The 1153433-nt window shown below is 44.7% G+C and overlaps 8 protein-coding genes and 3 pseudogenes across 62 annotated transcripts; 4 read left to right on the plus strand and 7 right to left on the minus strand.

Annotated features, from left to right (window-relative positions):
- The first annotated feature begins 97781 nt into the window (after window positions 1-97781).
- LOC103783039 (putative uncharacterized protein UNQ6494/PRO21346) lies at window positions 97782-106650 on the plus strand. Its single transcript, XM_008952276.2, has 2 exons — window positions 97782-97889; window positions 106207-106650. Exons 1-2 carry the CDS (start codon window positions 97782-97784, stop codon window positions 106648-106650), a joined length of 552 nt encoding a protein of 183 aa, XP_008950524.2.
- Window positions 106651-165083: 58433 nt separating this feature from the next.
- Window positions 165084-166638, minus strand: GADD45G (growth arrest and DNA damage inducible gamma). Its single transcript, XM_003806312.6, has 4 exons — window positions 166465-166638; window positions 166106-166207; window positions 165759-165972; window positions 165084-165670 (listed from the first exon to the last, which is right to left on the minus strand). The coding sequence occupies exons 1-4, from the start codon at window positions 166515-166517 to the stop codon at window positions 165560-165562; spliced, it is 480 nt and encodes a 159-aa protein (XP_003806360.1). The 5' UTR covers window positions 166518-166638; the 3' UTR covers window positions 165084-165559.
- Window positions 166639-273331: 106693 nt separating this feature from the next.
- On the plus strand, window positions 273332-410522 carry SEMA4D (semaphorin 4D). 18 transcript variants are annotated; one of them, XM_055091795.1, is made up of 20 exons: window positions 291492-291805; window positions 315744-315809; window positions 345803-345911; window positions 365429-365777; window positions 368496-368641; window positions 372166-372228; window positions 374663-374761; window positions 377845-377938; window positions 378969-379082; window positions 380090-380241; window positions 382457-382632; window positions 382712-382868; window positions 383896-384118; window positions 385022-385137; window positions 390169-390341; window positions 390417-390460; window positions 394462-394680; window positions 408172-408381; window positions 408594-408691; window positions 409693-410522. In XM_055091795.1, exons 4-20 carry the CDS (start codon window positions 365672-365674, stop codon window positions 409717-409719), a joined length of 2217 nt encoding a protein of 738 aa, XP_054947770.1. In that variant the 5' UTR covers window positions 291492-291805; window positions 315744-315809; window positions 345803-345911; window positions 365429-365671; the 3' UTR covers window positions 409720-410522. The 18 variants fall into 18 exon arrangements, with proteins under 18 accessions (XP_054947772.1, XP_063450418.1, XP_054947771.1 ...); XM_057298695.1 differs by lacking the exons at window positions 291492-291805; window positions 345803-345911 and adding an exon at window positions 275788-275878; XM_057298694.1 differs by lacking the exon at window positions 345803-345911 and having other exon boundaries at window positions 291486-291805.
- LOC103783064 (ubiquitin-conjugating enzyme E2 variant 1-like) lies at window positions 296178-299039 on the minus strand (annotated as a pseudogene).
- Window positions 319492-325051, minus strand: LOC117981736 (proliferation-associated protein 2G4-like; annotated as a pseudogene).
- On the minus strand, window positions 404997-455275 carry SECISBP2 (SECIS binding protein 2). Of its 36 annotated transcripts, none has more exons than XR_008619677.2 (20): window positions 453511-455275; window positions 452322-452467; window positions 446438-446687; window positions 446076-446217; window positions 443229-443455; window positions 439127-439205; window positions 437384-437592; window positions 433532-433654; window positions 432162-432251; window positions 430635-430767; window positions 425079-425245; window positions 423922-424060; window positions 422198-422351; window positions 421275-421495; window positions 414548-414702; window positions 413922-414114; window positions 413256-413388; window positions 411807-411866; window positions 409955-411294; window positions 404997-405312 (listed from the first exon to the last, which is right to left on the minus strand). XR_008619677.2 is itself a non-coding variant. In XM_063594345.1 (18 exons), exons 1-17 carry the CDS (start codon window positions 453544-453546, stop codon window positions 413285-413287), a joined length of 2451 nt encoding a protein of 816 aa, XP_063450415.1. In that variant the 5' UTR covers window positions 453547-455275; the 3' UTR covers window positions 407428-411294; window positions 413256-413284. The 36 variants fall into 36 exon arrangements, 15 of the variants coding, with proteins under 15 accessions (XP_054947778.1, XP_063450415.1, XP_054947774.1 ...); XR_008619676.2 differs by having other exon boundaries at window positions 409955-411297; XR_010109138.1 differs by having other exon boundaries at window positions 437384-437475; window positions 453056-453617.
- Window positions 455276-455433: 158 nt separating this feature from the next.
- CKS2 (CDC28 protein kinase regulatory subunit 2) lies at window positions 455434-460934 on the minus strand. The gene is made up of 3 exons (XM_003806319.6): window positions 460701-460934; window positions 456840-456967; window positions 455434-455764 (listed from the first exon to the last, which is right to left on the minus strand). The coding sequence occupies exons 1-3, from the start codon at window positions 460757-460759 to the stop codon at window positions 455712-455714; spliced, it is 240 nt and encodes a 79-aa protein (XP_003806367.1). The 5' UTR covers window positions 460760-460934; the 3' UTR covers window positions 455434-455711.
- A 139-nt stretch (window positions 460935-461073) lies between these two features.
- SHC3 (SHC adaptor protein 3) lies at window positions 461074-767087 on the plus strand. Of its 3 annotated transcripts, none has more exons than XM_055091804.2 (15): window positions 461074-461196; window positions 463091-463179; window positions 483809-483939; window positions 592580-596338; window positions 659599-659669; window positions 694338-694401; window positions 697014-697133; window positions 700999-701052; window positions 706675-706726; window positions 720177-720303; window positions 725346-725496; window positions 726504-726603; window positions 730163-730321; window positions 734593-734888; window positions 759268-767087. In XM_055091804.2, exons 4-15 carry the CDS (start codon window positions 595865-595867, stop codon window positions 759394-759396), a joined length of 1797 nt encoding a protein of 598 aa, XP_054947779.1. In that variant the 5' UTR covers window positions 461074-461196; window positions 463091-463179; window positions 483809-483939; window positions 592580-595864; the 3' UTR covers window positions 759397-767087. The 3 variants fall into 3 exon arrangements, with proteins under 3 accessions (XP_054947779.1, XP_024785811.2, XP_034823572.1); XM_024930043.4 differs by having other exon boundaries at window positions 726504-726591; XM_034967681.3 differs by lacking the exon at window positions 463091-463179 and having other exon boundaries at window positions 461082-461196.
- LOC103783056 (uncharacterized) lies at window positions 764675-765334 on the minus strand. The gene has a single exon (XM_055091805.2). The coding sequence runs from the start codon at window positions 765332-765334 to the stop codon at window positions 764675-764677; it is 660 nt and encodes a 219-aa protein (XP_054947780.1).
- On the minus strand, window positions 766749-771794 carry S1PR3 (sphingosine-1-phosphate receptor 3). Its single transcript, XM_003806320.5, has one exon. It carries the CDS (start codon window positions 771649-771651, stop codon window positions 770515-770517), a length of 1137 nt encoding a protein of 378 aa, XP_003806368.1. The 5' UTR covers window positions 771652-771794; the 3' UTR covers window positions 766749-770514.
- Window positions 771795-802241: 30447 nt separating this feature from the next.
- Window positions 802242-802697, plus strand: LOC100967705 (PEST proteolytic signal-containing nuclear protein-like; annotated as a pseudogene).
- Window positions 802698-1153433: the final 350736 nt, after the last annotated feature.

Genomic DNA, 1153433 nt, shown 5'->3' on the forward strand with positions numbered 1-1153433 from the left:
AGACATCAGTCATCCAAGACAGTCAACAAGACATGTTAATCACCCATTACCCTATGTTCTCTAAACACTGTCACAATATTAGACTTGATTTTCAGAAAGCAACATCTCTGCCCCGATAAATGATGGCTACTAACCATCACCAGGCCTTCGTGATATAAACCTTGTCACAGCAGGCCACAAGAAAGGTTAACTGGGGAGGCTTGGGATGAACAAGAGCAAAGACACATAGAGGGAATGTGCATTCTGAGAAGTTCCCACCTCCACATGCAGACTGAGAGGCAAAGCCCTTCGTAATTACAGAAGTGCAAAATACATTGGCAGAATGGAAGTTATTCCGCTGGGAGCTATTTCTCTTTAGAGTGCTAAGCCAGTGGGGCTTCTGGATAGCCCCCAGGGCATCTGCCAGCACCGTTGCCTCCAACTGCAGCCATTCAGCCAGAGCAGCCAGGCTGGCATTTGTTGTATTATTGGGCAGAAAATTTTGCCTGAAGAAAAGATTTTGTTAATAAGAATAGAAAAACCACCATTCAATTGCTTCATTGGGAAATTAGATCATTTTAAAATATTTATAATTGAGCTGTGGAGGTGGGAAAGATAGAATCCAGGTCTCTGTGATCCAGGCTGGCCCATGTCACTGTGCCCTTCCTTTCCTTACTCCCTCCTCCCCGACCAAGCACCAGCACTCCAGGCCAGCACAAGACTTGAGCCCTCTGCTGACCTGCTTTTTGGAGCAAGCTGACAGCCCAGGTATACCAGGTCAGCTGGTGACTGGGACAGTACCAAGGACTCAGGCCAGTCTGTGACAAAATAAATGACAGTAAAGGCATCATTTCTCAAATGTCAAGTGAGTGTCAAGAATAACCATCTGGGGCTAGGGGCAGAAGTGGGGATTGCCTGCAAATAGGCATAAGTGGTCTTTTTGGGGTGGGGTGGCAGAAATGGACTGAAGCTAGATTACGGTGATGTGTGAACAACTCTGTAAATTTACTAATAATCTTTGAATTTGCACTTAAAACAGGTGCATGTTATGGTGGTAAATTATACTTCAATATAGATGTTAAAATTTTTTTTGAGACAGAGTCTTGCTCTGTTGCCCAGACTGGAGTGTAGTGGCACAATCTCAGCTCACTGCAACCTCTGCTTCCCAGGTTCAAACGATTCTCCTCCCACAGCCTCCCAAGAAGCTGGGATTACAGGTGTGCACCACCAGGTCGGGCTAATTTTTTTTATTTTTTATTTTATTTTTTTTAGTAGAGATGGGGTTTCACCATGTTGGCAGGGCTATTCTTTAACTCCTGACCTCAGGTGATCCGCCCATCTCAGCCTCCCAAAGTGCTGGGATTACAGGCAAGAGCCACTGCACCTAGCCAGCTGTTAAATTTAAATTTTTAAGTTAACTATATAGAGAGGCATATACAAAAACACACACATATTATATATAGGATATATAATATATAATATATGTAGTATATATAATATTTTGATTTTTATATATGACTGTGACATATATATGACATATATATGTCATATATATATGACTATGCCTCTATTGAGATATACATCTATCAACACAGGCATAACAAGGAGAGTGAGACAGGGGAAATAGGAGCAACTGAGGAAGCTTCAGGACGTCCTGCAGTCACCAAGGGGGGTCCTGGGGCATGTCACATGGGCTGTCCTGCAGCTGAGCTTCTCAGAAGGCTCACCGGCCTGGCGCTGCCCTGTCTTCACCTGCATCCTCTGGATTTGCATGTCCTCTGTCTTGCCAAGATGGCTCCTGCCCAAAACCTCCCATGCTGCCAGGTCCATGGGATCTTCTGTCTTCATCTTAATCAACCCTCCCCTGCACACCATATATGATCAACCACACCCTCCTTGTTGAAGGCTTTCCTCTCTTGGCTTTTAACTACCTATGCTCCCTCAATTTTTCCTCCTTCCACAGTGGTCCTTCTCCCTCAACATCCACTGCAGGATGCCCAACTCTTCCTTGAACTCATTCAGCTCTCGAAGCCCCTAAGTGACCATGTTCCTTGCAGCTTCGTTCTGGGTTCCCCTTCGCATTTACCCACTCTCCTTAAAGACTGCATTTATTCCTATGGCTTAAAATACCGTATATGCACCAACAAGCTCTAAATGAACATCTACCGCCCAAGCTTCTCCACAGGCTCCTGCTCCTGGCTTAAGTGTCAACCTGACATCTGCACAGAAACTTCATCACCAGCCTACAAAGGTGGTCCCCAGTGACCCATGACAGCTGATGTCATGTCCTGTGCTGCTCCACCCTCATTGAATCTGGCTGGACCTGGGACTGGCTTTGACCAGCAATGTGGGAGTGAAGCTGGCGCTGCTGCCTTGGCCCTGTGGGAGGCCTGAACTGACAGGTGAGAAATCTAACTGCCCTCCTGGAGAGGCCATGTGGAGAGGCTCTGAGACTCCATGGACAGAGAAAGGCCTAATTCCCCCATCCCAGCCATGCTCAGCCTCCAGCTGTCCCCACAAATGTACCAGATATGGTCTAAAGCCATGCCAGGTGTCCCATCCACTGTTACCAGCAACTCCCCATCAGGACCTGTCACAGAGAGCCCATTAGGACCAGCTGAGGAACCGCCCAGCTCTGCCTAGCCAATCCAGAGTTTTTGCTGTTTTAAGCTACTACATTTTGGGTGCTTTTTTTCTTTAATGCATCAATAAATAACAGGATATCCATATCAGATCTCTTGATTTTCATAGCCAAGCCTGTTTCAGGTAGGGATGACCTGATCTGATTTGTGTGTGTTTGTTTGTTTGTTTGTTTGTTTGTTTTTACAGACAGGGTCTCACCATGTTGCCCAGGCTGGTCTCTAACTTCTGGCCTCAAGCAATCTTCCCACATTTAGCTTCCCTGGTAGCTGGGATTATTGTTGTGAGCCACCATATTGGGCTCTGATTTGCATTTTAAGGCAATCACTAGCTGTCCGGTAGAGAATTGATTGGGGAACAGAGAGTAGAAAGGAGAGAGAACAATTAAGAAATTTCACTATTTCAAGGGAAATGGCTGCTGGAGAAGAGCAATGGTTATGCGGGTGTATTTCTCTGCGTGTGTGTGTGTGTGTGTGTGTGTGTGTGTGTGTGTGTGTGTGTTGGGCAGATAAGAAGATTGCAGAGAGAGGGAGGAGTCTAGGTTCCAGGCCTGAAGAACTGGGATTTCATTTCCCGGGATGAGGATCTGGTCATCCCTACCTGAAATCCAGCAATGGCTTTTTCTTTATCTTAACTAAAACCCAAGCTCCTTTTCATGGCCCGTAAGTCCCTGCATGTTGGAGCCACTCCCCTGCCCTTCACCCTCCATTGGTACCATTTCTGGCACTTCCCTCCTTCCACCCTGGACTTTTTGGTTCTCAATGTCACCCACTGCTTCACCACCACAGGATTCGTGTATTTGCTGTTCCTTCTGCTTAGAGGATTTCTCCCACAATTGACATCTCAATTTTGATGGCCCCTCCTCAGCGAGGCCTTCGCTGATTCAGTCAACAACAGCAGACTCCCACTCCATCACGTCCCTGTTAGGATGTGGCTCAGCTCATGGGTCATGTCCATCTTAATACATACAGAAGTAGAACAGTTGTTGCTGATGCTATTGCTTCTTTTTTTTTTTTTTTTTTTTTTTTTTTTTGAAACAGAGTCTCGCTCTGTCGCCTAGGCTGGAGTGCAGTGGTGTGATCTCGGCTCACTGAAACCTCCACCTCCCAGATTCAAGTGATTCCCCTGCCTCAGCCTCCTGATTAGCTGGGACTACAGGTGCCTGCCACCATGCCAGGCTAATTTTTTTTTTTATTTTAGTAGAGGCGGAGTTTCACCATGTTGGCCAGGATGGTCTCTATCTCCTGACCTTGTGATCCGCCCACCTCGGCCTCCCAAAGTGCTGGGATTACAAGGGTGAACCACCACACCCAGCCTGCTGCTTCTAATATATCCTTTCCACAGACTTTAAGACCCACAAGCACACTGATGTGTCTGCATAGGGACACAGCTGCAACCCCATTGTCTGCAACATCCCTGGCATTCAATAGGCACTCAGTGTTTGTTGAGTGAATGAATGGGCCTAAGACCTTATTGGTGCATGTTGAGAGTGGATAAAAACAAAGACAAATCGGCCTCCCTGGTTAGAAATGGATTTTTAGCACCAAGTAAAGGCCTGGGCATTGGCCCTTGTCATATGGGCAAGATGTCATAAGACTTTAAGAAATAGAGGATTGTCATCTGAGCTTCTGGGAGCAGTAGAAAGAAGAAATACAGCCTCATGTCCAAATATCTCAACAGCCTCTGATCCACATCTAGAATGGAGAGGTAAGGGGCAGGGATGGGGTCAGCCAGTATGGAAACTGCCTTCTGCCATTTCAAAAATTCAAACTTCATTCCTCTGATAAGCCTCAAAACACCCTTCCTAAATACAAACATGTACTGATTTTGGTCAAAGGCACTGACAAGTTGCCCAATCTGAAGGCTCAGTGCTCTGTCCTTTATGGGACAATGATGAAGGGCAAAAGGGACAGGAACAAAAATGCCTCCACAAAGCAGGCATACTCTTTACATAAGACTGCCTTGTCCTGGCCGGGCATGGTGGCTTACTCCTATAATCCCAGCACTTTGGGAGGCTGAGGCGGGTGGATCACCTGAGGTCAGGAGTTTGAGACCAGCTTGACCAACATGGAGAAACCCCGTCTCTACTAAAAATACAAAATTAGCCGGGCGTGGTGGTGCATGCCTGTAATCCCAGCTACTCGGGAAGCTGAGGCAGGAGAATCACTTGAACCCAGGAGGCAGAGATTGCGGTGAGCCAAGACCTGCGCCATTGCATTCCAGCCTGAGCGACAAGAGCCAAACTCCATCTCAAAAAAAAAAAAAAAAAAAGACTGCCTTGTCCATGAAATCGATATTTTCTTCATATAAGACTTATTTAAAGAACTGTTCGTGGTCAATTTATAAAAATTAGAAAGGAAAAAGTTCGTGAAATGTATGCAGACCACCCCTGCTCGATAAGACCATGGATGTGTGATCCTGAGCTTGTCTTCCCCGCACCTTCGAATTCTCAGCTATGTTAGAAAGTAGGAGGGTTTAGAACAAAAATAAAAACATTCGTATCGAGTTATCATGATGACAGACTGAGATAAATGTGCAATACGTGGTCATTTATGAAGAGTTATGCATATATTTGTAACAGGTCTCAGCTGAAACCAAACTGGGATTTCCACTCTGGCCGATGAAGGAAGGAGTGAGCAGGTGTCCCTGAGTAGGGTTTGGTTTTGTTTATTGCCTGGCGGAAAGGAGAAGGGATTTTGTAGCAAGTACCTGGAGGAGAGAGACGTCAAAAAGAGGCTACAGCTCCCGACTTCTGCAGGGAGGATGAGCAGGGGTCCAGAGCAACAGCAACAGCAACATTCTCCATGAAAATGTCTGGCAGCTCTGGGGACCAGGTAACAAAACAGACAAGTGTAGTGGAAAAGGCACTCCCCATACCCTCCATTTCAGCCAGAATTTCTACATTAGGTCAGAGGCAAGCAGGGGATCCTGGGACCTGAAAGGTCTGCTGCTTAGGGACACCAGGGCAGGAGCAGGAATGGGGCCTATGGACACCCGCGGGTGGGAATGCTGATGGAGGTGAGGCTGGCAGGAGACAGGCCAGGTTCACCCCTAAAGCGCAGTGAGACAGCATCCGACGAAGCTGCAGAACTGGGAGTTTCATGTTATTTTTGTTTTGTAAGCATAGAGAAAGCTGCTTTGGGGAAGAAACAAAACACTCCTTAACCTGAATCCTGGCTAATCCAAAATCAATACATGTTGCACTATTACCCAACTCCAGATGACCCAGCAGCCTCAGAGCCTTGTTGTTACTGCCTCAGTGATAAAAGTGACCAGTAAAGCATGGTCATCATTACCTTGTCAATAGTACCCCCTCCCAATCCACTGCCCCAAGTCATTCAGGCATGTGCTCCCCACTCTCGAACCCATGACAGACCCCCATGGTGAGCTTCCCCAATCTCAGATGCCACTGCTCCCAGAGACTTGCTCGGCCATCTCCAGCTGGAGAGCCATTTCTCCAGAAATATGTTGGCTCTTTGAATTCATCATGAAACAGCTGAATATCTATATAGCCTCGTGCATTCAGGCATAGATAGGACTTTATTTCCTGAGGGACTCTATGGCAATGGAACTACTTATGATTCTCTGTCAATGGTTGTCCACCACTGTTCTGCTATGTCCGTCCTGTCTGCCATTTCAGCGACCGGCTCCTGGAGCAATGGTAATCTGAGACACAGCTCCTGGTCCCTCTTCCAGCGTCATCATAGCCTGGGGGCGCAGGAAGGATAAATAATAATTACAGCGCCACTGTGTCAACAGGATGGTATTTTGTCTTGCTTGGTTTGTGTTTTGCTCATTCGCTGCTAAACCATCATTGGTTACTTGGGTACACGAGGGAATGGAGGAACTGTTGAACAGGAAAACAACAGGAACTGTCACTCAAGCAAAGCCCTCTGTGCTGCTCTAAGAGCTGGAAACCCAAGGGAAGGCCTTGAGGGTAGAGAATCAAGAGTTGGATTTTTAACTAATGGCAGACATCAGCCCCAAACAAAAACTGACCAGGACCTTGCAAAGAGTGTGCATGATCTTAGGACAGATTTCAAGGCCAATGAGTTACAGAAAAGATCTCGAGGCCACAAAGCATCCCAAAGGGTCCTTTGTACTTCTGGGTAACAGGTATGAATATCTTCCAAATGAAATAAAATCCTCTAGATTTGCGATAGCTAATAAATGAATATTTCTAACATTTCTCAGTATTTTCCATTGATTATGAAGCAAAATAGCTTATTTGCAATTATTAACATTTTATTGATTCAAAAAAATGTTTTTGTGCTACTATTGCACTTTATTCTGCCCATATTTTTTATTATCTACCATGCTGGATAAATTACTGATTTTCAGTTAATAAAAACTTCCCTAGACCTTCTGTAAAGCATAAAAGAATCTCTGATTCCTAAATGCTGTCGGTATCAAAGCAGCCAGAACTCATCCTCCCTGGGAGACGTGGTGACGACAGAGGACGCTTCGGTTTCTGCCCTTGCCCTCATGGCCTGATGAGAATTTGCTTCCATTCTTAGTAACCTGTTGGGTCTGCACAACCCATGCCTGCTGCTCTTCCTCATCCCCCCAAGCCTTTCCTCAGATCTGACACAGACTTCCTGAGCTAAACACTCTCCCAGGAAAGGGCCCTATCTCCTCTTCCCCTTCCCTGGTCATATGGAGACCTGAAGTCCCAGACTTCCAATGAGAGTAGTCCTGACTTGATGCAATATTATTTTTTCACTAAAAATGAGTTTTAGCTGGGTGTGGTGGTGGTTCATTCCTGTAATCCCAGCACTTTGGGAGGCTGAGGTGGGCAGATCATCTGAGTTCAGGAGTTTGAGACCAGCCTGACCAACATGAAGAAACCCCGTCTCTACTAAAAATATAAAATTAGCCGGGCGTGGTGGTGCATGCCTGTAATCTCAGCTACTCGGGAGGCTGAGACAGGAGAATCACTTGAACCTGGGAGGCAGAGATTGCAGTGAGCCAAGATGGTGCCATTGCACTCCAGCCTGGGCAACAAGAGTGAAACTCGGCCTTAGAAAAAAAAAAATGAGTTTTCATCCTATTTTTTGAAAGCTGCACTAGGGACATTGCATATAAGAAAGAGCTCCATTGTGAAAATGTCCTATCACCTCGTAACCTTGGCAAGCCCACACTCCTACAGTCCTTCCTGTGGAAACGCAGGGGACACGGCACAGAGCCCTGGCTGGCTGCTCAGCTCAAGTGTCCCAGCCCAACCCCACCACACAGCAACTCTACCAGCCACTCCCCAGGAAGCTCTCCAGGTATGACTGTTGCTGTGCAGCACCACTTGGGAGAAAATACCTTACTTGTATAACCAAGTGAGAATTAATTTTAGAATTATTTAAGAATGTTTACATTGGAAACAGTTGTATCTTGACCTAGGAACTGGAAAATGAGGCTGTTGTTGTCAGGGCCCATACCCCTCCATAGGCGGTGTCACCAGCAAGGGTGTGGACGCATCCTGCTCACTAGATCATCAGCCACCTATGGCCGAGAGGCGGGTCTAACCTTCCCCACGTGTGGCCGGGATGATGTCACGTGTCCCTCCAGCCCTGGAGACCACATTTCCCAGCCTCGTGGGTGGCTGGGGTGGGGGTGGTCCTGAGAAAGCTCTGGGAAATTGATTGTGAGCAGAAGCGACGCGCATCTTACTCAGGCTTGGCCCTGAAGCCTCCCATGGGATCCTCCATGCTGTTTTTCTCCTCATTCACCTCCTGGATTCCCAGAATCCAACTGAGAAACCCAGGGCCCAGGAGGATGGCAGGGCCACCTGATGGAAGGGCCGTGGATCTCCGAGTGATGGTGTAGGGTGCAGCACCCCACCTTGACCTGCAGCCAGCCCTCATGGATGGGGATGCCAGCAAGAAAGAGCTTTGGGGCTGCAGGTGGAAGCCGATTCCCTGGACCAATACATCACAGCATCTGCCAAGCCCCTGCCAGGGACTCCAAAAACCTGTGTTGAAAGGACAAAATCACCAAGTGAGTAGAACACAAAAAGATTTCCTGACAAAAGAGTTGAGAACCAAATGGCCCTGTGCCCAGATGTGGGTCCATAGGGCAAATGACCCTACTTAAGGTGTCAGTTATCCAGCTCAGTTCCTGAAGCTGGATTGGTGACCAGGGCACCCAGCTGCAGTCCCAGCAGGACCTGCTTCCACTAATCTCAGGCACAAGAGACCTGGGGGACATTCTCAACCTTAAGGAAGCAGTGAAGTGGCCTGGAACCATGTGCCTAGTTCTGTGCTCACTCTACCCCACCCGACCAGGGTGAGACGCAGACAGGAAGGCACAGACTGACCTGCGGTCTTGTAAGAGCCAACCATAGGCTCTTTCCTCAGGGAACAGGGCCCAGCGAGGGCTTGGCACTAAGCTTGCTCTAGTTGGCAAAACTCCACCAACCTCCAACACACGCTGTCCTCGCCTCACCTCCAGCCCAGTCAGCATAACCTTTAGACCACAAACTTTGTCAAAGGTTACACACACAGCACACAGGCCTGGCTTGCCAGGGAGGGACAGGCAGCAAGTCAGTGGCTTTTGCCAGCAGTCCCAGCCAAACCTTTGTGACAGGACACTGTAGAAAGTGACTCCTGGGACAGAATAGATAGTGTGGTAAGGGTACAAGTGAATTGATGCATTCAAGGGCTGTTTTGAGTCCTGGGGGTGCAGAGATGGAGAGACTCCCTGAGGAGCTTGCAGCTGAGAGGGAAAACCTCACCAACAGACCACTGCAACTGGCACAAGCGAGCACCACCAGGCATGCATGTGCCCTGTGACATCAGAGCACAGAGGAAAGAATACGCAAAAGGTGGTCAGGGGAGGCTTCTGGAGAAGGTGTGGTTTGCATTGTGGGTGCCCTGCTAGCCTGACCTTGGGTCTCTGTTTTCCCACAGAGCTGCAGGCCCTACTGCAATGCCGGGCTCTGCCTGAGGATGCTCCCTGCACACTCCACTCAGCCTAATCTCCGGGTGGGTTTGGGAACTGATTGAGAGCCTGCCTGGGCAACAAAGCTGGTGATGGGAGGCACTGCAGAAGTCAGAGGGTAATCTCCCCAGCTTCTTAGCCTCCAAAGGAGACAACACCAAAGCCGGTTCTGCGCTTGCCCTTGAGGTCTCCAGGGACTGTGCCCCAGTGTCCAGTGGTGACAGCTCATCACATACAGCATGCACGTCCTACACTTGCCAGCACTTCCTGGAATAACTTCAAGAAGAAACCTTTGGAATCAGAGGAAACCCTTGGAGTCAAAGGAAAACCTTGGAATCGAACTTGTTGCAGGAACACAGATGACGGAGGAGGGAACACCCAGAAGAGAGTGAGAGTGTCAGAGGTTGGGGACCCGGCGCACACAGTCCTCGCATATGAAACAGCATCTGGTATATGAGAAACAGCTCAGGGCTTCTCCGCAGCCGGGGCTGTGTGGCTGAGAAGTAGGCAAGGGGCATGTCACAAAGAGGCTGGTGTGCACACTGCCATTTCACCCGTGTGTATTATGAAAGCATCCATCCAAAGATGTGTGCAAGGAGGCACATAGCAGCTTTGTTACTCACTATTGCCAGCTGGAAAGCATCCAGGCATCCATCAACAGCGCAGCACTACCTCTGTATGCTGGAACACTCCTCAGCAATTAAAAGGAGCCAACTGCAGATGCATGTAATCGGCCACACAGATGAATCAATAAACCAGAAGCGTGTATACTCTACGATTCCGTTTATACGAATTTCCAGAAAAGGCAAAGCTAAGCTATGTTGACAAAATGCTGCCAGTGTTATCTTTGGGGAGTTGAAGGTGGGGATTGGCTGGGAAGGGGCAGAAGGGAACTTTCTAGGGCAATGGTGATGCCCTATATCTCTATAGAATTTGGATTATGGAAGCGGATGCATTTGCCTAAATACATCAGATTGTTCTGTTAATATATGTTCATGTCATTGAATGAAAATCTGACCCCTTCCCCCCAAAAAAGAACTGCTAACAAATACTGAAATCTAGTCAATAACATTCATGCTAAAGTGTTAGGGTGGCATGTATTGATGTCTGAAACTTCCATGCAATGCATTAAAAAAATGAGATGGACATGGTGATAGGGCGGAGAGATGGAGACATGTGGTAGAGCAAAGATAGTAAAAGGTTAATCATGGGATCCAGTTGTCAGGAGGATGTCCACCTACACTGTGAACACAATTCTTCACTGTACAATTATGTCAGCTTTTCTGCATGTTGTAAAGTGTTTATAATAAAATGTTAACAGAATAAAGGAACTAAGGTGCCATGCCAACATCAAGACTGACACACATTGCAGCAGAGGTATGGGGGCTCCTAAGGGTGGGTGACACCATCACACTGATGTTGAGAAGGGCTAGGGAGGAACCAGGTTGGTGTCATGCAAAATGGTTGTGAACACAACAGTTAGCAAGCTGTCTTGTGCTTCACTGAGGAGGAGCATCAGTGAGATAGGTGTGGCATCTGGAGACTCCCAAAATGCAGGGGTGCCAGGACCCAGGGGCAAGAAGTCAGGGTGACACCTGGTTCCTGGCTTGAGTTGCTCGTGGATGTGGCCTAGATCCTGAGCTTTAGAAGAGACAGCTCTGGGCATCTACAGGACAGGGTGGCCTGCCCCTGGGCCTTCAGCCTCTGTTAGTGACTGTCCACTGGAAGCGCTTAAATACTCCAAACTTCAGAACTTAAATACCCAACACTCAGAGCCAAGCGTGTGTCTTTTCCCTGACAGTCCCAGGAACGGCCTGGTGAGGAGGTGGGGAGAGGGAGAACTGGTTGCCTACCTGTTGTACTGAGCTTGCCTTGCCCAGAGCTCCTTTGCAATGCCCTTGCCCTCCCACCAGCAGCACCCACTTTTCCTACACATCAGCTTCAACTGAGGACGCTTGCAAGTCTTACGTCCACCCTCTGTGATCTTCTTTCCTGTGGGTGGGGCTTCCCTGAGGATGGGATGCTGCTCATCCTCAGTTGGGCCTGCATTACTTCAGGGGAGTCAGGCAGGCCACCAGCCATGGCTCATTCCAATGGGAGAACCTGGCCACCTACCCAAAGGTGCACACACTAGCAGGCGGGCAGGCTGGAATCCAAGGCCAGTGTAGGTGGACTCTAGAACTTGTACTTTTTCTGCTACTTCCATGTGATGGCAAGCAGTGGGAAGAAGAGGAAATATACAGCAATTTATTATTTGCAAATGAGAACTTCCCCAGGATACTGAAGCCCAGGACAAGGGTGTGGTTTCAGATGCTCTGGGCATTTTGTCATCTGTGTGATTTTTCCCTTTCACTGGCAAAGGTGAGAATGTGTAAATCAATTATATAATGCAAAAAAGAGTTACCAAGCAAGTATTCACTGGGAGAACAAGACCCATTTAAAAAACAATGGGTTCGCATACTGGCATGATTTTCCAAAGTGGTATATTCAATTCTTTTAAAATAAATGTCTTTCCAGTTCTCCGTATGGAGGGCACCAGCTGCCCACGACCACAGTGACTTCCCAAGTATACTCTGGTGAAATGTCTGCTGGACTCTGCTGTCCCAGTTGACCCACACTGGAGCCTCAGCCCTGGCCAGCTGAACGAATGTGCTGGAAGGAGCCATCAGACTCACCCACAGAACAGCTTGAACCTAGAGACTACGTGTAGCAGGGGTTATGGAAATCCCCAGCTTAAACAAAAGAAACTGAACACAGTGACCTACTCCAGGGCCCTGCAGAGGGACCACAGGCTGTGTCTGAAGAAGGATATGCCTGAAAGGACCCTGGATGTCCCCATTCTGCTCAAGGAGACAACATGGCCCAGAGCATGGATGCCTGGCTTCTAAAGCCAGACACTCTGGGTCCAGGTTTCAGTTCCCTGCCCTTACCAGCTCTGTGAGCATACCTCAGTTAACTCATCTGTGTCGTGGGGATAGTAACTGCATTCCCCTGTGTGGTAGTAGAGACCCAGTGGACCCTACACATAAGGTGTCCTGCACGCAGCCTACTCCTAGACAGCCCCCAACGCATGCTGGTACCACTGTCGATGTTCCCACAGATGAGAAGCCATAGAGTCACAAAGCCAACAGGAATCCTACCCAAGTCTCTGGGGATATCCAAGCCTACAATTGTTCCAGCTTCATAATTGCCCGGACTGTTCCCATCCACTTTCTCTACTGCCTGTGAAGGAAGTCCCAGGGCAGCTATAAATATTGGCAGAAAAAAAAAAAAACATCACTAATTATAATCCTAATGGCTTCTCTAAATAAATGAGGGGCTCAACAATCCAGGGGTTGCAACGCAGGTGTCCAAAAGAATGCAACCTTTGATTTTCGCAGACGTGATGCTGTGCTCTAGGAGCCAGACTCAAACAAACGCACCCTGCATGTTGCAATGATATACCTTCTAAGATAGATGAAAGTCAGCTACGGTTTCAGAGATAAGGATGGTGACCAGGCTTGGAGGGTGGTTGGCACTCAGAGGGAGCCTCTGGGGGCTGATATTGTCCTTTCTCAGGCTGACAACACATTTGGGTTCACCTTGGGAAAATTCACCATGTTGTTCAATCCTGGTGTGTGCCCTCTTCTATATGGAAGAGATATTTCAATAAAAAGAGTTCCCCTAAAATGCAATGATTCCCGCGTCGTCACCTGGAGAAATATCCAGGAATGATCAGAGAGTAGAAACAGTATTACAAACAACAAGAAAAACAAAATTATGCAAAAATTCTGTGGGCCAGTGCTGGAACAGCTATGAGTATCATTTCAAATATCATTTCAAACATCAAGACTGGTCGCAGTGGCTCACGCCTGTAATCCCAGCACTTTGGGAGGCCGCGGCGGGCAGATCATCAGAGGTCAGGAGTTCGAGATCAGCCTGGCCAACATGGTGAAACCCCGTCTCTACTAAAAAATACAAAAATTAGCCGGGCATGGTGGCAGGTGCCTTAATCCCAGCTACTTGGGAGGCCAAAAAAAGTTTTCTTTTATAATAAAAAAAAATTTAATTAAAAAATTTTAAAAAAACAAAAACATCAAAGAGCAGTGGGAAATGGTTCTCTGTCACTTTTATTAGGCAGCTTACACACTTCCAAGCTGGCTCCCAATGCCCCTGCCCTGGTCCCAGGCCCCTTCTCTGGGTCACCAGCCCACATATTCCTTCCCCACCCTCATCCCTCTACCCAAAAAGGGGGACACGTGGCCCAGCCCCCTCAGTGCCTAGACTGCCTCCATGCCCATGTGACTGGTGCCCCGCCTTGATGGTGGCAATATTTTTAAAAGAATTTAAAAGATTAAAATCTAGGTTTTGAAAACAAACAAACAATTCACATGAAGCTATTAACTGCGGTTGCCACCAGGGTCAGCCTGGTGGAGATAAGAAGGAATGTTGACTTCTTCAATTAAAAAAAAAAGGAGCGGAGGGGGAGGTGGGTGGATCACCTGAGGTTGGGAGTTCACAACTAGCCTGACCAACATAGAGAAACCCCATCTCTACTAAAAATACAAAATTAGCCAGGCATGGTGGTCTACGCCTGTAATCCCAGCTACTCAGGAGGCTGAGGCAGGAGAATCACTTGAACCCGGGAGGTGGAGGTTGTGGTGAGCCGAGATCATGCCATTGCACTCCAGCCTGGGCAACAGGAGCAAAAATCCCTATCCAAAAAAAAAAAAAAAAGAAAAGAAGAAAGAGTTTTTTTTAACTTTTATGTTATTTAACTTTTATGTTATTTTTTTTAACTACAGAAGAAACAACTCATTACTTTAAATCGTATATACAGTGTGGATACATTTAAAAACTCAGTGGTAACAGACTAATCAGAGCAACTCTGGAGAAATAGCTGGTTGTCCCGGCTTTTCAGTCAAGGACAAATCTTCTCCCATGGATCCTGGAGGGGCCACTCAGGGCAGAGCTCCAGGCACTGTACAATTTCATAATTGAGCTCATCTTACATTAGTGCAATTCTCTTTGTCTCAAAATGTTATGCGGGTGTTTCGGCATATTTGTTTATGTTTACATGGTCTTTCTCCAACTTGTTTGTAAGTTCCTGAGGCCAGATCCCAGGAGATGCTCTTTCCTAAGGGGTCTCTGCTCTCTTGGATTCTCCCAACTTGTGACTGCATTTCAGAAGGATCTTTAGCAAGAGTATTGTAAGATTGAAACCCTAGACAAAGCTCTGTCTCTCTGTAAAAACTCACAGGAACGCTGGGCAGGCTGCTGTTTTTCAGAGATGGCCACACCTGTGTGTGTATGTCTGGGTGTATGTGCATACATACACATGCTCCCCTCACAATGTGATCAACACTCCTCCCCCTAGGGGGTCTTTGTCCCCACCCTTAAATCTGGGTATTATATATGCATGAAGAGAGCCTGGCAGCGAGGATGCTGTGGGGTGGCCAAGGTGAGGTCATAAATAGCATGTAGCTTCCTTTGGGCTCTTTGAGGACTCATCCTGGGAACCCAGCCACCATGCTGTGAGAAAGTCCAACTAGCCATCCGGAGAGGAACTGAGGACCCAGTTGACAACCCACAAACCTGTCAAGATGTAAGAATGAATTATCACCAGTCAGATGTCCCAGCTTGGGCCTCAGACATGGTAGAGCAGAGAGGAGCCGTCCCCACCATGCAGTCTCCAAATTCCTGACCTACAGGACCCACTAGTAGTTTCTCACACTAAGTTTCCAGGTAGCTCACCACCAACCCAGTTACCGACAGCTCTTGTCACAGAAGGGAGGCAGCAGAGAGGCGGCATCCTTGGAAAGATCTGTTTTTGACATTGACAGGCCTGGAACTTCCTCCCCGCACCCCAGCAATTCCTACTGGTGAGCAACATTGTGAAATTCAGGCAAATTTCAGCCAGTAGCTTTGATAATCTCTGGTTTACCCTACTAGTTCCTAAGAGCTGTGCTGAAGTGTGATGGAAATTTGTTGCATCTTCAGTCCTCACAACCACCCCGAGAGCTGAGTACAACTCTCTCTGAAGAGGAGAACAGAGTCCTAGAGAGTCCAGGTGGCTGGTCCGCAATTACCAGCTCCCCTGGCAGAGGCCAGCTTCTGGGACTGCGGCATCAGCATAATCCCTCCTCCCAGAGCCTAGCTGGCTTCTTTAATGACTCTCTGCTGCCAGCTCCCACACACAATCCTATTGTGGCCCAGGGGCCAGGCAGCCCGGCCAGCTGAGAGCGGCAGCTGTTTCCCAGCTGCGGGCAGTAATGAAGTGTTGTACAACCTACATCTCCCCACTCCATAAAGCACATCTGGGGCCCACACTTCTTTCAGGGATCCCCCGCCCCCTTGACACAGCTGCCTGGGAATTGAGGTCCAGCCACCCTGCCTGAGCAGATGGCCACAAGATGGGTGACGGGAAGGCTCTTTCCCAGAGCTGGTCTGGGTAGGCTCAGTCTTGTGGCTCAGTATCCCATGGGACTCTGGTGCTCAGATGGGGCCATGAGCTGTGCAGGTCACTCTGTACCACACAGCTTTGTCCAGGCCAGGCTCATCTAAGCCCATGTCCTCCTTGTCCTCAGCACACTGGGTTTAGCAGTCCCCTGGGCCAGGGGCAGGATCATGGGGAGGATGCAGGCTTTGAAGCCTGATCACCTGGTTTGGAGTCCTGGATGCCATCCTCACTGTGTGACCTCAGGTTGTGCAACCTCACCGAGCTTCATTTTCCTCTAAAGTGTAGCCAATCTGTTCACCTGTAAGATGGAGCTTCTGGAGCCTGCCCATGGGGCCACCAGAAGATTCAAGGGAACATTTATGTGGATTGCCCAGCACCCTTTCCAGCCTCAGGATGAGCACATGTGTGCCTGTCTGTGGTTGTGTGTGTGTGTGTGTGTGTGCATGCCTGTGGTTTTGTGTGTGTGCATGCCTGTGGTTTTGTGTGTGTGTGTGCATGCCTGTGGTTTTGTGTGTATGTATGCTTGCCTGTGGTTTTGTGTGTGTGCATGCATGTGGTTTTGTGTGTGTGTGCATGCCTATGGTTTTGTGTGTGTGTTTGTGTATTTTTGTGTATGTGTGTGTGTGTTTATGTGTGTGCGTGTGCATGACTGTGGTTTGTGTGTGTGACATGTGTGTCAAATGGACCTGGTTTGTGTGTGTGTGCATGCCTGTGGTTTTGTGTGTGTGTGTTTGTGTGTTTGTGTGTGTGCGTGACTGTGGTTTTGTGTGTGTGTGGGCATGCCTGTGGTTGTGTGCTTGTGTTTGTGTGTGTGTGCACGTGCACACACTGGGAGAGATGTGCTGCTATGACTCGGTGCCAGTCATGAGTGTGGGCCTCTGCAAGGCAGGGGTCCCCAGGTCCTGCTGCCCCATGCTGGGCCCCAGGACACCCATTGCTCCTTCCTACCCAGCTTCAGGAAAACCATCAGCCACTTAGTTGGGCAGGGACTTTTAATGACTCCCTGTTTGAAGGAGCTTTCCAGAGTCCCTCCTGACCTCTCCAGTGGCTAGGGGCCAAGAGACCAGAGCTCCCAGTGACAAGGCGTAGGCCTAGCCCATGTGGCCATAAGCCTCTGACTCTCTAGGGACCAAGGGGCTCTCCAGGGGATAGTGTCAACGCCAGACTTGACTGTGAAGGTTTTCTTGGAGGCTGGGGCAGAGGAACAACCCTGGCATCTGAAGTTTGAGACGTGCCTCTCTGAGTTTCCTGCAGCTGAAATTGCCATCTGTTCTCTGCTCAAGCCAATGGGGGAGGCCTGGGGAGATGGCACCATACATCCCAGGACTGTAGGTCATTTCCTTTCTAGAGGGCACCTCTCAGCCTTAGCACAGATTTGCAGAGTGAGCAGTAAGGAATGGCTCTCTGTCACTTTAATTAGGCAGTCTTTGAGACTTTTTATTTCCTTCCTGTAGTTTCTTTTTCCTCCTTGCAGCTTTTTAAATGCCCACTTTTCTTTTAAAACAGGATCTCTGAGCCCTGGAAACTGTAGAGATGGTTCTGAGTGTCAACAACACCTGGGAGGTGGCACAACATCATTTGCACATGTGTAAATGTGCATGTGTGCAGTTTGTGTGTGCATGTGCATGTGTCCACGTGTGTACATGTGTGCATATGTATGCGTGTGCGCGCACACGTGTGCATAAACACGTGCGCGCGCACACGTGTGCATAAACACGTGTGTGTGCCTGTGTGTGGTTTTCTTGTATGTGTACACACAAGCATATGTATATGTCCTGTGTTAATGGCATGCATTTGTACATTTGTGCATGTGTGCACATGTGCCCAGTGGTTGCACATGTATGAACATGTGTAATTGTTCATTCATGCATGTATGCATGTGTATGTGTTTACAGTTGGCCATGTGTTTATGTTTGCACACCCACGTGCATCTCCTGGGAGCAGAGCCCACAGCTTTCGTCACTTTCTTAAAGGAGTCATGACCTTAGAGAAGGTTCTGCCCACTCTTCAAGAGTTGTTTACCTCAGTTGATTATCTCTCTGTTCATCTTTTTACTTTTCCATGGGAAACAGGCAGCCCTGTGCCTTCAACAAAAATGACGCCGTTCAACTCCCTTCTTCCCCTCCAGACCTTTCCAAGACCCTTCTGGCCTTTGTCCTGGTTTAGCAGAGTCCCGGATTCCAAGGTGGCCAGCAGAAGCAGGTCAGCTGCTTCTGCCACCAACGCCTATCCGGAAAGCAACAAGCAGTGCCCTGAAGGCTGCCCCAGAAACCAGCTAGGGGCCCCCGCATCCCTGCTGTCTTCAGGACGATTCCACACAATGCTCTGGAGGCAGCCATCCTTCTGTCCCATGTTGCCATGGCTGCTGAGGAGGCCATGCCGGCACATCTCCAGCCCTGGCCCCTGGGGTCTCAGCTCTGCACAGAACACCCTCCACAGACGTGTGGAGAAAGCCTCCACAGAAGCCAGCAGCAAATGGCCGGGACAGCAAAGACACACCCAGTGTTTCTGGCCATGGTAGCAAACTGCATTCTCGAACTATCTGTAGCGAAGGACTGGGAACTTTTTGTCGTTCTAGCCAATTCACTGCCAATGGACACTTTTGTGAGATATATTTGGTGAAATGAATTGCTAGAAAAATGACCATGAGCTTGGATGTTGCTTCTATAACCTAGTGCTGTAAAAGTGTCTGCTTACTCTCAATTTCTGTGCTTACCTCTCCATGGCCCAGTAACAGTGGGCAGCCCTGCACCCACCCACATGCCAGGCTTTGTGGAGTCCTGGTGTGAAACTCATGTGCCTCCCCAGTCCTGGGACTGGTGGAGTTTAAGTATTCATACTCCACTCTGAAAAGGATCAGTTGAAGAATTCCTGAGTTAACTCCTGGCACTTCTGCCTGTTGTGGGCTCAAACTAAGCAAGTGTGATGGTGAATTTTGTCAACTCGCCTGGCTAAGGAATGTCCATATAGCTGGTAAAACAGTATTTCTAGGTGTGTCTGTTTGAAAATTTCCAGAAGAGATTAGCATGTGAATCAGTAGACTGACTAAAGAAGTGGACCAATGCAGGTGGGCACCATCCAGTCCATGGAGGGCCAAGACAGAACAAAAGGCAGAGTACACTTAATGTGCTCTCTCTGCTTAAGCTGGGATATGCACCTTCTCCTGCCCTTGGACGCCGGCACTGCCGGTTCTCAGGCTTGCAAACTTAGACTGGAATTACATCATCAGCTGGCCTGGGTCTCTGGCTTGCAGATGGCAGATTGTGAGACTTCTCAGCCTCTATAATCACATAAGCCAATTCCCATGAGAAATCTCTGTATGTACGCACACACGGACATCAGATGGCCAAGGCCCACAGCGGGGGAGCAGGGCCCTGCCCAGTATCTGAGCCAGCAATGAGCCCTCCTAGGACAGGCTTCAGGGAGGGATTGCTCTGGTGTTTTGGTGGAGAAACGGTTTGTTGGTGGGAATTCCAGGAGTCAGCACATGCAGAGACCTGGAGGTACAAAAGGTCAAATCGTGTTAGGAAAGGCCAGGGCCCCAACACTGGTGCATCTCATGTGCGGTGCAGAGAAGGATTCTGGAGGTCCAGCGGGCAGCGCAGCAGCCCCTTGGGCTTGGAGTGAGTGGACAGTCTGTTCTCTGCTCCCTCCAGCAGCAGGAGAGGCGCGTGCGGTCAGCCCCTGCCTATCAGCTCTCTGCTGAAGACTGGGAAAGCAGGTGATACCAAATCCACAATCCTGCCCTCTGAAGGGTCCCAGCCTCCCTCAGTTCTTGGATGAGGGGCCTGAGGCAGGCTGGCAAAACCCTGCCTTGCCTTCTCCCAGAGCTGCCTTTCCCAGTGCCTGTGGCATCCACAATCCCTTCCCAAGCAAACCACCAAGAAAACAATAAAATCACATTGGCATTGGAAGTGGGCCAGACATCTGATTGCACAGGTGGCACCCCCTCCCACTTGTAGCTGCAGATTCTCTATCTGTCAGGCCAGACCTGGGGAGGGCTGGCAGCTGGGCTGACCATGGTGGACAGCTAGCCCTCCTCATGTGGCACCGAGACCAGGCCCTGCATCCCTTTAGCACTGAGTCTCTCTGATCAGGCCCTGGGACTTCTTTGAGGCGATTGCCAAGCCTGCAGACAGGCATTGGTTCTCCATCCTTGGGAGCCAGGATGCTCCTCTGGCTGTGGCCTCCAGGCAGCGTGTCCCTTGCTCCATGATGGAGCCATCTCTTTGGGTGCATGCCACCCTCCCATTCTCTCCTCTGTATCATCCAGAGAAGTCTCACTGCCACCCTCCCCTGCTCTCATGGTGAAGCACCACGAGGACCAGACAAATCCTAGAGCTATGTCCTTGGCCCAGGGCCACACAGCCCATTGGCTTGGCAGGGCCAAGGCTGGGGCCTCACCCGTGTTGAGAACAGCTGTTTCTCCATCCCAGCTGAAAGAGCCCAGGCTGACATTCACATCACAGTTGAATGAAGCCTAGAGTGACTCTCCCCAGCAGCAACTTTCCATCAGTGCAGCCGGCTCCACCCAGGCCCCCCACAATCCTCACACCTAGATCAGGAGCAGTTTCTGCAGGAGTTGTGGGCATGAGGCAGAGGGTGCCCAGAGCCCCCGTGTCCCCCAGGGGAGTGGACTGGTGTGAGACAGTCCTCACCTCCTCCCTAAGCACTTTCTCTGCAGGCAGCACATTAAACTACCATGATGGCACCCTCACTACTAAGATAAGGAAACTGAGGCTGAGCGTGTCTGTGGCCTACCACACTTCATTAACTTCCCGGGGTTCTGACACCAGGACTCAGGTTTCCTGATTTGCATTTAAGTTGTCTATCCACAACTCAAGGGTCTATTTTGAGGAATAAAAATAAAACAAATATAAATGTTTTCCTCATGGGATAAGCACACATGTCAATGTGGTGTCTGGCCCTCCCCCACTGAGAGTGGGGTCTATGGGCTTTCCCTGGAATCTGGGATGGCCTGCTGCTTCCACCAAGGGCATATGATAAAAGCAATCCTTGGGGATTGGCCAAGGTAGAAAGGTAGAAGCTGGGCTTTTACGCGGCATCCCAGGGGCCGCACAGCTTCTGACTTTTCCACCAACACCCATTCTGAAGTGCTGGGCCTCCATAGAGGAAGTCTGCCCTGAGGCCACCATGCTGTAAGGAAGCTCAAGCCACACAGAAGTGCTCCAGGCAGCTGCCCAGCTAAGCCCAGCCTTGCAGAGCTTCCAGCCCAGCCCTGAGCCCGCAGATAGAACACACCCAGGTGTTTGCATGCCCCAGCTATGGAGTCACCCCTCTGGGTGAGCTTTCCAGCAGCCCTGCCTGAACACCTGACTCACAGAACACATGAGCCCAGGGAAATAGGCATTGCTTTGTGCCGTGAAGCATGGGCTAGGCAGTGACACTGGAACAGTGGATCCATCTGCAACAGGAAGATCCAGGCCTGCATTTCTCCAGCAGGCATGATCCACCATCACACACTCTCAGCAGCCAGGCCTAAGCTGAGGTGTGTAAGGGACTGCCCTGGGTGATGACTGAGGAGTGAGGGGATGATTCCAAACCCACCCCCTTCCTGCACGGAGGCTAGAGTCGAGAAGATGGAAATAAATTGATAAATCACCTGTCACCCCACCAGAGCCCCCAACCATGAAACTCTGGAATGAGACACATAGGTGGTGATCCTCACATGCCCAGGACCGGGCTGGCCACGGTCAGTGAACTTAGCCCCCGGCCAGCCCATACCCTGGCCCCACCCCGTGGTGGATGCCCAGAGCCTAGAGCTGGAGTCAAAGACACCATAAAAGCAGAGCTGGCGGCATTCCCAGGACAGTAGGGCTGTCTGTGGTGAGTCCCACAAATCGTGGTCCACCTGAGGCTCTTAGACCACAGCAGACATAGAAGCCCTGCCAGGCAACTCTCTCCAAGGACACCAAAATTATTCTGTCACTCCTGGAGCTGCTGTAAACATTGTGAACCAGGCGAGAATCTCTTTGAAGTTCAAACCTTGCCTACCCACAGAAAGGGACTCTCCAGCCAGGCAGCTCTTCACAGGGCAATTAAGATGTTGTCTCCAGGTATCTGGGCAATTTGCAGGGTTCGCTGTGGCTTTTCCTGGCAGTCAGCTCTCTGGCTCCTGCCAGAAGGCTAGGTACAGACGGGCAGTAGCCAGGAGGCCCAGGGCAGGGGCTGCAGCCAGGGAAGTCTGGGACCCCTGAGGGCAGCAGGGCCAGTTTGGAGGCTGCAGACGCTCCCTCCCACCACAGGGCTGTCTCAGGCCAGCCAGAGCACACCTGAGCTCTGTGCTTTGATGTCCTGTCTTTGCAGACAGCTTTCTTAGCTCTCACTGAAACTGTTAGAAGTGATTCTTAGCATGCCTTTTATCAGAGACCAGAAGAAGGAGTTGAAAGTGGGACTCTGGGGTTTTCAAAAGAATCTGCAAGACTGGGGAGGGGAAGAAAAACCGCCTCAAGCCCTGAAAGGAAACAAACAAATGTCTATAGTCTCCCCGAGCCTGGAGGCCACGGTCCCAGGCCTGTGATGTGTGTAAGGGGAGGGGTGTGCTCAGAAAAGCTGCTGGGTTCACAGCTTAGGGTTTTGGTTGTGGTTTCACTTGGATCCTGTTAGAAATCTAATTATAAAAACCAAAGGGGCAGGTTCTCAAATCCCAGGCAATGGGGCGCCCACCACCCTAAGCCAGCTCTTCTGCCTGGGACCTCCCAGAGTGTGCCACCTCCTGGGCTCTGCAGGTGAGGTGGGGAGGCCTCCAGATGAACAAAAATGCAAAATGAGAGCAGACAGCCGCAGTGATACCAACCCACAGCTGGGACTGAGTCCCACCAAGCAAGCAGAGGCCTGGACTCCCTGAGGCCACAACGACCCGGCCGCGGTTTCTCAGGCAGAAGCTGCTGCCACAACCTTTGTAGGCCCAGCTGTTTTCACGGTGCTATTTGCCATAAAGGCTGTCTTTCTTCTGGTTTGGTAAGAGAGAGACCTTCTCAGCAGCCATCAGGATCACAGCAAAGCCCCTGGTCACCAGGCAAGCCAGGCTCCCAAGGCCAAAGACATGTGAGGATGATGTGATACCTGGCCAGGAATGAGGTATCCCAGGCCAGGTGCCTGCAGGTGTGGGGTAGATGAGGGGGACTGCACCCCACCCTCAGGAACCACCACCCACGGCAATGATGGACATGCTGGCCAGCAGCCTAGCTGGTTTTTATTGTAGTAAAATATGCACAACATAAAATTTACTGTCTTAATTCGTTTTTCAGCGTACAGTTCAGTGGCATTAAGAACATCCACACTGTTGTGCAACCATCACCACCCTCCATCTTCAAAACGTTTGCATCTTGCAAAACTGAAACTGTCCCCATTAGACAACTCCCCAGCCCCCAATCCCAGCCCCTGGCAACCACCATCCTACTTTCTGCTTCTACGAATTTGATTGTAGCTGGGACACTAGCTACCTCAAATAAATGGAATCATACAGTTTTTATCCTTTAGGTATCTGACTAAAGGTAAAGGTATTTTTAAAGACATTTCAAGGCTGGGTGCAATGGCTCATGCCTGTAATCCCAGCATTTTGGGAGGCCGAGGCAGGCAGATCACCTGAGGTCAGGAGTTTGAGACCAGCCTGGCCAACATGGTGATGCCTCATCTCTACTAAAAATACAAAAATTAGCTGGGTGTGGTGGCACACACTTGTAGTCCCAGCTACTCCGGAGGCTGAGGCTGGAGAATCGCTTGAATCTGGGAGGCAGAGCAGTGAGCCGAGATCTCACCACTGCACTCCAGCCTTGTAGAGCAATTCTCCATCTCAAATAAATAAATAAATATAAAAATAAAAATAATGACATTTCAATTGAATTGATAGAGTCATTTTACCTATTTTGTCCTTTTTCAATTAATAAATAATAAAAATAACTATTTCAGTGTACTGTTCTATGAGCTTTAAGACATGTATAGATTGTGTAACCACCACCGCAACTGGGATACAGAGATGTTCTATCCCCCAAGAAAACTCCCTGTACCTCCCCTTTATATTCACAACCTCCCCCCACCCCAACCGCTTACAACTACCAATCTACTCTTTGTCCCTAAGTCACCTTTTCAGGAATATCATATACATGGATGATATGAGATTGCCTTCTTTCACCCTAATGCCTTGGAGGCTCATTCAAGTTGTCGCAGGGATCAATAGTTTGTTCTTTCTTACCCTTCAGTTGTGTGCCACGGTATGTCGGAGCATTTGGGGGCCTGGCTTGCTTCACTTAACATAACATCCTTAAGATTCATCCGTGGCCAGGCGCGGTGGCTCACGCCTGTAATCCCAGCACTTTGGGAGGCCGAGGCGGGCGGATCATGAGGTCAGGAGATCGAGACCATCTTGGCTAACACGGTGAAACCCCGTCTCTACTAAAAATACAAAAAATTAGCCAGGCGCGGTGGCGGGCGCCTGTAATCCCAGCTACTCGGGAGGCTGAGGCAGGAGAATGGCATGAACCCGGGAGGTGGAGCTTACAGTGAGCCGAGACAGTACCACTGCAGTCCAGCCTGGGAGAAAGAGCGAAACTCCGTCTCTAAAAAAAAAAAAAAATTCATCCGTGTTGTGGCCAGGCACCTTGGCTCACGCCTGTAATCTCAGCACTTTGGGAGGCTGAGGCGGGTGTATCACAACATCAGGAGATCGAGACCATCTTGGCTAACATGTTGAAACCCCATCTCTACTAAAAATACAAAAAATTAGCCAGGCACAGTGGCATGCACCTGTAATCCCAGCTGCTCAGGAAGCTGAGGCAGGAGAATCGCTTGAACCCAGGAGGCGGAGGTTGCAGTGAGCCAAGATAGCGCCACTGCACTCTAGCCTGGCAAAAGAGCAAGACTCCATCACACACACACACACACACACACACACACACACACAAAATTTCATCCACGTTGTAGCATGGAACAGAACTTCATTACTTCTTACGGTTGAATTACACTCCATGTATGTTGTTTTAAAATGTGCTGGGGATTTGTTTTAATCAGGTGTAGTAAGAAATTCAGACACAGAAAAGACTGTTAGGAAGGAGAAAGTTAATATTCACAGACTCTGGACACAGGAGGAAGGGCACACCACACCCCGGGCCGCACAAGGAAGCACCAGGGTGGGTCAGGGGGCAGGGGCGGGGACAGGGGCAGGGGGTGCAGACGTGGGCAGGAGCCTTTATTGGGGTTTCCGCAGGAAGGAACAAGCGAGGCAGGGTAAGCAGGCTTAAGGTTGGCTAGTTTGCATGATTTCAGCAGGCTCTAGGGTGCAGGGGCTGTCCCTAGGTGTCTCATACGTGCCCTGGGGTGATGAGTGCAGGGAGATAGTGCCCTGGACTGTGAGAGCCCCATAGAGGAGGTAGTTGGGGTGGCTTGGGACTGGCTGGTTTGCTTATGAAAGGGATGTTTGCAGGGGAACTTCACTGGAAATCAGCTAGTCCCTGGAACGAGCAGCCCCTCCAGGGTCAGCAAGGTCCCAGATGTCACAGCGTCAGGAAATAGTAAAAATTAAAAACCTAATTAATACATATGTATAGACCACATGTTGTTTATCTACTCATCCATCGATTGCCTCCTGGGCTGTTTCTAACTTTTGGCTATTGCAAATAACGCTGCTAGCAACATCGACATAGCAGTGTCTGTCCAAGCCCCAAGCAGCCTAGATATATTTAAAGTGCAATTAGAACCTTTTTTTTCCCCCAGAAAATGAGGAAGGAGGTAGCAACAAAATCAAGGGTTGAAATACAAAATAGTCTTAACTCACAGAAGATGTTTAGGGCTAAGTTCTCACCCCCAGCTCCATTTTTTCCATCATTCTTGGCCGAAAGAATCAGAAACCCTGTTTCTAGACTGATAGCCACCACCCAGCCATGGCTCCTTTCCTGAAGCAGAAAATGACTCGGGTCTAGCAGCGTGGCTTTGATTACAAACAGGGAGTGAGCCATATCAGGTGCACTGAGAGCCCTTTGCCAACACAAAAAGCTACTCACAAGCCCAAAATACTGAGGCACAGTGACCTCTGAGGCCGGGTCCCCTTTGCCACTCCACCACTGAGCACCTGCCTGTCTGACCACCAGGGCCAGCATGTGGATCCCTGTCTCCAAGGTGAGGACAGCACCCCCGTGGCCCTTCTGGGCTTGTTGGAGATATTAATGATGCAGTATCATCAGAAGTCAGAGAAATAAGGACATAGATAAAGATTAGGTCTTTCAAGGAAAGAAAATACTGGTCATTACTAGAACCCTTGATGACCAGTTTTTCAGATTTTTTCATTGTACTCTTTCTTGGGTTATTTGCAAAAACAGTCAACCCATGCACAACAATGCATGTGATAACCATCTTCTAGCATTAAGGAGGAAAGGCACCTCTGACTCAAAATCAGCCCAAAGATCACTAAACCCTGCAGTTGCTGAGGTCAGCTGGAAGCTCTTCCCCCAGCTTCTCCTCGCTCAGACGCTAACCATGACTCTTGTGAATTTCTCAAGCGGCTTGGAGAAAATGAAAGAAAGAAAGGATGTGGGTGCCACTTTGGAGATGATCAAGGAAAACTGAAAGACGAGTTAAATGCTTGGACAGTGCCCTCCAGCCTAAGGGAAGCTCTCCTGCAAGTGGCCACTGTGGCTGGAAGTCCATGGAGCCATTTGGCTTCCACTTCCTCTCTGGTTTTTCTGCATCCCTCATTAAACTTGGACTGTTTGGTTTTGTGTTGTTTTGTTTTTGTTTTTGTTTTTGTTTTGCCCCTTCCCAGGGCTTGCCAGCAAGAACAGCAAAAAGAGAAAGGACAGTCTCAAATTCAGAGAAATTAAGCTAATTTGAGGAACATGGGTCTTGATAGTGTTCTCATTTATATTTCCAACTCATTGGTTTCAATCACTGTAATACTTGACATCATGGAGCCAAACAGAAACATTCCTCGTTCATTCAGTGGGCAAGTACGTATTGAGCATCTACAAGGAGCCACACTACTCTAGGTGGTAAGGATTCATCAGTGAGCAAGACAGAAAGGTTCCTGCTCTTCCTGAGCTTATCTACAGGGAAACAGGAGTGCACTGAATGATGGAGTTTCAGGGAGGACTGTGAACTTCAAAGAATGATAAAGCAGGAGCCAGGTATGTGAGGTGGAGGCAGGACCTCCGTGAGACCCTGCAGCTCAGGCATAGGATGCTCCCCACTGAGGGAACCTCAAAAGGAGGCCCAAGTAGGGGAGCTGTCTGACAGAGTTCATCTAGGGCAGCCTCTGAGGCACAGAGCAAGGTGAGAGCAGGGAAGAGTGTCCTGGAAGGACATCGGCAAGATCCCCAGCAGGGCATGTGACAAGGTCTCCAAGAGAGGGAGGCATAATCAGAGCTGGGCCAGGCTGAGGCTGCAGAGACAGTGCCGGGAAAGCTGCTCCCCAGAAGCTGGCGTGTGCCTTTCAAGGGCTTCGTCTGACACCAGTCCCATCCTTGCTGCTCTCAGTGACGCATGTACACACACATTCTGCTGCCTGCTGGACACGACTGGAAGGGACCAAGCTGGGAAAGCCACAAATGAGAGATCAAGTTAGGAGACAAAATGGTTGGATTAAAGTGTGAACAAGGCCAAACCCTCCCTCCCAGCCATGCAAACTCCACTTGGTTTTACCTCAAGGAGAAGGGTTTTGAAATGACATGCAGATAGAGAGGGGTGTGTGTTCATAAGGAGATCTGTAACTTTAAATGCAAAGCAACATTTAAAAACATGTAGTAGGTTATCTTTTTCTCATGCAAAGTTCAAGTTGACAAAGACCTTTGGGGATGGAACAGTTGCATAAGCACGGGATTAGCTGTACTTGATGATAAATAAATGAATGACAACGAGTGAGGCAAGCCTAGTATATACCGAGCAGCTACCGGCACCCCTATGTTTAAGACTTAGCTGAAACCCAGCTTTTGGGTTTTATTTGAGCCTTCCTTGATTTTCTGTCACTCCCACTACACACCTGGGTCTTCTGCCACCCATGGTCCATAAGTCTTCTGGCCTACCCTCTGGGGCACCTTGGCATTCCAATCTTCTGTTTCCATGCCTGGCTTCCCCATACAGCTCAGCTCCCCTGGGTCTTCATCATAGCCTGGACCTAGCTTGGAACAAGCAGCACATAATAGCTCAATAAATATTTGCTGAATAAATGAATAGGTGGCAGCCTTCACCAGTGCTCTCTGGGTTAATGCTCACAGCCACCCTGACTGCGAGCATCGTTATTGTTTCCACATTTACAGATGAGTAAATGGTGACCCAGGGAGGTCGGATCACTTCCCTTGGGCCAAACATCTGGCTAGTGACAAAAATAGGATTTAAACCTCAGTGAGACCAAATCCAGAGTCTATGCCTTTGGCTCAGTCTATGCCTTTGCCTCCTGTTCCTATGAGAAAAACCTTGACTAAGTCTTAGAAGATTCAGAAAGATCCAGAGAGAGCCCGGGGAGCCAGTTGCTCTCATGTTCGGTGCTAATGAAGGCTCTTTCCTTTTAGAAGTGGCCAAGAGTAACAATGTTAGGGCCAAAGTTTTTATTCAATGGATAATCAGTGAGACCCGAGTTTTATTCCATCCCTATCACTCACATCTTTGTGTCTCTGAGCAAGTAAATCACTTCATTTTTCGGGTACTCCTTTTCCTTCATTCAGTCATTCAACAAACACTTACCAAGTGCCCATGATGCACCAAGTAATGCATTGGGTGCCAGAGATGCAAAGATAAACATCCTGGGCTGCCTGTCTTCAGAAAGCTCACTAGCTAGCTAGGAGACAGGCCTGCAAATCAGCAATTCTAATGGAGGTTTGTACAAATTCTACACAAGGTGCAAAGGAACACAGGAAAGAGGACATAAGGCTGCAGAGGGTCAAGGGGTGGGGAAGAAAGGCTTTATGGAGGAGAGAACCCCTGAGCTCTCTAGCAAAGTCCAAGGCCTGGAAGCTCCCTTCCAGCTGATGGCACAGGAATTCTGGATGCTGAAGTGCCATAAATGGAGGACTTGGGGGAAGGGGGACTTCTCCTTGAGCCTTTTGTGCTTTAGGGGGTGCCACAGCTAGTGGTCACCAGGGGGGCTTTGAAGCCAGCCTGGGTGGCCACTTCTCCCCAGTGTGACCCTCCCTACACTTCATCTTTGCATGGGAAATGCAGTTTCCCTAGCAAGTGCTTCACTGCAAACAGCAAAACCCTAAAGAAGGTGGAGAACCATGTCCTGAAACAGGCAGGGACCAGCAGTGACTTCCTGCCATGGGCTGATGGGATGAGGACACAGCCCCCAGGTCTGAGCATCCTGGACGCTGGCCCCCTGCATCCAGCATGACTCACTCAGACACAGACCTACTAAGAGTGGTGGAGACTAGTGGGGACAAGAGACCACGGTGCTCAGAGCTCTCACAATGATGGGAGCCAATGGAAGAGTGTCTGCAAGGCTGCTGCCCTTGCCTCTAGTGTAGGGCCTAGTGTTGCTATAGGTCAATAGCTCAGTGGGAGCTGAGAAGGGACTGGCACACAGTGCACACCCAGCACCCTTCACCAGCCTCAAGTGCAAAGGGCTCAGGCTTCACTGCTGCCACCCAAATCTTGTGTGTGGCACGCAGGCCTGGGATCCCTCAATAATTCGTGCCTCCTTGGGCCCATGTCTTTGTCGGCCCCTTTCCCTGAGGGCAGGCAGAACCTGAGATCTGCGTCTAACCAATAGTATATGGCAACAATTAAGGCAGTCCTCGGTTGTCATGAAAGTCCCAAATCAGCCGGTTTTGACTTATCAAAAAGGAGATTATTCTGGGAGGGCCTGACTTAATAGATGAAAGTGCTCAAGAGAAGGATCAGGGCCCTTTCTGACATGAGAGACTTTCTCCCCATCACTGGCTTTGCAGAAAGAGCTGCCATGATGTGAGAGGGCCATGGGACAAGGACCTGCGGAGACCTAAGGAACCGAGAGCAGCCCCTGCTGACAGCCAGCAAGAGTATGGGGACCTCAGTCTGGCAGCAAGAGGAGGTGAACTCTGTCAGCAACCTGAGTGAGCTTGGAAGCAGATTCTTTCCCAGTTGAACCTCCAGCCTCCAGATGAGACCTCAGCCCTGTGACACCTGTTTTGCAGCCTTGGGAGACCCTGAGCAGAAGACCGAGTCAAGCCGTGCCTGGGCTCTAGACCTGTAGAAACTGTGGGTGCTGTTTTACCCTATTTAGTTTGTCTTGCAGCAGTAGAAAACTAATATTCCAGGGCCTTCTGGAAAAATGTCATTGCAGCCTAGCTAGATTGGTATCATCCTGCACCACACCCAGGCTCTTTCTAGTTCATGTAACCCCTAAAACCTCCAGGTCCCAGTAAAGACTGGGAGTTTTCAGGGATCTCTCCGGAATGAGCAGGGCCTCTGAAGATACCTAGATACCAAGCTGGCCAACCCACACCTTGCCAGCCACTGCCATTGTACTGCCCAGTGTCACAGCAGATATGGCCCAAGTTGCATTCAGGCTTTTCCTAGTGGTTTGCAGGCTTGCTAGACTGTGCTGGACCAGAACGGATATTCCTACAACGCAAGCCTAGCTGGGTGTTCCTACCACATCCTTCTCCATCCCTGCGTGTCCCACTTAAAAGGGTTGCCAGGACCCCAGAGTCAGACCCAAGCCCTGCCCTCTCCTTTCTTCCCTGTTTTTGGTCTGTAAGGAGCTGCCTCATCCCACAGGATCTTTAGGTCCATTTCACTATAGTCAGAAATGTCTCTGAAGCACGAAGAAAGGCTGAATATCCACTAAACTGAATACGAGTTTTGTCTTTTGAGCATAAGCAACGTGGATCTTGGCGTGTTAAAAACGGACACCTATGAATGCTTCTGGGCCCCTGCTGGGCTCACAGGTGGATGGAGTCTTGACCACAAAATCTGGGCCAGGTAACTATCCAGAATGTCTAAGCAGATCACCAAAGACAAGACCATCTCCAAAACAAAAGTAAGAAAGCTGACTCTGAGCAGCAGTGCTAAAGCCCAGGCCAGAGCCACAGACATTGTGACAGAGGGCTTCAGTGCCCACGCTGGCCTGTTATTGGGCATATGCAGTTTAAGAAACCCTTACTTGTTTGCTATGCCTCCGAAGAAGCTATCAGGCTTAGAAAATCACAAAAGGGAACCAAAGGAAAAATAGGAAACTAACAAAATTGACAGCGTTTGCCAATGGCTTCCCAACACCGGCTTTGCATCAGCCAGGGAGGTTGTTAATAGGTGGAGCTGCTTCTGCTCTTGCTGTTTCCATGAAAGCGTCCGGTGTTTCTGTATTGCACATTCTGATTATGAAATTTTAAAACCGTAATAATGTCTAAAGTGACTATGACTAGAAGTGTTCTTCTTTACGGAAACTAAAATCACAACTGTCAAGGAACGGGTATGCCTGGGAATGCTGACTTCCCCAGGGCCCTTGCCAGGGCGCTTGCAGCCCTCTCCACTGCTCCTGGCAGCCACGCAGCAGTGACCTCATGTGCATTTGCCCTCCAGGTCCACCAGCTGCAGTGACCTCGTCACAGGAATGCTGCACCACTCTGATCATTCAGCAGCCATCAATATCCAGGCAAGACCCTCCGCCAGCAAAGAGATTACAACTCGCAAAAGGCTCAGATAATCATTAGCATTTTTTAACAATAAAGTATTTTTTATTCAGCTATGTACTTTTTTAGACTTAATAGCATTCCACATTTAGTAGACTACAGTATAGTGTAAACAAACCTTTTTTCTTTTCTTTTTTTTTTTTTTTGAGACGGAGTCTCACTGCAACGCCCAGGCTGGAGTGCAATGGTGTGATCTCGGCTCACTGCAACTTCCACCTCCCAGGTTCAAGCGATTCTCCTGCCTCAGCCTCCCGAGCAGCTGGGATTGCAGGCGCCTGCCACCATGCTTGGCTAATATTTGTATTTTTAGTAGAGATGGGGTTTCACCATGTTGGCCATGCTGGTCTTGGACTCCTGACCTCAAGTGATCCGCCTGCCTCAGCCTCTGGGAGTGCTGGGATTACAGACGTGAGCCACTGCACCCGGCAAACGTAACTTTTATACGCACTAGAAAACCAAAAAATCCATGTGACCCACTCTATTGTAATATTCATTTTATCACGGTGGTCTGGAACCAAACTGACAATGTGTCCAAGGTATGCCTGTACAGTAAACTTGCACTATAAAAAATGTTTCTTAAAACTTTGGTGTGTTCTTCTTCATTAAGACACTAAATAGCAGTAATCTATACACTGCCCTATTGAAGTAGTGCTGAGCATACATGAACTATCAAGACGTTTGCAACAACCACCCTGAAAGAACATTAGCTGTGCTTCTGCCAGAGGTCAGAGGTGCCATCAATACAGGGGATGGAAATGCTGAAGTGCAGTTAGATGTTAGTGAAAACCAAGATAGAATCTTTCCTCATATATGTTCACAAATCCCCTGGATTTTATCCGTGGTCTTGCAAGACCGTGTGGTGTCTTTTTCCGTGTCCCCAAGCAGGATGACATAGTCTGCAGCATTTGCTTCTGGACCTGGTTCCGTGGAGACACCCAAGACTGGGCATCCCATTGTGTGCATGCACCTTTGTCTGGATAAGAGAAAGAAGAGGAAGAGGAGGAGAAGGAAGGAAATGAAGAGGGAAGAAGGAAAGAAGGGAAGAAAAAGGGAGAGTGATAGAAGAGAGAAGAGACTGTGGGGTCCTCCCCTCTTCACTTCATCAGCAAGGGGCCAGGAGGCAAGGACGATAGGTTCAACTTGTCCGTGACCTTCAGACCCAGACAGACCGCAGGTCCAGGGGCATCCCCGCACAGGCCATTAGGACCCGACCTCCACCAAAGTGTCGGAAGGAAACTTCGCAAAGCTCCTCTGCAGCCAGACATTCTTTTCCAAGCCCACCTGACAGTCTCTGCCCCAGGGTCAGCTCCTGACATGGAGTGTCCTTGGTATGAGGCCCGCAGCCCCATCTGAGCCCACCTCCAAGCCTCCTCTGCTCTGTGTAGAGCCAGTGAAAGGAAACCTGAACAGAATGTGGACCACAGCCAGGGGAGGAGAGAAAAGCCCTTGGAAAGCACTAAATACTCTCCTTGTTCCAAAAGCCCCAAGGACAGCAGAATTATCTGGAAAATGAATTCCCAAAAATTGATTCATGGAGGGGAAAAAGAATTTTTCCTATGATTCTTCCTTCAATTTAAAATTTCTAGGCAAGTACACATTGCAGCCACATAATACACCCTTTCCCCATTAATAATCGTGATTTTCAGAAGAGAGGGTCATTTTTCCTGTTATTGTTGGTCACACCTGCCAGTAAACAAGCTGTGTGTGCTGTGTGGGGGTCAGGGCAGAGCATTCAGACTCTAAAAGCTAGACCCCGCGTGTCCATGACCTTGGGCTTGCCCAGCTGGACGGGTTTCCATGCACTCCACATCTGGATTCCGAGAACAGACTGACATACAATGTTCCAGAGCAGACTGATGTGGATGAGGATGCCCCGTCAGAGAAAACACGGCCCATTCTCTCCCAAAGGCTACATTTTTTAAAAAGAGGATAAATAATTACAAGCTACTTTTGCAATGTTTCTATAACAAAAGTGGGATTTGTAAATCTCTGAATTGTTCAAGGAGGCTTGTCCGCAACCCCCCTGAGTCATGACAGGAAAGGAATTATTTATAGCCCAGGACAGTTTGTTTACATACTTGCCTAGTTCATGGGCAGAGTCCTTCCTCCACCTGCACAGTAAAAGTTGCTCATCAAAAATAGAAAATTATTGCTTCCTTTTCAACTTTCCCTGAAAGCACTGAGAAGAGGAAGGGGGAACACAAAATATATTTTTACTAAAGGGTTCTTTCCTCTCCAACTAAAATCTTATCCAAATGTTGCTTCCTTAATCCCCAGAAGGAAACAAAAATCCTGAGCTCTTTTGTAGAATGATTAGAGACAAAGTCCTGAGACTCCACACCTGATTGTCCCCAAGTCCCAGGGGGGTTTCTGAAACTGCCTAGGAGATGCTACGGGGGGCTGTGAGAATGTAAAGGAGCCCACCACCCAAGCTGGGGACCTTGAGACTGGCCTCTCTTTCATCCAGACCAGCGCTGCCTTTATCTGTTGCGCACAATGGCATTTAGACTGCTTCCACTGGTAAACTGGAGTTTGAAAGTGACAGAAATGGTTGATCAAGCAGGCCCTTGGGGCTCTCAGATGAATGCACCATTCTGTCACTTTGTCCTGTATGGTTGCCATCCATACAGAGAGCACTGGGCTGAGCAGCCTCCTGCCCAGCCTGCTGGAGATGCCGTATCCACATTAGGGTGAGACCTAGAGGCACTAGGGGCAGCCGGAGGGAAGGGGGAAACCTGTTCCTTCCTGAGAGTTGTAATCTCCTTATAGAGAGAGATGACCCAGAGAGGGAGCTGGCGGGGTGGCATGCAGCTATGAAGGTGCTGAGCTGGCAAGAAAGCAGCCACGCAAAAGGTGGCACGGAGGGCAGGAAGCCTCAGCAACACAGAATAGGCAAAAGCCAGGACAGCTCCTCCGGGACCAGGGCAACTGAACATGCTCCAGGTAATGCAGGTAACGCAGGTAACGCAGCTGAGTGGGCACCAAAAGGCAAGAGCCGTGTTAGGGAAGAGATCAGGTCGGTCAAATACACCACAGGCTGCTGAAAAGGGAGCTCTATTACTAAGCGTTAATCGTAAGATTGGAGAGATTGTTGAGAAGTACTTCACACTTGAAGAAGACATCTTCAGGAGAAAATGAAAGGAAAATGTGGGTGGGGAGAAAGATCAGGTTATTCTATTTATTTCCAACTGGGTAACATGGTATATATGACACATACACAGATAGATAGTTGGATGGATATATATATATATCATAACGAAAAAGATCATCTCTCATATGAAGGTCTTGAGCCAGGACCCACATGCACCACACTCAAATATTATACCATGAATTTCCACAGACCAAAATCTTTAAAGCACCTACAACTGGAACTTTCTTAGACTAAAATAATTTGGCTAGATAACAGAATTCAGCTACTTGCAAGAGTCAAAGGGGGACACGTTGTTTTATAAATTAACTAGAAACATTTCTTGAGCCAAACTAGACATGGAGTTATTGACACAACCGGAGGGCAGAGCTCACCAAGGGCACCGAGACTGGCCGCTACTCAGCTCACCTAGGACCTCCCACGCCGCCCACAGGCCGCACCACAGTGCAGCAGGAGACACGTGTTCCAATGTTGACCGAAAGGCAGGTGGAGGCCAGAAAGCATGCTGCCCACTGACACTGGGCCCCAGCCACAGAGGCGGGACAGAGCCACCAGCTCCACCGCTCCACCATCCCCAGCTCGCTGGGTAAACACACTCAAGCTGGAAGCCTGGGGTCCTGGCCTTCTCACGAGACTGCAGGAAGCAGGACGGACGAAGTTTACTAAGATCTAACATCCTATGGTACGTGGGATTTATTTTTTTTAAACACGATCCAGGCTGGTTTTGTTCTCCCCACTGTTTAACTGTATTTAGTATACAACCTGCAAATAAAAATATACCTGGGCTAGCCCTGATCCAGGGTTTGGAGGCAGTATGGTCTCTGCAACATCTGCAGCACAACCACTGGGGAATCATGAAGATTCCTGGCTCCTCCCTGCCCTGCATACACACTCACACACACACACACCCCATTCACGCACCATACACACATCATACACATACCATACACACACAAACCACACACACTGTAAACCCACATGCAGCACACACAGCACACACCCCATTCACATACCAGACACACACCATACACACATCATACACATACATACCACGCACACTGTAAACCCACAGGCACCACACACAGCACACACCCCACCTACACACACCACGCACACCACTCACTATACATCTCACACACACTATATGCCACCCATACATGTCCCCCCACAGCACATACCGCACACACACCATACACACCACATATGCCCACACAAGCACACACCACACACAGCACAAATTACACACACCACACACACACGTACATACACACACCCCATTCATATACCAGACACACATCATACACATACAAACCACACACTGTAAACCCACACAGACCACCCACAGCCCACACCCCACCTACACACACCACACACACACCACTCACTAGACATCTCACACACACTATATGCCATCCATACATGCCCCCACAGCACATACCACACACATACCATACACACTACACAAACCCACACAAGCACACACCACACACACATACACACACACACAGCACAAATTACACACACCACACACGTACACACACACACCCCATTCATATACCAGACACACATCATACACACATCATACACATACAAACCACACACTGTAAACCCACACAGACCACACACAGCCCACACCCCACCTACACACACCACACACACACCACTCACTAGACATCTCACACACACTATATGCCATCCATACATGCCCCCACAGCACATACCACACACATACCATACACTACACAAACCCACACAAGCACACACCACACACACATACACACACGACACATATACACCCACACACAGCACAAATTACACACACCACACACACATGTACACACACACACTCCATTCACACACCAGACACACACCATACACACATCATACACATACCATACACATACGAACCACGCACACTGTAAACCCACACACACCACACACAGCACACACCCCACCTACACACACCACACACACGACTCACTGTACATCTCACACACACTGTATGCCACCTACACATGCCCCCCCACACCATATACCACACACACACCATACACACCACACAAACCCTCACAAGTACACTCCACACATGCATACACACACCATACATATACACATACATCCCACACACACATACATACAGCACAAATTACACACACACCACACATACATACACACACTATACACCACACACAATATACACCCTACACATACATACACACAGCACAAACTACGAACACACACTCACAACTACACACATTACACACACCACAAAAACTATACACCCCACACAGTATACACACCCACACACACATACACACAACACAAACTACACACACACCACAGAAACACAGAAACGCACATTATATGCACCATACAAGCTATATACCCCACACACAGCACACATTATACACCCTCTCCACCACACACACACACACACACACACACGAGTCCTGTATTAGAATTGTTAGGAAGTGGCGCGTAGTAGCCTCCATTTTAACACCCAATCCTGAAGTTTGAGTCACAGCTTTTACATGAGCCAGGCTTCAAACCTTTAAACCCCTTTGATTAGTGGGCAGGCAGAGGGGAGCTTTAGTGGATAACAGCAAAGTGTGTCATGCACAGCACCCCATGTGGGTCAGCATCCCATGCCATTTTCATGACAGCCCTAGAAGCTGGGGATTGTCACTGTGAGTCTCAAACCCTACAGGTTTGCAAATGTACAGAATCCTCCTATCTCAGGAATGCCTATGGTTCCTGAAGAAAATAATATATACATGTAGCTAATCTTGGCAATTCCAGAGGCCAAAAAAAAACAATGTCCCGCAGTCATGAGGTCATGGCCCTTCTTGTGGTGAGCTCATCAGTCCCAAGCGCCAGGAGGGCTCTCCAGGCACTATCTGAGCCTCACAACACCCTTGGGCAGCCCCACCTGGCCCTGCACTGCCTGCTTCCCTTCTTGCAACAAAAAATTCCATGTCAAGGCAAAGACTGATAACGAGGGTGATGTAATTAAAACTCCCCAGGACCAGACTCTCCACCCTGACTTTTCAAAAGGTCTATTCATCCCATCAATATCTTAGAAGGATGGGCCACATTCCTCCCTCCCAGTCTGCGGAAGCTATGGGGACAGGCCCAGGGGTGAGCTGCGAGCTCCCTCACCCCATGGAAAGGGCCCATGCTCCGTCCCCCTCCTTTGAAGGTTTCTTCAGAGACAGAAGCTGTTCTTCCTTTGAAGGGAGGAGGCTTAGTGAGAGTGGGATGAGGAGGGGACTTCCAGGGACAAAGCTTTGCTGTGGTCCAGGAATTGTGGGGAACCAACATGTCCTGTTTCCCTAAATTACTGCAGGGAGGGGCTGCAGGGCCCCAGGAGACACCAGCACCCTCCTACAGCCTTCCCCGGCAGCTCCAAGGCAATTTCCTCTCCCTTCTTCCCCTCCTTGGCCTTCCGGAGGGGTTTGAAGAGTCCTTCACCATGTCCTCTGGGGAGCACATGAAGACGATGACTTTTTTAGGCAGTGTCTCTTCTATTCACCTTGACTTTGGCAGCACTGATTTTTCAAAACCCATCTCAGTGTATATATACCTTCCTGTTTAATTTAATAAAAATTAGCTCACCAAACTCCACCCTGGAGTAATTCACCAAAGTCACAAATTCACTTGAAAGAATTTATCCAAGGAGTCTGTGGATGGAAGTCAAAGAGTCTGAGAACTTGAATGGGGAAAGAATTCCATCTTTATTTCCAACCAACCTCTAATTGGAATTGAGCCTTGTCTTCACTGTGAGTGTAAGTACCTTCACAGTAGGATTTGGGATAGCTGTGATTTTGTCACCACAGAAGCCACAATTACTTGAGCAGCTCATTAAAATTATTGCAGATGTCATAAAACTTTGTTTATGTATTTATGTATTTCTTTAGAGACAGGGTCTTGCTTTATCACCTAGGCTGAGTGCAGTGGTGCAGTCTCAGTTTACTGCAGCCTCTGCCTCCTAGGTTCAAGCATTCTACTGCCTCAGTCACCTGAGTAGCTGGGACCACAGGCATGAGCTACTATGCCTGGCTAATTTTTGTTTTTTATATTTTGTAGAGACGGGGTTTTTCCATGTTGCCCAGGCTGGTCTAGAACTCCTGGGCTCAAGAGATCCACCTGCCTCCTAAAGACTGGGATTATAGGTGTGAGCCGCCACATCCAGCCAAAATTTTGTATACTCTACCAATCCTTATAGATGTGAATCTTTAGCTAAAAATAAAAGAAAATAAAATATTAAAAAGACAATAATTCTGGTTTTTCCTCTTGGAAAAAATCAGTAGAAAAATCTATGTGTGTGTATGGTGGAAGCATCAGGAAGACGGGGCTTTGCTGACACTGCTTCATTTATTACTGCGTTCCCAGCATCTAGACTAGTACTGTGCATGGTAGGTGTTTAACAAACACAGTACTTACTGAATTTAAAACACTAGGTAAACTCGTAAGTGCTTACAAATCTACGGATTTTATTGACTTTTTAAACTGCAAAAGTAATGCATGCTTGTAAAACATCAAATGTTAAATTTACACAGCAAAAAAGACGTCTCCCTTATAATCACCCCACCTCCCCTCCACACCCCCCTGCCAGCCTGTGGTCACTCCTGGTAGCACTCTGGTGTGAATCCTCTCAGATCTTTTCCCACTTATTTAAAATGTGTGGGTTGAGGAGGGTGGCTTTTTTGTTTTTTGTTAATAAATATATAACAAGGTGACTGACTGAATATGCGATTTGTATTTTGCCTTTCTTTTTTCCTGCTTTTAGCAAGAGAAACTCTGGAGTTTTCAAGCGAAAGTTTTCCATGACTCAGGGGGAGGCATGAGAATAAAATATATAGCCACTCACTTGTTCCAGCTTTTTGTGCCTAAGACCTCCAAAAGAAAGAAATTGCCAGGAGATGGGGCTGGCCTGAAAGCAGTGTATAATATAAACGGGTTTTCATGTTCTGAAGATTCAGCCCATGATAGGAATGAAGTTACATGTCTCAGACAGGGAGAGAAACTAGAGTCTGGGTCCCATGGCTGAGAGGTGGAGAACAGAAAGAGCCCTAGGCTGTGTGCCCTGGTTTGGGTCACCAGGGAGAAGAGGTGGGGATATGAGAGGAAAGAACCCCCTCCCCTACAACCTTCAAGTGGCAGGAACCTGGAAGCCCCAAGAACCAAGTAGCCTAACCTAGTCCCAAGGCTGCAGGTGAGCCTATTGATATGGTTTGGCTGTGTCCCCACCCAAATCTCACCTTCAGTGGTAATAATCCCCACATGTCAAGGGTGGGGCCAGGTGGAGGTAATTGAATCATGGGGGTGGTTTCCCCCATACCGTTCTCGGTAGTGAAAAAGCCTCACCAGATCTGATGGTTTTATAAATGGGAGTTCCCCTGCACAAGCTCTCTTGCCTGCCACCATCTAAGATGTGACTTTGCTCCTCATTCGCCTTCCACCATGATTGCAAGGCCTCCCCAGCAATGTGGAACTGTGAGTCAATTAAACCTCTTTCCTTTATAAATTACCTATTCTTGCCAGGCGTGGTGGCTCACGCCTGTAATCCCGGCACTTTGGGAGGCCAAGGCTGGCGGATCACGAGGTCAGGAGATCGAGACCATCCTGGCTAACATGCTGAAACCCCGTCTCTACTAAAAATACAAAAAATTAGCCATGCATGGTGGCAGGCGCCTGTAGTCCCAGCTACTCGGGAGGCTGAGGCGGGAGAATGGTGTGAACCAGGGAGGTGGAGCTTGCAGTGAGCCAAGATCGCACCACTGGACTCCAGCCTGGGTGACAGAGCGAGACTCTGTCTCAATAAATAAATAAATAAATAAATAAATAAATAATCTATTCTTGGGTATGTCTTTATTAGCAGTGTGAGAACAGACTAATACACCTATTAAGGAGAAGTGGAGTCACAAGACCTTCCCAGAACGTCTGGGGCAGGAAGCCAGGCAAGGCAAACATAGTCCCTGACACCAAGCTTGCCAGGCTGTAGGAGACAGCTGCAAGGGAACAGACACTGGGATCCACCCCTGCCTGGCAGTGGAAAGGCAGAGAATCTCTTGTTTGGATTGCATAACCCCTGGGGGTGTTTGGGTGATTGGGGAGTAAGGAAACATCTTGAGAAGGATACAGGACCTCCCATTAGTCTGTATCTGGGGACTCAAGCTGATGCTCTGAAAAAATCATGGCAGCATTTGTATTCCAACATACCTAATTTTGTCACTTAAAAATTTAGCCTAGGCTAGGCGCGGTAGGGATTAGCCCTGTAATCCCAGCACTTTGGGAAGCCGAGGCTGGCAGACCACTTGATGTAAGGAGTTCGAGACCAGCCTGGCCAACATGGTGAAACCCCATCTCTACTAAAAATACAAAAATTAGCTGGGCATGGTGGCAAGTGCCTGTAATCCCAGCTACTCGGGAGACTGAGGCAGGAGAATCGCTTGAACCCAGGAGGCAGAGGTTGCAGTGAGCCGAGATCATACCACTGCACTTTAGCCTGGGCAACAGAGCAAGACTTATCTCAAAAAAAAAAAAAGTTTATCCTAGCTATCTTCCCACACCATCACATATAAGACACTTCAATACTCTAACCAATGAATAGAATTCTAGACTTTGTATATACCATAATTTATTTACCAATCCTTCATTGACACTCAGTTATGGGTTTTCCCCAATGATTTCCCATTATAGACCAAGTTCACTTCTTGAACTTGGGTTTTTACAATCAGATGCAATTCTTTCTAAAAGCTGGAATCCTGAGTGGAATGACAGGCAAACAAGGTGGGCAAAGTTCCAAATGTGTTGACTCTTGACAAATTGCCCTCTGCAAACAGTATGTGAAAGTGACCACTTCAGCAAGCATTGTGTTATTGCAGTGATGTTGTAGACTAACTTGGGGGAGTGTGGTATATGAACAGTTTTAGCCTTTTACCGAAGAGTCTCCTGCATTTCCCTTTGTTCAAGTCTTCTTTTAGATCTTTCAGTAAAGGTTTTTAGTGTCCTATATATGGGTGTATTCGTTTCACTAGGGGTACCATAGCAAAGTCCCACAGACTGGGTGGCTTAAACAGAAGAAATGTATGGTCTCACAGTTCTGGAAGCCAGAAGTCTGAGATCCAGGTATCAGGAGGGCTGGCTCCTCCCCAGGCTATGAGGGAGAAGCGGTCTCAGGCCTCTCTCTCAGCTTCTGGAGGTTTCCAGGAGTCTCTGGCATTCCTTGGTTTGTAGAAGAATCACCCAAGGTCTACCTTTATCTCTATGTGGGGTTCTCCCTCTGTGCTGGTGTGTGTCCAAGTTTTCCCTTTTTATAAGGTTACCACCGGCCATGTTGGGCTAGGGGGCCCTCCCTACTCCGGTATGACCTCATCCTAACTTAGCTAATTAAATACAACTGACAGGACTTCACTTCCACAGTCTGAGGTACTGGGGACTAGGATTTCAACATCTGTATGTGGTAGAGGCACAATTCAATCCATAACAATACGTATCACATGTGTCTTTTTTTGTTTGAGACGGGGTCTCTGTTGCCCAAGCTGGAGTGCAGTGGCGCAATCTCAGCTCACTGCAACCTCTGCCTCCCGGGTTCAAGTGATTCTCCTGCCTCAGCCTCCAGAATGGCTGGGATTACAGGCACCTGCCACCACGCCTGGCTAATTTTTGTATTTTTAGTAGAGACGAGGTTTCACCATGTTAGTCAGGCTGGTCTCGAACTCCTGACCTCGTGATCTGCACGCCTCGTCCTCCCAAAGTGCTGGGATTACAGGCATGAGCTACCATGCCCACCTCACATGTCTTTTTATGTGTATTACAAAATATTGTGAGTTTTCAATAATAGTATGAATTGGATTGTTCTTAAAATTACATCTTCCTGTTGCTGGCATTTAGAAAAATGCTTACATTTTGTAAATTTACTTTGGATCTGACTACCAAATTATGTCATATTAATCCAAATAAATTTGATTATCTTGTATTTTTTTACATGCAAATAAATAATTAAAATTGTGTCTCTTACTTTTAAATATTTATGTCCTTTTCCCTGTTCTTGCAGTGATCTTAAGACAATGTAAAACGTCTAAATTCGTTGTCAATATCAGTATTTTTTCTGACAATAAGAGAAATGCTTCCAAAATGTCATTATTAAATATGATACTTACTGTATGTCTATTTTATGCACTTTTTAAAATATTTACATTTCAAAGTTTATACACATAGGGATTAGAAACTGTGTGTGTGTGTGTGTGTATGTGGTGTTTAGCTTCCAAACAGATGGAATTCTAAGTAATCTATCAAGGACCTGGCCATTCCATTGGAAGCCTGCCATGTCAGAGTCTCTGGGGTGTGCTTCCTCTTGGATGAGATTCTTCAGATAAGAATTCTCCAGTCTCTTTCAAGGGGGCAAGTACATGCCTAGCCCCGTGTATGGGAGCCAAGCAGAATGGAGAACATCTCTCCCTGTACTGGGCAGACTCTCCTCTCACTTTCCCCAGCTGGGTCTGGGGTTTCCTAGTGCAGAGTCTTGTCATTCCATTTCTGCTGAGAACACATCTCCGACTCCTGCTGGTGTGGCTGGGATGGTTGCATGGCCATATTCATGAGTAAGATTAGGAAATACTTTTCTTTTTTGTTCTATTCAATCTTACTCTTAAGTGTGTTTCTCCCTTTGTGGAATTACATGCAAAGGTTTTTGGGGTTTTGGTTTGTTTTTTCCTTTTAATCCCCTGAAAAATATTTTAAATATTGTGGGAATTGGCCACTGCTTCATTAGTCTATAAAACTGTGTGTGATGCCTTTTATGGAAGTAGAACTTTGACATTTTTATTTCTTCTGTAATGTTTGGTACACTCAGAACTCTTCTCATTCTTGAGGCAGTGTGATTGTGTTTTCTGAGAAAATCATCAATTATATGTGGATCTCCAAATTTATTGATTTAAAAAGGACATCTTAACCTCTTAGAATTGGACTCTTTTTTTTTTTTTTTTTTTTTTGAGACAGAGTCTGGCTCTTGTCACCTAGGCTGGAGTGCAGTGGTGCTATCTCAGCTCACTGCAACCTCCGCCTCCCGGGTTCAAGCAATTTTTCTGCCTCAGCCTCCTGAGTAGCTGAGCTTACAGGCACCCACCACCACACCCGGCTAATTTTTGTACTTTCAATAGAGACAGGATTTCGCCATGTTGGCCACGCTGGTCTTGAACTCCTGACCTCAGGTGATCCGCTAGCCTCGGCCTCCCAAAGTGCTGGGATTACAGGCGTGAGCCACCGCACCTGGCCTATAATTGGACTCTTTCCACCTCCAAGGCTGTATTCTCCCTTATCCTACTTGATCGGGCTTATGAGACAGGTTGTGTGTGCTTGTGTGATTACTGGGGGAGGGAGGGGTTACCAGACTGAGGATTCATGGACCTTATCTACTGCATTTCTTTTACACTTAACATGACATTTCAAATACTACTGCATTTGTTTTTCTTGCTTCTTTCCTTTTCTTTAGGCTTACTTTGCTTTTTATCTAGCTTCATGGGTTAAGTACTTCGTTCAAATCTTTTGAATCATATATGTTTTCTATGAAATGATTTTAGGTGATATATTTTCTCCCAGAGTCACCTGGCTGTATACAATCAGCTCTGATTGTTCTGCCCTTCCTGTTCACATCAAAACACCATGCCTTTAGCTTTGATTTCCTCTCCTATACAAAAGTAACCTCGAATCTTGTGCAAATCCAACTAGAGGAAAACTAAGCCAGGATTGCGGCGCCTCTGGGCTGTCTTCTCTTGCTTAAACCAGTTTAAATCCAGAGCAATACTCATAGAAGAGGATGTCAGGAACACAAAGACAGCCTCAGGTGGCCCTGGTGCCTGTGCCTGGTTTAGGGTGCTTAACTCAAAGGCACCAGGCAGAGGACCAAACCAGGCCAAATCAAGGCAAAGCCGGACAGCCCTTGACAGCGGCTCTTGGCCACTCAGTAGGGAAAAGCCCTCCCTGGGCAGCAGAATCAGCACCTTTCTGGCAGGCTGGGGGCAGAGCACGCTGAGTGAAAGTGGAGTGAGGGCCACCCGGCGGAGCAGGGAAGTAGTGGGAGCCGGCAGCCAGGGCAGCTGCCCACTGCTTGCAGGGCCCTGCAGCACAAGGGCCCCTGGAGTGGACTGACTGAGAACCACAACCATCTTCCTTGACCTCATGAGAGGCCCTCTAGTCCAGATAACTCTGACAACATCTCTGAATTGTTTAATGTTGTTTTGGGGCTACAAATGGTTTCCAGGGCACTTCGAAACACATAATTTGAGATTGATTTAGGAGCTAAAAAATATGGTATGGAAAATGCAATCACACTCTTCTCCTTTCCCCACTGGTCTTTGCATCCTAACACCCAAACCCCCAAATTTATGACCCCGCCCCATCATCTCACTGGCTTATCATGACAGTCATTCTGCAATCAGGCCTTTCTTTATTTCTCCTCTGGAAGGAACTCCTGGGGGCTATCATGCGTTTAATGCCCAGACAGCTCTGCAGGTCTGAAAGTCACCCAGATCATAACCTTTGGGCCCTGTTCCACCACCTTCCCCAGCCCACCCCACCTCACCCCATCTGTCTTGCAAGCCCCACCAGCCTATCAAATTTTACGACCCGTTCTTCACTCTGCTTAGTATCTGTTGACCCAGGTTGCTAAACAATTTTACACAGCTGTGCAGCCAGACCAGAAGTCGGCAGTTTCATATCTGTCTGCAGTAAAGTTGGCTTGATGAAGTGGTTTCTTGGATTGCTCCATTTAGGATTTCTTAAATCAGCTGGGTCTGACACTGCAGATTTAGTAGACGTCCAAGGGGAGGCCAGAGCAGTGAGCCCTGTATTGCCCTTACACACACTGGCCCTGGACACCCTCAGACTCCACCTGGCCAGGGAATCCCAAAACTCCCTTTTCGCAACAGGTGGGACCACAACCATGGCTGTCAGGAAACTCGTTAGGAGTAATTCATGGACTGTATCTAGTGGCCCTTGGGCCTCTAAATGTGAGGAAATCTGATAGCTGCTGGAGCCATCGTCTGCCCAGGTTGCTCCAGCATGCCCTACCAGGGAGGCCAGAGGCCTCGTGCACGTCTGTCCTGCCAGGAAACTCCCGAGGAGGGCCGAGGGCTAGGGGCCCACAGTGCCCTTAGTCTGCCCAGGGGGAAGGGGCCATCCCCAGAGACCTACAGACCACAAAAAATGCATTGCATGTGTGCACCCATGCTCACAGCAGTGTAACTCACAGTGGATGACAGGTGGAAGCAATACAAGTGTCCATCAGCTGATGAATGGATGAAAAAAATGTGGTCTAGCCACACCATGGAGTATTACTCCATCCCAAAAGGAAAGAAATTCTGACACATGCTACCACAGGGATGAACCATGACGACATGATGCTCAGTGAAACAAGCAGATCACAAAAAGTCAAATACTCTATGACTCCACTTACTGGAGGCACCTAGGGGAGTCAGATTCACAGAGATGGGAAATGGAAAGTGGAATGGTGGTTTCCAAAAATGGAACGGGGGTAGCTGTTTAGTGGGTATAGAGTTTCAGATTCGTAAGACAAAAAAGTTCTGGAGATCGGCCTCATAACAATGTGAATGTCCTTCACAGTACTGAACTGTACACTTAAAAATGGTTACGATAGTAAATTTTATGTTGTGTGCTTTTCACTACAATTTAAAAAAGAAAAAATACATTGCAAATGTATGATATGATCCGTCGTATACTTGCCATCAACAGTGCTTGAAGTCCTTCAGCTCTTGGACTGCACACACCAAGAATCCCACCTTGATAAGTCCGGGTACTGCTGGTGTGGAATTCAGCAACACAGAAAGCCTTTCAGCTAATATTTGCAGGTGTCTGTCCCTGAATTTTCAGGTGACAGTGATTAAAGACCTGAGATCTGTCTCCCACAGGGGGCTGAGATGCTTCAGCCCAAAGCCCCATAGCCAGGAAGGGAAGAGCTGCAACAATGAATCCCCACGCGACAACTGAGCCCCGTCCCTGCTTTCCTCCTGCTCCCTTGTGAAGATGAAAATACTTGTAAGATGCTGGGGGTCAGGGCAGGAAGATAATACTGCCTTCCAAGCCCAGGCATTGGCTTTAGTGGCCCCGTGGTGTGGTGAGATGCCCTTAGCCACCTCCTTTCCTCTAATGATGTGGGTTCAGTGCACTGAGCTAAGCAGTTCCAGTGACTGCCAGGGAGCAGCAGTGAACCAAGCACCAGAAATACCAGCACTTAGCACCAGGCAGCCCTCAGAGCCTGCTTCAGGCTCCAGCTTTATGAGGGTGGGTGGGATGAACATTAGGCAGCAGACCTGGATAGAGTAAGGGGCACATGGCTCGCCTCCTCATTGTACTTTTCTTCTTGACAAGGACCCTAAAAGCACAAGACTGGGGACCTATTGCTAGAGAAAAACCACCCCCAAACACCTAGAGACCCAAAATGTAGTGTCTTAAAATAACCACCATTTTTATTTTGTTCATACATCTGCAGTTTAAGCAGCGCCCAGCAAGGACAGCTTGCCTCCGCTCTCAGAGCATCAGCTGCGGTGGCTAGGAGATGGGAGGCTCTGCAGGATCACTCATTGACGTGTTGGGCAGTTGATGCTGGCTTGGCTGGGACCTCGGCTGTCGTGGCCTCTCTGTGTGGCTGCTGGGCTTCCTCCCAGCATGGCAGCTAAGGTCCAAGAACAAGGGCCTTGAGAGGCAGGCAGAGGCTGTGTCATCTTTTCTAATCAAACCTCAAACTCACACATTGTCATTTCCACCACTGAAGCCAGCCCGTATTCAAGGGAGGAGGGTTAGACTCTATTTCTGGACGACAAGAGTGTCCAAGAATTTGCAGACATGCTTTTAAACCACCGCTCTTGGCAAGTTACTTGTCACTGACTACGAGCTGGTCTCTGTGTGCGTTAGTATACCTGTGTGCAGGTCATCCTGAGGTTTACACAGCTGATGGAGGCAAGTCTCTCAGCACAATGCTTATCCATCAGGGGATATTTGCTATGGATCATCCAGCCCTGCAGATAGAGAGGCTGGTTAGCATGATTGTCATTTTATAAAAGAGGAAGATAGAGCACAGTGAGATGTTGAGAGTTGTTTGAACACACCAAGCTTGCTAGGGAAAAGATCAAAACCAGAAAATATTCTCCCCAGCCAGTTGAAGGAGTTTCCCAAAGTTCCTGAAAGCAGATAAAGGCTTTTGCTCAGTTTGTGGAGAAAACCATTGCTAAGACGGTACCGGAGAAGAGTCACAGCAAGAGGCCTGTGCTGGAGCAGAGGGTCTGAGAGCCAGGAAGCCAGTGGGCAGGGCAGTCAGCTGGGAGATATTGGGAAACATGAAATATGAAGGAGCCAATATGAAATGCTGAGGAGGCCATTTTTTGCAACCTATTACATTTTGTTAATGGTTTACACACCAGGCAATGACCCTAATGCCCCTGAGGATTTGGAGAGGGCCAGATAGTGATAGCCAGCCCTGAAGTTGCAGACTTGGAATGTGGGAGGAAAGCAGCCCTTCTGCTGCTCTCAACTCAGGCCCCACACCCCAGCTCAAGCTGCTCTCACGATGTCCACCGTTGCCTCCCAGGCCTTCAGGGACCACCCAGCACAGCTTTCTCCCTGCTAGAATCTGCAAACAACCTTCAAGGAACGTGGCCCCTGTCATGCTCAGAAACAACCTAGAGACAGGACTCTCTTCCCTCTATGTAATGGAATGTCCACAAAGCCCAGTACAGTGGCCTCAGCCAAGTGCCCCAGGGCCTTGTCTTCAGCGAGGGTGCAACCTTGGCACCTCTGGGAGTGGAGGAGACCAGGATCACTCTGATGGCTCTGCCCAGTGACCCACCCCAATGTCCTGGTGTCCCCTGAGGATACCTCTCCACTTGTCAATCACTGCCCTGAACACCCTGGCTGAAGGCAAGTCTCAGAGGTGAGTCAGTTACCTTCACTGAAGTGGGGTGAGTGTGGTCATGTGCTGACCAAACTCTTTCTGATTTTTCTGTGTCCCTAAAAGAATTGCCCACAACACTTCCCTGGGGCCAGACCCCTGCCCTTAGAGGCCTTCCTGAGTCCAAGTCCCCAACCCACCTAGTAGGTTGTACATGTGCTCTTTGGGAGCGAAAGTAATGAGTTACCGGCTCACTCTTTTGGGGGGATTACATCATTCCATTAGCTAGTAGGGAACAGTGTATTCCCCACCGGATCTTGGCAGCCTACCCTACCTCAGATGTTCTTCTGACTGTGAACTTGCCACTCACCCTTCAATAGGAAGAACCCAGGTCCTGCTGCCAACCTGAGGGAACCTCTGTGCCTGCCTCCCTCAACAGGGTTCAGCAGACATGGCCTGCCATGCCTGCCAAGGCATTAGCCTGGCTCACTCCCTCAAAACGCTTGCTCTGAGAGAACAGCTGCCATGTTGTGAGGAAGCCCAGGGCTCACAGAGGCACAAGGAGGGGCTTTCTGTGGCACAACCCTGGCTGAGCTCCCAGCCACGGCCAGCACCAACTTACAGCCAGGAGAGGGTGCCCTCTTGGACATGAAGCCTTGTGAAGCCTCCACAGCTACTGCCACAGGTATGGGGAAGGCTCCATTCCCCCAAAGAAATGAAACAAAGTAGTATACGCTTCCTGCCCCAAAAACTGCAGAGGAGGCATCTCCATGGGGACCTCTTATGTCTTAGGCCCTGTGGCAGTTTCTGAAATGACTCACAATGATTCTTAGCTCCAAAAATTCATACCTTCCCCATATATGCATACATCTAGGCATATTTTGTGTGACCACGTGTGTGGGGGAGGTATATATGTGTGTATGTATGTGAGTGTGTGTGTATATATATAATATGTGTGTGTGTCTATGTGTGTGTGTGTCTATGTGTATGTGACTAGGTATGTAAGTGTATAATTATGCATGTGTGGGTGTGTGGGTGTCTATGTGTGTATGAATGTGTGTGGTGTGTGTAAATGTGTATGGATGTACATGGGAATGTGCATATATGTATGTGTATGAGTGTATGTGTGAGACTATATTTCTGTGTGTGTGAGTATATGTATGTGGGTATATGTGCATGTATGTGTGTAGATGAGTATATGTGTGTATATGAATGAGTGTGTATGCAAATATGTGTATGGGTGTATGAGTGTGTTCGTGAGAGTGTGTGTATGAATGCATATGAGTGTATGTGTGTGCAGGTATGTATATGTGTGTATGTGTGAGTGTATGAGTGTATGTATGTGTGTTTGTGTGTGGGCATGTATGTGTGTGCACATAAGCTGGACCTAGTGAATGACAAATAAATGAAATGAATAAACATTAATAAAACATGACGAAGCTGGCAGGATGTCATCTCCAAGGTCACCTTGTAAAAGACTGAGTTTAATCTTGCTTTCACTGTCTTTTGCCTTCTCAGCTTGCTCATTTTGATGAAGCAAGCTGTCATGCTGGAGGGTCCCATGTGGCAAGGAACTGAAACCCTCTGTTCAACAGCCTATGAGCGAGAAGCCACATGAGTTTGGAAGTAGATCCCTCCCCAGTCGAGCCTTGAGATGACAGAGCTGTGACTGACACCTTGGCTGTAGCCTGTTCCAGACCCTGAAGCAGAGGATCCAGTTAAGTTTTGCTCAGATTCCTGAGCTACAGACATTGAGATAATAGATATGATTGTTTTAAGATACAGTGTTTTGGGTTAATACATTATATAGCAATAGATAATAAAGACAGATTTTAGTATCAATGTAATGTTGTGGTAAAAAATGCCTGAGGCCGGGCACGGTGGCTCACACCTTTAATCCCAGCACTTCGGGAGGCCAAGTCGTGCAGATCACAAGGTCAGGAGTTCGAGACCAGCATGACCAACATGGTGAAACCCAATCCCTACTAAAAATACAAAAATTAGCTGGGTGTGGTGATGCATGCCAGTAATCCCAGCTACTCAGGAGGCTGAGACAGGAAAATCGCTTGAACTGGGGAGGCGGAGGTTGCAGTGAGCCAAGTTTGTGCCATTGCACTCCAGCCTAGGCAACAGAGAGAGACTCTGTCTCAAAAAAAAAAAAAAAAAAAGGCCTGAAAATGCAGAAGTGGCTGCAAAACTGGACAGTGGATGAAAGTGAATGGATTTTCAGGTGTGTGATACAGAAAGCCTAAACTGCTTTGGACATATTGTTAGCAGAAATCTCAGCTTTGGGAACACTGCCAGTGAAGGTTCAAGAGGAAGTGAGGGACATGTTATAGAAAATTAGAGGAAGGGGATTCTCATCACATAGTGGCAAAAGGTTTAGCTACACTGCTGCTTGCAGTTATGTGGAGTGCAGAACTTGGACCTAGCAAACTGTGTAGTCTAGATAAGAACTTCAAGGAAAATGTTGAAGGCATTACCTGGTTCTTCTTGCTGCTTATAATAAAATGTGAGAAGGGAAAGTGAAATTGAAGAAAGAACTGTTAGAAAGACTTGATGACACAGAAAATTCTCATCCTTTGCAAATAGCAAAAGATGCTAAAATTAAGAATATCTAAGCAACATTCAAAATTGTCTAGAAATAAAGGCAATAGGTGATTGTGCAATCTTTTGTTAAAATCTCAGAACAGTCATAATATCAGAGCACAGTTGAGACACCTGAAGGGCCCTTTTAAAAAATTGTGTACCCACAATTCTTCTCTATTGAGTCATGGAGTCTGTAAAAAGCATAAGGGTGTTGTCCCTAACCTTTCTCAGCGGAAGTCCAAATTAGAGAGGAACACATCTCAAAGAGATAGGTAACTGTGGCTTTGAAGCCACAGTTTAACTTATCTAATGAAGTGGGTTCCAGTGAGATTCATAGAAAACCCACAAATTGTCTGAAAAAAACTACATCAGCAAAAGCACTTCCAGCTTGAACTAAAAGGGACAGAGCCAGGGCAAAATGAAAAGAGGCAATTGGACCTCAACGTTTGACTGGCAGGAAGGAGGCTGAGAGAACTGCTCAGAGGCAAACACATTTTGTCTTTCATAAAAAAGTAAGTATACTAAAAGGACAAAAGTAGGAGCCCAGAGGGTAGAGCCAAGAGCCACAGAGAATGATTCCCAGGCCTTGAGACCTAACCAAAAAAATTCCAATGTTTGCCCAGCTGTACTTCAGAATTGCTATGGATCAGTGCCTACTGTGTGCCTCCCATTTCCCCTTTTATGAACAGAAAAGATTATACTGTTTATCTCATGCCTGTCCCTCCATTGCATGTAGAGTGAGTGAGGGGAAGATAACTTTTGTCTTGAGTTCATGAGTATAAGACTGAAAAGTGCTGTACTTGAGGATCTGTACTTAGGCAACCTCATCTAAGGAGCCTCACTCATCCCCTGGACTTGATTTAAATGATGAGATTTTTGACTTTGAGCTGGTGCTGTAATGTAATGAGATTTGGGGGGACCTTGTAGGACATAAATTATTAAGAGCCAGGAACAGCCTAAGTTAGGCAGCTCCCGAAATGGTCCCCAGGGGTCTCCACCTCTTAGAGTTTACACTCTAATGACCCTTTCTCTTTGCGGAGGTAGGAAGCTGAACCTGGTGGGTAGCTTCTAATGAACAAAACACAGCAAAGGTGATGGGAGGCCACTTTCAAGACAGCGCTATGAAACACTGTGACTTTCCTCATGCTTGAGCTTGCTCTCCTTCACATGCTCACTTTGTTGAAGCAAACTGTCATGCTGAAGAAATCCAAAGGGCAAGAAGCCAAGGACAGCCTCCAACCAACAGCCAATGAGGAGCCAAGGCCCTCGGTCCAACAGGCTGGGAGGAACTGAACCTGCTTGTAAGGATGCAGTATGCAATGGACTGAATGCTTGCATTCTCCAAAATTCACACACTGAAATCTTAATGCCAACGTGATCGTTTTAGGAGGTAGAGCCTTTGGGAAGTGATTAGGTCATAAGGGGGGAGTCTTTATGAATGGGATTAAGTGTCTTTATGAAAGAGGCCTCAGAAAGCTTTCTCATTTCTTCTGTCATGAGAGGACACAGAGACAAAATGGCCATCTATGAACCAGGAAGCGGGGCCTCAACACGCACTGAATCTGCCAGCACCACAATCTTAGACTTCCAGCCTCCAGAACTGTAAGAAATAAATGTCTATTTTTTAAGCCACCAAGTCTGTGCTATGTTTTGTTATGGCAGCCTGAACTGACGGAGATACAGAGCTTCCTCCATTCAAGCTTTAAAATGACTACAACAGGCCAGGCACGGTGACTCGCACCTGTAATCCCAGCACTTTGGGAGGCCAAGGCGAGCTGATCACCTGAGGTCGGGAGTTCGAGACCAGCCTGACCAACATGGAGAAACCCCATCTCTACTGAAAATGCAAAATTAACTGGGCATGGTGGCACATGCCTGTAATCCCAGCTACTCAGTAGGCTGAGGCAGGATAATCGCCTGAACCCAGGAGGCAGAGGTTGCAATGAGCCGAGATCGCGCCATTGCACTCCAGCCTGGGCAACAAGAGCAAAACTCCATCTCAAAAAAAAAAAAAAGACTACAACAGTCCCAGTCAACACCACAAGGGACCCTGAAGTAGGGGACCCAGGTAAGCCTGTGCACCATTGTATATGCCCAGATCCCTGACTTGCAGAAACTAGGTGGTAATAAGTGCTACTGTTTCAAACCATTGTGTTTTGGGGTATAATTAGTTAAGCAGGAATAGATGACTAAAACATCCCACTTTCCAGGGGAATAGGGGATTACCTGGGTACAAGTAATGACCTTGGACCAGTCTTACCTGTGACCCCCAGGAATCCACATCACTGAAAATGCTTATTTGAAATGAGGTTCAAGGGGTGGTCCTGACCTTCCCAGACTAGGACCAAGATGGTTCTTATGGACACTGCTGCTTGTGAATGGAGGTGAGGGCAATGGCTTCTGATTCCCCATAGCTCCCCATAGCTCCCGTGAGGGCTTCTGTTACCATGACACCTTGGATCTATACCTATGCCATGCCTCCCTGGTCCCTGAGAGCAATGTCACTATCACTAGGGATCTCAGAGCCCATTCATGTGTCCACTAGCAGAGAGGGGCCACCGCACCTGCACACTGACCCCTCAGCCAGATTGAACCCAGCAGGCTCTGGCTTCCCCAGGGTGAGTGTAGGAGAATTAATGCTATGGGGGTCTTGATGAGGTGAGAGATGCCTGGTAGAGAATTCCCTCCCTCCCCTGCCCCACTGCTGGGCTGTTCTGAAGCCCAGTTGTTCTCTCGGCCTATCTGAAATGCCCCACAAGAGGCACAGGTGCCTGTGGCCATGTGGCTGCTTGTCCTCCTAGGACACCCCACCCTGCCCCTGCCCCTCACCCTGCTTTCCTGGGCTTCCACTCCCTGCAGTCATCACAGGACCCTTTGCCTCAGGCTCTGTTTTCAAGCTGAAGATGGCACTTCAAAAAAGCCAGATGAGGCTCTAGACCAGGCCAGGTTGGAGGACTATAGCACCAACTGTGATCCGGCAGTGGGAGCAGCCACCAGAGTTTCTCCCCCTGCATGAGGCTCCTGAAATGCCCCAGCAGGAGTAAAGTCCCTGCATTCCCTAGACGGGTGGAGCAAAGGGGCTTTTCTCAGTGCTCAATGTGAGTCCCCAGCAACCAGCAAAGAGGGGATGGCCATGTGGCAAGGACTGACAGAGGGGACTTAATGCCCAGGGCCACCCAGGGAACCCTCAAGTTCTCCAAAGAGCTGCCTGCTCACCTTCTGTGAGGCATGGGCATGGAGCTGTGCTTCTGCCCCACGTGTGCTCCAACAGTAGCTCTGGCCGCGGAGGGAGGAGGGAGCCCAGGGACTTTGTGACACTGTTTTTCACCGTAAGCTTCCTTAAACAAACAACATTGCCACAAGCCAGAATTAATTGAACCCACATGCCAGTGTTCTGAGTGGCTGCCTCTATGTGTATGTGTGTATAGAGATATGTAGGTGTGCATGTGTGTGCATATATATGTGTACTGTGTACTTGCATATCATGTGTACATGTGCATTCTGTGGTGTGTTTGTATGTGCATATGTGTGTGAGTGTATATGCATTGTGTGCATGTATGTGTGTGTGTATGTGTAGTGTATGTGCATGCATGTATATATGTGGGTATGTACATAGGTATGTGTGGATGTGGCTGAATGTGTGTATGTATGAGGGTGTGTGAATGGGTGTGTAGGTGCATGCATGTACATGGGGGTTGGGCATGTGTGTGGGTGTGTAGTGTGTGTGGATGTGCATACATATGCATATGTGGGTGTATTGTGGATGTACCTGTGTGTGTGTATGCATGTGTGCATGGGGGGTATGTACATGGGTGTGTAGTGAGTGGCGTGTGTGCGCATATGTGTGCGTGTGTACAGAGGTATTGGTCTAGTCCTCCCCAGCGTGCTGAGCCATCGCTCAGGGCTAGCAGTCACTGCTGGGCTATGTGTTCTGCACTAAATCGTCACAAACAAACAATGCTCCCAATTTACAGATGAGAAATCCAAGGCACAAGGAGGTGAAGTCCCTCACCTAGGCCATGGGGACAGCTATACAGCTTGTGTGGTGACACAGACCTGTGTTGAGATCCCTGGCCTGCCACAGCCTGGCCAAATGGCTCGCCTTTCCTTTACCCCTCCTTGGTAATGTGAGGACAAACTGCTCACCTGCAGGACCTGTGGGGAATCTGAGAGCTCTCGTGTGGGGAGAAGCTTGCCTGGTGTCTGAGAGAGCAAGTGCCCCTCCTCGTTCACTCACAGGAACTTCCTGCACACCTACTCTGTGCCCGGCATCACGCTGGTGCCATAAATCCAGCTCCTGGAAGCAGAGCTCAAGCATGGATTCATGTGATTTCTAAAGGGTTTGCTCCTGGATAGCACAAATGGAGGGAGAGGTGCGGGGCAGGGAAGGGTAAGAGGCCAGGGTACAAGTTCAGTAAGAGCCCCAGCCCCTACCTGATCTCACCTGCAGCATCGATCGACAATGAATGTTTAAGCTGTGACGTGGTTGTTTAAGCTGCCTTGAATGGTCCGTGGTGCTCGTTGCAGAGACCCTAGCAGATGAAGACAACCCCAGGCCCCCAGAGCAAAGGGAAAGCAAGGCCTCTCATCCTCGCTGCCTGGACTCCCCCGACCGGGCACTCCATCTCCCCAGGAAGGAGTGTGGGGAAACAGCCCTGTCTACACTGGGGACAACCCACTTCCAGAAGCCCCTGTCCAATACTTTTACCCTTGATTTTTCAGCCCGGAGCATTTTATAGGAAATATAATCCACATGGCATTGAGTCACTGGGCCTGAGCTCAGCAAAAGTTGTTTTGTAAGAAATGTTTTCTATCCACCAGAGGCCTCTTTTCTTAGAAACAGGAAGTCATTTTTAGCCAAGAATAAACAAGCTTGACACTAAGCAGGTTAGTTTTTCACACAAAGCCCCTGACGGACTTTGTGGACTTCTTAGTCATAGGTTGGATTTCCTTTTCGGACTCTTTTCTTTTGACTCTTGACTGTTGAAATAAGATGAGTTTGCACTGGACCTACTGCCCACGGGACCCCCACCAAGCCACCATGCGAACATGGCGTGCATGGCCCAGGGTAGCAGCAGAAGCCACGTGACTTCAGCAGGCCCGATAACACTAACAGCTACCATTGACGGGGGTACCAGTACTTGGTGGCAGCATGCTGTAATCGTAAAGAAAATGAGCTGTAGATTTCTGAGCTCATCACTCAACCTCTCTAAAGGCCACGATCCATGTCTATAAAGAAATGTTGACAACCAACTGACAAGCTCGTTGTCAGAATTCAAAAAACCAGTGTCAATGTGCACGCCCATCTCAGTGCAATGCCTGGCATGGAGCACATGCTTGATAAAGGGTAAGTAATGTCACTAATGGAGGTCACATGAGATTCACCAACAGAGAGAACAGGGGTGGGAAAGGGGCTCTTTCACATTTGTTTTAATCCCTAGAACCCAGTGCTGTTACTGGCATGTGGTAGGAATGTCATTTACTATGCATTGAGTGAAAAGAACGAATGAGGATACAGACGCAATCTGCTCCTAAATATTTAACAGCAATCCCGGCTACTTAGGCTTCTCCTTCCAAGCGTATTGCTTCTTCAGCTAAGACAGCAGAAGAGGTGATTTAGTCTATGGTTGTTACACTCGGCCACAAGTGAACACAGAAATAGTCCAGAGTGTCACAGGTCCAGGGCAAAGGACTAACATGGACAGTTATGGACATGAGCAAGGTGGGTCTCAGAGGTGGTCTTGGCAATCAGATGGCGATGAAGTTCTAGATGCATTGAAACAAGCTCTAGACAGTAGCATGCAGTCCAACAACTTGTACCAGCATCCCCAGCCTCTGGCATTCATGTTTCTGCTCCTGGCACCTCCATGGGTGCAAAAACCTAGCGGTTTACTTGGACTTCTGCCTCATCTTTCTTCCTTTGAGCTTCAGTCTGCGCTTTTGCTTCTTTCTCCACTTGGCTCTTGCGGTGCAGAGGTTTCCAAGAAGATGGCACCAAGGCCGAGAGACGTATTGCTTTGATATTAATCAGATAGAGTTTATATCCCTGTCAAACTCAACAGGAAAGTTTCATGGTTTTTTTTTTCCACTTTAGCATGGATGTTCCAGGTGATGGAACCCAACTGTGGGTTATTTAGACAAGGCTCTTGCTTCCAATCCACTGGAGTGGGCGAAAGAAAGAAAGAAAGAGAGAAAGAAAAGAAAAGAAAGAAAGAAAGAAAGAAAGAAAGAAAGAAAGAAAGAAAGAAAGAAAGAAAGAAAGAAAGAAAGAGAAAGAAAGAAAGAAAGAAAAGAGAAAGAAGGAAAGAAAGAAAAAGAAGTGGAAGAAGTGTAAGCAATGACCTCAGGTGAGTCCGAAGCGGCAGGTTGCATTTTCCGAAGACGGCTGAACAACATCTAGCATCCCACTGTCTCTTCCGCGGTGTGGCCTTGCCAGTCCCTTTCAAGGGCCTCATCTCTCCCACTTGACTCTGGGCCAACCTCTGTGACTTTGTCAACCAATACAAGTTCTGATTCTTCCAAGCCCAGGCTATCCAGAGGCCTTGCAGCTCCTTGTCAACTCTTGGGACCTGGCCCTTGGGATGCTCCCTCTTGGGACCCGGCCACCATGCTAGGAGAGGCTGAGTGGAGAGGTCTCATATGGGCACTCCTGAGATGCCAGGCCGAGAGGACAGCTGAAAGCCAACATCTTTGGCCAGGCACATAGATGAAGGCACCATCTTGGACATCCGCTCAGCAGAGGCTTCAGAGACTCCAGGTCTGGGCACTGTCTGATTGGATCCGAAGCCTCACCATTGTGAGGATGGTGTGGCCAAGCCCAATCTACCCACAGCACCATGGGAGTGAATAACAAATTGTTGTTCTAAGCCACTGAGCTTTGAGGTGCTTTTAAATGCAGCCATAGTCAGCCAGAACAGTGAAGAGGGCGTCAACAGGACAACAAGTCAGTGAGAGGACAGGACTTCAGGAGTGATGGGAGGAGGGAAGCTCTCTAAAGAGGCACTGTGTAGCTGAAATGCAGGTGACCAGGAGCCGGGCATGCAAAGGTGAGGAGAAGAGTGCAGAAGCAGTGTGGCAGAGCTGCTCAGGCGGCATGAGCTGGCCTGGGGTCGGGTGGGCAGCTGGGGAGACAGTGAGCAGGTCAGAAGGGGCCAGGGGAGCTGGCCATGTGGACAGCAGCAAGGAGTTCACCGGGAGGCATTAGGAGCAGTGGCGAGCCTGCAAAAGGCTTTAAGCAGGAGGCTTTGTGGTCTGACACACCCAGTGGGGAATGGATTAGGTCTGGAGGGTAAAGAAGGAGGTGGGAGCTGGGAGGCCACCCAGGTGCAGAGTGGGGAAGTGGCAGTGGCACCTCATCTCCTCAATGACCAATGTCCTCTGAACTGGCTGCTCAGAGGCTGATCTCTCTTGATGACAGGCCTCTGGGCGGGGGCACTGGGTGGGTACCCATACTGTTCACCATGCAGGGCTGACCCCACCGGTCTGTGCCAGCCTATGGCGACTGCTTCCCTGGGAGGAAGGACAGAGTTGTGTTCCTTGATCAGCACCAAGCAATGACGTTCTGTCTCATTTTAAGAGAACCCAAATGGCTCACTGGTGAGGCTCTTCCATGGAGGGGAGCAAAGCACAGAGGCTTCCGGAATGATGAAGCTGAGTTCTCACTGGTGGCCTGACTACCAAACACTGCTAGCACTGACTTCAAACTTGCAATTGCTTCAATAAAATGCCAGGGAGAACTCTTTCTAGAACAGTGGCTTTTGAACTTCTCTCTGGCCCCATAAAGAATTGCATCTTACTTCGAGAGGCCGAGGTGGGCAGATCACGAGGTCAGGAGTTCAAGACCAGCCTGGCCAAAATGGTGAAACTCCGTCTCTACTAAAAATACAAAAATTAGCTGGATATGGTGGCGCAAGTCTGTAATCCCAGCTATTTGGGAGGCTGAGATGAGAGAATTGCTTGAACCGGGACCCGGGATGCAGAGGTTGCAGTGAGCCAAGATCGCGCCACTGCAGTCCAGCCTGGCGACAGAGGGTGAGTCTCAGGTGAGTCTGAAGTTTGACTCCGTCAAAAAAAAAAAAAAAAAAAGGAAGGAAGGAAGGAAAGGAAGGAAGGAAGGAAGGAAGGAAGGAAGGAAGGAAGAAAGAAAGAAAGAAAGAAAGAAAGAAAGAAAGAAAGAAAGAAAGAAAGAAAAGAAAAGAAAGAGAAAGAAAGAAAGAAAGGGAAAGAAAGAAAGAAATGCATGTTGCCTGTCAGCCGGCACCTCCAGACATGGCTGTCCGCCAAGGACAGAGGGCTCAAAACACGGACTTCCCACAGGCAGAATGCACTGGTGTTTACTCTGCTCTGTTCTCCCACACATTAAAAAAACAAAAACAAAAACACTGGTCACTTCCCACTAATGGCTCTGAACCAAAAGTTTAAAACCCTGTTCCTGAAGCCCACAGTGATGAGAAGGATGGAAGACCCGGCCTTCAGGGAGGCACCTGGCCCACGCTCCAGCCCTCACCTCCCTCTGTGCTTGTGCCTCACCATTGGGCCAGATAAGCACCCCCTGGTTTGGGCCCCGGGAAGAATAAGGAGATGGAAATGTTCTTCCTCCAGTGATCAAGCTAGTGTCGTCTAACCCAAAGAGGAGAAGCAGGAGGGTGGGACTTCCCAAAACCAGCCCCAGCTCCCAGCCCTCTGTCACAGAACTGGCACCAGGTAGAACCCCCAGAGCAATCTACACCCCTCCCAGCTCTGCCTTTCATGATTCAACCCTTCCCTGGGGAAGTTTAACATATGAAAATGGGCATTTCACCGCACACAATCCAGATGCAAATACAAGGGGGCACTGAAGACAAATTTTCAATGTAGCAAATAGGGCTAAATTTGTCAACAGAAACTAACTGCAGCCTAGATTTATAGTCAGTGCTTTCCCCGAGATTTTCCCTGGGGACAATTCAGCAAATGCATGTCCACCAAATGCTTTTCAAATCTTCTGCAAGATGTAATGTTCTGTTGCTCCTCAGATGACTTTTTAAAAAATTTTAAAACAATGCAATTTCTTGTGACCAAACTTTATATAAGAATGATTTTTTAATTTCAAAAATAATCAATTTATATCTCTGAAAATTCTATGTCATTTTACAAGGAAGGGAAAATCTTTTTAGCAACATAACACACGCATATATGTTAAATTTTTCAAACACCCCTTTCCAAGTTGTTTGGCTTACATATTTTCATTTACACAACTAATCTATTTTCAAAATTATTAACACTCACGATAGCCTTTAGTGACTGGAAAGAACCCAGAGAATCAAGACATTTATGATTACAGGAAATCTATCCCAAAAACCATACTATACACACTGAGCTCAGCTCCTCTTCCCATGTAGGGGCAAAATGAAGAACTATTCAATGAATCTTCCTAAGTTAACAGGAGACATTTGAAGTTGTTTTCAAAGTTTTGCTTTACACACAAAGTGACATCACTGAAGACTAAACGCTGACTATTTTTCTTCTTTTGCCCAAATTCCTACTCAAGGGGCCTGGAGAGTCACACTCTACAAACCATAAAGTCTCATCAGAGGGATTTTATTTAACCCTATATAACGTGGTGGCTTACTTTCCAACCTGACTCTGGCATAACATCACATAACAAGGAAGGAAACCAAAATATTTTAACCCCAAATATATTTTCTTGCCATATCTTGAAATTGCCCTGCAAAGTCATCTCTTGTGGGGAAAAATCTACATTCTATAAAGAATGCCCTTTCCCTTTTCCAGACCTTTTCCCTGATCCAAGAGAGAGTCAACTAAGAGTCTGGCACCTTTTTAAGTCTGATAAGAAACATTCACAATCTATTCTCTCTGAAGCCTCCTACCCTGGAGGTTTCATCTGCATAATGAGAACCTTGGTCTCCACAATCCCTTATCTCAACCCAGACAATTGCTTTCTATTGATTCCAGGTCTTTAGATAAACACTTTCAACCAATTGATAATTAGAAAACTTTTAAATCTACCTGTAACTGGAAGGGCTCCCCACTTCCCCCAACCCCTTCAAGTTGTCTCGCCTTTCTAGACCAAACCAACGTACACCTCAAATGCACTTGATTGATGTCTCATATCTCTCAAAAATGTGTAAAACCGGCCGGCGCAGTGGCTCACACCTGTCATCCCAGCACTTTGGGAGGCTAAGGTGGGCAGATCACCTGAGGTCGGCAGTTGGAGACCAGCCTGACCAACATGGAGAAATCCCGTCTCTACTAAAAATGCAAAATTAGCCAGGTGTGGTAGCACATGCCGGTAATCCCAGCTACTACAGAGGCTGAGGCAGGAGAATCGCTTGAACCTGGGAGGCGGAGGTTGCAGTGAGCCAAGATTGCGCCATTGCACTCCAGCCTGGGCAATAAGAGTGAAGCTCAGTCTCAAAAAAAAAAAGAAAAAAAGTAAAACCAAGCTGTGCCCCGACTACCTTGGGCACAAGTTCTCAGGATCTCCTGAGGGCCATGTCACAGGCCACAGTCACTCATATTTGGCTCAGAATAAATCTCTTCAAATATTTTACAGAGTTGGACTCTTCCTCAACATCATTTTGCACAAGTCTCTCTAGAGGTAACTAGGGGTCGAACTGCATTTGTTACGTTGATGGAGAATGCCAAATGACCTTTCTCAGTTGGTGCATCATTTTAAACTCCCATTTTAAATATTAGTGGGTAGTGACCAGTGTTTTTGTTTAAACTATTTATACTAAGCAATATATGGGAATGCCTATTTCCCTACACAAGTGTTACTACATTTTTAAAACATTTCTGAAACTTCTGCAAAGTTTGATTTTTTTCATTAGTCTTTTTTTTTTAAACTTTTTATTGAAGTATATCCTACATACTGAGGCATGCACAAAGTGAACCCATTCACGTAACATTCTTGATTCCTTCCAGACACTGTTTCTCCTAGTCACAGGGCAGGTGTGTGCTCAGCTTTAGTGGAAACTGCCAAACAGCCTCAAGGTTGGCTGCACCAGTGCATACCCTCCACCAGCAGTGGATGGAGGTTGGCTGCTCCACACCCTCACCAACACTGGCCCTTGTCAGTTTTGGGATTTTTTTCACTTTGGCCAATTTTGTGGCTGTACATGAGGATATCACCTTGTGGTTTTCCCCGGTGACTAATGAAGCTGAACACCTCTTTTTGCTCATGGACATTTGGATTTCCTTTTCTGGGCAGTGCCAATGTTTCACATTGATTTTTTTTTTGTCTTGTCCTATTGATTTGTAAGAGCTCTTTGTATATTTTGATTAAGAGTTCTTTGTCAGATTTATGTATTGCAAATATCTCCTTCCATTCTGAGGTTACCTTTTAAATCTCGTAATGTTATCCTCGGAGGAATAGAAATGCTCAATCTTAATAGAGTCCTACTTATCAACATTTCCCCTTTTTGCACCTTTTGTGTCCTGACTAAGAAATGTTTGCCTGCTCCAAGGTCATAAAAATATTCTATTTTTCAAAGTCTTGTTGTTTGTGCCTTTTGCATTTAGAACTGCAATTCATTCTGAGTTTGAAAGGAGGTGGGAGTCAGATGAACTATTTTCTATATGGATAGAAAATTTATTCCTCATTTATTGAGGGAAGAAAAATGTTCCCTCTGTACTATAGTATCTTTTTTGCATAAATCAAGTATCCATACAAATAACCATACATAACTGTTCCTAGACCCTATTTTTGGGAACTAAAAATAAAATTCTAAACCCCTTAATGACTGAACAAACCCCTCTTGGCCAAGGAGACCCCAGAAACACCTTAAAAACTAAGTTCCATGATGGGACAGGTGGTCAGACACGCCTCATTAAACTCTCTTCCTTTTGGGGTTTAGACACAAAAACTGACCAGCACTAATGTTAAAATAGAGATCATAAGACTCACAGAATAGACTGTTTGTGGCAATAAAATACCAAATTATAAACAGGACCTAAGGCTGTGCCAGACAAGGGTTAAGTCACATACCCGCTCCACTTAAAGAATGAACTGGCTGGGCACGGGGGCTCACGCCTGTAATCCCAGCACTTTGGGAGGCCAAGGCAGGCAGATCACTAGGTCAGCAGATTGATACTATGCTGGCTAACACGGTGAAACCCCGTCTCTACTAAAAATACAAATAATTAGGCAGGCACGGTGGCCGGGCGCCTGTAGTCCCAGCTACTTGGGAGGCTGAGGCAGGAGAATTGCTTGAACTGGGGAGGCGGAGGTTGCAGTGAGCCAAGATGCGCCACTGCACACTCCAGCCTGGGCAACAGAGCGAGACTCCATCTCAAAAAAAAAAAAAGAAAGAAAGAAAGAAAAAAGAATGAACTATGTTGTAACTGCCACAAGGTTTTTCTCTTTCTCTAGCAGCTAAACAAGCTCCAGCCTTGAGATAAGCAATATTAAAGCAATTACAACCCATCCAGCTCACCGAGGCTGAGTAACTGAACGCCTGTTCCACCAGCCACAACTACAGCACTGGCTCTGGCTGGTTTACAGAGGCTGCGCACTTGAATCCCTTCATGTCCTGAAAATACCTTTTGACGTATAGGGCCTGACTGTAATACATTTAAATGTTCAGTCTCCACCCCAAGGTAGACATAAGTTGTATGTTACATACATGTGGGTTCAGCACACATGCATCAGGACCACCTCATGAATACTCCTAGCTCCTCCTATAACCTGTTGAATATGCATGTTTATCCAACCCATTTAGCACAAAGCTGCTGCCCTAATCTCTCCTTCAGAGTGCCTGTCTCTGGCTTTGGCCAAAGGCAAGCTTCCTGGCCTAAGGGATGGCCACGTTGATGGCTGTAACCATCAAGTCTCCTTTTCCAAACTTATAGATTGTGTGATTTTTAAGTTAGCAATGTCTTTTTTTACACTGATCTGTCCATTCGTGTGCAAACATCACACCGTCTTAATTCCTCTAGCTTTCTAACAGATCTTTCCTTCGGACAGAGTGAGTAGTCCAGTTTTATTCTTCTTCCACAAAGAATTTGGGCCTTCGGACTTCCTACGTTAACAAAAAACCCTGCTCTTAGCTGGGAGTGGTGACAGGTGCCTGTGATCCCAGCTATTCAGGAGGCTGAGGCAGGATAATTGCTTGAATCCGGGAGGTGGAGGTTGCGGTGAGCTGAGAGATCGCGACACTGTACTCCAGCCTGGGCCACAGAATGAAACTCTGTCTCAAAAAATAAAAATAAAATTTTAAAAAACCCTGCTCTTTAAAAAATTTCAATATAGCTCTTACATATTTCATGTGCTTAAAAGCTGTTTGTATTCCCTTGTCTGAAAACTTTTATTAATATATTTTAATCCTTTTGAACTATTGGTCTTTTTGTTATCGATTTATAGGAGTTCTTCATAAATTAGGAAAATTATCTCCTTGTCTACGATATGAGTTGCAAATATTTTCCCACATTTCCATTTGTCTTTAGACTTGGAAATGCGTTGCCCACATTATTTTATTTTTATGTGTGTCAATCTTTTCCAGGTTTTTGTGTCTTTCTTAGAAAGGCCTTCCTCACTCCAAGGTTGTCATTACAACTGTTTAAAAACATGCATTCGTACTGAGAAGAGAGCAGCTGTTTTGCCAGAATGATGGAATGTGGGAAGATCCCTTCTGTTACGTATTTCCTCTAGTATTGCTATCACATATGGGGATACTATTTTAAAATAAATGCCATGGCCAAAGCATGGTGTTGGTGCTTCTGAAATGCTCTAGAACCATGTTACTAGCTATGACACGGACCCCTCCATGCCTTGATGATGACTAGGCCTAAAGACCCTTCACCTACACAGGCCACTCATGGTATTGAGAGGTGCCTTAGCAACAGATAACCATTATTATACCTTTTCTTAAATTTGACAAAGTAAGGGATTTGAACTGCAGTGGGTTCAGTCTGCCAGCAGTTCACATTCTAACCCCTCCTAGAGGTGGGGGTGGGGGGAATGTAAATTGTGTTGTAATTCTGTGTTCTTTCTCATAGCAGGCACCCCAGCATCAGGCCCATAAAACCTGGACTTACTACAGTGTCTACCTAGGAAGCACCAAATAGCATCTTGCACTGATACCACACTCTTAGAAGAGTCCAGCTGCTGGACGCAACCTGCAGAGGGACCGTGGAGAAGATAAGGCTGGAGTGGGAAAGGAAGAAGAGGGAGTGAGGGTTTGGAACGGGATGCTGCTGGAGGCAATTAGGTAATAACTTACCTGAGAACAACTTGAACCCAGAGCACTGTCTTTCAGAAGTCTACCAGGTCAGCCCAAATCCAAAATGACTCCTGTAGCAGGCAGCACAATCAGGGAATGGAAATTAGCAGAAAATGGGGCCAATTCTGGCTCAACACCTGGATCAATTCGATCTGAGTGGTCAATCTGGGGAGAAGCCCTTACTGGCCTCCACTGCCTGGGGGGCAAGCTGGACTTCCAAACTGGCTCATGCAGATGGAGGTGTCCTCAGCCACAGGGCATCAGCAGCCAGGCCTGGATGCCCCCACATGGAGCAGCCCTGAGCTCACCCACGCCAGGTACTGGGGACTCAGACTGCCCTGGGGACTGCAGAGTCAAGCTCCCCTATCCACCCCCAGCCCCACATGGTCCCTCACAGGCCGTCAGGGACTCTCCCAACCTTTGTGTAGCAACGTTATCAGGGGTTTTCCAAGAAAGGCTCCTTCAGCCTTGCCTGGGGAAATTACAGAGCGGTGGGTGGGAGGTGGAGGGGGGGCCACCGCCAAACAGTTTTGCGTGTTCTGCTACAAGCGTCTCACCGCTTCCTGCTTTTCTCAGCATTACAGAAAACGCCTCTCTAATTTTGGCCGTGGCTCCAACAGTAACTCAGAAAGAAGGCAAGACACTGGACAAGTAGCTGCAGCGCTCTTAGAGGTGTGCACGCCATTTACAAATTTCTATTTAAAAAGAATTTGCATGTGAATGAGGTTCAGGACAGACACAAATCCACCTTAAAATATTTGAGGGCCACTAGCTCAGGGCTCCAAGCCACCAGGCTGATAGAAATACTCAGCCCCCTCCATCCCTGGAGGTTCCTAATGAAACTCAAGAATTCTAGGTCTTTCTTGCTCCTTTTCAAGTGATGTGAAAAGCCTCACAACACTGGAGAGAGTCCCTAAGGCTAGCAAATGTGAATGTCAGTGTAAACGGCAGGTGTTAAGTTTATCTTAGTTTATCTTGTATCATCTGCAAGCCTGGTTTCTAAAGGTCACTTCTCTGACAAAGGAGGTGAGTCTTTGTTTTCTAACCAGAGACATTCAATGAATTCTTTTTTAAGTTTTCTTGCCCATTTAACATGCAAATGCTACAGAATAATTGTGCCATATTGTAAATTGTGATGTAGGGGCAAGAAGCAGGGATTATTTCTGGATCAAGGGATTGTTGCAGTCTCACTGTCAATGAAGAGGTGCCACATGGATCAACACACACCCCCATCCCTGTATTTTGTTTATTTTATTTTATTTTATTATTTTTAAATTTAATTTTATATTTTTGAGACAGGGTCTTGCTCTGTCACCCAGGCTTAAGTGCAGTGCTATGATCTCGGCTCACTGCGACCTCCGCCTCCCAGGTGCAAGTGATTCTCGTGTCCCAGCCTCCCAAGTAGCTGGGATTACAGGCACGTGCTACCACACCTGGTTAGTTTTTGTGTTTTTAGTAGAGATGAGGTTTCACCATGTTGCCCAGGCTGGTCTCGAATGCCTGAGCTCAAGCTATCCTCCTGCCTCGGCCTCCCAAAGTGCTGGGATTACAGGCATGAGCCACTGTGCCCGGCCCCTGTATTTTGTTTCTTTCAGAGACAAGAAAGAGCTAGAGGTGGACACTCAGACCTTACATGGCAATTCTCCTGGCCTCACATGTGCAAATCACCAGACAGAACTCTCTGGAGAGGGATGTGGGCGCACCAGGGCCCTTCCAGCTAATAAAGAAAGCCAAAAATAAGACACGTGAACAAACACACTAGAGAAAACAGTGCAATGTGAAGACACCTCAGCTGCAACTGAAGAAGGTAATGTATGTCCATGGGAGGACAGAGAAGGGCAGCAGCTGAACGTCCCCTGGAAAGGTCTGTGGAGTAGGTGAGGCTGGAGTGGGATTGGGAGAAAGGGAGTGAGGGTTGAAGGTTTGGAAATGGTCGGCCCTGGAGGGAATTGGGTAGCAAGACGAACTGAACCCAAAGCATTGAATGTGCCAGAGAAAGAGGAAGACTGAGTGAATTCAAATCAGGCAAAGTGAGCACATCAAAGCGAAAAGAGGTGACTCTGAACACAGCTCAAGTCCCAGGGTCACCGTCCTACTGGGACTGGATTGTCACTGAGAGAGGAGAGAAAGTATGGACTTGGGACTATGACCCTTGGCTTCCATCAGGAATGAGCATCTGAAGCAATCGATGCCTCTAATGGAGATGGTAGCCACGAAGTTGGTGACATGTTCTGCGTCAGACTAGGAGAGCCTGGAGGGCAGGCCTGAGAAATTCAAGCTGGTAAGTCACCAGGCAGACGTTCTAAGAATCCAGGGCCTGTCGCTGGAACGAGTTGGAAATCTCTCACGAGACCCACATGCAAAGGTTGACCTCCTCTTTTACCAAACTGGAAAATGTGCCTTGCTCCTATAAATGCTTTAGTGGGAGACATCACTGACCTTTTTCATTCAGCCAATCAAGAGTTCATGTACACAGGGACATTTTTGCCAAGCACTGCTGAAGCCACACATACATATGGCCCCTAACAGTACAGAGTTTGCCATTAAGAGATGAAAATCAGTGCCAACTGATTTTAGAAAACAAGGAGAGACTTTCCCTACTCGAATTTACATCCAGGATTACAAAGTTGGCTTTTGTCTCTATCAAGAGGAGCATCCATGGAGACTAGAACCCTGCTATTCAAAGTGTGGCTTGTAAACCAACAACCTCTCCCAGGAGCTGGGTAGCAAGCCAAACCCTCAGACCCCACCCCAGACCTGCTGCGTCAGAGTCCTCATTCTTGCCAGCTCCCCAAAAGACTATAGCATCCCCATTTAATCCTAAACATAATCAACCCTGAGTGATATCCAAGCTCCTCCTGCCTGGGAAGAGAGCAGGAATCAAATAGGGGGTTTTAATCCCGGTCTACACCCCTCCTGAGTCCCTGATAGCGTGGCACGAGCAGCCCAGCCTTGCCCGTCCCCAGGAGCCTCCACAGAGCCTCTGAGCTGGGCAGCCACTGACCAAGGCTGTGTCCATCAACTGTCCCAGGGTTCTTCCCAACAATGGGCTCAGTTAAAAACCCTGAAGTCAAGGGAGCTGCCCTGGGCTGAGGTCCTTGGACTGCCACGGGCTCTCTGCCCATACCCGCTCACTGTCCCTCTCCTCACTGTGGAGGCCAGCAGCTGCCCAGGCCCACCCGCGTCTGAGTCGCCCATGGGCTTGGATGGGACTGGGGTCACTTGCTGCAGCTCAGCACTCTAGTGCTGCCTTTGGCGTGGGGAAGTAAAGCAGTTACTAATGTAAAATGATGGCTCATCTGGGCTGTGAAGGGCAGGTGGTCGCAGGCAGCTGTGTGAGTTACCCTTGTGTATGCAGTGCCATTGCTGCCTATGTTCCGGACACAGAGGAGAGAAGGAGCTCATCAGTCATTCCATGGTGACCCAGTCCCCTGTGATAGGAATCCCACAGCAGCAGGCACAGCTAACGCCCCACCCTCAGGGTGCAGAACACTGCTCCTGATGCCCTGTGGAATTTGACAAAGGCACCTTAAAATAAAATGTGTCATCTCAAAAGAATTTTCTCCCAAATTTGGGACCATAGGCCCTGGCTCTCAATCTCCAAAGAGTCTGAAGATTCAGACTAGCCTCTTTGATTTTCTTCCCTTTTTGAAATGATAGAATCCAGATTGGCATAACCCCTTAAACCAGCCACGATTTTTGATCAGAGTTTCAAAATACACTCAATTATTCTAAAAAGTACCAAACATAAAAATTTTTCAGTCTTCAAAGTCCAATTAAACTTCACTCACCTGACTGTTTAGAATGTGAGCCATCAGTGTGCATGGCAGGGTGAGAATCTTTTACAGCTTCTCCTGCCTGCATTCTGGAAATGCAGCTATGCTAAGCAAACACTGCAATGGGCCTCTGCATGGGCATGGACTCAGGTCCTGAATGCTGCAATCCATGAAGATCTGTGCTGTAAGCAGGGAGAGACCATGACAAGCTTGATTAGGGTGGGTCTGTGGGTACCAAGTTCTTCCTTTATAGTCTCCCCGAAGTCACCACTCCTGCAAATGAGTTCAGGGATACCTGGGAGCTGCGTCCACACCAAATAATCCCAACAAGACTGCCAGCCCTCCCACGACAGAAACATTTCTCAGAACATATGGGTCAGTACGCACAGTAGCCACTGTTTATCAGATGCTTAGAGCAGGTCAGTCATTGTTCCGGACTGTCATTGACAGAAATCGTTTTCAAAGCACCACCCAGGAACATGTAAAAATGCAAATTCCAGGCCCCATCCCAGACCTGCTGAATCAGGATCTCCTGGGTTGAGACCCAGCAATCTGAGTTTTAAGAAACCTCTGAATGGTTGTGGTTCTTGCTAAAGTTTAAAGACCACCAGCCTTCATCATCCCATTTCTGTGATTCAAGGGTGATTTATTGCAGAGCACAGAAAAGTGGGAGATCCAAAAAGTCAAAAAGCTCAGTGCAACTGTATGAGTCAGGGCTCTCCAGAGGAAAATAGCCAGCAAAGTGTGTATAGAGAGAGAAAGTCTAGGGGACTTTGCTCACATGAATACAGAGACTGGCAAGTTCCAAACTCTGGATGGTGGGCCACAGGTTGGAGCCCCAGGAGAGCTGACACTGCAGGCATCTGAAGGCTGTCTGCTGATGGTGCAGAGAAGTCCAAAGGCAACTCTCTCCTCCCGGGCAAGATCAGCCTTTTGCTCTATTCAGGTCTTCAATGAACTGATGAGGCCCACCCATATTAGGGAGGACAATCTGCTTTCCTCACAGTTCATTGATTTAAAGTTAGCTTCACAGAAACACCCAGGAGAATGTTTGACCAAATATCTTGGCACCCCATGACCCAGCCAAGTTGGCACATACAATCCACCATCACACAGGTCCACATACCCGGCCAGTGGGGAAGCCAGGATGGCAAGCCAGCCCGGCCTGGTAGCCTAGCAGCTGCTGCCAGTGACACTACCAGTTCATCCAAGAGGGCCTTTCATGTCCAGGTCACTGTGGTGGTGAGGAAGGCACAGCAGAGTGGAAAGGGCCCAAGCTTTGCCAACAGTAGAACCTGGACTTCAGCCTTCTCTGCCACATGCCACCGGTATGATCAAGCATAGTGGCTATTCTCTGAGCATCAGTCTTCCCCATTGTGAAATGGGCCTGCACCCTCTGCACCTAGAGGAAGGGGAGATGTCAGCATCTTTCATCAGCACCCAGGAAGTGGAGGTGAGTTCCTTTCCCTCCTAGTTTTCTGCACTGAATGCTCCCTTTTCACAGGAGCAGCTGGTAAGTTAGAGAAATGACTGCCTTGCTGGCACCACTAGGGAGGGCGCAGGCATTGCCAACCTAAGTGACATGCAGATTTCACCAGGGACTTCGTGGGGTGGCCAGGCTTTCCAGAATTTAAAATATAGCCACTTTATCAGGTCTTCTTTTAGTAGAACCTAGAACTGGAGACCATCTAAAGGTATGGCACTTGCCTCAGGGCTACAGCCTGTCAAGGTCCCAGGTGTCATTTTTAAAAGTGACAGAGACGGCCGAGTGCAGTGGCTCATGCCCGTAATCCCAGCACTTTGGGAGTCCAAGGCAGGCGGATCATGAGGTGAAGAGATCGAGACCATCCTGGCCAACATGGTGAAACCCCATCTCTACTAAAAATACAAAAAAGTAGCTGGGCATGGTGGCGCGCACCTGTAGTCCCAGCTACTCAGGGGGCTGAGGCAGGAGGATCACTTGAACCTGGGAGGTGGAGGTTGCAGTGAGCCGAGATTGCACCACTGCACTCCAGCCTGGCAACAGAGCCAGACTCCGTCTCAAAAAACAACAAAAAACCAAAAGTGACAGAGACTATAGGTCACACCGGATCAAAATAGGACTGAACGTCCAAATGGAACTAAAACCTGGTGAATTCTTTTTTAAGTCAATTTAGTTGCAATTAATTTAATTTTTCAGTGCCCTGTTACAGTTAGTTATAAATTCAAATTAGCTTCAACCAGGTCAAAATACTTGCAGACTATTTAACAACTAGCAGAGGTTTGAGAAACTATAGCATTTACCCTCAGGGGCAAGATGTTCATAAGACAGTCCTGCTATCCTCAGCCCAGGAACCCAATCCCACTACAGCCAAGAACAAAAGGGATCTGGACTCTGAGCTACTCTGAATTGCTTCTCATTTGCATAAATTTGCATATCACCTTCCAGCAGCTCCCACCCCAGCTGAATCAAAGGAATCATGGAGTGAAGCATTCTTAAAATTAAGCTGCAGGCTGTGTCTCTGGCATGATATGTCTGCAGATTTTCAGGTTGATTACGCTGATCACATCACAGTTTAGCAAAGTGGACACGGAGGGAGACAATACCTTTGACGGGAGCTGCAGACCTTCCAGGGCTGTCCTGCAGCAGGGAGCAGCTGCAGGCCGGGTGGGCTTCAGCCCCTTCAGGGCAGAGCTGGCTCCACAGCCGGCCCCTGATCCTACCCTTTGGGGCCTCTACCCCCTCCCATATCCCCCTTGTAATTGGAATGGGTCATCTCATTGGCTGCAGAGCCTGGGGATTTACATAAGAACACCTTATTCCAAAGCCGTCATTTGCCCTACCATCTGAATCCTAACATCTCAGAGACACTTAGCAAAATCAAGCTTTCCTAAAAATAGATGCTCCATATTAGATGGCATATATTAGCCCTCATTAAGCCTCTTACTGAGAAAGCCCTTAAACCTTTTTATACAAGTTCCGCCTATCCAACTTCTCTTTCACTGTTTAAGCCTGAGCCAATAGACCCGAAATCGCTTTTCCTATTCCCCGTCTCTGCAGCTCCCAGATGCCCCGGTGTGAGGCGGGACACACAAGGAGGGCCGCGGGGGCAGGGAGAACATACTAGAGCTTCTCTTAATATTTTTTTCATCTCTTACGTGGAGAGGTGTGTTCAAAACAAGGTTTACAGAGGGGGTACATCATCCAGTGGAGACAAACTGGGGAGCCTGTGCAAGGTGTGGCCCCTCAGTGCCTCAGCCTCCACACCTGCTGCCTCGGCAGAACCTTCCAGCCACGGCTCCTTAGCATCACTGACTTCCCACAATACATTTCATTGCTCATCTTCATCAAGGTTCATCTTCCTCAAAGTGTGATGGTGCTTTCCATTCACTCCAGCCGCTCTCCTTGTTTGCATTAAACTGGGAGAGGGGGTGGTTTGTTCCGGGGTAGGCCCTGCAGCACTGAGGGCTAGAGCCCTGTATCTGGCTACATGCCCGGTGGTGAGACCCTGAGCAGGAGCTCAAACTCTAGTGCATCACTGCCCAAGCCAGACCATGGGGCAACTTACGGTTTCTACCTAAAGGGGTATTGTGCCAATTAAATGTGAAGTATTCAACATAATGTCCAAGTAGGCCCTCAGTGACCACTGGATGTTATCAAGATCACCTTACAGAAAAATGTGTTTTCAAAATGTGTGCCCCACTAGGTTCCAGGTATGAATGTGCCCATCTGTGCATCCATTGATGAATATGTCAATTGATCTGTGTATTTGTCTAAATATATAGCCATGTGAGAGCCCTTTCTTATTTGTTCCGTAGGGATGTCTAGCTACAACTTGGGAGGAAGGTCAGGGTACTGTTGCCTGCTGGATGCCCATGTGTGGGTAGGGCACCCCTCACTGCCCCGTGATCCACAATAAAGGGCTTTCTGACTTCTCCCCTGTTCATCCAGTTTCTGCATTGGTAGGTAGGTTTCCTCTGTGTGAGCTCACAAGGGACACCAAAAAAAGACTTGAGCAGTTCTTCATCCAAGGTTGTCATTTGGCAAATTCCTCCCACATAGCAGCGTACCCCGTCAGCAGCCCTGTGCCCTTGTAAGGACCGGCCATCCTCTGAGCATGACCCTGTGGTGAGCCTTTCATACCTCGGGCTGGCATACAGCCCGATGGAGGCGTCCGCTTCTTCCCCACCCCAGAATCCTCTCCTTCCGGCCTCCCTTTAGGAGTCCCCTTCTCTCTCATGCTCCTTCCCTGGACATAGACTTCCTGCCTAAGAAAACAGCATTGCCCATGCCCTGTCATGCAATGGTAGAGAAACGATGGAAAGGGCATTCTCCACTCTCAGAAACAGTTCGCCCTTCTACCTCCAAGCACACGAAGGAAAAGGCGACCAATGTACCTACTACGGCTATGTCAGATGGTTAGTTTTCTACCCCAAATTCACACCAGAGCGCACTCAGCTATCTTATGCCCCTACTAGCACAGCTTTAGTCTCCCAACTGGGGGTACACCATATGAGTGCCGTGCTTAGCACACATCTCTGTCCTCTGCATTTTCATGCTGGCCCCTTGGAGGCTGGGGAGGAGGAGAGAGAGCCAGAGAGATGGAGGTATAGCAGTAGCCACGAGCTTGCTTCAGTGCACATGTGCCACTGCAGCTGCCAGTCCCTCTCTTTTTCTTACTCCATCTTTCTCTCTCTACACAGTCTTTATTGTCCCTAAGTTCTCCATTCATCTCCAAGGCACATTCTGGGCCTTGCACTCCCCTCGTCTGCTCCAGCTTCATGTCCCCACCCAGATTTCTTCTATCTTATCATCTCCATCTTACTCAACCTCACATTGTGTTTTGTTTCTACATTTTCTCTCATTTTAAAAAATCCAATCACCTTTAATATTTACTCGCCCCCCAAAGATTTTCAGTGTTGCCCCCTCTCCATTAATTGTAGGCCATCATCTTGTACCACCATCCATTTTATTCCTCTATTTTTTTCCCGCTGTGTTGACTACCACTTGCCAAAGAACACCACCTCCATCTGCAGATGGCCCAGCAGACATCCTGGATGATTTTCAAGCCTTTTTTTTTTTTTTAGTGTACAGAGCTGACCCAGTAACTTCACCAAACTTTACCTCTGACATTCTAGCCTTCCATGTTTTGTTTTGTTTTGTTTTGTTTTGTTTTGTTTTTTGAGATGGAGTCTCACTCTTGTTGCCCAGGCTGGAGTGCAGTGACGTGATCTCAGCTCACTGCAACCTCTGCCTCCCGGGTTCAAGCAATTCTCCTGCCTCAGCCTCCCGAGTAGCTGAGATTACAGGCACAAGCCACCATGCCCAGCTAATTTTGTATTTTTAGTAGAGACAGGGTTTCGCCATGTTGGTCAGGCTGGTCTTGAACTCCTGAACTCAGGTGATTCACCCTCCTCGGCCTCCCAAAGTGCTGGGATTACAGGTGTGACCCACTGCTCCCGGCCAAGTCTTCCGTGTTTTAATGATTAAAATGGCATGATGGATAAATAGGTTGAATTAATGCGAATTATTTTTCAGTCAGTATTCTCTGATAGGTATTATATCTCAGTCTTTCCTCCTGGCAATCGAGACAAGAAGGAACTGTAGGTGTAGTGTGAGACACAAATTTCACTTTATTTTTCAACTCAAAAAGCCCCCATGATGTCCCTTAGACCCCAGAGTAAAAAAAGTTACAAACTTCCTGGGGCTCAGTTCTTGGCACTTCTCCTAATTATGGCCCACGATCCTCAAAGTGGAGGTTGAATAAGTGATGATCTACTGTTATTATTAATTTTCATTTTTATGAAGCTCTTTCATAAGGACACCCTGTGGCTTCAGTGAGCTTGAAGATCCCAGCCTCCAGGCCCATAGCCTCATTCATGGTGTATGTTTCGAGGTGCCCTGTGGAATTAGGTACTGAGTTTATAAATATTTGATGAGCCTGGCCAACTTCAGAGGACAGTCCAAGAAGATTCATAATGCAACTGTAAAGCCAGGCCTTGGCAGCATCCTCTCTTGATATGTTATTTTGTTGAGAGAATCACAAAACCAAAAGGTAATTAGCAACTCAGAGGAACTGATAATGGTGCAGATGCTCCCTTCTCAAGACAGGAAGAAAGCCTCTGTCTCAGCAAAGCTGTCACCAACACAAGAGAGAGATCAGAACCAGAGCACCCACAAAAAGTTTGAAAAGGCACTACAGTTTAAGATGGATTCCCTCTCAGTTATTTGCACTTTTTCAAATTCTAACCTGCACAGTTACTGGAAGCTTCTAGAGGCCTTCAAATTCTCTATAAAAGCACCTCTCTGCCCCACCCGGAACAAAATGGATTTGGTCTATATGGTCCTCTTAAACTTCTGGTATCTGAATTTTATCTTTTGTCATTTTCTGCTTTCTTCACTCTAGATAAAAATATCTAATGTTCTCAGAAGTTGGGGAGTATTTCTGAGCCTCCCCACAAACATCGTCTGTGTCCTTGTGTCCTTGGATTACTTGAGGTATATTTTGTGTGGCTGCTTTTGAAGTCAAAATGCCCCATAGAGCTTCAGTTTCATAGGAGTCAATCGTGGTAAAGTTCTGATCTTTTGAAGCACTGAAAGGGATTGCTGCAGTAGTAGTTGTCGTTGTTGTTGTTGTTGTTGGTTGTTTTTTGTTTTTTTGTTTCTCTGTTTTTTGAGGTAGGGTCTCACTCTGTCACCCAGGCTGGAGTACAGTGAAACAATCTCAACTCACTGCAACCTCCGCCTCCCAGGCTCAAGCAATCCTCCCACCTCAGCCTCCTAAGTAGCTGAGACCACAAGCGCCTACCACCATGCCTGGCTAATTTTTGTATTTTTTTTGTAGAGACAAGGGTTTCTCCAAGTTGCCCAGGCAGGTCTTGAACTCCTGGACTCAAGAGATCCTCCTGCCTTGGCCTCCCAAAGTGCTAGGATTGTGGGCGTGAGCTACCACACCTGGCCTGCAGTAGTACTTTGAAGAAGCTTTTTAAAATCTTGATGAGACTTTGGGAAGCCAAGGCGGGTGGATCACAAGGTCAGGTGTTCAATACCAGTGTGGCCAAGATAGTGAAACCCCGTCTGTACTAAAAATACAAAAATTAGCCAGGGGCGGTGGCAGGCGCCTGTAATCCCAGCTACTCAGAAGGTTGAGGAAGGAGAACCGCTTGAACCTAGGGGGCGGAGGTTGCAATGAGCCGAGACTGTGCCACTGCACTCCAGCCTGGGCAACAGAGTGAGACAGCATCTCAAAAAAAAAAAAAAAAAACTTGGTGGGATAGACAGATGGATGAAAGGATGGAGGGATAGTGGGAAAAGAAAAGAGGAGAGGAGAGGAGAGGGAAGGGGAGGGAAGGAGAGGGACAGAGGGGAGGGGAGGGGACAGAGGGGAAGGGAGGGGAGGGGAGGAAGATATAAGCTGGTAAAGTTTGAGGTTGATCTTCAAACCTCATTAGTCTTCGCACAGTCAGCAATACTTCCCTCCTGCTCTCAGCACGATAGTCAGCCCTATACTCAGTTCTTAGAGTTGCTATTTTCAGGACTCATTAGTGGTTTGAATTCACAAATCCTATGGTTTTACACCTAGCTACAGAGGTCAATATTTACAGTGTGCTACCAACACCACATAATAATGGAATTTCTCCCAGATAAACAGCAAATCTCTGATAATTACATGTTAACTTTCAGTATAACCTATAGGTCCAAAGGATACAAACCATGACAATGGGTAGACTAGTAGACCTTCAAAGAAAAGGAAATTAAGTGGAGTCTTACTGAAAGCATTCTTGCAACATAGAGCTTTAAACATCTTTATACATATTGACCCTGTAATCCCCTAAGAATATATCCTAAGGAAACCTTTAAGAATACTAAGATTTATGTTTAAAAAAAAGCTTACCTTGGAATTTGTCATAACATATACTGCAAACAACCCAAATATCCCATATTAGGGGAATTATTATATGTTGTGGTACATAAGGTGATGGAGGATAATATGTAAATATTAATACATAATATTTAAAACTTCATTTTCAAAGAAATCTAAACTTATCACACGCTCCTGTTGCCCGGGTGCAGTGGCTTACACCTGTAATCCCAGCACTTTCAGAGGCCTAGGCAAGCAGATCGCCTGAGTTCAGGAGTTCGAGACCAGCCTGACCAACATGGAGAAACCCTGTCTCTACTAAAAATACAAAATTAGCCAGGCGTGGTGGTGCATGCCTGTAGTCCCAGCTACTTGGGAGGCTGAGGCAGGAGAATCTCTTGAACCCGGGAGGCGGAGGTTGTGGTGAGCAGAGATGGTGCCATTGCACTCCAGCCTGGGCAACAAGAGCGAAACTCCATCTCAAAAAAAAAAAAAAGAAAAGAAAATGTCAAAAATGTGTACACAATAATTATTTAAGAAAAATGACCATAATGGAATATGAAATCTACCAACAATAAGAATCCTAACTGGTTATCCCTGATTGCCAGTAATTTTACTTTTCTCTATTTGCTTTTCTATATTTTCCAAGTTTTCTGCAAAGACATATTGCTTTTTAAAAATGTTTATTTGTACCATGTAATACATCACCTGATAGCCAAAGGGGGGAAAAAAACAACAACAAAAGAGGCTATGATGCAAGGCAAAGGTCTTACACTCTCCCCTCTCCACCTCTCCGGGGAAAATCTGATAGCTGTTCCTGGATTCAGTCATCTGTGATTGCCTGTGATAGATGCCTCTGTTCTGACAAGTTATCAGCTGTGGGAAACACCAATTGACTTTCCAGTTGAAAAGTGAATATCTTGTGGCCAGGCACGGTGGCTCACACCTGTAATCTCAGCACTTTGGGAGGCCGAGGTGGGCAGATCACGAGGTCAGGAGTTCAAGACAAGCTTGGCCAACATGGTGAAACTCCGTCTCTACTAAAAATACAAAAATAACTGGTGGAGCATGCCTATGCTACTCAGGAGGCTGAGGCAGGAGAATTGCTTGAACCAGGATCTGGGAGGTGGAGGTTGCAGTGAGCTGAGATCGTGCCATTGCACTTCAGCCTGGGCTACAGAGCGAGACTCCGTCTCAGAAAAAAAAAAAAAAAAGGGAAAGTGGATATTTTGCTAACTTATGCTACCCTCTTTTCCCAATGTCTGGCATTTATATTTATGACTTTAGCTAGTTTATTTGTTATCTTTGGAACTCTAAGAATATATTTCAGTATCTGTTTTATCAGCTTTCAGGAGTAATTCCTGACACCTTATTTTCCAAGATGAAAGAATAGCAATGAGAATAGCAATTCTCCCACCTTTGCTTGACTTTCCTACCTTTTTCTAAATGTCCCTTTTTCTCCTGCCTTTTACTTTTGACCATCTTCACTTTAGTGACAAACACACAGCATGTGCTCTGTTTATAAATAATTTCTAACAATTAGAGACAAATGAACATGATTCACATTTTTTGTTCCAGAGACGGAGTCTTGCTCTGTCGCCCAGGCTGGAATGCAGTGACACGATCTCGGCTTACTGCAACCTCTGCCTCCCAGGTTCAAGCAATTCTCCTGCCTCAGCCTCCCAAGTAGCTGGAACTACAGGCATGCACCACCACACCCAGGTAATTTTTTTGTATTTTTGATAGAGACAGGGTTTCACCATGTTGGCCAGGCTGGTCTTGAACTCCTGACCTCAGGTGATCCACCTGCCTTGGCCTTCCAAAGTGCCGGGATTACATTCACATTATTATAACTATGAACTATTGTTCAATTCTGACCCAAGTAGAGCCACCCTAGGAATGAGCTTCCTTCTCTGCAGAGCCATTCTCCCATCCTGCAGGCCAGGAACAATATTCCCGGCATGAAGATCAACTAATTCCTCCTGTCTTATAGCTCCTCATGGCTTCATTTCATAACGTCTTTTTATTGGTTTCGTATTTGCACTACAACTCTCTTAGGGTGCTTATCATTTTACCCTGTTTTTAGTTACCTTGTTTTTGTGGGTTTTTTCCTTCTGCATTTGGCTTGATTACAGTCTCAAAATTGTTCCAGGCCCTGAATCACAATTTCTTTCCTATTGGGTTCTTTTCCCCTAGATATCTCTTTTCCAGGCCTTATCAATAAGGATCCGTCAGAATATAGGGCAGCCAAGCTTTAGTTGGGCCGTGCTGTGCCCTCAGCCTTGAGCTCTAAGAAAGGCAGCTGCTTTTAGGGAAACTTGAGGGGGCAGTACTACAGCTCCTGAGGCTCTCCCGCCCAGTTTATGTATGAGGACCGGGAATGTGTATATCCTTGTATGGTTTGAATGTTCCCTCCAAAGCTGGTGTTGAAACTAAATCCCCAATGTGGCAATATTGAGACTCAGGTGGGGCCTATCAGAAGTGATTGGATCATGAGGGTTCTGCCTTTAGGAACAGATTAATCTCTTCATTGATTAACAGATTAAAGGGTTATCTCAGTGGCTTTATGAGCAAAGGAAAGCATGCTCAGCCCCCTTACCATGTGATGCCTTGCTGAGCACGTTCGTCAGTCCCCACCAGCAAGCAGGTCCTCCCCAGAGGCACGCCCTTGACCCTGGACTTCCCAGCCTCCAGAACTGTAAGAAACTCCCTTTCTTTATACATTACCCAGTTTCAGGTATTCTGTTACAAGCAATGGGAAATGGACTAAGACAGCCCTCTAGGTCATGTGGCTCTGATAAAAGTCAGTGGGGAGACTTTAAGCCCATCTGATTCCCAGTCCTGTGCTCCCAGGACACAAGTGGCTCTGAGCCCCTCCTGTCCCTCCTGACAGGTTTCAGGAGGTGGGTGCTGTGACCGGCCTGGCCACTCAGTAGGCACGTGTTTACATTGCACATGTGGGTAAGTAATAAACCAGGAGCAAAAATTACAGACATACAGGATGGGCAGGTGGAGCCCTGCAGCCTCCCTTGAGAGCATGAAAGAAATATTGAATGCGGCTAATGTCATTCTGTCCTCTGACACTGAAGCCAAGAAATAAAATGCCCTACAGAGTGGAGGGGCCTGGAACTCTACACCAGTGTTCTCATTGTATAAACCACAAGGAAATACAGTTTTCCACAGGCCTCCCTGGCTTCTGTCGGAAGCACTGGCTCTCTGGCCTCCTGTTTGCTGTCCCAATTAATATGCAGAGAGAGGCTGGGGCTGAGCTGCAGGTCAGCCATGCTGCGCCTCACCTATTGAAAGAGGGAGCTGGAAGTAAACTCTCCGGCCCCCCAGCTTTGACATCTGTGCCCATCCTAGCCAACTCTCACAGAGCTGGCATGCAGGGTTGGATGAAGGAGCACCCTGGGATCCATAGCGCAGGGCAGGGTACAGGACAGCAAGATGCAGGCTCCCTGCCAGCCTGGGCTGGCCCCGAGGGGGCTGTAGGTCAGGGATACCACTGAAGATTTGCCCGTTAGGCAGCTGCCGGCCCTGTGCGACTGCCTCCTGGACTGCACCCCAGCGCTGGAGGTGGCCACCTGGGATGGGTGCAGTGGCTGAGGAAGCTGAGGTGACCCTGAGCCTGGAGGAAGGCCAGCTGGGGGCTGTCTGCTGACCACATCCCTGCAGCTGGGCAGCAAGGTCTTCCTGGAAGGGAGTCTAGAGTGCATAGCAGGGTCCACCAATGCTTCTAGAAAGCTGTACATCATCAGTATCATAGTCATCAGTGTCCTTTGTAGAGGGGCTTCTAGGCATCCTACATCTGATATCTCACTTACCAAGCGGGCAACTCAGGCATAAGGAAACTGAGTGAGCTGCCTATAAAGGAGAAGAAAATAGTTCTATAAAAAGAGAAGGCATATAGTCACCAACAGGAGAATGGGAATGGTAGAATCTGGCAGAGCTGCTCTTGGGAGCTGCCTGGGCATGTTGTTCAGAACCACGTGAGAGCATTGCTGACTCTGACCTTGATGCTCCCCGAGGATGAGGGCTGAGCCTGGAGCAACACAGGTGGCAGGGCAGGAAGAGCAGGCCGGCTCCCTGGGGATGGGAACCAGCAGGGAGGCTGCAGCTCCAGGCAGGAGTGACCAGGTAATGTTGGAACATCTGTCTGGACGTCCTGCAAGAGGCTGAGTCAGCAGCCAGCTAGGTGTGATTTAACTGGAGTGCATAGAGCTAGATGGTAAGAGAAAGGAGCATTTTTATTGTCCTGTCAGAAAATAATAATGTTCTTATGGCCAGCGTGGATCTCAGGTGAGCAGAAAATTGCACATTCTTCATTTCCCTACATATCAAGAGCCGGATCCCCCACACCACATGGGTGGGAATTTCCACCAGGGTAGTTCCTGGGCCTCTCCCCACCCTGCCCCAGAGTTTGTCCAAGTTGTCCAGGTTTACGCAGGGCCAAGCCACTGGCGAGCCTCCCAGTGCTCACGGACGCTGCCCCGGGTCCAATCTTCTGCCCAAATGGGCGCAGCCTCTGTTAGGATGCTGGAAGCCGGAGGTGGAGCATCTATACCCACCAGATCCCCAGCTCCCCCAAAGAACAGGACACAGCCCTCCTGCTGGAGGGACACACAGAGAGCCCTTGCAGATGTCCCACATCCAGGGAAATCTGTGTCCCCTGTGCCATTCCTCTCTGTGGGTACACGCTGGAGTGGAGGAGTAAGACAAAGCAGACAGAGAGCAGTTCCATTCCATGATGGCAACCCCAGGATGACAAGGGAGGCAGTGCCAGACGACTGACGCTGTGCCCACTCCCATGCTCTGGAGTCAGGCCTGACAAGGAAGATTTATTTTTGGTACAGGCGATAAGGCATAAAAACCCACGCACCGCACGTGCCTGTGTTTTGTGTGGCATGAATACATGTTAGCCGTGACCAACAAGAACGCAAAGCCATTACTTGGTGCCTGCAGAGGGAGGCCTGGCCAGTTCCTATAGCAGGACAGCAGCCCGAGCTGTCTCCAGGAAGAACCTCCAGCCTGCAGCTTGATTCACACAGCACAGATCCAAGGCACCACCTGTGCCTATTCAGATTGTCTCATGCTCCAGAGAAGTCCATGGAGTGCCGTCCAGATATTCCAGCCCAACAAACTTTCTAAGGGAGAAGCAGGCGCTGACTGGCCCTCACGGTCCCCTGGCTCTCCACCAGAGCCAGAGGTCCCGACAGGACTTGTGGAACAGAATGTCAGCATTTGCTTTGTCTGGAAAGCTCAAGAGCATGTGGATCTGGCCTCATTCAACGGCCCAGAATATCTTCCCCTGGCATTGGTGGGACATCACCCTGTTCCTGCTAAAAGCACAGCAAGGGCTGCCGATGTCCACAAGGGACCTGCCCGCCAAGGCAGATTCTGTCTCCCGGGTCTTCTGAGCTCTGTCCAGCTGCCAAAAGATAGGCTGTGCCCAGAGGAGGACAAAACATTTTGCCCAAGGACTTTATTATGCAACGACACGAAAAATTACCATGTGAAAGAGACTTTTATTCCTCTGAAAACACATTTTGTTGGAAACATTAAATGTTATGTTATTTCATATGCTGTATATTTAAATACTTTATTTTTCTGGGCAAAAATGCCAGGAAAATAACTTGCCTCTCTGGAGGAACTACTCTACCTTTCTTTTTTTTTTTTTTTTTTAAGAACTGGCACTTCAAAAAAAAAAAACCCTTAGTTGTCAAGAAATGATAGTTAAGTATTAACTCCATGCCAGCATCCACTTTATCTTAGATTCCTGATATATTCATTTCTCTTCCCCACTTTTCTACTAAAGTCTGCCAATGTCCTTGATTTCATTTTAACTCCTTGTGGGAGCATGCCAAGCCACCTGCAAGCCCTTTGAAAGAAAGGGAGGAATTAAAAGTAAATTAGCAGAGGCACTTGTAAGTAAGCAAGCATAAGGCTTGGGATTTGTGCCTCGTCATCTGAAGCAGCCTTGTTGAGGGCCGAGAGCTGGAAATGGCAGGAGAAGAACCCTTGGGCCGTCTCTCTAAGAATCCATGGGCTGTCCAGGAAGCATGGGGTTTCCCAGTCTGGAGCGAGAAGGGTAATAGCAGGGAGCATCAGGTATCCTCATTGTCTACTGCTGTGTAACAAATCATCCCAAACTGAGTGTCTTAAAACAACCACAATTATTTTATGCTCACTCCTGGTGTCAGGAAGGCTCAGCTGGGTGGCTCTGGCTTAGGGCTTTCTGCGGTGTAGTCAGACAGTGACAGGAGCTGTCAGGGGCTGGCCAGGCATCTCATCATACCGCCTCAACCCTTCCCATGTGCTCTCTCCCCATGGGATATTTTGTGCTTCCTGGCAGTATGGCGGCCACAGGTGGCAGGACTTGTTGGGTGTTATTAACACTCAGGGCTCCAGCGAGAACCTCCCAGCGGCGCTCAGTGTAGAAGCTGCAGTGCCTTTGAGGGCTCATCCTCAGGAGTCAGACACCATCCCAGCAGACACACTGTCTGCTGGACACTGTGGATCCGCCAGTCCTGAAGATGAGCCTGGGTCCCAGGGGAGGAGGCAGACCTCACCCCTCAGGGGTAGGGGTGCTGAAGAACGTGTGAGTGCATCTCAAAACTGCCACCCACAGTATGCAGCAGTCGCTGGCCCCAACCCCAGCTGGAAGGTAAAGAGGGATAGGACGGGTGGACTTCTTCTCACTTAGTCCAGAAAGGTGATAACAAAGAATGCTGGAGCTTCTGCTGCTGGCCAGGCGTGTATCTACAGAGAGGCAGTGCTGGAGAAGAAAAACACACTTCACTCTGAGAACAATCCACCACTCAGCATGTGCCACACAGACCCTCTCCCACAACCCTGCCAGCCCCTCACCGTGGGCCAAGTGTATATGTCTGGATCTGGCTAGGATCACTGCACTACCAAGAAAGGGGCAGCCTGTAGGCCCTGCTACGGCCTGTGCCTGCCAGGAGCACGCTTAGCTTTTGCTTTAGGGTACAATGAGGACACTAGAGTCTAATTGCCCTCTGGCTCTGGGGCTAAGAGACACCACAATATGTGCTTTCACATTTTAAAAAATTTAATTTAAAAAAAATCATAGCTAAATTCCTACTCTGAAACCTTTCTCTTTTGCTAAATTATCTGGAAATCGTACCTTCAGATGCCCCATGTTTTTGGTTTTTTTTTTTTTAGACGGAGTCTTGCTCTGTCACCCAGGGTAGAGAACAATGGCACAGTCTAGGCTCACTGCAACCTCTACCTCCCAGGTTCAAGGGATTCTCCTGCCTCAGCCTCCCGAGTAGCTGAGATTACAGGCCCGCGCCACCACACCCGACTAATTTTTGTATTTTTGATAGAGACGGGGTTTCACCATGTTGGCCAGGCTGGTCTCGACCCCTTGACCTCATGATCTGCCCACCTCGGCCTCCCAAAATGCTGGAATTACAGGAGTGAGCCACTGCACCCGGCCTGCCCTGTGGTTTTTGAGAACTTTTAACATGCTATGGCAGATGAAAGTGGATTTGCAAGTCACTTGGGCCTTGGAAAAGACACCAGTTCGAAAGAGGCAAGCCGAGGCACCTCCTCCAGAGCCTGGTGAGGCCAGCTGCCGAGGGCTCTGTGCTCTCTCTGGGGGTGTCTGCGGCCTCTCCCTCTACCTCCAAGGGCTGTGTCCCAAGATGTCATGAGGCCTTGCACTACAGGGAGCCTGCCTGTCCCCAAGCAGGACTTCCACGGCACTTGAAACCTGTGGCAAGGAGTCTGACTTTTGTAGCTCTGAATCTCTGCAGAAGAAGAGGTAAAACCCAGGAGCAAGCAAGCTACAGCTGACCTTTCTGCAGCGCCTTCCCCAAGACGTCACAGCCCACAGGACCCTCTGTGTGGCAATGACACTTTGCTAAAACGACTCTCTACCAGTGTGTCTGGAATTGGTGGGTTCTTGGTCTCACTGACTTCAAGAAAGAAGCGGCGGACCCTCGCCGTGAGTGTTACAGTTCTTAAAGGCGGCGTGTCCGGAGTTTGTTCCTTCTGATGTCCAGATGCGTTCGGAGTTTCTTCCTTCTGGTGGGTTCGTGGTCTCGCTGGCTCCAGAGTAAAGCTGCAGACCTTCGCCCTGAGTGTTACAGCTCTTAAGGCGGCGCGTCTGGAGTTGTTTGTTCCTCCCGGTGGGTTCCTGGTCTCGCTGGCTTCAGGAGTGAAGCTGCAGACCTCTGCGGTGAGTGTTACAGCTCATAAAGGCAGCGTGGACCCAAAGAGTGAGTAGTAGAAATATCTACCGCAAAACGCGAAAAAACAAAGCTTCCACAGTATGGAAGTTGACCGGAGCGGGTTGCCACTTTTATTCTCTTTTCTGGCGCCAGCAGCCTGCTTTTCTTCTCTTATCTGGCCCCACCCACATCCTGCTGATTGGTCCATTTTACAGAGAGCCAATTGGTCTGTTTTACAGAGAGCGGATTGTTCCTTTTTGACAGGGTGCTGATTGGTGCGTTTACAATCCCTGAGCTAGACATAAAGGTTCTCCAAGTCCCTACCAGACTCGGGAGCCCAGCTGGCTTCACCCAGTGGGTCTGGCAGGGGGGCCGCAGGTGGAGCTGCCTGCCAGTCCCTTGCGGTGCACCCGCAGCCCTCAGCCCTTGGGTGGTTGATGGGACTGGGCGCTGTGGAGCAGGGGGTGGTGCTCGTTGGGGAGGCTCAGGCAGCCCAGGAGCCCATGCTGGGGGAGGGGGGCGGTGGCGGGGGGCGGTGGCGGGGGGCGGCGGCGGTGGAGCGGGGGCAGCGGCATGGGGGGGCGGCGGCGGCGTGGTGGCAAGGGGGGGCGGCGGCTGCGGGGGCCGCGGCGGCAGCAGGGTGGGGCCCGGGGGGGCGGGGGGGGCGAGGGGGGCCAGGGGGGCGGGGGCGGCCGCGGGGGGGAAGACTCAGGCATATCGGGCTGCAGGTCCCGAGCCCTGCCCTGCAGGAGGCAGCTAAGGCCTGGTGAGAAATTGAGCGCAGCACAGGTGGGCCAGCACTGCTGGGGGACCCAGGGCACCCTCCACAGCTGCTGGCCGGGGTGCTAAGCCCCTCACTGCCCGGAGCCGACAGGGCCAGCCACTCTGAGTGTGGGGCTGCCAAGCCCATGCCCACCCGGAATCTAGCAGGCCCGCGAGCGCTGTGCAAAGCCCTGGTTCCCGCCCATGCCTCTCCCTCCACACCTCACCGCAAGCGGAGGGAGCCGGCTGCGGCCTCGGCCAGCCCAGAGAAGGGCTCCCACAGTGCAGTGGCAGGCTGAAGGGCTCCTCAAGCGCGGCCAGAGTGGGCGCGGAGGCCGAGGAGGCGCCAAGAGTGAGCGAGGGCTGCTAGCACTGCTAGCACTGTGTCACCTCTCACTAGCACCTTCCAACCTCGGGAAGGTTGGAAGTAGGAGGAAAACAGGTGATTTGGGCCACAAGCAAGCCACACAGGAGTCAGCTGAGTTCGGGTGTGTGTGATAGTGTGCCCTGAGAACATGCTATTTTTTTTTTTTTTTTTTTTTAGCTTACTTTCAGTTTCTTTCCCCAGTTTCCTGAGCACAGATCATGTGCATGGACACATGTATGGACATGAGCATATCCCCGGCCTGTTGCCATGTGCTGAGTGAAGATTGTTCTGAACAGCAATGATTTCTTTCAGATCTTTTTCTTATACTCAGCAGACAAGCATGTGCAGCCATGAGGAGCCATGCATGGTTCCAGGCACCCTGAAGGTGCTCACACATGGTGGTGAGGCTATTCCTGCTCACAGATGAGGACACTGAAGCTCAGAGAGGGCATGTAATTTCAGGTAACCCTCCCTGCTTTGGGCCACCCTGCTCACTGACTTTGCAGGACAGTGTGCCACTTCTGAATTCTGTCTTTTATCAGTTGTGCTTTTTATTTTTACATTGAGTATGCGGACTCACTCCAGGGTTGCTAGCACAAAATGAGACAGCACGCAACCAAGCTTTCAGGCGGCACAAATATCGTGGGACAGAGAGAAAGTTTGGATTCAGATAGAGAATGAAATGGGGGAAGCCACCTACGGAGCGACCCTTTTACTGCGAAGAAGCTGTTGCTGAGAGGGCAGGTCGCTGCACACGTCCTCGGGCCACATCTGGACTGGAAGCAGCTACTCTGTCAGGGGGCCCCCCTATGGCTGGGGCACCCTATGATGGTTGGGGGTGAACAAGCCTCGGGTCAGCCTTTCTCACCTGCCTCCCAAGACGCCAGAAACCACAGCATCACAAACAAGCCTCCGGCCGGCCGTGTTATCCCCAGCAGCTGGGCCTTTGTGCCGGAGGCCCCTGGTGCCCTGTGATCCGCAAAAGCCCCTGACCCCCGGCTGCCTTCCCCCAGCCCACGAGGCAGATGCCAGTGCCAAGCGACCAGGACGGTCACTGACTGCTGCTTGCTACCCTGAAACCTGCTTCTCACCAAAGCCACCCCTCCGTGGAGGCGTGGTGGAGAGCTGACTGGGGAAAGACTTTGTCTGCATTAGCTCTTCCCATTCTTTTCTTCTTAAAAATTATTTTATTATCATTATTATTTTTTAAAATAGAGAGCAGGTCTCACTATGTTGCCCAGGCTGGTCTTGAGCTCCTGGGTTCCAGCCATCCTCCCGGCTTGGCCTCCCAAAGTTCTGAAATTGCAGGTGGGAGCCACTGTGCCCAGCCATCTTTTCTCTTTTAAAAATTTATTTATTTATTTAAATTGACAAGTAAAAATTGTATCTATTTATAGCTTACAACGTGATGTATAGCTTTGATATGTGGATACATTGTGGAATGGCTAAATCAAGCTATTTAACATATCCATCACCTCACATAATTGTTTTGTTTGTGGTGAGACACTTGAAACTACTCCTAGCAATTTTCAAGTATGCAATACATTGTTATGAGCTTGAGTCACCATGATATACAATGGATCTCTTGCACTTAATTCCTCCTGTCTAAGCACAGTGTTATATCCTTTGACCAGTATCTCCCTGTTCTCCTGGCCCCCAGCACCTGGGAACCATCATTCTACCCTACTTCTGCAAGTCCCACTTCTCCACTCTACCTACAAGTGAGATCACGCAGCATTTGCCTTTGTGTGCCTGGTTATTTCACTTAACATAATGTCTTCTAGGTTCATCCAAGTTGTCGCAAATGACAGGCTTTCCCTCTTTTTTAAGGCTGACTCTTCACACTGGGCACATAACTCCTCCCAGCAGTTCAAGCAGTATTTCAGCAAGAAAGGAATTCCAGAGAGACCAGGGCTGGCCATCGAACCCAGAAAAACTTCAATGCCATGTATTCTATGACACCAAAAGCCTTCAGAGAAATTGAAATGACATTATCAAAGAGCAGCCAAATAATTTTCTCCTGGTTCATAACTTTTCTTAACTTTTTTTCACTTTGGTAGCAAACAGCTCCAACGACTTTTTCCCACATCTCCTGTACTTGACATTCGGCTCCACTGGCCCTTGGAAGGCCGAGTTCCAATGTTGCCTTCTGGAGCTTACACTGGAGCCAGTGGGCTGCTGGGGGCACATGTGACCAGGCAGGCAGTCTTCTCGGGGTTTCTGTTCTCCACCTGCCTCTTCATATATATATATATATAAATTTAATCATATCATAGATATCATATGTATCATACAATACATATGCATATACTCACGTCGTATATCATATCATATATATATGGTACAATATATCATATATATAATTAAGCTTCTTTGCATGAAGAGCAGTTGGGAACCCATCCAGCAAGCCCCTTTCATTGTTTGGGTCCAAGGCTGAGTCAAGGGACCTCAATTGTTATTCGATGCTCTTCTCAACAGCCATGCCTCTTCATCTTCCTGCAGACAGAGTGCATTTCCATGAATTCTGGAACCAGAGACAGACCAGTTCCCCTAGAGGAGGCACAGAGCTTATGCAGATGCCTTCAGATATGTTCCTTTCTAAATAAATGACTCCAAGGCAGTGTCCTTACAGCCCCTCCAGACACACCTGGGTGACCCTGCAGTCCCCAGAAAGCTGGAGCATGCACTTGTTGCCACTAACATTAGCCGAGTAATTGGCAGGACATCTCAAGTCTCCTGAGTTCCAGTCTATGCTTTGGAAACAGCCCTGCTGCATCTGACATTGTGTAAAAACACATACAGCAAGTGGTAGGTTTTTATGCATCATGCACATTCTGAACAGAAAGCAAAGATGGCACACGTATACCCCAGAAGTCCTGAAAGGAAGTGATTGAAACTTGACTGCTGAAATAACTGTGGCCAGCCCTTTCAATTGAGAGCACAGGTCCATGAAGCATTCCTGTGGCTCTTGATCTATGCCAGCCCTACCCATGGGGCCCTGATGAGTGTTCACAGGAGTTGTTGGACATCTCTAGGTTTTGCACCATCATGATCTAAGAAGACACTCACCTTCCTGCGATCGACGTCTTGTGTGTGTGCTTTCACCCTTTGCTGCTTGCAATGCGAGCTCCGTGGTCTCTATGCATTCCTTGGCCCTGGCCAGCCACCAGGGTTGGAATAGAGACCTTGAAATAACACCAGCCTCTCGACAGCCGAGGTGGGAGCATTGTCTCCTGAAGCCACGGGTCAGCATGTCCCCATTCCTGACTCTGGCCCCCAGGACCTCTCTGGCAGCAAGGTGCATGTGCAGGTACCTGTATCCATACTCTTTTTTTTTTTTTTTTTTTGAGACAAAGTCTCACTCTGTTGCTGGGCTGAAGTGCAGTGGTGCGATCTCGGCTCACTACAATCTCCACCTGCTGAGTTCAAGCAATTCCCCTGCCTCAGCCCCCTGAGTAGCTGAGACTACAGACGCGCACCACCACGCCCGGGTAATTTTTTATATTTTAGTAGAGATGGGGTTGCACCATGTTGGCCAGGATGATCTCAATCTCCTGACCTCGTGATTTGCCCACCTCAGCCTCCCAAAGTGCTGGGATTACAGATGTGAGCCACAGTGCCCAGCCCACACTCTTCTTGAGAACACAGCTAGGTCCTTGAGTCCAACCTACCAGGCAGCCCTTCGCGATGCTGAAAACACACTCAAAATCCCTATCATGACTTTTTACAGCACAATAAAACCCAGCTTCCACCTTTTTCCCATCCCCAGGGATTCTGATACAGCTATTTGGGGATGGATGAGGCCTGGGCAACTCTTAATAACCTCTCCAGGTGATACAGATGTGTAGGCAAGAGGGAGGGCCAAAAGAAAAAAATATCAGCTAATACCTAGCAGGAGAAGCAGTCAATTTAATGCAATGATCCAGTTATCACTCAGTGTATGAAAAGAGCAGCTCATCGTAAAAAAAAAAAACCAGCATGTTAGAGGTGGCCACCACCACAGTGCCCGGGGACATCTCTGGGAGTGGGCCTCCTTTCTCCTGTTTGCTGGCTGAGCCCCTTGTTCTTCTGCCACTACAACCAGGTCAGCTGTAGACTTGTCCTCTTGGCCCCGGGGAATCCTTCCCACCTGGTGACTCGACAGCCTCCCACAGCCAGAGCAGAGACTCAGACCTCTCCAACTGAGTCAACTTTGGGAGGACACTCTATCCTTCAGGCTGGCCCAGGAGAGTGTTCGTGCCCAAAACAGCAGCCCTGTCTCCTCCTCCACACACTCAACACTGGACAACATAATCCCAGGTGGCAGGCATTGTCAATCACAGATGTACTAGGAGCTGATAAGAATCCCAGGCCTGGGCCAGGGCTGCTCTGGGCCCAGGGGATTGCTGAGCGAGGTGCCAAAATGCCCCGGAACTAACGACTTCCAGATGTGTCTCTACCTGGGAGGGGAACCAGGATGACCACACAGATGGTCTACACCTCCACTGCCCCATTTAGCCCTTTTAACATTTGTATTTTGACATAATTTCAGACTTAGAAAAAAGGTTGCAAGAACAGTACAAAGAATGGCCATAATCTTCACCCGGATTTCCCAAATGTTGACGTTGTACCATTTTTGCCTTCTCTCTTCCTCCGCCACCCCTTAATGTAGATATATGGAGAGAGAGAGAGGAGAGAGAGTTGTAATTTTTTTCTGAACCATATGGGAGTCAGTTGTAGGCATGATGCTTCTTTACTTCTGAATATTTACTGTTTATTTTCTAAAAAAAAATCAGAGATGTTCTATTATGTAACCACGGTACAGTCCTAAAACCCTGGAAATGAACATGGATGCAATTGTATTGTCTAATCTGTAGAACTGATTCCGATTTTGCCGGTTGTTTTGACAATGCCTTTTACCACAGAAGAGCATCCCAAGTGTGTGCTGCTCGCAGCTGGCCTGCCTCTCTATCTCCAAAATTTCTGTCTTCCAGGACCCTGGCATCCAACTCAGAGCAGAGGTCATGTAGGTTTGTCAGATGTTTTCTCAAGATTATCTCAAGTCGTGCATTTTTGTCAGGAATATTTCTAGAATCGAGGCCTCGCTGCCCTCTGGGCACCCTTGCAAACCCACGAAGCTGCTGTGGGACCCCACCAGGCACATGGGAAGCTCCTGAGGTGTGGCAGGTGCTTTTCCTGCTAAGATGGCTATTGCTATCCTCCTTCTGTGCTGCCTGATTTGGGGGACTGGCTTCCAACCCTGTGTTTGCTCATGGTTAAAACCCTTTTCGTCACACACGGTGAAGTGCAGGCCAGGGGTTCTCCTCCAATGTTCTCAGCAGGGGCCAAGAAGAAACAGCAAGTCTGGGAAGTCAGGCATCCTGCCAAGGGACAACAACCACACTGGCGTGCTGTCTGCCAGCCTGCCTCCTGCTGCAATCACCTTGCTGCTTCATGGCTATAAGTGTATTTAATTTACCCAGCACATAAATTAATATCCACACACGCTGTAGCAAAGACGTCCTGTGGAGTCCCAGCTGGAACTGCACTGATCGAATTCCGGGGTGCCAGTGTCCTTGCTGGACATTTAGGGGGCCTGGGCTTCTGCACCCCGGCAGTGGGCATGATTGTTATGTAAACACAGAGTGCAGCTCCAGGGTGGCTGGCCCATCTGCTCCTCTGCACACTTCTTGCCTACACTAATCATTTTCCATCCTCTTAGGTGAAAACTTGGAAAATGTAAGGGCTCCCAATCTCCTTTTCATTTGCAAACGAGCCATTTCAGCTAAGCGTGGCCCCCTATTCTTCTCAGGCATTTGTGTTTGTGAAAAGACCCGTCTCAAATTTCTGGGGCAGGAGCAGCTGCTGCGAGGCCTCTTTTCACTTGGCCTGGCTCCCCTAGCCCTCTGCCTCCCACCCCCTCCCTCCTTTTGTCTCTGTCAAAGCCAGCTCCCCTCTTTGACCCCTGGCCAACTCGGAGCCTCCTCCTTTGTCAGTCTCCCCAGACAAGTTTCACCCTAAATCAAGCATTGTTTGGGCTCCTGAGGCCAGCACGTGCCCATATCCCCTAATCTTTTAATTTCACCCCAGGAAAAAGCAGCTGTTAGTGATACACGCAATGCACAGCTGTTGGCCGGGCCTGCTGCCTGCTCCAGAGAACAATGAAGAAGAAAGGGCACTTGCAGGGCTGCAGGAATATGTACATTTCCCTCTCTCTTTCTTCTTCTTAGGATTTTTTTTTCTTTTTGCAACAGTTGGCAGCACGTGCTGTGAAATGCTGCCCTGCTAGAAAAGCCACCTCCCCCACCACGATTTTTGTCCCCACCCGTTCAGCACTCCACACACCATTTGGTTTGCAGTTGGGCTCGTTTAAGAACCAAACTTTCAGTTTCAAAGATCCCTGGCGTGTGGCATGATCCTTTTGTTACAAACATGCATCTGATGAATTACAGGGGACCCAGACAGGCAGACAGAGGCTTCACACTCACCGGCACATGCCCACGTGGGCCTGCCGGAGCCCCCCACGCTGACATTCATGAAGGCAGGGCTGCAGGGGCTGTTTAGGAACATCCATGCTTTTTGGGACTCCGGCATGCATGACCAGGGGACAAGAGGATGTCATGGAAATACACATTACCGAAGTCAACCAAAGTTGGCCTGGCACCCGGGAGGGGTCTCCATGAAGGTGTTTGGGGGACACCTCATTTTTGCATGCTAAGTCTTTGCTGAAAAGCACGTGGTAGCTTGATTTTCTGGAGCCTTTCTCTGGGCACACCTGTGCCCCCAGCAGCCTAAGGCATTAGGGCATGAGAATAGAATAGCACAGTACTGCCCTGCACTGCCAGTGTGCCCCGGAGCAAGGCAGGTCACCTTCTCAGGGAGGAGGACAAGGGGCTGAAGGGACCCTCCACAGCACACTGCTCCATGGAACTTTCTGCAATAATGAGAAGGTTCTCGGAACAGGGTCTGCACTGTTCAGCACAACCACTGAGCACTTGAAATGCAGCTTGCACATGTAACAGACTAACTTTTAAAAATGCTAATACATTTAAATTAAGATAGCCACATCTGGCTAGTGGCTATTGCATTAGACAGCACAGCTCTAAATGATGGGTTTTCACACTTTGAATCACATGAGAAACAAAAAATTCAGATGCCTGGGTTCTACTTCCAGAGTGTCTGATTTAAGTGCTCTGATAGCAGCCTGAGCATGGGGATTTTTAAGGCTCCCCAGGTGGCCATGACGGGGAGAAAAGTTGGGGCCCTTTCTTAGGCTTCCAGCTCCAAATCTGGGCTCTGCAGAGACAGACAGTGCATTTGGAAGGTATATATCTAATTTAGCCATAAACCTTCCCTGTTTCTAAAATGCAGGGGATTTTTAAAGCAATTATCCACCCTGACATTTGTCCCTCCTCTGCCTGCCCTGCCCAGGTTTCAGGGCTGTCCCTACCCAGAAGTGGCCTGTGCAGCCACAGGTTGGCACGGGCCCCTTTCCACTCACTTTATCTCACCTGGTAGGTCATTGAAAGATGCTGGCAGAAACCCGACGCTCAGCAGAGCATATGGCGAGCTGCACACCTGCCTCACGGGCACCTGCTGGGCCTCCCAGGGGTGTGGGGCGGCTGTCTAGGGCGCTCCAGGCCAGTGCAAAGCGTCCGACTCATTTGCATGCTGGACGCCTGCCACGTGCCTGGACTATGGCAGATCTGACACGGCATGTCATTGCTTTGAAGACCAGCCAATCTGGAGAAGCCTGCGCCTCCAACAACAAAGCCGGCAGCCCGTCTGAGACGCGTGCCGGGGCCCTGTACAGGAGCAGGCACACATGTGCACACACGGGCGACAGACACTGCCACCCGCAGACTGTCTTCTGTGACTCAGGGCCTTGAGAAGGTTGTAGCTTGGCAGTGGCCAGGGGGTCAGCCCCCTGAGCTGTGTCCAGTAGTCCCCTAAAGATGCTGCCCAGGAAACCTGGACACTTTATAAAAGCCCACACTTTTATAAATCAGACCCTGATAGCATCTGTTCTTTGACATTTCCTTTTCAAACAAGGAATCACTGTATGTTTTCATCATCTCTAAAGCTAAGCAAAAAGGAAATGAGTGGCCTTGTTTTAATAACGCTGTCATATGCTGCTTCATCTTAATGCTGATGGTTGCATTAGGTGAAAGCCCACTACGGTTGAGCTTTCAAACGCCTCCAAAAGAAGCGAATTATCTTTTTGCCAGATGCAGTGTAAATAACCGGAGACATTTGGCTCCCCTTTTTTGCTGCACACGTGGATAATAATGAGGCCGAGTGTGAAGGGCTCATCCAATTTGGATGAATTCTTTCCCCCAAGGATCCAGCCCTTCACTCTGGAAAGGGTTAAAAGTCAATGCAGCCACTGCTGCCCTGTCCCCTCTGCCCTTGCAGGGTGACGACTGGATAATCACAGTGAATGAGCTCCTGCCAGGGCCAGAGGCCAGCAGTCTCCAGCCCACCTCAGCCATCTGTCCAGACACGGGGACAGCCACGCTCTCAGTGGAGGCAGGGCTTGGAAAGCACAGAAGCTGGGCCATGTGGCAACCCGGCCAGTTCACCAAGGGCGGGGAGAGGCGTCCCATAAAATATTGTGACACTTGAGGCCTGGCTAATGGCTGCAGCTGAAGGCTGGGTGGCCGGCTTACATCCCTGTGCCCAGGCTGGCATTCCTACCACCCGCCCAGGCCAGGATGGAGTGGAGGAGGCCTTTCAAGTTGGAGGAGATGAGGCTTTCCTCCAGCAGCCAGCAGGGCTAGGGAAGGTAACAGGCAGGCATGTTTTAAGGCCATTAGCAAAGAACAATGGGAAGCTGAAAGGTAATCCCAGTGAATAGAAGACACAAAGTGGGCTTGTGCCAGCAGCCTCAGGGTCAGCTCATTATCCCAGACGGCAGATGGAGGGGGCCTGGTTGCTGGGCAGAACTCCGAGCTGCCTGCTGGGCGGGGAAGGCAGGCGCTGCAAGCCCAGGACTCCTCCCATCAGCAGCATGAGCAACACTGCCCTGTCCCTGAAGCCCTGTGCAATGAACTCACCAGATCAGCTGACCCAGAGTGAGGGGAGCGCTGCCTTCTCGATCCCCACAGGAGCCCTCACTGATGGAGCATCTTCACTCAGCTAAGACCCCCTCAGCCCTGTCCAGCAGCCTTCCCCAGTCTAAGCACTCTGACCCCAGGGACTAGAAGGTGCTTGAGAGCGGGGGCCATGTGCTCCGCATCGTGTCCTTATCATCATCTCAGCACAGGCAGCTTCTGACTCTGCTGCATTGTCCTCATGTGCCTACATAGGCTGAGCCTGCAGAGATGCCTTGGACAAGGCTGGCCAGGGGCTGTGGACACTGGAGCATGTGAACACTGGGGGAAGGATTGCACACTGGGGAAAGGATTGCTCACGGGGGGCTGTGCGCACCATGTGTACTGGATGTACACACTGGGGTGTAAATGCTAAGAAAGGGCACACTAGGAGGATATGCACACTAGGCATGTGTACACTAGGCATGCACTCTAGGCCTGTGTACATTGAGGAGATGTGCATACTAGGGGATGTGCACTAGGAGATGTGCACACTGGGGGCATGAACACTGGGCTAATGTGTACACTGGAGGCATGTGTACACTTGGGGGCATGCATACTAGAGGGACATGCACACTGGAAGAATGTGTATACTAAGAGAATGTGTACACTGCAGGGTGTGCACACTGAGGGAACGTGTATCCTGGGGGCATCTGTACACTTGGGGTGTGCATACTGGGGGTCATGCACACTGGAGGGATGTGCACACTAGGAAGGTGTGCACACAGAGGGGATGTGCACACTGGGTAGATGTATACACTGGGGGGATGTGTGCACTGGGGGGATGTACACACTGGGGGGATGTGCACACTGGGGGGATGTACACACTGGGGGGATGTGCACACTGGGGGGATGTGTATACTGGGGGGGTGTACACACTGGGGGGATGTGTACACTGGGGGGATGTGCACACTGGGGGGATGTGCACACTGGGGGGATGTGTACACTGGGGGGATGTGCACACTGGGGGGATGTGCACACTGGGGGAATGTGCACACTGGGGGATGTGCACACTGGGGGGATGTGCACACTGGGGGGATGTGTGCACTGGGGGGATGTGCACTGAGGGGATGTGTACACTGGGGGGATGTGTATACTGGGGGGATGTGCACACTGGGGGGATGTGCACACTGGGGGGATGTGCGCACTGGGGGGATGTGCACACTGGGGGGATGTGTGCACTGGGGGGATGTGCACACTGGGGGGATGTGTGCACTGGGGGGATGTGCACTGAGGGGATGTGTGCACTGGGGGGATGTGTGCACTGGGGGGATGTGTACACACTGGGGGAATGTGTACACTGCGGGGATGTACACACTGGGGGGATGTGCACACCGGGGGGATGTGTACACTGGGGGAATGTGTACACTGGGGGGATGTTCACACTGGGGGGATGTATACACCAGGGGGAATGTGCTCACTATGGGGATGTGCACACTGGAGGGATGTTTACACTGGAGGCATGTGCACACTAAGGGAATGTGCACACTGTGGGGCTGTTCACACTGGAGGAACCAGGAGTATGTACATACTGGGGACAGGAACATTCAGTTAATCACACTTGGGATGTGCACACTGGCCAAGGCACTTGCACTCACTATGACACCCACAGAGCAATGGCATTAGCAGACCTCGATCACCCTCCATGGAAGGGCACCCTTCACATCTGCATACCTGGAAAGCCACCGTCGGTTGTGGAGTGGTGAGATTGCTGAACCACAGAGGCTGGAATGCCCTGTCCTCCTCCTCAGCCTGCTTTGAAATCTCTATTACGTCTTTCCTGCTGCCCCTGCTGCCAGATGATCCCAGCAGAATCTTGGGCTTTTTAAAATTTGAGTGTTTTGTTTTGCACAGTTGAGTTTTCATTCTGCTGCAGCCCCTTCAGGCAAAAGTGAACCCAGCCTGGGGCATGCTCTCAGCAAGGCCTCAATGACCAAAATCCACACTGGAGTGCATTTTGCCCCTCTGCTTCTGGGCAGTCAGCACTCCAGCTGCGGCTGCCTCACCATCTTCTATGTTCTCCTTGCTAGAAAAGCAGTATTTCAAGAAAACTCCTCGGTGAGCTTTCCCATTTTAATTCAGCCTGTTGCTTAACAAGCAGTCATATAGAATAAATACCAGTGCTGAACACATACTGAGGCTCCCATAAAGGATGCACAGAGAATTGACATTGTTCTTCTAAAGTTAAAAACCACAATTTTATTCAGGGGAGATCTTTATAAGCCATTCATCCAGTAGAGCTTGCTATTAGGTGCATACAGCGATACATCCATAAATTTTGCGGGGCAGCTTCTTGACAGAAATGCAATGCTGGCAGCAGCCTTTCTTGCATTTCTTGCAGCAGCCTTTCTTTCTTGCAACAGCCTCTCTTGCTGGCAGCAGCAGTTCCTTCAAGGTCTTAATTCCTACAGTAAAGCAACAGGAAGTAGTGGCCTTTGTGCAGCATCTGTATTATGGCGTCTTCAAGAGCCACTGCGTGCCGCAGACAGAATTATATGGACTCTGCCCACACTGGCCATCATCAAATTCTACCTAAAGTGTTTTCTTCTGGATTTCCCTTTTGTAACACTGAGTGTCAAAGTAGTATAAATCTTTTAAGAAAAATGTAATAGCACATAAAATATATACTTTTTTGAGACAGAGTCTTGCTCTGTCACCAGGCTGGAGTGCAGTGGTGCCATCTCGGCTCACTGCAAGCTCCACCTCGCGAGTTCAGGCAATTCCCCTGCCTCAGCTTCCCAAGTAGCTGGGACTACAGGTGCGCACCACCACACCCAGCTAATTTTTTTGTATTTTAGTAGAGATGGGGTTTCACCATGTTGGCCAGGATGGTCTCGATCTCCTGACCTTGTGATCTGCCCGCCTTGGCCTCCTTAAGTTCTGGGATTACAGGTGTGAGCCACCGCACCCAGGCCCACATAAAATGATATTTTTAAAAATCAATCTCTTGACAATGGTAGGAACATTTCCATTTGAGAGGAATTCTCTTTCTGTGCTTTTGTGTCCATTTGCTAGGGCTGCCATAACAAACTTTCACAGACTGAGTGGCTTATACAGGGGATATTTATTCCGGAAGCCAGAAGTCTGAGATCAAGGCATCGGCAGGGCTGGTTTCTGAGGCTGAGACCCAGGCCTCTTTCTAAGCGTCTGGTGGTTTGCTGGCCATCATTAGTGTCCCTTAGCTTATAGATCTCTGCCTGCATGTTCGAATGAAATTCTTCCTGTGTGCCTGTGTCTCAAAATTGTCTTTTTTATAAGGACACCTGAACCAGTCATTTAGGATTAGGGTGCACCCTCATGATCTCATTTTAACTTGACCGTGTCTGCAAAGACTCTGTTTCCAAATAAGTACCCAAGGAGTTGTCATCAACATCACCACCACCACCATCTCCATCACCACCACCATCACCACCATAACCACCATCACCACCACCATCACCATCATCACCACCATCTCCATCACCACCACCACCACCATCAGCACCACCATCACCATCATCACCACCATCTCCATCACCGCCACCACCACCACCACCATCACCACCACCATCACCATCATCACCACCATCTCCATCACCACCACCACTACCACCATCATCACCACCATCACCATCATCACCACCATCTCCATCACCACCACCACCACCATCATCACCACCATCTCCATCACCACCACCACCACCACCATCACCACCATCACCATCATCACCACCATCTCCATCACCGCCACCACCACCATCACCACCACCATCACCATCATCACCATCATCTCCATCACCACCACCACCACCATCATCACCACCATCACCATCATCACCACCATCTCCATCACCACCATCTCCATCACCACCACCACCACCATCATCACCACCATCTCCATCACCACCACCACCACCACCATCACCACCATCACCATCATCACCACCATCTCCATCACCGCCACCACCACCATCACCACCACCATCACCATCATCACCATCATCTCCATCACCACCACCACCACCATCATCACCACCATCACCATCATCACCACCATCTCCATCACCACCACCACCACCATCATCACCACCATCTCCATCACCACCACCACCACCACCATCATCACCACCATCTCCATCACCACCACCACCACCACCATCATCACCACCATCTCCATCACCACCACCACCACCATCACCACCATCACCATCATCACCATCTCCATCACCACCACCACCACCATCACCACCACCATCACCATCATCACCACCATCTCCATCATCACCACCACCACCATCATCACCACCATCACCATCATCACCACCATCTCCATCACCACCACCACCACCACCATCATCACCACCATCACCATCATCACCACCATCTCCATCACCACCACCACCACCACCATCATCACCACCATCACTGTCATCACCACCATCTCCATCACCACCACCACCACCAGCATCACCACCATCATCATCATCACAACCATCTCCATCACCACCACCATCACCATCATTACCACCATCATCACCATCATTACCACTATCTCCGCCACAACCACCACCACCGTCTCCACCATCATCACCACCACCACCATCACCACTATAATGACTACCACCATTACTATCATTATATCTAACCTTTAAACTGATCCTGTGTGAGGTACCATGTTAAATGCTTTACCTGAATTCACTCTCTTAGTCCTCCTTAGAGCCTGCTGGTGCATGTAGTATTATTATCTTCATTTTAAAAAGGATGATCCTGGACCCTAGAAGGCCAACAGGCAGGTGCTGGGAGGCAGAATTTGAATCACAGCCATCACGCTTAGGGACCTGTGCCCTTAAGGGAATAGTCAGATGGGCATTGTTTGCAGTAGCAAAAGCCCGAAACCAGGTGAATAATTCCTGCAAGGGAGCACTGTGAAATGATTGACCAACAGGTATATGCCTCATCATGCATGCATCTCGTGAGCAGAAAAAAAGCAAGTCACCAAATTTATACTGTATAACTTTATTTACGAATGTTCAAAAACAGATAAAATTTAGCTATCTATTGCTTGACAACTCACACATTTACAGTAAAACTTTAAACAAGACAAGGTAATGATTAACACATAATCCAGGCCAGTGGTTATTGCAATGAAAGTGGGAAAAAGAAGAAGAATGTTATGGGACCATTTAGAGGTCTGGGTAACGTGCAAACTGCTAATCTGGGTGTGTCTTCGTTTATTATTGCTATTTTCTATGTATATGTAAGTTACAGATACTCTTTTGTGTGTATAGTTCATTTCAGAATTATTTTCAAGTTTGTTTTTTTTTTTTAATCTCCAACTAGGAAAAAACAAATCCCAGAAGGGATGATGAGGAGCATCTCTAGAGGCTACTCTGGCCAGGGGCTCCTGCCTCTGACCATCTACCCTCCACATGTCTGAGCCTAGGTGCCTCTGTCTCTCCAGAAGGGCTAAGGTGGTGGACATAAGGAGTATAAATCTTAGGCTAAACACATCACATTTTGTTATTCCTGTTTAATTTGATTTAAAGCTAAATCTAGCGCTCTTTCTTCCGGGTAGATAGGAAACCCAATCTGAGATTTAGGAAGGCCTTGAACAGCCCTAAACCTGGAGGCTCCCCTCAGGACTGTAGGTGGGATGATGGATCCCCACAGTCCCACACACTCAGGATGCAGGACAGCTGGCGCCAGTGTTCCTAGTGACGGGACTCACAGAACCCTCACGTCTGTGGCCTCCTTACCTGCCAGGGCGCTATGCAGGGAAGCTCCCCTTCTTGCCTTCCCCCTTTGCCCCTGACCCTGAGCATGGGCTGCTTGGCCCAGGTCCAGCCTCTGCTGGGTCCACTGGGGCAAAGGGCAGTGTGACAAGGGACAAAGGAGCCACCCCTTTCTTACCCCAGAGCACTTACTGGGCCAACCAGATGAACTCTTACGTACTTGGTGCCCACACCAGAGCCACCTTTTTTTTTTTGTTTTTGAGACAGAGTCTTGCTCTGTCGCCCAGGCTGGAGTGCAATGGCATGATCTTCGCTCACTGCAACCTCCTCCTCCCAGGTTCAAGCAATTCTCCTGCCTCAGCCTTCTGAGTACCTGGGATTACAGGCGCATGCCACCATGCCTGGCTAATTTTTGTATTTTTTTAGTAGAGACGGGGGTTTCACCATGTTGGCCAGGCTGGTCTCAAACTCCTGACCTTGTGATCCACCCACCTCGGCCTCCCAAAGTGCTGGGATTACATGCGTGAGCCACTGCGCCCGGCCCAGAGCCACTTGTCTCTGATCAATCCCTTGGCCATCCTGGCTGTTGCCCCCACCCAACCTTCCTGGGGGCTGCAGACTATCCAAGGGATGATTCACCTCAGCAGAGGCTGGACCTGGGCCAAGCAGCTCATCCTCAGATCCCTCCCACCCCAGGTCTCTTTCCAGTAGCATCCACCTCTGGTGCTGGCCTTTAGGTCCCCTACCCAGCCCCTGCTTGATGGCACAGGGCCTATCTGCAAGCAGAGCCAAGCCCTATGGCCAAGAAGGGGCCTGACTTTTGGGTCAACTGGGTTTGTTCAGTCAACTGGGTTTGTTCAGTCAACTGGGTTTGTTCAGTCAACTGAGTTTGTTGACTTTTGCAGGTCAGCAATTGCTAAGCAGTCACTCAAAACCCAATAAACTTTGAGAACTGACCATTGTTCCATAACTCATTTGGAGGCCAAGCTTGACCTGAATGCCTGTGAGTCTTTATTTACCTGATTTGGTTTCGCTACGAAACACTAACCCATTTGCTCCCCACACCTCAAGGGGTGGTGTAGGATATGTGGTATCCACACTATAATCCAAAAAATTCCCAGGCCCAAATGCCGTTTGGCTCCAAAGGGGTGCAGGTGAAGGTCCATGGCACAGAAAGTGGGCACAACACCATCCTCAAGGAAGGCTGGGGTCTCCCTGAGGCCCCACTGCTCAGCCACCATTGCCGGGGTCTGCTTGTCACTAGATGATGCAAGGAGTTGCAAACACACACAGGAACACATCAAGTCTCATCTGCTCCCATCTCTCTCAAACTGGAATAGATGTGTCCACAGCTTACCGAAGCTCCTAGAAGACCCAGAGGGAGGCCTCCAAATGCCTCTCAGAGGCAGACTAGGTCCTGTGAATCCTGCCTGCTCACTGCCTGCTGCAAAGGGCTTCCAGGGGCCTGTCTGTCCTCTTCCTACCCCTCTGAAGACCCTCCCCAGGCACATGCACAGGCATGCACACCCATGCAACACAAACACACAGTTGTACACACATGCTCACAACACACATACACATGTGGGCACACATACACACTGCATTTAGGCACACGTGCACACATGCACCCTCCCTATCCAAGTTTTTCTCAGTACAACAGTCCACGGGACTCCATAGCAACCAGCTGCAGCATGCACTCATGGTTTCCAACTCGGAATAATAGAGAATGTGCACATGGTGTGACCCTAAGCCTGGTGTCTCCCCACAAAACCACCAGAACTTGCACAACCAAAATCATGTTGTCTGGGGAGAGCTGTCCACTTCTTTCCAGGATTTTATTCCAGATAGCTTTGGATCACCTCTTCTAGAATTCTTCTCAAAGCTAAATTCAGAATCAACAAAGAAACATGACCCATTGCACACCTGCCATGAGGAAACTGAAGCAGTTGCCAAAGTCAAACGACTACTTCAGATCAGTCCGCTCCCTGGTGCACATCAAAAGCTTTGCCTCTCAAACGGGGATCCCCACACCCAACTCAGCTGCCACATGGAAAGGTGACAGCCATGCAGCCTCTGTGAGAAGGTGGGAGGGCATCCTAGTAGATGGAGGCAGAAGGGCTTCAGGAAAATGCATTTAAGCATTCTATACCTGGAAAAGGGAAATTGGGAATTTACCCTTGTCATATTCAAAGAGTTCACAGATGAGTGTTGGTGCCTATTTCATATGGACAGTTTCCAGAGCCCTCAACAAGTGGCTCTGGGCTCCTTTATGTTTTCCTCCCACAATATTGAGATGAACCCGAGGAATCGATCCCAATCTTGGGATCCACAGGCCTCCTGGCTGCCTGCTGGGCAGTGGCAGCCCTCCTTCCTCTCTTCCCATCTGACCTTCTTATCTCCTGTGTCAACACACATTTCCCAGTACTACTGAATGTCCTGAAAGCAAACACTCAGCCACCTCCGGGAACTGGCTGGGTGTGATGCTCTGAAGGGAGCAGGTGCCTCAGCCAGGACAGACTCAGCAACAAACCGCCAGGCAAGTTTGACAGGGGGAGAGACACAGCCAGGGCTCGCTGCTCTGGGGGATCCGGCCCAGCCCCTGCAGAGCAAAGCAACAAGGGCAAGGCGAGCCTCAGTCAGACCATCTTTCCAAAGGCAGGGGCTCTGTGGAGGGAGGCTGGGCTCTAGGGCCATTCCATCAGCAACTTGTATATGAATGCTAGAATCAAACAGCCCCTTTGATCATGAATAATTTTAACATTCGCTGTACTGTCCTGAAATGAAACTTCTGGTTAATATAATGTGTCTATAAGTGATAGATAGATGATGTTACAGATGGATAGATAGATGATAGAGAAATAAAGATGATATAGATAGATTAGATAGATGATAGATAGATGGTATAACAGATAGATGATAGATAAATAGATAGATCATATATGTAATGCTTTAATGGTAATACAAAAAAAACTGACATAGATATAATACACAATAACATCTATTCTGATAGTAAATGTTTAGGCACAACTACCCTAGATGAAAAATCGAGTCCTCAGATGCGTGCATTCAGGTAAAATTAACGTAAAATTTCTGAGGATTCCGCCAGACAGTGGACCTTGCTTTGGTAATTCCAGCATTCACTAGGGCTGTTTTCTGAAATTAGGAACAAAGCTTGGCAAAGCTTGGAGCAAAGCAAAGTCTGGATCCTCCCTTAGTCTATGCCATAGCTGCAGTGTTGGGAAATCCAGTGTCTATCACAGCCATGAGAGAAGTGGGTGGTATTGACAGAACACAGGCATGGGACCAGACCAGATCCCCAAACACAGATCTGCCACCCAAATGAGAAGCCGAGGGAGCGACACTAGCCACAGTGCCGTCTGTCTGTGTGGGGCTTTCTCTGCTTTGCAGAACCTTGAGTGTCCTCAGCCCTGGACCACAAAGCCAGTAGTCCCTATGGTAACTGTTTCCACCAAAAAATGCCCCCACAAATTTCCAGCATGCCCCTTTGAGACCCACTCCCATGGTGAGCGCTGACGCAGGCAATAGAACCCAGCCCTGCAGTGAGGGTAAGTGGGGGCCAGCCCTTTGCCACCGTCCATGCCCAGCCATGATTCCTAAACTCCATCCTCAGCACAGGCATAGAGTCTTTGGTGGCCCCTCCGGGTCCCCTTTGTCAGCCCCTGGACTGTGTGGCCAAACCTGTGCAGAAGCACAAAACCCAGGCCATGCACAAAAAAAGGTCAGCCCTGTTCTGAGTGCCTGGGGGTCCAAGCAGGCAACTGGTTAGCTCTGCCTCTGACATGCCAGCCTCCCACAGCCAGCAGCGTGGGCCCCAGGCCAGCTCAAAAGCACTGGAGAGTCCCTCACATGTTGGCCCAAACCTGTAAATTACCCATCAACCCTGCGTCCACGTGTTTTGGATTCTAAAGAGTTGCACTTGGATAACCGGGTTCTGAAGCAGAAAGCCTCCTCTCCCGCCAGTGGCCCCAGCCCTGCTCCCTGCACATTGCACCTTTTTTCCTCATTTCTCGCCCACTTTGCTTAGTACTGAACATCTTTGTTCTAGAGGCCCCTTGACTTCCAGAATATGAGTATGCAAATGGGATACTGTGCCCCTGCCCTGTCGGTAATCAACCAACCCACTCTTGCTCCTCTCTTCAGATGTTCCTCTAAGTCCCACAGAGAAGACCACAGTTGTGTAAGACGGTTAGGTAAAGCTATGGGGCCAATGATCTTGTGGACAACCAAAGTCAGCACCTTTGCAAACCAGGATTCATAACTAAATATGCTGGCATTTCTGGCTTTATTCAAACCACTTCCAAACTAAGATCAGCACATAGACAGAATATCACATTCTAGACATAAACGTGGGTCTCCTTCCAAACATGAAACAAGCTAATGAACCAGCGAAAGCCCCAATCTTTGACTGGCTCACGAACTCAGTATTTAAAACAGTAACACTAGGCTTTTGTGGGAACTATTGATGCACATTTAAGTCTTTTAATAAGGGTAAGTAAGAAGAACTCATTCTACAAATGACTCTGGGGATGTTTTTTGGGCTAGTACTCAAGCACACGGCCAGAGCTTGCTAACTCGATGCCCAAATCTGGTGTCTGCTGACAGCTATCCTCAATAGTGAGCAAATTTCTTGGGATCTGGTTTTTTCAGTCTTTAAATGAGGCCAGGTGCGGTGGTGCACGCCTGTAATCCCAGCACTTTGGGAGGCTAAGGGAGGCAGATCACTTGAGCTCAGGTGTTCGAGACCAGCCATGGGCAACATGGAGAAACCCCATCTCTACCAAAAATGCAATTAGCTGCTCATGGTGGTGTGCACCTGTGGTCCCAGCTACTCAGGAGGCTGAGGTGGAAGGATCACTTGAGCCCCTGGAGGCAGAGGTTGCAGTAAGCCGAGATGGTGCCACTGCACTCCAGCCTGGGTGACAGAGCAAGACCCTGTCTCAAAAATAAATAAATAAATAAATGAGGCTAGGAATGGTGCAGACATACCCACCCAAGAGAGATGAGGATGGTGATGGTGAGGGGCCAGGTGACGTGACAGCAGGAGTCTCCAGAGCTGCCGGGAGCCCCTCGGGCTGGGAGGCACCATGGGTACAGCAGCCCAGATGCTGCCGCAGGGCCACTCCAGTGTGCTGTGCTGGGCAGGGCCCTCCCAGGTCTCTGCAGCAGGGAGGAAGCGAGGTGTTACTGGGCCAGCTCTGTTCTCCTGAGCCGGACTGGCTCCCGTCATCTGGACCTAAAGTGGCCAAACAGGTTTTCCAGGTGGCAGCTGAGCTTCTGCAGCATCCGGAACACTTTGTTCCTAGTAGTGTCCCGGAGGGCTGTGTTCACAAGCCAGGTTCAACGTGCGATGGGAGCCTGACAGGGAGGGCGTATCCTTCATGTGTCCCCAAGCGTGACCCAGAGCACTCCAGAGAAGAAAGTCATCCTCTGTCGGGTTAAACGGGGCTGTGTTTTTAGAGCAAAGGACAGAGGGAAAGGTCAGAGTCTCTCTCGTTCGTGCCCTTCTCAGGAGGATCTGAGCTCCCACCAGAGAAGAGGCCTAGAAAGGTGACACATCTCTAGCAGGGCCCCAGAAAATTACATTTTGGAGAAAAGAATGCCTTACCTCATTCTTTGCTTAATTGTCTATGGTAGTGGTTCCAAATCTGGGGAGGTATTTTTATACAGATTCCCAGGCTCCAATCCAACTAGAATCTCTGCAAGGGGAACCCAGGAATCCATGATTCTGATGTTACAGGTGTAAAGGACTAACGTTCAGGTGCTGTGACCCACACTCCCAAGATTTCTGGGATACTCACTCCCCAGAGTTGAGATGATAAAGGCTGAGGCATTTCTAAAAATATCAGTCAACTGGTTGAATTTCATTTCTGGTCATGACCACTAAAATTCAACTGAGTCCCAGAGAAAAATTCAGAGATAGTGCATTTTTCATTGTTTTCTTGCCAGAAACTTTGGCTCCGTATTCCTATGCCATCCATTACCATTAGCTGTGTGCTCGCCTGCCAGGGCTGGCCCTGCATTCAGGGAGCTCACACACCCTCCAGCTCTGGACTTCCATACCTGGCTGGGGCACCTATAGCCAATAAGCCACTCACATTGGTAAACCTGGTTTAACTCAACTCTCCTGGTTTCTGTGTTTCAAAATCAGAAATCAGCCAAATGTCACTCCCCACCTGGACCGCCAGCTCTGGAGGAAGGGCTGTCAGGTCTGGGTGTCTGCAGCTCAGCTCGGCACCCGAGGGTGCAAGGAAGAAGCCAGTGGGTACATGAAGGACAGCTTGTTTCTCTTTCTTACTGCTGGCTCTCAGCCAATGTCAGAGGATTATCATAGCCCCTACTGCCTCTCCTCTTCTAGACCCCCACTCCCTCTCCTCTTCTCCAAGCTGCCATTCCTGAAAGCTGCTTTCATCTGCCTTCCTTCTTCAATAAGGGAGAAAGGAACTAATAGCAGTTGAATTTTACTGTGCCCGGTGCTTTCATTCTATGTTATCTCTGAAAGCATCCCATTTCTCAAGCAGCCTTTTGTAATATTATCCCAATGAGAAAGTAAGGCCCAGAGAAGTTAAGGACTTTTCACAAGGTCACACAGCTGGTAGCAGAGCGAGCATTCAGGCTCCAGCCTGCATAAGGCAAAGTTGGCCCTTGAGCAAAGTTCCTTGGAATTCAGAGGAAATGCTCTTGTTTCAGAAATTGTCATCTCTACAGGGCCAGGTGCCACAAGGTAGAAGAACAGCCCAGTGCCCATCAAGGCCCACACACAGAGCCCAGGGCAGGAAACCCACACAGGAGAGCCACAGTACCCACAGAAACCACTCCCATCAGCCCTGCAGGACCCTGACGACACGTGGCCACTGCTCTTCCCTCCAGGCCCGCCTGGGAAGGCAGTGGGATGGAACATACAGGGAGAAAGGAGTGCTGTTGGGGATCCCTGGGACTTCCCCAAGGTGCCCAGATGGCCCACAGAAGCACCAGGAGAGTGAGTCACAGCAATTGCTGGTGACCAGCAAGGAGACAGTGAGGATTTCGGAGCCCAGTTCTGGGGATTCTTGGGCCCATTTTCTTTGTGCACAGTCTGGGGGAGGTGGAGGGGTCAGTTCCTCTTAGATCCTTTCGAAAGTCTCCTCAAGAACCCCATCCCAGTATTGTTCCTCTTCCCATCCCCCACTCCTAACACCCCAGGTGACAACTCAGGGGGACGTTTGTGCTTGGACTTGTAGTCCTAGTCCAAGCAATGACCTCCCACTGAGCGTCTCAAGCATCAACCGCAGCACTGAAAGTGTGTGCTTTGCCGCACAGGGACAGATCCCTGGAGTCCTGCTGTCACTACTTGGTCAGCTGAAGAACGGTGTGGGAGCACGGAGCAGGAAGCAACTCCGGCAGCCTCCATGCAGAAACTGCGCTGTGAGCTCTGCCAGCAGAAGCAAGACAAAGAGGAGGGCCTGGCTGACCCGGTCACAATGCAGCCCACCGGACACCTTGCTTAACTGCGTCGCACAGAACAGGCTGCCCTTCGTCACAGCCTCGGCCACAGGCCAGGGCAGCCATGGGCAGGGCGAGAATCGGCAGCCACCCAGCTGCTCTACCATCTGTAAAATGAGAGAACGTGCGGCTGAAACTATAGGACACAGCACAGACGCCTGCCCGGTAGAGTACCCCAGGTGGCTGCTAATCACTGCATGCTGACCACCACCCCCCGCCCCACCACCACAACCATGCGCCCTTCACAGATGGAGAAACTGAGGCTGGCAGCAGCAGTGACATTGTTGGTGTCCGGATAGCACCCCCAAGGCTGGCGTACACGCCCCCGAGCGCTCGGCCCCTGAGGGTGGTTTCCAGATGGCCTGAGAGTCAGCTGCCTCTGTTTTCTTAGGAATCTTCAGCAAAGGGGACAGATGACCTGCTTGTGTTGTGCAATTTGTGTAGTGCTCTGGACCTCCCTCTCTGGGGTCACTGTCTGCTGCCGTGGCCAAAACAGCATGTGCTGATTTGTAAATAAACACAGTGAGGAGCCCCCTGAGCCCGCAGGAGATGATGATGGCGCTGGGGGCTGAATTTCACAACTGCGTCCCTTTTTGTTTTCAATTAGCTGGGGAGGTGGCTGCCTGCAGGAGGGCAGGAGGCGAGGGGGAGAGGCTGTTTTCCCTCTTGTTCTCGGGGTTGCCCCAGGAAGAAGCCATTCCACAGACAGGCAGGGCGTCCATCCACTAAGATCCCGCTCCTCCTGGGCTGCCCTCCGGATTGGTGGATCAGTGGATTAGTCGCTCCAGGCCCAGCCCAGCCGCACTTGGCAGGAGCCCAGCAAGAAGTGTTGTCCTAGAGCCAGGCAGAAGCAGGTTCCTGTGTTGAATGCAAAGGGCAGCTCTGCATTAGCAGGCTATTCAGACGTGCAGATGCAATTTTAAGAGCGCTTTAGTAATGACAAACATCGTGTTTAGCACAACGAAGGATAAACAGGGATCATGACAGGGAGAGGCCCTTAGATCTCAGTGTTCCACCCTCGAGAGCAGGAGTGGCCCAGCCCAGACTGAAGGCGGCAGCCACTGAGTCCTATTGCAGGGCTCGTGTGTAGAGAAAAAGAGAATGGCCGGAAAGGAAGATGACTTCTTTCCGCGCTATGGGCCGTCTCCCCAAGAGGTGGCCTGTCTTTGCACATTCGCCCTGAACAGCACGCTGCACAAGTCTTCTGCCTGTCACATGTCCACCTGGGGTGTGTTCCCTAGTCCATGCTATCTGTGGAATGCTGTGCGCAAAGCTCCCTGGCATGCACCAGGGAGAAGAGCATTTGGTGGCCATACCAGAGTGGCAGATGCTCACAGAAGACAAAAGGCATGCAGGATCTGTTCTCCACAGCCATGAAGGCCTGGACAAAGCTGTCCAGAGGGCTCAGCTGGTGAGAAATCAGCCAGTCTCCTGCAGGCTCCTCAGCTTCCTTCTTTCTGCCCCTCCCCTGGTGCATGGGCAGAGCATGGCCTCTCTTGCTAAAGGAGAAAAGTATTACCTCTTAGAAGTTTTTCTTATTGCAAATTCAAATTAACTATGTACTTTGATTCCCAAATATCATCACTAAACACTACAGAAAGCTTTAAGAAAACAATGCAGAAAGAGCTCTAATGCACCCAAAGTTGTCCTTCTAGAGAGCACAAGGCTTTGCTGAGACATGATGCTTCCTAAGTGATATCCCATCATTTTTGGATGATTCCATTCAAGAATAAGCAACAGGGTTTTTCTAAACCCCTGGTGGACATATGACAGAGTTGTCTATCAAATACATGAATGAGTCTGGGGGCCACATGTTTCTTGGTACAAGAGGATCAAGTATACAAAGCATTCTAGTAATTGTACCTTCAGCTTCTTGTCCTTGAGGCTTGGCTTCTCCCATCCCGACATGGCACTCACGGGCTCCCCTCTCCCTCTGGAGGTCACCCAGTTTTCTCCTCCCTGTGCCCAGCACCTCAAGAGCATGGAGGGCCTAAAGGACAAAGGAAGGAAAGAGACTGCACCCCACAATCCCCACCCCCACCCTGCTGTGGAGCACAGAGGATTTGAAAGAGGCAGAGATGGTTAACTGATGGCACCAATGCCAACAGGACTCTGCATTTGGCCAGAAGGACCTCAAGGAGGCCTAGGGGCATAACGGAGACCCAGTCTTTTAGCACAGGGAGAGACAGCAGCCCTGAATATGGCTGTGAGGAGCTCCTGTTCTCAGGAAATGGCCAGTCCTATGTGGGTGGCAAGTCAGAGTTGCCCGGTCGGGGCAGACAGACCCGTTGCTCACCAGCCTCATGTGGCCTCAGATGTCTTTTCCAGTGTTAGGGGAATGACATAGCATGAGGCCAAAGCCTCTCTGCTGCATTTTCACAGTGGAGTTCTACATGGAGCTGCCTGTGGATGTGGTGTCAAGGGGACAGCGGCCTCCAGGGTGAGCTGCCTCCAGGGTGAGCAATGGCCCTTTATTTGTCAGATATTTGGAGAAGTAGGAACTGCTAAGAAGAGGAACCAAAGCCTTTCAATGTCATGGCCTGAAGAGAAGAGACACTTACAGGGATGACACAGATGGAGGCAGCAAGGCCAGCCAGGTCCACTGGCTCCTGGGCCATGCAGCCTTGGGTCAGGGCACTGTCAGAGAAGGTGCCCTCAGGTAGAAACAGTCGATACAAGCGATTTATTCACTTCCAAGAAGGAAGCCTGAGCTTCCCCTAGAAGGAAGTGGTTCTGCATCTGTTCTCACTACAAAGCCACTTCTCCTGCTTCTTAGCTTCCCCTTCCTTCACCATGATGCCTCTGAATTAGACCCACTGGCCCCAGGGCTTGCCTCCCCTGCCCCCTGCACCTCACTTCAGGATTGCAGACTAAGGAGGTCCAAGTCAGCCCTTCACCTTGCATGGCCGGCTGCAGTGAGGGGAGGGGGGCAGGGATGGGTTCATGTGAATGTCCTGGTGTAAAGGTCAGAACAGAAGCAGAAACCTGGAGGGGCATCTGCAGACATGAGGAGCAGGAGGAGCTGCAAGAAAGAATGCTCATTCCTTCCTTCTTGGTTCATCTTCCCACCCCTGGGTTTCCCCACATTCCAGGACACTCCCCAGCCTGCCTCCCCCATCCCACATCTCCGCGTCCATCAGGGTCTCAGTGAGGAGCTCAGTGGGCACAACCTGGCCCGGGACTCACTGGAGATCCAGACCAGCCTCGTCTCCCCTGGGCCAGCCAAGGGCTCTGGGCACAAGAGGTAACACCCCTGTCTCCATTTCCTCACTGTACACTTCAGGTGCTCAAAGCCACATGACCCTGCTGGCAGGCTGCGATGAGAATCAAATCAGAATCATCAGTGCCGCCCTCTGAATACAGGCATGATGGAACCTGGGCACCTCGAACCCTCCCGAAACACGGCGTGCACTCAGCCTCACCACCCTCACCACCCACACCCAACATAGGACTCAGAATTCTGTGTTTTTCTTCAAGAAAATATGAGTGCAAGCCCCGTGAGCCTGGACCCTCTCACCCATCCTCCTGAAGCAACAGGACCACAGAGGGGAGCTGGCATTTATTAACCATCAACAGTATGCTGGAGTCTCCTCTTCTGGGGGCTGCCCAGTGGAATCTCTTTCTGCAGATAGCAGGCATCTTAAGTGGGGTGGGTAGCACATCTCACATGTGGAGTGTCTGGTGCAGAAGCTACCGCCTGCCAGCCACACCCCATGGCATGCCTCCCAAGGTGGATGGAAAGTGCCCAACACACCCATCGGCCACACTCTGCCACACCTCCCAAGGTGTGCCCAATGCACCGAGGAGACAAGCCGAGCAGAGTGCCTCACGCTACCTGGGCAGCAGGGCAGATGTGTGATCTCCCGCTGGAGATCAGGGGTAATCTTGTGCCTGGTGTCTATAAGATGGAGCAAACACTTCTGCATAATTGTCAATTCCAAAAGGGCCTTGATAACCCCTTAGACATTCTGAAGAAGGAAAATCTTCCAAGTTACTTTTTAGCATGTGTCATTTTATTACTAATTGATCATATAATTTTTGTCATTTTTATTGTAAAGATATGATTTTTTTTTTGAATGTGCCATCAGGGTCAGGCCCATGTTGAAAACAGATGGCACGGGCACAGGGTTAACAGAAGAGGGACTCATGAAGGGATGTGTCCACAAGGGCAGTGCAGCAGGCATGGCATGAGGGGCAGGAGTGAGAAGCAAGGGAGAGGCAGATGCTGTTGCTAAGGGCCAGCCTTAAGGGGCATGGAGTTGGCAGAGAGGCCACGGAGCAATGCGGAGAGGACTGGCAGAGAAGCAAGCACGCAGGCTCAGCAGAGCCTCCTCACCGGGGAGGGCTGGTTCTCCCTTCTCCACGGCACACTGCATTCATCACAGGGCCCGTCAGTCTGTACAGATGAAGGGTAGCTGCAAAGCCTCTGCTCCTGCTCCCACAGAGAAGTGGAGTCAGTTCCCAGGCCCATGAATCTGGGCTAGCTCCATTCACTTTTCCAGGGGACGTACCAGGAGAGACACACATCGGAGGCTCACTCAGAAACCTGGCAGCTTCCACCTCCTCTCTTGCAACCTTCTCCCTCTGGGAGAAAGTCCACAGACCCCAAGACAGTCAAGATGGAGACACGTGTGGGTGCTCTGGTCAATGGCCCCTGCCAAGTTCAGCCTCTTGGCCACCCCCATAAAGGCCCCAGCACGGGGATGAATCTGTCTTGGACTTCCCCAAACAACCCACATGCCAGATGTGGTACCACAAGTAACCTCCATCAGCTCCGCAGGGAAGAGAACAACTGTTCAAATTCCTGACCCACACAATTAGGTGATACAATAAAACGATGGTTGTTCTCAATGTCTACATGGGGGTGGTGTGTATGCAGCAACATCACCAGGACCTGAGTCTCTGTTTCACTTTCAGTCCCCTCTATGAGCTCATTCCACATCTCCAGCAGCACTAAGCTGTCACAGCAGTGACACGGCATGGGCATGGGCTCTCTGTGCTGCATCCTGGTGCATGCAACCTTGTCAAAACAATGCTACCTGGTTTTGACAGTAGTAACATATTGGTGTGCAAATGTACTTTCACACACACCTCAATACATGCAGGACTCATGCTTGGGCTAATGTGCTTGGGCAAAGAGGCATTATTAGCAAAGACCAGCATTTAACTGAGTTTTTAAAATTTCAATGAATACCTACTGAGGCTTTAATAGATCCCAGGTACTGTTTCTGGGATGCTGGTGATGGAAAACTGCTTTCCACTCAAAGAGATCCTCTGTCTTCATTATAGGAACTGCATGTGGATGCCTGGAAACCTGATCTCGCTCAGCTTGGTCCCAAGAATGTGAGATTCTGACAGCAGAAATGCTTTGTCAGCCCCACGGGCAATGGAGTCAGTGACTGATACTCTACCACTCTGGTTCTGATGGAAATAAAGAGAACAGCTGGCCCTGCTCCTGCTTGCATCGCCAACTGTGGACACCTGAGCCAGCCTCAGTGTTTTCAGGTGGAAGCAGGCACAGCATCACCAGTGTGGGCTTCTCCCCGGGGACTGGAGGACCACATGGGGAATGCACATGATCACATGCATAGTGCGCTATGTGCTGTGAGCAAAACCAGCTCCTCACAGCCATGCTTGTTAGAACCTGTAACATCAACCACATACACAATCCCTAAGAGGGAGCCTCAGAATGCGGTGTCCTCAAGCAGCGCATGTGCTCCCCACCACTCCACAGGGCCCAGTGGCCCACAAGGCGTGCCTTGGAATGCTATGCTGGACACAGATGGGGCATCACTCACCTTCTCTATGCTTCTGTGTTCTCGTCCTCTGTATTAGTTCATTCTCACACGGCTATAAAGAAACACCCAAGACTAGGTAATTGATAAAGAGAGGAGGTTGAATTGGTTCATGGTTCCACGGGCTGCACAGGAAGCATGGGGAGGCCTCAGGAAGCTTTCGGTCATCGCGGAAGGCAAGGGGCGAGCGAGCAGGAGGAAGAAAGGGTGGGGGCAGGGCTTACACGGTTTTCAACAACCAGATCTCGTGAGCGCTCACTGTCACAAGAGCAGCACCAAGAAGCACTACCACAAGAAGCACTCGCGTGATCCAATCGCCTCCTACCAGGTCCCACCTTCAATACTGGGGATTACAGTGCGACATGGGATTTGGGTGGTGAGACGGATCCAAACCATGTCATCCTCCAAAGAAGAGAGTTAAACTAGAAGCCCCACGGTGCCCCTGACCCCGCTGCCAACCATCCGTGATGATCACTGTGGACATGGTCAGGGTTTCCCCTCGAGCTACAACAGGCACCTTCAGAGGTGTCTCATCACTGCCCCAGCAGCGCACACGGTCTGCAGTGCTCATTTCACACGGTGGTTCTCCTCCAGTGTTGAGAAGGATTCTGAGGCTGTGTTCAGACACAGCCTGTCAGGTGAGTTCGTGGTGGCTGCCCAAGAGGAAGGAAGTGGTGGCGACTTACATATTGATGCTTTGCCAACCCAGGTTTATAGGAAGTCCGGTGGGGAGAGGACTGCATGTCACATACATGGACTGACAGAGAAGGGACAGCTAAACTCTCCATATCAGGGACAGGGCTTGCACCCCACTGCTAGCCAGCCTCTGAGGCTGAAAAACAGCTGGTCCTCCTCAGTCACTCCATGCTGAGAGGACAAAAGGCCAAGGTGACCCAGCCTGTGACCGGACCTGAGCTCCAGCCAGGTCAGAGTATGTGCTTCGACCCAGCAGCCAGCCCTCTGGATGACTCCACACTCAGGGCCTGGAAAGTGAAACCGCTTGCGGAAGGCAGTGGAGGTGCAGCATCGCTTTCACTCCAGGGGCTTAGGGAAAAGCATCCAGCGGTGTGTGTGCCCGCACAGGCAGAGTCCGCCTGACCCCGCAGGAGATCACAGTCCCAAGACGTCTTTGCAGTCATCACTCCCTCTGAGGGGTGTCGGGGGCCTTGTGCACAGCATGGTAGTTCTAGGAGTCGTCGTTTTTGCAGGGTTGGGTGAGGCTTTGGAATTTGAAGAACAAAATGCATGCTTTTAAAAAGAAGTTTCGAGCAAGCTGGGCAGGCTTCCAGCCGTGGACCCTCCTTGTTGTGATGCTGCAGCTGAATGGACAGATAGGGCAGTGCAGGCCTGAGCTCCCATAGCAATGCCTGGGGTGGCTGGCTACTTACTTATGCTGCCAAGGCCCACCTGACCTATACAGGGACAGCCCCTGCCCTCCTCGCCTTCCAAGACCATCTGTTTCACAGGTTTATTCTCATCAAGGCCCCACCACTGTGAGGCACCAGGCACTGGCAGCCAAGGGCAGGAGGACTGGGGCTCTGGCCTCCAGGAGCTCAAGGCCTCATTGACAATTGACAGTGAGCTGGCACACCAGAGTCCCAGGCCAACCTCAGCATGTGCAGGCTCTGCCGGATTGTGAGGCGGCAGGGAGGAAGGCCCAGTCACTTGGCAGGTCAGGGGATATTGCAGAGAGTGTAGATTAAACTGGGCTGTCAAGGAAACAGGAATTTGCCAGACAGGGAGCTGGAGGAAGAGTTCTACACAGAAGACATGGCCCCTGCAAAGCCATGGAGCTATGAGGTGTCGGGCAGTGGGAAGCGTGGGCAGCTCTGTGGTCTGGAGCAGGAGTCCTTGAGTAGGAGGAAGCTGGAACGTCACTGCAAACAAGATCTAGGCTGGGAGGAGGGATCGGCTGGGTCAGCCATACGGCCAGAGTGGGGGGGACCTGTTGTGATGGGAGGGGAAGCCAGAAGTGCCTAGGGTCTGTCGGTGAGGGGACGAGAAAGAGGCAGGTGTCCAGAAAGGGAAAGTTTGCGGGCACCCGCAGGGGGCTAGCCAGTGGCATACAGACCACAGTGGCTGGCAGGAGATAGAGGCATGAAGCCGGCTCCAGGGCTCTCGGGGAGCGCTCCCCAGCTAGGCTGGAGGAAGGGTAATGTGGCAGGAGGGGGCCAAGGAGGATCTTGGAAAGAGCAGTTGCAGCAGAAGGATGGAAATCAGGGTCGAGGGCCTCTGTTGAAGACCAGGAAGGAGCTGCGAGAAAGGAGTGGGCATCACAGCCAGCAGCCATGCAGGGCAAGGCAAGGGGAGCAGGAAACACGACCCTGGGATCCGGTTCCTCAGAGGCCAGCAGTGACCCAGTGACAGGGGATTCAGCAGGGTGAAAAGAGCTGCCCTGAAAACCCCACACTCTCACAATGTACACGAAAACAGATGACAGTTGGGTTAAATATATCAATACGCTTTAAAAACTATCAACTTAATAGAAACATGTGGAAGGAGATGTCATAACCTTGGCACAGGACAACCCCCCTAAGCAGAACGTGAAAATCCAGAAGCTCTCAGAATATTGCTACCTGGAAACACATAAAGCCAAAACATGTGTGTAGGGTCAAAGAGAACACAGAGTTTTAAAACAAACAACAAAGTGGGAGGAAACATTTAAGCCCTCCATGACAAAACTAAGGGTTATGGTCCATAATACGTCAAAAGCCTTTACAAATTAGTAAAAGAAAAAAAAAAAAAAACAGAGACAAACCAGTAAAAACATTGGCAAAGCAAAACTTTGTCAAACATTGCCAAACTTTGCAAAACTAGAAAACAAAGACAAACTTTGGTGACAGCAAGAGTTTCCCAACCTCCCTGGCAGGGGACAGACCCACCATTCTGGCCAAGGAGACAGGACATCAGGTGACGAGAACCCCTGCAGAGCTGAGGCAGCCGGAGCGCATTGTCTCCTGTGCCCCTCCCTTCCCTGCTGCAGCCGCCCGGAGTCCAAAGGCAAGGCTTTAGGAAGGAGAAGACAGAGTAAGCAGGAAAATACAACCTGATCGTGTTAGCTCATTCGATCATGGAGTCTGTCTATTGTAAGAGTTAGCATTAATTTGGGTTGAATTAAGTTGGGTTAAACGTATAAGGATTAATTTTTTTTTTTTTGAGACGGAGTCTCACTGTGTTGCCCAGGCTGGAGTGCAGTGGCACGATCTCAGCTCACTGCAAGCTCCACCTCCCAGGTTCACGCCATTCTCCTGCCTCAGCCTCCCAAGTAGCTGGGACTACAGGTGCCCACCACCATGCCCGGCTAATTTTTTTTTTTTGTACTTTTGGTAGAGATGGGGTTTCACCATGTTAGCCAGGATGGTCTTGATCTCCTGACCTCATGATCTGCCCGCCTCGGCCTCCCAAAATGCTGGGATTACAGGCATGAGCCACCATGCCCAGCCATGAGGATTAAATTTAAAGCAACTTTGAACTACTGTACTATTTTTGACCCATCCTCAATACTTTCAAAATATTGCTAACATCCAGTATTGGAGAAGGCATGAGGAAAGAGGCATTCCAGTACTCTGTTGGTGGAAGTATACATTCATACAATGTTGTTGGAGAATAGCTTGGCAACAACCATAGAACATTTAAAATACATACTTAGCAATTCTGCTTCTAAGAATCTATTCTACAAACATATTGCTAGTGATGTAAATATATATGTATATATTTCTACTGATTTCTCCATATATTTATATATATTTCATTGCAGCACTGTTTGTATAAGCAAAAAAAAAGTTCAAACAACGTAAATAGCCACCAAAAAGGCATGAAGTTAATAAAAGAGGACCCATTCTAAGGAATATAATGGAACTGAAAAAATCAGTGGAAAAAAAATCTCTATGTGTTAACATGGAAGAAGTCCATAATTTATCACATGAGAAGCCAAATACTGATTGAGCATCCTAAATCTAAAAATCCAAAGTGCTCCAAAATCCAAAACTTTTTGAGTGCTGACATACTGCTCAAAGGAAATGCTCATTGGAGCATTTTGGATTTTGGATTTTCAGATTCGGAATGCTCAACCACCGAGTATAATGTCAATATTCCAACATCCAAAAGAATTCAAAATCTGAAATACTTCTGGTCCCAAGCATTTCATATAAGGGATACTCAACCTGTAGCAGGATATCTATACAGGATTATTAAAAATATGGGTTTTATTTAAAACACTATATCACTATACGATTGCTTATATGCAGTTATTTTATATGTATACATGAATCCCCCCCACACACAGAGAGATACACACACATAATTTTAAAATACCTGGAGGATAAATCAGAACACCTGAGGGAGAATAATCCAGTAAGATAGGGATAAATTGGGACTTTCTCTTTGATTTTATTTTTCTGCATTATATTACTTTTGTAATACAAAAGAAAAAATAAGAAGAAGGTAGTTAGTAAAATTGAATAAGACAGTGCATGTAAAAATTGGGCGTGAGAAGAGAAAGAGCAGGTGGCCTGTGTACCTGTGGACCTTCCAGGTTAACTGGAAAATCTCACATACGTACGTATACATGCATTTTTCTTTTCTAAAAGATGTTCTGTCGCTTTTATCAATTCTTAAGAGCAATCCACCAGGCACAGTGGCTCATGCCTGTAATCCCAGCACTTTGGGAGGCTGAGGCGGGCGGATCACAAGGTCAGGAGTTCAACACCAGCCTGGTGAAACCCTATCTCTACTAAAATTACAAAAATTAGCTGGGCGTGGTGGCACACGCCAGTAGTCCTAGCTACTCGGGAGGCTGAGGCAGAAGAATCACTTGAACCTAGGAGGCAGAAGTTGCAGTGAGCCAAGATCCCACCATTGCACTCCAGCCTGGGCGACAGTGCTAGACTCCGTCCAAAAAAAAAAAAGAGGTCCAAAAAAGTTAGAAGCACTGATGTATACTATGTTTTCAAGAAGTTTGACCATAAAGGAAAACAGACATGGAAGCCACTTGAAGGGAAAAGGATGTCAGGAAGGTACCTGTAAACTTGGGATAAACATCATACCAGATGAGGCTGCAGATCTTTCAGAATCTTCTGAAATATTCTGTATTAATCTAAACCAAGGAAAATGTGGCCACTTTCATAGGCAATCAGTCAAGTTTTCTAGCAGCAAATTTACCCATTGAGCTTTGCACCTTACTGAAAGTTTGTCTGAGTATGAGATTCTAGGATGCAAATCATTTCGCCTCAGGATGTGGAAGGCATCTTTCCACTGGTGTTTGATTCCCATAGCTGCTGAGCAGGAGTTTGAGGTCAAGTTCATCTTAAATCCTTTGCATATAACCTATTCTCTCTCCCTGTCTCTCTCTCTCCCTCCCTGCCTCTTCCCACTCCCCGCCCCAACATGCCTTTAATATCGTCTCATTATCCCTGGTATCCTGAGTTTCATGATGATATGCATTGATGTGGGGCTGGGGGGATTTGTCCACCATTGCGCTAAGCACTTCATGTTTCTTCCAGCCTAAAAAATTCCCCTCCTTCCATTTTGGTAAATGTCTGTGATGATTTCCTCTCTCTCTGTTTTCTATTTCTGGAACTCCTCTTTTATCAGATGTATCTCCTTGAATAGTCTTTGAATTTTCTTCTTGTATATCCCTTTGTTTTTCTGTTCCACTTTCTGGAAGAGTTCCTCAACACCATTTCTCAAACTCCTATTGAGTTTTTTACTTCTGCCACATATTTTTCTTTTCTAAGAGCTCTTTCACATACCTTAAAAGTTATCTTTTTAACATCTCACCATTGGTTATTTCTTTGTTTTTTTGCATTTTCTTTGAGTTGTCTTTGTTTTTCTAATGCATTGTACTTCTTTCCCTGAGTTCCTTTTTTCTGTTTGTTGCTGTTTTGTTTGTTTGCGTGCTTGTGTCTTCCCAACAGAGGCCTTCCCCAGCTGCTCAGGTGTCTAGGGCCATCTCTTTCACTAATTAAGGCCCCAGTCGGCTGGCTGGAAGCTCAGTGTGGATGACCAGAGGTTGTCATAGGATCACTTCACTGTAGGTTTATCAGATGGGTACCTGGTGGTCTTATGCCAATTAATAGGTCATTTTTCTTTGGTTTCTCAGTTTCACCAAAGAAGAATCCTTTGACATTCTGGGTAACGGGCATAATCCTGGTGGCAACATTCCCAAAACTGAGTGGAGGGCTGAGTGGGAGGGATCTGACTATTCAGAAAGCAGGTTTTCACTTAATTCACCTGCTCTCCATCTAGGTTCTGTGTCCTCAACTCCGACTGAAATCTCCAAGTTCAGAGCCTCCCGGGTCAGTGTCTCCAAGGAGTAACTCTCCTGCCTTCTGCAGGGTGGCTGTGCCACACCCTGGCCTTTGGTGCTTCTGATTGCAAGTCTCCTGGGGTTCTGTGTGACCATTGTTGCAGCTGTAAAACATGGTTCCACAGTTCTCGATGCTCTTCTATTGAGAGGTAAGGGTCTATGGACCCTTCAATCTGGCAGGCTTGTGACTGCTTCAAACAACAGATTATGGTTAAAAGAAGGGCAATGTGACATCTGCATCTAGGTCAGAAAAGGCCAAGCAGCTGTCACCTAGAGACTTGGAATGTTCCCTCTGCGCACTTAGCCACCATGCTGTGAGGAAGCCCCACCACATGAAGAGGCCACGAGGAGATACTCTGTTGACAGCTCTAGCTGAGTCTAGCTTTTGAGTATTCCCAGCAGGGGCTCCTGACACAGTGGATCAGACATAAGGTAGCCCTGCTCTGCTCTGTCTGAATTCCTGACCCACAGAATCTGTGGGGATGATAAAATGATCTTTGTGTATTCTCATTTGGGTTAGTTTGTTGTGCATCAACAGTAACTGGAACAACCATAGGTTTTCTTCTCTGTTATACCAATACCACCACCCCCCTCTCTCTCTCACACACACACACACACACACACAAACTTGCTGGTACATAGGTTTTAGTTAATACCTGTGTATTAACTAAATACACAGGTATTAACTAAGCTAAGCCATGTACTTTCCATTTTCCAAAATTGTGTTGACACGTCTGATCTGCTGGTATCCACATCCCTTTGGATTGATATCTTTTCCTATTCATTTACTATAATTTTGTGATGATTCAGAGGGAATGTAGAAAAACACACATAATCGATGTGCCAATTTTAACCAGAAATTGCAGCAAACCTTTCCTTAGTGCTTCTAAATGAGTAAACCCAGAGCCAAATTAAAATCACTTCAGGTAAACTGGGGCAGTAACTTGGGAAACAGTTGTGCCCCAGGGTCTCCCTCAGCCACAGCAAAATCACTGCCATATCTGTACAGTCATTCTGAGCCCAGGCAGGCTTCACCTTCCATTGCTTTGTGTACATGTAAAATATCAAGAACAGAGGGGGAAGCTTCCTGCATTGATCTCCAAGATGCTTAGAGCTCACCACTAATTTAAAATAAAAGTTTGATCCAAAATGAGGCAAGAAATTTCCCCAAAGAAAAAATATCTCTCAATGGAAAGTAGCTGAATGTCCTCTGAGTTGGGCTGGGTCTTGCTGTAGAGGAGGAATGGCTGGGGCCCCACAGAAACGCAGGCTTGACATTGGAAACAGTGAGCTCAGGCCCTCTCGGCCACTGGAGCAGTCACAGTGCAACCCCCACTCCCCCAAGGAGTGTGTGGCTTTGACAGTGACTTAACCACAAATGGTAAATCTGGTCAACTGACTTTAATTGTGAGCTCCGACTAGGAACAGGTGGAGTCTGAGGTTTAATACTACTTAGATCAGTAATTTTAGATTTAAAAACATCGTTCCAAGGTCACAGGCTGCATCCATAAACCTGGCAGCCCTATCAGATACTTCTCTGTTGTGTGTGAATCAGCAGGACCTGTCACAGTTCCTGGAAAAACAACTCCAAACACACACCGCCCCGCCTCCCCCATAGTTCCGTAAACTTGAAGAGAGAAAGCACGACCATGGTGATTTTCAGTACATTCAGTGGTACCCAGAGCAGAGAATTGCTACAATGCCCTAAATGACTGACTCAAGCACCATTTGGTTTTATAAGAAGAAAGAGAATGAACAAAAAGTCCAGCCAGGGGCTCAGGCTCCCAGGCTCTACGTTGCGGCAGCCACTCCCATGCTGTGTACCCTCCCCAGGGCAGGCTGCCCTTTCTGGGCCTTCCAGGCCTAGACTAGCACTTGTCGACCTGGGGTGGCACTGCCTCATCTGCCCTGTCTGGCCCTGTCTCAGTGACTGAGGGCTTCTCCCAGGAGTCAGTGCCTGGGGGCCAGGGCTGCTGACTGCCCTGCAGGAGGCAGCCCATCCTCCACCACCGGGTGTCCTTCCCAAGAATACACACCATGCACCTTCCAAAGGGCAGGTGTCCCATCTCCAGTACTGTGCTCTGACAGTGTGCTCAGTGCAGAATGGAGACATGAGTGGGTGACCCTAAGGGGCCTCACAGCTCTGAGATCACCCAGTGTTTCACTGTGAACATTTCTAATATCTAGAAAAGTGGAAAGAATTGCATCCTGAACTCCACAGCGTGCATGCACCATGAACATTTTGCCATACCTGCTTTATCTCAAATCTGTCCACCCACTCATCAGTCCATCGTGCTGTGTACCTACTTCAAAGACAAGGACAGGCATCCGGACCTTTGCCCTAAGCACATGGGCCTAAGTGTCATGAACTCAGTTCCACGTTTGTTTGATTTTTTTTTTTTTTTTTTTTTTTTTTTGGTAACATGTGGGTATTGCAGCAGAGACATGTGCTCCTCCATTCCTAGACAGAGAAGGGAAACATCCGGCCAGACTCATTTTGGAAGGAGTGATTAGCTCACCATACAAAGAACTTTATTAAAAGTTTGCTTCAAGGAGATGCTCCGGGCACTGGGTCCCACACAGCAAGGAAAGTAGCCCCCAGCGCTGAGTCTCCCAAAACTGTCCCTCCAGCTCTCCGCAGCCACACTCCACCACCCAGACAGTTTCATACCAGCAACTGCACTCACAGAGGTGCAGCATGAGGGACCCACAGCACAGACAAGGGGGGGTCCAACGATGTAAAGAGGGGCCTCCCGGGTGCTTCTATCACGAAGTCTCACCCAGCAAGAGCTCTGTTCCCAACCCTGTCTTTGCACAGGACAGTCCATCCTGCTCTGGTCTCACACCCAAGCTCTGCCTTGGTGTGTCCCTGACTGGACGCCTTCTCAGACTCAGGGCTATGACAGGTCACTTCCCTGTGACTGGAATTGAGTCTCCTGGTTTCTCTCACGTGTGGGGACATTTTGCTCGCTTCTTCCAAACAGACAGTCTTGCTCTCCATGTTACCATATCCCATGAAAGCAGACACTGAGCTGGAGGCCACCCAGAGCCCTGAACTCAGCGCCTTTCTTTTTCTTAGAGGAAGCTCCAAAGCCCCTACCCCTGCAGCCACTCCGTGTTTCACAGCCTGCAACAGCAGCAGTGGCCCCAGGCTTCCATCGCAAACACAGACTCACACGTTCCCAAGCAAAAGGCATTTGTCAGACCTCCTCCTTACACAAGAGATGGATGAGCTTCCAGGAGCTGAGCCACCCAGGAAAAGAAAACGCTGTGGGACGTGCAGCTCCGTCTGTCTGTGTTGTCCACAAGCACAGGCAGAAGGAGTCCTAGGTGGGGACGCTTGGCTGGGTCTGGGGTGGGCGGCTGTCTCCTCAGTGCCCTCTCCTCCTGACTTTCTATGTCTCTTCCCTCCCTCATCCGAGAACTGTCCACCTGACCTTTATACCCCTAATGACAGATAGAAGCCTCAGCCTCCCAGTAGGACAAGGCTTTAACCAAGGAGATGATCCCAGGTCAGAGCCACGAGAGCCATGGACCAAGCCAGGCCTCAGCCCCCCCTCCCTGTGCTCGACTGCTGTGGAGTCAGGGGGTTACCAACTGCGAAGGGCTTGGAGGAGGGGACCCCATCTCTCAACTGGAGGAGTATCACAGAATTCAGACTACGTTTTAAAGCCACAACCCACCACACGTGTCCCTGAAATCAGTCCATGTGGGTGCCCACCCCAATGACGTCTCAGGACCTCTGCTCTGAGGCATCTTGCCTAGGCGGTGAGGTTTTGCATTTTTACTCAGTTTAACTCAGGTTTTATGACTCCCACATCTTGGGAGGAGACAGGGAGGAGGAAAAGTTGGGGCAACACAACCTCTCCAGCATCATCACCACTACCCCCGCCTCCCAAAGCCTCAGAAAAACAAGTCTATCCACCAGAAAGGGCAAAGCATTCTCCCACAGGCAAATCTGCCGCACGAATGCGGAAGGCGCTAATAAACATGATCATAAACTTGGAATCCACAATCCACAACATGTCAAAGGATTTGGAAGAAAACTTTAACTCCTGTGAACTACATTAAATTCTAATCTCCTAGACATTCAGAATGAAAATGCAGCTTGCTACAGCTGGGCTCCCACTCTGTCCTTTGCAGACTCAAACATCCACAGCATGGTGTTTGTGCAATAAAAACTTTAAGTCGAAGCCTGTACACTGAAGAGATAGAAGGACATGCCCAAGATTGTCCTGGTAGCTCAAAATAAATACACAAGCATGCTTTTGGATTCCATCTGTAGGGGATTTTAGCCCTATTTTTCAAAGAGCCTCCTAATCTACTCATGAAAATTGGGTGTTTGTAGCCACTAAATCTAGCAAAATCCATCTAAGGGTAGGCAGGTACAAATGTGCTGACCACAGCACATAGCCAGGTCTACAATGAAGGAAAATGTAATACCATATGGAAATAATTGAGCCTATCAATATCTCCATTTAAAACTCCCTCTTTGACAGGAAGATCCATAATAAAGTTATTTAAGGAGTTGAAAATCTACTTGTTATGTTCTAATAAGAAACGCACGAGTTTCTAAAAACATATTCCAGTCCTTGTGTACCATGCGGCATTTTGCATGTTTCTCTTCCTATATTTTTTCAATAAAGCATGGTGGTTGTTGGCTGTCAATGAAAGCCACCTGTGATGTGTGGAGTTGAACATGGAGGATGTTCGTGGGTTGTCTGATTCTAAGCAGGCTCATGCAGCCTGGAGGTGAAAGTACCTGGAGTTACATTTTTATGCATGGGGGAGGGACAATTTAGTACCTTTTTGGAAATACACACACAAAATATTCAATGATAAGTGATATGGTTTGACAGTGTCCCCACCCAAATCTCATCATGAATTGTAGCTCCCATAATTCCCAAGTGTCGTGAGAGGGACATTGAATCATGGGAGGTAATTAAATCGTGAGGGCAGGTCTTTCCCGTGCTATTCTTGTGGTAGTGAATAAGTCTCATGAGATCTGATGGTTTTATTAAGGGGAGTTTCCCTGCGCATGCTTTCTTGCCTGCTGCTATGTAAGATGTGACTGCTCCTCATTCACCTTCTGCCATGATTGTGAGGCCTCTCCAGCCATGTGGAACTGTGAGTCAATTAAACCTCTTTCCTTTATAAATTACCCAGTCTTGGGTATGTCTTTATTAGTAGTGTGAGAACAGACTAATACAATATGCTTGTGTTCACTTCAAGTTTTCAAATTTAACACTAATGTGGAATTTCATTTTGACCTAGGCTCTTTCCCGGTGAGATAGGATTTTTGTCTGCAATTCTGAACAACCAGAGTTTCCAAGAACACAGTCAACTAAAGGACATTATTATATAAAACTTTCTGACTGAGTTATTCTTTTCCTACTAAATATGATTATTTATTAAAACAATTAGGCATAACTGTTAAGATGATACCACTCTGACCATCAGATGCAGCTACAGGATAGGTTTGAGGAAAGGCAAACACAAGGAAAACAAGTTCCTGTTCCCTTGGTCCCTCCAGGGCAATGCTGGCATCAATGACTCTTGATGACTTTATTCTTCTGTAAATGAGTAAGAAGATGCTAAGAGCTAGGAAGTCTCCATTTTTCTATTTAGAGTGCTATGTTAGTCCATTTCGGCTGCTATTACAAAATACCATAGACTAGGTGGTTCTTAAAAAACAGAAATGTATTTCTCACAGTTCTGGAGGCTGGGAAGTCCCACAGCAAGGCAATGGTAGATTCAGTGACTGGTGAGGGCCCCTTCTTCATAGACCATGACTTCTCACTGTGTCTTCACATGGTAGAGGGGGGAAGGCAGCACTGTGGCCTCTTCCACAATGGCAGTAATCCCATAAATAAGGGCTTCATCGCCCATGACTTCATCACCTCTGAAATGCCCTAACACCATCCTAACACCATCACTTTGGTGGTTAGAATTTCATCATATGAATTTTAATACGAATTTTAGGGGGGACACCATCAGACCATAGCAGTGTTTGACCCCAGCACTTTCTTTTTCCATCATCTTGTGAAAACAAAAGGAAAGAAAAGCAGAGCACCATGCTGCCCCAAGTAAAGACACATTTATCTCTCATTTATTCATTCTATAAACAGCTTTGTGCCCATTACCAGCTAGACTCTGCAAAGACAAGGAACACTAACAAGTGCCCCTGTCCCCAAGGTGTTTGTAGGTATATTAGCCAAGATGAGTTAACACCTATGAAAACAACTCTTAACTCTCAATGATCTAATAAGCTATAAGTTTGTTTATCCCTTTGTCCCAGTGTACCATAGGTTGGGGGAAAGAGTGATCCACACAAACCTCCAGGGACTCAGACTTTCCCTCCTCAGTGGCCCTGTCACCACCATATCCTCGGAGGTCTCCAGGCCCTCTTTGTCTGTCCAGCAAATGAGAGGAGAGAACCTGAAGGAAGACACAGAGAATTTAAAAAGCTGCCACATCCGCCCACATCCCCTGTGCAGAACTCCATCCCAGGGCCACGGTGGCCTGCAGCAGAGGCTGGAAACCCATGAAGAAGAGGGTAAAGAGTGAATACATGCACTGGTAATATGGATGAACACACACTCACAATGGTCTAGTCACCCCAATCAGGAAATAGAAGTCCCTTTTCCACCTGCACTTAGCACCAAACTCCTTTCTGCCCAGAGATGTGCACGCAACTAGAAGTTTGCATCCAGCACTTATGTTCTTTCATTGGAACTCCAAATCCAAGGACATCCTTCCATTTCAACCCCTTCATTTTCTTCTGACAATTTCCTTTAATAAGCACAAGTGTTCCTTTCTAACACATTCAACCAGAACAGAGCAAAGTTTAAAGTAGAAATATAAAATACTTTCTCAGCAGAGAATAATTGTTTTTACTCTAGTGAACCTGATCATTTAATAATTGAAGCTTTCCATAGCAAATGTGTAATCTCCTATAGATCAAGTGTAAATATTTAAAATTATTTTCCAAATGTCCAGGCAACCCTGTGGGTCCTCAGTCCCTTTCTTCTTGTTTACAGAGCTTTCTGGTTGGAAGCGGAGAGAAGTAAATAAGAAGTCCAGGTGCCCAGGTATGCTGAAGAGTAGGTGAGGAGCCATGTTTTTTGTCTCAGTTTTACTTCCAGTGATAGCAGAGCCAGGAGAGCCACATTCAAAAACCTTAGGAGTTCAGCCTGGCCAACATGGTGAAACCCCATCTCTACTAAAAATACAAAAATTAACCAGATGTGGTAGTGCCGCCTGTAATCCCAGCTACTCAGGAGGCTGAGGCAGGAGAACTGCTTGAACCCGGGAGGCTGAGGTTGCAGTGAGCTATGATCAAGACACTGCACTCCATCCTGGGTGACAGAGCAAGACTCGGTCTCAGAAGAAAACAAAACAAGAAAAAACCCTTAGAAGTTGATACCTAAATGGTCAATGGGCACAACAGAAATTTTATTCGTAAATTAAAGCATGAGGCTCAGCAATTGAGCTAGGAAATTTCTGTCTGCCTATAATCTAAAATTCAGTAAGGCAATAATGATTTCTTCTTATTGCCATGGACCTGTTCAGGGCATCATGCTAAGTAAAGAAATAAAAATAAATAAAAAATAAAATAAAAAAAATTCAGTGGCTGAAGACAACAGCAATGACTTATCATTTCTATGGTTTCTGTGGGTCTTGGCTCACTCAGGCATTTCTGGCTGGAATCCCCTGAGGGCTGGGCTGCAGTCCCTCATACTGGCTGTTGGCCACTCCTTATGGCTGCTTGAGTGTCCTCGCAATATGTCAGCTGGCTTCCCACAGAGTGAGAAAACCAAGAGACTGCGGGCCAGGCACCGTCTGTGATCTGTATCACTTTTTATGACACAGCTTCGAGTCACATAAGGTGACCTCCATCACAGTCTACTGAGGGAAGCAGGTCTCAGGGAAGAGAACAGAGAGCTCACCTCTCAGTGGAGGGGTGTCAAGCCATACTACAAGAAAAGCTGATGAGAGAGTTTGTAGGTTGATGTGACTGCCTTTTGAAAATGCAATCTTTTTTAGGGCCTAACATGCAAATCTTGGCTTCTAAAACTAACCCTGAGATAATTTTATATAGCTAAACTCACACAGCCAGGAAGTGAGAGAAGGGAGAGGAGAATAGAGCCTATGGACTCCGGAGCCCCTTCCCCAGCACTCTGAGAGGTCTCCACCAAGCAGGAGATTTTGTTTTTTGTCTGGAGACAGAGTCTTACTCTATCGCCTAGGCTGGAGTATGGTAGCACAATCATGGGTCATGGCAGTCTCGGCTTCTTGTGGCTCAAATGATTCTCCCACCGCAGCATTTTGAGTAGGTGAACTACAGGCATGTGCCATGTGCCACCATGCCTGGCTAATTTTTTTTTTTTTTTTGGTAGAGGCAGGGTCCCACTATGTTGCCCAGGCTGGTCTTAAACTGAGGTCATGTAAGCCTCCCACCTCAGCTTCCCAAAATGCTGGAATTACAAGCATGAGCCATAGTGCCTGGCCAAGATATGATTTAATACAGCATTCTCGCTGGGTACTCAATGTTAGCCCTCATTGAGCAGGTGGTGGACAATCCCAGCCCTATCAGAGTAACAAGAAAGGAGATAAACTCTGTGAAAGCCTTCAGGGCAAGGCTGTTATCTGTAGCATCAATAACAATGATAAATCCTGACCTGGCCTGAGCTCCTCCCAGGACCCACCAAACGCTCTCCATCCCATATCCAGCCGGGTCAAACACCCGAGGCATAATGCTGGGTGCCCTTTTGGGTGTCATTAAAGGAAGAGAAAAAATTAACTGTGAGGGTTTTAGAGACTTAAAACTCTAAAACTAAACTCTAAAACTCTAAATTTGCAGGGCAGAAGCTGCAAAATGACAGCAGGCCCAGCGCCGACGGGAAGCAAGTATGACTTTCCATGGGCCCACAAGCAGCTCTGAGGTCCTGAGCCTGGCTGGTCTGTGACTGTGGGACAGTAAGATTCAGGGTTCCAGGAGTGTGATGGCCAAGAATCCACACCACCCCTGCCCCAGGCAAAGGACTCAGCTTTCAGCTGCAAGAACACCACAGAAGCCTATATAGGGTCTTGGAAGACAGCAGGGCGTCTGCCAACAGAGTCCCGTCTCTCTCTTCTCCTCCCCCTCACTCCTCTCTCCACTGCTTCACTGGACTTTGAAAAATATCATGGAAGGGGCCATTGGGTCTAGGGCCAAGAAAGGGGCTAAAAACCTCCATCCTGGGTAACTGTCATTAACACTAAGATCATGAAAGTCAAGATAAGCCCTCTTCTCCTTGATCCCCACCCCACCATGAGATTTGCAGGGCAAGTCTGGGAGGGAAAAGAAACGAGTCCTGATAAATGTAAATTGACAGGCACCCCTGTTCACAATCTGTTCTAGGTATAATTCCACATGGCTCCCCCAAGACAAAGATGTTCCCCTTTGATGGTGCTGTTGTCTTGGGGAGAGGCGCAGGCACATTCTGACTGGCCAGTTCTTGCTCCCTAAAATAGCCTGTGGACTATGCCCTCCTCGGGGTCGGGAGGCGGGACAAACAGCTCCTCTCCAGCCCACCCTCATGCTCCCACTCTGTTCTCCTCACTGACCTGGCCACAGGCTCTTCCACCCCAAAGGAACCCATAGTATCTCAGGAGCTCTGCCCTGAGCAGTCCCCTGCTAGGGAGGGCTGGGAAACAGGCCCTCACCGCCAGAGCATGCGACACAGCCTGTGAGATGGTGACAGTGGGTCTGGCTTTTTCGCTCAAGTTGACCAGGGCTTATGCTCCTGCAATGCCAGGTCAAAAGCACAGCCACCAAGTTCTCCTCCAAAGGCCCGACTCCTTTGGAACTCACTTCCTGGGGGGGTCAGAACAGAGTGTACCCCTACCCCGAGTCCTGGCACAGGGACACGGCCATATAACCTGGAGACTCTTCCTGCTACAGCCAGGAAGGCACCTCCTGCCACCAGGAGCCGGGGCTGGAGAGGGCTGGGCTGCCTGCCTGGCTCACACCAGGGGTGGTGTGGCTAGGAAGGAAGAGGGGAATCTCAGGCCTGTCTGGAGCACCTTGGGGATGGAGTCATAGGGGAGGGTCTAGACAGTGGCTATTCATTGCTTCTCCTTCCGGCGCTGCAGAAACTTCCTCCTCAGTCTGAGTTGGGCAGGGCCCACTCGCGTCCGCCTTCGAATCCCTTTCCTGCTGGTCAAAGGCAACCCCTCTGACTCTACCAGAGAGGGCTGGAAATCCAGCTGCCCACAACATATCCTGCCATGGCCTCCACAGAGCGCATGGGGCCCGGGGAGGCTGAACAGGAAAGGCAGAAGTGAGATCCCATCCCACCAGGACAGCAGATTCGGTGCCTTGCATGACGGCAGCTGACTATGGTGGGTGCTGTCATTTCAGGGGCCCACAATGGGCCTTTGGTGCCTCCCAGGAGCCCAAGGTGGCAGTGACTGCACACAGCCAGCTAAGAACGTGTCTGTCCGTGATGTGGTACCCACCGGGCAGGGATGTGGGGCTGAGGCACAGTCTCTGCTCCTTTGTGCAGGGGTGGGACTGCCTGATAGATGTGTTTTTCCCACTGCCCCCACTCTAGCCAACAGCCCGGAGAAGGGGAAGTTTGACGTCACTCATCCCCCACGGATGGCAGTAGCCAGAAGGCAGGGGCCCTGGGGCCACCAAAGGCAAAAGCCCACCAACAGACCCTTGGTTATGATGAGGGTCAAGTGGAGCACATCTTACCAGTGTGTCCCAGAGACCCACGCTCCTCCCAAGATAACACCCAGACTGAGAGCCCACTTCACCTACCCCAGCTTCTCTCAGGGACTCCAATCTGGGACTCTTGGGGTTGGGAGGCTGCATCCTCTGTTGTGGTGGGCCCAGGCTCGGGTCTCACAGGTGCTCCAGACCCATCCTCCTTCCCCCCAGAGCCAGGATGGGGATCCAAAAAGCCAGGAAAGCCAGGGACAGGAACAGGGAAGCCACCGGGAGGAGAAAGGAAAGACAGAGGGGCGGAGACCAGCAGCTGCTCTTTGAATGAAGAGAAAGCATTTCAGGCAGCCAAACAGAATGTCAGCAAACCTCAGAAGTAATTCACTCCCCCACGCCCAGACTTACGGGGTTCCCACTGGTGCACCAGGCGCGGGCCAGGCCGACCCGGAACATTCAGTACAAATGCTGGGCTGCCAGCTCGTCCCTAAAATAAGACTCCAGCTGTTGGCCACGGAACTGCTTGGAAAGTAGAGCTCCCTGGGACAGGAAAGGAGCCCTGCAGGGCAGAGAAGCAAAGCTGGGGGAAATGAGGCCTGCTCCCCTGTGGCAGAGGTTGGATGCGAGAGCCGTGTGACTGCTGCCAAGAGCTGCTGAGGTGCGGCCCCAGGGTAGCTGCAGGAAGGCACGCTGACGCTGGAGCCATCCTGCCATTCCCACAACAGTTTCTTCTGAAATCGACATCCTTCTTTTCCTGCACTTTGACCCCCACCTGATCTTGGCAAGGGTCTTTGGGCCACACAAGGCAGGCTAGTGTAGGGGTCCCTTTCCCCATTCTTCAACATCCTGGCCCTTGAAGGAGTGAAGCTGGGGCCCCAGGAGCCACACTGTGGGGACCAGTCCCTGAGCAGGCAAGCAGGCTAATTCACATGGGCTGCAGAGGAAGGTGAGGGAGGCAAGGAGCAGGCCCAGATTCCTCAGCAGGGCTGAAAATATCCATTAGTGATGAACCAAGCTCACACTTCCGGGCGAGTATGAGTGCAGGGGTATTAAATGACATGAGACGCTTTGAAACGAAAAAGAAGTTAACTTGAGACTTCTGCCTCTGTGTTGCCATCTATGTACAGAGGAAGTAAGATGCTAGCAGGTCCTCCAAGAGGGTATCCACCTGTACCTCATTCCTCCACCCCACACTATTGGGTGAATATGTAACAAGCGCACTTCTTGCTCTCATCAACGAAACAATGAATATTTGTGAGTCTTTCCTACAAGGCCAGCACTGTCCTAAGCACTTTCTCTGCATTTCCTTCTTTAAGCCTCATGGTAATCCTAAGAGGTAAGCACTGTTATTATCCTCGCTGTGCAGATGAAGAAACTGAGGCAGGGAGAAGTGACATAGCTAGTCCCAGGCCAGGCAGCTGGTAATAGGGGTCTGGCTGGAGACTCTGTGTCCTCTGCCTTGCCCATGCTACCCCAGGTGGTGGCAGCTGCTCAGAGCCATCCACACAGTGCACACCTGCCGGTTCATTCTATGGAGCCCACACTTCTCCACGAGGAATGAAGAGGGATGCTGCAAGGAGGGGCAGGGGGAGGTCATAACTGAGATGATTGAGGCTTCAGAAAGTCCCTGGGCACATCCTAGCCTACCTGCTCCTCCTCTTCCAGGGTCAGTGTGTGGTCTCGAACAGGTTGGCAAGAGCTCAGGACTTGGGGCTGGGGCTCCTCGCCTTTAAGATGGAGCAAGCTGGCTGTGACTTGTGTTGAATTCACTCCTACAGTGCAAGAATTCTTCCAGGACAAAACAAGAGCCTGCCCCTGGAGTCTGCATTTTAGCAGAGCAGGGAGTGCTCTGGATCACCTGGATCACCAGGACACCATACAGAAGTGAGTCCTGTAGAGATGCAGTCTGGAACAAGGCTGTGAAGAGTCAGCAAGCCCAGTGGTGTCCAGAGTGGATGCCGGGTCTCAGGGGGACCCTGCCCAGAGGTCCTGGGGAGCTGAGTGGCAGACAGGGAGACGGGAAGCGGAGCAGAGGAGCAGGTCTTGATCACAGAGCTCCAGGCCCTCTGAGGGGTTGGGTGAGTCACCTGAGGCTGGATTTCCACACACAGAGCTCGGCCAGTGAGGCACAGCCCACAGGAAGAGACACAAAGGGAAGCCCCACCTGGTGCACACGCTTGTATGGACAAGGCTGCTTATCCCACACCCCAGAGCCCCCCTGGTACCTGCCCGTCCATGGGCCATGGTTCTGGACTGACTTGGATTCATGATGCCCACCTAGTTCAGATTTAGAGGATGGCATGTCCTAACACCTTCACTGGCTGGGCCCAAAGGCATGAAGCCTATGTGGACAATAGGGAGGGGTGGGGTGCTTGGAAAACTGGAAGCTGTGGGCCCAGCAGAAGACAGGTTTGAAACACAGGTATCTGTTGTTAAACTTGTCTGGGATCTGAGTCCTGACCCCCAGCCCCTGGTGAAGCTTCCAGCTTTGTGGAAGATCAATTTTAACCCAGTTCAAACCACCTCTACTGAGATAACTGAAAAAGACTTGAAGCAGTGACAGGCCAGGGACAGGATACATGTGGAGATGGACTTCTGGTGCAGATGATGGGCCTGGCCACAGAGAAGAATCCTGCGAGGCTTCTGCTAACCTGGGAGAGGATGAGGCAAACACCTGCTCCAAATGAAAAGACATCCAGACACACAGTCCCAGACACACAGCTCTATAGACACATAGCCCCCAGACACACAGCCCCTAGAACACGTGGTGCTCAGCAGTGAGAGACAGGGAAGGAAGCCTGCAGCCGGCTCTTGGAAAATCACTCATTTGGGATAGTCATTAAAATCTTCTGAAACCTCCCCTCTTCTTAGGGCTGCTGCAAGGTACAACAGAGCCCACATGTGATAGAGAACAAGCACCTGCAAGTGCAGAACTGACTTCCTTTAATTTCCTTAAACTCAGGTCAATTATTTTTAGTGTATTTTGTTTTTGATGGAGTCTTGCACTGTTACCTAGGCTGGAGTGCAATGGTGCAATCTTAGCTCACTGCAGTCTCTACCTCCTGGGTTCAAGTGATGCTTCTGCCTCAGCCTCCCAGGTAGCTGGAATTACAGGTGCCCACCACCATGCCCCGTTAATTTTGTTTTGTTTTGTATTTTTAGTAGAGACAGGGTTTCACGACGTTGGCCAGGCTGGTCTCGAACTCCTGGTCTCAAGAGATTCGCCCACCTCGGCCTCCCAAAGTGCTGGGATTACAGGCATGAGCCACGGCGCCCAGCCTATTTTTTTAGTGTATTTTTAAATTTGTGGAAAAGGCCTATGTTTTCTTTAATGATGAGTATTTGTCACAAATTGGGGATTAAAAAAATAAATCTATCTCAGGGACTTATTTCTATTAGGAAGCTAATCAGCATAAAAGTAGCAGCTAGATACCTGACCATAAGGCAAAGGCATCCTATAACTCAGTGAAGAGATCCCTGATTCCAGGAACCTACGCTTGGGGTGGGCCTACTGCATCTCTCCTGAGGGAGCGGGGGCTTCCTGGAGCCCTGGAGAGGTGGGCTCCCAGGGGGCAGGCAAGACAGACCCTCAGCCCTTTGCTCAGGAGGGTTTTGGCAAATGTCTGTGGAATGGGAGATTCTTACATGTGGCAAAGATGGTAGCAGATGTGGCACCATTTCTGGAAGATCCAGTCCCTGCTAGGTGGGTTTTCGAGCTCCGGTAAGGTGTTAGGGCTCCGTCAAGCAAGGCGTGACTGCCAAGACCGGATGGCCAGGTGCAAAGGAATCTATCAGCATCTTATATTTTGTATTTCTTTCATTCTTGGTCCCAAATGTGTACTACTTGTTATCTACAGTTATCAGAGATTAGTTTGTGGTTGATTCTCAAGGGAGGCTATACAAGAATGGAGAAGCATGTTGAATTCCTCTACCTTGGTGAGTCAAATGAAAAAAATCTGAGTGGACCCTGGGCCATGCATCCAGGAACCATGGCTCACCCTTGAGCAGCCTGAGTGAATTTCAAGCATATCTCTGCAGCTGCTAGGGGGAGAGCAATCTGTGTGAAGCACTGGCCGTGCATATCTACCGTCTCTACATGAATGGCAGCTGGCATGGTTGGAGGACTGCCCTGGTTCTTACATGGGGCAGCTGGAGCTGTCTACAGAGCCACCCAAGGTGAACAGTGGTTGGCCAACGTTAGCAACCCAGCCACGATGGGCTTCTGGAGCTTCTCTGGGCACACGTGGTTAGCACCTGTAATGGCTTAGCAGAATGAGGGTGCTGCGGGGGGCCTTGAGCCATGGCCTGGACCCTGAAATGCATGGCACTGACCAAAATCCCAGAACCTTCCTGGCTGTGTTTTTCTTAAAAGATGCCACCCACAAACACTAGGTCCTTCCACCCTTGGGTGATCTGCTGGGCTGGCTGCTGTTCAAGTGGCACCCTGGGCTGGCTGCCAGGGGAAAGCAATGCTGAGCACCCCTGGCCACCTGGAGACACTCTCAGTCTGGCTTAAGCCACCTGCCTTTATCTTACCTAAATGGCAGGTAGACTAGATGGCTGGGTACAACCCAGGCTATGGGTTGGTGTGTCTGAGCTGGCTTGTTCAAAGCCATTTGGACTGTCACTTCCTAGCTAACCCAGGCCAGCAACGATCCTCCAGCTCCTGCAAAGGGCTCTGGGTGGCTCCGGTCCTGCTTCTCCACACAAAGTTGCCCTTGCAGGGTTGCCTTCTGAAGAACGTTCTATCTGTTTTCAACTAGGTACTATCTAAAGACTGACCACAGCAACTCCTCCCACACACCTCCTTTCCACAACAAACAGTAACAAAGGAAAAAATTCTCTTCTGAGCTGACTATGGAAAAGAAAAGATTTTGCCTCCTGCGCTCGTTTAAATTGACTCACTCTGTTCTATTCAGAACATGCCAAGTGACTAATGGACACGGCAGAGGCACAGCTTTAATGGGAAAAAAGGTGGGGCAGGAGAGTTTCTCAACCGTAATTGTGGGACTTAGGTATTACACTGCTTTTAAAGAAACTGGGGTTACTGGAAAGTGTGTTGCTATTTTGGTAGGTGGCTTCATGGCCTGGCCTTCACTATGGAATACTGCTCACACCCACTGTGCATATCATTCCCAAGTTTGCCCAGGAACACCCTGGGCTTTGTCCTCCCACTTTTTAGCATTAGATCAAAGTAATCCTTGACTTCGAGTTTACAAACCCATTGTTAATATTAGAGCTCAGCTTTAGGTTCTGTCTTTGGAAACTTTCCCCAGAGATACGGATATAAACAAATTTATTGTTTTGTTTTGTTGCTGGTACATTTTAATTTATGTATGATTCAATCCATTTTTTTCCTACTGGAAATGTTGTAAAAGATGAATTCGGAAGTGTGTGCAGTGTCTACTTATCTTGATGAGCAGAGTGTAGGAGCCAAGAGATTGGATACCAGAGCATTTAATTTTGTCTTAAATTTTTTTTAATCTTGTGTATTCACAGAGAAAGCAAAAGGAGGGCATAAACGTTAACTGGGTAAATCACACTGCATACAAGGCTGCGCAGTCCTGGGCAGTTCTAAGGATCTGTCACTAAGCTGCCCCTGAGCCTCCATTTCTTCTTCTGCAAGGTGGGGATGATGATACTCCCCAGCCTGTCATTGTAAAGATGAGCTAAGTGATGCAGGTAGCTGGGCCGCGTGGAGAGAAAGCACTCGGCATCTGGGTTTAACTTCATCCAGTGACCCACCGAGCACCGGAAGAGAAGCGCTTATAGGGTGGCCGTGACAGCGGGTATAACCGTGGCCCAGGAGAGCACAAGGACGTGTCATATCATGGGGTGTGTGTGGTATGCTAGGGCTGCCATAACAAAGTATCACACACAGGGCAGCTCAAACAACAGAAACGGATTGTCTCATGGTCCTGGAGGCCTGGAGTCAGAAACCCAGGGGTCTGCAGGGCCACACTCCCTCTGAGACTCTGCGTGGGACCCTTCTGTGCCTCCTCCTAGCTCCTGCCCATGTCAGCGGTCCCTGGCATTCCCTGGCTTGTCCATGTACCCTCCCGTCTCTGGCCTGTCTGCACTTGGCTGTTTTCCCTGTACATCTGTCTATTTGTTTTCTTATAAGGATACCAATCATTAGATCAGAGCCCACCTTAATGACCTCTAATTACATCTGCTAAGACCCTATTTCCAAATTAGGTCACCTTCATGAGGACTGGATCTCAACATGTCTTTGTGCGGAGGGGATGCAGAATTCATAGCAACAGGGAGCACCTGGCACTGACTGGCCAAGGAGTCGTTTGGCTTCCAAGACCCCTCAGCTGGCCTGGATCCACACCAGCCTCTGAAACTGAGGATGTGATGGAAAGCAGGCATCAAAGTGTCCCACCAAAGGTGTCTCAGCCCTGTCCCGTGGATGCAGCTCCATGCAGAAGGGAAGCCGGTCAAAAGCACCCTCACCTGTCATCCCATGGAGGGCCCCCAGGGCTGAGCCTGCTCCAAGGCCTCCCAGGGAATCAGGTGTGACCCTGGAGAGGTGGGGTGGCCCCATCCTCATGGTTATCCTGGGCACCTTCACCCCCAGATCAGAGGAAGGGAGAAAGCTGATTAGGAACATGCTATCGAGTGCCTGGAACTGTAGGCAACTGGAGCTCCAGCCTTGAGGAGCTAGGGGGTGGGGATGTAGACCCAGTGTCATGTCATGGAGGGGTGAGACGAGGGGATTTATGCAACAACCCTCAGCTCTCCTGGACTGAAACTGTTCTCAAGAGCATGACTCCCATGGCCAGGCATGGCCAAGTTGGGCCAGGACGTTTCTGCCAGAGACAGAGAGCTGCAGAGGTGGCAGGTGGACCCCCAGGAGGCATGGGTAAGGAGGTCTTGCCTGGTCCCTTACCGCACCCCAAAGCAACATTGCATTACTGGGATGCGAATGTTCCAGGCAAGCCCAGGTTACAGGTTGATTTGGGGTGCAGCCAAGGCTTAGCCAAGCACCTCCAAGAGCCCCCTTAAGGAATAGAGGACTTACACCCCAGTGGCTGGAACCACTTCCTGGCCCTCCAGGGACAGCCTTGCTGAAGCGCGCTGCCCTACTCCTCCCAGGCAGCCTGCTCCTGGGACCGGCCCACCTTGGGGTATAAAGGCCTGTCCTCTTGGCCTGATTCAGGACACCTGTGCAGGACCACCCGACCGAAGGTTCCAGTGCCCTTGCAGGTTCGCCTGAAGCTCCCCATCTCCTTTCTTCTACAGGCATTAATCCCAAGAGTGCCCCAGAAGTCTCCTTCTCAGTAAGTGTCCCTGGGAAGGCCATCCACAAGACGCTGCTGCATTTGTCCTCCAAGCCAGAGTACTCTTCAAAAGTTTTACTTCTTAGGATCTCTGATAAGAGCTGGAGCCGGATCTGGAGCCTCTCACCTCCACCCAGCCCTTTCTGTGATGGCAGTTTACACAAATCTTTAAACAAACTTTGGTGGGATCAACATGGTCGGAATGCTTTCAACATCTGCCGGCGTTCCACATGCCAGTCCTGAAAGATTTCTAGCAGCAAACATCCCATTTCCTTGTAAAACAGAAAGATTTCCCTCTCTACGAGCTGCTAATAAGCAGATGCAGACCTGCATGTCAGCCCAGTAAGCTCAGGAGAACAGAGGCTCCCAGCTGGGCCTTGGACACTGGCATGCTCTGCATGGCTCCCAAGCTTGGACTTGTAAAGACCTTAAAAGCAAATGCCAACACTATCGCTTAAAACCAGCGGTCACATCCTGACGGAACAAGGAGTCCAGACTGCCCAAAGGTTGCATGTCCAATCAGGCCTCATGCCAGATGCACTGGGCAGCAGATCTGTGAGGGGTCACCCACTGCAAGTCAGGCTCTGCCCTATTCTAACTTGACTCCTCTGTGCCAATCCAGGAGACACTTAGAGAGGCAAGCCTCCAGGAAGTTCTGGCCACGGGCCACATGACCCAGCAGCCTCACCTGGGCACTTGGAGATTCTGGCATATTAACTATGCCCCAACCCCCTCCAGAGGGTGGTGATCCAGGGACCCCAGAGACAGGAGGTCAGGCCATCAGCTGTACCCATTAAAGTGGATCACATCGGAGTGTGGCCTGCAGCAGCTCAGAGAAAGCAATCATCGTTCCCTTAGTTCAAGCTCACTTATATTGGGTCCACAACAAACCTTGGCTACAAGGTTCCAGGTTTGATACCCTGTTTATTTTTAAAGGTGAAGACAAGGAGCATGCAGAAGGAGCCCAGCCATTCAGGGAATAACCCTACCCCTCAGTGCAATTTGTATTTATCCATTTTGGGGTGAATGTTCCCCAAATTTATAAAGATGTTAAAATTAACAGATACAGTACTTAGGGGGAAAGGCAATACCAAGGGACCATTCACATGGCCTATCACGCTTTTAGCAGGCTGCTGAAATACCCACGCCTCACTTGGCATCACCCTGACAGCCCAGCAACATTGTAAACACCAAAAGGAGAGCTGAAGGCAGCTCCTCCTGCCACGACTCAGAGCTGTGGCTCATTTCCCAGAGCCGATAGACACATGCAGCTATTGAGATGAACACTCACTCAGAGGCCGAAGAACACGGTGGAGGGCATGTGCTCCTGGCCAGGCACCTCCTCCCTGTCCTGCAGGCAGCTGGGCAATTGGCCCTTACCTCAGAAGAGCCAAAGGGTCCTAGTGGACCAGAGCAATGTTGTTTCCAAGATCTAGCACATAGGGTGAGGATCTTCATAGAACACTATCAGCAGCCGCATTTTATATCCAGTTTGGAGTTTGGAGTTTGCCAGGCCAACACTTCAGAGACATCTCTCTTTCCAGTAAGACACTGTCTGTAACTTGGGACAGTACCACCAAACCAATGGCCATTTCTGCAGACCAGGCACAGGACGCAGCAAGTTAGAGCTTTTGCAAAGGGCCCCACACAACCTGGCTGCCCAAGGATGCTCTAAATAAGCAAAGTGCTGAGTATAAATAACAATTCCTCAACACTGCCATTTGCTGGAAGGAAAGTCACCATGGGTCCATTTCACACCTTGCTCATTGTCTTGGTCCATTAATACAGATACAACAAAATCGCATAGCCTAGGTGGCTTATATACAACAGAAATGTATTTCTCACAGTTCTAAAGGCTGGAAAATTGAAGATCAAGGCTCTGGTGGGTTCTGTGTCTGGTGAGGGCTGCACTCTGCTTCCGAGATGGCTTTCTGTTGCTGCATCCTCTAGAGGAGACAGAGAGGCTATGTGAATCATCTTTTATAAAGGCCTAATCCCATTCATGAAGGAGGCACCCTCATGATTTCCTCGCCTCCGAAAGGCCCCACCTGTTAATACTATTGCATTGAGATTTAGAATTCACCGTGAATGTGGGAGGGGAAACAACATTCAGACCATAGCATTCCACTAGGGAATGCCTAGCAGAGCCGTGGAGTCAGGGCTACAGCAAAGTCCGCGTTAGGGCAATGTTTGGTGCAGCTCTGAGGGCAGGGCCACCTTCAAAACCCCAAAACTATGAGAAAATAAATGTGTGTTCTAAATTATCTAGTCTCCAGTACTTTCTCATAGCAGCATAATCAGACTAAGACATTCACCAAACATCCATTGTTTTCAGTCATTATCTGGTCTCACCCTGTATTTGTCCTGGCCTCGGGAAAGCTTTTACCCCGAGATTTTTCAGCCTGGTAAACTTTACCTGCTTGTAGCTACTGACTGGGAAAGTGGGAAATTCTGCCTTGGGCCCTCCTGCTCTGAGCGCAAGGAACCGCTGGGTCCCTACTCTCTGCCCACGAATACCAGAAACAGGAGCTTGTCTGCAAGAATGTGACTGCTTCTGGAAAAGGAGGAGGGATGGGTTCCATGTACAGAATAGTGACTATTGGTTCTCCTTTGCCAAAGAGGAATGTTAGAGCTTTCTTCCTTTCTTCTACAATCTGGCTTAGAAGAATATTGTTATAAAAAACAAACAAACAAACGCACACACACACACACACACACACACACACACACACAAAGGACTCAAAAGATGAAATTGCATGCTAGCCAACATCAGCAGGCACACTGCTCTTTCCAAATGGACAGCGCCATTGTTTTTGAGAAACTGAGACTTCAAAACATGATTTTGTAGAAGGAAACTTTATAAACTACTAGATGGTTGGTGGTTTTTCTAGAACTGGGAGCTTGGAGGGAACAAAATAGAAATGGAGCCAAATGCAAGAGCAACTGCAGCACGAGGCATCTCAGAGGCTCACCGAAGTCACGTTGCCTGCAACCGGCTGGGTTTTATTGTTGACTCTTTTAATACTACAAAAATAGTTCATGTTGCTGGAACAAGTGGCATAGTATGCTTGCATGAGGGAGCACTTCTGAGTCCTCTGCTCACCCCCTACCCCACCTCCAAGACCCAAAGCCATGGCCCTGACCTGTCCTGCAGCACCCTGCCTTCCTGCACCATGTGCACACACACAACCCTGAGCCCCACTCGGGGCAGGCCACCCTGGGCACTGAGTGGACACTTGCTGCTTTTCTGTAATTTAATATTTCCTGGGCATTCCTCCAGATTAATACTCACAGATCTACCTTGTTCCTCTTGAAAGCTACCTAATATTCCACTGAATGGAAGTCCCATCCTTTATCCATCTATTCCGTCCCCAGGAACATTCAAGCTGTCCTGTTTTGTGCTATCTTTGTATAAAGCTGCAGTACACACCCTGTGCATATATTCTTACACATCAGTTCACTTACTTCTGAAGGATAACTTCCTAAAAAGGAGACTGCTGAGTCAAAGTGTCCAGGCACTTTACAGTGTAAAGAAAACCGCCATTCTCTTGCCTTTGCTGTGGTTCACCATCCCAGCAATGATGTAAGGAAGTGTGCCCATTTCCTTGCAACCGGCCACCATTGAGGTTGTCCATTTTTAAACATTGTGTCAACCTTAGAGGTGGAAAATATACATCATTGTGACTTTTATCTTCATTTTGCTGATTACTAGTGAAATTGAGCATCTTTTTATGTAATCTTGGCAACCAAGGTGGCCTCTTCTTCCATTTTTATAATCTTTGCCCATTTTTTGTTTGTGTTTATTTTGTAAAGCTCTTTGCATATTGTGGCCACTAACCTTTTATGTTTCACAGAAATTGCCAAACATTTTCCCGGGTTTTTCTTAGTCATTTTACTTCTTGCCAAACAGAAATGTTTAACTTTTATGCAGCAAGTTTGTCCTTTGCAAGATCAAATCTGTCAGCCTTCAGGATGTCCTTTCTATTTTCTGGTCCTGCATATTTTAAAGGGCAACTCCCAACTCCAAATCAGACATATGTATGCCTAAAATTGCATCTGTCACTGTCAGAGCTGCATGTTTTCACAAGTGGTTCCCCAGGCTTTCTAAGACTTTCTGCCCCGCTGGAGGCAGTTGACACATGACTGTCCATAGGAAAGCTTTCAGACCACCAGGGAGCCCAGGCCAGGGACTCAGCATTTTCCTTTTTCCTGGCGTTAATTACCATGCAGAGAGAACACTCTATCTGAGCCCAAGGATTGCTAAGGATACCTCTTTTATTTATGGAAAATTTCGGAGTTTTCCAGAAAGAAACTGTTTGAAAGCATGAAGCTAAGCCTGGGGACACTCAGTCACCAAGGAAAGCTGCCAGGGACATTGGGGAAGTCAGGGTGCTGGTGAGTGCCTGCGTGGGTGATTTGGTACATGCCCCACCCAGCTTGACCCCACCCAGTGCTCCCGAAGACCCCACAGGACACCCCACAGGAGAGCAGCTCTGCAGGGTGTGGAACAGGACCAAGGGGCAGAATGAAGTTCGCATAGACTGTGCTCCATCTGTGCCGCAGCATGGGCCACAGTAAGATGTTCCACTGGTGGCTCACGCCTGTAATCCCAGCACTTTGGGAGGCCAAGGCAGGTGGATCATGAGGTCAGGAGTTCGAGACCAGCTTGGCCAACATGGTGAAACCCCGTCTCTACTAAAAATACAAAAATTAGCTGGGCGTGGTGATTGGCACCTATAATCCCAGCTACTCGGGAGGCTGAGGCAGGAGAATTGTTTGAACCTGGGAGGCAGAAGTTGCAGTGAGCCAAGATTGTGCCACTGCACTATAGCCTGGGCGACAAGAGCAAAACTCCATCTCAAAAAAAAACAAACAAACAAAAAAAGATGTTCCACTGGGTTGTTCTCAGAATATCCCAATATTCAAGTGACTTTGCCCCAATGTCACAACTGAGAACCAGGGTTCATAAGCTCACCTAGCTGGTTAGCAGGGTGATAGAGACCCCAGGTTTACCCTGACCCCAAGGTCCTGGTACTTGGCCCCTCACACCCCAGCCCCCTGCCCTGGTCTTTATCTCACCCTAGTGTACTGGGTGTCATTTAGACCCATGGAAGGACTCGCCCAGGCCAGTGAGCTCAGAGAAGCATAGGGAACCCTTGTCCGATGCCTGCCCCCAGGGAAGGCAGAGCAGGGCCAGTGGGGCAGGTGCCACACAGTGAGCTGTGCCTATGGCCAGCCGGCCCAGCGCTCCTTCCCGGGTTTCTTACTGTGCCGAGGTGTGGGGTGCAAAGGCTGATCCTCTCCCAGCTCTGAGTCTCCTTCAGGACAGCTCACTCCAGGGAGCTCAGCACATGTCACCGAAACCTTCCATCTGATGGCATCTCAGTGCCTCACGGCAGTGGAGCCCTCAGCCTGCCTCAGAGCAACTGAATCTAGGTTCCTAAGTGCATCCCCTCCCAGACTGAGCTCAATGCCCCCTCCTTAGGGAAGCTGTTCGTGCCTCTGAGGGTGTGTTCTTGCACCACTGTTGGGCTTTCTTTCCCACACTCCTCGGACTTTGTCATTGTGTGCTTACTTCTGTGATTACTGGCTGGGTCGCTGTTCTCCACCCACAGGTCCATCTGCCCGAGGGCAGGCTCTGCCCCCTACAGTGGGCACATGAAACATGGTGAGTGAATAGCATAACACCAGGAACCCCTTCACTGAAACTCCAGCCTGCACCATCTCCCAGCCCCACGCTATTCACACCAAGGTCAGCAGGGCCTTAAACGGCCAACGCCCCAGCCTGACATAGCACTGGGCACTCATTGGATCCCCTGTCCATGCTGAGAAACGATGGGAAGGAGGACAGTTTCCCTTTCAGGGTTCCAAGCCCTGCAGTTGATCTGGAAAAATAACGCTGGGAGCTGTGTTCACTCCCTGAGGCGTGTCAAAGCTCTCTTTATCTCCCCCTGGAAGTTCTGACATCAGGCAGTTCTCCTCGGGTCCCAGCCAGAGCGGGGACACAAGCTCTGCTTCTCCTGCTCCTCAGAGAGGTTTTGTTGGGCTGTAGGTCACACCCTGTGGCCACAGGCAACTCCACACCCACCTGAGTGGAATGTTCCCTGATTTTCACAAGAAATGTGAGCAAGCTGAGAACTGAGCTTGGCGGTGCAACTCCAATTTGCATTCACCCCCAGATCACACAGGTATCTGGGGCCTCTCTGCCTGCAGTGAGTGCCAGCCCACTGAGTTAGGCTGTGGGAAGAGCCTTTGCAAGACAGGAGCCCCTCATGTGAGCAGAAATGCCCCAGTAGGGCAGGGACCAGGTCAGTGGGGGAGTGAGTGGCTGCAGCCTGCCTGCTGCTGACCTCTCTGTAGCCATCGGCCTCGCAGGGTTCCTGTCTCCTTGAGCCAGGGGACTCTCTGACTTAGATTGTACCCATCTCTTGGGTGCTTGGCAGTTCCACAGCATGACATCAGTGGGGTCGCACACTTCCCAGATCCAGCCGGGCTCTGCTCGAAGCCAGGAGGGGCTGCAGCCAAACATTTAAGAAACGTGTGCTAGCAAAAAGCTGCCTGTTTTTTTAAGAATGAAGAAAAACTTAGTTTCCCAGTGGAAAGGATTAGGCAGAAAAGCTAACATTTTGCTTTAAGCTAAAACAACACCTATTGTTGACAACCTTACAAAGGTCAATGTATTATCCTACTGCTCTGGGCCCCTGTTTCAACAACAGTGGAAAATGCCTGGAGAAGGGAGAAAGCCCATAGAATCCACATTGCTCAGTGCTCTGTGGCGTCACTGCAGACTCAATGGGCACCAAGGGTGGTGGTCTCATCCCTGCCTCCACAGTGTAGGGGAACCCACGGCCATTTTACACACAGATTGCCTCTGCCTGCAGGCCTGGCTGTAGTGGCCACGTGACTGCCTCAGCTCAAATGACCATGAAGTGAGCACTGCAGCAGGCCCCCTTCCATGCACCCACACTAGTAGAGTGGCCTGCTGCAGACGGCCGGTGTTTGCTGTTCTGGAGCAGAGTCTGCAGCCAACCACAGGCAAGCCATGACCCTGCATGCTGCCTGTGGGTGTACCTGGTGCCCTCCCCTCCATCCTGGACCACCGGCTTCTCACCTGGACTCTTGGTTCCCTGAGGGTGGAAGTCCTGGCCAGCCCATCTGAGACCCTACACCTGCCCCACCGTCTCTTATGCATAATGAGAGCTCCCTAACCATCTGTGTGGTGACTGCATCAGCCCCTCTGCGGCCATCAGAGGGACCCCCAGAAATCAAGTATGAGTCAGCCTCAAGAATAATCAGAAGCCAAGAGCCAGACGGTGAGGCCTCTTCTGTGCACTCCAGAGTGTTGCATGGATGCTGTCCCTGTTCCCAGCCACTATAAAGGGAAGGCCTGGCTGAGCACAGTGGCTCACACCTGTAATCCCAGCACTTTGGGAGGCTGAAGTGGGAGGATGGTTTGAGGCCAGGAGTTCAAGACCAGCCTGGGCAACATAGTGAGAAAAAAATAAACAAAATTATTAGGGCGTGGTGGCATGCACCCACAGTTCCAGCTACTCAGGAGGCTGAGGTGGGAGGATCGCTTGAGCCTGAGAGGTCGAGGCTGCAGTGAACCAAGATCGTGCTACTGCACCCCAGCCTGGGTGACAGAGCGAGACTGTCAAAAAAAAAAAAAAGCCTTCTGAATGACTGTAAATGAGCACAGATGCACACGAGTCCAACAGCACCTCCTGGAAACAGGCTTGCTGCACCCAAGGGTGTGGTCCACAAGGGGCAGGGCAGAGTGCTCCGGCCCGGTGTCCCAGCCACTGCCCCCTGCCTCTGCTCTCCTTGGGCATAACTCCTCCAGCAGAGGCACTAGGGGAGGTGACACTCAGATGCATCCTTTTCAGTCTGGGAACCATTCACTACATCCAAGAGACAAAAAGTTAGAATGAGATTTCTGCATTGCCCCTTTGGGGTTTTTTATTTGCCTCCATAAATATGTTGGGGACTGAGTTCTGAACTCACCTCCACAGAGTATGTCACAAGGAATGGGGCATAGCCATGGCCCACGGGGGTTCACAATCCCAGATGAAGAAATGCCAGGGGCCATCAGGACCCAGGTTATGAAAGACACCAGGTGGGTTGTCTCAAAGTGCCCATTCGGAAGTCACAGGAAATGAGAGCTGAACGCTGGAGATCCTGAGGCTATGGTTGCTGCGCTGGGTAGAGATGGGGGGCCAGGTGAGCTCTGAGAGCCCCTCTGAACCCCAAATCCACAGTCCTCAGGAGCCATGCCCATGAGGTGCTCTGTGCCCCCACAACTGACAGCAATTCTGAGCCTTGAGCAAGGCACCCGGGGCCTCGGGACAAACCCAGAGTAAGACTCACCATGCTCAGCACCTTTCCACCAAACTGCTGATCTCAGCCGCTTCCTCCCTGGCATAGTCAGCCCCCAAACCCAGGTCTCCCAAGAAAGTAAAATGCCCTCCAATAATCAACGTCACTAGCAGGGCAGCAGCCTGGAGGAAGCTCCCGCCGGCCGTGGACTGAGCGCCGCCTTGCTGGGAGAGGCGCCCTCTCACTTTACTTTTCTGGAGGGTGGGCAGGGCACCCAGAGAAGGGGAAGCTGGTAGACAGAGCTGCCCTTAAAACTGCCACAGGCTGCCAGCAGCACACTTTGTTCAGGAGTAATAACAGCTATTAGGCTGCATAATTAACCCGCAGAGGGAAGTCATCACCACCAAGAAGCTAAGGGCACTCAGTGCTCCTGGCCGCAGACCAGCTGGCTGGGGGCGCCAGGGCCTCCTCACCTCAAACAGCAGCAGCCCTCAGTGGGGGTTTCTGGCCTGCTCCCCTCCTGGGTTCCCGTGTGTTGGGCTGTGCACACTCTCCCTTGCTGGGCAGAGCCAAGCCACTCTGGAGACGCAGGCTGAGGAGCTAAGAGCCCAAGAGCCTCACTTGGTTTTCTTGCACTTTCTCAATGCAGCCCATGGCTGCAAAGAGCCTGCTGGTGTTCCTGAGCCTGCCAGAAAGATCTGAAATGCAGGCAGGTGTATGTCTTAAATGCCAAGAAAGGAGGCAGCAAGGGAAGCCCACAAGCTGTGTTTATGGGAAACCAGAACAAAAAGGTAAACTCCAGCCCTGCACAGAGATAAAAATAACAGCGGTACAGGAGGTCCTGCCAGAAGCAGGCTGTGCTCACAGCTCCTCATTGCCGCTGGGCCTGGGGCCGGGACCCAAACAGCGAGGACAGCGGGCAGTTCACCCCCAAGAGCCATGGGGGCTGGCCTTCTCCTCGTTCTAGCTTGTACAATTTATCTCCCTCTCACTGGTTCCCTGCTTCTGCAGACATCTGAGAAGTTCAGTCGGGATACCCGACTCCTAGCAGAGCTTTCAACCAGGCCTTGTAAACAGTTCCCAGACGGGCTTCAGGATGGCTGCAAAGCACTCCCCTGGGCATGTTCCCAATGCCTGGAGTCATCTACTCGCTGGTGACCTTGAGCTGGTCACTTCACTGCAGGCGCCTCAGGGGTCTCCTCTTCCCAGGATGGAAAATGATACCCAGCCTTTGAGGTCATGGCAAGCGAGGACCATCAACCTCAGGGCTTTAAATGCTGAGCTCTGCTTACTGAGAAGCCCTTTGTTTACAGAGGCGCTCAGGGTGTGAGGCTCGGCCTAATCCCCATCTGTACGGTTCAGAACATCCCACCCCAGCCAGGGAGTGTGTCCTGGTGTGGACCTCCCCCGCTAATGCCAGTGCCATTGCAAAGGCTAGGTCAGCTGCCCTTGGGCGATGCTGAGCCTGGGCCATGATTTCTCGATCTAGTTGCCAGCGTTGGTTCTATCTGAGGACTTAGCAGAAGTATGATATGCAAACACCTACACAGGCACACACATATACATATATACATATAGTTGCTTTCTGGTTTATGATACACAGGCTTTGCAGACATATTTGTAACTAACTGAAGAGAAATTTCATCCACATGTCTGCACGGCCTTCACTCTGCCAGAATAATAGCCAGGGAGGCCCCATGGCTACTTGGGGGATCTTCTCTCCTTCTGTTTTTCAGTTGGAAGAAAAGAAATGGTACCTTGCCATGCACCAGAAAAGCTTTAATCCTACAAAAAATGGAGCTTCACTTATCCCTGGCTGAAGCTGGCCATGGCTCTGCTTCCGTGCTCACCGCACCATGCCGATTCTGGGGTTGCTTTGGGGCACCCTGAGTTCATTCACTGTGCTTCCTGGAAACCCCAACAGACCTTCCTCTCCTGAAACTTCCAGGGTGACTGTATTTAGAAAGGCAAGTTCCTCTGAAGGCAAATAAAGAAATAGGGGACAAGAACAGTTTCCCAGATCTCTACTTCCTTGCGTCGCAGGCCCTGGGGTGGTCAGTATGCATGAATAGGAAAGAAAACCCAAGGTCAGACTGCCTCAAGGGGGCCGTCAACCTCTGTGGCTTATAGAGAGCACAGACAGGAACCCCACAGGGGATGAAAAGGGGAAACCTTTGGATGAAGCTGCAGCTGCAGGCACAGTTGCATGGTGGGAAAAACAAAGTGGTTCACATTCCAAGTGTGGGGAGGAAACTCACTTTCACCATGCATCCACTCCAGGCAAGGCCCTCTCCTGGGCACACAGCTTTCATGCGTCTTGTCTCAGTCTTTGCAACAATGATAGCAAATGGTCTGGGTGGAGTTATTGGACAGAAGAGGAGACTGGGAGAGGCTGGGACCACATTAGCGGGCAGGATAGGGTGTGGAGGTGCCAGGGATCTGCCTTCTAGCAGGTGTGAACTGGAGGGCCGGTCCCTTCTCCACCAGGCCAGACCTCAGCCAGAGAGGTCTCCTCCTGCCCAACTGCTGGCAGATATGCTCATGGCAGCGTTGATACTGAGGCCCAGAGCTTTGTCAGCCAGGGAACAGAACCTCTCAGAATCTGCTCTCTGCTGCCAAATCCGGGCCCTGGGACAAACAAGACAGGCTCCAGGAGAACCCTGCAAGCTGAAGTTGTTCTTCACTAATTGCTAAACTGTGCAAGACCAAGTGAGAGAATCAAAGCAACCAACTTCCAGCTCAGAACAGAACATACTGTGCACCGGCTGCTTGTCCATCACCTCACCCGGGGATTCCACAAGGTGCAATGTTCCCATAACATGATTGTTTAATAGAAACCAAGCGTTCTGGCCATTGTTTTTTCTGTGCTACCTTGTTTATTTGAAGTAATTTGCAGCCCTGAAAAAATAAATAAATAGGGCAAATGCTAAGGAGAGAGGACGCTTGTAGAAAAAATGATTTTGTTCAATTTTACCCTGTAGAAAAAGGCAAAAAGGATCGTTCGGCTTTGAAATAGGGTCTTCTCCTTTCATGTTTATGAGACAGATGTCAGCCTCCATGGAAAGGAGCAGAAGCAAGCAAAAGAGGCCACAGCCTCATCCAGCACATGGCTGGATGGTGACAATGTCAAAACCAGAGCAAAAAGGCAGAGCCCACCTGCACTGGTAACACCCAGACATCCCCACAGACCCTCGGGTGGCCTCAAGAACCCGGGAGAATGAAAAACATCAAGAGAATCACTGTCTGTTTATTTTCTAGTACTCACTCTTTAAGAACGAGCTGCCAGGCCCATTTGGGAGGCTCACAGGTCTGTCTGCTGTTGCAGGCCATTGAGCACCGCATGCTGGCCCTCCTCACCAGCACCTTCGCCACTCTCTGCAGGGGCAAAGTAGCTCTTTACTTTTCACTCATCCTTGACCATCTGAGGTTCGTAAAGCCAACGCTGCTGACCTAATGTAATAGCTGGGGAGTCCAACAAGATTAAACGATTGCGCTTCACAATAGACAGGTATGGACTATGGGCACATGTGCCTGAGTGTGCGTATGTGTGTGTGCATGTGTGGGAGGAAGCAGCTAACAGAACAGGTGATTATGGAACCTGGGGAAATTGGTGTCCTACAACTGGGAGAGCCTTTAAGAGCCCATTGGCTTTAATCCTCAGTTCACAAGCAGAGAGGCGTCTGGCCATCTCTGAAGATATTGAGCACTGAGAGAGGGAAGGCCAACAACCTGCCCCAAGGTCAGATCCCAAGTCAATTGGTGCATTAAGCACCTCTGAGCACACAGGTACTATGTGAGGTCAGAGGTCTTAAAAATGTGGACATTAAAGCTCAGAGAGGTACCAAAGAGTCTGAAGTCACAGCTGGAAAGCTGGGAAGATCAGGAATTCAAAATGCAGTCCCCAGCCCCACGTTGGCTCCTAGCCCAGAGCTCTGGCCCCGTGGCCAATAAGGGCCAAGGCAGGACAGCGTCCTGTCTCATCGTGTGGCGGCACAGCACTCCTCCCGTTTCTCCGATGCTGCATGGGATCAATCAGCAGAGGACAGCCCCCTATCCCAGGATCAGCCTGGAACTGGAGCTCGAGCTCCCGTTCAAGTTCAATGTCGGTTCAGGCTTGGCCCCCATTGAGCCAGAAATTTCTCCACAGAGCTCTACCTGGGTGGAAATGCAAATCCACCCCATGGAGTGGAGGGCTCCTCTGTCCTCTCGATGCCCATAGTGTGCTCAGTGAACCAGCAGAACTGTCCCCAGAAGCGTTTTTGGAAAAATTGCCCTCCTGAGTGTGCAGGAGATCCCAGGGGACTGACAGGCAAGTTAGAGACCAAGACAGGCTGCTCTTTCCAAACCCAAGGAGACCCTGAAGTCAAGGAGCAGCCAGCCAGAGCCTGGAGGAAGCCAGCCAGCCCATCCCCTAGGGAAGCTGGCCTACCTCAGAGTGCCCTGGCTTTCTCTCTGGCAAGTTCTTCCCCAGTCCTTGAAGGAATCCCTGGCAGACTGGCCTGGCCTCATCCCTGGCCACAGTTGGCCCTGGTCTCACCCGGTGAAGCTGCCATGCTGCAGTGAAAGGAACCTTCCAGCACCCCTGCAGGGAAGGAAAGCTCTCTCTGGTCTGGAGAGCAGCTTGGCTGGCTGCAGGGAACCACTCCTTGCAGGTGGCCTGAGCCTTGGGGCTCATGTGGCTTTTATAGCTTGTTATTTAGTGCCCAACACCTCAACTCTTGATAGAGGGGGTACTTAGCGGGGGCTCCCTAACACTTCAGTTGTACTCCTTTGGAGAAAGGGAGAATTCCCTTCCCTTAAAAACCCCATACAGAAGCTAGGCAACACTGGCCAGCACTCACTGCACCTTCCCTTGTGCAGTCATTGTTCTGAGCATTTTTTTTTTTTTTTTTTTTTTGAGACAGAGTCTTGCTCTGTCACCCAGGCTGGAGTGCAATGGCATGGTCTCAGCTCACTGCAACCTCCACCTCCCAGATTCATGCGATTCTCCTGCCTCAGCTTCCTGAGTGTCTGGGACTACAGGCATATGCCACCACACCTGGCTAATTTTTGGGTTTTTAGTAGAGTTGGGGTTTCACTATGTTGGTCAGGCTCATCTCAAACTCTTGACCTCATGATCCGCCCACCTCGGCATATTTTATATCTTTGTCTCACAAGCATCTGATGAGATAAGGCCTGCCTTCCAGAGGGAAGCAGCTTGAACCAAGTTATGCAGCTAGTGGGGGATGGGATTCAACCCAGCCCCAGCTTCAAGGAAAGCTCCCAGCAAACAGATGCTGCCCTCCTCCCTGCTGGTGCAGTCCCTGCTTCCTCCAGCAGTGGTGATGGGTTTAGTCATTGTTATTTACCATGGTCTTCTATGGCTGTGTCACACTCTCCCACAGAACAAATGGTATACACCACAAGATGCACCATAAGTCTTATTTTCATTTGGGGATATTGGATTTTGCCTTAGCTCATTTGGGCTGGTACCACAGAATACCACATACAGAGTGGCTTATAAATAACAAACATTTATGTCTTGTTGACATACACGGTACCTCCTCACTGTGTCCCCACGTGGTGGAAGGGGCAGTGGGTCTCTCTGGGGTGTCTTTCATAGGGGCACTAATCCCAGTCATGAGAGCCCCACCCCTATGACCTAATCACCTCCCAAAGACCCCACCTCCTAACACCATCACCTTGGGGGTTAGGATTTCAACAGATGTATTAGGGGCAGGCCACAGTCAAACCACAGCAGATTTACTTTCTAGAAGGCAGGATTTTAAGTCAGACAGGCTTCCCTTTTGGTCTTGGCTTCTCTCGTTGCTGGCTTCATGACTCTGAAACAGTTCCTGCCTCAGGCTGGGTTCCCCAGAGGGTGGGATGCGGACTTCTGTTCTGATGATGGATGGGGGTGCTCTCAGGAGAAGCGGTGTGAGGAGGAAAAGCTCAGCCAGGAGGTGGCCTGGGCCCCCAGGGGCTCTGGAGTGTGAAGTGTACCCAGAGCTGGTCCCACTTAGAGGCAGCAGGCTGGCCTTTCCCATCTTCTTTGCCCGCTGGTCTTTGGCTGGGGTCTGGAGAGGGAAAGCCCCCACAGCTCCCTGTGTGCAACTCTGCAGAGAAGGAGGGGCAGGAATTGGTTAGCAGCCACGTTCTCAGGGGCTGAGGGATGGGCACACCTGTTGCCAAAAGGAGTCTGAGCAGCACCCATGTCACTGGCAGCCAGGCCTCAGTGTGGGTCCTGGCACCACTCATAAACTTCCTGCTTCCCTCCTTCCAGGCACCTGGGGGTTGTGCTGCTTTGCTTTCTGATTAGGCACAACCCCAAGCCTTGCTTTGTCCAGTGATATGGGAGAGGCAGGGACAGGTACGTGGGACTGAAGCCAAGTGCTCTGCCAAGAGCAAGCCGGCCCCAGGTCTGACCTGTTCAGGGTCATGGTTCCACTCAAGTCCTCCTGCGTGCACACCAGCCAAGGCCAAGCAGAAGGAGGTGTCGCCCCAAGTTCCCACAGAGAAAGGAAGGTTCACATTCTCAGATGTGTGGTGGCTCAGAGAGCCAAGAGGATGGAGCTGATGTATTCCTGGGGACCGGGGGACTGTCACCAGCCTTGGGCTGAGGGCTGAGGGCAGAAGATACGCACAGCAGAGCCGTGGGGCAGGGGCTCCTGGCAGGAGGTAAAGTGCAGAGGGGCAAGGCACCCCTGGGGACTCGGCCGAAAGCAGGAGTGAGAGGGAAGACACACCCCTACCTCCCTCCCCACAGCCCTCTCATCTCCCACCAACACCTCTCATTGGCCAAATCCAATGAGAAGCCAGCGGGCAGGGGCCCATGCCATGTCTTCCTGGGACACGCAGTCCTGGGCGCAGACAGGACACATAGAAGGCATGGGGGAAGAGGGACACATGTTGGAGAATGATGAGTGGAACTTGGACCTCTATGCTAGATTCCAGAGTTTAGAGCTCAGTGTATTAATTGATATTTTCATTATTGAAACTTAAATCATAGCATGAAATGATATTGTTATTTTTCCCACAGATAAGGGAAGAGTGGTGAGTTAACAGGGGAAGCCTGGACTTGATTTGAAACCCCTTCCTCACAGGCACCAGGCCCACCCCCCACTCCACCCCACCCAGCTGATTTACTCCCTGGAGGTGAGTGAGGGTCCCCTGGCCCTGCTGAGAAGCTCCTCTTTGCAAAAAGAACTTCCACAACACGTCTACCCACCCTGTGGTATAACAGATGTTCCCACCTTCCAGATGTTTCAGATAAAGTGGAGAATATCTGATGGGGTGGGGGCATAGGGAAATCGAGTCCCTGGGGGCTTACTTCCCAGGGAGCAGGAAGCTGAGACTGGGTGGAGGATGTGCCGAGACACAGCGTTGTCCCCATCAGCTCTGAGAAGAAGTGGGGGAGTGCAGGCCCAGTTACAAGAGGAGGCAGACACCACAGTGTGCAGGCAGCAGTGTTCTTGTGCGGAGCCTGGTACCATCAGGTGCCAGTGGAGGGTCCAGGGGCTGATAATGTGCCCTCACTAAGTTGCTGAATTAACCCTTATGCATGAGTATCTCTGCCTTGGAATTCATCTCGGCAATTCCTATTGCCTCTAAAAACCCTCTAAAGGCTTTTCCTAGCAAAGAGCAGTAACTCTTCCCCAAAACTGCAATGGCACAGACGATAACATTTTGTACTTTGAAGTCATTTCTCCTTGAAATGAGTTATGTAAGCTAAATGAGCCTCACACCTGATTCAGGAAAATGAGTCACAGCAAATCTCCAAAGATGGCCCCGTGGCCACCCTCCCAGGATCCCTGCTCTCGGGTGGTCTTCTCCCCTGGGTAACCCAGACCAGTGGCTCCCACTCACCCACAAAACGCAGTGGGAGTGGAACATCCCTGTGCAGGACGCTCTGGAGAGAGACCCCGTGACAAGACCATGTGGACAGGCCCCACGGGGAGGGAGCAGCAGGGATGTCTAGCTTCCTGGCGAAGACCAGCCTCGCAGCCCCACCCTGTGCCTTCCATGGCACTTCCTGAGCCTCTCAGCCAGTCCGGCTCCCACATGACCACCAGGCAGCCTTGGGCAGCCTCAGGTAGAGCAGGGGAATTGCCGAGCCCAGGCCAGCTGGTCACCGGAGCTGAGAAACATCCCAATATGTGTGTGGGGGTGATTTGTTATGCAGAGGGACACAGAGAGAAGTGCCGAATTCCCTCAAGAAGCTGAGCAATTCCTGTCCCCACCTTCAGGTCAACAGATACTGCCAGGTCACCCCAGGGCCCTACGTGTCTCAGACACATTGGGACTGTTAGAAGCCCTCCCTGCCCCCACGGGCAGCCCACATCTAACACAGACCCCACCCCCTGGGCTACCATGCTCTCCACCGTGGGCCATCCTACTCCTGCTTAGGCTCTGAGAACCTCTTTCTCTTTCTCTCTCTCTCCTTCCACACACACACACACACACCTTCCCTCTCTCCCTCTCCATTCACCCATAGAAAAAGTGTACCCTTGGGTCCTTGAATCTCTCCTACTGCAAGAGTGTGAGCCCAGGCCCCTGAGCTGGGAAAAGCAAAGGCAACACAAGCAAGCCCAGCATCTGCTCTCCAAGCGTGGGCTCCCTGCAGACCCAGCCTTAGGACAGGACTGAGGGGGTGACCGGGAGCAAACCTAGAAGATGTCCCCAGGGCAGTGACTGTCCTCAATTCTGTGCGTGAGCTCCGCCTGCCTGAGTTCTGCTTCACTTTTAAAGCTCTGCCCCAGTCTATCACCCCCACCTGGCCTGTCCCCCAGGACACTCAAGCCCCTAAACACTAAGCACGGTGTGTACATCTGTTTGTTCTGTTATAACCAAATACCTGAGACTGGGTAATTTATTTAAAAAAATAGAAATTTTTTTGGAAGTTCTAGAGGCTGGAAATCCAAGATCAGGGCACCAGCAGTTTCAATGTCTGGTGAGGGCTGCTCTCTGCTTCCAAAATGGCACCTCTTTGCTGCATTTTCTGGGGCCAGGAACACTGCATCCTCACATGGCAAGAGGAATAGAGGGATGAAAAAGAACCAAACTCCCTCCATCAAGCTCTTTTATAGGGCACTAATCCTTTCACCAGGGCAGAGCCCTCATGCCCTAAACTCTTCCCATTAGGCCCACCTCCCAACACCATTACACTGGGGATTATGTTTCCAACACATAAATTTTAGAGGACACATTCAGACTATGGCACATGGCCTCATCTAGTGGGCTTCAGCAGCTGTCCTCTGAGCCTGCAGTGACCACTGAGAAGTGCCTATGACGATAGTCCCTTGGAGGATGCAGCTGGGGGTGTACCCCTGGGCTCCTAGTTTAATCCCTGTAACCCCTACCTGATATCATTTGGGCCTCATGCCACACTGTTGACCTCATATGGGCACTGCAGGAGTCTGGTGACCAGAGGAAGCCAGCAAGTTCTGCTCAGGCCTCACTTTAGCTGCCGGGGCCCCCTTGGGGAGCTCTGAAAGTGGAATGGCCCATTTGCCTTGGAATGGGCTTCCCAGTTGTGGGGTGGTCTGCTTCTCTATCAACATAATCAAGATCAAGGCCAGGGAACCCAGTGTGGACAGGCAGCTCCAGATGGCTAAGCTCCTTCCCCAGCAGAGAATGCTGCCGCCGAGGGACCCCCAGCTCCTGCAGCCCCTCTGGGTGGGCAGTTGTTTCTCCTGAGTCTTCTCCAAGCTCTTGGAGAGACTGAGCATACTCAGGGGCCTAGGGGCCACATAGAAGGAGAACAGCTGCTTGCCCCTGCTCATGACGGTGAAAGCAGAAACTCGCTCACCCTCCCCTGCATGGGGACTGTGGGCATCCACACAGCCTGGCAGGACCTCAAACTCTCAGTCAGCCCAAGTGGATCATTTGGTGACATGCGGGCCACCTACCAACTCCCTGGACTTTATCTTGGTCATCGTTTCGGCCTTGCAGGGCTTGAGTGATTTGCAGACATGTCAAGACACCATGGTTTTAACTGGTCTTATGATAGCTGAGCCTAACCTGCAGTTGCAGCCTCCTTCCTGGAATGTTAGCATCAAATTCTTGCTCAACGCGGGAGTTCCATGAATTGCTTTGCTGCCGTGAATCACTCTAGGGAAATTTAATCTTGCTGCAAAAGAGGATACTTTCTCCAGAGTGTAGCTGTTCCTTTCCTTTCAATTTTGCTTTTTACTGTTGTTTCACTGTTGTTCCTTAGAATTCTATTTGTCTGAACTTTGTCATAGTGAAAACGCAACACATTTTAATTATTCTCCTGAATTTTCCCACTTGCAGAAGATAGGCTGTAAATGAGTGACCCCAATCCACCATTGCAGGGTAGGGATAACGCAAGTGTCAAAAATCGGAATCAATTCTAATGACCATGTTTCATCACTGACAGGCATGTAAACCTCAAACCAAAGCAAACTCTGAAAGCTGAAAAATGAATCATGAAACTCAGTAGCAAATCCCACCTCCCCTGGAGGTGAAGTAAAACCACATCAATGGCTCGGTATGAGATCAAGATGGTCGGTGGTTATAGGACAAGAGACCCACTTTGAGGGGGGAAAATAAAAGCTTTGATATCCTTTTAACAAGTGTTCCCATAACTGAGTGACTTTGTTCAGTCAGCCTCAGCTTTCACACAGCAAGACACAAACTTTTCCTGGATCTCATTGATCTGCCTGTCCCACATCCAGAGGCTAGACAGACAGACAAATGCGTCAACTCCTCATAATGGGAAGCCACAAGCAACAATAACAAAATGAGAGATGCTTTAACCAAAAGACTGTAGTACAAGAAAATTAGGCGAGGCAGGTCTCACTTTCCCATCTGCTTCCTTCTCTGGAGAACCGTGAATTCCATAGCCATCCTGCTTGTGTTTGGCCCATCATCTAGGCCTCGGATAGCAGCCCAGAGGGGATGCTAAAAGGCCTTTGTTTCAACTTTGGACCAAAAGGCCCTGGGTCAACAAAGCCCAGACCTGATGAGGAGACCTGGACCTCACTGCAACTATGGACTCACCTCTCTGAGCCCATTTCTTTGTCTGTGAAATGAAGAATAAATAACTAAGCTTCCCTCCAACACTAAGAATCTGTGATTTGACAGCACTTGGGAAATTTCATATAAGGGAAAGGATTTGGGGATGAAAATCAGTGATTCAGTGGCCCAGTCAGTGGCCCTTGGGTCTTTTAATCCCCAGCTGCAGGTGAGCGATAGAGGATTGCCAATGTTCTGTAGGAATGAGCGTGCTCCAATCAGAGCCAGAGACTGGACCACAGGCACAGGCCTGCCCACCAATCCCATGGTGACCTTGGAAGGAGCCCCCTGTCCCGACACTGCCACCTGCTCTGTATAGGCCACCTCCTTAAATGCTAAGGTGGAACCCAGCTCTGGTAGGGCCCAGGGCCCACAGGCTGACTCCTCGGCTACCTCCATGCCCAGCCCCCACATCTCCTCTCTAGGCAGACGCCCGTGCACTCCATGCATTCCATCTGCAAGCAGAGCCGCCGTTCAAGAAAACATGCAGTTCACGCAGCTGGACCAGCACGTCCAAGGCCCCAGGGTATGAAAGGGCATGATATGTCTGGAGAGAGGGAGAAGCCCTGTGGGACACAGGGAGAGGCAAGAGTTGGGGAGGTGGTGCAGGACAGGAGTACAAAAGCTGTAAGACGAGGTCCAGGTAGGCACAATCGAAGCATGAGAGGTGGGGGGAGGGAAGGAGGAGACCCTGATGTTCCTGGGATGTATTCGTTCCCTATTGCTGAGTAACAAATTAGCACAAACTCAGCAGTTTAAAACATTCCCTATTTATGGGCTCACAGTTCCATGGATCTGAAGTCAGGCAGGCTCAACTCACTTTTCTGCTCAGGGTCTCACAAGGCTTGAACCAAGCTGTCAGCCAGACTGCGGTCATCTCTAAGGCTCTGGGGAAGAGTTTGCTTCCAGCTCATCCATGTCGTTGACAGAATTCAGTTCCATGCATCTGTAGGAATCAGGTCCCCATTCTCTTGCTAGCTGTCAGCCAAGCACCACTCTCAGTTTCTAGAGGCCACCCTCAAATCTTGCTCTATGAGCCCCTCCCTCTTCAAAGCCAGCAATGGTGTGTCCAATTCTTCCAAAATCTGCAAAGTCTCTGGCTCTGTCTTCCCCAACCAGCCAGTTTCTCCTTTTAACATATTCATGTATTAGGTTTGGCCCATACAGAACATCTCTCTGTTTTCAGGTCATCTGATTAGTAACCTTAATTACATCTGCAACATTCCTTAATCCCACAACTGTGGGAATAACACCAGGAGGCAGTGGTTGGAGATTTGTGGTAGAATTCTGCCTTCTGATGAGATATCAGATGACATATCACTAAGATAAGTAAGACAGTTTCATCTGTCAGTCACTGCGCATCCAGGTGAGAAGCAGGTGGACAGCAACAGGGGCAAGTCTGAGCAGCTCCCCATGGGCTGTACTCAGAGGGAGTTGCTTGTGCTGGATCTGGATGGGAAAGGGACTCGGGGACTTTGCGGGGGTCCTTCTGAGACATTTACTGAACTTCTATAAAAAGAAAATTGCTCATCTCTGGCAGGTTTTGTGGAATCCCGTGCTCCCCAGTAGCAAACAACACTTCATGTGACCTTCACTGATTTGCAGCCTGATACCATCAGCTCAGTCTCAAAGGGTCACCCATCCCTTCTTTCTGCTCTGAAGGCAGCTCTGCTGGATGAGCCTGTACTCCACGAGAGGCATAGAAAACACGCAGGCTGTCTCCTTTCCACAGCACCTTCTTCCACCCATTTTGGTCGGGTTGTATTTCCTAGGAAGATGCCACTTCTAAGATGTCAATTCTAATGCATTTTCCTCCATGCGACAAAGAGCTAAGGAGGGCTCAGCCCACTCTGTTCTCCCAGAAACACTGTTCTATTCTGAAGCTCAGAGGGGAGTCTTGCGGGACAATTGTCTTATTGATTGTTATCAGGCTGTGCTTTCAGGCTTGCACAGTCATCCACAAGCCTTCTGCCTGCACCACTTGCCTGATCATGGTCTCAGGGATGGTGGCAGGTGGCCCTCATCCTCACCCACCCTTGCATCTCCACCCTCCCCAGCAAGCTACCCAGCCCCCAGACTCTCTTCCCTTCCACCCAAGATGAACAAGCTTCTGGACTCTGTCAGATGTACTGAGCGATTTAGGGAGAGTCAGGAAAATGGAAAAGGAAGCCCAGGTGAGCTCCCTCCAGCCACGGCCCAGGACACAGATGCAGATTGGGCCAGACCCAAAGGAGTCACATGATCTCCACTATACCAGGGGCTCCTCTGACCAGGAGCCTTCCTGCTACCCCCAAGCCTATACTGGCATCCCTAAAAGTAGGGGACTCAGGTAGGTGACAGTAAAGAGCTGGACCCTGAGGACAGGGATGGAAGGGGCAGAAGCAGAGCATGGACAGAGCATGGAGAAACCTAGGAGACAGAGCGCTGCACCCTGGGCACACTGGGATATGTGGAGCCCACCCATGTTTGCACAGGGTGTGATACTCTCTTCACCGGGAAACTTCACCTCCTCATCACTGTCATCATAGCCCATCTCATAGCCCAGTCATCCATCCACAAGCCCACCTCAAAGATCAGGACTTTGGCCCCCAGGGAAGGGCATGGAATAAGCAAGGGTGTGCATGGCTCTTTGCACCAGGCCAGGCCCTGGGCAGAGACTGACTTTGGGCTCAATCAGACAAGGTGTCCGCTGGACCTCCACACAGGGTCAGGGCCTAGCAAGTTTGAGGGGATGGATCTGGGACACTGAGTGGATGGAAGGGAACTGGAGAGAGCCCCAGGCCAGGCCAGAGAGCTGGCGCCAGGCCCAGCTCCTGGGAGCAGAGGCTGCTCATTTCTCATCTGAGTCCCCAGGGCCTGGTTCACAGCAGGAGCTCCAAAATGGAAGTGAAGGTGGAGGGGGAAGGGGGAAAGAAAGGAGGAGGAAGGGAAGGATGTGAGGGAAAATGGACGAGAGGGAAGAGCAGAGGTGGAGGTGGAGGTGGAGGTGGAGGCAAAAAAAGGAAGAAGAAGAGAAGGTTGCGGGGAGGGAAGTAGAATTGGAAAGCAGTCTTTGGAAGCCACTAGCAGTGCTCAGGAGGGAAGCACAAGTCACAGCTTGGGAAGTCTTGGACTGGAGAAAAATCGAAGAAATAGAAAGAAAAGGGAGATGGTGAGAAGGAAAGAAGCCGAGGGTGTTTTTGATGCAAAAAGGTAATGGAATGCCAACTGTGACATATTTTTTATTTGGCCAATGAGAGTCTCATAAAATTAGCAATTGGTATGGGAAATGGTGTCCCCACACTCACCTTTCTCATTCCTGTCCTCACCGTGTTTTCTAGGCAGGATGAATAAGAGACGGATGGGCTTGGGAATGCGAAGCCATGGGCTCAACTCAATGCTGTCAGGACCTTCCAGGCAGGCAAGGATCAGTGGGGAGGCCATGCCTAGCACTGTGCCTGGCACAGCACATGTGCTCAGGAAATGCCAGCTGAATTAATGAGGGGATGAATGAGTGAACGCTTGAACCACACGGTGGACAGCCTATGTCCTACCCTTGAAGCCCAGCAGCCCAAGGCAGTGCCTGTCTTACCCAGCATGAGGAGCTCACAGAGGTTTTAAAGGCCTCTGCTGCATCAGTGGGCAAGAAGCCATGCATCTCGTTGGTGCAGCCACCTGCTCCCAGTATCTAGACTCTGCCACCCTGTGTGGATGAACTTTACTCACACACTATTAGTTGATGAAGGGAGTGAAATTATTTGGCAATTTTATTCTAGTTGATAAAGGGAAGTTTGAGCTAGACCTAAAAACCAAATATAAGTTTGCGCTAGGACAGAATTCAAAGCCGTGTAGTCATTCCAGGCACCCCGAGGCTTCCAGCTGGCCCTGCACACGAACTTGGCCACTCCTCTGGCGGCGGCTTGCAGCAGCTCAGGTGCACCATGCAGGATCATGTCTCATTGCCCCCAGTTAAGTCATAAAGTCTCTCCTTTGTGACCGTGGAAAGACAATACACTTTTGACATTTTGGAGGGCACACTCAAATGAGGAGTACAGGGGTTGGCATCTTAGAAAAGCAACTGAAAAACACAAGAATCTCAAAAAAGCAAAATTGGGTATCTGTTTACTGAGCTGACCCTACACGCCTTGCTTTGTTTGCCAACATCCTTGCTTTTCCTCTGAAAAATTCATTTTTTATTTTTTCTGAAGTGGCTTCAAAACCAATATGCATTGTACTTCTGAGGCTAATGGTTTAATAAAATATATAACACAGAGAATTAGAGCCCTTAAAAATCAAATAAATCTCAGAGATCATTTTGTCCTATCATCTTGCCAGGAGAGGAACAAGGAGACCTCAGCTCCCTATGTGGGCAATGCTGGGTGTGGGCAAGGAATGCCTGACTCTCCAAGCTGCTCCTGTTGTCATTCTGTATCCATTTCATCTTCACAACAGGTGCTTTGCCAGTGCCAATTTTTACAGTGACCATATGCAAAACTTAAAAAAATTAAAAATAAGAATGCTTTGCTTTCATTGCTCTGGGGGTGGCAAAGGTTTGTTTTAGACATGTGATACTTAAAATCCTGCAAACGGCAGTCATGTTTCTAGTTCAGTGAGGGCTGCAAGGTAAAGAAGATGCCCCAGCTGGATCCCAGGCTGGAATGTGTATTTTCACCCAGGCACTGGAGCCTGCTAAAGCAGAGACAAGCCCTGTCCCAAGGTCATGTGGATATATGGGAGCTGTAATAGCATGTTAAGGAAAAGGAGACGGTAACTAAATCCAATGCAGACTAAGCCAAATGCAGCTTAAAAACTGTTGGGTGTGCTTGTGTATGTTACAGAATATGTAAGAGAAAAAATAGAAGTTCAGAAGGAAATATTAATACATCAAAACTTGCTGATGGTCAGTTACAGGCACTTTTACTTATTTCTTTAATGTTGATGTATTTTACAATTTTTCTGCAATGAATACACATAACTTATAAAGGTAGAAAGTTGTCTAATGAAAATAGCCTTCTTTCCAAAATAAGCCTGCCGCAAGTGCTCCAGCACCCGGAAGTTCATGGCAGCAACGTGTTGGTCCTGAAACCAGACGGCTAGTCCAAAACCCACTAGTTCACTTGGAGTTCTGTGGTCTGGGACAAATGTCTTCATTAGCTTTTAAGTATTATTGTCATTAACATTCATTCAGTGCTTTCTAGATGCCAGGCATTGTGCTCGTCTTTATGGGTCACTCCAACACATATGTAGTGATAATTACCACTCACTGAGGGCTTATATATGCATTATCATATAGGGTTGTTGGAAGTACTAAATGCAATTATGTGTTTATAAACACTGGACATTTTATTATCTGCCCTCTGAGTTAGTTCATGTTAATAGCATTAAACACCTGTTCATCAAAAAAAAAAAAAAAAAAAGAAAAAGTTTAGCACAACTTTTGGGCATGGCACTGTGTCCCATCATGCATTTATTCACCTGAAAATTCTCCTAGCCCTTTGGGGTTCCAACAGGTGGCCTCATAGCAAGCTCTAATCAAAAAGCCAAGGGCTTACAACCTCATGTTCTACAAGTGTCTCTTGGCCAACAGGAGGGTCTGCCTACCTGCTCTGTGCAATGTTCTGCTGAATTTACTCATTTAAGGGTCCATTTTAAAGTAATCAAGTCCACTTTGTGTTTACAATAGCATGTTCTGGTCATTTTGCCGGAACGCAGACTGGTAGACAGGCCCACCCCAAGACTACCTCAATAAGAAAACCTTAAGATTTCAAGCAGCAAATAGGTAAAATAGTAATGAAAATTGGGCACAAACACAACTGAATTTTTTATCTAGGCTTCTGTCCCATTGAGGAGTAGATGTTTTTAGGAGCTGATAAATGGAAAACAAGGATGCTTTCATTACAAGAAGAGTAATTCAGTACAGTTTTCCTGTTGCCTCAAGAATCCTCCCGTAATTTGGACGGAATTTTAGGACATGGCACTCAATGAGGTAAATCAGCCACCACAGGCACTGAAGACAGCACATCATGCCTCCTTTGCCCAGAAGGCTCAGCCTGCTTGGCAGCCTAGCTGACAGCACAAGGGTCCCACATGTATTTCCCCTGCTGAAAGCAGCTAGTTAGACACAGAACAAACTCAAGGCATATTGGTCTCATAAAAAAGATTGATTCGATCAGGACATTTCCCCCTAGTTCCTTTTTAAAGAAAGTCTTGGCTTAAAATATTTAATTTTTTTTTCCTATGAGTCTTTAAACGGAATTGTGAATAGCAGCAATCCTCGTAACTCTGATGTGGGCAGAGAACACTGAAAATAGTAGATAGCAGATGCCAGGCCCCCTCAGAATTGCTCATGCCTATTTATATAGATGCTGCCTTCCAATTTTTTCTCAGATCTTCCAAGTTCTATCACAGCCATGACAAAGTAATGACTCATACTTAAATGCAGTCATCAATGTCATATTTGGTATTAGTACCTTTGTAGCATTGCTTTGTGTCAGAGCATTTAAGAGGAAAAAGTCCCCAAGAGCAGGAGCAGTCTGCCACCATCCTCAGGGACCACAAAGGGCAGGGCCTGCAGAAGGCAATGCTCATTGTGCAGGAAAGCCTGAGGCCTCCTGCAAGCTGTTCAGATAAGCAGCTGTAGGAGGGAGGGGGAGGAGGGCCGAGGAGGGGGAGGGGAGGCACAGGTCACTGTTATCGCCTTGGAAGGCAAGACTTCAGCTGCTGCACTGTCTTATCTCAAGTATGCTCCTGTTTTGCAAGTTTAAAATCTTCCTAAAAGGAGAAAAGTAGGAGCCAGGCTCAAGTTCTACCCTAGCACTGGGCAGCATGCCCTCCCTCTGCCAGAGGGGAGGAGCCTGTCATTCTTGCCCGACAGGAAGACGAAACAGGTGCCATCAGTTCCACGGAGTTCCAGCAATCCTCTGAAACCCTGCACGCCACCTCCCCCGACACAAAGATCCCCTACCCTCAATAAAGAGCATAAGTTTGTTTCAAAAAGTTTATTGTAAAATTCAAAGCTTCAACAGCAGCATCCTTTAGAAAACGAAGCATTGCCCGGATCCGTTTTGAAAAAGCAGCGCAGTCGGCTAAGTCCTTCACGCTCCTGCAACTGTACCAAGTCCAGGGCGCCGCTCCTTCCTGCCGAGCGCAGGCTGCTGAGTCACGCCTGCCCGGCCAGTCTGTCTTTCCTGGCCCTGAGGCCAACGTCCTAGCCTAGGCCTTCCTGGGCGAGCAGCCGCTCCAGACACTTGCAGAGTCCTCAGCTCGGACCAGCCTGGCCCTGCCGCCACCGGGCCCCTCCTCGGGAGGCCGCGCCTCCTCGCTCTCGAGGCGCCCCCCCCGCCTGCCAGTCTCCACGCCGCACTCGGGCACCCTCGGAGGGCCCCTCCACAGAGCCAGCCGCGCTCTAGGCGCCCCGGGGCGTCACCACGTCGATCAGACCAAGGTCCCCGCCGGGCTGTCACTCGGGGAGGGTGATGCTGGGCACCCAGTCGTTAACGCTGCGGCTCTCCTCGCAAAACAGGCTGAGCTTCTCCAAGGCGGGATCCTTCCAGGCGTCCTCGTTGGGGTTCTGCGGAGAGAGAGCAGGGTCAGCCTGGCTGGCCGCGGGCCGAGGCGGGAACGACACTGGGGCGGGGACAGGACGGGACTGTACTCACCGAAATGAGGATGCAGTGCAGGTCGCCCGGCGCACCCGCCTCCTCGCCGGCGCCCACGATAGCCGCCAGCCGCTGCACATCGCCCACGCGCACTATGTCGATGTCGTTCTCGCAGCAGAAAGCCTGGATCAGCGTAAAATGGATCTGCAGCGCGATGTCGCCCTCGTCCTCCTCATCCGCAGCCAGCACACAGAAGGTCACATTGTCGGGGTCCCTGCGAGGGCAAGGCGGGGACCTAGGTCAGAACCGGCGAGCCGAGTTCTCCCGCCGCCACCCCTCCCATCCGCCAGTCTCCTCGCCATTCACCCCCGCCCCTGTCTCCCAGCCTGGGCCGCGTCTACACTTACACGTTCAAGACTTTGGCTGACTCGTAGACGCCGGCAGTGAGGCAGCCCTGACGCTGCGCCGACAGCAGCAACTCGTGCAGCGCTTTCCCGGCACCCTGCATCCTGCGGAGGAGCCAGCGCAGTGAGCGGGAGCCGGCCGGAGGGCGCGGCGGAGACCCCAGCCCCGGCCACTGGCACACACCCTTGGCTCCCCAACTCCAACCACACTCCAATCCCGGCTCAGCGCCTGCACCCCGGCTCTCCAACCGGGATCTGGCGCCCGGACCCCCGCGCTCCCCTCCTACCCCGCGGATTCCCACCCTGGAAAACCCTGACGGTCGCCGACCGACCAGCGGCTTTCTCAGCGCCCTGAAACCCACCTGGCTGTGCTTTCCGGAACTGTGTCCTGGCCGCGGACTTCTTCCAGAGTCATAGTGCGATCAACCAGCAGCTAGTTATCCACAAGCGGAGAGCGCGGAGGGGACGCGGGCGAACACACTGACAGCCAGAGCTCAGCACGGCGCGCCCACCACCAGCGAGTGCGCCCCGACTACGCTGCGCGCCCTTATATAGGCTGGTGGGTGCGGCGCCGCCAGCTGGCGCGAGGCTGCGCGCCTATTGGCCGGCACCCGCTTTCTGATGTAAATGAGGCGGCGAGCCAGCGGCTCGTGCCAGAAGGCCACGTGGGGAGGGGTGCGGGGGATGACAATGCCTCAAATCTGCCGCTTTTGTTGGGGTGTTACCAGGCAGACTGGAGCCTGCAGATTTCATCTCGCCTGGCTTTTTTTTTTTTTTTGAAGTCCTTAAAAGGAAAAAGTAAAAAAAAAAAAAAAGAAAAAACCCAACCCACAAAAAGCTTGTTTGCTTATATGATGCTGCAATTTGCGAAAAGCACCTTTATAGAAGTAAAAGGATTTTTTTTTGCATTTTTTATTGCTACCTTTCTATTTGTTTCTTTTCTTTAATTTGAAGTCTATGAGACTGTTGCATTGGAGCCAGAAATTAAGGTAAAAACAGGTAGCGCCAGTTAGAGGCTTGCAAAAGGCAGTGGGCACAGCCCCCTGCAGCTGACCACTAGCGTCCCGAGCGCGCTGGTGATGCTTGCCAGGCATACTCAATGTGTACATTGAGCCGTCTCTGGAAGTTCCCACCCCACCTCCCCGCCCTTGGCCGAGCGCGGCGGGGCGCCGGAGAGGGGGGCGGGCGGGGGCGAGCAGATTGCGGCCGGCGCACGCCGCTCGTTTGCATTTCTATGGAGGGCGCACAATAGCAGAGGTCTGGCGTGTGGCGGTTTGCTGTAGGGACAATCGAGGCTTTCTCTTCATAGCAACACTGTCCACCTGCCGCCGGGTGGGGTGGGCAGGCCCCCGCCGCGCGTGGGGGTCGCCGGGCTGCCTGGCGCGTGGGGTCGAGGCTGAGTGCCACTCCGTGGTCCCTGAGTGCACGCCCCCAGTACTGGCCCTGCTACATGTAATTCCCTTCCATCCGTTCCTCGCACGGGTGCCGAACAGCCGCGCGAGTTGGGAAGGACGGAGAGCTGCTGTGCAGTCTTCGCGGCTGGACGCCCTGTGGCCGGGACCCCGCGGCTGCAGCCCCTGGAGCTTAGGGAATGCAGCTCGGAATCTTTCCCGGGGCGCCATCTGCAGGCAGGTTAAAAAGATCCTGAACCCCTTTTGTCCTCCCCTCCCCCCAACACACACACCCTTGCATTGGCCTGGCGCGGGGGAAGGGCGGTGGAGAGGGACGGCCACGGAGCTGCCCGGCCGGGCCCAGTGAGCCCTGTCCAAGCTGCGCATAAATAGAACCCGAGTAAGGGCTGCAAAACGCATTCAGGTGGGACTGCAGTTACCCTGGGGAGTAGAGGGCAAAAGGAAATTCCCATCCAGTACTGATGGAGTAAGAGCCCCTACGTCTTATACCATGTTGAAATATTTTAATTACTTAAATGCGCATATGTAAAAAGCCTTTTTTCCGGCAATGGAATAAGTCTGGAAGAGATCTTGGGAGAGTTTAATAGGCTAGAGGTTGCTGCCGTTTGACCATACACGCTGGCACTTTCAGAGGATTCACCCACTGAGCACCTTCTGTGCTACGTGAAAAGGCGCGCTGGGGGACACCTCATTGCTTCCTTTTTTTGGGTGAGGCCTTGGAGACTGGCCGGGACAGTGGCGGGCCGGGTGGATTGGATGGAAACCCGGGCCCTACCGCAAGACTGGGGCGATAATGGGAAAGTAAACAACGCCGTGGCTTTGTTCCTTTCATTCAGGCTTTCTTCAGGTGGGTGGTGAATGTACAAGGTACTTCTGAATTTGTTATGGGGAAGTTTTCATTCTGCGCTTGCAGGCAGGCACTTCTGCCAAGGTGAGAAGCTGGCGTCTTGCGCCCCCCAGCGGCTTCCTGGCAGAGGAGAGCTGCAAAAGTCCGGCCCTTCCTGGATTCTAAGAATGAAGAGCTTGCTCTCCTAGCATTTCTGAACTCCAGAGGTGTCTCCTAAGGACGGGGGCAGAGGGGAGGGGGAAGCGGAGCCAGGCGGCATTATGCCCCGTTTGTTCGCTAGTTTCTTTTCTTTCTTGATGTATAAAATGATGATATGCCTTGATTGGATAAAATATGTTAATTTTAAGTGATTGGAATATAGGTATTACTCTTTTAAAACTATTAAACTTTTCTTTTCTTTTCTTTTCTTTTCTTTTTTGAGACGGAGTCTCACTCGGTTGCCCAGGCTGGAGTGCGGTGGCACAATCTCGGCTCACTGCAACCTCCGCCTCCCGGGTTCAAGCGATCCTTCTGCTTCAGCCTCCCGAGTAGCTGGGACTACAGGTGTGCCACCACGCCGGGCTAATTTTTGTATTTTTAGGAGAAACAGAGTTTCACCATGTTGGCCAGGCTGGTCTCAAACTCCTGACCTCGTGATCCACCCACCTCGGCCTCCCAAAGTGCTGGGATTACAGGCATGAGCAACCGCACCCGGCCTACTATTAAACATTTCTTAAAATGTATTAGTCCCAGGTCCCCAGGACATGCTGGAAATAAGATTTACTTAACATGCTAGCACCCACCTCTCCAATTTATGACACTAAAAATCTGCCTACATGCCAGGCCAGAGAAAACAAAGGCTAGTCCTGAAGCCTCAGCCCCTCCTCCGAGAGGAAGGCCACTAATGAACACTCCCGGCTTCGAGTTGGGGGTGGGTGCATTTCCAGTCCCTCCTGAGCTAGCCTGGACCAGAAGAGATGATTGACGACCCCTGGGGCTGTTCTACTCTGCTCACATTTTTAAAGTATTCAATTTCAGGAAACTGCCTTTTTGACATATGATACAGCCTCACTTTGCTTTGTTAGGTCAGTCCCAGTGGCCCCAAAGCCCCCATCTCAATTGGGAAGAACCATTTTGTCTGCAGGCAAAGGTGGCCTTCCAGCAGACCCACCACCACCCTTCAGTTCAGACACATGCTGAAGCTTCTGGGCCTGGGATGCCCCTGTGTTGAGGAGTGGGCAATGCCCACTAGAAGTTTGAGGATCCATAATATCCCACTACACGGCTTTGTGGCCACAGCTCTCCCAAATTGCATGCAGCAAGGGACTTGGCCTGCTCTGTGCTTCAGGTCACAGGTGGCTGAGATGTTGTCCTGAGCTTCCTGTGACTGCACCCCTAAACCTTCCCCTAAATCTCAATAATGCAGGTGATGGTGACTTACTTAAAGGGATATCCTCAGAGATGCTCTATTTTAAAACCTTTTTGGAAATGTTTATAGTTGAACTGTTTTTATTAACACATTCTCTAAAATGTGCTTCTCATTCTTTCATGGCTTGACTAGGTCATTGATGGGCAGATGTCTTTCATTTGGGTACAGAAGGAAATGAGCTTTAAGTAAGCAGTAAGCTTTATGAGATATTCTTTGTTGTATTTTCACAAGTTACTTATGTGTGGAGAGTGCACAACATTGTTATTAAATAGCAGGTGTATGCCCTTATCCTACCCAAACAATGTGCCAGAATCCACGACCAGTCAGCCAGAGGCTGTGGGATGCAAAGCTGGCTGCGCACCAGCCCCTTGCAGACTGCAGGTGGGATTTCTTTGGCCTATGAGGCGTCTTAGGCAAAGTCAAATTCACTGCCACTTTTCAAAGTTAGCTGCATTCATATAAACATCTGGATTTCTAGCTTCTCTTGGAAAATGGGCAGATTTGGCCATGATGTGCCTAGAGTCCCCTCCCCACCTTGGTAACCTTCAGCAGGGGTCGGGGGCACTGGGATCCCGCATTGGGCACTGCTCTCCCATTCACCTCAATCCCCACCAGACCCCAGCTGAGGACACCTGGCTGCTTTGTTCATTTACATCACCTTCCTGTCACCTGCAGACATTTGCGCTTACAATCAAGAAACTGAAGTTTGAAGCACAAAATAAAGGGGCCAAATTCCTAAAGATGAAGCCAAAAAGGTTGAGCATCATTTGTGTCTCAGCTTGTGCAGGACAGTGTCCTATGTCAGCACAGGGCTCTTGGAGCACTCTGGGCTGGCCCGTTTCCAAAAGGTTTCATGTTGCCCTCACTATTCTCCCTCGTCCAGCCCCTTCTCGGGCCAGAACAAGTCTCCTCGGGGGTCCTCTGTTGGGTTTTCTTCGGTCCAAAAAAGCTCTTGAATGATAGGGGGCAGCAGCAACTCAGTGACAATACTACATTAACTCAAAAGGAAGCCAGGTTTTCATGCAGGACACATAAAAGCTATTACTTAAAACCCAGCAGGTGCATCTCAGATGCCTTCCAGCATGTGAAGGACACCATTGCATTGGCTCTCACCACCACCATGCCCTCCTCCTTACCCAGGGTGAAGCATGGATCTGCACATGGGGAGGCTTCAGAGGACAACTGAGACAAGAAACAGGAAGCTGAGAAAGGAGGACACCTCCCACACACACATCTAGCAAAAGCTGGACATTTCTGGTCAGTCATCCTTATGCAAAGACTTTCTGGAAGGAGCAGTTATTCTTGGGTGAGCACTTATGTAGCATGAAAGAGGTTAACATTAGCCCAGGGAAATCCTTCAAAGTAATTGAGGGGGAAGGATACATTATTTATGCATTTGTTCCCTTCTCTATCGACAGTAAGAAATGATTCATGGCACCTGTCACAGTCCTAGGTAGTGACAGACACCAGCCTGCACTGTAGCTGAAAACCCCTGAGAAGCCACAGATGTGCAGTCTTCCCAGCTTGACTACATGCCCAAGTCTTCTGAACCTTAGTTTCCCAACCTAGGAAATAAAAATTGTGCCCTTTACCCCTCATGAACCTTATTGGGGTCTTATAAGATTGCTCCTGGTTGCCATTTGGCCCACAGATGGGTTTAGTTTGGTGGGCAGTGTCCCGAAAGACTTACAAATTCAGATCTGACTTGTTCATTTGTGTAGGGGAGAGTTGGTGGCACACATCCTCTCTGTCACTGTAAGTATGTTCCAAATGTCACATTAGGCCCGCTGGCACGTGTAAGCCCTGTCTGGCATTTGCCTGGTCCCTGCAGGCATTTGGGTTGGCAGTAAACTTTCTTTTCTAACAGATTTCTGGAAATGTTTACATGTAGCATATAATAGAATAATAGAACCACAGAACTTCCACAGTAAAGCCTTCCTTCTTTTATATTCCAAAAGCTAAAAGGTACTAACAACCTCCAAAAGGCACTATGACATTGGAGTTTAAACTTTGTGGAGCAGGACTCAAAGCTGGGCTTAGCTGCTTGCTAACTTTGACCTTGAGCAAAGAGTTAGCAGATGATTTAAAGTGTAAGGTAGAAAGAATTCATGCTGGTTAGCCCATTAAATACCCGTTAATTAAGCTCTCCAAAAACGCCATTCAAAAATGTATATGATAATCAAATATTTATTGCAATGTTTCTTAAAATAGTGAAAAATTAGAAAACATTATGGGGGCTAGTGTTAAATCATGGTGTAACCAGAAATGAAACATTATGCAACCATAAAAAGGAGTTCTGAAGAGTAGTTCCCGGCATGATATAATGTGAAAAAAGCAAAATACGAAATTGTGCAATTCTAATTTTGCAAAAACTTTCAGCGTACACGACTATCACTGTATAAAGTCACAAAGTAGGAATGGTGATTGTATCTTGGAGTGATGAGATTATAAGTGATTTTTAATTTTCTTCACTATGCTTTACTGCAATTAAACATCCTACAATTCAATTTTATTTAACAAAAATATATAAAACTTCTCAAATGGAGTAACTTCAGTACCAGACATCCTCAACCTGACTGCTCTGGAGGTTATTGTGCAGAGCAATCTTTGACCATATGGTCACAGATCCAGAAGCCAGACGTCTGTGGGGCTTTGCTCCTGAGACTGTGACCTTTGATTCCTGCACTCCTCCTCTTGCCATCTGACGCCGGTCTGCACCTGTGACTGAGTGAAAATCGTCATAACTGTACTCGGAGGTTAACTCTGGCATGACTGGGATGGAATCCCAGGCAACATGCTGGAGGCAGGAAAGAAGGCCAGCCGGCAAGTCAGAACCAAACACCCTGGACGGCACCTTTCCTTACACATGCGGTTCACAGGACACTTGGGGATCCTCTGCGCACACTGAGGCAAGCAGCAATGGAAGAAATTATCTTCCACTCCCTTCTTGTTGAAAATGTCTGTTTTCCAGAAATGAATTACAGTAATAGATTATGAAAATTGTTTCCATTGCCTACATAACACAGCAGGGAATTCTAAAATTTCAAAACATGTAATATACTCAACCTGTGCTTGAGACTGTAGGGTATGATTTAATTTTTCAGTGTTTGAATTTTGTCTGTTTGAGAAGGGTGGGGCACTCCTTGAGTACACTATTAGTAGTATTGTTGTTATTTTATTTACTAGACTTTTCCAGGACTTGCTGTGCACCAAGCACTGTTCCAAGCACTTTGAAAACATCGTTTAATTCTCATAACAAACTCGTTATGTAGGTGCTATTATCACCATTTTAGGCATGAGGAGTCTTGGGCACAGAGAGGTTGAACAACTTGCTCAAGGTCACACAGCCAGGAGGTGGCAAAGCTGGGTGTTCTGAGCTCCTCTCCGAAGCAAGAGGCAACAGATGAACTCCACTGTGAAACAATTTCTCGAGGCTTTAGAACAAACCATTTGACCACCAAGGACAAGGAGAGCATCCAGGTGAAAATGAGGTTTCAAAACTATTTTTGGTTCTCCTCAGGAACCCTGAATCCAACAGCGCCTGTCCCAATGTCATGGTTGCAGGGTGACATCTTGCGGTCAAAGAGAATATCGCTTCCAGCCCTAAAAAGTAGCTTCTAACACCTCAGCTGGCCTAAACCCTTCCAGGCCTGCAAGCGCTGCCCCGTAAGCGTGTTTCTGGTGAGCCCATGGGCTCTCATCACACATTAAGGTTAATATCCAGATGCAGCAGACCCTGGTAACAGTGGGCTCAGACCCCACTGTGCCACAGCTGGGCAGCCCCCGAGAAGTCAGGCCGGCTCAGAGGATGGTGCAGTAGGGTTTGGTAGTCACAGAGCAGTGTGAACCACCATCAACAAGGAAAAGAGACCCCACCGTCAGGGAGCGTTCCTGTGTCAGCTGTAATACCCATGCCCACTTCACAGATAGGAGTACTCAGTTTCAGGGAGTTTAACAACATGCCCAAGGTCACACAGCCAATGGTGGAGCTGGGATTCTAGCCAGCATGTGCCAGGCCTCCAGCCTCAGGTTCATTGGGCCACACCACAGGCAGAACATTGGCTTACAGCTAAACAGCTACCCTGGGGCACAGCCTCCTGTGCAACTCAGCTGTGCTTGGGAGGATCAGTCAGGATGTATACCCTGCTTTTCTTACAAAATCAGGAATTCTCTGAATCTCCCATGGTCTTCAGTTCTGAATTCCCCTCATCAGCCACACAATGTGAAGTGTATAGGTTATTTTTTCTTACTCACAAACCCACAGGCAAATTCAAACTTGGGAGGGACCTGCAAGGTGACTTCCTCCAAAACTCTGCCTAATTTACCAATCTCTTCAGCAACACCCGACATGAACAGCCTGCCACGGGTGAAATCCCATATGCGGCATGACATCCACCCCAGGGAAGGTGAGTCCCACTTGCTGGTGCATTTCCCATGCACCCAACACCTCCCAGCGTTGCCCTCTCAAAAGGAACAGGAGTCACAGCTCCTTCATCTCCAAAGCACGCAGGTGCACCCTGAAGATGCCCATAGACCTCTGCTGCCCAGTGCATCCAGGGCCAGCAGCCTCAGCTTCCCCTGGGAGCTAATTAGCCTCACAGAATCAGAATCTGCCTTTTAACAAGAGCCCAGGGTAATGCATGCATGCATGCACATAAGTGTGTGGTCGTTCATTCGCCAAAAGGTGCAAGGTATAGGGTGGACGGGAGGCGCTGTTTCAGAATCTAAGGGGCAGGATGGTGTGAGGCCCCCACAGGAAGCCGCTGTCAGGCAAGGGCAGATGTGAGAAATATAGACTAGTTGCAGAACCTTGAGGCTTATCACGGTCATGGCCACTCTTTAGATTACCTCTGAATCTGAGAACTGGTGAGGGGGCAGACTGCTCACGAGCCCTCGGGTCTGCTCTCTGATGATCCACAGTAATGGCGTTTTGACTTTGCACAGGGACTCCCAGCCAGAGACTGCATTCCCAGTCTCCCTTGCTGCATGGGGTGGTCTTGGGCCCCAGTTCCTCTACATCCCTTGCTCAAACAGAAGTTTGTAGCTGGCCAACTAGCTTCCTTCTCCTCCTTGCTGTTGTGACTCAATTATGCAGTCACAAGGGAAGGGGTCTGGGGTCCTGCATGGCTGTGTGGAGCCGAGCCTCCTTGCTAGCCTGTACACTCCACACTGTTGTGTTCAGTAGACGAGACACAATCTTCTGTCTTAAGCCTCTGTATTTTGGAGGTATTTTTAAATTTTTTTAATTTTGACAAAGTTTCAAACATAGGAAAATTATAGAAATAGTAAAACAAAGTATTCCCATGTACCTTTCACCCAGATTCCCCCATTTTACTATATTTGTTTCAGCTTTGTCTCTCTCCTTCAAGTATATATATTATTTTCCGAACCATTTGAGGGTAAGATACAGACATGATGCCTCTTTTCCATTAAATGCTTCAATGTGTATTTCCTAAAAACAAGAATATTATCCTAAATCTATCAACTGTAGTAAAATGATGAAATTCAGGAAATTAATATTGATATAATTACCTAATCTACAAACCATACTGAGATTTTTGTCAGTTGTTTCAGTGATGTCCTCTGTAGCAAAAGAAAGTCCAGGATCACAGGTCCATTCAGTAGTCACGTCTCTGTCATCTCCCTGAATCCAAAACCATTCCTGAGTTTTGCTTTGTGACAGTAACATTTCATGGCATTGATATCTTTTTAATATTTCAGGCCTGTTATGTTACAGACTCCTCTCCACCTCCACCCCGCACACTGCTGGGGTTTGGCTAGCTTATCTGCTGTTTCCTCCTGATTCAATTCAGGTGATAAACCATTAACTGGACCATCACAGTGGTGATGCTGTGTCCTTGTTGGTGTGTCATATCAGGATCATGTGCTTTGATTTGTCTTCTGGTTCTTGATTGTCATGGGGTGTCCTCTGGTTATTGATTGCCATGGGATGATGATCATTTGACCAAGATGGTGTCTGCCAGGTTTCTCCAGCCTAAAGTCGCTATTCTGCCCTTTGGAATCAGTGAGTGTGTTTTGCAGGAGGATGTCAGAGGTCATCAGAGCAGGGTGTCTGTGGTCACTAGTGTATGTGCTCAGTTAGCACTGGAGAAAACTCAGCTCTTTCACTTATCAGGAGCTGTTGAGCATATATATTCACATCCTTCCCTGATATTTTGAATAGATGGGAAATTTTTACTAGTTCCCCTGAATCCACATTAAACTGTAATATTAATTTTTTAAAAAACAGCCCGGAAGAGAACCTGGATGGTGCATTTCCATTTTACTGAAGAGTCTACTGTAAGAAATAGTTCATGGCCGAGAGGACAGTGGGCTGCTCTATTCACTCTCGGTTTCCATGACATGACCCAGCTCAGGGTGGTTGAACCAGACGGCTCCACCCAGCCTTCCCCTTGTCTTCTCAGGCTGGATCCCACCGCTCTTGCACTTCCCCAGGATAATTGATTTAAGTAGCCATCCTACCTGGAGAGACTCACCCTCCTCATGGAGGTATATGCGTCCCGGCCCCTGCCTTGCTCTAGGATGCAGCAGGCACTAAGTTCAATGAGGAAGAGGATGGCAACCCTGTCAGAGCAGGTGTCATGGACCCATGCAGCTCCCCCATCCTCTCCTTTGCCCAGCTCCATCCATCTCTGCTATTTTCCAGCTCGCCTCTGCTCCTGCTGGCCCCTGGCTTTGAGCAACTCCCTGCCCCACCCTTCAGCGCCTACCAGGAGGCCACCACCAGGCCGCCTAGGGCCAATATGCCCTAAGGGGAGAGTCTTGGATCACCCAGGTGCTTCCTGCCTCTTTCCTCTCCTGTACAGTGGTGGTAACAACCTTCATCACAAGGATGTCCTGCCAGGCCTTTGAGTTGCTTACAGGGCCTTGGATCAGCCTCTTACACTGTCCCCATGAGAAGGGGGCTGGATGAGCAAGGACAGTGTCTGCCTCATTCCAGCTGGGAATGAATCCCCTCTGTACAAAGAGACAAAGATCCCTGCTTCAAGGGTCTGGGGACCACTGGCAAATGACAGCCCAGACCCAGGAAAGGGAAGGAGGAAAAATGGAAAGAGGTGGATGCGGCAAGGAGAGGGACCTGCTGGGCCACGGCGGGGGTGGACCTGGCCACACCAGCACTGTGTCAGGCTCTCAGCTGGTGCCAGGCAGTCTCTAAATAAGAGAGTGGGTAAACGGAATGAATTCTAGCAGGGAAGGAGGTAGAATATTTTCTCCAACATATGTTGTAAATATGCAATGTGACAAGACTTCCTCACTCCGTTTATGTCAGAAAATGTATATGGACATCTCCCTTTATAACTAATATGAAGCAATGCAGAGAGACCTACTGCTCTCCCTGATGGGTACTGCTTACTCCAGCACCTGGTGACAGAAAGGGTACCAGAGCTGGTAAAAGTGGTCCCAGCATTGTTAGGACACCGCTTAGCAGGCCACTCTTACACAGACATGGCCAAAGGTGCCAATTCCCTAACTATTAGTCTATGTAGACTATCCCAAATGAAGCCTCTTCTCAAAATTCTGCAGAAAGAGGTCACATCACCTAGGGATTTCTTGAAATGTAAACTGAATTTTTCACCCAGCACTTTGCACTGAGCACTTTACCAACAACAGGCCTGGACCTCATCATTTCACCCACAAACTCTGGCAGGGGAGAAGTGGTCACTCTGGACACAGGCTCTGGACAGCAGGCACTCAAGCAGAAGCCTCTCCTCCCTCCAAAGCCACCCTAGAGGGAAACATTGATGCTCCACCTGCCAACCTCCATCCCCTCCAGGGCAAAAGACCAGTCCGGTGAGCTACTCCCCCTGCTGGTGATGTTTGTGTGCCGCTGTAGCAATGCAGAGCATGTCAGCCTGGAGGGAGACCTCGGCCACGCCAGCCCTCACAGCACAATATGTCCAGGTTCAGGAGCTGGCTATTACTCTGCTCCACGCCCCGCTGGCTCGGCAGTACAGAGACACATTTGCCCTCCAGAGCGCAGTCTCATCTGAGACCCGCCCCTCATAACCCAGAAGCCCAGGGAGTCTGCAGAGATCCATGAGTCCAGGAGCCTGCTGAGAGCCAGCCTCCGAAAAAGTTCAATGTTCACTGAATTGCGGCCCCTGCGTGGCCTCGGCCCCTCCCAAGTTCACAGCTTCCAAGATTACAGCTCTCCTCTGCTTCCAAGATGTAAGAGTACTGGGCTCCTGGAAGACTCAATTTCTGAGCGCGTCTGCCCCAGCTAAACTCTGCACACATCCCAGGAGCATTGTGTGCCCCTGAGCAGTCCTCGCTGGTTTTCACTAAGGGCCAGCTCTCATGTATTTGTGGGAAAGAAGGACAGGCCGAGTCAATGCAGTTCAACCTCTGCCACAAGCATTAGTTGAGCGCCTACTGTGTGCAAGACAGTGAGCTGGGGCTGAGGATCCAGCAGTGGACTGGGTTCTGACCTCAGGAAGCCCATAGTCTGGTGGGGCATCTCCCAACCTTGCCGGACATTAGGCATTCTCCCTCTTCATGTGTACCCCTGACAGGAGTGCCGCAGAGCCCCAGAGACAAAGCCACAGAAGGGAGTAGGGAAGAGTCTGGAAGATGCCTAAGGCATTGGGTGAGGGACAGCCCACAGCTCATGTAAACACAAGCTCACAAAGCCTGGAATGTGACCTCGTCGGGTCTCGTAGGGAATGCAAGAGTGAGGAAGGCTGGTCTTGCCTGCAGACTCCAAAAACCACAAGGGGGCAGGGGACAGATGCAGTCCTGGAGCAGCTTCTCAGACTGATGCCTGGTAGAGCCCCACTCCAGGGCAGAAGGGATGAAGCCAAAGAGTGTTTCATTTTTAAATAGATCTGGAAAATGCTGGATTGAAAGATGTCTAATTCATTACCGAAGGACTTACCAAGGCTTCCATTATATCCAAGTATGCCTTGAATCTCCAAGAGCGAGGTTTGGGCATGCCACAGATATCAAACATTTGACAACAAAACTCTTTGTTGGGGACCATAAAAGGAGGATGCTATGGAACACAGTTGGGGACACAGCTCCCAAGTAGCTCCCAGCCCTAGCACTGCATCGGGGTTGGGTTCACATAGAGCAGTTGTTCTCAAAATATGGTCCCCTCACCTGGGAGCTCCCTAGAAATGCACATTCTTTGCCCCACTCGACCACCTGAACCCTGGGACCCAGCGATCTGTATTATAGCAAACTCTGCAGGCTCTAGTCGGAGGCCCACTGCAGTGGGGTAACAGGACACTAGCTATGACACCTGACCCCTGCCCCACTTCACCCTGGGTGCAATTCTATTCTTTCATGACCCAATGCCACTGCTGCCTGAGCAGTGAAGCTTCTCTGCCTGACGCCCCCTCCTTCCACACTCCAGCAGGAAGACTGCCTCTCCCAGTTTCCAAGACTCTCACATATACCTATTATCATCCTGTTGCCACACTTTTATGATTTGGTGATCGTCTGCCTTCTGTCATAGAGCAGGGTGGGGTCCTCAATCCTTGACTCTGAACACTGTCATGCACATGGAGCATCGGGGCTGCCATGCCGGGCTTGGAAGCAGTCTCCATGTCTCTTGGCAAGGGTGGGACAGTGGAAGGATGACATTAGCATAGGCATCCCCCAGAATGAGAACAGAGAGCAGAGCTCAACCGGGGGGTGTGGGACCCAGAGAAGGAAGAGGTGAATTCCAAGTGGGCAGCCTGGAGGAGGATGTAGGGAGAAGGTGTACAGGCAGGGTCTCGAAGGAGGAAGAAGAGCTTAAGGAACAAATGTGAACCAGCAAGCATGCACCCACGCTGCCATGTGCTGGGCCTGCTGCACAACTGACCAGGGCCCTATAGGGGACAGACACACAGGGCCAGATGGGAGACCTATAGGGTGCCATGGAGGCAAAGAAACAAGGCCACCCAGGATGGCTCCCAGAGAAAGGACCTCATAACTGTGATTGGAGAAGGAGAGAGTTCTCCAAAAACAACAACAAAAAAGGAGAAAACGGAACATTAGAGGAGCTTTCCTAGAGCCACTAGTTGCAACCCTAGCCTTGCTGGAGTGGGCGACAAGGGGTTGTGCAGCCAGGTGTCTGGATACCAGGTCCCCAGTGCCACTTCCTTCCCTCACCCTGTTCATCCCCACCAGTAGGGCCCTTCACTCTCTGGGGGAGGGCTGCCTAGGGATAGAGGCTTCCCTCTGGTGTCAGGATAACTGAGGTCAGCTGAGCAGATGGGCTCAGCTAGCCCACACTGCAGCCGGACCAAAGGACAGGATGGGTCTGTGGCAGAGGCTTGTGCTGTAGTCAGAGCCCAGAGTAGAGCCGGCTTTGTCCCAGCCCACAGGGGACACAGATGTCACCCCCTGCATGTCCGGGCACATGCTCTGATGGAACTTTTATTGCTGGAAATTGGGCCAAACTAAGCATAAATAATGCGATGACCCCTGGCAAGCCGCTTTTGTGGCAGCTGCTCGGGTCATGCCGAGGCAACGATCTGAGGCCGAAGCCGAGGCCAGCTGCTGCCCAATGCAGCCCCTGCCCCCTGGCTTGTAATCACCCCTGGGCTCAGCTAACAGGGGCAGTGAGAGGGGAGAGGGGGTTACATTTTGCAGGCTTCATGGATGTTAAAGACAGAGTCCTGTTTGGCACCTTCTTGATGGTTTCTTTTTTTTTTTTTTTTTTTTTTTTTGAGACGGAGTCTCGCTCTGTCACCCAGGCTGGTGTACTGCAACTTCCACCTCCCGGGTTCAAGTGATTCTCCTGCCTCAGCCTCCCAAGTAGCAGGGGCTACAGGCACCCGCCACCACTCCAGGCTAATTTTTGTATTTTTAGTAGAGACAAGGTTTCACCATGTTGGCCAGGCTGTCTCGAACTCCTCACGTTGTGATCTGCCCCCCTCGGCCTCCCAAAGTGCTGGGGATTACGGGCCTGAGCCACCACACCCGGCCCTGATGGTTTCTTAAATACTAGAAGGTTTCAACTGGAGACAAGGGGTCTTCCCACCCTGGAATTCCGTGGCCCATTTATGAAGTCTCCCTGTAACTCAAGGGGTACAATATTTTTAAAAAGTCTCCCATGATTTTGAATATGCACATATACAATTTCAAACAGTAGCATTAACTCAAAATTCCAGAAGCACATTGGAAGCACCAATTCTACCCCGATGCCCACAGACTTACTTGGACTGGCCATGCCCATCTGTTTGCATCAAGGCAGAGAAAAGAAATAAAGAAGGAGTGGGAGGTCTCACCCCAACCTGTGTAGAGGCCTCTGTGGCCAGCACCTTCCACTCAGCTACCAGCTCAGCTTGGGTGGATCTTAGGATCCAGTCCAAGTTAGCAGACAAAGCCTCTCTGGCAATGGTACAACTACCCACCCAAGCGGGATTTAGGATGCATATAGACATAACAGCCTATATTTCTGGGAACTACAGAAAAGATAAGAGATCAATTTTAAAGTGCACATTCTAGGTCATCTATAAAAACATGAAAACACTCCAGAAGCAGCAAAACAGTTTTCACCATGCATGAACCACACACACCTGACTCTAGTATCTACCTGTCCTTAATTCAATTTCCCCCAACCCCACCACTAAGGTCTTCCTACCCCTTAGGGGCCAGAAATAGCTGCTAGCCAGGGACCCCACCTCCCGATCAGTCTATGGTTTGTGGCCGAACCAGGTGGGTTTGGCCTCATCTCTTTGGTGGGGGGCATCTGGACCTCTCATTCTGTCAACTGTCCCATGAACAGCACCCAGCTGTGGCTGCATACAAAAACTGTACATCTCATCACAGGATCCATACTACTGGACTAACTATTGAAAAGTGACGTCATGTCACATCCTTCTTCCTTGAACCACTAAAAGGTTTGTGATTGTTCACCTGAATCCATTCTGGAACAAAGGTCCCCCTGAGTTGAAAAGGCCTTTTTGTGATGCTGTTTCCTTTTTGAGTGCTATTGAAAACACTGAAACATTCAATAATAAAAATAACATCAACTGAGCACTTCTGTATCAGGTGCTGTGCAGACACTTCTCATTTAATTTTCACAACAGCCCTATGGGGCAGCACTCCTATTATTACCACTCCAGCTAATGTGGACACAGGTTCCCAGAGGTTAGGTTAGGTAATTTGCCCAAGGTCCCAGCAAATATGAGTCAGGAAAGAACACTGGTGCTTTGACTCCTGAGTCCACACGCTTAATCACGTTGGAGTATTGCCAAATACTCCAAAATCTTAAATTCTTTTTTTTTTTTTTTTTGACACAGAGTGTTGCTCTGTCACCAGGCTGGAGTGCAGTGGCGCGATCTCGGCTCACTGCTACCTCCGCCTCCCGCGTTCAAGCGATTCCCCTGCCTCAGCCTCCCAAGTAGCTGGGACTACAGGCACATGCCACCACACCCTGCTAATTTTTTTGTATTTTAGTAGAGATGGGTTTTCACCATGTTGGCCAGGATGGTCTCGATCTCCTGACTTCCCAAAGTGTTGGGATTACAGGTGTGAGCCACTGCACCCAGTCAATCTTAAATTCTTAAAGGTAGAAGGACCCTTCTGAATATGTAGCAAAGAAATGACAAAAACTGGTGCATCAATGCCTCCATCAGTGAGAGGAAAGGACTTTCTGCTGGAACAAGCTGAGCTAACATCACAGTGACCTGAAGACAACGGGGTTTGTTTCTCTCACCACAGTTCTGAGGCCAGCAGTCCAGGTGGGCCTGTGCAGGTGCCCAGATACAGGGCCCCTCCTGGGTCATTGCCCTTCATTCCCAGTTTGAGATACTTTGTTACAGCAGCCTTGGGAGACCCTAAAGGACTTAATGGTCACTTTAAAACACATCCAGAATTTCTTGACATGGTTTCCAATGAAAGAGGGAGCCAAGTTCCTCTCCCCTTAAACGCATGACTTGCATCTGAGAATGCAGTGAGAGTGATGCCACCTGCTCTCTGAGGCCAGGTCGTAAAGGAGACATCCTGGCTCTCTCAGGATCTTGCCTAAGATCCAGTCGCCATGTTCTGAGGAAGCCCAGGCTACATGTTCTGGCCAATGGCTCAGCTCAAGTCCCAGGTGAAAGCCAGCTTCGACCACCAGACATGAACGTAGAGAAGCCTGGAAATGACTCGGCCATGGTAATGGCTGCGCAGGAGGGATTCTAAGAGGGAGCTGCCCAGCCAAGCCCAGAGTTGGCAGAGGTCCTGAGCAAATCACAGTTGTAGGCGTGGGGATGTCTGTCATGCAGCAGTGGAGAGCTGAAGCCCCCCTGGGGTTCTGGAAGGGAAGAGACTGTGGAAGGAAGACAGAAGTACCTGGTAGTCACAATGGGCGATGCAACTTCAAAATTAAAAATGACAATGAAAATAATAATTAATAATTAAATAAACCAAATAAGAATTGTGATTTAAAATAAATATTGTTTAATTAAAAATATTTTAAGTATTTGGTGGAATTCCCAGTGAGGCCACCTGGGCCTGGAGTTTTCTTTCTGGACAGGTTTTTAACTCCAAATTCCACATTTTTCATCAATATGGAGTGATTCAGTTATCTATTTCCCCTTCAGTAAGATTTAGTCATTGTGTCCTTTAGGAAATTGTCCATTGTTTTAAGTTTGAAGTTTATGGACTAAATTTGTTCATCATATTTTGTTGGTGCCCTTTTAACATCTGCACAATCAGTAGTGATGTCATCTCTGTCCTTCTGGATGTGATCATTGGTAGGCTTTTTTCATGGTCAATCTGGCTAAAGGTTTATCAATTTTACTTCTCTCTTCAAAGAATCAGCTTCTAGCTGGGCATGATGGTTTGTACCTGTAGTCCCAGATATAGAGGAGGCTGAGGCAGGATGATGGCTTGAGCCCAGAGTTCAAATTCAGCCTGGGAAACAGAGCAAGACCCCATCTCAAATAAATCGATTGATTGTCCCTATGATCATCTCCCTATTTCATTTATTTATCCTATGATCTTTACTCTTTCCTTTCTTCTGCATATTTGGGGTCTTTTTGTTCTCTCTCTCTCTTTTTTTTTTTTTTTTTTTGAGACAGTCTTGCTCTGTCAACAGGCTGGAGTGCAGTGGCATGATCTCGGCTCGCTGCAATCTCTGCCTCCCGGGTTCAAGCGATTCTCCCTCCCAAGTAGCTAGGACTACAGGTGCCTGCCACCATGCCTGGCTAATTTTTGTATTTTTAGTAGAAATGGGGTTTCACTATGTTGGCCAGGATGGTCTCGATCTCTTGACCTTGTGATCCACCCGCCTTGGCTTCCCAAAGTGCTGGGATTACAGGCGTGAGCCACCGCGCCCGGCCTATTTTTTCTTTTTTTAATGTGAAAGCTGAGATCGTCAATTTAGAACCTTTGTTTTCTAATATATGTGTTTAGTGATACCATTTCTCTGTAAGCACTGTTTTAGCAGCATGCCACAAATTTTGATATTTCTTTTCATTCAGTCCAAAATGATCCCTAATTTCCCTTTTGATTTCTTCTTCAGCCCATGAGGCATATAGAAGTGTTCATTTCCAAAATTTAGAAATTTTGTCTATAGCCGTATCACCCTGAATGTGCTGCATCTCACCCAAAATATTTAGAGACTTCCCAGAGATCTCTTGTTATTGTTTTCTAATTTAATCCCATTATGGCTAAAGAACATTTTATGGTTTGAATCCCTTTAAATGTATTGACACTTGTTGTATAGTCAGAACTATGGTCTGTCTTGGTAAATTTTCCATATGAACTTGAAAAGAATGTGTTTGCTGGGCATGATGGCTCACGCCTGTAATCCCAGCACTTTGAAAGGCCGAGGCAGGTGGATCACGAGGTCAGGAGTTGGAGACCAGCCTGGCCAACATAGTGAAACCCTGTCTCTACTAAAAATACAAAAAATTAGCCGTGCATGGTGGTAGGCACCTGTAATCCCAGCTACTCGGGAAGCTGAGGCAGGAGAACCGCTTGAACCCAGGAGGCGGAGGTTGCAGTGAGCATAGATCACGCCATTGCACTCCAACCTGGGCGGCGACAGTGCGAGACTCTGACTCAAAAAAGAAAAAGAAAAAGAAAAAAAAGTGTTCTGCTGTGATTGGGTGGATGTTCTGTCAATTAAAGGAAATTGGTTGATAGTATTGTTCAAATCTCCTGTATCTTCACTGAACTTCTGCCTAATTATCCTATCAATCATTTGAAAGAGGTTATTGAACTCTTCAAATCCAACTGTGGATTTGCTTATGTCTCCATGAAGTTCTTCGGGTTTTTGCTTCTTATATTTTGAAGCTCTATTATTATACACAAAAATGTTTAGGATTGTTGTGTCTCCTTGGTGATTGACCCCTTCTTCACTGTGGAATTTTTCCTGGCCACACGCCTTGCTCTGAAAGCCATGTTTTTGCTAACAGAGCCACTCCAGCATTGTTTTGATTAGTGTAAACACAGTATATCTTTCCTTGTCTTTTACATTTAAATCATTCATGTTTATATATTTAAAGTATGTTTCTTTTAGGCAGAAAATAGACATGTGTCTTGTTTTTTTTTAATCCAATCTGACAATCTGCCTTTTCTTTTCTTTTTTTTTCTTTTATTTTAGATTCAAGGGTACATGTACAAGTTTGTTACCTGGGTTTATTTCATGATGCTGAGGTTTGGGGTATGAATGACACCATCACCAAGACACTGAACATAGTACCCAATAGTTAGTTTTTCATCCCTTGCCCCTGTCCCACCCTCTAGTAGTCCCCATTGCCTATTTTTCCCATCTTTATGTCCACAAGTACCCAATATTTAGCTTCCACTTCTAAGTGAGAACATGCAATCTTTGGTTTTCTGTTTCTGTATTAATTTGCTTAGGATAACGGCCTCCAGCTGCATCCATGTTTCTGCAAAGGACATTATTTTGTTCTGTTTCATGGCTGCATAGTATTCCATGGTATATACGTACCACATTTTATTTATCCAGTCCACCATTGACGAGCATCTGTGTTGATTCCATGTCTTTGCTATTGTGAATAGTGCTGAGATGAACATGCAAACACATGTGTCTTTTTAGTAGAATGATTTATTTTCTTTGGGATATATATCCAGTAATGGGATTGCTGGGCCAAACGGTAGCTCTGTTTTCTTTGAGGAGAAATCTCCAAACTTCTTTTTACAGTGACTGAACTACTTTACATTCCTACCAACGTGTATGAGAATGCCCTTTACTCTGCAGCCTCCACAGCATCTGTGATTTTTTGACTTTTTAACAATAGCCATTCTGACTGGTACGAGATGGTATCTGATTGTGGTTTTGATTTGCATTTCTCTGATGATTAGTGATGTGGCTGGGCCACTTATCTGTCTTCTTTTGAGAAGTGTCTGTTAATGTCTTTGCCCATTTTCAAATAAGGTTATTTGGGTTTTGCTTGTTGAATTAAGTTCCTTATAGATATTAGACCTTGGTTGGATGCATAGTTTGGCAATTTTTTCTCCCATTCCATAGTTGTCTGTTTATTCCATTGATAATTTCTTTTTCTTTTTCTTTTTTTTTTTTTTTTTGTTTGAGATGGAGTCTTGCACTGTTGCCCAGGCTGGAGTGCAGTGGTGCAATCTTGGCTCACTGCAGCCTCCGCCTCCCAGGTTCAAGCAATTCTTCTGCTTCAGCCTCTCGAGTAGCTGGGATTACAGTCACCTGCCACCACACCTAGTTAATTTTTTTTTTTTTTTGTATTTTTAGTAGAGACGGGGTTTCACTACGTTGGCCAGGCTTGTCTTGAACTCCTGACCTCACTATCCACCCGCCTCAGCCTCCCACAGTGCTGGGATTACAGGTGTAAGCCACCACAACTGGCAGATAATTTCTTTTGCTGTGCAGAAGCTCATTAGTTTGATTAGGTCCCCCTTGTCAGTTTTTGGTTTTGTTGCAATTGCTTTTGGGGACTTAGCCATAAATTCTTTGTCAGACGGTATTTCCTAGGTGGAGAAGGGTATTGTCCAGGTTTTCTTCTAGGATTTTTATAGTTTGAGGTCTTACATCTAAATCTTTAATCCCTCTTTAATCCCTCTTTAATCTTAATCTAAATCCCTCTTTAATCTTAATTTTTGTATATGGTGAAAGTTAGCTTTGTATATTTTATATAGGGGTCCAGTTTCATTCTTCTGCATATTTTATATAGGAGTCCAGTTTCTTTCTTTATATGTGGGTCCAGTTTCATTCTCTGCATTCTTCCAGTACCATGCTGTGTTGGTTACTGTAGCCTTGCAGTGTAGTTTGAAGTTGGGTAATATGATGCCTCTGGCTTTGTTCTTTTTGCTTTGGATTGCTGTAGGTATTGGGGCTTTTTTTTGATTGCATGTGAATTTTAGAAGAGTTTTTTCTAGTTCTATGAAAAATGATGTTGGTTTGATAGGAATAGCATTGAATCTGTAGATTGCTTTGGGCAGTGTAGCCATTTAAATGATTTTGATTCTTCCAATCCACGAGCATGAGCATGGAATGTTTTTCCATTTGTTTTTGTCATCTGTTGCTTCTTTCTGCAGTGTTTTGTAGTTCTCCTTGTAGAGATCTTTCACCTCCTTGGTTAGATATATTCTTGAGTATTTTTTGTTTGTGTGCCTATTGTAAATAGAATTGCATTCTTGATTTTGCTCTCAGCTTGAATGTTACTGGTTTATAGTAATGCTATTGATTTTTGTACATTAATTTTGTATCCTGAAACTTTGTGTAAGTCATTTATCAGCTTTAGCAGCCTTTTGGTGGAGTCTAGGGTTTTCTAGGTGTAGAATTATATAACCCATGAAGAGAGATAGTTTGGCTTCTTCTTTTCCTATTTGGATGCCTTTTATTTCTTTCTCTTGCCTGATTGCTCTTGCTAGTGTTTCTAGTACTGTGATAAATAGAATCTGCCTTTTCATTGGCTTGTTTAGACCACATACATTTAATGGGGTTATTGCTATGATTAGGTTTAAATTTATTGTGTACTATTTGTTTTCTATTTGCCCCAAGTTCTTTATTTCCATTTTCACTTTTTGCTGCCTTCTTCTGGATTAATTAGTTGGATTCCCTTCTTTTTCAGCTTTGTTGTTGTTGTGTTGTTGTGTTGTTGTTGTTGTTGTTATTGTTTTAGTGATTGCCATAGGGTTTATAGTATCTGTCTTCAACCTATTAGTCTTTCTTTAAGTGATATTATACCACTGCATGTATTCTGTAAGAGCCATAAGATAGTATACTTCCATTTCTCTCATCCAGGGCTTTATGCTATATTTGTCACACATTTTACTCATACATACATTATAAATCCTACACTGCCCTATCATTTTTGTTTATACAATTACTTTTAAGGAAATTTAAATCATAGGAAAAAGGTCTTAGAGTTGCTATGAAGTTACCTTAGCTCTTCAGTTCTTAGATCCAGTTTCCCATCTGGGGTCATTTTCCTTCTGCCTCAAAGACTTCTTTTAACATTTTTGGCAGTGTCATTCTGCTGGTCAGAACTGTCTTGCTTTTGTATGTCTGATAATGTGTGTATTTCACCTTCAGTTTTGAAGGATGTTTTCTCTGGGCATGGAATTCTAGGTTGATGGTTTGGGTTTTGCTCTGCGTTTTAAAGGGGCAGCTCCGCCATGCTCTCTCGTGTCCTTCCCAGTGAGAAATCTGCTCTTGTTCTGCATCTGTTCCTTTGTGTTGCTTCTCTGGTTGCTTTTAAGATTAGATTATGATGTGCCTTGATTCATTTTCTTCATTTTTCTTGTGTTTGGGTTTTATTGAACTTTATGGAGTGGTAGATTTATACTCTTCATCAAATTTGGATATTTTTCAGTCATAATCTCTTCAGATAGTCTGTCCATCTACTATAGTCATGTCCATATACATGGCAATCCTGTATAGTTGTCCCATGGTCCAGTGATGCTTTTTAGTTTCTTACCCAAATTTTGGTCTTTTTTCTTTCTTCCTCTAGCTTTTTGAACATAAGAAATACAATTATAATAACCATCCTAATGCTCTTATCTGCTGATTCCAACATCAGCATCAATTTTGGGTCAGATTCAGTTGATTGATTATTCTCTTCATTTGGGGTTAAGTTTCACAGGCCTGGTGATTTTCTATTCAATGTCAAAAATTTCCTGCTGGGCACAATGGCTCACGTCTCTAATTCGAGCACTTTGGGAGGTTGAGGCGGGTGGATCACAAGGTCAGGAGTTCAAGACCAGCCTGGCCAAAATGGTGAAACCCCCATCTCTACTAAAAATACAAAAATTAGCCGGGTGTGGTGGCTGGCACCTGTAATCCCAGCTACTCAGGAGGCTGAGGCAGAGAATTGCTTGAACCCGGGAGGCAGAGGTTGCAGTGAGCCAAGATCACACCACTGCACTCCAGCCTGGGTGACAAAGCAAGACTCCATCTTGAAAAAAAAGAAATCCATTTTACCTCATTGGATACTAGATTATTTCTGTATTCCTACAAATACTTTTTTAACTTTGCTCTAGGAGGCAGTTAAGATCCTTAGAAACAGTTCAGTGCTTTCAGGTCTTGTTTTAAGATTTGTTATTTGAATCCAAAGCATATTGAAGTCTAGGGCTAACAATCCCCCACCACTGGGGCAAGGTCCTTCTGCATACTATCCCCGGTGCCCCACGGATTCTGTCTTTTTCCAGCCTGTCTTTTTCCAGCCTGGCTGCTCCAGGGCTGGAGCAGGCACTATTCCCAGCCCTGTGTGAGTTCCCAGTACTGCTCCCTCTAATCCTTTGTGTGGGTTTCTCCCCAGCCCTGGGTAGCTTCCACATACACATTCATTGATCCACACTCTACTGAATACTGAAGGGGATCCTCCGAAGATCTCTGGGCTTCTCTCTCTGCACAGCTCTCTCTGCAGTGGTGCCCTGCCCTGGGAAGACCAGCTGCCTTGGACTTCCCAGATGCCCAGCTCCCCTTTCTCAGCCCCAGCAGTGTGCCAGGTTCCAACACGAGCCTCCCTTTATGCCGGAGCCTGGAAACTCTCTTCAGGCAGCCCGTTGGGAAACTGCGGGACTATTCTCATTTGTTTCTTGGCTCTCTCAGGGATCACTGTCCTTCCCTGTCTCATGTCCAACATCATGGAAACTATTATTTCATATATAGTTGTCTGGTTTTTTAGTTATTTCAAGTGGAAGGGTAAATGTCATCTGTTGCTCCCTCTTGGCAAAAAGCAAGAGTTTTGGACAAGTGCTTACTTTTAATCATCCTTTTCTAGCACATATATTTCAAAAGCACAAATGAAGTGTCTCCTTCATCTTTGTACCTCCAGAGAGTCTAATTCAATGCCTTGTACATAGGATGTGATCAGCAAGTGCTGCTGATTGATTAATTGAGAAGAAATGGTGTTTCTTTGTTGCAGGCAGGGGAAATGATGAAGATGAACCATTTTCCAGCTTTTCCAGAAGTAGATCATTAAAATATGGTTTCTGACTCCAAAACAGCACACAATTTTGTTTTACAGCTTTTTTATTTAGCTATGAATGCATATAAACATTTTTTAAAAGGCAAAATCCAAAATTCTGGCCACTTTTTGGATTATGCTATAGGACTAGATGGATCAAATTACTAAAATTGCTATAATCTACTTCAACCTAGGAATTTGTTTCTAAGGAAATGGGATGTTGTATTTATAAGTAAATTTGTATGTTTATTTGGCAAACATTGGGCATCCTCTGGGGCCTTAGGGCCTGGTGCAGCAGCTCAGCAGGGAGCTCCAGCACTGCAGCCTGGACAGCCCTTCATTGGTGGGTGGGCTGACTGTGTAGGGCCTGTCAGACACCTAGCCCCAAGTGAGACGCGCCATGGAGAAAAGAAGCCGTAGAACAACAGTCATGACAAGTGCAAAGAAGGAAAAATACAAATGACTAGGGGGAGCTTAGGCAGAGTCAGGGAAGGCTTCCAGCCAACACCCAATGCACCAATATCCAATGCACATAAACACAGAATCAAAGAGCGACCTTCATTCTCAGAAATCCTGCCACCTAAATTCAAAGGAAGAGAGTGTTTTCCTGGTGGCTCCAGTAACATAGAAGGCTCCTCTCTCACAAGGGAGTCAGAAAGTCACCTTCCCACCAAAAAAAGGAATGAAGCTCCATCCCAGGCATCTCTTCCTCGATGATTAAAAAGACCAGGCTGGACCAGGAGACAGTCAGGTGCTTGGCCAAGGCTCCGCTTCCCATGGGTCCTGCCTTGTGGAGGGCAGCCTTCTTCTTATTCAGTTGATTTTGGAAGTGGAGAGCGCAAGTGAAGACTGCTCATTCCAGAGGTTTGGTTGTGAAAGAGAAGGCTGCAGCAGCAAACTCAGGGGAGGCAGGACTCTGGTGTGAGGTCGAGGACAGTAATGAGCATGAACTTGTCTCCAAGATGGGCGGAAGCAGCCAGCAGATGGCTACTCAAATGCCATCAAGAGAGGAGGTAGCAGGATGGCTTGGGAAGGCCCGAGAGGTAGGCCTTGTTGGCAGCCAGGGCACAGGGGAAGGCGTTGCCTCCAAGTGGGGCAGAAGCATGTCTTCTGCTGCACCAGGAGGAACGGATGGTAGGGATATGCAGAGTCGCCCAGTGCACCATAGACGAGGGCTTTGATGCTTGCTCTCTGAAAAGGAAATGTCACCTCTGTGACCCAAAGCAGACGTGGCCAGCACTGCTGGGCTCTACTGCTAGAGGCTGGGGGTCCGGAAGTTCCTGTTGCATCAGTCATTGTGGTTGCGGGTTCTTCTTTAGCCCAACAGCAATCTCTGCCCGTGTTCACATACAGGAGGCAGATAGTCACATGGATAGATTTTGGGTGGGGTTTCCCATGAGAGGGGCAACTAGTGAAGGAGTAGAGGATCTGTACATGACAGATGATCAGGTGGAAGCTGGATAAGGGTGAACCGGAACACAAGAGGGAAGTTGCTAGCAGGTCAGGGGCCAAGAGATTGGAAACGCCTACAAAGACAAACTCACACGCATAGACACAGTCACCTCTATGCCCAGGTCCTCCCATACACATACACACACTGTCACACACACACACCTGCCAATGCACATTATACATACACACATCCATGCATTCATATGTCTATGCACACATGTCCACATGTGCCCATGCACACACACATATCCACACACATCTGCTCACACACATGCACACACACAGCTGCCATCAACAGCCCTGGCAGAATGAGGTGGAAGAGTGAAATGTTTAAATTTAAAAATTTGTTTTGAAGGCGGTGCCTGGGTTCATCCTAACCCAGGAATATCCTTCTTTCCAAAATATTGCTCATTGTGAATGCAGAACAGCAGTTTAGAGCATCTCCCCTCCCAGGCACCTGCATTCTGAGCCAAGGCGTCCATGGCACAGCAGACAACAGGGTGATCTTGGCTCACTGCAACCTCCGCCTCCCAGGTTCAAGTGATTCTCCTGCCTCAGCTTCCCGAGTAGCTAGGATTATAGGCATGCACCAACATGCCGGGCTAATTTTGTATTTGATTGCTATGACATGTTGAATGTGTTGTTCCTCAATAGTAATTCATAGTTCCCCATGGTTTGTGTGTGTTTGCTTCCCCTTCCGCCATGATTGCAAGTTTCCTGAGGCTTCCCCAGCCATGCTGAACTGTGAGTCAATTCAATCTCTTTCCTTTATAAATTACCCAGTCTTGGGTATGTCCTTATTAGCAGAATAAAAATGGACTAACCCTCCACCTTCAAAGCCAGCAACAGCAGATCGAGTCCTTCTCACATCCATCAGGCTGATGTCCTCTCTGCCAACCCCTCCCACTTACAAGGATCTTCATGGTTACATTGGATCCCACATGGATATTCCAGAATAATCTCTTAAAATCAGTTAATTAACAACTACAAGTCTATCTGAAACCTTAATTCCCCCTTGCCCTGTCATGTAACATGTTCTCAGGATCTGGGGATTCAGATGTAGACATCACTGAGGCATTATTCTGTCAACCACAGAGGTCCTTGTGAGAAAAATAAAATCATATGATTGGAAAGGAAGAAATAAAACTGGATTTATTCACAGATATAATAATCTACATGGAAAAATCTAAGGAATGTACCAAAAGCCACTAGAACTAACAAGTGAATTTGGCAAGATTGTAGGATACAAGTTCAATTTTTAAAAATTTGTTGGATTTCTATATACTAGAAGTATAGTGAAAGGTGGAAATGTTCAAAACACAATAAAATATTGGAAATTAGCAACATTTACAATGACATTGCAACATTTACAGTGACATCAAAGAATATGAAATACTTAGGAATAAATTAAACAAAAGATGCACAAACTACAAAACAATCCTGAGGAAAATTAAAGAAGGTCTAAATAAATGGAGAGGTATACCTTGTTCATGAGTCAATATTGTTATGATGTCAATTCTCCCCAAACTGATTTAGAGATTTGGTGAAATCTCAAGTAAAATCTCAGGAGGTTTCTTCTTTTTTGCAGAAATTGAGAAGCTAATTATAATATTTACATGGAATGCAAAGGATCTAAAACAATTTTGTTTGCTTGTGGCCAACAGAATTTTGAAAAAGGAGAATGAAGTTTTTTAGACTAACTGCTCATTTCAAGATTTATTATAAGTCAACAGTTATCAAGACATTGTGGCATTAGTCTAACTGAAAAAAAACATGTAGGTCAATGGAACGGAATAGTGAGTTCAGAAACAGATCCACTCATGTAGAATCAATTACATTTTGACAAAGTTGCCAAGGCAATTCAATGAAGAAATGATAATTTTTTCAACAACTGGTACTGAAACAACTGGATGCAAATTTGTCCCATGCAAAAACAAAACAATTAAATGCAACCCCTACATCACACTGTAGAAGAAGACTAATTTGAAATGGGTCATAGATCTTAATGTAAAAGCTAAACTATGAAACTTCTAGAAGAAAACATAAGAGAAAATCTTGGTCACCTGGGGTTAGGCAAAGATTTCTTAAACTGGACCCAAAAAACTAGAACTATATATTAAAAATTTAATAAATTGAACTTTATCAAAATTAAGAATATATGCTCTTCAAAAGACACTGTTAAATGAAAAAGCAAGCTATAGACTGTGAGAAAATATTTGCAAATAATAGAAAAGACTTTTATCTAGAATATATAAGAGCTGTTACAATGCAAAATGAGAAGATAAACAAGGTAATTTAAGAAAATAATCAAAAGATCTGAGCAGACAGTTCACCAAGAAGATATCGGATGGCAGATAAGCACATGAACAGATGCTTATTATCCTCATTAGACATTAGGGAAATGCAGTCAAAACACAATAAAGTGTAACTACACACTCACCAAAATTAAAAAGACTGGTAATGACAAGTGCTGGTGAAGACATGCAGAGACCGGAACTCCCACACATGGCAGGGGAGAGCATAAAATGCTGTGGCCACCTCAGAAAACCGTTTGGAAAACAGTTTCTTAGAAAGTTAAAACATATATTCATCACATGACACAGCAATGCCACTGCTTGGTATTTACCAAGAGATGAAAATATACGTCAACAGAAAGACTTATGTGTAAATGTTTGTAACAGTTTTGTTCATAATATCCCAAAGCTAGAAGCACCTCAAATGTTCACTGTGGTTGGATGAGTAAATAAACTGTTGTAAAGCCATTCAATGGAACACTAGTCCACAATAAAAAGGAAGAAATTACTGAATCACTTAACAACATGGATGAATCCTAAAAGCAAGGGGCTGTGGAAAAGAAGCCACCTACACGAGGCTATATACTGTATGAGTCCACTCATATGAAATTCTAGAAAAGGTCAAGTGGCAAAAACCCATCAGTGGTTTCCAGGGGCTGGCAGGCAGGGAAGGTACGAGGGAAGTGACTGGAGTGATGCCAATGTTCTCTATTACAAGTGTGGTGGTGGAAACAAGACTGAATGTGTTTGTTACAACTCTCTGTATTATATCCTTAAAATTCTTGAATGTTATTGTGGTATAAATTATACCCCAATAAAACTGACTCAATACAGGAGAGACAAGAAGTATTTTTAAGCATATTCCTAATTTAAGATCACTAAATTGAAAGTCGAAAGGAAGATGATAGTTTGTGGATTATGTTAATTTAAAACAAGCTTGTCCAACCCTGGGTTGGCAGACCGCATGAGGCCCCAGGCGGTTTTGAATGTAAACCAACACAAATTTGTAAACTTTCTTAAAACATCATGAGGTGGTTTTTTTTCCTTGCTCTTCAACTATCATTAGTGTTAATGGATTTTATGTGTGGCCCAAGGCAATTCTTCTACCAATGTGGCCCAGGGACGCCAAAAGATTGGACACCCCTATTTAAAAGGTTTAAATTTTAACAATAAGCAATTTAAGGGTCCCAAAGCAAAAAAAAAATGGGTGCACACCGCCATCTAGTGGTCCAATTCCACAATTACAATATCATTCTGGCTTACCAGTTTGTTAATGCAATACCTGAATTTGAAAAAGTCCAGTAAAAAATTCATTTATTTCCCAAAAGTAATTTTATAACATTTAATATCTACTAGCAATAGGAAAAGTTGAAAGCCCTAAGAAGGGGAGATTATTACCTACATTTGAGCAACAACAAAAATCTACTTTAAAGACATTCCCATTTCTATTAGGGAAAAAAAATTACCTGTTGTGAAAATTATTATTTACCATTTGTCCAGAATGTTCAGTCAATGCAAAATATTTAAAAATAAATAAAACAGAAATAAGATGTGTAATTATGTAAAAGAAGGAAATAAAACTATCACAACTGGAGGATAGTGGAATAATACACAAAACACAGCTAATCATCTTAAAATTCATATATGCATCAGGTGATTATGTATAAGATTAAACATTACAAAATTAATAGCTTTTCTTTTCTTTTTTTTTTTTCCTGAGACAGAGTCTTGCTCTGTCCCCCAGGCTGGAGTGCAATGGTGAGATCTCAACTCACTACAACCTCTGCCTCCCAGATTCAAGCGATTCTCCTGCCTCAGCCTCCGGAGTAGCTGGGATTACAGGCACAAGCCACCATGCCCAGCTAATTTTTGTATTTTTAGTAGAGGTGGGGTTTCACCATGTTGATCAGGCTGTTATCGAACTCCTGAACTCATGATCCGCCAGCCTCAGCCTCCCAAAGTGCTGGGATTACAGGCGTGAGCCACCCCTCCTGGCCCATTAATAACTTTTCTATAACACAGCAATCACAGAATATAAGCTATAATGGGGGAGATATTCCATTAATAATAGCAGAAATAAAAATACATTAAATGCCTATGATCTTTAAAGCAATATAGACAAACTAAGGAAGAAAAGCATCAGAATTTACTGATTGAGGTACAAAAAAGTTTTCTTTGGTAAGATATATATTATTTCTTAATAGAAAAACTGCATTTATCTTAGATGTTTTATGAAACTCCAGTCAAAAATTAGTACAGTATCTTTTTAGAACTTGTTCATACAATTGAAGTCAATCTAAATACTACAAATGTATGCACGCATTACTAATAGAATACATTGCGGTGCCTGCCTTTTTTTTTACTTTGTACACTTGGCATCATATGGAATGCATCTTTTTTTGTATTTGAGACAGAGTCTGGCTCTGTCACACAGGCTGGAGTGCAGTGGCGCAATCTCAGCTCACTGCAACCTCTGCCTCCTGGGTTCAAGTGACGCTCACGCCTTGGGCTCCAGACTAGCTGGGACTACAGGCATGCGTGACCACATCCAGCTAATTTTTGTCTTTTCAGTAGAGGCGGGGTTTCACCATGTTGGCCAGGCTGGTCTTGAACTCCCGATCTCAGGTGATCCGCCCTCCTCGGCCTCTCATAGTGCTAGGATTACAGGCCTGAGCCACTGCACCCAGCCAGAAGACATTATTTTGCAACTTGCCTTCTTACAAAGAACATTACCATTTTTAGATGCATTTGTGTAACCGCCTAAAGGGTTCTGTGGTAGACACATACCCTAAATTGTTCATTCTTCTGTGAATGGATATTTACATCATCCACTTTTTCACAATACAAACAGTGCAAATGTAACCATTCTTTTTGTCTCTCCTGGTGCACAGGTGCACATATCTGAGCACAGACTTGCTAGGTCACAGGGCATGTATACATTGAACTTTCCAAAGAAGCAGTGCCCAACCCCCAGCCATAGAATTATCTCCTCTTGAAAGACTAGATAGTAATATATGCTACCGACTAAATTATGCCTTCCTCTTCATTCTAATGTCGAAGCTGCACACCTAGTGGGATGGTATTTGGAAAGTGGAGCCTTTGGGAGTGATGAAGGTTGGATGAGGTCACAATGGTAGGGTCCTCATGACAGGATCAGTGCCCTTATAAGATGAAGACACTTCCCCCCACTCCTGGGCGCATTGAGAAGGCAGCCGCTGCAACCCAGGAAGTGGGCCCTCACCAGGAACCAACCGTGCCAGCACCTTGATCTTGGACTTACAGTTTCCAGAAGTGAGAAAATACATTTCTGTTGTCTAAGGCACTCCATCTACAGTATTTTGTTATGGTGTGTGGTATTTTGTTATAAGTGTGAGCAGGCTAATACAATATACCTCTGCTATGAAACTGTATTTCATTGGTGATAACTAAAATTGTATTGTCTTAATTCAGAAATTTTCCCCAAAATATGTTGCAGTTTCCAATGCTATTTTCCATTTTTTAAATTTGTATTACCAATAATTTTCTGTAAGTTTTCCCCCAAGAGTATATGTCAAATGCTTTATTATATCTGGCTCATAATGTTTTATGTTTTCTCATTGATGATTACACTTTTTTTTATTTGAACTGTGAACATTATCAGGATAAAATATGTATTCAATGCTTTCAACTTTTAATGACTGACATGGTTTGAATATTTGTCTTCTCTAAAACTCATGTTGAAATTGAATCCTGGCTGGGTGAGGTGGCTCACACCTGTAATCCCAACACTTTGGGAGGCCAAGGCAGGTGGATCACCTGAGGTCAGGAGTTTGAGACCATGCTGGCCAACATGGCAAAACCCTGTCTCTACTAAAAATACAAAAATTAGCCGAGCGTGGTGATGCGTGCCTGTAGTCCCAGCTACCCGGAAGGCTGAGGCACAAGCATCGCTTGAACTCGGGAGATGGAGGTTGCAATGAGCCAAGATCGCACCACTGCACTCCAGCCTGGGCAACAGAGGGAGACTCCATCTCCAAAAAAAGAGTAAGAAAGAAATTTAATCCCTAATGTGGCATTACAGAGAGCTGGGGGCTTTAAAAGGTGATTGGGTCATGAAGGCAGGATTCATCTATTCATGGATTAATGGATTAATAGGTTAATGGATTAATGGGTTATGATGGGAGTGGGTCTGGTAGTTTTATAAGAAGACAGACCTGAGCTGGCACGCTCAGCCCTCTCACCATGTGATGTCCTGTGCCACCTCAGGACTCTGCAGAGTCCCCACCAGCAAGAGGCTCTCACCATACATGGCTCCTTGAGCTTCATCCTTCTCAGCCTCCATAAATATAAGCAATCAGTTCTTTTTCTTTCTATATTGCCCAGTTTCAGGTATTCTGTTATAAGCAACAGAAAATGGACTAAGACAATGACTTTCAAGTAACATTTGCATCCAACATTCATGTCATTAACAACAAAAATGAGCCACTCATTTTTCTTGAAATTAGCAATTTATTTCATTCCAGAAATAGATATCTGTTCTATTGTAAGGTACTGCAGGTTATCCATTTTTCTTTACCTGTTGAGAATTCATTCCAAAAATTCTTCATCAGAAATGTAAATCTCTTCTCAATACATTCAAAAAACATCACGTATTCCATCAGTGGCATCTGTTCCTAGGAAATAGACCTTCCTAGGAATCTTGTTCTTCAGGTTGCTGCCCCCTGTAACCTCAAGGTGCCAGGTGGTCGGGAGCGTGCCTTTGACCCTGAGCTTGGGTCCTTTGCTTCCTTAATTTATTTTTTTATTTTGCTGGAGGGTGTCCAATAGCAGCTTCCTCAGAAAAGGTATCTACAAAGTGCGCTCCTCAGGAACTCACATGACTGAAAATGTCATTTTTGCATCCCCCTGGAGCACTCGCCCTTCAGGGTCTAGGGTCTAAGTGGAATGCTGTTTCCCCGGAATTGGGAAGTCATATTCTCACTGCATTCTAGCTTCCCGTGTTGCTGTTGGGAAGACAATTAGTCCTTAGCTTGGGTCCCATTTTTCTCACTGTGAGGCTTGATCTGAGTGTTTTGACGTTTCAGGATTTGTATTTTACTGAAGGTCTTTTTCCTTTCATTTTGCAGGGGATTCAGTGAGTTTTTTTCAAACTGGAAACTCAAGTCCTTCTGTTCTAGGAGTTTTTCTGGTTTTTGTTTTTTGAGACAGTCTCGCTCTGTCGCCAGGCTGGAGTGCAGTGGCACAATCTAGGCTCACTGCAAGCTCCACCTCCCGTGTTCCAGTGATTCTCCTGCCTGAGCCTCCTGAGTAGTTGGGACTACAGGTGCACGCCACCACGCCCAGCCAGTTTTTGTATTTTTAGTAGAGACGATGTTTCACCATGTTGGCCAGTCTGATCTCCTTCTCTTGACCTCATGATCCGCCCACCTCGGCCTCCCAAAGTGCTGGGATTACAGGCGTGAGCTACTGTGCAAGGCCTGTTCTAGGAATTTTTAAATGCATTTCTTTGATAATTTCCTCTTCTCTGTTTCCTTTCATCTCCATTAGAATTTGTTCACATCATGAAACTCCTGGGTTAATCCTCTAATGATCTTCACTTTCTTTCCTGTTTCCTTTCCATTTTCTTTCTCTTCTTCTTTTTTCTTTAAGACAAAGTCATACTCCGTCACCCAGGCTGGAGTACAGTGGCATGATCTCAGCTCACTGCAGCCTCCATCTCCACCATGCCTGGCTAATTTTTTTCATTCTCTTTTTTTTTTCCAAATGTAGAGACAAGGTCTCACTATGTTGCCAAGGCTGGTCTCGAACTCCTGGGCTCAAGCAATCCTCCCACCTTGATCTCCCAAAGTGTTGAGATTACAGGCGTGAGCCACGGCGCCCACGTCTCATTTTCTTTGTAAGTCTATCTTCTGGGAAGTGTTTCCTATTCTTCCATCATTTCCAATACAATTTTCATTTCCATGTTCTTTTTCCTTTTTTAGTTTCCAAGACCTATTTTCATATTAAGAATGTTACCTTTTGTTTTTCCCCATTTTTATTTATTAGGGACAATATCTACATTTGGGAATACAAGTTATAATTTTCAGAAAAATTTATTTTTATTTTTACATTCTTTTTCTTTTCTCCCTTTCTCTTGAGTTTTCTCACTTTCCTTCTGTTAACATTCGTTCTTCAAATGTCCAATTCTTGGCTGTCGGGTTTTAGAATTTGGTACTGAAAAGCTGGAGAGTCAGCTCCCAAAGTACTGGGATTACAGGCTGAGCCACCATGCCCAACCCAGCCCTTCATTTTCATACTTTGAATAATTTGCAATACTTCGCAATGAAATAATTTATTTTTCCTAAAATGAAAAGATACAACCTCTAATTTCAAGAAAAGCAAATGGCTTACATTTGTTGTTGGTAACCTAATGTTGGCTGTAGATTTTACTCACAAGTGTTATCACCAAAGATTGAAAGTGGTAAATACTTATTTTATCAGAATGGACAGTTGTAAAGTTTATGATTCAAATAAAGTTTCATCAGCATGAAACTGTGTAACAACATTATGAATCAGCTACATACAATAAAGCATTTGGAAAAGTACTTATCAAATAGTAAGTCAAACTAACATTTAGAAGATACTATCACAACTTAAGAATTTTACTGTATAGTTAAAAATAATTTGATATTTTCTGCCATAATACACTTAATAGAATGTTAATAATAATATTGATGTCAGCATATCACTACATTTGAAGTTTATGGAATCAATTTCTTACAAAATATATATTTCACTGAAATAAGAAAACAATTTTGGTGAAAATATATAAATCAAGACAGTAAGAACTGAATAATAACCAATGAAGCTTCAACTCTTTGGCATAAAAATTTTAATCATTTACTTAAAATATAAAATCCAAGATTTTTTTTTTTTTTTTTTTTGAGATGGAGTCTCGCTCTGTCACCCAGCCTGGAGTGCAGTGGCGCGATCTCGGCTCACCACAAGCTCTGCCTCCCGGGTTCACGCCATTCTCCTGCCTCAGCCTCCCGAGTAGCTGGGACTACAGGCGCCCGCCACCACGCCCGGCTATCTTTTTGTATTTTTAGTAGAGACGGGGTTTCACCATGTTAGCCAGGATGGTCTCAATCTCCTGACCTCGTGATCCGCCTGCCTCGGCCTCCCAAAGTGCTGGGATTACAGGCGTGAGCCACCGCGACCGGCCAAAATCTAAGATTTTTAAGATAACTTAATGGTTTCATGATGCTATATCTGAAAGGTATCATATTTTACTATCAGTGCACATAAAACATGGTTTCAATGAGAAATATTTACATACAGAAGTTATTTAGTCTTGTCTAGGTGGTGCAGTGTAATATTAACAGAGAAAACATGGTTTTCCAGCCAGAAGGTAAAAAACACTAGGTTGGCTTAATTTTTTACCAGCCACAACACTGGATTTTTTTTTTATCTCTGAAAACTGCAATAAAAATGATAAATCATCTCACATTATGTCTTGTCTCGATAAACTTTATGTTTTCAACTAAATATCAAATCATCCTCAGAGAGAATTAAGTAATATGGGTAGAAGGGAAATTAAAACAATGAAAAATGGAAAACATTTAGGCTCCAGGGTATGGCTGCAGACAGCTTGGGAACTTCCCTGGGCTTTTCAGTTTCACCTCAGTAGAAACTGTGAAGTGGAAGTCATTAAACATTGGAAAATGAAAACTTTTCTAGAGATTTGGCTTTATTTGAAGAAAGTTTCCATTGTTAAAGCTAATAATAGATTAAAATGAGGAATAGTAAAAAGTGACTGAACATATAAAACAAAATGAAAATATTCATGAAAACAGAGCAGACTCTGTCACAGTACTGAAGGACTCTGATATTCCAATTGAAACAAAACAAATGGACATATCAATTCCAAGAGAAAATCTATTAGGTCGTCTGAATACATTTTACAAAAATTCGTGTGTTGTATGATGATAAGAGTGGAGAATACTTTGAATTTTTTTTTTTAAGGGATAGGGTTGCCGAGGCTGGACTTGAACTCCTGAGCTCAGGCGATCCTCCTGCCTCAACCTCCAGAGTTGTTGGGATTACAGGTTCACACCATCATGCCCAGCAAGAATACATTGAACCAAAAGTTCTCTCAAGTTACTGAAACATAAAATTTGGCTGAATGACAGATTGTGGGTTAAATGTGAGTTAATAAAATAATGCCAACTGAATAAATCTTTCATATCAATAAGCAATTTTCATGTACTTAATATGGTCTCCTCTGAATAGTGTTAGAGGAGCTAAGCTCTGTTGAATTCACTGCAGCTAGTTCAGCAGAATCTGAGCAAGGTTCCCTCTCATGAGCAATGCTGTGGAGATCAGAAGACCATCCAGGAGCAAACCCTCATCTACATAACGTGATGGTCATGAGAAGGCTCAGTGCAGCTTCGTACATTCAATCAAGGTTCAGACATGGGTCCCATTTAGTGACATCTGGAAGCAAACCAAGGATTGTGCCAATCATTTCAAAACTATATCAGATAATTAAAACATTCTTAGAATGTTTTGCTAAATGATTTGCACTACTGATTTCATCACTTGACACAGTTTTTATATAGAATTCAGTTTATTTAGAAAATAAAAGAGAATGTATTTTTACTTTTGAGTTTATATATCAATCTATGCATCCTTTTGCATTGTCAAATGTGATGAAATCCATACTTTTTCAGTCCCATGTCCTGCCGGCCCCTCTCGAAGTCAGGCCTGACCAAAACCCATCTCGAGAGTCATTTCTTCCTTCATACATCATCTGAGAGAAAATGCCATCAAGCAGGAAATGTGTGTCAGTATGGCTTTTTAGTTACAAGCTGGGCAAACTGAATCTGGTGAACTTAAGACAAAAATTATTGGAAGGCTATTCAGTAGATTGTCGTAATGGAAAAGCTTGGCAGCCAGGCTATACTAGTCTGTCCTCACACTGCTAGTAAAGACACACCTGAGACTGGATAATTTGTAAAGGAAAGAGTTTAATTACTCACAGTTCAGCATGGCTGGAGAGGCCTCAGGGAACTTACAATCATGGTGGAAGGGGAAGTAAATATGTCCTTCTTCACATGGCAGCAGCAAGGAGAACTGCTGAGCAAAACAGGGCAAAGCCCCTTATAAAACCATCAGCTCTCATCACTCGCTATCATGAGAACAGCATGAGAGTAACCATCCCTATGATTAAATTACCTCCCAGCAGATCCCTCCCATGACACATGGGGATTATGGGAGCTACAATTCAAGATGAGATTTGGGTGTGGACAGAACCAAACCATATCACAGGTCTTGAGAAGTTTGGGGTCCTCAGCAGAAGGGTCCCATCAGTCATCTCTTGGGAACTTTCCACAGGAAGGCTCACTTCCCACCCTTCTCCGTTTTTGTGTGTCTCAGTTCAAGATGCAAATTTCTAAGAAAGAACCAGACTGGCCAGCTGTGGTTCCATGCTCACGCCTTTAGTTAGGGTGGTCTGTGTGCTCTGACCCTGAACTGGGAACAGGGCACTTCTCTTGCCCAAGGAAAGGTAAAGGGATGCTGAGCTCACTGTTCCAGGGAGGGCAGGGTTTTGGTGGCCCTGTGGGGACAGAGCAAGGGCTTGGTCCATAGATGTTGGAAAATTGTGACTGGAGTCATCATAGAAAGCCCAGGACCCTTGAAGGGCTACACAGTCAGTGGCAGAAGATACTAGAAAAAAAAATCCACCCACTGGTAAAGGGAGACAGCAAGAAAACATTTCTTTCTTGGTCTCAGCTCTCAGATGGAAATATTCCCTCTGGAAAGTTTATCATCTCAGATTTTAATATGGGTTTGGCCTTTGAATGTGTACTACCCACATCTTCTAGGAAACCTCAAGCCAAGAAATGAATGTCCCTGGTTTCGTGGCTCCCAAGAAACATGACAGAAGCAAACTCATAACGTCTCTGAAAGGAAGCACCTCAATCCAGGCCCCAGAGAGTTCCTAGAATAAAGTCCCACCAAATATGAGTCCACAATCCAAAATTACAAAATAGGTAATCCATGAGCTCCACAGGCAAGAGACCGCAAAATTGACAAACAGCAGAGGCCATCTCTCCCAAACTGCAGATCTTGGAACTACTAGATCCAGAATAGAAGGTAAGTTTGGGGAAAGAGATCAAAGAAGGAATTGAAACATGAAAAAGGAACAAAATGCTATGAAGAAAGTAATGACTATTCAGGTCAGGTATCAAATTCTTTTTCTGCTCAGCTGCTTTTAAGTTCTTTGTTCCAAAAAACTTGAAGCCAGACCTATAGAGTTATAATTGGTAATGCATTAAAATTATTTTTGACGATAGATCACTATGTGTTTATTTGACATGTCACAGAAGTAGTACAAAAATGTAGTGAATTATGTATATTTTACAAATCTATGCTTATCCATATATACTTACATATATGAACAAAGTGTCTTAGCGGGTATAGAGAAAGAGACAGAGACAGAGAGAGAGACAGCTAGAGATGGAGATAGAGATCCAAAATAAGGTTACAAACAATGGTAAAATCTATCATACTTCAGCAATAAAGTGCTCTTCTATTACAGATATCTGAACTAATTGAACTAAAAAAAAAGCCCTGGCCGGGCATGGTGGCTTACACCTGTAACCCCAGCACTTTGGGAGGCCAAGGCGGGCAGATCACAAGGTCAAGAAATCGAGACCATCTGGCCAACATGGTGAAACCCCATCTCTACTAAAAATAACAAAATTAGCTGGGCGTGGTGGCATGCGCCTGTAGTCCCAGCTACTCAGGAGGCTGAGGCAGGAGAATTGCTTAAACCCAGGAGGCAGAGATTGCAGTGAGCTGAGATCGCACCACTGTACTCCAGCCTGGTGACAGAGTGAGACTCCATCTCAATAAATAAATAAATAAATAAAGCCCCATCCATGTCAAAAGAAATTAATTTTTAAAAATCTTTACTACTTGTGTTTAGAATTATTTCTCAAAATGTGTAATACATTTTTATTGTTTTGCTCTAATAATTGTACTACCAACTGAATCCAGGAAAAAATATCTATATTTTTAATTTTGGAACATACAATCATGAGGAATTTTATTTCAATTTCTATTGAACTATTGCATATGTTCCTGTATTAGTTTCTTAAGGCTGCCATACCAAATGACCACAAAATTTGTGGCTTAAAACAACAGAAATTTATCTACTTGAAGTTCTGGAGGCCAGAAGTCTGAAATCAAGATGGCAGCAGGGCCACTTGATTTCACTCCTCTGAAAGCTCCAGGGGAGAACCTTCCCTTGGCTCTTCCAGCCTCCAGTGGCTGAGGCATCCCTTGGCTTGTGGCCACATCACTCCAATCCCTGCCTCTGTCTTGATGTGTCTGTCCTCCCTTAGTGTATGCCTCTGTTTCTCAACTCTCCCTCTCCTTTCTCTTATAAGGACACTAGTTATTAAATTAAGTGGTCCCCCTAATCTAGTATGATCTCATCTTGAGATCCTTAACTTAATTACAACTGCAAAGACTCTATTTATAAATAAGGTCACATTCACTGGTAACAGGGGTTAGGACTTGAACATGTCTTTTGGTGGGACACAGTTCAACCCACTATAGTTTCCAAGCATAAAAAATATGTCATTTAGGACACAATTTTGTGAGAAAATCAGGATAGAAATATGAGTTCAAGAAGGAAATTAATGGTGTAAATATGTAAAATTTGTACACATGTAAAAATTTTAAATATGTAAAATGACTTAATGAGGTAAAATTTCTGACGATTAATTTTATGGATTTTTTTTTGTTCAGGTCCAGTGGCTCATACCTGTAATCCCAACACTCTGAGAGGCCAAAGCAGGAGGATTGCTTGAGACCAGGAGTTGGACATCAGCCTGGGCAACATAGTGAGACCCCATCGCTACAAAAAAGTTTTAACTAGCCAGGCCCTGGTGATGTACACCTGTAGTCCCAGCTACTTGGGAGGCCAAAGCAGTAGGCTAACTTGAACCCAGGAGGTTGAAGTTACAGTGCACTGTGATTGCGCCACTACATTCCAACCTGAGCAACAGAGTGAAAGCTGGTCTCTTAAATAAATAAATAAATAAATAAATAAATAAATAAAATTAATGTATGGCTTTTTAAAGGGAAGATGATGAGGGTCAACTTTACTCCATACTGGAAATTACATTCTTCATAACTATATAAGCTTATGAGGACATTTGTAGTTATTAACTTTATAATATATAATGCAGTACATAATTTTTCACAATTCTTATAGGGAATATGAAAGAAAACAAGTCTTGAGAGTTGTTTTCTGTTTTTTTTTTTTTTGAGACAGAGTTTCGCTCTTGTTGCCCAGGCTGGAGTGCAGTGGTGCGATCTCAGCTCACTGCAACCTCTGCCTCCCAGGTTCAAGTGATCCTCCTGCCTCAGCCTCCCAAGTAGCTGGGATTACAGGCACCTGCCACCACCCCTGGCTAATTTTTGTATTTTTAGTAGAGATGGGGTTTCACTGCATTGGCCAGGCTGGTCTCGAACTCCTGACCTCAGATGATCCACCCACCTTGGCCTCCCAAAGTCCTGGGATTACAGGCGTGAGCCACCACGCTGGCCTTAAAGAAAAAACTCTTTCCTGCCATGGGAAGTCTGGGGCCTCCAAGGGTGAGTCAGGAGCTCCTGTGAGAGGAGGGGGAAGCACCTGGGCTCAGGGTGAGGGAGAGGGCTCGGGGAGAAAGAAGTCCCGCCCAGGACCCTGGCGCACCCATTCTCCAGCTTCAGGGGACTGCACTCTAAATAGGGGCTGGTGGTGGAAGGGGGCCTCAACCAAAAAAGGGTCTGTTTTGCTTTTTGTTTTTAACCAACATTTTTATCCCCTTCTCCTATGCTTCATCCTCCTGTGCGTGGCTCTGTCCCAGCCTCCAAACAAAGCTGGCTCTGCAGGCTCCAGACCGGCTGCGATGGGCCGACATCATGGAGCAGAAAATTACCACCAAGAGCTTCGTGACATCACCATCGTAGATCAGCGGGAAGTAACCAGGGCCTCAGACCAACAGAGCCAGCTGTCAGCCACCAGACGCTAGCTGGAGGCTTGCCCCTGCCATCATCTAGAGCTGCCTCTGGCCACAGCATCAAAAATGGCAGGTAAGAAGCACTCTCCTTTGCCGTCTTCTGAATGGCTGGCTGTCAGTATTTACCACTTTCTCTTCCCTTGGCCTCCGAGACACCCTACTTCTCAGAGGCCACGGTTCCCCGTGATCGATCACCCAGTCCGTGCAGTGTGGAGCCGCATACTGGTGCATGCTTAGGACAAGAGTCCTGTGGGGACCCAGCACAGCCCTAGCCACCTGAGACAGACCGAGGCTACTTTGCAGTGGCCTCTCCTCCATTCTGGTCATTTCCCCGGGTGTCCTCTGCAGTCCTGGGGCGGTTCTCCATATTAGAGATGCAAAAATGCCAAAAGAGACGCACATGCAGGGCCTGTGCTGACCAAGATCAGAGAGATCATTCCCTTATTCCCCATTCAACAAAAATTAGGGTGAACCACATGAACCACTGTGCGGGAGACAACAAAAGATCAGATATTGGCAATTTTCAATCTAATCGTATTTATTGAGCCCCTCCATGTCCCCTGCACGTTTCCAGTGCTGAATATTGTGAAAGGAAATTAAATCTTGAGACCCCAAACTCATTAAGCCAAAGGGAGAAGTCAAGCTGGGACCTGGATCACGCAAACGTCCCTCCCCCTTTTGGCTCCTAAATAAGATGGCTACAAGGTGAAAAGCTACATGCCTCCCCTGTATTTTGCCCACAAGGAAATTCTTAGTGAGCTGCAAGATCTTTTAAGGTGTTTCTGTTAACATTTCACCATGGCAACGTAAATTCAAAGCTTATCATTACAGACGCAGTCACCCCCCGCCCACCAGACACAAATGCATATGGGATTGTTTTGCTGCCCCATTTTGTCTAAGTTATCTTATGTAAAATGCAGATTCCCTGCATTTTTCCCCTGACCCATTTGTCAATGTCATCTTATGTAAAAAATGCAGATTCAGTGAGCCAGACAAAGTCATGAATGACTATTTTTCCCTACCCACCTCTTACATGAAAACTGTGTGCTTCTCAATATCCCGCCCTTTCCCCTTTAAATTTGGAGCCCTCAAAATTATCTTCGGAGCAAGGTATCGACCTGTCTCCCTGGCATGTCCTTAACTTTGGCAAATAAACCACCTAAAATGATTAAGACTTCTCTCGTCATTTTTCTCAATTGACAACACAAAGCAGCGAACCCAGGTCCCTGACCTCGTGCAGGTTCTTCAGCCCCAGGGGCACGGGCAGTGGACTGATGTGAAGTCATTTTGTTCATGGTGGAAAAGCCATTCTCTTCCCAGCTCTCAGGCCGTGGGACAATGTCATAAGAATGGCCCATTCAAGCTTGTGTGGGGTGTGTGTGCGCGCGTGCACGTGCATAGGTGTGCTGAGGGTCTGGGGTGTGGGTGGTGGTCTTGCCCTTGGGATACTAACATTCCCATCACACTAATACTCTGACTGCTACATCTTGTCATCTTCAATGCTTGTCCCTAACATCTCTTTCTGTCATTGAGATGCAATGTGACCAACAAACATTGAATCAGGACTGACAATGTCAGAAAAAGTCAAGTTAGACCACACATATATAATACTTCTAATAATTAAACTATTCACTTTGGGAGAAATAAAAACCTAATTACATCTATTAAAAGAAAGGCAAGCTGGCCCAGGAATAATGTAAAACAGTCATTTATTAATGGTAGGTTTCACTGGCGAGGTGACAGTTTCCCTAATTGTTCTGTTTAGCCTCATAACTAATATTTTAATGCTTTTTAAAATTTTTGATTATTGTAACAACCCCTAAGCAAGTAACTACAGAGGAAAGAAATTGTCACAGAAGAGGACAAGAAAAATAGGAGTAAGTTAATCTGGAATCTAAATATTGTAGACAGACCACAACATGGTTAATCTTTAGCTTGACCTCCTCTCTAGGGAACTAAACAGAATGTAGTGAAGTGGAAAAGACAATTTCTTAAACTGATAACTGTGGCCTTAAAGAATTCTGTAACTATGACACCCAAGTCATACCCAGTCTTTTTTAAAGCCTTTCTCCAGCTCCTGGGGCCCTTTGCAAATTGTTCATTAACTCCCCAGGGTTGCACAGTGCTGGAAGGAACAAGAGCTATTATAGCACGTCAGCATCTGAGGCTGGCCAACTTATAGGCCTTGGAGAGCCCAAATTTCATCAGGAAGGGAGGGCGCCAGGGAGCCAAGTGCAAGGAAGCCCTTCCAAGGAGGGTTGATGGAGCCATCATCCTATGACCACGGCGTGGTGGGCAGCCCCGGGAGCCTGGGAGGGGAGGAAGGCACAACTCTGGACCCGGGTGTTCCAGGCGGGCTGTTGGAGATGGGCCCTGAGCTCCCTGCGTCAAGCCCCATCCCTGATAAGAGCAAGCAGCCTCTATAAATGCTAGTTGAATGATGGAGTTGGATTCTATAATAACTCGGGCACTTCCCGTAGCACAAAACCAGATGTCCCAGGACAAAACTTTGGGGACCATGAGGGTTGCAGGCGCTGAGGAGTCCCTCGGGCAACCAAAAGCAACACCACTGAGAAGCAGTGATGAGGGAAGTGACTGCTAAAAACACATCCACACACACCTAAGATCTGGGAAAATACTGGCTATGAGGGTGGTAGCCCCATGCAATTACTGAGCCCTAGAAATGTGGCGAGTGTCACTGAAGAACTGAATTCTAAATTTTAATTGAATAAAATTTCAATAGCACATACAATCTGTGGCTGTCAAATTGGACCATGTAGCTCTGGGGCAATGGCAAGCCACCAAGCATGTAGAGCAGGAAGATGACACTATCAGATCTGCATTTGACACCGTCTGATCTGCACAAAACGTCTGGTTTTGTGCCATGGGAAGTGCCCAAGTTTTTTGTGTTTTTAACAAAAGGTAGAAATCAAAATTGCATTTGCAATATGATCTACATTTTGACAATTTTTTTTTCTTTTTTTGAGATGGAGTCTCGCTCTGTCGCCCAGACTGGAGTGCAGTGGCATGATCTCGGCTCACTGCAACCTCCACCTCCCAGGTTCAAGCAATTCTCCTGCCTCAGTCTCCTGAGTAGCTGGGACTACAGGTGCCCGCCACCATGCGCAGCTAATTTTTGTATTTTTAGTAGAGACGGGGTTTCACCATGTTGGCCATGATGGTCTCCATCTCTTGACCTCGTGATCCACCCGCCTCACCCTCCCAAAGTGCTGGGATTACAGGCGTGAGCCACCGCGCCCAGCCTTGACAATTTTATATACATTCATACTTACATACACATGAACTGAACAGTTTGGGAAGAACTCCAGAAAATATCATAGTAGGTTAAAACTGTTATGGGGCTATAAAGTTTTTTGCATTTTATGTTTTTCTCTATTTTCCACGTATACTACAACAAGCATAATATACATTTTTCATAAAATAATAAATATCTTTATTTTTCTAAAATTATACTGCCCACTTTTAAAAGCATTTAATTACTACCATCAAAAACATGAAAATGACCCAAATGTCCAGCTACCTGTAAATGGATAAACAAATTGTGGCACATCCATAAACAAAAGACCACCCGGCAGTGAAAATAAATGGATCACCAGCACACACAACATGGATGAGTTTCAGAAACATCACGCTAATGTAATATTTACATGGACTATTCCTGGAAATGTGTGCAGGAGCAAGTCAAGAGTTTTGGTTTTGTCTTTTTTAAGAGCATCTAATAGGACTCGTACATCTGATTGCAACTATCTGAGCACATTGCCAATTTTGAACAGGAATCCAAAAAAAAAAATAGGAAGTTTGGGTTTTACTGAGTATTTTTCTTATTTATTTATTTATTTATTTTTTTTTTTTTTTTTTTTTTTTTTTTTTTTTTTTTTTTGAGACAGGGTCTTGCTCTGTCGCCCAGGCTGGAGTGCAGTGGTGCAATCTCAGCTCACTGCGACCTTTGCCTCTGGGACTCAAGTGATCCTCCCACCTCAGCCTCCTGAGCAGCTAGGACCACAAGTGCACACCACCGTGACCAGCTAATTTTTGTATTTTTTGTAGAGATGGGTTTTTGCCATGTTGCCCAGGCTGGTCTTGCACTCCTGAACTCAAGAGATCCTCCTGCCTCAGCCTCCCAAACTGCTGGAATTACAGATGTGAGCTACCACGCCGTGCCCAGGCACTTTTCTTTCCTGTTCATGTTGCATTTCCATACTGATGCATCACAAGTGAAATTCCTCCTAACTTTCTTAGAAATTCTGGCAGCCCAGGCCTTTCCTTGGAGCCCTGCAGCTGCACGTCTAGACAGCCTGTTCCTCCCGAGTACTGGGCACCCACTCTGAAAGGGACAGGGAACGCCACCAACTTTGTCCTTCTCATATCAGCAGCCTGAGAAGGAGTCCTGCCAGCTCCCTTCCCTGCCCACTATCAGAGGCCACCACTATTCTGACTCCCTAAGATCTCTTGAATCTTTCCGAGATCATGCAGCCATTATTTACCCCCAGCACCACTGTGGCAACATCTCCACAGGTCCTTACACTGTCCGCATGGAGCCACAGTGAGTGACAAATAACAGTAACAAATGCAGATCCGATGGTGTCATCTTCCTGGTCTACATTCTTGGTGACCTGCCGTTGTGCTACAGCTATGAAGCTCAACTTGGCAGCCACAGGTTGCATGTGCTATTGAAATTTTATTTAATTAAAATTTAAAATTCAGTTTCTTGGTCACACTAACCACATTTCCAGGGCTCAGTAGTTATATGCGGCTACCACACTGGTCACTACAGATACAGAGGTTTTCTCTCTGTGCAGCAAGTTCTGCTGGACGATGCCGAATTGAAACATAAAGCAAGACCTTGAACTGGCCCTCGAGGCCTAGCAGCACGCCCAGCCTCACCTTGCCCAGTGTTCCCTCACACGCCACCCTCCCATTGCTCCAGTCCTGGCATCCCAGAGTCCCTTCCACCTCGGGGTCTTTACACATGCTGCTCCCTGCACCAGGAGCCCCACCTCTGCCCTCTGTCCCCACACACCTACCTCATCTAGCTGATTCCCCTTCTCTGGTAGAATTCAGAATTCAGTGGTCAGAGATTTCCCTGCCTTCCCAGATGAGGTCAAATCCCCTTGTAGAGCAATCTAATGGCTCCTATACTTATGGTTTAAAGCACTTTAATGATGAGAGCATTGTTGTAGTTTAAATAGTGAAGGGTATCATTCATTGCTTAGAGTGTCTTTTCCTAACAAGAATGGAAGCTCTAGGATAGCAGGTGTCTCATCTGTCTTGGACAACACCCAAACCAGTGCAGTACCTGGGACATAGTAGGAGGTAAATACATATTTGTTGAATAAATGAATGAGTTTAGAGGCTGATTCAAACAACGTGAGTATCATAAGAGTATTAACACCTAACAAAGAAGGGTTTCCTCCATTCTAAACTCAGAGTAGTTGAAGCTGTGAATTAAATAATGTTTTGACTATCTGCTGTCCACTTCATGTGGGATTTGCTGCAAGGACAGGGAAGGGGCCAGAGATAACAGCTTAGGTGGAGAGAACCTGCTGAGCAAGCTGCCTGTGAATTGGAGAATGTAGCCAGTCCAAAGCTTTCCCCAAAAGCCTGGGTAGTGAGGGACGTTTGGCTGTTAACACCAGAGGCAAGAGCAAGCCTCTGCTGAAGGCAGGCTATGATCACAGGCCTTTAATAGGCATTGCATTCAATAGAATCTTACACTTTTATACATTAGTGCAAAAGACTGAATGTGCCTCCTCTCCCCAAACCATATGTTGCAACCCTAACCTGAAATGTGATCGTATTAGGAGCAGAGCCTCTGGGAGGTGATTGGGTCATGAAGGTGGAGCCCTCATGAACAGGATTAGTGCCCTTATAAAAGAGTCCCCAGAGAATTCACTAGCTCTCTACTCTCCATCACGTGAGAACGCAGCAAGAAGGCATCATGGTAAACCAGACACAGCCCTCACCAGACACCATACCTGCTGGTGCCTTGATCTTGGACTTCCCAGCCCCCAGAACTGTGAGAAATACATTTCTGTTGTCTGTCAGCCACTCAGCCTATAGTATTTTATAGCATCCTGAACTAACACAGCGATACATACTGTACTGAGTTCAGAGGAAATGATAGACTGTCTTGGATTTGCTTCAATGTGAACAGATATCTATAGGAAAAAAATAAACTTCGTCCCCTGCCTATACATACACAAAGAGAAATATGGAATGGATTACAAACCCAAAATAAAAACTAAAGCTATAAATCTTCTAGAAGAGAACATGGGCCAGCTTCACAGGAAAAAGCAAAAACCACAAGAGAAACTATTGGTAAGTCACTTTCATGAAAATATAAAACTATTATTCATTAAAATACACCATTTAGAAAATGAGGAGGCAAGCCACCTATCCGGAGAAAACATGCAACTCATCCAGGGTTGATTCACATTACTGGTGGTAGTTACAGTCTGTGAAGTGCCTCTGTCCAGGGTTGATTCTCATTACTGGTGGTAGTTACAGTCCGTGAAGTGCCTCAGCACCAATTTAGTGAACACCAAACCACGGTTCTTAGGGAAGGGAAGGTTCCTATGAGCCTCTGGTGATAGCATTGTCATCAACCCATCAATGCATAACCTTGTTTGATGTGTGTTTCTATTGAAAGATGCTTTATTTGATCAGCACTGTTGATTCCTTTACATTGAACTCGCAGCCAACACACCTGAACGAAGCTTCTCTAACACACCAGTTTTCTCCATACGGCGCAGCACAGCCTTCTTGCACTTTGGAGCCCCAGACAGCGCTTCAGCACCATGCCGGGGCTGTTACAAACTATGAGATCCCCAACAAAATGCACAGAAACGTGAAAAAATGGGGCACTAAATGGACCGTAAAAAGGACACTCACCGTCCCTGTGGGAGCTGCAGCAAGAAGGTGGGGAGTTGCCCTGTCCATCCCAGCTGGGGCCACACATGTCAGACAACTCCAATGTCTCAGGGCTCTGTGTGTGCCCACGAATGGCCACAAAATCGTCCACAGTATTGACTTAGGGGTTATAAGTACATTTTATCAAGTAAATGAATTCAGAAATATGGAATCCACGAAGAATAAGGATCAACTATGACAAAGAATTGGCATCAAAAATATATAAAGGCTGGGTGTGGTGACTCACACCTGTAATCCCAGCACTTTGAGAGGCCGAGGCAGGTGGATCACGAGGTCAGGAGTTTGTGACCAGGCTGACCAACATGGTGAAACCCTGTCTCTACTAAAAAATACAAAAATTAGCCAGGCGTGGTGGTGGGTGCCTGTAATCCCAGCTACTCAGGAGGCTGAGGCAAAAGAATACCTTGAACCCAGGAGGCGGAGGTTGCAGTGAGCCAAGATCATGCCATTGCACTCCAGCCTGGTTGACAGAGTGAGACTCCATCTCAAAAAGCAACAACAAATTTATATATATATATGTATATATGTGTGTATGTATGTGTGTGTGTGTGTATGTGTATATATATATATATAGAAGTTATACAACTCAATAACAAAAAGACCAACAACGAATTTTTTTTAATGAGCAAAAGATTTGAACACATTCTTCACAAAGGAATGAACACCCTTGGCCAATAAGCACATGAAGAAAGGCTCAGCACGGTTCACCTACAGGAACGTGCAGATTCAAACCACATGAAGGTGCCACGGCACACCCACGAGAGTGACCGGAGTGTGAATGTGCAACAGCGCTCAGCATCGGTGAGGTTGTGGTGGGTTATTGTAGGACCCCCACACGTGGTTATCGGGAATGGGAAATGGTCACTGCTCTCAAGAGACTTCCCAGCAATTTCCTGTACAAGGTACAAGTAAACATTAGTCACATCTGATAGAGCAAGTCCACTCCTAGTGCTTACCCAAGAGAAATGGAAGTCCTCTCTCTCTCTCTCTCTCTCTCTCACACACACACACACACACACACACAGACTTGCACACAAAGTTTCATAGCAGCTTTGTTCCCAGTAGCCCCACACTGGAAACAGCCCAAGTCCAGGGCAGTCTATGGTCTATGATCCCCTCCCCCTGGGCCACTGCAACCTGTGTTGCAGCTCACCCACCCTAGAGAGCAAAGGTGGGGAAGTGCTGGGTGCTGCAGGTGACATCACAACAGAGTCTGAGCTGGGGATGACACACCCCCTCTGCCGAGTCAGAACACCCCCACCGGGCCAGCCAGTACCTTCCACGCCGGAAAGCACTCCACCTCCACCACCTCCCAGCTGACCTTCCAGGTGAGGGATGCCAGGCTGACCCCTGGTCCTGGAGCTGTCCACCCTTGTGCCTCATTCAAATCCCATCTGTCCTTCCAGGAACACCTCCTCCAGGAAGTCGACTCGCTGACCCCAAGCCACCTCTGACCTGCCCGTAGCAGGCATGTCTGCTCCCTCCTAATCATGTCTGTCCTGCACAGCTGGGGTTTCCTTGGTTTCATTTTAGCTAACATTAACTGACCACATCTTAGGCCCCAGACTCTAAGCTAAACACTTGAAGTACATTTCCTTATTTAATCCTCTCACAACCTGCCACATGGCATTAGGGTCCTTATCTTACAGAGGAGGAAACTGAGGTGAAGGGAGGCAAGGCACACGTGTCCCTAGTCAGCCAGCTGTTTCATCAAGATTCAAACCCAAGTCAGGGAGGGAGGAGGAGCAGTGCCCCGAGGGAAGGGGGAAGCTGCTGCCAGAACTGGGGTAGGGGCAGAGGCAGGTGGCATCAGGGGCTCTCAGCCAAACTCAGCTCCCCAGGGGGACAGAGGCACACCCGGAGGGCTTGGCGGGAACATCAGTAGCGTGCCCAAGGGCACCCACTTCCCAGGGCTACTCCTGCATGGGCAGGGCACGCCAGCAACAGCAGCCTGGAGGCGTGGGGACCAGTGACCCTTCTTCAAATTGCCAGGCCTCAGTGTTCCTCGAAAACCCCAGAGGGGCCTGTGGTGGTCCTGGAAAGCCAAGAGCTGCTGGGCCAAACTTATTTGATCTCAAAAAGAGAAGAAATGTGTAATTTCCAGCCCTGAAAGGTTGTGGAGCACACCCACAAACACCTGTCATAGCTGTGTGAGTATCTTTACTTTTCAGGCATGCACGGTTCACTTCGTTTCTTCACTGAGACTTGACGGAGGGCCTTGGTATGTCAGGAACATCTTTAGTGTCTGGGGAACAGAGGTGAAAAAGACATGAGGTGCCCACTTGTGCAGCTGACACACAATAAACACAAACAAGAGAAATATCAGGGAGTAGCCACTGAAATGCAGAAAGTTAGGGAGTGGACACACAGTCAGGACAGTCAGGACACACCAGCTCCTATGGGTGGAACAGTCCCCAGGGTGTCTTGGGGTTTCCACGTGAAGGAGCAGGGAAGTGCTCGGCGAGGTCCCTCAGGCTAGCAGGGCCTGTCCCAGGAAGTAGGAGGGCAGGGAACTGGGGAGGAGGCCAAAGGAGAGGCCGGCAGATGCGGACGGCCTTGGAGTCCATTTCCAGCACCTTGGCAGGCTATCAGAGGGTTTCAGCAGGAGAATGGTAAGACTTGACTTGGGTTTTTCAAAAATCCCTGAGCATTTTCAAGAATGCCTGAGCTGTTTTAGAGACTGGATTTGGGAGTGGGGAGCAGGAGTGGACTCAAGGGCCAGGTGGGGCCTCCTACAGTGTCCAGGGAGACAGAGGGTGGTGGCCCAGGGAAATGTGGGGACAGATGGGGTCAGGACACATTTCGGAGTTAGGGAACAAGATATACTGAGGGATTGGAGAGAGGAATCAAGGATGACTCCTGGGCAGAGGTGGAGTGGACGCCCACTCACCAGCGACTCAGGCTGAGTGGGGCTCTGCCCTCCTCGCCTCCCTGCAGCTTCTGGGTGGAGAGGCTCTTTCCCCCTGCTCTCCCCTTCTTTCCACTCTTCTGAAAACACAGCTCAGCTTGCATCTGGTTGCATGCAACAGAAATGGATTCTGGCCCACTTCCAGAAGAAAAGGGTGTGATAGAAAGAAGTGGGTTGGGGTCAGGCTCAGAAACCCCAAGAGAAGCTCCTGGGGAAGGGAGGGGCTAGGGCTGCTGGGGTCCCTGAAGCAATTGCTGATGAAGGATCCCTTCTGCTGTGGAGGTAAATCTCCAAGAAAGGTCTGAAGTCCTCAAATGGCTTACTGGAAATCCACACTTCCCAGAAAGTCCAACTGGCCAAGCAGGATGTCCTGTTGTGACAGGACTTTTCACCCACAGTCTCACTCACCAAGATTAATGGTGAGAAGCATCCTGTGCAAGAAGTCAGAAGAGGGAGCAGAGGCTGGGGCCACCAAAGCTCGCAGTACAACCCGCTCTCGACTCTATTTTCAGATGTTTTGGGTGTGAGTCCTGGCTCCAGAGTTGTGTGATGTGGCCAGATTACTTATCTTCCCTGTGCCTCAGTCCCCCATCTGGGAACATGGAGATAACAGCAATGTCTACTTGATAGAGATGTTACAAGAATTGAGTGTAAAATAGAAGAGTTTCTGGTATCGGATCAATGCTCAATACGTGTCCTTGTTATTACTGATTATTGTATAACTATGATTCCTCTTGGACAAGCAGGGACAGAGGATCTTAGGGGAAGGAAGCCAAGTAGGGGAGTCAGAGGCCACGTGAATTCCCTCAATGCAGAGGGTCCACCATGTGCCTGCTCAATGGGGAACTGACCCATGACTGTCTTTAGGGATGGGTGGGAACCTAGAATGCAAGTTCTCACTGAAACAATCTCTGGGCCAGTGAGTTTCTGGAGCAGCCAGCACACACCTGCCTAATTCGTGTTAGAGCTAAGCTCTACTTATTACAGCCCATTTCTGTGGCCAGCATTCTCAGGTGCTTCTGTGGCAAGATGCTCACTCAGCACCTGCCACACAGTGGCAGAGAAGGTAAGAAACCTGGACTCGCACCACCCCCCAGAGCGGAAACAAGGCTCCCTGCCTCTCTGGTATCCCAGGGCTCCAAGCAGGAGTGCAGAGCTGGAGGAGGAGTGAGCAGGTCCCAAGGCTAGGGTGAAGAGGGCTTCCGGAGAAGTGGACAGCAGGGTAGGGGCTGCAGGAAGGACACAGGGCTGAGAGGGTGGCTGCAAGACAGCACAGGGCAGTGCAGAGAAGGAGATGGAGGCTGCCTGGGCTCTCTGGGAGGGAAGGAGATGGTGGTGGGGCGGGCCTGGGGGCAGCTGCAGCCCTGTCACACCTGTAGAGATGAACAAAGAAAACCACTTTAGTTTGTTAACGTTTGAAGGCGTCCTCAAGATGAAAAAGAGTTAAGAGTTACTATTAAATACTGTAATTACGCGTTTCAAAAGCCCTCAGAATAGGGAATGAGGAAAACAGCTCTACACATCACTGCGCATCTGCGTGCAGGTTAATGCCTGCTGACAAGGACATTTCCGCTCCTCATCTGGGAGCAGGCCTTGACTATAGTCATCCAGGTTCCCAGCTCACCTGGGCATATTAGCATATTAACCTAGGAGAGAGAAGAGACAGGGCTGGGGCCCCTTCTGGTGCGAGACGGAAAGATCCTTCTACAGCCTGCACCCTCATCTCAGAGGGACAGCCCGTCACCTTTGCCCTGCGGGAGGAACTCACACAGCCAGCAGGGGACAGACCCTGGCCTGATCCCACCCCCTGCCCACTCTACCTGCCCCCTTTCCAGACCACCCCAGCTGAGAACATCTGCACTAAGGCCATGGCTTTAGTGCACATCGAAGAGCACCCGGGGGGAATACATTTCCAGAATACATTTCCTAAAAGATTGCACAGGTTACATATATCCCGTTGCAGTGACACAAAGTCCTGAGGTGGCAGGGTCCTGACTGTTCCCTGGACTCATGGCAGTGACCCCCAGTGGCCCACACCTTGTGTCATTCCCTTCCCTTCCATGTCAGCAGGACCTGCGGCTCACTTGTAACTGATAAAGCAGCACAGAGGGGACAGGCTGTCCCTCTGAGATTAGAAGCGGGATGTAGAAGGCTCCCTCCAGCTCACATCATCAGGAAGCTCCTCCAGGTGGCCTTGCAGAACAAGCTGTGCAGTGAACTGTCCACGGAGAAGACCGCCTGGCAGAGCGGCCTCTGGCCCACAACCAGTGAGAAGTTGATAAAAAGATCTTTCAAACAGCTTTATTCCCCTGAATTTGAAGTCAGAGAAAAAAGACACAATCCTGGCTGGGCACAGTGGCTCATGCCTGTAATCCCAGCACTTTGGGAGGCCGAGGAGGGTGGATCACAAGGTCAGGAGTTCAAGACCAGCCTGGTCAACACGGTGAAACCCTATCTCTTCTAAAAATACAAAAAAAAGAAATTAGCTGGGCATGGTGGCAAGTGCCTGTAATCCCAGCTACTCAGGAGGCTGAGGCAGAGAACTGCTTGAACCCCAAAGGCAAAAGTTGCAGTGAGTGGCGATCACGCCACTGCACTCCAGCCTGGGCGACAGAGCAAGATTCTGTCTCAAAAAAAAAAAAAAAAAAAAAGACACAGTCCTAGGAGAAACAAAATCTACCAAAACTGACCCACACACACAAATAGAATACATGAATAGCCCTTTACCTGATAAAGAAATGAAATATATAATTCAAAACCCTCCCACAAAGATTACTCCTTAAGAGATAAATTCTTCCAGAAAGTGGTAATAGAGGGAACAGTTCCCACTCAATTCATATGGCCTGCATGATTGTAATACCTGAACCCAACAAGAACGTGAGGAGAAAGGAAAATTGCAGGCTGATCTCTCTTACAAACAAAGGCATAAAATCCCCAATAACATATTAGCAACCTGAATCCAGCAATTTATAAAACAGGGATAACAGATCATAACTAAATTGAACTTATTCCAAGAATGCAAAGTTGGCTGAATATTGAAAAATCAAAGTATATTGCCATATTAAAAAGATAAATAATTTTTAATTATATAAAATCATTTTAATAAAAGCAGAAAAGTATTTGATAAAGTTCCAGCTATTCATTGAGAAATAAAAATAAAATCCTAAGCCCCACAACTGAGTGAATGGACCCTTTCTTGGCCAAGGGGACCCCAGGGTTAAAAACTTCAGTGTTATAAAGATGTCAATTATCTAGAAGTTGATCTGTAAATTCAATGTGATTCCAGTCAAATTTCCTGTGTGTGCGTGGGGTGGGGGGTGGGGGGAATGGTGTGTGTGTGTGTGTGTGTGTGTGTGTGTGTGTAAAAGCTGAGGGCCGGGTGCGGTGGCTCACACCTGTAATCCCAGCACTTTGGGAGGCCGAGGCCGGTGGATCTCGAGGTCAGGAGATCGAGACCATCCTGGCTAACATGGTGAAACTCTGTCTCTACTAAAAATACAAAAAATCAGCTGGGCGTGGTGGTGGGCACCTGTAGTCCCAGCTACTCCGGAGGCTGAGGCAGGAGAATGGCATGAACCCGGGAGACGGAGCTTGCAGTGAGCCGAGATCATGCCACTGCACTCCAGCCTGGGCGACAGAGCGAGACTCCATCTCAAAAAAAAAAAAAAACTGAGTTTCCAGCCATGATGGGATGAGAGGTCAGACCCACCTGAGTATGCCCCCTTCCTTATTAATCTTTAACCAGAATTATTTCCTAAGGAATAAGCAGAAACCAGCTCTGGAAAACAAGAAACAGACAATCATTAGCCAATCACCTCAGGCCTCAATCAAATGATCTCTTCCTTTTGTGCGTTCGACACAGCTGACAAACATCCCTTTCTGAAAACTGACCACCATCTCTTGACTAATTTGGGTCAATTTACGGAGAACTCTCAGTGAGAGTTTTTTTGTTCTCCATTTCACCTTTAGACATCAGAGAACCTAAAACTCCATCCTTGGATGGTGCTAACACTGCCCATTTTAAATATGTGACCAGTGAAGAGGTGTGAAGCTCAACTGTGTATTTTTACCTTTCATGAATATTCGTGACTCCTCCAATAGCGTGCTGAATATGCATACTTAGCCAGCCGGTTCAGCATGAATTCCTGACTTACTCTTCCCTCCCTCCAAGCACTTGCTCTCGGTGTGAAGGCTGTGCTTCCCAGTCTGCAGGATGGCCAATCTACGGGCTGCAACCCTTTATGAGAAATAAAGCTCTCCTTTCCAAATTGATGAACCTTGTGATTCTCTTCAGTTTGCATCATGTTTTTTTTTTTTTTTTTTAGAAAACGTAGAAAAGTGGAAGTAGGACAGTTCCTTTAACTGATAAAGGGTAATCATAAATGTTTATTTAATGGTAAAATGTTGAAATCCTTTCTTCTGGGATTGGGAGGAAGACGGATGCCACTCTTGGCACTGCTGATCAGCACTGTGCAGAAGCCCATAGCCAGAGAATGGCAAGAAAAGGAATAAAGGGTGCAAGGATTGGAAAAGAAGAAATGAAACAATCAATAATGTGAGTAGTACGATTGCCTAGGACGAAAATCCAAGAGGGTGGATGAGAAAATTGTTAGAATTTAGAAGTACGTGTAGCAAGTTTCCCAGATAAAGATCAAAATTCAGAAATCAGTTATACATCTTCATACTAGCAACAAAGAGAGAATTATTTTAAAATATATCATTTATGATTATACCAAAAATATCAAATGCTTGGGAATAAACTTGATGAAAGATGTGCAAGAGTCTATACAGCAAAACATAAAACAACATTAAGAAATTTTCAAAAGACCTAAATAAATGAAGAGCTATACCATGTCTACGGATGAAAAACTTCAATGTTATAAACATGTCAATTCTCTAGAAGTTCATTCATAAATTCGGTGTGATTCCAGTTAAATTTCCATTATGTGTGTGTGTGTGTCATGTGTGTGTGTGAAACTTGACAAGCTGATTCTAAAATACATGAAAATGGAAGAGCCAGGACATTCAACAAGGTTGGAGGACTTGTTCTAGTGGACATCAATTTATGATAAACGCTCAAGAATTAAGCCAATGTGATATTGGCTCGAGGATAAAAAAGAAAATCAGCCAATGGAACAGACTAGAACACCCAGAATGATATCACAAAAATATGATAGTTGATTTCCGAGGAAGGTGGTCCCACAAAGTGGTGGGGTCTTTCCTAGGAGTCCTGTGGAAACACTGAGATCAGATATGACCCTTGGCCACTGCCTCCCACAATTCCAGGTACACTGAGAATCTATTTGTAAAAGGCAAAACCCTAGAGCTTTGGGTTACTTTTAGAAAGTAATGTAGAATGTCTTTGAGACCTTGGGGTCGGCAAAGACTTCTTAATCTGGATGTAAAAAATTCTAACCATCAAAGAAAATACTGAGAAATAAATATTTCTCATAAATACTACATTGAAATGAAAAGTTGTATGTATCGAAAGAGACTATGAAGACAGCAAAATGGGCAAAACTAAATGGTAGTGTTTAGAGATGGTGCTGAGAGGGTAGGGTAATAAGGGAAGTGGGAGGGGATGAGCGTTACCAGCTGAGCAGCTGGAGGGGGATGAGGAGCTTGACAGGCAGGGGGCACCAGAGAGCAGGAGAGCTCTCAAGGCTGGCCACATACAATTTCTTGAACTGAGTGGTGTTTATGTGAAGGTTTGGTTTATAACAATTAACTAAGCCATAACTCATATGTTTTCTGAGCTTTTCTGAATAGGTAGCATATTTCACAACAGAAAGAAGTAAAAATACCTACATAAATATTTAATTATTTTAGAAATCCACTTGGACAGATTAAGTGGATTGGTTTTTTGAAATGGATGGTAATGATATGTGAGCTGTGTATTTTTTTATTCATTATTTTTTGTGAGGAGACAGGGTTTCACTCTGTCACCCAGGCTGGAGGGCAATGGCATGATCTCGGCTCACCGCAGCCTCCACCTCCTAGGTTCAAGTGATTCTCCTGCCTCAGCCTCCTGAGTAGCTGGGACTACAGGCATGCACCACCCCACACCCAGCTAATTTTTCTGCTTTTAGTAGAGACAAGGTTTTGCTATCTTGGCCAGGCTGGTCTCAAACTCCTGGCCTCAAGTGATCCACCCGCCTCAGCTTCCCAAGGTGCAGGGATTATAGGCGTGAGCCACTGCACCTGGCCTGTGAGCTGTATTTTTTTAAAAAAGAAAAGGCTCTGCAGGAGCTCACAGAGGAGAATGTGCCGTTTCTTCAGGCCACCCTATTACACTCGGGAAAGGTGCTCATGCAGCAACTCAGATTTAGCACCTGCATTTAAAAGCCTCTTGCCTCATTTATGTCTGTCTGCCTGGTCTCTGCAACGACTTTGCTGAAATAAGCATCAGCTCATAAAGTCAAACATGCCTATTCATGACTGCTCCACCCTGCGCTGTGCAGACCGCGATGAGACGCCCATGTGTCCTGGAGATACAGCTCAGCAAGACACAGTGACAGGGAAAGTCATCTGACGAGGGGAGTTCTTTTCTTTCATGTCTAATTCTTCCAGTCAGGTGGCAAAATAGTCAGTGAAGAGGAACAACACAAAATGAAAAATTCCATTCTGCACAGTGGAAAAACTCAGTGTTTTCAAGGACACTATGACCAAGAAGGCCAAAGGGTGCTGAGCAGAAGCAGAAGAGCCTGTGGGAGCTGGGAATAGCCAGGTTGGTGAACCAGTGGACACCCACGTCTCTGCATGGAGACCAGCCTTCTAGGAACTGGTCCAGTTGTTTATTGTTTGGGGCAGTCAGATGTCCCTGAAAGTAGCTCTAAAGCTGGGAATAAAGGTCCCAAAGCAAACTACTCAGTGAAGAACCCCCTGAAAAATTAACACAGAGAACAGCCTTGCTCAGCCCCTATGTGCAAAATGACTTGGTGAGCTTCAAGAGCAAGGGATTGCAAGGACTTGGCTGATGGTTCCATGATACTTTCATCATCTCCAAAAGCCCAGTGGCACACACAACCACAAGGCTCAAAGAACAAAGCCAACGTTTACTTGGCTCTGAGTTCAAATTATTTTCCAAGCATTGGGTAGAGGATGGAAAATAAATATTTAATTTTCCTTTATATTTTAAGGGAAATAAGCATTCATGAAAGTTACTAGAACCTGAGATAACAATGCATTATGGGCCAGGCACGGTGGTTCATTCCTGTAATCCCAGCACTTTAGGAGGCCAAGGCAAGTGGATCACCTGAGATCAAGAGTTTGAGACCAGCCTGACCAACATGGTGAAATCCCGTATCTACTAAAAATATAAAAAATTAGTTGGGCATGGTGGCAGGTGCCTGTAATCCCAGCTACTCAGGAGACTGAGGCAAGAGAATCACTTGAACCTGGGAGGCAGAGGTTGCAGTGAGCCGAGATTGTGCCATTGCACTCCAGCCTGAGCAACAAGAACAAAACTCCATCTCAAAAAAAAAAAAAAAAATGCATTACATAGGGAAATCATTGTTTAGATTTCCCTTGCTATAGAAGAAACTGACATCATAGTTCCTTTTAAAGTGTAACCCTGAAAAAGACTGGCATCTGTAACAATTTAAAATATAAAAAAGAAACATATGTAACTTTTTAAAAAAGATATACAATAACAAGTGTTGGTGAGGATATGGGGCAACTAGAAACATCACACATTGCTGATGAGAATGCAAATTGGTGCAGTCACTTTGGAAAACAGTTTGGTAGTTTCTCTGAAAAGTTAAATATAAACTTACTGTATGAGCCAGAAATTTCACTCCTGGGAATCTATCCCAAAAAAATAAAAACATTAATCCACACAAATATTTGTACATGAATGTTCATGGCTTCATTATTCATAATATTATTCATAATGTACTTGTCAAGTCAAAGCAAAGGAAGGCATGTGCAAATTATAAGATGATTGTAATTATAAATTATAAAGTGATTATGATCTATTTAAAATATACTTTTTAACAAGGATACAAACATGGGAAGGGAATCTCCCCATTGATTTTAACTGAAGTGATACCCAAGAAGGAGGTGCTCCATGAATACGGATGGCAAAATCATATTTAGGAATATCAAAACATGATTTAGAAAATCAGACAGAAAATATACTGAAGAAGAGTTAAAATAAGTAAGCAACCATCTCTCTGGGGATAAATAATCTGAAAGCTGATATTTCATGGAAACGCTTGGGAACTTGTCTGGCCAATAAAATCTTGAGACAGCAATGGCTGTGGTGACATGACTGACTATGTTTTCTAGGAAATAAAGAAGAGTAGACTGACATATTAGGAAGAGAGGAGGAGTAAAGAAGGCAAGAAAAAGAAAGAAAGAAAGAGAGAGAAAAAAAGAAAGAGAAAGAAAGAAAGAAGGAAAGAAAGAAAGAGAAAGAAAGAAAGAAAACGAAAGAAAGAAAAAAGAAAGAAAGAAAGAAAGAAAGAAAGAAAGAAAGAAAGAAAGAAAGAAAGAAAGAAAGAAAGAAAAAGAAAAGACAGGTTTAAAAAGAAAGAAAGGAGAGGAACGAGCACAGTGACTCACACCTGTAATCCCGGGACTTTGGGGGACTGAGGCAGGAAGATCACTTGAGGCCAGGAGTCCGAGACCACTTTGGACAAAAGGACAAGACCCCATCTCTTCAAAAATAAAATAAAATGGCCAGGAGCAGTGGAGTGTGCCTGTGGTGCCAGCTACTCGGGAGGCTAAGGCAAGAGGACTGCTTAAGGCCAGAAGTTTGAGCCTGCAGTGAACTGTGATTGCACCACTGCACTCCAGCCTGGGCAACAATGCAAGACCCTGTCTCTTAAAAAATAAATAAATAAGAAGCAGAAGAGGAAAATGAAAAAAGAAAAATAAAATAAACCCTCTACAGAAGTTTGCAACAGCAAAATAAGTGATTGCAATAGCACAAGAGACAGCAGGGTTAAGGTAGATGGAATGATACTATATTCACATCTTATACTTCATGTGATGTGGCACACCATCACTTTACGTAGACTGTCTTTCCAGGATGCCATGTACAGGCATGCAAAGCCCTTGGTTGAAGGTAAGGATGCATATTCTAATTCTAATGTTTGTATCCCCTGTAGGTCTATTTCTATATTGGGTTGTTTCTGCTTGTTCTTATTAATGTTACCTTGTCTCCTCCTATGTTTGACTAATTTCTATTCCAGACATTGTATTTGAAGTTATTTGTAGAAATACTTTGAGGCCTAAAAAATTTTCATGACTTCTGTAAGTCTCCTGGCCAAGAAGCAACCTGGAATTACCTAACTTTTTTTTTCAAAACTTGAGAGTTTCTGAGCCCCCAGATGTTTCAACACCAGGCCACAGTCTATTTAAAGTGGGCTTTGTTTTTGTTTTGTTTTGTTTTGTTTTGTTTTGTTTTGTTTTGTTTTGTCTTTACCTCTGATTCAACGTTACTCCAACAGTGTGGCCTTTTAGGGTTCCAGTCCAAAGCACAGGAGATCACCATGGGTACCCCCAGGCTCTGGCACTCCAAACTCCCCCCACGTTCTTCCAGGATGTCAAATGCATTGCTGGAACACTCAGCCATCTCCATAGCAAAAGTGACCCAAGTTCCAGGCTCATGTCTCTGAACTTCTGTCTTCTCTTGCATCTCAGTCTTGGAATTCTTCACATCCTGGCTAGCTTTCTGATGCTTTCAAGCAAACTTTAAAACATACCTTTTCCAGCTTTCCTATTTGCCTTCAGCAGAAGAACTGGGTTGAATTACTTAGTGTAGCATTGTCAGAAAGTCTCCAAATCAAATCATAATGTTTTAAATATTGGGGGTCTGTGATGGCGGAAAAACACCCAGATGAAGAGATAATAGAGTTTAATTAGTAAATATAAATTAATAATATGTTTTAATACATATAAATGTAAGTTAGTAAATATGTGCTTTGGACTGGAACCCCAAAAGGCTACACTGTTGGAGTAACATTGAATCAGAGGTAAAGACAAAACAAAACAAAACAAAATCTAGGCTGATAGTTCAGATGTATTTATTCATTGATGCATTCATTTATTCAACCTCTCACTATGAGCCAGGTAGAGTTCAAGGGATTTAGAGCATATCAATGAACAAAACAGTTGAGGACGCTCTCACGACTGCATGTCACTGGGACAGGACATAACCTGTACAATCACCTTTAAAATGTACTTTGGATGTGTTCTCCAAGACACAGACTCACATGCATGCTTCCTAAGTGCACTAAAGCTATGACCAGAGCGCAGGTGTCTCCAGCTGTGTGATCTGGAGAGGGAGGCAGGTAGGAAGGGGGCAGGGCTGGGGGCAGGCTGGGCTCTGTCCCTGCAGCTGTGGCAATCCCTTCTGCACTGGTGAGGCGCAGCCCAGCCCTGTCTCTTTTCCCTCCTTGGTTAATATGCTAATGTGTCCAGGTGTGCTGGGAGCCTGGCTGGCTTAGGAGGTTGGCAAACCCTGTCGAATGCCTGCCCTCACAGGCTCCATGAGAATGCTCCGTGCTTTCAGCAGGAAGTGTTACTCTACACTCACATGCCAAGGGGCCACCCTCTCCGACTCATCAACTCGCTCTCCCAAGGGTTTTTTGGAACACAGGTATTGCCTTCAGCAGCAACCCTGAGCTTTCTCCATCTTGAAAATTTCTTCAAATGTTCATAGGCTGTAGCAGTTCCATTGTTCATGCTCTCTTCGGTGAGAGCAAAGGGCATGTGATTGGCCAGAATTGGGGAAAGAAGCTCTCAGTCCCTGAGGAGCTCCAGGTGGCTGACTGCCCTCAATGTCCCCATGTGCCACGGCCCAGCCAAGAGCATATTCTCTTGGTGATATCAGTTGAGTCCATGGGCAGGCCGCCTGCTGCCTCCTCTGCAGCTCCCTCCCATCCTGTCCTCCAAGAATCTCCCCCTCAGTCCTGCCTGCTGTGCCTGTGTGTCTTTAACTGTGCCCTGGGTATTACTTGAAAACCTGCTTGTAGACACGCTCAGAGGCCGAAGATAATAACACTTTCCTGAAGAGAGGACTTGTCTGTGCCTCTGTGCTGGCCTTGGTTCAGTTTCAGGGACTGCGATGGTCCGGGCCGCGCAGCGACAGAGAGCTGGGTTGCAGGCGTGGAGGGGACCCTTGACTTAGTGAACTTTTGGAGTTCTTTTTCTGCACCCACCAGCCTTCGACCAGGTCTGGTTACTGCTGACTCCAGGATTCAAGGCCACAGTGGAAAAGCAGATCCAAGGGCTAGATGAGCTTCCTGGGTTCCAACCTTCTTCCAGACCTTGGCTGGGTGATTTTTCACCAACCTGATCACTTTCTGATGCCCTTGAGCAGCACACCGTATTTTATATTGTGTGAGCTTTTCTAGTTCTCCTCTGTAGGACAGTTGATCTAAATTACTACATCCACCACTATCAGAGGCAGAAGCTCTATGTTCTTTATGGAGAAAGCTTTCAAATAATGCAGAAGTGTGCCCACAGGAAAAGTGAACATTGGCCCTTCCGGCTCACTGCCAACCCATTTCTATGGGGAGCAGCTGCTGCAGTTGGTATGGAGTCTCTGTGTGTGCATACATGCATAGGTTTTTATTCCTCGACTGAACAATCTCCTCACCATGGGAGGACCAGGGGCGTGACAGCTCCACTCTGGGAGTTGCTGCTCCCTGACAACCATCAGCACTCCCGGCCTCTCTCAGGACCGTCCCGTGTGGCTCGCCATCCCAGGTGGCCATGCCCCCACCCCTTCTCCAGAGGATCTGGCAGCTGTATTTTCATTCCAAGGTACCTGACTTAAAAGTGCATTGGCCGCATGTTGGCATCTGTCCTGACACAGGGAAATCTGTCGGGGGAGAAACAGACTTGTCCACACTGCATGATCATCCTCTGTGTTGTGCCATTTTGGTTGCTGAGGACAGGAAGGCAGGCAGACGTGCCGCCTCCACGGGGATTTATTACAGCAAGGCCTGAGGGCTCCAACGCCTCTTCGGCTGGCTGAGGCATGCAGAGGGATTTCCAGGCACAGTGTGTTTTCCAGTGCATGAACAGGAGCAAGTGCTGCCTCAGATGGGTGGCCAGCAATAATGGGAGCCTGTCATGCCCTGTACACCTGCCTCCTGTCTGGTCCCCGTTTTAACAAGCACAAGTATTAATGGCTTGGCCTTAGCAGGTGCCCTGGGAGGCTGGGGAAGGTTGAGGTCTGAGCAGTGCAGCCAGCCTGTCACCTGACTCACAGCCCCCATCAGCTCTGCTTTCAGAGCAGGGACAGTGGCTGTCACACACATCGCAGAGCACAGGCCAGCACTGTCTTGCTCTTGGGGCCCTCAAGGCTTACACCAACAATAGAATTGTCTCTTCACTTAGGATGGATTTATGCCCGTTTCTCTCTCCATCGTCAGACACGCTGGAAACACACACATCAAACAGGGCCAACTGAGCCTTCTGTCCCCATCTTCACTACTGAAAGAGCTTTTCAGCTGATTTTTTAAAAAAATTCTTCACTATCACACACATGCATTCACACATTTTTTGCGGATCTGGAGAAGTGTTGGCCGTATGTAGCTGTAATTTGAGAGAAGGATATCAAAACACAAGTCCATGGTTTTCTCCGTATTGCCTCATGACAAATTATGTGTTACACATGTTTTGTGAACTTCCTTAAATCCTTCCTGGAATGAAACAGGTGTCTTAGTCTGCACTCCTCCAAAAGCACACCCTGATGCAGGTAGCTTTTTGGAAGGTGGGTCCAAGAAGCACAAGTGAGGGATTAGGGGGCTGAGCCAGGGAGAGGTGAATGGCTTCCAGGATGCATTCATGGGCAGGTGACTGTGGGTGATTGGCCTCAGTCCCACCACAGATGCTCTGAGGACCTGCATGGAGAACTCCACTGAATTGTCCCTGTGGGTGACAAGCAGCCTGCCCAGGGTAGCCAACTGCCCTGCACTTCCCTGTCACACCAGCCTGCATGGGACGTCCCCGGGGACCAGAAAAGCTCTCAAGCAAAGAGACTGCTGCTGTGCTGAGATGCGATGCTGCCCACCTGCTGCAGCTGCAGAACCCAGGCAAGTTGCAGGGATTTGGGGAGGGGCACCAGCAACATTGGTTTGCTGGGTTGTATAGAAAGAAATGAGACCACAAATCAATGAGCCTTTGAAATGACCTGTTTGTTTAAGTATGTGAGTAATTGACCCCAGTCTTGTCTCCGGGCCACAGTAAGGGCATTCAGGAAGTCCCTCCTCACATTCATACCATCGGGTGAGAAGGAGGCAGGGCTCGCCTCCAGCAGGGTCTGCTGTCAAGCAGGGGGTCTTCAGGTGTCTGGGAAGATGGGCTCCAGGGGCAAAGGCAGCAGCCACCCCCTGCACAGTGAGAGATGGGAAAGGGTAAGATGACCTCCTCTGAGAGAAGCAAGACAACTCTAGCCAAGAAAGGAATCCACAGCCTCTCCCTTCTGTGGTGTCAAGGTTGGCAGGTGTGAAGGGGGGCTCTCAAAATATTAGAGTGTTAAGACAGACTTCCAGTTAAAAAGTCGTAGGATAACCATGGGCTCCCTCTCCAAATGTCCCTAAAATAAGCATACAGGACAAAAAGATAAAAACCTACCTATACCCAAGCAAGGACATGGATTCAAATATGTGAAGAACTCCCGCAAGTCAGTAAGAAAAGGGCAGACATGCTAATAGAAAAACGGGCAAAATATTTGGATAGTGCAATGGGTATTTTTATGGGTCCACTTGACTGAACCTCAGGGTGCCCAGATATGTGGTCAGGCATTATTTCCAGGTGTGTCTGTGAGGGTGTCTGGAAGAGTATTTAAATTGGTGGACTGAGGAAAGCAGGTGGCCCTCCCCAGTGTGGGTGGGCAGCATCCAATCCATTGAGAGCCCAAATGGAACAAAAAGGTGGAGGAAGGTTGAATTTGTTCTGCCTGCTTGAGCTGGGACATCAATCTTCTCCTGTTCTCAGTGCTCCTGGTTCTCAGGCCTTCAGAATCTTCTGAAATTCTTCTGAAATTCCTTCTGGAATCTAAACCATCATCTCTCAGGCCCTCAAACCATACCATCAGCTTTCCTGGGTCACCAGCTTGCAGATGACAGATTGTGGGATTTATCAACCCCCATAATTGTGCAAGCCAGTTCCTCATAATAAATTTCTTGTAAAAGACTTGTACGAGGCTGTTCAGAGTACAACTGCACATAATCGCTACAAACTGAAGCAATTCAAATTCCACCCTCAGTAGAATAGATAAGATATATTGAAATACATAAATATAATCACATATTAGGTAAATTATATATTATTAATTATATATAAACCATGTATATAAATTATGCACAATATATGCATGAATAAATTATATATTATATAGAATATATGATATATTACACAGCTATATCATTACATTGTGTTGTATAATACATAAATATATTATTATACATATCTATATATTTAAGTGACACTTATATCATGCACATAGCATATTACAGAATGGAATCCAATGTGGCAATAAGAATGGATGGACCATGCTCATGAGCACCTGGGTGAATCTTACAGCATGGACATAGCATGGTGTTGGAGGTGAGTCAGACACAGAAGGGACACTGTGATCCAGAGACAGAATCAGAAACCAGCCACACTAAGCTCGGTGGCCACACTCTGCCACCCTGAGTGTCTTCAGGCTCATTCTCAGGAGGAGTTAAACTGCAGGAATGGGCCAGGGCCTGCTTGTTCTCCTCCCAAGTCTCCGGTTCTATTTGGCTTTTTCAGCTCTGTGCATCCATTACCTTGGTGAAAATAAACATTAGTTTAAAAAAAAAAAAAAAAAACTAAATAAATCAACTCAGGCAGTGCAGGATGCCCAAGGAGCATTTGAGCAGAGCTGTCTATGTGTCAGGCAGCCCCAGGGAAGACCCAGGGAAAGCAGCCCTCATGGGCAGGGCTGGGGCAGAGGACACCCTCCCAGGCACCCACGCTGCAGGGGCTGTGGGTGCTGCCACTGCCCTTATGTGGGTCCCGTCCTTTAAACCTCATTTTCAGAGCTCAAATGAGGGAGCCTGGCAAGACGTACCTAGAGATGCACGTGTCAGCCAAGGGGCCACTCTGGGAAATCAGTCTCCTGGGAGGCTTGAGGACATGACGTTTATGTTTTCACAGAAAAAGGAGAATCAAGCTCTTCCCCAACAGACACAGGCACACATATGCAAGCACACATACCCACAGACATGCACACACACACACATACATGAAGAGGCATGTTGACACGCGTGTATGCATACATGTGAGCAAACATGGACGCAGGCCCACATGTGTGCGTGCTCATACACGCATGCACAAACTCAGACACACAGCACATGCAGGCACATACACATGCCCATGTGCACACACGCTGGCTGCACCATGCATGTACTCTAAGGGGCAACGTGGTGGTGAGGTATTGCAGTGACCATGGCAGAGCAAAGAGGAGGGAGAGAAACTGGTGACCCAGGCCCTGAGCAGGGCAGGGTGCTGTGTGGCACTGCCCTTCCCTCTAAGACATCATCCTTTCTGGTTCACCGAGGGGACAATGGAGGCCCCTCAAAGTGACCTCAGGCCTTAGCTCAACCCCAACAGCTAAGAGGACTGGAGACCAACACAGCACTTTCTCATCTTTCTTCCCCTGCAAGCTGTCTAACCAGCCTCTGTCCCCACGACACCAGCTCCCGCAGCCAACGCCCACCCCTGTGGTCCACCAGAGCAAGGAGAGGCAGCCAGGGAAGGAAGGTGGTAGGTGACAAGGACAGGCAGCTGCCTGGTGTTGGCAGGCAAGACAGGGGCAGGAGCCACCCTGCCCCACCCACCTGCCTTTCATTACCAGGTAAACATCTGCCTCACTTGACACCCCACTTCAACCTCAGCAGCTGTGAGGCACCAAGAACCTTAGAAAGCCAGGGCCCTGCCAACAAAAAGGGCTTGTCATTACAGAGCCCGTCCCTCTGCTGGTGACCTGCAGACACCAGGTGGTCCCTGTACCTTCCCCGCTCGCTCAGGGAAGCCCTCGCCCCCATGCCCATCACCCCACTGCACACACTGAGGCTCAGGCTCCCGAAAAGGCATGCGAGGGAGCACCCCAGTTGGTGGAACAGAGCCTAAAAGAGTACCCACCCAGTTACTCAGCCATCTCTGACCACAGCTCCCCACCACAGGATCCCATCCCCTAAGGCTTTCCCTGCCACCAGGGCCCTGCTCTTCTTGGGGCCTCACACTCACCCTTTGGAGTGTAGAAGGGACCAGCAAGCCTAAGTGGGAGAGTCTGCATAGAGGGAGCCCCGCTGGACATAGGCCCACATATGCATCTGGACAGAGGTCCATGTGTGCATCTGGACACAGGCCTATGTACGCACCTGGACATAGGCCCACATATGTGTCTGGACACAGGCCCCACGTATGCACCTGAACACAGGCCCATGTATGCACCTAGACATAGGCCCATGCATGCATCTGGGCCCTCCTTGCGGCAAATATAGCATCGTTGCCATTTAAGGATCCAAGAACTGGAAATGACAATTGCTCCAGAATTTGCCAAGAGACTGGAAAGGAGATCAAGGCTCAGCTCTGCCTGCAAAGCCCATTACCCCAGGGATGAGGAAGGCAGTGCTGCAGGCTTGCCGGTGGGTCTCAGGACAGTTTTCCCTTATTTTATAGGTGAATCTACTCCTCAGGAGGCTACTGCCAGACACTCAGTGTTACATCAATGCTGTGTAATAATACTAGCCAGGAGAGACCAGACTCACTGTGCCTGCAGGCTGGGCCCAACAAACAGGCTCACAGGGCCATGAAGCGGGGATTGCTTTAAAAGGAGCAGTGTGTACAGGGAGTGGGGATGCTGAGGGTGTTTTTGCACACCTATTACACTCAGGAAAGTGTCTTGTGGGATGAGACAGGAAAATCTAAGACCTCTGCCTCCGAAGAGCTTCACGTCTAGGAGAAGGCAAGGCCCTCAGGCACAAGATAACAGCAGCAACCAACCTGGGCCCAAACTGGCAGCTCCTGGTTACTTGAGGAGTCCCAGCTCCCTTGGGCTCGCAATGGCTGTAGGCGAGGGGCTGCTCCTGTCAGGTCCCTGCAGCTACCTGCACAAGGTCCTGTGCATCTTGGTGCTTGATGTTGGCTGAATTTAGCAAGATAGTCTCATTTGGTTCCAAATGGCCCATCCCTGTTAATGACCACTCCCAGAGGGCTCTGAGACGCCACTACTAACTATGAAATTCATAGTTCAAGGACAAAAACAGGTGTCCATGTGGAACGCTCTGAGCACGAGGGTTGAGAGCCAGTTTCCATCTTGGTCATCAGCCACTGCAATGTTAGGAACCAAGTAAAAAGGTATGCCCAAGTTATTTTTCCTGCCATAGATTATAAATGACATCAGGGCATGGAAACACACTGTGTGCTTTCAGAAGAGCAGGAATTGCATTTTCTTCCCCCTCAACATGATAAATCCCATAATAAAGAACAGCCGGCCCTGAGTAACAGCCTGGAGGAATCTGGTTGCCAGGCATAACCCAACGACATGTGTCTTTCTGGTCTTGATCAAATGTCACTTATTTACAACAAAAGTACCCGGGCTTCTCCTGGGCTCTGAAGACAGGAAGCCAAGGGAGCGCCTGGATTATGGCTCAGCACTCTGCAAAGGCCTGTCCTGCCCTTGACATAGCAGCAACTCTAAAGAGCTTTCTCCTGGTTGGGCACCTCACTGGGAACAGTCCCCAGATGCCCTTCCAGCAGGCACACTGAGCCAAAGCAAAGGCCCAGCAGCCATCAGCATCACCTTCCTGCATCAAAGGTCTCGCTGGTCACTTGCTGATGTTCTCTACGGAGACTCCATGAGCCTTCTAAAGCCCATATGGGGAGGCACAGCCTGCAGGGCACTCGGCTTCCAGATTAATTGGAAATCAGGCAGGCCAGGGCGCAGAAATGATCACAGAACTGAGATGAGCTCTCCCCACTGTCCTGGGTCAGGGTGGAAAGGCTGCCAGGCTGTACCCTGCCTTCATGGTGGAGGGGCAGTGAAACCAACACAACCCAACCAGGAGAGGAGGCCCGCCACCTACACGCTGGCTGCCTGGGGACAGACAGCTCAAGCCTGTGCCTCAGCCTACACACTGATAAGAACAGTTGCCAGTTTTCAGAGAACTGTTGAACACATCAGATAAGGTAACTAATAAGGTCCTGGACCATGCATAAGTCAACATACAGTAGACATTTCCCAAACGTCTTTTCTTATATTGCTTTCCTTATTTAAAACATGCATATACACATATGTATATATGTGTGGTTTTACATATATATATTCATTGTAAGAAAAAAAAAGTAAAAGGCAAACACAGAGAAGCAAAAACAAAAGAGAAAGAAGAGAGAGGAAAAAAAGGAGACCACTTTGTGTTCTCACCTCCCACATCTAACCGTTTCTAGCAAGTTTGTCCACTTCCTTCCTGCCTTTTCTCTGCACACAGACACACCTACATATGTGAGGGGTGATGTGTGCTCCAACTTCCATATTTTCATGTAATATTATGCCATGGATAGCTTTGGATGCCATTACATCTTACTCTCCAGTGTTATGTTAAATGCCTGTATTTTAAATCCATTTGCTACGGATGCACCCAAGCAACTTAGCTCACACCAGTGCCGGGATCCCCTTTTCTTTTCCTGTTTGTTCACTCTGAGACCCATCTTTCAACATCACCTTCTATCTGATGAAATCACACTGTGCACTCAGAACTTTACTCAGATGATTGAGTAGTTTGTTTTATTTTGCTTGTGATTTTTTAATTCCTTCTTCTGAAATTGTAACACCAAATGGGATAAATAATAATGTCCTGGAAATTGTATATGGATTCCTCCACAACTGAGAGCACTCTCCTTCCTGCACGCTCGTCAGGCCTGCTTCATGGAGTCCCAAGGATATCTCCCAGACCTGCTATCTCCCACCCTCTCCCCCTTCCTCTTGGCCCCACTTGGGACCTCAGACCTCCTCAGGACCCTGCACTTGTCTTTGGGTTCTTTAAAGTCAACCACTTTATGACATCCTCAGCCCCTGGAGGTGGTGCCCTCCTTCAAGGACTTTCCTTCCTGGTGGCTGAAGGACAATTGGTGCCTCTCCTCACCTGCTGGCCATTTGTGACCCCCCGGCAGGTGTGGGTGTCCATAGAGCTGAGACAACCAGGGGTCCCTGGGGGCTCAGAGGGTGTGAAGCAGGGCAAGGTCTCGCTGCCATGGGGCACCATGGGCACATCCTATACCTGAGGGCAAGGTGAGGCAAGGCCAGAATGCCAGCGCAGCCCCAAGTGTGCCAGGTGGAACTTGACAGCTGTCAACAGAACAACAGTTGTGCGGAAACTGGGACATTTATCACATTTCCACTTGCCTGACAAGGTAAAGACTGCAATTTTTCATCTAAAAAGGAAATTAGAACTCACTGCCTTGATTAGATATTCTGCACTTATTTACACCCACAACCCCAATAAAACTCAGACACACACAGGGTCCTACACACACACACACACACAGCCTTATACACTTGTACACACACAGCCCTAAACACACACCAAACCTACAGCTCTACACACATGCACACACACACAGCCCTACTCACACACAGGCCTATACACATACACACACACAGAGTTCTATACACACACACACCACCCTACACACATACACACACAGTCCTACACACACACAGCCCTACACACACACGTCTACACACACGCACAGCCCTACACACATACACACACACAGCCCTACACACATACACACACACAGCCCTACACACACAGCCCTACACACACACACACCTACACATACACACACACACAGTCCTACACACGCACACACACAGCCCTACACATACACACACACAGCCCTACACACGCGCACACACAGCCCTACACATACACACACAGCCCTACACACATACACACAGCCCTACATACATGTACACACAGTCTCACACACAGCTTTCCATGCGCAGGTATGCGTGTACACCCTGGAACTGTGTGAGCAGGAGTGTGGTGCGCAAAAGGCAATGGTTTTTCCATCTCCCATGTCCTTTTTAGTGCTGTCCATTTCAGCTGTCATAAATTATGACCTGAGCTAACGCATGCAAAGTTATTAGGTTACCATGTGTTCATATATGTCCTGTGAGAGCCGGAGCCATCCAGCCCCCACCACACAGACACCCCCACACCCTCATCTGCAGGCAGGACTGGCTCTCCGCCCCCTGCTGTCAGCATCTCAGCTCCTTCCGCAGACTCTGGTGCAAGCAAGCAGCTTAATTATTTACAACAGGAGATTCCCGAAAGAGCCATCAACCCTTCCATGGAAAACCTCCACAGACGGCTGGCCCCTGGGAGGCTGCGCATCCCTCACCTCAACTCTTCACCTGGCTGCCCCATCAGCCCAGACAGTGACCCCGTCCTCGCTAAGCCCCACCTCAAATCAGACTTAAGGCCCTCATGGACTCCGCCCTTGCTGCCCCCACCCCACATACTCTGGGCCCCCCTTCCCACATGAGCAGGAAACGCAGCTTTTAGTATCCTGGCAGTGGAGGGTGGAGTGGGGGCAAGATCTGGGGTCTGGCATTCGACCCCTGGATGGAAATCATGAGTGATTCTGATATTCCTCTATGAGTTTCTTATTTTCTAATTGACAAATATTATTTTTAAAATTATTAAACTACAATGGATAAACATTACTTTATTAATCATAAGACCATCACCTGATGAAAATTAGGCAAGAAAAGGAAATTGAGTTCTGGAAACCATTCTAGAAGAGAGCTAAAAAACAGAGACCAATCTAGCTATCACATCAAAAATAGGACCCAGTTAACTGGTAGAAGGCATTTCTGACAAGTAGCAATGAACGCACAGTGCACAGGGGGTCACATGGCAGCTGGTAAGAATCTCACTGGACTGGGTCACTCCCAAGGCCCACGCTGTCCTCCAAGGCAATTTACATTCCTCTCCATCATCAGCCATGTGGATTTTTCATTAAAACAATGGCTGCTGTTCCTGGATGACCTGTTACAAACCATAATCAATCAACCTCCTCCCTAATGTCACAAACTGCCACCAGGCAGTGTCACTGCCACCGCATTACACACTCCAGGAGAGATGCGAGGTTTGACTGGCACAGCTCCGGGCAAAGCTATCTGCTTGGCCCAGGAGAATCCTCTCCAGCCCTGCTTGACCCTCTCCTCAAGCCCATCCTTCCCAGCACCGAGCCACAGACACTGAATCAGAGGGACATCAGCCTGCAGCATGCTGTCCCAGACTCCGTGTCTTGCCAACCACCTGAAATATCACCACGATTTTGACTGTCACCATGGCAACTGGAAAGTTCCAGGGAAGTTGGCCCAAAGGCATCTCCCAGGATGCACCCCCAGCCTCCTGATTTGCAGCGCTGTCTCCTATGTCTGTTCAGGCTGAGGACTTGGTGCAGGGCTGAGGATGCCTATGCTGGAGTCCACCAGCCTCATGGGAAGCAGCGTGCCCTCCTGCTGTGAAGCTGTGGGTGAGTTTCCCTAGGGGTGAAGACTAGATAATGTCCCTATGTCAGGAGTGAGGAGCATGCCTGAGAGACTACAAGAAAGGCTTTGTATTAGTTGGGGTTCTGGAGGGACAGAATCAATAGGATATATGTGTGTGTGTGTATATATATATATATATATATATATATGGGAGTTTATTAGGGAGAATTGGCTCACACAGTTACAAAGGCCAAGTCCCACGCTGGGCCATCTGCAGGCTGGGTATGAAAAAAGTCAGTCCAAGTCTGAAGGGCTCAAAACCAGGGAAGCCAACAGTGCAGCCCCCAGTCCTAGGTCAAAGGTCTGAGAGCAACCAGGAGGCTGCTGATGCAAATCCCAGAGTCCAAAGGCCAAAGAACCTGGAGTCTGATGTCCAAGGACAGGAAGAGAAAAAGCCTCCTGCTCAAGAAGAGGGAGAGAGAGAGAGAGAGAAAGGGAGAGTGCTGGATATCCATCCTCCTTCCACCTGCCTTGTCCACCTGTTCACCCCCAGTTGACAGAAGGGCGCCCGTCCACATTGAGAGGGGGTCTTCCTCTCAGTCCTCTGATTCACAGACACACCCAGAAACTGCTTCACCAGCCATCCAGGCATCCCTCAATCCAGTCAAATTGACCCCTTTTAACCATCACAGCCTTCATGCCATCATTGTGAACTGCTGGGCCTGGAGCCATAGTCTGCCCAACACCAGGGTGACTCCATCCCTATGCAGTATGGTGAGGGACAGGGCCACCTGGAAGTGATAAAGCAGCTCTCATCAAACAGGAACTATTGACTCACTGGCACTCCCAGAGCCTTTCAAGCCAGAGAGCCGACGGTGGCAATGACAGAGTGTGGACTGCACCCAGCACTTATGAAGGGACAGTTGTGTGCTGAACAGAAACCTTGGTCAGGAATTCCAATTATAAATGGCAACCTTTGTCACTAGCATCATTACAAGCCATCCTTGTTCCACTGGAGTTCTCCTTGCACATGGAGCTGGGCAGCTGCATTCCCCTGCACAACACAAGAGGCAGGTGGGCCAAGACCCCAGCCACTCAGCTGGAAGGTTCTCTCCCATCTTGCATATTGCCACATGGATAGCTCAGAGAGGTGGCATTGTCCTTCCCATTCTGCAGACTACAAAACTAAGTCTCAGAGAGCTCAGGCAGCTCAGGTCACTAGATAGCAGAACTCAGATTCAAAGCCCTTGTCATTAGTGTTGTTGAATAAAATACGGACAGCCTAGCTAAATTTGCATTTCAGATAAACAGCAAATAAACTTTAGTATAACTATATCCCCAATATTGCATAGGAGAATATTTTTGTTGGCTAAGCCTGGCAACCCTGTTGCAACTGATGTGTGCTCTCATCACACGGAAAGCAGGTGGCCACTCATAGGCTAGGATGCCCATGCTGGTTGCTGGCTGGGGCTGAGCCATGGAGATGTGGAGGCCCCAAATCCTGGCCATTTTCAGGCCATCTGCACCACCGTGGAAAATCTGCCGGCTCTGGGAGAGATGGCACTTAGCAGAGAGGCTGTGAGCCTGCCACATGAATGGCCACCCCTTCTGGGCACCAGGTCCTGCTGTACTCCAAGTAGGGACCATGGAAGCAGTTCACGATCCCTGCAAGGACTCCAGGCCCCAGAGGGATGCAGGCTGATTCTCACCACTCAGGAACAGTGCTGTTCTCATAGCTAAATTGGAGGATGATTCTTCTTCTGACTCAAGTCTGGTCCAAGCATGTTCACACACCTAAGCCCACCATGTCCAGCAGAAAGCATGACCCCAGAGATAAATGGGATTGAACCCCTGGCTCTGTGTGCACCCCTTTTTGTCTTTCAGGCCCTGACAGTAGAAGCCTCCTGGACCCATGAGGGAAGGATGGCGCCCAGCTAGGAGCAGAGATCCACCCAGGGGCCCCCAGAGTTGCTTTTCTTGTTTCATGGATTCCTGGTTCAGTTCTATTCCTGGCAGGATAAAGTGTTTTTTTCTTTGGTGGTTTTTTTTTTTTTTTTTTTTTTTTTTTTTGAGATGGAGTCTTGCTCAGTCACCCAGGCTGGAGTGCAATGGTGCAATCTCAGCTCACTGCAACCTCTGCTCCTGGGTTCAAGCCATTCTCCTGTCTTAGCCTCCTGAGTAGCTGGGATTACAGGCACCTGCCATCATGCCCAGCTAATTTTTTGTATTTTTTTAGAGACGGGGTTTCATCATGTTTAGGAGGTCGGTCAGAGTGGTGGGAGAAACTATAGGGAAAGGAGCAGGCCTTCTGAAAGGTCAGAAGGCTCTGCATAGTTTCGGGGGAGAATAGCTGAAGACAGCTGTTCTCTAACCCTGAGGCAGAGGGCAAGGAGTAGGTACAAGGGATTGTAGGGGAATTTATCTTAAACAGGCTTGTTTACTTATGTTGGCCAGGAGCTGACCTTTGATCATCCGCCATAAGTTCCATAAGTTCCCTGAAAGGGGAACAATAAATGTTAATTACCCACAGATTGTGTATTGCTTCAGGCTTTTAGCATTGTGCCTGCACTCAATAAAAGCAAGCAGCTCCAGCTTCTCGAGGATGCTGTACTTTGGCCACTAGAGCCTGGAAGTCCCCTAGCTGCTCTTCCACTGCATACCTGTGTCTGAGTACCCCGTTCATCCATCGGTTGGCCAGGGTCTGTGGGACAGACCCGGCAAGCATATTGGCCATGCTGGTCTTGAACTCCTGACCTCAGGTGATCTGCCTGCCTCAGCCTCCCAAAGTGCTGGGATTACAGGCATGAGCCACTGTGCCCGGCCCAGATAAAGTCTTTAAGAGCAGTTATTGGAAGTTTTTCATTGTGTTGCCTGCTAATGAGAAAACTTCCATTCCACAAAGACCTCCAAGCATAGAGATTAGTAGACAAAAAGCTAACTCTCCAGGACAATCTGTTCGGCCCAGAAAAGTGCATAGAGCTGGCTTTCAGGGCCAGTGATACAGGAATGGCCTCACCAGCTGCATCTCAAGCACTATGTGACTGTAGCTGCCCTCAACCTGTGCTCTGGAGGAGGTGATAAAGGGCAGTTGTCTCTGTGAACCAGCAAGAAATTAGACAGTTATCCACCTGGTCATTCAACCTAACACCTGAGACAGAATAGTCACCCAAACAGGGCATCTCATTTTCTGAACTGCATCACTGTTAATTGTAAAAAGTCAATATACATATATCTATGCAAATTTATTATATACACGTAACTACTGTATGTATTATACACATTACAAAACATACACCAAAACTTTTAAAAGATAAGATAAACCTGAAAGACTATTTCCAAATGTTCTGCTAAAAATGCTAGCTTAACTATTTACAATAGCCAAGAGATGAAATCAACCTGTGTCCATCAAGGACACATAGGATAAAGAAAATGTGGTGCATATCCACAATGGGATGCTATTCAGTCATGAAAAAAGAATGAGATCCTGTCATTTGCAGCAACATGGATGAGCCTGGAGGATGTTATATAAAGCAAAATAAGCCAGGCACAGAAAGGGAAATACTGCATGATCTCACTTATATGTGGGAGTTAAAAGAAAGTTGAGCTCATAGAAGTGGAGAGTAGAATTGTGGTTACCAGAGGACAGGAAGGCTAGCGGGGAGAGGAGGATGGGGAGATGTTGGTTAACGGGTACAAAGATACAGTTAAAAGGAAGAATAAGCTCTGGTGTCTACTGCACAGTAGGGTAACTGTAGCTAACAATAAGTTATTGTATATCTCCAAATAGCTAGAAGAGAGGCATTGTGAATGTTCCCACCACAAAGAAGTAATGAAGTTGTAATGGTTATGCTAATTACCCTGATTTGATCATTACACAATATATACATGTAATGAAACATCACATTGTATCCCATAAATACATACAACTATTATGTGTCAATTAAAATTAAAAAATAAGTTTTTTTTTTTAAATGCTGGCTTAATACTGCATTAGCTAACACTCCATGAGCAGCATACCCAGGGCATGGTTTGTGTTGACAATGCTGGTGTCAGTCTCTCTTTCAAACAGTTTCTTGCTCTTGTCATGTGCGTGGGGCTCCAGTGAGATCTACAGTGTCGGCTCTGCCAGCTCTGCCATTGTCTCATTGCCAGAGAAATGATTAATAGAATCTTTATTCTGCCATCTCTTGGCAGGAGTATTATTAAGCTATCAGTCCCTTACATGATGGGGAGAGTAGTCACAGGGCTTGGGAAAAACAGGGGCTGCCGGAGGGCAGGTGCACACTCAGTATCAGCACAGGGCAGGGTTCCTGGTTTTTAGAGAGAAAATGAAAATGCTGACATTTTATCCCGTGCACCACCCCCAAACCTGGGGATCACGAACCCTTCACTTGGGAGTCCTTGGACACAGCAGGTAGCAGGTACCTGAATCTCCAAAGCCTAGAGGATGACCCACTCAGACATGAGTGCAGTCTAAAGAAGGAGCAGCCTCTTTCTCCTTCCACATGATACCTGAGAGTGAGACCCACCATCCCCATCACAAATACACCATTGGTTTCTGCTCCAGCTCCCTGGAGATGAAGGAAGGATCAATTCCCGAATCACTCAGCAGTCTGTGGGCTTGTTGTCCTGGTTATCTCTGTGCTGGGCTCCTGATTCTGCAATACCATCTCTGGCCTTCACTGAGCAGCCCTGAGGCTCACTCTGTCACCGTGTCCACAGATGTCCACCACAGCCTTGCTGACCTCTGCAACCCTCCTTGTGGCTCCTCTCCCTGTGTGACTTCACTCGGTGGACAAAAGCCTGCATCACCGCTCCCGTTAAGAGCAGCTGAGCCTGTGCTTCACTTTGTTTATTTTGCTTAAACCTTTCTGTTTCCATGCCCCACCCTGAGATTCAGATCAAGGTGTTTTTCTATTGTGACTTCCCTATGGTAGCCAGCCTCTCCCTCTTCATGTTCTGTGTAGTCCTGTCCCACATTGAATAGGGCTGACCAGTGTCATCAACAGACATCACAAACATGATTGTGCCTGACTTCCAAGGCTAGCTCATAAAACATTGAGTCTTCTGCCTTGCTCTCTCTTGGATTCCTCACTCTGGAGGAAGCCAGTTGCCATGCCATAAGGACGCTCAAGCAGCCCTGCAGAGAGGTCTGCATGCCTCCCACACACAAGCAGCACCAACTGCCCAGCTGTATGAGGAACTGCTTGGGAGGTGGAACCTCCAGCCCCATTCATACCTTTAGGTGAGACAGCGGCCCCAACCGCTTAGTTAATTGCTTTCAAATTCCTGACCCACAGCAACTGCGAGAGATCAGAAATGCTTATTGTTTATGATTCTAAGTTTTGGAATAGTTTGTTAGGCAGACACATTGAAGAATTCTGACTACCCAATTAAGAGAATGAAAAGTGCATACGGCAACATACATCCATAACTGCACACACTCATGCAGATATTTGAATCAGATTATACTAAACCATATATACTATTGAAGGTATACTAGCTGCTGTAATAACCAAATCCTAGCCTCCACAGCTAAACAAAATAAAAGTTTATCTCTTGTGCGTATCTCCATCCATGTGGGTGCTCCTGTTTGGGTGATTCACCTCCCAGCAGGGATTCCTGGACCCACTCACTGCGCAGCTCCACATCTTCAATGGTGACTCTCTTCAATTCAATGGGCAGATGGCAAAAGAGACTGTGGGGAGTCACATCCACTTCTTAATCCTCTGGACCAGAAGTGACACTCACCCCATCCACTCATGTTCCATTGGTGAGAACCAGACACTTGGTCCTCCCTAGATCACAGTCCATGGGTGCTGAGGAATGGGGTCCTGGCTGGGAGCCACTCCCAGCAATAAGTCAATGCTGTCGAATCTTTTGTAGTTAGCTACCCATCCCTTCTATGTTCTGATTCATTTGCCTTTTATTAATTAAAAATATATTCTGGATATATTATGGATAGCCTTTAAGATGGTCACCTCCCCCATGATCCCTACCTCCTAATACGCACTCCGTTGCATAATATCTTCCCCTGGAACACAGACTTGCTTCTAACCCATAGAAAGTGACAAAGATGATGGGAAGTACATGATTATGCTCCATAAGATGATCACATCAGTCTTGTTAGGAGACACACTCCCTAGCTAGCTTGGAGGAAGCAAGTGGCCACATGAAGAGGGCCCCTGTGACAAAGAGTTGAGGGCAGCCTCTGGCCAACAGCCAGCAGGAAATAAGGCCCTCCGTCCCACAGCACACAAGGAACTGAATGTTGCTGACAACTATGTGAGTGAGGAAGCAGGTCCTTCCTCATTCGAGCCTCAAATGTGACTGCAGCCCCAGCCCACACCTTGGTTGTGGAGGACCAGCTAAGCTGTACCTAGACTCCTGACCCACAGAAACTGTGAGACAATAAATGCTGGTTGTTTCAAGTTGCTTAGCTTACAGTTATATTGTTAGCCTTTGATTACTAATTTAGGCATCTTCCCATATCTGGGCATACTTACCCACTTCTCTTTAAAGCTACATGTATCCCAGTGTGGCTGGGCCGTGCTGTATTTAACTTGGGACATGCGGATGGCCTTCTTTATTTTCTACCATTGTATACAGCATGCAGGCACATTCGTGGATCTTGCACTCCTGTAAATATAGAAATGACTCATAAATGTTCTCAGCTAATGGGACTGCACCTGTAAAATTGTGACACACCTATTGCCAAATTGTCCCCCAAAAGGAATATCATGGTGATAGGTTGAGTTTTAACCAGAAAAAAATGCTAAGCAGAACATTCCAGTTGGAGGAGAGTGACTGGGCCCCGACAGATGCCTGGAAAGACCCAGGGCCCCTCTGGGAGAAGGAACCACTCAGGCTGCCTCAGAGAGAGAGCAAAGAGGAGGGAAAGGGCCTAAATGGTTTCACTCAGGAGCCCTTGAAAACAGGGTGAGAAGTTGGAAAATAAAAGTGGGGGCTGTGACGGACTGGTGAAAGATTTCCTCAAAGTTGGAAAATTAAGAGTTGATGCCTTTGCCCCTCACTCTCACCAGGTGCAGATCCCTGTCCCTGGAGCTGGTAATAAGGGTAGAAGCTCTCCACTGGACCTTCTGATTTGTTTTCCTCTTATGCTCTCTCTGGGGGAATCATCTGGGTATAGGAAAATGAAATTATTGGGTCAAAAATCATATAAACTTTGAGTAGCACATCCATACAAATATATTCAAGGAGTTTCGTGGAAGGCTTTGGAATCTCAAAATTCCAGTTTTTCTTCTTGGTTAAATCCTCCCATGAAGTCAGCCAGTCCTGGGTTGTGGACTTTGAAACTCAGAGCAAACCAGCAGCATTGGAAGCAGGCCCTCTGCTCCTGCCCTTGTGCTTCCCACCCCAACTGGGTGAGGCGCTGCCTGGGGCTCTGGGCCTGGCTGGTCCCCTTCGCCGTGCGCCCCGCTTTGCCCTCCCCACTGCACAGCCGGAGGACCTGCTGTCTTGCCATCTCCTCCATGTCCTCTCCTCTTCCTCATGATTCGTGAAGTCATGAACACTGAGAAATGGAAGAAATGGTTAAATCTTTGGAACCAACTACTTCTGCTTTTGTCTTTGTCTCCTCAGAAATTACAGATAACAATTCATAAGCCAAATGTGTTCATTAAAGGAAATGGCCACAGGAACCCAAACCGCTGTGAACTCAAGTCACCAGTCACACTCACACTGTCTGGGGCTTAATGGCCCCACTTTCCACAGGGACGTTCACACCTAAGCTTTGAAGTCACCTCTCCACCTGGACAAATGGGAAGGCGCCTGTTTGTCCACCACCCTGTGCTCTGGAAGGCGTGTTCAGAGCAGGCCTTCTGAAGCAGCCATTTTTCAAAAACACAAGCGACAGTTTGCGCCTCCAGCAGCGCTCCTCCTCCAGTCTTCACACCTGCATCCCCTATCTTCTCCACTTTGCGGTGTCTGTCATGGCTTTCTCCTTCCATCTGTCCTTAGCCTTCCTGTCAGTCTCCCTACAGCAGCGAAACCCAGGCTCAGAGGGAAGGCACTGAATTTTAGGAGGCTCCGGCGTTTTCCCCCCAAGGCAAAAAGACAGCCTAGCTTCCTGGATGCATCCCAGCCTTTTGCTGATGTTAAGGGGATTGCTTGAGTCTTCAATATCTTAAAACTTCAGTAGCTGGAGTGGAGATTTTGGGGACACGAGTGGAAAAGCCAAACACACAGCAGCAGCGCATGTCACACACGCAGTCAGAGTTGGATGGCCAGATCCTGAATCCCACTCATATGAGGCTGTCTTTCTCTAGTGACTCCAGGTAACCATGGAGACATCAGCAACCCAATCAGCCTGAGCTCTTCCATTCCCAGAATGAATCTGACCCTGCCAGAGTCTCCATCAGACCAGGCGGAGCTCATCCAGGCTTTCTCTCAGGGGGCTGCAGCCGAGACTGAGGCCGGGCAGGGCCATCTCAGTGACCTCTTCACTCACAGGTGGGGACAGAACAGCTGAGCCAGCTCCCACTCTCTCTCTCCTATATCTCTCTCCCTCTCTCCTACATCTCTCTCCCTCTGTGTGTCTCTCTTTTCTCTTTGTGTGTGTCTGTCTCTGTCTTTCTCTTTTTCTATCTCTTTCTGTCTCTTTCTGCCTCACTCTGTATCTCTGTCTCTTACTCTCACTCTTTCCTTTCTCTGTGTCTCTGTCTCTGTTTCTCTCTCTCTCCCCTCTCTCTCTTCTCTCTCTCCAACTCTGTCTCTCCTTTCTCTCTGTGTATATCTCTGTTTCTCTGTCTCTCTTCTCTCTCCTCCTGTCTGTCTCTCTCTTCTCCCTCTCTCTGTCTCTCTCTCTCTCTGTGTCTGTCTGTCTCTCTCTCCTCTGTCTGTCTGTCTGTCTCTCTCTCTCTGGTCTTTCCATGTGGTTTCTCCACTTGGAGTCCTCTGAATTCTGACTTTTTATATGGAGGCTCCCAGAGCAAGTGATCCAAGGGCATTGGACACAGAAGTGTGTCCTCTTTTATCTGAGCCTCAGAACTCACACAAAGGTCCATCTGGGTTCAAGCACAGGAACACAGGCTGCACTTCTTGGCCAGAGGACTATCAAAGAATTTGCAAACATGTTTTAGAAGCACCACGCTGCCCACCCTCCCAGCGAGCCTGAGGAGTAGTGGGGGTCCCCAGAGAGGAGGTATCTTTCTGAGACCCAAGATGTTGACTGTCCAAAAGCCTCCCTACCCTCTGCTCTTGGCTGACACGGGAAGACCCTCAGCCCAGGACGCAGCCCAGAAGGAGAGGGCAGAATAAGCTGCTTCCCCACATCCTTCCTTCTAGCACACCTCCCTCTGCAACCCACAGCGCCCAACGGGCGGCTTTCAACCTCCTCCTATCTGTCTGTCTGGGACCTATGTGGAGGTGACACCCTCCAGCTGTCCTTCCTGTCTCTGCTGACAGATGAGATCATCAGTGAAAGGAATGAAAACATGGGTTTAGATTGGTTGAAAAGGAATAAATATGTCTGTGTAAAGTATCACTTAGGCTGATTTTTGTAAAAATATTTCCATAAAAGTGATTTTGGCAACAAATATGAGAACGCCCATCTCAGAAGGGCTTCAATAATTGTGACACTTACGGATGCCACAGAAGTGGCCTGGACATGGAAAGTCAGAGCTGGTGCCATTGCTCAATGATGTCCTCCAAGCCAGGCATGGCCTGCCCTTCGGTTTTCACTCTCAGCACAAGAGCTTTAGGGCCATACACTGCTTACCTCCTGGTTACAAAATAGCTATGAGAGCTCCAGCCATCACGTGAGCATCCCAAACCAGAAGGAAGCCATAGGGAAAAAGACCTGGAGGCTTCAGCTGACTTCTGTTTACCTCTCCATGTGCAGAATAGGGTTCTGTGCCACCCCATAACAATCGGTAGCAAAGGGAAGGGGGTTGCTACAGCTAAATAGCTTAAACCAAAGGGACTGCAGGACGCCTAGTTTCTCTGAGATCAAGGGCTCTTTGCCTGCAACTTTAATGCAAAATTGGATTCTTTTGGCAGGAAAGGAAATGAGGAAATTCCATTAAATAGGAAAAGGACAGTGTCTTCCATGAGTATAATAAGGGGATTCCAGATGTTAGACTGGCTTCCTATTTCAGGCAAGGTCTGTGTTTGGAATTCTAAATAAAGTCAAGTCACAATTATCTCTGGAATTAGACAAAGAAAGAGCATGAATAAATGACCAGTAAAGCTAATTGTACCCCAACATTCCAACCCCTTATCCCATTATTCCATTGGCATCCCCATCTCTTATTATATATTTTTTTGAAATCTAATAACAAAGAAAAATGATCTGATGAATATCTACCCAGGAGCTACTCAACAGAATCCTGCTGAGTCACTGACCACCTCCATGTCCTCACCTGCTATCATGCTAGAGTGAGGATGATCAGGTGGATGGACCCAAGGCCAGCAGCAGGACAAGGAGTGAGCCAGCCAGGGCCTGAGTGATTGACTAGCTACGCTAAGAGCTCCAGCAGTTCAGGGAAGTAGTTCCAGTCACTGCAGGTGGTCAAAAATTTTCCTCACTGAGTCTACGAGTTTCACAGGCGTTGGATTTCTTTTGACATTGGGGAGAATTGCACATCATCCATATGCTGCAGACTTTCTTCCTTTCCTTGTGTGACCATCCTGTGAAAGCTTGCTGGCCTGCACTTGTGTTTCACAGCACTTCTCAGATGGCCCTGTGGTGAGGTATTTGTGTCCATGCCCTGCTAAACGCTGAGCCCCTGGGAAGGGCCTGCACACATCAGTGTGCTCCACACACTGGACATGAATGGGACACACGTCTACCCCTCTGAAGCTGCTCCGTTAACTGGCTCGAAGCCTGCAGACTTTGTTTCCAAGCCATAGGGTTTTACTCCTGGTGCAGGATGAGTAGTTCTTGCAGGCCTCTGACTCTTCTACAAAGAGGAAGTGCCTAAGCTGGGGCAAAGGCAAACCACTTCCTGCACCTGAAAAGCACTGCCACGAAACAGCACCGAGGTCACCGGAGAAGTCACCAAGTCTAAAATACTCTTTTCTGCTCCCACCCTGTAAACGTCTCCATGATTCCTGCCGCTCCCCTCCTGTCTCTCTGACCCCTTCAAGCCTGCAACTCAACAAAGACTACTGAGTGCCTGCCATGCATAAGACACTGAATTCAGTCTGAGCAGGAGGCAGGCCAGGGTGAGAAACACCCGCCTGTCTCCCGTGGGCCACACTCCCTGCAGACTGAGGCATCACTTTGGGCTCAGTCTCAGCCACTTTTTACTTGAAAATGTTATTTTCCAGATCGTTGTTCCTTTTATCTCCAGTAGTTAGAATCATGGAACATCTTTCAGCCAAAATATTGGACACCTCAGCAACACATCCAGAATTTCTATAAGGTTTTTTTTTTTTTTTTTTTTTTTTTTGAGATGGAGTCTTGCTCTGTCACCGAGGCTGGAGTGCAACAGCGCGATTACAGCTCACCGCAACCTCTGCCTCCCAGGTTCAAGTGATTCTCCTGCCCCAGCCTCCCGAGTAGCTGGGATTACAGGCATGCGCCACCACACCCAGCTAATTTCGTATTTCAGTAGAGATGGGATTTCACCAGGTTGGTCAGGCTGGCCTCGAGTTCCTGACCTCAGGTGATCCACCTGCCTCGGTCTCCCAAAGTGCTGCGATTACAGGCGTGAGCCATCGCACCCAGCCTATAATTTTCTTTTTTATAATTTCTATTTCTTCATTGATATCCTCCATTCAGTGAAACAGTATTTTATACTTTGCTTTGGTTCTTTAAACATATATATATATATATATATATATATATATATATATATATATGGTTTTTTGGGGTTTTTTGTTTGTTTTTTGAGATAGGGTCTTGCTCTGTCACCCAGGCTAGAGTGCTGTGGTGCAATCATAGCTCACTGCAGCCTCAAAGTCTTGGGTGCAAGCAATCACAAAATTCAGGGCCTGCCTCAGCCTCCTGAGTAGCTGGGACTACAGCCACACACCATGCCTGGCTCATTTTTAAGTATTTTGTAGAGATGGGGTCTCTTGAACTCCCGGGCTCAAGCAATCCTCCTGACTCAGCCTCCCAAAGTGCTGGGATTACAGTAAACATATTTTAAATAGCTGACCTAAAATCTTTGTCTAGTAAGTTTGGCCAATACCTGGGCTTCCCCAGGAACAGTTTCTACTGTCTGCTTTTTCCCCTGCATCTGACAACGGTCATCCTTTCTTGTTTCTTTGCATATTTTTTTTTTTGAGACGGAGTCTCGCCCTGTCACCCAGGCTGGAGTGCAGTGGCCTGATCTCAGCTGACTGCAAGCTCTACCTCCCAGGTTCACGCCATTCTCCTGCCTCAGCCTCCCTAGTAGCTGGGACTACAGGTGCCCGCCACCATGCCTGGCTAATTTTTTGTATTTTTAGTAGAGACGGGGTTTCACCATGTTAGCCAGGATGGTCTCGATCTCCTGACCTCATGATCTGCCTGCCTCGGCCTCCCAAAGTGCTGAGATTACAGGCGTGAGCCACCACGCCCACCCTCTTTGCATATTTCTTAACTTTTTGCTGAAAACTGGCACTTTAAATAATGAAACGTGGCAACTTTGGAAATCAGATTCTCCCCACTACCCAGGGTTTGTTGTTGTTGTTGTTGTTATTTGTTCAGAGACCTTTCTGAGTTAGTTGTGTGAAGCCTGCACTCTTTGTCATGTGTGGCCACTGAAGTTTCTGCTCAGTTAGCACAGTAGTCAGCTAGTAATTGGACAGAGATTTCCTTAAATGCCTGTATGATGGTTAATTTTCAGTAACAACTTGACCAGGCTAAGGGATGCCCAAAAAGCTGGTAAAACCTTATTTCTGGGTGTGTCTATGAGAACGTTTCCAGGAGAAATTCGCATTTGAATCAGTAGACTGAGTAAAGAAGTTCAACCTTGCGGTGGTTTAAATGTGTCCCCCCAAAAAGCATATGTTAGACATTTAAGCCCCAGTGCACCCCAGTGTTGAGAGGTGGGATTTTTACAGGGTGATTAGGCCATGAGGGCTCTGTTCTCATGGATGGATTAATTTGGTTATCATAGGAGTGGGGTCCTGACAAAAGGATTCTCTCTCTTGCCTGCTCTTGCCATTCTGTGCTCTGGCACGGGATGACACAGCAGGAAGACCCTCACCAGAGGTGGGCCCCTTGATCCTGAACCTCCCAGTCTCCAGAACGGTAGAAAGTAAATGTCTGTTCTTTATTAATTACTCAGTTGCCAGTATTCTGTTGTATAGCAACACAAAACAGACTAAGACAAGCCTTCATCAATGTGTGTGGGCACCATCTAATCCACTGACGGTGATTTTTGTCCAGATAGAACAAAAAAGCGAGGAAGGGTAAATTTGCTCCCTCTGCATGAGCTGAGACATCTATTTCTTCCTGCCTGCGAACATCAGCACTCCCAGTTTTTGGAGCTATGGAATTGGAGTGGGACTGACAGCACTGGCTCCCTGGGTTCTCAGGCCTCTGGATTTGGACTGAATGATGCTGTGGAATTACACCACTGGCTGGCTCTCCAGCTTGCAGACAGTAGATCATGGAACTTTTTAGCTTCCATAATTGGGTGAAACAATCCATCATATAAATATCTATCTATCTATCTATCCTATTGGTTCTATTTCTCTGGAAAATCCTGACTAATGCAGCCTGAAGCCAGTATGTCCCCTGATCTTTGCAACGGGGCTCTGTGTATGTGTGTCTGGCATGCCTTCAACATTCAGTCAGCCAGTTAATTGCCAACTCTGCTTTGGCCTTCACTTCCTGCTGGCACAGGGCCTCAAGGTCAGCCAGAGGTGACAGCTCTGGGCCTTCTTAGGTCTTTCCTGAGCCTGCACACACCTCTGAGCATGTGCACAGCCTTATGCATGCACTGCAAATCACCCCAAGCTAGTAGCTTAAGACAACACCATTGTATCATATGACATTTCACAATTGTAGGGTCAGGAATGTGAGGAGGACTAAGCTGTGTGAGTTGCTGTATAGGGTCTTTCATGTGGTGATAGTCAGATATCAGTGGGGCTGGAGTCATCAGAAGGCTTGACTGGGCCAGCCATCCGGTGACTCACCCACCTGGATGGACGCTGATGCTGGCTGCCAGCTGGTAGCCCGGGGTTGTTGAATGGATCCTCTCCATGTAGCCTTTTGCTGCAGCCTGGGCTTCCCATGGCATGGTGGGCTGAGGAGGCTCAGGCTTCTTATTTGGTGGCTCAGATCTCCAAGAATGAGGGCTTCAGCAAGCCCCGCAGGAGGGAGCTGTCAGCCTTTGATGACCTGGCCTTTGAAGTCACAGGCACCATTTGGTTGTACTCTTTGTTGGTTGGTACTCTTGGTTAAAGCAGTCTGAAAACCTCCTTTTGCTTCTCATGCCACCCTGGGGGCTTTCCTGGGACATGCCCCAGCTGCATGAGGACTGGACCACCAGCTCGTGAGAAGTGAAGATTTTAGTCCAGGAGGGCAGGGCCTTCTAGAGTTTGCTTCTTGACCTGTTGCAGACACACAGTTGAGCCCTCCCAGATCTGGTGAAGGGAACAAAACTCACTCCCTGCCCAAGTTCCTGTTCTGGCCTAGTTTCTCTGCATCCCTGAGGCTACAGTTTCCAAGAAGGCCAATTCTTTCCAAAACCAGACTCAAGGCTGCATTTAACACCAAGGGCTTTCAGTTATTTCTGTGCATCTGACAATCTGGAGACCCCTTCCTTCCCCCTCCCCAGAAAGGAATCGGGTTAAGATTTGCCAAGACTCAACAAAGCACAAAAAGGAAGTGATCTCTCTGTGAAAGGTCTCACTCAGGTGCTGGACTGTACCATCTCCCAGCTCCAGGCCCACCCTCATGTACAGACAATCAGGGGTGGGAGAGTGGCTGTGCCTCGCACTAAGGACAGATGTGCTAGGGCCTCACCTGTCACCCTCCTGGCAGGGGTCACCAGGCTTTCTTGAAGTCTCCTCAAGCTGAGATTCACACTCATTTTCCAAAGGTCTAGCAGCAGATATGCAAAGATCAACTACGTGCTTGTCAGGAACAGGTAGCATTTTCTGCTGTCAAGGGCAAAAAGATACTATCCCGAGGGCTGGTATCCCAGGAGGCAGAGGATCCAAGATACAGCCATCTCTCCTTCCTCCAAGCCTGTGCTGTGTGTTGCGCCCTTACCTGGATGGCATGGAGGCAGTCTCTGACCTCCCCTACCCTCCCTGCCCCTCTTCACGTTTCCTTCCCAGGCACCCGACCACAGGCATGGAGGCTAAAGGCCCTTGATGGACATCAGTGAGCCTTCAGCACCTTGAACACAGTCCGTTATCATAGTGATGCATCTGCAGCCCCTCTGGGGTGTCAAGGGCACTGGGGCCACAGACAGCAGCCCTGCAAGTTGTGTAGGCTGCTGTTTCTGCCCAGGACAAAGAGACAGCCTCCAGGCCCCCAACCTTCTGTTCATGGAGATGATCTACTTTGCTTGTTTTAGATGTTGGGACACCCATATGTTTTGTTTGTTAAAAAAAAAAAAAAAAGCCTGGCTAAAAAAGGCTTAAAGACACATATGTGGCCCATAAGCGTATGAAAAGATGCTCAATATCACTAATCATTAAGAAAATGCATATCAAAAACCACAATGAGATATCATCTCACACCAATCACAATGGTTATTATTAAAAAGTCAGAAAATAACAGATACTGGTGAGGTTGTGGAGAAAAGGAAAGGCTTACACACTGCTGTTAGGAATGTAGATTAGTTTGGCCACTGTGGAAAGCAGTCTGGTGCATTCTCAAAGAACCTACAATAGAAGTATCATTTGACCCGGCAATTCCGTTACCCAAAGAACCATAAATGATTCTGCCATGAAGACACATGCACCTGTATGTTCACTGCAGCACTCTTCACAATAACAAAGACATGGAATCGACCCAGATACTCATCAGTGGTGGACTGGATAAAGCAAATGTGGCACATACACATAATGCTACACAGCTATTAAAAAAAAAACAACAACAACGAGATCATGGCTTTTGCAGCAACATGGATAGAACTGGAGGCCATCATCCTAAGTGAATTAACACAAGAAGAGAAAATCAAATACCACTTGTTCTCACTTATAAGCAGGGGCAGGTGCATCAGCTCACACCTGTAATACCAGCATTTCCATAGGCCAAGGTGGGCAGATGGCTTGAGCTCAGAAGTTCAAGACCAGCCTGGGAAACATGGAAAAATACTATCTCTACAAAAATTATGAAAATTAACCAGGCTGGATGGCCTGTTCCTGTAGTTCTAGTAACTTGGGAAGCTGCAGTGGGAGGATGGCTCAAACCTGGGAGGTGGAGGTTACAGTGAGTCGAGATTGTGCCACTGCATTTCAGCCTGGGCAACAGAGCCAGACCCTGTCTAAATAAATAAATAAATAAATAAATGGAAGATAAACACTGAGTACACATGGACACAAAGAAGGGAACAATAGACACTGGGGCCTATTTGAGGGTGGAGGGTGGAAGGAGGTTGAGGGCTGAAAAACTACCTATCCTATACTATGCCTATTACCTGGGTGGCAAAATAATCTATACACCAAACCCTCATGACATGTAATTCACCCATATCGCAAACTCACGCATGTGCCCCCTGAACCTAAAATAAAAATCGGAAAGAAATAAGTTAAATTAAAACTTTTTTTAAAAAAATCAAATTAAAAATTTGAAAAAATAGAAAGGAAAATATATCCCAGATAACAAGCATGCATCCTAGTGGACCCCCAGGGGCACGATTCCTTAACCAAGGCTTGGCCTCACTGACTGGGCTTTCTTTCTTCCAGTGCTTGGGGTTCTTGTGGGGAAGACAGTTGTAGGTGAGGGCCCATGCCCACCCCCGCAGTCAACTCTGGGCTTACTTCCTGGCCCTTCTCAAGGCGCCTTCTCCACCACAGTCTCTCTCTCCTCTCCTCATCCCACTCTTTCATCCCTGAAAGTGTCAAAGCCTCTTAGGGCATTTGGTCCAGAGAAGCTGAGAGCAGCCCGAGGGCTGGGATGAGGGTGGAGATGAAGAACCAGAGCTGAGTGGTCTTCATCTCTCCTTCCTCCAAGCCTGTGGCAGGTGGCTTGCTGTGTGTTGCGCCCTTACCTGGGTGGCATGGAGGCAGTCTCTGACCTCCCCTACCCCCCTGCCCCTTTTCAGGTTTCCTTCCCAGGCACCCGACCACAGGCATGGAGGCTAAAGGCCCTTGATGGACATCAGTGAGCCTTCAGCACCTTGAACACAGTCTGTTAGCATGGTGATGTGTCTGCAGCCCCCCTGGGGTGTCAAGGGCACTGGGGCCACAGACAGCAGCCCTGCAAGGTGTGTAGGCTGCTGTTCCTGCCCAGGACAAAGAGTAGGAGCCCCAGGCCAGGCCACCCAGAACCCCATCTCTCCCGCTCCTTCCTCACTGGCTGGCGAGATGCAAGCCACAAGCCGAGAGACTAGATGCTCACCTCCTTCTATCCAGCCATCCCCCGCCCCTGGTGCTCCTAGAACATTCGTCAGCCCTATTCTGTTCCCAAACATCCTTCTTCTCTCATTTGGCCACCACCTACATCCAAAGACAGTGGTAGTAAGATTCAAGCTCAGATACTTTTAGAAGTACCAGCACTATTGAAGACCTGAGCCCTAAAGAAATTAGAAATTCTTACAGTGGAGTGGCAGGCACCGTGGTGGGGAAGAGGCCTTCCTGGTGCCCCTAAAATTTGCTGCTCCAAAGCCAGTTCTGTCATTGAGACCAATTGCTACTCCATGAGTCCACTGGCGCTGAGCCACTTGGGCAGAAGTTTCCCTGGCAGCCTCCCACCAAGGTTTCTCAGCCCCAGTCAGCGCTGAGGATGAAGAGGAAATGTTTTTCCAGATCAAGGATTTTGTATTATGATATTAGAAAGAGTAAGTCACCAGCCTGGTGCAGTGACTCACACCTATAATCCCATTGCTTTTGGAGGCCAAGGCAGATGGATCGCTTGAACATAGAATTTCAAGATCAGCCTGGGCAACATAGCAAGACCTCATCATTACAAAAAATTAAAAAATCAGCCGGGCATACTGGCTTGTGCCTGTAGTCCAAGCTACTTGGGAGGCTGAGGTAGGAGGATCACTTGAGCCCAGGAGGTGGAGGCTGTAATGAGCTGTGATCACGCCACTGCACTGCAGCCTGGGTGACAGAATGAGACCCTGTCTCTAAAAACAAAAACAAAAAGAAAGAGTAAGTCACAAGCAGCACAAGCAGTGGTCCATTTATAGGGCAGCCATGGCCCTTCATCACGGTCTGTCATTCATCCAGCCTTTTAGGAACAGCAGATGCCTTTGGATATCCGAGGGGGAGGGGCAGGGAGAACCAAGAGACATGATTGTAACGTGGGCTAGCTGCTGTTTCACACAATTTAATGAAAGTGAGAGTCGATAATTGCACAAGGAAAATAAAAGTGTAAAACATATGAATACGTTCACAAAAAAGCATGCTTTTTACAAACCACCAATGAATCTATTTTCTGCTCTGAAAGGCAAAGCAATAAATTACTTCAAGTTGACACTGACAAAGGGGACCAGCACCACATGTGGTAGCATCATGGGGATCCTCTCTGCCTCAGGGCTGAAGTCAGGTTGTGGGGGCGGGCAGCATGAAAACCTGACCCCAATATGTGGGCATCCTGGAGTGGGGCCAGTATGCAATCCCACAACGGAGGCTCACCCTTTGTCTCTCCTGGAAAATACATTTCGACTGAGGGATTCTGTCTTTCTCTCTTAACTGGGTTTTTCCAGCACAATCTTTTGCTGCATTCTGTATCTGCTGCAGTGAATAGAGACACCATTGCATCCCTAATAAAAAAAATACCAGTAGGCTTTGTCAAGGCCCACTTTTTCCTGGCTCCACTTCACTCTCCAACCTTGAGCTGCCAATGGTCCCTCGGTCCTAATACCATTAGCACATGGCTACGATGCTGGAGCTTTGCAAACCACTTTACTTAATGAAGAAGGAACCACAGCTTTCTGCTTAGCAGGAGCAGCGTAGCATGGAATGAGTCCACTCTGCCCACGTGAAATGCTTTCAAGAAGAGGACTTTTTCCTTCTGATTCACTTAGAGCCTTTGAAATGAAATATAGGGACTTCAATTTTCCCTCTGAGTTGAAGAGGAATGGGCTGGGCCTGGGGAGCTTCTTTATTAAATATTGTTATATTATGGAGCAAGAATATTGTGAGGGTTTCCCACTTGTGCCTTACCATTGCTTTTGTGTTACCCACTGCTGGCACCAGAGAAAATAGCCATTTTTCTGAACTTGACATTATATAAGAAGATTTCAAATATCGTATTCCACACCAAAACCCTGTCCATATTAAGTCTGGCTGAAGCACATTCGTCTCTCTTTTGGCTGATACGATTTCCTGCAGGTTCACCGAGTGTGATGGTTTGAACAGATTGTGGCAACAGATGGAAAAAATAACCATCTGATTTTGACATAACGCTAAGAAATAGATTTGATGAGCAATAATTAGAAGAAGCCATACACAGTCAGAGAAGACAATGTCAAAACAGTGAGATTTACTATAGGTCAGAAGAGGCTTAAACACAGAATGGGAAGAAAAAAGAAACTCCTATAAGAGAGTGTGGAAAATGAATTCTGAAATAGAGAAAACACCTATTTCCAAGGCTGTGCTGTCTTTCTAGGAGATTGTGTGCTAATTTGTAACCCTCGGGCTCCCAAGAAATCCTTGAGCTAGGCATATTAACCATGTTCATAAAGTCTGTAAAATGAGAGAGGGAAATGCCCCAAGGTGCATACATGTGTGATTACAATGATGACATAGCAACACAAGAGACTAAGAAACACTCACCTCTGTGCGGTAGCCTGTCAGGGCGAGTGGAGGCTGAGCTGGCGGGGGCTGCAGGAGGCTGCTCTGCACTGGTCATCTCTGTCCTTCAGACGGGTGTTTGCTGTATTCATTTTCAGTTCTTTTCAACACACCATGAAAAAGTTTCAATATTGAAACACGGTGTTGAACCCAGTGTAGGGCCCACAGTAAGCACTTAGTCGGAACACTGTGTCTTTAGACATCATTAGGTGCCTGCAGTGAGATGATTGTCCTGGTAACCTGTAAATGAATGGATGTTTGAAGCCTCCTAAACTCTTCCAGACTTTTAAGAAGACCTTGTTTCAGTGCCTGTGGCTCCAAGATCTGGACTGAGCCTGGACGGAGCCAAGCCGGGAGGAGGAAGGAGCTGAGATGCACCCAAAGGCACAGAGGGAGAATGTCTCCAGGTACAGGAGTCTCTTGATTTATATGAGCTTGGAGCCCAAGACTTCTATTTTTAAAGTATGATGGAGGGTGATAACTATTGTAAGTAAACAAATAGATCTCCATTTTCACCTGGCAGGCAAATGCTTCCAGTCATTAAACAGTATTAGGTATATTGAATTTAATTATAAACACAATGATGCCATCTATATTATGTCTAAAGAAGAATACACAGAAACCATGAACATAAATACAAGAACCCCTATTTTAAAAACTTTTAAACTTCCCAAGTGGTCCAGTTGCTCTAGTGGGCATGTAGGGGCTAGCGTGAGCCCCATCAGGGATGCAGAACCACAAGGTGTGATGCCTACTGCAGTTCCGAGCCTGTGGAAGGCTACTGTCTCAGAAGCCTGGGGCAGTGTCAGGAAGGGGACATGGGTATAAAGAGGGTGAGGACAAGTCACATCCCCAAGGTGGGCTGGTTCGCAGCGTGTGCTCCTTAGCTCTGAGCCGCCAACCTCGATGATGATCCATGTGTCCTGCGGGAGAAGGGGACACCCTTATCTCAGAATGAATTATGCACCCGGCCCAGGGGAAGGAGAAGCTTGGGGTGGAGGGATCTGGCTATTTCTGGAGCAGCCACAGGCCCAGCCACTGCCCACCCCAGCCTGTGCACCAGCAGACCAGCCAAGACATGTGAGCTGCAGTAGCATCTAGTGGACCTGGCCCCGCCTTCCAAGCATAAAAGAAACATTTCTGTGCTTCCCTTCTGCCTTACAAATAACATGGTCCACGCTAACTCTGAACAACGTGGGGAAGCTTCACTAAGGTGACTCCATAGCAGTCCACCAAATTGCTCCATTCCACAGTTTGCTGGTGCCCAGCCCAACAGCCATCTCCCCCTCACCTCCATACCTTCACCCAACCCGCAGCCCTCAACCTGCACCACACTCCCGCATACACCTAGGTCCAGGAGCCGTTTCCTATGGCGAGCAGAGCTACAAGCCCAAAGGCTGAGGGAGGCTGTCTTGGACCATTCCTGCCACCAAAATAAACACAGGAGACTGGGGAATGTATAAAGAATAGAAATTTATTTCTCAAAGTTCTGGAGGCTGGGAAGTCCCAGATCAAGGTGCTGGCAGGCTGGGCATCTGTGAAGGTTGTTCTCTGCTTTCTAGAGGGCACCTCATTGCTGCATCCTCACAAAGGCAAAAGGGAGGAACGCTTGTCCTCACATGGCAGAGAGATGGAAGAGGGCGAACCCACTCCCTCAAGCCCTTTTAGAAGGGCCCTGGTCCCATCCAAGCGGGCTCAGCCTTCACAACTTCATCACCTCTCAAAGGATCCACTTCTTAATACCACAACATTGGCAGTAAAGTTTCAACATATGAATTTGGGGGGATATTTTCAGACCATAGCATAGGCCAACCCAGCTACCCAAATCAGCCAACCCAGGTCTTTATTCTTAAACATCAACAGATAACCAAGAATTACTGGACACTTGGGAAAACTCATAAGGAGAGAGAGGAACTTGCCAAAGAGGCAGAATATCCGACCAGGAAGAAACTCTTGATAACTGCAGGAACAGAAGAGCAATTCACGTAATTCCAACTAGTTTCCTCAGACATCAGGGAAAGAGTTGAAACCATAAAGAGAACCAATGACATTTAAAGTATTAAGTCTTAAAGGAGAAGTGTCCTGATGTCTGATGTCTGCAGTCAGACTGTATTTTTTAAAATGAGATGGATTAATAGCTGGGTGCATAGATCACCAGGTGCACAGATGTGGGATAAAGCAAGTGTAGCCACCTGCTAATCGGGGAATTAGTGGTGGGTATCCAGGCATTCACCATCCAATTGTTGCACTATTTCTGTTTGGAAATTTCCCTAGTAAAATGTTTGTGGAGGGGAATGAGCACTCTGGAGAATGGGAGAAGAGATGACAGTAGTTGAAAGATGTCAACACAATTTTGGAAGTTAAAAAGCAGATGGATATGTGGTTCTGACTTAGCAGACCAGAGAGAGCTAAGTGCCTGGAGGGCAAGGGCCGAGAATCCAGATAGTCTTGTGCAGGACTCAGAGAAGGCTCAGAAATTGGAGGTCTCTGAAGGTGGAGATGAAGTGGAGACCAAAAGTGAGAAAACTGGGTGAAAAGCTAAGCATCAAAGAGACTTCCTCGTCCATTTCCTATTGTGTGCAGCCAGGTACAAGCTGTTACTTTCTGTCTTCAGAGATGCCAGGGACAGGGGAGGGCAGAGGCCTGGCAGTGAAAATGTATCACAGTAGACAAGGAAACCCTCCAGCCCCATGCCCATCTCAGCCTGAGAACACGGCAGCCAGGCAGATCCCCACCCCTCTCTCACCCCTCTCCAGACAGGAGAGTGGAGGATTCTTTCCCAGGGAAATGTACAGCCAAGGAGAAAAGATTTATTGATATAGAAAGTCAGGTGCCAAAGAAGTATCTGGTCCCTGCCCAAACACTCTGCAGTGAAGTTCTCAATGAGCGATCAGTAATCAGCAGCTCCTACTTGCTTTTGAGTGTGTAGCCAGGATCACCATGGGGGAGCCTCACCACCAGAAGACAGAAATGAACACATTGACCCACCCAGGAGAAGGAACTCAAAGGAAGCAGAGGAAATGGAAGAGAATTCAAAATTCCCCCCCAAATTAAAATTAAGATCGTCAGTGAAAACAGATAATATTGTTTCCATTAAATAAAAACAACATACTACCAAAAAGTAACCTTTTTAAAATAAAAAAGAGCTCTTGGAAATTAAAATTTAGATTGCAGAATTAAGAACGGTAATAGAATTAGAAGAGAAAGTGATGGGATTCTAAAAGTAGAAGAAAAAGACCAAAATGGCCAGGTGCTGTGGCTCATGCCTGTAATCCCAACACTTTGGGAAGCTAAGACAAGAGGATGGATTCAATCCAGGAGTTCGATACCAGCCGGGGCAACATAGCAAGACCCCATCTCTACAAAAATTTAAAAACTAGCCGGGCAAGGTGACGCATGTCTGTAGTCCCAGCTACTTGGGAGGTTGAGGCGGGAGGATTGCTTGAGCCTGACAGTTCGAGGGTGCTGTGAGCCGTGATTGCACCACTACACTCCAGCCTGGGCAACAGAGTGGGACCCTGCCTAAAACAAAACAAAAGATGGATAGCGGCTAAGAAAAAAGTTAAGGAAATTAAAGCATCAATTCACGAAGACCAACATCTGAATGTCAGGAGCTACAGAAAGAAAAAAAAATCAGAGAAAAGAAAATTATTAAAGTAGTCCATAAAGTTTTCTTAGAGAAAGGAAACAATGATGAAAAAATAAATTAGCTGGGAGTGGTGGCGGGCGCCTGCAGTCCCAACTACTCAGGAGGCTGAGGCGGGAGAATGGCGTGAACCCAGGAGGCGGAGCTTGCAGTGAGCTGAGATCACACCACTGCACTCCAGTCTGGGTAACAGAGCGAGACTCCATCTCAAAAAAAAAAAAAAAGAAAGAAAAAGAAAAAACACCCACATCAAGGTATATCACAAAACTTTAGAATACCAGAGATGAAGAAAAGATTCCAAAAGTTCCAGAGAGAAAAACAGGTCACTAGCCAAGGTCTGAGAATCAGAATGGTCATGAGCCTCTCAACAGTAACACTGTCAGACAGGGAAGCCATGCCTTGCACACAACCAACCTGGAGTCCTACTTGGACCATGCACCTTGTTGGGGGCCAATGAGGGATGTGCTCCATCAAAATGATGGTGTCAACTAGTAAGGGCAAGATATAGATCTAGAGAATGGGGCATCTAAGCAGAAGAGGAAGTTGGGACATGGACAGGAGGATAACAGGCCTCAGGGTCCTGCCTCCGTGTCTGAATGGAGCAGGAAGGCAGTCAGCACTGAGAAGCACAACTTTAAGAAGAAATGGGGTTCCAAGCCATGAACGGCATCCAACTAACTGGACAGAAAACCTCAGTGTTATAATGGAGGTGTGTGCTAAGGAAAATGCATCAGAAGTCTCAGAAAAACAAACATGAAAATAGCAAAGCTGTAGCCCAATGACAAAGCAAATTAAGCGGTGGCATGATTTTGGGGAACTGATAAAAGATAAGATCAGAGTTTGCTTATCCTTGGCACAGGGAGCGTTCTCCTTAAAGGGCACTGAGTCGGTGACTCAGAATGCCACGTCCTTCCCTAGGACCTGGTTCAGTCACATCTTTCATTCTGCAGGGAATGTTAGTCATGAAATTATAGACATGTAAATATTCTTTGGGGTTGTTCTGTATTTAAAATCAACCTATATAGAGGACAATATAGAAAATTCAAAGTGTAAAAAAAGAATGCCATGACAGGGGGATGAAGGAAGAAGGGAGGTAGACTAGCAGCAGGAAGGACAGGATGCACAAGGATGGGTTTCTCCTCTCACTTAGGGGGTGTGAGGGTAACTCCATGTGTCCACTTGACTGGGCCTTGGGGTGCCCAGGTTGAACATTCTCTCAGGTGTGTCTGTGAGGGTGCTTCTGGAGGAGACTGGCATCATGAATTGGTGAACTCAGTAATGCAGTTCCCCTCCCCAGTGTGCCTGGGCCTCCTCCAACCCATCAAGGGCCTGAATAGACCAAACAGAGGAAGAAGGGAGGATATGTCCCCTTCCTGCCTGCCTACTTGTGTTGGGGCATTGGCTTTGTCTTACCCTTGGACTGGGACTTACCCCATTGTGTCCCCTGGTTCTCAAGCATTCAGACTCAAATGCATTACACCACTTGCTTTTCTGGGTCTCCAGCTTGCAGAAAGCAGGCTATGGGACTTCTCTGCCTCCATAATTACTGAAGCCAATCCCTTATAATAAATCTCTCTATAGGAAGGTAGGTAGGTAGATTGATATAGAGACGTATCACCTATTGGTTCTGTTCTCTGGAGATCACTAATACAGCAGGGAGTCAAATGAAGCTGCCTAAAATTGCCTACAGTAAGTGGGAAAAATAAACCCTCAAGCTTAGTGTTTGATGATATATAGGAGACAAATAGGAAACCTAGTAATACTACAATTGACCCTTGAACAACAAGAGTTTGAACTGCATGGGCCCATCTATACACGGAATTTTTTCAACCAAACACAGATGGAAAATACAGTATTCACTGAATGCAAAACCTTAATGTAGAAGGGGTGGACTTTTCCTACATGTGGGTTCTGTGGGTCGACTTCCAGACTTGAGTATGCGTGGATTTTGGCATACCCAGGAGTCCAGAAACCAATCCCCCATGTATAGCAAGGGATGACTATATTAGTATTTTCAATAATTTAGAAGGTGTAAACCAAAAATAAAGTTTGAAGGACCCCTCCCCCTGCAACCACCTGAATGAACTTCCTCCTCTGCCAGGGCACTCTAAAATCTAACCCGAAAGACTGGTTCAGGCTGGGACAGGAAACGGGGGTTGGACATGCCTCATTATACCCCTCCAGCACCAACATCAACACAGACCTTAAGTCTGTTAAGAAACATTTACTATCTATTTTTTCTGAAGCCTGCTACCTGGAGGCTCCATCTGCATAATAAGAACCCTGGTCTCTACAACCCCTTAACCCACACAGTCCGTTCTACTGATAATAACTTTGTCATCCAATTGCCAATCAGAATATGTTTAAATCTACCCATGACCTGGAAGCCCCCACTCCCACTTCAAGTTGCCCCGCCCTTCCAGATGGAACCAATGTACAGCTTACATGTATTGATTGACATATTATGTCTTCCTAAAATGTATAAAAGCAAGCTGTAGCTTAACCACCTGTCGTCATGACCTCCTAAGGCTGTGTCACATGGGCATGTCCTTAACCTTGGCAAAATAAACTTCCTTTTTTTTTTTGTTTGAGATAGAGTCTCACTCTGTCACTAGGCTAGAGTGCAGTGGCACCATCTCAGCTCACTGCAACCTCTGCCTCCCGGGTTCAAGCGATTCTCCTGCCTCAGCCTCCCGAGTAGCTGGGACTACAGGCACACGCCACCATGCCCAGATAATTTTTGTAGTTTTATTAGAGACAGGGTTTTACCATGTTGGCCAGGGTGGTCTCAAACTCCTGACCTCAGGTGATCCTGGCCTCCCAAAGTGCTGGGACTACAGGCGTGATCCACTATACCCCGCCTGGCAAAATAAACTTTCTAAATTGACTGAGACCTGTCTCAGATATTTTGGGTTCACAAAGGGACCAGGAGATGTGGGGCCAAGTGGATGCCAAATCTTCATCTCTCATCCCAAGAAGTTGTTAGCTGCTATCTAATGCTGATAAACCAGGAAACAGAGTACCTTATTTTAGAGTTACAGAGGTAATTACCAGAATCAAAAAATGCTTTCTCTTGAGATTAGGATAGGAGATAGGGTGGGAAATAAATGTTTAATGTACTTATGGACTGTTGGGTTTGTCTTTACTTTGTGCATTTGTTACGTTGATGCTAGTTTTAAATTATCTTTAAATGAATGAAGTAGAGCTGTATGGATGTATACTGAAGGATGTTCCTGAGATTGCAAAACGAAATTTAAATCTTGCACACTTTTAAAATAAATAACAGAGATAGAAAGAGAGAGAGACTGAGTGATTGCTACCAGGCCTTTTAAGAGAGTACATACATATTTATGTATTTGAGGGGCACAAGGCCTGGAATAAAGCATATCCAACACTAGGACTGATTGTCCCAGAAGTGGGGGAGGAAGAAGAGTTGTCATCTTTTCTTTTGTTTACTTCTGTTTTATATGGCTACTTTTGATATGCAACATAAATTGATAAATGTCTACTCTTATCAATTTTCTGTTGAAACTAAGGTTTTCACTGATATCTAATATTTTTCCAATATCTTATTTTTACTCTTGTATTTTGCCTCAATCACAGGAAATTCTACCTTTATTCTGGTTACAGCTCAATCTTCGCAAACATACTCTCTTCCCAAATGATTCTGGTTCTGTTGAATAAAGTAACAGTCGAGTGCTTCCCAGGCAGGCATGAAATGCTGGCCTTGAAGAGGGCTGTCTGGCTCTGGAGGCGTGGTCAGGAAAGCAGCAGGTCTGGGCGTCTGATTATGCTTGGACAATGGCCTGATTTGAACATACTTTTAATTTCTGCTGGCAAGTCCAGAGTACTTACAGCAGAATCTTTCCATTTGGCTACTCCATACAATGGCTTTTCCAAACTGAATGCTAACCAGGTGGGGCTATTGTTGTTTGCGGGCAGGCGGTGCCTTCATTCAAAGCCTACAATTTCCTCCTCTGTGCCAGGGAAATACAGAGCATGAGAACACTCTGTGTCCGGTCAGTGCCTCCAATCCAATGTGATGAAGGGTCCCGAGTAAAGGAGAAGGCAGATGCAGAGACTCGTGGAACAGAGAGTAGGCAAAACTCAGTGCCATGAGGAGATGGCTGTCAGCCACCTGACAGTCATAGACAGAGAAAGGAGAAAACCATGGGGTCATAAGAATAGCAATAAGGCTCTCAATGTTTCTCTTTGAAAAATCCAATCCTTTGTACTCTCCAAATTCCCGAATAATCAAAAGGGAATCAGAACCATTGAGTTCTCCCATGCTCAGGTTCACGGCACCTTTCCTAGCAACAAATAACTGGGTGGGAGGCAGGCGTGAGGTGCCCTTTCCCTTTTGAGGGGCTGGCCTGCACTTCCTTGGGCAGGGGCTACTCCTGCACCTGCTCAGCATCACTGCCTGGTCTGCGCACAGCACTGGTGGTGGCCTCTTACTGCCTGTTGGAAGTTGTAACACAAATTAAAATGTGTGTAGAGACTCTATTAGAAAGTCTAAACACGAGGTCAAAATTGTGCCCAGAAAGGGCACATCCAGTGAATAATAAACTTCACTGACCTGCCCTGTTTCCTCCTCCATAACATGAGGACAGCATGGCCTGTCCTGCATATTTCTATGAGAAACTCAAGCTCTGGTGTTGTCAAGGACGGAACTCAGGCTGCAGGCAGCATCTGCCCCTCAGGAATGCTCCACCAGGACTTTTGTTATGTTTGATATTCAGTGTAGAGAGCAGGGTGGGGGATGGCTCTCCCAAGCCAGAGCAGGGGCCCTACTGAAAGTTGAACACACCATCATTTTTAGTTACAGACAATTCTCTTTGCTTCTTTGCATTTTAAAATTTTCTATTGAGGATAAATTCTAAACATTAAAGTGCAGAGCTCAGTGAATTTTGACATATGTATACACTCAGGTAACCACCACCCAGGTCCAGATACTCAACACTTTCAGCCTCCCACTGTGCCTTCTCTAATTCAGAACCTACCTAAGAGTAACTGCTATTCTGACATTGATCCCTTTGTTATGTTTGCTGTTGTAGAACTTCTTATGGACAGAATTATACGGTAGCGGCTCTTTTGTGTATGTTTGACTTCTTTCAGAATTATGTCTAAGAGACTCACCTTTTTGCTACGTGGAGTTCTTTCCCTTTTTCATTACTTTGTAGTATTCCATAGGGTGACTTTACCACCATTTATTTGTCTTTCTACTACTGATAGACACTCGGGTTGTTTCTAGTTTGGAGTCACAACAAATGAAGTTATCATGAGCATTCTTATATATGTGTTTTGGTAAACATATGCACTTATTTTTGTGCATTCTATCCAGAAGAGGAATTGCTGGGTTATAGAGCATTTGAGTATTTAGCTTCAGTAGTATTGCTCTGTATGTTCCAAAGTGGCCATACTATTTTACACTCCCAGCGAAGATGTATGAGAATTCTAGCTGCTCCACATCCTTGCCAACACTTGCTATTTTCAATTTTAGACATTCTAGTAGGTGAGCAATTTTCCACTTAAATGTATAGTAGCACTAATGACACTACAGTGAGTATGGCACTCACCTAGTTGTCCATGAATATCTGTTTTTCCTTTCCTTAATATATTAATTACAGACTTTTAGCTGGTTACATAGTCACTCAACTAGCAGCTACATTTCCAACTCCCCCTTGCAGCTACATGTGGGCCCAGGACTAAGTTCTGGTCAATGGTATGTGACAGAAGTGATGTGTGCTACTTCCTGGTATTGCACTGAAATCTATTGATCACACTCGTCCTGGCCTATGAAATCTATTGATCATACTCTTCCTCTTTCCAGCTAGATGGACGGTAACATCCAAATGGGAGACAGCAAAGCTCCCCACCAGTCCTGGTCCACATGTCTACCTCTGATAATGTTATATAAGAAATGAATAAACTTCTGTCTCAGTCAAACCACTGGATTTTTATCATAGCAGGGAATCGTGCATCCAAATAAACACTCTGTGATTGCTCATTTGCCCTCTGACTTGAACACACCTGGGCACATGTTGTTTCTGTTTGCTTAGCACTCATCTGTGCATTAGGGAACTGCTCTCCCACAGCCCTGCAGTTCTGTGAGATTGTGAACTGTACCTGCTGCAAGCATATGCATGTGGCCCAGGTCTGACCGGTTGTGGTTTCTCATCCTTCTCTGGAATTTTGGGTAAATGGGATTGGCATGAGAGCCAACAGAGCCAATCAAAGTTCTTCCATGAGATTTGCAATATAAAGAGAAAGAGTCTTTGTCATCATTTTAGAGTTTGGTGGCCAGGAGCCTTGTGACAGGAGAGGATAAAACCAACACCCAAACAGAGCTAGGGCCAATCAGAGAGAAAGAGGGAAAGAGTCAGAGAGCCGAGGGAAGAGGGATATTTAATAATGGCATCCAAGTCCCTGGATCTAACTGTACCTGGAGCACCTTTAGACGCAAGTGAGCCAATAGTATGAGCTGAATTTCTGTCATTTACCACCAAGAGTCCTGTCTCCTTCATTAATGCTATAAACATGTTTGATGGCAACTTTATAAAGCACTATGCAAGATGCTGGAGATACAAGGTCCCTTTCCTTTAAAATAGTAATTCTTAGTCTGATCAACTTTGAATGGTCCATCCAGATGGAAGGATGATAAGAAAAGAATTACATTTTTTCCCCCACTAACCTCTAACTGAAAGGAAGCATTTCCTTCGGGTGTACATGCAGGCAACAAACACAGCCACATCAGCAGTATGTAAGGACTTCTCCTCAGCAGAAATCACAGCGATTCTCACATCACATCATGCTCGTTACAGACCTTAAAATATCGGCTGACTTATCATGACTTGGAAACTACAGCTATCAGATCTGCTGCTAGAGCATATTATTAAAAAAGAAGCAAGTAGATCACATTTTAAAGTATTTTGGTAGCTGGATTTCAGTATAATTCACTTCCTTTTGAATCCTGTATTTGATTTTATGCATTTAAACACATTACTCTGAAAAGAGTTCTGTAGACCTCACCACTCTGTGAAGTTCAAAATGTAGACCAGAGAAGAAAGAAAACTATCAACAAACAATTATAATGGAAGCTGGTGCAAGCACCAAGGAAGTGACGTGTAAGGTGACATTCGAGCTGAGGAGCAGGGTGGGGGATATTAGCTCTGCCCAGGGTGCACGGGTTTGTGTTGGAGGAAATGATGCCAGGGCAGAGCCTTGACACATAAGTGGGTGTCTGCCAGCCAGCCAGGGATGCGAAGAGGTCCATGGTCTGGCAGTTGGTGACAGCAGTCACCTTAAAGGTCAGAAAGGCATTGCTGGGGCAAGTTCACTTGCTGGGGCAAGTCTAATCCAGCAGACACCAGCACTGATTAGATCAATGGTCAGATGGGGCCACATCAGCATCCTGTACACTCCCCAGTATGACGAAGGATGGCTTGGTAAACCATTCTGCATGTTCAGTGATGTGGGAAGTGCTGCCATGAGTGTGTGCACCAAAAATGGATTACACCCCTTCACCAGATTTATCTAGCACTTAGTGGTTTGACAGTTGAACGCTGTGCAGGAGCACAGAGCAATGATAACATCTCAGCACGGCCTTCATTTCTATGCTTCTGCTGGTGTGACCCCATGTTTCCAAGTGTGGCTTTAACAAAAAGAGCTCTGTGGGTCCTGTGGGGGTCTCAGTGGCAGTAAGGACATATGAGGGTGCTAGAGGTGCCTGGGGATCTCAGAGCCTTCAAAATCCCTTTCGGCTTCCTTCATTGACATGTTCTAACAATCAGGGTGCCTGACAGAGACCGGTGTGGACTCTCTATTTTGGAGAGGCTGGCCAGGAAGGCCACACTCTTACCAGCCTTTTCTGGGGTGCGGGGAGGAACAGAGCTAGGAGTAGGAGTCACAGCATGGTCTTGGCAGCCACTGCATGGTAACAGTGGAGGTGTGGCTCACCCACGTCTCTGCAGAGTGTGGTCACATTCAAAGGACATCTCCCCGGACTTTTCCAGAAGCTGCTGGCAGGTCCCAGAGCCAACCTTCCCACAGTCCCTCAGAGGACCCCGTTTCTCCACTTGCTGTGCTGACTCTCTCTCTAAGCTTAGCCTGGACACTCTGCCTGCCACTACAGGTGAGAGGCGGCAGACCGACTCTTTCTGAAGACACCTCCTCTACTGCGTAAGGCTCCACACTGGGCGATCTGGAAACGGCTCCCAGCCCACTACGTGCCTGTTCCCTCCTGCACTGCAAAGTGGAAGCAGAGGATCCTCTCTCCTCATATCCACCTGGGCCGTGTTGGAAGCTGAGTATTATTTGTGCTGCCATACTTGAGTTTTTTTCTCATATGGGACTTAACTATTATCAATCCAGTTACTGTGCTCATCTGCATATAGATGGTGTCAACATTCTGGCTGGGAAATGCAGAGAAACTTTGCAAAGCATGGTCTCAGTATCCAAACACTTGGCATTTCTGGGGAAACTAGGAAATAGATTGGTTAATATGATCTTTGATATGCTTGAACTTAATATTGGAGGGGAAAGTAAGGGGGTGAGAGGTAAGGCAAGATTGGAGTTCATTTAGCTACTTTTATTTTTATTTTTTGAGACTGAGTTTTGCTCTGTCGCCCAAGCTGGAGTGCAGTGGTATATGATCTTGGCTCACTGCAACCTCCGCCTCCTGGGTTCAAGTGATTCTCCTGCCTCAGCCTCCTGAGTAGCTGGGATTACAGGTTTGTGCCACCATGCCCACCTAATTTTTGTATTTTTAGTAGAGACGGGGTTTCACCATGTTGGCAAGGCTGGTCTCGAACTCCTGACCTCAGGTGATCTGCCTGCCTCAGCCTCCCAAAGTGCTGGGATTACAGGCGTGAGCCACTGCACCCAGCCTGCTACTTTTATATCTATGTTTGAAATGTCCCACGACAGAGTGTGAAACAAGAATAAAAAGGCAAGCTTGGTCACTTTGGGAGACATAGGCAATCATGCTGAGAGAAGGGAACAGGGAAGAAGGTCAGAGAGGAGGGAAGAGGAAGACCTAATAATGGCATCCAAGTCCCGGTTCTAGTGGTACCTGGGGCATCTTTGGATGCAAGTGAGCCAATAGTATGAGCTGAAGTTCTGTCACTTACAACTAAGAGTCCTGTCTCCTTCATGAATGCAATAAACATGTTTGGGGGCAATTTTATATAAGCACGGTGCAAAGAAGCCCTTGTGTTCGCAGCCTGGGCATTGCGGAAAGCTTTTTGGAGTTTTTACTGAATTCTCTCATGTTCTTCTGTATGCATTAGGAAACAGGCTAGAGAGGACAGTATTCTGGAAGGTCATGATGCCAGAAGTGTGGGCCCCAGGACAGCCATGCAAAGTCTCTTCTTTGCCCTGGGCTGCCCTCTATTAGATTCTGAGCATGTGGGTCTAAAAGCCAGGAGAGGATTCAGCAGTTGTTGAGAAGCACACCCCTCTGCTGCTGGTCCCCTCCCTGCAGTGTGTTCCCAAGGTGGCCCCAGGCCTGTCTAGACGCTGGGTGTGAAGGGCACGCTCCTGTAGGGGCAGCCGGCTCTTCCACAGTGAGGTCTGTCAGAAAGCGCCCACAATAGGCAGGAATCCACTTTCTCATCTAATTTCCACCCATCTGTCCTCATTCTGCCCTTCATAACACCACAGAGTAATCCTTCTTCCCAGGACAGTTTTGCACATATTGGGGTTCTTCTGTCTTGTGCTCCACACATTGATTTTCTAGGCTGAAGACTCCCGGTGGGTCAACTCCCCTCCCACGGGATACTGCTGGCTGCCTTAGACACCAAGCAAGGGCATGGTATTCTAGACGTGTCTGACTAGTGAGGAATAAAAGAGAGTCCCCCCCCCCCCACCCCAATCAGTGCAATGCTTGCATGTGTAGATCCTAAGCGTGCATCCCTCCTTGGGGCATAGAATGCTGTTAAACCAGTTCTGTCCTAATCCGTTCCCGTTATGTTTCAATCCAAATGGGATGTGGAACATGGATTCATGGACCCCTACAATTGGAAAAGAGCTTGGAAAAGACTTCTCTAGTTTTTCCTGTAATAGTCACCAGCACTGAACCCGAGCACACGGTGCAGTGGGCTTTACCTGCCATTCTCTCTCCATGCTCCCCAAACCCTCCAGGATGACCACACTGTCCTCATGTTGCAGGGTACAGAGGTTTGCTGAGGCCTGAGGTTATTTGGAAACTGCAGAGCTGTGAGTCAAGGGAGTCTATCAGATTCCAGGTCTGGATTCTTCAGCAGGAGGGTGGTGGCTGCCATGCCGTAGAGGGAGGAGGGGGTGTGTGCTCCACCCCACCCTGCTTGACACCAGCTTTGCCATCTTAGCCTTTGCTGGGCCAAAGCCCTATTCTCAGAGCTCCGGCACTGAACCACAGAAACCACAGGAGGCCCTAGAAGGGAACTCCGCGACTGTTGGGCCTTTAACTCTGTGACTGTTGGGCCTGGGACTGGCTTCATTTGTAAACTCTGGCTCTCAGAGCCAGTGCTCAGCAGGAAAACAGCTTCAGGGCCCCTGCCTCTCAACAGCAGTCTGTAGTCCAGGGAGGTATCACCTCGCCTGGAGAGGGGCTCCCCAACTCCTCACATTTAGGGGAAATCCTAGCTGGTTCCATAAGAAACTGTGTCCCCTTCTCAGGACTGTGTTCCTCAATAGGCCTCCCAGCCTGGCCAGTCACTGTGCGAGCCCTGTCACCTCTCCTGGGGGCAGAGGGAAGAGGTCTGGATGGAGCAGCACCATCTCTGAGGGCCCCCAGATCCCCAAACCCATGGGCTAGTCACAAACAAGTCTCACCAGCAGCCTCACAGGAGGACCATTTGCCATATAGAGTGGAAAATGATGAACGTTTGGCAAAAGGCTAGCACGGGGGTTCAGGGAAACCAAGACTCCAGGTGGTGCCAGCCCCTCCCCTGGGGAATGGGAGCAGCCTGGTGTGAAATATTCTTGCCCAAAGTCAGCAGCCAAGTGTTCTGGGTGCCACGTGCCTCACGCACACTGCAGGTCAGGTTTTCAGAAGAGCTGGCCCAGGGTCTGGGGGTGAAAAAAAACTGGGGGATTTGGGGGAGGCCTGGAAAAGGTGGGGTTCATCCAGGACCCCAGAAGAGGCAAGCTTGTCTATTGAGAGCTGGTGAGGAAGAGAGTGACAGGGCACCTCTTGGTCCTGGGAACGGGTGCTTGACTCAGCAGAGACCAACCCAGGGCTGAGGGACAACCCTCTGGGCCTGGCGGGGAGGCAAGAGAGATGGGAGGTGAGGAGGAAGGAGTGGGGAGCAAAAGTGGGGGGAAGGGGAGAGAGGTGGAAGAGTGTTGCGAAGGTGAAGAAAGAGGAGGAAAAAGAGAAGGGAGGAAAAGAAAGGTTGGGGGAGGGGAAGGAGGGAGGTGAGCAGGGGCGAGGAGGAGGGAGGAGGAAGGAGGAAGAAAGGGGCGGGGCCAGAGGAGGGAAGAGAAGAAGGGGGAGGGGAAGGGAAAGGGGAGGAGGCGGGAAGGGAGGGGGAGTGGAGGAGGGGCCTGCGCGCCCGCCCCGCGCCCTCCGTCCCCGCGCCGGCCTCAGCGCCCTCGCGCGCCGCAGCATCCCAGCCGCCGCTGCCGCCGCCGGGCCTCCCCGCCACCCCCTCCCCGGCCCGGCCGCCTCCCGCCGCCGCCGCCGCCGCCGCCGCCATTCCTGGCGCCCGAACTCGCCCGGCCGGGAGCCGCCGCGGGCAGGACGCGCGCTGCAGGTAAGCGGCCGGGCTGGCGCGGGAGGGAGGGCGCGCGGGGCCGGGCAGGTGCGCTGGGGGCGGCCTGGACCCTCCGCGGAGCCCCCACTCCACACCCCTAGGCTCCTCACCGGACCCTCGGGGCCCTCCCCGAACCTCTGCAGGAGCCTCCTTCTGGGATCCCCGGACCCCTGGACTCCTTCCTGGATCCCCCCGGGGCCCCTCCTGGGACGCCTCCCAGAGACACCTACCCGGACCCCTCCGACCCCCTGGACCTCTCTGCTATCCCTCCCTGGCCTTCTCCCCTTCCCGGTTGCCTCCCCAGTCCCTGCGCGCAGGTGGCTCCTCTGGGCGCGGGGGAGCGGGGGCGCGCTGCAGACCCGGGCCAGGGAGGGGGCGGTGCGCTCGGCCAGGCCCCGTCGCGCCCCGGCCCGCCCAGTCCGGCCCCGCCAGGTCAGGCCCCACTCCGGCCAGCCGGGCTCTGGCCGGGCCCCCGCGGGCTTCTATTTTGGTCGCGGAGGCCGCGGACCCTGTGCACTGGACCCGGCGCCGCGCACTCAGACAGGTGGGGCAGGTTGGGCCGCAGTGGTCAGGTCGCGCCGCAGTGGTCAGGTCGCCGCCTTGGCAGTGAGTGCTGCAGGCCTCGGTTTCCTTTCGGGTTTTGGTTGCATTATTCTAGAACAGCCCGGGAGAACCACAAGCCTTAGCTTGGGCTGCACCTGTTGCAGCCGCCTAGTGAGCTGCAAGGGGCTGGCTCTACTGGGGTTATGCCAGTAAAAACGTGTAAAGGAGAGTTGAACTCGTGGTTGTCCTCTATTTGTCTGGCTTAGTATTTTAGGGGGTAGGTGGGGGAGTGGGTGAATGGGAGCCTGTAGGTGGGCAGTTTGCGTCAAATGAGGCCTGATGTCGAGGGCTGGGTCCTGCTTTCCGGAACGTTTTCCACATGAAGTTGCTTTGCTTTTGTTTTGAAAACCTCACTCTGTGTTGAGCACATCCCAGGCTCGTGGGTGGCCAGGCCCCTGAAGGCCAAGCTGGACGTGGGGCCTGGGGCCAAGCATCTCACCCTGCTGTTCTGAGTCTTTTCAAATCCACCAGGCGCCACGGAACGGAAGTTTCCTTTCCTGGGGGTGACGTGACACCAGTGGCCTGTCACCTCATATGTATCCTAGGCCTGGGGCCTGCCTGCTGGCTGCCCAGGCGAGGTTATTTGGGAATGTTTACTGTGTCCCAGAAACAGGCAGCTCTGGCCAGTGCAGGGGCAGGATTCTGGTAGAGATGATAATGCCCTGATTGTCATTTTGACAGTTGGTGTCTGTGTATATCATGTCTTGGTAGTCGTCAGCCAGAAGAAGAAAGCAGGCGGGCTCAGCATACCCACCAGGGAGGCTGGGGTGGGAAGATGAGGGATGCACTGGCCTGTTTCTGTGAGCAAAGACTGCCCTCCCATAAGGCCAGACCTTCAGACTGAGAAGAGTGTACGTGGTACACTCAGCGAGTCAAACAAAGAAATAAAAACACGTCACTGGTGCCAGGAGCAGCCCTGGGGTCCCAGGAGGGTGGGCCGCTTAGGAGTTGGTAGACGGTGGAACTCAGTGGCTGTATTTCAGAGTGCAGACAGGCAAAAGGCCACCGTGGGGATGCAGAGCCCCAGCTGCCATGCCAGCCCAAGGTCTTGCAGCACAGCACAAGGGAGGGACTCCATGGGAGGGGGCCCACCTCCTGAGAAGCACACCCAGAGTCTGTTGAAAATGCAGCCTTGCACAGACCCCCCTGAGTGCCTGGGGTCCTGGGCTGAGGTTTAGAGTGCAAGACCAGCGACCATGTTGCATTTGATATCCAGTGGGTCTGGGGCCAGGGAGATGTCCTTGGTGACATCATCCACTTGTGGACAGTCCTCTCCATGTGGACCGCTGGAGGCAGATGTTACCTAGAGCCGCTTTCCCCACACCAAACGGGTGTGTCTAGGCCAAAGCTTGGGAGTGCACGCTAATGGCCAGCTTTGACTGAGGAGGGAGGGAACGTCCGCTGCTGCCAGCACAACAGCAAAATCAATAATGCATTGCAAAGATCAATGGTTTTCTCTATCTTCTGTGCTTCTGCATTGAGCCTGTTCAGGCTTCTGCCTCTCTTGGTTCCATTTCTGTTGGGGAAGGAGGGATGGGCGGGTCCAGGAGGGTGGTTGCAGATTCTCCTCCTGACCCCTGGAGCCAGGACCCATGGGGATGAAACTTGCCACGTGAAAATATAGAAATAAACGTGCCATCGGCTGACTGTCGAGCTTAGTTGCTGAGAGAAAGGCTGCTGTCTGCTGTTCCCAACCAGGGCAGTTATTTCTTCTTTGAACTTGGACAATTCCAGGAAGAAGACTAGAAGGTGAGAAGGAAGGTGGCAGAGGCACCTGGGGTGGGTCCTCTCTTCCCTGGGCCAGGGTCCGCCCTGGGCTCGGCAGATGCAGTTCCTCAGCCCTGCCCATTGCATCCCCATCCCCATCACCATTGCCGTCCAGGGTCCAGGGCTGCTGGAGGATATAGCTGCTGATTCGGTCAGGTGGAGAGGGTGTGCCAGGGCCTTCCCTGGAAGCTGGGTGGTGTTTTCGGTACACTAGTTAAGGCGATCCTTGGGATAAGCAAATTTCTTTGCTGCTTGTGGCTCACTTTTCAGCTTCTGTGACCCTCCCTGAGCGAATTTGCCTTTAGCTGGGGGTGTCACAGCAGGGGCCCCAGCTTTCTACTGCCTTGCTGCTTCCCCTGGGGCATCAGCAGCCGCCTTCCCACAGCACCTGTGCAAGCCTCAGTAGGGGGCAGGCAGGGTCCTGTTATTTGGTCCAGAAGTTTCAGATGCTGCCCATGAAAGCAATGACTGCATCCCTGCCCTGGATCACATCTAAGTGGCACCCCAAGATTTCTGGCTTCGATCAAAGACTGATCCAGAGCTGTCACTTGGATCAGCATTTGATCCAAGCATCACTCCTTTGAAAACTAGGCTATTGATGTGTCTCATGGACATTTGTGGAGTGAATGATGATTTTAAGGAATTCCTTAATCACAGCATCGTGGTTATGTTAGAATAACCTTCACCCTTTAGCGATAGATACTGAGTGTTGGTAGATGAAATGATGTTTGGGATCTGCCTCAGATTAGTGTGGGGTGGGGAAGCAGAGGGGATGAGAAGGGGCGAGATGGTCTGAGTGGACAGTTTGGGGTCTGGATGAGAGTACCTGGGTTCTTTGTTCTGTTCTGCCTACTTGCATGCACTTTGAAAATTCTCCATCATGAAAAGTTAATAATAATCGGAGATCTCCAATTCCTCCCTGTAAAACATGCCATTGGATTCTTTACTTCATGATGGCATCATTCAAAGGTTTACTTTAAAAGATGTGCCAATCTATTAAGTAGAAATGTCACTCCTTAGTGTAGACTATAGAGAATGTGCCCTCTCCATGCACAAATGCAGGCGCTCAGCACGGAAGCCCATCTGGAAGGACACACACCTGGTATTCAGCAGATCATTATGGAGCCGCCTATGTGGACCTGGTGCCAGGCGCTGCCCCAGGCTCTAGGGACTCAGCCCTGAGTGAAAGCAGCACTCCACAGTTAGCAAAGGGTGGGGCGTGTGTGAATGTGAGTGAGTGTGTGTTGGGGGAGGAGAGGGAAGAGGAAGAGGGAACCTGTACTTTGTCTTCTTTTTGTACTTATGTATGGTTTGTTTCAGTTACAAGGAATTATTTTTGGAATATCAAAATGAATTTTCAAAAAGTGGTCTTCATTAGGTCATATATTTTCCTCTGGCGTTTTAAATAGAATTTGATTTGTGGAAGTTCATGTTTCTACACATCTTAATAACAGATGAATTGGCTTCCATGAGGCAATCAATGAATCAATAGTTATTGACCCTCTGAATATGTGCTTTGTGGGCTATGAAAGATAGAAATCAATATGCTACTATCAGCATTACGGGAGACAAGACAAAGACCCTGACAATTAAATCATAGTACAATCCAGCCACAGAAGGGTTATCCTTACACTCAGTACAGAAACAAAGGCCAAGTCTGGTCTGGAGCCTGCGCCAGAAGGGTCCCCATTGCTGGTTGGCTGACCTGGACCTAGGGCTTGTTCCAGCATTTCCTGTGGTGTCTTTGTTTTCTTCTTCCATTTAGTAAAGTATATGTTAAGTAACCTAAAGCTATAGCAAAAACATAAGTGGTGCGTGCTGCATAGAAGTCTACAAAGTAAAAAGTAGAAATTGCTTAGAATTGTAACAGTTTTTGTATTTTCCTGATCTGTTGCAAGAAATTAGAGTTGCTTGAGCAGCCAGAACGTAATTTGCCTTGATGTAGAATGTGGGTGTTTGCTAGGCCTTATGATTTGTGTGTGTGTTTTGATTTTGTTTGGAAGGACAGAAAGTTTCCCGTTAGGCCTGCAATTGACCCACTTGGTTCTCACTGTGAGTTTAGGAGCTTTTGTTTGTTGTTGTTCCTGACCGGTGTGTCCCATGTGCTGTGAGGGCACAGCCCGGTGCTGCAGCAGGGCTGTGGCGGGGCTCTGAGCCCTGGGCCATCTTTGAGGGCTGAGGGTCTTGGCACATGTTCATTGTCGTGCTGCCAGGAGCCGCCTGCCTTTGCGCCTGCACAGAACCACCCAGTGGGTGGATGCACATTCTTTTCCCCCATCTGGATCACACTTATCCTGTATAGCCCCCTCCTTCTGAGGGCCCACAAGGAGCTGAGCCATCTGGGCAGGTCACAGTGCCGGCACGTCTGGTCCCTGGTGGGTGATGCTCCTGTGTCTTAGGTTCCTGACCTGAAGGAACTGCTTACCTTTCAGGGCCCTCCCAACTCTTGCACTTGTCCACTTGATGAAGTTTCACTGCTTCCCCAGAAAACACGTATTGAATGTCAGTCATGGCTGGGTGCCGGGGAATATGGTCAAGTGGAGGGAGATGGGAGGCTAATGAGAGGGGAGATAGATAGTTCTAGGTCCAGCCGCTTAAGGGTCCAGTGGTTTGTTGAGAGGGTGGTTGTGATTTAAAATCAGGTGGCCCCTGTGCCTTGCTGAGCCCTAGATGTAGGGGAGGTGAGGAGTGGTGAGGGGACACTTAGGCACACATGAGCAATGGTAGGAGGGCGGTGCGGGGCGGGCCTTGCAGGAGCTTGGGCAGTCTCCTCGGGTGGGAAGCAGGCTGATTGCAGGTGTTCTGTGAAGACGGAGCCAACAGGACTGTGATGGATCCCATGAGGGCTGTTGCAGCAAGCAAGGGGTCCAGGATGACCCAAGAGTCTTGGATCGGGTGTTGGAAGGGTAGAGTTGCCATCACTCTGAGACTGAGGTCTTCAGGGGAGCAGTTGTGAGGATTCAGAGGGATGGTGTGGCTCTCAAGATAGTACAGGTGAGAGTCCTACTGAAGTGTCCCAGTGGAGGTGGGGAGGAGGAAGTTGGAGGAAGGGATCTGGAGTTTGGGGGAGTGCTCTGAGCTGGGACCCTAATCTTGGCAATATATTGTAGCTATAGAGATGACATTTTGAAAGGGAATTTGGATGAGACCACTAGGGAGTTGAGGTAGATGGAAAAGAGAAGAGGTCCGAGGACTGAGCCTGGAACAAGAAACCAAGAAGGTGCGGCCAGCGAGGTAGGGGATAACCAGAGGGTTCTGAGGGCATCCTGGAGGCCACACGCAGCTTGCATGAGAGGGAGGGTGACAGCGGAGGTCACGAAGGTGAGAACCGAAGACAACCTGGGGTTTATCCATGTGGTCTGGGATGGTGGGCTGAAGTATGGGGTGAGTTTCTTGAGAGAAGGAAGGAGGGGAATTTGGGACAGCAGGACCCTATTGCTTTTTCAAGAATTTTGCTGCCGTGAAGGGCAGTGGGGTCATGGGCAGATAGGGCTGAGGGAGGCCCGCTTGGAAGGGTTGCATCCTGAAGAGAAGGATGGAGCAGAGTGGGAGGAAGCCGTGAGGTGGGTGGGAGGGACAGAGACTGGCTGGGGCTGCCCCTTTGGTGAAGGGTCCCCATGAGCTGCTGTTGACTCTCGGTGTGCGCTGTGCCTCCTCTTGGCCCCGGGGCCCACAGATGCATGGGGCTGTCCCATCGCTGGTGGACTGTGAGCATTTTCCTCATCACCTTAGTGAGTGCTGGCATTGTCTCCAGGCCGGGCAGGGATGGCCTGCATTTTGCCTGCAACACTGACTCTCAGTTCCACATGGACTGAACGCTGGAGGAATGGGAGTGTGCTTCTCTGACAGTGGTCCCCGCACCAGCGGCATTGCACCCCTGGGAAATGCAGAGTCTCCCTGGCATCTGGAACTGTGGGGTGGGACCAGCCATCTGTTTTTTGTTGTTGTTGTTGTTGTTTTTGAGACAGAGTCTTGCTCTGTCGCCAGGCTGGCATGCAGTGGTGTGATCTCAGCTCACTGCAACCTCTGCCTCGTGGGTTCAAGCCATTCCCCTGCCTCAGCCTCCTGAGTAGCTGGGACTACAGGCACACGCCACCATGCCTGGCTAATTTTTTGTATTTTAGTAGAGACAGCGTTTCACCATGTTGGCCAGGATGGTCTCGATCTCCTGAGCTCAGGTGATCCTCCCTCCTCGGCCTCCCAAAGTGCTGGGATTACAGGTGTGAGCCACGGTGCCCAGCCTCAGCCATCTGTTTTAACAGGCTCCCCAGAGGCTTTTGAACTGCTGCCCTAAGACAGGCCCACACTTGGGAGTGGGTGGGACAGGCCCATGGGGAGAAAGTAGCGGTCCCCAGGTTGGATGCACCTTAGACTTGGGGTGCTTTCCACGTGGAGTCCCACTAGAGGCAATGCTGTCCTACTCAGTTTTATTGACATGAATTATGACAAAATGTATTCACTTCAAACACACAGTTAACTGAGTTTTGACACATGTAGATAGCCATGTGACTGACACCATAATCAGGATATAGACCAGGATTTGGTAAGCTTGGGCCTGCAGGTCAAGTGTGCTGGGCCAATTTATTTCAGAATCATCTGTGGCTGCTTTTATGCTATTGCAGCAGAGGTGAGCAGTTGCCACAGAGACCATATGGCCCTGAGAATCCCCCTAAATTTCCCTGTTGCCCCTTTTCACTCAACCCCCTCTTCCCAGCAATTACTGATCTGCATAGATTAGATTATTATAGATTGAATTTATTTCTTCAATACTTTCAAAGTGGGAGCATATATTTGACAGTTGCTCCTAGACCTGTGATGGGATTACATCCTAATCATAAACCCATCGTTAAGTTGAAGATATCCTAAGTCAAAAATGTGTTTGATACACCTGACCCGCCCAAAAGCATACCTTAGGCTAGCCCACCTTCAGCGTGCACAGAACACTTATATTAGGGCAGAGTCATCTAACACAAAGCCTTTTTTATAATAAAGTGTTGAATATAATTTATTGAATGCCACACTGACAGTGAAAAGCAGAATGGTTGTGTGGATACTTGCAGTACCGTTTCTACTGGATTCGAATGGCTTTCACACCATTGTAAAGCCAAAAAATCATAAATGAAACCATTGTAAATGGGGGACCATCTGCATACTCTTTTGTCTAGCTCCTTTCACTCTGCATAATGTTTTTTAGATTCTTACATGTTGCTGTGCATACCGGCACTTGATGTCTTTTTATTGCTGAATAGTTGGTGGACGTTTGAATTGTTTCCTCTTCTGGGTTTATTGTGAATCAAAGTGCTGGGAGCTACAACTCAACCGCAAAAACTGCCAGTTAAAACGTGGGTAAATGTGTCAATAAAGGTGATTTACAAACGGCCAATAAACATGTGAGAAGGTGCTTAACATCATTAGTTGTTAGGGAAATGTGAATCAAAGCCACAGTGAGATACCATCTCGCACCCTACTAGCTTTAATTAAAAAAAAAAAAAGGAGGGTGGAGGGAAATAACAAGCGTAGGTGAGGTTATGGAGAAATTAGAACCCTCATACACTCCGGATAGAAATGTAAAATGGTGTAGCTGTTTTGGAAAAAAGTTTGGAGATTCCTCAAGAAGTTAAATACAGAATTACCATATGACCTAGCACTCCCACTCCTAGGTATATACCTAAAAGAATTGAAAGCAGGGACTCACACAAAAACTTATACACGGCTGTTCACAGTGGCACTATTCCAGTAGCCAAAGGACGGAAACCCAGATGTCCAGCAGTGGATGAATGGGTAAGCTAAATGTGGTATATTCATACATGGCCTATGATTCAGCCATAAAAAGGAGTGAAGCGCTGATACGTGCTACAATGTGAATTCACCTCAAAAACTTTATTCTAAGTGAAGGTAGCCAGGCACAGATTAATAGCTGCATATTGTATTATTTCATTGATATGAAATGTTCAGAATGGGCAGATCTTTCCAGACAGAAAACACGTTAGTGGTTGCCAGGGGCTGGGGAGGTGGGGGAATGGGAAGTGAACACTTAATATGCATTGGGGTTCCTTTTGAGGTCCTGGAACTAGATAGGGGTGATGGTTACATAACATTGCGAATGTACTAAATGCCACTGGATTATACGCTTTAAAATGGTAAATTTTATCTTACGAGTATTTTACCACAATAAAAGATGATATAAGACATGCTGTGAGCATTCGTGGGCAAATCTTAGCGTGGACATATGTTTTTATTTCTCCTGCGTAACTACCTACAAGTGGAATTACAGGGTTTCATGGTAAGTAGATGTTTAACTTGATTAAAAATCTGGCAAACTGCTTTGCAAAGCAGTTGTATCATTTTATGTTCCCACTGCTAACGCATGAGAGTTGCAGTTGGTTTACGTCTGTGCCAACACTTGCTGTTGTCAGTCTTATTAATTTTAGCTATTCTAGTGGAAATGTGATAGTGCTGTATCCGTGCAGTTTTAGTTGAGCGTCTTTTCATGTGCTTATTAGCTATTTGTGTATATTCTTTTGTGAAGTGTCTGTTCAGATCTTTTGATCACTTTTTAATTGGGTTGTCTTCTTACATGTGAGTTGTAAGTGTTCTTTACATATTCTTGACTCAAACCTTTTGTCAGATATTTGTATTGCAAATATTTTCTCTCAATCTATGGCTTGCCTTTTTATCCGTTATATCTTTCAATGGGCAGACTTTTTGGTTTTAAGTTGTTTTAATGGTTTGTGCTTTTTGTACCCTATTTAAGAAATCTTTGTCTAACCCATAGTGATAAAGATTATCTGTGTTTTCTTCTGAAAATGTGGTAATTGTAGCTTTTATGTTTAGATCTGAGATCCATTTTGGTTGGGCGTGGTGGCTCACGCCTGTAATCCCAACAGTTCGGGAGGCTGAGCTGAGTGGAACACCTGAGGTCAGGAGTTTGAGACCAGCCTGGCCAATATGGTGAAACCCTGTCTCTACTAAAAGTACAAAAATTAGCTGGATGTGATGGTGCACGTATGTAATCCCAGCTTCTTGGGAGCCTGAGGCAGGAGAATCACTTCAACCTGGGAGGCGGAGGTTGCAATGAGCTGAGATCGCACCATTGCACTCCAGCCTGGGTGACAGAGTGAGACTCTGTTCTCAAAAAAAAAAAAAAAAAAAAAAAATCTGTGATCCATTTCGAGTTAATTTTTAATGGAAAGAGCTAAGGATTGAGGTTCATTGTTTTACATGTAGACATCCGATTGTTCTCACACCATTTGTTTTAAAGTAAACAACAACAACAAGCCTCTTCTTTCTCCAATGAATTATGTTGGTACCATGTTTGTAAAGTAATTGACCATATCTGTGTGCCTTTGTTTCTGGATTCTGTTCTGTTCCATTATGGCTTATTCCTCATAGGTCCCAGTATCACACTGTCTCTGTAGTAACTCCTGAAGTCAGGTAGCATGACAATTTTGCTTCATTTTCAAAATTGTAGTGTCGGTTCTAGATCCTTTGCATTTTCTTATATACTTAAGATCAGTTTGTCAGTTTCTACAGCAAGCCTGCTTGGATTTTGGCCGGAATTGTATTAACTCCTTAGATCAATTTGGGAAAAAACATTGTAACAATATTTGGTCTCTTGACCAATGAGCATGGAATCTCCCTCTATTTTCATCTTCCTTTATTTCTTTCAGCAGTGTTTTGTAGTTTTGAGTGTACAGGTCTTGCACATGTTTTATCAGATTTACTCATAAGTATTATACATGGATTTTAAAAATTTTATTTTCCAGTTGTTAATTGCGATATATAGAAATTCAATTGATTTTTTCTATTTTTTGTTTATCCTGTGAACTTTGCTAAGTCGCTATTTAAGTAGCTTTTTTTGTAGTCCCTCAAGAGCTTTCATATAGATAATTCTGATGATTATGAATAAAGACCAGTTTCTTTCCAGTTAGAATGCCTTTTACTCCTTTTTCTTCTTTTCTTTCACTTCTAGGACTTTCAGTACAATGATTAATAGAAGTGATAAAAGTGGACATTCTTGCCTGTTCCCAATCTCAGGAAGGAAGAATTTCAAGTTTTGTTGTTGTTGTTGTTAAGTATGATGTTAGGTAAAGATATGAAGTGCCTTTTACAAGGCGGTGGAAGTTTTTTAATTTGTTGAGAGCTTTTATCATGAGTAGGTGTTGAATTTCCTCATATACTTTTTCTGTATCTGTTGAGATGATCATAGGGTTTTTCATTTTTTGTTTGTAAATATGGTGAATTACACTGGTTAACTTTTGAATGTTAAATCATTCTTGCATTTCTGGCACAAATCCCACTTGGTAATTATGTATCTTTTTAATATATTTATTTTATATATTATATATATATTTATATATTGCTGGATTTGATTTGCTGCAATTTTATTAAGGATATTTGTGGCTATGTCATGAGGGATATTGTTTTCTTTTCTGGTACTATCTTTTATATTGTTATCAAAGTAAAGTTTGCCCCACACAATGATTTGAGAAGTGGTTCCTCTTACTATTTTCGAATAGTCTTTGTAGGATTGGGCTTCTCTTGCCCTCCCCTCCCCTTCCCTTCCTTTCCCTTTTTGGAGACAAGGTCTCACTATGTTGTCCAGGCTGGAGTGCAGTGGTACAATCATAGCTCAATCATAGCTCACTGCAGCCTTGACTTCCTGGGCTCAAGTGATCTTTCTGCCTCAGCCTCCAGAGTAGCTGGGACTGCAAGCATACACCACTATGCCTGGCTAATTTTTTTGAATTTTAGCAGAGACTGAGTTTCACTGTGATTCCCAGGCTGGCCTTGAATTCCTAACCTCAAGCCATCTTCCCGCTTTGGCCTTCTGAAGTGCTGAGCTTACAGGTGTGAGCCACTGTGCCCAGCCTGTCTGGGGTTTTCTTTATGGAGAGGCTTTTAATTATGAATTCAATTCCTTAACATAGGACTATGAAGATTTTCTGTTTCTGTTTGAGTCAGTTCTGGTTATTTGTGTGATTTATTGAGCTATAATTTTATATACAGTGAAATCTTTCCTGTTAAATGTACCATTCTGTGAGTTTTGGTTAATGCATGTGGTTTTGGTAAATATAACCATACCAAATCATTTCCACACCAAATCAAGGTATGGAAAATTTTCGTAACTCCAAAAATTCCGTCTTGTGCCCCTTTGTAGTCAGTTTCCTTTCCCCAGACCTAGCAACCACTGACCTGTTTTCCATCCCTCTAGGCTTTTCCAGAATTTCATATAGAAGGAATTATACAGATTGTAGCCTTTGAGTCTGGCTTCTTTCACTCAGCATAATTATGCAGGTATTTGAGCAGTAAATAAAGCAATCAGTTCGATGTCTCAGGAGTAACTCTGGCATTTCAGAGTGATGAATTGGAAAGACAAAGATTGGAGACAAGGGAAAGAAGTTATGGGACAAGAATGCTAGATGACGTTCATGGTGACCTTGTTATAAATGATATGCCAAACTCTATCCGTCTCATGGAGTTCTGACCACAGTCCTGTAAGACTGGGTCAGTTCTCACCTCTTGTTTACAGGTGAGAACAGAGAGAATAAGAATGTTATTCTTGAAGCCGCTCAGCCAAGAAGTGGTGAAGCCAGGAGTTGTGATTCGATGCTCTGTACTGAGGTCCAGCATCTAATGCATGCACTAGGAGGTGGCAGTTGGTTAGTGGTTTTTTTTTTTTTTTGAGATGGAGTTTCGCTCTTGTTGCCCAGGCTGGAGTGCAATGGTGCAATCTTGGCTCACTGCAACCTCTGCCTCCCAGGTTCAAGTGATTCTCCTGCCTCAGCCTCCCAAGTAGCTGGGATTACAGGCATGCGCCACCATGCCCGGCTAATTTTGTATTTTTAGTAGAGATGGGGTTTCTCCATGTTGGTCAGGCTGGTCTTGAACTCCCGACCTCAGGTGATCCTCCCGTCTTGGCCTCCCAAAGTGCTAGGATTACAGGTGTGAGCCACCGTGCCCAGCCCGGTTAATGTTTTAAAGATTTTAAGGCACATGTACCCTTTGGCCATTGGAGTCTGAATGAGCTAGACATTTAGTTTATTTAAAGAATCATGAATGTTAAGAAGCATTTATTGAAAAGGGTGTTTCTCAGTGTTTATAAATAGAAAATCCAGATATAACCTGGGCAGCTACTGACAGTGAAATAGTTAGGCAGGATGTGCCATAGTAACATTGGTCACTCTTTAAAAATCTAGTGTAAAATATGCCTAATGAGATGAGAAGTCAGCATAATACATCATGTGTTAAGAACAGTTTGTGAACCAACATGCACGGCAAGGACTTACAATTGCCTAGAAAGCACTAGACCGTGTCCAAAATGCGAGTCAGATGTTTAGTTGATGACGTGCCTTCTGTTTTCTCCTTGGTGCTTGTCTACATTTCTCTGATTTTCTGCAACAATACTTGTTATGGAAATCACAAAGGAGAAATACAAAGGAAAAGGTTGAAAAATGTAGCTCTAGAACACACACACACACACACACACACACACACACACACAACATACTACACACATATCCCTCCACCACCCACCCAGTACACACACACCAAACAACATACACATCACACCACACACCCCATACCACACACTACACACATACCCCCACACCCAAACACCCAGTATACACACATTACACACACACCACACAATACATCCACACACCACACACCCACCGCACAATACATCCACACACCACACCACACATTCCCCATACCACACACTTCACACATACCTGCCACACCACACACACATAACACACAACACATCCATACACCACATCACATACCACACACACAGCCACCACACTACATACACACACCACACCACACACACACTACATATATACTGCATACATACACCGCACATCACACCACGAACACCCCATGCTACACACATACCCCACCATGTATACACACACCATACACGTACCTCCCCACCCCACACACCCAGTCCATACACACCACACACACTACACAAACCCACCACGTGGTACATACACATACCATGCCACACACACACACAAAACACACACAACACACACTACACATACACACCACACACATCACACATCAAACCCCACACATAACACCACACAGTCATATGCTGCACGCGCCGCAGCACACACAGCACACACACACCCCGTATGCATCGGAGTCTTGAGAGCTTTGCACACTTTTCCTAGACTGGTCATGCGTGCCTTGTTCCCAGAGCAGGTGGGTGTTTTGCAGCTTGTTCTGCTCCTAAAGGGCACGCAGGCAGTGAAGCCGGCCGGCCCCTCGCTTGCCTCTCCCAGATGCAGCCCAGCTGCAGGTGGGCCTGCAGGGCGGGGTGGCCGCGGCGTCCTCTTTAAGGCTCCAGTTCCTGGGGGAGCCCGGAAGCCCTTCTGTGCCTGCCAGCTTGTGCGCAGCCTCAGTGGGGCCCGCCCTCTTCCTTAGTGGGGTTGTCCCTCAGTGGTTGTTGGGGGACTGTAGGATTATTAAATGAGATGACTGCTGTAATATCCCTTCTTGCCCACGTTTGAACTGAGACGCATGTGGAATTCAGTGTCATGTTTGAAACCAAGCCTCAGAGAGGTTTCAGTGCATGGACCATATTGCTAAAACATTTTTTATTACAATACAAAAGCTTCTTGACCATCAGGCAGCCTGGCTGTGTGGGTGTCTCATGCCTGGCTGGCTTCAGACGCTGACAGTGACCCACATGCATTTTATATTGTGAGGCAGCACACGCACACACGCACACACACACAGCACACAGATGCACACATGCCAGTAAGTTTTGCTCATAACAGCCGCCCTTATCTGTGACACCCCCTGATATTTTTATTTGATTATATTTGTTGAAAAACTGTGTTTGCAACCCCCAGATTGAGAACTACTGACCCCCATGTGACATCTGGCCCTATGTGTAACTGCATGGAAATGTAAAAATTTTAGTGTGAAGTCAATGTGTGTACACTATGTATTATTATCTTATTTCTCACATTGGCTGACTTTGACCATGTACTCCTCTACCGCTTGATTTTCCTCTCAGTGAGGCTAATCCCCACATTTCTGGGGCTGGACATGCCTTAGAGCCTTCAGCACAGTGCCTACCCCAGGGGCTGGTGTTGGACCGCAAGCCTGAGAACAACAGGGCAGGAAAACTGGGTCAAAGCAAAGTTCTTGAGCAGGCGGAATTGGATATCTGGCTTGTCTTTGAATGCTGAGGGCAGTGGCTTGGGTTTCAAATGTGGAATCCTGCGAAGCCGCCTGTCTCCCTTGGTCTTGCCTGTAAGCAGCGGCTGCGTCCTGGACGTTCTGTGGGGCTGAGGTCTCTCCGTGCAGGGATCTGCCATCCTCATGTTCCAGTTCCTTCCACAAGAGCACGGTTGGAGCAGGGCTTGGTTTTTGCCAGCTTGGCAAAACCAGAGAGGTGGTGAGAAGGCGATTTTTAAAATAGACACCAGTCGCTGCAGGACCTGGAATCAAGCCTTCGGGGAGATACAGACTCCATTTATTTACAAGTAACCGCTCTGTGACTCCAGCCAGTGGGCACAGGTTTTATTTCAACTGGAAGAGAGTGTCATTTAATAATTAGCACATTTAGGGCTGCAGAAGGGATAGATAGCTTAGCACAGATGTCTCGCGGTGGAAATGAAGGAGCCCTGAGAATGCAGACACGCTCTCTCCCCTTTCTCTTTTCTCAACGAGGAGACCATGCTCAGGCCACAGTGGCATTCTCTAAATAAGTGATGGTGTCATCTGGAGACTTCCACTGAGACATTTTGTGTCAGGACTACTCTGAAGCCTTTTCAAGCACTTACATTGTAGTTGCTACAGACGGAAAAACACTTGGCCAAGCACAGCCTTATTCATGAATTGTGTCAGGCCGGGAGTCCGTTCCTGCTGGTGTCACCCTCCCCAAACTGCTGGGCTGGGGGCCCTCTCCTTGCTGCTGGAGGAGGCAGAGCGTGCCTCCTGCTGCACAGGAGACATTTGCTACAGTGCAGTTATCCTGAGCTTTGCGGGGCCTTCTGCTGCTGGGGCTGAGAATGGCTGGGAGGCTTCCCTGAGGATCAGAGCTGTTGCTGATGCCTGTGTAAACCCTAACGAGTGTGGCCCGTGCTGTTCTTTGCGTTGTGACTCTTCCAAGTGCCTGTCTGATCAGAGCTGACATGAAGAGCAGATTCCATGGTCTGAGACTCTGGCCTCGTGGTCGTCAGAGTGATCCAGGTGTGGCCTGCTTGGTGGCCTTGCTGGTGCACATTCTCTGTGGATGTGTCCCAGGAGGGCAGCAGGATACAGCCAGCCAGTGGACGGTGGACATTGCAAGTGCTCTGACCGCTGTGAGCTGGTTGGTCCTCAACTGGCTTTGCTGCCTTCTTCTTAGAGCAGCTGGGTCGGCTCCATGGCCCACTACTTTGCAGTGGATCCCCTCACCCGTCTGGGCGGTGACCCCTCTCCCTGCCTCCTTTCCCCTCTTGGAGTCAAGGGAAGGTCATCGACAGGAAGCAGCAGCAGCGAAGCTCTCTCACCGGGTTTGCTGTTTTCATCTTTCCATCTCCTCCTTCCTTCTGCAGTGAGATATTTGCAGAATTTACTGTGAAGCACACCTAGCCTCAGTGTGCGGCCCTTGAATCTTCACAAATGGAGCCAGCCCTGCGATGCCTGGGAAGAGGAGCAGAGCACAGGGCCCTGGGGCCCCCTGCTCACCACTCCCCAGCTGATCACAGCGCAGGTTAATCTTGGCTGGCTTGACTCTGTGTGCCTTGGGTTCTGCAGCACATCCTTGTGCGTGTCACTCAGCATCCGTCTGTGACATTGGAGCTCACCCAGGGTCTTCTTCTCTTGCCTTGCCACCGCGTATTCCGGTGTGTGTGTCTGCCACAATTTAGGCACATTTATATCCGCCACAGGTGTCTGCTGCCCGCTCGGCTTCCAGTTTGAGGCTGTTAGGAATGATATTTTGAACATCCTTGCACACAGGCTGTGTTTTAGCCTTTTATTGTCCTTTCAGGACACCAAGGGCCCTCCAGTTCTTATGGCTCCACTTCCTGGGGCAGGTCTTGTCTCCGTGGTGGCACCTGTGGTTTAATTTTGTCTCAGACCTCCCACGTGGCACCCTGTTTCCAGTCCTGCTGTGAACCCTCTCCTCTGAGAAGGGGCCCCTGAACCAGCTCCTGTTGCTTGCTGATGGGCCCCGCCTCCCTCGCTGGACCCTCAGGGGTCTCTCCAGCTGTCCCCTCTGTGCATCCCACCCCACCGCCACCTGCTCACCCAGGCCAGGTGGGCACGTCCCTGTCATTCCTAACATGGTGTTTTTCAGCTTCACAGTTTCTGTCTCTGGCTGCACAGGGTCCACTCAATCTGCTGCCATCTACCCCTCGGAGAGCATGCAGTGCCTGCCTAGTGTGTCCCAGGTTCTGGGATGGCAGTGAGAGGTTGGGGGTTGGAGGAGAATGGACAAGACGTGTTACTTTTAGCAGGAGAAGGATGTGTGTATGTACTGATAGTGAGAGGTGACAGCCTGCTGGCAGTCCTCAGAGCCCTCGCTTGCTCTCGGCACCTCCCCTGCCTGGGCTCCCACTTTGGCGGCATTTGAGGAGCCCTTCAGTCCCCCACTGCACTGTGGGAGCCCCTTTCTGGGCTGGCCAAGGCCGGAGCCCACTCCCTCAGTTTGTAGGGAGGTGTGGAGGGAGAGGCAGGAGCGGGAACCGGGGCTGTGTGCGGCACTTGCGGGCCAGCTGGAGTTCCGGGTGGGCGTGGGCTTGGTGGGCCCCGCACTCGGAGCAGCCAGCCAGCCCTGCTGGCCCCGGGCAATGGGGGACTTAGCACCCGGGCCAGTGGCTGCGGAGGGTGTACTGAGTCCCCCAGCAGTGCTGGCCCACCGGCGCTGTGCTCGATTTCTCACCGGGCCTTGGCTGCCTTCCCACGGGGCAGGGCTCGGGACCTGCAGCCCGCCATGCCTGAGCCTCCCACCCACTCCATGGGCTCCTGTGCGGCCCGAGCCTCCCCTACGAGAGCCACCCCCTGCTCCACGGCGCCCAGTCCCATCGACCACCCAAGGGCTGAGGAATGCGAGCGCACGGCACAGGACTGGCAGGCAGCTCCACTTGCAGCCCTGGTGCGGGATCCACTAGGTGAAACCAGCTGGGCTCCTGAGTCTGGTGGGGACGTGGAGAGTCTTTATATCTAGCTCAGGGATTGTAAATACACCAATCAGCACCCTGTGTTTAGCTCAAGGTTTGTGAGTGCACCAATCGACACTCTGTATCTAGCTGCTCTGGTGAGGACGTGGAGAACCTTTATATCTAGCTCAGGGATTGTAAATACACCAATCAGCACCCTGTGTTTAGCTCAAGGTTTGTGAGTGCACCAGTCGACACTCTGTATCTAGCTGCTCTGGTGGGGCCTTGGAGAACCTGTGTGTGGAAACTCTGTATCTAACTAATCTGATGGGGACGTGGAGAACCTTTGTATCTAGCTCAGGGATTGTAAACTCACCAATCAGCGCCCTGACAAAACAGGCCACTCGGCTCTACCAATCAGCAGGATGTGGGTGGGGCCAGATAAGAGAATAAAAGCAGGCTGCCTGAGCCAGCATTGGCAACCCACTCAGGTCCCCTTCCCCACTGTGGAAGCTTTGTTCTTTCGCTCTTGCTACTGCTAGCTCTTTGGGTCCACGCTGCTTTTATGAGCTGTAACACTCACCGCGAAGATCTGCGGCTTCACTCCTGAGCCCAGCGAGACCACGAGCCCACCGGGAGGAACGAACAACTCCAGACGCGCTGCCTTAAGAGCTGTAACACTCACCGTGAAGGTCTGCAGCTTCACTCCCGAGCCAGCGAGACCACGAACCCACCAGAAGGAAGAAACTCCGAACACATCTGAACATCAGAAGGGACAGACTCCAGACGCGCCACCGTAAGAGCTGTAACACTCACTGCGAGGGTCCACGGCTTCATTCTTGAAGTCAGTGAGACCAAGAACCCACCAATTCCGGACACAATAGGGGATACAGGGGCTTTGAGGGGATCTTGAGGGTGAGGCTGCCTGACGAGGACGGGGCTGAGGTGTTGAAGTAACGAACACTGAGTTAGAACTCAGAGCAAATCGGAAACAGCTGGTGGCTGAGCTGGGCGAAAAGCTGTAGTTTTTAAAACATGGTGGCCAATCTCGCCATTGCTGTCACTGAGATGCAGGGTGTCTGTCCCCTTGCTGTGGATCTGGGTTACTTCCTAACTGCCTTGATTGGTGGAATGTGGTGGGTGTGAGGCTGAGTGACCCCCAATGTGGCTTCCCCATTGTTCACCAGGATGCTGGCTCTGGGAGCCCTGTGATGCCAAGGAAGGAGTTGGCCCTTTGGCAGCCATGCTGTGAGGAAACCCAAGCTCCACAGGCAGCCATGGGAGCTCCAGTGGGCAGCCCTGGTATTCAGTCCCCTCCACTCAGGGCCCTGATAAGTGAGGGGGACAGGCCTTCCAAGGACTGTAGCTGTAGCCCTTGGTAATTAGGTGTGTCAGCTTTGGTGTCCTTGGACATTGGAGCAGAGATGAGCTGACTGAAGCTGGGGCCCGCTGAGGCTCCTCACCCACAGAATTGGGAGCATAGTAACATGTTGCAGGCTGCTGAGTTCAGGGTAACATGCAACACAGCAGCAGTGACAGCAACAAAAGCGGTGGCTGCCCAAGGAGGGGGAAGGAAGGGCCTTGGGGTGGGGTGGGGTGGGGTAGGGTGGGGGATGAGGGGCCATAGGACTCAGGTTTTGGGTGGGAGAGTGGAGTGTGAACAAGAGGCAGACCCCTAACAAGGGTGCAGTGAGGATGATTCATTTCATCTCATCCCACACATTTTCATAGTCTGTGTATTGGGGGCTTTCTTGCTTTCTCTGTAAATGAACCATGGAGGAAACAATCCCTTTTCATAGGCGCACAGGGGACATAGGGATGAATGTCTGGTAGCTGCCGTAAAAAGTACCACACACTGGGTGGTTTCCAACAACAGAAATTTATTATCCCAGTTCTGGAGGTCAGAAGTAAAAATCAAGGTGTCAGCAGGGCCACACTCCCCTGAGGCTCTAGGGGGGCCTCCGTCCTGCTTCTTCCCTCTTGTGTGGCCCCAGTGTCCCTTGGCTTGTGACACATTGCTCCAGTCTCTGCTCCAACATCACATGGCGTCTGCGTCTGTCTTTCCCTCTGAGTGTATCTATAAGGGCACTTGTCCCTGGATTTAGGGCCCACTCAGATAACCCAGGGAGATCTCATCCTGAGATTCTTACATCTAGAAAGACCCTTTTTGCAAACAAGATTGCATCTCTTCAACCTGTTACAGCACACAAGAAGGCAATTGAAATACTGCGCGGGCTGAGCTGGTGGCCCTGGTGGGCGGAGACAGGGCTGGCAGGCTTTCACCTTCTCCAGGATATATTTCAGCAGGGCTTTATCAGCAGGAAAATGGAAACCACGGCTGCTTTTTGCCTTTGTGGGAAGCTGTAGAAATAAGAGTACAGTGGAAACTCTCTGCTTTGTAAAATAACTTCATGTTGACTCAGAGGGGAAACAGGAAAGGTGCCTTCTATCTTTTTTATGCGAGTTTTTCTCTCTGTCAGTGGGGCCTTTGCTTTTAAGGAGTGTTTCTACAAGAATACTTGTTGGATATTTAGTGTGAACAGGAAGTAAGATGTGCTGACTAACTTTTCCATTATTTTAATGGCATTTTTATTGCTCAGAAAATGAAGACAGAAAGCAAAGAGTGAAAGCTTTCATTGTGCTGGGTAAATGCCATAAACAACCTGCCTTTCTGAATTTTTTTCTCTGTGATTTTCAGATGCACACACATGCGTGCATGCATAAGTACACACACATCCATAGAGGGGGTGTTTCCCCAAAGCCGCGGTCATGCCACGCAGAGGTATGCACCTTGCTTTATTTGCTCACCACTGTGTCATAGATGTGTATGTTCTGCAGTGTGCTACGAAGCCGTGTGTGCTGTGTGTCCCTGGGGCCTTCAGTGGAGGTCTCTCCAGTCTGCCACACCCTTGACTGTTTTCCTTGGTGTACATTACTCTTGTCAAGGCATTGATTAGCAGGACACGTGATGGCCCCTGTGAATGGTGGAGCCCAGAAAAAGAAATTGGCAGTGTTTGTAGTAGGCCGTGTGTGTGTGTGTTTGGGGGGGGGGGTGCATGCGTGTGTGTATGTGAATGTGTGTGGGCATTTGTGTGTGTGTGTGTACGTGCATGTACCTTGTGCATATATGCATGTGCGTGTGAGTGCCTGCCTGCACATGTGTGCTCATAGGTTCCAGAATAGCAGTGCACAGCGTGCTGGAAGTCTGCATTCTGGGAGAGTTTCTTGGATTTAGGAGTCTCTTCTCATTAGGAGGCTTACTGAACTTATTTTACGGAAGTCTTAGTTGTATTTTTAGCCAAAAGATAAAACTTACCCCACTCTCCTCCATGCCTCCAGCTTGTCTAAAGTGAAATGGCCTGGGGAGAATTTGACAGTGATGTGGTGTGTTTCTCTGGGGTCAGATATGTCGGCTCTCCTATCCCTGGACAGGTCAGCCCAGTATCCCAGCCAAATATTGTGTATGTGCCTAGATCCTTCACAGGCATGACTTTTTGTTGGTGCCATGTGGTCATGGGGGCTTCCTTCCACAGTCAGGTTCTGCTCCGAAGTGGGGATTGGAGGCATCTCTGGAGCCTGGCGTGATACCTTTGCCATGTCCCTGATTGATTGTGTCGGTCAGGGTCCCCCACAGAAGTGAAACTAATGGGTGTGTGCATGTGTATGCGTGTGTAGACATTACAAGGAATTGGCTCACCTGATTGTGGAGATGCCACGAGTCTAAAATATACAGCAGGCTGGAGACCCAGAGAAGAATTGCAGCTCAATGGAAGGCTGTCTGGAGGCAGATCTTTCTGCTCTCCTCCTTGGGGGAGGTCAGCCTGTGCTATTCATGCCTTCAGCTGATTGGATGAGGACCACCCTCATTACAGAGGGTCATTTGCTTTACTCAAAGCCTCTGCTTTAAATGTTGATCTCATTAAAAATGTAATACCTCCACAGAAGTATCAAGAATAATGATTGGCCAGATATCTGGGTACTGTGGCACAGCCAAGTTGACATGTGACATCAGCCATCACACTGGTCAGTGCTCCCCAGTGCACGGGCCCCGTGGCATGCTATGTTTTATAAACCAGTGTGGGCCCTAGGTAAGGTGTGTGAGCTTGCTCAAGGTGTATTGTATGAAGGTGTTGCCCTGCTCCCAGAAGCCTGCCCCAGAGCAGGCAGGGCTTGTTATTCTTGCCCAGAGATCATCGGGCCAGCATGAGGTGGCCGAAGGTTGGCACTTCTTACATTCTAATGGCACCAGGAGCGAGGTCCGGGGCCTTGTGCAAGCTGTGCTCACACCTCAGCCGACCTTCTGCTTCTTAGGAAGGTTGCTTCATTCCAGTCACCATTGGCCCCATATTTAAGCATCAGTAATACCTTAGGTGCCTCTGGGGACCATTCCTGTTGTCCTCCTTCCAAAAACTGCTTCATTTTCCTTCAAAATGTGACATGGCTTGGACATGCTAGAGGCATTTATTAGCAGAAAGCCTGGGAGCTCTGCCTCCATGATATTTTCTTTTTCTGGGAAAAAAAATATTTGTGCAAGCCATGGTCATATCATTGTTTCCCGCTCTCTGTGAGCCTGCTGACATTGGCCTCCCGTATGCCTGGCGTGCTCTTATCAGACCTGTGTACCATCCTGTGAATTCTGCCGTAAACAGTCACAGCGAGGCAGGAGAAACACAGCCTGGTGGTCCACGGCAGGCTTGGTCTGGACTGGATGGGAGCTGCCTAATGGATCAGTAGGGGAATGCAGAGGGGTGCCAGCTCCAGGACTGGTAAAGGTGGCTCTTCTCTTTCTTTTCCATCAGGTGCAATGTTGGAGTGAATGAATGATTGATGGGTGAACAAGTGAGACAGTGGAGCTGGTCACAGAGGTAGGAGGGACTCAGGTCACTGGCCGTGTGGTGGGAGTGGGGAGCTGAGCCCATGCCAAGGCTGTGACCCATGGACCAGTCCTGGTGTGGTTGGGCTGGCAGGAGTGGGTGTTTGTTCCTGGGACTGGTGGCCAGCATGTGTCCCCTTCCCTGCTTCTCGCTGGCTGAGGCTCAGGATCTGGGGGCCCAGCAGGCCCCTTCTGGCTCCCAGGTGGGTGGGGACATGGGTCTCAGTCCCACCTGCTTTCAGGCCCTTGGGGCTTCCTGCCCAGCCTCTGTGACACTGGTTCTCACAAAACCAGGTCATTCCTGGCAGCCCAGGATGGCCTCCAGGTTGTGGCTGGTCTGTCCTCCAGCTGCAGGTTCTGCAGGTTCTTTCTCATCCTGCACCTCGACCCTTTTCCCCAGGAGAGCCTCCTCCGGGGTGGGCCCGGAGCTGGGGAGAAAGAGGGGTCTGGTGACCACATGGTGCCAGCAGGGCAGCTGTGAAACCCTCCCTGTAGCCCCAGGCACCCTCCTCAGGTTCTAAAGCCAGAGCTGCTGCTCTCAGAAGTGCTTTCTGGGACTTTTCAGGGTGGGACCCCAGGGGCCTCCGCAACAGGGACCCCTATTGCAGGGGCTGACAGTCACAGACTTGAGAGCAGAGTCTCCGGTCTTGAACCCAGCTTGGCCTTTCTCTACGGAAAGACTTGGCCAGGAGGAACGTGGTGGTGTGGGAAGAATCCGTCTGGCTTTTTTCTCTTCTTTGAGGGACATATGTCTGTCAGGCAGAAGCTGACATGTGTCTGTCAAGCTACATGTGTCTGTAGCTTGGGGGAGAGTGGCTTAATATTTCATGTTTTAGCCTTTGTCCTCTTCCAGGGTGGGCTTGAAAACGATAATGAAGTGTACACACTGAAAAAACAAAAATCACCCACGGGTTCTGAAGCTCAGTGGGGTTCTGCAGGTGAGTTTTAGTGCTTCTGGTCATACAGAGAAAAACTCATGTAAACGCAGTTTACGCAGGCTATTTAGTTGCTGCTTTCATCTGTGTATACAAAGGAACATAGCTAGTAATTAAGAACATGGAGGCATTTGGATCTGTTTATATTTTATTTGTCCACTGTAATCTTTGTGATGTTCTTATTTGGATTCGAATGCTGGTGATTGCTAAACTCAAGCACAAACACAGGGTTTAAGCGAAGGTTAATTATGGCTAAAATGCTTGCGATGCACAGGGCTGGGTAAATGAGTCAGGCTGTGTTTATCTTCGGGGTTTATTGGTGCCAGGTGTCTAGAAGCAGCAGTTTGAATTTGGACATCTTTGGAGGGAGGTTTCTTGGCAACCAAAGGGGGAGGTGGGAGGACTTGAGCCCAGAACTTGGTGCCATGCATCAGCAGAGTGGCTGGAACTCCTTTGGGCTGGGATGGGGACCGTGAAGGCAGCCCTTGGGGGACCCAGAGTGCTGCTGTGGGCATGGTACCCGTCTTCTCTCTGCCCTACTTCTCTGGGGGATGCCTGGGGAGGACCTGAGAAAGGGAACTCAAATTTCTGTCACTGATTGACCAGCCTGGAGTCTCTGTAGCCCTCTGACTGTCTGCCTTCACTTCTTTCTTCTTTTTGTTTTTTTGTTTGTTTTGTTTTGTTTTGTTTTTTGAGATGGAGTGCATTGCCCAGGCTGGAGTGCAGTGGTGCAGTCTCGGCTCACTGCAACCTCTGCTTCCAAGGTTCAAGCGATTCTCCTGCCTCAGCCTCCCAAGTAGCTGGGATTACAGTCATGTGCCACCATGCCCGGCTAATTTTTGTATTTTTAGTAGAGACGGTTTCACCATGTTGGGCAGGCTGGTCTCGAACTCCTGACCTCAGGTGATCCACCTGCCTCGGCCTCCCAAAGTACTGGGATTACAGGCGTGAGGCACCATGCCCGGCTGTTGTTTTTGAGACAGGGTCTCATTCTGTCACCCAGGCTGACTCCCTGCAACCTTGAACTTCAGTCCTCCCATGTCAGCCTCCTGAGTAGCTGGGACCACAGGTGTGCACCACCATGTCTGGCTAGTTTTTAAATTTTTAGTCTACTAAAACCTCATCTAGACCTCTAGATGAGGTCTTGCTGTGTTGCCTAGGATGGTCTCAAACTCTGGGACTCAAGGAGTCGTCCTGCCTCGGCCTCCTAAAGTGCTGGGATTACAGGCGTCAGACCCTGTGCCCGGCCTTCGCTCCTTTTTAAGGTTCGGGTCAGCTCCGAACGGAGCACTGCTTGCTCAGGCCTGGGATGTTTTGTTGTTGTTGTTGTTATAGCACAACTTACATATTTCAAAATGTAGTATCATTTACAATATCTTAGGAAAAGTGGCAGATATCTTACAGTATCTTAAGATAAATTGAATGAGCGCTTCCTTTCCAATACTTTATTTGTTGAGACAGGGTCTTGCTCTGTTGCCCAGGCGGGAGTGCAGTGTTGGCTTACTGCAACTTCAACCTCCTGGGCTCAAGTGATCCTCCCACCTCAGCCTCCTGAGTAGCTGGGACCACAGGCGTGTGCCACCATGCCTGGCTAATTTTTTTACATTTTTTATAGAGATGGGATCTCACTATGTTGCCCAGGCTGGTCTCAAACCCCTGGGCTCAAGCACCCCTCTCACCTCAGCCTCCCAAAATGCTGGGATTACAGATGTGAGCCACCATGCCTGGCCCTCTCCAGTACTTTGAGGTCTACAAGATGTATCTAGAAAATTTACTACTGTGGGAAATGAAGACTACTTAAGTTGAATGGGGGGAAAGGGGAAGGGCCTGGGGTTTTTCCTTTTGATTAACTTGTAACATTGGCCTTCGCGCAGCTGAGGAAGTTTCATATATTCCATAGACATCATTAAGCACCGACATCATTAGGCCCAAAGCTCTTGCAGGACATCTTTGAATGCTATATGAATTCTGCCGTTTTGCTAGCGGTGATTTGGCTCTTGGGTCCACCATGTCATTAGGACTGTTAACTCCACTCAAATTAATTTTTGTCACAAATCTTACAAAAGGGGGTGCTTCTCAGTGTTTAGGTCCACATTCTATTTTAAGGCTGTATATTTGGCTTTCATAAATTGTTCTTGGATGCCCAGTGATCATTCCTGTCCATCTTGTAAGTGTCTTGTCTCCATCATCTTCTCAATCCCAGCTAACTTTGCCATCTCCTCCTCCTTTCTGGCCTTCATCGAGTTCTTACAACAGTCAGAAATTGTGAAGGACTTTTACTCCCCAGCCCTTGGTGGCTGCCATCTTGTGTTCTTTACCCTTCACCAGTGACTTCACCTTTGGGATGTGTTTTACTTTTCAGTTGCCTCTTGTGGGAAGCAAAGAGCATGACTCTTTTAAAGTCAAAAGGATTGTGCAAATTGACCCAGGACCTCTGTTTCACATTTAATCACAGAATTAGAAGCCCCTATTCCTGTGTGCACCTAAGCGGGCATGCACCCGAGCTGGCGTGCACCTCAGCCTGTATGCAGCTGAGCTGGCATGCACCTCAGCCTGTATGCATCTGAGCCAGCATGCACCCTAGCTGGCGTGCACCTCAGCCTATATGCACCTGAGTTGGCATGCACCTCAGCCTGTATGCAGCTGAACTGGCATGCACCTCAGCCTGTATGCAGCCAAGCTGGTGTGCACCTGAGCTGGCATGCACCTCAGCCTGTATGCACCTGAGCCAGCGTGCACCCTATCTGGCTTGCATCTCAACCTATATGCACCTGAGTTGGCGTGCACCTGAGCTGGCATGCACTTCAGCCTGTATGCACCTGAGCCAGCGTGCACCCTATCTGGCATGCACCTCAGCCTATATGCACCTGAGCCGGCGTGCACCTGAGCCGGCGTGCACCTGAGCCGGCGTGCACCTGAGCCGGCGTGCACCTGAGCCGGCGTGCACCTGAGCCGGCGTGCACCTGAGCCGGCGTGTATGATAAAGATTGTGAACATCTGACATGAAGCACAGCAAGCTGTTGACAGTGATGTTATCTGGAGAGTGTGGTGGGGAGAGACTTTAGCTTTTTGCTTTTTGAACTTCTTTTATTGTTTTATTTTTATACAAATACAATTTTCTAAATCTATTCTTGTGGAAGAACGTGAGTTTTTACAATTGTGGTAAAATAAACATAAAATTGATCATTTTAACCATGTTTAAGGGTATAGTTTAGTGGCATTAAGTACATCCATATTGTTGGGCAGCCATCACCACCCTCCATCTCCTGAGGTTTTTCATCATCCCAAATGGAAACTGTACCCATTAAATAACTCCCCAGCCCTGATTCCCCTTTCTGTCGCTGTGACTGACTACTCTAGGGACCTCCTATAAGTGGAATCACGCAGTGTCTGTCCTTTTGTGTCTGCCTAAAAATAAAGGTATTTTAAAAGACATTTCAATCAAATGGGTGCAGTCATTTTATTTTGTTTTTCCTTTTCCTTTACTTTTAAAATTAATACACAGTAAGAATGATTATCTCAGTGTGCATTTCTGTGAGTTTTAAGACGTGCAGATGGTGTAACCACCACCACAGTTAGAATACAGAGAAATTCTATCCTCCAAGAAAGCTCCCCATACCATCCCTTTATATTCAGCTCCCTCCCAATCACTTATAACTGCTGAGCTACTCTTTGTTCCTATAGTTTACCTTTTCAAGAATGTCATATAATGGAACCACGCAGTACATAGCCTTTTGAGATTGACTTCTTTCACTCACCACAGTGCCGTTGAGGCTCATTCCAGCTGTTGCAGGTATCAATAGTTTGGTTTTTTTTTGTCCCTCTGTAAGTCCATTGTGTGTTTGAACAGAACTGCTGTAAACATTTGTGTATGAGCTTTTCTATGAACATGCAGTTTCATTTCCTTTTGATAAATGTCCAGAAGTGGGATTGCTGGGTCATATGGTCTGTGTGTGTTTATTCTTATAAGAAACTGCCCAAGTCTTTTCTAGTGTGGCGGTACCATATTACAGTCTCACCAGCCACATCACTGTGTACCCTTACCAGCACCTGGTATTGTTAAGTTTTTTTTCTTAAGCCATTCTAATGTATATATAATGTGCTCATTGTGGTTTTAATTGCATTTCCTAGTGGCTAATGATGTAAAACATCTTTTCATGTGCTAATTTGCCATCTGTGTATCCTCTTTGGTGAAGTATCTGTTGAAGTCTTGCTCATATTTTAATTGAGTTATTTTCTTGATATTGAGTTTTGAGACTTCTTTATATATTCTAAATACAAGTTCTTTGTCAGATATGTGATTTGCAAATATTTTCTCTCAATCTTTAGCTTGCCTTTTAATTCTTTTAACAGCATCTTTCACAGAGCCAAACATTTTAATTTTGATGCAGTTCACTTTATCAGTTTCCCAAATGTTGATAGAATCCATAGAAATATGACCACTTTTATGTTGTTGATCTTGGACCCTCTTGACTTTGCTTAACCTCACTTATTAGTTCCAAGAGCTTTTATGTACAAAAAGAAATCCTTGGCATTTTCTACATAGGCAGTCATGCTGTCTGTGAATAGTCCATTTTATTTCATTCTTTTCAGTTTGTGTGCCTTTCCTTTCTTTTTCTTGCCCTGTTTCTTTAGCCAAGACTTCTGGTGCAATGTTGAGAAGTAGTGAGAGCACATCCTTGCCTTGCTTCCGACTTTCGGTGAAAGCATCTGTCTGCCACCATGAAGTATGATGTTAGCTGTGAGTTTTCCATAGATGCCCTTTGTCAGGCTGAGAGAGTTCCCTTCTAGGTTTAGTTTGCTGAAAGCTTTTATCATGAATGGATGTTGAATTTTTTAAATGCATTTTCTATATAAATTGATATGCCTGTGTGCTTTTTCTTCTGTGAGTAGGTGGCTTGCATTTATTGATTTTTGAACACTGAGTCAATCTTGTGTTTTGGAATCAACTCCCTTGGGCTGTGGTGCATTATTTTTACATATTACTGGATTCAGTTTGCTAATATTTGGTTGAGGATTTTTGCATCTGTGTTCATGAAGGGTATTGTCCTATAGTCTTCTTGTAATGTCTTTTTCTGGATTTGCTATCAGGGTAGTGCTGGCCTCATTTAAGTTGGGAAATGTTTTTTCCTCCTCTATTTTGTGGAAGAGAGTGTATGTAATTGTTGTTAGGTTCCTTACATGTTTGGTAGAATTTGCCAGTAAAACTATCTCTGAGCCTTTTCAGATGTCTTTTTCAGAAGGTATTTAACTACATATTCTATTTCTTTCCTGTTTATAGTATTGCTCAGGTATCTATTTCATCTTGTGTGAATTTTGGTGGTTGGTTGTTATTGAGAAATTTGATCATTTCCTCTAAGTTGTTGACTCTTTGTGCACGGAGTTGTTTGCCGTGTTCCTTTTTAATGTCTATGGGGTCTGTAGTGATAACATTTCCTTCTTTCCTGATATTGGGAATTGGGAATGTATTAACATATGAGGACCTCAGAGCTAGTGTTTTAAATGCAGCCTCTGTGTGGAACCAGTCTAATCAGGACTGTAGTCTGTAGTCCTAGGTATTACCAGATTCTTATGGGGCTGGATTCCCTTGGATTACATGATACCCCCTGGGGAGCAGCAGATGAGGTGCCTTAGGAGGGACATTAAGGCTTTTAAGCCCTGGGGTAGCCTTTGGTGCCTGAGTGGTAAGTTAATAGGAACTACCCCAGTGACCTGCAGGACTTCAGTGTCTCTAGAAGTTTCAGATTGCTGCCCCCGAGCATTACACAAGCATTACACGCCGGGAGAATCTGGGCAGCCTTATACCAGAGTGAGAAGAAACCCGCAGCCACCACTTAGAGGGGGGATGAGATTTTCACCACTTTTCCAGGGTGTTTGAGGTGATTATTCTGAGTGGCGTGTTGATAGGTACTGATTTATTTATGTTTTGTTTATTTCCAATAAAGGCCACAAATTAGCCTGTTTGAAAAACCCAAGAAAAATAAGGCCAAAAGGAGTGGTATGTTTTTAGAGTGATGTTTAAGCAGAGATTGCTTTGCCGTCACTTTTCATTTGGTGAGTCAGGGACTGAAGACAGTTGACGGTGTGTCCTTCTGAACGCTCTGTTGTCAGCTTTCATCTTAGGTCATAAAGTAGACATTTTTTCACTGATGGACTTTGGGGAATTTGGTTCCTGACCCTGATATTGTAGCGTCTTCCTATGTGAGGGAAAAGGTCACAGTTTTGTAGTGATTCTTCAAGTGAGATTAGTTTTGCTTCACTTAAAAAATCTATGTCATGCTGGGGTTTAAAATAGAGTGATTTATGAGCAATAAAAAGAAAATAGATTTCTGCAAATGCGGAGGGTTTGGAAATACCTGTTGCAGGTGGAGTGGAATGGGGTTCTGTGCAATCCCTGGAGCCATCCTACGGCGCTGAGTTTTCTCAGTGATCAAAGTCGTTTGGATGAGCAGGCCTGACACCACGACTACTCTAGTCTTTCGGTGTCTTCTCGCAGATGATTCTCTTTGGACAGGCTGACTCTCTTTCTGCTGCAGGGATGTGTAACGTATGCATAAACAGCTGGCTAAGCACCTCCAGCCCTGGGAGAGCCCTTGGGGCTGGGAGGGCTGCTCTCCAAGCCTGAGGCTGTGGGACATGCCACTGCCAGCTCTCCCTGCTTCTGCTGTGGGCATATCCTTGCAGCAATTTATAAGAATCATGAGGCTGGGCGCAGTGGCTCACGTCTGTAATCCCAGCACTTTGGGAGGCTGAGGCAGGTGGATCACAAGGTCAGAAGTTCAAGACCAGCCTGACCAACGTGGTGAAATCCTGTCTCTACTAAAAATACAAAAATTAGCCGGGCGTGATGGTGCGCACCTACAATCCCAGCTACTTGGGAGGCTGAGGCAGGAGAATCTCTTGAACCTGAGAGGCAGAGGTTGCAGTAAGCTGAGATTGTACCACTGCACTCCAGCCTGGGCAACAGAGTGAGATTCTGTCTCAAAAAAAAAAAAAAAAAAAAAAAATCATGCGCTCCCAGGTGTGGTTCCCCCTCCCCCACCCCCCCGGATTAAACAAATAACACATTTACTGTAAGAAGTTCAGGTAACTCAAAGGAGGAGAATGAAATCAACTCCTCCACCATGTATGTCCTTAGGTAACTGATGGCCCTAGTCTCCTTTGGGGCTGAATTGTAGGAACCGGATGGCTGTGAACTCAAAGGATGCTGTGGTATAGGGACCTCGGAGGGAGCATCAGATGTGTGTGTTTTCACAAGGTCATCCAGGTTCTACGATGTAAGGAGCCAGGAAGCTGGGGACGTGAGGACATGAGGAGAAGGGTGGGCACGTGCTCATACAAGTGCAAGGGCCGTGTACCCATGTCCTTGTGTGGCCACCAGGAAGGAGGCAGGCATGATACATGAGCTCGGACAGGAGTGCCCACATCTAGTCATGGAAACTTTTCAGCCTGAACAACAAGGGGGACAACCCCCGTTAACTTCACACATGGGGCTGTGAATGCTGCAGATGAATAATTCAGTTTCTTTCTGGGAGGTCGGTGACATTTTCATTTCTGCTCTGGTTGCTTGTAAAAGAGTAACAGGGCCCTTTTTGGGCCTTGCATTCTGGAGCTGGTGGCTCAGAAACTTCTAGTTATAGAGTAACAAGACCACTGTGGGGAGGGAGCAGCATCTTTGAAGGAGGCTCCGATAATGACATCAGGCTCGTATTGGTCATCGTCATGTGCACTCCGAGGTGAATGCTTGTGACCTGGTAGCCGCCTCCCTGCTGCACACAAGGACAGAACTCAGTGGAAACACAGTCCATGTAGGCTGCAGACCACGTTTCCACGTGCTGGGTTTGGGTAATAATTACTGTGTACTAATTGCAGTGGAAAAGTGGAGTTAGCTGTGCCTTGAGAGTGTGCACATGCAGGTGAGTGATGCTTCTGGAGCATGACCTTGTGCACACGGGGGCTGTGTGCTCCCTCGATGATGCACTGCGTGTGGTCCAGACGGAAAGGTCACTCACAGAGGTCATGGGCAGCCCTCGGTACATATGGAGAGCAGTCAAGCATGTGTTCACCTGGCCTGTGAGTGTTAGCGTGTCCCAGGTGTTGTAGGTGTGGATGCCTGGGGAAAGCCAGAAGGGAAAGGCCCCAGGCAGCCCTCTGTCTAAGGTTGTGGATTCTTAGAGGTGTTCGAGGAGCCCGGAAAGAATTCCAGATTGGCAGAAAGAAAAGGCGTTTCTGAAAATGAGTCTGCATCACTGTGTGGGAACTCAGAGCGGAGTGATCACCCTATTTTTTGTACAAGTCAGGGGAAATTACGTTTGTGTGTGTCATTGAGCATTTCGTGTGCCTGATCCCTTGGTGTGTGCCCCAGCAGCTGCGGCACTGTGCTACGGAAGCCCCTGGCCAGGCCAGGGCTGCAAACTGCCTGGCGTGCACCCTGTGTGGTCCTGCCCCTCCATGGTGCCTTGGACACCTCAGCTTCTCACTGTGTCACATGGTGGACCATCTCCTCAAGCCCCAGTGCTCCAGTGAGCCCACCTTCCCCCCTGCCTCCAAGAAATGCAGGAGTCACTCCTGACACCATCTCTAGACACACCTTATTCTGCAGCATCACCTTCCCATTGGCTAAAGCTGGTTTCCTCCTAAACCTGTGAACTCCATCTTCTCCTCATTCCACCTTGGACTTGGGCATAGGCAGCCTTTGAATGGAGCACTGGGGCCACCCAGGGCTCACCTGTCTTTGTACAGCTCTGTAAGTCATAGATATCTGAAGGCAATGCAAATAATCCTTGTCCCTAGATGTGCAAATGGGTTCAGCCTCCTGGAGAGACAATTGACTCCCCATGGAAAAGGCTGGTATTGTGTCCATTGGAAATTCATGTCAATATTCTTTTACTCTGTATTATTTTTTTCTTGAGGTGAAATTCACATAACATAAAGTTAATCATATTAAAGTGAATAGTTCCATGGCAGTTAGTACATTTGCAATGTTGTGCAACCTCTAGCTCCAAGACATTTCCAGCACCCCACAAGGAAGCCCCCTAATTATCAATCCATCATGGCCCAATCCATCCCCATTCCCCCAGCCAACTCCATGTCTTTTTGTGATTCTTTGACTTCTCCTCTGAAGGGATTGTGACACCTCCTTGGTTCTCTTGTGAGTGATGATTTAATAATGTTTTTAATGCATGGTCATTTTTTTTAAGTGACCCGTTAGCAGCCATCACCCCTGGGCTGAGTGGCCAGCAATCTCACCAGATGGATGGTGCTGGTTTCCTGGGGACTTAGGCCCCTCTTATCTGTTCTCTGCGGGATGCACCGGACTAAGGGCTCTTTTTAAAGTGAGAATCTGGTCATGGAGGGCAAGGAGGAACATTCTGTGGGCGGATCTTCCCAGTCTTGTCTGTGGGTCTGAGCCAGCATGAGAGGCTCTTGGGTGATATGTGGAAATGTGCCCCCTTCCTGGGCTGGCCCTCTTTGCCCCTGGCAAGTTGGTCAGTGAGTATTGGTTAATTATTGTGTGCTCAGTGCTTTGTAAAGCATGCGAGATGTCTATAGCTATAGAGAGGACATGGTGTCAGAAACAGAGATGCATCCAAATAAAGCAAGCAAGCTAATATAATTTAGAGCCAGCATATGCTTGCATTAGAGATGTCACCGTGGGCTGAGCAGAGAGCAGGACCCTCGCCCTGGGGGTGCTCTCCGCACCCTCCCCTCACACCCCGTGGTAACTCAGGCTTATCCAGCCCTCTCCAGGAGGCGGAGGACCCCTGCAACCCTGCCCATTTCCTAATGGACCCAAAGAATGAGGATGTGGTTTTTGTCTAGCGCTCACCTCTCTGATGGTTGACCTCTGTGACTGCCTGAGTTGCTGTCAGTTTCCCCTGGGGGTGCTTCACTCTGGGGAGACCAGTGGGTTTTGAACCCTGTCCTCAGTGTCCCTGTCCTCTCCTTTGTTCCCATGATCTTGCAGGGAGAGGACCTGTTGCTGCCCTTCCTAGCTGGGGTGTTGCACCCCACATCTGAGGGGTCTCTCCTTATTGATGAACTCCTGTCTTTTCCTGTCCAGATCCTGGGCACTGGGGAGGTGGCCAGAGGCAGCCTGGCTGCGCCCTGCTGCTGGACTTGTAATGTGTTGCCCCCCCAACCCCAACTATGACTGCCTTGCCCCTGAGGTCCTCAGCCCCACCCCAGCTGTTTATAATCATCCGAAACCCAGGTCAGAAGGCAGGATTTCCAGCCATTCCTTTTTTCTCACAGGTAGCATCTTGGTGAAATAATTCAATTTACAATTAAGTATTTTTATTTTACATCTTCAACATGATTAGAACAAACTGTCCTTCGTCCCTGAGAGCGTAGTGCATCTGAGAGAAGAGAGGAAGAAACAGGCTCACAGTGCGGTTTTGTGGCAGTTTTCTTGGGGGTGGGGGAAGGTGAGTCACACTCTCCATTTTTGACTGGTGTTCTGATTCTGAAATTTAAGAAAAGCACATAGAACCCCAAAAGCACGTGTCTAAGGTGGAAAGTGGAGAAAGTGCCCCCATGACTGCAAGGGTTGAAGTTAAGCCTTTGGCTCTAGTTGGCACGATTTGGTTCTTTTTTTTTTTTTTGTCTGAGACAGAGTCTTGCTCTGTCACCCAGGCTGGAGTACAGTGGTGCAATCTCGGCTCACTGCAACCTCCACCTCCTGGGTTCAAGCAAGCCTCCTGCCTCAGCCTCCCAAGTAGCTGGGATTACAGGTGCCCGCCACCACACCCTGCTAATTTTTGTATTTTTAGTAGAGATGGGGTTTCACCATGTTGGCCAGGCTGATCTTGAACTCCTGACCGTGTGATCTGCCCGCCTTGGCCTCCCAAAGTGCTGGGATTACAGGCATGAGCCACCATACCCGGCCCACCATTTGGTTCTTTAAACACAACATAGAAACCTTGTGTTGTGAATACACTTTGGAGACTGGTTGACGCTAAGTAGTTTTGTACCTCCCCACCTCTGCTGCAAAAATGAAAAAGCAGCAGCGAAAAAGGGCTGGTCATGACCTGGATGAGAAAGAGCAAGGCTGGGACTTGATCATGAAAAGCCCCCAAGTAGCCCTGCTGAACAGATTTAGCACCTGGGAATGGACCGCTGTCTACGGAGAGGACCAGATGGATCATGCAAAAGATGGCTGGTATGAGCCTCAGGTAGATTTTTAGCTCAGAAATGAATGGGCTTGGTTAATAAGATGGGTTAACCATGTTCCACTGTGGCTTTCCCACTGCAAATGCAGGGAGCAGCTATTCAAAGATTCTGAAAAGAATATAGTAGCAGGTGGTTTGGGGAGGAAGATTAGAATTGCAAGTATTCCTCAACTGGGCATGAGTCTACCATTTTTCCCCATCTGGTATTCCCCAGTCTGAACTCAACACATTGGAAACCTGGAAGTGGGTACTGGGATGCAGAGAAGAGAGTGCCAGAAGCCTTCTAGGTTTGGCTTAAGGAGTAGAAAGGAACATTCTAGTGTTCAGAGTACAGACCCTTTTGTTCTGTTTCCCTTTTCTGTGTTCTCTTACATGCCTCTCTTTCTCTCTCTCCTCCCTCCCCCCTGCCTCCCTCCCTCCCTCCCTTCCTTTCCTCTCTCTTTCCCTTCCTTCCTTCCCTCCCTCCCTCTCTTTCTCTCTCTCGCTTTCTTCTCCCCTTCCCTCCCCTCCCCTCCTTTCTTTCCAGCACAGTCTTGCTCTTTTTCCCAGCTGGAGTGCAGTGACATGATTACAGCTCTCTGCAGCCTCAAACTCCCAGGCTCATGTGATCCTCCTGCCTCACCCTCCCTAGTAGCTGGGACTACAGGTGCATGTCACCACACCCAGCTAATTATTTTTTATTTGTAGAGACAGGCTCTCACTTTGTTGCCTTGGCTGGTCTTGAACTCCTGGCTTCAAGTGATCCTTCCACCTTGACCTCCTAAAGTACTGGGATTACAGGCATGAGCCACTGCATCTGGCTGGGACAGCTTTAAATAGGAGGTGTTGTTGGCTTGTTGTTGTTTTGAGTTGTTTGCCATAGACTGGTATTGGGGAATTTTTACTCCTTCAAATTCAAAACATTCCATCATTTTGCCAAAAACAACCCCACCTATTTTGTACAGAAAACACAGCTCTCCTTATGTGGGTATGCCACAGGGAAAAATCATTTCCACATTTTATCAGCCAGTTGCCTGCTGCTGCTCACATCAATGTTGTTATAAAGGAAGAGCATTGGTGGCCGCTTCCCTTGGAGCCTGCTTCTCTGTAGAAGCTAGCCTTATGGGCTTTTGTGCCATACGTTAATGTACAGATAATAATCTTAGTTACTGTGAATTATAATAGCACCATATTTAAATTTTGGACTGAGTTAGCCAGATGATCTATACCTGTGAGAAATCAAGTTTCAAGAATTTGCAATGCACTCACGCCAAGCGATTTCTGGCATTTCTTTCTGGGTGTGCAGACCACCCTGGGCAGAGAGGGAGTGATTTTAGCCTCACGTGCTTCAGTTAGGGATTCAGCAAAGTCTGAGAATTTCCCTTCTTAACCCAAACCACGTTTAATGAATCACTAGGAAAAGCAGGTTGGTAAAACTCATCCTAGCCTTCTTAAAATTACCCATTTGTTGTTCAAGAAATATACATCAGGCCAAGCACGGTGTCTCATGCCTGTAATCCCAGCACTTTGGGAGGCCGAGGCGGGCAGATCATGAGGTCAGGAGTTCGAGACCAGCTTGACCAACATGGTGAAACCCTGTCTCTACTAAAAATACAAAAATTAGCCGGGTGTAGTGGCGCACACCTGTAATCCCAGCTACTCAGGAGGCTGAGGCAGGAGAATCACTTGAACCCGGGAGGTGGAGGTTCCAGTGAGCCGAGATCGCACCACTGCACTCCAGCCTGGGAGGGAGAGCGAGACTCTGTCTCAAAAAAAACAAAAAAAAGAAAAAAGAAATACACATAGGCCCTAGGATTCAGGCTTCCCAGGACTCTGGGGGTTTATGATGTCCAGGACACCATGATTCCTATTCATATGCTACTCTCCTAGTATAGGAGAAAAATGTTTGGAGGTTTATTCTGGCAGCCTTCCTGTGGTGCCCACATCTGTCCTGGGAGGGCAATGAGTCACCGTTGCCTCCTCAGTTGTCAGGACTCAGAACTGCAGCCATTTGCTCACAGCCATCCATGTGAAAGACACAAACATACAATTTGGAGCCAGACTGCTGCTTTATCTATTGACATGCTTCTCTCTGGGGGGGGGCTTTTCAGTTTCACAGAGTCAGGAGTATATGGGGTAAAACGTTTTGTTGGGATTACCTGTCCCAATTTCTGCTTGTTGCCGATAGCTAAGAGGTACCCTTGTAAGGTTCCTGATATCCCTGGCATGCTGCTTGCTAGAAAAGTCATTGACAGCAGGCAGGGGCTCACACTTCCACACCACCTTAAGCCTTGTAATTATTTTATCTGGTCATTTTGTAGGGGGAGAGTGGCATCTTGCTTTAATCTGCATTTTTCTGACCTCCAGTGAGATGCACATTTTCTTTCGTGTGTTCAGTTGCAGTTTGCAGTAATCTTAGAAAAGAGGGCCGGGCGCGGTGGCTCACGCCTGTAATCCCAGCACTTTGGGAGGCCGAGGCGGGCGGATCACGAGGTCAGGAGATCGAGACCATCCTGGCTAACACGGTGAAACCCCGTCTCTACTAAAAATACAAAAAATTAGCCGGGCGTGGTAGCGGGCGCCTGTAGTCCCAGCTACTCGGGAGGCTGAGGCAGGAGAATGGCGTGAACCCGGGAGGCGGAGCTTGCAGTGAGCCGAGATCGCGCCACTGCACTCCAGCCTGGGCGACAGAGCGAGACTCCGTCTCAAAAAAAAAAAAAAAAAAAAGAGATCTTGGGGCTTCATGAGCATGCTGAGGGGCCCAGCAGAGCCCCCGAGCATGACTGTAGGATTAGGTGATAGGGTTGTCTGCCCTGGGAGCCCTCTCTCTGCTGCGGGGCGTGGGGAACAGCAGGTCGCCTGCTCCGTCCTCCCCTTCGGCATGTGTGGTGGCCACATATGAGGCTGGGTGTCATTTTCAGCTGGCCCTGCTAAGCCCTGCCTGTCTGCAGGAGGAGGGCGGCTTACACAGAATGCCCAGTGTGCTGAGTTCCATGCTGGAGGGCATGGGTTCTCCCAGGCCTGTAGGATGCCCGTGTCTCTGAGGGGTGTGGTTCACCTTCAGTGTTGCTTCTCCCCTTTTTTCTTGCTCTGCGGCCTCCAGGACCAGCTGTGCATGTGAGGCTGGGGTATCTCTGACATATTCCTGAGCCGTCTCTTGAGCTGTGGGTCTGAACTGGTGGAACCTCGGTTAAACATGTGAGTACCGGTCTTCCAGGAGGCAGAAATCAAAGCTCTCACCTGTGCATCCATTGCATGAGTGTGTGACACATTTTGGAGTTTCAAGTTGTTTGTAATCAGTAAGCAGTTGTCAAATATAAAACAAATCCAGACTTAGTAAGAAGAGGCTTTCTTAGGAGTATGCAAAGGAGGGAATGGACTGTCACAGTAGGGGCCGGGGCCTAGCCACACGCTGACCATGAGATCACACGTGTCTCAAAGGTTAGGCCAAAGGGCTTTTCTTTGTAGGGTGGTGTAGATGAGGCTTAGAAGAACCAGAGGTGGGATATGGGATGAGGGTGGCAGGGTCAGAGGATGCCTTACCCAAGGCCAGCTGTTTCTCAGGAGGGGCTGCACTGGCTCTGTGGGGCCCAAGGGGCCTGGAGAAGGACAGAAGCGAAGCAAGGTTTGGTTATGAGCATTTTGTTGTGAGTGATCGGGAGCAGGCGGGGGATGCATCGTGCCACTGGCCATCAAGAGGCGCAGAGCAGGTGTTGGTGGGTTTCTGTGTCTGGCCTTATCCTGGGTGGGTGGGGGCATCGTGAGCCTTAGCTCAGTCCTGTGGGGAAGGGGCTTTTTTTGTAGCAGTTGTTTCTGGAATGCAGAGGGCAGGGGATTTCTTACCTTCTGCTGTTTTCTAGGAGCACTTGGCATTGTAGCAGTTGTCACCCAGAGTTTTACACAGAATAGGGTGTGTTATTTAGTAACTGGATGCTGGCCTGGGCTCCCTCGTGTTAGCCACATGGGCCCTCAAATCTTAGCCTGGGTCTTGTGGCGTGTGGGCCTTTCTGACCAGCTGAGGACCTTGGTCCCTGCTTCTAGGTAGGTGGCATTTGAGCCAGGTGGAGACAGGAAGGAAGGTGCCTGCCACACACAGGGGCAGCCCCCAAGGCTTGCAAGGAGGACGAGGGTCAGCCCCCTTTGGGACCCAGGGTTGAGCAGGGACAGCTGCAGGGAAGAGGCTCTGGGTCTGCAGGGGGATTCTCATCTCTCCAGGAGGATAAGACCCTCAGGAGTGTTAATAAGACTCCCCCCCAACACCCTTGTAGGCTGTTTCTCACATTGACATGCTCCTGCCTTATCAGCATCTCACTCCCTGAAATGACTTTCTCCAGTTGTTTCTTTGCGTCCTCAGGAGAGCCAGGGACTTTTGATGCAGCTTGGCACACAAAAGGAGCAAAAAGCATTCACTGACGGAATGAATGAGCCACATCCAAACCCTGACTCCCTTAAGCTGCCCCAGGGACTAGAGGCTGTTCACTGGAACTACAGCAGCATCACCTGAGGGCCCATTAGAAATGCATGTTCTTGGGCCCCCCCAGAGCACTACCGGACTGGGGCTCCAACTGGGGCCCAGAGATCTGGCATTCAGATCCTTGCCAGGGGTTCTGCTGCAGGCCGCAGTATGAGAACCACTGACCACAGGCACATGGGGTCTCCAGGAGGCTGCGATGGCTCAGAACCTGCCTCTGAGCTGCTGAGGAGGAAGGAGGTGATTCTTTCCCCAGCGTGTGAGTGGGTGGGAATGCTGGGCTGCAGCTCCCTTGGGGAGAGGATAAGGACCATGCACAGTGTGTGTTTGAGTATGCATATGTGTGTAGGCACATGTGTGTAGGTAGATGTGTATATGAGTACATGTGGGTGTGTGCAGTGTATCTGTATATGAGTGTGCGTATAGGTACATATGTTTGTGCATGTGTTTGTGTGTATGTGTATCCATGTGGGCACGTGTATCCATGTGTGTATATGAGTGTGTGTTTAGGTGTATAGGTGTGTATGTGAATGTGGCATGTGAGTTTGTGCATATATGTATGTGTGTGTGCATGAGTGTGTATGGATGTGCGTGTTTGGATGTATATATGTGCATGTGTATGTATGTGTGTCTCTGTAGGTTTGTGTGTGATTTTGTATGTGAATATACATGTGTGCTTACATGGGTATGTGGGTGTGGTGTACCTGTGTGCATAGGTGTATATGTGTGTGGGTGGGTGTGTGTCTGCTTGGATGGGTGTGTGCATGTATGCATGCATGTGATGCATGTTTGTGGCATGTGTGTGGCAGGCAGTCTTTTAGGTGGGCCCAGGAAGGGAACTGCGTGACCAGCCATGGGTTGGCCTTCCTTAGGATGTATGCACCATGTGGAATTTGTATTTTCCACTAAAGAAAAGGGGCGGTGCTATGTGGGCAACTGTGGTATGTATCTGTTGCGTGTGCAGGGTAAAAACAGCACTAATACGGAAGCTCAGAAATGCAGGGATCAAGTTGCCTTTGGATCCCCAGGCCACTCCACAGCACGAAAAACCTGTTACTGCTCTCTGGACTGTCCTCCCAAAAGCCTGTGTTTCCTGCGCAGCCACTCACACGCATACGTAAGGCCACCGTGGAGTGGTGGGCTTGCCCTGGCTGCCCCTCCACAGCCTGCCTTTTTATTCTGTCTTGGGCAGTTCCCTTTCCACACAAGGTCACCTCCTCAGGGTTTGTTTTTTGTTGTTTGTTGTTTGTTTGTTTGAGACCCAGTCTTGCTCTATCGACCAGGCTGGAGTGCAGTGGCACGATCTTGGCTCACTGCAACCTCTGGCTCCTGGGTTCTAGCGATTCTCCTGTCTCAGCCTCCCAAGTAGCTGGGACTACAGGCATGTACCACCATGCCCGGCTAATTTTTTGTATTTTTAGTAGAGATGGGGTTTCACCATGTTAGCCAGGATGGTCTCGATCTCCTAACCTAGTGATCCACCCACCTCGGCCTCCCAAAGGGCTGGGATTACAGGCATGAGCCACCGTGCCTGGCCTGTTTTTTGTTTATTTGCTTTTTTGAGACAGGGCCTCACTCTGATGCACAGGCTGGAGTGCAGTGGCACAGTCATAGCTCACTGCTTGACAACCTGGGCTCAAGCAATCCTCCCACCTCAGCTTCTCGAGTAGCCGGGACTACAGGCATGTGTCACCATGCCTGGCTAACTTAATGTTTTGTAGAGATGGGGTCTCACTGTGTTGTCTAGGCTGGTCTTGAACTTCTGGGCCCAAGCAATCCTCCCATGTCGGCCTCCCAAAGTGCTGGGATTACAGGCGTGAACCACTGTGCCCAGCTGACCTCCTTGTTCTTTGTGATGGGTGCATACACTTCAGTGTTTGGATAGACCATTTATTTGATTCTGGTCAGCCACTGATGGACTTGGAAGGTTTCCATGGCTTTGCTACGATGCAGGAAGCACCCTCGTGGTGTAGCTTTGTGTCCAAATGGAATGTGATTCAGGAGCATCCCGAGTGTCACAGTCAGGTGCACTGGGTCTGCTCCCCCACTGTCAGGCGCTGTTTTCCCCACCCCATCACAGGCTCTGGTTGCTCAGCTTTGTAGGTTACTACTCATCAGAAAGATGAAAGCGACCATCCTGCTTCAGTTTGTTTCTTTCATCGTTAATGACATCGAACAGCTTGTCCCTTCACTTGCCATTTGCGGCTCTATGCCTTGTGGGAGGGGACTTTGCGATGCTCACTCCCTGCTCCAGGAGGCCAGTGAGGAAGGAAAGAGCCCTTTGCATTTTCTCAGAGTGTTGATTCATGTTTCTCCTTTATGCAGGGGCATTAGTAAGCCTTCCGCTACTTCTGACATTATTTTAAAAAATCCCTCCCAGCTGGACGCGGTGGCTCATGCCTGTAACCCCAGCACTTAGGGCCGAGGCGGGCAGATCACTTTAGGTCAGGAGTTCAAGACCAGCCTGGTTAACATGGTGAAACCCCGTCTCTACTAAAAAAGATACAAAAATCAGCCGGGTATGGTGGCATGTGCCTGTAAGCTCAGCTACTCAGGAGGCTGAGGCAGGAGAATTGCTTGAACCTGGGAGGTGGAGGTTACAGTGAGCTGAGATCGCACCACTGCGCTCCAGCCTGGAGACAGACTGTCTCAAAAAGAGAAACCCTCCCAAATTCTGGTTCCTGTTTGGATTCTTCTTTTCTTCTCTCTCTCTTCCTTGCCCTCCTTCTCCTCCCCTTCTTCTCCTGATTTTGGTTTTTGAGTATGTAATTAATTTTAAAACTTAAAAAGTGTTGGAATATTGAGTGCTAGCACTGACATTGTCTTCATATGTGATTTTAAATTAGGGACTGTTTTGGAGCTTTGTGCTACAGTGTCCTTCTTGACTACACCTTCATTGTGGGTCACAGGGTTTCTGGGTTAGGCCTTGGCCCACCCTGGCTGCTTCCTGCACTAGAGCTCACGCCTAGTGATTGTGTGCTGAGCCAAGGAGAGGCTCTCTGCTAAGTTGGTGCCTGGCCAGGAGCAGAGGGGAGGAGAGAGATGGGTAGGGCGAAGGAAGGTGCAGATGATGCCTCCCTCCCAGTTCTTGATAATCCTTGTCTGCTAGCTGTGATGCCTCCTCTGGTCTCACGTGGCCAGGTAAGCTGTACCCTGTAACTGACAGTTCTCTAGGACGATGCTCTTGCAGTCCCTGGGGGACATTTTTGGCACAGGGTTGGGGTATGGAATTGTGTGTATGTATATTGTAAGGGAATCTGGTAGTTTATCCTGCTCAAATGTGCCCTTTTCTAACTCTGTTTCAGACTCTGCTAACACCAGATAGTGGAAAGAAACCATGTGCTGAAATGTTTGACGACACTGATGGTTTGGTAAGTGTCGGCGTCTGCCTGAGAGCCATGGTTCCTTTTGGAACTGGCTTTTCAGAAGGTCTTGTCCCGGTGTTCCATTCCTCAGTCAGCAGCGATGCCCATTCACTGTATGACCTGCCAGGCAGGTGTCTGGAGAGTGAGGGAGGAAGGCCTGTCTCTGAAAGCTCAGGTGGTTCTGCCTGGAGTGGTAAGGGTCTGTTTAGGGGATGTGGCTATAGAGGAAGTCAGAATGAGTGGGGCAGGGGAGGCAATGAGCGAGGCAATGCTGGGTGTGGCTTGTTTGGTGGTGAGCCCAGTACCCAGCCTCAGCACCAGCTTCCCCGGCAGGAAGGGAAGGGCCCCAGTTGAGGAGGTGCCCCTGCCTGGACTGTCGCCTGAGGACTGGTGCGCCTAGGAGTTCATATTGGGTTGTTAAAGGTGGTCTTTCACCCGACCCTAGGGGTCTTCGGGATCCGGTGGGCAGTTGCTTCTCTTCTGTCCACTAACTCACACCCCCCATGCCCCGTGTTCAGGGAGGTCTGGCAAAGGCAGTGGCTTGGGCTCGGGTGAGGTGGACCGGGGACAGCCCCCTGGGCTGCCACACCTTTGCTCCCACCCCTGCCCTTCAAGTGTGCAGACTGGACGAAGGGGCTGCTTGTTGTCCGAAATTCCAGAGCATCAGGCCACACGAGCCCTGTCACAGACAGCATGTGGGTGCGAGTCCGCACGTCATGGCAGCCCCAGAGGGCACTGGGCCCTCCCTGTCATGGATGAGGCCATGGAGGCACAGCGTGATGAAGTGATACTGTTGTAGGCTATGACCCAGGCTACCCATTTTCTCTGGCCCTGTCCCCACCCCCTCCCAACTGTTGGGATCGGGCTGCCCGCCCTGCAGGGCTGCTGGGCCATGGGCTGGCCCGTCACTTCATGGGTTCAGTTTCCTTCTCTGTAAATGTGAAGAGGCAGAGCCACCCGGTGCAGCTTCCTTGAGGGGCGGGGCTTCCTCACCCGTGCTAGGCACACGCCTGGGCAGAGTCCTGTGCCAGGGCCCCACTGGGTCAGCTGGGGGCTGGGAGTGCTGTGGCGTGGCTGTGCTTCTTCGCCACCCCGAGGGTGGCCTGGGCTGGCACGGGACATGTCTTTCTGCTGTGCAGGATTGTAGGCTCTGGGGGACTCACCCTGTGCAGAATGCTGCCCTCACACCCTGCCGTCACCGTGGGACACCCACTGCGGTTTGACAGTCTCACTGGGTGTGGGAGGTGCCCTCGGTAGCCCCAGGAGGGACCGTCTTCGGCTCAGCAGCCACCTGTGCAGGTCTCTCGTTTCTGGCTTGTTTACATGCTTGGATGGAACCAGAAGAGAAGAGGTCATCAGAAGAAGCTGCTCTGTTTGATTTGGTGGAGGGCCCACCTGTCCAAGGCCCCCAAGGTCCACTCCTGCTAGATCTGGTGTGGAAATAGAGGAGGGAGTGAAAATCTGGGGGGGGCTGACCATGTCAGCCACACCAAGCTAGGGGAGCCTCAGCCACGTCCACACCACCTTCTGTGGCCACTCCTGGAGACGTGGATTAAAGGTTGATGCAGGTGTGTCTGTGTTAGAAGGCGTTTCAAGATGTGACTTTAGCTGTAAGAGGCAGGGTATGTAAGTCCTTGCATCCCCTTTAGAAAGCCAGGTTGTGACTCCTACTGCCTCAGGGGTGCCTTGGCCCTCCTGGTCTTGCCCAGGCTGGGATCTTCCTGGATGCAGCTTTCACATCATAGATAGTCTGCATACACAAGACCATTTGCAAAGGACATACTGAAGATTAAGTCATATATTCTATCGAGACCATCCTGGCTAACATGGTGAAACCCCGTCTCTACTAAAAATACAAAAAATTAGCCAGGCGTGGTGGCGGGCGCCTGTAATCCCAGCTACTCAGGAGGCTGAGGCAGGAGAATGGCGTGAACCTGGGAGGCTGACTTGCAGTGAGCCGAGATCGTGCCACTGCACTCCAGCCTGGGCGACAGAGCAAGACTCCATCTCAAAAAAAAAAAAAAAAAGACATATATTCTAGAACTTGGGTTGAAGTAGAAGCAAAAATAACTTTTAAGGGACTTTTCCGAGCGTGAAGTGGCCCATATAAGGTGCTTTGCCAGCCTTCATGTGGGGAGTTGAGTGCAGAAAGTGAATTCCTTTGAGTTTGATTGTTGTTTTGATACCGCTTGCATTTAAGCTCTTCCTTCTTAATTTACAACAACCCTGTAGTCTTTATAAAGTGCACTGTGTGGGTGCTGCCCAGCCTCCCTAGGGTCTGAGTGTGCCCCACTGCTTGGAGGCAGGGCTGCTTCACCTGCACTGGGATGGAGCCCTGTTCATAGGAGCTGGGCTTTAGTTTTAGCAGATACAGTTCCACGTCTCACAGAGCTGAGAGCAGGAAGACTGTAGATTTAATTAAATGACACTGAAAGGGGAGGTAATTACTTCTGCATGTTTCAGGAGGCCCAGGAGGGTGTCCCAGGTCCTCTGCTGCAGCCCTGTGAGGCTGTTACCTGGAAAACACCCAAGATCCCATCCCTGATGGGCACTCAGGGTCCTGTGCATTACTCTGACTAATGATGAACAATGTGAGCTTTCCTCTCTGAAGCCTGGCTTTGGAGATAAGCCATGCAGTCTAGAGACAGTGCAGCAGGTCATTTCAGAGGAAGCATGGTCAAGCCGTGCATCCCAAAGCTGCTTTAACAGGACGGGACACCTGGCGTGGTGGCTCAGGCCTATAATCCCAGTACTTTGGGAGGCCGAGGTGGGTAGATTATCTGAGGTAGGGAGTTCAAGACCAATCTGGCCAAATTGGTGAAACCCCCGTCTCTACTCAAAATACAAAAATTAGCCGGGCGTGGTGGCTCATGCCTGTAATCCCAGCCACTCTGGAGGCTGAGATAGGAGAATCGCTTGAAGCCAGGAGGCGGAGGTTGCAGTGAGCTGAGATCACACCATTGCACTCCAGCCTAGGCGACAGAGTGAAAAGGCTGGGTGCGGTGGCTCACACCTGTAATCCCAGCACTTTGGGAGGCCGGGGCTGGCAGATCACGAGGTCAGGAGATTGAGACCATCCTGGCTAACACAGTGAAACCTCGTCTCTACTAAAAATACAAAAAATTAGCCGGCCGTTGTGGTGGGCGCCTGTAGTCCCAGCTACTTGGGAGGCTGAGGCAGGAGAATGGCGTGAACCTGGGAGGCAGAGCTTGCAGTGAGCTGAGATTGCGCCACTGCACTCCAGCCTGGGTGACAGAGTGAGACTCCATCTCAAAAAAAAAACAAAAAAATCCAGGACAGGACATAGAGGGTACTAGCACCATCCAGCTGCCTCTGGCACATAGGAGGGGCCGGTGGCCAAGGGTTCATTTATAGTAATCAGAAGCTTCCACACCCTCAACACACTCAGATCCATAGCACCTCCTCCTATCAGTGGCTGTGTGGGTGGTACTGCCTCCTTATGCCTCATAGGATCCCTACTTAGTATCCTAGCTGGACACCACACCTGATACAGAGCACCAGAAGTGTGCTGATCAGAGCCGAGATGCCTCGAGCAGTTACAAAGAGTTTGCACACAGAAGGCAAGATGCACTACCTTGTTCATGACCTGTGTGCATGACATGCAGAAGGATTGTATTTTGGATGTGTATTGGGCTAGATAAAATATATTACTAAAGCAAACTTAGTCTTTTTTTTTTTTAATGAGCAAATCCAAATTTATTTTAATGTCATGTCATTTTCAATGTGTTTAAAAACCTCATAAGTTAGTGGGAGCCCTAGTTTCCTGGGACAGCATGCCAGAGGTACTGAAATTTGTCACCTTTCTCTACAAAGCCCCAGCAATCCAATCCAAGTCCATAGCTTCAGAAAGCCAGGAGTTTTATCTTCAGTCAGTCTACTCCTCTGGTTCTTGGTTTTTCTTTCAAGGGAGGGAGATCACAATATTTCAAACAGGGAACAAAACCAGTTGAGCTTCCAGCTCAGGTTTGTGTAAGATGGAGTGAGGGAAGACCCCATTGACTCCAGAGAAAAGGGTAAGGTCGAGATGGATTATTTCTTTATAGCTTTGTGAAAATGGAAGAAAAAAGATTGACAAATGAGGATCCATTTCATAGATGAGAATTGCTTCATAAGTGAAGGCTCCAGCTCCTAAAATGGGAGGGGCCTGACTGACAGCCTGAATCAGATGAGGAGTCGGCCACACTGAATAAAAACTATCTGAAAAATAATCCTCCTAATTTTGAAGCCAGATAAAACACTTGGGGAGAATGGAAAAAGAGGAAAAAGCCCCCAAACAGATGGAAAAATGCTAACATCAGAATGGTATAAAAAAATTCGGCTGAGTTTTCAGTGGTGGTGGCTAATTTAGCCCTGTTCTATTGTAGGGTTACAAACCTTGACCAAGCAGAGAGTAGAAGAAAAGGCTAGAAAGAGGGGCTTGAAGACAATGAATTTTGACTCCTGATTTTATTATTTAATTTCTTTTGTTCATTTAAAGTCTTCTGTGGTTGGGAAGCCTCGCCTCCCAAGACCAGAGTCAGATGGAGCTGGTTGTTGTTGGAAGGGAGTGGGTTGCAAAACTGGGGTGGCAGCAGGGACACCCCCACTCTGCTGGCAGTCCTAGGTGGAGAAGAACTGCACTTCAGAGTCTAGGGTGTGGTGGGAAGGGGATGAGGCAGGAGCAGCAAGCTGGGGAGATGGGACCCACCTTGGTCCCCAGCTTCATTTTCTTCTAATGTTTCCACACTAGTGGCATTCTCTGCAGTCTTGGAGGCCTTTTTTTTTTTTTTTTTTTCTTTTTCTGGGTTTTTCGACTTGCAGAACTCTGGAGGAGGGTCTTTAGCTCTGCATCCTGGACCTTCATCTCAGACTTATAGAGGTCAGGCTGGAAGGGACCACTGGTTATCTGCATGGGGCCATTGGGCAGGAGCAGAACTGTAAATTTAAACTGGGCAACAAATTCACCCTCCTTCTTGTAGAGAACATTAAATGGTTGCAGCATTTCATGTTTGGCGCACTCCACCACACCCATCCGAGCCTTCTTCTCATCTTCACATGCTCTTAAAGTAAATGGCATGGCATCAAAATGCCTTTTCATCTCACTGAAGAAGGTACATCAAGTTTTCATTTTCAGTCCATACTGTTTGGAGGGGTCTCATTTGTACATAGTGGTTCTCTCTCCTGCGTCCTTGGTCTTGCCCTCTCCTGAGCTGATGAGAACATCCACAGCATATACTTCATGTACCTCAAATTCAGCTTTTTCATGGTCCTTCTTCTGCTGGTCTGTGGGATTCTGGGTAATGGTTTTTTCTCCATCGATGACATGCTGCTTCAGCTGGTGTGACAACATACCTTCTATTGGCATGCAGTTAAATAAGTGGGCAACTTTGTTCCAGGCTTCTGTCACTTGTGTGTTCTGATTTCCAGGTGTGACCAGGCATAGGGCAGTTTCAGCACAACGGTGAGCTGCCTTAATAACATCTGCTTTCCTCCCTGTTACTTGGGTCCCCTGAGCTACATCAGTCACAAAAGTACGAGCTACATTAGTGATGAAGCCATTCACATGGACCCCAAGGTCAATTTTTACCAAGTCACCTTCCTTGAGAATATAATCCTGGTCTCTCTTCAAAGGGGAGAAGTGACATACACAGTTATTTACCAAAATGCTGGTGGGAAAAGCAATACGTTTCTTCATCTCTTTTTCTTTCTTGAAGATTTTCCCTGTTTCTTGCATAATCACGGCATCACCTTTCTCACACAGGCTCAGTACTGACACACCTGAGCTAGATGCGTCCACCAAGGACCAAAGTACCCCATTGGCAATGTCGCCCCCCATCTTATAGTTGGTCACGACCAGGTCCTCGGCGATAGTTTGCTCCTGCTGCTCGTCCTTGCCTGACATCTTCCTGCCACCACCACTGCAGCCTCGTTTCCCCTGAGCTGCCGCTCTGCCTCCCTTCCCAGCCGCAGGCTGTGGTCAGAGCTCCCTCGATCCTCGAGGAGAGGGCGAGCGAAAGCCGCGAGCTTAGTCTTTTAGCGTGACTTCTAAGAACATCTGAAATTATACCTGTGGCTCGCCTGGTAGGTGTAGGATCTAAACTGCTCTTTGGTGCCCTTGGATTTGACTTCCTCTCCTGCTCAGGCCCCGCCTCTGTAGTTGGGAGCTAGTGACTTGTAACAACCATATCAGGCTTTGAGAGTGTTTTTAGCCAGCTTTAAGTGCTATTATTTTGCATTTATGCAGACGATTACAAAATAGCCTGCTGGGCCTTAGCAAATAGCCAGGTTTCACCACTGAGATTGTACATCTGCCGGGCTCACGGGCCTGTGCTTTCAGTGAGCATACCCCTCCCCAAAAGGCCCCGTGCTATCCGGGCTTGTGTCTCCCTTGTTTTCTGTGGGTAAGACTTACACAGTGTATTTGCCACTGATTTTCCGTGTCCCAGCTGTACCCTGAATGCATCAATGGGCGTGCTCAGCCTGCAGGTCAGTGATGGTTTGTGATGAGCCCCATCCTGCCTTCCCGTGGGAGGAGGGTCCCCACGTAACCCTTTCAGACCCTGACCTTCACTTGCTTTGGCCACCCCTGGGGTCCCACTGAGGGGCCGCTATCTATGCAGCTGCAGGACACACGCTGGAGTCCTGGGAAAAGCCCCTCAGGCACTTCCACATCTGGCCGGGCTATTTATATCCCTCAAAATGGCCCATTTTTCTTTGCAGAGAGTGAACATGTGGGCGATGCTGTCATGCCCGCCAGTGAAGCCCGTGAAACAAGCCCTTTCATTGAATAGCTTTCTGGGTGCGTCTGACACATTCTCATCTATGTGCAGAGGCCTCGCGGTTTTACGCCTTCTCTGCTGCCGTTGTGTGGATCGCTGTTCCTCAGAGTGTAGGCGGGCTGTGGCCCCCACAGCAGCCCGTTCCTGGTGCTGGGGCAGCCCGGCTGGTCTGGGTAGGCATACCTTGCTTCCCTGTCTCTATCCCACATCGCCCAGGGGAGGGTGGGTCCTCCATGGCCTGTCATGCACAGTTCACTGAGCTCCTGCCCTGGGTCCCTTATGCCTGGGCAGTGGGGCATCAGCAGAGGAAATAGTATTTACTGTTGGGGCAGACAGACCCCAAAGGAGATCAATAGGTCAGGTATGATTGGAGTTACAAGGGGGAGAAATAAAGCGGAAAAAGATGCCAGGGGCAATGGCTTACTCTTGTAAATCCCAGCACTTTGATAGGCTGAGATGGGAGTATCACTTGAGGCCAGGAGTTTGAGACCAGCCTGGGCAACATAGTGAGACCCTCATCTCTATAAAAATATAGAAAATCAGCCAGGCATGGTAAAATGCACCTGTAGTCCCAGCTGCTCAGGAGGCTGAGGTGGGAGCGTGACTTAAGACCAGGTATTCAAGGCTGCAGTGAGCTATGATCACACCACTGTACCCCAGCGTGGGTGACAGAGCAAGACCCTATGCAAATAAATACATAAAAATAAAATACAAATAAATAAATACATAAAGCAGAGAAGGAGATGAGACGGGTTCTACAAGGGGAGCTGGGCTGATTGATGGAGCCAAGGCTGGCGCCATGCCTGTGCCTGGGGAGGAGCACCGTATGCATGGGGAACAAAGGAGCAAAGGCCCCGAGACAGATGGGAGCGAGTCTTGGGTGTCCAGGGAGCACTGAAGTGGTGGTGGGGGGCAGTGGGCCGAGGCAGAGTGAGGAAGGGCAGGGGCAGGAGAGGAGGTGGTGGGTGGGGGAGTTTGAGGGGTTGGGGAAGACCCCTGCCTCCTGGGGAAAATGGGCCATTGTGGGGGTGCCGGTCACCCGGTTAGGAGGCTGTGAGGTGGTCTGGGAGAGCGGTGCTGGTGTGGGCACAGTGCAGCAGTGTCGATGAGGAGTGGCTCCCTTCAGCGCTTATTTGAAGGTGGACCCAGAGGACTTGCTGCCAGCTTGGATCTGGGGTGGGTCATGGTGGGGGTCGGGAAGCACAGAACACCCTGGATTTTGGCCTGAGCCATTGGAAAGACTTAGGCTCCAAGTGGGCTTCCACCTGGGCTGTCTTGGAGGCATCTCAGCTTTGGGGAGGTGAGGAGCGTGGTTTGGGGACACGGGAAGCTTGAGGTGCTTATTAGTGGGGAGGAGGCTGTGGGGTACCTAAGCCTGGAGTTGAGGAAACATCTGAGGACTAGCCCAAGGGTTAGTCCTGACTGGAGCCGGGGATATGGAGGTCTCCCAGGGCAGGCCCCCTCAGAATGCCCTTGCTCCTTCGCTGTCAGGTAGAGACATGTCTGAACCTGCTCCTGCTCCATGCTGGCCTGCAAGGGTCACAAGGAGAGACCAACCTTTGGGTGCCTCCATCGAGGACAGACAGGCAGCATGCGAGGGAGGGTCGGGGTTCAGACTGGCTGGCGGGCTGCGGTGGGAGAGATGGTCTGGGCCTGGGAGATGAGATGGACAGACCCACAAGGATAGGACATGTGGCAGGGTTCGGAAGGGAAGGCATCTGGGGAATTGAGGGTCTCCTCTTATCTCCTGCAGTCTTTGGGGGCAGCACCTATCCCACAGGGGCACGCCCAGCTGAGACTTCGAGTCCTCTGAGCTGGACACAGTGTGGGCAGGGAGCCCGCCTGAGGCCTGGGTGCAGCGTGGCGTGGGGAGTGGAAGGCACGTCCCGAGGGGAGTCACTTTCCTCCCCCTCCAGGGTGCCTGGCACATAACCCCCCTTTCATGCCTCAGTCTCCTCCTGCTGCTGCCTTGTTTTAGAAGGTGTGGCCGCCAGGGTCCAGGATGGCCCACACCCCTGCTGAGGGAAAGCGGGAAGCGGCTGATCGTTTGTGCAGGGAGCCTCGGAGCCCTGGAGAAGTCCTGGGAGGCAGCCTCCCCTCTCTGCCCTCCTTGGTGGCCTGAGAGAGGCCCCGTGGTGCTTATCATGGAGACGGGATGGTGTGTCTTGTTTTCTTTAGCCCATGTTGGGCTGGGTGGGGTCATGGCCTTGGAGCAGGCCCTGTTCAGAGCCACTCAGTCTCAGGGTTTTTTTGTTCTTTGGTTTTGCCCCTTGTGGTAGGCCAAATGATGGCCCCCGAAAATACCAGATTCTAACCCTTGGAGCCTGAGAGGGTGACTTTATATAGAGTTAGAGTCTGCAGCTGGGACTAAGTTGAGGATCTTGAGGTGGGGAGATGATTCTGGACTATCTGGTGGGCCCCAAATGCACTCACAAGTGTTCTTCTCAGAGGCAGCAGAGGGAGATTGGACACAGAGGCTAGAGTAGTGGTGGGTGTGGGGTGGATTTTATCTGCCAATTGGGCTGGGCCTCGGGTGCCCAGATAAGTGGTCAGGTGCTATTCTGGGTGTCTGTGTGGGTGTTCCTGGGTGAGGTTGACATGAGAATCCGTAGACTAAGGAAAGCTGTTGCCTGGGAAGCAGGATGGACAGACCCGCAGGGATAGAACACATGGCAGGGCCTGGAAGGGAGGGGGTCTGGGACATGAGGGTCTCGTCTCATCTTCTGCTGGGGGTGCAGTGCTTGTCCTGCATGGCACCTCCAGCTGAGCCTGCAGAGACCTCTGAGGTGGACGCAGAGGCTGGGAGCATGGGTAGGGAACCCGCCTGAGGCCTGGGTATGGCGTGCAAAGTAGAAGGTGGGGTAGGAGGTGGCCCTCCCCAGAGTGAGTCGGCCTCACCCAATCCGTCGAAGGCCTTAATAGAACAAAAAGACCTGGCTTCCCAAGTCAGAGGGGACTTCGGCTATCTGACACTCTGTGAATGGAAGCTTCACAGGGTCTCCAGCTTGTGGATGACAGATCCATAATCACGTGAGCCGAGCACATAATAAATCTCTCTCTCTCCCTGTGCACGTCCTATTGGTTCTGCTTCTCTGGAGAACCCTGACTAACCAAAGAACCACAAAGCAAGGAACGCTGCTGCCACCAGAAGCTGGAAGAGGCCAGGAAGGGAGTCTCCCCTGAGGCCTCCAGAGCGAGCATGGCCCTGCTGACACCCTGATTTTGGTCAGTGAAACTGATCTCAGAATTCTGTCCTGCAGAACTGTGAGGGAATACATTTCTGTTGTTGTAAGCCACCCAGTTTGTGGTCACTGGTGAGAGCTGCCGCCTGAAAACCATACAGGCAGTGTAAACAGTGCTTCTGTGAATACCCTGGCCATGCTCTGGAGCTGTCATTCAGTGCATGGGTTTCAGGGAGCAGCACTCACGGTCCAAAGAGCATTTACCTCTTCCTTGTAATAGATCTTGCAAGATCCGTTTCTGAAAAGATCCAACAGTTCATTCTTTCCCTGAGAGCACAGGGAGCTCCCTGTTCCAGCACCTTCTTTCGGCGGTGGCATGAAACACTGTAAACTGACTTGTCAGTCTTCAGGGGCAGAGTGACAGCTTTGTGGCCTTGATGGCGTCGCCCCAGATCCTGGTGAGTGTCGCGTCCTTGTTGGATGTTCTGTGGCCGTTTGGATCTTCTGTGAATCGCCTGTTGTGTGTTGTGACCCTGTTCTGTCGGGATGTTTAGCCCTCTTTTGCCAATCTATAGGAGCTCTGGATTTGTTATAGATATTGATCTTTCTTCTGCTTGGAAAACATTTATTCCTAATTCTTTTCTTTGCCAGTTTCTTTTATTAATGTATCATTTGCTGTCCAGATTAACTCATTTTATGGTCGAATATGTCTCTCTTTTCTCTTAGGGCTCGTGGGTACCAGCGTTTGTTAAGAAGATTACATGGGTTGTCTGAGGATTTTCTGGCAGGAGTTTTCTTGTTTTGTGTGTTTGAATTAAACTCTTGAACGTGTCTAGAATGCTTTTAGCATGAAATAATGTGCTTGGGGTGGGGGAGGGCAATTTTGTTTCCTTCCAGTGTGCCAGCACTAATTAGTCAATAATCCGTCCTTTGACCAATGAATTGAATGACAGCTCTGTGGTCTGTTAGGGTCTCATGTAAACTGGGTTCCATCTGGGGATCCTCCATCCCACTCGCTGGCCTGCTTGTCTCTTCACGTGCCCACATCCCGTCAGTAGCGGCTGCAGAGCAAGTGCTGATAGCTGGGAGGAGTCCCCTCGTGTGCTGTGTGTGTGATGACGTGCTTTGTGAGCCGTGATGGCAGGAGTGCTCCTGTGTATGCCTGTATGTGTTTGCCTGTGTTTCTCCTTATGACTCCTGGGCAGAGCATGATAAGGGTGGGTACACTGTAGCTGTGCTAGAGGGGCAGCCAGGGAGGAGGCCATGGAGGTGGGGAGGGAGGCCAAGGTGAAGCAGGAAAACAGAGACCACCAGATGGACGCAGAATTATGTCTATGGTAGGTAGGTATAATTTCTAAAAGGCAAGGTGTCCAGGACAATAAATGTAAAGCAGGTTTATTATGGGGGGAGCAGTGAAAAGAGAACCCTTCGTGTCAGGGACCCACCCACTGCTTGGATTTCCTTTGGGCATGAGTGCCCTGACTCTGCCCGTGGTGGGAGGACGCATGGGCATGCAGTGGGGTGACCGTGTCACTGCAGCTTAGGTGCCTGTGCCTGGCCCAGGGCTGCCTGACTCTGGGCCCCTGAGGATGCCCATGCCCAGGCACCTCTGGCAGCTGGCACCTCGCAGTCTCCAAACGCTCTCTGTGCCCCATCTTCTGTGGCACTGCTCTAGCAGGGCAGGCCACACCTATGCAGGGAGCCCAGGAGGTCAGGGCCTGCAGTTACCCACTGGTGACCCCAGCCCCACCCATGCTGTGGAGGGAGGGTAGAGAGTTTCAGGTGCCAGCCCATACAGGACTCACAGCCAGGGGAGGCAGCCAGGTCCTGGCCACCAGCTCGGAGGCAGGCATGGGGTGGGGTGCAGCTGAGCGCTGCAGGGCCAGGGCCATCCGCCACCCGCCTACCCCAGGCAGATCCTCCTCTGGCGGCTGCTGCTGGCCGGACCTGCTTCCCAGGTGGCTATTATGGGCGGGTGGAGTCCACGCTGCGCTTTACTGGGAGGGCTCATTTTCTGTCAGACAGCTGAAGGCTCCACTCTGCAGGGACAACAGGACTGTGGTATACCCGCTTCGAGGTCAGTGAGAAGGTGGACAGGGCAGCCAGGCCCCGTGGGAAGGTGGCTGGAGACTGAGCCCATGGGCATCCTGGTGGCCCTGTTTAAGCTCCTTGTTCAGCCTACACATGGCTTGTGGCTGGAGTGTGTGTCCAGTTGAGCACTGGCATCCATTCTTCTCCAGAGCACCTTGCGACGCGGCCTCTGTCCAGGGGGGTAGTGTGAGTTGTCATAATCCCACCACTGACAGGGAAGTCTCACTCTTGAAGCTGTGGAGAAGTCCCTAGGGGACCTGATGGGGCTGGGCTCTGGACTGTGAGTCACCTCCTGGGGAGAAGAGCCGCCTTCCTCCTGGGCGGCTTCAGTCCCAGGTCAGGCAGAGGCTGTGCAGGCATGCTGTAGGGTGCAGGCGGCCCTCCTGCTGCTGAGCACGGTCCTGGTGGGCATCCGAGGTTGCTCTAGCCCCAGTGAAGGCCCTTAAAGTCTCACAGGCTGTGTGATGACAGGCTTGTCCCAGCCCAGGCCCGGGGCCCAGGTTTGCAGACGACACTGGCACATGCGTGAACCAGGGTCCCCAGCATTGACTCACATCTGCCCGGGTCTGGTGTTTCCTCGCTGGGAAATGGTGAGAAGGATGGGGAGGGCTGCAGCCATGCCAGACACTGTCTGGTGCTGATCCCTCTCTGGGACGGATGCAGTTATGAACCCCAGGAACCCTCCCCTCCCCTTGCATGTGTCCTGACAGCTCAGGGTGAGTAGGTCTGATTCTTTGCTAGCTGTTGGGGCCTGTGGAAGTGAAACTCATTGTCTTTTCCATTTTTACCTTGAACTCTGTGTTTCTAGCAAGTAGAGGAAGAGGACCCCGGCCAGGCAGATGGTTTATTTTTATGCATGGTTTCAGATGGCGCCCACCCCTCCCCCTCCTTGCTGCTGACTATCTCACTCTTTTGAGATGTTGCTGCTGCTGCATGGTTTTCTTACAATTTTTTCTATTCTACTGCATTTTAACTAATGAGGTCCGTATTCTTCCTGCAAAGCTGCCATGTTTAACAGAGGACTCTTGGAGCCTGGCAAGCTTGGAAAGAGCAGGTAGCTCCCTCCTCTTCTGACAGGCGGGCCAGTGGGGCTGGAGTGGGGGGCTCCAGCAGCCCCTACCACCCTCGTGGCAGCCGTGGTGCTCAGAGCCGACCCACTGAGCCCCTCCCAGTGCTTTGGCCAGTGACCTTGACCTGGGCCATACGGCGCAGCAAACCATGTCTCTGGCCTGAAGATGTGGCCTGGGCCAGGGGAAAAGGGAAGGAAACAGCCCCAGCTCACTGGGTGCTGATGATGGGGAGGGGTGATCAGGAACATGCTGAACTCACCAGCCTGGCCATTGCTGGTCTACACATCCATAAACTGTGCAAGATTTCAGGCACGTTAAATAACAGAGCCTTACAGTCCGATGGGGAAGAGAAATGTGTAAACACAGCCATGGGATGGGTGCCTGGTGAGGGACTGTGAAAGGTGGGCGTGGCCGTGAGCCCCTCTTGCCAGCCTCTAGCCCTCTGTCCACATGGTGGGGCCTGGAGTTGCTGGGCTTCCCTTTCACTTAGATCAGAAGCTGAAGTTTAACAGTATGGGCTGGGATGGGAGTGTGGGAGGGGGGTTAGGGCCCAGGCAGGAAAGCTGGACGCAGAGTGGTTAGACAGGTATTGGGGCTGAAATGACAAAGAGGGTACTGAGGACACCCAGGGACAAAGCAGCCACAGCCTCCAGGCAGGTCCCAGGAGCCCTGAGGAGGAGCCATGGGATGGTGGGGAATTGGTCCCCTCCCTGCCTGCTGCTTCCAGGCTGCCCTCGCTTCCTTCCCATGGTCTGGGGCATTCTGATCCTGACACAGTGATGTGGGGGTGGCCCATCATGTGGGAACAGGGGCCTGGCCGGTACCGACATCTCCAGCCAGAGCTCAGGGTTGCCTCTGCCATCATCACCTCGGCCACATCCCCTTTCCTTCTGATCCCAGACACATTGGGCTCTGTCTTGCCTGCTGTTCTATCTGCCTGGGAAGCTAATGTTGTTGGTGCCAAATTCCTGAAGAGTCCTCCCTGATGGCCCGTCCACCATGCGAAGCAGTGGAAATTGCCCGCTGCTGGGAGGAACAGTGCCGCCCGGCCGAGTCCTGCGTGTGTGTGGAAGCGGAGGCCAAGGGTTGGTATTCGTAAGGTCTGGGAGTTTGGTTTAAGGCAGATCTTTCAATGTGGGTGGCTGGTCTGATTTGGACTGGGACATGTTTACAATGTGTAATAAGACTTTAAGATCAGTGGACGCAGCAGAGGGCGTGAAGCCAGCCTGATGGTGGTTTGCTGAGGGAGCGGCTTGCCCAGGAGAGTGGCTTGTTGTTCTTAGAAGGACTCCCTGGGTGAGCAGGTCAAACAACTTTCAGGAGCTCTGATCAGTCAAGTTGCATGCTGCTTTGCCCTCTTGGGTGGAAATTTGCTGCAGTAGTCCAGTTAAAGTGTACTTGTGCATTTCTGACACCTCACCCTTCAGGTCCAACTTAGCCTCCTCTCACCAGGCCAGCTTGTCTCCTGTAGTTCTCTTGGCACCCTATGTGTTCCTACTCAGGACTTGTCACAGTGTGTCATCACACACACGCAAGCACATGCCGTGGGACGTTGATGTCTTGCCCACTGGAAGGGTTCCGTAGGGTGGAGCCAGCCCCATTTTGCTCTGCTGGCACTTAGCACGGCGTGTGGCACGTAGCAAGTAGTTAGGAAATGTTTGCAGAGGAACATGAATAAGTCTTGCACGAGGTGCCGGGGAGCTCAGAGGAGGAAGCAGCCTCCTTTTTTTCCAGAAGACTAGGGGTCACTTTACCCAGAAGGGCCCTGCTGCTGTGGAGGGTGCAGCCTCCTTGGGGGCTGAGTGTGGAGGGCAAGCGGAGGGTAGGGCTCAGGGGCCAGGGTGATGGGTGTGGGTGGGAGGTGGATCAGACAGCATTGTGGGGGTAAAGGGTTGGGATTTTAAGCAAAAGGCAGCAAAGAGCTGTTGAAGGCTTTTTGGCAGAGGCATGTCAAGACCAGATTTGGAGTTTCGAGATACTTATGCAGCTATACCATGGGGGTGGGTGAAAGCGTGGGTGGGAGAAGGCACAGGGGCTGGAGAGGAATGGGAGGGAAGGCGGTGTGGTCACTGCTTCCTGGCAGGGGCAGGGAGGGAGCCTCAGCTGGGTCTGTGGGGCAGAGGAGCCAGCACCACTCCAGGGCTCATCCCGGGTGGGTGTGGATGGAGATGCCGCAGCCTGGGTGGCTCCCAGGGTGAGGGTCAGGCTCACAGGGAGGACACCAGGCCTCTTATCGTGGCTCCATTCTCTGTGGACTGCCCTTGGTGGGACTAAGAGCAGGCAGGTCTCCATGTGTCCTGGACACGGCTCCTGACCCAGCACGTGTGTCCACTTTTCGGCTGTGGTGAGGGTGATTGAGGGGCAGTGTGCCAATGTAGAATGACTATATGGCATGTTTGTGGGCTAAAGTAAGTGAATGCTTAAATTGACACTAAGATGCGGTGAGCTTGATTGTGGATTGGCCGGTTTCCATTCAGCTAAAGCTCGTGAAGTGGGGGCATCACTGACTTTTTTTGTAAAGAGAAAATGACCTGTAAATAGGCTTTTAAAAATAGACACTTACTCTTGCTTTTTTTGTAAATCAGATTGACCTGTCAGTGCACTCTGGGGTCCGGCCAGCTGCGATGATCTTTAGACCAGTCAGCCGCTGGCTGAGTTGACACCTTTTAGATGGAAATGGAATAAATGCTGCACCACATTGTTCGTGTGGGTGGTGAATGCAGGTGTTTGAAACCATTAGCTTCTTTGCATAATTAAAAACCTTAATTTTTTGTGAAATCCTTAATCATAGAAGAAATGCTTCTTTCCAGTTTGAGTGTTTCTCTTAATATTACCATTGCTTTAAGATAATTACCTTCAGGGCTCATTACTTTCCTGGACAGTTTACAGGCCAGAGTGGTCTCCACTCAGCCACTAGATCTTAGAGGATTCTAAGAAACCCTATTCGTTAAGCCAGGTAACTCATATATTCTGAATCTATAAACATGTCTGAAAATTGTGAAACATACTGTAGAGTTTATAGAAGTTCTTAAAATACATACATTGTGCCGGGTACGGTGGCTCATGCCTGTAATCCCAGCACTTTGGGAAGCCAAGGTGGGCGGATCACGAGGTTAGGAGTTTGAGACCAGCCCGGCCAACGTGGTGGAAACATGTCTCTAATAAAAATACAAAAATTAGCCGGGCGTAGTGGTGGGTGCCTGTAATCCCAGCTACTCAGGAGGCGGAGGCAGGAGGATCGCCGGAATCTGGGAGGCAGAGGTTGCAGTGAGCGGAGATCAAGCCATTGCATTCCAGCCTGGGCGACAGAGCGAGACTCCATGTTAAAAAAAAAAAAAAAAAAAAAAAGGCCAGGTGTGGTGGCTCACACCTATAATCCCAGCACTTTGGGAGGCCGAGGCGGGTGGATCACGAGGTCAGGAGATTGAGACCATCCTGGCTAACACAGTGAAACCCCGTCTCTACTAAAAATACAAAAAATTAGCCGGGCGTAGTGGCGGGCGCCTGTAGTCCCAGCTACTCAGGAGACTGAGGCAGGAGAATGGCGGGAACCTGGGAGGCAGAGCTTGCAGTGAGCCGAGATTGCGCCACTGCATTCCAGCCTGGGCGACAGAGTGAGACTCCGTCTTGAAAAGAAAAGAAAAAAGAAAAAACATACATTGTATTTGATTCTGGTCAAAGAACATAAAGAATACTTCGATTTTTTGCCTCAAATATCCCTAACACTAGAAATGTTGTTTGTCTCAGGAACGACAGAATAAAGTGCTTCATAATGTGGGTTTGACTGGCATAGCTTTCAGCCCGTGATGTACTGGATTAATATTTTATCTAATTGCATGACCCCAGCTCTGTCGTGAGCAGGAGTTGCAGTCACCAGGCTCCCGCGGTGAATGTCGTCCTGCTCACCTTCTTGTTCCATTCTGTGATGCAGCCATCACGAGCTGCCATGGGAGGTGCTCCACCCTGAAAGCTCTCTCCAGGCCAGCCTGAGTGTGGCATCCACATGAGCACAAGTCCAGCACCAGCTGAGGCCCCCAGCCCTTCACTCTTCACCCTTCCTGGGTCTCCAGTTTCTCATCTCCAAACTTAAAACTTGCCTTCATGGTCACAAAAGGCTCCCAGGAGAGAAGCAGGGCGCTTGGCTTGAGTATTCTCTGCAGTGCACCTTTGTTGCTTCCCTCTTCCACACTCAGCCCCCAGGGAGGCTGCTCCCTCCACAGCATCTGGGCGCCCTACTGGGTAAAGTGTCCTCTGGTTCCTCTCTGCATCTTGCTGAGATGGCCCTGCCCTTCTATCCCTACCCCTGTAGGTTATTAGAAATCTTCCAGTGAGAAGGGCGCGGAGCCTGGTGCCAGATGGCACTGTGCATGTTAGCAGGTTGGATGGCTCATCCTTGGGACTGAGTTGCTCAATTTAAGGAATTTTAGACTTGGCATCTGGGTTCAAGCATGTCCCTGTCCTGGCTATGTCCCGAGCTGCGGACCAGGGCAGAGCACCACATCTTTTATACAGTGTCCCTGTCTTGTTCATCTCCGAGGCTCAGAGACCTCATTTGTGTGGCTGTCACCTGTGCCTGCTCAAGTCACGTTGCTACCTTCCTTTAGCACCTGGACACATCAGCCAGACCTCCCTCCCTGGGGCCCCTTGACCAGAGGCAGCACCGGGAACCTGTGCTGCTGGCACACATGGGCAGGTGCCCGTGTCACTGAGCCCAGCCATGCGCCAGGCCTGCGCCCTCCCCTCTCAGGGCGCACCGCAGCAGTGGGAGTGCCTGTCGCTGCCGCCTGCTAGGGTTGGTGCTGGGTGGGGGTGGGTGCAGAGGCTGGGATCTGGAGGCCACACCTGCAGTGTCAGAGACTCAGGGCGAGCTTCACACCTGCCCTGCTGCTTGGCCTGTGGTTGTTTGCTTATTCAAGACCAAGTGTGGGCGACCAAGATTGGGCAATACTCACTGCATCGCGCTTCCTTACAGGCTGAGGGCAGGTGCCTGCCGCTGTGGGAGGAAAATCTGGCCTGCAGAAAAATAAAAACTGCCAGAGCTGCACGAGCCACACTTCATTGCACTGTGCAACGCCCACTAGGATGAGGCCACTCATGGGGGTGGGCATGCTGGCCCGCAGAGCAGCCAGGGCCCTGCAGCCCCTAACAGAAGAGGCCACGTGCTTCCCGTTTTAGGGTTGTCTGCCCAGCTGGGAGCAGGCCATCTCGCTGCAGCACTGTCCAGCAGCTCTGTGCATGCTCACCTCCCAAGTTTGCCCTCATTGCTACCTCTTGACTGAGCTGTCTTCGTGATTCCTGAGTCCAAGGCTGGACATGAGAGCTCAGAGGGCCAGAGTGACTTGCCCAGGGCTACATCTGCTTCCTCGGGACTTCACCTCTAGCCCCATTGTCCCGTGGCCTTAGGCAGCTCACCCATCCTGCCATGGAGCCCCCAGATGACTGAAGTAGTGGCCAGGCCTGCAGGGTCCTCAGGCACCCAGGAGCTTGCCCTCGCCAGGCGACCTGCCGCTCCATGGGTGGACAATGGTGTGCATGGCTTGGGTGCTGGGCCGCAACCCCCCACACCCTCCTCTAAGGCAGCCTTTCTCCTCCTTCCTCAGCCTTGGGACTGGGCCCTGCCCCACGAGCCCCTGAATTAGCCCACACAGGAAAACAATCAGGCCCACATCGCTGAACAGCCCCGCTGTTTAAAAGGAAGAGAATGGGACGGGTTTGTTCCACAGCCTGCGGAGAAGGCTCACCACGGGACCTTGTCCCTGCGCTGAAGGGCGCCTTGTTGTGGCTGGAGCAGTCCTGGCCTGAGCCCCGACTAATAACAGAGCCCTTGAAACCCCTGCAGTCAGGACAGACGTCCCAGGCGAGCAGAGGCCCTGCGTGAGGATGGGGCGGCGGGGCCAGATGGTGTCCTGAGTATCCATCCTCCCTGGTGGCTGGGGACACGCTGACCAGCGTGGGGTCAGGAGCATGGCCCCTGGAAAGGTGAGGCCAGCTGGGCAGGGTCAGGGGCTTGGGTTTTCTTTGTCATTTGGTAAATGGTCTTGTGTTCCCATTTTTCACCCCTCACTGGGTAAGTGGGCTTCCTTCTAATGTGAGGGGACCAAATGACCAGCTGCCCTTCTGGACAACCAGAGGAAAAACACATTTGAGTGGACCTTACAGGCTTCACCCCAGAGCTTTGCACTTCTCTGCTTTGAAGACAACAGAAGTGCAGGATGTTGTCTGAGATGTCCGTCATTCTGTAGCTGGCCAGAGAGCAGCCAAGGCTGAGGCTGTGATTTGGGGGTGGGGGGCGGCGGGGGCGCTTCCTTGGCCTGGGGCTATCCCTGCTTTCTCTTACTGGGCAGCCAATTCAGCATGCACTGGGATGCGGCACAGCAGATATGAACACTGGGCAGTGTTCATGCCCTTCCTTTATTTAAATTTCATTTATCTCGAAGTTTCTCTGTTTTGCACAGCCTCTGTAAGGAAAGGCCGGACATGCAACCTGTGGGCGTGGCCCTGGGAGGGGTGCACCCAGACCAGGTTGTCCAGGAGCAGGCAGCAGGCTGGTCGGGGCCGGGTGGGGCGTAGGTGGAGCCTGTAGGACTTGCTCTGCATAAAGCCGTGGGTGTGGCTGCTGTTCAGGATCTTTGCTGACACAGAGACCTGGGTGGCCTTGTTTGTCCCTGGGTTCTGTAAATCAAAGTACATGCCCGGCACTGTGTCTAGTATGGTCCAGGTGTGTGAAAGTCAGAGAGCCCTGGGAGTCTGCCATCTCTGCGAGTTGGGGAAAGGAGGAGGGGCCAGAAACAAACCAGAAACTCCACAGCTCTTGCTTAGGAGCCTCAAGGAAAGAAACAGGGCAAAGCAGCCAGAAGGCTGGGAACTGGAGGGCCAGTCCTTGGACTAGAATTTACATAGGAATGGGGGCTGTGAATGGGGATGCTTGTAATCCTTCCAGAATTGGGGTAAAATTTGCATCTGAATGACTCATCAAGTCAAGATTCCCATGGAATGTACTGGTTTTCTGGTTATTTTCCAGGTCCTGTTAATGATCATTTGCATGTTTACTCAACCAGCATTCTTAAAATTAATATTACCTTATGACTGCCTTTATCATGACTCTCTTAGTGGGGATTTCTGTCCTCCACATGCCCTGGGGGATGTGCAGCCCCCGTGCACTCCCTGCTTTGGCCGGCCCCTTCCCCCATGCCCAGGTAGACTCTGAGCTCTTAGACCAGCAACTCAGCCCTCAGATGTGTTTGGTTGGGACTTCCCAGTATTAAAAATATATGGATTAATTATGTTGCAGCATTCAAAGGCTTCACCTAAAAATTCAGGTTTTTTTCTTTCAGGAGAAAAAAATCAAGAACTATTGCCCACACTAGGCCATGTTGTAGAAGGCTGGGAGGTGCAGTGGCCCCTTTAGACAGGGCCTGGCCCAGCTGCCCTGCCTCCCCTCTACATTCCCTGACAGGGCCCTGGAGACTTCACTCAAAGGTCCATGGCTGCACATGCTAGGGGTCTGCAGGAGGATGAATGATGCCCTAGTACCTTGGGGCATCCCTCATCCCTGGAACCTGTGAATGTTTCCTTACATGGTAAAGAGATTTTGCAGATAGGATTCCCTTAAGAACCTTGAGATAGGAAAATTCTCCTGGATTTTCCAGGGTGATCCCTAAATGTAATCACAGAGTTTCTTATGAGAGAGGCAGGAGGGCAGAGAGGAGAGAAGGTGTTACGCTGGTGGTGGAGGGAAGAAAAACTTTCACTCTACTCTCTTAGGTGCTGTTTCTAGGGCCTGCGAATTAAACTGACGAAAGACAGTAACAGGAGAAAAGACAGACTAACATTTTTACATGCATGAAGCTTCATGAAAGAAAGTGAAAACCCATAGAAGCAATAGATTTGAGGGCCTGCATACCGTTTTGACAAAGGTCTCAGTGGAGATTGAGAAGGCGCCCAACGCCATTGTGCTGTCTTCCCTTCTAGAGGTTTCTAGGGTCCTGGCTGGCTCCTAGACCGAGACCCCTCCCTCCTCTACCTACACGCATTCTGGATGGGGGCAGCATGCATCGTGGAGACAGGTGGATGGGCCCCACCTGGCTGGCAGCGGGTGACTGGGTAGACCTTGTCGCACATTACTGCTGCTCCGGGGCCGAGGTCTGGCCGGTCTTAAAACATGAACAGCTGGAGACAGTGTGGTATGCGTGGTCCACGTCACTTGGCATTCCTGGTGTGCTCCATGTGTCACAGCATCTCTCCCCAGAGCGGGGCAGTCCGTGCATGCCAAGTGCTATGTGTGAGTCATGCACAGATTCCTGCCCACGTCTGCATGGGGGCTTCTGCAGCTCATCATAGCATCCATGTCACCCAGTCCAGAGGGGAGTGGTGGCGCTCTGGCTGGAGCTGCCCAGTGTGACCCACACTTAGTGCGGAGCTGCTGGGGTACGCTGGTACCAGCATCCAGAGGCTTTGAGAGATACTGTCTGAGCCCTGGGACAATCTGCACCTAGGGCCATGCTCTTGTGTGTAATGGGACAGCAGAGGGTTTTGTGTTTCCCTGTTGCCCCCGGACCCTGTGACCCTCTGGACTTCTGCCCTGGGTGGTATCCACCCTGTACTCGGGCAGACCCTGATTGCTTCTATCAGAAGCCCATGCTCGGCCACATGCAGGGGCGGGAGGCCCCTCCCAGAGGGTGTTAAGCGAAATGCCAAGAGTTGGACGCATCTGACCTACTGTGCCTGTGCACAGTCCCTCTCCAGGACACATACCGTGGGCTCAGAAGGTCGTAGCATGTGGCACCAGCTGTCTTTACAGTCTGCAGTGGCTGCTGGTTGGACAGAGGTCATGGGAGCCCCTCTCTGCTGATTGGAGAGCCCTCCCTGCCGATTGGAGACCCCTCCCCACTATCAAGGACTCCATCAGTGCTGACCATGCTGCAGTGGCCCACTGACCGTCTGGCCCCCCTGGAAGTGAGCAAGTCCCCTGGTGGCCCCACCCTCAGTCCGTCTGCTGCCGGCTGCTGTCTCTGCAGTTGCACTCATGGGGGACTCGTGGCAGCCTCAGGGGGTCACTGCTACATCCATGCCTCTATAGCAGGGGCATGCATACATCCGTGCTCCAGCCTGCTATAGACAGTGAGGTGAGAAGTCCCTGTGAAGAGCTGGCTTTCGCCCTGTGCCCAGGATGCACCAGCAGCACTTGGCAAGTCCTAGAGCCAGTTCTGCCACGTTCCCAACCATTGTGCACACCCGACGACGCTCTTGTGTTCGCACTATGGTAACAGAGGTCCCCTTCAGGTTGTCCTTATAAAGGTGGGGTCACTTTGAGGACATGACTGGCTGCAGAAGAGATTTCTGGCCCTTGTGAATAGTGCTGTCGTGAATATGAGTGTACACGTCTCTTTGAGACTTCTTTGTGTACATACCCAGAGTGGAATCTCAGGAACACATGGTTATTCTAATGTTTTAAGGGACCGTCATGATTCCCACAGTGGCTACACTGTATTGCATTCCCACAGCAAAGTGCAAGAGTTCCAGCTTCTCCACATCCTCACCAACACTTGTATTCCATTTTTGTTTGTTTTTTGCTTTTTTTTGGTAGTGGCCACCCTGATTGGTGTGAGGCAGTTGGGAGGTTGTTTTTGCTTTTTAACCTCATTTTCATGTGGGTATTAAGTATCATTTGCCTGCAGCACCAAATCTATTTTTATCATTGAGGGCCTGCAAATCCCCATGGGGTGTGCCCCACTGCACTGGTGACCAGAGATAGAGGCAGGGCACTCAGAGGAGGAAGAGCCATGCAGCCAGTGGTCTTATTGCTGCCCTTACGACAGAGTGCTGGAGGGCGCCCCTCACACTGGCCTCAGGCAGTTTTAGGACCTTACTGTGGCCACCCTGATCATCCTGAATTTTCAGATCTCAGCTCCCAACTCCCCAGGGTCCTGTCCCCAGATCTCCAGGCTTAGTCAGGGTTACAGTTCCACTATCTAGTAAAAATGACCCAATCCATTCTGTGGTAGTACACTTACATAATACTACTTATATTAGTGGTTAACATTTATTGTGCCAAGCAGTGTTATAAATAATCCAAGTAGCTTTTGTGGCCAACTCTGTCTTATGGATGGAAGCCAAGGGGCAGAGGGTTGAGTGGCCATTCCAGGGCTGCACAGCTGGTAAGGGTGGGCCCAGAGGGTGCAGCTGGGCCACCAGGCTCCTGTGCCATGTAAATATGCCTCTCCTGGGGGAACAGATGGACTGGTCAGGGCTTGTCATGGCAGAGCAGCACAGAAGGGAAGGTACACTGAGGTATGGACACAGAGAGATGAGGATAGCATAAATGAACCAGAGCTCGTATTGGGGCCTTGACTGTACGGATCCCAGTCTGGCCAAGGGAGGGGCTGGGAACGTGTCCTTGAGGAGGCGGGAATGTGCTCTGGGGGCTTTAGGGCCACCTTCTTTTTTGCTGAGGCGAAACCATCAAAAGAGAGAATCTTGCTGGGTACAGTGGCTCACACCTGTAATCACAGGGCTTTGGGAGGCCAAGGTGGGAGGATCACTTGAGCCTAGGAATTCAAGGCCAGCCTGGGCAACATAGCAAGACCCCATCTCTACAAAAAAATAAAAAGATAGCTGGGCATGATGGCTCACGCCTGTAGTCCTAGCTACTCAGGAGGCTGAGGTGGGAGGATCACTTAAGCCCAGGAGCTCAAGGCTGCAGTGAGCTATGATTGCACCGTTGCATTGCAGCCTTAGTGACAGGGTGAGACCCTGTCTCCAAAAAACAAAAGAGAATCTAGAGAAACTGCGCTTGTTTGGGAGAACAATACTGAAAAATGCCTCCAGTAAAAAAATTTGGAAGATACAGGAAAATTCAAAGAAGACATTGAAAGTGCCCCTAAAATTCCACCTCCCAGAATTAGTTCCGGCATTTTGGTGTCCCTCATCCTGGAGGTTGCTCTACCTGCATTTGCAGGTGGTGTTCTAGCCAGCCCTGGGTGTGCCGCGGGTGGCTCACCCGCAGGAGCAGGAGCAGGAGCCGCCAGGGTTAGGAGTCAGCCTGGGAGTGAGCTTGGAACGTGCCAGTCAGGCCATTCCCTGGGTGTGACCTTTTATGACTGGGTTTTTTACATGAGTAAGCTTGCACTTAAGTGCTGTTTTATCTTCTCCTCTTTGCATTTAATAGAATGTTTATCTGTATTTGTGTAGATTGTACTGCCAGCATAGCATGCTATAATATTATTGTTAATTTAACCTGTTTCTGATGGGTGCCTCTTTGTTTTTTGGTATTTTTCCCCCAAGATGGAGTCTCGCTCTGTCGCCCAGGCTGGAATGCAGTGGCATGATCTTGGCTCACTGCAGCCTCCGCCTCCCGGGTTCAAGCGATTCTCCTGCCTCAGCCTCTTGAGTAGCTGGGATTACAGGCGCGAGCCACCACGCCCAGCTAATTTTTGTATTTTTAGTAGAGATGGGGTTTTGCCATGTAGGCCATCCTGATCTTGAACTCCTGACCTCAGGTGATCTGCCCGCCTCGGCCTCCCAAAGTGCTGGGATTACAGGCTTGGGCCACCACGCTCGGCCCATCTGATGGTGCATATTTGGATGACAGATTTTTACTGATAAGGCACCATGGAGATAAACATCCCTGGGCAGGGCATCTCTCTGAGCTTGCGGGGTTGCTGAGGCCTTGGAAATACACCTGTTAGACTCTGTAGACATCAGAGGCCAGTTTCCCCCTCCCCAGTAACTGTGGCTGGTCCTCTTCCCTGCCTGGGAAGATGTTGGCTGTTTGTCCTCCTAGCCCGGCTGCTGCCCCTGTGCAAGCTCCTGCCCTGGGTGGGTTTTGCAGCTGGACAATAGCCACCCCTAGAGAGGCAGTCACAGTCAGTTGTCTCCCTCTGAAGCTTGGAGGGCATCTAACTCACCCAGTAAGTGGGGTCCAGGCCCCTCAACATAGTGTGTATGTGGTTGGGGAGCTGTCTGGAGGGTTTGCTCTTTGGCTGCTGGGGAGCAGGGACAGATGCTTGGAGTTTCTGGCCCCAAGTGGGAGAGTATTGCTGAAAACTTCCTCCTAGTTCTGAAATTTTGTGGTGTATGTTCTGACCGTCCAGTAATTCCCTTCCCTGTGTGAAATATTTCCAGAACTTTCTGTCATTTGCAGATGCTTTGGGCATGATTTGCCATCCCAGCCTGAGGCCTGTCCTCCTCAGCCAGGCTTGTGACCGCTCCCACCCACAGAGCTGCCCGTCAGGGTTAAGCAGCAGCTTTGGAGGCTTTGATACAGGTTTTAGGGTCACAGAGTTTTTAATGAGGTTTTCTTGTTATGTGCATTTTCAGAGTGCTACTATTTGGCAAAGCTTGACCCCAAACAGAAACCCACAGCTGCATTCTTCTGAGCATGTAACTGGCCACTCCATCCACCATGTAGACTTCAGTTTGCAAACCGCATAATTTCTTTCTTGTGCTGCTTTTTAAAGCTAGCAAAAAATTATTGCACCGTGCGCTCTGGAATGGGCTGTTAGCAGCGTGCACTTCTCTGGAACAGCATGCTTCCCGGGCTTCTGGAGGTCGGGTACGTCCCTCGGCCACTGTCACCCGGCTGGGACCCAGGAACCTGCTCTTCATGAAGTGCTCACCAGGCTCCAAGCTTGAGATGAACTTGAGATTCTGTTAAGAAACCGATTTGAATGAGCACAGCTCAGCCCAGGTGTGCTCAGGAACTTGCTTTGGCCCACTTGAGTTTGTCTCTGATGCAGGGCGGGGAACTTTGCTTTCCATGCCTGTAGTGTCAGACACTGCCCCCTACCCCCCAACACTGATATGACTTCCGGAAGTTTCCAAGCCTTGCTTTCTTAGCTGCAAAAGAGGGATGGTGACAGTGTTGCTGGGTGACCTGAATTACTATCTTCACAGCCCCCTCTCCTGGCCCCAAGAAGGCGCTCACCCTGATGGGGATGTCAATGCTCCCCTAGATGTCATCTGCCTTGGGTGAAGCTAGGATTAGAGGCTTCTTGGCATCCAGAGTCAGCCGAGGTGGCCGCCGGCCTGGTACAACTCCTGGTGGTGGGTCTGGGAGGGCTGACTGGGCAGGGAGGTTAGGAGAGCCAGGCTACATGCCACTTCTGTCCAGTGCCCATGCCCAGGCTGCCCCGTGGGTAACCTGCATTTGGGGAAGGAGCTGGGGGCTGTGCTTGACTCTTCGTACTCTTGGACGAACCGCTTAGTGGGCCTGTGACCCAAGGCCAGGAGTGAGCGTGGAAGGGGAGACCCCCACAGGGACCTAGGTCCCTCCTCTCTGTCTTCTGGACCTCTGGAGCAGTCATGCGGAGCCTGCAGTGGTGTGGTTGGCAGGGTCCAGGGGCCCTGAGGGACCCAGGGGGCAGAGCCCTAGAGAAGCTTTGCGCTGGCTGCTGACAAGGTGGAGATGGGGACCTAGTGGCTTCTTTCTTGCGTATTTCCCTGTGGCCAGCCCATACTGGGATCTGGTTTTTTGCTCTTCTGGGGGGTGTCTGTCACCCTGCCCCTGGAGGTGGGTTGGCCGTGTGCACCATGGTCCTGTAGGTGGGGCCGGGGGCCATTGCCCTAGTGCAGGAGAAAGCACTGTCTTGGAGACAGTGGGCCAGGCCGTGTGCAGAGTGGCTGGGAGCTGGCCTGCGCTGCATGACCTTGAGCAGGCTCCGTGACCTTGAGCAGGCTCCATGCCTGTGCCTCATTCTCCTCCTGCCTGTGATGAAGGGGCCGGTTCCTCGTGGTTCTGAGTTCCTGCGACTGGCTATTTGTAGCCTGAGATCTACGCTGGCTGCAATGGAGGATGTGTGCCTCCCCTGGCACCCTCTCTGGTGGCTGGGGCGTGGCACTGGGCTCTTGGCAGGTCATACGGGTCTTGTCCTCGTCCTTCCAATTCAGGTTCCTCTGCAGGGCCAGGGACTGTGTTTGGGCAGTGCTGGGCAGCATCGAATGTGAGGCCCAGAAGGAAGCTGCATGGGCCATGGCGGGGGCCGGCTGGAGCTGGTGGCCAGTGGTGGTCCTCAACTTGTGACCACTGAGATGGTTGGGAAAAGCCTGCACAGGGAATTGTTCAGTGTGGGGGCCGTATCCCTCCATGACAGGTCAGTGGTGGTCAGACGGACAGCAGCAGGCCCTCAGTGACACACGCAGGTGAGAAGGGCCTGGGTGTTGGAGCCAGCGTCTCAGGTCAGCTCTAAGCCACCCACGCCTACAGGGCAGAGTCCACCCCTCAGGGCCAGGCGGGCCCTCCACAGGTGGTCACCCTAGTGGTGAGTGCATCCCTAGGGGAAACACACCTCCTTCCTGGGCCCTACGAGAGACAGAACAATGGCCAGGTAGCCCCCCTCCTGGAGCTCTCAGACCTGGAAGGTGACTGTGTGGGGGGCAGTGAGTGACAGTGACTCACCAGCTCCTCCCCACGTGTGACCTGCCATGTCGCACACATTCTGAGTCATCTGGAAGGTGACACACTGCTCGGAAAATGAGAACCCCCACATGCTGTAGAGCCGGCTGCTTGCTGGAAGGACAGACACCGGGATGGGACTTTGCAGGGCCGTAGCCCTGTAGGCTTGGGCACTTTGAAGTCAGCCCCACTAAATGCCACTTGCAGGTGCTGCTGACCGGGGGGTGGAGAGGGGGTTCCAGGTTAATAGGACCAGGTTCCTTTTAGCAGTGCAGGGAAACGTGAGTGAGATCTGTTCCCATTTGGGTGCTGCAGAGTGAATCCTGAAATTGGGGGTTTGCTTGACTACTTCAGTGGGGAATTCCTACCTGGGCTCCTTTCACACTGAGAGGACGGCAGAGGTTACTCCCCAGGCCCCGGCTGTCTCAGGGAGGCAGGGGCTGTGGTTTTCTGATACAGGCATCTCACCGGGGTCACACCACCTCCTTAGTCCATATGCACTTGACCCTCTTCTGGCATCTACGGCAATTTGGGGTTGGATGGACCTGAGTGACTGACTGTATCATTTTAGGCTGCCCCCCTCTTCTGACTCCCCAGGAAGGGAATTGAGGGACTGCCTTACTTGGGCTGGAAGCATCTGGAAGAGAGGAGAAGAAATATCATTTCCCTTGCACTGCAAGGGAGGACGGATTTAGTGAGTTGAACGTGGGGATTGACTATAATTCATTAGAGTAGAGTTTATCAACCTCTGACCCAATACTGGGCTTGTGACATTCAGCTAGAGGGTCATTTGGTGATTTGGAAATAGAAATTGATTGAAATTCTGGCCATCCACATGGGCAGTAATTGTCTTAGTGGCAAAGGGGGAACTCGTTGGGGACAGACTTAGGGCACAGGTGTGGCCTGCAGTGTTTGCTCCTTACCATCGTAGCCGGGTGTTGTGGTTGTCACATTGTCTATTTTTAGCACTTCTGTGATGCTTGTCACCTGCCCACAGTGACCACTTGGTCCACTGTTGATGGGAAGTGAGTTGGTTTGGTTTGAATATGGTTAAGATGTAGGAGAGTCTTAAAATAATTATGAGCTTAGTTGAAGTTGCTTCCTCTGATGCTGAGGTCAAGGGAGGTTCTTGTGGCCTCTGAGGGGCTTTGGGGGCTGGTAGATCAGGTCGAGGCTGCGTGCACCTGGTGTCTGCGCACGATGGTAAGACAGCATTTAAGGTCAGTACTGAGACGGGAACTGACAGCCCCAGATGATGAAATGGCGAACATCCTTTTGTTTCCCGCCTGGAGTGAGGCAAAGCTGGGGCCTTTGCAGAGCTCTGGCTGGAGCTTGTGGTTCTCTGGTGGGTTTGCCACGCTGTTGCTAAGGCTGGCAAAAGCCATGTCCTGGGGAGGAGGCCCGGATAGTGACGGAGAGCCTCCTGTTGACTAGGTTCCCTGTTGACTCTATTCTGGTTACGAGCTGTGGTCATGGTGGTCTAACTTTGTAATTGTAGTGTATATATTTAAAGAATCACTAAAGATGAAAGCAAGGAAAGTGGCATTTTGTGGTTTTGAGACTTAAAAAAGAAATTCCCACTTGGACTGGGGCCTGTCCCGAGGCTCCTGGGCCTATCCCCTCATGCCGTGCCTGCACCATGGCAGAACGAGCAGGCCTCTGGCGCCTTTGCAGCTGTGCTGAGTCTGAGGGCAGCAGGGGAGGAGGATCCCGGCCTGGAGGAGGTCCAGTCCCCTGGAGAAACTGCATGCGCTCCCCCTGCGGACAGTTGGTGGGGACTAGGGATGCCTCTGAGTGCAGGGCACCTCCCCAGGCTGCCTGTAGTCCTGAACCAGTTCAGGGTTCTGGATGGTTCTGGCAGATTCTGTGATGCCTTCACTGCTGGCAGATGGCAAAGAGAAGGAGCCATTGTTTCTGAAGGGCCTGTCTCTGCCCTGGTGTCCCTGGAGGAGGAAGCTGTTGGCTCAGGGCAGGTGGAGCCTCAGCACAGCTGGAGAGCACTGTGCCAGTCATGGTCCTGGGGTCACTGCAGGACCCGGGAGGGCATCTCACCTCTCCCAGTGGCTTTAGACGGTTGTTGAATTTTTCTGAGCCTGTTTTTCCTCTTCCCAGCAGTGCTGTAAAACCTGTCTCCAGTGGGGCACACCGGGGGAGGGGGTGGATGTACAGCCAGTGGGGCCACAGGGTCAGGCTTTCAGGACTCCTGCCCCCGATGTCAAAGCAGTGGGCTTGTAGGCTGTCCTTGCCCAGGCCTCTTGAACACTGGGATTCAGTCAGATGTCAGATATGAGGGTTAGTGAGGAGCCTGCCAGGGAGCTGTGAACATGGGAGGTGTGAGCAGCCCCTTCCCAGATGTCAGGGCCACGTGCTGCTTCCAGGTGACTCACAGCCTGACCCTTGCAGAACCCAGTAGAACAGTCACTTCCTCACCCTTGCCTTATGGTGGGTGTTAGTTATTCTTCCTGCTTACATTTTCCCCCAGGAGACCCCATGAGTGAAGACCAGCTGAGGGGAGGCATCTGTTCCCAGAGGGCAGGTCCGAGGTTGCCCTGGCCTTCGAGCTGAGCCACAGTGGACAGCCAGGATTTCAGTGGGTGAGTGTCAAGGATGGACTGAGGACATACCTAGGGGAGGTGGCAAGGCCTGGGTAACACTGGGCAAGGCAGGAAATCTGGTGGATGCAGGCCAGTTCTCGGTCCTGGCTGCCAGTTACATGGGCTGCTCTAAAACCAGACAGACCCTGGCCTCACTAGGGAGCTGCTAAATCAGAATATCTGGGGGGCTGGGTCTAGATAGGTGGTGTATTCTCGATGTTCCACAGAAAGAGGGGAAAATGCACACCTAGCAAGTTGTAGGGCTTCCTTTGGGGACACTAGATTGGGGGCTGAGACCTGCCTCTGCAAGCCCTGGAGAGAAACAGGAGGCTTTGGAGCAAGAGAATAGTATGATGCGAGCTGCCTTGTAAGAAATAAGCATGCCTTCTAAGTCCCCCCTGTGTGTAGGGGGACTGAAGGCCGGGGGCACAGGGGCCTTAAGAAGGTGGAGCTCTTAGAATGTGGTGTCATTCCCTTACAGGTAGCGGGAGCCAGGTGGAGGCTTCACAGGAGGGATGGTGGTATGAACCATGGGTGTGAGGGAAGTGGGGGACATTGGGCAGAGGTGGGGGGAGGACAGGAAGAGGGTGCCCGGGAGGCCAAAGCCAGGCAGGACACAGTGAGGAAGGCAATTAGTAGGGTTCAAGAAGGGTCCTGGTCAGAGAAAGGAGACACTCAGGAATTAAGGGTGCAAGGTTCTGAAAAAAAAGAGCTCGAAGGAATTTGGAGTCGGAATGGAAGCATCTTGGATTTAAATCATTTCAGACTCATTGAGCTGAGGTTAGTAGTAAAAGCTAATGTTGTGGTCGTGGGCTTTAGAAAGAAACTTCAATTTAGGAATAAATCACAGAGTAAACCATCATGGTTTAATGGAGATTGACATTGATCTAGGAAAACCTATTTGCCCCTGCACTGCTTGTTTCTGTGGGATTCCGATTGGACCTTTCCGCACCTTGGTGTGGGCCGCCATTGTGGGGATAGTGCCATTTTGTTGGTTGTTTGTAACATTGTGTTTAACATCCATGCCTTAGAGTCCTCATTTGTGCAGTCTCATCTCTGGTGGTAGGGCTGTGTCTTACCCTCTCCCAGGGAAGTAGCTGTGGGGAGGAGGAGGTGCTGAGGGAGTAGTGGAGGGAGGGGAGTTGCTGAGGGAGTAGCTGGGGAAGGTGAAGTACTGAGGGAGTAGCTGAGAAAGGGGAGGTGCTGAGGGAGTAGGGAGGGAGGGGAGGTGCTGAGGAAGTAGCTGAGGGGGTGGAGGTGCTGAGGGAGTAGCTGAGGGAAGGGAGGTACTGAGGGAGTAGTGGAGGGAGAGGAGGTGCTGAGGGAGTAGCTGAGGGAGGGGAGGTGCTGAGGGAGTGGAGGTGCTGAGGGAGTAGCTGAGGGAGGGGAGGTGCTGAGGGATTAGTGGAGGGAGGGGAGGCACTGAGGGAGTAGCTGAGGGAGGGGAGGTGCTGAGGTAATAGCTGGGGGAGGTGAAGTACTAAGGGAGTAGCAGAGGGAGGGAAGGTGCTAAGAAAGTATCTGAGGGATAGGAAGGGGCAGAGGCCTGTTCTGGGTCACACAGCTGGGATGTGGCAGCATGGGAATCTGAACCAGGCAAGCTGGCCTCACAGCCGGCACTGCAACTATCACAATATGCTTCCTCCATAGTTGGGGGAGAAATTAAGAAGCAATTAAGGTTTCTAATAGACTTGAAAGAAGCATAAAAAATGTTTGAGCTGGCCGGACACAGTGGCTCATGCCTATAATCCCAGCACTTTGAGAGGCCGAGGTGGACGGATCACCCAAGGTTGGGAGTTTGAGACCAGCCTGACCAACGTGGAGAAACCCTGTGTGTACGAAAAATACAAAATTAGCCAGGCATGGTGGCACATGCCTGTAATCCCAACTACTTGGGAGGCTGAGGCAGGAGAATCACTTGAACCTGGAAGGTGGAGAGTGCAGTGAGCCAAGATCACGCCATTGCACTCCAGCCTGGGCAACAAGAGTGAAACTCCATCTCAAAAAAAAAAAAAAAAAAGTTTGAGCTAGGTGACTTGTATTTTATAGCAAAGATAGTATTACTTTGCAAAAATGACTTCAGCTCACCTAACTAAAAGTTTTAGAAGAGAGTCAAATGAAAATAAATCATGGAAGTTGTGTGTGGTTATTTCCCAGTTAAAGGAAGCAAACCTGTCAGCCTGATCAGTAGAAGCCCTGAGCCTCTGTTTAAGAAAGGTAAGAGAAGAACACATTGCTGACAGTCTCTAAAATGGTTATACAGGTTGTAACGACTATTAAAGTAAGATCCCAGCACTTGTGTCTTCTGTACTAACTTTATTAAGAGATTTCATCAAAATGGAGATTTTCAAGAACAGCAGACAGACATGATGGAACCATGGAATCTCCCCCGTGCCCATCTCCCAGTGCCCTCTGTGTGGTGCCTAGACCTCTGTAACATCACTGTGAACATTCCAGACAGAGAAGATTCTTGGCCAGGTACTGCTGGTGGTTAAAGAAAAATGAATTGTAAGTGGAGAGTTGGAAAGGATCGGAATGTCCCACATTATGATATTTAATTATGGAATATTGCACAGCCGTGACAGGCTGCTGAGGGCACCACGTAATAAACGGCACGGGGATGCGCACGCATGGTGCTCGGGGCAGGGACACACAGGACCTGGACGTGACCCACACGGGCCCTCTTCCTCTACCAGCCTGTAGGCTCCAGCCTCTCTCTTGGACTTCAGGTCTCCTCTTGCATGGCTGCCAGCCTGCCTGTCCCACTTCCCATGTTACAGAGCCAGCAGGGCCCCCCCACCGTCCTGTGTGGTTGCTGTGGCCTGCCCTCCCCAAGCCAGAAAGCAGGGGCTGGGAGTCTACAGTCTTTATCTGACTCACACCTTCACCCCACACCCTCCAGTAGTGACTGTTGAGTGAATGAGTCAGAGTTTCTTAGAATGAGGAATTCACCAAAATGCCAGAAAGACCAGAACTGTATGTCATGTCTGTCTGCTGTTCTTAAAAATTTCCATTTTGATGAAATCTTCCTCTTAGTAAAGTTAGTACAGAAGACACCCGAGCTGGGATATTACTTTAACCAGCGTTATAAGCTGTATAACCTTTTTAGAGATTGTCAGGAATGTGTTCTCTTGCCTTTCTTGAATTTTTCAAATTTTTTACAATTACTGTATTTTACTTTTGATATCAGATTTAAAATATTTTAGTTAGAAAACCACATGATTAAGGAAGGAATTCGAATAGTTCTAAAGAATCCAAATCATGAAAAATGAAGCACACTCCTTTTGCAGATCAAATTCTCTCTATAGGCATTGCTGCCAGCAGGTTCTTGATTAAATTGTGGTCTCTTGAATCATCCTTCTGATGAGCCTGTGTGCACACCCATTCACACACACACACGCACACACACAGTCACACACCATGTGCCTGCACAGATGGAAACATGCTACTCACATTTTTGGGAACCTTACTTTTTACTGAACAGTGCCCTTTCATACAATTGCAGCTTTATTCTTTTTAACAGTTGCATAGTATTCCATCCTCTGGAATGTGCAATAATTTGTATAGAAAACGTTCTATGCTGTATCTGTGTGTACCCATGTACATAGACGCACACACACTGGTGGACTTCTGGGTGTCTTTGGAGTTTACCTATTGTGAATAGCCTCGTTCCAGTCATATTGCACACATGGGGTATATCCATACTGAATTCTTGGTAGAGGACTGTTGGATCAGAGATTCTGGATGTAGCTTCTTGGCAGGTGTTGCCCAGCAGGGTGCGGAAACATGTCCTCCGGGCCCTCTCTGTGTACTTTGTAGCCAGCCTTTCTCATGGGTGCCCTGCTCAGCAGAGTGTAATGGTATTGTGTTGTAATATGCATGCCTACCCCATCGAGGTGTGTGCTGCAGTGCCAATTTCAGCAGAAGGTCCCCCATTGCTCTCTGCCCCCAGAACTTCCTTACCTGCTTCTGGGCCAGGATGAGGAAATGGAGCAGAAGGGGCTCACGGCCCCCTCTCCGTCCACAGCCACAGCAGCGCTGCCTGTCACAGTGTTCCTAAGCCCTGCTTCCAGGAGTCTATGTGGACCTGGGGAAGCCCCGATCCCCTGTGTGTGCAGGAGGAGGCTGGTGGAGCCCACAGTCCCTGGCAGTAGGGGTTGTTAGATGTGCTAATAGCTGCACCCTGCTTGTTATATCTCTCTGAGTCTTCTTAGCTAGGCAGATGTAACTGGCTTCATTTCACAGGTGGTAAGAATGATAGTTAATGCCTCCCAGTGCTTAAACAGCATCGGCACCTAGGAAAGCACTAGGAAGCATTAACTATGATTAGTCATGGATCCTCATAACCAAATGAGACAGGCAGTATTAGTATGCCCACTTTTTGGATAAGGAAACAGAGGCCCAGAGAGGCTCAGTAACTTCCCTCAGGCACACACAGCTTGGAGAAGCCAGGACCGGAACCCAGGTTCCTCTGATTGCAGAGCCCCTTGCTCTTGCTTCATCCCACTTGTCTTCTCTGTGTGCTGAAGAACACCAGGTCCCTGCTTAGGGAGTACGCCCAGAAGGCGAGGTCATGTCTGCAGGATGGAGGCCAGATGAAGGCGCTGCCCGTGGCTCTGTCCTTCTGCCATCAGCGACCACTAAATACCTGTTCATAAGGCCTGGGCGTTGGAGCCCCACACTCTCCTGCACTAGAGGGGGTGCACCAGGAGAGGATGTGAAGGCCATGAGAGGGAAATGCTTCTCTCTCTTCTAATTAATTTCATTGCTTTTTGATGAACAGGCCATTGGATTCTTTTTACCTGTGCTGTCAGGAGTTCGGAGATATGAGTTAAAACAGCACGATGAGTAATTACATGAGAAGTGTGGGTTTGCATTTTTAAGCCAGGTAACTCATAACTGTGGGGTTGCACGCTGAGAAAGAAGAAACAAACCGTGTACGTGTAGGGTGGAGGCAACGCGGGGTTGGGGCCTGGGCAATTCACTAAGAAAGGAAGTGTGTTCCCACTCAGGAACCTTGGGGCTGGCAGCTGTTTTTGGAGGCTAGATATGAACCCCCAGCTGGGAGGCAGGACACAAGGATGCCGGTGTTCAGGTGGAGTTGTTGGAGGCGATTGAGATGAGAACCCAGACCTGCTGACATTTGTTGTTGGATGCCACAAAATTACCGTGAATATGGTAAGTGTCTTAAACCACAGGATGAGCAGTTCTGGGTCTTTATTAAAGTGATAAAGGCTTATTTCCTTTCTAGAAAATAGAAGTTTTTCAGGTGTTTTTTTGTTTTTTTTGAGACGGAGTCTTTTTCTGTCACCCAGGCCAGAGTGCAATGGCGCGATCTTGGCTCACTCCAACCTCCACCTCCTGAGTTGAAGCGATTCTCCTTCCTCAGCCTCCCAAGTAGCTGGGATGACAGGTGTGCACCACCACACCCAGCTAATTTTTGTATTTTTTTTAATAGAGACGGGGTTTTGCCTTGTTGGTCAAGCTGGTCTTGAACTCCTGACCTCAAGTGATCCACCCGCCTCGGCCTCCTAAAGTGTTGGGATTACAGGCGTGAGCCACAGTGCCTGGCCAGTTTTTCAGTTTTAAAATCCGTGATATTCACATTATTTACCTAAGCCTCTTATCTATGTATGAATCTCTGCCTTTGTTGCCTTCAACTGTTTTTTGGCACAGTCTCCGGGTGGCCACTGTCCCCTCTCCCTCCCGTGTGACAGGAAAGCCTCATGGAAACAAGTGATGTGGCACTTTGCAGGTGCCCACAGTAGCGTGGACTTTCCCTCTTTGCTTGTCCAGCAGTTGTGCCCAAATGCCCAGCCCTGCCCCAGGAGTTTCAACAGGAAATGTCGGTGTCAGGTCCTGGGTGGATGTGGCCTTTTCCAGGATTCTCATAGCTGCTCATGTGAACCTACTTTTGCTTATAAAATTGGCCGTAAGAGCCATCCACTGCTGGAGGGAAGACGCCAGTATCAGTCTCTGGAAGCTCCACTACGGTGGGGCCTGATGAATCATGATCGTTTCTGATCACTGCCCTCGCGGTTCATTCGCTAACCTCAGGTGCCTGCTCAGGGTTCAGAGGATGTGTCGGCCCTGAGGGGTGGGGGGACCGGATGTTGTGTGCCTGGATGGCCGTGTCTAAGGTTCTGCTTCCTGGGGAGGGGTGTGCAGGGCGTCTGTAGAGGAGGGAGCCGTCCAGTGAGGGGCCTGGGTGGGAGGGACGGGGGCTTTACACCTGCGTTTCCAGGGAGAGCCGCCTCCTTCCCAGCTGGCTTCAAAAAAAGAGCCGTGATCATATAAGCTCTGAAAGCAAAAGGCAAACAAAAAAGAAACCCTCCTCACCACAGAATATGCTGGAATCTGATTCCGAGGTTTAACGATTACGTGGCTCCTGTATTAATAGAATCATGGAGGGATCAGCGTCGGCTCCTGAGCGTCTGCAGTCCTGCACGTGGCTCTGGTTTTGCGATTCTGATTCTCTTGATCTAATTGTTGGTGCTGCTACTGCACCCCACGATCCCTGTCTTGAGACTGATCTCCCACACTGCAAAGGAGTGACAGCCATGCTATGGAACCATGGAACCTTGCCACACCACGGTGGACATCGTTCTGTTTGGCTGAAAACCAGCCATCCAAAAATAAAGGAAGATGAACAGCTCTTTAGTGCTTGTAATTATGCCATATGTGTTTCTGCTTTTTCCTTCTTTGCCTCATGAAGATGAATTTTAAAGGATACATATCTGGAGCTAATAGACAATTAGATAGTACTTTTTTGGTCCACAGACTCTGCTAACTGGAATGGCTTATTGTGCAAGAAAGTACACCTGGTCGGGTCCTGGGGCTCATCTCTAGCACCAGGTGACGGGCTGGGCTGCCCTTCCCCTCTGTTCGTGGGTGGGTGGTTGCACAGCCCCTCCCTCCTGTCTGCCCCAGTGCTGTCTTCTCCAGCACATACAAGCCAAGCTGATCCTGCGTCTAAGGAAGTCTAGAAGGTTTAAACTCACAATAATTTGTTTTCAGTGCCTTTCTAGGAGTGTTGCTGAGTTTAAGTGGATGCACAATTTAAGGGCTTAAATAGCCTTGTTTCCCATTATTTTCACAGCAAAGATTTCTGAAGACGTCTTTCTAGAAACGACTGGAAAGTTTCAAGAGGCATAAGATACAGGAAAAACCACTTTATTCATGATCTGTAATTTCAGTTGAGCAGAGTTGATGATGTGTAGAGGCCTCAGTTGGATCTGGCAGGTGGTTGGTTGCTTGGTGCCTTAGTCCCTGATATCCTGTGGGGCAAAGCTTCAGACTTGGCTGCCATCCCTTGGGCCCGGCATGGGGAGGTGGGTGCTGGGCACCCACAGTGATGGTCTGTCTCTGTTCTTGCTCTGCCACTGCTTGTCCCAGCTCCCCCTATTCTTCCCTGCTCTCTCGGCCTCTCCTCCCCCTGGGTCTTGGGATTGTGGCAGCTCCGTGGCTGATGGCCCCTGGTGCCTGCACCAGAAAGCTTACTTTCTTCTTTTGGAGGGTGCAGGAAGGTGGCTGGTAAGGTGTGGTGTAATAAGAGGACTCTCCAGGTCACCCTCCTCAGATTTGGGCCATTTTGTGTTTAATCTTAATTTTGGTCCGTTCCAAGCCATGCATTTTCAGCTTCAGAGGAGAAAGAAATAACCAGCTTAATTTGTGAAAACAAAAGTCAAACCCCATCTTTCCTTCATCATTTTCATATTACTCAAGTATCATGAATGGGCCCCCACAAGGTTTTTTATTCTGCTGGCTTTTAAAGAGTCCTGCTGCCAGCGTAGACCTTCATGGTTCCTATGCATGGGACCGTGATGAGAGCACATCTTGCCAATTAGATAGGGTGGCTTTAATTAGCACAGCATCACTGCCAGGGAGACAGCACTTTCTGTGCTTATTGGCTAGATATATTATCTGGTCCATTGGGGTGGGAGCTCTGTTTTCTTACATTTGTTAAATCACTTTATTTATTAGGAATTGGCACTTGTCTTACAAGTATCTTTTGCTAGTTTCTTTTTCCTCCCTTAAGTCATTTGTCTTTGAGTTTTGTTTTTTGTCAGTCTCTTCATAAAAATATTTTGGAATCTTTAGTTATAAGGTAATTGAAAGCAGGGACAATTTTATCCACTCTGTGCTGTATTAAGCAGTAAGAGAATTCCATTGTGAGAGCCCAGGAGGACTGGCTCCTTCTGTTATTTTTTACTTTGCTGTCACAAAAAGCACGAAGTATATATGGGGAAAGGAAGCCACTTCTTATTTTTTATGTAAGTAAAAAAAAGGTCAAAGGTATGGCAAGAAATAGTCACCTAAACCAAGAAATGGATTAGCATGTGAAAAATCGCATTATGCACAGCTCCATACACTAATGTGGTGGGTTTCAATTTTTGGTCTACTGACTTGGGTGTAGCATGGGTGAAACATAGTCTCTTCATGAATTAATTTTTTTTACAGAAGCAATATGAAAGTATGATTCATTTTTTAAAAAACAAAGAAAACTTGAGTTCCTGGCTGTTCTCCTCCTCCTCCTCCTTATAAGCGACCACTGTTAACAGTTGGCTGTCTGTCCACGTTCATGTGTGTGCATGTGTGTCTGGTATCTGTGTGTCCCTGTGTGTAGGAGTGTATGTTCTTGTGAGTCTGTGCCTGGTGTTTGTGCATGTCCCTGTGTGTCCGTGGCTATGTGTGTGTGTGTTGTGTGTAGATGACGCATCCTCTGTTGACACGGGTGGGTTGCGCCTCGCGTGTTGTTGCTCTACACCTGTCTTTGGTGTGATGGGCTCACAGGCAGTTCGTGTAGACCAGCTTTAGTCTTTGTAATGGTGTTGTCTTCCTTGCCTGACTGTTAACCTGCCCCTCATTGAGGAGCATCCCCTTTGGTTGCACATTTTACTGTCACGTCATGGCAGGGTGGTCTTCCCACGTGTCGCTTTGCACGCCTGTAGCTGTGCACACATAGTTTGCTGCCCAAGAGTTGCCAGGGGATCAGAGTGTGCAGACATCTGGATAGTTCAGAATTGCACCCAGAAGTCCTTTACCCCACACCTTCCCAGCACTGACTAGCAGCAGACTTTTAAATTTCAGCCTGCTTTGTGGACAATAATGGGTATTTTATTTTAATTTACATTTGGTTTGTGGAGTTAAGCACCCTTGGAATTATTTTTGAAGGTAGGACAGTTTTATAAGAGGTGGAAAATTAAGAATACAAATAAAGTCCACTTAAAGCAAAACTTTTCTATATAATGTCTTTTATGTAATTTTGCCCTCCCTGCAAGCCAAGCTCTGGGGGACCGAAGCACCAGTTTTAGTGTCATATCAAAGGCTCTACCAGTGTAAATGGTGACCGACCTTTGGCATTCTGGAAGCATCTCTGCCGGCTGGGTTCTATCCGGTGCTGAGCTCTGCTGGTTGCCAGCAGCCCCTGAATTGCCACTGTCTCAGTCAGCTCAGGCTGCTCAAACAAAATGTCATAGACTGGGTGACATAAAAACAGACATTTATTTATCCATTCCGGAGGCTGGGAAGTCCAAGATCAAGGCGCTGGCAGATTTGGTGTCTGGTGAAGGCCCTCCTCCTGGTTCATAGACAGCGTCTTCTCACATGGTTGAGGGGTGAGGGAGCTCTCTGGGACTCCTTTTATAGGGGCACTACTTCCATTCATGAAGACTCTGCCCTCCTGACCCAGTCACCTCCCAAAGGCTCCCTCTCCAGAAACCATCACATTGGTGGTTAGGATTTCAACATCTGAATTTGGGGGTAATCCAGACATTCAGACCATAGTATCACCTTTGAAAGACATGACACCAGGCATCCCTTTAGGGCCGCAGGGTTAACACAGTCCTCCCTGAGGGGCTGGCCAGCCACTTCCCAGAACAACCCCACACTGTGCCTGGGAGCCAGTGTCCAGTAGGGAGACCGTTGGCCCCCTTAGAGGTGGCAGCAGGTCAACATTAGGCCAGTGGAAGATGATTATTTTTGCTAGCACTAACCTGCTTGGGCCCAAGGATGCATGCACACACCACACACCCTCCAGAAAAGACAGTATTGTCTGTATCCAAGTCTGAAGAGTAGAGTGATGTCACACAAATGGCATGACAGTCTGCATCTCTGCCATGCTGGCTGCTGCTTAGAGGGGTCCCCACTCTTCCTCTGAAGGGCCCTGTTCCTGCCGCCACTCTGCGTGCATCCTCATAGCGCTTGTCCTGCCGACATTGCTGATAGATGGATGTGTGTGTTCTTCACTCCCACCGCCCTCTGTCTCTCTCCCTGGGTTTCCCATTCTGTACATGCTGCACCCAGGGGTTTGGGAAGTGGGTGAGGGTTAGAGCATGTCTGAGATATCCTGGCTGTGGCTCGCTTGCTCCTGCAGGGATGTGGCTTGAGGGTGAAGTAGACTGGTCCTGGCAGCTGCCCTGCTGGGTGAGTCCGGCCCAACACAGGTGCAGGGCTAGGCATGTCCCTGCAGAGCTGGAGTGCTGGTCTCCAGGGATCCATTTTAATTCTAGGAAAACTGAAGTTGGAACAATAAACTGTTTATTGTGCTTGTGACCTAGACAGCTCCTGAAACCCATTCCTGATTCCTGATGGGATAAGGCCATTTTATCCTCAGTTTGCAAGGCAGTGACATCAGCATCCTAACTGGAGGTGGGAGAGGGGTTTCTGGGGGCAGAGGACATCCCAGGGTGGGGATACTAGGTGGCCAGGCACTGGCAAGGCATGGTTGGTGAGGGCTGCGGTGTCTTCTGTTTCCCAGCACCTGGCTGCCTGCTTCCAGCTGGGAGGGAAGATGTGGTGAGTGCGTGTCCTCCACTGTCCTGGTTGTAGGGCCTGGAGAGACTCTAAGCTTTACCTGCCCCATCTGGGCAAACCCCTGAGATAAGAAATAAGCCAGAACATGCTCCCCCAGGCAGTGGTTTGCATGCAGTGAGGTCAGGGGTCCAGGTAATGACTGCCTATGTTAGATTGGCCAGTCCACAGCTGTCACCAGAGATCCCCTTTCAGTTTCCCTGGGATGCCAGCCAGGGCATTTTAATGCCAGTGTTGCATCCTGTTGCTGGCAGAAGCACTGACACCTTCCATGTGGTAGTGACTGGTGTCCCCTCTGTAATCTACCCTAGCTGCCAGACAGCTGATCCCAGGAAGGAGCCGAGACACGGGTGACTGGACAGTCCCCAGATGGCATTTTGGTTCATGGTTCCTGCCTTACAGGACGCTTGCCAGCAGTCACTATTCACATCTAAGATGCAACACTAGATCAGAATGTATGTTCTGCAACAGAGTGACACATGCACAGATGCACATATACACATGCACACACAGATGCACACATACATGTCTGCGTACACATACACAGATGCGCACACATGCATGCACGTATGTGCACATATAGCTGTGCACACATACATGTATATGCATACACAGATACATATGTATGGATATATATACACAGACATGCACAGGTGCACGCATACATTATACACACACATACACAGATGCCCATGCATACACATATGTATACACATGCAGAGATCCAAGCAGATGCACATGCACTCACACAGGTGTACATATATATGCACACAGACATACACATGCATATGCAGACATGCAGACATACACATGTACACAACACACCTGTACAGATGTGTACAAATGTACAAACATGGATAGGTGCACATATCTATGTGGGTTCATGTGCACATACAGAAATACAGATGCACATGCGTGCACATACACAGATGCATACACACAGATGTACATGTGTCCACATATATATACATACACGCAGACATGTTTGCACAGTGGTTGCTGGGTACTCCCATTTTCTCTGCTGTGACCTCCTGCCTTGATTTGAAGACCCCTGGGGGTGGGAGAGCTGCCTTCTGACAAGTACTGACAGGCAAAAGAGTGTGGGGCTCAGAGCCCCCTCGGAGTTCCATTCTGCTGACATTTAAAGTGGGCTCGTGCACCCTCATGAACAGCCCCAATTACGTGTAAGTAATGAGAGTGACATTTCATAACCCTGTCTTTCTAATGGGCTTCTGTGTCAAGTCATTCTTTCTGAATGCAAAGGGCAGCAATTTCACACTGTCAGGGCAAAATGCACATGCATACAGCTCAGCTCCCAGCGGGACACCTTTGCTTCTCAGAAATGGCGAAGAAAGCCAGCAAAATGGGCTTTTTCTCCTTTTGTTTTAGTTTAACTATTTAGAGTGAGGTCCTTAGTGTAACACCCATCAATGGTTATGGAGCCACTGTTCTGAAAGAACTCGCGGGGCCGGCAGATCTGTGTGAGTGTGGTGTGTGCTTTGCTTAAAGCAACTTTAAAATTATATGAAACAATGCATTCTTGTTGAAAAAGGAAAAAAAAACCCTCCAATGTCACAAAGAAAATGTGCAGCCCCTCCCCCTCCCTGGGAGGAGCAGTGTGTGGCATGGGTCTTCTGTCCTGACCTTTGGCTACTCATGTGGACTGTTTTAAAGGCCATTTGAGAAGAGCAGCAGGGCCTGATTTATGCCATCGAGAATCTGGTGTCTGCTAATGAGATCAATACACTGCAGACCTGGATATAAATCCGTGCCAGGAAGCCTGGTGGTCAATCATTGTTCTCAGGGCAGGGCCTGGAAGTCAGGTGGGGGTGCCTGTGCCCTGCTGAGCTCTACATGGCAGTGTCTGGATTGGTCCAAGGTAAAAGCAAGCAAGAAAAAGGTTTCTTTTCAACATAACCAGTTTGAGTAACCGCATAAACAGCACCAGTCCTGACAGTCCTTCGTAACCATTTAAAGCCACCCAGGAGAACCTGCTGGCTTCCACCTGGGCACCTGCTGACACTCCTGGAAATACCTTCTCTCAGCCACATTCGTTCGGGAATGGCTTTGCCATCCCTGGGTTTGGTCGTGGATACTATTACAAGATTTGTTTTCAATCTCTCTTCACTGGCGATTTTGTTTTGTGGAACTTTCCACTCTTGGCTCCTTACCTTTGTCCTCTCCAGGTCTGGCCCGAGTCTTCTCACTGGGATGTTTGTGTTTCTCCTGTTCTGCCTCAACTAAGTCAGGGAGGCGTTTTCAGGTCCTTAGGCCAAGTGCTATGAAAACAATACCACAGAGGGGGATGGAGTGTGGGGGTCAGGGGAGGCAAAGAGTGACTGTGGGATGGAGCCAGCCACCAGCAGCTCCTGGGGGGAGAACAGTCTGGAAGAGGGAGCAGCAAGTGCCAAGGCTGTGAGGCAGCCTGGGACGGGTGGGGTGCATCGGAGGGAGGGGGCAGGAGTGGAGTGGAAGAGGCTGGCCACATTAGGTGCTGGCATTCTGCATTAAATCCTGTGCCACTGCCCAGCGCTTCGGCTTTGCGGTGCACAATCCTATTTTTACAGCGTGTTTGAGCCCCCAGATGTGGCTGCCCTAGGGACCCAGGCTCTGCACAGAGTCAGCTCACTCTTCCGGTCCTTGGGAGCTTCCCTTCAGGGGGTCGTGTCTTCTGCTTCTGGATCCACTGGGCTGCTTTCCCCAGGCTGTGAGGAACCAGAACATGGATGTCTTTTTAAGGTGAATTCATTTTATGAGAGTAATTAATGCAGGTAATTTTAAAGTGAAGTAGTTCTTCTTTAACTTGGGAGAGGAAGCAGCACTTGCTTGTCTTGTCCCTTTGTCCCTTCCCTGCTGCCCTGAGACACTGAGTTTCAACTATTTTCACCATTTTGGTATTTTCCTTCAAATTAGATACACCTACATTTCCTGACTTTTCCATCTTAGATGTTGTATTATGATGGAAGACAGGATTGTGTTCTCCAACTCTTGTCCCCTCCCCTTCCCTCTCTTTCTTCCCCCAGACCTCCAGTGGAGTTAGTCGTAATTTTTGTCATGGGGGCTGTGCAACTGGGCAGTGATAGGTACACTCTGGTTACATTTCCATTCATGGGTCACTCTTGCTTCCCTGGGGTTAATAACTTCATTTTCTAATCTGTGTATCTGTTCTAATTCATCTTCAGACTCCTTGCCAGAGCCTTAAAATGCATTTCTGAGAACAAAGCCACAGATGCAATCAGTAATCCACTGTGCCTTCTCCTGCCCCGCCCCATTGGAGCCTCTGCCTGCTCCCCAGCTCCCTGCTCTCTCTGCCTCTCCTCCACTCGCTTCCTAAGAAAGAAGACCTGGGAAGCAGCTCCCTTGTTTTGGTGGAGCAAATCCTGCAGTAGCTTTCTGAGAAAGAAGTTGAGGGAGGTAAAACATTTGAGAACTTGTAGGTTTGAAGCAGTGTTCTGTACTGCACTCATACTGATTGATAATTTGACTAGATGGGGAATTCTAGGTATGAAGTCATCTTCCCTGGGATTCAAAGACATTGCTTTGCTGCCTCCAGTGGGGCACTCAGAGGTAATTTCTTTGTGGCCTGTTTCTTTCTGGAAGCCTCATGTAACCCTCATTTCAGGATGATGTGTCTGGTGTGGGCGGGTTCCTTTCATTCACTGTGCTCCTGGGCCCTGTTATTCCGAAAGCTCAGGTCCTTCTGTTCTAGTTATTTTCTTTTTATTACTGCTTTAATAATTCCTCATTTTTTTCCCAGAGCTCCTGCCAGTTCCGTGTGGGACTCCTGAATGGATCGTCCAGTCGTCTGTTCCCCGTTTTTTCATCTCTGCTACATGTGTAACTTCTAGGAAACCTCTTTAGTTTACTTTCCAGCCTTTCATTTCTTTCACCACATTTTACTTTTAAGGTTGCTTCCATTTTCCAGGTTGTGTTTCTTTGTGACTTCTTCCAGGCCCTGGCTCAACTCTGGTCTGAAATTCAAATCAGTCAGCTCTGGTGGTGTGTGACAGGGTTGGTGGTAAACATAGCCACTGTTAAAAATTAAATATGTGGACTTAAAATGAAACAAATTATATTTAAAAAGGTAAAATACTCAGAACTCATTCCTTTCTAGTATCGTGTGCATTCTACTGTTATCTGTGTGGTTGCAGTTACTCGCCTCTTGTATCTGAGATGGCAGTGCCATGTGCTGGGTGCTGCTGTGCACCTCTCCCCAGTTCAGCGACATCATTCTGGGAGCTCGAAAGCAGCATTTACACCACAGAAATCAGCGTGTGCTGCAAGCTGGGCACCCCCCACCTTACCCCCACCGCCCACCCCCACTGCCCACCCCGTGGAGAGCCAGTTGTTACAGCTTGCCAGCACACCGTTGGTTACTGCTCACCTATTAATAGATTCCAAAGTCACCTCCCTCCTCCATTTTTATCCTTAAAGTTCATATCCTTTTAGAGTCATTTCATTGGGTTTCCAGAGAGAGTTGAGATAAATCTCTGTGTTCTCCCATCTCCTGGCTCTGGACTCTTAGCCTGGCCTGACCCCAGCATGCTTATTGGGATACGCAGAGGACTGATTGCAGTTGGGGGATCTAGATAGGAATTAGATCCCTTGTAAACCATATCTCTCCAACAGTGACCCAGCATCTTTGGCATTTGACCCGAAATGAACTGGGCCCTGTGGGCCTTGCGTCTCTGCTCCTAGCCCTCCGGTGTGGGCACTTACTTCCTTAACGTGTCCAGGCCATGAACCCTCACAGAGGCTTCTTTTGTGACTGGCAAGGAACTCCTAGGCCTGTTCCTTGTTGTCACTGATTTTAATAGACTTTATTTTTTAGATCAGTTTTAGGTTCATAGAAAAATTGAGAAGGTGGTACAGAGATTTCCCATACGCTCCTTCCCCACACATGCACAGCCCCCTCATTTTCAGAATCCCCCCCTACAGTGGTGCCTTTGCTACAGTCGGTGAACCCACATAGGTACCTTATCACCCGACATCTGTATCTGGACATTAGGATTGCCAGTTGGTGTTGTACATTCTGTAGGCTTGGACAAATGCATACTGACATGTGTCCACCGTGATAGTATCCCTGCCAGCCTAGTTTCCCTGCCCTAAAAACCCTCTCTCTCCCCAGCCCCTGGGAACCACTGATCTTTTTACTGTCTTCATGGTTTTGCCTTTCCCAGAATGTCCTATAGTTGGGATCATGCAGTATGTACTTTTACAGATTGGCTTCTTTCTCTTTAATGATAAGCTTTTAAAGTTCCTCTGTGTCTTTTCATGGCCTAATGGCTCATTTATTTTTAATGCTTAGTAACGTTCCCCTGTCTGGATGTAGCGGTTCGTATACCCACTCGCCTGCCCCTGGGCTGTCCCCACTGCTGGCTTCCTGTGTGGTTGGCACGCCTTACCTCTGCAGGCTCCGCATCCGTCTTCAGAGTGCCTTCTCCCATCCCATGGCAGCTCATTGCTGTTTCTTTTGTGTGTATGGACCTTTGCCCAGCTGGGGGACATGCCACGAGAGAGGTTGTTTCTGCTTTATCCTTGCTGTGCACAGCTTGGCACTGGCTGGGACCTGGGTCTGGGTGTGGCTTGGAGGAGCCAATGTCAGTTCATTGGGTTTCACTGGGCTGGGACTGCAGCACATGGACCAGGCCACTGGTGTCCTTGCTGCATGCATGACAAGAACCCTCTCCAAGGCCCTGCCTGCCGCAGGCCTGCCTCCTCCTCCTCCTCCTCTAGTGGCACGGGAGCCAGTGTGAAGTCTCTCACAATGCGAGTGTGCAGTCCTCTTCTGCTTTAAGGGATGGGGCAGCCTGGCCACATTGTCACTTCTGGCTCTCACTGGCTGTATGATGTTTGTCACATGGAACGGGAGAAAGGACGCATCCTTAAAATGCCAGGGGATCATTGCTCCAAAAGGAGGGGTAGTTGGTTTTTAATGGGAGCTTTTCTCTTGAGGGACTGTGGACAGCTTGTCACCACTGTTACCATCCTTTCTCATGTCTGTCATTGTATGCAATGAGGACTGAGAAGAGCAAGGGCAGCAGGACCCTGCAGGGGCATGGGATGTTTCTGGGTGCCAGGCCCTGGGCTGGTTGCTTCCACGCAGCCCCACTCCAGGGCGTGGGTTCTGTGGGGCCAGGACTTGTTTGTTCCAGGCTTAGCAGGAGCTCCATTTGTATTTGTCAGAGCAATAAACATTATTATTATCAAATGCTAATTGATTAGTTATATATTAATATGATTTAGCAGATAATTCTCACAACTTTGTAGGCCAAGTAGGTCAACTTCTGTTTTGCAAACAAAAAGTGACACCATTATGGCAAGGAGCTGCAAATGTGCCTGGAATTCAGAAGATCTGAACCTATAATTTATTGAGTCTTCTTCATTGGGAGCCTATGTAGAAACCATTACTGGTTTGGGAGCTCAAAGTGGAGCAGCTTTTGGGAGCCACTCCTAATTACCGATCAGTTATACAGAGGAAAAGCCTCTCAGATGAATGAGACTGTGCAGTGGGATTTAGACTGGCAACTTCAGAACAGACACATCTGGAAATGTTCTAAATGGTGTTGACAGGCAGGAGAGACAGCCGTTACACAGCCTTGCAGAGGGGCCGAGCCCTGTGTGTTCAGGTGTAGCCAGGACAGTGCAGTGGAGGGAGTGTGGATGAGGAGCAGTTGGATGGAGGTAGAGTAGGGTTGTCCATGGCCTTGCTGGCCATGATGAAAATGTGGGCCTTATTCTGAGTGATGAGAAGGTGTTGAAACATTTCACATGGGGAAAGGATATGATCTGGATTTATGATAAGAGCATGACTTTGGCCACTGCTACTTTGTGGCAGTGGATTGGAGGGAGGTTGTGTCAGTTTGGAATGGTATTTGTTGGTAACAAAAATCTGCAAGCAAGTAATTTAAAGATTTTAACAATTTTATTAGCAAGTCTGCATAGACTCATAGCCTAGGGTCTCATAGGCTCTTGTGGGTTTCACTTGGCCATTCTTAGAATGAGACTTTTATCTTCATGTTGACAGCATAGCTGCCAGAGCTCCAGCCATCACATTCTAGTTCCAGGCAGCAGCAGGAAGAAGGACTGAGGGAATTGCTAGCTGAATCAGCCTCCTTTAAAGAGCTTTCCTGGAATTGCCATCTAATAAATTCCACATACAGTTTTTTTGGCCAGAACTCTCACCAGAGAAGCTGGGAGATATAGTGAGCTGGGCACACTGCCAACCCAAGTAACCTCGGGATTTTGTTAGCGAGGGTGCAGGAACATGGATGCTGGGGCAGGAAGCCAGTGATCTCTACCATGGAAGCAAGAGGCCAGGATGAGAGGTGAGCATTGCTCAGATGAGTGATGGTGGTGGAGATGGACAGGAGGAGACAAGCCCCAGATGTGTTTGAGGCTGAGCAGCAGCACCATCTATGGATTGGGGGTAGGGGTGGGGTTAGAGGTAGATGGGGTCGGCCCCTGACTGCTGGTGCTTTTTTTTAGGTGGGGACACGGACTGCAGGAATTGGCTGGAAGCAGAGTGAGGTTCCGTTTCAGCTGTGTCTGGCTGGGTGTGGAAGGCGGCATGTGGAGGTGGTGGGGAGGAGTGGGGTTCTAGAGTCTGGAGCTCAGGGGTGTGGTTGTTCCATGACCCTCACAGGACTCCTGGATAGAAGGGGGAGCAAGGGACTCAGGGATCCCAGGTTGCTGTTTTGAGTGAACTGTTTACAGAAGTGTAATGTGAAAGTGCCCAATCACTGGGTGCCCAGCTCAGGACATTCTCATAGAGTGAACCCAGGGGTGCAGCTGGCCCCAGATCAAGGTGCTAGACCCCCATGGGCCAGTCCTGTGGCGGGTTACGCTGTGGGGCCCAGCAAAGGTACACCAGGACAGTAGCCATGCAGTCATCAGAGAATGTTGGGGACATGAGAGATGGGGCCAGGAGGCCTGTGCATGCCTCTCCCACCACCAGCCCCACAATTTCACTAAGCAGCATTAAGCCTGTTCTTTTACTAAGGGCTGCTTCTTACTGGGCAAATCAGAGTGAGTTACCACCATTTCTATGGTGCACAGACTTCTTTAAGTGAGACTGGAAGAGCTAGCAGGGTCCCATTTGGGGCAGGAGGTCAGACACTCCTGCGTGGTGAGGCCTCATGTGCGTGTGTTTGTACAGGTGTACATCCGTGCATGTGTGTGTGCATATGTGTGCGCATATGTTGTGTGTGTGCACTCACATGTACATCTTAGCTCTCTCTGCAGCCTCTGGTTTTTCTGGCCGTTTCCTCGCTGAGCGTTACAAAGACAGAGTCTCTAAGGGAAACTGAAACCCGAGTTCTCTTCCTTCATTTTCATCTCATTACCAGCTGGACACAGCAGCCACACAGGAAGGAAGCTGGGCAGCCAGCCAGCCATGTGTGTCTGCCGGGTGCTCCACACCAGGTCCCCTCCATGTGTCTGTCCTGTGTTCTGGGCTGGTAGCTGGAGGAGCGGGAAGCACTGACTCCTGAAGACCCTGGCTTCGCTTTCCTGTGTCCATTGGGCTGTCCGCTTCTAAGACTCTCTTTGTCCCCCGCTGCCTTCCGTATTCCTCAGCTGCCTTCCGTATTCCTCAGCAGATGGACCCGGGTGAGGATCCAGGGCAAGCAGAGGGGCTACAGAGCAGTGAGAAGCAGGTCATCACTCACCATGGGTCCTGCCTTTTCTTTCTCATGTCCTCCCAGCATTTCTTCTGAGGCCCTGAAGAAGTATCAAGTGGGCTTTGACATTGCAGTGGTGAGAGCGACCTTTCCTCACCTGGAGAACTGGGAAATGTGGATTCTCAGGGACTGCGCTGTTCACGAGCTCCAGGCTGTGCTGCTGGCCCTGGTCCTGGGGCGCTGAGCCGCATCTGCAATAGCACACTTGCCCGGCCACCTGCTGCTGTGAGCCTTTGCTGCTGAAGCCCCTGGGGTCGCCTCTATCTGATGAGGATGTGCACCCCCATTAGGGGGCTGCTCATGGCCCTTGCAGTGATGTTTGGGACAGCGATGGCATTTGCACCCATACCCCGGATCACCTGGGAGCACAGAGGTGAGCGACGAAACCTGCAGGGGTGCTGATGGCCTGGGATGGGGACCTCACTGCCTGGGATGCTGAGGTGGGTGGCTGGGGATGGGACAGGGACCCCACTTCCTGGGATGCTGAGGCGGGTGGCTGGGTACGGGACAGGAACTCCACTTCCTGAGATGCTGAGGTGAGTGGCTGAGGACGGGATGGGGACCCCACTTCCTGGGATGCTGAGGTGGGTGGCTGAGGATGGGATGGGGACCCCACTTCCTGGGATGCTGAGGCGGGTGGCTGGGGACAGGATGGGGACTCCACTTCCTGGGATGCTGAGGTGGGTGGCTGAGGATGGGATGGGGACTCCACTTCCTGGGATGCTGAGGTGGGTGGCTGAGGATGGGATGGGGACCCCACTTCCTGGGATGCTGAGGCGGGTGGCTGGGGACAGGATGGGGACTCCACTTCCTGGGATGCTGAGGCGGGTGGCTGAGGACGGGATGGGGACCCCACTTCCTGGGATGCTGAGGCGGGTGGCTGGGGACGGGACAGGAACTCCACTTCCTGAGATGCTGAGGTGAGTGGCTGAGGATGGGATGGGGACCCCACTTCCTGGGATGCTGAGGTGGGTGGCTGAGGATGGGATGGGTACCCCACTTCCTGGGATGCTGAGGTGAGTGGCTGAGGACAGGACAGGGACCCCACTTCCTGGGATGCTGAGGTGGGTGGCTGGGGATGGGATGGGGACCCTACTTCCTGGGATGCTGAGGCAGGTGACTGGGGATGGGATGGGGACTCCACTTCCTGGGATGCTGAGGCGGGTGTCTGAGGACGGGATGGGGACCCCACTTCCTGGGATGCTGAGGTGAGTGGCTGAGGACAGGACAGGGACCCCACTTCCTGGGATGCTGAGGTGGGTGGCTGGGGATGGGATGGGGACCCTACTTCCTGGGATGCTGAGGCAGGTGACTGGGGATGGGCTGGGGACTCCACTTCCTGGGATGCTGAGGCGGGTGTCTGAGGACGGGATGGGGACCCCACTTCCTGGGATGCTGAGGTGAGTGGCTGAGAACGGGACAGGGACCCCACTTCCTGGGATGCTGAGGTGAGTGGCTGAGGTCGGGATGGGGACTCCACTTCCTGGGATGCTGAGGCGGGTGGCTGGGGACGGGATGGGGACTCCACTTCCTGGGATGCTGAGGCAGGTGGCTGGGGACGGGACAGGAACTCCACTTCCTGGGATGCTCAGGCAGGTGGCTGAGGATGCTGGCATGTGATCTGTTGGATTCTCTGCTCTGAGAACTTTTGTCTGAGCAGACAGGCCTACTCAGCTGATCTAAGGGAGAGGCTGTGACAACTGTAGATACTCAGCAAGGCTCGTGCAGACCTCCTGATTTGGTTTCTGAATTTGGGGACCCCTGACAGGAAGCTTCCCTCCCTCGTACCTGGTAATGTTTGCGGTGTGCTGCCAAAGCACCCGCCCCACTGAGCGTCTGTTCCAGGCACCTGAGAAGAACAGTGAGGCATCATAAGGATGCTGGTCCTACGTGCAGCTGAGCCTCATGCCAGCTACTTTCCTTTCCTGCTGTTTAGTTTTTTTTTAGTTATTTCTTCTCTTGGAGGATGTGTCTGGGGACCCGGGTTTCTGACTCAGTGGATTGAGAGCTTACACCCTGGGTACTGAGCAAGGTGCTGCTTGCAGGTGGCTGAGAGCTGTCAGCAATATAGGCCATTGTTTTGCTGAGAGAGAGGACCTGCTGCCTGTGTGCATCTCTCTTCCACATGGGAAAATTAGAACAGAAAGCATGAACACCTGACTCTCTTTGTTTTTTCTTGAAGTCAGGGTCTGGCTCTGTTGCCCAGGCTAGAGTGCAGTGGGACAATCATAGCTTACTGCAGCCTCAATCTCCTGGACGCAAGCAGTTGTCCCACCGTAGCCTCCCAAAGTGCTGGGGTTACAGGCGCCCGCCACCACACCTGGCCCACCTGACTCTTAAATAAAGCAGACTCTTGGTAATATGTAAAAAGCCAAGGTCAAAATGCTCAAATTGTTGTCAGGACAGTTGAAGAAACAGGTCCTAAAAAAAATAATGCTGATACATTTATATTATTATTAAGCAGCTATTGCTCAAATCTTCATTTTCCTAAGTAGCTATCGATACAGTAACCTAATAAGCAAAGAGACATCAGTTGTTTCTCTGTCTATAAGTTTGTGGTGGCGATCACTGAGAATTGCGTGCGTTGATGGATATATTCTCCAAAAGAAATTTTGTGAAGATTTTGAAGTAAAACATTCTTTTCCTGAATAAGAAAATCCTAAATCATTGTATTCCTGTACACCTAATCTGTGGATGACAAGGCATGTAGACCAGAGTTGGGTGGGCAGAGGGTGGGAGCCATCACAGGAAGCATCTGGCAGAGCAGGGTTTGGGATTCTGGGATCTGAGGGAGCAGGAAGGGATGTCCGACTCACAGCTTCAAAGTGAGCAGACTGGCTCCGGGCTCGAGCTCTAGGGCTGTGAGTGGTTCCCGTGAGCACACCTGATGGCTACACTGTGGGTCTGGCGTTGACTGAGGCCACCTCCACTGTAGCAGTGCCTGTTGCAGCAACACATGGCCCTTGAGACATGACTGCACCCAGACGTGCTCATTGTCACTGAGACAGGGACCTAGGATGTGCTCAGGTTTAAAAATGCTTCCATCGCTCTTTTCTTCCTCCCACTCTGACCCTGCCCTTGCATCCCACAGAGGTGCGCCTGGTGCAGTTTCATGAGCCAGACATCTACAACTACTCAGCCTTGCTGCTGAGCGAGGACAAGGACACCTTGTACATAGGTGCCCGGGAGGCGGTCTTCGCTGTGAACGCACTCAACATCTCCGAGAAGCAGCATGAGGTACGTCCTGGGCTCCCCTGCATGTCCACATAGCCCGGCTTGAGTGGGCAGCCTCTCCTGGCCCCACTGTGGGGATGGGGGCTGACTTACCTGGAGCCTCCATTCTGTAGCTATGACCATGCAGCCCCATCTTTGGGTGTCCACCAGCAGTTCACCCGGGGACCACCCTCTTTGCTTTTTTTGTTTTTGAACTTTTTATTATGAAACAATATCAAACATACCTATGAGCAGAGACAGCTATGCCATGAGCCCTGTGCCCACTGCAGCTTATGCAAGGCCGGGTGTTCAGTCTTGCCTACAGTGCCCTCCACCTCCTGGGGCATTGAGGCAGATCCCGACACCACATTCTTCATCTGGGTATCTCTTACTGGAAAGGGCCCCTTGTCGTGCAAATAACCAAAAATAGCTTCTCCAAAATTTATGTCATCATACATTCAGCCAGTGTTCATATTTCACCAACTCTCGTGGATGATGCTTGTTTAGTTGGTTCAAACGTTTAGTTTGAATCAGGTTGCAACCACGCTGTCCCAATCCATTGCAGCTGGTCACCCTGTCCATTCAGTCTCCGCTTCTAGGAGCCAGCCTCGGTTTCCTTCCTGAGAAAGCTACTCTGCACAGCCCATCCCATGTCCCACCCTTCACATTGCTCCTGATTCCTCGGTGTCTTTAAACATTTTAAAAAATCAAACCGAATTTAAAATTTGATTGTAGCTCACTGCAGCCTCAAACTCCTGGGCTCAAGTGATCCTCTTGCCTTAGCCTCCTGAGTAGCTGGGACTGTAAGTATGTGCCACCACACCCAGCCCCACTCATGGTGTCTTTAGCATGCACCTCTGTCTTCACATCCCCAGCTGGGTGTCAGGTCCAGGCTCACCCCTCTCAGGGCCGTGAGGCGGGCTTCTCCATGGAGGCAGGTGTTCCTCCTCCTGAGTCTCGGTGGCCTTTCACCAGCGAAGTCTAGATGTTCTTCTCATCAAAGATTGCAAAACGCAATGTTCTGATTCTACCTCTCCTTCTCTACTTGTTAGCTGGAAATCATATAAAAGGGGAAGTACCCATCACCAGCTATTTTGGTCCATAGAGGTCCCATTTCCTTTGGGAAATGCAGAATTGATGCTTGGAATCTTTGCCTTTATTTACCAGTTTTCAGAATAATGAGTTAATGAGTCAGTTTCCCCTCTGAAGGGCAAGAGTGAGTTTTTTGATTGATTTTTAGTGTCACAGTGAAGTCATAGATTTAAAGATATTTGCTCTTCTTTGACCCATCACAGTGAAACCCCTACCGCATGCTCAAATTGTCGCATCCATGGTCAACAGCAGCCTGTTTGGGTTGGCTCCTGAGACCTTGCGGTGTGGGGTAGTTTTCTTGCTCTCTGGAATCTGTTCCAGGTTCACGCTGGACATTTTCTGCCCAGATCTCTTTTTGTTTTCATCTCCAGGGTCTAGCTTATTTCTCAATTTCTGTTTGACACATAAATGAGCTCTGAGCATTATGCTCTGAAAACAAGTATTTGGCTGGGTGCTGTGGCTCACGCATGTTATCCTAACACTGTGGGAGGTCAAGGTAGGCGGATTACTTGAGCTCAAGAGTTCGAGACCAGCCTGGGCAACATGGCGAAACTCTGTCTCTACAAAAACTGCAAAAAATAGCCAGGTGTGGTGGCTCAGGTCTTGGGAGTCTGAGGTGCTTGGGAGTCTGAAGTGGGAGGATCACTTGAGCCCAGGAGGTCGAGGCTGCAGTGAGCTGAGATCATGCCACTGCAGTCCAGCCTGGGCAACAGAGCGAGACCCTGTCTCAAAAAAACAAAAACAAAGTATTCAGCACTGTGAGGCACTCTGAGCAGAAGGATGTGGTGGTCTCACCTCGCTCAGCTCTTACTCTTCGCGTGTCTGTTAAATTCTCTTCCTCTGAGCGCCTTCCTGACCACACAGGCTCACACTCGGTCTTGGGGGAATTGTGGACAGTGTGTTTGTGCTGGCCCCACAGGTGTTCAGTGAGAGCCAGACATTGCTCTGTTAATGACACCATGGTGGTCCGTGGGGGTTGGGGAGAGGCTTGGGGACCTCTTATACTTAAAAGAAAAAAATAAAGAGACCCCCGCCAAGCATCAGTGAAAATCCCTGCAAATGTGATCAAGAGTCTGTTGAAGTGTACGTTCCCTTGTCCTTATGCATTTCATGCGCGTTGACAAAATCATCTGTACTTCAAATGCTGAAGGAAGTTGCTATTTTAAATGGGACTCTGTTCCGCTTTTGTGTGCCCCTATCAGGACTTCCATTTCTATGAAATGACACTCCCTTAGTACTGTGTCTGCAGCCTGGGTGCTGTTGAGGAACTCACTGAGTTAGTTAGAAACCTAAAGTGGGGTTCCTCTCCTCATACTCTCTCTCCTAGAAGCCCTGTGTGCTTCTTAACCTCTGAGTCCTGACACCTGCTACAAGCCTTTTGGTGGAGAAAAATACATTGTTACTGGTTTCTTTTGCATCAGTTATGGAACATCACAGAGAGAGGGGGCATTTTGGGGAAGGTGAGGCAGGGATAGATATAGAAACCTTCCCTTTTGTCTTATGTTGCTTTCTATCCTGTGGGGGCTTTGGAGGGCAAGGGGCTAAGGCCCCACCCCCTGGCAGTTTCTGATCACGAATTGTCCCTGGTTTGAAAGAAGAGGTGGTAGGAACGTGGATCTTACTAAGATGGTGCCTGAGCTGAGCTGGTGGTGTTGGTTCATCACTTCCTCCTGCTGCCAACATGCAAGTTTAAGGAATCGTAAATCTCCCTTTCTACTGATACAGTGAATATTGAGGCTTTTTTTTTTAAACTGGACTGTAGAGTCACTTTTTTTTTTTTTTTTTTTTGAGATGGAGTCTTACTCTGTTGCCCAGGCACACGAGGCTGGAGTGCAGTGGTGCGATCTCGGCTTACTGCAACCTTCACCTCCCGGGTTCAAGAGATTCTCCTGCCTCAGCCTCTCGAGTAGCTGGGATTACAGGCGCCCGCCACCACTCCCAGATAATTCTTGTATTTTTAGTAAAGACGGAGTTTCACCATGTTGGCCAGGCTGGTCTGGAACTCCTGACCTCAGGTGATCCGCCTGCCTCAGCCTCCCAAAGTGCTGGGATCACAGGTGTGAGCCACTGTGCCCGGCCTGTAGAGTCACTTTGAATGGATGGAAAAAAGCCCACTTTGATGTTTGAAAATACTTATGGTTTAGGTTTTTGAAAAATAATTTAATTTTCTCCACTTTCACGAGTTTGATTTTTGCTGCTGTTTTATGGTGAGTGATGGAACTTTTGGAGCTGGTCTTCCAGACTCCACTGGTTTCAGGATAAGGATCACAGTGAGGATGTTCATGAAGGCCCCAGGCTGCTCCCCTGCTCTCTGAACCTCCCTTGGAGTCTGAGAATTGATCATCTTAGGAGAAACCTCTAGGCTCTAAACTCTATCATGTGCTTTTAAAATTGTGCATTTTTATACTAGTATCTCTTTAAAAGAATATGCACTGATATGGACTCTATCCCAACAGGTGTATTGGAAGGTCTCAGAAGACAAAAAAGCAAAATGTGCAGAAAAGGGGAAATCAAAACAGGTAAATTTCTTTTGCAAGCTACAAAGAATCCCATTTCAAGTATTTCTTGGTTGTTTTAATCTACTGAATGCCAGCATTCCTGCAGTGCAGGCCAGCCTTTTCTCCAGGCTCTGTTCATTCTGCTGGGCTTGGTTTTGTTGTGATGCGTCTCGGAGCTCATCCCTCTATTCCTGAGTATCAGGATTGGGTTTCTCAAAGCAGGTGCCAAACATAGTTGGCCTTTGAGAAATACTTTTTTAAAGTTTATATGAATTGAATGTATTCAGATGGCCTGAAACTTTGACTACAGAACACGACTTCTGAAGCCCACTGGTGAATGGTGCAGAAATTCAGGGTTTGTTCTGCTTCCTTGTACCCAGAGGCCTTAGGCTTGGAGGAGTTGCTAGTCATGCAGTTTTTCTCAACCCCTTCGTTGGACTTGCGACAGAGATGCCCCATTTATTCGGCCTGCTGTGCTCAACCTCTTGCAGGAGGGAGCACATGAGTGAGCGAGTGTGGGATCTGGCCAGCTGTTTTGGGTGCCAGCAGGAGCAGGCTTTGTGTGGGTCCTGCGGGTGGCACCCAGGTTGGGGTGCCTGTGACCCCCGCAGCCCCAGAGGGTGTGTTACAGTGCTCTCTTATCTCTGCTCCCCATGGACAGCGGTGTGTTATAAGCTCAGTTGGGCCCCTTTTCTCATTGTGTGGGACAGCTGTCCTCTGCCAGTGAGGGCAAAGGGCCAGTATGACAGCCTTTTTTGGGTACACACACTCAGGGTCCTGAGCTCTTGTCCGGCATCCAAGAAGAATGAGGTTGCATGGACACTTAAAGGATGGTGGAGTCAGAGAATTTTGTTTAGTGTTGGAAGTGGCTCTCAGCGGAGATGGGAGCTTGAGAGGGAACAGGACGAGCAAATAATCTTCCCTGAAGTCTGGCCAGCTCTGGCCGGCTCTTCTCCAAAGTTAAGCCATTTCTCCAAAATCCAGCCATCCCTCTGAAGTCAAGTCACCTCTCTCTAGTCCAGCACCTTTTCTTCTCTATCAACTGAGTCTGGGCTCTTATAGGCACAGGATGAGGGCAGGGTGGGCTGTGGGTAGTTTCGGAAAAGGCAACATCTGATTGTAAAAAGATGTTCAGAAAGAACCAATCGGGAGACGGTGGGCAAACAGGGATAGATGTTCTCACTCTGGGCTTTGGGTTTTAGACTTTTTGGCTCACATGTGGGGTTTTGCCAGGGACCTGCCCCTGTCTGCCTAGACTTTCTCTGGCTCCTTTCTCTATCACTGGGACTTTTGGATTCTTGGCACACGTCCGTCCCTTTGGTCCCTCAGGCCCCTCAGTGTGGTACTCATTCAGGGAGCCCTGGGCCGAATACTCATTCCCATCTGCAGCTCTAGGTTACCGTCACCACCCTCTGAGCCATCATGTCCCTACCTGGCACTGGGCATTCTTCCTCAATGGTGGTCAAGACAAGCTGAGTTAACGGCAAAAAAAGAAAACCCAAAGAAGTCTATGCTAAACTTTTTTAGCAAAATGCTAAACACTTGCACTGAAGTCTTTGTCTCTAAATCCAAAGTTAGATTAGGAAATGAGAGGAAAAGCAGGCGGTGCAGTGTAGCTCTGGTTTCCGGGGGTGTGCAGGTGGGTTGGGGTGAACAGTGAATTACTTCCAACCAGTCTAAAAAAGAGAACTCTCCTAATCTGGGATAATTTCAGACTATAGCACATGTAATGCAAGTACTTTTAGCCTAAAATAGTGGGTTCTGAAATGGTATCTTTGTTTTCCTGCTTGGGCCTTTCTGATGCCAAGCCGGGCTCCAGGCTCTCCTAGTGCAGCCTCTCCCATGGGGGCTGGACTGGGACCCTGGGTTGGGTAGACCTAGTGTCGCTGTTCCTAGTTCTGTGCAAGTTGGAGGCAGGGTGGGGTCTCCAGAAACAGAGAGGAAATTCTGTAGGGTGGACACTTCTCCAGGCCTGGCAACAGAACAAGTGGTCCACGTACTTAGCAAGAGTAAAATATATTGCTTTCAACAGTGGGTGTCCCAGTAAGATTTGAGGTAAGCATTCATTGAGTTTTTTTTTAGTCACCACATCTTTGCTGAGTATCAATTAGGGACTGAAACAAAATCCTGTTTGGCACCTGAACAGCATGTGGACACTGCAGAGACACAATTACTCAGGCCAGTTTCAGCTTTAGGTTTGCCTAGGGGTGGGGTTGGGGTCTCAGTGAACCTCCCACTGTACGAGAACAGGCCAGTGTGTGAAGAGGAGTTGCAGAGGGTCTAGATGACAAGACAAGGCTGAGAATGCACACATGCCTCGTTGGCCTGGGGCCACGTGTGAGCTGGTGTTGGTGAATGTGGGTCTGTGCCCCTGAGATGAACGCCGTGAGCAGTTTGAATAGTGGAGGGCATCTGGGCTGGACGGTTGCTAATGGTGCATTTCTCTTCCCTGCAGACAGAGTGCCTCAACTACATCCGGGTGCTGCAGCCACTCAGCGCCACTTCCCTTTACGTGTGCGGGACCAACGCATTCCAGCCGGCCTGTGACCACCTGGTAAGGCTGATGGGCACCTCCCTGTGCTCACGCCAGCCTGGTCAGCAGTTAAAGTAGAAGGGGGCTCAAAGCAGACGTAAAGCTGTCTCCACCCTAAAAAAAATAGGATTTTCTCAGAGCCAGCTGCAGAAAACGGGGGCAGCTTGTGGCCCCTCTGAAAGTCTTGCACAGCTGCTGTCAGGGGCACACAGCCCACTTGGCTCCTCTAAGTTTCAGTGTCCATGGCCAAGGGTGAGGCCTGGGGTGCAGCTCAAGGTGCTGGGAGCCCTTGGTGCTAGTGCAGAGCATGCCATGGAGGGGCGTGCTGGAAAGTACAGACAGCCTGAACATGGCATTGGGGGCGTGCTGGGAAGGACAGGTAGCCTGAACATGCTATGGGGTGAGGGGACGTGCTGGAAAGGACAGACAGCCTGGCAGCTCTGGGCATCTGGGTCAGGTGGAAAAGTCAGGACTTGCTCCTGGCTTGTGTGTTCTTGGTTGGTGCATCTGTGCTCTGGCTGTGGGACCCACCCTTCTGGTCGGCTGTGGTGTGCAACTTGCTCACTGAACCACTCCTGGGTCCGCCCACTCAGGGGCAGCAGGTCAAGTGTGCTGAGCACCTTGAGAAGCAAGTCCGGCCTCTGTCCCTCACCGGCTCACATCCTTGACTGCCCAGCCTGGTATCCGGCACCTCCCCCTGTGTGACGGTCCTTTCTATCCAGATAATCTGATGAGCAATGTGATGATCATCAGAGAGGGAGAAGTAGCATTTTAAATAAGTCCATGTGAACATGGAAAATGAAGCACATTTTCTACTGTGTGTCCCTGGATTTTATTGAGTCCTGATAAATGTAAAATATGCCACAGTGAAAAGCGTCATTTGCTAGAACCCTAAATTAATTGGAATTAAAATATTTTCCAATCTTGAGTCAGAGATAAATGACAAGACAACGTATGGCCTCATTAGAGACTTGATGAGGAAGCCTGGTATTTGCACACAGACGTCTGGGGTGAGATTCATAGTAGGGGTCTACCCAGCTGCCTGTACCACAGATGCTGGCAACGAAACCTGATAGGGGGTGGGGGTGCTTTGGGGATGGTAAGACCCTCAGTCCTCAAAGACAGTCGTTTGTATTTACTTTTGTGCAGAAAGTACGGTTGGACCAGAAACATTTTGCACAACAAAGGATTTTTCTGGCTAAACTCAATCAGAAGCTTAAAGTTCTGTCATTTAAACTTACATTCTGTAGATAGGTTAGCTGTTGAGGTTAGAGGATACTGTATTTGGTTTAAATTTAGACCTATAATTTTTCCTAATTTTTTTTTTTTTTTTTTGAGACGGAGTTTCACTCTTGTTGCCCAGGCTGGAGTACAATGATGTGATCTCGGCTCACTGCAACCTCCATCTCCTGGGTTCAAGCGACTCTCCTGCCTCAGCCTCCCGAGTAGCTGGATTACAGGCATGTGCCACCACGTCTGGCTAATTTTGTATTTTTAGTAGAGATGGGGTTTCTCCATGTTGGTCAGGCTGGTCTTGAACTCCTGACCTGAGGTGATCCACCCGCCTTGGCCTCCCAAAGTGCTGGTATTACAGGCATGAGCCACCACGCCCTGTCAATTTTTCCTAATATTTTTAATAAAAGTTTTCGCAGCTGCAGAAAAGATGTATCACTTGTATATCCTGGCAACCTAGATTGCACAATTGGGAGTGTGTGTGTGCACGTGTCTGTGTGCCTGTGCATGTCTATGTGTCCACATGTGTGTCTGTGTACATATGTGTGCTTGCTGAACTATGACCCATGACTCCCAAATGCCTTCACAGGCATCTCCTAAGAATAGTAACATTTTCCTATGTAACTTCAGTTTTATCATTATATCGAAGAAAACGTTCAATCATTCCCCAGCATCATCCAGTCTCCAGTCCCCGTTCAGATTTCCCCAACAGCCCCGAAACCTCCTTTCAAGGTATGCTAAATGGTCACATCCAGTGGGGTTCACATTCCCTAACCTAACAGGTGAAGAGCTGTGTGCTGCTTTAACCGGCCTTTCAGGGGTGTCAGCTGCGGCCTTCCACGTGGTCTGAGCCTTCCTGCTCTGCTTCCGAGAGCGTGTTTCCAGCCAGCCTCCTGCAGCAGAGGTGCTGGGTGCCCTTGCCCCGCTGTGGGCCCTGCCTGTCTTCAGCATGCCCAGGCTGTTGGCTGCAAAGCGGCATCCCCACGTGTGTTCTGTGTGCTCTCTGGTTCCCGGCAGGCTCAGCCCCTCTCTCATCTGTGCTGTCCAGATGGGTTTCTTCTGTCACTTGCTGGGTTTTGCCTGTTTTTCTCCTGGATGCCCTTTCTCACTCGTTTGTCCACACTTCTCACATGTTCAGGGATGGAGACACCTCATCTGCCATTCTGTAGGCATTTCCCCCAGTTTGTCATATATTTAACCTTGCCGTATTATTTCCCCGTGTGGAACTTTCCAGTTCTCTCTGTGGTTGGATCTGTGCCTTTTTTTCCTCATGTGGCTGTGGGCACTCTGGCCAGGTAAAGAGATGACCCCCAGATGGAAACGCCAGCCCCTGCTCTGTTTTAGTACAGTGCAGTTCTGTTTTTAGTATTCAGATGGTTGATCCATCTGGAATGTGTTTTGGTGGGTGGAGCGACGTAGGGATTCTGCCTGTTTATGTTTTTCTGCTTCCTATTTATTGGGTCACCTAGCTGCTTAGAATGCCGTCTTTATTGATGTTAAAATTCTGCTCATGGGCTTCCGATCACATACTGAGCACGTCCTGTGTTGGGTTTATCCTGGTGGCTTTCCAGCCCTAGAGCCATCAGCGTGGCCATTTCCATTTTGCAGATGAGTAAATTGAGGGTCTGAGATCTTGAGAAGCTTGGCCAGGGCAACGGAGCAAGGGCACCAGGGTGCTGATGTCTAGACCTGAGCTGAGCAACACAAGCCCTGGCCCTGGTGGGTGGGACTCCCGTAGCTCCACACCTATCTGCTCGGCCCTGTTGGTCTTCCGAGAAGAGCAAATTTGTAAAATGAAGTGGTACAGAGACACATTGTTACTATAGAAATTCAGCCATCTGATGATGTGCTCTCTTTTTATTCAATTGTAGAACTTAACATCCTTTAAGTTTCTGGGGAAAAATGAAGATGGCAAAGGAAGATGTCCCTTTGACCCAGCACACAGCTACACATCCGTCATGGTTGGTGAGTCCTGCCCCTCCAATTCCTTCACCATGAAGATTACAGTGGCATGTTAATTACCAAACAGGATATTTGGATCTTCTCTGAAGTGCTGTCTTCCTTGGCTTTGTTTAAATAGGAGCTATCCTTACAAAAGGCACATGTGACTGCATAGACCCTTTAACTTTTGAATTCATTGTTTGCAAGGGTAATAGCCGCCATGGTAAACGTCACCTTGTATCCATTGCTGGCTCATGTCATTTGGATAATCCCCGCGTGCTGAGCAGATGCTGCTGTTTGAGAGTAAGGTTTTGACTGAGCCACATGCTGTCTGCAGTGGTCTCTCACCCCTGAGCAAGTGGTCATAGCCTGGTGTGTACCCACTGTTGCATCTGCCAGCATTTTCCTGGATGTGGGAATTCCTTGCTCATGTTTACTTATTGCCCCATGACTCTAAAAATGCAGCTGAACGTGGAGCATGAAATTATCCCCATCAAAGCGAGAGCACACCTGTGGTCCTAGCTACTCGGGAGGCTCAGGCGGGAGGACAGGAGTTTGAGACCAGCCTGGGAAACAGCAAGAACTCATCTCAAGCCAGGCTCAGTGGCTCATGCCTCGATCACTTGAGGTCAGGAGTTCGAGACCAGCTGGTCAACAGGATTAAACCCCATCTCTACCAAAAAATGTAAAAATTAGCCAGACATGGTGGCGCGCACCTGTAGTCCAAGCTGCTTGGGAGGCTGAGGCAGGAGAATTGCTTGAACTGGGAGGTGGAGGTGGCAGTGAGCCAAGATCGCACCACTGCACTCCAGCCTGGGTGACAGAGTGAGACTCTGTCTCAAAACAAAACAAAACAAAAAAACCTCATCTCGAAAAAGAAAGAACTAGAAGACACAGGACACCCCAAAAGTTGAGGAGACTGTCTTTCCCTTTCCCCAGGCGGGGACTTAATTGGGTTATAAAGGAAAACACCGTGTTGAATGTTTGTCCCAGTGTTGGTGCCATAGCCTGAGAGGTTGGTTCCCTTTTCCTCTTTTCTTCTGGGCCCCTGCAGATGGAGAACTTTATTCGGGGACGTCGTATAATTTTTTGGGAAGTGAACCCATCATCTCCCGAAATTCTTCCCACAGTCCTCTGAGGACAGAATACGCAATCCCTTGGCTGAACGGTAAGGAAGAGCAGTGCACCTTAGTGGGAGGTGCGTGTCTCCTCACGAGTGCACACCCGTTGATCTCTCCTTTTCTGTCTCTGAGCCCTGGGGGCCCCCGAGCTTGTGTTAGCCCCTGTTTGTGGGGGATACTTCCCAAACTGTCCAGCAATGGCCAGAGTCCCAGGGCACCTTGTTGGGTGTTTTCACTGGTAACAGAGTACTGTCTTAAGACAGCTCCCCACTAACCCCCCAAAAATGGATTTGGGAGACTCTCATAAAATTGAGAATCTGATAGTAGATGGTAAACTAAGACTAATCAGATGGGGACATGGTATAATTTCCAGAATGATATTAAAGTGTGGCACCAACACTGGTGTGGGACCTGCCTCCGGGCCCAGCCTCTAGCGCCCGGTCAGATGGGCTCTGGGTGCCTTGTTGCTGCCAGCAGCACATGTCCGATGTCCGTCTTCAATGTTCAGGAAGAAGCTGGTGGCTGTTCATGGGGGCTTTTCTTGTGGGTGCCAGCCAGTAGAGCCTTGGGTTTTGAACCTCTTGACCTTAGGGCAGATCCCAAGACCCAAGATTCAGGGACAGTCGGCCATTCCTCAGGGTGGGGCAGGATCTGCTGGTTAGAGTTTGTTTTTGTGAAGCATGTGTTGTTTAAACCAGCAAATGCATGCCTTATGTAGGTCTCTGATGCTGGTACCATCTGGCTCCCTGCCTTCCAGTCAGGAGGCTCAGCCTCAGTTCTTGGGGTGAACCTGGGTGGGATGCGCTGCAGAACCACCATCGGGGGCACCTCTCTGAGGCCGAGGAGGTGGGGGTAGGGCACCATCTGGGCTCAGGGCTGTCATCATCCCCAGATCCTGGAGTTTCTGTTTGGATTGTGGCATGTGCACACTCCAGACATCCTTGCAGGGAAGCCCTCAGGCCCCCAAGGTAGTGTTGGCCGGCCTCGTGACCTCATGGGTGCAGGCAGTCCCCCAGCTCTGTGTTCTGGGATAATCACTGTCCTCTCTCTGCAGAGCCTAGTTTCGTGTTTGCTGACGTGATCCGAAAAAGCCCAGACAGCCCCGACGGCGAGGATGACAGGGTCTACTTCTTCTTCACGGAGGTGTCTGTGGAGTATGAGTTTGTGTTCAGGGTGCTGATCCCACGGATAGCAAGAGTATGCAAGGTGAGTGCCAGGCACTGTGGCTTCACTTGGCCCCTGCCATGGCAATAGTGTGCCTGGATGATGGGTGGCTCCTGACCTTCGCCTCAAATGTCACTTTCCCTAGCATTTTATTCCCTTGGGCCTCAGTTGCAGCTCTCAATGGATCTTATTTCTGGGGGTTGTGGGGACTGAGGGAGTGCTGGCCCCCATGTGTGACCCATTAGCCTCCTGTTCTCAGGAGGTTCTTTCTTTTAATGCACCCTCTTCAAACCTCTAGCTTATAAAAAGCAAGGCTTTGTGGAATGTATTCACCAGAGTCTGTTGGAATTTCACCATTTGGCTCTTAATCTACCTAAGAGTGAAACATTAACCGACAGCTTAAGATTAAGAAGAGAGAACCAATACAGAAGTTTGTCAAAACACAAATCTTTAAGTACATTAAAAGGTGGGGGGCGGTGCCTTTAAAATGACACACTGTAGGCACAGTGCTTAGCACAAGAGAACGGCCTATGGGCTTGATTACAGGAAATCTCAAGGTTGCTCAGTGGCAGTTTCCAGGAGGTGGATTGTCAGGCCTCAGGGGAGCTGGGGGAAACCACATGAGACACAGCCGCCATGTCCCTGGCCAGGCGCTCATCTCGGAGCAGGTAGCCATTTGTCTCTCTTGGAAATTGGTAGACAGTTCCTGCATGGCCCTTTCTCATGTAGTCATGACCATCAGGACATCAGAGAAGCAGGGTTCCTTTCATGCCTATGGCGCACAAAAGTGGGTGCCTTTGACACTGTTCCCTTAACAGCCCCTTGCATAAGGAAGAAGGTTGGGTGATGTGCACACCTGAGTATCCACCTGGTGCTTTGCTCCCTGCCCAGGCCTTCTGTAGCCAGGGCTCACTGACCAGATCCTCCAGCTACCCCTCAGCCGTGGCTGCCATGCTCCTGTCTTGCAGACCAGGAAACCATCCTATCAACAGTATCAGTGTGGGGGGCAAGCCAGTGCCCCTTGAGATGGGGAGGGTGCTGCAGGGCCAGGGCTCCTGGCAGGCGTGCACAGTGCTCAGAATGCTGTCAGAGCAGCACTGGCCAGGGGACTCGAGCCCTCCCCTGCCATCGGGAAGCCAAGGATCAGACTTGCCTTGACCTTGACTTATTACCCAGCACTGAGGGTTTGCAGCAGGATCAGTGAGCAGATTCAGCGATGCACAGAGCAGCCACCTCCACCCCCTACAAGTTTCTGCAAGTCTTAGGCACACTGCTGTCGTCCCCTCTGATCCCTTTTTTTCCCCCTTACTTGTTTGAACTCCTGGACTGGGGTGGTTTGAGCTTAGGCCCCACAGCTCCTGCCTACCACCCAGGCACACATGAACCCTTCACCTGCTGCCCGTGACCTGAAAGCCAAATGAGACCCCTGACAAAAAATGTGCTAGAAATTATTCTTTGCTAAAACATCAAGGAGGAAAATGAAGTCCTTTTATCAAAAAGAGAATTTGGGCTCCTGTAATCACACAGCAGAGATGAAGGGGGAACATTTTCCCTGTGTCCAAAATAAGTAAGTCTGCTTCTATTTCATATTCTTCTGCACTCAGGTTTTGTGGTTTCAGTATTTCTCTCCAGACCACACACAGTCATGTGTAGTTTATAATTGTGTCTTGGTCATCGGATCCCTAAAAAGCGCTTATAAAGAACTTAGTAGGTTCAAAGCACTTTAGCAGATACTTTGGGTAGAAAGGAAGTGAAGTATCTTTTCCTTTAAAGGGAGGAAGGTTCACACATTTGCCCAAGACAGGCTGCAGGGCCAGTGGCTGTCCCCTGGAAGGAGGCTGCCGCCACTTGCCCCACCCAGAGCATGTTCATTGATGGGCCCTATGTCAGGAAAGTCACACAATGCCAGGGGCCTTGGCAGTTGGAAGTGTGTGAGCATGGCAGCACCTCTGCGGTTGCAGGACTGAATGCTGGGCACAGGCAGGCATGGACAATCAAATGAGCTTTCAGTGAGAGGGCTTTTGTCCGTTTTGTTTTGTGTGTTAACCCAGGAGCGTTCTGGGATCCAAGCTGGAACCTGGACGTGGTGCTGCGGGCCACTCACATAATTGCTGCCTCTGTCTCCTGTTGCCCGAGCTTTGTTTCAGTCAGGCACAGCCGCGCTGTGCTGGGCCATGGAGGGGTGCACCTCTGACCTTAGTGCCTGCTCACAGGGGATCCACTCTCGGCCCACCACGTCTTGTTGTTGGGGTTTTAGGGGGACCAGGGCGGCCTGAGGACCTTGCAGAAGAAATGGACCTCCTTCCTGAAAGCCCGACTCATCTGCTCCCGGCCAGACAGCGGCTTGGTCTTCAATGTGCTGCGGGATGTCTTCGTGCTCAGGTCCCCGGGCCTGAAGGTGCCTGTGTTCTATGCACTCTTCACCCCACAGCTGTAAGTGCCCTGGGTGGAGTCCCCCTCCTTGCTCCCTCGATGCCGCCAGGTGGTCCCGTCACCTCTTTCCCCTCCCCAGGAACAACGTGGGGCTGTCGGCAGTGTGCGCCTACAACCTGTCCACAGCCGAGGAGGTCTTCTCCCACGGGAAGTACATGCAGAGCACCACAGTGGAGCAGTCCCACACCAAGTGGGTGCGCTATAATGGCCCGGTACCCAAGCCGCGGCCTGGAGCGGTGAGCTGGGGCACTGGGGGCGGGCTGTGCTTTCCCTTCAAGGCCCAGGGCATGGAATCCAGTACAGGCACTGGGGCCTGCTCATGGGCTGGGTACCTGGCCATGCCAAGGCTCTCTGCATTGGGACAGGGACGGCCAATGAGCACAGCTCATCTTTCTTCCCTTTTGCATGTTACGTAACAGCCATTGCTACACTATTGCACAAACAAGAAGGCTGGGGCAGCTGTTTTGCACAATTAACATTGCATAACAATTAGGTCTGTTTCATTTTCAGTTTCTTACAGAGAAACACATGATTCCTTGGCAAAGGCCTCTGCACTGTCCACTAGTCAACAGGAGTCACATTTTTTCCTCCTAAATATAGTGAACTTTGTGTAGAAATTGGGAATTTCCAGGCCGATTCCCTCCCTCACATGGGGAAATGGGTGTGACAGGCATGTGCACAGCCCTCTGTGGGGCTGTGACCTACATGGGGTGTCCTGGCCCTCAGAGTTCACTGCAGCACCAGCTCCCTCCCAAGGGCAGCTGTCCCTGACACCATCATGGCTCCTTCTATGCATAGCTTAGTAAAATGTGTTCACTCATGGTCACAGATTTTGGTTTACACACATCAGGGAGCTAGAACAGGAAAAAAGAATCCCTCAGGCTCTTATGCTATTTAAAATTGTCCTGGTTTTAGCCATGTTTAGCATTCTTTTCATGAGAAAGCTGCAAATCAGTGTTCTGTTTTTCAATTTCAAAAGCTCAATAAGTGTTTTTCACTTACAAATAGATACAAATTCCTTCCCTGAGTATGTATCGTGAATGCAATTTTGTCTTGCAGATGTGTTTTATAACTGTGTCCTCTGCTGGCTGGGGAGAGGCCACCTTTCCGCATAGTAAAGTTATTCACTGCTACCCTCATTTCAAGGCATGCATTGTGTGGTTTCCAGGTTTTGCAGCCCCCCCTGCGTTGGCTGCTTGTGTGGAAGCACCCGTTGTGTGGTGGGACACGAGCACGTTAACAGCGGGGATTTTCTCCCTGCAGTGCATCGACAGCGAGGCACGGGCCGCCAACTACACCAGCTCCTTGAATTTGCCAGACAAGACGCTGCAGTTCATTAAAGACCACCCTTTGATGGATGACTCGGTAACCCCAATAGACAACAGGCCCAGGTTAATCAAGAAAGATGTGAACTACACCCAGATCGTGGTGGACCGGACCCAGGCCCTGGATGGGACTGTCTATGATGTCATGTTTGTCAGCACAGGTGGGTTCCAAGGGCTTGGCAGGCTTGACAGTGACAGCACATCTATGTCCTTTGGTAGGAAAACTGGGAAATCCAATTATTCTTTCGTGAGTAGTTCCATTGCCTCCCTCGAGGTGACCTGGGAGGTTTGTGGGAACGTAAAAAGATTTCTGAGAAGTCACCACACCAGGTGGCTTTCAGATCTGGGACCACCAGGCTACTGGTGGTACTTGTTAAAAATAAAAATGCAAGTCCTGGCCTGTGGCTGGGCTGGGCTGGTGCAGAGGAGTACTGGCCGCTGAGGAGTTGGGGCAGTGCCCATGCAGGGGGCAGGTGTGAGCCACCTGGGAGGAGGCGTCAGCCTGGCGTTTCCTAACTGCTGGCAGAGGACCATGTCCCTGCTTCCTGGCCGAGGAGCGAGGTTTTAGATGTGCCCTGGCATGTGGACTCTGAAATAAGCACTTCTGGAACAGGGACAGGGGCCAGGAGCCACAGTGGCTGGCAGTGCATTGTGGCCTGCCCTTGGAGCCTCCCAGCCAACCTCACATGCCCCCTGTCCTCACCGCCTGCCTAGGGCACTTACCAGTGACACCCCGAGGGCTGGTGGAGCATGGGAGCCCCCTCACGTGGCACTTAGCCTCAAGTATAATGTCGACTGTTGATGAGGATTCTTGGGGTCAACAATGGAACAGTTTATTTTCCTTGGAAAAAAACTGGAATAACCCATAACACTTGGGTTTCCAGTTGTCTATTTTGCCAAAGCCTTTTCCTTTTTTTGTTTCTAATGCGAAATCATCATTGTTTTCTAAGTATCTGTGGAGGGAATGACTTGAGAGTGAAGAGTGTGAAGTTTGCCGCTGTGGTCACTGTCCTTGGTTTCTGTGTCTGGGTTAGTGTCACTGACCTGTAGCTTTGGCCCTGCAGACCAGGGAGCTCTGCACAAAGCCATCAGCCTCGAGCACGCTGTTCACATCATCGAGGAGACCCAGCTCTTCCAGGACTTTGAGCCAGTCCAGACCCTGCTGCTGTCTTCAAAGAAGGTAAAGTGATGCAGGCAGCTGGACCGGGGGCTTCTCCGCTCGGTGGCTTTGATTCTAGGTGACAGGAGAGTTGGCAAGCTGGAGTCGGGCTCCTGGGCAGGCCCCTCTGTCTGTCTGCCCTGGGTGAGCCAACCTTCAGAGTTTGACACAAAGCCATTCTGTGAGCTGTGGGATCTGAATTGGGGAAGGCAGGAAGGCAGGAAGGCAGACCTGGGGAGACGGGACTTTCTCTTCGAAGTTGCTGGAATGTCATTGAGTTGTTGGTGCAGGTTTACAGGCTGTGGAGAGGTGGGCACTGCTCCATGAAGACACCTTTTTATGCCTTGAGCTTGGGGGGTGTGCAGACTGCATCTGTGGGATATGATAGTGATACAGCTGACTCGTCACCGTGGAAAATCCACAAGAGAAGTGGTTCGTCTCATCTGTAAAGCTGTCTCCACCTGTGGCTGAGACTCTCTGGTCTGGCCTGCAATACTCCCAAGCAGCCCTTGGCAGGGGTGGGTGGGTGGGCATCCACGCTGGCCTTTAGGGGGCTGCCTCCCTGGCCCTGGCTCCTAACAGGACCTCCAACCACCTTGTGGGATCCAGGCCCAGTCAGTCCTCTCTTCCCTCAGCTGGGAGCAACAGGCAGAGGAAGAGGGCCCCTGTCTGGCCGGGTAAGATACCTACCCTTGGCAGGTGCATATTTGCAAACACCCCTCCAGGTCTTCTGTCCTCTTCCCTCCCCTGTATCCACAAAGCTTGGGAGCCTGGGTCCTTTTACGTGGTCACCTCCCCTCTGCTAATGGAGAGTTCTCCCTCAGATCTGAAAGGAAAAGAGAATGAAATAGCCTGAGCAAGTTATAAGCCACTGGGTACTGGCATCTGTTCACCAGCCTCTCGGTCTCCAGGACACAAAGGGAGCCCTGGAGATTTGAAGGGTCGACGCTTTAGCCACTGTGGGGCCTCACCCCAGCCTCGTTGTTGAAAGAAGGGGACCCAGAAGCTCTTCTGGGGCCATCGTGCTGTTCAGTGGCCTCAGCCAGACTGGGCAGGCACCTACAACATCTCGAAAATGTGGACTTCTCATTAGAATGAAGATTGGGCCCCTGGTGTGGACATTCGTGAGAATGACACTCTGTTCCAAGGGTCACTTAGGGACCCAGGCTGGCAGAGGCTTCCAGGGCACATGGGCACTGATCCTCAAAGGCAGAAGGGGGTAGGAAGAGGAGGGCCGCATAGAGGGGGTTACGGGTCAGTGCTCACCCGCCATCTCCCAGAACTCGGTCACATGGCCACACCAGGGCAGCTGGCCACACAGGGAGCCTCGCGCCCAGGAGGAGGAGCCAGTGGGTTTGGGGAAGCGCTTGCTGGTCCTACTGGACCACCCGACCCGCCTGTCTCTGTAGGAGCCTCCATTCGTGGGGACGTGGCTTAGTTGCCTGGACAAGCGGAAATGCATCCTGCCTGCCGTGGGGTCCTGTGCCTTCTCCTTGGGCCTCAGTAGGCTCCAGGTGGGGGTGGAAGGCCCAGCTCCATGGCCATGGCAGCAGGAAGTGGCTGTTCAGTGGTAAAAAGACTGTGCCGCCTGACCCCATCAGGCTCTCTCACGGTGATCAGCAAATGGAGAAACGGCCAGTACCACGCCCTCCCCCTGTCCTACAGCTGGGGAGGTGCGCTGTGCCTCCACCCTCACCTCCTCTCCCCTGATGACAAGCATGGGGTTTTTGCTTTTTATTTTGGTAAATACACATCAGATGAAATTTGCCGTCTTAACCATTTTTCATTGTGCACGTCAGTGGCATTAAGAACATTCACGTTGTTTTGCAGCCATTACCACTGTCTGTCTGCAGGGCGCTTTTCATCTTCCCAAACAGAAGCTTTTTACCTGTGAAATACAAACTCTTCATTTTCCCCTCCTCCAGCCCTGGGCAGCCACCATTCTGCTTTCTGTTTCTGTCTGGGTACCTCATATGAGTGGAATCACACAGTATTTATCCTTTTGTAACTGGCTTATTTCACTTAACATAATGTCCTCAAGGTTCCTCCCTGCTGTAGCAGGGGTCAGGGTTTTCCAAGGCTACATACTCCTCTGTCGTATGTGAATACCGCATTTTGTGAATCCCGCATTTTGTGTATGCGTTCATCCCTTGATGGACACGGTTGCTCCCACCTTCTGGCTTCTGTGAACAGTGCTGCTGTGAACGTGGGTGTGCGGATACCTCAAGTCCTTGCTTTCCATTCCTTGGGCGCACACAGCAGATGCGGTTTGCTCGGCCCTCTCTGAGCCCACCGAGTAGGCTGTGTCTGTATTTTCACCAGGACTCCTTGGGATGCTGAGCTACAGCTAGCGTGGCAGAGGGCAAGGAAGGCACTTAGACAGCTCAGTTGCCTCTGATCACGTCCACCGTCACTCCAACCTGCCCTCAGGGTCCGACGCGCACACACAGCAGCAGAGACAGAGATGGGAGCATGAGAGCTGCCTGCAAGGGGACAATCCTCAGGCCCAGGGAAGGCAGAGACAGGGGGCGTCGAGGGGCAGGAGTGCACAGGACAGGCTTGCTCTCAGCGGGCCTCACTCATGCTGCCAGGTGCCTGGTCAGGTTTTTTTTCTTTGCCTTTAAAAATTTTGTCTTGAAATAATTTTAAATTTACAGAAGAGTTTTGATGATTGCACAGAAGGATCTTGAGCGCCCCCACCTAGCTCCACATGTCCAATGTCTCACATAGCCAGTGTGCATTTATCTGAGCCAAGGTGCTGTCATGGTGCAGTGCGTTACCTGAACCCCAGACCCTGGACCCTCCTACCTCCCGCCCACCACATTCCTGGCTCAGTACCTCAGGTTGCACTGGACACTGCATCTCCTCGGCTTCTGCTCTGTTCCTGCCTCCCTGACCTCAGCACTCCTGGAGAGGAGTAGTCTGGTGTTTTGTGGTGTGTCTGGTGTATTCTTGTGATTATCTTGGGGTCGTGGTTTTAGGGGGAGCACCAAAGAGGGCGCTTTCTGGGGATGTGGCATCTGTATGACTCGCACCAGCGCGATGACCTTGGTCATTCTGTCCAAGTCACCGCCGTCTTTTTCCATGTCGAGTGTGTCGGGGCATGTAGTCCACACTGGGGGTGGGGGAGTGTGAGCCCCACCTCCCAGGGGAGTCATGTGGGAAACCCCCACAGTCATTCATGCTTATTTGCAGGGACAGACTTGGAGGCTACAGAAATGCCCTGTTCTCCCACCCACTGACATCCACATCGACCAGTGGGTCCTGTCTGCAGCAGTTACAGCTGGCTGTCCTGACAACCAGTTCCTCCTTCCCTGTCCCCTCTTCCCTTCCACAGTCATCCCTTGGTCTCCGTGTGGCGTCGTTTAGTTTTTACAGCTTAGTTTCATTTGGGCTGCAGCCCAGCCCCATCCGGGAGAAGCGGAAGCTGGGGCTGAGTCTCCTGCAGGGTGCAGGAGGTGGTCTGGATCCCCTTGGGATGGGCCTTGCCCCCCAGAGCCCACCCCACCCTCCACAGCTACCCTCAAGCCTCTCTTTGGGGTGAGGAGTCAGGCGGGCCCCACTTGGCCACCCAGGGCACCCTGCTCTGCACTGCATGGTGTTCACACCACCTCGCAGGTGCCCCCCTCGGGACCCAACAGGACCAGCTGTCCCTTGGGAGTTACCCAGCTTGGCTTTGCTGCCAGAGAATGTTTCCGCCACCTCCACAAGCCGCGCGATGCCCGAACTGTGATCTGGGATGTCATCCTCAATCCTTCCCACAAACGTGGCTCACACATGGCCTCATCTGCCCAGGTCTCTGCTGCTGCTGCTGCTGTGAGGCCAGCGGCGGGTCAGGTTCCCTCTGCTGTGTATTGTCACAGTTTCCATCCTTGGGGGCTTTCCCTTTCTCTCGTGGGTCTGTGTCCGCACAGCTGGATGTGTGGCCTGGGGCTTCCTGTATTGGCATCAGGGCCTGTGATCTTCCAACCACACTCTGAAGTTGACTCCGAGCGTATCCTCTGAGGATGAAGGTCGTGTTTCATCTGACTGTAAACCACTAAGTCGCGTGTAAATTTGGGAATCTTGTATTGTTAACCAAAAGGTGTCCCCAGGCTGTTGAGGCAGATGCCCTGGGCAGAGGCTAGAGAGCGCGCTCCACGGGCCACCTCCAGGTCTGTTGCACGCCCCCGAGCTTCAGGTGGGTGCAGTGTGGGGCACCCTCCTTCCAGCTGAGTTCCGTTCAAAAGCAGTCAGCAGCCCTGGATGCCTGTGTGCTGGGCACTGCTGGTGCCAGGTGGGCTGATGGGATGGACCTGAAGCTGGTGTCACTGGGAACCAAGTGTCCCAGAAGGTGGGAGAGTCTCACCTGCCCTCTGCTGTGGGTGTGGCTGCTCTGGAGCTCGGAGGTTGACTTCCCGTCTGTGAGCTCTTCCCTTTTACATATAGATAAGTGAAAAGCAAAAGGCATTGTTCCTTTTTTACGTTTTGTATCACGATCTGCTCATCCTTTGCATGTCGTCCGTTTGGCATCCCTGTTATGTTAGGCCTCTGCTGGATCCAGACCCTCATGAGAGGCTCCCCACCCACAGGTGCTCACATTCTGGCTCGGGGGACGAGGTTGGGCTTCGAGGTGGTGTGCTTCAGCCTCTGGCTGCAGCCCCTTCTCACCTATAGTGAGGCCGGGAAGATGACCGGGAGTGCCAGGCTCATGCATCCTCCGCTGCAGGGAGGAGATCTGGAGGTGGGGACTGAACAGCCTCCCCACTGGCTAAGAGAAACACGTGCAGAGAAGCGCTTTGCTGGAGGGCAGGACCCGGGCAGTGGGTGCCCAGACAGGGGAGAGAGGGATTTGGACCTAAGGCCCAGTGAGCCCTGACATAACACGTGGATTCTGCCGGAAGGTCACAGACCTGCCTTGTTTGCCTCTGGTTCTGAGTACCTCTCCTCCTTACTGCAGTGTCCCCTGAAGGTACACTCTGGCTGCTTCCCACACACTGGTGCAGAAGCAGAGGCCATGCTCCTGGATGCCTGCTTGCCTGATGCTAGTTCTTCTCTGTCTCATACACGCAGGGCAACAGGTTTGTCTATGCTGGCTCCAACTCGGGCGTGGTCCAGGCCCCGCTGGCCTTCTGTGGGAAGCACGGCACCTGCGAGGACTGTGTGCTGGCGCGGGACCCCTACTGCGCCTGGAACCCGCCCACAGCGACCTGCGTGGCTCTGCACCAGACCGAGAGCCCCAGCAGGTATGGGGCGGGATGCGCTGCCTGGGGATGTCCCCCATGTGTGTGGGTGAATAACACGTGCCGGTTGTTTTGCAGGGGTTTGATTCAGGAGATGAGCGGCGATGCTTCTGTGTGCCCGGGTGAGTGACTCCTCGACGTCCCATTTCCTTTGGGAGTGGCGAGGTCTTGTAGCCATTTCACGATGCTTCAGTTCTGTGGCATTTGTGTGTGTTTTGTTTTTCTTTCTCCACTCGGAACAGAGGTCAAGTGTTCTGTAGCAGACTCGTGGTCTTCTCTGTCTTTTTTTCTTGCCGAAAGAGTACTTGAAGCCACTTAGAGTGTATCTGTTTACTGGGAAGCAGTCTCCTTCCAAAACCATCCTGTTTTCTTTCTGCTTAGCTTGGGGCTCATTAAACAAAACCTAAGCCTGTTATAAATGGGGAGAAAGGAGCCCATGAGTGATTAATCCTCAGGCAGTGGAAGGGCTGGGGTGGTGTTTCCCCTGGGGCTCCCACCTGGGATTCACCCGCCTGTGGATGTCTGAAATAGCACCACACCCAGAGGGAGGGGTGGCATCAGGCCAGATGCCCCTTCCCCAGCAGCCACCTTCCAGGGTGCTAAAGGCAGACTTGACCCTCAGTTCTGTGTCTTCCTGACCCTGACAAGACAGCTGTCATCAGACTAAGAAAGGTTTAGGCAGCTGGGCATGGTGGTACACGCCTGTAGTCCCAGCTACTAGGGAGGCTGAGGCAGGAGGATTGCTTGTGCCCAGGGGTTCAAGGCTCAGTGAGCTTATCATGCCACTGCACTCCAGCCTCGGGTGACAAAGTGAGACCCAGACTCTAAAAAGAAAACAAAAGCTGGCCGGGCACAGTGGCTCACGCCTGTAATCCCAGCGTTTTGGGAGTCTGAGGCAAGAGGATCACTTGAGCTCAGGAGTTCGAGACTACCCTGGGCAACGTGGTGAGACCCTGTCTCTACAAAAAATACAAAAATTAGCCAGGCCTGGAGGTGGACACCTGTAGTCCCAGCTACTCTGGAGACTGAGGTGGGAAGATCCCTTGAGCTGGGGGGGTTGAAGCTGCAGTGAGCTGTGATTGCACCACTGCACTCCAGCCTGGGCAACAGAGCCAGACCCTGTTTCAAAAAAAAGAAAAAAAAGAAAAGTTTAGGCAGGAGGAGAGTGCTGAGATGCACTGAAAGGCCAGTCTTCCTTGCAGCCATTAGCAGAAGCGTCTCGTGTCTGATTCAAAGAGCTGACACTAGGCACAGAACTGGCCTCTGCTCAGCTTCCCCAGCCTGACGCGTTTTCTTCTGGGACACGGGTGAGAAATGGGATTTCTGCTGCTCAGAGCTGCCTCCAATTTCTTTGTCCCCATGGGCTGTCATCCAGGGCTCATCTTTGCTTTTTGGTCACGCATGTCTTTATCTCCTTAGTTGTTCTGGAAGATTCCATGTTGCTACAGTGGGTGAAACTCTTGCGTCATCTTGTGGGTATTTTAAAGAAGTTGTTAAATAGCAAATGGGGATTGTTGACGCTGTGCACGTTTATTTTGATGTTCCAGATAAAAGTAAAGGAAGTTACCGGCAGCATTTTTTCAAGCACGGTGGCACAGCGGAACTGAAATGCTCCCAAAAATCCAACCTGGCCCGGGTCTTTTGGAAGTTCCAGAATGGTGTGTTGAAGGCCGAGAGCCCCAAGTACGGTCTTATGGGCAGAAAAAACTTGCTCATCTTCAACTTGTCAGAAGGAGACAGTGGGGTGTACCAGTGCCTGTCAGAGGAGAGGGTTAAGAACAAAACGGTCTTCCAAGTGGTCGCCAAGCACGTCCTGGAAGTGAAGGTGGTTCCAAAGCCCGTAGTGGCCCCCACCTTGTCAGTTGTTCAGACAGAAGGTAGTAGGATTGCCACCAAAGTGTTGGTGGCATCCACCCAAGGGTCTTCTCCCCCAACCCCAGCCGTGCAGGCCACCTCCTCCGGGGCCATCACCCTTCCTCCCAAGCCTGCGCCCACTGGCACATCCTGCGAACCAAAGATCGTCATCAACACAGTCCCCCAGCTCCACTCGGAGAAAACCATGTATCTTAAGTCCAGCGACAACCGCCTCCTCATGTCCCTCTTCCTCTTCTTCTTTGTTCTCTTCCTCTGCCTCTTTTTCTACAACTGCTATAAGGGATACCTGCCCAGACAGTGCTTGAAATTCCGCTCGGCCCTACTAATTGGGAAGAAGAAGCCCAAGTCAGATTTCTGTGACCGTGAGCAGAGCCTGAAGGAGACGTTAGTAGAGCCAGGGAGCTTCTCCCAGCAGAATGGGGAGCACCCCAAGCCAGCCCTGGACACCGGCTATGAGACCGAGCAAGACACCATCACCAGCAAAGTCCCCACGGATAGGGAGGACTCACAGAGGATCGACGACCTTTCTGCCAGGGACAAGCCCTTTGACGTCAAGTGTGAGCTGAAGTTCGCTGACTCAGACGCAGATGGAGACTGAGGCCGACTGTGCATCCCCGCTGGTGCCTCGGCTGCGACGTGTCCAGGCGTGGAGAGTTTTGTGTTTCTCCTGTTCAGTATCCGAGTCTCGTGCAGTGCTGCGTAGGTTAGCCCGCATCGTGCAGACAACCTCAGTCCTCTTGTCTATTTTCTCTTGGGTTGAGCCTGTGACTTGGTTTCTCTTTGTCCTTTTGGAAAAATGACAAGCATTGCATCCCAGTCTTGTGTTCCGAAGTCAGTCGGAGTACTTGAAGAAGGCCCACGGGTGGCGCGGAGTTCCTCAGCCCTTTCTGTAGTAGGGGAAAGGTGGCTGGACCTCTGTTGGCTGAGAAGAGCATCCCTTCAGCTTCCCCTCCCCGTAGCAGCCACTAAAAGATTATTGAATTCCAGATTGGAAATGACATTTTAGTTTATCAGATTGGTAACTTATCGCCTGTTGTCCAGATTGGCACGAACCTTTTCTTCCACTTAATTATTTTTTTAGGATTTTGCTTTGATCGTGTTTATGTCATGGGTCATTTTTTTTTAATTACAGAAGCAGATGTTTTAATATTTAGAAGAAGATGTATATCTTCCAGATTTTGTTATATATTTGGCATAAAATATGGCTTACGTTGCTTAAGATTCTCAGGGATAAACTTCCTTTTGCTAAATGCATTCTTTCTGCTTTTAGAAATGTAGACATAAACACTCCCCGGAGCCCACTCACCTTTTTTCTTTTTTTTTTTTTTTTTAACTTTATTCCTTGAGGGAAGCATTGTTTTTGGAGAGATTTTCTTTCTGTACTTCGTTTTACTTTTCTTTTTTTTTAACTTTTACTCTCTCGAAGAAGAGGACCTTCCCACATCCACGAGGTGGGTTTTGAGCAAGGGAAGGTAGCCTGGATGAGCTGAGTGGAGCCAGGCTGGCCCAGAGCTGAGATGGGAGTGCGGTACAATCTGGAGCCCACAGCTGTCGGTCAGAACCTCCTGTGAGACAGATGGAACCTTCACAAGGGCGCCTTTGGTTCTCTGAACATCTCCTTTCTCTTCTTGCTTCAATTGCATACCCACTGCCTGCCCAGACTTTCTATCCAGCCTCACTGAGCTGCCCACTACTGGAAGGGAACTGGGCCTCGGTGGCCGGGGCCGCGAGCTGTGACCACAGCACCCTCAAGCATACGGCGCTGTTCCTGCCACTGTCCTGAAGATGTGAATGGGTGGTACGATTTCAACACTGGTTAATTTCACACTCCATCTCCCCGCTTTGTAAATACCCATCGGGAAGAGACTTTTTTTCCATGGTGAAGAGCAATAAACTCTGGATGTTTGTGCGCGTGTGTGGACAGTCTCATCTTCCAGCATGATAGGATTTGACCATTTTGGTGTAAACATTTGTGTTTTATAAGATTTACCTTGTTTTTATTTTTCTACTTTGAATTGTATACATTTGGAAAGTACCCAAATAAATGAGAAGCTTCTATCCTTGATTTGGGGAAGACATTCCTTAGCGGAGGCTGTGCAGCCTCCCGCCCCTGCATGGCCCAGGCGGGACAGCTGGGCTCGCTCTTTTCTGTCCGTTTCCTGCTGTGTTTTGCCCTCTCTGGCCTGTGACATGCTCCTGGCGACTTCTTCCTCAGTGCCCTCTCTTTTCTGTCCTCTCTGTCTCACAGCCTCGTCTCCTAAGCCCCTCCCTCCTCCTGGCTCCTCTTCCCTGTCCTGTCTGGGCCATGTGGGGGACAGGAGGCTTTCCTCTCCCTGGACCCCCTGGCCGGCCTCGGGTGCAGGGCCCGACAGCAGCTCGAGGGTCTCCTTGCTGCCGCCCTTCCTGAGTGACCAGGCACAGCACGTGCACGCCCTGGGGAACTTCTACCTCTTCTGCCAGGCCACAGGTGAGTTGGGCCCTCTCTGTCCCCTGTGCCCTGTCCATCTGTCTCCTCCCACAGGTGGGGGGCGGGCGGGGGCATCCTCCACATCCCTCCACATGTTCCTTTACCTTCCTTATCTGTCCTGGCTGCGTCCCTCGGGTTGAGCCATTTCACACTTTCATTGTGGGTCCATCCCGAGGGAAACTGTAGACAGTGAAGCCACTTCTAGTGTACAGGGGTCAACCAGTGTTTTCTGTAAAGGGCTAGATATTTAGGCCTTGTGGGCTGCAGGCTGTGTCACAGCCACTAAGCTCTGCTGTTGTATTGTAAAACCAACCATAGTCAATACACAATGAGTGGTCAGGGCTGTGTGCCAGTAAAACTTTATTTATAAAAATCCACGGTGGGCCAGATTTGCCCCAAAGGCCCCAGTTTCCCAACCTATGGTATATAGGATTGCTTCTCCCTTAAAAAAAAATAATTTCAAGAGACAGGGTCTCCCTCTGTCACCAAGGCTGGAGTGCAGTGACACAATCATAGCTCACTGCAGCCCCTGCCTCCTGGGCTTAAGCCATCCTCCTGCCTCAGCCTCCAGAGCCAGAGTGCTTCTATTTCTGCTAACAATTTGGAGGTTGATATACGTGGTATTTGGAAATTTTAAAAAATTAAGAGCTTCCAGAATGGGAGTTGTTTTAATGACTTGCTTCGTGGTATTTAAAAGCGGAAAAGATTGGCGGGCATAATCCCCCTGCTTTGGGAGGCCAAGGCAGGAGGATCGCTTGAAGCCAGGAGTTTCACAGCAGCTTGAGCAACATAGCGAGACCTGATCTCTACCCAAAAATGTGAAAAAAACTAACCAGGCTTGGTGGCACGTGCCTTGAGGATTGTTTGAGCCCAGGAGTTTGAGGTTACAGTAAGGTATGATGGTGCCACTGCACTCCAGCCTAGATCACAGAACAAGACCCTGTCTCAAAAATCATCATCATCATTATAAAAACAGAAAAGATTGAGAGTCTAGTGTACTCCTCTGGGACCCTGGAGGCATTTGCCCTGGATTGGAAAATACTCAGATGGGATATCTGCTCTTGAAAGATAGTAGATGTCCAGAACCACACTTCAAAGATGTATCCTGTGCTTCAGGCAGTGCGTGGTAGCCCTGGTGGCCCCTGTGTTGTCATCTGACTGATCAGTAGATACAGAAAGAAAGTGGCCTGTTAGAGCCTGCCCGGGGGGAGGGATGAAGTTAATGAAGAGGAAAAGCAAACCCAATTGCTATCTTTTTAAACATGTTAAACACACTGTCAGTAGCTCCTGAGAGTTTTAAGGTGCTGCCCTCTCCTGTTAAACAAGCTCTGAGAGCCCCAGGTGGCCCATGTCTGCTGAGGCCAGAATGTCCCTTGGCAGCCAGCACTGGACAGGAGAAGCTGCCGGTGAGCATGGAGCACTGTGGAGATGGAGCTTTGCTAGGCCGGCTTGTGTGGTTCCTGCCCTCCACTGGGTGCTACGGACCAAGGCTGTGCTGAGCCACCTGTGGCCGCTCTCACAGCTGAATGGTGCTCCTTGGCCAGGTAGTTTGCCTTGGTGCAGGCATCCCAGAGGACTTCATGTCTCCATGGAGACTGTGTCCTGTCGCAGCACTGGAGTCCTTCAGGCAGACTCAGGAAGCTCCTCCTTGGTGGGGAGGCTGGGAAGCGGGCAGTGGGTCTCTATGAACTGGCTGTGGACCCAGGGCTCCTTTGCGGGCAGATGCAGGCAGGCTGTATGGTCAGGCAATGTTGTTTATTTATTTATTTATTTTTGAGGCAGAGTCTTGCTCTGTTGCCCAGGCTGGAGTGCAGTGGCACGATCTTGGCTCACTGCAAGCTTCGCCTCCCAGGATCAAGCGATCCTCCTGCATCAGCCCCCCTAGTAGCTGGGATTACAGGCACGCCTCACCATGCCCAGCTAATTTTTGTATTTTTAGTAGAGACAGGGTTTCGCCATCTTGGCCAGGCTGGTCTCAAACTACTGACCTCAGGGGATTCACCTGCCTTGGCCTCCCAAAGTGCTGGGATTACAGGCATGAGCCACCATGCCCGGCTGCTGTTACATTTTTAAATGTGAGGCTCCAGGTGTACCCCTGTAGCTAGGCAGGCATACACACAAACCCCTGGGGTCAGCAGGGAATGAAAGATGGGTGCCCAGGGAGAAGGGACATCACTGTTACAGCAACAGAAACCACCCCAGGTATTTCAACCACAGGGAATTGGTTACAAAGGTGATAGAAGGGCTGGGAACAAAGTGGGAAGGTGAGGTTTCCATTACCAGCCATGGGCAGGAAGAGTGAAGTGTCAAACACTCAGTCTCGCTTGCTGTGCCACCGAGGCTGTGGCCGTGTGATCTGCAGCCTCTCCCTGCCCGCCACACTGCCTTCACTGCTGGAGGTCCTACTTGAAGCCACAAAAATGTTTTTTCCTTCCAACTTCCTGTCTCCTGTCAATGACTCCCATGGCCAGACCTAACAGAAAGCTGGCGGTCACAGATGGATATGGGGAATGTAGCTGTGAGCTTGCAGCAGTGTGGCCAGGAGTAGTGTGTAGAGGGTAGGGGAGATGAGGGAGGAGGGCAGTCCTTTGCCAGTGCTCAGGATGGACTGAACAGATTGAGAACTGAGGCCCCCAGCCCTCCGTCACCCCCTTTTCACGTGGTCTTTACTTTCTCTCCAGAGGCATTTGGCCCCATCTGGGACATTCTCATTCACTTGTTCCACTGAGGCCACAGCCTGCGAAGGCTGTGAGACCTCCCCAGGGAGCACCAGCTTAGGAGAGAGTGGCTTCAGCCTTTTCAAGGGTGGGCCGAGGCCAGGGCATCATGGGCATGCCGTGAACTCAGAGGGGCTGTGGCTGTGAATTTCCTGAGTAGGCTCCAGGGTTCTGTTGGGGTCTGTAGATGCTTCCTGCGGCAGAGGCCACAGTGTGACTTGCAAGTCCCAGAGACTTTCCTGAGGAGAGTGAGTGCCATTTTCTGCCTTGTGGGCCAGGAATGAGCCGTTCCAGGTGAGGCCCAGGGCCTGGAGATTGCAATACAGTGCACTCAAGGCACAGGCCTACCGCTTCCGCCTGTGTCCTCCCCCAGCCACCCAGGGCAGGGCTGCTTTGGAACTTGGCTGGGTTTTTCTTTGCTATAATGGCTGTTTTCGTGGTAGCTGTCACAGTGGTTTGGGGGCTGTCTGATTAAAGGGCTAGCAAAGTGTCTTTAGAATATGAAACTTAGAGGACATTCGTGGCATCTTCAGTTCCCCATGCTGCGTCCTGGTGCCTGTAGCTCTGCTGGGTGACCCTGTGTCTTGGGGAGCGTCTCACCCCCCAGAGAGGGCTGACTGATGGAAGGTCAGTTGGTCAGGGTTGCACTTGGGGACTGGGTCTACCCCAGAGCTGGTGGAGGCCCATGTGTCACCCAGGAGATGTCCCCACCTGCCCCAACACTTGGCCAGTGCTCAGAAAGTGGCCCCAGGGACTCGGCCATCCAGGAGAGGTGAGGGCCCTCTGAGGCCAAAGCGCTTCCTGAAAGGGGATCGGGGTGGGTCTGCACAGAGGAAAACATAGCCTGTGGTGTGTGCAGAGGCTGCCAGGGCACAAGGGCCCAACGTGGGGTGCGGTGGAGGTGATGTGGCCATGTGGGCAGAGTAGGGCGGAGAGGCCTGAGTCCTGGGGATGTGAGAGCTTGAGGCCTGGTGGTGGGGTGGAGGCCCACCCTTGTCCTGCACCCAGGGGCCTCACTGCCCATCCAAGGGAGGGACAGGGCCACACCTGTGGGCCCGTGTCAGGAGCTGGGGTGGGAGATTGGCCACCAGTGCCACTCTCCACCTAGACACATTTCATCCCTTCTCCACCACAGTTCTCGCCTCTAGGAAGTGGAATTATCAGTGGAAGATGATACGGAAAGATCCACTGATGGCCCTGGCACAGGCCAGCCTTGTCCCTGGGGCAGGATGGGACGGTCCTGAGAAGGCCCTGGGACACCCCAGGGGTGTCATAGTGGGAACTATGCCTTTGCAGTGCCCAGGTGAGACAGCACATGGTGTCACCCCAAGCATGGTACCCTGGGCTCAGTGACAAGAGGGGTGGGCAGGTCAGGACTGCACTGCCTTGGGGCCCATGCCCTGGGAGCCGCTAGCCCTATGATTCTGAGTCCTGGGGGACTGAGTGCATCGGCAGGGCCTGGAGCAGCTGGGAGTGGCCAACTGCCTCAGTGTGCACTGTGGCCACACAGGAGGGACAGCGGCCTTGAGAGTGTTCACAGCTGTTGCACAGCCATCCTGCACCGCGCTGGCCCTGGGATGGACTGCTGTCTAAGCTTTGTCATGCGGCTAGCAACGCACATTTACTATAGTCAGTCACCCTGGTACCAGCCGTAAAGGACGGGCAGGGACACACACACCACACCCCAGACACACGCACCCCCGACACACCACACCCCAGACACCACATCCCAGACACACACCACACCACACCCCCCCACACACACCTCAGACACCACACCCCCGACACACACCACACCCCATACACACCCCCGACACACACCACACCCCACACACCACACACCCACCACAGCCCAGACACACACCACACCCCACACAACCACACACCGCACCCCACACACACCACACCCCACACACACACCCCCCCACACACCACACCCCACACATACACCACACCCCCCACACACACCACACCCATCACACCCCCACACACACACCCGACACACACGCCCCCGACACACACCACACCCCAGACACACCCCAACACACACCACACCCCAGACACACACCACACCCCAGACACACACCACATCCCCCACACACCCCACACACCACACCCCACACACACCACACCCCACACACACCACACCCCACACACCACACACACCCCACACCCCACACACACACCACACCCCACACACACACCACACCCCACACACCACACCCCACACACACACCACACCCCACACACACACCACACCCCACACACCCCACACACCACACACATCACACCCCCCCACACACACCCCCGACACACACCCCTGACACACACCACACCCCAGACATACTCCTGACACACACCACACCCCACACACACACCACACCCCCCACACACACCACACCCCACACACACCACACCCCACACACACCACACCCCACACACCACACCCCACACACACACCACACCCCACACACACACCACACCCTAGACACATCCCACACACATCACACCCCCCCCACACACACCCCAGACACACACCACGCCAACACACACCACACCCCACACACCCCAGACACACACCACACCCCACACACCACACCCCCCCCACACACACCCCAGACACACACACCCCCACACACACCACACCCCCCACACACACCACACCCCAGACACATCCCACACACATCATACCCCCCACACACACACCCCAGACACACACCACACCCCCAACACACACCACACCCCAGACACACACACCCCAACACACACACCACACCCCAGATACCACACCCCACACACCACACCCCCCACACACATCACACACCACACCCCAGACACACACACCCCCACACACATCACACACCACACCCCAGACACACACACCCCCACACAAACCACACCCCAGACACACCCCAACACACACCACACCCCCCTCACACACCACACCCCAGACACACACCACACCCCAGACACACACCACATCCCACACACCACACCCCAGACACATCCCACACACATCATACCCCCCCACACACACACCCTAGACACACACCACACCCCCAACACACACCACACCCCACACACACCCCAACACACCACACCCCACACCACACCCTACACACACACCACACCCTCCCACACACACCACACCCCAGACACACACACCCCCACACACACACCACACCCCACACACACACCACACCCCCCACACACACACCCCACCCACACCACACCCCAGACACACACACCGACACATCCCAGACACACACATCACACCCCACACACACACCTGACACACACCACACCCCACACACACACCACACCCCAGACACACACACCCCGACACACACCAACCCCACACACCCCACACCCCAGACACACCCCACACCCCACACACACCACACCCCAGATACACACCGCATGCCCCCCACACACCACACCCTACACACCCCAGACATAACACATAACCACACCCCACACCCCAGACACACACATACCCCTGACACACACCACACCCACCCCAGATACACACCCTACCCCCCCAGATACACACCACACCCCAGACACACATCACACACCCCAGATACACACCGCACCCCCCACACACCACACCCTACACACCCCAGACACACACCACACACCCCACACACCACACCCCGACATACCCCTGACACCACACCTCACCCCAGATACACACCCTACCCCAGATACACACCATACCCCACACACCACACACCACCCCAGATACACACCATACCCCAGACACACAACACCCCCCCAACACACACCATCCCAGTCACATGCTACACATCCCAGACACACACGCCACATCCCACACACACATGCCCGACACACCGCACCCCAGACACACACCACACCCACACACATGCCACACCCCACCACAGATACCACCCCCACACATACACCCCACCCCACACAATCACACCCCTCACAACCACACCCCACACACACACCACACCCCACAAACTAGGTAGACTATGCCAGCCACATACCACACACCAAACACACCACACATGAGCATGACATATACCGCACACATGCCATGCACCGTACCCCCCACGCACACATCCCAGACACACATACCACACACACTACACAGACCACACAGCAGACATACCACACACCAGCACCACACCCCCTCACACCACATGCCACACACACCACACGCCAGCATCACACACACACCATACCTCCTTCATACACACCACACACACAAACCACACACCTACATACCACACACACCACACCAGCCACACACACCACACACCACACACACCACACGCCACATATATATCAGATACACCACATACATACAGATACACCACAATATACACCACACGACACATGTACCACAACACACACACCACACGACATAACATGCACATATCACAAACACAATCATGTCCACCACACAACACACACCATGTGCATGCACACAATAAATGCACAGCACAAAACATCACATACACCAAATCACACACACCACACACACATCAAACACCATACACACAGACCATGCATACTCACTGCACATGTGCACACATACCAATACACACCACACACACACACACACTGTACACACACCTAAAACCACCCCCATACACACCATACCAAACACAACCATTCACACATGCACCACACACAGCACAGCATACAACACACATCACACACACACCAATCATACCACTGTTAACACACACACACCACCATACATACTGCACACACCAAAGCACATACACACCACATAGACACATGCACGCTACCCACACCACACCACACACACAATCACGTCCACACATACACAACCATACACACACACACACAGTTGACTTAGGATCGTTTCAACTCACAGTGGGTTTATTGGGATGCAACCCCGTGGCAAGTGGAGGAGCATGTGTATTGACAAGGAGAGGAAAGCGGTCTGGAGCTGGTGGAGTAAAGTTAGCATGCAGCCGAGCTCTGCTCGTCTGAACTGATGAACCCAAGTTCCTCATGGATCACTCGGAATACAGATGGGTGAAAAAATAACCCCACCACCCGTGTGCCAGCACATAGCGCATCTGGTATACAAACGTAAGGATCGATAGCGATGAATGGCGGATGGGTTGTGTCTACATGTAGATACAAATCATGCACTTGTACATTAGTGTGCACACACAGAAACAGATCGATATAATTTTTTAACCAAAGTGCAGTCTTTACCCTGTCAGGGCCCTGCCTTCACCTCTGCCAGGACTATCTTCCATGTCAAGTTTAGACCCGTGTCATTTTCAAAGCTGATAATGGTTCCCCCATACTTTAGGCAGCATTTAGATATTTGGATTTGGGATGGCCTTTTATGTTTTAACTACAGTGTTAGAAATCAGAGCCCTTGGAACCACTGGGATCAGAGGGCAGCAGCAGAAGGTGCCCTTGGTCCTCTTTGAGGGGCCCAGGGCTCTGGAGAGGGCCCCCGTTCCTAGCGGCCACAGTGGCCTGTTGGCACGCATGTGTGTGTTCCAGCTGCTCTGTGACATTTCCCTTTGTTTCAGACTCTCTTGAAAGGCCACGGCTGTCGTGGGAATTAGTTGACCTTGTGTGTTGGGCCACCCTTGCTGGACAGGACAAGGTGGTGCTATCAACTCCCTGTGCTCTGAGGTCCTTAGCATGTTAGATGAGGCAGCTTCACCAGAAACTGTCCATGTCTCTTCTGTTATCTGTGATAATTCCACGTGCCTTTACAACACAGCTGTCTGGTTACCTGGGGTCTGGAAATGCCCTCGGTGCCTCAGTGGTGCCTTCCCACAGGCCCCCCATGGAGCCAGGCAATGCCTACAGATGCCTCAGTGGTACTTTCTCAGGTCCCTTTGCAGAGAAGAGGTTCAGGATTCCTGCCCACATTGATAAGGCGGCTTGGCCAGTAAGTGGCAGGCATGAACAGGTGCATTCCAGAAGCGCTGGGGCTGGTCCAGTGCCCTGAGTGGTCAGAGCATACCTGAGTGAAACGTTAGGCTGCGTCAGCCTGGTGACTGTCAGGGAGATGAGGACTCAGAGAAGGGAGCTGTCAGAATTGCTACCTATGTGGCAGGTGTCTCACTCTCTCCTCCCTCCTCTTGGGGCCCCTGGCTACTCTGACTTCAACAGAGGACAGAAAGGATGACCAACAAGGCCTCAGGGCATACCCCCAGCTGCACTGTCCTTGTCCCCAGAAGGGTCCCCAGAGTCTGGGAGGGAGGAGGGGCCATGGCCAGGATTAGAAAAGACCGTGCCCCAAGGAGAGAGCACAGAGATGGGCCAGGGAAGCAGTGGGATCCTCGGGAAAAGAGGCTGGGAGCAGGTGTCCGGGTGAGGCCCGGGCAGCAGGTACAGGCAGGGACAAGCCAGGAGTTCCCATCATGGAAGACATGATGGCCAGTGGCCAGCACTGTGTGCAGAGAATGGCCCCTCTGGGGATGTGCCCGCTGCCCCATTAGTTGCAGGAAGGCCACCTGGATGTGAGTTTGGGAGATGGGCTGGCCCCGAGGCAGCCAGCCCTGAGGTCAGAGTGGGCCACATGCATGGGGATGCCGGGAGGACACAGAGGAGTGCTGCAGGAGATGGCAGTGGGGACACTTTCCAGGATGGGCCTGAGCAACTCAGTCACTGGGTGGATGTCTCACCACCCCTCCAGGCCTTCCTCAGGGCGAGGCCACTGCCCAGAGGGCACCTGGTTTATCGCAGAGTAGAATCAGCTCCACATTTTGTAATCACATCCACAAAGCTCTGAAGCCATGGTGGTCCTGGCACCAGCTGGCTCCGTTAGAGGCTTGGGGTGGGAGTGAGCAGGTGGGAGGTGCCCCAGTGACAGGCTGAGTGCTGGAGCCCAGGCTGCCAGCAGCCTCCCCAGACTTCTGAGTAGATGTAATAAACCCAGCCCTGGTGAATAAACCTGGCCCTTGCTTATACCAAGGTGATCAGTCTTCTCACAATAGTCCTAGCTGTAGGAGAAAGATCATTACCTACGGCATCTGCCACAGCAGTTAAAGTTTATTTGCCTTCAACTTAAGCTAGTTGCAGTGACAGGAAGGGCCAGGGGGAAATATCTGTCCTCAGGACCTCTACCCTAGATCCTTGTAAGCCACAACAACTTCCCTTCTTTGAGGGCACGACCAGTGTCACCTGGCTCGCCACTGGGAAGAGCCAAGGCACATCCAGGTTGGTGGCTGCTGAGCCCCACAGCATCAGACCAGCCTCTTGTCCCCACCCCACAGAGGCCAAGGGGGTGATCTGGGAGTAGCACCCCAGCCTGGCCGCTCTCTTGAGGTAACAGGGTTGGATGGTTAGGGGGCTTGGAGCACTGGCCCAAGCAAGAAACCAGTGGTGTTTTCAGGAGGCCCTGCTGGGAGATGGAAGACAGCTCCCCACTGGGGGCCCAGGATTCCAGGAGCTCCCCAGCAGTCCTCCGTGGGACATACTTGGGTTTGCACCTGCTGCCCTGTCCCGCTGAGGGTGCGGTGCTGATGGGGTAGCCCTGCACACTGATGGTAACTCTCACTTTCCCTCTCTCTCATGCATTCAGAAAGAGATGGATAGTTTAAAAAGGAATACATGGAACGTAAGTACTTCTTTAACATCTTTAATGTCTTATGATGATCAAGCACGTATTTAAATAGTATTTACTGATGCCTGTTAGCGGTGGTAAGCATGTGTCTGTTTCTGCTCACACCCCGAGTGTAGAGCTTTGAGGGTTTTGCAGTCAGTGGTCCCATGATGGGGCGTTGGGTGATTAATCCAATCCAGCTTAGGCCACCCAGATTCTTAGTCATGAGAACCTTCCAGAGGCTCCTGTGACTCAGTGACTCCAGTCCCCTGGGTGGTTCTTGGTGCAGGTCACATGAGGGAGGAGACCGGGCTTTTATAGAACTCACTTCACTGTCTGTTCAAAGAAAAGTGTTACTTGATCATAACAGCTCAAAAAAATCTGTTTCTTAAAATGAGATTTTACCTGGATGCCCATCAGCTGGGAAAGGGAATATCTATTCCCCAGTTGATGGGCACCTAGATGTACATAGAGACATATGTTTGTACATCTATGTAATATGTACTTATATTTGTAGATAGATACATGGAATTATCTGTGGCCAGAGTCCAAAACATTTTGAGTGGGAAAAAACAAATCATAGAGTGTTAAGTTTGTTTTTTTTTTTAATTCTGCACAAAAACCAAACCTGTTCACAAGGGCTTGTCCACCAGGCCAGGGCCAGATGGGCCGCCAGGCAAAACAGTTTTGGAGCATCTTCTGAATTTCCTTGAGTTTACAGAATGTTTCCTTCAAAGTAACACTTTTATAAAAAATTATTATTATAAAAGCAATGCTTGTTTAAGTTTGGAAACTCCAGGGAAGTATAAAGAAAAAATTTAAACAATCCCAAATTTAACCATCCAGAGGTAGTTACCACCAGCATCCCGGCCATTTTTAGGTCATGACTATCTACGTTCACACATGTATACATGGGTGTGTACATATATACACACACTCCTAGATATTCTTTCACTTAATAGTATTTTTCTGTGTTGCTGAATATTCTTCGATGGCACTTCGAATGAGTGACTTGTGGCCCCCTTCTTGGACATTTCCCAACTCCTCACTGATAGAAACAGGGCTTCACTGGGCCCATGATTGCCTCGGGACTCATTCCTAGGACTGCCCAGCTAAAGGGTCTGAGCTTGGTCAAGTCCTTGGGAGGAGCATTCTCTGGTGATCCTGGACAGTGGGGAATTGTTGACCAAGAGACTGGACAAAGATGAGCAGATGCCACAGTCAGTAAAGCAGGGAAAATGCATTACTAAAGTCAGCTTCATTAAACTGGCGATCTCTTCTTTTCAAAAATCCAGCATGTGCCACAGAAATGGAAAGCTCTCTGGCCACTACTGTCCTGCCCAGGGAGGGAGCGTGGGTCCACCCACACCATTTAATACCTGTAACTGGATGCACCTCTGCCCCTACACCTGAGAACAAGGCCAGTTTTTGTGTGTGCAGGTACTTTGGACTCTTTTGGCTCTGGAATTTGTTTTACCTGCTCAGTGTTCTGAACTCCTTCCTTTTCACTACTAAGCATTCTCCATGAAGCCACACTTCATTTTGTCATTCCGAGGTTGATGGGCATCTAGGGCAAATCTAACTTCTAAAGACCAATTCTTATGAGGTGTCATGGTCAAGCAGAGGCCATGACCGGCACTGGTCTAGGTGGCCCATGGCCCATTTGGGGGCCTTGGTGGGCCTCGAGGAAGGGCAGGTGCTGGTCAGGGAGCCAGGTCACTAGGCAGCAGGTGGGAGGGTGTCACCCCAGTCCACGCTGCTGGGGTGCCTGGCCTGATGCAGGCTGCGCCTGAGGGAGACAGAAGCAGCAGAGTAGGCTGGCCGGCCTCCCCAGCCCCACCACAAGCAGGAGCTTCAGAGACAGAAGGAGCACCTGCACTCCCTCACCTGCCCTCCAGGGCCTGGCCTGGCCCTCCCCGCCATCCCAGCTCAACTCCAGGGTCTGTACGCTCTGGGGCTGGAGCTTAGTGGGAGCGTGGCCCCCCTCAGCCCTTTCTGCATTTGAGGGGAAGCCAGTGTGCGAAGCAGATCAAAGTGGATGTGCTTGTTTTTCCTTCAGTAAGGAACAGGGAGTTGAGCCTGTCCCAACATGGCCAGCAGCCCCTGGAGGGCCAACAGACTTCACAAGCAAGGAAGGCCGGGAGGTGACCTGCTGACCAGAACTTACTTGTGCCCCTCCCCCCCGCCCAAAACCCCCAACATTCTGGTTTTCACAGCCCCACCCCAGCCACCTGGAACAAATACAGAGTCTAGGAGTAGCCCTCAGGGTTGGCCGCGCAGACTTCTTGCCCTGGGATGAGGCTGGCCTCCCCAGGCGAGGCAGCCTGGGCCACAGGGGAACGTCTCTGCCTCGCCCACCCTCCTGATCTCTCCATCAGACAAGCTGAGGCCAGCCAGGCTCCACCCTGGCAGGTTGCAACAGATGGTCTGAGTGTGTGTGAAGTAACTGGCCTCTCTACTTTTTTCAATAAGTAATTAAGATCAAAAGCCCAGAGAAAAACAACAGAGGTTTGCGGTAGAAGTGGCCAATGTCGGGCCCAGAGTCCATGCTCAAGGCTGGAAGCCCATCCTGGATGTGCTGCACTCGGCAGTCCCAGTGTAATTCTGCAGGGCCCGGCCCCTGCCAGGGTCTGAGCTCTCCAGCCTGTGGCATCTACTCCCCTCCAAGCCCACCCCAGGTCCCAGTGTCTCAATTGGAGAGACAGGCCCTCATGGTCCCCACTCTGGCCCAGCCCCCTCTGCACACAGCTGGCCGAGCTCTGGGCCTCTCCATGCTGTGGCCCTGGTGATGGCAGAGCCTTGGGATGTCTCTGTCCATGTGGTCACAGGACATGTGTGTGGCAGCAGGGCCATGGTGGGGTGGGATGCTGTTCCAAGGCCCAGAACCATTCCATAAGAAACCAGCACAGCGCTGCAAGAAAGGGGGTCCTAGGGGACACAGGCCACACAGGTGTGCTTTGAAAAATGGCAATTAAGGTCAAAGAGCAGGAAGTCCACAGGACAGGGGCCAAGGCCAAGGCTCCCGCTGGCCATGGGAAGCCACCTCCAGGGCAGTCCCAGGGACTGAATTGGAAGTTGTCCCAAGTCACTTCAGGTCCAACTGGGACAGCAGAGGTAATCCCCCTGCACCCTCGTGGGGCAGCTTCTTTGGGTCCTAAATGTGGACTCAGAGGTGGAAACGGTCTGTGCCCCCAGGTCCTGCAGACATTCGCTTTGTCTGGGAGAAGAATGGGCGAGCTCTGGAGACCTGTGTCCCTGTGCAGACCCATGCACTGCCCAATGGCAGGGCCCATGCACTCAGCTGGCTGCAGGACGCCATCAGGGAAAGCGCTGAGTATCGCTGCTCTGTCCTCTCCTCAGCAGGGAACAAGACTTCGAAGGTGCAGGTTGCTGTGTTGAGACCTGGTAAGTGATTCCCATGCCCACTGTAACCCTTTTATGAGGTAATTTTTCACTATTTACAATGGCAGTTAAAAAACAGCTGGAAAGCATGCTTGCACGGTGGCATTTTGGGTTTGGGATTTATTGGCTTTCCATTGAGAAAGGTGGCCAGTGGGCATCAAGGGTGCCATAAAGGCCTACAGAGCTTTGACCTGGGGACCCTGCTTGTTTTCCAGAAGTGACCCACCAGGAGAAGTGGACCAGAGAGCTCTCCGCCTGGAGGGCTGTGGCTGGGGAGCACGACCGGATGATGCAGAGCTGGAGGAAGGCGTGGGTAAGTGGCCGCAGCCGGGCAAAGAAAGGAGGGCTGGAGTCAGGGGCAGGGCACCTGCCACATCCAGTGGATCTTTCAAGGGCCCCATTCAGCATGGACCCCACTTGTTCCCTCTCAGCCCCGGAGCAGTTTCCTTTATGAAATCTGCAACACTGGGGGGAAATCCCACGTCTTGTTGCTGAGGCTGCAGGAGATCAAGGGGCATCTGGCCCCAGCCCTTAAAAGAGACTGAAGGGAGGCGAGACTGGGAGGGACTCACAGGTGGGGCTGTCTGGTTAGATGGGCCCCCACGGCCACCCCATTCTCTGTACAGAGCACTCAGCGAGTCACTCCTTTGAGGAGGGCAGGAAACCTGGACAGGTGGGGAACCCTCCAGGTAGCTCCTGGCTGGATGCCTCACCTGAGGCACCTGCTGGAGGGATCAGGGGGAGTGGCTTCCTGAGCTAAGCCCTGGCAGGAACTGGGCTACAGCATGGAAGCTGCAGGCAGCGGGGCAGAGGCTCCCTAGAGGCTCCCTGTCTCCCCACGGAGACAAAGTTGTCCAGCCCCGGCTCCCAAATAGCCGATACAGAAGGCAAAGGCAGGGATTCATCACTGTGTGTGCTACCACCTGCGGTGGGGTCTGCAGCACTCAAGTGAGTGCATTAAAGTGTGTGGGTTACGTGGCTGCCAGCAGTACACCCCCGAACTGTTGCCACCAAAGGCTGGGCATTTACAGCTGATCTTCTGTACTTCAGCACACACAGGCTCCCTCTCTCCAGCCCTCCTGCCTCTCAGCACAATCTGGGAGTGGAGTGAATGCGCTGCTGCTCTGCCTTCCTGTCACATATGGGAGAACCACTCCTGGCATTTGGATCTTTAGACTCCAAGGAGGGGAACCACAACAGGGGGCTGAGGCCTTGAGTGCTCTGCCTGGGATGGGCTATGAGACAGACTGAGCTGCAGAGCAGGAAAGGCCCATCCGTTCCGCCAAGGATTCAAAGACCACATTGTTCTTTCAGGAAAGCTGTAGCAAGGACACCCTGTAGCCACCAGGAAGGAATCCCTGACACCGACCTCAACCCCAACAAGACCCTGCTGCCACTGACCACAGCCACCCCCGGAGAAGGCCTGGTCCCCCACAACTGTGAGCTGTCTTGCCCAAGCCTGCTCTGAACACAGCCATTGGGCCACCACCTGATGGGCAGAGGCGGGACAGTGGAGAAGCCTGGAACCCAAGTGGGCCTGTGACAGGAACTAAGACTTAAAAAATTAGGTGCTTACCTGGGACAGTAAGTTCTGTCTGGCACAAGCAGGTAACCAGGATGGCTAACAGGCTTCGATAGCTGTTCGTGAACTAAAACAGCAGGGTGTGTGCAGGTTCCTCCTCTACGGTCAGGCAGCAGGCTCTGAAGGCTGATCCTACACCGTCCCAGTGACTCCCCTTTACAGAGTGCCCCCACCCCCTAACAGCCAACAGGGTTAGCATGGCCAGCACAGATCGCTGCTTTTATTGATGCAAATCAAGCCTGCTGCTTCTCCTCCCTGCAGACTTAGCCAAGGAACTCCAAGATGCATGACCGGGACAAGAAAAGGTGAGACTCCACATGGAAATCCCTTGCCCTAAACCTTGAATGACTGTGAGATGCGATCTGGGAGTGCATCTGTCAAGTCTTTGTGTTTTCTTCACTAACCTCAGAATACGGGGCTCTATTTTATCAAGCGCTGCAGTTTATGCCTCTGTCCCGTCAATGCTCAGCTTCTGCAACAGGACACCAAACTTGATGCAGAAAGCCAAATAGGTCAATTATGCAAATCTCCTGGTGCCATATTAAATTTCTTGACAATGGAATGAGTCTCATGAGTGTTTTGTTCTACCTGCTTTCAAGTCTCTAATTATTAAAGCTGTATCTCTGAAGACTGTGTCACTGTGTGTGTGAACTTGTCCTAAAGCTGCTCAGCCTTTAATCTTATACACACGTCTCTTCTTGTCTGTTGAATGACAGTTTTCATGTCTATCATAAAACCAAAGCCTCTGTTAAAAGTCAAGCCGCACCCCTCTGGTGATCCTAGCAAATACTGAGTGTCTTCCCAGCAGTGTGACAATGACCTGTTTTGCATCCCCTCTTTCTGGAGCTGGACAAATTCTCTACCAGCCTTTGTGTGGGATCAGCATACATCGCCTGCTAATTCCTTCAGGATCCATCACAACAGGTGTCCTGAAGATGCTGGAGACACCCTGGTTGTCTCCACACGTTCCCCCTCCGCACCCCAAGTCGAGAGGCCCAGCTGCCTGTGAGGTGTGTGCTTGCCCATCCAGCCAAGGATGCCAGTCTTGCTCACGGAACCATCACATACTCATAACCTGAAGTTTTCCTGTAAAATATCCATCAGCTCACTGTGGTTCTTGCTTTGGGTGTGGCTTCAACCACTACAAACTGCTGAGTGAAATGCTATGGGCTTTAGGCTTATATTCTTGGTGCTGTTTTCTGTCTTCTCCTGAAGTCTGGATTTCAAGCACTTCCACGCTTAACAAAATAATTACATACTTGAAGTTTTCGTAATGTGGAGTGTTCTACTGGGAAATGGAGTTATGAGGATGAATTTCTGAGTCTTTCTTTGCTCTGCTGGAAAAAATAAAAATAGAGTTGTACATTGTTCAGTTAAATGACTGTACTTGGCGCCCCTGGCCCAGAGCTGTGTGCTACATGCGGCACCATCTGCACGTTGAGGGAGCTGAAGTCACCTGCAGCAGTGGCCTCAGCTGGAGTCCTTCACTGCCAAGAAAATGATAGCATCACCAGGCAACCATGTGATGAGAGTTTGGTTAAATCCCAGGAAAAGGAAAGCTCTCAGCAGCCGCATGAAATGTTGAAAAGCCTACCTACTCTGTGTAAGCTGCTTTTATCTTAGGATTAGTAAAACAAATATCACAGACCTAGAGAGCTCTAAAAAGGGGCTTTGAGCAGAGGAATTCATCTCTAGTAGAGATCTTTTTTTGATTTATCAAATTTTAAAATTCTAGCTGCTGAGTGCAGCTGATAGGCTATTTTGTCTTTTTCCCCACAAATTAATTTTGGAACTTTTATTCTCAAATAATCTCCTATTTTCAAACTTACCACGACTTGCTACTTACTGATGAGGGGAGGAGGAAGCAGGAAAGACCTCTCCTTTCCTGCTGGCCCCGCTGACTGCCCTGAAAGATAAATGGGTGGAGATGACTTGCTGCTTGGGACTACTGATGGCCTGGCTGACCACATCTACTTCCCATGTCTAAACAGCTCAGAACGTGTAAAGAACAGCAAGGCTCACACTGGTCACTGTGAGCTCCACAGATGACAGGGCAGACGGTGCCTTCATACACCAACCTCTGGTCACATTTCCAGCCCTGCTCATAGCATGTCATTTCTGACTCATTATTCCAATTTTATGTACTCATCACAGGCTGCTTCTCAAGAGGTACAATATTGGCATGACTGAATTCAATTAAGAGCACTTTCAAAGCCAAAACAATACAAAAAGCAGTGAAAATTCTTTCCTGCCATTGGCTGTGGTGAAAACGTAAGCGCAGGTTGGGATTGAGCCAGGATCTGGCTCCGGCAGGTCTGTGCAGTGCTGGAGGCTTTGACAATCACTACTTCCAGACCTAGGAGTGCTGGGGATAGCAGAACCCCCACTACGCGGCCCCCTTTTATTTCAGGGCCCAGACTGTCCAAAGGAGGTAAATTAAGACATAGGAATCATCAAGTAAGACAGAGACCACTGAGAAGCCTAAAATCACCAGAGTCTGAAACAAAATTTAATAATTACTCTTTATTTAAAATAAATAAGCCCTCTTACTTACAGGGAAAATATGAAAGCAAACTCTGTCCTCCTGGTCTAAGAAACCACATTCAGAATATGTTCATTGAAAAAGGAAAGATTTGTTGATTATCAAACAAATCTAGGTACTTCAATACACATTGTTTCTTTGAAAAATAAAGACTGAAAGGAATAATTCATTTCAAAAAGTCACAGGTTAGAAAACCAATTTTCCTTCTGAGGCTCATTTTAGCAAATCCTCCAAGTGTTCCCAAATCTTTTAAAAAAGCTACATCCCCTGAGAAAGGGCCCTTTCCCTGTAGCCCTCTTGCTCTGACACCAGCAGCCCTGTACCCTTCTGCCAAGTGGCTCCCTGCAGGACAGTGCTGTTGCCGGGCAGGAATGGCCCTCCATGGCAACCTCCAGCAGGCAGGAGCTCACCACCTGCTTTCTGCAAACTCACTCACTTGGCTCAGCTATTCTGCAATGGAGAGGAAGTTTCCTTAGCAGCCAAAGTATTCTAAGTATCACATTTTCCAGTATTTTCCAGATCCATAGTGTGCTCAGAAAGCCAGAGCTGTATCACCAGACTTTTAGAGAAGATTAACACCTGCACATCTGAGTGACCTTTAACAGGCTCCGCAGCACTGAACGCCTGCAGACACTGCTTCATGTGCCCTTTAATGCTGATCAATTTCCAGATTCAACAGTTACACAAATTACATTGTCATGAAAAACTGAGAAGAAAAAGCCCCAAAGTCTTTTTCAGACCTCCCCTCCTTACCCAAAATACAGACACACAGGCAAGAACTCTCATAAATTCAAATTCATCATTTGAGAGGTTGAAGCCTCCAAGGATTCTTCTAGCTCCAGGGTACATCCACTGTATGCTTCCAGATGTTTTTTCCAGATTTCAACTAAAATGAGAAAACAGCACGAGTGAGGAATAGGCATCAACAAGTAGGAAAACTCCTGTAAGAAAACCAGCAGCATGAGAGAGGGAGCCTGTGGCCACTGCCCAGCAGCTCACGGTGCTCAGAGGTGCCCTGGCAGACGTTCACTCACTGTTCTCAGCCTGCTGGGCCGGGCTGCCCCTTATTGAGGAGAAGCTGGGGGGCCATCTTCTATAGGGCAGCTGGGGCCTTGTGTAGGTGGGCTAGGAGAGGACTGAACCTTTACTTGGCCTTCCAAGCCTGTCTTGGGTACAGCTATCCTTAAGGCCACCCATTGTCAAAAGACATCTGACTTGAAGTCTGAGACAGTCACTGACAAGCCCTTCCCACTTCAAAAGTCTGATAATACCTCTTAGGCAATGGGCTGGACTTACCAGGCCCTGCTACTCAGCTGGTCTTGCAGCATTGTCAAGCTGCTCTCCTAGGGACTCTAATTAAAGTCAGTAAATAACTTAAGAGGACACTCGACCTGACACAACTCTCCCTTAAGCACTCACTGTAGTGTGGCTCTTCTTTTTCTGTCAGGGCTGGGGGGCCATCTTCTGCAGGGCAGCTGGGGCCCTGTGTGGGTAAGCTGGGAGGTGCCTGAGGCCTGGGCTCTCCCACCAGCTCCTGCTGCACATTCTCCAGCATGGTCTTGTACGCCTGTCGGGCCGCCATTGTCAGCTCAACCATCTTGTGGAACTGATCCTTGGGCACAAGTGAGAGCACACAGGTAACATCCCAGCTACAGAGGACACGGGTCCCTCAAACTCAGCAATGGCCACCTCCACAGAGAAGCAGGGGTGACATGGGGTAATGTGGACCTCATGCTTATGGGTGGGTACCAGGGATGCTGCCCCAGAGGAAAGAGTGGGCTAGGCCGATTTCTTGGGCCTGCCTGAGGTGCCACTATGTCAGCAGCAAGCCCAGAACAGAGCTCAGTTCAGAACCAGACAACCCATGCTGTCAAGGAGACAAAGGCTACTTTTTTATAAGAAGGTTCTGCCTAAGTGGTGGCTCCTCCTCAATGACAGCCTACTGGAGGTTCTGGGGCTGCTCTGTGGGTGAGCCCACACTGACCACCTGCCCCCACTTCCTCCCACGGGCAGTGACTGAAGAGGCCTGTGCCCTGTGCACTCACCTGGGCCCCATCATAGCTGAAGATCCCCACCACACTGACAGGAACTGCCTTATTCAAACTGCGCCCCAGAGCTTTGCGGTTGAGAGCAAACACAAAGGGAATGTTCTGCTCACAGGCATAATCAATAATTGTGTGCAAAGTGTCATCCAGCCCACCTGGTCAAAGGACAATGAAAAATGACAGGAAGACATGTCACATGGAGTGTGGTGTTAATACTGGTTGCAAAGAGCTTTTTCTTAGCAACACACCCATCTATGATTTTATATCGAAGGCAGAGGCCCCTGAAAATACAAGGAGAAAGCAAGTTGCAGAATCAACTCTCCAAAAATATGGGGAAAAATGGAAAGAAAACACACAGCTGGTATTGTCTTAACAGGAAAAGTTAACTATTAGTATTACTGAAACTTACCACCTATTAGCTCCTGTGTCCTCCCCCAAATCCCAAAAGGCAGACAGATGCTGTGTCCTCACTGACAGATGCACAACCAGAGGCACAGAAAGGTTAAATTTCTTATCCCACATTGTACCCCTGGTCGAGGCACAGGTCTGGCTCCCGAGGGCTCACCACCCTCTAATCCCTGACCCTGCTTCTGGGCCAGGGACCAGCCAAGGCTGGTGCACCAGAGAGAGGAAGGAGGTGAAATGAGCACCATGTGCAGGTGATGCACCTGGAAAACCCAACAGCACCTGAGAAGTACTCCTAACAGCATGAGAAATACATGAGGGGGTGTGGCACAAGTCTCTATACACACGCACACAACAGCCAGTTGGCATATATCAAAGAGATGACTCCATTTACAACAGCAGCACAAGACTATAGTTGGTAGGAATGAATTTTTCAAGAAACATGAAAAGATTTACAGGCAACTTCTGCATGCTGTTAAAGAACGCAATACCAGCCTACGCAACATAGTAAGATCCCATCTCTACAAAAAAAAAAAAAGAAGAAAAAAAATTTGCCCAGTGTGGTGGTATGTGCCTGTAGTCAATCTACTCAGGAAGCGGAGGCAAGCTCAGTAACTTGAGCCCAGGAGTTCAAGGCTGCAATGAGCCATGATCATGCCACTGCACTCCAGCCTGGGCAACAGAGTGAGACCCTGTCTTTTAAACCATCCCCGCAACAGAAAATCTGAACAAATGAAAAGGCACCTATGCTCCTGCATAGAATGATCCAAAATGATGAAATGTCAACTCCACATTAATCTAACACTTTAAAACAGCGGTCCCCAATCTTTTTGGCACCAGGGACTGGTTTCGTGGAAGACAATTTTTCCATGGACAGGGGAAGATGGTTTTGGGATGAAACTGTTCCACCTCAGATCATCAGGCATTAGTTAGATTCTCATAAGGAGCAGGCAACCTAGATCCTTCACAAGCGCAGTTTACAACAGAGTTTGTGCTCCTATGCGAATCCAACGCTGCTGCTGTTCTGACAGAAGGCAGAGCTCAGGCAGTAATGCTCACCTCCTGCTGTGCCACCCAGTTCCTAACAGGCCCCAGATAATACTGGTCTGCAGCCCAGGGGTTGGGGATGCCTGCTTTAAAATACTGTAAGTTACTACAGACGGGATTTCACTGAGAAATAAAAAATATGGAAAAAATATAAAAAGATGTCAGGCTAACATGGTCAGGTATTAAAGTTTACTATAAAGGTACCATAGTGTAAACAAGGTGATGCAGATTAACAGGTTGGACGCCAGAAAAAACCGGAGTTTGATGGAAACAGCATGTGAGGAACAGCATTTCAGTTTAGTTAGGGAGAAGATCCTAGAGGACTGGGTGGGCCCATCCTGTCCATCTTAGACCACAATAAATCCTACCTAAACATACACAAATGAAGGAACCAGGAGATACACAGAATTTTAAAAGCAAACCTTTTAAACGCTGGAGTGGGAAGGCTGAGAAATAACACAATACCTAGATGCAACTAAAAAATGAAATACCAATATATAAAACACCTAAAGTCTCTGCACGGCCAATTTTTTTTTTGGTGGAGAAACTGACAAACCAGAAGAAACACTTGGAACTCTTACCCAAAGGGCTAACTTATAAAAAAGGTACAAATCAATCTAAAAGAGGTCAACATCCCAAAAGCAAATGGGCAACAAATATGAACAATTCACAGAAAATGCCAAGCTTCTGATGCTGACCCTCCCTCATAAGAAAACTGCTAATAAAAACTCCTGGAGAGGATGCTCACACCACCCTGGGAGAGAACACAGTGGTCTCTGGAGGAAGGCACAGCATATGCTTTCGAGTTACCAAGGCACAGAGCATTGTAGGCCAGGCATCTGGCCTACAGGATACTCACCCAGTCCTTACAGAGCAACTGTAAAAAACAACAACTGTTTACAATTAGCATAGTATCACCTGGAATCTACTTACATATCGATCCTCTCATTTCAAGAGAAGAACTTCTCCAATGCACGTCCTACCATACTGTGGAAACTGGGAACTCATTCTGCATCTAGTTGGATGGGAGATTAATTTCTAAGCCCACAGCCCTTATTCTGCCCACACCTTGCCCCTGATCTACCCAAAGCATTTGCAAAGTGATGAGGAGGCAGCCTCCTGGGATAGAAACTTTGAAGAAAAAGACCAGTTCCAGATGGGCTGGGGAAAGGGGAGATTGGGCAGAGGTGGGGTGGAGTGTTCCGTATTCCTGAGGTATACTTACAGTGAAATCTATATTCAGTTTGTCAGGGGAGACATATGAAGTCCCCCGTAACATCAGATGCATCTCTCTCACTGGAGGGTTTCTGCCTGGTGTCCACCCCAGCTCCCGGGAGTGAATCTCAAATGTTATTTGAGCACTGTGCAGAAACAACCTAACAGAGCAGGTTTGGCTGCTGTCCTCTCGAGGCTGCCTGCCAGGTTGGCCCTTGGTTGGGGTCTGTGAACTTGGATTTTGGGAGGGTTCCCACCACCTTAACTGGTAAGAGTAACTCACTGTGCCTCTATGGTGTGCAAACACTGTGGTTTCTGCTGAACACCTGCTTTCCTTCTGGAGTCTGGAACTTTGTGTGTGCTAGGCAGAGGATGCCTGCGTGACCGGCCCCCAACAGAACCCTAGGCGCTGAGTCTCTAATGAGCACCCCTGGTAGACAACACTTCCCACGGGCTCTTAACTCGTCTCTGGGATATTAAGAGTCTCCTATGTGACGTCACTAAAAGTGACTTTTGGAAGCTGGAGCCTGGTTTCCCCCATATTTAACCCCATGTGCCTCTTCGCTTTGCTAATTTTGCTTTGTGCCTTTTCACTGTAGTAAGTCACAGCTGAAAGTACCACTCTAAGCTGAGTCATGTGAGTCCTCCTGGCACATCACTGAGCCTGGTGGTGGCCTTGGGAACACCCAATACAAGCAGCAAAATCCAGACTGTTTTGCTCAAACAACCTCCAACCCGTTATTAGTGAGATGAAAGCACGTGTGGCAAGGGCCAACTACTGAAGTTCCACAAGAAGGCTTATGTCAAACAAGCAAGATGCTAGGCTCAGATTATTTCCATTTCAAAGGTTAAGTTCAGAATTATTAGGTAAAATGCCACTCAGAGCAAATACAGTACTTCAACTTAATTCAAGGCTATAACATCAATTTTTATCTTTAAGATGACTGCAAGCCATTGGCTATCTTATCTGGCAAATATTTATAAAATATACAATCAAGTCCCTTATGCCTCAAAGCAAAAACGTGTCGGAACCAATGATTACACAAATGCGTTTTAAGTATACAAGAAATCCTTATGATGCTGATCAAGTAAAAACCTAGCCCCATGCTCTGGCAGAGGCAGAGAAGGGGAATGATGTCTTCCAAGAAAGTGGGGTGACTGCAGGCTAAGGACATACATTTCCACCTTTTTGTTTTTTAAAGACACAAATCCACGGAAGAATGTGAGAGACAACAGCAAAAAGTTTCAGAAGCTGACATGCAAATGGACAACTGAGCTAGCCAACCTAAGCCAACAGTGAGAAAAGCCTAGAACAGCCAGCCCTGGACCCCAGAATCCCCCAAAGGTCGGGAATAGGCAGCACAGGGTGAGGCATAGGTGAAGAGGGCTGGTTGAACACTGGGCAAAGAGGCAACTCGGTGTCCAGCCCCTCAGCTGCAGCCCTCTGGTGAGGCACAGCACAGGTTTGCAGGACATGACGCACCACACATCTAATGGTGGTGAAAGGATGAGCTCACAGGGTGAAGTTCGCCTGTCCCTCCAGGCAGGCAGTGAGAAGTCTTCCTTGGGGATGTGACCAGCCCTAGGGGAGACAGAGACACCCAGGGGCACTTCCAACATGGAAGCAGCCCAACCACATCATCCTACAGCAGAAGTTCTCAGTGCACTCCTTGGAGAAGCAGCAACAGCACCTGGGAACTTGCTGGAAGTACAAATTCTTGGGCCCACTGGACCTACTTGAAGCAGAAACTCTGGAATCTGTGTTTTCCCCAGCCCTCTGGGTGATTCTGATGCTGGCTACAGTTTTGAGAGTCACCACCCTCAACGCTGCTCACAGCCTTGAACAGCAGCCACACACCTGGATTTCCAGTCGGCTACTTAGTGGCTCTTAAGTAGGCGCAGACAACTAGGACACAGAGGACATCTGTGGAAAACCTCCACCATGAGAGGCCAAAACAAACAGAGCAAACTACCTGGAGGAAACAGAGGCACTGCAGGGAGAGGAACTAGGCATCATTAAAATTCTCCAAGAGGCGACCATGAGGCAGCAGCAACGTGATTAAAAAAAAAGGAATCTTCAGAGGACAAAAACAGCTCCCAAAAAATAAAAATAATATCAGAAGTAAAAAATTATACAGAAAGTTTACAAGATATGGTTGAGAAATTCTAACAGAAAATGAAACCAAAAGAAAGAGATAAAAAGAAGCAGGAAACAAATAATGTGAGGACACCAGTCCAGGAGGCCCGACCCTGACATACTTCCAAGAAGAGCTGGCAGGGACTGGAGAAGAGGATTCAAAGCAAAAATTCAACATGTCCCAGAGCCAAAGACACTGGATGCAAACTGTCCCACATCCTGTAACCCCAGGATCAAGGCACTTCCAGTGAACCCCCAGAGAGCACGGGGTGCAAAATGATCACAAAGGATCAAGAATCAGAGACTCTGGATTTTAAGCAAGACCTTCAAAATATGCCTCCCATGAATCCTTTTCTCCTAAACCACTGGAGGATGCACTCCAACAAAACAAGAGTGTAGCCCAAGAAGAAGTCCATAAACAACACCTTATTGAGAGCAGGGTGGGAGCCAAGGGTATCCCTGGGTGGCAAATGCATGAGGTTCAGTGAGCTGGGAATGAAGGTTTCTTCAGCAGATGAAACTGCAGAATGCCTGGTGTAACCGTCTTAGAGGAGACTGAGGCAGCTGGCTGAGGGCATGAGGTTTCATTAATGCTAAGTATATAGACAATTAAGCAACCACCACAAAACAAGAACAATAACCCAAACTATACATTAGGGTAAGTAACAGCAAAGCCCTTTTGCTCTATTGGGAAGATGACAAATACTTAAAACTGCAAACATGTGAAGCAGTAGCTCACAAGCCTCTTACATGGAGATATGGAGGAAATATCCCACAGTGTGGCTAACAACTGACAGGTGGAGTTGCTAGGAAAGGGAGGGAGCCCAAGCCTGCCTCTCCCTTAACAAACCCTATAGGACTACTTGACCCTTTAGCTGTGGACATGTACAACACTGACAAAAACAGCCAGGGAAGCATGTGGCCTGTCCTCTCCAATGACCTGGAAAGGCCTCTGGGCGCACAATCAGATGAGTGGGTCACTGAGATCCCTTATGTCATATTCTGGTCAGCGGTGATGCTGGACCCGTACCAAGTTAGGACAGGGACGAGCTGCTGGCTGGGGGCCTTGGACATGTCACAAAACTTCCAGGCTTTAGATATGAAATGGTAACTGGAAAACATCATCTCTGAGGGTTCAGCCCCAGGATGTGGATGCATTATCTCAAAGTGGGACTCTGTAAAGCTGAATTTGACACTGCAGGAGAAAGGAATGAGGCCAGGGAGGGGCTTGTGAGTGTTCCCTAGCCTAGATGGAGATGAAGGACAGGTGTCCATGAGCAATGCCACTCTGCTCTTATCAGTTCTCCTATTGCTCAATTCGAGGACACAGCACAGGCAAGTCCTCCAGGAGCCAAGACAGCACAAGCACAGGGTAAACATGAGATGTCACAGGTGAGGGTTCACTGTTACCTGACCCAGCATATCACATCCAACAAAACAAAAACACACATTGCAGTTTAAGTAAAATGGCAAAGTATTTAGACAAAGCCACATCTGTAACAAGCAAACAGATGAGTCAACCACAGACTGAACAACAAAATGTCAAGTAGACGAAAGCCCTAGGTAGGTACTGCCTGGCTGCCAGGCACAGCATCTCTGTGGTGCAAGTGACCAGTGACAATCCCAGCCCCAGGGTAGTGGCCTGCACAACAGAGGCAGGTCTTTCCCTGATGCCAGAGGCCTGTGTGGGCTGGCTGGCCTCCCAGTGTGCAGGATCACAGGACCCACCTGCCCTACAGAGGGTAAGGCACTTGGTAATGGTCAATGCAGTTGGGAAACAGTCACTCAATAAAAACAAAAACCACAAAGAAAACGAGTTGTCAAGGCCTGTGGCATGGGCCACCCAGGTGTGTGGCAAACACGAGGGCACACTAGGCACTCGTGCAGGAGCCCACATATCACAGGACCACACTGTGCCTTTACCTTTTGACTGTATCTTCTCACAGTTGGGAGAAATAATGACACATTTCAGTTTTTTGAGCTTCAGGTGTTTGAGAACTTCCCTCAACCCCAACACAAGTCGACGTTTAGTCTTGGCCTTGACTGGATCTTTCTGGTACATACGGTCTTGGAAACGGACCAGTTCTTTGAGTAGGTCGGTAACACAAGCATCCACTTCTTTACTAAGCATCTGGCTGCAGTAACTGAAAGAAACATCAGACATCAGGAATTGTGCCACTGGCTGTGACACTGCAGCACTGCTCCCATCCCACCCCAGGGAGAAGAGACGTAGACTGCATCAGACAAAAAGTCACGTTTCAACAAGTACTACTAACCAGAACTGTGGAATTCCTGATGATTTAATTTTATGAAAGGTAAATACTGGGGCATCTTCCCCCATTCCCAACTACAAGGGACAAATTTCTCTGGGCCCTGCCCAACCATAGTTTGCCACAGGTCCCCATCTCAGCCACTACCCCGTGCATCTCCCTGTCATAAAGACAAATACCGGGAGACTATCCTGGAAGAAAAGTGGGCAGGGGAGAAGGCAGAGTGAGCACACAAGGTTAAAGGAATCCTGCTGCCTAAGACATTACACAGAGATTAAACCATGAAAAGGGGCCCAAAGATGATGCACGGTCACTTCACTATCCACTCCCGACTGCAAACCTGGACTGAGGGCCCCTTTTCCATCATTAATACAAGAACCTCAGTAGAAGCAGAATCAGACACAACGATTAGGCTCTCCCTGAATGCGTGTAACCAGGTACCCAGCTTCTTTCAACCATGAGGTTTTTAAAGCACAGTGTGGCCCAGCAACAAGGATTTATGGGAGATATCAATGCCATACTGAACCGAAGCACTTCCATCTTCCCCTAGTCCCTGGCAGGCAGGGGCTCACTCACTCCCTGAATCTGCGGCTGTGGATCTTAGGGAAGGTGGTGTGATTGGGAGCAAGGTGGGAGGCCTCTGTGTCCCTCTGGAGCTCTGTGCCTGGTGGCTCTTCAGACTTGTCCTCAACCGAAGGAGTGGAGATCAGTTCGTCCATCCCCTCTGGCCCTTCATGGAGGAAAAAGGCATCATCAGATATCTGTGAGGCCCAGTGCACACACTGAGGGGCTGGCCCAATGCAGTCTCACCGATGCAACCAGACCCCTGCACACAACCACCACATTTACAGACAACATGCAGAGAGGTTTACAGAAGGCAGAAAAAACAGACGAGGATGCCTGGGGAAAACAGAAAAGCTGGTGGAGGCAGTCATGCCTGGAGGTGTGCCTCCCCTCAATTTACTTATACATTCATTTTTATTATGGTAAAATATACATCAATATTACCATTTTAACCACTTTTAAGTGTGCAGTTCAGTGGCCAAATTTATTTTTTGATTTTGAAATTTAACCTGAAGAATCTCTTATCAGGGAGCTTTAAAAAACAGGATTTTAGTTCTAAGTTTTTTCTCAAATGCTTGAGTCCATTTCTTTTTGAAATAATCCTTTAGAAAGAGCTGAACTCCAACATCTAAACTATGAGAAACTCAAGAGGTGTGTGTTTAAACACACCAGATCTGATGCAGTGATAGCTTACTGTCCCCAACTAGTTACTTCTACCGACTATCAAAATGCAATTGCAGTAACAGATCACCAAATGAAGGAATGAAAAAACATATACCACACCCACAAGAATGGCAAGGTTGAAAAACATAGTGCCCCGTGGGCTGGTAGAGATGGGGAGCACCTGCAACTCTCAGCCTCCCTGGGGCTGTAACTGGTAGAACAGTCAGAAACCCATTGGGCAGGAGCTACTAAAGCAATTCTGCTCCCAGGTAATGCCCCACAGGAACGAGTGCTTGTGTCCTTTAAGACACATACAACACTGTCTGCAGCAACCCTGTTTCTAATTACCCAAACTGGAAAATGCCTGAATGCCCATCCGCAACCCTGTACATTCGTCCAACTGAATTTTACACAGTAATGAAAATAAACGGCATCTCCATGTTGCCAGCAAGGCTGAAGGAAAGGGGACAAAGAGAGCAGCACGTAACACACAGTTGCACTAGAGCCACAGCCACAGCCCTTGGTGGGGTTGCCATGGGGCAGGGTCTCCTGGGGGAGGCCTCTGACAAGAGGGCACAAGCAATTGCTGGGCTGTGTTTTGCTTCTTGATCTGAATGCGGCGGTCACTGTGAAAAGTCTTCAAGCTGTACACTGATATTTGTGCACTTTTCTGAATGTATAACTGAATAAGAAGTTTCCTTAAAAACACACAATTGTGTTCATGCCCCCACGTCTCCAATACTTGCTGGTAAGCAGCTGTGCAGCTAGCAGTGTTAATTCTCATGACCACTTCAAGTTAGAGGACCATCCAGCATCACACAGATCAAACCTGGTGGGAAGGGAGGATCCTCACCTCTGTCCCTCACAGACCCCAGAACCAGAGGGACTAGAAACACTCCCCCCATCTGTGGGGACCTCCCTTCCCTGTAAAGCTGGGAGCTCAATGCTGACCCACTTTCACCACAAAAGGAAGAGGAGTCAGCCAAGTCCTGGAGAGTTTGCTCAGCATAGCTCATCCTTTTCATAGTTGCTCTCGTTTAAATTATTCTTAAGGCACAAAGAGAAGTTGGTACCTGACAGCTCTGCGGGCTCGGGAAACTGGTCGTCACCACCACTCTCTCCATCTTGTGTGTCATCACTGGTAAAAGCTGGACTCACAGCATTTTCTTGGAGACGCTGCTGCTTTCTCTCTTGCCGTTCTTTCAAAATAATCTTAAAAATTAAATAAACAATTAAAATGCCTAAATACTTGTACTTAAAAGATAAGCTCTTCTGCAAATTAAACTGCCCAAGTTCAACTTTTTGGCAATGTGCCTCTTAGTGCCCTGAGAGCAGCCAAGTGCTCCCCAGACTCCAGGGAGCTCACCCAACCCTCCCCGCTGGTTTTGGAGGGGCACGTTCCTCCCAAGGTATGCAGAGCAGCCACACGGGAGAGCCCTGAGCTCTAAAGACAATTCTGCAGCTCAGCACTTGCCTGAGCACCTACACCACAGGCTGCTGTAAGAATTCACCAGAGGGAGGCTGGGCGTGATGGCTCATGCCTGCAATCCCAGCACTTTGGGAGGTGCATCACCTGAGGTCAGTAGTTTGAGACTAGCCTGGCCAACATGGTGAGACCTTGTCTCTACTAAAAATACAAAAATTAGCTGGGCATGATGGCACACGCCTGTAATCCCAGCTACTCAGTAGGCTGAGGCAGGAGAATTGCTTGAACCCGGGAGGTGGAGGTTGAGGTTGCAGTGAGCCGAGATCGCTCTATTGCACTCCAGCCTGGGCGACGAGCAAAACTCCGTCTCAAAGAAAAAAAAAAAAAGAATTCACCGGAGGAGCCTGTGACTGTCCTTCTGGAAGGTGTGCAAGAAGTGTGAATTATTCACTGACTCTGAACATCAGACAGATCAGCTAGGGTAGGATGAAGGGGGATCATAAGAAGAAGAAAAATGCAACTCCTCCCATTTCTGGTTTTCTGTCCATCCATTGCAAAGTTGGAAAAATAAAACATGTTCCTTTCCTCACAGGTAGCTAAAGCATTCCCCACATCACATGTCCCTGACGTGTCACACTGGGAGGGTGAGGGATCATTTGTTGGAGTATCATTAACACGTTTTACTACAACATATTCAAGTAATACAAGTCGTAAAATCTAAAAATCTAAGAGCTGGGAGAATAACTATGGAAATGTGAGACTAAGTTTTCTAGTGCCTCACTTCAGCTGAAACACCCCACATACCTTCTTCAGTGAGGTTGGCTTCTTGGCCTTGGGGATCTCCCTCTGCTTCCCTTTCTTCATCAGTGGGGCGCTGGAGTCCAAGGGATTGTGCGGGGTCTTCATTTGACTCACGCGGCGGCCTCTCTCCCCTGATGCACATTCTTTGGAAAGGACTGGCACTGCTCCAACTGAAACGCAGTGGGACAAAGCCCTCACGGTCACCTCCCAGATGCCCCACCCAGCTCTTGGATCGCAGCTCGCCCAGGGGCTGCCTCAGGGTATCTGAAGGAGTTTGCCAAGTCACCCCCAGCTTGTCCCCACAACCCTTCTCATCTTTGAGAACAATCTCTTACACATTCTTTTCATTGGCAGTAACTCCAAATGAAACTTAGTATCTTTCGGATGAGATTCCCAAAAAGTATCAAGTAATTTAGGAACACCTACCTTCCTATCCATGTAATCAGATCTCCCATGTTTCTCAGTACAGTCTAATACAGCATGGATCTCATTTTCTGACTCAGGACAGTTCTAGGTGGTCTGCACTCACTGTTGCTACTGTGAACACGTCCCCCTCCACCACCGTTTCCAGTTGACACTGCCTTTGTGGAAGCTGGCCCTATTGGTTTCCGCATGTGTATCTTGTATCTAGCTACCTTATAAGGCCACTATAAGATTCTAGTAATATTTCTAGTTAATTCTCTTGAGTTTTCCAGACATGTTTTCCAAAATCCCATCATGGGCAGTTGGTAATTCCTCTACATAGTCAGTAAATTATTGTGATTACTACTGAACATTTCAATTTTATTCTCCTTTTCTGTTCTATTTCCCATCTCAATAGTTATTTCAAGTAATCAGTTAATTCTCATATAGTTTTATCCTCACTTTTTGATCTGGAAAATTTCCAAACATACACCAAAGAAAAAAGAATGGTAAACAAACCCCCTGTGTCCATCGTCCAGCTTCAACAATCATCAATATTTCTCCAAATGTATTTTACCTGCCCTCCTTTAATTTTGGAACATGTTTTTAAAATAATTGGTGCTTTGTCAATCAGGCAGTCCCACTAAATCTCGCCTGTCTGACTGTCTGATTCACTGCTTCAACGCAGAACGTAACCTGCACAGGTCAACCAAGACAACTGTACCTGCCTCCCAGGCTGCTCTGGCCTTAGTGAGCACAGCTGCTTGCATCTTTGGAGCCTTGTTTCCACATGGGGTTTGAAACATACATGTGACTATGTGACTGGCTCAACTGTTTTTCTCAGCTCTTCGTGGAAAACCCTGTATGGCTCATAGGTGCTCACTCACCCGGTCCCCAATGACACCACCAAGTTCAGCATCTCACCTGGGCTCCTGCAAAACCTGCCACAAGCCCTCTAGCTCTACACCTCCTGCACCCCACTGCCAGGCAACTCTTCACAAAGCACTGACACCGGGCCTGAGGAGGGTCCTTCCTACAACAGAGGAAGATCAACCATTCCCTCCCACAAAAACAACCACGAAGTTCAACAGAACTGCCAAACACAGTCATATCAGCCCTCTGGAAAGTGACCAAAGGGTTCCAACAAACCGAAGAGTGCTTACTCCTTAAGATGAGTAGCCTTCAGGTGGGAACAGTATAGGTGTGGACACTCCTGTCTGAGGCTTTTCCCAGAGTCTCTCCCCGCTCTGCTTTGGCTCATTCAACAGGTGCCAAGGCTATGAAAACCAGCAGCTTCCCTGTCACTGCCATAAGGGGCTTGCTGAATTCAAAGCATGGTCATTTAAAGTAGTGATTTCAGCAAATGGGGAAGACATGGCAGCATGGCCAGTCTGAGGCTGCCGTTTTGAACAGTCAAGCAACAGACAGGGCCAGGCCAGTGGGGACTTACACAGAGTCCAGGGGAAGACTCGCTATAGGGATGAGCTATGGGGCGGTCAACAAGAATTTTACATTCAGCAAAACTAACCTCCAAAAAGTGAATGCAAAATAAAGACATTCCTAGACAAAGACCATGAGAATTTGTTGCTAGTATTGCTTGTGTCACTAATACCAAAGGAAGTCCTCCAGAAGAAATACTACCAGAAGTGATACAAGATGGCAACTGAATCCAGAGGAATAAAGAACACCTAAAATCATAAATATGAAACTGGTAAATACATATTTTTTCCTTGTTCCTTCTCTTCTTTAAAAGATATGGCTGTATAAAGTAGCAGTTCCAACACTGTAGTGTTTGGTTTATAATCTATTTAGATGTACCATATGACAATAGCATAAAGGGGGAGGAAGAAAATGGAGACCTACTGGAGTAAAGTTTCTTCAATATATAAACTAACATGTATATTGTAATCCCTACAGCAACTGCTAAGAAGGTAGTTTTTCAAACTAAAGTTAAAAAAAACAACAAAGAAATCAAAAGTGTACTCTAAAAACATTTAACACCAAAGGCAGTAAAGGAGGAAGCGAGGAACAAATGACGAAGTTGACAAACACAAGCAATGGGGAAAGGACTCCCTATTCAATAAATGGTGCTGGGATAACTGGCTAGCCATATGCAGAAAATTGAAACTGGACCCCTTCCTTACACCACATACAAAAATCAACTCAAGATGGATTAAAGACTTAAACGTAAAATGCAGAACTATAAAAACACTGAAAGACAGCCCAGGCAATACCATTTTGGACACAGGAACTGACAAAGATTTCATGACAAAGACATCAAAAGCTGCAACAAAAGCAAAAATTGACAAATGGGATCTAATTAAACTAAAGAGCTTCTGCATTGCAAAACAAACCATCATCAGAGTGAACAGACAGCCTACAGAATGGGAGAAATTTCTGCAATCTATCCATCGGACAAAGGTCTAATATCCAACATCTACAAGGATCTTAAACAAATTTGCAAGAAAAAAAACCCCATTAAAAAGTGGGCAAAGGACATGAACAGACACTTTTCAAGAGACATACACGTGGCCAACAAGCATACGAGAAAAACCTCAACATCACTTAATCATTAGAGAAATGCAAATCGAAACCACAATGAGATACCATCTCACATCAGTCAGAATGGCTACAACGAAGCTGGCGAGGTTGCGGAGAAAAAGAATCGCTTATACACTGTTGCTGGGAGTGTAAATTAGTTCAACCGCTGTGGAAAGCAGTGTGGTGATTCCTCAGACCTAAAAACAGAAATACCATTTGACCCAGCAATCCCATTACTGGGTATATACCCAAAGGAATATAAATCATTCTACTATAAAGACACATGCATGTGAATGTTCACTGCAGTACTATTCACAATAGCAGAGACATGAAATCAACCTAAATGCCCAGCAACAGTACACTGGATAAAGAAAATGTGGTACATATACACCATGGAATACTATGCAGTCATAAAAGAGAATGAGACCATGTCCTTTGTAGGAACGTGGATGGAGTTGGAGACCATCCTTAGCAAACTAACGCAGGAACAGAAAACCAAATACCACATGTTCTCACTTATAATTGGGAGCTAAATGATGAGAACACATGGACACATGGAGGGAACAACAGACACTGGGGCCTACTTGAGGGTGGGAGGAAGGAGAATATCAGAAAAAATAACTATTGGTTACCAGGCTTAGTACCTGAGTGACAAAATAATCTGTACAACAAACCCCCATGACACAAGTTTACCTATATAACAAACCTGCATGTGTACCCCTGAATCTAAAATAAAAGTTTAAAAAAAAGAAGATCCACAGATTTAAAAAAAAAAGTAGCATTTTTTGAAATAATAAACTACTTCAAAAGGAAGAAACATATCTAAAAGCCTATGGTAGAAAATTTTCATGTTGCTTTTTATGACATATTGTGCGTTTTAACTGTCTTGGCTCTTAAGAGAAGATGTGTCAGAGGAAAGAGGCAGCCACATCAGCACTACTCAACACTGTTCCCAGTGGTGCCCCATGCACAGGCAGTAAACCATTTCCATGGAATGCAGCTTCCTCACCCAGACAGTAAAGATCTTCAGAAACTCAGGACACTTCTACAGATAAGGAGATTTTCAGCTACACAATGTCATCATATCAAGTGGAAAGCTCATCTTTTAATAAGATCAATTTTTAAAAATCATCCTATTTTAATAACTTAAAAATGTTTTAATTGTGGTAATATGACATAAAATGTACCATTTTAACTGTTTTTAAGTGCGCAATTCAGCTGCATAAATTATATTCACAATGTTGTGTAACCATTACTACTATCCATTTTCAAGACTTTTTAATGCTCCAATGAATACTCTGTCCCCATTAATAATAACTCACTATTCCTTTTCCCCCAGCCCCAGGTATCCTCTAATCTATGCTTTTATCAATTTGCCTATTCCAGATATTTCTTTTAGGTGGAATCACACAGTAGTTGTGTTTCTGTGTCTAGCTAATTTTATATGGTATAATGTTTTCAGGTTTCTTTCATGTTGTATCATGTATAAGAATTCATTCCTTTTTTAAGGTTGCATATTACATTGTGTAGGTATACCACATTTGTTTACACCATTATGTGGTAATGAACATTTGCGCTGTTTCTACCGTTTGGTTATTGTGAATAATGCCATAACAAACCCCAGTGTAAAAGTGTCTAAGTCTGTCTTCTTTTGGGTAAATGCTGAGGAGTGAAATCGCTGAGTCATGTAGTAACTGCATTGAGCATTGTTCAAGTAGCCACCAGGTTGTCTTCCACAATGGCTGCACCATTTTACATTCCCACCGGCAGCGTACGGGGTTCCAATTTTTCCACATCTTCACTGACACCTGTTATTTTCTGTTTTTGGATTATAATCATCCCACTAGGTGGGAAGTAGTATTTCACTGTACTTTTGATTAATATTTATTTCCCTGATGACTAATGATATTGAGTATCTTTTCAAGCACTTATTGACCACTTGTGTACTTTTGGAGAAATGTCTTTTCCAGTCCTTTGCCCATTTTTAAATTGGATTGTTTGCTATTCAGCTGGAGTTCCTAAATATTTGAATATTAATCCCCTATCAGATACATGATTTGCAAATATTTTCTCCCATTCTGTAAGATGTCTTTCCGCTTTCTTGATAATGTCCTTCGGTATGCAAAAATTTTTAATTTTAATGAAGTCCAAAGTTTATTGTTCTTTTGTTGCCCATCTTTTTGGTGCCGTATCTAAAAATCCAATGTCTAATAAAAGATCATGAAGATTTACCCGTTTTCTTTTAAGAGTTTTATAGTTTTAGCTCTTATATTTAGCTCATTGATTCATTTTGAGTTCATTTCGATCTATGGTGTGAGGTAGGAGGTATGACTATTCTTTAGCATGTGGAAATCCAGATGTTCTAGTACCATTTTAAAGAGACTGTTCTTTGTTCTCTTCATGGACTTTGCATACTTATGAAAAATCAATTGGTCACAGATCCATGAATTTATTTCTGGACTCTTAATTCTATTCCACAGGTCCTTATCTATGCTTATTCTAGCATCACACTGTTTTATCTATAAATAACTTTTGATAACAAGAGAAAATGGTAACATAATAATCTAGCTGAAAAAGACTTCCAACCACTTGCCTGAGACGGAAAGACTCTCTTACCTGAGACTACCACTGGTTTGGAGGACTGCTTTGCATGCTGAGAGTGCTGCTTCTTCTCCAGGGCTGTCAGCATGCCCCCCAAATCCAACTGCACTGGAAGCTGGCTCTTCTTTACATTATTTTTAAAATTATCCTGAAAGTTCAAAATTCGTAAGTTTACTTATAAAACTATACAAACTGTGCTTTTCTTTTTACAAAAAACTGATGTAAAGATAAAATGAAAAAGATTGAGACTATAAAAAAGAATTTTTAAAAATTCAAGTAATGAAAGGAAAAAAAATCAAGCCCACATTATCTGCCAGTATTACCATGGTTGTTTATGTCTTCCTTCTTTCAGAACATTGGGTTTATATTAAATCACCTACACTTTTGTCTATATCTCCATTGTGAGTAGTCAACAATACACATCTACAGGCAAGACACTAGCACTTGTATAAAGTCTTTGGCTACAAAGTCTGTGTGTGAGGCTACTTGGTTAGTACTATCGCCTCATTAGCCCCATTCTCTCTCCAAATGCCTCCGTAAACCAACAAATGCCATGAAATTATAGTGATACAACCAAAAGTCTACATAAGCCCAAATCATACTCAGCAAATAATATTAAATGCAGGCTCAAAGTCTGATATGCTCAAAACAAGTGTTATTTTTGAAATTGTTGTGATTTGGGTTTTGAGACTATATAAAAAGTTGTACAAGGAAGCCCAGTGATATGTCCTGAGGCATGGTATCCCATTTGCTTTAGTGCCTCCGCTCCATTCTCCTGCCAAGTGTTCTCTTCCAGGACACCAAAAACCCTACTGGCTGAGGGCTCCCATCAGGGGAAAGTACCAAGTGCAACAAAGGACAGGCAAGGAGGCCTGCTACATGGAAGGAAGATGAGTAAATTATAACATTGAATTGAAAGTTAACTCACACAAAGGTTTAGAATTTTATTTTTCATGAATGCGAAAACAACAGCCCCCTTTAAAAGGCAAAACGACAATGAATCTCCTAGCAAATAAATGTCTACAAGTACACAAGTTCCCCATCTAAATTATGACTCACAAGCTCCCTCCTGAATCTACGGGGTAGGTGGTGGAGTAGAGAAGGGGAATCACCTCCACTTTAGCTTCTATTTTGACTGCACAGAGTAAAACTGTAGTGCCTCTCTTATTTTTCTTCTGTCAGACATTACTGACTTGCAAAAAAATTCTTCTGTTTCCCAAATAAACTGAGTCAACTTTTTCCCCTTAAAGTTTCATAGGGCAGTATGATCCCCCTCCTTTCCAACTTAGCAACTGCAGTTACCAAATCTTATTATAAAATAATAATCTTATAAAATAAGTCTTATTATCAAATAATAAAATCTTATTATTTAAGAGCAGTTCTGTTTCAACATGCTGGGTGCAGTTCTCTCATGAAGGAATGAATCAAAACAAAACCACCTGTCACCATACAGAAATGTCTGGAAAGCAGTTTTTCTCAAGCATTTAGTTGAGCCAGAAGAGTTAAGCCTAAAGCAATTTGTGGTTTCAATCTAAAAATTACCTGTGGCTGCTGCTTAGATTGAAATTTCGGTGTCTCTATTCTGTCTCTTCTTTCAGATGCAACTGCCAGGTTGGGAAATTCTTCGGCATCCTAAGTAAACCACACACCCCTTTAGCTCTTTGTTAATGCAAACATGCCAAGTGCAACCTTTTCCTTGCTTATATTTTCATTCTTCAGTAAGGTCCCTTAAAAGTGATTTAAAAAAAAAAGCCGCGAAACTCTCACATAAGAGCTTCTGCTTTATTTAACTTAGAGCAAATTTAAAGGCCACAGTTCTAATACCCCTGTACCCAGAAAAATAGTGCCACCAACAATCTTGGTACACCGAGGGATCTAAAGAACTGACCTTGGACCACCTTGGCATGAGAGTATTCAAGTACCTGTTCTTCAAAGGATTATGTTTTTCATTAGAGAAACCATCCAGATTCAGTAGATTTACACGTTATCTCTGGTGAACCCAGGCTAATAAATGGAGCCAAAGGCAACAGGCCTGCTAAAAAACCATTTTTTAATCACTTAAAAATGCCTATGTCATTTTGTCAATATTTTAGGTTCCTTGGAAAAAGATGGGAAACATGGGGCAGAAATATAAATTATTCACTTGTCTAAACCATAATGCTCTGCCACGGTACGTTTTCAAACATGTAACCCAGCTATTCTCAAATGATGTTCTAAGAGCCTTGGGAACCCCCACCCCAAGTCTGTGGGAATGCCTGGGCTTGACCCTAAGCTGGGCACCTGGGCAGCACCTCTGAGAGAGCCTTCGGCCTGCACAAGCAGCCAGGCCACTTGCTCTGGTACAGCAATGTAAAGAAAACAACCAGGCACACGAGAAATTAAGTTAGAACCCAGGCTGGCTCCTTAGAGTACATGACATACTTGGAGTATCATGGAACAATTAAAGCATGCTTTTGGAAGTTCCTGAAATCTTCCTGACTTGGGCCCTCAATGGTTCTATAGTATTCTACATTTCTCTCTATAATGAAGCACTTTATAATAAGACTTCTGGATAGAAAAGGAGGCCCTGCAAAAGCCAGCATCCTAAAGCAAGAAAAAAAAAAAAACAGGTAAAGAAGATAACTGAGGGGAAATATTAGTAATATGGCACACAAACTATTCAACTCTGATACAAGTAGTTTTGTCTCCAGACCATTCATTCATTCGGATGTTCACTGAGTGGCTGCTCTGAGACAACTGGGAAGCCAAAATGAAGAGGTGAGAAGAGTGGCTACTGTTTTCTTTAGCACTACGAAAATGATCATTAAAAAGCCCTTGAGATTTTCACTTAGGAAACCAATATGAACCCAAGTTTCTTTTAAGAAAGACCCACTTATTATATCACACCATGTGAATAATAAATATAAATGTACTTCAATCCTTGGAGGCTCTTGAACTGTCAGGACTTCATATTTTGATGTAGATTTTTCTTTCTTTTTCTTATTCTTTCTTGAGGCTTCATTTTGTTCAAGGTCACTACCTTGTGATGCTTTAGACTAGAATAAAAAAATCAAAGCAAAAAATCCTCAGTTTTTAGGGCGGTCAATAAAATGTTTAACACTATGTATCAACAAAATTAAGATATCAAGTCCTATAATCACATGACAATTTTATTCAGAGTTAGGTTCCTCATCCCCTGTTTTTTAAAAAGCCAGCATTCACTAGAATAGTTCTGAAGGAAAAAAAAGTTTGTTCAAATAGTTGTAATGCCCAATTCCTTTTGAAAACTGGTGGATTTGGACAGAACCTAGTTTTCAGCTTGAGGAGATCATGGTGTTCGTGACCTTCCTGATCCCAGCCTAAGCTCTCCATATAATTCCAGGCAGGCCATTTCCATCAGCACGACCCAGTCGTTCCTCATCTGCACATCACACCTGTCTGCAGAGCAGAATCACCCATGGAACCTTCAGACAAACACCTGGGACCATCCCAGGACTGCTAAATGTGACCTCATCATTCCTACAGGCCCCTAACCCCCTGGGCCTCTCCTCATCCAGGTCAGATGTGATTTGGCCACAGGGCCTTTGCACTGAAGCCCCTTCACTAGAATTTGGCTAGGCTGGGGCTGCTCCTCATCTCCATCTACCCGTTGCTTTCTACCCTTGGACTGCCCATGGTTTTCTCTTCAGAGCACTGATCACTCTCTGACATGTCCTACATCTGTCTGCGTGTTGTCGGCCTCCCTCCATCAGAATGGGGAGGCTGTAAAAGGGCAGGGAACTTTTTGTTTTAGGCCCTGCTTTATACCCAGTGCGAATTTACACTTCAGAAGTAAAAGTCTCAGCAGCTATTAAAAAGAATATGCTTATCTACTGACCCACAGGAGCTGTCCATGATGTTTTTCTAAGTGAAAAAGACAGGTTTAAGGGTAATGTGTATAAAATGATCGCATTTTAAGAAAACAAAAAACAAAACAAAACAAAAAAAAGAGAAACCCCTCTCTCTTTGTTCATATTTTCATGAGTCTGAGGCAGGACATATGCCAGATTGCTAATGAAGGTTTCTCTGAAGGTAGGCATCAAAAGTATGGGAGAGATGACCTTTTCCATAAGTAGATCATTGAAGTGTTACACTTATCATTTCTGTAATAAAATTTCACAATACAGAAAGTTTCTAAAAAAACCATTCTGATCACTATCACTCCAGCTATGTAAAATGCAAAGCTATTTGGGTTAGAAGATAACAGGAGATGCTGATTTTCTTCTCATCTTTTAGAATTTTTCTAAAATAAGCTTTTCTTAGGCCTATAATTAAGAAAACTTTTTAAAAAGATCTTGGGAAAATAAAACAAAATCTGTTAACTCTTAGAATGCTAACTGCATATTAGGAAAACCGGCTCTGAGAGTAACTTGGCAGCTGCAACAAAGAATTAGACAGTGGGGGGCCAGGTGCAGTGGCACAGGCCTGTAATCCCAGCACTTTGGGAGGCCGAGGCAGGTGGATCACCTGAGGTCAGGAGTTCGAGACCACCCTGACCAACATGGTGAAACCCCGTCTCTACTAAAACAATACAAAAATTAGCCAGGCATGGTGGCGGGCACCTGTAATCCCAGCTACTTGGGAGACTAAGGCAGGAGAATTGCTTGAACCCAGGAGGCGGAGGTTGCAGTGAGCCGAGATCACGCCATTGCACTCCAACCTGGGCGACAGAGCAAGACTCCATCTCAAAAAAAAAAAAAAAAAAAAAAAAAAAAGAATTAGACAGTGGGCTGTTGTCCAGCCTGCGCCTGGCCACCCAGAGGAGCCCCAGAGACAGGCAGGAGGCTTCACCGAGAGTCAAGTTCAGTGTGTGCACAAAAGGAAGGGTCTCTCCCTTACACATACTGCTCTCTCTCAAATACATGCACAGAGCAATGAGGAACAAGCACACATCTACCTTCACAGTAATTGTCACCACTATAAATACATAGCTACTATTTATGTGGAATGGGCTAATTACATTTTTGGAAATCAGAAAGTATCCTCATACTCAAAAAGACAGGAAACCATTACGCTAAACAAGGCCACATTTCAAGCTAACATAATATATCCATACACAATGAAAATCAACAACCATATTTAGGCCAATAAAAAAAAAAAGGCTCTTGAAGAAACAGTTCTAGGAATCAATAAAAATGTAACTTAAAAGTTGGGTGTGGTGGCTCACGCCTGTAATCTCAGCACTTTGGGAGGCTGAGGCAGGAGGACTGCTTGAGCCCAGGAGTTCAAGACCAGCCTGGGAAACATGGCAAAACCCTGTCTCTATAAAAAATACAAATACTAGTTGGACGTGGTGGTGCATGCCTGTAGTCCCAGTTGCTAGAAAGGCTGAGGTGGAAGGACTGCTTGAGCCAGGGAGATCAAAGCTGCAGTGAAAAAAAAAAAAACAAAAAGCACTTAAAATTACTTAAGGGAAAAAAATCTATTCTGAATGCTATCTTATAACAAGTAAATAAATTCCATTAACCAAAAATCAGTAACACGTACCACATGATCACAAAATGTAGAATTCAATTATTTTGCTACTAGTACTCTTGTACTGGTAAAAGCCATTTAAATTCAACAAAGACTGGGGGAAAAAGAAGCAGAAACTTTATACACCAGAGCATAAACTTATGCCAATATTTCTTCTTTAAAGACTTCAAAATGGCTCACAGATATTTTAAGTCGATAGGTCTAAAATGTACATTCTCACTCATAAAGAAAAGCTATCACTTGTATTTCATGACTCAAAACCTATTTTTTATTCAAAGTGCAAGTACAATAAACTCAGACTAGTGACTACAGTATAGAATGAAACCCAATTACAGTTAGGATTTGGAGGGATTAAAAAAAGACTATCCTGGCCAGGCACGGTGGCTCACGCCAGTAATCCCAGCACTTTGGGAGGCCGAGGTGGATGGATCACCTGAGGTCAGGAGTGAGATTAGCCTAGCCAATATGGTGAAGCCCCATCTCTACTAAAAATACAAAAATTAGCCAGGCATGGTGGCAGGCACCTGTAATCCCAGCTATTCGGGAGGCAGAGGCAGGAGAATCGCTTGAGCCTGAGAGGCGGAGCTTGCAGTGAGCCAAGATCATGCCACTGCACTCCAGGCTGGGCAACAGTGAGACTCCATCTAAAAAACAAAGACTACTCAGTGGCACAGAAAATCAACGTAATCAAAACGTGATGCACATCTCTTTTTCCCTAATCTTTTTTTATGATAGTACCATATATATATAACATAAAACATACCATCTTAACTTTTTTTTTTTTTTCAGACGACGTCTCACTGTGTTGCCCAGGCTGGAGTGCACTGGTGCGATCTTGGCTCACTACAAGCTCCGCCTCCCAGGTTCATGCCATTCTCCTGTCTCAGCCTCCCGAGTAGCTGGGACTACAGGCACCCGCCACCATGCCCAGCTAATTTGTTTGTATTTCTTAGTAGAGATGGGGTTTCACCGTGTTAGCCAGGATGGTCTCCATCTCCTGACCTCATGATCTGCCCGCCTTGGCTTCCCAAAGTGCTGGGATTACAGGCGTAAGCCACCGCACCCGGCCCGTCTTAACTATTTTTAAATGAATATTTCAGTGGCATTAAGTACACTCACTGTTGTGCAACCATCATCACCATCCATCTTCAGAAACTCATTTCTCCTAGCAAAACTGAAACTCTCTACCCATTAAAAAATAACTTCTCATTCCCCACTCTACTGAGCCCCTGGCAACCACCATACTACTTTCTGTCTCTAGTGACACGTACCTTTTGGGTAGGATGAATAATGTGTTTTTCTTTGTTGTAGGAAGGATCCGAAGATAAAGCTTCAGAAGATGGTATACTAACATTTTTAGGATCTGCTGATGAAGCAATGGTCTTTAAGTTTATCATAGAAGTAACATTTTTAGGGGCTGCTGACAGTTCTGTAGATAATGTCTGTCGAACAACATAACCCATTGGTGTCCAAGATAACTCTGCTCAAAGATAACCAAAATTGTTGAACAATCTCAACAGTAAAATAGAAATTCCTTAGTTACTCAAACATGCATTACATGAGGTAACTGCTCAGAGCATCATTAAATGTAGGCTATCATTTAAAACATCCTCTTGGAAACTACAGTAGTCACTAAACTTGTTTTTCTTCTTGGGGCATGCATGCTGCATTTTTTTCCCTTTTAACTTGTAAGGTTAATTTTCCTGGAAACTGGTTTTTTAACCTGGGGGTTGGAGGTGGGTAGACAAACAGTAGTTTTAGTTAAAAAACAATCCACAATAAACGTCCACGTGGCAAGCACACAGAATTAACGAACTAAAGATCAAATTTTGGCCCTACTAACCTTGAAGTGTACCTTTAACATCAGAAGTCAAAGATCACTAGACTTCAGCTATCACAATAACTGGTAATTTATTTCTTTTAGAACAGAGGCATAAGTACAGCAACACTACTCCTTTAGGTGCCCATGAAACTCTATATACAGACAAAACAAAAAGACATCTATCAGGACACAGGCAGGTGAACACCTGTCAGCAGCCTGTGGCTACCCCCAAGGGTAAAACAGACTGTTCCCCTCACTAGAGAACTACACATCCTCAGAGCAGCCTGTGAAGTACAGACCATTACTCAACCACATACATATCGAACATGAGAACATAAAAAAAAACACCCTATGAATAAATTTGGAATCATTTTGTAAAAATGTCTCTGTTAGGACAAGCTACTGTAAAAATTTCAAAGCAGGGCACATGGAACTCTCTCTGAAAATATTACTTCTTGGCCAGGACAGGACAGATGAGCAGTCCTTACAGTGTGGCAGGAGGCTCCCATGACCCTTGCAGGTGTCTATGGAGTTAAAACCGTTCTGGAGTACAAACGCATCAGTTGCCTTCCCTACTCTCCCTCTCTCACGAGAACACCTGGGAGTCTTCCAAATGCTGTATGAGGCAGGACCGTGAGGCAGGTGAATGCCACGGCAGATCTACAGAGCCAGATGGCAGAGCTGCGCAAGTGGAAAGCAAGGCTGCTCTCTGCACTACAGCTTTTTAATTTGGAAAAATAGTTTTCCTAAAAATATGCTATCTTAAAATGCAACACGCTTAATTTATTGTTATTTTTAAGCAAATTTGTTTGAACTTTGAATAGGGCAAGTGTTGACAGGTATCACCCAAATAAAAAAGAGCTCTTTGGGGTTCTCAATCTTTAAAGGTCTCAAAAACTTTTGAGAATAGGCAATACTAAAGGAAGTAGTTACTGCTGAGTTCATAAAATTTCTCACTGAATTGGATGTGTACTTCATTTAGAATTCTTGTCTCTTATTTTATACTCTTTGTGTGTGGATGTGGGATCTCATCTACTTAACTTTCTAAACTAACACTGATGTTAGGTTACCCACAATTCATTAGCTGTCTTAAGTCTTTACAACAAAAATCATTTCAACTGCACTGGAGTTAAAAATGAACTTTAAAAATCTATGACATTTTAAAAATTAATATTTTTGCAGCCACTTTTACCTCTTGTACATGAAGGAGAATTGGTAGCGGCATTAGCAGTTACAGATTCATTTGGGTTATTTTTCACCACTATTTCACCCTAAAAAGCAAACACATTAGATGTCATCAGAGAAATGCAAATTAAAACAAGGATATAACACTACATATCAAAATCCAGAACACTTTGACAACAGAAATCCTTATTCATTGCTGGTAAGAATGAAAAATATTACAGCCACTTTGGGAGATATTTAATAGTTTAGCAATTCCTTACAAAACTAACCATACTCTTACCATATGATTTAGCCACTGCACTCCTTGGTAATTATCCAAAGGAGGTGAAAACTTATGTCCACACAAAAACCTGCACACGGATGTTTATAGCAGCTTTACTCATAACTGCCACAACTTGGAAGCAGCCAAGATGTGGGCTACATACTATATGATTCCAACTATATGACATTCTAGAAAAGACAAAACTGTGGAGACAATAAAAAGATAGTAGTTAGCAGGGGCTGAGGGGAGGGAGGGATAAACAGGTGAAGCACAGAAGATTTTTAGGGCAGTGAAACCACTCTGTACCATACTACTATGGTAGACACACATCATTATGCATTTCCCCAAACTCTTAGAAGACACAACACCAACAGTGAACCCTAATGCAAACGATGCGCTTTGGGTGATGATGACATGTCAATGCAGGTCATCAATTGTAACAAATGCATTACTCTAGCACAAGATGTTGATAATGAAGGAGGCTGTGTGTGTGTGTGTGTGTGTGCAGGCAAGGGGCATATGGGAAATCTGTACTTTCCTCTCAACTTTGCTGTGAACCTAAAACTGCTCTCGAACATAAAATCTATTTTTTTAAAAAAGCCTAAGCAGTTACTTTCCATTTCAAAGTAATCACTTAATTTTAAAATATAGCTTCCCTTGCCATTCTTAAAATCTGCAAAATATATGCTAATTAAAATTTCCAAATATATAAGTACATAAAGTGAAAAGTTAAATTACTTCCTTCAACCAAATCTCACTCCCTAGAGGAAAACACCACCCACATCTATGGCTTCATTAGTATCCTTCTACTTCTTTGCCTGTGATATAAACATTTGTGTATCATATTTTTATGCGGATTCCCATAATGGAATCACACCACACATAGTATTGTGGCAACTTTTAAAAAAACTTTAACATACTACTGACAAACTTTCCAAGTTGGCACAGATGCACCACACAATTCTTAAAGCTGCAATGATCCCATGTAAATGCAAAAGCCATCATTCACTAGGCACACACCAAAGTTCAACAGTCCATCAAAATGTCTACAAAGACAACAAATGTAAGCCTGCAATGTATGCCCTGTTTTATGAAGACAGAAGGCTGTCTCACATATTAAACATAAGACATATAATGACGCTATGTGTATGGGGGGGTCGAGTATATTAAAAGGCTCCTCCAAGTGACTAACACCAGAGGTAAAAGTAAATTAAAAGATTCAAAGCTGAATCCATTAAGTAGATAATGGATTTAAAATAATTTTTAGAATTCATATGCTTCACAAATTTATCCATTTGTCAATTCATAACATGAGTCCAGGAATAAAAAATAATATTAAAACACAGCCTGTTCTTTTAGTAAACATAACTTTTATGCTCACCAAGGCCAATAAAAAATTAGAAATAGCTTACCTGTTCAAGAATGGTTAAATAAATTATACCTATCAGTATGAGAGATCCAATGCAAGTTGCTTTCAAAAAATACTTAATGACATGGAAAAAATACGAACAAAGTTTTAAACAATTCAAACATAAGACTGTACGTATTTATAATCTCAAGGTGAAGGAAATTCCCACAATAGACCATTTTTAAAAGATTATGTGTTAAGCATGCTTTTCTTTTGGTTGTACAATTTCAGACAAATATATATATTTTTTGTCATTTACAGACATTACTAATATCATCAGGAAAAAGTTTCTTTTAGAAGGAAATAACTTTTTAAAAAGCCCACACATAATTCAAGAGTGTATGTGACTCTATTAATAGAGCAATCAGTATGTATATCTTCTATCTTACTTCATATGTTCAAACACTTTAACAGTCACATGTAACAAGTGACCTTGATATAAAGCCCCAGTCACACTCCTGCTCACTCCACGAGCTGACCCTGAGGCTTACACAGCATCCTGGACTACTTCTGTAGGGCACTCATGAGAGCGGTACGTGATGAAGCCCGGCAGCGCCGTGGCTATTCAGCCACCGCACAAACCCAGCCTGGAGCCCCTGGAGCAGGCCAGATGGAACTATGATTTTTAGATAGCCATCAGTTGGCCTGACTTCTCCCAGCTCTTTGACAGGAAAGCACCATGCTACAACAGTGTGAGGGTACAACTGTATGAGGGTCCTGCATGCAAACTGCTACACAATGGCCTATCTTCTGCACATTACCAGCAACTGTCACTGAGCCTTCAGGCCTTAGTGTCCAGGCACCTAACAGAAGTCCAAGGGCAGGAAACAAATCCTTTCTCAATTCAAGAGGTAAAGCGAATGGGTGAGGCCTGTTTTCTTTATCTTTCTTCTTTCTACTTGCCTTCGTATTGGCATGTACTCCACTGCTCCTTCAGTGGAAATTCATCAGAAGCCATTTTAGGAACTACTAACCAGACACTATTTCTTCCTGGAAGTCTCAAATCAATCCATTTGAGAGAAATGCCTCAACTTGGTGGACTAAAACTCTGAGATCAAATGTTGAACAAAGTGAATTACCTGCTGTAATAAGTTTTCCTGAATTTGCTGCATCATTAACAAGACAAAGATGTAATAAAAGCCTGGAAAATTCAAAAGTTACACTATGCAGTTTTAAATATTACTACAGTTAAGTCCTCAGTACCATGGACAGGTTCTTGGAAACTGTGACTTTAAACAAAACAACATAAAACAAAACCAATTCCTTTTTTCATCAACATCATAATGAAATGATGGTGAAGAAAATGTTACTGGAGGACCTACTATACAGCCTTTCATTTAAAGTGCAGTTTCCAAGAACCTATTGACAACATTATGTGAGGACTTAATGTATTTCAATTTTTATAAAAGTCTTTTTTTTCTATGTTGGAAAAAGTGCTATCAGCATGTTAGAAGTAGCGTGTTGAAAATGGGCTGTCAAAGCGGCTAGACTCTGTTACAACCTTTTCCTTCTGAGGCACCACAATACCTTTCAGCTACCATATAAAAAGGAGTATACTAGATTGGGCACGGTGGCTCAAGCCTGTTATCCCAGCACTTTGGGAGGCCGAGGCAGGTGGATCACCTGAGGTCAGGAGTTGGAGACCAGCCAGACCAATATGGTAAAACCCCATCTCTACTAAAAATACAAAAAAATTAGCCAGATATGGTGGCATGTACCTGTAGTCCCAGCTAGTCCGGAGGCTGAGGCAGGAGAACTGCTTGAACCCGGAAGGCGGGGATTGTAGTGAGCCAAGAAGCTAAGATCGCGCCACTGCACTTCAGCCTGGGCAACACAGTGAGACTCCCTCCCCACAAAAAAAAAGGTATACTAGGTGATTCTTTTAAAACAATAGCTACAGCCGGGCACAGTGGCGTGGGTGGCTCACGCCTGTAATCCTAGCACTTTGGGAGGCCCAGGCAGGCGGATTGCCTTAGCTCAGGAGTTCAAGACCAGCCTGGGCAACATGGTGAAATCCCGTCTCTACTAAAATACAAAAAAAAATTAGCCGGCGTGGCAGCGTGCGCCTGTAGTCCCAGCTACTCGAGAGGCTGAGGCAGGAGAATTGCTTGAACCCAGGAGGCGGAGGTTGCAGTGAGCTGAGATCGTGCCACTGCACTGCAGCCTGGTGACAGAGCGAGACTCCGTTTCAAAAACAAAACAAAACAAAACAAAACACACAAATAAAACAATAGCTGCACTAGATGTTACAGCCTCATTATAAACTGTTCAAACAAAGAAGGTCATCTAAGTGCTCAATGAAAGGCTTCCCCCAATACATCCTCCCCATCTCCATGGACATCAAAGCCCACAGCAAGATTTAATGTGTAATGTTTGAAATGAGACAATTTAAAGTGTACAAAGGAAAAAGAAAAAGAGAGAGAAAAACCCTCACCTCACCTTTGATAACACTGCAGCTGGTTTTACTACTTCTCTTAGAAGAGAAATGTCGGTAGAGACAGAGTGGACAGGTCCCCACTTGGGTTGCTTCTGTATCTCTGACATATTGTTCTCTGCACCTTGCAGTTCAGGAAAGTCCAGTGTGGTAAATTCAAACTCAGGTTTGGAGGTAGATATATTTTTTGCAATGATTCTGGATTTCCTGTCTGTTCGCTTATGGTAACCATCTGTAATTACAAAATTAAAAGTAAGAGTAAAAATTTAGTTACTGTTTGATGACCAGTACGCAAGCAAAAATTGCAGAGTACAAAGACTATTGCTATTGATGCAACAGGTTGTTGTCAAAACACCGTAACTCTTACCGGTGTTGTTCACCTTCCTTTGTAAAAGTATAAAGTTTAAATGACCATAAGTATCAATCACTCTGGTTGGGGCCATCATGCAGAAAAACCAAAATGCACTGTATATTTTAGGAGTATGTATAGTCACGCGCCACATATGATGGTCTGATCAACAATGGATTACGTATACAACAGCCCCATAAGATTGTAACGAAGCTGAAAAATTCCTATTGTCTACTGGTAATGTCATGGTGCGATTACTCACGTTTGTGGTGATGCCGGTGTAAACAAACCTACTGAGCTAACAGGCATATAAAAGTATAGTACATGCGATGATGTACTGTACATAATACTCGGTAATGACAATAAACAACTATGTCACTTGTTTATGTATTATACTTTTTATCTTTGGAGTATATACTCCCTCTACTTACAAAAGAAAAATTTGGCCAGGGCAAGGTGGCTCACGCCTTAATCCCAGCACTTCGGGAGGCTGAGGCAGGCAGATGCAGCCACGAGTTCCAGACCAGCCTGGCCAACATGGTAAAACCCCAACTCTATTGAAAATACAAAAATTAGCTGGGTGTGGGGGCACATGCCCCCTAGCTACTTGGGAGGCTGAGGCACAAGAATTGCTTGAACTTGGGAGGCAGAGGTTGCAGTGAGCCAAGATAGTGCCACTGCACTCCAGCCTGTGTAACACAGTGAGACTCTGTCTCAAAAAAAAAAAAAACACAAAACGACAGAAGAAAAACTTAAGTATAAAGCAGCTTCAGGCAGGTCCCTCAGGAGGGATTCCAGAATAAGGCATTGTTATCACAGGAGATGACAGCTCCACGCATGTTACTGTCCCTGAAGACCTTCCAGTGGGACAATATGTGGAGGTGGAAGACAGTGATACAGATGATTCTGACCCTGTACAGGCCTAGGCTAATGTGTGTGGTTGTGTCTTTGTTTTTAATTAAAAAGTGTACAAAGTTAAAAAAAAAATTAATAGGAAAAAGCTTATAGAGTAAGGATGTAAAGAAAGAAAATATTTTTGTCCAAGCCAAGTATTTTTGGTTTTTCTGCATGTTTGTGTTTTATTACAAAAGGTAAGTGTTATTACAAGAGTCAGAAAGTTAGAAAAATTAAAAATGTATAAAGTAAAAAAGTTACAGTAAGCTAAGGTTAATTATTGAAAAAAATACTTTTATAAATTTCATGTAGCCTAAGTGTACAAAGTTTAGAACGTCTACAACAGTGTACAGTAACACCCTAGGCCTTCACATTCACCCACCACTCAGTCATTGAATCACCCAGAGCAACTTCCAGTTCTGCCAGCTCCATTCATGGTAAGTGCCCTATACGGGTAAAACATTTTGTATCTTTTTTTTTTTTTTTTGGAGACGGAGTCTCGCTCTGTCTCCCAGGCTGGAGTGCGGGGACGCTTGATCTCGGCTCACTGCAAGCTCCGCCTCCCGGGTTCATGCCATTCTCCTGCCTCAGCCTCCCGAGTAGCTGGAACTACAGGTGCCCGCCACCACGCCAGGCTAATTTTTTGTATTTTCAGTCGAGATGGGGTTTCACCGTGTTAGCCAGGATGATCTTGATCTCCTGACCTCGTGATCCGCCCGTCTTGGACTCCCAAAGTGCTGGGATTACAGGCGTGAGCCACCGCTGTACCTTTTCTATATTTTGATACACAAATACCACTATGTTACAACTGCCTACAATATTCAGTACAATAATATGGTCTAAAGGTTTATAACCTAGGAACAATAGGCTATATCATATAGCCTAGCTAGGTGGTTGGCTATACCATCTAGGTCTGTGTAAGTACACTCTAAATGTTCCCACAATGACGAAATCACCTAAGGGCACATTTCTCAGAATGTGTCCCCATCAGTAAGTGAGGCATGACTATAATTCTAAGGCTGATGAAATAGTTACCTTAACCTGATTGTGCAGCTGGGCATTTTAATTATTCTTTTTAGACATTTTATAGTATTGCAAATTTAAAGGGACTCTAATGAATTTTCTGTGCTAGTAAACTTTCCATCTTTCAGTTTGCTGGAATAAACTAGAGGGAAGCAGGTAGCATAAAACGCATAACCTCTTCCCCATCTTTCTCCTGAAATGCAATGGATAAGGTAGGCTGCAGCTACATGAAGCCCCTCATTTAATTATAAGACCAGAGTTACTACAGTTAATAAACGTCCCTTGTACCAGATGGTTTATGAGTGAAGTCAATGAAAAGAGAAAAATGTATATACCAAATAATACAAATTATAGGCACTTAAGATCCTACAATGCAACAGGTACCAAATAATAATCCCATCCCTGGGAAGAAATACCTCCAGAATTGCTCAGGAAGTCTGATGCCCTAAGCTGTGTCAGACCCAGGTCTCATTTCTTGGAGTAGTCACAATGAACAAGCCCATAGAAACAGCTGTATACACAGCAGGAATGTTTCTGGGGCACAAGGAGTAGGCTCGCATTATACTACATTGTTGGTTATTTTTACCTGATTTCAAACTATTCTCAGCGTAAATGGACAAATGATGTGAACCTCTAGCTGATTTTATCTCAGATGATATAGTTCCATCAGCCCTTTCACTGTCAAACTTTTGCTGATCATACGTTTTTTTCTCATCATAGGTTTTCTTCTGCAGGAAAGATTAAAAAGCAACATGAAATAAAACCACCACGATAAAAAAGGTTTAAGGCAGCAAAATATTAAGTATTCACAATTCAATCATTTTTTAAAAGGTTAAATACAAAAAAATACATGATACTTAAATATGATGTACAAATTTACCATTTCTTTACATTTTAAACATTAAAACAACCAACTAAAGGACACAACAAAACAACATCACTACTCACCTTAAACAGAGCTTTCATTTCTTGTGGGAGAGGGCACGTGTTCTCATTTCGATGCTTCACTGTTTGAAAACCTCGGTAACAACTGGGTTGGTTATAAAGATACTGGGAGCCAGGCACTGAGTAAACATTCTGTGTGGAGTCAAGGGTATAAGGAGAATAGGCATATGGATGAAGAGTTATCTCAGAAGATAAATACTGAGGTGGAAAAGTTGAAGCTCCAAAGGCCATGTCTTCAGTATATATTTTCTGCCTAAGTAAAAAGTGTAAACTTTAGTTGCAGATTTCATACTGCAAACCAAGAAGCTTTTCTGTAATAAACTAATTCAAACTGAACATTTAATATTTCTGAGACCATTCACTCTAGCACTGGAATAATCCCTAATTAAAAGCCAAATAAAATCTCTGAGTGTTTCTTTCTCACCCTGCAAAGAAAGATGTTGACTCTATTTTTTCACTAATGAGCTGGAAGTCCGTAAGAAACATCAACAGAGCCAGAAGATGCTCCAGCAGCTTTTCACCCAACTGCTACCAAGTATTTGGGAAAGCCTCTCCCAGCAACCCTGGCCAAAATGCCCCTAAAGACCATTCTCTCTGCTGGGGGGAGACCCAACAGCCTGCAATGCCTCCACCAGGGCTCCTGCAAATGGTTTTCTCCAGCCCTTCCCTGCTCCAAGCCCACCATGACATCCTGCGCTTTGCTGACTAACAGGGCCAGAGCGCAAAGCAGACACTGCACGGCACCGTGGATGTTAACTACACACTTTACTAACAGATGGACACCAGCTTTGAAGGTTGCTATTGCCTCAATTTATCCCAAGCTGCTAGACTAAACCAAAATATAATTTAACACTAATTTTTCTTTTTTAGCCAATTTGATACAAGGCTACAGGTTTCAACCTTTTTCCCATGAAAGCTGATACAATGACAAAACGCTAAGCAACTGATTTAAAATACAAATAGTAACCTCCTCCTTCCAGCAAATGTTTCTGTTAATTTCCGGAGCTATTTCAAAATGTACTAGTACACTGAAAGGCAGAAAAATCCAAACCTAGTCATGACACACCCTTTAAGACCTTCAAACTGCTACGCTGTCAGGAGATATGAGCATAAGCACTGCTTACTAGAAATCATATTTCTAATGCGCTGCAAGTAACAGACTACACTGAATAAGAAAGGGAGACTACAGGCTCTACCTATAATATAATAACGTTTACTGCTTTCACTTCTATCCAGGACTTAATCATATATTCCCTCATCTCACTGTTTACTATTTCATGATACGTTAACTTAGATTTTCTAAGATCTTTTACTTACAGGTAAGTAACTTTAACATGAAATATTCCTAATTAAAAATCAAATAAACCCCTTTTTACTGACCTTTGTCTGTCCAACAAAACAACTGGCCTAGCACTGCTCCAAACATACAGCACTGAGGACTAGCTCTTTGTAGAAAAGAGGCTCAAAGCTTCATCCCACTGCCTACATGTTCCTGTGAATTCTGTGCTGTATTTTGTTTGTAGTTGAGAAAAGCTAGTGGGGGGCAAGTGTCACTGAAGGTGGATAATCTGTTCTTCATAAAAGAAGATGAGTTGACAGAAAAAAAAATGTGAAAAAGACTGTCCCAAGTCCAGTAAATAGATAAACGAACAGACAAATGAAATGTAGCTAAAAAGGAAAGCAGGGACAGGTTCCATTGGTTTTGACGGCTGCTGTCATCCAGGAAATTTTCATCCAGGAGTCAGGAGACCTTGGTTGGGGTCCTAGCTCAATCACAATCCAGTTTTCTATTCTGGATAAGTAATTTGGGTTTCTGTCCCCTCACTGGTCCTTCCTCCTCTGGAAAGTTGGTATTTTCCATTTCCATCCAGTGCAAACACAATTACATGCAGAAAACAACACAAAATACAAAACATCAAAGCAGTAACTCACAGCATCTGGCGTGGCTTCAAATGGCATGTCTGGGAAATTCCAGATGCCAGGAGTGGCCCAGATGACCCTAAACCCACAGTAACACACCTGTTTCTCATTCACTGTCCTAAGCTACCCCATCCATACTAAAATCAAACTGTCTGAGTACTTCTGCAATACCTGCTGGTCTCCTGGCTCCACTTCCCTTTGCCCCTTTCCCACCAACGGCTTCCAGGTCTCCCAGGACCTCCTTCTTGCCTCTCCCTCCAGGCACCCGTTGGGTCTGGCTTGACCATCACATGACTTGAAAAGCTCCCTGGCCTGGACTTTGCTCGCCTGGCTCTCACCTGCCCTCCAAGGCTCTATCTCTGTCTCTTTCTCTAGTGCAGTCTCCTCTACACCCTCCTTATCTCACCCATCTGACACATTCTGGGTCAGAACCTCTTATCTTTCTGCTTAGGACTTGACATAAATATAAACAATCCAGCACCTTCCCTAGTCCAGGCCTCCATCTCCAACTTTCAGGTCATTTCCACTTACTATTTCACTTTTTCCCAATTCAGCACGTATAAATCCCAAATTTAACATCCATTCCCCAAAACAGCCCCATTTACAACTTCTGTTCTCATGTATGATCCTACAATTATTTCCATGTATTCAACCGAATATTTTTGTAACATCTTTCCCACCAAAACCTGTACGGACAATCATGGGGCTCTTTTTTATTTCAACAGTTCTCTCATGTAGTTTCTTTACTACTTCCAGTGCCTAGAACCTGGTCAAAGCCCTCAAGCCCCTCTTCTTTAAAAATCTTTCCAAAATTTAGGAGTGATTACAATGACCCCATTTAAGACACTACCAAAAGTTCCCTATTGCCTACCCAGCAAACCTAAAACTTTTCAGCTGTACTATGCAGGCTTCCAATCTACTGACAGCTTCCCCCCAAAATTATCACTTTATTCCTCTACTATCTCCCAAACATATCATGCACATGGTCCCTTCAGTCAGGCAACGACCCAAAGGGGATGCAGTTTCTCCTCCACCCACCGAGCCACGTGCTCAGCTGTACAATGTTGTATACCACTAGTTCTTCTCATAGCTGATCTGCTTTAACTCAAAAGCATCAATTGGTACTAAAATTTTCACAGTATATTGACAGATGGTGAAAATGCTCAACTACCTCTTGTCAATAGCAGCAGCAATTTTGGAGAATAGCACGTTAATTCTGGTTCTGCTGCTACCTATTTGAATTAGCATGAACAAACATTTCTAGCTTCAGTTTCCCATGTGCAAAAATAACATTACATCTGCCTGCCACCTCATGGATTGCAGTAACTATGAAAGAAGTGGAAGTATACAATAATACCCAAACAAAAGGCACACATCCTCATACACAGGTTGCACAGGACTTTTCACAAAGGATGTAACATGACAATGGACATTACTTGGAAGAAACTTATTTTGTTTGCATAGGCAAATTTGTTCATTACATCAGTAAATAATCAGTATTTTCCAAACATGGCAAATGTTATCTATCAGACTACTTCTAATTTCTTTGTCTTGTCCTATAACATAAATATGGAAGAGTCTGGTATGTTCATTTTCATCTCCATCACTTCAAAACTATGGAAGACTTTCAATAATTAATTCCAAATGAATAAATGAGCATCTTTGAGTGCACTGTGAAAGGTACTGGAGGAGGACAGATTCTGTAAAAGGTTACTATACCTTCTTTAAGGAAAGATGAGGGAAGGGGACATACAAAGTTGACTTAGGATGCTATGTAGTTGAACAAGTAAGAAAGAGGAAATAGTTGTTTCAGAAACTTCCATTCCTTTTGTCACAGCAGCAAGAGATCTCCATTTACATGTAATCTGACTATGGCAATGCAATTTTTAATCTATATTAGAATTGCTCAGATAATCAATTCTCAACCATGTTAAGTCTCATTATTTCATCCCCACTTTAAAGGCTATTTTCCTTTCTAACTCTTCCTCTTCAATTTAATGCCTTCCTTATCCTTGTTTTCTTGCCAGGCGTGAATACTTTTCCTTGGTCATAAACCAAAGCTAAAAAAGAAGAGTTAAGAAAACTATTTTTTTTTTTTTGAGAGAGAGAGTCTTGTTCTGTTGCCCAGGCTGAAGTGCAGTGGCGCAGTCTCGGCTCACTACAACCTCCACCTCCTGGGTTCAAGCAATTCTCTACCTCAGCCTCCCGAGTAACTGGGATTACAGGCACCTGCCACCACACCCGGCTAATTTTTGTATTTCTGTAGTAGAGATGGGGTTTCACCATGTTGGTCAGGCTCGTCTTGAACTCCTGACCTTGTGATCCACCCGCCTTGGCCTCCCAAAGTGCTGGGATTACAGGCATGAGCCACCACACCCGGCCAAGAAAACTAATTTTTAAATTCAGCACTGCCCATTCTTGAGTCTCTGATTAGTCTCCACTCATGTTACTGCCAAAATGTTCCTTTAGCCATGTGAATGTTTTCCACCACTATTTTGAGTAACTAAATACCACCTAGCAGATGGCTTTGAGTTCTTGTCACTGAGATATATTTTTGTATTTTGTTATGTGAGACACTCAAGGTAGGGAACAACTCAAGTGAGACCCATGCCAAACTCCCCTTTACAGTGGATGAAATACAGTGGAAAAATAGGGTATTCCTACCAAAGACCAAATTCCAGCATATAAAGGTAGTGTTTCAACTTTCGTCAAAAAAATACAACTTTCAGTATTTCCTAAACACAAAAGACAACTCAATCATTTTCTTATTCATTACAATTCTCATTCTTGCAAATATAATTCTAGAATTTATATACAGTACAAACTATTTTCAATTACATCATGCAGGCACAAATAAAAGGAAACAAGTTAGAATCATATCAAAGAAGAAAAAAGCATTAGGATTCTTAGATTAGAACTACACCTGATGCAAATCTTAAAAACAGATCTACAAATAAATCTACACAATTATGTGAAAGATTAATACTTTTTTTATCTAAATTCAGCTGCAAGAGGAAGCCATTTTGTAAACCTAGAGAATGAATCCTGAGAAGGAAAAAGAAAATGTAAGGAAAAATGTAAGCCTTCTTTCAACTCAAATTTAGAAGAACTTAAGCCTGAAATGTGTAAAATTCATCTCCATATAACAGATATAAAGTAAAATGGTGGAAAGCAAAAGTCAACAATTTCCAAAAAATTATCCACACAGAGGCAGCTATGGTTGCTAGTCCCCTCCCCTTCGCTCAACAAGATTTTAAAATGTTAACCTTAAAAAGGAGGAGTACGTTTATTTGGTCCTTTCTTTGCCCTTCCCTCCACATTTCATCTCCCATTAAATATATGATATATTTTTAAACCATATGAACAAATGAACCTTGAAACGGGATTTTTTTTTTTTTTTTTTTTTTTTGAGACAGAGTCTCACTCTGTCAGCCAGGCTTGAGTGTAGTGGTGCTATCTTGGCCCACTGCAACCTCTGCCTCCCAGGTTCAAAGGATTCTCCTGCCCCAGTCTCCCGAATACCTGGGATTACAGGTGTCCGCCACCATACCTGATTAATTTTTGTATTTTTGTGGAGACGGGGTTTCACCATGTTGGTCAGACTGGTCTTGAACTCCTGACCTCAGGTGATCCACCCGCCTCGGCCTCCCAAAGTGCTGGGATTACAGGCGTGAGCCACAGCGCCTGGCCTGAAACTGCATTTCTTATTAACAAATGCAATGCAGTCTCTACTATTTCTTTGCCGAAAATAACAATGAGTATGAAGGAAAAAAAGGGCAGTTAAAGCTTCTGTTTTTGGCACAGGATACAGTTAAGTTGTGCTACTGGCTCAGACTCTTCTTGGTTGAAGAGCATTCTCTTATCATCTGCAGAACTTTAGTGCAGTAACTGCCGAGTATTTGAAAGTCTAATCACCATTAAATCCAAAATGTAAGCCCCTAGGTAAGACTTTTAGAAAGATACATACTCTGTCACTGGTGGTTCCTGAACAAACGGATAGTATGTGGCTGCAGAGCTGGGGAAGACACATGCTTCTGAGGACTCTAACCATGCCACATTGAGCCCGGCAAATCTGGGGACAAATGGTTTGACATCTGCTGATAACTTGATGCCCTGAGGAAAAATATGAGGTTTTGGCCACAAACATTCAGAGATCAAGCAAATATAAACAAACAAAAAGACCCAAGAGGTGTTCCTAATAGCCCCAGAAATGTTCCCGATGTTGTTTAAAAACTTCTGCCTCGTAAAGACAAGAACCTGCTTGCTAACGATTTCTCCCCAATGCTTTTTTTTGTTAGAAAAGGCAGTAGTTCAAACATTAAAAGTGAAAAATAAGGACAACGAATTCAAGTGGAAATAAAATTTAACACAGATTATATAGTTAAGATCTTGGAATAAGGGTGTTTTTACCACAGATTCACGTAGAAATAATAGAACTGCACACAGTACAACTACTACAGTCAAATACACGTGGACTGTTTAACTACAGCACCCAAAACACACTGCAGACGTTTATTTCCATTACATTTTCTTGAAAAAGTTACACAAAAGCATATGCATTTTACTCATGAACCACTAAGTCTTGCTTTATTGAAATACCAAACCTTGCTTTGCTACAAAATATTATCACCACGAGCCTTTGAAATTTCAATTCAATAAGACTTCTTTCTTTAGTTTTTAGTGACGTAGTAAGAGATTTACTTTCACCGAGAATTTTATGGGTCTAAAAATGATGCACGCGATCGCCAGGGCTCCATCTAGTGGTAATGCTGAGTACGTAGAGCGGAGAATGACGTTCAGAAAAACGCAGGATCCTTTAAAACAATCTATCCGTTCCCAAGAGCGCGGGAAGCTCGCCAGAGTCCCCCCGCCCCGACTGCGGGGAGCGCGGAGCTGGGCCGCAGTCACTGCGCTGGGTGACATCGCACCACAGACGCGGCGCTAACTGTGGGCGGGGTCTGTAGCCGCTGACCGCCACCCCAAGGCGGACCCGAGGCGGGGCGCGAAGATCGCGGCCACCCGGTAGGGCGCTCCCGTGCCGTCACCAGCATCCGACCCACGCCCGCTGGACCAGCCCCGTCACCGCCCGGCCGAGCCCCCAGTGCGAGGCAGGCGGACGGACTGAGGCTGCCGAGAGAGCCCCCGTCGGCCCTTACCTCGCTTTCGGGCTCCCGCGGCCCCTCCGACGCCATGGCGCGAGGCGCGGAGGAGGCCGCGTCACGGAGGCCAGCAGCCGGCCGTCGGCTTGCCTGACAGACAAAGCGTTTCCGCCCCCGCAGGCGACGCCAGGAAGTGCGTCACAGCAAAGCGACAGAGTCCGCCCTTTCTTCCGGCCGGAAGTACGCGGCGGCGGCACTGGACCTGCGCGGGCAGCACGTGGAGGCAGTGGGGAGCTTGCGGGAAATGCGGACCCCCAGGAGTCCTCTGGGCTGGGGACTCACCGTAGCTTACGGGAGTCTCGGATCTGCCTTTTAGTGCTGGGATATCGGAGATAGTCTCCACCAAGGCAGTAGCGACTATAAACAAGAGTTAGGCCGTGATTTACTTTTGTCCCCTGGGCCTCACGAGTCTAGCGTTAGGACGGGATGGGGTAGTCTGGAAAGGCCTCTCGCTGAGGTGACCTTTGAGCAGTCACCTGAAGAGGAGAAAGGAGATTTACTAATAAGGAAACTGAGGAGGCCGAGATTACTCTCACCCCCGCCACTGCATTTCCCTAAAATTTCCCCAAGATTGGTGACTTACAGGAATTGCATACCCTGTAGGTCCTACAAACCTGGAAAGCCTACAAGACTCTTGATGGTATCCTAAATTTCCAGAAACCTTAAGTTTGGAAGTAGCCACAGAAAATAATTTAAAAATCGCTCGGTTTCTTTCGAAAATTAAAAAAAGTGCTAAGATATGGTCGAGAGATGGAATAGTATAATTTTCACGAGAAAAAAGTTCTACACAGAGCAAATTCGTTAAATACTGTGAGAAATGTATAAGGTGCGGCAGGGATAGGAGGTTGACCAAAAGTACAGGGAAGAATGCAGAGTGGATTTCAATAGATGGAGGAGGAACTTTCCTCTCACTCAAAAGGCTTGGAGGAAAGTTCAAGTGGATTTAAGGAACAGAAATTGTCAGCAAAATAGGCCATTTGAGGAATGGGGATTAGGTTGAGGCAAATTGTAGGTTTCCTCTGTCCCTTGCACAGACGTTAACTCTACCATTGAATACGAAGTATTTCAAGCAAGTAAGGCAGGTGCAGCTCCAGTTTTTTCAGATTTCTGTCCTGGTGGGTCTCAGTTCACTACACAGCCTCTAGCAGAAGTGATCCTTAGGGTCTGGTCTGGCAGGAATTTATGCTGGAAGTTTAGGGGTAGCTGTCGCCTTCCTTTCAGCACTATTGGGTCTACCCGGAAGTGTAATGAAGTTTACTTGATTTTGTCATGTTTCTGTTGGTTACCCTGGACACATCCTATGGTAGTGGCAGTAGATTTTAGGATGCTGCTAATCACAACCTTCAAAATTTATTGCCCTCATGTGTAAAGACACCCTTTGTTAACCAATGGACCTGATGTATGCTGGCTGCTCATTTAAGATGTTTCTATAGCATAGCAATTAATTAGAATAACTCCAAAACACTTTCCTAGCAGCTAAAAAGGCAAAGGTGTTTTACAGTGTTTTTGAACTTTTAAAAATGTGATGATACTTTATAGGAAACATTATCCCTACTCTGGAAATGTAGAAGAGGATAAAAAAGTTAAGAGGTTTTTCCCAAGACCACCAGTGGCCAGACAGTGAAGTAGCCCAGATAGTATTAATTTGGGCTTTCCTGTTCTAGACAATTCTCCAGGAATTCAAGAGGTAAAATCTACTTTGGCTTTAGTTTAAACATATCCCTGGTAATTAATTTCTTCATTAAGTGAATTAAATGGTATCCAGATCATACCACGCTATTTTAAACTCATTTAACGTCATCTTTAAGGTAAGTTCCTCAGAGCTAAAACTATAACACTGAAATCAATTTCAATAGTCACAAATTTCAATAGTCACAAATTAACTGTAAGAAAATATACCTCAAAAACTTGAAACAGTGATAAATGCAACATACAAACTTTATTGAACAAAAGTAAACTGTTTCAGTAAACTCAAACAGGCACTTAAGAGAAAAACTGACTGGAAGAACTTTTATCTTAAACATCTTACAGTAACCTACTTGCAGTTGCATTTAACTGAGCTCTGTTGCTGTGAAGAATACAGCTCATGCACAGGTATGGATGAAAGATTTGTACATTTCTCAAGTATTCACTGAATACTACCTTATATACACATATACATTAAATTTGAAAAAGATTTGACGATCCCCAGATAAACTTCATTTTTGTTGATCTTTTGGAAGAGGTCGTCTAAAGAGAAGAATATGTGGTTCTGTGGAAAGAAAATGTTTTGAATCATTTTAATATGATTTTCATATACTCAACAGAAATTCAAAAGCATTCTCAACTAAGCCAGAATAAAATAAACTAAGTCCACTATTAATTGGTTTGAGGTATCCAAAATGAATTTTTTTTCACAGTTACTGTCTACAGTAAATAGATTAAAAGTAAAAAGATTACCTCTTTATAGGGAAAAACACCTCCTTCAAATCACCTACAGGATCTCATACTAATGCTCATCCCCATAGATTCTGTTTCAATAGGTGGGGCACAGAAATCTACACTTAAGTTCTTCAGTTGCTTTTGTATTATCTGGACTGAATTCTAATAGGATTATGTATCTCAATCCCAAGAAAGTGATGAGTCCTTTTAGAGTTTTCGATGCAATGCTTTTCTTTAACAGCAGAGTAGAAGATAGTTTTAATTCCACCTACTTCAGCTTCTATAGTATGTCTTCAAATTTTGTTCAAAGCATTATAAATGCTGTTAGATTTACTGATAATCCAAATATAGAATTTAATCCACACTGTTTTAGTCTAGAAAACCCACAAAGTTTTAGTAGAGTTTACTATTTAACACCTGAAAAACTTTTGGTTAATACCACATAATAGCATAAGGTACCCATAAGCACAGTTGAGTTCATATGCTATTACCTCATTTAAACTTCATGTGGTACATATCCTTTCAGAGGGCTGAAGAATCACTTTAAATTAAATCAATCTCCACACATAGATAAAAACACTTGTCTTAGGATATATTTATGATAAAAATGCTTTGGGATACTGTTAACAATGATACAGATTTTAAAATACTTTTTTTTTTTTTTTTACTTCTTACATTATTTTCCAAGTAGAATAATGTGTTACTTTCACTCCTGTGGTATTTTATTTACCATAAAATTGGAACTCTCTCCAGAGTCAAGAAATTAGTCATTAAAAAAAAAAAAAACTTATCAGAACAGTTACTTTCAGATATCATTTGATGTCAATGATATTTTTAAAATTTTGACAACCATAACCACCAATATTTCAACAATTACTGCTTTACTATAACATAGCATAGCTTACCTGGCTCATGAATCATGTAATGAACCCAGCCTAGACTCTGTTGGACACCAAGTCTCCTCCACTCCTCTTCAGACATCAGATGAGTTTTAGGTACTTGTTTGGAAAGTTCTCTGGGTAACATAACATGCCTGTTACAAGATACAGCCAAGTGTTAGTCCAGTGCCTTTTCTACAACTGTCGCTTTATACATGTACCTTAAGGAACTCTGTTGCTTTAATATTGAGAACTGCAATCTACTACCTTTAATTCTGATATGATGGCCTATGTTCAAATTAGGGAGCTAAGAGTGCACAATCCAAAAGCAGAAAGCATTTTCCGTAGGATTAATCTTTTTCTCTTATCACAGAATGCTTACCAGTTGCCTTAATCTTCTTCAGGAAGAGAACCCCAAAATATAAGTTGAACATATGGTTACCAGCCTCCAAATCATAAGCCAACAAGATATAAGAAAATGTGTAACTTATGAAAAGTGTTCTCAAAGGGAAAGAACATGCTGAACTCTTTTTCTCCTTCTTGTTGAATGCACATTAATATGATCAGGGAGCCAGAGCAGGAATCTAGGACCATAGAAGCAACTGTAAATTCAGAACGGTAAAGCAACAAGAGGTAAGGACCCAGCCTAGTCCCTGACTGTAAAGCTGTTATCCCTGCCCCAGATTATTAGACTTTTATGTAACGAAAAAGTCTAAGTTACAGTTAATTTGGGTTTCCTCTTATTCAACACTAGCTTTGTAATAGCTACTAGTCCTTGTATGCTCCAGAAGTTGCTTTATACTTCAAGTACTTTCTTCAAAATTAAAAACAGAAAACCACTAACTGTACATACACATTGTGTGCAACCTCACCGTTTTCCAGTTAATTTACTGACCTATATCCAAAACTTACATTTGTTCAGTTTCTTAGGCAAGCATGGAATAACCTTCAAAGTTAAACCATCAATATGTACAATTGTAGCCTTACGAGATTCTCGAAAACAAATCTGTATCATTAACAGTATCCCAAAGCATTCTATCAAAGATTTGCCAAACAAATCTCTTTCCCCAAATTAAGAATTTTTACTCAATTACCATAAAAAGGACTTTATGAAAGTCACAATTCTCAGCTCCATGTTTACCACCTCCAGTAGTAGCAACAGTTTTATACTGAACCATCCATAACCACCAACCCAAATTTTTAACCAGTATAAGATATCTGTCTGTGAGTCAGCTGGCTGGGGATGAATGAGGTGCAATCTGGTCACTTTCTGAGACACAGTAAACTGAATCCCTAACCCGCTATAAGCACCCAGCTGTCATCAACTTAAATTTTAGTCTGTGGTTAAGTACCAATTTATTTGCAGGGCAAAGTGAGCCTCAGAAAAATTCTACTGTGTTGCTAGATTGCCTTAAGGCCACCAAGTCATAGCTTACTACCATAATTTGTAGAGTTTTCATCAATTCCAGTGAACTATATAGTGATTCTTTGTAATTCTTACCAGTTATCACCCACATTCTTGAAATGCTGCTTTAACATCTAACTTCAAATAATCTGTTATCTTATTTCTACGTTCTATCTTGTTGGTTATTCTCAAAGAGAAATGTAGTGCTTTTGTACCTTTTCTATCAAACTTACAGAGTACATAAATCTACCAACAAGTTATTTAGATAGAAGTTACCACCCTTCTCCATAAACACGGAAACAGGCTCTCTTCCATCAGGGTTTCTTTATAAAGGAAAAATGTTTAAGTAGCATCAACCCCATATGAGGATTCTACCTGTATTTTTGCCACACAGAGATTTCAAACTAACTACATGTAAGGAAAATTATTTCCAAAATCTAACGTTTATTTCAGTTGAAATGCAAAATAGTGCAAGTATTACTAATTTGTAAGGCTGCCCAGAAAAATTAAGTTTTTCTCTTGTGAAAACAGACTTCCATGATGTGGGGGTGGGGGCACCCACTGTTATGCCCTTAGAAACATTAAGACCCTCACGTAAAAGGACTAGGAAATTAAGTTTGTAATTAAGAAAAATCAAAGAAAGATACAGATAACTGCACACTGGGAAAAATAAATACTAGCCTTTGAAATTTACATTGCATGCTGCACCATTACATATTAATACAAACCACCCTAGACTCATGCCTTAGTGCTATATTATCACTAGTTTCCCCTTTAAAATTATGTGTGGAAATTACTATCCTGTTTCATAAAGGTTAGTGGCTTGGCCAATTAATACCAGCTCTAATTTTTATTGGATTAAAATAAATCACTTCAGATATGTCAACTTTCTTCTATACATTACCACACACAAATCATTTGAGTATATTAAAACTAAAAAATCGACCTACTGCCATCAGAAAGAAGTCTGAGAAATAGCTTCATTTATTTTCAATATTATACCCTAAAAGAAACTTGTACCGACCCTTAAATCCTTATCCTAAACACTTGGCACCAGATGTGTTTCAGAATAATTTTCTAGATTTTAGTAAGATTATTACGGTTTACATTGTGTTCATTATTGGCTATCCTCAATAGGGCTCTTGATTAACATCGCATAATTGAACACTGCCAGCATATTACACGAGTATAGTTTGTTATTACTATAAGGTTAACACAATCTACTTGAAATTTACCTACAGCCAGAAAAACATGCTCTTTTTCTAGCTAGGAATACAAAAGGGTGCAATTATTACTACCCATAGAAATATTCAGTAGTCCTCATGTGAAAACAGACTTCCATGCTACTAGGGAGGGGGAGAAAAAGAGAAACCACCCACTGTTTTGTTCTTTCTTCCTTAAATAGCATTCGGAGAAATCTAACCTACAAAGGCAGCAGACAGAAAACAAGGTCACAATTTGGCCAACGATGGCATGGGCTTTATCTCCCCTAAATCTTGGTAGTATCCCAGAACGCAGCGTTCTAGTCGCTACCTAGTAAGAAAAAGGGGTTGACTGTTTTCTGAAGCCACGCCCTAAATGAAGTGTCCCGCATACAGTAAGGACAACAAATTTTACTGATCGATTACAGCCACCATGTTCTAGTACGGTGCTTCAGGACTCAAACGCAAAAGTTTCTCAAAGCCCAAAATTTGGCCAGTGTATACCAGCAAAAAATAATGCCCAAAGTCCACTCAAGTTCTTAATCGGCCTTAAAATGAAACTCCTTTAATAATACCCTCAATTGTATGACTGCGGCTAACCTATAATGGCCCAAATCACCATACCCAGTAAACATTTTCGAATCCCCATCAAGCTCATTTTTCGGGGGGTCGCCTCCAGAGCTTATTCTTATACCACTCACTTCAAAAACAAGAAAAAGAAAAGTGTTCCTCTGTGTTAACAGATGAAAATGACCATTTGACCATTCTAAACCACAAACTAGTAAAAGCTGCATCACCCCGTCAGCGACAGGGAAAGTGTGTGTCACGGTTGCTAAAGGAAAAAGGACGGCACCAGGTGGGTTTTCCTGGACTGGTTCAAAGAACTGGAACTGAGACCAGCTACTGAACGGCCTAATTACTTCGGCCACGGCCGAGAAAAAAGTGACGGGATGGTCACTCCGCGTCGCCGAAGACCCCATGACCCCCAAGTTGCGCCGGTTCCTACCCAGGTACTAAATGCGGCCCGGTGGGCACTCTTCCCTCACCCTCCGCGCACACCGAACAAAGGCCCAACCGGCCCGGCGCGGCTAGGCACCCAACTATGTCCGACTGCGCGGGGCGCCAGGTGCCCGCGACCCCAAACCCCGGCCCTCGCCCTCCGGACCCGGGCTCCGCCCCCCAGGCCCCGGCCCCCACCCCCGACCCTGCTATGCCTGGGTCGCCCCGCCCGCGGGGGCCCCGGCTGAGGGAGCCGGCTCGGGGTCTGAGAAAGGCGCCCACCGGTACTCGTAGTGTTCGTCGAAGTACTTGTCCGAGTAGTAGATCTGCTTGTGGGCCATCCTGCTGGCGCGCTGCAGAAAATGAAACGAGAGAGCGCGAAGAGCGGGCTCAGCAGACAAAACTACGTCCTACCAAGGCAACAACTCGCCGGAGACTAACGACCGCAGTCCCAACGATCCGGATTTGAATCCGACAGCCCGCCGCCGATTGGACAGCAGCGCCGACCAATCACCTTCTGCGGAAGTCGCCGGCTGCCAGCCTATCGTCGCCGCCGCCTCGCAAAGTCCGCTTCCCGGGTCAGCCAATCAGAGATCTGTTGCGAGGTTGCCCGAGGGAAGATAGGTACGTCACGGGGGTGGCAGGACCCTCAACGGGCAGGGGCGTGGCCAGAGGAGGGCGAAGTCGGGACGTTAAGGGCCGCAGAGCGCGTGCGCAGGAACGTGGAAAGTTCCAGGACACGGAACCGTTGGGACGGAGGACCTGAAGGTGGAGTGAGGTATCACGGGGTTTGGTGATGACGTAGTCGGTCGAGGCCGGAAGCGTGGGCCACAGGGCTTTGAGCGGAAGCTGTCGACCTTGCACGGTGATGGCGCTCCTCGTGACCCCTTGTATCCCCTCAGGCTCGAGCCAGGAGCCTAGGTCCACTTTGAAAAGTAGTAAAAGGCAGAAAGGTTCTGCGGTGTGAGGGGGAGGGCGGCTTCGTGGTCGGCTGGGTGGGGGGAGCGCCGGGCGGCCGCGGCGTGGCTGTGTCCCGGGCTGCCTTGCGCAGCCGGCCGTTCCGCCGCCTCGTGCACTTGCTGAGCTTCCGGCCTGGCCCGTCGCGGGGCTCCTGGCGCCCCCCTAGACGACTGTGTGGAGAATGGAGCCTGCGGAGCCACGCGTAGAGAGAGGCGCGGTGGCGGCGGGCGCCAGTGGTCCCAGCCACTCGGGAGGCCGAGGTGGAGTGTCGCTTGAGCCCAGGAGTTCCAGACAGCCCTGAGCAACAGAGGCAGACCCCGTCTCCACAAAGAAATAAACAAATGGGCCAGAGACCCAGGATGCTTTCTGTAGCCTAACCTAATGTTCAAAACCAGGGCAGACCCAAGCCATGGAAAGCTTGAGGGAATAAAATAATATTCTGCAGCGGCCAAGAATAACAATGCTAATTCCTGGATAAGGGGATTTAAAATGATGTTTAACAACTTCTGGTCTTTTAATATTGACCCAAGTTTAAAAACATGTTCATATAAAAAAGTTACTGGAAGAAATTTATAAATGTAACTGGTGGTTATTTTTAGATGACAGAATTAAAAGTGATCTTTTTGGTATTTTTTCCACAACGAGCACGTGTCATTTTTATATTAATTTCATTTTATGCGAAATGCTCCAGCGCAGTACAGGATAGTGGGTTCAGGGTGGCTGTGACTAAGTAATGTAGACGGGGTGCCTTAGACAAAGTCTCCAGACTAGAGGCTGGAAGTGAGAGGTCCGGGTGCCCTTTTCCACACTGCAGACCACGGACTTTTCCGGTTTCTGAACAAGTGAGACAGGCCGGCTAAGGACATTTATAATCTCCATGGTGAGGGCCCCACCCTCATGACCATCTAATCTTGATTACCTCCCAAAGGCCCCACCTCCTAACTTCCTAATACAATCACTTCTTGGGGGAAGAGGGTGTTTGGAATCCCCCCCCCCCTTTTTTTTTTTTTTTGGAGACAGTCTCTGCTGCTCAGGCTGGAGTGCAGTGGTGTGATCTCGGCTCACTGCGACCTCCCCCTCCCAGGTTCAAGCCATTCTGCTTCAGCCTCCAGAGCAGCTGGGATTACAGGCCCAGCTAGTTTTTGTATTTTTAATAGAAACGGGTTTTCATCATTTTGGCCAGGCTGGTCTCGAACTCCTGACCTCAAGTGATCTGCCCGCCTTGGCCTCGCAAAGTGCTGGGATTGTCAGAGGCAAGTGAACCAGAGCACCTTCATCTTAAACAGGAGCTGGGTAAGATGAGCCTAAAACCTACTGGGCTGCATTCCCAGACAGTTAAGGCATTCTAAGTCACAGGATGAAATGGGAGGTCAGCACAAAATACAGGTCATAAAGACCTTGCTGATGAAACAGGTTGCAGTAAAGGAGCCAGCCAAAACCCACCAAAACCAAAATGGCGAAGAGAGTGACTTTGGTCCTCACTGTTACACTCCCACCAGTGCCATGACAGTTTAGAAATGCCATGGCAACATCAGGAAGTTACCCTACATGGTCTAAAAAGGGGAGGCATGAATAATACACCCCTCGTTTAGCATATAAGCAAAAAATAACTATAAAAATGGGCAACCAGCAGCCCTCGGCTGTTCTGTCTATGGAGTAGCCATCCTTTTATTCCTTTACTTTCTTAATAAACTTACTTTCATTTTGCACAGTGGACTCACCCTGAATTCTTTCTTGCACGAGATCCAAGAATTCTCCCTTGGGATCTGGATTGGACCCCTTTCCTGTAACAGAATTACAGGTATGAGCCACAGCACCCGGCCTGGAATTTCCACGCATGATTTGGTGGCTAGGGGCAGACACAAACATTCGTTCATACATGATAGAATCCTTCAGGTCTCAGATTAAGCATTTCATCTTCTGAAAGGCCTTCCTTAAGCAACTTCTCTACAGAAAGTTCTTCAATTTCCCCATTATGCCCTTGCCACCGACTCCAGTGGGCTTCCCTCCCACTGTCGCAATTGCATGTTTGCTTAGGTGGTGGTTGTCTCCCTATCTGCGCTATAAAGTACTCTTTGTTAGTGAGCCAAGACTGTGCCACTGCACTCCAGCCTGGGCGACAGAGCGAGACTCCGTCTCAAAAAAAAAAAAACAACTCTCTGTGAAGCTAGTGTAGAGGCCATGTCTGTCTTGTTCGCCACGCAGTGCCTAGCACATAGCAGAGTTCCTTGCACATAAGCACACAATAAGAAGTAAATTTTAGGCACAGTATAATAAGAGTAAATAATTAGGTATAATTACTATGATGGCAAAAATGTGAATAAACTGTTAAGGAAAATGGACAAGGAAATTACTTTCTGGCAGAACCTGGGGGAAAAAAAACTTCCTGGGAGATATATTTTTAAATAAATGTATAGATGCTCCTTAATTTACAATGGGATTACATCCTGACTAGTCAAAAAAGTTTTAAGTTGAACCATTGTAAGTCAAGGACCATCTGCATTGTGAAAAGTTCAAACACATGGAATAATAGAATCAACTCCCACGTACAGGTTGTGCATCTTTAATCTGAAAATCTGAAATGCTCCAAAAGTCCAAAACGTTGAACAACACTGACACGAGCTCAAAGGATATGCTCATTGGAGCACTTCAGATTTCAGATTTTCCTATTAGAGATACTGAACTGGTGAACAAAATGCCAATATTCCAGATTCCAAAAAACCCTGAAACACTTCTGGTCCCAAGTGTTTTGGGTAAGGGATACTCAACTTGTTCCAGTCATTTAGCTTCAGCAATTACCGTTTGCCAATCATGTTTCATCTGTTCCTCTCTAACTTTTTTTTTCTAGAATATTACTGAAGAGATCTCAGATATGTCAATTCACTCCTAAATAAAACTTTTTAGTGTATCTCTGTGTTTATGGTGTGCATCTCAGGAAAATTTTTTAAAAAATGCATAACCACGTCATACTTACGCTTAGACGTCCTTAATACTCTTTGATAGCTGTTTTAGACTCACATTTCCCTGACTGCCTCACCAAAGCTTTTTATAGTTAGTTTGTTTAACCCTGCTTTCAAACTTGGGCCTACATCTTGCATTTTGTTATTGTCTCTTTTTTTTTTTTTTTTTTGAGATGGAGTTTCACTCTTGTTGCCCAGGCTGGAGTGCAATGGCGCAATCTCTGCTCACTGCAGCCTCTGCCTCCTGTGTTCAAGCAATTCTCCTGCCTTAGCTTCCCGAGTAGCTGGGATTACAGGTGCCCTCCACCATGCCCAGCTAATTTTGTATTTTTAGTAGAGATGGGGTTTCTCCATATTGGTCAGGCTGGTCTTGAACTCACAGCCTCAGATGATCCGGCTGCCTCAGCCTCCCGAAGTGCTGGGATTACAGGCGTGAGCCCCCGCACCCGGCCACATTTTGTTATTGTCTCTTTTAGTCTTCTTTAAACTACCCCCCAACCTCTACCTACATAGACACCCTCCCCACACACACCCCTGCCACCTTTTTTAACGTCTGTTCATCAAACCAGGTCATTTTTGCCTGTGGAACGTTCCACATTCTGGATCTGTGTAATTGTTTCCTTGTGGTGCAGTTTCCCTGGTTTTTCTATTTCTTGTATTTGTTACAATCTGGCATTTAGATCTAGGTTAAAACAAAACAAAACCATTTACCAAAAATCCCTAGTAAGTGGCAGACTCATATTTGAGCCCGAGCTGTCTGACTCCAGAGTTACGCCTCTTACCCACTATTCTGTTCTGTCTCTTAGAGTTCCACAGGTAGAAAACCAGGAGGGCCAAGCACCTTTCCAAAGGAAGGATTGGTAGTTGTAAAGGTGTGAGGAAGTGTGGTACACACAGAAAATGCTGAATAGGTTTGGCTTAGATTGTAAAAGTCATGGAAAGGAAAGTTGTGGGAAGTGAATGTAGGAGGATGAATGTGGTAGAAAAATGGCCCCCAAAGATGTCTGTCTTAGTCAATTTTATGTTGGTATAAAGGACTACCACAGGCTGGGTAATTTATAAAGAAAAGAAATTTATTTCTTACCATTTTGGAGGCTGGGAAGTCAAAGGTAGAGGGGCAACATCTGGTGAAGGCCTTCTACTGCATCATAACATGGTGGAGGGCATCCCATGGAGGGAGGGCAAGGGCCAGCCGGCTCAGGTGTCTCTTCCTCTTCTTATAAAGCCACAGTCCCGTCATGGGAGCCCCACCCTTATGACTTTAATCTTAATTACCTCCCAAAGGCCCCACCTCCAAATACCATAAACATATAAATTTGGGGATTAAGTTTCCAACACGTGAAATTTGGGGGACACATTCAAACCACAGCAATGCTCATATCCTAATCTTTGATATCTGTGAATGTTACCTTACACAGCAAAAGGGACTTTACAAATGTGATTAAGGATTTTAAGATAGGGAGATTATCCTGGATTATCAGAGTGGTCAAATGTTATCACAGGGGGCCTTAGAGGAGGGAGACAGGAGGGTCTGTAAAGGAGCTGGGAGAAAAACAGAAGTCAGAGTAATGTGACCACGAGGCAAGTGCTGCAGGTGGCTTTTTGAAGCTGGGAAAAAGAAAGAAACAGATTTCTTCCCTAGAGTCTCCAGAGGGAACTCAGTCCTGCTGACATAATTTTAGCCTAGTCAGACCTATTTTGGATGTCTGACCTCTGTACCTATAAACTACATGTGACTAATAGAATAGAAACAATATCACAGTGTGATGTTCGCTGCAGCTTTGTAATTGTAGATGCCCTTTCTCATTTTAAAAATTCTTTTATTCCTAGCTTGCTGAATTTTTATCAAAAATATACTGTATTTCATCAAATGCTTTAAAGCCTTTTAGTTTTATAGTTAATTCAAAACTTTTTTACAACTATGAATATAAGTTATAAATATAAAAGAGCTGAAAAGATCTTAGTAACTGCAGTCTTAAGGAAAAGTCACATGGAAATATTATTGAAAACTAAATAGCTGAAATAAAAAATTTAGTAAGTAAACTGAATGCACAGTGGATACAAATGAAGAGCTAATTATTGAACTAGAAGATTATGTTGAATACCAGCCCCAGAAAGCATTAGGAAGGAATAAAGAGATGGTAAATATGAAGTAAAAAGACATGGAGGCTAGAAGTAGAGGTGACAACTGTCATTAAAGAAGAGTCCCAAAGGGAGAGAAAAAATAGAAGGGAGGAAATACTTGTACAAATAATGGCCGTGAATTCCCTAGTTTTAAAGAAAGATAAAATACTTTAGATTGAAAGGGCTTATAGAGTGCTGAACAGTAGAGATAAAAAATATATAACCACAGAAAGATTATAGTGCAATTTAGGAAGATCAAAGACAAAGGAAAATTTTAAAAGCTTCCAGGGAGAAATCGCAGATCACCTACAAAGCAGCAAGAATAGATTGACAATGGCAATCTCAAAAGCCTTACTGGATCCAAGAAGAAAATGGGTTACTCTTTAGAATGTATTGGATAAAAGAATAAAAATAAATTCACTACAACAATGCAAAATATATAGGAAGAAAGCAAAGTTTTACTGTTGTCTAAAAAAGCATAGATGCAAATAATGTTTATCGTTACCAATTCAGAAACTAACGTGGCTAGTAGAGAGAGGCTAAGAGGGAAGTTAGTGCATGCTAAGGCACTTATCTTTGCAGCTGCTGATAAATTTAGGAAGTTGAAAGAGATTAGCAGTCCATTACCAGAACTATTGGCTACAGTCACTTTGTTTCTGTTACCATCTGCAGTAGCAAAATTAGATGCTTCAAGTACTGCATGCCTCCTTGGGGTAAAACTGAAATTATTGCCACAAATACTTCCTATCCTAGTATGCATGCTCATTTGCAAAGCAACTTGACTACTCTTTCCATAGCTAAGCGAAGTCTATTTCTTCACCCTTGGTCTGGTCTTATGACTTGCTTTGGCCAGTGGAATGTGGCTGAAGTGATGTTACACCACTTCTGAGGTTAGTCTTTAAAAGACGTGTCAGTTTCTACGTTCCCTGTCTTGAAAGGCTGCCTGTGAATGTAATCATCAGCAAGACACATAGAAGAGAACTAAGTTGCTAGGCCATCAATAGCACCAGCTGCTAAACATGTGCCTACTGTAAGAATTAGAGAAAGAGGAGAGAAACACAAAGGGTGGCTTGACAGTCAACAAGTTTATTTCAAACCTGGGAGAGACTTATGAACAAGTTAGGTCAGAAGCTGCACCCTCTTACAGACTAAGAGTTTGTAAGGATTCAGGGTGGGAGAATTTATCAGAGGCTTGGACTGCTTCTGTGTCTCTTTGTTGTGCTTATCTGGGAGGGAGAGTTGTGTTTCTGTTCCCATACATCTTTCTGCAGCTGCAGGTGTATCCCCCTACTGTCTACTTTTAGCTTCCCTATCTTAGTGCACCTGAAGGGAAAGGAATGTGCTTATTAAGGCCCACTGTTTTACTGGTGCCCATCGTATGAGGGTGAAGTTTGGCAGTTACCCAAGAGACTTTCCCCCCACCTCCTTCTGTGCCTGAGCTGTCTTATCTGTGTTTTATTGCCTGCTCTTTCTGGCTGCTTGTAGTTAGAAGAGAAGTGATTTTCTTGAAATGAATGAGGCTAGAAAGGGAGCTGGAACTTAAAGTGGCAGTGTTTGTCCCCGATGGCAGTGCTCCTGCTCTATCATTCCAGACCCTATAGTTATAAAAGGACAAGGGGCGATGTGTTCTTTCTGGCCACTTCCTGCTGATGGTGTGGGCAGAGAGCTTTTTGGTCTTGGATTGACTGCAGGAGCAACACGGTCTGTAGATGTTTTTGGGTAGTTGTCTGTGAAATGGCCATGATTCTGTCAGTTAAAATATTTTGAAAAAGGTTAATTAGGCAGGGTAAAAACATTAGTCCTAGGCTTTTCAGCAGAGTTTTTTATTAGGCCCAATTAGTTGAGACAGAAGCAACATTTCTTTCCTAATGACAGGCAGAGGTGCATGTTTGGAAAGACCCATGTGTTATTTTTCACTAATAACTGTTATTCCTGCTATGAGGATAATAATTAAGCAAAATGCTACAGTAATTGAGATTCTTTGTCGGATATTCCACCCTGAGGGTGCTACAGTATATAGTCCTACTGCAAATAGTAGAGTGAGTAAAGCAATTCCCGCAAGGGTGGCATAGTAGTATAATTTCCATTAAAAAAGATTTTAATATTTGGCTTAAAAGGAGAGGTAGAAACGACAGGAAGTATTTGGTGAGGTAAGGATGAGACCGACTAAGATGAGTAGTTTTCACTTAGTTACTTATCTTTTATGATTTTCGGCTTAAGATTTCATTTTTTTTACATTGATAGGATGTTTTTCTGGGCTGTTAGAGGTTGCTTTCTCAGCTCTTTAGGCTTTGACTTAAGTGCAATGTATCCAAGAGTTGATTTCTATAATGGATATAATTTAAACTGTAGAGAATAATAAAAATTGAAAAACATTAGGCAAGACTAGAATTTAAGAACAAGTGTGCTATAGTTTTCTAAACATAATTTTCACTCTTCAGTTTCCCATTTTTATTAAAAGACAAATCGTAGTAGGACTGGTTTGCTTTATTATACTTGGCTTTATTATTTGTATGTAGGGCATCAAGAATAATTAATTGCCACATAGGCCTTTTAAATCGGCTTCGATGGAACTTTGTTTTTTTTTTGTTTTTTTTTATTATTATTATACTTTATGTTTTAGGGTACGTGTGCACAATGTGCAGTTTAGTTACATATGTATACATGTGCCATGCTGGTGTGCTGCACCCATTAACTCGTCATTTAGCATTAGGTATATCTCCTAAAGCTATCCCTCCCCCATCCCCCAACCCCACAACAGTCTCCAGAGTGTGATGTTCCCCTTCCTGTGTCCATGTGTTCTCATTGTTCAGTTCCCACCTGTGAGTGAGAATATGCAGTGTTTGGTTTTTTGTTCTTGCAATAGTTTACTGAGAATGATGATTTCCAATTTCATCCACGTCCCTACAAAGGACATGAACTCATCATTTTTTATGACTGCATAGTATTCCATGGTGTATATGTGCCACATTTTCTTAATCCAGTCTATCATTGTTGGACATTTGGGTTGGTTCCAAGTCTTTGCTATTGTGTGCATGTGTCTTTATAGCAGCATGATTTATAGTCCTTTGGGTATATACCCAGTAATGGGATGGCTGGGTCAAATGATATTTCTAGTTCTAGATCCCTGAGGAATCGCCACACTGACTTCCACAATGGTTGAACTAGTTTACAGTTCCACCAACAGTGTAAAAGTGTTCCTATTTCTCCACATCCTCTCCAGCACCTGTTGTTTCCTGTCGTTTTAATGATTGCCATTGGAACTTTGTTTTATAAAAGAAATTTGAGATAAGACTTGTTAAAGCCAAGCCCAGTCATGGATTTGTACCATTAAATGCCTATGAGTTGGCATTTAATTCCTCTCCTCTTGAGGTTTTAAGATAACTTGGCGTTCCTGGCCTGTCAGAAAGTGACATTCTTTACTTACCACAGATCAGAAACCCTGTACAGGGACTGTGTACACAAGATATGAGGCCAGTTTCCAAGGGCTTTCTTGGCTTCATAAGTCAAGTTTGATTCCTTTAAGGAAAGTGCACCATTCCAGTCAAAGCCTTGGTAAAATAACCAGGTTTTCCAATTGTGTTCTGTTACAAAAGAAAATGTGCTGATGCAAACAACTATATTGTTATAATTTAAGAATACTTATGACTAGTTTTCAAATTCTAGAGGAACTAGGCAGAGAGAAACAAACACACTTTAAATTCTATTTACAGGAGTATACTTAGTTGTTAAAGGCTGTAGGTAGCTTAAGACAAGTTTTCTTGACTGTGAAAAATAAGATAAAGATTAGCAGTGTTCAAAGCAAAAGATAAAAATTTGTTTTTGTTTTCTATTTAGTCCACTTATTAACCTTTGTTTTGCTTGATATTTATAAACATTTTTGCTTTTCATGAGTCCTTTACATTTTGCTGTTGTTGTTGTTGTGAATAACCTGCATTTGAGAGCACTTGTTAAAGTTCCACAGCTTGAATATAAACCATGTTTTGAAGAGAATTAAAACAAAATAACAATTATCTATAAATAACAAGATGTCCAGTTTGGATACAGTTAGAAATGCAATTGACAACAAAATTTGGTAATTTTTGTGGTTTACAGTAACCCAACATAACAATTTTAATTGTGATTAATAGTACATATTTGGACAGGAGAACCTTAGACACCCCATACAGTTTTGTAACTTACGTTAATATTATTCCCTAAAATATAACCTATTAGACATTATTTTGGCAATCTCATGTTGCCAAATAATCCTGTTTACCTCTTTTTCAGATGGTTCAGGGGTCCTGCACAGCACCCAAAAGCTAGGGGTTGGGAAAGACAACCTTGAGACTAAAGTTTGATTTTGGGAAGGCTGTTAAACATATTTAAAATTTAAAACCCTTGATATTATGAAATAGAATTTTAGATTACCGTAAGTTGTTTTTTGTTTGTTTTGTTTTGTTTTGCCAAAATGATGAGTTAACAATCTGGAAAAGCAAAACCCATTTTTTAGCCTTTTGTATTATATGAAATTTCTGTTTAAAAGAGAAAGTTAAATTTTACCCTTGCATTAGTTTGCTATTAATGTTAACCCTAATTGTAATGAAACCTTATAGATAATTTTATTTAATTTTAACCAATTTGATTATGAAGTGAGATTTTTACATACCCGTTATAACCCTTGACAAGTTTTGCTAAATAGTAGATTAGCATTTTAAGAAAATCTTGTGGTGCCTTTATTTTAGTGTTCAATTTACAGAAAAAAACCATATAATACCTGTCTTTTGAGTTTAGTTAATATGTTTACACACAGAGTTTTCTTTGCAGGATTAATTTTTACAATGTTTTTAAAATTAAACCGGTCACTTTATTTAATTTTATGACTTTTTATTCATAAGCAAAATGTACATTTTTATGCCTTCTTATAATTTTTAACTAAAAATACTTTTTACTGTTTTTATACACCTTGCACGCAAATCCCTGTTCAGCAGTTTTAATTACATTTTTGTTGTTGTTGTTGTTGTTGCTGTTGTTTTTTATTTGAGATGGAGTCTTGCTCTGTCGCCCAGGCTGGAGTGCAGTGGCATGATCTGGGCTCACTGCAAGCTCTGCCTCCCAGATTTACTCCATTCTCCTGTCTCAGCCTCCCGAGTAGCTGGAACTACAGGTGCCCGCCACCACGCCCGGCTAATTTTTTTGTATTTTTAGTAGAGACCAGGTTTCACCCTGTTAGCCAGGATGGTCTCGATCTCCTGACCTCATGATCTGCCCGTCTCGGCCTCCCAAAGTGCTGGGATTACAGGCATGAGCCACCGCGCCCGGCCAATTACATGTTATAATGGTAACTTTTAGCAATTTTTAACTTTAATGTAAAACCTGTTTTTTTTTAATTTTCGTTTTTTTGTCAATCACTTGAAACTAAAAACACTGACTCATTTTGTAATTTGGGGGAAGTAGCTCTCAAATATAATGCATTTTTTTTTCAATCCTAAATACGTGGGTAAAATCGGAAGAGGAGTGCTTAGGTAGAAATAAGTAACTACTGAACTGGTGGGAGCAAAGTTCAGCTGGGCAATACTTTTTTTTTGAGACAGAGTCCTGCTCTATCGCCCAGGCTGGAGTGCAGTGAGCGATCTTGGCTCACTGCAACCTCCACCTCCTGGGTTCAAGCAATTCCCTGCCTCAGCCTCCTGAGTAGCTGGGATTACAGGCGCCCGCCACCATGCCTGGCTAATTTTTGTATTTTTAGTAGAGACGGGGGTTTCACCATCTTGGCCAGGCTGCTCTTGAACTCCTGACCTCGTGATCCACTCGCCTCGGCCTCCCAAAAGGCTGGGATTACAGGCGTGAGCCACTGTGCCCGGCCATTGGGCAGTACTCTTTATGACACTGACAAGTGAAGTCTTATTAGTTCCAAAAGTGCTGACTATTTTTGTAGTCACAGAGTAGTTGAAAGGCAAGGCTTACCCAGCTCCTGGCTCCCACATGAACATTATTTATTCAGTATGCCATATTTTCTTTTTTTTTTTTTGAGATGGAGTCTTGCCCTGTCGCCCAGGCTGGAGTGCAGTGGCACAATCACAGCTCACTGAAACCTCCACCTTCCTAGTTCAAGCGATTCTGCTGCCTCAGCCTCCCAAGTAGCCAGGATTACAGGAGCCCGCCACCACACCCGGCTAATTTTTTGTATCTTTAGTAGAGGCAGGGTTTCACCAGGTTGGCCAGGCTGGTCTCTGACTCCTGACCCGTGATCCGCCCACCTCTGCCTCCCAAAGTGCTGGGATTACAGGCATGAGCCACCACACCCGGCCACCAGATTTTCTTAAGGAGCACTAGACACTCAAAATATTTTTACTGGTAGGAAATGAGACTTTCTAGATGTCTAAATTAACTGCCAGTTCTGGTTTATCTTAGGGACATGCTCATTCGAACAGTATTATCGCTCAGTTTAAATCCTAACTTTTGTTCCCTTATGATCTTGTTAAAGTGATGAATATGTTTTGTACAATGAAGACTTTCTTTTGCTTTTTTAGGCTAGAGCTTCAGCATGAGAATTATGCTTTGACACAGAAAATCAGGTCTAAAAAAATATAATAAAGCATTCTGTAAAGAAGGAGACTCTACCTTACAACCCAAAGAGAAAAATGTGTGGCACTAAGGCCTGGTTCCTTCTTCCCTCATTGTTGTGTCATTTTTTCCCCCAACTTTGGGAACTAAAATCTCTTTGCTTAAATGCTGAATTCATAAATCGAAACAGACTCTTGGGTTTTGTTTTAAAGGCAAAGTAATAATACTTCTATGTATTTTATAGGGTTATATAGTATAATAACTCAAATCCATGGTTGGATCTGACTGAACCTACATAGATACTAATCCGAATGACTCATATATAGAAAATGTGCAATATTCTAAGTATAAAAAAATTAAACGGGAGTAGTTTGCTTTGTTTTACAGTATAAATGAAAATAACCTAGATGGTAAACTATTCAATTATCTGAGCAGAAATTATGAATGGAAAGTGTATTCCAGAGCTACATGACTGAGGGACATTTCAACTTGAACTCCCCAGTGGCAAAAGCAGTCTATAAACTAATGCTAGTATATGCACTACTAAAGTGCCAAGTTATGTAACATTTCCTAATCTAATTTTAAAAATGAAAGATTTTCTTTTTTCTTTTTTTTTTTTTTTCACTGTGGAGGGCAATAACACTAAAATCTTCCCCATGGGTACAAGTGAATGATTTAGTTAGTACATTGACATGCTGAACTATTAGTGTTTCTGGGAAGCTGGATTTGATATAAACTTATTTTGAAAAACACGATTTATGAAATTTTATAATAAAATTATCAATAAAGACATTACATTTCCATAAACATTAAATGTGAATATCTGTTGTCATGATTTTAAATGTCAAAGAAAAACTTTTAAAAATTAATATAGTGGCCAGGTGTGATGGCTCACGCCTGTAAGCCCAGCACTTTGGGAGGCCAAGGTGGGCAGATCACGAGGTCAAGAAATCGAGACCATCCTGGCCAGCATGGTGAAACCCTGTCTCTACTAAAAATACAAAAATTAGCTGGGTGTGGTGGCGCATGCCTGTAGTCTCAGCTACCTGGGAGGCTGAAGCAGGAGAATTGCTTGAACCTGGGAGGCAGAGGTTGCAGTGAGCCGAGATTGTGCCACTGCACTCCAGCCTGGCGACAGAGCGAGACTCCGTCTCTAAATAAACAAATAAATATTAATATAGTGATAATATACATGTCCTGTGTTTGCTATTAAATTTAAGACCAAGAACAATGCCCAGATTGATCCCTTCAGTAAGTAAATTTTGAACTGCAATACAGTTTAGTGTGTCTTTGGAAAACAATGTTAGAGCTGAAGAACATACCTAAGAATTAAAACTTAAACCATAAATAGTACTGGTATATCTAAGCACAGCTAACTGGGACATCTAGCAAAAGCACACACACATAATAAAACCCCACAATTTTGCTTCAATAGAAGAATAAAGTAAAATGGCAATATACACAGTATTACTTTGCTTAACATTTTCCTTAAAAATATTTGATTTAAGTGCTTATTTTTCTTGGGCCAGTTAATTAATTAGAGCTCTTTTTAATAGACATTGCACACATAAACACATATATAGCCACACAGACAACCAGCAGAAGATCCAGTAGTTATAAGATTTACATTTGCTAATTTCCTAATGGGATTATTGGCCTCCGGATGAGGCTCTTTAAGAACAGGGCTAGGAAAACAATTTTCAGGGCCTAATAAACAAGCATAGCTGGAAGACAAAGACAGATTTTGAGAGGTACTTATTCACCTTTAATTCCAGTGGCTCCATAAGGACAACGGGGTTTTTTCCAAAATGGGATTTGTGGAGCCTTTTCTGTTTTCCAAGGGAGTCCCAGGTCACCAGAAGTTATTCTAGGGTCTTTTATGCATGCACCAAGAGTGGCAAGACAGAGTGAAGAAAAGTAATTTTGACTGAGAAAAAACAAAAAACCTTTTTTAGGAAAACAAGATTTATGAAGAGAAAAACATAAAGGCCTTTTGAATATTCTTAGCTTGGATATCCATTTTAATTAAGCTGAACACTTTTTTATTAAGGGTGAGGTTAGAATTATACAGATGTTATGCCAAGTTAGATTAAAGGATTGGGTTATGTGCAGGAATTCCCTGTGATAATGAGAGGGATTTTTAGAGAAAGATCCCAGAAGCTGTTCGATCTGCCACAAATCAGACATGAAGAGGGGAACATGAACGCGAGCAATGCCTTTAACCCTGGCCACTTCTGGAGAGGGAGAATGGCAGAGGAGGTTTGACTGCTTGGAGTAGTTTTTGAAAAGGTGGAGAAGGAGGAGGGGTGGGGTTTAAAGTAGAAGAAAGCCTGAATATGGAGAACCTCTTGCCATTTGCCATTTCTGGTGATAAAGTTGTTAAGGTCCCTGATAATTTGAAAGTTAAAGGTGCCGTATTTGGGCCATCGGCTGTTATTATCTAGTCTGTATTGGGGCCAAGCCATGTTGCAGCAGAAAATTAAACACTTTGGCTTTAGGTTTCCACGTAAGCCAAGTCTGGAGAGGTTGCGAAGATGACAGTTCAGTGGGGAGGATGTAGGAATGTGGGATTGTTTGGCACCCATACGGACTGGTAAAAGGAAGCCAAGGGTGGTGGTCTTTTTTCTAGGTGTCCCCAGACAAAAGACAGAGACCCAGAACCCTCTTTCTGAAAGAGGCCAGTTAAGCTGAGAAGGAACTGGGCATTCCCCAAGATTTTCTCTAGCTTAGTCCCATTGGTCCTCCAAGGACCTGGATGGCAGGCTGGACTTTCTCTGGTACCAGGAGGAAGCCAGGAGAAGGCAGATCTTACCAGCTGGCTGAGTTCGTGTCCGATGTTGGATATTCCAGTTGGAATTGGCAAAGGGCCTCCCAGACTGGAGCCATGTGAGGAAGAGAGAAAGAGAGAGAGAGAGGAAGAGGGAGCAAGGGTTAGGGAGTGAATACCCGTTGCCGGTGGTTGGAGGTGGATTCCTGAGACCTAAGGGTTTTGAGAGCCCTGGCCTTAGCCTAGCAGTCCCCTTCAGGTTAGTTGTCCTCACACAAATCGCTTGAAAAGTGAAGTGAGAGAAAAGACAGGGGCAGATACCCTCAGGATCCAGGAGTTAACTCAGGATGAGCTGCCATTGCTTACTGCTTCCTGGGTTGCAAGAGAGCCTCTGCCCCCAACACCTGCCCTTGGTTTCAGCACCAAATGTAAGAATTAAAGAAAGGGGAGAGAAACACGAAGGGTGGCTTGATAGTCAACAGGTTTATTTCAAACCTGGGAGAGACTTCTGACCAAGTTAGGTCAGAAGCCGCACTCTATTTTTTTTTTTTTTTTTTTTTTTTGAGACGGAGTCTCACTCTGTTGCCCAGGCTGGAGTGCAGTGGCACGATCTCGGCTCACTGCAAGCTCCGCCTCCCGGGGTTCACGCCATTCTCCTGCCTCAGCCTCCTGAGTAGCTGGGACTACAGGTGCCCACCACCACGCCTGGCTAATTTTTTATATTTTTAGTTGAGACGGGGTTTCACCGTGTTAGCCAGGATGGTCTCGATCTCCTGACCTCGTGATCCGCCCGCCTCGGCCTCCCAAAGTGCTGGGATTACAGGCGTGAGCCACCACGCCCGGCCAGAAGCCGCACTCTCTTACAGACTAAGAGTTTTTAAGAATTCAGGGTAGGAGAGTTTATCAGAGGCTTGGACTGCTTCTGTGTCTCTTTGTTGTGCTTACCTGGGAGGGAGAGCTGTGTGTTTGTTCCCTTACATCTTTCTGCAGCTGCAGGCATATCCCCCGAGTCTGCTTTTAGCTTTTCTATCTTAGTGCCCCTGAAGGGAAAGGAATGTGCTTATTAAGGCCCACTGTTTTACTGGTCCCCATTGTATGATGGTGAAGTTTGGCAGTTACCCAAGAGACTTTCCCCTCACCTCCCTCTGTGCCCGAGCTGTCTTATCTGTGTTTTACTGTCTGCTCTTTCTGTCTGCTTTAGTTAGAAGAGAAGTGATTTCCTTGAAATGCGTGAGGCTAGAAAGGGAGCTGGAACTTAAAGTGGCGGTGTTTGTCCCAGATGACGGTGCTCCTGCTCTATCACCTATAGCACTAAATTCAGCACCTAAAGAGACCAAAAAAAATGAGGATAGGAACTGCCCAAACACCCCTTGGAATCCTGAGGAAGAATAAATCATTGTTTTAAGTCGCAAATTTTGGGGGACAGTTTATTATGCACAATAGACAACTGATAGATTCCCCTTTTACCTTTGTTCGTAATTCAAGTCTCATAGAAGTATATCTGATTGAGGAATATGTAATTACATCCAAAATCACAGTTACCATGAAATCCATGAAGTGCTTTGAGTTTTCCAACCTCTGAAGGATTGGAGGGGCATTAAAATAGACCATGAAGGAAATACATGAACTATATACTAATTTGAAAACCTAGGTAAGATAGATCTTTAAGCAAGCTGGTCTACATACTAGAAGAAGAGGGGGAAAAGTCCAACTCACAAAATGAGGCTAGCATAACCTTTACTCCAGAATCAGAGAGAGGAAATAGAACAAGAAAAGCAGAGTCATTATGATTTTAAAACACATATGTGAATTTCACTAACTAAACCCAACATTTTATTAAAAATGGCATCATCATTAAGTAGGGCTTTTCTCAAAAACTCAATGGCATGAATTTATGGCAGTGAGCCAAACTATCAATGTAATTCACACATTAATGGAAGAAAAAAGAAATATAATGTTAATATATGCAGAAAAAGCGACTGATGAAGCTGAACCCTGATTATAACAAAAATTATCAGAATAGAGGGAAATGTTCTTATTTGATAGAAGTTGCATACAAAACCCTACAGCAAACATTAATGGAGAAACTTTAGGCACATCCCCTTTAAGACTGGAAATATTACACAGATGCCCATTGTTACCACATACAAATATGATCATTTTCTTTGTATACCATGATGTGAAAAAAATTGCAATCACTGGTGTAAAGTATCTAAGACTTAACCTAGCAATGAATGCACGAGATCTTTATGAAGACAACAAAAGAGGCTCTATATAAATGTAGGAATATAACTCATTTATGGTACTGCCAGTGTAATATTGTAAGATGTCAGTACTCCCTACATTTACAAATTCATTGCAATCCCAATGAAAGTTCCAGAGAGTTGTTTGAGAACATTGAAAAACATATTCTAAAATTTATATAGAGGAATAAAAAATGCTAAATCACAAATCCACAAATAGCTAAATCAATTTTGAAATGATTCTGAAATCTAGGAAAAACATATAAAACAATGCAACAGAATAAGAAATGTAGAAATAGATGCATGTGTATATGGGAAGTGGATATTTGATAAGAATGGTCCCAAATACCAGTGGAGAAAGTATATAATTGAGATAATTGAGGCATGTAGAAAATGTGAACAAAATTATAGGGCTAATAGATGAAAGTGTTGGAGAATATCTTTGTGACCTTTGGGTCACAAAAGGCAGAATGTCAGTAACCATTTGGCAAAAAAATTGATCAAATTTGACTACAAGAAAAGTAAGCATTTTTGTTTAATAGGGACACTTGAGGTCAGGTGCCTGATAAAAGATATTTACAAGGAACTTAAGTCAATACAGAATTAATATCAAAATTTGACCAAGAACTTTTACAAATGAGAAAAAATAGAAATGCAGCAGAATTTTGGCAAAATCTAATCCAACAGCATTTTGGCAAAAACTTTAATAGGCAATTCATAGAAGGGAAACATCTGAAAGGCTAGCAGTATATAAAAGTCATTTATGGCCAGGCACGGTGGCTCACACTTGTAATTCCAGTACTTTGGGAGGCCGAGGTGGGTGGATCACCTGAGGTCAGGAGTTTGAGACCAGCCTGGCCAACATGGTGAAACCCCATCTCTACTAAAAGTGCAAAAATTAGCCAGACATGGTGGCATGTGCCTGTAATCCCAGCTACTCTGGAGGCTGAGGCAGGAGAATCACTTGAACAGGGGAGGTGGAAGTTGCAGTGAGCCAAGACCATGCCACTGCACTCCAGCCTGGGCAACAGAGTGAGACTCCATCAAAAAAAAAAAAAAAACTCATTTGTAATCAGAGAAAGACAAATTAAGACAACTATGAACTTCTTTACATCTATCAGAGTGGCAAAAATTAGAAAGTCAGATATTATCAAGTGTTGGTGAGAACAGCAGAGTACAGGAACTGTCATGGCAGAGGACAAGCTGATACATGCTTTCTGGAAACAATCTGGCTATGCTTAGTGAAATTAAGTATGCATATTCCCTGGTACATAGCAACACCACTTGTGGTTCCATATTCCAGAAAGTAATTCACATAAATTTGTAAGGTTTATGAATCTATAGCTATGTAACCCTATCGTTATGTGTGTCTCTATATAGCAAAATGATTTGACCTAGAAAGTCTTAAGCAAAAAAGTGAAAAATAGATTGAAATTTATAATTTAATACCATTTACATAAATAAAAGCAACCAGAATTTTTTTCACGTAGAAAATATATGAAAAATAACATTATGTATTTACAATTGTGATGAGGCCCATTAACAAATCAATTCTGCATCATCTGTATGACATCTTAATTGTAGAGACAAGGATTTTTTTTTTTTTTTTTTGGTTCCCATTAGTACTCCTTTAGCTGTGGGCCAAAGAAATGAACAAGTCACACTTAACGTGTCAAATAAGCCTGGTGTGGTGGCTCACACCTGTAATCCCAATACTGTGAGAGGCTGAGGTGGGCGGATGGCTCAAGCCCAGGAGTCTGAGACTAGCTTGAGCAACATGGTGAAACCCTGTCTCTACTAAAAATACAAAAAAATTAGCCAGTGGGGTGGCTCATGCCTACAGTCCCAGCTACTCAGGAGGCTGAGGTGGGAGGATCACTTGAACCTGGGAAGTCGGGGCTGCAGTGAGCCGAGATCATGCCACTGCCCCCTAGCCTGGGCAACAGAGTAAGACCCTGCCTCAAAAAACAAAAACAAAACAAAACAAAACAAAAAAGGTCAAATGAAAACCAAAGGTTAAACTAATACACCATATGAAGGCTTTGAATTGTTAGAATCAAGTAGTAAAGGATTTAATATATCAAAGCACCCATGGTTTTTAAGTGATCTTGACCTCAAAATCAGCCTCTCTCTTTAAGGGTCTTTATCATATTCATGCAGTCATGATTGATTTCAGTAAAACATCATCCATCCTATGTAATTCAACTTAATTTGTTTAGTGTGTTTTGAATTAAATTTTTATTGTTTTTAATTAAGGGACATATGCCTGATTAATTCTATTTCTGTATGTAAGTAACATAATAAAAATATCCAGCATAAAAATGTGAAGTTAACCCTGGGGATCTGAGAGATTTATATTCACTTAAAAGTACACACTTCTCAAGTTTGAAAATCTCCACAAGAATGTGCAGTACACCTCTTTGACTCTGGTGTGTGACACAGCACCTGGGACAGCATTCAAATTATAGTCTCTGTGGATAGTGTAGGCAGCACACAGCTTGCTGGGCTGTATGCAGAGGTGCTGACAGCATGTGATGGAACCTCACGCAACCAACTTCAAAAGGGAAACATTTCATTTAAAGTCCTAATAATCGCAGATTTATTTGGGTGACAAAGTGAAGTTTTAGATGAATGCAAACATTTTAGGTTGAGGAGCTGACCCCTTGGGATGATTTCATTTAATTAGATTATTTTCCTAATAGTCCACAGTTGAAATATATTGCCCTGTGGGAAGAGGTTCTGATTTGCCGGTGGAAATGAGGAGGTGGTAATTTTTGATGGTGGGAAACTTGGAGGCAATGGACAGGCAGAGTAGGATGTGGGCAGGAAGAGGTCCCTAAGTTATGCCCAGAAGAAGTATTAAACTTTTGGACAGCTGAGAAAATGAAGAAGGACAGTGCTGAAAACAAACTTCGTTTAAGAAAAAAATTGCCTTTAACTGTCTTCACTTTCTCTTTATTCAATAGCCTTGTCTCTGCAGAACTTAGAGAGTACTGTTTTCCAATTCATTATTCTTGTGGACTAAAATCAAGGGTCCTTAACCTGTGATCCAAGGATCCCTTAAGGAGTTCATGGATAGAATCCAAGGAATCCATAACTTTGGATGGAAAAACATTTCCTGTAACTGAAGTTTAGCATTTTCTTCAATTGTGAATGTTGGGAACAAAATGCAGTAGTATTAGTTATATTATTACAGCTTTTGCAAAAATCCTGTGATATAATTCTCACTCCTCACTACTTCAGAATTATAGTAGTTACTAGACTTTTTGATAGCTCTTCTTATCTAATCTGTTCAAGAAGAATATATAATACTATGTCACACATATGGTTTAAAAAATCTTTTTTTCTTTTCTTTTGAGATGGAGTCTCGTTTGTCACCCAGGCTGGAGAGCAGTGGTGCAATCTTGGCTCACTGCAACCTCTGCCTCCTGGGTTCAAGCGATTTTCCTGCTTCATCCTCCCAAGTAGCTGGGATTACAGGTGCGCACCACCACGCCTAGCTAATTTTTTTGTATTTTTAGTAGAGATGGGGTTTTGCCATGTTGCCCAGGCTGGTCTCGAACTCCTGAGCTCAGGCAATCCACCCACCTCAGCCTCCCAAAGTGCTAGGATTACAGGCGTGAGCCACTGTGTCCAGCCTTGGTTTTTAAATATTTTGATAATTTTTGCCATAGACTGAATCATATCCTCCCAAATCCATATGTTGGTGTTCTAAACCCCAATGCGACTGTGTTTGGAGATAGGGCTTTTAAAGGTAATTAAGGTTAAATGAGGTCATAAGAGACCTTAATCCAATAGGATTAGTGGTTTTCTAAGAAAAGGATGTCCTCATTTCCCACCCCTTTTCCTTCTCTGCACTAGAAGCACTAAAGAAAGGCCATGTGAACACACAGCATGAAGGTGGCCTTCTGCAAGCCAGAGGCCTCACGAGGAACTAACTCTGTCAGCACCTTGATCTTAGATTCCCAGCTTCCAGCAGCATGAGAAAATAAATTTCTGTTGTTTAAGCCACCCAGTCTAAAGTATTTTGTTATGGCAGCCCAAGCTGCCATACAAGTGCATTTTCATACAATTGGTTTTGTTTTGAATATGCATTTTATTTTACATATTTAAAATACTGGTCTGAGAAGGGGTTCGTAGGCTTCACCAGACTGCCGGAGGAATGCATGGCATAGAAGTGGACAAGAACCCCTGGGCTCACTGGGTTCTCTGGGTGAGGCTGCTGTTTTCCTTGCTTGCATCTACTTTGGAGGCTGGAAATGAAACCACTCAACTCCCCAGCCTCTCTTGCAGTTAAAAACAGACTTGTGTCTGAGCTCTGGTCAGTGAGGGATAAGAGAGGCCTGATGAGATGTTCCATAGGAGGAATTTCCTTCTGGAATAGAATGAAAAAGTCTTTTGAGCATAGACATTTTTGCCTTTCTTTGCCTGTTTTTCTGCCTGGATCATGATGCAGTGTCTAGATGTGGAACAACAATTTTGCAATTCTGAGAGTTGCATGTCAAACACAGCAGCCTTGACAGCATGCTGGAGCTGATGCATCGGTCTTGGCTGACCACTTCTGGGTGTTCTGTCACATGAGGAAACTCAACACATTTGGCCAAGCCTCTGTAATTCTGTGTCTGTTATTTGAAGCTGAGAGTAATGCTAACTGATAATCCTAGCAAATTAAGACTCATGTCTAGCAGTGTTTCTCAGACTGGGATCCCTGGACACCCAGAGTCCATGAATGTGTTCTTGAGAATTTGAGAGCTCTCAAAGCATTCTTTCAGTATTGCGTGCTCATGTTGATGATAATCCAAAATATATACATAGAAATAAGAAAAAAAATAATATATACATATATACACATAGATTTGTCTGTTATAAACCCTAAAGTCTCTTAGTCTTATTTTATTTATTTATTTATTTTTTGAGACAGAGTCTCGCTCTGTCACCCAGGCTGGAGTGCAATGGCAGGATCTCGGCTCACTGCAGCCTCCACCTCCTGGGCTCAAGTGTTTCTCATGCCTCAGCCTCCTGAATAGCTGGGATTACAGGTGCATGCCACCATGCCCAACTAATTTTTTTGTATTTTTGGTAGAAACGGGTTTTCACCATGTTGGCCAGGCTGGTCTCGAACTCCTGATCTCAAGTGATCTACCCAAACAAAAGTGATCTACCCTACCAAAACAAAAGGGCCTTGGCCTCCCAAAATGCTAGGATTACAGGCAAGAGCCATGACGCCCGGCTAGCCTCTTACTCTTAATAGGTGATATTTGCACTTATGAGACATTTTTATAGACTAAGACTTTAAGTCTGTGTTTTTCAAGTTGGATCTATTGTAGGGATGTGGGCTGCATTTATAAGCATCTTTGAGAAATTATTTTCATCCTAATAGTAGGGTCCCTATTTACTGAGTTGTAGAAAAACTGATTCATGACAAAATACCTGGGAAAAATTCAGTTTGAGTTCCAAACTAACAATTTAGAAATGAACTTCCAGAAAGCAATCCCATTCATCAATCAAGGACAGCTGTGGCAGAGTTAAGAGCATGGGTTTTGAAGTCCACAGATCTGGACCCAAGTGCTGACTTATGAGCACTTACTGGCTTGGTGGCCCTTGACATATTCTGGAAGTTTACGGACCTTCAGCGTCATCATGTGGGATAATTGTCTTTACTTTACAGAGTTGTTGTAGCAATTAAGTGAAGTGATGAGTATCAAGCGCTTCACAGAGTCCAGTACACAACAGGCATACGATAAATGCTGATTACCGTTCTGTTCGTTTGTTCTGTTTTGTTTTGTTTAGTTTTTGAGATGGAGTTTCACTCTTCTTGCCCAGGCTGGAGTGCAATGGTGCAATCTCGGCTCACCGCAACCTCTGCCTCTCAGGTTCAAGCAATTCTCCTGCCTCAGCCTCCCGAGTAGCTGGGATTACAGGTATGTGCCACCACGCCCAGCTAATTTTGTATTTTTAGTAGAGATGGGATTTTTCCATGTTGGTAAGGCTGATGTTGAACTCCCAACCTCAGGTGATGCTGCCCTCCTTGGCCTTCCAAAGTGCTGGGATTATAGGCGTGAGCCACTGCGCCCGGCACGATTCCATTTTGATATCAAATACCTAGTGAAGAATCACTCAGATTACAATTGCTTTTTTTTTTTTTTTTTTTTTGAGATGGAGTCTCGCACTGTTGCCTGGGCTGGAGTGCAATGGTGGGATCTCAGCTCACTTCAACCTCCACCTCCCAGGTTCAAGCGATTCTCCTGCCTCAGCCTCCCGAGTAAGTGGGATTACAGGCACCTGCCACCACGCCCAGCTAATTTTTTGTATTTTTAGTAGACACAGGGTTTCACTATGTTGGCCAGGCTGGTCTCGAACACCTGGCCTCGTGATCCGCCTGCCTCAGCCTCCCAAAGTGCTAGGATTACAGGCATGAGCCACCGCGCTCGGTCTACAATCACTTTTTATTATTGGCTCGTCTAAAGTCATGGGATAGAGAAGGTGAATAGCAAAATAGAAAGAAAAGGAGGAAAAGGTAGAAGGCAAGGGGAAAACTATTGGTTTTAGATCTTTATCCTGGTCCTGTCAATGATCAGGTAATTGGAAGGATCAAAATTAGGCCAAACTTGGTAATTGGGCCAAAATTGAACCAAAGTTTGTGTCAAGAAGACCTGGGGCAGAGATATGTGACTAAATCATTTGGAATATGCCCAGACCCCAAGAATATTTATGCCCAACTTGAATGCTAACCAGAAGTCCCTTACTGTAGAAGATTGTAAGGTTGTTGTTTTTTTGCCCCGACACCAAAATATTGATGTATTTTCCAACACCAATTCTCCAATTCTCTGACACCAACTCGATGTTCAACAATTCAATTATATTCTGTCACTAATTCCTGCAGCTATCAGCAGGCCCCACAGGTAAAGGATTCAGTCTCACAAGATTGCCCCCCAACCCACTTCAGTTGCCAGCTACAATGGGGTGCTCAGACCATCCACACTTCTGCCTGGTTGACTGCAGATTTAGGGATTCCCATGACTCTTTTCTCAGTTTTGGTAATTTGCTAAAACTGCTCACAAAACTCAGGTAGACATTTTACTTAACATTTCCTGGTTTATTATAAAGGCTACAACTCAGAGACAGACAAATGAAAGCAATGCATAGAGCAGGGTATGTTGAGTAGTTGGTGGCACAGAACTTCCAGGCCCTCTCTAGGCATACCACCCTCCCGGCACCTCCATGTGTTCACCGACCCCGAAACTCATTGCCTACCATTCAGGAGGCTTTATAACCCATTTCCAGGCCCCTTCCATCCGTGGGAGGCCAGTGGGTGAGGCTAAGAGTTCCCACCCTCTTTAGTCTTTCTAGTGACCAGAGGCTAGTTAGAACCACCCTAAGTCACTGCAGTAACACAAACTCAGGTGTAGTACTAGATATAGTGGAAGATGGCATGTTATGAGTAAAAGCAGAAACTCCCCTCACTCAGGAAATTCCCAGGGTTTTAGGAGCCCTGTGCCAGGAATAGAGTACAAAAATCAAACAGGTTTGTGTATATCACAGAAATATTCCAGGTAAACTGGATGACTGTTTAGTTTGTGCTGCTGGAATACAATACCTGAGACTGGGTAATCCATAAAGAATAGACATTTATTTCTCACAGTTTTGGAGGCTGTCTGATGGGGGCCTGGTCTCCGCTTACAAGATGGCACCTTGAACACTGCATCCTACAGAGGGAGGAACAGTTTTCTTCACATGGCCAAAGAATTGTTGGGGGTGGGGACCAAACTGGCCCTTGTATAATGAACCCACTCCCACAATAATGGTATTAACTCATTCACAAGGGCAGAGTCCTCTTGGCCCAATCACCACATAAAGGGGCTACCTCTTGGCTGGGCGAGGTGGCTCACGCCTGTAATCCCAGCAATTTGGGAGGCCAAGGTGGGCAGATCACGAGGTCAGGAGATTGAGACCATCCTGGCTAACACGGTGAAACCCCATCTCTGCTAAAAATAGCAAAAAAAAAAAAAAAAGCCAGGCGTGGTGGCAGGCACGTGTAGTCCCAGCTACCTGGGAGGCTGAGGCAGGAGAATGGCGTAAACCTGGGAGGCGGAGCTTGCAGTGAGCCGAGATTGCGCCACTGCACTCCAGCCTGGGCGACAGAGCGAGACTCCGTCTCAAAAAAAAACCAAAAAACAAAACAACAACAACAAGAAAAGGGCCACCTTTTAATACTATTACAATGGCAGTAAGTTTCCAACACATAGGCTTGCAGGGAACACATTCAAACCATTGCAATGACCAAATTATAAGAAGATTCTTCTGCTTTCTTGGACTCAAAAACATGGACATTTATTTATAAATCACACCTGGCCATCACCGAGTCCCCAGTTTGCCAACAAGATAATTCAATCTGTAGCCCCCAACTTGGCATCACATCTCACCTCAGGATGCACTTGTGAGATGTCGTGTTGGGTTGTGCTCCACTGGGGAGCAGGGGGGTGCTCAATCTGAAGGCTCACAAGCAATGCACAACCATGTTTGGTTAGAAACCTCTTGGGAATATTTGTAGGGAAAGAAGGTTCTAGATGTGTTTTGGCAAGGCAAGGGTTTTCCCAACTTCAGTCTTCACCCTGTGAGATTCTCGGGCTGCCAGTCCAGGGGTCTTTGTTCCTGGACCACAGGAGGTGATAATGCAAATTAGAATAAGAACAGCTGTTTGGTTTTTTTTGCAGGAAAGTGAATCTTGAGTAGAGACACCCAGAGATGGAAGGCAGATAGAATCACAGCAACCTTAGGTGACAGTATAAGAATTCTCATTCCTGAGAATTTTGGGTTTCTGTGGCTCTCTCCCCTTGGCTTGATTGTTCAGATTGACCAACAATTTCATGAGTTACTTACTACTGCTCCAGTGAGTTTCTTTTGTGCTCCAGTTAGGCCGAGGTTAATACCTGCACCAAATAACCATAATTGATACTTTTTTCTGTTGTATTGAAGCTAATCATTTATATGTTAGTCTTAACATATAAGGTTGTGTATATCCTGAGGGCAAGATCAGGTCCTGTTCCTTTTTGTCTCTCCAGGGCCTGCACAATGCTTGGCTTGTAGAAGGTACTGAATAGCTCCTAATTGTATTAATGGATACGATTTTTCTTTGTCTGATCTTTGGCAAATTCATTTGTCTATTACTTAAGTGGATATCTCTGTCCACACCTACACTTTTCCTTACTTGGGATCTTAAATAGCCACAGAAAATTAAGTGAGAAGAGTGAGTGTGCTCTGAGGATGGTTTTGAGGGACTCTTATGAGGATTATAGTAAAATAATTTTATGTTGTTTATTCTCACTATCCAGATACCTTTTACTCTAAATTTCTGCCAGCATGCTGATTTGTTGAGATTTGCAACACTAGAATTTTCCAGCAGAGCAGAGTATTGCTAGAGCTTGTATCTCAAGCTTCTCTAGAACTGGCAACCTCCTTGGAGTGGCTCTTGAAGGCAATGCCCTTTTCCCAGGTAGTGGCAATGGGAAATCACTTTTCTGAGTGTCGTGGACACAGGTGGGAAGCCTTCGATTTCAGCCTAGGGTCATCTTCTATTCCAGGAAATGTTGGCTGTTTTCCACTTAAACTTGTTCATGCTTTTCAGGTCCCAGCTGTAGTCTTCAGAGATATTTGAAAATTAGCTGGTCTAAAACATGATTCTGGCAACCAGTAAAATGATAAAGTAGAAACTATTTATAAAAACAATACTTAAATTACGTATTTCAAATATGTAAATTTATTTGCTCTTTTAAATTTTATTTGTACTTAGTGCTTTTTAATCCAAATCCATTTTAAACTCCACTGTTATATTCCAACTTATGTAGCATTATTCTGTGCTGTAGTTACACATAATAAATTAGTTACTGTCGGTTTACTTCATTATGCTTTAGTGGTTTACTCTTTCTGAGAATTCAATGAAGGTTTACTTTCTAACAATAACTACTAAAATATTACCAAAGTGAAGAGTATCACCAAGGAGTAAGGAATAACAGAGCCACAGGCAGCTCCAAGTCCCGCTTGTAGAGCTCCAGTCTCGGAACGTGGGATTGCCAGACCTGCCAAGTGGCCCCTTCTGTGTCAGAGAAAAGCAGGCTCAAGGAAAAGGCAGACTTGAGGCCTAGCCTCTTAATGTCCATGTGAAAGCAAGAGGCCAGGTGAAGTTTTTGGAGAGGAGTGACTTGAGTACTATTTTATATGAAATGTTTACTCGGGAGACAGGTTGTTTTTTTTCACGAGATGAGGTGAGGAAGGCGCTTTTGTATGAACTGAATTTCAAATCCTCAGGGCTCATGGATATTTTTCCATGGAAAAGGAGGTTGAGAAGGGAGTTCCCCATGGGTGCTACCAGGATGAAAATTTGCCTAGAAAGATGTCTTTAGCTGGGGAGAGGGAGTCTGAGAGTTAGTTACGCTGTGTGTGTGTGTGTGTGTGTGTGTGTGTGTGTGTGTGTGTGTGTGATGGAGTCTCACTCTTTGTCCAGGCTGGAGTGCAGCAGCGCAATCTCAGCTCACTGCAACCTCTGCCTCCTGGATTCAAGTGATTCTCCCGCCTCAGCTTCCCAAGTAGCTGAGATTACAGGTGCCTGCCACAACACCCAGCTAATTTTTGTACTTTTAGTAGAGACAGGATTTTGCCATATTGGCCAGGCTGGTCTCAAACTCCTGATGTCAAGTGGTCCACTTGCCTTGGCCTCCCAAACTGCTGGTGTGTCCGGAATTGGTGGGTTCTTGGTCTCACTGACTTCAAGAATGAAGCTGTGGACCCTCGTGGTGAGTGTTACAGCTCTTAAGGTGGCGCGTCTGGAGTTTGTTCCTTCTGATGTTCGGATGTGTTCGGAGTTTGTTCCTTCTGGTGGGTTCGTGGTCTCGCTGGCTCAGGAGTGAAGCTGCAGACCTTCCGGGTGAGTGTTAACAGCTCTTAAGGCGGCGCGTCTGGAGTTGTTTGTTCCTCCCGGTGGGCTCGTGGTCTCGCTGGCTTCAGGAGTGAAGCTGCAGACCTTGGCGGTGAGTGTTACAGCTCATAAAAGCAGTGTGGACCCAAAGAGTGAGCAGTATAAGATTTATTGCAAAGAGTGAAAGAACAAAGCTTCCACAGTGTGGAAGGGGACCCAAGTGGGTTGCCACTGCTGGCTCCTACAGCCTGCTTTTATTCTCTTATCTGGCCCCACCCACATCCTGCTGATTGGTAGAGCCCAGTGGTCTGTTTTGACAGGGCACTGATTGGTGCGTTTACAATCCCTGAGCTAGACACCAAGGTTCTCCACCTCCCCACCGGATTAGCTAGATACAGAGTGTGGACACAAAGGGTCTCCAAGGCCCCACCAGAGTAGCTAGATACAGAGTGTTGATTGGTGCGTTCACAAACCCTGAGCTAGACACAGGGTGCTGATTGGTGTGTTTACAAACCTTGAGCTAGGTACAGAGTGCCGATTGGTGTAATTACAATCCCTGAGCTAGACATAAAAGGTTCACCACGTCCCCACCAGACTCAACCCAGCTGGCTTCACCCACTGGATCGCGCATTGGGGCTGCAGGTGAAGCTGCCTGCCAGTCCTGCGCCCTGCGCCCGCTCTCCTCAGCCCTTGGGTGGTCGATGGGACTGGGTGCCGTGGAGCAGGGGGCGGCACTTATCGGGGAGACTCGGGCCCCACAGGAGCCCATGGAGGGGGTGGGAGGCTCAGGCATGGCGGGCTGCAGGTCCGGAGCCCTGCCCCGCGGGAAGGCAGCTAAGGCCCGGTGAGAAATCGAGCGCAGCGCCGGTGGGCTGGCACTGCTGGGGACACAGTACACCCTCCGCAGCCGCTGGCCAGGGTGCTAAGCCCCTCATTGCCCAGGGCCGGCAGGGGCAGCCGGCTGCTGCGAGTGCAGGGCCCGCCAAGACCACGCCCACCCGGAACTCCAGCTGGCCTGTGGCGCGCAGCCCCAGTTTCCACCCGCGCCTCTCCCTCCACACCTCCCTGCAAGCTGAGGGAGCGAGCTCCGGCCTTGGCCAGCCCAGAAAGGGACTCCCACAGTGCAGCAGTGGGCTGAAGTGCTCCTCAAGTGCCGCCAAAGTGGGAGCCCAGGCAGAAGAGGCGCCCAGAGCGAGAGAGGGCTGTGAGGACTGCCAGCACACTGTCACCTCTCACTGGGATTACAGGCGTGAGCCACTGCGCCTGATCAGTTATGCTGTAAAGATTGAGAAAGTCTTGACCTGTTTCATACTGCTATAACAAAATACCTGACACTGGGAAATCTGTAAAGAACAGAAATTTATCGCAGTTCTGGAGGCTGGGGCATCCAAGATCAAGGCACCAGCATCTGATGAGAGCCTTGCTGCGTTCTCACGTAGCAGAAGATAGAAGGGCAAAAGGGGAAAAACTCTGTCCTCACACAGAGCAGAATAGAGAGAACGCACTTCTGCAAGTCCTTTTTAGAACCACATTAATCTGTTCATGAGGGCAGAGCCCTCATGACCTAAGCATCTCCCATTTAGGCTTCACCCGTCAACACTGCTGCACTGGGATTAATTTTCCAACTCCTGAATTTTGGCGGACACATTCACACCATAGCAAACGATCATGAAGCCTCAACCCTAGTATGTGCCAGAACCACCCAAAGGATTTGTTACAAATGCAGGTTCCTGGGGACCGCCCCCGAGGGATTCTGATTTAACAGAACCCGAAAATCCGCATTCTTAATAAGCACCCCATGTGATTTCGGGTTGTGGATGTTCACTGGATCACACTTTGAGAAATGTCATGACTGTGACTTTAACAGACTTAAGGTTTGTCCTCAAGATTTTGTCTTGCAAACCTTTTGTTAGCCTTGGAATATAGTCAACAGCGATCGAGAAGGGAAATTAGGAGATCCACAGGTTCCCTCTCCAACATTAATGTCCACGTCAACTAGTAAAGCTTTGCATACTGCCCCTGAACTCTTTGCCCTGATGCTGGTTCTTCCTGATTTCTGAGGACAGATGGAAATCCTGACAAAAGTGAGAATGAGGACTGGAAACAGCAGATAGGATGATATGCATTCCTGGTCACTACTTGTTGTCCTCCACAGCCCTTGGCCTCAGTGCTAGCTGTCTTCCTGCCAACAGGATGATACAACCAACAGGTAGAAATGCTTGCGTGGCCTCTAACGAATTTTCAACAACATGATAAAGATCAAAAGCTCTTCTGTACACTGATCATGTGGGTGAGTTCAGATTACACGTGGTTGCATTTTAATTCACTAAATTGAAAATTACATTTTATCTTTTGAAATATTTGTTCCCTTCAGTGAGTCATTCTAATAAATGTAACCTGAAGGCCAACCGATCCTTTCCTAATTTAGATGACTTAGAAGGTTTAGCCAATGTTGTTAATGTAATTCTTTTGAGGCAGTGTTCCCTCCAAGTTCAAGGAGAAATGAAGAAAAATATATCTTTTGAAAATAAGGTCTGGGGCGCCGTGGCTCATGACTATAATCCCGGCACTTCAGGAGGTTGAGGTGAGAGGATAGTTTGAACTCAGAAGGTCAAAACCAGCCTGAGCAACATGGTGAAATCTTGTCTCTAATTAAAAAAAAAAATTAGCCAGGCATGGTAGCATGCACCTGTAGTCTCAGCAACTTGGGAGGCTGAGGCGGGAGAATCACTTGAGCTCAGGAGGTTGAGGCTGCAGTGAGCTATGATCATGCCACTGCACTCCAGCCTGAGCAACAGAGTGAGACTCTGTCTTAAAATAAAAAAATAAGAAAAAGAAAAGAAAACATAACAAATTTTTTTAAAATCAGGAAGATGTAATGTAAAAGAAACACATGAATAAACTTATTTTAGGAATCAAAGTGACTTCAAGTGGGAAGTCTCTAACCCTACCAGCAATGAGTCATGTGTGCCATGTTTGTACCAGATTATTTCTTCAATGACATTTAAAATTAAAAACATTACCTGTGAATACAATATGATCCTTTTTCTTTTTTTTATAATATGCTTCATATATATTTTAAGTGCTAAGACAAATACAAATGTATATGCCAAGAAAAGTCAACTCTGCTAAAATAAATAATATTTTTTATAGAATGCTAAAGGATAATCTGCAAATTAAATTTTGTTATTCAGAGGAAGCTTTTATATTTTAAAAAAGTCATTTATTTTTCAAAATCATCCCAGAAAGCAATTCTAGATAACATATAAGGTGACCAGCCATTCTAGATTTGTCTGAGGGTAAAGGATTTCCTAGGATGGTGGCTTTTAATGGTAAAACAGGGACAGTCCCGGGCAAAATGAGCCAGTTTTTCACTCTACACTCAAATAAGAGCTGGGGTTGGAGGGTAGATAGGTGTAGGGCTCCCAATTCTTTTGCCTGTCGGCATCTGTAGCTTTCCCAGTGACTCACACCAGGAGCCTGTTATGGGGAAAACACTGTGTGTAAGACAGACCAGGGCTTGTCCACACTGAGCTTCCAGCTTCCCTTCCACTGGGTGGGTCAGATTCAACATGTAAGCAAATAGGATGATTTTGGGTGGAGATAAGTGGTGGGAAGAAAACCAAGCCTGATGTGACCAATTAACAGATGGGTGGGTGGGTGGGCATTGGTTCAGAGCAGGTGTCCAGAAAAGACCCCACTGAGGAGTGGCCTTTGCCCTAACATTTATATAACGGGAAGGGGACAGTAAGGAAAAGCAGAGCAGGAGACACGGCAGGAGCTAGGCCACTGAGGATCCATGGGGTTTGGTGAAGTATCTGGATTTTATTTTAGGTACAACAGGAAACCATTGAGGCCTGCTAAGCAGGAGGGTAATCTGATGTGGTTTGTGTTTTAATGTGCAGTGGTGACTGGTTTGCATTCCTCATATGGCTTAATTGTATGGCTAAGATGCACAGACAGTTTCAAAACACACAACCTTTCCTGTGACATGCCCACAGTAACCCACAGAAAATGCAGGTCCTTAAAAGTGAATAATACAGTCTTTGCTATAGGGACACAAAGAAAAGCCTACTCTTACTAAGGAGATATTTACAACTCATGAGACAGGGAAACCTAAGTGGTGTTTTTTGGGTAGTTTGAGAAAAGTTTGCACAGAGGCAGGAGATATTAAACTACAACAATCAACACTATCATTCTAAAGCCTTATATAAAACATATTTGGGATGAAATCTTGATCTTTTTACCTTATCTCTTTATCCTCTGCAATTCTGATAATAGCCACGAGAGGGCTTGCTACTCCTATTGTTTATAAACAGTAGCTCAAGATGGACTTTGCTTTTTTGCTGAGCATTTGTAGGCAGTGGTGTTCTTATTTTATTTTATTTTACTTTATTTTGAGATGGGATCTCACTGTCACCCACACTGGAGTACAGTGGTGCAATCTGGGCTCACTGCAACCTCCGCCTCCCGGGCTCAAGCGATCCTCCCACCTTAGCCTCCCAAGTAACTAGAACCACAGCCACTACTGCTGGCTATTTTTTTCTTTCTTTTTTTTTTTGTAGAGACAGGGTTTCATGATGTTGCCCAGGATTCAAGCAGTCCACCCACCATGGCCTCCCAGAGTGCTGGAATTACAGGCTGAGCCACCACGCCCAGCCTGCAGTGGTGTTCTAAGTGAAATTTAACAATGGGCTCTGGGAGGAGTGGAGGAAGCCCTAGTAGAATTGGCCAATTTCCTTGGTGTAAATACTCTTCCAGTGTCAGATTTCAAGCTACCAACTGTTTAGTAACAGGCTCACAGGATTTATAATAATTTAACCATGGGGGAAAACAGGTCTTCCTGGGCCAACTCCATCATGCCACTGGTTGTAGGGTGTGGGGAGTGAAATGGTGGTGATAGAAGATAATTGGATTTTCTCAGGGAACAGTCATGAGAAGGAACAGATAACTAGAAAAGCATTATCCTGAGTGTTGGCTTGTCTCATTAGTAACTTTCAAACTAACAAATAAAATATTTTTAAAAATAGCTAACAGGAAGCAGGAAAAATAGAAAAATAAGAAGACACCTTCCTTTAATCCAGTTTTAAAGATACTCAGAAGAATATTATATATCCTTTCTAGGAATAAGTATTAATACTACTAAAATCTTTGAATCATGTGCACTTAATATAAATTTCTAAATAAATTTCTAAAGGTAGAACATTGTTTTAACTTGTTATGATTAGACTTATTTCATATTTTATGTTACTTGCTTAGTAAGCAGTTGAATCCACACAAGGACTTCAGAGAATGGAATGTCTGTTTATTTTGGTATATTAAAAAATTTGTTTTTTGGTATAAATATGAAGTCTTCAGTATTCTGGATAAGAAGGAAAATCTACTAATTATTTGATTTTCTAATGATTTGACCCTGTAAACCAGGTATATGTGAAACTTAAAAGAAAAATTAAAATTAAAATTAAAAATTAAGAAACAAATATTGGGGCAAAAATAAAAAGAAGATATTAATTTTATTACTCACAAACCAACTTACTGAGAAGTGACATCAGTGAGAATAGGAGTTTTGAGTCCTTAGCCTTCCACAGACACACCAATTTTGGCAACTGCCCGTTGCCAACAATACCTTTCTGGAAGCCTGGAAGTCCAGCAAAAAGGCTCCAGCACCCCATAGGAGCAAAAAATCTGAGACTAGCAATAGAAAAATGGGTAAGAAAAACAGTTTCACTTTACTTGCATCAACCTTCCCCCAAAGGCACAACCCAGTAACAAGAGAGGCCCTCTTAGCCTGTGATTTCTCCTGCAGGGAAAGATGAAAGTGAAAGTGTAGTGTACTAGTACCTGGCTTCCCCAGCCATGTGGGAGGTGCACTTTCTTTTCACTCCACCCTAAACACTGAAGGGATTGGTACAGCTAAATAGTCTTTGAGTAGCTAGGAGCGGGGAAAAGTGGTGGAAGGTCATAGCAACTGGAACATGGGACTTAGCAAAGGGCCACAGTTTCTACCAACCACCTTGCGAATTTCATCAAGAGGCTCACACACAAACCTTACAGAATGTGGACTATCCCCCCAACTAGCTCACATGTGCCCCCAGAACTCCGCACACCTTCCATAGCCCGTGCTCCCCATGCACTCCTACAGCCGGTGTACAAGTCTCTTCAGATCATGCAAGAACACCTGTAGATAGCCAGCTCAACTCTGCAGAATTAGGAGAAGGCACTTAACCTTGAACACCACAGGCCACTTGATGTGGTTTGACTGTTTCCCCACTGAAATCTCATCTTCAAGTTAGTTCCCATATCACCATGTATCTTGGGAGGGACCAGGTGGAGGTAATCGGATCATGGAGGCAGTTTCCGCCATGCTTTTCTTGTGATAGTGAGTGAGTCTCATGAGATCTGATGTTTTTATAAGTGTCTGGCATTTCCCCTGCTGGCACTCATTCCTCTCCTGCTACCCTGTGAAGAGGTGCCTTCATCATGATTGTGGGTTTCCTAAGGCCTCCCCAGCAATGCAGAACTGTAAGTCAATCAAACCTCTTTCCTTTATAAATTACCCAGTCTCAGGTAAGTATTTCTTCATAGCAGTGTGAGAACAGATTAATACAGTAAATTGGTACCAAGAGTGGGTTTCTGCTATAAAGATACCCGAAAACGTGGAAGCAACTTTGGAACTGGGTAACAGGCAGAGGGTGGAACAGTTTGGAGGACTCAGAAGAAGACAGGAAGATGTGGGAAAGTGTAGAACTTTCTAAAGACTTGTCGAATGGTTTTGACCAAAATGCTGGTAGTGATATGGACAATGAAGTTCAGGTGAAGTGGTCTCAGATGGAGATGAAGAACTTCTTCAGAACTGGAGCAAGGGAGATTCTTGCTATGCTTTAGCAAAGAAAGTGGCAGCGTTTTTCCCTTGCCCTGGAGATCTGTGGAAATTTGAACTTGAGAGAGATGATTTAAGGTATCTGGCAGAAGAAATTTCTAAGCAGCAAAGCATTCAAGAGGAAGCAGAGCATAAAAGTTTGGAAAGTTTGTAGCCTGACAATGTGATAGGAAAGAAAAACCCATTTTCTGGGGAGAAATTCAAGCCAGCTGCAGAAATTTGCATAAGTAACAAGAAGTCAAATGTTAATCACCAAGACAATGGGGAAAATGTCTCCAGGGCATGTCTGAGACCTTCATGGCAGCCCCTCCCATCACAGGCTCTGAGGCGTAGGAGGGAAAAATGCTTTCCTGGGCCAGGCCCAGGTACACACTGCTCTGTGCAGCCTCAGGACATGGTGCTCTGCATCCCAGCTGCTTCAGCTCCAGCCATGGCTAAAAGACGCCAAGGTACAGCTTGAGCCATTGCTTCAGAGGGTGCAAGCACCAAGCCTTGGCAGCTTCTACTTGGTGTTGAGCCTGTGGGTGCACAGAAGTCAAGAATTGAGGTTTGGGTACCTCCACCTAGATTTCAGAGGATATATGGAAATGCCTGGATGTCCAAGCAGAAGTGTGCTGTAGGGGTGGAACCCTCATGGAGAACTTCTGCTAGGGTAGTGCAGAAGGGAAATGTGGGGGTTGGAGCCCCACACACAGTCCCCACTGCCTAGTGGAGCTGTGCGAAGAGGGCCACCATCCTCCAGACCCCAGAATGGTAGATCCACTGACAGCTTGCACCATGTACCTGGAAAAGCTGCAGGCACTCAACACCAGCCTGTGAAAGCAGCCAGGAGGTGGGGCTGTACTCTGCAAAGCCACAAGGGTGGAGCTTCCCAAAGCCATGGGAGCTCACCTCTTGCCTCAGTATGACCTGGATGTGAGTCAAAGGTGATCGTTTTGTAACTTAAAGATTTAATGACTGCCCTATTGGATTTTGGACTTGCATGGGGCCTTTAGCCCCTTCGTTTTGGCCAATTTCTCTCATTTGGAATAAATGTATTTACCCAATGCCTGTACCCCATTGTATCTAGGAAGTAACTAACTTGCTTTTGACTTTACAGGCTCATAGGCAGAAGGGACTTGTTTCATCTCAGTTGAGACTTTGGACTTGGACTTTTTGGTTAATACTGGAATGAGTTAAGACTTTGGGGGACAGTTGGAAGGGCATGATTGTGTCTTGAAATGTGAGGATATGAGATTTGGGAGGGGTCAGGGGCAGAATGATATGGTTTGGCTGTGTCCCCACCCAAATCTCATCTTTATTTGTAGTTCCCATATCCCCACTTGTCATGGGAGGGACTAGGTAGAGGCAATTGGATCATGGGAGCAGTTTCCCCACGCTGTTCTCATGACAGTGAGTAAGGCCCAAGAGATGCGATGGTTTTATAAGCGACTGGCATTTCCCCTGCTGTTACTCATTCTCTCTCCCGCTGCCTTGTTAAGAGGTGTCTTCTGCCATGGTTGTGGGTTTCCTGAGGCCTCCCCAGCAATGCAGAACTGTGAGTCAATTAAACCTCTTTCATTTATAAATTACTCAATCTTGGGGATTTCTTCATAGCAGTATGAGAACAGACTAATAAACCACTGTACTTGGGAAAATAAACGGACAGCCCTCAGCACATGGCCTGGCTTTGTGAGATTGAGAGAAGACACACAATCCTAACACTCCCCTTATCCTCCCTTCCCCAAGAGAAAGCAAGAGGACTGGAGTTGGCAGATCCATGGAAAAGGTCTGAGAGACTCCCTGAATCCCTAGCTGGGCTGACTGGTGAAGATTTTTCTTTCCCAAAGCCATTCAGTGGAAACTAGGGGAAATGCCTGCCTCTTCAAATATGAATGTAACAATACAAGACTTCAAGAAACACAAAAAGTTAAGGAAACACAACACTAAAAAAGAAACACAATACTTTTCCAGTAACCATTCCCAAAGAAATAGAGATCTACAAGTTGCTTGACAAAATTTCAAAGTAATTGTTTTTTAAAAGCTCAGCAGGCTACAAGAGAACACAAATAGAGAACACTACAAAACGAAGAAAACAATACATTAACAAAGCTGAAAGTTCTTTTTTTTTTGAGATAGGGTCTTCCTCTGTTGCCCAGGCTGGAGTGAGTGGCACAATCATGGCTCACTGCAGCCTCAACCTCCTAAGCTCAAGTGATCCTCCCACGTCAGCCTCCCTAGTAGCGGGGACAACATGTATGCACCACCATGTCTGGCTAATTTTTGTGTTTTTTGTAGGGATGGGGTTTCGCCATGTTGCCCAGGCTGGTCTCAAACTCCTGGCTCAAGCAATCTGCTTGCCTTGGCCTCCAAAAGTGCTGGAATTACATGCCTGAGCCACCGTGCTCAGCCTAGAAGTTCAACAAAGAGACATAAATCTTTAAAAATAACCAAACAGAAAATTTGGAGCTAAATAATGCAATGAATGAAATGAAGAATGCAATAGAGAGCTTCAACAGTAGACTCGATCAAACAGAAGAAAGAATCTGCGAACTTGAAGACAGGCTATTTGAAATTACTCAGTCAAAGAAGAAAAAAGAAAAAAAATAGTGAAGAAAGCCTACAGAATTTACTGGACACCATCAAGTGAATTAATATATACATTATGGGATTCTCACAAGTAAAAGAGAAAGAGAAAGGAGAATAAAATGTATTTAAAAAAATAATGGCTGAAAACTTCCCAAATTTTGGGAGGGAAATGGACATCCAGATTCATGAAGCTAAAAGCTCTTCAAGTAAGATCAACCCAAAGAAGATTATACTGAGTCACATTATAATCAAATTATCAAAAGATAAAGACAAAGAGAGAATTTTGAAAACAGCAGGAGAAAAGTGACTCATCACATACAAGGGAAACTTCTTGAGCCTATTACCAGACTTCTCAGCAAAAATTTTGCAGGCCAGGAAAGAATGGGATGGTATATTCAAAGTGTTGAAAGAAAAAACTGCCAACTACGAATATTATGTCTAGGAAAGTTGTCTTTCATAAATGAAGGAGAGATAAAGACTTTCCTAAACAAAAGTTGTGGGAATTCATCACCATTATATCTTCCTTACAGGAAATACTAAAGGAAAATTTTTAAGTTGAAATGAAAGGATGCTAATTAGTAACATGAAAACATATGAAAGTATAAAAATCACTGGTAAAGGTAAGTATATAGTCAAATTCAGAATACTTTAATACTATAATGGTGGTTCATAAATCACTTTTGACTATAGCATAAAAGTTAAAAGACAAAAGTAGTAAAAAAAATTAAGCTACAATAACATTATAGATATGCAATATGAAGAGGTATAAATTGGGATGTCAATAACATAAAATGTGAGGATGAAAGGTAGTAAAATATAGATTTTTTTTGTATTGAAGTTAAATTGTTATCAGCTTATAACTATAAGATGTCTTATGTAAGCCTCATGGTAACCACATAGAAAAAATCTCTGGTAGATACACAAAAGATAAAAAGGAAGGAATTACAGCATACCACAACAAAAAAATTATGAAATCACAGAAGAGACATCAAGAAAGGAAGGAACAAAGATACCACAGAACAAACACAAAATAGTTAACAAAATGGTGTATTAAGTCCTTATCTATCAATACTTACTTTAAATGTAAATGATTTAAAGTTTGTAATAAAAAAATAGAGTGCTTGAAATAGAGTGACTGAGTGGATATAAAAACAAGATTCAGCAATATGCTGCCTCCAAGGAACTCACTCTGGCTTTAAGGACACACATTAGCTCAAACTGAAAGGATGGAAAAAGATATTTCATGCAAATAGCAACCAAAAGAGAGCAGGGGTGGCTATAGTTATAGCAGAAAACTTTAAGTCAAAAACTACTGCAAGACACAAAAAAATGTCATTATACAATGATAAAGGGATCAATTCATCAGAAGGTATAACAATTGTAAATATATATGCAACCAACATCAGAGTACCTAAATATATAAAGCAAATATTAACAGAACTGAAGGAAGAAATATACAGCAATATGGTCATATTAGGGGACTTTATTTTCTCCCTTTCAACAATGGATAGATCATCCAAAAAGAAAACCAGGCCAGGCACAGTGGCTCATGCCTGCAATCCCAGCACTTTGGGAGGCTGAGGTGGGCAGATGACTTGAGGCCAGGAATTCAAAACCAACCTGGCCAACATAGCAAAGCCCCATCTCTACTAAAAATACAAAAAAATTAGCTGGGCATGGTGATGCATGCCTGTAATCCAGCTACTCAGGAGGCTGAGGTACAAGAATCACTTGAACCCAGGAGGCAGAAGTTGCAGTGAGCTGAGATTGTACCATAGCACTCCAGCCTGGGCAAGAGAGTGAGACTCTGTATTAAAAAAAAAAAAAAAGCCAGGCATGGTGGCTCACACCTGTAATCCCAGCACTTTGGGAGGCTGAGGCACCTGAAGACAGGAGTTTGAGACCAGCCTGGCCAACATGATGAAACCCTGTCTCTACTAAAAATACAAAAATTAGCCAGATGTGGTGGTGGGTGCCTCTAATACCAGCTACTCGGGAGGCTGAGGCAGGAGAATTGCTTTACCCAGGATGGGTGGAGGTTGCAGTGAGCCAATATTGTGCCACTGCACTCCAGCCTGGGTGACAGAGTGAAACTCCATCAAAAAAAAAAGAAGAAGGAAGGAAGGAAAGAAAAATAAATCAATAAAGAAACAGTGGACTTGAATCTTGAATAACACTGTAGACCAAATGGGCCTAACAGATACATACAAAATATTCCATCCAACAGCAGCAAAATATACATTCTTCTCAAGTGCACACAGATCATTCTCTAAGATAGATAATATGTTGGGCCACAAAACAACAGATTCTTTTTGTTAACAGATTTAAGAACATTGAAATCTTATCAAGTATATCTTTTTCAATCACACTGGTATGAAACTAGAAATAAATAACAGAAAGAAAATCAGAAAATTCACAAATGAAGAAATTAAACAACACACTCCTGAACAACCAATAGATCAAAATGGAAATCAAAAGGCAAATAAAAAATCTCTTGAGACAAATGAAAGTAGTGCCACAATATACCAAAACTTATGAGATGCACCAAAAGCAGTTTTAAGAGAGAAGTTAATAATGACAAATGTCTACATTAAGAAAAAAGAAAATCTCAAATAAACAATCTAACTTTGCACCTCAAGGAACTAGAAAAATATGAATAAATTAAGCCTTAAGTTAGCAGAGGAAGGAAATAATAAAGATTAGTGTATAAATAAGTAAAATAAAAGCTAGAAAGACAATACAAAATCAAAACTGAGTTGAATTTTTGAAAAGGTAAATAAAATGGACAAACCTGTAGCTAGACTATCCAAGAAAAAAAGCAGACACACGTAAATAAATTTATAAATGAAAGAGGAGACATTATAACCAATGCCACAGAAGTATAAAAGATCATAAGAGACTACTATGAACAATTATATGCCAACAATTTGAATAGTCTGGATGATGTGGATAAATTCCTGGGAACATACAACCTACCAAGAGCCGTGAAAAAACAGAAAATCTGAACAGGCCAAAAATGAGTATGGAGATTGAATTAGTGAAAAAACTCTCCACAAAGAACAGCCCAAGAATATATGGCTTCACTGGTGAATTATACCAAACATTTAAATAATTAATGCCAATCCTCCTCAAACTTACACAAAAATTGAAGAGGAGGAAACATTCCAAACTCCTTTTATGAAGCCAGCATTATCCTGGTTACCAAAGCCAAACAAGAGTACTACAAGAAAAGAAAATTACAGGCCAACATCCCTGATGAACATAGATGGAAAAATCCACAATAAAGTACTAGAAAACTGAATTCAAGAGTACATTAAAAGGATCATATACCGTGATCAAGTGAAATTTATCTCTGCATGCAATCATGGTTCAACATACTCAAATCAAGAAATATGGTATACCACATTAACAAAATGAAGGATAAAAATTATATGATCAACTCAATAGATGTAGAAAGTACATTTGACAAAATTCAACATTTTTGTGATACAAAGTAGGAACAGAATAATGTACTCCAACAAAATAAGGACCTCATATGACAAGCTGTAGGCTAACATCATATTCAATTGTGAAAGACTGAAAACAGCTATTTCTCTAAGATCAGAAACAAGATAAGGATGCCCACTTTCCACCACTTTTATCCAACAAAGCACTAGAAGTCCTAGCCAGAGCAATTAGGCAAAAAAAAAAAAAAGACATCAAAATCAGAATAAAGTAAAATATTTTCTGTTTGCGGATGACATCACCTTATATATAGAAAATCTTAAAGACACCACCAAAAACCATTAGGACTGAAGAATAAATTTAGTAAAGTTGCAGGATACAAAATCGACATATAAAAAATCAGTTGCTTTTTATACAGTAACAATGAACTATCCAAACAAGAAGTTTAAAAACAATTCCATTTACCAGAGCTTCAGAAAGAATGAAATACTTAGGAATAAATCTAACCAAAGAGATTGAAGATCTGTACTCTGAAAACCATAAAGCTTTAATAAAAGAAACTGAAAAAGACACAAATAAAAGGAAAAATATTCTGTGTTCATGGATTGGAAGAATTAATATAGTTAAAATGTATATATCCAAAGTGATATACAGATTCAATGTAATCGCTATCAATATTTTAATAGCAATTTTCACAGAAAAAGAAAAAACAATTCTAAAATTCATGTGAAACCACAAAAGACCTTGAATAGCCATAGCAATCTTGAACAAAAAGAACAAAGCTGGGGACATCACATTTCCTTATTTCAAAATATATTATAAATCTACAGTAATCAAAACAGTATGATGCTAGAGTAAAAATAGAATATAGACCAGCGGAACAAAATAGAGAGCCACAAAATAAATCTACACATTTATGATCAACTGATTTTCCATAAGAATGCTAAGCTCATGCAATGGGAAAAAAGTAGTCTCTTCAATAAATGGTGTTGGGAAAAGTAGATATCCACGAGCGGAAGAATGTAACTGGACCCTTATCTACGTCATATAAAAAAATCAACTCAAGATGCGATTAAAGACTTAAATGTAAAACCTAATAATGTAAAAGTACTAAAAGGAAACTTAGGGAAAAGCTTGACATGGGTCTGGGATAGGACCCCAAAAACATAGGCAACAAAAGCAAAGATAGAATGATAGACAAGAGAGATTGCTGCATTAAATGGTTCTGCACAGCGAAACAAACAAACATACAAACAAACAAAATCAACAGAATGAAGAGACCACCTATGGAGTGGGAGAAAATATTTGCAAACCATACATCTCATAAGGGGTAGTATCCAAATATATAAGGAACTCAAACAATTCAACAGCAAAAAAAACAAAATAGGATGGGTAGGGTGGCTCACACCTATAATCCCAGGGCTTTTGGATGCTGAGGCAGGAGAATTGCTTGAGGCCAGGAGTTCAAGACCAGCCTGGACAACATGATGAGACCTCGTCTCTACAAAAATAAATAAATAAATAAATAACCAGGTGTGGTGGTGTGTGCCAATAGTCCTAGTTACTTTGCAGGCTAAGGTAGGAGAATTGCTTGAGCTCAAGAGTTTGTAACTGCAATGAGCTATGAGTGCACCACTGTGCTCCAGTCTGGGCAACAGACTGAGACCTTATCCTTAAAATAATAAATTTAAAAATGGCAAAGGACCAGAATAGACATTTTTCCAAAGAAGACATACAAATGGCCAACAGGTATTTGCAAAGGTGCTCAACATCACCAATCACCAAAGAAATGCAAAGCAAAACCACAGAGATATTGTCTCACACTTGTCAAATGGTTATGATCAAAAAGACAAAAGATACCCAGTGTTGGTGGGGATATAGAGAAAAGGAAACCCTTGTACACTATTGGTGGGAATGTAGATTAGTACAGCCATTATGGAAAACAGTATGGCAGTTCCTCAAATAATTAAAAATGGAACTACCATATGACCCAGCAATACCACTTCCGGGTATATATTCAAAGGAAATGAGACCAGTATCTCAAAGTGATATCTGAGATATCTGTCCTATGTATGTTCATTGCAGCAGTATTCTATTGTACAATAGTATTCTATTGTACAATAGTATTCTATTGTACAATATTCTATTGTAAATTCAGCCTTAAAAAAAGAAGGAAATCTTACCATTTGTGACAACATAGATGACCCTGGAGGACAAGATGCTAAGTGGAATAAGCCAGGCACAGAAGGACAAAGACTACATGATCTGTTACATGTGGAATTCTAAAAAGCTGAATTCACAAAAGCAGAGAGTAGAATGATGGTTGCCAGAAGCTGGAGGTGGGCATGGGGAGATACTGGTCAAAAGATACAAAGTTTGGTTATGTAGGATGAATAAGCCCTAGAAATCTAATGTACAGCATTGTGACTATAGTTAATAATACTCTATTGTGTATTTGAAATTTTCTTAGAAAGCAGATCTTACTATACATACAGCCAACAAACATATGAAAAGGTGCTCAACATCACTAATCATCAGGGAAATACATATTAAAACCTCAGTGAGATACCACCTTACTCCTGTGAGAATGCCATAATTAAAGTCAGGCTGGGCGTGGTGGCTCATGTCTGTAATCCTAGCACTTTGGGAAGCCAAGGCTGGTGGATCACTTGAGGTCAGGAGTTCCAGACCAGCCTAGCCAACATGGCAAAACTCTGTCTCTACTAAAAATACAAAAATTAGCTGGGCGTGGTGGCACACTGCTGTAATCCCAGTCACTTGGGAAGCTGAGGCAAGAGAATTGCCTGAATCCAGGTGGAAGCTGCAGTGAGCTGAGATCGCACCACTGTACTGCAGCCTGGGTAACAGAGCGAGACTGTCAAAAACAAAACAAAACAAAACAACAACAACAACAACAAAAACCTACAACCAACCCCCCCACCCCCCACAAAACCATAATTAAAGTAAAAAAAAAAAACGTTGGCATGGATGTGGTGAAAAGGGAACACTTACACTGCTGGTGGTAATGTAGATTAGTACAACCACTATGGAAAACAGTATGGAGCTTCCTTAAAGAACTGAAACTAGATCTACCATTCGATCCAGCAGTCTCATTGCTGGGTATCTACCCAAAGGAAAAGAAGTCATTACATGAAAAAGAGACATGTACATGCATGGTTATAGCAGCACAATTTGCATTTGCAAAGATATGGAACCAACCTTAGGGCCCATCAACCAACCAGTGGATAAAGAAAATGTGGTATATATACATCATATAATATGACTCTAGACATAAAAAGGAATGAAATTGTGTCTTTTGCAGTGACTTGGATGGAGCTAGAGGCCATTATTCTATGGGAAGTAACTCAGGAATGGAAAACCAAATACCAGATGTTCTCACTTATAAGTGGGAGCTAAGCTATGAGGATGCAAAGACATACAGAGTGATATAATGGACTTCGGGGACATGGGGGAGGGAGTTTGGGAGGGTGGGGAGGGAAAAAAGGCTACATATTGGGTACAGTGTACCCTGCTTGGTGATGGGCACACTGAAATCTCAGAATTCGCCACTAAAGAACTCATTCGTGTAACCAAAAACCACCTCTACTCCCAAAACTATTAAGCACAATAATAATAATGTTTTTAAAAAGTAGATCTTAGGTGTTCTCACCACATTCAAACAATGGTAACCTGTGAGGTGATGGATGTGTTAATTAGCTTGATTGTGGTAATCACTTCACAAGGTATTCATACATCAAAACAGGACACTGTAGCTGGGCACCGTGGTTCACGCCTGTAATCCCAGCATTTTGGGAGGCTGAGGCAGGCGGATCACTTGAACTCAGGAGTTTGAGACCAGCCTGGGCAACATGGCAAAACCCTGTCTCTACAAAAAATAAAAAAATTAGCCAGACATGGTGGTGCGCACCTGTAGTCACAACTATTTGGGGAGCTGAGGCTAGAGGGTCGCTTGAGCTAGGGAGGTCCAGGCTGCAGTGAGCTGTAATTGCGCCACTGAACTCTAGCCTGGGCAACCGTGTCTCAAAATGAGCAAACAAAAAGCATGACACTGTACACCTGAAATATATACACTTTTAATCAATTGTACCTCAGTAAAGCTGGAAAAAAATAGTCTTTGATAGTAAAAGTCAGTCCATTGTGGCATCTAATTAGTTTGACCCAGTAAAATAGAAGGCTAGAACAAATGAAGATGGTGGAGTGGGTTTAACACGGAATGATCCAGGGCACAGATTTCCAAGGTGGGAGGTGTGGTCCCCAGAGCAGCAGCATCACCTGGGAAATTGTTAGGCGTGCAGATTCTCAGGACCACCAAGATCTGCTGATCAGAAACTCTGGGGTGGGGCCTGGCAGCATGTGTCTTTAACAAGCCCTCCTGGTGACTCTAAGAATCAGTCTCCTGGAATTTCTTTTCCTATGAGCTGCAACTTTTATTCTGCCCTACTCTATTTTGGCCTAAGGCCCAGGCCTTATGTTTTGAAAGGGAGCTTCTTCTATCTATTCTGTCTTATAAATTTTTTATTATGAAATAAATTTTAGATGCAAAAGATGGTATTTAATGTACATGTAAAATCAAAAGGAGAATAAAGTCAACACTTACGCTCCTAACACTCAGTTTAGGAGCTAAAATGTTACCAGTACCTTAGAACATTCTGTTGCATTTTGAAGCAACTGTTTTTTGAGGTAGAGGGCATTGGGCAGTGAGATTATTTTTATAAAATCTCTCTCTTTTTTTTTTTTATTAAGAGTCCACAGTATTAGTTAGATTTAAACCATCTCAAGGTTGAAACATGGCTTTAATTTAATGCGTAACTTCCAGTTTTGTTTTCATTTATAGTGTACTCATCCTCATTAATGTTCTATATATGTCCTTCTTAAAAAATGGTTTGTTTCTGTAAACTTCAGAGTCCCTATTATTGGTTAGTTTCAAGGTTGAAACATTTTAGTTTTAATTATTCACAGGTTCTGATTTTTGTTGCAATTCATAATGTCCTTGTTAAAATTCTATTGTTTAGTCTTTACTTTTTCTTTTTGGTAAAAATGTCTAGTGTTCAGGCAAACACTGATTAAACTAGCTATACAGGCATTAAAAGTTAATGCCTTTGTTTCACTTTTACCCACATATTGGTAGTTACCATGGTTACTGAGAAGGGTTCAGGTAGTGCAGACTTGCAGATGTGCTAATATGTTTTCCTGGCTCAATCTCTCAGTTGCTACAAAATTATGGTAGCTAGTTTCTAGGGCGAGCATTTTTTTCTATCCTAGGTTAATTTGGGGACTTTGTAATCTCTTATTTCACACCCTGAATTCAACCAACTCACTTGCACAAAGGGACTATTATATATGCAGTGGGGTAGACCATGGTAACTAACCCAGAGACGAATTTACAAGAATGATAATCCTTTTTTCCTGTCTATATATTTATTTATATTTCATCAATAATCATCTCATTTCAAAGGTGAGATAGAACTACATTTTTCAAGTCCTGATCTCACTGGGGATCTCTGAAGTACTTTGGTTGCAAGCAACAGAAACCAACTAGAGAAATGAGTGCTTTGTGGAACCTGGGACAAGGATGCAGCTGGAACCAAGGACTTGAATGCTTCAGAACTTTGTCTTCTCTTAGTTGTTTCCTGTGATTTTTTTTTTCAATTTACATAGCATGAAATTTACCATTTTAACCATTGTCAGTGTACAGTTTAGTGGCATTAGGTGCATTCACCTTGTCCTGCAACTGTCGTCACTGTCCACCTCCAGTACTTTGTCATCTTCCAAAACTAAGTCTCTTTATCCATTAAACAACAGCTCCTCATTCCTCCCTTCCCCCAGCTCATGGTGACCACCATTTTACTTTCTGTCAGTATGAATTTGACTACCCCAGGTGTCTCATATATGTGGAATCGTTTGTCATTTTTTGCTGGCTCATTTCACTTGGCATAATGTCTTCAAGATTCATTGATGTGGTAGTGTGTGTCATAATTTCCCTATTTTATTGGTTTAGTTTAATTTTTTGTTTTTTAGAGACAGGGTCTCAGTCTGTCGCCCAGCTAGAGTGCAGTGGGGCGATCACGGCTCACTGCAGCCTCGACCTCCCAAGCTCAAGTAATCCTCCCGCTTGGCCTCCCAAATAGCTGGGACCACAAGTGTGCATCACAAGCCAAGCTAATTTTTTATTTTGTATAGAGACAGTGTCTCCCTATGTTGCCCAGGCTGGTCTCAAACTCCTGCTTTGCCCATGGTTTAATTGTGTTGTTTGTTCTTTTTGTTGTTGTTGTTGAGTTGTAGGAGTTCTTTATGTAGTCTGGATATTAACCCATTACCAGATATATGATTTTCAAATACTTCTTCCCATTCTGCATGTCGTAATTGGCTTTTCACTCTGTTGATCGTGTCCTTTGATGCATACAAGTTTTTAATTTTTATGAAGTTCCATTTTTTTCTTTTGTTGTCTGTGCTTATGGTGTCCTATCCAAGAAAGCATTTCCAAATCCAATGTCATAAAGCTTCCCCCCATGTCTTCTTCTAAGAGTTTCTTAGTTTTAACTCTTACATGTAGGTTTCCAATAGATTTTGAGTGAGTAGAAGGTAGGGGAAAGGTCAAACTTCATTCTTTTGCATGTGGATATCCAGTATTTCCAACCCCATTTGTTGAAAAGACTATTCTTTTCCTGTAATTCTTGCCTTTCATGAAGATAAGCTTCCTCTGAATCTCGGGTTCACATGATATACAAGAGAGCTCCTAAAGGTATATATTATCCATTTAGTCTATTGGATAGAGACTACCATTCTTTCTTATTCCAGTTCCAAATGTTGCTTTCCTAATACATCACTTATTGACTTAGTATCCAGAGGGTTGAGGCCACTTGACTGCGGAAGACTTCTTGCTAAAATCATTGATTCAGCAAATATTTATGAAGCACTTCCAGGTACTTTGCAGTGTTTTAAGTATAGAGATACAGCAGTAAACAAAGCAATGTCCTTGCCCCCAGGGAGCTTTCATTCTAATAGTTATGGGAATACAGAAGAAGAAGAAAGGGTAGCTTCAGAAAGAGGGTTGGAAAGGCAATCCAAGAGATGTCCACTACAATAAGTAAATGACTATCTAATATAGCAAATATTAATAATAAATATGAATATATAAATAATAAAACTAATAATGAATATATTGTTTAATAAAATATGCCACTTCTATATATGCCAAGAAACTGTCATATTATCGTTTTGAATTTCTTTTTTTTGTTTTTAAAAATAGAGATGGGGGTCTCCTTATGTTTTCCAGGCTGGCCTCATATTCTTAGATTCAATTGATCCTCCCACTTCAGCCTCCCAAGTCACCGGGACTACAGGCGTGCACCACACTGCGTCTGGCTTGTGAATTTCTTTTAAAAAGAGCATTTATTTGACAAATAAATTAATCCAGATTATTTTTAATTATAAGTTACATAAACACCATTTCCAAATGAGAAGAACAACTTTTATAAGGCAGGATAAAAGAAATTTTAAGAAAGGTAAGGCAAAATAATTGGTTATTACAAAACAGTTAACTTTGAGAAAAATTAATTTTAGCTTGACTTAAGTCATAAAGCTGAATGCGTTTCAGTCGTCTTTGCATGAGTAGTGGGGCTGCAGAGGGCAGGAAAGAGTAGGAGTGCATGCCTGCCTGAGAATACTTGAGCAGAAAGAGGTCTGGAGACTTGAAAACAGGTCGTGTTTGGGGTGCTTGTGTGTAGTGTGCACACATTCTTCTGAGATGTCCTTGAAGGAGCTTCAGGATAGCTTAATAGGTAATCCCAGAGAGCTCTGCTTTTTTTGCAGAAGTGGTGGTGCTCTCATGAGCATGAGGTATTTTGCAGGAATGGTAACATATTAGATGGTGTAGTAAAATAGATCCAGCATGAGGGCTGAAATGATGAGCTTCACATTAAGACCTGTGTGGAAATTTGCTTCCACCACTGTATATAACATTAGGAAAGGTATTTAATTTTTTGGAGTCTTAGTTTTCTCATCTGTGAAATGAATGTTAGAATCAGTCTCTTAAATTTCCAGGGAGGTGTTTTTTACCTTTAACAATGCCATTTATTTTGCTCCAAAATATAGAATTGGGCAGACCTTTGCCATCTCTATTTCATGCAATGTCACCTGGGAGGAATGACTGGCATGCATGCATTTGGAGGGCTCTGTGGTGCTGGGTGTTGGCTGGTAGCTTGTCTGGGGCTTTGGTTCCTCTCCATGTGGGCCTCCACGGTCCTGCTAGGGCTTCTTTATGTCATGATGGCTGGCTTCTAAGAGCAAGTGGCCCAAGCAAAGGGAAGTTTGCCTTTTTCTCTCTGATTCCTCTCATTCTAGGTCATCCTTTCTCTGTTGTCATCTAATCCTCAGCACACAATCAATACAATTGTTTGAGCTCCTAGTCATTTTTTTGGCTTTCAGGAACACATACATCCCCCTTCTGAGGCCTAAACTGGCATTATCATGTTCTTAGCTTTCTGCTCTGGTCGATATCTTTCCTGATTCCCTCAACCCAATTCTTGCTATTTATCTTTGCATTGTCCCCAGTGTCAGCCCTCACACATCAGGTATTTGATTCCCTCACTCATGATTCACCCATGGAACTGATTCAATGTGCTCTTCCTTCCAGCTGGCACAGTTTCTGCTAGATCTCTGCTTCAATCTTGCATCTCTTGTATAGGTATAGGACTTCATAACAACAACAAAAAACAGTGGGGCACTTATAGGTAACAGTAGCAGAAGAAGTAAGGGTTTGGAATCCCAGTTCTGGGGTTTACTCATCAATGTGTTGGACAAGCCATTTACCCTCTCCGAATCTCAGTTTCCTTATTTTAAAATGGAGATGACACCAATAACATATTTGCTGTGCAATTGTGAAGAAAAGGTGAGATAATTTATGCAAGGAGCATAGTGACAGGTCAGTGCGTGTCAGTTTCCTCCTCCTTGCTCTTTCCTTCTGGCACTTGGAAGACCCAAGCACAGCCTGCTGGGTCTTAGTGCTCAGCTTAATGCTGAGGGTTAGACTCTTCAATACTCAACATTAAGCTGCTGGGTTGGGACAAAGGTGGTGCGGTTGGAAAGGTTTGGTCAGGGCTAAGAGAAGGGATGCCAAAGCGCCACCCTAGCAGAGCAGGTGAGGTGTGGCTTTGGGTCTGATGATCATGTAGGCTTCCAGCCAAGGTAGATGCTGAAGATCCAGGAGTGGATGAGGCCATGACAGCTCTGAGGCTGGGCTCCTGAAAAGCAGGACGTGGGGCTGAGCCTCAGGATAGTGGCTGATGAGGAACCAGGTTTTTTCTTGCATAGCCAGGACGCCTGGAGGGCCAGGCCTCATGATTCTCCATGTTGCTTACTAGGATAGGAGTGCATGGTTGGTTTTTCCTTTAGATTATCCGGGACAGAAAATGTGTTAGTACAGATTGTAAGAGGGATTCTGAGTGCGTAGGAAGTTTTAAGTCTTTCAGTCTGATGACCTTGATGGAAGGGCTGAGGGAGGAAATGGTTTGTAAGATCAAGAGAAATGAAGACAGGGATGGTCCTCAGGGTCAGTTACATCCTTATTTTAAAACCTTAAAATAATTTTTAATACATCTCATGATACAACACAGAAAATAAAGGTAAGCAAAAATATAAAATAAATAATACCTGTATTTAAATGTTGCTTTATACCTTCATATCCTCCATCTGCACACACACTGCATACACATACCACACACTACACAAACACCATACACATACAATGCAGCACATACACACACACCACAAGACACACACACACACACACATGCCACACACACACACACCACACAGCACATACCCAGCACACGTGCACCACACACCATACACACACACACCACACACATATCATGCAGCACACACACAACACAACACACACACAGCACACACACACCACATACACCACACACATCAAAACAGCATGCATCACACCACACACACACTGCATGCACACACCACATACCCCCCACACCACATACACCACAACACACCACACACTACACATATACCTGCACACTCCACACATATACACCACACCACACATACACACACCACACATGCACACACACACACACACAAACACTTTAAATCAAAATGAGATTGTATCAAGCCTACAATTTTATAAACTGTGTATTTTCAATTTATACTGACACTGCACCAAAACTACTTACTGAAAAGTAACAGCTTTATTTATGTATTTATTTTGAGACTAATCAACTTTCTGTCTCTAAGGATTTGCCTATTCTGGACATTTCACACAAATGTAATAATATAAAATATGTGAGGGTCTTTTTTATCTGACTTGTTTCACTTAGCATAATGTTTTCAAATTTCATCCATCAGTACTTTTCTTTTTATGGCTGAACACTATTCCATTGTGGGGATATACTGTATTTTACCTATTCATCAATTGATGAATAGATTTGGTTTGATTCTCCTTTTTGGTGATTATAAATGATTCTATTGCAAACACTGTGGATAGGTTTCTGCGATGAACCTATGTTTCCATTTTTTTTGGATATATAACAAGGAGTGGAACTGCCGGGTCATATGGTGACTCCATGTTTAAGTTTTGAGGAATTTTCACACAGTTTCCCAAAGGAGCAACACCATTTTACATTCTTACCAGCAATACATGAGGATTCCAGCTCCTCCATATCTTGGTCACCACTTCTTATTATTTGACTTTTTGGTTATAGCTATCCTAGTGGGTATGAAATAGGATCTCATTTTTGTTTTGATTTGCATTTTACTAATTATTACATCTTCTTTGGAGAAATGTCTGTTCTAATCCCTTTCCCATCAAATTATTTGTCTTTTTTTTTTTTTTTTTTAGACAAGGTCTCTGTCACCCAGGCTGGAGCAGAGTGGCGGGATCATAGCTGACTACAGCCTTGAGCTGCTGGGCTCAAGTGATCCTCCCGCCTCAGCCTCCCAAATAGCTGGGTCTACAGGTGCTTGCCACCAGCTAATTTTTTAAAATTATATTTTGGCTGGGTGTGGTGTCTCACACCTATAATCTCAGCACTTTGGGAGGTCAAGGTGGGAGAATCACATGAGCCCAGGAGTTTGAGACCAGCCCTGGCAATGTAGTGAGTCTCCGTCTCTACAAAAAAAAAAAAAAAAAATAGCCAGGCATGATGGTGTGCACCTGTAGTCACAGCTATTCAGAAGGCCAAGGTGGGAGGATCAGTTAAGCCTGGGAGGTTGAGGCTGCAGTGAGCTGTGGTCAAGCCACTCACTCCAGCCTGGGTGACAGAGCAAGACTCCGTCTCAAAATAAAAATAAAGATATAAATAAATAAATAAATAATAATTTTGTTAGAGACAAAGTCTCACTGTGTTACCCAGGCTGGTCTCAAACTCCTGGCTGCAAGCACTCCTCGCATCTTGGCCTCACAAAGCACTGGGATTACAGGTGTGAACCACTGCACCTGGCTAAGACTTCTTTATATATTCTGGATCCTAGACCTTTACTGGTTATATGATTTGGAAATATTTTCTCCCATTCTATGAGTTTTTTTTACTTTCTTGATAGTGTTCTTTGAAGCACAAACATTTTTAATTTTGTTGACAGCCAGTTTATCTTTTTTTCCCCCCTTTGGTTCCTCGTACTTTGGAGATCATATCTAAGACACTATTGTTACCCAATCAAATGTCACAAAGAATTATGCCTATTTTTTCTTCCTCAAGTTTTATAGTCTTAGGTCCTGCCTTCAGCTCTTTACTTCATTTTGAGTTAATTTTTTGTATATGGTATGAGGAGTCTAACTTCATTCTTTTACATGTGGATATGCAGTTGTCTCAGCATCATTTTTTGAGAAGACTGCTCTTTCTGCCATTGAATTGTCTTGGTACCCCTGGGTGAAAATCAGTTGCCAAAAACAAATCGAGTTTGTTTCTGGATTCTCAATACTATTTCATTATTTCATTGATCTATGTCTTATTATCTTATTCTATTCTTATTCTATTATCACACAGCCTTAATTACTGTAACTTAGTGGTAAGTTTTGAAATCAGGAGTGAGTCCTCCAACTTGTTCTTCTTTTTCAAGATTGTTTTGGCATTCTGAGTCCTTTGCATTTCCATATGAATTTTAGAATCAGCTTATCAATTTCTGCAATAAACTCTTGTTTTTGCAGTTGGAATTTAACTAGGGATTATGTTGAATCTGAAGACCTATTTGGTAAGTTTTGCCATCTTCACAATATTAAGTATTTCAATCCATGAACACAGGGTGTCTTCCTACATTTAGGTCTTTAATTTTTGTCCACGGTGCTTTGTAGCTTTCAGTGTATAAGTCTTGCACTTCTTTGGTTAAATGCATTCTTAAGTATTTTATTCTTTTGATGTTATTGTAAATGGAATGGTTTTCTTGATTTGATTTTTGTGTCTTCATTGCTTGACTTTTCCAGCTTCTAGGGCCACCTGCATTCCTTGGTTTATGGCCCCTTCCTCCATCCTCAAAGCCAGCAACAGCAGATTCTTTATCTCACATCCCCTGCTCCTTCTTCCATCCTCGAATTCCTCTCTCAGCCAGAAACCTTCTCTTCTGTTAGGACTCATGAGGCTAGATTAAACTCACCTGGATAGACCAGGAAACCCTCCGTGTCTCAAAGTCTGCACCCTTCATCATATTTGCTATGTAAGGTAACATATTTACAGCTTCTGGGGATTAGGTGTGGACAGCTTACCTTTTTTTTTTTTTTTTTTTTTGAGACGGAGTCATGCTTTGTCACCCAGGCTGGAGTGCAGTGGCGCGGTCTTGGCTCACTGCAAGCTCTGCCTCCTCGGTTCACGCGATTCTCCTGCCTCAGCCTCTGGAGTAGCTGGGACTACAGGCGCCCGCCACCACGCCCGGCTAATTTTTTGTGTTTTTAGTAGAGACAGGGTTTCACCGTGTTAGCCAGGATGGTCTCAATCTCCTGACCTCGTGATCTGCCCGCCTCCACCTCCCAAAGTGCTGGGATTACAGGCGTGAGCCACCGCGCCCGGCCGGACAGCTTATCTTTAGGGGGCTGTTATTCAGCTGACTATGGAGAGTAAATGGGTGGGAGAGGTGTAGGGGAAGCACTCAGAATCCCTGGATGTTCTGGAATCCAGTCCAGCCTGGTACAAGGAAGAAACTCAGTCCAAGACACTAAATTCACTCGTTTCCTTTACTTAATTGTAAGAGGATAGTACAGTTAAGCATGGGTGGGAGAGTTAAAAGGGCTCCGCATGGCTGGGAGAATTAAAAGGACTAAGTCTTAGAAGGTATCTGGCCGGCATGGGTCAGCCAATACACTCTGTGAAGGCTTCTGGTACCTATAGGATTAACACGTGGGGGAGCTCTGAAAACTGCAAACACCAGGCAAACCCAAGTTATTAGAGTGAACTTGGACTAGCTTAATTTGTAGACAAGAATCCTGATTTAGGATTTACAAAAGAATATTTGTCTTAAAAACAATTTGATTTCACTTTTCAAATGCAGTAAGTTAAAAAAGATGAAGAATAATGTTACTTTAGAAAACTCATTAAAACTATGTTAAAGTAACAGATTTCAGTTTTTAAAGCCAGCCTGTTACCTCTGCAGGTGGCATTGTTTCTGGAGGCAGAAGCCACGTGGAGGCTTGGAGCTGTGCCATGTTCTTAATTGGACACCTTGTTGAATGGTAATTGAAAAATGTCTTCACGCCCTGCTGGGTGCCTCCCGGAGGCTCCTCCACAGGGGGTAGCGATAGCTTTGATGGTGGAGGCACTTGCCAGCAAAATTTCGGCCATGCATGGGCCACGTGGCCAGGCGGTTGCCTCTTCTCTGTGGAGCCAGCTGCTCTTTGTCTGTGTTGCTCAGTGCAGGATGAGGATGGAACAGAAAAGAGGTGTTCAACACCTGGTGCATGGCTGCCGTGGTCTCCCTTCCTCCTTCCCCCATTCTTCTCCAGATGGCCTGTTATGGCAATTTGGTGCCACTGACTAGGTCTAGAAATTACTTATGTTTTCCTTTAAGATTTAAAAAGGAACACACATGCACACAGACACACTTGTAGACACACACATATGCACATACACCTCCATACACACATACACATGTACACACATATGCATGTGCACATGCATACTCATACTCACACGTGTGTACACGCACCCAATCACTCACCCATATGCTCACACATGCACACTCATACACATATGCACACGCACATGCTCACACTATGGCAATACCAGGTCTCAGCCACAGAGATTCTGATCTAATTAGTTGGAGTGAGTCCTGAGCATTATTATTTTTAAAAACTGGGACGCGCGCAGTGGCTCACCCCTGTAATCCCAGCACTTTGGGAGGCAGAGGCGGGCAAATCACGAGGTCAGGAGTTCGAGACCAGCCTGGTCAACAGTGAAACCCTGTCTGTACTAAAAATACAAAAATTAGCCAGGAGTAGTGGCATGCGCCTGTGGTCCCAGCTACTCGGGAGGCTGAGGCAGGAGAATTGCTTGAACCTGGGAGGCAGATGTTGCAGGGAGCCGAGATTGAGCCACTGCACTCCAGCTGGGGTGACAGAGAGAGACTTCATCTCAAAAACAAAACAAAACAAAAAACTGAACACACACACACACAATCCTCAAAACCGTAGACACAAAGTTGTGGTAGTTACTCCATTATACACAGAACGACAACAACATTTCACATTGCTCACAGATGCTTTTCAGAATCGATTGACAGGGAAGGCTTCTACCAACTCCAGAACCCACAACTTTTGTTTGTTTTCAGTGGTGGTGGCCTCCCAGGAGCCCATTTGACTGTGTGTGCACCGCGATTTTTGGTGAATGGAGTTCATAATGACAAAACTTACTACAACTTGGAATGCAGCTGGCTTTGCCCGCATGGTCCCTCTCTGTCGCTGTGGCTGCCCTGTGGTGGACTCACCTGGGGGAATTGGAGGTGGGAGGCAGGTGAGGGGTCAAGCTGCCTTAGGCAGGCAGGGACTCTCTGTTGGTGGCCACTACTCCTGCCAGGATGGCTTCTCTGCAGGACCCTCCCCTCTCACTGTAGGGCCCAGGGTGTGACCAGCCCCAGGGTTTTGCACCAGCCCTTGTGGTTTCCAGGTGGTATTTTTTTGCATGATCTCCTTATTAAACTCTCCTCCACTTACCCTAGTGGAGCAGGCCTTTTCCACTTTCTGCTAGGACGCTGACCCGAACGAGGGACTGAAGTGAAGAGCGTGGTCAGCTTTATCTCTGAGGCACATGTGGGCTGCGTGTCCCAGAGGAATCTGCAAGCAGGCTGAGAGGGACAGATGCAGCACCGCTTGGGGCACTGAGCTGTGGCTGGGAGTTGGCAGCCAGCGTGATGATCTTGGGGAGGACGGAAAATTAAAGTAGGTGGCGGCATGTTTTGAAATACATGAGGGCACTAAAAACATAGTGCAGCCAGGGAAGAAAGTCCAGAACCACTTTCATGCACTCACACCACACACTCACACACGCCACACTCACACCACACACTCACGCCACACTCATACCACACACTCACACACACCACACTCACACCACACACTCACCCCACACACACACGCCACACTCACACCACACACACTCCACACTCACACCACACACACTCCACACTCACACCACACTCACACCACACACACACGCCACACTCACACCACACACTCACCCCACACACACACGCCACTCACACCACACACTCACGCCACACTCAACACCACACACTCACCACATACACACAGCACACAACACACACACCACACTCACCACATACACACATTACACAGCACACACCACACTCATCACATACACACACCACGCACAGCACACACACCACACACTCACACACACCACACTCACCACATACACACATCACACACAGCACACACGCCACACTCACCACATACACCACACACAGCACACACACCACACACGTCACACTCACCATATACACACAACACACACACACCACACTCATACACGCCACACTCATCACATAAACACATCACACACACACAGCACACACACCACACACACCACACACACATGCCACACTCACCACATACACACCACAACACACACTCACAGCACACACACGCCACACACCACACACTCACACCACACACTCATACCACACTCACACACGCCACACTCACACCACACACTCACACACGCCACACTCAACACCACACACTCACCACATACACACAGCACACACGCACACCACACTCACCACATACACACATCACACACAGCACACACACCACACACTCACACATGCCACACTCACCACATACACCACACACAGCACACACACCACACACACCACACTTACCACATACACACATCACACACAGCACACACACACGCCACACTCACCACATATGCCACACACAGCACACACACCACCCACTCACACACGTCACACTCACCACATACATGCACCACACACAACACACACACAACACACTCATATGCGCCACACTCATCACATACACACATCACACACAGCACACACACCACACACACACGCCACACTCACCACATACACACATCACACACAATACACACAACACACACACACGCTACACTCACACCACACACACGCCACACTCAACACCACACACCACATACACACAGCACACACACACCACACTCACCACATACACACATCACACACAGCACACACACCACACACTCACACATGCCACACTCACCACATACACACAGCACACACACCACACACACCACACTTACCACATACAAACATCACACACACACGCCACACTCACCACATATGCCACACACAGCACACACACCACACACATGCCACACTCACCACATACACACATCACACACAACACACACACCACACACTCACACACGCCACACTCACACCACACTCAACACCACACACTCACCACATACACACAGCACACACACACACCACGCTCACCACATACACACATCACACACAGCACACATTCACACCACGCACTCACGCCACACTCACCACATACACACACCACACACAGCACACACTCACATACACCACACTCACCACATACACACACCACACACAGCACATACTCACACACGCCACATTCACCACATACACACATCACACACAGCACACATTCACACCACGCACTCACGCCACACTCACCACATACACACACCACACACAGCACACACTCACATACACCACACTCACCACATACACACACCACACACAGCACATACACACGCCACATTCACCACATACACCACACACAGCACACACTCACACCACACACACGTCACACTCACCACATACACCACACACACCACACACACCACACTCATACACGCCATACTCGTCACATACACACATCACACACAGCACACACACCACACACTCACACATGCCACACTCACCACATACACACATCACACAAAACACACTCACACCACACACACACGCCACACTCACCACATACATCACACACAGCACACACTCACACCACACTCACCACATACATCACAAGCACACTCACACACACCACACTTGAACATGCCATGTATATCATACACTGACACACACCACATAAACACACAGTACACACATCATATGCGTTACACGTACCACACATATCACACACACCACACATATCACACACTCACACTCACATACACCACATAAACACACCACACACCACACATGCCACACTTACCACATACATCACGTACACCACACACACCTCATACATATACCACACACACACGCCACACATACCTTACACTTACACTCACACACAGCATATAAGCACAAAGCACACATGCCACACACACCACACTCACACATGCTACACACCACACACACCACATAAACACACGTACCACACTCACGCACACTACACACACCATTCAGGAACACCACACACACCACACACCACATAAACACACAGCACACACTACACACACACCACATACACTCATACCACACACCACATAAACACACATACACACTATACTCATGCACAATACACATATCACACACTCACAATCACACACACCACGTAAACAACACACTCATACACACTTTACTTACACATTCCACACACCACACACACTCATACCACATCACACATCATATAAACACACATATCATATAAACACACACTCACACATCTCATACACACCACACACTCACACATACCATACACACACCACATAAACAAACACACCACACACTCATAAACACACCCTGCACCACACACAACACTCACACATGCCACATACATTCACACATTTACACACACCACACGTACATACATACTGTACACACACATCACACACACAAACACACCCCACACTGCACACACCCCTCGCAGACACCATGCACTCACACTCACATAGACCACACAACCGACATAAACACACACATTCTCACACACACCAGACACACACACACACACACCACACTACAACGGGGTAAGCACATCTAAGCCTAAGACACAGCAACTTGGAAGGTGCCGGGTGGAAAAGCGAGTAGGAAAGGGATGGAGAGGTCTGAAGGGGGCAGCGACATGAAACTGGAGACACTCCTTGCACACACGGATGCTAATTACATTCCACAGACTGAGGAGTGCAATTGACTCAACTCGCTCTACTGGAGGCTCAAAGCATGCGTTTTATAAAGGTATGCTAGCCACTGTTTGGGGGCAGTTCATTGATTACAAAAATCCGTGTTTGGTTTTCTTAAGAAATACTGCTTCTGATATTTTTATTGCCTTTGTGTTTTGCAGAAGGCTTGGCTTTGGCCAAAGAACCTGGAATTAATTCCTCCACTCTGTGTTATGGCAAAACATGTGTTACCATGGTTTCTTAAAACAAAATTTCAATTAGCAGATGGAGCTACTGAGAGGAAAGTCTTATTGGGGTAGAAATTTGGAGCAGAATTAAGGCAAAAATATACACATTTCAAAGCCCTACCATTTAGAATGATAATGAATTATTGCCAACAGTATGGTGGTGTATCAACTATTGTGTTAAACATTCTTAATTGATATATATCTCACAAAAATTAGTAAATTCAGTACCAGAGTTTAGTTTACAATATGCTTTATTTTAGTCTATAATATTTTTAAACTTGGAGAATGTTGGATAGAGGTAGATGAAATACAGGAACTTATTTAGAATTCATTGTGGATGATCAAAGACTATTGAAACATGTTGAAATGTTGAAATGAATCAACAGAGATGTTCTAAATCATCACCAGAATTTAAATTATGCTATCTTTGTAGAGTATTTTAAACATTGGAAAATTACAAGGTGAAACTTAAAGTCAGTGGTTTGTTATTACTAACAATTTGTTCTCCCAGGGTAATATAATATTAGATGAGCACATGGCTGTTAGAACAAAGACTGCATTTCCCAGCTTCCCTTGCAGCTACACATGTTTGTGTGACTCACATCACAAAGGGCTTCAGAATATTTCAACTTCTTGGAGCAGTCCTTAAGATCCAGCAACCTTCACCCTTTGCTGTCTTCTTCATTCATTGCTTCCTCTTGCTTTCCAGCATGTGGTGCTGCTAAAACCTCTAGGCTTGATTTATGTGTGAGAGAAATTAACTTCCATCTACAAGAAGTAGAAACTATCTCGAGTTTACTTGTCACTTGCAGAAGAACCTAATTCTAAGTGTTGCAAATTCTTCCATGAATTCAATAGGTTTGAGACTTTAAAAGAGAAGCTGGTATACTTGACAAGTTCTCATGGAAGACATTGAATATCATGGTTTATAGGGAAACTCAGATACCTGGTTAGCACATGCTCTGTTCACCCACTGTTTCCTGGTACCCACTAGGAATAGGTGGGCATGTGACTATGGACATCAGTCAAAGACTTGTGTAAGTAGAAACTAGCTCATATTTCAGGCAGTTATGTTTGGGGTCAGGGTTGGTGAACAAGATGAATCTGCATCATATAGATCCATTTGTAAAAGGGATCTCCTGCATTTGATGGAGTCTGTTGACACCACCTTATTCTGTTACTCAGCAGACCTTTGGTTTGGTGTAATGCTGCTGCCAGGCTTCAGGCATCCTGAATCACGTGTGTGACCCTCCTGCCTGATTGCTCCTCTCCAGTGCTCTCTAGCTGATGAGGATATGGCCATTTATCTAGTGTGGCAAGCTATGGATAGATGATAGATAGATAGATAGATAGATAGATAGATAGATAGATAGATAAGAAAACAAACTCCAAATCCTGATTTTGGGGGGTAATCCAATATCTGGGGTTTGGGGAGAGGAGAAGGAGTCATCCAAAGCAAGGAGGAAAATGGGGAGGAGAGCATACCCAGCTCTGCCAGATGGTGCTGGGTTAGACAGGGAAGGGGACTGGATCCTTGGATTGGGAGAAGTGTGCATTCCTTGGTGACCTAGATAAGGGCAGCTGTGGAAGATTGCACTGGGGCCATGGGAGGGTGGGCAGAGAGAACACAGAGACCATGCTTACAAGGACACTTGCTATATAGTATAAAATGAAGAAGTGATATGAGGAGGGGTGGTGGCCTGAAAAGGAGGTGGAGCCAGGAAAAGAATGCAGTTGAAGAGGAAGTCTGAGGAATCTTCTCTTTAGTTCTGCTAGACTATTGCTTTGGGATCTGTTTTGAAGATGATGATAGATAGATAGATAGATAGATAGATAGATAGATAGATAGATAGATAGAATGATAGATATAGACAGAAGATAGAAAGAAGATAGAAGATGGATAGATGATAGAAAGAGATGATTGATAGAGATAGATATAGATAATAGATAGATAGGTTTGATAGATGATAGAGATGAGGGCATCTACTCAGAGGCAAGGGCCTGACTGGGAGAGCTGCTCCAAGGCTGGTGCCTGAACTTGGCCTGGGCTGTAGAGGGCTTCTACCTACACAGACAGAAAGCCACGTCCCCCTGGCTGCCCCACCTGCTGTCCCCTCCCCCCTCCCCCCCGGGGATTTCAGGGTATTTCATAAAGGGATTTAAGTCGAAACACTTCCCCTTGCCTGAGACATTTTCTATTCTGGGAAAAAAGATATCTGCTGATGAAATGCACTGTGGGATTCAGACTTTTCTTTAGGAACATACTGTATTGTTTTGCAGACACCTGTCTTATTCTGAAAACAGGAAGAAAATTTAGAATAGGTCTCATCTAAGAGAAGAATAAGGAATGTAATTCAATGGTGTCAGTGCTGTAAAGTAGGTTCCAAATGAAGAAAATTTAAAGCAACATTTAAGAGAGAGGTAACTGGTTGCAGGAAGTGAAAATTAAAGCAAGATTTTTTTTCCTAATGAAATCTGTCAGAACTAGATGTTTTTTGATGTTTTTGTTGCTGCATCACAAGGAAGTGATTTGATGTATTTTAGACTACATCCTGAGAGTGTGTGGGGTGTGTTAGAATACAGACATCGTGAAATGCATGGAAATTTTGGGAGGGATACACCAGGGTGCAGGTAACTTTGAGAGCGAAGCTAGTCCTCCCTCGGAGGCGTGAAGCCTCTGGATTGGAAGAGTTAAGACGTGAACCCAGGAGGAGACATTGATTTACAAAATGGGCCACAATTTGAAATTGCACTGGGGGTTGGGGCCCCTGTTGGAGGGCAAAGATATGCAGGCAGGCTGCTTCCCTGCAGGTCCAGTGGACCAGCAGAGAGCAAGCTCCTGATTGTTTCTGACTCTCCCAGGCAGCCCAGGAGAAGCCAGGCCAGTTCTGCAGGAGGGAGGCCAGTGAAGTGTCTCATTTACTTAGCACCAGGAAAGTCAGGACATTAAAACTGGGTAAAGGAAACGTCCTTTTCCTGGACTATTTCACCTGGTGACAAAGACTCTCCTTGACCAAATGCTAGTCAGGCTCCTCTCCTGTGAGCCCTCTTCCCAGCTAGTTCTCAACGTTTAGACTCCTGTTCTTCTTTGCTGCACTCAGTGCTAGCAATAATCCTGTCAAGTGGGTTTAGCCAGAACCCCTCACCCTCAATACCTGATCATTCTCCATATCCAACTGGGTTCTTCATCCTCCACCAGCCCTCAGGTCATGTGTGGTCACACCAGCCTGTCTTCTGCAAGAATCCTTTTAGGTCACTTTAGCCAGATTCCCCCATCCCCCCTGATGTTCCCTCTTAGTCATTTTCCATCCACTGGACCCCATCCTGCTCCTTGGCTATAAACTCCCATTTTTCTTTATTGTATTTGGAGTGATAATTTGGAGCCCAATTTCTCTCTCCAATTGCAAAACCCCACTGTGGTGGTCCGTATACCTGCCATGATCGTTCCCTCTGAATAAAGTCTGCTTTCCCATGCTTTAACGAGTGTCATGAATCACCTTTTTCTTTACCCCTTGCTACATGTTTAGATGGATCCTGCACCTGGATACCTTCTCATGAATCTGGGCATGTCTAGCCTCTGGGGACAGGGGAGCAAAGCTGCCCTGAAGCAGCTCTGAGCACCTCTGCAAGGCCACTGGCCGTGCCCACACTTGTTCCAGTTCACTTGCTGGCTGGGATGTGGTGAGCCCTTTCTTATTTTTAAGTCTTGTTTTTAATGTAAGCCTGTGCTTACATTATGAAATTGTTTCTTCAGCGACTCTGTGGTAACATAGCTTGGTAAATTACATAGGTTTATGAATATGTGTGTGTTACTAAAGATTAGCAGTGAGCCCAAACAGGATGAAATAATGGAAGTGGAAGTCTCTGATGTTAAAACCTTCAAACTGATTTTTAAGACTTTGGAAATTGCTTCCTTCTGATAGAGCAATACTTATTTTGTGGGCTTTTTTTTTTTTTTTTATGGAGTCTTGCTCCGCCAGGCTGGTGTGCAGTGGCACAATCTTGGCTCACTGCAATCTCCACCTCCCAGGTTCAAGCAGTTCTCCTGCCTCAGCCTCCCAAGTAGCTGGGATTACAGGCATGCACCACCATGCCCGGCTAATTTTTTATATTTACTAGAGACGGAGTTTCACCATGTTGGTCAGGCTGGTCTCGAACTCCTGACCTCAGGTGATCCACCTGCCTTGGCCTCCCAAAGTTCTGGGATTACATGCGTGAGCTACTGTGCCTACCCACGTGGTGTTTCAGTGACAGTATTATCTGTTCCTTTAAGTGGGGAGAACAGTAAGACTATGGGTCAATGGAGATAATTTTAGTGTTTAATTTTTTACAATTTGGTACATTTGTTTTAATTGCTTAGAAAGTTTACTGACGATGAAATATGAGGAAAATAAAAGCAAGTTTGTTCAGGGTGGATCAATGTTTTTCCCAGCTTCCTCTTTAGACATTCTTTGTCTTGCCTCTTAAGAGAGTGGAGAGGGGACCTAATAAGTGGGGGGCTCTGAATGCCTTCTGGGGAATTTGGACTTTATCTGATGTCCTTTCATGTGCCATTGTGTGTGTTTCATTTTCTAGTCCTGCTTTACATGAATTATGTTTACAACTTAATGAGATCTATTTTTAGTGACTGCATCAGAACTTTTACAGCCAATGATATTGACTTTCAAAGTGAAACTGCCTTTGCAGAATTATAATGAGAGAAATCTAACATGACTGACTCCGTCTTTCTTCCAACCTCACAGGCTAAACTATTTTTTTTTGCATATTTTAGCACAGAGGCCAAGATAACCATAAGAGGAATGTAGTTTATAGTTCAACTTAGAGGCGAGGGAAACTGACCTGCCTCCTTGTCAGGAGGCTGAAGCCATTCATAAGAGGAGGTTAGAATTATGATAGGGCCTGAACTTTGCTAAAGAATAGGCAGCATTGAACAATGACCTGCCATTGCTGAGCATGTTTTCCTGTAAATTGCTGACTGCCCAGGAGTCATGTAACTGGGGGTCGCAAGATTCATAACTTCCTCAATTACTCCTATAGATAACATAATTTTAGTGAAAACTAAAGAACTGGTCTTTGGGACATTTTTTCAGATTTAGCCTCTTAGTAAACCAAGAGACACCACCTGGTCTTGAGAACCTCCCTTTCCCCTGGATGACTCAGCTGCAGGAAGACAGCTTTAGAGGCTCCTGTGATTTCATCCCCAGCCAATCCATTGTTCCAGTGCCCCAGCCCCCTGCTCGCCAAAGTACCCTTAAGAAACCCCAGCCTCTGAATCCTCAAGGAGACGAGTTTGAGAAATTTCTCCCTGTTCTCCTCGCTTAGCTGGCCCTGCCATTTTTAAATTCTTTCTCTGCTGTAACACCTACTGTTCTCAACAAAACTGTGGTTTTGTTGTTGTTATTGTTTATTTATTTCAGGGAATCAGGCAACAAGAACCTGTTGGGCTGTGACAAAAGTAGGCATTAGGGAAACTACATTTTTATTTTAATAATTTTTGTGATTTACCAAAGCATTTTTAGAACCAGCTAATTTTTTTCCATTCTTCCCTCTCCCCTCCCTTCCTTTATCACTTATTGAACATCTAGATGGTATAAAATGGATGTGGTTAATTTTAGGTGTCACTTTGACTAGGCTATGGTACCCAGATAGGTGGTCAAACACAAGTCTAGAAGTCACTGTGAAGGTTTTTGTTTTTTTTTTTTAGCTAGATTAACATTTAAATCAGCAGGCTTTGTGTAAAGCATATGGCTCTCCATAATGTGGGCAGTCCTCGCCGAATCAGTTGAAGGACTTAAGAGAACAACACCAACCGCCCCTGAGAAGGAGGAATTCTGCCTCCAGACTGGCTTGCTACTTAAGCGGCAGCACAACGCTTCCCTAGGTCTCCAGCCTTCTGGCCCATCATGCAGATTTTGGACCTCACGTTATAGGTTCACAATTGTGAGAGCCAATTCTATAAAATAAATCTTCCCCCCCCTCTCTCTTTTGCTACACACACACACATACACACACACATACACACACACACACACCCTATTGGATCTGTTTCTCTGGAGAATGCTAATATAATAAATGAATTCAAGTCCATTAAGAAGCATTTGTTGACAACCTGATGGGAATTATCCTGACCTTTGTGCAAGTCCATGCAACCAGGGAGCAGACTATCACAGACCAGTGTGATGGGCACAAAGAGATATGTGTGTGGAGTGTCAGGGGAGACTGTGGCTAGAAGCGACAATGTTGGCTTGGTGGTAGGATAAGGCTTTTTAGCAAAAGGCATGATTAGGGCTGGGTATTGAGTTGACTGATGCTCATGTCCTGTAAGAACACCAGTCATGGCCCACACCTGGAGGGACAAGGTGAATGAGGACTGAGGGGCCTCCAGGGGATTGAGGGGTGATTCTGGTCAGCACACAGAGCTTGGTACACACAGTGGGGAGAGTCAGTTGGATTGCTGCCTTTGGAATCAACCAAGCCATAAATCCTGACCCTCAGGTGACTTGACTGATGGCTTTTGCAAATAAATTTTCTCTAACTGTATAAATCCAGAGTATTAGGCAGTAGGCAGAGTTCCTGGGAGGCACAGTGGACCATGACTTGCTGCTACAACCAGGAACAACCAGGAACAGTGCAGCCAGAGAAATCACCCAGCAGCATCACGGGCCCTGCCCTTGAGGCCACAGTCACAGGGAGCAGACCCTGAACTCGCTCCCAGTCGTAGCTTCCTGGACATGCCAGCCTCATTTGCCTTCTTATGAGCGTTCCACGCTCTGTACAGGGAAGGCATGACACAGATGTGGGAAGGCTGTTGGGGGAGCCTGTCTACAGCAGGAGCCATGGCCAGCTGCTCAGAGTAAGCCCAGGCCACAGCCCTGCTCCTCTGCTCCTCTCATCTTTTTTTTTTTTTTGAGACAGAGTCTCACTCTGTCACCAGGCTGGAGTGCAGTGGTGTGATCTCGGCTCACTGCAACCTTTGCCTGCCAGTTTCAAGTGATTCTCCTGCTTCAGTCTCCCCAGTAGCTGGGACTACAGGTGCACGCCACCACGCCCAGCTAATTTTTGTATTTTTAGTAGAGATGGGGTTTCACCATGTTGGCCAGGATGGTCTCGATCTCTTGACCTTGAGATCCACCCTCCTCGGCCTCCCAAAGTGCTGGGATTACAGGCATGAGCCACCGTGCTCGGCCTCCTCTCATCCTTTAATTTCTGCATTCAGTACATGTCCTGCAAATGCCTGCTTAGCACAAGTCCTGGTCAAAGGAAGTTTTCTTTGGAAAAATAAGTACCTTAAGTTACACTTGGAAATAGGTTAGAAATGGTGTCACATTGTGCATCCCCAGTGTCCTCTAGCCAGCGATCACTGCAGGCTGTTTCAAGGAAACCTTCTACAGCAAGTGGAGGGGAGACTCTCATTAGAGATGAAACTTCCTGCCAAATACAGCCAAAATACATGCTATTGAAGCACAGAACACTTTTGTCCCTAATTCTAAGCTATTTTCTTTATCTCCATTGATTATAAGTTCTCATTTTCTTTACAACATAAAATTTTAATACTATATAATTCTAGTGATTTAGTTATCACTAGAGAATTATTTCTATGAGTGTGTGTGATTTCACCTATTTTTATGTCTAGATGGTTCAGGATTTACTTATTCTGTGAAAAATCACTTCTCACTGTGGTGCCATCAGGTCAAAATATAGTTTTGATGTTACAGATTTTGCAACCTCATTGTGGTGGACGTCTGCCTGTGGACTTCCCTTCCTGAAATAGATTCCCAAGGCATTCCAGGTAATACAGGTTAGGGTGGTAAATCACACTTTCCCACCTTCCCCATGCCAAGGATGACCCGTGGCCTCAGTTGGCCCTGCCCAGCTCTTTTCAGGGATTGGTGTGGTTATTGGCAGGGGGAGGATTTTGCTCTTCTCCTTGGATGTTGTATATGGTAAACAATATGAGCCTGGAGTTGCCCCTGGCAATCTTTGCCCTCAAGTGGAGAGAGCTGGCCTGAGGTGAACGTGACAGAGAGGAGAGCAGCCCCCAAAATTGGAGAGGACAGGTCTCGGTGACATCATTTGAATCCCCAGGGCCAGCCACACCTGAACCCAGACTCATGCCTCTAAGCCAATGAATCACTTCCAGTTTTTCTTTGCTTAAGCTAGTTTTAAAAAATTATTAAAGTTAAAAAATTTTTAAATTGTGGTAAAACGCACACAACATAAAATTTAGCATCTTAACAATTTTTAAGTGTATAATTCAGTGGCATTAAGGACATTCATATTGTTGTGCAGCTAACACCACCATCCATCCCCAGAACTCTTTTCATCTTGCAAAGCCAAAACTCTGTTCCCATTAAACAGCACATCCCCATTCCTCCTCCTGCAGCCTCTGGCAATCACCATTCTACTTTCCATCTCTATGAATGTGACTACTCTAGATACATTTCATATGAGTGAAATCACACAGTTTTTGGTTTTTTGTGATTGACTTATTTCACTTAGTATAATGTTGTCAAGGTTCACCCCTGTTGTAGCATGTGACAGAATTTCCTTCCTTCGAAAGGTTGAATAATATTTCATGGAATTGATGTAACACATTTTGTTTATCCATTCACCTGTCAATGGAGGAGGGTGACTTCCACATTTTGGCTATTGTGAACAATGCTGCTATGAACATGGGTGTATTATTATTAAACTTTTAAATTTTGAGATCATTACAGATTTGTTACAGTGGGTAGTCAGACACAAGCAGGGCAGGAGAGGGCCCCATCACTCAGGAATGTCAGGCGACCATCAGGTGATGGTCAGGTGGTTGTAAACTGTCTCTCTAAAATAATAATTGCTCTAATTGGTCACAGCCGGTGCCAGGGAAAGGCAGTCTCCTAGGAAACAGAAAAACACCTAAAGCTGGTGATCAGCAGCTTCCTGATAAGATCTCAGGAGTTGAGTGAGTGGGCTCAAGCATGTACAATAAGAGGCAAAATGGCAGAGTTTAATTGGTATATGACCTTCCCCAAGGAACACTCGACTGATAAGGGGAAAACGCTTCAAGTGAGTATGTGTACAACTTCAGCAAACACACGGCACATGCAGCCCCTTCCACGTGCTGGCAGGTCACTGCACATGTGGACAGCCCACCCCAAGGGAAGAATTAGGGGAGAGGTAATGCAACCCTGGAAGCATGCCAACATCTAAGACCCAAATCAAAGGTCAAACCATACCCTTGAATCTCTCAAGTTGCCTCTTGGCCCTCTTCCGAGTGTGCTTTACTTTCGTTCCTGCTCCAAAACTTTTAAATAAACATTTACTCCTGCTCTAAAACTTGCCCCAGTCTCTCACTCTGCCTTGTGCACCTTCGCCAAATTCTTTCTTCTAAGGAGGCAAGAATTGAGGTTGCTGCAGACCCATACGTGCCGCTGCTAACATACTTTTGTGCTGTGTGACTTGGGTATGTTCCCTAGTGCTAACAGATTCACATTGTAAACAAAAATAAAATCCTAAGCTCCTCAACCAACCAAATAGACACTTTCTGGGCCAAGGGAAACCTGAAAAACTAAATTTCAGGCCATAATGGGAAGGGAGAGATTAGACACCCTCATTATACCCCCTCACTTTTGAAGCCTAGGCACAGTTGACCAGCATTAATATTAAAATAGAGACCATAAGACTGACAAAACAGACTCTTTGGCAATAAGGTACCAAATTCCAACCTGACTCTGGTATAGCCTCACATACAGATAACAGGCCCTAAAGGAAATTAAAGTATTTCACCCCAAAATATATTTCTTTGACATATTTTGAAATGGTCCAGCAAAGTTGTGTGTTGTGGGGAAATTTGCCTCTGTAGAGAATTTCCTTTCCTTTCTAGTATTTCCTAGATCTAGGAGAGATTTAATGAAGAATCTGATACCTTTTCAGGTCTGAAAGGAAACATTTACCATGTACTCTCTCTGAAGCTTGCCACTTAAGAGGCTTCATCTACATGACAGCTTCATGTACATCTCAGCTCCCACAATGCCCCTCATCTTAACTTCAAGCGTTTCTTTATGCTGACTTTACCTCTTTCGGCAAAGTTTAACTTTTCAACCATTTGCCAATCAGAAAATCTTTGAATCCACCTATGACCTGGACCCTTGTCTCTGAAATATATAGGCCGAGGCGGGTAGATCAATCAGGAGTTCAAGACCAGCCTGGCCAACATGGCGACACTCGTCTCTACTAAAAATATAAAATTAGCCAGGCATGGTGGTGCGTGCCTGTAATCTCAGCTACTCAGGAGGCTGAGGCAGGAGAATTGCCTGAACCCGGGAGGCAGAGGTTGCAGTGAGCCGAGATTACGCCATTGCACCCCAGCCTGGGTGACAAGAGCAAAACTCCATCTCAAAAAACAAAAACAACAACAACAACAAACTCAAGCTATACCTCGCCATCTCTGGTGCACTTTCTCAGGACCTCTTGAGACTGTACCCCAGACCATGATCATTCATAAAGTCTGATAAATCCCTTTAAGTATTTTACAGACTTTGGCTCTTTTGTCAACAACATGCAGTTGTAAGAAATAATAGAGATAGAGAGATCCTCTGTATTGTTTACCCAGTTTTTCCCAGTGGTAACATCTTGACAAAACTATAGTACAATATCACAGCTAGGGAAACTAATAAAAAAAATAGAGAAGATCAACAAAATTAAGTTTTTTTTTTAACAAAAGCAATAATGAAGGAAAATGTTGGCATTGATACAATCCACTCCTCTTATTCAGTTTTTTTTTCTGTTTTATTTTACATGTACTTGTTTGTGTATGTGTGCCTGTGTGTAGTTCTGTTACCAGAAAGAGGTCCTGATCCAGACCCCAAAAGAGGGTTCTTGAATTTTGCAAGAATTCAGGGCAAGTCCATAAAGTGAAAGAAAGTTTATTTAAAAAGTAAGGGAATAAAAGAATGGCTACTCCATAGGCAGAGCAGCCCCGTGGGCTGCTGGTTGCACATTTTTATGGTATTCTCTTGATTATATGCTAAATAAGGGGTGGACTTTTTCATGCCTGCCCTTTTTAGACCATGGAGGGTAACTTTCTGATGTTGCCATGGCATTTGTAAACTGTCCTGGCACGGATGGGAGTGTAGCAATGAGGATGACCAGAGGTCACTGTCATTGCCATCTTGCCTTTGGTGGGTTTTAGCCGGCTTCTTGACTGCAACCTGTTTTATCAGCAAGGTTTTTATGACCTTATCTTGTGCTGACCTCCTATCTCACCTTGTGACTAAGAACACCTTAACCTCCTGGGAATGCAGCTCAGTAGGTCTCATCCTCATTTTGTCCAGTTCCTATTCAAGATGGAGTTGCTCTGGTTTAAATACCTCTGAAGGTTTTATGCAATTTTATCATATATGTAGGTCTGTGTATCCACCACCACAGTCGAGATATGGAATAGTCCATCCCTACGAGCATCCCTGTGTTCTCCTGTCATGCTCACCTCTCACTGCCTCCCTCCACCTTCCATAGTGCCTGGCAACGACTAATCTGGTTTCCACTTCTATAATTTTGTCAGTTGGGGAATGTTATTAAATGGAATCATATAGTAGGTAATCTTTTGGGATTGGCTTTTTAATTTAGCATAATCTCTGGAGATTCATCCAAGTTGTTGCTTGTATCAATCATTCATTTAAAAAAATACTGAGTAGTATTTTGCACTATACCACACATACTGCAGTTTATTCACTCGTTGAAGGACACTTGGGCTGTTTCCAGATTTCAGCTATTACTAATAAGGCTGCTATAAATATTCGTGTGTAGGTGTTGTGTGAATATAAGTTTTTATTTCTCTGGGATAAATGCCCAAGGATACAAATTGTGGGTCATATGGTATTTTGCAGGTTTGGTTATATAAGAAACTGCCAAACTGTTTTCAGGGTGGCTGTACCATTCCATATTCCCAGCAATGTAGGAGTGACTCAGTTTCTCTGTATCATCCCCAGCATTTGGTGTTGTCACTAATTTTTATTCTGATAGATGTATATGTAGTGATATCCCATTATGATTTAAATTTGCATTTCCCTAATGACTAATGGCATTAGACTTATTTTCATGTGTTTATTTGTCATCTGTATGTCCTCTTCGGCGAAATGTCTGTTTACATCTTTTACCCATTTTCTAATTGACTTTTCTTAATTGTCAAGTTTTGCAAGTTCTTTGTTTATTCAGGATACTAGTCTTTGGTTAAATACATGGTTTGCAAATATTTTCTCCTGATCTGTAGCTAGTTTTTGCCCTCTTAAAATTTATTTTTGAGTTTTCAGTTTCTCTGGTGACTTTTTTTTTCTCCCTCAATTTTTCCGAATTATTTTCTCTACTTCTAGTCTCTCTCTGGTTGTTTCTTCCTGTTAAGGTTGGTGGAAGGATAACAGGAATAGGGGGAAAGAGGAATACAACAGAGGGGGAAAGTGAAATAGTAGATTTGAAAATTAAGATGAAGAAGAATTAAAATTTCTATCCCTGGAAGGAACCTCGGGGAACTGGTGACAGTTGGTGCCATTTGGGAGACAGGCTGGTAAGTGGGGCATACTTTCCATGATTGAATCTTCGATTCCTCATGATGTGTTACTTACTTGTAAACATCTCTGTGTCTCTTCTCTTTCTGTCTTAGCAAAAGCAGAATATAACTTCCAAACAAATACAGAAGAAAAAGAATAGGAAGAAAGGATTACCAATTTAATTGAAAGTAAACAGAAAACTAAATCAGATTAAATAACCAACCAAATATGTCTGTAATCACAAGGAATGAAAATGGATTAAACACATCCAATAAAAGAAATTCCATTTGAAATAAGAAAAAACATTTATGTTCTATGGTTTATGAGAGAGACACCTAAAATATAATAAGCAAGATATGTTGCCAGGGATGTGGTATACAACTTTTTCTGATAGTAACCAAAAGAAAAATGGTAGAGAAATACAAAATTTGGATAAAGTAGACTCTGTCATTACTTGATGATGAAAGAATAATTTACCAGGACAACACACCAATCTTGAAATTATGTGACTTAATAACTCATCTTCAGGGTCTATAAAGCCCAAATATACAAAGACAGTGGCAGATTTTAACATCTCTTTCAGATTAATCAGACAAATATTTAGTAAAGATATAAAATATTTGAAGGGCAAAATTAAAAGCTGCAACTAAATCGTATTCTTAGAATCTTGTGCCAAACAAATAATTGCTAATATTTGTTGACTACTTACCATGTGTGAGGCAACATTCTAGGTTCTTTACATGACCAACTCATGCTAAATCAGAACATAATGAGGAAACTGAGGCAGAGATAAGTTGAATAATTAACCCAGGATTACTCAGCTAGTAAGTACAGAGGTGGAATCCCTACTCATCTGATTCTGGAACCCAAACTCTGGAATTAGAAAAATTAGATATTAATGAATCAGCCATTCAACTCAAGAAGGTAGACAAAGAGAATACGGTAGACCCAAAATAGTAGAAATAAAGAAGTAATAAATGTGAAAATGTAAATTAAGGAAATTGGACACTAATTTAAAAAATAGAGATGATCAACAAAATTGTTATTTTTGAACAAAAGTAATAATAAAGAAAAATACTTCGCTAACCAAATCAGGATACAAAAAACAGAAAGCTTTTAAACAATGTTAGTAAAGAGAATGGGGCATAATTATTAATATAATACAGACAAAAAAAAGTAAGAGAATATAAGGATTAGGTTTGTATCAATGAATTTAAAAACTTAGATGAAACTGGCAATGATCAAATAACCAAAGCTGACACAAGAAGAAAGAAAAAACTTTAGTGGTCCTGTAATTGGTTAAGAAATTGAGTTTGTAGTGAAAGGTCTATCTATAACTTTCACCCTTCACCTTTTTCCCAGGGTCAGATAATTTATTAATGTGCTTTGTCAACATCAAGGAACATATAATCTCTATTTTATAATAGTTCTGGAGAATGCAAAATGAACTCTGGTTCCCTAAACCATGGGATTGGTATATAATATTTTTTCTTAAAAAGATATAAAAAGCATAACTGACATACAATAAATTGCACATGTCTAAAGTGTAGAATGTGATTAATTTTGACATATGAATATGCCTGTGAAACCACTACGATGATTAATATAATTAACACATCCATCATTCTCCCTTCATAGTCTCACTCCTGCTGTTCCCCACCTCCCCCATCCCTAGGCAGCCACTCATCTGCTTTCTGTCACTGCTTATGAGTTTGCATTTTCTAGAGTTTTATGTAAAGGAAACTCCCTTTTTGTCAGCGTCTTTCACTTCGCCTGATTACTTTGAGATTTATTGATATTGTTATGTGTATTAATATTTCATGCCTTTTCATTGTTGAGCAGTATTACATGGCTATGCCATGATTTATCAATTCATCTGTTGGGTTAGTTCCAGTTTTTGGCTATTACAAATAAAACTGCTATGAACATTCATGTAGAAGTCTGAGTATATTTCTCTTGTGTAAATATCCTTCATTTCTCTTGTATAAATAGGAGTAAAATTGCTGGGTCATATGGTATATGTGTGTTTAAATTTTAAATAAAATGCCTCACTGCTTTTTTTTAAGTGGTTGTACCATTTTACATCCCCACTAGCAGTGTATGAGAACTCCAGTTTCTCTGCATCCTCATCATCAATTGGTATGGTTTTCTTTTTAAATTGTAGATATTCTAATAGGTATGTAGTGGTATCTCATTGTAGTTTCAATTTGCATTTCCCTAGTGATTAATATTGTTGAACTTCTTATGTGCTCATTTTCCATTTTTATATTTTCTTTGGGTGAAATGTATTCTAATATTTTGTTCATTTTTTATTGAGATGTTTGTTTCTTACCTGCAAAATCATGATCAAAATAACATGATTATCTTTTTATACCACTAAGTTTTGGGGTATTTTTTGATGCAGCAATAATAACCAGAACAGCTTGTCAGGCTAGAGGGTGCAAGAGACTACTCTACAATTGGCAAGAGTGCAGGAGCCTGGAGCGCCTGACCACTGGGAGGACAATGGGCCTTCCCCTGGTGAGTCTGTGAGGGGACCACCAAAATCCAGAGACACAGCAAGAGCAGTCTGGGAGACAGGATGTGTTGCCCACATTCAGGGAGTTGCAGTAGGAGAGATCTCTTAGGGCCACCACCTAACTGCTTCGAAAGGGCTTGTTTTAGGTCGGGCTGCTATAACAAAGTGCCATAGACTGGATGGCTTAAACAATAGAAATTTATTTCTCATATTTCTGCAGACTGGAATTCCTCAATCGGGTGCCAGCATTTTTGGGTTATGGGGAGGGCTCTCTTCTGGGTTGCAGACTGCCACCTTCTTGTGTCCTCACATGGCAGAGTGCAGAGAGGAGAGGCAAGCTGTCTCATGACTCCTGTAAGGGTACTTATCCTATTCGTGAGGGCTCCACCCTTATGAGCTCATCTAGTCCTAAATACCTCTCAAAGACTCCCCCCTCTAATACCATCACATTGTGGGGTAGGGCTTCAACATAGGAATTTGGTGGAGATACAGACATTCAGTTCCTTACAGTGCTTCTCAGAGGAGGAGTTGGCATTTGATGGCAGCCAGTCCCAGAAAGGACTTAGTCGTTTTGCAATAGTTTCTGTCAGGTAAAGACTCTTGCCCCATCACCTTTCTCTGGCTGAGCCCAGGTAAGTCAGAAAGACTAGCCAGCCAGTGGGGGCAACAGTGACAAGCAAGAAGGAGGAAGCATGACAGCAGGTTCCTTCTGCAGCTCTGCTCAGGGAGAGAAAACAGGGCTACCTAAATGAGACTGCGCTGGTCACTTAAAATGACTGTAAGATTTTTTTTTTTTTAACTTGGAAGTGGTCTGCAAGTTTGGGGGCCTGCCCAGGCAGAGGCAATGTTGATGAACATCCTCTGCTGAGTAAATTTTTAAAGAGATAATGGGAAAGCAAAAACAAAGTTGTGTTTTTGTTACATTGTACCAGTTGAGCTTGTTGGGTGTGTTTTATAAACATGCACAACATATGCCTTTTTAAAGGGTCTGTAATATCCAACATGCAAAGGAATATTGAAAAGCACTTACTGTCTATTTAGGGCTGGCTAAGTAATGCACAGCAGTCAGCAACTGGTTGAAAATAATTTTTCCTCTGGCATTTCTCTATTATTGCTATTTATATGCAGGGCGTCTTTATTTTCATATGATATTGCACACCTATAGGAGGCAATGCTGGTTGCTTTTTCTCATTATACTGAGGTAGGGAGATAGAGAGTTGGGATATAAGTGGGTCACTAAAGGGAGCCTGGAGAGGTTGTCCTCAGGGAGGGAACAAGCACTGATTGCAGGAGTCTTTGGAGGAAGTGGGAGGGAAGGCAGGCAGAATGAGCCATCCAGATAGGCTCCTGGGAAAATGGTGTCTTCCCCGAGGGTCTGGACCCCACGCACTGCACTCAGGGGAAAACCTGGGTCCAAGGTGGCAAAGCTTAGCCATGGGGTGGTTAGTCTAGGTGAGGGTGGGCAGTTCCAAACACCCAGAGCAAGGAATGGGATCCAGAGCTGGTAAGTGGAGCAAGTCAGTGCCCCCGAAGCTAAGCTTTCATACCGCATTGCACAGACTCACCTGATGTTTCCTAAGACCATTCCTTTTGAAAAAGCGAAATACTGTCTTGAGAGAATTAAGGTGAAAAAGGCAGAGACAAACAATGGTGGGGACCAGAAATCAAGGAAAAATCCAGAAGGGGAAAAAATGTTAGTGGTGTCGATCCCATCCTCCTCGCTCTGGCAACCACTTTCTACCTTTGGAATTTTGGGAACCTCAACGGGAAAAATGCTTTTTTTTCTCAGCGTCCATCCACTTAATTTTGTGCTGTGTTGCTATTTCGTCCAGTGTTGAATGTTTATATATTAAGTTTTCAGGTGTTTAAAATTAATAGAGTTTATGGTACCAGAGATTCCTATGACAACATTGGAATGTTTCAAATAGCATTGCTGATAAATATGCATGCAAAACTCATGTTTCTGTGGAAGAAAAAGTCTGATGGAGGAGTTTGCATTTTCATTCTCTTGCCTTGTGGGAAATCCAGAGGGAGGATGTCAAGTACGATGATAAAGACATGAGATCGATTCTCCCACACTTCACCTGGTGGCAGCCTCCTTCCTTCATAGTCACTCTCCACTGAAAATTCTGCTTTAACAGGTGAGGGGTGGGATGTTGTTATCTAGGTGCTATACCATCTCGGAAATGCCTCATTTAGGGGATTTTGTTGTGGGAGCATCATAGAGTGTGTTTACACAAACCTAGATGGTCTAGCCTACTACACACCTAGGGTATACGGTTTGCTCCTGGGCTACAAACCTGTGCAGCATGTGACTGTACTGAACACTGTAGGCAATTGGAACACAATGCTAAGTACTTGGGTATCTAAACACAGAAAAGGTACAGTAAAAATGTGGTATTATAACCTTATGGGGCCATGGTCATATATGCAGTCCATTATTAACCAAGATGTTCTTTTCAGTGCATGACTGTATTGTAATTTGCAGGAATTTTATTTTATATTTGCAGTCCCTGTAACACAACATTTGAATAAACGAACCAACTATATCAGAGCTGTTAAAAAGGGGCATGAAGTAGAAGCAGCGTGGAATATGGAGTCATTTTTTCCCAGGAGAAACACTGAACAATGGAAGCCCACTGACAACTTCAGTTCCCTCCCCAGCACCGCCTCTCTTCTTCCCTTTTCATCTTTAAAAAAAGAAAAGGCAGATTTGGATTCATGCCTTGGGAAGCCCTTGCTTGAGCTCTTTATTGCCGAATGGTCCTTGCTAGATGATCTTTCTCTCTTGGGAGACGCGGTAACGAGATGACAGGACAGATCTCGCTGTGTCACAGTTCTATGTTGTGTTAATAACATCTACTTTCCCCGATGGGAAAGATGAGATTCGCTCTCAGTACCTTTGGTTAGAGTATTTCCGATTTCAGGGGTTTCTGTAGCCAGCGCTGTGGTTTTGGGCGAGACGAAGCGCACGCTCTTTGGGTTCGGTGAGGTCTCTCGGTGCGCCCCCGTGCGCCCTGGGCGTCCGCCGGCTACTGCAGCACCCACGTGCGCCCAGCCTCCGCCGCTGCCTCCTCAGCCCGCAGGGTTTACCCTTGGGGAGAATTTGACAGAAATAGTCACTACTCGGCAGATTAACCCTATGCAGATCGGGCTCCGTTTCCATAACCACCCAAGTCAAACCGCTCCTGGAGTGCAGGGTGAGGGTCTAAGTGGCACACGTTCGCCATTAAAATGACAAAGACCCAGGGCCGAATAGGAATCGCTTATGAATCGGACGAGCTTCTCGGTGAAATTAAAATGGATTAAAATCCTCTTACTAATAAGAACTTAGAAACGATAATGCAGAAACAATTCATAGCCTGCTTTGCGCGTTGACATGAGCAGTGGCATTTCAGGAGATAATGGTACAGCAATGGGCGGTGGGGGGGGGAAGCAGTCAGATCTTCCCAGGGAAAAATGTCCTTAATTGGCTGCCATGGGTGGTGTGTATTAGCAACCACTAGAAAAGGCAGCACAGACTTAGAAATTGGCTTCCTTTTTTATTGTTGCCTTCTACCAAAATATAATTAGTACACTATAACCAAAGTACGTTTATACATAAAGTATATTGCTGCTATATGCAGGACTAAACAGTTCAAATTTCCTGCAAGTAATTTAACTATTTTGCATTCTCAAGTTTCTTTTTTAAAAATGAGGTTAGTGAAACCATATTCAACAATCATTTAAAAACAGACATATTTTGTAAATGTATTTTAAAATATATGTGTAATGTCACAGTGTTCACATATAGTGTCGCAAATAGCTTTTTGAATTATTTGTAATTTCAAAAGACATTTTCATTTTAATCCTGAGGTTAGTTTGTTCATTAAGAAAAAACAAGTGATATATTAAAATAAGTATAGTTTAATAGAAGGAATGAAAGATGGTTAAATAAAAATAAGTATAGTTTACATAAAATTTAACCTTTTTAAGTAGACTATATGAAATCACATGACTTCCCTTGTCTGATCCCTCCATCTATGTTTAAGATCAATCCCTATTGAATGGAAATTTTTATTCTTTCCTCTTTTTATGACTTTTTATTTTGCCCACTCACAACATGAGAGGATTTAAAATTTTTTCACATTGAAAAAAATGTTCAAATATGATAACAGATCATTTTCTAAAGTGTGGATAAAAATATTTTTAATGTATTTAAGTATATTATGAAAAACATTTTAATTTTTAAAAATTTAATGCCAAAGTCTAAAACTCTCTCAAAATTAGCTATTTAGACCTGGGAAAGCAGACACAGCAGAGATATTTGAGGTGAGAATTGAAGGATGAATAACTTTTCAGAGTGGAGTGGGCAGGAGATAGAGAAGCCAGCCTGTGTGCAAGAGCAGAAAAGAAGGACATAAAGTCTGAGTCTCGTACAGCAAAAGGGCCACGGGGCATCAGATTCAGGTTTCAGAGTGAATCCTGTTTAACTAGCAGGTGACCCTGGTAGATAACATAGCCTTCCTAAGCCTTAATTGCCTCACACTAAAATGCAGAAAACAAAAGTAACTGTCCCACAGGATTGTTGTGAGGACTACATGGGCATAATTACCTGAGGCTCATCCAAGGTGCTGCTTGACTCAGTAGCTCATTCCTTTTGATTACTGAGTTACTACTCAGCATGGATGTATCACAGTACCACACACTGAAACACACTTCGGTAGTTCCCCCTTTTTGGTTATTGCAAATGAATCTGCTGCTGTGAACATTTGTGTACAAGTTTCTGCATGGAAATAAGTTTTCTTTCCTCTGGGGTAAATGCGCAAGAGTGCAACTGCAGGGTTACATGGTAAGTCCATTTTTAGTTTTGAAAGGAAAGGCCAGACTACTTTCCAGAATGGTTGTACCATGTTGTATTCCCACCAGCAACATATGAATGATCCAGTGTCTCAGCATCTTCATGAGCATTTGGTATTATCACTATATTTTATTTTAGCTATTATAATAGGAATGTAGTGATAGTACTTTATGGTTTTAGTTACATTTTCCTAATAACTAATGAAGTTGAACATCTTTCCATGTGCTTGTCACTTGTATATTCTTTCCAACAACATGTGTCTTTATATCTTTTGTCCATGTTCTGATTGTTCACACTTTTTAATGTCGAGTTTTGAGAGTCCTTTATATATTCTTGAGATGAATCCTCTGTCAGATATGACACTTGCAAATATTTCCCCTATTGTAACTTGTCTTTTCATCTTAACAGAGCCTTTTGCAGAGAAACATTTTTCATTTTGAAAGGTTCAATGTTTTTTAAATCAATTTTTTCATCCATGCGTTGTGCTTTTCAGGTCAAATCTAAGTACTCTTTGCCTCGTTCTAGTCACAGATTTTCTCCTCTTTTTTTTCTAGAAGTTTTATAATTTTACACTTTAAGTTAATGATCCAATATGAGTTAATTTTTAAAAATAAGGTATGAGTTTTATCTGTATTCCTCCCCCAACTCCTTGGAAGTTCAATTACTCCAGTACAATTTGTCACAAAGACTGTCCCTCCACCATTGAATTGCTTTGGTTTCTTTGTACAGACCTAGTTTGGAATTCTCTATTCTATTTCATTAATCTATGTGCCTATCTCTCTACTAGTACCACACTGCCTTGTAGATATAATCCTGAACATCAGGAAGAGTGATTCTTGCCTCCCTATTATTTTTTTTCAGAATTGTTTCTGCAACTCTAGCATCTTTCCCTTGCCATAGAAATTTTAGAATAAGATATTATATATATATATACCTTTTCTGATAAGAATTGTGTTAAGTCTATAGATCAATTTAGGAAGAATTGACATATTTTCTATGATGAGTCTGCTGATTTATGAACAACACTATGTCTCTCCAAATATATATGTATATATTTTTTTGAGATGGAGTTTTGCTCTTGTTGCCCAGGCTGGAGTGCAATGGCACAATCTTGGATCACTGCAACCTCCACCTTCTAGGTTCAAGTGAGTCTCCTGCCTCACCCTCCCCTGTAGCTGGGATTACAGGCATGCACCACCATGCTCGGTGAATTTTGTATTTTTAGTAGAGACGGAGTTTCACCATGTTGGTCAGGCTGGTCTCAAACTCCTGACCTGAGGTGATCCACCCACCTTGCCCTCCCAAAGTGCTGGGATTACAGGCATGAGCCACTGTGCCCAGCACCAAATACTTAGATCTTCTTTTATTTCTTTCATCAGGATTTAAAAAAATTTTTTTATCATAAATCTATGATAGAAATGCAAGTGACTTTTGTGTGTTATACATAGATCTTATATCCTGTGATCTTAAGGATTTATTAGTTTAAGAAGGTTTTTGCAAATTCCTTGGGATTTTCTAGGTAGACAATTATGTCATTTGAAAGTAGGAACCATTTTTTTTTCCTTTTCCATCTGAGTGCCTTTTATTTCTTTTTCTTGCCTTATTGCAATGCCTAGAACTTCCAATGCTCTGTTGAATAAGAGTGGTGAGAGTAAATATCCTTGTCTTATTACTGACCTCAGTCTTTCACTGTTAAGTGTGATATTAGTTGTAGATGTCTTTTATTGGTGCTCTTTATGAGGTTGAGAAAGTTTTATTTTATTTATATTTTATTTCTGACAAACTGAGACATTTTAATTATGAATGAATGTTGGAGTTTCTCAAATATTTTAATTGCATTCATTGACATAATCATATCAATGATTTGTAGCCTGTTAATATTGGTAGATTACATTGGTTTTCATTGGTAGATTTCACCGATATTAAACCAGCCTTTTAATACATTGTTGGATCCAATTTGGGTTGGATTCCAAACAAGGGATTTCAATTCATGAAATATTAAGGAGATGCATGAGAGATACTGGTCTTAGTTTTATTTTTCTATGCTGTTTTTGTCTGGGTTTAGCTAAAACCCAGTATTACCCTAATGGTTAATACTGGCCTCATAAAATGAGTTGAGCACTATACCTTCCTCTTCTATTTTCTGGAAGAGAGTGTGTAGAATTGGCATTAATTCTTTACATGTTGGTAAATTACTCCAGTAAAAACATCTGACTTTGAGATTTCTTCTGTGGGAGCTCTTAAATTACAAATTCAATTTCTAGTGGCTATAGGACTACTTAGGTAATGTATATCAATTTGGCTGGGTTTTAGGTTTTTTGTGGTTTTTGAGGAATTGGTACATTTCTTCTAAATTGTTGGCTATATGAATGTAAAGTTGTTCATAGTAATATTCTCTTATTTTTATTTTAATGGCTATAAGATCTGTTGTGATATCCTCCATTTCATTTCTCATGTTGGTGATTTATATCTTCTCTTTTTTATCTTTGTCATTTGCTAGAGGTGTATCAATTTGATTGATTGTTTTCAAAGAACCAGCTACTTGTTTTGTTGATTTCCTCTATTGTTTTCCTGTTTTTAATTTCATTGATTTTTTTCTCTTCACTTTATTATTTTCTCCCTTCTGCCTTCCTTGAATTTGTTTTCCTCTTCTTTTTCTAGTTCCTGAGGTAGGAACATAGATATCTGATTTGAGACCTTTCTTATTTTCTAATAAAACTATTTAGTAGTATACATTTAACTTTTGACACTATGTTTATTTGCATCCCACAAATCTTGGTAGGTTGTATTTTCTTTCTCATTTGATTTTGTGTTTTAACATTTCCTTTGAGGCTTCCCCCTTTGACCCATGGATTTGACCCACACATTTAGGACTGCTATGTTTTTTGCTGGATGGATCATTTTATTATCATGCAAGGTTCCTCTTGATCCACAGTAAGTTTCCTTGCTTTGAAGCCTACTTTATCTGATATTGATATGGCCATTCTTATTTTCAATGTTTGCAGGATATATTTTTTCTAGCCTATGTTATTTATTTGAAGTGAGTTTCTTGTAGATAGCATATAGTTATAGTGTTTTTTAATCCACTCTGCTCATCTCTGTATTTTCTTTTTTTGTTGTTTTTGTTTGTTTTGAGATGGAGTTTCGCTGTTGTCATCCAGGCTGGAGTGCGATGGCACAATCTTGGCTCACTGCAACCTCCGCCTCCCAGGTTCAAGTGAGTCTCCTGCCTCAGCCTCCCAAGTAGCTGGGATTATAGGCATGAGACACCACACCTGGCTAATTTTGTATTTTTAGTAGAGACAGGGTTTCACCATGTTGGTCAGGCTGGTCTCAAACTCCTGACCTCAGCTAATCTGCCCTCCTTGGCCTCCCAAAGTGCTGGCATTACAGGCATGAGCCATTGCGCCCAGCCCACCTCTGTGTTTTCACTGGTGAATTTAGATAATTTATGTTTGAACTTATTACTGATAGTCTCAAGTGTACTATTTTATTATTTGCTTTCTGTTTATTCTTTCTGGTTCTCATTCCTCTGTTTCTTTCTTTCTTTCTTTTTCTCCTTTCTGTGGATTACTTGAACTTTTAGTTTCATATTTATTTATTTAAACTAGAGTGTTTTAGTATATTGCTTAGTACAGTTTACTTGGTGATTGAGGTAGGTATCACAATATACATATGTAACTTATTACAGCCTACCGTTACTGACATTTTACTAATTCAACTGAAGTGAAGAAAAACTAATTCTGTTGAGATCCCTTTATTCTCTGCAATTTCTAAGCATAATTGTCTTAAATATTTCCTCAACATACATTGAGCACTGCATCAGATGTGTTATAAGTTTTGCTTCAATCACAAAACATAGTTATGGAAACTCATGATGTAAGGATAGGCTATCATATTTACCTCTAATTTAAGCCATTCTGTTGCTCTTTTTTTCATTTCTAAGGGCCCAGCCCACTTCTGTTGCCATTTTCTTTTGTTTGGAGAGCTTTCTTACCTATTTTTAAAGGGTAAGTCCTCTAACAACAAATTATCTTAGTTTTCTTTCACCTGAGAATGTCTTTATTTTCCCTTCCTTCCCAAAGGATAGTCTTTACCAGATATTGAATTCACAATTAATAATTCTTTTCTTTCAAAACTTGAAAAATGTTTACTTCCTCTGGCCTCCACGGTGTACTATGAGGAATCTACTGGCATTTGAACTGGTGTCTTTCTATAGGTAATATGTCATTTCTGTCTGCTATTTTTGAAGTTTTTTTTGTCTTTATTCATCGGAAGTTTAATTATAATGTGTTTTGGTGTGGATTTCTTTGAGTTTATCAAATTTGGATTTTGCTCAACTTCATAGGTATATGGCTTCTGCCAAACTTAGGTAGTTGTCACGTATTATTTATCTGAATACTTTTTGAGCTTTACACTCTTTTTCCTCTCCTTCTGGAACTCCAATAATATGAAGATTAGATTTTTGTTGTTGTTGTTACTGCGTCACAGATCTCCAAGACTCTGTTTATTGTTATTTTTTAAGTATATTTTATATCTGTGGTCCTGGCTAAGCAAATTCTATTGATGGGTCCTTACGTTCATTGATTGTGTCCTGTCATCTCCACTCTACTACTGAGTCAATCAGTGTGTTATTTAAAAATTTCAATTACTACATTGTTTAGTTGTATAATTTTCATTTGATTCTTTTTATAACTTCTAATTCTTTGCTGAGATTTTCTATTTTTTAACACTTGCTTTGAGATAATTTGTAATTGTTATTCCCAATTCTTGGTAGGATGAATACTTTTCAATTGTATTGGGGCATAGGATTTATTATGTTAGGGGGATCTGTATTTATTATTTTTATAGATTTAGGGGTGTAAGTGCAGTTGTGTTACATGGATATATTGCATCTGGGCTTTAATATTCCCATCACCTGAAGAGTGTGCATTGTACTGAATAGGTAGTATTTCATCTGTTAGGAGACTGTTGATCCTATTTAAGCCCTCTATTTTGGCAGGTAGTTATCCTGTTTAAGTTTTTAATATACCGTATACTTTTTAAATGTCATATTTAAGTTTAGTGTGTAGGTTCTAGTCTACTTTCATGGGCTATGGATGGCAGGTGTTTTTTCAGAGCTTTTACAATGTTATTCTGATCTGCTTCATCTTTTGGTGCTGCCAGAGCTCCTACATGATCCTGCTGTTGTCACCTGCAGGAAAAGAAGGCTCTTCCATGGGCTGCCTGGTGTTGCTGGCCACTTTTGAGGCCACTTTGTAGGGTAAGGAGCAGGCTCTGCTGGGCTTGGGTTTTCTTCCCTGGCTGGAGGGTCAAGAGATGCTGGTCTCCACTGTTGCAGGCCCTGCAGGTGGACTGTTCCAACTGCCTGTGCTCTGGTTGTGGAATTGTGTTTGGGTTGCCTGCTGGGGCTCTGAAGCTGCCACTGGGTACAGGATCAGCCAGTCAAGGCCATCAGGTCCCTGTTGGAGGTCCCTACTAGGTCTCTTGGGATCTTCTTTCCCTTGTCCTTTGGTGGGGGGTTGGGAGGTGGCTATCTTTATTGTTGGTTTTATTTTGTGGTTGTTTTATTTCCTTTTCTGTGTTTTTCTTTTTGCCTATACCTGTTGCTTCCAGGTTGCAGATTTTTTCAAGGCCTATTCTGAGATATATGAGAGTTAAAAAGAAAACCCAGGGAACTCACCACATTGTCATTCCTCAAGTCCTGAAGTCCATAGTCAGTTGCTTTCTTTATTCCTGCTTTCAAATTCCCTTTGTCATTATCTGCTAAGTTATTTCCAGGGTTTTTAATTGTATTTACAGGGGAGGAACAGGGACAACTGAGTCTACGAGATCTTCTTCTGGAGCCAGAAGTCTGCAACTGACATTTTTAAAACCTAGATTATTAATTTTGATAATATGTGTCCAATTGAGCTGAGGGTTTTTTCCAAGCAAAAAGATCATTGCAAAATAGTAGATTTCTCTGAAAGGTTTCCAGAGCTTACTTCTAGGCTCAAGGTAGGCCAGAGGTCCAGGTAGGTGGGATGCCCAGAGTCACCAGGAAATTCCTCTGGGTGGGAGGCATGGCCTGGTTCTGGTGCTCCACTGTTTCCCGACACTCGATGAAAAGCAGTAGAAAGGCTTTTTCTCCTTTCAAGAAAAAGAGGCAGTGGTGCATACACACATATTCCTCACTTGTAGTTATTTTATTTTTGAACTTTTTCCTCTATTATTAGCAGTTTTTGATTTTTATGACAACAGCCTACATACTGAGAGGTCAAATTTCAGTAACTTTCATTAGTTAGAAAGGCGGGGAACAAAACTAATTGAACTTGCCCCCTGTGAGAAGTTCTGGGCCAGTTTAAACCAGTCAGTATAAATCAGAAGGAGGTTCACTGCATGGATGGAGGGAAAGAGAGCTCCTAAGCTAACAAGAAAGGGTCACCAGCAGACTTAGAAAAAGGCTGGTTGGTTGGCAGGTTTTAGAGAGGAGCAGAGGGAAGCAGCAGGAGATGCCTGGTGGGAGGAAAAAGGGTCACATTTTTCTGACTACAGGAGTGGTGAGAGCGAGTCTAGGGCTGGATGGAGCAAATGCTTGCTAGGTTTCCTGGGCAACAGGCCCCTCCCTTCTGGCAGTCTATTAGGCTCTGAAAGGCTACAGGCAGATAAAGCTACACAGTGATAGAAGAGCATGCCTGGATCAGCTGACTCCTCAGAGAAGGCCCTGGGAAACAGCATTTCAGAAAGGCGCCCATGAAGGAGGACTTGGGGAGACAGGGGACAGGGAGGCTGGGGGCCCACTGGGCCCTGCATGGCTGCTGCAGCTCCTTCGGCTTGGGTGCATGGATGTACACACAGACTGGGAATTTGTGAAGCCACTTTGCCTGGCTTAGCAGGGCTGGGAACTGAAAGCCACCCTGCAAGGCAGGGACTGCCATTCTCATTTGCTAAAGAAGGGTCAGCCAAGGCAGGACGCCTGCACGTGGCTGCCCAGCCAGCAGGCAGCAGCGGGACAGGGCATCTTCTGGAATCTGTGGGGCTGCCTTCCTCTGGAAAATGGTGACCCAGGAGGAGAAACAGAGAAAGAGAAAAATCATAGCCTAATTACCAAGTGCTTTTGCATTCCACTCGGTAGGGGTGGCCCTGAATCCTTCATTCCGACCTTTTTCTTTCCTGCTGCAGAGAAGTCCAGCCTGGGCGGTTGAGGGATGTCTCAGATAGCATGGATTAAAAGCAAGGGAGGAGGCCAGGGCTGCAGGAGGCAGGCGTCCAGGAGGAATTCTTCCAAGGGGAGGTTAGAAACATCACTGCAAAACAATGTCTGTGTATAAATTATAAAGTACTGTGATGTCAGAGAACATGGAAAGTGCCCTGGATACTGTTACAGAAGATGGTTGACTCTTTAACATATTTGAGAGAGATTCACACCCTCAAAGATAAACACAAAAGTAGAACCCAGTATTCATGCCTGATACCTTTTGTCTCATTGTGTGGCCTTTGGGGGTAAATAAATAAAATGTGTCCATTTCTTCTGGGAAAATGTGGCAAATCTATGATGAAATCATAGCAGTAAGGTCCCCAGAACCCGTCAAAAATGTCATATGTCCAGTCAGTGTGAGAATGTGGACTCTACTCACCAAGGAGGCTGTTGTGGAGAGGGCCAGAAGAGCAAAATGGCCCAGAGTCACATGGTTTTTTGAAGGGTGGGGAGAGTCTCTCTTTGGCATTCTGGAATAGTCCTGCTCAAACCATGTGGTTTATGTGGCACTGGTCCAGCCCTGGACAAGCAGATGTGTGTCCTTCGGGCACAGTGATGGGCTCAAGTTCTGGCCTGTCACTCATACCAGACAAATCATTTTTCCTGGGAGTTTAGCTCAGAAAATCCCTCACTCTCTCTGGATGGTGATGACGAAAGGAATCCCATGCATCAGGAGCCAAAGGAGCATCTTGCTTCCACCTGGAGAGAGAGTACCTACTTGAGAATGAGGCCAAGGAAGGCCAGCAGGAGGGAGAGACAGAGAAGAGAGAAAGAGGAGTGCTGATATCACTTGAACACCTGGATCCTGCCGTGTCTGATGCTAGATACACCCGCTTTGGATTTCCCAGCCACACAAGCCAACACATTTCCCTTTTTAAAAAAGCTTATTTGAATTGGGCGTCTGTCACTTATAAATGAATGAGTCCCGATGAATACTGTTAGTGTAAAATATAACTGTTGTGCCAGAGTGGTCTGGAATTCTCAGCTGGGTTGCCCCTAAATGGATTCCACTGTTAGATTAAACACACGAACCTTTCACGAAGGCCTCATAATACTCTTAATAGCTCCTCAGTTGGCTAACTAGAGTCAAGATGGCTCTGATCGCCAGCTAGCAGCAAGAGGGCCACTGCCTTAAACCTAAATAGTGAGGTGCAGTGCACTGAATTGTATCCCCCACAATTCAAATATTGATGCCCTCGCCTCCAATGTGATGGTATTTGGAGATGGGGCCTTTAGGAGGTAACTAGATTTAGATGAAGTCTAAGGGTAGAACTTCCATGATGGGATGAGTGTCCTTATAAGAAGAGACAAAAGAGCTTTCTCAGGTCTCTTTCCCTTCCCTACATCAAGAAGGTGGCTGTCTGTAAGCCAGGAAGAGACCTTCACCAGAACCTGACTATGCTGGCACCCCAATCTTGGACTTCCAGCCTCCAGAATGGTGAGAAATAAATGTCTGTTGTTCATGCCCCACAGTCTATGGTGTTTTGTCATAGTAGCCTGAGAAGACTAAGACAAGGGACTTAGAGAAGTCCCAGGAGTTGGAACTGGCCTCTTCAACTCTTGATGTGCTAAATCCTTTCCTTGGGAAGTGTAGCCCCACACCTCAGAGGGGAGGCTTCCTTCAGATGGAATATGACTTTAGCGCAGTGGTGTGAGCCATTTCTTGTTAAGCTTCATCTACTGACCATTCCCTTCCCCTGTCTTCCTTGTGTTTTTCTTCCTGAAGACAGAGAGAGGAGGAAGCAGGAGCCAGCACCATCAAAAGGCACTTGGAACATTGTGGAGGGAGGGAGGGAGGGAAAGAACTGAACTAGTGGAGAACAGCCTGTGACTTCTATCAAATGATGAGGTCCATAGGTTCCCAGAGACGAGAACCTCTGCCTTCCTACGCTGGAGGAGCTCACCCAAACTTCCTGTGTCCACAGTGTGCATTTGGGCTGTGAAGTGCACTGGGAACAATCCATGTTCAGGGCTGACTCAGGGATCTCTCATGTTTTCCATGGGGACGTCCCTCCACCAGAGATATAGAATCACTGTCTACCCTGTTTGCTTGGGCTACAGAAGAGACCAACAACCTTTTTTTTTTTTTTTTTTTAAATAAAAAGGCAGATGGTAATATTTCAGTCTTGGCAGGCCATGCAGTCCTGTCATAACCACTCAGCGCTGCTGTTGCGGTGTGGACAGTATGCAGACAGAATGTGAACACATGGGTGAGGCTCTGTGCCCAGCTGCCTTTATTCATTAGTTTGATTTTCATATAATTTTCATGTGTCATTAAATGATATTCTTTTGACATTTTTCTTCACCATTTAAAAAGGTGGGAACCATTGTGTCACAACCAAATTCATGACACTTTTGAGACTTTCTTCTCTTAGTTTTGGTCATTTCCTCCAAGTTGCTTCTTCCTGTTAGTCTCCTGATCTTTCTTTAGGAAGAGACTTGCCCCAGATGCACGTGGCTGCTGCTCACTTTGGGGTAAAGGCATTGCAGAGGTGGTTGGGAGCTTTGGGGCTTGTTCTGGGCATGTCACTTGCATATTCTGCCACATGGGGATTTAGGGGGCCTTCACAGGGGACTCCCCAAGGTCAGCACCCTTTGATTTCCTCTTGGGTTCCTCTTGGGCCCCTCTTGGGACAGAGTGCACACAAGGTTAGTTTTCTGTCAGAGGATCCCAGCCTGGCTGCCAGTTTCTGGGAGCAAAGTGGAAGAAGAAAGCTGGCAAGTTCCCCACAGTTAGGACTCAAGCATTCCTTATACCCCCATTTTCCCTAAGACTCCCCCCACCCTCAACCATACCTGGCACATGCCAGCCCAGAAGCCTCCAGAGAACTACCCTTCAGTCTTGCATTGGGTTGGAGAGGAGGACAGCTGGGATCTAGTGGGTCCTGTCCTGCCAAGCCATCTTCCTCTTCAGGCCACCTGTTACCTCACTTGCAGAGGTCTCTGGGGCCTCCAGTTTCTGAGCCTGTTAGGTGCTCTATAGTGAAACTCAGGCTGCTGCTCATCTCTGCACAGCCAGCTTAGAATCCAGCTCTCCTGGGCCTGCAAAACCAGATGCTTGCCAATGCCCCCAGTTCTGTTGCTGTTGTCTCTCTCCCATTCTCTTTTATCTTGTAGATTTGTGCCTTAAAAAAATCTATTTATTATCGCTTTAGCATAGTCTTGGGAGGGGATGGAATTAAAGGCATGTGTTTAATCTGCCATCTTTCCCTCAAAATTCCAGTGAGTTTTACTGAAATACTCCATGTGCAAAATGTTTATAATTAACACCTGACTATAAAGTAATGAGACTGAGATAGCTTATGAAGTCTATGTTTTTACTTTATAAGCATATATGACTTAAAAAGATTTTTGTAAGTCTACCAATTGGGTGATTGGGTCAATGATCTGTTTACCATCTATTTCCTCATCTTCTTCCTCATGAGCACTCACCATCTGAGGCAGCATTGTGCAGCCAGTGTGCTGAATTTTGCAGACTCCTGTGTGCCAGAGGTGGCTCCATGGCACAGTGTTGGCCCTTGAGACATAAACCTGCTGTAGGTTTCTGGGAAAATTTGGCTAGCCTTTCTTCCTTGTTGCTTCCTTCTCCTTTCTGAGTGGAATGTGGAAGTGATGGCTGGAACGGCAGAGCCATCTTTCACCCTTGACTTGAGAAAAAGACCACGATAATACATACTCTTCTGCTCCTTGACCTACTGATATAATGCTAGGACTGCGTGGCTCCTGATGGCTTTTTGTATAAAGAAAAAATAACTCCTAACTAGTTTAAACCTTGGTTTTGCTAGGTTTTCTCTTACAGCTCCAAATACATTCCTCAATAATATTTTTGATGAACACAAGACAATATGGAAGTCTTCCTTAGAGCCTGACTGGGCTCTAGTTGCCTGCCAGCTGCTGCTATTGTCTGTTCTCCTGAAGTCAGCTGCTCTCTAGTATCTAACATCAATGTAAAGAACCTAAAATGATGCTCTATGGCTTTCAGAGTCTTCAGTAGCCTAGAGAAACCATAACGGATAATGTTTTCCCTGGGGGAAAAAAAAGAGTGTGGCGATTAAAATCTGCAGTGGTCCTTTCTGTCCTCAGGGAGATGATAATGTCTGGGAATGCAATGGCCTGACAGGGACAGGTGAACTGTGTTTCTGAAGCTGATGCAACTGGCTGTGATATGGTACTCCAGTGTGTGGGAAAGACAGCACCTACAGGAGGACCTTTCTGTTCTGTAAGTTACAACTTAACCCTTCTGAAAGGGCAGTGATCTTACACTGGAAGCAAGTATTACAATGGCAATTCTTCACCTTAATTTTAGGAGAAAAGGGGGAATAACACCAAAATAAAGCTAATGTGTGGAGCTTAAAGACAAGGGAAACTCAAGATTGTATCTTGGATGGCATTCATATTTACAATAATTTCCCATATCATCTACTACACACATCAGAAGGATTAATTATGACCATAGCTGGAGGAAATCATTCATCACAATAATACTTAATCACACTTTGTAATTTTTATTTATTAAGGCAAGGGAGTTTGAAACACATTTAAGAAAGTTTTTCGTGAGAAAGAATTGTAAAAAGTTTTATAGTTTTACTGCATGGCTCTGCAAATGATTGAGTAAGGCATCCAGATGATCCCTGTATTCCTTTGCTGGGGCTGCCATGACAAAGCACCACAGACATTTATTTTGCGGGCTGGAAGTCCCAGGTCAAGGTGTCAGCAGGGATGGTCTCGCTCCTTGGCTTGTAGATGGCATCTTCTCTTGTGTCCTTACATGGTTGCCCCTCTGTGGGTGTCTGTGTCCTCATCTCCTCTTCTTATGAGGACATGGGTCATACTGGATCAGCACCCATCTTAATGGCCTCATTTTACCTGAATCACCTCTTTAAAGGCTCTGACTCCAAATACAGCCACATTCTGAGATAATGGGGTTGATGCTGGTGTGGGGTGGGGTGTGTGTATGTTTGCATGTTTTGTGCAGGTGTGTGCTGTGTGGTGTGTGTGTAGTATGTGGTGTGTGGCTGTGGTATGTAGGGTGTGAGTGTGGTGTATAGAGTCTGTACGTGTGTAGAGTCTGTATTTGTGTGTCTGTATGACACGGAGTCATGCACATGGCCTGAAGACATCATCCCTGGACAAAGGAGGCAGACATGGTCCTGGGCCATCTCTATTTAGGGAAGGAAGGGCGCACTGACTGAACATGGAGAAGTTGGATAAGAGTGGATGAGATTCTCACCTTGGGTTGTGTGATGTGCATTGCGGTAGAGATGGGGTCCTGTAGCATTTTGCCTCTTCAGGATGAGTCAGCCCTCAAGAGCCAATCTTCCTATTTTGGAGTGGAGTTATAAGGAAGGTGGTCGCCTGGGGTGGGGTGTCTCCCGGAGCCGCTGACTCAGTGCGTCAGAGCCAGCAAGTTCACTTCTTGGCGTCCCCTCACCTATCCCTCATCAGGAAGTTTCCTTGGCCTCTCCATAAGCCACCAGATGGGGTGATGACTGCCTTTGGGTTTGTGAGAATGCTGTGGAGCAGGCCTGTGAAGGGCTTGACAGCCCACCTGCCACGTGGTCAGTGCTTGGCAAGTGGCTGCTGATTTGAGTTTTTGTTTTCCAGCCTTGGGGTTGTAGAAACAGGGAGGGCCATGGAGGGGCAGGTCCTAAGACCCATGCACACTCCCCCATCACCAGCCCTCATTCCCCATCAAGACAGGCCAGCTTCAAACCTGTTTCTGTGAAGCTCGGTCCCTCTGGCTTTTCATTGCTCTGCTTTTTCTGCAGGGAAAGTTCATTGGTTGCTTTTTAACCGTCCTCACCAAGGTCACACACAGCAGCTCCTGGGGCCAAGCACAGGGCTTCCTCCAGGTTTTCAGAAGCTGACCTGACCAGGCACGCAGGGCCAGGGCCAGATGTTCACCCAACTTAGGCCTCGCAGGGGCTTGTGAGTGTGACAGCTTTCCCACAGTCATGAACTGAAACTTTTTCTTTTGCAAATGAAGAAAGGGCCAGTGAATTAAAAGGGAAACACTTGGGCAATTCATTTTCACTTTTTTCCACGTTCATTTTTCATTTTGCAGATATTTGTATATCGAATCTGAATGTTGAGATACAGTTTCTGAGTGAAACTGAAGGCCGACTGCACAGGAATAGCCTGGACTTAGCCAAGAAGGAAGGTTGGGACTGATGATAAAACTGTCAACTCTACAAGGTGCATATTCATTCATCAGCATGGAAACCAGAAGAGCTTCAGGGGACATAGGGTTCTTTGGAATGGGGAATTTCAGGTGCACTGTGATGGCTGGTCATCCTGAGGCAAATGCCCTGACCACTAGCTCTCTTCTCCACACCTTCCCCTGGTCCGGGTGAATGTTGAGAGTGCAGGAATAGGTCCAAGGCAGCAGGGAAGGAGGTGGGGCAGAACAAACCCCCCAGGAGCGGGCATTCATTCTGGGCTGGATGAAGCTCCACGCTTACACCCGCCTGAGAGTTCCTGGGTGGCTAGGCTTGCCCTGGCCACTTGTGGCTGCCTCTCCTGGCGCTTCAGCATCCTGGCTTCTCGATTTCACCAGGTGGCCCCAGAACAGACCCCCTGGTGGGGATCGGCTGAGGCATTGAGAATTGCATCTGGCTGGTACTTCCCTTTTGTCACCACGCATGTAGCTGGAGGGTTGGAGATTTGGTATCAGCATGGCTCTTCCAAGGCAGTGGGTGCCCAAGGTAGCTAGGAAGGCCTGTCTCCTGATGCAGTACATTTTCCCAGTTTGCACTGGATGAGTCCCGCATAAGGTTTTCAGGGGTTTTCTGATCAAAGACAACCACCATAGTATCAACAGGAAAGTCCTCTTTCATTATACAGAGTCAGGAGCTAAAGAAAATGCAATTAGGAAATGAGCCACTTTAAGGAATTATCCCTTACAATAATAAAACTTGTCCCTAACAAATAACACAGTCCATGAAAGTTGACTGGGTGGAAGATTCTGGATTCCAATCAGGATTTCTGATGAAATGTTACACAATCTGTTTGCCAGAATACGATTTCAGAGACATTGAAAGGGAGACTCCAAAAATATTTTGATTTGCTTCATTTGGGGCTTTCTAAACATTTACTGTTTAATATCTTTCAGATTAATGATTCAAATGCTATTTATTTCTGACAACTTATGTTTGGTTTATACTTGCCATTTATAAACATTCAACAAAAGCAGTCTCGTGGCATTTTAGTAGTGTTTGTAATTGCTATTATTGTTTTTTCTTATGATTCTAGCGTCGCTAAGTCACAGGATGATGGTGAACAGGTTCTAAAAGGAAGGTCGATGTAATTGAAACAGCATGAAAGCCCAGAGGATAACCTAGGAAGTGGCCATAGTTCTCCTTCTCACAGGGACAATCTCTAACAGTTTCTGGTGAATGCATTGTGAGTAGATGAAAGAAAATGGCACTAAATTAAATCTAAATATTCCAGCCAACCTGGCCTCTTGGGCTAACACCATCTCAATGCTGCAGATAACATGCTGATGTACTTACGGGGTCCCCCCTTAGCAACAGAGTTGCCATGGAAACACATTGTGACTCGCTGAGAGGAAGCAGACATAAGGAGACAGGAGGAGTTCGCAGGAATTTCTCATTGAAATAATTACAGTAGTTCTCAGCGTGTTTAAGAAATGAATGCGGCATGTTTTTTTAAAAAAAATTGTTTTCAAAGCCTGCTTGTGACATTCTTGCATCCAAAGAATTTTGCTCAAATGCTTACTATTTTAAATCTAAATCATAATGTATTTTTTGAAAAGTATGATTGAGAAACAATTGGAGGGCAGTTATTTTTTCTAGAATATGGAGAGACATATGTGTTTTAAATGTTTACCTAGATATGAAAATCCCATGGAAGGGGCTGGCTGTGTTTGTGCACAACAGGAAGGAGGTGTATGGTGCTGTTTGTTTTTTTGCTTTTTTTGTTTTTGTTTGTTTGAGACTGAGTCTTGCCCTGTTGCCCAGGCTCGAGCGCAATAGTGAGATCTTGGCTCACTGCAACCCCCGCCTCCCGGGTTCAAGTGATTCTCCTTCCTCAACCTCCCGAGTAGCTGGGATTACAGGCATGCACCACCATGCCTGGCTAATTTTTGTATTTTTAGTAGAGAAGGGGTTTCGCCACATTGGCCAGGCTGGTCTTGAACTCCTGACCTCATGTGATCCGCCCGCCTCGGCCTCCCAAAGTTCTGGGATTACAGGCGTGAGCCACCACACCCGGCAGGTGCCATTTTTATAACAGGTTTGTCAAAGAGCTAACTGGATTTTGTGTTCATTGAGCCACTATGTACCATTTGTACTTTTGCTTAAATACTATTTATAATGAATGATCACTTTTTGTGGTTGATTCCATTTATCCCAGCATAGGCGGATCGTGTCAGTGCTGGAACTAGGGTTGACCTTCAAAATGTCTGATCTTTTAAGAAATTTTACGGTTGCTATGAGAATATACAATTGAGTCTAAATCCTGTACCATTTAGGGATCCTGGGTGTGGTGGTTTTAGTTCACTGTGTTAACCACAGCAGCATTTTAGCTGAGAGGTGCTGTGTCCACCTGCCCCTGGAGCTTCTGTGGGCTCTGCCATCAGAGTATCATACCTTGGACTAGAAACCAAAGACCAGCTGGAGTCAAGGCTTGAAAATCAAGTAATGGTACAATTCTAACTAAATCTAGTTAACCAATGGCTGGGTTCCTTTTTCTGCAAAGAGACTTTGGAAGCTGATTGTGTGACTGTGGACATCTTAGAGAGTCCCTTGACCATCACTATGTACTGCAAAGAAAGTGCTTGAGATACTTTATTCTTTTTTCATATTTACCAGCAACAGGATAAGGGAGGATTTTTAAAAACTGTTTTTGTGTTGTGATAAAATATACACAACACTTGGCATTTTAGTTGTTTTTAACTGTACAATTAGTGGCATTAAGTACATTTACAGTGTTGTGTACCCATCATCACTATCCATTTCTGGAACTTTTTCATCATCCCAAATGGAATCTCCATTCCCATTAAACACTAACTCCCCTCCCAGCCACCATTCTACTTTCTGTCTCTGTGAATTTGACTACTCTTGGTACCTCATATAAGTGGAATCACACAGGATTTGTCCTGTGTCTGGCTTATTTCACTCAGTATAATGTTCTCAAGTTTCATCCATGTTGTAGTGTGGGTCAGAACTTTCTTCCTTTTCAAGGCTGAATAATTTTCCGTCACATGTATGTCCACATTTTGTTTCTCCATTCGTTAATGGACATTTAGGTTGCTTCCACACTGTATCTATTGTGAAAAACAGTGCTGCTATAAACACATTTCTACAAATATTTCTTTGAAACCCTGCTGTTAATTCTTTTGGATAGATACCCAGGAGTGGAATTGCTGGGTGCTGTGGTAACTCTGTTTAACATTTTGAGGTACCACCACAATGTTTACCACAGCAGCTGCATGATTTTACATTTCCACCAGAAGTGCATGAAGGTCCAATTTTCCCCCTACCTTTTTGATAGTAGCCATCCTAATGGGTATGAAGTGGAGGAGGAAATATTTTTAGGAGAAGGTGGTAGGAGTTGGGGCAGAGACCCAATGGCCAATGTGGCTTTGCCCACAGGACCAGCTCTCCCTCATTCTGGAACAGACGAAGGACACTGTCTATCCTCCAACCCCTGCCACGGCCATGGGGATAGCCTGGCTCCCCTTCTCATGGAGAGCCTCCCCTTCATGTTTTCACTTATCTTTTTGAGCCAGGGAAGATCACGGTAGGAAATCATAGTTTTATGTCTGGGTTAATTTAGTCTATACTGTGAATAAAGAGAAATTGTTTGTATAGAAAAGTGTAACTTTTGAGAAAAGAAACTGAAAAGCAAACTCAAGTGGGGTGCCCCTCTGCTGTGGATGTGGATGGAGATTTGAATGGCCACAGCCCCTACTATTCACCACTGCTGCCATCTGTCCACACTACCCTTGAAGAAAGAGACACAAGACTTAGCAAACTAAACTCAGTGCTGACTCAACTCCTTGAAGTCTTTTCCCAGGCCCTTGGTCAGTTGAGGGTCAACATTTGATTTCTAATATGGTAAACATCTAAAGGAAAGGACCCCTCTGGTGTGTTTTCATGAAGCTATTTGTTGAGTTCAGATGCCACCCAAGGGGAATTGTCCTGAAAATTACTAGGAGGAATGTGTTACAATCCCGCTTCATTTCCTCCAGGACCTCCTGGGTTGTAAATCCCTGTTTTGTTTCAGAAATCGCAATCACTTGTGGGGAACGGCTGCTGTTCATGCAGGACCTTGTGGGGTTAATGCTGGTCTAGACTGAGAGGAAAAAGCCCTTGTTGGAAGTGCTTTCATGGTGTCAGCAGAAATTTTGCCTTGTACCCTTTTAAAAGGCTGGAAGAAACAGAGGCTTCACAAATTTTACTAGGGCTAAGCGTGTCGGCTCATCTTCCTGCTTCACCAGGTGGAATGCCGCAGGTTCAGGGATCGGCCCCCCCCTTCCTTTTTGTTACAGAACTCTGAAATGGTGCTCAGCATTTCTTTAAACACTGTCTTGTTTGGACAACTGCGGCCTGGCCTATCTTCTGCGTCCCTGTCTTCCACTCTCAGGGAAGCTCAAGCCCTACTCTTGATCTTCTCTCCTTACTGGGCTCTTCTTCTACGTCCTTCCTCTTGGTACACAGAACATCTGCCCACTCACACTCTGAACCTGTCCCTTTCTCCATCCTCACCACTGAATCCAGCCCTCCCTCCCTATCACCTGGCTGCCCCTCCACGCCTCAATCCAGTCTTGACCCAGCACTCAGAGAGGGACCCTCTGGAATGCAAATGACAACATGGCAGTGCTGGGCTTCGTACTCTTCCATTGTCTCCACTCCCAGTGCCCCTGCCTGGGAAGTCTCGCTTGATCTAATCCCTGGCCTCCTTGCCTCCTGGTCACCTGCACACTCATTCCCCACCAGATCCAGCAAAGCGCCCATCTCCCCTGCCTCCAGCAGTTGCTGGGGACGCCTTTCCCCCAGCCTGAGGGGCTCAGTGGCAGTTAGAAAGGCAAGTTATTGGAAAGGCCCCCAGGCTCGCCTGGTAAAACCCGAGCCTGGAGCCTCACTTGCTATTCTCCAAAACCACTCCTCACTCTCATATTGTTCCTCAGCATTCCTACCACAATGGTGGAATTACATGCTGATGTAAAAAATTTTTACTTCCTCCATTCTATTAATCTAAATGTTGCATGCTAAATATATTCTATCTTGCATTTTTGGGGGGAATTACTTTGTATTTTTGTCTGCATTTAATTTTCAAATGTTTGATTGTACTTTTAATTTTGATAATTAAAAGTACATGATAATTGTGGATTTGCATACAATTGTAAGAAATAATACTGAGAGATTCCATGTACTCTTTACCCAATTTCCTCAATGGCCACATCCTACAAAACTGTAATAGGGTATCACAGCTAGAGTGCTGATATTGATACAGAACATTTCCATCACCACAACATGATCTCTCATGTTGCCTTTTTTTTTTTTTTGAGATGGAGTCTAGCTGTGTCGCCCAGGTGGAGCACAGTGGCACGATCTCGGCTCACTGTAAGCTCTGCCTCCCAGGTTCCTGCCATTCTCCTGCCTCAGCCTCCCCAGTAGCTGGGACTACAGGCACCCGCCACCACACCCGGCTAATTTTTTATATTTTTAGTAGAGATGGGGTTTCACCTGTGTTAGCCAGGACATGTTGCCTTTCTATAGCCACGCCTACTTCCTTCCACTGTTGTCCTCTCTTTAACCCTGGGGCAAGCACTAATCTGCTATTTCTATGATTTTGTCATTTCGAGAGTGTTACGTAATGAAAACATACAGTATGTAATGTTCCGAGATTGGCTTTTTCACATAGTATAATTATCCAGAGATTCCATCCAGGTTGTTGCATATATCAACAGTTTGTTATTTTTATTGTTCAGTCGTATTCCATAATATGGACACACCAAATTTGTTTAACCATTCACCTGTTGAAGGACACCTGGGTTGTTTCCAATTTTTGGCTATTACAAATAAAGCTGTTATAAACATTGGTCCACAGGTTTTGTGTGCACATAAGTTTTCATTTCTCTGGGATAAATGCCCAGGAATGCAATTTCTGGGTCATGTGGTAGTTACATATTTTGTATTTTAGGAAACTGCCAAGCTGTTTTCTGGAGTGGCTGTACATTTTACATTCTCACCAGCAATGTCTGAGTGATCTAATTTCTCATTGTGGTTTTAATTTGCATTTTCTAATGGCTAATAATGCTGAATATTTTCTATGTGCTCATTTGCTATCTATGTGTCTCCTTAGTGGAATGTCTACTTATGTCTTTGGTCCATGTTCTAATTGGATTATTGGGTTTTTCCTGTTGAGTTTTGTGAGATCTTTCTATACTCGAGCTACTAGTCCTTTGCTGGATATGTCGTTTGCAAATACTCTCTTCCAAACTTGCCTGTTCATCCCTTATTTTCCTAAATGTCTCCTTATTTGAATGTAAATTCTATGAGATTCTAGGGAATTTCATGAGATAGACCCATGTCACCTTAGTTACTACAATGTCTCAGTCACCAGAGACATGCCAATTAAATGGAGAGTGAGGAGTAAATGTAAAAATGGTAGAATGCCTTTAATGAATTTTATTTGCCTGAAATCATTGTACACATGGTTTTTTAAATTTTGTTTTGTTTTGAGACTGAGTCTTGCTCTGTTGCCAGGCTGGAGTGCAATGGCGCGATCTTGGATCACTGCAACCTCCGCCTCCTGGTTCAAGCAATTCTTTGCCTCAGCCTCCCAAGTAGCTGGGATTACAGGTGCCTGCCACGATACCCAGCTAATTTTTGTATTTTTAGTAGAGATGGGGTTTCACCATCTTGGCCAGGCTGGTCTTGAACTCCTGACCTCGTGATCCACCCACCTCGGCCTCCCAAAGCGCTGGGATTATAGGCGTGAGCCACTGTGCCTGGCCATACACATAGTTTTAAAAGTGTTTTTATTGCTTTGTATCTGATTGCAGATAATACGTATCAGTTATAGAAATGTGGAATGTGAGCATAAGAAAAAGAAATGATTACTTGTGACACCATCATCAGAGGTAACTATGTTTGTATACATATACTAACGTACAATACATATACATATTTGGATCTATGCATATGTATACAAACATTACATAAAGAGATAGTTGGGTCTGGCATTTGATTTTATCCCTGTTAGTCTTTTGTGGATTCTGACAGTTGCTACAAGACTTCTAGGTCACAGACAACATTATTACTCACAGCACAGCAAGCAGCCGGACCATCAGCATGTTTGTGTCAGTTCCTCTTGCTCCCAAGTCCCATGAGGCTGACACAGTGAACCCACACAGCACTTGCACAGGCAGTGAGTTGCACACAGAAGAATGCAAGCTTGGAGGAATCTGTTGCTTTTATAGCAAGCAGTAAGCAAACCTGCTCCTTATTCCAGAGGGAAACATGATCACATCCTTCAGTGCAGCTTGCTGCAAACACAACCTTGAGAAGTGGCCTTGGCAAAGAGTATTTAGGGCCTCTTTTTTTTTTTTTTGAAATGGAGTCTTGCTCTTTTGCCCAGGCTGGAGTGCAGTGGTGCAATCTTGGCTCACTGCAACCTCTGCCTCCCGGGTTCAAGTGATTCTTCGGCCTCAGCCTCCCAAGCAGCTGAGATTACAGGCACCCGCCACCACACCCAGCTAATTTTTGTATTTTTAGTAGAGATGGGGTTTCACCATGTTGGTCAGGCTGGTCTCAAACTCCTGACCTCAGGTGATCCATCTGCCTCGGCCTCCCAAAGTGCTGGAATTACAGGCGTGAGCCACCATGCTCGGCTTGGGGCCTCCCATTCTTGTCATACCTGGTAAGATGTGTAGAAGCATGAGAGATGCATACAGGACTGTCTCTCTCAACACATACATTTCATATAAGGAGCATAGTTCATAACGTTTTGTAACAAGATTATTTTCCATGTAGCAAAAATATATTAACATTTTGTATAAAATGCATACAACTATAATATACATTACATGTACACGTCTATGTATATATCACTTTAAATATTTGAGATCAGAGTACTTGATGTTTCCTTTTTTTTCTTTTTGAGACAGACTCTCGCTCTGTCACCCAGGCTGGAGTGCAGTGGTGTGATCTTGACTCACTGCAAGCTCTGCCTCCCGGGTTCACGCCATTCTCCTGCCTCAGCCTCCTGAGCAGCTGGGACTACAGGTGCCCACCACCATGTCCGGCTAATTTTCATGTTTTTAGTAGAGGTTGGGTTTCACCGTGTTAGCCAGGATGGTCTCCATCTCCTGACCTCATGATCTGCCTGCCTCGGCCTCCCAAAGTGCTGGGATTACAGGCATGAGCCACCATGCCCGACTGAGTACTTGCTGTTTTCTGATGTGCTTTTTCATTTAACAAGATACATTAAAATAATTTATAATTTTTAAAGATTGCATATTATTGCAAATGAGTATGCTGTAGTTTATTTAAATGAATTTCTATTGTATGTTTAAATTGAGAATACAACTTTTATAGAAAATTTTCTTGATCATAACATGATTTTAGAATAGGAACTAGCTGGGAAGTTCTACCTTACTTTGGGGTTGTTAATGAGACAGGATGGGTTGGAGGTTAAAAGCATTGGGTCTTCAGTTGAACACACATGGGTTGGAATCTGGCCACCACTCACAGCTGTGTGGCCTTAGCTATGGTTTTAACCTCTTCTGAGTCTATTTTCTCATCTGTAAAATGGAATAACAATTCCTACAGGTCTGCTGTGAGGCTTAAAAGAGATCGTCTTTGTAAATTCTTACCTCAGCTTCTGTGCTATGGACTGAATGTTTGTGTCCTCCTAAATTCATCTGTTGAAATTCTAATCACAATGTGATGGTGTTAGGAGGTAGGGCACTTGGGAGGTGATCACATCATGGTGTGTCCGGAATTGGTGGGTTCTTGGTCTCGCTGACTTCAAGAATGAAGCCGCGGACCCTTGCAGTGAGTGTTACAGTTCTTAAAGGTGGCGTGTCCGGAGTTTGTTCTTTCTGATGTTCGGATGTGTTCGGAGTTTCTTCCTTCTGGTGGGTTTGTGGTCTTGCTGGCTCAGGAGTGAAGCTACAGACCTTCGCGGTGAGCGTTACATCTCTTAAGGCAGCACGTCTGGAGTTGTTCGTTCCTCCTGGTGGGTTCGTGGTCTCACTGACTTCAGGAATGAAGCTGCAGACCTTCACGGTGAGTGTTACAGCTTGTAAAGGCAGTGTGGACCCAAAGAGTGAGCATCAGCAAGATTTATTGCAAAGAGGTAAAGACCACAGCTTCCACGGCGTTGAAGGGGACCCCAGCGGGTTGCCAGTGCGGGCTCCGGCAGCCTGCTTTTATTTCCTTATCTGGCCCCACCCACATCCTGCTGATTGGTCCATTTTACAGAGAGCTGATTGGTCTGTTTTACAGAGAGCTGACTGGTCTGTTTTGACAGGGTGCTGATTGGTGCATTTACAATCCCTGAGCTAGACACAAAAGTTCTCCACCTCTCCACCAGAATAGCTAGATACAGAGTGTCGATTGGTGCATTCACAAACCCTGTGCTGGACACAGGGTGCTGATTGGTGTGTTTACAAACCTTGAGCTAGATACAGAGTGCTGATTGGTGTATTTACAATCCCTTAGCTAGACATAAAGGTTTGCCAAGTCCCCACCAGAGTAGCTAGATGCAGAGTGTCCATTGGTGCATTCACAAACCCTGAGCTAGACACAGGGTGCTGATTGGTGTGTTTACAAACCTTGAGCTAGATACAGAGTGCCGATTGGTGTATTTGCAATCCCTTAGCTAGACATAAAGGTTCTCCAAGCCCCCACGAGACTCAGGAGCCCACCTGGCTTCACCCAGTGGATCCCACACCAGTGCTGCAGGTGGAGCTGCCTGCCAGTCCCACGCTGTTCGCCGGCACTCCTCAGCCATTGGGTGGTGGATGGGACTGGGCACTGTGGAGCAGGGTCGTCGGAGAGGCTCCGGCTGCACAGCAGCCCACATGGGGCGGGGTTGGGGGGAGGCTCAGGCATGGTTGGCTGCAGGTCCCAAGCCCTGCCCTGCGGGGAGGCAGCTAAGGCCTGGCGAGAAATCAAGCACAGCAGCTGCTGGCCCAGGTGTTAAGCCCCTCATTGCCCGGGGCTTGCGGGCCAGCTGGCCGCTCCAAGTGCGGGGCCCGCCGGGCCCACGCCCACCCAGAACTCGTGCTGGCCTGCAAGTGTGCACGCAGCCCCGGTTCCCGCCTGCGCCTCTCCCTCCACACCTCCCCTCAAGCTGAGGGAGCCGGCTCTGGCCTTGGCCAGCCCAGAAAGGGGCTCCCACAGTGCAGCGGCGGGCTGAAGGGCTCCTGAAGCGTGGCCAGAGTGGGCACCAAGGCCGAGGAGGTGCCCAGAGCCAGCGAGGGCTGCAAGGGCTGCCAGCACACTGTCACCTCTCAATGGGGGCAGAGCTTCATGAGGGGATGAGGACCCTCATAGGCTAAAGAAACCAGAGTGCTTTCCTTCAACCATGTGAGGACACAGTGAGGAGGCACCATCTGTGAACAAAGAAGAGAGCCCTCACCAGTCATGGAATCTCTGAGAACCTTGATGTTGGACTTCCAGCCTTCAGAACTGTAAGAAAGAAATGTCTGTTGTGTATAAGCCCCCCAGTCTGTGGTATTTTGGTATAGCAGTCTGAATGGACTGAGACAATCTGACATTTAATAATACATACTTGCATAGTTGAGAGGAATCAAGCTTCTTGAATAGAGCAAACAGCTATGGACTATGCTTGCCTCAAACAGAAGCTATTGTTGATTGGACCCATTCATTCTTGCTTTTGCTAAACTACATTTTCAAGAAGTTGGGAAACATTGCGGATGCATCATCTGCTTGAGTGTAGAAAAGATTTTGAACTAGGAAAAGGTGCAAAACCTGCCAGGTGAGAGTCACAGTAATGTGGTGTATTAGTCCTTTCTCACACTGCCATAAAGAATCGCCCAAGACTGGGTAATTTCTAAAGAAAAGAAGTTTAATTGGCTCACAGTTCTGCATGGCTTGGGAGGCCTCAGGAAACTTACAATCATGGCTGAAGGGGAAGCAGGCACATCTTACATGGCAGCAGGTGAGAGAGTGTGTGAAGGAAGTGAAGGGGAGAGAGTCCCTTATGAAACTATCAGATCTCGTGAGAACTCACTCACTATCGTGAGAATAGCATGGGGGAAACCAGCCCTATAATCCCATCACCTTCCACCAATTCCTTCCCTCAATACCTGGGGATTACAATTCGATATGAGATTTGGGTGGGGACACAAACCCAAACCATATCATGTGGTCCTCCCTAGTACTCAGCAAGACTGGGAGACAGGTGACTGAGGAGAGCCTTCTGTAGCTCAAAGTCTTCATCAGTACTGACCATTTCAGCCCAGTGTTCAGGAGAAATTCAGGGAACTGTTGAAGCAGTGAAGACCAAGAGATAAAAGTGCTTCTGTGGAAACCTCTGTCACAAGGGTTGGAGGCTGTGGGGATTTGCACAGCAACACTGTGTGACAGAGGAGAGAGGATATGAGGGAGCAGCTGCCAACGTTCACAAAGATTGCCATGGATGGGGTCATCTGCTCAACACATTCTCTAGGTAGAGAGCACATCTGTTTTTGAAAGTGAAATGGTAGTCCTTGTTTCAGAAAAGAGAACAAGAGTTTAGCATTTTTGAGGGATCACCCCCTTTGGTGGAAGTCATCTGATATGAGTGAATTTGGACCTGTGAATAGTGGAGATAAGCCCATTCCAGAGCAGGGCATGGGGTGACCATGTGGAGGAGATGACAGTGGATTCTACTTCACAGGGTGGACCCAGGCTTGCCTGCACTGCTCTGGCCTTTGCCACCTGGATGCCAGGCACCTTCCAAATAGCTCATGGTGATTCCTAGCAGGCACTCAGTTCACATTTGCCAAGAACCCAACAAATGGAAGGAGTGCTTCAGCCTTTCCTGCACTTTGAAAAAATCACTGTCCCTAACTCTGGCATTCTTCTTGAAAAAAGAGAAAAAACTTTGCAATCCTCCATTTAAATTTAAAACTAGGGGTATAAACATTAAAAAAGAGAAAAAAAGAAAGGTCAATATGAACCTCTTGGTTTCCTGGAGGCAAAGGAAAGCAGGAAGATTCTCATATATTGTATAGATAAGGGTATGAGGATTAAAAATGCAGTTGTTGTCAATTGCTTTGTAATTTACAAAGCACTGTCATACTCACTGTCCTCATTTAGAAAAAAAAATGGCTGTGTGGAATGGAATTGTGATTCTCATTGTGTAAATAGAGAAAAAGTTTAGAAAGGTGATAAAACTGGCACAAGCCCACCTGAGCAGTGGCAGATGGCCAGTGGGTGCTGGTAAATGCTTAATAACCACTTTACTGGAAAGCAAACCAACCAACCATGATCAGTAGTATTTGCTGATATCTGTGGTATAAATGCCCTACTGTGGCCAATTTCAAACCACTGATGATTCAACATGAAGCTCACGCAGTCAGTAAAAATTTAACAATTGGCTCTAATGAGATGATACAGGCTGGCTACCTCATGCCACTGGTTGGCAAAGAACTTGAGTTCGTGCATGTCTGTCTTTGTCCCAAAAGCTTCCGGTGACACCTCACTGCCAGGGGAAAGTTAAGAGTAATAATTTGCATCCAGAGGAAAGAATGAGGAAGGGCTTAAAATTGATAAGAAATTTTGCATGACATATGGTATTGCATGAACCAGTATTTGAGACCACCTTTGCAAAAATTATGACAATGAGAGAAACCTGACATAGCTGACTCCATCTTGCTTCTAACCTCACAAGCTAACTGTCTTTGCTCATTCCTGGGTGTAGGCCAAGCTAACTGTAGGAAGAATTTAGTTTATAGTTTAACATTAAAACAAAAATGATAACAGTCCTTTCCCAAAACTAACCCCCTCCATGCTCAGGGACTGAAACAGCCTTTGTAAAACTAATACATTAGCCACAAGGTTAGAATTATGGTTCAGGAGTCATGTAGCTAGAGGTCACAAGATTTGTAACCTCCCCAATTGCTCCTATAGATAACATCATTATGGTGAAACTTAAGACGGGTGTTTGAGGTACTTTTCAGACCTTGCATTTTGATGGGCCAGCTGGGGCCACCTGAACAGGTAATCCTTACCCAGGAACTGACCCAACTAGTCCTGTGACCCCCACCCAGGAACTGACTCAACATAAGATGACAGCTTGAACCCCCTGTGATTTAGTCCCCAACCCAACCAATCAGCACTCCCCATTCCCCCGCCCGCAGCCTGCCAAACTATCCTTGAAAATCCCTAGCCTCTGAATTCTTGCAGAGGTGGATTTGAGAATTATCTCCAGTCCTCCTTGCCTGGCTGGCCATACAATCATTAAACTCTTTCTGTCCTGCAACACCTGCTGTTCTCACTGCATTGGTTTTTAAGGGTGGTGGGAAAGCAGAACCCATCAGGCTATAACATCTTTCCTGAGCCTTTGGATGTGGAATTCTTTCTACTTGCATTCTAAGGCTGAGCATCAGTTCATTTACATGAGTTGTGTTGTTCCTCCCTTTAGTGTGATGATAACACAGTCGCTGTATCTACTGGTTTTGTGGCAGGCCTTGGTTTTTATCAGCCCAACTATATTTCTCACATTTCTGCAGGACCCCCACAGCCTTCACAGGTGGGAGGGGAGTGGCTGGACCTCTTGTGAGGCTCCTGTGGCAGATTTTCTGTGTGTGTTGAGCTGCTGTCCATTGTGTTTGGGTTTATAGAAGGCATGAGAGCGTGTTGCTAAGGAGACAGCCTTTCAGGGAGGGACCCAGTGGGAGTTATTCCACAGAGTGTCATGGCTGGGGATGGCTGCACATCCTGCAAATGCAGGGTCTCTGCTACCTGATAATGCGGCAGGAGGTATTGCCAGCGCAAGTGGCAAGTGGCCCACCACTGTGATAGTGGTGACCCTGCTGCATGAACGAGATGAGGCTACACCAGATGCTGTACCAGGGAAATCTCCCATCCTCGCTGTGGGAAAATCAGTGTGCCATCTTCTCAGGGCTTTGACCGTTAGAAACATAATTTGTAATTTTAAAGTCATCTCAATCCCACCTGTGCCCTTTAAGGAAGAAGATAGAGGTAGTTAATTACTAACATTGATATTTGCAGTTAACCTGGATGCAGAGTTTGGCTTCCTGACTATGGGCTACTCATCAGCATGCAATTCTGTTGGAAAAATAGTTTTTTTGGGCTTTCTGGTAAAATAGACTCACCCCAGAGTTAGAGTGTTGTGGAAACATGGTAGCTATATTAGTTAGGGTTTTTTGGAGACACAGAACCAATAGGATATGTGTGTATGTGTGTGTGTGTGTGTGTGCATGTTCTGTCTGGCTGAACTCCTGGTGGAGGCACCCCAAAAACAGTGGCAAGGGAGTTCCCATAAGCGACTGCCCCATGCTGTCCTGAGATGGGACTGATTAGAGTTTCTAAGAAAGAAACACTAAATGCCAGGGTGATAAGTCTAAAGCATGAATTGGGGGAACTTACATACAAAGTGCTTCCATGATCCTCACAATGTACGGCAAGAAAAGAGATGTTCTACCTAGATATGTATACAATGAGGGAATAGGGTTATGCAGTTTATATGAGAGTTTAAGGAATCTGACTCAGGGTAGAGGGTTCGTTTTTACATGTTTAGCAACATGTTTGATCTTTTCATGTTTTGGGCACAACCTTAACAACTTTATCAGTGCCTGGGAACATTCAAGGTGTCTGCATGAGTTCGAGCCTGCAAAAGAAAACATGCAGCCAGCTGGGTCACAGAGCGGTGAGGCCTGTATTTCTCAGTCAACACAAGGAGAGGAAGTAGGGGAAAACTGAGAGGCCCTGCAATATGTGAGGGGATTTATTACAGGAACTGGCTCATGATTACGAAGGCTGAGAAGTCCCATGACATGCCACCAGCAAGCTGAAGGCCCAGGAAAGCCCATGGTATAATTTCAGTCTGAGTCTGAGGCTCATGGTGGTGTGGAGCTCCAAAGTTTGAGGGCAGGAGAAGACGAATGTCCCAGCTGCTCCAGGAGAGACAGAGAATTCACTCTTCCTCCACCTTTTTCTTCTATTCAGGCCCTCAAGTGATTCGAGGGTGCCCAGGCTGGTACGGGTAGATCTCCTTCACTCAGTCTACCAAGTCAAATGTTAACCTCTTTCCGAAACACCTTTCCAGGCACACCTGAAAATAATTTTCTCAATTAGTTCAAAGGCACCTTTTCTGTTTGCTTACATTGGGATCACCATGGCAAATTTTGGTGGGGGATGAGGATAATTGCCCCTAATGAAGTGTGACTGTCCGTTAGAACGTGACAGACCTTGGAGAGTGGACTCTCACTCTCCTCTCCCCAGCCTGGACTGGACTTGAACCACAAACCCAGGTGATTCCTTTAGATCCCAAGTTGCGATTCACGTTTCCCTCCCTGTTTTTAATTGATGATTGATAATAACTCCATTTGCTGAACAAGATCTGTAAGAGTGTGCAAAATAGTACTGTTCTACACAGGTAAAGAATATGCATGCCACTTTCATGCTCATCATTGGTGTTTTTGGATCTTATTCAGGACTTTAAAAAATCCTCAGAACTTTTTTCATTTTTCCATTTTAGTGTGGGAATGAGGCATCAGAATTGGGTGGAGAGACTGAATGAAAGTCTTCAACTCTGATTAAGTTAGTATTTTAACCCTAAATAGATTCACTTTTTTTAAGGGAATTGTTAAATTTTTCTTCTCTTATATATTTATTTTTAAAATAAAAATTGTGTATATCTAAGGTGTCCTATGTGATGGCTTGATATACCTAAACAATGTAAAACAATTACTATAGTCAAGCTAATTAACATATCCAGCACCTCACATAGTTACCTTTGTTTTTGTGTGTGGTTACAACACTTACTACCTCTCTTAGCAAATTTCAAATGCATGGTACATTATTATTAACTATAGTCACCATGCTGTTCTTTAGGTCTCTAGACTGTTTATCCTACATAACTGCAACTTTGTACCCTTTGATGTCTCCCCTGCCCTGCCCACTTGCCCCTGGTAACCCCATTCCATTTGGAATTTTTTTGTCTTTTTAAATTATAAAAGTAATACAATATACAATACAGAAATGATGGACTTGGGTTACACTTTGCTGGCTGACTCTATTGTCTTTTCTCACTCTGCCAACATCCTTGTTCTGCACTAGCCTCAAGCATCAATGAGATGGCCTCTCTCCTCCCCACAACTGGAAGATGCAGGGCAATTCTGATGGTGGCCGTATACGAATAAGAATATGTAACTAACCTGCACATTGTGCACATGTACCCTAAAACTTAAAGTATAATAAGAATAAAATAAAATTAAATAAATAAAAAAAAGAAAATAGAATGAGAGAAAGTCGCAAGAAGTACTGTGAAAGCAATTAACTGAAGCCCTCAGGAATGGGCTTAGTCCCCTTATTATAGAGGTCCCATTGAGCTCCCTCACCCCTTCCTCCATGTGAAGACACAGTGAGAAGGCGCCACCTATGAACCAGGAAGATAGCCCCCCCCATCACCGAATCTGCCAGTGCCTTGGATCTTGGACTTTCAGCCTCCAGAATTGGGGGAAATAAATTTCTGTTGTTTATAAACCACCCAGTTTTTATGGTATTTTGCTATGGCAGCTGGACTAAGACACCTTCTCTTCTGCTCCCCCAGGCCCCCAAATTCTAAGAAGCCCCAAACCGGCCTGCCAACCCCTATCTCTTAGGCAGCGTAATTACTCTATTTGTGCTCATCATCTCTTAATTCTTACCATTTATTACATTGTGCCAAGCTGGCTGTATACATGGAGTTCCTGCTTAGATTGAAAGGAAGTGTATTAGTTCTCATGCTGCTGATAAAGACATACCCAAGACTGGGCAATTTACAAGAGAGAGGTTTAATGCACTTACATTTCCAAATGGCTGGAGAGGCCTCACAATCATGGTAGAAGGTGAAAGGCACATCTCACATGGTGGCAGACAAGAGAAGAGAGCTTGTGTAGGGAAACTCCCCTTTTCAAAACCACCATCAGATCTCGTGAGACTTACTCATTACAAGAACAGCACAGGAAAACCTGCCCCCATGATTCAATTACCTCCCACTGAGTCCCTCTCACAACACGTGGGAATTCAAAATGAGATTTGAGTGGGAACACAGCCAGGCCATATCAGAGAAGTGCCTGCTTTCATTACCATTGTCATTGATTAGCATACTGCAGGGCACGTGATGGAAGCACTAGGAAGCTTTGTATAGGAATAAAGTTTTAAACAAAATATTTTGTGTCACAGTGTATAAAATGTACAACTTGGTGCTTTTCCCTCCTTTAAGCAAGCCAAATATCAGGATGGGATAATGCTGTAGCCTAGTCCTCTTTAGGCAAATTTAATGTATGAAATCAGCACTAAAAATGCTTTTCAAAAAGAATCTCATGTTACAACTATGATGTCTTAAAAATGAAGGATGTTCTGGTGGAGAAATCTGGTGGGCATATCTTTCACCAAAAACTTAAACTTAACCAATACTGGGTCAAACGAACATGATGAGATGCTCTAGGGATGACATGGCACCCTTGTTATTGGGAAATGCACATGGAGAGAGTTGGGGGTGAAGTGCCATGATGTTTGCAGTGTGCTTTCAAAGGGTTAAAAATGTGCTCAAATAGGAAGACAGCAAGCGAATATTGCAGAAGGCAAACAATTGTGAATCATGTGAAGGACACATTCCTCTTTGATCTACTCTTCCAACCCTTCTCTAGGTTTAAAAATTTTCACAATGGAAACTTGGGGTTGGAGAGGGTGGATGGAGAAAGCTGCAGGGAGACTGAAGCCTCTGATGGGTGGGGGATGCCCAGGAAGCTCTGACTTGGAGAATGTATCACGACAAGGTGTCTGGCCTTTGGTCTGCAGACCAGGCGTTTCATGTGGTAATGACACCCAAGTTCTTCTGTCCATCCAATCACCATCTCTCATCATGGGAGATGGCAGGGGGCAGACATTTCCCAGGGGGTCATTCTGCTTCCAGTCTCACCTGTCCAGTCTATTCTCCATCCTACTTTCCAATGCTGTTAAACCTAGTCCTGTGACCTGATGGTTTATCATACTTCCAGAGGTTCCCCCTAAACCAAAGAGTTAGTGCAGATCCTTAGTTCTGCCTGAGGGGCTCTCTAGCCTTCTCCCTGACTCTCCTCCAGCAGGCAGACATCCCTGTGACTCGGACTCAACATCTGGCTTACAGGCTTGGTTAGCCTCCAGTCTGGTGACCTTCTTGTCACATCACGTTGAGGCCTCTTCTGGGTCTGACCTTGCCCCAACCAGCACAGTTGTGTCCCCTCCTCCATTCCCTGTGCTCTGTGAAGCTCTGATGCAGATGCCCACTCTCTGCAGTGCACTCACCATGCCTTACAGTCTCCCCATGTGTACCCAGGCTCCCTGTGTGAAGGCAGGCTGTGCGGTTCCCCATACGTAGTGTAGTGCCCAATGAGGACTGAAGGGAAGACACCTGTAGGTCAGAATCCTGACTAGGTAATTTACTGGGAACTACAACATGCAGTTCAGGGTTCTACCAGTGCAGAGTTCCCCAGGCCAGCACATCCTCCTCCTACAGGAAACAACACAGTAACACTTGGGTTACTTCCACTTGGAGCAACTGTGTTACTTGAAGGACACTTGGGTTACTTCAACTTTGGGCGACTGTGAATAATGCCGCTATGAACACGGGTTTACAAATATCTTTTCAAGTCCCTGCTTTCAGTTTGTTTGGGTATAATACCAACTAGTGGAATCCTTAGATCATATGGTGATTCTATGTTTAATTTTTGGAGGGACTGCCATGTTTTTCATGGTGGCTGTGTCATTTTAAATTCCCAACAACAAAGATTCCAATTTCTCTATATCCTTGCCAACACTTATTTTCTGAGTTTTTTTTTAATAGTAGCTATCCTAATGAGTGTGAGGTGGTATTTCATTGTGGTTTTGATTTGTATTTCCCTAATGATTAGTGATGTTCAGCATCTTTTCATGTAGTTATTGGACATTTGTATATCTTTGGAAAAATGTCTTTAAAATTCCTTTCACCATTATTTTTATTTTATTTTATTTTATTTTATTATACTTTAAGTTTTAGGGTACATGTGCACAACGTGCAGGTTTGTTACATATGCATACGTGTGCCATGTTGGTGTGCTGCACCCATTAACTCTTCATTTAACATTAGGTATATCTCCTAATGCTATCCCTCCCCCCTCCCCCCACCCCACAACAGGCCCTAGTGTGTGATGTTCGCCTTCCTGTGTCCATGTGTTCTCATTGTTCAATTCCCACCTATGAGTGAGAACATGTGGAACATGTGGTGTTTGTTTTTTTGTCCTTGCGATAGTTTGCTCAGAATGATAGTTTGCTCAGAAGTTTCCAGCTTCATCCATGTCCCTACAAAGGACATGAACTCATCATTTTTCATGGCTGCATAGTATTCCATGGTGTATATGTGCCACATTTTCTTAATCCAGTCTATCATTGTTGGACATTTGGGTTGGTTCCAAGTCTTTGCTATTGTGAATAGTGCCGGAATAAACATGCATGTGTATGTGTCTTTATAGCAGCATGTTTTATAATCCTTTGGGTATATACCCAGTAATGGGATGGCTGGGTCAAATGGTATTTCTAGTTCTAGATCCCTGAGGAATCGCCACACTGACTTCCATAATGGTTGAACTAGTTTACAGTCCCACCAACAGTTTAAAAGTGTTCCTATTTCTCCACATCCTCTCCAGCACCTGTTGTTTCCTGACTTTTTAATGATCGCCATTCTAACTGGTGTGAGATGGTATCTCATTGTGGTTTTGATTTGCATTTCTCTGATGGCCAGTGATGATGAGCATTTTTTCATGTGTCTTTTGGCTGCATAAATGTCTTCTTTTGAGAAGTGTCTGTTCATATCCTTTGCCCACTTTTTGAAGGGGTTGTTTGTTTTTTTCTTGTAAATTTGTTTGAGTTCATTGTAGATTCTGGATATTAGCCCTTTGTCAGATGAGTAGATTGCAAAAATTTTCTCCCATTCTGTAGGTTGCCCGTTCACTCTGATGGTAGTTTCTTTTGCTGTGCAGAAGCTCTTTAGTTTAATTAGATCCCATTTGTCAATTTTGACTTTTGTTGCCATTGTTTTTGGTGTTTTAGACATGAAGTCCTTGCCCATGCCTATGTCCTGAATGGTAATGCCTAGGTTTTCTTCTAGGATTTTTATGGTTTTAGGTCTAACATTGAAGTCTTTAATCCATCTTGAATTAATTTTTGTATAAGGTGTAAGGAAGGGATCCAGTTTCGGCTTTCTACATATGGCTAGCCAGTTTTCCCAGCACCATTTATCAAATAGGGAATCCTTTCCTCATTTCTTGTTTTTGTCAGGTTTGTCAAACATCAGATAGTTGTAGATATGTGGCATTATTTCTGAGGGCTTCATTCTGTTCCATTGGTCTATATCTCTGTTTTGGTACCAGTACCATGCTGTTTTGGTTACTGTAGCCTTGTAGCATAGTTTGAAGTCAGGTAGCTCCTTTCACCATTTTTAAATCAGATTGCTTATTTTCTTTGTTGTTCTTGAGCCATAGTATTTTTTAGAAAAATAGCATAGTATTCCATGGTGTATATGTGCAACATTTTCTTAATCCAGTCTATCATTGTTGGACATTTGGGTTGGTTCCAAGTCTTTGCTATTGTGAATAATGCCGCAATAAACATACGTGTGCATGTGTCTTTATAGCAGCATGATTTATAGTCATTTGGGTATATACCCAGTAATGGGATGGCTGGGTCAAATGGTATTTCTAGCTCTAGATCCCTGAGGAATTGCCACACTGACTTCCACAATGGTTGAACTAGTTCATGTCCTTTGTAGGGACATGGATGAAACTGGAAACCATCATTCTCAGTAAACTATCGCAAGAACAAAAAACCAAACACTGCATATTCTCACTCATAGGTGGGAATTGAACAATGAGATCACATGGACACAGGAAGGGGAATATCACACTCTGGGGACTGTGGTGGGGAGGGGGGAGGGGGGAGGGATAGCATTGGGAGATATACCTAATGCTAGATGACGAGTTAGTGGGTGCAGTGCACCAGCATGGCACATGTATACATATGTAACTAACCTGCACAATGTGCACATGTACCCTAAAACTTAAAGTATAATAAAAAAAAAAAGAAAAAAAAATGCTAAAAAAAAAAAAAGGTAGATAGAAAAATAATCTAGATATTAATCCCTTATCAGGTGTATCACTTGCAAGTATTTTCTCCCATTCCATGGGTTGCCCTTTTACTACATTGATTGCGTCCTTTTATGCACATAAGTTTCTAATTTAGATGCAGCCCTATTTATCTATTTTTTCTTTCATTGACTGTACTTTTGGTGTCATATCCAGGAAATCATTGCCACATCCAACGTCCTGAAGTTTTTCCCCTGTTTTTTTTTTTTTTTTTCTAAAAGTTTAATAGTTTGAGGTCTTATATTTAGGTCTTTGACCGATTTTGGGTTAATTTTTGTATATGGTGTAAAGTAAGGGTCCAACTTTATTCTTTTGCATGTGAATATCCAGTTTTCCCAGCACCATTTGTTGAAATGACTGTCCTTTCATCAATGAATGGTCTTGGCACCATTGTCAGAAATCATTTGACCATATAGGCAAGAGTATATTTTTGAGCTCTCTATTCTGTTTCATTGGTCTATATATCTGTCTTTATGCCAGTACCACACTGTTTTGATTACTGTAGCTTTGTAATATTTTTGAAATAAGAAAGTGTGATATCTCTTTTTTTTAAATTAAAAAATCTTTTTATTTCAATAGCTTTAGGGGTACAAGTGGTTTTCAGTCACATAGATAAATTGCATAGTGGTGAAGTCTGGGCTTTTAGTGTATCCATCACCCAAATAGTGTGCACTGTACCCAACAGGTGATTTTGTATCCCTTTCCAACCTCTCTCCCTCCCCCATTCTGAGTTTCTAATGTCTGTTATACCACTCTGCATGCCTTTGGGTACCCATGGCTTAGCTGCCACTCATAAGTGACAACATGAGGTATTTGGTTTTCCATTCCTGAGTTACCTCACTTAGGATAATGACCTCCAGTTTCATTGAAGTTGCTGCAAAGACATTATTTCATTCTTTTTTAATGGCTAGGTAGTATTTCATGGTATACATACATATATATATATATATGCATGTACATACACATATGCATATGTGTATATTTTATATATATCTCTCTCTCTCACATTTTCTTTATCCATTCATCTGTTGATGGGCACTTAGGTTCATTCCATATCTTTGCAATTGTGAATTGTGCTGCAATAAACATATGAGTACAGGTATCTTTTTAAATATAATGTTCTTTTTCAAGAATACTTTGGCTATCAGATCTCTTAATATTCTGTGTGAGTTTTAGGATGGACTTTTCTATTTCTGCAAAACAAAACAAAAGCACCATTGAGAGTTTGATGAGATTGCATTAAATATGTAGATTACTTTGGGCATATTGACATTTTAACAATATTAAGCCTTCCAATCCATGAACATAGATGTATTTTCATTTATTTGTGTCCTCTTTATTTTAGTAACACCTTGTAGTTTTTAGTGTTCAATTCTATCACTTCCTTGGTTAAGTTTACTCGTAAGTATTTTATTATTTTTGATACTATTATAAATGAAATTGTTTTCTTAATTTCCTTTTTGGATTGTTCATTTTTAGTGTACAGAAACACCACTGACTTTTGGATATTAACTTTGTATCCTGCAACTTTTCTGAATTTGATTATTAGTTCTAACATGTGTGTGTGTGTGTGTGTGTGTGTATAATCCTTAAGATTTTCTACATATAAGATCACATCATCTGCAAACAGGGATAATTGTACTACTTCCTTTCCTATGTTTATGCCTTTTATTTCTTTTCCTGACTAATTTCTCTGGCTAGAACTTCTAGTACTATATTGAGTAGAAGTGGTGAAAGCTGGCGTCCTTGCCTTGTTTCTGATCTTAGAAGAAAAGCTCTTAGTCTTTTATCATTGAATATAATGCTAGGCGTGGGCTCCTCGTATATGGAATTTATTATGTTGAGATTGTTTTATTCTACTTCTAGTTTGTTGAGTGTTTTTTTGTCATAAAAAGGTGTTAAATTTTTTTGAATGCTTTCTATGCATCAAATCAGATGACCATGTTGGGTTTTTTTCCTTTCATTTTGTTTATGTGTATATTATATTGATTGCTTTTCCTATGTTGAACCATTCTTGCATTCTAGGAATAAATCTCACTTAGTCATGGTGTATAATCCTTTAATGTGCTGTCGATTTCTCTGTGCTAATATTTTGTTAAGGATTTTTTTCATCAATATTTCTCAGATATATTTATCTGTACTGTCTTTTTCTGATTAGTGTCTTTGGCTTTGGTATCAGGATGATATGGTTTGGATCTGTGTCCCCACCCAAATCTCATGTTGAACAGTAATCCCCAGTGTTGGAAGTGGGGCCTGGTGGGAGGTGATTGGATCATGGGGTCAGTTTCTCATGGTTTAATACCATCTGCCTTGGTGATGTTGTGGTGAAAGTGAGTTATCATGAGATCTGGTTTTTTAAAAGTGTGTCGCAACTTCTCCACTCTCTCTTCCTCCTGCTCTGGCCATGTAAGATGTGCCTGCTTCCCCTTCACCTTCTGCCAAAATTGCAAGTTTTCTGAGGCTTCTCTGAGCAGATGCCTGCCTCATGCTTCCTGTATGGCCTGCAGAACCATGAGCCAATTAAGCCTCTTTTCTTTGTAAATTACCCAGTTTCAGGTATTTCTTCATAGCAATGTAAGAACAGACTAACACACAGAGCAATGCTGCCTCATAGAAGAGTTTGGAAGTATTCTTCCTCTTCTAATTTTTGAAAGAGTTTTAGGAGAACTGGTGTTGATTCTGTTTTAGATGTGTGGTAGTATTCTTGGTAAACCCATTTTGCCCTGGGCTTTTCTTCACTGGGATGCTTTTGAGTATTGATTCAATCTGATAACTAGTTATAAGTTTGTTCAGGTTGTCTATTTCTTTATGATTCAGTATAAGTAGATAGTGTGTGTCTAGGAATTTATCAATTTCATCTAGGCTTTCTAATTTGTTGATCTATAATTGTATAACAATTATGTATAATCCTTTTAGTGTCGTAAAATTGATTGTAATCTCTTTTATTTCTGATTTTAGTTATTTTAGTCTTCTCTCTTTTTAAATCTCAGTGTAGCTAAACGTTTGTTTTGTTGATTTTTTTGAAGAACGAACTCTTGATTTTGCTGATTTTTCTCTGTGGTTTTTCTGGTCTCTATTTTGTTTAATCTCTGCTCTAATCTTTTTTGTTTTCTTTCTTGTGTTAGACTTGGGCTTAGTTATTTTTCTTTTTCTAGTTCCTTAAGGTAGAAAGTTAGATTGTTGATTTGTAATTTTTTTGATTTTTAAACAAACAGCGATAACTTTTAAAATTTTCTTTTTAATTGACACATAACAGTTGTACATATTTATGAGGTACAGCGTGATGTTTTGATACATATATACATTGTGTAAAAATCAAATCTGAGTATGTAGCATATCTATCACCTTATACATTTATTATTTCTTTGAGGTGAGAACATTCAAAATCCCTTCTTATAGCTATTTTGAAATATACAATGCAATATTGTTAACTGTAGTCACCCTGCTGTGCAATAAAACACCAGAACGTTTTCCTCCTATCAAATCAAAAGATAGTACCCGCTGGCCAGTCTCATCTTATCTCCCTCTCCCCTTCCCAGCTTCTGATAACCACCATTCCACTCCCTACTTCTATGAGATCAACTTCTTTAGACTCCACATATGAGTGAGATCATGTGCTATTTATCTCTCTGACCTTGTTTATTAAACCTAATATGACATCTTCCAGGTTCATCCACATTGCTACAAATGACAGGATTTTACTTTTTTTTGTGGATGAGTAGTATTCCATTGTGCATATGTACCAAATTTTATTTATCCATTCATTTGTTGATAGACTGATTCCATATCTCGGTTATTGTGAATAATGCTACAGTAAACATAGGAGTGCAGATATCTCTTTGACATACTGATTTCATTTACTTTGGACATATACTCGGTAGTTGGATTGCTGACTCACACACAGTTCTATTTTTAATTTTTTGAGGAGCGTCCCTACTGTTTTCCATAATGGCTGTACTAATTTACATTTCCACTAACAGTATATAAGAATTTTCCTTCTTCATATCCATGCCAGCATTTGTTATTTTTTGTCTTTTTGATAATTGCCATTCTAATTTGAGTGAGGCGATATCTCATTGTAATATTCATTTGCATTTCTCTGATGATTCATGGTGTTGAGCATTTTTTCATATATCTGTTGGTTATTTGTATATCTTCTTTTGAAAAAAATGTCTGCTTAGGTTTTGCTATACTTGGGATGTTTGCCCCCCCGCCCCGAAACCTCATGTTGAAATTTGATCTTTGGCCAGGTATGATGGCTCACACCTCTAATCCCAGCACTGTGGGAGGCCAAAGCAAGAGGTAGGTGTTCAGGAACAGCCTGGGAAACATAGAAAGACTCTCTCTACAAAATATAAAAAAATAAAATTAAAGAAAGCAATTTGATCCTCAATATTAGAGGTAGGGCCTAATGAAAGGTGTTGAATGGCTCATGAATGGCTTGGTGTCATCCTTGAGGTAATCAGTGAGTTCTTGATCTATTAGTTCCCATGATTGCTGGTTGTTAAAAAGAGCTTGGCACCTCCTTTCTCTCTCTTTTACTTTTTCTCTTGCCATGTGATCTCTGCATATGCCAGCTCCTCTTTGCCTTTGGCCTTAAGTTGAAGCAGCTTGAGGCCCTCATCAGAAACAGATGTTGTAGCCACGCTTCTTGGCCTACAGAACTGTGAGCCAAATAAATCTCTTTTCTTTATAAATTACCCAGACTCAGGTATTCCTTTATAGTAACACAAACAGAGTAAGAAAGATCTTTTACCAATTTTTAAGTTGGATTTTTTTTTTTTTTGCTATTGAGTTGTTCAAGTTCCTTATATGTTCTGGATATTAACCACATGTCAGATGCATAGTTTGTAAATATTTTCTCCTATTTTATAGATTGTCTTTTTATTCCATGGATTGTTTCCTTAGCTGTGCAGAATATTTTTAGTTACATATAATCTAATTTGTCTATTTTTTGCTTTTATTGCTTGTGCTTTTCAAGTTATTGAAAAAACTCTTGCCCAGACTAATCTTATCTTAATAAGCATTTTCCCTATGTTTTCTTCTAGTACTTTTAGTGTTTCAGGTCTAACATTTAAGTCTTTAATTCATGTTTAGTTGATTTTTGTATATGGGGAGAGATAGAGGTATACCTTTATTCTTCTGCATGTGGATGTCCAGTTTTCCCTGTACCACTTACTGAAGGGATTGTTCTTCCTTCATTATGTGTTCTGATGCTTTTGTGGAAAATCAGTTGGCTACAAATATATGAATTTATTTCTGTATTCTCCATTCTGTTCCATTGATTTATGTGTATATTTTTATACCAGTATCATGCTGTTTTGGTTACTGTAGTTTTGTCATATATTTTGGAGTCAGGTAATATGATGTCTCCAGCTGTGTTATTTTTGCTCAATATGGCTTTATTTGAGGTATTTTGTGTTTTCACAATAATTTGAGAACGGTTTTTTGTATTTCTGTGAAGACTGTAATTGGTATTTTTATAGAGATTATATGCAATCTGTGGATCACTTTGGGAAGTGTGGGCATTTTAACAATATTAATTCTTCCAGCCTATGATATGGAATATCTTTCCATTTATTTGTGTCTTCTTCAATTTCTTTCATTAGTGTTTTGTTTCAATATGAAGATCTTCTACCTACTCGGTCAAATTTGTTTCTAAATATTTTATTTGTAGCTCTTGTCAATGGGATTGTTTTCTCAATTTCTTTTTCATATAGTTTGCTATTAGTGTACAGAAATACTACTGATTTTTGTATGTTAATTTTGTATCCCACAATTTTGCTGAATTTCTTTAATAATTCAAAACTGCGTTTTAGTGGAGTCTTTAGGGTTTTCTACATGCAGGATCATGTTGTCTGCAAATGAACAATTTAACTTATTTCTTTCCAATTTGGATGCCTTTTATTTTTTTCTCTTGCCTGATTACTTTTCTTTTTTTCAAATGTAATCATTTACAGGTTTACATTTTCTTCTTAGTGCTATTTTTGCTAGACCCCCATAAACTTTAGTATGCTGTGTTTTCATTTTCATTTGGCTCAAGATATTTTCTTATTTTCCTTATAGTTTCTTCTTTGACCTATTGGTTATTTAAGAGTGTATTGTTTGATTTCTTCATATTTGTGGATTTTTCAGTTTTTCTTCTGGTATTGATTTCTAGTTAAATTTCGTTACAATTAGAAAAAATACTTTGTATGATTTCAGTGTTTTAAAATTCATTAAGACTTGTTTTGTGGTCTATCCTGGAGAATGTTCCATGTGTACTTGAGAAAAATGTGTATTATCGTTTTGTTAAATGGAGTGTTCTCTGTTTGTGTGTTAGTTGATTTAGTCTATAGCGTTGTTCAATTACTCTCATTCTTTATTGATCTTCTGTCTGGTTTTATTCATTATTGATAGTGGAGCATTGAAGTCTCCTACTATTATTTTAGAGCTATTTCTCCCTTCAATTCTGTCAATGTTTGCTTCATTTATTTAGGAGTTTTGATGTTTGGTGCATGTATGTTCATAATTATTATATCTTTTTGATGAATTGACCCTTTTATCATTATATAATGTTCCCTTTTGTCTCTAGTAACAGGCTTTTGACTTAAAGTCAATATTTTTCTGATGTTAGTATAGCCACACCTTCTTTCTTTTGGTTACTATCTGGATAAAATATCTTTTTCCAGCATTTCACTTTCAACCTATGTGCATCCTTAGACCTAAAGTCTCCATTATGCAGCATAGTTTTAGACAGAATACTATCTTAAAATAAAATTTATAGAATTTCAAAGGCAACCAATTAAGTTGTCCCTCAGTATACATGGGTGCTTGGTTCCAAGACACCTCCCCTCACAACCTCATGGATACCAAAATCCACAGATGCTCAAGTCCCACAATCTGTCTTGCTAAACCTGTGGATATGAAGAGTTGGCCTTCCATATCTATCAGTTCTGCATCCCTCAAATAGTGTATTTTTGATTTGTGATTGGTTGACTCTGAGGATATAGAACTTGCAGACATGGAGGGCTGACTGTGTATGAAATGTAATTAACAATATTAAAAAACATGTCATATACTAATATAGATGCTTCTTTATTAATTCATAAAATATCCAGATATAGTGGTGGTAATTATTACTACTATAATTTTGGGGGAGTAAGAAACATAAATGATATTTTAAAAGATATGTAGCAACTGTACTGTGATAACCAACTACTGTGGCTATTGCCTGCATCTATATGTTATTGAAATGCTAAATTACACTTAATGACTCATTTTTCTCCCACTGACATTCCATGGACCCCAGGTTAAGAAGGTAGCTTTCTTAGAAGAATGTCCTTTGGTAAGGTCAAATACTCACAATATCACTAAATGAAAAAAATGGGAAATGAAGCCACATGATTTTATTCATGTAGAAAAATATACTCAGAGAATAAAAGAGCAGACAATGTTAGCCATGGTTTAATTTTCTTCTTTATGTGTGCCTGTATTTTAGGTGTCTATTTAAATGATCCCAGAAGCCCTGTTCTTCTCGTTTTATAACACGTAATTTCATGATTACCTGTTCTACATTTACCTTCTCACTTGGTCATGGGGCCATGTGGGCAGGCCCCGTTGCTCTTGAGCATGGTAGGTGGCATTCCTTCATAGTAAAGGCTCTGGGCCTTTCTTTAGTCAAGCTCTGGACTATGTGGCTTTAGGATTTATTGTTCTTCATTCATTACCATACATTGGGGTGGTCTTTCCTGAGATGTGAATGAGCTTGTAATGTGTTCCAGGCAGAGCTGAGATGATGAAGATACAGAGATGCTTAGGGCAGCCTAGCCAGTAGACATGAGTGGCTGTGGAACACCGCATTGCCATTCACCAATCATTGCTCTCCCTCCCTGGAAGGATTGTGTAGCTCCACCCTGCTGTACTCAGGCATGGCCATATGACTTGCTCTGGCCAGTGAAATGTAAGCAACTGTGATTTATGTTGCTTCCTGGTGGAAACTTGAAGGGCTGCATGAGCATTGCCAGCACTCTTTCTTTTGCATACAATTGTGTGCACAAAGTCCAGATAGAGTTTACTTTGTCTGCTTCATTCCAGAGAGTAGACAACAGGGGACAGAGCCCCATCTGACCAGGGATGGATGTGTGGAGAGAGGAGTAAATGAGCCATGGAGATGTTGAAGTCTTTTGTTGCCATAGTATAACCTAGTCTATCCTGAAAATACCAAGCCAATCACATGTTGACCTATAGCTTTATTCTCCTATCAATTAACATAGTCATTACAGGTGGCGTGGATACTAGGTAGTATTAAGTAACGGTTGTTCTAAACCCCCATTTGGAACATTTGGATTTGAAAGGCTGTCTCCTCCTGGAACACAGCCCTAGAGCCAGTGTCTAATGCAGGGAGGGAAATACAAGGCAATGCTAACCTATAATCACAACTAAATATTATCAGACAGTAGCCTGCAGGCTCAGGGTATGAAAATGTTCACATATATATTACAGATTATATATCACTCATATATTATTCACGTATAGCATTACAGATTACTGTGGTATTACAGATCATTATCTATCACTCATGTTTTATTATATTATTCATATGTAGCATTACAGGTTATTATCAATCAGTTCTCTGCTATTCTCTGTCTTTGAAAGGGAGATTTCAGGTGATGCTAAATGCAGTCATCTCCTTTTAAATCCATCCTAACTCTTTAAAGATATTATACTTTTCTGGTTTGATAAAAGCTGCCAGGAAAACCAAACACAATCAGCAAAACCTGCAAGAAGGTCACACAAAAATTGTTCAAGTTTTTAAACAAATGACTTTTTAGGGTAGGTCATGGATTAATATTAGGCACCAATTTTCATTAGTTTTTGTGCGAATTATTCTCTCAATGTTATATTTTTGTGACTATCATTCCACATTTGCACACTCCAAGACTCTCTCCAGATGGGAGTCAGTCACACCACCACTGACTAACCTTTAATGTTGAGAAGTACCCTAAGGGAATAACTTCTACTGCAAAATTTAATGTCATGGGTACAGTTCCTTCAGAGAAACCTCAAAGTATAGGGCACTTAATTTCAACAACTTAATAATTATCTCTCTTTTGCTAAAGTTGCAGATCCTTTATTTTGTCAGATCTCTTTCTCCCTATCTCACGCCACTCCACCCCAACAGCTACGCTGCTAGCAAGGTGCAGGGCAGCTGACTTGATGTAACATCTTGTATGAGAAACAAATGATTATAAGGCCTAGCCCATAATATCACTGGGAGAATCACAATGGAAATGGTTTTATATAAAGTAATATCTTAGTTTCTGTTTTTTATAAATGTATTTCCACACACCTTTTCTTAAAACAGGTTTTTTTCAAGCATGAGTTACATGCTATAAAATTCTCTCATTTCAAATGTACAATTCAATATCTTAGTAAACTTACAGGATTATAAAACCACCACCACAATCCAGTTCTAAAATGTGTCCTTTACCCTTTGTCATCAGTTTCTGATCCTGCCCTGGACCAAGCCTCCAGTATGTACTGATCTGCTTTCTGTCTCAGTAGATTTGCCTTGTCTAAACATTTCATAGAAATAAAAGAAATCATACTGGTGGTCACCTATGGCCTGGATGTGTAGAGTGGGAACGGGACTGGGGAGATCAAACTGCTTTTTAAACAGGCTTCCATCCAAGCCTCCTCATTTTAGCACCTGCCATGCTTTTGCACTTACTTCCCAAGTACCCGGTGTTACTCACTCCTAAAGCTGCAGAGGTCAGTCATTCATAGCTGGGCCTGGAGTCAGAGTGGCTGGAGCTGAGTCCTGGCTATAGCCTTAACTGGCTGTGACCTTGGCAGGTTACTTAGCTGCCCCATGCCTCAGTTTTCTTATCTGTGAAACAGGGATAATGACAGTACCTACATAATTAGCGTGAAAACACATTTAAAGTACTTAGAAGAGTGCCTGGCACATATTTTTTGGCTATTCCTATTATTTTGAGGGGTTCTTGGTTTAAATTCTTGGCTTTTTAAATTAGGATGTGGCCAGGGCTGGGAACTCTGTTGCAGAGGGACTTTGCGTCACGGGGTTCTCCTGAGCTCCACGAAGCTGCCGTGTCAGCAGCTCCGCTAGGATTTTGTCTTGCTAGCCCTCTCAAGGCTGACCATCTTGCTGTTCCCCAGATTCTGGGCAGGCAGATATGTTCAGTCTATTCTATCCTATGCTTGGAATGTGTCCAGAAATTTTATTTTCAGTTTGGAATTACAGAATTGCACAGTGGCTGAGCAGTCAGAAGGCCTTGTTTAGGTGGGAATCAACTGAATATCACTGCCATCACCTGGGAGCCACCCACACCTACTGAGTCAGGAACCTGGGGTGGGACCAGCGGTCTGTGGGTAAAGAGCTTGCTGGAGCATTTGGAAGCTTGCTTAGGTTTGAGAACCACAGAACATGGAATGGCTGCTCGTGGCTTGTAGTGGGAAACACAAAGTCTTGGTGGTCTCCACCTCTCTAAGTTCTTCAGGTAGGGAAGGCCTTTCTGGAGTGTCTGCTATCTACAGACTGACGCCCCTGTTTCACTGTTACTGATTCTTATATGAAAGACAAATAGAACATATGTAAATATTGTACCAATGTAGGCTTTCTATGGATATGAATATATAATTATGCACATAAATTAACCACATGAAAGTAAAATAATACATATAATTAATTTACATAAATATTATACCAGTATAGGTTATGTGTAAGTATATATAATTATGTATATATCCTAATGCATAGCATGTTATATGATATGTATAAATTGTATCACATAATGTAACTATATTATACATAATTATATGTGCAAAAATATTTATCAAGAAAGATAAAAATGGTAAACATTTGACAACTGTAGGGAAAGTTCACACAGAGTCCAACAGAAATGATCTAATTAAAAGTAGCTTAAACATTACTGTGTCTCCAGAACTGAGACTCAAGTTTAGAGCAGGCCACTAAAAATTTTTTTGTATTTAAAATAATTTAAAATACGTATTATATAATTATAAATTAATATATGTTTATATAATTATAAATTAATATATTTATTCACATATATAATATTATATAAATATATACATAAATTTAGAGGCAGGCTGTCACTCTGTCACCCAAGCTAGGCTGCAGTGGGGCAATCATAGCTCACTGAAGCCTTGAACTGCAGGGCCATTTGTTGATGGAAGGTGTAGGTAAAGTTAAGCAAGGTTCAAGTGCACAGGCAGACTGCCTACCACTGAGGTCTGGTAAATCTCTACACTTTTTATTTGGAGCCAACCAGTCAGAATATAGTGAGAAGATTGACATTCCTTCCACCAATCAGAAGCCACAAATTCTTGAATAACCATATTACAACTACTCAATATGAAACACCATTTCCAACTATGAAGATAGCAAAGATAGCAAAAACCAAAGCTGCTGAGTTTGCAGGAAAATTCATATGCTCCTAGTGATTACTGCCAGTGGTGAAAACTGACAAAACATTTAGCAACATCAATCGAGAGTTGTAGAAATGTTCATTTCCTTGTGAATTAGGTTCAGAAATAATTCAGTGGATATAATACAAGCTGCATGCGCAAAGGCTCTCTTTTATGTCAACATTTGCAGTACTGATAAGTTAGAAACAACCAAGTGTCCAGTGATAGCAGAGGGCCTAAGGGAATGATCATGTCTTGACACCATGGACTATTATTCAGCTGTGAAATGTATTTGTGGAGATTATATTATACAACAAAACGTCTCTAAAAGTAGGTCTTTTAGAGGGAAAATGAGGAAACAGTAAATTGTTTCTACATAAAACTAGATACGCATATAGTCAAGGAACTGAAAGGAATACAGAGTCTCGTTTAAATTTTTCTAAATGAAGCAATTCTTCTTCAGGAAAAGCTGTAATTTATTGTTTTACAAATGACATAAGGTTCTTACATATTTCAATCCAGCAACTATTTTTGAGCACACAGTGGCCTCCTAGCTATACCGTATAGTGCAAATTCTTGTAATTCCCTCTTCTTTTTCTGATGAATTGTCCCTTGGGATTCTCCCTTCTGAAACAAGAATTGATTTCCTAGCATTGTCTGCTTTACAGTGTTTCTGTTTTCTTCCTCTCCTCTCGTATCTCCCCTAACTAGGCCAGCATGGGCCTGGGGATGGACGTTTCCCAAGATTTATTTCATCCCTTTTCTATATATGAAGTAGGCAGTGACTTAAATGTTAAATATTTGAGGTAGTGGATATGTTGTCTAGCTTGATTGAAATATTCTACATTGTTTTCATAAATCATAACATCTCTTTGTGGCCTGTACATGTATACAATTATAAATTATTACTTTACAGTAAAAAAGTAGGCAGTGACATGTCGATCTTTCCCCAATAATAATAAAAATACCTCATGCTGAGCCCACATGGCTCTTGTGTTCTGCCGTCTGATAACCATGGCAACAGTGTAAGGCAGTGGTAGGCTGTGTTTTTTTTCTCCCTTCATAAGGGTGGGAACTGAGCAGTGGCAGAGCTGGAATGAGGACCCTCTTTGTGTGTTATTTTTGTGGGAGCACTGGGTCAGGCTGGCTTTGGTGTGACTCACTGCTCTGTTGCCTGCTAGAAAGTCACCTGGTCTCTCCTGGCCTCATTGTTCTCATCTGTAAAATGGGGTGATAATAGGACTGTCATCATAGGGTCATGAGGAATAATGGACCCACAGGAAGCACTCAGCATGGTGCCAGGCCCAGTGAGCAGTAGCCTTTGAGGAACTGTGGCTCCCACCCCAACTCTCACATGTGTGTGGGGAGTTGAAGCTGCTTGGAGGGAGGGACGATAATTTGAAACTTACGTCATTGGAACCTTAGAAATACAGAATATGGAGGGCGATGAGGGCTGGTGAGCCAGCGCTCTGACCCATCCTTGGAGCTGGCTGAGGCTCAAGGCCCTTCTCTGAGGACAGGGAGCCTGGCCCCGGCCTCCAGTTGTGAGGAACTCTCCTTGGTGCTGAAGCATTGGGTTCAACTGTTGGGAGCCCTGTTCCAGATTATTCTTAACCACAGGTATTCCTACATCCAGTCCTGCTCTCCATTCCCACAGCAGGGAATGGGCATGTGGTCCCCTGAGGGTCCCTGCAAAGAGTACGTCTGCCCCTCTGCCTGGGAACCCCTCCCTCTACTGTCAATATGAGGTGTGGCTCTTCTGTCTTCTAAACAACTTGTGCCCTCATTTGCTCTTCCCCGAGTGCCCAGCCATCTCACCCTTCCCACATTGTCCTGGAGAAGCTCTCTTCTGTTTCAGCCTCCTCCCAGGATGACTCCAAACTCTGGCTTCAACAAAACTGGAACTCCCCACCCCCCAACACTGTAGTGAGGCTGATCCTTCTCCCCACCTACACCTCAAGAGGCACCATTAGGGACCTGCTCCCATGCACCTCTCCATGATCTGCACCCCAAGGCCCCAGGTTGCAATCTTCCCAGGGCCTTGAGAGCACTGTGCCTGCATTTGATCCTCCTTCAGTGGCCATCCTATCCTTCTCCATCCCACATCCATTCCTGACTCCTGCTGGCTGTGTCCTCCAGGCCCTCCCTCCTGTGCCTTCATCCTAGAATGGACCCTGTAGCTAATGATTCACTGTCTTCCATTTCATAAACAGGCAGATGGATGCCCATATCTGGGCTCTCTATGACTGGTTCATGGTGCCATGCAGCAATCCCTTGCTTATCCTGACACATTGGCAGCACCTTTCGCCCCCCTCAATGGCCATTCTGTACCTTCAACTGCAACTCAAATGCCTTACAGAAATGAAATCATCTCACTTTTTAAGTACAGCCCTGCCTTTTATTCATGGTGAAAATCAGGTGTAACGTCCAAATCAGACATAAAAGCTTTGAGCTTCCTACCATCGCCACAGACAAATTGACGTGCAGGCACACTCAGCGTGCAGTTCCCCTCAGCCTTCCAGTCTGCTCTGTGCCTGGGGGCTGCCTCTCCCCATGGTCCCATCACCAAGCTCCCTGGACCTCTGGCTTCCCATGGATGTGGCCAATGGGAGGCACCAACAGGAGATAAGAGTAGGGAAAGAGACAGTCTGGGTATTTCCTCTCTCTGGCCTCCTCTCTGTCAGTAACTTTTGCCCTCTGAAACTTCAGCTGCCTCTGACAACCTCCACTCCAAAGTTCCAGCTGGGATTCTCCTGGCTCCAGTGACTCAATTCCCTTTCTGTTGCTTTGGTCCTGGAGCTGGAGATGGCCTCTGAGTCTTGTGACTCAGAGATGATATATCCCTGGTATATCACCATCCTTTGGGGCTATGTTAACCTCATCTTTATGTCTGTTATATTAAAGTCTCTGCCTTTGAACCACTTCAGAGGGGAGGGACTCCTGTTTCCTACTTTGGACCCTGAATGGTCTGCTCATCAAGTCCTCCTTCCCACCAGAGGATGAGATATCCCACCATCCCCACAGGGCAAGAGCTACCCAGGCTCTTGACCTGTCTCCTTCCTGCATTGATTTCTCCCACTCTGCTCTGCTCCCTGCCCCTAAACACACTCCTAACTCTTCCATCCCCTGCTTTGTACTCTTCTGCTCTACTGCTGGCTACTACCCTATGTCCTACCTTTCATTTCATTCCATCTTTTGGAAAGTATGATCTTTTCATTCATTTCTGGTCTCATTCAGCTGGCACCATCCTGCTACCTAAGCAGAAGCCTCTCCATCCCCATTGTTAAGATGTCGGGTGATGGCTGATCACCACCTGCCAAGGATGGGTCTCAGCAGGTACCTTACACAAGCTGTCTGAATAGGGGTGATGCTGGGTCATGAACGTGGCTTTGGAGTAAGACTATTCTGTCAGTTCCTCACTGTATTAGTCCATTCTCACACTGCCATAAAGAAATACCTGAAACTGGGTAATTTATAAAGAAAAAAAGGTTTAATTGGCTGACAGTTCTGCAGGCTGTATGGGAAGCATGGCTGGCGAGGCCTCAGGAAACTTACAATTATGGCGGAAGGTGAAGGGGAAGCAGGCACATCTACATGGTAGGGGCAGGATGAAGAGAGAGCAAAGGGGGAGGTGCTGCATACTTTTAAACAAGCAAATCTTGTGAGAATCCTATTATGAGACAGCACTGGGGGACAGCTAAACCATTAGAAACTGCCCCCATGATCCAGTCACCTCCCATTACGCCCCACCTCCAACACTGGGGATTACAATTCAACCTGAGATTTGGGCAGGGACACAAATCCAAACCATATCACTCACCCAGTGTGGCTCTGGCACATTTTGTAACTCCTCTGATTCTTGGTTTCTTTTCATTCAAAACAGGCTGTAAACCATCTATCTGTATCTCTCTATAGCAGGCATGCATTGGTGCCTAGGGACACTCAAGTCAAGGTGGTTATGACTGTCATCATTACATTTGTTAACTATCACTGGTTTTTCTCTTGAAACTCTCCTCCATGACATTCATCAAACCAGGTTTCCATATTTATCCTCCAAATTCTGACCATTTTTTTTTCTTAGCTCCCATCTGGGAAGTCTGGCATTTGCAAGTTTCCACTTCCAGCCCTGACTGCTCTTCGGCTCTGGCCATCTCTACATGGAAGATCCCCACCCCTCACACACATTCAAGCCCAGCCCTTGCCTTTCCCCATGACCTGCCTGTCATGGGGATGCTCCTCATCCTCATGGCTAACACTCAGCTCAATCCAATCGTCCAAGTTAGAAACGTGGGCTTTGCTTGGCATTCCTTTCTTTGGGAGAGGCTGGGCTGCAGGGTGCCATGGGCACACAGCCTTCACATCAACTTTTTCTGGGGGTGCTCAGCTGCAGGGTGCCACCTGCTGGAGGCTGTTCCTCCCTGGGCAGCCCACACTAAAGAGGTGAATGTGGGAGAGAGTGAGGGAGTGCGTGAGAGTGAATGAGGAGCCCTGCAGGCCAGGGGATACTCTCTGTGGATGGCACTCTTTCTCCAGAACTCTTGGCAGGACGAGGTGTGTGGGGCCTGGGTCACAGCCCACTTCTGCCTCTGCTCCATCCTGCAGCCTCCCCTGCTTTCTGTGGAGCTTGATCTCTAATAAGCATCTTGCATTCCAAACTCTGTCTTAGCTTCTGGCTGCAGACAGCCTACCCAGCCTCGCTCTCTCTTACACTTCCTCATCACAGAGACAGATCCTTTACCTTCCCAGCTATCTTGGATCCATCCCTCTCTTTCCAGCTCCACTGCTCTTGCTTTCATTCAAGCCCTTGTTCTTTTTAACTTGTCCTGTTGTCTCCTACCTCCTCTCAACTTCCCAGAGCCACCCCAAGTCACTATCAAAGTGGTCTCCATAAAAGGCAAACCTGACTATGTGACCCTCTCTCAAGCCCCTTGTGTCCATTTGTTCTTGCATTGCTAAGAAGGAATGCCAGAGGGTAATTTATAAAGAAAAGAGGTTTAATTGGCTCATGGTTCTGCAGACTGTACAGGAAGTATGGTGTTGGCATCTGCTTGGCTTCTGGTGAGGGCCTCAATTGTGGCAGGAGGTGAAGGCGGAGCAGGAGTGTCACATGGCGGGAGCAGAAGCAATAAAGAGAGTGAGAGGGGAGGCGCCACATTTATTTTATTTTATTTTATTTTATTTTTATTGTTTTTGAGACAAAGTCTTGCTCTTTTCGCCCAGTCTGGAATGCGATGGTGCGATCTTGGCTCACTGCAAACTCCTCGTCCCGGGTTCAAGCGATTCTCCTGCCTCAGCCCCCCGAGTAGCTGTGATTACAGGGGCCTGCCACCATGCCCGGCTAGTTTTGGTATTTTTAGTAGAGATGGGGTTTCACCTGTTGGCCAGGCTGGTCTCGAACTCCCGACCTCAGGTGATCCATCGCCTCGGCCTCCCAAAGTGCTGGGATTACAGGCGTGAGCCACCACACCAGGCCGCCATATTCTTTTATCCAAGCAAATCTCATGTAAGCTCAGAGCAAGAACTCACTTATCACCAAGGGAATGGTGCTAAGCTATTCATGAGGGATCCACCCCCATGATTCAGTCACCTCCCACCAGGCCCCACCTCCAACACTGAGGGTCACATTTCAACATGAGATTTGGAGGGGACGCACATCCAAACCTCATCACCCCTCTAAGCCTTTTTGAGTGCCCAGCCTCCTGACCTCCTCACCAACCCAACCAACCTACCAGGGATTCTGGGAGACTCTGGACTGCTCAGGCCTGGAGCCCTTGCCCACACAATTTCCTCCTGTGAAGTCCACCTGGAGGATGCCTCCACTGGGGTCAGGGGTCACCTCCGCATCCTCAGGACAAGCTCACTCCTTTGGTCAAGTTTTTGTATCTCACACATATTACAAAATTCACATAGTCTTAACTAGGTTATAACATTAATTTCAGATCTTCTGCCTTCCAGAAGGCAAAACCACTTTCCCCAGGGCCCAGCTCATGGCACCTTCTCAGAAATTTGTGGATTCTCCCTCAGAGCCTCCAGAGGAACCAGCTCGGCCCACACCCATGCTGGATCCCAGCATGACCCATTTGGACTTCTTACCTACAAACTGGAAGATAATAAATTGTGTTATTCTAAGCCATTGATTTTGTGGTCATTTGTTACGGCAGCCATAGAAAGCAAATACGTGTTTAAGCATTGATTTAAAAAAGAAAAACCACAACATACTGGAAAGGCTCTCATTGTAAATTGCCCCAGACTGCCTGGCTTTGGTGAATCTCAGGGCTGACTTTAAAATGGAGGTTTTTTTCCTGCTTCCTTCCATGGCTATCAAGCAAGCCAGCAACAGAAAATTTCATTTACATTTAGCATTTTCTGTCCCAGTGGTCTCCTCTCTCATCTGTCTCTATGTTGATCAAGAAGATATGTGGGCTTTCTGGTACAGGGTCTAAAATAAACATGAACAGCTCCCCAGAAAGGGCAAAGGGTTTTCTCATGAGTAGGGTGTGTGAACTTCTGTGTGGGCTGCACAGCCTCCTTTTGATGCTGAGAGGCCTTCGGGTTTTTCTTTTTCCATCTTTCTGCTACGTTCCAAAATGTTGATACTATTTTCCAGGTAAGTGAGGTTTTACCATACTACTGTGTTCTTGGAATATTAATTTCCGTCTTTGATTATATATCTTTTCACATATAGTAAATTTATGTTGCTATTTATATTTTAAAATGACCAATTTCCCTCCACTGGCCTCATAATAAAAGAAATAAAAGTCTCCTGTTGGCTAAACGTTAAGTACATAGCTTTGGATTTTTTTTCCTCCCTGAAGCCTCAGAACGTGTACAGGTGTCCTACATGCCTTTTACAAAAAAAGAATCAAGGGCTAGGAACCTAGGTTTTGAACGTGCATTCAATGTACATTCATAATAAAAGCTGAACGACTGGCACATTCATGGTTGCTCCTTGATGTAAATGAACGGCTGAATGAAAGTTTAGGGGCACAGCTCACCTCCAAGAGAGACCCTCTTCACACTTAGACCTGACCAAGGGATCTTGAATTCCCTTGTAAAACTAGCTTTTCCTCTCCATAGCAGCTGGCCTCTTCCTCCCGGTATCTTTGTAATCCGGCTGGGTGTTTTTTTTTCTTTTTCTTTTTTTTTTTCCCACACTGCCGTTGGATAAAAGATCCCGCCTTTGATTGAAATGGAATCTTCCACTATTGAGCAAGCCTTTGTTGAATGAGTCATCGGGGCGGCCGCTCATTGGCTGAGGCCGCTGGAGCCCAGGGGATTGCCTGGCACCGGCTGCAAGGCCCTGCTTCATTCACAGAAACGCTGGCTCGCTCGCTAGCCTTTTCATTCACACAAACAGCATTTCATTCACATTTTGCTGTTTTTGTCTGCATCTAATGAAGATCTCGCTTTGGGAATGATAGGGCTGTTTCGCTACAGATCTGGGGAGGACTCTGATAACCATCAAAATCATCTATGGGGTGTGCAATTGCTGTTGCTATGCAAGCTAGGGAAAGGGAACAAATGAGTGCCGTGTGGCTGTTCTGCTAGGGCTGCGGCACAGGAGGCGAGCCGTGGGGACGCGTTTCCTGTACCCCGGACGCCGCGGCTCCTCTGCGCTCTTGCGTCCTAGGGGTTGGCCTCACCCGCTCGCCCGCCATGAGTGGCGCTCATTAAACTGCTCCATAGAGCAGGGTTCAAGACTCAGGACCTCACGTGCCCCACATGTTCGGTCATGGGAGTGAGAGGACTCAGGGTGACCTGAGAGTGTGCTAGAGCTGAATTTATTCGCTTGCTCAGAAGTTGCGGGAAAACTTTGATAGTGAGTGTTTCACTGTGGAGCAGGTGATCCTAATGCATGAGGAAGCCTGGCAGAGCCCACTGAGGTCAAGAGTCAGAGGGCTTCAGTCTCGGGCAGACCTCTGGGGACAGCGAAAGCCTTGCTCTCCTAACTGAGAGGAAGAAGGCCTGTGCATTTTACTTGCGAGCCCGAGCCTGACTCCTGAAAAGAAGGCATATTTTCCTCCCTGTGGATTTGATGTGCAATAAGAACAGCTGCATTTTTTCCTTCCTGACTGCAGGGTTGCAAGCAGCAACTGAAGGAACATTGAAATGTATTTGTAGCATTTCTTAGGCGTTTTTCCAGAGCTTAAACACATTCAGTAGGATTAAAGCTTCAAATGCAGCCCCTTTTTTGGAATGGATTTCTGGAGCCTGTTGCCACTCGTGAAAGAAGCACTCTTCTTTTTTGGAAGTGGATATTCAACTTAACCCTGGCTGAGAAAGACTGCTGTAAATGAGCAGGGAAGACCCCTTGATTGGCACTGTGCAGAAGTTCATATGCAGATTTTTTTTTTTTTTTTTTGAGGAACTGCATTGCCACAAAGACACTTGTCATCGCTGCTCTGTTAATTTGAAAAGAAAAAGCAAAACCCAGGAAATTGGTATTTTACAGTCACCTGGGGGTGAATATCCTGTTTGTTTTTTTCTATTTAAAAATTCCTGCTGCCTTCCAAGTCAAGATTCATCAGGATTCGCTGAAGATCTGATTCTTAAAAAGCCTTCGTCACATTTTAACGCATCGCTGTTAGACACTTTTACAGGCTCACACAGATGGGCTGAGCAGGGACGAGCAAAACCTAACAGAATAATGGGTTTCAGAAAGTTCATTTGACGATTTGAAGGAACTGGATTGGATTTACCTTTGGCACAAATGCAGATTGCGGGGGATGGGAAGGTGAAAAATCAAAGGTTGGAAGGAAATATCTGGGAAGGTAGAAAAAGGAAATTTGAGAATTGATTGGCTATAGTGTGCTGTCAGCGGGTGGATGTCGTTTTTTTCTTCTTTTTTTCCTTTTTTTTTTTTCTGCTACAGGAAGTGATTTGCAGTGCTCACCGAGCCTTTGTTGAGAAGGGTCTCCTCTCAGAGTGAGTCATGCTTTTGCTGTGAGCAGCCCCAAGCAGCTGGGCGCTCCATCAGAGGCAACTATGACTTTTGCAAAGCAAACGTGCAACCCCAAGCAGCGGTCTCCCGGGCCGGGGCTGCGCGGCCGCCGCTGTGCTGGCTTTTAATGGTGGGAGGGCACCATCCTCTTGCTCTGCTCTCGTTCTCCAGAAGGCTGTCCCGGGGCCCCCACTCGCCGTCCCGCTCCGGGGACAGTGGCTCGCCTGCTATGCGCGGCAGCCCGCGCCGGGGCCGGCACCAGCAGCGCCCGGGCGGATGCAGCGAGCCCACGGAGGGGCATGCTTCCACGCACCAAGTACAACCGCTTCAGGAATGACTCGGTGACATCGGTCGATGACCTTCTCCACAGCCTGTCGGTGAGCGGCGGCGGAGGCAAGGTTTCGGCGGCGCGCGCGACCCCGGCGGCGGCTCCCTACTTGGTGTCCGGCGAGGCGCTGCGCAAGGCGCCCGACGATGGGCCCGGCAGCCTGGGCCACCTGCTCCACAAGGTGTCCCACCTGAAACTCTCCAGCTCGGGCCTCCGCGGCCTGTCGTCGGCCGCCCGGGAGCGGGCGGGCGCGCGGCTCTCGGGCAGCTGCAGCGCGCCCAGCCTGGCCGCCCCGGACGGCAGCGCGCCCTCGGCGCCCCGCGCCCCGGCCATGAGCGCCGCCAGGAAGGGCCGGCCCGGCGACGAGCCGCTGCCCAGGCCCCCTCGGGGGGCGCCGCACGCCAGCGACCAGGTGCTGGGGCCCGGAGTCACCTACGTGGTCAAGGTGGGTGCGGGCGCGGGCCGCCCTGGGGGTTGGGGGTTCTGGGGCCAGGGTGGGGGCCAGTTCGGGGCAGACTCCTTCATTCCCTGAAGCCCGGGGTGCGGGGCGCACCCGCGACTGTCACGTTAGAGGCAAGCAAATGCGCACTCCTTAGCAATCAGCTCGCTTGACAGCGGTGAGGAGGGAACTACAAATGCGCTTTTCCCGCATCCATTGGGAAAAGGTTTACCACTCGGGTGACCCGCTCCGTCCCGGTTTTCCCTAGGCTCCACTTTTTTGGCACGCCTTTGCCACCTGGCTTACCAGATGTCTGACCAGTGTCATGGGCGCCCAACCCTGGGCAGCGGGGGTCCGGCCTGCCTAGTATCTAGGAAACGCGCTGGGGAGACCTGGGCAGCCCCCGGGAGGAGAGATGCACGGAGTGGCGGCCCTACTCCTGCTGTGTCTTCCCCGGCGGGAGGGTGGGTATCTTGTTGCCCCCCGCAGCAAGAATTCCCAGCTCCTTGCAGAGCAGGCCAAATGCTGTGCTGCTTTCTCTTCGACGGGCTTTACTTTCTCACCCAGGCCAGGTTTTCTTGGGGTTTGTCTTTCATTCCCTAAGGAAAGGTTCTGATTTACAGCAGCGGAATGAGAATTCTGGGACTATTTTTCTGGTGACTGTAGTCTTCCATTTAAATGTGCTAAAAGGGAACTAGGGCGCTGCGCTTGGAGCCACAGGCTGGAAAGGAGTTTTTTCCTCCAACACAAAGATGATAAAATCACGATGTAGTCAATAAAATTCCACCCTTATGCAGGCATGTTATGATATTTAAGGAAAAATGCTCAGCACAGTTCAAGTAATCTGCCACGCGGTTATTTCCTTCTGCCGGTTGGGCAGCTCAGAGCTTTAACAGCCTCCACAGCCGAGCAGACAGGGGTTAAGGATGGAAGTTGCAGTATTTCAGTCCTGCCACTCCAAGGCATGGCTTTGTATTGAGAAAGAAATGAGACACAAACTCTATCCCCACGGTGTCCTCAATAACACTGAGAAACCCCCAGGATGTCTGTTCCGTAAATATTGGCTGCAGATTCCAGTGTAAAAATTAAATAGAACACATCCTCAGGTAAAATGCAGTGTCTGGTAATTTCGGAACCAAAATATTAACAGAAATACTTAACTTTGTGGATTGCCTTTAACTATATAAAAAGTACTTACAGATGAATGTGGCCATTGTTGTTAAAAGAGGCCTTCTTCACCTTTTCAGTCTGCTTTTTAATTTAACCTTCGAACTATGGATTATTATATTTTACCAAAGGGGTATAGATGAGCATAATATATGCATATTTGGTTGAGTTTATTTTAAGAGGTACTGAATATTCTTCTTGTTTTGCTTATTTAAATTATATAACCAGGGGCCAAAACAAAAAGAAAAAAACAAACCAAACCAAAAATCCCTGACAGCTTTGAGGTTGTGTTTACTTCTGGGGTGTTAGCATAATTGCTGTTTTAAAAAGCCTACATTTCAAATAGACAAATAGACCTTGGCAAAGCTTTTTCTACCTGTCATATTAAACAGAGTAGTTTTCAAATTGAGGGAGAATTCTCAAACTTATGGCTTTAAATTTTTGTTTTAATCACTTTGCTTAGAACTTTGCTTTTGCTTTTTAAAGAAGGAAGGCCAGCATCCAGTTTGAAAGGTCAAATGTGGCAAAATAATGATGAATGTACGAAAATAAGACGGCTCTGCGTCGACAATCTGTTGCTGTAAGGTTTGTGACTTACTGGCAGCATCAGCAGTAGTATTCATAGTCAAAGGGCTGGATCTGCACAGAGCTTGTCTGTGTCTTGGGGTTACTTTGTGTTGCCTCAAATTTAAGGGGTTGCAGTGATGGGTTGAGGGGTGCATGGCATGACTAATTAGGGCTCTGTACCATCCATGTTTTGGTTCCTTGTTCATTAGCAGCCATGAATGGTGCTGTGATGTGAACATAAACGCAGGCATTGTCCTCTGCTGTCCTGGAGAAGTTTGAAATCACGCAGAAAGAAAACCAGATGCTAAAGTGTGTGTGCATGTTTGATTCAAATTATCACATGGCCCTCTGTTGGCGCACATGTGCAAATTCCTGCATTGCCCATGTTGAGTTTAAAACCTCGAACTTATTTTATTGAAAAATTGTTAAACTGAAAACAATCTTAATTTGGCGTTATTTAGAATTTTTGAATAGTTCTACCGGTATCCTTACTTTAAAAGATTTCTGGTAGATAGAAATGGGCCATCTTTATCATATGACTAGATACCAATAGTAAAATCTAAAGGTTTAGGGTTTGGGAAAGGATGCATTATTCTCTTTGATATAATTTTTTTCTAAATTAAAAATAAAGCCCCCAAATGTTTTCTAGTTTCCTGGAAAATTTATATACTGTATTATAGATTTTCCCCCTCAAAGAAATACCTACTTACAGGTGATATTAGGATATTGCACATATGAATTATAATTCAAAAATATTTCAACTTAATCTGAGAACAGGGACTGTAAAATACAGAAGTCTGGTGAATTTTGATCATCTAGGAAACATTAAACTATTTGAGCAACAGCTTAGAATGTGAATTAATGAAGGACTTAACATTTAAACATGGAAGAAGTTCCTGAGCAACAGTAGAATTCAAAGCTCAAAGCATGTCTAATTGGTCCATCATTGAGTTTGCTGCTAAATAACAGAATGGGGCTATGCACACAGAAAGGCTGCAGCTTACTCTGCCTAGAGGTTTATATTCTTTTCAGCTGGGCCTCATTGGCAGCACCTTTTTACTCCCCTAAGTATCTTGACATTTCCTTTTTTCTTTTGGTGACGTAAAAGAAAGAACAAGGAACTATGCTCTTGATAGAAAAGAAAAATCCAACAGCAAAGAACAATGACTATTTTCATTAAATTTCCATTTTAAAAGTATTTGATATTTGGACCTAAAAGAAATACAAATGAGTATTGATTACGGTGCTGCCCACCTTTAAATTATCTTATCCTAAAGTCAAACCTGGGTAGGACCCCAATCACTCAAGGAGGCTGCTGGTCTTTAGCAGGTTCAAAAGGCAATATCCTGGTCCTCCACCTTCTCTGTCCTCAGATCCACGGTGGGGAAACTGTAGGAAGGAATATGAACAGTGCAGGGGACAGGAGGCAGGGGTTCAGTTTTTAAAGAGCCAGTGGGCCATCTGAAGACAAGCACAGCCTTGACATTCAGCTCTGAAACTGCCTGCTGGAGGGGCGAGGCTGGAGCAGGAAGCAATGCTGTGTGGGCTGCACCGGGTTTGCCTTTGGCCCCAGCGTGGTCCCCAAAAGATGGGCTCCTTCTTAGAGCACATCACAGCACAGACTTCAAAAGGGTAAGAAGTGACCATATTTAGAAATGACCCAAGTGCCAAGGGCAAGAATCAGGAGGCCCAATGTAAAAGCAATGGTTTTAGGTGCCCACTGCTCAGAGCTATTCCAACAGCGTCAGCATTCAGTGAGCCAGCAGATTACGCCATTCATAAACACCTGTGAAGGCTCCAGCGAAGTTATATAGGTTTCAGCTTGTGGAGTGTTGTATATTTACTGACAGTGAAAATGGCGAGCTATTTATAGTAGATTTAACGATCAGAAAAGTACTGCATTATTTTCTGATACACTGGACCCTTCCTGATATGCTTCCCTTTTGGAACAAAGCTCTGTTTTTACAAGGACTCTTTAAAAATTATTTTATTTCTCCCATTTGTGCATCTAATGATATTTGGGGTGGTATAAATCATTTGCTTTATTTGTAAATGCTCTACTGCCTTTTATAGGTGGTCTTCGTAAATTACATTTACTCAAAAATTTATTCTTAATTTTTTTTCACTTGACAAAGTGTATAAAAATATCTTAAATTTTCATTTTCTCAGAGCTGTATTCTTTTGGTAACTGTGAGCAAAGATCATACAAAAGTTATTTTAACTATATTAAAATAACTATATCAATTCTACTATAATATTGTAAAATTTTATTTTACCTCTAGACTGAAAAATTGATTTTGATGTGGAGTTGAACTTTAAAAAGTTGATTTTTTTTCTCAAAATTCTTTCGAAATCTTATGATATGGATGGCTGACATGTAAATATCTAAATGGTTTGAAAAATAGTTTAAGAATTTCTTTTGACATTAATATATAAAGTTATTAATTTGATCTGGATAGTGAGTTGTCTCTTTTTATGTGACACAAACATAGATGTGTTAAAGGCACACACACACCACACACATATACACAAACCACACACACACCTCACATATACACACACATATGCACATACACACCATGCACCCACACACGTCCATACAGACACTGCACACACACAACACACACACCCCACAGCCCACAGGTAGATGACTTGTGATGACTTTGGATGGGGGCTGTTTTCTTTCTTGTTAGAAAATAGGAAATGTCATATTTCTAGAAATACCCAATTATCTCAGTCATTTCTTTTATATTCATGTTTAAGAAAAAGATAAGCTACGACAAAACTTCCATCCTATAAAGAACAGATGGCTGCTTCTCTGCCTCTGCACGGTGTCTTACCTTTGAGTATATGTCATAGTTTTGAGGAATATATGATTACTATCATTAAGCAGAGTCCTGGGAACAGAAAGCCTGGGCAGCAAACACGTGAACCCACTTGCAAGACTGGCTTTCCAGGCACACTGCAGGATGTGCCGGTGCTGCTGGCCTGCAGTGCCTGGCTTAGGGTAGGGGACATTAGAGCAGACACCTGGCCTGGTGAAGGTCCTGGACTGGTGAAAGGCAGGACACCTGGGCTGCAGCTCCACCGCCAGCTTAATGTGGGGCTAGAGCAGTCAGCTCACCTCTCTGGACCTGGCTGTCCCTGGCTGCAGCAAGTTGAAGGCAGGGTTATGCTGGGGTTGGTCTCTATGGGTTGGAGGCCTGGCCGAGGCAGAAATGGTGGCATCTGTATTGTTTTTTGCACCAGCATCTAATGTAAATGGAAGAGACGGGCCCAGGGAAGCACACTGCAGTATCAGGAGTGTGCTCACCTGATGGACACCTGCTGGATCACTGGGGCCAGGGCCAGACCCTGCAGTACAAGGATCCAAGTCCATGGTGGGGCTCAGAGGAAAGCAACAAGGAGGAGCCAGCATGTTCAATGAAAATACCCAAGGGCAGTAGAGTTAGTGAATTATTTAATTCATAAATAAAATGGTTTCTGATGCAATGGAAAGAAATGACCAGTTATGTGTGTTTCCTGGGTAAAGGACAAGAAAACAATTTTGCAATTTATCATAAGAGTTCTATAGTATGTGGTGGAAAAATAATATGTTTAAGGTGGGAGGCAGTGAGCATAGGAACAGCCTACTGAGTGGATGGATGTTGACCATCGTGTGTGTGTGTGTGTCTGTGTGTGTGTGTCTGTGTGTGTGTCTGTGTCTTTGTGTGTGTGTGTGTCTGTGTCTGTGTGTGTGTGATGGGGTGTGGGGATGTGCAGCTGCACAATATGCCTTACAAGTTGGTTTTGGTCTTACAAGTTCATAATTACTCATTTTCTGTTGAGTTAAAAAACAAAACAAAACATTTTGACCCCACTGTGATTTTGCCTCTCCCCTCCCAACCAAAACAATAACAGTGTGACAAGGATCCACCGAGGGTCCACTGGGAGTAATTAGTCCATGTCTCCCAGTGCTAGAATTGGTGAATTTTCCCTGAGTGGCCACGTCAGAGTTGCAGAGCAGTCATGGTTATAAATAAGCAGAGTGGCACCAGTTACACTGGGATGAGAGGGATTAGGCATCCCTCTTTGGACCACTTGACCCCCAGTGAAATACCAGGGGCCAAAGGCCATGTTTCCATGGTTACAGGCCATGCTGATCTTCTTTGTCTTTGTGAGGAGAGTTGGTGAGAAGGTGCCGGATATACCTCAGCCCTCCTGTACCACCTGACATGACTGGAAGAGGCACTGCTCTTCTTGGCTGGCAAGCATCTTCTCAGCTCTGGATGGCACCTCTGGCTGGGGTCTCTTTTTGAGGCAGGTGGCAGCAGTTTAGTTAGATCCATGGATTCTATGATCTATGGATTCTGGGTTCAGACATGCCTTGCTCTGCACCTCAGCTGGTCTGGCAGATACCACTGCCATCTAGTGAAGATTTGGGTTTCTAGCCATGAGCCCAGGTGCCTGTGAGGATCTGCAGTGAAGCCTAGATGCTGGAAGAAGCTGCAGAAAAGGGAAATCGAGGTGACAGCTCGAGCAGGTGCCTTACCCTGTCCATTGGAGCTTCCAGGTGCCTGATGCCTCAGCAGCTGTCTGGATATTTGAAGCTCCTCAAAACCAAGAAGAAAAATGTTCAAAGAGCTCATTGTTATAATGCTGCTTACTTCAGACTTGAAGCCATCCTTGGATATCATCTGAAATGCATGGTTTCCCCAAAGTGGAGAACCCCTCAAAAGAGGCTTTTCTCACTTTCGTCTATTGAATAGGCAGAAAAAGAAGCAAACAGTCCATTCCAAATTTCAAGAATTTAAACTCTTATGAACCCTTCAAACTCTGGAACTTGGCCTTCACCCAGCCTCACATCAGAAGTGCTCTCTACTCTGAGGTCATTCTGACAAACTTCATTTTATCAAATTCCATTAAATATAATTGTTTGGCAATCTACTGACAATAGTGCTTTTTGCTTTGCAGACATTAAAAATTTCCACTGCCACCTGCCCAAATAGAAACTTTCTGTTTTTTTCAAAAAAAAAAAAAAATCAAAATATGGTTCTAGCTCTGTTGACAAGGAATTTACCCCTAAGGTGGTATTTAGCAGAGGTACTGTATACTCTGGGCCTCTTACAGTTTACCAAAGCAGGAGTCACAGATGGCTTTTATTTCTTAAGATAAAATGATGAAAACCTAGTTGTTTTGAGTGTTCTTTGCCTGGAAGACACAGCCCTTCACAATGACTTATTGTCCCTCCGGAAGATGGACAAAATGTAAGTGAATTATGAGGGGTTTGTGTGCAATCATCCCTTGAGATCTGAGGGGGGATTTGTTCCAGGAACCCCATGGATACCAAAATTCGAGCATGTTCAAGTCCCTGATATAAACTGGTGCAGTATTTGCAAATAACTTATGCACATCTTCCATACACCGTATACTATAAATGTAATATCTCTAGATTACTAATATCTATTACAATGTAAATGCTACACAAATATTTGTTATACTGCATTGTTCGATTTGTGTTATTTTTAATTTTTGTATTGTTATTTTTATCATGTATTTAAAAAAATATTGTCATGAATTTGGAGGGCCAACTGTATTCCATTATTCCCTAGCATATGCACTTGTTTATTTCTGAGATGGAGTCTCGCTCTGTCGCCCAGACTGGAATCCAGTGGCATGATCATGGCTCACTGTAGCCTCGACCTCCCAGGCTCAAGCGATCCTCCCACCTCAGCCTCCCGAATAGCTGGGACACAGGCACACACCACCATGCTTGGCTAATTGTTTTACTTTTTGTAGAGATGGGGCTTCCCTATGCTGCCCAGACTGGTCTTGAACTCCTAGCCTCAAGTGATCTGTCTGCCTCAGCCTCCCAAAGTGTTGGGATTACAGGCATGAGCCACTGTGCCAGGCCTACATATGCATCTTTCTAGGATTAAAGTGAGTAGTGCAGGTGTCTCTTCTGGCCATGGTGAGCCCTCCCTGCTGATTTTGACTGCATGAGCTATGCTTCAGGCTGGCAAAAATACAGGTTGGCCCATGCCAGGCACATGGTTTAGTTCCTGGATGTGCCCCTGTGCTGTACCATGTCGAATCCCAAACAGGAGCCCCCTCACCACCCAGGGTTTAGCGCATCCCTCCTTGCTGCCTCTCCCTCTTGAGTCTTGGTTTGGACGCCTCGGATCTTCCCAAGGAAAAGGCCTCCACAACCCACTCAGCAGGAAAGGCCCCTAAAAACTGGCAGCAGGAGAAAGAGAGCCTTGAGCCCATTTGTCCTGCCCATCCCTGACCTGGCAGGAGGGGTGAGGGAGCCTAACCTGCCTCACACTGATCTCCACCTCCTCTGCTTGCAGCCCTGCCTGTCTTGCAAGGTCACCTGCCAACCTTGTAACATGCCTTGTAAACCACCCTTTTATGAAATTTAAACATTTATTATGAGGATTTTAAAACATACATCGTCATAGGAAACATATAAACACAACAAAATAGAGAGAATGGTAAAATGAGGCCCCAGGGACACATGGCCCGCCACCCAACTTCAACAGCCATCAGCTCAGTGCCATCTGCACCCCACCCCCGCCTTGCACTATTTAGGAGTGGTTTCCAGACTTTCGGGTTTTGCCTGTTGCTCTTCTGTGGACTTGTGTGGGCCTGCCTTTGCCCTGGTGTGGGTCAAGCAGTGGCCTGGATGTCCAAATTCCTTCTAGACATGAAGGCCCTCCTCACGCAGTGGGAATGAGGGCCTCAAGTTGGCACGTGGTGACTGTCCTTCAGGAATGAACTTACAAATGTGTTAGTGGAGCTCTAGAATTGTGCAGGTCTGGGTGGTGCCTCCACCTCAGTGCTTGGAGAGCACACCATGTTCTTGACTAATAAGTTGCAGCCTTGGGCTTAACAGTGATACCAAATATGGCCAAGTGGTTCAGGGTCCCGTTATGTGCTCAGACGTCCTGGATTTGACTCTGTGGTCCCTGAGAAGCACTGTGAGCTGTGAGGAGGGGCAGGCCTCCTAGTCCTCAGGTGGGGAGGTGGGAGTCACACCTCCCAACCTCCTCTGCTCAGTGTCCGGCAGGGCCTCTTCCAGCATCAGAGGAGCCTTCTGGAAATGGGTGTTCTCCCAAGTTGCTTTTAATAGTATTAGTCAGGGTTTTTCAGAGAAACAGAACCAAGAGTTTCTTATAATAAAAGAGATTTATTATAAGGAATTGGCTTGCATAATTTTGGAGGCAGGCAAGTCCCAAGATCTGCAGGGTGGGCCAGACCCAGGAAAGCTTATGGTGTCAGTTCCAGTTCTGATGCTGTCCTGCTTGAGACCCAGAAAAAGCCAATGTTTCAGTCTGATCTGAAGGCAGGAAAAAATAGTGTCCCAGCTTGAAGACAGCCCAACAAGAGGAATTCTCTCTTATCCAGGGGAGGGGTCAGGCTTTTTGCTTTATTCAGGCCCTCAACTGATTGGACAAGGGCCACACAAATTGGGGAAGGCCATCTGTTTATTCAGTTTATTACTGATTCAAATGTTAATTTTATCAAAAAGGAAAAACTCTCACAGACACACCAGAATAATGTTTAACCAAATATCTGGGCATCTCATGGCTCAGTCAAGTGGACATACACAGTTCACCCCCGAAATATACATAAACTCTGGAAGTATTTTCTAGAGTGGCCACTAGCTGACCTGAACCACTTGTAGGGATTTCTATTTCTTAACAATATGGAAATATGGGATAAGGAATGATCAAATAAACTTGCCTGAAAGAGTCTCAGATTTTATTATTATTCCTGTGGGCATCAAATAGAGAAACTTTTTTTTTTTTGAGATGGAGTTTTGCTCTTGTTGCCCAGGCTGGAATACAATGGTGCAATCTCAGCTCACAGCAACCTCCGCCTCCCGGGTTCAAGCAATTCTCCTGCCTCAGCCTCCTGAGTAGCTGGGATTACAGGCATGCGTCACCACGCTCAGCTAATTTTGTATTTTTAGTAGAGACAGGGTTTCTCCATGTTGGTCTGGCTGGTCTCGAACTCCTGACCTCAGGTGATCCACCTGCCTCAGCCTCCCAAAGTGCTGGGATTACAGGCGTGAGCCACCGTGCCCGACCCAAATAGGGAAACATTTTTAAATTCCTCAAATGTTTGTTTAGGGTTTACTATAGATGGATGCTAGAGTAGGGGTCTGAGCTACAAGATGGATAAATTGTGACTCTGCCCACAAGGAGAGCTGTATAGGTAGGTCTTTATGGGGTTAAGTGGCAAGGGCCCATGGCTGTGGTTCGCAAGCTGGCTCAGGGTGTGGGGGCCCGGGTGGCCGCCTGCCCCTGGAATCACACCTGATATGGTCCCTCGAGGTGGGGGCAAGCCCAGCAGCAGGACATGTAGCCACCTTACATTGATGCTTTTGAGTCACAGCCAGAGGCAGAGGCACCCAGGAGGGGAAACACGCTTCTGTATCAAGGTGTTTCACCAGTAAAATGGAAAAGCCATGGGGTTTTTCCCCCTAATTTGCAAACAATAATAGCATAATAATAATTTATAGATGTGATTTTCTCAATTTAAGATTTGCTGTCATGGAAGTTCTAAAAAGTATACTCGTGCATGTTTCTATTTGGGTTTGACCAAATTAAAGAACAAATAGCAAGTAAGTACTCTCAGAAAATGGAACTAGGCAGGGTGGTGCCTCTTTTGGGAAGTTGGGCTGAGAACAGAAGGTCACGGTCAGGTGGGTGAGCTGGGAGGGCCTGGGACCTGGCAGGTGCCCCTGATTCCCTCCTGCTTCCCACATGCTGAGAAGCCTCCTTTCATCCTCTGACTTTCCACGTCCATATGACTGATGGGATCATGGTACCCCTTGCTTGGTCAGCCCGCCTCTCCCCTTCCTTGGGCTGAGTTCTCCAGGGTCTCCTCTGGTCTCTGGGATAGAGAAACTGCTTTTTAAAGGATTGTTATTTGTAAGAAGGTGATGGCTGCACTATCTAGAGAACTGAGCTGTGACTTTTTTCACTGGAAGTAGCAACTCCTGTAATAGACGAGAACCTCATTTGCAGAATGGCTTATTAACTCAGGTGAGAGGAGAAAATAAGACTCACAAATAACAGCCAGAGGGGAGAATTCTGATGTCCAGGTGTTGACCACAACCCCTGTCCCCCTCATTGCCCTCCCTCCCTCCCTCCTGCTGGACCCCCCGGGCAGGGGTGTGCTGGCCAATGGTTAACATCTGGCTCTCAGGACAAAAAAGTCATGATTTGAAGTTTTGCCAGCTTTCGTGCTGTGAAGAGCCACTGCCCTGCTGCCACTGGGAGACGGGAAGAGGAGTGCAGTAGCTCAGCTGGTAGAGTCTACACCACACAGTACAGTGGATTCAACCTCAAGGTGCAGACAACAGCAAAGTGTAATACAATCATTAGAAGGTGCTGCGTTTTTAGTACTTATTACCTTCGCCTGTCTTATAATTACATATACAGGGAGAGGGACACACTCCTGAGGTCTGTTCCCTGCTAAATCAGCCTTTCCTGCATCCTGCCTCCACTTGAAGCCCTCTCTCTTCCCTTGCGCATCCTTTCCTTCCCACTTCACTTCCTCTCTTCTTATTCACATCAACATGCAGTGATCGGCTTCTCCCAGTCTGTGGTTAGTGATCTGGAAAAGGTTCGTTGGTGCCCCCTTGTATGAAATCTAAACCCCTTTTCGATTCTTTTGCCGCCTGACCTCCCTCCCCGCAGACCCCGATGCTGTTGGCTCACAGCCTCTCCCTGGAGGACTCCCAGTCTCGGCCTTGAAACGTTTTCTCCTTTGGTTCTTGTGCAGTCCTCTTGTCTTCCCATTTTTGTTTCTGGATTTTTTCCAGTCTTGCCATCCCCATCCACCCATTCACTAGTGTATTCCTTCATCAATTTTTAAATCAATTGTTTCATTCAACGGGTATCTATTGAACCCCTATTCTGTGCTAGGCCTGTGCTAGGATTGGGGATAGAGTGGTGAATTTTTTGCTTCCTGCTCCTTCAGTGCCAGTTGGGGAGACGGAGGAGAGAAAATACCAGGGGCCGCACTAGTTGTGGTGACATGGAAATCAAGGATGGCTTCTCCCAGGAGATGATACTGAAATGGAGCCCAAATAATGGGTGGGATTATCTGGCAGGTGGATGGGACATGTGTGTGTAGGTGTCAGTGCATGAGTGTGTGGGCCCATCTCCAGGAGGCGACAGAAGCAGAGTGCGCCTGCGTGGCTGGAGTGTGTGGAACCAGACGGGGTGTGAGGTCAGACCTACAGCTCACTGGACTTTGGCAAGTATGGTGGGAAGCCACTGGCAATTTTCCAAAAGATTATTCTATCTTCTGTGTGGAGAAACCATCGGAAAAGTAAGAATGAAAGTAGAGGCAATTAGAAGACAATTAGGAGTGATGTTGGAAGCTGAGACAAGCGTCATGGGCTCAAGGCTACTGAAACATCTACCCAGGTCTGTGTCGCTAACTGGTGGTGCAACCTGCCCATCTACCATTTCGGAGGCCTTTTAAGTGTAGCATGTCTCAAAATAAATTCACAATTTTTCCCTCTGGCATCTGTTTCTTGTTCATGTGTCACTGCACTGTTCATCCTCTCCCCAAATCTGAGACCCCCCAAGTCGTCACTGAACACTTCCTTTTTCTAAGCCTCTTACATCTGTTGTCACCAACCTCTCATTTCCACCTCTAAAGGGTTTCAAGTTTTTCTTCTTTTCCCTTCTTCCTTTTATTCTGATTCATGCCCTCACCATTTTTTTTTTTTTTTTTTTTTTTTGCCTTGATGATTGCAATAAACTACTGATCTTGCCAGAAAATTGCTTTGGGAAATACTTTTCTTATTAAATTAGAGAAAAAAATGATACAGCCTCTCTGAAATGTTTCAAACAATACACAAATGTTTGGGGTGAAAAGTGAAAATTTCCTCTCAGTTCTCTTCCTGACACTTACTAATTTTATTCTTCTCAGAGATAATCCCCAATAATGATCTGCTACTTATATTTCCAGGGTGTGTGAAAACACACACACACACGCACACAAACACATCTTTTTCTTTTCTTTCTTTCATCTTTTCTTCTTTTCTTTTACACAACACAAAACATTCTACATATATTGATCTGTGACTTGCTCTTCTAACTTTATATGCTTTGGAGATCTTTCAATATTAGTACCTATAATTCTGTCTCTTTTTTTGGCATTCACTTGGCAATCAAATTATGGGTGAACTAAAATTTATTCCAACAGTTCCCTATTGTTAGACAGGTAGACAGTTTCTAATTTCTCGCAAATTATAAAATAGTGAATATTCTTCTATATTCATCTTTCCACTTGGAGAGATATTTTTCACTGTGTGTATACTAAGTTTATTCCTTTCCTTCTCTTATTGCCTTGGCTGGGGTTTTGAGTACAGTTATCAATTCTATTGGTGAAGGCTACTTTGTTGCTCCTGGCTACAAAGTGAGCTCTTCTGTATTCAAATATCAACAACATTTACTATTATATACATTTTTACAAGTTAAGAAAATTTTCCTATGATCCTAGCTTTTTAGAAATCTGAAATGGTTGCTGAATTATATCAGGTTTTTTTCAGCATCTAGTAAGATAAATATACATTTTTCACCTTTTTCTGTAAATGTGGTGAATTATTTATCTTTCTAAAATACATGTCTGTCATCTCATCTGCCTAATTAAAAGCTCTCTGCTGCTTGCTTGCCTTGCTTACAGAATTCAATCCAAATTCCTTATTATGAGTGTAAAAACTTTCAGTTTGGCTTCATCTTACTTCTGGAGCCTCATCTCCTGTGCCCCTACCCCCTGATACTCCAACCATATGGAGAAACTTGTTTTCTCCCAAACCAGTTGCACTTTTGGGCTTAGCTCAAACTCTTCCCCTCTGGGCCCCTTCTCTCCTTCTCATCTTGGCCTAAAATAATGCGCTTTGTCCTTCAAGACTCAGCTCACATAAGCAAACAGTTCTGTCCTGCCTCTCCCATTCAGGCAGCTGGTGCCCTCTGTTCAGGGTCTCCAGAGCTCTGTAGCCTTCAAGTCAATCCATATGAAGTGAGACTCTATCAGATGCCCAATGCCGGAGCGCCTGAGAATCCAAGATGAATTGGATGAATGGTCCCACTCTTAGGGAAACCATAATCTAGGTGGGCTTACATGTGTGTGGCATCAGACCATGAATTTTGATATGTGATATGTTATGAACTGAGTGTCTGTGTCCTCCCAGAATTCATCTGTTGAAATCCTAAACCCTAATTCGATGGTGTTAGGAGGTGAGGCCTTTGGGAGGTGATTAGGTCATAGGGGTGGAGCTCTCATGAATGGGATTAGTGCCCTTATAAAAGAGGTCCCAGAGAGCTTCCTTGACCTCCTTCTACCATGTAAGAATGCAGCAAGAAGACAGTCTTCTGCAACCAGTGAGCGAGCCCTCACCAGACACTGAATCTGACAATACTTTGATCTAGGATGTCCAAATTCCAGAATGAAAAATAAATGTTTGTAGTTTAAGCCACCCAGTCTGTGGTATATTTGTTATGGCAGCCTGAGCTGACAAGGACATGATGTAAGGCCATGGATTGTGGGACGGGTGTTCAGCCGATGTATTAGCCCATTCTCGCATTGCTGTGAAGAAATACTCAAGACTGGGTGATTTATAAACAAAAGAGGTTTAACTGGCTCTGCAGGCTGTACAGAAAGCATGATGTTGACATCTGCTAAGCTTCTGGGGAGAATTCACAGCAGAAGGTGACGTGGGGAGTAGGCACATGGCAGAAGCGGGAGCAAGAGAGAGAGAAGGAGGGCGCCTACACTTTTAAATGACCAGATCTCACGAGAATTCACTTACTATTGTGAGAACAGCACGGTGGGGATGCATGAAGGGGGTGGTGCTAAACCATTCATGAGAAACCTGCTGCCATGATCGTATGAGGTCCTACGAGGCCCCACCTCCAACATGGGGATTATATTTCAACATGAGATTTGGGTGGGGACCAGATCCAAACTCTATCAGCCAGCCTCTCCCAAAGCTTCCCTAGAGCAGGAGCCCGTGTTAAATACTTAATATGCGACGGACGACAGAGGAATAGGAGCAGCTGCAGGGCACTGGGGGATGTGCCTGATCAACAGCGACTGGTCCAGAAGGCGACCTGGAGCCTGTTTGTATACTGCTGGGGATTAAGAACATAATTCCATGGAGGCACATTTTGAACTTTGTTCTATTAGTAAATTCCTTGGTAATTGTTCCTTCCATGAACTATGTATGCCACAGCCCACCCAAAATCTTTAAAGGCTGTTTGGTAGTTGGAAAGCATTATTAGCAGACCCTTGAATTCTGTGTTCTCCTGTCCTTTCTCTTGACAGCTAATTACAGAAAGGTTTCCGTAAGAGACTCAACTTTAATGACAGCCATGAGAGATCATTATTAAGTTAAAATATTGTATAGCCAAATTTTACCAGCACATTTCCAAACAGAAAGCTAAACTCCTTAACACTTTCACTTGCCCCCACCTCTAATTAAAATTACATGGATTTATGAAAAAGAAAGGGGGAAATGAATGGATCAACAAGTATTTTTTGAAAGCTCAATTACACGTCTTGTTCTGTGGAAGGTATTGCAGGTTGTTAAAGAGGCGCAGGGTGATTGCCTAAAAGGAACTTTTGATTCAGTTGAACGGGGAAAAAAAATCTATGTTCTAAAAAGGTGTTAATTATGTGGTAAGAGATCAGTGGTGGGCTGGGGTTATCAGAAAATGCCTCGCCAAGGAGGTGGGATTTATTCTGGGTCTGGAAGGACTATCCAGATCTGGGTAGGTGGAGGAGTAGAGGGTGTTCACAGCAGGAGAATCAGAGTGAGAAGCTCTTTGGAGGTGGGAGGGTGCACAGTGTTTGCCAAGGGGATGGGGAAGATGTGCCACTGAAGGATGGCTGTAGTCAGGGACACCTGACACTACATATCAGCTGTCATTTGTCTGTAACATGGGCTGTAGCCCCTTAGAGTTGGAATGCACTCAATCAGGGTTAAAATCCTTGGGAAGCAGGGTCTGTGTGAAGTCCTCCCATGGCCGGGATTTCCCTATTAGATGAAGTGACCAGTGTGTTGCTGGCCATTGAGCCTTGCACTCCATGACCTCTGTGATGGTTAATACTGAGTGTTAACTTAATTGGATTGAAGGATGCAAAGTATTGATCCTGGGTGTGTCTGCGAGGGTGTTGCCCAAGGAGATGAACATTTGAGTCAGTGGGCTGGGAAAGGCAGACCTTAATCTGGGTAGGCACCATCTAATCAGCTGCCAGCATGGCTAGAATATAAAGCTGGCAGAAAAACTTGAAAAGGCTAGACTGGCTTGGCCTCCAAGCCTACATCTTTCTCCCGTGCTGGATGCTTCCTGCCCACAAATATCCGACTCCAAGTTCTTCAGTTTTGGGACTTGGACTGGCTCTCCTTGCTCCTCAGCTTGCAGGCAGCCTATTGTGGGACCTTGTGATCGTGCGAGTTAATACTTTATAAACTACTCTTTATATATATGTATCTATTCCATTAGTTCTGTCCCTCTAGAGAACGCTGACTAATACAACCTCCCTTCATCTGGGTGACATTTGCCCTCTCAAGCCCGGCAGAACGGAGCTCCTTCCTTACCAGATGACAGTCCTTGAAGTAGCTAAAGAGGTGTTTTTCCTTAGCCTTCTCTTCTCCAAGCCAAATATTTCTCACTTCCTCAACAGTTGTGATCCCACTGTATCTAGATTCTCTTATTGTTTACATTCTGGTTTGTAAATTAAATTTAAGACACCCTGCTCATAGTAAGGAATAAGGTTGAGTTACTGTGTTGGCCACATTTGGCCTATATTCTATCTGTAGAGTTTTGTCCTATCCTAAGAATAATTTGGTCTTTAGTTCATGTGCCTACATGACTAAGAGATAATTTAATCTTTGTCTAAGATATCACTACTCTTTTTTAAAGAAAAGATGGTAGAGCTTTCTTTATGGCTTATTATGACCTACAAGCAGAATTATTGATGGTTTTCAAAGTCACACATTCTTTTCTCAAAAGGCTCAATACAGACTCATGTCTACCCTGCACACTTCTACCCCCTACTGTATGCTATGGTCCACTTAACTACTATGAGTTTCCAACTATCAGCCTCTGTCATCAAAATTCAGGCTTGTAATTGAGAAAGCCGGTAGAATTTTCACTGAGGATTATGGTGCCCACCCAACAAAGCAAATGTCACACTACAGAGTGGTAGGGTAAATTCTGGTACATTTACACTATGGAATAGTACTATGTAGCCATTTCTAAAAGTGAACTAGAGTCCTATTACAGTTGATTTGAAAAGATTTTTACAAGGAATTGTTGAGTGAGAACAGCATGGTGAAACAAAGCATGTGTATGAACCCATCCTTGTAACAGAAGCAATCACAAGAAAGCATGTATATATCCACAATTATAGTTGGAGACTTCAACAGCCCACTAGACAGAATAATCTAGTAATTGATACCACGAGCCATTGATGGAACTACTAGACAGAAAATCAACAAGGATGGGCAAAAGCTGAACAAAATAATCAACCAACAGGATCTAATGGACATACATAGAGCCTTCCACAAAATCACAGCAGAGTAAACATTCTTTTCAAGTGTTCATGAAACATTCACCAAGATATACCATGTTTTAGGTAATAAAACAAATCTAACCAAATTTAAAAGAATTAAAGTCATATAGAGCATGTTCTCTGATCACAATGAAATTCAATTTAAAATGGAACTAAATTAATAATTGATAATAGAAAAACAATAAGAAAATCTCCAAACTTTGAAATTAAACAACATGGCTGCAAATAATTAATGAGACAAAGGAGAAGCTTCAAAGGAAATACAAAAAATACATAGAATTGAATGAAAATGAAGCCACAACATGTCAAAATATATGGGACATAGCAACAGTGCAAAGAGGAAAATTTATAGCACCAAATGCTTACCTTAGAAAACAGAAAAGTTCTTCAATCAGTAATCCAGCTGTCTACCTCAAGAAACTAAAAAAAAAAAGGGTTAAAGCAAGCAGAAGGAAGGCAATAACAAAGATAAAAGCAGAAATCAATAAAATTAAATATAGGAAATCAATTGAAAAAATCAATGAACACACAATCAGATTTTTTGAAAAAAAATTGATAAAATTGATACACCAGCCTGGGCATGGTGGCTCACACCTATACATATCCTATGCACTTTGGTAGGCGAAGGTGGGAGGGTCACTTGAGGCTCAGAGTTTGAAGCCAGCCTGGGCAACATAGCCAGATCCTATTTCTGCAAAAAAATATATTTTTTAATTAGCCTGACGTGGTGGCAGGATGCCTGTAGTCCCAGGTACTCAGGAGGCTGAGGCAGGAGGAGCACTTGAACTTGGGAGTTGGGGGTTGCAGTGAGCTATGATTGCACCACTGCACTCTATCCTGGGCAACAGAGAGAGATCCTGAATAAAAAAAAAATTGTTAAACTTAGGAAGATTGACAAAAATTAAAAAAACATTTTGGCAATATATTAGTTTCTTGTTGCCAATCTAACAAATGACCACAAATTTAGTGACTTAAAACAACAGAAATTTATGTTACAATTCTGGAGGTCGGAAGTCTGCCCTGAGACTTACAGGACCACAATCAGGGTATCCGCAGGGCTCATTTGTTCTGGAGGCTTCGGGGGAGAGTCTGCATCTTGTCTCTGGAAGCTTCTAAGGCTTCTAGCTGTGAGAATGCTTTGGCCTGTGGCCACATTAATCTCTGCTTCCATTATCACGTTGTCTTTTTCTCACCTGTGGTCAGATTTTCCTTTGCTTATCTCTTATAACGACCCTGTGGTTATATGTATGGGCCACCCAATAATCCAGAATGATCTTTCTATCTCAGGATGTTACTGAACTGAACTGGGGTCCGCTCACCCAGTGCAGTAGGGCCAAATATTTATTGAGGTTTGTAGTGGGAGAAAGAAGGGTGTTAGTGGGAGGGTATTTAAGTGTAACCCTTACTTGTAGGGTGCCAAGTAAGGAGAATTGGGTTGCTTACACTTGAGACCCGACCTCCCAGATGGCTTAAAGGTAAGGGTTTATGGAGGCAGGGAGGCATAAGTTATAGGCAAGGTCATAAATCAACACAGGGAGGCTATACATTGGTTTGACTTAAAAAGACAGGACATCTCCAAGCAGAGGCCCACAGGTCATAGGTGGATTCCAAGATTTTCTGATTTGTGATTGATTAAGGAGGCAAAGCTTTGTCTAAGAATGTGTGATCAGCAGAAAAGAAGGTGAGCTTCTTTTCTTTCTTTCATAGGCATGACCTTCTCCAGGCCCCTCAGGAAGAAATTTAGAACAAAGAATAGCAATCAAAGTTGAGTCCTCAGCTTCTCCTTATCTGAGATCTGTGTGCCAGTGGCTCCATTTGGTGGGGTCTAGGTTTCTGGAAAACAACTCAGGGACATATTTTAAGATGTTGTCTTTGGTTTTTACAGGGAACCAAACATCTTGTGACTTTAGTTTGTTTGGCTATTAAGTTATTTTTTTGTTGTTGTGGTTTATTAAGTTTTTATTTATTTTTTTAGGACTAGTTAAGTGCCTGGAAGTTTTTTGAATGCACCTAAGATTAAAAAAATTATGTCTGTGGGGGCCCACAGGCTCCTAAGAGGGGTTCCTGCTCTGTTTTAAGGATCCTTAACTTAATCATATCTATGATGTTTCAGTTCAGTTTCAGTTCAGGGTCTTCCCTGAAGTTATGAGATGTCAACTGGGACTGTAATTGTCTGAAGGTTTGACTGGGGCTGGAGGGTCCACTTCAGGATGGTGAACTCCTACGACTGGCAGGTGGTATCTGGCTATATGCAGGAGGGCTCAGTTCCTTTCTACATGGCCCGCTCCATATTTTTCCCGTAGGGATTCTTGAGTGTCCATATGACATTGTGGATGGCTTCCCCAGAGTATGCAGCAATCAAGGCAGTAATAGATTTTATGACCTAGCCTTGGGAAGCACACAACTGTCACCTTCACAGTATTTTATTGGTCACATGGGTCAGCCCCATTCAATGGGGGAGGGCACTCTATAAGGGCATAAATGCCAGGAGGCCTCGGAAACATAAATATTTTTGCTATGGGTATAGATTCGTGGGTTTTAGGCTGGAAGAAACCACAAAAATACCCTGGTTGACAGTAAGAATCAGTCCCATTGATGATAAAATATGGAATTTAAAAGCTTAATAGGGACAATTTTCTTCTGCAAAGAGGTAGATGGGGTGGCATGAATTTCTTGTGTTAGAGACAGTTTTAACAGATGAACCCTCAGGTGCCAAGTCAGTTAACCAGAGCTGGGTTGACAATCAGGGATTTAGGAGGGAAAAACCCAAGGCAAGGAAAGTCCTTGTGAATGTGACCAGGTGGAGAAACAGGTAGATGACGATTTGCCAACTCCATGTTCAGGGGCTGAGCTGAGGCCAGAGTCGGCAGCTGGTATTTCTTCTCCAATGGGCTACTTAGGGTGGCTTTTTGGGCTCAGTGGCACTCCAGAACAAGTCTAGCATATTGGCTGGTGGTAGCAGGACCTTACTGACATTCCATATGGAATGGAGCTGGAAGCAGTCCTGTGAGGTCTGGGTGACACTCGCACATCCTGTAAGGATGGAGAAGCAATGGACTAGGGAGCTGAGACCCCCAAGACCATCATTCTTGCCCAGGCTTCAGAGACAACTGAACTTCGTCTTGGTCATTCACACCAGACTGGAGATGGCTGAATGGTTGTTCCGTAAGAGCAAGGAGAGAGAAGCCGGCTCCGGGAATTAAGGGCGTGTGGCATTGGGTAGAATGCAAGCCAAGCATTCAGAAATGGTCCAATCCAGTGAAATGGAGGCTTATATTGAGACTGGGGCCCAAGGCTGAGAGAAGGCTGGCTCCGTCGAACCAGAAACAGCACTGAGAACCTGGCTGGTGGCACCGGCTTCAGCTTCACAGAGTGGGGGTCAGCAGGCCACACAGGGTCATCCTGACCAGCAGTCTTTTTTGTGGGGTGTGGTGAAGAAAAGCAATGCTCAAGGGTAGATAACGAATTTTCTAAGACCGAGCAGCCAGCTTAGTGGCAGAGTGAAAATGAGAATAGAAGTGAAAGTACACTGGAATGAAGATGGCTGCTTAGTTTTATCTGCCTCACCCACCAGCTAGAACGTGGCTTTAGCCATAATACCAATATGTATTTTTGGAACATTCCTTTGCTCTTTTCCTTTGACTTTGGATAGCAGATGTGGTCTATTGCATTGCTGTGATTTTCAGATGAAATCAAGCACAGTGGTTTACTTTTAACCAAACCCCAGTCATACTTCCTCTCTCTGACTCAGCTTCCTTGTCGTACGTAAGATTGATGACACACGCCACCAGCTCACATTTACAAAGGCGTTCTAGGTCTTTTGATGAACACCTATATGGCATTTATATTAATATAATTTTCTCTGTGAGAGGAGAGATTTAAATGAGAGTTGTCTTAGTAGCTGAGGAAACAGATACATGATTAGGGGAATAGCTAATTTCTTGCCTGATGTAACGTATGGAAGCTGAGAAAAGCCTGGAAAAGGAGGTTGGAAAACTGAAAGTGGGTGGGCACCACTTTTCACACCCAACCCTCTTTCCATGCCCAAAACACCGTGGGGCATCCCCTCCTCACAGGGCCTGTGTGCTGGGCTGCACTGACATGCATTCCGGCTCAGAGTTGGCTTCACCCTTAACAGCGGGTACTGGGACTCTGTGGACACATGGACAACTTTACTTAACTCTAAATCGGGGTGTCCAGTGTTTTGGCTTCCCTGGGCCACATTGGAAGAAGAAAAATTGTCTTGGACCACACATAAAATACATTAACACTAATGATAGCTGATGAGCTAAAAAAAAGAAAAATCACACACAAAAAAATCTCGTAATGTTTTAAGAAACAGAACGGCTTCCAACCAGTTAGTAACCTCCCAGGGGTAACCACTATTCAAAGCCATCCTGGGCCACATATAGCCCATGGGCCAAGGGTTGGACCAGCTTGTTTAAGCCCTCCACTTCTCTTGGACGATGCCTGTCATATGGAGGTGCACCTGCACCTCAAGTTCTTTATCTGTAAAATGGGTGTAACGGCAGCACTCTGTTTATGAGGTCATCAGGAGGAATGAAGGGAATGTCTGTGAAAGGCTCTGCGGAGTGCCTGGCAGGTGGCAGAGGCTCACTGGAGGTCCGCAGTCTGAGCCATCCCCAGTCCTACTGTTAAACCCAGAGCTCACTTCTCCAAAGCCCCATGAGTCAGGGCCAACCTCGCCTTTAGTCATATTTCCTTTATTCAAGAGAGAGTACTGTGATATCACATGATAGTGACTCCAGTCGTGTGTCAGCTCAGCCTTTTAGCTCGAGTGAAATTTGTTCTGCTGAAGGTGATGTCGTGGCACCGTTCTTGCCACCCCCGAGGTGGACAGGAGGTTGAGACTTGCTGGGGTGAAAGCTGGAGTGACTGAGGGGCCTCCCTGGCCCAAATGAGGGTTCTCAGCTTTACAGCTTTGGGAAATCACTTTTGGGGCCACAGCAGTAACAGCATGAGCCAATCACAGAGGGCAAAGGACAAGGTGATAACCAGGGAGGAGTTTTGAAATGCTCTGAGTGAGAGCAGCGTGGATGAAACACTGTGAGTGAGAGCGGTGTGGATGTTGGGGTAGGTGATGTTTGTGGTGTTAGTGCTGAAGTAGGCGATGTTCATAAAAAGCTCCCAGCGGCCGCTGCCTTATAAGTAGGGCATCAGACAACATTCTTATAATACCAAGTTATTCTGGGGGGATTGCCTATGAATGATTTTAACTTTTTGATGCTTGTGTGTATTTTCCAAAATTTTCTGCAATGAACATACATTATTTACTAGGAAAAGGTGAGTGTTAGAAAGAAAATAATTTCAAGGACCCCTTAAAATAAATGATTTTTAAATTCTTTTTTACTGAGCACAACATACATAGTAAACCACAAAACCTTAAATAATCAGCTCAACGAGCACATATTTATACACACATCACACCAGTGCAAACATCAACAGACTAAGATCTAAAGCAAATTTCCAGTCCCACCCCCTGAGTTCTTTTGTATTTGATACCTCCCAGGGGTATCCACTATTCTGACTTCTGTCACCATTGATTAGTTTGTGGCAATTATCTTTTAAATTAAACAATACTAATAATATTTGGTCAAATTAGCACTATTAAGTATAGCCCATTTTTTCTAAGTATGGATTGTATCTTTTAAATCAATTCAAGGTATTATTTAGAAGAGAGTTCATAAATATATAACTTTGATGGTGCAGAATCCTGTATAAAGTACATTAGACAAATTAATTTATGAAAAGTAGAGTTTCCCTTTGCTCAAATACATATAAATGCTTGTAATAAATCATCTTAATTTTAACATTACTGAATCAAGTCATTTTGGAACTTCACATTATTCCAATGCCAATATCAGACGGATGTGCCATGTTATATAAGCTGGAGAGTGGGCAGTGGTTGACTTTAAAGAATTGTGAGAAGGTGCGATTGCACACAGGCATCTAGAACATGTGTGGTGGACTTGCTAAGACAGTTGGACACAGATATTGAGGATGTCTATGGTGGACCCACTAAGATGGCCAAGCCACAACTAACTTGAGCAATTCTGAAGGATTTTGAAAACGTAAATATTCTGGAGCAGAATTTTGCTTGAATTTCAAATGGTCCTGTAAATTGATTTCATTTGATCTCTATTTTTTACAGTGCATGGTAATTGATCTATGCCCAGGCCAACTGGCCACCACTGGGAAAGGAAGAACAACCCATAGGATTTGGCTTAAAGAGATGCCCAATTCACAGGACTGTGGATTCTCCCGTTTTTATCAAGTGACAATTCACTAAGTCAGAGTTAAGACTTAGGAGCTTGATTGCAGTGTTAGTTTACATCCCATATCTTTAACTCTAATTTTCCAGAGAGCAATATGTAACATATAGCCACTTCCCCTGACATAATCTGAAGCTACTCAAATCACTAGGGGCTGGCTCTGCTAACAATATAATCCTAGAAAGAGAATCATCAAACATTATTGCAAATCCAGAAGTCTGGGCACAACCTTACTGAATCTGAATACTTTTAGTACTGAATCTGAATACTTCTAGTTAATAATATTTAGCTTTCTTTTATTAGGGCAATACATGCTAATTGCAGAAAAAGAAGGACATAAAGAAAAACATAAAGAAGAAAATTAAAATCACCTATAATCATAATCCTCCATGATGACATCTTAAAATTTCCATGAATTATTTTAGCCCTTATTTTTATTTATGCAAATGTGAGATCAGGCTCAATGATTCCCCAAATTGTTAAATATTATTGGCAGACATAATTTTTAATAGCTGCATAATATTCTATCCTGGAATATGTAAAGAATACTTACAACTCAACAATAAAAAGAAAAGTAACAGAATTTAAAAACAGCCCCAAATTTGTCTTAGTCTGTTCCTGCTGCTGTAACAAAAATACCTTAAACTGGGTAATTTACAAACAACAGAGGCCTGAAGTCCAAGATCAAAACACCAGCAGATTCAATGTCTAATGAGGGCTTTCTGCTTCATGAATGGCTCCTTCTCATGTCATTCACACATGGCAGAAGGCACAAGTGCTCCCTTCAACCTCTTTTATGAGGCCACTAATCCCATTAATGAGGACAGAGCCCTCATGACTTTATCAGTTACCAAAAGGCCCAACCTCTTTATATTAACACATTCAGCAGCAGGTCTCAATGTATGAATTTTGGGGGGACACTAACATTCAGACCTTATGAGGATTTGAATAGACATTTCTTCAGAAAAGACATACAACAGCCTGGGCAACATAGTGAGACCTCATGTCTACAAAACATTTTAAAAAATAGCCAGGCACCGTGTCACATGCCTGTAGTCCCAGATACTCAGGAGGCTGAGGTGGGAGGATTACTTGATCCCAAGAGGTTGAGGCTGCAGTGAGCAGTGACCACAGCACTGCACTCCAGCCTGGGAAACAGAATAAGACCATGTATCAAAAAAAGAAAAAAAAAAAAAGGACATGCAGATGGCCAATAATCACATGAAAAGATGCTCAACATCTTTACTTATTAGGGAAATGTGAATCAAAACCATAATGAAATGCCACTTTATACCCTTTAGGGTATAATAAAAAAAGCTATAATTAAAAAAATGGACAATAACAAGTATTGGTGGAATTGAGAAATTAAAACCCAGCTTAAAATACACAGCTGGTGGGAACATAATATAGTGCAGCTGCTTTGGAAAACATATTGGCAGCTTCTCAAGTTAAATACAGAATTACCATAAAACCCAGCAATTCCACTCACAGGTATATACCCAAGAGAACTGACAATGTATATTTACACAAAAACTTGTACACAAATGTTCATAGCAGCTTTATTTACAATAGCCCCCAAATAGAAACAACCCAAATGCCCATCAATTGCTGAATAGATGAACAGAAGGTGGTATATACATACAATGGAATAGTATTCAGCCATAAAAAGGAGTGAAGTACTGACCATGCTACAACATGGTGAATCTTGAAAACATTATGCTAAGCAAAAGAGCCAGACACAAAACGGCACATATTGTACTATTCCATTTACATGGACTGTACAGATTTGGCAAACCTATAGAGACAGAAAGTAGATTAGTGATTACCAGGGACTGAGTGTGGGAGAGGTTGGGGAGTGGTTGTTAAGGGGTATGGGTTTTTTTGGGATTATGAAAAAAGACTATAGAATTAAATGGTGATGGTTGTACAGCATTGTGAATACAATAATCTCCTCTTATCCCTGGTGGCAATGTTCCAAGACCCCCAGTGGGTGTCTGTGATCATGGATAATACTGAACCCCATACGTGCTATGATTTTTCCTATACATACATACCTTTGATAAAGTTTAATTTATAAATTATTCACAGTAAGGGATTAACAACAATAACTAATAATACATCAGAACAATTATGATGACAAGTCAGCATCACTACTCTTGCACTTTAGGGCCATTATTCAGTAAAATAAGGGTTCCTTGAACACCAGCACTGCAGTACCATGACAGTCAGCCTGATAACTGGGATTGTTACTAAGTGACTAAGGGATGGGTAGTATAGGCAGCCTGGAGATGCTGGGCAAAGGGATGATTCACGCTGTGGGTGGAGCAACTGGGGCTTCATCATGCTGATCAGAAGAGTGTGCAACGGAAGACTTATTAATTGTTTATTTCTGTAATTTTCCATTAATATTTTTGGACCCCAGTTGATTGTGGGGAACTGAAACCACAGAAAGTGAAACTACAAATAAGGGGGAACTACTGTATACTCAAAATCACTGAATTGTACACTCTTAAAAGGTGAATATTTATGGCATGTGAATTATACCTCAATATAAAATACTTGTAAAAAGTACAGCTATATTAAATAAAATGAACCAGAGGTATGTGGGAATTTGACTTCATTAGAGTTCTAGGGTCTAAAGGTAGGTAGCAGTTATCCAGATGAAGAGGGGAGGAAAAAAGACTTTAGACGACAGGATCCTAGTGTGAAAAGGTCTTAGGAAGAGGGGTGCAGAGAGATTGATCATGCCTCTTCTTCATGCATTTTTGATTATTTCCCTAGATTAAGTGAAAAGGATGGGACATTAAAATTTAAATAAAATCTAATTTCTGAAGCATTTTATAATGCTTTATTTTACAATGAAGTTCATTGTATAAATTATAATATTCAGAGAAGTAACAAAATGAAAAGAAGCCACCTTGTAGTCACATCCTGCAGAGCTGGCAGAGGGAGGAGAAGGAGCCCTAGTGCACTATGAGTGGATGTGTAAATTGGTGCAAGTTTTAGGAAAAGCGAATTGAAAATCCTTACCACACCAGTGTGCGGTGGAGACTAGTCATTATTTAGAATGCAGCATGTCTAACTTGCTTTGATTATGCACACAGCGATGCCGCTTGTCCAAAATCCATGCCCTCTCATGTAATTCTCACCATACTCCATTCTTCAGGTGAGTAAACAGAGACTCCACAAGCTCAAGTAATTTGCTGAATGTTCACACATAACATTCCATGAAGTGGGCCTTTAACTGAGGGCTGTATGACTTCAACTTCTATTCTTTTCTTACTAAAAGCAGAACGCAGAAATACATGCAAGTTTCATAGGGCTTTGTCATATGCCAGCCCAGGGAAAGTGACGTATGCCTTTCATAAATCTGTAGTCTCAGGCTTTTAAAAGAACAAAAGATAGAGTGAAATTTGGAGTCAGTGACTTTTTCTTCTTCTATGTGAGTGCTTGGCACATAGAAACAGTTAATCAATGTTGAATGGTGGAATTGTGGTAAATTCAGCTTAAAAGTGTACTACCAGGTAATATTTACACTTAGAGATTAGGTCATTAACTTATAGAATATCCATTCATCTTATATAACCTGTGATTCAGTTTGGAAAATGTCAACTTATTGATCTATTAGGAAATACATCTGAGCCCCAGTTGAAAGTTACCTGTATCCTTTTCAGCGTATTGCTCTAGACAGGAAACAATGGGCACCCAGGTAAACTGAGAGAAAAAGTTGAAATTTATAGCAATGGTGCTATAGTAGTCTTCTTTTCTCCCCCAAAATCTGTGCAGTTTTTTCAACAATGCCTTTTAAAATAATTACAGACTCACAGGAGGTTATAAATAGAATGCACTTTTTACTCCTTTCTTTCTTTGCTAAGATCAGATTCCATTTTTTTAACCCTCATTGTTCTTGAAGTACAATGTACAAGTTCTCAAACATCCACTTGAATTCATATAGCTGAGGGGAAGGCCTATTTAATCGCGAAATATCGAAATTCCAGACTGATTTCACAGAAACGCAATCAGACAATGTTCAAGTTCATTACAAATTGCAAACCAATACAAATTGGTGCTAATACGTGAAATAAAAAGTTAATGAAGAAATTATGATTCATGAGATTCCTGCATTATCAAATGAAGTACTATCAGCTTTCCAGTCCTATTCACTAGGGGTTTATCAAGAGCGTCTTTAACTTCATTAGCCCTTAGTGAATACATTCAACAACAATTATTTTGTACCCATTACATGTGAGGCCTTAGTCATAGGCAGAGGAGCGAAGGCACAGCCTGCCCATGTGAGTGACAAAATATACACCTGGGTTCTGGAGCCTGTGCTGGGTGTCTGGGTGATGGGGCAAGGCTGAAACTGACTCAACATTTCGGAGGTGAGCTGGGGTGTCAGACTATCATCAGGGAGGAAGGGAATGTCAACACCAGGGAGCCTTAAAGCTTTAGATTTCCTTTGTTTTGAGTTTCAGCAGCATGATTTTCTTATATTCTCGGTGCCTAGCTTTTTGGCGTAATAAAAGGGGAAAAAGGCATCGTGCAAACTGGCAAAGGAGTCAATGTTAACAGGACAGAGCGTTCTCTTTCAAGATCAGAAAGGTTTTTACTCGAGGAGTGAGGAGGGCTTTCTTGGCCACATGATATTTGATACAGATCATTAAGGATTGAAGAGATCTGAGAAGTGGAGAAGGGGAAGCGGAGAGGGAGGGAGGGAAGGAAAAAAGGGATTCCAGGAAGGAGGAATCACATATGCAGAAATGGAAGGGGCACAATGTTGCTGAAAATTCAGTTTGGCAGGAGGATGGGTGGGGAGTTGGCACAAGAAGGGCAGAAGGTGGGTGAAGCCAGGCTGGTTATTTATTCATGTTTATTACCTACTTTCTTGAGCAAAGTGAATTATCAGTGAATGTAGAACCTCACTAATTTTGTTCACCGGTGCCCTACCCAGCACCAAGATGAGTGTGGCACAGAGTGAGGCTTGGTCAACATTTACTGAATGAATGGTGAGGGTTGAAGGGCTTTTTTTTTTTAATTTTTTTAATTTTTTTTTATTTTGCCAGTTACAGAAAGGCTGTTGCATGCAGTTGAGGCTCTTCTATTCTCATTTCTATGCGATATTATATTTCATGAACATATCATAATTTGTTCATTCATTACGCTGTTGATGGATATTTGCTTCTTTTCCAGTTTGAGGCTATTTTGAATAATGCTGCTATGAATATTTTTATACATTTGTTTTGGTGGACATACGGGTTAATTTCTCTTGGAGTGGAGCTGCTGGGTCATAGGACATGCACATGTTCAGCTTTGGAAGAAAATGCCAAACATTCGGAAAATGGTTTCCAAAGTGTTTACCCAAATTTATACCCATGCTAGCAGTGAATGAGAGTTCCTATTACTCCACATCCTCAACCATACTTGATAGTGTATATTTCACTTTACCATTCATGTGTATTTTTGCCACTACAAATGACCTTAAGTTTTAATGCACACGTTTAAACTAGTATTTTTCTGGCACTAGTTCTGACATCTGAAGGTAGGCAGGACTCCAGCCCAAAGGAGATGAGGGCCTCTGCCTCCTGTCCCTTCCCCTCATTGCCATTCTCCCTCTCCCATGTTCACCCCACCTTCTAGGTTAACATGGGATTTTACTTCCAGTCTATTCCTATATTAAAACACAACCACAGCACTTATTTAGACCTAATTAATTTTATTGATTATTCAACATTGCTTCTTGCTTTCCATTTCTTTTTCTTGGATTTATGTTAATTCTTGCTTGAGTACAGCCTCAGTTAATTCTTTCAAGGAGTGTTTCTGGGTGGTCAGGTTTTTTTGTTTTGTTTTGTTTTGTTTTTGGAGACGAAGTCTCGCTCCGTCACCCAGGCTGGAGTGCAGTGGCGTCATCTCAGCTCACTGCAACCTCCGCCTCCCAGGTTCAAGAGAGTCTCCTGCCTCAGCCCACCAAGTAGCTGAGACTACAGGCACCCACCACGACCCCCAGCTAATTTTTGTATTTTTAGTAGAGACGGGGGTTTCACCATGTTGACCAGGCTGGTCTCGAACTCCTGAACTTGTGATCCGCTCGCCTCAGCCTCCCAAGGTCACCTTTTTGAATCTGAAAATGTTCACTACTTTCCCCTCATCCTTGCAGTATATTGTAGCTGCATGCTGAAGTCCAAGTTCAAAATTCATTTTCCCTCAGAATTTTGAGGATGTTGCTTTATTGTGTTTCATGTTTAAAGTTGCTGATGAGAAGTTTGTTGTCCATGTGCTCATTCTTTTTAAAAAAAGTAATATATATTTTAAAACTGTGGTAAAGTATACATATAAAACTTAACAGTTTAACCATATTAAATGTAAGTTCAGTGGCATTAAGTACATTCACATTGTTGTCTCGTTCTTTCTTACTTTATCTAATACTAATCCCCTATTCCCGAGGACTTTAGAATGTTCTCTTTATCAGTGTTGTTCTAACATTGCACCAAGAATGGAAGATTATTTTCATTTATTTAAAAAACATCTTGTTAGGCACTTAGTGCAACTTTTCAAATGAGGACTTGGGTCTTCAGTTCTGGGAAAGTTTGTCCTATTACTCCTCCTGTGTATTCTTACTTCTGTACTTTGTATTTGATGGACACCGGAACAGCCGAATCTATCTTCATATCTCTTACATTTTCTTTTACTCATCTTATCGTTTTGTCCATTTGTGCTGTTTAGTGTTCACTGTGGTTGATTCCTCAAGGTCCATTTCCCACTGTGTAGCAGTAGTATGTTTTTGGAGTTGTGCACTGTCTCTAGGGGTGGTCTTGATTACTTTAAGCGAATCATTGTAATCACTTTCCCCTTGGAAATAATTGGTTCAGGAAGCAGAATGAAGTCCATCTATACAAGGCATTCTCTTGGCAACTTTTACTTTCAGTCTCTTAGTGCTCTCTGTGCTAATGCGTCAGTCCTCTGATGTATGCATGGTGTTTGTGAATTTCCTATTCAGTCCTATCCTGATTGGCTTTCCCTTTTTCAGGGATGCCTTAATATAGCTGGTCCACCAACATGCCACTTCTTCTGTTTTAGGGATTTGCTTATTCTTTACAACTCTTCTGTACTCCTGGGGATGTGGGTGGAGGGAAAGGCTGCTGTGTGCATGCAGACTGCCAACATCATCCGGAACCTTCAGTCGATTTTTAAATGGAAAAAAAAATTATCTCCATCATGATATACATGTATTTCCTTCTTGATTTCCTTGGGTTGGTGAAACCTATTTGTATTTTAGGATGCTGCCGTTTGTTAAAGAAAGAATATATCCTCGCCAGCCCTGTATGGTGTGGAGTGAGAGGGCATCCCCACATCCTGGAGTCCTGTTCAGCTTCACACCAGAGTTGTCATCTTGGGGATACACTGCATTGAGACCCCAAAAAAAGGCTCATGACATAATTAACAAAAAGTACCAAAGCAATAAATACTTAACAACTTTGAAAAACTACAAGAAAGCATACTTGTAGGACTTTCAGGATGAGTTGATGTTATATTTAAAAATCCAATAAATACATTAAAAATATATTTTAAGAAAATGATCAAAAACCAAATTCCCCTTAATTCCATCACACAGAAGTAGCCCTGGTCAGCAGATGGTTGAGGTCAAGAGTTAGGTCTAATGTGATGTAGTCTGGGCTCAAATCCTGGCTCCTCCAGTGAAACCTGAAGCTCAGAATTCCACCTTTCTAAGACACTATGTGGCCTCTGACCAGGTCATTAGCATTAGGCTCCACCCAGAGCTACTGAGTTAGAAATTCTGGGGTGGGGCCTAGCAGCCTGCGTTTAACAAGCCCTCCTGGGGTGCCAGTGCATACTCCAGTTTGAGAGCCATCCTGTTAGGCATCAGTTTCTTTTACTTGTTCTTTCTAATTGCATAAGTAACACATGAATACATTCCTGTTGGAAAAATTTAACACTGTAAGACATACATAGAGTAAAAAATCAAAAGTCACTCTTCCCCACACCAGGCATGAATCCTTCTGATGGTCAGTGCAGTTCCTAGCCTGGTGTCTGTCCTTATAGACTTTTCTGTGCATATGCACACATATTTTATTATGACTTACCCTACCATTTCTCAGGTTCATGGAACTTCAAGCTATACTTTCTCTTTCTTTAAATAAGATCTTTTATGGATAGATCCTTGTGAAAACTCAGAATCAGGCCCTGATATTGAAGAGTGAACACTAGGGCTCAAGAGACAAACCACACCACCACCCTAAGGCCCCCAAGAAGGGTGCAGGACACTTTGATGGAGTCCAGACATATATCAGTGGCTTAAAGGTTTAGTGGTACTTCCCTCTCGCCTGAAAATGAGGGATATATGTTTTGAGTATGACCTTACAGTTTACAAAGCACACTGACACACTAACCCTGAAAAAGGCCAGTCTGCCCCTTGGGTCCCTGGAGGTTCCAAGCAACAGGCAATAGCAAGATCAATTTCAGAGCGGCAGCATTCATTCAGCCCTAAAAGCCATCTCTGACCAACCAGTTCTCCTGTGACTCATGAACACAAAAAAAATTTCTGCTATACTTGGACCCCTGTCCCTCTGTCTCTAACTTTTCAGATTCTATGGAAGCTTCTGCAATTCTGCCTACAATGATGTGTTTCCCAACTCCCTTCACCTTCTGAAACTCCTGGGTGGAAGTGTCAGAGGCATTTGAACCAGAGCAACTCCATCTTGAATATGGGCTGGATAAAATGAGGCTGAAACCTGCTGGGCTGGATTCCCAGATGGTTAGGCATTCTAAGTCACAGGATGAGATAGGAGGTCGGCACGAGATACAGGTCATAAAGACTTTGCTGATAACACAGGTTGCAGTCAAGAAGGTGGCTAATTCCCACCAAAACCAAGACGGCAATGAGAGTGACCACTGGTCGTCCTCACTGCTACACTCCCACCAGTGCCATGACAGTTTACAAATGCCATGGCAACATCAGGGAGTTACCCTATGTGGTCTAAACAGGGGAGGCATTAATAATCCACCCCTTGTTTAGCATATCATCAAGAAATAACTATAAAAATGGGCAACCAGCACCCTTTGGGGCTGCTCTGTCTACAGAGTAGCCGTTCTCTTATTACTTTACTTTCTTAACAAACTTGCTTTCACTTTTGCCTATGGACTCACCTCAAATTCTTTCTTGTGCGAGATCCGAGATCCAATATCCCTCTCTTGAGTCTGGATCAGGACCCATTTCTGGTAACATCTTTCTGGTGACCATGGAAGGGACAATACTCAGGAAACCCCCAACCCAAAGGCTAATTTGGCATAAGTGGTGGGGTCCGGTAACATCTTTCTGGTGAACTCCAAAGGTATGATACTGAGGAGACCCTCGACCCGAAGGAAAATTATCTGTACACACACCAATTGGCTGACTTTGGGTAAGTGGTGTGCATATACGTGAGTAAAGGATGGGATTGGGTTAGAGGCCAACTTAGGGGAGTTAGAATCTCTCCTAAGACAGAGTGGGTAAAAGACACCCCCCGCCTTTTTTTTTTTTTTTTTTTTTTTTTGACAGAGTCTCACTCTGTCGCCCAGGCTGGAGTGCAGTCGTGCAATCTCACTGCAACCTCCTCCTCCTGGGTTCAAGTGATTCTCCTGCCTCAGCCCTGAGTAGCTGGGATTACAGGCGCCCACCACCACACCTGGCTAATTTGTGTATTTTTAATAGAGATGGGGTTTCACCATGTTGGCCAGGCTGGTTTTGAACTCCTGTACCTCAAGTGATCCACCTGCCTTGTGGGATTACAGGCACCCACCACCACACCTGGCTAATTTTTGTACCTTTAATAGAGATGGGGTTTCACCATGTTGGCCAGGCTGGTTTTGAACTCCTGGACCTCAAGTGATCCACCTGCCTTGGCCTCCCAAAGTGCTGTTATTACAAGTGCAAGCCATCACACCCAGCCTTAAAGGCCCCTTTTAATAAAAGGCAAGGAAACTCAGCTGAACTTGGGTTCAAGGCCCAACTTAAGAAGGTTAGAGTCATTCCTAAGATTTAGGGGGTTGGAGGAGCCATTTAGTAAAGTCCTTCTGGGCTAAGAACGGATTTGGCACCACAGGATGTTAATTCCTATTCTTTTTAAATTAATCTGCCTTACACTCTTTGCTGACGGCTGTGGGTGACAGAATTAGGCATGTACAGGATGAAGGGACATGGGGAGCTTTTTTCTCCCTAAAGGGGAAACATGAGAGCTGATGGAACTGCTGGAAAAGATCCCTTCTATGACCGACAAATGGCCACCTGAACTTTTCAGTGTTGCTGCAATAGATGGGTCTTTCTCTGGCCTCCCTGACCTCTTCGCCTTCCCCACCCTGCTGCAGACAATGCATTTCTCTCTCTCTTTTTCCTTTCCTATATTTTTTATTATTCAGGGTGATCATCTTGCCCTGTGACCGCAAGTTGAAACTGCTGGTCAGAGGTTGGATTAACGATGACAGGGCCCAATCAGGAGCAAGTTTGAGCCATAGTAGTTTGACATTGGGTGCTAAGCAGGGCAGCTAATGTCTGCTTTGTCATATGTATTTTTCTCCGGCCAGAACAGAAAAAGACAATTTTCCTTTATAATGTGGCTTGGCCCCCAGGGCTGTGGTGCAGCCCACAGGTCACTAGGGCTGCTCACTAGGGAAAGGGAACCCAGAAGCCTGGCATGCTGGCAAAAGGGTAAAAATTTCTTACCAGTCAGACTTCTGGCCTCTCTCTCTGTGCAAACCTGTTGAATGAATGGTAAAAATCACTGTTTATCTCCTTCATAAAGTTTTGATTAATGGAAAAAAGATTTGTGAGGCTAGTCTTAAGCTGTGGTGAATCTGGCATGATTTGTGTGTCTTTCTGTATTGTTCTGTCATAAAGAAGGGTACCGTAGGATAGAACACAGCCCTGGGACTCCACAAGCCCGCTGTTCAAGACAGCCCAGCAAACTGGTCAGTTATGTCCTTGGGAGCTTGACCTTGTAAATACGTGGCAGTACTTTCTCTTGGTCTCTGCCATTACAATGGCATCCCAACTTCAGGGTTCAATTCCCTGCTTAGGGAATGAGTTCTTTCTTGTTTGATATCTGCATGACCATTACCATTTGTTATTCTCTTCTCCTCCAAAAACTGTCTTGTATTTTCCTTTCACTGAGCCAGAAATATTGGCTGTTTGGCCTGGTTAAAGTCTGGTAATAAGAAATTTACCATGACTTTTTAAAAGAGCGCTATGGTTAAAAATCAGCTTAATTAATTTAAAATATGGATATCTAAACTATATATATTTAAAAGGGCTTTATCTTTTGCCCTTTCTTGAATCTTGTTCTTTCTGAAAAAAGTTTTTCTCCTCAGTCGACTGAACTGTTTTTCTTCATTTTGTCTTTTTGCCACTGTTAATGCCGACATAAGAGAACCTGAGATAATTACTAACAGCCTAGAACTCCTGGAGAAAAACAGAGGAAGTGCCACAGACCCTGTTTTGGGAAAATTCTCTTTTTTTCCCTCATGAAACCCCAGGAATTAAAAGCAGTTTGTTTCCTCTCAAAATCTAAGGCTTTGTTCTGTTTTGCATTGCCGTATCTGATGTTTTTGACTTTTGCAGGTATCAGAAATTGTTTTGCATTATGAGAGAGTTTGGTGTGTAATAACTAGGTAGGAAATATACTTTTGGAGATGGCTAATGGCAGTTATTGGGAAATACTCAGCTGTGCATGCTTGGATAAGAAACACATGCTCTTGGCCACCTGGGAAGTATGGAGATGCCCCCCCCCCCACCGCCACCACCACTGAGAGATAAGACTTCCATGGGGAGGGGCTGATTCCTTCTTTTTGGGATCCAAGATCTGGTATAAAAGCAGGACCCTTAATGGGGGGGGGGATCTGTTTGCCTTCCAGCTGTGCCTGCTTATTAGCCCTAGAAAATGCATGCTTTCCTGGCTCTGGGCTCCACCCTGAAGCCAGTAATCCAATTAAGAAACTGGTAAATGAAAAATCTTACAACTACTGGGTCTTCTTCTGTCATGTATTTATGTGTGTTGTGTGTTTGTGATATAAAAAAAAAGCTGTCATTGGTTTAAAAATAATGACTGCTTAAATCAAGCATTTTGTCAGAAAAGTAAGAAGTCTAATGGCTTTTAGTTCATGTGACTTTAGTACTCTTCAAGAAATGACAGTTTTAAAAATTATTGGTAAAATTAAAATGTCTTCAAAATTTAAACATTTGGTCTAAATTACTCAGGTCAGACATTAGGCTTGCTAAATGCTTTAAGGTAATAAACTGTTTCTTTAAGTTTTGAAAATTGTTCAATTTACCTACTTTAGAGCATTAGATTCTAAATAAGGCCTAGGGACATATGGAAAGCCATGCTCCCTAGCTAGGCTCAAGAGTCAGCCTTTATCAGCCCTTTTGCAATAGGACAGAATTGGAGAAACTGGTAATTTTACCAACGCTTTGACTGTAATGGTGTTCTTCCCTTTAAGGAATCAAACTTGATTTGTAAAGTTAATAAAAGCCCCTTGAAGAAACTGGCCTCATGCCTAGTCTACAGCAGTCTCTGTACAGAATTCCTGACCTGTGTGATAAGTAAAGAATGGCACTTATCTTAGGCCCAGGAGCCCCAAGTTATCTTGGGATTTCAAAAGGAAAGGAATTGACACAACTCATAGGTATTTGAGGGTACAAACCTATGGCAGGGCTCAGCTTTATAAAAGTCTTATCTGAGATTCCTTCTATGGAACAGAGTTTCATAAAAGCCAATTTAAAAACAGCTTATGTGAAAAATAATTATTCTTACTGCACTTTATACAAATAATCAGGCCAAGTGTAATAAAGCAAAACAGTCTTACCATGATTTGTCCTTAGTAACAATGGTAAACTGGATAGAGAAAGATTATGTTTCAAGAACTATGGTACACTTGTTATTAGATTCTAGTCTCATTGGTTGTTTTTGAGTTTTTTCTTCAACTTAGGCTGATCTGGCTCATTCCTGTGAACCAACCAGCAATCTCTGACTGCTGCTCAGAAGAAATAAGAGGTATGGGTAATGTAAAAAACATCTGGATAAAATCAATATTCTAATTCTGGGTGCATTAGAATCAGCTAACAATCCCATATCAGCCTGGTTCCAACAGTTTCCCAATTCATGGAAAGACTTCTAGTTTAGTTTACTTGAAATAATTGTACTTATTTTGCTTTACTGCTGTGGAATGTATTACTGTTGTACTCTTCGTGTAGGAATGCAGGATAAGCTTACTCAATGTTTTCTTAAATTGAATACTTATTAATCTTCCAGATACCACCTTTTCTCAGAACTCAAGAGTCATGAATGACCCTTACTATACTGATGCTTCCTGACAGAGCTCCTTTCTATGCCTAATATAAGAGACCCTAATAGGCAGGAATATCATCACCTCTAATCATCCTGAAGAAGTTACAGAAGATGGATCTTTATCCCTCCGCAACCCTTAGGATTAAGGGTTCTCTTAGAAAAGGGAGGGGGGAAATGTCAGAGACATTTGAACCAGAGCAACTCCATCTTGAATAGGGGCTGGATAAAATGAGGCTGAAACCTGCTAGGCTGGATTCCCAGATGGTTAGGCATTCTAAGTCACAGGATGAGACAGGAGTTTGGCACAAGACACAGGTCATAAAGACCTTGCTGATAAAACAGATTGCAGTCAAGAAGCTGGTTAAATCCCACCAAAACCAAGATGGCAATGAGAGTGACCTCTGGTTGTCCTCACTACTACACTCCCACCAGCTCCATGACAGTTCACGAATGCCATGGCAATGTCAGGAAGTTACCCTATATGGTCTTAAAAGGGGAGGCATGAATAAACCACCCCTTATTTAGCATATAATTGAGAAATAGCTATAAAAATGGGCAACCAGCAGCCCTTGGGGCTGGTCTGCCTATGGAGTAGCCATTCTCTTATTCCTTTACTTTCTTAATAAATTTGCTTTCACGTAGTTCTATGGACTTGCCTCAAATTCTTTCTTGTGCAGATTCAAGAACCCTCTCTTAGGGTCTGGATTGGGAGCTCTCTCCACCAGTAGGACAGATCTGCTGTCACCTTTGCCCTCAGATGCATGTTCTTTGTCCCCCAAGTCTCTGTAGCTGGCAGCTCACGGCTTTCCAGGGCAAGGCGAGAAGCATCAGAGTCTACAAAGGGTGACATCTATGACTAATCTTTCCCAACTCTGGTTTGGCTTCCTGCCCTTTCAGTGCGTTTGCAGCCTGCACAGACTCATAGTTGCAGAGGAAAGTCTTTGTGAAGACTCTGTTACAAAATAATGGCTTTGTCTTTGTACTATGGGCTGTTATCATTCTTTTCTTATGGATTGAAGGAGCAACGTGTTTCATTTATTTTCCTCTTGCTCCTGATGAATTGAGTTTGCTTTTGGGGTCTTTGTAAGTTGCAGCTCTTCTGATGACTCTGATTTCTTGCCTACACACTCTCATTATTTCTTTGAATTCTTTAGCAAGCTAGCTCAGTTTATTCTATCACTGACATTCTCATTTCTGTTACAGGAACTCTGTCTCCACCCCTAGACGTTTTTGCTTTTAATATTTCTCATTCAGAAAGCTAATTTTATTCTGTGCCCTTGAGTTATTATTTTTAATAATAGTGCAGTTTGCTAATATTCCTGTTTCCCAATAAAAAAGTTTCAGAAACTTGATTGGAATTTTTTTATCATGAACTTGAGTTTTCACAAAGTCTGTCTGCCACAATTGTACCATCAATTTCTTAAGATTTGGGATTTTTTGGATGTCCTAATTAGAAGTTGTGTATCTAAGGCTTATTGCAGTTAACTGGAGGTGCCAAAAGCCATAATGTGTTGAGATCCTCAAGGTAATCTTGAGTTTGAGAAATAAAACACACTGAAACTTAAGCCATTTTTAGCTAAGTGTGAACTGTTGCTGAGCCCTTAGCCATGTGTATAAAGATGCTCCTGAGAATCTGGACTAAAGTGGAAAAACAATGGTATCTCCATGACATGGTTTAGCTTTGTGTCCCCCCACTAAATTTCATGTTGAATTGTAATCCCGATTTTGGGGGAGGGACCGGGTGCAAGGTGATTGGATCCTGGAGGTGGATTTTCCCTTTGCTGTTCTCATAATAGTGAGTATGTTCTCACAAGATCTGGTTGTTTAAAGGTACATCCACCTCCCCCTTCACTCTCTCTCCGTCCTGCTCCAAGCATGTAAGATGTGCCTGCCTCCCCTGTACCCTTCTACCACGATTATAAGTTTCCTGAGGCCTCCCCAACTATGCTTCCTGTACAACCCGTGAAACTGTGAGTCAATTAAACCTTCTTTCTTCATAAATCACCCAGCCTCAGGTAGTTCTTTATAGCAGTGCAGAATGGTCTAATACACTCCAGCCATATTGTTACCTGAAAGTGGTCCCAATCCAGACCCCAAGAGAGTATTCTTGGATCTCGCACAAGAAAGAATTCGAGGCAAATCCATAGAGTAAAATGAAAGTAAGTTTATTAAGAAAGTGAAAGAATAAAAGAATGGCTACTCCATAGAGCAGCGCCAACGGCTGCTGGTTGCCCATTTCTATGGTTATTTATTGATAATATGCTAAACAAGGCATAGATTATTCATGAGCTTTCTGGGAAAGGGGTAGACAATTCCAGGAACTGAGCATTCCTTCCCTTTTTATATAGAGTAACTTCCTGACATTTCCTGGCATTTGTAAACTGTCATGGTGCTGGTGGGAATGTAGCAGTGAGGAGGATCAGAAGTCACTCTCATCGCCATCTCTGTTTTGGTGGGTTTTAGCCAGCTTCTCTGCTATAAGCTGTTTTATCAGCAAGGTCTTTAAGACCTGTGTTTTGTGCTGACCTCCTATCATACCCTGTGACTTAGAATGCCTTAACTTCCTGGGAATACAGCCCAGTAGGTCTCAGCCTCATTTTTTCCAGCCCCTATTCAAGATGAAGTTGATCTGGTTCAAATGCCTCTGACATGTTTCTCCTCTCCTTTTTCTAAGAGAACCCTTAATCCTAAGGGTTGAAGAGGGACAAAGATCCATCTTTTGTAATTTCTTCAGGCTGAATAGGGGTAATGATATTCCTGCCTAACTACTGGGGCTCCTCAGGGTAGAGAGGAGCTCAGTCAGAAAGCATCAGTTTGGTGAGGGTCATTCATGACTCTTGAGCTCTGACAAAATGTGATATATGGAAGATTAATAAGTGTTCAATTTAAGAGAATATTGCGTAAGCTTATCCTGCATTCCTACACAAGGAGTACGACAGCAATATATTCCACAACAGTAAAGCAAAATAAGCAAAATTATCCCAAGTAAACTAAATAAGAAGGCTTTCTATGAACTGGAAAATTGTTGAAACCAAGCTGATATGGGGTTGCTAGCTGATTCCAATATATGCTGAGAATTAGAATATTGATCCAGATTGTTTCTACATTACTCATCCATCTCAATTCTTCTGAGCTGCAGCCAGAGATCACTGATTGATTCACAGGAATAAACAGAGTCAGTCTAAATCGCAGAAAAAAAACCCTCAAAAACAACTGATGAAATCAGAATTTTATAACAGGTGTACCATAGTACTTGAAACATAATTTTTTCTCTCTATTATCCCACTTTTACTCAAGACAAATCATAACAGACTGATTTGTTTGCAAAAATAAGCCTTAGTCTTATACTTGACCAGATTATTTGTATAAGGTGCATCAAAAATAATTTTTTTTATATGCTTTTTAAATTGGCTTTGATGGAATTCCTTTTCTATAAAAGGAATCTTAGATAAGACTTTTTTTTAAAGCCAAACCCAGCCATGGGTTTGTACCCTCAAATACCTGAGTTAAATAAATGCTTCTTCTTTTGAGGTCTGAAGACAACTTGGGGCTTCTCAGCCTGTCAGAAAGTGACATTCTTTACTTACCACAGGTCAGGAACCCTGCACAGGGACTGTTGTAGAAAAGGTATGAGGCCAGTTTTCCCAAGGGGCTTTTGTTGGCTCTACAAGTCAAGTTTGATTTCGTAGAGGAAAGCACACCGTTCGAGTCAAAGCCTTGGTAAAATAACCAGTTTCTCTAATTGTTTCCTGTTACAAAAGAAAACATGATTGTTGTACTTATGCAAATATTTATATTGCCATAAATTAAGATTACTCAAAAATAATTTCTAAATTCTGGAGAAATCACGTAAAGAGAAACAAATATGCTCTGAATTTTGTTTACAGGAGTATACTTTACTCAATTGCTAAAGGCTGTAAATACCTCAAAAGAAAAGTTTCCTTAACTCTGGAAAACAAAACAAAAGATCAGTTACATTTTAAGCAAAAGTCAGAAAGATTACTTCAGTCTTCTATTAGTTCAGCCCATGCAGTTAATTTCTGTTCTGCTTGATATTAATAAACATTTCAGCTCTCCATGAGAGCCCTTAAAGATTTTTCCTCTATTCTAATATTACAATCTCCAAAGTTATCAGAAACCTGCATTCGTTAGTACCTGTCAAATTCTATAGCTGATTATAAACCACCTTTTGAAGAGGATCAAAACAAGAAAACAATTGTCTGTGGATGGCAAAGAGTCTTAGGACAGCCACTATTAAAGTCACAATTGACAAGGAAATTTTGGTTACATCTATGGCACAAAATAATTTAACATAACAACTATAATTATTAGACAAATCTATTCAATCTTAATCAGTTCAACTGTAAGGCAAGATTCTTATAAACCCTTTATAATCCCTTACAATTTTCAGTAAAGAGCAGATCAGTGCTCTGAGAAAATCCTGTTGTGCTTTTATTTTAGTGTTCAACTATTATTCAGAAAAACTGAATAATACCCCCTTTAACTCTAGATAATATGTTCACACAAAGAATCTTTTTAACAATTAATTTTTTAATAAACTTTCCACAACTTGTTCAAACCTTTAATTTTTTTCTATCTCACTTTAAAAGAATCCTTTTACCCTTTAAACATAGGCAAGAAATCCACATTCCCAGGCCTTCTTATAATCTTTTACCAAAAGTATATTCTACTTTCCTTACACTCCTTGCATATTGTAGAACTATTTCTTTAGTAGTCTCAAACACATATTGCACTGTTAACTTTTAGCAACTTTTAGTTTTGGTGAAAAACCTGGTTCATAAGTGATTATAATTATGTGCCAGGTGTGGAGCCTAGGACACCAGACAGAAGTGCTGTAAGAGCTGACTCTTTCCAGCATGGCTAAGGGGCATGGCACTTCACATGTCCCCAGGCCTCATCTAGAATCTAATGCTTCAAAGTAGATATTCTGAACAATTTTTTTATTATACTTTAAGTTCTAGGGTACATGTGCATAACATGCAGGTTTGTTACATATGTATACATGTGCCATGTTGGTGTGCTGCACCCATTAACTCATCATTTACATTAGGTTTATCTCCTAATGCTGTCCCTCCCAGCTCCCCCCACCCCATGACAGGCCCCGGTGTGTGATGTTCCCTACCCTGTGTCCAAGTGTTCTCATTGTTCAATTTCCACCTATGAGTGAGAACATGCAGTATTTGGTGTTCTGTCCTTGCGATAGTTTGCTCAGAATGATGGTTTCCAGCTTCATCCATGTCCCTACAAAGGACATGAACTCATCCTTTTTTATGGCTGCATAGTATTCCATGATGTATATGTGCCACCTTTTCTTAATCCAGTCTATCCTTGGTGGACATTTGGTTTGGTTCCAAGTCTTTGCTATTGTGAATAGTGTCGCAATGAACATACGTGTGCATATGTCTTTATAGCAGCATGATTTATAATCCTTTGGGTATATACCTAGTAATGGAATCACTGGGTCAAATGGTATTTCTAGTTCTAGATCCTTGAGGAATCGCCACAGTGACTTCCACAATGGTTGAACTAGTTTAAAGTCCCACCAACAGTGTAAAAGTGTTCCTATTTCTCCACATCCTCTCTAGCACCTGTTGTTTCCTGACTTTTTAATGATCGCCATTCTAACTGGTGTGAGATGTTATCTCATTGCGGTTTTGATTTGCATTTCTCTGATGGCCAGTGATGATGAGCATTTTTTCATGTGTCTGTTGACTGCATAAATGTCTTCTTCTGAGAAGTGTCTGTTCATGTCCTTTGCCCACTTTTTGATGGGGTTGTTTGATTTTTTTCTTGTAAATTTGTCTAAGTTCTTTGTAGATTCTGGATATTAGCCCTTTGTCAGATGGGTAGATTGTAAAAATTTTCTCCCAGTCTGTAGGTTGCCTGTCCACTCTGATGGTACTTTCTTTTGCTGTGCAAAAGCTCTTTAGTTTAATTAGATCCCATTTGTCTATTTTGGCTTTTGTTGCCATTGCTTTTGATGTTTTAGACATGAAGTCCTTGCCCATGCCTATGTCCTGAATGGTATTGCTTAGGTTTTCTTCTAGGGTTTTTATGGTTTTAGGTCTAACATTTAAGTATTTAATCCATCTTGAATTAATTTTTGTATAAGTTGTAAGGAAGGATCCAGTTTCAGCTTTCTACATGTGGCTAGCCAGTTTTCCCAGCACCATTTATTAAAGAGGGACTCCTTTCCCCATTTCTTGTTTTTGTCAGATTTGTCAAAGATCAGATGGTTGTAGATGTGTGGTATTATTTCTGAGAGCTCTGTTCTGTTCCATTGGTCTATATCTCTGTTTTGATACCAGTACCATGCTGTTTTGGTTACTGTAGCCTTGTAGTATAGCTTGAAGTCAGGTAGTGTGATGCCTCCAGCTTTGTTCTTTTGGCTTAGGATTGTCTTGGCAATGCAGGCTCTTTTTTGGTTCCATATGAACTTTAAAATAGTTTTTTCTAATTCTGTGCAGAAAGTCGTCAATAGCTTGATGGGGATGGCATTGAATCTATAAATTACCTTGGGCAGTATGGCCATTTTCACAATATTGATTCTCCCTATCCATGAGCATGGAATGTTCTTCCATTTGTTTGTGTCCTCTTTTATTTCGATGAGCAGTGGTTTGTAGTTCTCCTTGAAGAGGTCCTTCACATCCCTTGTAAGTTGGATTCCTAGGTATTTTATTCTCTTTGAAGCAATGTGAATGGGAGTTCACTCATGATTTGGCTCTCTGTTTGTCTGTTAATGGTGTAGAGGAATGCTTGTGATTTTTGCACATTGATTTTGTATCCTGAGACTTTGCTGAAGTTGCTTATCAGCTTAAGGAGATTTTGGGCTGAGACGATGGGGTTTTCTAAATATACAATCACGTCATCTGCAAACGGGGACAATTTGACTTCCTCTTTTCCTAATTGAATACCCTTTATTTCTTTCTCTTGCCTGATTGCCCTGGCCAGAACTTCCAACACTATGTTGAATAGGAGTGGTGAGAGAGGGCATCCCTGTCTTGTGCCAGTTTTCAAAGGGAATGCTTCCAGTTTTTGCCTATTCAGTATGATATTGGCTGTGGGCTTGTCATAAATAGCTTTTATTATTTTGAGATATGTCCCATCAATACCTAGTTTATTGAGAGTTTTTGGCATGAAGCGCTGTTGAATTTTGTTGAAAGCCTTTTCTGCATCTATTTAGATAATCATGTGGTTTTTGTCTATGGTTCTGTTTATATGATGGATTACATTTATTGATTTGCGTATGTTGTACCAGCCTTGCATCCTGGGGATGAAGCCAACTTGATCATGTTGGATAAGCTTTTTGATGTGCTGCTGGATTCAGTTTGCCAGTATTTTATTGAGGATTTTTGCATCGATGTGCATCAGGGATATTGGTCTAAAATTCTCTTTCTTTGTTGTGTCTCTGCCAGGCTTTGGTATCAGGATGATGCTGGCCTCATAAAATGAGTTAGGGAGGATTCTCTCTTTTTCTATTGATTGGAATAGTTTCAGAAGGAATGGTAACAGCTCCTCTTTGTACCTCTGGTAGAATTTGGCTGTGAATCCATCTGGTCTTGGACTTTTTTTGGTTGATAGGCTATTAATAATTGCCTCAATTTCAGAGCCTGTTATTGGTCTATTCAGGGATTCAACTTCTTCCTTGTTTAGTCTTGGGAGGGTGTATGTGTCCAGGAATTTGTCAATTTCTCCTAGATTTTTTAGTTTATTTGAGTAGAGGTGTTTATAGTATTCTCCGATGGTAGTGTGTGTTTCTGTGGGATAGGTGGTGATATCCCCTTTATCATTTTTTATTTCATCTATTTGATTGTTCTCTCTTTTCTTCTTTATTAGTCTTGCTAGTGGTCTATCAATTTTGTTGATCTTTTCAAAAAACCAGCTCCTGGATTAATTGATTTTTTGAAGGGTTTTTTATGTCTCTATCTCCTTCAGTTCTGCTCTGATCTTAGTTATTTCTTGCCTTCTGCTAGCTTTAGAATGTGTTTGCTCTTGCTTCTCTAGTTCTTTTAATTGTGATGTTAGGGTGTCAATTTTAGATCTTTCCTGCTCTCTCTTGTGGGCATTTAGTGCTATAAATTTCCCTCTACACACTGCTTTAAATGAGATTCTGGTATGTTGCGTCTTTGTTCTCATTGGCTTCAAAGAGCATCTTTATTTCTGCCTTCATTTCATTATGTACCCAGTAGTCATTCAGGAGCAGGTTGCTCAGTTTCCATGTAGTTGAGCAGTTTTGAGTGAGTTTCTTAATCCTGAGTTCTAGTTTGATTGCACTGTGGTCTGAGAGACAGTTTGTTATAATTTCTGTTCTTTTACATTTGCCGAGGAGTGCTTTAATTCCAACTATGTGGTCAATTTTGGAATAAGTGCAATGTGGTGCTGAGAAGAATGTATATTCTGTTGATTTGGGGTGGAGAGTCCTGTAGATGTCTATTACATCCACTTGGTGCAGAGCTGAGTTCAATTCCTGGATATCCTTGTTAACTTTCTGTCTCGTTGATCTGTCTAAGGTTAACAGTGGGGTGTTAAAGTCTCCCATTATTATTGTGTGGGAGTCTACTCTCTTTGTAGGTCTCTAAGGACTTGCTTTATAAATCTAGGTGCTCCTGTATTGGGTGCATATATATTTAGGATAGTTAGCTCTTCTTGTTGAATTGATCCCTTTACCATTATGTAATGGCCTTCTTTGTCTCTTTTGATCTTTGTTGGTTTGAAGCCTGTTTTATCAGGGACTAGGATTGCAAGCCCTGCTTTTTTTTGTTTGTTTGTTTTCCATTTGTTTGGTAGATCTTCCTCCATCCCTTTATTTTGAGTGTGTGTGTGTCTCTGCAAGAGAGATGGGTCTCCTGAATACAGCACACTGATGGGTCTTGACTGTTTATCCAATTTGCCAGTATGTGTCTTTTAATTGGAGCATTTAGCCCATTTACATTTAAGGTTAATATTGTTATGTGTGAATTTGATCCTGTCACTACGATGTTAGCTGGTTATTTTTCTCGTTAGTTGATGCAGTTTCTTCCTATCATTGATGGTCTTTACAATTTGGCATGTTTTTGCTGTGGCTGGTACTGGTTGTTCCTTTCAATGTTTAGTGCTTCCTTCAGGAGCTCTTGTAAGGCAGGCCTGGTGGTGACAAAGTCTCTCAGCATTTGTTTTTCTGTAAAGGGTTTTATTTCTCCTTCACTTATGAAGCTTAGTTTGGCTGGATGTGAAATTCAGGGTTGAAAATCCTTTTCTTTAAGAATGTTGAATATTGGCCCCCACTCTCTTCTGGCTTGTAGAGTTTCTGCCGAGAGATCTGCTGTTAGTCTGATGGGCTTCCCTTTGTGGGTAACCCGACCTTTCTCTCTGGCTGCCCTTAACATATTTTCCTTCATTTCAACTTTGGTGAATCTAACAATTATGTGTCTTGGAGTTGCTCTTCTCGAGGAGTATCTTTGTGGCATTCTCTGTATTTCCTGAATTTGAATGTTGGCCTACCTTGCTAGGTTGGGGAAGTTTTCCTGGATAATAACCTGCAGAGTGTTTTCCAACTTGGTTCCCTTCTCCGTGTCACTTTCAGGTACACCAATCAGACGTAGATTTGGTCTTTTCACATAGTCCCATATTTCTTGGAGGCTTTGTTCATTTCTTTTTACTCTTTTTTCTCTAAACTTCTCTCCTCACTTCATTTCATTAATTTGATCTTCAATCACTGATACCCTTTCTTCCACTTAATCAAATCAGTTACTGAAGCTTGTGCATGTGTCACGTAGTTCTCGTGCCATGGTTTTTAGCTCCATCAGGTCATTTAAGGTCTTCTCTACACCGTTTATTCTAGTTAGCCATTCATCCAATCTTTTTTCAAGGTTTTTAGCTTCTTTACGATGGGTTCGAACATCCTCCTTTAGCTCAGAGAAGTTTGTTGTTACTGATCGTCTGAAGCCTTCTTTTCTCAACTTGTCTAAGTCATTCTCCGTCCAGCTTTGTTCTGTTGCTGGTGAGGAGCTGCGTTCCTTTGGAGTAGAAGAGGTGATCTGATTTTTAGAATTTTCAGCTTTTCTGCTCTGGTTTCTCCCAATCTTTGTAGTTTTATCTACCTTTGGCCTTTGATGATGGTGACGTACAGATGGGGTTTTGGTGTGGATGTCTTTTCTGTTTGTTACTTTTCCTTCTAACAGTCAAGACCCTCAGCTGTAGGTCTGTTGGAGTTTGCTGGAGGTCCACTCCAGAACCTGTCTGCCTGAATATCACCAGCAGAGGCTGAAGAACAGCAAATATTGCAGAACAGCGAATGTTGCTGCCTGATCCTTCCTCTGGAAACTTCGTCTCAGAGGGGCACTGAGCTGTATGAGGTGTCAGTCGGCCCCTACTAGGAGATGTCTCCCAGTTAGGCTGCTCGGGGATCAGGGACCCACTTGAGGAGGTAGTCTGTCCATTCTCAGATCTCAAACTCCGTGCTGGGAGAACCACTACTGTCTTCAAAGCTGTCAGACAGGGACGTTTAGGTCTGCAGAAGTTTCTGCTGCCTTTTGTTCTGAACAATTTTTAAAAGTCAAAGTAGCAGTTTGTGACTTTAAAACCATTTAGCAAACCTAATATCTGACTTGTGTAATTTAGACCAAATGTCTAAATTTTGAAGACAATTTAATTTTACTAATAATCTTTAAAACTGCCTTTATTTCTCAAAGCTTACTAAAGTCACATGAACCAAAAGGCATTACATTTTTTCTTTTTCTGATAAAATATTTTATTTAAACTCTTATTATTTTTAAACCAATTAATCAAAGCCCTTTCATATGTAGACATCACACACACAACACATAAATACACTGGCAGACAGAAGAAGATCCAGTGGTTGTATTTTTCATTTGCCAGTTTCTTAACTGGATTACTTGTTTCAGGGTGGAGCCCTCGGAGGAACAGGGGCAGGAAAGCATGCAGTTTCTACAGCCTAATAAGCAGGCACAGCTGGAAGGTAAAACAGATCTCAAAAATTAAGGGTCCCATTTTTATACTGGATCCTATACCCCCAAAAAGAGGGAATCAGCCCATCTCCTTTGGGAGTTTTATTTCTCAGTGGTGGTGGGGGGGGGGGTGGAGTGGGGACATTGCCATACCTTCTAGGTGACCAAGAGCATACTTCTCTAATACAAACATGCAAAGAGGCAAGTATCCCCCCATAACTGCCATTAGCTATCCCCCAAAGTATACTTCCTACCTAATTATTATACACCAAAGCCTTTTCATAATGGAAAGTAATTTCTGACACCCTCCAAAGTCAAAAACGTCAGATAACACAATGCAAAACAGAACAGATCCTCAGATTTTAAGCAGGATCTATCCACTTTTAATTCCTGGGGTTTCATGAGGAAAACAGAGGTTTTTTCCAAAACAGGTTCTGTGGGGCATCTCCTGTTTTTCTCAAGGAGCCCCAGGCTGTTAGAGCTTGAATATCCACTTTAGATTAAGCTGACTTTTAACCATAGCACTGTTTTAAAAAAATTATTTTAAATCTCTTATTACCAGACTTTAGCCATGCCAAACTGCCAATATTTCTGGCTTTTGAACCGTACCAAAGGTAACCTCCCAGGTGCTTAGAGAAAGGAAAAATTCAATAAGGGAAGCCAGAAGTTGTTCATCATGGAGGGGAAGAGAATTTAAAAAATGACGAAGGTCACACAGATATCAAACCAGAAAGGACTCATTTCTTAAGCCAGGAATTGAACCCTGAACCCAGGCCACCACTTTGAAAAGAAAACCTTTAGCTACTGAGCTACAGTACTGGGCAGTCTCCATTGCTTTTCCCAGAAGGAGTCTAAAGTGGTGAATTTTGAGCTTGCAAAGGCTTTTAACTGCTTAAGACAATTTTTAGGGCTAACTGTGATGTGAATTCCAAAATTCCTGTTCCCTGGATGGCAGAGACTAAGAGAAAGTACCACCACATGTTTACAAGGTCAAGCTCCCAAGGACATAACTGACCAGTTTGTTGGGTCATCTTGAACAGCAGGCTTATGGGGTCCTAAGCCCATGTCTATACTAAGGTACCCCTCTTTCATAGCACAAACTACAACAGATTCACGACAGCTTAACACTAGCCTTGCAAATCCTTTTTCCAATGAATCAAAACTTTACAGAAGAGATAAATGGTGATTTTTATCATTCATTCAGCTGGTTTGCACAGAAAGAAAAAAAGGGAAGGGAGAAAAATATTCCCTGCATCAAGGGTAGGGAAAGTGAGGACCCCAGGGAGACCAGAGAAAGACCCACCCATCTCAGAAATGCTGAATCAAGAGTTCAGGAGGCAACTTGTCCATAGCGAAGAGATCTTTTCCAGCAGTTCCATCAGCTCTCAAGTTTCCCCTTTTGGGGAGAATAAAGTTCCCCATGTCCCATGATCTTGAACATGCTTAATCCCATCACCCAAGCCATCAGCAAAGAGTGCAACGCAGATTAATTAAAAGAGAATAGCAGTTAATATCCCGTGGTACCAAACCCATTCTTAGCAGAGAGAGACTCTACCCAATGGGGCCTCTAACCCACTCAATGTTAGGAAGAACTCTAACCTTCCTAAGTTGGGCCTTGAACCCAAGTTCAGTCACTCATCCTTGCCTTTTATTAAGCGGGGCCTTTAACCCACTTTGTTTTAGGAGAGTCTCTAGCTCCTCTAAGTTGGGTCTCTAACCCTATCTCATCCTTTACCCAGGTATGGGCACTCTGCTTACCCATAGTCAGCCAACTGGTGTTGTGTGCAGATGATTTTCCTTTGGGTTAGGGGTCTCTTTAGTATAGTCTCTTCCATGGTTCGCAGGAAAGATGTTGCCTGAATGTGGTCCCAATACAGACCCCAAGAGAGGGTTCTTGGATCTCGCACAAGAAATAATATGAAGCAAATCCATAGAGTAAAATGAAAGCAAGTTTATTAAGAAAGTAAAGGAATAAAAGAATGGCTATTATATAGGCAGAGCAGCCCCAAGAGCTACTGGTTGCCCATTTTTATGGTTATTTTTTGATTATTTGCTAAACAATGGGTAGATAATTCATGAGTTTTCTGGGAAGGCGGTGGGCAATTCCTGGAACTGAGGGTTCCTTCCCTTTTAAGACAATATAAAGTAAGCTCGTGACGTTGCCTGGCATTTGTAAACTGTCATGGCGCTGGTGGGAATGTAGCAGTGAGGACAACCAGAGGTCACTCTCATCACCGTCTTGGTTTTGATGGGTCTTCTTTACTGCAACCTGTTTTATCAGCAAGATCTTTATGACTTGTATCTTATGCTGACTTCCCATCTCATCCTGTGACTAAGAATGCCTTAACCTTCTGGGAATGCAGCCCTTTAGGTCTCAGCCTCATTTTACCCAGCTCCTATTCAAGATGGAGTTGCTCTGGTTCAAACGCCTCTGACAATATGGTGTGCCAGGAGCTGTGTCAGATACTTAGACTTAAAATAAATCCAGGAAGTAGACACCACCATCACTCTTCTCATTTAAGAAAAATGAGGCTCAAGGAGACTTAATTGAAAAAAAAAAACTAACATTAAACAATTAAAGAACCAAGATTTGAACTTATCTGGCCTGAACACAACACTGATAAGACAAAGCAAACTCGGAAATTTAGATGTCTCGTACAGGCAGATCTCACACTTGACTGGACATCAGAATTTCCTGGGAAGCTCGTGGGAGGTTTGGGATTTGTGTTCTTAACAAGCTCCTGGTTGATGTTGATGCTGCTGGCCTGAGCACTTGGAGACCCACTGCTGCAGACCCACAGCTCCCATGTAAGTTGTTCCATGGTACCCTTCCTTGAATCCCAGAAGTTTATCTCTAATTCTGGCTTCTGTGTATTTCTTTTGCTGCCCCACGTGTATTTCTTTTGCTGCCCCACGTGTATTTCTTTTGCTGCCCCACATGATGACTTTCTCGGGCATGACTAGTAAATTCTAAGGTCTTTGAATGCAATGCAAGATTTAGTTCCTCCCTACCAGAACATCCTAACAGGTGCAGATACACATTTATTAATTGAGTGATGCGGGAGATATTTTTTTCCTTTTTTCAGATTTCTTATTTTTTTTTATTTTACTTTAAGTTCTGGGATACATGTGCTGAATGTGCAGGTTTTGTCACATAGGTAGACATGTGCCATGGTAATTTGCTGCACCTATCTACCGGTCGTCTAAGTTTTAAGCCCCATGTGCATTAGGTATTTGTCCTAACGCTCTCCTTCCCCTTCCCCTCACCCCCTGACAGGCCCCGGTGCGTGATGTTCCCCTCCCTGTGTTCATGTGTTCTTGTTGTTCAACTCCCACTTATGAGTGAGAACGTGCCGTGTTTGGTTTTCTGTTCCTGTGTTAGTTTGCTGAGGATGATGGTTTCCAGCTTCATCCATGTCCATGCAAAGGACATAAACTCATTCTTTTTTATGGCTGCATAGTATTCCATGGTGTATATGTGCCACTTTTCTTTATCCAGTGTATCATTGATGGGCATTTGGGTTGGTTCCAAGTCTTTGCTATTGTAAATAGTGCTGCAGTAAACATACTTGTGCATGTGTCTTTATAGTAGAATGATTTATAATTCTTTGCATATATACTCAGTAATGGGATTGCTGGGTCAAATGGTATTTCTGGTTCTAGATCCTTGAGGAATCGCCACACTCTTCCACAATGGCTGAACTAATTTACACTCCTACCAACAGTGTGAAAGTGTTCCTATTTCTCCACATCCTTGCCAGCATCTGTTGTTTCCAGACTTTTTAATGAACGCCATTCTAACTGGCATGAGATGGTATCTCATTGTGGTTTTGATTTGCATTTCTCTGATGACCAGTGATGATGAGCTTTTTTTTTTTTTCATATGTTTGCTGGCAATGCGGGAGTTTTTATATGTAATTAGGAAGCAAACACTTCTATTATTAGCTACAATTGAATAATTGCTTGAATATTTTAAAGTCATTTAAGAGACCCTTTTTGCCCAGTACCAGATGCCTAAAAGGCAAATTAGTCAGCATACTAACAATAAAATGTTCATATTATAATAGATTTTCCATCAGATCTAGCATGGATGACATTCCCATTTATGGGCCCTGCTTGGAAACAACAGGCCTGGGCACATCATAATTCCAAATGGGCCTCAGAAGATGGCTCTAATAGACACTGAAGGTAGAAATCACCAGGGTTAATTATCCATGAATTCTTATAAATTCCTCTGGCCAGGAAAGTTTGGTGGCTGAGAAACAGGAGGACGGAATGATGTATAGCTCTCTGAAGCTGGGTTTGACTTTGTCAAAAACAAAAAGCAGCCGGTACTCCAGGCAGTTCTAGTGACACCCCCAGATCTTGACACACTGGTTTGGCTGGGATCACACACCCACCCCTGACCAATTCCTGAAGCCAGGAGGATGGATTTCAATGATGAACATGGACAAGCCCACCTGAGACTTATTGGAGGAAGAGGGCTGGCTGGTCTCACTGCCTCCCCTTCCCTCTTCCATCTCTCATCAGAATGAGATGACCCTCAAGAGGATCATTGAGGAGGGAGGTTCCAGATAGTTTCTAATTGGAGTCACCAGACATCTGTTGATTGCTCTGTGAGCAATTCTGATCACACCATGGAGGTCCAATTTTATTAAGCATGGTCTTTTTTGGTGGAAAATATTTTTAGTTTTTTTATTATTTGAAGTTGTGCAAGTAATTAGTAAACACATTCTTGTTACAACATGTTTAAACAAAACAGAAGTATAACCACAGGACCAGCTGAAGCTGATTAACCATTGCTTAAGTTGTTAGCAATGGTGGAGAGCGAAAATTGCATCATATAGCCCATGCATGTGCAATAGGGAAAAGCTTCAAACTCCTAATTCGTAACACCACCCACCTGGCGGATTGGCTGCATTGGCATCACCTGGGACTAGTTAGCAATGCCATAAAAGCATGACCCACTCCCAATATGCGGAGTCAGATTTGAGCCTTGCCTCCTGTCTCCTTGCCAGTTGACTTGCCATAAAGCCTTTCTTTTCACAAAAGCTGGCGCCATAGTATTGGTTTCTATGCTGATCGGCAAGCAAGCCCATCCCTTGGTAACAGAAGTATTTAGAGGTAAAAGACCTCCTTCCCACAATTCCTACTCCCCCACCTGACTCCCCACCCTGGCAGCACCTGCTCCATCCAAGTCTCCTCTCTGCTCACTTGTCTCCAAAGGTTGACTCAGTGAGCCAAGTCTTCTCAGGTTCATACCCTTAGGTGGCCCTTTCCCATGAATCTGGCTGACTCCGTGACTTGCTTTAACTAATAGAATGTGGAGGGAGTGCTGGTGTCTTTTGGAGAATCTAAGTTTGCATCATTTTAAAAATGGCTGCATTTGGTCTAAAATCCCCAACATTTAATTGAATCCCTAAGCCATATGGTAGATTTGGGAATAGGTGTTGTCAAGCCTTCTAAAAGTGAATTTCAAGGTGTTACCAATAAAGGTTGTTTTTTTCCATTCAGCCCAATGCATTTGGTAGACAATTTAGATGAGTGGATTGGCCACATGATATGGCAATGACGACAATTTTAAAAATGCATCATTTCTCTGCATTGGCATTCCTGCCAGCTAGTGACATTCCAGGAGCTTTTAGTGAATTAAAGCTTCATTTGCCTGAAGAGGGTAGCAAAGTTACTGACTGCTTCAGAAATAATTATGTGCATGATAGGATAAGAGGACATTTATGCAATGGTATTGCTGTTCTGTCACTGGTATTCTTTTCACCAATAATGGTCTGTGTATGAGTGCGTGTGAAATGGATTTCCGGGTGTCCAAAACAACATAGAAGCATGGCTCAGAAGATGAAAAAATTTAATAGGGAATGCTTATGTTGGGGTATATAGAATTATGGAAGAATTTCAAGAGCATCACCATGGAGAAAATGAATGTGAATTTATTCTCCAAGGAGAGCCATGACCTAAAAGAAAAAAGCAGTAGTTTCTCATGATGCAAGACTTCCAAATATAGTTACTGATAGTGAAAGTTGGCCAGCTCTTATGGACTACCTCTGTACAATTGCTGTAATTTATCCTCATAATACACTTCTTCATGTCGAATTTTCTTTTTAGGTTTATAAAGTCCTTAAAACCTTTTCCCCCATTACTTTAAATTGTTAGCATTATTTGTTTATAATTTACCATGCTATGCATTTCATCTTTGCATCATTTCCAATACTGGAAGTATAAATTGTATAAAGACTTTTAGAGAGTTCTAATTCTTTTTATGCATTTTCATGCAAATTTGACTCTACACTAGTGCAGTATCACAACATTGACTGTGTGTAAGCATTGTGTGTGTACTTAAAAACATTGAAACTTCCAGCCAGCACAGTGGCTCAGACTTGTAATCCCAGCACTTTGGGAGGCCAAGGTGTGCAGATCTCCTGACGTCGGGAGTTTAAGACCAGCCTGACCAACACGGAGAAACCCCATCTCTACTAAAAATACAAAATTAGCCGGGCGTGGTGGTGCATACCTGTAATCCCACCTACTCGGGAGCCTGAGGCAGGAGAATCGCTTGAACCCGGGAGGCAGAGGTTGCGGTGAGCTGAGATCGTGCCATTGCACTCCAGCCTGGGCAACAAGAGCGAAACTCCATCTCAAGGAAAAAAAAAAAAAAAAAGAAACTTCCTCCTTTTTGTACATTTGCATTGGTGAAAGAATTTCTTGATCTCAGTTCTTTGGGTGAGTGCATATGTGGTAGTGACACATCACAGTTTTTGATTGATCTCATTAAAAGACTTAGGTTGTCCATCACAATAGTTCATATGACAGCAGTCATATAAGCTTTAAGAATATGAATATGATTTGTAGGCCCATAACTTATGCCCAGGTAACTGTTGTTAGCATGCCTAAGTGTTTATGCTTGCAAAAATACGTATGTTATTATTGCCTACTTTATTGTGTAAAGTGGCCTGTGAAGTGTTCAGTGGTTTTTATATGTTTCTCAAATAAATCCTCTTTTAAAATGTAAATAAATTTCTTTTAAATAATTTTTAATTTTTATTTTAAATAATTTTTAGTTTTAAATAAATTTTGTGTTTATTTTATTTTAAATAATTAATTTTTTCCAGAATTTTATCTTTGGGAGTTTGATCTTTCTGGGATTTCAACATTTGGGGTTATGGCATTCCAGATTTTATCTCTCGGAATTATGGCCCAGACTCTAAACTTTCACTCTATATAGGAAAGAAAATAACAAATATCTTTACGGTTTTATGCACTTACACATGAATAGAGTTCTACAGATAAAGTTAGTGGGTCAAAGGGCAAGTGCATCTTGTATATCCATAGATACTTCCATATAGTCTTCCAAGAAGGCTTCATCAAAGTACATTTGCTCGAAGAATATGTGAGAAGGCACATTTTCCTGTGTTCTCACCAAATTTGACCATTCTGCTGGGTGAAAAATTGTATCTTTTTCAGTGTTAATTTTAATTTCTCAGATTACTAGTCTTTACAGATGTATGTTGGCCAATTGCCTTTCTTCTGTGAATTTCCTTTTTGTACCTTTTGCCTATTTTGTTCTATGGAGTTGATGGGCTGACTTAATGACTCACAGAAACTCTTTGAGTACCCTGGATATTAAAGGTTTTGTTTAATTTATTACATTTTTCTCAGTCTTTCACTTGCCTTTTCATGCTACCTATGTCATTTGTTTTGTTTTACAAAAACTATTGATTTTCATGAGTTCACTTATGGCCTTTGAGTTTTAGGTCTTGTTATAAAAATATTATTCTCTAGATTCTTATAATGCTTTTATATCTTGTTTCTTAGGTTTGGCTCTTTAACCATTTTAGCGTTTATATTTGTGTATGGGGTACGCTGGACATGCTGGGGAGAATATCCCATTCTACACCACAGTAACACACGCCTTACACAACCTTGCACAATGGCGCTGGGCTAGGCTGCATTGCTCCATGGATTCTCTTCTTAATGTACTAGCTAATCACAGCATCACCTTATGGCTCATCCTTTCTTCAATGGTTCCCATGGACATGTGTGCTCTTTCTCCTGGACTATCTTCGAATTCCTTGTATGACTTGCCTGTTCCCACATTATTTTCACCAGTTCCTTTTTATCTTCTTCAGAAATTTCTTTGTGTTCTTAAGGATCATCTTTTATTACATATACTTTAGAATTAATTTCCCATGTTCTGGGGGAAAAGTGCTGTTGGAACTTAATTGTCATCACAGTCAAATTGTAGATTAATTTGGGGAAGAATTGGCATGTTTTCTATTGAATCTTCCAATCCAGAAAGCATGACATGTCTTTCCACATAAGCAGATTTTCTTTTATTCATTCATCTTTCATTAAAGTTTTCTTCTATTTCATTTTGTACGTTTCTCATTAAATTCATTTTATGTTTTTTCTTTCTTGCTATTGTAAACAAGATATTTCCCCATATTAAACCCCTGTTTTCTTTTGCTAGCATTTGTCTGATATAGAATATGCTTTATGTATCTAGTATTTCCTTTGTCTTCTTTTCATCACTTTGTTTAACCCATACATATTTTTAACCAGTGTGAAGGGCTTTGACTTTTAATTGGCAGGTTTGATGCATTTATGGTTATTGTAATTACTGAGGTATTGGGAACTATTACTGATGTTTATACTTTATCTTTGCCTTTCATCTGTGCATATTCTACTTGTATCCCTTCTTTTTATTGGCTGGGCTATTTTTGTTTCTTTCTTTTGTTCTGTAGTAGTTTGAAGGTCTCTTATTCTATTCTTATTTTTACAGTGATATATAATTTTTTACACACATATATAAACATAATTTTTTACTGTTACCTAGAACTAATCAGTTCCGGACCTACCTCCACAAAACTGAACAGCGCTTGGCATGCTATACCTTTTCTTCTCCCACCTCTCCTTGCCATCGTTCCCTTACCTTCCATATTTAGATCTCCTGAGATACTAGTTTCTGATCATTGTAAAAAATACATATTTAAAGTTACGCATCAATAATTATTAAGGCATAAGGTGTATCTGCAACTTTTACTGATTCTTTTATCGTCATTGTTTCTTGCAGCCCACATCCTCCTCTTCTTTGTATTCATTGTTTTTCTGGAATAATTCCTTCAGAGTGTCTGTGGGTGGTTAAATTTCTGAGTCCTCGCTTTGCCCTCCTACTGGGATGCTAGTTTGGGTGCATATAAGATTCTTGGCTCAATATTTCTATTCTTCAGACTTTTGATGATGTTATTTGTCTTCATGTATTTGGTGCTGAAAGAGAACATTAACATTCCACACCTCCTTCCTTTTTAAGTAACCTGTCTTTTTTTTTTTTCCTACTCCTGGAAAACTTTTAGAATGTTTCTCTCTTGATCTGTGTGTCTGAAATTAGGCAACTGTGGTCCATGAGTGCATCTTTCTTTGCATTTCTCCTGGGAGCCATGAAAATGTGACCAACCCTGTCTCTAACACTAAACATTTTGTTTTGCTGATATTTGAATATTTCTTTTCTTCTTTTTAAAATTTTCTTTTTCTGGAATTCCTATGAGGCAGATGCATCTAAACTCTAACACTTTACATTTCCATTTGTGTTTCAGTCTTTTTGGCACTAGGAGATTTTCTGGGCTCCATTGTTTAGCTTTCATAATCCAGTTTTGTGTATCTCTGGAGCCCACTGCTTGAGTTTTCTCTTTTTACCCTAAGTCAATAGATTTTGTCTCTGTTAGCAAGAAAAAAAAAAAAAAATAGGTAGAGACGGAATGGAAAAAATTAAACTCTCACTCCCAGTGGTGACCAACGCTTTAAAAAAAAGTGCCTTGGAATACAATGTAGAAGAAAAGTATAGACTGTAATATGAAATTTCAATCAGAATCTAAATCATTTTTGAGGGGTAAGGAAACTTCACAAAATGATTTTAAATCTCTTCAGAAAAAAATTACATACAAGAGACAGCAGTTGACAAATGAAGAGAACAGAATTCAGGTAAAAGTCCACACAGAAATAGGTATTTAATATACTGTCAAGTTGGCACCTCAGTTCAGGAAGAAATGGATGACTTATTAAATAAATGGGATGAACATGAGTGACAGTCCATCTGGCAGCTAAATATCATAACTCTTCCCATATCCTATGTAGACAAATGCATTCCGAATGAATTGAAAAGCTAAATGAAAAACATTAAATAAAATAAATGAATGAATGCATAAATAATAAATATTATTAAAATAAAAGTTAGGAGAATATTAGTAAGAACTTAAGGTTAGGAAGACCTTCTTAAGGAAAACAAGACTCTCAGAAGCCATCTAGAAAATAACCAACATATATGATTATTGTAATTACTACAGTCATAATTTTCTTTTTTCCCAAAATACCTCTAACAACTGAAAGCAATAATTTTTGTCAGATAAAATGTAGATGCCACCAAAAGAAAAATGATTGAATAAGAAGTTAATATCAATTAATCTAAAAGAAAAAGATAAATAACTGTATTGAAAACTGGGCAGAAAGATATGAACAATCAAATAACAGAAAAAGAAATGCAAATGGCCAATAAGCATGTGAGAAAAATCACCTTATTAGATTTGAGGGAAATGCAAACTAAAACAAAATGAATTACTTTTGCTCATCCTTGGCAAAGATTCAAAAAATTGACACTGCAGTACTGGGAAGGGCAGAGACCACTATGCTTGCTTATGCCGGGTGATGAGAGGACAAATTGCTGCACATCCTTGAGAGGGCAATTCAGGTCTGCGACATTGGTACTGGTATTCACATTCACTACAAAGGTGGTGTTGCTGGTAATATAACTACAAGAAATTAGGCCCAGGCTACACATAACTCTGTAAAAGAAATGGTGGTATTTACATAATTCTGTGACTATATGTTAGTGGGTGGTAACCACATCACTCTTCAATGTACATTGTGATATTTACATAAATCTGCAACCTCGGTTGTGATCTTAACATAACCCTATGACAGAGGAGCAGGGCATCATCCCGAAAATCTGTGATGCTGATTATGGTCATATTTACATAACTCTGCAATGTTAATTGTTATTCATGTGATAGTGGTGACGGTGGCATTTCCTTGATTCTGTGCTGGTGGATGTGGTATAAGCAGCACTCTGTTATGGTGTCGGTGGTACTTACATAACTGCAGTATTGTCATGGTATCCACATAATTCTGCCATGTTGTTCATGGTATTCATTTCACCTTGTGACATTGATGGAAGTATTCACATAATTCTGTGATGTTGATGGTGATATTTACATAACTCAGTGATACTGTTCATGGTATTCACATAGCTGTGACATGGGAGGTCATAGTATTCATATAACTCTGAGTGTTGGCATTGACAATTTTGCATCATTGTTTATGGTGTTCACATAACTGTGATGCCAGTTGTGGTTTTCACATCTGTTGGTGTTGTGGTGTTGGTGTTGGTGGTATTCACATATTTCTGCAGCTTTGGTTGTGGTATCCACACAACTCTGTGGCATTAGCCACAGTATCCATAAACTCTGTGGTGGTGATGGTGGTTGTATTCACGTAACTCTGTGATAGTGGTGGTAGTGTATCCACATCACTCTGTGATGTTGGTTGTATTCACATAACACCATGATGGTGGTCACAGACTGCAAAGTTTGTCATGGTGTTCACATAACTCTGCAATGTTTGTTGTGGTGTTGACATAATTGTGCAACACTGTGGTACTGTTAGTCTCATAACATGGTGACGTTGTTGGTGATGTTTATGTAATTCTCCACTCATGGTTGTGGTATTTACATGACTGCAATATTGGAGTTGATGGTGGGGTTCACATAACTGTGAAATTTGTCATAATAGTCCCACACTGCAACCTTCATCACAGTGTCACGTAATTTTGCAACATCGATGGTGGTACACACATAACTGTGCTATGGTTCTGCTGCTGATAGTCACATAATTGTGACATTAATTGTGGTACTTGTCTAACACTGTCACATTGGTGGTGGTGGTATTTACATATTTCTGCAATGTTTGTGGTGCTATTCACATAACTGTGATATTGATCATTGTATTCACATAGTTCTGTGATGATGGTGGTGGTTGTGTTACTCTAAGTGCAAGAGTGGTGGTTGTATTCAGGTAAATCTGTGACATTGTCACTGCTGTTCATGTGACACTGCAGTGTTGTTGCTGGTGGTCATATAACTCAATGACATTACTCATAGTGTTCACACAATCTTTTGAAAGTGGTCCTGGTATTTGCATGACTCTGCAATGCTGGTGGTAGTAGGGTTGACATGCACTGTGCAGTTCATCATGATGTGCATGCAACTCTAAGATGATTGCTGTGGTATTCACAGAACTGAGATTCATCATGGTGTTAACATAATTATGCATTGGTGCTGCTGGTGGTATGCACATGGCACTGTGACATTGCTGTTGGTGGTATTTACATAATTCTCTGTTGGTGGCAGTGGTATTCACATGAACCCATGACATTTGCCATGATAGTCACACAATTTTGCAGCATTGGCGGTTGTGGTATTTATAATATCTCTGACAGTGAATGTGGTGTTCCCATAACTCCCTTGCTGGTTATGGAATTCACATAATTTTGCATCATTGTTGTTGGTGGTATTCATGTAGCTCTGTGGTGTTGGTTATGGTGGTATTCACAATATTCTGTGATATTGGTCATGGTTGTAAACAGATAACTCTGCAAAGTTGGCTGTGTCATTCCAATAAATCTGTGAGGTTATTAGTGGTGGCATTGACATGACTCTGCAATGACAGAGAAGACAGTACTCATCTAACTTTGAGATGTCAGTCATGTTATTCTTATATTCTGTGAAGTTGATGCAGGTGGTACTCTACTCTGGTGGTCATGATATTCATATAACTGTGATGGTGGTCATGGTATTCAAATAACCCTGTGACTTGGTTGTGCGAGTCACATAACCCTGTGACGGTAGTGTTGGTGGTATTCCCATAACTGTGTCATTGGTTGCCTATTTACATAGCTCTGTCATGTTGAACGTGGCATTCATATCACGCTGCGACATCAGTGGTAGTGGTATTCACCTAACTTTATGATACTGGTGGGGATTATATTCACATAACTGCAGTGTTGCTGCTGGTGGTAGTCTTATAAACATGTAATGTTGGATGAGGTTGCAAATCATAACTCTGCAACAATGGTGGGGGTATTTATATAACTCTGCAACATTGGTCATAGTTTTCACTTAACTCTGTAATAATGGATGGAGTATTTGCATAATTCTGTGACTCTGGTCATGTTATTTATATAAATATACTCATCACCTAGCATCCACAGAGTGGTTTCAGGACCCTCTAGGATACCACAATCCATAGATGCTCAGATCTCTTATATAATATGGTATAGTATTTACATGTAGCCTGTGCACAGCCTCCTTTATACTTTGAATCCTCTCTAGATTATTTACGATACCTAATATAATATAAATGCTATGTAAATAGTTGTTACTATATTGTTTATTTGCACTACTTTTATTGTTTTTTTTTTTCTATTTTCAATCCACAGTTTGTTGAATCCGTGAATGTGGGACCTGCACACATGTAGGGCTAACTTTATACGTCCATGGTGGGACAGGTATTTTCAAAACTCTGTAATAATGGTGGTAGTGTTAACATAACTCTGAATTGTTCATAGTTTTCAAATAACTCTATGGCATTGGCATGATATTTACATAATTCCACAATGATAGTGGTAGTGTTCATGTAACTCTGCCACGTTGGTTTTTTTGTGGTATCTTCATAATTCTCATAATTCTGGAACAGCATGGTGGTAGTGGTATTCCCGTATTCCCACAATTCTATGACATTGATATTCATGGTATTCACATAACTCTGTTGTCAGTTGTAGTATTCATATAACTTTGTGACATAGGTGGTGGTTTTCACGTAACTCTGCAATGGTGGCTTTGGTATTTGGATAATTCTGTGGCATTGATGCTGGTGGTATTCACATAACTCTGTGACATTGGTCCTATTATTCACATGAACCTGTGATGTTGGTTGTTGTAATCACATAACTCTGCAATGTTGATGGTAGCCTAATTCATATTTCTCTGACATTGGTCATGGAATTCACATAACTGTGATGGTAGTGGTGCTATTCAAATATCTGCCTTGGTAGTGGTATTCTCTTAGTGCTGCCACAGTGGTTGAGGTATTCAAGTAATTCCATGATGATGTTTTTGTGGTAGTCATATAACTCTAATGGTGTTAGGTATGGTAATCCCCTGAGTCTGCAAAGTTTGTTGTGGTCTTCACATATCTTAGTGACAATAGTGATATTGGTGGTGGTGCAATGGTGGGAGTAATAATCACATTTATGGGTGTATAGACAGGCTCAGATAAATTTAAAGTTATAAGAAGATATGACAAAGCCAGCCTCCAATTCACATTTTCTAAATAATTCAAATGCCGTTTTTTCTTTTTTTCTTTTTTGAGATGGAGTCTCGCTCTGTCGCCCAGGCTGTAGTGCAGTGGCATGATCTCGGCTCACCAAATGCAGTTTTTTCTGTACCATACCATGAGATCTCCTTCTGCTAAATCTAAGGCATTTATCTAAAACATCTGTATCTTCAAACTCCCCAAAGGCTTTGGAACATAACTATTGGATCTAGCTCTTTATCCATAACTTTAGCTATGTCCATATACTTACACATATACATTTTCATGTGTGAAACTGATCAAAATTTAGCTATGCATTTAGATGTATAAATCTGAGCTTCTAAAAATTTATGATCATGCAGAAGATCTGGTAAATCAAAGTAAATCACCTTTAAGGGTAATCTGTAGTTCATAGAACCCAAAATATGTTCATCAGATAATGACATTTAATGTTGATGAAAATGTTGGTCATATCATGTTTTCATTCTTTCTCTAAAAATTGTAAACCTGTAGAAGCCTCGTAAAAGACTAGAAATGCAATGTTGTGGTCTGGGTGGTGGTTTCATGGCAAATATATGTTTAAACAATCATTGAATTAAACATTTAAGATCCCTGGATTTCACAGTATATAAGTTATACTTCCATAAAAGCTTTAAAAAGTGTACATCCAAATAAGATGAAAATACTAACAGGTTTTAGAAAAATCCAGTGTAGTGCCAATCTAACCACTCATGATATTTTCTTGTGGCTGTGAGTTATTGCTTTTATAGAAACAAAACAAAGCCTCACCCTAGAATTTAAAGTTAAAATGTGATTTAAGAAATGTGTATGGCTCCCAAAAATGCCCTTGTATAGTTAGGAGTTGTCTCTTTATCTCAAATCTCAGGGCTCACGATTTACATTTTTTCCCCTTGCAGTACTTGGGGTGCATTGAAGTTCTGCGCTCAATGAGGTCTCTTGACTTCAGTACAAGAACACAAATTACCAGGTAAGCCCTCTTGAAAATGGACTCCTGTGATTTTACTTCAGAAGGAAGGATCTCAGAGGTTAACAGCTGACACATTTTTAGAAGAAAAGACCGGCCCTTGGAGGGTTAGTGGCTGGTGACAGTGAGTCAGTACTGTCCTCATCTCAAGACATGTGCTTGTTAGTCCATGTTTGTGATGTATATCTCTCAACCAAAGTACCTTGAAGGACACTCTGCCCTTGCACGCTCTTTTTATAATTTAGCTGCAGACATATGGAGCAGCTGAGTATTTATGTTTGTTTCTTTAATGTGTGAAACTCTAACACAAGATTGGTATTTTAAAATGTACTGAACCATGTTCTTTTTAAAAAAGAAAATCAAGATGTCAAGAGAGACTTTCCAACAGTATACACAGAGAGTAAGATGCATAGAATTGGAAGCAGAAACAGCCATGGGAGTAGGTCATTCAGCAAGCAGACCAATTCTTTAAGGTGTCTGTGACTTTGAACAGGTTTTGTATATTCTCCACCACCAAGTAGAATCAAAACTTCTTCAGGGGCAGTATTTAAGCACTGGTTTTTTAAAAATAAAATCTTATACTCTAGTATAGCTCCTAGTAGAGCTTACACCTTTAGAAAAATGCCAGTTTCAAGCCAGCTTGAAGAGGAGAACTGGAAAGCTAGGACAGAGTCTGTGAAACTGCTACATTTCTGTGGTCAAGGAGCTTAGGTTCATTTGGTACTTATGCAGTAGCTTAATTTAAATAGTCACCTCAGAAAAATGCCTCGTATTTACTTGATTCAAATCATTCTATTGTATATGTTTGGATTAGCAAGCCAAGTCTAAAGATTGAGCTTTAGAAAGCAACTGGTTTAGTCATTAGCTGCTAAGAAACATACACACCTCAATTCTGTTGTAAGTACCATAATAATACCTCTTCCTCCTCACTGAAGAAATTTATGGTCAAAGAGTTAATGTTTTTTTTGTTTTTCTCTTTCCTAAGTGCCTTGAGACATGTAAGTTGTGAATGTACCAACATCAGTAATCTACCTGAAGGAAGGAATCCACCTCCACATATTTGTAGAAAATGGTTTATGAACATTTCAAAGACAATGGAATGGTGTTTTGAATAGACAGCACTGTGGTTAAAAGAAAGCTTGAGTGTTTCTTAGTCAGTCATTTATTCACCTTACTCATGAAAAGGTATGCCAGTGGCATCACGGTGGGCAGAACACTGTGCCAGTGACTGGAAGAATATGGGAACTGTATGAAATTAGTCATGTTCTCCTGTGTGGTGATTGTTTTTAAAGGAATGACAGTCAATTGGGAGAGAACTGTCAACCATTCCTACTGGGTTCCCTTTCTAGATGCTAGGATTTCTGAGGTGATTTCATACCATTTTAGTTCTCCTGATGTAATTATTAAGCATCTACTGCTGATTGTGCACACACAACACACTGGACAACGTGACTCTCCGGCTTTGCTAGGCCTCTCAGTGTTGGAGAAAGGTGTATACATAAATGATTGAGGGGCATTTGAGGGGCACAGAACAAGTCCTGCTCCTTGGGGTAGTGGTGGGGTGGGGGAACAAGTGAATAATTCCAGTTTGCTCTTTGATGAGGATACAACTCCTGGGACTCTCTGTGGTAGAACCCAAATGGACAGAAGTAATAATAACATTGTAGAAGAAAGCAGTTGGAACAGACACTGATGGGTTTAGAGGTTTTGATGTCTTTCTTCAATCCCATTCCATTTAGATTTTTGGGAAGGTGAAGCAGCATAATAGGACAAGTGGAGCATTATTCTTGTACTTAAGAAATTTGATGTTGAATTCTAATTGTGCCAGAATTGCCTTGGGTTTTATTTGACCTCTTGAAAGCTAAATTTGCTTGTCTCCATGATGCTTTCTGTCTCTTGCATCATTTTTAGTAGGTGACATGTTTCTTACTTTAGCTAATAGCTGGAGGTCACTCAAAGGAAAAAATTTGACAAATCAACTTCAGAATGAAGCCCTTTGCATCCAGTTGAAGAATACACAGCAATGTCTTGCAGATGTAGCACACTGTGGAGCTTTTAAGGTCTCCGTGGTAACTAAGTGTTAAACATACCTGTGATTAAACTCCACTGCCATGGTTTACTTTATATACTAAAGAAATTCTTGGAAGTTTATAGGGAAATCTAATGTCCTAATTAAGTTATATTATACAGGCACCAGGAAAACTGGTTTCCAAAGGCACTCCAGTCACACCTTTTATTAAAAAATATTTTTATAAGCAGATAATTAATCCCTACTTATCTGTTTAATTTAAAATTTTGCCCCTATGGCTGGGCTTCACTCCCAGCATTTCACTTTGTATACACAAATGTGAGGACTCCACTTCAGAATTGAGGTGATTTGAAAACTCCCCAGGAATATGTATAAAATCTTCTTAGTTTGAAAGCCAAATCAAACTTGTGAAAGGAAAACATCTTTCTTTTGGAAAGGTGTTTCCTTTTTGTTCTTTTTCAGTGTATTGGCTGGGTTCTGAGGAGAAATTTATCACTCATGTCAGCGTGTGTGTATATTGCAGTTCAGAGTGTTGCTTGCTTACCTTAATAAAACAATGAGGCATAGGTATAAATGAAGGAACATGCAGATCAGCCGTCAGTGCATGAGTGGACTGAATGCTATGAAATTGCATACTTTTCTGTTGGATATTTCATGGGAGAGACTTTGCTTAGAAGTTAGCTGAGTAATCATGTGATCTTGGTATGAGTGTTAAGCATTCAGCATGGCTTTGAGTCTGAACAAAAGAGCAAACAAGCCCTGGTGAGATGAAGAAGGGAGCAGGAGCCTGGAGATGCCTGAATATGTTGGTGAGAATCACAACCTGGAGTGCATGGGGGTGGTCTCCTCACCAACCCTTGGCGCAGTGGGTTTCATCTTCACCTTGAAGGAGAGCAGGCCAGACAAGATCTCAGCACAGCTTCGCAACTGCATCCACCCTCTCTTCTCTTCTAAGAGTTCACTTGGAAGGCTTGGCAAAACTCAGCTCTCAGGTCACTTCTGGCTTCCAACATTCTATAAATGCTCTCAGAAAACAAAAGTCCAAGGTAAAAACTTTCACCACACAATCCTTTCACTCCATCATGTCTCTGAGCATCCTTGTCCATGTACATTCCGTCCCAACTCTATGTATGTATTCTGTGTGCATGAACCTGGGTGTGCACCCTCGCTGGACTTCCTGAAAGGGAGGGGCCAACCAGACTGCATGCTGGGCACCATGACCTGAGGAGGGACCCCCTTCACCCATGCATTCTCTGTGACCCCTCTACCTCTCTCTTCAGACATTTCTGGGTTGCATGGACATTTAATCACAAGTTCATATGGGGATGGAAACAATGCATATTGTGCAGTATTAAGACAGGCTGCATTTACTAACAAGATATTTGTGTTGTTTGTAGAGGATTTCCTATCCCCAGGACCTGGCCCAGGCTGAGAGAAGCTGTGTGGAGTGGAAGATGGACATTGAGGAAGAAGGGCAGGTAAGGTCAGGCCTCCTTGGAACCTCAGAGAATGTCAGAAGTCGAGGAATGCTTTGAAGGTTCCATTACACCTGCCCAGTTAAATGATGTGTATTCCCAGATGCAGGGCAGTGGGATCTGAATATTTTTTGTTCAGATTTTTTGGTAATAATTTCTTCTTTGAGAGTGGTTAGCACGAACTCTACTAAGTGGACATGAATTGGCTCCAGCTGTTCTATGCTAATGAAGGGCATTCTGTTAGTGTTAGGGCGACTTTCTCATTTTTGCAAACACTGGGATGTAACTCTGAAGAGTCTCATATTTGGAAATCCATTGTATAAACCATGCTAAGATGTTTTTACAACTGGTGCAGGGTATAGAAATCAAATTAGATTTTTATTCATGGGCTTCCTTAGATCTGATAAGAAATCTTATCCATAAATTAGATTTCAATTAATCTTCAATTAGACTTCAGTCATGCATCAGGGATAGGTGTGTATGTGTGTATGTGTGTGTGTGTGTGTGTGTATGCATTTTTCTTGAGACAGTGTTTCACTCCTGTCGTCTAGCCTGGAATGCAATGGTGCAATCTTGGCTCACTGCAACCTCTGCCTCCCAGGCTCAAGTGATCCTCCCACCTCGGCCTCCTGAGTAGCTGGGACCACAGGTGCATGCCACCATGTCCAGCTAATTTTTTTTTTTTTTTTTTTGGTAGAGGTGGGGTTTTGCCATGTTGACCAGGCTGGTCTCTAACTCCTGGGCTCAAGTGATCCATTCACCTCGGCCTCCCAAAGTGCTGGGATTACAGGCATGAGCCACCGTGTCTGGCCAGGGATAGGTTCTGAGAGATGCATCATTAGACAATTTTGTCATTGTGTGAACATCGTAGAGTGCACTTAGGCTAGATGCTCTAACCTACTGCACACCTAGGCTATATAGCATAGCCTATTGCTCCTAGGCTACAAACCTGCACTGCATGTGTGACTGTACCAAATTCTGTAGGCAATTGGAACACAATGGTAAGTATTTGTGTATCTGTCATATGCAAGCATAGAAAAGGTAGAGTGAAAATACGCTATTATACTCCTATGGGACCACCTTGATGTAGTTGGCTCATCATTGACTGAAATGTTTATGTGGTACATGTACTTGATTATGATATTTCAGAATTCCTTTTTCACTGCAAAATAAATACCTTTAATGTTGATTTAAATTAAACATGCCAGGGAAAGGGAAAAGAGTGAATCTATTTTTGTAGATTCTCTGAGGCTGGTTGAATTTCGGAATTAGAACAGAGAACAGTCATGTGAATTACCTACCACCCCACCCCACCCCCAACCCTGATCCCTGTGCATTTGGGTGGTGCAGAATGGCTAGCTTTTGGATTTTAGCCTTACAGGCTCTTACTGAATGTGCTTATTCTAAACATATTTCATGGCCAAGCCTCTCTCAGCCTGCACCTGCAGAGGGGTGAGGCCTGGCAGGAAGGGGTTGATGCTGTCTTGGTTTAGAGTCCTTTTTGAAAACACCAGCTTGCCTGTGTGCATGTGCATCCCGCCTTTGGAATAAAGTAGGCTGGATGCCTCCACTTCACTTCTGCACTATTACTCTGATTTTAACACCAGCTAGAATAATACTGTACCCTCGTGTTGGCTTCATGGGCATTTGTGTGCAAAAATGCATTAGACATAGGGGTGCAGGGATTATGAGTCCTCAGGGACCACAACCCAGGAAAGGAGCCCAGAGTCACAGGGCAAGGGGCCACATACTCACCGCAGTCATGGGATACTACCCCAGAAACATGGAAGAGGGTCCTTGCGGGCCTGGGAGACTTCCCAGAGGAGGGAGGGAGCACTTAAGCCAGAGTGAATTTCTTCCCCTACAATATGGCAGGTGTACGACTTGGGCCGAGTTCTCCAGCCAGCGCATCAGGGTGACTGGAATGTAAGTGGTCATTCCTGACAGTCCCTTAGCTGGTCCAACTCTGTGCAGCAGTTCTAATGCTTGCCAAAGAGTAGGGACCTGAGTGAGGCTCAGCGAAGGACCATGGAGACAGTCTGAACCAATTAGGCTGGAGCCTTCCTGCCGTTAGAACACCAGCAGAGCCCTGAAACAGGGATTGGGGCTCTGCTTCCTCCAGGCCTCATTCTGCTCTATTTTCGTGTTCAGTCCCTCAACCATAATGCATCTAGTAGGTTTATTTTTCATTTGTGAGGTTAAACAGACATCACCGTGGAAATGTCTGATCCAGCTGTGGTGAAGGGAAGGGACCCACAAGCCGTTTTCTTGGTTAGACCAAAGGTATCTTCAGTTGCATTCCCCCAGCAGCCCCTGAGACTTGGTGCCAGGAGGCTATTTGGGAGGATACCTAGGGAGTGGTGGCAGGGGTGGGCACAGCCAGTGGGAAGGGAGAACCACCCCCAGGACCATTTGGAGCAGGGTCCCGCTGTGGGCGCTGGGCCCTTTGGGGAAGTGTGTAGGAACTGGGGAAACTAGGATGTCTGCTCACCGACTGCCTCCCCTCACTACTGAAGGACAGTCCCCTGCTCCTCCAGGCTGCCCTGTGTAGGCTGAGAAAGCTGGAGAAGCCACCACTGAAGGGGCGGAGACTAGATGCAGGCACTCCCAGGAGCATGGCAGCATTTACGGGACTGTCCACGTGGCTCAGAGTGTCAGGGCCTACCAGGTGACAGCGCTGGCTGGAGCCACACAGTGTCAGAGCACTTGGCTCCCATGTCTGACTCTCTAAATTAGACTTTTTGGTTGAGGCACCTCTGAACAGCTGCCTGGTCCAGTCTTTGGACAGCAAACTCCTGACCCCTTGGCGCAGAGCCTGTTGATGTAGGCTGAGCTTCCTACTCTTAGGGGGTGAGGAAAGGGTTCCTGGGTACTAGCCCACACGAATACTCAGCAGAGACACTCATTCCACCAATGAGATTGACCTCTCCAGGGCTGGGGTCCTCATCCAGAGAACAGGCATGACACCCCCACTTCGAGGCTTGTTGAGAGACATAGAAATGAGACCTGAAAGTGCTATGGCTGCACCTGGCACATAGTAGATGTTCAATAAATCTGCACGGGGTTATTACCATGAATATCCTTTTGCTACTCACTCCTGATAAAATTCTGTGTATAATAATATCAATTGCTGATTGGTATTGTTATTATTAATATCTACCAATTCATTCCAGGGTGTTTTTTCTAACTGAAGGGAAAAATTGGTTTGATGCAACAAACTGAAGTTATTGAAAATATGTGGTGATGTGGCATTAATTTTCACTTGAGCCGATATTGTCTAGTATTTCATTCTGTGTTTCTGCTTTACTAATTCTAATGATGATGATGAGGATGACACTAGGATAGAATACTTAACCTGTTCCAGACGCTGCACTAAGGTGTCATTCATACATTCAACAAATATTTATCAAACACATACCATGTCTAGTCACTGTTTAGATATTGAAGATAAAATACTAAGTAAGTGCTTACCTTCTGTTGTGGGGAGAGGGAAATACACAAACATATACATAAGTAGGATATCAAGGTGAACCATATGAACATGCCATTTTTATAGATGAAATGATCCAGTATCAGCAATTTCATATAGTTCAGCACGGTAATTTCAGATAGCGATGAGGGTGTGTGTGGTCTTTTCTCAGTAACCTTGGGAGGCAGATTGTGTGTATTTTGGGGATAAGGATACAGGATCCGAAAGTTTATGCAAATTGTCTGAGACCAGATAGCTAGGAAAGGGCAAAGTCAAGATCTGAGCTAGAACAGTCTGAACCCAGAGACTACAGTCAAGAGTAGCAGTTATACTGCTGCTTGAGTAAGGGGGCTCACATCCTTCAGAAAGGCAGGAGGACTGGCAAACCCCACAAGTACAGAGGGGCATCATTACAAGACCATCAAGATGCATTTGCTGACCACTGTGGTGTGATGATCGTGAGCAGGGTACAAAGAAAATGAGTGTAAGGTTAGAGTCTGTGAGAGGCACTTGCAGTTGGCTGGGATGCAGTGGGCAAGTGCATGTAAGAAGGGTCAGCTGTGGGGGCAGCATTGCCTCTGTGAAGACTGCACTGCCTGCATTCACCTGACTGTGCTCATCCCGGGCATGGCGACGTCCCTCCTTTCTGTGCTTCAGAAACTCTTAGTTGAATTTCCCCAAATAGTAAAAGGATATGTAACAACATAGAAATCTTCTTTAAAAATCGAATATGAATAATTTATAGAAAAGATAAGGCCCTCACTACCTCAAATAGCAAATGAACGGTGGGATGGGGTGGGGAAAGGTTGGATTGGGGGGTGAGAGGATAGATAAACTGAGGAAGGATGGGCTTGGCATGGGGATGAAATGGGCGACCCCCAAGGTGGTCCTGCTACCTAGCTCAAGGTGGTGACAGCAAAGTACAGAAGATGTCTGTCATCACAGCAGAGGGAAAGCACTTCTCACCTAATGTGGGCTCCGCTGCAGCACAAATTCCTTTAAGAATCCATCAGGTTGGTTGCAGAGGGGCCACAGAGCTGGTCTGTGTTCTGTGGGCACTCTGACTTGGCACAGGGCCCTCAAAGATTTGCTACACATACTTAAATCATTTCATTTTTTAGAATAGTGGTTCTTGGACTGGAGCATACATACATCAAAATCACCTGCAGAGTTAGTTACAACACAGATTGCTGAGCCGACCCCACAGAGTTTTGTGATTCAGTAAGTCAGAGGTGGGGTGTGAGAATGTGAACTTCCAAAAAGTTTTCAGGGGTTGCTCATGCTGCCCATCCAGGTACCCCAGTTTGAGAACCAGTATTTTAGAGTTCTATTTTTAACTTTGGAACCATTTGCAACTACCATCTATGAAACCACAGCTTTGAAAACGAGTCTGTTTATTTTTTTTTCAATTGATCCCACTCATCCAGAAATTTTAAAAATGGAGAACATAGATGACTTGGTGACTGAGAATGGTTTAAATAGAATCCATAAAATGAATCCGTGGTGTTCATTCCCCTACTCTCCTTGAGAACCATCTGGCATGGTGCATTTTTATAATCCTCATGCCAGAAGCACATTTGTGTCAAAATGTACCTCTCTGATTGCTCCTTTTCTGTCTTTTCCTCTGAGTTCACTTATCACCCAAACATATCATTCCATAGGGATCCCTTTGCTCTTGACAGAGGCAGCCTCTGGTAGTAGGTTTAGAGTCTGACTATCTGGGTTTTTGTCTAGGATCCACAGTTTTCCAGCAATGTGACCTTGTGCACATGACTTAAGTCCTCTGTTTCTCAGTTCCCCCATGTTTAAAATGGGATTCACAATGGCATCTCCATCATAGGGCTGAGAATTAATTGAGCTAATATCTGAAAAGCATTTAACATGCTGCCTAGGAAATGCAAGAGCTCAAACATGTTGACAAATACTGATATTCTCATTTTTATTTTATCCTCTCCGTATTGATAATCTCATTGCTTCAAACAACACTTCCAGGTATATAAGTCACAAATGTCTATCTCCACATCCAGATTTTCTCTTAAGGTCCAGGCCTGGGCTATAGTAGCCTAGCCTCCTGTACACGTCTTTTTGGAGGTAGCCAAGCAGCTGCTGAGTCCTGAGTCCTGGCTCTGCAACATTACTTCTCATAACTTCACCCATTCTCCCCTCCATTACTGGGGTCAGGCTCAGCTCCCATCTCTGAATTCTTCTTGTAACTGCAATCCACGTGGTCTCCCAAACTCAAAAGCTTGGAGTCGGTTTCATCTCATCTTTCTCCCTGTTCAATTACGAATACCTGTTGATTCTCCCTCAGAAGCTCCCTTGTCATTTCTCTCTTTTTCCCATCGCTCTCTCTCTCCTTCAGTTTCCTTTGTTCTTGTGAATAGGTTAACGTGCCTCAAACATATGACTCCCTATTAAACATTGTTGCTTATCCATTCTTTGCTGAACAAATGAAAACTTTCTTAACTTAGCATTCACTGTTAAGTTCCGCTTGCCTGGCTGCAGCACACCTTTCCAAACATTCCTCCCAACTTCCATTCAGCGTATCCTCCACACTGAATTCCTGTTGTCCATTCTCCTGGTCCACAGTCCATGCCCCACCATCACCCTCCAGGCTAAATATTGAGCCACAGTTGGATTTACTTTTGTCCTGAGCTACAAGGCCACTATGTTCGTATTCATCTAGAGACTTTGATTTCATTGCACATCATATTGAACTTTTAAAGACACAGACCATTTTTCATCTACTTCTAAAGACAGTAAGTCCTCACTTAACATCATCAATGGGTTTTTGGAAACTGCAACTTTAAGTGAAATGGCATATAACAAAACCAATGTTTTTTTCTCACCAATGATATAATGAAATGACTTTGCTGTACATTGTTTAGCTTAAAGCCAAAGTTTCCAAGAACCTATACATGACATTAAGTGGGGACATACTGTATCATCTGCTGTTAAACACTTCATTATTTTACAACTACAAAAAAACCCTGCCAATTAAAATATGATACAATGCTTTCATATCACTGAGAATCAGTTCATATATATTGAAAACGCTATTTTGGGTTATTACAGACACAGACATATCATTATAACACTTGCACATCTCTTAAAAGGAAAATACAAGCAATATAAAAAAGATTCCTAAAATTTTCTTCAAATTCAGAGTCTGAATATACAGAATCATTCCTTGATCCAGAGTCACTACCATCTGTTTTTTTCATAAGTTTTATTGTCCATTAGGTCATTTGAAGAGCATTGGAAATGAATAAATTTGGAATCTGAGAAAAGATAGAGGAAATATTGAAAACCAAAGGTGGTTTTTAAAAAGATCAATGCCATGATAAACTGCTAGTTAGATGGATCAAAAAGAGAGAGAGAAGTTCAAATGACCAATATCAGGAACAAAGGAGAGGCCGTCATCCTTTTAGATGCTGTAGACACTGAGAGAATAATAAGGGGCATTAGGTTAAACTTGATGCTAATGAATTTAACAACTTAGATGAAATGAACAAATTCTTTGAAAGATACAACTACCAATGTTTGCTAAAGAAAAAAAGAGATAATCTGAATAGGCCTATATCTATTAAATAAATTAAATGATTGTAAAAATATTTTTAGAGAGAAAACTCCAGGGTCAGGACCACTAGTGAATGCTACCAAACATTTAAGGAAAAAATAACATCAATTCTCCGCAATCTTTTCCAGAAGATAGGAGGGAACACTTTCCAGTTTATTTTAGAGGTGGTATTATCCTGATACCCAAACCAGACAAAGGCATTACAAGAAAAGAAAATTTATGAACCTAGACACAAACCCTAACAACATATAAACAAATTGGATCAAGTGATATGTCAAAAAGAAAATAATGCATTATACCCTGTAGGGGTTTTCCAAGGATTGTAAGGTCGAGTCAACATTAAAAAAAATCAGTGTAATTCCCCATATTGGCAAATTAAAAAAATATATATGTATATATGAAAATCTCAACAGATACAGAAAAGCCTTTGACAAAATTCAACATACATCCATTATAAAAACTGTCAACACACTAGGAATAGAAGGAAAGTTCCTCAATCTGATAACAGGGCATCCACTAAAAATGTACAGTCAATATCATAGTTAATGGTAAAAACCGAATACTTTTAAGATCAAGAACAAGACAAGTCAATGCCATAAGGCAAGAAAAAAATAAAAGCCATTCAAATTAGACAAGAAGTAAAAGTATCCTTTTTTTCATATAACATGGACATCTACATAGAAAATCCTGACAAATCTACATGAAAGCTATTAGAACTAATAAGTGAGTTTAGCAAGGTTGTAGGATACAATGTCAAAATACAAATATCAATTGCATTTCTATGTACTAACAAAGGTCAATTGGAAAATAAAATTGAAAACTGACCATTTACAATAGCATAAAAACATAAAATATTTTAGTGTTACATGTAACAAAATATGTATAAGATTTATATGCTAAGAACTATTGAACATTGATGAGAAAAATTAAAGAGCTAAATAAATGGACAGATATACCGTGTTCATAGACTAAAGACTCAGTATTGTTAAAATGTCAAAACCTTTCCAAATTGATTTATAGATTTAACACAATTCCAATAAAAGTACCAGTAGGCTTTTTGTAGAAATTGACAAGCTGATTCTTAAATCTAGAATAACCAACAAAAGAATTTTGAAAATCAGTTCAAAGAGAATTCACAGTGTAGAATCAGCATAAGAACAGACTTAAATGAAATAATTCTAAGCAATAAAAACAGGTAATATGTACAACAATGTGGATGGATCTCAAAAACACTATGCCAAGTAAAAGAAGCCAGATACAAAAAGCTTCATACTATGTGATTCCCTTTATGTGACATTCTAGAAAGGGTAAAACTATAGAGAAAGAAATTAGATCACAGGTCGCTAGGATCTGGAGGTGGGGAAAAGGGATATTGGTTACAAAAGGGGCATGGAGAAACTTTTTGGGGATAAAAGAACTATTCTATCTCTTGATTTGATGATAGTTACATGACTATATGGGTTTTTCAAAATTCATAGAACTAAGGATGGGCATGGTAGCTCCCAGCACTTTGGGAGGCTGAGGCAGGATCACTTGAGGCCGGGAGTTTGAGACCAACCTGCGCAGCATAGTGAGACCCCTATCTTTGCAAAAAATTAACAACAACAACAAAAAACCCTCATAACTGAACATCTAAAAAAGGTTTATTATACCTCAATAAACCTGACTCTTAAAAAAGTTCTCAACTTTTTGGAATTCTCTTTCAAACTAATGATACCCGTTCTGCAAGCTTTGATGCATATGTGCAGGGAGTGGTAACTACCTCATGACTGCTGCCTGGCCCACAGCGATTTCAGAAATGTTAAAATATGAAAAAAAATATGCATCTTGGATCAGTTCTAAGTGGTACCTTCTCTTTCTGACTGGACTTTAAGACCCTTGATGGTACCATCTGAGTTTGGCTTTTCCTTACGTCTCATGAGCTTTTAATTAACATTTATTGGGTCAATTAATGAATTCTACAGCAGAGAAGCTCCTTGGACCTGAACTAATAGATGGATAAGTTTGTGCGATGGGAAACATAGGAAATGCACAGATAAAAATCAGGCATGAAATTCAGAGAAAATAACTATGTCTTGTGAATCAAAATGTATTCATTTTTTCTGATTACAAAAACACCAACAAATTAATATGTGCTTATTGATACAAAATTGGAATGACCTCCCATCCACAAACTCAATGCTGTTAAGATTTTTAAATATCACATTTTAATTCCAAGATGCACCCTTTTCACATGTTAATATCTCTGAGATCTGGATGCATTTTATATTCACGGTGTCTTCACAGCTGCTTCTACCAGGCCCATGGCAGTTGTGTGGTTGCTGTCAGTCCTTGGCATGGGCACACTTGAAGCTGTTTGTGTCGGCAGAATTAGGTCAATGATCAGTACACCAGCATTTCAGGGAACGACGGTCCTCACTGTTGGCCAAAGTCCTTTCCCCAATCCCTTCTGGAAAGGTCAAGCATTAAAGCTTGCAGGATAGGCTTCAGTGGCTTGGAAGAAAATACTGGAAATAATCATGGAATATTCTTTTGAAAAGCTGCTGTATCACCTACATTCTTGATGGCTCAGAGGATGATATTCCATAGAAAAGCACAAACGTGAACAATTCTGAATCAAAGGGTTCAGAAGTGTTGAAATTGGCATGTGAAGAAGTTGGAGGATAACTTTAACTTATTTCACTTACCTGTTTGTTTTTATATGTACAAAAGAGTGATATAGAATAAAAATTCATGCATTAGCAAGTCTAAAAGAGTTCTCTAAAAGTGTAAAGAAAAAGCCTAAGTGATAGGAAAGTGTTGTGTCATCATCTTATTGGCTATATTTTTTCTTTACTTGTGAAACATAAAATATGATCTATTTTACAATCACTTGCTACTTCAATTCTATTAAATATAGCTTGTAATTTCTTCATTGTTTCTGTGCATTTTCAAACTTTCTATATGATTTTAAACTAATTAAAAAGATATAAGAATATGACAAAGGAATCCTGCATATTTCTTTTTTATTTAATTAATTAATTAATTTATTTATTTATTTTGAGACAGAGCCTTGCTTTGTTGCCCAAGCTAGAGTGCAGTGGCACAATGTCGGCTCACTGCAACCTCCGCCTCCCAGGTTTAAGCAATTCTTCTGCCTCAGCCTCCCGAGTAGCTGAGATTACAGGTGTCCACCACCATGCCTGGTTAATTTTTTTTTTTTTTTTTTTTGAGACGGGGTCTCACTCTCACCCACGCTGGAGTGCAGTGGCGCAATCTCAGCTCATTGCAAGCTCCGCCTCCCAGGTTCACGCTGTCCTCCTGCCTCAGCCTCCCAAGTAGCTGGGACTACAGGCGCCTGCTACCATGCCCGGCTAATTTTTTTGTATTTTTAGTAGAGACAGGGTTTCACCGTGTTAGCCAGGATGGTCTCGATCTCCTGATCTCAACTGATCTGCCCACCTTGGCTTCCCAAAGTGCTGGGATTACAGGCGTGAGCCACGTGCCCAGCCTAAATTTTTTTCTGAACTATTTGAGAATAAGTTGGAAACATCATACCTCTTCAACGCTAACTAGTTAAGTGCACATTTCCTGAGGACAATGTTATTTTCCTACATACTCACAGCACAATGATCAAGTCAGGAATTTTAACACTGACAGAACACAATTACCTAATTAATAGTCTAAATCCAAATTTCATCAATTGTCCCGTAATGTCCTTCATTGATGGTTTTTTTTCCCCTCATTCCAGGATTGTTTAGAATCACACATTGCATTTTGTTGTCACATCTCTTTCATTTCCTTGAATCTGGAATAGTTCTTTAGCCTTTCTTTGTCTTTCTTGACATTGACATTTTTTGAGAGTGCATTTTAGTTACTTTATAGAATTTCCCTCAATTTTAATTTGCCTATTGCTGTCTCATGATTAGTGTCAGGTTATGCATTCCTGGCAGGAGACAATAGAAATTGTTGTGTCCTTCCCAGTGCATTATCATGGAGGTACATGATGTCACTGTGGCCCAATATTGATGATGCCAACTTTGATGATTTAATTAAGATGGTTTATTTTTATGTGCATCTTTGATATAATAGTGTTCCAACTGTATAGAAAATGTTGGATTCATCTTTCTTCCTTTAGAATCAATCATAAGCATTTTCTCATCATTAAATGCTGTTAATATTTTTTATTTATTATTGAAAAAGCACAAAGTCTAAAGTGTCTAAAAGAGATGGAGATTGAACCCCATTACTTTGCAAACTTGGGTTTGAGATTCCTTGACGAACCCTACTGGGAGGCATCCTCTGGTGGCCCACAGAGGTGACAGGCAGCCCTCAGAAAAGGCCTGTGGGAGCTCCTGGCCCAGCACATAGTAGGTGCTCAATCATTATTTGTTGAAATCTTAAATTTTCAGGAATCCAGGGGAATGACTAAAAATGAAGCAAGCTGCTAAGAGCACCAGCTCAGAAGATGTGACTCATGAGACAAACTCCATGCGAAGAAGTTATATTCGATAATTCCTCCTTCCTTGCTGCCCCCAGGGCCTTTTAAAAATGAAGATTAGTACATCTGCATCTGCTTAGTAGGATGGAAGTCACTTATTTTAGAAAACACAGCTTCTTTTGTTTGGCATAGTGCTTTTGTATAAAGTCCTTTCTCTTCATGTTTTCATTTTACTGCTTATAACCTTGAGAAATGAAGACTTGTTATATAAAGATTAGGAACTTATAGTTCCTTTTGAAGTAAAGCCTTTGAGCACTGAAAATTAAATTAAATTGGCCAATGTGTAATTTCCTATAATTTAGTTAAATGCACTTTAATACCTAAAATATCTGCTAAGAGAGATGTGCTTTGTTGGATGTTGGATCTGATCCTGCCTCCTCTGAGGAGATGGCTTGTGGCCTTGTTTTTTTTGTTTGTTTTTCATGAGAGCGAGCACCTTCTGGGCGCTGCCCGCTGGTGTCCAGGGCTGGCTGGTGGCCTCCTCGCTGCTGAGATCCTCTCCTGACCTGGTGTCTGCAGCGCCCTCTCTGGTGGACCCTGGCTGGTCCAAGCAGTTGAAAACCTGCATGGATTGAGTCCCTACCTCCCATCACGCATTCTCTCTGGTACTTTTATGAGGTTCTGCCCATTCTGTCTTGCTCTCTTCTGTTTAAACAAAGCAATCTTAACTTCCCCATCTTGGCATGGTCGACCTTTGGGACCAGCTGTCCTGTGCATTTTAGGATGATGAGCAGCCTCTCTGACCTTCACTCTCTAGATGCCAGTAGCACGTCTCCCCCTAACATTGTAACAACCTTCAGACTTTGCCAAATGTCCGCTGGGGGTTAAAACAGCTGCGCTACACTAACCTACATTGTTTAGAAATAAATTATATTGCATTATAAAAGTAATATATACATATGCACTAGAGAAATTTTAGAAAACAAAGAAATGTACAAAAAGAGGGCTTGGGGTTTTCAGTTTATTTTCCACATATTTGCAGTCACACTTTATACAAAAATCTCGTGCCCTTCATTTTCCTCTTATGAGTAATATTAAGCAATTATGTCAATACATTAATTTAATTGTATGATGTATGCATATATGAATATTATCACTGTCTACCCCTCCAATCCATTTGCTTAGTGTTCATGGAAATTAGCTTGTAAACTCTTGTACATTTAGTGGGAGCTGAGTCAAAGCACAGATCTCTCTTGGTGGCGCATTGGATGGAGCCTGCCTCATGTCTCTGGGCTCCTGGAACCCCAGGGACCAAAGCAAGTAAGGATTTCCTGGCTTTCTAGGAATCTCCAATCATCTCATGCCTACTTAGTAGAAGGCAAAATTTTAACATGTTTGGTTAAATTCTTGTTTTTATCTGAACAAGCCTCTCTCATGCGTATTCAACGTTTGTGCGGGTAGTTGAAGAGAACTGGCTCCTTGGAAATCTATGTGCATAGCTCTCTATGTGTTATTTATTATTTTTTAGCTGTGGTTTGTTTACATCTGAGGCAGCACTTTCTGACATGTGGCCAGACGCCCACAGAGCCTTTTAATAGCTGCGGAGGACAGGGAGTGCTGAGGGATGATGCCTCGGGTGTCCCACGAGGAACATGTTATCATCCAGGTTTGGAAGTGTCTTAGCTCAATTATTTATAGCCTCAGGCAGGAATTCTATCATTACAGGCATGAAAATGCACCACAAAATGATGATGAATTTGGAATACTGGAGGTACTAATTTTGCCCAGAATGAAGAAAGAGAGGAAAATCAATATGAAAGTCAGTTTGTCTGTCCCTGCCCTGGAGGTGGGAGTGTCAGGCTGCAACTGAGCCCTGTGACTGTGCCCATAGCTCTCAGTGTGTGGCTTTCCAGGGAATAATTTTTTTTTTGGCTTTTACTTAGTTGCTACTTATTTTTAAGTTGTGGTAAAATATATACCACATAAAGTTTACCATTGAAACCATTTTTCACAGTGGCATTAGGAACATTCACATTGTTGTGCAACCATCACCACCCTCCATCTCCAGAACTTTTCATTTTGCAAAACTGAAACTCTGTCCCCATTAGACAACAACTCCCCACTTCCCCCTCCCCGTCCCCGTCCAGCGACTCCCACTCTGCTTTCTGTCTCTATGAATTTGACTGCTCTAGCATCCTCATCTGAGTGGAGTCATACAGTATTTGTCCTTTTGTGACTGACTTATTTCTGTTCGCATAATATCCTCAAGGTTTATCCATCTTGTAGCATGTGTCAGAATTTCCTTCCTTTAATATTCCATTGTCTGCATGGACCACATTTTGTTTGTCCATTCATCAGTTAAGGATATTTGGGTTGTTTCTACCTTTTAACCAGTGTGAATAATGCTTCCATGAACATGGTGTACATGTATGTGTTTGAGTCCCTGCTATCACTTATTTTGGGTATGTACTCAGAAGTTGGGTTGCCGGATCATATGGTGATTATATGTTTAATGTTTTGAGGAAACGCCATGCCATTTTCCACAGTGGCTGCACAATTGTATACTCCAACCAGTTCCTATTTCTCCACATTCTTGCCAACACTTGTTGTTTCCTGTTTTTTGTTTGTTTGTTTTTGTTTTTTTGTTGTTGTTTTTGTTGTTGTTAGTGGCCATTCTGATAGGTGTGAGGTGATATCGCATCATGGCTTTATCAGGAATGATCTTTTGCACTTGAATCATGTTTTGCTTTACATCCCAAAGTCCCTGGGCATGCAAGTTGACATTGGCTCTCCTCTTGAGTGGTGGGTGTTTGCTCGTGACTGTAATGCCAGGTGTCCCAAACTGACCTCACCATCTTCCTTCCAGTATGCAGGGCTTCTGTTGCAAACACTCTCACCCCCACCTCCCTACTGTGTGACCTCAAAGAGGCTACTTACCCTCTCTGGTCTCAGGTTCCACTAATGAAAAGGAAATCATAATGATCCCTACAATATTAAAAGATTAATATGTGCAAAGTTGTAGAAAAGGGCCAGACACTTAGTAAACACTCTATAAATGTCAATTGTGGCTGCTATGACTTCTACAATCTTCCTACCTTTTGCATGTCATTGAGTCATCATCTTCAAATTGTGCGTGCTCTTCTTTGAAATGTTTCTTGGGCCCCTGCCTTCCTTCCACCCAGCCTTAGGCCTTCCCAGGCCTTGTCACTTCACCCAGTGGCTGATGCTCGTATTCATCCCCTGAGAACGTGGCCAACTCTTCTTCCCTGACCAGGGCTTCCTGAAAAAATGGCCAATTCCTGTTCTGAAATCACTTTCAACATATTTTTCCCTAGCTTCAAAAGCTACAATGGCTCCTAGTGACACAGCAAATTACATCCCAAGCCTGCTGCCTGGTGTTTTTGTTTTCATTTTGGGATTTAAATATGAATTTGTTGAGGTCTCATAGAGTGCACAAATCTTTTCTTTCTGTTTTTTGTTTTGTTTTGTTTTGTTTTGTTTTGTTTTGTTTTTTGAGACAGAGTCTTACTCTGTACCCTAGGCTGGAGTGCAATGGTGCAATCTCGGCTCACTGCAACCTCTGCTTCCCAGGTTCAAGCAATTATCGTGCTTCAGCCTCCTGAGTAGCTGGGATTACAGGTGCCTGCCACCACACCCAGCTAATTTTTGTACTTTTAGTAGAGATGGGGTTTCACCATATTGGCCAGGCTGGTCTCAAACTCCTGACCTCAGGTGATCCACCCACCTTGGCCTCCCAAAGTGCTGAGATTACAGGCATGAGCCACCGCGCCCGACCAGTGCACAAATCTTAAGTGTGTTGTTCATTGGAGTTTTATGTATGCATTCACCAAGTAATAGTCACCCAGATCAGAATATTCCAGACCAAAGAAAGCCCCTGTTCCCCACCCCATCAGTAACACACCCCTCCCCCAAGCCCCTGTCCTTTCCTTTGAGTGCTTTTGTGTACCAGAAATGTGAACACTTTTTCACATCTATGTGCTGGCTGGTTTAATTTCCTTTGTTATGAATTATCTGTTCACATCACTTACCCTTTTTTTTTTTTGAGACTCTACTTTCTTATCAATTTGTGGGAGCTTTTTGCATATTTTATATGTGCTGGAAATATCTTGCCTTATCATTTTAAAGGTGTTTATTAGACAGTAACCAAATTCTTGATTCTTGATTGCTTCATCCATACAGTCAAGAACATTTCTACCACTCCCAAAAATCTCTTGTGCCCTTTTTCAGTCAGCAGCCTTTTTCAAATCTCCCCGAGGACCTTTCTGGCACTATTATTCTGCCTTTTCTAGAATTTCCTATAAATGGAACCATTCTATGCAATTCTGTACAAATGGAATTATTCTGTACAAGATTTTATGTGTCTAGCTTCTTTCACTTAGCTTAAGGTTTTGAGGGCTACCTGTGTTGTGTGTTATTGCTGGTAGGAATGCGAAATTGTACAGGAGCTTATGAAAACAGGTGGACAGTTTATTATAAGGTTAAAGATAAATCTACCATGCTATTCAGCAATAAAAATGTATGTCCACAGTATGTCCATGTTCATAGAAGCATTCTTTGTAATAGACTCAAACTACAGCCCAATTATCCATCAACTAGTGAACAGATAAACACATTTTGATATGTGCATGACACAAATACTACCCAGCAATAAAAAGGAATGAACTACAATGAACTACCAATGCATGCAACAACATGAACTAATTTATTTTTTTTAATTAAAACAATAGATGCTTTTCATGATGAGTCAAACAAGATAAAGGTATAGAAAGAAAAGATAAAGATGACCAGTGTTAATAGCTTTCCAGATTTTTTGGTATACACACACACACACATACACACACACACACCCCTTCCTTCTTTTGTGTTAGAAGTGGGAATCATACTATCTTCATCATTCCACAATCTACTTTTTCCTTGAATGGATCAGTAGATTGGGGCCTAAAACCTGATTTTTTTTTTTTGAGACAGAGTCTCGCCCTGTTGCCCAGGCTGGAGTGCAGTGGTGCAATCTTGGCTCACTGCAAGCTCTGCCTCTGAGGTTCACACCATTCTCCTGCCTCAGACTCCCGAGTAGCTGGGACTACAGGCGCCCGCCACCACGCCCGGCTAATTGTTTGTATTTTTAATAGAGATGGGGTTTCACCGTGTTAGCCAGGATGGTCTTTATCTCCTGACCTCGTGATCTACCTGCCTCGGCCTCCCAAAGTGCTGGGATTACAGGCTTGAGCCACTGCGCCAGGCCAAACCTGATTTTTTATAGTTGCAAATCATATGGCTATATGATAATATAGTCAACAATTCCTGGTTTTGCTTTGTTTTGCTAGGCAAAACAATGCTGTGAGGACCCTCAATGTCCCTACACCCTTCTGTGCTGAACCACACTCCAACAGGTGGGCCGCTGCAGATGACTCCTGAAATTCACTTATCACATGCAATTTAGGAAAGTGGCCCTTTCTTCGCAACTATGCAGCACTGAGTGCTAATATTGCTATCAACCAGTTTTATCATCAAAACGATAGTTGCTATTGTTTTCCTTTGAGTGTTTTTGCATACAGAAATGTGAACACTTTTTCACATCTATGTGCTGTCTGGTTTCATTTTCTTTCTTATGAATTACCTGTTCACTTCACTTACCCATTTTTTTTATTGGAGTCTCTTTACTTTCTTATCAATTTGTGGGAGTTTTTGCATATTTTGTATGTGCTGGAAATATCTTGCCATATCATTTAAAAAATGTTTATTAGACAGTAGCTGAATTCATGAAGACGGAAAGTAGAATAGAGGTCTCCAGGGGCTGGCCAGATGAGGCAGTGGGGAGTTATGTGGAATTATTATTTAATGGGTACAGAGTTCAGTTGGGGAAGATGAAAAAGTTCTAGAAACAGATAATGGTAATGGTTGCACAACAATGTGAATGTACTTAATGCCACTGAACTGCACACTTAAAAATGGTTAAAATGGTAAATTTTATATTAAAAAATGTTTTATTAGAGTGCATCCATCAGCCATTCCTTTATGGCTTGTAGTTTTCCTGTCTTGACAATCTCCTTCACTGTAGATCAAACTAATCTTCTAATATTTTCATTTATTTTACTTTTTATGTATGGATTTTTAGTTTACCTCTAATAGGATAGCCAGTTAGGCCCAAATCTCCCCACTGTGTTGAAATGCCATTGGACTGTATGTTAAATTACCACACACTCTGTTTCTGAACACCTAATTTCAGTCCACTGGTAACATTTGTTTTCTGCTGATGCATTTGTTTGTGTGCCATTAACTTCTGGTTCTGATTTTGGTTGTGTTATAGTCATGTTTTTCATCTGGCAGAACATATTTCTCCTTGCTATTCTTCCTTGTTGTTTTAAAATTTTTCTTCACAATTTTTGAAATTTCTTTGCAAAAAGATATCAATTAGGATGACAATTATAATTCAATTAAATTGATAAATTAATTTATGGAGAATTTACTTCATAATAATGTTTCATCCTTATCTCTGGGAACATAGCATGAGTTTTCATGTGTTCAGATCTTGCTTTATGTCCCCCAATACAATGCTATGCTTTTCTTCACGCAGGCTATATCTGACTTGTTATGCCATGTCTTGCACAGTTTTGTCCTAGATGTGCCTGGGGGATCCCCACCCCTCCCCCGTCATTTCCATTTCTATTAGAGGGAAAAGATTCTTCCTCATTTCGCTCTGCATCAGCAAACCCTCATATTCATTTCCTTGTAGTTTTCACTCCTTAAATCTTTAGGAAAGTCCTCTCACCCGGCATTCATGATACCACCCATGTTGATTTCTTGCCTGTTTTCTTGGGTTCCCTGTTGTGGGTCCTTCTGCAGGCTACTCACTCCCCTTTCTCTGTGGCTGCACCCTGGTGCACCCCCAATCCGCATGGGCTCAACTGACCTCTCTCTTCATCATTTCTGTGTGCTCAGCTCACACTCTCCTCTCTCAAACCTCCTCAGCCTCCAAGGCCCTGTGCAGCCTCACCTCCTGGGGGAAGCCTCCCATACCCACCAATCCCCTGGAGTGACAGCAAAGTGGCAGTTATTGATCACACTGACCTCAGCATTCTACTTAACAGAGCAGCCGGCCAAAACTACTGGGGTGGCAGTCAGCTTGCATTCAGGTGCAGAATTACTTCCCAACCATAACCTTACACTGGGAGGCCATGGTCTTGCCTTTCTCCAAAGCCATTGGCACATCAGGTGGCATGATCTTTGGCTGGATAATCTTTGTCACTTCTCTCCACTGCGTGCATCTAGTCTCATGTTCTCATGTCACAGAGAGCCCAGTTCAAGAGCTTTGTGGTCTTGGCCAATGTCCTGGACTCTCTTTGCCTCTGGAGGAGAGAGAAATGGGTGGAGATAAAATTTTATATATAATATGTGGGTGGAGATATATTTTATCTCCACCTTGGAGTAAGGGCAACATCCACATCTCCTGCTGTCATAGAAATCAAATGAGATGCTGTCTGCAGGGCCTTGCTGACCGTGATTTATCCATGCTGGCGCTCAGGGCTCTGTGTGTTTGCTCGTGGGCCTGAGGATGTGCATAGGTGGTTTTTAAAGGCAGGGCAGGTAAGTTTAGTTTAGTGTTTTTCCTCTAGAGCTGGCGGCCCTGCCCCGCAGGCCTCTGGGTGACGCACTCTGCCTTGCCTGAGCCGTGGCCCTTGGGGGCTTCCTACTCCTCACTCCAAGAAGGCGCTGGCTGTGGTGTGACCTCCTGGGTCACTGTGTGGACTGCTGAAGTCAAAGCAGTCAGGGGCTCCTGTGGGCTCTGACCCCTCCCCGTCCTCATGCCCCCAAGAAGACTTGGGACCTGGGAAAAAGTGGCTCTGAAGCCTGGAAGAGCTCAATTCAGATTTTGACTCCACCAATATTGTGTGATTCTGGGAAGAGTTAAGAACCTCCTCTGAGTTTATTTCCTTTAATTTTGGTTTACTTTTCCCAAATAGGAAGGATCACTCCTTTGTCTTAGGTATGGTGGTTCAGTGTGTCAGGGGGCATAAAACCCAGCAGCTGCCCCCTTGCCTAAGGGCAGTCCTGGCTTCTGGTGGTGTGTGAGCTTTAAGGTCTGGAGCTGGTTCTCAAAAAGCTGGACACTCTTTCCCAGGTCCCAGTTCCCTCCTGCTCCACCCCCTAGGCTCCAAGATCAGCGTTGCACATGGCACCTAACTCCAAGATCAGCGTTGCACACGGCACCTCCAAGATATACTTCCTAGAAATTTTATTCTGTCTCACTCAGGCCCTTTCTAAGGTTTCCTGTTTCTTTCTCTCTTCCTCCAATTCTATCAGTGGGGCTTCTTTTCACATGCACATAGAAATACACAAATATTGATAGAAAGAGGTCAGAGATAAGGACTAAGATGGGACAGCCAGCTTCTGGTGCACCCTCTAGTAGAACTGCCCTGGAATGGACAGGCCCTGTCCAGTGATCAGAAGGGGGAAATACCTCTCGAAGGCAGATTCTGCCACAGAACAGTGCCATGGAGTCGATAGCACCGTCTAAATAAATACTTGCAGGAAGTGCACCTCCAGCAGGAAGCTTTGCAGATGAGGAACACCGTTCACAGTTTGTGAAGAATAAACCAGCATCTTCTCTCTTGCCTTGCAGGTGTGGTCTCACCCAGAATGGTTCCTGCTGCTTCTGCGGTGCCCAGGCTTTTCTCACGGCCTCTGCTGGGTTCTCCCCTGGGTGCTGTGGATGCATCCTGCCTGCTGGAAATTCTGTGCTCTCTGTTCCCATCCTTTCGTTGTGGTAATGACCATATGCCTCTCCCCTGTACCCTCCTCTGCCTGCTCTCCATGCAGGCCCCTCTCCCTCTGGTTGTCCCATCAGCATTTCCCCACAGCTCGTTGTTCCTCCTTCCTCTTTTCTGGTGACCTTTCTACTGATTGCATTGTACCTCTTTCCCTGATATTAAAGATGTTTTTAAAAACAACAGACCCCTTATGTCCATGGAGTTTTTATTTCTAAAGGCTTTATGTTGATTTCTTGTATTCTGTGTTTTTCATCTTTTTGACAAAAACAGTCAAACTCTGTAAAACATTTGAAGAGGTTTTTTTCCTAAGCCAAATATGAGTGACCAAGGCTGGAGACACGGTTTCAAGAGGTCCTGAGAATATGTGTTCAAGGTCATTGGGTTATAGCTTGATTTTATACATTTTAGGGGAACAGAAGTTACAGGCAAACATCAATCAATACAAGTAAGGTGTACATTGGTTCAGTCCAGAAAGGCAGGACAACTTGAAGCTTCTAGACCATAGATGGCTTCAAAGATTTTCCTGATTGGCAATTGGTTGAAAGAGTTATTATCTAAAGACCTGGAATCAAATGAAAGGAGTGTCAGGGTTAAGATAAGGGGTTGTGGAAACCAAGGTTCTTAGTATGTAGATGAAGCTTCCAGGTAGCAGGCTTCAGAGAAAATGGATGGTAAAGGTCTCTTAACCAACCCTAAAAGGTGTCAGAATCATAATTAAATCTCTCCTGGGTCAGGAAAAGACCTGGAAAGAGAAGGGGATTTTCTACAGAGTGTAGATTTTCCCCACAAGAGACAGCTTTGCAGGGCCATTTCAAAATATGTCCTAGAAATGTAATTTGAGGTAAAATACTTTCATTTCCTTCAGGGCCTACTATCTGTCATGTTGGTATCTTATTGCTACAAAGAGTCTGATCTATCAGTCTTAAGGTCTCTGTTCTCATCTTAATGCTGGTCTGCCATGCCTGAATTCTAAGGGAGGAGTGTATAATGAAGCATGTCTGACCCCCTCTTCCCATCAGGACCTGAACTAGTTTTTCACGTTTACTTTGGAATCCTCTTGGCTAAGAGGAGAGGTCAATTCAGTTGGTTGGTGGGCTTAGAATTTTATTTTTGGTTTATATCATCTAGAATTAGTATATAATAATAATAATCTGTCATTGCCTTATAAATGCCTAAAATAAAATGTCAACAAGGGAGGAAATTTTTGAATGAGCAAAGTGGACCACCACAAGAAGCAGGCATGTGGGATCCCCTGGCCCTCCCTCCCACACTGATTGCCTGGGCTCTGTGGTGGACCTCGTCCCCCTGCAGGCACCCCAAGAGCAGGGGGAGAACATCACACTTCTGTTTTCCTCTAAGCACTGCTTGGTGAGGGGAGGGGAAAGTTCTGATTCTTTCTGATTTGCTGTGGTTAGTCTCACAGAGTATTTCCACATTAGTTTCTCCTAATGTAGGCGCCAGTGTTGGAGAAATTATGCTATGGCAAGGTGGTCTTCACCCTAGGAATCAGGGAAACATAAGTTAGGCTCCTTGGATGAAAGAACTTCTGGTATTTTCTGATTGACGATGTTTACTATTATGTGTTTGACTTTGTTGCCATCAGTTTCCTTGATTGGAAAATAGGAAAATTAGTTTTAATTCCCGTTCTCCTGTGGACTTCCTGAGGGTTTGTGCCTCATAGCCGAGGACATCTGGAGTCCCTTGATGCACATATATGTGTCATGTGGGCGGATGGGTGTGTGCATGCACGGTGGAACCCACGGTAGTGAGGAGGACGTGCAATCACCCCATGGGCCACGTATGTATGTGTATATATTTATTGTGTATATGTGTATATATTTATTTGCATATAAGATATATCTTAGGATCAGTGCATGTGCCCCCAACGACTGAAAGATAACATGCACAAGCAGCTTTGATATGGATACTGTGTACTGTGAAATATTCATTTGGTCTTTGTCCTGTTTGCTGGCATACAACTAAAAGATTCTAAAATCCTTGGAATCTTCAAAGTAATGTGTCTTTTGTATGCTAATGAGGTGACTGGTGGCTGGGGGCTTGTCACAGGAAAAATCAAAGCAGGGTTAGAGGTTGGGACTTCCAGCCCTGTCCCTAATCTCTGGAGAGGAGAGAAGGGCTGAAGATTAAGTGATCACCAATGGTTAATGATTTAATGAATCTTGCCTATATGATCAAAGCCTCTATAAAAACCCAGTAAGACTGGGTTCAGTGAGCTGCCAGACAGCTAAACATGCAGAGGGTCCTCTCTAGGGCATCACATCCTGGGAGGGCATGGAAGTTCCATGCTCCTTCCCCCATACTTCATCCTATGCATCTCTTCATCTGCATCCTTTGCAATATCCTTTAGAATAAACCAGTAAATGTGTTTCCCTGAGTTCTGTGAGCCGTTCTCGCAAATTAATTGAACCCAAGCTGGGGGTGGTGGGAACCCTGATTTGTAGCCAGTTAGTCAGAAGGAGAGGTAAAATAAACTGGGACTTTATTTTACCCCTGTGGGACTGAGATTGGCATCGGAAGTGGGGCACAGTCTTGGGGACACTGAGCCCTCAGCCTGGGGATCTGAATTGGAGGACACCCAGCTGGCATCTGCTGCAGAATTGATGGCTTGTTCAAGTGGTGGTGTGACAGCAGAGGAAAACGGTTTTGTTTCTTCCATGGAGATATTGATGATGGTAACATTAATGGTTAACTTGCATGTGCCCCATGCCAGGCTCTATTAATGCTAAGTTGTATAGATTCATAGATGTGTCATTTAACCCTCACAGAAAGCCCCCACTGCACGTTTGGTTGTTAATCACTCATACAGATCCATGGCTGGTGGCCTGGGTGGAAGCCACTGTGCTGTAAATCTGGAAATCCTGGGATCCTGAGGGTTTTATTGAGGAAGGAACTTGTGTAGCTGCTCACTGGGCACTCCTTGCCAGGTTGATGAGGAGGCGTTTGGAAAGCATTTCTAGAACTCTAATGCCTTGAGGGTTGATGAGCCCTGTGTCCTTATTTTGGAGAGCCAATGTGTGTCTTTGGGAGGTGGGTTCAGTGTTACCTTCTGCAGGTTTGTGCCCCAGGAAAGCCTTGTATGAAGCTGAATTAAACAGAAACTGGATGGAAACCATTAGGTCCTGGAGTGGAACAATTATGGACAACATGTCTGTGTGGCTCAGGACTGCCCATCAGGGCTACATTCGGAATTCTATTGTCTCAGCCTATTTTTAGTGGCCTCTGAGACCTGTGTCTGTCTACCTGCAGAATCCTATGGAAAAAGACTTTATTGGGATGCTCTTATTGGCACATTTCTTCACTGCCTCAGGGATCTGGCATGGGGAACTGCGAGAGCACGAGAGACAGACTGGCCTCTTCATCTTAGAGCCGTCTGACTGCCTTGACTGAGGAAGGCACCTGAAATGATTTAGCTGCCATTTTACAAGGAAAAGTGAACAGAAGGCTGAGGGAAGAGACCAGGGAATCAGCCCAGGTTTACGTGGTTCAGTCAAGACTGGTGCAAAAGGGAGACGCTGTGATGGAGACTTGCCCTGAGCTTCATGGGATGCACGCATAATGCCTTCAGAGCACTTAGAACAAGTCCCAGCCTGGTGTCAGGCACCACAGTGGTCCCCTTTTCTTTTGTGTGTGTGTTTCCAAAGGGCAGAAGCTTTGGGGCCAAGTTTGCTCACTTCACCTGTATTCATGCTTTACGACTAAGGAAGCAGATTTCAGTGGAACTGAGATCTTTAAAGCCTGTGGTATTTGATCTCACAAAATGCATCTTTCCCAAAAGATAAGTAATTCCTAAAAACTGGCAGTGAAGACAGGTGTGTGCAGGGTTCCGTGGGTCTCTAGATTCCACACTGTATTGGGCAGCCCCATCCAACCCAGTCCAGCCCCTCATGAGTCCAGCACCTTGGTGGTCCAGCTTCTTGATGGCTTATCTGAGAGACATGGCACCATCTCCCTCAGGGTGCAGCACAGATTGGAGGCTTCTTCCTCATTGCCTGAGAACTTGGCTCATTTACGAAATTGTGGGAAAACTGAGGAGTGTGGATTTCTCCCTTGATTGGCGTATCGGCATCAGGAAGCAGTCAATTTGAGAGCAGAAGGCTTATTCTAACCCAACTGTTAGAATTTTAAAGGAGAAAAAATAACTAAATGAAAGTGTTTATAAGAATAAAGCAAGTCTCTGATCTGTCCAGTGAAGATGCCTGTGACATGACCTGTGACCTCAAGTGAACTTTATCAATTAGTTACTTAAACCATGGAAGGAAAATTAGCCTCGATTTTGTCTCTGTTGGGCTTTACTTTTTTGGTCAATACATTCTTAGTAATCCCAAGAGCTTATCTTTCACTTTGTGAGATCTCTTTCAGCATGGTTTAGGAACCTCTTTTCTAGTTTCATTATTTGGGCTTTTATGTGAATATACAGGATACTTTTTTGACGTCTGTTTAATAATTACCAGCCAGTATTTATTTACCCCTGTGTGTATATTTAAACACCTTTCTGGAGTAAACCAAAGGCTGAGGCACAGAACGAGGTCTCAGGAGAATGCTGGGATTATAATGGCACAGGTGAACTGCTAAGGTGTAAGGGAAGTCAATTTCTCCAGGGGTGTGCAGATTCTGAAATCCATGGCTCTTTTGTTATGTCTGCAACATACAAGATTAAAGTGATTTCAACACATCTTGGTCAAATGACTTTTTAAAAAATCAGGTTTATGGTATTTTTGATGCCTATGATTTCTGACTCTCAGTTTCTCCGAATGGTTTGATTATGGCTGGATGCTTAGTGTGCTGGAGCTGGGAAACTAATCTGCTTGGCTGTGGATGAAACTGGGAAGAAGCCATTGGTTCTGTGTCCCTCTGCCCTTGAACTCTCACTCCTGGTGCCTGGGCTCCTACGTGCCCTCGGCCTAGCTGGCAACCTCCCAGCTCTGTCCCTACTGCAAATCCAGCTCTCTGACATGGCCCACCTGGAGTCAACAGCTTCGGGATGGAGAAAATGACCCATGAGAAAAAGAGAGAGGCCGTCCCCAAGATGAAAGAGTGAGTCATCTGTGGGACTGCCCTCAGCAACAGTCTCCGTAATGAAGCAGGTCTGTGGGCTTCTTCTCCAAATGGTCTTCTTTTCATTTTTCACTCTCACCATCTAAGTCTGGCCGTCACAACATCAGTAACTTCCCAGCTCATCTCCCTGCCTGCAGCTTCTCAGCCCTTTCTGCCTGTCTACACACCGACACTATTTCTATCATATCAGGGTCTACTAAAAAGGCGTTGGTTGCTTCCTGCTCCTTGGCATATCCTGAAATGCCTCTAAGACCTGAATGAGAAACCTCCATGGTTCTGCCTTATCCCGGGATTCTGTACACCTGGCCCCAGCCAGCTGGCGCTCCTGCACGTCCACTGTCCTGCTGTGCTCCTTCCTGGTCTGGGCTCCAGTTTGTATTTTTATAGGATCTTCCTCCACTGCCTCTTTCAGCACCTGCTTCTTTGGCATTGAGGCTTCTTTGCTGACCAGGTAACTGACCTCTTGCTCCTCTGAAAGGTAGAATTGCACACTCCAGTCCTTCATAGTACACGTGTGACTGTGTTATCCTGTCTCCTCCACTACTCTGAAGGCTTCTGGGGAGTGCAGCCTGGCTCACCTTCCCCATGGAGGCAGGGCGGTGATGGGTTTGGTGTGTGGCTGGTAAGGGAGAGACCCAGGACTGCTACCTTGTGTGGGGTGAGAGCTGCTGGGTGGACCACAGTGCTGTTTTCTGTCCTGGGAAGGCTGGAGAGAAATATTATTGGTGGGAAAAATTAAGGCTGGGTTTGAAAACTTCAAGTTTGTGATGATTTTAAGACACTGAAGCGGAGCTAGCAATTGGGTATGGTATCTATCTATAAAATTCTGGTACTCGGAGATGAGCGGGGCAGTGGGGAAGGTGGGTGAGCCGCCTCCTGCTGAAGCATTCAGAGTCCAGAGACTATGAGGTCCCTTCAGACAGGAGGGCGGGAGGCAACCGCAGGTTAAAATGGGACTCTGGTTAAGTTTGCCTGGAGTCTGTGGGGCATAGGAGTACTCCAACAGTTCAAGGGAGGGCTGGCCCTCCTACAAAGGGCTTGGGAAGAGGGGTGAGAATCTATTTTGCTGCACTTTGCCCAACCCTCACCCTAAAGTTATAAAGAGAATAAGAGCAAGTCCTTAGTGGCCTGTGAGTCCTCCCATGGAGGAGGGGCGATGGTTCCCTCTAGCTTCAGAGTCAGTGAGGGGCTTAGGAGATGACCAAGACTTTGACACATGTCACCAGGGCCTAGGTGGTCCCATGGACCGATGTCCAACTCACACAGGGAAGCATGCAGCAGGAGTGGCTGTGTTTGAGGAGCAACTGCCCTCCTGCTATAACCTGGCAGAGGTTCTGGTTCCAGGGAGGGGTACCTATGTGGCCCAGTCAGCTTTCTGCTGATGACAGGAGCCATGTCACCAGCAAGAAGCTGGAGCTTCCCACTGGTGTGGATGCTGGGAGGGAGCGGGTGTGTGGGGTGAAGAACAGACACTGTCCATTTCACCCATGGGTACCTCCTTGCTCCTGGGGAGGAGTCTTCAAATAAAAAAGGAAAGTGTCCCTGAGAGGAGAGGGGTTGGGTGGAGCCCTGGAGGGGAGGTACTCGCCATGGCTTAGAGGCTGGAGATTTAGTCTCAAGAATCTCAGAGGATACAAGTAACTTACACAGGGCATGGGGGTGGGAGGACATCCAGGAGCACCAAGGGGGTCGCCTGTTTCCCTGCAAGGTACTACCAGCCTGGCCAAAGGGCTCAGCACTGGGGCTGTCGGTGTCACCTCTCCACCCCTGACCTCTCTGTATCCACCCCCTGCAGTCATCCCTACCTCACCAAGGGGTCAGGAGCTGCAGCTGAAAGGTTAGGAGGCACTTTCTTCCGTGGCCACCTGGAGGTTCCCTAGGCAGGCCTTAGGGAGGGAGGAGGGGAGGTTTAAATGAAGGTCAGGGTTTTTACTGTTCTGCTGGGCCTGGACATGTTTATTACTAAAAATAGGTAAATAGGATTACACGTTAAGTGATGGAAGACTTTTTCTTGTGTGGAGGCGAGTGGATTAGATTCATGGCTCCATCCAGCCCAGGGAGGAGCAGGGCCAACTGAATGCATTGAATTAGAAAGGACTAGTGGGGTGGGATATTCTTATTGTACCAGCACACATTCACTCAGGGTTCTGGTCACACAGTGGCCAGAAGAGGGGATAAGCAGGGGGAGGTTCAGAGGCTGGAACTTTAGAGTCTCAGGGTTCTCAGAAGAGGCAAGAAACTCACTCAGGGTGTGGAGGTGGGAGGGTATTATGGAGCACTGAGAAGGGTGCCTTCTTCCCTGCAAAGGACTGTAAAGCTTCAATATTTGGCTATGAAAATAGAATTTCAGTATAGGCTTTAATCTGCATTCTGGTTACCATTAAAGTTGAGTATGTGTTTGTGTTTTTTGGAGCCATGTATATTGCCTTTCCTGAGAACTCTTTATCCATATCCTTCGCTCCGCCCTCTATTGGGCTTTTGATAGTTTCCTTGCTGACTTTTATTAAGACAATTACTTTGTTGACTGTGAAATGTTACATATTTTCTTGTCCATAAATTTTTTATGCTATTGAGTGTGTCAATATTTTTCTTTTATGGCTTCTGGATTTTGTAACATCCTTCCACTAAAAGATAATTTTAAAATATTCTTCCCAGCCAGGCGTGGTGGCTCATGCTTGTAATCCCAGCACTTTGGGAGGCCGAGGAGGGCGGATCATAAGATCAGGAGATCAAGACCATCCTGGCTAATACGGTGAAACCCCGTGTCTACTAAAAATACAAAAAATTAGCTGGGCGTGGTGGCCGGAGCCTGCAGTCCCAGCTACTTGGGAGGCTGAGGCAGAAGAATGGCGTGAACCCGGGAGGCGGAGCTTGCAGTGAGCTGAGATAGCACCACTGCAGTCCAGCCTGGGTGAAAGAGCAAGACTAAGTCTCAAAAAAAAAAAAAAAGTGTATATATATATATATATATATATATATATATATATATACATATATATATATATACTTCCTAGTTTTCTTTTACTACTTTCATCGTTTCATTACAAATGATTTCAATTTGTGACCCATCTGTAATTTATTTGCATGTAAGGCAAGAGATAGGAGCCCAACATAATTTTTTCCTGCGTAGCTGCCCATTCACTCAAATGCTGCTTCTTGGGTATCTCTTTCTCTACTGATGTGCATTGACCCATGCCAGTCACATAGACCATTCCTTGTGGGGCCTTGGGATGGGCTGTAGTGAGATGGATGAGGAGGGAGAAAGATGCTACTACATGATTTCAAAGAGTCCAGTTCTGAAGGGAAGATGGTGAAATCATGAGGACAATGAGGGTTCACATCTGGCGGTTGGGCTGGCTTCCGAGACTTTCAGATGACCACAGAGGTTGCCAAATGTCCCATTTTCAAATTAGCCGAGTTCTGAGGTCTTGATTTGGCTCACAGAAACAGGGTCATACTGAACAGAATGTTAAGAAGCAATCCCTATGATTAAAAACAGGGCAAAATTGGTACCTGAGACTCAAATGGGGATTAAGTGGAATTACATAAAGCTAAATAATGATTGCTAAACGAACAAATTGAAACAGTACTGCTTACCAAAATGTACTACACTTAAACAGCAAGAAGGGGAATTGAGAATAGTTACATTTAAAATTAGATTTTGGAGTTAAAGTAACTCATTCCAGGCATCTAAATATTGCAGTTATTAATAGTTATGCTGCATTTCTAATTCAAACAGAAATAGATGCCATCAGCGTGGTTGAAATGAGAATTCACACACACGTGTTATCGTATGAGCATTAGGAAGGAATTTATGCCAATGATGAAAAGAGAACATTTTTCTAAAAAGCAGTTTCATTTGAAAACTCCTTTGGGGATTCTAAAGACTCACAAGTGGGATCCTTAGGATTTTCCCTGAGTATATGAGCTCTGAGAAATTTTTGGAACTTCTTCTATCTGCGAATGTGCCCTGAGACCTGTGCATTCCGTTCTGTGTGAAAAGGTATTGGAAAGAAATGTTAACTGTTTTCAGAGCTTTGTAATTCCTTCTAACTGGTGATGCATAGTTTCTACCTCCCTTCCCCAAAAGTAGCACAGAAGCAGCTGGGTCCTGTTGCAAGCTCCAGGGCCTGACTAGATGAGACATTTGATACTATGTGTCTTTTTGGATAACTGTCCTTGGAGTCTGATTTTTTTCTTTTAGACTCCATGTTGGTGGATGGTAAAATAAATACGGTGCTTATTAGGAATATTTATGGAGTGATTAAAGGGAGACACTTCTGCATATAGTATCTTTCTACCCTGCTGGAACCATCAGAGGTTTAGCTGCCTTGCTCAACTAAGTATGTCACTTAATATAAGAAATACAATGCAGAGATTCACTGTACTGGTTTTCTAAAAATTAAACAGATAAAATATAGATAATGGGTTTATATAGTTCTGTAAAGAGACAATTTGACCTTCTTTAATAAGTTAGCTTTTAGAAAGTACTTTAGATGATACGTGATTGGTCACTTTGATAGAAACACAGTTAGAATATTATTATAAAATGAATAAGAGTAAGCATAAACATCAAAAACATTTGTTTCTTGCTTCACTTTTTCCATGTCATGATGATTCATTGCCTACGGTTTTCCTGGCATCTGAGCTTTTAGGAAAATGTTTCCTTCCCTGCTCTCTACAATGAATTGAGTGGCAAATGGGAAGCTTGTCCTGATAGTCTGTTGCCTAACTGATATGGACGTATTTCTCTTCAAAGCACTGTGTTGTTATGGTGATTATTTTTTGTCCACATGGTAGAAATTAATTTGAAGAAGTATTGAGCTCAGAAAGTTTATAGAATGTTTCTGAGGACCTATTATCTTCTCTCATTCACCGTGTCTCCAAGTCCCTGTTGATTTTTTTCTATGCACTAGTATTTTCTCCTCCATGTGTGAGTGGGAAGGGTCACCAGCTCCTTTCTGGACCCCTGACTTGGAGCCACCTTTGCCCACCTCCCAGGCATTTCTCACTTAGGCTGGGTCATGAGGTTGAGCTGTGTTTCCTCTCCAGCATTCCCTTCCTGCCACCCTAGCCCTCAGCTGCGACCATCCTGTCTTGCTTCCTCACCCTCTGGGGTCCTCCTGCCCCATGCAGAACCACATGTTGGACTCTTGCCCCCTGGCCACTCAGCACCAGGACACTCTGCCTCCTCCACCGGGACCCATGCCTGCACGTCCCAGCAGCCTCACCAGTGCTGTTCCATGGAACTGCCCTGCATATCACCTCACTGCCGGTTTCTTTATACACCCTGCAGTTCCTCTTCTCCTTCCAACCCCTCTTGATTTGGTAAGATTCACTAACCACAGAAACTGGGAATAAAACTCAGATGACCATGTTTCTTTTAATTACATTCTAACTCACTTAAGAAGGATCTCGATCAATCAAAGTGGTTGATTAGGTTTGGGCCTGATGTCCTGACCAAAGCCATGGAGATAGATAGCATCACAGTGTCGGGAAGAGAATATTTTAGGGTGCTGACTTACAAAAATAGAATCTTAGCAAAATGTAAAAAAAAAAAAGTGTAGCATTGACACAGATGACATTGTTAATATCCAGCCACCACAACAAAGAGAACTAGAATATTGCCAGGAGAGGTTTTACGATGACCTGTTTGTGTTTTGTTTAGTTTTGTGTTTTAGAAGAAGAATCGGATGACTCCCAAATTGGCAGGTCTGTTTTCTATACTGAAATAAACAGGCAGTTATTTTCTTTGGATGTGCAAGTGTAGCATCTCTGGGTTCCATAATCCCGACTGACACGTAATAAAATTGCTTTTTCTTCCTGTCCTAAGGGAAGCCATCAGCCGTGTCTGTGAAGCTGTGCCTGGTGCCAAGGGAGCCTTCAAGAAGAGAAAGGTACTGTCCTCAATGCTCTGTGTCTAACTGTGTCTCCTCTACTTCCTCTTTTTCGCCACTCGGTATCTTCAGTCACACAGAATTATTCATTGTCCTCTTTCTGTGGCCCGGCGCTTGCTACTTCTAAAAGCAGAAAGGGCTTAGATTGCTTTCTCTCTCACATGGTTGAGGACGGTTAGCTGTCCCTGTCTCAGAAGTAGACACCCTGGTTACTCACTCACTGTGGCTTAAACTCTGAAGATAATGATAACAACAGACACTTAAAACAGGATCAGGCTTTCCTTTAAGCACTTTCAATACATCAATTTACTTAACTACAACAACTGAGGTGGATATCCCCAGTGGTGTGCTGGTAAATGTTTAACAACCAGCTCTCCAGGTTGGGCAGGGGAATGAAAAAGAGAGTTTGTAGCATTTTCTGATTTGTGTGATGTCAGTACTTCTACTGTGGCTGATTTCAATTTCTCAAAATTATATCCCGTGAAAACAGAGTCGGGAAGAGATATGTAGTAGCTCATGGTTGTATAATGTTTCCGCCATACAGGTACTGTGGGCATAAATAACTTGAAAAACAGTTAGTAGTTAATGCAGCAAAAGAATTAGGAAGTGATGCATGTTGAGCATTTATTGTCTGGTTTTTTTTTTTTTTTTTTTTTTTCTTTTTGAGACAGAGTCTCGCTCTATCCCCCGGGCTGGAGTGCAGTGGCGTGATCTTGGCTGACTGAAATCTCTGCCTCCTGGGTTCAAGCGATTCTCCTGGCTCAGCCTCCCAAGTAGCTGGGATTACAGGTGTGCGCCACCATGCCCAGCTAATTTTTGTATTTTTAGTAGAGATGGGGTTTCACTGTATTGGCCAGGACGGTCTCAACCTCTTGACCTCGTGATCCACCTGCCTTGGCTTCCCAAAGTGTTGGGATTACAGGTGTGAGCCACCATGCCCGGCCCTATTGTCTGTTTTTTTAAAGGTAATTTATTTAATTGTAAGTTTACATACATTCATTTTTAATAACAGCTGTGATTAATAGTCAGATTATAAAATTCTGAAAAATTTAATAATTGGCTCCCATCAGCTGGGCCAAGCCAGCACTAGAATACCACTGGATATCCCCGTATTACAGATGATGACAACTGTGAACGGAGGGGAAAGGCCACAATGCAGGTAGATGTTGTCTGAGAGCAAGCTCAGAGGGCTGGGCTCCACAGGCTGCATGTTCAAACACTGCACTAGGACTTTTCATCCTGCAGATATTTGAGTCAGAAGGAAAAAAAAAAAGCCTGGATTAGGAGAAACCATGAAAACCTCTTCAGTTAAGTTGTCTAGTGAATACCCAGCTAAATCCACAATCAAGGCTTTTCTATGCCTAACCTGAATTGTGGAGAAAGCGTCCTTCAAAGAACGTCTGAATCTGCCCTGAGGTTGCACATTCCTGATTCCAGATCATCTGGGCAGCTGCATGTGTGGCTCTGCTGATCTCAGGCTCAAGCTTGTTTCTGTCTTCAGAGCTTGGGGACTTTCACGCACCCACAGGGCAGCTGGGTTTCGGAAGAGAACTCTGAATGAAGACTCAGATGTGCCAGCCCGTGTTCTGGCCAGTCCATGGGGAACCAAGTAAGGCTCCAGAGTCTCCACTACAGGAACTAGGACGGCAACTGAGAACGAAGAAGGGGAATCTCATCTTCCAGGTCCCAGCTCATCCTGGGGCATCCTCATGGTTCTCTTGGTGGAAACGATGCCCGTTTCTCGGCTCCACCCAGAATCTCATGGGTGGGGCCTCAGCATCTCTGTTTTTAAATAGCTCCTTCAGGGGATTAAAAAAGGTGTGCACCTGGTTAGGAACTAATTAGCATATCAAAAGAGAGCGTGTTCTAATCCAAAAAGAAGGGATGGGTTGGTACCAAAGGGCATTGCCCACCCAGGTACCTAGGAAGAAGATCCCTGGCCCCAAAACACAGCTGTCAGTCCCCTGTAAGGACATTTCTGACAGGGTAATGGGAACTGTATACCAGTTACAGCCAGGCCATGTCTATCTATCCTTATGCTGGCTCTAGGCCCATGGGTTTTTAAGAGGACAGTCCATGAGAACCTTGACCAGGGAGAGTGTTTGCTCCAAAAAATTTGTGGTCCATTCCCTTCGGCCGCGAACATCCTTGCATCTCTCTGGGATTCTTGTAATCCCCTAGAGCTGGCCTGCTTTAGTCTTCCTCTAAGTTAGTTTGACTCTTCCTCTGAAGTAGGTGTGATGATACCAGGTTGCTGAGCCTACAAAATGCGATGGGCTTTCCCCAGGTTTACATACGAGGACTTCTCCATGAGACACTTCCCAACAGGGCCAGAGAAAAGGCCTGGAAGACTGATGCCTCTGCCTGCCTGCAAGAGTTCTCACCTCAGCATTTGCATATTATATGGTTTATAATTTGCATGTTGCATATTCTAAAATTTGCTTGTTAGCTTCGGATCCCCCTACTCCCAGCTTATTCATTTCACATTTTGTCTTCCTATGCCTAAGTAGGGAGGAACAGTTAGTGAGAGTTTGGGGGTATGGCAAGCATCCACATCCCCACCCTTTGAGATGGAAATGAAACAGCTAAAATAATGCTCTTTAATTTCACAGCCTCCGAGCAAAATGCTGTCCAGCATCTTGGGAAAGAGCAACCTCCAGTTTGCAGGAATGAGCATCTCTCTGACCATCTCCACGGCCAGTCTGAACCTGCGAACTCCAGACTCCAAACAGGTACATGGGTGCTCAGATCCCCTGTCCCTGCCCACAGCCCCAGGTGATGAGTGTTTCGCAGGCTTCTTCCTTGCAGCTTTACTGAGCTCACATAGCATATTTTGTGTCAAATTTTTACTAGAGTATGAACTTTGGCCACTTTGAAGGATCACCAAGAGAATGATAAATGAAATTGGCTCTCTTTAATTCTGCTTTTTATTTCTTTGGAGGATAATGCACAAAATCATTGGTTTACTTGCAATGTAAAAAAAAAATGATGTGTGTGCAAAGTCTCTTCTTAATGTCCTTGCCCTTATTTTTTTCTTTTACACCATATTTAATTGGTTTTACAGGCCATATTTTATTTTATTACCTTTGAAGTGGACGGCATGTCATGGTGATTTTTTTTTTTTTTTTTTTTTTTGCTTTAGTGGCTCATTGTTTTGGAGCATCTTGTAGTACATAGTGTTGCAGGGGTAATAAGAAGTGATGTTTTCTATGGAATAGCCAATGTGGAATGAATTTGGAGCTGACTGAGACACCACAGCCACAGTGTTAATTAAGGCTAATTTTATTGAGGATGGTTGCATTCCTGCACAGTGTCTATCTTTTAGATTTCTCTGATCTAGTCATCATTAATTTCTTTAGCTGGAAAAATAGGTGTTTGAGTAGCTATTTTAGCTACCAACAAGGCACTTCTGAAGGTCAAATGAGGCGCAGGAGGTGAAATGCTTGAGCAGTATCCAGGGGGGTGTGGAGTGTGGACTCTCCTCCCTTGCTGTGCCCCGGCTCAGCTTCTGGGGCTGGCAATAGGAGCTGGAGCTTGGATGGGACCTCTCTATATAATACTCTACCTGATTCTGACATTGTCACCAGGGATGCCGGCAGTGACCTTTATGTTACTATACATATTTCTATTGATTGACTTCCATATTCCCCAGGTTAGTGAGCGGCATCTCCAGCTTCATTTATTCCTCCACCTGCCACCCAAGATGTTGAAATAAATCCTGGATCTAGCTCAGAAATGGGAAGCAAAACCCAGGCTTTGTGTTAACATAACTAGATACCACTTCTCACTGCCTCCTTTTGTCCTCACAGGACTGATAGATAATTTCTTGTCTTTTTATCTTAACTTGTCTAAGGGACTAGTTCACTAGCTCTGGAGGTTGTGGATTCTGAATATTCACCAGGCTCAGCTTTTCTCTGGCATGGTCCAAGACTGCGCTGTTCATGAAGGCTTGTTGTCTGGGCTCACCTCTGCACTCTCCTTCATGCCCGGAGCTGTTCCTTTCCTATGTCTCCTGGACCTTTTATTTGGTCCTCAGACTTCTTAAATCTGTGGGATCTTCTCCCTGAACTCCCCTCCCACCTCAGTAAAATAGAAAACAAACTAAGAGCAGCGGGATGAGACTGGGCTGGCCCTCTCTGTCCTGGAACATGGCAGCCGAAGCAGGTGTCCAGTTCATGTTTTCCTGCCCTTGGTTTGGGCGGATGGGGCAAAGTGGCAGGTTCTGGACACCCAGGGGACTGGTAGTTTGGTTGATGAGTGTGTGAAGGTTGGGTGGGGGGCAAGCACACAGGGTGCTGACTCTCCCTTCCAGCTGACTTTTGGGCCCAACTGTAGCAAATTGAGAACAGCCTGGCTAGACACTCCCTTCTCCATCCAGTGAGACAGCAGCAAGACAACAGCCGCTCCCCTCTACAGAGTTCCTAGTGGAAATGAGATGCAACACCCTCAGGGCAAAACACGTGATTTAGGTCAATTAGCTCTAATTTTCTTACCCTGGTTTTCAATTTCTGTCTTACCCAAAGAGATAACATACAATCACACAATAAGACTCACGCATCAAGTCGACCAAATATGACTTTCATTTTTTTTTCCAAATCACAGCTTCCAATTTAACTTCCAAACTCCAGTTTTAGACCTGCCTTATAAGCAAAAATTAAATAAGCAAAGATGTAAAACTTTGAGAGCCATAGTTTATCATTTCCTGGTGATTGCTATTTCCTCATTATTCTCTTAGGAGCCCTCTACCTTTGCGCCAGAGGGAAGATTCCAGAGAGCTGCAAAGGCCACTATTTTTAGTTTAACTCAGCTGGGGCTTGGGTGCAGCCTCTGTAGCCAGCCTCATTTTCTATTCACTTATGTACCCAGGGGTTTCTAGATCCTGAGGTGTTGTAAGTGCCAATAACCAAAGTAGGCATTTAAAACTATCTTATTTTCTATTATAATTCAATTATATTTTATTTCAAGTTTCACAGGAGCATGTTTGGACAAATCCCTGTGATGTATGATTATAGCTATATAAATCCTGACTGCCTGCCCGAGGACAAGGGCCCAAGGGGACTCTGCAGAACTAAACCTGGTTATGTTGGGTTAGAGATGAGCTCTGTTCTCATCCCCGGAAATTTACTTCAATGTCATTACATTATCTTTAAAAAGATAAAATTAGCATGGAAGACTTATGTAGCTTTTTAAATTTAGGGCAGCTTCTAATTTACTCAGTGTCTACTAAATTCCACTGTACGCTGCAGTTTATAAAGCTAATGGAAATTTCCCATTTTAAAATTAACATGGATTGTCTGCTCTGGATTTTACATTGATAAATTACAAGAGTGCTTTAGATGGCGCCAAGTTGGAATCTTGGATGCTGGCTTTCTAATTTATATACACATGATACAAATGGGATAAAATGGAAGATGGGCCACATTTCCCCCCATTCTAGCTGTGAGTTCTGTGTCAGAGACCCCAGTGTGTTTTTGGAAACATAATCTATAAGTTTAGATGTTTTGGTGTGTGGGTGAGACAGATTCCTTCTGGAAGAGGCATGGTTGTTAAGAACCTGGCCTCGGGGTGGGCTTCCCTGTCATAAGCAGCTCAAGGTCAGACATAACCAGGTCCATGCACATTTGTGTCTTTCCACAAGGTCAGACTTTTATTGATGCTATTTTAATAATGAAAACCATGAGCTACATGGAGTTCACTCTGTATCAGAGCTGTGGGCACACAGACTGAAGCCACTCCACAGGTCAGTCAATATTGCAAACCATACATAAGAGTATATTTAATCAGTATATAAATGTTACAGATTAAACATTCCACATCAAACCAAGTAACATTTAGCATCAAGAGAAAAAGAGATAGGAGTAGGGATTAATAAACCAGTCTGGGGTAAGTGATGTGGACAAAGAGAGTGTCCTGGCTTGATCCAGATGCACAACAATGTCTTGCAAGGAAGAGTCTTTGATGTGGGCAGAGCCTTCGTTGGCAGATGCTGGCTGCTTATCACCAGTGACAGCAAGACGGTGTCTGTTAAGAAGGCTGTTTCAAGCTGGTGAAGTCCTCCTTTTTATGACCAGAGTCCTCTGGTGAGGACTGATAGTAAAAGAGTCTGCCTTTTTATGTCCTTATCTTGTTGGGTGCCATCTTCATTAATTAGGCAAACATCTGGTACCCGTTGGCATGTTGCTTCTTGAAATGTAAGATGGAGTCTTTTTCTAAGATGGAGTCACTTATGTTAAGGGTGCTCTATACGCCCCCCGTGTTAGATCGCAGCTCTGCTAATCACCAGCTGTCTTAATTTGAGCAAGCCACTTGACCCCTCTGGGTTCTGGCTCCTCACCTGTAAAGTGGGATGACGATAGTTCCCACATCACAGGCTGCAGCGAGGCTTCACGGAGACTATTCTGGCAAAGCAGCTGGACAGCAGCCATCAGATTTTGAAAGGTGATCTATTGCTATTACTTTTATAATCATTATTTTTATATAGATACCAATTTTCAGGAAAACATGTCAATTTGTAATGCCTGCCAACAGACAGTTGCTTTTCCAAAATGTGGAAAGGGCGATAACAGCACATCTCGTTTCTTGTTTTGGGCCTGGCAGATCATAGCGAATCACCACATGCGGTCCATCTCCTTCGCCTCTGGGGGAGACCCGGTAAGTACCCTTGGGGTTGGTCTCTTGCTCTTGTTGGGAATTTCTGAGAAGGGACCCCTGCTTCAATAATATGCCTTGTAAGACACTGTAAAAAAAGTTAATCGTGATGGCAACTAATTTCCCCCTCCTGATTTCCATAGAAGATCTTCTTGGCCATCATTTTATTTTTAGGGGTAAGCTGTGACAAGGACCCCACCATTAGTTTTCATTTCATTAGCCAAAAGCTGTCAAAAATCCTGGAGGCACTGGCGTTCTTACCAGGTGATGAAATAGTCCCCCAGGCCCCAGAGTTGCCACAGGCTTCTCACGCTGTCAGTCGGCTCTTGCCCTACTTTTTGTTTTTTTATTGGACTTCCATATTAATATTTTAAGTCTGCCTGAAGAATGTGAATTTACTTAGTCTGCTTTATTCATAAGCATTTAAAATCAGCATTTTTCTCTCCCAGTGTAATACTGCAGCCTTTAATAGTTTGCTTTGCCAACAAGGAGGGAGTTGCAGAGAGAGAGAGAGTAAGAAGGAGACTCGAGAACAGAATAAGAATGTTCTATTTTTGCTTCACATCTTTAATGAAGAAGGTGGAATAACAAGGGAATTTGCTTCCCACATTTGGGCAGGAATGCTACAATAGGATGTCAGCATCCAGCTTCAGAGTGGCCATGTCATCTAAACTGTACTGTCATGAAGTTGAACTCAGAAAACCACCTCCCGCTCCCGGGGCAGGGCGGAATCCACACACAAATTGGCTGCTCACTGTGGACAGCCTGGGCCTGCAAAGAAACCAGGCAGGAAATTGGTCACAAAGGAGTGAGGCACAGAGGGCAAAGGGAAGAAAGCCAAGTCAGCCCTTTCCAGAAGGGAGGGGGAAGAAGGCTCACCCTCCGGAAAGTTCTCATCTTAATTTTTATGCATTTGGGTAAAGTTTCCACCAGTTTGGAGAAAAGTTTTAAAATTAGGATAATAGAGTGAGTTTTTCCTGGAGCTAAATTTATTCAATTGAAAAATGATCTTATATCCTAAGAAGCCATCTTTTATACTTTTTTAGTGTTCAATAGCCTTTTAATATAAAATAATGTCCTAGAGGTGGTGTTTTTGTTATTATTGCTATTTTGCATTCTTTAGCCAAATTATGAGTAGGCAATCTTCAGATGTTACATAAAGGTTTACTGGTCCAAGATCTCTTCATTTCAAGGTTGAGGACCCTGTGTTTTACTAGCACAAGTAGGAACTTTTCCCTGTGACTTTTCTACCTTTTCTTCCCATACCCCTTCTACCTTGGAAACTGGATTAGAAAATTGCTGTTGGCACATTGGAAGCCAAATTGAAGGAGCAATGTCAAAGGTAGACTCCAGAGCCTTGACATTTCCAAAGGACAGTACAATTGGGCCACCAATCTCAGCAACAGGGAAGTGGTACTTCTCCCTGTCCTGCTGTGGCAGCTGCCAGAGGCAGGCATCATGGCCATTCTGGGCATCACTCCTGCCTGGGCCAGCACGAGCTGCCGTGGAGAGGCTTGGGCCCTGCTGCTTCTCAGCGACCCCATCTCAGACCCTTGAGCCAAGGGCACTCTGCAGGGGAAGGTATTTGCCCACCCAGCAGATGGTTCTTTGCCCTTATATCTCTGCTTAATTGTCAAAGGATGGTCAGAGCACTGTTTAGCCCTGAGATCTGCCATTCCATAGGGTCAAGTGGCTTGGGCCTTGTTTTCATACTTTCGATCTTCTTGTCAAAAGTCAACCACAATGGCTTTCTCTTCTTTTTTTTCTTCCCTTCCCTTGCTATGCCTTTCCTTTCTTTCTAATCCTTATAATTTCTTACACTTTATTGTAAGATGAAAGTCCTCATTGAGATGCATATTCAGAAAGTGGAAGTCTTCCCCAGTTGAACTCATCCAACAGGGTCTCATTCTGTCACCCAGGCTGGAATGCAGTGGCGCCATCACAGCTCACTGCAGCCTTGACCTCCCAGGTTTAAGTGATCCTCTCACCTCAGCCTCATGGGTAGCTGGGACTACACGCACACACCACCATGCCTGGCTAACTTTTTGTATTTTTAGTAGAGACAGGGTTTCACCATATTGCCCAGGCTGGTCTCAAACTCTGGGCTTAAGTGGTCCACCCACCTCGGCCTCCCAAAGTGCTGGGATTACAAGCATGAGCCACTGCACCTGGCCCAAGGTGCATTTCTTCAGATGCTGTCTATATGCGTATGTCCACCTACTTGCTACCTAATTTGCAGTGGTTGTCTAATTGCTTGCCCCTTGTGATGTTTGGAACCATAGTTTCTTAAATTTGGAGGATAACCCAGTTTGACATATAAAAGGCAGATGTCTTGTACATCTGCATTAACAGCTTCCTTCAAGAGCTCTTCTTAAACCTGTCTTAATGTTGACATTATGAGTGAAGACACACATATCTAGATTGTTGGGAGCCAATTACATTGGTTTGTGTCAAAACTATTTTATTTTCAGGATGCACATAGGACTATACATTTTTTTTTCAGATTTCCTCATCACATCTTATTTTTTTAAAAAAAAAAATTGGAAACATTTAGTAATCCTTAAAGTAATCCACAACCTTTTATATTTTCTGTGATTTCTTTTTTCTGGTTTATAAAATGTCATAACACAGGACAGGAAGCCTAGTTACTTTCCATTTTAACCAATCCAAATGCATTTTATATTGTGCATGAGATTACATTCCAAATTGATTTGTAACCATGAATTTAGCACATTATAATTGGTAGACATTTTTAATAAAGCTGACGATTCTATATTCTAGTCCTTGTTCTCCTGCTAAGTGTACATGTCACTTTTTGCTTAGTACCTCAGTTTACCCAGTAGGAAAATGGTATTTTGAAATAGCAAACAAGATAGACTAGAAAACTTTATTAATTCCTCTCTAAAAAGGGCATGCTGTGATTATAATCTACTGTAATTAGCAGTGTTAAAAGACTACCACAAAAATGCCAGAACAATGGCCAGGCACAGGGGATCTTGGGGAGTGGGAACAGGTATAGAATAGATGCAGAATAGCACTTCGCAGCTCTGTCTTTGGAACTTAGTGTGCTTCCTGATGACAAGAATATTGTTTTGAATGGTAATATATTTGCCTGCTCTGCCAGAAAAGGATCAATATTGGCATCAGAAAAGCTTGGCCATTGACCATCTGAGAGACAGGGACATATTATGTCTCTCTATTCTCCCTCCTTTCCCAACTTTGAGCCAGAGTAAGAATGTAAAAAAAGTATATATTCCTTGTATTCATTACTAATGCTGACTCTAATTTTGTTACCTGAATATGTGCAAAAACAAATTAAAAATAAACTTCTTTTATTTATACTTTTTATTTAACTCTCCCCCTACTTAAATTTGAAAGTTAAATACAAGTAAACATTGTAAGGCCAATGACATTCAATGTAATATTACTTTGCTATGATGGACAAAGTTCACTGAAACTAAATCTCCATCTGAATGTGATGCTGGCCTGGCCACCATGGGGCAGAATTTTTTAAGTTCAATGTCTCTTCATTACCATGGGCACCTGGATGACTCAATTCTTCCACTAATTTCTTCTATTCAAGCAGAAACTTCAGTTGTACATCATGTACAAGTGTAATGTCAATTTGCTTTATGTGGGCAGAGAAATCTAGCCTGTGTCCTTTTCTTTCTAATTCTTTGAAAACCTAGCAATCATAATGTTGGAAATCCAGCTGCAAATCCTGGCATTGAAATTGTGTGCAGAACTTGATAACATAGTGGTCATCTAAATGATCCCAGTTACTCTTATATTAATTTTAAGATAATCATGGAAATGAAAATTAAAATTTTTTAAAATGCTGGTGATGCCTCAAACACTGGAGAAGACACCTGTCCAACCCTAGGGTTCTATGAATTTCACCTTGAAATCTAGTGCTATCTTAGATGCTCTCTAAGGATCCTTCTGACATTCACGTCTTGTGAGTTCAGGAAGTGTCTATGATTACAAGCTGTTATCCTTGTTTTTGCCAATAACTTCAGATTCTGACTGGATCCTCCTTGATGGAAATGACCAGAAGCCAGTTTGACCAGGTGGACGATCTTTCATTTCCTTTCCCTAGTCAGCCTGTGAATACACCAGGGAACAGTGTCCTGAGCAGAAAAGAAAACAGTTTAGCTGAGCCACACCCTGCAGAATGACCGGGGAAGCAGCACCATTGTCTCAAAAGCTGCTGGAAGAATGCTACACTGGTGTGGTCTTGTTGGGCTGTGTAAGATCCAGCGGGATGGGGTGTGGAAAAGTGCCCAGCACCACCCACCTGAACCTACAGCAGATGTCCTACAACAGTGACATGGCTGCCCCATACTCATTCTCTCCCTCATCTCTCTCTCCTTGGAGAGCTTTTGTAGGGCACTGTTGAGAGAGAAGGGGATGTCTCCTTTGCCCATAGAGAAAACAGTGGAGCAAGTCACGACAGAGCCTTTTAGGTGCTGGCAACATCGGGAGCATATCAATAACCTGGAAGCCCTTCAAAGCAATGACATATGGGAAATGTCTGCCAAAATGGGGTAGACTTTTATCAGTTGCCCCACGGAGTCTTGAGTGCCGAAAATACCAACTTTGCAGAGGAGTCTTTTCTGCTTTCAAGAGTTAAGATAATTATTGGTTTCTCTGCTTATTTGTTTATGAATTAAAATGCACATGGTTGCCGTGGTCTACTTTTGAGGTCATCATTTTCCCTATGCACTGACTATATGAGAAGGCAGGCAAAGAAACTCACATTTCATATGGAAGGATGAGACTTCTCAATAGAGCTCATATTTTTAAAACATATTAAAGTATTAAGATCATTATTTATGTCCAAGAAGAAAATAACCATTATATCTCATCCACCAGGAAGGCAGCATTTGCAGTCAGCCTTTGAACATCCACTCTGGTTTTCTTCTAGCCTAGTGGTTCTCAAAGTGTGGCCCCCAGAGCAGCAGCAGCTAGAAACTTGTCAGAAATGCAAATTTTGAGCCCTTACCCCAGAACTACTACCAAATTAGAAACTCAGGGGTATGGCTTAGCGTTCTATTTTAACAGGCCCTGCAGGGGATTCTGATACCAGCTCAAATTGGAGAACGACTGGTGTAGACAAAGCTGAGAGCAGTGGTTCTTAACATGTGGTTCACGTTACAGTCATCTAGGGAGCATCTAAAAACTAATGCACAGGCCTCACATCCAAACCAATTAAATGGGATTATCTGCACTTTGGGACGCAGGTATCAGTGTGTTTAAAGCTTCTCAGGCGATCCAACATGCCTTTTCTCCTTGCTGCTCAAAGTGTGAGTGGACTTCTAACCAGTTCCGGTGGGATACTGAGACACTGCAGCCTCAGTATACATGGGAGCTGGTTAGAAGTACAGGACCTCAGACCCTACCCTTCACCTGCTGAGTCAAAGTCTGCAATGTGAGACCTCTGGGTGGTTGCTACCCACATTATATAGCTTGAATCTTCTGGGGGCTGTTTCTTAGGCAGCATTTGATTCTTTAGCTGTTTGGTGGTTGAGTCCTTCTAAGCTCACTGGTTTGTGCCCTGTGTCCCTGACTGTGTGTTCTCTCACTTGTGATTAGTGATATAGACATCTCTTTTTTCTTTAACAGGACACAACTGACTATGTTGCATATGTGGCTAAGGACCCTGTTAATCGCAGAGGTAAGCGGTGCTTGACCCCTTTAATCTCTCGTTTGTGTACAGCCAGGCTTCACATTCTATACAAGCTGGTCCTCATTATCTCAGCCCCCTCCCAACAAATGAGTAGTGCCATCTTGTATTACTAAGGATGAATGAGGTTTGCAAGGGTTGTAGATCGCTTGGCTGAGTTAGGAGGTACCGGACCTCTCTGACCACCAAACACACGCTTGTATCCAGATAGCTGGTTTGGTACAATTGATTTACACACAAACAGCCCCTGCCCATATTCTGACAGTGGCCTCGGTTACTCCTGGAAGACCACCTGCTGCCTGTCCTCCTGCCCAGCTTCAGCTCCTGGTGTGTGCCCAGTGCCCACTAAGCCACCCCTAGCTACTTCACTCTGCCCTGCCAGCACTAGAGGCTAGTGTCTGAGCTCAGGCGCTGTCTGATTATATCCCTTTCAGCTTCTAAGTCTTCAGGAACAGGCTGGATGGGGGCAGTCATTTATAAAACCAAAGCCCATTGGTTGGTAGCATACCTGGGGTGGCTGGGACTGACCAAGGTGCACTACCCTGGAGTTCCAGGCAGCTATTGATGCACCACACCACAGCTGCAATTTAAAACTCATTGATGAAATAACAAATGGAATTAATAACGGCACAAAACAGCACTTCCTTTCACTACCCCCCTACCCCAGGTACCAACTAAGATTTTCTAGTTTGCTTTGCATAATGCCTATCCGTATACATACCCTCTCTTTTTAACATTTTCATACAAATGAGATCCTAATATTCTGTTTTGCTACCTTACCCTCCAATGCTATACCTTGGATATATTTTTAAGATAGCCCATACGGAAGAGATGAACTGATCCATGATGCGGCCTTATGGAGAACCGTCCCCCACGCCACTGCCTGGGGAGCTTAAAAAAACCTCAATGCTCAGGCCTCAGAGAGTGGGGCCCAGACAATACAATTTTCTAAAAGCTCTTCAGATGATTCCAAGGTACCGCCAAAGCTGGGAAATAAGGCTTAGGTCCAGATCCTGAAGGAGTTTAGCCCCGAGTCATTGACTTCATTTCTCAGGGGCAAACCAAGAGTACTTTCTGCCCACAATACAGTTCCTGTCCAGCGACATGGGAATCAGGATCGATTCCACATGTCCCGTGGCTGCCTCACCAGGCTCTCTCAGGTTTGCATGTGGTGATACTGTGAAGACAAGTGCCAGAACTGTGATGCAGAAAAAGATCACCATTTTTGGTGCTTGAGGGCACCACCAACACAGGGGCCCTCTTATGGACTGAATATTCACGTCACCCCCAAATTTATATGTTAAAATAGAAACCCCTAATATGATGGTATTGCATTAATTAAAGGCCCCAATTGAAGGTGATGTCTTTGGGAAGCCATTAGGTCATGAGGGGGAAGCCTTATGAATGGGTTTGGTGCTCTTGTCAAAGAGACCTCAGAGAGCTCCCTCACCCTCTTCCACCCATGTGAGGACACAGCAAGAAAGCGCCGTCTGCAAACCAGGAAGAGGGCCCTCAGTAGACACCAAGTCTGCTGGCACCTTCCAGCCTCCAGAACTGTGAGAAACAAATGTCTGTTGTTGAAGTCACCCAGCCTGTGGTGTTGTTACAGCAGTACCGGCTGACTAAGACAGGCCCTTTGTTTGAGACAGTTAGTGGGAGATACTCACTCTGTGTTCCCACCTATCTATTGCCTGTAACAAACTACTTCAAGCTTAGTGGCTTAACAACAACCATTTTATTATAATAGAATGTGGGTCAGGAATTCAAGCAAGTGTCAGCTGGTCAGTTCATCTGCCCAAGTGGCATCGACAGGGGTCATCGAGTGGTCTTTAGCTAGAGAGTCTGGGCTGGTCTAGGAGGTCCAAATTGGCTTTGCTTCCACACCTGGGACCTTGGCAAGGATGACTAGAGGCTCAGCCCTCTCCATGGAGTCTCAGAGACTCTCCAAGTGGCCCCTTCATCCCTCTGGGAAGTAGGGCTTTCTGTATGGCAGCTCTAGGTTCCATGAGACCCAGAGTAGATGTGTCCAGTGCTCTGAAAGGCCGGGCTAAGCTTCACTTCTGCCATAGATTTACTAGTCACAGCTGTCAGCCAGGTGTGGTGGCTCACGCCTGTAATCCCAACACTTTGGGAGGCCGAGGCGGGCAGATCACGAGGTCAGAAGACCGAAACCAGCCTGGCCAACATGGTGAAACCCCATCTCTACTAAAAATACAAAAATTAGCCGGGCGTGGTGGTGCGCACCTATAGTCCTAGCTACTTGGGAGGCTGAGGCAGAAGAATCGCTTGAACCTGGGACGCAGAGGTTGCAGTGAGCCGAGATCGCACCACTGCACTCCAGCCTGGCGACAGAGCAAGACTCCGTCTCAAAAAAAAGCTGTCACAGCCAGCTCAGACTCAAGGGGGAAGGAAGCCACATGTACCCTTCAAGGAAAGAATGTCAAGGAATTTGCAGCCATCTTTACCCCTCAACCCTCCTTTCACCATGTATGAGGAGGCCCAGCCTACCAGATGACAGTGTGGGCAGGGAGGGTGGATCTAGCTGCATCCCCCCAGCAGCCCAGCTATGAGCATGTTCTGCTCCATCTCATCAGTGTCCTTACCAGGATGACTTCCTCCATGAAGGAGCCAGTGGCAGGGCTTTCTCCCAACTGCTCTGTTTCCTTTCTTCCTCCCCTATGCCATGTACAGGGGTTAATTTAGGAAGATTGGCCTCTACCACTGGGCAGAGTAGCAAGAAATTCTGGGTGTGAATATTCTTATTTGGGCTCTTAAAAGTCCCCACACTGGGGCTTCTAGGCCTCTGTGTATGAGCAGACCTTGTAGTGTTGTGGCTGCAGGCACAGCCCCTAAAGACCATCAGGGACAGAACGCATCCCAGAAAGTCTTCTGTAAAATTTTACAGTTACGGGTTCAAGTCCCTCGATGCTGTTACTGTTTGTCTTTTTCCGTGCTGATTCTTGCTTCTATATTCTTATATGTGTTTGTGGTTAATCTAGAATAATTCTAATGAGAATCTATATTTGTCTCTCTGGTATCAAGAATCCATGGCTTCTATAGTTAATCCAATGAAAGGACAAAAGGTTCCTGACCCAAGTCATTAAGTTGGATGGTAACCACCACCACCACCATCTCAAAGAGATAAGGGTGGAAAATGAGCCATGTCTCACAAGGTTGGTAAATTATAGCTAAAAGTCAGGACCATAGGAGGCCTAGGCGATGACTACTGGCACCTGTAGGGATGCAATTCCCAACAAGTCAGGCTTTGCTAAATTCTAACATATCATTTTCTTTTTACATTGGAACTTTCATTACTACCGGGTGACTCCCATGCCCTGCAACCTTATGTATATATTAGACAGTTCCAAATGGACTGTTTAGGTCACAAAAGTAGCTACCAAATGATGCTCAAATTAGGCATACAACTGCCTACAGAAGGCATGTAATTCGTATACTTTATAATTGTAATAGTACCCCTGATCAGGCGCCCTCTGGTACTCCCTGAACCAAGACATGGAAAGTTGTTTCCTATATAGTAGTTCCCCCTTATCTGTGGGGGTATGTTCCATCCAAGTCCCCCAGTGGATGCCTGGAACCACAAATAGCACCAAATCCTACACATACTATATTTTTTTGATCTGATAACTGAGTCAGCTACTAAGTGAGTGCCAGGCACGTAGCATATGCAGTGCGAATACTTGGGACAGAGCGAGGATTCACATCCTGAGAAGGACTGGACAGGATGGCATGAGATTCCATCACACTACTCACTCAGAATGGCGTGCAATTTAAAACTTATGAACTGTAAATTTCAGAAATTTTCCATTTAGTGTTTTTGGACTGAGGTTGACCATGGGTAACTGAAACTGTGGAAGGCACAAACTTCGGATAAACCGTGATGACTATGCTTAGGTGCTGCTGACCCAATGGGAGAGAAGCCTACGTATCCAGCCTGAACAGCGGCTCCTAAGACATCTTGCTGCTCTTTTCCCAAGATTTTCTGAAGAACAGGAGGTCTTAGGAGTGAATGGGCTTCAGTGGGAAGCCCACATGGGGAAGACAATGCTTCACACAGCCAAGCTTGCCTCTTCTGGGCTTCTCGAATATGGTGGTTTCAACAAAAGGAGTTTCTGTTTCCTTTGGCCCTGGACTGCTGTAGGCCCCAAGAGGTGACTTTCTAAAAGAGGCCTTAAATATTTTGAACTCATTGGTGGAAGTAACACAACACTGCTTCTAACTTTTCTTTCCCTTGGCAGCAAAGCCTCAAGTGTATAATGGGTGAAAGCAATGGCTTATTTTTTTTTAACCAGGTGGTTAAATATGCCGTCGAATGACACTGTGGCAGGAGGTGAATTTTCTGATGGTTGGATGTTTCCCACATTTGGCTATTATGAGCAGTGTTTTTACAAACAAAGCCAGGCTCTGTGCTTTACATACCATGCCTGGGCTGAGAATGCTGAACATATTTTTCCAGACCTGGCCTCTGCCTGAAAGCCAGCTCTGTGTCTCCACTTGGGAGTCTCACAGGCCTCTCAAACATAGGCAGACACAGATAGGTCCAGCACTTTCCTCCTGAAGAGCACCTGCTGGTCTCTATCAACCGCAACCCCTTCCCGACTTCCCCAGTTCTCTGCCTTCTTTCCTTCACCTGCACCTGCCGGCAAAGCCTTCCATCTTACCAGTTCTTGCCACTGCCCTGCTGCCCCCTGACAGGCTCCATAATTAATCATCAGTCACTCTGTGCCCGCTCTTCCACTCTAAAGTTTTTTATCCACATGGCAGCCAGAAGGATCCTTTTAAAATGATGCAATCTTGTTCCTTCTCTGCTCACTCCAAATAAAATGTCCCATTCCCCCAACACCCACAGGACCCTCTGTGAGCTCGCTCCCACTCCATTCCGTCTCACTTCCTATGATCCCCTCTCCCTGCCACTCCAGCTACACTGGCTTCTGGGTCTTCCTTGACCCTGACCGTGCCAAGCAAGCTCTTGCCTTCTGGGCCCTGTATCTGCCTTCTACCACCAGCCTTCCTGGACTTCTCTCCCTGACTCGCTTCAGGTATCTTCTCCAGTGCCGCCTCTAGGGCCGCCTCCGCTGATCATCCTGTGTACCATCCTACACCAAGCATCTTCCAGCACATCTTCTACCACCATCCTCCACCACCGTCCTCCACCACAGTCCTACACCACATCCTCTACCACGTACTACACCACTGTCCTCCGCCACTGTCCTCCACCATGTCCTCCACCACATCCTCTACCTTGTCCTCCATCACCATCCTCCACCACATCCTCCACCACGTTCTCCACCACCGCCCTCCACCACGTCCTACACCATGTCCTCCACCACGTCCTCCACCACTGCCCTCCACCACGTCCTGCACCATTGTCCTCCACCACATCCTCCACCACCTCCTAACACCATCATCTTCTGCTACTGTCCTCTACCATGTCCTCCCCCACGTCCTAACACCACCGTCTTCCACCACATCCTCCACCACCATCCTCCACCATGTCCACCACTAAATCCTCCACCATCGTCCTCCACTGCGTCCTTCACTATGTCCTCCACCACATCCTATACGACATCCTCCACCACTGTCCTACACCACCATCCTCCGCAACGTCCTCCACCACCATCCTCCACCACCATCCTCCACCACGTCCTCCACCACCATCCTCCACCACCATCCTCCACCACCATCCTCCACCACATCCTCCACCACCATCCTCCACCACGTCCTCCACCACCATCCTCCACCACCATCCTCCACCACGTCCTCCACCACCATCCTCCACAACGTCCTCCACCACCATCCTCCACCACATCCTCCACCACGTCCTGTATGACATCCTCCACCACTGTCCTACACCACCATCCTCCACAACGTCCTCCACCACCATCCTCCACCACCATCCTCCACAACGTCCTCCACCACCATCCTCCATCACGTCCTCCACCACGTCCTCCACCACCGCCCTGCACCATGTCCTACACCATGTCCTCCACCACATCCTCCACCACGTCCTCCACCACCACCCTCCACCACATCCTACACCACTGTCCTCCACCACATCCTCCACCACGTCCTAACACTATCATCCTCTGCTACCGCCCCCCACCATGTCCTCCCCCACGTCCTAACACCACTGTCCTCCACCATGTCCACCACTAAATCCTCCACCATCATCCTCTACTGCATCCTCCACTACGTCCTCCACCGCATCCTCCACTACATCCTCCACCACCGTCCTCCACCACCATCCTCCACAACGTCCTCCACCACCGTCCTCCACCATGTCCTCCACCACATCTTCTACAATGTCCTCCACCACCATCCTCCACCACATCCTATATCACATCCTCCACCACCATCCTCCACCACCATCCTCCACCACCGTCCTCCACCATGTCCTACACCACTGTCCTCCACCACCATCCTCCACCACATCCTCCACCACCTTCCTCCACCACATCCTCCACCACCTTCCTCCACCACCATCCTCCATCACGTCCTTTACCACGTCCTCCACCACCGCCCTCCACCACGTCCTCCACCACGTTCTCCACCACCGCCCTCCATCATGTCCTACACCACCGTCCTCCACCACGTCCTTCACTACTGTCCTCCACCATGTCTTCCACCACATCCTCCACCACGTCCTAACACCACCATCCTCCACCACGTCCTTCACTACTGTCCTCCACCATGTCTTCCACCACGTCCTCTACCACGTCCTAACACCACCATCCTCCACCACTGTCCTCCACCATGTCCTCCACCATGTCTTCTACAATGTCCTCCACCACCATCCTCCACCACATCCTATATCACATCCTCCACCACCATCCTCCACCACTGCCCTTCACCATGTCCTACACCACTGTCCTCTACCACGTCCTCCACCACCGCCCTCCATCACGTCCTACACCACCATCCTCCACCACGTCTTCCGCTACTGTCCTCCACCATGTCCTCCACCACGTCCTCCACCACGTCCTCCACCACGTCCTAACACCACCATCCTCCGCCACATCCTCCACCAGCATCCTCCACCATGTACACCTCCACCATGTAAATCCTCCATCATTGTCCTCCACCGCGTCCTCCACTACATCCTCCACCACTGTCCTCCATCATCATCCTCCACCACCATCCTCCACCATCATCCTCCACCACCATCCTCCACCACATCCTGTACCACATCCTCCACCACTGTCCTCCACCACATCCTATGCCACCATCCTCCACCACCATCCTCCACCACGTCCTACGCCACCTTCCTCTACCACCGTCCTCCACCATGTCCTCCACTGCATCCTCCACCACCGTCCTCCACCACCATCTTCCACCACGTCCTATGCCACCATCCTCTACCACCATCCTCCACCATGTCCTCCACCACCATCCTCCATCTTCTTTGTTTTACATTGTCTTCCTTGCTGTGTTCATTTCCTAGGGCTGTTATAATAAAATGTCACAAACTAAGTGGCCTGAAACAACAGAAATTGATTCTTTCACCATTCTGGAAGCCAGGAGTCTGAAGTCAGGCAACAGCAGAGCCATGCTCTAGGGGAGACTCCTTCCAGCTTCTTGTGGCCCAGCCATTCTTTGGCTTGTGGCAGCATCAGTCCTCTCTCTGCCTCCCTTCCTATGTGTTTGGGCCCCTCTTCTCATCTATTATAAGGACACTTGTCCTTGGATTTAGAGCCCTCTCTAATCCAGGATAATCTCATCTCGAGATCCTTAACTTAACCACACCTGTAAAAACTCTTTTCCACAGGTTCCAGATGGTCAGGGGGCATGACTTTTGTGGGGAGGAGGGCACCCTTCAATCCACTACAGAAGTATATTTTTATTTATTTATTTTCAGTGTCCACTGAAACTCTCCCTAGATCCTAGGGCAGGGCCTTGTGCACAGTAGATGCTCAAAAAATGTCTGCTAAATAAAGTCTTCAGTAAATATTTTGTATATATTTTTTTGTGTGCTCTCGTCCAGGAATTTCCTAGGCTATGTACCTGGAGGCCAAATCACTGTTTTGGACATCCTCAACTTTTCTGAAATGGTCATTTTACTTTATAATTCCACGGGTAGTATATGAAGTCTCCTTTTGTTCAACAATTGGCATTTTTAGACTTTTAAATTCCCACAAATCTGATGGGTGCAAAATGCTATACCCTTATCACTTTAATTTGCCCTATCTGGGGCTAGGACATGTACTGAGAAACTCATCATAGCAGGGTGGCTGAATGTTGGATTTCTTACTCTTCTCTGATTAAAAAAAAAGAAAAAGGAAAACTGGATCAATTCAGAGTGCATGGCTACATTGAATAAACAAACTAAGGTTGTCTGACCAGTCAGAGATTGAGGAGCCCTCGTCTCTCCGGTAGAATTCATTCGTTTTTGATATTCCTTTTAAGGTGTGTGGGTTATCAGCTCACTAAGATGAAAAGACAGCCGTCCTTGTTGAGCAGGACATTTCCTAATTTGAGTAATGACTTCGAGTATCTCCAAGGTTCCCCATGCCCTGGCCAGCTGCTCTGGAATGTGGCTGGATCAGAGGCTACTGGTGTCTGGATGAGCAGCCACTGGAGAACCCCAGATGGACTGTGGCAGCCAAGCCACCCTGGAGAGGCTGATGGACAGCACCTGGGACCCGTGAAGTGTGAGGCTGGGGTGTGGCTTCCTGAAAGTGGGGCATGGATCCCGATAAGTTTTTTGCCTTGGCTTGGGCAGGGTCTCGCTGTTCACGCAAAGCTTGCCGAGGCAATGGCCTATGCCAGAAGTGTGCAAACAGCCCACTGTGTGGGACATGAAGGCTGGAGCATTGGCTCACAGTTCTAATCTGGAAACTGAGGATGATCTTAGCCCGTAATAGCAGAGGAAGGGCAGGATGGCTGCACAGCAGGCAGGGCTCTCTGCTGCCAGCCCATGTGCTGGGATGTGGGGTGAGCGGCGAAGCAAAGTGGGTTCTCAGCTGTGTGAACTAGTTTTAACTGAACTAAACCTCTTGGAGAGAAACTGTACATTAGGGATCACACCCATCATGGCAGCTCAAACAAATAAGAAAGAAATGGAAGAGGTGGGTGGGTATGGTGGCTCATGTCTGTAATCCCAGCACTTTATCACTTGAGGCCAGGAGTTCGAGACCAGCATGGTCAACGTGGTGAAACCCTATCTCTACTAAAAATTAGCTGTGTGTGGTGGTGGGCGCCTGTAATCCCACCTACTCAGGAGGCTGAGACAGGAGAATGGCTTGAACCCAGGAGGCTGAGGTTGCAGTGAGCCAAGATCACGCCATTGCACTCCAGCCTGGGCGACAAGAGTGAAACTCCATCTCAAAAAAAGAAAAAGAAAAAGAAAAGAAACGGAAGAGCTGATAACATTTACTTCCATTTTGAAAACTTCACAGGCTGCATTTCACAGTAAAAACACTGATCATCTATTCATGTAAGATAAGAAATCAGCCCTTCCACATTCAAGATGATTAAGAAATGTACCTCCAGGATGGAAAGATGAATTTTTATCCATCATAATAACAATAGATCACACCTAATGTGGTTGTGTCTTGAGATACTGACTGACAGAGTAATGCTTTCACGGCTAACAAGACAGCTTACATTTTTATTTTTCTCTTTATTTTATCCTTTTTGAAGACAAAAGATATCTTTTAAAAGATGTTTTTATGATACGCATAATATTAATACAGGAATGCACGTTAATAATTTACAAATAGACACTTATTGGGGATGCATGGTTGGAAAGTTCTTTGTGGTAGGCATGAGTGAGAAGCAGCATGGATAACTGTGACTTAGAGAAGGGGTTCAGTGGGTGTGATGGGCATTCCTAATATCCTGCTCTCCTATCCTTCCAAACTTGCAAAAGATGGCATCTGCCAGCCCCCTCCTGCTTGGGAGAAGCCCATGACAGTTCTGTGTGACGGGCTAAGAGCGGAACAGAAGGTGCATTTGGTTCTGGTGCAAGGCCCTGCTGTCTGTTTCTTCTGCAGGTTGTGGGAAAGGCCTTGCGTTGAGTTCCAGGATCAAAAGATCAAACCAGCCTGGGCCACTGAGGCACCACGAGAGGATGGCTGCCTTAGAGAGGTGCCCAGAAATGAGTAAGCAAGAATGAAATGGTTGATTTCGGCCAGAGACGTTGGGATTGTTTCTTGCTGTGGCATAACTTGCCCACCCTGACTCACAGAATAGGTGTCACAGGTAGGGTGTTAGATGAACAAGCCTCACACCGGTTTACTGGATGCCCTGTTGCAGCAGGCAGATGGCCGGGGGCCAGCCCTGAGCGCCAAGCCAGGAGCAGCTACTAGCCTCTGGGCTTATTTGGGGAGAGGAGGAAGCTGAGAACTGGAAGTCTGGTGGATTGGGATGCATCTAGGTACTGCCTTCTCATTCACCACTGTTAACCATTCTTCAGGGAGCGGGAGATGTGAGTGGACATGCCAGGAGCTACCATATGGCTGAAAGCCACCACATCCCCAGCTACTACAGTGTGACTACAGAGCCACAATACATTCCTAAGGGAGTGGTTTGCTTTCAAGTTGCCCATCTCAGTTATGGAGTAGTCCTTGTGATGTGAGCTCGTGAGAGTCCCCTTGCTGATGTCATGGCTCAGGTGGCTGCTCCGGGGCAGCTTGGGCTAGTGCTCTTAGAGAGTGGCTTCAGCTTTTTTTATTGGCAGGGCTAAATAAGAGAGAAACCAGTGTCAGCAAAGGATCCCTGCTTTTAAGTAAATGAACTATTGCAGGCTGTTGGTACGAGTTTCCCCAATGGGCAGTTTCCTCAAATGAGAAGGACTGTGGAATTCCCTGTCTTGCTGACCTTGTTTACATTGAGCTATGTTTTAGATTTTGCATCATTTGGAATCTCGATTCTGTGCACGAATGGGCTGCATACCTCTCTTGGTTTCTTCTCCATTGCTTGTGAATGACATCTTTGGTTTTGTTGTTTCCTCAGGGAGAGGCGAAGCCCAGCAGGCTGGATGACTGCCTTTGGGGAAGGCCTCTTTATTTAGTGCACACATCAAATCACACAGGGCAGGCTAGAAGACTGTGGCTTTTGGCTAAGTGTCAGTACTCTCAGAAGAAATACTAGGCCCAGAGAGACAAAGTCCAGGTTTAACTGGATTTGGAGTGAGTTTCTGGAACATGTAGGGGCCATTTTATAGAAGGAATCCTCAGACCAAAGCAACAGGTGACTTGTTTTCTCCATTCATTGAGGACTCTGCCAGGTGCCAGGAGCTGCAGGCATGAGTTAATTCCTGAGAGTCCATGGGTCTACTCACAATCTGCAGGGCCTGCCCCCCAGTTAGTCACTTAGAGTAACATGCCCATTTCTCAGCATGCTAGAGTGCTTTTACCTCAAGCCCTGACCTGCTCCAAATGTCCTGGACCTTTCCCACAGAGGCCCCTTCCCAGGCTTCATGCTCTCAAGTGCGTAGAAGGTTAGTAGCACGTGGATGAGATTGTACAGCCCACTCTCAGTAAATCGTATTCTTCGTTCTTCATCTTAAAGGCTAGGATACCTATTTTCTCCTTTAAAAAATAGGCTACCCTTTCTGACCCTTTTCCAGTCTTTTTTCTCATTCTCCAAAACACCGACCAGCCAGTCCTGTTGGCTGGTGCTGATGCTGGACAGCAGGGCCGGGAGGGGCGTGGCACAGGACAGGTCAGGGAAACGAGGTGTCTCACTGGCTTTCCCTTGCTCAGGCCTGGACTCCTACTTCCTTCTTAGCTGGAAAGATGGTTGCATTTGTATCTGTCAATGACCTGCACAACTGTAACAGCTGCTTGGCATTGCTTTGTGACTACCTGGGGACAATACTTAGTAAATAATAATGTCAATACTAAAATAATATCAATAATTGATCATCAAAAGACAACCAGGATGCCTGAACCTTTGTAGATACATCTCTTGGCAATATCTAAAATAACACTGCTGTATCCAAGGGGTTGCATTGCTCCCCAAAGCAGAAATACATTTGTACTTGCTCTTCCGAGGAAATACATTTCCTGTGTCCACAGAAGTCTCCCTGCCCTGGAGTCTGGGGGAGAAGGAGCTGAGGCCCCAGGGCCTAGCTGGCTGCCTCCGGGGTAAAGTCCCAGTGCCGTGTTATGCTGAGAGGCTCCACACTGTGCAGAGGCATCCGTGTCTGTCTCTCTGTCCCCTCCCTGACAGCTTTCATCTTTCCAGTATGTACTGGCTTCTCCTATAGGGAGGGTACAGTTCAGTGTCTCCCTAACCACTGCCAGGGCTGGGGAACAACAACTCATGAAGAAATGCATCCTCCTCACTGCAGGGACCAACGCGGCTTTTGGAGGAACCCTCCTTGGCATACGATTGTCGGCAGGAGAAAGGTGGGGTGTAATAAAGGCAGCTGTCATCCTTCCCAGGAATTCCTGAGAATTCCTTTATCCCATTGGTAAAAAGATCATGCTAGGCTCTTCATGGCGACAGCCTTGTGGCTCCTTCAGGAGGGACATGTGGACGCTTATGGTAGGGCACGGTGGAAGTGGGTCTGGAGAGTAGAGGTATTTTCCAGTACCCTGGAGAAAAAGTACTACTTCCTTATGAGGCAGAGGCTGGCCCTCTTTTCTCTGAAGGTTTCACATAGATAATCCTGCAGCCTTGCCACTAGGACATCATGTCCTTGTGTAACAGCTGGTGCCTGCTTCAAGCATAAGGACTGCTCCAGGCCTTACCACCAGCCTCGGAGTGGCCTCATTTTGGCCTACCGCCACCCCTAACTTTTATCTACTCTTTACACAAGCTGCTTTTCTGAGAATCTGCATGAATAACCAGTCTCAAATTTACGTAGACGCATGTGTCATGTTATTGCCATGGTCACACTGATAATTAATATCTCTTTATATTCATCTTCAAAGGTTTCCTTATTGTTTTGAGTGGCCACATATGATGGTCAACACTTTACCCCCACTAAGAAGCAAGTGAACTACTTGCTCTAAGTCCACTGAATAAATCAAGATTCACTCAACAGATGCTGGTTTCAGTCCATTTTTTAAGGCCTCATGGGTTTGAAGGGACCTAGTTCATGTCGAGATCAGGCTCTTTGTCATGCTGAAGTCTCCTTCTAAACAATTTTTCCCTATTGATGTCAGAATTGATGCTTTATAGACTAAAGAAATTGAAGAACATCAAATTGAACTTGAAAAATCTTTAATTTATTTAAAAATGAAACCTATAATTTTGTAGACAATAGGCTATTAAGAAATGCATGCCTATTGTGAAATGTTATAGCTGTAGGATTCCCTACCTGGACATAAAGCTGTGGTTGGATCTGCTAGGACATATTATGGAAGAAGCATGCACATCTCTGTCCCTGTGTCCTCAGCAAGGGCTCTTTGTAGAGGAGCCCAGGTAGCACCAGTGTCTGTCTCTAATAGGCCCATGTCACTTGCTTTCCCAGCTTGTCACATTTTGGAATGCTGTGATGGGCTGGCCCAGGATGTCATCGGCTCCATCGGACAAGCCTTTGAGCTCCGGTTTAAGCAATATTTACAGTGTCCTACCAAGATTCCCGCTCTCCATGATCGGTGAGTAGTGCTGTGACACCATTTGCAATAGCCTATGTGGGTTTTATGACCTTTCCTCTTAAAACCACATCCCTGAGCTGTGTTCTGGACAGGCACAATTAATCACAGGGCTTCCTGGGCTCAGAGACACCTGGTCGGTGCTGGGATATGGCACAGAAAGCCAACAGATGGAAGCCAACATATGGATGATGCTTTGAATGTGTAGAAAAACATTTTCTTGAAACTATAGTGACGGTCGCCAAGGTTACAGAAAAGCGACTTCATTATAAATTTTTTTGTTCTGTTTCCTCTGCAGCCATGTGATGCTTCCATATGTCACCTCTTTGGGTCTATGTCACCACCAGTTCTGTGTGTCCCATTGTCCTTGTCGTTACGATTAGCCAAAGTCGTGCTGCAAGAGGTCCCCTCCGTGAGGCACTGTGCTGGCGACCAGCATAGTTTCGGCTTCGCTGGCCTTTGCAGCTTAACAGCTTGGTAGTTTGTTTACCTTCCAGGTGGCCCTGAGCAAGTTCTGTAAACTCCTTGAGTCTCAGCAGCTTTATCTGTGAAGTAGGAATAAGAATGGCACCTTAGGTTTTTTTTTTTAAGTGTTCAACAAAATAGTGAGTGTGAAGAGGAATTGGGAGATGTTTAGTTTATTATAAAAAATGTTCAGGTTCTATCACTGAGTTTCCTTAGGATGGAAGAATATTCCATACAGCATCAAGCATTAAAAGAAAAGTAATATGGGGCATATTGGTCATTCAGTATTCTGTCCTTGATTGAACTTGCATAATGAAAATCTATTCTAATGTTGTGGTCGCTAGAAACAAAACTTTACTGTTCCTAAATTTACTCTATACTTTTTTCAAACTTCTAAAGCCACATTCTTCTATGCCTTAGTTCTAGAGTCAGACTCTACCTTTGTTCTTATGATTATGAAGGCTTCTTTCATCTCCCTTCTCAGTCTTTGCCGTTCTTCAAAGAGACTTTTCATTTCTTTTCCTCTTTCCCTGGAAAATTCCGTTTAAGACATTCATTTTGGAGGTGCCTCTGCAGGACCCACCATTTCCACATTGCTAGAAACTTCACTCCAGAGGCTGAAAATGCTAGAATTCAATTCTCCCTTATGGCCATCATATTAAAAAAAAAAAAAAAAAGAACGAAAGAAACTGCAGCAAGCTGGGACAGGAGGATGTGTATAGAAAGTTAGAGGCAGACAGTGACAGCAACCCAAATGTAGGTAGGAGACTGAGGAAACAAATTTTTTATTTTGTGTATAATGGGACATAGTAGTTAATAAGAATTCACCAATATACATGTACTACCAGCATAAATCTCAAAATTTATAATGAAATAAAAAAGAGCAAGTTACAAAAGGATATGAACCATTTATGAAAAATTTGAAAACATAAATGATTGCATATATAGTATATGGATAAATAAATGTATGGAAAGACTATAAAAACATACACAAGGCCGGGCACAGTGGCTCACACCTGTAATCTCAGTACTTTGGGAGGCCAAGGCGGGTGGATCACCTGAGGTCAGGAGTTCAAGACCAGCCTGGCCAACATGGTGAAATCCCATCTCTACTAAAAATACAAAAATTAGTTGGGCATGGTGATGCATGTCTGTAGTCCCACATACTTGTGAAGCTGAGGCAGGAGAATCACTTGAACTCGGGAGGTGGCGGTTGCAGTAAGCTGAGATTGTGCTGCTGCACTCCAGCCTGGGCGACAAAGCAAGACTCCATCTCAGAAAATCAAACACACAAACAACAACAACAAAATGCAAAAATGCTATACACAACTCCAGGATATCTGAAGACAGGACAGAGGTGTGGGTAAATGGGTTGCATTTGACTGTATTTGTCAAGCATATACCCCCTACACCATTTTATAATAAAAATGTTCCAATATACACAAAGAACTGTATAGACACCATCTAGCTTCTACCATTAACATTTTACTTATAATATCACATATCTATGTATCCATCCAACGTAAGTTTGACAAATTTTATTAAAAAGGGAAGCATGTAATTGATAAAAGAAAAATTTCAGCCGAATTAAATTTAAAGGGGTTTAATTGAGCAATAAACAATTCCCAAACAGAGCAGCCTCCCAGCCAGAGTAGACTCGGTGACTCCAGGGCAGCCACGTGGTGGAAGAAGATTTATGGAGAGAAAAAGGAAAATGACTTACAGAAAATGGAAGTGAGGTTCAGAAATAGCTGGATTGGTTACAGCTCGGCGTTTGCCTTATTTGAACACAGTTGGAACAGTTGGCCGCATTTGATTGGCCAAAACTCGGTGATTGGCACAAGAGTAGGCTACGGTCTGTTTACACATCCACTTGTACAGTTCAGGATTTACAGAGAAACCTTTAGGCCAAACTTAAATACGTAAGGAGGTAGCTTTAGGCTAAACTTGATTTAACATAATAGATCAAAAGGTTAACACTTATTTAATCTCCATGGGGGATGCGTAAGTATATTTCATATTAATTATTATGCTAGCCTTTGTTTCTGAAATGTTGAATAAAAGCCAAATAAATGCTATTAAGATAATACACACAAAAATGAATGGAGGGAGTTAATTTAACTACCACACTTCTCTGGCAGTGTACATAATGTATGAAGTTCTGTATGTGTTTGTATGTAGTGAAGTTTGAAGGATTTTTGGGGAAAGAAAATGTAGTAGACAGGATCTTATCCACTGAGAAAAATGTCGCCTCCAAATGCAAGTATTGGCATATCATTTCTGGTTTTGTTTTGTTTTGTTTTGTTTTTAAGAGGGAGTCTGGCTCTGTCACCCAGGCTGGAGTGCAGTGGCGCGATCTTGGCTCGCTGCAAGCTCCACCTACCGGGTTCGCGCCATTCTCTGCCTCAGCCTCCTGAGTAGCTGGGACTACAGGCGCCTGCCACCACGCCCGGCTAATTTTTTGTATTTTTAGTAGAGATGGGATTTCACCGTGTTAGCCAGGATGGTGTCGATCTCCTGACCTCGTGATCCGCCCCTCTCGGCCTCCCAAAGTGCTGGGATTACAGGCGTAAATCACTGTGCCCGGCCGGCATATCATTTCTAAAGCAGAGCAGTGACAAGGGGCCCTGCCTGTAGCTTCATACTGTCGGTGACCTGACACCCCCCTCACCTTATCCTGCAGAGGCTCCTGGTGTCCCGCAGGGTACTGTCCGAGAGCAGGGCGAGGAGGATCTCCTGAGCTTGCCCTGCCTTCCGTTTCAGCTCCGCTCCTCCAGCAGGGTGCAGCCTGGGAACATGAGAGAACCCACACTGCATCCAGCTGTTCCAGCCCCATTCTCTGGGGACACTGAAAAACAAATCAGATGCCACTAAGACTCCATTTATTATTATTTTTAAAATAGATAATTCATATATAATCAAATTGCTCTTTTAAAGTTTACAATTCAGTTGATTTGTTATATTCAAAAGTACAATTATCACCATTAATTCCAGAACGTTTTCATTACCCCCCAAAGAAACTCTATACTCATCAGCAATTACTCCCCATTCTCCACTCCCCACTCTCCCACCAACCACTAATCTACTTTCTGTCTCTATGGATTTGCCCATTCTGGACATTTCATATAAATGGAATCATATTGTATGTATCTGGCTTCTTTCACTTAGAAGAATGTTTTCAAGATTCACTCATGTTGTAGGATCTGTCAGTATTTCTTTCATTTTAGAGTTCTTAATAATATTTGAGTGTATAGGTATATGGCCTTTTGTTCATCCAGTCATTAGTTTATGGACAGTTGGGTACTTCTACCTTTTTTTTTTTTTTTTTTTTTTAATGGAGTCTTACTCCATTGCCCAGGCTGGAGTGCAGTAGCACGATCTCGGCTCACTGCAACATCCACCTCCCGGATTCAAGCAATTCTCTCGTCTCAGCCTCCCGAGTAGCTGGAACTACAGGTGTGTGCCACCACGCCTGGCTAATTTTTGTATTTTTAGTAGAGACAGGGTTTCACCATATTGCTCAGGCTGGTCTTGAACTCCTGACCTCATGATCCGCCCGCCTTGGCCTCCCAAAATGCTGGGATTACAGGCGTGAGCCACCGCGCCCGGCCCTACCTTTTAGCTCTTATGAACAATGCTACTGTGAAGATGTATACAAGTTTCTTTGTGGACATATGTTTCAATATTCTTATGTATATACCTGGGAGTGAAATTCTGTGGTCATATGGTTATGCTGAAACTGCAAAGCTATTTTCTAAAGTGGCTGCACCATTTTACAGTCCCATGAGCAATGTGTGAGGGTTCTAATATCCCCACGTTCTTATCAACACTTTTTCTTGTCCATCTCTTTGATTATAGCTACCCTAGTGGGCATGAAGTGGTCTCTGGTTGTGGTTTTGATGTGCATTTTCCTGATGACTAACGCTGTTGAGGATCTTTTCATGCGCTTATTGGCCTTTTGTGTATCTCTGGAGAAAAGTCTGCTCAAATCCTCAGCTCATTTTTAAGATCGGGTTGTCTTTTCATTGTTGAGTCGTACGAGTACTTTATAAATTCTAGATACATGTCTCATTTAAGATGTATGTTAGCAAATATTTTCTCCCATTTTGTAGTTTGTGTTTTTACTTTCTTGATAATGTCCTTTGAAGCACAACAGTTTTTTCAAATAGCAGAAGGGAGAATTTTGAGAGGTTCGTATTCTACCATTTTCCCTCATATCACTAAATTTCCATTTTGTAGTTGGTTTTGTTTGGGATCAATTTCATGGCTTACAAAAATGTGTGCTGTCCCTTGAGGAGCTGGCTATCCTTAGGCATAATTTCTTTCTTAATTAAAATGTACTTTTACAAAAGGACATCCTTCAAACATGATTGAAATGTTCCAATGAGTGAAACTCTGAATATGGCAGAGATATTTTGCTAAACCACTCATCTGCTTTTCATCTATGCATGAGACCTGGATGGCTGAGGAGGCACTGACTAAACTCTCTTTTCTTAATAACAGGCGCTAACATTAGATTTGTTGATTTTGGCTGCAAGTTCAACTTTTGGCTAAAGCCCTTGGAAATCTTCCTTTAACAGAATGCAGAGTCTGGATGAGCCATGGACGGAAGAGGAGGGAGATGGCTCAGACCACCCATACTACAACAGCATCCCAAGCAAGATGCCTCCTCCAGGGGGCTTTCTTGATACTAGACTGAAACCCAGACCCCATGCTCCTGACACAGCCCAGGTAAGTCTTATACTTTTTTTCTTATATAAGGAATGGAGGCTAACTCTACTTTATTTCCTTTTGTTTTCTTTGGTTTTATATCAGGCTGATGTTCTGTTTCATTTTTGACACAGTAAATCATGAGCTTTCTCTCACTGGATTTCATGAGGCATGAAGATGAAGAGAGGCTTTGGGTTAACATCATAAAGCATTGGCCAAATGCTTTGGAACTGTGTGGTGATTCCTGGGATATGAGTCTGGGGGTGTCCTCTGTACCCTCAGACATATTCCATCATACTGTGATCTCAGTGAGGGAAAGAGAGAATTTAAGATTTTAAAAAGGCTTGGGAGGCATTGGGTTCTCTGAAAAGGAGTGAATATAGACCCTTAAAATGATGAGAATTTTATGAGTTTTCTATTTTATTCATTCCCGTGTTTTATGTCCAACTCAAAATTCTAGTAAGGCAATTGCTTTCTAGAGTTATGATATTTCTGTTTTGTTATAGGAAATTTTTTAACGTTACTACCTTATGTGAATGATAATGACACCACTAAAAATGGCAAAATAACATTGAGCTCAGGGATCTGACACTGAGAGGGAATTTCCTGATTTTTTGAAGGAAATTTCCTGGTTTACAGAGTGGACTTGACCAAGTGTGAACGATCATGGGCGTATGTGTTATGTGGGAAGTGTGTTCTGACACATAGATACTCTGTAATTGAAATTTATTTTAGGACATACATATGGAAGAGCTTGATTTACAGTCACACTTCGGGAGGGGTGGGGGGGTAATGAAAACAAGGGGGGGCATGTGTAGTTTTGATGGAGATGCAGCCTTTTCCTCACACCCACACAAACTTATTTCCCAAATCTTAATGCCAACCATGAGGCATGAAGGGAAAATTGGGTGTAACAGAGGATGCGAACCACCTTAAGGATCAATTCACCGACTGTCTTGTGGCTTTCAAAAGTGGGGAAATGAGAAGAAAATAATTTTTTCATTCTGTGTATTTACATGTGTCTATAGTTTGCAGGAAAAGAGCAGACTTATTACCAGGGAAGACACTTAGGAGACACTTTTGGCGAAGACTGGCAGCAAACACCTTTAAGGCAAGGTGAGAGGCAAGGTGAGATGGGTGAGAAACACAAAAGACACTTTTCAAAAGTAACATGCTCACCACTGGGTCGCCTATTTTCTGTGGACTGACAGAGTGACCCCTGGATATATGTGCTGTGTGTGTTGCTATAGAATCCTGACTAGACTATAGAAATAGAAGCAACGGTGTGGTCAGGCGCGGTGGCACACGCCTGTAATCCCAGCACTTTGGGAAGCTGAGGCGGGACGATCACCTGAGATCAGAAGTTCGAGACCAGCCTGACTAACATGGTGAAACCCCAACTCTATTAAATAAAAAAATTTGCCGGCTGTGGTGGCGGGTGCCTGTAATCCCAGCTACTCAGGAGGCTGAGGCAGGAGAATCACTTGATCCCAGGAGGTGGAGGTTGCAGTGAGCCAAGATGATGCCATTGCGCTCCAGCCTGGGCAACAACAGCAAAACCCCATCTCAAAAAAAAAAAAAAAGCAACAGTGTTGCAGACATCTCCTGGCACCAATCAGGTAGTGCCTCCCTGCAGCTCCAGGACCATTCACACCCCGTCTGCAGTCACTGCCTCATGCCCTTGAGACTGTACACCTCCATGCTGGGAGAGCTTCCGTGCCCAGGGGTGCTGAGAAGTTGACATCTCAGGCGCACTTCACCCCAGTTTCCTATGGGAACTGGTGAGGCAACTCTAAGGTTGAGGTTGAGCCCCCGTGACTCCTACAACAAATTGTTGCCTTTCCTTCCTTGTCTCGTTCTCCTTCCCTTTACTCAGGGTCAGCTTCAGGGGGGATGTGAAGCCCCCTACTCTAAGCTGGGGATTGAGGCAGAGGTGGCACCAGGGATATACGTCTCTCACAGGCCCTGGATACTCTCAGAGAACACTTCTGCATCTTACAATCATAATAACATGCACCTACATCACACATTAAAACTAATGTCGATATAACTGTCTATAAGTCAGATATCTGCAAATAATTCAAATATATTTAGATACAGCCATAATAATTTAGATACAACTATCTAAGAAGTAACTGCTAATTGCTCACATAAGTCTTTATTCTCTAGACAGTTATATATATACATACAAATATGTATGAATGTATTCATATCTCAATCTAATCCTTTAAGAATGTCTTTTAATTTTAACCTTTTTCCCTTCTCAAAAACATTTATAACTCTTTCACTAGCTCTGGGATCCTGGCTACTAAGTCTATAAGATCTGAAGGGGATGGATGCAACTGATGCTTCTATGTATCTAAATTTAAACATTATTGGTTTAATGTTGAGGCTTATTCCTTCATTATAGCTATTTATGCCAGGAAGCAAATGACAATACATTTTTAAAATGTCCTCTGTGTAAGAGAATTTCGTCTCGCCTGCCCCAGATGCAGGAAGACCCACAGTGCTGGCCCAGTCAATAAAACATAAGGCCTGGCAGAAGCCACCACATGTTCTGCCTCAGAATAGGCTGGAAATAGCAAATCAGAGTCATAACTTTGCCAGAGGGACATTTTCATTATGGGCTATTTATCCTTGTTCTACACACATTTAAAATGCATTTCCATAACATGTGTGTGCATAGACATATAATAACTGCTAAAGAATAAAGGAGACACATTATTTCCCTTAGATATTTACTTTATTGTAAAATATATCAGGTTTATTTTAAAATAGGTCTTGTTTTTGATATATTCAAGTTATTCCAGCCAGATCGAGAACAGATGATGTTGCAGAATGAGCTCCTGGCCTGGAACTTGAGACTCAGAGCTCTCAATAAATTTCCAGCTCTTCTTTGAAAACAATAAATAGGTAGGGCATGGTGGCTCATGCCTGTAATTCCAGCACTTTGGGAAGCCGAGGCGGGTGGATCACCTGAGGTCAGGAGTTCGATGCCAGCCTGGCCAACATGGTGAAACCCCGTCTCTACTAAAAATACAAAAAATTAGCTGTGCATGGTGGTGGGCACCTGTAATCCTAGCTACTCGGGAGGCTGAGGCAGGAGAATTGCTTGAACCTGGGAGGTGGAGGTTGCAGTGAGCCGAGATCATGCCACTTGCACTCCAGCCTGGGTGACAGAATGAGACTCTGCCTCAAAAAAAAAAAATAAATAAATAAATAAATATCTTTTCTCACATAACAAATTAGAATGTCACTTATTAATTTGCTGGCAGATACTGTCCCCAATGGAAGTGAACTCCAGGTATCACGATGGCACGTGTCCTCCTGCCCCGGCTCAGCACCTGTTGTCATCTATGGTGGGAAAGGGCAGTCAGGAAGATTATGCATTTGGGCTCTTGATCTTCTCCTTTTAAAATTTTTTAATGAAATTCTTTTCTAAAGGCTGATTTGTTTGCAATGTACACAAAGGTGTAAACTGCAAATAGCTGTCACTAAGCAAGGATGCGTAATCTGACTAGACTCTTCAATGTAGAAAGCATGTTGAGAAATAGGAGAGTAGAAACACAGTCCATGATGTTGCAGGTGGTGCTCCCCAGCGAGGGAATGTTAGCACGACACTTCATTCTCACACCTACAGCCTGGGAGACAGTGGTGTGCTGGCAAACGTCCAGCCACAGGCTCTTGGGAACGCTTTTTAAAAAGCCCTGAACCAACTCCTGCCAGCTGGATTGAGCTGGCTTCAACACACCACCGCCCATAGGGTATGAAAGACACCCTCTTTCCAGAAATGTGAATACCACAGGGTGTTCTTGCGAATATGTTTACGTAAGAAGATTGGAGACAGGGCGCACACACAAAAAGACTCCGAGAAGGATCTGAACAGGCGTTCTCCGGCAACTAGGTCTGGGTGTCACTTTCACCCAGGGTCTGGGTGACAGAACAGCCTGGGCCCAGCCTCAGCACACCCACTGGCTAGCTGTGAAGTCCTGTCAAGGCACTAGGTCTTTCACACTAGGTCTCGGTGACAGAACAGCCTTGGCCTAGCCTCAGCACACCCATTGGCTAGCTGTGAAGTCACATCGAGGCAGCATCACTGCCTCAGCAGAGGGGGCTCTTCACTTGCACACCCACCCTGGGCTTCCTTCACAGACCCAGGGGCAGTAACTGCAGCCCTATTTTATAAGGAAGGAGTCTCTCTCAGTTCCTTAGGAGGTACAGAGCTTCTATTGTATTGCTTGAATGAAGTTAATTTATAAAGCATTTGCTTATATTTAAAAAGAAAACAAGAGCAATTAATATAAGGCTTGTGGTCCTTCTGCTCAGTTATTTGATCTTGGAGCATTTGTCAAGGAGAGGAGGAGACCAGGCATGTTCTGCCTGCCAGGCTCCTGCCGTCTTGGGGCAGCAAGGGCCAAAATCTTTGCTAAGGCCATCACAGTGGAGCCATCAAGGTGTCCACCCTGACATTGGCTGGCAGACCCCATGCTGATATGAAGGACTGGAAAACATCCTAGCCGGGTCACAGCAGTGTGTGGTGACAAGCTCAGAAGAGGAGAATATCACCCATAGGAATCCGAAGGAGGAGGTTTCCCATTTGCAGGCAGAAGAGCTTCTTTGTGAAAGGCTGGGTGGCTTGAATAGTGTCACCATCATAAAAGAAAAGGGGCTAACTTTCTTGTTGCAGGGTCCTCGGACATCTACAGCACGCCAGAAGGGAAACTGCACGTGGCCCCCACGGGAGAAGCACCCACCTACGTCAACACTCAGCAGATCCCACCACAGGCCTGGCCGGCTGCGGTCAGCAGTGCTGAGAGCAGCCCGAGGAAAGACCTCTTTGACATGAGTGGGTTTCTGTTTGTCTCTGGTTTTCTTTTCTTTTGAGGTTGCTTTTTATCCTGCCTTTTATTTGAAATCTGTGTAATTACTGAATTTTCTGATAGCAGGGTTTTGGTTAATGGTGATGATTAGCTGTACTTTTCTGGGTGATGATTGGGTTTGTTTAAGGCTTTAGGATTATAGCCCTCTCTGTAGTCAAGAGACAGTGCAATTTCCCCCTCTTTTTGGAATTGACGTTCCTCTTGAAGATCTGCAAATGTATTGAGACAATATACATACACAAGTGTTTATTTATTCATTTAAATAGTAATTGGCTATTATGTGCCAGCTACTGTATTAGTTGCTAAGGATGCAAAGATGAAATGGCATGGCCTGTGTTTCCACGGAGCTCTAGGTCTATGAAGCAGACCAACATTTAACATATAGGCAAGAAATTGCAACACACCTCTCTCTTATGAGGGTTTTCTCTCTCTTTCTCCTCTCCTCCCACTTGTGCTCTCATTTTTTTCTCTCTTTTTTTCTTTCTTGCTCACCTTTTACCTCTCTCCAAATATTTACTGAACACTTACCATTTGTCAAATACTATTCTACTTGATGGAGATATACAGGAAAACAAAACCAGCAAAGTCTCTACCTCGTGGAGGTATCTATTACCAGGTAGTGGTAAATGCTCCTCAGTTATGAAAACTAAACAGGATAAGGAGAGTAATAGGATTCTATTGCAGATAGCATTATAGTGGGATGTGTACCACAGACTTTCTGTTTGTCATATAGACTGAGGAAATTAAATCGTTCATGAACTGATTAATGAAAGTGAAAATTTTTGTTAAAAAATTTTGAAAGAGCATCACAAGCTCACAAGAGCTAAATTTGCTTTTCATATTCCTCGAGAATATTATAGGCTGAAGAGGGAGGGAATGGAGACTAGTTCTGAATGATTTTCTACCATGTGCTAAACACTTATTTTTAAATTTTTACAGGTAGGTATTATGATAACTACTGTTATCTTTATTTTACAGAGAAGGAAACGAAGAATCCTAGAAGTTAACTAACTTTATCATTTGTGAAAGGCAGCCTTGCTGGTCCAATATCTGTGATTTGTGGTATTTTGTATGAGTGAGGACAGTGTTAAGTGCCTTTATAATTAGGCAGCCTCATGAAAACAACACTGTTTCTCCCCAGCAAATTTGACTTCCCAGACACACTGGACCCCCATTTTGACTTAACAAAAATAATCTAAGCAAGAACTGTAGAATCTTAATGCTTGAAGCCACCTTCAATGCTAGATCACCTAATTCAGTCCCGCCAGTGCCTTTATTTTTAAAAATGTGAAAACAGCTTGAGAAATGTGAAGCCACTTTTTCAAGATGCAAAGCACAGTGGTGTCTCTCCAAGCTTTTGCTGGAGTTGTTATAGTACCTCCAAACTGCAGTTTAATAGTTCCATGTCTGGTTAGACCATTTTTACTGTTTAATATAGTCAATTTACCAATGACTCCTGGACACGGACCCTAAGGAAAGTTAGATTGGCTGGTGTTTGGGATGAAAAAATGAGAACCAGAGCTACCCTTTTCCCATCAGTTAATTTCTCCTCCTGCTTTCAAAACCTAAGGAGGGGAAACAGGATGTGAAAAGAGCCTTAGAAAGGCTGGTGCCTGTTGAAAAGTATGGAACTAAATAAAGCCAGCACTCTGTGTTCTTTATTTTGAACCAGTAGATCTAAATACAGCGGTGCTGATGTGATGATGGTGGTGATGATGGTGCTGCTGCTGATGGTAATTTTGATGGTGGTGGTGGTGGTGGTGATAATGATGGTGATGGTAGTAATAGTGATGATGGTGCTGATGGTGATGGTGATAATGGTGAGGTGATGATGGTGGTGATGGTGATGATGATGATGATGATGGTGGTAGAAAGATGGTGATGGTAGTGATAGTGATGATGGTGCTGATGGTGATAGTGATGATGGTGCTGATGGTGATGGTGATGATGGTGCTGATGGTGATGGTGACAATGGTGGTGATGGTGATGGTGATGATGCTGCTGCTGATGATGATGATGATAGTGGCGGTGGTGACAGTGATGATGATGGTGATGTTGATGATGGTGGTGGTGATGATGATGATGGTGATGATGCTGCTGATGGTGGTGGTGTTGATAGTGATGATGATGGTGATGATGATGGTGGTGCTGCTGCTGCTGATGGTGCTGGTGGTGGTGATGATGGTGATGGTGATGATGGTGGTGGTGATGATGCTGATGATGGTGCTGGTGGCAAAGGTGGCGGTGGTGACAGTGATGATGATGGTGATGTTGATGATGGTGGTGGTGATGATGATGATGGTGATGATGCTGCTGATGGTGGTGGTGTTGATAGTGATGATGATGGTGATGATGATGGTGGTGCTGCTGCTGCTGATGGTGCTGGTGGTGGTGATGATGGTGATGGTGATGATGGTGGTGGTGATGATGCTGATGATGGTGCTGGTGGCAAAGGTGGTGGTGGTGATGGTGATAATGGTGGTGAGATGGTGGTGATGCCGATGGTGGTGGTGGTGGTGGTGGCAATGGTGATGGTGATAGTGCTGATGGTGCTGATGGTGGTGATGCTACTGCTGCTGCTGTTACTGCTGCCGCTCCTGTTGCTGCTGGTGACAGTGATGGTGATGATGATGGTTATGCTGGTGACAATGATGGTGATGATGATGATGATGACAATGGGGATGATGGTGATAATGGTGATGATCCTGATGATGCTGATGGTAATGGTGGTGGTGATAATGGTGAGGGGATAGTGATGATAGTGTTGATGGTGGTGATGCTATTGCTGCTGCTGCTGTTGCTGGTAGTGACAGTGATGGTGGTGACGATGATGGTGATGATGATGGTTATGATGGTAACAATGGGGATGATGGTGATAATGGTGATGACGATGGCGACGATGGCGGTGATGCTGATGGTGGTGGTGGTGCCAATAAAAGTGAATGTGGGGATGGTGGCGATGTTGGGGATGATGATGACGATGTTGATGATGTAGATGATAGCGAAGGTGGTAATGGTGTAGAAACAGTATAAAACAAATGACAATTCCAGGTAATCAGGAAAAAAGTCAGATGAAAAAGAACTTCCACAGACATAATTTTTGCCAATGGTTCTAACTTATTTTTATCTCCAAATCTGTCAAAGATTAATAAGCATCAAAAAGAGCTAATTTTAGTTTCATTTACTCACCTCACTTCTGCCCACGCTGTACTAACATCGAACAAGTTTGGCTTATTTTACAGCATCTGTTGACTATACTGAATGAACTGTGTGCTAGGAGCAATGCTGGGCTCTGAGGGTGTAGTTATGCTCAGGAAAGAACCATTCCTGTTCTTGTGCTGCTTATGTTGTATGTATGTGTATGCTTATGGGTAGACAGCGTAGTCTGAAATAACCATCGCACTACCTTCCACTTGCATAGCACTGTGCATTTTTCAGAGTCCTTTCATACACACTACCTTATGTGAAAATCGAACATCGGGATTTAGTTAGACATGCCTGGCTACTTCTTTTGCTGCTGGTATTTATTGTTAGAGCAGCAGTCTCACCATTCACACATGCCTTGCACTGAGAAGTGTGCTCTGAAGGGGATGAAACCAAGTATGGTCTCAGGCATTCATGTGAGAGCCTCGTTCCACAGGGAAACAAGTGAAGGTTAAGGGAAGGTGGAGCTCCTAGCCTGGGGCAAGTCACACAAGAGGAACCCAACACCCGTCAGCTTTCTCTTTTAAAAATTTGCCTGATGCAAAGATTTTGAAATAAACCTTTGGTGGATTGGGCTCAGGTTTTGCATAAAATCAAAGCTTTGTAGCTTGTCTTTCCCTTTGGTATTGGCAGATTTTTGTTCAGAATTTGTTAAAGAGGCTGGCTGAAGTTCCAGAGAAAGTACGTGGCATGTGATATTCATGGCCTCTTGCAGCATGCAAAAATGAAGTCATTCCAGCTAGCTAGACAAAGGGTGTGCTTGACTCCTTGGCACACAGCACAACTCCCAGCTGTCTTGGGAAAGCAGACTCATCAGAAAGTCATGCCAAAATTTGGGCTGTGCTTTTCAATGCTTGTTATGATGGCTCTTGTTATATTACCAGCCAGTTAGTTGTCTCCATTGGTTTTTGTTTTCCCCTTCTGGAGGAGTTGCCTTCGCATTTCCATCTCTCTCACTGTATTTTTTTTTTTTTTTTTTATCATTTGCTCTTCTTGGGATTGACTTGTTGCTGGTCAATATTGTTGATGACAGAACCTTTTGAAGATGCTCTCAAGAACCAGCCCTTGGGGCCTGTGTTAAGCAAGGCAGCCTCCGTGGAGTGCATCAGCCCTGTGTCACCTAGAGCCCCAGATGCCAAGATGCTGGAGGAACTGCAAGCCGAGACTTGGTACCAAGGAGAGATGAGCAGGAAGGAGGCAGAGGGGCTGCTGGAGAAAGACGGAGACTTCCTGGTCAGGAAGAGCACCACCAACCCGGGCTCCTTTGTCCTCACGGGCATGCACAATGGCCAGGCCAAGCACCTGCTGCTCGTGGACCCAGAAGGCACGGTGAGCACCCAGTGGGGGTGGGGCCGGACCTGCCAATGGGTGCAGACCTGCCTTAAACAATCTCCACTTTGTCAAATGCCCTCCACATTCCCACCTCTATCCACAAGTGCCTACCGAGTCCTCCAGGGGAACGCAGGGACAGACAACTCCTGTCATCAGGCCAGAGCCAGGAGCCAGGAGCCAGTGGTCAGGGCCCCACACAAGTTTTAAAACTTTTAGAATTATGGCCTAGGCTGAAAGCCTTGACTTTTATGTCCTTTAAAGTAAATAAATACAGAAACTGAGAGCATTTTCCTTACAAACACATTTCTAGTAGACAAGGAAGTACAGGCTGCTAGGCTTTTAATATTTATCTTGAATGCTTATCTCAAAAAGTTGAATCACTGAGGATTTTGTTCTAAGGCTGTAAAATGTGATGATCAGTAAATGAAACCCCCATTGCTAAGTCTCTTGTTTTCCCGTTTAGAGAAGTAACTCCTACTGATGTTGGCCATCCCTGGCACTACAGCTGTATCTGAATAATCCCGTAGGTTTGGCTGAATTTTTCATCTTCCCGTCAAGAAAGACATTTATCTTTACCTGGGGCATAGTCCAAGAATTGCTAAGTTTAATAAATGCAGTTAAATCAACCTAACCATTGAGTGAAATTCCAGGATTGTTTAAAACCTTTTATCCAGTGAAAACAACAAAGCAGGGTAGAGTTATTTAATAGGAGTTAAGAACATTGCATTTTCTGATTGACAGGGAGGGATGAAGCCTTTGTCTCAGTTGGACTGGAACACAATTAAACTGCATGTGTCGGGGGTGGGGGTGTTACCCAAGACAGTTTATTACCTCAGGTGCCAAGACTCAGTTGCCTGAATACCCCAGCTCCTGGCACTCTGAACAATTCCTCTTTCTGTCTCTGCAGAAGCAGCCACTTCCCACTTCCAGCCAGTAGCTAGTTCCTCTTTCCCTTCCGCGGAGACAGCCACTTCCTCATGAATGTAACCTGTCTCCTTCCAATCCACCTTCTTTTTTTTTTTTTTTTTTTAACATATATGTACTTCTGAGAAAACATATTTTGTGTTTGTGCCTTTTAGAAATTTGCAAACTAGTCAGGCGTGGTGGCGACTGCCTGTAGTCCCAGCTACTCAGGAGGCAGAGGTGGGAGGATTGCTCGAGCCCCGTAGGTCAAGGCTGCCCTGAACTGTGATCGCAACTACTCCACTCCAGCCTGGGTGATGGAGAAAGACTCTGTTTCAAAAAAAGAAAAAAGAAGTTTGCAAACATGTTATTGTTGCACAAATCCCATTTTGTTTCTTCCTTTTCCACCACTGTATATGTTGAGATCTGTCCATGGTGGTTTCTGTTTATCAGATCATTACTGTGGTGGGCTGCCTGGGGCCCGTCACGTATGCAGTCCACATGTCACTTACTGAGCTCTCTTGAGAAGGATGACTAAGCTGCTACAAACTCTCACGCATGTTTTTCTCTGTACCCGGGGACGGTATCTCTGGGACAGGAGCCAAGAGTGGCGTTTTGGTCACAGGGTACACGTACATTGAATTTCCCTAGGGCTTGCATTTGCTTTCAGAATGGCTGAGCTACTAAGGCGCACACCAGCAACATCCTTGCTCTTCCTTGAGAGAGTCTCTAGGTTTGCTAGTTTGTGGGAGTAAGGAGAAAGGGAATACCTCATTGTTTGATTTGTAATTCTTTGGTTGCACTTCATTAGTAAATTAGCAGATTCTTCCTGTAAATTTTATGTTCTTATCTTTTCTCCATGTTTTTCTTTTGACTTTCAGATTGGGCTTTCTTGTTGAGGTTTTCAGCAACAGAATTTTCATATGTATTCTCTTGCTTTTTTCATCTATCTGATAATTTTGTCTGTGATACTCTTCATCAAATAGAAGTCTTTCATGGGACGCATCCGAATCCATCAGGTTTCCGCCTTTGTGCTTGATGGTTTTGACTTTTAAAGTTTTTCTCCCCCACAAATCACAAATATACTGGATTTGAATATATATTTTCTTTTGTTAGCTTTATAGTTTTATCTTTCACAGGTAGGCTTTAATTCCAACTGAAGGTACTTTTGAATATGAAATGAGATAGAGACCCAATACACACACACACACACACACACATACATCTATATATATATATATTTTGTTTGTTTGTTTTTTGCTTGTTTTTGTATTTTTAGTAGAGACAGATTTTCTCCATATTGGCCAGTCTGGTCTTGAACTCCTGACCTCAGGTGATCCACCTGCCTTAACCTCTCAAAGTGCTGGGATTACAGGTGTGAGCCACCACACCTGGCCGAGGCTCAACATGTTTTTAAATCTCCAGATAGTAAGCCAGTTTTTCTGTCACCATTTACTAAATCATTCATCTCTTCTCTGCTGTCCTGATGTTCCTTCTGAAACATACTAAGTTCCTTGCATCATGGTCTGTTTCTGGGTGCTGGATTGTATTCTACTGATCTGACTGTTTAGTCCTCGTATAAGTACCATGCTATTTCCATCCTTATGGCTTTGGAACTCTCCTAACATCTGGTGGTGTGAGTCCTTCCTCTTGATTCTCCTTTTTCTAAACCGTTTTACTGAGCTTCATATATACATTCTTCTTTATACTGATTTTAGAATCAGTTTTTCAAGTCACCAACAATACATGCTGGGATTTCAATAGGGCTTGCACTAAATGTATGTAGATTAATTTGAGGAAGAACAGACATTTTTGTTGGGGAGATCAGACCCAACGCCAGGTCGTGGGGCTGACAAAGTCCGGCAGAGTCAAAGGATTGAGAAAAAGACAGTTTGAGAGAGAAAGGTGGGACACCAGAGGGCCATCGCAATCGTGGAGGTTGCAAAGGCCCCGAGCTCTGGGAGCCCGCGCTATTTATTGGTAATCCAACAGAGGAACAGGTGGTGAGAATGTGGAGGTCAAAATGACACGTTGCATTAAGCACATGATTTACAGCTGTGATGGTTTAACATTTATATGGAACATGTTCTGCTACTTGAGATAATGGGAATACAACCGATCTAGGAGCCTAGGAGGGCTAGAAGCAAGGAGCCAGCAAGCTAGACACATTCCCAAGGACATTATGCAAGCCCTGCCTCAGTTTCCCTCCCAACATTCAGCTTTTTCCCAACAATTTTTCTGTATTAGATCAGCACAACCATGAACATGGCATAAGTCTCCAGTAACTTAGTTTTTAAGGTGTCTTTTGATAGAGTTTTAAAATTTTTCCCACAAATTCTTCTGTCTCCTTTATTAGATTATTTCCTACAGTGTCTAGATTTAGCTCCTGTTGTAAGTGGCATGTTATTTTGAGTTTCTTTTTCTTGACGATTTTTGCCGGAGAGAGAAGAATGTGGTGTGATCTTGTGCCTGGACACTTTGCTTCTTCCAGTAGTTTTACAGGAACATTGGTCCTGCCATTGCAGACCTGGACAGTTTCACCTCCTGCCTTCCAGGGCTCACCCTTACGTGGTATTTCACCCCATTGCTCTGACTAGGGGCGCCTACAGAGGCTGACCAGGGGAGAGTGTCCTTGTCCACTCCAAACCTGAAAAGGAATGATTGCACTGGTTGCAGTAGGCTTTGGGGAGATTATCTTTTAGATGATTGTCCTAAAAAATTTCATTCATCCATTTATTCATTCATTCAACAAATACATACTGAATGCCTACTATGTCCAGACATTGTGTTTTGGCAGCTGGGATATGTCTAGGAATCTGTTTAAAAAGAAAATCTCTGCTCTCATGGAACTTACACATATTATTTAATTACTTTGATTATATATAGGTGTTGAACTTTATCAACTACTTCAGCACCTTTTGAGATAATAATTGTTTTTTAAATTGTTAATATGGAGAATTACACAGCTAGATTTTTCTGATGTTGTAATCCTGTCATAAACTCTACTTCACCTTGACATAGTTCTTGTGAAATACATTATTGGATTTGGTCACCGAATGTTTTATTTAGGATTTTGTTGAATCTCTGTTTGTAAGTAAAACCTGTCTTGTCTTTGCTGCCTTTGCTTGTATATGCTCATCTGGTTTTGGTATCAAGATTTTGCCATTTTGCTCACCTCTTAAGATGAGCTAGGCTTCCTACACATCAGAGAAGTCTTTTCAGAGAAGCCTTCCCTAACCTTTTTATCCCAAATAGGATCCCCTCTATACCCCCTGTTTCTGCATTCTGCTTTGTTTTTACCTTAAAGCACTTACCACAAACAAACATTCGTTTCTTTGTTAATTTCTTCATTATGTGGCTAGTTTCTTCTACTAGACTGTATTCCCCATGAGGGTAGCAAACTTGTTTAGTGCCATAGTGCCCAATATGTAGAGTAGTGCCTGGCACATAGCAGTATTCAACAAGCATTTGATGAACAAACACAAAGATTGGCCTGGGCTTTTACAGGTTAAGAGCCTGTGGAGGTGATGGGGTGCTGAGGGTTACATGCTACTAGCAGATGTAGAATCAGAAACGAAATGTTTAGAATCAGCTCATACTTCTTCCTGTTTGCATAGACTAACAGTTGTGGTTATCTAAAAGAAAATAGGGGAGAAGATACCCAAGTAATTCTATGAGAATATAAATATTTCAGTTCAAAATTTTAGATATTTAAAGAAACAAAAAGCTAAAATCTAGTTAAATATGTCATCTTATAGAACAAAGATTATTGAATTTGTTCACTTAGTCTGTATAGATCAAAGAATGACTTAAAAAAGAGCTGTGTACTCCTAATAACATATTTATTATACATTAAAAATCAGTAGCATAATGTGGCAGATAAAGAGGGTATGAATTTGTGGAAATACGATTAAACCAGGTATCCAAGCGAGCCAATGCCCAAAGCTGTGTAAATTACCATACAATTTTAATTTTGGAGGAGGAACTTGTAGTACTGTTGAGAAAATTTGTCAAGTCATACCTACTAATGACTGTTCTTCGGCGGGGGGCTTTTTTGTTGGATCTAATTTTTTAGTTAAATTGATCCTATGGAGGACAGCTTTAGCTGAAAAAGAAAATGGAAATGAAAGACTTAATTAAAAATGTAACATCGCATTCTTGCTGTGGGGACACCAAAATAGGCAATGAACACATTCTCTTCAATATTTATTCATCTGATTTTCATGGTAATTGGTTGGTCCCTGACTGTAAAGGGGGAAACTTGGCAGAGAACAGATTACTCAGAGAAATAAGGATGAAAACAGTTCTGCGTCTAAATTTACTCCAGAGTATACTAACCTTTGTGCCTTCCCACTGTCCACTGAGATCACTGGAAACGTGGTGAGAAGCTGCCTGGGGCATCTTCTGAGCTCTGTTCGTAAGGTGTCAAGAATATTGACTCTAAAATAGTATCTGGAAAGTGCCAGTAGCTGGGTCTCTAAGAGAAGCCTCAGAGATGGAGTCTGGAACACTTTACTTTTCAACATCTTCAGAATTGTTTAGTCAACGCTCTTATGTCTAAAATTATTTCCTGAGTCATTTATCATTGATTCATCTCTTTGGTCTTGAAGGACCAGCTAAGCGAGGTGGGCACTGTGCTTGCATTTGAATGCGTTGCTACCGCTGGTGGGTGGGTTTCCTGTGGGCGTGATTCACATGGTGTCTGGTCATTGCACATTTAAGAGCACATGCTGGGAATTTTGTTCATAAAATCACAAAACATTGATGACAATCCAACGCCCCCACATTCACTAGTTTTTAAGAGTAGTTTTTAAATGTTCCCTAATCCTCACTTTATAATGCCCTGTTGTTATTTTTAAATTCCCTTTGTACCAGCCAGTCTAGGCTGTTCTGCAATAACAAAATCTGGATTCTCAGTGGTTTAACCCAGCAGAGCTCAGTCTCCCGCATGCCAAGTCACGTGTGTGTTGTGTGGCTCTCCAGTTCCCGCAGGTCCTTGGGTGACTCAGGATCCAGATGAACTGTTGTCCATCTCCTGGGCTCATCTTCTCAACACGGGAGCTCAAAGGAGAAGAGAGGCTGGAGGAAACTCGTGGGCTCTCAATGGCTGTGCTGTGGAGGGGACTCACATCAGCTCCCTCTAGTCCATGAGTTCCAGCCTCACTCCAAGGAAGCTGAGAAATGCTGAGAAACATGGAGCATTTGATCCAAGAGCCTGTCTCAGCAACATACCTTTTACATTTTTATCAATGTAACACTGAAAAATATAAACAAAGGAGATAAGGAGATATAACAGAAGGCTTTTAAAGAAAAACACTGATCTCCCCCAAACCATTTCCACCCTCACCCCATTCCCACGCAAAAACTTGTGCACACATAGTTATAGTAGCATTATTCATAATAGCCAAAAGGTAGAAACAATTCAAGTGTCATCAACAGATAAATAAGAAAGTAAAATGTTGTATATCCATACAATAGAGCATAATTCAGCTATAAAAAGAATGAAGTATTGACACATGCCACAACTTGGATGAACCTTGAAAACATTATGCTAAGTGAAAGAAGCTAGTGACAAAAGACCACATATTATTCTATTCATAGTAAAGTTCAGGATGGAAAAATCTACAGAGACCGAAAATAGATGAGTGATTCCAAAGGGCTGGGTGAGAGAAAGGGATGGGAGGACAGGGAGTTGATAGCTGAAAGGTATGGCATTTCTTTTTATGGTGATGAAAATGTTCTAAGATTGACAGTGGTGATAATGAATGTATCTGCGTATATACTGAAACCCATTGAATTGTATACCTTAAATGAATGTGGTGTCTAGATTATATCTCAATGAAGCTGTGTAAAAAGAATCTCTGTATCTGCCAGTTTATAGAAAAATACAGGTCAGGTGTGGTGGCTCACATCTGAAATCCTAACATTTTGGGAGGCTGAGGTGGGATGATCACTTGAGGCTGGGAGTTCAAGACCAGACTGGGCAATATAGTGAGACCCCATCTCTAAAATAAAAAATTAGCTGGGCATGGTGGTATGCACCTGTAATCCCAGCTACTTGAGAGGCTGAGGCAGAGTTCAAGGCTGTAGTGAGCTATGATCATACAACTGCTCTCCAGGCTGGGTGACAGGTGACTCTGTCTCAAGAAAAAAAGAAAAAAAATTACAGGGGACAGAGGAACAAGTTATACAATGCCATAAGGAAGCAAAAGCCAAATCATAAGGTGGGGTATTCCACAGACAAATATCTTGTTTTTCAAACAAATCACTGGTATGGAGGAAAAATAGAAGGAAAATATAAATAGAATAGAAGAGTGTTAAGAGAAATAATGAAATGCAAATGCAGACTACACCTATTTGGGTTCTGATTCCAACAAACAGGTAATAAAAAGAACATCCTTGAGACAATTAGAAAAATTTGATGTCCTGTTATTAGGTGTATATGTGTTTTTAACTGTTGTATCTTCCTTATGGAGTGACCCTTTATTAGTATGAAATGTTCCTCTTTATCTCTAGTAAGTTTTTTAAATTATGAATTATCTTCACTTGTTATAGGTCTATTCAGATTATCTATTTCTTCTTGAGTCAGTGTTGATATTTTGTGTCTTTCTAGGAATTTGTCCATTTTACCTAAGTATCAAATAGGTTAGCATGTATAAAGAATGTCGTTGGGTGGAGTTCTTTATAGATATCTATTAGGTCTAGTTGGTTTCTGGTGGTACTCAAGTCTTCTGTTTCCTTGTTGGTCTTTTGTCTAGTTGTTCTATTCATTATTAAAAGTCAGGTATTGAAATGTCTATTATTGTTGAATTGTCTATTCTCCTTTTATTCCTATTAATTTTGCTTTATGTATTTTGGTGTTCTGTTATTAAGTGCATATGTGTGTATAACTTTTGTATCTCCCTGATGGATATACCTTTTATTAATGTGAAATGTCCCCCTTTATCTCTAGTAACATTTTTTGCTTCTTTTGTTTTAAAATCTATTTTATCTGGTATTAGTATATGTACTCCAGCTTTCTCATGGTTGCTATATATGAGACACATTCTTTTCTCTCCTTTATTTTCAATCTGTTTGTTTTATTTTAGCCACTCCGAAAATCTCTGCCTTTTGATAGCATTTTTAATCCATTCATATTTAATGTTATTTATGATGTAGTATGATTTATAGCTGCCATTTGACTTTTTGTTTTTTAATGTAATATGTATATTATAGTTCTATATGTTAGGCATAACATTGCATTACATATGTACTTTTTTATACAGATGCTTTTAAAATCAGTTAATCTTGAAGTTTCTAATTGCCCTATTCTTGAGAGAAGACAGCTATGTTTTCCTCACAATGTCTTTACCCTTAACCAGTGCCTTGCTCATTCCATCTATTTCTTAGGACACACGGACAGATGGACTTCCTCTTCTAAGGTGAACTAATAAATTTCCAGGGCAAATTCATCATCCCAGGGACATATTTTCATTGGACTCTTGGACTTGTATCCTATATCTTCCTCTTTCTTGGCTTTCACTCACTTTTCACCAGACTGCTTCCTTAAGTGCCTTTCTCGGAAGAGGTGCATGAGCATAAATTTTCTCATCCTTGCATGTCTGAAAATATGTTTTTTAGTCACTTTTGATTAAAAGTATGGTTAGTTGTAGTATGACTGGTGTGATTCTTCATCCCTTATGGTTGTTTTTTTCTATAAATTTTTAATTTTTTCTTTTATCTTTGTGTTCTGTAATGACATAGGCATGAATCTACATGTGTGTCTTTTTCTATTCATTGTTCTAGGAACTTGATGAACACTTTCATTCTGAAGACTTGTGTTTTCTTTTAAATCAGAACAATTTTCTTATATAATATTTTTGATAATTTCCTGCCTTCTATATTTTTTCATCTCAGAACTCCTGGTTGAGGGAGTAGACCTTCTGGATTGACCTTGTCTCTTGTCTTTCCAAAAAGTTTCCAGTTCTTTGAAATTATGTTCTATGTTCTGGGAGCTTTTCTTGACTATCATACAAACTTATGTGTGTATAATATAGATATAATCTAGATCTATATATAGATTATCTCTATAGATATCTATATAGATATCTATATCTATATATATATTCTGCCTCAGAAGATAATTTGGAAAACAGAAAAATTTTAAAACTTATATTAATAGATATAGATTAATAGATATAGATTATATCTAGATATATATCTAATCTCTATATAGATATATATTACACACATGTTTGTGTGTAATATATATGCTATATATAGATATAGATTATCTCTCTATATCTATATCTATATAGAGAATATATATCTATATATAGAATATATATCTATATATGAATATATACTCTATATATAGATATATAGAATATATCTATATATAGATATATAGATATATATAGAATATATAGATATAGATTATCTCTCTATATAGATAGCTATATCTATATTCTATATAGATATCTATATAGATAATCTATATCTATATATAGCATATATACACATAAACATGTGTGTAATATATATATCTATATCTAGATTAGACATATATCTAGATATAATCTATATTAATCTATATCTATATAGATATAATCTATATCTATTAATATAAGTTGTTTAACTTTTTTTTCTATTTTCCAAATTATCTTCTGAGGCAGGTGTTGGTTTGCTCATCATGATCTTTCTCTTCATGGTGCTGGTGTTTTTAAGATGTCTGGCATTCTTACACCATGAGATTTCAGAACAAGAGGCTGGATGGATTTTCCTGGGGTTGTTCTCTTCTGCTGTGATGCATACAGCTCTCTTTCCCTCTAGTCTGTCCCCAGTATCAGAAGACTGACTGAGATTATGTGTGAATTGTGTGTGTGGAGGTGATGTGGGCAGAGGATAGAGGGAATGACATGTGTGGGCGTGGTTTTGTCATCTGAAGTTTAGACTTTAGGTTGAGAAGGGGAGGGGGCTTGGACTTTTAGCCTGGGTGCCTCCCAAGAGTTCTTTACTTAGGGTCACCATCCTCCTCCTACTGCCTTAATTCTCCCCAGGCAGCATGTTTAATTTCTTTGGATAAATGTTCCCTAGACTTCTTCCCCAAAGGCAAAATGCTAGTTTGGCTGTAAGGAGTTGGGAGCAGCGGGAGCTGCAGGCTCAGTTACTGAGGAGTGGTCTTTCTGCAGCCTGGCTGCCCTCCCTCCCACTGTTGCAAGGGTCCCTCTCCTCCACTGCAAGACTCCCCTGCCATGCATTCTAGGCTGCCCTCCTCCTCACTCTCTTTTATCCTTCAACATACTTCCATCTTTTCTGTTAGTCCGTAATGTGTTGAGATCACTGCCTCCTTCCCTTTTGTTTTTAGAAGTTGTTAATTCCTGCACTGTCCTTTTTCTGGGTTCGGAGAAGGTGGGATAGGGCAATTCCTGTACTCATCCTAACTGCTATAAAAAATCAGCATTTCGGCCGGGCACAGTGGCTTATGCCTGTAATCCCAGCACTTTGGGAGGCCGAGGCGGGCGGATCACGAGGTCAGGGGATTGTGACCATCCTGGCTAACACGGTGAAACCCCGTTTCTACTAAAAATACAAAAAATTAGCCGGGTGAGGTGGCAGGTGACTGTAGTCCCAGCTACTCGGGAGGCTGAGGCAGAATGGCGTGAACCTGGGGAGCAGAGCCTGCAGTGAGCCGAGATTGTGCCACTGCACTCCAGCCTGGGCGACAGCGAGACTCAGTCTCAAAAAAAAAAAAAAAAATCGGCATTTCACCCATCACTAGTTGTCCACTGTCAAAAACTTCAAAATCAAGCAAAATTAAAGAAATGAAAACACATGGGTAAATTTTAGCATCATGCTCACTTAATAACTGGTAAGGAAGTTTCCTCTCTTTTCTGTGTAAATACACAAATGACCAGGACAATGAGTCTAGCCCCAGGGGAACTCAGAGCTGTGTCCACAGCTTCTCTGCTCTTCTCTGACCAGGCTCTGAAGAAATCCTGACTGGGAACAATTTCCTACACATTTCCTGTTTGGTCACCACAGTCAGTTCTCTACCATTTTTTCATTTCTATTATCAAGAACAGACTTTGCTGACTCTTGGGCAACCTTGGAGGTGACAAGGGGCTTCTCAGTAGCTCGGAACTAGAAAAGGAAGTGAGATCCAGAAGCAATAGGGCCAGGGAAGACCAGGAGTCTCCTCCTTTCCCTGGACAAGGCTGGTCCAGAAAACCACAGGAGCATGGAAGAGAGGACTTGTCCAAGGGCCCAGGTGTGCAGGGATTCAAGGTCAGGCTCACTCTTCAGGTGGAAAGTGAGTGCTCGCCCAGGCAAAGGGGTTGCTTGTGGGCATGTAAGCCCTGGGCGGACAGGGTTCCAAGCTGGGCTCTTGGCATTTGTAAACCAAAAAATATCTGAGACAAATCTCAATCATTTCAGAAGTTTATTTAGCCAAAGTTAAGGACATGCCAGTGACACAGCCCCAGGAGATCCTGAGAGCATGTGCCCAGGGTGGTCAAGCTACAGCTTGATTTTATACATAAGATATTAATCCATACATGTAAGATGTACATTGGTTTGGTCTAGAAAGGCAGGACAATGTGAAGTAGGGGGCTTCCAGGTTGTAGGTGGATTCAAAGATTTTCTGATTGGCAATTGGTTGAAAGAGTTTATCTAAAGGCCTGGAATCATTAGAAGGGATTGTCCGGGTTAAGATAAGGGGTTGTGGAGACCAAGGTTTTACCATGCAGATGAAACCTCCAGGTAGCAGGCTTCAGAGAGAAAAGACTGTAGATGTTTCTTTTTCTTTTCTTTTTTTTTTTTTTGAGATGTAGTTTCACTCTTGTCACCCAGGCTAGAGTGCAGTGGCACAATCTCAGCTCACTGCAACCTCCACCTCCTGGGTTCAAGCGATTCTCCTGCCTCAGCCTCCTGAGCAGCTGGATTACAGGCATGCACCACCATGCCCAGCTAATTTGGTGTGTGTGTGTGTATTTTTAGTGGAGATGAGGTTTCACCATGTTGGCCAGGCTGGTCTCGAACCCCTGACCTCAGGTGGTCCGCCTGCCTTGGCCTCCCAAAGTGCTGGGATTACAGGTGTGAGCCACTGTGCCCAGCCAATGTTTCTCATCAGACTTAAAAAGGTACCAGACTCTTACTTAATTCTCTCCTGGATAAAGGAAAAGACCTGGAAAGGGAAAGGGATTCTCTACAGAATACAGATTTTCCCCACAAGAGACAGCTTTGCAGGGCCATTTCAAAATATGCCAAAGACATATTGCCAAGGATATATATTTTAGGGTAAAATACTTTAATCTCTTTCAGGGCCTGCTATCTGTCATGTGATGCTATGCTAGAGTCAGGCTGGAATTGGGTGTCTTATTGCTACAGAAGTCTTAAGGTCTCTGTTTAAATGTTACTGCTGGTCAGTTGTGCCTGAATTCCAAAGGGAGGAAGATATAATGAGGCATGTCTGACCCCCACTTCCCATCATGGCCTGACCTAGTTTTTCAGGTTAACTTTGGAATGGCCTTGGCTGAGAGGATGGGTTCATTCTGATGGTTGGGAGGCTTCAAATTTTATTTTTAGTTTACACATTGCAGCCCTGGGGGCTGATGTGGGCCCAGCTCTGTGGCTCAGCCTTCAGGTTTGGGATGGACCTGGATCACATCTTAATTTCAAATGTAGGAGAGGCTTGGGCAGCATGTCTGTGTCTGGGACAGGTCTACATCACGCCTGGGTTAGGCTGGATCCAGGCATGAACCTACAAGCCTGGAGGTGGGGTGGGGTCTCTCAGTGGATCCAGCAGAAGTGAGAAAGTGGGCAAAGGTCAGTCAGCCCCTGTGTGTGTGTGTATGTGTGTGTGCGTACGTGTGCGTGTGTGTGTGTGTGTGTGTGACCTGTTCCAGGATAACTCATGTTTTAATCACAAGATGTCCCCATCTGACGGCTTTGCCTCTTCTAGGAATGTGACCCTTTAGAAGGGGCAGATGTAATCATTTTGTCATTGATGGAGTGTCGTCATTAATGGAAAAATTTTAACCAGTATTTCTAACTGCCCACAGGGCAACTCCACTTACACGTTTCCCAGGCAATTGAAGTCCATGGCGTCTGCAGTGGAAGGTGTTGTCCCCACCTCCTCAGCCCCAGCTGCCCCTCCTGGGTTCCCCGCCACACCACACCTCTCTTCTCATACTCTGCATTCAGATGCTGAACAAAGTCCCCTAAATATCCCTGTAAGCTGCCTCTTCCTCCTGACCCACCTGGACTCCCAGTGACAGCCCCAGCCCACCCTGCAGGAGGCTCTGCTGATGTCCATTCCCTGCTCAGAATCCTTCTGGGATGCCATCACCTCCAGTGTAAGGTTAAACTGTGCAGTGTGGTTAAGAAAATAGGAATAGCAAATGTTCCCCAGCATGTCCTTGATGCCATGCACTGTACTAACTACTTCACTTGTATTAATCCTTTCATTCTGACAACGGTCCTGTGAAGCAGGACTCGCGATAGCCATCTTACAGAGAGGTCAGTAACTTGCTATAAGGAGTGTCATTAGCAGGTGGCAGGCCAAGTTGTGGCAGGTGCTCAAAACTGTCTTCTCACTTGTCACTGCACTGGACTGAGCAGGACAGGCAGTACTTAATAACGCACACAGGGAGTGGTGGAGTGCACCTGTAGTCCCAGCTACTCAGGAGGCTGAGGCAGGAGGATGGCTTGAGCCCAGGAGTTTGAGGCTGTAGTGAACTATGATCGTACCATTGCACTCCAGCCTGGGTGACAGAGTGAAACCCTGTTTCTAAATAAATAAATAAAAATAAACAAATCCATAAATAAATAAGATGCACAGGATGCTGCTTGTGCACCCAGGAGAGAAAGGGCTTCAAGGGTAATGGCTTGGGATGACCATGCCCTTTACACATCAGGGGAGCATCCTGAGAGGAGCTGTTTGTTTCTGATTGGACAATGAGAGGGGGCTGAGTGAACTGGGAAGGCATTGTTGCATTACAGGTAACTTACGAATCACACCCACAGCTGGAGCTGCTGTTCTAGGCCAGCCGTTAATCTAGCAGCTTCAGCATCAGAGAGCTTGCTTAGAAACGAGATCCTCAGCTCCCACCCCAGATCTGCTGAGTCAGGAACTCGGAATGGGGCCTGGATGTGTGGGATGGAGATGAGGCAGTAGTCTGAACTTTCACAAGCCCTTCAGGGGCTAGAGTTGGGAACCACAGGTCTAGGCAACAGACCCTTTTAAAAATGAGGAAGGATATGTTAGGTAACTTGTCAGGCAAACAGAGCACATTAGCAGTAGAAACAGGATTTGAACTGATGACTTGTGATATCTTGGCCAGTGGTTTTTCTCTATGTGGTCATACCTTCTGATTCTGTTCTGCTGTCTATGGCCAGTTAAACACAGAAGTGGATCATCTAGATGCTTGGATGAATAAAATTTGAAAAATTAATTTCTACTGAATTTCTGGAAAGTATGTAAGAATAGATGGTAAAAGAAGTAGCCAGGAAGAAGTTCCACCTCCCCCAAGCCAAGCAGTTTTCTGGAGGTTGTGGCAGAGAAGAGAAACAGTAAGATTGGTTATGGCCTCAATGGCAGATTTGGGAAATCAGAATACGCTGCATATTTCTTAACGATTTTAATTTCCCACACTTTTGAGTTGCTTCTCAGGCTCCCAAGCATCCTTGGGCCTAAATAAACCCAGCCTTTCTGAATGCATGGAGCTTGATTCCTTCCCACTGAGCTGCTGGCAGCTTTGATCTGTGGGATCTGATTTTCTTCTACTCTTAGAATTTCTCAGATGATTAAAAATATTGTAAGCAACTCAAAGAGACCTTGTTGATAAGGCTTATCAAGCTGGCCTCAGAGTTTATTCTGGGCTCCTGACTCCTGAAGGGCAATCAGCTCTCATGCTAAGATCAGGGTGGGCCTGAGGCCCCAGGCTGACCTCTCTCCCTGAGTGTTCGCTTCTCATAGAGGAAGCCTGCGCCTGCCCTCCCTTCCAAAGAAGGCAAGGCCAGGAGTGGCTGATTCACTCAAACCCATCACATGCCTGGAAAAACCTTCCAAGCTGTTTATGGTTGTTGTGAGACCTCAGTTCTTGTCTTCTTGATTTAGAAGAATTTGAGCAAAAGACAACACAGCAAGGGAGATGCAAAATAGTGCAATTTATTACAAAGGAGAAAGAATATTTTGAAAGTTAGGTGCAGAATAGACAGTACACCGTAAGAGAATTCAGGGCAGGCTTCGGGGTAAGGATGAGACAAATCCATAAATAAATAAGATGCACTTATTTTAAAGACAGGCACTAGGGGAGACTCCCTTTATGGGAGGCTTTCATGATTATTCATAAGGAGGTGTTGCTATAAGCATGTTCGGATGGTCCTCTGGGTGCACATGCGCAGTAGCTGTACATGCTTCTTCATAAGTCACATCTCATTAGCATCTTAAATCTCCACCCAGGGTTGTGTTTTTTTGCTATTATGATGAGCAAAGGGTCATTCTGAGGACAAGTAAATTTAAAGTGCGCATGCTTTCTAGAAGGGGAAATTCCTTACTGAAGATAGCTGTGCTTGAATTAGCTGGACTACAGTGTGAATGCTGAGGCTTATTGTGTTGACTGTACGTCCCACGGTTGCCACGTCCCAAAAACTTCCTTGACTACCTATCCCGCCGCAAAGCCACAGGTGACGGTGGCCAGACTGGTGGAGCAGGCTTTGAAGAAGGAAGTGGGAGGTCTGAGCTTTCCCCACTGTAGGAATTTCCCCCCTCCCCCAACCCTCCCTTCCTGCGCTGAAGTGTCCTTGAATCTCCTTCTAGGCTCCTGGAGCCCCGAGGGGACCGCCAAAGTGTTTAAATAGTGCCCGAGGCTCTTCAGGTTCCTGCCCTGGGTCTTGGCTAAGATCATGGTCCAGCCCTGTGGGGGGATGTGGGGTGGGGTGGAGTTCCCTGCTCAGCAAAATGAACTGAGGCCTCAGTTCTGTTTGCTGGAGGACCAGCTGACTTCTCTCATTGACATTGTGCCTTTGTTCGCTACAAAGGAAATATGGAAATTACGCAGCCCATTCAGTCACCTCTGGCTCGGGCAAGTCGTGTGACTTACCCATTCCGTGGAAGTTCTGAGTGGGAAAGACCACCCCGTAGTCTTGCTCTGGAAGCCCCCAGGGGCAGGCAGAGTCCTGAGAATGCTCCAGGGCCGACCTCCTCCCATTTTATTCACCAGTCATATATCCTGGGTATCCAGGTAGGGCTGTGTGTGACAGAGTTGTTCCATGGCTAAAAAAGAAACGTCTTAGAGGGCAACACCAGGCAATGCGGAAGGAGCCCTCCAGCTCTCAAGGTTCAGATTCCTAGCACTGTGTTCTACTGGCCCCGAGGGGTGCCGGAAACCCTCAGTTTCCACCTGGTGCAGGACAGAGGAGCCTCACCTGGGATGGCCCAAGGCAGGTGAGCCCCGGCATCCAGGCAGGGTTCACGGAGAGCCACTGCTCACTTTCCTGTGGTACTTCCTTCTCTCTGCCTGGTTTGCTTCTGGTTTGTGGGTTTTTACACAGGTTTCAGGTTAGTTTTGTGGGTCAGCCATGCTTTCCCAGAGGTGACCTGGGCCTAGGCCTTCCACTCTGTGAGCCAATCTGGTGCTGTCTTTGGTCACTGAGGTCATGGCTGTGGGGACATTGAGTGCGGTGGTGTTGGCCTCCCTACTCTGGCAGCTGAGTGAAGACTTCTTTGTGGTTTCTTGAGCAGTGACTCATCAAATGCTGTCCTGGAGGTTTCATGGAGATGGCACAGTTCCCAAGGTAGCCTGGGCTTTTCCCTGAGGCAGAAGGAGACTACCCCTCTATCCAGCTGCAGAGCTCCTGAAAAATCGTTTTTAAGGTAGAATTGGCAGGGATGATAGTCAATACTAACACGAGTGTACTTTCCATACAGTTGGAACAAAAGTTTCAAACCTGATTCTGCTAGAATATTAGTGTTCCAGAAGGGTGGTGCAACTGGCGGGCATCTCCTGTGTGGGCGCTGAAGCTCAGTGTGAAATGTCCCTGTGAGGTCAAACTGGGGCTGCAGCTCAGCAGATCCCTACAGCTCCCCTGGGCACCTCCCCAAGCCCTGAGTGTCCTCATGAGGCCCATGTGTGCCACCATAGGGCAGGAGGCTCTCCCCTGCATCCTTCCACCACTGGGCACTTTGGAGGATCACCAAGGTACCGCACCCAGTGGCAGAGCTCCACCCAGACACACAACCCTGCAAACAGACATTTGTGCCCAGCTTAGTCACTGCTGATAGAGGAGACGTGGAGAGTTGGTGAGGGGGACTCACCTGTGTCCCCTCCCCTATGCCTGTACATTCCACTCGCAACACCCACATACTGAGGTTGGCCTGCCCACTTTGCTCTCCTCCTGGGCCTGCATCTCCTACTGCACATGAGGGCGGTTTTGTGCCAGCCCCTGCAAGGGCTTCTGTAAGGACGATTTATCCGTCTCATTCTGTTGCTGGTGATAGTTTAGTGTCCCCCTAGATCCTGGCACCAGAAACTGTCCCTGTTTTGTCCTGCTTTGACTTGGACGTACGTCACAGCCAGAGGAGGAGCCCTCACCTTCCCACCAACCACCTGGGGACCTGAAGGAGGCCCAGAGGGAAGGATGAATATGACAAGTCAGACCTGCTGTTGTCCACAGACCACAGAGGCCCCCACACCCACAATGTGGCACAAAGGAGTCTGCCCCACAACTGGCACCCCACCTCCCTGCCCTGCTGCCTCTCACCCTCCACCTTCACCTCTCACCCCCACCCTTCCTATCTTCCACCTTCCAACCCCCTGTCACCTCTCCCTCTTTCACCCCTTAACCTGACCCCCACTCTCCTTACTTTTGGGCACTGGGGGTGATGCCTGCTGACCACAGGCCACACAGAGCTGAGTGTTCATTTCTGCCCTAGCCTAGGGAAGAAGCATATTTTAATTAAGCTGCTGTGAAACCTTGGGGATCTCTACCTAAAAACAATACACGTTTTTAACAGTAACGGTCTACAAAAATCAAATCAAAGAAGTAATTCCTTACTATGAACCATTCCAGAGGCTCCAAAGTGCCCTTGTTTTAGGAGTAGGAGATGTTGCTTTCATTTCTTTGTAAAACCTCACTTCCTCCAGCTTCTCTCCCTGAAAACCGAGAACCACCCAGTGCTCTCAAGCTGAATATTCATTTATTATTTTTGTTTTTAAATAGACTTTATTTGATATTATTTAATAAATATTGTAAAGAACTGACACCTTGACAATATTGAGTATTCCTATCCATAAATATGAAATATCTCTCCATTTATTTAGTTCTTCTTTGATTTCTTTTATTGGACTTTTGTAGTTTTCCTCATATAGATCTCATAGGTATTTTGTTAGATTTATACCTATTTCATTTTCAGGGGTGCCAATGTAAATGGTATTGCATTTTAAATTTTAAATTCCACGTGTTCATTGCTGATATATAGGAAAGTGATTAACTTTTGTATATTTACCTTATGTCCTGCAACCTTACTATAATCACAATTAGTTCAAGGAGTTTTTCTTCTAGACAATCATGCCATCTGTGAACAAAGGCAGTTTCATTTTTTCCTTCCCAATCAGTATGCCTTTTTTTTCTTTTCTATCTTACTGTCTTACTTTTGGACACTGTAGGTGAGGCCTTCTGACCACAGGCCACACAGATTCAAGTGCGCACTTCTTCCCCAGCTTAGAGAAGAGGCATATATTAATTAAGCTGCCGTGAAACCTTAGAGACTTCTACCTAAAAATGGCAACACATTTTTAGCAATAATGGTTTACAAAAATGAAATCAAAAAAGAAATTCTATAGGTTTTCTTTGGAATATTAGGACTTCCAGTACGATATTGAAATGGAGTGGTGAGAGGGAATATCCTTGTCTTGTTCTTGATTTTTGAGTTCCTCAGTATCAGATATAATGTTAGCGGTAGGGTTTTTTTGTAGATATTCTTTTTTTTTTCTCTGAGACAGAGTCTTGCTCTGTCGCTCAGGCTGGAGTGCAGTGGCATGATCTCAGTTCACTGCAGCCTCCATCTCCCAGGTTCAAGCGATTTTCCTGCCTCGGCCTTCCAAGTAGCTGGGATTACAGGTACCCACCACGACGTCCGGCTAATTTTTGAATTTTTTTTGGTAGAGATGGGGTTACACTGTGTTGGCCAGGCTGATCTTAAACTCCTGACCTCAAATGATCCGCCTGCCTTGGCCTCCCAAAGTGCTGGGATTACAGGTATGAGCCACCATGCCCAGCCCATAGATATTCTTTATCAAGTTGAGGAATTTCCTCTCCTACTTTATCAAGAGGGTTTTCTTTAAAAAAAAAAAAAAAAAGAAAAAAGAAAAAAAGAAAGAAAAAAAACTACTTTATCAAGAGTTTTTTTTTTTTTAATAACATTTTTAAATTACAGTTTAAGTTCTGGGATACCTGTGCAGAACATGCAGGTTTGTTACATAGGTATACACGTGCCATGATGGTTTGCTGTGCCTATCAACCCATCATCTACATTAGGTATTTCTCCTAATGCTATCCCTAGCCCCCCACCCCCTGACAGGCCCTGGTGTGTGATGTTCCCCTCCCTGTGTCCATGTGTTCTCATTGTTCAATTCCCACTTATGAGTGAGGGCATGTGGTGTTTGGTTTTCTGTTCCTGTGTTAGTTTGCTGAGAATGATGGTTTCCAGCTTCATCCATGTCCCTGCAAAGGACATGAACTCATCCTTTTTTTATGGCTGCATAGTATTCCATGGTGTATATGCCACATTTTCTTTATCCGGTCTATCATTGATGAGCATTTGGATTGGTTCCAAGTCTTTGCTAATGTGAACAGTGCTGCAATAAATGCACGTGTGCATGTGTCTTTTTAGTAGAATGATTTAAAATCCTTTGGGTATATACCGAGTAATGGAATTGCTGGGTCAAATGGTATTTCTGGTTCTAGATCTTTGAGGAATCACCACACTGTCTTCCACAATGTTTGAACTAATTTACACTCCCACCAACAGTGTAAAAGTGTTCCTATTTTTCCACATCCTCTCCAGCATCTGTTGTTTCCTGACTTTTTAATGATCACCACTCTAACTGGCATGAGATAGTATCTCATTGTGGTTTTGATTTGCATTTCTGTAATCACCACTGATGATGAGCTTCTTTTCATACGTTTGTTGGCTGAATAAATGTCTTCTTTTGAAAAGTGTCTGTTCATATCCTTTGGCCACTTTTTGATGGGGTTGTTTTTTTCATGTAACTTTGTTTAAGTTCTTTGTAGATTCTGGATATTAGCCCTTTGTCAGATGGGTAGATTGCAAAAATTTTCTCCCATTCTGTAGGTTACCTGTTCACTCTGATGATAGTTTCTTTTGCTGTGCAGAAGCTCTTTTGTTTAATTAGATCCCATTTGTCAATTTTGGCTTTTGTTGCCATTGCTTTTTGTATTTTAGTCATGAAGTCTTTGCCCATGCCTTTGTCCTGAATGTATTGCCTAGGTTTTCTTCTACGGTTTTTATGGTTTTAGGTCTTACATTTAAGTCTTTAATTCATCTTGAGTTAATTTTTATATAAGATGTAAGAAAGGGGTCCAGTTTCTGTTTTCTGCATAGGGCTAGCCAGTTTTCCCAACACCATTTATTAAATAGTGAATCCTTTCCCCATTGCATGTTTCTGTCAGGTTTGTCAAAGATCAGATGGTAGTGTATGTGTGGTGTTATTTCTGAGGCCTCTGTTTTGTTCCATTGGTTTATATATCTGTTTCAGTACTAGTACCATGCTGTTTTGGTTACTCTAGCCTTGTAGTATAATTTGAAGTCAGGTAGTATGACGCCTCCAGCTTTGTTCTTTCTGCTTACAATTGTCTTGGCTATGTGGGCTCTTTTTTGGTTCCGTATGAAATTTAAAGTAGTTTTTTCTAATTCTATGAAGAAAGTCAATGGTAGCTTGATGGGGATAGCATTGAATCTATAAATTACTTTGGACAGTATGGCCATTTTCACGATATTGATTCTTCCTATCCATGAGCATGGAATGTGTTTCCATTGTTTGTGGAAAAAAAAGACCTTTTTTTTAAAGAAAAAATCTCTTGGTAAGATTTGTTGGATTTTGTCAAATGCTTTGTCTGCATCCATTGATATGATCATGTGATTTTTCTTCTTTAACATGATGGATAAAAGCAATTGATTTCTGAATATTGGACCAACTTCGCATACCTGAAATAAATTCTACTTGGTTGTGGTGTATAATTCTTTTTATACATTGTTGGGTTCAATTTGCCAATATTTGTTGAGCATTTTTGCATCTATGTTCATAAGAGATATTGCACTATAGTTTTCTTTTAATATCTTTGTTTGGATTTGGTATTCAGGTAATGCTGGCTTCATAGAATGAGGAAGTATGTTCTCTGATTCTATCTTCTGAGAAAGACTGTAGGGAATTGAAATAAATTATTCCTTAAATGCTTGATGGAATTCACTAGTGAACCCATCTAGGCCTTGTGTTTTCTGTTTCAGAAGGTTATTAATTATTGGTTCAATTTCTTTAATACATATATGCCTATTCTGCTTGTTTATTTCTTCTTGTGTGAGTTTTGGCAAGTTGTGTCTTTCAAGGAATTTTTAAATTTAGATTATCAAATTTATGAGCATAGAGCCATCCATAATACAGATGTTCCTCAACCTAGGATGAGCTTACATCCCAATAAACCTATCATATGTTGGGAATATTGTAAACCAAATGCAAATAAGATCCTGATAAACTGGTCACAAAGTTGAATTCCGTTATTCCTGTATTTCTTTATTGTCTTCTTAATGTTCTTGGGATCTGTTGTGGGGTCCCCTCTTTTCTTTCTTATATTGATAATTTGGGTCTTATCATCTTTTTTTCTTAGCCTGGCTAGAGGTTTTTTGGGCCTTATCATCTTTTTTTCTTAGCCTGGCTAGAGGTTTATCAATTTTATTGATATTTTCAAAGAACAAGCTTTTGGTTTCATTTATTTTTTCTACTGATTTGCTGTTTTCAATTTATTGATTTCTGCCCTAATTTTTATCTATTATTTCTTTCCTCCTGCTTACTTTAGATTAATTTGTTCTTCTTTTTCTAGTTTCCTAAGGTGGAAGCTTAGATGATTAATTTTAGACTTTTCTTAATTTCTAGTATATGCACATTTTAGTCTCTTCTGTAGCCTGACTAGAATGAAGGCTTTCATCTTGATTTTTATTTCCTCTTTACGATGCACAGCCTCAACCAGTTGTCTGGGGTTAACATTCCATGTGTCTTCACTGTGGCAGAATCCTTGCAGGTGTGTCTGGAGTCTAAGTTTGTCCTGGCTGCCCAGTGGTTTTAATCAGCCATCAGAATTTCTAGTGCATAACGGGTGGGTCCACACAGAGAGTTCTGTTGGCTATAAGTTCTCTGGGCAGAAGCCAGACTTGAGTATTTATGGCAATGAAGTGAACTAGCCTCTCTATTTCCTTAGTCAGTAAATACATATATGTGTGTTTATGTTGGCCAGCCTGTATACTGAAATATGCTAACTGGTGGTTCTCAGCTTTGGCAGCATGTTGGAATCACTGGAGGAGCCTAAGACACTTGGTGTCCAGGCCCCACCCTGAGCTCCTTATGGAATTGGCCTGGGGCCTGGGCTGTGGCTACTAAAAGGTCCTCAGGAGTATTGGAGGTGAGACCACATTGAGACTATTGTCTCAGACACTTCCCTGCCCTAAATCACTCTTCACCCATTCCAGTTCACCCAGAACTTACGTGAGTGTCAGTCATTAAGGAATGAGAGTAAGGAGTCAATGTTAAGGCAACACCCCAATACTGGTCTCAAGCTGAGTTCCTGGGTGCCCCTGGCTTCCAAATAAGTATGCTTCTTGAGTTACTCAGGGGGTCTTTCTGGGGCAGGAATGCTGAGGAGCCCCAAGAGAATTAAACAACCTCAGTAGAAAGATGCTGGGAAGTCTTGCAAAAAGCTTCCTTTTGAACTTGCCCAACAGGTTACATCCTTAGTGAGGCTTAGTGCCCAACAATCAGGAGACCCTCTGGTCCTGAGAGCTCTTCTCCCTCTGGTGCTTACAGAGATGGGGGGAGAGGGTTCCTGCAGGGGGAAAACATTCTAATTTCAAAGTTTTTCTGTTCCTTCAGGTGCTAATTGGTAGAGCCATGAGCAGATGGTATGAACTTCTCAGAGCACCTTGGGTGGGGATTTCCAATATGCACACCTGAAGTATAGATTTGGGATGGGAGCAGGATGGGGGTTGAAAGTCCAGAGGCTGATGTTTCTTTGGTAGGTTGATGGAGGGGGAGGGACAAGAGTGGCCACATTAGTGGAAGCAGGAGTCACAATGAGAATTTGGGGAAAAGAGAATATTGGGGAAAACAGGAGAATGAACATTGCCTCAGGAGTCCCTGCAGGAGGGCGAGGAGAGCTGGGTGTCCCATGATAGGATGGGCTCCTGGAAACTCATCTGCACACACTGATGGAGAGGAGACCACTGCTAAGGCTGGAGAGCGAAGCCAGGGAATTCAGCTGACCCTCGAGCATAGCCGCGAGGGTGGCCTGTGAGGGTGAATGGACCTAGCCAGGTGGCTGCTTTCTGCCCCCATCTCCCACTTATCAAACATGCAACTCCCAGGAGATTGTGTCCAGACCTCCTCGAAAGATTGCTCCTGACAGGCCCCACCCCACCTTTTTCAAGTGTGAGTGATATCTGTGAATGTGCCGGCTCAGAGTGGAGGCGGCTGATGGACCCCAGGGACCACAGTGCAGGCCAGCAAGCAGGGCAGAGTGTTCAACCTCCTCTCCCCTAACATGGCATTAAAAGTTTATGGGCAGGCTGTAGAATTGAAAGCCCAGGAACACGGAGCCTGTACCTCTGACCCAGCCTGGCTCACTCTCCAGTGGGGGAATGCAGGGGCAATAGGAGCTCCTCTGGGGAACTGTGAGGCTTGCCCCTGGTGGGTGCCCAGGATGTCTGGAGAGGAAGGAAGGCTGCCTGGAGGTGCTGGCATTGAGGTAGGGCCAGGCTCAGGTGGAAGACACTAATTCTGGGCCGGGAGATGTCCATGCAAAGGCCTAGAGGTGGGAGGGTCATGGGAGCCTGCAGAGCCCAGTTCAGGGCTATCCTGAGAGGGCCAGGGAGGGAGCAGGAGAGACAGGTGAGGTGACCTTGGTTGGTGAAGGTGGAGGAGGCCATGCCTATAGGACAGTGGGCTGGGACATTCCAGAGCTGAGTCCTAGGGGCCTGGGCTTATGGTTACTGAAAGGTCTTCAGGTAGTTTGGAGGTGAGCCCAACCAATGAAATGGATTGGCCGTTGCTCTTTGCAGACAGCATCTCTAAAGTGGTGGACGCCCCTTGTCCCCTCCTCCTTTCCTTCTGGGCCAGTTCAGATGGTCTGGCTGATTCTGAGCAAACCATGTTCTCTTTTTGCTGCCTGTGAGATGTGCTTAACCTTTCCTTTGCTTCATTCGTAGATCCGGACAAAGGACAGAGTCTTTGACAGTATCAGCCACCTCATCAACCACCACCTAGAAAGCAGCCTGCCCATTGTCTCTGCAGGGAGTGAGCTGTGTCTCCAGCAGCCAGTGGAGAGGAAGCAGTGACCTGGCCAGCACTGCTCCCAGCACTGCGCACCAGGTCAGGAGGACCTGGAGTGGACTAGAATCAGGGCTGCTGGAACTGGGACAGCTGCCTGTGGCTCAGAGCCTTCTTCAAAAGCTTCAAAAGGAAGGCTTCCTTTAAGGTCAAGTTTCATAAACTTGGTTCTGAATTTCTCATATGCATATTAAAGGTGTACATACCTATACATCCTGTACAAATTATCCCTCTATATTTATATTTTTTAAGACTAAGAAAGATGTAAGACTAATGTTCTGTGCTATATGTTTTTAATGAAAAAAAAAAAAGTTTAACTGTAGTTGTCCAGGCAAAAATTTAATTCAACTGACCCATCCCACCGGGAAATGCCACTAGGAAGGTGTAGCCTGCAGTTTTACCTAATAAGCACAACTGGAGGGGAATAGAAACACAGAATTGTGAGGGAATCGCAAGGCATGCTGCTCAGAGCATGCCTAGCCCTGCACTGAAAGCTATGAGATACTGGTTCTGAGGCATGGCTGTGCTTGCTGGTGGGAGCGGGCATCCTCCCTTGGCCTCCCTGGGACACCTCCTGTGCTCCCTGCACTGCACTCCACGTGCCTGGGGTGTCCAGCACCACACAACTCGCTGCAGCTTCACTAAAGAACAGGTGGCACTCCAGCTTCTCCGGGTCCTGCTGAGCACAGGGCCCCGCCACCCTTGACCCCAGTTGTGCGAGGAGTACTTGGGAATTCATTTCATGCCAAAATGGCACAAAATAAGCTTCACCAACCAAGATTTTGATTGACAAGTGCTTCCCTGTTCTCATGTATCTAATGCTAAAATGGGTATTTGTAGAAGGGTGGTCGGGGCAAATTCCTGGTTTGTGTCTCCCTCTAGTCAGCGGTTGACTACAGGCTGCTTATGGTAGTTGCTAGTAAAGTCCCCCGCCCGCCTTATACAATAGGGGAGAAGCCTGTGTGACAGCAAGAGCAGGCACCCATCCCAGAGCTCAGTCCCGAAGACTCAGGTATTGAGGCTTCTGGGGCTGCATGTGCCAGAAACCCAGGAGTCACTGGAATCCATTTGAGGTACTGCCTCTGGCATGAGGGATGGGGGAAAGGCCTGCTGTCCCAACAACAAGGTTTCTCAGTTGCTGCAGGGAAGAGCATGTGCCTGCCCCCACTCTTTGTCTTGACTCCCTTTCTTCCAGGTAAAATACTGTCATTTCCTGAGGAGTCATTTGGTGTTAGAAAGCTGGCAATGTTTATACCTTTCAAATACTATCTGGGCTGAGACTGCCCTGTGATTTTCACAGATGCCCTTTAAAGAATAGATGGATCCATTTGCTTGCTGGCAGCTTGGCTCTCATTCTGGTGAGACCCCACAGGGTACAGCACCCTGTAGGGTACGGGTCAGCAGAACAGAAAGACACACTAAACACGCTTAGAGTTGGATAGTGATAAATCTCATCCTGTAAGGAGAGTTATGAGGAGACTGAAAAATCTGGCAGATAATAATACTGCTAAGTTCTAATGCCAATGGTATGAGCCCCATTTCTGCCTTGGGGTGTGCGTGTGGCCAGATGGAAGGACAGGTTAGAGCTAACCAGTGAGGATGAGTCAGGGCAGGCCCCAGCCTTCATACATGGCCTTCTAGGGAGTCTTTGCCTTTGAGGGTCCAATGAATTTGAGATGACAGTGAAGTCAGTGTTCTAGAATGTTCTGCAGTGGATTGAAACTCTGGAGACTCTGACACTACTGTAGACTGCACTGCTGTTTCCTGAAATGGTTTTGGCTTCAGGCATCATGTGGATACTCTGCTTAGTAATCCAGAAGCAGACGGCTCCACGGGGATGCTGGCAGCAGCTGCATCAGGCTCCTGCCCCAAGACAGCATAGACTTGGGTGCTCTGAGAGCTGCCCTGCACGTCTGTCCTCTGGGAGGCTGGGAGCCCTGGAGAGACACACACAGCTCTGACCCACCTGTGCACGAATGTGCACCACATAGAAAAATGTGCGAAATGACCTTCTTTCAACATTCATGCATTCCCCACTTGTGAAAGGTCAAAATGCTATTATAACATTCAGGGACAATAGCAAAGTAGGAAATGCAAGTTAGGAGCTGTGAATGCTGCAACATTTGATTTACTTTATTTTTCTCTTGGGGGGACTTGAATGGTAACCTGCAGCTTTAGTAACTCTTGCTGTGAAGTCAGTGTCTAGTTCGATGGTGATAGAAAATATATATAATATTTTTTGCATGAGAATCAATTTAGGAAATTTAAAGTATTGGAGTCGAATTTTTTCTTTTTAATATTAATTCAAAATATACATTTTTAAGCTCAGATTATATATTGGTTACACTAGAATAGTGCCAGTGAAGTGAGCAGGCTTCAGACATAGCAGATGGCAGCGATTTTCTAATCTTTGTTCCCTCCCATTTGTAAAGTGGGTTAGAGCACACATTAGTTATCCCAACTCCTCCCTCCAGCACTGTGTGGTGGGCCATTCCTGTCAGCGTCACAGACACATGGGGAAACTGAGGCTGGGGCTGGTGCCACACCTTGCTGGAGGCCATGTTGTCATCTGGCTGCAGAGCTCTTCTGCTCACTCAGCCTTTCCTGAGCCCTGCTATGTGCCAGCCTGTGCTTTGAGCTCAGGATTCCAAGGCAAAAGCAATTGAGGCTCCTCCCTGTCTAGCCTGGGCCCCTCTTCCCCACACTTTCTCAGGCCACATCTCTGCCTGGGCAGGGCAGGGAAGCTGAACAATGAACTCAGCGGGAATGGCATTAGGCCTTGCGTTCCAGGGCCTCAGGCTTCCAGGGCACAGTCGCTGCTGCTGTGCTGGGCCACCCTGGTCCTGCAGAGTGCACCTGGGCCCTGCTGCCCCTCCAATGGGCACCCCCAACACTTAACCCCAAACTCTGTGTCTTCTGGGAGTACAAGGTGGGGGCCAGCAGTCCTAAAACGGCCCCTCTGCCCTTACCGAGTGGCCCTAGAGACCCCCACCCACCTCCCCTAACCCCACGAATGAATCAGCTGTGCTTCAAATGACATCTCTGTCCCACGGAGGCCGGCTGGGCCTCTCATGGGGGTGCTCATTGTGGTTTAAGTCAGCTTTGATTCTTGACCTCCAAGGCTGCCTCTGAGTAGCTAACTGGAGAATCGGGTGGGGAGGTGAAAAACACCGCAGTCAAATGACTCAATCTTTAATCCTGTGCTTAAGACACCACTGTTGCTGTTTTTTATATTTGAAGCACCCAAAGACTGGGCGTCCGCTCAGCCTTGATGAGCGAGTGGCTATTTTGTCAGGCCATCTATGATGTTGGGATAATGGACAAAGGCCTGATTGGGCCATATATGGCCTTCTTTAGGGCCTCCTGGAGGTGGAGGAAGTTGTGGGTAATTTCTAATAAAGACAGGAAATGACAAGCCATGTGTGTACGTAAAGGCCTAACTTAAAAGGAAGGACAGGCCCAGGGAAGGGTGGACCCTAAAGGGCCCATGTGCCAGGGGAACAGTGGACATGTGTGTCCAGCCCAACTTCCATGCCTGGTGCTGGGATTCTGAAGGTGGCCCCCAGCTCCCAAAATAAAGCTTTCCTTTTCAGTAGCGTCCGACACTTGGGTAGCTTCTTTCTATAAGCAGTGCTTGAAGATGGACGTCTGGGTCCTCATTTCCTCCAAACTGGCTGCCACCTGAAGGCAGTCACACATTTCTTTTCTGTTGGGCTGAGCTGGGCAGAAGCCTCAGACTATAGGCCTTTCCAGGGCAGAGGCAATGCGGGCCACGAGTAGATACCTCCATCCAGCCTCCACCCTGGCACACCCAGAACGGCGTGGACTCAGGCGGGTTGCTGGATTTCTCTGAGCCTTGGCGTGCTCTACACTACAGGGCTATACATGTTCCCAGCTTGAGGGCGTGCTGGGGATCAACAAATATATGAAACATATAAGCGCAATGATTTTCTAAAATTGTGCATTCCCAGCGTGCCCATTGGTTCTCTCTCGCTGGCCCAACTTTGCATGCTGTCCATAAATCCCTTTCTGTGGACGGTGACAGTAGGATTGGGAGTGAGTGGGAAGATTGTGGAAAGATTGCAAAGAGGTCATTGCAGGACTCAGACAGACCTTGCAGTGGGTTTCAGAGTAATACTCAGGTTCTCCCGTGGAACTTTCAAAGCTGGCTCTAAGAAAGATGAAGAGGACAAACCCACTCCTGGACATAGTGCCAACCTAGAACTGTCAGCTCCACACAGGATCACAGGGAAGGGAGCTTGGTAAGACAGCCCAGTAGAGGGCCCTGCTTTTCAGAAGAGGAAACTGGAGCCATGCAAGGGGCTGGGGATCAACTTAGGAAAGAGCACAGGACTCACAGTCCTGGGCCTGCACGTAAAGCTAGCCCCCTGCCCCATGGAAATGGCAAGCAGTGCTTCCCTCCAGGGGTTCTACATCTGTGCTCCATCTCAAAATGCATAAAAGCCTGAGTCATTCAGATGGGAGAGACAGTGTTTCTATTTCCTCTTAGTTGGGGTTCCTCCAGAAGGAGACCCTGAGAGAGGACTTGAGGGTATGTAGTTTATGTGAGTGAAGATCCCGGAAGTAGGGAGAGAAGGAAGCTGATGAGGAAGGCGTGCATTATCAAGTAAGTTACCGTCATGTGCACAACTGGAGCTGAATCCCACTGGGGAACCCCGAGAGACAGAGCTGACACCCCAGAGTTCACCCAGCAAGGCGGGGAGACAGCTGGGGTATTTATTCACCAAGTCTATCACTTATGAAAGGCTGTTTCTGGAAACAATTTCTGACTGGCCCTTCACACACCTGAGCTTACTTCCTAAGCCAGGGATGTCCCTGAGCTGAGACAGGCGTTCGTGACAAGCAGACTTGGAGTGGAAGGCAGGCATCAGAACCACCCTGTGAGCTGGTTCAGACAAAGATTGCAGGCCCTTCCACCACCCCCTGGCCCCGCCAAGTTCCTGACTCCCTAGGTCTGGAGTGGGGCCCGGGAATTTGCATTTCAAAAAATCTCGAGGTGATGCTGGTGCAGCTGCTCTGAAGTCTTGACTTTGAGAACCACTCACTAGTGAGAGTTTCCAGCCCTTACCTGTCTCTTATTGATGGCTTTCCCCCCTCTAATTTATAATTATGTTTTCACACCACTTCATGTCACAGATCCCAGGGTCCGTGCTGTGAATTTAAAAGTGGAGAATTAATAAGCATTTATAACTCCATGCAACCATTGCTGGCAGCTTAAATGCCATCTGCCAGCCACAATTTATTTATAATGGGGTTTATACATATTTATAAGTTTGCAAGCAACAAATGCACAGTTTTAAAACTGGCACATTTTATAGCAGCCAGAAAAATTGCAACTTTATACCAGGACTTGTGAATGTGAATTGCATATGTATATACATATACGCATATACTTACATTGATTAAACATGGATCTGCATCTCTGTACACACGCAGATTGGCTCTGTGTTGTGCACCTTGGGACTCCTCCCTGGGCTTTGGTTTTACAGCTAAGTAGGAAGTCAAACAAACGTGAAGAATTTGGGAATTGGCAGGCTGTGGCATCAGCCATGGAGGATGGTCCTGGATGCTGTAGGATGTGGGATCCAGCACAAAGAGAACAAGAACAGGACATGAGGACCACAGGGGTTGGGGGAACCCACTGTGGGAAATGACAGAGAAGCCAGCGGGGGAAGACAAAGAAAGAAGAAGGTGGAGGCAGAATAAAGGTGAGAAGACGGGAAGGGGAGGATAAAACAAGTCTAGATTTAGATCTTCCTTCATGCAGCCATGCATAGCTGTCTGACGCCAGCAGGGAAGGAGGAGAAAGGGAAGGTGTGGTGGAGGAGGCTGCGCTCGTGATGTCATGCTTTCGTGTATTCCCAGGTGCAGCTGCATATACTTGGCACAGTTTCTTGGGATTTCTAGCCAGCTTCTTGGCCTCATTTGTGCATTAGTTAATATGTGGCCGGCCCTGTACTGGGATGGTGGGATAGAGAAGTGAATGTATGAGGCCTCTGCCTGAGTTTATAACCTAGAAAGAAATAAAGACACACACACACACAAAGGTGTTGGAGTGTGACAAGCCTTAAGGTACCCGTGTGTCCAGGTAAACTAGAACCAGCAAGGGTGGAGTGCCCAGGTCAGTCTGGGGACTCTGGAGGCTTCGCACTGCAGGCGTCAGATACTGAGTGTTAGTGGCATGGAGAAGAGTGTGGAAGGCTCAGGATGGGGGTGGACAGCCTGGAGTTGTCACTCTCAGTAGAGATGCTAGAAGGGGCGGGAGGTGATCCCAGCCTCCCTTCTTTCCTCCTCCTGGCTGTCACAGATGCTCTGAATTGATGAATCCTTCAGGCCAAAAACACACAGGCTCCTTCCCTAGGTCTGGAAAAACGGTTCTTGCTGAAAAAGCACCAGGAATAAAATCTCATACAATTTTAGGTGTCTATTTTGTTGTCTCACCTTGAAATACTGCAGACAGAAAAACATGCACATGGGGAGCTGTGGTCCTGAGCTTTGAGGTAATGAATTCCCACTCATGTGATCATTTTTACCATAACCAAAGTTTCTAACCATCAAAATCAAGTGACAATTAAAACAGGCATTAATGGATAAATATGTCTTTAAATATTAATGGGGTTAATTTTGTTAACAACTATGTGTTGGTTGCAAGTGGAATGTTCTCTGTTCATTTGACTTTTGAATATAACTTGTTCCAGAATATTGTAAAATTAAGTATGTGAATGTTTCTTTGTATTCAGAATTAAACATTTGGTGTTAAAATCCCAGGATTAGGAGACAACTCCATGTAAATTTAATGTGTAATAATAAGATAATAACTTTTTAAAAAGCATTTGGATGGCAAATTATACATACTGACAAATGAATATTATCTGAAAGTTGTTTTGTTTCCATTAACTTTTGTGAAACAAAAAGAATTACTGTAACAGTCTATGTCTTGGCATATTGCCAATTCACCACTTTCTACTTTGTGCTGGAACAGAACTGGCTTTTTTGACATCCCTGAGGAGTGGAAATGCAAAACGAATTTCAAGTTCTCTAATCTTTGTTCTATGACAAATGAAAAAACCTAAGTTACCTGGTCAGTGTTTTGGAGATTTGACAACACAGCAGGTGAAGAGAATTAGCTTAAATTCCCTCCTCCCTTTCGATAAATCCACAGGGATTCCTTCACTCTGTCAGGAAATGGTGTGGTTTCCAAGCATGAGCCCTTCATGATCTGTCTGGTGCATTTCTGTGCTCCTGGGATCGCCAAGTGCAGGCACGGCATCGCATCCCCAGGTGTCATCCTGTGACCCAGGAGGGGAAGATGACACACCCAATTTAGGTAATGCTGCACTTCTTGTTATAATTGGTTATTGGAAAATGTGCCTTTATTATCGGAACAGTGGTGTGCGCATTTCTGATTATGGAGCTAACTTTTGGATATCTGACTTAGATACTAAAAACATTTGGGTGTTGCGGTTTTGCACTTGTAGATACAACTTAAAAGCATGAAACTGGTGATTTAATTAGATGTTTTCTATAAAATGCACCTTGTTACATTTCTGTGAAAGGGTCTTACCAGCGTGGAATAACTGGCTCAAGGGTTGAGAGAAACAACCATTTTCTAAACAGTGAATTGTTTAAAGGACTATACATGTAAGTCTGCAGGCAATAAAGGCTGTTGTGAAAAGTATCTTTCATTTGGATGATGGATTTTGTATTGCCTCACAAAAGAGAGGAGGGGAGCTTGAAACTTTTCTCTAAGAAGTAGGTATTTTCAGTGATTCCCTGGGGGACTGCTTAAAAAACAGTCACAACAAAGCCTCGTCCCATTCATCAAGGCTGCGGAATGAAAATGCATCCAGGCAGATGTACTCCTAGAGGACTCACCTTACTAGCTCTGGGGCGGGCAGCTGCGTCCTCACTTGCGTTGGGACATTTCATCATGAGTTGTAACAAGCATCGCTACCAGAACAGTTATGCCAAGCACTGGCCTCCTCTTTACATAGCAAGTGGGACAGAGAGGCTAAAATGGACCGTTTGTGTGGGAGAAAGCTAGTGTGCAAAGGTTGGCTCTGACCTATTCTCTCCTGCTGCATAAACAACAGCAAATGGGGCAGGACAAGAGGTCCCATGTCTTTGAGCTGCACTTTTATTACCATGGATCTTAGAAATTTCTCCCTATCAAAAGACCATTCTCAAAATAGTATGACCTACCAAAATTGGTGTAAATAGCACCCAAGGCACAGAAGCTTCATTAAAATACCACCTATGATAGTGGGTAAGAAGAAACGGGAAAGGTTATTTGGGGTTCTGAATGTGGTTTAATTCCTGAAACGCTGAGAAACACAGGTGGGTAGCAAGCCTGCAACAATAGTGTGCACCCCTACAGTGGGGAGGGCACCCGGTGAAAACGATAAAACAATCCCATCACACGGACTACGAAGAGTGGGTTTCCACAAAGGCTTTTGGTTTTATTATTATTATTTTTAACAAACATACATTGGAAATAGTAAAGGTTTCTAATTGAAAAGAGACCTAATGCATAGTTTCTCTGCAGCATAGAAGACCACCTGTTTCCAAACTTCAAGGTTAGGGCTTTGAAACATTCGCTGCTAAATTATCTCCAGCTGGCTAGCTAGTTAGGCATATTGGTGCACATTGGTATCAAAGGTGATTATTTTTTGCATTTAGCAAATGAGCGCTATTACTTTTTTGATGTATTTTTAATTCAGATTGCTCAAAAGTCTTGTTATTTCAAGGGAGCCTTATGTCATACCACAAATATTGATACCTCCTAGTGGAAATGGTGGCTGTGGGCTCCCTAGTAGAGTTAATGGATGAAGGCTGAGACACTTAGATACTGGGGACATCAGGGTTATGGAGCAAAGTGTTATGAACAATAGCTACACAGAGCTCCAAGGCTCCCAAAGCAACTCATAACTATAACACAGATAAAGTTTCAAAGTCATTTCATCACCTATGTGAAAATGCAATACTGAATGTTTTGGCTCTCTGATGCATTTTGTTGTTGTTTTATTTATTATTATTATTATTTTTTGAGACAGAGGGTCGCTCTGTCACCCAGGCTGGAGTGCAGTGGTGCGATCTCGGCTCACTGCAATCTCCGCCTCCCGGGTTTGAGCAACTCTCCAGCCTCAGCCTCCCGAGTAGCTGGGACTACAGGCACACGCTATCGCATCCAGCTAATTTTTGTATTTTTGGTAGAAACAGGATTTCACCATGTTGGCCAGGCTGGTCACAAACTCCTGACCTCAGGTGATCCACCCGCCTCAGCCTCCCAAAGTGCTGGGATTACAGGTGTGAGCCACTGCGCCCAGCCTGTTGTTGTTTTCTTAATCCAGTACTTTAACGTTTTACTGTCCTAGAAATGCCCTGGGTTTTCTCATGCTATTTCATAAGAGAATATGCTACTTTTCATTGATGTCAAGAAGGCAACAGAAATGCTCCTGGGGAAGATCTCCTTACAAATAGGTTTCATCTCATCAGTAACAAAAATTAGAAAAGCCTTTGGTCAGCCCATGGAGGTGAGTTACTCTGAACCTACGAAAATGTCTCTTTATAAGAGCAAATTGCATCAGATGACAAAACAGGAATCAATTTCTCTTAGAAAAAGTTAGTAATGTGTTAAGACTACTCTTTTAGGTTTTATTCAGGCAAATGCTCACTGAACCTAAAATACTTTAGGGGACTCTGATGGGAGGTTCCTTTGAACGCTGGTTGGTTTTGTCCTTGTTTTTAAAGAGAACTCAACACAGCAACTGTGTGCTTATGAAATTTCTACAAACGTGTTCACTTTTCTTTCCATCTATTTGTATAACACGTACAATCCTTGGGGAAGAGCATGTACAAAAATGTCTTCTAAGTAATCCCTTTACAAGGTAAACAGACTGCTACGGGTTCAACTTATGTTGAAAAGTAAAATTACAGCATCACATAGGTATTATTACATTACTCTGAAGAATGCATAAACTGCCAGATCACATTTTCTAACCTGAAAATTAAACTTCTTTCACTGATAGTCACGATCAGTGCCAGCTTTCAGGACGCTGTGAAACTGCCGGTGGCCACAGCTACTTAGCTGTGATGCCACAGGGGATTACTGACTTGCTGCTTTTCTAATATAAAAACAAACTCAACATAGAATCAAAGTGCTGTCTTGTGAATCTCTGCTCATTTCCTGGACAGCTTCCATTTCCTGAAGCAGACCCCTGCCCCACTGGCGTGGGAAGGTGAGCCAGGCCAGCCGTCCGCTTCTGCTTCTCCTTCATAGGCTCTTTCTTTGGCCCATCTGGGGGCACAAGCTCCTGGGTGATCTTGGCTGGCTCTTCTGTAATTTGCAGAAACCTGAAAACCATCACATCATTGGGCTTTGGAATATGATTAAAATTACGCAGGGACAAATGACTGAAAGGACAGGACACAGGGCTGGTGTGGGTCAGACCCACACATCTGGGGCCAGCCTTGGACAAGCCTTTTTGGGGAATTTGAACTTTTAAAACTTGGTTAACATGAGATTCATGTCAGTCTAAGGAGACCAGGGATGGCATGTCCACCTAGTTCAAAACAATGTCCTTGTACTGGGGGTTCAGTCTGAACCCACTTGTATAACCTGTTACCTGTGTGTTGTATGGAGATTCTATGTAGGTACCACATGGCAAACACCTGCAACACAAATTCTGTGTAACATAGAGATGTACGAATATACAAGCATCCATTCTACGCACAGGAAATGTAGTGTAAAATCATCAAAACACCATTCAGAGGCACACGGAGAATCACACAGCATTGTGTGGCCCACGACCTTCCCTCTCTGTGAACAACAGGGAGGGTGTCTAGGATGCAGCAGAAGGCAGTGGATGATGTCAGCAGCTTAGTACATCTGAAAGACTCTGGAGCCCAAAGTGGACAAGGCACGTTGTTTACATTGAAACGGGGTGGTGATTCCTTGGGCCCCCTCTGTAAGAGACATCCACACTGGGCAGGCTGTTGGTCAAAGTAAGGTAGATCTCCCGAGTCACAGCTCTCGAGGGGCTCCTGTGGAAGCGACGCATGCAATAAATAAGAACACAGCCGCAGAGCAGGGCGCATGGAGACGATCAGTTGCAGAAGATCCCATTCTGAAGTGCTGCGTTCTTGTCCATGATGCAGGATGAGGGGGCTGTGTGGGGCAGGTCTTCCTTGACCTTCGGAGAGTGGCTGCTATTGTTGCTGCTGCTTGATTTACTTCTGCTTGGGTCGAGCGCAGGCTGGATGGGTGAGGCGCGGGCCCCCCGTCCCCTGACCAGGCAGTTGCAGACCAGACGGAAGAAGGCCCGCCGCATCTCCTTGCTGGCCAGCGTGTAGATGACCGGGTTCATGGCCGAGTTGAGCACAGCCAACACGATGAACCACTGAGCCTTGAAGAGGACGGGGCACGCCTGCACCCTGCAGGCCACATCAATGAGGAAGAGGATGAAGAGTGGGGACCAGCAGGCGATGAACACGCTCACCACAATCACCACGGTCCGCAGCAGTGCCATGGACCGCTCTGAGTTGTTGTGGTTGGCCACCTTACGGCTGCTGGACTTCACCAGGAAGTAGATGCGTGCGTAGAGGATCACGATGGTCACCAGGATGGCCGTGAAGATGCTGATGCAGAAGGCAATGTACTTCTTGGAGTAGAGGGGCAGGATGGTAGAGCAGTCAGGGAGATTGTGCAGGCAGTTCCAGCCCAGAATGGGCAGGGCGCCCAGCGTGAAGGCAATGAGCCAGCACATCCCGATCAGGAGGAAGACGCGGTGCCTCTTGTTGGCGTCGTAAGGCCTCATTTTGATCATTGTCAAGTGCCGCTCGATGGCGATGGCCAGTAAGCTGCAGGTGGACGCCCCAAGGGCCACGAACATACTGCCCTCCCTGAGGAACCAGACCGTGGGAGACAGGCTGAACGTCTTCTTGCCAGACATCAGAATGTTGACCTTGTAAGCGATGCCGGCCAGCAGGTCGCAGAGAGCCAGGTTGCCAATGAAAAAGTACATGCGGTTGTGAAATTTATTGTTTTTCCAGATGGCAATCAAAACCATCAGGTTCTCCAAGACGATGAAGCTGCAGATGACCAAGAAGAGCACGGTGGTGAGCGTGCTGCCCTCGGAGGCCTCCTTCAGCCTGCCCGCCAACTTCCCCACGTACTGGTAATGCTCCCGCAGGGTCTCGTTCCCCCGCACCGGCTGGAGACGCGGCGGGAGGGCAGTTGCCATCACTTGGCATTCACAGACGATTAGCTCCAAAATCCACGAGAGGGCGCCCCAGGAACATTCATTTCAAAGGGAAGCGGGGCTGAGGTTCCGGCTTCAGTCAGCAAGGCGTGCAGGCCAGACTCCAGCGAGGGCGTTGAAAAAGGGCTCCTGCCAACAGATAAAAAGAGGGAGCGACCATTGATAAAACGATCGCCGCCTACGGGGCCACGGCAACGCTGTTGGAGAAAGGCATGAAAAACGTGGAAGTACTGGGATGGCTAGCCACGTCAGGCTGCAGAGAGGGTCTTTAGACACAGGCTAAATTCCTAAGTGATTGGGGGACACCATGGGAAGCGATTTGGTGTCTGGAGTTGCCGGGAAGGGAAATTCAGTGCATGAATTATTGAATCCTGTAACAAAGATACACAGACCCAAGTACAGCTTACATCTGGAAATCTCCAGGCACTAGAAAATGCTAACTAGTCCTCATCTAGGGCATGGGAGCTGGTGACCCATTATCCCAGTTACTCAGGGAAAAGCAGGATTTTCTCAGGACCAAAAAGCAGGATGGAATCTGAATGATGCCGGCTCAATTTCTAAAACCTCCCTGGTGAGTTTTACAGTGACATCGTGGGAAGCTCCCGCACTTCCCAGATGGCGTCCCCTGGATCCAGGCCCAGAAATCAGGTCTGTATGGGCTGTAGGTCGGCCTGGCAGAGAGCCCTGAGGCCTGACCATGCAGCCATCGAGGGACCAACAGTGCATGTCTGGGCAGTGCCCATGCAGACACCGCACTCGTGAGCAGTGAGTCCAGAGCCCAGCCAAGACAGAACATCAACCTGCAAAAACGGGACCCAAGTCTACAGATGATAAAGGAAGGACAGGAAAGCAGTGACAATCACACTGAGTCTGGCTTGAAATTCAGAGACCTGAATATCAAATAGAGCATGGGTGCATGTGAGCCAACAGAAAAGTGGCACATTTGGGAACACTGCGAGAGAGGGAAAGTGGTGAGTGAAGGCCTCAGTGGATTCTGAATTCCAAACTCTTCCCCCACGAGACCTCAAACACTTGCACTCAACCACACCTGGTAATATCGATCAGCCTTCTGTGATATCGATGACGCCACACACCCAACTATCAAGGTAGAAATCGCTTTCAGTGGACTCACTTATTTTATTTTATTTTTTATTTTTATTAAAAAAAAATTTTCTTTTGAGACGCAGTGTTGCTCTGTCACCCAGGCTGGAATGCAGTGGCACGATCTCAGCTCATTGCAACCTCTGCCTCCTGGGTTCAAGTGCTTCTGCTGCCTCAGCCTCCCAAGTAGCTGGGATTACAGGCACCCGCCACCATGCGTGGCTAATTTTTGTATTTTTAGTAGAGACGGGGTTTCACCATGTTGGCCAGGCTGGGCTCGAACTCCTGACCTCAAGTGATCAGCCTGCCTCAGACTCCCAAAGTGCTGGGATTACAGGCATGAGACACGGCACCCAGCCATCATTTATTATTTGAGTATTTAAATATGTAATTAAGTTCAAATGAGGCTAATTTAAAAGAGCCTACTGTGTGTATCCAGTGAATTTTTTTTAACTTTTACGATGTTTGAACCACAGCCCTAAATTTGCTTCAGAGACACATGAACAACTCACCAATACTATGGGCTCTGCATTTTAGGGTGTGATTGACTCTGAATCTCATCCACGCATGAGTTTATTCCCAGGTACAAATCAGTCCCTTGAAGATCCAGGGCTTGCCTGGGTGGGGCTGAGAAGCAGAGGTGGCTCCAAATGGTTTCTGTATCCTCGTGACCCTCTGGAGTGCTGAATGCTGTCAAAGCCCTCCTCTCCCTACATCAATTTGGGGGACCTGGATTTTCTGAGATGGCCCCTTGCTTCTTTGCAAAGATTTTTTTTCCAGTGTCCTGGAGCTTGGTGGTGTTGGTTGTTCTGGAAACCCCGGGGGCGGGGGGTTGGCGGGGGGTGGGATGTCTGAGCTGACGTCTGTGCTCTGCCTGGAACTGCCCTGACCCTTCCCAGCTGCCGCCTCCTGAAGTCACAGAGGCCTTGGGTCGAGGTCAGCTGGAATGCCAAGTGCTGGCAGAAAGGCTTATGTGTTGGCCAAGGCCCTCTGCTAACTGCAGAAAGAAAAAGCAGCCAAGTTCCAAGTCCAGGCTGATGATGCAGGATGAGAGGAGGTTGCCTGCCCAGATCTCTCCCATCACTCATGAGCCATGACAGGCAGCGCAGGGCCCTGGGCCTGCCTCCTCGAGCTGTGGCTCACCCATGCCAGCCCTACTTGGCTTCCCATTCACCTGAGAAGAGACCATGTCTTGCCTGTAGGTTCTCCTGGAGGCAAACAGGACAGTCCAGTGGGCAGCCTTCCCCCCAGCCCCTCCCTCTCTACCATTTCTGAATTTTATTTAAATCTTGCCCATCCTTCAAGCCTCAAGTCAAATTCCACTTGCTCTGTAACATTTTCTGGAATCATCCCAGCCCCTGGTGACTTTTCTCTGAGGCTGCATGCCACTTCTGAAAAAGTACTGCAAACTGTCTCTTTAAATGGGGCAATACCATAGTCAGCAGCATTTTCTGAGCATTGAGCTTATCCATTAACACAGGGACTTTCACCATGGGTAAGTTCACAGTACCCTCCCCAGCATCCTGTACACTGATGGGTGCTAAAAAGATACTGTCCTTTTAGTTGTTTTTGTTTGTTTGTTTTGTTTTGTTTTGTTTTTGGGATGGAGTCTCATTCTGTCACCCAGGCTGGAGTGCAGCGGCGTGATCCCGGCTCACCACACCCTCCACCTCCCGGGTTCAAGCGATTCTCCTGCCTCAGCCTCCTGAGTAGCTGGGACTACAGGCGCCTGCCACCATGCCCGGCTAATATTTGTATTTTTAGTAGAGACGGGGTTTCACCATGTTGGCCAGGCTGGTCTTGAACTCCTGACCTCAAGTGATCTGCCTGCCTTGGCCTCCCAAAGTGCTGGGATTACAGGTGTGAACTACCACACCAGGCCTAGTATTGCTTATTATTTCTTTCTTTCTTTATCTGTGAACAGGGACTGGAGAATCACTATTTCTGATTTTCACTTTGCTGGGTTTCCACCCCTGATCAGGGGCCTCTCAGGGACACATGTGTTATGCCTGGCATGCACCCTGGCATGAAGCCAGGTATGAGGACAACCTGGGCCATCAGGCTGTCTCCTGCCACCTCCAGTACCACTGCACAGTGCTGATGGGGGCCGCGAGGGCTCTGCCGTTTCCCACATGAACAGCCACTCATGCTCATGGAAAAGGCATGGAGCAAAGGCAGTCTGTGAACAGTACCCTGTGCCAGCATCCTCCCTCCCATAGCAACTGGGGCCAGAGCCCTCACCATGCTGCCAAATGGATGACCTGCCTGGCTCACATTGCAACCAGAGGGGCCATCACCTGGCAGACAGCCAGCTGTCCATGACACCACAGTGTCCTGGTTTATCCTACAGATCGCTGGGATACCCACTCCAGTATGTTGGGTTTCTGTCCCAGAAACCGACAAGCTGCAGACAAACCTTGGTTCCAATGTCAGTGATTCCTGAGGCCCCTTTTCCCCAGCTCAGGTAGGGATTCAAGTACAGCTCCATGTTCCTCATCCTTTTAGGCAATACCGGCATGTCATTATAATTCAGACTGTTCTTGTACTAACTCAGCTTGCCTCCTGTGCCTCAGTTTCCCCCATGACAACCTGACCCTACCATTTTATACGTGTCCTGTCTCCTCTGAACCTTCTCCACACCTTTGCTTTTGCCATGCATCCAACAGCCAGAACTGGACTTGCTCCCGGGAATGGAGAGAAGAGGGTGAATAGACCCACGGCTTATACAAAAATTGATCAGAGCAGAAAACAAGCAAACAATTAAAAACTAATAACCAGCAATAAAATAACCCCAATAAACATAGTATAAGATTTGCCAGAGACCCATCAAAATCATGAATCTTGAGGGCAAACATATTTTCCCATTAATGTTTGATTTATCATTTCCCTTATAATTAAATATTCATCCCTCAAGAAGCATATTTGTCCAGAACATCTTTTGTTAAATATGATTCTCTGCATTTTGCATAAGTGGAAGATATCTGGCTGTCTTTGGAATCTAAAAGCTCATTTTCTCTGGATTATCAACATTTACAAAGCAGGTCTCATCCCAAGAGTTAAGTGCTGGGCTAAAGGCCAGATTGATTTTGGATGCGTCTACACATTATCGCGCACGGTTAAAAGCATCTCATGGACAAGAGTTCCCCTCCGCTCCTGAGGGGTACCAGCCACAGACCTCAAGTTTGCTAGAAGAAAGCTCAAAGCCCACCCCGCCCTGAGGCTCCTGGAGTCAGCAAGCCCTACTCAGGGCAAGAGGGGAGTCAGTCACTCTGGCGGATTGGTACTAACACTGCCAGGCACGGCAGGAGTGCTGGGCACTGCAGGCACCAGCAGGCCTGGGAGGCTGACCTGCCCCACCACACAGAGATCAGTGAGACCAGCACCCAGGCCAGCAACAAGATGGGCCGGACCCTGCAGCCTTCCTTGTGCCCCTCCTAGTCACCACCTGTCCCCAAGCATGACCACTACCTGGGATAGGACTCTCCCCTAGGTGAGTTTAGCCTGCTTCTGACCTTCACATGAATGAAACCCTACAGGATACAATTGTGTCCATTGCTTTCCTCTCCCCAAGATGCTTGTACGAGTCATGCACATAGATGCACCTGCGTGCTGAATATTCTTGCTCTCATGGTGTGGGTAGATACACTACCCTCTATTCATTCTTGTTTATGGACATGGGATAACTTCTTCCATGGCCCATGTGTTGATTATCATCAAGTAGCACTGCTGGGATTGATTGAGGATGTTCTCTTGGCGAACACATGTCCATGTTTTCGCAGGGTCGATGTTGATTTGTGAGCGGTGTGTTGGTGTCTGAGATGGGCTTTAACCATGACTCGGAGGCACTGGGTTTCTCAGACCCCAGCCAGCCCATCTTGCAAAACTGGTGTGGGGAGAAGGGGTGGCCCCTAACAGAGGGCAAGACTGATGCAGTATTAGTGTTCACTCTTTGCTTTATTCCAAAAGTAAGTGTCCAGAGCTGGCAGTGACATTGTAAATTTGATCGCGGCTTAAATTCCACCTGAACACTTAGAAATAAAGCCAGATGCTGAGACATATGGCTCTTTGCAGACTAGTTTTGCATATATTCAGAGAGCTCGGCACATTACGGAAGACACAGGAGTACAGACAGCTGCAGGGTAGAGACGCTCCTCCTCATTAGCAGTGGTCTTCTAACCAATACAGATGCTGACACTGGGCTGCTCCCACTGCCCACCTCCACGGCACATCCTTGCCTGGTCGTTCCACTCTCTTCCAAGTGCTACACTAACACATCTCCCTGACCACTTGGGAAGACCCCACCCACCACCCAGCTCTTCAAGAGACTTCAGTATTTGATTGTCTGCATCTTCAGTCTTTCCATGTTTACTGAGAGACACTGCTTACATCTGAACTTACCTGAGTTCTACTCAATAAAGACCCCATTAGCTAAGGGTTTTCATGTCATCCTCACTAAGCTGGGATCATCCAGCCTACCTCAAAGCATTTTAATACCAACACATTTTTTTTTTTGTCGAGGAGGAATAAGACGCCTTCTGGAAGATGAGTATGCAGTGGATGACCCCAAGTTAGACCCTGCCAAGGTCAGAGGTGCCTACCTTCCCCCAACTTCCAAGGAGAAACATTGCTGGGAGGAGGGTGAGCCAGAGAGAGGAGGCCGGATGGATTCCAGATGTGCTTTCTATACTAGCGATTCGCTTTCTCTACCCATGTCAAGTTGAAAAATAAACAAACTATAAAAGGAAGAAAAAGAGAAAAAATAAAGAAAATGTTTCCACAGTCTGGTCTCCTTCCCAACACCCCCCTTTCTCTCTCCGCATAAAAGATAGGCACAATAAGATAGTAAGATAGCATCTTGGTCAGATGCAGGATGCTATATTTTTAATAGGCATGTACTCCCAGGGAAATTAACTAGTTCATCCTCCAAACTGAATTAAAACACCAAACATATGCCAACAAGCAAAATTTCTTGGAAAGCAAGATGTTTTTTAAAATTTCATTTAAAATAACTTGGAAAGGAAATAATGAGTCGGCCGTTAGAAGGCTCCAGCAAAATTCCTTTGCTAATGAGTATTTTCCCTTGCTCTAGATTTCTTGGGTGACCCCGCTCTGCTTTTGGAGACAGTCCATTGCAAAATGCATGCTTCACACACCCAGCTGCACAGGCTTGGCCCATTAATGCAGCTCCCCTGAGAAATAACAACTGTTACAGACAAACCAGGTGAGGGTTTTGTATCTTTTCTCCCTTCTCTTCTTCAAAGCATGCAAGTCAGTGCACTTCCCTGGTTAGACTTACTGCTTCCCGGTGGCTTTTCCCCAAGTCCTTCTCCATCACAAATAAGGCTGGGACATTATGAGCTATCTGGGCATAGTCCAGGGAACCCCAGATATGGAGGCTGTGCCCCAGGAAACTCAGGCCCCGGCCCCGAGCATCTGCCTCCGTGAACACCATCCTGAGCTTCCAGACTTGTGTGTGGGAAGGCAAGTGCGTCTGAGCCAGGAGGTGTTTGACCGCTTTGCCTGTCCATGAGTCTTTTTAAACCTTCTCCATTCTGCTGCTGCTTCATGACGGCATAGGATAAATGATTCTCAAGATTTCCACAGGGATGAATCCACAGGGATGTAGAAATAGGCTCTGTGAGGTGGCTAAAGGCACATTCAAATAAGAGGCATCCTGCCCACGAAGGCTACCGGAGATCCTTCCTATCCCTTCCCAAAGCGGCAGTCTCACCTGGTGACTCGGCATGCGTGCCACCTTGCACCATGAACATAGCACACATGGCCTCATGGCAGCATCTGCCTTCTGAATGTACACAGGAGGAGACCGAGGCTGGGGGAGGGGGGGGTGTCACTTGTCCTTAGTCACAGAGCTTGGAAGGGGCTGGGCCGGTGTCCGTGCCATCTGATTCCAGGATGTCACATTAGGGATGAGCTCTTTGGGAGGCTGCCACCTTGCCACTGGTTCTTTGCCTAGGTAGTGACAAGAGATTCTCTGGCATGTTTTAGAGACAAACTGCCTCATGCTCCCATGCCAGCAGAATGTTAGCATGTCATTCTGGGGGCACTGAAATATCTGGAAAATTTTGAAGCCAGGAAAATGGAGCGGCATCTGCAAGGCTGAAGAGCACCATCCACTGCTTGAGGAGCGGACCGTCACCTCGCTGTGTGAGCTGACCCCAGTCCGGCCTGTGGGCAGTGAAGATCCACTCACTGGGCACCAATCTGCACTGGACAATCTCGTCACTGATTTAACCCAACTGGCCTATTGTCTCTTACAGACACAGCTTCAATTCCTCAAAAATAGGATTCAAAAAAGGGAAGGAGACTTTATGCCCAGTAGCTATAACAGTAACATCAACTGAAACGTGTTATTAACTGAAACTAGATACGATTCCACTCAGTCTATTCTTTTTCTTTTTTCTCAAACATTATATATTTCCAAAAGCTTAAGGAAAATCTTAAGGCAATTAATTTGGCAGAAAACATATGGCAGAGGAATAATAGGAAATGCCTCCAAAACTGATAAGAAAGGAATTACAAAGCCAAATATGAAGAAACAGAAAGTTTCATAGAACCCACAGCACAGCACCCTGGTTCCAGCTAAGGTAAACAGACTGCATAAGGCTGGCGGCCTGGCTCTGGTAACACTTGGGAAACAGTACAAAGTCCCGGCAGTTAAAGGGTTCTACAGCAGGGCAACCTCAGATTTTTCAAGATTGTGGCATGCTCAAATTCTCCTTTTTTTGGTAATAAAAATATACCTACAGTATATAATAAAAATATACATACAGCACAGGTATTGAGGAAGATGAAAGAGATACCATGAAATCAAGTTAATGTCATAATTTCCAGAAAGAGGAAACCAGTTCCTGAATTTTGAGAAATAAGATCCTTCGGCCACTATGTGAAGTTTCTTCTATAGGAAACTGTAGTCTCTACCCTTTGTATATGGTAGAAAATCAGAGACTCATGCATTTGAATAAAAATCACAATGATAAAGGGGGAAATGGCACTTTCAAAGATGAAAACTGGTTGAGAAATCATTCTCTCTAAATCTTAGGGGGAGGCTCTTAAGGGCTAGCTTCAGTTTGTATCTCTGGTGTTAGGTGATGGAAGTGATTTCAGAGGCCCAAAGTGAGTGCTTACTGGTTTGCTAATGAAAAAAGCCTGACGTGTGGTTCTTCTTCTATGGCAACAAAGTTATTCAACCTAGCATTAAGGTCTGCATCCATGAAATAATACTTTACAGATATGAACACTTCCACAACTCCTCAAGCGCACACACACACACACATGCCCCGCACCATCACCACCTCCTCAACCAACACCAGCCCTGGGCATGGCCAGCTATCCTTGTTAGTCATGTATCTGCAGAGCATAATCCTTCCCTTGTACTTTCTAGGAATTATATTTTTCTTAACCATGCCTGCAAGATTTTCATCTATGAATAAAAAACATTGAAAAGATAAATTATGAATATGTGGTTATATACAAAGTCTGTGACTTCTAATGTCCAGATTTTAGAATGATGCCTAATTCTGGAGGTCTCAGAGGTCCAAGTGGGAGTGGGTACCATGAATAGGGGGGGCCTCCATTTAAAAGTAACCTTCTAAAGAGCTCTCTGTTCCTGTAGCTCCCCTTTCCTTATTGCAAGGGTCAAAACGAAGTGTGTTCCCTTAAAAATCCAACAAGAAGTTCCTCTCTTATATCCAAATATAAAAACACCACAAAGAAATATGCCATTGGGAGTGTCCAAAGCCAGAAAGTCAGAGGAAGAGAGAGAGAGAGAGAGAGACTGACTATTGGGAGACTCAAAAAGCCCAAAGCCCCTTCTCTAGCTGTTGTCTCAGTTACGAACACAACGTACTGATTTTCCGTGGGAACCTCATTATTGCACTGTGGGGACTTCGTCTTCCAGCACCGATTCTGACGGCCCTAATTGCCTTGTTTGAGAAACGTTAGGAAAAAACTAATTTTCCGGCGAATATTGTTTAAAAGAATGATTTTGCCAGGCTAACGACCACAACCCTCTCCCACGTCCAGCGTCCCCAGGCCCTGGCACTGCGGAAGCCTAACTTGTTAATTGTCCAAGGAAAACGACTGATGGAACTTCTCCACGAACAGCCTCTCCACTTTCATCCAGGTATTCAGCTCCAGCCCGTTGTAAACGCTCCGGGTGCGGTGGAAAAGGCCTCCTCCGCGTTCCTGCAGCGGCTCTGGGGGCGGGGTGCTGATGTGGAGCTCCGGCCGCCGTGGCGCGCCCAGGTCCCCGTCGCGCCCGGGATCGGTGGGGATTTTGTTGGAAAGGTGGGTCCTTCGGCCCCCAGCCCCCCACCCTGGTTCTGCGTCCGCGCGCCCCGCCCGGGCCCGCCGCTCACCTCCGTCGGCTGAGGGCGCTGGGGCCACCGGCATCCTAGCGGGTGGCGCGCGGCGGTGCCGGGGCGCCCGGTCCTGCGCTCGAATGCCAGCTGGGCTGGGAGGCCCGGCAGTCTCGGCGCTCGCGACGTCGTTCCCGGGCCTGGGGTCCTGCTCGGTCGCGTCCTGCAGCCGCCTTCTGGTCCCTGAGTCCCTGTTCCCCGTCCCCGGAACCGGCTTCCTCGGCCTCTGCCCGAGCGAGTCAGAGACTAAACTTTTCCAGCGGCCCGCCGGGGCGGGACCCGCGCTCCGCCCCTCCCCTCGCCGCCCCCGACTCCCGCCCCTCTCCCCGCCCCCCTCTCCCCGTCCCCCGCCCGCGAACCCGGCACTCCTCCAGCTCCCCACCTCCCGCTCAAGCCGCCTGGTCTCCGGGCGCCCCGCCCGCCCCTAGCCTGGACCCCTTCTCCCCGACCCTACCAATCCCCTAGGGTCCGGCTCGCCCTTCGGCCCCTGTTCCCAGGCCGGCCTCCAGACCCTGTCCTCATCGGGCGAGCTCCAGGTGCAGAAACCGGGCGCCCAGAGACCCAGCGGGAACAGGCTCGGAACCAGGTCCGAGGTCTGGGCTTGGGCGGGCGCCTGTCGCCCTGACAGCGAGGGTTTGTTTGGGCCGATTCTTAATAGGATTAATACTATCATTATCGTTGTCCAGATCCTGACCATTTCTTTTGTAACTGGCCGAGCACCGGCTTGGGCTTGTAGGTGGGCGCCTGGCGCCGGACAGCGTTTTTGTTTGGGCTTCTTCCTTCTCGGCGCGGGTCCCCTCCGGCGCCTGCCTGGTCCCTCTCCGCGCTCTACCCCCAGGCACGCAGAGGCTTGGGCTCCAGGCGGGGGCAGCACTCTCCCCCAGCCTCTGCTGGTGCACCAGAGCCCACTCCGGCACAGAGCAGCGCCCCTCCTAGACCGGCAGCCAGCTGATCTCAGCCGACCCCCATGCGACCCCCTTCCTCACGCGGATTTGCCCCTTTTGTGTGGCAAAAATAATAATAATAATAATAATAATAATAATAATAATAATAAATCCACATGAAGGCTTCAAACAGAAGAATTCCGAGAGAAGGAACTGCCAAATTTTCAATCTATGCCAAAGGCCATGATTGAGCGAACACAGAAACAACTGTAGAAGCTTGGGGAGAAAGGAGAAAATTTAAAAGGAGGAGGAGGAGGAAAAGGAGAGAGGAGAGAAGCGGGAGGAAGAAGACGAAAAAGCAAGGAGAGGCCTGTTATCCGACTGTGTATTCCTGGGCCGGCAGGATTGGGCCGCAGGGGCCGCTGCAGAGAGTTGAGGATTCTTTGTGCAAAGGCCGCTCGTTACTTTCTGTCTTTTGCCCTCTTGCCTCCAGAGGATCAGCCCAGCGCATCCTTCTCTTGGAGCAGGGTGCATATGCTTATTTGGGGTGCAGTTTGAGCGGTGAAGGGCACCAAGAGTGGAAGTCGGCGGCACTCCTGTTCCCTGCAGAGAAACGCAAGCCCTCAGCAATTGAGCTGAAGGAGGCAAGTGACTCCGCCTGCTGAGGCTGCCGGCCCTAGAGGCTCTGGCCCCCGGGAGCTGGGGTACTTCCCAGCGTTTTCGCCTCAGCCACTTTGCCTGTGCTACTGTGGAGTCTCCCGGCACTGTAGCCTTCCAACTTGTTCAAAGTGCCTGGTGCACGGCTCTGAGAAGCCACTTCTGTCCCAAGTTTCATGTGGGCCTGAATGTGCTTCTCTTTGTTGGACTCCTACAGCATCAAGTCAAGAAAAGAAGGAAACATGCTCCTTTGGCATTGTTCACAACCAGGATAACAATACAGCATACTGTGGCCACTGTGTCTATATTACCAAAGTGGTCAGTAGGTTCATCACACCTCTGTTCAATTGGTTGCTTCCCATGATGAAACATTTACTGCTAGGGTACTGGCTGAGGGTTGTTTTAAGGGGCACCCAAGTCTCCGTTCCTAGAGAAAGTCAGTTACCCTGATATAACAGAGCAACCTTGAGGCGTGGTGATGCCTCCAAAACTAGTCTGCGGAATCAGAGCCCAGAAGCCCTGAGGAGTAATGTGGCTCTCATGCTTTATGGCAGGTTTCCCTAAGAGAGACCCAGGATCTGACCCATGGCATCACTGAAATTCCTCTTTCAGTGAGGCTCCGTTTCCCTAAAGATCCCTGTCCTCAGTGGGTCTCCCCACACACGGGCCTCTCACTCACCCACTGCCCCACCCCCATCTGCTGCCCTCTTCCTGGGCCTTAAAGCTCAGGCACTAGACTCTGACAAGGAGCCCTCCATGCCCCGGTAGAGACCATCTTCTCTCACCACTCCTTTTGAGAGAAACAGCCCTCCCTACAATTCTGTTGAATAAGTCTCCTCCTCTGCATCCTGTTTCACAAGTGAAAGCAGTTTAACAGAAGAATGCCAGCTCATAAACGTAGAAATGGGAGAATGAGGAAATCCCCATTCTGTAACCCTTAATGAAATAATTAAATCAGGCAGTGTGCACTAGTGGGTGTCAAACCCTTAGGTGAAAGTGTGCAGGCGAACGGGTGCTAATTGGAAAAAAAAAAAGAAAAAGGTTTTCCATTTTCCATTTTTTTATGGAGACATCTGGCTGTACCTTACAGGAAGATCAAACTCAGTGTCACTAATACTGGCTCAACCTGGCATTATGTGATGCAAAAGAAACACACAACATCATTGTTGCTGTGTGCTTGCCAAAGATGCTTCAATTGAATCAATTGCAAAGCCTCTAGACTTTACTGCAAGTTTACAGGAAATGGAAGAGTTTGAGCCATGAGTTAAATGACACCATGGGAAAAACTGGACTACCAGAGTGTGGGCATTCTGCAGTCCTGAGCTCTTCCAAAAAAAATCAATGTCAAGAAAAAGGGGTGAAGGATTCTTCTGGTATAAGAACAGCTGAAAAGAAGAAGTATAACAATAAGTACAAATCCGGATTGACTCCCAGCTGGACAAATCAGCACACACACACGCACACAAAAACATTTTGGAGGAAATTACAAATTGGAGGGGATATTGAATGATAGTATAGAATTATTGTTAATGTTTTTAGGTGTGATAATGGCATAATGTTTATTTAGGAGACTGGCTTTAATTTTAGGAGGTGCTGCTGAACTATTAAAGGGTAAAATGTCTTCATGTCTAAAACTTATTTTAAATTGTTCAGCACAGTACGTGCACATAAGCTGATATGACAAAAGGTTGGTGATTATTGGTTCTAGGTGGTGGATTTAGGGAAGGGGTTGTACAATCTGTTCTCCTTCTTTGTATCTTTGAACTTTTTCCATAATAAAAAGTTGGAGAAAAATAAAATGGCAGGTACTAAACAACTAAAAAATTTCTCTACCTTTGCGCTTAGACTTTAAATCAAATCTAGGCTTCTGGGAATAAAATTGAAAGATACTATGAGTTATATCTGTATACTTTTGAAAATCATGTGGCCCCAAACTTAAATATGATTTGAATAAATGTATTATATATCACAATTATGTAATATAACCTTACATGCTTTTTTAATTTAAAAAATGAAATATATTCGCTTTCCCAACAAATTAGTGTCCACAGCTTGGTGAGCAGGTAGAGTGTGGTTAAAGGACATGCAGTTTTAAGATTCGAACTCAAAGTGAGCCCTTTCTCCAGCAGAACCAGTGCACCGCAGGAGAGCAGAATTGTCTCAGAAGAGCTGAGTAAATGCACCTCCTTTCTCGGTCTCCTCTGCCCTCCCAGCATCTGCTTCCAGGATCCCAGGGTGCCTCCCCAAGTTTCTGGGTCTGAGTTAATCTGCACTATCTCTACTCTTAGCTCTGTTTAGCATAAAGGCTGCAACAGACAGTCATTATCTGAGTAAATGTGCATGCATATTTTTTTGTTTGTCTGAGGCCTCTTCTCAGGAAAATGTGTGTTGGTCACAGTTTGCACACATGAGCTTGACACCTCAAGTCCTGAAGGTTTCCAGAGGAGGGGTCTAACAGATAGTTATGATGGTTAATTGTATGTATGAACTTGACTGGGGCATGGGGTGCCCAGATATGTGGTCAAACATTATTCTGAATGTGTCTGTGAGGGGGTTTCTGGATGAGATTGACAAGTGAGTCAGTAGACTGAGGAGAGCAGAAGGCCCTTCCTAGTGTGGGTGAGCCTCGCCCAATTAGTTGAGGGCCTGAGTAGACTGTTATTGAAGACAAAAAGCCAACACTCTCCCTAGTTACAGAGAATTCTCTAACTAGGAGAATCCTCTTAGGACTGGAACTGGGACCTTGGACCTATAGACATTGGATGTGTCAGCTTCCATAATTGCATGGGCCAATTCCTTATAATAAAGCCTTTGTGTATGCTATAGGTATACCTCCTGTGGATTCCACTTCTCTGGAGAGCCCTGACTGATGCAGTGGCCCCAGGGGAAGGGCAGAACCTCACAGATATGGCCACTGTGGTAGAAGGGAGCCCGGGGCTACAGTGGGGACAAGCAGCTTGTGGTCAGTCCATCTGTACCTTGCCAGATATCTCAGAGCCATTTCTTCTCTGTCAGCTTGCTCTACACAGAACTTGGGGGAAATCACTTTAAAATATTGACCCCGATGTGGATTTGTAGAATGAAACTTGGCTTTTTGTATAATAACTCTGTCTTGACCCAAATGAAGCCTTTGACTCACTGCCAGAGCTCTTTAGGGAGGCGTGTTCATTTGGTGACAGAGATGTCTTCCAATGCTGAATCTCAGCACTTCAATTGTGGCTCCACAGTGGTTACATCACTGTGTCCCATCATTAAGCCCTTAATGTGTTCCCACTTCCAACCTCATGGTCAGCCAGAAATCATCAGAAGCTTCAGGAATTGTTCCTTTTTTTTTTTTCAAGACGGAGGCTTGCTCTGTTGCCCAGGCTGGAGTGCAATGGTGTAATCTCAGCTCACTGCAACCTCCGCCTCCTGGGTTCAAGCAATTCTCCTGCCTCAGCCTCCTGAGTAGCTGGGATTACAGGTGCCCACCACTGTGCCTGGCTAATTTTTGTATTTTTTAATAGAGACGGGGTTTCACCATGTTGATCAGGCTGGTCTTGAACTCCTGACCTCGGGTGATCTACCTGCCTCGGCCTCCCAAAGTTCTGGGATTACAAGCATGAGCCACCGGGAATTGTTCTTTGTACATTTCATATTTTGTAATGATGTTTGTAATATTCAGAAACATAAGTAGTTGTGTGTGTGTGTGTGTGTGTGTGTGTGTGGTGTGTATGGTCCGTGTGTGTGCATGTCTCTTTGTGTGCATGTTTGCATGTTTGTGTTTACTGGAGAGGCAGGGAATGTGTCTGTCCCTCTGTGGAAGATGCAAACATGGCCTCTGAGGCCTCTTTTGGTCTCCTGCTTGGCTTTCTGCTTGCTCTGAGCTCTGCCTTCTCCTTTCTTTCCCTGGTTACATCTTGCCCAGGGAGAGTTCGTGTTACCCTCAGGTGCAAGTTACACAGCACATCTGAGTGGGAAGCACACACCCACACCAGGTTCATGAACTTCTAGGGGCCTTAAGTCATTGTTGATGAAAAATATATTAGTACCCTTAATAACCAAAAGGCGAACTCAAACAACACAGCACTTTTCTGGGTGAAATATTTCCCCCTAATCCCTTCCCTTGGCTGGTAACAGAATGGGAATTCACCACCACCTTGGGCAAGTGATGACTTCCTTTCCTTTTTCAACCATTATATAGTAAGATGAAACTCTCAAACGACCTGAAAGTGAGATGAAAATCACCTCAAAAGAATCAGTATTGTGAAACAAGTTTAAATTAAAAACAAAGAATATTTCAACACTCTGTCTTCAGCATATCCGTGTGATGAAAGCAGGTGGCCCCATTGAGTGTGGGTGGGCCTCACCTAATCAGTTGAGGGTCTGAAAAGCCTTCACTCTATCCATCTGAATTGTGAGGACTCAAGTGCAGTTAGACATACGAAATGAAAGAATTATAATAAATGGGATAACAGGCAGGTTTAGCTCTTTTAAACATAGAAATAGTTGTAGAAAGGCCATATGGATATGGTGGGGGCAGAGAAGGAATGCCCACTGAGCTTATTGGAGACCATGCTAGGGTTGCTTCATATACCCTTTTATGAAGCAGAGAGGTTGCTGTCATTGCAGCAATGGGCAAATAAAGGCTTGGAGATGGGACCTCATTCAAGTCTACACAACCCATTAATTCTTATAGAACCACACCCTGTCTCCTCCATTCTGTTCCCAACCTCTTGTCAGTGATATTGATGGTAAACATGCTGTTTAACCACAACGTGAAAGGCACAGGAGCAAATATCCAAATTATTGCAGCAAACAGCTGGCAGGAGACATTTACTCAGAGATGCCCCATTACTATGAATTGAGCATTGTTATCTACAGCGCATTCTCGGAGAACATACGTCAAACTCAGAGTTTGCTACCTGAAGCATCACTTTAGGATCTGGAAAAAAATTAACAAATTATTCTGGCATGAGGAATCGGACTTACACTGGGCAGGATGTAGGGTTTTCAGATGCAGTGGGAGCAGACAGGGAAATAAGAACTCAGCTGGCAGAGGTGATGAGGGTCTAATATGTTCTTGCACATGTGTTTTTGTTAAGAGCCTGTACATTCTGAGAGCCAGGAGAAAGGTTAGAAGACACACTGCTGGGGGAGGCACTCTTGATTCCCTCTCTACTGTTTTGACTGAGGCTTACCGGAGGCTCATAGTGAAGCCTGCATCTGAATTCCACAAACAGGCAGTGCCATCTTTAGCAGTCTTGATGCTCTGAGTCAAATTAGTCCAAAAAACTTTCTTGTCTTTGTGGATACCACACCTGGGGGGTGTGGTGGGGGCTGGCTTGCTGGAGGAGTGCTCTTCACTTACAAACTGTTTATACACACTGTAAACTGTAAGTCAACAAAAGTGCCCAGTTGTGTTTGAATCGTTCATTCAATGGCATGCAGTGGATGGGGTGGTTATGCACAAACCTGTTGGCATTCTGCATAGACTGGTTCGGCGTATTCCTCCCCTGCCCCTGGCTCTTTGAACAAGTGTCGACAATGTTGTGGAATAACTTTTCTTCTTCTTGGCTACCAAAAGGTTTACTTTATGGTAGGAATGGAGAGAGAGGGTGGAAATGAATATAAAGGGTAATTGCCAATTTCCTTATTCTTCTGACATCAAAGCCAGTGGATTTTAAGCAGAGAGGACTGAAGGAGTTTTGATGGGGCAATAAGGGCAAATGCCAGCCAGTACTGCTGATCTAGTGCTTATGCCATGCTGGGCACTGTTCAGAGAGCTCTACACACAGAGACTCACTTACTCCTCAAAGCAACCCTGTGAGACTGATACCAATATCATCCCATTGTTCGATGAGAAAACCAAGGTACAGAGAAACTTTATACATTTGCTCAGAGTCACACGGCTGGTAGGTGGCAGAGCTCTGAATTGACCCTGGATACTGTAAAGATGGCTGGGGTGCCTTGTCCAGTTGAAGTTTGTTGATGCATTTTAACCCTTTGGAGGTTGCAACTCCTGAAAGACACTGGGCTGACTTTTTTTGTGGATGACCACCACCCAGGGTGCCTGCAGAGAGCCAGGGGGTCTGGCTGGAGCCCAAGGACAGAGTGGGGAGGACAGATGCCATCACAGACCCTCAGTCTTGCCACTCCCCACATCTACTCTCAAATCTGGAATACCATGGGCTGGTTTGGGTGAGACTGGATGGAGCCCACCCAGATTCCTTTTGGACAGCCCCAGCTGCAGACCTTGAGGACAGCCATTACAGGCTGGATGCTGCCATGGGAAGAGCAGTGTGGGGGTGGGGAGATGGGAGAGGGCTTGCTTCTTGTCTTGCTTTCACCATAACTCTTGGTTAATAAAGAAACTACTTAACCTTCGGGTTTGTCCTCATCTGAAAATGGTACACTCTAGCGATCAGTACAATGTTAAATATTGGGGCATTTAAAAGAATAGTAGGATTCTACAACTTTACACAATATACACATGAGTGAAAAGTTTTTTTTCCATATTAGTTGAATTGAAACCATGCAAAACCTTACTTCTTAATTAAAAAAAAAAAAACTAAATCTGAGGTTTAAGAGAGAAAATGTCTCCATAATCTAAGCTCTCACCTCAAGAAACTAGAAAAAGCTAGCAAAATGAATGTCAAGCAAGCAGGGAAGGACACAAGAAAGACAAAAGCAGAAATTAAATTAAAACAGAAAAAATCAATGAAACAAAAGGTACATCTTTGAAAAGATCAATAAATTGGCACATTCTAGCAAGACTGACAAAAAAAGAGAGAGAGAGAAGGCAGAGACTACCAATATAAGGAGTGAACAGAGGCTATCACTACACACCCCACAGACATCAGAAGGATACTAAAGGAATACAGTAAACAATTCAACATACATACATTTTATGACGTAGATGAAATGAACCAATTCATTGAAAAGCACAGCTGCCACAGTTCTCGCAATATGAAATAAGCAATTTGAATAGCCCTATTAAGAAAATAGAATTTATAAACTCTCAAAAAAGAAACTCAAGGCCCAAATTGTGTCACTAAAAAAGGCTACCAAACATATAAAAAATTTAACAACAATTCTACACAATCTCATCCAGAAAACAGAAGAAGTAGAGATGCTTCCTAACTCATTTTATGAGGTAAGTAGGATACTTACTCCAAAACCAAAGACAGTACCAAAACATGATACAGACCAGTATTCCTCAAAAATATAGACACAAACATTCTTAAGAAAATACAGCAAATATAATTCTACAATATACAAAAATAATTATGTACTATGATCAAGTTGGGTTTATTCCAAAGATAAAAGGCTGGGTTAAAATTTTAAAAATCAAGCCCTATAGTCTACAATACTAACAGGCTTAATGAGAAAAATTATGTGATTATATCAATTTATACAAAAAAATTTGACAAAATTCAAGGCCCATTTATGATAAAACTCTCAGGAAATTAGAAATAGAAAGGACCTTCCTCAATGTGATAAATAGCATCTGCAAAAAGCAACAGCTATCATCATAGTTAATGGTGAAAGACTAAATGCACTCTTTTGAGATCTGGGAAAAAAACAAGATGTCCCCTCTCTCTACTTCTATTCAACATAGCACTGGAAGTTCTAGCCAGCACAATAAGAAAATAAAAGAAAATGAAGGCATGTAGATCTAAAAGAAAGCTACAAAGTGTCCCGATTGCAGATGACATGATAATCTGCATGAAAAATCTCAAGGCATCTACAAAAACAAAACAAAATAACACAAGGCAAAACAAACAAGCACATGAATAAAAACCTCCTAGAACTAATAAGCAAAGTTGCAAGATATAAGACCAACCCAATAGTATTTTTATATACTCACAATGAACATATGGAAACTGAAATTAAAAATACAATATCTCATACAATCAGTAACACAAAATAAAATTATCAGGTGTAAATCCAACAAAACACTTACAGGATCTGTATGCTGAAAAAGACAGAGCTGAAAAGAAAAATCAAAAATAAAAATAAAGACAGACATACCATGTTCATGGATTGGAATACTCAACATAATAAAGGTGTCAATGCTTCCAAATTGGTAAACAGGCTTATCACGATTACTATCACAATTTCAGTAAGATTTTTTGTGAACATAAATAAGATTATTCTAAAATCTATATAGGAAAGCAAAGGAACTAGAATGGCTAAAACAATTCTGAAGATAAAAAATATAATCAGACCTATCAGTTTATCAGACTCCGATACTTAATATGTAGGTACATTACTCAAGACTCTGTGCTACTGGTAGAGGGAGAGACACATTGATCAATAGAACAGAATAGAGAGCCCAGAAATAGCCCCACACAGGTGTGGTCAACAGATTTTTGACAGAGGTGCAAAGCAGTCCAATGAAAGAATGATAGTCTTGTCAACAAATAGTGCTGGGTCAGTTGGATATCCATAAGCAAAAAAATGTACCTTGACCTAAACCTTACACTTAATACAAAAGCTAACTCAAAGTGGATCACAGATTAAAACGTAAAGGGTTTATACCCCCTTTACATTTAAATGAAGCTTTTATATTTAAATGAAATACCCCTTTACATTTAAATAAAACTTTTACAAGATAACATAAGAGAATATCTTTGGGACCTAGGGCTTGGTGAAAAGTAATTTAAAATGATAGCAAGGTGTGATCTATAAAAGAAAAACATCAATAAAGAGGACCTCATTAAAATGAAACCTAGCTCTGCAAAAGACACTATGAAGAGGGTGGAAAGACAAGCTATAGACTGGAAGAAAACATTTGAAAACTGCAGATCTGACAAAAGGGCTCGTAACTAGAATTTGTAAAGAATATATTAAAAACTTGACAGTAAGAAAATCAAACAATTCAAATAGAATATGGGCTAAAGATATGAAGAAGACACATGGATAAAGGCACATGACCAGCCATTAGGGAAATGCAAATAAGGTCATGATGAAATTTCACTACAGATCTATGAGAACAGCTAGAACAAAAGATACTGCCAATGCCAAATGTTTGTAATGATGTGGAGAAACTGGATCACTCTAGCAGGAATGTAACATGGTACAGCCACTTTGGAAAAGAATTGGGCAGTTTATTAAAAAATTAAACATACAATACCAAACAACCCAGCAACTGCTCTCCTGGGTATGCATCCCAGTGGAATTAAAAATAAATTCATCCCTGTGGAATTCTACGGAATGTGGACAGAAAACCTGCACATGATTGACCATAGCAGCTTTACTTGTAATAGTCAAAACCTGGAAACAGCCAAAATATGCTCATTAGGTGATTCACTAAATGGATGGTGGCCATCTACCAAGGAGTTTTACTCAGTGATAAAAAGAATCCACTGTCGATACATGCAACAACTTGATTGAATCTCAAGACTATTATGCTGAGTGAAAAAACCCAAAATCTGTGTGATTTTTGTGGCAGGCCGGGTCTCACTGACAACTGTTTCAGTACTGACTGAGTGGTTAAGTTAAATATTAGAAACCAATGCCCTTATACAAAGGCTGGGATGTAACAAAAGCCCATTAGGAGTTTGGCCTAGGCTTTTCCTGGGCCTTAAAGCATGACAAAATAATGAAGGAATTCTTAACAGGGCCCATTTAGGATTAAACGAGTTTTATTGTGGGTCTGAAGAAACTCCCCAGGCCTCCACAAACAAGTTTACTGGGGGTCTGAAGGAACTCCTCAAACCTCCGTGATTTAGCAGGAGACAAAATAAGGGTAATCACCTCAGCACCTGGACCCATTTAGATTAAGTAAATTTACTGAGGCTCCAGAAGAAGGTCTTCAGGACTCAGACCTTAGTTACAGATTAAAATAAGTTAATCACTTAGCCTTTAGATGAATGCACACTTACACATAGATATATAGCTTAGAAGGTATATAAGCTCTGAAAAACTTTGTAATTTTGAGTTGGTCTGGTGATAATTTACAGGCCTTCTCCCTGTAACTGGTTATAGAAATAAAAACTCTCTTCCTCCCCAGTTCATCTGCATCTCGTTATTGGGCCACAAGAAATAGCAGCCCACCCTCACCCCCACCCCCACCCCCCCACCCCCCACCCTGCTCAGTTTGGTCCAGGAAAAATTTCACTTACATAATATACATGGAGATGGGAAACAGATTAGTGGTTGCCAGGGGCCAGGACTGAGGGGCTGGTGGCAAGAGAGAAATGGGTGTAAACATAAAGGAGACTAGGGAGATCTTTGGGCAATGAACTCGTTCTGTAACTTGATTGCAGTAATGGTGACATGAATCTATACATGTGATAAATGGCACAGAACTACACACATCACACACATACACACAACATGCTGTGCAATGTCAATTTCCTGGTATTGATATTACAATTATGTAAGGTGTAACCATTGGAGGAACTGGGTGAAGGGTACATGGAACTCTCTGTACTATCTTTACTTATACTTGCAAATTCCTGTGATTCTACAATTCTTTCTAAATGAAAAATTAAACATTTAAATAATTAAAAATCAGAAAACCCACTTTTGTGTCTGTGGGTGTGAAAAATTTAACAAGAGATGTCCCTCTGTTCTACTAGGCAACTTAAAGGGTAAATGTGTTCTAAAGACCATACCCAAGTATTGAAGAGTAGACCCCTCCATGAGAAGGAACTGGGTTATCTTCTCATTAGGCAAGTGGGGTGGCAGGAAACTGCACATAGAAATACCATAGACTTGGTTTGGAATCATGTTGCTGTTCCTGGAGCCTGCGGTCTCAATGAGGAATGGCTTTTTTCTAAACTATTCTCTTTCCAGACAATGCAAATACAGCACATAGAACTCCAAAACCTTGAGCCACAAATCCCAGGATCCCTTGGGTAAGCTGGAGGAAGGCTAGGGGCTGCAGGCTCTCTGTATCCAGAGAGACGTGCTCAGGGCTGGTGGCCGGCTTGGCCATTTCCTGCTTCATGGAACTGAGCTTGGCACCAGCACTTCTTGCCATTTCTCAAGTGGCTCATTGCCCTTAACTCTGACTTTTAGATGACCACATGGCTCCCAGCTGTAGACTTTATTTTTCCTGCATTTATCCACTTATCTCCTCTTGGTTAGCCTGAGCGTCTAAACTTAAAATCATAATGCTACAAAATTTTTTCTTCCTTTTTTCCCTTTTATTTATCCTTAAATGCCTATGTGCCCATTATAGTCAATGAAGCCCTGGTACATCCCGCAGTCCCCACAACTTTTATTGAATGGTATTAACTGTATTCCTTATGAATTACAGATGATTTTTTCTAGCACGGTGGCATCTATTTTCAGGTGATTATAGAGGATTCTGAATTACCTTTGGTGCTTCAGACAACAGGTTAGGCCCTGCAGGTAGGCGTTTTTCTGGGTTTATCATTTACCTCTGCTTTTATCTGGTTTTGCAAAATCCTAAAGCCACAACTAGGATCTTGCATCTGGGGGCTTTCCTAATTAGAGATTTCAGTCCTAAAGCAAAGATCAGAAGCTGTCTTAGACTTCTGGAGTTGAAGGACTCTGGTCATTTTGTTTCTTCCCTTTTTGTTTGGGACAGCAAGAGACAAGAAAGTCGTGGGGAAGGGAGGCTGGGATGGTGTTGATGGGCTTGTGTGCTGGGTTTATGAAAGACTGAGGGCATTTATAAAGAAGAGCTTCAATGTTTCTTAAGTACAATTCTTATTAGGCGACTGTATAAAATTCCATTTTAATCATTAAAAATGGCGGTGCAGGTGGTCATTTCACATGGCTCAATGTAACACATTCTCCTGGGAAACAGCCTTTCTTCGTCTGTCCTTTCCCTACCAAAAACACACAGGCTTCTTTCCTCTTTTTGTCCCTCGACACCCTCTTCCAACAAGCCTCCTCTCATCCCAGCACTTCCATCCCAACCAACCACAATATTTACCGGTTCCCAGGAGACAGCCGTATTTGATGTGGTTTGCAAACATCAGCATTGTAGACCAAATGCGAATGGGCTTGACAGGAAGCTGATGGGAGAGAATTCTCCTGGTGTGAACCCTTCAGGCTTCCCAGTGGCAGTAAAAGGAGGAGGAGGAGGAGACGGGGAGATGATCATTAATGAGCCTTCTGCATAGCTTCATCCTGAGATTCCAGCTCAGGCACCCCGGGATTTGCTTTCCTGTGCTCCTGAGTCAGGTTTCTTATACCCAGGGCCCATGTTGTTCCCTTTCTTGGTTCTGGAGGAAAATCTAGCAAGCTCACTGTGAGCATCCTCCTCGGCAAGTCCGAGTTGCAGCCTCTTCCACTTTGCTAAGCCAGTTTCCACCCCTTCATCCACTTCTCTCCCAAACGCTTGCTGTCTTTCTCCCTAATGTCGCTGGTCCAGCTTTCTTCATCCCTTTGGCCTTCAAATCTGGGAAATTTATTGCCACTAGAGTGGAGTTTCAGGAGTGTGAGAAGGTAAGTGTGGTGAATGCAATATATTCAGGTGGAAAACGCATTGGGTTTTAAGCACAGGGAAATCATCTCGTTTTAAACAATAATAACAACAGCACAACATTTCCTCAGACAACTTCATCCTCCTCCTGCCCACAGCTACCATCTTTCCTCATCTTCCTAGAAAAGTACTATTTCCTCTCCTTCTCCTCAGCTCTCTCCCATTTAGCTTGAATCCATTACTGCAAGCAGAGCACCTCCTGCTAACGCTGCCCAGGTCCTCGGTGCCTACACCACTGCCCTTCTCCTCCACCGTGACCACCCAGCCAACTCTGCCAGTACGGATCCTGCTTTGGGGCAGTTGTTTTTCCCTAGATCATCTGTTGATTCTCCTGTCTGCTACTCCTTTGCTCTACTTTGCAGATGCCTCTGGTTTTACTCAGGGCTGCACCTGGGGCCTTCTCATTTCTAATTTTCTCTTTAATTTCCATAATAGTCATGCATCGTTCACAACTTCACTCTTCCCAATTCATGCCTCGCACTGTAGCCAAAGGGGTCTTCTCAAAATGCCCCTCTATAGCTCCTCAGCTCCTGGGGTGAAGTCCACACTCTTGCACGGCCTACGTGCCCTGTGTATCCTGGCTCCAGCCATCTCTGCCTTGTCACACCCATACTCTCTCGGCTGTCTCCTCCCCACCTTCAGAAAGCTCATTCTTGTCATGCTGCCTCCTGCCACAGGGCTTTTGCTGTCCCCCCTCCTTAAGCGTTTGCCTCCTTGCTTACCACATTAAATCCCACACATGTTCCAGACAAGTGGTCCTTCCTGCAGGAAGCCTTCCGTGATATGTCTGATTTGCTCCATATTACCTCCTGGCCATTGAAGAGGTAAATCTCCCCTAATTCCCCTTCCTTCGCCCCAAATTGGATTCTGCATCTGCCTTCAGACCTTGCTCCCCACTCTCCAGAAGGCTTGGATCTCTGTTACACTTGAGCAACACATCTGTGAGATTTTTCCTTCATTCAAGCCAGTTTCAAGGCATGATGCAGAGGGTTGTTTCTGTCTTCCCACGTGGTAGAAACATAGTTTTTACTCATTTCTGCCTGCTTTGACATGATGGCAGTTCCTGACCTTTCTTGAGGAGGGGAGGATTTATCTTTTTTCAAATTACTCACATAAACTGATCTTTTTATTTTTAAAATTCACATAATTAAAATGCACATTAACATTCAGGATGTGTAGACTAGTTTCAGTCTCACCCTGGCATGCCACAACCACCCCATGCCAGGACCTGGCACTCAGGAGCCTTGGAAGATCTCCTGGGGAGTCCTGCATCCACACCTGCCTGCTTACCTGGGGGTATCAGCTTGATGACCCTCCTGGTCGGGGCTGGAGCTGTGGAGGTGGCCAGATGTGCCCAGCAGAGCCACAATGCAGAGAAAGAACAAGGTTTCATCTCACTTACAGTCTTCCAGGGTCAAGAGATTTTTATTCACCAAATTAAAATGTTCGACAGTTGGTTGCTTAATACAAGCGGGCAGGAGGGACCAGGGCCCTGGGAGAATAGACAGCCACTTTGGCTAGATTCCAAAACCTGGAGACAGTAGAAATGTAGGCTCAGCAACTCTGTGGTCCTGAAGCTCAAGAGGACCCTGAGAAAAGGGTGGAGAAAGAAACTGTGTGTGTGTGTGTGTGTGTGTGTGTGTGTGTGTGTGTGTGTGTGTGTATCTGTGTGTACAGCAGGGATCTCAGAACCTTACAAGGCAGTTTTCTGTAGGCAGGACAGGCTGATTTGAAGTGGTTGCCCTGTTTACCTCCCTCGGGCTCCTTGCTGATCAGTTGCTTCTGATGCCTTGGGGATCTGACAATATATTTGGAATGTTTTATGCCAATTACCGCTTTGGTTACTAGTATTTTCTTTCTTTCTTTCTTTCTTTCTTTCTTTCTTTCTTTCTTTCTTTCTTTCTTTCTTCCTTCCTTCCTTCCTTTCCTTCCTTCCTTCCTTCCTTCCTTCCTTCCTTCTTTCTTTCTCTCTCTCTCTCTCTTTCTTTCTTTCTTTCTTTTTTTGAGACAGAGTCTCACTCTGTTGCCCAGGCTGGAGTGCAGTGGCACGATCTTGGCTCACTGCAACCTCTACCTCCCGGGTTCAAGTGATTCTCCTGCCTTAGCCTCCCGAGTAGCTGGGATTACAGGTGCCCACCACCACACCCAACTAATTTTTGTATTTTTAGTAAAGACAGGGTTTCCCCATGTTGGTCAGGCTGGTCTTGAACTCCTGACCTCAGGTGATCCACTCGCCTGCCTCAGCCTCCCAAAGCACTTGGATTACAGGCATGAGCCACTGTGCCTGGCAGTTACTGGTATTTTCAATTCATTTTCTACTATGTTGGAAGAAAATTTAAGATGAAAACAGTCTTATTTTTCTCCCACTATCAATCTTATTTGATTCAGATGTCAAGAAAGCAAGGTGTTTTCTGTGTTAACCTAGAATTTTAAAATACTGCTGCTGGTATTATATTATGCTCTCCTAAATTTGCAGGACAATAGCCATGCTGTGAGCATCCACAAAGTGGAAGATTAGATCCACTCATTATTCAAGCAACATATATTTATATTCTTGTCACTTTTAATGAAATTTTCAACATAAACTTGCTACATTTATCAGTGTTCTTTCTGCCATGCACTCTGTCACATAGAGAGTAAATTCCAGGGCCCTTTAAAAAGAAACTAGAACATATGGTTTGGGCAACTAAGTACTTTCTGCTCTCCCTCCCTCTCTCTGTCCCTCCCATCTATCATTCATTGATTTCTTTATTTAATCCATTAACTAATGTTGCCATGCCAGGCCCAGAACTGGCACTGGGAGCACAGTGATGAATGGGACTAAATATCTGTCCTCAAAAAGCCTATAATCTAGGAGAGAGGGAAGAACAGAAGATAGAAGTGGTGACAAGTATGACAGCTGCTCTCATGGAGGGGCAGCAAGACTGGAAGCATGCAGGGTGGGGCAAAGGCCTCCTGACAGAGGAGGGGCTTGCCCTCCAGCTTGCAGGACACACACACACACACACACGCGCACACGCATGCACATGTGTGGCACAGCCCCCAGCCCCCAGCTCAGGGGCACTGGGAAATGGAGCTAGCCTGGAGTGTTCCAGCTCTCTGAGCATTGCCATCTGTGTGTGTGTGTGTGTGTGTGTGAGAGAGTGCATACACGTGTGTGTCTGTCTCTGTATTTACACGTGCATGTTTGTGCATGTGTGAGTGTGTGGGAATGTAAGAATGTGTGTAGAATGTGTGTAAAATGTGTGTATGTTTTGTGTAGTGTGTGTGTGGTGTGTGTGTGGTGTGTAATGTGTGTGCCTGTGCGTGTGGTGTGTGTATGAATATAAGTATGTGTTGTGTAGTGTGTGTGTTGTGTGTAGTGTAGTGTGTGTGTTTCTATGTTGTGTGTGGTGTGTGGTTTTTGTTGTGTAGTGTGTGCTTGTGTGGTATGTGTATGTGGTATGCGTGTGGGATATAGTGTGGTGTGTGGTGTGTATGTATAGTGTAGTATTGTGTTTCTATGTTGTGTGTGGTGTGTGGTTTTTGCTGTGTAGTGTGTGCTTGTGTGGTGTGTGTATGTGGTATGCGTGTGGGATATAGTGTTGTGTGTGGTGTTGTGCGCATGTGCTTGTGTGGTGTGTGGTGTGTGTCTGTTGTATGTAGTGTCTATGGTGTGTGTATTGTGTGGTATGCATGTGTTTGTGTGGTGTGTGTGTTGTATAGTCTGCACTTATTTGTATTTTGTGTGTTGTGTAGTCTGCATGTGTTTGTGTGTGATGTTTGTATTGTGTAATGTGTGTTGTGTAGTCTGCATATGTTTGTGTGTTGTCTGTATTGTATGTTGTGTAATCTGTATGTGTTTGTGTGTTGTGTGTGGTATGTTGTGTGCATGTGTTTGTGTGTGGTGTATGGGTGTGTTGTGTGTTGGGTAGTCTGTGTATGTGGTGTGTGAATGTGTGTTGTGTGGTCTGTGTGTGTGGTATGTGCGTGTGTGTTGTGTCATCTGTGTGTGTTTGTGTGTGGTGTGCATTGTGCAGTTTGTGTGGTGTGTGTGTGGTGTTGTGTAGGTTGTTGGGTGGTTGTGAGGTGTGGTGTGTGCATGCGTTTGTGTGTGGCATATGTGAGTGTGTTGTGTGTTGTGTAGTCTGTGTATGTGTGGTGTGAGGTGTGTGTTTTGTGTAGTCTGCATGTGTTTGTATGGTGTGTGTGTTGTGTAATCTGCATGTGTTGGTGAGTTGTGTATGGTGTGTTGTGTGGATGTGTTTGCATGTGGTGTATGTATGTGTGTGTGTGTTGTGTAGCCTGCATGTATTTGTGTGTGGCATGTGTTGTGTCATCTGTTTGTGTGTAGTGTGTGTGTGTGCGTTGTGTAGTTTGTGTGGTGTGTGTGTGTTGTGTAGGTTGTTGGGTGGTTGTGGGGTGTGGTGTGTGCATGTGTTTATGTGTGGTGCATGTATGCGTTGTGTGTTGTGTAGTCTGCATATGTGTGATGTGTGTTTTGTGTGTGTTGTGTAGTCTGCATGTGTTTGTTGTGTGCGTGCTGTGTAGTCTGTGTGTGTTTGTGTGTGTGGTGTGCATTGTGTAGTTAGTATAGTGTGTGTTGTGTGGTGTGTGCATGTGTTTGTGTGTGGTATATGTGAATGTGGGTTCTGTGTTGTGTAGTCTGTGTGTGTGGGGGTGTGGTGTGCATTGCGTAGTTTGTGTGTGTGTGTTGTGTGCATGTGTTTGTGTGTAGTGTATGTCTTTGTTGTGTGTTGTATAGTCTGTGTGTGGGGGGGTGTGGTGTACATCGTGTAGTTTGTGTGTTGTGTGCATGTGTTTGTGTGTGGTGTATGTGAGTGTGTGTTGTGTAGTCTGCATGTGTTCGTGTGGTGTGTGTGACTGTGTGTATGGCACGTGAAAGTGTGAGTGTGTGTCTGCGTTGCAGGGGCCGGCAGTGGGAAGGGAGAGATGCTGAGGATCCCCGCCTGGCTCCTGGAGGTATCCCAGCCTTTTTGCAGGCTTCACAGCTGGTGGGTGTCCTGGCCTGGGGGCATTAGACAAGCAAGGCTTCAGTGATGAGGCTGGAGCGTCAGACCCTGTGGAATCAGGGAAGCTGGGGACCTTAGCTTCCTGAGGTGGCTCGATAAGACTTTGCTCAACCTGAGCAGTGGCACCTAGCAGAAGCAGGCGGGAGGATCCCAAGCGGACATTTTCTTTAAAGCTGGTGGTTAAGGTTCCTAGACAGACACAGGGAACTTGTTGGATAAGTCCCAATCACTCCCACTTCTGCATATATTGGACCAGTGTCCCTGCATTGATGCTGTTGCAGTGTCCTCATTTTCCAAGCGCCCATGGCCTAAGAAAAGGCCAAACAGGACCTAATAGGTGTCTGAGGAGGCTGAGAAAAGAGGCTGGAGGCTGACTGCTGGTCTTGGAGACTCCCCCCGGCAGGGGGCTGAGGAGGGGCTGCGGGGAGCAGTGAGAGCTCTGGAAGCTGCACAGTGGTTCACAAGCGTGGCTGCACATTTAAATCCAGAGGAACTTAAAGCAGCACTTTCACCACACTCCAGCCCAACTGAACATGAATTTCAGGCTTTGTGGTTTTGATCCCCAGGTAATTAGGTTTGTGATCGAGGTTGAAGACCAGCATCTGCCTAGTTCCTAGTGTGGTCCTGGGATCACCTGTGTCTAGACTGTCCAAGTTACAGAGCTAGATCCTTAGACCTAACACAGACTTGGGGTCTGAGGCTATGGGTGGGCCTGGGAACCTGTATGACAGTGCAGTTAATAGGATATTTTTAGTTACACCCCAGTCAAACCAAACCGATTGGGCTCCACATAGGGCAAGGGAAAAGTAAAGAAAGGATGCTTGGCTGGCGAAAAAGGCAGGTGGCCCCACTAAGCATCAAACATGTGGCAGGGATAAGCCTGGGCTCTAGGGGGTGTATAGCCGTGAGAAGAGCAGGCTCCGCTGTCAAAAACATGTGGGAGGCAGACAGCCTAATTAACATGTACAATAAAGTGTGCAAATGCTGCATGTGCAGCGCAGTGTGAAAATGATACATGTATGATGCAGAGTATATATGCTGCATGTGTGATACAGGATGTAAGTGAAACACGTATGCTGCAGGGTGTATCATACCCTGGGTGTAGGCGATGCATGTATAATGCAGAGTGTGAATGCTGCATGTATAATGCAGAGTGTGAATGCTACATGTATGATGCAGGGTGTAAATGCTGCGTGTGCAATGCTGGGTGCAAATGCTTCATGCCGTTGGGCCCTGGCACTGAGGTATGTGCTGGTATCTCCCCCGTGTAGTGATGTCTCAGAACCTGAAGGATGAAACATTGGTCAGAGTTCTTGGTTGCAGACAACAAAATCCACTTTAAAAAAAGAAAAAAACTGGATGGGTCTTAGTAAATTATATTAGTTGGCTTCCACAAGTTCTGGAACAGAGACCCAGCCTGGACACTACCTAGCCAGGAATCAAGCAGCCCTGAAACCACCAGCGACATTCAGAGAGACGCTCTGGGGAAAAGCTGTTGCTGCTACCTCTGGCCCTTAGCACCCTCCACACAGAAGCCTGGTCCCCACCACAGCTTCACCCAAAGCAAACTAATGCCCCAGAAGCTGACCTCAAGGGCTCAGAGGCGGAGAAGCTGTGTGAGGGCCGCGGGAAGTCGGGAATGGCAGGCACAGGTTGGTTCTGGGCTTCCTGTTGCCCTTCGCTGCTGAGTTTGGTCAGTTACTTCACTCTGGTGTGACCAGGCAGCCTCTCCCTGGGGTTCCAGCGTGCCCACAGTGAGGAGGTGCTTCCTCCGCAGCTTCCATAGGGAAGGAAGGCAGAGGCCTGGGGAGGCCTGGCCTGGGCTGACCGCTGAGGCTGCTAGAAACGCCACCCTCTGGGCCCCTGGAGCTCTGCGCCAGGGACAGAGGCAGACTGTGGTGGGTGGACAACAATGCGCTTACTCTTGCGGAATGTTTTAGAAACCGTAGCTTCTTTGCTTGCTTTCTGTAAACATGTATATTGTCCATCAATGGCAAGCATACTTGGAGGTCTTTTTGTGTGGACTGGCATGGGCAGTCAGGCAGAAACATGCTTTGTCAAGAACACAGAAGGGGAGGCCACAGTGGGGAAAATGGCGGAGGGGAGGGGGAGAGCGGAGAAGCCTGAAAAGTCGCAGCGAGCTGGAGCAGCCAGAGGACCTGAAGAGGAAGCAGAAAAACCTGTGAAAACGAAGACCGTTTCTTCTGGTAATGGAGGGGAAAGTTTCAGTCGCAGCACTGAGAAGGGTCAGCTGAAGGAGCTGCAGACCTCCCAACGGAGTCTACAAAGATCTCCACATTGGATTCGCCATAGGTAGTCAGATGATAAAGAAGACATCAGCCATGGCCATCACACTCGGGTCAGGGAGTGAAGCGGAGGAAATGCCTCCAGAAGCCAAGCTGAGGATAAAGAATTCTGGAAGATCCCCACCAACACCAGCCGGACCAAACTCCTTCAATAAAAGGAGTTTGGGTTTTCTGATAACCAGAAGTTATGGGAGCAAAATATAAAATTTCATCTTGGAAATGTCCGTGAACAAGACAATTAAATGATGTGTTTTGAAATTGGGATGGGGGTGGGTGTAAAGTTAAAAGAAACAGTTTCCTTTTTTAAAGAATGGTATAAGGCCGGGCGTGGTGGCTCACACCTGTAATCCCAGCACTGTGGGAGGCCGAGGTGGGCAAATCGCTTGAGGCCAGGAGTTCAAGACCAGCCTGGCCAACATGGTGAACTGTCTCTACAAAAAAAATACAAAAATTAGCTGGGCATGGTGGCAGGTGCCTGTAATCCCAGCTACTAGGGAGGCTGAGACAGGAGATTTACTTGAACCTGGGAGGTAGAGGTTGCAGAGAGCTGAGATCGCACCATTGCATTCCAGCCTGGGTGACACAGCGAGACTCTGTCTCAAAACAAACAAACAAACAACAACAAAAAGAATGGTATAAGACATTTTGGGAGCAGCTTTATTTTTTTCGTTTCCATTTTTTTTTAAAGATTGAGAGGTACACTAATAAATGAGAGCTTGAAATTAAAAAAAAAAAAAAAAGAACACTCTCTCTAAGGCCTTGCTCCTCAAAGTACCCACAGCAGACAGCACCTGGGAGCTCCTAAGAAAGGCAGAGTCCCTGGCCCCGCCCACCTGGACTCCTGCACCAGAATCTGCATTTTAAGGAGACCCCACAGGAGTTTCCTGGGAACACTGAGGTAGAACAAGCTCTGAGCTGGAGCTGTTCTCAGCCTGTGTGCAGAAACATCTGGGGAGCTATTCACACTCCTAGGTCCAGGGCACAGCCCAGACCAGTGGAACCAGTGTGCCTGGGGGTGTGGGGGAGGGTGAATTGCAGGGACACCTGTTAATTTTTCCCCAGGCAAGCAGGGCTGAGCATCTGCTTTAGGCTCACCCACCAGCTTTAGCTCACCTGAGCCTGCATCTCCATCTACCTGCATAGTTGCTAATCATGGTCTTTGCCTGACCTTCATCTCTGGACCCTGTGGATCCAGAAACTTCCACCCTGCCCTCACTCTCCTGTGTGGCCTCTGCAACTCTCAACAGAGCTGCATCTTGAAACCCTCCTGCATATACCACGCTCGGGCCACTCCACACCCATTAGCCAGCACCTCTGGGTGCAGGCCAGGACAGTGTCATCTTTCAATTCATTCCTGCCACCCACGTGCTGCCATCGACCTCCCTGCACATCCTCACCTGCCATCCCCCCAGGTAAGAGTCCATCGTGCATTATCATAAACCCCTGTTGCCTGTCCCTGCTACAACTTACACCCTCCCTTCTCCTGTCACCTGTGGGGTCCTTGGCAGATATTTGAACTTGGTTTAATCAAACTCTGTGCTTACTTCATTCCTGCCTCCAAGCAGCCCAGTGCAGGTGGAGGAAACTCTAGAATTCTTGCTAACTAGTCTCATGTTACACTCCCAAGTCAGCATAGCCCTGAGAGGTGACAACTTTCCCTGATCCCTTCATTCATCCCGCGCAGACACAATCACTTCACCTCTCCTTCGTACTCGAATGCCCTATGCCCTCGCCCTTCTCATCACTTGCAGCTGAGAACCTGGCTCATTTTTCACTGGGAAAGTAGACTATAACAAAAGGGACCAGTTACAGGCTCCCACATCTTGTCCACCAACCACTGGCTCTGTCCCAGACGGTGCCTTCCTCCCTGCTGAAGTGGAGAGACTCCCAAAACTTCCTTGGCCAGGCTCACCGTGGGCTCCTGAGCCATCCGTCACTCTTGGTCAGTGGCCTGGCTGCTGTATGTCCCCTGCTCTGATGCATGGTCACCAGCTCCCTTTCTCCTGGCTGGATCTTGTTAGTGCTCAGCATGTGGGGGATGGCCCTCTGTCTGTCTGTGGAGAGTAGATGCTGCCGAAACCCCTGCTGCTTCTCCTCCATTCTCCCTGGGATCCGCTGGGGTCAGGCTTTGGTTCCCACCGTCCTTCCAGACTGTCTGACCTGTCAGAGGGTTTAACATGGGTGGCCGCGTCCAGCTTCTGGAAATACTCTTCATGGATGGAGTGGCCCTCCCTCACCTTCCCTGCCTTACTGCAGCTCCTTCCAGACTCCTTGGCTGGATCCCTTCCTCATCTGGCTACTCCACCCCTGCAGCCCCCGGGGCTCAGTCTCCACCTTTCTGTCCTCCACTTTCATCCCTGGGCTTTAAATCTCACCTATGTCCTGCCAAATGCTATCTAGAGACCCCCAGCCTCAACCCTCCCTGAACTCCAGACTCTACATGTCCAATGGACATCCCTAACTGAATAAACAACAGCATATATACATGCATTCAACACACGCGTATGACACAGGTATGCATGAGTGCATACTTGTAAATTCAACATAGTCCTCTCAAACCGACATATATATCAATTTACTTAGGCACATAAGCTTCATACATAGGTACATACATCTGTCTATTTCAGTCCTAAAAATTCTGCTTACTGAGTAAAGATTGTGGGAATTGTTTTGCTTATTTTATTAAAATCCAGCTGTATTTATAATTTTTTTTCCTGCCCATGATTCTTTGCAGGCGTGTGGACTGATGATTATCATTTTCAAAGCAAATAAACAGAGCCTTCACTATGGGCTTTTTTGAAAGTCAAAACACTTCCCATGTTTAGGTTCCTGCTTCTCCATGCTGAAGACATGGTGAGAGAATACAGGGGGAGCTGAAGGCGAACAACATAAACTTATGTTTGAGAAGCACCTTTTACTCTATGAAATAAAGTGAGTGTAAACAGTAAATGGAACAACAAGCTTTCAGAGTCAGTGCAGGGCAAGAGCTGGGGAGGGAAGAGCTGGCTGGTCAGGGAGGATGCACTGGAGAGAAAAACCGCCAAATTGGCCGGGACATTCCAGGACATCAGGGAGACCACACAACAGCCCACTGCATCCTGGGGTTCTGCTTCTTACCTGAAAGTCGTGGCAACAAGGGCCCCTCGGTGCTCCTGTGACTGCAGAGGACAATTTGCTTTTTGTTTGTTTGTTTGTTTGTTTGTTTGTTTGTTTTTTGAGACAGGGTCTCACTCTGTCACCCAGGCTGGAGTGAAGTGGCCGGATCTCTGCTCACTGCAACCTCCGCCTCCCGGGTTCAAGTGATTCTTCTCCCTCAGCCTCCCTAGTAGCTGGGACTACAGGAAACTGCCACCGTGCCTGGCTAATTTTTGTATTTTTAGTAGAGTCAGGGTTTCACCATGTTGCACAGGCTGGTCTCAAACTCCTGACCTCAGGTGATCTGCCTGTCTTGGCCTCCCAAAGTGCTGGAATTACAGGCATGAGCCACCTGGCCCAACCTGACAATTTGGGTTTACAGCTACATCTTTAACACAAACATCCAAAGAAGATTTCACTGAGCAGGATCCTGGGGATGGCTGGAAATGACAGCTGGTGGCCAGAAGCCCCGGAGGAAGCCCCCTAGTGCAGGACTCTGAGCAGCCTTGAGGCTATGTGACCCAGGAAGAACAAAGAGCAAACATGGCCAGACCACGCCATGGGGTGCAGCAGTAGCGGAGGATGATGGTGTGGGCAGAGGTCAGCTTGCTGCAGGATTTGGGGCCAAGTGCCCGGAGCAGGGGCTGGCCCTAGAGGAACCACATGCATTGGCAGGAATGTGATGCACCCGGACTCAGCTGTCCTAATCAGGGTGAAACATAAACTCTGAGGTGAGTTACAGGAAGGACATAACCATGAACCATGAGATCCAAGGTGACAGTGAAGCATTTTGGCCAGCCGAGAGGTGGGGAATCTGCCACAGGGTAGCCTGGCTGTGTGAGAGCTGATAACAGCACTGTAGGTGGCTCCCAGGAAGGTGCAGGTAGAATCCTGACCCCAAACAAAACCCACGTTGGGGCAGAGGGAAGGCAGTCCACCTCCCACACTGGATGGGATATCAGGAACTGAGGTCAAAGGCTTCCTAGGATGGCCTTGATCAGGGCGGGATGTGGCCAGCTATAGTGACAAGGCCAGTTGATCATACTTCCAGGAGGGGTTTCCTCTCTGGAAAGATGGCCAGACATGAAAGCGTGGGGCAATGGGCAAGGCCAGTGTCCTGCCCCAGGACCCAGAGCTGGGGCCCACAGAGAGGACAGGTCTCTGTCTACCCAGCTGGCTGGTACAATGCCGTATTAACGTTACAAATTATAACAAAGGAATGCTCGGACTGTCCTCTGACACTACGAATACATGTCCCTTTAAAAAAAAATTAAATTTGAAGTTACTTCGAAATGATAGATGAGGACAATGCAATCAGGAGAAGCAAACAGCATGGGAATAAATTCCATCACGAAACCAGGATGGGCCCCATTTTGGACACTTTTCAATGATGACTCTTGAAGCAGCAATGTTTGGCTTTGGCATAGGGTTAAACGAAAAGTTGATATTCAGGTTAATCTGTGAATTTGTTTATGGGGTTCTCTCTCCTCACTTTATTTAGTGCATGCTCTCTCTGAGATGTGTTCTGCACTGGAAGGATTTCTGAGTAGCATTCTCTCCTAAAGCCCTTTGCAGAAGGTAGACTGTGAAGAGTGTTCCTCAAGGTAAAAATACTGAACAATTAAGAAACCTGCCTGGCTGGGTGTGGTGATATGTGCCTGTAATCCCACCTACTTGGGAAGCTGAGGCAGGAGGGTCCCTTAATCTCAGGAATTCAAGACCAGCCTGAGCAATATAGTGAGACCTTATCTTAAAGCAGAAGGAAAGAAAGAGAAAAGACAGAAAAGAAAGAAAGGAAAGAGAGAAAGAGAAAACAGGCTGGGCGCAGTGGCTCACGCCTATAATCCCAGCGCTTTGGGAGGCCGAGGTGGGCGGATCACCTGAGGTCAGGAGTTTGAGACCAGCCTGGCCAACATGGTGAAACCCGGTCTCTAGTAAAAAAAAAAAAAAGGTATAAAAATTAGCCAGGCCTGGTGGTGCGTGCCTGTAGTCCCAGCTACTCAGGAGGCTGAAGCAGGAGAATCGCTTGAACCCGGGAGGCAGAGATTGTAGTGAGTCGAGATCACACCACTGCACTCCAGCCCTCCAGCCTGGGCAACAGGGTAAGACTCCATCAAAAAAAAAAAAAGAAGAAGAAGAAGAAGGAAAGAAAAAGAAAGAAAATAAAGGGAAGAGGAGTGGGGAGGGGAATACAAAAGAAAAGAAGCCTTCCTAAAGTCACTCAACACTTCACAGTGATTAGCAATATAGGTCCTCTAAGGACACAGAAGCTGCGTGGCACAGGACAACCTGCTCCTGCCAGCGCTCTAAGCTGAAAGCTGGGACAGGATGCCAGGGAAGGCCTGAAAGTCTGCCCTCGCAGGCGGCACACCTGACAGAATTCAGACAGGAGAGAGTGATGGCACAAGTCACTTGCAGGATTTGTGTGTATTGCCCGAGAGTGACATGGAGTCAGCCGTGCCGAAATGGGAGGCTCATTGCAGGTAGTACAGGGTGACTTTGTATGTTTACTTCATTACATTTAATCCGTGGGAGGGTCCCCTCACAAGATGTCCCGAGACTTTCTGTTTCCTGCCTCCCACTGCTGAAGGGGAACGAGTTTTGGTCTAATTCAATCTTGCCAGCTGAAAGATCTCTGCCAGGGGCACAGTATATCACTCATTATTTATGAAAGTCCTCTCCAAGTTCCCCCTGTATTCCAGAAACTCATATTTATTATCCAACTTGATTTTGTAGAACGTTTCTCATTGCTTCTACAGGGCCCTGGGCTTCTTTTCTTGGACTTTTTTTGGTTTTTGTTTTAATTTTAGGTTGATTCTGCTTTTGACTAAAGACATCAGTGCTGGCCGGATGTGGTGGTTCACACTTGTAATCCTAGCACTTTGGGAGGCTGAGGCAGGTGGATCGCCTGAGGTCAAGAGTTCAAGACCAGCCTGGCCAACATGGTGAAACCTCGTCTCTACTAAAAATACAAAAATTAGCCAGGCATGGTGGTGGGCACCTGTAATCCCAGCTACTCAGGGGTCTGAGGTGGGAGAATCACTTGAACCCAGGAGGTGGAGGTTGCATTGAGCTGAGATTGCACCACTGCACTCCAGCCTGGGCAACAGAGCAAAAACTCTGTCCCCCACAAAAAGGAGACATCAGTGCCAAATGCTTTGGAGAGTCTGGTGGGGAAGCTGGACCTCTCACTTGCCTGAGTTGAAGCCGGGCCTCAACTCAGGCCTCCCCTTCTCTGGGGCTGAAGGGGACAGTATTCACCAGTCAGGCGTGACTGAGCCCAGCAGAGAAGCTCTAACATCCAGGATTGATGGTAATTTCCAAATGTATTTTGCCCCCAGCTTTATTAAGAAATAACAGGCAAGTAAAAATTGTATATATTTATGGTGTACAACATGGTATTTTGGTATATTTATACATTGTGAAATCATCAAATCAAGCTAATGACTATATCCATCACCTCATCTACTTATCACATTTTTGTGGTGAGAATATTGTCTTAGCAATTTTCAAGTATACACTACATTAATATGAACTATAGCCACCATGCTGTATGATAAATCTTCACAATGTATTCTTCCTGCCTAACTAAAACTTTGTACCCTTTGACCAATATCTCCCCATTTTCCTCACTCCCCAGACCCTAGTACCTCCACTCTACTCTCTACTTCTATGAGTTTAACTTTTTTAGATTCCATACATCAGTGAGATCATGCAGTATTTGTCTTTCTGTGCCTGACTTATTTTACTTACCATAATGTCCTCCAGTTTCATTCACGTAAAAAATGACAAGATGTTTTTCTTTTTTTAAGGCAAAATAGTATTTCATCTTATGTAGGTGCCACATTTCTTTATCCATTCATCCAGTAGTGGACACTTAGGTTGATTCCTTATCTTGGCTGTTGTGAATGAAGCTGCAATGAAGATGGAAGAACAGATATGTCTTCGAGGTGCTGATTTCATGTCCTTTGAATATGCACTCAGAATTGGAATTGCTGGATCATATGGCAGTTCTAGCTTTAATTTTTTTAGGAACTTCCAGACTATTTTCCATAGTGTTTGCACTAATTTACATTTCCATCGGGAGTATTCAAGGGCTCCCTATTCTCCACATCCCAAGGAACACCTGTTATCTTGATCTTGTCTGCTTAATCGTAGCCATCTAATTGGTGTGAGGTATCTATCTTGTCTGCTTGACAACCTCTTTGTGCTTTTGGAGTCATATCCTAAAACTCTTTGCCTCCCCGATGTAAAGAAGCTTTCCCCCTATATTTTCTTCTAGTAGTTTTATGGTTTCAGGTCTTGTGTTTAAATCTCTGTATTAATCTGTTCTCACACTGCTATAAAGATACTACCAGAAATTGAGTAATTTATGAAGAAAAGAGGTTTAATTGACTCACAGTTCCATATGGCTGAGGAGGCCTCAGGAAACTTACAATCATGGCAAAAGGCAAAGGGGAAGCAAGGCACGTCTCACACGATGACAGGAGAGAGAGAGAGAGCGAGGAAGAGGCACACTTTAAAACCATCAGCTCTTGTAAGAACTTCCTCACTATCATGAGAACAGCATGGGGGAAACGGCCCCTATGATCCAATCACCTCCTGCAGAGTCTCTCCCTCAACACATGGGGATTACAATTTGAGATGAGATTTAGGTGCGGAAACACAGAGCCAAACCATATCAGTCTTTAGTCCATTTTCAGTTTATTTTGCACATGTTGTGAGATAAGGGTTCAATTTCATCTCTCTGCATGTGAATATCCAGTTGTCCCAACACCATTTATAGGAGAGACTATTCCTTCCCATTGTGTGTTCTTGGCACCTTTGTTGAATACAATCGACTATCAGTGTGTGGGTTTATTTCTGGGCTCTCTATTCTGTTTCATTGGTCTGTGTGTCTGTCTTTAGGTCCGTACCAAGCTGCTTTGATTATGAGAGTGTAGGGGAGACAAAACTTTACCTTTTCCCATTTAGGATTTTATTTTTGGCTAGGTCTAAGAATTACATTGACACAAGACGGATTTAACAGGAGAAAAGCATACAAGTATATGAGGAAACTTCACAAGGAAATGAAGACTGAAAGGAGCAGTTAGAGTCAAACACGTATATACCGAATTAGACAAAGGTGTGGTAAACTGAGTCAATTGGGTAGAGAAAGTTCTAGAAGTAGGAAGATAAGGGTTAGTTTAACAAGATTTGTTTGTACAGAATTCCTCGGCTTCAACTTCCTGTCCTACATAAGAAGAATTTTACTTTCCTTGTGGTATAGGAAGGACATTTTTCTACAGAAATTCTATCTCTTGCTTTTCAGAAACAGAATGAAGGTCAGAATGATCTTCTTGTACCTGCTGTGTTAAAAAGTACCTTTGATTCTACATGGTCAACAGGCCAGAGCAACATATTTTGGGGTGGCATATTCTTTACTCCTTCAACAGCTTTGCAGTGTGTTTTAAAACCAGGTAGTGTGATGCCTACAGCTTCATTCTTTTTGCTCAAGATTGCTTTGGCTATTTGAAGTGTTTTATAGTTCCATATAGGTTTTAGGATTTTTTTTTATTTCTGTGAAAAAATGTTCTTGGAATTTTGATAGGGATTGCATTGAATCTCTTGTAAGACCAGGAACAAGACAAGAATGCTCATTCTTACCACTTCTATTCAATATAGTACTGGAAGTCCTAGCCAGAGCAATTAGGCAAGGAAAAAGGCATCCAAACTAGAAATATAGAGAAGTAAAATTGTCTTTGTTTGCAGATGACATGATCTTACATATAGAAAACCATAAGGATGCCACCTAAAAGCTGAGAATTAATAAGTTGCAGGATAAAAAAATCAGCCTACAAAAATCAGTAGCATTTCTTATATGCTAACAGCAAATTATTCAAAAAAGAAACCAAGAAAACAATCCCATTTACAATAGCAACAAAAAATACCTTGGAATGAATTTAACCAAGGAGGTGAAAGATCTATAACTAAAAACTATAAAACATTGATGAAAGAAATTGAAGAAGACACACATAAATGGGAAGCTATCTGTCTTAATGAATTGGAAAAATTAATATTGTTAAATGAATTTTATAGCATTAATTACAAGGCAGCAGTCTCAAATATGGTTGTTACAAGATCAACCATTGCTGGGAGGTAAAACAATTGTGTTTCTAAAACTATACCCTTGAGATTTTAACTGCCCCTCTTCTGCTTCTGGGAAAGTGAGGTCTGTGGGGACCACCAGGGACCTCCAGGGATCCATTGTCCTGGACATTGTCCTGGAGGTTCTATCTCAGCCCATTTTGCAGCCATGCTGAATACGTGGAATGTTACAATGTAGCTGGGAGCTGAGGGGCTCCTGTCTTTACCAGGCTCAGGTGTTAGGGAGCCGATGAAACTAGGCTTAGGTTTGAGTTTCAAACCACCAGAGTAAAAAGGAAAAGTACAAAGAGGAAAATAGTGACTATGGCCACAAGGATGGCAGATAGAAATAAAAGTAACCAGGAGTGACAGTGTTTATATCTGTGCATGCACATGTCTGTGTGACATGTGGGATAGGTGTGCCTGCGCAGGTGCATTTTCCCAAGTCATATCGAGTCAGAACTGGAGCTCTGAGACCATCAGTCCTCACCTCCCCACCTTCCTCTTCCACACCTTGCCTCACTCCTGCAGGACAACACCCTGCCTCAGCAGAGACATTATTTTAATCCATTGATTCCCAAGCGAGGTAGATATTTTTTCACAAGCAAAGGGAGATTAAAGTATATTACTGCTCACGACATGGAATCATGCACCTATAGAGCTAGAAGTCACCCTCCCTCAGTATATTCTGCCTTTTCACTTGATTACAGCAGGAAGATCCATTTATTCCATAACCATTTATTAATGGTTATGTAAAGTATGGAAAGTAAAATTCATCTCATCTAAACCATTCCACTGGTCCCTACATGAGGCTGGTGAGGTTGCTTACAGACTATCAGGGAGGAACAGACAAAATAGCAACCGAATAAAAGATGGAATTAACAAGAGTACATCCAGGTGAGGGAGGCTGATGAAAGCACCTGAGAGGCACTGAGCCTTGAGCCAGTGCTGCATCCATTCTCCTTCCCCTGCCAGCTCATGGATGCTGTGAGGAACAGATCATCATGGCATGAGGACAGTGACTGGGTGGCACCTTAGCTGGGAGATCAAGGAAGACATGTGTGAGGATGTGCTCACCTGTGATTGATGGATTGGCTAGGAGGTTGAGCCATGCAAAGATGAGGGATGACCAAATTGTGCAGGCAGGAAGAACAGCCAGTGCAAAGGTCCTGAGGTAGCAACCAGCCTGGTATATTGGGGAAGAGTGAGAAAATCAGTCTGCCCAGAGCATGTGAAGCCAGGGTGAGAAGGGCTCAAGCCAAGGTCAGGATCAAATCCTACATGCTTTATATTGGCTTTCTAGGGCTGCTGTAACAAATGACCACAAACTTAGTGAATAAAACAATATAAACGTATTACCTTACAGTTCTGTAGATCAAACGTCTGACACAGGTCTCACTGGATTAAGACCAAGGTGTCTGCAGGGCTGGTTCCTTTCTGGAGGCTCTAGGGCAGTGTTCATTTCCTTGCCTTCCCCAGTTTCTGGAGGACTCCTGCATTCTGCAGCTTATGGCCCCTTCCTCCATCCTCCAGCTCAAAACCAGTGATATCCATGTCAGCCTAAGCCTTTCTCAGGCTGCCATCACCCTTGTTCCCCCTTCCCCTTCAATGACTCTGTAAGGACCCAGGGCCCACATGGATAATCCGGGATGATCGTCCCTTTTCAAAGTTAGCTGATGAGTGACCTTAATTCCATCTGCAACCTTTGCTATGTAAGATAACATCTTCATGGCTTCTGGGGCTTAGGATGTGGACATCTTTGAGGAGTCATTATTTTGTCATTGTTAGCCCCGTAAGGAGTGTAGGTTTTTATCCTGCATGTGGCAGGATGCCATTGGAGGGATTTACGTTGAGAAGTATTCTGTTTAAGGAACCCTCAGGATGTTCCTAGTGCCTACCACGGCCCCTTTCACAGGAGCAGCCCCCTGGCTGTCAGACCCTCCCTAGGGCTCATCCCAAGCCACAGCTGACCCCCATGTGTCCCTCCACGTGGGGAAGGAGAGTTGAGTGGCTGCTGTCTGCCATCCAGCTGCTCCTGGCCAAGGCCTCTCCCTGATTCAGCCTCACCTGCATTCCAGACATATCTGAGTTATTTGTTCAACAAGAGAGTGATGTAGTGAAATGTCCACCTTTTGGGGATTTTTGAATAAGAAGAGAAACGAAAATACCTTAGAATTGATTTGGAGTTAGGCCCCCTTCATTTCTCAAGAGAGAAACACATAGTTTGAGACTCCCGTCTTTTTTTTCGGTAACTCTGTCTCACTTGCCTTCCCAGTCATTTAAAAAGTCAACTTCAGTGTCATGCCTAAGTTATTTAATCATTCATGTTAAGCGATCTACTTGCTGTGATCAATAGTCTTACATAATAATCTTTAGGAAGGAAGAGGAGCTGCCGTCCTATTTAACTGGTTATATAGGCTTGCATAGAAAGTTCCAGGAAATGACTATAATCATAGTAAATTGTGTAAATTAGCACAAGTTAGTAAAACTGGTGAAATTAGAAAATCTTTGTTTTAGGGATAAACTTCATGAAAGCCTGAAAAATTAACTCTTTAGCAGCTTGCATTCCAGTTACCTTCAAGACTGTCGGATTCTGCAGAAGTGATTACAGCACTCGACAGCAACCCCGGACCAGGAAGAGTGAGGGGAAGCAGGGCTCTTCCCAAGGCGGCCAGGGGTGTGAGATGGAGTTCTGACCCTAGTGAATATCTCTTCACTGTTTTCAGGAGTGGAAGATAAACTTGCTGGCTTGGACATACCTGAAAACACTGACTAATGTGTATTTCTTTTTTTGTTTGTTTGTCTGTTTAGACAGAGTCTTGCTCTGTTGCCCAGGCTGGAGTGCAGTGGCAAGATCTCAGCTCACTCCAACCTCCACCTCCTGGGTTCAAGTGATTTTGTGCCTCAGCCTCCCAAGTAGCTGGGATTACAGGTGCCGCCACCACACCCGGCTAATTTTTGTATTTTTAGTAGAGATGGGGTTTCATCATGTTGGCCAGGCTGGTCTCAAACTCCTGACCTCAGGTAATCTGCCTGCCTTGGCCTCCCAAGTGCTGGGATTACAGTCGTGACCCACCACACCTGGCCTAATCTGTATTTCTTGAGCATTGTAATAGACTGGTCTCTCAGGAGACAAGTTTGTTCTGATCATGTGCCAGGTGGCACATCAGAGGAGCAGCCATGGACAGGACTCCCCGCAGACACCAGCAGTGGGTGGGCCACCCTGTGGGGCTCACAGTGTCAGACAGTCATGATGACTCATGGATGGTGCAAAAGGCAAGAGGTTTGGGGCTGTGATTTTGGATTCTCACCTTTCCCTGGCGACAATGCTCACAATAAGCCCTCCCAGGTCTTTGTTTTGTGTTATCACAATGGAAACAAACAGGAATTACTGTTTGTTAAACTGGAAGAGGAAGTCTCACCTAGCTGACTGCAAGGATGAATAATACAATGTCTTTAATCTTCTCCCGGTACCTTCCTATGTTTGCAGCGCTGATAGTTTAATATACATTTCCTTTGTTCTGCTCTTTAGCATGACTGATAGTTTGTTGCTGATTTATATTTTTGTTTTGTTTTGTTTTGCTTTTGACCTACGTTCTTCTGGTTTTAAATGGTTTTCTTTTCATTTTTATTTATTTATTGATCTAATTTTGTCATGTGAAAATGTCATGTTGGTCTTGTGTATTTGTCCTCCAATATTTCCTTCCTTTTTAATCTTTCTTTTATTGCATTTCAGGCATTTCACTCTCACACCTTTGATTAGCTAAACAATTGTTAAATATTCACAAACTAAGTAAAGAAATGCTCAAAAATGAACATGATTTTTATACAGCCTTATTCATCTTAGTGTTCAAAATAGTGATACATGTTTAATAATACTTATAGAAATGAAAAGTTGAACTTCCAAAATAGCAATGAAGTAAATTCTCAGAAGCTAAAGTCCACACTGGTGAGTTTTCAGTGCAGCTTTTGTGGGCACTGTCTCTTGATGCGTGGGACAGCAGGCTTTGCCAGGAGTCCACAGCAGGAAGGCACCTCATTTTCCCACCAACCTCTACAAGCCTGAAAGTCAGGAAACAAGGTTCTGCTAGAACCATGCTGCCTATAATGTTCTCACTGGTAGGACAAACCCTCAAGGGCTTTGAGGGTGGACACGAGAATGGCTTGGCTGTGGTTGGCTCTGGAAAACGTTTTAAGCAATTTATAACTTATACATCCATACCATGTGACCTGCAGGGAAGTTTTCTCAAAAAAGGTCAGTTTTTTTCAAATCTCCTTGCCTGCTTTCACTGCCTTTGACATCTGTGGTTGAACCTTAAGACAGAGGGAGGAGTAGTTGGGTGGATGGCAGGTGCATGTGCAGAGACACCTGGGGGAAGGTGATCAGGGTAAAATCTGGATGGTAGGATCTGGGGGTTGGGTCTGTTGGTGCTCACTGTAGAATTATTTTGGCTTTTCTATATGTTTGAAAACACAATAAAATGTTACAGCTGAGGGGGAAGACAGAGGTAGAAGGGATGATGGCTCAGGATCTTTGGAATCCCTATGATTTTGATTTCCTGCTAGTGACTTCTGTGCAAAGAGCAGCAGAGTTCAGCTAGAGCAGGGTTCCCCAACCCCTGGGCCACAAACTGGTACTGGTCCATGGCCTGTTAGGAACTGGGTCGTACAGCAGGAGGTGAGCAGTGGGTGAGGGAGCATTACCACCTGAGCTTCACCTCAGCAGCAGCATTAGATTCTCACGGGAGCATGAACCCTATTATGAACTGCACATGTGACAGATCTAGGCTGTGAGTGTCCTCTGAGAATGTAATGCCTGATGATCTGAGGGGGAACAGTTTCATCCAGAAACCAAATCCCCCCACCCCATGCACCCTCCGTGGAAAAATTGTCTTCCACAAAACTGGTCCTTGGTGCCAAAAAAGTTGGGGACCACTGAGCTAGAGAACACTCGCTGCTCTAGCCAGGGCTGGCTGCTTTCTCAGACTGGCAGATGTGGGGTTGAGTCTTTGCAGTCAATACCCAGGCTCTTGGGTGGAGATCAAGCTCTTTTCTTTTTTGTCTTCCTGTCCGTCTGGATCAATGCTGAGCACAGAGGGCATTTGCAAATACTATTTTTGAGTGCACTGGCTAATTGGCTCTTGTATGGGTATATTTCTCATTATGTTGGCAAACCACAAGGGGCAGTGAAAACTGAGTAACTGATATGTTTCTCCGTTATAGGTTTTTTTGAAGCTTAGCAGGTGTCAGGGTCTGGGAACACGAAGCTTAATGACAAGAACACTGCTTTTAAGGAGTTTAGAGAGAACAGTGATCATTGCAGTGTGATGTGATGCTGTGGCGTAGAGGTTTGCTCAGGGGGATTCCAGCTCACATTGCTTGGGTAAGTCAGCTGTGGGGGCTGTCGACCACTCCTGGCCTTTACCCCCTTGGCCTCTCCAGTGGCCTCCCTCAAACAGCCCCTGAACGGGCCCAGCCTCTAACCTCAGGGCATCTCTGGGCCCCAGAAGGGCTGGGGAGTCAATGCCCAGGATCAGCTTTTATCAAAGAGACACTGACAGTGACAACCATCTCCCCTGCTCCTTGAGAGGCTAGTACTGAAGTTGACCTACGGGGGTCCTCAGCAGGACTGAGTCCTGAGCCCCACATGTCCACAGCACCTCATCAACACACCCTTCCTTGGTTCTCCTCCCTTCCCTGGTTCACTTCCTCTCTCCCCTGGAAGTGCTTCCTAGAATCATCTTCCAAATAAACCACTGCAACAAAACTTTGTCTTAGTGTCTGCTTTCGGAAAAACCCAAACTAAGACACAAGACTTCAGAGCCTAGAGCAGGGAAGTGTCGCTTGTGGTGGGCTAGAGCTTCCATAAATGAGGAGACAGCGGGAAGGGCGGCATGTTTGGGAAATCTTTTTAATTGAATTAAGAAAACACCCAGTTTTAAAAAATCATCTAGAGTGGAGTTTTCTATCCTTGGCACTATTGACATTTTGGGCTGGAGAATTCTCTCCTGTGGGGCTGTCCTGGGTGCAGCAGGAGGTTGAGCAGCATCCCTGGCCTGGACCCTTTAGTTGCCAGTAGAGGCATCTCCTCCCAGTTGTGACAAACAAAAACATCTCCAGAGGTTGCCATGTGCCCCCAAGGGGCAAAAGTCACCTCCAGTTGGACTGATATAGAGCTTCTGGAGGAGTTTCAAGGTACGTACGTCATCCTTCCCAAACATCCCTGAAGTGTGGGGTGCTTGTGTGAGGTAATGGCATATTTCCTTCTTTTCTTGGGCTTAATTGGAGTTGAGTAGGGTGAGCCCTGATCCAATATGACCAGTGTCCTTATGAGAAGAGGAGAGACACAGAGAAAGAAGGCATGTGACAATGCAGGGAGCGATGGGACTGAGGTGCCTCCAAGCCAAGGGTTGCTGGCAGCACCAGGGGTGGAGGGGAGAGGCATGGAACAAATTCCGCTGTGAGCCTCCAGGAGGAACCAACATTGCTGACTCCTTGATTTTGGACTTTTGGCTTCCTGAGCAATGAGAATAGAGTCCTGTTGTTTTAGGCCCCTGGTCATTCGTTACAGCAGCTCCAGATCATGAGCCCACCTGCCTTCCAGCATCCTCACCTCTGGACTCCTGTCAGCTTCTCAGAGCCTTGTCTTCCTGCGTGTGGTTGAGGAAGCTGAATCACCAGAATATGCGGTGTGCTACCTGACAGCCTGAGAGTAATACCACATTCTTTCTTTGCTTGCATTTAATTAGAGTTGGCTTGAGGCACTACTAGCCAAATTTGGCAGGAGGCCATCATCACTAACTTTGAGGGGCTGTGGTCCCTTCCTATGGAGGATGCTTTTGCCTCAAGAGCATCTCTTCTGTAGTCCTGAAGATGTGTCTACCAGGCTTTTGTTCTCCATTGGGAAGAGCCCTCCCAGCTTAGCCAGGTTGCAGCTGTTGTGGCTGCTTCCTAGGGGCCACAGGATGTGGCTATCCACGGCTGGCACATGCAGGAGCTGGAGTCTCCCATGCAGTCAGCTCTCTGCCCTGGTGGAGATGGACCAGGGGAAATCTCCCTTCCCACTCAGAGCGCAGCTCCTCAGATGACAGCCCTGGGACCCAGCTGCCCTGGCAAGGCCCCTGAGGGTGGTACACCACCCAGGCTTTAATCCCTGTCTCCCAGGGAGCCAGAATGTTGTCTCCAAAAATTCAACTCTATGACCACTTTCACTTTCAAACTCTCTAACACAGAAAGTCCATCGTTCAACTTTCTGGGCAGAGTTTAGTTCTCAGATGAGTTAATAGAAGCTCCAAGCACAAGGCCCAGTGTCCATTTTCCCTATGCACAAAGGCCGATTCCTGCCCCTGGGAGAAAGGAGGGCCAGACCTGGAACTGCCCCACTCTGGGGAAATTGCTCTCATTCCTTCCTAAAGAGTCCACGCAGCAAGGGCAGCATCCTTAATGCAACACAAGCCTGTTTCCTGTTCTGACAGAGGTCAGAAATCCCACGAAGTCAGAATGAGACATCGCTGGGCAGGACTCACATCCCTCATTCCCTCTGATGTGTAGCAGATGACGGACTGTGGGTCCCTAATGTTGTGGTTAATCTGTGGGTGAAGCTGAACACTGAGCGACACAATTTGCTCCCACTGTTCCCGACTCACCAGATAAAAGTGGTTAGTTATGAGTGTGGAACTGGGTGGTGTATCTACCCTCAAAGGCTGCTCTTGTGCGGCCCCCACCACACTGTCCAGGGCACCTCTGTTCTCTGCAGGCAGGTCCCTATCTCCCGATGCCCACTGATCCCACTGACTCAGCACTGTGGGCTTACAGGGCATCCCTTAGAGGGGCCAGGTAAGGTGAGAGCTGCCCTGAGCAGAGTGGCTGGTGCATTGAAGGGATGTGTGCAGCAGCCTGGTGCAGAGTGGCGGGGAACTGTGGGCACCAGACCCACCAGGAGGAGGCTGAATAGGGCTGGGTCACAACTTCAGTCTGCTTGATGTGAATGGGGCACTGTTAAATGCAGGTTCTCAGGCTCTGGCTCCCAAACTTTGAATTTGGTGGTCTTAGGAGTAGCTTTTTATTTGTGTTTTAAATTAATATTCCCAGGTGGTGTATGCACAATGCCCTGAGAATCAAGAGCTTCTTATGTTTTTTGGGGGGACAAAGGAATGGATACTTAATTGTGCAACCTCACCCTGGTGGGAGAGCTGAGGGATTCCTTTGTACTCCATGCCCACTCCATCCTGGTGTGGTGGTGAAGACAGCGGGAAATGAGAAGGAGCTTGCTTGTGCCTTCCTGCACTTTTCTATGAAAGGCTGGCACTAACAACCCGATCTTTTCTTGGGTGCCCCTCTTTTGGGTTCTGAGTACTATCAAGCAATGCAATGGCCTGTGATGGTTCACCCAATCCCCAATCTATGAGGACCATGGGTCCTTAAAAATTTATCCTGATAGGACAATGGCTCTCAAAGTGTGGCCCCAGGACCAGCAGGGCCAGCATCAGCTAAGAATTGCAAATTCTTGGATCCCACCCTAGATCTGCTGAGTCAGAGTCTCTGGGGTAGGGCATTTTTTAAAGTCCCCCAGGGGATTCAGCTGTATGAGAACCACTGCAATAAAGAATAATACATTTTGCACCAATACAGACCAGCTGTATTCAGCTCATGTTTGCCATGGGAAAATTCAGCTCATGTTTGCCAACACCAGAATTGGTGGCCTTGTTCCACCACCATTTTGATGCCCATTTTCCAGGGAAACCAGAAGGCATCCCATCTCTCTGTCTCTTTCCAAGCTGGCTTGTCTCCTGCCAGAAACTTTCTCTGACCTCCTTCTCCAAGGCTGGGTGATGAAGGCCTCGTCTCAGCTCCCAGGGCTCCTTCTCTCACTAGCAGACCCCAGAGAGCAAGCCCCATGCATCATAGCACAGGCCAGGAACAAGGTGATGACCCTCCCATGATGGTCTTCATGATGACCATGAAGTTGGCCCGATATCACTGCTGGCAACATTGCTTGACTTCTACCCATAGAAAGGTGCTGGGTATTAGTCAGGGTCCTCAGAGGAGCAGAACCAATAGGATGTGTGTGTGTGTGTGTGGGTGTGTGTGTCTGTGTGTGTGTGTGTGTGTGTAGACAGAGATACTGATTTATTTTAAGGAACCGGCTCATGTGATAGTGAAGGCTGACAAGTCCAAAATCTGCAGGGCAGGCCAGCAGGTTGGAGACCAGGGAAGAGTGGAAGACTCGATGCTTCAGCTGGAGTCCAAAGGCAAAGGCAGTCTGGGGGCAGAATTCCCTCCTCCTAGGGAGAGGTCGGTTTTCCCCTAAGGCCTTCAACTAACTGCAGGAGATCCACCCACAATACAGAAAGGAACCTGCTTCACTCAAAATCTACTGGTTGAAATGTTAATCAACTCTTAAAAATACAGCAGGTGTTTGACCAAACATGTTGGCACCATAGTCTAACCAAGCCACCACATAAAGTTAACCATCACATCAGTGACACCATGGGAGCAACACAACTGTGCAGCTATCTGGAGAAGTGTTAGGTGGGAGACATTGTTAAACTGCGTTGGATGCATGTATCTGCTCAAGGACATGCACGTGTACACACATGTGTGCACATGCATTCACAATCACATGTGCACATGCACAGATACACACACATGCACACACACACAATGCATGGATCACAGCGTGAGGCAATGACCACACAACAGTGCCCATGAGGTGAAATCATTAAACTGAGGTCTTGATTTGACCATCCTCCAAACACACATTTTTCTATGTAACACAAAGCAGGTCAAAAGCCATTCTGCATCTGCCCAGAGCCCATCTCCCAGAGGCCAGGTCTGTAACTCACAACCCAAGGACTTTCACTGGTTTCTGTTTGATCCTCCTCTCCAGGAAACTAGCCCTTAATGCATGAGGAATGAAATTCTCACTATCTGCAGCTAATCAAGCCATGTTTGTTATCCCTAGCTAGTATGACTCATTAATTTTCTGCCATGGTGTTTACCTCACAAAAAGTATTCTAAGTAATCCGTGCCTGCCGTGAAGAGTTTAAATGCAGTATTTTGACCTTTAGTGGACAGTGACGTCTTTTTACCGCAATCCATTTCTCTCCATTCTTAAAAACAATGGGGATAAAAATCGAAGTGTTCGAAGAGCTACTCCTTAAATACTCTGACTCACACTGGACGATCTCACTGGTGTGTGCTTCTTGCAGGCAAAATAATAGAAGTCTTCGTTTTCCTGGGCTTTTAAATTCATGATGTTTTCAATAATTTTAAACTTATGACAGTGAGCACATTTAAGTGAAAGTTTTTGAAACTGTTTTTGTCTCGTTTGCCTTTGTCTGTGATGTGTTTATACAGGACTGTTTCACAACTGTGCTATTGTGAAAGACATGAACAATGAAGATGTGTGAACAAGCTCTCATGGCCCAGGGGATTATAGCTGTGCATGAAGTAGTGAGTGGAGGAGGGGGCCAGCCCAACCATAAGCAGGGGCTGCAGGCAGCCCTGCGGACTTTGCTGGAAAGCCTGAGACTCTCTGGGAACAGGGCACATCTCTTGAGCAGAGTCAGGTCATGGAGCGGCTCTGGTTGGGGAGGAAGGGGCAGCTCCAGCTGCTAAGCTTGGCTGAGAAGATGCCACTGGCCATTCTAGGGCAAGTATGCCAAATGCTTCTGTGAGCAAATGCCTTTGCTCTTGGTTGCTTTCATCAAAGTTTCAAAGAGATCTGTGACCCTCTTCGTTTGGGTGTTTGGCTGGAGTGTGATGAAGGTGTGACTGCAGGGCCTTGTGGTGGAGGCAGGAGTGTGGAAACAGCCCCACTGGGTGTGGATGATGCATGAAGATTCTCAGTTGCTAGTTGAGTCACCAGGTTGGTGGCTGGAAGCTTCTTCAGAACTGGGCAAGCACAGTAATGAGATTGATTCCCAGCTTTTATTGGCCTAATGAGCTGGCACTAATTTGGACATGCCACTTCACACTCAAGTTTGCATATCTATAAAATCAAAAGGGGGCAAATTAATCCCTTAATAGTAGGCATTTTAACATGGACACACTCGGGTGCACAGAGTGCCAAAGTGTTGGCCAGGCATGTTTGCAATATGAAAGTTTGAACTAGATTTCTCTTGGGGAATTCATATACACATTATAAAATACATGGTGTATTTATATGAGCACTGGGGAAAGAAGTGACAAGAGATTTGTGGAGTGTAGGTGAAGCCGTTGAAGAAATCCAGTCTGCATTCAGCTCTGTACTTGGCAACGTTTCTGGAAGGACTAGCAGCAAACGCTTCTATTCTGGGAACAGTCTCTCCCACCTTTGCACTTTCCCTATCAGGCGGGTGTGGGCCTTGGTGATTAGCTGAGTCTCAAAATAAACGGCGCCTGTGTCTCCAGGGTCAGATTCCAGATGCTGAACAATAACCTGCCAGCATGGGGGAGACTGAAACAAAAGCCTCTCAGGAAGTGATGCTCCATCTTGGTTGAGGAGTTGGCACGTTTCCAGAAGGGATGTCTCCCGGCTCTCAGGCCATCGGGACCTTCAGCGTTCTGCATGCGGCTCCACTGCAGAACACACACACTCAGAACAGCACCAACATTGTGTCAGCACCCCATTATAACTTCTCCTGTTTTCCTTTCCATAAACTCAAGAATTCTTCTCTGGCAAACTTCATTTTATGGAGATGCTAATATTCTTCATCTAATTCAATTTTCCCGCACCCAAGCCTTCACCCATAAGAGACAATATCACAGCCTGAGAGAGGAGGCTGGTTCTGCAGGAATGGCTTTGAGAGCATTCGAATCTTCTGATCATTATTTCTGGTGAATTGAGACTGGCAGGCATTAGCCAAAGTCAGAGGAAATCAACTAACACCTCTCTCCCATTACAAAGGAGAAGTAACTTAAGAAGTAACTTAAAAAGTAACTTAAAAATGTTGAACGATGTCATGTGTGGTGGCTCACATATGTAATCCCAGCACTTTGGGGGGCTGAGGCGGGAGGATCACTTGAGGCAAGGTAAGGCGTAGGCAACATAGTGAGAACCCATCTCTACCAAAAATTTAAAAAAATAGCAGGGCATGGTGGCACGCGCCTGTCGTCCCAGCTACTTGGGAGCTGAGGGGCCAGAATTGCTTGAGCATAGGAGTTTGATGATGCAGTGGGCCATTATTGTGCCACTGCATTTGGGTGACAGAGTGAGATCCTGTCCCCTCCACCCCAAAATATAACAAAAAAATTTTTTAAAATTTAATGCTGAAAAAGTAGAAAGAAGAATCTATTAGCCAAATGGAAGGTAAGTTTTGATAGGAAGAGATGCAGCAAGTGACACCCTGCCCCTCTCCCACACTGTGCACACAGACACAGACACATGCACACAGGGACACATATGGATATGCATGCACACATGTGCATGCACATGCACATGGGCACATACACACACGCAAACACATGCACAAACACACACATACCCACAGGTACAGGTCTTCACACATGCACACATATTCATGCACACAGAGACACACATACATGCACATGTCTGCACACAGGCACACATACCCAGGCACACACATGCACACATACCCATGCACATGTGTGCACACATACACACAGGCCTGCACACATACCCATGCACATACATGTGCACACACATGCACATGTCTGCACACATGTGCACATACCCATGCACATACATGTGCACACACATGCACATGTCTGCACACATGCACACATACTCATACACACAGAGACACATACATACATGCACATGCATGCACACACACACATCCAGGCACACACACGGGCACACATGAGCACACATCTTATGGCAATAGCCCCACAGCCCTCTTTGCTCATCTTGCCCTGTTTGGATTCCTGCCCCATGGGACAGGGTTAGTGACTGTCTACTTATAATGATTTCAAGACCAGGAGAAACTATTCCCCCACCATCCCCACTGTCTCCTACCTCCTTCACTTAATTCTGCTGACTCATGCCTAAATTAGGTGCTCATTTTGTTTGAAACCAAGTAAGACTTTAATCATTTGTTAAAAATCCCCAAATCTCTGAGCCTAACCGTCATTGAATCTTCACATGATGTGTTTTCAAATCCCCTCCTGAGAACATGTGCAAAACCTCCTGCAGGAGCAGGTGAGTTTGGGAGCTGTGAATGCATCTTTGCCTTCTCATCTGTGATACACCCAGGGAATTTTTACTATAAACAAACTTGAAAAAACTTTCCTAACATGTAAGCCCTTTGTCTCAGCAATTCTCCTTTCAGGTTTGTTTCCTAGAGAAAGTCTATGACTAAGCAAGAGACACACACAAAGAGATTTGTAGCAGCAATTTTTAAATGCAGAAAGCTAGAAACGAGCCAAATGTCCATCAACAGGAGATTGGATAAATAAATGGTAGTATAGTTCCAAAGTAGTAAAAACACAAGGTCTTAGATTACTTCTAATAATGTAGATAAGTCTCTCAAACAAAATGCTCAAGGATAAAAGCAAGTTGCTGAAGAATGCATGTGTTATGACACAATTTATAAAGCATTAAAGACATACAAAGCAAACATGCAGAACCTTCTAGCAAATTTCATGGGAAATGCAGCATGAAAAATGGTTGGGAATGAGGGACCTGACAATGGGGACGCAAGTGACCTCTGTGGAGCACAGAGAGAGATTCTGCTGGGGAGGTGGTGTTCCAGGCAGGTAGGATGCTCATTTTATTATCTGTTATTCATTTTCATATACCTGCAATATTTAATAATGATAAATATGTATAATTATATTGTTATATGACCATAAATACTAAATAGAATAAATAAAACATAATTAAAAATCAAAAGAGGCAAAGTGTGCTACAAGTATTAATTTTTCTACACAAGTCATGAGTGTTAAATGAATGCAATGTTATATTCTGAAAAAAAAAGAAGACTTACTAGCCATCCTGCTGGAGTGGAAAGTGATTGCTGGCATTAGGGTGGTGTTTGCCTCACCTATGCTCTTCTCTCCAGGCAATGAATCCCGGAGAATTTGCCTTTCAGTTGGTTGGTTTTCATTCTTTACATCACCCCTGCGAAGTCAGGATTCCCAGGCAATGTAGAAATAAGCTGGACCATGAAGTGGGCCCAACTTAACCTGGAAAGTGCTCTGCGTGCCCCTGTACCCTGCATGTGTTGGGAGTGCCTGGTGCTGCAGGCTTCCCTGTTTTCCAGTGTGGATCAAGGAGCCCCTGGGCATGTGGTGGGCCTGTCCGTCAAGGAATACTGCAGGCAGCTGCCCAGGAGGCTCTCACAAGGAAAGGAACAGGAAATGTTTGCTGAGATCAATGTGGTTTATCCAGCATTTTCTAAGGAAACCTATGTTGGACTTTCAAGGAACAATCAATCCTTATTTGAATAAGGGTTTTATACAATTTCAAGTTTCCTCTAAGTCCACCCCCCACTCCCATTTTCTTTAAAAAGCACAACATCCCTGAAGACTATGATGGGTAAAACTTTGCCTGACCCCTGACCTGTTTTATTCTCCTCCAAACAATCAAAAGTTTAGACAAAGAGTTCTTCTGGGGGAATATTTTACTGTTTGTCAACTGTTTTTGTTTGATCTGCTGGGCTTCTATTTGTGTCTACAATCTGTCATCAAACATGATTTTGTTTTAGTTTAGTATGTTTTGGCAGAAAATAAAGATTACTATATCAGAATAAAGGATCAATCTAATAACAGATTTTTGTCCCAATGCTCAGTGCCTTTTTGTCCTCAGTAAACTCTCTGATGGATCCATCATGATCCCACACTGTGGGGAGCAGGTGCCAGCCTCCTCCATGCTCAGGCACAGCAGCCCCCTTCCACCCCTGGACCAAGTATTGGCAGGGCAGGGGCTCTCAGCCATGTCAGCCTCAGAGCAGTTCATAGTGAAAGCTGATTTTGACTGATCGACACAACATACACACAGTAGCCAAAGGATATGTTGGTTTATTTCTCTCAGTGACTCGAACAAAACACTATAAGCATTTCACCATCATCCCAATATTTCCTATTTTGCTATATGTTTGTGATTTGCATGCTTAACTTTCCTGCCTTGACTGCAATACTTATCAGGTGGGTTTAATTGCTTATGGGAATAACTAACATCTAATTTGTTCAATAATTCAATCACTCATCTTATAAACCACTTCCCGTTTACTCTGTGCAAAACTTTGAAGACAGTCATGATGGAGCAGGTGCTGACATCACTCTCCAGAAACCTGCAATCTAAGAAGGGAAGAAATGTGGGAAAAGAAGTTCTAGTAAGAAGAAACACCATGAGCAAAGGTCCTTAGATGGGAAAAATGGAAACCTACAGATAGATCAATAATTATAGTTGATTAGATGATAAAGGATGAGTATGCAGTGCATGCCAAACTGGAGAGGGCTCCAGTATTTATTTGTGTGGTAGGGGCAGCTTCCAGTTGGCCAGTGGTCTCCAGTGGATTTTGATCCAGCATCCCATCAGAACAATATTTTGAGTACACCTTCTCACTATATACCATTTATTCATCATTTTATAATGTCTAGACTACATGACTGACATATATTATGTGCATGATCAAATCATTACAAAAAACATGAATAAAAAAATGAGATGGAAAATAATGTAAGCAGAAGTTTGAAGATCTTGTTTGCCTACTGAGTGCTCTTTCTTCTGGGGACACAGTTTTAGGCAGTGGGGACAACTGAGGATTAAATCTCACACTATGACCCATCTCTGAACGAAAGTCCTGAGGCCAAGGAAGCTCAGTGAGGTACACTGATTAATTCTCATAAGGTCAGTTAAAAAGTGAAGGAAGTGGAGACCTGAAACTATACAAATTCTGGAATATAACATGGAGAAACCCTTCTAGACATTGGCTTAGGCAAGGATTTCATGACCAAGAACCCAATAAAGCTAATGCAATAAAAGCAAAGATCAATAGCTGGGACCTAATTAAACTAAAGAGCTTTTGCATGGCAAAAGGAACAGTTAGCAGAGTAAACAGACAACCCACAGAATGAGAGAAAATCTTCACAATCTATACATCTGACAAACCACTAATATCCAGAATCTACAATGAACTCAAACAAATTGGTAAGAAAAAACAAACAATTCCATCAAAAAGAGGGCTAAGGACATGAATAGACAATTCTCAAAAGAAGATATATGAAAAATATAACATACGTAAAATGAAATACATGAAAAAATGCTCATCACTAATGATCAGGGAAATGCAAATCAAAACCACAATGCAACACCACCTTATTCCTGCAAGAATGGCCATAGTCTAAAAATCAGAAAACAGTAGATGTTGGCATGGATGTAGTGATCAGGGAACACTTCTACACTGCTGATGGGAATGGAAACTAGTACAGCCACTATAGAAAATAGTGTGGAGATTCCTTAAAGAACTAAAAGCACAACAACCATTTGATCCAGCAATCCCACCACTGGGTATCTACCCAGAGGAAAAGAAGTCATTATACAAAAAAAAAAAAAAAAAAAAAAAAAAATACTTGCACATGCATGTTTATAACAGCACAATTCACAATAACAAAATTGTGGAACCAACCCAAATGCCCATCAATCAACAAGTGGATAAAGAAACTGTGGTATATACAGCGCAACCCCCTTTGGGTCCCCTCCCATTTTATAGGAGCTCTGTTTTCACTCTGTTAAATCTTGCAACTGCACACTCCTCTGGTCCGTGTTTGTTATGGCTTGAGCTGAGCTTTTGCTCACCGTCCACCACTGCTGTTTGCTGCCATCACAGACCCACCACTGACTTCCACCCCTCCGGATATGGCAGGGTGTCTGCTGTGCTTCTGATCCAGTGAGGCACCCATTGCCACTCCTGATCGGGCAAAAGGCTTGCCATTATTCCTGCATGGCTAAGTGCCCAGGTTTGTCCTAATTGAGCTGAATAGAGCTATAACACTCACCGCATGGCCCAAGATTCCATTCCTTGGAATCTGTGAGGCCAAGAACCCCAGGTCAGAGAACAAAAGGCTTGCCTCCATCTTGGAAGCGGCCTGCCACCACTTGGGAGCTCTAAGAACAAGGACCCCCTGGTAACATTTTGGCGACCATGAAGGGACCTCCAAAGTGGTGAGTAATATTGGACCACTTTCATTTGCTATTCTGTCCTATCCTTCCTTAGAATTGGAGGAAAATACTGGGCACCTGTCGCCAGTTAAAAATGATTAGCGTGGCCGCCACACTTAAGACTCAGGTGTGAGGCTGTCTGGGGAAGGGCTTTCTAGCAACTCCCAATCCTTCTGGGTTGGGAGTGTTGGTCTGCCTGGAACCAGCTTCCACTTTCAATTTTCCTGGGGAAGCCGAGGGCTGACTAAAGGCAGAAAGCTGTCATCCTGAACTCCTGGCATTGGCCAGTTGAGATCATGGTGCAGCCAGAAGTCTCTACTCAACAGTTGCCCATGCGTGTGCCCCTACCTCTCCTTCTGACCCATATCTCCTGGGCCCCAACCATGACTTTCTTAAAAGTGTAGCCCCAAAATTCTCCTTACCTCTGAATCTACTTCCTCTGATCCCTGCCTCCTAGATACTAGTGTTTCAGAATTTCACTCCCTCTGCCAAGTATTAGAGAAGGCTGTATCTCCAAAGGGATCTAAGGAAGCTCTACGCTGTGTCCTTAGGCACCTAGGCTATGGACCCAGGGAGTCTTGTCCCTGGTGTCCCTCCCAATTTAGGCATACAGCTGTTGACATGGGCAGTTATGTGCCACCCATTCCCCACCACCCTTGCCAGGGCCCCAAATTTGTAAAGCAGAAAAAGAAAGAGAGAAAAGGAAGAGGGAGAGAGAGAAAGGAGAGAAACAGGAAAGAGAGAGACACACGGAGGAGAGAGAGAGATGGAGAGGAGAGACAAAGAAAAAGATAGAAGTAGTAAAGACAAAACAGTGTGCCCTATTCCTTTAAAAGCCAGGGTAAATTAAAATCTATAATTGATAATTGAAGGTCTTCTCTGTGACCCTATAACACTCCAATACCAACTTGTTGTCAGTGTAAACAAGGGCATAGCCTGAAAGCACTGAGACCACTGACAACCTGTAGCCTTCCTAGCAAAAATCCTTAACCCAGCAACCCACGGATGGCCCAAATGCATTCAATCAGTAGTGGCAACCTCTTTGCTAAAAGTAGAGAAATAACCTTTACAGGAAACCTCATTGTGAGCACACCTCACCAGTTCAGAACTATCCTAAGTTTAAAAAGCAAAAAGATAGCTTACTAACTCAAATCTTAAAGTATGGGGCTATTCTGTTAGAAAAAGGTGATTTAACATTAACCACTGAAAACTCCTTTAACCCAGCAGATTTCCTAACAGGGGATTTAAATCTTAATTGCCATACAAAGGTCTGACCAGACCTAGGAGGAAATCCCTTCAGGACAGGACTATAGATGGCTCCTCCCAGGTGATTGAGAAAAAAACCACCATGGGTATTCAGTAATTGATAGGGAGACCTTGTGGAAGCAAAGTTAGGCAAATTGCCTAATAGTTGGTCTGCTCAAACGTGCAAGCTGTTTGCACTAAACAAATTAAAATAGACCTAGGTAAATTCTCAGATAACCCCAATGGCTATATTGATGTTTTACAAGGGTTAAGACAGTCCTTTGATCTGACATGGAAAGATATAATGTTACTGCTAGATCAGACACTAACCTCAAATGAGAGAAGTGCTGCCATAACTGCAGCCCAAGAGTTTGGCTATCTCTGGTCTCTCAGTCAGGTCAATGATAGATTGACAACAGAGGAAAGAGAACGATTCCTCACAGGCCAACAGGCAGTTCCCAGTGTACACCCTCACTGGGACACAGAATCAGAACACGGAGATTGGTGCCACAGACATTTACTAACTTGCATGCTAGAAGGAGTAAGGAAAACTAGGAAGAAGCCTATAAATTATTCAGTGATGTCCACTATAACACAGGGAAAGGAAGAAAATCCTACTGCCTTTCTGGAAGAGACTAAGGGAGGCATTGAGGAAGCATACCTCTCTGTCACCTGATTCTATTGAAGGCCAACTAATCTTAAAGGATAAGTTTATCACTCAGTCAGCTGCAGACATTTAATAAAAACTTCAAAAGTCCACCTTAGGCCTGGAGCAAAAGTTAGAAACCCTATTGAACTTGGCAACCTCGGTGTTTTATAATAGAGATCAGGAGGAACAGGCAGAACGGGACAAACGAGATAAGAAAAAGGCCACCGCTTTAGTCATGGCCCTCAGGCAAGCAGACTTTGGAGGCTCTGGAACATGGAAAGGCAGGGCAAATCGAATGCCTAATAGGGCTTGCTTCCAGTGTGGTCTACAAGGACACTTTAAAAAAGATTGTCCGAATAGAAATAAGCTGCCTCCTCATCCATGCCCCTTATGTCAAGAGAATCACTGGAAGGCCTACTGCCCCAGGGAATGAAGGTCCTCTGAGTCAGAAGCCACTAACCAGATGATCCAGCAGCAGGACTGAGGGTGCCCAGGGCAAGTGTCAGCCCATGCCGTCACCCTCACAGAGCCCCAGGTATGCTTGACCATTGGGGGCCAGGAGGTTAACTGTCTCCTGGACACTGGCATGGCCTTCTCAGTCTTACTCTCCTGTCCTGGACAACAGTCCTCCAGAACTGTCACTATCTGAGGGATCCTAGGACAGCCAGTCACTAGATACTTCTCCCAGCCACTAAGTTGTGACTGGGGAACTTGACTCTTTACACATGCTTTTCTAATTATGCCTGAAAGCCCCACTCCCTTGTTAGAGAGAGACATTCTAGCAAAAGCAGGGGCCATTATACACTAGAATTAGGAGAAGGAAAAAGGGTAAATATTTATACAGACTCTAAGTATGCTTACCCAGTCCTCCATGCCCACACAGCAATATGGAGAGAAAGGGAATTCCTAACTTCAGAGGGAACACCTATCAAACATCAGAAAGCCATTAGGAGATTATTATTGGCTGTACAGAAACCTAACAGGTGGCAGTCTTACACTGCCGGGGTCATCAGAAAGGAAAGGAAAGAAGAAATAGAAGGGAACTGCCAAGCAGATATGAAGCCAAAAGATCCGTAAGGCAGGACCCTTCATTAGAAATGCTTATAGAATAACCCCTAGTATGGGGTAATCCCCTCAGGGAAATCAAGCCCCAGTACTCAGCAGGAGAAATAGAATGGGGAACCTCACAAGGACATAGGTTCCTCCCCTCAGGATGACTAGCCACTGAAGAAGGAAAAATACTTTTGCCTGCAGCTAACCAATGGAAATTACTTAAAACCCTTCACCAAACCTTTCACTTAGGCATTGATAGCATCCATAAGATGGCCAAATTATTATTTACTGGACCAGGCCTTTTCAAACCCATCAAGCATATAGTCAGGGCCTGTAAAGTGTGCCAAAGAAATAATCCCCTACATTACAGACCATACATTTCAATTCCTGTATCTTTAACCTCCTTGTTAAGTTTGTCTCTTCCAGAATCGAAGCTGTAAAACTACAAATTGTTCTTCAAATGGAGCCCCAGATGCAGTCCATGACTAAGATCTACCGTGGACCCCTGGACCGGCCTGCTAGCTCATGCTTTGATGTTGGTGACATCGAAGTCACCCGTCCCAAGGAAATTTCAACTGCATGACCCCTACTATGCCCCAATTCAGCAGGAAGCAGTTAGAGTGGTCATTGGCCAACCTCCCCAACAGCACTTGGGTTTAACTGTTGAGAGGGGGTACTGACAGACAGGACTAGCCGGATTTCCTAGGCTAACTAAGAATCCCTAAGCCAAGCTGGGAAGATGACTGCATCCACCTTTAAACACGGGGCTTGCAACGTAGTTCACACCCGACCAATCAGGTAGTAAAGAGAGCTCACTAAAATGCTAATTAGGCAAAAACAGGAGGTTAAGAAATAGCCAATTATCTATCGTCTGAAAGAACAGGAGGAGGGACAATGATCTGGATATAAACCCAGGCATTTGAGCTTGCAATGGCAACCCCCTTTGGGTCCCCTCCCATTTTACGGGAGCTCTGTTTTCACTCTATTAAATCTTGCCACTGCAAAAAAAAAAAGAAAAGAAAAGAAACTGTGGTATATATACATTCAATGGAATACTGTCAGCCATAAAAAGGAATGAATTAACAGCATTTGCAGTGACCTGGATGAGATTGGAGACTATTATTCTAAGTGAGGTATTCAGGAATGAAAAACCAAAGATCGTATGTTCTCTCTGGTATGTGGGAGCTAAGCTATGAGGAGGCAGAGGCATGAGAATGATACAATGGACTTTGAAGACCTGGAGGGAAGGTGGGAGAGGGGTGAGGGATAAAAAGCAACAAATAGGGTGCAGTGTATACTGCTCGTATGATGGGCACACCAAAATCTCACAAATAACCACTAAACAACTTACTCATGTAACCAAATACCACCTGTACCCTAACAACCTATGGAAAAAAATGAAAAAAAATTAAATTAAAATTTTTTAAAAAGTTAAGGAAGTGGGAGGGAAAACTCCAGAAATATCTGTAGGAGGTGAAGTCAGGGAGGAAGAAGAGAACTCCTGGAGGCCCTGGGCTTGGTGGCCTCCTCCATCCAAGCCCAAGGCAAGGGCCCCTTGGACTAATGTTTAAGTGTAGATTGGGATCCCTGCAGCCATTGCCACAGTCTCACTAAAGCTGCTTCTAGGGAGGGTGGACTGCCTCCGTGCATCCCTGTACATACACCATCTCAATTCTCCATTCCCAGGAACCCTCAAACCTGAGGCTCAGAATAGCTTAGGGAGCCTCCCATATCACTCTTACAAACACAACATTTGCTGTAATTTTCAAGAATGGGAAGTTCCTGGAAGATCTGAAAATATGGATGAACAAAAAGAAGGCAATAGCAATCACTTTGTTTCCACTACCCAGGTTTGTGAATTTGTTAGCATCTTCCCTTTTCCAATATTTTTCTCTGCGGAGTGTGTGTGTGTGTGTGTGTGTGTGTGTGTGTGTTTACAAAATTGCACATTTTAAGTTATTTTTGCAACTTGCTTTTTCCATTTAACAATATATTATTACATGTTTCCTTGTGATCTTGTGTTCTTGAACATCTTTTTTTTTTACTGTGGTGAAACACACATAAAATTTGTCATCAATCATTTTTAAGTGTACTGTTCAGTTACTTTAAATATTATACATTAATATTATACAGCTATCACCACCATCCATCTCCAGAACTCTTTTTATCTTTCAAATCTGAAACTACACCCATTAAGCAACTCCCCATTCCCCCCTTGCTCTGCCCCTGGCAACCACCATTCTACTTTTTATCTCTATGGATTGGACTGGTCTAGGTGTCTCATATGAGTGGATTCATCCAATATTTGCCTTTTTGTGACTGGCTTACTTCACTTAGCATAATGTCCTCAGGTTTCACCCATGCTGTAGCATATGTCAGAATTTCCTGTCCTTTTAAGGCTGAATAATATCCATCGTACTTCAACATCTTTCTGAAATGACTGCATAGTATTTCTTTTGCAGACAGGCTATGATTTACTTAACTCTTTTTTCTTAGGTGATCACTTGATTTCCATTTTTGAGTATTATAAACAACACAGTAGTGAATGTCTGCCTATCTAAATATTTGCACATATATGTGATTCTTTTTTCCCCATGGAATACATTCCTACCTGGAGGTGGAATTGCTAAATCTAATGGTGGAGCCACACCCTTAGTCACCACACAGGGCATGAGCCTTTCACTTTGGCGAGGTGGCCCCTGCTTTAGTTGGTCTCTGACACTTCAAACTTCACCTCTAACTCTTTATCGTACTTAAAATGGCTCTCCAATTACAGTCACAACCCTTCTTAGGGGAAAAAAATGCATCCAAGTGGCTACCACGTTGGACTGAATTGGGTGCTCATCCTGTTTCCTCAGCAAAGGAAAGGCCTTAGGATGTGAAGAGAGGAACCCACATTTTTCAGTATTTCATATATTACCAGGCCTTTTCATGACTGTTCCTCCATAGCCTCTCATTCTCCAACATTTGAAGGTCCACCTTATTCTAATTCATTTTTCAAAATTTTGAGATAATTTTAGATTTATGGATGAGTTGTAAAGATAGTACAGCGATTTCTCATGTTCACTAATGTTAAAATCTTGCATAACCACAGTATATTTGTCAAAACTAAGAAAATAGCATTAGTGGACAGGTGCAGTGGCTCACGCCTGTAATCCCAATACTTTGGGAGGCCAAGGCGGAAGGATCATTTGAGATCAGGAGTTCAAGACCAGCCTGGCCAACACGGTGAAACTCCACCTCTCCTAAAAATAAAAAAATGAGTTGGGCATGGTGGCATGCACCTGTAATCCCAGCTACTCTGGAGGCTGAGGTAAGAGAATTGCTTGAACTTAGGAGGCAGAGGTTGTAGTAAGACAGGATTACGCCACTGCACTCCAGCCTGGGCAACAGAGTGAGACTCTGTCTCAAAAGAAAAATAATAAATAAAATAAAATAAAATAAAGAAAAGAAAAGAAAATAGCAGTAGTGGCTTGGAGTGGTGGCTCACTCTTATAATCTCAGCACCTTCAGAGGCTGAGGCAGGTGGATCACTTGAGCCCAGGAGTTTGAGTCCAGGCTGGGCAACGTGGCAAAACCCTGTCTCCACCAAAACAAAAAACTAGTCAGGTGTGGTGGTGGGCTCCTGTAGTGCCAGCTACTCAGGGGCCTGAGGAAGGAGGATTACCTGAGCCTGGGAGACAGAGGCTACAGTGACCCGAGATCGTGCCTCTGCACTCCAGCCTGGGCAACAGAGAGATAGCCCGTCTCAAAACAAAACAAAGCAAAACAAAACAAAACAAAGAAAATAGCATTTGCGCTACACTATTAACTACACTACACTATTAACAGGTCTAGCTATGACCTGTTCTTTCTATGAATGTCTTCCTTCTGCCCAATAATCCAATCCAGGCTTCCACACTGCATTTAGTCTTCATGACTGCTTAGTCCCCTCCAATATGTGGCAATTTTGAACCTTTTCTTGTTGTCATGACTTTGATGGTTTTGAAGAGGGCTGGTCAGGTATTTGGAAGAGTGTCCCTTCATTTGAGTCTGTCTTATGTTTTCTCCTAGTTACACTAGGATTATGGATTTGCGGGAGAATGAGACAGAGGCAAGCGTCCTCATCACCTTCCATCAGTGGGTGCATGATGCCAGATGACGTCCTTGTTGATGGAAACCTGGACCACGTGGTTGAGGAAGTGCCTGCCAGATTCCTCCTCCGTGAAGCTGCTATTTTTCTCTTTCATTGCACAATTGATGAGATGAGAGTCACCAAGTCCAACTCATACTCAGGGGAGGGGAAGTAAGATCCACTTCTGGAAGTGGATCAAAGCATTTGTGGATCCATATTAAAACCACCATGATAATTAAGAATTATTTTGGCATAGACACTTTGAGGCCATGCCAATAACCTGCTTCTTTTTCAAGTTTTACTCACTAATTTTAGCATCCATCAGTGGATTTTGCCCTCAGCAATTACCACTGTGTTGTTCTAATGGTGATTTTCTATTCACTCATTCTTTCTACATTATCTAGAAATTATTAAAGAAGATTTGTCTATTTCCTCATTTATTTATTTTTCAATCATTTATTTATATCAGTAAGTACTCACAGATATTTATTTTACTCTCTGGGTCACAAGCAAACACTCTCCTTATTTATTGTATTGCTCAATTTGTTCTGATTTTGGCCATTGGGATTTTTTTTTTCAGGTTGGCCCTTATGCTCTTTCAAAATGCCTCTGACTTGTTATTTTTTGTTCCTTTTTTTGTGAGAACTTTCTTAATTGCCGGCACTGCAAGATTTTCCAGGCTCATTTTGTAGTTTCTCTGCCCCGTCCTAGAATCAGCCAATTCTCTGGGGAATCGTGTTTCCATTTATTGGAAAATGGTTTTTAGATAACAAGATTTGGGTGCTGGATGAACTTGTTGCCCTGGGATGTTGTGCTTCCAGACCCTCTTGGCAGACAGAGCCAGTGAATATATTCATGTGTGTGCGCAGTCACCCTTGAATGTCCACACACTGACATTTATTTCAGTATCTGTCTATCCCTATCTATAGTAAAATAAGCATGAATTCATACCAAAGTTTTCAACTTGATTCCATCATCAGTCTATTTAAATTGTAGTTAGATTTAGAAGAGATATATATATATATATATATATATTCATACAAATGATTTTTCTCACAAATTCTTTTGTTTCAGACTTGGTTTCCTAAAGTCAAGAAAAGCCTAAACCACAAGAAAAACTCATATGTGTGTTGATAAGTAGTAGATACAAGCTTCAGACCCCAACCTCCATTAAGCAAGACATATCTATTCCTTTATTTTTCTTGAAATATGACTAAATCTTTATGCTTTCAGGATGGTGTAGAACTGGATCTCAGGCAGTCTTGTAATCTCTTGCTCTCCCAGATTACACCCCGAGGGTCATCCAAGTGATAGGAAGGGCTGCTAGACTGAGATTCATCATGGAGGCTGCAGGCTTCCTCACTGTCTTAGCTGGCAGTGGCCCAGTGGACCTGGAAGCTCTCTATTCCCATGACCCGAGAGGGATACAGGAATTTTAGCCAAGGCTGAGAGCCCCAGTGCTTGGGTTCACCCTCTATTCCTTGTCTGGTCTCACTCCTCCTCTGGGTTCTTTGTTTCTACTCCCAACCACTCCTCTCCCTGTCTCCACATACTTGCTTAGCCTCTGAGAAATCTCTCTCTTTCCTCTTGTTGCCAACAAAGGCTCTTAGGATAACCTCTTTAATACAGTCAGATTTTAGGAAAGCAAAGGCCAGAAAAGAAGAGCCTAGGCCTGCTATTGCCTCCAGTGGTTACTCCAGTGGAATTAGGAGGAAGGAGGCCAACACACCTGTGTTCAAGTTCTCATCTGGGTGGCATTTCCAAAGCCCTCGTCTGGTAAACAGAAATGTTTATCAATTTTGGCGGAAATAATTGTACTTGTGCACCCTTTTTGAATCAGACAACATCAGTGGTGTTGGGTCACAGGATGGTGTGCGATGAAGCAGGAAAATCACTGATAAAAGAATGCTCCTCGAGAATCTGGGTCTTGAAGGATGGTCTCCACTCTCTTGGAAATTCCACCCAGGCTCATTCCAAACTGTCTTGGATGATTGAACAACTAGTGATTTGGTTACCGGACTCTGCTGCACTGTGAGGCTCTTTCATAGGAGGGAAAGCCACTACTGTTTTTTGGATTTAGACTCAACACAACTGTCCTGAGGGAGGTGATGGAAGGGACAGGTGTAGTGGCTGCCCATACCTGGGACCATGGTCCCACCTTGGTTGGAGCCATAGTTCTTTAATAACAGCTATTTTCTTTGGGTTATAAACCTTATAACCCTAAGATTTTGTGTTCAGTATAAAACAAAGAATAACAAAAATTATGATGAAGAAGATAAAAGTAATCTATTGTTCAACTACTCAAAATAAATGCTAAAATATTTTTTTAAAAATTTTCCTGTGGAATTTTCCAAAAACTGGGAGGTAATATGGCCTGTGGTTCCAGGTTCCCTGGGAACCAGCTTGCTGTGTTTGATTTCTGTTTCTTCAGTGAGGAACTGTGTGGCCTTTGGTAGTTTTCTTAATTCTACTGATCCTAATTGTCTTGATGTATCAAATGGGGATAAATATACCACGTATTAGTTTTCTAGAGCTGCTGCAAGAAACCACCACAAACTAAGTGGCTTAAAAGAACAGAAGTTTATTCTTTTACAGTTCTAGAGTCCACAAGTTTGAAGGCTCTAAGGGAGGAGGCCACCCCTCGTATTGTCTTATGCCCAATTTCTGCCTCCAAAGAAGGAAGAAGTAAAAACTAAAAGGCAAAAATGAAATCCACAGGCAGACAGCCCAGCGCCACACCCTGGGCCTGGTAGTTAAAGATCGACCCCTGACCTAACCGGTTATGTTATCTATAGATTCCAGACATTGTTTGGAGAAGCACTGTGAAAATCCCTGTCCTGTTCTGTTCCATTCTGATTACCGGTGCATGCAGCCCCCAGTCACTTACCACCTGCTTGCTCAATTGATCAAGATCCTCTCACACGGACCCTCTTAGAGTTGTAAGCCCTTAAAAGGGACAGGAATTGCTCACTCAGGGAGCTCGGTTTTTGAGATGTGAGTCTTGCCAAAGCTCCTGCCTGAATAAAGCCCTTCCTTCTTTAACTCGGTGTCCGAGGGGTTTGTCTGCGGCTCGTCCTGCTACAGCTCTAGGGGAGAATCCTGTCTTGCCTTTTTGCTAGCTTCTGGTGTCTGTTAGCAAGCCTTGGTGTGCCTTGTTTTCAAGGTGAATCATCACCCCAATCTCTGCCTCCATCTTCAGACAACCCTGTCCCCTATGTGCCTGTGTCCAAATTTCCCTCTTCTTATAAGCACACCAGTTATCACGTTAGGACCTATTCCCTAATCCAGCATGAACTTAACTTGATTGCTTCTGCAAAGACCTCATTTCCAAGTAAGATCATAGTCACAGGTCTGCACAGACATGAATTTTGGGGACACTAATTCAACCCAGTATATATCTTCCTTATAGGGTTGTTTCAAGAAATAAATGAAATGCTTGTTCCAAAGCACCTAGCACTGTGCATGACAGGACATAAAATAGCCACTCAGTAAAAGACAGCTTTAGCCAGCTGTGGTAGTTCACACCTATAGTTGGGAGGCTGAGGTGGGAGGATCACTTGAGCCTACGAGTTTGAGGTAGCCTGAGCAACATAGCAAGACCCTGTCTCTAAAAAGAAAAGAAAAGAAAAAAAGAATAGTGGAAAGGAAGGAAGAAAGGAGGAAGGAAAGAAAGGAAGAAAAAAATGTAAACAGCTCTATATCCACTGAATAGAGCTCAATATTTAAAAAATAAATAAATGACAGTTTTTTTAGCATTCCAGTTAAAAATATCTATCTATATATAACCATCTCTATAGCCATATTTCCATAAAACATGCCAGAGGTGTGGTGTGGTGTTGAGACAGTGAAATGCCCAGGAAGATAAAAAGGGGTCCCCTGAGAATCTCCGACCAGCCCCACAAGTGTTTGCATGGATGCTTTTGTGCAGATGAGGGAACCTACCCAGGGCTTGTCTGAGCATGCTCACAGCAGACCGGAGCCCAACATGCGCACTGGGAGAAGTAGGTGGAGCCACGGGGAATTCGCGCGGTTTGCAGCGGGGAGGAGCCTGGCGTCTCCTGTTCTTGTGTGGTTACCTGGAATTCAATTTGTGAGATGGAAAACCTGCTAGCAGGACTCTCTCTTGCTTTGCTGAAAGTTATTTTTCCCTTTTCCTTTTCGCCAAGTGAATTCCGTTCCCCTCACCTTTCAAAGTGTCTGCATGCCTAACTTTTCCTGTCGTGTGACAAGAACCTGTTTTTTTTTTCTACAACAGTGTGAACTGGAAAATATGATACATATGTATGTATACACTGTATAGTACTAATTAGAGCTGTGCTTCATGAAGCCTCTGCCCTGCTTGTTAGAATAACTGCTCTATTTTTCCTTATGCCATTAAAACATAACATAAAATATCAAACACCTGAGTTTTGACATCTATTGTTTTCCACTATATGAATGCACAGTCATTTACCTAACGCTTCCCCTGCTGTCTGACAGCTGATGTGTTCGGGCCCTTTCTAGGTATCACTGCTTCTGCAATGAACCCATCAATGCTAAGCCCCATGCAGACACATGGGAGGCACATTTGTGCCCTGGCCATCCCCAGAAAGGCAGCAGTATGTCATGTGCTTCCGTTCCTTGCCTGTGCCTCTTATTCTGCTTGTCTTCACCATCTGTGACATTTGCTTCACCTGAAGGTTTTAATTCTCACCCCGTCTCCAGAATAAGTTTTAAAGGATCCCCCTCAGCTGGACGACCACCATTCCTACTGCATTTAATGTCTCAGATTACCTTTGTCTAAAATGTCACTTGTCCCTGAATTTATTTCTTGGTAGAAGTTGAGGAAAAGCTGCTTTGATCAGGAGTGCTTTAAGGCTATAGGAGTTGGGCCCTGCTGTTCCTCAACCCTCCTGGGTGCCAGGCAGGAGCAGTGAAGGCCCTTACAGCACTCTGGGTTCATGCTGCTCCTGTGCTTTAAGCAGGTCCCTGTGTGCTCACTCAGAAAAGTTGGGGGTCTCCAGAGAGGCACACCCTCAGCCACCTGCTTCTGGGCACACATGGGAGACTCTTCTGGAGAGGTGTTGCTCCTACAGCACATCTCCGTGGAGGCTGATCGCTTCTCAATAAATACATCAATAGTATAGCAACCAGAACACAAATTACACTTGTCTAGTTCCCTAATACCATGTAACAAATTACCACACATCAAAGAACTTTGTGAAGAAATACAGACAGTGAGACTTCTGGAATGATGGAGTAAGGAGCTCAATGAACCCTTTGTCCAACAAAACAATTTACTGGGTGATATTATTTTAAAAGATCATTTAAAGTTTCTGGAAATTGTTCTAAGGCCATACAGCAAATGGAGAAACATTTATTTCTCCATTGGTAGAGAAAACTACCAATTCTTGGTGAGAACAGTGAGAGTCTGTCGCATTTGAGCTATGGCCTTCTGTGTTAACCTCTACCCAGGGTGTATGCAGCCGAGAAGTCAGGGGTATCCTGTCCCCTAGATCTTAAGTCTGGGGTTACAGTTCCATCCTTGGATGGGCAGGCAGTAGCATTTCTTATCCCCCCAGCCCTATGTTACGGAAGCTCTATTTCAGACGAGCACAGCTGAAGGGGCTATGTCTTGCTTACTCTACCCAACCCCCACTCATACAATAGAAACTCTGCTCCAGATGTGACAGGTCAAGTGTGCAGGGGTCCCAATCACTCCCTGTCCCAGATCACTTGAAGGATAGAAGTGCCATGCTGGGAGGGTCAGACTGTGAAGACCAGGAGGTACCCCTAGCCCCACCAGGGCCCACTTATAAAGTGGGAAGCTCACTCTTGTAGAAGCAGGACCCAGTCTTTTTGCTGTGATGCAGAGATGCCGGGGTTTTGTCCAGAGGTATAGGTAGGCCACAAGGTAGCTCTGCAGTCTTGCTGGGGAGGACTGGCTTTATTTGGAACAGAAAGTAGAGAATCCATGCCTGAGGGTGTTGGGGAAAACAGTTTACATGTTTGTGGGTAGAGAGCAATTAATAAGAGGCAGGTAGCTCTAAGACACAGTAAAATGAACACAAACATATAAAAGGTAGGGCACCACTAAACACACCAATGCACAAATAATGGGAGTACCGGAAGGAGAGGAGAGTGAGAAAGGAGCAGAAAAAACTATTTGAAAGAAAAATATGGCAGAAAACTTGCCAAATTTGATGAAAAACATTTTCTCATATTCCAGAAAGCTCAACAAACTCCAAGTATGATAAACACAAAGTTATCTACACTGAGACACACATATCATAGTAAATATATTGAAAGACAAATGGGAAAGAGAAAATCTTCCAAGCAGCAAAAGAAAAATGAGTCACGATGTACAAAATTAATAGCTGACTTCTCAGCAGAAATAATGGTGGCCCAAATGTTGTGGGATAACATACTCAAAATGCTGAAAGAAAAGATAAACAACTACCAAACCAGAATCTCATATCCAGCAAAATCTATCCATTAAGAGAGAAGGAGATTCCCAGAGTTAAAAAAAAAAAAAAAAACACAACTGAGAAAATGTATTGGTTGAAGACCAACCTCATAAGAAATACTAAAGGAAGTTCTTTAGGCTGAAAGGCACCAGACAGTAATTTAAATCCACATGAAAAAACAGTGTGCCAGTAGAAGTAACTATACGGGTAATTTAAAAGATAGTAAAATGTCATATTTCTTCTCCTTCTTTCTCCTGACTGATTTGAGAAACAATTATATAAAATTATTCATCTATCTATCTGTATTTTGGGGCCTATAACACGTGAAATAAAATATATTTGACAATGACAACAAAAATGAGGTGGTTGAATAAACTCTAAAAAATACTATACTTACTAATCTTTTTTCTCCAAACTTCTTTAAAAGATACAAAATTATATAAAGTAAAAATTATAGCAATATATTATTGGGTTTGTAACATCTATAGACATGATATGTATAACAATAATTGTACAGAAAAGGGAAGAGGCAATATACAAATCCCACTGTAATTATGTTTAGCAATACTTTAGAATTAATCTGAAATATATTATAATACATTGGTATGTATATTGTAAGCTCTAGAACAACAATTAATAAAATAACTTTTAAAAAGATTTAAAAATAAAGAAATTAAAACGTTACACTATGAAATGTTCACTACATGCAAAGAAAACAAAGAGAAAAAAAAGCAGGACACCAGAAAACAAAAGTAAAATGACAGACATATTAAACAGCCAATTAAAGGCCAGCATTATCCAAATACTAAAACCATAAAAAGACACACAAAGAAAAAATTCTGCCGAGAAGTATCCCTTATGAACACAGATGTAGAACTTCTTAACAAAACACAAGCAAACTGAATTGGGCAACATATAAATGGTATTATTCCATGACCACGTGGGATTTATTCCAAGAATCCAAAGTTAGTTTAACCATTCAAAAGCAATTTGTGTAATGCAATATATTAATGGAATAAAAAAAAGTGACCACATCAATAGATGCAAGAAAAAATCACTTGACAAAATCCAAAACATTTTCATAATAAAACCACTCAACAAACAAGAAAAAGAAGGGAACTTCCCCAACCTGATAAAGGCCATCAATGACAAAGCCACAGCTAACATTATACTTAATAGTGAACACTGAATGATTTTCCCCTAACATCAGGAACAAGACAAAAATGCTATTATCACTTTTATTCAACCTTGTACTGGAAGTTCTAGCTAAGGCAATTATGCAAGAAAATAGAATGAAAAGCAGCCAGTTTGGAGAAGAGGCAAAACTACATTCGCGGATGGCATGACATTGCATACAAAAAATGTCCTAAGGAATCCACTATAAAAATCCACCATGAGAACTAATAAATAAGTTCAGCAAGGTCTCAGAACACAAGATCAATGTACAAAGTCCATCATGTCTCTATACATTAGCAATGAATATTTTGAAAAAGAAATTAAAGGAAACAATTTTCAATAGCATCAAAAGAATAAGAGACATAGGAATAAATTCAATAAAAAAGTGCAAAACTTTTATACTGAAACTATAAAATATTGTTGAAAGTAATTACAGTAGATCTAAATACATAGGAAGCTATTCCATGTTCATGGTTTATGAGAGTTAATATTGGCAAGATTGTCATGCTCCCCCAAATCATCTACAAATTCAATGCAATCTATATCAAAATCTCAGTTGGCTTTTTTGACAGAAATTGACAAGTTGATCTTATAATTTGTGAAGAAATGCAAGGAACTCAGAATAGCCTAAACAATCTTGATAGTAAAAAACTAAGTTGAAGAACTTACACTCTAATTTCAAAACTTACTACAAAGCTGCAGTAATCAAGACTGTGTGGCACAGGTGTAAGGATAAACATATATATCAATGGAATAGAATTGACAGTTAAAAATAAATCTTTACATTTACAGTCAACTTATTTTTACAAGGGTACAAAGACAATTCAATGGGAGAAAACACTGTCTTTTCAGAAAATGGTACTAGGAAAAATGAATATCAACTGCAAAAAAAAATGAAGTTGGTCTCCTACCTCACACAATACACAAAAGCAAACTGAAAATGGATCATCTATCTAAATGTAAGTGCTAAGTCTAAAACTATTAGAAGAAAGTATAGCAGTAAATCTTCATGACGTTGGGTGAGGCAATAGTTTCTCAACTATTAACAATAGTTAACTGTTAATAATAATTAACAATGACACCAAAAACATAGGTTACAAAAGAAAAAAAACAGATAAATTAGACTTTATCAAAACTAAAAACTTTGTGCTGCCAAAGACGCATCAAGAAAGTGAAAAGAATGGGTGAAAGCATTTGCAAATCATGTATCTAACAAGGAACTTGTTTTTAGAATATATAAAGAGTTCTTACAACTCAATATTAAAAAGATAAATGACCCAATTTAAAAATGAGCAAATGATTTGAACAAATATTTCCCCAAAGGAGATAGACAAATGTTCACCAACTTATGCATTAATAAATAAAATGTATTATACTATACACATTTTATGTATGTAATATTATTCATCCATAAAAAAGGAATGAAGCCATAATACATGCTACAACATGGATGAACCTTGAAAACAATATGGTAAGTGAAAGTATGTAGTCACTAAAGACCTCATATTATATGATTCCATTAATATAAAATGTCCAAAATAGACAAGTCTATGGTGACAGAAACTAGGTTTGTGGTTACTTAGGGCTGGGCAGGAAAGAAAGCGAAATATGGAGTCAGCTAATGAGGACTGGGGTTCTTTTAAGAGAAGTGAAAGTGTTCTAAAATTAGATAGTGTTGACGATTTCATAACCCTGTGAATATATTACAATATAATATGTTGGATTGTATACTTTTAATGGGTGAATCGTATGTGTGTAAAATATAGCTATTTTTTAAACACACCCACTCACACAACTACCCATCTATTATCTCATGGTATCCAGGAGTCAGAAGTCTGGGCATGGCTCACCTGAGTCCTCTGCCAAGGAACTTACAAGGTTGGGGTCCATCAGGCCATGTCCTTATCTGAAACTTGGGGTTCCCTTCCAAGCTCTCTGGCTGCTGGCAGAATGTGGCTCTTTGTGATAGTAGGATTGAAGCCCAAGGCCTTCTGCATTTCCCAGCCACACCACATGGCCCCGTCCTTGGTTACAAGATGGCATTTGCTTCCTCAAGGGCCACGACAGTGTCTCCCTGTGTACGCAGCAAGACAAAACCTTGTACGGTATATACACATACTGCAACTTCATCTCGCAAGGGACAGCCCATCACCTTGCCAGATCCCATTGGGAGGGTCACAGGTCCTTCCCACACTCAAGGGGAGGCAATCACATGGGGGAACACACCAGTGGGAGACTCCAGGAGCCATCCAGAATTCTGCCTAGCCCCCATCTCTCTCTCTCCCCTTACAGTTGTTCATTCTGCAGAGAATTTTTTTTCTTGAGTTGAGCAACTTATTTTTAAAGCTGATTTTCTGCCAGAAACTTCTTAAAGGAGCCAATTTCTCTTTTTCTCTCTTGTTCCTCTCTCTTTCCTCATTAAGCTCTCCCTCTCAACATTTTAAGCCCTTCAGAATGAGGTACACTAGTTTTAAACAGGTATGGCACAATCTCTTCATAACAGCTCATTGAAAATTTATAGAATTTTCAGCATTTTAGAGCAGAGGTAGCCTGCTGAGAGACCTGTGTGTTTAAAATTCTAATAGTCTTTGGGGAAATAAGATTCCCTCAAAGCATTTCTCATCGTATGCTCCTGTAAAAAGTTCCCCCACAACCTCTTAAAGACTTCTTGCAGTTAATTTGGAAAAGTTATCTCATGGATTATTTCGTGTGTATGAAGACCTGAAATGATGGTGTGAGTTTCAGGGGACTCACAGACAGTCTTCATTCTGTGCCATTCCTCACCTCAACTGCTGACATGCAGCTTGCAGACCCACCCCACAGCTCCTGTCCAGGCTCAGTGGCCATACTCTCTACACACCCCTGTCCCCCAGGAGACGGGACTGAGGCAGACACACTCTGAAGCAATGGTTTTCATCGTCTCTGCCTGCTTGATGGTTTTTATTTTATTTTATTTTATTTTTTGAGAATGAGCCTAGGCAGTCCTCAATTTGAGGGGCCCACAGATGCTATGGATTTGACCTGCATAGATAGTGTTTGGTAGGGGTAAGAACAAAAGAAAACACCCCTCAGAAACTCCGAAATCCAGTGCCACCTGTGTGACAGATAGCAGACCCAGGGCCAGTGAAACTGCCCTCTGTGGAATGCAAGCATGGGGGTGACTTCTCTTGTTCCTGGACACCTGGCCCATGACCACACTGTTCACAGCAGGGCTCTTTCCTCCTCTGCACAGGAAAGATGCTGGGAAAGGCTGTGGGATTGATTTACAATGTTTCCAGGAGTACTGCTGTCACCAGGAAGCCATGGCCTTTGGCAGCATGGCCCTGCAGGGTGTGAGGGGCATCTGGGCAGCAGGAGGGTTGGTGCTGCCAGGGAGTGTCCCCTGCACAGTCCACTTGCCTCCAGCCAAGGGGAGAGCTGATCTATTGGGAGCAAGAGAAACAGAGTTGGGGGGCACGTGAGGAGGTAGTCCATATGTCGGGACATGAGTGTTGGTCAGTCATAGGGAGGTTCTGGAAGATTGGGGGTTTGTTAATGATGATCCAGTCTTCCCAGGAAGGGTATGAGATGGGGATTGAGGCCATTAGTCAGATTAATGTTTCCCAAGAGAAGAACAGGCTTGTTAGTTTTGGGACACAGATGGAGGAAGGGCTGGGGGATATTTGTGGTCTGCTGAGAATGAATCGCTTGCCCAAATGACTCTGAACTGCCGAATCATCTCCCTGAAAGGATGCTCCAGTGAGAGTAACCCCCTTGCTGTTCCAGTCAAATGCCTTTGAAAATATTTCTAAAGTGCATTATTCCAAAGGCTACTTAAAGTTATGTATCTTAAGGGTTTCAAATAATTCTATTAACCAAGATGCTATTGATCTTGACAAGAATTGGCTTAAATCTGAAATAAAAATAAAAGCTGGCTTGTTGAAGACCTGAATGAGGTTCTCTCTCCTGCATGAAGGCAGGCAGTGGGTGCCACTGGCCAGGAAGGGGTGGGGAGTATGCTACCAGTGCCATCTACCACAGCCCAGGGGCGGAGGCCCGCTTTTGGGGGTTTATGAGATCACTGGGCTTGGGACCCTGGTCGGCCCCTGATGTGGAGTCCACCTGGTATTTACTGCCTCTGTGTCCTTCGAGTTTGAGTTCACCCATGAATGAAATGACATGTATGAACATTCTTCATAAACTAAAATACTTGTGGGCTCTCATACTCAAAAAACCTGTGGAGCATTCCCCACGCTGACCATCAGTCATGGAAGGAGTGTGCAGCCTATCAGAGACACAAGCTCCTGCGCCACACGTTATGACCTTTCCCCCAGGAGACAGCCCGAATGGGTCCTTTCCATTTGCCCAATAATGGAGTGAAGGGCCTGTGAGGCAGCCTGACCCTCCTCCAGGCTGGTGATGGCAGCTACTCAGCTGTGGAGCTGGTTGCAACTGCCCATTCTTCTACAGCAGGAGTCCCCAACCCCCAGCTACAGACCAGGATTGTCTGGGGCCTGTTAGGAAGCAGGTCACACAGCAAGAGGTGAGCAATGGGTAAGCAAGCATTACCACCTGAGCTTTGCCTCCTGTCAGATCAGCAGCAGCAAAAGATTTTCATAGGAGCATGAACCCTATTGTGAACTGTGCATGCGAGGGATCTAGGTTGTGTGCTCCTTATGAGAATCTAACTATTGCCTGATGATCCAAGGTGGAACAGTTCCATCCTAAAATCATCCCCACTACTCCCACCGGCTGTGGAAAAATTGTCTTCCATGAAACCGGTCCCTGCTGCCAAAAAAGTTGGGGACCACTGTCCTACAGCACTTTCTCTGAATTTCAGATTCATCCTTTCTAGTTCTTGTTTCTGACCAAAAAAGGCCCAGACACCCCGCTAAGTAACCATCATCAGCTTTTAACATGTGTTTCCAGGGTATCAGCATATGATACCCTGGAAATAACTCTTAGGGATTTGTGCAAGACTAGCATGGGAAGCTCCTCGGAGGTCATGTGTGTGACCCCCCAGAGGTTGCGTGTGTGGCTCCCAGCCCCAAGTCCCCCCGATCCCCACCCCAGAGGCCATGTGTGTGCCTGCCTGGAGCACAGGCTCTGGGTTCATTCCTCTGCAGCTCCAGCTGGCCCGTCCTGGGCAAGTAGATTAACCACTCTTGGCTGTCTAAACAGAGAACATGTGCTGTGCTTATTCCTGGTCTTGTTGAAAGCCATTTTTTTCACAATCAGTCAAGTGGCTTCTGACTATGACTTGGCTTCCCGTGTAGCATAGCCATGGAAACCCATGTGAGTGGCCCAGTGAGCTCCAGGTAGGTGCTTCAGTCTCAGGAGCATTGAGGAAGGGGGACCTTTTCAGAGACTGAGTCTGGACCCTGGCAAGGGTTGACCCAACTGTCTGAAGGCAGCATAGACACGGCTGGCCCTTGGTATAGCCATGTCATTTCCTGTCTGATTGCCACATCCACTGGTGACACTGTGCACTCAGACGATGGCCTCATCGGCCACCCACAGGCACAGTGAAGCCACAGTGCCGGAGGCTGGTCTTCAATATAGCCATGTCATTTCCTGTCTGATTGCCACACGCATTGGTGGCACCATGCACTCAAGATGATGGCTTCGTCGGCCACCCACAGGCACAGTGAAGCCACAGAGCCAGAGTCGCTGCAGCCCCCGCTGCACCATTGACAAGCCAGGACTCACACGGTCAACTCCTCGGGTCTAGAAAACAGCAGAAAGGGAAAGACATATGGAGCACATCCTGGCCTTGGTCTGTGCTCAGCCGCAGAGATGTAAGGCTGCAGTGAGGTTCCTGAGGGTGAAGGAGTCTGTTCTCTGCAGACAGCTGAGGAGAGAAAAACAGAAAGTGGTGAAGTATCTGAAGGAGAAGAGGAGAGGAGCATGCCTGCTTCGAGCTCTGTGTGAGCAGATGAGGAACACACTTAAACACATGCCTGGGAACACCTGGAGGAAAAATGGCTTCATCAACCAGAGTCTTGCAGGTGAAGTGTTCTCTCTCATCCTGTATGCTATGAAGCTGGGGTGGCACCAACGAGCCTGAAAGCTACAGTGCAGAAAAGGCAAGGGTTCAGAACTCAGGCTGCTGTGGTCCCCAAGATTAGCAACTCTGGTCAGCAGTGGGTGATTCCATGTGTACGACTATGTCTTAAAACCACCTTCAGACCAGAGATCCCACACTTCCTAATTTCCTAAAATTCTGTCACTGCATGGACCACATGTAGACAGGTGTATAAGCATTTATAATCCAACGAGGGAGAGCACACTAAAAGACTGAAAAAAAAAGAGAGAGAGAGACAGAGAAAGAGAAAAGATCCATCCTGCTCTGAATTTTAGTGGGTGTTTTGTTGGAAGAAAGTGAAAATAAGAATAGACAGAAAAGGCAAAGGTAAGAAACCTAGAAAATAAAAAAAAATCTGAAAATCAGAGAACGTTAGCAACATAAAGCAAAACCACACAGGAGAAAGAAGAAGAAAAGGGGAATAACCAAAGCAAATGAGAATATCTGAGAGACAAGAAAATCCTTTGGGCACAGCTAAAAATAGAAAAAGTAGCTCTTTTTATACATCTTCATTTAGGAGATTATCTGAACACTGAGATTTGAGGCATCTGACTTTGAGGTATCATGTGTACATAAAAGTAATCAAATGAGCCATATTTAAGCATGTTTCCTTGAAATAAAATGTTAATTTTCAGTTCTTCCTTTGAGTTGACGAAAGATATGCATTCTCATAGAGCCCCACTTTATTATTTTAGTATAAGATTGGAAAAAGCATATTATATGTTTAGTAAATTGGATTCAAATGAGACAATGTATCAGAAAATGGAATTTTTAATTTGGTTTTAAAATGTTCCTATTTAAGAGGTGGTCAAACAGGTGTGAGACAGAAGAAAAGAACATCAAAGCAGGTGGGGCCAACGAACCCTCACGTCTCTGCAGATGGAAACAAGGCCGTGGTTATTGCGGTCTCACGTGCTGTGCATCTTCAGGGCTCTCGCTTGTGAACTTTCTGGCCTATAACATTGCAGCTAAACCTCAAAGATCAAGGCTCAGGCACTGTGTTTGCCTGAAGGTCGTTTACTGCTTCCACCCAGTCAGCTCTTGTGGTTCGTTAGTTTTGCTGCAGCAGCGGACAGGGAAGGAGTTCGATTGTGCAAATGGTGCCCGCAGAGTCTCCCGGCACACACAGGGCAGATCCTTTCTAGAATTTTTTATAGCTTGCATCATTCAATAGCTCCAGGCTGTCCCCAAGCCCCATCTTTCGGGTTTGATGGGTTGAATTGTGTCCTTTCAGAATTCATAGGCTGAAGTCCTAACCTGTATCCACACCCTTCTTCCTTTCACTTGTGTGTGTATCATTTTCTGGATATTTGTAAATGTTTAGGCTCCTAGGCCCTCCCCATGCCCACTAATCCCTAGCTGGCCCCTCAAACAGGTGGCAGATGCTGTTACAATGCCCATTGTGCTTAGTACATCGGTGGGCCTGGATGATCTGAGGCCATCAGTCCATGGTCACTTTGGGGGTTCAATGTTAACTTTGGTGCTGAAAACGCAGTTTGCAGACCTTCAGCAAATGTCTGCATTTGCTGAAATGCAAAAGGGAAAAGATCCCTTTTCCAGGGATCGCCCAGGAGCCTTTTAGATATGCAGAATCTTAGGTCCCACCCCAGACCCACTGAATGAGACTCTGCATTTTAACAAGATGCTGGAGTATTTCACATGCACTGTCCTTAGACCATGTGAGGGACTAAGTTCCTAAGCAGCCAGTCTCCTATTATGCCACCCAAAGGAGAACTCTTTGCTCTAATAAAGCAACTGAATTCCACAGAATCTCTAGAGTCTTGAGGCTATTTTTTTCCTATTAAAAACTATTATCAAATTTTGATCCTTACATTATCACCCTCCTCTGCATCATCATTTTCTGATTCATACGAAGAAACTTTGCAGTGGAGTAGACCCTACAGTTGGGAAGTTGGCTCCAGCACATCTGCTAAGAATTTGCTGGGAATGTATACCTTCCCAATAACATTCCTCTTTTGCTGATGATGAAAGTTCTACACCTTTCAGATGTGTGTGTGTGTGTGTGTGTGTGTAGAAGGTTAATTGATGCTTTTTAAAAATGTGGCCCATTTGAAGCTTTGAAAAGACATGCTTCTTTTCCCACTAAAGTGATGGCCAACCTATCTCTGCCGACCCAGAGACTGGCTCCCTGTGACACTTGCAGAATTATTCCACTGTGTCCCTCCTTCTGCCAGACACAACCAGCCACCTTTCCCTCTTGAATCTTTGGACTTACCTTCCAGTGGCTGAAAGGGCCAAGCTTACGTGTGTTCCTAGGAACAGTCTGCCTACAAGTTATCACCTCCATACCCCAAGAATGAGCATCTGCTCCTTAAGCCCCCCCATCCAAGACACTGGAAATTTCTTCAATGCAGGGAAAAACATTTTACTTCATTATTAGGAGATGGACTTGAAATCAAGGTAGACCTGTGGTACACTGACAGGCCCCACCAGGTGGAGGTAATGAGATGCTGGAAAGCAGGGCTGGGTCTTTGGAAACAGGAATACCAGGATATGGGGCCTCCAGCAATGCATGAGGAGGTGAAGCTAAGGGTGTCAAGTTCAGCCTCACCAATTTCTTAACTGTACTGGAGCATTTTGGACTGTTCTAACATGGGATTTCTCTTTGTCAGTTAGGAGAGGAGTGGCCCTCTTCTCAGCAATGCCTTCCTGTCAGGGTGGTCTATTCATGAGTCACAGCCTTAAGTGAGGTCAGGTCACTTGCTGGCCCTTCATCCTCCACATAGGACTTCGGCAGACCCTTATCCCTTCCCAACCCAGGTTTCTTGATCAATGGTACACATGATCACACCTGCCATGGGGTTTATAACTGGTAGAACAACTCTGATGAAAATGTCTGGACTTTTCAAAACACACCAGCTTTATTCCAGGATGGCCCCAGAATTTCCCAGAGATCCAAACAGAATCCTGGAAATCTGTTAAGCTTTGGATGCCCAGGACTGCACAGGTTTCTTAGTAGCATGAGAACAAGGAGAGCATGGTTCATGAGGTGAAAAAAATGCAAGAAATAAGGCTTAGAAATAAAAATAATGCCAGCAACCATTTCTGAAAGACTAGATGTACTCTGGAGATGGCCTGCTCTGTACAAACACATTCATAAAGTATTGCAGAACTTGGCAGTGGGTGCCATCTATGAAGCTCCTGAGTGTCAGTCTTTTCCTCTATATAATGGGGATATTAACATCACTTGGATTTAATGATTTGGTGCCACCACCAACACTGATATGATTTGCTGTGTCCCCACCCAAATCTCATCTAGAATTTTAGCTTCCACAATTCCCACATGTTGTGGGAGGGACCCAGTAAGAGGTAACTGAATCATGGGGGTGAGTTTTTCCTGTGTTGTTCTTGTGATAGTGAATAAGTTTCACAAGATTTGATGGTTTTATAAGGGGAGATATCCCTGCACAAGCTCTCTCTCTTTGCTTGCTGCCATCCATGTAAGACATGACTTGCTCCTCCTTGCCATCCACCGTGATTGTGAGGCTTCCCCAGCCACAAGGAACTGTGGGTCCACTAAACCTCTTTCTTTTGTAAATTGCCCAGTCTCAGGTATGTCTTTATCAGCAGCATGAAAACGGACTAATACAGTAAATTGGTACCAGTAGACCGGGGTGCTGCTGAAAAGATACCCAAAAATGTGGAAGCAACTTTGTAACTGGGTAACAGGCAGAGATTGGAACAGTTTGGAGGGCTCAGAAGAAGACAGGAAAATGTGGGAAAGTTTGGAACTTCCTAGAGACTTGTTGAATGGTTTTGACAAAAATGCTGATAATGATGTGGACAACGAAATCCAGGCTGAGGTGGTCTCAGATGGAGATAAGGAACTTGTTGGGAACTAGAGTAAAGATGACTCTTGTTATGTTTTAGCAAAGAGACTGGAGGCATTTTGCCCCTGCCCTAGAGATTTGTGGAACTTTGAACTTGAGAAAGATGATTTAGGGAATCTGGCAGAAGAAATTTCTAAGCAACAAAGCACTCAAGAGGTGACTTGAGTGCTGTTAAAGGCACTCAGTTTTATAAGGGAAGCAGAGCATAAAAGTTTGGAAAAATTGCAGCCTGACAATGTGTAGAAAAGAAAATCCCATTTTCTGAGGACAAATTTAAGCTGGCTGCAGAAATTTGGGTAAATAATGAGAGGCTGAATGTTAATCCCCAAGACAATGGGGAAAATGTTTCCAGGGCATGTCAGAGGGCTTCACAGCAGCCCCTCCTATCACAGGCCTAGAGGACTAGGAGGAAAAAGTGGTTTAATGGGCTGGGCCCAGGGTGCCCTTGCTCTGTGCAGCCTAGGGACTAGGTGCCCTGCATCTCACTCACTCCAGCCATGGCTAGAAGGGCCCAAGGTATAACTCAGGCCATTGCTTCAGAGGGTGCAAGCCCCAAGCCTTGGCAGCTTCCACATGGCGCTGAGCCTGTGAGTGCATGGAAGTCAAGAATTGAGGTTTGGGAACCTCCGCCCAGATTTCAGATGATGAATGGAAACACCTGGATGCCCTGGCAGAAGTTTGCTGCAGGGGTGGGGCCCTCATGGAGAACCTCTGCTAGGGCAGTGCAGAAAGGAAATGTGGGGTCAGAGCCCCCACACAGAGTCCCTACTGGGGCACTGCCTAGTGGAGCTTTGAGACGAGGGCCACTATCCTTCAGTCCCCAGAATGGTAGCTCCACCAACAGCTTGCACCATGCACCTGGAAAAGCTGCAAACACTCAACACCATCCCATGAAAGCAGCCAGGAGGGAGAGATATACCCTGCAAAGCCACAGGGGCAGAGCTTCCTAAGACCATGGGAACCCACCTCTTGCATCAGCATGACCCGGATGTGAGACATGGAGTCAAAGGAAATTATTTTGGAGCTCTAAGATTTTACTGCACCACTGGATTTTTGGGTGGGTCTCTCCCTCTCTCTGTGCAGTCCTGGCTTCTTCCTCTAGATGAATCTTCTCTTCATTGTCTCTCTGCAGGGTGTCTTCACCAGGGAGCTGTGCTTCTTACAGCATGGTTCAGGGACCCCCAAAAGCACATGGCTTGGGCTGCCAGGTCTTCCTAGGGTTTATTCTGGAAGTAGCACTACATTATTTCTGCCACCTTCCATTGAAAACAGGTCCCAAGCCCAGCCCAGATTCAAAGAGAGGGGACCACCCAAAGGCATGGATCCTGAGAGGGGTGGCCATTGGGGACATGAGGCTACTCCTACTCATATCTTCACTTACATCTTTGTACCCCATTGGAGTCAACACAGAGCAGGGTGAGCATTGTTCATGAAGGAGGGAGGGGTGAGTGACCCATAACCAATCTAGTATTGTGTGTGTGTCAGTCCCAGCCTCTGCCTCCCAATGTACTGGGTTTCAAAGGCTTGTTTCCAAGTTTGTTGTTTGGAGCTTGGGTCCCATCTCATTGAAGACATAATTGTCCCTGTGGTTGCTTTCCTAGGCTGGCCACACAGATGGTTACTGGGAGAACTGTACTACCATTCCCACATCTGATGTGAGAAAAAAAGTTTGTGGGTGGGTCTGGAAGCTGACTGCCTCTTTTCAGCATTGATCGTATGGGAAGATGGTTCTGGGTTTGTCTGTGTAGGAGCACCTGCAGCTCACCTTCTGGAGTGGTGGGCCCCAAGCTCTGTGGCCTCCCCTGCCTCCACAGCCCTGCTCCTTGCTGTGTCATGGGTCTGGTGGCAGCAGGCTTGGGCTGGAAGTGTGCCTCTGCCACTCATTCCCTGGGCAACCTTTGATCCCTGCGTTCTGTGTCTACACAGAGGGGAAAGAACAAGAAAACACACAGTAAGTACCAGCTCCTGTATGCTTCCACCCTCAGCCTCCTTCTCACCACATCAGGCTCTAGGCTCCTGGGGCAAAGACTTGGGTGCCCTTGGGGTCTCCATTGTGCCAAGTTTCTGTTTGTTGAAATACCTTGAGATTGAGTTTAAAATTTGGCATTACTTTGAACTTTAATTGACCAGTGGAGTCAGTTTGAATGTCCAAGGCTTTTTCTCCAGATGCTCAATGATTTTAAGGCTTTCTTTAAGGCAACTTTGTCCAACTCGCTTTATTTTGTTGTTGTTCTGTTCTGTTTTGTTTTAGGCTTTTAGCAGTATGAAGCCATGGTTTTTAGTTTCTGTCTCTAGTGATAAGTGGAAAAGTGGGACAAGGAAGGGGCTTTAAAGGCCCAATCAGAAACAGAAACTAAGAACCCATGACTGTGTTCTCTCCCTTGGACACCCTGGCAGGGAGTGGAAATTATTGAACGCTAAGGTAAGCTACAGCTTTTTATATTAAAATCACTTATACATATGCAAAAAAGCAATAACATGTACACTATTATACACACTCCCACAGCAGAGCTTATGTGGAGAAATGATGTGTTTTTGTATCTACATTTTGTTACTTTTCTATAAGGAATATGTATTAATCTATTATGTCATTTTATTTTAGATAAATGGAGATCACTATAGCCTTGAGACTAAATTTTACTTGCAGAAGAATGTGGAGAACCTCTTCCAAACAGCTTTAGGAAAAGGGAGAGCTCCTCCCTCCTTCCATTATCCACCAGCCTGTGCACCTGGGAGGAACTTTACCACGGGCAAGGTGACACCTCCCCACCCCTCTACTCTGGAAATTACAATATCTACATTATCAATCCTAAATGATTGTTGTGTGTCTCAGAAGAGATCTTATATACCAAAGTATAAGCTATCTTGGGTAAGCAAAAGAGCAAGAAGTAGATTATCCCCTGCAAACTGGGGAGATGCAGGCCTTCAGAGTAAAGCAAAACTGCCTTCCAGAGAACAAGGGAAGGGTTTGGGTTTCATAGCAAAAAAGGGTTCCACCCAGGTTCCCAGTCGGATCTATTTATGCAAGTGAAGGATTGAAACTTGCTTAGTTCTGATTGGTGGATTGCAGCTGAGTTTGATTGGTGGATTGCAGGTAAGTTCTGATCGGTTGGTTCAGATGAGTCCTGAAAGTCCCAAAGGGGAACTGCAGTGTGGGTTTTGGGGAAATTCAGAGTACCTCTAATCAGGAAATGGCTACTATTTTAAATCTAGGCCTATTAGCCACTCCAGATCCACCACAAAGGACTCCTCAGGTTCACATTTGTTTACACAGCCTAACCTGAAAAAAACAATCTGGAGTGACAGAAGCTACCTTATTATCTGCCAACTGACCTACTCCTTGCAGAGAAATCATATTGCACAGATGGCCTCAGAGTCCACCCACCTGTAACATTTGCCAGGTTCACCAGTGAAGTTCAAAAAGAAAGTATGATTATCCCCAATTTAATGAGGAAACCGGTCTGCCCAGAAAACACATCTCATGCCTCCCAGCTCTGTCGGTGTCTCAGCTTGGAAGTAAATACTACAGCAAACTGTTTAACACTATCAAAAATATCCTCCTCTGATAAAAGCTAGTTCAGCTGCTCTTCTGCAGTGAAAAGAGCCCAGGGTCTTTGCCAGGGCCCAAGGGTGCTGAGTCCAGGGGCATTTGCCTGAGACCTGAGCTCTGTGGAATTCAGAGCCCACACCAGGGTGAGCCCAGAATGCGTCCCCTGGGCAGGTTGCCAGGTGGAATCTCTAAGCTCCCACACATGTAGCAGCCAAAAACAGTGTCAGTCCCAGACCCCCAACTCCATGACCAGTTTCCAAGGCTACAGTGATTTATCTCCCATAATAAACCTGAAATACTAGGAATTAGTCCATAGCCAGACTGGTTAAAAGTTGTTTTAAAATAGCTAAAATCAGATTAGAAAAATCTAGTTCTCTTTCTTTGGAAAACATTCCGATCGGATTGAGAGCCCAATAGAGTAATTACAGAAGTCAGAGTACCATGTGGTGCCTTGAATCTTGAGAAAATGAGAAAGTGAGGCAATAGGTCCCAGGCCTCCTTTATTTCTACCTGGGAAGCTACAAAATTGTTTAAAATGTGAGAAATCTCTGAGACCCCATCGGAACAAAAATAACTCTACATCCCATAAATAATTGAAACCAGATATTTACTTTTCTAGAGGAGGTGGGAGGAAAGAGATGTAGAGAAGTCAGCAAAAGAAAGAAAAGGTTCTTTTTGGAAAGTGGACAAATAGGAGATGAATATCCTGAATCATTTTATTGCTGGTAATAATGCCTTGGGTTTATAGGGTGGCTTTCTTCTGAAGATCTAAAGACATTTTTTATACCTACTATTTTGCTTCTGTTCACGGCAACCTGAAAAACAAGACACTGTTGTAAAATAAACATCAAATGTGGAAATCCTGCTGAAGAAAAAGACAAAAAGGCCTGAGAACCCTCACAGAGCTGTATGCCCACAGGAAAAGGAGCAGCCTCTCCCCACTCACTCCACAGTGCGAAGAGGGCAGAAGTTGAGGAGGCAAATATTTCAGATGCAGCTCCTAGTTTCTACAGAGGCTCAAACCCCTCACCAGACCAAGCCGCTTTCTGTTTCCATCAGAGGAAGCCAGAGAGCAGGCGTAACAGGTATAGGGGTACTTTTTATTTCTAAATATCTTTTTTTATTTTTTTATTAATAGGCTTTATTTTTTAGAGCAGTTTTAGGTTCACAGCAAAATTGAGAGGAAGGCACAAAGAGTTCTCATATACTCCCCACCCCCCCAACCATATGCACAGCCTCCCCCACTATCAACATCCCACTCCAGAGTGGCCCTTTTGTTAGAGGTGATGAACGTGCAAACATCACTATTAACCCAAGGCCACAGTTGACATTAGGGTTCACTCTTGTCGCTGTATAGTCCATGGGTTTGGACAAATGTACAATGACATGAATCTACCATTACAGTATCATACAGAGTAGTTTCACTGTCCTAAAAATCCTTGGTGCTCCATCTACTTATCCCTCTCTCCCTTCCCCCATTCCCTAGCAACCACTGCCTTTTTACTGTCTCCCTAGTTTCACCTTTTCCAGAATGTCCTATAGTTTGAATCACACAGCATGGAGTCATCATTTGACCTATGGATGCACAATTGTTGCAGTATCATTTAATGAAAAGGCTGTTATTTCTCCATCAATTTGCCTTTGAAACTTGGTCAAAAATTAGTTGTTCACATAGTGTGGCTTTATTTGTGGACTTTCTACTACACTCCATTAATTTTTTTGCCTATATTTTCACCAAAACAACACTATCTTGATTACTGTAGGCTTTTCATAGATCTAGTAATAAGGTAATATTCATTCTCCAAATTTGTTTTTTTTTAAGTTGTTTTGACTATTGTAGGCACTTTGAATTTCTGTATGAATTTTGTAAATTCTAGATTTAGTTATCAAATTTTTTTAAAAGCCTACTGGAATTTCTATTTGGATTGCACTGATCCTATAGATCAATTTGTGGAGAACGGACATCTTAACAATATTGAGTCTTCCAACGTATGAACATAGTATATTTTTTCCTCCATTTAGATCTTTACTTGTTATCAACACCATTTTATGGTTTTCAGTACACAGATGTTTTACTTCCTTTGAAGCAGACTAATTCCTAGGTATCTTATTTTTATGCTAAAGTAAATGTTATTTAATTTTCAATTTCTAATAGTTTCTTGTGAGTACATAGACATACAATTGATTTCTGTATGTTAATCTTCTATACTGGAAACTTGCTAACCTCACCTGTTAGTTCTATTAGCTTTCTTTGTAGATTCCATTTCATTTCTACAAAGATGATCATGTCATATGCAAATAAAAGGTTCTACTTTTTCCTTTCCAATATAAATGCCTTTAATTTCCTTCTTTTGCCTGATTGTACTGGTGAGAACCTCCTCCAGGTTGAATAGAAATGTGTTATTTCTCATCTTCAGGAGGAAAGCATTTTGTCATTTACCACTGAGTATGATGTCATCTGTGGGTTTTTGGTAGATGCCCTTCTGGTCCTTGTTTGATGAGAGCTTTTATGTCAAGTATATGTTGAATATTATCAAATACATGTTTGTGTCTATTAAGGAGATGATACAAGTTTTTCTTTTTTAGTTTCTTAATAGGATGAATTATAGTGATTAAGATCTTAATGTTAAGCCAACCTTACACACTTGTGGTAAACCCCACTTGGTCACAATATCTACTGCTTTTGATATATTGTCAGCTAGAATACAAAAATTTTGTTTAGAGTTTTTTGCATTTATGTTCATGAGAGATATTAGTCTCCACTTTTTTGTCTAATAAATTTGTCAGGATCCGGGGTCTGAGTAATGCTGGCCTCAGAAAGTGTTGGAAAGGATATCCTCCTTTTTAATTTTCTGGAAGAATTTTTGTAGACTCAGAACTCATTCTCTCTTTAATGTTTCGTAGAGCATACTAGTGAAGCTACCTGGGAATGGAGGTTGTGTGTGTGAGAAGATTTTTAATTACAAATTCAATTTCTTTAATTTAGAGTTATTCAGATCATCAATTTCTTCTTCAGTAAGCATTTGTAGTTTGTGGTTTTTCAAAGGCTTTGTACATTTCATCGATGTTGACAAATTAATTAACATAGAACTGTTCATAATATTATCTTATTTTCCTACCATTATCTTTTGATTCTGATGCCACTTTGCTTTTCTGATTTTGGTGATTTATGATTTATTTTCTGATCAATCTTGCTAAATATCTATCAATTTTATTGATCTTAAAGAAACAGCTTTTGGCTTTATTGATTTTTTTCTATTGTCTTTCTGCTTTCTATTTTATTAACTTCCATTCTGACCATTTTTACTTCCTTTCTTCTACTTACCTTGCGTTTAAGTTGATCTTTTTTTTTTTTTTTGTACTGTTAAGGTGGAAGCTGAGGTCTTACATTTGAGAACTTCATTTTCTAATATCAATGTTTTGTGCTCCAAATTTCCCCCAAATGCTTTAGTGATAATCTAATAAATTTTTATTTGTTATGTTTTAATTTTCGTCCACTTTAAAACAGTGCCTAATTTCCCTTCTAATTTCTTCTTTGACTAATGGCTTATTTAGAAATGTGTTGTTTAGTTTCCATGTTTGAGGGATTTTCTAGAGATTTTTCTGTTTCTAATTTTTAATGTAATTTCATTGTGAGTAGAGCACAAACTTTGTATGACTTGGAATATTGTATACTTTTTGAGGCTGGTTTAATGGCACCAAATTTGAGTTATCTTGGTAAATATTATGTGTACAGTTGAAAATAATGTACACTAAGTTATTATTGGGTGGAGTGTTCTATAAATATCAACTAAGTCAAATTAGTTAATGGTGTTTAAATACTCTATTCCTTACTGAGTTTTTGTTCACCTGTTTTATCAATTATTGAGAGAGGGTTACTAAATTCTCTGTCTATAACTATACAATTATATATTTTTCCTTGCAGTTATATCAGTTTTTGCTTCAATTGTTTTGTTTTTGTTGATATTTAGGATTGTTATTTCCTCTTGATAAATTAATATTTTTGTCATGAAATCTCTTTATCTATTTCTGCTTATTTCCTTTGTTTAAAGTCTAATTTGTCTGATATTAATGTAGTAGCTCCAGCTTTATTTGATTAATGTTAACATGTATTTCCTAATTATGTATTTTCTATGGCCAGCATATAGTTGGGTCTTGCTTTTGCAACCAATTAGACAATCTCTGCCTTTTTATTTGAAGTATTTAGACTATTTACTTTCATGTGATTGTTAATATGGTTGTTGATATGAATATGATCATCTTGGTATTTATTTTCTGTTTGCCCCTTTGTTCTTTTTTCCCTTTTCTCTTATTTTTTAAACCATCTTTTGGATTAATATATTAATTTTGACTATTATAATTCTTTAACCGTAATTATTTGGTAAATGTTCATTTTATGTCCCTTGTTGGCTTTTGTTTTGTTTTGTTATTCTAGTGGTTGCTATAATTTTTATATACATCTTTTAGGTGCTATTATACCACTTCCATATCATATGAGAACCTAAAAATAGTACATTTATATTTTTCTTCTCCCCAACTTTGTTCTATTATTGTCATACATTTTACTTTTACATACACTGAAGACACCACAGAACATTGTTATTATTTCTGCTTATACAGTTAATTATCTTTTAAATATATTTAAATAATAAGAACAAAACCTGAGATAATGGGGTTTTCTAAATATACAATCATGTCATCTGCAAACAGGGACAATTTGACTTCCTCTTTTCCTAATTGAATACCCTTTATTTCTTTCTCCTGCCTGATAGCCCTGGTCAGAATTTCCAACACTATGGTGAATAGGAGTGGTGAGAGAGGGCATCCCTGTCTTGTGCCAGTTTTCAAAGGGAATGCTTCCAGTTTTTGCCCATTCAGTATATCAGCTGAGGGTTTGTCATAAATAGCTCTTATTATTTTAAGATACATCCCATCAATATCTAGTTTATTGAGAGTTTTTAGCATGAAGGGCTGTTGAATTTTGTTGAAGGACTTTTCTGCATCTATTGAGATAATCATGTGGTTTTTTGTCCTTTGTTCTGTTTATATGATGGAATACGTTTATTGATTTGGGTATGTTGAACCAGCCTTGCATCCCAGGGATGAAGCCAACTTGATCGTGGTAGATAAGCTTTTTGGTGTGCTGCCGGATTCGGTTTGCCAGTATTTTACTGAGGATTTTTGCATCGATGTTCGTCAGGGATATTGGTCTAAAATTCTCTTTTTTTGTTGTGTCTCTGCCAGGCTTTGGTATCAGGATGATGCAGGCCTCATAAAATGAGTTAGGGAGCATTCCCTCTTTTTCTATTGATTGGAATAGTTTCAGAAGGAATGGTACCAGCTCCTCTTTGTACCTCTGGTAGAATTCGGCTGTGAATCCTTCTGGTCCTGGACTTCTTTTGGTTGGTAGGCTATTAATTATTGCCTCAATTTCAGAGCCTGTTACTAGTCTATTCAGGGATTCAACTTCTTTCTGGTTTAGTCTTGGGAGTGCATATGTGTCCAGGAATTTATCCATTTCTTCTAGATTTTCTAGTTTATTTGCATAGAGGTGTTTATAGTAGTCTCTGATGGTAGTTTGTATTTCTGTGGGATCAGTGGTGATATCCCCTTTATCATTGTTTATTGTGTCTATTTGATTCTTCTCTCTTTTCTTCTTTATTAGTCGTGCTAGCAGTCTATCTATTTTGTTGATCCTTTCAAAAAACCAGCTCCTGGATTCATTGATTTTTTGAAGGGTTTTTTGTGTCTCTATCTCCTTCAGTTCTGCTCTGATCTTAGCTATTTCTTGCCTTCTGCTAGCTTTAGAATGTGTTTGCTCTTGCTTCTCTAGTTCTTTTAATTGTGATGTTAGGGTGTCAATTTTAGATCTTTCCTGCTTTCTCTTGTGGGCATTTAGTGCTATAAGTTTCCCTCTACACACTGCTTTAAATGTGTCCCAGAGATTCTGGTATGTTGTGTCTTTGTTCTCATTGGTTTCAAAGAACATCTTTATTTCTGCCTTCATTTCGTTATGTACCCAGTAGTCATTCAGGAGCAGGTTGTTCAGTTTCCATGTAGTTGAGCAGTTTTGAGTGAGTTTCTTAATCCTGAGTTCTAGTTTGATTGCACTGTGGTCTGAGAAACAGTTTGTTATGATTTCTATTCTTTTACATTTGCTGAGAAGTGCTGTACTTCCAACTATGTGGTCAATTTTGGAATAAGTGCAATGTGCTGCTGAGAAAAACATATATTCTGTTGATTTGGGGTGGAGAGTTCTGTAGATGTCTATTACGTCCACTTGGTGCAGAGCTGAGTTCAAGTCCTGGATATCCTTGTTAATTTTCTGTCTCGTTGATCTGTCTAATGTTGACAATGGGGTGTTAAAGTCTCCCATTATTATTGTGTGGGAGTCTAAGTCTCTTTATAGGTCTCTAAGTACTTGCTTTATGAATCTGGGTGCTCCTGTATTGGGTGCATATATATTTAGGATAGTTAGCTCTTCTTGTTGAATTGATCCCTTTACCATTATGTAATGGCCTTCTTTGTCTCTTTTGATATTTGTTGGTTTAAAGTCTGTTTTATCAGAGACTAGGATTGCAACCTCTGCTTTTTTTGTTTTCCATTTGCTTGGTAGATCTTCCTCCATCCCTTTATTTTGAGCCTATGTGTGTCTCTGCACGTGAGATGGGTCTCCTGAATACAGCACACTGATGGTTCTTGACTCTTTATCCAATTTGCCAGTCTGTGTCTTTTAATTGGGGCATTTAACCCACTTACTTTTAAGGTTAATATTGTTATGTGTGAATTTGATCCTGCCATTATGAGGTTAGCTGGTTATTTTGCTCATTAGTTGATGCAGTTTCTTCCTAGCATCGATGGTCTTTACAATTTGGCATGTTTTTCCTGTGGCTGGTATTGGTTGTTCCTTTCCATATTTAGTGCTTCCTTCAGGAGCTCTTGTAAGACAGGCCTGGTGGTGACAAAGTCTCTCAGGATTTGTTTGTCTTTAAAGGTTTTTATTTCTCCTTCACTTATGAAGCTTAGTTTGGCTGGATATGAAATTCTGGGTTGAAAATTCTTTTCTTTAAGAATGTTGAATATTGGCCCCCACTCTTCTGGCTTGTAGAGTTTCTGCTGAGAGATCCACTGTTAGTCTGATGGGCTTCCCTTTGTGGGTAACCCGACCTTTCTCTCTGGCTGCCCTTAACATTTTTTCCTTCATTTCAACCTTGATGAATCTGATATTTATGTGTCTTGGGGTTTCTCTTCTCAAGGAGTATCTTTGTGTTGTTCTCTGTATTTCCTGAATTTGAATGTTGGCCTGCCTTGCTAGGTTGGGGAAGTTCTCCTGGATAATATCCTGAAGAGTGTTTTCCAACTTGGTTCCATTCTCCCCGTCACTTTCAGGTACACCAATCAAGTGTAGATTTGGTCTTTTCACATAGTCCCATATTTCTTGGAGGCTTTGTTTGTTTCTTTTTACTCTTTTTTCTCTAAAGTTCTTTTCTCACTTCATTTCATTCATTTGATCTTCAATCACTGGTACCCTTTCTTCCACTTGATCGAATCAGCTACTGAAGCTTGTGCATATGTCACGTAGTTCTCGTGCCATGGTTTTCAGCTCCATCAGGTCATTTAAGGTCTTGTCTATGCTGTTTATTCTAGTTAGCCATTCTTCTAATCTTTTTTCAAGGTTTTTAGCTTCCTTGCGATGGGTTCGAACATCCTCCTTTAGTTCCGAGAAGTTAGTTATTACCAGTCTTCTGAAACCTACTTCTGTCAACTCGTCAAAGTCATTCTCCATCCAACTTTGTTCCTTTGCTGGCAAGGAGCTGCGATCCTTTGGAGGAGCAGAGGCACTCTGGTTTTTAGAATTTTTAGCTTTTCTGTTCTGGTTTCTCCCCATTTTTGTGGTTTTATCTACCTTTGGTCTTTGATCATGGTGACCTACAGATGGGGGTTTTGGTATGGATGTGCTTTTTTGTTGATGTTGATGCTATTCTTTTATGTTTGTTAGTTTTCCTTCTAACAGTCAGGACCCTCAGCTGCAGGTCTGTTGGAATTTGCTGGTGGTCCACTCCAGACCCTGTTTGCCTGGCTATCACCAGCGGAGGCTGCAGAACAGCAAATATTGCAGAACAGCAAATGTTGCTGCCTGATCCTTCCTCCAGAAGCTTCGTCTCAGAGGGGAACCCAGCTGTATGAGATGTCAGTAGGCCCCTACTGGGAGGTAGGCTACTCGGGGGTCAGGGACCCACTTGAGGAGGCAGTCTCAGAGGCAGTCTGTCTGTTCTCAGATCTCAAACTCCATACTAGGAGAACCATTGCTCTCTTCAAAGCTCAGTTGGAAATGCAGAAGTCACCCGTCTTCTGCATCACTCATGCTGGGAGCTGTAGACTGGAGCTGTTCCTATTCAGCCATCTTGGAACTGGAAGCACTTCTTTCTTATTTAAAAGTACTTATAGCAAATTAAATCATAAGGCCATGATGTCCACTTTCATCATCGTTATTTAGATTTGTTTTGGAAGTGCCAGCTAATACAATGAGAAGTACTAGTAAGAAATTCAAAGTATAAAAATTGGAAAAGTAAAAATATTATAATGAGTTATATACAATAAATAATATTTTACTTATTAATTCATTATATACCTTAAAATGAAGGTATCTTCTGAAAAAATATTACAAACAATAAGTTAATTCAATAATGTGACTTGGTACACAATCAATATACAGAATTCTACAACCTTTATTTATAAAAAGCAACAGTTATTTGGAGGAGCTAAATTGAAGAAAAAAGTCCATTAAAATATAAAGAAAATCAATAATTGCACAAAAAGTGTGGAAAATCTACGAGAAAAACTGTACAACTGTAAAATTCTTCTGAAGATAATTTTTTAAAGACCTGAACAACTGGAAAGACTGCCTGTATACTCAACCAGAAAACTCAATATTACAAAGATATTAATTCCCTCAGTAAGTTAAACTCTAACATTATTTGGAATCCAATAAAAATATCACTGAAAACTTTTTCTAACTAGGCAAAGTTCTTATGGAAAAAATAAATGAGACAGAATAGGCATAAAATATGTAAAGAATAAAAATGATGACGAAGACTAACCCTGCTAGATGTTTAAACATATTATGAAGCTACAGTAATTAAAATGACATAGTATTCGTGCATGAATAAATAGATCTATGCCATAGAATAGAATGTCTAGATATAGCTTTGTGGACTTGTGAAAATTTGCTAGATCACAGAACTGGCATTTCGTAAGTGCAAAAGTGGATCATTCAATAAATGCTTTAGGACAAATAGGAGGCCAGTTGGAAAAAAATAAATCTATATTTATACATCACAGTTTATACTGAAATTCCAGATGGATAAAAGATATCAATTTTTAAAGAAGTGTTAAAAATACTAGAAGAGTCAGTCCAAAGTGTAAGGAGCTTTCAAGTCACAACTTCCATTCATTCTCACAATTTAAGAAAAGTTGAAAAACTGAAAATTAACAACTCTTTTTAGATCCACCAGAGAATTTAGATCATAGGATAAACCACCACTCTAAAACTGGAGACACAGACATACACAGAGAATCCGTTTACCTGGAGTGGGAAACTGAAACCTACAGTGAAACCAGCATCAGGTAAAAGTACTTATTGACTAATTGCTGGAGACTGGGTGTGAACTAACTTGAAAGGAAAAATAAAAACAAAAACCCTAAAGGCTGGTGAGCATTGTGTGCGGGAGGCACATTTTCCTAAGTTTTGTCTCCCAAAACCCCAGGAGGTACTCAGGGTGAAGATCATAGGAAAAATCTCCCCATATCTCCAGCAGAGAAATGTGGAAAAGTAACTATTTTGAAATACTCCCAGGGCATTCCTCTCTCCTTTCAAAAAGTCTACCCTCCAAGAAGACTGGTTCACCAGAACCTAACTGACTTGTATTTTACCAGAAGCTAAGCATCCCTGGGGAAAGGTAATGGTCAATTCCAGCCTGTTCTAAACTCCATGTGAAAAAGAGAAATACCTAACCAAGCCTCTTCCAGCTTTTCTGACTAGAGGAAAAGGGAAAGGGGAGAGGAGGTGCTCAGCAGCACTTGTGAAAGTCACCATCCAGGGCACAGGCTCTCTAAAAGACTGAGACTATCATGGGATTACAGAACGCTTCCCATTACTCCACATACTTTAGTGCTACATCACGAAAAGCCTATTTACCACAATTGTTTTCACCCAGTACATTATGTCTGGCTTTCAGTGGAATATTACAAGTCATACTAAAAGTCAAAAATAAATAAACAAACTCCCAAATCACACACATGCCCACACATAGAGTATGAAAAGACAAGGCAAGCATCAGAACCAGACTCAGATGTAGTAGAGAGGTTAAATATCAGACCCAGAATTTAACCCTTTTCCCATTTAGAAAAAAAAAAAAAAAAAAGGGCAGCTCGCTACCAGCACTCACTTAATTTTTACATAAACACACTCTTTGAAGCTGAAGCAAATCTGACTGATTTTCACTGTGAAAATAAAATATAAAAACTTTTCATGGAATTATTTCTAAACAGAATTAACATCAGAAACATCTGAATCATCAGAATCATCTATTTCAGAAAAATCAGATTCATCAAATGGATCTTCAGGCAACAACTACTTGAGAATGATGTTAACATCACAAGTAGGATTGCTGCTTTCTAGGATTTGACATTTTCAGCGATTGAGAATTACTATATTTTGTAAATGGAAATGCCACTACTAAAAACAATGCTATAAATGGAATGATGTCTTTTATTTCCAAAGTTCACATACTAGAGCAATGTGAAAATAATAATATTTCATGGCAAAGTCATCTCAGGGTAAACATTGCAGTCGCAAGCGCCACCAGCAAGTATTCTTGGGGCAAATGGAAAAAGGGTTAAAAGAACTATGATATATATTATGATAGCTTTAATGGAAAAAGTAAGCGAAATGCAAGAATAGATGGGTAATGTAAACAGAGAGATGAAAATTCTAAGAAAGAATTAAAAAGAAATACTAGAGATCAAAAACACTATAAAGAAATGAAGACTGCTTTTGATGGTCTCATTAGTAGTCTAGACATGGCTGAAGAAAGAATCTCTGAGCTTCAGGATATGTCAATAGAAACTTCACAAACTGAAAAGCAAAGAGAAGAGACTCAGAAAATGGAGCAGAATATCCAGAAACTGTGGGACAGTTACAAAAGACGTAACATATGAATAATGGGAACACCAGAAGAAGAGAGAAAGGAACAGAAGAATTATTGAAGCAATAAAAGAATAATAATTTCCCAAAATTAAGACGGACATGAAACTACGGATTCCAGAAACTTGGAGAATATCAAGAATGAAAAATGCCAAAATATCTACTCCTAGGCATATTATATCCAAACTGCAGAAAATATGTACAAAGAAAGTCTTGAAAGGAGCCAGGGGCAGAGCAAACCATCTTATCTATAGAGGAGTAATCATAAGAATTAAGTCCAACTTCTCCTGAGACACCAGGCAAGCAAGAAGAAAGTGGAGTGAAATATTTAAAGTGTTGGAAGAATAAAACCTATCAACCCAGAATTCTGTGAAATTATCCTCCAAAAGTGAAGGAGAAATAGACTTTCTCAGACAATAAAGAATTGAGGGAATTTGTCAGCAGTAGACCTACCTTGCAAGAAATGTTAAAGAAGTTATTCAGGGAGAAGGAAAGTGATATAGGTCAGGAACTTAGATCTATGTAACAAGAAGCATGTTAGAGAATGCATAAATAAAGGTAAAACTAAGATCTTTTGTTTTTCTTATTATTTTCTTTTTTTTTTTTTTTTTTTTTGAGCAGAGTCTTGCTCTGTCACCCAGGCTGGAGTGCAGTGGCGTAATCTTGTCTCACTGAAAGCTCCGCCTGCTGGGTTCATGCCATTCTCCTGCCTCAGCCTCCCAAGTAGCTGGGACTACAGGCACCTGCCACCACGCCTGGCTAATTTTTTTGTATTTTTAGTAGAGATGGCGTTTCACCATGTTAGCCAGGATGGTCTCGATCTCCTAACCTCGTGATCCGCCCGCCTAGGCCTCCCAAAGTGCATTTTTCTTATTCTTAATAGATCTAACAGATAGTTTGTTCAAAATAAGAGCAACAATGTGTTTGCTGATTTTAGCTTGTAGATAAGTAAAATGAATAACAGCAATGATATAAGAGATAAGAGGGAAGGGTTGGGAATATGCTCTTAAAAGGTACTCACATTACCCATGAAGCAGTATAGCATTATCTAAAAGTGGACATAGAGTAGTTGTAAATGTGTATTGTAAGCTCTACAGCAACTGCTAAAATAGATAAAAAGTGTAATTTATATGCAAAGAAAGGAGAGAAAATGGAATCATATAAAATAAAACTACAGATGGCAGAAAAACAGTGGAAGGTGAAAATAGAAACAAAGAACAAAGGCAGCAAATAGAAAACAATAACAAATATGGTAGATATAAATCCAACTATATCAATAGTTAAATGTCACTGATCTAAATACACCAATTAAAAAACAGAGACTGAGTGGATAAAAAACAGGACTGAACCATATCATCCCCAACCCCCTGGCTATGGCCTGTCAGAAACTGGGCTACACAGCAGGAGGTGAGTGGCGGGCAAATGAGCATTACTACCTGAGCTCCACCTCCTGTCATATCAATGGAGGCATCAGATTCTCATAGGAGTGAGAACCCTATTGTGAACTGCACATGCAGGAAATCTAGATTGCATGCTCCTTATGAGATTCTAATGCCTGATTATCTGAGGTGGAACAATTTCAGCCCAAAACTATCCCCCACCCCAAGTCCATGGAAAAATTGTGTTCCACAAAACTGGTCCCTGGTGCCAAAAAGGTTAAGGACCACTGATCTATAAAACATCCACTTTAAAAATAAAGACACATATAGAAGAAGAGTAATGAGATGGAGAAAGATACACAACACTAATAGTAATCAAAAGAAAGCTAGAGTAGATACATTAATTTCAGACAAAGTAGGTTTCAGAACAAGGAAAGTTACTAAGGATAAAAGGGTTTTAAATAATAATAAAGGGATCACTTTTCTAAGAAGATGTCATAATTCTTAAAGTGTACACCTCTAACAACAGTGTCAAAATACATGAACAAAAAAATGATAAAGTTGCAAGGAGAAGTAGACAAATCAACTATTAAAGGTGAAGAATTCAACATCCCCCTGTCAGTAGCTTCCAGATCCAGCAAGCAGAAAATCAGTAAGGATATAGTGAACAGCACCATTACTCAGCAGGATACAATAAACTTTTTTTTTTTTTTTTTTTTTTTGAGACAGAGTCTCACTCTTTGTCACCCAGGCTGAGTGCAGTGGTGCAGTCTTGGCTCACTACAACCTCCGCCTCCCAGGTTCAAGTGATTCTCGTGCCTCAGCCTCCTGAGTAGCTGGGATTGCAGGTGTGTGCCACCATGCCTGGCTAATTTTTGTATTTTTAGTAGAGATGGGGTTTCGCCATGTTGGCCAGGCTGGTCTCGAACTCCTGTCCTCAAGCGGTGTGCCCGCTTCGGCCTCCCAAAGTGCTGGGATTATAAGTATGAACCACTGCACCCAGCTCAATACACTTTTATAGAATATCTTATCTAACAACAGCAGAATATAATTCTTCTCAAGCTCACATAGAACATTCACCAAGATAAACCAGATTATGGGCTATAAAATATTAATACATCATAGCAAATATAAAGAATAAAAATCATAAAATGTATTGCTCTCACACTACAATGAAATAAAAGTAGAATTTAATAACAGAAAATAGATGGAAAATCTTAAAATACTTAGAAATTAAACAACACAGTTTTAAATAACATGTGGGTCCAAGAAAAAAAATCTGAAGAGAAATTTTAATGTTTTTAATTAAATGAAAATGAAAATACAACTTAATTAAAACTTGTGTGCCAGGTGCAGTGGCTCACACCTGTAATCCCAGCACTTTGGGAGGCCGAGTTGGGCAGATCACCTGAGGTCAGGAGTTCGAGACCAACATGGCGAACATAGCGAAACCCCATCTCTACTAAAAATACAAAAATTAGCCAGGCATGGTGGGGCGTGCCTGCAATCCCAGTTACTTGGAAGGCTGAGGCAGGAGAATCTCTTAAACCTGGGAGGCGGAGATTATAGTGAACCAAGATCCAGCCATTGCACTCCAGCTAGGGCGAAAGAGCAAGACTTCATCAAAAATAAAAATAAAAACAAACAAACAAACACAAACAAACAAAAACTTGTGGGAAGCAGCAAAAGCAATGTTTCGAAGGAAATTCATGGCATTTAATCCATATAATGGAAAGGGACAAAAATTTTTAAAAATAATCAGTGCTTTTGCCTTAGAAAATTAGAAAAAGCAGAGCAGGTTAACTCCAAAGAAAGCTGAAGAAAAGTAGAAAATAAAAGCAGAAATTGATGAAATTAAAAAAATTCAAAACAGGAAGTCAAGTGAAAAATTAATGAAACCATAAACTCATTCTTTGAAAAGATCAATAAAATTGATAAAACTCGAGCCAGGCTAACCAATTAAAAAAGAGAGTAGATACAAGCAACTCATACCACAAATGAAAGAGGGGTTATCACTACTGATCCCATGGATGTTAAAGGATATTAAAAGAATATTATAAACTATACTCACAAATTTGATGACCTAGTTGATGGACCAATTCCATCCTATTTGGCCAATTCCTTGAAAGGCATAATCTTCCTGCTATTGTTCTAATATGTCTCCTCCAAAATTCAGGTGCTGTCAATGTGATAGTATTAGGAGGTGGGCCCTTAAGAAATGATTAGGCCATGAGAGGTCATCTCTTGTGGATGGGATTAGGTGCCCTTATAGAAGGGCTTGGAGGAGGAAGTTTGTCTCTTTTTGCCCTTCTGCCTTCTGTCATGTAAGAACACAGTGTTCCTTCAGTCTGGAATATATGGTGTGCAAGGCATCATCTTGGAAGTAGAGAACAGCCCCCCCCAGACACCAAACCTGCTGGCACCTAAGTGCCACTAAGACACTTCCAAAACCCACAAAAAAAGAAATATGTTATCTAAGTAGATCTATATCAATTCAAGAAATTAAATCAATAATTAATAATTTTCAAGACATAAAGTACCAGACTTGGATGAGTTTACTAGTGAATTTTGTGAAATAGTTAGGTAAAAAATAATACTGATTCTCTACAATCTTTCCCAGAAGATAGAAATAGAGAGAATGGTTTCTAATTCATTCTATGAGACTAGCATTATCCAAATATCAAAACCAGATAATGCCATTACAAGAAAAAATAAACTACAGACCAATATCTCTCATGAAATAGATGCAAAAATTCTCAACAAAATGTTAGAAAATCGAACCCAACAATGTATAAAAAGAATCGTATAACATAATCAAGTTGGATTTATTCCAGGTATATAAGTCTGGATCAATATTTAAAAATCAATTAGTGCAATCCATTACATCCACCAGCTAAAGAAATCATATGATCATATCAATAGATGTAGAGAAAGTATTTGACAAAATCTGACACCCATTTATGATAAAAATTCTCAGCAAATTAGGGATAGTAAGGAACTTCTTAAACTTAATAAAGAATATTAGCAAAATAAAATAGAACCCACAGCTAGCATTATTCTTGACAAACTAGAAGCTTTCCTGCTAAAATCAGGAATGACAATGATGTCCCCTCTCATCACTCCTATGCAGCATAATACTGGAAGTCTTAGCTAATGCACTAAGACAAAAAAAAGGATATTTGGTAAATAAAAGGTATACAGATTGGAAGAAGCAAGAAATAAAACTATTTTTGTTTGTAGATGACATGATTGTCTATGTATAAAATCCTATACAACTGACAAAAATCTCCTGAAACTAACATGTGATTGTAGCTAGCTTTCAGGATACAAGATTTATATACAAAGCCAATTGTTTTCCCATACATGAGCAATTACAATTGGAATTTTAAATAAAAACTTTAATACCATTTACATTAGCTCAAAATATGAAATATTCAGGTATAAATCTAACAAAATGTGCACTGATCTTTATAAGAGAAACTACAAAACTGTGGTGAAAGGAATCAAAAAACTAAACAAATGGAGAGGTACTCCATGTTCATAGATAGGGAAGCTCAATACTGTCAAGATGTCCCTTCTTATCAATTTTATCTATAGATTCAATGCAATCCCAATCAAAATCTCAGCATTTACTTTGTGAATATCAACAAACTTATTGCCAAGTTTTACTGGAGAGACAATATACCTAGAATAGCAAACACAATATTAAAGAAAAAAAAATAGAGGACTAATACTATCCATCTTCACATAAAACTATAACAGTCAAGACAGTGTGGCATTGGTGAAAGATCAGTGGAACAGAATAGAAAGTTCAGAAATGGACCCACACAAATATAGACAACTGATATTTGACAAAAGAACAAGATAATTCAATGGGAAAAGGATATGGTTTTCAACAAATGGTCATAGAATAATTAGACATCCATATGCAAAAAATAAGAGGATTCTAGACATAGATCGTATACTTTTACAGAAAAAGAAACCCTCAGATGTATCACAGACCTAAATGTAAAATGCAAAACAATAACACTGACTATATACAAATAAAAAATTACAACTATGAAGTGAGTTAAGTCAAGATTATACATTGCATTGTAGTGTTTAATAGCAAAGGATCTGTTGAAACATTAATTAATGGATATGGCATATACTATTAATGGAATTCTATTTGACTTTTAAAAATAATGAGGAACTGCTTCACTTGTGATTAGAAACAATCTAGGGGGTATATTAAGTGAAAAAAGCAAAGTCCGGAATAGTTGGTAAAGTAGGCTACCGCTTGTGTGAAAAAGTGAGAGGTGGAAGAGCATGTACAGACAGTCCCCAATTTACAATGGTTCAACTTAGTTTTGACTTTTGGGTGGTGTGAAAACAATATATGCGTTCAGTAGAAATTGTACTTGGAGTATCCATACAATCATTCTGCTTTTCGCTTTCCATACAATATTCAATTAATTGCAAGAGACAGTCAACACTGTATTGTGAAACAGGCTTTGTGTTAGACAACTTGGCCCAACTGCAGGCTAAGGGAAGTGTTCTGAGCATGTTTAAGGTAGGCTAGTCCAAGCTATGATTATCATTAGGTTAGGTGTATTAAGTGCATTTTTGACGTAGGAGATTTTCAACTTATGATGGGTTTATTGGGACATAACTCCATTGTAAGTCAAGGAGCATTTGTATATATTTGCATATCCACATATAAATGTATATGTGCACACAGATGTGCACACACTAGTGCTGGGTAGATGCATAATACATAACACAGCCTGCCTCTGGGGAGAAAAAGCACTGCAGCTGAGCACAGATGGAGCAGGAGATTCTTCTCCATTCACTGTTTTTTATTTTTAAGCTTTGAACCATGAGAATATATTATTCATTACAAAATAGAAATTAAGCTGCATAAAATTACATTATACATACCAAAGCAAAATGTAAAGTATTTGTGGGTGGTCCCCTATGTCAGATTAACCAGCACATGACTCTTTTTGACCCATGTTTTTCAGCCACGTGGAGCAGAGATCTCACCCACATGGAGCAGAGATCTCACCCAGTGATTGATATCTGCTTGTGAAGGATGAGTCAGTCAGTCTTTAATTTGCTTGGCTGATCATTGTTTTGAATTATGTTGGACCTAGCTTCTCATTAACACCCTGACTGGAGCCATTGATATTTTTTCTCTTTCACACGACCATATATGTGTATTTTTAAAAAATTGAACTGTTTTGAAAGTTATTTTCTGAACCCCCCGCCTTTTAGCCAATACCTAACATCATCACTTCTTGGTTAAAACAATTATTTTTTAATGTCTGTCACTATTTATGGCTTAATGCAATTACAGTTCATATGTTTTCTCAAACAAGAGCTATCAAGATATCAAAAAAAGATATCAATGTTTAAGATAATTTGCAAAGGAAAATAAAATAATATTTATGGGCAACTATCAGTGAATCAGAAATCTTGTTCAGGGATGGATGCTCTTTTAAATTTCTGAATTTGCTAGAATATTTCTTACTCCTAGTTTCTATGGGAAAATGCCTTTGTCTTTTTAATGATTGGCATGATGGTGTGTTCCCTTAATTTGTTTTATGAAACATCTTTTTTTGGACTCTGGGTTCAGTATGCAGCATTTCTTCAAAGAGGACCTACTCATTTTATTCCCTATCAAGGTCACCATTTCTTAGCTCATACCTGTCCAATGCTTGCAGGAAGTGAGCATTTATGTTTCTCAGGTGCGTCTCTTGTTGCCTGAAGGTAAAGGAATTGCCCAGGAGGAGAGTAATAAAGCTGCATTAATTTCTTAATAGAGATCTTACCCAATAGCCTGTGAAATGTTCATGCAGTGAAAATTAAAATCTGATTTATATTGGTTTTTAGCATTAACCCAATATCATTACTCTGAGAATGCTAAAGATGCCCTGAAGTTACCTTTAGTAAATCCATAACTAGAATACACTGGGACACATTTTCTACTCTTTACAGACCCATTGAAATAGAGAATTGGTTGGGGAATTTCCAGAGTAAACTTATTCATCCATGGCAACCAGTGCTCCCCAAACTTTTCAGAAACAATAGGATTTGCTACTAGGGAAGAACTCAAGGAACAAAATAAAATAACAAGATGCCAGGTTTTAAGGCAGATATATTGTTCCACTGAGAAAGAAAACTCTCTCCTAATGAATCTGATGTTACTCTCAGAGTGGGCTTTTGAGGGATGGTCTTCTTTCATCTGAGTTTGGTCTTCTTTCATTTGAGTTTGGTCTTCTTCCCTTGTCTTATGAATGGGATTCCTCCCCCAGTGTGTGTGTGTGTGTGTGTGTTACTTGAGGTATTAATTACAAACAGTGAAAGGCACAGGTCTTAAATGAGCAGTTCAATGATATGCCAAACATACATACACCTCTACAACCAACACCCCAGCCAGGACATGGGGCATAGACATTACACTCTCCAAAGCTCTTTCATATTCTTTTCCAGGGACTATTCTGATTGCAATCTCTAACAATTAGTTTAGTCAGCTACTAATTTCATAAAGGTGGATTTTAAATACAGTAGGAACACTTTTTTGTCTGGCTTCTCTTAGCATAATGTTTTTGAGATTCTTCTATATTGTGTGGATCAGTAATTTGTCCCTTTTCATTATTTAGGAGCACTCCATTGTATGGATATAAAACAATATGTTTATCCATCCTACAGTGTGGGGACTTTGGTTGTTTCCAATTTTGGCTATTATGGACAATGCTACAATTAATATTCTTAATACTGAAGTTGAGTTTTACCCTGTTAGGCAGAGCAAATGCCAACAAATTGGCCGAAAGGGGTGAAAATACTATGCAGTTACTTTGCTTTTCCATTTTGATCTAGCCTTCCATTTGGCTGTTGTAATCCTTGTGATGACATTTATTTTAATTTGCCTATCTAATAAATCAGAGATTTAAGCTATATTTATTTATGACTTGTAAGACAAAGTATGAGTTGTTTGTTTGAATATATATTTCCATTTTTTTTCTTGGTAGACGGAATCACATATCCATGAATGGGAATTCTCAGGTTAAAAGAAGCATTTATGTTTAATTTTATAAGATATTGCAAAACATTCTTCTACCATGGTTGTACCATTTCACACTCCTTCTAGCAAAATATGAGAATTGCAGTGCTTCACATCCTTATCAACACTTGATATTGTCAGTCTTTAATTTTAGCCATTCTAGTGTATTTGAAGCATTGTGCTGGTTGTAAGAAATTTCATGTGTTTGTTGGTCACTCATACCTGTAGCTTCTTAGTTAAAAAGTTACAATTTCAGTTAAAGTCACATACCCTTGCTTCTGAGAAACTGGAAGTAAAATTATTTCTTGATTTTTTTCCCTCTAGTCTTAAAACAAATAAATAATGGGAGAGAATGAGTTTTACCCTGTTAGGCAGAGCAAATGCCAGCAAATTGGCCAAAAGGGGTGAAAATATTGTGCAACTACTTTGCTTTTCCACTTTGATCTAGCCTTCCGTTTGGCTATTGTAATCCTTGTGATGATATTTGTTTTAATTTGCCTACCTAATAAATCAGAGACTTAAACTATATTTATTTATGACTTGTAAGACAAAATTTCCTGTTGTATATTTCCCATGCAGCTTTGTCAAAATCGTTAGATATCAAATATACTCAACAAATTTAAGCCAAGGTATTGTTGGATTAAGAGAGACCAAAGTCTTAACTCTACACAGATTTTATTATAGTACAACATGCATACCCACATACACAAATCATGAGTATTCAGCCAAATTGAGTCTGTATAAAATGAACACCCTCAGATCAAGATGTAGCCATTTCTAACACCACGGAAAACTCCCTAGCACCCCCCTCAAATATTACAACCACAAAGATAACCACTGTTTTGATTTTCATTAAAATAAATTGGTCTCACTTGTTTTTCAGTGTTTATGAAATGAGATGATACAGGGTGGATTCTTGTAGCTGGCTTCTTTCCCTTGGCATCATACTTGTGGGATTTATCCATGTGTATACAGCAGTAGGATCGCCTTTGCTATCATTGACTCTGCATTTTATATTAATTTTAGAATCAACTTGTCAAATTCCCCCAAAACACCTACTATAATTTTTATTCTGATTAGACTGAATCTCAATCAAGTCTTAGCCATTTTCTGACTTCCATCCCCAAACATGATCTTAACTTGCATTTATTTTGATCTTCTTTAATTGCTCTTGATCATATTCTATAGTTGTGTAATGGTCCTGTGCATAGTTTGGTAAATTTATTTCTAGATATTTGATTGTTTTCTGACACTTTTATAAATAGTATTATTATTAAAGTTTTATCCTTCAATTATTTGTGGCTAATATTAATATAAGGCTATAGTAACCAAAAACAGCATGATACTGGTACAAAAACAGACACACAGACCAGTGGAACAGAACAGAGAACACAGAAATAAAGCTGGACACCTACAGCCATCCAATATTTGACAAAGTCAACAAAAATAAGCAATGGGGAAAGAACTCCCTAGTCAATAAATGACGCTGGGATAATTGGCTAGCCATATGCAGAAGAACAAAACCAGACACCTACCTTTCACCACATACAAAAATTAGCTCAAGACTCATTTAATAATTAAATGTAAGACCCCAAACTCTAGGAATTCTAGAAGAAAACCTAGGAAACATCATTCTAGACATTGGCCTTGGGAAAGAATGTATAACTAAGTCATTAAAAGCAATTGCAACAAAACCAAAAATTGGTAAGTGGAATCTAATTAAACTAAAGAGTTTCTGGACAGCAAAAGAAATGATCAACAGAATAAACAGAAAATCTACAGAATAAAAGAAAATATTCTCAAACTACACATGTGACAATGGTCTAATATCTAGACTCTATAAGGAACTTAACAATTGGACAAGCAAAAAACAAATAACTCCATTTAAAAATGGAAAAAAGACACAAGCAGATACCTCTCAAAAGAAGACACACAAGAAACCAACAAACGTATGAAAAAGTGTTCAACATCACTAATCATCAGAGATATGAAAATAAAAACTCCACTGAGATACCGTCTCACACCAATCAGAATGGCTACTATTAAAGTCAAAATGCAACAGATGCTGGTGAAGCTGCAGAGAAAAGAGAATGATTATATGCTGATAGTAGAAATGTAAATTAGTTCAGCTGCTGTGGAAAGAAGTTTGGAGATTTCTCAAAATCTTAAAAACAGCATTTGTAAAGAAAACGTCATTCTACCAAAAAGACCCATGCACTCACATGTTCATCGCAGTACTATTCACAATAACAAAGACATAGAGTAAGCCTAGGTGCCCATCAGTGGTGGACTGAATAAAGAAGATGTAGTACATATACACCGTGGAATCCTATGAGGCCATAAATAAGAACGAAATCATGTCCTTTGCAGCAACACAGATGCAGCTGGAGGCCATTATCTTAAGTGAATTGACACAGGAACAGAAAACCAAATACCACATCTTCTCACTTATAAATGGGAGCTAAACAATGGGTACTCACAGACGTAAAGATGAGAACAATCTGCTGGGCATGGTAGCTCACAACTGTAATCCCAGCACTTTGGGAAGCCGAGGCGGGCAGGTCATCTGAGGTCAGGAGTTCGAGACCAGCCTGGCCAACCACGTCTCTAATAAATACAAAAATTAGCTGGGCGTTGTGGTGCGCACCTGTAATCCCAGCTACTTGGGAGGCTGAGGCAGGGAGAATTGCTTGAACTCAGGAGGCAGAGGTTGCAGTGAGCCCAGATTGCACCACTGCACTCCAGCCTGGGCGGCAGAGTGAGACCCTGTGTCTCAAAAAAGCAAAACCAAAACAACAACAACAACAAAATAAGATGAGAACAATAGACACTACAGGGAGAGGGAGGGGAAGCAAAGTTTGAAAAACTATTGGGTACTATGCTCAGTATCCGGGTGAGGAGTTCATTTGTACTCCAAACCAGCATCACACAATGTACTCAGGTAACAACCCTGAACAAGTACTCTCTAAATCTAAAATAAAAGTTGAAAAAAAGAGAATCATCTCCAATAAAAATGCGTTACTTTTGAAATCACAAATCATTTTTAGAATAAGTCATATATATCTATAACATATAAGTGATAGATACAATACTTTTCTTAAGAGGTTAGGATTATTGGAGATTTTCATCTTTTCTTTAACATGTATTTTTCAGTTTTCCTAATGGAGATGTAATAGTTTGGAAGACCTTCGATAGGGAACAGTGTGCAATGGATCCACAGGGACTCGGAGTGACCTCCTGGGGGAGGCTGGTGAAAGGCTGAGGTGGAGAACAAGCCAAAGCTGTCAGACATCAAGGCTGTTTGGGATTTGAATTATTCCTTGAGGCTGCAGCAGGGCTCGCATTTCTTGGACAGGATTTATGTTAACATCTTACCAGAATGGGTTTTAAAAATAGAAAGGGCTCCTAAGAATGATAGAGAATCTCGTGCTATTATCTCATTTTCTAAGTTAAGTTTTAGAAATACACACAAGGCTACTTATTTTTTTCGGTTCTCTTTTAAGCCCAGAATGGTTTTTGTACCTATAGTTGCTTGCTGGAGCTGCTGGAATGAAGTACCTCGGACTCAGTGGCTTGAACAACGGAAATTCATTTCTTCCAGTCCTGGAAGCCGGAAGTCCGAGATAAAGGTATCAGTGGGCAGGGTCGGTTCCTTCTGAGGCTGTGAGGGGGACGCTGCTCCAGGCCGCTCCCCTGGGCTTGTAGCTGGCAGCTTCTCCTGGCATCCCCACATTGTCTTCTCTTGGTGTGTGTTTTTGTGTAAACATTTCCTTCTTGTAAAAACACGTTATATTACATTAGGACCCATACTATGGCCGTGGTTTAATTTAATCATCTTTTAAAAGAGCCTATTTCCAAACATGGCCACATTCTGAGGGAATGGGGGTCAGGACTCCAACATAGGAGTTTGGGGTGGCACAATTCATCCCATAATAGTGCAGCTCTTCTTTGTGCCTATGTGTTTGTAGGTTTGCTTTACAAGAGTTACAGCACTCGTTGGTGATTCATTTGTTCCCCTGTCCCCAGCACTAGATTCCTGGCAGCGGCTGGTACCGAGGTAATCAACAGTGCAACCAAGGCTTCGGACTGGGCTCTGCATGGCATCTTGATTTTCATTCATTGGGCACAAATGAACTCATCACAAAGATTGGCTCCCAGTGGCTGTCACCACCCCTCCCAACCAAGGCGGGGACATCACTCAGGCTGGCAAGGCTTTTTTGATGGCAGATCCTAGAGCTGTCAGAAGGAATTCCTATCTCCAGACCATTTTAACTTGTGAAAAGCACTGAGCATGAAACATGGTAGCTGGTAACCAGGGTGGCCTTTCTGTGAAATAAGCACCTGCTTTCCCCTCATGGGCCGTTCGGTACGGCAGGAGATACACATGCTGAGATGAGCTGGGGGCCACGGGCTGAACAGTGGAGCATGGGAGGCTCCCTGAGTCCAGGCTTTAAAACTGGGAGAGAACTTAGAGTTGAACTGGTCCAGCTCCCTCATTTCTGATAAGAAAATTATGACCAATAATGAGAGAATGTCCAATAAATGTCCAATAATGAAAGAATGGTTAAGTATAGTAGAAGAATGATTACATAAATATGGCAAAATACTTCAATGCAAGAAAGGATGAAAATTCATCCTAGGTATATACCAAGGGAATGGAAGATCTATGTCCACATGAAAACTTGCATATACATGCTTATAGCAGCATTATTCATCATAGCCCCAAAACTGAAAACAATTCAGATGTCCTTCAATGAATGAATGGGCAAAGAAAATGTAATCTTATTCTGCCATAAAAAGGAATTTTTTGACACATGCCATGACGTAGATGAGCCTTAAAAACATTATGCTAAATAAAATAAGCCAGACACAAAAGGCCATAAATTGTATAAAACATCCAAAATTTTATGTGAAGTATTTGGAATAGGCAAATACATAGAGACAGAACCAGTGGTTGCCAAGGGCTAGGAGAAAGTGGGAAGTGGGGAGGAACTGCTCATGGGTTTCTTTTGAAGTGAGGTGTTTGCTTTTTCATGTAGATGTCCCCCTGCATGCTGGAGGGGTGAGCCTGTGAGCCATGGGAGGGTGTGGAGGGAGCAAAAGGTGAAGGGTCATGGAGGAGTGGACATCAGGAACTGGGGGACAAGAAGGGTCAGCCGTGTGAGTGGTGCTCACAGGAAGACAGTGGAAGTAAAGGAAAGAGATTCTTTGAACCTAGAGGCTGAATCTTCCATGAACAAGTAGGGAGATGAGTGGGTCACATCAGGTCTACTCAGGCCCTGTCGCCCCTGGGAGCCATGGTGACTCTACTGCACAGTATTTCATCTGGGACCATGGATTCTTGACATACAGTTTACAGATGGGCTTCTAAGGGTGCATGAGCCCTCCCAAAATGGTATGTCAGATTCTACGTGTGCACGGCTCACATACATTCTCTTTCCTTGAAAAAAGCATTCATGACTCATCAGATTTTCAAAGAGATGAGTGATCTAAAAAATTAAACCAACCTAAGAATCACTGCTGTAAAGGATTTGTGTGAGGAATAACTCGATGAAGACAATAAAAACTGCACATGGACATAGGAGGGGCACACAGCTCTTAGTGTGGCCTAGAGTCTCTGTGCCTATCCAACCCCAGCCCAGAGAGCTGGAGCCTGCAGAGGCGGCAGGATGGCAAGACCAGAGACACGGAGGGAGGGTGGGCTCTGGAAATCCACAGGGCACTCCCCGTGGTGCTGATGAACTCGGCCGGTGACGTCTTCAGGGGGCAGCTGCTACCTATATTGCTGAACGGAATTTACTGACTTCAGCTGGCCTCTGCGTAAGAACAGACCTTTCAAACGAATATAAGGGAATTTCAAGTATACAATACAGTATTGTTAACTGCAGTCACCATGCTGTACATTAGTAACCCAGAACTTACTCATCTCATGCTGAGAGTTTGCACCCTTTGACCAACATGTCCCCATTTCCCCCACCCCAGCCCCGGGTCAACCACCATTCTGCTTGCAAGAGTTGGGCTTTTTTACACGCCACATAAAAATGAGATCATGCAGTACTTGTCTTTCTCTGTCAAACTTATGTTAAATGTTCTCACCACAGATGTGCACACACATACAAAACACACACAAAAAGGGTAACTATGTAAAGCGATGAAGGTCTTAACTAACCTGATTGTGGTCGTCATTCCACAATATATACATATATGAAATCATCGCATTGTATGCCTTAAATTTATACTATTGTGTATGCTAACTATACCTCAATAAAGCTGGGAAAAAATATGTGGAGTGGTAAGCTCTCAACAATAGTAGTTTGCAGACTGTAGAAACCAGGCCTGGTTGTTTGCTGGTTTTTTTTTCAGGACATGCTCAGCTGGGCTGATGAAGATTTTACCTCCATGACACTAACAGCAACTTGCAACCTTCCATACCAGCTTTCTCAGTTCATAGCCTTGCATGAATTTGGAGAAAAAATAAGATAAAACCTACAGTTCTACTTAAAGACAATAAAACCACATGAAAGGTATCTGCTGCAGGGATTCTGAAGCTATGAGACATTGCTGTCCTGCATCCCTGTGCTGTCCACTCCCCGGCCGCCCGCCCACTTGTCTCTTGCTGCCCCCTACACCACCGCCCACAGGCTGCCGGCTGAGGTTGCTAGGCAGACAGAATTGCTCAGTGACTGATCTACATCCTGTTTTAATTAATCACATGACTTTTTCTGATTTTAAAAGCAATGCATGCTTATTATAGAAACTTTATAACATAAGAAAAAGTATAAAAATGAAACTATGAACCCCCCCAAAAAGAGAAAGGATACAAAACTGCATATGAAGTGTCCCAATTTTGTAAGAGAACAGTAACAATTTTGCATCTATGAAAGGAACGAAGGCCTGAATGTCATCCTCCCTCAATGTTTTCAGTCTCACCAGCCTGGGAGCAGAAGTGAGCTTGCAGGGGCTCTCTTTGCACCTCTGTTATGGCAGCTCTGGGCCGCTACCTCCTGAGGAGCCATCTGGATCCCCACTGTCTCACTTCCCCCGTTGTTTTTGTGTGTGGCCAGGAAGTGCTCAGATGTCCCCTGGAACTGGAACCCACAGGTCCCAGGCCCTGCACTGCTGCCCCAATGCCACCCTTGAGAGTGTCCAAAAAGAGGGCTGCTAGTCTCTCTGGTCCTTGTGGGGCAGGGTAGAGGGAGGCCCAACCCACCATCCTTTCCCATCCCCAACAGGGCCCAGCCTGAACTCCTCTCTCAGCCAAATCCAAACCTTCCTGCACATGGATCCTGCAAATAGATGCCCCAAGGGGCCACTGTCCACCATGCAGAGGGAAAGCACTGGGTCCCTAAGTATCACACACTCATCCTACACCTGTGGGCACTGAGATGGCAGCTATTTACAGACTTCCTTTTCTATATCCCTGTGCATTTTCTAAACTCTCCACACAAAAAAAAATTAAAATCACAATAAAAAAGAAATCAAGAACAAAAACATCTTAGCATGCTGCATTTATTTAGTGAAATAGTTGGTAAAAGTTTTGCATTTCACAGATTTCCAATCATTATGTAACTCTGTTAAAGTAATCCCAGAACTGTGGGAGACCGAGGTGGATGGATCAGGAGGTCAGGAGTTCAAGACCAGCCTGGCCAATGTGATGAAACCCCATCTCTACCAAAAATATAAAAAATTAGCCAGGTGTGGTGGCCCGCACCTGTGGTCCTGGCTACTCAGGAGGCTGAGGCAGGATAATTGCTTTAATCCAGGAGGCAGAGGTTGCAGTGAGCTATCGTGCCACTGCACTCCATCCTGGGCAACAGAGACAGACTCCATCTCAAAAAAACAAAAAAAAAAACAAAAAACAAAAAAAAGGAAAAACAACACCTCACCAAGGAGTCAGGACATGAAGTTCATACAAGTACTTGGTGAACTTGGGCAATATTGAAAATTTAGGAGGTAGCCACCCAGAAGCTTGTATACTCTGGCAAGGACACTCAGATGCAGTCTGAGGTCCACATGTCTTTGGTTTGCTTTGGTACTGGGCCCTGTTTGTTGTCTGGCAGAAAGCCCAGGGCACCACACAGTGGGACTCTCTTCTCCATCTCTATATTCCTTCACAGCTGAAATGACCCAAAATGAACCAAAAATAGATTGTATATTAGGGGTCTCCAGTGAAATTGAACCAGCAGGATGCATATAGCTTTACAGAAAGAAATTTATTATAAGGAATTGGCTCACCCGATTATGGAGACTGACAAGTCCCATGAGCTGCAGGGTGAGTCGGCAGGCTAGAGACCCAGGAGAGCTGGTGGTGTGGTTCCAGTCTGAAGGCGGGCAGGCCCAAGATCTAGGAAGAACCAATGTTTCAATTCAAGTCCAAAGAAGGAAATAAAACCAATGTCCCACTTTGAAGGTGGTCAGGCAAGAAGAGTTTCCATGGTTCCAGTCTGAAGGCGGGCAGGCCCAAGATCTAGGAAGAACCAATGTTTCAATTCAAGTCCAAAGAAGGAAATAAAACCAATGTCCCACTTTGAAGGTGGTCAGGCAAGAAGAGTTTCCAAAAGCAGTCATCTGAAGAGTTTTCAGAGAAGCCTCTGGGAGGCCAGACATTTTGTTTTATTTAGGCCTTCAAAGACTTAAATGAGCCCACCCACATGGGAGAGTGCCATGTGCTTTGCTTTATTCAGCCTACCAATGTAAACATTAATCCCATCCAAAAGCACCCTCACTGAGACACCCAGAATAAGGTTTGACCAAATATCTGGGTACTACATGGCCCAGTCAAGTTGGCACATGAAACCAACCATCAGGATTTCGGGATCATGGCAGATGGGAGGCAGGACTAGATTGCAGCTCCAGACAGAGCAGCATGGGGAGGCTTCCACTGTGAATTTTAGCTTCAGATCAACAGCAAGAAAAAACCAGCAATCCTGAGAGGACCCACAGACCCTCTGAAGGAAGAAGACTGCTCCTGCAGGACCCAGGAGACACCCCAAATACTCTAGGAGGCAGACAGCCTTGGGCAAGTTTTCAAGCCCATCTCACCCTTGGCCTGGAAACAGACTCAGGGCTGTTGCAGGGGACACAGTGGGAGTGAGAATGGCTCTTTGGTTTGCAGGGAGGTGGGTGAGACCTGTGACTGCTGGCTTTCCCCCACTTCCCTGACAACCTGTATGACTCAGCAGAGGCAGCCATAATCCTCCTAGGTACACAACTCCAGTGACCTGGGAATCTCACCCCCACCCCCAACAGCAGCCACAGCAAGACCTGCCCAAGGAGAGTCTGAGCTCAGACACATCTAGCCCCACCTGATGGGCCTTCTCTATCCACCTTGGTAGCAGAAGACAAAGGGCATATAATCTTGGGAGTTCTAGGGCTCCACCCACTGCCAGTCCCTCTCCATACTACTATAGCTGATGCTTTCTGGAAAGTGCCACCTCCTGGCAGGAGAAAAACCAGCACAAAAATAGAGCATGAAACCACCATAGGTCAGGACCCTCATGGAGTCCATTGCACCCTCTGCCACCTCCACTGGAATAGGAACTGGTATCCATGGCTGAGAGGATCACATCACAGGACTCTGTGCAGACAACCCCCAGTACCAGACCAGAGCTGGGTAGACTTGCTGGGTGGCTAGACCCAAAAGAGAGACAGCAATCACCTCAGTTTGGCTTACAAGAAGCCACATCCATAGGAAAAGAGGGAGAGTACTACATCAAGGGAACACCCCATGGGACCAAACAATCTGAACAATAGCCTTCAGCCGTAGACCTTCCCTCTGACAAAGGGAATGAGAAGGAACCAGAAAACCAATCATGGTAATATGACAAAACAAGGCTCTTCAACACCCCCCCAAAATCACACTAATTTGCCAGCAATGAATCCAAATCCAGAAGAAATCCCTGATTTACCTGTAAAATAATTCAGGATTTTAGTTACTAAGCTAACCAAGGAGGTACCAGAGAAAGGCAAAGCCAAATGCAAGGAAATCCAAAAAATGATACAAGAAGTGAAGGGAGAAATATTCAAGGAAATAGATAGCTTAAAGAAAACACCAGAAAAAATTCAGGAAACTTTGGACACACTTTTAGAACTGCAAAATGCTCTGGAAAGTCTCAACAATAGAATTGAACAAGTAGAAGAAAGAAATTCAGAGCTCAAAGACAAGGTCTTCAAATTAACCCAATCCAACAAAGACAACAACAACAAAAAAAGAATAAGAAAATATGAACAAAGCCTCCAAGGAGTCTAGGATTATGTTAAATGACCAAATCTAAGAATAGTTAGTGTTCCTGAGGAAGAAGAGAATTCTAAAAGCGTGGAAGAGATATTCAGGGGAATAATTGAGGAAAACTTCCCAGGCCTTGCTAGAGACCTAGACATGCAAATACAAGAAGCACAAAGAACACGCGGGAAATTCATCGTGAAAAGATCTTCACCTAGGCACATTGTCATCAGGTTATCCAAAGTTAAGACGAAGGAAAGAATCTTAAGAGCTGTGAGACAGAAGCACCAGGTAACCTATAAAGGAAAATCTATCAGATTAACAGCAGATTTCTCAGCAGAAACCCTACAAGCTAGAAGGGATTGGGGCCCTATCTTTAGCTTCCTCAAACAAAACAATTATCAGCCAAGAATTTTGTATCTAGCAAAATTAAGAATCACACATGAAGGAATGAAACAGTTTTCAGACAAACAAATGCTGAGAGAATTCGCCATTACCAAGCCACCACTACAAGGACTGTTCTAAAAGGAGCTCTAAATCTTGAAATAAATCCTGAAAACACAACAAAACAGAACCTTTTTAAAGTATAAATCACACAGGACCTATAAAACAGTAATACAAGTTAAAAGCAAAAACAAACAAAAATACACAGGCAACAAAGAGCATGATGAATGCAACGGTACCTCACATTTCAACACTAACATTGAATGTAAATGGTCTAAATGCTCCATTTAAAAGATACAGAACTGCAGAATGGATAAGAACTCACCAACCAACTATCTGCTGCCTTCAGGAGACTCACCTAACACATAAGGACTCACATAAACTTAAAGTAAAGGGGTGGAAAAAGGCATTTCATGCAAATGGACACCAAAAGCAAGCAGAGGTAGCTATTCTTATGTCAGACAAAACAAACTTTAAAGTGACAGCAGTTAAAAGAGGCAAAGAGGGATATTACATAATGGTAAAAGGGCTTGTTCAACAGTAAAATATCACAATCCTAAACATATATGCACCTAACACTGGAGCCCCCAAATTTATAAAACAATTACTAATAGACCTAGGAAATGAGATAGACAGCAACACAATAATAGCGGGGAATTTCAATACTCTACTGACAGCACTGGACAGGTCATCAAGACAGAAAGTCAACAAAGAAACAATGGATTTAAACTATACCTTGGAACAAATGGACAGATATATACAGAACATTTCATCCAACAACTGCAGAATACACATTCTATTCAACAGCATGTGGAACTTTCTCCAAGATAGACCATGTGATAGGCCATAAAACGAGCCTCAATAAATTTAAGAAAATTGAAATTATATCAAGCATTTTCTCAGACCACAGTGTAATAAAACTGGAAACCAACACCAAAAGGAACCTTCAAAACCACACATATATATGAAAACTAAATAACCTGCTCCTGAATGAGAACTGGGTCAAAAATGAAATCAAGATGGAAATTAAAAACTTCTTCAAACTGAATGACAGTAATGACACAACCTATCAAAACCTATGGGATACAGCTAAGGTGGTGCTAAGAGGAAAGTTCATTTCCCTAAATGCCTACATCAAAAAGTCTGAAACAGCACAAACAGACAATCTAAGGTCATGCCTCAAAGAACTAGAGAAACAAGAAGAAACCAAAACAAACCCAGCAGAAGAAAGGAAATAACCAAGATCAAAGCAGAACTAAATGAAGTTGAAACAAAAAAAAATACAAAAGATAAATGAAACAAAAAACTGGTTCTTTGAAAAGACAAATAAAACTGAAAGACCATTAGCAAGATTAACCAAGAAAAGAAGAGAGAAAATCCAAATAACCTCACTAAGAAATGAAAAGAGAGATATTACAACTGACCCCACTGAAATACAAAAGAACGCTCAAGGCTACTATGAACACCTTTATGCACATAAACTAGAAAACCTAGAAGAGATGGATAAATTCCTGAAGAAATACAATCCTCCTAGCTTGAATCAGGAAGAATTAGATACCCTGAACAGACCAATAACAAGCAGTGAGATTGAAATGGTAATTTAAAAATTCCCAGCCGGGCACAGTGGCTCATGCTTGTAATCCCAGCTACTCGGGAGGCTGAGGCAGGAGAATTGCTTGAACCCAGAAGTCAGAGATTGCAGTGAGCTGACATCGTGCCACTGCACTCCAGCCTGGGCAACAGAGTGAGACTCTTTCTCTAATAATAATAATAATAATAATAATACCAACAAAAAAAGTCCAGGACCAGGTTCACAGTAGAATTCTACCAGACGTTCAAAGAAGAATTGGTCCCAATCCTTTTAACACTATTCCACATAATAGAAAAAGAAGGAACCCTCCCTAATTCATTATATGAAGCCAAAACCAGAAAACCAAAACCAGAAAAGGACACAACCAAAAAAGAAAACTATAGACTGATACCCTTGATGAACATAAATGCTAAAATCCTTAACAAAATACTAGCTAACAGACTCCAACAACATATCAAAAAGATAATCCACCATGATCAGGTGGGCTTCATACCACAGATGAGGGATGGTTTAACATATGCAAGTCAATAAATATGATATACCACATAAACAGAATTAAAAACAAAAATCACATGATCATCTCAATAGATGCAGAAAAAATATTCAACAAAATCCAGTATCCCTTTATGATTAAAACCCTCAGCAAAATAAGCATACAAGGGTCATACTTTAATGTAATAAAAGCCATCTATGACAAACCCACAGCCAACATAATAGTGAATGGGGAAAAGGTGAAAGCATTCCCTCTGAGAACAGGAACAAGACAAGTATGCCCACTCTCACCACTCCTCTTCAAGATAGTACTGGAAGTACTAGCCAGAGCAATCAGACAAGAGAAAGAAATAAAGGGCATCCAAATCGGTAAAGAAGAAGTCAAATTTTCACTGTTTGCTGACAATATGATCATTTAACTTCAAAACCCTAAGGACTCCTCCAGAAAGCTCCTATAACTGATAAAAGAATTCAGCACAGTTTCCAGATACAAGATGAGTGTACACAAATCTATACACTAACAGCAACCAAGCAGAGAATCAAATCAAGAACTCAACCCCTTTTACAATAGCTGCAATAAAATAAAATAAAATAAAATACTTAGAAGTATACCTAACAAAGGAGTCAAAAGACTTTCTACAAAGAAAACTACAAACAATGCTGAAAGAAATCATAGATGACACAAACAAATGAAAACACATCCCATGCTCATAGATGGGTAGAATCAATATTGTGAAAATGACCATACTGCCAAAAGCAATCTACAAATTCAATGCAATCCTCGTTGAAATACCACCATCATTCTTCACAGAACTAGAAAAAAACAACTCTAAAATTCCTATGGAACAAAAAAAGAGTCCACACAGCCAAAGCAAGACTAAGCAAAAAGAACGAATATGGAGGCATCACACTACCTGATTTCAAACTATACCATAAGGCCATAGTCAACAAAACAGCATAGTACTTGTATAAAAATAGGCACATAGACCAATGGAACAGAATAGATAACCCAGAAATAAACCCAAATACTTATAGCCAACTGATTTTTGACGAAGCAAACAAAAACATAAGGTGGGGAAAGGACACCCTTTTCAACAAATGGTGCTGGGATAATTGGCTAGCCACATGTAGGAAAATAAAACTGGATCCTCATCTCTCAACTTATACAAAAATCAGCTCAATATGGATTAAGGACTTAAAACTAAGACCTGAAGGTATAAAAATTCTAGAAGTTAACATTGGAAAAACCCATCTAGACATTGGCTTAGGCAAAGATTTCATGACCAAGAACCAAAAAGCAAATGCAATAAAAACAAAGATCAATAGCTGGGACCTAATTAAACTAAAGAGCCTTTGCACGGCAAAAGGAACAGTCAGCGGCATAAACAGACAACCCACAGAGTGGGAGAAAATCTTCACAATCTATACATCGGACCAAGGACTAATATTCAGAATCTACAATGAACTCGAACAAATGATTAAGAAAAAAAACAAACAATACCAACAAAAAGCGGGCTAAGGATATGAATATACAATTCTCAAAAGAGGATATACAAATGGCCAACAAACATATGAAAAATGCTCAACATCACTAATTATCAGGGAAATGCAGATCAAAACCACAAATGCAATGCCACCTCACTCCTGCAAGAATGGCCATAATCAAAAAATCAAAAAATAGTAAATGTTGGAATGGATGCAGTGAACGGGGGACACTTCTACACTGCTGGTGGGAATGCAAACTAGTACAGGCACTATGGAAAACAGTGTGGGGATTCCTTAAAGAATTAAAAGTGGAACTACCATTTGATCCAGCAATCCCACTATTGGGTATCTACCCAGAGGAAAAGAAGTCATTATTTGAAAAAGATACTTGTACATGCATGTTTATAGCATCACAATTCACAATTGCAAAATCATGGAACCAACCCAAATGCCCATCAATCAACGAGTGGATAAAGAAACTGTGGTATATATACGTACATATATACATACACACACACACATATATATATACACATATATGTATATATATATATATATACGATGGACTGCTACACAGCCATAAAACAGGAACTAACAGCATTTGCAGTGACCTAGATGAGATTGGAAACTATTATTTTAAGTGAAGTAGCTCAGGAATGGAAAACCAAACATCGTATGTTCTCACTGATAGTGGGAGCTAAGCTGTAAGGATGCAAAGGCATAAGAATGATACCATGGACTTTGGGGCCTTGTGGAGAAGAGTGGGAGAGGGGTGAGGGATAAAAGACTACAAATAGGGTGCAGTGTATACTGCTCAGGTGATGGGCACACCAAAATCTCACAAATCACCACTAAAGAACTTACTCATGTAACCAAATACCACCTGTACTCCAATAACTTATGGAAAAATAAAATAAAATAATAAAAATATTTTTAAAATAAAAATAAAAAATAGATAAAATAAACTTCAAGAAAAATTCTATCACTTTCTAACTGTTCCTCCCTGAATGTAGTATGAAAATAAATGTCAAATTTTAAAAAATCACTCGTTGTTTGGGCAATGCAAGCTGTCATGCACAAAAGGGGACTGAAGGCTGCTTGTCTTTGCTTAGGCCTCAAAGCTGTCCTTGATGACAATGGGTACCCATTCTTCTTTTCAGTCATCACTAAGGCAATGTGGGTGTGAGAAACCTGAACACATCATTCACGTCCTGCCGATGCACAGCTGCTTCTGGATCTGCCCACACCACCCACTTTTCCATGGCCTTCAAACCCATCCATATGGTAAGTGCTTCTGATGCAGGAGGACCTTGCATATACTATCTCATTCAATCTCATAACAGCACATGCCTTATGGGTTTTCCTGTTTTCAGTTTATAGATGAGAAAACTAAAGTCTTCAATACATTGCATGAGTGAGCCAGAATTACGGAGTCTGGAGTCCAAGTTCCTGTAGGATCTGCAAGTGCTCCTGGGCAGTTATGTAAGCAGGCTCAGCCCCGTCTGTGTGGCCAGCTGAGTGCCACACCTGGATGAAGAGGCTGCAGGGCATGCTCCGGCACCAAAGGAATGCCCGCGTGACCCTCGGCTTCTCAGCTTCATGCCCCAATGCACATTGTGCCAACAACATGGCAGCTGGCAGACTTCCTCCTGGAGTGTCTCCTGAGGGTGTCTGAGCAAAATCCTGAGGCGTCTTGCAAATGGTGAGCCTGGTGTGACACCGCCAGCTGCCTGGGCATCTGAAGATGTTTCAGAGCAGCTAGACCAGCTTGACAAGAATCCTTAAAAAGCTCTTGCACTTGACCCCTAGGGCACTCATTGAAGGAGACTTTTTCAATGATGGATGACACAGACATTCCTCCCAAAAAACTGACTCACGTGGGGACATACTGCTCCCTGGCAAGCCCGTGCATCACTGCAGCATCGCACATTACACTTGAGGACGCCATTAAAATGGCTGAGTCCAAGCCTGTGGGAGGCACTGTAGCACGCCTCCTTATCCTCCTCACCTCAGATCTTGAGCTTGCCTTTGTGAGTCTCTGGAAGAGACATTCACACCCTCCCCAGCTGGTCTACCACACCTTGTGGGAAGCTTCCCAGCTCCTTGTGGGAAGACAGGGTTCAGCGCTGCCTCTGACAATATGCAAGGCCCAATGTGTGCAGGTCTGGGTCAGCCCTCATAAGGCTGGCAGTCTTACCAGTGATGTGTCTTTGTTGATAGCTCTGTAGACATTTTTTGTCTCCATTCACGTAGTCAATGCAGTATCATAACAACATGAAGATGGTTCTGAATTACAGCACATAGAGTCAGAATGCAGAAAACAAAGAGTTTCACATTGAGAGGTCCACAGAATATAGACAGGAGATAAGAACTCTGTTTCCCAAGGCATCTCTCCTGGTCCCAGTGGCTCCTCTTGCCACAATTCCTGCCTCCACGAAGTGGTGAGTCCCATTTCTAAAAATTAGAGTCTCCCTGAAAGTCAAAGATGAGTGAACCACCACTGCATGACCCAAAGGAAGAAGACTCAGGTTCTGTTATGGAATTCCAAAAGAAACTTGGGCAAGTCACTGCATTCTTAAAATAAGAGTCTGAACTCAAGGTTGACAACTTCAAAGACAGCAACACTTACTAAGTATCAGATATGATTGGGGGATCATTATTTACTCATAGTTCATGAGACAGCAGAGAAGAGAGATGAGTCCAGGTGGCCTCTGGAGGAAAGGGAAGAATGGGGCCATGGGAGGGGCCTTCTTGGTGCTGGATACAGGCCGCAAGGGCTGACCTGGCAGTGGAGCAGCTCCTGGATGGGGAGATGCTGGCGCAGAGTTTCAGGCAAGGCCCAGGGGCTGCAGCCCATGCTTGGGAGACAGACTTGGCTCATGATCCTGCAGCTAAGGGCTCACACCTGTGGCAGGAGCCTTACGTTCAGCTCTGCAGCTGGGCTTCCCAGTAATTGCTCATGCCCAGCCTGATGGAATACGCTACCATTCACCAGCTTCCAGGGTACATTGTTTCACAGAGGGCTTGTTTGTTTCTTGACCAAGAGCCATGGTGGGGGAATGGGGTCAACCTTTTCTGACATGACTTGCATAGAAGGCCATAGCCACTCCACTTGGTGAGGGCTGGGTGAGGAAGGCCATAGCTTGGACATTGAGGGGATCCTTTACACCCATACCAGGAAAGTAGGCAGGGATTTTAACCTGCACCTGTTGTTCTATGTGCTTTTTAGAAGCTACAATCAATACCTTGACGGTACAAGTGTTCTCTATTATTAGCTAAAATAAAAGAGTGATGCATCTGTGGAGCTCTGTTTCTACAAGGCATCCCTCCTGGTTCCTGTGTTGGGGAAGAAATGGCTATGCTTGGAAAGCCATGTAGAGGATTGACTCACATGACTCAGATGTGTGAGAAGCGTGTTTCCTCGCATGGGTGTGCCCAATCAAGCTCACCTTGTTTGGTGTCTCCTCTACCCTCGTGATAGAGAGATAGAAGCAAGTATCCCCAGAAGAGCCCAGGGAATGGCGAGCACATCCAGCTTCTCTGCTTATCACTCCATGGTTCTCTCAGAGCCTCAGTTGCCTTGTCTGAAAAATGGAGGTAAACAGTAACACCTACCATAAATGGGGTTGTCATGAGGACTCTGAACAGGGACTGTCACACAGCACACACTCAGTAAGTACCAGCACTGTTATTGATTAAAGGGGAGCTTATCCATTTGATTCGAATCACTTTTTCAGCTAAATAGCCCTTTGGGTAAGACAAGTGCAAAGTTGAATTGCTCAGCGTCATTCCTCACCTCCCTCCTGCCTGCCCAGGTGGAGTGGGAGTCTGCACACCCTCAGGGAGATTGCTCTGTGTCTGGGCTCTGGGGCAGAACAGGTTCCACTGAGTGGTGTTTGGTCTTTTCCTCAAGCTCCTGGTGCTGTGTCAGCCAAAACAAGGCTCATTTTTCCTTTTGGACTTCCTGCCAGCCCCTGATGCTGAAGCCCAAGGTCTGACATTTCTTTCTCCACTCACTGACCTCCTCACACTCTATGGCCTCCACATCCCAACCTCAAGCCTCTGACCATCCAGTGGTTTCTTCATTAGCTCACGCCTCCTGTCCAGGGCATTTGGGACCCCTGGGTCACCTGTACTCAACAGGTGTGCCTTCAAGTGACCAGTTGGCTACCTCAGGTCCATCTTTCTAGACACCTCCTTTGCTCCTGCTGATCAGCCAGCCGGGGCATGGTGGGAGGGGCAGGCAAGCTATCCCTCAGCCCATCTGGGCTTCTAGAAAGAGTTTTCCTTATAACCCATTTTTGCCCAGATGTAGAAGGATAGGGTGCTAGGTCACTTATTAAAGATTCAGGGAAGTCTCCAATTTTCTCTCTCTTCCTTCCATGCGTTAAGGAGACATCCCATTCTGGTCTGATGGCAACCTTTCCTATATCATATTTCTTACTTCCTTACCCCTAAGCATATCTCTGTCTGCTGTCCCTTCTCTTCTGGGTAATAAACATGATTCTCTTGATCATAATGACAGATGGGATGCAGGGTTAGGTAAATACTGATTGCCTGGCGAAGAAAACATATCAGGAAATATAAAATTATGGTTCCCATTAATATAATGAATAATCAGAGGATGGAATCATGGTTCATTATTATAAAGATGTCAACCCTACACTATTGTTAATCTATTACAATCATTTAATAATAGAAAATATTTTCATTGAGAAGACAGAAAGATACTATTTTGAGTGGAAATATATAAAGAATCCTTAATTTCTTCCACAGACTAGATCAGAAGCCTCTAAATATAGAATCTCCTGCTCTTTCTAGTTGATTTGTCTGTGTCAGGACTTGACATGTCAAAAAGCATATCAATTTGAAATTCCAAATTAAGAAGATATGTCCAAACATTCCTTCTATTTAATATCTGGATTGGCTTCGAAATCAAAGTTGATATTGAGTGAGCAGAGCCATGTCTTTGGAAAGGGCAAGTAGGCAAACTTTACTTTCTTCAATGTGTTAGGGGCTTTTGTTTTAAAGTAGGGTACAGAAAGAGGAACATTCAACATTGAATATAAATATGGGCACCATCGATGCTGACACCTGGTACAACACTGTGCAAATCTGAATCACAGGTGGTGAAGACAGCTGCTCAAGTCTGCAAAACTCCTGAATTTGGATTTCTTAATTCAGAACTTGGAAATAATCTAGGTTCCACTTGTTACAGAGTTTGAGTTGGTACACTATATAAAGGGTTTATCATACAAATTAATGCCAAATCCAGTGCTGTGTAAATAATATTTAGTCTTTGTGAATCAAAGTGCTTAAGTATTTAAAATAATATGTAAAGAAATGAAATCATGTGCCCAATAAAAGTAATGCTAATGTATATATTAAAGCAGATCCCATGGAGAGAAGTCTGTTTTAATCAGGTCAGATATCTCTAAAGACCCATATTTTTTTCATGTTAATAATTGAATTCAAGCAACAGGTTGTTTTGAAAATTACTAGTCGTTAACCAATTAACAAGTAAAATTCAAAATATAATAAAAGAACGTGAAGAAAGTTGTGTTCCAAATTTTACCAGAAAAAAATATTATCTCGATGGTGCAATGAATGTCAGTGGAGAATGAAATGTCAGAGACCTTGGGTTTCAGCATCAGGGGCCAGGCAGGAAGCCCAAAAGGAAAAACGAGCCTTGTTTTGGCTGACACAGCACCAGAAGGGAAAAAAATGCTTTGTTTTAAGCTTTTCTTCTTAGAAAATTAAATTATTTTATTTGTTTTTCTATAATGAAAGGATGTAACTCCTGAGTGTACCCATTCGTTAAACCACTCTGCACTCTGCACGTGATTCTGGAGTGAGGGTTCTGTTTACAAAATTAATCAGGAATTCTGATTCCAATATTTTGGAAATGGAAACTCTTAAAAATAGTGTTTATAGTCTTTGTACGAGATACAAGAAGCAACTGCCTGAAATCTCTGGAGAAATAAGAAGACAAATAACCTATTTTTTTAAAAAAAATAGGCAATAGATTTGAAGAGATCCTTAAAAGCAGACATGTGATGGCCAATAAGCTCACGAAAAGATGCTTGAGATTGTCAGTCACCAGAGAAATGCAAATCAAAATCACGATGAGACACCATTCCATGCCCACCGGGATGAAGAAAGGAGAAAGATTGCTCATACCAAGTATTGGCAGAGATATGAGTCAAATGGAATGGTGCAACCACTTTGGAAACTGGCAGTTTGTTTAAACATATAGTTAAATATAAACAAATATATAACCCAGATGTTATGTTATTAAGTATTTATCCATGAAAAATGTCCACACTGAGAGGTATACATGAATGTTCATGGTGGCATTATTCATAATATCCTAAAACTGGGGACCAGTCAAATGTCCACCAGCAGATGAATGAATAAACAAAATGAAAGTGGAACTTCCATATGATGAGTAATACTCAACATAAAAGGGAACGATTACTGATATGCAAAAATACAGATGAATCTCAAAATCACTATGCTGAGTGAAAGGAGTCAGGCACAAAAGGTCACATATTACATGCTTTCATTTATATAAAACTCTAGGAAAGAGATTTTTAGTGACCAAAAGCAAATCAGGGGTTGCTTGGGCCCAGAAGCAGAGGGAGGGAGGGACTACAAAGAGGTAGAAAGAAAAAAAAAAGGGCAGGGTGTCATATGTGAATTGTACATCCCTCAATAAAGCTGATTTTCTTTTTTGTTGTTGTTGTTTTTAGGAGACTGAGTCTTGCTCTGTCGCCCAGGCTGGGGTGCAGTGGCACAATCTCAGCTCACTGCAACCTCTGCCTCCCAGGTTCAAATGATTCTCCTGCCTCAGCCTCCCGAGTAGCTGGGACTACAGGCGTGCACCACCACACCCGACTAATTTTTGTATTTTTAGTAGAGATGGGGTTTCACTATGTTGGCCAGGCTGGTCTCGAACTCCTGACCTCATGATCAGCCCACCTCAGCCTCCCAAAGTGCTGGGATTACAGGCATGAGCCACCGCGCCCAGCCAATAAAGTTGATTTTTAAAAAATGTTTCAGGCTCCTGCTTAACCCACAAATTTTAAAACATTAGGAGATCTGTTACTTTTTAGCTGAAATTGGAGAACACAGCCTTCTCTGGAGTCATTGGTATTTGAGGACTTGAAACAGGGAGTACTCATTTTCAGGGCACTTTCAAGATTGTAGAATAATTTGCACAGTATTTCCCTGAGGCAAACAAGATTTCAGTCTGTGAATAGGTTTCAGTGTTTGCTTTGGTAGAATTCTTTTCAACACAAGTTTACTCTAAAAAGTAAAGCTCTTTTCCCCCAAAAGTGAATAGTGCCATGACACATTACACTCTCCAAGGAGACTGGTCCTTTCGGCAGACACTCTTTGGAGAGCCACAGTCTCTTAGTCATAGTGACAACTTCTCCCATCCCCAATAATGGCCCTGCACTTATGTGCAGAGATGCCAGGTGGCCATCAGTAACACATGAACTTCCAGTTTCTCCTGCCCAGGAAAGATAATCATATTTACAGGGGTGATCCTTCACATATTCTAAAGCCACTCCTTTGCTGTGACTGCCTGATACTGTGGTATGTGGCTGAGCCACCGAGTGAGTGTAATTGGCTTAGCACGGTGCCAACAGAGCCAAGGTCACAGGCGGGTCAAGGTCAGGCGAGGGGAGGAGATGGGGAGATGGCCGCAGCACAATTTGACCCCTTTCACTGTTCATGTGTCAGCGCTGAAAGCAAACAGCAAATTAATTCCTCAAGTACTTGTATTGTCTAATTAAAAAGAAAATAGCAGTTTTGGGGGCCATAACTTCTGCCTAATTCCAAAGTTCTCAAGTCACTCATGAAGTGATAGTGGCAATGCATATTTATCCATGTTGCCCACGTTTGAATGTATGTTAAAGAATGAAAATCATAACTGTCATCCCCCAAAAGCTTTAAGAAACAGAAAACTCTTCATCCTTGAACCTGCCATCCTGAATGGTCCCTCTTTCTCTTCTGGAATGTAAGAGACTCCCTGCCTCTCGGGCTCTCCAGGGAAAACTGTGTGAGCCTGGAGTCCCTGATCACTGCACCGATCAGACTCCCCTTCCTCGGCAGCTCCTGGTCCTCCTGAGAAGCGCATTTGCATGGCCAGGACAAGGAGAATGAAGCAGGGCCGGTGGGGCTCTCTGCTCCCTCAGGACTAGCAGTGAGAATGCACACCCCGCAAGCACAAGGGTCCTCAGGTGCATGATGCAGTTGGACAGACCCCTCCTGGCAACAGCGTGAGTGCTTCATGAAGATCCGCCCCGGGGCAGGAGCCCAAGAGCCAAGAGCTGCCCAGATGAGGCTGTGACCATGCCAGGAGAACGACCTCTCATAGGTGCTCCATCTCAACAGTGTTTCCAATCAAAACATGAAAAAGGATTATAGATTGGGGAAGAAGAGTAATCCAGACACACCGGCTCTGCTTTCCCCTCTCCCACGGGAAACTGGGATTTGCCAGTGCATGTCCTCTCTCTCTTTCTCTCTCCCACTCTCTCTATCTGTCACTCTTTCTCTCCTTTGCTTTTCTGCTTTCTGTCTCTTTCTCTCTGTCTTTCTCTCACTCTCTCACTTTGTCTCTCTGTGTCTCTCTCTATTTCTGTCTGTCTCTCATTCTGCCTCGCTGCTCTGTCTCTGTCTTTTTCTGCCTCTCTCCCTCCCTTTCTTCTTCTTTCTTCTTTCTTCCTTCTTCTTCCTTCTTCTTCTTCTTCCTCTTCTTCTTCTTCTTCTTTCTTCTTCCTCTTTCTCTCTCTCTCTCTCTATCTCTCTCCCCCCTCTCTCTCTTTGTTTCACTCTCCCACTCTCTGTCTCTTGAATCTTGGTGACTGCCTTAGATGGGGTGGGGTGGAATGCAGTGGAAGCGATGCTGTGTGGCCTCCAGAGCTGGATCACAGCAGGAGACACTCAAGTCAGCCCGGTCCTCTCGGTTCTCTCTCTCTCTCTCTCCCCACACTGCTATCTGCTTTTGACTCTTTCTCAGTGTCTTCCTCTCCCTCTCTCTCCATCTGCCTCTCTCTCTTCCTCTCTTCTTCCCTTCTTTCTTCTCTCTGCCTCTCTCTTTGACTCTTTCTCTCTCTCCTTCCCTCTCTGTCTCTCTTTCTTTTTCTCTCTCTCCCTCTCTCTTTCTCCTTGACTCTTCTATGTCACTCCCTCCCTCCCTTTATTTCTCCCTCTCTTCTTCTTTATTTCTGTCTCTCTTTCTCTCTGTCTTCTCTCTGGGAACTGTAGGTTCCATTTAGACATGGACAGCTCAGATGAGGGGGTGTGGAAGAAAGTAATGAAAGGTCACAGAGGACTTGGAGCAGAACCAGCTTTGAAAGACCAAATTCCAGGCCTGAGAATGTTGCATTGTATTAGTGCAAGGTTGGTAACAAGAAATTAGCACTGAAGGTTGAAAGAGTGGATGGGGGGAGATGGAGAAAAGGAAAATGCACATAGATGGTTTTCATACTTTTAACTTCTTTGCTTGACTTAAACATATTGTTTCCCTAAAGAGGAGTGCCCCCTCCCCTCAAAAAATAAAAGAAGTTTAGTGTTGGGCAGTCCCTTACTTTTGTGTGGCCTTGAGTGTGTGGACAGGATGAAAGTGCAGCTCTAATGACAAGGACTGGCCCTGGAATGCTGACAGGAATAATGACTGAGCAGCAACTTAGTTTTCCACATCAGAGCAGGATTTATATTCCATTCACCAACCCTCAGAGGAATTTCCCCTGTCTCTGATTTGGCCTTGTGAATTTTCCGGCTCATAATATCTCTAAGCAGAAGCAAATGTCTGGAGGGGGGAAGCCTGGTTGACAAAGAGAAGCAGCTCTTTGTCTCTCACTGCAGTTTTAAAAAACCCCACAGATTTCCTAGTTTCATGGGCATGACTGCATTTTCATCAAAACCAGGGGCTGGGAACAGGGTGGGCGTTGAGTAGCTGGGTTCTTCCTTCAAAGAAGGCCCATTTAGGGACTTGGCTATGGCCGGGCAGTGGGGGACAGAACAGGCCTCACAAAAGTCCTTGCTGGGAGGAGAGACCAGAGATGAGCTAAGCTCAGTTCCTTGTTTCCTCTGGAACATTCCTCTGGAATGGCGACAGGGTGCTGCTTGAGGGGCAACTCACAGCTGGGCAGTGTGACCCTTGCCGTCCATGCCAGCGAAGCAATAACCTCTTCAGATGTCCCCAGCCTGTGCCCCGAGGATCCCATGCTGCAGCGGACACAGCGCTGGGCTGCAGGGGAGGGCTTGGTCCCCAGTGGCCTCACCCCCTAAAGGCCATCAGCATCACACAGCTTCTCCACTTGGGGGTGACCACTGAGATCTGCGACTTCACCTGAAGGTAGAGAAATACATTTTTAAAATGACAAAATAGGCCAGGCAAGGTGGCTTACACCTGTAATGCCAGCACTTTCGGAGGCCAAGGTGGGTGGATCACCTGAGGTCAGGAGTTTGAGACCACCCTGGCCAACATGGCAAAACACCGTCTCTACCAAAAATACAAAAATTATCCAGGCATAGTGGTGGGCACCTGTAACCCCAGCTACTCGGGCGGCTGAGACAGGAGAATCGCTTGAACCTGGGAGGCAGAGGTTGCAGCGAGCCAAGATCGCACCACTGCACTCCAGCCTGGGCAATAGAGCAAGATTCCATCTCAAAAAATAAATAAATAAAATACAAATGACAAAATATCTGTATTTAATTCATCATTATGATGATCAAACACTCATTAGTAGCTCCTGCTATGGATCATGCTCTTTGAAGGCAAAAAGTACAAAATATGGTCTCTGCCTCAAACTGCTTATGTGTGTTTGGAGAGGGGCTACGCACATTTAAAAAGGATGAAACAAATGGTAGCATCTTAGGGTTGCTCAACTCAAATTATTCTTATTAGATGTGTATATACATATATACCTCCCAGTTTTGCATATATAAATAACATCTCACACTGGAAGTGAAGTGACAAATTGGAAAGTCTTTCCCCAAGTCTTTCCCTAGCTCTTTAAATAAGCTATTTGACAATATGCACTTTACTAGATTCTAAAATTCTGAATTCAGAAACACATGGACCTCTGGAAAAACTGAATTGGTCATCAGTAAAAATATGTTCCTGCCCTTGGGGAAACACTGAGGAAAATGAACCTTCGCTGGTACAAAAGGACAGGTGACCCTCTGGCTTCCAGCTGCTGTGCTGACCCAACAGCCAAGAGGAGCCACCGAGCCCACCCAGTTGGAAGCCAGAGCAAGTCCCTCCGGGTGCAACCCATGAGTAGGAAAAAATTATCTCATTCATGTTCTTTTTAACCAATGGATTTTGCATTGTATTGATTTAGGAATTCAACTGGGTGTAGAGGAAGAAGACTTTTTCCTGGCTTCTTGAGGGTCTTCTGCCAAGCAAAGGTGCTTTTGCACAGAAGGAGGTGCGGGTGCAGGTGGCGGGTGATTTCTCATGGCAGTGGAGATGAATGGCTAGTCAAGCCTCAAGAGATGATGTGTGTCTTTTAATGTCTCTATTTGTTAATACAAACTTAAAAAAAACTAGAAAACAGAGTTTCATGCATTTCTGGTACTGAACTGATGGTTATAAGGTATTAAGGGCATAAATATCATACCTAGTCCCATTAGACAAGCAGATAAGGAATTTACCTTTCAGCTTTATCTGACAAGCTCTTTTCCTGGGCTACTCCAGTCGGAATCTTGTCTGCATTCCACTCTTTCATCAGTAAAACTCAAACTTTCCTAGAATCTTTGCCAATATTCACTAACTAGAAACCTCTTTCTCTGGCTGCAGATACAATTCCATTAACACAAGATGAGGAAATGGAGGCCGTGGATTCCAGGACTTAAAACAAATATTACTTCCGCAATATAAGATTATGGAGCTTGTATTTTCTGTCTAACTTGCATATTAGAAACAAAGCCATAACTTTCTAATGTTTCTAATGTTCAGAGACTATTCCTCACTTCAGCTTAATATATGTTACTGAGACCAATTTTAAACATGTTTAAGCTTATATATTGTGTTTTCTTGTTTCAATTTTATTTTAGTAGGTACATAGTAGGTATACATATTTATCAAGTACATGAAATGTTTTGATACAAGCTTGCAATGCATAATTATCACATCATGGAAAATGGGGTGTCCATCCCCTCAAGTGTCTATTCTTTGTTACAATCCAATTATACTTTTAGTTATTTAAAAATGTATAATTAAATTAGTAATGACTATAGTCACCCTGTTGTGCTAGCAAATTCTAGATCTTATTCATTCTTTTAAACTATTTTTTTGTACATATTAATCAGCCCCACCTACCTTGTTCCCCTCACTACCCTTCCCAGCCTCTGGTAACCATCCTACTCTCTATCTCTGTGAGTTCAATTGTTTTGATTTTTAGACCCCATAAATAAACGAGAACATGTGATGTCTGTTTTTCTTTGCCTGGCTTATTTCACTTAACATAATGACCTCTGGTTCAGTCCACTTTGTTGCAAATGACAGGATCTCATTTTTTATGGCTAAATAGTACTCCATTGTATATATGTACCACATTCTCTTTATCCATTCATCTGTTGATGGACACTCAGCTAGCTTTTCAAATTTTGGCATTGTGAACAGTGCTGCAACAAACATATCTCTTTAATAAATTATTTCCTTTCTTTTGTGTATATACCCTGAGTAATTTTCAAATATTTTATCCCACTCTGTGGATTGTCTCTTTACTTTGTTGATTGTTCCCTTTGCTGTGCAGAAACTTTTTTACTTGATGTGATCCCATTTGTCCATTTTTGTTTTGGTTGCCTGTGTCTGTAGGGTATTACTCAAGATACTTTTGCCCAGACCAATGTCCTGGAGAGTTTCCCCAATGTTTTCTTGCAGTAGTTTTATAATTTGAGGTCTTAGACTTAAGTCTTTAATCCATTTTGATTTTTTTTATTATGAGAGATAGGGGTCTAGTTTCATTCTTCTACATATGGATATTCAGTTTTCCCAGCACTATTTATCAAAGAGACTATCTTTTTCCCAATGTATGTTCTTGGCATCTTTGTTGACAATGAGTTCACTGTAGGTGTGTGGATTTGTTTCTGGGTTCTCTATTCTCTTCCATTGATCTATATGTCTGTTCTTATGCTAGTACTGTGCTGTTTTGGTTACTATAACTCTGTAGTATAATTTGATTTCAGGTAATGTGATTCCTCCAGTTTTGTTTTGTTTTGTTTTTTGTTTAAGATAGCTCTGACTATTCTGGGTCTTTTGTCATTCCATATAAATTTTAAAATCGTTTTTTCTATTTCTTTGAAAAATGTCATTGGTATTTTGATAGGGATTGCATTGAATTTGTAGATTGCTTTGGGTAGTATGGACATTTTAACAATATTGATTCTTCCAATCCATGAACATGGAATGTCTTTCCTCTGTGTGTGTGTGTGTGTCCTCTTCAATTTCTTTCATCAGTGTTTTACAGTTTTCATTATAAATATCTTTTACCTCTTTGATTAAGTTAGTTCCTAGGTATTTAGTTTTATTTGTGGCTATTGTAAATGGGATTACATTTTAAATTTCTTTTTCTGATTGTTCACTTTTGGCATATAGAAATGCTACTGATTTTTATATGTTGGTTTTGTATCCTGCAACTTTACTGAATTTGTTTATTTGTTCTAACAGTGTTTTGTGGTTTTCCAAATGTAAGATTGTATCATCTGCAAACAAGAATTTTCCAAATATAAGATTGTATCATCTGCAAACAAAAATAATTTGACTTTTTCCTTTCAAGTTTGGATGCCCTTTATTAATTTCTCGTCTGATTGCTCTAGCTAGGGCTTCTAGTACTACGTAAATAACAGTGGTGAAAGTGGGCATCCTTGTAGTGTTCTTGACCTTAGAGAAAGGGTTTTCAGTTTTTTTCTCATTCAGTATGATACTACCTGTAAGTCTGTCATACATGGCTTTTATTATGTTGAGGTATGTTCATTTTATACCCAGTTTTTTGAGGGTGTTTATCATGAAGAGATGTTGAATTTTATCAGATGCTTTTTCAACATCTGTTGAAATAATCATATTTTTTATGCCCCCCCACCTAGTCTGCTGGCTCTGGGTCCAGTTCAGCACACCTAGGAGTTGCAGTCCTTGTGGCCTAGACTGCCTTTCACATTTATTTACAGCCCTAGAACACTTTAGCCCATAGTGATGAGGCTTATGGGAATTCAAGTTCAGACGGCTGAGATCAGTGATTCCCTAATGGCTATGGCTGGTTTAAATGCTCTTTGGTGGGCAGGTGTCAGCTGAGTTTGGTCTAGTTTTGTTTTTTTCATATAACAGGGCAACACTGAGTTCAATGTCTCATAATTGCTATGCTCTCCCTCTCCCCAGAGCACAAAGCTGCTGCTCTACACCACGCCACCACAACTAAGGGGATGAGGGAGTAGTGGCATTAGTGATTCAAGACTGTTTTTCCTACCTCTTCAGTGCCTTTTTCAGCAATATGTGGTTAAAACCAGGTAATGTGAGTGCTCACCTGATTTTTGGTTCTTATGAAAGTAGTTTTATTGTGTGTGGATAGTTGTTAAATTGATGTTCTTGCTGGGGGTGATGATCAGTGGAGATTTCTTTTCCACCTCTTGCTCTGTCCCCCAATCTGTGTTCCTTTTTAAAAAATCCCTAAGTTTCTAGAATTGGGTTTAGAGGTTCAAACTCTTGAGCAAATAGCTCCGTTACAGAAATCTACTTTCAATCAAGTAGAGAAATAAACACTCTGCCAGCCTCAATATTTCTTCTGCCCACAACACAGTCAATGTACCATTTTCACTCAACAGGGACACTCACGAATTTTCAGGATGTCACAGTCTAGTATATGCTCCCAGTCCTCCAGTATAATTAGCATACTAAGATAATTTAAGCCCATGAATCAGAGTTGTCCAGGAGAAGCAAAAAAAAAAAAAAAGAGAGAGAGAGAGAAAAATTTTAACAGCAGATATTCTTATTAAAGTAACCAAAATTACAGTTGCAACTCCTAGCACATTCTGTATATATAACGGATACACAATAAATATAAATGAAAGCATTAGCAAGCATATGGGCTAATGTTGCCCATTAGAGCAGAATGGCCACAGGCTGGCCTGAAGCCAGTCCTCTCCATGCTAGCTCTATGTGAAGGCTCACAGCCCCACATGTGCTAAATCCTCTTTTATCCTTTATATCAAAGCTTAGTTTTCAAACCTCTGAACACCTGACCCTCATATATTAAGAATGTGTCAAAAGATCACATTTATTTAACTCATTAAGGAGAAAACTAATACGCGAAGGATGGCAAAGCTCTTTCAAAGGAGGATATGAGGATGCATACAAATGCACATGCACACATTCAATGAGAAAAAATGCCACTTTGGGGTAATCATTTCCACCACATAGAAGTCATTTTCATACCCAGTGGCAAAAATTATTGGTAACTTATGAATTTTGTATTAAGTTAACATCTAACCTTACCAACTCTGGCAGTAAATAATAGGAAACAGTAAGCCTACCAGCTACTGTTCACTAGAACATCAAATAATTATTAGGTTGTATTGATAAAGTTTAATTATGACTATCAATATTTTTCCATTCTCTCTTATTTTTTATGAATTTCCTTAATAATCACAGCATACAGAATATACCCAATTCTTAAAGTACTGAAGAAGGTTAATCTTAGAACAAAATAAAATAGCCCATTACCCTTTTGATTTAGAATTAACCATAAATAAAATGATTCTCATATTTAATCTTTCACAAACCTTTTGACTTACTATGCATAAAAAATTAGTATTCCTCTGGATCTAAGAAATTTTTTAATAAAAACATATTTTTCATGCAAGTCTCCCACTCTACCTGTTTTCAAAATATGAACAATTAATTAAGGAAATAATTTGCATTTAGCAGATGGTAATAATAGATTATTGTCAGGAACTATTATCTGAATATGGAAGGAAAAGAAGATCTGAATAGAACTCCCTTATTTGATTGGCTTTGTGCTCTGCTAGAACAATGGCAAAAATTATGACAGGATGTGTCAGAAGTCCTGCAGTAAGGGGTCCTAAGGAAAGGACATATTGATCTTAGGTGAGAAGCATTCAGTTTTTCATCATTATGTATGTAAACTGTGTTTTTCATAGATGTCCTTTATGAAGTTAAGGAAATTCTCTTCTCTTTTAGCTTGTTGAGAGATTCTATCCTTAATGGATGTTGTATTTTGTCAAATGCATTTTCTGTGTCTATTGAGGTAATTATATTTAATTAGACTCTGAGATACTTGTCTTTTGAGATACTTGTAGATTCACGTGAAGATGTAAAAAACAATATAGAGAGATTCGGTGTACCCTTAACCTGGTTTCCCCCAATGGTAACATCTTGCAAATTTATAGAATAATATTAAATCAGGACATTGACATTGATAGAATGAAGATACAAAACATTTCCATCAAATAAGGATCCCTCCTGCTGCCTTTTATTAGCCACTCACATTTCCCTCCCATCTATTTTTAAGTTTTCTACTGTTTCATTGATCTATGTGTACATTCCTCTGCTGATAGCATGCACTTTTGGTTATTGTAGCTATGTAATAAGTCTCAGAATTGAGTAGACTGATTCTTTCCATTTTTCTCAAAAGTATTTTAGCTATTTTAGTTATATTGCCTTTCTGTATAAATTTTAGATTATCTTGTCTATATTTATTTAAAAACCTGGCTAGGATTTTGAAAGGAATTGCATTAAATTGGAATATCAATTTGTGGACAACTGACATCCTCACCATATTGAGTCTTCCAATCCATGAACATGGTATGCCTCTCCATTCATTTAGACCTTCTTTGATTTCCTTCATCAACATTCTGCAGCTTCCAGCATATGAGTCCTGTACATGTTAGTTATATTTATATCTAGGTACTTCATTTTCTTTTTGAGCAATTGGAAATCGTATTGTATTTTTAATTTGGGTGTCTATATGTTCATCACTAGTACATAGAAATACAGCTAAATTTTGAGTGCTAAATTTGTACTATAAGACATTATTAAATACACTTAGTTGTAGTTTTTGGAGTTTTTTGTTGTTGTTTTAGATTTTTTGAGATTTTCCACAGAGACAACCATGTTATTTAAAAAGAAATACAGTTTTCTGTCTTCCTTTCTGATCATATGCCTTTTATTTCCTTCCTTTCCTCATTGCACTGGCTAGAAATTCCATGACTATGTTGTATAGTGATGGTGAGAGTGATCATCTTTGCCTTGTTGCCAATCTTAGGGGGAAGCATTCAGTCTTTGGTATAACAGTATACCATTAAGTGTACTGTTAGCTGTATTTTTTATAGATGTTCTTTACCAAGTTTAGAAAGGTGTCCTTTATTCCCATTTTTCTGACAGTATTTGTCATGCATAGGTATTGAATTTGGTGAAATGCTTTTGATTGATATCATCTGTGATTTTTATTCTTTAGTCTGTTATTATTGTGGTTTACACTGATTAATTTTGAATATCGAGTTAGCATTGCATCCCTGGCATAAACCCTACTTGTTGATAATATACACTCCTTTTATATTTGCTGGATTCTATTTGCCAGCAAATAGAATTTCCTTGATATTTTATCTATACTCATAACGGATATTGTGTAGTTTTATTTTTTGTATTGCCTTTACTAGTTTTAGGATCAGGGTAAGAGTAGCTTCATAAAATTAATTGGAAAGTGTCCCCTCCTTTTCTATTTTCTGGAGGAGTTTGTGTAGAATTGGTATTATATCTTTAAACATGTGGCAGAATTCTCCACTGAAACCATCTGGAACTGTAAATTTCATTTTTGGAATTATTACATTATAGAATCTATTGAATAGTTATAATGCTATTCAAATAGTCATTTTCTATGTCGTGTGAGTTGTGATGGATTTTACTTTATTAGGATTTGGCCCATTTCATAAATGTTTGTCAAATTTGTATGTGTAGATTTACTCATAGTCCTCCCTTATCCTTTTGATATCTGTAGTGATATTTGATGTTCATTGCCGATATTGGTCACTTGTTTCTTTTGTTTCTCTTTTTTCTGTTGGCCTTATTAGAAATTTGTCAAATGTATTGATATTTTCAAAGAATCAGCTCTTAGTTTCATTGGTAGGATTCATTGTCTTACTGTTTTCATTTCTGCTCTTATCCTTATTATTTCCTTCCATTGGCATGCTTTGAGTTTTTTGGCTCTTTATTTTCTGTGTTCTTGAGGCAGAAGACTTTATACTTCTCTAATGTGTACATTAAGTGCTATAAATTTTCCTTTCACTACACCATACTTTAGCTGTGTTACACCAATTTTTTGATATGTTGCATTTTCGTTTTCATTCAATTCAGTGTGTTTCTCAAAATTTCCCTTCAGATACTTCCTCTTTGACCATGAATTAAAGTATGCTGTTAGGGGTTGGGCACAATGGCTCATGCCTGTAATCCTAGTGCTTTGGGAAGCTGAGTTGGGAGGATCGCTTGAGGCCAGGAGTTCAAAACCAATCTGAGCAGTACAGCGAGACTCCATCTCTACAAAAAGTAAAAAAAAAAAAAAAAAGCCAGGCCTTGTGGCATGCACTTGTAGTCCTAGCTACACAGGAGGCTGAGGTAGGAGGATTGCTTGAGCCCAGGAGTTTGAGGTTGCAGTGAGCCATAACCATGCCACTGCACTCCAGCCTGGGTGACTGAGCAAGACGCTGTCTCTGAAGAAAAAAAAAAAGTATACTGTTAAATTCCACGTTTGAAGATTTTCTTGTTATCTTTCTGTTGTGGAGTTGTAGTTTGATTCCACTGTGGACAAAAAACACTTGGTGTGATTTCAATAACTTTAAATTTATCAAGGTTTGTTTTATATGATCTAAGTACGTTTCATGGGTGCTTGAATAGAACTGTGTTGTTGGATGGAGTATTTAATAATGCCAATTAGATATTTGTTCATGGCACTTTTGAGTTTTCTGTCTTTGCTGATTTTTGTCTAATTGGATTAATTGTTAGGAGAGTGGTGGTAAAGTCTCCAATTATACTTATGGACTTATGTGTTTCTCTTTTCAGTTCTTTTTTAGTTTTCTTATACTTCAAATTAGTTTTTTTTTCTCGGCATATTTTGTTGCTGTCATATTTACTGCATAAACATTTAGGATTGCTATGACTGCTTGGTGATTGACCATTTTGTCATTACATAATATCCTTCTCTGTCTCTGGCATATTTATGTACTCTGAAGCCTACTTTATATGATATTAATATAGCCACTACTGGGGTTTTTTAATTAATGTTTGCTACTCCTGTTGTGTTTCAATTAATGTTTATATGATATATATATCTTCACCCTTTTACTTTCAACCTGCCTGTATCATTCTATTTGTAGTGAGTTTCTTGTAGATAATGTGTCATGTTTTTAATCTACTTTGCCAACTTTTATTTTTTAATTGACATATATAAACAATTGACATTTAATGTAATCTGCTGATATGTTAGGGCTTAACTCAGCCATTCTACTTTATCATTTTCTGCTTATTCCGCTTTCCCTTTAACTGTTTTCTTTTTTATATATCATTGTGGGTTATTTGAATGTTTTTATAATTTTATTTTTATTTATCTACAGTGTTTTAGAGTGTATTTCTTTGTATAGCTTTTTTAGTGGTTGCTTTACATATTACAATATACACAGAAAACTTATCAGTCTACTGGTGTCATAATTTTACCAATTTGAACAAAATATAGAAAGTATATCTACCTTTATGTCCTTTACCCTCTCCCACTTATAATACAATTGTTTTAAATTTTTTCCAGAAATATTTAGAACCACATCAGGTAGCATTAGAATTTTCTTTCAGCCATCAAACTTAATTTAGAGAATTGAAGAAGGAAAGTCTATTGTATTTACTTGTAATTTCACTTTGTTCTTTTTTCCATCCTGACAGCTCAAGATTTCTTTTTTTTCTTCTTCTTTGTTTTATTTCAATTGGTTTTGAGGGAACAGGTGGTGTTTGGTTACACGAATAAGTTCTTTAGTGGTGAATTCTAAGATTTTGGTGCACCCACCCGAGCAGTGAACACTGTACCCAATGTGTAGTCTTTTATTCCTTATTTTCCTCCCACCCTTTCCCGAGTCCCCAAAGTCAATTGTATCATTCTTATAACTTTGTGTCCTCATACCTTAGCTCCCACTTATGAATGAGAACATATGATGTTTGTTTTTCCATTTCTTCACTTAGAATAATGGTCTCCAATTCCATCCAGGTAGCTGCAAATGCCATTATTTCCAATTATTTTATTCCTTTTTATGGTTGATTAGTATTCCATGGTGTGTGTGTATATATATATCGTGTGTGTGTGTGTATATATAATCACATTTTCTTTATCCACTCATTGATTGATGGGCATTTGGGCTGGTTCCATATTTTTGCAATTGCCAATTGTGCTGCTACAAACGTACATGTACAAGTCTCTTTTTGTAAATGACTTCTTTTCCTCTGGGTAGATATCCAGGAGTGGGATTGCTGGATCAAATAGTAGATCTACTTTTAGTTCTTTGAGGAATCTCCACACTCTTTTCCATAGTGATTGTACTAATTTGCATTCCCACCAGCAGTGTAAAAGTGTCCCCTTTTCACCACATCCATGCCAACATCTTTTTTTTTTTATGGCCATTCTTGCAGGAGTAAAGTGACATCACATTGTGGTTTTGATTTACATTTTCCTGATAATTAGTGATATTGAGCATTTTTTAATATGTTTATTGGCCATTTGTATATCTTCATTTGAGAATTCATTTGATAATTCATGTCCTTAGCCCACTTTTTGATGGGATTCTTTGTTTATTCCTTGCTGATTTGTTTGAGTTCCTTGTAAATTCTGGATATTAGTCCTTTGTCAGATGTATAGATTGCAAAGATTTCTCCCACTCTGTGGGTTATCTGTTTACTCCACTGTTTCTTTTGCTGTGCAGAAGCTTTTCAGTTTTATTAAGTCCCATCTATTTATCTTTGTTTTTGTTGCATTTGCTTTCGGGTTCTTGGTCATGAAGTTTTTGCATAAGCCAATGTCTAGAAGGATTTTTCCAATATAATTTTTTAAAATTTTTATGATTTCAGGTCTTAGATTTAAGTCTTTGATCCATTTTGAGTTGAGTTTTGTATAAGGTGAGAGATGAGGATCCAGTTTCATTCTTCTACACTTGGCTTGCCAGTTATCCCAGCACCATTTGTTGAATAGGGTGTCCTTTCCACACTTTATGTTTTTGTTTGCTTTGTCAAAGATCAGTTGGCTGTAAGTATTTGGGTTTATTTCTGTGTTCTCTATTCTGTTCCATTGATCTATGTGCCTATTTTTATACCAGTACCATGCTGTTTTGATGACTATGGCCTTATAGAATAGTTTGAAGTCAGTTAGGTAATGTAATGCCTCCAGATTTTTTCCTTTTGCTTAGTCCTGCTTTGGCTATGTGGGCCTTTTTTTGTTCCATATGAATTTTAGAGGTTTTTTTTTTCTAGTTCTGTGAAGAATGATGGTGGTATTTTGATGGGAATTGCATTGAATTTGTAGATTGCTTTTGGCAGTACGGTCATTTTCACAATACTGATTCTACCCATCCAAGAGCATAGAATGTGTTTCCATTTGTTTGTGTTGTTTATGATTTCTTTCATCAGTGCTTCATAGTTTTCCTTGTAGAGGTCTTTCACCTCCTTTGTTAAGTATATTTCTAAGTATATTTTTTTATTGAAGCTATTGCAAAAGGGGTTGAGTTCTTGATTTGATTCTGAGCTTGGTTGCTGTTGGTGTATAGCAGAGCTACTTATTAGTGTACATTAATTTTGTATCCTGAAGCTTTACTGAATTCATTTGCCAGTTCTAGGAGCTTTTTGGATGAGTCTATAGGGTTTTCTAGGTATACGAGTATGTCATCAGCAAATAGCGACAGTTTGACTTCCTCTTTACCGATTTCAATGTTCTTTATTTCTTTCTCTTGTTTGATTGCTCTGTCTAGGACTTCCAGTGCTATGTTGAATAGAAGTAGTGAAAGTGGTCAACCTTGTCTTGTTCCAGTTCTCAGAGGAAAAACTTTCAACTTTCAACTTTTCCCCATTCAGTATAATGTTGGTTGTGGGTTTGTCATAAATGGCTTTTATTATCTCCTTCTATTTTGCTGAGGGTTTTAATGATGAGGAGATGCTGGATTTTGTCAAATGCTTTTTCTGCATCTATTGAGATGATCATGTGATTTTTGTTTTAAGTTCTGTTTATATGGTGTACCACATTTATTGACTTGCATATGTTAAACCATTCCTGCATCCCTGGTTTAAAACCCACTTGATCATAGTGGATTATCTTTTTTATATGTTGTTGGATGATGTTAGCTAGTATTTTCTTAAGAATTTTTGCATCTATGTTCATCAGGGATATTGGTCTGTAGCTTTCTTTTTTGGTTATGTCCTTTCCTGGTTTTGGTATTTGGGTGATACTGGCTTCATAGAATGACTTAGGGAGGATTTCCTCTTTCTCTATCTTTTGGAATAGTCTCAATAGGACTGGTACCAATTCTCCTTTGAATTTTTGATAGAATTCAACTGTGAATTCCTCTAGCCCTGGACTTTTTTTGTTGGTAATTTTTTAAATTACCATTTCAATCTTGCTGCTTGTTACTGGTTTGTTCAGAGTTTCTATTCCTGGTTTAATCTAGGAGGGTTGTATATTTCCAGGAATTTATTAGTCTCCTCTAGGCTTTCTGGTTTACACACATAAAGGTGTTCATAGTACCCTTGATTGATCTTTTGTATTTCTGTAGTATTGGCTGTAATACCTCCTGTTCCTTTTCTAATTGAGCTTATTAGGATCATCTCTTTTCTTTTCTTGGTCAATCTCATTAACAGTCTATCAATTTTATTTATCTTTTAAAAGAGCCAGTTTTTTGTTTCATTAATCTTTGTATTTTTTTGTTTCAATTTCATTTCATATATTTCTGCTCTGATCTTGGTTATTTCTTTTCTTCTGCTGGGTTTGAGGTTGGTTTGTTCTTGTTTTTCAAGTTCCTTGATGTGTGACCTTAGATTGTCTGTATTCTTTCAGACTTTTTGATGTAGGCATTTAATGCTACAAACTTACCTCTTAGCACTGCCTTTGCTGTATCCCAGAGGTTTTGATAGTTGTGTCACTATTATTGCTCAGTTCAAAGAATTTTTTAACTTCCATCTTGATTTTATTGTTGACTCAGTGATCATTCAGGAGCAGGTTATTGGTTTCTGTGTAGTTGCATGGTTTTGAGAGTTTCTTTTGGAGTTGATTTTTAATTTTATTCCACTGTAGTCTGAGAGAGTACTTGGTATAATTTCAATTTTCTCAAATTTATTGAGACTTGTTTTGTGGCCTATCATATGATCTACCTTGGAGAATATTTCATAAATAGAAGGTATATTCTGCAGCTATTTGATAGAATGTTCTATAAATATCTGTTAAGTTCATTTGTTCTAGGATATAGTTTAAGTTCATCATTTCTTTGTTGACTTTCTATCTTGATACCTGTCTAGTGTTGTCAGTGGAGTATTGAAGTCCCCCACTATTATTGTGTTGCGGTCTATCTCATTTCTTGGGTCTAGTAGTAATTGTTTTGTAAATCTGGGAGCTCCAGTGTCAGGTGCACATATATTTAGGATTGTGATATTTTCCTGCTGGACTAGTCCTTTTATCATTACACAATATCCCTCTTTGTCTTTTTTAACTGCTGTTGCTTTAAAGTCTGTTTTGTTTGATATAAGAATAGTTACTTCTGCTTGCTTTTGGTGTCCATTTGCATGGAATAGCTTTTTCCAACCCTTTACCTTAAGTTTATGTGAGTCCTTATGTGTTAGGTGAGTCTCTTGAAAATAGCAGATAATTGGTTGTTGAATTCTTATCCATTCTGCCATTCTGTATCTTTTAAGTGGAGTATTTAGGCCATTTACATTTAACATTAGTATTGAGATGTGAGGTACTATGCTATTAATTGTGCTATTTGTTGCCTGAATACCTTGGGTTTTTCATTGTGTTGTTCTTTTATAAGTCCTGTGAGATTTATGCTGTAAAGATGTTCTATTTTGGTGTGTTTTAGGATTTGTTTCAAGATTTAGAGGTCCTTTTAGCAGTTCTTGTAGTGCTGGCTTGGTAGTGGTGAATTATCTTCACATTTGTTTGCTTGAAAATGACTGTATTTTTCCTTCATTATGAAGCTTCGTTTCACTGAATACAAAATTCCTGGCTGATAATTGTTCTGTTTAAGGAGGCTAAAGGCAGGATCCCAATCTCTTCTAGCTTGTAGAGTTTCTGCTGAGAAATCTGCTGTTAGCCTGATAGAGCTTCCTTTATAAGTTACCTGATGTTTTTGCCTCACAGCTCTTAAGATTCTTTCCTTCATCTTTATTTTAGATAACCTGATGACTGTGTGCCTAGGCGATCATCTTTTTGCAGTGAGTTTCCCAGGTGTTCTTTGAGCTTCTTGTATTTGGATGTCTAAATCTCTAGCAATGCTGGGGAAGTTTTCATCTATTATTCCCTCAAATATGTTTTCCAAAATTTTAGATTTCTCTTCTTCCTCGGGAAAACAATTATTCTTAGGTTCGGCCATTTAACATAGTCCCAATCTTCTTGGAGGCTTTGTTCATTTTTTATTGTTGTTTTTTTTTCCTTGTCTTTGTTGGATTGGATTAATTCAAAAGCCTTGCCTTTGAGCTCTGAAGTTCTTTCTTCTACTTTTTGATTCTATTGCTGAGAGTTTCCAGTGCATTTTGCAATTCTCTAAGTGTGTTCTTCATTTCCAGAAGTTGTGTTTTTTTTTTTAATTTATGCTATCTATTTCACTAAAGATTTTCCCATTTATATCCTGTATTTTCTTTTTGATTTCTTTCAGTTGGACTTCACCTTTCTCTGGTGCCTCCTTAATTGGCTTAATAGTCAACCTTCTAATTCTTTTTCTGGCAATTCTGAGATTTTGTCTTGATGTTTTGGGGGTGTTAAAACCTTGTTTTGTCATATTACCAGAATTGTTTTTCCAGCTCCTTCTCATTTTGGCAGACTATGTCAGAGGGAAGATCTGTGACTCAAGTGTTGCTGTTCAGATTCTTTTGTCCCACAGGGTGCTCCCTTGATATGGTGCTCTTCCCTTTCTTCTAGGAATGGGGTTTCCTGACGGCCTAACTGCAGCCGTTGTTATTTCTCCACTGGATCTAGCCACCCAACAGAACTACCAGGCTCTGGATTGGTACTGAGGAGGGAGTGTCTGCAAAGAGTCCTGTGATGTGATCCATCTTTAGCTCTCTCAGCTATGGATACCAGCACCTGGTGGAGGTAGCTGGGGAGTGAAGTGGACTCTGTGAGGGTATGTGGTTGTATTTTTGTTTAGTGCACTGGTTTTGTGTTCGTTGGCCTCCAGCCAGGGTGTGGCACTTTCAAAAGCACATCAGAATTCCTCAGCTGTCCCATGGAGCCTGCAGCAGCAACCCACCTCCTTCAAAGGGTCTTTGGATTCTATCAGCATTCCTGGTATGTTCCTGTGGCAGGTCTTGGAGCAAAATTTCACAGTGTGTGTCTCCACACACTGCTCTGTCCATCTGAGTGGGAGTTGAAAGTTAGTCTTGCCTCCTCTCTGCCATTTTCTCTCCCAGACAGTTCTGGAGACTAGATGTCCAAGATCAAGGTGCCAGCTGGTTTAGAGTCTGATAATAGCCCAGTCTCTGCTTCCAAGCTCCCAAGATTTCTTATTTTATAATTTCCTTTACGTTTAACCCATTTCCCTTTAGAAAAAAAAATGCAGCTCACTGCCAGCACTCATTTAATTTTACATGCTCTTTGAGGCTGAGTCAAATCTGACTGATTTTCAATGTGAAAATGAAATATAAAAACTGTTTTTGCAGTTACTTCTAAACAGAACTTGTCTCTAATACTAATGTAACAGAAATGTCTATGATGTCACGTTAGGATTAGAGAGAAGAGTATTCTCAGGGCAAAGAGGAAATGGGTTAAATAACTTCCTTTAGTTATTCTTTTGGGGTTGGTCTGTTGGCAGCAGATTCCCTTAGGTTTTCTTCATTTGAGAGTGTCTTGATTTCCCCTTCATCCTTAAAAGATATAAGATTCTGTACTAACAATTCTGTTCTTTCTGCACTTACAAAATGTTGTGACCCTTCCTTCTTGCCTCCTTGGTTTCTAATGGAAAACTCATTGTCATTTAGACTGTTTTTCCTCTGTAGGTAAGACATCCTTTCTCTTTTGCTGCTTTCAATATTTTTTCTTTGTTTCTTTGTTTCTAGTTTTCAGAAGCTTTAGTATGATGTGTCCTGGTGTTGATCTGGTTTGGAGTTTATTTCACTTCTTGAATCTGTAGTTTAAGTCTTTTGCCAAATTTGGTATATTTTCAGCCATTACTTATTTGAATACATATTTGTTCCTGCAGCATTTCTATTCTTAAACTCTTATTACAGACTATGAGGATAGAAATTCAGTTTCCTGGTATGGTGGCCACTGACAGCATGGAAGCAGGAGGTGTCTTACTGTTGGGTGGGGATGAAAGTCTTGACTCTTAACTCCAGCTGCTCTGATACCAACCAGGATGAAGAAATTGGGGATAGGGGTGTTTGGAACACCTTGTTATTTCATGAGGTTAGGAGTTTGGGGTCCTTGGCCTTTGCTGGTGTAGGTGGGGATGGGATCAAGTGTTTTCTGTGTTTTTTGGTTGGAATTGAGCAATTACAGTCTAAAAGTTTAATATCTTGTGAGGCTGCTCCTTTTCTGGTGTTTTGGCTAGCAAGAGTAGGTTTTTTTTTGGACTATTTTTGTCTGAACTTGTTGGCATCATTGTACTGCCAACTTTGCCAACATCCATTCTGATATATGAGGTAAAAGTAAACTCAGGAGTTCACCACCATATTGCTACTTAGACTGAGGTACCTATTAATAGCTGGTCTTTTTTTTTTACTCCTCCCTTGAGAGTCTTTTTATTTCTTGAAATGAGCATTGGCGTGTGTATAAGTTGATAGACAAGAAAAAGCACATCCACTTTACCTTCATGGAAATGGAAGTGGGAGTATTTTACAGGTTTCTGAATGTTAAGCCAACCTTGCATTCCTAAAATACATCCCACTTGGTCATAATATATTGCCTTTCTATTTGAATAATATAATATTTAGTTGAGGGATAATTATTCCCTACCATTGAAGCAAGACAGTTCTGTGTAAGGTGCCTAACATTCTATGAATGTGTATTTTCAGTCTGGATGATTAGGAAAGGCACCATCCCCAGCCCTTTTTGAACACCAAACACTGGTACCTTTACATTTCTAGATAGTTCACTCACTGGTCGTGGGTAATTTCCTCAGCTGAATGGATTGATTAATTAATACTCAGCTGAATGGATATCATCAAAAGGTAAATACATTAAGCAAATTGTGTTACATGCATGAAATGAAATACAACTCAGCAGTAAAAAAAAAAGGTGTAAACTATTGATAGGGGCTACAATGTGGATACATTTCAAAATAATTTTGCTGATAGAAAGAATTCAGATCAAAACCAATGTGTATACTCATCTTTTATTTTTATAAATTTCTACAAAATGCTATTTAACTTATAGCGGCAGAAAACAGACCAGTGGCTGTCTATGGATGTGGGTGCATGGGACATGGTGAGAGGGAGTGATTCCAAAGGGAAATGAGAAAACTTTTGGGGATGATGTGTATGATCATTATCTTGGTTATGATGATGGTTCCATAAGTGCATACAAATGTCAGTAGAGTATTAAATGTACATTTTAAATATGCACACTTATTTTATATCAATTATACCTCTTTAAAGCTGTTTTTTATTTTAAAAAATTAAAAAATTAAAAACTCCAGAGGTTAGGGCTGTATTGTCAGGTAAAGTATTAACCTCTTCTTTTCATCTAACTTAGACATCATATTCCAGCAGCCTTTCTTTCACTGACCATATCTACATAAGACCCTTACATTCTCCTTTGAATCACATTTGTCATCTTGCCGGTTCCCTCATTAATGTTAGGTATGATTTGTCCATCAAGAATAATAATAATAATAAAAATAAAAATAATTTGTAATGTTAGGTATGCACTGACTCTACACTTTATATACTTGAAGGAGAATTATGTTTTTATCATTTTACAAATTATTATTTGATAACACTTTTACCTAGAAAAACATAAAATACATTCATTTAAAATATTAATACAAATTCTTTATGAGAAAATGTCTATAAACATCAAGTATCAAATAGTACATCTCTTAACTCCCTTTCTCTACCACTGATTCTGTGGAAACAATTGTATTATACTCAATTTTTGACAACTTGTGGATTCTTAGGGCTCTTACGAACTATAAGCTTATAGTTCCTATAAACTAATAATCTTAGGATTCTTCAAAACTATAAACTTAAGCAGAGCAAATAAAATTTCATGTCTTAGGCATGATGTGAAAATGAAGATGAGACACAAAAACGCTTGTATATTTTAAGGCAAATATTAAGATCCATCTGGGAATTTGGGAGATGGTGTAAAATCCAGGCAAACTGCATAAAATAGAAAACACATGGTCTATAAAAAGAAGTGGATGGGAAAGTTAGGAGTACAGGTGATTAAATTTTGGTATTTGAGCCCATATGTCACAGGAATGATTATCTCTACATTACGCACTCAAATGAATAGGCAAAGAAGGAAAAATGATGGATGGAAATGATGTACAGAAAAAAGGGAATAAAAACAAAATTAGACAAGAGAGAAATTGGAAGAGTCTGGATATATATAATCATGTTGACTTACCCTGAGAAATGGGGAACACACATCCCGGGACAAGTGGTACACAGTTATGCAGCTGTGGAACACAGTCATCTGAAAAAACACAGGCAAATACACATCACCGAACAAGGGGCCTGTGGGACATAAAAGCTCCCACCCAGGGATGTGGCTGAGTAAAGACTGGAGGATATTAAGGAATGCCCCCAAGGGCAGATGACTCAGCAATGTGCTGACAAACTGTTCTAAGGAAACAGACTTGCGCTGAAGTTTCCATCTAACCCTCTGTGCTCTCTAGCATCTGGACACTCTGTTCATGAAAATCATTATAGACCTGAATGGAATTTCCCTCTTTCAAAGATGACTTATAAGCCCAAAATGTTCAGTGCTACACATAAATACTACCCTCACCTCTGTCACTGCTACTCAGAGAGGGAGAGAGAGAAAAAAATTGGAGAAAGTAAATAAATATCATAATACTAAAATACATTTCAAGATAAAAATTGTTCCAAGCATCAAAAAAAATTTCAAATTATTGTAATCTAAAGTGTTAAAGAAATTAAAGAAAAACATGGACACTGGGGAAAAAATCACAGAGGAGATTACTTATTTTGTTTTTTGTTTGTTTGTTTTTGAAACACGGTCTCACTCTGTCACCCCAGCTGGAGTACGGTGACAATCATGGCTCACTGCAACCTCAATCTCCCAGACTTAAGCCATCTCAGCCTTGGAAGTAGCTGGAACTACAGGCACGCACCACTACACTTGGCTATTTTTTAAAAATGTTTGTCTCACTGTGGGGTCTCACTATGTTGCCCAGGCTGATCTCAAACTCCTGGATTCAAGTGATCCTCCCACCTTAGCCTCTCAAAGCACTGGAATTATAGGCATAAGCCACATGCAGCCAAAAAAAAATTTTTTTAAGACAAGTTAAAAAGGTTAAAACTGAGTTGGAAGATTAAGAAAATTCAAGATAACAATAGAACTGTTACAGAAATGAAAACCACAATAGAAGCAGCAGGAATAAAAATAGAGATTGCTGGAAATGGATTTAATGTAAGAAGAACAGCTTTAAAAAGATCACATAAGCAAAATGAAGAAGTAAAAAAAAAAGTTTTGGAGAGAATAAAATATATAGAAAAGCACGTTAAGAAAATTCAGCATGGAAGAAAAAAATATTTGAAGTCCTGATGGTGTTCAAAACGTTAAAGATTAAAATGTGAGAAAAAAGCCAAGTTACTTAGAAGAAGAAAAATAGACTGACCTCAGATTTCCCCAAATAGTTATTTTCAATGGAAGAACACAGTGAAGAAATATATAGATAATCCTGAGAAGGAAAAGTCAGACTCCAAACTTATGCATGTAGTCAATTTATTCCTCACATAAAAGACAAAAGAAAGCTATTCTTAAAGTATGTATTCTTAGTGCATATAGTACCTATTCATCCTTAAAAAAACATGATGACAAATCCAATCAATTGCACCTTTAATGGAGAATTCCAAAACTAGAATTCATATTGTTGAATATTTGATCTATCAAGACTAAATATCTAATCTTTCATGATGTAAGAATAGTTGATACTAAAATTTATGAATTAATAAAGATGACATATATCTCCAAATTTACAAAGATAACACTAGAAGAGTGTCTTAGTAAATTTGGTTGCCATAAAAAAAAATGTCAAGCATTGGATAGCTTAAACAAAAGCAATTTATTTCTGACAGCTCTGGAGGCTGGAAGTCCAAAATTAAGGTGCTACTGATTTGGTTCCCTGGTGAGGGCTCTCTTCCTGGCTTGCAGACAGCCACCTTCTTGCTGTGTTCTCTTATGGTGGTGGTGTGGAGAGAGATCTCTGGTCTCTTTTCCTCTTTTTATAAGGATGCTAATTCCATCGTGAGGGTCCCACTTTCATGAAGTCATCTAAAAATAATTACCACACGAAGGCTCGCCTCCCAAATATCATCATCTTGGGTGTTAGGGCTACAGCATATGAATTTTAGAGGGGCACAAACATTCAGTCTGTAACAAACAGACAATAATACTTTCAAATTACCAGGAGAAAAGTAAGTGCACCACTTTCTATACATACCACTTCACTAAACCACACACATACACATACACACCACTTCACTAAACACACACACATACACATATACACACACAGAGAGAGAGAGAGAGAAAAGGAAGCACATGTATCAAGCATATCTGTTAGAAATACAGATATAAAATCTGTTAAAAAGTAATTTCTTTGTTTGATCCAAAAGCTAATTACATGCCAAAAGTAAAAGATATGTTAAAAAATTACAAAGTTATAAATTAAAGGTTAGACAAAGATAAAGCAAACAAATGCCAACAAACTTAAGTGGGGATTGTTGTATTAATAAGCAGGCAAATTTTAATTTTAGGCAAAAGACATGAAAAATCCTAAATGAACTCATTGTTTAATGATGCAGAAAGTATTTCACAATAAATGTAAAAATGTCAGGAACCTTTATGCTCAGATAATATATCAACAAAAATACACAGAAAAAGCTACTGAAAATACAAAAATAAATACACACCAAAAAGCATAATAGTAAATATTAACTCATCTTTTTCAATCCATCACTAATTAAGACTACTTAGCAAAATAAGAAATATAGAGAATTTAAGCAGTACTACTAATATTTTTATTATATGTGATATAAGGTTGTGTACTATATGTACTCAAATTTCTGTATCTTACAAACAGACATACACACCTACTTTTAAGCATCTTCAACATTTATAAAAATTGACCACAAAGAGACAACAAAAATTTTTTAATCACAGAAAAGAAACTGGTGCAGACCATATTCAATATCTAACATGAAAATAAACAAGAAATTGGCCGGGCGCGGTGGCTCATGCCTGTAATCCTAGCACTTTGGGAGGCCGAGGTGGGCAGATCACAAGGTCAGGAGATCGAGACCATCCTGGCTAACACAGTGAAACCCCGCCTCTACTAAAAAAGTACAAAAAATAAGCCTGGTGTGGTGGCAGGCATCTGTAGTCCCAGCAGTGAGCCGAGATTGGGTCACTGCACCCCAGCCTGGGCGACAGAGCAAGCCTTCATCAAAAATAAAATAAAATAAAACAAAATAAAATATAATAAACAAGAAATTAATAATTTTTAAAAGAGGGTACCAAGATAATTCATTTAGGGAAAGAATCATCCCTTCAACAAATGGTGCTGGAACAACCAGATATTCACATGCAAAAGAATGAAGTTGAATCACTAAACAAAATTGAACTCAGAATGAACCATCAATCTAAAGGTAAGAGCTAAATCTACAAAACTCTCAGAAGAAAATATAGGGACAAACCTTCATGACTTTGGATTTGACAGTGGGTTCTTAGATATGATACTGAAAGCACATGGAACAAAAGAAAAAGTAGACAAACTGGACATATAAAGACAAAAATTTTTAACATCCCAGAATATTATCAAGAAAATGAAAAGACAATCTACAGAATAGGAGAAATATTTTCAAATCACATCTCTGATAAGGGATTAATATCTAGAATATATAAAGAATTGAAATTCAACAGAAAAGACCATTTTAAAATGGGCAAAGGACTTAGTATTTCTCCAAAGAATATCTAAAAATGGACATTAAGCACATGAAAAGGTGACCAACAACATTTGTCATTAGGAAAATCCAAATCAAAACCAAAATTAAATACCACTTCAAACCCACTAGGATGTCTACAATCAATAAAATGAAAAATAAGTGTTGGCAAGGATATCTACAAGTTGGAACTCTGAAGTATTACTGGGGGAAATGTAAAATGATTCAGTCACTGTGAATAAATATTTCATGGTAAGTCAAACATAGGTTTACCAGATGACCCAGGAATTCCACTTAGGGACATACCTAAGAGAATTGAAAACAGGTATGCAGATTACTCTCTATATGAACATTCAGAGCAGCAATATTCACAATAGTCAAAATATAGAAACAACCCAAACATCCATCAGTGGATGAATGGATTAATAATGGATATGAACAGAATTCTTGTGGCATATCACATAATGTAAACATCGCTACACTTTTTCTGAACAGGTATGTTTAGTGATAAACAGAATTTTAATGAGCCTTCCATCTTTTCATTGACCTATCCATCCATCCATCCAACCATCCATCCACCCATCCATAATTCAGTCTTTTTTCTTCTTCTTTCTGTAAGTCTCTTTTTTTTCTTTGTTTTAACTTATATTTTAAGTTCAGGGGTACAAATGCAGGTTTGTTACATAGACTTGTGCCATGAAGTTTTGTTGTACAGATTATTTCATTGCCCAGATATTATACAAGATTATGCTAGGTGAAAGAAGCCAGACACAAAAGTTCACACGTTGGTCATATGACTCAATTACATGAAATGTTCAGAATAGGTAAATTCAGAGGTACAGAAAGCAGAATGGTGATTGTCAAGGGCTGGAGAGAGTGAGTAATGGGGAGTAGGTGCCTCATGGATATAGGATTTTATTTGGCGTAATGAAAATATTTTGGAACTAGATAGAGTTAGTGTTTGCAAAACATTGTGAATTTACTAAATGCCACAAAATTGTCTACCTTAAAATGCTTAATTTTGTCTGTAAATTTTACCTCAATAAAAAAATAAATAAAAAATGCTGGGCACAGTGGCTCATGCCTGTAATTCCAGCACTTTGGGAGGCTGAGGCAGGTGGATCACTTGAGGTCAGGAGTTTGAGACCAGCCTGGTCAACATGGTGAAACCCTGTCTGTACTAAAAATACAAAAATTAGCAGGGCTTGGTGGTGCATGCCTGTAGTCCCAGCTACTTGGGAAGCTGAGGCAGGAGGAACCTGGGAGGCAGAGGCTGCAGTAAACCGAGATTGTGCCACTGCACTCCAGCCTGGGCCACAGAAGTAGATTCTGTCACAATAAATACATAAATATAAAAACCAATAATGCCAAACATTTCAGGAAAACCTAATAAGCCAAATATTTAAAGATAACTTTCTTGGCTAAAAAAGAATGGTATAATTTTTAAAAATCAGATTATCAAGAAAACAATAATAACAAAAAACCTACATATTAAAAATCAATGAAATGCAGTCAGAGTTCATTTGATGGTGCTTTCCTTTATTGCACCTCTCAGATATTACGTTATTTTTTTACAAACTACTTTTTACAAGGTTTGTGGTAACTCTACTCTGAACAGCCTATTGATGCCATATTTCCCAAAGCATATACTGCTCAATTTGTGTCTCTGTGTCACATTTTGGTAATTCTCGCAACATTTCAAACTTTCTTATTATTACTATATCTGTGATAGTGATCTATGGTCAGTGATCTTTGATGGAACTACTGTAATTTTTGTTGAGCATCACGAACCATACACATACAAGACAGTGAACTTAACTGGTAAATGTGTGTGTTCTGAGTGCTCCCTCCATTGAACATTTTCCCCTCTCTTTCCCTCTCCTTGGGTCTCTTTATTCCCTGAGACACAACAATATTGAAATTAGGCTGATTAATAACCCTAATGGCCTCTAAGTGTTCAAGTTAAAAAAAAAAAGGGTCACAGGTCTCTCACTTTAAATCAAAAGCTGGAAATGATTAAGCTGAGTGAGGAAGGTATGTCAAAAGCCAAGATAGGCAGAAAGGTAAGCTTATTGAACCAAATCACTAGTCAAGTTGTGAATGCAAAGGAAAAGTTCTTGAAAGAGATTAAAAGTGCTACTCCAGTGAACACATGAATGATAAGAAAGTAAAATAGCCTTATTGCTGATGAAAGTTGTAATGATCTGGAAAAAAGATCAAAATGACCACAACATTCCCTTAAGCTAAAATTTAATCCAGAGAAAGACCCTCACTCTCTTCAATTCTGTGAAGGCTGAGAGAGGCAAGAAAGCTGCAGGAAAATTTGAAGCTGGCAGATACTGGTTCACGGTATTTAGTGGGGGAAAAAACTGTCTTTGTAAGATACAAATGTAAGGTGAAGCAGCAAGTACTGATGTAGAAGCTGCAGCAAGTTATCCAGAAAATCTAGCTAAGATTATTGATAAAGGTGGCCACAGATTTCCAGTGTAGATGAAACTACCTTAAATTGGAAGAACATGCCATCTGGGACTTTCATAGCTAGAGAAAAGTCAATGCCTGGCTTCAAATCTTCAAAGGACAGGCAAAAAAAAAAAAAAGTGATGGATGGATCACTCCATCACTTTCTTTTGCATGGATGAAAAAAGAAAGTGATTCCTTTACTTAAAGCCCCAAAATAATCTCCTTTGACTCCATTTCCCACATCCAGGGCACTCTGGCACATGAGGTGGGTCCTCAAGGCCTTGGGCAGCTCTGCCCCTTGTGACTTTGCAGTGCGATGACCATGGCTGCTCTCATGGGTTGGAGTTGAGTACATGTGGCTTTTTGAGGCTCAGGATGCAAGCTTCTGTTAGATCTACCATTCTTGGGTTTGGAGGGTGGCAGTCCCCTTCCCCAAGCTCCACTAAGCAGTACTCTGGTAGAGTCTCTGTGGGGGCTTTCACCCTGCATTTTCCCTCTGTGCTGCCCTAGTAGAGGTTATCTGTGAGGGTTCCACCCCTGTGGCAGGCTTCTGCCTGGTCACCCAGGTTTTCTCATACATCCTCTGAAATCTAAGGGGAAGCTGCCAGGCCCCCTTCACTCTTGCTTTCCATGCTGCCATAGACAACACCATGTGGGAGCCACTAAGGCTTATGGCAGCTTGCAGTCTCCAAAGCAGCAGCTTGAGTACTATCTGGAGCCCTTTGAACTGAGGCTGAAGCTGGGACAGCCAGGATGTGAGGAGCAGTGTCCTGAGACTGCACAGGGCAGCAGGGCCCTGGGCCTGGCCCCTGAATCCATTCTTTACTCCTAGGCCTCTGGGCCTGTGATGGGAGGAGCTGCCTTGAAGATAACTGAAATGCCTTCGAGGCCTTTTTCCCATTGCCTTGGGTATTAACACTTGGCTCCCTTTTAGCCATGCTAATCTCTCTAGTAAGTGGTTGTTCTGCAGCCTGCTTGGATTCTTTCTCTACCACAGGGCTAGGCTGCGAATTTTCCAAACTTTTATGCTTTGCTTCCCTTTTAAATATGTTTCAACTTTAAATCATTCCTTTACTCCCATAACTGAGTTTAAGCTGTTAGAAGCAGCCATGTTATATATATATATATATATTTTTTTTTTAGACAGAGTTTCACTCTGTCATCCAGGCTGGAGTGCAACGGCGTTACCTCAGCTCACTTTAACCTCTGCCTCCCTGGTTCAAGTGATTTTCCTGCCTCAGCCTCCTGAGTAGCTGGGATTACAGGTGCCAGCCACCACCACACCTGGCTAATTTTTGCATTTTTAGTAGAGATGGGGTTTCACCATGTTGGCCAGGTTAGTCTCAGACTCCTGACCTCAGGTGATCTGCCCGCCTCAGCCTCCCAAAGTTCTGGGATTACAGGCATGAGCCACAGCACCCGGCCTTACCAAATATTTAAGAAAAGAATAATGGGAATTGTATACAAGTTCTTCAAGAATATTGAAGAAGATATACTTCTTAAATCATTCTATAAGGCCAATTCCCAATACTAAAATCTAACAAAGACATTATAAGAACATTATAGAACAATATCCCCTGTGATTATAGACACAAAAATGTAAAACAAAATTTTTAGAAAATCAATGCAGAAATACAATTGATATTCATAATTCAGAGATTCCATATTTTCCAATTTGCCTGCTTGCTAAAATGTATTTGTAACACTCAGATCAATAGCTGCAGCATTCTCACGGTCACACGCAGATGGGCACAGAGAGATGAGAGGGATGGGTCTCCTGCAGTGCACATTCCCAGCTTGAGTTTAACAAGCCTACACTCTGCTTTCTTGCTCCAGCTCTCACACTGTAAACAAATGTCCTTTTTGCAGTATTTCATGCCATGTTTTAAACATTTTTGAGCTCTTCTGGGGGCAATTCACTATTTAAAATGGCCCCAAGCTTTCATGCTGAAGGGCTGTCTAGTGTTCTTAAGTTCAGGAAGGCCATGATGTGCTTTACAAAAAATATATGTGTGATAGGATTTCTTCAAGCTGAGCTACAGTGCTGTTGGATGTTCAATGTTAATGTATTGGTAATAGATATATATACACAAACATATATTAAACAAGATATCTTTAAACAGAAACATACATAAGACGAGGTTTTATGTTGATATGTTAATAAAAATATTTTGGTTATTGTGGTCACCTCTTTGGAACCAGATGTTCTCAGGAAACTAGCCTTACCTTTCCCCTAAGAGCAATGGTTCAGTGTTCACTAATTCAATGTTTGTGGCAAGTTTATAAAACATAACTACTCAAATTTATCTAGGTTCAATGCAATCCCAATCAAAATCCCAGAAAGATTTTGTAAATAATGACAAGGTGATTTAAAATTCACATAAAAATATAAAGAACTTAGAATAGTCAAACAGCATTTAAAGTAAAAAAAGAACAAAGTTGAAGACTTATGCTACTTGACTTTAAGGATTATAGCACTACAAAAATCAACATAAACAAATAGATCAATGAGCCAGAAAAAGAGACCAAGAAACAGATCCTCACACACACATATTGACAACTGATTTTCAACAAAGGTGAAAGACAATTTAGTAAAGAAAAGATTGTCTTTTCAACAAATTGGATATCTATATACAAAAAAAAAAATAATTTCAGTCTATACCTTGCACCATATAAAATAATCAATTATAAATAGATTACAAATATAAATGTAAGAGCTACAACTACAAACTCCTACGAGAAAACAGGAGGTTTTTTGGTGACCTTGTGTTAGGCAAAGATTTCTTAGATATTGTACAAAAAGCACAACCCTTAAAAAAAACTATAAATGTAGCTTCATCAAAGAATATTTTGTTTTCTGAAATATATTGTTAAGAGAATTAAAAAATCAAACCACAAACTGGAAAAAATATTCATAAAGCATATATCTGATGAAAAATCTTATCCAGAATATATTTAGAAACTCTTAAAACTCAACAATAAGAAAACAAACCATAAAAAAATTGACAGAAGATTAAGATGTTTCACCAGAGAATATTTTATATATATATATATATATAAAATCAATAAGCACATGAAAAGTTGTTATTAGGAAAATGCAAATTAAAACTGCAATGAGGTATCATCACACATCTATTAGAATGATTGAATTAGACAGATTTATTTTGTCAAGTATTGGCCAGTACCTGAAGCAACTGTAACTCTCATACACTGCTGGTGGGAATGTAAAATGGCAAGACCACTCTGGAAACAGGTTTGGCAACTTCTTCAAAAGTGTAATAATAATAAAATTAAATTAAATTAAATTAAAAAAGTTAGTCATACACTTCTGATCCAAACATTTCACTTCTAGGTTCTTACCCAAAATAAATGAAAGCATATATCCATAAAAAGATGTATTCACTATGTTCATAGCAACTTTATTTGTAATAGCCCCAAATTGGAAATAACCCAAATGTCTATGAACAGATGAATACTTCAGCAAAGTTGGCATTTCCATACAATGGAAAATTACTCAACTATAAAAAAACTTAACTATTGATACACTATATGACATTGATGCATTTCAAAATAATTATGATGAGTGAAAAAAAGCCAGATTAAAAAAATACATAGTATATAACTTAATATATACAATATTCTAGAATATGCAAACTAATTTATAGTGAGAGGGAAAAAAATTAGTGATTCCCTTGGGATATTGAGGTAAGTCAAAGAGGGGCCAAATACGAGGAATTAAAAAGGGTACAGGGAACCCTTTGGGGTAATGAATATCTTCATTATCTTAACTATGGTGATGATTTCATGGGTGTATATGTCAAAAACTTAAACTGAACACTTTATACACAATTTATTTATTTATTGTATGTCAACGCTTTATTATACTTAGATAAAGCTGTTTTTTAAAGTCTATGAGATATGAATAGTTATTCCCAAAGTTAATTTCATAGACTTAAATCTTTACATTGCTAAGTGAGAAATAATAAACTAATAAAAAATCTTCAGAAATAAGAAATAACAAAAAATGAAAAAAAGGAAAAAGTCAATACAGAAGAAGCAAGATTTTAAGAACCAGGAAACAATTAATAATAGAACGGACAAATCTCAGCGCTTGTTCATTATAGATCCCAGGATAGAGTTGCACCAACTGCCCAGGCTCATTAATAAACAGGGTAAGGGAAGGTATAAGCACACGAACTTAGCACTGTGTGCAGGGACATAGCCACAGGTACAAAGAAAAAAAAGAAATATGACAGGACACAGTTATTGATTTAAACAGTTATTGATTTGTGCTAATAAATTTGAAAACTTGATTAAATAGGTGATTTTCTAGGAAAATATAAATTACAAAATTTGATTTTATAAGAGATTTTTTTAAAAAACCTAAAGAGACCAATAAAAGCAAAATAAATTGTGAAGATTCCTAAAGTGATATTGCCCAAATTGCCAAGCCCATATTTTTTCCCACTTTCAAAGAAAACATGATTCTGATGATATTTATACGGTTTGGAACTTATAAGGAAGACGGGAAGCATCCAAATTTCTACTATGAAATGAACATAACAGTGACTACAATACTTGACAAACAAAATGGAAAAAATAAAAACAGAGATTGGTAGTATTAATATCCCCATTTAACAGATGTTGAGAACTTTTTCCAAGTCACATATCCATTTGGAATAGTGTTGGTATTTGAATCCAAGTAAGGTAATTTCCAAACCCTGTTTCTCAACTACTACTCAGTAGTAAAAACTAAAAGTATTTCCTGTAAAGTCAGATGAAAGATGGAGACACTTACTTATGCCCCTTGTATTGTCATAAATACTTAGTCAAAGCAATGAAGTGGAAGAAGAGATAAGACTAAAGTGGAAGAAAAAAAGGTAATGAGTATAACTGGCTGATGTGACTCTGTGCCTAGAAAATTATGATGGCAGCTAGGCAGTCCAAAGTGGTTGGGCAAAAATAATAATGAGGATGATGGCAATAGGGGTATGACAGAAAACTTGAATAAATGGAAAACATGAGTTCATTATGCTTGGAAAAGAAGGCTTAAAACAATAATTCTGAAATTAGTAATGATTGCAATTCTAAAACTCCCCTGGCAAAATTATTCTAAAATTAACCAGTATAGGATTAGCCTGAAAATTTTTAAAGAAAAAAATGATGTGAGTCTAGTTATATCTGTTAAATACAATATATTATGATGCTAATAACATAGGACAATATAGTGTTGTACAGCAATAGACCAATAGAAAGTGGAACTAGTTCTGTTTTTGCCCAGCACCGCAGTCTGCAAGCCCACCACAGTCTGCAAGCACAGTCTGCATGCCAAATGCATGTGAAAACTCCATAGATCAAAAATTGGTGTTTCAAATGAAAGTATACCTGTGTAGAAAAAGATAGCTTGTCATTTGAAAAATCACAAAAATGCTTATTCCTACCTTATTTCAAAAGACATTTCAGATAAATAAAAATATTAAGTACAAAAAAAAAGCCACAAGTGCACTATAAACCAAACAGGTAGATTTGTATAGATTTTTCCAAATTATGGAAATTCTTTCTAAATATGCTATAAATTCCAGACATCACAAAGGAAAAAATTGATTAATAAATTTGACTTTATAAAAATTTTCCAGCCAGGCACGGTGGCTCATGCCTGTAATTCCAGCACGTTGGGAGGCCGAGGTGGGTGGATCACTTGAGGGCAGGAGTTCGAGACCAGCCTGGCCAACATGGTGAAACCCCGTCTCTACTAAAAATACAAAAATTAGCCAGACGCAGTGGTGCGCAACTGTAATCCCAGCTACACGGGAGGCTGAGGCATGAGAATCATCTGAACCCGGGAGGTGGAGGTTGCAGTGAGCTGAGATCATGCCACTACACTTCAGCCTGGGTGACAGAGCAAGACTCCATCTCAAAATAATAATAATAATAATAATTGCACAAAGTAACAAAGGAAGTAGACAAATGCCATACTATTTATTAGGAAGTAGAAATTAGTTGTATTTCATACAACAAAGAGAGAATTTCTTAATATATAAAATGCTCATACAAATCAATAAGAAAAAGATAAACAATTCTATTGAACATAAACCACAAAGGACTTGAACAAGTAGTTCATAGAAAAAGAAATATCAATGATGGTATACACATGAACAGAGGCTCAACTTCATCACTAATGTTACTGCAAATGTAAACAATGATGAGATTCTATTTCTCACCTATCAGATTAAAAGTTTAATATTGCCCAGTGTTGGCGAGAATGCGGGTAACATTTTCAACGAATATAAATTGGTGGCCGGGCATGGTGGCTCATGCCTGTAATACCAGCACTTTGGGAGGCCCAGGCAGATGGATCACGAGGTCAGGAATTCGAGACCAGCCTGGCCAACATGGTGAAATGCCGTCTCTACTAAAAATACAAAAATTAGCCAGGTGTGGTGGCAGGAACTTGTAATCCCAGCTACTCAGGAGGCTGTGGCAGAACAATTGCTTGAACCCAGGAGGCAGAGGTTGCAGTGAGCTGAGATCGCGCCACTGCACTCCAGCCTGGGTGACAGAGTGAGACTCTGTCTCAAAAAAGAAAAAAATATATATCTTACAGAGATACACTATTGGCATGATTGTGCAAACACACACACACACAATTGTGGAACATATGTTAATTTCAGGAGGTATTACGTACTTATTATTTTCCCTAAATATGAAAATCGGTAGCATTTTGAAATGAAATTGAATATAAGTTGTCTGCATTCTTCTAAAGAAAATTTTGTATGTGTTAAAGTAATTTCTTATTTGTGTATAACCTGTTGACAGCTTCACTGGAGACTGGCAACTGTCAACCTCTCATGTGCTAACTAAGAAAACCACCAGAACTTCCTAGTCAGGCACAGAACACTTTCTTTTTTTCCTGGGAAAAGAAAGATGCAGCATTTTATAAGTGCTTGCTGAGGGTACCCCAGACACAGGACTGCTTTTGTGAAACACTTGTGGGTATCCAGCAGCAGCTGTGTGGTCCCAGTGCTTGGAAATGAAAACCAGCGCCCTCTCAGAGAAGGAGAATCAAATTTGTACTCCAGTAACATGCTGGCTTTCAGCAGCAAAGCCTTAGCTTTTTCTGGGAAGAGAACTCCTCAAGGCTGAGTTGATTACTAAGATAATCTAAGAGATCTGAGTCAGGTAGAGAGCCCCAGACACCCGAAATATGTAGGAAAACAAGAGAAACCTTTGACTATTTAGGGAAATTAAAATAAGCTTTCATTTTGGTTATTACTGTAAAGAAAAATGATTGGTGAAATGTGATACCTACGGTTTTCAGAAGAGGTCAAAACAAGGGCCTGTGGAATTTGCTGGAAGCCAGTTTTGCTTAGGCCTTGAATCCATGACCAATCATCTCAGGATTGTTGAATTTGTCAAATAAAGCAGGGCTCTGGCATTTGAAATGGATCTTGATCACATTTTCCACAGAATGAATTTCTGCTGTGATGAGCCTTTGTATGCTTCCTAGTAGCCCCGTCCACTGAGGCAGGCAACAGCGGGGCTTCCTCGTCGATTATTTGTTAAGGGTGATTCAATGCTGAATGAAACATGACCCTTTTATTCCACATGTGAGGGATTACATCCTCACACACTTACATGATCACTCTCTGGACTCACAGAAACAAATATATGTACTATTACTAAGTTCTAGATTTTTTCATGAACACTGAATTGTTTGCTGACAGTGTCTATGTGAGCTTTGACTTTGACAGGGCCATGTATCTGGGGTGGCAGATGGGAAGCATTGCAAGATGCAAAGATCTGTAACCCACATAGACCTGTGCTGTCCTGCTCCTGTTTTCAGGACAGTCCCACTGAGCACCCAAGCACCCAATCCAGGGCCCTCTAAGATGGGCTTTTCCTGAGAGGGCAGCAGATGCACAGAACAGAGCAAAGCACCCAGAAATTCTCTCTTTAGACTTCTGTCCTAAAGCCCGTTTCTTTACCCTTTCCCTCACCCAAATGGCCCAGAGTCTTCTCCCGCAGCCCAGCAGCTGTGTGACTCCCTGTTTCAATCCACAGCATCTGTTATTCTCCCCAAAGACCTCCATGCAATTTTTCATTTAGAATATGTTTTTCCCATCTTCAATTGAGGGTATCCATTTATTTCATTTCTTTGTGAAACAGAGACCTGTAAAGTGGGGAGAAAACAAATATTACCCTATAGATGGTAGGGAAGGGAGAAAGTTATATATGCAATCATTTTAATTTTTTCCCTTCAAAGATTAAAGAATTTCTTGCATCCTTTAATTTTTAAAACACTTGCTACGTGGCAAGTATTGAAAGAGCAAGGTCAACTAAACCATACTTGCTGCCCTTGGGAGATCATGATTTCTGGTTCTGACAACTCGGATGATGGAAGGAAGGAAGGAAAGAAGGAAGGAAGGAAAGAAGGAAGGAAGGAAGGAAGGAAGGAAGGAAGGAAGGAAGGCAGGGAGGGAGGGAGGGAAGGAGGGAGGGAGAAAGGAGGGAGGGAGAAATGAAGGAGAGAGAAAACGAATTGTTAGTCTAAATGAAGTTGGTTTCTATCCCACTCGGTAGACCCCTAGTTTTCGTGGTTGTGAAAGTGCACACCATCTTTAGGAAGATGATTCTAACTGTTTGAAGATGCTGCTTCATCTCTCATGAATTTCCACCAAGAGGCTCCCTCCAAGTAGACAATTTTAATTGTAACTTCAGAATTCCTTTTTGAAAACTTTGCTCTAACCTTAAGAGAAAAATCCATGTATTCCTACTACCTTGAGCTTTTTGTGCAGTCCTACAGTGTGCTTTCTCAGGAGTTTAGATTGTAAGTTACTTCTAAGTCCACTGAAACAAAAGGACTTCTCCCAAGAAGAAGCTAGAATTTACTTTACTATGACTTTCCAACAAAAGAAGAAACATAAATTTATCTTCTAACCTGCTAGTAAAGAGTTGGCTTATAAAAAGGATTTTAAGGCCTTAGGCAAACAACAGGTTGAAGGTTGCATGCTCATAACACTTGAGCTTTCACTATCTCCTTTCTTTCACATAATTCACAGGGACCAGTGCTTACATTTCTGGGGTAGTTGCCATTTACTCACTCTTGTACTTACATTTTTTTTTTGTCAGATCAAGAAGCATAAGTAAGTGACTGGGAAGCATCCTAGACAGGAAGCAACATGAGACCAAGACTGTGCATTGCTCACCATAGTATTCCCAGCTTTGAACGTCCATCCAGGCACCTGTGATGTGTTCAGTAACTATTTTATGCAATGAATAAATAAGAGGAAAAGAATCTGAGATTTCTATTCTCTATTTCCTTGCTTTTCAAAATCTCAACACTCTTCATATCAAGAGAAAGGGAAAAGCTGGTGGGAAAGACATGACATCTTAATCATCTCTAATACAAAAGAAAAAATAGGACTTTCGTCCTTCTTCCATAGCTTCTTAGATACCATCATTAGTGACACAGACTAGCATGGAGAAACTGCACAGGAATGAATTCCATGCTCAATGTTGTGGTTTTAGCCAAGATATTCTGAGTTAGAATTCTCTTCCTGGGTGCCATGATGAAGAAGGGAAGATTTCTACACCTAATTTGTACTGATAAAATGTTGAAGCCTTTAGACTAAAGGAAATGAAAACCGGCTCCCTCTCAGAGAAGGAGGATCAAATTTCTGCAATGCAGAAATCAATAATGGAATCGTATATATATATATATATATGATTATATTATATATAGAATTGCATTATATGTAGAAATATATATTTTATATATAAAATATGTTTATTATATATTTGTTATATATATAATTCTATAGTCTAAAGGCGTCAACATTTTATCAGTTCAAATTGGGTATAGAAACTTTCCTTTATTTAGCATATTTTTTATCCTTTCCAGTTTATGATTATATCAATTATTTTCTCAACATACATTGAGAACAATATCAGAGTGTCAGAATTTTTGCTCCAATATCACACATAATTTGGAAAACTCAAGAGGAGGAGGAAATTCTATTGTATTCACCATATTTTTACTCTCCCCATTCACCTTTTTTTAATGTTTCAAGATTTCTTATTTTTATCATATCCTTTATATTGAAAGAATGTCCGTTACCCATACTTTTAGGGTAGGAGTATTGGTAAAAATTTTGCTTAGTTTTTACTTCATCTGAGAATGATGATTTCTGTGATTGATTTTCCTTTCATCCCCATAAAATATTTTCATTGGATACTGAATGCTTATTGGTAGGGTTTCTTTTCCCAGTACTTTAAAGAAAATTTAAACCACTTCCTTCTGGTCTCCATGGTTTCTGATGAGATATTATCTTTCATTTAAGTGACTTTTCCTCTATAGGTTAAGGTGTCATTCTCTCACACTGCTTTCAAGAATTTTTCTTTGTTTAGGTTCCAGAAATTTGACTACAATGTGTCTTGGTATGGATTTTTTAGATTTGTTCTATTTGGATTTGCTCAATAATTTCCACTCTTTCATTTTTAATAAACAATTAAAGAGCATTTTCTGACTTGTGGGGGTATCTTCTCTTCTGCAGTGAACTTTATGTCTCAATTATGAAATAAACCATATTGGGAATTTGGAAATTCAAAATTTTAAAGCAAATGCAAGTCTCAGAAAAGGGCTGTGCTTGTGAGGGAAGATATAAGGCTGAACAAGTGGTCACCATGAAGAGATTTGGGTGAGTTTTGCCATGAGCGCCTGTGGGACATGCAGCGGAGAGAAGAGCAGAGCCCTGTTAGGTGGCTCTCCATACCTTCCTCACATTAGGAGCCATGATGCCACTAAAGAGCCCATTACAGGGTGAAGGTTCAAACAATGTTGAATGAATAAAAGTGAAAAAGAGTGGTGAAGAATATTCAGTCTTTAGAAAACTTTCCTGACTTTTGGAATTTTCCAAAGAAAATTAATTTCTTCTGGCTTTGCTTTGCCTTATGTTCTCCCATTTATTTTAGAAAGCACCATGTTCCTTCAAAAAAGTTGAGAACTCCTAACATACAAAAAGAAGTGTTAGCTCACTGCCCTAAAAAGTTGGAATGAGGCCAGAGGACACAGATAATTAGTTATCTAGGGACTGGTGGTTTGGGCCTAGAGGCCATGAAAGGAAGGAAAAAAAGCTAAGTTTGGTATTAATATAAAGAGACTATGACGAAAAGGAAGTGGGAAGCAAGCAATTTAGAGATTGAATAATTGGATTTGGGAAACAAAATTTTGCTCGATGAAAAGTAGGCAAATTGCTCAAGTCTCTTTGTACGTTAATGCAGCCCAAGAATGGTTGACATGGGTGTCACATTAGTTTCTGAAATGAAATATAAAATAAAAATTGAAGCTAAACTACAAGTATATTAAAATAAACTTTTAAGACATTTTTATCAGAGTGATATATGGTTAAAGTATCATTATATAAATATAAAATATTGTCATATAAAAATCCTGCTTAAACAAATTTATCATGTTTCCCAGTAACAACCACACTTCAACATTTTTAGCTATGTTAGGGTAGTTACATTTATAACTCTAAGTAGTATGCTTACATTTTTGGTTCATTCAATATTTAGATATCATTTAACTTCTGATAATTGAGAAGCTAGCTCTCTCAAACTACATTTCATCTCCCTTTATCTATCTTGAAGTATAGTCATAACACTACTTTAAGTTAGATAGAGGGCACTTACATTACCCTGCTCTTATGTGACTGTGGTTTACCACAATTTCCTCTTCTTTTGAGTCTGGTTTTCTAGAGGTTTTTTTTTTTTTTTAATTTGACTTCTTATCAAGCAATGTCTTCCTCTTTAATAGTCTTTATTTTACCTCCAAACTTCATTGTTTCAGGTCCTTCCTGGAATCCTTCCTGGTCTTGGCTGGCTGTTCTCCAGGACTGCTCAACAGCTTCTAAAAGCTCACACATTGCTCTATTTGGTGGATTTGATCTAGTATTTCATTTTAGATAAGTGCAACCTTAAGTAACTTCTGAGGAAAGACTGAATAAGAAGTAAACATTTTGAGTTCTTGCATGCCTGAAATGTCTTGACTCCGTAATCATACTTATTTAATATCTGCTGTGGATATTAGAATTCTACACTCCAAATTATTCTTCCACAGAATTTTGAAGGCATTGCTTTATTGCCTTCCTCACGCAGGCTAATGACATTCTTAGTTATGTTCTGTTAAAGGTGATCTGTTTTTCTCTTGGAGTTTTCAATTTTTTTTTTTTTTTTTTTTGAGATGGAGTCTTGCTGTGTCGCCCAGGCTGGAGTGCAGTGGCACGATCTCGGCTCACTGCAATCTCCGCTTCCCAGGTTCATGCCATTCTCCTGCCTCAGCCTCCCAAGTAGCTGGGACTACAGGTGCCCGCCACCACGCCCGGCTAATTTTTTGTATTTTTAGTAGAGATGGGGTTTCACCGTGTTAGCCAGGATGGTCTGGATCTCCTCATGATCCGCCCACCTCGGCCTCTCCAAGTGCTGGGATTACAGGCGTGAGCCACCGCGCCTGGCCTCAGTTTTTATTTTGCAGTTGTGTCCTGAAATTCCATAATTATGTACCTTGGACTGTTTTTGTTTTTTTAAATTTAATTGTGGTAGACTTTTCAAGGATATGTTCAATCTTGAGATGCATGTACTTCCATTTTGAGAAATTTTTTTGGTAATTTCTTCCCCTTAATCTTTTTCTTTTCACTTCATCTAGAATTTCTGTTTTTTAATGGTTTGACCACCAGATTTATCTTCTAGGTCTTTTGTCTTCTTTATTTGCTGTCTTTTTTCTCTCTTCTAGGAGAATTCCTTCACCTGTAGCTATAAACTGAATGTTTGTGCCTGTCCTCAAATTCTGAAATATGTTGAAGCCTGTTATGGCTTGAATGTATCCCTCAAAAGGTATGCATTGGAAACTTAATCCCCAACACAACAATATTAAGTGGTAGGATCTTTAAGAGGTGATCAGACCACAGTTGCTGCCCTTCAGCCAAGACCTGCCTGGAGGGAGATGACATAAGCACATATTATTCCAGATTTCCTTATTTTTTTTTCTGTGACTCTCTGAACAAAAGCTGGTCTCTCATTTTTTCTAGAATGCAGGGCAAGTAAAATCATTCATTCAGGCAATATGTTGATTAAATATCAACCCTATGTTGGGCATTGTGCTTGGACTGAGAACATCCATCTGGTCTGGAAGGCAGACTATAAAATCATCATTGTGCAACAGGGTAAGAGCCAGACTGGAGTTTTGGTGTTGGTTAGGGGTTCAGTGGATGAACAAAGCAAGTGGGGGATCCCAGGCAGGCATATAATAAAAAATGGGTCCATGGGGATATGAGACAGAGGTTGCTCTTGGGGACTGCAAGTGACTTACAAAGGCTGGCATCATACAGCAGGAAATGAGGCCGGACATTGGGTCTGGGCCTGGCCAGGGATGCCCTCAGCCTGAAAAGAGGGGGGTGGGCTGGCCTTTAGAGAGTCCACACTGGTCCTGCTCTGCTGGGTCCGTTTCTGCAGAGAGGGTGTGCCCACCTTGGGCCTATACCCCTCCTTCTAGATCATGCTCGTGACACCCCAAAACCCAGAATTCACTGCCCAAACATCCCAAACCCACCTCCTGTAGGTCTCTTCCTGAGGACTGACCAACTGTCCAGTATGTACCCTGGGCTCAAGGGGTAGCTGAGCACAGACATGTGGACAACAGTGTGGTAAGTGTGGTAAGAGCCATACTCAGATTTTGGAAGTTGGGAGTTCAGTGGGTGAACAAAGCAAGTGGGAACCCAGGCAGGTGTCCACACACGTGTGCTCAGAGGTTGGATGTTCAGGCCAGAATATTCACTTGCAAGGACATGAAAACTTGAGTACCTGAGCACAAAGGGTTCTCCTTTGGGCTGGGGGCTGGGCTGAGACCAGAGCTTTAAAATATGCAGAGATATGATATATGGACTATCCATTATCACTTACCCTGAGTGGTTTGTGTGGACCTGGCCCAGGAAGCCATGAGCCGCAAAAGAATGCTTGAGCTTCATCCAAGCTAGCGGGAATGGAAGGTGATATGGTTTTAATCTGTGTCCCCACCCAAATCTTATGTTCAATTTTGATCCCCAGTGTTGGAGGTGGGACCCAGTGGGAGGTGACTGGATCATGGGGGCGGTTTCTCATGAATGGATTAGGACCATCGCCTTGGTTCTGTTCTTTTGATAATGAGTGAGTTCTCACGAGTTCTTATTTAAACATCAGCAGCACCTCCCCCACTACTCCTTTTGCTCCTGTTCCAGCCATGCGAAGTGCCTGCTCCCACTTTACCTTCCTCCATAACTGTAAGCTTCCTGAGGCCTCCCCAGAAGCTGGGAAGATGCCAGCATCATGGTTCCTGTACAGCCTCAGAACCGTGAGCCAATTAAACCTCTTTTATTTATAAATTTCCCAGTCTCAGGTATTTATAGCAATGCGAGAACAGGCTAATGCAGAAGGGTCTAAGCAAGGAAGAGACAAGATCAGCTGTGAATTTTCAAACTACCCAGGTAATGTTTTGTAGATAGGTGACTGCAGGCAGTGCAACGTTGACAGGGATGGAGGGTGTGGTCTGTGAGGGGGGTTCTGGTTCTGGCTCCATCTATCAGGCAAACTTGGCAAGTTACTTCTCTCTCTAGTTCTCATTTCCCACAACTATAGAGCTGAGGCCATTGAACAGAGTAAATCATCCAGGATAATCTGCAAATGTGAGTTCATATTCTTTTCATTATTATGGAAAAAGTCTTACTTTAGTGAAAAGCCCTAAAAGCAGCCCTGGGAACACATTCCAGCGTGGGCTCCTCTCCTGCTAGAAAGGAAGTGGCCCGTCGGGGAAATGTAACATTCCTCTGAGCTTCACCTTGTCCTGCTGGAGTGGAAATGCACAACATTCCAGAACCTGGGAGCCTGGAGGGGAGATCAGGGAAGCTGCAGACCTTCCTCAACATGTGTGCCTGCCTGTCTGTGTGTGCTCTGGGAGGCCCCCTTCGAAGGCTCCATTGTCTGGGTTTATTTTTCTGCCGTATTTCATTCTCAAAACCCCCATCCAGATGAGGCTGTTTAATGGCTTTTGCAGGTCAGTTGCTTTCTGAGAATCTGATATCAGCCAGTGAAGGATTCAAGACTTCCTCAAAATATGATGAGAATAACTGTCTTTGGATTTCCCCTAAGAATTGTGAGGGATTTTTTTTCTCTTATTAACTACAATTTTTTTAAGCTTTTAAATGGAAAATGGCAGCCTGCATTGTGCTTGGAAAAGGAGGAAGAACCCCCAGATGTTCTTTGTTCTCTTTTTCTGTTTCAACGCATCAAGAGCAGCTCCTTTGGGTGGTTTTTAGGGCATTTCTTCCCCTGGAGAAGGTCTTCTCAGGACGTGGCCTTCCCCTCTACCCACGATCAGTGGAGATGTCCCAGTGGCTACATGGAGCAGTGGATTAGAGCAAACAACCCTTTCCAAATAAAGAAAATCAAAACACTTATTTAGTGCTTACTGTATGTTAGGCATTGTAAACTTATTTTTTCTATAATTCACTTAATTTTCATGCCCTGTGAACAACTCAACTCCTTGAGGCTTCAGTCTCATCTGTAAAAAGAGCAGAGCCCTTTGTTTTTGTGTGTGTGAGGGAATTAAATGAATCACAGCAAAATACGTTTACATTGCCTAACAAGAGCGAGCATAAATAAATGTGTTAATTTTCTCTATGTGGATCCACTTGTTCAGGACTGCTATATTTGAAGGGCGGGCATGCCCCTTCTATATTGCATGTGGCCACCACCCTCCTCAGCAGCACAAACACATGGTTGTTAAGTGGCCAGTGTGTGCCAGGCTCCATACTGGGCACTAAGGGCTCTTGACCACAAAAGGTAGATGAAAATAGATGATGAGTAACTTGGCTGAGTATATATGTAAAAATCCTCCTCCTACAACTATAGTTTATGGAATGCCTGCCTTTTGCCAGGTGCTGAGCAGAGGGCTTGCTTATGTGATCCACTTAAATAAATACTTATTTTGCACTTATTCTATGCACCAGGCCCAGTTCTGGATGCTAGGACAACTGCTGTGGATAAAGCATGCATCTCCTGTGAACCCCACAGTCCAGTAAGACTGGAGATTCATTTGATCCTCGTAACAACTCTGAGAAGCAGGGGTCATCACCCCATTCCATACTGGAAGAGCCAAGATGAGAAGCATCATTGGCATATCCCGAAGTGCTGGCTTGGGTGCCTAGATGTCGGATGTGGCACTCTACCCATGGTGCTCACAGGGTCTGTAAGCCTGCAAACCCACTTTCTGAGACAAGGTTTTCTCATCTGTGAAATAGAGATAAGAACACCGAGTCAGAATTATAAGGAGACCAGCATGGGAAAATCTCAATAAACAAGAGTTTCAGGCTAGGTGTGGTGGCTCATGCCTGTAATCCCAGCACTTTGGGAGGCCAAGGCTAGAGGATTGCTTGAGCCCAGGATTTCAAGACCAGCCTGGGAAACATAGTGAGACCCTGTCTCTACAAAAAAATACAAAAATTATCCAGGTGTAGTGGCACGTACCTGTAGTCCCAGCTACTCATCTACTTGGGAAGCTGAGGTGGGAGGATCGCTTGAGCCCTGGAGGTCAAGGCTACAGTGAGCCATGATTGTGTCACTGTACTCCAGCCTGGGTGACAGAGAGAGACCCTGTCTCAAAAAAAAAAAAAAAAAAAAAAACCCAAGAGTTCCAAAGACCATGCTCAAGGTCACAGAACTGCCAAGTGATGGGGGTGGAATACAAAACCCACCCCCCAAGCCCAGAGTCCTTTCTCTAGCCCCACCTGGCTGCACAAACACTGTGTGAGCACAGTGACAATGTCAATGGCTTCACAGAGAGATTTTAGGGAAAGACACAGGCCACAGAGACTTAGGGGCCTCCTAGGTGGAGAGACAGGAGATGTGTGCCATGTGGAACAGCAAAGTGAAGAAAGAGCCCAGAGGCATTTGTATGACAAAGAGCCTGGGCCAGGAGGAGGACTGGCTGGAGGGAACAGAAGTCAGGGCTGAGGCTTGGTCAGGGCTTGAGGATGAGAAAGAACCTAGGGAAACAATGCCTGCCAGCCCTGGCCAGACAGGGTCCAAGCTCCCCAGATGCCCTCTAGAAGTGGTCAGTGCAGACACAGGAAGTGCCCAGCACATATTTCAACATAAGCATTCCCACTTTGACACCTTTCTTTTCCACAGGGAGAATAAATCCTTGATGTGCCCTGTGCTGCCCCAAGGAAACAGACCTTGGCATAGAGATGGCCCAGAGCCCATGAGCCTTCCTCCTGGGTCATCTCCACTCTGATGGTAGGGAGGAGCCACGTCTGGAGTTGATTTTGAACACCCACTGTGGTTAGTCATTAGACATAGAAGATAGAGAGTCTCTGCCCCAGCCTTGAGGGGAGGGAATTCGGCTTGGACGACCTTCCAAGTGTCCCTTGAGGGCTCTAGGCTGCAGCGCTGACTTCTTCTGTTCTCACAGCTCTCGTAGTAACTGCTGGGGGCATCTCATCCCCTGACACATTCACTGGAGCTGGGCGAATGTAATCTATTCACCCCGGTTGCTATTGCCATGGAGTGCATACCTCACCCCGTGCCTGTGTGTGGTTTGATGATGCATAAGGTGCTTTCTTATTTACTGTCTCAGTTCATTGTCCTACAGCTTCATGAGAAATATAGAGCCGATGCCACTAAACCTCATCACAGGTACATGGATCTCAGGGTGCCTGGAACTATGGCTAGGGCTGTCATGCCCCAGCAGTAACTGGAGTTTTGTAAGATATTTTTCCTTTGAATAACAATTATATAACACATTGGGAAATGCTAATGAAGAATAAGTAATAATGATCACTCATACTTATAGCTTGTGTGCCTGGCTGTGCTACAGGTGAAAAAGCTTTATTTTCTTTCAATAGGCATTAGCTCCACGAGAAATGTATTAAGACCTCTCATTAATTTGTGAGAAACAGGGAAGTTAAGTCAGTTACTGAATGCCACACAACTCCTAAGGAGTCTAGGCTCAAACCAATGCACATGCATCTACGATGCCGTGGTGGGCCGTGGATTTCAGTCAAAGCCAGCAACACCTGCACCAGCTGTTTCCATGGCCTGCATCAGCCCAGAATGTGCACAAACAGACGTTGTCACCCCCAGTTTCAGCAAGAACAAGGGCTAGGCTATATCATTTTATGAGAGAAAATGGCTGGCACAGATTCAAGCTGATGAACTCGATTGATAAATGGCCTTACAAGCCCTGCATTAACTGATGGCCATGAGCTGATAGCCAGTCCTTCTGGGTTTGGATTAAACAAAAATTGCCAAGGTCTGCATTTCATCAGCACTTAAAAAAAAATCTGACATGGGGTACAGAAAGAGATTATTTTGCTGAGTATTTTGCAATACCAAGGGAACTAAATCCCTCATTTTTATTTTTTTTTTTAAATTAGGCTGCCCCGGACTGTCAGGTTTTATAAAAACAGCACATTTGTGACGGCATAGGTCCAGATCCAAAGTTTCTTGTATGTTACTTTCTTTCCCTGGGGAACAATGGTCTCTTGGATAATATTCCAGAATGATAACAGTCACAAGCAGTTTCTGAAATTGCTTGGGAAAAATAGAAAGAGGAGACGTTTACTGCTTGTGGCAGCCTTTTCCTTTCTCCATCTTTTTTTGCTTTAGTTCCAAGTTGTACAGAGCCCCTGAAGTTCCCCCTCTCAGTCCCCTTCCCACTCAGCAGATGCCCTGGATTTCAGGCTCCATAAGGTGCCCAAGGGCAGATCAGGACGCAGTTCCACTATGTCCTGAAATGATGTAAATCCACATTGCCTGCAGCAAGAATGGTGCCTTTCATGACGAGGCATCCCTGTGCGCCTGGCAACCTCAGACTGTGCCAGCCACTGGCAGGCCTCCCATGGCATCAGGAATTTGAGAGTGATGCTCCTTCACCACGTTCCCTCCTGGGAGGTTAGTCCCTCGCTCCTGAACTAGGTCTATCCTCCTGTAGGATTTTGAATCCTGCCCTTTCCTACCTCTTTCCTCCTGTTTCTGTAAATCCATCCACATCCACCTCCAGGGCCCCCCAGCCCCCATCCTCAGCACATGCATCCACATGCATATCTCAACTCCATTTGTGACAATGATCCTGTCTCTACTCTTGCCCTTGGAAGCCTGCACTGCTCACCACTGTCCTCATGGATATTCTGGCCATGCTCTTCCACGCCACCTCTTCTGCAGGATGAGAGACTGGGTGCTCTTCCAGGTGCTCAAGGAGGGGGCCACAGCTATTCAGGAGCACGCAGAGATGCACCCAGGGCAAGTGAGGGCAGCGCCCTCTCAGTGCCCCACCAGTGTCCCTCCCTTCAGGCACCCTTGCCTACTGCCTGCGGGGTTGGAATCAGTGCACTGAGCCTCCTCGCTTCTCTTCCAAACCAACAGTCTCATGGCTTTGGACTCGGGCCTCAGTATGGCCTCTAGACAGTCTCCTGGCCTGGGTACCATTCCTTTACGGGGACCTTCATGCACCCACTTGCTGAAAAGAGGAGATACAGTTCTGAGGAGCCTCCGTCCATGTACGCTGCCGCCGTCCCCTCACCTCTGGGCCTCTGTCCCTACGTACATGCTTTGCACAAATGCTGTCTCTGTCACCTGCCTGAAATCTGTGCTGCCCATGTGTGTGCGGCCCCACGCCCCTCTATCTGCCCACTGAGATGGTCTCTCTGACTCTGGAAAAGAATCCAGGCCTCCTGGCCCTCTCCCTTGTTCTAAGGACCTTCGGGTCGCCTTTGTTAGCTCCCTGGCCATCACTGTCACAGCAAGAGCTGTTCTGGAATCCCCTAAATTCACCTGTCCATCTTCCCCTGACTGGGAGCTCAAACCACAGCCTCAAGCAGTACTTCCCTGTGCTCCAGCTCACAGGAGCCTGGACCACAGGAGGGCTGGGTGCAGGACACATTTGCTGAGTGAATGAAGGAGGGAGTATGTTTTCATAAGCGTACTCATGCAATATGTGTGGTTTTTATCTTTGACAGTGGGGGAAACAGTTATTTCCCTCTTAGATTGCAGTTCCCAAATCCTTATTTTGTCCACAAATATTTTTCTGAAAACCAAAGTAACCACAGCATATAACCTAACCAATATTTCACAGTTCTTTGCTCTTATTGTTTGACTAGTAGGAAATGTAGAAAGAGAATAAGAGGTGTGTCCAAGCCCTGATCTGCTTCTCTGCTGGGAATTAGACTGCATCTGATTCTCAGGGGCTGGGATGAGCATGAGGAGCCTGAGACCAGAGCTCGCAGTTTCCTGCCCAGCTGATCATCTTTATTCCTGAAAAGGACTGGTTTGTTTTGTTTTGTTGGTTTTTGGTACTTGTAGGCTCTTAATTACATACATGTCTCATGGTTTTTCATCCTACACTCCTTATTTCCAAAGAGCATGGTGGCTTGGGTGGGTGGCTTATAAACAGCAATTCATTTCTCATAGCTAGAGGCCGGAAGTCCATGATCAAGGCACCAGCAGATTATGTGACTGGTAAGGGCTCAGTTTCTGGTTCATAGATGGCACCTTGGTGTCTCCTCACATGGTGGAAGGTACCAGCCAGCTGTCTGAGATTCCCTTTACAAAGGCACTAATCCCATTCATGAGGGATCCACACTTATTGCCTAATCACCTCCCAAAGATCCCACTTCCTAATACCATCCCCTTGGAGGTTAGGATTTCAACATACAAATTTGGTGGGAACACAAACATTTGGTCTACAGCATTCTGTTCCCAGCCTCTCAAATTATGCCCTTCTTACATGCAAAATATATTCATTCCATCCAAATAGCCCCTAAAGTCTTCACTCTTTCCAGCATCAGCTCAAAAGTATAAAGTCCAGAGTCTTAGGCCAGGCACAATGGTTCACACCTGTACTTCCAGCACTTTGGGAGGTGGATTACTTGAGCCCAAGAGTTTGATCCCAGCCTGGGCAACATAGCAAGACCGCATCACTACAAAAAAATATGAAAATTAGCCAGGCACGGTGGCACACACCTGTAGTTCCAGCTACTCAGAAGGCTGGGCTGGGAGGTTTCCTTGAGCCCGGGAGGTGAAGGCAGCAGTGAGCTGTGATTGCACCACTGCACTCCAGCCTGGGAAACAGAGCAAAATCCTGTCTCAAAAAAACAAAAACAAAATAAAGCCCAGAGTCTCATCTAAAACAGGTATAGGTGAGACTCCAAGTACAATGCATCCTGAGGTAATTTCCCCTCTAACTGTGAGCCTCTGAAATCAAACATGTTATGTGCTTCCAAATTACAACGGTGAAACAGGCATAGGATGGACATTCCCATTCCAAAAGGGAGAACTAGGAAAGAAGAAAGGGATAACTGGTCCCAAGTAAATCTAAAACTGTAAAGCCTCAGAATCATCTTTGGCTGGAAGTTCTGCCATGTAAGCCCACTAGGGCAGTGGGCTTGCCCCTGAGTCTATTCTCTGCCATGGCCCCACCTCTATAATAGCTCTGTGCTTGGGTAATGCCCCCAGCTCTCCTGGCCTGGAATCATGCTTCTGTGGCTCTTCTAGTACAGGGTCTCAGGAACAGCCCACCTCCATGGCTCTGCTGGGGTCTCTGGGGTGGCCTGACCTCTGCAGCAGGTCTCTGCCTTGGCCCTGTGGCTTTTGGGGGCATCCTTTAAAATCTAAGTGGAGACAGTGATGTTCCCTCAGCTTTGCCAGGCACCAGGCACACTATTTTGAGGCTCAACAGCCGCACTGAAATGAAATGAAGTAAGAAGAGCCTGCAATATGAGGTAGCACTGGGCAACGGTGGCCTTCTTTCTCCACCCAGGCCTTTGCACTCTAAGACTGTGATGGGAAGGGCAGCCCCAATGATCTCCACCTTTGGGTCATCTTCCATTGTCTGGATAAATAGTACCTGGCTTCCCTTGAGATGCCAACTCATACAAATCTCTTTATCAAACAGTAGCTTGGCCACACCTTTACTGTTCTCTCCTGAACATGCTTTTTCATTCTCTACAATATGGATAGGCTGAGAATTTTCCAAAATTTTTAGTTCTGTTTCCTTTTTGATTAACATTGTCTTTAAGCCATTTCTCTCTTCTCACACTTTACTATAAGTACTCAAGAGAAGCCAAGCCATGCCTTCAACATCTTCTGTAGAAATTTCCTAATATTCAAATTTTGAAACCAAATATCCAATTTCATCACTCACAAGTTCTACCTTTTACAAAAACCTAGAACAACAACACAATTCAGCAAAGTTCTTCGCCACTTTATAACAAGGATGGCCTTTCCTCCACGGTCCAATCATGTGTCCCTCATTTCCATCTGACCTCATCAGAATGGCCTTTACTGTTCATATTTCTACCAGCATTCTGTTATCAAACACTTAGGTGTTTTCCTGGAAGACAGAAGATTCCCCACAGCTCTTCTCTTCTCCCTCTGATCCCTCACAAGAATCACCCTTACTGCTCCATCCATTGGCTTTTCTTAGCTAGAACTTTAAAATTCTTCCAGTCTCTATGCATTACTGAGTTACAAGGCCACTTCCACACTTGCAGGTATTTGGTACAGGAGTCCCCACTCCTTGGTACTAATTTTCTGTCTTAGTTCATCCAAGCTGCTATAACAAAATGCTATAGGCTGGCTTGTTTATGAACAACAGAAATGTATTTCTCACAGTTCTGGAGGCAGGAAAGTCCAAGATCAAGGGGCTGATAGAGTCCATGTCTGGTGAGGATCCCTTCCTCATAGATGGCACCTTCTTACCGTGGCCTCAAATGATGGAAGAGGTGCAGGGTCTCTCTGGGGCCTCTTTTATAGAGCCACTAATCTCATTCATGAGGGTGCCACCTTCATGACCTAATCACCTCCCAAAGGCCCCACCTCCTTATACTGTCACCTTGGGTTTAGGATTTCAACAGATGAATTTGGGTGAATTTGGGGGGACACAAACCTTCAGTCCACAGCAACCTTCCTTGAGAATATCCACTCACAGTATAACAAGAAAAAGGCTCTAGAGCCAGTCTCACAGCACCTAGGGGTCACAGGCCTTGAATCTCAGATTCTACCCCTCCCTAGCCTCATTTTTCAAATGGCCCCTCACCAGCCTGTGCAGTTCTGATCTTCCTGCCTGGTGTCTATAGGATCCAGGCAGCCCACAAAGACTGGAGTCTTTGTTCCTCCCTCTTCCCCTGCCCAGATCTGGGGATCCAGCTTCTGGCAACCTTTGCTGCCCCTGGAGACCACCCTTGTGATGGCATCAGTTAAGGGGACCACCTTGCCACCCCCACTCTCAGGACCACTCTACTACCACCCCACAGTGGCCCCTCCAGAGGGACCCTTGGCCCACTTTGGTCCCACTATGTCAAGGGGACACAGCATGGCTTCAGAGTCCCTTGGTTCTTGGTCCAAGCTGAAGCACTATGGGGGCTGTGATGTGGCTGAACCCAGCTGGCATGTGGGCAGCTGACCAGCAGTGATAGGCATCCCCAAAGCCCTCTGACCCCAGCATTGTCCTTACTCAAGCTCATCTGAACCAGAGTGAGCTCTACGTGAGCATCTCCTCCTCTCCCTGTCTCTCCTTCTCTCTTCCCTCTGCCCACCTATCCCTTCTACCTCCTCTCACTTCTCCCAGCAGACACAAAGGCCAGGCTGCCAAAGAGTGAGGGCATCTTCTCAAACTCTTAAAAGTAACTCAATGATCTGGTTTCAACAGGCTTTGTCCTTGATACAGTAAAGGAATTTGGAAAACATTATTTATTTTGATAAACCTGAGAATTGCCGTCAGTAGACTTGGTGTCAATTTCTATGGGAAGCTGTAATCTGCACACCCATACACACAATCCCAAGCAAGTAGGTGCCTAGTATGACCAGGGGAAGGTCATGAACTCAGGAGTGAGAATGAAAAATGCATATCAAAAACCCTACTTGATTCATATTCTCTAGACTGTTGGCTCCTGGAACACAGGGGTCTCTGTCCACAGCCACCTGGGCTTAAGGAGGGACACGGGGTGGCCACTGCTCTGAAACAGAGTCTTCTCACACAGGAAAGGGGACTTAGAGGAGAAGGGGCTCACACCAGGGGCTCAGTTGAAGCCATTGCCACATCTGCTATTACTACCATGGTCATATGTCAAAGAAATGAATGAATATCAGTTCGCAGCACAGCCATTTAATTCCAAAATATTTGTAGCTTGCTTTATGCTATGATTAATATAAGGAGAGCTAAGTGGAAATCTCAGTTCCTTGGAAGACTATCAAAATTCAATTTTGTTGATCTATGGTAATAGAGGAAAGCCAGAGAGACTGATAATTGACACTTGACTCATTGTGTAATATATGGCAGGCTAAACTCGTATATTTCAAAACCACTTATGCACACTTATGCACACACTGCATACACACACAGACACTCACACACCACACGCCCAACACACATGGTTCCTGTCACTCCCTGTGTGAAATTTTCTTCTCCACTCCCTCAGCCAGTTTCTCTCCTTGTTTCTCCCCCTAAGAACAACTCTAAGCCCTTGAAATGGCAGAAGAAGCCACCACAGGACTCTGAAAGGGAGAAAGAGGAGGGCAAACTCATCAGCAACCCCAGGACTAGAGGAACAAAATAGTGCCAGAGAGTCCTACAGCCCCTGACCCCAACAACAGAAGGTGACCCAGACCCTGCATTCCTTGAGCCCCCAGCCTAGCAATGAAGGCCAACCTGGGCAGGCTCCTCTCTGCCCCAGATCAAAGAAGAGTCCTGCTGACAACACCAGAGAGCCTGGCAGCAGGCGTGGGGGTCTGGCTCTCTCTGAAGGAACATACTCCTTCCCCACTGACCCTGAGCTCACCTCTCCCAGCTAGAGGCTTTGGCAGCTGGGCAGCACTAGGAGGTCCCTCCCAGCTCATGCCTCAGCTAGAGAGGTACTCTAACCCCTTAGTGCTGGAGAATCCCTTCCTCCACCAAGAGACACTGGGACATTGGGTGGCATGGACAGGGCAATCTCTGCCCAGCAGGAAGCATGGGCTGGAGAATGCTCTTTGGCCCTTAGAGACACTGGGCAGCTGAGAGAACTCACAGGGGCTGTCTGCAACAACAGTAGACCCGTCCAAGCAGCACATTTTGTTCCTGAAGTCCAACGAGGTCTTCTCCCAACCAGAGTCACAGAGAGGCCACACAGCTCCATAGGGATGACCCCACAACAATGAGCACCAGCATGGGATTGAAACCACAGCATACAAAAGCAGTCCAGGCCACCTGCTAACCCTAAGCATGGCAACTGCCTCCTAAAATGAAGAGTCTCATAGGACCCAGAGTCTAAAAATGCAATAGGCAAAATGTTCTCAATATTATTTTTGCCGTTAAAAGTAATGGCAAAAACTGCAATTACTTTTGCACCAACCTAATACAATAAGAAGTCACCCATTATACCAAGAACCAAGAAAATCACAACTTGAATGAGAGATAATCAACTGATGCCAGCACTAAGATGAAGCAGATGTTGGAACTGTCTGACAAGAATTTAAAAGCAGCTGCCATAAAAATGATTCAACAAGCAACTACAAATTCTCTTGATAAAATTTAAAAATAGACAATCTCAGAAAGAAACAGAAATTTTAAAAAGAATGAAATGGAAATTATAGAACTGATAACGGCAATAACAGTAATTTTTTTAAAACTTGCTAAATGGGCCTATAGTAGAGTGGATATGAGAAATATAGAATGAATAAATATGAAGACAGATCAATAGAATTTATCAAATCTGAAAAACAGGAAAAATAGACACATTTCAATATAAACTTACCAAAACATATATAGAATCTGTATACTAAAAAATTGCAAAATGCTGATTAAACAAATCAAAAAAGTACTATATAAATGAAAAGACATACTATGTTCATGAATTGGGAGATTAAACATAATAAAGATAATTTTTTCCTATATAGGTTTAATACAATTTCTCTAAGTGTCCCAGCAAGGTTTTTTTTTTGTAGCCATTGGCAAGCTTATTATAAAATTAGATGAATAGAATGGATAAAGAAAATGTGACACATATACACCATGGAATACTATGCAGCCATAAAGAAGGATGAGTTCATGTCCTTTGCAGGACATGGATAAAGCTGGAAACCATCATTCTCAGCAAACTAACACAAGAACAGAAAACCAAACACTGCATGTTCTCACTCATAAGTGGGAGTTGAACAGTGAGAACACATGGCCACAGGGAGGAGACCATCACACACCAGGGCCTGTCGGGGGTTGGGGGGATAGGGGAGGGATAGCATGAGGAGAAATACCTAATGTAGATAATGGGTTGATGCATGCAGCAAACCACCACGGCATGTGTATATCTATGTAACAAACCTGCACGTTCTGTACATGTATCCTAAAACTTAAAGTATAGTAATAAAAAAATAAAAAATAAATTATATGGAAAAATACATGTGCTAGAATACCTAAAACAATTTGAAGAAGAACGAAGTATAAGCCATCACTCTACCCAATATCAAGACTTTCTCTATTAAGCTAAAGTAATGAAGACAGTGTCATATCAATGAAGAGATAGATACACAGATAAATTGAGCAGAAGACAGACTTAGAAATAAGCCTGTTTGTGTATATCATGTCAGTTATCAATTTATTACCTCTCAGCTCCAAAGAACACTTCCGTATGTGCTGTATGATAAATCCCAGAGTTCCATTAAGCTTTTCTCCTATGTCCCATGCTATGCTTTCTTAGTACAGAGTGCTGGAGGGACTTTGCAGAAGGATAAGGGTTTTGACATTTCTAATCTTGGCTGTGGGTAGGATTAGCTGTGTGGGGACATCTGATAGAGGCTGCCCCAAGCCACAGGCCGCAGAACACAATGCCCTTGTCACCCAGCAGCTGTGGCCTGGTCATAACCTATCCAGTGACTCCTCCACATGGAAACGAAAGCCCCCAGGTGGCCTGCATACCTTGGCATACCTTTACCATGAAACATTCCTCAGCAGTAAAAAAGAAATTAAGCATTGAAACACACCACAACTCTGATGAATCTCATGGGAATTATACTGATTGAAAGTCAATTGTAAAAGACTACACACTTTATGATTTCTCTTGTATGACATTTTTGAAATAACAGAACTATAAGATGGGGGTACTAATTAGTGATTGCTGGAGTTAGGGATGGGCATAGGGAGAAAGGTAGAAGTGGCTACCTTTCTGCTCTGGAAGGACTAGACTTCCACAAGAATCTTGCATGTTGCCCTCCTACAACCTGTTTTGTTGAATTAAAACAAAACAATATTGTTAAATCCCAAATCAGATGTTCCTTGTTTCAGGCTTGATAAATTGCACAGTGCAATAGGTCAACTCCTCAGGCATCTTGGAACCTCATCCATGTTAGGAATGGGAGACTCATTCACTGAATGGAAACGTACACATTTTAGGTGCCAAAATGCAGACCCAACCCTCACTGCTGCATAATGCACAAGTGGGGGCCGAGTTTGAGAAGACTCCAAGCCAGTTGACTGCAATTAAAGATTCTACTTTCTCCTATACTGCTAATTAGGACCAGCTTCATGATGCAAAATGAAAGAGCCTTCGTTCACAATTATTTAGAATTTGAAGATGGTGACAGGAGAGCATTAAGCCAAGCACAGGACCCTTCTGACAGTGGAGACCTGTGTACCTGCCTGGGTTGCTTGCCCATGAAGCTGCTCTTATTTGTTCTCTGTTCTTGGTGCTAATTTTTATCACATAAGAAAGTTGTTGTCTTTACTAACTTTATTTTACCCCAGGAATTGTTCAGCACTATTGCAGCATGGGGAAGAACGGTGCCCACCGGCCCTGGAAGGACCAGACTCCCATGGGAGGAAGTGGAGTGGATGCCTCCCACCTTAACCTTGGTGCCGCTGGCATCTGCATCCATCTTGCAGAGCATCTGGAGTCTGTCTTGTTTAACTTGGCTTCTGACCCAAAAAGCTCAATTTCCTGCATTTCAGACCACAAAGGAATCCTGATGAGTCCCCATGGAGGACTTGTAATGTGATAATAGGGAAATCTGAATAAGATGAATGAATTGTATCAATTCACCCATAGAATGCCATCCACAGAGGGAGGCCGTCTACAGAGGGATGCCATCTCGTAGACCCTTGGACAGCCTCCCTCCGTGGTCAGCATTCCTGGGGAGTTGTGATCACCTAGCTGGTATTAGCTCTCTCTGCCCAGGAGTCCCCTGGGGCTGCCTTCTACAAACTGCAATTGTGCTCTGAGCAGACTCACAGGCCAGGCTTGCACTAGGCAACGTTAGGCAACTTCTGCCCTTCCATTCTTTGTGTTGCTGCAGTTCTGTAGGTAGATGGGGGAAAGTACACACTCAAAAGAGAAGGCAGGACCTGTCATTTGCACTCAGGATTGGCACAGTGACAGTGTTGCAGGATTACAGCACATATGAGACATTCCCTATGGCTCTCCCAGGGCTAGCGGGGGTGTGCGGCAAGAACACAGCAGGAGTTTGCTGGAAAACAGCAACCGCAATGCTTTTTTTCCACTTTAAATTTTACCTGGGAGAAAAAAATGTTTCAGAGGAGATAATAAATTTTATTTAAGTAATTAAAGAAGGGGCCATCTAGTATACAAGAAAGAAAATTACATTTGAAAAATAGAAATAAAATTATATTTGAAAAGCACAATAATTTAAAACTGTGACCATGGCTCAGGAATGGATAGATAGATGAGTAAGACAGATCATACATTTCAGGAACAGATCTAAGCATATATAAAAATTTAATGTAGGAGAAAGGGAGCATGTAAACTTTTGTTTTTATAAAAAATGGTAACTGCGCTAATCATTTGAGAAAAATATTAAAGACCTTATGCCATACAAATAAATGGATGTAAGATAATTATTTTTAAAAAACATAAAAGTAATGAAAGAAAATACAGGTGAGCCTGTAGATACATCTCGATGTGAAAAGGGCCCTCTACATAGGGCCTCAAGGCAGAGACCACAAGGTTAAAAAATAAGGGATCTGACCTCTCTCCTTCCATCCAAAACATAACAAATAAGAAAATACAGTGTTAGATTAAACACCCCTAACAAACTAGAGAGATGGATGACAAAAAAGAACCATATTTTTCACTCTGTATGATGAAGATTTTATACCTTAAATCTTAAAGCCTAATACTGAGACACTAAAGGAATTGGGCAAAGAATACCAAAGGATGATTCACATGCAAAAATGCAAATTAAAACCGAGCAGCTGATATCTTCCACCATGCGACCTGAAAGGCTTTTTTTTTTTTTTTTTTTTTTGAGTCTCACTCAGTCGCCCAGGCTAGAGTGCAGCGGCGACATCTCGGCTCAGTGTGACCTCTGCCTCCCAGGTTCAAGCGATTCTCCTGCCTCAGCCTCCCCGTAGCTGGGATTACAGGCACCCACCACCACGCCCGGCTAATTTTCTTGAATGTTTAGTAGAGACTGGGTTTCACCATGTTGGCCAGGCTGGTCTCGAACCCCTGGCCTCAAATGATTTGCCCACCTAGACCTCCCAAAGTGCTGGGATTACAGGCTTGAGCCACCACACTTGGCACCTGGCAAGGCTATTTTATGTTGGTACTACCCAAGCAAACATCTATCAGTGGTAGGTTAGATAAATAAGGGAGGAATAATTTGAAAGTCCAAAATGAAGAGATTGTTTGAAAAAGTTTTGTTACATTCAAAGTAATGGAATCCCAGAAGGCCATTAACAATGATGTTGTAGGAGTGTGTTAATGATACAGAAAGATGTTGAAAATGTCAGGTTTCTTGAACTAACGGGCTTTGAAATCACGATTCTGTTTTTAAGTAGAGTGTATTGAAAACATTACATGTAAAATCAAAAAATTATTGGAATGACTGACATTAAAGCATTTAAAGTGGTTATTCCTGAATGGGGTAGTTTAGATAGTTTTAATTTTTTATCTATTTGTATTTACTATAAATACAATTTTTCCTTAAATTTCCTTATAATAAATAAATAAATATAAATAAATTTCCTTATAATTTTCGTGTGTGAGAAGGAGAGAACAAAATTCTTATTTCAAAGAAAAATAGAGTCAACACTGCATCATCAGCTGGAGAAGAGCTGAGCTACCTTTGGTACTTCTGGTACACCTGGTATCCCTGCTACACCTGGTCCCCTGGCACACCTGGTGCCTTGTACATCTGGTACCCCTGATGTGAATAGTCCCTGGGCACACCTGGTACCCATAGCACACTTGGTCCTGTGGCACACCTGGTACCCTGGCACACCTGGTCCCTGGATGCACCTGGTACGCATGGCACATTTGGTTCTCTGGCATACCTGGTCCCCTGGCACACCTGGTACCCATGGCACACTTGGTTCTCTAGCATACCTTGTCCCTGGCACACCTTGTTCCTGGCACACCTGGTCTCCTGGCACAACTGGCACCCTTGGCACACCTGATCCCTCTGGCACACCGGGTACTCTGGCACACCCTAGTACCCCAATATACCTGAAGCAAAGGAGTTGGCCTGTGACATTGCCCACTCAAAAAGTGAGCTGTTGGAGCACATAGATTACCTGGCCCCAGGGGAATCCCAACTTGAAAAGCCCTGGATCTGGATCCTGTCCATCCTTCTCCTTTCAGACTCAGTTGTTGTCTACACTGTTCCAGAGCAGGGACCATCACAGTGACCGATGCAGAGACCAACACAGCAGGAAATTCCACAGTAGACCACACTCCATGAAGATGGAGTGTCTGCCTCAACCCAACCCAGGGACTGACCACAGGGAGCCGGCAAGAGAGTCAGTCATCAGTCATGATGCGCGGCGCTCTACCGAGGAGTCAAAGGCAGGAAATGAGAATAGACTGGAGGTCGGTGAAGCGCTTTGTCAGTGGCCAGGAAAGCAACAACCAGCTCCCACGCAAGGCTCTGGGACAACTTGAGCTCCTGCCTCACTCTCTCCAGCCCTCCGCTACACTACTTGTATTTTGGGACCAGCATGCTCGGAATATCTGGTATGACGAAGATGGGGCAGAGAGAGTGAGAGAAAGAGAGACCCAGGCCTAAATTTCTCCACTCGTTACAGGTGTGGAAAGTGAAGGAGGCTGCCCAGGAGATGTTTCATGAGTTCTGACTTTATGGCACATCACCTGGGAGGCGATAGCAGATGGCCCAGTACTAGTCCCAGCTTTGGAGCAGGCAGATCAGAAATGCCCCTCCCCCGGGATACCTAGGAAGAAGATGGGCCAGGAGGGCTGCAGAGTCCTTTCTCCCCTAAGTGACCTGGTCGAAATGCTCAGCAATTCTTGTTAGAACAACAGATCTCGTGCACATCCATAGAAACATGCATTTGTGCAAACAGAATCCCTTCTACTTTGGTGCACACCCTTTTGCGCAAATTCGCGCTTTTGAGCAGACACTCCGCTTCTGGGGCAGGAGTACATCACTGTATCAGTCTTCCATTTTCTCTTCTGGCATCTGAATACTCTCATTTCTTCTTAATTTTCCACCAGTTCTTCCTCTCATTTGCTACTGATCTTCCTGGCTCTCCTTCATACCGCATCTGAGCACCCTGCACATGCCTCTTGAAAGTGAATGAGAGCCTTAATTGGAAAATGCTCTCTCATTCACCACAGGGAAGAGAAGAATACTCCAGCTAATAATGTCTTTTCCACAGAGCCCTCGACCAAATGACTCTCTCTGTTTTAATTGAGAGCCAAAGCTTTTGAAAATGAATATGTATCTTCAGGGATGGATAAAGAATGCAGTTTGATCTTATGGAAATGTCATGTTGGGATGTGAAGGTGACGGATTGTTCAAGAATCAACCAAAGAGGACAGCTCTGGCCCAGGCTGCTGAGGGACAACCAAGCTCAGATGATGCCCCCAGAGAGCAGTGGGATAATTGGGGAGGGACCACATGGTGGTTGCCAGTGAGTCTCGATAGGTAGAAAAAAGGACTGAAATGCAGGCAGCAGCTAAGGACAAGGTGACAGTCTGTGACTTTGAATGGCATGCTATTTCCAACAAGCATCCCAAAGCAGAAATAAACATGGTTGGAAGGTGAGTGCAGAACATGAAATATCTACTGAGAGTTGAGGGCCACACCAGGGTGGTTAGGAGGGGAAAGAAGAAGAAACTTCAGGAATAAAAGCATTTTAAGTCTCTTAGCAACTGCCTATAGATGGAGACACGCCGGGTGGAGGCTGTCACAGGGCTTCTTGCAGGGTGTCCACCCCTCTGTTGGCCTCCTTGGACACCACTGCCCTGAAAAGGAGGGGAAAGTGCATTTCTCAAGCTGAAGCCCTGGCCAGGGCCTCTAATTTTACTTCCATGAGTGTGCCCTGATTGATTTTGAAAGGGAGGAGGTGGATCATAAAAAAACACAGCCCACAGCTGAGCCATAATCAGCTGCAGCTGCTGCTGGGATAGAGTCCTGACAGGCAAATGGCATCATGATGGAGCATTCCTTGGGACTGGCAACATTCGGCTGCCAGCCTGGGGGCAGGGAGGCAGTCTATTATTAGGAACATGCCTGAGATGTGAGTTTGCAGAATTCATTGCTCTAGATTAAAATCACTTTTGCAGGGAACAAACTCTGGAGATGGTGAAGGTACGTAGACTTCCTCTCAGCTTGAAAGATGTATCAAACTTTAAGAGGGGCTTGGACCACCCATTTGCAAATTCCTTTTTCATGCAGTTAATTTTATTTATTTTTCATCCAAATCTTAAAGCAGACCCCTCCTTTAAAAGTGTATGGCCAGCCACACTGGCTCATGCATGTAATCCCAGCACTTTGAAAGGCCAAGGCAGGTGGATCACCTGAAGTCAGGAATTGGAGACCAGCCTGACCAACGTGGTGAAACCCTGTCTCTACTAAAAATACAAAAATTAGCCAGTTGGTGTGGCGGGCACCTGTAATCCCAGCTACTCGGGAAGCTGAGGCAAGAGAATTGCTTGAACCCAGGAGTTGGAGGTTGCACTGAGCCAAGATCATGCCATTGCACTCCACCCTGGGCAAAAAGAGTGAAACTCCAGCTCAAAAAAAAAAAAAAAAAAAAGTGTTTATGGCCAATAGATCACCAGAAAGTGCCCTAAAGTAAAGGGCTGTCTACATAAATGACTAAGGCGCAGAGGGACCCTGGAGGCTCTGACCTTGACCTGGGTCTGAGTGGGGAAACCCCACACGCTCATTTCTTAGAGTTTCTGCACGCATGTTTTGCTTATTAAAGAGAATTATAAATCCCATGCTTTCTAAATCTTTTGATGGAAAGCAATTTCTTCCCAGAGATGAAAAGATGTTAACATGAAGGCGCTGCTTGGAAAACAGGGCACAGGACTGGCTGCATTTCAAACGAGGTGCCGGAGCTTATGCAACATTTACAACGGAATTCATTAAAAATTGGTTTTGCTCTCTGAGGACCTGTTGGAGCATCTAGGCCTCATGTAGGGGAGGCTGGGAGACTCTGTGAAAAGGATTATTTGGAGGGTGTATTGAAGCCCCCTGTAGGTGTGGAAGGTGTTTTCCCTTTTAGCTCAAGTCAAGAGCTCATCCTGCCCGCTTCCGTGTAAGGAACTGCTTCTTGTGGCTGTGAGGATCATGGGGAATGGGAGACCCACTGTGCTGGGAGTGATGCCCTGTCAGAGCCGGCTGCAGCTCAGGGTGCAGGAGGCCTGATGGGATGCGGGCCTGGTGCGGGAGGTAGCAGCATCAAAGGCCAGCTCAGCTCCCTCCACCTCCGGCTCCCTGAGTAAGCGACCCGCAGAAGTGAACCCGACTGCAGGTGAAGGGGCTGCGGTCACAGACCCTCCCCGCCCACCCAGTGAGAGGAGAGCTTGGCAAGCCAGAATGCACTATGAGAGGGTCAGCAGGAGGCCCTTCCTGGGCCCAGAAGGCAGGTCCTCAGGGCTCTCCTCCTCCTGTGGTCCCTCCTCCAAACCTTCATGTGGAGCAGTGAGCTCTCAGCCATAAGTGGAGAGGCCCTGGACAGCAGGAGAGACCAGGCTCAGACAGACTGACTGGCCCTGAACTGGCCTGCCCACCCACATGGGCCTGCAGGGGATGCTCAATTCAGGTCAACACAGGATTCAACACAAATGACCAAATTGAGACTATATTCTAAGACTGTGTTTTGATGGCTTGAGTAGACAGAATACTTCCATCAAGAGTTTTTTTAAAAATAGTAAGAGAAGTATAAGGCCTGTTGCATTGCTGTCCGCGGGCAAGAGAAAGATTCCCTCCACTGAAGACTTTCTTAGAGAGACAAAGAGAATATTTTCTGATTGTGCCACGCAAGTCTAAACCAGCTAAAGCGCAGGTATGCGGATTTTATTTCTTATTAGCAACAAACAGTTTGATGATACGCCAAAGACAAAGAGGAGGAGTTGGAGATACTTCCATGAGCAATGCAAATTTAGAAAACCCAACAATGGAAACCAGAAACAGAAAGAGAAAAAAAAAACACTCAAAATAGGAAACAGAGAGGGAACAGGCCAGCACCTGGTTGGGGCCCCGCACTGGGCAGGACTCAGGGTGGACTGTCCTTACCTGTTTTTCATTATCTGTCTTCATTCCTCCATTCAGAACAGCCTCTGCTTCATTTGGATGGGCAATTGTCTTGGAGTAATTTTCTATGAAAAAGGGTGTGTTTTCCATATTGAATCCCCAGGATCATGGTTTATGATGCTGGCGTTGCAAGTCCGTGTGGCTCTTCAGATGCTGTGAGTACCAATCACAGATCCACAGACTTTTCAGGCTTACTCAGTGTTAGATCCCCAAAGGCCCCTAGAAATAATCTTTTTCAGTGATGTTCACATGTTAAAAACACCAAAATACCTTCTTTAAATAAAATTGTATATAGAAGCCCAACATATAAAACCCAGGCAAAAGCAAGAAATCCCTGTCCCTCAAAAGGGGAAGGTCCCACAGTCCAGGTTCTGGGGATGCCCTTGGCCTTGCCCCATGGCACCTTAGTGGAAACCCTACTGTTTCTCAGAGCATATTTTGAAAACACTGTGCTGCCGCCGGGTGCGGTGGCTCATGCCTGTAATCCCAGCACTTTGGGAGGCCAAGGCAGGTGGATCACCTGAGGTCGGGAGTTCAAGACCCGCCTGACCTACATGGAAAAACCCCATCTCTACTAAAACTACAAAATTAGCCGGGCGTGGTGGCGCATGCCTGTAATCCCAGCTACTTGGGAGACTGAGGCAGAAGAATCGCTTGAACGTGGGGTGGGGGCAGGCGGGGGTGGAGGTTGTGGTGATCTGAGATAGAGCCATTGTACTCCAGCCTGGGCAACAAGAGTGAAACTCCATCTCAAAATAAATAAATAAATAAATAAAATAAAGAAAAAAGAAAACACCATGCCAACTTAGTCTGCTTGTGTGGCAAAGCAGACTGGCCCAGGGGAGCCAGGCTGGAAGCAGCACCAGCGTCTTCACGCTTGGCCTGAGGCCGCTATCACTGTATCCATTGCAGGGGGGCACAAAGGCTGCATCTTTGCTCTGAAATCATTGCTGCAGGTATTGTTTCAAGGCAATGCATAGATCTTGTTCAAGTCTTTGATCTCTTATCCACTCTATTAGGGTGTAAGAAACATGCTCAAGTTGCCTCATTAGTGGGGGAATAAGGAATTAAGGAGAAAGGATCATGTATCAGTTGTCTGTGTCTGCATAACAAACTTGTCCAAAATTTAGTGGCCGTATACAGCAATGCTGTTGTTTCTCCTGGTTCTATGGGTTGACGGGGCAGTTTTTCAGCTCACCTCACCATTCAGCTGGAAATGTTGATTCCATGTTCTACCGTCTCCTCAGAGAAACAAGGAGTCACTGGGCCAGAGCAAGATTCAGGCATTTTTAGGGTATCTAAGCAAATACCATACAACATTGCAACAGATCCATCCAGCTAAATTTGAAGGGCATTCCACAACCACTGATTTTTTCATTTAACAAGCATGTTAGAGACCCAGGAACTGGGCAGGGGCTGGAAGGATGAACACTGTCCCTAAACTTTCCAAGTAGAGGCCACGTATAAGGAGGAGGGAGCCTGAGGGTAGAAGGAACTTCTAAGGAGGAAGGGAGCCTGAGGTCAGAGGCCATGTCTAAGGAGAGAAAGCCTGAGGGTGGAGGCCATGTCTAAGGATAGTGGAGGTCAGGTTAAGAAAGAAAAAAACAAGGAGGAAGGGGGGGAAGGGGAAGGGGTGAAACAGAGGCATCTGCTGTCTTTATACATCATTCCTGGAAGCTCTTCCGACTGGGTTTATGGGCTAGAACTGGGTCTGCTGCCCACCCCTGGCTGTAATGGAGGATGGAAAGTCTCATTTCATACCTGGGAATGCTAACTCCAAGAATAAAATCAGACTCCTCTTAAAGAATAAAGGCATAATGGGAGCTGGGTAGACAACCAGCGGTTTCTTGACATGAGGCAGTCCGGAAGCATATGGGAGAGGCTAAGGGGAGTGAATCCATAAAAGGAGTGTGGGGAGATGTTTAAGAGCAAACTGTCTTCCCCTTGCTTTGTTGGGAGACCCACACTGGGGAGGTATCCACAGCCTGTCTCCACGTGGACACATTACCCACAAACACGGAAAGTGGCCCTCAGATGCCTCTTGCAATGAGATTCCCTTTCATAGATCATAAAAACGGTGGACCATGGGATGTCATATGGTTTTCATTAGTAGTTTTGTAGGACATCATCATTAGCACTCTGAATTTTTACCGAGGGGTTGAGTAGAGGGGTTGTAGGGGCTTACCATCCCCACAGAACTGGCCCATGTCTGTCCTTGCAGAAGCCAGGAGTGGAAAAATTCCCATTTCAAGCTTATTATTTCAGCAGCATGCTCTAGTTAATTGAAATGACACAAAATTATTTTTCAACATACATAAAACCTGCCCTTCCTCTCCTACTTCATAGCACAGCAGCAAGCAAGCAAATGAGCACCAATTCATCTTCATTTGCTTCATTGCCTTTTGATGTTGTTCCTAAGTCATCAGCTCCCCTAACGTATTGTGGAAGTCTGCCATGCTGAATGTTGGCGTTGTTGCAGACTGGATAATAAAAATGCAAAACGTGCTGGCTGTACTAACAAAGAAAAATAAACATGATAGATGAGGGGAAACTTCATTTGGGTTCTGTTCCTGACAGTTCATACAAGTTCACGATTGTTGTTGACGTAAATAATGTACAGTGATGAAGATGACAAGACTGGCTGGCTCATATTTGAACTTTATCCATTTAAATCATGTTTTTCCAAACTGTTGCAAATAAATCAAAAGCCCCATGCCAGGGGGATTGAGTGGCAGTAAGTTCTGAACCACTTAGGGCCGGAGGTTTATGTTCCTAAGGGCACAAGTTTCCAAGCTGATGAGCCCCACAGTCTGGGCACAGCTGCCTGTCTCACTTCCATGTCTGAAGAGACCCATCCAGTGCACAGTGGAAGGAGCTAGAAGCTATCACTGTTCACAAGATGGCCTCCTCCTGGGGTTTGTGTCATGATAACAGCTCTCTAGGGGCGAGCACACTGATGCAAGACTTGCCTCCTCTCTCCTTATTTTTCCAAGAATAATAAACAACTCCCTGTCCAAACTCTAGGCTGATGTTTATCTCGGGTTGTGGAGGCACGGAAAGAACAACAACAACAGTGGCTTCCTGCTCTGTTGAGAAATTTGAGGCTTAAAACAATGAACTGGCACTTGTGAAATGCAAGGTGTGTAACTTTGAGCTTCTCCTAGAAAGTATGACTGGAACCTTCTGAGTGAGGACCGTTGTCACTGGGCCCAGATTTCAAAATATAGTGGGTTGATAGAAAACTGGAGGTATAGTAAGGCCAACAGAGCAGGAGAGAGGGGAGGGAGAGGGGTGCCATTGAAAAGATAATTCAGTCACTCAGACTCCAAGAGGAGGGGACACCCTGCCTCATGCCGGGGTGTGTGGGGAAGCACTAGGGCTGGTCAGGGAGCAGAGGGAACTGGAGGAAAACATGGCCAAGAGCCTTTATTGCGGTTTCTGTGGGAAGGAATAAGTGATGTAGGGGAAGGAATAAGTGATGTAGGGGAAGGAATAAGTGATGTAGGGTAAGCAAGCTTAGGATTGGAATGCAACAATCCTAACTTCAACAGGCTCTGGGGCATAAGGGGTGCCCCTGGGGCACAGTGGCCCAGAGTGGGAGAATCCAGTAAGGAAGGTGATGGGGTGTGGGCGCTGGATTGGTTGGTTTGTATTTGAGAAGCATCTCTTGTATGAGTTGTTTACTACTTTTACAAATTGATGAACCCTGGGAGGGGCAGTCCATACAGGGCCAGCAAGGCCCTAGTTGTCAAAGTGTCACTGAGCAATGATCTCGTAATCCAGTGAACACAGGAGCCAATATTATGGCACCGGCTTTTGAGAAAGGCAAAAGCCAATGCCATTGTGAGTCTACCGGCAAGGAGATAGGTGGCAATTCTCCAATCTGTCTCCCGTGCTCTGATGCAAAATGACGTTTTAAAATTGTAGCATTCTCTACCTCAAGCCATCTAGGCCTATCTGGGAGTGGGTCAAGCTTTTATGGCATTTCTAACTAGTCCCAGATGATGCCAGTGCAGCCAGACTGCCAGGCTGGTCCTGTTACCAATTAGGAGGCTGAAGGATACATGTCTTGCCCAGGATACATGTCTTGCAATTTTGGCTCTGTGCCATGTATAACAGCTTAGGCAATTGTTAGTGGGTTTAAGCTGGTCTCATGGTTACAAAAGCATTAGGAAATATAGAAAATAGAAGACATGGTTAACACAACCCACCCTGGGCTGGAGAGGTGAGAAAAGCTGCCTTGTGGAGCTGTGTTCATCGGAGCAGCTACAGAGGGTGGCTGTGGTGCCACAAGCGTGGCTGAGGGATGAACCACAAGGGGCTTCTCCCACAGTACAGACCCCCAAGGCTGGGAGGAGCTGACCTCAGGGAGTTTGGCAAGGATGGTTTGCCCATGGGCAGTCCAGAGGCAACCTGGGCCTCTAGCAAGGCAGCTAGCTCAGCACGAGGCAACACCACACTGGTCTACAGCAGGAGGAGCACCTGTGTCTCTCACTGGATGTGCTTGCCACCAACTGCTTGCCCTCTCATGTCTTTTGAATTCTTTCCAAGTAAAGAAAATAATTTGCTTCCTACAGATACTACATGAATTAATTTTGCTCTCAAAGAATTTCTCAAAAGTGGGGAGAAAGGAATCTCCTGGGCATGCATAGCTGTTCTATAGAATCACATCCTTGAATCTTTTTTAATGACCTGCCAGGTGGCTACCTTCTGCATGGACTCACAGCAGCAAGGTCAAAGGACTTTCTGCCCCAAACTCTGCCATTCTCCTGTGTCATGATAAGCAGAAATATAGACACTGAAGGTGGACGTGTAATGAGGACAGGACCTTCACCTGCCCACAGGTGTTGGCACAGGCTGGACATTCCCTTGTTCATCCCCTCCTTCCAGCATGTCTCTCCCTTCATGGGCACAGTGCCTCCTGGCCTCATGCCTGCCTGGTTCCAGAAGGCTGGCCCCAACCGTGCCTCCCCAGGGAGTGTCCGGCCTGCTCCCAGGAGCACAGCGGCCTCACTAGCTTCAGACTCTTCAGTGTGCTCTCCTCTTCTCTGTCTCAGGTGACTTCACATCAGTTCTGTGTTAAACAGGCCAGGAAGGATCATCTCTATCACACATGAGGACTGGAGTCTCAGAGAAAGCCAACCAGTTCAGTCTAAATGAGATCAGAGCTTGGATGCCCCAACACCAAGTCAAGAGCTCCTTTCATGGTGATTCTGTCACGGCCATAAGGACCCTGTCCAAACAGCAGACCCCAGCATAGCCACACTCCTATCCTAGAGCTTTGGTTGTAATGGAGAACATAACTTAAAGTGGCATTGAAAAAAAGAAAGGACATGTGTTGGCTTATTGGGTGCAAAGGTCTAAAGGCAAGGCTGGCTTCGGGCAACAGGTGACCCAGGTGTTCAAATGTTGTGCACTGATTTCTTCCCTCAGTTTCTCAAAAGTGTCTCTTCAGCACTGGCTTTCCCTCCACCATCTCAAAATGGTGCTCAGCAGCTTCCTTTCTCGCTGCCAGCTTCCAATCAGGAGGAAAGTGTTTTGCTTCTCTGGGACCCAAATGTCTTGCACTTGAGTGCTACTGAACCTGATTGGACTGATTTGAGTCGTATGATTATCCCTGAACAAATCATGGTGGGGTTCATGTCTTGATTGGTTTAAGGCAATCCCAACAGGCTCTTAGAAATTGGTTTGGGAGGTGGGGCCAACTGCTCCCAAACTGCACGTCCAGGAAAGAGGAGGCACTGACAGGGAGAAAGCAGGAACCCACCACGGTAGTGCTTCTTACTCTCAAACTTGGGATACTCTAATCTTGCCTTACTCTTTACTGAGTCAGGAGGTAATCCCCAAAGATCTGTGACACTGAAGGCCCCCATCCAGGAGAACCCAGCGGCACTGGGTGGAGGCTGAGCAGATGGCCCTGTAACCTCTCAAACGCAGACCACAGAGGCGGTATTTCCCCGCATCAGCCTCCTCCTCCTCCAACATCCCTCTTCAAATGAATCCATGTTCTCTTCAAACATAAACTGAAATTTTTCCATGTCCCTTGTTGAAGACAGTGCTTCTCCGGGCATAAAAATCCTTGCAGTCTGCTGGGATGATTATTCTGTAAGACAGACGACAAGAGGAAAAGGTGAACTTGCTGGAAAAGATCTCTCCAAAGATCTGATGAGAGGCAAGCTTTTCAAGGCTATATTCTCAGCATAAAATAAGGAAATAAGGCCAGGCATGGCAGCTCCCATGGGTAATCCCAACACTTTGGGAGGCTGAGGCAGGAGGACCACTTGAGGCCAGGAGTTCCAGATCAGCCTGGGCAGCATTGTGAGACCCCCATCTCTACAAAAAAACAAAAAGTAAAAAAATAAAATAATAAATAATGTTTTTAAAGAACAAATTCAGAGCTTGGTATTCCCAGTGGATAATTTTTCAGAGTGACAAAGCCAAAAGCTGAAAGGAGAAAGGGCCATAAGTTTGTGGCCATAATTACACATTTTTTGGGGCCGCTGGTTGGCTCTAGAAATTATCTGGCTCCTGTACTACATGAGACCTTTGCTTGTGTCCATTGCTATCACTTTATAAGTTTTTCAGACCAGATATGTCAAAGCTATTTATTTTGTCCTGAATACATTCTTATCATGAAGACAAGTGACCACCACACGGTCAGCCATGTCTTTCCAAAGCAAAATTAAGTGAGATGAAAGCAGTCATCCTTTCGCACTCTACTATTCTTTTCTTTAAAAAGAAAAACCAGAAATAGAACTCGAAGCAAAGGCTAGTACATCTAATCACTGTTTTAAAAATACCCAAGTAGGCAAGTTGTAAAGAAGTACAGTCATCAAGGTATAAGGAGAAATGTTAAATATGGTTCTATTTTGTAAAGAACTTCCAGTATGACTCCATATCTTACATTGGGAAAGCCAGAGAAATTTAAGGTGTTCATGTCCTCAAAGGTCTTCCTCGAGAAACTGGAGCTGAATTCATTGTCATCAACTGATTGGTAACCAGTGGCCCTTCTCTTAAATGTTCTCTGACTGCGTTCCAAGGTAAAACTTTATTTGGAAACAAGTACTCTAAAAATAAGGCCACTGACTCTTCCAGCATCTCCTCATTTACGGAGTCTGACCAATGCCTGCAAGACCATCCTGCAGCTGACTCCAGCCCTCATACTCACTAAACCACTAATAAGGTCCACTCTTCACCCCAGGTCACACGTGGTTCCCCATGGTGTGTGAGCCCTCTTGTTATAGCAATTAAGAAATCTAACTTTGTCAGCCACAGATGTGTCCCTACTGGTCCTTAGCTGATAGATACCAACATGGGTTATAAATGTTATATATGCATATATGAAAAATACAAAATTGCATGAAACTACGATTATAATCCTAGTTTATCGTTTTCCCAGGTATGAGCAATCTCAGTTACTTTCAGTTTTCTTTATATTTATATAATTCTACTGAATACACTTTCTAATTTTCTTTTTAATTAAGAAATAGTTCAAAGCCAACCAATCCATGGAATTATATACTGGCCACTTGCGCATCTACCACCAAGAATTGATACCTGTGCGTGTTGTGTCATCATTGCTCCAGGCCCCCCCAAAAATAAATAAATAAATAAAATATTTGAGATAAACAAGTAAGAATTTAATAAATTCTTATAAATAAAATAAACAACTATTTAAGATAAAATATTTGAGTTAAAATCCCTTCATCATCTGCCAGCGATCCCTCTTTCTGTAGAGGTGACCCCTCAGTTGAATTAGGTTTATATACGTCATGAGCAATCACTACAACGTGTGTACTTAAAAATAAGATAGGCAGTTGCTTTGATGCTTTTTAGAATATGACTCATTGACATATTCATGCATCTTTTTGTCATGTCTTTTCCTTGAATTATCATGTTTTTGCTATTGACCTTTGTTGATGTATGTAGATATAGTTCATTTATTTTAACTGCTCTGTAATATTCCATCCAGTCAAGAAACGATTCATTTATCCATTCCTATGCTGAGAGATAGTTTGTTGTTTCCAACATTTTCGCTGTTACAAACATTACTGAGAAATCCTCTTACTCACATCGTCCTGTGCTCACCAGGAAGTAGGATTTCTAGTCATAGGCTATGTGTCATTTCACCTATGATCATACTGGCAGAGTGCTCATATAAGTGATTGTAGAACCAGAGGAAGACATCACTTGCTGCCTTCAGCTGCCTACCCCACCATGTGGCAGCCATGGCCACTCCATTCCAGCTCACTTATCTCTGACACACAGGTAAACGAGTTTGCTCTCAAACCTAATGATTTTAACAGAGCCTCCCAACTTCCCACCGCCCACATATGGCAGGGTTGGCAGCTGCCCAAGTGGAGTTCTGCATATTCTTGGGACATTCCTGGAAACACACCCCTCCCCTGATCCAGCCAGCACACCACTATCTGCAGGAAATCTCTTCCTGCTTAAACTAGATTGATTTCTGTTTCCAACCCTGAACTCCAACCTCCACACACTCCCACCAGCAGTATTGAAGACTTTATATTTTCCTTGGTATTAGCAGACTGGTTTTTGCCAATCTGATGGTGAGGAAATGGTATTTAAATGCTGTTTTGATTTGCATCATGCTGAGTGCCTTTTCATTTCCTCTTTTATATATCTATTCATATTCTTTGCTTGTTATAATCAACAGGCTAATTAACCCTACATAGTGTAATGCATAACCACAAATCCTAGCGGCTTAACATCAAAAAAGGTTAATTTTGCTCAACACATGTGTGATATGAACCAGTTCTTTTTGGAACTCTCTCTCTCTAATCTGGGATTCGACTGGGATCAAGTGACTCAATCATCTTAGAGTTTTGCCTTTAGTCATGAAGATAGAGGAGTGAGAAAAAACACGGAAGATGATGTGGGACATTTTAGGAGCCAAGCCTGGATGGGGAAAGGGCTGCCTACATTTCATTGGCCAGAAGTCAGTCGCTTGATCACCCTAACTGCAGGAGTCTGGGAAGGTAAAGGTGCATATGGATCCAGGTGAGCACTAATGACCTCTGTGAATTCTGCCCTGCTGCTCAAGAAATATCAGGTTACTCCCCTCTGCCCATCCATACAGCATACTCATGTCCTCCCAAGGAAACCTTACAAAATGCCCTTGAGTGTCTGCACTCAGCTCAGCTCAAAGTCTGGAAGGTCCAGGTGATGCATGTTTCTCTCCACCAGGACCAGATGAAAAATCTCTCTGTGGGCTAAAAAGTAAGCCATCCACCTCTCTTTCCCATAGATCCTACAGACAACAGCAGAGCAGGGCTGTATGCCTGTGGTAAAACCCTTGTTCAAGAAAGGGAAGAACAGAAGACACATTGCAGTGATGAGTTCAAAGTTTTAATGGGTTTCCACTGCATACAGTGGGCTCCACTGGTTTTCAGGACCCATGGATTCAATATCTAGGTGCCTTTCCTTGTATATTTTATTGGTCATATGGGAAACTTGGGTAGGGCAGGAACATGTACATTCCTCCTTGAGAATGTACAGGCTTTGAAGCCTGAGTCTTGCTCTTGAGGCTATTCTGGTCATCTATTTTTGTGTAATAAACACTTCCAAAAGTTAGTGGCTTAAAAAGCAAAAATTATTTAGTTCACAAATCTGCAATAGGGCAGGGCTCAGTGGTGTCAATGGGAGCTGGAGAATCCGCTTCCAAAACAGCTCACTCACAAGGCAGACAAGTTGGTGCTGGCCATGGCTGGGAGTTCATTTGGAGCTAAGGACCAGAAGACTTGGTTCTTTCCATGTGGGGCTCCCCCCAGGGCTGTTGGGCTTCCCCACAGCATGGTGACTGGGTCCTAAGAGCAAACGTCCCATGAGAACCAGATAGACGATTCATCATCCTTTATGAGTTACCATGGAAATCACATAGTGCCAGTTCCGCCACAGTCACAAGCATACCCATAGTTAAGGGGAGAGAACATAGACAACCTCTACCTTATGCCTCAGTGAGAGGTGTATTGGTCACTTCTCAAAAGAGCAGATGGCGTGAGAGGCGGTAGTGTGATCATTTTGGAAAATGTAATCTTCCACAGAAGTCTTTGGACCTCAAATAGTCAACATTTTTGTTGCTGTTGCTCCTGCTAATGGTGTCTTTGGAACATGATTTCCCCAAAAACCTAATTGATTTCTGGTCCATTAGCTTCCATTCAGGTTCAAACCTCAGTCACTATGCCCATAACATGTGTGTGTGTGTGTGTGTGTGTGTGTGTGTGTGTGTGTGTGTGTTGTTTTCCTGAATATAGACTCAAACCTTTCTGTATTATAATGTTTATTCACCCTTATTCCTCTTCTTCTCAACTTTCTGGAGGCTCTCAGGCTTGTGTGGGAATGGCATACCCTCACTATAATCTTTCTCTTTAATCACTGAAAAAGATTTATAGCTGTTGTTGAACAAATTCTTTTCAAGTCTCATCTTATTGTTTGTGATCTGAAAGCAGTTGGCTCTTCCAACCCTGCAGTGACTAGAATGTTTGGACTTTCCCAGTTTCATTATATTTCTCCCTATAAACAGCCCAGTTTTTTCTTGGGCTCACCTCATTGTTGGAACACCTTTCCAAAAGGAGCCCAGATACACCTTGAATCTTTCTGATTCACTTCTCCTCAAGCTGCCAGCTTAATTAGGCATATGACATGCCTCCTAACATGTTTTACCAAATATGTACCAGTTCATAACATGGATTTCCGTGTTTCCAGGCTTAGGTTTTTGTTTCTTTGATGCCTACCACCAAAACTAAGAAAATACCATATAGCTCAGGTTTTTTATGTGTAAGCACTCCACCCCTGGCACTAGTTTTTGAATAGATAAAGGTAATTAAGACTGGCTGCTCCAACAAACAACTCATCTTGGTGATGTAACACAGTAAATATTTATCTCCTCTTCACATGCTAGCCTGATGTGGATCTAGCCCAGACCATGGCTCCTCTCCAAGGGGACCCAGGGACCCAGGAATATTCCACTGGGGGACTCTCTGAAGCCTTCACTTCCAGCCATGAAGATGGGGAAGACAGAGCCCATGGAAGATTACATGGGAGGGACATCTCAGAGACCAGACCTGTAAATGAAGGACAGCTCTTTGTTCAAATGTCATTGGCCAAATTTTGGCACATGGCCAGTCTAGGAAGGGAGGCTGTGAATAGAGGAAGAGTTGGATATGCACAGGTGCTCTTTGTTCCAATATGGTTTCTTTATCTCCTTCTCACTGACATGTAGGAAACACTCATATTTTTTCACTAATCCAACTTCAGTTATAGCATTGCCAATATTCTTCCTAAACTGAGGGCTATCTCTTGGAACTCGTAAAGTATGCTTTGTCATTCAGAAGCTTTCACTTAAAAGAAGGTATGGTTTTTTTTTTTCTTTTTTTCCTTTCTTGGTTTATGCTTTTGACACTTGTCTTAGAAATGTCTTTCCACCCTGAGGGCATAAGATCTTCCTTGTTTTCTTGCAGGTCTTTACATCATCAAATTTCTCTATGTGGAGATCTGGGATTGAGTTTTATATTTTCAGCCCATGAATAGCAAAGGGACCAGTCCATTTAATTAATAATCTGTATTTCCCAGCACGAGAACCCCACGTGGGTCACATATTTCCAAATGTACTAGCCCTCTTTCTGAACTCTCACTTTGTGCCATTTTTTCTGCTCACTTATGCATTGAAAACAATATTTGTTATTTTATATTTCTAGGTAATAGTTTTTAAGTTATTTAGTTTACCTTATTGTCCAAACTGAAGTTCATATACTTTTTTGAAAGAAGATTGTAATTATTATTGATATATGCTATTTCCTCTTATCATTAAATATTCTTCAAAAATGAGTTTTAATAACTGCGTATAACTCAGGGAAGCAACATAATTTGTTTAAACACTAGCCTTGGTGGGAGTTTATCTTGCCCTTTTTTATGTTACTATTTAATCTTGGCCTAATTTCCTCTGGCCTCCCCCATCTCAAGGATTCAAGAGCTTTATCAGGTGACAAAATTTCTGCTGCTCTTATCTTTCCACTCAGAAAGCAGTTAGTGTATGGAGTGTTCCCCTGCCCCTCAGAGCCCCTGACTCATTCATTTGCCTTCCTTAAGTCTCCCGCCACTCATTTCTCTGTCTTTTCCTCTGACCCATGCACACTTATCCCTTGCCCACTCCTTGATTTATAGAATTTCAACTTTACCAGGAGTCTATATTTATGCCTATTTGTCCATGTAAGTTCTTTTTCACTTGTTTACTAAAAGCAGTCTTTATGAGACAATGGTATGTTCTGTGATCCTCTGACAGATGAATCCCTGGGCTGGCCCCTGTTCCTGTTGAAGTAGCCAGTTGCAAGAATGTTGGGAGCTAGGATGGGTGTGAGAGGTAGGAGGTGCCATGCACATTGAAGAGCACTCTTGACAGCCACGGGACCTGATTTGGATTCTCTTTTGCCCTGTCACTTGCAGCATTATGTTCCCACAAACCAGTAAAAAAAGGGCTAAGAGACTGGTGCTGTTAGCGCTTTGAATTAATGCACTGTTTCTGAGGCTAGGGGAGCTCCTGTCTGGAAGCTGGGGATGCTCAAGTCACCCTGGGTGCAGAGCTACATGGAAGGGAGAAGAAGCCAGGTCCTCTCATCGCCCAGAGCCACGTGATTCTAGAAGGAATCAAGGGAAGAACGGAATGCAAGTAAGGAGGTGTTGGAATGCCAGGGTAGTTGTGGACCTTTTGGAAATTCAAGAACAGCGCCCCTCTTTTTAGTCTCAAACTAAGCCTTTTGAGGCTGCCAATGATTTTTTTCCTTGGAAACTTCAGAAATATTCATTAAAGGATTCCAGCATTGCTGAATGTTATCTATTTTGGAAGAGAATGTCTTCTCACCTAATTTTACTTCATCAGATGGAAAAAAACCACAGATGGCAAACAGATCTTAGTTTACTTTTTTGTTACTTTGAAGGTCACAAATTTAAACCATGGCTGGTGGAATTCTCTTAAATTTCTGGGACCGTTAAATGTTTGAGAAGAAACTTTACAAAGTTGGCAAATGAAGCTGTTTATTCACAGCACAAAGTGCTAAAAGGACATTTATTTGAATAATTTTACGATGAAAAGAATTTTTACATTGAGAGGCTGAGGCGGGTAGATTGCCTGAGCTCAGGAGTTCAAGAACAACCTGGGCAACATGGTGAAACCCTGTCTCTACTAAAAATACAAAAAATTAGCGGGGCATGGTGGCATACACCTGTAATCCCAGAGGCAGAGGAATAGCTTGAACCCGGGAGGCGGAGGCTGCAGTGAGCTGATTGTGTCACTGCACTCCAGCCTGGGCAACAGAGCGAGACTGTCTCCAAAAAAAGAAAAGAAAAGATTATAGAATTTGCTATTTAAAATAAAGCCAGCAAATATCTACTCTGGACTTGTCTCACCTCCCCACTGGAAAGCACAACCATAAACCCTGTAAATAACATAAGAAACAACGAAAGATGAAAAGAGAAACGTGAACTGGTTTGTGAGCCTAGGACTGGACAACGCAGTGGCAGAGTGTTTTACAGCCCTCACTCGACGGAAGCAGGCCACCAGACCCAGTGTTTCCAATACCCAACCTAGCTATGCAAGGTAACCCAGGTAGGCTCATTTGTCCCTCTAATCAAACAGAGTCCTGCAGCAACACCAGGCGGGCCAAGCAACCATCTAAGCATAGTTGGAGCCCTGCTGACAACAGGCCACCAGGGGAGGTGCTCTTTTCCTTTAACACAGGGGCAGAGAACCCCCCTCACCACCCACCTTGGGGCACCACTAATGGGGATCCTGCCCCTACATGTGCCTGGCCCCCACAAGCAGGAGCCATCCTGCCACAGCAAGGGCCTTGACTGGGAGGCCTCATTGTCCCCACCGTCTGCCGATGCCCCTCTTCCATAGAGACCCAGCCAGGGGAAGCTTCATCTGCCTTCTCAGACAACACCTGAGGTGCCTGGCGGGAGCCCAGCAGCATGAGATATACCCCCCAGTTCACATTAGCACCACTAGGGCTCTGCAAATTAGAGTGCCACAAAAGTAGGCCAGGACCTGTGTGCTACACCTTAACAAGTTAAAAGTGAAAATAAATAAAATACTTAAAATATTGACTTTAGTGACTGGGCACGGTGGCTCACACCTGTAATCCCAGCACTTTGGGAGGCCAAGGCAGGTGGATCACCTGAGGTCAGGAGTTTGAGACCAGCCTGGCCAACATGATGAAACCTCATCTCTACTAAAAATACAAAAATTAGTCTGATGTGGTGGCACACACCTGTAGTCCCAGCTACTTGGGAAGCTGAGGCATGAGAATCGCTTAAACCTGGGAGGTGGAGGTTGTAATAAGCCGAGATTGTGCCATTGCACTCCAGCCTGGGTGACAAGAGTGAAACTCTGTCTCAAATATATATATATACTTTAGTGATAAATAAAACAAAATAATTTAACAGAACCCATAGTCTCCTAAATAATAGGCAAAATGTCCAGCTTACAATTAAAAAATCATCCATCCTACCAAGAACCAAGAACATAACAAACTTTAATGAGAAAAGATAATCCACTGATGCCAGCACTGAGACAAATCAGGTGTTAGAATTATCAGACAAAAAGTTTAAAGCAACGATCTTAATAGTGACTTAACAAGCAATTACAAATTCTCTTGAAAAACTTAAAAGATAGAAAATCTCATAAAAAATTGAATCAAAAAAAAAATGGGAACCGTAAAACTGAAAAATACAATAGCAGAAATTAAACACTCTGAGTAGGCTCAACAGTAGAGTGGAGATGACAGAGGACAGAATTGGTGAACTTGATGACAGATCGACAGAATTTACCCAACCTTAACAGAGAGAATATGGACCTCAAAAATGAACAGAAACTTCACAACCTGTGTGACTGTAACAAATGAGACAACATTTGTATCATTGGAATCCCAGAAGGAGATGAAAAAGAGAATGGACATAAAAGAGTAGCTGAAGCAATAGTGGCTGTAAATATCCAGACTTGGTGAAATACAGGCTTAAGAAGCTGGGCAACCCACAGATAGCAAAAACCCAAAGAAACTCATACCAAAATATATCATTCATTAAACTTCTGAAAACAGAAGACAAAGAAAAAAATCACTATTTCAAAATTTCTAAAATAATACATTTTTAACATTCTCACCACAAAAAATAATAAGTTGGTGAGGAGATGGATGTTAATTAGCTTGATTTAATCTTTCTGTAATGTATACATAAATCAAAACATCACATTGTACCTCACAAAAACACACAATTAGTTTTTACCAATTAGAAATAGATAATAATAGAAAACAGCCAGAGAGAAATGGCACATTATATATAAAGGAACAAACACCAATTCAAAGGACAGAGGATTTTTCATCTGAAACCGTGGAGGCCAGAAGGAAATGGCACTGCATTTTTCAAGCACTGAAAAGAAAAAGAACTGTCAATAATGAATTCTGTATGAAAATATTCCCCAGAAATGATGAGAGAAATAAAGACACTCCCAGAAGAAAGAAAACCAAAATATTGTGTTGTTAGCAGGCCTACCCTTAAAGCGTCGTTAAAAGTAATGCTTTAAACAGAAAGACAAAGTAAAGGAAGGAATCTTGGACTATCAAGAAGGAAGAAAGACCAGTATAAAGGGAATAAGGTGAGTAAATGCAATAGGTTATCCTTCTTGTCATGAACTCTCTAAATCATATATGATGGCTGAAAAATATCATCACACCATCTGATACACGACAATATTTAAAAATAAGGAGCTAAAAGGACCTAAATAAAATTAAGGCTTCCACACTTTGCTGAAAGTGATGAAATGCTGACACCAGTAGACTATGTTGTCACATGTATATTTTAATATTTAGACCAGCCACCAAGACAGTGACACAACATGATATACTCGAAAAACACGAGATATTCTCAAAAACACAGAATGAAAACCTAAAAAAAATTCAAGTGTTTCTTTTTTGCCACAGAAGCAAAAATGAACTAGAAACAAGAAATGAACAGAAAATTGTTACACTTTACATTAATACTGATATGGTTTGGCAGTGTCCCCACCTAAATCTCATCTTGAATTATAGCTCCCATAATTCCCACATGTTGTGGGAGAAACCAGTTGGAGGTAACTGAATCATGGGGGTGGGTTTTTCTTGTGCTGCTCTCCTGATAGTGAATAAGTCTCACAAGATCTGATGGTTTTATAAAGGGGAGTTCCCCTACACACACGTTCTTGCCTGCCACCATGTAAGATGTGACTTTACTCCTCATTCGCCTTCTGCCATGATTGTGAGGCCTCCCCAGCCATGTGGAACTGTGAGTCCATTAAACCTCTTCTCTTTATAAATTACCCAGTCTTGGGTTTGTCTTTATTAGCAGTGTGAGAACAGATGAATACAAATATGATTAAGGAAAATATAATATTTTATTTTACTTTCACTTCTTTCTTCTCTGGTGCTCTTCCTTTCTTTACATGGATCTGGGTTTTTGACCTATGTAACATTTCTTCCCCCTGAAAAGCTTCTTTAACTTTTCTTACAGGGAAGATGTGCTGAGGATGATGTGCAGTTTTTGTTAAAAATCATTGTTTCTCCTCCCTTTTGAACAACAAATTTGGCTAAATATAGAATTCTAGTTTGGTGGGGATTTTTTTCTTTCACACTTTAAATATTTCGCTCCATTCTTTTCTGTTGACATGGTTTCTTATGAGAAGTCTGCTGTAGTACTTATCCTTATTTTTTTAATAAGTAAAGTTTTTTCTTCCTCTCTGGCTACTTTCAAAATTTTATCTTTTTCTTTAGTTTTCTGCAGTTTGAACATGATATGGTATAAATGTTTTCCCTACAAGCCTAGATTTTTTATGTTCTTTCAATTTCATGGATCTGTAATTTGTACTCTATCATTAATTTTGGAAAGTTTTTGGTCATTATTACTTCAAATATTTATTTTGCTTCATTCTCTCTTCTCCTGTTATTGCAACTGCACTTAGTTATATCTCTTGTAATTGCCCCACAGTACTTTCTTGAATTGTGTGTGTGTGCATGTGTGTGTGTGTGTGTGTGTGTGTGTGTGTGTGTGTGTGTGTGTATTGCAAGTGTCTATTGACCTACCTTAAAGCTCACTGACAGCCTTGGCCACATAGTGAAACCTCATCTCTACAAAGAGTAAAGAAAATTAGCTAGGCATGCTAGTGCACACCTGTAGTACCAGCTACTTGGAAGGCTGAGATGGGAGGATCACTGGAGCCTAGGAGGTCAAGGCTGCAATGAGCCATGATCATAGCACTGTACTCCAACCTTTGTTTCCAAAAATAAAAAATAAAAAAAGCTCACTGATCCTTTTCTTGGCCATGACCATATTCAGTCTACTCATGAGCCCATAAAAAGCATTCTTTATTTCTGTCACAGTGCTTTTGACTTTCTAGCTTTTTCTGTTGATTCTTTTTTAGAGTTTCCATCACTCTGCTTTTATTATCCATGTCTTCTTGCAGGTTATCTACTTTTTGCATTAGAGCTCTCAACATATTAATAATAGCTGTTTTAAATTCCCTGTGTGATAATTCCAACATGTGTATCATAGGAGAGTCTGCTTCTAATGCTTGCTCTGTCTTTTCAGACTATGGGTTTCAAGTTTGGTGGGGTTTTTTTGGGGGGGTTGGTTGGTTTGCTTGTCTTTTAGCATTGCGTTGTTGAAAGGTTAATATGTTGTCTGGACATAGTGGCTCATGACTGTAAGCTCAGAACTTTGGGAGGTCGAGGCAGGAGGATCGCTTGAGGCCAGGTGTTTGAGACCAGCCTCAGCAACATAGCAAGACCCCATCTCAAAAAAAAAAAAAAGAAAGAAAGAAAAAAGAAAGGTGGACATGTTTTATTGAATAATGGGGTCTAAGGCAAATTAGTCTTTAGTTTGAAATTTTACATTAATTTGGCTAGGAGTTGAACTTTGATTAGTATTTGCTGTAGCCGTATATGCCACAGGCCCCAATTTCTCCTGGCTTTTGCTCTATTTTTAACTTTGGACTTCCCTAAGTGCTCTTCCTCAGAGAGAGTCTGTGACTTGCAGCTCTTCCCGCTGTAATTCACTCTTATTCTACCACAGCTCTGTTGGTGTGGTGCTAAGAGGAGTGTGCTTGGGGTTGCGGGGGGGGCATTATTCTATAATCTTATGATTAAATTGTAGTTTTTTTCATGGGCCTCTGTCTCAAGGCTGTGACCCTCACAAGTGTTTCTCTAGTCGTATTGCTTCCTTCCTTTTTGGTGAGACAGGAAGTCTAGAGTGGGCTGGAGTGGGAGCAATGCCTTTTCTCCAGCTGGGGGAAGACTGTAATAAAGTGTTTTTCCCTGACGAGCAGGTCTCTGTTACAGAGAAGGCTCCAGGGGAGCTTCATGAGAATTATTCTTCCCCACCCCTCACCAGAAACAGGAGGAGATCTTGCTTTTCTCTTCATTGTGAGAAGCTGTTGGGATTTCTGAAGGTAAAAACCGTAACAGTGGGTCCCTCTAGGACTGCAGCCCATAGGAGATACCCACTTTCACACTAGTCCATACTCAGCCTCCAGCAAGTCATCAAAATTCATGTTTAAGACTTCCTGCCAGTTACTGCTCCAGCAGCTTCTTCCCCAGGCCAGTAGATCTTGGCTGTGTCTCTGGATTCACCTGTCTCGACAGATTTCAGGGTGTGGCTTGTAATCTCAGTTCTCTGCTGGGTCTAGAAAAAGTCATTGATTTTCAGTTTTTTTTCAGCTTTTTCTTTTTCCTTTTATTTTTTGAGATGGAGTTTCGTTCTTGTCGCCCAGGCTGGCATGCAATGGCACAATCTCGGCTCACTGCAACCTCCGTCTACCAGGTTCAAGTGATTCTCCTGCCTCAGTCCCCCAAGTAGCTGGAATTACAGGCACGCACCACCACACCCAGCTAATTCTTTTGTATTTTTAATAGAGACGGGGTTTCACCATGTTGGCCAGGCTGGTCTCAAACTCTTGACCTCAGATGATCTGCCTGTCTTGGCCTCCCAAAGTGTTGGGAAGCTTTTTCTTATTGATGACTTCTGATCTCTTCACATGTCAAAGCTGAACCCAGAAGTCTGATTAATTTTCTTTTTATTTTTTAGGGACATGTCCCACGCTAAAGGAAGTCTAGCTCCATTAAAAAGTAAACCATAATGGACTTCCTATTGAGTTTGGAGGAATTGCTGTGGGCTGATTGCACTGATTAAATCATTCATCCTCCATCCAGCATGAACACTTTGCATGCTCCCTGTGGGCCTGTGATTTGGATCTATATATTGGAATGCTCCTACAGAATTCAATGTCTTTAGATCCCAATCTCTTCTCTATTCCTCAACACATGGGGAGCTCCTTGGAATCCCACAGTGATTCCTGGTTACGGAGACCCAGACATACTGGGCATGATTGGACCATTCCCTGCCTGAGGCCATGCTGGAGCCAGAGACTGTGTGACAGAGATGCGCTTGTAGTTTAAATATGAGAAGACAGGGTTTAGGGCTGATATTAGGGCCTTAACTACAAAAATCCAAGTGAAATATGAGAACCCTGATTGTTGTGTTCCAACCTAAGACCCTTTGGTTGTTCCCAAATACCAAATAATTTGGGGGAAATACTGACATACTGACAGCCTCTGAACATTAGAGGTGGTCAGAAACCATGTCTCTTCTCCCAATCCTCCTTACCAGGGGTTGTGTGGAAAGCAAGTCTCAGACTGAACTCATACAGACATTTATTAGCTCTATGTATGAACCAGCTGATGCAGAATCCTTCATAAAACGTGATCTCTTAAGCTTCTATGCTGCTGCATTCTTTTAGGCCCCCTGGGAAGCACATTAAGTATAGAAGAATTCACCCCGGCAATTGCAACCATTATGGGAAGGCGGGAACAGCTGGTCTGTCAGTCCGATCAAGTGAAGGATGAAACAGATTTCCACATCCTGAGCACCACTCCAAAGTGGGGAGACTACTGGGTTTGCTGGATGCTTTTACTTCATTCATACACGGGTGGAGGCACCTTTGCCAGTCTTCCAACCAATCACATATAATTATGCCACTTATTTCATCAAAATAAATTATCCAACAGTCCTTACACTGATCGATGGACCTGTTACTGCTGATTCTGATGGTAATATTTAAAGGTTTGCCTTAGTTGTTTCTGGAAAACTGATTCCAAATTAAGGTCTAAATTAAGGCAGTTAGGATTCCTCATTAGTGTCCTCCACATGGTAACTAAAAGTCCTGGGAGTTTAGATCAATGTTCACATAAACACACGCACACACACATCACACACACACACATCACACACACATCACATACACACACACATCACACACACACACACACACCATTCTAAAAACTTAAGAATTTTTAAAGTAAATTACTGACAGTACTTTAGCTTACTTTGTTTTTTTATTTTACTTGACTCTGTTGTCTATTGACAACAAAGCCCAGTGTTGTATTCTTAACCACTACTGATCATCAAACATGAATGTTTTCATTCTTAGAAAATCAGATGTACAAATAACCCCACACTTTCTGCATGTGTAACATCAGGCAGGTCATTTAACCTTTTTAGGCCCTAATTTCTAAATCTGCAAAGTGAAGTTAATAATGAGAGTTATCTGCTTCCAAGAGTGGTTGCCCGAACCCCATGAGATAAGATAAGTCAAGGCACTGTGGAAGCCATATGAGCAACAGGCATGAGGAAGGTGTCATTAGTTGTCTGCATCTTGAAGGGAGAACATTCAGGAGGGAAAGTCTGCAGGCTTCCTCATCTGGAAAAACTCCCTGCTGCCTAAAGGAGCACAGAGCATCCTCAGAATCCACACACCCAAACCAACCCCAAAGGCACTTGTTATTCATAAGTGAAAGGTCCTGGGTGTGGGTGGATGAAAGTTGAAAGCTTTCCCAAGTCAAATGAGAATGTTTGCTTCCATTGCCTCACACTGTGGTATGAATAAGAACATTTCCTGACAGGGTAATGCTTTCCTGTCTTCTCCAAGCCATGAGTTCTTCTGTCACTGACAAATTACTTACAACTTCTGAACTGTGAGCTCTTTTATCACTCCAGACAAAATTCAAAAATTCAGGAGCCCACTGAAGCAGATAGAATGCTTTGGGTTGTAAGTAACAGGGAAATTCTAGAAAAGTTGACTTAGTTGCAAAAGGGATTGTCTTGGACCCAGAAGGCCCAGGTGGGCTGACTCAAAAGCTTGACAAAGGCCTGACCACTTCCTCCTCTGCCATCCACAGGGCAGGGCTAAGAGACTCCCAGCAGGCACCTGTACATGATGGAGTATTATTGGCCAATAAAGTTGTTGAAAAAGACTCCATAACAACATGGGAAAATGCTTGAGATGCTAAGAGAAAGACACAGAGGATAAAAATGTACATAAATACAATTAGACTTGTCCTTAAAGAGAAAAAAGCAAAATTCTGCTTCAAAAAAATTGGAAGAAAATGGACCAAAATATTAACAAGAGCTGTATTTAGGTTTTCTCTGTGCTTTTTCCCTACTTTTCAGTATATTTTAAGTTTTCTTTAAGGACTTTCAAGGTGAAAAGATGTTTATTTTAAAATTTAAAATGAAATAAAGAGATGTTCAGGTCTCCCTGGGAAATTCCTGGTGAACGAACACTGCTTTGCCGTGGGTCATAGAGTTTTGTGACTCTGTGACCCTGATTGAAAACTGAGTAACTCTCGTTTCCACTTTTGGGATACTTCCACTATAATTAACCTGAGAGAGTAGATTCTGCTAGTGGCTAATTAAATTTTTGCCTAATAATGATAGAAAGCTCATTATCTCATTCTATCAGGATACTATTTATCCCAGCATTTCTGTACTTTTAATGACATATTTTGGAATAGATCAAACTTACAAAAAAGTTAACAGAATAATATTTTTTTTAAATCCCATTTCTCCTATGATGGCTTAAATTTTACCATCATTTTCACCATCACACTTTCTTCTATCCATCTGTAATCATAAATCACTCATCTCTTTTGGAACCATTTGTGAGCATGCTGCAGATACCCCTAGATACTGCAGTGTGTTTTCCCCAAAGACACTCTCCTACATAAACACTGCACAACTCCCCTAATTGAGAAACCCACACCAATACATTTGCATCCAACCCACAGACACCATCCCCATTGTGCCAGCTTTCCTAGCACCATCTCTACTTCCTTTCTGGCCTATAATTCAATCCAGGCTTGCACGCCATATGCAGTTGTCCTGTCTTTTCGGTCTCCTTCAGTCTGGAGCAGTTCCTTGCCCCTTCTCTGTCTCTCATGCCCTTGGTAGTTTTAGAGAAACTGAGGCATGGTATGTCCTCACAACAGACTCAGGCCAGGTCTCCATGATGGAAACCATGCAGTGCTCAGTGCACATGATGCGGGCCCTTCCCACTCCTGCAGAGGGTCGCCTTCATCACCTCAGAGCCTGCCAGTCCTCTCCTCAGCAAAGTCAGCATTCCTCCTTTGCAATTGATGATTATGTTGTGGATGATGTACTGAAACTACAACTCTACCCTTTTCTCATCAACTCCCACTTACTAGCCACAACACCTAGTAATGACTTCTCCCTGAATCACCACCCTTTTGGTGATTTCCAACTGATAATTTTGTAATTCCATCATTCCTTTTGCATGCATTAGTCAGCATTCTACTTTAAGGGAGAGGCTTCTCTTTTTTCCATTTACTCATTCATTTATATCAGGGTGGACTCACGGGGGCCTATTTCCTTCAATGGGCTATAGTCTACTACTATGATAATTTATCTTGATGCCCAAAATGCCCAAGATAAGACCAGTAGAGACCTCCACAACTTTAATCCTGTATCTTTTTAACACAACTCCATCATTAAAAAGCTCTGAAGACCCCCTCAGCAATTTTGTTCTTGTTCTCTAAAAAGTGAAAAGTACTCACATCATGAATGATCAATTCTCTAGCCTTCTTTTTGTAAACAGGAAAGGTTGAAGTGGGAATTGGGGCCAATAAACTATTGGTTTTTCTAACTTACACTTTCAGGATCTCAATTGCCAAAAGTTACTTCTCATTAATGTAGGATTTGGGAGATTGGAGATCTAAACCTGATCATTAAGGAGGCTACCAGATTCCTCTGGTAGACCAGCTGTCCACCCATAAGTAGCCTGCCCAGTGTGGCCTCCAGGTCATTTCAGGCCCAAATAGAGCGAAGGACCAGCCCTGATGTGAGTGATGTACAGGGTATCATTGTCGGGAGACACTCAGAAGATCTACCTCTTTCCCACCCACAGTGTCCATGCCAAGCATAGGATCTGGCAGTATATGGACAGCAGTCTCCTCTTGAAGGGTGTTCTCTAGCTCTTTTTAAACTTTGTAGTAACAAAATTGGTCACATAAAAATATGCATGCTACCAAAAGAATTTTTTTTTTAAGACGGAGTCTCACTCTGTTGCCCAGGCTGGAGTGCAGTGGCATGCAATCTCAGCTCACTGCAACCTCTGCCTCCTGGGTTCTAGCCATTCTCCTGCCTCAGCCTCCCAAGTATCTGGGATTACAGACGTGTGCCACCTTGCCCAGCTAATTTTTATATTTTTAATAGAAATGGGGTTTTGCCATATTGGCCAGGCTGTTCTTGAACTCCTGACCTCAAGTGATCCACCCGCCTCGGCCTCCCAAAGTGCTGGGATTATACTCGTGAGCCACCATGCCTGGCCCCAAAAGAATATTAATCAAGGTTCGAATTAGCTAATTCATTCAAAAAATATTTCTGAGTCTGATCTTTGTAAAGCATTGTTCTGGGTACTAGAGACAGATGAGTGAACAAATCAAAGTCCTTGTCTTTGTGGAAATCAGGAGATAAAATGACCATTTAAAAAAACTGAGCAAGTTCACATGCAGATGACAAGTGGTGATATGCAAATGGAAAAACTAAATGGGATGAAGGGGACAAGACTGCTGAGTGTGTGTGTTTATGGGAGGTGGTGGGGTGCTTTCCGTTAGCACCAGGGAAGGTTCTGCTGATGCAGTGCCATTTAAGGAGAGACTGGAGGACTTGAGATCAACTGGTGGAAGAATCTTCCAGGGAGAGGGGTCAGCAAGGGTGAAGTTCTGGAAGTAGGCTTGGATCTCATGTGCCCAAGGAACAGAGAGGGGCCAATAGGCAGGGAGAATTGGGTGAGGGTGCAAGTAGCTGGACATGAGTTGGAAGCAGTAACAGGGACAAGCACGGGTTGTCCTGGAGGCCACTTTGTAGGTTTTGGCTTTTACTCAGAGTGAAATGGAGCATCATGGGAAAGCCTCGGGGAGGAGGTTGTGTGGTCTGACTTAGGCTTTAAAAGATTGTCTTTGGAGGCTGTATTGAGAATGTTCTATGGAAGGGCCGTGGCAGGAATTGGGATGCCAATTAGGAGCTGTAGAAATAATCCCAGCAAGAGGTGGTAGCGCCTTGGACATGGCTATTGACGTGCAGGTGGTGACAAGTGGTCAGATTCTGTGTATATTTTCAAGGTAGACTCAAAGACTTTGCTAAATCTTTGGCAGTGGGATATGAGAGAAAGACAAGCCTTGCTGTGTGTTTGCCTTGGTTACTGGAAGGAGGGAGTAGCAATTTCCTAAGATGATGGCACTGCAGGATAATCAGATGAATAAATGGGATCAGTCTGGATGGACTAAGCTTGAGGCCCCTGGCAGACTTCCTGGCGGAGCCATCAAGGAGGAAGTTTAGGAGAGAGGTTGGGCTGTAAATAAAGATTTGGACATCATCAGCATACAGTTGGTGTGAAAAGCTGTGAGACCAGAAGCAAGGACCTAGGGAGTGAGGGTGAATAGAAGAGAAAAATAAACCTCTGAGGGCAAGCTCTGGACCATTCGAGAGCGGCCCCTGAGAGAGGAGAGCTGTGCACAGGAAAAAGGGAGGGGTGCCTCAAGCACAGAGCAGTCAGCTCCATCATACATGTGACAGGTCAAGCCCATAGCAGCCAGGACTTGGACACTGGATTGAGCAAAGTGGAGATCTCGGATAACCTTGACAAGAAGAGTCTGGTGACGAGGTGGAGACAAAGCCAAGATGGAGTTGGTGTAACAGATAGAGAAAAAAAAGGAGTAGAGAAAAAAATGGGGGCAACAAATATAAACAATACTCAACAAAATGTAGGAAATGTTTCCTAGCCCTTCCCCAGCGTGCTATCAGGAAGGTGAGCTCCACTTCCTACCTGGCTCTCAGAGTAGGGAGCCACCTTCCCATTCACTGACAGCCACAGCTTTCTCTTTAGATAAAAGAAAGAAAAAGCCTAGAAGAGGGGGCTGACTGCTGCTGCTGTAGCACAGGGCTGGGGTGTGTATGCAAACGGCACACAGAGAGAGATGCTTGATTACTATCAGCCTGAGTTAAAAATACAGAATTTTAAATGGTGGTTAGGAAGACTGCAGCAAGTCCTGAAGTTTCCATATTGACCAATTACATATCAACTCATTTTTGATTTTGAAAACAAGTTGCTATTAAGTGTAGGCACGTTTCCCCATGTCCATTGCTGACCTGTCACGTGTGAGGGGGCCACTCTGCAGCCACGCTTTCCGTACACCACTTTTTTCCTTTGCCTTTAAGACAGGCTCTCACAGGAGCTTAGCCAAGCCTGTCAGTTTGGAGGAGAAAACTAGAAACTAGCCAAGTATGCCGTCCTTCACAAAGTATTTCATCCTCACACTTCAGCTCAAGCTCATACAGAATGCCGCCCTTCTGCTGAGAAGCTATCCATTTATCTGAAATGTCATTAGCTGATGTCACTCGGATATGAAAGGGAGCAAGTCAGGGCAGGGCTTCACTGGACTTTCCAAAGACATGTTTGACCCCACAAGAGGGAGGTCAGACCAAGGGGTAAAAAGAGAGGGGGAGAGAAAACACACATGCCCACATGCACAAGTGGGTTTAGGTCCAGAGGATTTTAAATGTAGTTCAGATATGCAAATTAATTTAAATGGAAGGAAGCATCACCCATGGTAAGATGGGAGACCCCCTAAGAACCTGCTCATTTGGGCCTGGAAGGCAGCTTTGCCATGTCAGTGAAGACACAAGAACAGAGACAGGCAGCCCTCTGACAAAACAGAAGGTTCTGTGGATGTCATGTGGACGTGCTGAGTTACTGAGATGGAACTGAAAACCAGGATTCAGAAACATCCAGGGCGATCATACAGCTTGCTTTCCTAGGACCACCCGTTTCCCCTCTGCCCACTCCCACCTTCAGTGTCTGTCCTCACCTCCTGAGACTCACCAGCATCAGGGACAGTGGTCAGTCCCTGAGCAACATAGTCACAGGGCCCTTGGAACCCCACCCTTTGGGGCAGGTTGAGCCTAATGGGCTGTTTCACACTGTGCTCACCCAGTCTGGGTGCCTGTTCAGAGCATTCAGAGCTGTTCAGCAATGACCCCTTTGTGTTACTTCCAAACCGTAGGGTTGTACTTGATTTCAATTGTCGGTGTGTTTTTTTTCTTTCGTTTCTTAAGAAAGATCTGGGGATGAATAGAAAAAGCATACCACGAATTGTACTTTTAGTAGTATTTACTTGTTTGAGTCTCTAGGATGTTTGTTTCATAGTCTTTTTCTAGTGGGCAGCACATCTTCACTAGGTTTTTAGCTCACTTTAGATGGAGAGGACGACTTGGACCTCCTGGTGCTAACAGAATCCCAGAGGCAAAACCACTCAGATGTGGGGGGTGGGGAGTTGACTGATTAATCATACAACATCACAATTTTTACAGATTTTTATTCTCCCAGGTAATTATTTAAATGAAATATGTCCAAGTTCCTCATATCTCCTCACCTCCACCTTTCCAGCATTTCTGTAGTGTATAACATACGCAGAAGCCGTCTTATTACAAAGTTTTGTTCGGAACGTTAGCAGAAATGATTACACCACATTATATGCAGTACTCAGAGCATAAACATTGGGTGCTACCACCAGCCGGGCTCAGTCTGCAAAACCCATTTGCTGTATCCACATGCAAGATGTGGCGGCATGTGATGGTGTGTGAATTAGACCCCACCATTTCTCTTATCTAATCATAACTCTCAATTTGCTTGATTTGATGTTGGCATAAAAACTACCACTTTCTGTATTTCCAGGCACAAGTTTCCAGGGGCTTTGTGAGGCCATTTGCTCCCTGGTGCTCTGGAAATTGACGGGGTTAGCCATTGGTAGAAGCTCCCTGTTCACTATTCAGTTGGCGGCTGCACCCCACAAGTCATTCCCAACACCATAGCAGAGGAGGGGATATCATCCCACGTTCCAAGATGGCCACCATTTCCTCTCTTATTCCATCTGAAATAGAGGTCAATTACCATACCTAGGTTCCACTGTGGATCCCTCTGTCCTTGGTCCTGCAACCTCAGGCTACCTGCAGGGCTGGTGGATGGGGAGGGATGTTCTCCTTGCCATCAGCATCCTGTTTCTCTGAGCACCACCCAGCAGCATTTCTCCCCGCTGGCAAAGGCCCAGTTGCAGTTCTGCGTATGTCTTGTTCTCCTTCTTCCTTAATTACATAACCTTAGTCCTGTAGGAGTTGGCAGTGTATGAACTTGAAACAATATCGTATAGCCTTCTTTGCAGATAAGAGCAGCCATGTGACTATATGTGACCAATAATACGTATGGGGACTCCATGACTATTTTCCCTCTTGTTACTACAAAGGAGTCTTCTGCTGGCACTGGCCTTTGCACTTTGCCGTTGTTTCCTCCTTCTTTGAGGGGTCATGGGCCGTGGAGAAGGTTCAGCCATCTTGTGGCTCTCTGCCAACATCCTTGAGCCACACTCATACCCTGAGCAACATACCCCTGGGCTTCATGACATGCAAAAGAAAAAGAAGATCTACGATTCAAGCTGGTACATTTGCGTCTGTTACTAGGATCTAGGATCTGCATGGAGCCCTTGCATAATACAAACCATCCATGCCATCCTGACCCACAGTCACTGAGGACCGGGCCCCTTCAGGGACACTCACATCTCTCTTCAGTCCTATTCCACGTTGGTTGGGCTGTAACTTGCTCTGGCCACTGGGCAGTCCCTTGGCCTACAGTGCTCTGCTGACTTCTGTGTCCCTTCATGTGAGGTGACAGGAACCACTGGGGTCTCTTCTGTACTTTCTGAGAGCAGCGCAGAGCTGTGCAGAGACAGCACTCAGGCTCCCCAAGGCTCCCTGTCTGCATCCTCCCAGGATGGTAGGTCCGGCAGGGCCTGAGGACTCACCACCACAAGTCTCCAGGTCAGCAGTGAGATGTCCAGCTTACCTCCTGGCAAACAACCTTCTCATCAAATGGCAGGTGACCTGCCTATCCCTGAATAGCAGGTTTTGGTTCTCTGCCAGCCTGAAGAATTATTACAAAAACCAATCACAACTTCACCCTGGAACCAAGAGGCAGCTCCCTCTCTTGTTACTACAGAGCTCGCCTTCCACAGCCCCTGGCTATTCATGCTGTTCCCAAGTGCAGCCCCCATGTGGCCCCACATGGCCTGTGGCATCCTCCTCCCCTGGGCTTGATTCTACATGCTGTTCATCTGACCAGCCCAGCACTGGGTGTGCTGTATTCGTCCATCTGCCTAACCAAGTGGGGGGACTCCCTCCCTCACCAACTGATTGAGGAGGAGGAGATTAAAACCGAATCCCCCTTTACTACCCCATGGGAGGAAGTCTCTCCCCACCACTGCTAACTACACACACCAGTGACTCCCCTCCCACACTACCTCTTTTGCCTGGGGAGCGGTCCGGGTCTATGACAACAGGCCAGTCATGCCTCCTCCAGGAGCCGCACAGCAGACCCTGGTCACTGGCAGCTCACTGGAGAATGTGGTGAACGTGGGACCTTCGCTTTTAGTTATAACAGGAAAAGCCCCTTATAGAGAAGAGAAACAGCCTCCTACTGACGTGAGAAAAGGGGCTTAGGGGAGACAAATAGGGCTGCAGGTCAGGATGGGGGTGTGAAATGACAGTGGCCCCTTTAAACCTCTCCCTCCTCCTCCATTTACTTCTTTTGTAAAAATATCAAGCCCAGCAAATCTCCTATTTGGGAGAGAAAAATCAAAGAATTAGGGTAAAGTAAAGAGGAAAATAGCATGTGAAGCACCCCTTGCTGTCTCCCATTCTTCAGCCATCAATCAGACAACTGACGCTGTGACTATTTCCAAACTTGAGTCATTTTTTTGTTACAAAAAGGTTGGCCACAGACCTGGTTTGGAATTTTCACTATTCAAGCCATTATTTGTTGTGTCAGCAAAGCAGTCAATTGTGTTCAGAGTCATCGGTTTGTTCTCTGAGTCTAATTTGAAAGACATGAAAACACAAAAGTACTCGGAATCCCTAATTAGGTACCCCTGTGCAGGCATTCCCCAATGAAGCTACCTTTTGATGGAAACCATCCGCACAGAAACATTGTTCACTGTTGGTGGCCATTCATGCCTCTTTACGCTCTTGTCCATTTGTGAAAACAGGGCTAGCCTCTTCCTGCCCCCAGGCCCACTGTAAATCCAGTCGCAGCCTGGGTCTCATCCTCCAAACAAGAATGAGCCAGCCGGACCATGCTAGAAAGGGTTGGGTGTTTTGTTGGGATTTAAAAAGGAGAGTGCATCTTGCAGACCACACAGCAGAAGGAAGCTGGACTTGCTCAGCCAGTGGTTGGGATCTTCCCCTCCACTCTTCCCTTCCCCATTCTTCATTTCCAGCAGCTGCCCCTTGCTGCACTGCTCCTTCACCCACACACTTTTTTGTTTTTTGTTTTTTTGTTTTGAGAAGGAGTTTCGCTCTTGTTGCCCAGGCTGGAGTGCAATGGAGCAAACTTGGCCCACTGCAACATCCGCCTCCTGGGTTCAAGCAATTCTCTGCCTCACCCTCCTGAGTAGCTGGGATTACAGGTCCCTGCCACCACACCTGGCTAATTTTCTGTATTTTTAGTAGAGACCAGGTTTCATCATCTGGGCCAGGCTGGTTTTGAACTCCTGACCTCGTGATCCACCCACCTCAGCCTCCCAAAGTGCTGGGATTACAGGCATGAGCCACCACACCTGGCCCACCCACACGTTTTATAAAGTCTCCTCTATTGTCCTGGGCAGTCTAATGCTGGGTGCAACCTGCCATGACCTTCACAGTGAGGATAACACACAAGGTGTAGCTTCACAAGTCCTCTTTGATCAGCAGCCATCCAGCTCTGGTCTGCCGAAGCCTCCTGTTTCCCAGGCAGCTTACTCCAAGGACTCACCGAACAATGCAGAGACAGCAGGAGCCTGCGGAGGGGGCCTCCTGCTGGCAGATAGAACATGCAATCTGGTTCCTTGTGCATACACATGGAGACAGCATCCTGTTTTCAGTGGCAATATTGTTTTGCAAGCCCCACTTGCTGTGTTTTACCCACACATAAGAAAATAGACCAAAAAGTCTTCTGGATAACTGTCTTCTTTCATCCCTCTTCTGTTGCTTCTTACTGCCTGCTGCCTTTGCCCCTCATCTGTGCCCTGTCTCCATCCCACTCACACAGTTTCCGCCTGTCCTCATTTCTTCTCTTTTTTGGGACACATTTAAGATAAGGCCTCACTGTGACTCATCCAGCAGTTTTGTCCTTGGGCCAACCCAACTTCAGGCCATAGGTTATATAGTTATCACTCAACAACTAGGGACGGCTCATAAGAGTTTACCACACACTATGACGGGAGGTGTCAACTGAGCATCTGAATACAACAGAAGGCTGAACTAGCAGGAATCCCCTGTCATTTGAAGAGAAATCCATTCAAAAAGAAATCCACTCAACATCTGGCTATCAACCATCTGGACAGTTCTGCAAGGAGTAAGGGAGTCTGTTATTGCCAGTGCTCCAGGAGAAAGGCCAGGCTCAGGAACGATGGAGGATGGATGCTTCATTCTGGGAACCCTGTGAGGCTGTGGACCAGAGATAGTTCCTCTTAGCACAGAAACTGCTCATTTAAAAAAGTAAATTAAAAAAAAAAAAAAAAAGCAATAGGCATAGCCGCCCTGCTCTGAGCAATGTGGAAAAGTGCAATGGTTTTTATTCTCACTATGTATCAGGATCACCTAAAGAACTATGACTGTAGATATTGATTATCAACAGTTGCTAATATCTCTAAAAAAGAGACAACCATTCTGTATCTCTTGCTAAATGGACACACACCCCCAGGTTATATTCTTAATAAAAATTGAAACCTGAAGGAGATGAAGCCTCTAGATCTAACTAGATCTATCTAATTGGATCTAACTACGAACTAACAGGAAATACATGGGACAGAGGAACATGATAATGACAACACCTGGATGCAAAACTGATAAAAGAAAGCATGATTCACCCTGAGAGCTACTCTATCCTGAGAGGATAAATGACCTGTTGTCTCAACAAGTGTATGCAGAGACAGGCAGAGAGAAGAACTATAGATTAACAATGAAAGAGCCTTATTTGGATTTTGATTCAACAAAAAACCTATAAAATACCATTTTATTTTACCCAGATAACTAGACATTGACTAGGTATTAAGGAATTATTGGTTGTGTTTTTCAGGTGCAATAATGGTACTGTGTTTGTGTTTCTTAAAAAAAAATTGTCTTACATTTTAGAGTGGTATTCTGACATGTTTAAGATGAAATGCTAGGAATTTCGAGATTGGCTTCAAAATAAGCCAGGACTAGGGAGAGAGCAGAGTGAGGGTGAAAATTGGATGGCCAGGAAAACAGTGATGTTTCGGTATAAGTATGTCCCACGTGACGTTATATTTTTATTAAAAAGTCTTCCATTTTTTACCTGAAATTCAAACTTAACTGAATGTCCTGCATTTCTATTTGGTAAAGCTGGCAGTTTGCTAGGTAAAACGCACTTGATTGTATTGTTCTCTCTACTGTTTTGTGTACTTCAAGTAAATAAATGAGGTGAAGATTTTTAAAAAGCCTCCTCCAACCCCCTCCCTGGAGATCTGAAGTTATAGGAGTGGTGGTCCTTTGTAGCTGAGGCAGGTAGAGTGGTAAATATGCGTCATTCTTTAGTCAGCACCTCTGGTGGTTCTGATGCAGACAGTTGCAGGTTGTTCTTGGGGACACTGGCTGAATGAGATGGACACAGGCCTGTAATTCTGGGCTTAGGGGCCAGCTCTATGGTTTTGGGACAAATTACTTATCAGCTCTTGAGCCCTCATGGAAATAATAATAATAGCCACTTATGAGGTCCTTATGAGGAGTAAGTGAAATTATAAGATCTGAACTGTAAAGCAGCATCCAAGTGATAATTGGGTAATCAATAAATGTGAAAAAATGAAGTTTACCATCATCATTTTCTAAAGTGTAGTTTGGGACATAGTATTTGCCTTCCAACATTAAATACAGGCCAAAAAAAGTTAATTATCAATATCAAAAAGAAACACTGTGGTTGAGAAAGATGTCTCAAATTGAGAAATAAAGCCACTTCTTAACAATTAGGAAACATAAAAAGGACAAAAACAAGTTTTGAAATAAAAGTGTGAAAAATAAGACTTCGTTAATAGGCAAGAATCCTTTTAATAAACACCTTGCAGCCGGGCGCGGTGGCTCACGCCTGTAATCCCAGCACTTTGGGAGGCTGAGGCGGGTGGATCACGAGGTCAGGAGATCGAGACCATCCTGGCTAACACGGTGAAACCCTGTCTCTACTAAAAATACAAAAAATTAGCCAGGCGTGGTGGTGGGCGCCTGTAGTCCCAGCTGCTCGGGAGGCTGAGGCAGGAGAATCGCTTGAACCTGGGAGGCGGAGCTTGCAGTGAGCCGAGATCACGCCACTGCACTCCAGCCTGGGCGACAGGGAGAGACTCCATCTCAAAAATAAATAAATAAATAAACACCTTGCACTTATCCAGGAGCAGCTGAACATGTTGCACAGCAGATCAAGCATGACCCTGGGGTTTTGTCTACACCTCTCTCCACCCTATGCCTGAGAACTCCAAATGAGGAGTCCATGGGCTCAAAGTTAGGGAACGTGGGCTCTAAAGTTTACCTGTAACTTCCTAAAGTCAGAGCTCTCTAAGCCTCAGGTTCCTTGTGTGTAAACTGGAGATGAAACATGGTTTCCTTCAAGGATTGGAGCATCTAGTGGACTAATTAAAGTGAGCAATGTCAGGAACAATGGTCATATTCCACCCTCTTGGAGGAAACTCCCAATGGTCCCATCCTGGTGGGTGGCATCCATGTCCCCAGGGAACTTGGCATCCAGGCCCAGGGCTGGAGGGAGCAAGCCTGGGAGACGGGTGGACTCATAGTCCAGCAGAAGCCTCTGATCTCTCATTTGTCTATTCCATGTGGCCAAGGAGATAGGTTCAAAAGAAGCCTGAGGACGAATATTCTCAGTGACACCAGATATTAAGAGGCACAGGTTAGGACTTCCCTTTACCCATGTTCTACTCCACTATTCCACTATTTGTCTTTTTTGTTTTTGTTTTTGTTTTTGTTTTTTTGAGACAGAGTCTCACTCTGTCACCCAGGCTGGAGTGCAGTGCTGCAGTATCTGCTCACTGCAAGCTCTGCTTCCCAGGTTCAAGCAATTCTCCTGCCTCAGCCTCCCAAGTAGCTGGGACTACAGGTGCCCGCCACCACACCCAGCTAATTTTTTGTATTTTTAGTAGAGACAGCATTTCACCATGTTGGCCAGGATGGTCTCAATCTCCTGACCTCGTGATCTGCCCACCTCAACCTCCCAAAGTGCTGGGATTACAGGCGTGAGCCACCACACCCGGCCTATTTGTCTTTTATTCTTCCTCTTCAAGATGGCTCTCGACATCGCTTTAGTGAGTGTCCTTTTTGTGAAAATACATGTATTGAGAGACAGGAGCCCTGAGCAATTGGCAGTGACCCTGTGTGTGTCAGCCACAGCCCAGGGACAGAGTGAGGGTCAGCACTGATCGTGGCCAAACGGTGGGGAGGTTTTCAGACAGGTGTCAATTCTACATGTGGCTGCAAACAACTGCGTCATCTTGGTTGAATGTCTCCACTTTCTACCATCCAGCTTCCCCGCGATGAAGTGTGCAGAACTCACTGCTGCAGGCCAGGCCACACTGTCACTATCACTAAGATGACTGTGCCTGTTCCCAGGACTGTGCACAGGTTACTCCCTGAGATAAGGAGGTGGGCATCCCCTGCCTGTTCCAGGAGCTCTGAGGTGTTAGCTGCTCGTTCCTTCCCAAGGAGAGTGGGAGAACCCGGCTGGGGAGGGTGTGAACCCCACAAAAGACATCTCTCCCCAGTTCTCACTTCCTGATGCTTGGAGCCAGACCTGCCTTACACACACACACACACCCCACCACCACCACCCATGCTCTGAGGGTAGAGCTGCAGGACTGGCCCCTCCTTACTGACTTGAAGACAGGCCTGAGAGGTCTCCCCAGGGCCTCACTAGCGAGCCACCAGCTGGGCCTGCAGCCTGGGCCCCTGACCCCAGCCAGGGCTCTTCCTCCCCAGCTTCTCACCGACTCAGCGGGCCGGGCTGGGGATATTAAAGGGAATTTTAAGAACAGGAAATGATCATGCATCCGGTTGAACTCGCCTGCTGTCCTTTTTGGCTGCTCCTAATTCTACCTTCCGGCCTCAGAGTTTGCCTCCTGGGGTTTGTTTCTCTGTGCTCAATATTTTCTGCACAGCGACCTGAATTTCATTATGTGAGGCTCAGAGGGCTCTGGCCCCAAATAGTGGGGGAGAAACAGAGCGAAAAAACACAAAAGGTTCCTGGTGGAGTTGCCGATTAGAGTAAGACAATCCTTAAATGCTGAAAGAGAGAATCAGAGAGAGTTGCAGGAAGAGAAAATAAAACAAGCTGCCATAGTTGCCTTGAAGTTATCTCAGAAGATGGGCAGTAACTGTCATGCCGTGGGGAGGAGTGCGGAGGAGGGTGCAGAGCAGTCTGGTTTCAGGGAGACCTTAGCAGGATGAGATTCAGCTCTTTGGAAATTAGGAAAGGCCACAGCTAAGAAACATGTATTGTTAGTCTTTCCCCCCAAAATTTCCAAGAAGAGAAAGTAGTGCATAAGAATACTCTGTGAAAGTAGGGATTTTATCTCTGTACAATTACAATAAAACTAATTTCTTGAACACAGAAGCCCCAAATTTTCCCTGATGTTTTGCCACCAGTGTTATGCCCCTTACACATGCACACACACACATGCACACTCACTGCAGGCCCTCCACAGGTGACCACGCAGAAGGAGGAACCACAACTACTGCTGACGATTGATGCTGCGTCTGAGACACTTGGCACTCCAAGAGCCCATGGCCCTGGCCCTGTTGATACAAACACCTTCCGTTTGTGCCTTTTTTTTTTTTTTTTTTTTTGAGGCAGGGTCTCACTCTGTCATCCAGGCTGGAGTGCAGTGGCACAATAATCAGAGCTCACTTCAGCCTTGAACTCCTGGATTCACCTGATCTCCCACCTCAGCCTCCTGGGATTATAGGCATGCGCCACCATGCCCAACGTGGGCCCATACTTTTTCATATGCACTTATAGGCTCCCCAGACACTCTGGTTTCTTGCCCACTTCTTGTTTTCTAAATATGAGATGTTTCCAGTTTTCAAACATTCCTTTGCTCTGATCTAACCTGGTACATTGTTGTTTCTCTGTTCTGCTGTACTGGGGAATGTGTTTGCTCATAGTTAGCCCCAATGACTAAGCGAGTCCATTAAAAGGCAGGTCTAAAATGGGGGGAGGCAAAAATTTTTTCTGCTATAGTTTACCCTCTGACCACATTCCTCTCTCTCATCTGCAAAATGCATCTATCCTGTCTCATGACAACAAAGATCTCACTCCATTAGAACACCCACTTCAAGTCCAAAATCTCATCATTTCGGTCACCTTGAGCAGTCAGGTGAGGCTCTGCTATGATACACCCTGAGCCACAGACCCTGTCTATCTGTGGCCCTGTAAAACTAGAAAACAAGTAATCTGCCCACCAAATTCAATGATGGTATAAGTGTAGGAGAGCCATTATAGACATTCTGGTTCCAAAAGGGGAAAATGGGGGGCACCAGTTCAGGCAGTTTCAATCCATCTGGGAGATGCAATTAAGTTTAAGGAATTATCCTCACTGTGTCATGGGCTCGATTCTCTAGGCTCTCAATTCTGCCTTTCAGGCTCTTGGCTCTCCAGAAGAGAAAAATAAAAGCAACTGAAGAAGGCAGATGACCAATGCCAATCAATTTGACACGGCTGTGGGCTGAGTTGTGTCCCACCCCCAAATTCTTCTGTGGAAGTTCTGACCCCTGAGAGGGGCAACTCCAAGGGCACCCATCAGCCCCCATCCAGCCCCTGAGGGGCAGCTTCGCCCTCTGTCTTCTGACTCTGCCCTTCTCAGCCTGGGACTTGCCTGGGTTTTGTCTTCCCTTTCACCATGAAGCCAGGGGCCCCCAGACAGTTTGGGAGAATCCTCACATGGCCTACAAGATGCCCTGGCCCTCTCTGACCTCACCACGTGCACTCACTCCCCCAGTTGCTCTCTGCTCCCCAAGTGCAATTTGCTCTGTCTCCCAATCCACACGCTTGGCTTGTTCTTTCTCACCCTTCAGGTTTGAGTTTAAACATTTCCACCTCAGAGAGTCCTTCCCCGAACACTCCACGTAGAGTTGTTCAGTTCCTTCCTCCCCATCCACCCCGTCCACTTGACTTCCCAACAGGAAGGGAAGAAGAGAGGAGATGATCTTGAGAGGGAAAAGAGGAGAAGGGTGAGAATAAAGGAAGCGGGGGTAAGAGTCGCTGTGAGGGTTAAACGACTCAGCATACATTAAGCAAAAAGGACAAATATGTATTTTGCTACAAAACACACATTGGGTGACATCATCTCTGCCTAAGGACTCAACACCTTGGCTCACTGGTTCCTTCCACCTGGAGGTCCTGCCACCACTCTGTCAAAATCCTGTGGCCACGTGTGAATATCTGCTCCTTCATAAATCTCTACTTATTCCCACCCAGAAAATGGTCTCCCTTCAACCCCTGTAGGGTGTTGTTTGTGCTTCTTCCCGAGCACCCCTTGCATTCACCCTCCTCCATCGTCTGCTCTCATTTCTGGTGCTGGTATCCAAGGACCAGCACTCTCAATTGCTCAGAGACAAGAAAGCTGCAGATGCCTGGTCACCCTGCCCAGTTCTGCAGTGTGATGGGCCCCCACTGCAGACTGCCTAGGACTCTGCTTCCTGGGGAACCCTCCCTCCCTTAACATCCCCTCTGGCTCACTCTTTGTCCTCAGGCCTCCTTTGGTTTTAGAGTGATAAGCTGATAGCCATAAACAGTTACAGCCTTTTAAAATATGAAGGCTCCCTTGCCAAGAATGCTCATCAAGCAAGAAGTCTTTGTTGCAACAAAGATAGTGCCATGGTTTTACTCCTTGGCTCTCCTGAGATTGAAGTTAAACAAATACGCAGTTTGGCCAAAGACCTGCTGAGTCACTTCTCCCATGTAGACACACTAAAGGTTTAGCAATAAGTTATCATCTCTCTTTTTTTTAAGTACAAACAAAATATTATTTCAGGAGGAAAAATTTCAGAAAGTGTTTCATTTATTTCTTTCTGTTTTCTCTGGGAGTCTTTGTCTATCCTAGACTATAGAATTGGTGTCATTACCTCAAGCAGTGAGACGAAAAAGGGAGGACCCTTCTTTCCACGGGGTGGGCAAGATGGGAGAATCACAATGGTTCCTTGAGTGTGTGATGTGGCTCTCCTCAGCACCTCCTTCTTGACTGCCTCGTAGACCCAGTTAAAAATCAAGTACTGGGGACCCAAGCTTACTGTTTGGAGCTATTATATACTTCGAGGACATTACAGTTGCAAAAAGTCAAGAGCCAATTATTAAGTAATTCAGTCTCCAAAAGAGACCCTACAGCCACAAGTGTCTGGATATTAAAGCAGATTTAACTCTCTGAATTAAACTAAACTCTTGTTTGTCAAGGAAACGCATGCCACTATAACAGCCAATAATTAATTATGTGACTGTCAACAAATAATCCCCCAAACTGTTTGGAAATGAATAAATATGGTAGGATTGAAACCACACGATTTAATACCCTAATTCCATTTCAGCCATGGCCAAACTCACAATTTACTCAATTTCCTATCTACAAACTTTATTATTTTAGCAACATATAAGTGGGACTTCTGTGCAAAAATGAGTAAGATTTTATAAGCTCAACAGATATAATTCCCATGAAACCGATCATTTTTACCCCATGGTGACAAAACTGCTTACAAAATCTTTCATCAATCTCACAAAACAAATGCTTTTATTGTTATGAAGATTGATAACCTTCCCCTACAAACTGCTTTTGAAGAGAATGATGTTCATTTGTTCTCTGTTGGTAATCAAAAGCCAACTTGGTGAAAATCAGGGGAGGATGTCACTTTCTGTTTTGTTGTTGGCTTACTCCTAAACAATCTTCTGTATTTAGATTTCAAGTCAGCAAAAATCATTGCATGCCTGCCATGTACCAGATCTCCGGCAAGGAGGCAGGCTGCAAAGGCATGTAAAGGGAAGGGTGTCCTGAAGACAAGTAATTCTCACACTGTGCATTCAGTCCTCGGGGGACCTAGATAAGGGAGTAATTAATTCTGCCTGAGGAGAATTAAAGAGGAGGTTAAAGAGAGTGACATAGAAGGGTCATGTGAAGAATTGAGGCAGCGGGTGATGAGAAAATCTGCGAAAGTATCATTGTGAAAAAAAGTGAAATTAAAAATAGCATGTTTGACTTTTACATAATGTAAAAAACTAAGTGCAGAAAGGGAAATTATGTTACTGTAACTGGTGAAGTGAGTCATGGCTCTCTTTAAACAGCCATCACTATGTTTACCAATGAAATTCACTCAAAAATTTAGTAAACTGAAAGCCCGATTTCCTTAACTTATGGGGAAAAAATTACAGTCAACATCTGAGATCTCTTGCCCCTGAAAAACCACAATTAAATGGGTAATCAAATATATCTATATTTTTTAAAAATGGGTAATTCTACTTTTAGGAGATTTTAAATAACAATGTCAATTATTTTAATGATTGTAGAACTATTTAGATTATCTATGTCATTTCGGGTAAAGAAATTTCTTTCCTTTAAGTTATCAAATTTATGAGCGCAAAGTTGTTCACAGTATTCTTTTATTATCTTTTTAATGGCTGTGGGATCTGTGGTGACATATCACATTTCACTCCTGACATTGATGATTTGCGTCTTCTCTCTTCTTATTTTTGTTACTCTTGCTAGAGACATCGATTTTATTGATTTTTCAAGCAGCCAGCTTTGTTTTATTAGTTTTCTTTTTGTTTTCCTATTTTCGATTTCGAAATGACTTTCTTGTTTTCTTCTGCTTCCTTTGGGTTTATTTTACTTTTCCTTTTTTTTAGCTTTTTGAGGTAGAAAGATGACTGATTTTAGAGATTTTCTTATTTCTAATGTAATCATTAATTGCTAAAAATTTTCTTCTCAATACTCTTTCAGCTGTATTCTATATAGCTTCCTATGCTGCATTTTCATTTTCATTTATCATTCAGTTCTATTTTTAACATTTTTCCTTCAAGACTTATTCTTTGACCCATGAATTATTTAGAAGTGTGTTATTTTATTTTCAAGTATTTAGAAATTTCATGTTACCCGTCTGTCATGGATCTCTAGTTTGATTCTATTGTGGTCAGAGAACACACTGTATTATTTCAGTTTTTAAAAAGTTGTTGTTCCTTGCCAACCAAGAATGACTATATACCAAGAATACAGTCAGTCTTGGTGAATGTTCCGTGGGTGCGTCAACAAAATGCATATTATGCAGTTGTGTGTGAAATGTTGTGTAAATGCCAATTAGATCCTTTTGGTTGATTGTGTTAATCAGATCTTCTGTACCCACACTGATTTTCAGTTTATTGTTCTATCAGTTGCTGAGAGGAAAAAATTGAAGTCTCCAGCCATAACTGTGGATTTGCCTATTTCTGCTTTCAGCTTTATCACTTTCCTTTCGTGTATCTTAGGCCCTTTTATTATTTGTATACAGGTTTAGGTTTGTTATGTCTTTCTGGTGGATCGATCTTTCCATCTCTATGTAATGTCCCCTTTGCCTTTAGTCTTGCTCTTTGCTCTGAAGTCTACATTATTAGATATTAATATAGCAACTCCTGCTTTTTTAAATTACTGTTTGCATTGAATATCTTTTGCAATCCTTTTACTTTCAACCACTTATGTTATTGAATTTGAAGTGAGTTTCTCATAAACAGGATATAATTGGTGTGTGTGTGTGTGTGTGTGTATGTGTGCATTTAGCTACTTGGTCAATCTCTACTTTTTAACTGGTGTATAGAGAACATTTATATTTAAAGTAATCATCGATATATTAGGAGTTACATCTGCCATTTTATTATTTGCTTTCTGAAACATAGAACATTCATCATGCTAAACAATATTTTGTGCCATAAGACACATTTTATTAACTTAAAAGAACAGAATTTATACAAAGTATGTGCTCAGGCCACAATGTAATTAAACTAGAAATTGATAGTAGAAAGATAGCTGGAAAATTCTTATTATTTGGAAGCTAAGCAACCCACTTCTAAATAACACATGAGTCAAATAAGAAATCAACTAAGAGAAATTTAAAATATTCTGAAGTAAAAGAAAGTGAAAGCAGAATATATCAAAATTTGTGATATACAGTGAAAGCAGTGCTTGGAAGGATTTTGCACCACTAAATACATATATTTAAAAAGGGGGAATCTAAAATCAATAAGCTAAGCTTTCATTTTAGGAAACTAAAGAAAAAAGAACAATTAAAATCTAAAGCAAGCAGAAAAGGATAAAATAAAAATTAGGGCAGAAATCAAGAAAATTAAACTTAGGAAGAAATTAAGAAAAATCATTGAAATCAAAAGCTGGTTGTTTAAAAAGAACAATAAAACTTATAAACCTTTATTCAGGCTAACCAAGAGAAAAAGAGAGAAGACACAAGTGACCGATATCAGAAATGAAGGAAAGACCATCACTACTACCATGTACATTAAAAAGATAATAAAGATAATAAAGGAACATTATGAACAACTCTGTGCCCATAAATTTGATAATTTTGATAAAGTGGACCAATTTTTTAAAAGAAAAAAAATGGCCAAAAACTCACACAAGGAGAAATTGACAACCTAAATAGGCCCCTATCTAGTAAAGAAAATGCATTAATAATCAATAACTTTTTTTAAAGGGAACACCAAGTCCAAATGGGCTTGCTGGTGAATATTATCAAAGATTTAAGGAAAATGATGCCAATTTCCTATAATCTCTTCCAGACAAAATAAGCAGAATACTTCCTCACTCATTCTATTTGGCAAGCATTACTCTAACACCAACATCAGATAAAGATGTTACAATAAAGAAAAACTAAAGGGAAATATGTTTTATTAAAATAGATATAAAAATCAACAAAATATTGGCAAACTAAATTTAACAATGCATAGAAAGAATTTTATACCATCACTAAGCAGGATTTGTAACTCTGGTTTAACATTGGGAATAAATTAATCACCACATCAAAAGACTGGAATATAAAAATCATATGACAATATCAAAAGATTCAAAAAAATTTAGTAGAATCCATCACCTGTTTATGATTAAAAAGACTCAGCAAATGAGAAATAAAAGGAAAATTCCTTAACTTGATAACAAAGATCAACAAAACACCTAAAGCTAACATCATACTTAATGGTGAGAAACTAGATTCTTTCCCCACTAAGATTGGAAACAAGGTAAGAATGTCTTCTCTCAACACTCTTATTCAACAAAATATCAAAAAGGGGAATAAAAGACAAACATATTGGAAAGAAAAATATAAAACTATTTTTTGTTGCAGATGTCATGTTTGTCTATGTAGATAATTCCAAAGAATTGACAAAAATACTTCTGAAACTAATAAGCAAGTATAACAAATTGTGGGATATCAGACTAATATACAAAAGTCAATTTCTTTCCTATACACCAGCAATAAATAATTGGAAATTGAAATTTTAAAAAACACACAATAGTACCAAAAAGTGAAATAATTAAGTATAAATATAACAAAATATATATAGGATCTATATGTGTAAAATACAATACTCTCCTGATGAAAGATATAAACAACAGATCTATATAAATAGGGAGATAGTCCATTTTCAAGGAATGGAAGACTCAATATTTTTAAGATGTCAATTCTTCCTAAATTCAATGCAACGGAGACAAAATCCCAGAAAACTATTTTTTGGATATCCGCAAAGTAATTGCACAGTCTACAGAGAAGGCAAAAGACCTAGAAAGTCAAACACAATACAGAAGAATAACAAAATTGGAGGGCTCACACTACTCAATTCCACAACTTCCTATAAAGCTCTAATAATCAAGACGGTGTGGTATTGGTGAAAGAACAAACACACAGATCAACAGAACAGAACAGAAAGTCCAGAAATAGGCCCACATAAATGTAACTGGTTTTAGACAAAAAAGCAAAAGCAATTGAATGGAGAAAGAATAGTATTTTCTAAAAATGGTGCTGGAACATCCATATGTTAAAAAATGAACCTGGGCCAGGCACGATGGCTCATGCCTGTAATCCCAACACTTTGGGAGGCCGAGGTGGGTGGATCACGAGGTCAGGAGATCGAGACCATCCTGGCCAACATGGTAAACCCTGTCTCTATTAAAATCCAAAATTTAGCCAGGCATGGTGGCACGGGCCTGTAGTCCCAGATACTTGGGAGGCTGAGGCAGGGGAATCGGGTTGGAGGCAGAGGTTGCAGTGAGCCAAGATCACGCCACTGCACTCCATCCTGGTGACAGAGCAAGACTCCATCTCCCCCCTCCAAAAAAAGGAAAAGAACCTGCACCCAGACGTTATGCCTTTCACAAAAATTAATTCAAAGTAGACCATAGACCGAAATGGAAAGCTTTAAAATTTTTAAAAGAAAATATAAGAGAAAAATCTAAGTCAACTTGAGTTTGGTGATGAGATTTTAGATACAACAGCAAAATCACAATTCATAAGAGAAAAAATTAATGTGACATTTATTAAAATTAGAATCTTCCTCTATCTGAAAGACACTGCTAAGAGACTAAAAATACAAGTCACAGATTGGGAGATAGGTGCAAAACACATATCTACAGAGGCCTTGTGTGAAAAACACATATCTAATAGAGGCCTTGTATCAAAATACGCAGAGAATTCTTAATACTCAACCAGTAAACAAACAACCCAATTTAAAATGGGCAAAAGATCTGAACAGACAACTCACAAAAGAAAATATACATATGGGAAATAAGCGTTTTAAAAGATGCTCAGTGTCATTTGTTGTTAGGCAATTGCACCCTGAAACAAAACTGAGCACTTATTTGAATGACTAAAACTTAAAATCTGACAATACCAAATACTGTTGAAGATGCAGAGCAACAAGAACTGTCATTCATTGCTACAGAAAATGCAAAATAGCACAGCCTCTTTGGAAGATAATTTGTCAGTTTTTTTATAAAACTAAACATAGCTTTACAATAAAATCCAGCAATCGTACTCCTAGGTATTTATCCAACCAATTAAAAAAGTCATGTGAATGTTTATTCATAATCACCAGAAACTATCTACAACCAAGATATCCATTAATAAGTAAGTTGATAAACTGTGGCACATCCATAAAATTAAATATTCAGTAATAAAAATAAATGAACTATTAAGTCACAAAAAGATATATATGTATCTTAAATGTTTATTGCTAAGTGAAAGGAGCCAATTTGAAAAAGCTACATGCCATATGATTCTAATTATATGACATTCTGGAAAAAGAAAAACTAAAAAGATGATGCAAAGATCAGTCACTGACAATGGTTCAAGGGAGAAGAAAGGGTTGAATAGGTGAGCACAGGATATTTTGGAGTGGTAAAATCATTCTGCATGGTTCTATAATGGTGGATACATGACATTACACATTCAACAAAACTTGTAGGACTTTATAACACAAAGTTCTGTGTGCAAACCTTAATGTCTGCAAATTTCTACAAAATCACTTAGAAAGCTGGGAGAATTCCAGGTGGAATGTCAAACATGACAACAACAATCTAACTGTATTACAAATATATGTAACAATCTCATTGAAGGGGTGAAGGAGAAATGTGCTGAGTTAAGTAACTTTGGAAATTAGTGGTGCTTGTAAGACAAAAGAAAGTGTTCATAAGCCCTATACTCCAGTTGATAAAGTTGTTTTCCTTGGGAACATGAATTGGCAATTCCGATTCTGCTACACATGTGTACTGGAATTCAAGTAAATGGATGGTGGATGGTGGAAGCCAGATTTCTCACTATTGGAGGAAGAAGTTCCAGATAAGCAAAGGGAGGAGGCTGAAATGGTCTGTGTAGTAAGGCCTTAGAGTTGGAGACCTCAACACGAATTCATGTTTAGCTTATTGTAAATACAATACAATGTTATATATGGAAATATATATAGATGCATATATACACAGGTTAGTATACACTCAGACGTTTCTTTTTCCTGCCAGCTGAATGAGCCCAGAAGCAATGATACCCCAGTAACAATGAGCACACCAGTGCCCAGATCCTAATCTCTAATAACATTCTCCAACAAAAGGTGCCAGGACTCCTTCCAAAAATGAATGACTCCTGGACTGCAGCAGGAAATATACAAGATGAACATGGAGTGTCTTACAGTCAGAAAAAAAAGAAAAAGTACTCAAAACAAATGAATAACAACAACAACAAAAACTCCACAATGAACAGGTTATGTCAAAAACAGCAAACTGAAAGAGCTCCCAATGGCCAAAACTGGAAAGATTTGAGCAACAAAATAAATTAAATGGTCCATTATAACTGAAAGTATTAAATAAATATCCATGAGCTCATGCAGATATAAATGAATGAATAAATAAATAAGTGGGGGAAGAATGAACAAATCTCTCATGTAGATTTCCAAATAATTTATGTAGTTACTCCATCCTCAAGGAAGTGGAATAAACCACAACTTATTCATACCTTCTTACACTGGTGGGCATTTAGGTTTTATCAGGTTTTTGACATTACTATGCTACTAGGAACATGTCTCCTGCCTATGTAGGAGTTTTTTCTACGGTATGTTCTTTGGGGTGAAATTGCTGTGCTATGTACTGAGTGTGTGTTCAACTTTACTAGGTAATACCAAATGTTTTCCAAATAGTTGCACCAATTCTTTACACCTTTAGCTGTGTCTGAGAGTTCCCAGTGTTCAACAGCCTACCCTAAGCATGGAGTTTTCTGATTTTCAAATGTTTCTCAATCTAGTCCTTATATAATAAGGCATTGCATTATAGTTTTAAATATTTGTGTCTCATTGATGACAACAAAATGTAAAATCTTTTCATACAGTTTTGGATCAGTCATCTCTCTTTTTCTTGGAAAGTGCCTATTCATGTATTTTGCCATTTTTCTCCTTGTTATTCATTTTTAGTTCTTTATCATCTTGGGATTCTAACCCTTTGTTGGTTATAGATACAGCACATATTTCTTGCTTGTGGCTTTTTGCCCTCTTTATAGTATCTGTTGAGAGCAAGAAATTCTCAGTGAATCATCTACAAATGATCACATCCTTGTAATCACCACCCACGTAAAGAAACGGAAACTTAACTAGCCTCCAGGAAGATTCCTTCATGCCCACGCTGGTTGCTACCCCGCTTCACCCCAAAATTAAACATTACCCTGACTTCTAAAACCTATAGATTAACTTGGCCTACTGAACAGCTTTATATAAATGGAACCCTATAATATATATTCCTTTTGTCTGGTTTATTTCATTCGGAATTATGTTTATGAGATGCATCCAAATTGTTACATATGGCTACAGAACATTCATTTTCATTGTGTGAATGTACCACAATTTATTTACCAATGTTAGTGTTGACAGATACTAATATTGTTGGTGTGTTGAGCGTGTTTCTAATTTGAGGCTATTACAAAAAATTACTGCCATAAAGATTTTTATACATGCCTTTTGGTACATATAGTTCTATTGAATTTATATCTAGGTAAATTTCTGGGTCACAGCTAACTTTAGTTTCAGCTATAGTGATACTGTCAACAGTCTTATAAATTGATTGTACTCATTTTACACTCCTATCCAGTATTATGTAAGAGGTTGTATTGTTCCATACCTTTTCATCACTTGCCATTGTCTAATTTATAATTTGTAGTGGCATCTCCTTACAATTTTAAGTTTTTATTTCCCTATGTCCAACGTGGTTCACCATTTTTAAATACATTTATATGTTATTAGATAGTATATTTTGTGAGGTGTCTGTTCAAGTCTTAAATTCATTTTTAAAATAGGCTTACGTGTCATTTTCTTGATTTGGAAAAAATCCATATTTTCTGGATATGAGGCTTTATCAGTTGCGGGTTTTCAAGAATTTTCTCTAAATTTGTGGTTGACCTTTTGAATGTTCCTAGTGGTGTTTTTAATTAACAGACACTTTTTGATTTAATGTAGTACAACTCAGCATTATTTTTATTTTATGGTTGAGCTTTATTTGATCAATTTAAGCATTCTCTGCCTAGCACAATATCATAAAGATATTCTTCTACTTTGTCTTCTAGAAGTTTTCTTGTTCATGCTTTCACATTCACATTCATGGAGTGTGCACCTGGAATTGAGCTTTGGTGAACAGTGTCTAGTAGACCTGATTAGTTTTTTCTGTATGGATATCCCACTGGCCCAGCAACATTTCTTAAAATGACCCTCCTCTTCTCACTATTCTGCAGTGCCACCTTGCCATAAATCAAGTATGCATACAAATTTCTGTTTCTGGACCCCACATTTTGATCACTTGGTACAATTGTCTATTCTTCAGTCATTGGAATTCTGTCTTAATTGTAGTAAATTTATTAAAAGCCTTGTTTTATTATAGTGTAAGTTCTTCCATCTTGATATATTATTTTTGAGAGGGTATTGCCTGTTTTGCCTTGTTTTATTTTGGCATTTTTATATAGGTGCCAAATAAGATTGTCAATTTTTACAAATTTTCATGCTAGAATTTTGGTTGTTATTGTATTTAACCTATAATTCAATTTGGGGAGACTTAAATCTTTATAATGCTGGTTTTCTAATCCATGAATATGGTATATTTCTGCATTTATTTAGTTTCATCATTAATTTCTCTCAAAAACATTTTGTAGTTATTTTTCTAGAAAGCTGGCATAATTGTCTGAGATTTAGTCTTACTTGATACTATTTTTAATGTTATCTTTGACTTTTTTCTATTTTCTATTAAGGTATAATTTACATGCACTATAATTAACCCATATAATTACACACTTCTGTAAATTTGGACAAATATAAAGTCACTAAATTCAAGAAGTGTCATCAGCCAAAAAATTCTCTGTGGTCCTTTGTAGTGACCACCCCCATCCCCATCCTCAGCTGCTGTTAACCACTGCTTTGTTTTCTATCTCTCTGGGTTTGCTTTTTCTGGAATGTGATATAAATGGAACCACATAGTGTGTAGACTTTGATTCTGGCTTCTTATACTTAACATAATCTATCTGAGATTTATCCACACTGTTGCACATACCAGCAGTTATTCCCTTTAATTTCTTAGTAGGGTATTATCGTACCATGGTTTTTTTACCCGCTTGCCAGTTGAAGGATATGGTCATTTGGATTTTTCCAGATTTGAAAGATTATAAATAAAGCCATTATAAACTTAAACATTTGTCTACAGGTTTTTATGTTAATGTAACTTACCATTTCAAATGGGTAAAAATCTAGTAGTGACATTGAGAAGTTTATGGTAATTTTATGTTTAAGTTTAAGAGAAACTGCAGAACTGTTTCTCAAGGAAGCCATACCACTTTGCATTTCCACAAACAAAACATAAGAGTTCTAGTGGCTCCACATTCTTACCAGTATTTAAGATTGTCAGTTTCTTTCTTTCTTTTAATTTGAGCTAGTCGAATAGGTGTGTATTGTTATCTCACTTGTGGTTTCACTAATGACTAATATTGTCCATCATTTTATGTGTTTTTGCCATTTGGGTAATCTTTTCTGCCATTCTTGTCTTTTCATTTTCTTAACAGTGATTTTTAAAGATAAGTTTTTAGGTTTGATGATATCTAATTGATCAATTTTTTCTTCTATGAATCATGCTTTTGCTATTTTATCTAAGAAATCTTTCCTCATTTGAGGTAACAAAATTTTTCTTCTATGTTTTCTTCTAAAATTTTATAGTTTTAGTTTTATATTTAGGTCTACAGTCTATGGCTAACATGGAGTTAATTTTTGTATATGGTGAAAAGTATGAATCTATATTTTTTTATTACATGTGAAGATCTAATCCTTTCAGCACCATGTGTTGAAAACACTGTACTTTCTCCATTAAATTGCATTTGTGCCTTTATTTAAAAAATCAAGTGATCATATACATGTGGGTCTATTTTTAGACTCACTCTTGACTTTTTGCCAATATCTCTCTGCCTTGATTACTATAGCTGCTAATGAAATCTTGAAATCAAGTAGTCTGAGTTCTCATTCTTTTTCAAAAATTTTTTAGTTTTATTTATAAATTTTAGAATTAGCTAGTCAATTTCTACAAAAAAAGTTTCTGATGAGATTTGAATGGAATAGCAAGGAATTTATAAATTAGATTGTGGGGAACTGACAGCTTAACAATCCAGTCAATAAGCATGGTATATTTCTCTGTTTATTTAAGGCTTTTCAAGATTTCTTTCATCAGTGACTTGTAGTTTCAGCATACAGATATGGAACATATTTTGTTAGATTTTTACCTAAGTATTATATGATTTTTCATGCAACATTACATGATATTTTACTTTTTAACTTTAATTTTACTCTGTTACTATATAGAAATACGATTCATTTTTTAATACTGCAAATGTCCTAAACTCACTAGAGTTGGTAATTTTTTTTAATGATTCTTTGGAATTTCCTGTATAGACAAGCATGTCAGCTGCTAATAGAGATAGTTCTATTTCTACTTTTTCAATCTGTCTAATTTTAGTCTTTCTCTGTCTCTCTCTCTCTCTCTCTTTGCCTGCCTTCCTTCCTTCCTTCCTTCCTTCCTTCTCTTCCATTCACCTTAGGGTACTGGATAGCATCTCCCAGTACAATCAATGGTGAATTAAAATGCTGAGAGAACACATCCTTGCTTTGATACTGATCTTAGGAAGAAAGGATCTTGTCTTTTACACTAAACATAATGTAAGCTGCGTATCTTTTTTTAAACTCTCTTTATGCAGTTAATGAAGTTTCCCCATTGCAAAAATTAAGAATGGATTTGAGGTTCTGTCAAATGCCTTTTGTGCATTTATAGAGATGATTATATGGTTTTTCTTCTTTAGTCTGTTGATTTACTGAATTATACTGATTATTTTCTAATGGTAACCAATCTTGCATTCCATAAGGTGTTATCCTTTTTCTTTGGTAAGATTCAATTTGCTAAATTCTTGTTGAGAATTTTTACCTCTATGTTCATAAGGAACATTGGTCTGTAGTTATCTTGTAGTATCTTTATCCAGTTTTGGTATCAAGGTAATGCTCTATGCTCTCCTCATAGAATGAGTCAGGAAGAATCCCCACCTCTTTAGTTTTCAGGAAGCGTTTATGTGAAACTGACATTATATCTTCCTTAAATGTTTAGTAAAATTTATGAGCAAAGCCATCTTGGCTTAAAGTTTTATTTGTGAGAAAGCTTTTTAACTACAAATTTCATTCCTTTTACAGTCATAGGGTCATTCAAACCATCTATTACTTCTTGAATAAGCTTTATTAGTTGGTATGTTTTAAGGAATTTGTTCATTTCATCTAAATTATTGAATTTACTGGCATAAAGCTGTTCATAATATTCTCTTATTTTCCTTTTAATTTCTGTAGGGTCCTAGTGATAGCCCCATTTTTATCTCTCCTATTTTAAATGGTGTCCTATTTTTAAATTATAGGTTCTGTATTTTCATTGCTATTATATAAAAATGAAATTGATTTTTGCATGTTGATCCTGTAACACACAAAGTTACTGAACTCACAATAATTCCAGGATGTTGTCTTTTTATTTATTTATTTTGTAGATTCCTTTATGTTGTCTACATAGATAATCATGTCACTCACAAGTAGGGATGATTTCATTTCTTCCTTTAGAATTGGTATGCCATTTATTTATTTATTTGTTTGTTTATTTATCTATTTATTGCCTTCTTTCACCATCTAAAATTTCCAGTACTATACTGAATAAAAGTAGTGAGAATCGACAGTCTTGCCTTGCTCCCAGTCTTAGGGAAAAAGAAGTTAGTCTTTCACTACAAAGTATGATGTTCCCTATAGGTTCTTTGTTAGTAGTCTTTATCCAGTTCAGGTAGTTCCACTCCATTCTAATCTTGCCGAGAGAGAGTTTTATCAAAAAATAGACGTTGGATTTTTTCAAATACCTTTTCTGTATCAACTGATATGATCATATGATTTTTCTTTTTTGCCTTGTTGATATGGTAGATTATATTTACTTTAGAACATTGAACCAACCTTGTGTACCTGGATTAAATCCCATTTGGTCACAGTATATAATTTCTTTTATACATTGTTGGATTGTATTTGCTAATATTTTGTTGAGGTAAATTCACAAGAGATATTGTTTTGTAGTTTTCTATTTTAGAAATGTCTTTCTCTGGTTTTGGTAATAGAGTAATATTGACCTAATAAAATAAGTGTTCCCTACTCTTCTGTCTTCTGGAAGAAATTGTATTAAAATGTTGTTAATTCACCTTAAAATATTTAGGAGAAGTATCCCTTGAAAGCACCTGGACCAGCCTTTTTCAGGAGATTTTCAATTAAGAATTCATGTAATCATTATAGGACTCCTCAGATTATCTGTTTCATATTAGCTGAGTTTAGATTTTCAAGGAATTGGTCCATTTCTCCTAAATATTCATATTTATATGAACATCAAGTTGTTCATAGTATTGTCTTATTATCTTTATAATCCTTTTCATGGTTGTAGGATCTTCAGGGTTATTCCTCCATTTCATTCCTGATATTAGTGAAACCTCTTGCTGGAGATTTATCAATTTTATTATTTGTTTTAAAATAGCTTGTGGTCTTATTAGCTTTTTCTATTGTTTTCCTATTTTCAATTTCATTCATTTCTGCTTTGATCTTTATTGTTTCCTTCCTCTGTTTGCTTTTAGTTTATTTTGCTCTTCTTTTCAGTTTCTTGAGGTAGGAACTTAGATTTATGACATGAGACTTTCTTTTTTCTAACGTAAGCATTTAGTGATATAAATTTTCCTCCCACACTGCTTTAGCTACATCTCACATATTTTTATTTGCTGTATTTTCACATGAATATGTCATTCCATTCTACCATTTTTTAATTTTCTTTGAAACTTTCTCTTTAATTTATGGGTTATTTAGAAGCATATTGTTTAATTTCCACATGTTTGCAGATTTTCCTTCATTTATTGTCATTAATTTCTAGCTTGATTCCACTATGCTCAAATAATCATACTCTTTAATTCTTTAAAAAATTTTGATGCTCATTAAAAAGTCAGAAAATAACAGATGCCAGCAAGACTGTGGAAAAATAGCAATGCTTTTACACTGGTGATGGGAGTGTAAATTAGTTCAACCATTGTGGAAGACAGTGTGGCAATTCCTTAAGGATCTAGAATCAGAAACACCATTTGACCCAGCAATCCCGTTACTGGGTGTATACCCAAAGGATTATAAATCATTCTACTAAAAAGACACGTGCACACATATGTTTATTGCAGCACTATTTACAATAGCAAAGACTTGGAACCAACTCAAATCCCCATCAATGATAGACTGGATAAAGAAAATGTGGCACATACACATCATGGAATACTATGCACCCATAAAGAAAGAGTGAGTTCATGTCCTTTGCAGGGACATGGATGAAGCTGGAAACCATCATTCTCAGCAAACTAACACAGGAACAGAAAACCAAACACTGCATGTTCTCACTCATAAGTGGGAGTTGAGCAATGAGAACACATGGACACAGGGAGGGAATGTCACACACCAGGGGTTGTCAGGGGGTGGGAGGCAAGAGGAGGGAGAGCATTAGGACAAATACCTAATGCACACGGGGCTTAAAACCTAGATGACGGGTGGATAGGTGCAGCAAACCACTATGACACATGTATACCTATGTAACAAACCTGCACACTCTGCACATGTGTCCCAGAACTTAAAGTAAAATTTAAAATAAAAAAAATTTTTGATACTTGTTTTTGGTCAGGATACAGTCTGTGAATGGTCATGAGCACTTAAAAATGTGTATTCAGCTACTGTTGGGTGAAGTATAATCTATGTGCCAATTAGATCTTATTGGTTGATTATGCTTTTCAAATCTTCTGTATCTTTGCTGATCTTCTTCTAGTACTTCTGTTAGTTGATCAGAAGGTTGCGTTGAAGTCCCCAACCATAATTGTGAGTTTGTCTATTTCTCGTTTCAGCTCTGTCAGTTTTTTGCTTCATGTATTTTAGTCTCTGTTGTTGTTTGTATACACATTAAGAATTGTTATGTCTTTCTGGTAGATTGACCCTTTCATCTTTATATAATATCCCTCCGTGTCTTTAGGTATTTTCTTTCTTCTGAAATCTATATTATTGGATACTAATGTAGCCATTTCTGTCATTTTTAAAATTAATGTTCTCAGAGTATACCTTTTTCCCTCTTTTTACTTTCACCGTATCTGTGTAATTGAATGTGAAGTAAGTGTCTCATAAAGAGCACACAGTAGGGCCATGGTTTTTTATCCATTCTGCCAATCTGTGTCTTTTCATTGTAATTATTCCAAACGGCATGGTCTGCTGCAGCTCTCCGCAGTGGAATGTTGAATGTCCCCCAACCCCCAAAAAAGGCCGCTGTGGAGCTTTCAGGAAATGCCAAGTCTACCTTGTGCTGATTAGTGCCATTTATAACCCAGCTCAGAAATGCAACTCAACACTCCCCATCTGCTCTGGATTTGGAACTGCCAGTTTGAAATGTCACGGTATCCACCTCTTTGCCCAGCCCCCTCTCCAATCCCTGTATATTGGCCTCTCTTGGGATTTTCTCTAGCACCACCATCTAGGATTTACTTTTTTCTCTTTATTTTCCCAAGGAATAGAACCTGGGATGTATCAACTCAGTTTCTTCCTGAAACTCAGTTTATACAACCAGGCTGCCTGCTGTTGAATCCTTGAGTGCTGGCTCACACACGATACTGATGCAGAGCCAGTACTATGAAGAGGCCTCTGGAGACTTACAAGGGCACTAAGGAAAAGGGGGACTCGTTGTTTAATTTACACATTCCCTTTATGACCCCTTTTAAATGCCCCTGATCCATAATGGCTTCCCTGCTCACACCACTCTGGGACCATCTCTCCCTTCTCTCAAGTCTGGCAATATTCATTTCCAAGACTTGCTTGAGTATTTTTAAAAATTAAGAATGATTCATTAAAAGCCCTCTGGGTTATTGGTACTCTGTTAGAAGTTCTGATTGTGGACGGATTACAAGAAGGAAAGAGCCCATTGGCAGTATCCTTGAATTTCTTGCAGTTTCAGACACCTAACGGCACTCAGATTATTCAACAGCAATAACGAGCCATGCGGAGGTAGGTAGAACAGGAAGATTTCACACTCTTCTTTCACTATCCCCACTGCTCTCATAACAGAATCATACCAAGTGATGTGCTGAAAAGCAGCCAGCATCAGTGTCCTTTGGAGGATTCTATCCGGGTGTCTTTTACCCCAGCCCACCTTCCAGGGCAGGGGCAGTGCTTCAAGTCCTCCCAGCCTGCATGTGGGGCCTAAAGTGGAGACCAGAGAGAAGTCCAGAGGGCAGACACCAGCGTCAACAAAGCAGCCACAGAGACTGTTTCCTTTTTTTTTTCTTTTTTTCTTTTTTTTTTCTTTTGAGACACAGTTTCACTCTGTCGCTCAGGCTGGAGTGCAGTGGCTTGATCTCAGCTCACCGCAACCTCTGCTTCCCGGGTTCAAGCGATTCTCCAGCCTCAGCCTCCTGAGTAGCTGGGACTACAGGGGTGCACCACCACATCTGGCTAATTTTTGTATTTTTGATAGAGATGGGGTTTCACCATGCTGGTCAGGCTGGTCTTGAACTCCTGACCTCAGGTGATCTGCTCACCTCGGCCTCCCAAAGTGCTGGGATTACAGGCAAGAGCCACCACCACAGGGATCATTTTCTTTCTGTCACTGGTTGTCTGCCTTGGAGCTCATCCACTCAGCCCCCAGAGGATCCACCCCCAAAGGGCAGAAACACAAAAATAAACAAACAAACCAAAAATCCAATAACAACTGAATGGAACGATCACATCAAGATGTCCCCCAAGTAACAAGTAAACAGAGCCCCCACCTTCACAAGTGAGACCCCCAGAGAGCCTGCTAGGACAGGAAAAGGAAAGCCTCTGTCCCACTGCTTCCACCTAGACCAGCCCCATGTGTGAAATGAGCGCCCAGGTGTGAGTGCTTCCAGACACAAATACAAAATCAGTCTTGTTTGGATGGGGAGAGAGGAACACTTAATTTAATTAAATCTCTGTATTAAGTATGCAGTAAAATGTGCTGCTTTATCAAATTAAGTCATCCGCCAGAAAAAAGGCCATGTTGACAATGTTTTCTAGATTCAACTACCATTTAACTATTCATTCATTTAATGTGTTTATTTAAAAAAAAAAAAAATCTGCCAGACATTTGGCTCAAGCCTGTGGCCTTAGCTACTCAGGACGTCGAGATGAGAGGATCGCTTGAGCCTAACAGTTCAAGGCACAGTGAGCCATGATTGTACCCCTACGCTCCAGCCTAGGTGTCAGAGTGACATTTCATCTCTGAAAAAAAAAAAAACTTTTTTTCCTACCTTGGCACAAGGCCAGTGCTACAAGCAGCAGTCACACGGCCCCATGCCTGACATGTGCCCTATGCATGCCGACCCCACCCACTTAGGCAGGCTGCAGGCCCTGTGCTAATTGAAGAAGCAGGTGGAGAGCTGGTAACATCAAGCACAGGGACAGATTTCATTGTGACATCACCAACAGACAGCACCCCGCTGAGGTGGTACCCACAGCCGATAGCCATCCAGCTGTACATTACTCACAACAGGTAACCCACCCACCCACCAAACCAGGCCCTATCCTTAAGGAGGGTTGGCCCAGGAGGCACAAACACAAGGCTTTTGTGTCTCCATTTTGGAGTCTGAAAGCCTTCTTGAAGAGAATTCTCCCTATCAGTCTCTCCCTCAAAGAAATGTAATGTCACATATATATTCACAAACAAAACGGCATTTTAAAAACTCTTTTCAAATCTTACATTTCAGTTTTAACAAACAGTACTGGAGCAATTGGATGTCCACAGGCCAAAAAAAAAAAAAAAATGAAACTTGACATACACCTCACATTTTCGACAAAATTAATTCATAATAAGTTATAGATTTAAATGTAAAATATAAAGCTATAATGCTTTTAGAAGAATATGTAGGAGAAAATCTCGGAGGCCCAAGGGTGGTGAATAGACATGACACCAAAAACATAGTCCATCCAAGAAAAGAATCAAGAAGTTGGATTTCAACAACAACATTAAAGATGTTCGGTTTGAGAAAGCCCAGGTGAAAGGATGGAAGACGCGATGACAGACTGGGATACCTAATTCCAAACCACAAATCTGACAAAGGCTTGAATATAGACTATAAGAGCTCTCAAAGCTCAGCAGTTAAAACAAAAACAGCAATCCAGTTAGAACGTGGACAAGAGACATGAACAGATATTTAAGAGAGGAGAATGCAGATGGCAAATAAGCCCCTGAAAAGATGTTAAACATCATTCGTTAACCCATCTGGGAAATGCAGATTAAGGCCATGATGAAATATCATTGCATACTTATTAGAACAACTACAAGAAAATAGTGATGGACCTAATACTGGTGATGATGCAAAGAAATTGAATTTCTCATCCGTTGCTGGGATGCTCATATAATGGTATAGCCACCCCAAAAAACAGTGTGGCAGCTTCTTAAAAACCACAACAGGCCAGTCACGGTAGCTCATGCCTATAGTCCTAGCAGTTTGAAGCCAGGAGTTCAAGACCAGCCTGGTCAACAGAGCAAGACCCCATCTCTACAAATAATTTTTTAAAAAATAGCTGGGCGTGGTGGCACACACCTGTAGTCCCAGCTACTTGGGAGGCTGAGGCAGGAGGATTGAGTGAGCCATGGAGGTCGAGGCAGCTGTGAACTATGATCATGCTACTGCATTCCAGCCTGGGTGACAGAACCAAGACCCTGTCTCAAAAAAGAGAAAAAATAATAATAATACATACACTTACCATGCATACCCTTACCCTGCTTACCGTGAAACCAGCAATTACATTCCTGGGCATTGATCTCAGGGAAATAAAAATTAATCTCCACACAAAAGCCTCTAGACGAATGTTCATAGCAGCTTTATTTGTAATAGCTAAAAACTGGAAGCAACCTCAAGGGGTAAACGGAAACAACTGTGCTACTGTGCTACATTGTACCATGGAATATTCCTCAGCAGTGAAGAGAAATGAACTACCTATGAGCAGCTTTGACGAGTCAGCTGGGCATTATGCTGAGTGAAAAAATGCCAGTCTCAAAACATTCCATCTATAAGACATTCTCAAAATGACTAAGTTATAGAGATAAAGAACAGATTAGTGGTGTCCAGTGTTAGGAGGGGAGGGCTAGGGAGGGGTGGGCAGACAACAAAGGGACTGCAGGAGGGGGTGTTTGTGGTAGAGGAACATCTCTGCTACTTAAATTGTGGCAGTCACTGCAGAAATTCACACAGGTGACCAAATGGCACAGAGCTATGCACACACGCTGCACCAACATCGGCACCCCAGTTTCGGTATCAGACTGTAGTTTTACAGGATGTAAGCTTTGAGCGAGACTGGGTAGAGAGCGAACAGACATCTTTTTTTTTTTTTTTTTTTTTTTGAGACAGAGTCTCTCTGTCTCCCAGGCTGGAGTCCAATGGTGCCACCTCGGCTCACTGCAACCTCTGCTTCCCAGGTTCCATCGATTCTCCTGCCTCAGCCTCCAGGGTAGCTGGGACTACAGGCGTGTGCCACCAAGCCAAGCTAATTTTTATATTTTTAGTAGAGACGGTGTTTCACCACGTTGGTCAGGCTGGTGTCCAACTCCTGACCTCATGATCTGCCCTCCTCGGCCTCCCAAAGTGCTAGGATTACAGGCTTGAGCCACCATGCTTGGCTGCAAACAGACATCTTTATAATGCTTTTGAAACTTCGCGTTATAATTTTCTAAAATCAGAAGTGTAAAAGAAAAGTCATATTCCATGTACTTCACTGAAATGGAATGTTATCTGTCCTAAAAATGATTACAAATTATTGGACTAGGCTTCTGTTCGTGTTTTATAAGTTGTGTTGGAATTAGAGCGGTTAGGTCCTCTTCCCACCAGCAAAGTCCTACAGCTCGTGAGTGCTGCAATTTTCAGCCTGCTGGAGTCAGTGTCTGGGAGGGTGGTCTCTAGCTACACGCCAGGGCCAAGCTTGCTAAAAGAGGCCTTGAGCTCTTAGCTCTTGCAAAGCAGGAGTAATGTGAGGATGGGCTCCTTGATCTTGTATAGCAGGCTCAGGAATGAGAAGAGGCTTCTGAGAACATGATATAGCAAGAACACAAAATAGACAGCAGGAAACCGTGTTCTGTTTTTTGCATGTTTATGCTAGGTTATATCTGACACCCCAGAGTTAGAGGAGATAAAAAAGCTGGAAGGGAACAGGCATTGATTGGATGCCCGGAGGACGGCTTACCGTACATGTGCGCAATCCTTCAGCAGCCCCACTAGGTAGAGCCATCCCTGCCAGTTTGCACACGCGGACCTGGCGCTCAGGCACACGGACAACACACTAGGCTGTTTCCTGGCAAGATGCAGGCCTGCTCTGCCTCTACCTATGTGCACTTTTCCACAACATGCAACGTGACAGCACCATGGGTCAGACTTGCAGAGCGAGGCACCCTTTTGCAGTCTGGATCATAGTGCCAGGTTCTGACGTGCGGTGCTCACCTGAAGCCTGTTGCTGTTTCAGCAGTGACTGCTTGCCATTTTCCAACACGTGCTTCCAATGGGAAGGGCCTAGACAGACACATCCACTTCACTTTTGTCACGAGTCCTGGTTCCCAGGCACCTCTGGGATGCCTTTTTCATGTTTCTATCCCAATCCCAGCATGGGAATATTTCAACAGAGCTTGCTGGGAAACCCTGACCTGTAATTATGGAAACCAAGAATGGACATGTTTCTATTAATATTGGCCCCAGATAAACCACCTACTCTTTTAGGTCAACATTATTTGGCAAGGGATGAGGTGGGCTGGATGCAGCATCTGCAGCCTTCCCACACAACACCCCAAGCTTCTCTGCATGGCGGAATTCCTGCTTTCGGAGGGCTCCAGCTCCAGAGGGCTCCAGCTCCGGAGGGCTCCAGCTCCAGAGGGCTGGAGAAGTTCCTTTAAGTCTCTTGGCCTCATTCCTGCATCCATTGAAATTTACATCCAGCTTCATTCTTCCTCAACATCAAAGGGCCTCAGATGGTCTGGCTCTGCTTCCAAACCAGAGTGCAGGAAAGTGTTTACTGAAGAAGAAAAGTGAATCAGGAAACAGCTGTGCGAAGGGCCAGGGCTGTGTCCCCCGGGGTTCACACATGGCCATCTGTGTCTCTTATTACGGCTAATCTCTCTAGTTCTCAGAGAAGCGGCCCATTAACCCAGACAGCTGGGAAATGATGGAAACCATCTTTTTTTTCCCAAACGTTCTTATTATGCAGTGTTTATGTTTCAGGATCTGAGGGACTTTCGAACGTTGACCTTTCTCGAGCTGTCCGAGCCCAGAGGCGTGGGTGCTGGGAACTTGCTGCGAGCCCCCATCTTTCTACCTGGACCCCAAAAAGAATAGACGCCACACAGAGCCAGCTTAATCCAGGGTTAGGTGTGCTGACCAGGGGGCTGCCTTCCTGAGGGCTGCATCCAGTTTTCTTGCAGCAAATTTTTCTTCTGCAGAAAGTGGCAGATCTAGGTCCTCTAAATATGGTTAATTCAAAGGATGGTTCTGGAGATGGATGGTGGTGATGGTTATGCAACAGTGTGAATGTACTTTTTCCCCCCATGGGTATCATTTATTATAATGTTATTTATTATAATATATATTATATAATACATAATATATTATTATTTATTATTAACCTTATAAATTTCACACAAATGACCATATTTTAAATGATAGTATAGTCTGTAGGCTATTATTTTAAATAAAACTGTACCTCTTTTCAGTTTTATTGAAGGTGAATGTGCTTAGTACCACTGAAGTGTACATTTTTAAATGGTTAAGATGGTCAATGTTGTTATGTGAACCGTGACACAATTTTTTTAAAGGAGTAGGGAGAGTTTATTTTCCTTTTCTTGGATGTTGGTGACTGCCTGGGGTGGGGTAGGGGTGGAATGCAGTGGAAGTGATGCTGTGTGGCCTCCAAAGAGAGGTCACAACTGGCAAAACTCAAGTCCACCTGGTCCTCTCTCTATCTCTTTCTCTCCTCTCTCTCCTACTTTGTCCCTCCCTTTCTCTCTCTCTCTCTCCTTCTCTCTCCTTTTCTCTCCATCTCTCTCTTTCTCTGTCTCTCCCTTTCTCTCTGCCTCTGTTTCTCTCTCCCTCTCCCCACTCCAGCTCTAAAGGGATGGCTCCTCTATGAATGGTTCCTGCCCCTCTTGTCCCCTGGGCCAGGCTCCTTCCATGTGTTAGGCAGGCATTCTAGAGCTGCAACTTCAATGTGAACAAATAAACATTCATTTTAAATTGAGATGTGTATGAGGTACAAGGTGCTATGCGTGCATATCCCTGGGGGTCCAGGAGAGCCCCCTCAAGCAGTGATCTTTGATGTCATGCCTGAGCAGGAGCTGCAAATGGGTGTCAAGGGGAAGGAAGAGGTCAGGGATGGTGCAGTTCAGACCCCAAAACTTTCAGGAAGGGATGAAGGAATGCACTTGGGGACTTGAGGGGTCTACCCACCCCCATGGTAGTGGGCCCTCTTGGGGCCAAGGCCTGCACTAATAGGTCCTCACCCCACCTCATCCCAGCCTCCTCACCCACTGGCCTCAGGGGTTGCAGCACAGAGTGGAGGCTGTGGCTGTGCAGGTGGAAGTGGAGGCTCGAGGGGCCAGTCCCCGGCCTGTGAGGTGGGGATTCCAGGCTCAGGTCCAGAAGCCTTTGAGAGTTCCACTAAGGAGTCTAAGTGTCTGTAAATAATTAAACACTGCAGAGTTGGGGCCTTCTTTTTGCTGTCTTTCAACCTCTCTTCTCTTGAGAAGGTTCTGGGACAGGAGTGGGAGTTCCAGCAGGAGGAGGTGGGGACACGCCCCCAGCCTCAGCGAGCCCTTCTTCCCTGCTGGTGAGCCGTTTTGGGCTCCCCGCAGGAACCTCTGGGCCCTCCCTCCCAGCGTGGTGGTCATGGGGCTGCTCCTGCCATGCAGATGCCCTGGCTATGTCAAGTGACCCACCACCTAGGGAGCAGCGTACTGTCTCCAGCCCTGTGCCCGTGCCCACCCTGGGCCCAGCCAGACCTGGGCCTCCCGGGCTTCTGCCTGGCTCACCCAACCCATCCCCGGGAAGGAGCGCAGAGGATGCATGTTCCAAAAAGCTGACCTCGCTGCTCCTTTGTTCCCCCTAATTGCACTAAAATTAGGCAGTTTTATGACTCACCATGTGTCTATGCTGTTTGAGCCTTCAAAGGCCTTCATCATCATCACACAGTCAGCACCTAATACAGATGCTGCATCACCTGCAGCACAAAACAGTTCACATTTGCTCACTGGAGTTACGGGAGAAAGGGAGTTTCTAATGAATGACCCAAGCATGGGAATGTGTCCTTCAGCTGTCTGAAAGTTCAGCCTGGGAGCATGTTTCTGAGTCTTGGGGTGCAGGACTTCTCTCTTCTGAATTCTGAAATTCTTATGTCCTAATTTAACCTCAGACTGAATTCTTCTGGTGCAACCACTTTAGAAAGCAGAATACAGTTGGCACCAACAACCTTTTACACAGAGGGCTTTGGTGAGTGGGCAAGCACTCTGGAGAGACCCATCCTGAGTGGACAGGTGGGCCCGAGCCTTCAGGGGCAGCGAGGGCACCTCAAGGTCCCTGGAGACATCTGTTCTGCCCATAGCAGTTGTGGGAGGTTTTTAAAAGTGATACAAAGAGAATATTTTTAATTTCCCTGCTATTTACAGGGAATGTTTCACTTCTATAGGACAGAAAATACATTGCCAGATGAAGTGTTCTTGCCAAGAGAAGACCAGCTGCAAATAATTTGGCCTGGAAAAAAATATATTTTTTAGAAAACATTCTCCCAGCAAAAAATGGCCCTGTGCTCCCCTGTTCTCTGTTCTTCGTGTTTCTCACCCAGCATGTGTTCAGGTTGTCATGGTAACCCTGCAGTATCTTTCAGAGGAGTGAGCAGAAGTTGAATTCAACATGGAGGATTGGTCCATTTGAGTGTAACCTACTGAAATCAATGTGACCTTGGCCTTTTTCATCAACTTAGGCAAGACACATTTCGCTTTTAAATTTTCAAATAAAATCAGGGGTACCTTGGTGGAAGAATAATAGCTGAGAATGCTCTGGATAGGGATAGTGAACGTTTGCTGCCACATTTCCATCCTGGGATTGCTCTGGTTATCTTCTGCTGCATAACAAGCCACCCCAAAAACTCATAGTTTATGATAATGGCAATATTTTTTTCACCACAAATCTGTAACATTGACAGGGACTTGGCAGGAGCAATTTCCCACTGCTTCACACGCTTCTGTCTGGGGAAGCTTGATGACTGCTGATGGGATCACCGGTAGGCTAGCTCAGGTGCCTGGTGGGGGATGCTGACTGTCTGCTGGGACCTCAGCTGGGCTCTTGTTCTGGGCACCCATGTGTTGCCGACTACCTCGTATGCTGTGGGCTTCTTCACACAGTGGTGGCTGGGTTCCAAGTGCGAGTGCTCAAAAGTCACATTCTGTCTGTCAGAAGCAAGCCAGCCCATATCTAAAAGTTAGATTCCCCCTTTCAATAAAAGTAGTGCAAAAGGATTTGTGAACGTGCTTCAAAATGACCATGATGCCCATGTCAGATATTGCTAATTAATGATTGAGCCTGGACTCCACTTCAGAATCCTTCCCAACAGTGTTCCCAGTCATCCACTGGCCATTGCTGGAGCTGGCCCTGAAGTTAACGCCCATCTAACACCCTTGTTCTAGGCTAATGGCCCAAGACAGCACAGGACCAGTGCTCTCAGAAACCAAGTTCCTACAAGTCCATAATAAAACCAGATAAATATAAACAGTGTAATAAATTTTTCATAAAGACAACTTTATCCTATTTAAAGATTGTCCATTGTTCTGAGATTATGTACTTCTTACACTTTTGGAGTGTTCAGCTGCCGTTTCTCTTATGAATTGAGGAGATGATAAGGAGCAGTTGTGTTGTTTGAATCTCCTTTTAAAATATTGGTGATCCATGCAATCCAAAAGTCACAATCCCCTGCCCTGGGCCATTTGTTGGTGGTTGAAACTTCACTGTCATAAGCAGTGGAGTGCCACATGGTGCAGACACAAAACTTTGCACATCTCCTCCATGAGTTCACCTCTGAAGGCCCACATGCCACTCTAGAATCACTGCATCTTTTCCCTGCTTGAGTCTCTGGATTGAGCTCGAGTTTTGCTTTTTTTCTCTCTCTCTTTTCTACTTTCTGCCTGGCCATTCTGTAAGCTGCACACTCTTGCTAAGCAATGTGTGTGTGCTCCTGGTGTCATCAGAAGCCCCATCCTGTGGCAAACACTATCCAGAACTCAGAGCTACACATACCCCTGGGAAATTCCCATGGGCTTGTCAACTCAACAGTGGGGAAACAGGGCCTCGGGACAACCAAGAATCCTGGCCTTTGAGTCAGAGTTGGTCAACATGACTTGGGGAAGATATTAAATGTGGGAACCAAACCAAAATGACATAAGTGGTCAAGCAGTATCTAGATACAAACAACACTGTCTGGGTTTGATGGAGCCCCTGTGCCCATTGTCTCCTCCCTTGTTAATCAGAGAAATAATTGCCCACTTTCCTCCCAGAGATGGGGTCCAAGTTAATGAGGAACTGTAGCAGCTACTTTTAATGCAAATTCTTGGAAATATTAGTAAAGTTGGAAAATATATGGGTCTTCCAGATTATGGAACATAGAAATAGGAAAAGGGAAAAAGGCAAAAGAAAGGAAGAGGACGAAGGGAAATGAGAAGGTAGAAGACAGACATCCGTGGGGTTACAAGGTACCTTTTACCTAGGGCTGCAGTTTCACTTTAGGAGAAAACAAAAACTGGGCTTTCCTTTGAATGATGTTAAGGAAGTTACCAGCATGGTCCCTCTGTCTCCTCCAGGGAGCAGGGCCTGGCCGAGTCTCATTATACTGCAGATCACTGGTCTTGAGCCCAAGGCTTTACAAGAGAAGCACAAACCCCAACAATTACAAGGGACATTGCTTTCCCACCCTGGTCCCTCCCTACACAACACGAAGAAAAACAAAACAAGCCCAGATCCTGTAAGCAGGACCCAAAGAAAACATTATGATGATGGGCTTTCTTCAAGTAAGTGAGCTGACACAAAAGGAAAGGCAGAAAACTCTTTCCGGCTCTCAGATTTCAAACCACCAGGGAATGTGTGCTGTTCCAGGGCCTCTGAGAAGCCAAAGGCTGGGTTGCACAATCAGCCCTGCTGCCCCAGGCCAAGCATGCTGGACACCGGGCAGTCAGGTGTCTCTCACCTGGACGGTCCAGCCTTCCTCTTTGCCTTCAGCTTCCTCTGGCCACAGGAAGGGCTCAGTGTCAAGGGCAACTTCTTCCTGCTTCGATTCTCAGGAACAGCCATCTGGTATTTGTCCTTCTTGTCTGGCGTCTTTCACTTAGCACACTGTCCTCTGAATTCACCCCTGTTGTCACAAACGGCAGGATGTCCTTCTTTTTTAAGGCTGAATACTACTCCATAGTACAGACATAGGCACCAGACTCTAATGAAGTTGACCTCTTAGAAGCAGAAAGTAGAAGGGCAGTTACCAGGGGCTGGGGAGTAGGAAAAAACTGTGTGGATTTTGGTCAAAGGGTACAAATTTCCAGTGATAAGATACTTAAGTTCTGAGGATCCATGAACTGCATGGTAACTATAGTTAATAATACTGTACTGTATGTTGAAAATGTGCTAAGAGAGTAGAACTGAAGTGTCCTCACACACACAAAACTAATGGTAACCATGTGAGGCAGTGGAAGTGCTGATTAGCTTCATCTTGGCCGTCACTTCATGATATGCACATGCATCAAATCATCACATTGTACAATTAACTGTATACAAGCTTTATTTGTCAATTACATCTCAATAAAGCCAGGGGGTGGAGTCCGGAGGGAGGAACTTCTGTCTTGCTCTCGGTTTATGCAGTATCTTGTAAAGACAGCATGAGTCATCATCACTATCTGGCCCAGCCAAGTACTTTGGGGCCCTTTGTGCTGCAAATCAGTTCACACACACCAACCACTGTCTTCTCATGATGCACAGCTGGAAGTAATTGCTTTTTAAGCTTTAAAAAAATTCAGGACACAGCTTATCCTCGGTGTCCACCCGCAGGTAGTCAGGCCCTGAGAACATGTCACCTGTGGGCAAACGCTAACTTTCCCAAGACCAGGATTAAGTGTTGAGTGGGAGGTGAGGCCTTTGTCCTGCCCCTCTCTCCCTGTGTGGACCGACTGACCAACCCGCCAAAACACTTTGAGAGCCACTAGGCATAGTAGCTTACTTCTTCTCATGCAGATATTCCTTGGAGGAGCCTGGTGTATTTATTTTAAGAGTTGCTTTCAGAAACAGAGGACCTCTCTTCTGTTTCACAAAATACATGTCACAGAGAAGAACAAACCCACCCATGGCCAGCCTCTGGCTGTGTAATTGCTACTCTGCACAATAGGAAATGAGTGGCCACGGCACAGGTAGCCCATTTGGGAGTCGCCTAGAGCCCTGTCCCTACAAAGAAATTATAACGTAGCAAAAAACCAGAGGCTCCCTTCCTTGAATATCCAGGCTTAGGCCTAGAGCACGGAAACAAGACCAGTGTAATTACCTCGCATGCATAATCACTGCTGAGACCTGAGAACAGAGGCCGGGCCCTGCCTGGCCTTCGGCTGTCTGGCCACAAGCAAGCAGCCACTGAAACCAGGCAGCTGGGGTGCAGGGTGTTTGTGTGTGTGAAATGGCTCTGCTGCCCCGAAGCAAGGAGCAGGGAGATGGCTTTTCCCTGTGTGGCTTACCTGGGTCAGAATCAACAAGCAGGAGCATAAAACAGAGATCAGACCCCAGGAGGAAATGACAGCCAGGCCCACTTTGTGTGCACGAGTGAGGGTAGGCATGGGGAAGATTCGTGTTTGCTTGTCCCTTTTAAAAAAGCAAAACCGGCACAAGACTGTGGTCAGAAGCTCAGTATACAGGAAGGGGCCGAAGTCTGACAGCCTTCCTCAGAGCCCCGGGTGGCCTGGGGAGGAAGGCATGCTGCCCTGAGACTGGTGTGCAGGGATCCCTGGAATTCTCCTCCAGCATTAGCTGTGGTAGAAGGGACTTTTCTATTTTGTGATTCAATCTTTTAGTTAGATTGCTTGGGGGACTTGATACTAGGAAAATTTTAATGATTTTACCTAAACAAGGGATAACCTTGTTTTGGAAGCTTATGATATGGAGGAAAGAGTTAACTGTAAAATCGGCAGGCCTGGGGAAAACAAAACCAACCAAGCAGTAGCCAGGGTGGATGCAGGGCTGTAGCCAGAGCTCCGGGCTGCCCCACGGCACTCCCACTGCGTCAGGGAAGCCTTTTCTGGCCTCCTAGTTAGGAGGCATCTCCTATTACACACTCTTGGAGCATTTTGTAATTCTTCTGAGAATTTATTACCCTAGCCAATGAATAATTGTGGAATTACTCGATGTTGTCTCCCCCTCTGGAACATGATACAAATGTCAGCTCCATGCCTGACTTGTTTGTTGCGGGATTCCCTGTGCCTAGACTAGTGCTTTGCACATGCAAGGAGCTCATATTCATTGAATAACTGGATGGGAGGGTGGATGGGTGGGTGCATGGATAAGAGTGAATGGTTGGATAGGTGGATGGACAGATTGAACAGACAGGCAGGTGGATGGATAGATGGATAGAAAGATGGATGAATATAGATGGAGATAGATGGGTAGATGGATGAATGGGCGTGTGGGTAAATGATTGCAGAAATGCATAAATGAATGAGTAGATAGATGAATGGGTGGGTGAAGTGGATGGGTAGATGAATGGATGAGTGGATGGGTGGATGGGTGGATGGATGGATGGATGGAGCCCACAAGGTCATTAAAGCATTTTGTTCTCTAACTTCTGAACTGAACTCCACTGGTTGTCTATAATAAGAGCTTTTACAGAGGGAGGTTGAACACCCAAGCATGTTGGACATGAGTGACAGCAGCTAGCATGGTATCTCTGCCCTAGATGCACTGTTGGCAGCAGAGAGCTCTGTCCCTTGGGAGGGCATTGTGCAGGGCTATCAGGCAGTTTCCTGGGCCCTGTCTGCAGAGCCTAAACAGATCACATCTGGCCCGTCTCAACAGGGCCTCCTTACCCTATAAACCATGCATGTATTTATGTAACACTTCAGGCCTGATGGAGACCAGATGTGACCAAATGGTGCTTTATGTTGCCCAGGAATGCTGAAATACCAACATAGACGTCTTTTATAGCTGCTCTTGCTCAGCAATCTCTCTTTAAATCTTAGGTTTGAGCCCTGATATACAACCATTAACTTCATTCTTCTGTGAAACAGAAACATCTGGCAACATCTATTTGATTTGTTATCCTTATGAGAGAAATACAACTATGTACAACTTCTATTCTCAGTTAGTGTAGTACAGTAAAAAGAATGTTGATGGGGAGGCAAGAAACCCAGACCCAGCTCCACCCTGTACCTCCCTTACTGGCTGGCCTTGGGCCAGTTGGTTCTCACCAGGACTCAGTTTTCCATTGGTAATTTCAAGAGCTATCATTTATTAAACACTTCCTGAGTTCTAGGCACCCTACCTTGTGCTCAGTAAAAGCTACAGATCATTGCCACAACTACACCCCTATTCAAATGTACAAATGGATACATAGGCGTGACTTTCCAATACCCATCATCCTTAGGAGGCAGATCCCAGTCTCAGTCTTCTGACTCTAAAACCACCTCTTCCCATTAAACCAAATGGCCGCTTTCACCTGCAAAATAAGGAAGTGCAGCTGAATTGCTATTTTCTGAAATTGTGTTCCTTGGACACTTCTGTTGGGAGCGACTAATAAGTCTTTTGACCCCTCTCCAAAGAATGTGTGTTCAGGGACACTGAGGAAGTGTCCCTGAACACACATTTGGGATTTTGGATGCCCACAGAACATTACAGATGCTACAAGAATTTAAGCCTGTTTACTGTGGGGTTTCCTCATTGGGCCGCTAGAATGCCTTTGTCCCCTGAAACTCCTATTAATATCTTGAGGATCACTGATGCACATTCATACAAAAATGTTGATTGAATAGGTTTCATGCTCCTGGCAGGACAGGCTGTGTCTCTGCACTCAGGGAGCAGCCACCTTACTGACCCAGGTGCAGCTCAGCCCTGATTGCCCCTTCTATACTTTCCTGTTTATACAGAGCTCCTCCCTTCTCCCTCCATGGATGTATTTACAATGTAGAGATGCTGTTAATACTGTCAGCTGCTGCTACTTGAGAAAGCTCACCACACACTTTCCATGGGGATTGGGAATGGAGTTGAGCAGCCCCATTTAGTTTCACCAAGAGTAGTGGGACCTTGTGCACTTGTTTTAAAGTCTCACTCCCTGAAAGGGCCAGACCTGGATTCTGAGTGACATCTACCCAGTGCAATTTCTCCATTGAATAGAAAGAAATGTGCAAAACATTCTAATTATGCTTTTACAACAAGCTTTTTAAGAAAAATTACATTGCAAAGACCCAATCAGTGCAAAACTTGCCCTGAAGTTCCTTACAGTTTAAAATCACCATATCCCCTCTGCCCCTTCAGCTTCCTTCTGTAATTTAGGGTGCTCGTGACGCAGAAGGGTTAGGGGCTGCAGGAGGTCCACATGCTTTGGCTCTGATCACAGACTGCAGCTGTAGCTTCATCTCTGTCTCTGCTCTACTTAAGGACAGCTGCCCTCAGAATGCCAGGCTGGAACATCTAAATTCTACTAAAATGATCACTCACTCAGAATCAACAGCTAGGAAGAGGCCACAGAGCAGAGCCCTTGTTAATTTGGAACATGCCAAACTGCAAAGATGGTCCATAATGCCCCAGCAGAGCATGTGAGAGCCCAGCATCGGATTTGATGCCACCTGCCCAAGGCCCAGGCCAGTGCAGCAGCGCTTCCTCAGATGGGTGTGGGCCTCGGAGCCCTGAAACGCTTCCCAGCCCAGAAGCAATAAAGCCCCAGTATGTCCTTTTCTGCAGGCCAGCACCCTGTCCACAATCCCGAGGGATGAGGGATGGCCGCGTCATCTCCCAGTAACAGCGAAGCCCAGGGTATGCAGTTCCACCCCCTTCCTAAGATAGATGTGAATTTAGAAAACCAAGAAGAGAGCCTCTTGCCTCCATGCAGCACTTCTGAAAACAAGCAAAGCATTTCAGGGGAGGAGCAGCAGGCGGCTCTGGAGCTTTGCACAAACCAGCCGGGAAGGCTTTGACTGGAAGGCAAGCAGGGCTACCTTTTGCCATGATGATCTTTAGAGGCCCACGTTTCTTCTTATCCTTTCTTTAAAAACAAAAACAATACTATTATTTCTTAATTGTCTGAACTCAAACAAATTAGAGTCCAGGGCCAGGTGCAGTGGCTCATGCTTATAATCCCAGCACTCTGGCAGGCCGAGGAGGGCGGATCACAAGGTCAGGAGATCGAGACTATCCTGGCTAACACGGTGAAACCCTGTCTCTACTAAAAATATGAAAAATTAGCCAGTTGTGGTGGCGGGTGCCTGTAGTCCCAGCTATTTGGGAGGCTGAGGCAGGAGAATGGTGTGAACCCGGGAGGCGGAGCTTGCAGTGAGCCAAGATCACACCACTGCACTCCAGCCTGGGCAACAGAGCGAGACTCCGTCTCAAAAAAATAAAAATAAAAATAAAAAATAAGAGGCCAGTTTGCCCAGATAGGATTTTATAAAATGTTTCCTAGCAGTTAAAGAAGTCTATTTGTCTTTAATTTTGTTACTTTCCTCTCGTGACTTCCTGGGGAAAATGTGCAGAAGCAGAAGTGTGCTGCTTGACGGAATTAAACATAAAATTCCAACTCCATCAGATGGGCTTTGGAATCAACCAAGGATGACTTAGGGGAGTCTCAAGTTTATCCAAATCCAGTGTGGTTTTTTGTTTGTTTAAGCTTAATTTTTCTCTTATTATAAAAGTTAACCAGGTTATAAAATAAAACCTGGAGAATATGAAAGGTATCAAATACAAGAATAGAAATCACTTGTGATAACCCCATCGTATCTATTTTTTTCTAAAAGAAATCTTGACTGTTTGAAAGAAAACTCGGAATCTCTGTGAAACGCCCAGTCCGAGTCATCTGCAGCATCCAGAGGGTGGGGCTTTAAGTGTTTTTTGGCATTGAAACTGTGTTTCTGGTCATGAAAGAGGAGAGATGAACAGCATTTTATATGAATTTGATTCCATGCCCAAATTGCTACACTCACCCTCTGTGTCTCCGGAAACTGCCAGCTTGGTCTCAGCTGAATCGTTAGCAAAAGTTTCACTTAATCCCAGCACCAGGCATGAAGAGCTGCTTGCACTCCCACCCTTCAGATGTGGGCAGGGAGGCCGGTGTGAGACATTCAGTTCTGCAAGCAGAGTGACCCAGAGGGCCAGACAGTTTGAGACGGGACACTGACCCATAATCAGCCTGAGCAAGGCTTCCAGGGTCAGGCAGTGGGCTCAAGGTAACAGTGGCTCATCTCTGCTCCTGACCCCTCAGAAATCAGGAGAAGCACAAAACCCCTAATTGCAATAAGAATGGACAGCACCTCATCCCTGAAAGACCTTCAGTGATCACCATATTCAAAACTGCAGACTCCCGCCCGGCAGGTGCTTCCCAGCTCCAGCTTCCCCACTACAATCGCCTCCTTGCCCACACGCCTCTACCTCCTCATGAGGTTCTGGCTACCTTGACCTCCACCGGAATGAACGGATGTACCCAGAGAGGCAGGGGCGTGGGCCTGTTTTATTTATGTCTTTATTCTCAGAATCTAGAATACCACCTGGAAAAATAGGTGTCCAATAAATGAGGAATAAACAAATAAATGAATGAAACGCATTATTCTCTTAGAAAAGGACAAAGACAACAGAAATTTCAGGAATGAGAGCAAAAGCTCTGCAGATAGTCACAATCCAGAGTTCACCTTCTGGGAGGATAACGAAAGCAATGCATTTGTTTCTGAAAAGGAAGGTTTTTCTTCTAGCGGCACACAGACTCCCACAGAGAAAAGGATGTGATCTTGGCATACCACTTGGCCTGAATCGTGAATAAGATTGACATAAAAATTATGATGCATCCACACTGCACTAATGTATTTTTGTTGTTGTACACATATTTTCTTTATAATTATGATAACAAATTTATGTGTGTCTATGTCTTCCACTAGACTGTCAGTACAAGAGGCAGAGATTTCTTTTATATCTTGTGCAAACTCTAATTGCTGGTATGTAAAAGAGTATATAGATAGACACACAAAATACTTTTGAAAAACTAAACACTCGCCTACAACTCAACCGCAAATATCCAATACAGCATCCCAGGTGTCCCACTTATTTGCTTCCTGGGGCTGCCACAACAAAGAACCACACAAGGGGGCGCTAAAACAACAGAAATCTCTTATCCCACAGTTCTGGAGGCTGGAACCCCATGAGCAAGGTGTCAGCAGGGTTGGTTCTGCTAAGGACTGTGAGGAACAATGGGCTCAGGCCTCACTCCTTGCCTTGCAGGTGGCAGTCTTCTCCCTGTGCCGTCACATGGTCATCCTTTCATGCATGTGTCCTCATCCCCTCTTCTTGACAAGGACACCAGTCATATTGCATTAGGGTCCACCCTGACAGTCTCATTTTAATCACCTTTTTATCCTATCTCCAACTCCAGTCATATTCTGAGGTACTGGGGTTAGGTGTCCAACAAATGAATTTGTGGGGAAGTCACAATTCACCCATAACCCCCGGCCCCTGCGTGGAGCATCCCCCTCCAACTCTGAAGCTGATGAGGTGTTCACTCCCAACCCATCACTTGCACAGGACGCTTCTAAGGCCATAGGTGGGACCCCCAACAACGTGTTTGTGTGTTCTTGCTTCTGTGAGATTTGAAAAGAGCAGTGTTGTCATGGCAACTGGTTTCCAATGCTCATTCCCACTGCCCTTCACTCACACTGTCCCTCATGTTGGGGGACATCAGAGAGGCTGCAGGCATTTCGAGATCCAGCTAATGGGAAGGTTCAAGGGACATGCTTAATTGGACTGTTGGGGATATTTTCACAGCTTAGTCACTTCCATGTATAAGTAACTTACTGCTAGCCAATCCAGAGGAACGACTTCATGGAATGGTGCCCTGCAGACTGTGCCAGTCCTCTCGTGTCTCAGTGTGAAGGTACTCTTATTTCCTACAGCTCCATACATGTGGGTGGTGGAAGAGAAACATGCTTCAAAGGGCCAGGAGCTAGTCTATAGAAAATTATCTCAGTCTTTACACTTATAAGGAGTAAGCAGTTCTCACTGATGTCTAGGCAAAAGCAAAGTTTTCTGGTCAGGAAAATGCTTAAAGTGCAGTAAATTTAATTATAAACACAACATATTTTTCTCCATTTTGATGAAAGTCACGTGCAATAAAACTTATCAGAACTCCTCTTTTGTCAGGTAAAGCACCATAGCATTACTTTTAAAAGGCACATCTTACCCACCACAGAGTAGCAATTGGCAAATTAAGAATTCTAATGAATCTCGTCCTCAAGAAGTAGACAGTTCCTGATGAAACACGCAAATCACCACCAATGCAGTACAATTCCTCAAGAAGCAAGTATTTCAGAGGTGTGTCAACTTATAAAAATGTTATTTTTATGATACTGTGAAATCCATGGTATTTGTTCAAAAATATATAATTTACTGTGATTTCTTTTCTCATTCTAAGTAACCTTTCTCAGGTGAGTTTGCCTTTATAATGTTATGTCCTGGATCTGCCCCCACCTGGCACATTACAATTCCACATCCTTAGTAACCATGTATTTCAAGGATGTAATGTCCTCCCTACATTTGGGGATCAACCATGTGACTGGGGTCCAGGGAGTGGCAGGAGCTGGGACAGACTGGGGGCAAGAGACCACAGCACAAGGAAGACTCAGCCAGATGTGGCAAGGCCCCTGAACCGAGTGACTTATGCATCCTGAATACTATTTGCACCTTGTGTCCACAGATGGCTCTACCGCATACAAAGGGCACATCCCTGGGCTGATCTCATTGTCCTGGGAGCCTCGTTTCTTTATTTCTGGAAAGCAGGCAGTGACTGTAAGTAGCTTCATTGGGTTTGGGTGAAGATTAAGTGAGAACAAAATATGACTGTGCTTTGGAAGCTCACATGTGCATTTGACATAAAGGGTTGTTTTTCCAACTGTGGGGAGGTGTACAAAAATGTGCATTTTTAAAATGATTATTAGCAAATTTGTTTCTGGGTAGAGCAACAGTGAGAAATTGGTGAAGAGAGAGGAGAGAAATGTCAAGATAGCCAGGAGGGAGGGCCAGTGCTTCAGAGATCTTGGTTCTAGAGCACCCTGGGGTGTGGCCATCAGAAAGGGGTAAGACAAAGAGATTCCAGAGAGAAGCTATCTCTCTCTAGACAGGAGGCTGGGTGGCCCCCTGTGCCCCAGACAATGATATCTGGATGACCCCTAATATGATTAGCTTCTTAAAAGCCCTTTTAAAAATGTGTTCAGCTGGAAAATAAACTCTCTTCCATGGTTAAAAAAGACAGAAAGTCCGACTTTTAACTGGCAGATGGCTCACTTAGATTCCAACAAGGCCCATTTGAACTCATGCTACTTAGAGATGCATAAATTGTTGTTTCTGTTTTCTCCCATTAACTGCTCAGGATTGCAAAATGAGGGATAGTTAGCAGAAATCACTTCACCGTTAATGAAACATACATTAAAACATTCCATAATGTAAAAATATATCAAAACATTACACTGTACCCAAATATATACAATTATTATTTGTCAATTAAGTAAGCTTAAAAATGTGAAATAAAAACAGACATTTGGAATTTGGGGCAGGGGAATAGGATGGGTTAAGTGAAAAAGTGATCCTTTACGTAAGAATCCTAAGTCTGAACTTTGAGAGACTGCACAATGGAAAATGCTGGAAAGTCCCCAGTGCTCTGGATCATGTAGGATAAAACTGGTTTCTGAAATAATTGGGCCCATGTGTTGTTATCAGAGACCTAGATCTTTTACTGACATTCTTTCTGTTAAAAAAATAATGTGCAGGCTAATACTTGCAAAGGAAATGTGATTGCTCCATTTGCATTTCTGTCCATACCACATGGAAGTCATTTTAAAGTAAGTGGTTTAGAATTAGGGCGGGAAAGGAGTTCCAGCTTTTACATCAGAGGGGGCAACCTCTCTCTGCTGGTGCCATCCAGCAGTCAGGCTCCTTCCATTGTAAATAAGCCATGACCTGCTACAGGAGAGTTCTTGAAGTTGAGCCCAAACCAGCCTCGTCTTCATGTCACTCACTCCTTCGATTGAAAAATTATCTGCTACTTAATCCCAAAAATATCATCACAGGTGCTAAAAGATGAATGAAGAAACAGATAAGAGAAAGTTAAAATCACCTGGACAGACCATCAATGGCAAAACCTTCCAACACAGGATGGTTCCCAACAATTGTGGTTGTTTACATTTTTCTAGGAAAGAAAAGAATCGATTTGAGAACTCTCTGGAGAAATTCTTCTAAAGCAGAATCTTGTGTCCAGAGAAACTTTAATTTCTTCTTTAAATGCCCACATTTCAAAGGATTACTTAGGAAAAAAGGTAAAACAAAAAACAACTACAAAAAGGCTTTTTCTGTTATCAAATTTATGAAATCCTAATACACATTAAAAATATTTCAAAAACTTGTTTCCACCCCTTCACTTAAAATATTGTGTATAGGCTGAAGTAGTTAACAAAGGCTATTTTCAGGAATCAAATCCCATCCTGAGTGCTGTACTGGGCATTGCGAAATGCACAGGAAGCAGCTGTAGACTCCACGCAGTCGCCTGCCTGGTCTGGGAGCATCCATGGGCCAGGGCAGCATACGTGGCATAGGGGCAGGCTCCAAGCCAGACCCCCACCTCTGACCTGCCTGCACATCATCTGTGAAATGAGGACACTGCTTAGGGCTTTTGGAGGGTAAATGGGTCAATCCATGGAAAGTTGTCTGGGCAGTACCTGACACAGTAGCAAGTGCTAGCCGCTGACTGCTTTTACCCGTTTCTGTTCAGTTACAGGGAACTGTAAATTATTCAGGGACCCATTCTTGGATTGTACATTAGTCTGGCGACATTTTCAGCACCCTGTTTTGGGCTTTTTAGGTAAGTTTGCTACTTTTTGAAAATATCATCTGGGACAGAGAAAAAAATGAAACTTAATGGAATCCATTTTTCTTCTTTGTAGAAAAAACAAATGGGCCAGGAATGAAGCCTCTCAAAATAAGCCCAGAGTGGTGAGTGGCGTGATTGGATGGCCCTGCCAGCCATGCAACAGGGTCTGCACTCCATCTGAAGAGCACGGTGGACCCCCTGGAGGATTTCCAGCAGAGGCGTGCTGGCTTTGTGTAGTCAGGGGATGTGGCAGAAAGCCTCCAGGATGGCCCCTGGTGATCTGCAGATCCTGGAATTCATGCCTTTGTGTGATCCTCTCCCTTTAGTGCAAACTAGACTTAGTGACTTGCTTCTGATGAATAAAATACAAGCAAAAGAATGGGATGGCCCTTCTGAGATTAGGTTACAAAGGCCTGTGGCTTCTGTCTTGGCTTCTCTCTCTCACTCTACCCCTTACTCACTCCAAAGGAAGGCCGCTGCCATGTGGTGAGCTGCCCTGTGTAGAGATCCATGGGTCAAGAAATTGATGTTTCCAGCCAACAGCCAGCCAAGACCTCAGGGCTGCCAACAGCCACGTCAGTGAGCTTGGAAGTGCATCCTATCCGAGTTGAGCCCGCAGATCACTCAGCCCCAGCCAACCCCTTTGCTGCATCCTTGTGAGAGATCCTGAGTCAGGCACCAGTGAAGCCTTGCTCAGATTCCTGATCCACAGACATGGTAAAATGAACGTTTGTTGTTTTAAGCCACTAAGTTTGGAGCTAGTTTGTTATGCAGCACTAGAAAACTAATACAATTACTCTGGCTAGTGTAGATACTACATTGGAGAGAGGAGGTAAGACTGGAAAGAGCTGCAGTAGCGATAACTCTATGAGAAAATTAGTAGCCATAACAGTAAGAGTGTGGACTGGGTGTGGTGGCTCATGTCTAAAATCCCAGCATTTCGGGAGGCTGAGGCAGGTACATTGCTTGAGCCTAGGAGTTCAAGACCAGCCTGGGCAGCAGGCTGAAACACCATCTCTACAAAAACTACAGAAACTAGCCAGACATGGTGGCAAACACCTGTACTCCTAGCTGCTTGGGAGACTGAGGTGGAAGGATCGTTTGAGTCCAGAAAGTCAAGGTTGCAGTGAGCTGAGACCGTGCCACTGCACTCCAGCCTGAGTGACAGAGCAAGATCTTGTCTCAGTTAAAAAACAAAACAAAACAAAAAATTCCCACAAGCGAAATAAGCTTTCTTTTGCCACCTTCCATCATTGCCAATGGCATTCATCCAAAGTGAAATTCAATAAAGATTCTTTGGTTGGTTGCACTATGGTACACTCAGGGTAGTATGTGGTTGATTTAATCCAAGCACAGATGTTGGGTATGTAAGAGGAAAGTTGGGCTACATGCCCATTCTTCACTTAGCTTTTCCCGTGTTGAGCAGCACTAAGTTCAAGGCCATACCCCTTGGCTGGAGCTGGAGGGCACTGCTTGTCTGTGAACATCTAAGTGTCAACCTGGGCAGACAGACTGGTCACCACTGTCACATTAGAAGGGATGTTGGAGTGGAAAGAACATTCTAGAGACAGCAAACAAGTAATTCTGGACTCACTCCAGCTCCCAAAGTTCTATAACATAAGAGGTGATCTGGAGGTTAGCCTCAAAATATCTTTTTCTTTACTTTTAAAAAATTAATCTTTTAAATAGAAACGAGATGTTGCTATGTTGCCCAGTCGGGTCTCAAACTCCTGGGTTCAAACAATCCTCCTGCCTCAGCCTCTTGAGTAGATAGGATTACAAGTATGCACCACCCAGCTACTATTATCGCTTCTAAGTTTTTAAAGCAAGTGTAACAAAAGTCAAGAGTGCAGCTGCTGATGTCGGAATTCCTATATTTTTTCCCAACAGAGTCCAAGCCTGATCCTCTTTGGGGACCTGACTGGTCAGGTTCTGTTTAAGCAGCTTCACCTTCAGAGGAATACAGGGCAGTCCAGTCTCACTTTGGAAAACTTCCCCATGGAGGACATATTCTAGTAGATTTTTTTGAATCCAAGTGATAAACAGAGAAGAGGAAAAGCAAGTAGATTAGTATTTATGAGGGAGGAAGTAGTGCAGGAGATGGCCATGGAAGCCCACTTCTGGCTCCAAGAGTCTGGTTTGTAGCAGCCTGATCCTGCTGATGCCCGATTGGAAAGTTGGACAAAATGCCAAAGGATCTGTCTGAAGACATCTGGTAGCTAGAACTTGGCCAATGTCTCAAGGAAAGAGGAGCACATTGATATGAACCAGTGGGTACTTGACACAAAAGCAACCCACATTGCAAGTGTTCAATCGCCACCTACAGCTACTCTACTAGACAGCAGAGATAGAGCCTCTACAGTTTCCTATATACAATATCTACTATGCAATGAAAACTTTCCAGGCATACAAGAAAGTAGGACCAAAAGAAAAAAAAATAGGTAATAGAAACAGATCCAGATATGAGAATGATCAAAAATAGATTTTTAAATAACTAAGATTCATATACTCAAGAAATTAGAAGACAAATGTGAATTTAGCAGAAAACTCAAATCAATAAACCAAATGAAAATTCTAGAACTGAAAAATGCGATAACTGAAATTAAGAGCTGAATAGACAGATTTAACAGCAGATTAGTCACAGTCAAATAAAAGATTAGGAAACTGAAAGATTGGCCAATAGGAAAATCCAGAATAAAGAATAGAGAATTTAAAAGGGTATAAAATACCAAAAAAGTATATAAGAAACAAATGTGACATGATGAAGTAGTTTAATATATATACAATTGAAGTGCTACAAGGGAAGGAGAAAGAGATTATGGTGGAAACAATATTTGAAGATTTCTCAAATATCATGAAACCCATAGAAGCAGGAGGTTCAGTGAACCACAAGCAGGGTAAATACAAAGAAAACCATACCTAGAGAACATCATGGTAAAATGCTGGAAATCAACAACAGTGATAAAAACCTTAAGAGCATCCAGAAAAAATTTAAAGGGCATATTAACTTCAAAGGGGCAACAGTAAGACATATACACAGCTGATTTCCCAGCAGAAACAGTAAAAACAGAAGATAATGGCATGACATCTTCACAGTCCTGAAAGGAAATGTCTGTACAGGATAAGCAAGCAGGAGAAGAGAGATCTGAGGCTGTTTACTTCTACAAAAGAAAAATAAACCCTTGGTTGTCTATCAATTACTTATACTGCTTTAATGGGAGTTTTTATTTTTCTGTTTTCACCTTTTTGGATCTTTACTGACTATTAATTTTTTGTTCTGCTTACGTAACTGAGATAAAGCATTACATGTATTCTAATTCCAAGAAAATAAGTTAATATGTTTTCCTAATGAAGTCTTGAATCTCATTTTTTAAAACTATATTTTACTAGTGGAACTTTCCTCCCATCAAACGCTTACAAATGAATGAGGTCATTGCCTACATTAACTACACATTCCAGTGACTAATTAGAGTGGTATATAGTTTCTTTCCTCCTGCCACACTAAAGTATTTCATTTGCATGGCTAGTGAAATCATTAAGAGTCCCAGAATTTTAATTAAGGCTGTCTGAGTAGGAATCCTGCCTCCACCGCCTACTCACTGTGTGATCTCAGGCAACTTCATGTCTCCAAACCTTGATTTCACAGAGGACAATCATAGCCATTCCTAGGAATTTGTAAGACATATATGAGATTATGCATGTAAAATTCTTGGCACAGTGGAGATTCTGTTTTCTCCAAAAGACATAGGACCCACATGTTTCCAATAAAACTTGGCAATACTAGCAGAAAAAGCAAGTTCTTTTGGCAAACATACACCATCAGTAACGAGCTGACGACACCCATGACAAGGCATGGCCACTGTTACAAGGCCTGCTCCCCTGGGACAGCCGCGCTTTGAACAGGGTCGATGTGTCCCAGACAGCAACAGATGGTTTGTAAAATTGGGAAAGGAAGGGAAGAAAGGTTGTTAAAGCAACCCCACTTTGTGAAATGTCTTCACCCTCAGGGAACACTGAGTAATCCCGGGCACCCCCTGCTTCCTGGGATCTCTAACACCTCCCCACTTCAACCTCTGCAGAGTGAGCATGTCTGTTTGAACACTGAGCTTCCCCTTCTTCCTGAGTAATCTGGTGCAGTCACATGAAAGTAAAGCCTAGTTCTGGCTTTGGGTTTCTGGTTCTTTCATCCCTTGCCCCATCCCTAAAGCTCCATTTCTTCCCCCACAATCAGGAAAAATGGATTAAAGCTGAGAGTGGGGAGCAGTGGTGATGAATTCTTAAGCAATCCTTTCAAGAACTATTCTTGGGGAGAGGGGGTTAAAGGGTTCTCTAAAGTTCATTTTAATTTCCTTGGAATCACTATAGAATCCAGAGAAACATTATATGATTTTTAAAATAATCTTTTTCAGAAACTGATAGGCAACACATACAAGGATTAGATTCAACTTTGTGATTCTAATTTCTCTAAACAGCATGTCATCTGAAATGTGATATGGAAAATCTAAGTTCTAATTTTATTCAACTAGATAATGCATACTTAGGATCTGGCTCTTTCCTTTTTATCTTTTCATTGGTGAAGTAGTTCCATCTTTTATGGAAGCATAATGCAGAATACAGAAAATATACATATCAAAACTGTGTATGTGTATACAAGTATACCCTTGATGATTTTCTCAATGAAAATTCCATGTAAATCATTAAAATAGTAACCTACCACATTACTGTATCTTCAGGTCCCAGAGCTTGGAAAGCTGAGGGGCATGGGGTTCATTCTGCTAACCCCCTTCCATCTCACCACTGCTTAGCCTCCACCCAAAAGCCTCTACTTTTATCTGTTTTAAGGATTGGGGTTGGGCACTAGATTTTCTTGTGGGAAAAGGAGAGGTTCTCATTTAAAAAAAATAGTTTTAAAGTTAACAATCTCATCCTGAGATTCAGGGTTCCTTCCTGTGCATAGCTCAGGACGTGGGACATGCTGTCCCAAGACAAAGATGCTAAGCCAAGACCAGGTGGCAGGTGGGGCTCCAGGGTGAACACAGGGTCCAACATGGGCAAGAGACCTCAACGTGGAAGCAGGGCATGTCCCAGCACCAGATCTATGGGTGAGCCCCTGGTCAAGAGTCAAAAATGGACATGATACCAGCATTGGAGCAAAGACTTCATTTGTCTGAGTCATTTCCTTCAAGAGTGGTTTGCGTTATGCTTTTGCAAAATGTCCTGGTCTTCTCCAGAACCTGCAGGTTAAATCCATGGAGTTATTCAAATCCAAAGCTCGCCACTCCATTCCAGGCAACAGCTGTGGGAAGTTTCAGTTCCACGTCTCCGCATCTGATTCAGTCAAATTCCCAGAAATGGTGCGGGTACTTCCCAGGCAACTGGATCCTGTGCCCAGCTCTCCAGAGTAGATGTCATTCTGTTCTCTGTCGTGGAATGCAACTTTACCCTTGCCCTCAATTTCTCCACACTGAATGTCCTCATCTACTGTTCCCTTCACGAACTTAGGGATGTGTTTCTTGGCTCTGAGCCTGTGAAGCACTTCTGTTGTGATGTTATAACCTCTTGAGTGTGTTGTTCCCTCTGTGACTCTTACATATACCTTCCCCCACAGGCCTCCCCACAATTGCAAGAATATGCACTTAGTTGTACTGCTTTTCTATTTTGTTTTCCCATAGCCTTTCCTCTCCCTTGGAGAGTAGTTTTCTCTAATGACATTTGAAGGCATGCTTTCTTTATTCTGTTTTTCAGAAAATAGTTCTGCAATTCCTTTGGAGGCTGCCGTCTGAAATGCATTTGTACTGCCCTGTTTTTATCCTTCTGCCTCCTACAGCACATAGAAAATCAATCATTCGATTCCTCCCAGTTGTTTTTTGAGAGACCACAGTCTCCAAACACTAAAATAGGCCCCGTAAGGATAATATAAAGGACACAGGAGATGAGATGTGGTCCTTGCCCTTGAGTAAATGGTAAGAGAGCTGGAAGAACTCTGCTGATCAATACCGGATACAGCCAGGATGCAGCTCACTATTAAATCATTCCTTCATGCTGGGCTCAGTGGCTCATGTCTGTAATCCCAGCACTTTGGGAGGCCAAGGTGGGTGGATCACCTGAGGCCAAGAGTTTGAGACCAGCCTGGCCAACATGGTGAAACCCCATCTCTACTAAAAATACAAAAAAATTAGCCAGGCATAATGGCGAGTGCCTTTAATCCCAGCTACTCGGGAGACTGAGGCACGAGAATTGCTTGAACCCAGGAGGTGGAGGTTACAGTGAACCGAGATCACACCACTGCACTCCAGCCTGGGAAACAGAGTGAGGCTGTCTTGAAATAAATAAACAAACAAACAAACAATCATTCCTTCAGTTCCCAGAGCCCTTGAGTAGCATCTATGGAAGAATGCTTTCTGCAGCTCCTATTTTTTAAAAAAGGAGTTTTCACCACTTTTCCAGTAACTTTGAACCATTGCCTCAACAGTCTGAAACATAACAGAGTCTCAAGTAAATGTTTTGGACAAACAAATGGGTGGGTGGATAGATAGATGGATGAATGGATACTCATCCATAAATACATGGATAGGTAGACGGATGGATGCATGGATGGGTGGATTGATAGGTGGATGGATGAGTGGATGGATGAATGGGTGGATGGATGAATGGATGGATGGATGGGTGGATAGGAAGGTGGATAGATGGATGGATGGATGGATGAATGGATGGGTGGAAGGATAGGTGGATGATGGGTGGATGGAGGAATGGATGGGTGGATGGGTAGATGGATGGGTGGATGGGTGGGTGGATGGATGAGTGGATGGATGAATGGGTGGATGGATGGGTGGACGGATGGATGAATGGATGCATGGATGGGTGGAAGGATGGGTGGATGGCTGAATGGACAGGTTGATGGATAGATGGATGGGTGGATGGCTAGGTTGATGGATGAGTGGATTGATGAATGGGTGGATGGATTGGTGGATGGATGGATGAATGGATGCATGAATGGGTGGAAGGATGAGTAAATGGATGGGTGGATGGATGAATGGACAGGTGGATGGGTAGATGGATGGATGGATGAATTGATGCATGGATGGGTGGAAGGATGGGTGCATGGATGGGTGGATGAATGAGTGGATGGATGAATGGACAGGTGGATGGGTAGATGGATGGATGGATGAATTGATGCATGGATGGGTGGAAGGATGGGTGGATGGATGGGTGGATGAATGAGTGGATGGATGAATGGGTAGATGTAGATGGATGCGTGGATGGATGGATGGATGGATGGATGGATGGATGGATAGATGCATGGATAGGTGGAAGGATGGGTGGGTGGATGAGTGGATGGATGAATGGACAGGTGGATGGATGGATAGATGGATGGATGGATGGATGGATGGATGGATGGATGGATGGATGGATAGATACATGGATAGGTGGAAGGATGGGTGGATGGATGAGTAGATGGATGAATGGACAGGTGGGTGGATGGATGGATGGATGGATGGATGGATGGATGCATGGATGGGTAGATGCACGGGTGGATGGATGGATGGATGGGTTGGTGAGTTGGTGGGTGGATGGATGGACATATGGATAGGTGGATGGATATATGAGCTACTTTACTTGATGTTGGATATCCTACTTAAGAGACAGCTTGGTGCAGTAGCCTAGTGTGGCTGTGTAAATATGAAGAAGTTATTTAACCTTTGTTTCTTTTTTAACTCATTTGTAAAACAGAGACAGAACAGGTCCATGATCTCTTATATGCAATCCTTGTAGATTTGTTAGGGATTCAGACATTGTCAGATTTCAAAGGGGTGATGTAATTTATATATACCTCCAGCTGGGTCTGAGGCAGCACCACAAAACAAGAACACTGACTATTATTTTTATTGAGTAGTGTAAATAGTAACTTAATGGGCTAAAAAGAGACTGTAACCATCCTAAAGTCTTCTCAGTTTGGTTTTGCCACCAAATGAGATATGACCAACTTTTTAGTTTCCAGAGCATTTTGGATCTTAGCATTGAATGTAAGGAAATGTGAATTTGTCTTCTCTACATTTTAGAGCTCGTTTGGGGATTCCCGTAAGATTATAAGCACATATTGGTTGACTTGTTTATTCTCTACTTTCCCCACAGTATTAACTATAACCATCATAAAAGTGAGGGACATGTTAGAAAAATTCTATGCCTACACTTAAGCAGGTGTTCAACGAAGGCAAGTGGTATGAAGCGTGGAGTGAGGGATGAAGTATCCTGACCCCTGCACTTCCCTCCCCAGTGTGCTGCTACTGCAGGCCTATGCTCTGAGCTCAGCAGCACATCAGTTTGTATATTCCTGAACCACTGCAGCACGTACCCCCATGGGCCACTTCCTTCTTCTGGAAGCACTCCCTTTCCTTCCTTGCTTTCCACAGCATGACATCTTTTTGGTTTTTCTTCTTCATGTCAGTCTTCTCTTAGATTTCCTCTTCCTCCTTCTTGTCCCATAAATGTCAGTACTTTATAGATTTCCGCCCTCAGTCACCTCTCTTTGAGCTTGTGGAGAACTCTCTGCTGGTTACCTTGCCTGCTCTCTGGCTTTATTTATTGTCGCATACACTTAAGATTTTCAACCCAAATCTGTCCTTGAGCGAGGACTCTCATGAGCTTCAGGCTCAAGTGTGCATCACTTCTAGAATGTCTGAAAGCACCCTAATTCTAACACGCCCAAAAGAATTCACCTCATTTTGCCCAAACCTGATTCTCAACCTGTGTTCTCTTATCAGTGAATGCACCATCATTCACCCAGGCCAGAACCTGGGAGGCATCTCTTCCTCTTTCCCTAAATGAGATCCATCCTCAATTCTCCAGCAATGCTGTGTTTATCCATCTCTCATTACATCTCTACTGTTCCTTTTACCTCCCTCATTCAGGTTCCTATCATAGCTTCTTTGATTTTCTGAAGCTGTTCTCAAGAGGTGATTCAGGGACCCCTAGGGATCTATCTCCAATGTCCTTGCAGGTATCTACAAGATCATATCATGCATGAATAAAACCCATTCAAAGTTCAAGAGAAATTAATGGTTTTCAATGTACAGAATTTAAGTGTACTGATATGGTTTCAGATTCCCCTTTGCAACTAACATTTAAGAAACTTACATCTGTTGAATATTGGTGTAGTATCAAAGAATAATATGCACAATTATCTGAAAAGACCATTAAAATATTTCTCCATTTTCCAAGTATACATCTGCATAAGTCCGGATTTTCTTTGCGTACTTAAACTAAAAAGCACTCACAGCAGACTGACAGTGAAAGCAAATGAGACTCTATCAGGCTTCCATTAGACTATATTTTAAAGAGATTTGCAAAAATGTAAAGCAATGGCATCCTATTATCCTAGATTTTTGGTTTTTGAAATAGAGTTCTGTTTTATTAAAAAAAGTCAAGTTAACATGTAATGGTTTAATTAATGTTATTTTTAATGAGTTAAATACTTTTTAAATTTTCTGTTTCAATTTCTAATTTGGCAAATATTGGTAGGTACAACCACAAAACAAAAACTCTTTAGTATCCTCAATACTTTGTGTGTGTAAAGGAGCCCTAAGACCAAAATGTTTGAGAACCTTTCTTTGATTTACCAGAACAGCCTTGTGACCAGTCTCCTTCACCCCTGTTGAACCCACCCTGCAACCAAAGTGACTCTCCTGCAGGGCAATGTCATTAAACAACAACCGCTAATAAAACCCTTGAGAGGGTTCCCACTGCCCTGAGGATAGACAACAGGCAGGGTCCTCTACAACCCTGCAAACTTCCCTCTCTTCCTTCTCAATCCCCAGCCATGGGCCTTTGCACATATGTTCACTACCTCTAGAATGTTCTTTTCATTCTACCATCCCTTCTGTTTTCTGCAGAATAGGATCTATCATAAGGCCAGCTCCCTTAATGATGGTGGGATGCGTATCAGCAAACCAGGGTATCACTTCCTTCTCATGCCAGATGGTTCAGTCTTTCTTCTCATATATTGCACAAAAGACCAGGGTTTCCCTCAGAAAGGAGTACATCGGTAGACCACCTACCACTGATGATCAATAGCTTTGATCCTCAAAAGTCCACAATAGATGACTCTCTTTTTATTAAATTAAATTTTATTTAAAACATAAAAATTAAATTACCTTAAATTTTATTAAATCATCTCTCAAAATGTTTTCAAACATTTTGGTCTATCATCCACTGTACTTCCCTATCATAACACTTATCATATGAATAACCTGAAATTGCTCCTGTAATTATCTTTCTTTCATTTGATGCTAAGGATATGAGGTTGGGAACTGTGTCTGCCCTGTTTAATGCTATATGTCCAATACCTAGTGTAATGAAGGCTTTGCATAGACTAAACCAAAAATAAAATTCTAAGGCCCCCCTAACCATCAGAATCAAGCCCTCCTCTCAGCCAGGGTATTCCAAATTTAACCTGAAAACTGGTTTAGGCCATGACGGGAAGGCAGGGTCAAACATGCCTCATTATGCCCTCCTTCCTCTTGGAATTCAGGAAAAGCCAACCAGCATTAACATCAACACAGACCTTAAGACTATTAAGAAACATTTAGAATCTGTTCTCTCTGATAGCTGCTACCTGGAGGTTTCATGTGCATGATAAAACTTTGGTCTCCACAATCCCTTACTGTAACCCAGACACTCATCTCTATTGATAATAATTCTTTCAACCAATTGCCAATCAGAAATTCTTTATATCACCTACCCAAAACCTGGAAGCCCTCTCCCTCTTAAAGTTGTCCCACCTTTTTGGACCGAACCAATATATATCTTACATGTATTTGATTGCTGTCTCTTGTCTCCCTAAAATGTATAATACTAGGCTGTGTCCCAGCCACCTTGGGCACATGCTCTCAGGATCTCTTGAGGTCTGTGTGACAGGCCATTAGTCACTTATATTTGGCTCAGAATAAATGTCTTCAAATATTTTACAGTTTGACTCTTTTTGTCAACAATAGCTAGGTACATAATAAATGTTTATTGGTTAAAGAAAAGTAGATGAGGGAAAGCAAGACAAAATTGGGTCCTAGCAGAAATCAGAAGAATATCTGGAGAGAGAACAAAGGGGCATTTTTCTAATCTTAGAGAGGAGATTGAGGCCCTGCTCTGACTTTTCAGGTAGCGTTGCCGTGATTATTACTGAATATTCAAATACTTTATATCTTACCTGGAAGGTTTTACAGGAGGCACAATTTAAAAGTTAAATTTGATTCAGAGATTTATATTGATCTGGTTAAAACCATTTATTTTAAGAGTTTTTTAAGTTATAAAATAGCCTAGTAGATGTTTTTGAATTATCTTTAAACATTATTATCTGGAGAATTTTGATAAGCACAAGAGTATAATCCTGACTTTTACATATGACCCTTTCTTCATACTATATCCCTATAATTACTTTAGATTTCAGACACCCTTTATTTTATATCACCTGGAGACTATTTGCAGTTGCCTTAAACATGTAGATGAACATTCTACGTCCATATAAGGAAAAAACAGGCTTCTTTTTAAAACTGCAGGTCAATTCCCTGCCAATTTAGAAAGAATCAAGCCTGAATAGTTAAAGGTACAGCTCCAGCCATGTGAATTTTAGATAAGGGAGAAAAAAATCTCTATTTTTCTTGAAGATTTTAAATTATTATTTGGGCTAGTGTTTCTCAAGTTAAAAAACAAAACAAAACAGTGTTTACTATTCAGGTCCTGTTATCACTCTTCTACTCAAAAAAGAAAAGGAAGAAAAGAAGAAATCAAAAGGCAGCTCTGGATTAACAAAGTCATGAAAAGGCTTCCAGATAAAAATCTCAGTTTCAAAAAGTGATTTAACATCTTCATAAAATGGACATAGAAATGCTTCTGAAATTGGGTTGTATGTGACATATTTCATAAAGTTTACTGATCCAAGACTCAATTAAATCTAAAAGGTCAGAACTGCCACCAAGCCCTCTCTGTGCTGCTCAGCTGAGCCTCTCTCACCAAAGGGACCCCCAAGATTTGGGCTCCTTGATCAGCCCCACACATAACCACTGAGCCCAACTGCATGTTCCCTAGAAAGCCATGCCTGGGCTGAGCCTTTGATGACCGGGCTTCTTACAAAGCCCCATCTAGACATTGACAAGGCGACTCGTTTCTGTCCAGTGTGAATGTGGGATGGTCTTGCCATAATAATATAAAAATTCGGCCAGTGTATTACCAAGTATTTTATTTTTTGTATTCTGATGCTTTGACATCTTGGGGGCTGCTGGCCCTGGAGGAACTGTTCTCCCCACCCCAGCCCCAAGGACCAGCTGATTCCTAGAGGGAGTAAAGGACCCCTGTGAGTACACCTTTCATATGTAAAACAACCAACCCAGAGCCCACACCCCACTGCCCCCTCTATGGGGCTCTCATACTCTGGGCCACTATCCCCTTACCCCAATCACCCCAGGGCAGGTACTAGACAACCAGGGAGAGTCCCTCCACCCCAGAGCCCACTGAAATGATTCATACTAGCCAATCCCAAGCCTGCTTACGCTGCCTCACCAGTCCCTTCCCACAAAAACAAAACAAAACAAAATAAAGGCTCTTGCCCACAGTACCCTCGATTCCTCTGCCTATGGCCTATCTTGGTATTTCCATATATACCTCGTGGCATGGTGTGGGCTCTCTTCTTGGGAACTGTGAGAAACTATCTTTTCAATGGCAGTCATATTCTTACCTGTTGGCGTTACTATGCCTCAAATTTTCTCCCACTGCACTATATTTCAAAACAGCCAGGGAAGGCCAGGCGCGGTGGCTCACGCCTGTAATCCCAGCTCTTTGGGAGGCCGAGGCAGGCGGATCACGAGGTCAGGAGATCGAGACCATCCTGGCTAACACGGTGAAACCCCGTCTCTACTAAAAATACAAAAAATTAGCCAGGCGTGGTGATGGATGTGCGGCTGTGGTCCCAGCTACTCGGGAGGCTGAGGCAGGAGAATGGCGTGAACCCGGGAGGCGGAGCTTGCAGTGAGCTGAGATCAGCCACTGCACTCCAGCCTGGGTGACAGAGCAAGACTCCGCCTCAAAAAAAAAAAAAAAAAAAAAAAAAAACAGCCAGGGAAATAAATTTTCTTTCAACATGTATTAATACATAGAAGGAGTTAAGATGAAGGGAGTTGCCCAATAAGGAAGCTCTGTCCTTTAAGCCCAGGGCAAGAAGGGTCTGGACTGAGCATTTCTGGCTTGATTCCATGGGACCCTCCCCTGGCCGTCTCCGCTGGCTCACACAGCATCCAGTTGCTCAAGGTTCCCTCTGTCTGAACACTTCTCCATGCAGTCCCAGTGACTGAAGCACTCGGATCTTCTTTTGGGCGGTCTTGAAGTTGATGATAATCTCCATCTGCCTGAGTTAGGAAAACATTTTCTGATGAAGGACTTGGCAGGAACGTGCTTGTGCCTGTCACAGCTAGTGAGCCCTGAGCTGATGAGGAAAATAAGTGCTGATATGTGACTGAGGACTGTTCTCACATCCCAGACAGTTCGTGTGGACTCCCAGAAATAACTGATTACATTTATTCTTGCTTTAGGACAAAGAACATGGGAAATATTCTTTTTTTTAATTTGCCAAGTGGCTGATATATTTTTCCTCACCCCAGCTTTATTGAGGTATAATTAACAAATAGAAATATATTGAAATCAGCATGTTGAAGAGATGTTGGCACTCCAATGTTCATTGCGGCATTATTCACAATCGATAAGATATGGAAGCAGCCCAGGTGTCCACCATCAGATGGATGGATAAGGAATGTGTGATCTATATACTCAAGGGAGTACTGTTTAGCCTTTAAAAAGATGGAAATCTTGTTATTTGAGACAACATGATAAACCTGGAGTACATTATGCAGCATGAAATAAGCCAGGCACAGAAAGGCAAGTATTGCATGATATCACTTATATGTGGAATCTAAAAAAGTTGAACTCATAGAAGTGGAAATAGAATGTGGTTACCAAAAGCTGGGGGAGAGGAGTGTATGAAGAAATGAGAGATGTTGATCAAAAGGTACAAAGTTTCAGTTAAATAAGAAGGAATAAGTGTTAGTGACCTATTGCACAGAATGGTGACTATATTTATAATGCATTATATATTTTAAAATTGCCAAGAGAGTAGATTTAAAATATTTTCACCACAAAAATGAAAAGCATGTAATGAATCTGTTAATGAGCCTGAATTAATCATTCCACATTGTAAACATATATCAAAATATCACTTTGTGCCCCATAAATATATAGAACTATTATGTCAATTAAAAATAAAATTTTTAAAATTAATATTAGAAATTACATATATTTACATGATGTTTTAATATATGTATATATAATGAAATTATCAAATCAAGAAAATTAACATATACATCACTTTATATACTTTTTTTTTTGGGTGGTGAAAACATTGAAGACCTACTCTCTTAGTCAATTTCAAATATACAATGAAGCATTATTAACCATTGTTACCAAACTGTACAATAAATCTCCAGAACTTATTTATCCTCCATAACTGAAAGTTGTACCCTTTGACCAAGATCTCCCCATTCCTCACAAAACACCCAGCCTCTGGTAACTACCATTCAACTCTCTGCTTCTGTAACTGAAATGCAGCTTAGTTGCTTGCTGCATTTAGAGTCCAGTTAAAAGAAGTAAGATCTGATACCTAAAAAAGCGAATTTCTTCCGAAGCTAGCTTGGGGAAGAGGCACAGATGTCCTACTGTACTGCTTCACCTTTGGAGCAGAAAGCGGGCACTTTTATAAGGTGGCGGGGTGGGGAATGAGCAAGGGCAGGGTTCCCCCTGTTAGGTTGGTGCCTTGTCTATCTATAGTTGAGTTGGCACCTTCCTGGGCAGATGTAAGTTGTAAAAGTGGCCAAGCAGGCATGCTTTCCATATGCCCTCTAGTGGATCAAAGTTCTGAGGCAACCCCCTACAAGTGAAAGTTCCATGGGGTATGCTTTGGTCTGCAAATCAACTGTCAGCTCTCCAGGAGAGATCCATCTTGGAGTGCGTAGTTAGATGAACTTGCCCTGTAAGGAATGTCTGGTGAGGGGGGAGGTGAAAGGTTACATTTGCATTTCTGAAGGGCTAGGTAGGAAATAGGGAGCCAGGGAAGTGGGAAAAAAAGTGATAGAGGGAAAAAAAAAAACCACCTCTTAGAAAAATGGGGGTACTCCCTTACACTCCTCTGAGTTGGACTTTCTTAGATTCCACAGATGAGTAAGATCGTGTGGCATGTATCTTTCTATGCCTGGCTTATTTCATTTCACGTAATGTCCTCCAGGTTCATCTATATTGTCCCAAATGATAATATTTCATTTTCTTAGGCTGAATAGTATTCCATTGTGTATATGATACTATATTTTCTTTATCCATTAATGAAAACTATTCTGTGATTATGTCATATTGTACTGTGTTGTGTTGTACTATCCTGCTTGCCATGGACCTTCATATCTCCCTACTTTCTGTTTGCAATAAAATTAATCTAGGCTCTCAGGAAGGACCTAAGCGTGTGTGTGTATTGGCTTTGTTTTGCACAACCTTCCACATCTTGTGGAAATAAGGAGTCATAACAGGAAAATCCCTCTTAATGCTGTGCCCTCAATATTTGTCAATGAAGATTCCATTACTCTGTTTAGCATGTGTTAGAAATGGTGTTAGAGCCAGAGCTCCACAGAGTGGGAATGTAGGACTCCTTTATTGTACCTTGTCAATCCTGTGATGTAGGACTTTGTTGTAGGTGGAAATACGAGGTCAGCTAGATGGCCTGGGGCCCAGTCCTGGCTCTATCCTGTCAGAGGCATTTAAACCAGAGCAACTCCATCTTGAATACAGGCTGGGTACAATAAGGCTGAGACCTACTGGGCTGCATTTCAAGGAGGTTAAGGCATTCTTAGTCATAGGATGAGATAGGAGGTCAGCACAAGATACAGGTCACAAAGACCTTGCTGATAAAACAGCTTGCAGTAAAGAAGTTAGACAAAACCCACCAAAACCAAGATGGTGGCCAGAGTGACCTCCGGTCATCCTCACTGCTCATTATACACTAATTATAATGCATTAGCATGTTAAGAAACACTCCCACCAGTGCCATGGCAGTTTACAAATACCATGAAAAAGGGAGGAAGTTACCCTATATGGTCTAAAAGGGGGAGGAACCCTCAGTACTGGGAATTTTCCACTCCTTAATCAGAAAACTCATGAATAGCCCACCCCTTGTTTAGCATATAATCATGAAGTAATTTAAGTAAGTTAAGCAGCTTGAGTAGCTCATGCCACTGCTCTGCCTATGGGGTAATCATTCTTTATTTCTTTACTTTCTTAATAAACTTGATTTCACTTCACTCTATGGACTCACCCTGAATTCTTTCTTGCATGAGATTCAAGAACCCTCTCTTGGGGTCTGGATAGGGGCCCCTTTTTGGTAACAACCTTGTACTACAAAAAAGGAACAGTGCTGTTAAGTCCCCATTGGAGGCAGGATTTTAGGATGTTATTCCATTTCTGCAAGCATAATAAAATATATACATTGGCCTTTGTTCCTGGCTCCTGGCACATAGCTCCTAAAACCCACAGAGTCTCCTGAGTGATGAGTGTCTTTTATATGCTGATGTAAGATGACTGGTGGGTGTGGCCCTGGATAGCTTCAGGATAGGGCTCCGATTGCCAGAAAAAACAACCCTGGAATTAGAGGGTTAGAACTTTCAGTCCCACCCACTCTGGGGGAGGAGAGTGGGGCTGGAAATTGAGTTCAGCCACCAATGGCCAACGACTTAATCAACCATGCCTATGTAACAAAACCTCTACAAAACCCCTTAATGATGGGGCTCACAGAAATTATGGGTTGGTAAATGCTCAATGTGCTGGGAGATGAGGTGCCTTGGAGAGGGCACAAAAGTACCATGTTCCTTACTCCCCATACCTTGCCCTATGCATCTCTTTCATCTAGCCATTCTTTTTTTTTCTTTTTCTTCTTCTTTTTCTTTTTTTTTTTTTTTTTTTTGAGGGAGTCCCACTCTGTTGCCCAGGCTGGACTGCAGTGGTGTGATCTCGGCTCACGCAACCTCCGCCTCACAGGTTCAAGCGATTCTCCTGTCTCAGCCTCCTGAGTAGCTGAAATTACAGGCACACACCACCATGACCGGCTACTTTTTCTGTATTTTTAGTAGAAATGGGGTTTCATCATGTTGGCCAGGCTGGTCTCGAACTCCTGACCTCAGGTGATCTGCCCACCTCAGCCTCCCAAAGTGCTGGGATTTCAGGCATGAGCCACTGCCCGAGGCCCCATCTGGCCATTCTTAAGTTGTATCCTTTATAATAAGCTGGTAAACATAAGTAAACTGTTTTCCTAAGTTCTGTGAGTTATTCTGCAAATTCTCAAACCAGGTGGTGGGGGGAGGGAGGATATCAAGGGAACCCCTGAATCTGTAGCCAGCTAAGCAGAAGTGTGGATAATCTGAGCACTCCACTGTGGCTGGCATCCAAAGTAGGGGCAGTCTTGTGGGTCTGAGCCCTTTACCTTTGGGTCTGCAATAACTCTAGGAGTTAGTGACAGGATGAGATAAATTGTAGGACACCCAGTTGGTGTCCATAGAGTTGGGGGAGTAATATTGAAAAAGATACAACTACTTGAGGTCAGAGAAAAAACATGAAAATTTCAAACTTAAATCAACCCTTCAGGTTAACTATTATATTACAAATTTGTAGATGAAGAAATTGAAGCAAAGAGACTAAGAAGTTGCCAAAGTTACAAAGCTAATAAGCACCTAAACAAGGATTTGGACTTGGGTATATTTGAATCCAAAGCCTTCCTTGTTCTCCTCACAAACCAGGCAGCCCTCATATTAGCAGGTGATGCTGGGCAATTACCCAAACATTTCCAACAGCTCTACTTTAACAAGCATGGAAGGAGCGTGGGTTTGGTCACTTACCTCCTCTGAAGTCTAAACCTGCTTCCTAAGGAGGTCATGAGTGTCAGGTAAGACTGGGAAATCATTTTGTAAAGTGTAAGTCCGTGTCCACTTGTAAAGTATGTTTATTATAATCGTATTATTTTTGTTATAAAATTTATCAGCATCAGTTTCTAATTATACACCCATGGTAGACTTCCACACTGCTTCTACGCCACCAGCAAGGGAGCCCAACAGAGTTCCTTGGTTTCAAGGTTGTAATTTGCTAAGAATCATCTGTCTGTGGCATGCCTCTGGTCAGGTAGAGACCAGTACTGATGTCCTTTAATTACATATGTTAGAAACCACAGCTAATTCAGGACAAGCTAAAACATTTGAAATAAATACCAGATTGGCAGAGCACTAGATGGTATACCAACCAGCGCCACGTTACATAAAACAACCAAATAAAGACAAAACAGAAAACAAAGCAAGATGTTTAATGTCCCCCTTTTCTCAAATACTGGATTCTGACATGACTGTTCTGATTCCATTCAAAGAAAAAGTCAATTCCATATGATGGGAATTCCATATACATTATCAATCAATGTCATTAAAACTTCTGGAAATCATTTGGACATTGTTCATATCCATTGATATTTAAATCCCACAAAGACACAGAGACTGGGGGAAAATGTTGGAAGCGCAGGATAAAAATTTGTCTAACACAGGGGTGAATGAATGAACAAGTCAATAGATGCAGACCTTCTCTGACTTAACCGCAGGGAGGTCTGCATGTGGAAACTCAACCAAGAAGGTGATAACAGGAATTTCTCCTTACTTTAATAAGAATATCTCAGTTTAGTGTGTGGCCTGTCTTCCTTTAACTAAATATTGGTGTTTAACTGGTTCTACTTTGTTTGCTGTGCTATTCAATGCATTGAAAAAAGGCACTAATCATGTGTCCTTCAAACTACAGTGTTGATTTTTACCAGAATATGTATTGCTATGTTTCAAAATCCCGTATTTGGACAGAAGGTTCTCTGTCACTTACATGCAATGGAGAGTATGTTATTGAATGATGTTTTTGCACTGCATTTGTTACAATCCCATCTTCATGACTCTAACTTGTAGAAGGAGAAAACATTACATTTATCAAGAGCCTTCTCTATGCCACAATCTCCATTGACACTCATCAATTAAATAATGTGTTGATCCAATTAGTCAGACAAGCAACATTCTTTACTGAGGACTAGTTAAGTGCTGGGGACACAAAGATGAATAAGACATAGTCCCTGACATCAGATGTCTCTGACCAGTAGGAGAAGATAGGCATGTTTTTAAAAGAGAGATACCAAAAAAGGGCCCAAAAATACTACAGAAGATTCTATTATTCTAATCATAAAATTATGTTCACAAGACTAGGAAGTTAAAAAGTAGAACAAGCGGGGTTTATATTAGAAGAATTGAAGAGACTCACAAAGAGGTATCTGCACATTCATTTTCGTTGCAGTATTATTCACGATAGCCAAGGTATGGAGGCAACCTAAATGTCCATTGTCAAATGAATGGATGAAGAAAATGTGGTATAGGAAGTAAATTATGAACCTTGAGGACGTTATGCTAAGTGAAATAAGTGGTTACAAAAAGACAAATACTGTATTACCCCACTTATGCTAGGGATCTAAAATAGTCAAACTCATGGAGACAGAAAGTAGAATGATGGTTGCCAGGGGTTAAGGGAAAATGAAGAGTTGTTTAATGAATATAGAGTTTCATTTTTGCAAGATGAAAAAGTTCTAGTGATCTATTGTACAATGATGTGCTGTAGTTAGCAACACTGTATTTATACACTTTAAAATGATTATGAGGTTAAATTTAGGTAATGTGTTTTTTGCCACAAAAAAACAAAGCAGGACAAGATCAGAAATAACTTCACAAAGGTTGGGTCCATCACTGAATGTTCCCAGGAACATCATGAGGAGGATGATACTGTCCCATTTTACAGCTAAGGGAGTTGAAGACTGAATTTCAGGTCCATGTGACATGGAAGAGTGTGATTTTCCATGACCACCCCCTCCATGTCTCTTCTGTAGGATACTAAATCCATATAATGCATCTTAAAATTTTTTCACGAGGCAAATCAGAAAGGATAAAATTTCTAATGTGCTCTTTTGCTTCCACAAACCAAAAATGAACCAAATCAATAATCAAAAACTAGGGGGAAAATATACTAAACATTTATTTTTGTTTTCTTGTATTTATTTACTTGCTACTTGCCTGCTAACGGAAATGACTAACTTTTAAAAATAAAACTATGAGCTTTTAAAGCTGTAAAGTGAAAACTGTTTTCTTGCCAAATAATGATTTCAAGCAAATGGAGTTCATTTACTGAATGGAGGCTCCCAGAATATTTTTATTGAATACAACCAAAAATGACAAAGTCACACACACACTGTTTGCCTCCTCAGTAGATAAGAGAGTACAGGATTCTTAAAACACTGAAAAAGGGTCTAAAATATCACTTAATAAAGAGATATGTATCTTCTCTTTTAAAGCAGTATTTGGAATATTTGTTCATTATAATTTTGTTTGAAATGTGAACATCAACTTAATATGCCAGAGAAACATACTACCTTTGCCCCCTAAAGTGGAAATATGAATTCTCAAATATCTATAAATAAGACATATAGTAAATAATTTGTAGTTGTATTTGTAGATGAATTTGTAGATGTATTATTAGATTATAGCCATTGCTATTATTGATTGTCGAATAAATCAGAGTAGAGGCAGACTATTCATGTGGTGGAATAATGTGAATGGTTCTCAACCCCCGGGGGACATTATTGGTTGTCATGACCTGAGAGTGCTACTAGCAATGAGTGGGTAAAGGTCAGGGATGCTGGTAAGTATCCTACAGTGCACAGGACAGCCCTTCACAATAAATGACTATTTGGTCCAAAACGCCACAAGTGCTGAGACAGAGAAACCCTATATTATGCCAATTATTTAATTGCTCTCTGTCCTACCCACTATGTCTCAGATCAATAGAAAAAATAGGCAATGTCATTCCCTTCCAGGGAATATGCTTTCAGGAAGCATGCTGCTCATGGCTGGGAAATGCTTGTTTTCAACTGTGGTATTTTTATAGGAATGACACACAATTCATCCAAAAGGAGACAGAATGATAAACTGCAGGCAAAGAGGAGACCAAGTTCTTTTCAGAACTCTACACTGGCATTTAAATCATATCAAAAAGACTGTAACAACTGGGAATTGGACCAAGATGGCACATTTTTCAATTTGCTACCAGATCCAGGAAGAGAATTGGGTCCAAATGAGTCCTCAAAAATGAGTTCCTTATAAGTAAACATTTTATTTAGTTTGATTTATCCCATTAAAGGTTTCACTTCATATACAGCATAACATGATTCAATTAAAATTACAAAAAAAAAAATCAGCCCAGAAAACGATCAGTAGGGAGGGAAATAGCAGGAAGTCAGACAAAGAAGTAAAATATACTGTATAAATTTATGCAACCAGCCAGGTATGGTGACTCATGCCTCTAATCACAGCACTTTTGGAGGCTGAGGCAGGCAGATCATGAGGTCAGGAGTTCGAGACCAGCCTGGCCAGCATGGTGAAACCCTGTCTCTACTGAAGATACAAAAGTTAGGCAGGCACGGTGGCATGTGCCTGTAGTCCCAGCTACTCTTGAGGCTGAGGCAGGAGAATTGCTTGAACCCGGGAGGCAGAGGTTGCAGTGAGCCAAGATTGTGCCACTGCACTCCAGCCTAGGTGACAAAGTAAGACTCCATCTCAAAAAAATAAATAAATAATTAATTAAATTTATGCAACCAAGAGTAACCCCCATGAAATCAAACTAGCTAACTAGGGCTCCTTTAACTCATTGGCCCTCACATGTACATGGGACAACTTCTTCATGTGGTTACCCAGTTGTCTCTGAGACATTTCATGACATTCATTGATCATAGATTTGTTTGTCCACTTGTTTTATTACTTTTATGCTATTATATCATGAACATTTGAGACACTTAGTGTGTGCTTTGCTGATCTGTTGCTATGAATCACAGTACCCTGAAGTTTGTCAGTTTAAAATATGCACACATATTATCTCACAGTTTCTTTGGAGGAGAAATCTGGGTATGACTTATTTAGGTCCTCAGCTTCAGTCTCTTGTAAGGCTGCAATCAAGTGGAAACTGGGTCTGCAGTCTCATCAGAAGGCTCAACTGGGAAATGATCTGCATCCAAGATAACTCACATGGCTGTTGGCAAAATAATGTTTCTTGAAGGCTGTTATTCCAAGGTCCTCTGTTTCTCTCTGGCTGCTGACCAGAGGATACCCTCAGTTCCTTGACAGGGCCTCTTCATCAGGGTAAATATGCAAAAAAGCCAGAGAGAGAATTCCAGTCACTTGTCAATAAGCTTGAGAAAAGTATTCAATTTCAAAGATTGGCAGAGAGATAATGGGCATTATAGAACTAAAGAACAACTCCCTGTGAAACCAGTGCTTTGTGCAACCATAGCTCTATGAGAGATTCTGCATTAGATGCTGGAGATAAAATAGGATATAAGACTATGGGTGTGGGTCTCAAAGATCTCACACTCTGCTAGGTGGGAAAACATGTAGACCTGGAAGAGAAATACATATAAGAAAATGTATGCTCAAGGCAGATTGTCTTGAAGAGGGGATATTATTAAATAACCAACCAGAGGCAATTGAAAGTATTGAACAAAGCTTGAAGGCCAGCCTCAGATAAATAGAAAGAAAGGAATGTACAAAGAGTGTGAACAAGTGATCACACACACACACAAAGTGTTTAACATGTTTGGGGACTAATAAGAAAATCAAAGGGCTTCTGTGGGGGACACATGAGATAAAATAAAGGAATCTAGCAACAAAAGTGGTTAAGATAGAGGACTCTGGGGGCCACAGTACCCAGTTTCAAAGTCTAGCTCTTCCTCCTTGATACCAGGCAAGTTATTTCACCATACTGTGCCTTATCGTCCTGCTGTAAGTGGAATGACAATAGTACCTGTCTTTTTTTTTTTTTTTTTTTTTGAGATAGAGTCTCACTCTATTGTCCAGGATGGAGTGCAGTGATGTGGTTTCAGCTCACTGCAACTTCTGCCTCCTGGGTTCAGGTGATTCCCATGCCTCAGCCTTCTGAGTAGCTGGGATTATAGGTATTCACCACCAGGCCCAGCTAACTTTTGTATTTTTAGTAGAGATGGGGTTTCAACATGTTGGCCAGGCTGGTCTCAAACTCCTGACCTCAAGTGATCCACCCACTTCAGCCTCCCATAGTGCTGGGATTACAGGCATGAGCCACTGTGCCCAGCCAGTACCTGTCTTGGGGTAGGAGCACACACGTACTAGGGACTCTGGACATCAGTTATCTTTCCTACTATGATGATTAATATCATTGGTACTTGTTCTTATTCTGCAGATAATCAGACACTACAGGAGAACACAGGGAGAGGGGATAAAAGGCATGGAGTGACCATTTAGGGCAATTATGTCCTGAGTCTGTGTCCATGGTGACCAGCACAGGGAGAGGGTAGAGGCACTGGTCCAGGCAAGGGTTGATGGGACCAGCCCTTGCAGAGTCACAGTGAGGACACAGGGAGGACCCAGAAATGTAGGCCAGGCCAAAAGAGACCTGGGGGGCTTGGAGGCAAGTCTGGATACCTGGACATGAGGGTTGAGGGCAAGGCAGGACTTAGGGATTGTCTACAACAGCCAATGGTGACATTTTTAAAAGGAGTTTGTAAATCTTTTCAACACCTAGTTCCTTCTCCTGTCTGTAGAGAGTGCTCAGTAAATGCTGACGATTCAAAGTAAACTTTAATGCATTCCAGCCATCCTGTGGCCCCGTCTCAGCAGAAGGTAGCATTTTAAACATCAATTCAGCCCCATCAAAAATTTTTAAAGGTTCAACATTTTACTACAACCTATTAAGATTTCCAAAAAGAAAGTGTTGTCATAGTACACAAAAAAACACCTCTTTAAAATTCCACATCTCTCTCATTTGAAATGTCTCTCTCACACCCAGATTTCCCCAGACATTTCGTCCTTTCTCTTCCAAGCTCCCCAAACACATACAAACCCAGCTTACACAGGCCCCTGTTTCTCCCTCCTCCCTCCTTGGTTTTTTAACTTTTCTGTTTTTGTTTGAGGTTGGTGTTTTCTTTTGTTTTGTTTTGTTTTGTGTTATTTGGGGATTTTTCCCCATTGTTCTGTTCCGACATTCCCTGGATTCTATCGGAAAAAAATTAAACAGTAAGGCCAGCCATCTGACCCAGAAATCTTTCTTTTCTCACTCTCCCTATCCCACCACCTGCCTTGCACCCACCCTTGTAGTGGGGATGGTGATAACAGGGGCCACAGACCCCTACAAATTGGTGTCTTTTCTTTTCTCCTCATTACAGAAGTAACCCCTGATTCTTATCTCACCTAAATTGCTGAGCCTAAAACAAAATCCAGTCCAATCCAAATACCTGTGTTTACTTAACCTCAAATGGAAACTACCAAGAAAAAAAAAAAATCTCCAATCACCTTGTGATCATTTTTAACTATAGCCAAATCCATGACAGAAAACTCAGCTTCATGTTTCCTAACTCTCTGATTGCCACTCACATTGGAATTTTCCTAACTGGAAAGGTGAGGTGTAAACAGTAGGGAGACTGGGGTTTATGTCCAAACCACTGGGCAGGGTACAAGAAGGGAAATGACTTCTCAATCTGCACAGTTGCCTGTGGGTGTGCTCACACACATGCACATACCATATGCATCACACACACCCCAAACACACAGGCACATACCACATACCATACCCACATACCAATATACACACATATATATGCATATGCATGCATGCACACACACCCATATACCCACACAAATGCATGTACCTTTCCCTCTTCATCTGTGCCAATTCTGTGTGTTGAGGCTTTGGCAACTAAATAATCAGTATGGATTTTTTTTTAACTACACACAAATTACCAAAAGAGTGCTTGAGCAGATCCCCATTAGCCATATAGAGATTTCCAAATTGCCTTTGCCCCCAACCATGTTCTGTAGACTCCAGTTGTTTGCTATGAATACTGATCAGCTTTCATCTCATAGAGATTTTACCTCAAAAGTTGGGTACCTGGACCCCATCAAAGCACATCACATGGCTCCCCTTTTCTGTGGACATGGCCAAAACTGAGCATCCAGCCTCAGCATTTGTGGTCAAAGCTCTATATTCAACTCCTTGTCACTTCCAGCCCATGCAAACTATGCTTGAACAATGTTGGGAGTTACAAAGTTCAGGTTCAAAATTCTTTGGCAAACAGATGCTGAACCATCAATTAGGCCTGCCTTCATTTCTCCTAGCTGCTCACCCACTTGTCCTCATTTCACTGCAACAGAATTGAGCTGCAAGTACAGTGATAATGAGATCTTCAAAATTATGAATATGAGATATGGCCTTCTTGAATATATTGAATAAATATAGTGATTTTGCAGACAGGACTTGCTTTTATGTGATCCACTTGTAAATGAGAAAATATTTAAAACACAGTGAACTATAATGGACATCCATGCACTCTCAACCCAAACTTCATAAATTTTGTCATACTTGCTACGTATCTTTCACAGTTGAAGTTCCATTTGTGCTCAAACTCATCCATTTGCCTCTGTCTCTTTTCTTCTTCCCACAACGTGCCAGAAGGAGGGCCTTGCCCTCTTCTTCTTCCCAGTTGGAACCTCTCATACATGGATCTTTGTGATCTACTCCACCAAGTTTATCTCTTGATATAGTCAGTAAATTTTCAAAATCCTTTTTTTCTCAAAACTAGTTAGCTCTGGACCCATTATCTGGATGTGAAGTCAAAATCATCTTCACCACCATTACTATGATAATCACAACCATCATTCCCATCATCATCATCACCACCATCATCCTTGCCATTATTGCCACCATCATCATCACCACCATCATCACCACCACCATCATCACCACCACCATCATCACCTATCATCATAACTATTATCACCATCATCACCACCGTCATCACCATCATTGCCACCACCACCACCACCATCATCATCATCATCATCACCATCATCACCATCACCATTATCACCATCACCATCACTATCATCACCTACAGTCTCAACTGAGCCATGTCTCAGTCTAGCTCACCACTGCCTGTCTCCAGCACACTGAAACCCATTGTTCTGAAGGGTGGGAAATTTCAGAGCAAAAACTTACACAAGATAGGCCCGAAAATCTTCTCTTAAATATTATCTCTGTTACATGCCCAAGTACTCCAGCCCCCACAACAGTTGACATCCCAAACCACACACACACTCAATTAACTACTGTAAGTCATCCAAAAACATCCTGAAACATCCCAAGTCATCCTGAAACATCTTCTTAAACAAGAAATTCAAGAGAAGACATGTCTTATGCACCCCCATCCCATCTTCAATGATGTACTGGAGCCAGCTCATATGAGTTGGTGAGAGCCAATTTTTAATTTGCCAGGAATTTTAGAAGCTGGTTGACATTGAGTTGCTAGCTTGAAATCAGCTATTGTGAGAATAGTTACACCACAGAAATTGGCAGGTACTGCAAATCAGGGCTCCTCCACCTGCCCTCCCAGGGTTGTTAAACATTGACCAGAAAAACCTTTGTCTTCCTCCAAGAAACAAGGTGTAGGGAGAGAGGAACTGCATTTTAATACTTAAATAAAAGCTTAGAAAATTGATTTTAAAAATCAGCCAGTGTCCCACAATATTTCCTCTCAGTTTTTTGTTCCCAGGCAAATATGTTCTCTATTTAACCATCATAGCATATCCATAATTTTAATTTTTTCATATCATGTTATAGACATTTTTCCCGTTGTTATACAGCTTTTGTTACTATCATTCTAATGCCAGTTCCTCTACTTGTTCATTTTCATTCCCATGAACTTTTTAGAACTTACAGCATTTTTTTTTTTTTTTGAGACAGAGTTTCGTTCTTGTTGCCCAGGCTGGAGTGCAGTGGTGCAACCTCAGCTCACTGCAACGTCCACCTCCCTGGTTCAAGGGATTTTCCTGCCTCAGCCTCCAGAGTAGCCGGGATTAAAGGTGCCCACCACCATGCCCAGCTAATTTTTTGAATTTTTAGTAGAGATGGGGTTTCACCATTTTGGTCAGGCTGGTCTCGAACTCCTGACCTCAGCTGATCTTCTTCTTTTTAAATTTTACAAATGATACATTAGCAGATTCTTGTAACATGACTCAAACAATCCAGAAGCCTACAGACTCACAGCTACTCTGTCCTCCACTGCCTACACCACCCCTAGCTGTCTCCACCCTGGTGGTGGCCCTTCCCTCCACACCCTGTACTCCCTTACACACATGCTGACATACTTATATATTTCACCAAAGACATTTTGGGGAAAATTTACATAAATTGAAGAAATACAAAGAATATTGCAAGGCATTTTGCGTAACAGTGTGGGAAAAAAAAAAACCTCTGCTTTTTCCTTGTAGTTGAGTTTTTTTTAATACCACTGTATTATATGCCATATAGGAAGGTGTCCAAATCTATTTAAGCTTCTCCTTTACTGGGGACTCTGAAAAGTGGAATTGATGTGTTCAAGGTCAAAACATTTTTTATTTGCAGCATATCGCCAAAACAATTCAGAAAAAAGGCTAAGCAGCATATAGATGCCTCTTTCCCCACATAATTTGCAAATGTTTGAATATAATGAAATGTTTTAAAATTTCCCAATCGCATGAGCAAATTACTGAGTATAGTGTGGCTTTAATTTGCATTTTATAATTAGAAATAAAGTAGATCATATTTTCATATTTGTCCTTTATATTGTTTTTGTGACTCTTTGTTTTATTCTTCACCTATTTTTTATTTAATTGTTTTACATTTTATTATTGGTTTATAGGAGCACTTTTCTTTTACCAATATTTTATCTTTTTAATATGTTGCAGATATTTTCTACCAATCTATTACTTGTCTTTTAACTTTGCTTATCTCCTATTTTGCTATATGTAAGTTCTAACTTTCTTTTCCTTTTTTTTTTCTTTTTTTTTCAGACATGGGCTCTCTCTGTAGCCCAGGCTAGAGTGCAGTGGTGTAATCTCGGCTCACTGCAATCTCTGCCTCCCTGGCTCAAGTGATTCTCTTGCCTCAGCCTCCCAAGTAGCTGGGACCACAGGTGTGTGTCACCATGCCTGGCTAATTTCTGTATTGTTTTTTTTTTTGTTTTTTTGTTTTTTTAGAGATGGGGTTTCACCATGTTGCCCAGGCTGGTCTCAAACTCCTGACCTCAAAAGATCTGCCTGCTTTGGCCTCCCAAAGTGCTGGGATTACAGGTGTGAGCCACCACGCCCGGCCATCTAAATTTTCATGCGACCAAATCCGACAATCTTTCTTTTTATTATTTCTTAGTTCTAGCTGTGGATTTATTTGTAAACTCCATTGTCAGTGACTTCACACATGCACACACACAATGATGGCTAATTTTGGGTGTCAGTTCGGCTGGATTGAGGAGGGCTTGGACGGCTGGTGAAGCACTGTTCGAGGGTGTTTCCTGGAGAGATTGACATGTCAGTCAGTGGACTTGGAGAGGAAAACCCACACAATGTGGGCGAGCACCATCCAGGACAAGGCAGCTGGGAGAAGTGGGTATTCAGCTTGCTTTGCTGTCTGTTTGTCTCTGTCTGTCTGTCTGTCTGTCTCTCTCTCTCTGTCTCTCCCTCTCTCACCCTTGGGGGCTTTCTGGCTTTCAGCCTCTAACTGATGGCTACAGCACCTGCTTCCCTGGTTCTGAGACTTCCAATCTGAGCCATGCTACTGTTTTTGCTGCTCCAGTTCTGCAGATTGCAGATGGCCTATTGTGGGACCTCTCCACCTCTGTGATCCTCTGAGCCAATACCCCAAATAATAAATTTCCCCTTGTATCTCCTATTGGTTCTATTTCTCTGGAGAACCCTGATGAATACATACATACACACACACACACACACACACACACACACACACTTTTTTTTTCATTTTAAGTTCTGGGATACATGTGCAGAACGTGCAGGTTTGTTACATAGGAATACATGTGCCATGGTGGTTTGCTGCACCTATCAACCTGTCATCCAGGTTTTAAGCCCTGCATGCGTTAGGTATTTGTCCCAGTGCTCTCCCTCCCCTTGCCCCCCACCTCCTAATAAGCCCTAATGTATGATGCTCCCCTCCCTGTGTCCAGGTGTTCTCATTGTTCAACTCACACTTATGAATGAGAACATGTGGTGTTTGGTTTTCTCTTCCTGTGTTAGTTTGCTGAGGATGATGGCTTCCAGCTTCATCCATGTCCCTGCAAAGGGCATGAACTCATTCTTTTTTATGGCTGCATAGTATTCCATGGTGTATATGTGCCACATTTTCTTTATCCAGTCTATCATTGATGGGCATTTGGGTTGGTTCCAAGTCTTTGCTATTGTAAGTAGATGCACACATTATTTTTATTTCTAATGCAGATGTTTCTATTCCAGCAGCCATTCTTGGCTGCTCTCCTCTAGGCAGTGACTCGGGGATCTGAGCTCTTTCTCTGCCATCCCAGAGGCGTTCCCCCCGGCCATGGGAGACAGACAGAGCAGGCAACACTACTTAGAAGTCAGTGAGAGCTGTGCCAGGCAGGGTACATATCCCTTTCCCCTGCTTTCCACCAAGCAGAACTCACTCACATATTCTCACCCAGACACAGGGAAGGGTAGGAGATGCCGTCTTCCTGTGTGCCTGTAGAAATGGGGCATCATTTGATGAAGATGTAGCAGTCTCTGCCACAGCTTCTGGCTTTGTGTCTTGCTTCAGAAATCCTTCCCCAGCTGCAAAGGGTGAAAATGTTTCTCTCTTCTGTATTCCTCTCTACTGTTTACAGGTGATGTTCTCTAAATCCACCTGGAATTTATTTTTGAGACTATAGTAAGAGTCTCAATGGATAATTATTTATTCCAAAACCTCTTCTTACTATTTTGATACACCTCGTGATCAAACAAAATTGCATACACACATATATAAATGGTTCTGTTTATGAACTCTTCTCTATTTCATTTATCTATCTATCCTTGCTGAATCAATACCATGCTGTTTTAATGTCTGGCTTTGTAGTATGTGCTCATATAACAAACTCCGTTCCTTTATCTTTCTCAGAATTTTCTTGGCTATTCATATACAGTTGCTTTTCTACATCTGCATTGTTATTTAAATATTCCATTGTATGGATATACAATAATTTATTGACCACTGGAATTTACAAACTTTTTATTGCTATGAACTTCTTTGTATCTAAAACTTCGTTCATATCCATATTTATTTCCCCGGAGTAATTTCTGGAAGTGGAACTGCTGCGTCAAAGAATATAAACATATTTAAGGTTTTGGGTATGGGCTACCAAATTGTGCTTTAAAATGATTATACCAAACATTTTCCCACCAGCAATATAGGATATGGCTCTTTTCTCCACGTGGTTCTCAGTTCCGAGTATTATGATCTTTAAGTAATATTTAATAAGTGAAATATTTTATTTTAATATGAATTTATTTGATTTCAAGTAAGGTTAGCTTTATGTTACTGGATGTTTTTCTTTCTGGCATAAATTGCTTATTTATGTCTTTATTGCAAACGATCATTAATTATAAATAATTTGATGTAAAAAAAAGTGTGGCTTTTGTGACTCATCATCCAAGAGCAACAGCTTTGTCCTATGGTCCTATAATGGAAGGCTGCCCATGTCACTAATATGAAAATTTTTGGAGTATCTCAACCTCCTGGGCCACTCTCTTTTAGATAAATTAATTAGGGGAAGATTCTGCTACACAAAACATTGGGCTGGCGCAGTGCCAACCTTCAGGAGCTTCCCCCAACAGGGACCTTTGATTGTTGGTTGTGAACTGTCCCCGGCCCCACACCAACCCTGCAGTGGCCAGCCCATCCTGCCTCCACAGCGCAGCGAGGTGCCATGCCGGCACCGCACACCTTCTGCAGATGTCCTGTCCCCTGCTAGGCCCTCGCAAGCTGACAGTGTTAACGCAGAGGCCTGCTTAGCGCGGAATGTGGCCACTCCCCGCAGACAGTGGCAGGAGGGCCTTGAGAAGCCTTTTGAAGGCTCTACTCCCTTTGCGTTCCAGCCTCGGGTGAGCGTCCACCACACACAAGGCGGAGGCTCTCCGGACCTCCCCGACAACTGATGCGTTAACTTGGTACTAAATGCCACTGAACTGGAAAGTGTCAGAGGCCATGCAGGGAGCCTCCCACACAGCGCCCCTCAGTGCAGGGACTGGAGCTGCACGCCAACGCAGTGAGGGAGGGACACACCCGGTGCCTTTGTCCCTTTGAGTCGGCCGAGTGGGCAGCGGAGGTGGGCAGAATGGAGGTCATGTGAAGGCTGAGTAAACAGATGTGATTCCTCACCCGGAAAACTCTCCAGGGCAGCCACTGACCCACTTAGGACTGCCCTTTGTCCAGTCGTGGCGCACATTCTGAAAAGGCCTGTTGTCGAATTCTTCTGCTATTTTGCAATGTCAACAGACATGAAGCTCTGAAGTGGCAAATGAGGCACGGCTCTGACAAAGCCTCTCTCATCCCCTGAGAGGCCAAGCGAGTCAGACGCACTTGGGGAGGTGAAGGGCCCCAGAGCGCTGGCGCGACCTGCCTGGTGCCAGGCATGAGATGAGCCGGGAGTCGAATGTTCCCACCTCCCTCGCAAAAGGACCAGCCGCACCCCAACGGGGAGGCATCATCGCAGCAAAGGGCTAGTCTTTTTCTGCTAGGAAGAACTTAACAAAACCCAGTGAGGCTAGCACTCTGTCCTGCATCCCGTAAGTCTGCCAGACTTAACAAATAAGTAGACACCACACCCAGTTAAATTGTTAAGTTCAAATTTAAACAACAAATCATTTTTTCAGTGTATATCCCTCCTATGCGTATTTTTTTTAGTATAATGATTATTTGTGCTAAAAACTCACCAGATTGATTAATATATGTGAAGGGCCTGGCAGAAGGGTTGGTGGAGCAAGATGCTTGATAACTTGTAGTTTCAATGATCAGAGATTACAATTTCCAGGAAAACTCCCCCTTAGTCAGGAGCAAGTCTCAAAGGTCCTCAAGAGGCCATTTGGGGGCCAGACGCGTTGGCTCACGCCTGTAATCCCAGCACTTTGGGAGGCCAAGGCAGGCAGATCACCTGAGGTTGGGAGTTCGAGACCAGCCTGACCAACATGGAGAAACCCCGTCTTTACCAAAAATACAAAAAACTAGCCAGGTGTGGTGGCACATGCCTGTAATCTCAGCTACTTGGGAGGCTGAGGTAGGAGCATAGCTTGAACCCGGGAGGCGGAGGTTGCGGTGAGCCAAGATCATGCCATTGCACTCCAGCCTGGGCAACAAGAGTGAAACTCCGTCTCAAAAAAAAAAAAAAAAGAGAGACCATCTGGGGCCAACTTCACTGGAAGCTCTGATCTTTGATTTAACAGCGCCTGTCTTTGAGGTCAACATTTTGAGATCCCTAATTCAGTAAGCTGTCATATCATTGCACTTATGTGATGCACAGATTAATAAGAGTGGATACATAAATCCCAAGGCCATAGATACCAGTTTAAAAAGAACTTTTTTGAAACCACTGTAAAGGACATGAAAAAATTTCCAAGTGCAGCTATTAATGACAAATGTCAGTGAATACATTTGAAACAACGATTTTTCATTATGTCACACAATATTACACATGCATATTACTTTTGCCACCATACTGACCACTAAAATGGCCAACTCTGTGGATTTTTCTGTTTATCCATTTTGCACAAGGCCTCAAATGGCTACCAGCATCTATGTGAACTCCCAGCTCCAAGACCCACCACCAGACACCCTGTTACAAATCCTAAGAGAAGGGGTTGGAGTGACTTCACTTGTCCTTCTCAGCACTGCCACATGCATCTTGGGCCTCTGACCAGCTCACCCATGGGCCCCCAGCGTGGTCAAATCCACTGCCATATCAGGCAGTGAGGAGGGACAGTTGTTCTGAGAAGACACCCCAAAAAAGCCTCCTATAGGCCAATCAATCAATTGCAAAATTACAAAATAAAGACACAACAACTGCAGCTTATACTTCAAGTACTGGCCAGGGCGATTTCATCAACAGGAAACTCAGAGGAGCCATCCACGAGCTGGGCTGATAAAGCTGCTCGTTGGGATCATGGGAGGTGCCTGCCCCCAAGACCAGTTACCCCAGAAGCCCCGGGTTGGCCCACAGGGCTGATTCTGATGGCCGCCATATTGCAATCCACTGATCTGGCCACAAGAGGTGAATGTCCCTCTGTGCTTGATGAAGTTCACACCTCTTGTAGTACCCGTTCAGTTCTAGGAACCCAGAGAGGGACAAGGAGGTCTTGAGCACCATGCCACATGGACACGTTTGTAGAAACCGGAGATGTTGGCCTCCCGGGAGGGAAAGGGAGATACAGTTGCTGGGTTCAACTATTTAAATGGCTGCCATGCAGAACCATCATTCTGTTTATAGATTTCCAAGCGGCAGAGCCTCTTGTCACCCAAAGGTGACAGCTACAAAAGAAAAGATTGTATTTTAAATTAAGGACTATTTAAAAAGTAGACTGAATAGTCACCAGACAAGGCCCAGAACAAATAACATTTCAGGGCTCTTTCCCAGATATTCTGAGATTCTGATTTAATTCCCACCTATTCTTTGAATACAATATTTTTTAAAACACCAACCTATTCCCCACCTCTCTAAACTAATACTACACTTAGCATCCCAGTCGCTCATTCTGGCATTTTTCACATCCTATCCTGGATGTTTGCTCACTTGCAGCACATCCAGGCTCTGTGATGGGCGCAGGAACACACTGAGATGCTGCCACTGGCCCTGCCTGGTCCCCAGCCAGGTGCAAACCATTTCTTATTCTTCCTTACCTTACAATGCCACTTGCAATGCTAATCACTGTTTTTTTGTTTGTTTGTTTTTTGTTTTTGAGACAGAATCCTGCTCTGTCACTCAGGTTGGAGTGCGGCAGAGCAATCTCAGCTCACTTCAACTTCCACCTTCCAGATTCAAGCAATTCTTGTGCCTCAGCCTCCCAAGTGGCTGGATTACAGGCATGCACCACCACATCCAGCTAATTTTTTGTATTTTCAGTAGAGGTGAGGTCTTGCTATGTTGGCCAGGGTGGTCTCAGACTCCTGGCCTCAAGTGATCCTCTTGCCTCAGCCTCCTAAAGTGCTGGTAATACAGGTGTGAACCACCATGCCTGGCCTGCTGATCACTCTTTCTATCATCGGTATTCACTTAACCAAATAAAATTTTCTGCAGAATTAATTTTCTCATGTGAATTCAGTGTTTAATAATAATTAAATGGGAAAATGACTGTGTCAAACTCACCTTCCTGCTTTATTATAATATCTATTAATGAATTACAGTGTGTACACCTAGTTCTGAACCATTCTTTTTTCTTGTATCTGAAAAAGTAAATTTCTTTTTTGGCTTGAGTTTTTCAATTCAAAAATCGAAGCTCCAGTTAAGAGAAAATTTCAGCTTCAAACAAAGTGCTGATGTCCTGGGCAGCTGACCTGGGCCTGGGGGCCTCACCTCCCAGTGGTCTAGTGGACTTCAGGTGATGCTAAATTCTGCCAGCTCTGACTTTTCTATGTCAGCCATCAAGGCTTCAGCCCTTGCTCTTCCTCACTCAGTGGCTGGGCTGTATTTGTGGCTTAATGACCCACTCCGAAGTCCATTTCTGGGTTATGCCTTTTGTCTACATTCTGGCTTCCAGCCTAGAGGTAAATAAACTCTATTACCTACTTCTCAGTCAAAATGAACATTTTCTGTGGGTTCTGCTCCCCTGGGCTGCTCATTCCACTCACCAGAATTGTGACTTCATATGGGTCTTCTTTTTATTAACATCCTGAGCCAACAGACCTAAATAATGTCAGTGATAAAATACTCCCATAAAAATCTTTTGTCCATTTAACATATTTATTATGCAGCCTTTTACAGAAAGTTGACTTATGGAAGCACTAATGAATACAACAAGTCAGGTTTTCTTCATCATGCCCCCCAAACCCCTTCCTCCATGCTCTAGCAGTGGTCAAGGGCCCAGTGTGTGGTGCCCAGGGAGCATATATCCATTAGATGCCTGTGACACCCTCCAGTTCTGCAGCCAACACGAACAGTGTGTGAGATGGAAAGCTCTCCTTCTAAGCACGCATTACCTTCCTCTTTCATCTTTGATCCTAACGTAGCAGCGATTTCTTTCCATTAAGGGGACATTTCTGGTCCCTTCTGGAAACGCATTTCTGTAATGAATATCACTCAGGTGCTAGTTCACTCCACACTAAGGACATTGCTATTCTTCTGCTTCTGGAGAAATCTCATGCTGTTCTGTATATAAAATTTCACCTATTCTTCAGATATAGCCCCACAGAGGGAGAAGAAGCAATGACAGCTCAAGCAGAAAGAAGGAAGAAGCTTCTCTCAAGCAGAAAAAAGACTTTTTCTTTCCCTCACTGCATGATCAGAGCAGGCTGTCTGGGCAAGCTGTACCAGGCCACACAGGGACCTAGATAAGAGAACCGCCTATCCCAGCAGCACTAAATCACTCAGTTTCTGCTTTGAGTTGGCCTTCATTTTAGACACAACAACTGGATAGCTTTATGGAGATGTCATTGATCAAATCTGAGAAACCCAATACTTATCCAAGTAAGGAGACATAAGAAAAAGTAAGGAGGGCAGAGGAGCCAGCACTTCTCAGCTGAATTGGGAAGGGTTCTTAGAGGCAGACAGATGCTAACTTCAGCAATGTACTGGAAGACTAGTAGGCAACTCATGGAATTGAGGGGAGATCAGGAGAGCCAGGCTCAGAAGCAGAACAGGAGCAGAGAGGGGTGGGTAGCTGAGGGCACAAGCAGTGAGAGGAGTCTCCTGTCTCCAGGAGGAATCACTGCCACCACCACAGTCTCCCCCCACCTCCAGGCCACCCTCCTGCCTCAGCCACCTCCCCCAGGAACGGTCTCTAAGTTACCCAGCATCTTTGCATCATTAATAAAGAACCCCTGGTGGGGGCTTCCAGCTGCCCTGGCCTAGATTTTTAACCCCACTCCAGCTTTCAGGAGGCAGGCGAGAGAGAATCTGCTCCCCTTTAGCTTGCAGAGACAGAGAGAGTGAGTGAGAATTGATGCCTTCAGGGAATGGCCAAGCCCCATCCAGTATTTACCAATGCCACCAGGTGAGAAGTGCTTGTGCATACTCCCAACTTTAACAAAAAATGAATTAGAGGATGCTGGAATCTCAATCAGCAGCCAAGGCTGTATGGTTAATTAGGATTTGTATTATTTTTATATTACTGCATAACATACTTCTACAAAGTTGGTGGTTTAACACACTCACTTATGGCAAGGCACAGTGGCTCACATCTGTAATCCCAGCACTTTGGGAGGCTGAGGCTGGCAGATAACTTGAGCTCAGGAGTTCAAGATCAGTCTGGTTAACATGGTGAAACCCCATTTCTATTAAAAATACAAAAATTAGTCGGGCATGGTGGCACATGCCTATAGTCCCAGCTACTCAGATGGCTGAGATGGGAAAATCACTGGAACCCAGGAGGTGGAGGTTGCAGCAAGCAGAGATCATGCCACTGCACTCCAGCCTGAGCGATAGAGTGAGACCCTGTCTCAATAAATAAATAAATAAATAAATAAAAAGAAAACACTCATTTACGATGTCACAGTTTCTGTTGGTCAGGGGTCTGGGTAAAGCTTGGCTGGAATCTCTGCATAGGGACTCACAAGATTGCAGTCAAAGGACTAGCCAGTGCTGGGTCCTACACAAGGCTTGGGGTCCTCCTCCAAGCTCTCGTGGTTGTTGGCAGAGTTAAGTTCCTTGAAGCAATAGAAACACCTTGAAGCTGCGATGGTTCTGGTGTGCTTCAAATGCCATGGGGCTGCCCTGTGATTCCCTATGGGATGGCCAGAGACTCCACACAGGACCCTAAGCCACATGGACATGCAATGTCTCCAAGGCCCATGGCAGAGCCATGGCTATGCTTCCCTGTCCAGCTGGAGAGCCTGCTGTGTCTCTGAGCTTCACCCACAGCTGCCAGCCTCCTGGTGAACCCACAGACATACCCAAACTTTGTGCCTGTTGCCGCTGCATTTTTAAACATTTTTTTGTAGAGACAAGATCTCACTATGTGCCCAGGCCGATCTTGAACTCCTCCTGGCCTCAAGCCATCCTCCTGCCTCAGCCTCCCCAAGCAATGGGATTTCAGGTGTGAGCCATCACACTTGGCCTGCCACTGCATTTTAAAGAAGCCAAACCAGAATCATATTTCCTTCTTAGCAATGGGGGTGCGAGGACAAGTAAAATGTCCTTCCCTTTGGAGAGGATGTGCTGCCATTACCCTCAGCCAAGTTCACACATGTGCCAAGCTTTTTACTGTTTTATCAGTCAAGGTTCTCCAGAGATACAGAACCAATAGGGTATCTAGATCTATATCTGCATTTGTATCTGTATCTGTGTCTAACCTATATCTAATCTATTTCTACATCTATGTCTGTATCTGTATCTACATCTGTATTTCTAATCTATTTCTATATCTTTGTCTGTATCTGTATCTACATCTGTATATCTATTTCTGTATCTGTGTCTGTATCTGTATCTACATCTGTATATCTAATCTATTTCTATATCTATGTCTGTATCTATATCTACATCTGATATCTAATTTATTTCTATATCTCTATCTGTATCTAGAGAGGTTTTAAGGAAATGGCTCGCATGATTGTGGAGGCTGGCAAGCCTGGCAACTCTAAGACAGAGCTGGACACTCAGCTAAGAGTTGATGTTGCAGTCCTGAGTTTGAAGGCTGGAAAGTCAGGCAAGATTTCTGTGTTGCAGTCAGCTTCCCACTGATTGGATGAGGCCCACCCACACTATGGGGAGGGTACCCTATTTTAATTAACATCAACTGATTGTAAACGTTAATGCCATCCACAAAGTACCCTCACAACAACATCTAGACTGGTGTTTGACCAAACAACTGGGTACCATAGCCTAGCCAGGTCGACACATAAAATCAGCCATCTCACTGTCTTGTGATATTTCTCCTCCCTCCTCCTTAAGACACTTGCTGCTTTCTGAACCCTTAGCACAGGTTTATACACCTATTACCAAGATATCCCCTGTGTAAACCAGCATTGTCACACAGTATATTTGGTAAATGAGTGTTCCAGCTTTCTGAGCCCCAAAGAGTGGCTCAGAACAATACAATCACACACTATTATTACCTCTCCTCATTCTGTGGCTTGACTGAGCTTAGCCGGACAGTTCTCACCAAGGTCTCTCATGTGGTTACAGTCAGACGGTAGCAACGGAGGGACATCTTCAAGAAGCCTTTGAGGTTTCCTCATTCATATGTCTGGCTCCTGGGCTTGAAAGACTCAAACTTCTGGAAGCTGCCACTGGTGAGGCCTCTCACCCATTCATCTATGTATTCCTGTCACCCAGCAGCCCCAGCATAGCTGGACTTCTTACAGGACAGCTGGAGGTCCCTAGAGCAAATGTCCCAAGAGAAACAGGCACAGCTGTGTGGGCTCAGCTCGCCAAGCCTCAGAAGTCACAGAGCATCATGAAGGCCCACCCAGGTTCAAGGCGAGACCACATGGAAATGCAGATGTGTTAAAACTACCACAGAACGCTTTCTCCCGTGTGATTTGACTCTGAAATTCACCCACCCAAGGATTGAGCATAATTGTAGATCTGTCCTCTTTCAGGGTAATTCTCTCTGGCCAGGACATGACAGCATCTTCAAAAAGAAACATAGGGAGTGTATGCGTGCAAGTGGCTGGGTTCAGGTGCTCTGAGGCTTCCCATCCCCCCAATATCTCCCTAGTCCAGCATTCAATGCCTCTATCCCCCAGCTTGGCAAGCCACTGGATCCAACTCTAGTTCTGATTCTTGGCCACTATCACCCTGTGGGAAGAAGAAGAGATTCTATTAACAACACCTTCGGAAGACCTTGGTTTGGGGACATATGTTGGGATTTGAACTTCTTTTTCTTCCATTTATCCAAGTGCCTGTAAAAGTAATCATTCTACCCTTAAAGACCTAGAGGGCTTCAATGGCTAATATGCTATATTCTGTCTTATAATGGCAGCAAATGAGCTGCAAAAACATTGACTTTACTGAGCACTTCAGTCCAAGTGACCACAAGCAAAAATGTAAGATGTAATTTTCTGTTTAGCCATTGAATTCTATTTTGGTTTTCTATCACTGTGTATAAAACCACCCCAAAACTTAGTGGCTTAAAAACAATCGTGTGTTTCTTATAGTGGTTTGACCTCTGTTGGTTTTGCTCAGGGTCACTCATGTGGCTAAATTGAGCTGAGGATGGGCTGGGCTGAAAGCTCTTGGGGCTGGGGGCTGGGGACTGGGGTGGCTGGGGCACCTCAGCTCCCCTTTACAGGACTCTCTCTCCAAACCTTCCTTGAACCCCTAGAATGGTTCCCCAAGCCCTGTTTTATGTTTTAATGGCTCTCTGTATTTCTTCTTTGTTGTACTTATTACAGTTGTGATTTAAAGCTTAGAGTTATTTGTCTAACAGAAGTCCTCCCTACTGAAGTGTAAACTCTGCAAGGACAGGAAGTATGTCTTGTTCAGAATTGCATTCTCAGCACTTGGCACAGTGCATCTCACACTCCCACATAGCAGGGCTGCACATGGTATAGACACAGAATGAATGAAGTCATAAATGCAAGGGAGACATTAGACTCAAATCCTGGTTCACGCATTTAGTAGCTGTGCAGCTTAAAAATCAGTTTCCATCTGCAAAACAGGAAATATAGAAACTCTGTCTCTGGGTTGCAGTGATGATGGAAGCAGAAAACACACACAAGTATGGAGCACGTGCCGTTCGTGAGAGGCGCATGGGCAGCCAGTCAGCCTGGGTGTAACCATGTGGTGTGGTGTTTAATTCAGGGCCACCGGGCACATCATGGCACCTCAAAGGCAACCGAATCCTTCTGAGAAATTTCATCTCTTTCAGGGAAACTCAGAGGAAAGGGGAAGGAAGACGGGATGACTTTGAAAAGCAGTGGTTGGGAATGAGTGGATTCATCACAGCATTGATGTTTGATGCAGGGGCAACCAAGAACCCACACAGACAGTGAACATCAACCTATGGCTGTCGCAAGAGGCTGCTCACAGGAACCAGGTCCAAGATCCCCACAGGCCTCGCAAGGGGTAGAGAAAATGGACACGCTCCCGAGCATGCTGGTGGACGTGGAAATTGGTGCAGACTCTTTGGAGGACAACTTAACACTGCCGCTCAGAAACTGTCACATCCCCAACCCGCAGGTGACCTCGAGGAGCTCACTCCTCACCTCGCCGACGAAGCACCGACTTGACAAGTTCTGATCTCATGACGCTGACCCTCTCAGTGGGAAAGGGCAGTGAACAAGTAACTAAAAACGATAACTGCAGATGGTGGTAAGACTGTTCTGAGAGTAAAGCAGGTGTAACGTAGAGAAAGGAGTGGGGGGTATGGGGCCAGCTCTCCACAGCTCTAACGATTGAGGGGACGGGATGTCTCCCACATGAGGACGGCACAGACAATGAGGGGCACAGAGGTAAAAGGCAGTGAGAACAACATTCGAAAGAAGGCGGGCACGTCCACCAGGCCAGAGGATTTGGATTTCATACTAAGTGCATGGAGGGGCTTCAGTAGAAAAATGGTCCCTTTTAAATGACGCCCCACCACTGGGCGGGAGGCAGCCACGGGGCTTTGAAGTAGAAGCAAGGAGACGATGGTGACCTGAGTGGGCCAGAATAGGTATAGCCCATTTTTTTTCCTGGTTCTATTCTTACAATTTTTTTCACCATGAACACATATTCATTCTGTAACGAGAAAAAAATAAATGTTATAAAATAATATCGCAGCCCTAGGGTTGCCCCCTCTTCCCTGCGGGCCAAGGACCCATGCTGCTCATTTATTGCCCCTCAGAGCCAGAGTTAAGGTAGGCGGAGTCTGTGACCAGCGGGTGGGGGATGCCCAGGGGTGAGGCTGACAGGCAGCGAAGAGGGAACCCAGCAGCCATGACAGCTTGGTCGCCCAGCAGGCCCCTCTCGCTCCCATCTCCTGAAGTTTGCGATGTGGGCACTGCCGACACCGTGAGGGGAGCCTGGGAAACGCCAAAGAGGCGTGAACCTTGAAACCCTCCCATGTTTCTGAATGTCCTGTGCAGGCGGACTCCCTTAGCCTGTGCTCTGAGTTGCAGACATGGCCAGGTGGAAAGTGCCAGGTAAACTCTGGTGCTGATCACTGGGGAAGCAGCGTCCTGAGTGGTTTGGTTGGTGGGAAGCACTGCACACCCACATAACTCTACCCAGCTCCATTCTTAAATTTGGAAGGAGGTTTGATGGGCTTCGCCTTCCAGAAGTACCTGCATATCTTGGTTGACAAGTGTGTCCGAGGGAAGCACTAATTCAATATGTTTTAGAGTCTCTTAGAAGCCTACTTGTTCTCCTCCTATTTTTTTCCCCATGAAGACCCTCAAAACTATCCGAAAGAAACCCCAGGTTTGTTCTTGCTGCTTTGTAAGGGTGGTAATGCGTTTGCATCTGGAGGAAGCTGTGTGGGCTTCAAGGCCCACACACACAGGGGTCCATGACTGGACCACCAGCCCAGCTGCAGAGAAGGCCATGCCAAAGTGAGACATGCTGAGTCTGGAAGATGACGCCCAGGGACTGAGGCCATCAGTCCAGGGTTCTCCAATTGGCTTTAAGAATAGTTCTGCTCCATAGCCTGCAAAGTAAGCTCCAGGAAACTAAACTCTATTTCTGCATTGATTTCTATGATAAAATCAGACATTTTTTCCCATGGAAAACAGCTTTAGCTACAAGTTATAATTAAAAATTAGACTTCAAGTGTTGCTATTTTAGAAGAAAAATGATAATTTTCCCAAGAAACTGACCGAAACTAAATCACAAAGCACACACTCTGCATTAAAAGTTTAGGAACCCTGTCAGAAGTTACATCCCCTTGGGCAAAACTTGTAGGAGGGTAGATATTCTCCATTTCAATACCCTAAACGTCTAGCTATTTCTTTGGAAAGAGTTCATCTTTTAAGTATGACTCTTTTCATTGCTTCACAAAAATATTTTACGGCTTTTGTTTGCTATCCTCAAAGTTTTGTCATGCCAGTGGTCTCTCTTTTTCTATTAAAATAACTATTTCAATGGTTTATTTTTTGTAAGTGTAGGTAATTGCACAAAATCAAGTTTTTAAATCCAGGTTAGAAGAAATGTTAAGGTAATTTAGTTTTATCTTCTACCATTAGAAGGAAGTCCCTTAGCAAAGACCCTGGCGGACAGTGACCAGCCTCCACCTGTACGTGTTCTCAGAAAGGCATGCAAGGGGGTCCTGACCGGCCCCACGTTGTCATGGGGCTGTACCTCGAGAGAGCTTTTCTCACCTGGACTGGACGACGCCTGCCTCCTGGACAGGAGCCTCCCCACCTGCCATGATGCAGGACAAGAGCAACCTGTGCCTATGACATTTCTCACTCTGCAGAGGCCCTTGAAAGTCTGCACGGCGTGCGTGAGTGAGCCCTTAAGAGCAAAAGGAAGGACAGGCCTGAAATGAGAGCTCTCCTTTCTACAGGACACATCCCCAGCTCCTCCATTAGATCCTCATGACTTCCCAAGCCCTTCCCTCTTCTCATTCAGTATTCTGGATCCATGGGGCTCTATGGTGCCCAGAGCAACCACGATCCTCCAAGGAAGATGGAGCAGGGCAGAGTTCAGGGGGATGTTGCACATTCTACTGGGGACAGAAAAGGCTGATGTTGGTAAAAATCAAGTGGAGGGAAAGGCAAGCAGAGATGCTGCCTGGACGAACCCGTACAGGTTCCCAGGTTCTGGGCAAGTTCCAGGAAGCCTGCGACACGTCTGCTTCCTCACTACGCTGTCTTCGTTGGCTGGGAAATGGATGCTGCAGATATTCAAATCAAGGGGAATATTTAGAATACTCTGTCAAGGACAGACAGATGGTACAGAGAAGCCTTCACTCCTGAATAATGACAATTTCCCCTGCTCCGTGCGGGACGTGGTCTACGCTCTAAAACCCCTACCGCAGAGTCTGCTGCTTCCTGAAACCAGCTGGGAGAAGCGGCTGCGCTTTGCTATTTCTGGTCACTTCTCATCCCATGGTTATTACTCATCCCCCGGGAATAGGCTGAATCTTCCTGTTACCACTGCTTGCCATGGACAGTGCGAACTTCTCTTGATTTCACTTGCTTTTTTTTTTTTTTTTTTTTTTTTTTTTTGGTGGGGGGTGTTTGTTTTTGGTTTTGTTTCCCAGCCTTATTGAGGTATAATTGCCAGATAAAAATTGTATATATTTAAGGCATACAATGTGATGATTTGATATACACATACATTGTGAAATGATCATAATACAGTTAATGAACACATCTATCACCTCACACAATTATCATGGTGTGTGCACATAGAGGGCAGTGAGGACACTTAAGATCTAATCTCTTAGCAAATTTCAAATATACAATATAGTATTGCTAACTATATCACCATGCTGTACATTAGATCCTCAGAACTTATTCATCTTACAACTACAAGTTTGTACAATTTGACAAACATCGCCCCATTTCCCCCAGCCCCCAGCCTCTAGCAACCACCATTCTTCTCTCTGCTTCTATAAATTTAACTTTTTAAGATTTTCCTCGTAAGTGAGATCATATGGTATTTGTCTTTCTGTGTCTGGCTTATTTTACTTAGCATAATGTCCTCCATGTTCATCTGTGTTGTTACAAATTTCAGGATCTCCTTCTATTTTTATGGCTTAAAAATATTTCATTGTACATATATGACACATTTTCTTTATCCATTCATCTGTTGACAGATACTTAGGTTGGTTCCATATCTTGGCTATTGTGAATAATTCTGCAATAAAAGAAAAACAATCCTAACATTCAAATGGAAGCACAAAAGACCCCAAATAGCCAAAGCAATCTTAAGAAAAAAGAACAAAACTAAAGTCATCACCTACCTGATTTCAAACTATATTACAAAGGTATAGTAATCAAATCAGCAAGGTACTGTTAAAACAGACACATAGACCAATGGAACAATAAAAACAGACATATAGACCAATGGAACCAAACTGAATGCCCAGAAACAAACCCACCCATATAAGGTCAACTACTCTTGGACAAAGATGCCAGGAATACAATCGAGAAAAGATAGTCTCTTCAATAAATAGTGCTGGGAAAACTGTTTATTCACATAAAAAAAGAATAAAATTGTACCTTTACCTTACATCATATACAAAAATTAACTCAAAATGGATTGAGTATTTAAATGTAAAATCTGAAACTGTAAAACTCCTAGAAGAAAACAGGGAAAAAGCTCCTTTAGATTGGTCTTGGTAATGATTTTTTGGACATACAACAAAAGCATCAGCAATATAAGCAAAAATAGCTTTTGTTAATTGATGACAAGTTTTCTCTCTAGAAGCAGACTTCTTAACTAGCTTTTGGTCTGTTTTACTACTCTTCACAGCTGAATTCTCCTCTTTGCAAACCTTTAAGTTTTTTAAAAAAAACTATATTTCTGGTTGGCTTGAGTTGGGTACGGAGGGGCTCTGCTGGGAGGCAGCAGGGAGAACTGTTTCCCCTGAGCCACCCACCAGCTGATGTCAGGAGTTTGGACACTCACACAGGGAAAGGATGTATGTTCTGTCCAGCAGAGTCACCATGTCCTGCACAGCCACACACCAGACCAGCAACACGGCATCATCCAGGAACTTGTTACACATGCAGATGATCCAGCCCAGCCCACACCTGCTGTGGCGGAGCCCCTGGCTGTAGCCAAGCAGGGGGTTCTCCTGTCTCAGGTTTGAGAACCACAGCCCCAGGCAAGTGCTTTCTGGCTGCATAGTTTCACCACCTTTGCTTGAATGAACATGCTTTCAGAGGCCAAATCAGGGTGACAGTCTCAGTTATTTCTGGCAGGCAATCCCCGGCTCTGATATAAAGCAGTCTAGAATTTCTCCTTTTCCTCAGGGGTACTGCTAACCTCACTGCACCTGCCACCCTTCCTGGGTATGTGAGCAGAAGAAATGGGGCTTCGATGGAGAGGGCAGCATTTTCCCCTCCTCTCTGGTCAATATACTCAGATCCCTCCATGTTTGTTCATATAGTTTCACTTCTGAACTTTAGGAAATCTTGCTTCCAATCTTTAGATACATCATAACTGACGAGTTGGCCAAATGTTAGTGAAAAACAACAACAACAAAAACACATGAAGTGATTATTTGAAAGGAAGGCTGATCTATAAACCTAATAAAAAATGAAGGCCTCTCAAAAAAGAAATAAAACGTTGTCTTCTTTTGCTGTTTTTTTCCTCATGCAAAGCAGCAACAAAATGTTTCTATCACTTGTATTCTTCCTTACTCTAAAAATAAGTGAAGAGGCTTGAGGAAATATATTCATCATAATGGGAGAGACCCAAAGATAGAGAAATCAGGAAGACAGGAAAATGAAAGTCCAAGGCAAGGAGGCAGCAGGGAAGGTGAAGTTCTGAGTGGCCTAGTGGGTGGGTGACCTGGGTGGCCTGCCTTTGGTCACCAAGTAGACACACATGGATTCTGAACTGACTACTGGCCAAGGAAAACCAACTAATTACAAGCATTATGGAGTCCACAAGGCAAACCAACCTGATCTTTAAAAGAAGAGCAAATTTGCCAAAGATGAGAATCAATTACCCCCAGTTGAAGTCAGAACCCCAAGTTCAGGGGCTGCCACCCCAACATTACCTGTGATGGACACTCACATCTGTTCAGCCTGTGCACACTTACTCTCCTGTCTGCCACCCCAGTGGTGCTTCCCAACACAACACAGCTGCTCAGCTATGACTCAGAACATAAGACTGCTTTATGGATGATGACTTATTTTTTGCTATAATGACTTTTTTCACCTTAAAACATATTAAATTAATACATGAAAGGTTTTGACTTCACAGTTTCCAGCAAAGACACAACACATGCACCAATTTTTGCTGACATTAGTGTCCAATCAGAAAATATCACGTGAAACCAGTTTGGGTGGTGGGGCCTTGATGGCTGAACCCAAACATTTTGCTTTGCATGTGAGCACCAGGGGCCAGGGCCAAGGGGCAGAGTTCCCATGACCCCTTCATTTGTTGGGTGCTCCATGCTATCTCCACCTGTTTTTAAGCACTCTGGGTGCACCCTTTATTTTGCCTTGTTTTTCTGTGCTACCATCTTGCTATTTTTTTTTAAGTAAAAACAAGTTTATTAAGACAGTAAAGGAATAAAACAGTGGCTACTCACTCCATAGACGGAGAAGCCCTGAGGTTGCTCATTTTCATGGTTATTTCTTGATTATATGCTAAAAAATAGGTGGGGGGTGGATTATTCATGTCTCCCCTTTTTAGACCACATAGGGTAACTTCCTGATGTGGCCATGGCATTTGTAAACTGTCGTGGTGTTGTTGGGAGCGTAGCAGTGAGGACAACCAGAGGTCACTCTCGTCACCCTTTTGATTTTAGTGGACTTTAGCCAGCTTCTTGACTGCAATCTGTTATATCAGCAAGGTCTTTATATCTTTTATCTTGTGCTGACCTAGCTCATCCTGTGATGGAATGCCTAACCATCTGGGAATGTAGCCCAGTAGGCCTTAGCCTTATTTTACCCAGCCCCTATTCAAGATGGAATTGCTCTGGTTCAAATGCCTCTGACATTTCCCCCATCCCTTTTAAAGGGATGGGGGAACCCTTTATCCTAAAGGTTACAGAGTGATGACAATCCATCTTCTGTAACTTCTTCATGCTGAATAGGGACGATGATACTCCTGCCTAACTAGTAGAGTCTCTTGTATTCCAGGTAGAGAGGAGCTCAGTCAGAAAGTGTCAGTATGCTGAGGGTCATTCGTGACTCTTGAGTTCTGACAAAAGGTGATATCTGGAAGATTAATAAGTGTTCAATTTAAGAAAATGTTGAGTAAGCTTATTCTGCATTCCTACACAAAGAGTATAACAACAATATATTCCACAACAAAGCAAAATAAAGTAAAATTATTCCAAGTAAACTAAATTAGAAGGCTTTCCATGAACTGAACAATTGTTGGAACAAAGCAGATATGGGGTTGCTAGCTGATTACAATGTGCCCAGAATTAGAATATTGATCCAGATTTTTACATTACCCAATCCTCTTGTTTCTTCTGAGCTGGAGTTATAGATCACTGGTTGGTTCACAAGAACAAACAGGGTTAGTCTAAATTGCAGGAAAAAAAAACTTAAAAATAACTGATGAGGGCCAGGCACAGTTGCTCATGCCTATAATCCCAGCAGTTTGGGAGGCCGAGGCAGGTGGATCATCTGAGGTCAGGAGTTCAAGACTTGCCTGGCCAACATGGTGAAACCCTGTCTCTACTAAAAATACAAAAAAAGTTAGCCAGGCGTAGTGGCACACACCTGTAGTCTCAGCTACTCAGGAGTTGCTGAGGTAGGAGAATAGCTTGAACCTGGGAGGTGGAGCTCGCAATGAGCTGAGATTGTGCCACTGCACTCCAGCCTGGGAGACAGAGGGAGACTCTGTCTCGAAAAAACAAAAACAGAAAAACAAAAACAAAAACAAAATCTGATGAGACTAGAATCTAATAAGAGGTGTACACAGTTTTTGAAACACAATATTTCTCTCTCCATTGTCTCATTTTTACTAAAGACAAATTATGATATGACCGATTTGCTTTATTATAGTTGGCCTGATTATTTGCATAAAATACAGCAAGAATAATTTTTCACATAAGCTCTTTCTAAATTGGCTTTGATGGAACTCTGTTCCATAGAAGGAATCTTAGATAAAACTTTTTTTTAAGCTGAGCCCAGCCCTGTTTGTACCCTCAAATACCTATAAGTTGGATAAATTCCTCTCCTCTTGAGGTCCCAAGATAACGTGGAGCTCTTGGACCTGTCAAAAAAAATGGCATTCTTTACTTACTACAAGTCAGAAACCCTGTATAGGGACTGTTGTAGACAAAATATGAGGCCAGTTTTCCCAAGGGACTTTTATTGGCTTTACAAGTTAAGTCTGATTCCTTAAAGGAAAGTATACCATTCCAGTCAAAGCCTTGGTAAAATAACCAGTTTCTTCAATTGTGTCCTGTTAGAAAAGAAAGCAGATTCTTACTGCACTTATGCAAATAACTATATTGCCATAAGTTAAGAATATTCAGTTTCAAAATTCCAGAGAAATCAAGTAGAGAAAAACAAATATTGTCCAGATTTTGTTCACAGAAGTACACTTTACTCAATTGTTAAGCTACAAATAGCTTGAAAGAAAAGTTTCCTTCCTTATCTCTGAAAAACAAAATAGGATCAGAAATGTTTTAGGCAAAAGGTTAAAAAAGATTACGTCAGGCTTTTATTAGTTTAGTCCATGCAGTTAACTCCTGTTCTACTAGGCATCTGTGAACATTGCAGCACTCCATGAAAGTTCGGAAAGTGTTTTTCCTCTATTCCAAAGTCACAATCTCCAAAGTTATCAGAAACCTGCATTTAAGAACACCTGTTAGAGTTTTAGAGTTGATTATAAAACCACCTTTTGAAGAGGACCAAAACAGACAACAAATGCCTGTGAATGACAAAATGTTTTAGGGCAGTCATAATGGAAAACACGATTGACAAATAAATTTCGTTACCTCTGTGGTATACAATAATTTTACGTAACATTTATAATTATTAATAACATACACTTAATTATATCAGAATTATAGGAGTTTACAATAATTTTGAAACACATACCAATAACATAGTTATACAAATACAGCCCAAAGAAAGCCAAATACCATTTCATATTTGACAGTGCTTCCTGTATGATTTTTACACCAAGTAAGCCAAATGTCACCTTTACATTAGTATACTATTAATGTTAAATCCAATTTTTAATAAAACCTTACAGACAAATCTATCCAACATTAATGCCTGCTCATAAACCTTCTATAACCCTTGAAAATTTCTTCATTAAAGAGAAGATCAGTTCTTTAAGAAAAACCTGTTGTACTTTCATTCCAATATTCAATTTATGGAAAAACTGAATACCCCTTTAACTTTAGCCAACACATTCACACATAGAATTTCTTTTCACAAGTTTAATTTTTCCTAACTTTCCTACGAATGTTTCATAACTTGCTCAAACTTTTAGCTTTACCCGATTTGACTTAAAACAATCCTTTAACCTTTTACTCTAGGCCAAAATATATTCTACTTTCCTTACATGTCTTACATGTAAAACTGTTTCTTCAGTAGTCTCAACTACATGTTACAATGTTAACTCTTAGCAACTTTTACTTTTGGTGAAAATTTGGTTAGTAAGTGATGGTAATTATGTCCCAGGTGTGAAGCCTAGGACATCAGACAGAAGTACAGATAAGGGCTGACTCTTTCCAGCATAGCTAAGGGGCAAGGCTCTCCACATGTCCCTAGGCCTTATCTAGAATCTAATGCTCCAAAGTCAGCCAATTGAATAATTTTCAAAAGTCAAAGAAGCAGTTTGTGACCTTAAAGTGTTTAGTAAACTTAATATCTGATCTGTCTCATTTCAACCAAATGTTTACATTTTTTAAGATAGCTTTATTTAACTGATAATCTTTAAAACTGCCTTTATTTCCTCAAGATTACTAAAGTCTCATGAACTGAAAGGCATTACACTTTTTACTTTTCTCACAAAAATATTTGATTTTAGCTCTTATTGTTTTTAAACCAATTAATCAAAGTTCTTTCATTTCACACACACAACACATGTAAATACACAGACAGAAAATGAGGGACTCATTCCCTAAGCCAGGAATGGAATCCTGAACCTAGGCTGCCATTGTTATGGTGGAGACCAATAGAAAATACTGCCATGTGGTTACAAGGTCAAGCTCCCAAGGACATAGAACAAGACAACAGGAGAAGCTCATCCAGTTTGTTTTCAGGGACCTGCAGCAAAGTTTATAACTGACCAGTTTACTAGACCATCTTTAACACTGGGTTTATAGGTTCCTAGGCCCATGTTCTATCCTCTTTATGACACAACAATACAGAAAGACACACAGAGCACATCAGATTCACTATATGTTATGACTAGCCTCACAAATCCTTTTTTTTTCATTAATCAAAACTTACAGAGGGGATAAACCGTAATTTTTATCATTAATTCAACCAGTTTGCACAGAAAGAGAGAGGGAGAGGCCAGAAGTCTGGCTGGTAAGAAATTCTTACCCTTTGGCCGCCGTGCCAGGCTTCTGGGATCCCTTTCCCTGAGCAGCCCTGGTGACCCAGCTAGCTGCACCACAGCCCTGGGGGCCAAGCCACAACACAAAGAAAAATGATCTTTTTCCATTCTGGCGAGAACAAAATACATGCAACAAAACAGACACTAGCTGCCCTGCTTAGCACCCAATATCAAACTCCTACGGCTCAAACTTGTACTCCACTGGGCCCCGTCGTCGTTAATCCAAACTCCGACCAGAAATTTCAACATGTGGTCTCTGGGCAAGATGGTCCCCCTGAGTAATAGAAAAGATAAGAAAGGGAATGGAGAGAGAGAAGAGCATTGCCTGTGGCAGAGTGGGAAGGCAAAGCGTTCAGGGAGGCCAGGGAAAAACCCACCCATTGCAGCAACACTGAATCGAAAGTTCAGGTGGCCATTTGTCAGCCATGAGGGGATCTTTTCTAGCAGTTCCATCAGCTCTCAAGTTTCCCCTTTTGGGGAGAAAAAAGCTCCCCATGTCCCATGATCCTGTAGATGCCTAGTCCAGTCACCTACAGCCATCAGCAAAGAGTCTAAGGCAGATTATTCCAAAGAGAATATCTGTTAACATCCCATAGGGCCAAACTCATTGTTAGCTGAGAGGGACTTTACTGAGAGGGGCCTCTAACCCCCTAAATCTTAGGAATCATTCTAACCTTCCTAAGGTGGGCCTCAAACCCAAATTCAGTCAAGCATCCTTGCCTTTTATTAAGAGGGTCCTTTCACCCACTCTGTCTTAGGAGAGGCTGTTACTACCCTAAGTTGGGCCTCTAACCCAATCTCATTCTTTACCAGGATAAATGCACCCCACTTACCCGAAGTTGGCCAATTGAACCCACAAGCCCACACAAACCCACAAGACTGGAGAGAACCGCAGGGCAAATTAAAATTTTAAAAAAACTTCTGTTACATCTGTTTACATTCAAAACCTTTTAGAAGGAAGTTAGCTCTTTGAAAATAAAAATTAAAAAACTTAGTCAATAAAGAAACAAACTGGCTGGGTGAGGTGGCTCACGCCTGTAACCCCAGCACTTTGGGAGGCCGAGGCAGGCAGATCACGAGATCAGGAGTTTGAGACCAGCCTGACCAACATGGTGAAACCCCGTCCATACTAAAAATACAAAAATTAGCCTGGCGTGGTGACACGCACCTGTAATCCCAGCTACTCAGGAGGCTGAAGCAGGAGAATCACTTGAACCCAGGAGGTAGAGGTTGCAGTGAGCTGAGATCACGCCACTGCACTCCAGCCTGGGTGACAGAGTGAGACTCCATCTCCAAAAAAAAAACAAAAACAAAAACAAAACAAAACAAAAAGAAACAAGCTAAAGATGCAGATGATTTTCCTTTGGGTAAGGGACCTCTTCAGTATTGCCCCTTTGGTGGTGTGCCAGGAAGATGTTACCAGACCCCACCACTTACCCAAAGTTAGCCTTTGGGTGATGGGGGTCAGGGGTGTTCCCCAGTATTGTCCCTTCCATGGTCACCAGAAAGATGTTACAAGAAAGCGATCTCAATCCAAACCCCAAGAGAGGATTCTTGGATCTCTTGCAAGACAGAATTCAGGGCAAGTCCATACAGCAAAGTGAAAGCAAGTTTATTAAGAAAGTAAAGGAATAAAAGAATGAAAGAATGGATAAGGAAGTGAGAGGTGACAGCATGCTGGCAGCCCTCGCTGGCTCTTGGTGCCTCCTCGGCCTCAATGCTCTAGGTGCGCTTGAGGAGCCCTTCAGCCCACTGCTGCACTGTAGGAGCCCCTCTCTGGGCTGGCCGAGGCTGGTGCTGGCTCCCTCTGCTTGCGAGTAGGTGTGGAGGGAGAGGGGTGGGCAGGAACCTGGGCTGTGAAGTGCGGCCCTCATGGGCCAGCACGAGTTCCAGGTAGGCGTGGGCTGGGTCACCCTGCACTCGGAGCAGCCCGCCAGCGCCACTGGCCCCAGGCAGTGAAGGGCTTAGCACCCGAGCCAGCAGCTGCAGAGGGTGCACTGGGTGCCCCAGCAGTGCTGGCCCGCCAGCGCTGCGCTCAAATTCTCACTGGGCCTCAGCTGCCTCCCTGCAGGGCAGGGCTCCGGACCTACAGCCTGCCATGCCCGAGCCTCCCCACTGCTGTGGGCTCACCAGAGCCTCCCCAACGAGCGCTACCCCCTGTTCCGTGGTGTCGGGTCCCATCGACTGCCCAAGGGCTGAGGAGTGCAGGCACACTGCACAGGACTGGCAGGCAGCTCCACCTGCGGCCTGGTGAGGGATCCACTAGGTTAAACCAGCTGGGCTCCTGAGTCTGGTGGGGACTTGGAGAACCTTTATGTCTAGCTAAGGGATTGTAAATACACCAATTGGCACTCTGTGTCTAGCTCAAGGTTTGTAAACACACCAATCAGCACCCTGTGTCTAGCTCAAGGTTTGTAAATGCACCAATCAGTGCTCTGTGTCTAGCTTATATAGTGGGGACTTGGAGAACTTTTGGGTCTAGCTCAGGGATTGTAAACGCACTAATCAGCACCCTGTCAAAACAGACCAATCAGCTCTCTGTAAAACAGACCAATCAGCTCTCTGTAAAACAGACCAATCAGCTCTCTATAAAATTGACCAATCAGCAGGATGTGGGTGGGGCCATATAAGGGAATAAAAGCACGCTGCCCTAAGCCGACAGTGGCAACGCGCTTGGTTCCCTTCCAGACTGTGGGAGTTTTTTTCTTTTGCTGTTTGCAATACATATTGCTACTGCTCACTTTTTGGGTCCGCACTGCCTTTATGAGCTGTAACATTCACTGCAAAGGTCTGCAGCTTCACTCCTGAGGCCAGCGAGACCACAAACCCACCGGGAGGAATGAACAACTCCAGACCCACCACCTTAAGAGCTGTAACACTCACTGCGAAGGTCTGCAGCTTCACTGCTGAAGCCAGCGAGACCACAAACCCACCAGAAGGAAGAAACTCCGAACACGTCCGAACATCAGAAGGAACAAACTCCAGACACACGATCTTTAAGAACTGTAACACTCATCGCGAGGGTCCGCAGCTTCATTCTTGAAGTCAGTGAGACGAAGAACTCATCAATTCTGGACTCAGAAGGACACACATACCAGGAGATCCTCCCACATCCTCCAGCTCCACCCCCACCCCTGCGGGTCTTAGCTTTCTCCTTCATCCAGAACAATGAAGCTTCATTAAGCTGTATATTTTGTACAGACTCTTATTATTTGCTTTCAAAGGATTGCCTATTGCTTTTATAAACTTGTTTTCATTGTTCAGTTGACCTATTTTTCTATCTGAAAATTGTTCGATCACTTGGGTGGGATGGAACGCTTCAAAAGTCTCCCCATTAACATTCATGGAAATATTTTTCATTGAACAACTTTCCTTTAGTGTTAGCATTTTCAGCAGTGACTTCACGTGGTTCAGCAAGAGCTAGGTGTGCCTGTCTGCCCTGGATTTTTCTCTGGTTTTCCTTTTCCTGGCATAAATTTGCCAAATGTCTGGTCTAGGGGACAAAAAGCCAACCACGCCCATCCACAGGCTATTTTCAAGCAGCTTGGTAGAACTTACACATTTACCACCAAGGTTGCTGACCAAACTATTTGGTTTTCATTTTGAAATTCCATCAATGTTGCATATAAAACTAATCTTGCTGTGCTACTCACAGGCTCGGTTTATGGGTTATAAAAATGGAAAACTATTAACTAATACATCTTTCACAGCATAATAATAGTAAGTGAGAATGATAGAAAGGACTCATCAGTGACAGGCTGAGTGAATACCCCGCAGCCAGCTCAGTGATCTGTGGGTGTCCTGAAATCCAGTTCTCTGCTTTGTGGAGAAGGCAGAACTGGCTCAAGAAAACACACTTGCACAACCGTGGTTGATGTCTCAGTCAGCTCAGGCAGCCGAAGCAAAGCACCACAGGGTGCCTTAGACAACAGAAACGCGTTATCTCACAGCGCTGGAGGCTGGAAGTCTGAGACAGGGTGGCAGCAGGGTTGGCTCCTCTGAGGCCTCTCTCCTTGGCTTGCAGGCAGCTTCTCCCTGCGTCCCCACATGGTCATCCCTCTGTGTGTGTCTGTGACCTTATCTCCTCTGCTTATAGGACGCTAGTCCTGATGGATTAGGATCACCCATAAAACCTCTTTTTTTTTTTTTTTGGAGACAGAGTCTCACTCTGTTGCCTAGGCTGGAGTGCAGTGGCACAATGTCTGCTCACTGCAACCTCCACCTCCCAGGTTCAAACAATTCTCCTGCCTCAGCCTCCCAAGTAGCTGGGATTACAGGTGTGTGCCACCACACCTGGCTAATTTTTTGTATTTTTAGTAGAGACAGGATTTCGCCATGTTGGCCAGGCTGGTCTTGTATTCCTGACCTCAGGTGATCTGCCTGCCTCGGCCTCCCAAACTACTGGGATTATAGGCATGAGCCACTGCACCCAGCCACAACCTCATAACCTCATTTTAACTTAATCACCTCCATAAAGACCCCATCTCCATTCTGAGGCACTGGTGCCTAGGGCTTCAATTTATTTTGGGGAGATACAGTTCATCCTATAGTAGATGGCATCTGTCAATCTGGAGAAGCTGGCCTAAAAGATGTCAAAGAGTGGCAGTTTACAGAGTAATATATTTGAGCCTCAAAGAACAGAGCACCACTGACTCCTGGGGCCCCGGCGCTGCGGGGGGAGAGGCTCCGCGGCCTTTCCCATCTGCAGTTTCTCTGATGGCTCCAGAGACATCGCTGGCAGAGAGCCAGCGACTCTCAGAGAGCAAGGCTGGGGCCGCATGGCCTCAAGCCCTGTGTGTGGCCTCTCGGCCTCAGTCTCAGCCTATAGACTATAGATTGAGGGAGGCAGCACCTTTTTGTAGATGCAGAGAGGAGATAAAAGTGTTTGTTTCTCTTCCTCTTCCATGAGTCCACCTTTAACTTGTTTCCTTATTTACTTTTTTATTATTATTTTCAAAGAACTAACCTCCTTCCAAAAGGTTTTGAATGAAAACTGATGTAACAGAAGTTTTTTAAATTTAAATTTGCCCTGTGGTTCTCTCCAGTCTTGTGGGTTTGTATTGTTACGTTGTTTTCAAACCTTGTTCCAAATAAGCGTTTGGCCTGGATCGGTTGCTCTTGCAGGACAGCACCTTCTGGGGGAACTGGAAGGGGCAGGAGCAGGCAGCAGGAGGGGAGGTGCTGTACATTTAGGGTTGTGCCTCTTCACGGCAGCTTCCCACTTCCTGAAGCCAGCACCCTCATCCACTAGGGCCCCAGACATCACTGCCCCCCACCTCGTTTGGTGCTGGGGTGGCTTCCCAGATTCTCAGCCAGCCTGTGGACACCCTGGCTTGCCTTTGTCAGTAATGCTGTTCTGTGTCAGGAAACCGTACTGTGATTCCCTTCCCACACTGTACTGTGGATCATGTGAAATGTTCCCAACCCAGGCTCATAAATCAGCCGGGAGCACAAACACACAACAGTGCCCTGGCTTCGTCTTCACCTCCAGGGGCATTGCTGTGAAGAGGCCTCTACTGGGAAAGCTCCGATGCACGGCACCCACAGCCGTGAGAATCCCCCGATGTCCACTGACGGGGCAGGAGCGGGGCATTCCCGGCCACCACACAGTGACCTCCGCAGAAGGGCCACCGAGCCTGGACAGAGGTGAGTAAGAGGCAGGATGACTATCCTAGCTTCCAGGCGCTTGCATTTCAAAATTGATTAAAAGATACCATGCCCAGCCAGGCGCGGTGGCTCATGCCTGTAATCCCAGCACTTTGGGAAGCCGAGGGGGGCTGATCACGAGGTCAGGAGTTTGAGACCAGCCTGGGCAACATAGTGAAACCCCGTCTCTACTAAAAATAAAAAAAATTAGCTGGGCATGGTGGTGGTCACCTGTAATTCCAGCTACGTGGGAGGCTGAGGCAGGAGAATCACTTGAACCCAGGCGGTGAAGGTTGCAGTGAGCCGAGATCGCGCCACTCTACTCCAGCCTGGGCTACAGTGCGAGAATGTGTCTCAAAAAAAAAAAAAAAAATACCATACCCAGCCTCCCAGCACTGTAACCAAGTCTGTCCCCATCAACAAGGCACCCCAGCCCTGGCCTCAGTTTCCCCAACTGTAAAATGGAGATTCTAAGCACATCTACCTTCCCTCTCTTTCTCCTTGATTTCTGGTGAAAATAAAATAAAAATATACATCTTATTTTATTACTGACACCTTCAGTGGCTCTCTGAGAGATGAAAAATTATTTGTCATGCACTCACAGCAGGCAGACACCACAGCCAGCAGGCACTGGGCATCCCCATTTGTTTACTCGCCACACTGACCACCTTCTCTCACCCCCACCCCAGGAAGAACTTGTCTCCAAGTTGGGCAGTGATCAGCAACACATGGTTTCTGGTTGGACCCAGGAGGTAAGCAGCATTTTGTTTAACAGGAAGACAAGACCTGTCTCTACAAGGGAATGTACATTATGAAATCCTCAGAGCAAAGCTGCTTGCTCACCTGTCACAGACACACCAAGACAGGGTTTCTGCTCAAAGTCCAAAGATTACACGCCATATGCAATCGTGAAGAGCAGGAGAGCTGTGTTCAACTCCACCACTCAGAGGACAGGGCTGACAGGAGGCTTGTCCCTGCCATCTGTCGAAATGTCCTGACGCCCTTATGTCTCTCACTACCAACGCCAACGGCAAAGGAAACTCTCAAGACAACATGGAAAGAACCTACCTCTCTTTGCAAACTGGCCTCTCGATTCTGTTAAAAGAGAGAAAGCCATGGTGTTTCACCCTCACCAAGCCTCTTTGGAGGCTGAGAGAAAGAGAAAAGGCCTGCTTTAGGGAAAGGCCACGTGTCAAGACCACATCACTGCATTAATGCAGGTAACTGAGGGGAACTGGCCCTCATGAAACAAGGCCCTGTGAAACAACATTGGTGCCAAGTGATGTCTTTCTGCTGGTCTTTTATAGCAAGCCAACCTCTCCCACTTAGGCTGCAGTTTGGACTTGGCTCACTAAGGACCAATCCTCTTCCCAACTCCATATCTTTTGTCTAATGAAAGATGACCTTTTTTAAAGTGAATCTTCCCATACTTTATCACACCCGCCCACAACTTCAGATTCTAGGTTTATGTGTTAAAAGAAAAATAGCACTACACGGATTGGCATGTTCCCAACTTGTCTCCAGATGGCACATACAGAGTCTGGGCCCACTTGCCGGATGAGGGAAGGGGTGGGAAAGGTGAATGAACCTGCAATCCTGTGTGTGGGAGCCATATCCAGGAGGTGGCTCTATTTTTTACCCCCCTGGAGTAGATCCAGATCATTTCATGATGTCTAGAATTTGTTTTAAAATATTTCAGAAGAAAGGGAAGGCATAAAGCAAGTGTGGCAAAATCGTGATAACTTCTGAGTCCTGAGTGGGAGTGTGTCGGTTTGGGTTCCCCGAAGCCAGCTCTGACACAGGAATTGGGAGGTGACCCAGAAACACATGAGGGAGACAGGAAGTGAGTCAGGGGAGGAAAGAAAGCAAAATGTGGGGGTTTAAGGAGTGGACATCTGAACACTCTAAGAGACTGCAGGACCTCCAAGAGCCATTCCTCGAGGGCAAAGAGGCAGGGGTCTTTGTTAGCCAATTCTGCCCCTCTGGCCAGCTGATGGCAGCCCCTGGGGTGTCTGGCCAGCCTTGCGCTCGGGCTGTTTCATAGCAGGGCAGGACCATCAGCACCCAAGGGAACTGTGCTGGGACCTGCCAAGACCAAGGGCGTGGGCTGGGCACAGTGGCCTCTGCTACAGCAGGAATACCTGCATTCATTGTGTCATCCTTTCTACTTCTGTATATAACTGAAACTTCTCCACACGGATGGGGAACTGAAGCAGGAGCTACAGGAACAACACACATTTTCCCCAGGGAATGAATTAGCAATGGTAGGAGGCAGGGGTTGAATTCAAACCAGCTTGCTGCGCTGAGTCAAGTCCCAAGCTGCTTTTTTCAGATTGTTGCTGCCCTTCCCACATCAGCTGAGGTTTTCTCGCTTATCATATATTCTCTTTCAAACAGAAACAAATGTTTCAGAAGCTTCCCCATCATCCCAGCAGCTGGATTGATCGGAACCCATGCCACCTCCCAATCCAGTAAAGACACACGTGGCGAGCGTCCACTAAGTGCCTCTGTTGGTGGCTGTGGAATGATGTGGGTTTCACGGTGTTGCCCTGAGACAGCAATATTCTAGTTGAGAAAACAAGAAATGCTCCAAGGAAGCCTTAAAGGGACAACAAAATGATCATAGAATTGTTAGAGATCATTTACTTCAACTCATTTTATTTGTGAGAAAACACAGCAAAGATTCTCTCCTGGACCAAACTCTACCCAGGCTCTGCTGAACTCTTTTCCAACTAGGCCTGACTTTTGGACTCTCATGCTTGTCTCTGCATTGTCTGATTTTAGCAAGAATCTTGCTAAATTGGTATTGTCAGAAACCCCACCCTTGATATCTGATCACTCTCAGTATCTGGGTTCCCCATCCCCCGCTACTCCCCCGGTGGTGTCTGGTCACCCTGGCCTGCGTTCAGCAAAAGGCCTGTTAGCCAGAATCCCCCACACCTGAGATTTCCTCTTAGTAATTTTCCATCCACTGATTACTCCCCTCCCCACCTCGCCCCTTGGCTGTGGACTCCCACTTTCCCTTGTATTTGGAGTTGGGCCCAATCTCTCTTCCCACTGCAAGACCCCATTGCAATGGACCTTACACTATTGTGCTGGTTAAAGCCTATCTGTGCTTTAGCAAGTAAATGAATAATTTTTTTCTTTGACAACACAGACCCAATTATTTGCCAAGAGTGAAGCTGGGTTGTGGTAGGGCCTGCTCTAGGGCCTGCATTCCATATAGGCTTTCTCCAAGCCTGGGTGCAGGCATGAGTAGTGATACAGGGAAAGATGCAAGTTAGCTACAGGTGAGAATAAACCAGGTGCTTTAGGCCACTCTTGAATGTTTTCTTTTATCTTGGTATAGCAGAATTCTGGACTGGAGGGCATGGGGTGACCTATAAGCCATGGTGAGAAGACCAAACCAGGTGGGGTGACAATTCCAGGCCAAGGGCAGGGCCCCACTGACCTCCCCACCCCACATCAACCCCTATTCCACCTCCTCTTCCCTGATCTTACAGCACAGCTGCCCTGCCATGGTCCTTTTGGGGTGCCGGTAGTAAACACCCTAGCTGACTTAAAGGGTCCAAAGTATTCATGAGGGACTCCCTGGGAAGCATACGATCCTGTTCTTACAATTTCCCCCGCCTCGTGAGCTCCTCAGGGTCATTCACTCATTCATTCATTCATTCACTCAATCAATCAATCACTTACTCCCTCACTTCCCCCAGTCACTGCAGTGTAGCCAAGACTGAGTCAGAAGGACCCCAGTGAGTCCTGCCTTGCTCTGCCCAGCCACCGAAGACCAAGGCCCCACACAAACCAGGGCTGCCTGGCATGCTTGCTAGCCCCTGCTGCCAGGTTTCCTGGGAAGAGGACAGCTCCACAGCAACCAGGGAGGCCCCGTTCTTGCACTGAGACTGTGCCTGCCCGGTGGAATCAGTTGCCTGAGATACATTTTTAACAATCAAATTATGTTCTGACTGGAGAAAGACTTGGAATTTGAATGAATTCTCTAGGGAGCTGTTATCTACCAAAAGCTGTTTAAAATATAAAAGCACCCTTCATTTTCGTATCCTTTGTAAAAGTCCAACTTTGCGAAATATGCTTTGCTTAGAGCAGGGCGCACCACCCAACAGCTCCCATCCATTTTCCTCTGTAGGTGAATTATTTCGAGTCCTTAGAGAAGCAAATCATTTTTACTCCAAGAGCTTGACTTGCATAGATTCTGACTGAAGTCTTGCTTTGAGTAATGCTCACCAGCAAACCTCTTTGTCTTTCCTGAATGCCTGTCACATTTATCTAAGTTAAAACCCTTACTTAATCATAGTTGTCAGTGATGGCAGAATGGCAGAGGCATTAAAGGTTAGACATTAAATTACTCATAAACATCTGATAGCCACCACACAATCCCACTCCCCTGCACCCCACACTTTAAATGGGGTTGCTACTTACCAAGATGGAACCTTAAAATACAGATGGAGGGAAATGCTTACAGTAAGGGCAAGAGAAACACGTTCAGTGTTTTTTATGTAAAGATTACATACTAATTCAGAAAAATCTATTCCCCTAATTGTAAAATTGTTCCCAATCATTAGTTCACCTCAAGATATCCCTACATAACCCATTGCTGATGTGTGAAAAAAAAAACCAGACACTCAAAAATCCCAGAACAAAGGGTGTCATTAGTCCCGTGGTCCTCATTGACCCCATGATTCTCACTGTCCCCATGGTCCTCACAATCTCCATGGTCCTCACAGTCCCCATGATCATGACCATCCCTATTGTCCTCACTGTCCCTATGTTCCTCACAATCCCCAAGTTCCTCACAAGCCCCATGGTCCTCACAATCTCCATGGTCCTCACTGTCCCCATGATCTTCACTGTCCCCATGGTCCTCAATGTCCCCATGATCCTCACTGTCCCCATGGTCCCCAATGTCCCAATGATCCTCACTGTCCCCATGGTCCTCACAATTCCCATGGTCCTCGCTGTCCCCATGGTCCTCACAGTCCCCATGATCCTCACTGTCCCCATGGTCCTGTCACCATGGTCCTCACAATCCCCATGTTCCTCACTGTCCCCATGTTCCTCACTGTTCCCATGGTCCTCACGGTCCACATGGTCCTCACTGTCCCTATGGTCCTCACTGTCCCCATGGTCCTCACTGTCCCCATGGTCCTCACTGGCCCCATGATCCTCACTGTCCCCATGGTCTTCACAGTCCCCATGGCCCTTACCATGCCTATGGCCCTCACTGGCCCCCTTGCTCTTTTGCTTCACACACAGCTTCAAACCTAGGTTCCACTGCCTTTTTTTGGACGCCACCACTTCTGGGCACCTGGCATGTGTAGGAGGCCTCTCTGGCTCCACATTCACCACTGGAGTGGAGAATTCCACCTTGGCTTCATGCAGACTCTACTCATGATAAAATCTCAGGATGCAATTCTTGACTAGGTCTCCATGATTCCCCATGAAGATGGGGTAGATGATGATTCAGGGTATATAACATATGTTCAAAGAGTGTTACCTTGAAAAAGAGCGCAACGTGATTAGTCATCAGGAAAATGCAACTAAAACCAACATGAAGTATCACTACACACCACCAGAATGTCTAAAAATAAAAGACAGACTGTACCAAGTGTTGGTAAGGATGTAGAGCTCTCAGAATCCTCAAACATCATTAGTGGAAGTGTAAAATAGCTCAATAACTTTGAGAAAAGTTCTGGCGGCTTTATATAAAATCAAACATAATTCCACCCTATGACACAGCAATTTCAATTCTAGATATAAACCCAACATATATGAAAAACATATATCCACCAAAATATTTACACAAGAACATTTATAGCAGCTGTATTTATAATAGACAAAACAACCCAGATATTCATCAATAGGAAAAAAAAAAGCAAACTATGGTATATTCATACAAGGAAATGTTTGTCAGCTGCAAAATGGAACAAACAAGGGATACACAAAGTAACATGCATGAATCTAAAGACGATTGTGCTGAAGGAAAGAAGCCAGACTCAAAAGAGTGCATTCTTTATCATTCCATATTTATGCATTTCCGGAACAAACAAAAATAATCTGTGGAGGAAAATAAATCAGATTAGCAGTTGGTTGTGTTGGAATGAAACACAGGTTGGAAATGAACATGGGAGACTTTCGGGCGATGTAAATGCCCTATTGATGAAGTTCGGGTTACACGGGTAGATGCATTTGTCAAAACTCATTGAATGGTATACTTTAGATTGGAGCATTTTGTTGAAAGAGATTTTCCTCCAAAAAAGAGCTATAAATAAATATTAAATTCTGATTAATGATGTATATGCTGAAGTACTTAGCGAGAAGGGTATTAATATCTGCAGAAATTAATTAATTTCTAAGAAATTACTATTTCTGCTCTGAAATGCAGCAAAGAAGAAAATGGATTAATGGATGAGTAGGGGGATCCATGAATGGATAGATAACAGAAGTGAGTGTAATAAATGTTAATAGAATCTGGGTTGTGTGGACATTTACTATATAATTTCCAAAGTTCTTTTTTTTTTTTTTTTTGAGATGGAGTCTTGCACTGTTGCCCAGGCTGGAGTGCAGTGGCATGATCTTGGCTCACTGCAAGCTCCGCCTCCCAGATTCACGCCATTCTCCTGCATCAGCCTCCCGAGTAGCTGGGACTACAGGCGTCTGCCACCACGCCTGGCTAATTTTTTGCATTTTTAGTAGAGAGGGGGTTTCACCATGTTAACCAGGATGGTCTCGATCTCCTGACCTCGTGATCCACTCGCCCCGGCCTCCCAAAGTGCTGGGATTACAGGCGTGAGCCACCACTCCCAGCCTCCAAAGTTTTTATAGTTTGAAACTTTTTATAATGAAATGTTTGATGGTGAAGAAAACAGGTAGAAAGTTGAAAATGCCTCCTGATTTATGGCTCCTGATTAGTTATTGATTTCTCTCTTTATGCTTTGTCTGCTCAGATGGCTCTGGGAAGGTATAAGGAAAGTCCTTTCACAGAGGAATGGGGAGAGGGGTTGGACAGGAAAAGTAGGGAGACAGACAAAAAGACAGGAGGCAGATGGCAATGGTCCTGGGGAGGGTATCAGTCAGGGTCCAACCAGAAAAGCAGAACCAGTCGGAGGCACATATTAAGAGAATTATCACAAGGAACTGACTTACATGATTATGGGGCTGGCTAGGCAAGTTTCAAATCCATCTGGAAGCATTGTGGAAGGCCAAGCTGGAATGGGCATGGGTGGAGGCTGCTGTCCACGGGCAGAATTTCTTCCTCCTCAGGGAAGCCTTCACTCTGCCCTTGAGGCCTTCTGACTGATTGAACCAGGCCCACCCAGATCATCTACGATAATCTCCCTTACTTAAATTAGCCGATGATGAACTTTAATCATATCTGCATAATACTTTCACAGCAACACCTAGGCCAGTGTTCGATTAGGTAATTGGGGGCTGTGGCCAGTTAAGATGACACACAAATCTGACCATCATGGGAGGTTAAGGGGAAGCTGTGGTCCAAGGGCTTTTGTCTCTATTTCCAATTAAGACTATCAAAGGTGACAGCACACTGAACATCAGAGGAAAACCATGGCCTGGGTTGGTGCCCCAAGTCTCCCTCAGTAGTCTTGCAAGATGAGAGGCAGCAGAATCTTCCAGGCACCCTCAGAGTGAGGTGGACAGAGCTGATACAGGTATGTGAAATAGGCTCTGCTGGATGCACAATGGCACAGCCCTTTAGAAAGCGATTTGGTGACATAAGGAAAACATTGAGCCTCAGAAGTTCCTGCCTCTGACTGACAGCTTTCTGCACAAAGGTTTTGACTACACCATTATTTCCAGTAGCAAAAAATCAGTGGCATCCTGATGACCTGCCACAGAAGATAGTTTAGGAACTAGGATATACATCTGAAGCATCTTATACATCTATAAGCAAGAAGAAAAACAAGGGTCATGATGTCCATGTTACAACATAAAAAAAAAAAACTTAAAAGATGGTACACACCATTTTCTATTGTATGAGTGTTTTCATACTCATATAAATACAAATGTGTGTATATATGTGTGTATGTGTCATATATACACACACACAAATATATACATAACATCCTTTCCATTTTCACAAGAACAATACTGAAAGAGTGTCCCATAAAGTGCTAAAAGTTATATTTGGAAGGAGATTTGAGAGACGACTGTCTATTTTCCAAATATTCTGAGAGGTGGTTGTTACTGCTTTTACAATATGGGAAAGAAATTATGAGCCTGCCTGGCTCATTATGGCGGCTTGTTGTTTCAATGCCTATGGGATTGCTGAAACCAAGCTTCAGCTGAGACCCCTGAATCCAAATTGCTTTTTAAATTAAGTGGCAGGAAACTTGGAATGCATATTTTATCTCAAATTTGGTTAATAGGAACCAGATGCAAAGCTTCACCCAAACTTCGTTGTTTAGTGTTCTGGTACCCATTTACCCATTTGCTTGCTGAGCTAAAATCATTTCATTCATCTGCATCTTTTTGTGTGTTAATGCCTTGGATACATTAGTAAGATATGCCTACGATATGTTCTTTCCATGTAGTGAAAATGAACTTGCAAACATTAACGTGGGAATACAAGAAGTGTCTATTATTTTCCCAAAAAGCAAATGAAATCTGAGTCAGAATCTGCATCCCACTCAGTTGATGAAAATTCAACCTCCAGCATTATGGGAACCTCCTCCCAGCTCTACACGGTCCTGGGGCCCTAATGCCGAGTAGAATATTCTGAAAGCTTTTTCATTTTTCTGTCCACACGCCTGACTGCTGGGATGCTCTCCTTCCCAGCCAGGATAGGCCATGGGGTGAAGCGACATCCTCCCAAGTTGGTGAGGAGCTGGGCCTTCCCCAAGATGGCTTCTCCCACACAACCTGGCTTCCCTGGTCTCAGGAAATGGCGCCTCCTGCAGTGAGAGCTGCCGCTTCTGTCCCTGGAAACCCATCCCTCCGCCTGCAGCCTCCTGGGGTGTTTGCCAGGGAGAGCCTGGTAAACAATCTCCTCAAGTCTGGTGTGGAACATACACGCATACTACGCACCACATATACACATATACACCATACCACACACACACCATATATACCCCCACACACACCCCATACACCACACACAGACCACACACTACACACACTGCACCACACGCACACACCATACACACCCCACACCCCACGCACAATAAACACAGACCAAACACTGGATACTTCACACACACATGCCATACACACCCATGCACACACCACACACAGTACACACAATACACCACACCACACACATACACTATACATACCCCCCACACCCCCCATACACCACACACAATACACACAGATCACACACTACACGCACCACACACATACACACCATACATACCCGCCACACATCCCACACACCACACACACTACACTCATCACACCACACACATACACTATACATATCCCACACACACCCCATACACCACACACAATACACACAGATCACACACTACACGCACCACACACATACACACCATACATACCCGCCACACATCCCACACACCACACACACTACACTCATCACACCACACACATACACTATACATATCCCACACACACCCCATACACCACACACAATACACAGACCAAACGCTGCACACACCACACCACACACACATCATACACATCCCACACACAATACACACACCACACCACACACATACAATATACATACCCCACACACCCCATACACCACACACAATATACACAGACCACACACTGCATACACCACACACATACACACCATACGTACCCCACACACCACACACGCCAGATGACACACACATACACTATGCATAACCCCCACACACCTCATACACCACACACGATAAGCACAGACTACACACTACATACACCACACCACACACATAAACACCATACATACCCCCACACACCCCACACACCACATACAGACCACACAGTACACACACCGCACACATACCCACCATACATACCCCACACACACCACACAATACACACAGATAATACACTACACACACCACACCACACACACCATACATATCCCCACACACCCCATTCACAATACACACAACCCATATCCACAACACAAACACACTAAACACACCCCACACACCACAGACAGACCACACACTACACACACTACACCACTCACACACATACACACCATACATACCCGCCACACACCCCACACATCACATACAGACCACACACTACACACACACCACACCACAGACACAACATGCATACCCCCACGCATCCCATACAGCACACACAATAAACACAACACATATCCACAACACAAACACACTACACACACGAAACACACCCCCTACACACTCCATACACCACACACAATACAGGGACCACACACTAATACACACCACACATACACACCATAGATATAGCCTACACACCCTATACACCACACACAATAAACACAACACATATCCACAACACATACAATGCACACACTACACACATACACACACCATGCACACAAACTATAGACACACCACACCACATACACCATACATACATTCCATACATCCTAACACCACACACAATACAAACATGTCCACAACATAAACACACAATGCACACAACACACACCCAACACATGATCTCACACAAATATCACACACACTACACACACCACACACGCACCATACACACACACAACACACACATTCATACACACATACACCATACACTCACACACACTACACACACTGTACACACACACACACCACATACACCATAAAGACAGAGCAGATTTGCAACTCATTTAAGTCTTGATAAGGGCCCTGCAGCAAGGCCTTGAGGATGGAACAGCATAACTGTGAGCCCAAAGCAAACACCATTTGTTAATCCACTATCCCACCATGCTCGAGAGTAATTTTTTCTCACTGCCAACTTGCTCCATATGCGATGTAGTCACCTTTAGTTAACACTAATAAAGCACGTAGGTAATCCTGCTGGTGATTAGCTGTTGAAGAGTGAGGCGCTGTCTCTAAGTCTCAGTGTCTCACCGTAGTTCACCTCCCAAGAATTATGATGAGAGTTAAATGAGACAAGGCAGGGATGGTGCTGTCTAGTGCCTGGCCCATAGTATGTGCTCAATAAATGTTAACCTCAGAAAACAGCCACACAACTCAGCACTAAACAGTAAGTCCCACTGCATGCCCATGAACAATCTTAAACTAGGAAAGGACATGCTGAGAAAGTCGATATATTTTGACCAAAATCGTTCAAAGAGCTAACAGACAATTCATAGAAGAAATGCAAAGATATGGTAGTGATCAAATAACATAAATTAAAGCAATAAGATCATTTTTCTTTGACTAGACTGACAAGGATGTAGAAGAGTAGAAGTATCTGGTGTTGATAAGAGTGAGGGGAAGGCCTTGAAAACTGGCACAAGACAAGGATGCCCTCTGTCACCACTTCTATTCAATACAATATTGGAAGTTCTGGCTAGGGCAATCAGGCAAGAGAAAGAAATAAATGATATTCAAATAGGAAGAGAGGAAGTCAATTTATCTTTGCTTGCAGAAGACATGATCCTATGTCTAGAAAACTCCGTTGTCTCAGCCCAAAAGCTTCTTAAGATGATAAGCAACTTCAGCAGTCTCAGCATACAAAATTAATATGCAAAAGTTGCTAGCATTCCTATATACCAACAACATGAAAGCAGAGATCCAAATCATGAATGCACTCCCATTCACAAATTGCCACAAAAAGAATAAAATGCATTGGAATACAGCTAACAAGGGAAGTGAGGGACCTCTTCAAGGAGAACTACAAGCCACTGTTTAAAGAAATCAGAGAAGACACAAACAAATGGAAAAACATTCCATGCTCACGAATAGGAAGAATCAATATTGTGAAAATGGCCACACTGCCCAAAGTAATTTATAGATTCAATGTGATTCCTATTAAACTACCATTGACATTCTTCACAGAATTAGAAAAACTATTTTTAAATGCATATGGAACCAAAAAAGAGCCTGCGTAGCCAAGACAATCCTAAGCAAAAGGAACAAAGCTAGAGGCATCATACTACCCAACTTCAAACTATACTACAAGGCTACCGTAATCAAAACAGCATGGTACTGATACAAGAACAGACACATAGACCAATGGAACAGAATTGAGAACTCAGAATTAAGACTACACACCTGCAAACATCTGCTCTTCAACAAACCTGACAAAAACAAGCAATGGAGAAAGCATTCCCTATTTAATAAACAGTGCTGAGAGAACTGGCTAGCCATATGCAGAAAACTGAAGCTGGACCCCTTCCTTACACCACATACAAAAATTAACTCAAGATAGATTAAAGACTTAAATGTAAAACCCAAAACTATAAAAACCCTAGAAGAAAATCTAGGCAATACCATTCAGAACACAGGCATGGGCAAAGATTTCATAACTAAAATGCCAAAAGCAATTGCAACAAAAGCAAAAATTGACAAATGGGATCTAATTAAACTAAAAAGCTTGTGCACAGCAAAAGAAACTATCATCAGAGTGAACAGACAACCTACAGAATGGGAGAAAAATTTTGCAATCTATCCAGCTGACAATTGTCTAATATCCAGAATCTACAAGGAACTTAAACAAATTTACAAGCAAAAAACAAACAATCCCATTTAAAAAGTGGGCAAAGGGCATGAACAGACACTTCTCAAAAGAAGACATACATGCAGGCAACAAACATATGCAAAAAAGCTCAACATCACTGATCATTAGAGAAATGCAAATCAAAACCACAATGAGATACTGTCTCACACTTGTCCGAATGGCTATTATTAAAAGCAAAGTCTCAGGATACAAAATCAATATACAAAAATCACAAGCATTCTTATACACCAATAACAGACAGAGAGTCAAATCATGAGTGAACTCCCATTCACAATTGCTTCAAAGAGAATAAAATACCTAGGAATCCAACTGACAAGGGATGTGAAGGACCTCTTCAAGGAGAACTACAAACCACTGCTCAATGAAATAAAAGAGGATACAAAGAAATGGAAGAACATTCCATGCTTATGGGTAGGAAGAATCAATATTGTGAAAATGGCCATACTGACCAAGGTAATTTATAGATTCAATGCCATCCCCATCAAGCTATCAATGACTTTCTTCACAGAATTGGAAAAAACTACTTCTTAAAGTTCATATGGAACCAAAAAAGAGCCCACATTGCCAAGTCAATCCTAAGCCAAAAGAACAAAGCTGGAGGCATCACACTACCTGACTTCAAAGTATGCTACAAGGCTACAGTAACCAAAACAGCATGGTACTGCTACCAAAACAGAGATATAGACCAATGGAACAAAACAGAGCCCTCAGAAATAATGCCACATATCTACAACTATCTGATCTTTGACAAACCTGACAAAAACAAGAAATGGGGAAAGGATTCCCTATTTAATAAATGGTGCTGGGAAAACTAGCTAGCCATATGTAGAAAGCTGAAACTGGATCCCTTCCTTACACCTTATACAAAAATTAATTCTAGATGGATTAAAGACTTAAATGTTAGACCTAAAACCATAAAAACCCTAGAAGAAAACCTAGGCAATACCATTCAGGACATAGGCATGGGCAAGGACTTCATGTCTGAAACACCAAAAGCAATGGCAACAAAAGCCAAAATTGACAAACGGGATCTAATTAAACTAAAGAGCTTCTACACAGCAAAAGAAACTACCATCAGAGTGAACAGGCAACCTACAGAATGGGAGAAAATTTTTGCAATCTACTCATCTGGCAAAAGGCTAATATCCAGAATCTGCAATGAACTCAAACAAATTTACAAGAAAAAAACAAACAACCCCATCAACAAGTGGGCGAAGGATATGAACAGACACTTCTCAAAAGGAGACATTTATGCAGCCAAAAGACATGAAAAAATGCCATCATCACTGGACATCAGAGAAATGCAAATCAAAACCACAATGAGATACCCCATCTCACACCAGTTAGAATGGCGATCATTAAAAAGTCAGGAAACAACAGGTGCTGGAGAGGATGTGGAGAAATAGGAACACTTTTACACTGTTGGTGGGACTGTAAACTAGTTCAACCATTGTGGAAGTCAGTGTGGCGATTCCTCAGGGATCTAGAACTAGAAATACCATTTGACCCAGCAATCCCATTACTGGGTATATACCCAAAGGATTATAAATCATGCTGCTATAAAGACATGTGCACACATATGTTTATTGCGGCACTATTCACAATAGCAAAGACTTGGAACCAACCCAAATGCCCAACAATGATAGAGTGGATTAAGAAAATTGGCACATATACACCATGGAATACTATGCCGCCATAAAAAATGATGAGTTCATGTCCTTTGTAGGGACATAGATGAAGCTGGAAACCATCATTCTCAGCAAACTATCGCAAGGACAAAAAACCAAACACCGCATGTTCTCACTCATAGGTGGAATTGAACAATGAGAACACATGGACACAGGAAGGGGAACATCACACACCAGGGCCTGTTGTGGGGTGGTGGGAGGGTGGAGGGATAGCATTAGGAGATATACCTAATGTAAATGACAAGTTAATGGGTGCAGCACACCAACATGGCACATGTATACATATGTAACAAACCTGCATGTTGTGCACATGTACCCTAAAACTTAAAGTGTAATAAAAAAAAAAAGTCAAGAAACAGCAGATGCTAGAGAGGTTGTAGAGAAAAAAGAATCCTTTTACACTGCTGGTGGGGTTGTAAATTAGTTCAACCATTGTGAAAGACAGTGTGGCGATTTCTCAAAGACCTAGGAGCAGAAATACCATTTGATCCAACAATCCCATTACTGGGTATATACCCAAAGGAATATAAATTATTCTGTTATAAATATACATGCACACATATATTCATTGTAGCCCTATTCACAATAGCAAAGACATGGAATCAACCTAAATGCCTGTAAATGATAGACTGGATAAAGAAAATGTATATATACACCATGGAATGCTATGCAGCCACAAAAAGGAGTGAGATCATGTCCTTTGTAGGGACATGGATGGAGTTGGAAGCCGTTATCCTCAGCAAACTAATGCAGGAACAGAAAACCAAACACTGCATGTTCTCACTTATAAGTGGGAGCTGAATGATGAGAACACAGGGACATATAGGAGGAACAAAACACACTGGAGCCTGTCAGAGGGGGCGTGGGGTAAGGAGAGCATCAGGAAGAATAGCTAAGGGATGCTGGGCTTAATAGCTAGGTGATGAGATGATCTGTGCAGCAAACCACCACGGCACACACTTACCTATGTAACAAACCTACACATCCTGCACTTCCTGCACTTGTACCCCTGAACTTAAAATAAAAATTGAACGAAAAGAGTGAGGGAAAGGATTGGAGCATAAATTGAAACAACCTTTTAGAGAGTCATTAGCAGTGATTTAACTCCGGGAATTTATAGTTCAGAAACATATGCAGACGTCCTCCAGGCTATAGACAGGAAGCCATTAATTGTTTATAAAGGCAAAATATGGAGACAACTTCAATTCCATCCCTAAAGACTCTATTTAATAAATAATTATTGAGTCATTCTGTGCAATGTCTGCAAATCTAAAGAATGACAGAAATACACGTGGAAGAATGACCATATATAGTTGAGGTGTTTTTTTTTAAGTGAGTTGAAAAATAATATACAGAGTTTCTGTTTTTTAAAATATAAGCAAAACACGTGCTTGTGTACACATGAGAATGCATTTGCATATGTGTACATGTACCTATAATTTGCATATGCCAGGAGCAATTCTGGGAGGAAACACAACTGCTCATAATGGTTACTCTAGAGATGTGGAAATCAGAGAAGGGAAATGCAGGAAGAGTTTTTCTCCAAATGTGGGCACTCTGTGGCAGGTACCCTCATGCCCCCAGCAGCTCCTGGGGCCAGTCATCTGTGCATACTGGTATAGTCCATGTACTAAATGGCTCTGTGGAGTGCACCCAGCCCAAGCGTGCCATAGACCAGGAGTGCTGGGGAATGCACATCTAGAAGCGACTGCCAACCAGACAGATGGAGGGTGGTATGTAAATACCTCAACTCCCCAGCTCCTTGGGGCACACAACTCAGGGGTATTTATACCAGCTCCTGGAGCTCCCTTGGGAACTAAGCTAAGCTCTAGTTGCCCTCCTTGGTGTTTCGCTTGGTAACTCACCTATATGGGCTTCCTCACTTCCCTGTCTCACTTCCCTACTGCACCACCAACATCTCTTGGGATCACCGTCTGATATGGTTTGGACGTGTGTCCCCTTCCAAATCTCATGTTGAATTGTAATCCCCAGGATTGGAGGTGGGGCCTCATAGGAACTGACTGGATCAGAAGGGCAGAGTTCTCATGACTGGTTTAGCATCAGTCTCCCTTGGTACTGTGTGGTGAGTGAGTTATCATGAGATCTGGCTATTTAAAAGTGTGTGGTACCTCCCCCCTCTCTCTCTCCCTCCTGCTTCGGCCATGTGAGGTGCTGGCTGCCCCTTTGCCTTCTGCCATGATTGTAAACTCCCTCAGAAGCAGATGCCATCATGCTTCCTGCACAGCCTGTGAAACCATGAACCAATTAAACCTGTTTTCTTTAAAAATTACCCATCTCGAGTGTTTCTTTATAGCAATGCGAGAATGGACTAATACATATTCTAAGCAAACTGCTTGCCTCAAGTCTCCTTCTAGGGGAACCTAAACTAAGACGACTTTTCATTGTCTCAATTGTTATAATAATCTTCACTGCTTTTATTTTGTTTTCTCTTCTTTGCTAAGATACACAGAGCTGCCTAAACCATGTCCCCTCGTTCATGGCACATGCTCGCTGATGGCTCCTGCAAGACTCCTCCTTCGTTTACTTGACCTCATTACTTTTCCCCTTCATCTCTCACAACCAGGTCCATTTCTGTTCTCTAATACAGCAGTCTCCAACCTTTCTGGCACCAGAGACCGGTTTTGTGGAAGACCATTTTCCCACAAATGGGATGGGTGGGGGTAATGGTTTTAGGATGATTCAAGTGCATTACATTTATTGTAGACTTTATTTATATTATTATTACATTGTAATATATAATTAAATAATTTTACAACTCACCATAATGTAGAATCAGTGGGAGCCCTGAGCTTGTTTTCCTGCATCTAAATGGTCCCATCTGGGGGTTATGGGAGACAGTGAAAGATTATCAGGCGTTAGATTCCCATAAGGAGCATGCAACCTAGATCCCTCACATGCACAGTTCACAGTAGGGTTCACGCTCCTGTGAGAATTTAATGCCACCACTGATCTAACAGGAGGCGGAGCTCAGGCAGTAATGCAAGCCATGGGAGTAGCTATAAATACAGAAGAAGCTTCACTCGCCTGCCAGCCGCTCACCTCCTGCTGTGCGGCCCAGTCCCTAACAGGACACAGACCATTAGCATTCCGTGGCATGAGGGCTGGGGACCCATAGTCTAATAGACACTTTTGCTATTGTATTTTAAGACGTTCTCACAGTTCATCATCATGTTTTTTGGATGGATGCAGTTTCTTAACAAAGATGCATAGTGTTATTTTCATGTCATGTCCTCACATTGTCTCTGAGCTTTAGTGGTTGACACAGAGAAGTTAGCTGTTGGTAGAAGCACTGCTCCTCTGCAAGTGTTCTGCCTTGGCCCTGAGCACTTTTAGGAGACTTCAGTTCTGTTATATTGTGCCTGGGTGTGGACGTCTTTTTGTATAACTGTCACCTGGGATTTGTTGGGAAAGACTGGTGTGTTTCATCAGTTTGGGAATATTCTCAGGCATCAGCTCTTCAAATATTTCTTCTGCCCCAATTTCCCACTCCTCTCCACTGGGACCCTAACTGGCCAGTAAGGTGAATCTATTATTTCCTTCACTTCTCCTTTCTCTTCCACACTGCACTCTAGATCATTGTTTCTGGCCTATCTTACCATTTACTCAGTCTCCTTTCCACCCTGGCCAATCTTCTGTCAAGAAGACGTAAGTTTCTTCAACTAAATTTTTTTTCAGATTATTTTAGATGTAGGAGCTGTGGTGAAAAATGATACAGAGAGGTCTTGTGTGCTCTTTGCCCAGCTTCCCCCAGTGGCAACATCTTGCATAACTATAGTACGATATCGTAACTATGGGATTAACACAGATACACTCCATGATCATATTCAGATCACCCCAGTTACTAGTACTCATTTGTGTGCATGCACATATGTTTATTTCTGTGCAATTTTATCACATGCATACATTCCTGTATCCACCATCACAGTTGAGATACTGAACTTTTCCATAACCACAAGAATCTCTCATTTTGCCCTTTTATAACTACTGACTGACAACCCGCAACACCATGTTATCATTTCTCTGAGATAAATCCCCGAAAGTGCTGGGTCATGTGGTAATTTTATGTATCATTTTATAAGAAGCTGCCAAGCTGGTTGCCAAAGTCACTGTATCATTTCATGTTCTCACAGTAATGTACAAATGATGCAATTTCTCCACTAGCAGTTGATCTTTCTTGTCATTATTATTTATCTTAGCCATTCTGATAAGTGTCTAGTGATATCTCACTGTGCTATTAATTTGTATTTATATTCCCCTAGTGACTAGTGATGTTTAACATTTTCTTGTGCTTATTTGCCATCCATATATTCTCTTCAATAAAGTGTTTATTATTAAGTGTCTGTTACCCATTTTGTAATTTGAATGTTTTTTTACTGTTGACTTTTGAGAGTTCTTTATATATTATATTATAGATAGTAGAATGATCCAGACACTATATAGTTGGCAAATATTTTCTACTAGTCTGTAGATGATCTGTACATCCTCCTAACAAGATATTACACGAAGCAAGTTTTTTTTTATTTTGGTAAGGTTCAATTTGGCAATTTTTCCTAATATGAATTATGCTTTCAGTGTCAAGTCTAAGAACTTTTTGCCAAGACCTAGATCCCAAAGGTTTTTTATGCTTTTTTCTAAAAGTTTTTTAATAGTTTGCATTTGCATCCAAGATCCATTTTAAGTTAATTTTTATATAAGATGTAAAGTTTAAGTCAAGGTTCTCTCTTTTTCTGGCCAATAGCTAAGTAATTGTTCTAGCGTCTTTTTTTTTTTCTTTTTTTGAGACAAAGTCTTGCCCTGTCACCCAGGCTGGAGTGCAGTGGAGCATGGCTCATGGCAGCCTAAAGTTCCCCAGGCTCACTTAATCCTCCCGCCTCAGCCTCCCAAGTAGCTGGGACTACAGATACACACCACCACACCCAGCTAATTTTTGTGTGTTTTGTAGAGACAGGGTTTTACTGTGTTGCCCAGGCTGGAGTTCCAGCATCTTTATTGAAAGTTTACCCTTCCTTCATTGAATTGCTTTTGTACATTGATCAAAAATAAGTTTGGCATGTTTGCATAGGCCTATTTCTGGGTTCTCTGTTCTGTCCCATTGAGCAATGTTTCTACTCATCTGCCAGTTCTACACTGTCTTCATCGCTGTGGCTATAGAGGAAGACTTAATATTGGCTACAGTGATTCCTCTCATTTTACCTTTTTTGAAGGGTGTTTTAGCCATTCTAAGGTCTGTGCCTTTCCATATAAATTTTAGAATAAACTTTTTTATGTCTATCAAAAATAATCTTGCTGGGGCTTTGATAGGAATTGATCAATTTGTTAATAATTTATATCTTTAATGTTTATTTCACTTTCTGTTTCCAATAAGTTTTTCTTATTATTGCTTTATAGCACCCTGTTTTTCTGAATGAACAAAGTATTTTCTATTATCTTTCTAAGTACAGTTTTGTAAATGCATATTTTGTCAAGGTATAATATACACACAAAAAGTACACAAATCCTGAGTGTACAGCTCAGTGAATTTTCAAATGAAATGCACAATGGAACCAGCACCCTAATCACGAGACAAGACCATCACCCCAGAGCAGCCCCGTACCTCTCCCAGTCCCCATCAGTGCCCTCCAAGGGGAGCTAATATCCTGCCTCCTAAACCTATCGGTAAGCTTTGACTTTTAAAAATTTCATATCAATGGGATCATGCAGTTCATACACTTTTGCATTTCTTTCCCTCAAAATAATTTGAGAGATCTATATTTTTCTTCTCAGGGTTAAATATTCTTTTGTATGAAATGGAAATTTCTATTGTTGATGGACTTTGGAGTTGTTTCCAATTTGGGCTATTATGAATAGTGCTGCCATGAAACAGGTATATGCCTCTTAGTAAACATATTTACACACTAATACACCTGGGAGTGAAATAGCATGGTCAGAAGATATGTATATTTCAGCCTTAGGAGATTCTGCTGAAGGCTTTCCAGAGTGGATAAACCAACTTAAACTTGTGCCAGCTCCATGTCCCCACCATGTGGTGCTGTTTATCACTTTCATTGGAGCCCATGTGGTAGGTGTGTAGTAGTATTACACTGAGATCTTGACTTTCAGTTTCCCCTGGCTAACAAAGTTGAGAAATTTTCATATTTTTATTATTGATTTGAACACTTTACTTATCGAACTTCCTGTTCAACTGTTTTGACCATCTTTCTATCTCATTGCCTATCTTTTTCCTACTGAGTTCTTTACATATTCTGGATAGAGTCTCTTGTCATATACGTGTGTATTTATACACACACACACACACACACACATCACACATCACAGAGCAAACACCTCTCCTGTGCTCTGACTTGTCTTTCCACAAATCATCTTTTGATTAAAAGACATAAAAGACATTCTTAATTGTATATAATCCAATTTTTCTTATACTCCTAAGTATTTTCATTGTATTCCCCTTAATTGTCTTTTATTGTTCTTGTATAACACCCTTGTTGAGATATAAGTCACATACATGCAAATCACCCATTTAAGGTGTACAATTCAATGGGTTTTAGTATGTTCAGTTAGACAACCATCATCACAATCAATTTTTGAAAAATTTCAGCATCCCAAAAAGAAAGCACATACCTGTCATTGTCCCCCAACACCTATCCCCTCAGCCCTAGGCAACTACTAATTTTTCTTTCTCTATAGATTTACCCATTCCCCTTTCTTTTTTCTTTTCTTTTTTTTTTTTTTTTTTTTTTTTTTTGGTAGAAGGAGGGGGGAGTTGGATCTTTCTTGTTCACATTGGAGGTTTTCCTCAAATGTTTGATGTTTTTATTGCTGTCATTTATGTTTGAGGGAATCACTAACAGATTTATGAGAAGTGCTGTATGTGCACCTCACTGTAACAAAACAAGGCAGCATTTTCTTTGAGGTCTCCCAACCAATATCTGTAGCTCCTTTGTCTAAGTGCCCTCATGTGCAAAGCCTCTGTATTTCAACATCTCAAGAATAAATCGCTGGGATCCTAGAGGGCAGGAGACATACAGACACCTGCTGCAGGGGGTGGTGGAGAAAGGGACCCAGGGAACACAGCTGCTTCACAGAGACTTCCCAGGTTTCATGCTGTGTTCAGGCTCACACTCAACCCCACCTGCCAGAGTACCTGCTGTCTTCCATTCGGAGCTTTCAGCGATTCTTCAAGGCAAATGTGCTCACTCTTCATCAATATCACCCCCTGCAGGCACTGGATGCTCATTTCATCTTCTCTGTTAGGTCAGCTACATCCTCCACCCAATTTACATCTTCCAAAATGTTGGTGTCTTTTATCTGCATTTTCTTTTCTTTTGTTCTCTTTGTTCTTTTAGGTAGATCTTGTTTACTTATTTACTCATTCATTTATTTGTTCATTTTAGTAAAGATTTAAACGTAAAACTATACATTTATGTGATCTTAGTAGGTTTTCGAAAAGCAGAGATGGTTAAATGCATTGCAAATAGAGATCTTTTTATTAATCAACTATTACATTTTTACTAATTTGATTATAATAGACTAATTTGAATTGAATTAATTGGATTTTTCTCACTGTTAGTGAGAATGACATCTTGTCTTATTAGAGTGCTCCTTCTGTAAATTAACCTAATGATATCCTTTGCTGATTTCTCTGTTTCTTGTCTTTTATCCTTGTTGATGTATGAATACTTCATGTATTCTAAATGTTAATCATCTTACTGGTTTAGACACTACAAACACCTACCAGTGTTCTTTCTGTTAACTTCATGGAACAGATTTCATGTTCTTCGTGGAAGAAAAATTTTCTAATTTTGATACAGTAAAATTTATTAAATTTTTGCCTTACTCTTCATGCTTTCAGGGCCTTGTTTAAAACACCATCTCACAATCCAAGATTGCTGAAATATTTTATTTTTTCTTTCATTTACTTTATAGTCTTACCTTTTGCATTTAGGTCTATACCCATATTGCTCAAATATGGCACAATATCAGGATGCAGCTTTATTTTACTCAGTTTAGAAATCCAATTTTTCTATCAACATTTACTGGATAATCTACCTTTTCTTGTAAAGCTGTGATGTCACCTCATATGTAAAAGATATACATGAACCCTTGGATCTATTACTGGGCCCTCCATTCAGTTTCACTGGTCTCTTTGCATGATCCTTTCTTGGTACCACACTGTTGTTTGGGGGTTTGTTTTATTACTATGTCTTTGTGATATGTCTAAACATTGCGTAAGGTGTTTCTTAACCCACCCCCTTGGCTCTTTGCTCGAAATGGAGAATCTCTATTTCTCCAAATAAATTTTAGAATCACTTATTTTTTTTAAGACAGAGTCTAACTCTGTCGCCCAGGCTGGAGTGCAATGGCACGATCTCAGCTCACTGCAACCTCTGCCTCCTGGGTTCAAGCAATTCTCCTGCCTCAGCCTCCCTAGTAGCTGGGATTACAGGTGCCCGCCACCTTGCCTGGCTAATTTTTGTATTTTAGTGGAGATGGGGTTTTACCACATTGGCCAGGCTAGTCTCGAACTCCAGACCTCAAGCAATCCACCCGCCTTGGCCTCCCAAAGTTCTGGGATTACAGGCGTTAGCCACCTCACCTGGCCTAAAATCACTGTTTTGTTTCCCTAGATATTCTGCTAGGATTTTCCTTGCAGTTATATTAAACATTTGAAAAATCAGCTTCTTGATAAATGATGTCTTCCCCTCCATTAATATGGCTTATCTTTCCATTTATTTAGGTCTTCTTTCATGTCCTGTAATAGTGACTTAAGTTTTTCCTCCATAAACGTCTTATACATTCTTATTAGATAATGCCTAAGTAGTTCATTTTCATGGTGCCATTTTATTTTCCAGCTGTTTATTGCTGACAAATAAGAATAATGATGAGTGTTCTTATTTCTTGATCTTATATCTGGTTGAGGCTGACATCTGTAGTCGTTAAAATTTGTCATCATTTTGCTCTCAAAGTGGCTCTAAACAATGTTTCAGTGATGGCTGCCTTCATTTACAAGAAGAGAGATGCTCCCACAGTAACTTTCTATACCTTTGTGAAATGTATTCATTTGAAGAGACAAAAAGGAGAGAGATAAAATGGAAAGCTCTTAGTTAAGAGCCAGTTGAAGGGATCTATCCAGCTCTGCAATCGCCTCCCTGAGGAAGTGACAGAGGCTGAAGGCTGCATTATTAGGAGCAGTTTAGGCTCTGGTTGCACAGACTTAGGCCATATAGGTCTAGGTCACTACTCATGAATAGTGACTGACTGAGCAACATTAACAGAACTTGCAGTTTATTTAGGTGACAAAGATAATGTTTAACATCATGCAAATGAGAAGGCCAAATGCCTAGGCAGATAAAAAGGGGTCCGCAGAGAATTTCCGACTTACCCCACAAGTGTTTACATCAGGTACTTTTGTGCAGATGAGGGAACCTGCCCAGGGCCTTGTCTGAGCATGCCCTCGTGAGCACTGGGGGAATGGGGCAGAGCCACAGGGAGGAGGGAGGAGCCTGGCCTCTTCAGCTCCTGTGTGGTGGCCTGGGATTCAATCCATGAGGTAAGGGGACTGAAAGAAATTGAAGAGGACAGCAAAGATGAAAAGATATTTCATTTTTATGGATTGGAAGAATGAATATTGTTAAAATGTCCATATTATCCAAAGCTATCTACAGATTAAATGCAATCCCTATTAAAATAACAATGACCTTCTTCACAGAAACAGAAAAAAAAATCTTAAAATTTATGTGGAATCACAAAAGACCCAAAATAGCCAGTGCTATCCTAAGCAAAAAGAACAAAACTGGAGGGATCACATTACCTGACTTCAAATTATACTACAGAGCCATAGTAACCAAAACAGCATGGTACTGGCATAAAAACAGACATGCAGACCAATGGAACAGAATAGAGAACCCAGAAACAAATCCGCACACCTACAGTGAACTCATTTTCAACAAAGGTGCCAAGAACATACATTGAAGAAAGGTCAGTCTCTTCAATAAATGGCTCCAGGAAAACTGGATATCCATATGCAGAAGAATGAAACTAGACCCCTATCTCTTGCCATATACAAAAATCAAATTAAAATGGATTAAAGACTTAGATCTAAGGTCTCAAACTGTGAAACTATTACAAGAAAACACTGGGGAAGCTCTCCAGGACATTGGTCTGGGCAAAGGTTTCTTGAATAATACCCCATAAGTGCAAGCAACCAAAGTAAAAATGGACAAATGGGAACACATCAAGTTAAAAAGCTTCTGCACAGCAAAGGAAACAATCAACAAAGTGAAGAGACAACTCGCAGAATGGGAGAAAATATCTGCAAACTGCCACTCTGACAAGGGATCAATAACCAAAATATATAGGAGCTCAAACAACTCTAAAGGAAAGAATTTACCAATCCAATCAAAAAAAGCCAAAATATTTGAATAGACATTTCTCTAAAGAAAACATACACATGGCAAACAGACATATGAACAGGTCCTCAACATTGTTGATCACCAGAGAAATGCAAACCAAAACTACAATGAGATATCATCTCATCCCAGTTAAAATGGCTTTTACCCAAAAGTCAGGCAACAACAAATGCTGACAAGAATGTAGAGAAAAGGAAATCCCATACACTGTTGGTGGAAATGTAAATTAGTATAACTACTATGGAGAACAATCTGGAGGTTTCTCAAAAAACTAAAAATAGAGCTACCATATGATCCAGTAATCCCACTGCTGGGCACATGCTCGAATGGAAATCAATATATTGAAGAGATAACTGCATTCCTGTGTTTTTTGCAGCACTGTTCACAATAGCCAAGATCTGGAAGCAACCTAAGTGTTCATCAACAGATGAACAGGTAAAAAAAATGTGGTACGTATACACAATGGAGTATTATTCAGACACACAAAAAAGAAAGAGATCCTGTCATTTGCAACAACATGGATGGAACTGGAAGTCATTATGTTAAGTAACATAAGTCAGGCACAGAAAGACAAATATCGTATCTTCTCACTTATCTGTGGGATCTAAAAATCAAAAGGATTGAACTCATGGAGATAGAAAATAGAAGGATGGTTACAAGAGGCTGGGAAGGGCAGTAGGGGGCTGGGGGCTAGGAGGGGATAGAAAGAATGAATAAGACCTAGTATTTGCTAGCAAAACAGGGTGACAGTAGTCAATAGTAATTTAATTGTACATTTTAAAATAACAAAGTACAATTGGATTGTTTGTAACACAAAGAATAAATGCTTGAGGGAATGAATATCTCCGTTTTCCATCGTGTGATTAGTATGCATTGCATGCCTGTATCCAAACATCTCATCTACCCCGTGTGTGTGTGTGTGTGTGTATATATATACACATATATATACGTATATATACACATATATACGTATATATACACATATATACGTATATATATAGACATATATAGACATATATATAGACATATATATACGTATATATATACACATATATGTATATATATACACATATATGTATATATATAGACATATATATATGTATATATATAGACATATATATACGTATATATATAGACATATATATACGTATATATACACATATGTATATATACACGTATATATATGTGTATATATACACATATATATACGTGTATATATACGTATATATACACATATATATGTGTATATATATACACACATATACGTGTATATATATACACATATATATACACACATATACGTGTATATATATACACATATATATATACACACACACACACAATATGCTCACAACAATTAAAAGTTTTTTTTAATTAAGAAAAAAACCCATCAAATTAATGAAAGAAAAGCTACTCTGGTTGAAGTTGGGTTGGGGCCCTGAAGACTCTCTTCCCTTTATCTTCAGGTGGCCACTGAGATCTCTCCGCAGACCAGCTCCTTTCATCCAGAAGACAACTGCATGATCACCAGGAGCCCAATCACAAGGAAATTAGGGCCCAGACACAGGACTCAACCTGCAACTGGCCCTGTTTCATGGTATTCTTGAGATATTTAAAGTCTCCATTGCCAAATTGCTTCCCAGCTCTCCTGCAACGTAGAAGTGTTCCTTTTATTTATTATTTTTTTTCTTAAGAGACAGGGAGACAGGGTTTCTGCCACTCAGGCTGGAGTGCAGTGGCACAATCATAGCTCACTGTAACCTCTAACTCCTGAACTCAAGTGATCCTCCTGCCTCAGCCTCCCAAGTAGTTGGGACCACAGGCACACGCCACTATACCCAGATACTTTCTTTTTTATTTTTGTAGAGACAGGGTCTCGCTATGTTGCCCAAGCCGGTCTCAAACTCCTGGCCTCAAGTGCTCCTCTCACCTCAGCCTCCCCAACAGGTATGAGCCACCATATTGGGCCAGGAGTGTTCTTTAAATGGAGCATCAGACTCTTTAAATGAGTTGTACACATCAAATTCTGACAGTGAAATGGTAGTTACTGAATACCTGCTGGAGACCCTCCCTTCCAAATGTGGTACCATAAATACTAGCTTCCTTACATGGAACCAACTTCGCAACCAGCTTATAGGTCATGGATGAAAGAGCAGTCAGTTTGTTCTACTTCTGTTTGATTACCCTGCTTCATGACTAGCTTTCTTAATAAGATTTGACACCTACTGATAATTGACTGATTTTTAGATTCAAACTCATCTTAGAAAACAAAGGTGAACTGTTGGCAATTGAAGCTGTCATGCGTATTCTTTTTTTTTTTTTTTTTTTTTTTTTGAGAGGAAGTCTCACCCTGTTGCCCAGGCTGGAGGCTGGAGTGCAGTCATGTGATCTCAGCTCACTGCAACCTCCACCTCCCGGGTTCAAGCGATTCTCCTCCCTCAGCCTCCTGAGTAGCTGGGATTACAGGCCCACGCCACCATACCCAGCTAATTTTTGTATTTTTAGTACAGACAGGGTTTCACTATGTTGGCCAGGCTGGTCTTCAACTCCTGACCTCAAGTGATCCACCTGCCTTAGCCTCCCAAAGTGCTGGGATTACAGGCCTGTCATGCGTATTCTGAAGGGAATTCCCAGAAAGGATTCCAGCAGTGCTGTGAGCCATGCTAGCAACTTTGACAGGTGAGCTCAGCCTCCTAGAGAGCCATCTGAAGGTTGGGCATTCATGGGCATGTGCAGGCTTGAGGATGCTTATTAGCAATCGCTCATTTCTGTACGGGAACAGCCATGAAGAATATTATCGCAAATATCCCCCTCCTATACTAACACAATAATGGAAAAAGCACATCAGTGCAAAATTATTTGGAATTTATTTCCATAATTGGTAAGCCAAATCAAACTGATAATCTAGAATAAAAAGTTGAATTATTCTCTTGATCCCAACGTTCTTTCTTTGTTGAACACTTCTATTCCCTGGAGAAAACACCACAAATTGCATCTTTAAAGAAGTATGCTTACATTTACCTTTTAAACCTATGTATGTAAACCTTTCAAAAGTACCAATTTAAAAAAATGTTGTAATAACATGTTCTCAAAAAAAGTTGAATTATTAAAGTTACCTACAAAAAACTCAACCTTCTGTGTTGTATAACCCACCTGGAAGCTATCTTTCAGCGCCCCAACTGAACTTTCCCTAACTGCTTACTTAGCCTCTCTCATGTGTGGGTTACTGTCAGCAAGAGGGTTTTATGTAAAAAGGACATCAGGGCTACTCCACACTCATCCCATTTTCCCTGCTCACACACTGAGGTTGGCCGCCCAGGTCAAAAGGCCAACCTCCCGTTTGTCTTGACTGAACACAGTGAAGCTCCTCCCTTACTGCTTTGAACTGACTTGCACGGTTGGCCTCCTGCCATATCCACCAAATGGAACTGAGAGAGCATAAACTCTTGACAAGCAAATCTCCTTTTGGATGGCATGACATTGGGAGCTGGCCAGAAATGATTCTTTAATTTGTGTGTCATGTTTTTTGCCATTGAAAACCCAGGTTTTGAGCAATAACTAAGTCCCTAGAGCATATGACAGAATCGTTTATTATCTCCAGGCCTGAGAAGTGATTCCAAGATCACTAATGAACATGTGCCTTTCTCTGAACTTCTGGAAAAACAATAAGTATGTGGAAATGTAACTATGCTCCTGACGTGTGAGGTTAACACAGCAGCCTGACTATTTTCTCACTAATTTTAAAGGCACCTAAAGAAAAAGAAACCAAAAGGGACAGATGCTTCATTGAGGATGTTTTCAGACTAGTTCATCTATAACTGAATCAGTTCCCTGGGTTCAGATGCCAGCAGGCCCTGATAATGTTAACGAGGCCAGTGGCTTCAGGATAATGATGCTGACATGATTCTCCCAGGCTGTGCCTCTTGGGTGGCCAGGAGCTTGGAGGCTGAAGCATTTCCTGAAACTTTTGACCCCAAGCCTTTACGTTCACTGTGCACAAACACTCCTTGTGGGTCCCATGTTCCTGTTTACTTTTCTACATTGGAATCCCTTTCAATCTAATTGGTCTTAACTTAAATACCTGAAGAATGGTGTTTGAGAAGCAATGAATTTTCTATAAAACTGCAAAGGAATAAAAATACTTGTCTTGAGAGAAAGGAATTGACATTCTTTCCTCAAAAACTTTCCTCATTTCTGCTAGGTGCTATTGGTTGTGTGTATGTATACACACATCTACACCCAACCAATAACATATATATACATATATACACAGGCACACATACATACATATAAACACACACATACATATGTGTAAATAATTTACAAACTTTGGATTTATATTAACAACTCCATGCTTCAGGTCACCACCAGTGATAATTGTCTGTGGACAGACATGGGACTAGGCAAGGTGTCAGAGCTTTGGCGTAATCTGGGCATTTGTATTGGTATTTTTAGGTTTATGTTCATTTTTGCATTGTTAGCTAACAGGCCTACCTCAGAACTAGGAATGTGTTCATGCATCACACAGTGCTCAGAACCTGGTCAGTGCCTACTGGATGATGGATGAGATGGTCCATACATTCAGTATTTTCTAAGCTAATTGTCTCTTTTGCTCATTTCTGTAGCCCAACAAGAAGATAAGCCGAATTCATACTGAATCATTTTATTGTTGTTTTGAAACGGGATCTCGTTATATTGGCCAGGCAGGTCTCAAACTCCTGGGTTCAAACAACCCTCCCACCTCAGCCTCCTGAGTAGCTGAGATTATAGGCATGTGCTACCATGCCTGGTTCATACTGAATTATTCATATAAAAATTATTTAATATGTCTGTTATTTCACCTTGCTTTTACTGATGACATGCATGTTTTTAAAAACCTAGTGCCATAATTTTTTCCTTTGGTTTATTGAAGCTACTTGTTCATTGGTTTGTAGATATTGTTACGAGTATATTTGGAAAACAAATAACAGGAAAAAACAAGTAGCACTTGGTGGAAATTTTTTTAAAGGGTGAGTGTTGCACTAGGGTCTCTCTCTATAGCCTCTTGTTTAATCCCCAGTATAACTCTATGAGGAAATTAGTAGCCATAATAGTAAGACTATGGGCCAGACATGGTGGCTCACGCCCATAATCCCAGCACTTCAGGAGGCCGAGACGGATGGATTGCTTGAACCCAAGAGTTTGAGACCAGCCTAGGCAATATGGTGAAACCCTGTCTCTACCAAAAAATACAAAAATCAGCTAAGTACGGTGGCAGGCACCTGTAATCCCGGCTACTCGGGAGGCTGAGGTGGGAGGATCCCTTGAGCCCAGCAGGCCAAGACTGTGGTAAGCTGAGATCTGCACTCCAACCTGGGCAACAGAGTGAGACCCCATCTCAAAAAAAAAAAGTGTGAAGGCATTTTCCCCATCAGCCTTATGTGATGGCATCACTTTTTCACTACGGAAAGTGAACTTAAGCCTATTCCGAGTGCACACTACATCTCTAGAGAAGAGCAAATCCTAAGGTGACTAGTGGGAGGTGTGGTTTTAAAAGATGAAAAGTCCTAAATTCGTTCTTCTTCGATTTTATTCCATTATGCATTTCATTTTAAGAAATTATAAACTCCTAAAGGCAAATGAATGTTTTGTGATGTTGTAATATTACTGAGAAATTCAACCATAGTACCAATAAAAGAAATCCAAATACCACCAAAACTCTCTTTTCCACCATTGGACTGGGGATGTCCGAGTCTGACCACAGTCCCTCAGTGCTGACAAAGGTCTCGGAAACTCCATCCTTGCTGCTCTGTGGGAGTGCTCACCACATAGCAGTTGAGGACGGCAGTCTGATCATGGGTGGCAGCATCTTAATGGGCATTCTTTGTTTTCTTTTTTTAAATTATTATTATTTTATTTTATTTTTCCAAAAGTTATTGAGGCACAGGTGGTATTTGGTTACGTGAATAAGTTCTTTAGTGGTGATTTGTGAGATCTTGGTGTACACATCACCCAAGTAGCATACACTGCACCATATATGTTGTCTTTTATCCCTCGCCCCCTCTCCCACCTTTCTCTCCAAATCCCCAAAGTCCATTATATTATTCTGATGTCTTTGCATCCTCGTATCTTAGCTCCCATGTATAGGTGAGAAAATACAATGTTTGGTTTTCCATTCAATAGGCATCAATTCTGATCCAGAGGGCCACTTCTAGTTTATTCTAAAAAGATGATCAGGCAAGTCAGAAAAAAAAAAGTAGTTTTCATTGCAGCCATTGTTTTATAATAATCTTTAAAATTAAGGAAAGCTACATCTCAAAACTATCAACTTTTTTCGAAATTCAGTTCCACCTTGTTGATCTAACCCAGTGTCATCCCTCACCCAATATGTTCACAAGGGCTCTCTCACGCTTGCCTCCAGAAACCGCTACCTGTCTTCCTCACTAACGGGAAAGTTCAAGTTCCTTGAAAGACCAACAAGGCCAAACCCGGCCTGCCCCCTCCAGTGCTGGGCTTTGGCCATGCTGACCTTTCCTCTGTTCCAAGAAACAAGCCAAGGTCCTAGCACTATAGCACTCCTTCTCTCTGGAAGGCTCCTTCCCTCCCATTCCTAACCAACACTACCCTCCTTTAGGGCTTCTGTGATCACGACCTGCCCCAGATTGCTCTAGTTCCCTGTGCATCATGGCTTCATGCCACCTCGTCTTGTACCTGCAAAGCACTTACACATTTCATGAAGCCAGGGACCATGTCTCTTTCTTTGGTATCTCTATCCTTCACTTTCTTATTTTTATAAATTTAAGGGGTACAAGTGAAGCTTTGTTATGTAGCTATATTGCATAGTGATAAAGTCCAGGCTTTTAGTGAAACCATCCCCTGAATAGTGTAGATCATGCCCATTGAGTAATTTCTTATTCCTCACTCTCCTCACCCTCCCACCCTTCCCAGTTCCAATGCCTATTATTCCACACTCTATGTCCACGTGTACACTTTATTTAGCTCCCACTTATGTGAGAATATGTGGTATTTGACTTTCTGTTTCTGATCTGTTTCACTTAACAGCCTCCAGTTCCATCCTTGTTGCTGCAAAACATGATTTTCTTCTTTCTTATAGCTAAGTAGTATTCCTACATATATATATACACATTTTCTTTATCCAATCATCCACTGATGGACACTTAGAATGATTCCATATCTTTGTGATTAGATGCTCAGAAATACTTGTTGAAACATGGCTAAATCATACATACCAGGCTCCTTCTTTATTTCTCTCTCTCTCTCCTCTCTCTCACCTCTGCCACTTTTAGCAACAGCTGCATTCCAAGCAGGAAGACGGAGGTACAGGTTGAGTGTGTATCCCTCGCCCAAAATGTTTGGGACCAGAAGTGCTCTGAATTTTGATTGTTTTCAAGTTTTGAAATATATGTATTATACTTACTTGTTCAGCATCCCTAACACAAAAATCTGAAATGCTCCAATGAGCATCTCTTTGAGCATCACATCAGCACCCAAAGCGTTTTGAATTTTGGAGCATTTTGGATTTCGGATTTTCTCACTAGGCATGCTCAGCCTGTATCAGAAGAGGTTCAGCCAAAGCCACTTCCCTGCCTTAAACTGAGCTCCATGGCCATTCTCAGCTATGAGGGCTTGATAAAGATTAAGTTTTATTTATCTTTGCAGCCCCTACAGCAAATAAAGATGAGCAAAAAGAGGTTAAACTCAGAACTAAAATGTCTAGAGCCACCTTCATCTACCCCACTGCAATGAAAACACAAGGACATAAGCATTTACTGCAGTATTGTTCCCAGTGGCAAAAAGCTGGAACTCAAATAAACGCCTAATGACAGAGGAATGATGAAATAAATTCTGGCTCGTACACACCACAACCTACTACACAGCCACTGAAAAGAATGAATTAGAGCCACATTGATGACTCCGGGAGATTTCCATGAGCAATTACAGAGTAAATGAAACTAAATGCAGAAAAAAAAGTCTGTTTTATTATCCCATTTCTAACAAAAATGAAGAAAAGCACTCTCTAACATCTGTGCACATACACGCAGGTAAGCACGAGTGAGCTGAAAATTATAAGCCACATACTGTTATCATGAGTGACCTGTGCAGAAGGCAGAGAGAAAGTTTGGGAAAGGAAAGAGAAGAAGAAGAGCAAAGAACAAAAAGAAAATTTTTGAAAAGAAATGTTATAATATGATCCATTAATGTATTAACTTAAAGATATATGTGTGTTCATATGCACGAAGAGAAAACTTTATATGTTGTCTCTTCTTTTCTGTCTCTTAAATCAGGCTTGCAAGACTTTGGCAATTTCCCACTTGTTTTGAATCCTCAGAAAATATCATATCTCCAGAAAGTAAACAAAAATTGACCAGATAGCATTCCCTTAATGCACTTCCAGTGGCTGTTCTGGATAAGAAAACAACACTTCTACATTCAAACCCCCAATCGCCATTTGAATCTCATCAAATGAAATTTTAGTTTTTCTTTCTAGCTTATGTTTTTCCCTGGAGAAACAAGTCTATAAATGTTTAAAACTGGCACTACTTCTCATGGTGAATAAAATATTGTTGTGTAGAAAACTGGCTCCAGGAAATTAAAAATCAATATACTTTGAGAACTAAAATAGGATGGAAAAGTTGCTTTGTCCAGATTGCAATGGCCAGGCAATGCAAAACAAAAGAATTGCTATTATAAAATGAAAATTACAAGAGAGCATTTTTCAGCTTTGTATGAGAAATGCAATTGACCGAGTGAAAAAAATTAACCCTGTTTGTGTTTTATTCAAGTGGCCATCTCTGCAACTTACTGCTAATTTGCCTTCTTTGAATTTACCATTCCTGGTGGCAAAATCATTTGCTCAGAATGGTTCTAGTCTTGCCCAGTCATACTTTTCTAATTAAGATTCCTTGCTGAATGTTCTAACTTTGACCTCATTTCAAAGTTACTTTCATTTTAAAGCTTGACTCAAGATCTTCAATTATTATATCTTAAAAATCTTAAATGTTTTCTGTTTCTGTTATTAACTATATTTGGTTAGGGATATTTAAAATAACAGCTGATAATATGGTTTTTAAAAATTGTGAGAATGATTGCTAATGTCTGGCTCTCACTTTATTAACAGGACATGGGAGCCTTTGAAAGATGGCTTGCCTGTCTACCTAGGGCTGACCCCCAGGTCCAGATTTGAGAGTCTGGGCTGGCTGACTGCTGGGTGGCTTTGGTAGAAGCTGGCTTGTCTTCTGGTTCCATTTTTCTCTCCACCCCAGTATCTTGGGTTACTCTGGAAAGCTATGCGATGCCCATGTGCACACCCAGTTAAAGGGCATTCGAGTCTTTGCCCGTAGAAATTTCATAAATAGAATATGTAATGAGCCATGCATGTCTTATCACTAAGGAATCCAGGGGAATCTGAAACTTGGATGACAAAGTCTCTTATGGGTCTTTCCTTCTCACACCGCTTGATACAGCACGACTGTCTTGAAGTCAGCCAGCGGCCTGCAGAGGCGGTCTTTCCATCTGTTTCCGAAAACCTGGTGGCTTGTGCAGCCTGGGAAACTTGCCCACAGCCATCCCACGTGGTGAGTCAGCTCTCTGGCTCCATTATCTACTGTCTCTTCCCAGATGTGACTCCCTGTTTAGGAGCAAGCAAAGTTATGGGGACCCAGGGGAGAAGCAGACACTCCCCTAATGCACAATCCTGCTGAGAATTTACCCAAACCCAAGGAGGTGGAGATGGAGTAGAGCTTGAGTCCTTTCCAAGACTGTTAACTGAAGATTTCTGTTGTGACATCACATAGAATTTTGACTAGCATTCACCAAGGATGAACTGAAAGCAGGATCGGTCTCACCATACACTGAAAACTGTAGAATATGCAAGGCACATGGAACTTATTTTCTTACGTATAAAAGCGTGTATATGCTCCTTATACATCTGTCCTAATGCTTTCCAACAGTCCTCACTCTAAGCCTCACCAAGACCCAGATGAGGAAACAAAGGCACAGAGGGGTGAGTCACTTGACCAAGTCACAGCACTGGAAAGGAACAGAGTTTTTGTGTTTCCTTCTCCAAGAGAAGCACTCTTGGCTATAGTGCTTCTGATTAACCAGTGATTCCCATACGGTGGTCCCTGGGCCAGCAGCATCAGAATCACCCAGGAACTTGATAGAGGTGAAAAGTCACTGAATAAGACTTACTGAATCAGAAACTCTGGGGAATGTGGCCCAGAAATATTTGTTTGAACAAGCTTGTCAGGTGATTCTCATGCACACTACAGTTTGAGGAATATTGAACTAGGCCTTTGGAATGAGGTTTTTCATTACTGAGTGTTTTAGGGGAATTCTTGGGCAAATATCAGAAGAGATTCACTAGAGTCCTTTCTGGGTACAAGTTAATAAATAGGTTTCCTTTCTGAGGTACTACATGCAATAGTCAGAACTGTAAGAAAGTATATTTATGAACATATTAATAAAAAATGTATTCACTCTGTGAAAATAATATTCCCCTTAGAAAGGCATTCACATGAACTTGGTGATTGATCTCATAGGGTGCAGTCGGGAGGGGTCAAGAGTCACCCCACATCTTGTATCTCAGGTCAGCCCACCTCTTTCCATCTCTGCTCCCATCCTGGCCCCAACTATGCTCATCTCTCACTCAGAAATCTACAGTGGCTTCCTAACTCGACACCCCTTCTATTCTGAAACTCATTCAAGCTGTTCTTCACATTGAAGCCAGAGTGATTTTTCTGCAAATCTGAGCTTAAGTAAAGCCCTTAAAGAATTACTATTGTTCACAGGATACAGAACAAAATGCCTAACAAGGCCCCTGGGTCAGTGGGACATGGTCTGCCCATCCCTTTACCCCAAGAGACATAGAATGCAATTCTCCATTTCACTGCTTGCTCCAGTCACCCCAGCAATCTTTTATTTTCTTAAAAACACATAGCCTTTTATGCCTCAGCTACATTCACGTTTGTCCCTCTTCTTTAAATGTTTTTCCCCTCATTTCACTGTTTAAGCCATATATACCCTTCAAAATTCAGTTCAAACCTCACTTCAAGAAAACCTTTATGTTTTCACCAGAGAGCTTACAGTGTTTCGCATCCCATCAAATATTATCAGGCATGAAAGGAAGGAAAAAAAGCCCCGTAATGGGCCGGGTGCGGTGTCTCACGCCTGTAATCCCAGCACTTTGGAAGGCCGAGGCGGGTGGATCACGAGGTCAGGAGATCAACACCATCCTGGCTAACATGGTGAAACCCCATCTCAACTAAAAATACAAACATTAGCTGGGTGTGGTGGTGCGTGCCTGTAGTCGCAGCTACTCGGGAGGCTGAGGCAGGAGAATGGTGTGAACCCGGAAGGCAGAGCTTGCAGTGAGCCGAGATCACGCCGCCACACTCCAGCCTGGGCGACAGAGAGAGACTCTGTCTCAAAAAAAAAAAAAAAAAGCCCTGCAATGAAGAGAAAAATCAACAAATTGAAACAGTCCCAGAATGGGCACAGATGTCAGAATTAGCACACAAGGACATTAAAACATTGTTATAACTGTATTCCAGAAGTTCAAAAACTTAACTAGACACATGAAAGATATTTTTTTAAAAACACCCAAATTGATGGGATGTGGTGGCTCACACTTGTAATCCCAGAACTTTGGGAGGCCAAGACAAGAGGATCGCTTTAGCCCAGGAGTTTGAGGCTGCATGAGCTATGATAGCTCCACTGTACTCCAGCCTGAGGGACACAGTGAGACCCTGTCTCTTAAAAAAGATTTTTTAAAAAGATCCAAACTGAACTTTTAGTGAACTGGAAGACATAACAATAGAAACTATTCAAAATGAAAAAGACAAAAAGAATTTAAAAGAAAAACACAAAATAGCAACACTGAGTGGCAGGACAAGTTTTATGTGACATTCATATCTCATGTGCAAAGGGCTCCTTAAGCATATTTGTTCTATGGCTTTATAATTTTATCAAATTTGGAGATTTTTCAGTCATGATTTCTTCAAATATTTTTTCTGCCCTTCCCACAACCTCTCTCCTTTACAGACTCTAGCTACACATATATTATAAGAAATATTGAAAGAAGTCTTCTAGGCAGAAGGAAAATGAAATGAAAACCAGATGAATATGAATGAACTGCCCCAGAAATGATAACTATTAAATACATTGGTAAATATATATACTTTAGAATTTAAATCTTTTGAAAATATAATTGTTTAATCAAGAGTAATACCAATGTACTATGGAGTTCATAACATACATAAAAGTGAATGTATGACAACAAAACCATAAAGACTATATAGGTGGAAAAGGGCAAATAGAAGTATATTATTTAAGCTTCTTATACTGTCAGTGAACCTGTATGACTTGAAGGTAGACTATGTTAAGTTAAAGATTTTAAACCCTACAACAACTAGTAAAAGAACAAAACAAGGAGTTACAGCTAAAATCCAACAAAGAAGATAAAATGGAATCATAAAAAATTTCAATTAATTTTTAAAAAGGCAAAAATTGAGGAAAAGGGTAACGCAGAATAAATGTTACAAATAGAAAGCAAATAGCAGGAGGAGATACTTAGACCTAACCACAGCAATAATCATATTAAGTATAAACGGTTTAAACACCACAATAAAAAGTCAGAGATTGTCATATTGAATCAAAAAAACAAGACCTAATAAACACAAGAAATTCTCTTTAAATATAAATAGACAAACTGATTAAAATTAAAATGTTCAACAACGATACACTGTGCTAACCCTTCTCAAAAAAAGACTGGATGGCCAGGGGCAGTGCTCACACCTGTAAACCCAGCAATTTGGGAGGCCAAGGCAGGCGGACGACTTGAGGTCAGGTGTTCAAGACCAGACTGGCCAATGTGGTGAAACCCCATCTCTACTAAAAATACAAAAATTAGCCAGGCATGGTGATGAGTGCCTGTAATCCCAGCTACTGGGGAGGCTGAGGCAGGAGAATCACTTGAACCTGGGAGGCAGAGGCTGCAGTGAGCCAAGATGACGCCACTGCACCCCAGCCTGGGTGACAGAGGGAGACTCTGTCTCAAAAAAAAAAAAAAGACTGAAGTGGCTATATTAATATCAGACAAAGTTGATTTCAGATTAAAGAATATTTTCAGTGATAAAGAGGGAATTGGAAATGACTTTATACACTCTTGTATTATTTGAAAAAAATCAAATAATACAACACGTAGCCTATTTGTGCATTTGAACATGTACCTATTTAGTAATTTAAACATTCATCACACTTTTCTTTAGGCTACTCCCTATACCTAGCACTGTTTAGGTATTGAAAAAAAAGGGGGGGCGGATAAAGAAGTTGGACACAGCCCCAGACCTAGGGGAGCACAATCTGTTAGGGAGATAAGACACTAACTTTTTTTTAAGCTAATAAAAGATGCGTCAGATGTTAATTGAAAAATGAGAGTTCAGAGAAAAGAATATTTCTGGCATCATAGCAATTAGGGAAAGTTTCTAGAAGAGAGCTAAACCCCAAGAGTATGCACAGATAAAGAGAAAGAGGGAGGAAGAAAAGCATTTTATAATAATTGGAAAAATTTTAATTTATGTGGCTGGGTAGGTTTTCACTTTGCTTTTTTCCTCCTACTCGAGCAGAGAGACCATTTTGGTATCATTGCTTCCAGGCTTTATGGCTTTTGTGGAGAGTGGTTTGGGTGGATGCAGGGGAGCTGCTCTGGTGAAGGAGCCATGGCTGTGCAGGCCTTCCAGCAACCTACAGAGAAATAGCAAAGCCCTGGCCACATGGAAGCCTGCCTGTCTTGCCATCCTTGGAAAGACTGGTGTGCCTGAATGCGGGGCATAAAACAACACATGTTTTTACACCCCATCCCAGGACAATGACTAAGACCAAGACCAAGTTATTACCTGTGTATAGAGATGACAAAGATCAACTGGGCACCAACCACCACCTTGAGAGTGGGTCACTACACAAGCCCCACAAATTTCACCCACCTCCACGGTGAGGGGACCCCAAAAGAGATGGAATTACCCTGCTCCACCAGCTCAGGGGAATGAGGCCTGAAGTAGATATTAAGTTGAATTACAGGTGATTTTTTAAAACCTACACATCTGAGTTTGGGGGCTGAGATTTGTGTTCATAATACATATCAGCAGCTCAATAGTTAGAATCATTTTCTGATAATAAGATGATTACTCTTTCTTCTTTCTTAGGTACATTGAAGGAGGTCAGTTTGGAGAACCACAGTGTAGACACTTACTCTCTCTCCTTTGTGTTTCAGATAAACTCAGAGCAGGAAGACAGCAAGGAATAGCAGTGAAAAGCATGGTGCTTAATCCAACCCCTTACTCACTGCTGAGACCTGGAAATGTGTTCATCAGCTACAAAACAGGAGAGATGATAACTCATTATGTATATGTGATGATAAACAGAGACAATATATTGAAGAGCTTATATGAGTGGCGGACATGGGACATGCTTCCCTGTGGCTGGCCAGCCTGTCATCTTCTCCACCATGTGTCCAGAGAAAAGCTTTGCAAATCAACCTCTCGATGAATGATGATGGCACCAGTGAAATCAGGGGAGGCAGAAAATCATGTTAGTTTGGTTTATAATGCAAGAAGTTACAGAACACAGAGTGCTCAAAACTAAGAATGTGCTAGTTGTATAACAGGGTCCTTCTTGGGACTCAGCCAGGATTCAAACTATAAAGGAAAATCGGGTGAGCAGGTGGGATAGTCAAGTGATTCTATTTGCATGAATAAATTTGTGAGATGATACCTTCTTGTCCAGGAACATTGAGCAGTGCTCGTGCTGGGTGGATTGTGATGTGGAAACCCTGGGAGATGTCTTGTCTGACATCAACTTTCTCCCAGGTGACAGCTGCACCCTCTAAAGGCTTCTCAAGTGACAGAGCTCAATGAATATAGAAGGGAAAAGTATGAGGATGACCTATGAGCACAGGGTGGACAGTCTCTGTGGTGGGCAGGCATTAGCAAAGGAGAGACCTTCTGTATTATGCAGGTATGTGCAAGAACCAAAGAAAATAACTGTCATGAGAATTCTGACCTCATTAATACCCACAGACTAGAGACACCAGGAATCTAAGCTTGCAAAAGCATAAGGGAACATAAGGGTTGTGTTCTCTTGCCCTTGGGGCACAGCTTTTCACCACATTTTGTACTAATTTAACCATGATGCAGATCGAAGAGCCCCAGTGATTTCCCAATAAAATGCTCCAGTTGTATAAATTTGCTTGACCTTCAGTAGATGCTCATTCCCTATGGTCCACATCTACTGCAGGCTCACATTCTGGACAGGGAGAATCCTCCGCGTGACTGAAGCAAGAGGTCCCACATGATTTGCTTTTCGCCTGGCATGGAGGCACTGTTTGCCCTGGTGACCAAGGGCACATAGCCCTGTCTTTCCCCTGGAGGCCATTGGATTCATACTCTGTTCTGAGATAACTTTGTATTAATCAAGACCTCCTAACATGTCTCTCTTTTTTTTTTTTTTTTTTTTTTTTGAGACGGAGTCTCGCTCTGTCGCCCAGGCTGAGTGCAGTGGCACAATCGCGGCTCAGGGCAAGCTCCGCCTCCTGGGTTCACCCCATTCTCCTGCCCCAGCCTCCCGAATAGCTGGGACTACAGGCGCCCCCCACCATGCCCGGCTAATTTTTTGTATTTTTAGTGGAGACGGGGTTTCACCGTGTTAGCCAGGATGGTTTCGATCTCCCAGCCTCGTGATCCGCCCGCCTCGGCCTCCCGAAGTGCTGGGATTACAGGCGTGAGCCACCGTGCCCGGCCACATGTCTCTTTTTTGAAAATGACAAGCATGCTGTGATGAGATTCTCAAGGTCTGGTCACAGTTTTCTCTCAACAACGCACCAGGATGTGGCGGTGCTCAGCTCTGCCTTCTGCAGTCCTGTAGCCTTCCCCCTTTTCTTCTTCTCTGTCTGTCCCATCCCCTTCTCTTTTCTTTCCCCTCATCTCCATTCTTTTCTTCCTTTCGTTCCTGTCACTGTTTTCTTCTTTGCTTTTGTTCTGTTTCCAGCTTTCAAAACACATTTACAAAGAGAGCTTCCTCTGAGCCAAAAGTAACAAAACTGTTTCACATTCTTTATCTGGTAGCAGGCTGCTGTCTAAAGGGCACTGTAAACACTTCACAGACTTTCCCTCACTAAGGGGACTGCCTGATTCTCAGTTACAGAATGTCATTAGCTCTAATGCGTGCTGATTTCCCTGCTAGAAAATAGCAACTAACATAAATTATAAAATATTAAAATTAATACCAATAAACTGTCTTGTATTTGCAACATGAATGAATTGGGCTATCATCTCATAATTTTCAAGGACACAAAAAGCAAAAATAACATGCCTGATTAAATGATGTTTTCCAATAATTTCTTAATTTAAAAGTCATGTAGGCAGGCAGAAAGACTACATTTCCCAGCCTCCTTTGCAGTTAGGTTGAGACCATGTGACTGAGTTCCGGCTGATGGGAAATAGGTGAAAATTACATACTTCCAGGTGTGGGTTGTTTTGTTTGTTTGTTTGATTTTGGGGGGTTTTTTGGGTTTTGTTTGTTTGTTTGTTTTTGACAGAGCCTTGCTCTGTTGCCCAGGCTGGAGGCTGGAGTGCAGTGGCATGATCTCGGCTCACTATAACCTCCACCTCCCGGGTTCAAGCAATTCTCCTGCCTCAGCAACCCAAGTAGCTTAGACTGCAGGCACACACCACCACGCCTGGCTAATTTTTATATTTTCAGTAGAGGCGGGGTTTCACCATGTTGGCCAGCTGCTCTCGAACTCCTGACCTCGGGTGATCTGCCTGCCTCAGCTTCCTAAAGTGCTGGGATTATAGGCATGAGCCACTACGCCCAGCCCAAGGGTGGTCTTTAAAACATCTCTCAAAGGCTTTTTTTACTCCATGCTACAAGATGGAGGAGGATTGCCCAATCCATAGTGCATTGTGTGCCAAACAATATATAATTTTAAATTGTGTTAATATCCTGAGATTTCAGGGTTTGTTGTTTGCAAAACAGTATAACTTATCCTGACTCATACAATGGAAAATTATAATTTAAGCATCTACTAAAGCTAATAAAAGTCTCAGAATAAAACAAAGAAATAAATCTTCATAATCTTGGATTTGGCACTTGATTCCTAGATATGACACCAAAAAGCAACAGCAAAAAATAGATAAATTAGACTTCATCAAAATTAAAAACTTTTGTGCATCAATGCTTATTATCAGGAAAGTGAAAAGACAACCTACAGACCAGGAGAAAATATGTTCAAATCAGATAATAAGATTTTAATATCTAGATTTCATTTACATTTGTTTTGTTTTTTCTCGTTATTTACTGATTGAAGAAATTGGACCTTTGAGGACCAGCTGGGACTTGGGAATACAGAAAGAAGTCCTTCAAATCAACAACAAAAAGACAAACAACCCAATCAAAGAATTGTCAAAGGACTTGAATAGTCAACACTCCAAAGAAGATATATAAATGGCCAGTAAGCACCTGAAGAGACGCTCAACATCACTAATCATTAGGAAAATGAAAATCAAAACCACAATGAGATATCACTTCATACAGGTTAGGATGACTAAGGAAAAAAAAATCACAAATGTTGTCAAGAATGTGGAGAAATCAGAATGCTAGGATATTGTGGGTGGGAATGTAAGATGGTGCAGCACTATGGAAAACAGTTTGGTGGTTCTTCAAAAAGCTAAACGGAATTACCATATGACTCAGCAATTCTACACCTAGGTATACATCCAAAAAATCTGAAAACAAGGACTCAAAGAGATACTTCTATGCCAGTGTTCATTGCAGCACTATTCATGACAGCCAAAAGGGGCAAACAACCCAAGTGCCCATCAACAGATGTGTGGATAAATGAATTGTTGTTTATGCCTACAGTGGGATATTTATTACTCAGCCATAAAAAGGAATGAAGCTCTGACACATGCAACAACGTGGATGAGGCTTGAAAACATTATGCTAAGTGAAATCAGCCAGACACAAAAGAACAAATACTGTAGATTCCACTTATATGAAATGTCCAGAAAAGGACAATTCCTGAAAACAAAAAGTTAAGTTAACGGTTGCTAGGGACTGGGGGAGGAGAAATAGAAAATTATTACTTAATGAGTAGAGTTTCTGTTTGGGATGATGAAACAACCATAAATAAATAGTGGTGATGGTGCACAAGATTATGAAAGTAATTAATGGCACTAATTGTATACTTAAAATGGCTTAAATGGTAAATTGTATACAATATTACATATAGAGAGAGAAAGAGAGAGAGAGAGATTACTGTTCTAAAAAATGGGGGGAAAGTCTATCACTTAAATTTAAATTTGAAGTAGCAGTTTGGATTCATGATGTATTTAATCTTTATATTTTATTTTTCTATTTCCTCGCTCTGTCTACTGAAAAGGCCAAATGGCAAAAATCAACACAACAGCAATAAGCATCCTAGCCTAGTACCTAAGTTGTCCCTAACTACCATTTCCTCAGGAAAAAAAAACTAAGAACCCTTAAAGAGAGGTGCATTTCAAGATCTGAGCAGGAAATATATAGGACAATCCTAGAATATCTTGTTATATAAAGAGAAAAGCCTCTTATGAGGTCCACTAGAACCATGCCAAATGAGTTCAGGAGGCACCTTGTTAATCTCCCATTTACCAAGGATGGTACCATTTGAACATCAATAAAAATAACTGCAACAATTTGAAGTACATAAAATATGTTTATTCCCATGAGTCCATAATAATACTTTTAAAAAAAATTTCTTTGCCACACTTAAAGGATGCTAAGAAGCCAACTCATTATTTTGAAAACTAGAAAATAAAAAAGAATCAAACATTTTAATCCTGCTTTTCCTATACAAATGAGATGTCAAAATAACAAAATGTCTGTGAGAAAACTTTCTCTTTATAGAATTATTCCAGCTTTAAAAATGAAAATGAAAATAAAGAAGAGGAGAAGGAGAACTTGGAGGAGGAGAAGGAGGAGAAGGAGAAGAAGGAGGAGAGGGAGGGGGAAAAGGAGAAGAGGAAGAGGAAGAAGAAGAGGATGAAGAAGAATAAGAAGAGGAGGAGGACAAGGAGAGGAGAAGGAGGAAGAGGAAGAAGAAGAAGAAGAAGTATTGATAGGACAGACACAAACAAATGGCTGAATGGTGGCACCATTTCCTGAGGGGGGACACACTAAGGCAAGAAGCAAGGCAGAGGGAAGGCATGAGTTCTGTTAAGGATTACATTCATCTGCTCCAGTTGTCATAACAAAGGACCACAGATGGGCTGTGGGTGGAGTTGCTGACACAGCAGAAATCTACTGTCTCACGGTCTTGAAGGCTGGATGTCCAAGATCAAGGTGTTGGCAGGGTTGGTTTCTCTAAGGCCTCTCTCCTTGTCTTGCAGATTGCTGTCTTCTCCCTGTATGCTCACATGATCATCCCTCTGTGTGTGTCTGTGACCTCATCTCCTCTGCCTATAACACATCAGTCAGGTTGGATTAGAGTCCACTGGAAGGATCTCATTTTACCTTAATCACTTCTTTAAAGACCCTGTCTCCAAATACATCACATTCTGAATTACTGAGGGTTAAGACTTCAAAATATGAATTTTTTTTTCGAGGGAGGGGATGCAATTCAGCCACCACAAAGACATGCTTCCTTTAAGATCCAAGTGGAAATGTTTATCAGGCCATTATACCATGAAGCCTAGGGCACAGAAGAGAGTACTGTGTTGGGAGTGGACAGAGAGCCTGAGAGGGAAACTGATTGAGAGGTGCAGGTGGCTGTAGGAAACCCCAACCAAGGACAAGCTTGGTTGGGGGTGGTGAGTCAGAACACCCAGATCATGATGCCTGCTCAATGCCATTCTCCAGCAACAGGAAGGAAGGCTCCTCAGAGAAATGCCTGGTCCCAGGTCTGGGGCAGGGAACACAGAAGATGAGCCTGGAGGTCACACAGCCCCAGAAATTAAGGAAATGTTAGAAGAGGATGGAGACACAGCAAGAGGACCCAGGAGCCAGCTGAAAAAGGCATCCACTGGTCAAATTTGGAATAATTTGAACTAAATAGTGATAATGAGGGATTGTAACCTATATCATAGACAAGGAATCCATGCACCCACACAGATATGAGCAAATAAATATGGGAGAAGGGCCAGCTCTTCCTCGCAGTGGAATGCCAACTCATATATGCAAAAGGAGTGACAGAATTAGAAAATCACTTGGCACCCACAACTATAATGACTGTTTTAAGCAAAAATCATCAAAAGATGCTAAAATCAATTGGCAAAAGTGTGATAGGAAGCAGGATATTTGCATAGTCTCAAAGTATCACCTCCCAAGATTCTCATTAATGACAAAGGGGAAAATAGGAACCTGGCAGTGAAGAAACCTGTGACACTGTGTTCACCAAGTAACTGTCACTACCATCACCAGCGATGGGACAGATTGCTACCACGTTCCTCCTGATCTGACACAACACCACTTCTGTTGTATCTCTGCCAAAAATGCATGAACTGTATGCCCACACACACTGCACACGTGCACACGCACACACACACACGTTCTGCAGAAACATCAGGCAAACCCATTTAGAGGGATATTCAACTAAATAATGAACACCACTCTTCACAAACGTCAAGGCCATGGAAGATTAAAAAAAGACTAAAGGACTATTTCAGATTAGAGGATACCAAGGAGACAGGACAACAAAAAGCAATGTGGGATGCTGGATCAGAAAAATAACATTAGTGGGACACCCAGAAAAACTGGAATAAGGTCTGTAGATTAGACAATAGAATTGTATCGATGTTAATTTCCTGCTTTGATAGTTGCACTATAGTTATGAAAGAGAATACCCTCGGATTTTGTATATGCACAGTGAAGTGCTCCAATAAGAGAACCACGTCTGCAATTTATTCTTAAATACTTCAAAAAAAACTATAAACTATACACATACACAAGTGTGCACACACACACGCATACACAGTGCTAGGGGTGAGAATCAAATACTCAGTAACATTGTACTATTTTTTGCAATTTCTTGTAAGTCCAAAATTATTTCAAAACAAGAAATTGTTAAAAGGAAAGAAACAACAATAGCAATAACAAAACAGAGAGGGATGTGCAGAAGTACCCAGTGAGCTCCTGTGTTGCTCTGGTTCTCAACCTGGAACAGCTTATCCTGTGCATGCAGCTGTAATGAAACAATTAATTCAAACAAAATTCTTCTTGTCGTTAAAGGCAGGCATCTGGTGGACCTTCTTCTTGGATTGTGATTCAAAAGCCCAAACCATTCCTCACTGGTCTGAAAAGTGAGTCAATTGCCAAAGCCTCCTGAGCCTGGATGTGGGAGGGTTCTGCTTCTAGAGAGGTGATTTCCTTTCCTTTCAAAGCAGCTGGCTAATGACCACATGCCCTTCTAGGCATGAAGAGAGGGGAGCAACTGGCCAACTAGTAACCATAACACAGTTTCCCATCTCCTCATATCCTTGGTCCTATTCGATCAATCCAAGTAGTTTCCAGCCCTGTGAACATGGCCAGGACAGCCCAGAAACCAAGTTCACTTTTTTGGGCAAAGAGCTGAAAAGAGTTTCCAAAGGTGAATTGCCAGGTCACCTTCCTCCTACTCTCTCCTTCAGCTGCTTAGAGGAGTAGAAGTTAAAATCTTGTTAAATAACTAATATAAAAAAATAATTTGGAGAATCACAGAGGTTCTCTCACAAGAGGACTTCACATCGCATGGTCCATCTGATTTTCTAGATGAAGAAGCCGGAAGCCCATTTAAGCAAAACAGTTTGTTCAAAGTTACGCTGGTCAGGACAGGCCAAGACAAGAGATCGTATCAAGGAACATAGGGCACACAGAGGACACCTGACCCAGATTGGGGGCCATTAGAGAAAAGCCTCTGGAGAAAGAAAACAGTGAGGCAGAATCCTAAGGAATTCAACAGAGGGAGCAGACACATTTTCCAAGGAGACGGATTCACAGAGCTGGGAAAGCAAGGCAGGGTGTGGGACACAAGCAGCAGCCCCCCGCATGTGGCCTGTGGGCAGATGAACTTGCAAGGAGCCACAGAGTCCACGGCCCAGGAAGGAGTTGGGGTTCGATCCAGAGGGCAATGGGGAGCCTTAGAGGAGTTCAAGCCAGAACTTTCATTCTCACATTCTGCTCTGCGATCCAGGCAGGGTATGGCATTGTTGCTCCTCCTTCCCTCTACCTGGGGCTTAGAGTTCTTGATAAGAGCTCTAGACCAAGAGGGAGGTCTGCAGAAGAGAGACTGAGATGAGCTCTGAACCCTGAACTGGTCAGTCTCTCTCACTCCTGGAGTCTTCTGTCCCCGTCTGGTGTGCCCTTCCAATGGCTGGGCCTTGAGTGGCCACTCCTGTGGTTTCAGCTTCCAAATGCTGGTTATTTATCACGTACATCACACACACCCTCCATACACTGCACACATACACACACCTGATAACCAAGATGAGTGACTAAGGGAAAGGTCTCAATCACCAAGGTTTATTAAGCCAGCTTTAGGGTGCATCTGGAAAAAAAAATGAGCCACAGACACATCCCTGGCTGTTTTTCCAAAGAGGTTTTCAGGAGACTTAGTATTTATACATTTCCTTAAATTCAGGGATGGCAGACAGAAAGAGGTGCAGGTAGATAGTAAAGCAAATGGTTACATTCCTGTTACACTTTAGTTAGTGCCCAGTTAATCTACATTTCACATAAGAGAAGGTGAATGTTTAAGGGGAAAAAAGGGTGTAAAGGACGAGTTAATTATGCAGCCACCTCTGGGTAGGAGAGTGGAGTCTTTATTCTGCACCTGGGAAGATAAGCTTGTAATTGACACTATCAGTATGGAATGAACGGACTTTAGTTTTAGGAGCCAGACTTAGATTGTACACCTAAAATTGCAATTGGCATGTCCTTGTTTGTGGGAGGCCAGCAAAAAATTTACTGCTGAATGATCTGTGGGGCAGCCCATGGTAGATCCCTGAGGCCTCCTACCTGTCCATGGGGACCTGGCTGGTGCACAATGCTACAGCTATTCATTTGGAAGCTGGTGTTGCATGGCTCAGCCTCCCGGCTCAAGTTTGGGAGGCCTGGTATTTTTTATTTTCCTTTACAGACTATACACACTAGGCACACTATACACACACCATACATACATCACACACACACACACACACAAACACACATATGTTCTCAGTCACATACTTGCTCTTTCTCTTCCTCTTTCTTACTATGCCTCTTCCCCTCTCCCTACTAGTTTCCTAATAACTTCCTCTTCATTGCTAAAGGGGGGTGCTTACAGAGGGGTAGACTGAGGTTGCTTCTGCTCCCCTGTCTGGCCCCTCTTTCCTGACCAACTCCTGCTCTCTGAGACCAGCACCTTTTTGAGGCTGAGTGCCCAGTGCTGCCATGCTGCCAGCCAAGAGCTGGGGTGGGCAAGGGTCTCTCCTTCTCCTGGCTGAGAATGAATATGCCCAACATCCCAAACCTGCCCTCACCCTGTGCCCTTTACTGACACATAGGGACTCAAAGCCACTTTGTCTCTGGGCACCTTACTTCTACCTGCAGGGAGATTTTCATAAGCTGATGACCGTGGAGCAATACTGGAGTCACTCCCAGCCCAAATCACCACGCAGAGATGCAAGCCAGCTCCTTCTCTCACACAAGGGAAATTTCAACTCATTGAGATACTCAAAATGGATACCCTGGGCTTATCAAAACTTTGATGCAATACTCAATTTTGTTTAAAAGTCATACGTACAGATATGCATGCATGTATATACTGTATACATAGATAGGGTTTGAAAAAGTTATTGGAAGAACATACACTAAAACATATGTTTGAGCAGTAGTAGGTTTACAAGTGATTTTTTAATGCCCTGTTTTATGCAATTTTGGTACAATAAATATGCAACAGTTTTAGAATCAGAAAAGACATGATATAAAAATTGCCCATCAGACTAGAACAAGTAGAAGAAAGAATTTTAGGGCTTGAAGACAAGGCTTTAGGATTAACCCAACCAGAAAAGACAAAGAAAAAAAGAATCAAAATAAATAAAGTCATTGGGAAATATGGAATTTTGTAAAACAGCCAACTCTAAGAATAATTGGTGTTCCTGAGGGAGAAAAGAAGTCTAAAAGTTTGGAAAACCTATTTGAGGGAATAATTGAGGAAAACTTCCCTGGTCTTAGATACTTCCTTGGTCTTAGAGATCTAAATATCCAAATACACAAAGCTTAAAGAACTCCTGGGAAATGCATTGCAAAAAGATCATCACCAAGGCACATAGTCATCAGGTTATCTAAAGTCAACATGAAGGAAAAAATTTTAAGAGCTGTGAGACAAAAGCATCAGGTAACCTATAACTATAAAGGAAAACCTATCAGTCTAATGGCAGATTTCTCAGCAGAAGCCTTACAAGCCAGAAGAGACCCAGGACATATCTTTGGCCTGCTTAAACAAAATAATTGTCATCCAAGAATTGTGTATTCAACAAAACTAAGCTTCATAAATGAAGGAGAGATGAATTCTTTTTCAGAAAAACAAATGCTGAGGGAATTTGCCACTACCAAACCAATACTACAAGAAATGCTGAAAGGAGTTTTAAACCTTGAAACAAAGCTCAATATGAACTAAGATAGAACCTCCTTAAAGCATAAATTTCAAAGGGCCTATAAAACAATAATACAATGAACAAACAAAGTATTTAGGCAACAACTAACAAGATAAATAGAACAGTACCTTATATCTCAGTATTAAAGTTGAATGTAAGTGGCCTAAATGCTCTGCTTAAAAGATACAGAATGGCACAATGGATAAAAAAAAAAAATCACCAACCAACTATCTGCTGACTTCAAGAGACTCACCTAACACACAAGCATTCATTTAAACTTAAGATAAAGGGGTGGAAAAAGATATTTCATGCAAATATAAACTAAAAGCAAGCAAGAGTAGCTATTCTCATATCAGACTAAGTAGACTTTAAAGCAACAACAATTAAAAAAGAAAAGAAAGACAAAGAAGGGCATTATATAATGATAAAAGGATTAGTCCAACAGGAAGATATTACAATCTCAAATTTGTATGCATTCAACATAGGTGCTCCCAGATTTACAAGGCAATTACTACTAGACCAAAGAAATAAGATAGACAGCAACACAATAATATTGGGGGACCTCGATACTACACTGATAGCACTAGACAGATCATCAAGACAGAGGGTCAATAAAGAAACAATGGACTTAAATTATACCCTAGAACAAATGGACTTAACAGATATTTACAGAACATTCTACCAAACAACTGCAGAATATACATTCTTCTAATCAGCACATGAAACATTCTCCAAGATAGACCATATGATAGACCAGAAAACAAGTCTCAATAAATTTAAGAAAGTAGAAATCATATAAAGTATCTTCTCAGACCACAGTAGAATAAAACTGGAAATCAACTCCAAAGGGAACCCTCAAAACTATGCAAATACATGGAAATTAAATAATCTGCTCTTGAGTAATTTTTCAGTTAACAATGAAATCAAGATGGAAATGTAGAAATTATTTGAAATAAATGATAATAGTGACACAACTTACCAAAACCTATGGGATACAGCAAAAGTGGTGCTAAGAAAAAAGTTTATAGCTTTCAATGCCGACATCAAAACATCTGAAAGAGCACAGATAGACAATCTAAGGTTATACAATAAGGAACTACAGAAACAAGAGCAAACTAAACCCAAACCCAGGAGAAAAAAAGAAATAACAAAGATAAGAGCAGAACTAAATGAAATTGAAAGAAAACAACAACAACAAAAACAAAAACAACACAATGGCTGGGTGCAGTAGTTCACGCCTGTAATCTCAGCACTTTGGGAAGCCAAAGCAGTCAGATCACTTGAGGTCAGGAGTTTGAGAAGAGCTTGGCCAGCATGGTGAAACTCATCTCCAAAAGAATATAAAATAATTTTGTATTTTTTTGTAAAAATACAAAAATTATCCAGGCATGGTGGTGCACACCTGTCATCTCAGCTACTTGGGAGGCTGACAGGAGAATCACTTGAACCAGGGAGGCAGAGGTTGCAGTGAGTCAAGGTCATGCCACTGCACTCCAGCCTCTGTGACAGATGGAGACTCTGTCTCAAAAAAAGAAAAAAATACAAAAGAGAAATGAAACAAAAAGCTGTTTCTTTATAAAGATAAACAAAATTGATAGACCATTAGCAAGATTAACCAAGAAAAGAAGAGAAAAGAGTCAAATAAGCTCAATTAGAAAGAAACTGGAGATATTACAACCAATACCACAGAAATACAAAAGATGATTCAAAGGTACTATGAACAGCTTTATGCACACACACTACAAAATCTAGAGAAAATGGATAAATTCCTGGAAATATGCAAACCTCCTAGATTAAGTCAGGAATACATATAAATGCTGAACAGACAAATAACCAGCAGCAATATTGAATCAGTAATTTTTTAAATGCCAACAAAAAAGTTCAGGACCAGATGGATTCACAGCTGAATTCTGTCAGACATTCAAAGAATAATTGGTACAAATTCTACTGAAACTATTCCAAAAGATGAAGAGAATCTTCCCTAAATCATTTTATGAAGCCAGTATCACTCTAATACCAAAACCAGGAAAAAGATAACAAAAAAAGAAAACTACAGACCAATATCCCCGATGAATATAGATGTAAAAATCATCAACAAAATACTAGCTAACTGAATCCAACACCATATCAAACAGATAATACATCATCATCAAGTGGGTTTCATACCAGAGATGCGGGGATGGTTTAACATACACAAGTCAATAAATGTGATACATCACATAAACAGAAATTTTTTTAAAAAACCATATGATCATCTCAATATGCAGAGAAAGCATTTGATGAAATCCAGTAACTCTTTATGATTAAAAAAAAAAACCTTAACAAAATAGACATAGAAGGACTTACCTCAAAGTAATAAAAGCCATACATGACAGACCCACAGCCAACATTATACTGAATGGGGAAAAGTTGAAAGCATTCCCTCTGAGAACAAGAGCAAGACAAGAGTGCCCACTTTCACCACTTATATTCAACATAATACTGGAAGTCCTAGCCAGAGCAATCAGAAAAGAGAAAGACAAGACAATCAAACAAGAAAATCAGACAAGAGAAACTATTGCTGCTTATTGATGATATGATTGTATACCTGGAAAACCCTAAAGACTCACCCTGAAAGTTCTTTAGATTGGATAAATGAATTCAATAAAGTCTCAAGATACAAAATCAATGTACACAAATCAGTAGCACTGCTATACACCAACAATGACCATGCTGAGAGTCAAATCAAGAACTCAATCCCTTTTACAACAGCTGCCAAAAAAAAAAAGTAAAATATGTAGAAATATACTTAACCAAGGAGGTGAAAGATCTCTACAAGGAAAACTACAAAACACTGATGAAATAAATCATAGAGGACCCAAATGGAAACACATCCCATGCTCATGGATGGGAAGAATCAATATTGTGAAAATGACCATACTGCCAAAAGCAATCTACACATTCAATGCAATTCACATAAAATGCCATGTCATTCTTCATAGAACTAGAAAACAATAGTAAAATTCATACAGGAACAAGAAAAGAACCTGCATAACCAAAGCAATACTAAGCAAAAGGAAAAAATCTGGAGGCATCACATTACCCAATGTGAAATTATACTACAAAGCTATAGTTACCTAAACAGCATGGTACTGGTATAAAAATAGGCATGTCAGCCAATGGAACAAAATAGAGAACCTATAAATAAAGCCAAATACTTAGAGCTAGCTGATCTTCAACAAGCATATAAAAACATAAATTGGGGAAAAGACACCCTATTCAACAAACGGTGCTGGGAAAACTGGCAAGCCACATGTAGAAGAATGAAACTGAATCCCCATCTCTCACCTTACACAAAAATCAACTCAAGATGGATCAAAAACTTAAATCTAAACCTGAAATTATAAAAATTATAGAAGATAACATTGGAAAAATTCTTTCAGACATTGGCTTAGGCAAATAATTCATGACTAAGACCCCAAAAGCAAATGCAACAAAATCAAAAATAAATACATGGAACCTAATTAGACTTAAAAGCTTTAGCACAGCAAAGGAAATAATCAACAGAATAAACAGACAACCCACAGAGTGGGATAAAATATTCACTAACTATGCATCCAACAAAGGATTAATATCCAGAATCTACAAGGAACTCAAACCAGTAAGGAAAAAGCAATCCCATTAAAAAATGGGCAAAGGAGATGAATAGACGATTCTCAAAAGAAGATATAGAAACCGCCAACAAACATATGAAAAAGTGCTCAACCAGGAAGAAATTGATAGCCAGAAGAGACCAATAATGAGCTCTGAAATTAAATCAGCAATAAATAGCCTACCAACAACAACAACAAAAAAAAAACCAGGACCTAATGAATTCATAGCCAAATTCTACCAGATGTACAAAGAAGAGCTGGTACCGTTCCTACAGAAACTATTCCAAAAAATTGAGGAGGAGAAACTTCTCCCCAACACATTCTATGAGGCCAGGATCATCTTGATACCAAAACCTGGCAGAGACACACACAAAAAAGAGAACTTCGGGCCAATAGCCTTGATGAACATTGATGCAAAAGGTCTCAACAAAATACTCGCAAACTGAATCCAGTAGCATATCAAAAAGTTAATCCAGGCTAAGCGCAGTAGCTCAGTCTCTACTAAAAATACAAAAACAAAATTAGCCAGGCGTGGTGGCGGGCACCTGTAATCCCAGCTACTCGGGAGGCTGAGGCAGGAGAATGGCGTGAACCCGGGAGGCAGAGCTTGCAGTGAGCAGAGATCGAGCCACTGCACTCCAGCCTGAGCAACAAAGCGAGACTCCATCTCAAAAAAAAAAAAAGAAATTAGCTGGACGTGGTCAGGGGCGCCTTTAATCCCAGCTACTCAGGAGGCTGAGGCAGGAGAATTGCTTGAACCCAGGAGGTGGAGGTTGCAGTGAGCCGAGATCATGCCACTGCACACCAGCCTGGGTGGCAGAGCGAGACTGTCTCAAAAAAAAAAGGTAATCCACCATGATCAAGTAGGCTTCATCCCCAGGATGAGAGGTTGCTTCAACATACCCAAATCAATGAATGTGATTCATCACACACACAGAACTAAAGACAAAAACCACATGATTATCTCAATAGATGCAGAAGAAAAGGCTTTTGACAAAATTCAACACCCCTTCATGTTAAAAACACTCAATAAACTAGGTATTGAAGGAAGATACCCCAAAATGGTAAGAGCCATTGATTACAAACCCACAGCCAACGTTATATTGAATGGGCAAAAGCTGGAAGCATTCCCCTTGAAAAGTGCCACAAGACAAGGATTTTCTTGCTCTCTCTCACCACTTCTATTCAACATAGTATTGGAAGTCCTAGCCAGAGCAATCAGGCAAGGGAAAGAAATCAAGGGCATGAAATAGGAAGAGAGGAAGTCAAACTACCTCTGTTTGCAAACGACATGATTTTATACCTAGAAAACCCCATAATTTCAGCCCAAAAGTACCTCCAGCTGATAAACAACCTCAGTAAAGTTGCAGGATACATAATCAATATAAAAATCACCAGCATTCCTATACACCAACAACAGCCAAATCAGAAAAGCCATCCCATTCACAACTGCCACAAAAAGAATAAAATACTAAGAAATACAGCTAACCAGGGAGGTGAAAGGTCCTCTACAAAGAGAATTACAAAACATTGCTCAAATAAATCAGAGAAGATACAAACAAATGGAAAAACATTCCATGCTCATGGATAGGAAGAATCAGTATCATTAAAATGGCTATACTGTCCAAAGCAAATTATAGATTCAATGCTATTCCTATAAAACTACCAATTACATTCTTCACAGAACAGGAAAAAAACTATTTTTAAATTCACACGAAACCAAAAAAGAGCCCAAATAGTCAACGCAATCCTAAGCAAGAAGAACAAAGCTAGAGGCATCACATTACCTGACTTCAAACTATATTACAAGGCTACAGTAACCAGAATAGCATCGTACTGGTGCAAATGCAGGCACATAAACCAATGGAACAGAATAGAGAGCCCAAAAATAAGGTCACACGTGTACGACCATCTGATCTTTGACAAAAATGACAAAAGCAAGCAATGGGGAAAGGACTCCCCATTCAATAAATGGTGCTGGGATAACTGGCTAGCCATATGCAGAAGATTGATACTGGACCCTGACATCATATACAAAAATTAACTCAACGTGTATTAAAGACTTAAATGTAAAACCCAAAACCATAAAAACCCTGGAAGACAACCTAGGCAATACCATCCTGGACACAGGAAAATTGACAAATGGTATCTAATTAAACTTAAGCGCTCCTGAACAGCAAAAAAAAATTATCAACAGAGTAAACAGACAACCTACAGAATGGGAGAAAATATTTGCAAACTAAGCATCTGACAAAGTATAATATCCAGCATCTATAAGGAACTTAAAACAAATTTACAAGAGAAAAACAACCCAATTAAAAAGTGGGCAAAGGACATGAACAGACGCTTCTCAAAAGAAGACATACATGCAGCCAACAAGCATATTTAAAAAGCTCAACATAACTGATCATTAGAGAAATGCAAATCAAAACCACAATGATATACCATCTCACACCAGTCTGAATGGCTACTATTAAAAAGTCAAAAAATAACACAGGCTGGTGAGGTTGCAGAGAAAGGAACACTTACACACTGTCAGTGAAAGTGTAAATTAGTTCAACCCTTGCAGAAGGCATTATGGCAATTCCTCAAAGAGCTAAAAGCAGAACTACAATTCAACCTGGCAATCCCATTACTGAGTATATACCCAGAGGAATATAAATCCTTCTACCATAAAGACACATGTACACAAATGTTCATTGCAGCACTATTCACAATAGCAAAGACATGGAATCATCCCAAATGTCCATCAATGATAGATTGGTTACAGAAAATGTAGTACATATACAACATGGAATACTATGCAGCCATAAAAAAGAATGAGACTATGTCTTTTGTGGGAACGTGGATGGAGCTGGAGGCTATTATCCTTAGCAAACTAATGCAGAAACAGAAAACTAAATACTGTATATTCTCACTTACAAGTGGGAGCTAAATGATAAGAACTTATGTACACAAAGAAGGAAATAACAGACACTGGGGTATACTTGAAGGGGGAGCATGAGAGGAGAGAGAGGAGCAGAAATATAACATTGGGTGCTTGGCTTAATACCTGGATGAGGAAATAATATGTACAAAAACCCCGGTGACACGTTTACCTATGTAGCAAACCTTCACATGTACCCCCAAACCTAAAATAAAAGTTTAAAAAATAATAATAAATTGTAAAATAGTCATAAAATAAAAAACTGAAAGAAGAGCATAACTACTGCTATTTGCGACAGCTTGAATGAATGTCGTGAACATATTACGTAAAAATACTCGACAATAAATAAAAAAGAAAAAGTGCTTGACACCACTAATTATCTGGGAAATGATTATTTAAACCACCTTACTCCTGCAATAATTTCCATAAGTAAAAAGTCAAAAATGTGGTGAAAAGGGAACACTTTTACACTACTGCTGGAAATGTAAATTAATACAACCACTCTGGAAGACAGTATGGAGATTACTTAAAGAAATAAAAGTAGAGCTACCATTCGATCCAGAAATCCCACTACTGGGTATCTACCCAGAGGAAAAGAAGTCATTATATGAAAAAGACACTTGCACACGCATGGTTATAGCAACAAAATTTGCAATTGCAAAGATATGGAACCAACCTAAGTGCCCATCGACAAACAAGTAGATGAAGAAAATGTGGTATATACATAGCAAGGAATACTTCTCAGCCATACAAAGGAATGAAATAATGTCTTTTGCAGCAACTTAGATGGAGCTGGAGGCCATTATTCTAAGTGAAGTAACTCAGGAATGGAAAACCAAACATCAAATTTCCTGCTTATAAGTGGGAGCTAAGCTATGAGGACCCAAAGACACAAGAATGATATAATGGACTTTGAGGACTCAGCGGGGAAGGCTGGAAAGGGGTAAGGGATAAAAGACTATATACTGGGTACAGTGTACACTGCTCAGGTGACAGGTGCCCTAAAATCTCAGAAATCACCACCAAATAACATATCCTTGTAACCAAGAACCACCTGTACCCCACAAACTATTGAAATAAAATTGTTTTTAATGGCTCATCATTTTAATTTAATTTAAAAGAAAATCACGTTGCATTTTTAAAGTTTATTTTCAGGAAAACATTGACCATGACTTTATCTTCATTCCATGAAGGTTCAATGAGAGGGTAATGATTATAAAAATAGTGGCTATGTCCAAACAATATCTGGATGATTGGTATCACGAGCTGGTACTTTTCCAAAATATTTCTGAAAACTGGGCTAAGGCCCATGGCTTGATGAAAACAAAAAAATGTTGATCTTTTAGGGACTTTGATTCCAAATAAGGGCTTTGATTTATAATAAGGATATTGCAAAAATTTATATTATCTTGAACAGCAGTTAGCTTCTCAATGAATATGTTCATATTTTCTAGGAGAAAAGAGTTTTGCCTTATAATCAACTTCAAAACAAATACTTCTTGAAAGAAACCTGCAAAAATATTTTGAGTCACATGAAAACCTCAATAATAAACAGGCAAATGGTACAATAATGTGGTTTACATTCTCCTGGTAAACATGCTAGGGATGGGCCAAGGGCATTGAAAATGTGTAAATATTCACAATGAGCTCATTCCTCCCACCAAGAATTCTTGGACCACTGTCTACAACTTCAGGAAATGCATGGAAACTGATTCCTGAGGCTGGCGAAACTGCTTCTAAGGTCAACATCTTCTGAGTTGTACACATAACTCCAGAGCATGTTCCTTAGCAGCAAATGGGCTCTGGGGTCTGCAGACAGATGCTTGCACCAGTGACATTCTGTTTCTTCTTTCTTCCTTTCCCTGTTCTTTCTCTAGCCCTCTCTCTTTCCAATTCTTTTGTCTCTTACTATTAGTATCTTCAGAGACAAAATATTGCCATGATTTTCTTGCAATGATAGGGACAAATACCTGCACTAGTCAAATAATGGGGCCATTAGCATATTGCTTGGACTTATATTATCCAGATCATTGCCTCGGGAATACACTTGCAGACAGCCATAGGCTTTACAGCTCAGAGGTTTAGAGCCACAACTTCCAAGTTGTAGTTTTTTCCCCAGTGCTTCACCAAAATTAGAGAACAATGCATTTTTCTCCAGTAAAGTGGTTCTCAAAGTATGGTCCAGGGACTCTGGGGGTCTCCAAGATCCTTTCAAGAGATTCATGAAGTCAAAACTGTTTTCATGATAACACTAAGACGTTATTTATCTCATCCTCTTATGAGTCTAGAGTGGAATTTTCCAGAGGCTACATGATGAGTGATGTCACGACAGATTGAGTACAGAGCCAACTATGAGAATCCAGCTGCCTTCTATTAAGGTAGGCATTAAAAATATTTTAAAAATGTAAAACAATGCCATTCTTCTCCCTAAATAGCCTTCATTTTGGAAAATGTAGTTATTTTTATGAAAATATTTTATTTATATTAACATGTAATGGTTTGTTATTCTTATTTTTAAATAAATTAATGTTAATTTTTAGATTTATTTGTTTTAATTTCTAAAAGGATATATATCAATAGCTATGATCCACATAAACAAAAGCCATTTGGGATCCTCAATTATTTTTAAGAATGTCAAAGAGGCATGACACCAGAAAAATTGATTACTGCTTTTCTAGTACAATTTAAAACAAACAATCTCATTAAATGGGCTTATTTTATTTTGTCCTTGTCTGATAGAATCTCTTTGGGGCTAGATGTGGCAGCTTTGTAAGGTGTCCAGTTGGCCAGGCTGAAACACATTCCCACTGTTGCCTTTCTTGTGTGTTTCTGGCCAGAGGGAGCTAAAGAAAGGCTCTAGTGCAGTATTTGAAGCAGAGACATGAAGCGGCCACCATCTTGTAACTCACCTTATAATATCTGCTTCCAAGAAACAGCCACTTCAAGGCATTCACATGCCCTTGGCATTCACTCCTCATCTGCGGATGCACCTCCTTGGTGTGAGGAACAGCCAGGCCTCCTGCTGCTCCACCTTCCCCCCAATCCTCCTTCAGCTTCTCTGACTGCTGGGCCAGCTGTGTGTGATGAAAGACCTGGCCTCTCCAGGACATGCAGACCATCAAGGGCAGAGAGAACACAAGAAAGAGTCTGAGTTTCTATCTGTTCTCCCAGGCTCCAGCTGATGCATTTCAGCTCCTTCTTGCTCTCCCCATTTCATATTCATCTTATTTTCCAGGTACCCTTTCTGTGGGTACCTTCAAGTTCCAGCACCAAATATGAAGGCGACTGCCATCACCAGCTCCCACCCCTACATAAGGTCAAATCCCTGGATGGCATATAACACACTAGAGCAATTAAGAGGATCTAACTAAAGGTGGGGAAGGAAAAATGTGTGTACAGAGACAGGAAGTCATGGACACAGTTATATTGAAAGATACAATGACCTCCTCCTCCTCATTGTGATATTATCACGCCTTTCCACACTTGGGCTTCTGAGATTGTTACACTGAAAGTCTGCCCTAACTACAGGGTCACATGTAGAACTGCGTCCACAAAGAGGCAGATTGATTGTGGGATGGTTTCATGGGCATATATTTATCTCCAAATTCATCAGATTGTATACATTAATTAAATACAATTTTTGTGTTACAATTATACCTCAATAAAGTGAGAGCTTTTTTCAAAAGAGAGGGGAAGAAGGCTGGGCTAATTTGAAACAATGGCTCAGGCTGTCACACCTGGAAGCACATTTGTTATCAGGCCAAGGAAGTTGGAGAAAAGACCTTCATGGCATCATTCTGGCCATCTGTGTAAGACAAACAGCCAGCCTCCTAGCTGGGGATAAATGGCAAGTGTGCCTGCATACATTCTGCTTCCCTGTCATTCTTCCCTTTAATTTCAGTTTGTTTTTCAAGTATTTGTTGAATTCCATGCCTTCCATGTGACCAGCACTGGGTTGGATTCCATGGGCAAATACATATATTTTTGTACTTGGGGTATTCGTTAGTTACCTATTGCTGCATAACAAATTACCTCCAAAACCTAGCAACTGAAAGAAACAATTATCTATTAACTCACAAAGTTCCTGACAGTCAAAAATCTTGGAGTGGTTTATCTGGGTCTTTCTGACTCAGGCTGTCTTATGAGGTTTCAGTCAAGTTGTTGGCCAGGACTGCAGTTATCTGAAGGCTTGACTAGGGCTGGAAGATCTGCTTCAAAGAAACAGCCACTTCAAGTCATTCACATGCCATTGGCAAGAGGCCTCAGTTTCTCATTATGTTGACTCCCCCATAGGTGATATGGTTGGCGTGTGCATGCCCTCCAAATCTCATGTTGAAATGTGATCCCCGATGTTGGAGGTGGACCTGGTGAAAGGTGTTTGGGTCATGGAGGTGGATCCCTCATGAATGGCTTAGTGCCCTCCTTGCAGTAATGAGTAAGTTCTCACTCAATTTCACATAAGATGTGGTCACTTCAAAGAGCCAGGCAGCTCTCTCCTCCCTTTCTCTTGCTCCCTCTCTCAACATGTGACACGCTGCTCCCTCTTCACATTCCACCATCATTAGAAGCTTGCTGAGGCCCTCACCAGAAGCAGATGCCAACACCATGTTTCCTGTACATCCTGCAGAATCATGAGCCAAAACAAACCTCTTTTCTTTATAAATTACCCAGCTTCTGGTATTTCTTTATAGCAACACAAGTGGACTAACACAGAAAATTGTTACCGAGGAGTGGGATGTTGCTATAAAGATACTTGGAAGATGTGGAAGCAGCTTTGAAGCTGGGTAACAGACAGACACTTGAAGAGTTTGGAGGGCTCAGAAGAAGACAGGAAGACAAGAGAAAGTTTGGAACTTCTTAGAGACTGGTTAACTGGTTGTGATCAAGGTACTGATAGAAATATAGACAGTGTTTTTCCAACAAGAAACTATAAGAACAAACAAAATTTAAAAAAAAAAAAGAAATATAGATAGTGAAGGCCAAGCTGATAAGGTCCCAGACAAAAATGAAGAAGTTACTGGGAGCTAGAGCAAAGGTCACCCTTATTGTACCCTAGCAAAGAGCTTTGCTTCATTGTGTCCATGTCCTACAGTTTTATGAAAGGTTGAACTTAAGAGTGATGACTTAGCATATCTGGCAGAAGAAATTTCTAAGCAGCAAAGCATTCAAGATTTGCCCTAGCTTCTTCTAACAATCTAAGATAAGATATGGAAGCAGAGGAAAAACTGAAGTTGGAACTTGTCATTATAAGGGAAGCATAGTGTAAAAATTTGGAAAATCTGCAGCCTGGCTATGTGGTAGAGAAGAAAAGAGCATTTTCAGGGGAAGAATCCAAGCAGGCTAAGGAACAACCACTTTTTAGAGAGACTAACGTAGCTGCAAGGGAACCAAGTGCTAATAGTCAAGACAACAGAAAAAAGTGCTTGAAGGCATTTCGGAATCTCTGAGGCAGACCCTCCCATCACAGACCTAGAGGCCCAGGAGGAAAGAATAGTTTCCGGGGCCAGGCCCAGGGCTCCATTGCCCTGCTCCCAGAATCCTTGTAGTTCCATCTCCAGCCTCAGCGAAAAGGACCACAGATACAGTTCAGGCCACAACTCCAAATGGCACAAGCCATAAACCTTGGTGGCTTCCACATGGTGTTAAGCCTGCAGATGTGCAGAATGCAGAAGTGAAGGAGGCTTGGAAGCTTCCTCCTAGATTTCAGAGGATGTATTGGAAAGCCTGAGTGCCCAGGCAGATGCCTGCAACAGGGGTGGATCCCCCACAGAGAGACTCTACTGAAGAAGTGCTGAAGGGAAATATGGGGTTGGAGCCCCCACACAGAGTCTCCACCACCAGGACACTGGTTAGTGGAGCTGTGAGAAAGCAGCCACTGCCCTCCAGACCGGAAAATGGTACAGCCATCAGCATCTTACACCCAGAGCCTAGAAAAGCTCCAGGCATTCAACTCCAACCCATGAGAGCAGCCAGAGGGGTTGCACCCTGCAAAATCACAGTGGCAGAACTACTAGGGCCTTGGGAACCCACACCTTGCACCACTGTGCCCAGCATGTTGGACATGGTGTCAAGGAAGATTATGTTGGAGCTTTAAGGTTTAATGTCTCTCCTGCTGGGATTCAGACTTGTGTGGGTCATGTTGCCCCTTTCTTTTGGCCAATTTTTTTCTTTTTGGAATGGAAATCTTCACCCAATACCTGTTCCATCATTGTATCTTGTAAGTAAATAACTTGTTTTTATAATTTTACAGGCTCATAGGTAGAAAAAAACTTGTCTTGAGTCTCTGATGAGACTTAGGACTTTGAACTTGAGACTGTTGAGTTAATGCTGGAATAAGTTAAGACTTTGGGGGACTATTGAGAAGGGATTATTGTTTTCTGCCATGTGAGAGAACATGAGATTTGGAGGGCTGGGGGCAGAATGATATGGTTTGTCCCCTCCAAATCCTCCCATGTTGAAATGTGATCCCCAGTGTTGACGGT

Source organism: Pan paniscus, chromosome 11 (assembly GCF_029289425.2).
Source record: "Pan paniscus chromosome 11, NHGRI_mPanPan1-v2.0_pri, whole genome shotgun sequence".
Lineage (NCBI taxonomy): Eukaryota > Metazoa > Chordata > Mammalia > Primates > Hominidae > Pan > Pan paniscus.

Coding starts and splice junctions, on each gene's coding strand:
- LOC103783039 (XM_008952276.2), top strand. CDS start 97,782: ATGCAATGCTGGCAGCAGCCTTTCTTGCATTTCTTGCAGCAGCCTTTC. Junction 97,890..106,206: donor TCAAGGTCTTAATTCCTACA/GTAAAGCAACAG, acceptor TACCCACCCAAG/AGAGATGAGGATGGTGATGG.
- GADD45G (XM_003806312.6), bottom strand. CDS start 166,517: ATGACTCTGGAAGAAGTCCGCGGCCAGGACACAGTTCCGGAAAGCACA. Junction 166,208..166,464: donor GTTCCGGAAAGCACAGCCAG/GTGGGTTTCAGG, acceptor GCTCCTCCGCAG/GATGCAGGGTGCCGGGAAAG. Junction 165,973..166,105: donor TCAGCCAAAGTCTTGAACGT/GTAAGTGTAGAC, acceptor TTGCCCTCGCAG/GGACCCCGACAATGTGACCT.
- SEMA4D (XM_034967673.3), top strand. CDS start 365,672: ATGAGGATGTGCACCCCCATTAGGGGGCTGCTCATGGCCCTTGCAGTG. Junction 382,633..382,711: donor GCACTCTTCACCCCACAGCT/GTAAGTGCCCTG, acceptor TCCCCTCCCCAG/GAACAACGTGGGGCTGTCGG. Junction 385,138..390,168: donor TGCTGCTGTCTTCAAAGAAG/GTAAAGTGATGC, acceptor TCATACACGCAG/GGCAACAGGTTTGTCTATGC.
- SECISBP2 (XM_063594338.1), bottom strand. CDS start 453,277: ATGTCACCCAGCGCAGTGACTGCGGCCCAGCTCCGCGCTCCCCGCAGT. Junction 446,688..452,321: donor CAGGAACCACCAGTGACAGA/GTATGTATCTTT, acceptor CTTTTTACTTAG/GCAGAAAATATATACTGAAG. Junction 413,389..413,921: donor AAAAGAAGAGCCACACTACA/GTGAGTGCTTAA, acceptor TTCTCATTTTAG/TTGAAATCTGGAAAAAACAT.
- CKS2 (XM_003806319.6), bottom strand. CDS start 460,759: ATGGCCCACAAGCAGATCTACTACTCGGACAAGTACTTCGACGAACAC. Junction 456,968..460,700: donor GACGAACACTACGAGTACCG/GTGGGCGCCTTT, acceptor ATCTTGTAACAG/GCATGTTATGTTACCCAGAG. Junction 455,765..456,839: donor TTACATGATTCATGAGCCAG/GTAAGCTATGCT, acceptor TTCTTTCCACAG/AACCACATATTCTTCTCTTT.
- SHC3 (XM_055091804.2), top strand. CDS start 595,865: ATGCTTCCACGCACCAAGTACAACCGCTTCAGGAATGACTCGGTGACA. Junction 701,053..706,674: donor TCGCCTCTGGGGGAGACCCG/GTAAGTACCCTT, acceptor TTTCTTTAACAG/GACACAACTGACTATGTTGC. Junction 706,727..720,176: donor GGACCCTGTTAATCGCAGAG/GTAAGCGGTGCT, acceptor TTGCTTTCCCAG/CTTGTCACATTTTGGAATGC.
- LOC103783056 (XM_055091805.2), bottom strand. CDS start 765,334: ATGAGGCCAAGAAGCTGGCTAGAAATCCCAAGAAACTGTGCCAAGTAT.
- S1PR3 (XM_003806320.5), bottom strand. CDS start 771,651: ATGGCAACTGCCCTCCCGCCGCGTCTCCAGCCGGTGCGGGGGAACGAG.